General features: G+C 37.8%; 2 protein-coding genes and 1 pseudogene across 2 annotated transcripts; 1 reads left to right on the top strand and 2 right to left on the bottom strand.

The window, feature by feature from the left end:
* Window positions 1-141,481: 141,481 nt before the first annotated feature.
* CFAP47 (cilia and flagella associated protein 47) lies at window positions 141,482-692,350 on the bottom strand. Its single transcript, XM_030305764.1, has 66 exons — window positions 692,139-692,350; window positions 687,681-687,832; window positions 680,457-680,572; window positions 672,473-672,611; window positions 670,035-670,263; window positions 669,429-669,589; window positions 667,436-667,563; window positions 664,775-665,010; window positions 652,158-652,347; window positions 650,917-651,130; window positions 645,371-645,523; window positions 644,576-644,765; window positions 644,383-644,479; window positions 637,153-637,369; window positions 636,604-636,845; window positions 622,476-622,606; window positions 619,385-619,507; window positions 617,967-618,098; window positions 615,120-615,197; window positions 609,831-609,975; window positions 604,921-605,015; window positions 582,984-583,125; window positions 568,133-568,227; window positions 561,258-561,417; window positions 550,945-551,140; window positions 536,273-536,482; window positions 508,671-508,771; window positions 504,809-504,934; window positions 503,402-503,633; window positions 491,774-491,995; window positions 481,884-481,965; window positions 480,272-480,358; window positions 469,989-470,181; window positions 451,104-451,201; window positions 450,437-450,553; window positions 443,028-443,162; window positions 434,745-434,860; window positions 413,413-413,563; window positions 411,943-412,031; window positions 398,257-398,343; window positions 389,557-389,627; window positions 387,959-388,104; window positions 377,917-378,028; window positions 376,941-377,167; window positions 370,222-370,396; window positions 343,244-343,440; window positions 341,967-342,110; window positions 341,187-341,360; window positions 332,043-332,154; window positions 310,456-310,590; window positions 305,625-305,759; window positions 300,786-300,920; window positions 288,754-288,851; window positions 262,875-263,050; window positions 262,147-262,254; window positions 255,672-255,780; window positions 251,965-252,069; window positions 248,233-248,389; window positions 241,620-241,718; window positions 206,237-206,396; window positions 204,035-204,129; window positions 199,247-199,399; window positions 186,892-187,063; window positions 182,420-182,581; window positions 146,758-146,926; window positions 141,482-142,487 (listed from the first exon to the last, which is right to left on the bottom strand). The coding sequence occupies exons 1-66, from the start codon at window positions 692,331-692,333 to the stop codon at window positions 142,275-142,277; spliced, it is 9,741 nt and encodes a 3,246-aa protein (XP_030161624.1). The 5' UTR covers window positions 692,334-692,350; the 3' UTR covers window positions 141,482-142,274.
* A 137,953-nt stretch (window positions 692,351-830,303) lies between these two features.
* LOC115506743 (melanoma-associated antigen B16-like) lies at window positions 830,304-831,308 on the bottom strand. The gene has a single exon (XM_032592047.1). It carries the CDS (start codon window positions 831,306-831,308, stop codon window positions 830,304-830,306), a length of 1,005 nt encoding a protein of 334 aa, XP_032447938.1.
* A 231,575-nt stretch (window positions 831,309-1,062,883) lies between these two features.
* LOC115507936 lies at window positions 1,062,884-1,062,983 on the top strand (annotated as a pseudogene).
* Window positions 1,062,984-1,093,826: the final 30,843 nt, after the last annotated feature.

Genomic DNA, 1,093,826 nt, shown 5'->3' with positions numbered 1-1,093,826 from the left:
CGGGATGCTGGACCTTCTCAGTGTATCCTGTCACAAGGAGGGGTAGGATGAGAGTATGTCTCGTTACTGGCAATGCTAATCTTGATCCCTCCATTAAGGTGGTGTCTGTCGGGTCTCTTTACTGTGAAGTTACCATTTTCCCCTTTTTACTAATATGTATCTTGTGTGGAGATACTTTGAGACTAGGCAAATATCGTATTTACTGTCATACTTTGTCCTATTAATTTTAACATCCAATAAGGATTATCTGGGGTTGACCAAGAAGTGGATATTTTCTACTTTCATCATTCCTGAGCCAATTATTAATTTGAATTCTACTCTGAAAAAGAGCTGTCCCCTCCTCACTCTTCAGCTTATGGTTTGGTTTCAAAGAAGATGAAACCTCAGAATTCATCAAACATGTTAGGACAATTTATGAAAATACTGTATCAAATGCTCTCTCATAATTCACTCTGATTTCCATACATATGGCAGTGTGTGTGGCAGGGGGTGGTATATATGTGGACCTTGCACATATAGGTCCGTTTGAAGTCATGACTGACAAAGAATAAATTGTCACAGGTTTGGCAGATCCAAGGGGAAGTACAAGCCAACAATGCAGGCCTTCTGTTGGGTCACATCATATAACATAATGGGAAGCACAAGTCCAGCATAGTATATCCCAACACAGTCAGCAGGCAAAATTGAGAGAAAAAAAAACCAACAACAGCACTTTAGAAAAAAATAAATTGTGGGGCCTCAGAAAACTGTTAGTTGAATTCATTTTTTATTTCATCTCTAAAGTAATGAATGACAATTAATTTAAGTTTTTCTTCTCAAAGTACCCCTATTGTGAAAGTGTGAATTCTTTTCACAGAATCACACTCTAATTGTCTAGGACAGAGTCTTAAATGACCTCCATATTTCAGATGAACTATCTTTGCTTCATTGAAAAGAGTGGCATCATGGGACCTGGTCTACACCTTTGATAGTTAAGAAACAAAAATACACACTTATGGTACAAATTGCCTTAGTGTAAAGCCTGAGAGAATATGGGATCTGAGCCAGAGAACTTTCTCACATTTCTGCCGCAAAAGGGTAACAAAATCACATGAAAATCTTTCCCTGGCCAAGATCACACAGTACATTAAAAGATTTTGCTACCCTGCAATTTTCCCAAAGGCACTAGTCCTTCTCAAAATATTTATTCGAAGTGCTTTGAACTTTCTCTAACAGGTGAACACACAGCAGCAGAAATTGTGGATTGGCTACTCAGAAGCCATTTACAACCCCTTCTCCCTTGCTTTCCTTTACTAAAGAAACTGGAAAGCTAAATTAGCCACTGGTTTGCTTCTCTTTCAGCCAGTGTCCAGAGGAGAGGCAATTCTGGAGATCAGTGAGATGTATATAAAGTCTTCAAAAGAAGAGAGCAAGGGAAAAGGTTTGGGAGTAAAAAGATTTTGGTTCTTCTTCCTGCTTCATGGCTGAAATATGAGCAAAGGATCATGGAGTAGGAACACAGAATGAGACATGATTCCTTGAAGACACCCTATTACATAAGCTACCTCCTGACAGGTTAGCTGATAAAAATATGCCCCAGTGCATTTCAAGCACTGTTGCTGGGATTTCTTTTAAGATATCTCCTCACATAAGAAAGGTGTTTTGGGGGGGGGGGGGCACCTGGGTGGCTCAGTTAGTTGAGCATCCGACTTCGGCTCAGGTCATGATCTCACAGTTCGTGAGTTCAAGCCCCACATCAGGCTCTCTGCTGTCAGTGCAGAGTCCACTTCAGATCCTCTGTCCCTGTGCCCCTCTCTCTCTCTCTCTCTCTCTCTCTCTCTCTCTCTCACTCTCTCTCTCTCTCTGCACCTCCCCTGCTTGTGCTCTTTCAAAGAAAGGTGTTTTGGGGAGGCTAAATTAAAAAAAAAAAAAACTTGAACAACTTAATTACTGATACAACTAATGTTCAAATTTCATCAGCATAGAGGATTCAAACTCAGATTGCTTTGGGCAAATATTTTTGTATATATTACTTCACAAACAAATATCTATTCCATATACAAGGAATAAAAGCAGTCACAGAAAATAAAGGACTGACTGGGGCTAACCCAGTTGGTTAAGCCTCTGACTCTTGATTTCTGCTCAGGTCGTGACCTCACAGTTGTTGGGTTCAAGCCCTGCACTGGGCTCTGTGCTGACAGCATGGAGCCTGCTTGGGATTCTCTCTCTCTCCTCCCCTTGCTACCCACCCCCCCACCCCAAAGTAAATAAATAAAGTTAAAAAACAAGAAAAGAACTGATTTAATAAAAGTAAAAGGTAGCAGGAGAACTGGAAGATGGCGGCATAGGAGGACGCTGGGCTCACCGCGCGTCCTGCTGATCACTTAGATTCCACCTACACCTGCCTGAATAACCCAGAAAACCGCCAGAAGACTAGCAGAACTGACTCTCCGGAGCCAAGCGCAGACGAGAGGCCCACGGAAGAGGGTAGGAAGGACGGCGAGGCGGTGCGCACTCCACGGACTGGCGGGAGGGAGCCGGGGCGGAGGGGTGGCTCGCCAGCCAAGCAGAGCCCCCGAGTCTGGCTGGCAAAAGCGGAGGGGCCAGATGGAGTGTGTTCCGACAGCAAGTGGGACTTGACATCTGGAAGGTCATTAAGTTAACAGCTCTGCTCAGAAAGCGGGAAGGCTGGAGGACAAAGGGAGGGAGAGCTGCTGAGCCCCCGGACGACAGAGCTCAGTTTGGTGGGGAACAAAGGCGCTCGCCTGTGCCATCTCCCTTGCCCATCCCCCAGCCAAAATCCCAAAGGGAACCAGTTCCTGCCAGGGAACTTGCTCGCTCCGCGCAAACACCCAACTCTGTGCTTCTGCGGAGCCAAACCTCCGGCAGCGGATCTGACTCCCTCCTGCTGCCACAGGGCCCCTCCTGAAGTGGATCACCTAAGGAGAAGCGAGCTAAGCCTGCCCCTCCTGCCCCCGTGCACCTTGCCTACCCACCCCACCTAATATGCCAGATCCCCAGCACCACAAGCCTGGCAGTGTGCAAGTAGCCCAGACGGGCCACGCCACCCCACAGGGAATCCCGCCCCTAGGAGAGGGGAAGAGAAGGCACACACCAGTCTGACTGTGGCCCCAGCGGTGGGCTGGGGGCAGACATCAGGACTGACTGCGGCCCCGCCCACCAACTCCAGTTATACACCACAGCACAGGGGAAGTGCCCTGCAGGTCCTCACCACACCAGGGACTATCCAAAATGACCAAGCGGAAGAATTCCCCTCAGAAGAATCTCCAGGAAATAACAACAGCTAATGAGCTGATCAAAAAGGACTTAAATAATATAACAGAAAGTGAATTTAGAATAATAGTCATAAAATTAATCGCTGGGCTTGAAAACAGTATACAGGACAGCAGAGAATCTCTTGCTACAGAGATCAAGGGACTAAGGAACAGTCACGAGGAGCTCAAAAGCGCTTTAAACGAAATGCAAAACAAAATGGAAACGACGACAGCTCGGATTGAAGAGGCAGAGGAGAGAATAGGTGAACTAGAAGATAAAGTTATGGAAAAACAGGAAGCTGAGAGAAAGAGATAAAAAAATCCAGGAGTATGAGGGGAAAATTAGAGAACTAAGTGATACACTAAAAAGAAATAATATACGCATAATTGGTATCCCAGAGGAGGAAGAGAGAGGGAAAGGTGCTGAAGGGGTACTTGAAGAAATTATAGCTGAGAACTTCCTTGAACTGGGGAAGGAAAAAGGCATTGAAATCCAAGAGGCACAGAGAACTCCCTTCAGACGTAACTTGAATCGATCTTCTCCATGACATATCATAGTGAAACTGGCAAAATACAAGGATAAAGAGAAAATTCTGAAAGCAGCAAGGGATAAACGTGCCCTCACATATAAAGGGAGACCTATAAGACTCGTGACTGATCTCTCTTTTGAAACTTGGCAGGCCAGAAAAAATTGGCACGAGATCTTCAGTGTGCTAAACAGAAAAAATATGCAGCCAAGAATCCTTTATCCAGCAAGTCTGTCATTTAGAATAGAAGGAGAGATAAAGGTTTTCCCAAACAAACAAAAACTGAAGGAATCTGTCACCACTAAACCAGCCCTACAAGAGATCCTAAGGGGGACCCTGTGAGACAAAGTACCAGAGACATCGCTACAAGCATGAAAGCTGCAGGCATCAAAATGACTCTAAACCCGTATCTTTCTATAAGAACACTGAGCGTAAATGGACTAAATGCGCCAAACAAAAGACATAGGGTATCAGAATGGATAAAAAAACAAGACTCATCTATTTGCTGTCTACAAGAGACTCATTTTAGACCTGAGGACACCTTCAGATTGAGAGTGAGGGGATGGAGAACTATTTATCATGCTACTGGAAGTCAAAAGAAAGCTGGAGTAGCCATACTTATATCAGACAAACTAGACTTTAAATTAAAGGCTGTAACAAGAGATGAAGAAGGGCATTATATAATAATCACAGGGTCTATCCATCAGGAAGAGCTAACAGTTATAAATGTCTATGTGCCGAATACGGGAGCCCCCAAAATATATAAAACAATTACTCATAAACATAAAAGTAAAAGGTAGCAACATTTGATCAGGTAAATGTTTTGCATTCTACAAGAATATGTGAGTTACTTTTTAATAGGTAAACTAAAATGATCTCTGATTTAGCCAATCACTTTGGTGAGGCACAGTAGCTACCAGAATAGGTTCTCAGATGTCCTTCTTAATTTTTTAAAGAATTTTTTACTGAATTTTGTTTTCACTTTTCAATGAGCGGTGTTGGCATTACAAATGAACCATATATAAACGAACCACTGACAATACATATAATTACTCAAACATTAAAAAATGAAAGTTTCACATCATTGTCAATTAGCTATGCACACTTTTGAAACGGAGGTAAAATGGAATATATTGGTTAAGAATAAATTGATGAATGTTCCTGTGATTATGAGAGAGGGAAGGGAATACAAACCTGACAAAAACTATCAAAATCACAAAAGTGCATATCCTTGGAATCAACAATTTTACATTTAGGAATTTATTCTGAAGTTATACTTGTATGCATTCTTGGAAAATCATACATGTACAGGACTATTCTTTTTTTTAATGTTTATTTTTGAGAGAGAGAGGGAGAAAGAGAGCAAGCAGGGGAGGGGCAGAGAGAGAAGGCCTGACATGGAGCTTGAGTTCACGAACCATAAGATCTTGACCCGAGGTGAAGTTGGATGCTTAACCAAATGAGCCACCAAGACACCCCTCTTTTTTTTTTTTAAAGTAGGCTTCATGCCCATTGCAGAGCCCTTTGTGGGGTTTGAACTCACGACCCTGAGAGCAAGATCTGAGTTGAGATCAAGAGTTGGATGCTTAACCAACTGAGCCATGCAGGTGCCCCTCCACAAGATTATTGCTGTAGCATAGTATAATAGCAACCTGGAGACAAATGTTCATTAATAGGGGATTGGATCTGTAAATTACTGTGCATTCATAGAAGGAAATATCATTGAAAAGAATAAGTCATCATGTACTTATATGAAGCAATCTCCAACTTGTTTTAAGTAAAAAAAGGAAAAAAGCAGGAAAAAGAAAGGATGGGCACTATATGGATATACCATACATGGGTGTGTAAAATATGCATATATATATTTCCCCCTGATATAGATAGAACTGTGGAAGAAAGTGACATTTGCTGCTCTTGGTGACTTCGAGTGATGTGTGGGTAATGTGACTAGAGACAGGGTAGGAGAAAAAATGTGAACCTATTTTTTTGAATTATAAGTAAATGTGTAAGCTATTACTTATCTTACAAAATATGTTAGTGAAAATCTCAAATACTCTTTTCAAAATAAGTGAGCATGTATAAGCTCATTCTGCTCTCTCCTGTATGCAATGAATCACATCATACTGTCAAAGGAAAACTTTTAAATGCTTAAACAAATATATAAAGTCCTTCAGCTTTATTAATACAACAGGAAAGCCAGCTTAATTCCAAATTGCTTCCTGGTGGATCTATGCTAATTCAGTGTTACAAGCAGTGTGAAAATGTTTTTACTTAATGACACTTTTTACTTTTTGAATCTTTTACAAAATGGACAATTCTGTGTCAAGAAAGAGCTTATATAACAGGTCCACTTTTCAGTCATGAATACAGAATGTTGATCCAATTAATTGAGCCATCAAGTGACTTCTTCAATACATTTTGATGACCAGCAAAGTGCAAGTACCCAACAAAATTTATTTATTTTTTAAAGTTTATTTTTTTATTTTGAGAAGGAGAGAGAGAGTGCAAGCAGGGGAGGGGCAGAAAAAGAGAAGGAGACAGAGAATCCCAAGCAGGCTCCACACTGTCAGCGCAGAGCCTGACGCAGGGCTTGAACTCCTGAAAGTGAGTTCATGACATGAGCTGAAACCAAGAGTCAGATGCTTAACTGACCGAGGCACCCAGGGGCCCTACCACCAAAATTTATGTTTAACTTTGCCAGCAATTTAATAAAAGCTCTCATGGGCATGTAATCTATAAAAGATACAAATGGCAGGATTAAAATATAAAAATGTGCAAAATTTCCATAACAGAAAAGGTCCTACTATGTTTCCTTCCACATGAGAGTTTCTTCTTAAATGATTTGAGGTGTGTTCTCTCAGTTTCCTCACAGAACTTATAAAATGTACCTTTGTCCAAACTTATCATGTAAATCCTTTTCTCATGTAAAGAAAGAACAACCTAAGAGAAATGCACACTCCCACGTGAACCAGAGACACCATACTGTTCGAATATCCTCCAGAGTGAGCTTTCTGGTTTGAGACCTTCAAGGACTTTATTATTTTTTTAAAGCTTATTTATTGAGAAAGACAGAGAGAGAGAGGGAGGGAGGGAGGGAGAGGGAAAGAGAAGGCAAGTGGGGAGGGGCAGAAAGAGAGGGAGGGAGAGAAAGAATCCCAAGCAGGCTCCGCACCATCAGCGCAAAGCCTGATACTGGGCTTGAACCTATGAACCTTGAGATCATGACCTGAGCTGAAGTCAGTCACTTAACCAAGTGAGCCACCCAGGCGCCTCTCAAGGACTTCATTAACAAGCTTCACTCATTAAAAATACACGTTATCCTTAGCTCCATTTATAGAACCTAGTTATGCTCATCAAGGATGAAATCCTCAAGTATTCTTTAGTCAGCTGCCCTCAATTGCCCATCCCTTCTATTCACAAAACCCAGTGTGTCAACAACTCCAGAGGCACATGGTGAATGTTCAGTAAATAGTGAATGGGTGAGGAATGAGCGAACGGATAATAACACACTATATTTTTATAATAATTCACTGTTCCTAAAATGTGTTTGCATAATTACTCCATTTACTCTTCATGATACTTATGTAAAAAGGCAGGGATGTGGTGCCTGGCTAGCTCAGTCAGAAGAGCATGTGCCTCTTGATCTCGGGGTTGTGAGTTTGAACCCCAAGTTGGGTACAGAGATTACTTAAATACATACATACATACATACATACATACATAAACTTAAAAAAAAAAAGGCAAGACTTTTAGGTCATGTTTTACACATGATGAACTTGAGGCCCTAAGAGGTGTAAATGACTTATTCAATGTGACAGGAGTGACACAACTAAAATGCTACCAAGGCCCCATAACATGCCATTGCCACTTCAATGATCGTAGAGCATCAGTAATGGCATCCATCAGAAGCAGCAAAAGGCGGCAGCGGCCCCTTGACTCCTCCATCTCTGAATATTAGTGCTTCGGCTTCCACTTTAGCTCTTAGGTTAGATATATAAAACAGCAAATGCTTTGCTTGGAACGCTCTTTGCTGTTAACATTCCTGACATCACACTTAGCTACCTGAGAGGCCAAAACATTCTCTCCAGCTTTGAGAGAATCCTTGCAGCCACATCTGAGTTCTGAAATGTTGGTATGAAGCCAACAAGCTATTATCTTAAACCCAATTCCAATACTGATAGGAATGATAGGATCATTCCCTGATAGGATGAAACCCTGTCATAAACTGATTATTTCTTTTTAATGTTTCTTTATTTCTGAGAGAGACAGAGCACGAACGGGGGAGGTGCAGAGGGAGAGGGAGACACAGAATCTGAAGCAGGCTCCAGGCTCTGAGCTGTCAGCACAGAGCCTGACGTGGGGCCTGAACCCACGGACTGCGAGATCATGACCTGAGCCAAAGTCAGATGCTCAACCGACTGAGTCACCCAGGCGCCCCATAAACTGATTATTCTATTGGGAGGTATTAACATTAAGGTCTGCCCTCTGAGGAAGAACAGTCCCCTTTGCTCTTTAATAGGTACCACTTTCTTCCCACTGGATATTGGTATTGCCCCCCAGTGTCATGAAATCTTGCAGAAATCACCAAGGATCATCATGAGTGCCAGCATTAATGTCAGCCATGGTTGGCAACAAAGCCAACATCTGGGAGTTTGCAGAAAGGGAGCAGCCCACTCAGGAAAATCAGGCAGAGTACTGTGATGTGCCTGTCAAAATTCACATCAAGACTGATGGCATACAATAAGAAATGAAGGAAACCTAAGGGTGGGGGCATCATTAATCAGAAGAGTTAACAGATTGCCTCCCTAAACCCTCATTGTCAGTGTTGCCAGAAAATACACATATCATACAGGAAACACTGATAAAAATGATCCAATACCCTTGTCTCAATATGTCTATAATATATCATGAAGCCAGAAAATGTGAAAGTTAACCCAAAAGTTATTACAGGGGAAAAACTCTACTCAGACTACTAAGTGGAATGACAAAATGATCTATGTGACAACGAAACAGAAAGGACTAACCTCACAGGGGAAGACTGATGACAGGATTCCTTGGAAATATGTCTCTTTTATACAAATTAATACATAGAGCTTCATAAAGTGTTTTATTTGTCTTACATGCATATGTGACAAAATTATATTTTGTTTCTTGCTTTTCTGACCTGTTACCACCATACCATTTATCCCACACCAATTCCATGCTCTGCTGAATCTATGAAATATTCAACTTCTCTGCAAAGGAGCACTCATGAAAAAGAAATTTGAAATACGAAATTCTGAATTAAGTAATGCAAAATCAAGTCCTTTTTCTTCCTGTGAAAGAGTGACATGGTTTATTACCTTATCCAAAATTTGTAATATGTTTTTAAGGTGTTCAGTTCAAAAAAGCAAGGAAAAAAAAGTGAAGAATAGAAAGAAAATAGAGAACTGGAGATCAGAAAATCTATGGTAAATTTAGAATATATTTCCAAATAGAAAAGCAGGACAAAAGAGTTTTAAAGCACCTTGGATAAAGGTCTTATATCTGGGGCTCCTGAGTGGCTCAGTCATTTAAGCACCTTTTGATTTCAGTTCAGGTCATGATTTCACAGTTAGTGAGTTTGAGCCCTGCTTTGGGCTCTGCACTGTCAGTGTGGAACCTGCTTGGGATGGATTCATTCATTCATTCTCTCTCTCAACATAAATAAATACACTTTTAAAAAAAAGGATCTTGCAACTATATTCATGTAAGATAATTTTATCCTAAGTGAAAATAATATGTTTACTACGGAATCTAGCTTACTATATCAGGGTTAGTGAAATGACATGTAGCTATACCATGAATTCACATATAAATGGTACCCAATAGAATAATTAAGAACTGACCATGAGTTCCTGTCTTCCTTCCTTTTTCCCTTCCTCATCTCTTCCTTTATTTTTTCTTTCTTTCTTTTTTTTTTTTTTGAGAGAGAGAGAGAGAGAGAGAGTGCAAATGAGTCAGGGGCAGAGAGAGAGAGAGAAAGGGAGAGAGAGAGAGGGAGAGAGAGGGGGAGAGAGAGAGAGAGAGAGAGGGAGAGAGAGAGAGGGAGAGGGAGAGAGAGAGGGAGAGGGAGAGACAAGGAGAGGGAGAGAGAAGGGGAGAGAGAGAGGGGGGAGGGAGAGAGAGAGAGAAGCAGGGTCACCCCAAGTGAGGCTTGTGGTCACCTGAAGTGGGGCTCAAACTCACAAACCATGGGATCATAACCTGAGCCAAAGTCAGACGCTTAGTGACTGAGCCACTCAGGTGCTCTCCTCCTTTTTTTTTTTTTTAATATTTATTTTTGAGAGAGAGAGAGCAAGCGAGTGAGCATGAGCAGGGGAGGGACAGAGAAGAATCTGAAGCAGGCTCCAGGCTCTGAGCTGTCAGCACAGAGCCTGACTTAGGGCTTGAACCCACCAACTGTGTGATCATAACCTGAGCCGAAGTCAAATGCTCAACTGACTGAGCCACCCAGGTACCCCCCTTTCCTTTTTTAAAGTTTATTTATTAGAGAGAGAGAGAGAGCATGCATGCGTGCCTCGGGGGTGGGGGTGGTGAGGTGCAGAAAAAGGGAGAGAGAATCCCAAGCAGACTCCACACTGTTAGTACACAGCCTGATGTGGGGCTTGAAACCATGAACCATGAGATCATGACCTGAGCCAAAATCAAGAGTGGGACGCTTAACCTACTGAGCCACCCAGGTGCTCCTTTTCTTTTTAAATCTCTACTTAAAAGTACACTCTAGACTAGTGTGCATACCATGATTTGTGCAAGCAGTTTTTGGTACACCTGAATGAACTAGCAATCCAAATCCAATTTCTTTATTAAAAAAAAATTTTTTTTAATGTTTATTTTTGAGAGAAAGAGACACAGAGACAGAGTCCGAGCGGGGAAGGTGCAGAGAGAGAGGGAGGCACAGAGTCTGAAGCAGGCTCCAGGCTCTGAGCTGGCAGCACAGAGCCCCACACGGGGCTTGAACTCGTGGACTGTGAGATTCTGAGCTGAAGTCAGATGCTTAATCTACTGAGCAACCCAGGCATCCCTTTTTGTTTTAAATCTCTACGTAAAAGTACAGTCTAGACTACCGTGCATACCATAATTTGTACAAGTAGTTTTTGGCAAGCCTGAATGAACTACCAATCCAAATCCAAATTATTTTAGTAGTGTTTTGTCACTTCCTCATGCCATGACACCCTCCGGGAATGTGCTTTGACAGGACCAGTGCTTGATCAAATTCTGAGCAGAGAGAAGCACAAACATATGCAGCATGTGAATGCTCTAATGCAGCTAGATGCAAGATGCTATGGGATGAAAGAAAGGAGGTAACTGTTTGAACCTGGGGCAATGTGGGTAACTTCCTATAGGAGGTAATATATGCATGAAATGGTAAATAGGAATTTGCCATAGAGAAGATGGGTAGGCAAGATATTCTATATGAAGGGAAGTAGAGAAAAATGTGGTTAATCCAGTCAAGAACAACAAGAGATTAGTTGGTTTAGGAAATATTTTGTGAAACCTTACTTTAACATACGAAGACCCTATAGTCAGGGTCTAATCCTACTTACTTGGTCCTTGCTTGAATTAAGTGAGCTATATACAAGCTCATGTGAGATCACATTCAAATAATGCCATACTTAGCTCGAAATGACAACAATGCTGGTGACCATCTCATAATATTGTTCTCATGGTGGTCTCAATGTGAGGGTGGCCTAGATTCTCCTCAAGGTGATCAAGCAAGACCCTGGCAATGTTAGCAGATCATAATAACAAGATGTTGGGGAAATATCCTGAAAATTAGCATCTGTAAGGTGTATGTGCTCTAATTTGTGAGATTTCTCAGGAATCTGAAACTACGCTCTCAGTTAAAATACCGAATAATTTGTGTAGGATATTATTTGAAGCATTCAAATATTTCCTTGCACATCCAATGATATTGATGAAAACTGTTAGCCATTGGAGCACCTGGGTGACTCTGTCGGTTTAGCGTCCAACTCTTGATTTTGGCTCAGGTCATGATCTCACAGTTTGTGTGTTCGAGCCCCACATGGGGCTCTGAGCTGACAGTATGTGGCCTGCTTGGGATTCTCTCTCTCTCCCTTTCTGCCCCTCCCCTGCTCATGCTCTCTCACTCTCTCAAAATAAATAAATAAACTTAAGAAAAATTAAAAAAAGAAACTGTTAGCCATTTAGGCTGTTTTCTTTTAGGAGCAAGGAAGACATATTCTTCACATTCATATTTGATGTTTTCTTTTTCCCAGACTACTGGCATCTTCATATAAATACAGTTCCCAGGTTGCATGTACTATGAGTTTATTTGTTGTCTAAACGCATTTTTATATAGCATTGGTTGCCTGAATTATATTTTCCTATAAATACAGACCGCAATTCTATTCACAGAACAGGTGTGTAAGTATGCAAATTGTTTTAAAAAAGGACTTATTTCTATATTTTCTTTACATTATTGGTCCAAAACTTGAAAACTATACACGCAGAAGTAACCTGAAATTATCTTCATGGAATGGAATTCAAATGCATTAAGTTGTGGAATTTTATAGTCTCAAGTCACCTTAGAAATGATTTCAGTCACCTCACATTGAAAATAGGAGACTTAGGTCAAATGAGATCATGACTTGTGTCTGATTCCTCAATTTTTGTAAAAATCTTGGAATTAGAATATTAGTTTCTAGATTCCCAGCACTGTGCTCCTACCCCTGCTCTATTGTGGATGCCCCTATTTGACTGCCTTTTCTTTAAATATAAGAGTCTTTAGGGTGCCTGGGTGGCTCAGTCGGTTAAGCATCCAACTTCAGCTCAAGTCATGATCTTGCAGTTCGTGAGTTTGAACCCCGCATCAGGCTCTGTGCTGACAGCTCAGAGCCTAGAGCCTGCTTCAGATTCTGTGTCTCCCTCTCTCTCTGCCCCTCCTCCACTCACACTCTGTCTGTCTCTCTCTCAAAAATAAACAAACATTAAAAAAAATTTTAAATGTAAGAGGCTTTGAGGGACCCTCAAAGATCATTTAGTGTCCCTGTTCTTTGAGTGGAAAGGACTATTGTGTTCTGCACAGACTTGAAACTATTAATTTCTGGAAAAACTGACATATAGTAAATGAGAGTATTACTCAAATGTCATCCCCAAATTATCATCTTTCTCTTTAAATAGATGAAAGTGAGCTTCATTCTTAAATGGGATATTATTATATCTTGACACAACATTCTTTTATATTATAGAAAAATTCAATGGAAAATGGGATAAAATTTGTCAGCAAAAATGCATTTTAAAATCGAGAAAGTGGGGCACCTGGATGGCTTAGTCGGTAGAGCATCTGTGTGTTGATCCCGGGGTTGTGAGTTTGAGCCGCAGGTTGAGTGTAGACATTAGTTTAAAAAAATAAATTAAAAAAAAAAAAGAAATCTCATTTTATCTTTGAAAGAGCAGGATCACAAAAAGATGCTTACGGGGGCACCTGGGTCTGTCAAGGGTCAGTCTGTTCAGGTCATGATCTCAGTTTCTGAGTTCGAGCCCCATGTGGGATTCTCTGCTGTCAGTGCAGAGCCCACTTCAGATTCTCTGTGCCCTTCTCTCTCTGACCCTCTCCCGCTTACGCCCTCTCTCTCAAAAACAAATAAACATTAAAAAAAATAAAAAGATGCTTATGAATTGTCTCAACTGTCAAAGATTCATTTCGTCCAAATGAATGGATTTTTGCTGCGAAAGATCAGCCTGGATAGATTTCTGCAAAAAAAGAAGCAGACTACTCAGAGATCTGGTGGCATCAGTTCCCTCCCAGTTTGCAAGTCAACTCACAAAAGCACCAGGAAAAATTTCACCTACAAAATCAGTCATTCACTAGGTAATCCCAGAGTCCACTTGAACTAGATTTGCTCAATTGCCCATAGGTGGCACTGCCACATTATTCGACAAGTATCCCCTGAGACCATATTCTGAGCGGAGCCCTGTGCAACGGATGTACTTTACTTTCACACATTGGGCCTCAGTCTCTACCATCATGCTGTCGTGGGCCACCCTCCCCTACATCTCTGAGAGAGGACTTTGGAAGCAGAATGTCTAGATTCTGATCCCTGCTCTGGCACATGCTAGCTGGGCAACTCCGCTCTGATCCTCAGTTTCTTTATCTGGAAAATGCAAACAAGAATACCCCATTCAGAAAATTTTAAGGAAGGTCACATAAAATATTACCTGAAAAATACCTAAGCCAACTATCCAAAATATAATGTGCAACTGGAAATTTTCAGCCACCAAATAATGTGATTCACTTTGGTTAAAATAAAACCATAAACCAAATATTTCAGTAGTATTTAACAAGAAAACTTGATACAAGTGCTTTTGGGAATGCAGGATGCCAGCTTGTCTGTTAATCTTTGTTTAGAAGTTAATAGAGAAAGTTGGAATATATTTACAAATTAATTATCATTAAGGCTCAAGGCATAAAAGCCTGAGTTTTGTACTGACTTAACTTAATCTCTATATATTATTTATCCTGTTATCAGGTTGATTTGGGGGCGAATCTGTTGTAACTGAAAGAACCTCTCTTATAACATCCTATTTTCATTTGCAAGTTTTTATTTTTATCTCTAGAGCAATATAATCCTTAACCTCAAGACTATAATTACTATAAGGGGCTTGCTGTCTCTATTTTCTATAGAAAAATGCTGTCTGCTGGAGTATTTACTATAGGAAATTGGGTTTACTTACCAAAATTGTAAAGCACACACTAGCCTTGTGATGTTTGGCTCAATATCCATTTGTCCTTGCTAAATGTCATAACACATCTACTGTATATGTGATATAGATTTACTTGTCCACAAAAAAAGCTTTTGAATTTTAAATTTCTCCTTTTATGCCTGTCCGCAACAAATAAATTCATGACTCTAACAAGTTCGTTTTTTTTTTTTTTTAAATTTTTTTTTTCAACGTTTATTTATTTTTGGGACAGAGAGAGACAGAGCATGAATGGGGGAGGGGCAGAGAGAGGGAGACACAGAATCAGAAACAGGCTCCAGGCTCTGAGCCATCAGCCCAGAGCCTGACGCGGGGCTCGAACTCACGGACCGAGAGATCGTGACCTGGCTGAAGTCGGACGCTTAACCGACTGCGCCACCCAGGCGCCCCTAACAAGTTCGTTTTTAAACAAAACACAGAGATTCTTTCTTTACAATGGTAAGTATGAAAACAGTGTTGACTATGATTAGTTATACTTTCATTACTTATGCTCTCTCCCACCATTTGACAACTACTCTAAGGCCAACAGAATTATGGAAGTAGAGCCATATGTCTTCTCTTAGGGGAAAACAGAGTGGAACACACCAGGATTCAGGATCAAGTTAACTGTTCTGCGGCCACCTGGGCTTTTGTCTTCATCCTTGCCTCTACTTTCCTACAACAATTGCCTACAAGTACTGAGGCCCCTCTTGGAATTTAGGGCCATGTCGGCCCTTGCTATTTCCTTCACTAAATACTGGTGTCCTGGAAAGAAACCCAAGCTTATGGCCACCTGCTGCGAGTTCTCCCCCAAGTCCCATTGTCTGCTGGTCTGTCTACATGTCTGAACAAAGCCTTGCACAAGATTCCCTGGGCGCTCCTGCCAAAGAAATGACAACCAGACACTGGCTTTTGTTATATTGTGCCTTGATTACATCCCACGGTGAATAAAAGTAAATGTACGATCCTGCAGTTTAAATCAGGGACCTGGTGTTACCTTGCCCTTGAAGCGTAAGGATCATCCTAGCTCATCAAGACAGAAGGTGTGTCAGTCCAGTAACTGACCAGCCTCGGGAGCAGAAAGGTAAAGAGAAACTCAGTTGGTGAACTCGCTGTTTCCTTTTATCCTCACTCTTGGGAAGAACCAGGGTTCAACTGTGACATGAATAAACCTTAGTTAAAGAGCAAACACAGCCTAATAAATACAGAGATCCTGACTTCAGTGTCCTACTTCAGCAAATGAAGGCTAAACTACTGACACGCTAAGTGTTCATCACTAGTGTTAGAGGTGAATTTCTGTTTTCCCCTAAATCTTACTTTGCGAAGAAACTTTATAGTTCTAATATATTTATGGAAAATGAACATAACTTACTCATTTTTGAGCACGATATCATAATCAGGACACGGAAAAGAATCACCTTAGCTACTGAAGGACAAACTGGAAACGAATCTATGAATTGACTCTTGGCGTCACCGCTGTAGCCCCACTGGCTCCTGGCGGCCTGAGCGCTCTCGGCCTCAGTTCCCACAAGTCACATAACCTCTTCGGGCCTCAGTCAACCCATCTGTAAAATGGCACTTTAAAACTAGTTTTCTTAAGGGACTAAAGAGCGGAAACACGCGTGAAGGGCCCTTCAGGTGCCAAGTAAACCGTGCGTGAAGTCACAGACCACAGGGTTGTCACACACCTGCCCTCCGTGCATCACACCCATGTGTCACACTCTCCACGTCTTAAGTTCCGAGGCTCCAAACGCGCTCTTCCACCTTCTGCGGTCGGCGGCCCCAGATCTCATCACCCGTCTCGTCCCTGGTTCTTACTGGACACTCTGTCCGCGCACCTGGGTTTGCACACGGGTCTTACCCCCAGGGCAGAGGAAGCTGCGGACTCAGCAAGCAGAAGCGATGCCCCTTCGAGCTGCTGAGGCTCCCAGCTCCTCTGGGTCTCACTCCTAGGCCAGTCCACTTCCCTGACAGTCAGCCTTTGAGTAGCTCAGGGCGGGAGAAGAAGCAAAGCAATTCCTGCGCTCTTTCTGTTCGTTTTGCTTTTTTGTTTTGGCTTTAACAATGTTGAATTTTACCCCAATCCTATGCTATGGGAAAACCGCAATGATTAAAGGAACTTCTCTTACCCATTTGTGTTCAAGTTGTGAAAGGTGAAATGAAACGGGTTCACTTATATCCAGGGGTTTTAAAATGGAGCCGGGAGGCCATTAAGGGGAGGTGGGCCTTCTGCACGTCCTCACTGGCAGAAGCATGAACTTGTGATCTGGACCAGACCCAAATACTCCAAGCAAATTGGTACAGTAATGCCATTTGCTTAGTGATAGCCTTAGCAACCAGTTATGTTTAGCCAAGATTAGTTTTCTGCTGCCAGTTAACAATCAAAATTCTTTGTAAACAACTTACATCAGCGGTTTTTTGTTTTTTTTTTTTTGTCTTTAGAAACCTCTGACTTTTGCTCCCTAGTAGGACACAATTTGGGCTGCTGCTCAAACCTGTGCACCCTGAATTGCAATCCTTCCATCCCAAATAAACTCTTTTGCTCAATTATTCCCTCCTGACAATTTTAGGTTGACAAAGGAAATGGCTTACTAAAAAGAAACACTCTTCTCCATAGGACTTAGAAAAGACTCAAATGCTTGCCTTGTTTATCTAAGATGAGGCCAGACACACACCCTCCCAATTCTCATTCTTAGTCTCATAAAAGATTATCTGTTCTGCTTGTTTCTACAGATCAATGGGAACAAAATGCTTACAAAAAAATTTTTTTTTTGAGGTTTATTTATTTTTACAGAGAAAGAGAGAGAGCAGGGGAGGAGCAGAGAGAAAGAGGGAGAGAGAATCCCAAGCAGGCTCCACAGCATCAGCACAGAGCCCAATGTGGGGCTGGAACCCATGAACCATGAGACATGACCTGAGCTAAAACCACCAAGAGTTGGGTGTTTAACACACTGAGACACCCAGGCTCCTTGAACAAAATGCTTTTTAACCAAACTTCAGTTAAGTTTCTTTACCCTCCCCCCGACCCACACTGGTCCCTGAACTTTGAGCTGTCTCTGACTGAGTCAACATATCTGTGAATACAACGGGCTCAGGGTAGGGGTGCCTGGGTGGCTCAGGCCATGATCTCACAGTTCACGAGTTCTGGTTCTGCGTCAGGCTCTGTTCTGACAGCTTGGAGCCTGGAGCCTGCTTCAGATTCTGTGTCTCCCTCTCTCTCTGCCCCTCATGTTCTCTGTGTCAAAAATAAACATTAAAAAAAAAAAAAAAAAGAATGGCCTCAGGGTAAAAATTTCTCACATCTAATTTCCAATCGTTCCTTTCAACCCACTTCCCTGAACCTAATTATTGCTAGCATTGTTTATGCCTCCCCACAAAAGAAAACTGTTGGCCTAACACTTGAGAGGCTTGCAGATCTCATGATCATGTTTTCTGTTGTTGTTGCTTGTTTACTGGTTTGCCTTTTGGAAGAGGAGCTGGGCATTAAGGGTAGGCAGGGTATGGTTGAAAAACTAATGGAAAACAGAAGTGATGAAGGAAATTTGTGGGCTTTGTGTATTTGCTTTCAGGGACAATTTTTGCCTTGTAGAAATGAGAGGTGGGGTAGGAACAGAGTCAAAGAAAGGAATTCCCAGAAGGCTGGGGAGTAGAAGCAGGCTCTGGATCTCTTAGTCCCAAATTGGGTTCCACACTCAGATCGGTGACTGTGGGGCAATCTCTGCTGTGGAGGTAGGAGCTCTCTGCAAACACTGCCCCTCTGTGTCACTTCTCCCCCTGTGAGCTCAAGTATAAATCTCTAGGCTGAATCTATGGGTAGTAATGTTTCCTGTCAAGCCAGCAGGAGCCAGAGGAGAGAAAAGGCAATTAATCTTAAGACCAAGCTGATTAATCAAATTTCAGCAAAGGCCAGAGATGGGCTTAGGGAGAGATTTTTTTTTTTTTAAACTCCCAATAACTCTTGTAGTTTACAGTGGTATCATTTTGAAATTCAATCTTATCAGTTCCCTCTCACTTTTGGGGGAGAACCTCATCTGGTAGATCTCTTTCTATCAACACTATAATCACATTCTATTCTTATCATTCTTGGTACTGAATTTGTAGTGTAGAGACTAACATTGATGGTGCACTTACTGTGCTCCAGGTGCTACAGACATAGTGTTCTATTTGATCCTCGCAGTAAATGAGGCATCATTATTTCCAATTAACAGATGAGGAAACTGAGACTCAGGAAAGTTAACTTGCAGGGGATTCTAGAGCTAGCAGGTAGTGGAGCAGAAAGTTAAATCATTCCAATTAATTATATCTGACTCAAAATACCCCACTATTTCTGTTCTAGTGTAATGCTTCGCCACACACCTAAATACATCCTCACATTCATTTTACGTGAAACGTTTTAACTTTTATTCTTTCCTCTCCATAGCTACACAAATAATACTAAAGTCATAGGTCACTAACCATTTTATAAAGCCTATTCATGTATTTTGCTCCATTAGTATTTCTCAGTAGTCCCGTGAAAAGGGCCAAATGGTCTTATTTTCTCCATTTACAGATAAATTATTTGAAATTCAGAATGAATAAGGAACTTCGGGTAAAGTGAGACAGCTACTAACATGGTAGCATCGAAATCTGAACCTAAAACTTCAATTCCAAACCCATGATCCTCAAAAAGACATCAGATATTCATGATCAATTCTATGTGTGTGTCTTTGGATATTGTGGTGTCTAAGGAAAGCATCATAATTTGGTAACAAATACTTCTCGTTGTGAGACAAAATATATACTAGAGAGGAAGTCTACAGGAAAATGTGTACGGTATACTCAGCCAACCATGGAACCAGAGTAAAAACAGTATATCCAAAAATATTTGACATAAAAACTGGAATTATTCTTTTAAAAATATTTAATTTTGTTAATTTTTACATATAGAAAAGCACATAAATGTAACTTTTAACAAATAATTAAAATGTAAACATCTAGTCAAAACTGGAACATTGCCAGAACGTTTAGGTTATGGGTATATTCTACGAGAATGAAAAAGTGTTCAAGTGGAAAGTCCAGAATTCAAGATGAGAGCAAAAACAAAAAATAGTAAATATATGTAGATTTACATTTATGTCGACTGTGTGAAAGTACTAATAATGTCTAATAGGTTTATAAGTAGAATTAAATGCAGGGCAGCATCACATGTTAGGATGAGATTAATTAAAGCACATTAGTTATTATCTAGGAAAGTGGTAAAAGTGTTGTCCTTATTTTTAAATTAAGCATATTGTTAAATGCAACAAACATACAGAAAATCCATAAAACATCAAAGTGTAATTTAAAGAAATAATGGGAGTGAATACTTGTATAAACATTCCATTTACCTATTGATCACAACCTCTTCCCACAACCCAACCCAACTTCTCCTATCAGAATAAAGCCTTCTCTTTTATGGTAATCACTTCCTTTTTCTGTTATTATAATAATTATGTCTACTGTTTAGTCAATATTTGTAAGTAATCTATGTATGATCAAAAATCATGTACTGTGTAGACAGATGAAATAACTTACATGCACACATGCATTAACCATTAAGCCATGTCTGTTAATAGTATTCAAATCTTATATATTTAATTGATTTTTTTTGCATGGTGATTATGAGGCATATGTTAAAATCTCCCACAATGCTTGTTGTGTTTATCCTTATAATTTTTCATTTTGTGGATCTATTCCTCAATCTATCAATTGATCGACCAATCCATCTATCTAATCTCTTTTATCTCATTAATGAAATGAGCTTTTCACCTTTACAAACTGATTTTCTTTATCTCTAGTAATTTTATTTTTTGGTCCTAATTTATAGTAGAGCTGATTCATGGCCATGTTTGTTTGTTTGTTTTTAAAGTAATCTCTGTGCCCAATATGGGGCTCCAACTCATGGCCCCGAGATTAAGAGTCATAAACTCTACCAACTTAGGTAGCCAGACACTCCTGGTCATAATTTTTTTTTCCTTTCTTATTTCTCCCACTCTGCTCAACACCAAGATGACTTTCCTGCAACCCTAGGGATGAGATTAGTTCTGATTTACTTAAACATTCAGGTTGTAACCCTTTTGGATCCAGGACTTTTCTGCTTGAGGCAGGCCCTAGGCTCTTCTTTTTCTCTTCTTCTTAAGTTCATTTATTTATTTTGAGAGAGAGAGAGAGAGAGTGCAAGAGGGAAAGGAGCAGAGAGAGAGAGAATCCCAAGCAGGCTCCACACTGTCAGTGCAGAGCCTGACATGGGGCTTGAACTCACGAACTGTGAGATCATGACCTGAGCCTAGATCAAGAGTCGGACGCTTAACCAACTGAGCCACCTAGGTGCCCCGAGGCAGGGCCTAGGTCTTGACTTCTTTATTCCTCTTTCCTTCTTTTCCTTGAGGAGGAGAATATGCCATCCTCAAATGTGCCACTTTGGCATGTAGATTGTTTTGAGCTGAAGACAATTAAGACTGAGTAAGTAGACTCAGGAAAGCTTACCTCCCCCTTAACCATTTAAAAGAATTTAGATTGTGGTTCTGTACGACAAAGAGGTAACTTTTTCTATCAAAAAGATTTATCTACATGGTTTGGCAAACATCTGATTACCAAACAGCTGCTCCTCTCATTTTCCTGTCAATTGTCTTCCTTCCCTTTGAAGCCCAGACCCCTACCCCCTTCTCCTTACCTCAGGATGGTTATAGGCCTCTACTGCCTGCCTGCCTGCCTGGGAGTTTCATGTCTTTGTGGGGCTCCTGTACGTATGTAGTTAAATTTATTTTTCTCCTTGAGTCTATGCTACATCAGTTTCATTATTGGACCAAAGAACCTAGAAGGGACAATATTTCTGCCCAAACACCCCCCTCCCTACTCAAGCCAGAGAATCTAACCCTCCAAAATGAAAAAAGCTCAGTCTTTGAGTGTGAGGGAGGGGAAGGTGAGACTGATTGTTCTGTGTTCTGCTAAACTCCATTTTATTTGTTTATTTTAAAAATAATCTTTACACTCAACATGGGGCTTGAACTTACAACCCGGAGGTCCAGAGTCATATACTCTTCCGATAGAGCCAGCAAGGTGCCCCTGCTAAGCTCCATTTTAGTTCTCATTTAAGAGTACCACTTTGGCCTGGAATTTTTCCAGAGTCTTATCTGCTCTTTGAGGTTTTTAAAATGATGTTTGTAAATTGTTATCTAAAGGTTTGAGTTTTTAGTAGGAAGATTCATCTAAATAATTACCAGAAACTACAATTCAACAGATACATTTTTTGCAAGAAACAAAAAAAAAAATTTAGCTGCTTTTCCATGTAACGTAAAGAACTCAGACATATTCTCAATATCCAAGGCTTCTGACCATAAGAGATGGGCTCTTTGTACATTAAGGAAATGATTAGAAATAGTATTTTCTGCCAACACAGAAAACCTCTCCACAAAAGAAGAGGAAAAACAATAGTTTTATTATAAATAAGCAAGAAACCAAACTGCAATGTGTATTACAAGCATCAGCTAAGGTGACTATGACAAAAGCCTCACCGTTTTATACAGCCAAGCAGATATAATCCACTACGTACATATTAAGATAAATGATAACTAATCTTCACATAAAAGGAAACAGCAGTGGCATCTGTTACACATACTTTATTCTAAATTTACCTGGTAATTAAGGTGGCTATCTTTGTTAGCTAATCGCTTTTATCCAAAGGGATAATACAACTTATATCTATATAACAGGTAAATAGTTACAACTTGGTGTCAGATGCTTAAGTCAAACTTTCAGACAGACTAGTAGATGGCGGGGGCGGGGGGGTGGAGTGGAAGGGGCAGCTATCTTTTCTGATTATTTTATTTCAAAGAGATGTCTCTAGGCCTGGGTTGTAAAACTGGCAAGAAGCTTACTTAGCCTTTACAAAACCTTATGTACATCTCAAAGAACAGAAAACATAAACAATTGCAAGTTTTCTAAAGCAAATACTCTTAAGAAAAGCAATGGGAAACTTTCTTTCCTTTTTTATTCCATGGAGAATTAATTTTTTCCTTGGTTTTAATTTTTATTTGCCCTTAGATTTGAAGGAAGAAAGTTCTTCCTTATGTTCCAAAATCTCTTCTACTGAACAGTGAGAGGTAAACCTTGAAGTCCTGAACAGATATGAAGGAATCCATAATGATGAAAGAGCTGGTCTTTCCTACACCTAGGAATACAGCCTCTTGGAAGAGAAGAGAACTGGGAGAGAGAAAGAAAGTCATTGATGTAGGCCCAGAAAGGGATGCTGTTGGGTGGAGCCAAAGAATTCTTAATATATGATGAGCTAACATTACAGACATGACTTCTTCCCCACTTCCTATCTGGCATTTCAAGAGACCACCATGCCAATGTCTAGAGTCTCACACTAAGAATGATCCTAGGCCAAGTGTAATCGTGGAGAAATCCCGAGACTCCCAAGTTGCTTGCATTCTCAAGTTTCTTGAGGCCCAGGGTGGCTTTCTGAGAATGCTGCAGGTTTTGAACCACAGATTTCTGGTGAATCTGAAAGGTGTGTGGAGATAGTCTGAGGAAGACTCAATAGATTTGAAGGGACTCAGTGTTTTAGATGAGGAAGGTAATGGATGCCCTTTGTATATCTGGCATCAGGGGGCAGACATTATCGTGTCATCATGGGATTGATGACCAAATCAGAGGTTATCTCCTCAGGGCCATCGTGTGCAGGTGGCTGTGGACAAAATACAAAACCTAATATGGCAGTATAAAGTATTCCACTATATGGGAGGAAAATAATTTTCTCTCTACCCTTCTAGGTTCTTGGCTGAGACACCTAAACACAAACAGAAGTTTAACCACATGTATACCTCCTGGACACATGGGAGAGACCCAGGAAAACTGAGTAACTCCTCCAAATAACCCAAGCCATCATATTAAACACTATTTCCAGTTAAAGACAAAATGTTGGTTGGTGGGGGGGGGGGGGGTTGTGGGGCCAGTTATGGGAGGTGATTGGGAAAGCATATTAACCAAGGGTAAGGTTGTTATGCAGATTTAAGTCCATGCCTTCTCCACTGATAAGAGTTTGTAGGGACTTAGTCATTCTCCTCTTTCTGATACAGAGAAGGAGACACTATTAAAAATGGAGATTTCCCTTATATATGTACATTTATTTTACAAAAGGGTAACTTCTCAGGTTTTAGAGCTTTTCCTTTGTTTCTAAAAACTAATCAGCCTAAAATAATGCTTACGCCAAAGACATATATTTTAAGATGGCAAATCCTTCTCCCCTTCCCACCATTCACAGTAAAAGTAATTCAGATGGAAAAAGATGATAAAGGTGAAAATTCAGCATTTCCTTACTAAATACTACTGAGAGAAATCGAGAAGTGGCTGAGTTTACCACAAGTGTTTGTTTCCTTTCCTCAGCAAATTGCAAAATGGAGGGTAAATTTGCTAAAATGTAACACAAGTTGCATCTTTGTACATGAGATTATATACCTTCAGTAATCGTAGCATGCTAAGGGGGTCTAGCCTGAGTTTCCAAAGAATTTTTGTGCAGTGTAATCTGTCTCAAGGACTAACATGAACCCTGGATGGAAAGGGGGGCAAGTCAGCTTGCAGCCAAGCCTCTGACCTTGTGAGAGAAAGGAGATGGACTCTTAGAAGTCATTGCTGACTTGCAAACAATGGATTGTAATGAGATGGGGAGATTGAGTATAAGAGTATTGCATAATCCATCACATGCCCTGGTCTGACACAGGAATGTCAGCATAAGGGGAAACAGTTATGGATGGCTATGGAAAAACATGAATGCCTCTGTATGAACTCGGAGCAGCTCCTGCAAGTAATAAACTTCTTCTGAGAAAGGAAAAGCAATTCCAGCTCAGGGTATAAGTGTGCCTGACAATTTGGGCTTTCTAGGAAGTAGGAGTCCACACCTGAGCTAAAAAGCCAAATTAGTTCCTCAGTGGGGAATTAAAGGTTCTGGTCACCAATCCAATGTGTGGGTGTGTGTCTGGTGGGGGGGTTCCCCCCCCCCCACCAACAAGCAATATTCAGACACCAGCAACCTGTCCTACAATTCAACTCAACTCTGACACTATCTACCTGGAGACAGCGGCAGATCCCAAGGATTAAAAGGTTCAAGTTCTGTAAGATCTGGCCCCCTCTCCATCCTCTTCGGATGCCAGCTGCAAGTAAAAGTTGTCACCTAGAATTCTGACAGACCAGTTATAGACTGGAGGTTCCTACAACCTCCACCAGGTTCATTTAATTTGCCATTGAGGCTCACAGAACTCAGAGAAACATTGTACCTACTAGGTCGCCAGTTTATTATAAAAAGATAGAACCCAGGAACAGGTGGATGGAAGAGATGCACAGGGTGAGGTACGTGGGAAGGGTGCAGAGCTTCCATGCTCTTTCCAGGGGCACCACTCTCCCTGAATCTCCTTATGTTTACAAACCTGGAAGCCCTCAGAATCCTGTCCTTTTGGGTTTTTTAAAAAAATTTTTTTTAATGTTTATTTATTTTTGAGACAGAGAGAGACACAGCATGAGCAGGGAAGGGGCAGAGAGAGAGGGAGACACAGAATCCGAAGCAGGCTCCAGGCTCTGAGCTGTCAGCACAGAGCCCGGCGTGGGGCTCGAACTCACGAACTGTGAGATCGTGACCTGAGCCAAAGTCGGATGCTTAACCAACTGAGCCACCCAGGTGCCCCTTGTCCTTTTGGGTTTTTGTGGAGGCTTCATTGTATAGGCATTTGATTCAATCATTGGCCATTGGAGATGGATTCAACGTCCAGGCCCTCTTCCCTCTCTGGAGGTCAGTTAGGGGAGAAAGGTCAGTGGGAGCGGAGGTTCCAACCCTCTAATATGTGGTTGGCTCCCTTGGCCCATCCTTAGGTGCTTTCCAAAAGATGCCTTATTAACATAACAAAAGACACATTTTTGGCTCTCACCACTTAGGAAATTCCAAGGGTTTCAGGAGCTCTGTGCTAGAAATGGGAGAGGGGCACCTGGGTGGCTCAATTGGTTAAGGTCCAACTCCTGACTTGGGCTCAGGTTAAGATTTCACAGTTCCTGAGACTGAGCCCAGTATCAGGCTCTGTGCTGACACCGTGGATCCTGCTTGGGATTCTCTCTCTCTCTCTGTGCTCCTCCCCTGTGTGCATGCTCTTACTTTCAAAATAAGCTTAAAAAAAAAAAGATCCTTCAAAAAAATGGGAAGACCAAATACATATATTATAAATTACAATATCACAGAAATGGTAGAGCATTTCCATGACAGCTGAAGCCCTCATTATATCACAAGCAACCTGTTCCCTGTTTTCTTTAAAAAATAAAAGCGAAACAAAAAAAAAATGTAGTAAGACATAACCATTAAGAAAACATGGCCTGGGGCGCCTGAGTGGCTCAGTCGGTTGAGTGCCCAACTCTTGATTTTAGCTCAGGTCATAATCCTAGGGTTGTGGAATCAAGCCCCACTTCAGGCTCTGCACTGAACGTGAAGGCTGCATAAGATTCCCTTTCTCCCTCCCTCTGCCCCTCTCCTCCACTCACGAGCTCTCTCTCTAAAATAAAAACTCAAAAAATAAAAATAAAAATAAAATGTTACCTTTAAAAAAAAAAGAAAAGAAAACATGACCAGTAATATGGAAGGTGAGGCAGGATTAGGAGGTTTCTGAGGGCCAAGAGATTTCAGGAGTAGGGTGACCCTATTACTGAGAGAGCGGGAAGGTTGTCCTTCCTTATGTTTCTTTGGAGCCAATTAATGCCAAGAGATGAACAAGAAAGCGTGGTCAGAGATTTGCATTTTGGAATCAGATCATTTTATGTGCACTTTTCAAACAAAGACAACACTCTGTGCTGTTTTCTCAATGTTATTTAAGGCTGAGCACTACTATTACCAGGATTAAACTTTCTTTGTTGAGGGGCACCTGGGTGGCTCAGTAGGTTAAGTGTCTAACTCTTAATCTCAGCTCAGGTCTTGATCTCAGGGTCATGAGTTCAAGCCCTGCATTGGGCTCTGCGCTGGGCATGAAGCCTACTTAAAAAAAAAAAAATGGCCTTTGTTGAGGTAAGAGGAAGACAAAGCAGGCGCTGAGAGGATGCAGTCTCCTGGGAGCAATAAATATCAACTCCCAATGGAAGAAGTGGAGAACACAGACTCCAATACAAAGAGTTGAAAATGGCATCCAGGATCCAAATTACCTATATATGATGGCAGTGGGCAGGGGTGTTACACTGTCTATATTTAAAATTCTACACACACACAGCAAACACAGATGTATATGTACGTATGTAATATGTGTATTATTTAGTTACTTCAAACACTAACTTGGGTCCAGATATCACGCTAAAAGAACAATGCACAGCTTAAGTGTGGACAGCTGGCACTCAAATAGGAAGTCCAGAGGCAGCTACTGAAAGCACTTCTGTTCCTTGTGTTTCAATCAGCAAACTAGGCTTTGCAAATTAACATATTAAATGCCAGAAACAGTATTATTGGTGAAATAAGTGTGTTGACTACAATGATTTTTGTAAATGGACTCTTGTAGAGAAAGAAAAAGTAGTTAAGATTTATGGACTGGGTGAATCTAACGTAAGAGTTACTGCCCAACTCTGCACAAAGAGGTTTTAAGAATCTAATGAGGTTGGTAGGCTTTATCCTTTGCAATGGAGCCCAAGCCTTGAATCCTTACCAGTCACGCATCCTGAAACTGTTTTTAGGAATGTGGTTCTTAAACGTGGCTGCACATTAGACGTACTTGGAATGCCTTGGGAAGCTGCAAATGCTCAAGCCACACCGCAGGACAATAAAATGAGAATCCTTGGGGGAGCTGTCAAGGCATTAGTGGTTTTAAAAGCTTTTGGGGGGGCATCTGGGTGGCTAAGTCAGTTGAGCATCTGACTCTTGATTTTGGCTCAGGTCATATCTCATGGTTCATGAGTTAGAGCCCCAACTCCGTCTCTGGGCTGACAGTGTGGAGCCTGCTTGGGATTCTCTCTTCCTCTTTCTCTGCTTCCCTCCCCCCCCGCCCCCCACTTTTGTGCTCTCTCTCTCTCTCAAAATGAATAAGCTTAAAAAAAAAAAGATTTTAAAAGCTTTTTAGGTAATTCCAACATGTAGCCAAGGCTGAAAACCACTAGTTTGAGAGGATATATGGTGGCAATTACTATGTTTGCAGATTCCGGACTCTGGAATAGTTTTGGGTCTAGAGTGACCCTCTCATGCAAGGAGGTAGCTCCCCCTAAAGAGACAGAAATCTGGACTTCACAAAGCCCACAGAACAGGTTATATGAACTGTTTAATGTCTTTGTAATCAGTGTTTGATTAATCTATGTCTGTATATGTGCCAGCATTTGTTCTAAGATTTAGTTTATTCTCACAGAAAAGTTCAGAGAGAAGTGACTACTTGAACCAACTTCCAGTTTGGGGGCAGCATTATATACCAAAAATAAGAGTTACACAGGGCACCTGGGTGTCTCAGTCAGTTGAGCATCTGACTTTGGCTCAGGTCATGACCTCTTGGTTGGTGAGTTCAAGCCCCGCATTGGGCTCTGTGCTGTCAGTGCAGAGCCCGCTTCAGATCCTCTGTCCCCCTCTCTCTGCCCCTCCCCCACTTGCACCCTCAAAAGTAAATAAAACATTAAAAAAAAAAAAAAGGATTCTGCAAGACCACATTGGCCTAAGTCAGATTATAGTGGGTGCTATGGATGTAATTTGTTATCTACCAACCATGAGCAGTTTTGCATTAGATAGTCACTATTTTAGGGTACTAAATTCTGGAGGGAGACTTAATTACCACATCCATCAAAGGGTACAGATATTGGATAATAAGTAAATAGCTTGTCTCTAATCAGGAAAGCAAAATTGTTCTGGGTGGAGAAATATTTATTTGGTACAGGCACCGACCACAGGAGGGCAAACAAGTTCCTATGTTTTGCCTCTGTAACTAAATTTTGATCTTGAATTTTCATTTCAGCGCAGTGGTGGAAAATTTCATCTCCAAATTGAAGGTACATTCAGTAAATTCCGATTTGAAACCCAGTCTTTTAAAGTAGCACTCTCTTAATTCAGAAATTTCCTGTCATTCCTTTCCTTCTATAGGGGTCCAGGGCAGGCCACTCCAAAATGTAACACAATGGCAGGCTGTTTCTTTTGAATTGAACCTACCCAGGAAATAACTAGTGCAGGGACACTCAGCCGCTGCTCTGTCCCCCTGAAAGCAGGGAACAAATCTCCCATTTGAATGGCACTCTCTCTTTCCTAAGAAGTAGAAAAGACAACTTTATCACCAGAAATTGGGACTTTAAACTTGAGAGAGATACAAAAATAAACCTTGTTACCTTTCTACTAAGGTACTACTTCAGCCCAAATTCCACTTATAATTCCTTAACTAAATAAATTTCCCAAACAGTTGTTTTCTTTATCCTGTCAATTCCTCACAAATTTATGGTCTCTTTGTCTAGAATGTATAAAACCTGCCTGGGTCATTTCTTCGGGTCTCAATTTCATGTTGGGGCCTCCATGCACATGTAATAAAGTTTTGGCTTTTTCTATTAATCTGTCTCATATTAATTTAATTCCTAACCAGCTAGAGGAACCCTGGGAAGGGAGTGAGGGAATTTCTCCCTCTACAACACTTCTATTTGCCCTGTTCCAGGAGGATTTACAAATAACTGACATTTGGGAATGGCTGGCTGGCTGGCTAGATTAGATAGATTGATAATGTAGAATTTAACAGTGAAATTAAGAACCTATGCTGGCTTTGACTGACATGTATAATCTTCTTTTTAATAAAAAAAATTTTTTTAAGTAACCTCTATGCCCAACATGGGGCTCAAACACATGACCCTGAGATCAAGAGTTGCATTTTCCACTGAATGAGCCAGTCAGGTGCTCCTAACGTGTATAATCTTAATTGATTTTATTGATTGACATCTACACACTGCTTCTGTGGCTCAAATGCCCATGTCCTCTCTGTGTGATGCCTAGTTTATTGCAAACCAACATGTGTCTTCATTTGCCTGTCATTTTGAGGGTTCTTTGAGTCCCCAGCCCACTCTTGCCCTTTTCTAGATCCCTCTGAAGGGAATAGGCTACATTTAGATGCTCTGCCACCAATCACATTGAGGGACAGGTACTGACAACTTGCTACTCTAGATTTCAGATGTTGAAATGGCTTTGGGACTTCTCCAGGGGACTTTCAGTAATCCTTTATGTTTGGGTCCCACTAACCCTGTCTAGATTTCTGTCACACACCAAACCCTAGAACATGATCCTGGGATATTTCATCTACAACTTAACTCCCTTGATCACCTCTGCCAAATATTCTGTTTTCCCTAAAGCAAATACATGTTTTCTTTATACATCCAGAGGCAGGAAACTGTTCTCACATCCTCATGGCGTCTTTTGAGTTAAATGCATATGACATCAACTCTAGGTTTGCTTTCTTCAAGGTTGAGTTTACTGGAAGCCAGGTTTTTACAACTTTTGTGTGTCTACGAGTTTAAAAAAATCCACTCAGGAACTCATTTGATTTATTTACTCTCAGTGGAGTTAATCCTCTCTTGACTCTAGGAACCCTCTCTTGACTCTAGGATCACCAACTCAATGGATGGAGTACCCAAGATCATCCCAAAAAATGGGAAAAAGAAAAGCATTGGTTACTATCAAAATATTGCCTCCTGCAATACTTGTAACAAGGACTTATGGCAAACTGAATGGCTGGGCTTGGGTAACATTTTATTAGGTTATCTGTATTAGCTTAAATTGCCTTCTTGTGAGAAAAGCAAAGTTCTCGTATGTTAAGTGACATGTCTGAAATCACAGTGCTAATTAATAGCAACTCTGAACACAGAAAAGTGTAGTGTTTTCCTGTCGCTGGAAACTCTAAACTTGGGTTGGGGAAATAGAAAGTGGCTTCCAGCTAGCTCAGTATCAATGATTCACAAACATGGCAGTCCATTAGAATCAACCATAGAGCTTTTGCAAAATACATATGACTCTCCCATAGCAAGCATGCAGGTTCACTGGGCCTTTATTAGGTTCCACGCCTCTGTTTTTAATTGTACACGGATAATTTCTATGCTTTACAAAATAAACAAAGCAGAAGGGCATGTGCAATGCACATCCAATCAGCTTCAAGTGTTGTTTTCCCTGGGCATCCTTTGAGCAGCTTTTTCTACCCCCCCCCATCTCTTCTAGCCCCCAAACACCAAATGGGAGGCAGCTAATGCAGGCATCAGCTCTAATGTATGCACAGCTTGAGGCAATGATTTTAACATCTCTGTGTGCTTCAGGATCACGTAGGATTCTTGTCAAAAATGTAATTATTGGGGTGCCTGGGTGGCTTAGTCGGTTAAGCGGCTAACTCTTGATTTCTTGATCAGGTTATGATCTCACGGTTCATGAGATCGAGCCCCGTGATGGGTTTTGTGCTGACAGCACTGAGCCTGCTTAGAATTCTCTCCGCCTTTCCCCTGCTTTCTGTCACTCTCGAAATAAATAATAAATAAGCATTAAAAAATGCAATTGTCAGATGCCACTCCCAAGTTGCATGAATTGCTGCATGGATACTTAATAATGGATAATTAATAAGTGGATATATGTTAGAATTTGGCCTGAAGCTGGTGTTTTTTATAACCTGGAAGTGAGGCTTTGGGGCCCTAGTCATCTCAAATTCGTTGACTGCTCTTGTTGTTTACCTACCAAAACCAACTTAATAAATGTGCATGATCAAGTTGAATTAGGTCATAGGACTTATTTACCCAAGTGTTTGTCTTCTAGTAGTTGAACCCTCCTTCCCTTGGAGGCTGCAAACTGTGTCCTGGTCCTCCTTTGAAACAGCCTGGTGATGGGTAGGAAGTGAGCATATACATCTGCTGGGGGATTTGGCAGGAAGGCACGTAGAAACATTTCCGGAAGTATTTCCGAGCCTGTCCATAGAAATACCAACTTTCTTCCAAACCTACAAAATGAGCTGTGATGCTTACTAAGTGTTGAGTTTGAAAGCACCAGATTTGTTGATTGTTAAATACCTGTTTGGAGAACAGAGAGTGCCTCCCAAGCACAATATGCTGCTCAATAACTTTCAGGAAACACAGATGGCACGCATATTTGGACCTTAAAAGCTCTGATGACCTAGAAAGTTCGTTTCCAGTTTAGTTACTTTGCAGACAAAACAGGGGGATAGATGTATCACACTAGATCTAGCAGTAGGGTGAACCTAGGTATTGGCCCAAACCATTAGTTCTTGGCTCCTTGCATGAATCCCTGGCAGTAGGAAGACAAGAACGCACGAATCTCTGTAGGGAGCTCCATGTCCTGCTCTACCAGACAAAACAGATGAGAACCTTTAGGAGAAATGGACCTGTCAGGGTAATTATTAAGGCAGCCTCCTTACCAGTAGATTGGCATAAAATGGGAGGAGATCCTGATGGGGGGTGGGGGGCAGTGGATAAGAGAAATAAAGTCGAAGAAGAACTGGAAGATGAAACTACAAAATTAAACTTGATCCTGGCAAGACACTAAGGAAATCCTATTGCAGCAGAAAACGGCCTACCTCCTGGTTTGTTTTGCTGTCTGCTCCAGATCCAGGAAAGCCTAAAAATAGTGGGGTTGTCAGAAAACGCAAGAGAAGTGACACCTGAAGAGCACTGAAAGGAAACAAAACAGAACAGAAAACAGAACAAAAACCACTTTCTTATGGAAAAAATATCATCCTCATTGTGACTGATTTTATTCACTGAAGTGACACAGCGATGTAATTTTTTTTTTTTTTTTTTTTTTTTTTTTTTTTTTTTTTTTTTTTTTTTTTTTTACATATTACCCTAACAGCACTCTGAAAACTTTGAATGGAGGCATGATGGGCTATTTACTGTGGGATTCCCAGCACAAAGCGTAACGTTTACGAATAGTAGATATTTAATACATGCTCGTTAAAAGAATGAACACAATGAACATGTGTAGGTTTAAATGGAAGAGCAGAATGAGGCCAGGAGATGAGATATGAATTCTCCGGGGCAGATGTGATAACACTCATGTTTCTAAAATTGGATCCCTTTGTTCCTTGTTGTTTCCTTCCTCTTGCCTTTACTTCTTTATTTTCTTCCCTTCTCTGGGCTTGCCCCACTTCTTTCTTTTCTCCCCATTCTCTCCCACCCAATCTTGCCCCTCTTTGTCCCTCTCTCTCTCCTTCTGACATTGAGAGAGCAGAGGCTGAAAGGGGCTAGAGATGATGGTTCCAAGATCCTCCACTAAGGTTGTAGCAGGGCTGGGACAAAGACAACTTCTTTTGTCACCGAAGCCAGGGTCTCTTTTCAGTACATCACACATACTCTCCCTAGTTTAGATTTAGGTACAACTGAACAGAGCCAACCTGTCACCACGGCACCAAACAAAGAGCCTCATTATGCTCTATACATCACTCTGAAAATATTACATCTAAAGAAATTAGTGGCAGGTCCCACTCTGCTGTACCTCAGAGGAAATGCCTGACCGTGATGGCCATTAAAAGGACAGACATGATTGATACGAAAAAATTTTGTTAATAAGTAGGTGTCAAAAAATACAAAAGGTATGGATTATTTCTAAAATGGACTGCTCTGAATTTCACTTATGATCTTGGGCTTTGTCACACGTCAGCTATATCTTCACAACACCCAAATTAAAATGAAAATCTGCAAAATCTGTCAGTTCGTACTTGTTTGAGTATATGGTTCCAGAAATATGCATACAGTTTTTCTAGCTAAATCGATCTGTTATTTTGCTATCATGTAGACAAAGCCACAATTATAATTTTGCTTTTTGTACGGCCAAGTGATTATTTCAGAAGGCAAAGACTGGAATACTCTTAAAGCTTTGACAGCCTCTCAGTAACCCGGAAACAAGTTACTTAGCGATGGTCCTACCCAGTAATATTAAAACTAATAATAAATACCAGTATAGTATTTCACAGAGGATAATGGGAGCAAATTAAGTGACATCCAATGTATACAGGAAGTTGTTCAAGGACCAATAGAAATGGCAATATTTGCTGAAGAAATAGGAAGTGAAATGGCAATATTTGCTGAAGAAATAGGAAGCATTATGAGGAACTGACCAACTTTAGTTTCCCTCATGCATATTCTTACTTTTCTCTGGAACTAATGAGCCCTGACAGTGGCAACAGTGAATAATACATCTGAAGTTCTACTCAAATTTTGCTCTACTGCTGATTTTTTTTTCTCATACATTTGTACCTTTCATTTAAATTTGCTTTCTCATATATGCTGCATTTATTAGAAATTGTGCTTTAGGGAACCTGCTTTAATTTTTTATTATTTTATCTTTAGCAACAATTACTACTTGATGTAATTTAATTTAAAGGATTGGAAGGGAACAAGTTGTAGGCAGGGAGGGTTAATTTGGAGGCCACCAGCTTGTGAATCAGTTAAGTCCTTGATGAGTGATAATCAAGAAAGTCACAAATTATAAACAAGAAACATAATATTGTTTATTAACGTTCTGACCCAGAATTAGTTTTTATTTGCTTTTCTGAAACATTACTGAGGTTCGTATTTTCTTTCTCCTGGAATTTTTTTTATTTTTATTTTTTATTTTTTTAATGTTTATTTCTGAGACAGAGAGACACAGAGCATGAGTGGGGAGAGGCAGAGAGAGAGGGAGACACAGAATCCGAAGCAGACTCCAGGCTCTGAGCTGTCAGCACAGAGCCCGACGTGGGGCTCAGACACACAAACTGTGAGATCATGACCTGAGCTGAAGTCGGTCGCTCACTGACTGAGCCACGCAGGTTCCCCTCTCCTGGAATTTTTTTTTAATGTTTATTTATTTATTTGAGAGAGGGAGAGAGAGAGAGAGAGAAAGTGTGAGGGCAAGCACAAGTGGGGGAGAGGCACAGAAAGAGGGAGAGAGAGAATTCCAAGCAGGTTGTGCACTGTCAGCACTGTCTGTGCCACAACCGTGAGATCATGACAAAAGTCGAAATCAAGAGTCAGATGCTTCAATGACTGATCTACCCAGGCGCCCCTTTACTCCTGGAATTTTACAATACTAGTTATATCTAATGAAAATATTTGGACAATGCCCCTCAGTCTTCTGTGAGGAAGTGTTGACTGCAAAAACAACACAGAAAGAGAATGCAAAATGAGTAATATACAAAAAGCAGGTGGCTGAAAACAATTTGACATAATCTATCTTACAAATTGTTCACACTATTTGCAATAAAGAGAATATAGCAAAGTTGGATCTTGAATATCAGAAGAGATACTCCACACATTGGAAGGTGTTGGAAGATATTCCACAAATTGTGCACCATGGGAAAGTTGAATGAGGTATTAGTGAGGGGTGGATGGAACCAGTCTGTAAGGTTTTGCTGGTATTGTGGGACCCTAACATGACCTCCCTGGGGGGAGCTAATTTGTCATAAATCTCTACATCTGACTGGGTATGTAAAATGACACCTGAAGCACACATGGAGGTTTCCTTTGACTAAATAGATCTAGGGTTTGTCAATGCACTTTAATCCAGGCTTTCCTAATGTGCATCCAGGATTACTTCAGAGGCAGAAGTATAATTCCATGCAGAAGCTAGTGGGAATCCATTTCTCTTTGAATGGTACACTTATCAGGTTTTTTTTTTTAAGTTTATTTATTTTGAGAGAGGGAGAGTGAGTGAGCATGAGCAGGGAGGGGCAGAGAGAGAGGGAGAGAATCCCAAGCAGGCTCCATGCTATCAGCTCAGAGCCCGACGTGAGGCTGGAACTTATGAACCATGAGATCATAACATGAGCCGAAACCAAGAGTTGGACACTCAACTGACTGAACCACCTAGGTGCCCCAAGGTTTCAGTCAACTTGAAGCTACGCATTCTTCCTCCCATAAAGTAAGAACTTCTGCAAGTGTATGCAGGGTCATATTGTATTATTTAATGCTTTATTAGTTGTGGCTTTTTTGGTAGGCATGCAAAACGGGGGCAGCTCCAATAGAGAACAGTGTGGAGGCCCCTTTAACAATTAAAAACAGAATTATTATATGATCTAGAAATCCCACTTCTAGGTACATATTTAAAAGAACTGAAAATAGGATCTCCAAGAGACATTTGCATACTCATGTTCACTTTAGCATTATTCTCAATTGCCATGAGGTGCAAGCAGCTAAATATCCATCGCAAATGAATGGATAAAGAAAATGTGACATAGATACACACTGAAGTGTGTTCACCCTGCAAAAAAGGTGGAAATCTTGTTACGTGCTACAATGAGGATAAACCTGAAAAGACATTATGTTAAGTGAAGTAAGCTAGCCACAAAAGGACAATTAGCGCATGATTCCACTTACAGGTGGTATCTAAATTAGTCAATCTCTTAGAAATACAAAGTAGAACGGTAGGTGCCAGGAGCTACAGGGATAGAGAAAAGGGGGGCTGCCTTTCAAAGAGTATAGAGTTTCAGTTTTGCAAGATGAAAGTTTTCTAGAGATCTGTTACACAGCAATGTACTTACAGTTAACACTACTGTACTTAAAATGGTTGAGCTTTTACATTTTTTATGTGTTTTTATTTTTTATTTAAATGTTTATTTTGAGAGAGAATGCAAGCAGGGAAGGGGACGAGGGAGAGGGAGAGAAAGAATCCCAGGCAGGCTCCAAGCTCAGCATGGAGCCCCACATAGGGCTTGATCTCATGATTGCAAGATCGCGACCTGAGCTGATACCAAGAGTCCACTGCTTAAAAAGACTGAGCCACCCATGTACCCTTTTCATGTGCTTTTTAACACAATAAAAAAAAAGGATTTCATGCTAGGATAAGCTCTAAAAATTATTTATACTTCACGTATTCTCCTCTATTCCTACAGCAGCATTTCATCATAATTTCTCTTATTGTCTCTTCTACTTGAATGTACCTACTACATATATTTCCTTTGTCTTTTGGATGTCTCATTCAGTCCCAACTTTCTAAGAAGAATAGTTTTCAAATTCCTTTAATAAGTCCTTATAAGAAAAGTACAAACCTTTGGAGCTTCAATCAACTGTTGTTGGTCTAAACCACAATTATTTCTCCGTGCTGGACCAACATGTAGCTATGAATAGCTCTTGAGTAATCTGTTGTTGGGGAGGAAAATTAATTTCCCCTTTACACCTCTAGGTTCTTGGCTATAACACCCCTAAAATAAAAGATTAAGAGGAAAAAACACCCCAAATTTACCTCCTATGTACACAGGAGAGAGCCAGGAAAACCGAGTAACTCCCCCAAATGGCCAATGTCATCACCTTAAATACCATCTTCAGCTAAAGACAAAAGATGTTGGGGTGAGAAGCCAGTTAAGGGAAGTTATCAGGCAAATCACAGTAAACAAGGGTATGGTTGTTATCTACATAACAATCCAAGGCCCTGTCTTCTCCATTGGTAAGAGTTTCTAGAGTTATAGTCATTCTCTTCTTCCTGGTATAGCCAGGGAGATACTCTTACAAACAGAGATTTCTCTTTATAAATGCAAATTTGTCTTGTAAAAGGTAACTCCTAATCCATTTGTAGAGCTTCTGTGTCTGCTAATTTTTTGGATACATTATCTCATTTTATTCAAATACCAGCCTGAGCACACATGGTCTAAGAACACTCAAATAATAAACAAAATACAAGTAGATGTTAAAAATTGGTCTTCAAACATTATAGTCAATGATGCCATACTTGCCTATGATCTTACCAGCATAAACTATATCCAAACATTGGTGGCCACCAAACTATTCAGCAGAACTTGCTTAACTATGAGCTGTTTCAAGCTACCAGTTTGAGCACTCTTCAGTATTTTTTTTTTGTTTCAAATTCTAGATAGCTATAGGGATGTGACCAGGGGTTAGAGGAACCAGCTCAAGCTTGGTGTAGTGCCAAAATGTGGCCAATTGAGGCTTTGAATAAGTCATAGCAGCATTTACCAGTGCCAGGGCCTTCTCTCAGAGGTTGTCAACAAATTGGGCCAGCGTTCTAGGATGGAAAATCCATGAATAGCCACTGAGTGTCTGCTCTTTCTTGAATAACCATGTCAAAATAATCTCTATGACAAAGAGGTACAATTTAGGGTGGCATATTTGCTCCCATTCAGTATAAACAAAAAATTTTAATTTTATTTGAGTAATCTGTACACCCAACATGGGGCTTGGACCCAGAACCTTGAGATCAAGAGTCACATTCTCCACTGATTGAGTCAGCCAGGTGCTCCCCAATTTTTTTAAACAATTCTTTTAAGATTTTATTTTTTAGTAATCTCTATACCTAACGTGAGGCTCAAACCCATAACCCCAAGCTCAAGGGTTACATGCTGCACTAACTGAGCCAGCCAGGTGTGCCTCAGTATAAGGAAATTCTAAAACTAGGGCAGGTAGAGTAAAATGTATCTCCAAAGTTAGCAAGGGCAAAAATACATTACAGTAAACAAAAACTAAACCAGAGCAAACCACCTATTGAATATTCTCAACCTAATGTTAGTTTCTTATCTGGATGCTTCATCTTTCTATCAATTGCCTTCCCTGTCTTTTTGAAACCTACCTTGTAGATTTCCCTTACCTTGTGTGAAAACTTGCTATAAGAGTAGAGATTGTAAATCTGACCTTCCTTTGTAAGGTTGAATTTCCCATTTCCATTTAGAAATTATTGTTTTGCTCAGATTATTAGTGGTATTTTTTAAAAGAATTTTTAAAAATGTTTATTTTTGAGAGAGAGAGAGAGAGAGAACAGAGGAGGGGCAGAGAGAGAGAGGGAAACAGAGGATCCCAAGCAGGCTCTGAGCTGAGAGCAGAGAGCCTGATGTAGGGATTGAATTTACCATCTGTGAGATCATGACCCAAGCTGAAGTCCTACACTTAACCCACTGAGCCTCCCAAGCACCCCAGACTATTAGTGGTATTTAGCCTATCACTTTACCATGAATATGCATTCAAGGTAGAGGCAGCCAGGGACAGTATTCTAGTCTGCTTTTCTTTTTCTTTTTTCTTTTGAGTTTCTATTCCACACCAAACACTGTATTAGAAGAAGATTAAAACAAGACAAAACAAACAAAAATAAATAAAATCCATAGTTTTTCCCCTTAAAGATCCTGTTAGGGACTATGCTAGAAACACAACTTGACCAAATTTAGGCACAAAGACGACTTTACCAGTTCCAGTAACAAAAGGGAAGGTGGGCAGTGGTGCAGCCAGACTTTGGAGACACTGGGAACAGTGGCGCCCTCTTTGCCAGCCCCTGTTTCTCTGTGGTGGTCTCTTTTCCTCCTGCAAGCTGGCTTCTTCCATGAGTTCTTCAGTCTGGCTCCAATGGCTCTTGTCCTCATCGCTTCACCATCTGAGAGGGACTGAGCAGACCTGAGGTCCCAGAGAAGCACTCTGACTGTCTGGCACAGAGTCTACACCTGTCATTCTGTCCAGGGAGGTGCATGACTGTGACTCTCAGCCTCCACTAGAATCCTGTTGTTCCAGAGAAAGTGTAAATGACTGAACAGTGGGCATATACTTTAAGTATTTTGTTAGATCAAAATAAACTTGGAAGAACATCCTCACCCCCGATGCCTTGCTAGTTGAGTACAACAAAAAGGGGTAGATGGATTCTAATTTTATTCCATGTGGCATTTCTCTCCATCATTTTTCACCATATATTATTTCCTTTCAAAGAAAAAGTTTAAAACAGCCTTGTTCAGAGTAAATACCTAGTTTTCTATCTGGAAATGATCATTTTTCCTCGAAAGACTATTTATCTGTAAGTCCTTGGTTTAAAATTACTGCTTGTATCCTGCCATTTTCTCCTCCTCCTAATCCTCCTTCCAATACTTGGTTGAATTTTGCCTGTGATATTTTATGTCTAGGCATCTATTCAGGTAAATTTTCTTAACTTATTCCTCCACAGGAGGGAGAAAACCACATCCCCTCCTGGCACATGGGAGGATTTTATCTCATTTTATAGAATGTTTTATACAGCATTCATTTTAATCTTCCTTCATATGATGGATTGCTGTTATCTCTTTTCTTATATAACGTCACTTTGGTGCTAAAGCAAAATGTGAACATCTACAGGTACCTTTTTTAAAAAAGGTATCTTTTCAAGAGAAATATTTTCCAGGGGCACCTAAGCTGGCTCAGTCAGTAGAGCATGTGACTCTCGATCTCAGGGTTGTAAGTTCGAGCCCCACATTGGGTATAGAGATTACTTAAAAATAAAAACTTAAAAAAATTTTTCCACTCACTCTAAAGTAATTGAAAAAAATCACTGGAGGGGTGCCTGGGTGGCTCAGTCGGTTAATCATCCAACTTTTGATTTCAGCTCAGGTCATGATCTAACCATTCGTGAGTTCGAGCCCCCCATCGGGCTCTAGCTGACAGTGCAGTGCCTGCTTGGGATTCTCTCTCACGTACTCTTTGCCCCTCCCCTGCTCACACACTATCTCTCAAAAATAAAATAAACATTTTTGATAAAGTCACTGGAGAATGTAGCAGAGTGTGGGAGAAATCTTGATGGTGAGGAAAAATATCCCAGACATAGTATTTTGGCTTGTTTGACCAAAGGGGAACAATCTGAAAGGGTGAGCAGCAGTGTGCTGAGGGATTTGCATGACAATACCGTGCACTAAAAAGTAAATCTCCTCATTGCACGTGTTTGACCCAGGTCATAAAGTGGCATTTTAACATGAGAGATTGATTTTTGTGTTGTGGAAACAACCAAGGAGCTTGTGCTGAGAAAACAATGTCAAAAGGCCGAATCTGCATATCTCTTACGATTGTCCACTCTGCCCTCTTGAAGCATAATCTCCTGCAGCCAAGGGACCCCCTTTTTCTCCCTGGCAATCCAACTGGCTTTGCCATGAGGTTCTGTTACTTTACCCATGATTTGCTACAGGTGGTTGTGAAAGAGGAGCCATTTGTGAGCGCCACGAGGATAGAAATCTCAAGACTCTGGTGCCTGGTTTACTGATCACTACACTCCAGGTACGGCCACCCCCAGTGGTAGCAAATGTCCAGGCAGCCTTACGGGTAAACAGAGAAAGTCCAGTTTCTTCTCAGTCTTGTAGATGTGACCCCATCTTTACCTGCTAACCACCAGGCTGTTGATGCCTGCTTAAGGTGGGGATTGCTTGCTTATAAGAAGCAAGTGACAGGGGTGCCTGAGTGGCTCAGTCGGTTGAACATGTGACGGGCTCAGGTCATGATCTTGCAGTTCCTGAGTTCAAGCTCCACATAGGGCTCACTGCTGTCAGCAGTGAAGCTGTCAGTGTGGGGAGCCAGCTTAGGATTCTCTGTCCCCCCCCCCCCCCCGACTCCACTTGTACTCTCTCAAAAATAAACATTAAAAACTGTTAAGAAAAAGAAGCAACTGATAAATGATAAGTCATAAATCCCTGCAAAAACTTACCCATAAATATGACCAGCAGATGAGGCTCCCCATTGCTTTTCTTACAAAGAAATTTAACACTCTATTCCTGGGGGATAAAATGGGATCTGGGCCCATCAATTCTAGCAATTTATGCTTTTGTGTAATCAAGCCTTTTTTTTTTTTCTGAAAAGGGTGTAGAAATGTAGCAGACTATTCCAAGCCGATTTATTAGTTGGCTTTTTTCTTCTTGTACTTCCTGTGCCTTCATTCCAAGAACACTTTGAAGATTTTTCCTTCCCCTTCACCCACAGCCTCTCGCGCTTCTGTATCACCGGGTCACGTGCTCATTTCTTATGTAGGAAAGACCAGGCACTGAGCACCCTGACTTTGAAGATGCCCCGCAGTGGGAAGAGGACATGTGGAAGAAAACCAGTCATTGCAGCGCTGGACCGTGAGACGAAAGCATCTCTGGGTCAGCCTGAGGATGTTGAGGATGCCCATGAGGAAGGGTTAGCATCGACTGAGCTGGTTCTTGAGCAGCAGGTAAGGCTTAGCCAGAAAGATCAGCCTATAGGCAGAGGAGGAAAAGAAATCCTAACATGTGGAATAGCATGGCCGAATACTCAGAGGTCTGAGGGCTCTTAGCACACTGAAAGAACTGAATATAGACAACGGACATGAAGCAGTGTGCGCATGCACGCACGTGTGTGTTGTGCATGTTCACACGCATGCAGCGGTGATAGCCGTGAGGACACAGTGGAAGAGAAGTCTGTGACCTTCTAGGTCATCTGGATCAATACAGTGTTCACGTGTTTTCAGGCCACAGAGGATAATCCCACTGCTAACAAGGCACATAAAAACCCTTCTTTCTTTCATGATTATGAACATCAAACGGGAGAAGAAAAAAAACTGAACCAAGCATGTGATTGCCTTTATACAGGCATAAATCCAGAAACAGATGGAACAAAGTTGAGGACTGAAGGAGAGGGCCAGTTTTTAAGCCCCCGTCGTTCTGAATCTTTACAGTGTGGCTTCTTTATTATTATTACCGAGATTTCTTTGAAGGGCTGCACGTTTGTGCTGCTATGTTAACTCCAATACTCAATGAAAAATTCAAATAAAGACTGACTCCAACTTAAAAGCACGTTATGTCCCCAAATTCCATTTCTAAGTTAGCTGTTTTATTCACAGCGTGTTCGCCCATAGAAGCAGCCTTTCTTTGTACTGTAAAGTTCCATGGGTTCTGACAAATCAATAGTGTGATGTACCCACAATTACATTATCATACAAAATAGTTTCATTGATGCCTCAAATCCCCTTTGGTTCTCATGTTTAATCCTCGCCGCACCCTAAACTACCAGTAATCCTGATCTATTTACCACTTCTACAGCTCTCCTTTTTCCAGAAAGTCACATAGATAGAAACATTCAGTATGCAGCCTTTCAACGGGCTTCTTTCACCTAGCCATATGCATTTAAGAGTCTTTGAAGTCTTTGTATGACTTGATAGCTAATTCCTTTTATTTAAAAAAATTAATAGATTAAGAGTTTTAGTTTACAGAAAGATGGAGCAGAAAATACAGAAGTTCCCATATGTCTCCTCAACCCCCTCCCCCAACAGTTTCCCTATTAATGTCTTGCATTAGTATAGTCCATTTTTTCCAACATTTCTTTTTAATTTTTTTAATGCTTATTTTTTGAGAGACAGAGAGAGACAGAGTGTGAGTGGGGGAGGGGCAGAGAGAGAGGGAGACACAGAATCTGAAGCAGGCTCCAGGCTCTGAGCTGTCAGTACAGAGCCTGACGTGGGGCTCGAACTCACAGATCACAAGATCATGACCTGAGCCGAGTCAGACGCTGAACTGACTGAGCCACCCAGGTGCCCCATAGTACATTTTTTCTAAAAGATGAGCCGGTATTGAGATATATATGCACACACATATACATATATATGCACACATATACATATATATCTGTTTTGTTATCGATACGTTTTTAAAAACTAAAGTCCATAGTTTATGTCAGGGTTCATTTGTTCTGCTTTATATTGTATGGGTTTTGAAAAATGCATGATGATGGTATTACAGTACCATCAGGATAATAATTTCACTACTGTAAAAATCTCCTGTGCTCTACCTATCATTCCCCCCCCCCCCCATAAACCCTTGGTACCCAGTGATCTTTCTACCGTGTCCATAGTTTTGCTGTTTTCAGAATGTCATCAGTTGGGATCATGCAGTATGTAGCCTTTTCAGATTGGATACTTTCACTTAGCAATACACATTTAAACTTACTCCATTCTTGTGGTAGCTTGGTGGCTCATTTCTTTTTAGCACTGAGTAATGTTCCATCATGCGGATGTGCCAAAGTTTATGTACTTGTTGAAGGACATCTTGGTTGCTTCCAAGTTTTTGCAATTTTGGATAAAGTTGCTATAAATATCCACACACTGGTTTTGGTGTGGACATAAGATTTCAACTCCATTGGGAAAACACCACAAAGTATGATTACCAGATCTTATTTATCTATTTTGAGAGAGCGAGCGAGAGAGAAATATATATCCCGAGCAGGCCCTGCACTGTTCAGTGCAGAGCCTGATGTGGGGCTTGATCTCACAAACTGTAAGATCATGGTCTGAGAAGAAACCAAAAGTTGGACATTTAACATACTGAGCCACCCAGGCGTCCCTGATTGCTAGATCTTATGCTTAAACTATGTTTATTTTTGTAAAGAACTTCTAAGGTATCTGCACCATTTTGCACTCCTGTCAGCAGTGAATGGAAATTCCTATTGCTCTCTCTCTTCACCAGTACTTGGTGTTGACAGTGTTTTGGATTTTAGTCACTGGTAATAAGTGTCCAGTGTTTTAATTAACAATTTCCTAAGGACATGATGCTGAGTGTATTTAAAAAAAAACATTTATTGAAGTATAGTTGACACATAAGGTTAGAGCATATTTTTATAAGAATATTTGCAAGCCGTATATCTTCTTTTGGTGAGGTGTCTGTTCAGATCTTTTGCCTATTTTTTAACTTGGTTTTCTTATCGTTGAGTTTTAACAGTTCTTTGTATATTTTATTTTAAATATTTGAGAGAGGGAGAGAGCGCACGCGTGGGAGGGGCAGAAAAAGAGGGAGACAGAGAATCCTAAGCAGGCTCTGTGCCGTCAGCAGAGTCTGACATGGGGCTTGAACTCATGGACCATGAGATCATGACCTGAGCTGAAATCATGAGTCAGATGCTTAACCAACTGAGCCACCCAGGCACCCCTCTTTGTATATTTTATTTTATCATGCATATATTTTGCAAAGAATCTCTCTAAGCGTGTGGCTTTTCATTTAATAGTGCCTTGCACAGAGCAGTTTTAAATTTTTTTTTTTTAATTTAAACTTTTAACGTTTATTTATTTTTGGGACAGAGAGAGACAGAGCATGAACGGGGGGGGGGGGCAGAGAGAGAGGGAGACACAGAATCGGAAGCAGGCTCCAGGCTCTGAGCCATCAGCCCAGAGCCTGACGCGGGGCTCGAACTCACGGACCGGAGATCGTGAACTGAGCCAAAGTGGGACGCTTAACCGACTGAGCCACCCAGGCGCCCAGAGCAGTTTTAAATTTTAATGAGGTTCAATTTAGTTTTTCTTTCATGAGTCATGCTTTTGGCATTAGATCTAGAAAGTCATGGCCAAACCCAAGGTCACCTAGATTTTCTATGTTATTTTGTAGGAATTTTATAATTTTGCAGTTTATATTTAGGTGAGAGTTCATTTTGAATGAATTTTTGTGAAAGGTGTAAAATTCGTATCTAGACTGTTTCCTGCATGTGGGTGTCCAAATGTTCCAGAACCATTTGTTCAAGAGATTATCTTTCTCCATTTTATGGCTTTTACCCCTTTGTCAAAGACCAGTTGACTGTATTTGTGGGCTTCTATTTCTGGGCTCTCTACTCCATTCCATTGATCTGCATAGCTATTCTCTTTCAATACCATATAGTGTCATGATTATTATAACTTTAGGTCAGATCTCAAAATTAAGCAGTGTGAGTTCTCCAACTTTGTCCTTATTATGTTAGTGATCCTAGGTATTTCACCTCTCCACATGAGCTTCAGAATCAGTTTGCCAATATCTACAAAACTGCTTGCTGGGATTTTGGGTGGGATTTAACTGAATTTATGGATTAAGTTCAGAATAGATGTAACAATACTGAATCTTCTAAATCATGAACATGGGTTAGCTCTCATTTAGATCTTTTTTTTCCACCAATTCTAAGTGGTTTTCTGCATAGGATTCCTGTACATATTTTGTTAGACTTCTACCTAAGTACTTATTTGGTGCTATTATAAGTGACACTGTTTAAAAATTTTTCAGATTTCAATTGTTCATTGCTTGACTTTTTATATTGGCTTAGTACCCTGAAACCTTGCTTTACTTGCCCATCAGTTCCAGGATTTAAAAAAAAAAAAATTAATATTTTTGAGAGAGAGACAGAAAAAAACATGAGCAGGGGAGGGGCAGACAGAGAAGGAGACACAGAATCTGAAGCAGGCTCCAGGCTCCGAGCTGTCAGCACAGAGCCTGATGTAGGGCTCAAACTCACGAACCATGAGATCATGACCTGAGCCCAAGTTGGACACTTAACCAACTGAGCCACGCAGGTGCCCCATGTCTTTTGGTTTTAGTATTAGGGTAATTCTTCCCTCAAGAAATGAGTTATGAAGTGTTCTTGCTATTTATACTTTTCTGAAAGAGATTGTGGAGAATTGGTATTATGTTTTTCTTAAATGATAGAATTCGCCAGTGAAATCTTGTACACTTGGTGCTTTCTTGTTATTAATATTGTTTCAATGTGTTTCATATTTACTAGAGTTTTTCAGGTTATATATTTCTCCTTGCACAAGATTTGATAGTTTGTGTATTTCAAGGAAATGGTTTATTTCATTCAAGCTATCAAATGTATTAGCATTATGTTGTTTGTAGTATTTTTAAGTTTAAAAAAAAATGGTTTAACTTTTTAAAATTTTTTACAGAGAGAGAGAGAGGAGAGAGGAGGGAGGAGAGAGAGAGAATGAGAGCGACAGACTGAGAGACAAAGACTCCTAAGCGGGCTCCATGCTCACTATGGAGCCCAGTGCACTGCTTGATCCCACAACCCTGGGATCATGACTTGAGCCAGAAATCAAGAGTCAGATGGTCAGCCAACTGAGCCACCCAGGCACCTCTGTAGCATTCTTTTATTATACTTTTGATATTCTTGTTATCACCAGTTAAGGACTCTCTGTTATGATACCACTAACTTATCTTTTTTCTTAGTTAGAATAACCAGAGTCTTATCAATTTTACTAATATTTTCAAAGAAACAGCTTTTGCCTTTGTTGGCTTTCTCTATTGTTTTCCCAATTTCAATTTCATTGACTTCTGCTTGGATTTTTAAAAATGATTTTTGTTTATTTTAGACTTAAATTGGTCTTCTTGCTCTAGTTTTATTAAGATCAAAGATTTAGTTATAGGGTTTATATATTTCCTCTTTCAGTATATGAATTTAATGCTACAAATTTCCCTCTGAGCACTGATTTTTTCATATTCTACAATTTTTGTTGTGTTTTTTTCAGTTAGCTCACAATTTGTTCAAATTTCTCTTTAGTCTTTTTTGCTCCATTCCTTTAGAACAGTTACTTAATTTCCAAATATTTAGGTATTCTCCTATTATGTTACTGATTTCTAGCTTAATTCCATTTTGATCTGTAAACATATTTTGTGTTATTACCATTCTTTAAATTTGTTAAGGCAGGTTTATGGCTTAGAATGTGAACTAGGTGAATTTTTCATGTGAATTTGAGAACAATGCGCCATCTGCCTTTGTTGGATGGAATATTCTATAAATCTCAATTAGACCATGATGATTAATAGTGCTGTTTAGGTCATCTATACTTTTTTTTTTTTAAGTTTATTGAGAGAGAGAGAGAGAGAGAGAGAGAGAGAGAGAGAGAGAGAGAGAAGAGAATCCCAAGCAGTCTTCCTGCTGTCAGTGCAGAGCCTGATGTGGGACTCAATCTCAGATGCCATTAGATCATGACCTGAGCTGAAATCAAGAGTCAGAAGCTTAACTGACTGAGCCATCCAGGCACCCCCTAGGTTATCTATATTAATGTTTTTTACTTTTTAAATACTTAAGTAATCTCTACACCCAACATGGGGCTCAAACTCATAACCCCAAGATCAAGAGTCTCACACTCTACCAACTGAATGAGCCTGGCACTCCTATATTCTTTTTATATTCAATTTTATATCAATTACTGAAAGAGTTACTAAATCTCTAAAGATAATTGTCAATTTATTTCTCCTTTTAATTCTATCGTTTCTGGCCTCATGACTTTTGATAGTTATGTACATATGTGCTTTATTATGCATGTATATATCATATATATGACACAGGGCTTGAACCCATGAACCGTGAGATCATGACCTGAGCCAAAGTCAAGAGCCAGATGTTTGAGCCACGCAGGCACCCCTAGCATTTTTAGATCTTCTTGGAGAATTGTCAACTTTAATATTATGTAATGTTCCTCTATATCCTTAAGAATTTAACTTGTTCTGGAATATACTTTATTTTTAATCTATTTGAAACCTTAGTCTTTATATTTAACATGGGTTTCTTGTTTTTCTTTCTTTTTTAAAATCCACTCTGGTAATCTGTGACTTATTTGGTATATTTAGACTATTCACACTTAATGTGATTATCAATATAGTTAGATTAATATCTACCATGTGTGTGGTTTTTATTTCTTCCATTTTGCTTTTTTCCTCTTCATTTTCTACCTTCCTGTTTTTAAATGATTATTTAATATGATTCCTTTAGATCTCCTCTCTTAGCATATCAGTTATGCTTCTTGGGGCACCTGGGTGACTCAGTCAGTTAAGCGTCCAACTTCGGCTCAGGTCAAGATCTCATGGCTTGTGAGTTCGAGCCCAGCATCAGGCTCCATGAAGACAGCTCAGAGCCTGGAGCCTGCTTGGGATTCTGTGTCTCCCTCGCTCTCTGCCCCTCCCCTACTTCCACACATGTACACGCTCAAAAATGAACATTAAAAAAATTATGCTTAACAAAAATTAGTGGTTGTCCTTGAGTTTATAGTATACATTTTTAATGATCCTAAGTCCACTTTCAAATGACACTATATTGATTCATGTGTAATGCCAGTGGCCTTAGAATATTACCAGCTCTTCCTCTCATTCCTGTGACATTGCTATCATTCATTTTATTTATACATATGCTCTAAGCACCTAATTCACTATTACTATTTCTTTAAAAAGTTATTTTTTATAAGAAAAAATATTTTCACCTTCTTTATCATTTATCTAATCTACAGAATCTTCCTTTCTCTATGTAAATTTGAATCTTCCATGGAAGATTTGCAATCTTCCAAATCTTCCATGGAAGATTTGGAATCTTCCAAAATTCCATGAAAATTTGTAATTTTCCATGGTCTGAAAAAACATTCTCTTAACATTCCTTACAAAGCAGCTCCATTTGAGATAATTTCCCTCAGCTTTTATTTATCTAAAAAATTGTTTCTTCTCCACTTGTGAAAGAAAAGTTTTCTGGCTACAGAATTCTGGATGGTGGCTATTATTTTGACACTTTAAATATTTCATTTATATGTTTCTTCCTTACATGGTTTCTCACAAGAAGTCCACGGTCCTCCTATTCTTGTTGCTGTGAAAAGGTGTTAACACACCACCCTCTTCTTTCAAGATTTTTCTTCCCTTTGCCTTTGCTTTTGTGCAGTTTAGATAAGATGTGCTTAGGTATAGCTTTTGGGTTGTTGTTTTCTTTCTGATATTTATCCTGACCGCCGTTTTCTGAGCTCCCTGGATTTGTGGTTTGGTGTCTGTCAATAACTTTTGGCAAGTTCTAGGCCATTGATACTTCAGATTTTTCTTTTATTCTTTTTTCTGCTTTTGATATTCCAATTACATAATTTACACCTTTTGATATTCTCTGTTCTTGGATGTTCAGTTTGTTCTTTTTTCCCTTTGCATTTGAGAGGTGTCCATTAACTACAGATAAGCCACTGAAAGTTTATTTTAACATTTGAGAGAGACAGCACGAGTAGGGGAGGAACAGAGAGAGAAGAGAGAGGGAATCCCAAGGAGGATCCTCACTGCCCGTGGAGAGCCCAATGTGGGGCTTGAACCCATGAAGCTGTGATACCATGACCTGAGCTGAAACCAAGAGTTGGACATTAAGTGACTGGCCACCCAGACATACCTCTTCATTTTTTTTTTTAACGTTAAAAAATGTTTACTATTTTTGATGAGAGATAGAAAAAAACCATGTGCTCATGAAAGGGAGAGGGGCAGAGAGAGAGAGAGAGAGAGAGAGAGAGAGAGAGAGAGAGAAGGAGCCAGAGGATCCAAACTGGGCCCTGCATTTACAGCAGAGAGCCGGATGCAAGGCTTGAACTCATGACCTGTAAGATCATGACCTGAGCCCAAGTTGAATGCTTAGCTGAATGAGTCACCCAGGTGACCCTCTTCAGTTTTTTTTTTAAAGTTTTATTTAAGTAATCTCTATACCCAAATGGGGCTCAAACTTATGATTCTGAGATCGAGTAATATGCTCTTACAACAGCCTGCCATGTACCCCTGAAGGTTTTTTAAATTTCTGATACTTGTTTGTTCTTAGCATTTACTTTTGATTTTTTCTTAGTATTTTCATCACTTTGCTTACTCTACCCATCTACATCCTTTCCTTCATATTGTCATTCCCCCCACCCCCAACTGGAACTGTTAACACATTACTCATAACTATTTTAAACTTAAAAATGTTTTATTTTTGAGAGAGCACAAGTGGGGGAGGGGTGGAGAGAGGGGGATAGAGGATCCGAAGTAGGCTCTGCACTGTCAGCAGTGAGCCAGATGTGGGGCTTGAACTCATGAACCGTGAGATCATGACCTGAGCCGAAGTTGGATGCTCAACCGACTGAGCCATCCAGGTGCCCTAATCATAGTTATTTTAAATTTCCTTTCTGATAATTCCAACATCTGTGCCATATCTAAATCTGGTTCTGACACTTGTTTTGTTTCTTCAGACTGTTTCTCCTTGCCTTCCAGCATCCCTTTTCATCTTGTGTTGAAGTTGTACATGTTGTATCAGGTAATGGAAACTGAGGTAAACAAGCATTTAGTGTGTTTTTATGTTAATCTTGCTAGGAGTTTGCCTGTGCTTACTAGTTGGTGTAGCTGTACGTGCCAGAGGTCTCTAACTCTTCTAGCCTTTTTTTTTTTCCCTCCTCTTGACTTTGTTTCCCTAAGTATAGTTTCTCAGTGGGGAGTCTGTCTTGCAGCACTCTCACGGGTCATGCACTCTTATTATACTGGAGTCCTGTTGGGGAAGTGGGAGATACAGGAATGGGAGCATATTCTACAGTTTTTGACTAAAATCTAAGTCTTTGAGGGGCCCTGTGTACTGTGGCCTTTGCAAGACTTTCTTCAGTGATAGAGCCTTCCACTCACCCCCTCAGTAACATAATGCTTTCCCTGGCTGTACCAGCACAATCTACTTCCTTGAAGCCCTGAATCTTGTTGACTGTGCATTCCTCCCCTTCTTTGAGACAGGAAGACTGGGGGAGGCTGGGATGGGAGTAATTCCCCCCCCCTACTGTGATACGGCTTTGGAATGTTTCCTTTCCCTGTAGAATTTTGTTACAGAGAGGGCTCAGAACAGATTTCAAAGTGGTTGCTCTTGCCAGAGCCACGAGGGGATCTTTCTTGAATCTCATCTTGACAGTCTGATAACTTTCCTGGACACAAAGCCCACAAAAGTCTGGAGGGTCTCCCAAGACTGTGGCCCTCCAAGAATTTCTTACTCTCGTGCTAATACACATCCAGCCTCCAGCTTTCCATCAAAGTTACTTTTTACATGAGTCCAGCAGTTCATGGTTCCAGTAACTTTTCCTCCAGGTAAACAGATCTTGGCTGTGTCTCTCTGGATGCACTTGTCTCTTCAGATTTTGAGGTAGCAGTTTGCTCTGTGACCTCAGTCCTCCGATGGGTCCAAGAAAAGTCACTAATTTTCAGTTTGTCCAGTTTATTCGTTTAAGAATAGGGGCAATGAAGTGTAAACATGTTTATGTATAAATTAGGCTACTTCTATCTATGAAAGTCAAATATAAAAATGTTTTTTCCTAGTCTATTTACAAAATTAATATTCAAAGTTAAAATAGTTTTAGGAAGTAAGTTGTATGTCTGAGAATGTACAAGGCAAAACTGAAATATAACTATACTTGCACTAAGTTTATGCCACTATAATTGTGTCTCTGTGAATTTGGTTCTCAGTAAACATTTATATGCCTTTGACTATTGTGGGAAAACTGACACTGTGCTCCACTAATGTAGAGATGAAGAGTAAAACCACCAAACTTGGGGAGCTGACATTCAGATGCAGGGAGACGAGTGAATAAAGAACACAGGTTATAAAGAAATATCAACATGATGTTACAGGAAGAATCAGATGATGCTTAATATGAAAATGCAATTTGGGCGACCAGGATGGCTCAGTCGGCTAAGGGTCTGACTTCGGCTCAGGTCACGATCTCACAGTTCATGAGTGCAAGCCCCACAGCAGGCTCTGCACTGGCAGGGCCGAGACTGCTTGGGATTCTCTCTCTCTCCCTCTCCCTTTGCCCCTCCCTCACTCATGCTATCTCTGTCTCTCAAAATAAATAAGCAAACTTAAAAAAAGAAAATGCAATTTCCTATTTTTCCATATGTTCATTTAGGTTTCTGTGGTAAGCACTTTGAAATGCTCTCAGTAATGGCATTTTTCCTCTGGAGAGCACGTGACTTTGGAAGATGCCAGGGACATATGTTAGGAGGAGTTCTGTACATAAATTACATTAACATCAGGGTTAATCCCTAATGTTGATCCCTAATCAACTTACTGAAAAACATCTCTAATATTAACATTTCTGTTTCCTTTTCTTATGATCTAATTTTTGACAGCAATACACATATGTAGTTCTCAAGTACATAAAGATATCATAGCCTTAAAATGGTAAAAACAAAACTATTATTGCATCCTTGAAAAACGATATGCAGTCCTTTGTCTCAGAAAGCAGAGATAGGCACTCTATGAAGAATAACAGTCACCTGACTCGCACCAGGACACGCGTTGCCTAGCAACCTTCTGTGATTTGCATTGATTAAGTCAGCAGGCTCCATGGTACCAAGGCATAAGGAGATCTCTGTACTATTCTTCAAAACAATAATTTTTGACTTCTGAAGTTTGTACTTCTGAAGTTTGTATTCAGTTATTTCCCTTTGCTTTTATATTGTCCTCCTGACCTGGGCAGGGATGGATATGTGAACCTCCTTTGCAGTTTTGAAAACACACACAGACCACATGCTTACAAAAAAAATGCTACAACTCTGAGCTGTCTCTTGGGCCACTTACTAAAACTCATCCTTCTGAAGCCTCTTCATTTTCCTTTTCTCACACCCTCACCTCACAGACAATATGTACCTCACTTACTATGGAAGACCAGAGCCTAAAAGAAAATACTGAAGTACTACCATAATTTAAAGGAATATTTACGTATGTACATATGTACATATGTATTTAATTTCTACCTCCAATGTGGGGCTTGAACTCATGACCTAGAGATCAAGAATTGCAGGCTCTTCCAACTGAGCCAGCCAGGTACCTTGCACTACCATAAAACGGAGGAAAAACATCTTATTTTTATCCTTTAGGGGACTACCATTTATTCTTTTTTGCCAGACCAAAAAAAATAGGACAGAGATATGTGCCCAAACGGATGACTTTTCAGAGTCCCCCTGAGGGAATAAGCAGTGGTGTTTCAGACTCAGTATTCATGCCAAAGCCCGCTGCCAAATCAGCAGGGTTCCTTCCTGCCCTCTCTTACTGCTCTCTCATAAAAAAAAAAGTGCAAAATTTAGAAGGACCAAAGGTTCTTATAATTCTTGGCACACTGTAGTCCTCTCTCCATATGTGTGCTCTCTTAAATGGCCTTTAAAATGTCTCTGTCAACTTTGCCTTTCTAAATGCTACAACATGAAACTTGAACAGCTTCCAAGGCAAACCCTTAGCCTTGCCTTGCAATCACTGGCCAGCTAGGGAGCGTAGTTACAGCGGGGCCTTTGTGATATTCAAAGTTCAAGGCTGTCACACTTGAGCTCGGTCTCTCAGTCTCTCCATTGGTGAGCACAATGGACACGGTAAAGGATTAGAAAATAAATCTTTACTTGTCAAGTTACAAAGAGGCATAATTCGCTCTTCATTTAAAAGGACTTGCTTAGTAATTATGAAAATGAAACCCTGTAATTCTAGTTCTTTATGCCTTATCAAGTATCTCACGTAGAAGATGAGTGAATCATACGATGTGCTCTTCCACTGAGAAGTGAGGGCAGGTCTCCTGAAGTCAGAGCAGAATGGCAGGAGCCCAGGGCCCAACGTGCCCAGTGGAGTTAGGAATGGTCCAATCTCTGCTGCTGACTCACTCCTCTTCTGTGGGGATCAGCACTACCAACCAATAACTAGGTCTACCTATTCCCCCTAGATCCGACATGACTTATTTGAGGTCGATTTGCAGGATGCTTAGGAAACATTAGCCTAAAACCTTAGAATATACTGTCTCCATCTGAGTGACTTTGTTATTAAAAATGTTATTGGAAGAGAGAGTGCATGAAAAAGAGCAGAAGTTAAATATATCAAATGTTCACTGAGTTGTTCTAATATTTCCTTGTGAGAATAAATTAATTAACTTACAGATTGGTAAAAAAAAAAAAAAAACAAAAAACCCTCTAATCTTTTGGAGACCACAAAAAAGCAACAAATGATCTGCTTCTTTCATTCATTTAGCATTCATTGATCATCTAAAGCACAATGTCCAATGCTTGATCAGAAATACAAGTACTAAAAATAATTTCTATATGACATGTTTAAGAGACAGTTAACTGGAAACTAGCATGTTTATCATAGCCGATTATAGATGCTTGTTTAATGTGCAAGATAAGTCCCTGGCATTATTTGATTTTAAGTGCTTTCACTCATACAAAATTACATACTTGGCCATTCCCCACCTCATTGCCCGTCATTCAGCCTATGTTATTTAAATCTGAAGAAAAACATCAAGATAAGTAAAGACATTATGTACAGTAAGCATCCTGTAAGGAACATAGGCATCAGAAAAACTTGAGGCCTGATCTCTTCGCACAAGTGAGCTACAAATGGAACAGTTAGGCAGTTCCACACGTACCAAACTCAAATACAGTTTATCTGAAATATCCAACAAATGGAGGCTATGACATTTTCTTGTCTTGAATTATTCACATGATTTCTTCCACTTTCCATCTGGCTTTGCATAGACAAACCCAACCCCAAATCTGGAAGAAACCTCTTTGTCTCAAAGCATATCCTCCATGGTCACCACTTCCACTGTGACTATTAGAACTCCTAAGGGCTAGAATTGTTGATTGGGGCCATATTGTTGAAGGCAGGTTAGCAAAATGAGCTAGAAATTGTGTGAGAGTCCGTGAATAGAATGTGGTACTGCTGTGCATGGATTGGACTTAGACTTAATTGAGGGCTCCAGAAAGGTGGGGTGATCCTCAGAGAATGTTAAATATAACTTACCAGCCTGGCTTCTGATGAGATGAGAGGGGTAAAGGAGGATTTTTTTTTAAGTTTGTTTATTTAGGGGTGCCTCGGTGGCTCAGTCACTTAAGCATCTGACTTCCTTTCAGGTCATGATCTAGTGGTTAGTGAGTTTGAGTCCCACATTGGCCTCTATATGCTGATGGCTCAGAGCCTAGAGCCTGCTTCAGATTCTGTCTCTGTCTCTCTCTCTCAAAAATAAACATTAAAAAAATATTGTTTATTTTTGAAAGTGCATATGTGTGTGGGGGGAGGAGCAGAAAGAGAGGGAGAAAAAGAATCCCAAGCAGCACACAGCCCAATGTGGGACTCAATCCCATGAACTAGGAGATAATGATCTGAGCTAAAATCAAGACTCAGATGCTTAACCAACTGAGCCACCCAGGTGCCCCAGAATATTTTAAAAAATGGCATCATACTTATGCTACCAGTCAAGATACATTAATAAGGACCCTTGCATAAGAAACTAAAACAGCAACCAAAAAAACCAAACAACTCTCAAACATAACCCTCCCCCCCCACCCCGGGGCAAACTGGCCAAAATATATGAAAAACCAAGTTTTCAAGGCATCATGCAATGAGAATGGGCAAAGAGACAGGTCAACATAGCTACTGATGAGATGGATGGGGTACATATATTAAAAAGTGGCAACAGATTTCAAATGCTGGGAGATGAGACAGGTCATGTGCTATAAAAGTAAGAAAGCACTTAGACAAGCCAAGATTGTAACGACAGATGAAGGGTGATGCTTTAGTTTGGGTTTTACCTTTATTTTTGCTTTTTTTGTGTCTGTTTTCTCCTAGACACATGCTCCAAGTTAAGAGGAGAGATAGGCCCTAAACTCAGTGAGATTTATAGCCAAAAAGATCAGAAAATCAGGACCAGGAAAGAGGAATTTTTTAAAAAAACCACACACTGACTGGGGGCAGCTATACTTTAAAGGGGATAGAAGTTTTGCAAGGGAGTTCAAAACAGTTGAATGTTAAAACTGATGCATGTTCCCTAGAAAGTGTCAGAGATGTATTTCATTTTATCTTATCTTTTATCTTTATGACCCCAACTGTTGTGGAGGAGTAGAAATTGTCCCCTGACTTGAGGCAGTAAATAACTCAGCCTGAATCCCTGTAAGTCTTCAGTTTTTCACAGCAGAGTTGAAAAGCCGCTAAGAGGTAGTTCTCATTTGTCTGTGTTTGGAGGGTTTTCTTACTATTACCACTGACTTCAGCATAAAGTAACTTCACGAGCTAGTAACATTATTTAAATATTCACACACACACACACACACACACACACACACACACACACACACACAGTCTTTTAGTTTCAGCACAAACACATAGGCACTCCATCCCACTGAATGCTCTCCCATCTTTATGACATTTGTTTGCTCGTTTATAGCTGGGATTTCTGCCAAGCTTCTAGTGAAATAAGGCAAGTTTATGACTAAGACTTACTTTCATAGCTTTGAAAAACCTTTCAACTAGATACTTGAGGCACTTAACAAAATCTTCCTTCCCTAAAGTTGCTATAATTCATGCAGATATCAACGTCAGGCAATTTGAATTTCTTGTACTGGCCAAGAGTTACAATCAGTATTTTATAGTTAGTGGACCTATTAAGAACACCTTTAGTTCTCTCTGGAGTTTGCCTGAAGAGTAACTTGATTTCTTTGACCTCTTTTCATACCTTCCACCTTATGGTGTTATGCCATGGGGTTTTATATCATTTCTCCCAGTGGAGAACAGAAAAGACTTCCATACACAAGAGCCTGATATTTAAAATGTTGATTGCTCATCACATGCTTGGTTTGCACTTACTTTCTCCCATTCTTTAGGTTGTCTTTTCATTTTGTTCATTGTTTCCTTTGCTGTGCAGAAGCTTTTAGTTTGACATAGTCCCACTTCTTTCTTTCTGCTTTTGTTACCTGTGTTTTAGGGTCATATTCAAAACTTCATTGCTAAGATCAATGTCAACGAGATCTTCCCTTACGTTTTTTTTCCTAGGAGTTTCATGGTTTCAAGTCTTAAAATTTAATTCTTTAATGGATTTTTGTGGATGGTGTAAGATAAGGATCTAAGTTCATTCTTTTGCATGCGGAGATCCCATTTTCCCAGCACCATTTATTGAACAGACTATCCTTTCCCCATTGTGTCTTCGTGGCACACTTGGCAAAGCAAATACGATATAAACTCTCTCATATGTGAAATCAGTAAAAAGTCACACTCATAGAATCAGTAGAACAGTGGGTTGCTAGGGGCTGGGGGAGTGGTGAGGAACATGGAGAGATACTGGTCAAAGAATACAAACTTCCAATTATACGATAAGTTCTGGGGACCTAGTGTATAGCATGGTGCCTATAGTTAATGCTCTGTCACATATTCTAAATTTGCTAAGAATAGATCTTAAGCTTTCACACCACACATAAAAAAAATGGTAAGTACGTGAGGTGATGGATATGTTAATTAGCTTGACTGTGGTGATTATTTCACAATGTATCTGGATATCCAACCATCACACTGCACATCTTAAACATATAATTTTTATTGGTCAATTATATCTCACTAAAACTAGAATAACATATGGGGCGCCTGGGTGGCGCAGTCGGTTAAGCGTCCGACTTCAGCCAGGTCACCATCTCGCGGTCTGTGAGTTCGAGCCCCGCATCAGGCTCTGGGCTGATGGCTCAGAGCCTGGAGCCTGTTTCCGATTCTGTGTCTCCCTCTCTCTCTGCCCCTTCCCCGTTCATGCTCTGTCTCTCTCTGTCCCAAAAATAAATAAACGTTGAAAAAAAAAATTTTTTTTAAAAACTAGAATAACATAAAATAAATGTTCAGTGTTTCTTAGTGTTCCTATTTGGTAAGGAGATCCAGGATTGCAAGGTCACTAGCTATGTGGTGTGTCTGAATTTTAAAATTCCTTCCAACATGCACTGTCAAAACAATTTTGCCTTGATTTTGAACACATTACCAGCAGAATATTAATTCCTGGATGACTTAGCTCAAAGTTCAATTCCAGAAGAGCTTCTGGCAACACCCATGTACTCTTGTAACAGATTCTAATAATAAACACAACATATAACTCCTATAACCCCAAGCTTCAGGCACTACTTTGGACATATGGAAAAAATGGTAGTAAAACAAACACTATTGTATTTCCATATGGCTCCTCTACCAGGCCTACAAACTCTTATTCTGTAGGCCTAAGATCAGCCAGGACACTTTCCTGATACTTATTACATGTTTTAAAATAATTTTATTCTAAAATTGATGGTTTGTAGAAAAAATTTAGAACATCTGGAAAATTATGAGGAAAGTAAGATAACTTCTAATTTTATACTTAAGAGAACTTTATTTTCTGTGTATACTATATTCTATTTCTTTTTGCTTTGTTATCACAACTATCTTTTCTTATCCTTAAGCATTCTGTGAAATCAGTTTTAATGGTTATGTTTTATTATATTCTAGTAATACGTAATTTAGTTAACCACCTCAGTATAGTTGCGAGTCTGTTTTTAACATTTGTTAATACTGAAATATGGTGCATATGTTGCAAAAGAAATCTGATTTTCAGCAGATGTATGCTTTATTAACCTATTTTTTATTTTAGTCGTCAACTATCCCGGTTTTGGCTCACCAACACTCTCCATCACACTCTTAGGAACAGTGACTAATCAAGGAGTGTTTTCATGACCTAAGTAGGTTAATCTGAGACCTTTTTTGGTCTGAGAGAGAGATGCTAGGAGAATAGGTGAAGAAATCTTCTCCATCTGGAGGTGCGCAAGCAGGATGGGAATCCGTAGCTGTTGGGGCCATGTTTTTTTCTTGAGAGGAAAACTCTCTAAAGAATGAAGTTAAGTGCAATGATAGATGGAGTCCAAGACAGTCCTGGAATATTCTGGTTATTACTGTCAGACCTTGGACCCTGGGAGGTCCAACTCTTCCTTCAATTTTGTTAACTGCCTTAGTATTCTAATTTTAGGAGAAGCCACAATTCCACTTTCCGCATGAATTATTTTGAGTTGAGTAACCATCACTTAAAACTGAAACAAAACAAGACAAACCTTATCTGGGTATCTCTTTTTTTTTTTTTAAAGGTTGAGTTTTGAGAGAGAAAGCGAGCAAGCAAGCGAGAACGCACCAGCAGGAAAGGGGCAGAGAGACAGGGAGACACACAATCTGAAGCAGGCTCCAGGCTGTTGAGCTGTCAGCAGAGAGCCCGACACAGGGGTTGAACTTGTGAACCACAAGATCATGACCTGAGCCAAAGTCGGACACTTAGCTGAGCCACCCAAGCGCCCCTCATGATTTCCTTTTGAACACTGCTTTTCTGAAGCAGAATTTAGGGCTAAAAGAATAACAGTATTTCAAAGTCTTGATATGTGCTACATAACTGAAATCCAGAAAGTTAACATCGATTTGCACTCCATTAGTAATGACTGTATGCCACAGACAGGTTTCTGAAAAATCCCCTCTGATAGTGCATCTGTGGGTTTGAGGCTGTTTGTAACTCTGAATCTTCATTTTATTTATATTACCAATGATTATATACCAGCTGGTATAGTGTGCCAGGAATTGTTCAGAATTAAAGAAGATGAGGAATACAAAAGCCTAACTTAAAGAAGCTCATGTCCAGTGGGGGAACCAGATCTCCCACCCAAATTTATCAGTGATACAACAATCACATGCTTGAAAATGGAGCAAAGGGGAGGCTATCAGCCTCCAGGCTGCCTTTGCAGGAATGAAGAAAGGTATTTAATCTTAAGAGTTTTTCAAAAATAAGGTGGAGCAGGCATGTCCATAATAAGATCTGAGAAAGCCTTAGAATCCCTAACAGAGTTAAAGGAAAGTACCTCTCTCAAAAAGCAGTCAGTAAAAGCAGATCAAGTCTGTCGCATTTCTACACAGTAACAATGAAACATCTGAAAAATAAAACAATCCTAATTCTAATAGCATCAAAAACAATAAAATATGCAGGAATAAATCTAACCAATGATGTTTAAAAAATCCATTTGCTGAAAATAAAACACTGATGAAAGAGATTTAAAAAGACACAAATAGGGGCTTCTGGGTGGCTCACTTGGTTAAGTATCCAACTTCGGCTCCGGTCATGATCTCGCAGTTCCTAAGTTCAAGCCCTGCAAAAGGGCTCTCTGCTGTCAGTGCAGAGCTTCCTTCCCATCTTCTGTCCAACCCCCACCTGCTCTCTGCCCCTCCCCCACTTGTACTCTCTCTCAAAAATCAACATTAAAAAAAGACACAAGTAAATGGAAAGTATCCCATGTTCATTGTTTAGAAGACTAATATTGTTAAAACGTCCACATTACCCAGAGTCGTCTACAGATTCAACATAATCACTATCAAAATTCCAAAGAAATTTTTCACACCAACAGCAAAACAATCCTAATTCCTATGAAACTATGAAAGACCCTGAATAGAACATTCTTGAGAGAGAAAAACACAGCTAGAGACACAGCACTTCCTCATTTCTAAATATATTACAAAGCTACAGTAATCAAAACAGTGTGGTACTGGCATAAAAAACAGGGACCAATGAACAAAAGTGAGAGCCCAGAAATAAGCCCTTGTGTATGTGGTCAACCTATTATTTGACAAAGAAACCAACAACATTCAATGGGAAAAAGATGGTTTTTTCAATTGATGGTGCTGGGAAAACTGGATAGTCATATTTAACAAAATGAAATTAGACCCATATCTTATATCAATCACAAAAATTAACCTGAAATGGAATAAAGTCTTAAAAGTAAGACCTGAAACCATCAAGCCATAAAAAGAAGTCAACACAGACAAAAAAAAAAAAAAAAAAATACTTGACATGGGTCTTGACAATATTCTTTTTAAGAGATTTTTTAAAAAAATAATCTCTACATCCAGTGTGGGGCTTTAAACTCACACATCTGAGATCAAGAGTTGCAAGCACTGTTGACTGAGCAATCCTGGTGCCCTGACAATGACTTATTGCATCTGATACCAAAAGCACAAGCAACAAAAGCAAAAACAAACGTGGAATTATGTCAAACCAAAAAGCTTCTGCAAAGCAAACAATAAAATGAAAATGGAACCCATGGAATGGAAGAAAATACTTACAAACCATGTATCAGATAGAGGGTTACTATACAAGAAACTCCTACAACTCAAAAGCAAAAAAATAGGACTAAAAATGGGTGGGGAACGCGCATACATATTTTTCCAAAGAAGACATTCAAATGGTCAACAGGTACATAAAAAGATGCTCCACGTCTTTGTAGACAATTCCCCTGAAGAATCACGAGATGCAACACAGGATTAGGTGTGGTACGTTCCAGGTATTAGTGGTCCATGGTTCCAAACAGATGACATTTAAAAGCTCAAGCACTACCACAAAAGAACACGTGTGCTAGGTGAGAGAAAAACCACTGGCAGACCTGTAGATGTCAAAGCTAGTTTGAGGGTATGATGTGACAAAGAGTACATTTTGGCCTTGCTTTGGGATTCAACAGAGTTTGTGAATTTCTCCTGATGGCAAGGTGGGAGGAAACAAAGACAAGACTGCATAACTTACAGCACTTTATTTTCTTTGAGAAAAAGTGGGAGCAGGGGAGGAACAGAGAAAGAGAATCACAAGCAGGCTGCACACTGTCAGCACAGAGCCTGACACGGGACTCAAACTCACAAACCCTGAGATCATGACCTGAGCCAAAACCAAAAGCTGGATGCGTAACCTACCGGGCCACCCAGGTGCCCCAGTTACAGCACTTAAATGCCAGCAGAGGACCAACATGGAACAAGATGGAAATTAAATGCTGCCTCCCCACCAATGATATAGTAGCATGTGTGTAAGTCAGAAGAGTCTAACATCAATCCTGAAGAGTTACAGTTCAAATCCTGAATTAGAGTTAAACCTTCAATGACTGAGAGGGGCACCTAGCTGGCTCAGTCGGTTAAGCATCTGACTTTGGCTCAGGTCGTGATCTCGCAGTTCGTGAGTTTGAGCCCCATGTCAGGCTCTGTGCTCACAGCTCAGAGCCTGAAGCCTGCTTCGGATTCTGTATCTCCTTCTCTCTTGGCTCCTCCCTACTCACACATATGGTATCTCTCTCAATAATAAATAAATTTAAAAGATGGAAAAATCGCCAAAGTAGGCTGATCTGGAGGTGATAAAATCTTAATGTCATCATTACATAACAGAGAGCAAGGGTCTGGGGTAGACAACACTGATAGAAATTAGGTTAATTTGTGGAAAGAAACCAAAGTTAAAATCTGTCACCTAACACCTGTGTTGGTGGTTTGTGAAATTTACATCACTAAGTTTTCTTTAACCAAGTCTATTCTAAATAGAATACTAGATGTATGACTTTCTAAATTATCATGTACTATTATAAATACCTACACAGTACTACATAAGAATTCAAGATTTCATGTATTTTACTAGCTGGAAAAACATGTTTTGACTAAAATCTGTATTATGCTTTTTGAGAGTCAAATGATCAATATTCTTTACTAATGTTCAATATCAAAAAAATAAATGGACCACCTGAAATACAGAAATAGGACTCTCTTTTTGTAATGTAAACTCCTTCCAATGGTTACTTATGACTACTCATTCACCCTTTAAGGCAAATCAAGTTACTCCAGGACACAGGACCACAGCCACTCTTGGATCCCACCTTCTGGTCCTTGGCCTTTTCCTTACAGCAAGCTTACTCAGGACAGTGTCACTTCTGTCTTCCAGTCTATGCCCTTCCAGGTTATGCACAGCCACTACCCCTTTCCCTGCTTATTGGTGATTTTTGTCCCTTTCAGTGAAAAGTAGGTTTTCTTCTGGAAAATATCCTGGAGACTTTGGTCTTAGAAGTTTAATGGCTCTTACAATAACTTGTGATACAGAACAACAACAAAACAGTTTCCTAAACCAGCTACATGTTCTACATGATATATTTAGGAGTGTCATTTTTTTTAAAAGTTTTATTTAATCTCTACACCCAACATGGGGCTCCAACTCACAACCTCAAGACCAAGATTCACCCACTCCTCCAACTGAACCAGCCATTGGCCCCAAGAGTATCATTCTCTTTAATTTTGCTTTTTATCCCTTCTCTAATACCATGTTTTCCTTTGGAAACCTAGTACAAAGGAGGCACACAACGCTTCCAAGAGTATTTCTTGCACTGTTTATACTTCCTTGCATAGGTGCACCACACCTCAAGATTCTTCTTCACGAAGAAGTCTCCCCTTAACTGCCTATCAAGCTGGCTTCAGGATCTCAGAGCAGCCCAAGTAGTAAGAACACTCTTGAGGACCTGGTCCCTCACTGATAGCTCCTTCTAAGCCTGCCCCCCCCCCCCCCATCATTTTACTTCTTGGCTTTTCCTAGAATTTAACATCCACCGTGAGGAATGCTTTCTTTCCCCCCATTCTTGCTGCCTTCTTACAGTAGTCTATAGTAATCTACACAGGGTATTAATCCCACGAGGATAGAAGACCTTGTCTTTATGGTCCTTTGTATGTTCTGATGTTTAAAAATAAAGATTCAAAGTTGGCTTAGTTAGGACCACTATAGGGTCCATTTTACTAAAATGATGGGCTCACTAAAAGGTTTTACACCAATTTGCATGGGACACAAGAGGTCTTGATTTTTATTTGCTTTTTTGTTAAATAAAACCAGAAATAACTCACAAAGTATTCATGGTCCCTGCACTCCTTTAAGAAGAAGGTAGTTTGTTAGGAAGATTTCCATGGGCATATGAATAAGCAAAGGCCACTTATAAAAGTATGTATTATTGTACTAATAATTACTGTTATCATTCACACTGCCCTGTCACATAATTCTCAAGTATTTGAGTACATTGAGATATATTTTACACTCCTCTAAGAGGAAGCTTTTATCATGTTTTAATTTTTGTCTGTGATATATACCAAAGGTATACACACTCAGAGCCCTGGACTTAATTGTCAGTGCTTTTGAAGTGGGTTCTCCCCGTGCCTATCCCTTCCCTCCTTCCTTCTCATTTTGAGGCTTCATCGATGCAAATATGGCCCACCTAAGATCTAAAACTGCATTGCACAGTAAACATTCTGGCCCCTTCAACAGCAAAAGTGAATTATCTTTGCCTTAATTTCCCCCTTTTGGGTAAGAGGTAGGAGGATTAGTATATGGAAGTCAGGCCAGACAGTAAACCAAATTCCTCCACATTCCCCTTTTTTCTAAATGGATTACTAAATGCATATTGCTAATCACATCATTTTGTGTATGGAAAACAAACCACGAGAAAGAATCAAGATGTTGTTATCCACTGCTAATTACAGATTAGTGGATTAAGTTGGAAAGAATCTCACTGCAGGGAAATGGCAAAAGAAAAAAAAAAAAACAAGCCTAATATCATTATTATTCAACAGAGTCAACAAATAAAGAAAACAGTTTAAGCCTTTTTTCCAGAGAACTGTAGAAGCAATTTGATAGATTTTTACAGTCCAATTAGCTGGTCTTTTTTTTCTTTTTTAACAATCACAAGTTCAAAGTCCACTGTAAGTACATTTCTGAAGCAAAAGAAGCCACCGAATGGCAGCATCTCCCTGACACAGACAGAAAAGAAAAGGGGCTCCATAATCTCCTAACAATGGGTTCCTTACCATGAAATTCTGCATCCCTGTCCCCGCTGTGCTTCCATAGTATCTGCTACTCCCATGTAACATCATAGGCTTTACACCCGAGCCATCTAAACAGGAAAACTTTCCCAGGGGGACTTTGAAACCTTGTTGGTCATGCTAAATTAATCTTAGCCTACAAAGCAGAATACATGTTCTTGTGCCTCAGAAATGGATTTCTTCCTTTTTAGGTGTTTCAAGGAATAAATCATATCACTGCATAATGCAACAAAACAATTCCATGCCTCATTGTGCTCTTTATACTGGTTGAACTTGTCTGCTAAGAGAGGGGGTTTGAAAGTTAACAGCTTCAAATCTCCAAACCCAGGGAATTGATATTATCTATCAAACAAACATGGTGTGACCTGGAGAAGTGACAAGGAAAAACAGGTGGGCCTTTTGCTGAAAATAGATAGCATTTCAATTTCTGTAAGTCTCCATCGTTTAAGAAGAAAATGATTCTTTTAATTTAAACTAACAGTTGTTTTTTAAACTAACAGTTTAAAGTGGGATGGTAGAAAATAAATGTTTTTACCATTTTTCAATTTGTATTTGGCACACCTCATCATTTTCTTGATTCATGCCCTGTAATGTATAACGTAGCTAGCCTGTATAAAACTTCCATTATGCTTTAATCAATATAGAAATCTAGCTAATCATGAATATTTACAAAAATGGAAGTAATGTTTCTTCAGGTAAGTTATGATCTCAGTTTTGTGGAAAAACAAGCAGAAAAACCTAAAAGCTAATGTGATGTCATTATATCTGCTAACACAAATAGATCTGCCCCTAGTAAAAGCCAGAGGTTTATTGCAAAATGCAGTTGCAGAGAACACTTGATTATGATGTAAATGATATAATTTTAGCTCGTAGAGGAAGCACAAATAATTGAAATCTTTAGATCATTGCCTTAATTTATTTTAGATACTCATCTCTACCTTTTTCTAAATTAAATATTGTGCCATATCTATAGTGTTGTAACTCTGAAATCTAAAAATAGTGATAAGATAGTGACCTGGATGTGATTTTTAGAATTGACAAGCCATTCAATCATTTATTCTGAAGATCCTCAGGGGGCACCTACTATATGCCACACGTGCTGAGGGGACAGAACTGGAAGACATTCACAACCGGAGCCCTAACACAGGTTACAGCTCAGTGGTTTTGAGTAGGCACTATTTTTCCAAGTCTGACAGTCACCCCAATGTCCTTTGCCTAACAGCTGCCTCCATGCTAGAAGTGTGACCTGTGGCTGGGGCAGAGAATTTTCTCTTGGAGAGTCAGAGATCTCACTCACGGGGTAGGGGCATGAACCTGTCAATGCTGTCAGCATCTCTGCCCCACAGACACAGTGACACAGCAGATCAACGCAGGCAACTTGGAATCAAAATACCACACTTTGGGCTTCATTTTCTCTTTAGGTTAATTTGCATATCAGGAGGAGATGCTAATATTCTAAGAACAACCCAAATTCCTATTATCTTCCTTCATTCTATCTCCTTCCATTCCAGATAGGTAAGGACTTCTTCTCAGAGGACTCTGCTGCACGGCTTGCTGAGTAAGAACATGCTTCAGAGGGGAGAAGATAGTACTATTTTCTGTTTGTGCTTTGTCGGACAGGTTATGTAGTATTCTATTTGTTTTATCCAGTTTTAATGAATTGTAATTGACATAAAATAAACTCTATGTGTGGGGCGCCTGGGTGGTCATGATCTCATGGTCTGTGGGTTCGAGCCCTGCATCAGCCTCTGTGCTGACAGCTCAGAGCCTGGAGCCTGCTTTGGATTCTGTGCCCCCCCCCCCTCAAAAATAAATAAATATTGGGGTGCCTGCCTGGGTGGCTCAGTCGGTTGAGCATCCAACTTCAGCTCAGGTCATGATTTCACAGCTCACAAGGTCAAGCCCTCTATCGGGCTCTGTGCTGACAGCTCAGAGCCTGGAGCCTGCTTCGGATTCTTTGTCTCCCTCTCTCTCTGACCCTCCCTTGTTCATGCTGTGTCTCTGTCTCAAAAATAAATAAATGTTTTTTTAAAAAAACAAAAACAAACATGATAGAGATTAATCCAATTACACACCAATTAAGACAGATTGTCAGAGTGGGACAAGAATTAAGACCTAGTGTATGTTGCCTATACAAAACCCACTTTAAATGTAAAGATACATATAGTTTAAAAGTAAAGGGATGGAAAAAACAATCTGATTAAAAATGGGCAGAGGACCTTAACAGACTTTTCTCCAAAGACCACATATGGATGGCCAACACACGAAAATATACTCAGTATCACTAACCAAATAGTGAAATATGAATCAAAACCACAATGAGAGATCACCTCAAACCTGTCAGAGTGGTTAGCTAGTATAAGGAAGAAAACAAGTGTATCCGAGGATGTGGAGAAAAAGGAACCCTCTTGCCCTATCGGTGGAAATGCAAACTGGCATGGCCACTGTGGATAACAGTATGGAGATTTCTCAAAAAATTAAAAATAGAAATACCATAAGATCTAGTGTTCCACTAATGGGTATTTACCCAAAAACGTGGAATCACTAGGTCAAAAGCATACATGCACTCATATTTATTGCATTATTTACAATAGGCAAACTATGAAAGCTGCCCAAGTGTCCATCAATAGATGAATGGATAAAAAAGTTGTGTGTATATATATGATGGAATACTATTCATCCATGAAAGAGAATGAAATCTTGTCATTTGCAATGACATGGATGGAGTTAGAGAATATAATGCTAAGTAAAATAAGTCAGTCAGACAAATTCTGTACAAGGTCACAATCTGCCAAAACTCACATGATTGGAAAAACTCTGGATGCTGAATAACATTTTGGCTCTAAGCAAAGCATCCCACACAAGTTGCAAATTTATGAATGCCTCCGCCGCATTCAAGAAGTAGATAGTTCTTGATCATCAATTATAAGAGAGTACAATTGCTTTTGCTTATCTAGAGTGATTTCTTCCTGTCAACAATAGAACTTATGTGGTGAATACTCCATTTGTGTGTTGTTGCCTACTATAAAAGCTCCTGGATCATCAAGTCTTCTCTGAGGACAGAAGCTGGGATCAAATCTTTCCTGTATGGTGGATTTTAGAACCCCAAGTGCCAGTGCAAGCAGTTTAGCCTGCAGTGTTATATGCCACCATTTCAGGGCAGGGGAGACATTTTCAAGATGGATACTTGATTGGTAACAGTATGATTCCTCAAGTTAATATTCCAAGCAAGTGGGATTAATAACCCTACTGGCAACAACTGCCTTTTTTGTACATGAGGCAAACATTATAGTTTAAACAAACGCCATTTCAATGTTTTGAATCTGTTTGTTTTGGAGTGGCATGATCCTCTTCGACATTAGAAATGATCATTTCATTTGCCTCCTCTGTCACTGACCATAGACTTCATGGCTTCCAGCTCAAAAAGACAGAGCATCAGGGGCTGTGAAATCCATTGTGAAATAGAGTAATGCCAATTAGGGAGGTTTACAAAATAATTGTAAAAAGTTTACCCTCTTCTGTGTCCCTCTTCTGAGTATCTCTTTTACCAGCCTGCCTTAATTGTTGAAACCAATATCCTTTGGGTTAAAGTACTATCTTGTGGATGGCTCTGTGGAAAGAAATAGATGGTACGTATAGAGAATAATATAGATACTGGAATACAGCAGGGGACCAATAAATATTTGCTGAATTGTTTAAATGGCAATACTCTTACAAAGTTATAGTCTGGATGTAGCATTGAGTTCAAGATCATAAAAATCCTGTGAGGATGCAACCCAAGGCAGAGGAGTATGAGTAAAGTGGGGCAGGACACAGAGCAGGAAGTATGTGAGCGCTGAGAACTATAACCATCTATTAGAACTAAGCTTCAAAAATGGAAGGTTCAAAAGGAAGCTTCAAAAAAGTGACCTTTTCCTTATAGGTAACTAATGCCAAGGACAATGGATGGCAACCTATAAGGTGTTCAGGAGTTTTAGTAGAAGAGAATGAATTCAAAATTCACTATCAAAATTCTACTTGAAATTAGATGTTATCTTTCTGTTAATAAGCCTTTTCTTTCCAGATGTAAACTTATTGACCAGCAAGTGCTTCACACATACCCTACCCTGTCCTGTCAACAACTTATTTATAATCCCTAGAATGAAGGCAGCCAATCAATCCCCAGCATATTGATTCTCTGATGCTTCTAGAGAAGCCAGCAGGATATTCAGCAAAGAGTTCAGTATTCATGATCTTTAACATCCAGAAAAAAAAAAAGGGATAGAGAAAATATCCCAGTCAAAACATGGTATTAAAAATGTATAGACAACTTGTGACAGAATAAATGCAAATACTCAATCAGTATACGAAGGTATGTTCAATCTTAAGCACAGAATAGTATTACAATTTGATTACATTTGCCTATAAAAATAGCAAGTATTTCATTGCTCCCTTTCGGTGGGTGATGAACGAGAGAGATGTTACAATGTCTTATTTGTTGATCATTGCTACAAATTCTCCGCAAGGCAATTCAACGCATTGTCAAAAGACTTAAAAATATATTTGCCATTTGATTAAGAAATTTAGACTGACAATTTCATCTCAGTAGATAATAATGAATGTGCACAGATTTTAGCTACAAGGTTGTTCATCACAAAAACATTTACCAAAATAAGACAATCAGAAGCTAAATATTCAGTAAGTGACTGGCTAAATAAGAATGACAGGAATACATCTTCTCTTTTTAAAAAAGTTTAGAGAGAGTGCATGTGTGAGTAGGGAAGGGGCAGAGAGAAGAGAGAGAATGCTGAGCAGGGTCCCCACCATCAGCACGGAACCCAGTGCACGGCTCAAACCCATGAACTGTGAGATCATGACCTGAGCCCAAGTTGGACACTCAACTGACTGAGCCACCCAGGTATCCCAGGATTAGATTTTAATGTAAGACCAAGCTTACAGAAAAATATCAAATAGTATCAAGTAAGATGCCAAATAGGGTGTGAGTACAAGAAATAACTAGAGACTAAAAATTGGAGAATGGTTTAAGTACTTCACAAGAAATTATTCCCTTTCTATAAAAAAAATGGGCAAAATAGTCTGTAAGCAAAGGAAAACAAGGGTGAATAGTGAGAGAAGGCAATTAGGATCTTTCTTGCAGTCTCTCGAGGCCTCACGTGAGGTGTTCGTTCCTTCAACAGTCCGTTTGTCAGCTATGCTGTACAACAGTTTTGTGCATTATCTCATTCAACCCTAACAACTATGAACTTACATCTGTTATCATCTGTATTTTAAAGAGGAGTAAACAAAGACCTTGAATTTCATACAGCTAATAAGGGACAGAACTGAGATGCTAGTTTTCAGAGCTTTTGAAGAGATTGAACAGAGAGTAGAGAACATGAGGACCTGTATATGTAAATAAATTCTAGGGAATGGGGATTCTGAACTTAGAGTAGGTAGGTTGAGACTAGACCACGAACTTTAGGCAGTGCTTTGGCTTTGAGACAGAGATGGCCTGTGTCCTCAACACTAACAATGCAGAGAGGTTTTAGAAGACACCGGCATTCAGGTAAGCCAAAGTCATGGGGAGAGTTTCAGCTTTCATATACCAGTGCTGTCCTTCTATTCGTTATGTATTACTTTCTGAAAATTAAAGAAGTTAAATGTATCCAGAAGAGAGCTGGTATTTGTTGGGTGGCAGGGCACATAATGACAGTGAAGACCATCTATAGGGGGACACAACTATTACTAGAAATCTACAACCCACCCAACTGCTTGCATGATTTATTTCACTTAATCCTTAAAAAAAAATTTGAACAAGTTAAAAAGAAAAACTCCTGAAAAAGGATTTTAGTATCAAGAGTTGAAGAGATTTTGTCTCAATGCCAAAGTGCTAATAGATGGTGGAGTCAGAATTACTTTTCTAAAAAAATAAATAGGGGCACCTGGGTGGCTCAAGTCAGTTAAGCATCTGACTCTTGATATGGCTCAGGTCATGATCTCAGTTTTGAGAGTCTGAGCCCCGTATTGGGCTCTGTGCTGACAGTGCAGAGCCTTCTTGGGATTCTCTTTCAGCCCCCCCCCCCCCTGTGCACACTGTTTTTGTCTCTCAAAAACAAATTTTAAGAAATTAAAAAAATATAAAGATAAAAAATAAGCAACAGAATGAACAACAGAATGAACCCAAATGCCATCAACTGAGGAATAAATAAGTGTGGCCCACCTATATAAGGGAATATTATTTGATATTTAAAAGCAAGCAAGTACTGACACATGCTAAAACATAAATGAACCTTTACAACATTATGCTAAACGAAGGAAGCTGGTCACAAAATACCACATATTGTAGGATTCCATCTACGTGAAATATCCAGAATAGACAAGTGTATAGACACAGAAAGTAGATTCACGGCTGCCAGGGGCTGTGAGGAGTGGGGACTGGGAAGTTGGTGCTGATGAGCACAGTCTCTCTCATTGGGATAGGGAAAACATTCTGGAATTAGATATTGGTCATGCTTGCAGAACCTTGTAGAAGTTCTTTGAATGTAGAACAATTGCTCATTCGTGTACTTTAAAATGTAAATTTTAGGGCACATGAATTATAGGTCAATAATAAAAACAAGTATAGTATGAGGTGGTCTTGGGTTGAAGGATTACAAATTTTTCCCCCCCAAATGTCTGTAATGTGGTTAAGTTTCAAAGTAAAAAATTGAAGAAAAAAACCCAAACAGATATAGGTCTAAATAGAAACAGCAGCACTGGTGACAGACACATCATAACAAGTTACCAGATTTGTTCCCAGCTAAAACTAAGAGATCATCACTACACAGGAAATGAGTTTACAAGCACCTGTTCTCCATTACCATGGCAACCCAAAGGTCCTCACCTCCCGGAGATGCAGCATCAGGTAAGATCTACTTAATCTATACTGGGAAATGCCTTCAGTCTTTCCAAGTAAAAAGAATCACGGTCAACAGCCTCTTCTTCCTGGAAGATATGTGCCCCAATCCTCTGATTAAGCTGAGGACCATGAGAAGTGTAAGGTGGGACACACTTTTGACTGAATGAGCTGGACAATGGTAGGGCTATAGATCCTTAAACATTATCTTGGCCCAGCACTGACCAGTTCTGAGACCCTGAACAAGTTACCTGGCTTCTCTGAACCTTGGTTTCCTCACCTGTTACTTGCAACTCAGTTGTCGTGAGGACCCAGGGCCACGTTAGCATGCCAAGTGCTTAGCTCTGTGCCAGGCCCCAAGTGAATGATTAATAAACATGGCTGGTCCCATGATGGACTTTTATCATTTTATCAGTGTTTAGAACATTAACTCTGTGCCAGGCACTGTTCTAAACACTGGGAAGACAGCAGGAAACAATACAGATAAAAACCACTTACATGCTGGTGGGGGTGCACACAAACAAGAATTTAAAATAGTGTAAGCAGTAGATTAAGTAGTGTTAAGTGCTAAAGAGAAAACATTCAAGACAGGTATTAAGTGTCAGTATGGAGAGTTCGGGTGGCCAAGAAAGGCCTCACTGAGATGGGACTTTTGGTCAAAACATGAGGGAAGCGATCAAGAAGCCATGCAGTTATCTCACAGAACACTTCAGGTAAAGTAAACAGCAGAAGAAAGGGTCCTGAATCGGGGGCTTGCCCAGCATGTTTGAAAAATAGCACAGAAACCGCCTTATTGAGATCAGACTGAAGGGGACAGAGAAGAAGTGGAGAGCTCTGTTCAGGAACAGGCATTCAGACCAGAGAGGAACTGGGACCAGGCTGGTGAAGGCGGATATGTTGAGCTGTGCTCAGATGCTGGATGTCTTCGGAAGTGTATGCTGATGGAACAGCCTCATTGTGAGACGTTTAAAGGCCAAGGCTCTATGCTCCTTTGAATCCACTTCTAGGCTGGAAATAATGATTTACTCGTGGTAGGCACTTCAGAAATATTTAACATTCTCAGAATCGGAAGATACCTTCAAGCCTTCTAGTTAAGACATGTTGTTAGTTCTTGATTTTTCTTATAACCACTTTCTGGCTTTAACCAAATTATACCCCCAACAAATGCTAAAGAACTCACTATCATTAATCTACCATTCATTCTATCCTTAATCAGTTCTGACCTCAAGGGCAAACTATTTCCCTGTAGCACTATAAAAACAAAAATATGAGGCGTGCCTGCCTGCCTGCCTCAGTTGGTGAGGCATGAGACCCTTGATGTTGGGATCCTAAGTTCAAGCCCCACACTGGGCAGAGAGAGTACTTTAAAACAAAAGCAAAAATAGGAGCATATGTAGATCCATTTCACCTTTCCAACTACTAAGAATGTTTCTGAACTTCCATTCTGCCACTGAACATAGTCTACTTCATACCAGTTATTTTGACAGGTACAGGGAAGTAAGAAACCTTTCAAGATTTCACCCCAACTACTGACAGGAAGAGGGTAGTGTTGAAGACAGTGGCCTGTACAAATGCCCCCAGAGTGGATTTCTACTGCAGCTATGCCACATCATTAATAAGCAGCATTTAAGCCATGATAAACCAACCACATAAAAAAATCCCTGGAACATGGGATTATTTACCTTTAGTTTTACTTTTCTTTTTTCCCCTAGGAGAATAGTATATTCTAATACTTTCTTGAAATCCAGATCTATATTCTGTATTTCATGGGTCTAGTTGATCTTCCAAAAAAAATAAATTTGGCTTTTTGTAATTTATTCTTAGTGCATCTATTCAAGATCCATGTGATTAGGGCTCTCTTTAAAAAGTATAATATTGGAGCACCTGGGTGACTCAGCCAGTTGGGGATCTGAGTTTGGCTCAGGTCATGATCGCATGATTGGTGGGTTCAAGCCCCATTTGGGGCTCTGCATTGACAGTGCAGAGCCTACTTCGGATCCTCTGTCCCTGTCTGCCTGTCTCTCTCAAAAATAAACATTAAAAATTAAAAAAAAAGTAGAATATTAAAGGGGTACCTAGGTGGCTCTGTTGGTTAAGTGCCCAACTTTTGATTTCTGCTCAGGTCACGATCTCACGGTTCTGAAGTTCCAGCCCCACGTCAGGTCTGTGGGGACTGTGTGGAGCCTGCTTGAGATTCTCTCTCTGCCCCTCCCTCGTATGAGCTCTTTCAAAAACAAAGACTTTTTTAAAAAGTAGAATATTAGAAAAGCTAAAATAGAATATTAGAAAAGTTAAAATATAGTATTTAAAAATTCTTTTATTTATCTATAATAATGGCTGACTTTCTAATGATACTACTCTCCCAAGGCTATAGATCATGTCATTTTTTCTCCTTTCCAACCTGAAAACTGGAAATGTAGGTGTACATATCTAACCTGATGGCAAATTTCCATGTCTTCTGGATTCTTCGGAGAATATTCAAACTTTGATAACCTCATTATATATTACTCTATAGTGCAAAATCTTTTATAAATTTGATTTTTTGGACAGTTCTCATACTTTCAAGTCTTTAGGTGCAGTTTTAATCTGACAACTTGGCAGAACACTGGGAGAGGAACAGGCAGGCTGTACACCCAGATTTCACTTTGCATCAAAGAAACCATATATGGAAACATCCATCAAGTACTCCAAAAACATATTCCTTCTCAACCGGGAACTGTTCTCCCTGAAACACTTCACCAACTTGCAACCTGGAATTTCTTTTTAATTCATATGTTTGTTCTTTTTAATAATCACTCTACCTGATGGGGGGGGGGAACCCCGAAGTATCATGAATGAGGTCTTTCCTTTCTGTTATCTATTACCATGACATCAGCCCATCTTTTCCCTTATTCTACTTACTGCAAATATAACTTAGAAGTGATTTATTCTTGTCCTTCACATAGTATAGATTTTAATTGACCTGATGCTTTTCTTATGGTTACACTCTTCTTTTGGCTCTATTTTCCACATATGATCTTGAGAAGAGCAGTCTTCTTTAAATGTAGTTTTAAAAATTAACACATCTAACTTCCTAAAGGGATGAGAAATTTAGTGGATATTTGGGAAAAATCTCACTTTCCTTTCAAAATTCATTTATACTGGATGTTGGCAACCACAATTGCTTTCAAACAGATAAAGCTTTTCCTCTAATTTAAGATAGGCATGGCCATGCATATAATCTTTACAGAGCCAACATTTGAAGATTAACCCCCCCGCCCCAAATATTAATGACTGATCAAGTCCTTTAGGAAATCAGGTCTGCTATGAAGAAGGAAGAGGACAACACTACTTAGAATAGCAATCATGTCCTTTCCTTTATACTTGTAAACAACTTTTTTTCTGACACAACATTCCTGTCTGGAAGCCAGCCATATTACCAACCCCATGGCCCCATGGTTCCCTCTATGCAGCCTTACCAGACACCCCGGCCTCAGCCATGTGCCATCTTGGACCTCTCAACACCAGCCCTCCTTTCCCATCCTTCATTTTTTGGTTTTTATTTTTTGTAAATCTTAATTTTTGAGAGAGAGAGAATGCAAGAAAGAGGGGTGGCGGCGGGGGTGGGGGACAGAGGATCTGAAGCAGGCTCTGAGCTGACAATAGTGAGCCTGACACAGGGCTCAAAGCCACAAACCAGGAGATCGTGACCCTAGTTGACTCTGGATGCTCAATTGACTGACCCACCCAGGCACTGCTGGCTTTTATATTTAAATCCAACTTTTGGCTTGAGATGTTTGAATTTGTCCTTTTACTCAAGAACTTTCTCATATACCACCCAGCCAATAATTGACTTCAGATCGATTTTCTTTGGAAAGCAGAGGGGTTGCAAAGACAAAATGAGAATGGTTGTATTTTGATTTTGCCTGGCTTTAGAGAATTGTCACAGTACCTCCATACATCATAGGTTTATCATTACAAACTCTCGGTTAAATAAAAGATGCATTCTCTTGCTCTAGAAAATAGACATCCAAGAGGTTTCAACGGGACTTATCCATAGCAAGGAATTTGGATGTGGAGCACAAGAAGGTAAGAGCATCAACAGGCATCACTTGTAATGGAGATCTTTAGGCTACTGTGAAAAGGAGTCCCCCTCAAGTGCTTGTTCAGTGGCAAGGCCCAAGCAGTGGAAGGTGCCTTGAATTAGGGGTTTGGCAGTGGGTACTGAGGACTCCATTTCAAAGGGGTTGCTGTGCAACTTAACAGTGCCCCAATATTATGGTCATTTGCTGTACAACCATTCACTCCTAACTAGACAGTTTGTTCAAGGGCCTACCTGTTCCTCCAGAGCTCCACTGACCTCTTTGTCATGACTTTCCTTCTAGTATTTATTTTATTCCTCAATCCAGAGGAAGGCCTACAAGCCTCAACACAGAGCCTCAGCACTTCCCAGTCTCTATTTCTTAAACATCTTTCCACTCCCTATGAGACATTATGAGAATATATTCTCAGCGTTTTTCAAGTGTCTCAACAAATTTAGTGAAGCTGTTTTAAGAAAACACCAATTTTGTCTTCAAAAAGAGTCAAAGATTATCTTACTTTGTGGAAAATGCCACTCTGGTCCTGCCAGAAATAGACTAACATTTTCAGGGAGATGACTGACCTGTTTTCTTTTTAGGTAAGTGATTCTCAATCTGTCTGTTCATAGGAATCACCCAGGACCTTAAAAAAACCCTGATGTTGGAGTTTCATCCCCAGACTGATTTAACTGATTTGGAATGAGGTCAGGAGTTTGGAGGGTTCCCCCCCCCAAAAGTTTATTTATCTTGGGGTGGGGGTAGGAGGTAGAGGAAGAGAGAACAAGCTGGAGAGGGGTAGAGATAGGGAGAGGGAGAATCCCAAGCATGGAGCTTGACATGGGGCTTGATCTCAAGAACGGTAAGATCATGTCCTAAGCTGAAATCAAGAGTCAGACACTAAGCCAACTGAGCTACCCAGGCACCCTGAGTTTTTTAAGTCCACCTCATGCCCAATGTGGGGCTTGAACTTACAACCCTGAGATCAAGAGTCAGATGCTCTACCAACTGATCCATCCAGACACCCCCAAGCTTTTGGAGTTTTTAAGAGCTCTAATGTGCAGTCAAGGGACACACCAGCGGTCTAGTCCATTTTTACCTAACACCCTTGAAACACCGAACAACTATCTCAGAAACTATGTAATCTATATTTTAAGACAAATTCTATCCTACAATACAGCTGTTATTACTTTGATAAATTCCAAACAGCAATTTTTCAATGCCTCTTTGATTTCTCACAAAAGATATTCAGAGAAATGCTTGAGGGCATCAGATTTGTCTTATGGAAAAAAAAAAAAGAGGTACATACACACTTCAGCATCTCTTTCCTCTCCATGGAACTGAAGGAAGTCAATAGATAAATTTGTCTATTACTTTGTGGTATTAATTTCAAGGCATATTCACATCTCCAAACTTATCAACTTGTGTGTATTAGTTTTTTTTTTTTATATTTTTTTTAACGTTTATTTATTTTTGAGACAGAGAGAGACAGAGCATGAATGGGGGAGGGTCAGAGAGAGGGAGACACAGAATCTGAAACAGGCTACAGGCTCCGAGCTGTCAGCACAGAGCCTGATGCGGGGCTCGAACTCATGGACAGTGAGATCATGACCCGAGCCGAAGTCGGCTGCTTAACCGACTGAGCCACTCAGGCGCCCCATATGTATTAGTTTTATACACCAATTATACTCAATGAAGCTGCTTTAAAAAAAGTTATCTCAGCTCATCCACACAGATAGTTTTCCAAAAAAGATTTACTTTATGCCTAGGTAGCAGAAAAAATTGCTGTAGGATGGACCTTTTACAGACAATCTTAATGCAACTGCTAGCTATTTATGAAACATCCATTTAAAGATTTAATTTTCAAATGTTCAAAGAAACTAAGGGGGAAATGATTTTTAGCATGCCATTGTAGATCTCTCTAGAATGGTCTTGGTTCTAAACTTCACATTTGTTCTTCTGACAGTCTCCCATGGATATTCAGTAACACAATTCCTTACTTTTTTCCTTGTAACCTGAAATCTTAGAAGGTCTTAGATTCAGACTACATATTACTCCTATGTTTGGTCCCCAGTTGGGCAAAAGAAATATCTCCTAGAAACATTATAAAATTTCACATCTCAGCATCACTGAGAACTACTGAATTAGACACTCTGGATATGGGACCCAGCAACCTATGTTTAAATAAATGTATGATTCAGAGGGGCCTGGGTGGCTCAGTTGGTTAAGCATCTGACTCTTGATTTTAGCTCAGGTCATAATTTAAGGGTTGTGGGACCGAGCCCCCACCCAGCTGTGCGCCAAGTGTGAAGTCTGAGATTCTCTCTGCCTCTCTCCGCTCCTCGTGCTAATAGAATAGAATATATGTGATTTAGGTACATACTAACATTTAAGAATCACTGGCACAGGGGTGCCTGGGTGGCTCACTTGGTTGGGCATCTGACTTTGGCTCAGGTCAGGATATTGCAGTTCGAGGATTCAAGCCCCATGTGGGGCTCTGTGCTGACAGCTCAGAGCCTGGAGCCTGCTTCAGATTCTGGGCCTCCCTCTCCCTCTCTGCCCCTCCCCCACTCACACTCTGTCTCTCAGTCTCTCAAAAATAAAGACATAAAATATTAATAAAAAAATCACTGGCACAGAATATTTGTATTTATATTTATATTCTAGCACCAGAGAACTTTATTTGGCCCTAAAGAAAACTTTGGACATTAGTATATATGTTGTCCCTACACCTGGATCCAGACATGTAGAGAAAACCCCTAAAGGAGCCAAGGTCACAAGACCATTTGCACAATGCTTTTACTATTCTTTGACTTCCTTGATAGTTTTTGCTTCTTGGTGACTTTACAAGTCAATAGCCAAGCCATGCCCATATCTGCTTTATCTCAATATGTAACAGTGTTGATCCTAATATCTGCATGGAATTCTTTTACAAAAAATCTTCAAGGGCAAGAAGGAGGACAGATTCCTGACAGGCTGCGCTCTTCAGAGAATTCATGTTTGTTCTGGCAACAAGAGTCTTCATTTCCTATTTCAAATTCATTACCCTTCAGATGTCCCTAAGAAAAACCTCAAGGGAAACAATGCTTATATCTGGTAATTTCCCTCCTCCATGATGTTCATGTTTCTGTTCTTTTCTGTTTCATGCATCTCACTATTCCCTCATTTCTCTCTAGGATTTCCCTTATAATGGGCTTCCTCTTCCTGTTTATGACAAGAAGTCTCCCTCATCTTCCTAGGATTCCCTCTTATATACCACCCACTGCATGCATGCCCTGAGCCATTCAACATCCTCAGCTCAGGAGCAAGTGCGTGGCTCGGTTGGTTGAGCACCTGACTTCACTCAGGTCATGATACTGCAGTTTTGTGAAATGGAGCCCCACATTGGGCTTGCTACTGTCAGACTGTCAGTGCAGAGCCTGCTTTGGATCCTCGGTCCCCCTCTCTCTGCCCCTCCCCCACTTGCGCTTTACCAAAAATAAGTATTTTTAAAACCTCCTCATCTGAGTCTAAGTTCCTTAGAAAACAGTTTCTAACAAAGCTTAAACTCTAATGTTTCATTGAGGATGGAGTAGGAGGAGTGTGAAATCCCAGGGAAGCAAGTGATGTGACAGGGGAGGAACTGAGGCCAAAAAGAAAATACACACAGAAAAATAAAGGAAAATAAATCTAATGGACTGTACTATCAAGCAGGTCACAATTTCTTAAGAAAACGTAGCTGATTGCTTGATCTCATAAGCCAGCCCCTGAGAGGCTATAGAAGGTCATTTTACCACAGAAGAGTATGTGAGAAGAATGATTAGAAATTAATAAAGCCTTATTTACTGTTTTACACTACACAAGGTTGCCACACGCAACGTCAATTTCCAAAGCCTCTAGGTTGTGTTACTGAGCTCTTCCACGGAGCCACCAGGAAAAAAAAAAAAAAAAGATCAAACCCCATTTCATGGGGCAGGATATCCTATAAACCACAAAGCAGGTGAGAGGAACAATAGCTTCTCTGGGGTATAGCCCTGGGGGTTCTGAGCTGTGGTGCCTCCTGCTCTGGGACCATGGAGAAACCTAGGATCATCCTGAGAGTCTGAGACAGCTGGGAGTGTTAAGACATGTAGCCAGGAAAATGACGGATGAGGCCATCCACTAAGGAGGTAAGTCTTTAAGTGGTGGTTATGGAGTGATGTAGGTCCAAGAGAACCTGGGGAAATGAAAAAGTGAGGGTAATCAATTGCATCCATCCTATCTACTTGCACCATGAAGGTGAAAATCCAATCCTTGTCAGCTCTAATCTCAAGATATACTTTTACAATTACTCTTGTACCTGGTCTTGAGGCTGTAATAGACATACATCATCTTCCCATTGACTGGAACTAGATATTTCCATCATTATCTGCCAGTACTTAGTCTTCTCTGGGTTGCTTTCCTGGTAGTATAAACCAAACTTCATTTCCAAGGGGTCTATGCCCTTGTTAATCTTTCTCTTGTTCAGTTGGTATGTTGCTACTATTGCCCATTAACAGCAATTCTTGGGATGGAAGCAATGAGAAGTGCCTCAGTGAAAAACCTAGGTGCAAGCTACAGCCCCTTCTGCTCCTCTTGCACAGTAGCATCCTTGCTCTTCAACAAAGTATATTCCGTCACACAGGTCAGTCACTTGGACTGCTTTCCCATGGACAGAAGCAGTCCCAAATTGACAGGTGGTCGTTGTGCTTTCAGTTCAGTGGAATTCTTCAGGTGTCACTGTTCGTTTATTCCCCTTCTGGAAACTATGACTTCTAATCTGGCAGAGTTAGATTCCCCAATGAGACCAGTCAAAGTGATGGTGAAATGGGCCAATGCTACTTCTGGGTACTGTAGCTACTGAGGACAAAGCACTAGATGTTGGTTGCTTTACCATATATACTACACTTGGGGACACTGCTGTCATCCATATATGGGAGGACTCCTGTTTTGAGTAGGGCCCATTTTCAAAGAGGGATCTTCAGCAAGTCCAGTGTGAGGAACAAGTTGCATTAACCCTTGGGTCACAGGACTTACATCTGATTATGCTAGAGGTATCCAGGTTGGATAAAGCTACTGTGTGAAGTCACTGGCAAGTCCCAATAGGAAAGTTGCAGAGCAGAGTTGGAGAGTTCTGGAGATATACTATATCCCATATAACAAAGAATTATTCCTCTAAAATAAACTCCCCAAATGAGCTCCTGGTGTGCTACTGGACCCTTGTAAAGACAGAGCACCTAGATACTCGGTGGCCAAGTGACTTGAGCTGCTGATCATAAACTGGTCGTTATTGAATCCATTGAGTTTTAAATTGAAACTGATTTTAAAAATAAGCAGGGGGGGGTTCATAAACTGGGTCCAGAATAAATCCTATTATAAGACTGTTACTGACTGTAAATTTGTCACACTAAACTTCCTATGTTGAAGTCCTAATGCAAAATGTAATGGTACTTGGAGAGGGGCCTTTGGGAGGTAATGAAGGTTACATGATGGGCCCCTCATGACCTGATTAGTGCCCTTAGAGGAAGGGACACCAGAAAGCTTGCTATCTAGGTGTACAAAAAATAGGTCATGTGAGCTTGGGGAGAGATGGTGGCTGCCTGCAAGCCAGAGAAGAGGTCTCAAATCAACTCTACCTTGTCAGCATCCTGATCTTGGACTTCCCCATACTCCATAACTAGGAGAAATAAATTTCTCTTGATTAAGCAGTCTATGGTATTTTGTTAGCACAGCCTGAGTTGACAAATATGGAAACCAAGACAAATCACAAAAGTTTAGAGGTACAAAACATTAAATATTAGGAGATAGAAGCTTTGTGAATTTATCAGTTCACTTTACAGGTAACTTGCAGAGTTCCTCAGACTACACAAACAGAGAAAGATGGTATTCCTGATGTTCCAAGGTCAACTAATGATTGAATAGGACTAATGCAAGGTCATCATCTAGTATTGTTTCCATTAAAACACTTGGCAGCATTTAAATACAGACAATGTGAATGAGAATCTAGAAAACTCCATTTCACAGAACCAGCTGTTGAAATAGTACATTATTCAGATTCAATTTAACACATCGTCCAGTACGTTAAGACTGTTATCAAATAAGGCTCTAATAATGTCATGAAGTATACAACTGAGAATGAATGTCCTCTAGTATATACAACATCTTTGTAGAAAAATTTATAGCTCCTTTTTGCATCTAAGATCAATGGAAAGCAAAAATAAGAGGAAGTTTAGAGATTAAAAAAACTATGTAAAACTTTATCAATGCTTCATATATATTACACATTTAAGTTTATAATAAACTTATGAATCTCTATTATCATCCTCTTTTTACAAGTAAGAAAGCTTTGTGACCTAGAACAACTCCATTTTCTGGGTTTCGCTTTTCTTATCCGAGGTTGATAACTGTTTTACAGTCATGGAATCAAACGTCCTATTTTAAGTTCAGGTACAAAGTGAACAAGGAGAGATTTCAGTTTTATAATTTGTACTGAATGTCATAATTCAAAAGTTTCAAAATTATTCTAAGTCAGCAAGAAGTATCACCAGACTTTAGGTTTTCCTAAGATTCACAAATACTAAAGGAAGACCAGTCATAACATAATTAACTATTCTCCTCTCATAAAGCAATACTGTAATAGAACTCAGATTTGTAGCAACTGAAAGGTTAGTAAACCAGTTACAAAAACGTCTGCGGATTCCAAAAAGAACCTTCAAATTGCAGGGAAAAATGTTTACAGATATTGCAAATAGCCCATATTTGTAGTAATAATAATAGAGTATTTTTATTTGAGTTGAATGTGTTAATATCACCACGGAGATTCATTTCTGGGGAAAAAGCTAGAACCTTTTTTCCCTAAAGTTCGAACTCTGATAGAAAATCAACTTACAGAAACAATAACAATAATGTTGGGAAAGTTTCTCATCTGAGAGATTCAGAAAGGGAGAAAACCATCCTTCTGGCTTTTGGGACATTGCATTAAGCAGTGGACCATGATATAGAACAATGACCTACTGTGCAGTAAGCATGCCACTCAGGAATTGCCATGCATTGCAAATCTCCAGCAAGCCCATGAGAGGTCACTAGTATACTTACTGAACAACAAATTTCCTAAATGGGTGTGCGACTGTCATGGGGTGTAAAAATGACAACACATTCTGTACAACATTGTATCTGGCCTCTATCTTCAGCCTACAGATATATGCCTGATCATGTAGAAACAAGTGGCATCTGAATGACCTTGTAGAAGAGAAGAGACTTTCCAAGATTTCTGTCACGACAATCTAGACTGTTTTGGACAGGAAATGGAAGTTAGCGTTTTTTTCAACTGACCGGGGACCCTTATCTGAAGCTATTAGCACCCTATCTCTCTACTTTTGCCATTTACCTCAACATATTAAAGGCTACCTCCTGCAAACACTTGATACCCTCTGCCTCAGGGCTTTTTTGGGAACCAGATCAGTCTGTGTAGTGGGCAGACTAAAGTGCCCAGCAGAGTTAGTACACCAAAAAACAGCTCTCAACCAAAGACGGGCAGGCCAGAGGTTCCCAGTGGGTCTAAGCTCCAATTGTTTGCGGTAGTAGTTATCTTACTAACACACCATTTATACCTTCTTCTCTTTCTTGACTCATTTTGTATTCCCCAAAGAGTTTCTAAGGAATGAAAAACTTCTAAACACTTATCTCAGGTTCTGCCTTTTAGGGAACCCCACACAGGCCTCCAGCAAAGCATTTTTAAAGTCCTTTGAATGGCGAGAAACGTCCTTCTAGGCCATCAGGCCCAGAATAAATCATATAGACATTATGAATGAAGTTAGTTTATTTTTAGTAAACATGAGCTATGTCCTTTAAAAACCTCACCAAAAGGGTACACAGCTTAAAAGATTTTTGAAAGGCAGAAGTTTAGCCTGCCTTGGCGTGTTACCAGTAAGGAGCTCATCACTTGTTAGATACAAGATATATTTATATAGGTGAACCCAGGTATTTGAAGCACCACTTATAAGAGCAATTTTTTTTTCCATTTTCTTGACCTTTACTTTTGCACTCCTCAAATCGCTTCTTCATTGGATTCATTACAATGTATTCAGATAAAACCAGATCTTTACCTGTCAACGTTTCTTAAGCCTTGGGAAAACCGTTGAATGGCTTCCTACTGCAGACACCGAGTTGGGAGTTTTCTGTTGTCCAGCAAGAAAAGCAGACACAGGACTGAAGACGAAAGAAGCTAACTTTCGGGAGAAGACAAGAGACCCGACCAGGCCTTTCGTCTCCGTATTTATGGAGCTCACAAGATAGTATCCATGTGGTGAAGGTGAAGAAAACAAGATCTTACACACGTGGTGAAGGTGAAGAAAACAATCAGATAGTAATCGTTAACTTGTGTGTGTAAGAAGCAAAGGGTCTGGGGGGCAGGGGGAGTTTGTGACCAAAGTACAATAGTATATTGGCATCAGTTGGAAAGTAATTTACTGCAGGTGATATAACAAGTTACTTGTGATCCCATTACAGTATCTAGCTAGCTAACCTCGGGAGCTTTTGCCCTGTGGTGGTGGCTTTCCGCCCTAAGCTTTTTTCTAACCCATTTATGTAAGTAGAACTTACTTCCCCACAGCTTCCCTTGAGGAGTTGAGGGTAACATAGTCAGGGAAGACGGGTGGGCCAGGAGCAAAGGAATAGATACAGGTTTCCATCAGAGAATTAGGAAGGGCAATATTCCCAATGTTTACATTTCTCAGCTTTGTTGAGATACCTCTTCCTCTCCACCCAACATTATTGCCATTGATGAATTTCAAGCCTTTTAAATTCGTGTTGGTGCTTTGAGGAGAAAATTCCATGTGTGCTTTTTTAAAGTTATGCCTTTATCACTCTGATAAATATGTCTCTAGCACTTCTTGGTGGCCAGGAAGTTGCAGACAAAATTGTAAAACAGAAAGAGTATGACCTCTTTCTTTGACAATTCACAATCCTCTCATTCAAGTACCATCTTTCTTTCCTACTTTATCCTTATTTAGACCCAGTGTCAGGAGGTATCTTGACTTCAATTATTTATAAATTAGTTGCATTAGCTCTCCTAAGAGTGTTTGAATTCTCCTTAATTATGTAATGGAAAGTTTTGTATCTCATTAATGATGTTTAAACACAAGCAAGTAGGTAATGGCTGTAGAAGTGGGGAATCTTCTACTTAAGATTAATTCAAAATTGCCTGTTTATCAATCATCTCTAGAATTTCCCACAGCCATTTCTCCATAGAATTTATTTTTTATGGACCTTAAGTGAAAACATTCTATCTGTAATTTTGGTTCAAAGAATCGCTGTTATTTAGATATATGGCAAACTACATTGATGCAGACTGAACCATGGAAATAAAAAGTGTGGTGAGGATAATCATTTCTTTAACATTTGCAACATGATTCTTCACGGTCTTTTAAAACTAATTTTATTTGAGGGTTCAAATGTTGCTTTCCTGAACAATAAAAGGCTGAGTGTGAAGTGATCCTGGCCCTTTAAAGGAGAGAACAAAATGGAGTCAGCAGGTCCTCAGCGAAAGCATGCAGGAAGATCTAGGAACACATGCCCTTCCCACACCATTTTATTGAAAACAGAGAACTGTATTGGCCCCATTTCTACCCTATGAGGCCTGATGCTAACTTAATCTCTATTCATTGTAAGGTAAAAATTTGGAGACAGAGGTAAAAGGTATTAGTAAGAAAGATTTGTCATCTTTCTTGCAATTCTGTAGCATGGATGGTTACTACTTGATATTCTTTCTTACATATTCGAGTACGAGAGCACATTATTGTTTTCAAATAATGCTAGTTACAGTTGTATTACTGTAAAGTGCTTTCTTAGTAGTTAATGTAAAGATAAACATTTAAAAATGAATAATGGTATCAGAAGTTTGTCCAGGATCCATTCCTATTGAAAAAAAATCATATTTGGGGATTTTTAATATTTAATAATTTAGAATTTTTATATTTCTGTGAAAATGGCATTGGAATTTTAATAGGGATTGCATTGAATCTGTAGATCGCTTTAGTAGTATGGTCATTTTTTAACACTATTCTTCCAATCTAAGAACGCAGGATGTGTTTCCCATTGATTTGTGTCTCCTTCAATTTCTTTTATCAGGGTCTTAGCTTTCAGTGTACAGGTCTTTGATCAACTTGGTTAAATTCATCCCTAAGCATTTTATTGTATTTGATGCTATTGTAATTGAGATAGCTTTAAAAAAAAATGTTTATTTTGAGAAAGAGTGCAAGAAGGGGAGGGGGAGAGAGACAGAGAACTCTAAGCAGGCTCTGAACTGTCAGTGTGGAGCCTGATGTGGGGCTTGAACTCACAAACCATGAGATCATGACCTGAGCCAGAGTCACTCAACCAACTGAGCCACCCAGGCACCCTGGGATTGCTTTCTTAATTTCTCATGCAGATAGTTTGTTGTTAGTGTATTGAATTACAGGTGATTTTTACATGTTGATTTTGTATCCTGCAAAGTTACTAAATTTCCTCATCAGTTCTAACAATGTTTTGGTGGAGTCTTTAGAGTTCTTTAAAAATTTTTATTTATTTTGAGAAAGTGTGTGTGCTAGCAGGGGAGGGGTGGGGTGAGAGAGGGAAAGGGAGAGGGAGAGGGAGAGGGAGAGGGAGAGGGAGAGGGAGAGGGAGAGGGAGAGGAACAGAGAGAATCCAATCAGGCTCCACACTATCAGCACAGAGCCCCACACAAGGTTAGGTTTTACAAACTGGGAGATCATGACCTGAGCCAAAATCAAGAGTTAGACGTTTAACCAACTGAGACACCCAAGCACCCCTAGAGTTTTTATGTATAAGATGCCATTATCTGCAAACTGACAGTTTTACTTCTTCATTTCCAGTTTCTTCATTTCTTTTTCTTGTCTAACTTCTTTGGGTTAGAACTCCCAGTTACTATATTGAATGGAAGTAGAATGGGCATCCCTTTCTTGTTTATTTTAGAGAAAAAGTTGTTCAAAAATTAAAAATTTTTAACTTTATGTATAAATAAAATAAAATAAAATAGAGAGCAAGTGAGTGTGAGCGAGGGGCAGAAAGAGCGAGAGGGAGAGAGAGAATCCCAAGTAGGCTCCTCACTGTCAGCATTGAACGTGATGCAGAGCTCAAAACCACCAACCCTGAGATCATGACCTGAGCTGAAATCAAGAGTCAGACACTTAACCAACCGAGCCACCCAGATGCCCCAAGAAAGCTTTTATCTTTTCATCCTGGAGTATAATGTTATCTGTGGGCTTGTTATACCAGATTTGTTGAGAATATTTTTAACCATGAAAAGATGTTGTGTTTTGTCAAATCGTCATCCTCCATCTATTGTGATGATTTTTATTCTGCCTTCTGTTATTGTGGTGTTTTTCATTTAACTTGCATTTGTTGAACCATCCTTGTATCTTAAGGATAAATCCTACTTGACCTGGTATATGATCCTTTTAACATGCTGCTGCATCAGGTTGCCTAGTATTATATTGTTGAAGATTTTTGCATTCATCGGGTATAATCCTTTAATTTTCTTCTCTCAGATTGTCCTTACTTGGCTTTGGTATCAGGGTAATGCTCGTCTTGTAAAATGAGGTTGGAAGTGTTCCCTCTTCTTCACATTTTTGGAAGAGTTTGACAGTGACTATTAATTCTTCTTTAAATGTTTGGTAGAATTCACCAGTAAGGTCATCTACTCCTGGACTATTATGTTTTGGAAATTTTTTTGATTACTGATTCAATCTCTTTATTAGTTATAAAATTATTCATATTTTCTTTTTTTTAAAGTATTTTTCTTAATTTTTTTTAACGTTTATTTATTATTGAGACAGAGAGAGAGCATGAACAGGGGAGGGGCAGAGAGAGAGGGAGAAACAGAATCTGAGACAGGCTCCAGGCTCTGAGGGGTCAGCACAGAGCCCGACGTGGGGCTCGAACTCACGGACCGTGAGATCATGACCTGAGCCGAAGTTGGACAACTAACCGACCGAGCCACCCAGGCGCCCCATATTTTCTATTTTTTATGATTCAGTCTTATTAGGTTGTATGTTTCTAGGAATTTATCCATTTCTTCTAGGTCATAGAATTTGTTGGTGTATAATGATTTGTAGTAGACTCTCTTATTCTTGGTATTTCTGCAGTATCAGATATAATGACTACTCTCATTTCCGATTTTGAGTCTTGCCTTTTTAGTCTATCTCCCTAAAGTTTCATCAATTTTGTTTACCTTTTCAAAAAACCAGCTCTTGATTGTATTGACGCTTTCTATTGTGTTTTATGGTCTCTATTTCATTTTTTTCCCTGTTTTGATCTTTATTTCCTTCTCTCTGCTAACTTTGGGCTTAGTTTTTTTCTTTTTTTAGTTTTTTCAGGTATAGATTTAGATTGTCTGAGATCTTTATTATTGGGCATTTATTATAAACTTGCCTCTAGAATTGCTTTAAGTTCTGTTGTGATTTCATTTTTGTTTTTCTCAAAATATTTATTCCTCTTTTGATTTCTTCCTTGACCCATTGGTTGTTTAGGAGTTTATTTCCACATATTTGGGATTTTTTTCCTCTTGTTAAATTTAGTTTCACACCACTGTAGTCAGAAAAGGAAGTTGGTGAGATTTCAACCTGCTTACATTTGTTAAGACTTGTTTTGTGACCTAACACAGGATATACCCTGAAGAATATTCCATGTGTCTTTGAGAAGACTGGGTAGTCAGCTGGTGCTGGAAGAAGTGTGGTTTAATATTTTCACTTTAATATTTGGCTCCTGGAGACAGTTTATACTGCCCTGCACAGCATACACTTCATTTTATAGAGAACCTGGTTGGTGTTAATGACACTTTCTTCTTAATTTGTTCAAAATAGTGTGCAGAGGCCTGTGAGATAAAGTGGGCAGCACCTATGAATTTGTTTGCACCCCTCAATGGAAAAAAGAATCCTATTTATAATACTTTATGTAGCTTTTGGGCTAATATAACATTTGTTCTGAAAATAGTACACTGCTCACTAAAAATATTACCCAGCTACGGAAAAATCTGACATTCCCAGAGGACAAAAGTTTGAGAATTAAGTTGTTTTTAAAACAAATTATAGAAAGAAGGGTAAATAAGACAATAAGTTGATTTATTCTTTTTTTAATGTTTATTTATTTTTGAGAGAGAGAGCAAACACAAGCAGGGGAGGAACAGAGAGAGAGACACACAGAATCCAGACTCCAGGCTCTGAGCTGTCAGCACAGAGTCCGACGTGGGGCTCGAACTCACAAACCACTAGATCATGACCTGAGCCTAAGTCGGACACTTAACTGACTGAACCACCCAGGCTTAGATCTGCTCCCAGACCTGTAAAGAACTCCAACATCTGCATCCAGCATGGTAGCCACACATTCTTTTGAAAACTATAAGAGCACACACAAAAGAAGAAGCAAACTGCAAGATACATTTGAGGCCTGTTGTCTGCCTTCTTCTCATCCCTGTTTCATTTCTTTGAATGGTTGACCAGGGGAGCCAGGCTTTCCTGATCACTGTAGTCCAAAAGATATTCCACTGGAGAAATTGGCAACTGTCTCTACAAATGGTCCTTCACTCTGAACAGGGCCTTTCCATAGCTCATTGTGGTTTGCAATACTCTGCAGGTGAGTAGGACAGTATTTTGATTAGTTGTAGCAAAGATGAACAAAAAATGAAGCTGTTTCTACAGCAAGAAAGCTGCTAAGATTTTCTCTCCCCCCCCCAAGAAGAGAAGCCATTTTAATAAAACCGAGTTGATTGGCCTTATAAAGCTTTTTCATTAGAGGCTAAACTGGTAGCTAACAGATTTTGTTCCTCCAATATACTGTCTCCTTAAGGGACCAGCAGCACATGTGATTTGAAGAAGAAAGGAGGAGGAAGAGGGGGGTATTGTCTACAAAGGCTACTACTAGAAAGGCCCTAATTAATTAAGCAATCCTATCTGACAGGCCTCAGCTGTATACTTTGCAGGGAATGCCAGGAGGAATGGTGCTTTGAGGCAACATAATCTGCAGGATATACACTGCCCACAGCACCAGCTTGTTATTAGGTAAGGGCATTCTTAATAAAGTTAAAGAAAAAAATGCCAGTGCCTTTTCATTTCCAGGGCATTATTAGCATGAGCCTGACAATTACTGATAGCTAGTCAGAACCTTGTTTGTTTTCGTTGCTCTCTGGGCATTTCCTAATTATGAATAATAATTCCATTAATCATGCACTTGAAACAAGCAAATTATCCAGCAAGATCATCATAATCAGTTGCATCCAAGAGCCTTTAGGAAGCCCCCACGTGGCTTTGTTTCAGACTACCCGTTTGCAGCGCTCCCCAAGTATTTTCTGCAAGTCAGGAGTCAATGGCTTTCCCCTAGCACCGAAAAGTATCCATCGGTAGATGACTTTGCAAATGAAGCCACCACCTTGGTTCTTAGTTATTTAGGTTTAATGGCAGTCTTCTGACTTGCCATACCGACCCTGTGGATGGCCACCAGGGGATGCTACACATTGACAGTCATCACTTGCTCCCTTTTCCAAAGCTTACAAAGGACAGGTCCTTTGGCAGCTACTAAGGGTTCCTGACATTCACGTTTCATCCCAGCTTACCAGCTGGACTTAACTTTTCCCTAGGAAAAGAAGTTTCGTTTTTGGGAGGAGTCTCAAGTGGCCATTGTCTAACAAGAAGGAGGTTTGGTAGACACTGCCCTAAGTACAGAGAGTGCAATATCTCTAGAGAAATACTAGAGAATAAACTCTACTAAAAGTTTGTATGTACTTAGTATCAGCACATAATATTTTTAAATAACGGTAATAGATTTCTCTGTCAGGGTGAAAAGCTCCCACGCCTCCCACCTCGGTACACTGTGATCTGGCTCAATTATAAATGTGAAAGTCTTTACTTTTTACTATGAAATATCAAGTTTTCCCCTTTCCAGTCCATTATAAAATTTGGTAAATCTTTTATTTCGGGATATTAAGTTTTTGTGCTATTTATAATTTTTTTTAATGTTTATTTTTGAGAGAAAGAGAACAAGCAGGAGAGGGGTAGAGAGAGAGACACAGAATCTGAAGCAGGCTCCCAGCTGTCAGCCCAGAGCCGGATGAGGGGCTCGAACTCACCAACCGTGAGATCATGACCTGAGCTGAAGTCGGCCGCTTAACCGACCAAGCCACCCAGGCACCCCAGTTTTTGTCCTATTTCAGTTTCTAATACTACATTATTTTAAAGATCTTACAGTTAGCATCGGGTTTGTGTGTCCGGGGAAGTGGAGTGATACAGGTTGTGGTTTGTTGCCCTTCTCACTCCTACTTCCTACAACATAGTACTTTTTGTATGTATGCGTTGGAGTCTTGGATATTTCTTCCACATTGTTTTTACACATGTAGCTACTGTAGGTTTGGGAACAAGGAGGAAAATCAGGGGCATAGAAATACTCATACGTGACGTTGCCTGTTGGAGGCCGGTGTCTCAGTTTAATTTGTTCTATTTCTGCCTCCGGCTACTGCTATGTAAGTGTGTGGTGGGCATCAGCTTGACTCTGCAACACTCTAGCAGCAGTAATGGATTATCTCCCTCTGGTCTCCCGCCAATACTTCATAGTTCCAATACCTGCTCTGACTTGAGCATCCCGATGTTTAGCCCTTCAGTGGCTTGAGAAACACTGGAGCTCCTCCCGGAGCTACAGGAACCACCATTGCCCCCTTCTGCAAGAACTATGAAAAACTGGGATGGGAAGAAGAGGCTCCATATTTTTTCCAAGCCTTCCTACACGAGTTTCTGAAGTCTTTTATTTTTAGAAAGAGATGGAAAGAGAGAGAGAGGGAGTGCATGAGTGAGGGAGAGGTGCAGAGGGAAGGAGGGAGGAGGGGGAAAGAGAAGAGAGAGAATATGTTAAGCAGGTTCCATGCTTAGTGCAGAGCGTGACACAGGGCTTGGTCCCACACCTCTGGGATCATGAACTAAGCTGGAATCAAGAGTGGGATGCTCAACCACCTGAACCACCCAGGTGCCCCCATAATCACTGAAGTCTTACTGGTCTAAACCACTTCAGTGGGACTCGTATCTTCAGAAATGTCTAGATCAGAAAGTGGCATCAATCTTTTTATTCACGATGCTATGACCTTGCAGAGAATTCCTGTCAAACTATTCCCAAAACTCTGATCACTCCCCCTTACATCCAGTGTTATGCCCAGAATTCATGATCCCCAAAGACCACCAGGGAGCCGAGTCTGATGCAAAAGCAAAGAGCCTTTATTCGAGCTAGCTCGAGCTCAATCTCCTACCTACACCGACACAGCGGTGAGATACCGGAGAAGGAGAGCGAGTTTCCAAAGTACAAAGGTTTTATAGGGATCATGGCCTTAACCGATTGGCTGGGGAAGGGTCGTGGACTCAGCCGATTGGCTGCCAAAGTGTGGTCCCAGATCAGCAATTAGCAGCATCACCTGGAACTTGTTAAAAATGCAAATGTTGGGCCTGGTGGTCACAGACCTACTGAATCAGAAACTCTGGGGGTGGGGCTCAGCAATCTGTGTTAAGAGCCACTGTGTTTGAGGATCTCTAACATGTTTGGCCTCAGTGTATACAGAACGTTTCTCACTGGTCACCTATTAACCACTGGCTGTCAGCCTTGCTATGCTATATAAATACCTAGCACCAAACACCATCCCCAGAGACTCTGATTAATTGGTTTAGGGACGGGTAAAATGCTCCCAGGTCATTCTAAGCCTGTACAGGGTTGAGGGCTCCTGCCTCTGGCCCCTACCTGAGAGAAGCCCTCCCTCTTCTACTCACACTTTCCATGCCTCTCACACTCCCCTTCCTCCCACCTCAGACTTCGTAAGAATGCATCAATCCCTAGCCTGCTTTCTTAGAAAACATAAGTTACTCAAGGGGAGGAGGCGTGTTCTGAGGTTTGAGCAGGAACTTCTTTCTGCGGCCATGTCGGGGACATAGTCACTAGTCAGCCGGCCTAGGTCAGCTCTTTAACCAGTTGAGAAAGTAAGAAAAAAGAACCCAGTCTCCCCTTCTTGAAGACTCAGCCACAATTTAGAATAAATTCCCTTAGAAAAAACCCATCATTATAACCGCTTGGATTTAGGAGGAGTATTTTGGAGAGGAAAAGAAGGAGCCTTTCTTTAGGCACTCTGCATTCTCTCAAAACTATCAAGCATGAGGACTCTCCTTCCTCCCATGTCACAGACTATGAGCCTGGAGTTCTCTCTCGTCCAGCAGGAGAACGAACAAGAAAGAGTAATGTCCGAGAGGAGACAAGACCCCACACAGGCCTTTCGTCTCCGTATTTATTGAGCTCATGAGCTATATTATCCATGTGGTGAACATGAAGAAAACAAGATCTTACACACGTGAACGTGGAGAAAACAATCAGACAGTAATCATTAACTTGTGTGTGTAAGAAGCAAAGGGTCTGGAGAGCAAGTGGAGTTTGTGATATTGGTACCAGATGGAAAGTAATTTCCTGCAGGTGATATAACAAGTTACTTGTGATCCCATTACAATATCTGGCTAGCTAACCTTGGGCGCCTTTGCCCCAGGGTGATGGCTTTTGGCCCTAAGCTATTTTCTAATCCATTTATGTAAGTAGAACCTATTTTCCCAGACTCCCATCTCTAGGTCTTGGCTAATTCTGAGATGAGAGGGTGCATGATTAGTAGCAGATCTGATTCTGTTCCCTCTAAATGCCTTTGAGTAGATGGTCCTCATAGAAAGGCCATTTTAAGATTAATTGGATTCATAAGATCTTCTTTTTTGCTTTTTAAACCAACTGTTTTTCTTCACCATCAAGTTTGGACTAACAGGGAAAATCCCACTCAATATCCTAGTAGTCCAGGTTCTCGCCTATTCAATTAGGGATTAGACAAAATAATCCCCCAAAATTTCTTTCAGTTCTAATAGTGTATGAGTCCAATATTTCTTACCAAAATCAGGATTAGATTTCTCCACCCCCACTGAAGCTCACTTATCACACATTTATCGAATCCTAACATTTGCTCTATATCACATCACTACATAACTTGTTTACATATGTCTCTTCCTATTTTTACAGAAGTTCCTCAATGGCAGAACTATGTTTTATTCTTGTTGTGTCCCTATCAGAAAAGGGACTCTCAATAAATCCTGTTTGAATGAATGTTTGTTGAATGTCTTTGAAGAAATGCAAGTTACAGATAACTGTCAGTTGTGGTTTGTGGATAAAAAAAAACTATCAGTGAATAAACCAATGTTTGTTATTCTCTTCTTATGAGCCTAGCACCATGCCATGATTCTGGAAGACTGAGGGGAAATAAAAGACATGGTTCCTGAACTCATGAAAAACAAACTCCAACTGCAAAAGAAAAAACGCTACCAAAGCACACAGAGCTGTGTTCTGGTACATTAGCGGAGTTTTCCTAGAAAGCATATAAACAAAAAATCCAAAAGCAAATATACTTCCAGCTACATGCTCTTAAACTGCTGTGATAAGACGTGAAGTAAGTGGTTTTCCACAGTGGACGAAGATGCATTTTTAGCCGAGGATCACCACATCACAAATATCATACCCATCTGTTGTTGGTGCAGCTGGGCGATAGAATAGAATGTTGTAATTAAGCCCATACACACCTTATTAGTTTTGTTATGCTGAAAAAATTAATAACGTTGGGTCTTAGCTTCCTCATATGTAAAATGGGGACAATAGAGTTCATCTCTTCGGGTTGTTGTGATCATCACATAAGTGATTACAAGTAGAAACCATGGCTTGGCTCTTAATTACCACAGTATCAATGTCTGACCTTCCTTATTACTGAACATATTATACTGCTGAGATTGTGAAGATACTAATGCAAAATGTTAATCTTAACTAAAAATCAGAGTCCTTGATAAAAGCTGTGCACGCATACACACACATTGTTTATGCATTTCTCTGACTTCAGTGAGCATCTTTATGTTCTTTTGAATTTTATCAGGTAATTCACATATCTCTACTTCATTAGAGCTGATTTATCTTATTTGGAACATACTTTCCTGTTTCATTATTTTCCTTTACTCTGTGTTAGGGTTTGTGCATCCTAATAGCCACCTCTCCCAGTCTTCACAGACTGGCCATGGACAGGCGAAGACACTAACGCATCAGCCCAACCAGAAACTGTAGGTGCTTTTCAAACCTTTGTGTGATTCCAAGCCATGGTCTTGTTCATAGCAGCCCTCAGGCTTCTGGAGTACATCACGTCCTGTTGATGCTCTGAGATAGGCAAGACTGAAATCAGTTCCTTGAGTAGTAGCAAGAAATGTTGGGGTGCTCCGTGTGTGGTCCAACTTCTTTGCTCCTGATGGAAAAGCTTGGAGGTTGAGTTTATCACCCATTTGCTCCACACTGAGGGTGTGAGGGTGTGAGAGTGTGAGGAGAAACACTTGCCCCCATGCTCATTCAGGCTTCTGCTTTGTATTCTCCATAGCCTCCAGCACCTGACACAGGTCCCATCCTGTTCCTCTCAGAGACAGGCAAGTAAGAAGCCACATTCTTCAGCAGCAGAAAATCTGGGGTGCTAAATGTGCAGGTTAACTTCTTCCAAGGAGAACTTGGGAGCTGGGCTTTATTACCTGCTTGCTCTGTGCTGAGACAGGGGGAGGAGCTGTGGGAAGTGCCTACAAGTCTGTTTAAAATAGTCACTTTGTTCTCTGTAGCCCCTGAGGGAGTAGCAAATGCCAGCCCTTTCAGCTCCCAGAGAGGTGAATTGGAAGCCAGCTACTAGGGTACAAATAGCCAAGGGACAACATTTGAGGTATAAATAGGTAATCTGGTGTATTACTCATCAGAGGTGGACTCCCTAGGAAGCAAAATGATGCTTCAGCATCATCAGAACCTCTCAGTTGCATGGGCCTGTGGGAATGCTGGAACTTTCTGAGGAGTTGCAGAGTATTCTAGGTAGAGAGAAGGAGCTAGGTTGCAAACAGGAAACTAATTTATAAAGGCATTGCTGGAAAATTTCCTAAGGTTTCTCAGAGAAAGGAATCTGAATTCTGAAGACAACCAAAATTTGTAGTCCTTCCTTCTCTCATTGCAAATATGTACTCAGTTTTTTGCCTAATTTTGTATTTATAATCTGGCATCATTATCCTTACATAAGGATCTCAAAATTGTATAAACTTCTTATCCCACAACACCTGGACCCAAACTTGGAACTGACCTCTTAACTTTGCACTTACTTGTATTATTTGCTCTCAGATCCTTTCTCCATCCTGCCTATCCCATTTAATTTCTGTTGGTCTGCACAATTCTAATTAGTAGAAGAAAGGTAAATATTCCCAAATTACTTCTTTTCATGAATCAGCGAAATTGATAGAAAGTCGGACTATAGATTTAATTTGGAATGTCAATGAAAGTAAGAGCTGTTGTTCTACATTTACAGCTGCATTATACTCAAATTGGTACTGAAGTGAAAAACAAACACACACTGATTTCACAGGTAATCTAGTTCTCCAAGGCCATACAATGTATGAATCAATTACAGCCTTTTATACTGATTTCATCCTTTCTTTAGTGGGACCTAGCACACAAAAATACAGTATTTCTCTCTACTATTTTTGATCATATAGTAGCTGACCCTGGTTTATTCCTCAAGGGCCTGAGCCTAATGTGCCTCACATCCTATGCACTGAAGAAGGAGTATGGATAATCTAGCTGCTGAAAAAAGAAGAATGTTTTTAATCAAATGTTACACATATAAAATAGTATGTATAACACATATAACGCATTTAAAGAATAATGAAATGATCAGTCCCTTCACTAGCCAATACAATGCCTTTGTATGATTAAGAGAAAGCTGTACTTCAGGCTGTGCCTTCCCAGGATCGTGGGGGAAAACATGGCAACATAGGAGAACCCAGTTTTCAGAACCCACCACAAAAACTAATGACTGGACACTATCCACAGACAACTATGGCTCTGGAATATCTCTAGAGTCAACTTAGGCAGTTTTAACAACACAGTGGAACCAAAAGGCCAGAATAATTGCACACGAAAAGAAGGATGATGACTTCATTTTGCCTACATTATCCCACCCCCCAAGCTGGCATTTTCAACACCAAGAAAGAACTTCTCAGCTATAAAAAGTTTCTCTGGGCAGGAAAAGAGCAGGGTGACTGGCCAGCTTCTTGGGACACTGTGTGAAGGTCCTGCTTTGTTTTCACTGCAGCCAAGCCAGCAAAGCTAAGATACTATGAATCCAGCTAGGAACAGGGATGGCAAGCAGAGGCTGTCGTTAGCATATAATAGGAGCAATCATGATTTCCACAAACCTGCTCATCAAACTCTGCAGAATTCACCACTTATGAAGCCAAAGGTCCGTCTTCCATCGCAGATCCCTGAAAATCTCTCTAGCTCTCACCCAGTAGATTTTCACATTTGCCGATGCCAGGTTCCAGAGTCCCTCCCTGCTTGCCCCCACCCACCCACCAGACTCCAGGACCTGCACTGGCAGAAATCCATTGTCTCTCTACCTCTGCAAGTATAAGATGCCAACTGCCTGAGTCCCTCTGCCTCATCCCTACAAGCTTGGGAGCCACACTTACAGCCAGATCTGACTTCTGCAGCTATGAGGCTGCAAACACCAGCCTAGAACCCCCTGGCTGAACCCCAGCATTAGTCCCATGCTCAAGGCTAGCACATCCAGCTGTGTACCTGCACATCACCTGCCTGATGCCAGTCACTGGCATCTAGTGTGCATGCCTGGGGGAGAGTCTACATCTACAAGAGAGCACATGGACAACCAGGGCCCTGGCAGTCACTTGTAGGCCAAAATCAGGTGTTCCTTTATCATTGGCTGACATCAGTGTGCTCATGTAGAGCTAGGCCCTCCAGCTGTGCACTTGCACACCCCCAGCCAAACCTTTCTAACTGACTCCATGGCAGTATGTATACACAGGGGGACACTGTGCATCCACAGGACAGCACGCCAACAGCTAGGGCCTTCACAACTGTCAGTGAGCCCATAGTGGGCAATGGCCCTTGCTACCTGCCCTGGCCCCATCACTATGAACGTATCTACAACTGGCTTCTGCCACTACATAGGTACCTGCAGATGACCACCACAGCTGAATGTGTGCAAACCATTGGCTCTGGCCACCATCACCGCCTGCCCTGGTCCCTAGATACCAGACCTGAGACACATATTAGGACCCCAACATCCCTAGTAGCCATTGTAATCCTCTAACAGTGCTCACCAAGGACCACAGAGTTGTCAAAGGTATGAACTGCAGTGACCTGAGCTGAAGAGGCCTCACGCCCTCTGTGACCTGGTGTCACCAGGCGTCTCCACACTTGGCACCCTATACCACTAACCTCAAGGTCATACCACAAGCCATTATGTTCTTATGCACAGGTGAAAGGCTTCCCTTACTGAAATTAGTCCCTCAAGCCTGGAAGAGGTGACTGTTTCTTCAAGTGTGCAGGCATCACCCCAAGGCTACAGAGATTATGAAGAATCACAATGGGAAATAGGTCTCCAAAGGAATACAGCAAACCTCCAGCAATTAGCTCCAAAGAAATGGAGATTCAGGAATTATCCAATAAAAGAACTCAAAATAATTGCTCTATGGATGCTCAGAGAGCTACAAGAGAAAATGGACAGTTTATTGATATCAGAAAACAATACAAGAATAGAATGAGAAGTTACACAAAAAAATAGAAAACAAAAAACAACCAAACAAATTTTGGAGCTGAAGAATACAATGATTGAAGAATTCAATGTAGAGCTTCAACAGCAGAGTTAAACAAGCAGAAGAGAGAATCAGCAAGTTACAAAGACAGATCAATTGAATTACCCAATCAGAGATGAAAATAGGAAAAACAATGAAAAGAAATGATGAAAGCCTAAGGAACTTGTGGGACACCAGCAAAAGAAATAATGAATGCACTGGTTGCAGTCCCAGAAGAGAGAGATAAAGGGCTAGAAAGTTTCCTTTAAGAAATAATGGCTTAGAAACTCCCAAATCTGGGGAGAGATTTGGACATCCAAGTTCATGAAGCTAGTAAGTCATCTCAAAATTCTATCCAAAGTGATCTCCTCCAAGATACAATAATAAGACTGTCTAAAGCCAAAGAGAATTTTAAAAGTGGCAAGGAAAAAAAAAAAAACTCTCATATAAGGGAAGCCCAAAAAAGCAATCAGAAAATATTTCGGCAGAGAACTTACAGGCCAGAAAAGAATGGGATGCTATATTCTAAGTACTGAAAGACACTGCCAGCCAAGAGTACTTTACCCAGAGTTACCCTTCAGAACTCAAGATCAAATAAAGACATGCCCTAATAAACAAAGCTGAAGGAATTCATCACTACTAAATCTGCCTTACAAGAAATGCCAAAAATAGTTCTCCAAGCTGAAGCAAAAGATAAAAAAATAGTAAAATAAAAACGTAATAAAATGTACAATACACTGGTAAAGGTAAACATATAGTCAGATTCAGAAAACCGTAATAACTGCAACCTAGTGGTATGTTAACTAATTAGCTCTATCATAAACTTTAAACAACAAACATATTAAAAATAAGGACAATTTATTAATGGATACAAAACATAAAAAGATGTAAATGGTGACATCATAAACATAAAATAGGGGAGCAAAAGCAGAATTTTTGTATGTAGTTGAAATTAAATTGTAATTAGCATACAATAGACTGATAGACATCTATGTATCTCTGTCTCTATAGGTAGGTATAGAGATATAGATAGATGTTTTATGTAAGCCTCATGGGAACCACAAAGCAAAATTCTGCAATAGATACCCAAAAGAAAAGAGGATCAAAGCATACCACAACAGAAAATGATCAGTTTATAGGGTGCCTGGGTGGCTCAGTTGCTTAGGTGTCCGACTTTGGCTCAGGTCATGATCTCACGGTTCACGAGTTCAAGCCCCATGTCAGGCTCTGTGCTGATAGCTCAGAGCCTGGGGCCTGCTTCAGATTTTGTGTCTCCCTCTCTCTTTGCCCCTCCCCTGCTCATGCTCTGTCTCTGTCTCTCTCTCTCAAAAATAAATAAAAACATTAAAAAAAAAGAAAATGATCAGTTTATAAAGGAAGGCAACAAGAAAAGAAGAAAAAATATGGCACTATAAAACACCCAGAAAACAATAAGATGGCATTAATAAGCCCTAGTCTGTCAACAACTACTCTAAATATTAACGGATTAAATTCTCCAATCAAAAGGCATAGAGTGGGTAAGATGGACAAAAACAAACAAACAAACAAACAAAAACAAGCAAACAAAAAAAATCAAAACGAAAAAACTCAAACTCCCCAAAACAATAAAACAAGACCCAGCTACACACTACTGACAAGAGACTCACGTCAGCATTAAAGACACACATAGGCTCAAAGTATAGGGATATTAAAATACATTCTGTGCAAGTAGCAACTAAAAGAAAGCAAGGTAACCATAATTCTATCATACAAAATAGACTTTAAGCCAAAAATAGTTAGCAAACAAAAGTAGTCATTATATAAGGGGGTCAATTCCTCAAAAAGGTATAATCATAAGCATATATGCACCCAACTTTGGAGCACTTAAATATATTACACAAATACTAACAAATTTGAAGGGAGAAATAGACAATAATCCAATAATAGCAGGGGACTTTAATGCCCCACTTTTAGCAATGGGTAAATAATCCAGACAGAAAATCAACAAGGAAACTTGAATCATACTTTAGATCAAATGGAATTAACAGACATATACAGAACATTCCATCCAACATCAGCAGAATACACATTCTTCTCAAGCACACACAGATTATCTCTAGGATAGATCATATGATATGTCACAAAACAAGTCTTAGCAATTTTTTTTTCTTTTTTAAGATAGAGCACGCAAGGGGAGGGGGCAGGGGGAGAGAGAATCTTAAGCAGGCTTCACAGTCAGTGTGGAGCCTGAAGTGGGGCTCAATCCGATGGCTCTGGGATCATGATCTGAGCCAAAATCAACAATCAGACATTCAACTGACTGAGCCACCCAGGTGCCCCAAGTCTTAGCAAATTTAAGAAGATTTCAATTGTACAGAGTATCTTTCCTGACAACAGTGTTATAAAAATATAAATCACTAAGAGGAGGAAAGCTGGATAAAGCACAAACATGGGGAGATTAAACAACATGCCCTTGAACAACCAACAGGTCAAAGAAGAAATAAAAAAGGAAATTAAAAAATATGTTGAGACAAATGAAAATGAAACCACCACATATCAAAATTTATGGGATGTTACAAAAGCGGTTCTAGAGGGAAGTTTATAAGAGATAAATGTCTAGATTAAGAAATAAGAAATATATGGGGCATCTGGGTGGCTCAGTCAGTTGGGTGTCTGACTCTTGATCTTGGCTCAGGTCATGATCTCACAGTTCATAAGTTTGAGCCCCACATTGGGGTCTGCACTGACAGCGCAGAGCCTGCTAAGAATTCCCTCTCCCTCTCTCTCTGCCCCTATCCCACTCGAGCTCTTGCTCCCTCTAACTAAATAAGCTTAAAAAATGTTAAAAAAAAAAAGAAATAAGAAATACATGTCAATTACATCTCAAATTAAAAAAAAAAAAAACAATCAACAATAGCCAAACCATGGAAAGAATGTCTATTGAGATGAATAAATAAAGAAGATGTGGTATATATACACAATGTAATATTATCCAGCCATAAAAAGGAATGAACTCTTGCCATTTGCAATGACGTGGATGGAGCTAGACTGTATTATGATAAGTGAAATAAGTCAGAGAAAGATAAATACATGAGGTTTCACTCCTATGTGGAATTTAACAAAACAGATGAACTTATGCGAAGGAAAAAAAAAAAAGAGAGAGAGAGAGAAACAAACCATAAGAGACTCTTAAAGATAGAGAACAAACTGAGGGTTGATGGAGAAAGGTGGATGGGGGATGGGTTAGATGGGTGATGGGTATTAAAGAGGGCACTTGTAATGCACACTGGGTATTGTATGTAAGTGATGAATCACTGAATTCTACCCCTGAAACTAATAGTGCACTGTATGTTAACTAACTAGAATTTAAATAAAAATTTGAAACAAACAAGAAAGTTCTCATGATCTCACAGTCCATGAGTTCAAGCCTCGCACTGGGCTCTGTGCTGACAGTGAGGAACCTACTTGGGATTCTGTCTCTCTCCCTTCTCTCTCTGCCCCTACCCTGCTCATTCTCTCTTTCTCTAAAACAAAACAAAACAAAACAAAACAAAAAAACAAAAAAAAACAAACAAACCAAAAAAAAAACTTAAAAAAAAAAGAACTACCATATGATCTAGCAATCCCACTTCTAGGCAATTATCCAAAGGAATGGAAATCAGAACCTTATAAAGATATCTGCACTCTTATATCCATTGCAGTATTAGTCACAATAGCCACGATATGGAAACAACCCATCCATCAATGGATGAACGGATAAAGAAGATGTAGTATATATGCAATGGAATATTATTCAGTCACAAAAAAGAAGGAAATCCTGTCATTTCCAACAAGTTGGATGAAACTTGAAGGCATTATGCTACATGAAATGAGTCAGAGAAAGACAAATACTGTATGATCTCACCTGTATGTGGAAACTAAAAAATCCAAACTCAGAAAAACAGAGTAGATTGGTGTTTACCAGGGATTTGAGGGCTGAGGAGTAATGGGGAGATGTTGGTGAAAGGGTAAAAATTTTCAGTTAAAAGATTAAAAGTTCTGGGGATCTAATGCACAGCATGGTGGTTAGAGCTAATACTGTATTACATATTTGAAGGTTGCTAAGACAGTAGATCTTAAATGTTCTCACCACAAAAAAATGAACTGGTACTTATGTGATGAAAGAGTGCGCCAGCTAATGCTATGGTGGTAATCATTTTCCAATATATAAATATATCAAATCAACACATTGCACACATACAATGTTATACGTTGATTACAGCTTAAAGCTAGAAAAAAAAAAAGTTCAGGTATTCCCATGTGTCTCATTCTGAAACACAGGCTCAAAGGGCAGTGGCTGGCTACCTGGGGCATTATTCTTCCCATGGCAGAAATCTAAATTTTCCAGAAGGGTGGGAGGAGACACACAATGCCTAGGTTTGGAACTGGCAAACTGTCACTTCAAACCATTTTCTATTGGCCAAAGCAAGTCATGTGGGGAAGTTAAACATCAGTGGGCTGGGGAGAAGCCGGCATACTCCTCTCTAGGAGATATGGGAGGTAGATAATTATTTACTGAAAAATAGTATAATTTATTATAGTCATAATAAAAAAAAGAAACCCCTTTTCTTTCTTTAAAAATAATTCCAGGGATGCCTGGGTGGCTCAGTAGGTTAAACATTCAACTTTGGCTCTGGTCGTGATCTTCAGGTTTGTAGGTTTGAGCCCCACTGTTGGGCTCTGCACTGACAGAGCCTCTCTCCCTCTCTCTCTCTCTCTCTCTCTCTCTCTCTCTCTCTCTCTGTCCCTTCCTTACTGGCATTCTCTTTCTCAAAACAAAACTTAAAAAAAAATGCCAATATGTCTGATAATGTCACTATCTACCGACTCTGTGACTCTTTTTATCAACATTCTTTCATGGTACTTTATGTGTTTTATTGTGGCATTATTTATCACAGAACTTTCAATGAAGTAAGTTTTGGAGTTTAAAGTAAAATCTTCCAGAGATAATTTCCTTTACTTTTGCTAAATAATTGATGATCTATTCAGCCACAGAGGCTGTGAGAATTCCAGCTCCCATACACCTTTTTTTTTAGTAGGCTTCACACCCAGTGTGGAGCCCAATGCGGGGCTTGAACTCATGACCCTGAAATCAAGATCTCAGCAGAGATTAAGAATCGGATGTTTGACTGAGCCACCCAGGTGCCCCCCAGTTTCCATAATTTTTGAAGGAAGAGGCAGTCAGTCAGAAAAAAACAAATTAGCAAAGGGGCCAAATATTCTTCAGAAAAAAAGATCTATATGGGATATGACTACTGTCTATTTTGTGATCCCACATTCTTTGAAAACATTTCATAAATAAACCAGGTAAGAGAGCAGTAGGAAGGAATTTGGAATGATAACTAAGGTCTAAATGAGAACTTAAACTATTAGGAGGTATTAGACTAGGAAAGGTAACCACTGTAACTATCAACCCCCAAATCTTAGCGGCTTAACAGAACTCAAATGTAGTGCTGCCTCCTCCAACAGTTTAACGTGGGTGTTTGATGGATGGCCTTCAATGGAAGGATGCAGAAATCAGGCTCCTCCCTCCGTAGCACTAGTACTTCATAGGACCTCAAGATCTCCTGCTGGTATTCCTTTTTCTGTCTGTCAGAACAGAGTGGAGGATAGTTCAAGAGACATTTTATTGTGTTGGACCTGGAAATGGTGTCCATCATTTCCATCCACATGGCCCCATCTGTTGCAAGGGAGGTTGGAAAAGGTACACATGAATAAAAGGAAATGGGTTTGGTAAACAACCACCCACTGTCTCTGATGCGTGGGGTTATAAGCATCATTGGCTGGACCTGAAAACTTCCCATGACTAAATAACTCCAATACCATGGGATGGCTTGGAGATTAATGGCTGCATATTAATGGTAAAAGAACAGGTTATAATGTAGTCTGTACCATAGTTTACAATGACCCATGGTGCTCTGTGTCACAGAGCAGCTGACTGTGACAATGAGAGCAGAGAGGGCATTTTATCTCTACTCTCTCCTACCCTTCTCACCTCTCAGCCCCCAGATGACAACAGGAACAGAAACCAAGAGAAAACCTGTGCCTGCAAAGGTATTAATGTATCAGTAATCAGGAATGATGTGGGACTGTTGAAATCACATGGAAGGTGACACTGTGAGGTAGGGGCAGGGTGGAGTCAAATTTGGCTCTCTGGGTGATGCTACAGTGAGTCACCTTGGCGAGCAATAGAGGTTTGGGAACAGCCTTCCTGGATTTCTTTGCATGGCAGTTAATCTCTGGCTTCACAGTGAGCTACCGGTCACCTGCTTCCAGTGGTGGATATGGAAATGCTCAACTTCTAGTTGGGTTTCAACTCCAGACATGTTCCCACAGAATACAATATTCCAGAAAGTGATCTCTGACTCATCTACCAGGAGTGGGATGATGTTGGTGATGCGCCTATGGGAGGAGAGGTGAGTAGTCTTGCAATGCAGATATGGGACCTCAAAGAAATACTGACTTTATTAAAACCATTGTGAACTTACTTGCACCCTAAGCATGTGAAGAGGGCTTTGTCAGTTACAGTTAGAATTGGAAAAATTTTATGGCCGCCTGTTATGGGGAGAATGAAATTGATCATCCTACAATATACCCACATTTTATCACATTTTATCATAGCTGTGCACGTGCACAATTGTGTGTCTATTCGGCCTGGCTTTCATTCCTCCATAACTTCTGAGTCCTCTGAAGCAGGTGACTCACATATCTATAGGTGAGGACTTTTCTTTACTCAGAAAAAAACTGACCTTGAACACTGCCATAAGCTGGCAAGGTAATGATCCCATTTCCTGTCAAAATAAGCTATCCATTTGCTCCAAAAATATCCGTTGTAGAAGAGAAAAAAAAAAGGTTAAAAATGCCCTGAAACAAGAAAATTCGAGTTCACAAAGAGCATGGTTTATACCCTGAAGGCTGAAAGCATGGTTTCATGCCAATCCTTTTTCTTTTGATTATCTCGCAAGGCTGCCAGGGCCACGTGATAGAAGAGTGGTGAACCAATGGTCTCTTGGAATAAATCTGGCCAAGGTCAGTTTTCATTTCATTTCCTTCATATCCTGCTTTCCATTTTCCTCAAACTTCTTATGTTTTTCACAGTGATTACAAGGTGTTCTATTTGTGCTCAGTGTATCTGAAGAAAAGGCTGACTCACAGGGGCTCCTTCAACTCTGATGCTTATGCCCTAGGTTGCACGCTCTGCCTTCTAGACCAGGTTGTTAATCCTTGACTTTGAGCAGGAGATTCTTTGTCCCCATAACACCAAACCATCTTACTCACTAGCCCATAGATTCTCAAGAGACTGCAGTGATTTATTATAATAAACTATTCCTTGTTTCTGACCTCTGAGACATGGCATTAGTAGATGTTGTAAATCATGTAGAATCAAGATTTGGGACCTAGAATTTGAGTTTTGCATTGTATTTTGGAAATATTCCTAAGGCAGAGAGAGGAACTAGGCAAGTATTAACCAAGCAAGGGAGATCTAGATCTCAGATTTCAGGATGAGATCCCAATGGGTGCTACATTTAAATAATAGGCTCCCCACAGTCTGAGCTCCAAGCCCTCAAGGATAAAATAAGCTGATTTTTGGAATGAAAAAAGTTTTATCACAAATGCAAACAAATATCAGGAATACAAGAAAAAAAGAGGGGGCACTGGGGCTCCACCCTATGCAAAGAGCCACCAAGATATACCATCTAAATAATTCTCATGTATGGCAAAACAAGAAGGCACTGATTGCACTCCAGGTTCTGTCTTAACACGTATGCCATGGAGAGGAGAGTCAGCAACATATGTGCACTCCTTGAATCAGGCTCTAGAGAAGGCCAAGTGAAATAGTCCTACACAGGGTTCCTAAGAAGAAAGTTAGGATGGATTCTACATAGATGCTTTCAGGGAATAAGTCTCAAGTGAGGGCTAAGTGAGAGGGAGTCCTTTGCTGGTTTCCTAAGAGGAACATACAGGAAGTGGCCCACTTACGTGCATTCAAGGAACCATAGACCAGAGAAGGCATGGCGATGGGGCATCCACTGCAGGATCCCTAAGATGGAAGGAGGGAAAGGCACCTGCATGTTTGCATTCAGGAATCAGACTTGAAAGAAGGCCAAGTGAAAGTCTATGCTGGATTACATAGACCTTTCCTTCACAAAGGGGAAGGACAATTCCAGCATGTGTGCCCTCAGGAAAAAGGCCCAAGAAAAGGCCAAGTGCTTTCACTTGGTCCTAACTTAGGTGACTAAGAAGTAAGGATGAGGAGTGTCCTATTTGTGCACTGAGTGATTCAGTCCCAAGAGAAGGCCAAGTGAAACTGAGTCCTAAGGATTCCTAAGAAAAATTCCTAAGGGAAAACGGTGGGAAGAGGCTTCCATGTGTGCACTCAGGAATTAGCCCTGAGAGAAAGCCAACGGAAGGGAGTCTTACACAGAATTTCTAAGTGGAAAGGGCAGGAAGGGGCATGCATGTGTGCTCTATGAAGACAAAAATCCAAGAAAGACCAATTGAATGGAGTCTTAATCCTGATTCCTAAGAAGTAAGCATAGGAGGTATTCTGGATGTGTGCACTCAAGGAATCAGCCCCAAGAGAAGTCAAGTGAAAGGGGACCTAGACTGAATTCTTCAAAGGTAAGGGCAGGAAGAGAACAGAAGGGTAGGTTCTCTCAGGCACATCTGTTATAAATTGATGAAGAGTATCTAACCAGATGTCATACAAAAAGAAAGTGAATTTGATGGAGCTCTTTCTTCTCCTCCACGTTGGCTTTGCATCAGGGACATGAATGTCAGAGCTACTGCTCCCTTACTGTATTTATTTATGAGAGTTCACGTTATTGAAAACAATGAGGTACCTTCTCTTATAGGCCCTTGGTTAAACATAATTACACTATTCCAGGAGGCAATATATTGATAGCACATAGCCCAAGGGTAGAAAATAAGTCACAAAGAAGAGATCAACCTCAGACTGCATAGGCAATCTGTTAAGACTCAATTCTCCAAGGGTCTCATGTAGTTCTGCACATATTATTAACAGAGCCTCTAAGTACCTTTGCTCTAGACTCTTTTCAAGGATGTTTGTATAATGAACAATCTTGGAAGATAGAGTTAATGTCTCTGGAACAAAGGGCAGGTTCACTTCCTGTCCTATAATTAACACAGTATTTCCCTCCAGATCAAAGGGAAGGCATGCTGATTGCCCATTATAAAATGGCAGAGATTCTCTGATCTCAGGGATGTTCTTCTGAAATGCAACTCACTGTGCAGACATCTATAAAGTCCCATTTGTTGGCCCTACAGAACTTGGGGCAAAGGAAGCTAATGCAAATATTCTGATACATTATAACTCACAGCAAATAGCATGCAAATCTCTGACACAGGAGTCTTGTGTTTTCTCACAATATCTTTGAAGCAGACTAACTTACTAGTTTGCAAGGAGTGTAAATTGTGACACCTTTCATAGTTGTTGACATAGGCTAGGTAGAAACTCAACTCCCAAACTCAAACAGAAGCACATTAGTGATCTAGGGTTTTCACATTAGGGTATTTTGCTGTGGTTTACAAAAACTGATTACTCACCAAGAACTCAAGATCTATATATTAGATGTATTTCTACTAGAGACTTACTTGTGGCAGTGTTGAATTTTCTGTTACCTGAATTACATCATGAAGGTGAGGATAACAGACAAGTTTAGGTCACACACAAAAATTTCCCGAGAAAACTTGAATTATTTAAGATCTCTAATATGTTCATATTGATAACTAGAATTCAAGGAAACAAAAGGGCAATTAACAGATGGAAATTCAGGTATACAAATTATATACACATTTAATTTAGGGACATTCAATTTTATGTTTTTAGGAGGATAAAGTGACAAATTCTTATCCTAAAGGAAAAATAAGGTGAGAAGCATGAATATACTGTTACTTTGACTGGTCCCAGGGCAGGCATGCCTCTCAAAGTATGTAGCTGTTTGAGTGTGATTCTAGTGTTTAAATTTATGTGCTTTTCATACAACATGGCTTCTAAAAGCCAGCCAATCACTTCGTTTGGTGTTAGAGAACAGCAACCTACTCCCATGCTTAGAAAACAAATCATGTGTTGGACCCTTTAATTTTTTAAGCCCCTAATGTGTCACCTCCCCAAGGAATTTTCAAGCATGATTTTGACTTAATGACTTTCGTTCCTAACTCTCCAAATGTTTCTTGCTCGGCATGAGATCTGGATCCATGATTATCCATCAGAAATCAGTCTGCACGGCAGAGGCTACCCCGAACATCTCAAGCAGAAAGGGATTTAATATAAGAAATTAGAGTATTAATCATTGAATGCACTAGAAAAGTAAAAGAGAAATAACACTGCACTTTCAGGACATCTGGAAGTGTAGGAATCTGTGCAAGGCACTGATGATGGCCTCAGCTGTCCGTAGGACAAAAGCAAGTGATTCACAGGAGCTCACTCTAAGTCTTCTGCAAACTCACCTGCAATTTCCCAAGGGTTTCTTTTTAATGCTGCTGGGTAAGCACAGCTTCTATTCCTCTTCTGCCTTTCAAATCTGATATAGATGCTTCATATTGGCAAAACTTAACTCAGAACTCTGCTGGCAGTGGAGTCTTAAAAAATCTAATTTTGAGGCTTCCCCTCTGTGATACAGAAGCAAGTGTAAATCAGGGTCTGGAGCATGTTGATTTGACACAATGTGGCACATTCTGCCCCTTTGACAAGTCAACATCTATACATATCATAGTTAACTTTCAAACAGTGAAAATGGCAACAAAATCCTGCTTTCACCTAATGTGGCTATCTCTGATATAAATAAGACACCCTCACTTTCTACTCCCAATATGAAACCTTAAACTCCCAATATTCCTTTATTATTCCGTGTTATTCTTCTCTTTTAGTCAGAATTCTTTTTTTTTTTTTTGATGTTCTGTAATCTTAATATTAAATTTTAAGGTTAAGGACCATGAACACACACTATAGAAAATAGAACTTCAAGAGAAGATAGAGGCCATAAATTGGGCAATACAAATGAATATATGACAAAGCCAGAAAGAAAAAAAAAAAAGCTTAAATCTAACATCTTGATGTTTTATTGTTGGTCACAACATAGGTATTTTTAACTGCCTTCTTCCATTACCCAATTTTTCCTTTGCTTACAGCTGATCATGGTTTTTCATCTTTATGCCTAAAAGATGTGAGTCCTTAAAGATCCTGTCTGCCTTAGGTTGCTATATATTCCATCAATGTTTATTATTAGACACAGAAGTACAAAGAAGTCCCCAGGGAATCTCTTGAACTCCATACCCAACTCATATTCACTTTGACCCCACTGTGAGGCAACCACCCTACTTTCTCTTCATAATCAGGGTCAACAAGAATAGAAAATAGAGTAATATTTTGCCTGTTAATTAACTGGCATGCTGAATCTTAAATGGATTATTTGGCAATTTCAGTTTTCACTTTACTGGGAGAATCCTGGCTCTGGTTCAACTAATCCTTTAAAACAGCAGAGCTCTCAAGAAAGATATAAGGTATTAATTGTAATCAGCCTTCCATCTGGTAAAATTATTTCCCTCTCCCTCACAAAGGCACCATTTTGAATTCTCAGCATTTGTCTTCACTATTGGCAGATTCATCACTCAATAGTGGAAGGAATCAGTAGAAAACCTAAGAAACTGTGACTTGCCTAAGGTAAAGGGAAAAATTAGGGCAAGCTCTTTTGTCTCATACTTAGGTATTCTTAAATTTTTTTTTTTCAACGTTTATTTATTTTTGGGACAGAGAGAGACAGAGCATGAACGGGGGAGGGGCAGAGAGAGAGGGAGACACAGAATTGGAAACAGGCTCCAGGCTCCGAGCCATCAGCCCAGAGCCTGACGCGGGGCTCGAACTCACGGACCGCGAGATCGTGACCTGGCTGAAGTCGGACGCTTAACCGACTGCGCCACCCAGGCGCCCCTCATACTTAGGTATTCTTAAACCTAAATTATTTTTCACATCATTTATATAAGGTTTTGTACCAATTGGATTAAAAAAAAAACCCTGTGAATTAATGTATTTTCTTTTTTTATATAGTTTTTTATTTTTTTTATTTTTTATTTTTAAAAAATGTTTATTTATTTTTGAGACAGAGAGAGACAGAGCATGAACGGGGGAGGAGCAGAGAGAGAGAGAGGAAGACACAGAATCCGAAGCAGGCTCCAAGCTCTGAGCTGTCAGCACAGAGCCCAACGCAGGGCTTGAACTCACAGACCGTGAGATTGTGACCTGAGCCGAAGTTGGATGCTTAACTGACTGAGCCACCCAGGTGCCCCTTAAATAGTTTTTTAAAATAATTATTTATTTTAAAATTTACATCCAAGTTAGTGTATAGTGCGACAATGATTTCAGGAGTAGAATCCACTGATTTGTCCCCTATGTATAACACCCCATGCTCATCCCAACAAGTGTCTTCCTGAATGCCCCTTACCCATTTAGCCCATCCCCTCTCCCACAACCGCTCCAGCAACCCTCAGTTTGTTCTCTGTATTTAAGAATCTCTTATGTTTTGTCCTCCTCTCTGTTTTTATATTATTTTTGCTTTCCTTCCCATATGTTCATCTGTTTTGTATCCTAAATTCCTCACATGAGTGAAGTCATATGATGAATTAATGTATTTTCTTCCCCATTTGCATGCATTGGCGCCAAGGAATCTGGAGACAAAATTCTTTTTAAGATTGTGCAGCCAGATTATTCTACACCATCTCAAATGGCTAGATCACATGCTTTCTTCATATTGAAAGCTGGAAACTGGTCTTAAAATACTTAAGTTTTACTGAGTACAATATTGATAATGCCAAAATAATCTAATAAAGAGTAACGATTTCAAGGCACTTAAACCACTGTGAATTCTTTACATGTAATGACTCATTTAATCTTCGTAATACCCTGAAGGAGATAGGTACTAAGTCATACCCATTTAACAGATGTAAGAACTAAGAGATGATTAAGTTGCTTGTCAAAGTTTACACAGTTACAGTGTGGTGCAGTGGGCATTCAAATTCAAGCACTTTGGCTTCAAAGTGCATGCTACTGTCCTCTTAATACTATATGCCTCACAATCAGCCCACAATGGCACTTTTTGGTAATCATTTTGAATTTTCATCAGTAATCTGCCTCCTAGTTTGCTGATAAATTTCTCTAGGAGAAAAATCAGTACATAGTCTAAAAACCATCATGTTTAAAAGATGTTGAATTCAGGCTTCTTTTATAACTTTATTCTAAATTAAACATTAACAAAAATTTTTGAATTTAGATGTGGATAGCCTATTGTTTTGATCATTAGCATTTCCCCCCATCCCCCCCCCCCAAAAAAAAAAAACCCCTTAGGATCTCCTCTTGGCAACGTCCAAGTTCCTTATTAATCAATTAATCAGGTATAATCTTAAACAGTATATATCCTAAGGGTTTGATTTGTCTAGGTATTTTCCTGTGTCAATTTATTCCCTTCCTTAAAAAAATCATGCAATTTTATGGTATCTTAAAACTTTTACTATTTTTAAATTTATTTAAAAAAATTAAGCTTATTTATTTTGGAAGAGAGAGCACAAGCAGAGGAGGAGCAGAGAGGAGAGACACAATCCCAAGCAGGCTCCACACCCATCAGTTCAGAGCCCAATGAGGCGCTTGAACCCATGAACTGTGAGATCACAACGTGAGCCGAGATCAAGAGTTGGTCTCCTAAGGGAATGCAACACCCAGGAGCTCCTTACTCTTTTTTAAAACTAATCTCTGAGCCCAGATATCTAAACAGGTTTGAGAAAATTAAATTGGTGAATAAAAGCCCTGAAACATTACTGATCACAAAAGTAAGCCTGGCTAATAAGTGTGTTGGTACTGAGTGTTGGTTGAACTTGGTATGTTAAATTAGAGGGAGAATTGATAGAATAGAAACCAAATGAACATTTGCCAAATACATAGGATAGCTATTGGCTTCCTCACTGCTACTCTGGAGTCATTTAGCCTTTCAGTTGAATATATGGCGGGTTAAGACAGAGAGGAAAGACCTGAGAAATACATCCCCACTTTTATCAGTACATTCCATCTCTGCCTACAGATATTTACAACATAAAGACCATGCCAGGAATATTAATTGAGAACACTAGTCTAACATTATTTATCACATCTGCGGAGGGTCTGAAGGAAACAATATTGGGAATGTAGATAGATCCATAGTTTCAGAGCAAAATCTAAACAATACTTTAATAAAGGTATGGAATTGAATTATCCTGGGTTGTTTTTGTGCATCTATAATCACAGATCAAGTCCTCCTCTTCTCTGAAGCAGGCAAAGAGTCGTACTTCTTTGGTGAACATAACAGCTGCACTAGCTCTTTAATTATCTATGCAATTAGCATAAAGAACTGTAACAGAACAAAATGGTCACAGCCAAGAAGCCACCTACAAACACTTAATATTCAGAGGAAGAGTACTGGCATTTAATCGTGGAGACAGTCACACTGAACAATGACATTTTAAAAATTAAAAAAAAAAAGAAAAAAGAAAATGTGACTGATGTGTAAAAGGAAAAAAAATATCATCACCACAGAAAGAACCTTCCCAAGGTCAGATGGCATAAGCTGGAGAGTCAATATAAGCTTCCCTAAACACCTAATGTAAAACGTTTACCCTAGATATTTGACTTAGGTTTCTCCTTTGATTACATAAAATGAAACACAATTCTCTCTTCTCTCATTTACCTATTTCTTTCCTTTCTGCTCCATAAATCTAACTTAGATTTCCCACTTTTCTTGCATCTATTTCAGGTTGAATTGTGTCTCCCCCCCAAATATATTCAAATCCTAATCCTTACTACCTGAGAATGTGACCTTATTTGGAAATAGGATCTTTCCAATTGTAATCCCGGGAAGATGAGGTTACACTGGATTAGGATGGGCCTTAAATCCTTATCTTGGTGTCCTTATAAGAAGAGTCAGAGGCACAAGAAAAGACCACCCTGTGATGATGGAGACAGAGGTTACCATCATACATTTACAAGCCAAGGAGCACCAAGGACTGACTGCCGGCCACCACAAGAAGCTAGGAGGAGTCCAGAAAGGATTCTCCCTTGGAGTGTTCCGAGGGAGCTTGGCCCTGCCAGCATCTTAGTTTTGGACTTCTAGACCCCAAAACTTTCTGTTTTTTTTTTAAGCCATCCAATGTGTGATATTTTGTTATGGCAGCTCTAACCAACTAATATAGCATCTATCTATTCAATGGTTCTCTTTCCTCCCCTTGTTCTCCAAATCTTCTAGTGGATGACTATAAAAACAGACTCCAACATGGAGTTCATCCATTTCAATGTAGCCATAATCTACGAATTCCTCACTCAGTAGAACTTCTGCTGACAAGTCTCTAATTGTATCTTACTTTCATAATGTATTTTATCTGCTATTGCAGATATCACTATTTGTTGACAAAGAAAGTTACAAAAGTAAATTGGCTTCGAATCAAAGCAATGCCTCCAACCTCAGCCAGGTCCTCTTTATGACTTGTTGTTTGTTGTTTTTAAATATGCATTGTTCTGTAATTATCAACATTGTGTTCCTTTTATCACTTATACCAAATTCCTACCTTCAGTTCTCAAGCATTCAATTCTACCTCTATGAAATTCTGCTAATCACTTGAGGTTAAACCTCATGTTTTTAAAAAAAATTTTTTTTAAACCTCATGTCTTTAATATTGCATTTTCTCCCTTGGTCTCCCTCATTTATCACCAAACATTTTTTATTGTCATAAATTTTCTCTGGACCTGCATGTAGTCTTTTATTTTTTTCCCATTGCAGAGGGAAAATTATCCTTCCTCTTTCCCAAAGGTTTCTCCTTTCTTTTCAGTGAGAATGGTATTATTTTTTTGGTTATTCTAGCTTTTGTTTAACAACTAAACAGATAAAAGTCATAGAACATAAAATTCATCTATTTAAATTTATAAAATTCAGTGGTTTTTAGTACTTTCAAAGTTGCACACTTATCAGGATAATCAATTTTAGAATATTTTCTTCATTCCAGAAGAAAAACCTGTAGCAATCATTGACAATTACACACTCTGTCCATGCCATGGTATTCTTCTACTTCTATGGGTAGGCCTGTTTTGGACCTTGCATGTAAATAGAATTATGCAAAACGTGGTTCCTGTGACTGACTTCCTTCACTTAGTTTAAGGTTTTCCAAACTCACCCATATTGTAACGTGATCATTACCTCTTTTTTATTTTTGCCAAGTAATATGCCATTGTTTGGATATACCACATTTTGCTTATCCATTCATTTGTTGATGGACGTGGAGACGGCTTTCGCTTTGGGGCTATTAGGATCAATGTTATGAACAGTGGAGTATATAAGCATGTATGTAGGAATAGGTCTTCATTTCTCTTGGGTCTAAGTGTAGGAGCAGAATCCTGGGTCACATAGTAACTGCTTGGGATTCTCTCTCTCCTACTCTCTCTGCCCCTCCTTCACTTGTGTTCATGCTCTCTCTCAAAATAAGCTTAAAAAAAAAAGATGATCACAGACCAACATCCCTCATAAATACAGAGAAAATATTCTCAATAAAATACCAAGAATTGAATAGCTAGTATATTTTTAAAAAATCACAATCAGGAAGATTTTATATAAATAATGCAAAGTTTAAAACCAAAGTAATTCACTATGAAAGCAGAATAAAGAAATATCATAAAATCATTTCAGGAGACATAGAAAAAAAGTTGACAGAATTCAGTATCCATCAATGATTAAAATCATTAAGATGCTCTTGCAAACCAGGAATATAACAAATTTCTCAAAGTGATAAAAGACATCTATGAAACAGTCTATACCTACAATGTTCTTATTGGTGAAGGAATATATGCACTCTCACTAAGCACAGAAAGAAACAAATATTGACCATTCTTGCCATTTCTTTTCATTATTATACCGGAGGTGTTACCAGGTACAGTAAGGCAAGAAATAGTATAATCTATCTGCATATGACACAACTGCCTAGAGAAAAATAATTAGAATTGATGAATTCAGCAGTCACAAGATATGTAGTAAGGGTTTTTTTAAGTTTATTTATTTTGAGAGAGTGGTTGCACATGAGTGGGGGAGGGGCAGAGAGAGAAGCCCAAGCAGGCTCTGCACTGTCAGCATGGAGCCCAAGGTGGGGCTCCATCTCATGAACTGTGAGATCACAACCTTGCCAGAAATTTAACTGAATGAGCCAGACATTTAACTGAATGAGCCACCCAGGTGACCCAAGATTGTAGTAAATTAAAAAGCCAATGTATTACTATGAACTAGCAAACAATCGGAATATAAAGATCATTAAAAAATACAAAATAACTTTGACAAAATATGGCCAAGAAATAGGACACGAAGATTCAATACTGCTAAGATGTCCAGGCTCCCTAAATTCATCTACAGATTCAACACAACCGTAATAAAAATACCAGCAGTCTAATTGTAGAAATGCACAAGCTTGTTGTAAAATTATATGGAATCATAAAAGACTAGAATAGTCAAGACAATTATGCAAAACAAGGGGGAAAATATCAAATATCTCTCCTGATTCAAGAGCTAGTATAAATCTCGAGTAATATGACAGTGCAGTATTGGCATAAAATAGACACATAGATCAGTACAAGAGAATACACAGTCCAGAGACATACCCACACATATGTAATCAGTTCATTTTCAACAAATGTGCCCATCTATTTCAATTGGAAAAGGATAATCTCTTTAACAAGTGGGGTAAGGTGCTTGAAGAGTTAGATACCTAAAAGGGGTAAACTAAATCAACTCATTATACCATACCAAGAAAAAAATGCCTAATAGGTTGGATCTCAACATAAAAACTAAAATTAACATTTGTCCAAAAAAAAAAAAAAAGGGGAAAAAGTGATCCTGAGATATTTTTGTGACCTTTAGATAGAATACAAAAAGTACAAATCATAAAATAAAAAATTAACTGCTTTAGGGCACCTGACTGACTCATCCAGTAGAGCATGCAACTGGCTGTTGATCTTAGGTCGTGAGTTTGAGGCCCGTGGTGGGTATAGAGATTACTTTAAAAAAATTTAAAAATTAACTGCATCAAAATTGAAAACCTTGGCTCATTAATGAAAAGTATTAAGGAAACTAATTAAATAAAATCATAACCTAGGGAAAATTATTCCCAAAGCACTCATTTGACAAAGGACTAGTATAAATATTATAAATATAAATATTTAATATATTATCAAATATATACAGTGTGTGTTTTACAATTCAATAATGACAAGACAAATGACACAAGTGAAAATTGGGAAAAATTTGAAGAGATACTTCAAAAAAGAACATAAAGGAATGGCCAATAAGCACATGTGATGACCAACATCATTAGTCATCAGGGAAATGCAAATTAAAACCACTATGTGATACCACTATGCGATACACGTCTTCCAGAAGAGCAACCACTGGTGTGGATGTGGAGCAACTGGAATTCTCATACTTTACTAGAGCCAATCACTTTGGGTAACAATTTGGCAGTTTCTTTGAACATTTAAAATATACTATGACCTACCCATTCCACTCCTAGTTATTTAGAAAAGAAAAATGAAAGCACATGTCCACATAAAATCTTGAACATGAGTATTCTTACCACCCTATTATTAATGTCCAAAATCTGGAAACAATCTGTATCAACTGATAAATAGATAAACGTACTATATTATACACATATAATGAAAAATTACTCAGCCATAAAAAGCAACTACTGATATACACAACAACATGGATGGATTTTAAGAACAGGTTTATTAAAAGAAGCCACAGACACCCCCCCCCCAACAAACAAAAACACAGACTATCTAATTTCATGTGCATGTCTTTAGAAAGTGCAAATTTAATTTATAAAGAAACCAGAGCAGGGTGGGCAGATGGGTTCAATAGGTTATGAGAACCAGGTGATGCATGGAATTATTGAATTGCTATATTGTACACCTGTAACTAATATAACACTGTTAACTGGACTTAAAATTTAAAAATAAAAATGAAAAAAAAAAACAAGGAATCAGAGGTTATGTGCATCAGGAGGTGGGAAGGGATGACAGCACGGAACATGGGTAGACTTGGTTGGTTAGTGAAAAAGTTCTGTATTTTGATTAAAACACTGGCCAAAATGGTATATACATTTTTTTTTGAAACTCAAACTATATCCTTAAATGGGTGCATAAGTTATATGTGAACTTTAATACAGTTTATTAAAAAAAAATAATTGGAGAGAATAACCATTTAGGTATTCATCTCACCATCACTATCAAAATCAATAGAGTTGGAAAACAAATGTGTGTTCTATTAGTTTTCTAGAGCTGCTGTAACAAAGTACCACAAACTCCGTTGCTTAAACAAAAGAAACTTATTGTCTTATAGTTCTGGCTCTCTCCTACCTTTTGGTATTTCCTTGGCATGTGCCCACAGAACTCCCATCTTCCCATGGTGTTCTCCCTATGTACATGCCTATCTGTCTGAACATGGCTTTCTTTTTATACGGACACTGTCCTATTGGATTAGAAGCCCACCTTACTCCAATATGACATCATCTCAACTTATTACATCTGCAACAACCCTACTTCCAAAAAAGGTCACAGTCTGAGGTACTGGGGGTTAGGACTTCAAAATATGGACCCCCCCCCTTTTTTTTTAGTGGGTGAGGGGGTGGACACAATTCAACCCATGTGTTTAAAATGATGCTGCATCTATAAATCAAATTAGCATTCAGGTTTTACAAGTCCTATTCCCCATAATTAGCGATATTGTAAAATATTAATTTATGTTGTCAAATGAGTAAAATCAGATTAATATACACATACATTATAGAAATATAGGTACATATCTATTTATGTATCTATAGCATGTATGTCTGATTTTTCTAAGTACAATTTGGTGCATAAGGTAGGCACTACAATATTAATATTCTGTTATTTTTGTGGCAGTACCATTATAAGTTTCTTGAATGGGAAGCTATTTATCTTGTGAGTCCTCCTCATTCACCACAACTTCACGTGAAATAATAACAGCTAATTACTTTAGGTGAAAGTTGGAAGCTATTCTATCATGCAGATATAGTCTGTATTAATAGGCTCAGTGTATCATTGTTTGAAAGAAGTTTCTCCAAATGTCTCCAGATGTTAGGAACATAACAGAAACATTTGATTTCAGACAGTGTAGCAAGTGATGGACAACTGGTTCACTGATTCTAAAACTTTGGATTCTATAAACAAGTTGTCCAATCCCCTTAAAAAAGTCAATTTAAACTAGCTGTCTTATTCATAATATTACTTCCACACAGACCAAAGAGTAGCCAAGTTTGACAGGAAAGCAGCAACTGAGACAGAAAACATTAAAAGGACACTCTGAGCATAATAACAGCAATGACTTGATCCTATAAATGTATTCTATTTTTTATTTTTTTAAAGATTATTTATTTTGGGGTGGGGGATAGAGAGAGAGAACATGTGCACACAGGAGGGGCAGAGAGAGAAGGAGAGAGAGAGAATCCCGAGCAGGCTCTGCACTGTCAGTGCAGAGCCCATTGCAGGGCTCGATCTCAATGAACTGTGAGATCATGACCTGAGCTGAAATCAAGAGTCTGACACTTTAACTGACTGAGCCACCTAGGCGCCTCCTAAATGTACTTTAGATAGGTCACATTAATATGAATTAAGAAACTAAGAAGAAGAAAAAAAAAGAAACTAAGAAAAATAAAACTTTATGGTGTAATTATATGCAATGGAAAGAAAATCTCTTTAAACTTTCAGAGAGCTCTAGGTATATTTTTAATGGAGGATTGGCATGTCACCTGCCTCAGTTTTCTCAACAAAAGTGAGAGCAGGCCAGGTTAAGAGAGACAAGGATTCCTCAAAGTTCAAGATTTATTTAGGCACCTTCTGAGCTCATAGAAGGCAGACAGCATGGACACATGTTCACTGGTGAGCACACAGTCCCTGCATCCACACCATGAAGTTTACCGTGAATAGCACATACTTGGTAATTGCTGATATTATTTCAACTTACTTGAAAATTCACCTACACTTTCTCTGGAAGAATAGCACATATATATTTCTGGGTTTCACTGGACACAGACCAAGAGAATACCTGGGAACTTTTAACAGTTACTTTGTCAAAGACAAGACTATCTTGCATAACTCATGAGGTCACAAATTTAATTTCAATGTCAGCTATGGACCCATGACAAAGCCCTATTGATATACATGTTGTCCTAGGTGATGTCAGCCATCTAACTATTTTACTGAGATTATTTACTGACTCTTCACCAGGCCAAATCTCAGGTATGTAAAGCTGAGTAGTTCAGACTCATGTTAAAATACACGGACATTCCCCATCTATGAGTGGCATCTCTCTTGTGCATTTAATTTTAATTTTTACCTTTTCCCCATTTGTGCTCCCATTATATTCTCTCTTGTACTTGCTTCCTCTAATACATACAGCATATTACCCTACATGTGTTTAATCTCATAAAAAATTTAGTGTACCTTTTTTGGAGTATCTGTGTATGTGTGCATATGTGTACTCATGCATACTTTTGAGTTCAATTTTGGACATGAGGAAATTGAGTTTTCTGTGCAGACATCCAAATGGAGGTGAAACTACAGAACTAGGTATGCAAATTTCAAACTCAGAGGAGAGATCTTGGTTACAGAGAACATGGAGGGTTCACTTTCAGGTGACCATAGCTGACAAGGAGCTAGTGTAGAGAGAGGGAGAGAAGATACACATGCACCAAACAACACAGTGCATTTAAAATTACGCTATAAATGTTCTGTGCTCACGTACACATGTAGAGTGAAATATGAAATTAAAGAAATGATCTGCATACTTAAGACTAAATAATTTAAAATGATGGCTTGAATCAATAAAGTTTAAATCATTTTCTTAGATTTCAAACTGCATCATGTAAGGACCTAGCATCAGAAACTTTGATGTGTTACAACATATTTGAGAGGAATTGTTTCCAAGATGCATTAAAAATATTATCTTTGTGCCATTTCTTATAAGTAATAATAAATTGTCAGAATAGTATTTTTCTGATAGAGAAGCTATAAAGGGGCAACCAAGGAATTTCCCTAAGATGTGGGGTAAATATAATGAGTCAAGTAAGTTAGCCCTCTATCCTGATCGTGTTTTCCCAGAAGTTGTAGCATGATCTTGTTCTCTTAGTTGGTTATATTATTGCTTCAAGAATTTGCAAGACTCTACTTCATTCTCTTTAATGTTGGTTTAGAGAAAACATTAAGGAAAACCACTTAATATGTTCAAACAAAAGTGACCTGCCATTGTCGTCAAATGGCAAGGAAAGGGCTACAAAACATGGGATCGTGCTATTGGTATGCTCTGAATTGACTTCCTCCATTAATACCCAGCTTTATCTGTAAAGAAAGGCAGTATATTTCTAGGCTATGATTTTTTTTTTTTTTTTTTTTTTTTTTTTTTTTAAGAATGGAAGGAATGTTTCCTGGCCAGTGTGGGGTCTCTGGCTAAGAGCACAAAAGATCAGAGTGACATCAAAGCCATATGGTTAATGGGCATTTGGAGCTTGTTGGGAGTTCCCATGCAGTGAGTGGGATTTACTCAATGTTCTGCATCAATGCATTAGCTGCTGAGGTTAACAAGAACCCTGTGGAGAACTTTCCATAAATATGACACCTTGGAGAGTGGGACTTCAAGCAAATGAGAGTAGTGCTGGTATCTATATGTTGGTTATAATGTTTCCTGGTTTTAATTATAACATTAAACACATTAGGTGAGTGGCTTAAAGCTGTATAGGGACTACAGAAACAAAATTACTTCAGCAAGTTCCTGCCAACACAGTTAACTAGCAAATGGGATTTCAAGCCAATTTTAATTTTTAAGTGTGCAAGTTTAGACAATAGCTAGATTTATCACTATTGACAAGAATGAGATACCCTTTGTTCCTGGCCACTCACTGTTCCTGACTTCATTCACGCCATGACATAGTGTTTGTAGGGAGGAGAGGTGCACTGCCCAGAGAGAGGGCAGACCCCATGGAGTTCATGGTTCAATCCAGGTTCTAACACAGAAACTCATGCCTGGAAGTACATTTAGAACAAAACATTTTTCATGGACAGACCATTGCTTGTATTTGTTTCATCAGAATTTTCAATGATAGAAGTGAGGGAATTATGAGTGATTCATAACCTTTATCACTAGATTTGTATCCTTAAGAAAAATCGTATGTTTAGCTAAGTGAGCTGACCCAGCAGAAGAACTTTCAGCTTGTGAAAGATTGTTTTTGACTGAACTTAGCTTTCCTTACATTTCATGTAATGCTGTTTTAGTACTTTTTGAAATGGTTCATACTTTTTGAAATAGCATAGGCTGTGGACCGAATGTTTGTGTACTCCTCAAATCCACTATTTAAGTTCACAGCAAAAAGATGGCCATCTATGAACCACAAAGAGGCCCTTACTAGACACTAAATTTGCTGGTTATTTTATCTTGGACCCCTCATCTTTTGGATTTCCTCCAAAACTGTGAGAAATGACTTGGTTAAGCCACCCGGTCTATGGTATTTTTGTTGTAGAAATCCAAATGGGCTAAAACAGTGTGTTACTTTAACATATTCTGAAGTCAGAGAAATCTTGGTTAAAATCTTGGTTCTGTCCTTTTCTAGCTGTGTGACTTTGGGTCTCAGTTCCTTTATCTACAAGATGGAGATAAAAAGGGTACCTCCCTCATATGCTTCTGAGGATTAAAAGGTGGCTATAAACTAGTATTATTTTAACTCTAACTGATATATTCACCTTCTTGTCTTTCTTTGAACTGCAATGCATACAGAATTACTCAGATTATTTTACCTTTTTTTGGACTGTAGCCAGAGGAACTGGTGAAATCCTCGAATTCTTCATAAATTGTGTAATTTTTCTCTATCCTAAGTATCCATATCATGATTTTCCCCAATCACCCAATCACATATATTTGATTTTCAATGAAAGGGATTAATGTAGTCCAAGGAAATTCTTTAAGAAATATATATCTATTGAGCATGGAGAATGATCAGAGGCACAGGATATAAGAATGAATGAGATGTTAGGTCTCAGCTCAACAATCTTACAATGCATTGAGGGAGATGGGAATGTAAGATGTAAATAAGAACACAGAGGGAGAAAGCTAACTCTTCTGGGGAAGGACAATCAATAAACTTTTCATTGAGGATGTGAAGTTTGAGTGGAGTCTAGAAGTGCCAACTTGGGCTCATGAGCTCTCTCTTTGTCAAAAATAAACATTAAAAAAAAAAGAGGGGCGCCTGGGTGGCTCAGTTGGTTAAGCATCGAACTTCAGCTCAGGTCATGATCTCATGGTTCGTGGGTTCAAGCCCCGCACTGGGCTCTGTGCTGACAGCTCAGAGCCTGGAACCTGCTTCAGATTCTGTGTCTCCCTCTCTCTGCCCCTCCCCCACTCACACTCTGTCTCTCTCAAAAATAAACATTAAAAAAAATAAAAAATATATTAAAAAAAGAAATAAAACCATATATATATATATATATATATATATATATATATATAGTCAACTGATCTTTGACAAGTGTACCAAAAGTACACAATGGGGAAAGACTAAAGTCTTCAACAAATGGTGATGGGAAAATTGAATGCAAATGAATAACACTGGATCCTTATCTTACACCATACACAAAAAACAGCTCAAAATGATTTAAACATATGATGTGAAACTGTAAAATTCTTATAAGAAAACATAAGGGAAAATATTCAATGACATCGGTCTTCATAGTGATTTCATGGATATGACACTAAGCACAGGCAGCAAAAACAGACAAATTGGACTACATCAAACTAAAAAGCTTCTGCATAGCAAATGAAATGGTCAACAGAATAAAAAGGCAACTTAGGGAATTGGATAAAATATTTGCAAAACATTTCTGATTAAAGATTAATTTCCAACATATATAAGAAACTCCTACAACTTATTAGCAAAGCAAATAACCTTAATTTAAAAATGGGCTGAAGATCTAAACAGACATTTTTCCAAAGACAATATGCAAATGGCCAACATGTATATGAAAAGATGCTGACCTCACTAATCACCATGGAGATGCAAATCAAAGCCACATGGACCTATCCCTTCACACCTGTTAGGATAGCTATTATCAAACAAAAACAAAAGACAGCAGATGTTGGTGAGGTGGGGGGTAAGTTGAAACCCCTTTATACTGTTAGTGAGAATGAAAAATAGTGCAGTGACTACTGAAAAGAGAAGTGCCTCAAAAAATTAAAAATAGAATAATCATAGTATCTAGCCATCCCACTTCTGAGTATTTATCCATGAAAAATTGCAAACAGGGTCTCAAAGAGGTATTCACACTCCCACTGTAGCACTATTCACAGTAACCCAAATGTGGAAATCACCTAAGTGTGCATCCACAAATTACTGGATGAAGAAAATGTGGTATACACATACAAGAGAATTTCAACCGTAAAAAAGGAAATTCTATAATATAGGACAACATGGACGAGGCTATGCTAAGTGAAATAAGCTAGTTACAGCAGGACAAATATTGCATGATCCCACTTATAGGAGATATCAAAAATACCTGAACTCATGGAAGAAAACAGATATACAATTTCAGTTACACAAGATGAATAATTTATAGAAATCTGCTATACAATATTGTGCCTATAGATTATAATATTGTATCGCACATTAAAATTTCTTAAGTGTGAAGTTCTTATGTTACACATTAAGTGTTCTAACCGCAATAAAATTAATAAAAAGAAACCAAAGCTTGGTGGCACCTTGATCCTAGACTTCCAGCTTCCCCAACCGTGAGAAAATACATTTCTGTTGTTTAAGCCACCTAGTCTGTGGTATTTTGAAATGACAGCCTGAGTAGCCCAAGACACCAGTGAACTCACTGCCATGTTATGCCTCCAGTCCAAAAGTCACTAGTCATCTCATTGCCTTTCTGACTTTCTGGGTCTTCCTATGCTTGGTGTTTTAGGCTCAGCACTTTTTGTCTTAAGACTGAAGACCTAGGGGAAAAGGGGGGCTTTGCCATCTTGGCTCTAACTGGAAGTCTGCTGCTCTGTTCTTTGAATGCTATTAAGAGCCACCAGGCAGAAGTATGGGAAAACTGCAATACCTAAAACCTTTCCAATTTTTAAGGATCAAATGAAATAGGCTTATCTCAGATAGGTGTCAGGATTAGATACCTTTTCTGTGACCCTCCTCTTTATAGCACTATACTCTCAACACGAATGGGAATGAAATAAGCATCAGATTCAGTTCCCACTTGACTATTCTTTTCTCTTTTAATTTAGTCTCTAAATAACAATACCTGCCTAGAGACCCTGACCAGCTTAAACACCTAGACTTGTTTTTTCTTTGCTCGTTTGTGCATTCATGGGAATTTACCTTGCTTTAAGGCACACATAAACACCTATCTGTGCCTTTGTTCCAAATCTCCATAGGTGCAGTCTTACATTTGCTCCTTGTACTGCTTATTACTAGCCTACTGCTGTCGCTATCTACAGGTAGTAAATGATTTTTTTAAGTTAAGCGTCTCTGTAACAGGACCGAGGTTTGCACAGAGAGTCGTGACACCAAGGCTTTTCTTTCCAGGAAGCAACTTTCTTCATACCAGCGCGGGCTCAGTGGGTTCATACCCAAAAAACTGAGTCCTGAGCACAGAAGGATGTAGCCTTTTATACAATTTCTACTTCTTTGTCTCCCATACATGGTAACATAGAGACATACAACCTGATTGGGTGGTCTCATGGTACAGAGTCGTGAGGGATGTCATGTGTGTGCACATAGCCAGGTTGCCTTCCCTTGTCTTCAGGTTTTCACCACATTTCTTTGGGAGGGGCTCTACCACATCCACCCTTGGTTGCTTAGACCTTCCTATTTTTGGGTCAATGAGCATCATCTTGGTTTAGAGGTTTCTATTTCCATAACATCATCACTTACGGGGCTGTTTTCCTTTCAACCATTGCCTCAATGAGGCTGAAGACAGACCAGGGGAGCTAGGCAAGGTAGGATTAAGCAAACCCCCCAAATCAAGAGGATAATACCTATGAGGGTTTTGACTCCACTGGGAATTGAAAACCATCCTCCAAATAACTCCCCAGCGTTCCAACCTTTCCAGGTCTGGACCAGGACATGAACATCCTTTCTCATTCGATCTGTGATCTCCTCTATGACTTTTCCTTCATCATCTATCTGGAGGCAGCAGTTGCTCAGGTTAATCTTTCCACAAACTCCTCCCTCAGAAGCAAGCAAGTAATCTAAGGCCAAGCGATTTTGATAGATGGCATTGCGCGTTTTGGTCTGCTGCTTGGCTAGTAAGTTGAGAGCCCTGGAAATCTCATTGGTTATACTCTCTACAACTGTGTGCAGTTTTATTATGCAGTTTAGCGTGTAAGTGGGAGTGTGGTAGCTCCAGGACCCATCCTCTGCACAGCTGGCAGGGCCATAATATGGGCTCTGGAGTCCATTTGTTATCTTTCCAATTGCCAATTTGTAGGGCATGTTGTTTTCTTTGAGTCTCCCTGTCCCCATACACTTGGACTCCCAAATGTTCCCCTCTGGCAAGTGGGAGCAGGAAGAAGGATGGACAACTAGTTCCCAGCACACATGACCCTGACCAGCCTGAGAGAAGTATAGGCTGTCCTTCCAAATAGCCAGTATAGTCCACCTGAGGCCCGCCATTCAATGGTTGGGTCGACATTGTCCCAGGCCTCTCAGAGATGAGAAAAGTTAGACAAAGCATGGGTATCTGGCTCAAGGTGATCTGGGAATGCCCACCATTGGGTTTCCCATGAGGTTAAGTTATAAAATCTTTGGCCTAGGCACGTTATGCTTCCAACAGAGATAGTGAACTTTCTTCCACATCAGGCAAGGCAGTTTTTCCCCGTAATTGACGTTTTGAGGAGCCAAACCCCAGGAATACGATTGGGGTATTCTGTTCCATTATAAGGTTCACGGGGATCTAATTCTTTAGCATCCCATGGCCATTGATCCCCCATGTTGGTTCCCCCACACATACAGCAAGAAGAGATCTTTAGGGTCTAGGCTATAGTTTCTGCTAAGGCAAGAAACAGGTTTCTTGTTGTGGTAGAGATGGGGTGAGGGCTACTTTCTATTTCCTCATAAAAGGAATGAAGGACTTCATGAGTTGAGGCTTGGAGTGAGACAGCAACCCTCTTGAAGTACAACATGGTTCCTGGGTCAGTGCCTTGCCCATATACATATACACCAATCCTGAGGCCATTTTCCTATTTTGGATCTTCTGGATTAAAGATAGTAAAATTAATGAGCTTACAGGCTCCCAATTTATAGTTGGAGGTTGCAGCCTCCTTTTGGAGGAGCGCCGCTTTATCTTTACCTTTCCAATTGCCCATGAGACACAGCTCCAATAGTGGCAGTAAACCCGACAGTCACGGTAACACATGGATTGGGACAAGGCCTGTTCACACATATACTTGTCATTGAGCCTGTATCCTTGTTCCCATGGTAGAACTCTGCAATTTTGAGTGAACAGAGAGTTTTTGTTAATAGCTGCACACAGGTCAAAAAGTACTGATACTGGCATGTGGGAACTAGTAACCTGGGTTTGGCTGATTAATTTCCCCCCATCCTGGGAGTGTCAGACCTCCAAACATTCCACAGTTGGGAAGTACTGCAGGTCAAAACAAGGGAATTGACTCTGCCTTGGGCAGATAGAAGAGGTGATCTTACTGTGTCTGCAGGTCCCCAGGACTTTTTCTTGGCATGAGAAGTGGGTATGGTATAGTAAGGTCCAAGTGACTCCCTGGCCTGACCCGGTTGTGCGAATGAAAACATAGGTCACATGATGAGGAACGGAGGTCTACAGAAGGGGTCCAGATTAGAAGCAAACAATACCAACGAGGCATCCTATCCACCAAAGGAAGGCGAGTGCTAACAGAAACCTCTCACCACACTCCCAGATGGCTGGGGCAGCCTCTGCCAAACCTATGGCGAAAAGGAGAGCAAGAACCACAACAGCGAGGAACAAGGGGTGACAGTGCATTAAAGTAAGGAAACAGATATAGAAAATACCAACAGTCTATTTGTTCGGCCAGACCATCGATTCCTCAAGCTTCTGCTGTGGGTAGATTAGTCAGCTTCTGGAGTGACTGAAAAAAGGCTGCAGTTTCCCGGAGCCTCTGGAGTTGCAGATGGCTTCTTCGGTAAGGTCAGTTTGCACGGCATTGATGGATCAGGAATGCACTCCCAGCTTCGAGATGCCAGCTTCACTCTGCTGTAGTGAATCCAGGGACCCACCTCAGCCACCTTTACTGCAGTAGGGGTGGACAAAATGACAATGAACGGGCCCTTCCAGAGGGGTTTTAGAGGTTGGACATTTCACTCCTTCACCCATACAGCATTTCCCAGTTTAAAGGGGTGAGCATCTGTGGTGAGACTCACAGGTAATCAATCACTCCCTAACCCAGGGGTGTGAGGTGGTTAGGGTAGAACCAAGGGCCCACATCTGTTGCCTTAGAGTTAGACTATCTCATTTAGAACCCCACTTATGCCCCTGATCATGGGAGGAGGGCACCCATAAAGGATTTCATAAGGGGAGAACCCCGTCTGCTTAGTGGGGCTACACCTGATTCTTTTTTTTTTTTTTTTTTATTTTATTTTCAACATTTATTTATTTTTGGGATACAGAGAGACAGAGCATGAACGGGCGAGGGGCAGAGAGAGAGGGAGACACAGAATCGGAAACAGGCTCCAGGCTCTGAGCCATCAGCCCAGAGCCCGACGCGGGGCTCGAACTCACGGACCGCGAGATCGTGACCTGGCTGAAGTCGGACGCTTAACCGACTGCGCCACCCAGGCGCCCCAACACCTGATTCTTAACAAGACGATTGATTGGCAACACCCAATTCCAGTGTAGGTCGGTTTCCTGACATAGTTTACTTAATTGCAGCTTCAGGGTTTGGTTCCTTCATTCCACCTCCCCAGAGCTCTGGGGTCGGTATGCCGTGTATAACTTCCAGGTGATCTTTAACCCCTTTGCCACCAGCTTGTGAGGCTTAATGAACAATTAAGAGCTTTTTAGACGAATGCTCATTTATAGTAGCATGTGTGTCTAAGTAGTTGTGTTGTACACACATATTTACATGCGTATACATTATGAGCAATACATGTACATTTATGAATCGGTACTCAGAGAAAATGATAAAACACTTATGTTTGTCAAAATGCCACTAATCTTGACTTATGAAATCTTATCCTAAACTCCTAACCTTTGCAATATTCTATTAGTTATCACCTTTGAGACATAACTGATTTAGTCAGTGTTGTCTGTCATATGCCTCTCTGATTATTTATGATGGACACTGTGCTGTGGACATTTTACGATTAGCAGAGAACAAAAAGTGAAAGGTTGGAAAAGCTCTGGGATAAAGCTTGACACTGACAGTCCTTTCATACCACTGGCCTGTGGTCATGTGATTCCGAGTTCTTTAAGTATATTAAATTGAAATAATAATGAATGGTTTCAGGGAATTTGTTAAATGACAGCTGTTTTTATCTAGATCTATAAAGAAAAATGAAAAGATCTAATTTATGGTTTATTATTATTGAGATATAATTGACATATAACATTGTAAGTTTGAAGTGTGTTGGTTCAGTACATTTATATATTGCAATGTGATTACTACAGTAGCATCAGCTGACACCTTTATTACATCACATAATTATCATTTCTTTTTTGTGTTGAGAACAGTTATGATGTAGTCTCTGGGCAACTTTGAAGTTTATAATACAGTATCACTGATTATAATCACTATGTTGTGTATTACAACCTCAGAAGTTATTCATCTACTAGCTCAAGGTTGTTCCCTTAAACATGTCCCCAGTTCCCCCACCCTGAGTCCCTGGTAACCATCATTCCAACTCTCTGTTTTCACAAGTTCAGTGTTTATAGATTCCACAGATGAGTGATATACAGTATTTGTTTTTGTCTGATTTACCTCACTTAGCACAAAGCCTTCAAAAGAGGACATGGATGGACCTTCAGGGCATTACGATACTTTTTATATTAAAAGAGCTTGCTTCCAATTCAGATTGCTAATTGGTATATGAAAAGGTGCTCAACACCATTAGCCATCAGGAAATGCAAGTTCACACCTCAATGAGGTATCAGTAGATTACCACTAGAAAAGTTAAAATTTAAAAGACTGGCAATACCACATGTTGGCAAGGATATAAAGTAAGTGAAACTCTCACACATTGGTGGTTGGAGGGGAAATTGGTAAAACCACACTGGGAAACTCTTTGACAGCAACTAGTAAAGCTATAAAACAAACACTTTAGGATCCAGCAATTCCACTCTTGACTATATACTCAATAGAAATGTGTACCCATGTGCACCAAATAGCATCAACAAGAATGTTCTCAGCAGCTTTGTATATAATGACCAAGACCTGGGATCAACACAAATGTCCATCCATAGGTGAAATGATAAATACACATGATATCTTCATCTAATGTGACATGGTCATCCAATGAGATATAACTAACTCAGCAATAAAAAGAAAACACTACTCATAGAAGTAAACATGTGGATGAATCTCATAGACAAATATTATGTGAAAGAAAGCCAGACAGCAAAGAGGACACACTATAGGATTCCATTTATATGAAGTTCAAAACAGCCACAACTATTCCATATCGATAGCATTTGAAATGGGAGCAACCCAATGGAGAGAGGGTTAACTGGAAGACAGCACAGTGGAGCTTTCCTGGGAACTGGTTATGTTCTATATCTTGATCTGGGTACTGGTATCATAGGTGAAGTAAAAACTCATTGAGCTTTACACTTGAGATCTGTTTACTAAAATATTTTTAATAGAAAATAACATTATATATTCAGAACTATAGAAGGGTCCTGTTGCAGTGACACTTCTGGACTGGCTGATTTCCAAATACCCAATGCTTGGTCCCAGAGTGACCTTATTTCTGGAGATTCTCCTTGGGCAATGTCATTTAAATGTGATTAGGAGCCAGTGATGCTGAATTATAGACTTAGTATCATCTCTTTTTATTATAAATCCCACTCAGTCATAGGACTCATCATTTTCTATTCTTAAACACAGAAGTTAACAACATAAAACAATTTACAGCCTGCATACGTGTATGTAGCCACACAACTTACACAACTCCTTGTAAGCTACTATTTAAGTAATGACTAGGTATATCTATTCCTGGAGGACTGTGGTATAAGTCTAGGAGCTTTGCTTAATAAAATATTTATCTTTTTTTGAGGTTTATGAAAATAAATGTCTTTTTAAAAAGTGTGTTTATTTTGAGGGTGAGAACAAGAGCAGGGGAGGGGCAGAGAGAGAGGGAGAGAGAGCATCCCAAGCAGGCTCCATGCTGTCAGTGTAGAGCCCAATGTGGGGCTTGATCCCACGAAACATGAGAGCATGAATTGAGCTGGAATCAAGAGTCAGAGGCCTGGGGCGCCTGGGTGGCTCAGTTGGTTGGGTGTCTGACTTCGGCTCAGGGCATGATCTCATGGTTTGTGAGTTCGAGCCCCACATCGGGCTCTGTGCTGACAGCTCAGAGCCTGGAGCCTGCTTTGGATTGTGTGTCTCCCTCTCTCTCTGCCCCTCCCCACTTGTGCTCTGTCCCTGTCTCTCAAAAATGAATAAATTAAAAAAAAAAAAAGAGAAGGCTAACGGACTGAGCCACCCAGGCGCCCTAAAAATGCCTTATAAATAACCTATTTCTGAACTTTTTTCGTATACATCTTATTTTCAGATGTATCGCTATTTCAAAGAATGATAAATAATATGCAGACCTGGAAGAAAGGTACACGACCCACATTTCCAGTGTTAGTATTTGTGCTGCCACAGGAAGCACCAGCCCACATTTCCAAACCATAATATGGATGGGACCATTTTCTACCTGAGCTGGACTATCCTATAAAGGCACACAAGGCAGGAAGGTGCTCTAGACACTGAGGATTTTCAGGCCACTAAGACTTCTATGGAGGGGTTGACTTTTGCTTTTGTTCAAGTTTTACACGGTCCTCTGTGAGTGGTTGTCCCAGATACAAAACCACACAAGGATGAAGCTGAAGTCACAGGTTTTGTTTGTCTCTGGAAATTTCACAATGCTTTTTCAGCACTGCATTTCTGATCTCTGAAATGGAACAAACCTTCCTACTGTGGAGATGATTTTTTACACCAGAGAATAAGCTTGCATAATCATTTTTCTCTTGGGAAGTGTCTGTTTCTTAAATGGTAACCTTGGCATATTATTAAATGTGTCACCTCTCCCAATTAAAATATCCTTCTATAAGCCAGGTGCCACTCGCAGCATTGCAATGGCTGAAACAAGTTAGAATACGGAAGAAGATTTTTCACATCAGTGGATTCCTTTTAGATGAATCTTTTATGGATCAGCAGGTTTATTCAGAGTTACTTAAAAAGCAGTTAACATTCCATTAGCCACAAACTGTGATCTGTGTCAGCAATAAGACATTCCTCAGTCATTTATTTTAGTGTAAGAAGTCACTTCAGAAAAAATGCAAATATTGAATATCTAAGGGGCAAATAAGTATTGAGGCAAAATTAGGTCATTTTTCTCATAGAATTATGGACATTATGCTTGATTCCTTGCTTCATTTAATCAAAGCATCTAGATGTTTTATTTTTTTAAGTTTATGATCAGCAAAGAGGAAATGGTTTTAAAAGAACAGTAAAGCTAACATATTTTCACCAAGCTCACAGCAATGACCTTAGTAACAAGTGCTTGGAGCTATTGTCAAAGGGGGCAGGAGATGTTCTTTGGGGTTTCCCAAGCCTGTGTTGTGGGACAGGGCACTGCCAGACATGTAGAAAGGCCTGGACTCAAATGCTGAGTAAGCTTGCAGAGGCTAGTGTTCAGAGGCTCACTAATGCAGAGGGCCCTTTACCTTGACTGCATTGGGTGTAACCTGGAGCCCCTACACTTTAGAAGTTCTATTGGTATTGACAAAATGGAAGCAGATAGTAGAAAAATACCAAAGACATCTATGGGTCATGCTGAAAGTCAGCTTCCCATAGAGTAGAGAAGTTAATAGCACCAAGCTCCTTTTGACTTTTGAAATAAATGGATGACAATCATGCTGAAAGCATCCACTTTTTTTCCCTCTGAATTAAATGAATATGGAGCTAGACCTCCTCTTCTGGGAAAATGGAGTAAATGTATTTATCCCCTGTCCTCCCAATATGTACAACTTAAGTATGTATAATAAGTTACGCATATAATTCTGAAAGATGAAGAGAAGAAGGCAGACTGGCTAAGGACAACCTTGGAACTCAAGAAAGGACTAGGACAAGGTCAGCCTTGCAGACAGAAAAATCAGAAAATAACATCTTTACTCCAGCCCAAAACCGTAGGAAAAACTTCACACTCGCCCTCACCAATAAAGGCCACATGGAGGCACAGAATTTCACAATCATACTTGCCAGACTGTAATGAAGTGCCACAACTCCCACTAGAGTGGTGCCAGAGAAGGTTGGGTGCGGGGCAGGGCTTTCATATTTATCCCTGCCAGGAGGTAGTAAGACTCTGCTCCCAGTACTGTCAGGGGAGACCACATGGAAGGCCTGGGCAGCAACGAGATGCACCTGCCCCTCCCAAATGGGGTGATAGAGAGACAGGACTTTCACCACCTCTCACTCAGGATGAAAAAAACAAAAAACAAAAAACAAAACAACCCTCTTTGTAGTGTCGCCATGTGAAGAGCAGGTGTGAGGCATGCCTAGCCCTTCCTGCCATAGAGATATCAGGGGAAGCCAAGTGGAAAGGAGGAACTCCTACCCCACCCAGCAGTAATGAGAAGCCCCCCACATCCTTGAGCATCAATGGAGGTTGAGTGATTCACCTGTACTTTTACCCTCATCTGGCAGTGACAAGCTGGTGTCCTACCTTCTCCTGCTGGAATGCTGTCATATGAAACCAACTGAAACAGAAGGCTTAAATACGATTCAGGATCTCAGAACATAATACTCAAAATGTACAAGATTCACATTAAAATCCTTCTTCATATAAATAACTGGAAAGATCCTTATTTGAATGAAAAAAGACCATCAATAAATGCAAACAACAAAGTGGCAGGGATGTTAGAATGATTTGGCAAAGATTTTAAAGCAGCCATCTTCAACAACAAAAAATAAAAGTAATATGAACATGTTTGAAACAGAGGGTATCTCATTAAAGAAATAGTCTCAGCAAAGAAATGGATGATATAAGGAAGAATCAAATTTTAGAAGTGAAAAACACAATAAGTGAAAATTTAAAACGCCATTGGATGAGTCCAAAAGTACAAGGGAGGGGACAGAAAAAAGGACTACTGAACTGAAAGATAGAACAATTCTAACTCTAATGTGAATACCAGAGAAAAGGAGAATTAAAAAAAAAAAAGAACAGAGCCTCGGGGACAGAAATCTAATATTCATGTCATCAGAGTCTTAGAACGAAAGGAGAAAACGGATAGGGCTGAAAATGCATTTGAAGAAATAATGGAGGAAAACTCTCAGAATTTGGCCTACAACAGCAGATTGAAGAAGCTGACAAAATTCTAAACAGGATACATCCAAAGCAATCCATACCAGCCCACATCAGAGTCAAACTTCTGAAAAATGAAAACAAAGGAAAAACCTTGCAAGCATCTAAAGAAAAACGACACCCTACTTAGAGGGGAAAAACAATGATAATGGCAATGAATCTCTCATTAGAAACCATGGAGGCACAAAGGCAGGGGCACAACATTTTTTAAGCCCTGAAAGTAAAGAACTGTCAACCTAGAATCCTATATCCACTTGAAAATATTGTTCAGAAATGAAGAAGAAGCCCAGATAATCTTAGACAAGGGAATATTAGTGGAATTTGTCACCAAGAGACCTACCCTAAAATAAAGGTGAAAGCAATTTCTCTAAGCAGAAAGGATGTTATAAAAAAAGGAATACTGGAACATAAGAAGGGAAGAAAGAATACAGTGCAGAAACATATGGGTAAATACTATAGACTTGCCTTCTATTGAGTTTTCTAAATTATGGTGATGTTGGACGAAAACATTATAACACTATCCGATATGGCTCCAAACACATGTAGAGAAAAAATTCTTTTAAGTATATAATAAAGGAGGATAAAAAGAGGTAAGGGTGAGGGGTGCCTGGGTGACTCAGTTAAGCATCCAACTTTGGCTCAGGTCATGATCTTGCAGTTCGTGGGTTCGAGCCCTGTGTTGGGCTCTGTGCTGACAGCTCAGAGCCTGGAGCCTGCTTCAGATTCTGTTTCTCCCTCTCTCTCTGCCCCACCCCTGCTCGCATTCCATCTTTCTCTCTATGTCTCTCTCCCTCTCTCTCCCTGTCTCAAAAATAAACATGAAAAAAAGAGGTAAGGATGCTATACTTCACTCAAACCAATAAAATGATGATACCAGCAGACTGTGATGTTACAAATATATAATAAGAAAGCTACCATAACAAACTTATACAAAGAGGTACTCTTAAAAACCCTTTAGATCAATCAAAATGGGATTTAGAAAATGTACAAGTAACCCATAGTAGGCCAGGAAAGCAGAGAAACAATGGAGTAAACAGAGAAAAAATTAAAAATAACAAGAAGAAAAATAGGGAGAAACTAGTATTTTTCTAACAATTGGAAAGAAATAGGTTGTATCATTATAGACCCCACAGGCATCAGAAGGTTAACAAGGGAAAAAATAATGCAAAAGAAGGTCTACACATACACACATTTACCAACTCAGTTGACAAGGATGTGCATGAGTTGAAAACCCTTGTACATTGCTGTTGCAAGTGTAAAATGGTGCTGCACTATGGAGAAGAGCATGGTGGTTTCTCAGAGAACTAGAAACAGAATCACCGTATGATCCAACAATTCCACTTCTGGGTATATACCCAATAACTGAAAGCAAGGTCTCAGATATTTGTACACCCATGTTCATAGCAGCACTATTCACAACAGCCAAAATATGGAAGTGACCCAAGTGTCCATTGATGTATGAATGGATAAACAAAATGTGGTGTATGCATACAGTGGAGTATTATTCAGCTTTAAAAATAAGGAAATGCTGGGTCACCCAGGTGGCTCAGTAGGTCGAGTGCCTGAGTCTTGGTTTCTACTCAGGTCATGATCGCCCGGTTTGTAGGATCAAACCCCATGTTGGGCTCAGCACTGACAGTGCAAAGCCTGCTCAGGATTCTCTCTCTCTCTCTCTCTCTCTGCGCCTCCCCTGCTTATGCTCTCGTTCTCTCTCTCTCTCTCGTCTCTCTCAAAATAAATAAGCTTTAAAAAATAAATAAAAATAAGGAAATTCTGTCATATGCTACAACATGAATGAACCTGGAGGACAATATACTAAGTGAAATAAGCCAGTAATAAAAGGATAAATGCTATATGATTCTACTTATGTGAAGAACCTAGAGTAGTCAAATTCAGAGAGACTGCAATAGAACTGGTGGTTGCCAGGGCTCTAAGGAGTGGAGAACTGGAGTTACTGTTTAATGGGAACGCAGTTTCAGTTTGGAAAGAGGAGAAGGGTTCTGGGACAGATGTTGGTAATGGTTAAACAACAATGTGAATGTATGTAGTGGTTAAAAAGGGAAATTTTATGTGTATTTTATCACACATAAACACAAACGTGTGAGAATGAAAAAAACAAGTACTTGACTCAGATATACAAATAAGGTACCTCCTGGTATTTATTTCTGTGTCTGGTTATACCTTACCTCCCTCATCCCCAACTTGATCTGACTCCAGTGAAATGTGGAGGCCATCAACCTCCTATATCCCTTATGCCATATATTAGTATTCTTGTGCTTCCTGTTTAAACAGATTCAGAGTAAAGAATTAACACCTGAATTTGAAGCGTAAAGGAGCTATCTGTCAGGATTCAGGTGTAATTCAAGGAGAGGAATACAGACCGACCTCCCCAGTGATGTGAACAAGCCACCGGAATGGTAAGGAAGATATATCATAGCATCTCCAGTTTGTCTCTCCACGAACATGTAACTTCTTTCCCCCTCTGAAGTCGGGACTTACTGACGTTTTGCCTGCTGTGTACATTGCTACCTCTCAGCACCAAAGTTTACCTAATCAAATAACTGAGACCAAAAGAGTCTCTCCAGTTCCAATGCCAAATTTCTAGAGAGGGAATCTGATGGTTTTTCCCAGATCAGTCCCTTGCTCTTTAGCCAACTGACTGTGGGCTCATGTGAGGATTAACATGGATATTGCGGACTTGTATCTAGGACCCAGTGATATTTGCCTTTTGAAAGAGATGATGTGCAACATGGAACTACTGGTAACAGAATTATAGGCATGAATGAAGCAGGTAACTTTGGATGAACATTTTCTTGGTGTCACACAAATACTGCTCACCTGTGCATGTAATAAGGCTGACCTTCTCTCTCCGTTATACAGATGTCAAAAGTTCCTACATCAGTATTAGAGGACGGGGGTGATTTATTAGTTCCTGTTAGTACATCCACCATACTCTTAACACTCATTGTCCAGTACCAGACAATCCTGACTCATTGCAAGTTTCTGCCTCTCGGTTTTCTTTCACGCCTGTGAAATGTTTTGTAGTAAGCACGGCTGGGCTACTCAGATAAAAACTTAACATTCAAGAGTGAACAAGAAAATATTAAACAAGAAGTTACATTTATTAAAGAGGTAAATATAAAATATTAAGTATGAGAAATAATTATCAATATAGACAATAAAATCAATAGGATAAACTCTAAAAAGAACATTACTGCAGAAATTATTACTGATTTGGAAGATAGCACTGAATACTTCACCTACCACACAGCAAAGAGATAAAAGTGGTAAAATATACGCACAAGCCATTACGACTCCAAGATCTACTGAAATCCTTTACACTTAAACTTTAGGCCTGGATCTCTTGGGATGCCTTTCCCAGTATACAGAATACAGGCAATGGCAGACAAGGAATATGTGATAAGATATCAACTGAGAATTTTCTGACACGGAAGAAAGATAAAAGTATTCAACTTGATAGTGCACTTTGAGTACCAAGTAGAATAATAATAATAATAATAATAATATAACAACATGATAAATCCATTGCTAGATACATAATCGAGACTTTTTAGGAAATCAGCAATGAAAGAAAAAATTCTTAAAGCTAAAAAGAAATGTAAGTTCATTTAAAAGCTAAAAACTTCACATACAGGAGACTTCTCTGAAAGGTCATAGAAAATAGCTTCAGGGGTGGCTCAGCTGGAGCAAGCGACTCTTGACCTTGGGGTCGTGAGTTCAAGCCCTATGTTGGGTGTGGAGATTACTAAAAGAAACTTGAAAAAAAGAAAAAAAAAAGGAAAATAGCTTCAAAGTGCTTAGGAGAAAAATAATAATGAACTCAGAATTGTATACTAAGAAAAAGTGTAATTCAAAAGTAAGGACAAGGTACCTGGGTGGCTCAGTTAGTTAAGTATCCGACTCTTGATTTCAGTTTCAGGCCACGATCTCACTGTTCACGAGATCCAGCCCCACACCAGGCTCCATGCACTGACAGTGCAGAGCCTGCTTGGGATTCTTTCTCTCTCCCTCTCTCTTTCTGCCCCTCGCATGCTCACTCGCTCACTCACGCTCTCTCTCAAAATAAATAAATAAGCATTTAAAAAACAAGGAAAAAAACCGAAAGGACAAAATGAAGACATTTTTAGAAATAAAAAGACTGAAAGAAGTCGTGTGAAAGGTGAAATGAAATGGGTTCACTTATATCCAGGGGTTTTAAAATGGAGCTGGGAGGCCATTAAGGAGGTGGGCCTTCTGCACGTCCTCACTGGCAGAAGCATGAATTTTAGAAATGGGCCAGACCCAAATACTCTAAGGACTCAGCCTGAACACCTGCAACTTGTTATAGGAATGCTCCTTTGCCTAGTGATAACCTTAGCAACCAATTACAGTCAGCCCAAGATTAGTTTCATGCCACCAACACCAATCACAAACCTTTGTAAACAAAGATAAAAGCATTCCCCTTTGCCTTTAAAAATCTTTCACTTTTGTTCCCTGAGGGGACACAATTTCGGTTGCTGCCCAAATCTGTGCTCCCCAAATTGCAATTCTAAGACGCCAAATAAATGCTTTTAGTTTAGCTCTGCCTGTGTTCTCAGTCAACAATTGCTACAAACAAAACCTTACAATATTCGTTTTGGTTAGAAGAAAAACCCTAAATGAAAAACATTTTTTTTTCTTCCTGCAAGTATCTTTCAACAATGTGTCAACAGGGAGGTTGGATGGGGCTCAAAACTTTCCCCAGGTTTCTTACAATCCCCCTTTAACCCTTTCTTTCCCAGTGCCAATTACCCCACCTTGTCCTGTCTGTTCTCTAGGAACTACGCTCTGTCGTTGGTTGGCTCAGCGGGGACAAGAGCCCTGACTGGTGTACCCCAAAGTCAGGAGCAGGATCCAGGTGTTTCTCCTCTCTTTAGCCAATATCTTCTTGGTTTACACCATGGCCTCTTTGCTATGCTTGCTACTCTTTAAATGTTTTTCAGAGTTTTATCCATGCCCCTCTTCTCTTCCTCAATATTGTATCTTAATGTGCAAACGTTAGAAACACCTACGCACACATTAAAATGCAGAGTCTTGCTTCTAGCCCCAAATGTACTGAATCAGAATGAAGAAGAGTAACCCCTGTAAAAACTCCTGCCAAACAAGAAAGAACTGAGGCTGCAAAGCAAACCAAAAGTTTATTTGGGGTCCTTAGGAATTCGAATACCAGAGGCACGGATTCGGTAGGAGCCTGAAATGTGCTCCGAGGAAGGAAGAGAAAGACAAAGTTTATAGAGGCAAAAACTGCAGGCTTATGTAAATTGTATTGAAAGAATTATGATTGGCATAGGCAAAAATAATTAGCGTTGGTCTATATACGATAGGTTGATTACTGTGCTAGTTGCTAGGTTGTAGTAAAGAAAACTAAGCCTCATTCTGAGAATTCCAACAGCCTGTGGCAGTTTGTGACTGGCACAGTCTAAAAGTTCATGTTCCCCCCCAGGTGTGGATGTGCATAAGACCAGCCTCCCCAGTGGCCTCCCAGCTCCGTTTTAGGGCCCCCTGACATTCCTACTTCATTTCAAATGTTTCTGTTCACACTCTGCAGTTTTAGCAGGCAGCTTGGATCATTCTACTGCATACTAGAGTTTGAGAACCAGTGCTTTTTATAAGCTTTCCCTAAGCATTATCCTGTACAGCTTTGTTTTTGACTCCTAACGATTCACCAATAAGTCACAAAACTTGTAGCAGCATCAAACCCATGTTCTAAGTTCCATATGAATATATCCATCTGCTAACTGGCCATTTCAGTATACATATCCTATATTTACCTAAAGTAATGCATCCAAATTTGAATCCATTTTCTCAACGTTTATTTATTTTTGGGACAGACAGAGACAGAGCATGAACGGGGGAGGGGCAGAGAGAGAGGGAGACACAGAATCGGAAACAGGCTCCAGGCTCTGAGCCATCAGCCCAGAGCCTGACGCGGGGCTCGAACTCACGGACCGCGAGATCGTGACCTGGCTGAAGTCGGACGCTTAACCGACTGCGCCACCCAGGCGCCCCTGAATCCATTTTCTTACCCCTTCATTCCATATAGTCCCTGAGCTAAGAATGTGAGTTACTTCAAGCTCCTGTGTTCCCACCTACACTTGTTCCCACATTTTCTACCACTCTCCAAATCATTTATCCTCACCACCAACCACTGCTTGTCCCTGGGTATGCTATGTTCTGTCACATCTGTCTGCTTCAGCACATGTTCCTTCTCCCAGTCTGGGGTGATACTCCCCTTTCATACCTGGGAGACTCCAACTCCATATGGAACATCTTCCTTGAGGCCTTTTCTCACTCCATCGGCAGGGCCTTACCTCTGTGTTTTTACAAGATCTCAGTCACAGCACCTTCCATATGGTCTGGAAACTACCTGCTCACACCTGTCTTCTCCATTAGTGAGGGGGCACTTGCACTAAAGGTCTGATTAGGGCTCGTTTGTTTTTAAATCAAGGTTGAGCACAGACCCTAGCTTGGAGAAATACTTAGCACCTGTTTTATTAAGTAAAGGCATAAACACATGAGTAAATTAACAGATCTTTGACCAAGGTTCAAAGATTCTACAATGATAAATCAGCGTATGTATTTCTTATTTTTATTTTTTTAAATTTATTTTGAGAGAGAGAGAGCACGCACACACGTGGGGGAGGGGCAGGGACAGAGGGAGAGAGAGAGAATCCCAAGCAGGGTCCACACTGTGAGCACAGAGCCCTGAGTGGGGCTCAAACTCACAAACCACGAGATCACCCAGGTGCCCCAGCATTATGTACTTTTTAAAACATGGGGTGCCTGGGTGGCTTAGTCGGTTGAGCGCCCGACTTCGGCTCAGGTCATGATCTCACGGCTGGTGACTTCGGACCCCATGTCGGGCTCTGTGCTGACAGCTCAGAGCTTGGAGCCTGCTTCAAATTTTGTGTCTCCCTCTCTCTCTGCTCCTTCCCCTGCTCATGCCGTGTCTCTCTCTCTCTCTCTTTCAAAAATAAATTAAAAAACATTAAAAAAATTTTAAATGTGCAGTGTCAGCACACATGGAACCTTTAGATTCCAGAAAAATCTTATCTTTCATTCTATAGGAAATTCACTTGCTAAAGAGCAAATCAAAGTCCCCAAATAGGATACTCCAGGTAAAACCTCCTACTGCCTTTTTAGACTCCTTTTTCAATATAAAGCCACAAATGTCGGCACACTATAGTATGTTACTTGTCCTCTAGAGATAAGGAAGAAGTTTGTGGATATTGTTAGACTTCTTTCTGGTTATTCACTCTATTCCCCATGTAACTGCTCTAGTCTCTGAATTAATGTGATGCCTTTTGGTCTTAGGAACCATTGATAGTCACAAGTGCTGGACTAAGAAATAGTGGAAAGTGTGCAGTGTGACAGTTTCAAATTATTGGAGCACTTCAGATAGGAGAGCAGATGTGATTCTTGGAAGGATCAATATGAGAAGGTTTCAGATTATGTAAATATAATGCATTGCCATAAACACCAAAATATAACAGCACTTAGATCTCTACATACATTCATGGCAAATATGATTTTACTTTCCTAAGGATTTGGAGAAGTTTTATAAAGGCTTTGTGAGAAATACACTCAGAGACTGACCAAACCCCTCCTCCCACATACGGTATGGCAGAAGAAAGGACAGACAAATAATCTATGACTCTATACTCAAAGAAACATGTTTAGAGAGCCAGAGAACAATAGAGGCTTTTGAAGACTCACAGAGTTTTAGCTTTTGTCCTTTTTTGGGGAAGAAAAATCTGGGACACATGGGCCTCTACTCTCCTCTACTTGAGTATCTGCAGACAAGACTAATGGACTGCATAGACGTTTCCCTAGAATTCCACTTAACACCATGTGAAGAAATTATAATCAGTCCATTTACAGTGATTCCTAAAGGCCATTTCTGACCTAGTACAGGGTTGCCGAATTTTTCTATAAAGTACCAGAGAGTAAATATTTTAAACTTTGTAGCTTTATGGTTTCTGTCCATTGAACCTTGCTGTTAGAGCACAAAAGCAGGCACAGACAATACACAAAGAAATGACTGTGGCTATGTTTCCGTAAAACTTTATTTATAGACAATAAAATTTGAATTTTATGCAGTTTTCTTGTGTTACTTAATATTCTTCTATTAATTTTTTCAACCATTTAAAAATGCAGAAGTCTCTTATTTGTTAGTAGGGGTATAAAAAGAAGTGGCAGACTAGATCTATGGTTTGCAAATTCTTGTCCTAGTATAGTTCTTTTGTTTTGCACGTAAGAAAATAGGGCACAAAAAGGGGAAGCGATTTGCTTAAAATCATTTGAATGACTAATTCGTGGCAGAGCCAGTCATTTTGTGCCAAAGTGTCTTAAAGATGGTCCGTATTTGTTGTTTATTATTCTATTTTTCTGACTGACAACTACCGAGCAAAATGCTCTCTTTTACTTTGAGAAAATGAATTTTCTCCAGGATCATTTTGAAATATATCTATATTGTTTAAAGACTCACTGTAGAAGCATATGGACTACATATACTTATGTGCATGGATTTCTAAGCTGAAATCATTTTTCCTTTGCTACAAATGTACTCTGTAACTTAAAAGGGAACCAATCCCAATAATTTGCAACCAGTCTATGTTCAAAGATACACATAACAGAAATCAGGTATAACATATTCAGAGAATAGATTTAGTCAGTTTAAAAAGTAGAGAAGGCCTATTATAATTGAAACGTTACTCCTTAGAAATACTCCAGAAGACGAAAGAACAATCATGAAAATATGTTCAATTCTACTGAAGCTCAAGAAATATTTTGGGAAAAAGTATTTATTTATTCTTCAACATCAAAGGCGCACCCTTGATGGTAGAGGACACCCCTGTCCTTATGAGTTTAGCATTTTCACGGATAAAATTGTGCTGACCAACTGGCCGTCTATCAAACATCTTGTTAGTAGTGTCAACTTTGGCTTTGACATTCATCAGTGGCTTGGTAACTTGAGGTAACCCATTGATATCATACAACCAGTACATGTCCGGTGTCTGGAAACAAAGAGAGGAGAAATTTCACATGAAATATTCAAGGATTGAGAGAATACCTTCTCTCTTCTCCATGCAAGGTATGGGAAAGGTACAAAACTGAAAGTGTGCCGGTAATAGATAATTAACATGGAAAATAAATTCAGGAAAGCATTTGGTTTTATGAATTAAGAACCACGGGGCACCTGGGTGACCAGCTGGTTAAGCATCCAAATCTTGATTCCGGCTCAGGTCACAATGTCATGGTTTGTAGGATCGAGCCCTGCATCGGGCTCTGTGCTGTCAGTGCAAAGCCTGCTTCGGATTCTCTCTCCCCCCTCTATGCCCTTCTCCTCCTCCCTCTCAAAATAAATAAACATTAAAAAAAAAAAAAAAAAAAGAACCACTCACTAAAAGGTCCCTCAGAGATAGAGGTCTGCACCAAGGGTGAACTCAGCATCCATATGATCTAAGGGGAAGCAATCTATTTTCTTTGCATGAAACTGTTGCCCAGCATGAACTACATAACTAATGGAAACCATGCCTTCCAAGATGAACTTATCCATGAGAATTTAACTGTGGCTATAGAACGGACTGGTAAAATATGTCGAGCTTCTGTTTTTTTAGATTATGAAAGTCTATAAATAATACAACCATTTGAAATTACTGAGCATTGTATAAAATCATTAATGACAGTCATAATCTAAATCCGTTAGTACCACTTAGGGATTTCTTTAAAGATCCATCGTTTTTGTTTTTTTTTTTTCTGTATATATGCACAGGACGGCAGAAGTGAATTACAAAGCCTAGCATTTTCTGCATGTTTATGTTCATACTTAAATCCCACTGCTCTTGCAGAATTTCCTGATGCTGTGTTTATCTAGGCCTTCTTCCCCACCATAAGATTAGGATCACGTGTGTTCCGAAAACTCATTCAGGATAAATCCAGGCTAAGTGAATATTGCAATAACATGAGTCAGGGTGTAAGGGGTAATGTGATATCCATCGAAGAATGTTAAGTGCAGGATTTTCTTGCACACCTGGAATGCCCCTATTTTAGTCGTTAACTGGCTCTTCCATCCAGTGCTCATAGTAATTGTGTATTCAGAATCAAAGAGGTAAAAGCGGAACCAAAAACTATACTATAACTGGGTTAAATAACATTTTCCTTCACATAAGGATGTTCGATTGGTGTAAAAACACCCCCAACTCTCTAGCCCCATTGATGTAAATAGTCTACAGTGTGTCTTCCATACTATTTTCCATAGAAATACTGTAAGATGAAATTCCAGTTGCCCACTATGGTAATTGACTTGATAAAGCACTCTTTGTTTTTATTCCTTTTCTGTCTCACATCTTGGCTTCCCTGCATCTGTTTCTTTAGATCACATAGCAAATGTGCTACTTGGATTTGAATCCTTATTTTGGATTTTTGCTTAAGAGGAAATACAAACCAAGATATATATTATATACATATAATATATATATATTCCATTTCTTACAGTTTTATAACAATGATTTATTCCCATAAAAGCAATGTATTTATATACATATTACTTATGTCTGGTTATGTCTCTAGCTATAACAGGTCCATCTATGTTACTTTTGCACAAACATATGTTTTATCTTGGATAATTTTGGTAGCTTTCACATTTTTGTATAAACTACTTAAGATTTATTATGTCAACCATGGAAAGTTTAGTGGACTACCTATTCTCTTTGAGTGACATTGCTTTTTGTAAACAGTCTGACCAAGTTACTTAAGTCTCTCAAAACTAGTGCTATATGCCTTCTTTAATAGTGGGGAAAAGGCAGTTTTTAATCATTCTAAATATGGTATAATTGAAAGAGAACTTATGAAGCTTGCTAATTTAGTTGTTGAAGTTTGTGTGGGCTAATATTTAACTAAAGTGTTCTTAAAGATCTTAATTTTTGTTTCTAAGTAAAGCACAATGAAGATCATATGTTTCATATATAAGTATTAATTGATTTAATGCTTAACATCAATAGCTTAAAAGATGATAATACCATATGCAGGGTAATTTTTATTTAGATAATGAAACTTTAAAACTTCTTCACATTTATCATGTGAGACATCATGTGAGACGTCATGTGAGACATCGTGTGAGACATCATTAAGAGCAGGGTTTTGAGTCAGAAAGACAATGTTTGAATCATGATTTCAAAATCATTGATTTGATATCTGCAATAACTTTTATGAATCTCGAGGGCATTATGCTCAGCATAAAAAGCCAATCTCAGAAGGTCACACAGAGTATGATTCCATTCATGTAATGTTCTAGAAATTAGAAAATCAAAGAGATGGAGAAAGATTAGCAGTTGCTGCGGTAAAGGAGGAGTTATGGTATTGGACGTGACCATAAAGAGCATGACACAGTTTCTACAATGTTACCAATTCTGTCAGTTGTGTTGGAAGAGTTCTGTATGTCAGTTGTGATTGTAGTTATACAGATCTACACATGAGTTCAAATTGTCTAGAAATACACACACACACACACACACACCACATATACGTGGAGGAAGAAGACCTCTAGCTTAGTTAATAATGTTTTGTCAGTGTCAATTTCCTTCTTTTGATATATTACTGTAGGTCTATAAAATCTCACAATTGGGAAAAGCTGGGAGAAGTATTCATAGGACTTTATGTACTATTTTTGCAACTTCTTATAAGTTAATACTTTTTTTAAGTTAAAAAATATGAGACACGTGAGTCAATTGGAAATTTGAACATTGAATGGAGATTTGATATGTTGTGATACTAAGGGATTATTGTTAATTTTCAGATGTGATAAAGGTATCATGGTTATGATTTTGGTCTTTTAGAGATTAATAGGAAATAGTTGAAGATAATATGATGTCTGGGATTTTCTTCAAAATAATATGGAATATGGGTAAGGGGGTGGGAATACACTTGAAGTGACCCTGATTTGATAAGTGTTCACCCTGGATGATGAGTGTATGTGGAGTAATTATTCACTCTCTTCATATTCACATTTGGAATTTTCCAAAATAAAAATAGAGTCAACAAAAGTGATTTCTTCAACACATTTCAATATCAATTTTCCACATAAGCTTTATCAAACTGTACCACTTCAGACTAAATGAAAATTTCATATTTTCATTTGATCCCATATGTCAACTTACTCTCTCACAGAAACCCTTCAATTCTGCTGCCAGTGATTTTATTGTCAAATCAACATAGGGAAAACAGGCACAGCTTATGTTGGGAAGGCCTCCAAAGTAATTCATTTCAAAAATGTCAACTGTGCACTAGGTAAAATAAACATCATTTTCGTTTGTAAACCTGTTTTTAAATATATCATTTAATCCCTTAGAGTAAGAGTATGTCATTATTTCCTAAGAAATAGGTACAATATGATCATTTTAAACCAAGCATCAATACAGCAAAGGGCAATGTGCGGCAAGGCCCCAGAGGCTTTGTATTGTTATTACCTGGGTTGTAAAAACTCCCAGAAAGATGAAAAATATAAACAATTTTCTCAAGAAATATTCAACATTATTCTTTTCTCTATTCATTAAAAGAGCAACAACACATCTTTCTGCCCATTGCACTGCCTAATTAGTGTCTGATTTAGAAGTCTAGTAATCACTTTGGCACCAGTGGTTGTGTCTTGAAACATAACTACACGTCCTTTGTGTCTGTGCTACTGAAAATAGACACTGGCAATAGGCATCTTTTCATAAACAGTTTGAAAGCTGTCTTTAGCCTAGAAGCTATTAGCAAAATACATGTGTGAAATCTTATGGAGAAATTTTGCTTGCTGCATACATTTTCAAAATTGTGTTTACCTTAACTTTATTAAGATGATCACTTGAGCAGACTTTTATATTAATGGCCCACTTTACATTGTTTTTCTCAATTAAAAATAAATTTTATCTTCTATTTAATTTTCTTCATTTTATTTATTTAAGCTTATTTATTTATTTTGAGAGAGCACAAGAGAGCAGGGGAGGGGCAGAGAAAGAGAGGGAGACAGAGAGAATCCCAAGCTGGCTCCACACTGTCAGCATGGAGCCCGACACAGGGCTCGAACCCACGAACCACAAGATCATGACCTGAGTTGCAATCGAGAGGCAGATGCTTAACCAACTGAGCCATCCAGGCACCCCTAATTTTCTTCATTTTAGACTTTAACATTTTGGCAATACCTTATGGCTTCATCAAAGATTCCAAAATCTCTATCTCAAATCACCTGAAGTTCTTGAATAGGTTATTACAGAAAACAATATGTGAATATACAAATCACTTTACCTGTATTGCTAATGTTGCTTTGTACTTCCTACTGTACATTTGGGGTTTAAAACCCACAATGATGAGAGTTCCTTCAGTGTCAAAAGGAAGAAGTTTTCCAACCTTAGGTTTTACAAAAAACGCAGGATCACTGCCAGGTAGGAAGTATGCAGTGAATGGCTCAGGATTTCTAGAACAAAAATACAAATAGTAACCTTTAAGTTTTATCATTACTCTTTGTGAGAACTTGATGGATAGAGTTTATATCCTGTTGCACAGGACTACAGTTAAACATTAATGCTGCCATGCATCTGTGAGCCTGATGCTTGTTACTTTATCATGGTGAGGAGGCATTTTTAAAATTACTGAACAATGTCATTCTTCCCAGGGTGACAAGATGGAATTCTAAAGATTTTTTTAAATTATGTCTTATGTTTTTATTGTACAAAGAATAAAATGCTGTCTCTATAAAAATGTGGAGAAGTCAATGTCCCAAATTAAAATGCAATCATTTGTAAATAAATTCATATCTAAAATGCATGGCTAGAACAGCCATCAGGAAGCCTTTGTTTTTATGACTATTCCAATGTGATTGCTCACTTTCCTTTAGCTTTCCACTTGTGAAGTGAGATGAAAGTACTTTGCAGGTTTATTAAAAGATTCTTGAGCCTGAAGAGGAGTTGCTATGATCTGAAGTGAACGGAGAGGCATTTAGGATTCAAGTGACCATTTTCACATTAAGGTTGATTATATCTGAGATGAGGACTGAGAGAGAAGTTGAGAAACTCCTCTGGTAGAATAAAGCAGGGGAGGAGCACGCCGCATGGCAGGCTGTACATGAGGAATTTTGTAACCAAAGTGACAGGGGAGATGCAAGTAGAAGGCAAAGAACGGTTTCCTAGAACAGATCCAACAGTGAATCACAGAAAAGGAGGTGCGAGATTCTGGTCGGGACTCAGTGATCCATCCAGCAAATGTATTGACTATCGTCGCAGAGGGTTTGAGAAAGTGGACTATGGATATGGATGGCCTGGACTGGAATCCCAGCTCCATCTAAGTGCATAACTTGAAACAACTTACCTTTTTGGACCTCAGTTTTCATACCTGTTCAATGAAGGTAATAACCCCTATAAAGCAATTAGCTCAGTACCTGACATGTGGCAAATGCTCTATATGGATTAATCAATATTAATACAGTCAGTCATTATGATTGTTGTTTTTAAAAATTTGTTTTTACATTTTTCATTTATTTTTGATAGAGGGAGAGACAGAGCACAAGTGGGGGAGGAGCAGAGAGAGAGAAGGAGACACAGAATCTGAAGCAGGCTCCAGGCTCTGAGCTGTCAGCACAGAGCCCGACATGGGGCTCGAACTCACAAACCGCAAGGTCATGACCTGAGCCGAAGTCGGACACTCAACCGACTGAGCCACCCAGGCGCCCCTATTGTTGTTGTTTTAAAACATCTTACTACCAGTGCTAGGCAATGACGCATGATGCAATAAATAAGATGAATGTATACAACAGAATACTCAGGGGTTCTGGTGGAACAGAAGACCCAGAACCTCTTTTCTCCCAAGCAACAACAATACAAAGATCAATTCCAATTGTGAGACATTCAGAAACCAGTTGAGAGGCTTCTGTCTTCTAGGGGAGCACAAAATCAGCTGTTTGGAAGTCAGTAGAAAAATCCGTGGCATGCTCTCAGCACAGTCTGCCCTCCTCACCAGTGCAACACCACATGATTAGGAAGAAATTCTCAGTTTCCATTTCTCCCCGGGGAAGGAAACAGAAGGGTGGACCAGATATCCAACAATTGGACTTCTGGTTGGAATGTGAGGACAGCTGCCCAAGAGACTGGCTTCTGTCTTGCTTATCTTGAAGTCCTGATGGGACCTGACACACTGGAGACGCATGGGGGCTTCTAAGAACAAAGTGGGCAGGGTGGTAGTGCTCCAGAGGTGCCAGGGTAGAGCAGACAGAAATTGTACAGCTCAAAATCTTCTCCCTAAGTGTGGAAAAAGAAGAGTGGAACATGTGTCCAATTTTCTGGATTTTCAGTGTGCTGCTCAAGGTTCTGGTTTCTATCTTGTCTCAGAAAACTGACAGAACGTGGCAAAATCTAGATGCCTGGAGGCTGCTGAGGGGGAAAATAAAGATCTGGGTGGTGTGCTGCTGCTTCAGAGTGCCCGGAGTATAGAAGACAGAGAGCAAAAGAGCAAGAAGCTAGGAACTCCTAAAAAAAAAAAAAAAAAAAATGAAACCAGCAAACTCCTTTAATTAGTAATCTTCACACACAAGTTCAGAGAGATATACTCACAAAACAAAATCTGAGAGGTCCCCAGGATCCCCACTTGGTCTAAGTGGTGAAGATCTTTCCCTGAAAGAAGCTAGTCCATAAAGACCGAGAGAGATAGCTATTTTTCCAAATGTGTGGATACCAACATGAAGTTAGAAAGAACATGAAGAAACAGGAAAAAATTACCCAGTTAAAGGAACAAAAGAGACCTCTAGAAACACACCATAAAGAAATGAAAGTATGGGAATTAGTGACCAATTATTCAAAATAACTGTCATGAAGATGTTCGACACTTTCAGGAAAACCATACATGAACAAAACAAAGAGGCAGAAAATATAAAAAAGGGCAAACAATTTTAGAGCTGAAGACGGCAATAACTGACCTGAAAAATTCACTAGAGGGGTTCAACCATGGATATATATGATCAAGCAGAAGGAATTAGGGAGTTCAAAGACATGTCATTTGAAATTATTCAGTTAGAGGAACAAAAAGAAAAATAAATGAAACAGAGTAAATAAAATCTAAATGACTTATATAACAACATCAAGTGGACCACTATACATGTAATGAGTCTTAAAAGAAGAGGGAAATGAGGGCAAGAAAACTTACTAAAAGAAATAATGCCAAAAAACTCCCAAATCTGAGGAAGGAAAGAAACATAGACTCATGAAGTCCAACATATTCCAAATGGGATGAAACTAAAGAACTCCACAATGAAACACACAATCAAAATGTCAACAGTTAAAGACAAAAAGATAATTTTGAGAGGAGCAAAGGAAAAAAGGATTCCTCATATACAAGGCCACCCTTGTAAGACCATTAGCAGATTCCTCAGTAGAAACCTTGTAAGCCTGAAGTGAGTGGGATGATATATTCAAACTGCTGCAAACAAACTGTCAACCCAAAATACTATATCTAGCAAAACTGTCCTTCAAAAATGAAGACGATAAAGAATTTCTTGATAAACAAAAGCTGAGGGAGTTAATCACCATTAGACATGTCTTACAAAACATACTAAAGGGAGTCCTTCAAATTAAAATGGAAAGATGTTAAACAGCAACACAAAAGTATTTGAAAGTCAAAGCTCACTGGTAGGGGTAAATACAAAGAAAAATACACAACACTGAATACTGTAATGGGGGTATACGAACCATTTTTTTTTATTAAAAAATTTTTTTTTAATGTTTATGTATTTTTGAGACAGAGAGAGACAGAGCATGAACAGGGGAGGTTCAGAGAGAGGGGGAGACACAGAATCCGAAGAAGGCTCCAGGCTCTGAGCTGTCAGCACAGAGCCTGACACGGGGCTCGAACTCACGGACTGTGAGATTGTGATCTGAGCCGAAGTCGGACACTTAACTGACTGAGCCACCCAGGCGCCCCTACGAACCATTTTTTAATTGTGGCATAGAAGTTAAAAGACAAAAGTACAAAAAATAAAAATTATAAAACGTATTAATCGTACACAATATAAAATGTGTAATCTGTACATCACTAACAAAGTATAGAGATTTTGTATTCAGTTAAAGTGGTTATTAGCTTAAAAGAGATTTTTTTTAACCTGTAAGTTGTTTTATGTAATCTTCACTGTAATCACAAACACCTATGGAAGATACCAAAAAGAAAAATGAGAAGGGAATCAAAGTGTGTCACTAAAAAAAAACCATCAAAACTACACAAGGGAAGACAGCAACAAAGGAAAAGATGGACAAAAGAACATAGAGAAAACAACAAAATGACAACAGTAAGTCCTTCCCTACCAATAATTATTTTAAATATAAAACAGACACCCCAGTCACAAGACACAGAGCTAATTGAATAAAAAACAAGATCCAAGTATATGCTGTCTACAAAAGACTAACTTTAGATTTAAAGATACACATAAGCTGAAAGTTAAAGGAAGGAAAGAGATATTTCATGCAAATGGTAAACAAAAGAGAGTGTGGATAGCCTTACTTATATTAGGCAAAATAGACTTAATAAAACTTTGTAACCAGAGACAAGGACATTATATAATGACAAGATCAATTCATAAGAATGATATAATAATTATACATGTCTATATATATATGCCCAACAGCAGAGCACTTAAATGTATGTACAAAAGATTGACAGAATTAAGGGAGAAATAGACAAATAGAATAATAGAAATAACATCATATTCAACACTGAAAAGCCAAAGCTTTTCCTCTAAGACCACTATCTCTGTTAGCAGATGACATAATCATATATGTAGAATGATTACACAAAAAATCTCTTAGGACTAATAAATGAAGTCAGTAAAGTTGTAGGATATAAAATCAATATGTAAAAATCGGTTGCATTTTTATACAATAGCAATGAACTATTTGAAAAAAAATGGAGACTTCAATACCCCATTTACAATAACGGATGGGAAACTCAGAAGATCAATAAGAAAAAAGAAGACTGGAACAACACTACAGACCAAATGGTCTGACAGATATATACAGAACATTCCATCCAACAGCCACAGCATTTACATTCTACTCAGGTGCACATAGAACAATCTCCAGGGCAGATCACAGGTTAAGTCACAAATCAAGCCTGAATAAACTTAAGAAGACTGAAATTACACCAGCTATCTTTTCCCACCACAATGGAATAAAACTAGCTATCAAGAGCAGAAGGAAAACTGGGAAATAAACAAATGTGTGGAAATTAAACAACGAACTCTTGAACAACCAAGGAGTCAAAGAAGAAATCAAAGACATATTAGAAAATATCTTGAGACAAATGAAAATGAAAATACAACATACCAAAGCCTATATAATGCAGCAAAAGTAGTACTTAGAGGGAAGTTTGTGGTGAAAAAAAGCCTACATTAAAAAAGAACAAAGATCTCAAGTAAAGAACTTAATTCTACACCTCAAGGTGGTAGAAAAAAAAGAACTCAACCCAAAGTTAGCAGAAAGAAGGAAATAATAAAGATGAGAGCAGAAATAAAACAAAGAAAGAATTAAGAAAATCAACCAAGAGTCAAACTAAGAGTAGGTTTTTTGAAAAGATCAACAAAATTGACATTGAGCTAGACTGAGTGAAGACTCAAATAAGTAAAATCATAAATGAAAAAGGAGATGTTACAACTGATGCTCCAGAAATAAAAAGAATCATAAGAGACTGTATGAACAATTATATGCCCAAAAAATTGTATAACTGAGAAGAAGGGAATAAATTCCTAGAAAAATGCAATCTACCAAGACTGAATCATGAAGAAATAAAAAATCTGAACAGATCTATCAATACTAAGGAGACTGAATCAGTAATCAAAATCCTCCCAACAAAGAAAAGCACAGGACCAGATGGTGACTTCTACCAAATATTTGAAGAAGAATTAACACCAATCTATCTCAAACTCCTCCAAGCTAGTGCAGAGCAGTGAATACTTCCAAACTTATATTTATAGCAATATTATCCTGATATCAACGCCAGAAAAAGACACAAGAAAAGAAAACTACAGGCCAACATCCCTGATGAATATAGATGCAAAAATCCTCAACAAATACCACCAAATGGAATTCAACTGCACATTAATAGGATCATATACCATGTCCAAATAGGATTTATCCATAGGATATAAGGAAGGTACAAAATAAGAAAGTCAGTATGATAAACCACTTTCACAGAATGAAGGATAAAAAATACATAATAATCTCAATCTATGCAGAAAAAGCATTTGACAAAATTCAACACCTTTCTATGATAAAAACACTCAACAATCTAGGAATAGAAGGAAATTACTTCAACATAATAAAGGTCACATATGAAAAGCCCACAGCTAACATCATACTCAACACTGAAAAGCCAAAGCTGTTCCTCTAAGACCACTATCTCTGTTAGCAGATGACATAATCATATATGGAGAATGATTACACAAAACATCTGTTAGGACTCTGTTAGGATTCTGTTAGAATTCAGCAAAGTTTCAAGATATAAAATCAACATGTAAAAATCAGTTGCATTTTTATACAATAGCAAGAAACTACTTGAAAAAAAATTGAAAAACCATCCCATTTAAAAGAGCATGAAAAAGAATAAAATATTAGAAATAGATTTAACCAAGGAGGTTAGAGATCTGTACACTGGTATAAGATAATGTTGAAAGAACTTGAAGAAGAAACAAATAAATGGAAAGATGTCCCTATGTTCATTGACAGGCACAATTTAATGTTGCTAAAATGTCCATACTACCCAAAGCAATCTAAGTAATCTACAGAATCAATGCAATTCCCACCAAAATCCCAATGTCATCTTTTATTTATTTATTTATTTATTAAAAAAAAATTTTTTTTCAACGTTTTTTATTTGTTTTTGGGACAGAGAGAGACAGAGCATGAGTGGGGGAGGGGCAGAGAGAGAGGGAGACACAGAATCGGAAACAGGCTACAGGCTCTGAGCCATCAGCCCAGAGCCTGACACGGGGCTCGAACTCACGGACCGCAAGATCGTGACCTGGCTGAAGTCGGACGCTTAACCGACTGCGCCACCCAGGCGCCCCTCCAATGTCATCTTTTAAAGAAATAGGAAAAAAATTGTAAAATCCACATTTAGTGTCAAAGGATCCTGAATGGCAAAAAAAAAAAAAAAAAAAAAAAAAAAAAGTCTTTTCAATAAATGTGGCTGGAAAAACTGGATAACCACATGCAGAAGAATGAAATTGGATCCCTATCTTACACTGCACACAAAAATCAACTCAAAATGGATGAAAGACATAAATATAAGACCTAAATCCCATAAAAACAAACTGTGAGAAAAAAAGAAGAAAACACTGGGAAAAAGCGTCTTGTCTTGGAAATGATTGTTTAGATACAACATCAAAAGCACTGGCAACAAAAGCAAAAATAAAGAAGTGGGACTATATCAAAAGAAAAAAATTCTGCACAGCAAAGGGAAAAATCAACAAAATGAAAAGGCAACCTATGGAATTGGAGAAAATATTTGTAAATCATGTATCTGATTGGGGGCTAATATCCAAAATATATAAGAAACGGGGGCGCCTGGTTAGCTCAGTCGGTAAATGTCCGACTTCAGCTCAGGTCATGATCTCATGGTTCATGAGTTTGAGCCCCATGTTGGGCTCTGTGTTGACAGCCCACATGCTGGAGACTGCTTCAGATTCTGTGTCTCCCTCTCTCACTGTCCCTTTCCCACTTATGCTCTCTCTCTCTGCCTCTCAAAAATAAAAATAAACAGTAAAAAACCACAAAATATATAAGGAACTAATGCAAGTCAAGAGCAAAAAACAAACAAACAAACAAACAAACCCTCAAATAACCTTGTTAAAAATGGGCACAGGACCTAAATAGATATTTTTTGCAAAGAAGACATACATATGGCCAACAAATATATGAAAAGAATGCTCAGCATCACTAATCATCAGGGGAATGCAAATCAAAACCACAATGAGATATCACCTCACCCCTGTTGAAATGGATATTATCAAGAAGTAAAAAAATAAGTGGCATGCATATAAAGGGAACACTTGTATGCTGTTGGTGGGATTTAAAAATGGTACAGCCATTATGGAAAATAATATGAAGTTTCCTCAAAAAAGTGAAATTGAATTACCATATGATCCAGCAATCCCACTTCTGGTTATACATCTAAAGGAAATGAAATCAGTATCTTAAAGAGATTTCTGCATTCCCATGTTTATTGCAGCATTAGTCATAATAGCCAAGATATAGAAATAACCTAAGTGTCCAGCAACAGATGAGTGGATAAAGAAAATGTGGTTTATATATAAAGTGGAATATTATTAAACCATAAAGAAAACAGTTAAACACTGTCATTGCAACAACATAGATGAACTTGAAGGACGTTATGCTATGTAAAATACACCAGATGCAGAAAAACAAATTCTACATGATCTCACATATAAGTAGAAGCTAAAAAAAGTAGAACTCATATAAGCAGAGTACAACAGTGATTGCCCAGGGGCTGGGGATTGGAAGAAATGGGAGGATTTTGGTCAAAGGGTACAAACTTTCAGACTAGGATAAATAAATTCTGGAGATCTAATGTACAGCATGGAGACTATAGTTAATAATGTATTGTATACTCAAAATTTACTAAGACGGTGAATCATTAGTGTTCTTGCCACACACAAAAAAGGTACCTATGTGAGGTGGATAGGTTAATTACTGTGATTTGGAGAATCATTTCACAATACATATGTATATCAAATTGTTGAGTTGTACACCTTAAACATATACGATGTTTATTTGTGAATTATACCTAAGTAAAGTTGGAAAAAATTGAAAAAAAAATTAAAAATAACAACCTTAACAGTAAAGAATAAACTTCTGATAGAAGAATTGCAAATCCCAGTTATGACAGATACTTATAGAAACTAACCCTTCAAGTATGCGGCATTTCTTAAATTATACTGTTCAGGAGGGTGCTTATTTTGCTTACATCTGCCAAAGTTAATGCTGGCTATAAACCTCTAAAGGAACAGAAATATTGATCAGTGTCCCCAGGGCTACCGATACTGAAAATATAGCTCGGAGGTTTGACATGTTCTCTAGCCTACCACAACTCAGAACGGTCTGAATGTGAGGTTGGTAGGATACCAAGCTGAGATAGAATGTGAAGAAGGGTTTCTCTGTTGAGGTGTCAATTGGAGGAGAGGAGACAGGAGCTGAGGCATCTTATCTAAATGGACACTCTGCCTACTGCACATTACCAAAGCTGGTAATTCGCTTTGTTCTTTGCAGTGATTGTGTAAAGATGTGTGTTTGTGTGTGTGTGTGTGTGTTTAGGTAAAGTGCATACAGTGATACCTATTTAGTAGTATCTTAAAAATTAAATACTTCTATACATGCTAAACATTTAGTTGGAATGAAACACATATTTACTATTTTGTTTACTGTGTTGTTCTTATGTAGAGCAGCAGAGGAATAAGAAAAATGGGGTGATAACGAATATTAACTTAAGTGGACTCATATTGTCCTGTATTTAACACAGCTGTGATCTTTACTGAAAACCCATTATTTTCAGGGTTTTTTTTTTTAAATAACAATATCACTAAGAACAATAGATCAGCTGTTTTGAAGCTCTGAATTCTCCTATGTGTTTCTCTGAACTCTTCAGAACATTTTGCGTCTCTAAATCATCATACCCACAATTATCCCTCAACAAACTATGGTCTTTTTAATTTTTTTAATGTTTATTTATTTTTGAGACAGAGAAAGAGAGAGAGAGAGAGAGAGAGTACGGGGGAGGGGCAGAGAGAGGGGGAGATGCAGAATCCGAAGCAGGCTCCAGGCTCTGACCTGATAGCACAGAACTAGATGCAGGGCTCGAACCCAGGAACTGTGAGATCATGACCTGAGCTGAAGTCAGACACTCAACCGAATGAGCCACCCAGGTGCCCAAAACTATGGTCCTTTTAAATAATGAAAATATAAAATGAACTGTATTTCTTAAAATAGCCTTTCTTGGCTCCTTCTCTTTCCTCCTTGCCTGGAGATTCTATGTTGTAGGGATTAATTTAAGAGACAGAATAGCTACCACTTCATGGCTTGCCATACAGTATTTTCTGCTCTTTTCCCTTCCCTGTATGCTCAGCAAACAAGAAAAATGGGTAGTCATTAGGGCACAGAGTCATTTACCTTCAGAACTTACTTCACTCTTGATAACTGAAAAAAAAAAACAAAAAAACAAAAACAAAAAACAAAAAAAAAACACCCAAAAAGAACAAAAAACAGGAGATGCTGAGTTGGTTTGTGGGGAAGCTTGTCAAATGCTGAATATGGTTAGGTCAATCTGTCTTCCTGACCCATCTTGTTTCTTTTTCACACGTTCCCCCACTAATTTCATAGATCTTCTGAATGACTTGAGATTTCTAACACCTAACCAGGTATAGCCTCCTCAGAGATGGGAAGTAAACTGGATATAGTCAGTAGCTTGTCTACATCAATGAGTCACCTAATATAAATGTAAAGACAGACTTGGTACAGCATAGTTTTCAAATGCCCTAGAAAATTGATCCATGAAGAGAAAATAAATTCACCCCCTTCTGCTGCTTGGTATGTTGCCCACCATGATCTGAGCCTTGTCACTCAAGAAGAATTCCAGCTGGTGATGATATCTAGGAGGAACCTGGGGAGAGTTTATTGACTTAGAAGACGCTTAAAATACTCAAGGAAGTAGATTCCACCATAGCATACTGACACATTCTTTTAACACTTCTGCCATTGAAATGTGAGGCCTACGTTCTGTTCCCTTTCATAAATCCAAGCCAGCATAGTGACTCTCTTGTAACCAACAGGATGTAGCTGAAGTGATGTTGCATAACTTCTAGGTCAATGTCAGAAAATGCCATGTGGTTCTTTTGGAATGCATACTGTGAGGAAGAAGTCACCATGTACAAAATCCAACTACTTGAGACACACGTTATATAGACACTACATGTAGGCACTATTTGCCAACGAGAGCTGCACTGTTAGCCAACAACTAGCATTCACAGCCAACTGTCAGTGTTAACCATTTTGATCGGCTAGCTCAATCATGCCTTCAGATGACTGTAGACATGATCAATATGTGATTGCACCTTCATGAGAGAGCTTCAATCATTAAAATGTACCAAAAATGTATCCCAAATCTGCACACTAAATGTGTTTAATGAGGATAATTCTATTTTCTGTTGAATCTTTAAAAAAAATCCTCCTGTGTCAATAATATAAGGGTTGCATTATTACATCTTCAGAGTGGCAACTGAACAAAGTTAAAATCTATACTTTAGAAAATATTCTGTTGGCATTTTTGGATATTTCAGTAACTTTAATTCATTTACTCAATATAAGAGGGCTGTCAGAGTTCAGCACATAAGAATCAAATTTTATTTCATATTTTGAGTGCATTTGACATATATGATGATATGTCCTAAAATTTCTGAGAAATGCTATCATCCACTAGGAAAATGTTTATTGAAATCTATAAAAATACAGGTATATTTAAGATTTCTGTTGAGACTCTCTTGGCACTTAATGCTTCTGGAAATACATTATAATAAAAGATATTAGCTGCTTCTAATTTTATTTTTATTTTCAAAAATTTTTTAGCTGCTTCTAATCTTACATAAAACACTTGAAAGAATATCTGTAATATTAATTAAAACTGAACGCAGAAAAGAATTGTAAAGAAGAATGATTGTTTCCCTTTTGCTTCTTCTACACAAATACATTGCCGTAATTGCCTTAATTCTCTGACTTAAAAAATATACAAGGGCATAAAAAAACTGTATTGTTTTAGAAACTGAATCATATGCCACACAGTTTCTGTTGTAGCATTAAAAAAAAAACCTCAAGATATTAAAAAAATCAAGATGCCCAGTGAAAACACAAAAGTAAATTCAATGGCAGTTCGAAGAAATTGATTTTGTAACTGTCTTACTTTTTTCCAAACACCAACTGAAAGTATGAAAGTATGTTCCAAATCAGTTGGGATTGAATTGAGAAAAAAGTTAATGTAAAGAAATCAAGAAAGTGAGAACTGAGCTCCTAATTTATTACTTTGAGAAGGCTGAGTAAGACATAGATGCAATCTTGACCTTGTATCATAAAAAATATCAGGTTCAGCATATCTGTAAAATATTTTTACAGATATGGTCAGAGCCTATATACAAATTAGGATATTTTCCAAGACATTGGGGGAAATGAATCATATTGGTATCTGAATTAAAATGGATATTCAGTAGGATGTAACATGCATAGTCTTTCCTCCTTCTGACAGTAAACATGGGCCTTGGTTGATGTCTGTCTTCCACTAACTATGCAAATGCAAGGGGTTTCCAATTAGATCTGGAGAGAAAATAGACCAATGAGAGTAATTTTTCAATTTAGGCGAAATAATCATGATGCTATTCTTCCAGAAAACTCATACATTTCATTTTATATCTTTATTGAGTGTTTTCCTTTATAAGTATACCCCAAATTTTCAGACTTTTAAAACTGTAATCTCTTATAACTGATTATTGAATTACATAATTGTAGCTGTCAAAAGCAATTCCAAATAAGGCAATGAAGGATGGAATTTGTGTTATTTTGAATTCAAATGCTTTCGTTTCTATGTTTTCTTTAAGTTAAATACAGGATAATATTACACAGTGATTAATTAATATTAACAAAGATAGAATACAATGGCTCAGATAGTCTGAACTCTATGAATTATTTATTTCCCACAACTGGGAAAGAATAAAGATCATTTTACTCATTAAAGGCCCATACAGGTTATGAAATCAGTTCACTTTCTCATATTTTAGGGAGCAATTCTTGCTTCTCTTTAGTTAATTTTCACTTGTAAGGGAAACATGTTGTAGATCATCTAAAACAGACCTGTAATAATGAAGACTGTGGGCAAAGCCCAAGTGTTGTGCAGGCCAGATGTACATATAAAACAGGATGAAGGAAAATTGATTTCCTGCTCAAGAGGCAATTTTCTCAGAGTAAACAATTATGATATTAAAATTTCTTGCCTGCCAATAAACAGAAAGTCATTTTTGCACTCCTGATTGCAAAGGTGATAGTTTAAAACTGACCAAAATGAGAAAGTTATACAGGCCAATCAGTAAAGAATATTTATTAAGTTATTAGAAGAGCAGAGCTCTAATCATGCCCATAACTGTGTTTATTTGTAGCTGATTGAGCCATTAAAAATTTTCTTGATTACAGTAAACAATTTACTTTGCAAAGACACCAAATATATGGATGTCATGGTTTTATGCAGTAAATAGGGATACAAATAGACACTTCTTAACAAACTATGACTGAACTTTAAAAAATGTTTTTAAAAGTTTTACAAGATTTTTCAATAGAAACCACAAATAATTATGTATGCTAGTATTTACCAGAAACCTAAGAAATGCATCAAGCATTTGTTTTGTTCCTAAGTACATTTTGAGGCAAATTTATATTAAATAATCACTGTTACTTATTGTCATGGAAACCAAAATACTTGGGGATTTTCATTCTTTCAAAGCATACTTGTTAAGCATCTCTTATTAATCATCTAATAATTGTCTGGCACTGACCAAGACAGTCTTAGTCCCTCTCTTCATTGAACTCAAGCTAATGGAGACAGTAGACATTAAATGACAAGACTCATAAGCAAACTTCTGAAAACTAAAATCAAAGAAAACATCTTGAAAGAGACTAGAGAAAATGCAATGTTACCTACAGGGGAACAACAATTTAATGACAGCACATTTCTCCTCAGAAACCATGCAAGCCAGAAGGAAGTGGCACAATATTTTTCAACTAATGAGAGAAAAGAACTCTGAACCATGAATTCTATATCAAACAAAAATATTCTTCAATAATGAAGGGAGAGTAAAGACAGGATCAGATTGAGGAAAGCTAAGTGAATGTGTCACTAGCAGAGCTAACCTTATAGAATAGTTAAAGGAAGTTCTTTTAACAAAAATAAATGAAAATAGAAGGAGGCTGGTTCTTCAGGAGGAAAGAAAAACAATGGAGTGAGGAAAAATAGGGGTAAGTACAATGGACTATCCTTCTCATGAGTTTTTACAATTATATTTTACAAGTGAAGCAAAAATTATAGCATCATCAGGCATGATGCTCAATATATATAATGACAATATTTAAGACATTTACATTTAAAAAGTGAGGAGGGTGAAGGAAGCAAATGAAAATGAAGTTTACATACTTAGCTCAAGGTAGAAAAATGTCTATAGCAGTAGACTGAATTGTTGCATATGAATATGGTAATATTGACATCAACTACTAAAAACAAACTATGCAATGACACATGTATTTAAAAAACTATAGGTAAATAACAACGGATTCTAAAAACAGTTCAGATTACCAATAGAAAGGCAAGAAAAGGGAAGTAGAGGAAAGGAAGTGAACAAACAGAATGAATAATAAAGTGGCAGAAATAAATTTAAGATATTAATAATTACTTTAGATATTAGTAATGCAAATTCACACCAATGGAAGATAAGAGATTAGCAAAGCGAATCAAAAATAGATGATCAGGGGCACCTGGGTGGCTCAGTCGGTTAAGTATCCGACTCTTGGTTTCGGCTCAGGTCATGATCTCACAGTTTCGTGAGTTTGAGCCTCACGTGGAGCTCTGCACTCACAGTGTGGAGCCTGCTTGGGATTCTTTCTCTCCCTCTCTCTCTGCTCCTCCCTCCCTACCTCTCTCTCAAAATAAACAAACTTAAAAAAAAACTGATTTAAAAAAAACAGATGATCAAACTAGATGCTGCCTATAAGAAATTTACTTCAAATTAATGACATAGGTAGATTAAAAGTAAAAGGATGAGAAACATTATACCATGGAAACATTTATTTCTTAAAAAGCAGGAGTAAAGCAGTAGTAATATCTATATTAATATCAGGTAAAATAGTAATATCTGTATTAGTATCAGATAAAATAGACTTCAAAGCAATACATTTATCAAAGAAAGATATATGATAAAGAGTAAATACACCAAAAATGACGCAGAAATCCTATGTTTGCATAACTGCATGTACCAAATATCAGAACTTTAAAAAGACAGAGTAACACCAGAAAAAAAGAAATAGATTATGAATTAGAAATACAATTATGAAACAGAAATACGATTATGCCTAGAGATTTCAATACTTCCCCCTCATCAATTTTTAGAAGCATGGGGCAGAAAATCATCAAAAAAAAAAAAAAAAAACAAAGGAATTGAACAATATGATTGACCTCTAAGCTTTAATACATATTCACAGAACACTCCATCCAACAAAAGAAAAATATTCATTCTTTTCAATAAACATAAAAATGACTTAAATCATAGAGTATGTTCTCTGACCATAATAGAATCAAACTGGAAATCAATAACAGAAAGATAACAGAAGTCTTCTAAAATATGTGTAAAATAAACCATACTTTTCTTGATAAAAGGGAAGCCCAAAGGAAATCAAAATACATTTAGAAATGAATAAATATGAAAATATAGCATATCAAAATTTGTGAAATGCAACTAAATCAGTGCCTAGAGGGAAATCTATCACAATAAATACTTAAAATAGAACAAAGTAAAGATCTCAAATCAATACTCTAAGCTCTGACTTCAAAAAACTAAAAAATGATAAAAACAGGAACATCAGAAGATGACTGAATAAGATGTCCTTCGCTCATATCTTCCATAAGAACAATAATATGGTATCCATCCATAGACAAAAGTACCTTTGTGGGAGCTTTGGGATCCACGTAGGAGATTGTGCATGAAACTTTGGTGCAGTCTAAGACTGAGGGTAGCCATTTTGAGAATGCAGGTCCATATCCAGGCGACTGACTTGCTGACTGTGGTCATGGCTACAGGGAAGGAAAAAGGTCCCTACCTACCAGGACTCCCCCTGGCAGAGGAGCTGCTGGAAGAATAAGCATAGGACTCTTAGAAGATATTAAAGGGACATGGATACTACTATGTCACAGACTCTAAGAAACCCACACAGGGATGCCTGGGTGGCTCAGTCAGTTAAGCCTTTGACTCTGGATCTCAGTTCAGGTCATGACCTCGAGATTTGTGAGATTGAGCCCCATATGGGGCTCTGTGCTCATAGCAAGGGGCCTGCTTGGGATTCTCTCCCTCTGTCTCTCTGCCCCTCCCCAGCTTGTGCTCTCTCTCTGTCTCTCTCTCAAAAATAGACATCGAAAAAAAAAAAAAAAGAAAGAAAAGAAAAGAAAAGAAAAAGAACCAATGGGGATACTTCACCTGCAGATCCCCCAGCTAGCCCACAAGCATCCCTAGCACTCTGGGTGCCTTGCCCCCACACATTCTCACCCCATGGTGACTTCCCTGTGTTTGCCCCCTACAGTAGCAAGAGAGAACCTTTATAGGTGGCTAGTGAGTAATGTGCAGAAATCTGCCCAACTCTGAAGGTCTGTAAGAAACCACAAAATTGAACATTCAGCACCACCCAAGGGAAGGTGAAAGGGAGGCTGTCAGCTCTCAGAGTGGCTTGACATGGTGGACAGAATTTTGCCATAACAATAGAGTAAGAGGTATGGAGCAGACATACACATAGAAAAGCACTGACAAAGACTCAGAATCCCAAGTAGGACTGAAAGAGGCATTTCTTTATTGAAACCAGTCAGTAAAGATGGAAGAGGTGACTGCTACCTTAAACGCCAAGAGAGCAGTATGAGTCAGGAGATTGAATCAGTAACTAAAAACCTGCCAAAAAAGAAAATCCCAGGACCAGATGGTTTCACTGGTGAATTCTACCAAATATTTAAAAAAGAATTAATACCAATCTTTCTTAAATTCTTCCAAAATAATGAAGAAAAAGAAACATTCTCCAACTTATTTTACAAGATCAGCATTACCCTGACGGCAAAGCCAGGTAAGGAAACTACAAGGAAAGAAAACTAAAAGCCAATATTCCTGATAAATATACGTTCAAAAATTCTCAACAAAAGACTGGCAAACTGAATTCAACAGTACATTAAAAGTTTCATATGCCACAATCAAGTGGGATTTATCTCTAGGATGCAAAGGTGGTTTGAATAAACAAATTAATAAATATGACACACCACGTTAACAGTATAAAAGATAAAAATTACATGATCATTTAAATAGATAAAAAAAAGGCATATGACAAAATTCAACATCTTTTCATGAGAAAAACTCTCAACAAATTGGATTTAGAAGGAACAAACCTTAACATAATTAAGGCCATATATGACGAGCCCATAGTTAACATCACACTCAGTAGTGAAAGGTTGATAGCTTTTCCCCTAAGATCGGGAATAAGACAAAGGTGCCACTCTTACTGCTTCTACTCAACGCAGTACTGAAAGCCCATGTGAGAGCAATTAGGTAAGAAAAAGAAACAAAAGGCATCCAAGTCAGAAAAGAAGTAAAATCACCTTTTTTTCTTACAGATGATGTGATCTTACATATAGAAAATCCTGAAGACTATACCAAAAAATCTGTTAGAATCAATAAGCAAAATTTTTAGGTTACAGGATACAAAATCAACATACAAAAATCAGTTGCATTTCCTTACACTAACAACAAACTATCTGAAAAATAGAGAAAACACTCCCATTTTACAAGAACATCTAAAAGATACTTTGTAATAAATTTAACCAAGGAGGTTAAGGATCTTTACACTGAAAGCTCTAAGATTTTGATGAAAGAAATAGACAAATAGGAAGGTATACTGTGTTTAGGGATTGGAAGGATTAATACCGTCAAAATATCCATACAACCAAAGCCATCTATAAAGTCCATGCAATTTCCATCAAAATCCCAATGGCATTTTTCATAGAAATAGAAAAAAAAAAAGAATCCTAAAATTTATATGAAACCATAGGAGAACCTGAATAGACAAAGCAATCTTGAGTAGAACAAAGCTGAAGGAATAACATTTTTTTTATTTCAAACTATATTACAAAGCTATCGTAATTAAAACAGTATGGTTCTGGCATAAAAACAGACATGTACAACAGAACAGAATTGAGAGGCCAAAGCCAGAAATAAACTGTCACATATGCTGTCAACTTATACTTGATAAAAGAGCCAAGAATACCCAATGGGGAAAGGACAGTCTCTTAATTAAATAGCTCTGGGAAAACTGGATAATTATATGCAAAAGAATGAAATTGGATACTTAAGCCATTCATGAAAATTAAAAAAAATGGATTAGGGACTTAATTTAGGACTTGAAACTCGGGCGACTGGGTGGTTCACTCAGTTAAGTGTCCGACTTCGGCTCAGGTCATGATCTCGTGGTTTGTGGGCTCAAACCCTGTGTTGGGGCCTGTGCTGACAGCTCGGAGCTCGGAGCCTGGAGCCTGGAGCCTGCTTCAGATTTTGTGTCTCCCTCTCTCTCTGCCCCTCCCCCCACTTGTGCTCTGTCTCTCTCTACCAAAAATAAATAAATGTAAAAAAATAAAATATTAAAAAAAAAGACCTGAAACTATAAAACTCCAAGAAAACACAGGGAAAATGCTCCTTGGCATTGGTCTTGGCAATGATTTTCCAGTATGACATCAAAAGCATGAGCAACAAAAGCAGAAACAAACAAGTGGGATTACTTCAAACTACAAAGCTTCTGTTCAGTTTTGTAGAATTTTGAGGAACTGGAGGGAATATTTGCAAACCATCTATGTTTAAGAGGGTAATAACCAAAATATATCAGGAACTCATATAACTCAATAGCAAACAAACAAATAATTCAGTTAAAATTCGGGCAGAGAACCTGAATAGACATGTTTCCAAAGAAGACATATGGACGGCCAACATGTACATGATGATTACTAATATCAGGGAAATGCAAATCAAAACCACAATAAGATATTACCTCACACCTGTTAGTCTTATCAAAAAGACAAGAGACAACAAGTGTTGGTGAGGACGTGGAAAAAGGGACCCTTTGAACACTGTTGGTAGGAATGTAAATTTTTACAACCACTATGGAAAATGGTATAGAGGTGCCTCAAAAAAATAAAAAATGGACCTATTATATGATCCAGCAATTCCACTTCTGGGTATATGACCAAAATAAGTGAAATCACTACTAGAAGAGATATTTGCACTCCCATGTTCATTGCAGCATTATTCACAAAAAGCTAAGACATGGATATAATCTAAGTATCTACTGACAGCTGAATGGATAAAGATAATGTGATATATACTTACAATGGAATATTATTTAGCCAGAAGAAAGAGGAAATCTTGTCATTTTCAACAACATGGATGCACCTTGAGGACATTATGCTAAGTAAGTCAGAGAAAGACAAATACTCTATGAGCTCACTTGTATGTGAAATCTAAAAAAGCTGAACTCATAGAAACAGAGAGTAGAATGTTAGTTGAGAGGAATTGGGAGGTAGAGGAAATGGGGAGATGTTGGTCAAAGGGTACAAACTTCCATTTATAAGATGACCAAGTTCTGAGGATCCAATGTGATATGGTGACTATAGTTAAGAATACTGTATCATATACTCAAAAGTTACTAATAGAATAGATCTTAGGGGCGCCTAGGTGGCTCAGGTGGTTAAGCGTCTGACTCCTGATTTGGGTTGAGGTCATGATCTCGCAGTGTGTGGGATTGAGGCCTGCATGTATCAGTGCAGAGCCTGCTTGGGACTCTCTCTCTCCCTCTCTCTCTGCCCCTCACCAGCTTACTCTCTCTCTCTCGTCTCTCTCTCTCTCTCTCTCTCTCTCTCTCTCTCAAAATAAATAAACATTAGAAAAAGAATAGATCTTAAATATTCTAACCACAATAAAAATAATGGTAACTAGTTTTAAAAAACCAAAGTAAACCCACAGCAAGTAAAAGAAAACAAAAATAAGAGAAGTCAATTAAAATCAAAACAGAAAATCAACAGAGAAAAATCAATGAAACAAAAAGTTGATACTTTCAAAAGGGTGAATAAAAGTGACAACCTGCTAGCACAATTCATAGTGATAAAAGAAAAGCTGCAAATAACCAATTTGAGAAATGAAAGAGGGGATACCACATAAGCACTGCAGATATAGAAAGTAAGGGGATATTATAAATAACTACACACATATATTTGATAACTTAAAAAAATTTTAACATTTATTTATTTTTGAGAAAGACGGCGAGCATGAGTGGGGGAGAGGCAGAGAGAGGGATACAGAGGATCCAAAGCAGGCTCCATACTGTGAGCACAGAGCTGGATACAGGGCTCAAACTCACCATCTGTGAGATCATGACCTAAGCTGAAATCAAGAGTCAGCCTCTTAACCGACTGAGCCACTCAGGCACCCCCATATTTGATAACTTACAAGAAAAGGAACAATTACTGAGCAAGAGCCATTACAACTCACACAATGTGAAATAAATAAGCTGAATAAGTATACAACTATTAAAGTAATTAAATCAGTAATTTTAAAAAGCTAGTGAAGGGAAACTTCCAGGCCCACATGATTTCACTGGATAATTTTGCCAATCATTAAAAAAAATTTTTTTAACGTTTATTCATTTTTGAGAGACAGAGAGAGACAGAGCATGAGTCAGGGAGGAGCAGAGAGAGAAGGAAACACAGAATCCAAAGCAGGCTCCAGGCTCTGAACTGTCAGCACAGAGCCCGATGTGGGACTCGAACTCACTGTAAGATCACGACCTGAGCTGAAGCCAAAGCTTAACTGACTGAGCCACCCAGGCGCTCCAATTTTGCCAATCATTTAAAGGAGAATTATAGCCAACTGTAAAAAGTATCTTCCGAAAAATAGAAGAGAAAGGGGCATTCTGAAACTCATTTTTTTGTACCAAGCATTACCCATTTAGCAAAATGAGACAGAGACAGTACACTAATAATAGTAATGACAATAATAACAATTTCTAAGTAAGCTATAAGCCAATATTTCTCATAAACTTAGGTACAAAAATCCTGGCCAAATTTTAGCAAACTAATCTGGCAATGCATAAAACACAATATATATCCAGGCCAAGTTGACTTTATTCCAGAAATGCAAATTTAGTTCAATATTTGAAATCTGATCAGTGTAATCCACCATGTCCACAAGCCAAAGAAGAAAGACAGCATGATACTATCAATTGGTGCAGAAAAATCATCTGACAAAATTCAACACCCATTCTTGATAAGGGCTCTTAGAAAATCAGAGTAGGGAAATTAGGAACTGTCTTCCACAAGATGTATGCTGAAGTCTTAACCCCCAGTGCCTGTGAATATGACTGTATTTGAAAATGGGGTCATTGTGTATGTAATCAAGTCATTCTGATTGGAAATGAAGAAATATAACTGTCCCTATTTATAAAAGACATGACTGTCTATGTAGAAAATGCCAAGGAATCAAAAAAACAAAAAACAAAAAACAAAAAACCAAACAACAAAGCTTGTAGAACAAATAAATTTCAGCAAATTCGGAGGACACAAGATAAACACATATCTATACTTCTATATATTAGCAATAAACATTTGGAGACAAATTAAACATAATGTACCTTTTACAATGACTCTAAAATCACAGGTCATATAATCCAACATCCATGTGATACCATGATGTCTTCTACCAGATAGGTAATCCCAGGGCTCATTACTGAATAATCTCTAACAAGGTGTAACCTCTTGGTCTCTAAATCCATTATTAAATTCACAGATTTAATCTCTATGAAGCCTCTCTATTCTATAGATTTTCCCTCTCTACTTCTCCCATCAAGTATCCAACCAATCCCTTATTGTCTAGACAACAGCAACAACTAAATAGCACACCTCTTTTCATACTTATTCTTTATATACATTTCAGCTGAAGTGTTCTTTTTCCAGATAGATCGTTCCTGTGATTATAATACTTTAATGACTTTCCATTATTCTTTGGATAAAGAGCAAAGTTCTTACCATGGCCAGTAAGAACTCTAAGTTTGGTTTGCTCAGACCTGCCCCAGCTTACTTTGTTGCCAAGCCTAATTATTAATTGAGTCTTTCATTCTCCAGTAAGTTCCCCTTTGGACAGTGAATTTTCTGGTCATTCTACCTAAAAAGCCTTGCATAGTCTGACTCCAAATGACCTCTCCAGCATCTTCCTACCCTCCATACCCCTGAAGACACATTTTCGTATCCACTCTGGTGTTCCTTGGCCACCTGTTCATATCTAGCTCTCTCCCACTAAAGAATCTTCACCCATATGTTTTTTATGCCTGTGATGCTCTTCCCTTCCTCCTCACCTTATTCCTGTAAATCTTCAAACCTTTCCCCAGAGAAGTTTCCCTGGCCTCCATGCCTTAGCCAAATCTCCTCATTATATGCATTCACAACACCCTTAATTCTTGTCACAAGAGATAAACTTTCATATTTGTTTAAATGTTTGTGTGATAAACAAATCCACTGAATAAATGAATAAAAAATTAAAAGAATGAATGACTGAAAGCAATATGTCCTATTACTGGTTTGGGTAGTGAGACTATTTTTTGGATATGAACATCATTTATATTTTGCTCCCATAGGGTAAATTTATTTGTTATCTTTTGTTTTCCAGAACTGTGGTGAGAGATTTTAGGAGGTCACCTCATTCTGTTTTTCTCATACTTCTAGATACCCTTGAGACTTTTAGTGACCCTCCTAAAATCCAAAATTCAGAATGAATAAATTATTCATAAGCTGCACCATAGCATTATAAACCTCAAAATGTCCAGATTTCCCTTCCTTATTATTGTGATAATTTCTCACTCATGACTGCTACATAATTAAGAAGTTATATCATGAAGCTAAAACTAATAGCAGAGTATAGTATCCCTTCTGATAGTAAACTTATCAGTAAGACAGGTTATTTAAATATTCTTATCAAAGATATCAAAAGAAGATATATGGATAGTGGTTGACTCTGCTCTATCTTGCTTCTTTGCCATTTTTTAAAGCAGATTTTAATTTAATTTAATTTTTAATATGAAATTTATTGTCAAATTGGTTTCCATACAGCACCCAGTGCTTTTTTTTTTTTTTTTTTTTGCCATTTTTATCATTAGCATAAGAAGGTTATCCCCCATGGCCAGTATCCTTCTATATGACCTATAATCTTCTTTCCATTCTCTCTTCTTTAAACCTCAATCCAAAGTTCAACATGATGTTTCCACGTTTATATTCCTAGATTTTCACAGAAGTATATATTCCTTGATATAGCAGAAGCCTTTGTTTGTACTTTGTCTTAGATACTTGTTCTGAAAAAAACATGCTTCCCTTACTTGCAAATTCTGCCAAATATTTAAATAAGAAGTAATATCAATTTTCTACAATCTCTTCTAAGAAACAGAAGCAGAGGAAACATTTCCTAATTCATTTATGAGGCTAGCATTATCCTAATATGAAAGCAGGATATATACCTTACAAGAAAGTAAAATTAAAGACCAATATCTGTCATCAACAGAGATGCAAAATTCCTCAACAAAGTATTAGCAATTCATATCCAACAGTGTATAAAAAGAATTATACAACAGGACCAAGTGGGATTTATTCCTGGTATGCAACATTGCCTCAACACTTGAAAATCAATTAATTTATTTCATCACATCAACAATCTGAGAAATCAAATGACCATTTCAAAAGATACAGATAAAGTATTAGACAAAATCTAACACCTATTCATGATAAAAAAAAATCTCTTAGCAAACTCGGAATAAAAGTGAACTTTTTCAATTTGATAAAAAAAAAAAAAAGTCTATAAAAAACCTACAGGTAACATCAAACTTAATGATGAGAAACTCCCTAAGACTGAAAACAAGAGGAGGAAGTTCCTTGTCACCACTCCTATACAACTTCATACTGGAAGTCCTTGATAGTATAATAAAACATGAAAAGGACACAAATGGTATGCAGATCAGAAAGGAAGAAATAAAACTGACCTTGATCAGATGATGTAACAAATCCCAAAGAATTTACAAAAAAAAATTACCTAGAAATAATAAGCAATTACAGCAGAGTTGCAGAATACAAAATTAATTACAAAAATCAAGCACTTTCCGGGGCTCCTGGGAAGTTCAGTTGGTTAAACGTCTGACTTTGGCTCAGGATGTGATCTCACGGTTTGTGAGTTTAAGCCCCAGCATGGGGCTCTGGGCTGTCAGCGCTTTGGATACTCTGCCTCTCCCTCTTCCTGTCCCTCCCCTGCTCGCGCTCTCTCTCTTTCTCTCCCTCTCTCAAAATAAATAAACATTAAAAAAAAAACCAACCATTTTCCTATGTACCAGCAATGGAGAACGGGAATTTGAAATTCAACACACAACACTATTTACATTAGCACTGAAAAATGAGGTAAATAGGTATAAATCTAACATGTACAAAGTCTAGATGAGGAAAAGTATAAAACTCTGATAAAGAAACAAAAGAAGAACTAAATAAATGGAGAGAGTTTCCATGTTCGTGCCTAGGAAAACTCAATATTATTAAGATGTCAATTCTTCCAAATGTTATCTGTAGATTTAATTAAATGTCAATAAAAATATAAGAAAGTTATTTTGAGACACATAAAAACTGATTCTACAGTTTATATGAAAAAGGAAAAACCCTAAAATAGTTAATATAATAATGAAAAAGGAAGTTGCAGGACTCACATTACCCAATTTCAGATCTTACTATAAAAGTAGTACAGTATAGGGGCGCCTTGGTGGCTTAGTTGATTAAGCATCTGACTTCGGCTCAGATCACGATCTTGCAGTTTGTGGGTTTGAGCCACGCATTGGGCTCTGTGCTGACAGCTCGGAGCCTGGAGCCTGCTTCCGATTCTCTGTCTCCCTCTCTCTCTGCCCCTCCCCTGCTCATGCTTTGTCTCTTTCTCTCTCTCTTTCAAAAATAAATAAACATAAAATTAAAAAAAAAGTAGTACAGTATAGGTGAAAAACTTGGTATATACATCAATGGAACAGATAGCCCAGATACAGGCTTGCATAAACACAGGCAACTGTTCTCTGACAAAGGAGTAAAGGCAATTTAATGAAGAAAGGATAGTCTTTCAACAAATGGCACTGTACAAATCAGAAACCAATATGCAATCAATCAATCAATCAATCAATAAGGAACCTACACTCAAATCTCATACCTTTCAGAAAAACTAACTCAATGTGGATGTTAGGCCAACATATAAATGGCAAAACTGTAAGATATCTAGAAGAGAACATACAAAAAAAAAGCAACTTCGGGTTTGGTGATGAGGTTTTATATATAACACTGAAAACATAACCCATGAGGGGCACCTGGGTGGCTCAGTTGGTTAAGTGTCCAACTCTTGATCTCTGCTCAGGTCTTGATCATGAGTTTAAACCCTGCGTTGGGCTCTGCAGTGGGCATGAAGCCTACTTAAAAAAAAAAAAGTACAACCCATGAAAGAAAAAATTGATTAGGTGAACTTTATTAAAATTAAAATGTTTTTCTCTGTCAAAGGCACTGTTAAGTGCATGAAAAGAGAAGCTACAGACTGAGAGAATATCTTTTCAGAACAAGTACCTGTAAAGGATTTATATCCAAAATTTACAAATGATTCTTAAAACTCACCAAGAACAAAATCAAAAATCCAATTAAAATATAGGTAAAGAATCTTAAACTCCTCATCAATGAAGATATAGAAGTGGCAAATAAGCATATAACAACATGCTCAATGTCATTAACACTAGGCAACTGTAAATTAAAACAATGAGGTACCACTATTTTTAGAAGGGCTACAATGCAAAAAAACTGACACCACCAAATGCTGATAAAGATATAGAACAATAGGAAATCTCATTCATTGCTGCTGGGGATGCAAAATTATCCACTTTGGAGGATAATTTGGCCATTTCTTACCTACCTAATCATATGCTTACTCTACAATCCAACATTTGTAATACTAAGCATTTGTCAAAATGATTTGAAGATGTACATCCATGCAAAAACCTGCATAAATGTTTACAGCAACATTTTTTCATACTTGCCCCAAACTAGAATCTACCAAGATGTCCATTATTCAGCTCTAAAAAGAAATGAGCTATGAAGCTACAAAAAAACACGGACCAACCTTTAACGCATATTGCTAGTGAAAGAAGGCAGTCTGAAAAAGCTACATACTATATGACCTCAGCCACATGACATTCTGGAAAAGATGAAACTACAGAGTCAGTAAAAAGATCAGTGGTTGCCAGGGGCTCAGAAAGTGGGGAGGGATAAATAGGTGAAAGATGGGGAGATTTTAGGGCAGTGACAACTATTCTGTATGACACTGCAATGTCTGACACACATTTGTCAAAATCCATATAACTGTATAACACAACAAGTAAACCCTCATGTAAACTATGGTCTTTAGTTAATAATAATATATCAATATGGGTGTGTCCATTGTAACAAATGTAACACATTGATTCAAGGTGTTATTGATAGGGGAAACTGTGCTGGGGTTTAGGGATGGGGGTATACGGGAACTCTCTGTACTTCATGTGCAATTTTTGTGCATACCTAAAAAACTGGCTTTAAAAATAAAGTCTTATCAAAAATGTATGTTTTGGGGCGCCTGGGTGGCTCAGGTGGTTAAGTGACTGACTCTCAATTTCAGCTCAGGTTGTGATCTTGCAGTTTGTGAGATCGAGCCCTGCATCAGGCTCTGTGCTGACAGCACAAATCCTGCTTGGAATTCTCTCCTTCCCTCTCTGCCCATTTGGGCAATTCACACGTGTGTGTGCTCTCTCTCTTTCAAAATAAATAAGCATTTAAAAAAATGTCTATAAATCTCAAAATAAACATTTTAAAAAATCTCAATGGTATTATACATTTCTGCTTCCTCATGGCAAAGATAATACTTTGCTCCTTCTCCAGATGCTCTATATGGCTATACTGAGCAGCTGAAGACATGAATTTCTAATAATTTTCCTTCTTAATTTGTCTTATTCCTTCAATTAATATTTATGGGGTGCCTGTTCATAAGCCAGCTACTATACTACTGGCCATGAATTTCCTGGCATTCATCCTTTCTTGTATTACAGGGGCTGCTCTTAATAATTGGCCATTTGGGGGCACCTGGGTGGCTCAGTTGGTTAAGCATCCAACTCTTGGTTTTAGCTCAGGTCATGATCTCATGGTTTATGAGTTTGAGCCCTGCGTCCGCCTCTGCACTGACAGTGCAGAGCTTGCTTGGGAGTCTCTCCTCCCTCTCTCTCTGCCTCTCCCCTGCTCTTTGCTCTCTCTCTCAAAATAAATACATAAACTTAAAAAAAGAAAAATTGCAATCAGAGTGGCCAAAATGAACAAATCAGGAGACTATAGATGCTGGCGAGGATGTGGAGAAATGGGAACCCTCTTGCACTGTTGGTGGGAATGCAAACTGGTGCAGCCGCTCTGGAAAACAGTGTGGAGGTTCCTCCAAAAATTAAAAATAGACCTACCCTATGAGACTGGAGAACTTTCATTTTTTCCAGGCGGGTTGTGATTTGGGGTGGATTTTGGTTTTGGTCCCCCCCCTTTTTTTTAAACTGGTGTTTTGTCTTTGATTCTCCTTAGTCCTTATTCCTGATCCTCTTCTTTCTTGATTGACATCTTTGCCTTCTTCTGTCCCCTTCTCTCCCCAGATCCCTTAGTTCCCCTCCAACCTGAGGGGGCAGGGGAATGTAGAGGAGAAGCCCCAGGCCCGAGACTCCATCTGCTCTCCTTCCTGGATCCCAAAGGGGGGCAGGAGAAGAGGGTGGCATCCCCAGCCCCCCAGCACTGAGGAAGAACAGGGCTCCTAGGGCCTGAGCTCTGACCCCTACTCACCACCTCCCTTCCTCCCCTGCTCCCAGGACTGGGCCACTTCTGGGTGGGGCAGTGGGTTCCAGCTCAGGTCACACTGAGAATGTAAGAACTACAAACAAAATTTCTATTAAATTAAGTTTTGTGTCTTAAAAAAAAAAAAATTCCTAGCACTGCTAGTAGCACTGCTAGGAACTTACCCAAGGGATACAGGAGTGCTGATGCATAGGGGCACTTGTACCCCAATGTTTATAGCAGCACTTTCAATAATAGCCAAATTATGGAAAGAGCCTAAATGTCCATCAACTGATGAATGGATAAAGAAGTTGTGGTTTATATACACAATGGAATACTACTTGGCAATGAGAAAGAATGAACTATGGCCTTTTGTAGCAAGGTGGATGGAAGTGGAGGGTATTCTGCTAAGTGAAATAAGTCATAGAGAGAAAGACAGGTTTTTCACTCTTATGTGGATCCTGATAAACTTAACAGAGAACCATGGGGGAGTGGAAGGGGGGAAAAAGTTACAGAGAAGGGAGGGAGGCAAACCGTAAGAGACTCTTAAATACTGAGAACAAACTGAGGGTTGATGGGGGTTTGGGGACAGGGGAAAGTGGGTGATGGGCATTGAGAAGGGCACCTGTTGGGTTGGCACTAGGTGTTGTATGGAAACCAATCTGACAATAAATTATATTTAAAATAAAAAAAGAATAATTGGTCATTTTGCAGTACTGTACATATAAGACCCTCAGCAATCTCTCACTTTTTGGTGTGAAGAAATAGATCTTTACTCCCAAAGAATAAATTAGTGTGATAATTTTATAGAAGAATTGAAAAATATAATTGCTTTACCCATTTCCTGATCCAAATGAGTTTAGTCCTGTGACCACAAAAAATTATTAATAGTGTCATTTATTGATTAAATCTCCTCTAAATATTATCCATTTTTTTAAGGAACAATCTTGCGATTTAAGGTCTTGTTCACCACATGCACTATAAACCTACTCAAAGTACGCTTTAAACTATTTACAAGGCTGCTGCTTTAACATCAAGAAATATTTATATCTCCTTCTTTATGAAGAGAAAAAGTAATATCTTTGGATTGTTATGAAAAAGGTAAAGGATATTTTTTGACTCAAGATGTGAGGATTTTATATCATGGACCCTCCTCCTTCCTTTTTTTTTTTTTTTTTTTAGCTAATCCCAATGACTACATCTTAGGAGGGAACATTAGGGCCTTGTATACCTATCAAACTTACATCAGCAAATTACATTTCTTCCAGATAAATTGTCTCTTTTTCTTTGTTATTCACCCAAATGCATTTGTTTTGAAAGTTGATCACTTGTAAATTTTGCTATCAAAATTCTGTATCGTCTAGAGATATCACATGCACTGACAAAGTGTTTTAAATGGCCATGTTAAATTTCAATTAAGGAAAATAAGGTATTACATAGAGAGATATAATATATATATTTATTTATCAGTAAACACTAAAATAGACATCAAAATTCTATATGGAACAAAAAGTTAAAATACTGACACAATAAATATCTATTTAATATTTTATTTTCTAACTTTTGTGATTTCTAAATAACTATTATTATCCACCTATAAGTATTATAAATATTTATATTTATATATATTATAAGTATTATAAATATATTTATAAGTATTATAAACATTGTAAATATTTATATTTATAAGTATTATAAATATTATAAATAGGTAGATAACAATAATAAGGTGGATAATAAGGATAAGGTGGATCCTTGAGATGTTTCCCTTTATTCTGATTTCATGAATTTATTCATTTACTCACTAATCACTATTTACTGAAGTCCTAGAATGTATAAAATACTAAATGGTGATTTTGTGCTCTAGAATCTCATGTTCTTAAAGAATGAGAGATAAAAAAAAAGATCAAATATATACTCTAATTTTTGACCACACAACAGATTTATAAGCACAGAGGACTGGAACAAGGGAGATGTGCAATAACTATTGAATTAATAAATCAGAAATGGTCACTACATCATTCTGCTCTGTCCCTAATGCATGATGAATGAATAGAATCATAGAGCCCAGGAGCCCAATGGTTCTCTAGTTAAGTACTTCTGAATGGATGCCAATCTATGTCATCTGCTCCCAGTCTCCCCATGGTACTCCTAATTCCAGCGGTTCTAACTACTTTCAGTTCTTTCAATAGAACTCACTGTCTCATCCCTCTAGAACTTTATATATATAATACCCTCCTGCTGGGACTTCTCCACTCCCTCTTCCCTAATCTGTGTTGCAAATGACAACTTAACCTTCAAGACTCAGTTTAAAATACGTGTTGATTGAAATAGTTTATTGTGCACCTAGGTAGTGAGTTTACAAAGATGAATAAAACATGGTCCCATGGGGATCTCCCTTTCCTTAGAGTAAAATATAATTGGAATAAAACACCACCTTTCCATATGCTTATTCCCTAATGATATGCAATAATTGAATTTGCCTGCAGGAATCAGCTCAGTACCTTTAGTTGATTTCACAATTAAATGAATATTATTGAATACTAACTCTGATTCAAGCATTTAGAGGATAAAAACACATTAAGAATCTTATAACCCTCCAAAATGTGACCATACTATGAGCTTCATATTGGGTTTATATTTCCATATTAAGGTAGAATGTCATTTTGTTCTCTTGCACACAACAACAGTAAGTTTTCTAAGAGAATACTTGTTATTGGCCTAACTGAAATATTAATCTTTGGAAATTTTGGTGAATGAATAAAATGAATAATTCTAAGTTATTTTCTAAGTTTGATTCATTACTAGATACTTAATGGGAACTGATTCTGAACAAAGTCTAGGACGGCAAATACAAAAGACATAGAAGTTGCAAAAAAAATCCTATATACGATGCCTAAGGAATAGATATATATGTAATGTGTGTGTATATATATATATATATGTGTGTACATATATGTGTATATATGTATACATATATATGTACATACATAAATGGTCAAGTAAGATTATATTGTGATGACAAGAGGAATGAGAAGATTTTAGAAATGTGGAGAGGAGATACGATGGACATTTTAGAAGCAGACAGAAACTGAAGACAGGTGAGGAGTAATGGATAAGAATAGTGACTCTTTTTTCTTTAAGAATGAAGCAGGTAATCTGTTTTAGACAGTAGAAAGAAGAAACTGGAAAGGTCAGAGTGAGCTAGGACCATGAACAGCATGCATGATTTAGATGTCATCTTGGGAAAGCAATAGGAAACCATCAAATGCTTTTGACAAGCGAAGTCACATGTTAATAACATTGTTTTAAGGAGATTGGTTTTACAGCAATGTAGAAAGTACATTGGAATGAAAGGGACGAGAGGCAGAGAATCTAATGAGGTAATTTCAATTGTTCAAACGTAAAGTAAAAACCGTCTGAACTATTAGTGGAATAAAATATATATAAGTAGCAAAGGGTAACAACATTGGGTATAATCGAAAAGTATAATTTGGGGAGCCTATTTCCAACTGTTTCTTTCTTTCTTTTTTTTTTTTTTTTGCCAGTATTGCATTTGAGAACTTTTTAGTTATGATGAAATCATTGAAACTGTTTCACTAGTCCTGGAAAACTGTTTGAATGCATTAAATCAATTCACATGTAAACAAAAATATCTAATAATTTGAAATATCTTTGGAAGTTGTAGAATAAGACTACCCAACTTCAAGACTTAGTATAAAGCTACAGTAATCAAGACAGTGTGGTATTGGCAAATGAACAGATTAGTGAACAGAACAGAAAGCCCAGAAATAGAAATAGACAGAAAGATATAGCCAACTGATCTTTGACAAAGGAGCAAAGGTAATACAATGGAACAAAGATGGTCTCTTCAACAAATGGTTCTGGAACAAATGGACATCCATATACAAAATTAAAAAAAAATGATCTAGACAAGTACCTTATACCCATTACAAAAGTTAACTCAAAATGGATCACAAACCTAAATGTAAAACATAAAACTATAAAGCTCCTAGAAGATAAAATAAAAGAAAAAGTAGATGACCTTGGGTATGCTGATGCCTTGTTAGACAAAAGAGCAAAGACACAATCCATGAAAGAAAAATTGGTAAATTGGACCCCAGCAAAATTAAAAACTTCTACTCTATGAAGGGCCATATGAAGAATTAGAACACAAGCTGCAGACTGGGAGAAAGTACTTGTGAAAGACACATCTGATAATGGACTGCTATGTAATATAGGCAGAGAACTCTAAAACTCAAGAATAAAAAAACCCAAACAACCCAGTTTAAAAAATGGGCCAAAGACCTTATCACACACTCCACCAAAGAAGATCTATAGGTATCAAGTTAAGCCTTTGAAAAGATGTATTGCATCATATGTCATCAGGGAAATACAAACTAAAACTACGAGATACCACTACACTTCTTTTAAAATGGCCAAAATCCAGGGGCACCTGGGTAGCTCAGTCAGTTAAGCATTTGATTCTTGATTTCAGCTCAGATCATGATCTCACGGTTTGTGAGTTCAAGCCCCACACTGGGCTCTGTGCTGACAGTGTAGAGCCTGCTTGGGATTCTCTCTCTCTCTCTGCCTCTCCCCCTCTCAAAATAAATTAAAATAAACTTTTAAAATAATAAATAAATAAATAAATAAATAAATAAATAAGTCAAAATCCAGAACACTGATAGCTTCATTTGCTGATGAGGGTGTAGGGCAACAGGAACTGTCATTCATAACTGGTGACAGTACAAAATGATATAGCCACTTTGGATGATAGTTTGGCAATTTCTTACAAAACTAAGCATATTTTTACCATAAGATCCAGCAATCATATTCCTGGGTGTTTACTCCAAACAGATGAAAACACATCCACAATAAAACTTGTACCCAGATGCTTATATAAGCTTTGCCCATGATTGCTAAAACCTTGAAGCAACCAAGATGTCCTTCAGTAGGTGAATGGATAAATAAACAGTGGTACATCCAGTGAAATAGTACTCAATGCTAAAAAACAAATGCGCTATCAAGTCATGAAAAGACATGGATAAACCTCAAATTCATATTACTAAGTAAAAGAAGCCAGATTGAAAAGCCTACACACTATATGATTCCAATTTCATGACGTTCTGAAAACAGGCAAAACTAGGAGACAATAGAAAGGTTCCAGGGGTATGAGAGAAATGAATAGGGAGAGCATGGAGGAAATTTGAGTGCAAATACTCTGTATTGTAATGATGCATATATGCCATTGTTATTCTTTCCAAATTCATAGAATATACAACACCAAGAGTGAGCCCTAAGGTAAACTATGCACTTTGGGTGATTATAATATGTCAATGTAGGTCCATCCCTGGTTAAAAAAAAAAAAAAAAAAAAAAAAAAAAAAAACATTCCAGTGGGTAAAGTTTATAATCAGGAAGGCTACACATGAGTGGGGGCAGGAGGTATATGAGAAATCTCTATACCTTCCTCTCCAATCTGATGTAAACCTAGCACTGTTTAAAAATAATGTTTTGTTTTTGTTTTTGTTTCTTTTGTTAAAGAAAGACTACATAGTGGGTGATTTTGTTTATATGAAATATCCAGAAAAGGCAAGGTTATAGAGATAGAAAGCAAATCATTGGTTGCCTGAGACTGGGGGTGGGAACAGGGGCTTGAGGGAAATTTGGGGGGAAATGGGAGAGTTCTAAACCTTGAATGTGATTATGATTACAAATTCTATAATTTTTCAAAGAAATTATTGAAATGTATACTTACAATGACATTTTATGGCATGTACATTATATCTCAAAAACAGGTAAAAAAATATGTTTTACATGTGAGATAAGTAAAAGTATCATGGTCATGCTGCCTCTGTTATAACAAGGATAGCTATGGTGGAGCAGAATAATAATACATAAAAAAGAATCAATATAGGTTACCTGATTGTCTCTACTTAAACCATTTCATAACCCAAGCCATTAAATTGCATGGAAAAAAACATTTCATCTATCTTTAAAATTTTTCCTAGACATGTCTCCTGAGGCAAGGGAAGTAAAAGCAAAACTAAACTATTTAGGACTACATCAAAATAAAAAGCTTCTGCACAGCAAAGGAAACAATCAATGAAACTAAAAGGCAACTGACAGAATGGGAGAAGATATTTGCAAACGGCATATCAGATAAAGGGTTAGTATCCAATATATATAAAAAACTTATATAATTCAGGACCCCCAAAACAAATAATCCTATTTAAAGATGGGTGGAAGACATGAACAGACATTTTTCCAAAGAAGACATACAGATAGCCTACAGACACATGAAAGGATGCTCAAAATCACTTATCATCAGAGAAATGCAAATCAAAACTACAATGAGATATCATCTCATACCTGTCAGAATGGCTAAAATTAATGACATAGGAAACAACAGGTGTTGGGGAGGATGCAGAGAAAGGGGAACCCTCTTGCACTGTTGGTGGGAATGCAAACTGGTGCAGCCACTTTGGAAAACAGTACGGAGGTCCATCAAAAAGTTAAAAATAAAACTACCTTATGATTCAGCAATCACACTTCTAGGTATTTACCAAAGTATACAAAAACACTGATTTGAAGAGGCACATGCATCCCAGTGTATACGGCAGCATAATCAACAATAGCCAAATTATGGAAAGAGCCCAAATGTTCATGTTCATCCATTGATGAATGGATAAAGAAAATTTGGTGTATACACACACACACACACAAAATGATATATTACTCAGCCATCAAAAAGAATGAAATCTTGCCATTTGCAACATGGATGGAGCTAGAGTATATTATGCTAAGTGAAATAAGTTAGAGAAAGACAAGTACCATATGATTTCACTCATATGTGGAATTTAAGAAACAAAACAGAGGAACACAGGTGAAAAAAAAGAGAGGCACACCAGGAAACAGATCTTAACTATACAGAACAAACTGAGGGTTACTGAAGGGGAGGTGGGGGGGGGGATGGGCTAGATGGGTGATGGGTATCAAGGAGGGTACTTTTTATGATGAGCACTGGGTGTTGTATGTAAGCGATGACTCACTAAACTCTATACCTGACTAATATTACACTGTATGTTAACTGGAATTTAATAAAAAATTGAAAAAAACCCTACAATGAGATATCACCTCACACCTATCAAAATGGCTAAAATCAAAACACTAGAAACAAGTGTCGGTGAGAATGTGGAGGAAAAGGAACCCTTGTGCACTGTTGGTGGGAATGTAAACTGGTGCAGCCACTGTGGAAGATAGTATGGAAATTCCTCAAAAAATTAAAAAAAGAACTACACTATGATCCAGTAATAGCACTACTGGGTATTTACCCAAAGCATACAAAAACACTAATTCAAAAGGATAAACGTGGCCCTGTTTTTGTTTATTGCTGCATTAACCAATGCATAGCCAAATTATGGAAGCAGTCCAAGTGTCCATCAATAGATGAATGGATAAAAAAGAGGTTTTATATATATCATGTAATATTATTCAGCCATAAAAAAGAATAAAATTTTGCTATTTGCAACAGCAAGGATGGAGGGAGAGAGTATCATGCTAAGTGAAATAAGTTAGCGAGAGAAAGACAAATACCATATGATTTCACTCATATATGGCATTTAAGAAACAAATGAACAAAGGAAAAAAAAGAAAGAATGAGACAAATGAAGAGACTCTTAACTACAGAGAATAAACTGATGGTTATCAGAAGGGAGAGGGTGGGGGGATGGGTGAAATAGGTGAAGGGTGTTAAGATTATGATTAGCACTGAGTAATGTATAGAATTGTTGAATCACTATATTTTACACCTGAAACTAACATAAAACTGTATGTTAACTACACTGGAATTAAAATAAAGAAATAAGAGTGGGCTATAAATATACATTAAAAACATCCTTTGAAAAGCAAATAGAAATATGATCCTAAATTTCAATATCTATTGACTTTTGTCTCTTGTTTTTGGTTTTCATTTTGTAGGCTCTGTTTTCCACTGTTTAATTAAAAATTATGAAATACATACAGCTTTGGTTCCTAGTAGCATACTTCTCTGGCTTAAAAAGCAAAAGATGACATAATAGAATTTTCCATCTTAAATTTTGTTTCCCAGTTCAGCATAAATTACATTCACAAAACCAGTTACATACTTTTGCTTGATATATTACCTCGTCTGACTTGTCAGCCTGAAGTTGACAATAGATTCCTTAAATAAACCAACCCCTTCAATATCAATGACATCATCCACATCAGGCTCAGTACCAACCAATGTTATGGGAAACTTCCAGATCCCATCTGTTATGCACTCTATTTTCAGAGTAATTTGAGTCCTTGAATAGAAAAAAAAAAAAGATTATAAAGGATACTATAGGAAAACAAGCAAAAAGAGAATACGATATAGTAGATCAATATCTAGGTTGAAAATGTAAGCAAACCTGGTGGTTTTAGTAAAACACTGGGACTTGTAATTCTTTAAAAAATGTAGATGACTGTTAATTAAATTCTAGGAATAACTTTTAGGTCTTTGGTTATATTATCAATCTCCCTGTAAGATAATTATTTTCTAGCACAGCTTATCTACTCTGTGGGTATTTACTAAGAACCAGTAAAATATGTATAATTGACTGCAAATTTTTTGTAACGAGCACAGAGTATGATAATATTTAAGAATCCAAGACGAGGCTAGCAAAAGGCCACAGGTGTTATACAAACAGGTCTTCTAGGGGCACCTGGGTGGCTCAGTCAGGTAAGTGCACGACTTCGGCTCAGGTCATGATCTTGTGGTTTGTGAGTTCGAGCCCCGCATTGGGCTTGCTGCTCTCAGTGCAGAGCTTGCTTCGGATTCTCTGTCTCTTTCTCTCTCTGCCCCTCCTCTGCTCTCTCTCTCTCTCTCAAAAAGTGAATAAACACTAAAAAAAAAAACAAAACCAAAACCCAAATAGGTCTTTCACCATAAAGAAATTTTCTGTTCAAAATGAAACATTGTGAAAAAGTTTTTCCAATTCTTGTTTCACATAGAAAAATTATATTTTCTGTGGACACTCACAAAAGCTCATAAAATTGACTTAAAGGCTTTTAAAAATTAAATTGCAATTTTAATTTAAATTAAAATACCACAAACACTTTACATAATGAGATATAATTGAATGTCAGCTGAGTTAATGAAATGAATAGAGATAGCCTTTCTAATCATTTGGCTATGAAGGAGAGTGGACACATGGAGCAATGGGTGAAACCGAGGAATGGTTACTTGTTTGTTTGCTGGCTTAGGGTGGAAATAATGCAAACATGTAATGGTGTGGCTGCAATAGCCTATGTCAGGTTGGACAAAGAAATCACAATCCTTTTATATAAAACTCTCAGAAAGAACAGCAGGTAAAGAGTTTCAGGAGAAAGTTGAGCTAAGCTTATTATTTCTTAAGATATCCTAAGACAAATGATATCAATTATTTCTCTATTTATTAAAAATATGTTTAGCCTGTGTTAAGTGAGAATCATCTGACTCATGACCACAGTAACTAAAGATCTCTCACGTTTTTGTATTAGACCCTTGATTTTTATTGAAAGAAAAGGTCAAGACCTATAGAAATTATCTTTTATTTGTTTGTTTTTGTAAAACCACCTTTTAGGGCCCTGACAATTATTTCTTTTTTTTAACGTTTATTTATTATTGAGAGACAGAGACAGAGAGCAAGCACGAGAGGGGCAGAGAGAGAGGGAGACACAGAATCCGAAGCATGCTCCAGGCTCCAGCTGCCAGCACAGAGCCCGATGTGGGGCTCGAACCCACAAACTGTGAGATCATGACCTGAGCCGAAGTCGGACACTTAACCGACTGAGCCACCCAGGTGCCCCAATGACAATTATTTCTTTTTTAAAAATTTTTTTTAATGTTTTATTTATTTTTGAGACAGAGAGAGACAGAGCATGAACGGGGGAGGGTCAGAGAGAGGGAGACACAGAATTGGAAGCAGGCTCCAGGCTCCGAGCCATCAGCCCAGAGCCCGACGCGGGGCTCGAACTCACGGACCGCGAGATCGTGACCTGAGCCGAAGTCGGCCGCCCAACCGACTGAGCCACCCAGGCGCCCCGACAATTATTTCTATTATATATAACACTATCCTGTGAAAGGATGAATGTGAAACATTACATTGTATTAACTGCTGTGAAATAATGTTATATTTTCTCTTTACCAAAACATGAAAATTTTGTTTTCTTTTTTTTACCTTTCCAAACAGGAAGAATTGAAGTCAATACTTATTTTACTTATCTAGCATGGTTTAGGTGTAGTTATTTTCTTGTTCTTTTTCATAATTTAATCTTTTTCATAATTTTATTTTGGTTTTTCTCATTTAACTGTGTGTCTTCCAGTAAATCATCCCAAATAAATAATGAAGAAGGAATTATAAAAGTAAATGAATATACACATATATGCACAAAAGAGATTAAACTACATCAGAATGTTATACAATGCTCACAAAAATTTATGAATCATGCATACAAGTCGTCCCAAATCAGTTTTTCAAATATTCACCAAGAAGCTCTAAATCCACAAAATGTTGAATGAGTATAAATTCACACTGGTTGTGCTCTTAAAAATATTTTTTTTAATGTTTATTTTTGAGACAGAGAGAAAAACCGAGTGTGAGCAGGGGAGGGGCAGAGAGAGAAGGAGACACAGAATCCGAAGCAGGCTCCAGGCTCTCTGAGTTGTCAGCACAGAGCCTCACATGGGGCTCGAACCCACAAGCCGTGAGATCATGACCTGAGCCGAATGACACTCAACCGACTGAGCACCACCCAGGTGCTCCTATTTGGAAGCAGTCCAAGTGTCCATCGACAGATGAATGGATAAAAAAGAGGCTATATATATATACATATATATATATATATATACATATATACATATATACATACATGTATATATATATACATATATATATGTATATATATATATAATGCAAAAAGAATAAAATTTTGCCATTTGCAGCAGCAAGGATGGAGGGAGAGAGTATCATGCTAAGTGAAATAAGTTAGTGAGAGAAAGACAAATACCAGAGCCTGACAACTCAGAGCCTGATGTGGGGATCAAACTCATAAACCACAAGATCATGTCCTGAGCTGAAGTTGGACATTTAACTTGCTGAACCACCCAGGTGCCCCACTCTTTTTTTTTTTTTTTTTAAGTTTATTTGAGAGAGAGAGAGACAGACAGACAGACAGGGAGACAGGGGGAGGGTCAGACAAAAAGGGAGAGATAGAATCCCAAGCAGGGCTCGATCCCACAAACCGTGAGATCATGAGCTGAGCCAAGATCAAGAGTTGGCCACCTAACCAAGTGAGTCACCCAAGTGTCCCCACCGCACACTGGTTGTGCTCTTATTCATTAACGGCAACATTCTCCCCTTCTGGTTGTTGCTGGTAATTTCCATATCATTAAGTCAACATAATACAAAGCTAAGTATGAAAAAAAATAACAAATAATCATAGAAAACTATCAACATAAAAGAGAAAATAAATGATTACAGTATACTATCTTCTTGCAGATTGGTTTTATTACCATTTCCTGAAGATGACACTGGTATCTTTTTGTTATTGAACTACATATTCAAAGCCACTTTAAATACATGCCTGGCTACTTCAAATACATAGTCAAACTACAAAAATTAGTAAAAGCACAGGTAATACTTTGACTGTCTTTTCATTACCAGGCTGCACTTTGTGCTTTGTGTATACTGTGGTTCTGATCAGTATCTGTGTAGTAAGACACAAAGAAGGCTCTATTTCACATGTGACCTATCAAAGAGCATTTGCATGTGCTAAGTACCAGTTACCTAAGAAGGGAGTATAAAGACACTGGATGAGGCTTCCCAGAAGACAGACATTCAAAGGTCACTATTCTCACAGATTCCACTATGATCCTCTTAAACCTTACTAAGGGCAGGGCAATGTTACGGTTTGGTGGCAAAAGCATAATGGCAGCAACTGCCAAGTAGAACACAACTGAGGCACGTTTTATCATTCGAACTGGTTCTGAGAAGTAGTATCAAGAAACATCATGCTTCCAATGCACAGTACCAAGTCAGTAATTTTTAAAAATTTTTTACAGGGGCGCCTGGGTGGCTCAGTCGGTTAAGCGTCTAACTTCAGCTCAGGTCATGATCTCACGGTTTGTGATTTCGAGCCCTGCATCAGGTTCTGAGCTGACAGCTTGGAACCTGGAAACTGTTTCAGAGTCTGTGTCTCCCTCTCCCTCTGCCCCTCCCTCATTCATGCTCTGTCTCTCTCCATCTCTCAAAAACTGAATAAAAAGTTAAAAAAAAATTAAAAAAAATTTTTTTACAAAGTGCACTGTTCTCTTTTGTTAATATTACACCCTAATGATCTTAGGGAGGTCACAATTTGGGAAGGATTTCTTAGATTCCTAACCATTTTGGACTGCTTTTTCTCATCAGAATACTGTTCATAGTTTGATAGATGATAGGGATAATCTAGTCCAAAATATTTACCTCAACAGCATCAAAGAAGTAATACAATCCAAATATAAAGATGGAGAGAAAAATCAACACTATTTTGTTTAAAAGAGTAGTAATATATAGTTTCAAAGAATAAAAATATTATTTAAAGAAAAAATGCTTACCTCAATGGTTTCTTTGGTGCAAATATCAAATTGAAGACCAATGTTATCACTTTAGCCATAACATTAAAAGATTTTTTGATCAAATACAAAGCCATGCAGGATTCCAAGTTAGACTTCACAACGTCAGATTCAAATTGAATTTCATATTCAAATTCACGTTTTATAGACATATCTAAGAAAATCAAGATTAAAATGCATTTCAATTTAATTCAATATACATAGGTTGAAAATCAATTACCTGTCAACACTAAAACACACAGGTATTTAGAGGGAGGGAGAAGTGATTCACCTTTGTGTTCGTAATACCCAGTGCATTACCAGGTATATAATGGTGCTCAGTTATGATTTTGTTAAAAGATAAATAAATAAATGAATGAATGAATAAAAAAATAAATGCAGAAGACCATTCTCACCATCCTTAATTCTTTAAAATTCAGACTTATGAAACAAGAAATAGCCAGATAGAAACTAATTATCAATATTTACCATAAAATATAAATAATATAACAAATGTATTACAAGCCTATAGACTTATAATTTATCAAGAAAGCTTTGAGTTTAAACAATATTAAAGTTTAAACAATATTAAAAACAGCATCCCAAACTATTAGGATAGAATTTTCAAGTTCTGGTATATTTTAATAAAAGAGAGAGTTCTTCATGTTTTAGTCTTGGGGTATTACAGACAATCTGGTTAACCATATTTTCTTAACCAGGAAAGTTATAGCAGGTTTGTTGGGTACATGTGAAAAATACCTTAAATCCAATACTGGCTCATGTAAGAGAAGCACAAACATCTATTATATTAACTCTCCACATACATGTAAGGATCCCAAATGCCAACTTGAAAAGTTTGTTGCATACAGATCACGGAAGAGAGGTCAGGGAACCATAACTTGACCTGGTCCACAGCTGAGCTAATTTCTAAGGTTGGTCTCTAGTGTATACAGGTAAACGTGATCCTTGGATTCATAGAACTGATGGCCACCCTTCTTTAAGCAATCGTATAGAAACCAGACCATCTTTAAGAAGTAGTTGATTATAGGGGTGCCTGGGTGGCTCAGTGGGTTAAGCGTCCGACTTTGGCTCAGGTCATCATCTTGTGGTTCATGAGTTCGAGCCTCATGTTGGACTCTGTGCTGACAGCTCAGAGCCTGGAACCTGCTTTGAATTCTGTGTCTCCCTCTCTCTCTGCCCCTCCTCTGCTCACATTCTGTCTCTCTGTCTCTCTCAAAAATAAATGAACATGAACATAAAAAAGAAGTAGTTGATTATAATATCTGCTATAGAACTCTGAAAAATAGCATGGCAATAACAAGCCCCAGTCACATTTAATGATTATCTGGCAAACCTTATTAATGTAAAATAACTGGCTGACCCACAGCTTTACAAGACCTTTTTCTTCTTTTCACATGTAAAAGTATATTTCTGACATCCTGGATAGCTAGCTGGTTTTCATCCTGTTGACAAAATCAGCAAGTACGGTTCCTATCAATAACCTGTATTTGCTGTAGCAAAATCAATGTGTCTACATATAATGTGTCTATTTTGTTCTGGGAATGAGATACGGAAATGTTCCATAGGAAGCCATAATCCATACAGAAAAAGAGCATTTAAGAATTTTGAGTGTTTAATGGGAGATGAAATTTGCATTGCATTCAAATCACATAATATTTTTAAAGCAAATACTGTATGTAGTTGAGCTCTGCATCTGTTTCTACTTAATTACTGAAGCCTTTATGGGAATGCTTATGTCAGGTTGAAGACATGAAATGAGAAGCTAAATTTAGTTTCAGAAGCATTGAACCTCCCGTGGGGAATCTGTCACTATGGATGTTATAATTGTAATCATAAGAAGATCCATTGGTACAAAATAGAGACATGATTATCAGCTAGGGGATAGGAGGTGGGACAAGTAGAAACAATATGAATATATTTTTCAAACTACACAAATCCCCCTTGTCTGTAACTGCAACATACTCATACGAGCACCTAAGGGAGAGGGAAAGAATTAGGCTGGATAAAATCACAATAAACTAACATTCTGTATCGTACCATAGAAGTAATCTGTTAGAGTCTCTGCATTTTATTTGGAAAGTCTTATTACTAAGTGAGAAACATGCCTTTTGTTGTGCTCATAATTTGGAGAGAGTCTATATAGTATTCTTCTGTGGACTGGGTTGATAGGAGCCCCTGATGCCAGGATAAATTAATTATCCGATTGTTGGATAAAATTAATCTCTTATGACAAACCTAGCTCATAGCTTTAAGAGAATAACTGCACATTTCTAAACACACACACACACACACACACACACAAAGGCACTTAAATAAATGTAGTTTCCCATAATACACATTACAATTTCAAATTTACAAGTCAACAGTCCTTCAGACTACTTTAACACATTTTTCAATATGGAGGGAACATTCTGTTGTTTTTAGCAAATCCTTTAAAAGGCACTTGAGGGGCGCCTGGGTGGCTCAGTTGGTTAAGTATCTGACTCTTGATTTCAGCTCAGTCATGATCTCATGGTCCTGAGATTGAGCCCCATGTTGAGCTCTGTGTTGACAGCATGGAGTCTGCTTGGGATTCTCTTTCTCCCTCTCTCTGTCTCTGCCCCTCCCCTGTTCATACATGCATGCGTGTGCATGTGTGCTCTCTCTTTAAATAAATAAGTAAAACTTTAAAACAAAAAGGCACTTGCATTCATGATACGAATAGGATAAATATATATTTAACTTCAATTGTGCTCTAACAGCATGTAAAAAGCTTTCCTTGAAATGGCAAGCATGGTTTTTGTCATCATGGAGCTTATGTCTGAGAGGAAAGAAATGGCAATAAACTACCAGTGATACCACTAGTTTAGTGATACCACTAATGCTATGAGAGCATTAGTCCTGGGAACCTGGCTGCTAAGGTCCTGAGGAGGAAACAAATACACCAAAACTGAAAGGTGATAAAAGGTTACCTGGAAATAGAAATTAAGAAAGTGCCTCTTAGGCATCAGAGCAGCATGGGGGAATTTTCCATGGTAGAAGCCAGCTTAGCCCCTCTGAGAAAGAGCTTGTGTGGGTAAAGGAGAGGAAGTGGCAAGAATTTGTCAAAAGATGAAGTGGGCAAAGTAGGCAGGACTATGGAGAGTATGGTGAGGATTTGGGACTTCTAAGAATAACAGGAGGTCACTGAGTGTTTTAAGTATGTAAGTAATGTGCTCTTTTAATAGTAAACTGAGCAAAAAGGGGTTAGGAGAGAATGTAATGAATTTTCCGCAATAGTTCAGGCCAGGTGGTGGCTTGCACAAGGGTAAAAGGAAGATTAAGATCAAATAATGCCCTGCCATATACAAAGCAGGAGATACATAAGCAATTATGACTATCAATAGAATCACAAGCTTATCACTTCTGTCCTGTATTCATACCCTTTACATATATACAAATTATTTCATCAAATAGGTTTCAGAGAATTGTATCTATGTATAACAGATGCCTGTATCTATGTCCATATCCATATCCATGTCTATCTATTGTGTCACAAAATAATAATGGTGATAATCATTTGGGTATGGCAGCAGAGTCATTATGTAAAACAAAAGGGGTGTATCTCCCACCCAGATAGTGTCCCCGCATAATTATCATTCAGCCTAATGCCTGTATCATAGTGCCAATAAATCATGCAGCGGGAGCTATGTTGGCCAACAGTTCCTTTTACTACGGTCAATTTTCTCAGGACAAGGACTGAATTTTATTCAATGTGGAAGAACATCAGTCAATTTTTTTTTTTAAAGACTGCAACTAAATGTGATAAATAATCCAAAAGTATTTAATTATAACAAATTAATTTACAAAATACACTTTCAAATGATGTATTATTAATACCATATGCATTTTAATCTGTAAGAAATACACGTCAAAGCAAACCCAACAAAAATGTCTCAGTTATGGAGAAAAGACTATCGAGGAATAATGAACGTGGTTATTCATGTTCTTTCCCTAAATTTCTGCAGTTCTCTCTTCATTAATAACAGGCATACACATTTGTGAGAACATCCTAATCACAGAAGGAATGAATGGAGTGCTAAAGACAAATTTGAAACAGATGAAGACAGTATTCAAAGAAAATGGAGATTATTGGATAAACTACCTACAGCTATTCTCTTTGAACAGGTAATGAAGAATGAGCGACTCTTCTTATTTTTTTACAAAGTTGCAAATCTTTTGGCAGGGGTATTTCATTAACATGTTTTTACTTCACTTTCATAAGGTCATCTAATAGACCAGACATTTTGATTAATTTAAAATAACTGCATGTTCCTCCACTCTGACTACAAGTACAGTAAACCACAACATGCAAAATTAAAAATTTTTTAATGTTTATTTATTTTTGACAGAGAGAGAGAGACAGAGCATGAGTGGGGGAGGGGCAGAGAGAGAGGGAGACACAGAATCTGAAGCAGGTTTCAGGCTCTGAGCTGTCAGCACAGAGCCCGACGCGGGGCTCGAACTCACAGAGTGCGAGATCATGACCCGAGCCGAAGTCAGACGCTTAACCGACTGAGCCACCCGGGCGCCCCCACAACATGAAAAATTAAAGGAAGAAAGGGGTCACGCATCTGATGCTCTTCTTACACATTTCATTCCAAACAAGGCACCAAAAAGAAAAAGTAAAGGGACTTCTTGTAACATAAATATTGATCTGAACTCTTGGCAATCAGCATCCAGCATTAGTCTCTATCCAATACTTAGGGCCCATATTTTTCTACCTTTTTTTTCATAGAATACTCTTGTGTGTATTAATGAGAAAACCTACTGAATGACATTTAGAGGACCATGTTTCCATTTTAAAACATCATTTGTCAGCGACTGAAGATGGACACTCTAGTACATCACTGTCACAAAATACCCAACGAGAGCTTTCAGTGATAATAATTGTAAGATCTAACACTTACAGAATACACACTGAGAACAATATGCTTTCTAAGGATTCCACGCATTTACATATTTAATCCCCAGAAATATCTTATGAAGTAGATACCGTTATTATCTCCATGTTAGAGGTGAAGAAACTGAGTTTATATAGAGGTAAAGTAATTTTCTCAAAGCTCTAAAGAGATTAAATGGAAGAACCCAAGGTATCTGGCTCTATCCTTCACCTAGGATATCAGGCCTGTCATGTGGCACAATTGCTGAGAAGATACCATTAGCAGCTTCTGGAAATGTTCAGGACATAACCTATGTACTGGTGTGTGGCAGCCCTCAGGGCAGAGCCCTTGGTCACTCCAACGTTTAGATCCTGGTCAGAAGAAGATGAGCCAACAAGAGAAATGGAGAAGAGACAACCAATGTGATAAAAATATTAAGACTAGTTATGAAAACTAAAAGCAGGAAGTCCTTCAACTGGGTCAAATGGTAAATGTTGATGACAGGCTGAGTAAGCTCAGGACACAAATCTGACCACAGGCTTAGGCACACTGGATAAGGGTGATCATCTTGTCAAGGGTGGTCTCATTAGAACAGTTGGGACTGAGGCCTTAACAGAGTGAGTTCAGCAGAGAAAGTAAGATGAACAGAAACAGAGGAAAGTAGCAAATCTGGAGGCCAAGGGGAGGACCAATGACAGGTTTCTCAGGAGCTGTTTGTGGTTACAGACCAAACCACAGACCAAATTTACATATGACATACAAACAACATACAGCAAGACGGCTGGAAGGAGACCAGTGTGACACATAAACTAGCAAATCAGACACACACAAAAGATAAGAGAATAATCAAAGAAAAATGGCCTCAAGTTATAGAACATTTGGAAAATAAAAGAGGCATGAATCTGATGTGCAGTTCTAACCCTAAACAATAAAACCACTCCCACGGAATAAGTCTCATAGAGATAGTCATTGAATGAACTAATCCCCAGGGAGGCACAAAGACTGCATAGATCAAGAATTACTTAGGAAGAACAAATACAATTAGGGGGAAATTATGCCCACACAGAGTAACTTGTAATCTTACGGAAGTGACATTGCAAAATACAGTCTAAATATCCATGTATAATAATATTCCAGTAGGGCAATACCAGTTGATTTAAATACTACAGGTGCACAAATTGGACAGATGTTCTTTGAATTCTTTGACAACAGTCTGTGTGACTTGTTAATTTTGGCATCTCTGGGGCTCAGGAAAGTATCTGCCAGCCAAGATGCTCGCAAGACTGTTGCTGAATGAAAAAGATATGAAAGTGATCAATCCTGGTTAACTCAATGGTGTGTGTGAGAAGACAGGGTGGAAAGAGAGCAGGGAAGTCCTGGCATTTTCATTTAATGAGGCCTGGTAGGATTTTTTTTGAACTCTTAGGTAAGGATGATGAAGATAAAAGGAGACTGACGGGAAGGGAGCAGTGAGGATTCTTATCCCCTACTTATCATGTTTACCTGGAGGGGTCTATTCACTCACAAGAAGGGAAAAGTAGAGGAAGAAAAGAAAATCTCTGCATCAATCTGCCTCCTCCATTATGACCTGCCATAGGAGGAAAAGCAATGTATTTGATCAGTGAATATTGGTGAAGGAATGGAATATGAGCAGATGAGCAGAACTTTTTCTTTCTTTCCCAGTGCCTTGAATCCCGAATGTATACTTTCTCTGCTTTCTTCATGGGTAGGTTGTTTGCTCTTGCCAGGAGCCTACACAAGTGACTAGTTTGGGGGTGAATGCACTTCATTTTGGTGGCAGGTTTAATTAATAAGCCCCAATGAGGCCACAGTGCCAAGGTCACGTTTCAGTTCACCTTTATAATTCATGGAGGTAACCTTTTGATCTTCATCTGCCTTATTTTTTTTTAATGTTTATTTATTTTTGAGAGAGAGAGAGACAGAGCACGAGCAGGGGAGGGGCAGAGAGAGAGGGAGACACAGAATGCAAAGCAGGCTCCAGGCTCCGAGCTGTCAGCACAGAGCCAGATGTGGGGCTCAAACTCGTGGCTCGTGAGATCATGACCTGAGCCAAAGTCAGATGCCTAACCAACTGAGCCACCCAGGTGCCCCTCCATCTGCCTACTTCTAATCTACTTCTCAGTTGGTCATAAACTTGGATGAGGGAATATAAGGGTTGAATTAGTGATCACACCTAAACCCTCATCACAGTCCAAGCCAGAGAGTTTTTAAATTTCCACCATCATGGATTTAGGAGACCAGTGGAAGGGCAAACTGGCTGAACAACATGACTCTTGTGAACACTAATGTGCTGGGTAAACTCTAATGAAATTACACAGAGGAAAAGAGCTGGTTTGCCTGTATATACACTGAAGACTAAGATAGTATGCAGACAGTGTGGTCAGACTTGTTCTTAAAGAAATAGGTGAGAAGGGAAAGCCAAGCAGGCAGACTTACAGAGAGTGCAGGCAAGTTGGTCGCATCTTTCAAACATGGGCAGGGAAAAGAACCAAGATCTTACCAAAGGAAAGGTTAATGGATTTATCAAATATTCAGGTACCATAAAGATAGAGAAAAACATTAAGTTTGGGAGGGGACCGAACAAATCTACTTCTATAGAGGACATGGTTCAGAACAGAAACATTCACAAATTAAAATGTCTTCAGACAAAAAAATAGATGAGCTCTTTGAGTTTGGTGGTATTGAACACAGAAAAAAATTATTTTAGGGGGAATCACGGGAAGAGATAAGCCTGAAAACCTTTCAAATTGTTTTTTTTTAATATTAAGTATTATTTCTCATCATGAAAAGTAATGAAGCAGTGAAATATAAGCCATATCAAAAGGCGTATTTTCAAGAGCTATTTGTGAGAGGTTGTCTTTTTTTTAATGTTTATTTTTGAGAGAGAGAGAGTGCCAGCGAGCATGAGTGGGAGAGGGGCAGAGAGAGAGAAAAGGAGACACAGAATTCAAAGCAGGCTCCAGGCTCTGAGCTGTCAGGACAGAGCCTGATGTGGGGCTTGAAGCCATGAACTGCAAGATCATGACCTGAGCCGAAGTCAGATGCTTAACCAACTGAGCCAGGCACCCCGAGAAGTTGTTTTAATATGCCTTTCAAACCTCCCAACATGATATTGGCAGCTTCCTTAGAGACCTTGCTTATATAGAAGGAAGTGGATTTTTTTCAGTAATAACATTTAATCAATTTCTATGACCACAATTATAATTTTTTTTTAGCTTGCAACCTGACAAAGGTATAATGCAGGTAATTTAATGTAGCAAGCACATATTAAAATGGTTCTCATATATGAGTATTTCTGTACTTTGCTTCACAGTGTCACAGAAGCATCAACGTTTTGCCTTCAACAAGATAGACTGCAAATAGAAATCAAGGTTTGAACACACAATTATTAAAACGTATTTAAGCACAGCAGGATGACACACAAAACAATTACTTCACTTCAGAAAGGTACTGGACATTTACTATAAGTTGGCTGTTTATTAAAATTATGTTCCATTTCAATAAAAAGTGCTTAGATTTATCATTGGGAATTGACAGTTGTGTTACACATTTGAATTCTGAGGTTAGGGGCGCCTGAGTGGCTCAGTTGGTTGAGCATCCGATTCAGGCTCAGGTCATGATCTCACAGTTCATAGGTTCAAGCCCCACATCAGGCTCTGTGCTGACTGCTTGCTCAGAGCCTGGAGCCTGCTTCAGATTCTGTGCCTCCTTCTCTCTCTGCCCCTCCCTCGTTCATGCTTTGTCTGACTCTGTTTCTCAAAAATAAATAAATGTAAATGAATAGTGAGATTAAAAACACAGTATTTTTATCCCTGATCTACATAAACAATCAGAATTTTTCATTGAAGACAAGAAAGTCAGCAGGGTTTCATTCACTTATAATTCCAACATTTCTCTAATGCTGCTACATGATTCAGTAAGGCAAAATCTGTATTAAACTTATAATAACATTTTTGAGATAAATGGAAATGGATTGCATCAGTCTGGTTTCATTATGAACAGATATTCTTTAAAATTAAGAGTAATTAGGGCACCTGGGTGGCTCAGTCAGTTAAGCATCTGACTCTTGATCTCGGCTCAGGTCATGATCTCATGGTCATGATCTCATGGTCGTGAGATCAAGCCCTGCTTTAGGCTCAGCACAGAGCATGGAGCCTGCTTGGGATTCTCTTTCTCCCTCTCTCTCTGCTGTTCCTCTCGTGCTCTCTCTCTCTCTCTCTCTCTCTCTCAAATAAATAAATAAATTTTAAAAATAAAGAGCAATTGAACAGGCTTGCAATAGAAAATTCCCCTCTCCTCATATAAATTTATTTCATTTTTTATAAATTTAAACAGTCTATGAGTAAGTTGACATTCCTGCAATTACAAAAACTAAAATCCAATCAAACAGAAAAAAGAAATATCTAATAAATTAACATAATTAAAATTAAATGTTTCACTGTGCAATCATATAGTTCATATTATTAATAACTAGCTAGTAAATAAAAAGATAATAATTAGTGTGAACTATTTTTTTTTGTAATTCCAAAGATTTTATGAAATGCATTGGGTACATGTAACATAGGTCCTCATTTCATAATTCCATTTCCAGATTTTAAAACATTACCTTCCAAATCTTATAATGAGATTGTGTGTGGGGGGGCTGGGGGGACAGGTTATCCTGACATTCTTGTGATTCATTTAAGAAATATTTATGATTTCCAGATCTGCTTCTATATTTACTCTCAGAATGCTTGTCTGCAAAGAACAAAACCCTAGTTTGAATGATCTATTTTGGAAGACACCAAGGGTGTTTGGAAGAGAAAGAAGTTTGACTGATCATGACTGAGCCATGTGTATAAGTTGATGAGTAGGAAGAGAAAGTGGGCCAGAGAAGAGACGAGAAAGGTAGGCATGCAGAGAAAAGCAGACAAAAAAAAAACCAAAAAAAAAAAAAAAAAAAAAAAAAAAAAAACAAAAAAAAAAACAATCAAAAAACAAAACTCCTCAGCTTTACATTTTACAACTTCAACAAACGAAGCTAAACAGTAGGACACCTGACATGTTGCCAAGAAAGTGACTGAAACTCTATCCTAAAGAGTGGGGAGAGAAGTCTCATGGTAAGAGAGAGATGGGAGGTATGAATTTCCAGGCCCAGAAAAATATTTAACGTATTAAAAGTTTCCAGTAAGGACTTTGGGATGGATTGACAATAGATAGATCTTACCAGTCCATAGTAAATACTACGGCAGAGATTTCTCCTTGTCTTCCCAATAGTTATGTTTTTCCTTCTTCTTTTTTGGTAATTTCATCTGGGCCTAGACAAAGAGATTACCTCTCCCGGCCTCAGTTGCAGTGAGATGTAGCCTTATGACTGAGTTCTGACCAATGAGATGCAAGTAGAAATGACGTGGGCATCTTCAGGTCACCGCTTTAAAGGGAACCAGCTTGCTCTCCACTGCAGATGTCCCTGCACAACTGATATGCAGATGAGGACAACACAGTGGATGGTGCAGCAAAGGGAGAAAAGGAACCTGGGTCCCTGGATGATCTCAGGGGACATAGGCACCACACTCCCTGGACCTGCTACAAGTCTAGGCTCTCGTGTGAAAGAGAAATAAGCCTGTCTTGTTTCTTGTTGTTATTTGGTCTTGGTTAAAATAGCTGGTTAAATTCCTGGCATGTTTCCATCCCTCAGGTGTGGCTGGAAGCACAAGGGGTAAATATCAAATTTATTATGTTGTAACAACCACTGGAGTAGGACTGACTTGAGCTGCGGGCGGCTATCCATATCACCAGAAATTTCTTGAATTGTTTAAAATGAGCATTTATTATTTAATAGCAATAGCCACTAGGGGCTCCTTGGTTGCTCTGTCGGTCAAGCATCAGACTTTGGCTCAGGTCATGGTCTCACAGTTAGTGAGTTTGAGCCCCACACTGGGCTGTGTGCTGACAGCATGAAGCCTGCTTTGGATCTTCTGTCCTCCCCTCTCTGACCCTCCCTGGCTTGCGTGTGCATGCGCACACTCTCTCTCTCTCTCTCTCAAAAATAAACATTTAAAAAATAGCCACTATTACAAAAAATTAAAAACTATTTTACTCTCTTGTACACTCCTTCTATACTCATGTATTCTAGCACTCTCTTCAGTTATATCTCATTTATATTCTTTTATCACAGAAATAATTAAATCAGACACAAAGATAATAATATTGAGAGTAAAGTAAAAAACTATAGATATGAATGAGAAAACTATGGAGGATATTTTGTTTCTGCAGAAATTTCACACTTAATTACATGGTTGGTTTGGTTTTTCAAATTATACATAAACATTGATTTTCCCCTTGATTTTAATAAAATACTGTCATAGGAAATTTCCCTTTCAATGTGAAATAGGAGAATTCTACTTTAGGTCATCTGGAAGACAGTTGAAAAACAGATCTTGCATCACTGAGATTTGATTTTGCCAGATCTTCATGTTAACTTTGTGAAAGTTTTCTTTAAGACTTTAAATTTCAGAGGGATTATTATACAAAATTTATTTGAGGATTACATCTAACTTATGTCACATTTTCAATATATTTAAATAAGGAACTTGCAAAAAAATTTTTTTAATGTTTACTTATTTTTTAGAGAGGGAGAGAGAGTGTGAGCAGGGGAGGGGCAGAGAGAGAGGAGACACAGAATCAGAAGCAGGCTCCAGGCTCTGAGATGTCAGCACAGAGTCCCACACGGGGCTTGAACTCACCAACCGTGAGATCATGATCTGAGCCGAACTCAGATACTTAACTGACTGAGCCACCCAGGTGCCCCTAAATAAGGAACATTTTATTGCAGGTTGTATTTCTGAATTTAAAGCTGCAACACATGACTTGAATCATGTTCTTTAAATTAGAAAGAGAGAGTAAAGGAAGAGATTAAAACTGAAAGGGCACTGGGGCTCCTAGATGGCTCAGTCGGTTAAGTGTCCAACTCTTGATTCGGCTCAGGTCATGATCTCCAGTTCATGCCCGGAGTTGAGCTCAAGCCTCGAGTCGGGCTCCACGCTGACAGTGTGGAGCCTGCTTGGGTTTCTCTCTCTCCCTCTCTGCCCCTTGCCTGCTCTCTCTCTCTCTCTCAAAATAAATAAATAAACTTTAATAAAAAATTGAAGGGACATGGAAATTTCAGTTTCTACAGTTTTTTCTCTTTTCACTGATGACAGAATCATAACTGATTCTTATAAATCCATTAACAACTATAATTATTTTCCTTTTGGAAATAGCCACTATGTGAAGAAAACAAACATCACTGAACACTTGCTGGGAACTGTTTAATGATATATTGTAAGTGAAAAATACTGGGCATGGATTTTCATGTACCTGAATAATCCCGCAATTTAAGGAAACTGAATCTTACTTATTACCATTTTTGATATCCATGACTGTCGTTTTCTTACCATCCACATCTTCATCAAATTTACATGAATTTCTTTTTGGAATCACTACAAAATCTGTTGAATCTAAGATAGGATTTTCTCCAAAAAAATCACCAGTCAGCGTGACTTCCACTTCCTCTTCTACCCGCTTCCTGGACTGACATTTTATAACAACTACAGGAGAGAAATATTTCCAGTTGAGATGGAAGAAAATGAATTATGTCATGAAAAATATCCTTTAGCATACTTTGACTTACTGTGTCTGGCATTAATACACACATACACACACACACACACATACCACACACAGTCATGCAATATGTATATACATTGACATTTTAGAAGCAAATAAGAATATTAAATAATATATAAAAATAGTATGACAAGAGGTTAATCTGGAAGGTACACACTGCATTTCAGAAGAGTATATTAGGATGTAAAATTTGATTCAGGAACTGACCTAGTTATGTCAGTAATTCAACTGGTGGTCATGAACACATGAATTTTTCAGCTATCTGTATGTTCATTGTGGTAATTACCAAACTCTACTTATAAAATTATATTACAGCAAACACCTTCAAATCATTTTTAAAAATAAGTTCTGTAACATTTATTTTGTAATAACACTTTAAAAAGATTTCCTACTATTTATTCACTTGTACCTTAAAATTCATGTTTAAATCATTTCAGTAAAATATTTTGATTCTCATTTGTGAATTGCTTTACATTTACAAAATACACTAATAGGGGTGCTTGGCTGGCTCAGTAAGTAGAGCATGCAACTCTTGGTCTCAGGTTTGTGAGTTCAAGCCCCATGTTGGGTGTAGAGATTGCTTAAAAAATAAAATCTTTACAAAAAATATACTAACAGTTAAAAATAAAATTTTAATGAAGTACTTAAAATTAATGTTAAAATTTAATTACATATTAATTTAACATATAGCATTAAAACTTTATATATTTTTATATAAATTAAATTTCAATGTTTTCTTATATCAAGTATAGAAGAAGTTGTCAGTGATCTTGTGAGAAACCAAAATGTTGTTTCTATGTACAACTACTCATTACACATCGGAGTATTAATGTGTTCCTTTGGCATTAGCTCTATAATATCATGGGGCCAAGTATACTAGAGTCCACATGTGGGAAATCAAATAGCTATGTCCTGGGTTAGGAGATTATAGGGAATACATTGCAAAGCAGAACACTGCTTTCTGGCCTTGCTGAAAACAGCAGCCATGCCTTGCTTACCTGGTTAATGTGTATCTAGGGGGTAGGTCCTGCCTATGCTCATAAATTCCTTAGGCCATGTTATCGCATGGAATATTTTACCCTGTCTTAACTTGTTTTTCTGACGTTTTCTATATGTTCTTACTGGCACATAGCCCACCGACATATTGCTGATTGTTTCCCTAAATGTATGCTCAATAAATACGGGAGCTTGGCACACCTGGGTGGCTCAGTCAGTGAAGCATCTGACTTAGGCTCAGGTCCTGGTCTCACAGTTCATGAGTTTGAGCCCCGCGTCCACACGTTGGGCTTTGGGCTGTCAACTCAGAGTCTAGAGCCTGCTTTGGATTCTGTGTCTCCCTCTCTGTCCTTCCTCTGCTTGAGCACTCTCTCTCTCTCTCTCTCAAAAGTAAATAAACATTAAATAAATAAATAAATAAATAAATAAATAAATAAATAAGGAGGTTGAGAGCAGCTTGGGGAGACTTCCCTCTGCCTCCCTCTCACCTCTCTTGACTTGTACGGAGTCTTGAGTAATCCTTTCTGCCATCCTCGGCTTGGCTGGACAAAGCCAAAAGCTGAACCCACATCCACATAAATAAAAATATTGTTTCTTTTTTTTTTTTTTTAATTTTTTTTTTCCACGTTTATTTATTTTTGGGACAGAGAGAGACAGAGCATGAACGGGGGAGGGGCAGAGAGAGAGGGAGACACAGAATTGGAAACAGGCTCCAGGCTCTGAGCCATCAGCCCAGAGCCTGACGCGGGGCTCGAACTCACGGACCGCGAGATCGTGACCTGGCTGAAGTCGGACGCCTAACCGACTGCGCCACCCAGGCGCCCCAAAAAATATTGTTTCTTAAAAATATATTAACTGTTATATTTTTATCACTTCAGATGCACATAAAACATAAATTTAATATAAGGGATAAAAGGGAATGATAATATAAAAAAGCCTACTTATTAAAAAAAAGTTTATTTATTTATTTTGAGAGAGAGAGTGAGCAGGGGACAAGTAAAGAGGGAATCCCAAGCAGGCTCAGCGCTGACATTGCAGAGCCTGATGCGGGGCTCAAACTCACAAATTGTGAGATCATGACCAGACTGAAATCAAGAGTCAGATGCTTAACCAACTGAGCCACCCAGGCACCCCCAAAAAAGCTTTTAAAATGTATTGCACTATACTGTGTGGCACCAATAATACTATAATCATCTAAACTGTACAACTAGATAATGTCCTCCAATTTATGTGTTTTCACCATACATATCACATTTATAGTACAAAAATATATAACATCTATTTATTTTTAATTCTAAAATTTGCAGGTTGGTATTGAACATTTTAGACTTAGAATAAGTAGTGAAATACAAGATGTGGATTAAGAGGGTTGACATGACTGAGGGAAATGTACAAGCTTCTTTGGTTTTAATTAGCTTCAGTCTTAAAGCATTAAATTGGAAATTAGTGTGATCAAAGTTACAATTAGTATCATGTCACTGGTCTTGTCCCTCTAAGTCCTTTGGAAATTAGTGCCCTGGCAATGCACGGATTTCTCAATCACAGTGGATTCACATTCCATTGTCTTCACACTGTGACAGTAGTGGAGTCCTTTTCCAATTATCTGTCCCAATGGATAGGAGCAGATAGGAATACACACACAAAAAAGGTGGCTCACAGAATGACAAAAGTACCCTGGGTTTAAGAATAACCTGAATGACAGACACATAAAAACAGAGAGGAAACAATAAACATCGATGGTGATACAGCTGAGCAGAGAAAGCAATGTGTTATCTCTGATGTGTTCATAAGAATGAAGGATGGACTGTACAGAAAGGAAGCAATATGTATTTATATAATTGTACTCATTTTTTCTTCTCAAGGGCATTTGTAGATAAAAATAATTACTAGAATAGGCTTTAGAATTCTGCTAAAATGATTTAATAACTGGTATACAATCTGTTTCAGAACACTGATGTTACTACGGGGTTGTGCTAACGCGACACAGACTATTTATAGAACTCATACTTAATTTAAAAATCAAGTAATTACCAAGAGAAGTGATTTGATGGAAAATGCCTTTCTGTTTTTGCAGCATGCTTAACTTTCTTTGAAGAAAACTGTGCAAGAAATTTATGCCTTTATGTTTGCATAGGCTTTGTTTCAGACTGAAAAAAAAAGCCTGCTTTAAAGCTTTAATCTGGGAAAAACAAAACTGTGTCTGCCATCAACATCAGCAACGCTGCTCTCAGTATTTCAACAGAGTAATGTCTAGGCTTTATTACATCACTTTGATCAGATGACTGCATCATAAATTTTGAACCGTTCAGCTCTATGGAAAGTATACAAACAATTTTCTTCTAGAAGGAAATAAAAGAAATGTTTTGGCATGTTTGTGAAGCAGTCAGAAGATAATTTAGTATATTTGAAACATTTATGTGTTGATAATTTTTTAACTCAAGAGCAAAAATACTTCAAGTAAAACAAATGACATTTACTGTCAAAGGTACTGCTAGATATGTGGATTTTTACTCCCGTTGAATTAAACGACACAAGGAAATATGTAACCTTGGCCTTCAATGTATCCAGGGAAACGCTATTATCCACAAGCAAAAGTTAGTATTTTCTCTTCTTTCTCAGTGTGGTGACATAATATATGCCAGCAGAAGACTAACTCTATTTCACTACCAAAGGTTGGTATCAGAAGGAGCAGAAAAATTCAAAATTTCAAGACTGCTTTCAGCTCATCTGTGTTGGTTGAGTGGGGGGGCTCCAAAACAGATATCCCTTTGCGCTGCTGAGCAATTCAGCAATCGTTATGAAGAACTATGCCTAAGGCCTAGTAAGAGGTTGCTTTATGGGTATCCAAGAGGAATTGCATTTCTTAGGCTGACTGTGGGAAGAAAATGAGAAAACCTAGGAATGCAGAAGTGAGAAGAGTATTGAGGAAAGAGAACACAAGGAAGCTTGAGCGAAGTTTGGAGTATGTGGAGAAAAAGAGGGCTCACTGAGAAAGAGAAAGGCCTTTTAAGGGGAGGGATTTTATGTTGTGTATATGGTAGTGAAGTGAACCTCCTGGAAACCCTGAGTACATTCTGACCGGTTTTTGGAGGACATCGTACAAATTTAGTGTCTGGGACAACTGAGAATAGAGGGATCAGTGTCCCCATTGGATGGTTCTTGGATGAGACTTCAAGTTGCACAGAAGCTGGAATCTGGCAAAAAATGTGACCCAAGAGCCAAAGTACCTGAGGATCGGATAGATCTAGAGCAGGGCTCCGGGGGCCTCATGACTGTGGGCTACAGGGGCCTGAAGCTAATGTTATTGCAATCTTAGCTGATTTCTAGGTTTCACCAACTAGAAGAACAACAGGACATGGTATGGTTTGGTGGAAGGATCGTTGGACTTACTGTGAGGAGACCAGAATCGGTCCCAGCACTCCCATCAGTAGGGCTGTTCAGTTCACGACTTTCTTTGCACCTTCATTCTCTCACTTGTATAAGAAGGGGGTGGGAATAAGGGAACCTCTATGATCGATCCCTTTGAATCCTGGTATTCCCGGATTCTAAAATATACCTACCTGGAGGGCATTTAGGATATAGTGCCTGTGGGAGTCCAAGAATAGGGTATATCCAGTGTATTTCTGGGATTTCTCTACTTGCTGTTCCCATTGTTCTAATGAGAAATTAAATGAGGAAGAGTGAACAAAAACTATGAACACTTTGAATACTAGCATAAAAGAGAATATTCATTTTTAACCTAATGGTATTTTAGCAGAGCTCATGAATTTAAACTTCGGTAGAGAAAAACTATGAAATACAAATCATTTTCTGCAAATGTTATAAACATGTCAAAGCAAACCCTGGGAAATTATCACAAAGAAAAATGTAACACAACCATCATGAGATGGAAGTTAAAATTGAAGAATTTTCCCCCTACTTTTAAAAGTCAGTATTGGCATTTACTGATGTGACTAAAACATAACACAGGTCCTGTGGGTTGTATTCTAAATTGCACAGGTGAGGCATAAAACACAAAAATGCCATTGAGTACAGGACTTCAGAAGGTGACAAGGAATTTACTTTTGGGGGGATATCAGCTAAACAAAAGAGGGCATTTGCCAAAACCATCAAGATGACAACAGTACTAGGACATGGTTCTGGTCATTGCTGAAATGGGCTTTTCTTGTTAGAAATGAAACATAAGACACAGCAGGCAGGACCAGCTGCATGAGCATGTGACCTGTGCAACAAATAGCACGAGGACCCCATGTTTAGAATTGGTCCATGCATGTTTAACACATAGCGATAAGTGCTTTGAAATTCTTAACCATTTTGAACAAAGGCCCCCACATTTTCATTTTACATTGGGATCCACAAATAGACAGGCAGTCCTGACTGTAGGAATGGTAAAAATTGTGGCAGAATGGACTCTAATGGGTTCACAGGAAAGAATTTTCTTTTAATGTTTATTTTTGAGAGAGAGAGAGAGAGAGTACACACACATGCAAGCAGGGGAGGGGCAGAGAAAGAGGAGGATAGAGGATGGGAAGTGGGCTCTGTGCTGACAGGAGAGAACCCGACATGGGGTTCGAACTCATGAACTGTGAGATCATGACTTGAGCTGAATGAAGTCAGACACTTAACCAGCTGAGCCACCCAGATACCCCAAGAATTTTTTTAAATGTGGAAAAGAGGGGTGCCTGGGTGGCTCAGTCGGTTAAGCGTCCAATTCTTAAGTCTGACTCATGTCATGATCTCACAGTTTGTGAGTTAGAGCCCCGCACTAGGCTCTGTGCTGACAGCATGGAGCCAGCTTGGGATTCTCTCTCTGTTTCTCTCTCTCTCTTTCTCTCTCTCCCTCTCTCTCTCTCTCTCTCTCTCTGCACCTCCCCCATTCGTGCTCTCCCTCTCTCTAAAAATAAATAAATAAAACTTTAAAAAAATGTGGAAAAGAAATAGGCACCCATAGGAAGAATTTTGTTTTAATTAAGATTTCTAGATTGTTATTTAATTAAACTATAAAAGCAGAGAAAACATAGTTTGATCATTATTGGAGTTTGCTTAAAATTCAGTGAAGCAAAGAAGGGACAGGCGGCCCGCATCCTGCAAGGACACAGTATGGCAGTAGTCAGGCCAGTGTTTGCTCAGGGTGTCATACCTCCTGGCACAGTGCCATCACTTGGTAAATGCCAGTATCACAAGTCCTATAGTTGGCCAAGACAAGCTATTTCAGGTTGTTCTCTAGAGATTTATTATTTGGTGTCTCAGCAGTAACTGTTTTCCCAGTCAAAAAGGAGTCCTTTGCACGTCTCTGTGATTCACTGACATGATACTTAAGGTTGACTTTTTCATCACCCTGAACTTCAAATCACTCTGAACGTCAAGTGATATATACTATGCCCATATAACAAATGTATTTTCCTCTTCCGAACATACAAATTTCAACACTTCAGAGAATTTAAAATCATGGACTTTACGTTACATAACACAGAAAAGAAAGTGATCATGTCAATGCCAATCAAAATAAAATCATTTTCCTTAAATTTCCTTATTTAAAAGTTACCTTTTGGGGGCACCTGGATGGCTCAGTTGGTTAAGCATCCAACTTCAGCTCAGATCATGATCTCCCAGCTCGTGAGCTCAAGCCCCACATCAGGCTTGCTGCTGTAGTGCGGAGCCCACTGGGATCCTCTGTTTCCCTCTCTTTCTGCCCCTCTCCCACTTGTGCACTCTCTCTCAAAAATAAATAAAACAATTAAAAATAAATATATATAAGTTACCTTTTCATTTCTGTGTCTAATTCTTCAAAATTGTCAATAGGCCAACTTTCTCTATTTGCCCTCATCATTTGAACAATGACCATTGTTCTGTGTAATTTCATAGTGTTGGGCATAAATAACACTGGGATATCTATATTCTCTTTAGGAGGCAATGTGATTCCTGTAAAAAACACAATTAATTTTTAATGTGGTAAACATTTTCAGAGTATAATTTTAACAGCAGAAAATAATCTCCTAATTCTTTTACTGGTTATCAGTTTTTCATAATCACTTCGGAACAAGAAAATGCATTATGCTAAATTATAAGGGCACTTCACTGGCTTCACTAATTTTCCTCAAATGCCATCAATGCTCTTAAAAATACACATTTTAACCTGAGGCAAGAAGCCTCTCCTGAAGAGGCTGGAAGGGATGAGGAAATGTTGAGAATTCTGGCTTGTGTTTCCCAGAGTGATAAAAGAACCATAAAATCCATGAGTCTTTTCAAGTCTTACTACATTTTCCAAAAGCTAAAGTACTGCAATTTTCGACACTTTAATTTCTTGTCTTTTTTTTTTTTTTTTTTTTCCTAGACCATAACAGTGCCAGGTTTCTGCTTGGAGCACCAAAATTGTTACCAGCAACCTGTTCATTTATTTACTTGATCCATGAGGGAAGCTGAAGCTTATTTGTGAAAGAAAGGCCAGGTTGTAAAAACCAGAAGACAGAAACACCGACAGCATTTTCTTGTGTTCTAATGGATTCGACTTTTTCAACCTTTACTCTGCATAAGAACCACCTGCAAAACTTGTAAGATATGAGCTTACTGAGCCCCAACTATATATTCTGATTTATTCACACTGGGCTGGGGCCCAAAAGCTCCATGTGTAAGTAGCTCCTCACGGGATCCAGAAGCAGATGGTCATGTGACCACACTTGGAAAAAAACATGCACATCCTACCTATTGGACAAGTACTGGGATGTCCTTCTTTATTTTGAAGAATAACACTATTTTTTTATAAGAAAATAAAAGATTACTGACTACATCCTGTTTTTTAAAAATTCTTTGTTATAAAATCAATGATTTTCAGCCATTTTGTCTCAGATGAAAACACTGCACTAAACTACTAAAGACATCAAGAAAGGAAACAGAAAATGGCCCCTCCGCAAAACATCCCGCCTCCAAATTCTTACAAATTTTTCTCTTTTTTTTTCTTTTCTCTTCTCTTCTTTTATTTATTTTTAATGTTTATTTACTTTTGAGACAGAGACAGAGCGTGAGCAGGGGAGCGGCAGAGAGAGAGAGAGGGAGACACAGAATCCGAAACAGGCTCCAGGCTCTGAGCTGTCAGCACAGAGCCTGATGCTCGGCTTGAACCCACGACTGTGAGATCATGACCTGAGCCAAAGTTGGATGCTTAGCCGACTGAGCCACCCAGGCGCCCCCAAATTTTCAAATTTTAAATTTTAGTTCTTCAGGAAATGAAAATGTTCTTATGTCTCCTATCATAGTTAATAACAATAACTAATATGGTTTTATTGAGTACTCACTATATGCCAGGCTCTGTGCTAAGTATTTTTCACACAATACCTCACTGCATTCTCAGAAAATCACTGTAAATTCTGTGCTACTATGTTTCTTATTTTAGAGGTGGAGGAATTGAGACAATTTGCCAAAGTCCCAATGAAAGACTGTGTGGCTTACTAAGACATCTAAACAATGTCTGTCACTTCCAACGTCATCCTTATGAACTCTAGATGTTTAATGAATCACTGCAGTCAAATGGATAAAAGTAGCAAGAGCTGGAATAGGATAAAAAGAGTAAGAGCGGCATTAAATAAACCATCCCTGTATCCCTAAGGAAATCAAATTAAGAAGTGATCATTTACCCTTACAAAATCTTATGTTATCAGTAAAAATAGATTTTAGAATGACTGAAAATAAAACCTAGACATTTAGATGATATAAGGAGTCAAGACAAAGATACAAAAGAGTAATTCATTGCCAACACCATGCTTTCTTATAATGTTTGAATTGAAAGTGTGGAAAGACAGTGCTATGATAAATAAGCCCATTTAATTAAAAATCCAATAGCCTATTTGCAGCCATAATGTTTTAGCAGTCTACAAGTAGACACAGTTCTCTGCTGAAGTGATCATAAGTTTCTTTAATTGTTATTATATGCTTGAATAGTAAGAAGCACTGTGTTGTTATTACATGAAATCACTGAAATTTAACATCAACAAGAACTTTGAGAATTTATCAAGTTCATCTTGTGTCTCACAAATGAGTTTTATTTTCGTGGTTTTCCCACTATCCTGTGCAACACTTTGAGTAGAGACGGGAAAGCTGTTCTCACTTCTATCTGCTAAGAAATCTACCCATGGTTTCTTAATACCTATATGCTTTCATTTTTATGGTTCTTTGATCCGTCGGTAACTTATCCATACATATGAAATGAAGAAGAACGTTTCCAAGGTTACCGATTTCCTATGGGGGACTAGTTATACAAACTCACTTATTTAAAAGTTCACTGATTTGCAATGCTGCCTTCATGGCATGTGCATACATATTTGACTCTTTTCCTGGACTCCTTAGATTTCTTTGGTCTTTCTTTCTCTTCATTTGTAAGTGACACATTGTCGTAATTGTAGATGCTTTATTTTCTAGTGGGACTAACTGACTCCTCCTCCAACTCATTTTGTAACAGAATTTTTCTACATTCGAAATACACAGTTAGTTCCAGGAAATGGATGGGGTAGCAAATAGTACTTTTAATGGAATCATCCTACATTTATACTTTTGGGATCACTGACATTTTTGTCTATTCATGATCCATCCAAGGGCAAGAATGTGGCCTTTATTTTATATTTCTCATCTGGGCATTGCATGACGTGCTTCTAAATTCTTGGAAGAGCTTTTCAGATAGTTTTACTTTTCAGACTTGCTAGAGTCTTATTTTGGCATTTTCATATGTATTTAGCAGGAGGGTGAGAGAAACCACGTTAGTTTTTTCTATCTTCTGACTAGGAAATCCAGCCAGTATGATGATCACTATACTCATTAGGTTGATAAACATATTCTAAACTCAAAATATTTTCTGAACCTATCTCTGTCTGTTTTATTCCATTTCCATAGAGGAAGCACGCAAACTAACTGCACCCATATTTATTTTTTTCCATTAATCATTCTTGAGGTTTGAAACCCTAATAAGGGTTTTAAGAATGCACATTTTATTTTACATAATTAATTTTATGGACTTACATATTTTATGAGAGGTTTAGATTATTTATAGAATTTTTCAAAACCCTGATAATACTTCACGCTTAGTGTCTGGGAAACGTTACAAAGTGTGATATTACTGTTTTACCTTTGAAATCTCCTATGGCCTCATTGCACTTAGCATTCAAATTTTATTCAGTATATTTTAAAACTGCTATTTTGATTGCTCTTTTGATTAAAGGTGTTAGAAATATTTATGCACTGATCTCCCATTTGAAATATAGAAGTTGTACAATGCTTTAATGGCTATGAGATTTCCGGCCTTCTTAGAAGAAAATCTTCTCAAGAGAGTAAAATGAGCATAATCCTCATTTTAGTAATGAAAGTATTTCATCCTGGGAGAGTCATGTTTAATCACTTTAGTGGTATGACATTACTGCTTCCCACAGCATAATTTCTAATATTTAGCATGGCATTAGAAATGGCCCATGTCAGGTAATCAAAGAGATACTATGAAACATATTAGCACCCTGAGCCATGCTATTATTTTTGTTATAGTGGTTTATTTTAAATAAGAGTCCAAGTTTAAAATTTTAATTTTAAATAAGAGTACAAGATGAACATGACTTTTCATCAACCATTTTCTTTCTTTTTTTTTTTAAGTTTATTTTGAGAGAGACAGAGAGAGAGAGAGAGAAGGGGAGGGGAGAGAGAGAATCCCAAGCAAGCTCCAAGCTCAGCGCAGAGCCTGACAAGGGGCCCGAACTGTGAGATCATGACCTGAGCTGAGATGAAGAGTTGGATGTTTAACCAACTGAACCAACCAGTCGCCCCTCATCAACCATTTTCAAACATGAAATCCACCTACTTTCTACTTGGATACTTTATACTTTCAATAACTGATTTCAAATATCTTTAAGTTATGATTAATAATGGCACTGATATGGTGAAGTCCTGGTTTCCTGTATCTCAGAACTTAAGGCCTTGGACTTAAGGCCTTTAAAGAGGTGGTTAAGTTAAAATAAGACTGTTAGAGTGGGCCCTAATCCAATATGGCTGGTGTCCTTATAAAAAGGGGAAAGTCAGATACAAAGACACACACCAGGTATGTGCACACCCCAAAGGAAAGACCATGTGAGGACACAGTGGGAAGGCAATCATACCTCAGAAGAAACCAGCCCCCCCACCCCTGCCACCGATTGCTTGATCTTGGACCTTAATCTGTAGAACTGTGAGAAAATAAATTTATCTTGTTTAAGCCACCCAGTCTAGTATTTAGTTATTGCAGTCCTAGCAAACTAATGCATGAAATTGTCTTTTCTTTTGTTATGCTAGAGGCTGAGGCATGTGATGCCACTGAATTTGCTTACAGAAATTCGAATTCCAGGCTCTCAAAACATAGGGCAGATTAAGAAACTTGACTCTGTTATTTGGCTGCTATAATCACGGAAAAGCTATAGATGAAGCATTCTTCCCTTCCTACGTGTACCTCATCAAATGAATGGGGCATCTAATGAACGGCAAGAAAAGCATTTCAGAGATTGTGTTTCCTTTGTCAAGGATTAAAGCCTGTTGCTGCTTTACTCCATCTTTTGACGAGCTAGCTAATGCTTGAGCTTTAATGAAGTTGTCCAAAGAAGACACTATTAATGGGGCTAGTATAGAAAAAGCAAGCACTAAGTGGAAGGTTATATTTGATAAAATGGGTAACTGGGGAAAAGATACAAATCCATGCTTACTAGAAAAAAAAATGTTAAGCTTGAGACATAAAATGTTTTAAAAGATTTTGGAGTTATTCAACACAAATATGATTGCTAAGGTAAATTTTACACCATGAACTAAGCACCTGTAAGTTCACGTTTTGTGTTTGCTTTTTAAATCCAAGAATACATTAGCAAAAATAAAAACAAAGTAATACTTAAAGAAAATATTGATTTTCATGTAAACACTTCATTGTCGGCTCAAAATGAATGAAAAATTCACTATCAGAGTCTCCCGACCAGACACACAGTGAAGGAGAGAATTTTCTATGATTGAAGGCCATCAAATACATGCCACACAAACACTGATGGTGATGACAGCAGGGTTTTGAGCTTTACGGGAGTGTGTGGAACAGAATACCTTAATGTTCTTTCCAGCTATGTTCCCTATGATAACATGTTTCCTTATAAACATAGAAAATAGAAAACATATAAAACAGAAAAGATAAGATTAAAAAAATTAATTTTAGGGAATTGAATATTTTCTTGGAAACTACCTATTTTTAATTTCAATTAAAATTACCCACAGAAAATTTTAAAATAAAATAATGTCTACTACTACAGCAAATATACCTTATCAATCAATTACCATGTCCTCCTTGCCCCTGCACCATGCTAAGTAGTGTGTGTGTGTATGGGTGTGTGCAAATGTGCATATGTGTATGTATGTGTGTGTAAGATCTCTCTCCTTACCTGTAGGAATATTCTATGATACAGTGTAGAGCATGAGCTTTAGAAGTTTAAATCTTTGCTCTGTTACTCACTAGCACTGGGAAAGTTACTTCAATTTCTGAGATTTTCCTCTCATGAAAAAGGAAGCTAATATAATACACATATCAAGGTTTTGCTATGGTGAAGGTACTACTCCAGTTCCATCCACATAATCCCATTTTGTACAGTATACATTGATTCTACATTATTTTACACTTTCACTTGTTCATTCAAAAAATACTATGGGCCATGCACTATAATAAGCACTAGGGATAAAATAGTGAAAAAAAAATATATCCCCTGCTTTCCTGAGTCATGCATTCCAGAATGCATTAGGAGTCAAACAATAAATAAAATGTATTTATATGTATGGTGCAAATAAAACAATAAAGGGTGAGAGAGTCAGTAAAGCCTCTCTGATAAAGTGTCATTTGCACAGAGCACCTAAGGAAGTTTGAGAAGCCTTGTGGACATCGGTAGCGGGCACTGTGGAGATAGCGCATGGCTATATGAATTGGATTTAAGGAGAGGATGAAGCTGGGTCTATCAACTTAGAAGTTCTTAGAATCTCATGTGTGATTGAATGAGGAGATCTCATCAAGAATGAGCATGGATAGAAATGAAGAGAAGACTGAGCCTTGGGCCTCCAGGATGTCAGGGGGACAGGAACAGGAATCTCTTTTAGAATATTTACCTGTATTTCTGCAACTAACAAAATTGCATAAAACGGCCAAAAAAGGGGGCACCGTGCCTTGGGTTCCACTTTACAAGCCCAGTCCTTATAAACTATTTTAATAAGTTCAATTTCTGTTGTCTGCATGGAAATATTCTAGTGGCATAAGTGGGTCTAAATTTCCGGTTATAGAGACTTTTCTAAGGGGAAGGCATCCAGATATTTGTGCATAAGAAAAGCTGTAGCTTTGTGTTTTACAACAAAATTAGTAGCTTCACTGCCTAGCTAAGAAATCCACCTGCTTTATGCTATAAATCATAATTACAAATCTGTGTGATTGGAACCTGTGCTTATTTGTGTGAAAAATTGGTCATTTGACATAATAGGAAGAGAAATTTTATTAAAAATGTGAAATCATGCTCAGCTGCTGACATAATTTAATAAACATTCATGATAATTATCTGGAGAACTGGGCATGCTTTACGTTAGGCAGCAGCACATACAGTAAATGTCACTAAGCACTGAGCTCTTAAAGACAGTCTCCATAAGTAGCAATAGTTTCAAAAACATATTATTACTGCAAATAACATCTTTAGTTACTACAGATATCAAACACAGTATATGCCTTTATCCTTTAGACTATTCCCTTATAACATGATATCATCCATATACAGTACAAAAATATTTGAAATAATTATAAACATGCAGTTGTAGAAAACGAAAGAGAGATCCCATGTACCCTTTACCCAGTTATCTCCCATGGTAACATCTTGTAAAACTATAAAACAATATAAAAACCAGAATGCTTATATTGATATAGACAAGATATAGAAAAGTTTCATCACCACAAGGATCCCTCTGGTTGACCTTTTATAGACACCCTACATGAAACCCTACTCCATCCCTGAATCATTACAACCACTAATTTATTCTCCATTTCCATAAATTTTTCACATCAAGAATATGAAATAAATGGAATCTTACCACAAGTAAATTTTTGAGGTTGGCTTTTTCACTCAGCAAAATTCCCTGGGTATTCAATCAAGTTGTGCTTATCAATGCTTCATTCTTTTGTGTTGCCATACTTTCTATTGCTGTACTTCATGTTATGGACTGACCAGTTTGTTTAACCATTCACCCATTGAAGGGCATCTAAGTTGTTTGCGGATTTAGGCTATTATAATAAATCTGCCATGAATATTCTGCACACCCTTACCATTCCCACCAGCAGTGTATGAGCGATCCAGTTTCTTCACATCTTTCCCAACATTTTATGTTGTTAGTGTTTTTTATTTTAATCATTCTAATGTGTTTGTAGTAAAATCTCATTGTGGTTTTATTCTGCATTTCCCTAAAGACTAATTGTATTGAACACCTTTTCATGTGCTTATCAACCATCAGTATATTCTCTTTGGTTAAATACGTGTTCATGTTCTTTGATCATTTTTTAATTTAATTGTATTTTTATTAGTGAGTTTTCAGTACATTTTATATATTCTAGATACTAACCCTTTATCACAAGTTTTGCAAACACTGTCTCCCAGTTTGTAGTTTTCCATTTCATCACCTTCTCATGGGCTTTTACAGAGGAAAATATTTTAGTGCGATGATGTCCAATTTATTAATTTTTCCTCCTTTGGAATTTGCTATTAATGAAATATAAGAACTATTTGCTTAGCACTGTGTGCGTTAAATTTGCAGAAGGTGTGAGCATCTTGTCAGGAATTGCATTATAAACCTGTGGATGAGTTTGGATAGAACTGACATCTTTACTATATTGAGTTTTGCAACTCATGAATACAGCATATCTCTCAATTTCTTTATATTTTGTTTGATTTTGTCATTTTCAGTTTATAGGTCATATATATGTTTTGTTAGATTTATTTCCAAGTATTTTATTTACTTGGAGAGACTGTAAATGGTGTTATGTTTTTACTCTCAGCTTCCATGTTTTCACTACCAGTATATATAAATATGATCTGTGCATGTGTGCTATGTTGTTCTTGTTTACTGTAGCCCTGCGGAACTCACCTAATACTTCTACAAATCTTTCTTTTTCCTTTTTTTAAAGATCCCTTAGGATTTCCTGGCAGACAATCATGTGATATGAAAATAAGGACAGTTTATTTCTTCCTTTGCATTCCATTTGCCTTCTGCTCCCTTTGCTTGCCTTTTTGTACTGGCTAGGACATCCAGTAGTATGCTAAATAAGTGATGAGAATGGCATCCTTGTGTTGCTGCCTATTTTAGAGAGAAAGTACTCAATGTTTTATAATTGAATTCAACATTTGCTATCATTTTATCAAGTCAGCTCTTTATCAGGTTGAGAAAATTCCCTTTTATTCTTAGGTTGTAAAGAGTTTTCTAAGAAATTGATATTGGGTTTATTCAAATGCTTTTTATATTGATCGGCATGCAGTTTCTTCTCCCCTTAATCTTTTTTTTTAAATAAAAAAAATTTTTAACGTTTATTTATTATTGAGAGACAGAGAGAGACAGAGCATGAGCAGGGGAGGGGCAGAGGGAGAGGGAGACACAGAATTCGAAGCAGGCTCCAGGCTCTGAGCTGTCAGCAGCCCTACGCAGGGCTCAAACTAACCAATCGTGAGATCATGACCTGAGCTGAAGTCGGACATTCAACCGACTGAGCCACCCAGGCACCCCTCCCCTTAATCTTTTTAACAGGGTGGATTACATTAATGAAATTTCAAATACTGAACCAGCCTTTCTATGTGGAATAAACCCCATCTGGTTGTGGGCATATTTTTTGTTATATGGTGATGGATTCAATTTACTGATATTTTGTTAAAGATCTTTCTGCCTAATTTCATGAACAGTATTAGTCTGTAGTTTTCTTTGATTATGGTTTTCTGGGGTTTGTGTCAGGGTAATGCTGGCCACAGAATATGTTAAAGTGTTTCTTCTTCTCCTCCTCCTTTTTTTTTTATAACAGTTTGAGAACGATTAATGTTAATTCTTAAAATGTTTCAAAGAATTTGCCATTGAGGCCATCTAGGCCTGAAAATTTCTTTTTGGAAGTTTCTCGATTATGAATTCAATTTCTTTAATAGCTATATGACTATTCATATTATCTATTTCATCTTTGGTGAATTCTAGTAGTTTGGTATTCACTAGAAATGGATCATTTTTTTCCCCCTAAGTTGTTGGGTTTATGTGTTTACAGATGCTTATAACACTACTTTATTTCTTTCATGTCTTATGTTATGTGTGGTGACATTGTCATGAGTTACTTGAACATATTTTAGGATTCTAACTGATCTATGGTACTTTTGAGTATATTCATATTATATTCTTAGTTCTTTTCTTTATTTTTTTTAAGTTTATTTATTTATTTTGAGAGAGAAAGAGTAGGGGAGGGGCAGGGAGAGAGAGAGAGAGAGAGAGAGAGAGAGAGAGAGAGAATACCATGCAGGCTCCACGCTGTCAGTGCAGAGCCTCACATGGGGCTTGAACTCACAAGCTGTGAGATCATGACCTGAGCTGAACTCAAGAGTTGGACATTTAAATGACTGAGCCACCCAGGCACCCCATCTTAGTTCTTTTAAGTGATAATTTAATATACATATGCAACCCATTGCTCTCCACAGGTAACAATGTTTAGCTACTTTGAATGAAGTGTATGTAATGTACATTTTAAAACGAACCCAGGATTTGTTTTAATCACATGTGGTTAACACATGCAGACACAGAAATGACTGTCATGAAGAAATTTTTATACTCACCTACCCCTAGAAACAGGAGACGTGCCATGCCACGCAGTGCCATATGAAGAAGCACCACAGTCAATCACGAGGTGCAGGGAACAGGTGAGAATCTTTATTGTGGTTTTCATGGGAAGTAATGGGCAAGGTAGGGTAAGCAGGCCAAGTGGGTTTAGGGATGACTAGTTTGAGTAATTTCAGTAGGCTTTGGCGTGTAGGGGTTCCCAACCCTGGAGTGATAAGGATAGGAGAATATTGGCCTAGAACGTAAAAGCCTAATAGAAGAGATGTGGGAGGCACAGGCTCTAGATTTGCTGGTTTGCATACAAAAGGTGCTCTCCAAAAAGACTCATTTACTACCTTTAGGAATTAGCTAACCCTGGGAGAGGCAGGTCCCAACAAGGTCCCAGACACCAGAATATCAAAAATACAGAAAATAAGAAAATATAGTTAATATACCTTATTTCCATTTAGATCACTTTATCTGCTCCACATTTCAAATATAATTATCTTAAGACTTTTTTCTCTCTCTCTAGATAGATTATAGATATAGAGATAAATAGATAAATAGATTCCATATCTCAAAATTTTGTAATTTTTGCTTCAAAGAGCAAACATGATTTAAGGAACTCAAAAGAAGTAAGAGGGTCTATTAATATTTATTTTACCCATTCTTATATTCTTCACTTTCTGAAGTTCTAATTCTTTTTATGTTATCATTTCCTATCTGTTTAGAGGATATTCTTTAGCCATTCTTTAAGGGCTGATTTGCTTATAACAAATTGTCTTTCTTTCCCCTCATCTAAGAATGTCTATTTTCTCTTTATTCATGAAGGATATAGTCTCAGGATATAAAATGTACAGTTTACAGTTCTTCCTTTTCAGTACTTGGAAATTATGTATCACTTCCTTCTGGTCTCCACGGTTTCAGATGAGAAATCTCTTGTCATCTGAATTGCTGTTTCCCTGTAAGTAATGCACTATTTCTCTTTGGCTGCTTTCAAGGTTTGTTTCTTTGCCTTCTGTTTACTGAAGTTTAATTATGATGTGTCTTGCTATGGACTTCTTTTTGCTTTTTTTTTTTTTTAATTTTTTTTAATGTTTTATTTATTTTTGAGACAGAGAGAGACAGAGCATGAACGAGGGAGGGTCAGAGAGAGGGAGACACAGAATCGGAAACAGGCTCCAGGCTCTGAGCTGTCAGCACAGAGCCTGACGCGGGGCTCGAACTCATGGACCGCGAGATCATGACCTGAGCCGAAGTCGGCCGCTTAACCGACTGAGCCATCCAGGCTCCACTTCTTTTTGCTTTAAACAGTTTGGAGTTTACTAGCCTTCTGAATCTTTAGGTTTATGTATTCCATCACTAGTTTTCAGATATTATATCTCTGAATAGTGTTTCAGTCACAGGCTCTCCTCTCCCTCTGGGCTCTGATATGACAGTTATCTCTTTTATTATTTTCCTACATGTCTCTGAACCTCTGTGTATTTTTTTTTTCAGTTTATGTTCTGTCTGTTGTTCAGTCTGTGTAGATTCTATTGATCTGTCCTCACAGTCACTGATTCTATTCTCCATCATCTCCATTCTCCTCTTGATCACATCCAGCGAGATATTTATTTAACCTAATGTATTTCATCATTACCAGTACTTCAATTTGGTTCTTTAACTTAGTTTTTTTTCTCAGATTTTCTGTTCTTTCATTTGTGTGATGAGAATTCAAAATTATTTGTTGAAGCAGAATGTGAGGCACTGATTTACATCACCTCATTGCAGAAGGGTGGAGTGGAGGTTCTGTTCCCTGATGGGCTCGAGAGAAACGACCAAGAGAAGAAAAGAGAAGGGAAGAAGCAGAGTGCCAGCTAGCTCCACCTCTTACCACTTCATTCTGCCTCACTGATGCTAGGTGGGGCTGGAGGCTCAGTTCTCCACTGGTCCTGGCTCACATGTGGAAAGAAGAGAAGCAACATGCCAACTACCCTGCCTCACATCACTTCATTTTACCTTATTGATGCTTACAAGGGGAGTAGACTGTGGTCCCCACTGGATCTCACTGACTCCAGGGAATGGGATGGAATAGGAGTGGCTGCTGGCCCTGCTGTACACCTTACTGGATTTTGCTGACACCAATGGGAAGAAATCGGACTGCTTACTAGCCCAAAATGCACCAATTTGCTCAGTCTCACTGACAACAGGTGTAGGTAGAGGTGACTAGATCCTCCAGGCACCAGCTCTTTAAGTCTCACTGTTCTTGGGTGGGGACACACTCTCAGCTTACAACAATGCTGACACCTCCCTGGTGGGATAGTTTGAACTCCACCTGCTTCTGCCAGGGAAGAAAGAGAAGATAAGCTCCTCTCTTGGCTCCACCAACACCACTGTGGCAAGGGAACTGGAGCATCGCCCACTTTAGCTGGGGGGAATGATAGATTAGTTTTGCTGCTTAGCCTTATCAACACAACAGACAGGCAAGGGGGAGGGGAAGGCAATCAGAGTGTGATGTTTGTGAGGCAGGAAGGTGGGAGGGTGAAAATCATTTATCTACTAGGCCTTCCTGAGGTTATCAGGGTGGGGCACATGGGAGTTTTTCCATTGATGTTTGGCTAGAGTGGAGTGGGAAGAAAAGGACTATGCTGTCTTGGCAAAACCAGACTTCCAATAGATATGAGTATTTTATTATGTATGAATTGTTTCAATATTTATAGACAATTCAAGACAGATCTTTCATTTTTATATTACAATTCTCTTCATTCTATAATTTCTTTTGGAATGACAAAAATATTGCTAAACATTAACATGTAAAAATCAAAGGATATAAATAAACTAATTAGAATATTCAATGCGACTATCCGGTGCCTAGGTGTCTCACTCAGTTAAGTGTCTCTTTTTGGCTCAGGTCATGATCTCACAGTTCCTGAGATGGAGCCCCGTGTCCAGCTGCATGCTGTCAGTGTGCAGCCTACTTGAGATTTTCTCTTTCCCTCTCTCTACCCCTCCCCGACTTGTTCACGCATGCTCTCTCTCTCTAAATAAATAAATATTTAAAAAAAGTTTAAAAAGAATATTCAATGCGACTATCAATAACAACAACAGTGTATTTCACAGAGCTGATGAGGATTTTTCTAATTATAGGGAAACAGTATCTTGTCAGAGGAGGGTCAGGTTTCAAGATCCAGGAAACATTCAGATAAGTTGATTTGGGGATAGAGAGTATTTTCCCTAAGACAAATCATGAATTCTAGAGGATAGTGTGGTAAAGTCTTAGAGTCTGGAAAGGAGAGGATGCTGTGATAAAAAAAAGTGGATGTACTGTTGAGCACCGGATATTGTATGGAAGTGTTGAATCACTATATTGTACACCTGAAACTAATATTGCACCGTACGTGAACTAACTGGAATTTAAATAAAAACCAAAATAAAAAGTGGATGCACTGCTCTTGGGGATATGAAATGCTGAGAATGAGGGTGATTCAGAAGAACCGGTGTTCATATGGTAACAGAAATATAGAGGGCTAACTGGATAATTACATACTTCCACATGGGAGACAAATAAATGGTGGTGGTAAGATCTCACACTCCACCTATCTTTGGGGATGAGACTTTGGAAATGGGAAAGATCAGATAATTTAGCAAATATATATTACATATAAGGACTTGCTAATGGCTTGACAATAGTCCACCGATTATTCAACACTCTCTAACTACCTAAACTATATGCATATATTTAGCTATACATGAACTTAGCTTTCTTAAAACTCAGCCCTCACAAGTAACCAACTACAACTGAACCTTGTACAATGTAGGGGCTAGAGGTGTCAACTCCCTTGCAAAGTCAAAAATCTGCATATAAATTTTGACTCCTAAAGAGTTAACTACTAAGAGCCTACTGTTGCCTAGAAGCCTTACTGATAACATAAACAGTCTATTAACACATATTTTGTGTGTTATATGTATTATATACTGTATTCTTACAATAAAATAAGCTAGGGAAAAGAAAATGTTATTAAGAAAATCATAAAGAAGAGATGGGGCACCTGGGTGGCTCAGTCAGTTGAGCATCCCACTTCAGCTCAGGTTGTGATCTCATGGTTTGTGAGTTTGAGCCCCACATCAGGGTCTGCACTGATAGTGTGGAGCCTGCTTCCGATCCTCTGTCTCCATCTCTCTCTGCCCCTCCCCTGTTGGAGCTCTCCCTCTCAAAAATAAATAAACATTAAAGAAGAAAGAAAACCATAAGGAAGAGAAAATACATTTATAATATTGCGCTGTAAAAAACAAACAAACAAACAAACAAACAAAAAAAACCTGCATGTAAGTGGACCTGAGCAGTTCAAACCCATGTTGTTTGAGGATCAACCGTAATGTCAAATGTGGAGACTTTGCTAATGTACTCAGGAAGTGAGTACTTGTCTGCAAGGTGTCTTCCCACTTACCTTTTCCCTTCTATCAGTTTTCTTCCTGATAGAAGCTGTGATAAATATCACAGTCCCATTTACATATGATAATAAAATGAATAACATTTAATGATGGTTTCTTCTGTTCCTATCAAGGGGTCAGGGACTCCAATATATGCCAAGTTGCACAGGAAAGGAAACCCATTATAGCTACCAGAATTCAGGTAGAATACAAGTAGCAAAAGGTAACGAGTGGTTAAGCCTAGTCAAAATAGAGAAATCCTGGAATGAATGTTTTCATAAAATGCATTCATTGTGTCCCTTTTAGGATATAGCTGAAAAAAAAGTAAATCTAATCCCTCTGTAAGATTAAATTTTGACTTGCCCACAGAGCTGGTGACAGTAGAGAGTTTCAATTGTGTACTTATTTCTTACTCATGGAGATCATGACAACTTATATGCATTTGATCTTACTTTTAGACTTAAATATACATAGCATTGACAGCTAAAAGAAGAAGAAGAAAAAAACTAACAATTTCAGTTCAGGTGTAATTGGATTTTTGACATCTCAGATAAAGCTCTGATTACATTTGACAGATGCATATTGATTTTCATTTTAAACTCTTCTGAGCCAACATACTTTGTTATTTCTGGAATTTTTTTTTGCTTGAAATTAAAGTTCGAAGTGATAGAAAATTTTAATCAATCTCACTGAATGTAATACGTATTCTGGAATCGGAGTCTGATACTATATTTTTTCATACAAAAACAATGAAAAATATAATATTTGTATAGCATAAAGCAGAAATTTTGGTTTTTTTTTTTAGAATGTACCAAACATGTCATGAGATGTACCAAATATGTCATAGAACATATTTCACTTAACAGACTCTAAGAATTAAAACAAAAATTCAAAGTCTACACAATTGCATTAAGTGTTCCAAAAGTGACCCAATGTGCTAAAACTGTCACCACCTTTACTATCTCACAACACTTTCTTTACAGCTTCCATCTCTTGAGGCTCTTGCATAGAAGCTGGTGCATTCTATGTTTTTTCATACTGGATTCTACGCCAGTGACCTTCAGTGTTTTTGCCTTGATTTCTTCTCTGTGTTATGGAGGTAGATAAATACTCAATTTTAAGCATGTTTTATTATGTTTCTCCTAAGACAGGCACTTGATCCTTGATACCAACATAATAAAAACACTATTAGACCAATAAAACTTGAAAGAGTATATTCCACGTTACAAAACATAATTTTACTCTCTCACACCTTGTTTGATTCCAAAAGTAGTCAAAAAGTATATAATTTGTCTTTTACTTCACTATCTGAGCACTTTTATTCCAAATTTTTCTTTCTTATGGCTTTTTTAGCACCTAAGAAAAAATGCTTTCCATTTTTAAAAATGATTATTTTTGAGAGAGAGAGAGAGTGCATGAGCGGTGGAGGGGCAGAGAGAGAGAGAGAGAGGGACAGAGGATCTGAAGCTCTCTCTGAGCTGACCGCAGTGAGCACAATGTGGGAATTAAACTCATGAACTGTGAGATCATGGCCTGAACCCAAGTCGGATGTTCAACCAACTGAGGCACCCAAGCGCCCCAAAACCTGGCCAGTTTTTTAAGAAAGACAAAATATTGTAAACCTAGCATCAAAATGAGAATAGCTATTCCAAAAGCAAACAAACCTACATAGATCTGTTTTTATTAATGTCATTAACACAGAATGACAGAATCTTTGAGTTCTAATTTAATGGTCCTCACATATAACCTGCCAGTGAATATAGGAACATATTCTAAATAGTACTTGGAAGATGGCCCCACGGCAACCACTTAAACTCATCCTCTGATGAGGGATTCCTATTTCTTAAGGTACTCAGTTCGTTCATGAAACAAAATTGGAAGGTTTTTCATTGTTTTAGGCCCTAGTTCCACTGCTTAGAGATACCAGTCTCTGGTCGAAGTTCTGCCGTCAGCAGCAGCAATACAGAATATTAAACTCCATCTTCCACATTTGGAAAAGTCACTTTTCCATGCTATCATTTATTCCCTCAAACATTAGACCTGGTTCTATATATTTGTCATGTCTTGCTACTTATTTAAATCAAAGATTCAAGATTTTGACTGTCTTGACTGTTTTGGCAGCCCCAAACCAGTAAGGTCAACTGTATGTTATATTTCCACCTATAATGAATGATTTCCTGGATATCCAAATACTGTCCTTGAATTCCCATTTCCATGGACTACCTGCCCATTGGGACATCACCATTTCTACCTAAATTGTAACATGTGGACTGTTGTTGCCTTATCCATAATGGAAGATTTTCTAAATTTCTAATTTCAGTCTTTCTTCACAACTGTAACTATGTGTGGTTTCTGCAGCATCAATGTAAATCCAAACAATATGTCTTGTTGGAGGTTTTGGTTATAAGTAGAGTTGTCTAGCCATTTACCAGGTATTTATTAGCCATTTCCTAAGATATGACAAAAGACCCTTCATCACTCAATATCCATGCAAAGGAGCATTTTATTTTACAGTATCTTAATATTTGGCCTGTTTAGCTGACCCAAATTATCCAGGTATGATCTAATCTGTGCAAAGCGATTTGGAACAATTACCTATTTCTTTTTTTTTTTTTTTAATTTTTTTTTCAACGTTTTTATTTATTTTTGGGACAGAGAGAGACAGAGCATGAACGGGGGAGGGGCAGAGAGAGAGGGAGACACAGAATCGGAAACAGGCTCCAGGCTCCGGGCCATCCGCCCAGAGCCTGACAACAATTACCTATTTCTAACACCTGTGAAAAGCAATTTTGCTCAAACTTACTTTAAATTTGAGATACTCTTACTACAAAGTATGTTATCAAGAATTGAGTAAGACAAGGGGTGCCTGGCTGGCTCAGTTGGTTAAGTGTCTGACTTCGGCTCAGGTTGTGATCTCACCATTCGTGAGTTCAAGCCCTGCATCGGGCTCTGCAGTGGCAGCACAGAGCCTGCTTTGAATTCTCTGTCTCCCTCTCTCTCTGCCCCTCCCCCCATCAAAATAAATTAATAAACATTAAAAAAAAAGAATTAAGACAAAACCAAAAATGTGCTCCCAAGCTGCACACAACCCTATTCAATTTATGCTACTGATGCTTTGCACTCACATGGCAGACATTCTATTATTTCCTTAATACTTTGTCTTGAAAACTTCAGCCAAACATTATGGAATAGTGGGATTAAATATCCATTTAGCATTCTAGCATATTGGCTTTCTCTTCCTGCTTTTTGTGATACATAAATTTGCTAAGTATTCTATGGTTTTACACAAGACATAGACGGTATAGACTCAGATGAGACTCTATCAGCCATTTATTATAGCCATCTCTGCAGGCCAATTCATTCATGACCCTTTTCAAAACTGCACCTCCAGGGGCACCTGGGTGGCTCAGTTGGTTGAGTATCTGACTTCGGCTCAGGTCATGATCTCATGGTTTGTGAGTTCGAACCCCACACCAGGCTTGCTGCTGTCAGCACAGAGCACACTTTGTATCTTCTGTTCCCCTCTCAGTGCCCATCCCCGCCTTGTGTTCTCTCAATAATAAATAAAAAAAAATTTAAAAAGCCCTGCACCTCTAGCACCACGACCTGCCTTATCCCCCTCCCCTACCTATTTTCTCTCCTCATCCTATTTGATTATTGCTTGTCATTTCCTACTAGCATGTAAATCCCAGTAGGGCAGAGATTTTTGTCTTTTTAGCTCCCTGCTGTATCAACAGAATTTAGAACAGGATCTTAGGAGATAGTAGCTCTCAATAAATATTAGTATATGAATGAGTTGAACTCATTTTCCCAGCACTGTTTTAGTTGCTGGGAATACTGTAGGGAGTGAGAGAAAATATCATTTGTGGTGTGGAACTTAATATAAAGTGGGGGAAAGAAGAGGAATAAATAAGTAGATAACTACACAATAGGTTTTAAATTAATTGTTTAGGAAGAGAATTAGTGAAGGCTGTTTTCAGGGAAACTTCTCTAAAGAGAGACACTGAATGGAGGCATTTAAGGGATTTAGAGGTGGGTAATCAAGAAGGTGTGGTAAGAGTGTTCCAAGCAGAAGGGTGAGCAATTTAAACTCTTAAATAGAAATCAGTTCAGAATGTTGTAGCAGCTAAGTGAAGTGTGGGAGAGATTAGAGGAGGTATGGTCAGGGAAAAAAAAAAAGCATGGACCAGATAATGGGGGGCCTCTCTGACCTCGCCTCCCAAAGTTTGGGAGATTTAAAACCTAAAGGTTTTTATTTTCTTAAATCTTTTTAATAAAAATTTTTTTCAATGTTTAGTTTTGAGAGAGAGAGTGAGAGCATGAGTGGGGGAGGGGCAGAGAGAGAGGAAGACACAGAATTTGAAACAGGCTCCATGTTCTGAGCTGTCAGCACACAGCCCAATGTGGGGCTCGAACCCTAACTGCGAGATCATGACCTCAGCTGAATTCAGACACTTAACTGACTAAGCCACCCAGGTGCCCCCAAACCTAAACCTAAATGCCCTGGATGACACAGGGAGGTTTAAAACAACATAATGACAGGACACAATTTATATTTTACAACAGACCACTCTCTTCTGTGAGGAGATCAGAGTATAGGGTGCAAGACAAATAAAAGAGGCAATTGTAGTAGTTCGGGTGATATAGATGAAGGTTAAAGGGGTGGAGGTAGAAAAAAGGAGTCAGAAATGAGATACACATTTATGGCTTTGTAATCACCATTCACTGATAGTCTGGGATTTTGCAGCGAGGAAAAAAAAAGGAATCAAGTATGACTCTTAGGTGTTTGGCAAGATGAACTAGATAAATAATGGTGCCATTAACTCAGATGGAGAAATCTTTGAGTAAGAAATTAGCTTGTGAGGGGACAGGTATATCAAGAGTACTATTTAGTAAGAGATACCTACTAGATATCCATGTGAAGAAAAAAATAAGTAGTTGAAACTCAAGAGAAATTCTGGAGTTGGAGATATAAGTTAGGAGTTTACAATGAATAGATAGGATCCACAAGCCTATAAAAATGGCCAGGAAGATAGTATAACTGGGAAAGAGATAAGACTGAGCCTTAAATCAAGCTAACACCTAGAGTTCTCATAGCAGATAAAAGACAGAAAAGATGACTCACAAGGGCTAAACAATGATGGAGGAGGAAAACCAAACGTCAAGTTAATACAACATTTCAAGGAGAGAAGAGTCAACTATATCAAATGCTACTGACAGATAAAGTAAGATAAGAACATAACATTGACCTGTAGATTCTGGGACATGAAGGTCATGATTTCCTTGACAAAAGCAATTTTAGTTGAGTTGTTAAGATTAGGTTCTCACTGAAGTGAATAAGAGAATTGATAATAGAGATAAAGAAGCAGAGATGGGAGCCTAGGTAGCGCAGTCAGTTAAACATATGACTCTTGATTTCTGCCCAGGTCACGATCTCATGGTTTGTGAGCTCTAGCCCTGCACTGGGCTCTGCGCTGACAGTGCAGAGCCTGCTTGGGATTCTGTCTTTCTGCCTCTCTGCCCGTCCCCCATGTGCACATATGCTGTCTCTCCAAATAATAAATAAACTTAAAAAAAAAAAAAGAAGCAGAGACAGTAAGGACAGAAAACTTCTAGGAATTTTTCTTTAAAGAAAAAGAGAGAAGTGGGTTGGTGGCTGCAGGGGCCATCAGATCAAGGTGTCAATATTATGCTGGCTTGTGACAGGAACACAAATCATTCGGCCCTAATAATGAAAATAAACTCAGAGGTTTGTTTTGTTTTGTTTTGTTTTGTTTCTTTTTCTTTGTCTCCCACCCATATTCAGTTACCTGTGTGCGTGCGAGTAAAGACAGAGTTGGTCGGTGACTACTGTAGGAGACTGGACCACTTTTCCTGATACTTCACTCTTCCCCTTTATTATCATTATATGCTCATGGCCAGGGTTTGATTGTGATTAGACTTCAATATTTCCAATGTTAAGGCAGACAGAATATATTTCCTATCTCCAATGATACTAAGTGTGACTTGATTTGACCAATGGAATGTCAGGGTAGGTGACAGCATACAAGTTGGGACCCTAGAACTCCTCATGTGCTTCTTCCAGCCACAATGAGAGAATGTTCTAGGTACATCCCACAAGGAGTAAACATATAGAGCAGCCCTGAAACTGATAGAAAATCTAAAGAAGAGCTACTCAGCTAATCAGCAGATTCACGAGCAAGAAAAAGAGTGTTTATGGTTAGAAAACATTGAGATTATGAGGTTGTTTGTTATACAGTACTAATGCAGCAATCATTGACTAAATTCACCATGGTTGTGGGTTTGCCTAGTGAACAGAAGAAGGAAGACAAACACGGGAGCTGAAAGCATAAGGAAAGGGAGTGACTATCATGACAGAGTAAATGTCCATTTATCAGGAGTTTTGGATACAAATGTTCAATATACTGGAATGCATTTACTTGTATCACAAGGATCTCATAATGGAATCTAATGCCTTGTAGAAAATGAAGAACCTAAGTATTACATATTTCCTAAGATTTGAGAGTTTAGCAAAATAGAGACCGTCCCTTGTAAGTGCAAAAGCAGTACACATTCAGTAGAAATTGTACTTTGAATTTAGAATTTTTATATTTTCCTGGGCTAGTGTACGACACTCTCATGATGCTGGGTATTGAGTGGCAATGAGCCACAGCTCCCAGTCAACCACCTAATCACGAGGGTGAACAAGTGGTATGCTTTATGTTTGTCACTTTCACATTGGTATTCAACAAATTACTTGAGATATTCCATACCTTTTGTCTTACATGATTTTGCCCAACTGCAGGCTAAGGGAAATGTTCTGGTTTAAAGGTTTAAGGTCGACTAGGCTATGCTTTGATGTTTAGTAGGCTAGAGGTGTTAAGTGCAGTTTCAACTTAATGTTATTTTCAACTTACAATGGCTCTATTGGGATATAACCCCATCCTAAGTCAAGGAAGATCTGTAAAACTAGGTTAAAGTGTTAGAGTTTGCTCATAATCAATCCATGCTATTATTACTATTCGTGTTTGTTTTCATTATAAGCATTCTACCTGGTTTTGATGACATAGCAATAATTTTTTAGGAATTAACATAAACTAACCAGCTAGCATTGGAATCCTCCTTGTTCTACTTTTTTTTTTTAATGTTTATTTATTTTTGAGAGGCAGAGCATGAGCGGGGGAGGGACAGACAGAGAGGGAGACACAGAATCCAAAGCAGGTTCCAGGCTCTGAACTGTCAGCACAGAGCCCAACGTGGGGCTCAAAACCCATGAACCGTGAGGTCATAACCTGAGCCGAAGTTGGGTGCTTAACTGATTGAGCCAACCAGGCACCCCTTGTTCTATTTTTTGTAAATTAGCAACCAAAACTCAATTTATCATCACATTACCATCCCAAATTTACCTGACACAAAGAAAGACTCACATCGTTTTTTTATTTTATTTTATTTTAGACTCACATAGTCTTACAGAAATTATAAAACATGCTATAGATTTTGAGTAATAAAATAAAAAGATAGTTAGTGTTTGGAATAATTCCAGAGATAATATTTTCTAACTGACTTTAAAAATAATCTTTTATGTGAAAATATAGAATTATCAAAACTAAGAAAGTAACATTGGTACAACACGATTAACTAACTATATACTTTATCCAGATATCATTGGGTATTCCACTAATGTTATTTTATATCACAGGACCCAAGCCAAGATTCTGCATTGCATTTAGATGGCATGTCCCTTGAGTATCCTTCAATCTGTGACTCAGCCATTCCCTGTCTTTTATGATCTTAATACTTTTAAAGTGTACTGGTGGGGCACTTCGGTGGCTTGGTCAGTTAAGCGTACAACTCTTGATTTTGGATCAGGTCATGATCTCATGGTTCTGTTCATGGGATTGAGCTCCACGCTGTCAATGTGGGATTCTCTCTCTCCTCTCTCCCCTTCCCCCTGCTTATGCCCTCTCTCTTTCTTTCTCTTTCTCTTTTTCAGAATAAATAAACATTAAAAAAAAGTGCACTGTTAATTTATTTTATAGAATGCCCCTCAGTTTGAATTTCTGATGTTTTCTCATAAGATTGAGGGTATATTTTGGGGGGAATAATACCAAGGAGATTATTTCTTCTTCTCTGTGTCCGATTATCAAGGGATATATGATATTGATATATTTTATTATTGGTCATGTTAATCTTTATTTCGTTAAGATGGTATCTGCCAAGTTCTCCAATGTAAGTTAGTATTTTAGTATTTAATACACATCTAGTGGAAATACTTTGAGATGATGCAAATATTCCTTCTCTTTGAACTTTCACCATCTAATCTGATCACCTATCAGTGGACCATGCTTGTATCAATCAGGTGTTTAGTATTTCTTCAGACCCCAAACATTCAGTTAACTATATGTGTATGGGTCTAAACCTGGGTTTTCTTTCCTGTTCATTTGATCTTTATGTCCATCTTTAGTCAGTACAAATTGTCTAGATGTCTGTTTAGTCAATATAAAATAATGTAGATTTTTAGGTACAGGCATACCTCATTTTATTGTGCTTCACTTTATTGTGCTTCTCAGATAATGCCGTTTGTCTTTTTCTTTCTTTCTTTCTTTCTTTCTTTCTTTCTTTCTTTCTTTCTTTCTTTCTTTCTTTCTTCCTTTTTTTTTTTTAACAAGTTGAAGGTTTGGGCAACCCTGCATCAGGCAAGTCTATCAGTGCCATTTTCCCAACAACATTTGCTTATTTTGTGTCACATTTTGGTAATCACACATTTTAAACCTTTTCAGTATTTTTACATCTGTTAAAGTGATCTTTGATCAGTGATTATGACTCGCTGAAGGTTTCAATGATGGCTAACATTTTTTAGTAATAAATCTTTTTTTGTCTTTTCAAGATTTTATTTAAATTCCAGTTAGTTAACATATAGTGTAATATTAGTTTCAGGAGTAGAATCTAGTGATTCATCACTTACATACAACACCTAGTGCGTGCCTCTCCCTCAAAAGTAAACATTTATAAAGAGAGTCTAGAGTAATAAATTAATTTTTAATTAAGCTATGCACACTGCTTTTCAGACATAATGTTATTGTAACTTAGGAGACTACACTATAGTGTAACCGTAACTTCTATATGCACTAGGAAACCAAAAAATTCATTTGACTCATTTACTGCCATATTTGCTTTATTGCAGAGGATCTGGATCCAAATCTGCAATGTCTCCAAGGTATGCCTGTACATCTTAAAATCTTCAATGTAAATCTTCCAGTTTCATTCTTCCTCATCTTTTTGGGAATTCTAACTCTTTTGTCTTTTCATATATATTTTAGAATCAGCTTATCAATGTCTACAAAAATAGTCTCATGAAAAATAGATTTGAAAGGCACTGGATCTATATATCAAATTGGAGAGCACGGACATTTTAACAAAATTAGGTTTTTAGTCAATGAGCATGATGCAACTCTATTTACTAAGGTTTATTGGATTTATTTCATCAGTGCTTTCTACTATTTGGTATATAGGTACTGTACATATTTTGTTAGATTTTTGCCTAGGAATTGCAGGGACTTGTTGTTATCATAAATGTTTTTTTAATTTTATTTATTTTTGAGAGAGAAAGACAGAGCGCAAGTGGGGGAGGGGCAAAGAGAGAGGGAGACACAGAATCCAAATCAGGCTCCAGGCTCTGAGTTGTCAGCACAGGGCCTGACACAGGACTCGAACCCACGAACTGTGAGATCATGATCTGAGCTGAAGTCAGATGCTTAACCCACTGAGCCACCCAGGCACCCTGAGAATAAAATCTTTCTAACCAAGACAGGTGACCCAGAGGATATAAAGACAGGATAATTTAACCATAAAATAGCAGAAAAAAATATGGGAAAAACTATAATTAAACACAATAAACAAATAATAGATTAGAAAAAATATCTTTCAGGGAGGGGTGCCTGGCTGGCTCAGACTGAAGAGCACGTGACTCTTTACTTTTTTTATTTTTTATTTTTTTAACATTTATTCATCTTTGACAGACAGCACAAGTGGGGGAGGGGCAGAGAGAGAGGGAGACACAGACTCCAAAGCAGGCTCCAGGCTCCAAGCTATCAGCATAGAGCCCAACGCAGGGCTTGAACCCACAAACCGTGAGATCATGACCTGAGGTGAAAGCAGACGCTCAACTGACTGAGCCACTGAGGCACCTCAAGAGCACATGACTCTTGATCTCAGCGTTGTGAGTTTGAATCCCACTTGGGTATAGAGAGTATTAAATAAATAAATAGATAAACTTTAAAAGAAAAAAAAGAAGTATCTCTCATGGAGACACCAAAAATGAATTTTAATGGATAATATTAAAAAGTTTTACAAATTAATGACAGAGGTAAAAACAACCTAATATTGGGGCACCTTGGAGGCTCAGTCGGTTGAGCATCCCACTCTTAGTATCGGCTCAGGTCATGATCCCAGGGTCATGAGATCGAGCCCTGCCTCAGGCTTGGTTCTGAGGGGGGAGGCTGCTTTGAATTCTCTTTTTCTCTCTCTCTGCCCTTCTTCCCTGTTCACGCTCTCTCTCACTGTCTCTCTCTCTCTCTCTCTCTCAAATTAAAAAAAAATTAATAAGAAAAACTCACCTAGTATCATTTAAAATGAGCAAAAGTTATGCAAATATAACTTACAAAAAGCCTGAATGGCTTCATGTTGACAACAGAGGCATTAATTGTCAAAGAACAAAGGGATGTTAACTAATATTTACCTGTCTCCCCATATATCCATATTTAAATAAAGCTAAAATAGAATACTGAAAAAATTTTAAATTACATGAAAATGACACTAACTAAAATTATATCTGGTTTGTTTTATTTATATGTAGAAAATTATGTGATAAAAAAAGGCCTGCTGATGTTTTAAAGAAAAAAAAGAAATTTAAGTAGAATAGAGCAATATGGTGAAAGGGATCGTCCATATGCATTTATTGGCCAGGAATATTTGTGTAACCAGAAAGAGGCTTTCCTAATGTTGTGATTACTCTGATGACAACAAACTCAAGTGGGGCTCTAAATCTTTTCTTTAAAGTAAAGATAGGGGCGCCTGGGTGGCGCAGTCGGTTAAGCGTCCGACTTCAGCCAGGTCACGATCTCGCGGTCCGTGAGTTCGAGCCCCGCGTCAGGCTCTGGGCTGATGGCTCAGAGCCTGGAGCCTGTTTCCGATTCTGTGTCTCCCTCTCTCTCTGCCCCTCCCCCGTTCATGCTCTGTCTCTCTCTGTCCCAAAAATAAACGTTGAAAAAAAAAAAATTAAAAAAAAAAAAAAAAGTAAAGATAAAATTTAATTAGTCCTTACAGAGATTATTAACATTGTGTAGAATGTTTTGAAGAGTATGCTAATCTTTTTACTACTGCATCAGAGAATACCAAGAGTACTAAAGTGATATAATAGTCATTATATAATATCTTTAATTATATTAATCTTTCTCATGAAAATGATTAAAGATTTTCTATTCTTGAGCAAAGAATACTCTTATTGTTTTCAGTAAAGCCTTTATGTATTCTAGGAAGCAATAAGAGAAAATAGTTGCTGCATTTAAAATTGGTAATAAAATACTAAGTATAAATAATCACAAAAGTAGCTTACATTATTTGACAAAAAACTGTGTATTTACTGTTCCTCTAATATCACAAAAAATGAGATATATTATCTATCAGTAATATAATTATTACTATAATGGTTATATTATAATTAATATAATTTATATACTAATATAATATATAATATAATTAATATATAATTATTTTGAGCACGATTTGTCCATTAGAAACATGCAAAATATATAAAAAATATATTTGAAAATACATAAAAAAATACAGGTTAAACATTTCTGAAAACAAAAAGTTGACGAACTAGTGAAAATACATAAAATGGACATTGAACCAAAGATTCAGTATCACAGAAATGTCATTTTTCTTACAGGTATAAAGTTAAAATTTAAATGATAAATTTTAAATAATTCCAATAAATATTCTTTCAGGTTTTCTCTGGAGGTAATTGAGTTTATTATAAAGGTCATATGGATACATAAACAAGAAAGAATAGCCAGTAAAACTCTGAAAAGGAAAAGTAATGTCAGAGAGCTATCTTCAACACATCTTAAAAGACATTATAAGCCTCTCTAATTAAAATAGTGTAGTTTCAGCTCTCAAAGACAGATCAGTGGAACTGTAGTGATAACTCAGAAAGAAACCAAATACACATGGCAGTGTAGTCTATGATAATGCTGACATATCAAATCAGCACAGACAAAATGGCCCTAAATAAATCTTGAAGAGGTGGGAATGCAAACTGGGGCAGCCGCTCTGGAAAACAGTGTGGAGGTTCCTCCAAAAATTAAAAATAGACCTACCCTATGACCCAGCAATAGCACTGCTAGGAATTTACCCAAGGGATACAGGAGTACTGATGCATAGGGGCACTTGTACCTCAATGTTTATAGCAGCACTCTCAACAATAGCTAAATTATGGAAAGAGCCTAAATGTCCATCAACTGATGAATGGATCAAGAAATTGTGGTTTATATACACAATGGAGTACTACGTGGCAATGAGAAAGAATGAAATATGGCCTTTTGTAGCAACGTGGATGGAACTGAAGAGTGTTATGCTAAGTGAAATAAGTCATACAGAGTAAGACAGATACCATATGTTTTCACTCTTATGTGGATCCTGAGAAACTTAACAGAAACCCATGGGGGAGGGGAAGGAAAAAAAAAAGAGGTTAGAGTGGGAGAGAACCAAAGCATAAGAGACTCTTCAAAACTGAGAACAAACTGAGGGTTGATGGGGGGTGGGAGGGAGGGGAGGGTGGGTGATGGGTATTGAGGAGGGCACCTTTTGGGATGAGCACTGGGTGTTGTATGGAAACCAATTTGACAATAAGTTTCATATACTGAAAAAAAAAATTGTGGTTTATATACACAATGGAATACTACGTGGCAATGAGAAAGAATGAAATATGGCCTTTTGTAGCAACGTGGATGGAACCGGAGAGTGTGATGCTAAGTGAAATAAGTCATACAGAGAAAGACAGATACCATATGTTTTCACTCTTATGTGGATCCTGAGAAACTTAACAGAAGACCATGGGGGAGGAGAAGGAAAAAAAAAAGAGAGGGAGAGAGCCAAACCATAAGAGACTCCTAAAAACTGAGAACAAACTGAAGGTTTATGGGGGTGGGAGGGAGGGGAGGGTGGGTGATGGGTATTGAGGAAGGCACCTGTTGGGATGAGCACTGGGTGTTGTATGGAAACCAATTTGACAATAAATTTCATAAATAAATAAATAAATCTTGAAGAAATAGACAGCCTTTTGGATAAATAGATGGAGGAAAAAGCCAAATGACTAGATTTAAAAGACTCAATCACTCAATATTTCTATCAATATTTCTAAGATGTCAGTTACCCCCAAATCAGTGCACAATTTCAATACAATTCAAATACAAAATCTAGCAGGGGTATGTATGTGTGTATGTATCTGTGTATCTGTGTGTGTTTGGAAATTACCTAGCTGATTCTAAAAGTCTGATAAAAACACAAAGGATTTAGAGTAAAGACAAAACTCTTGAAAAACAGGAAAAATTGGAAGAGCTTATGTTACCACATATCAAGACTTGCCATTTAGTTACGGTAGTTAAGGTAGTACGGTACTGGCACAAGGATAGATGAGTAGACAACTGGAACCAAATAGAAAGTCTAACAATAGACTCACATACATACTGACCCAGGTGGAACTGCTTTCCTGGGGCCGATTGCATTTAATGATAGATTAATGGAGGCAGTGGGCTGGGGCAGGGGACAGGTGGGGTGGTCAAGGAGATGGAGGTATAAAATCTCAGCCTTATCATCTCCACCTGGGGCAACTCTGAAGAGCCAGCCTTTCGGTGCTTGCCATGTGTGAGCTGACACCTTTGTCTCTACCTTCTCCCTCTGTTCAGTCTTGCTTCATTCTCTTCTTCCCTAGTGGCATTGATCCTGAGAGCATTCCCTAATAAACTTCCTGAATCCTAACCTCCTTCTCAGATTCTCCTTCCCAGGAAAAGTGTTTTGCAACAATTATCCTTCAGATAATTCTGAGTGAAACTTGGGCAGATATTTAAAATTTTTATTACATTATTTACCAATAGACATTTTAAAGCTGTCTTCTATTTATAACAGTATTGTGCAGTTGGGTAGAGCCCCAGCCCTATATTCAAACCTGGGCTCCAGTATATATTGTGGGTGTGATCTTGGACATAACTCCTACATGTCTCAGTATACATATCTAACATAGGGGTATCAATACAATCTATCTCAAAGGGTTATTGTGAGGACTAAATCCATTAATATTTGCAAAGTGTTTTTTTTTAATGTTTATTTATTCTTGAGGTTAAGAGAGAAAGGGCATGAGTGCAAGCGGCGGAGGGGCAGAGAGAGAGGGGGCAGAGGATCTGAAGCGGGCTCCACACTGACGGAAGAGAGCCTGATGCAGGGCTCAAACTGTGAGAATCATTACCTAAGCTGAAGTCAGACGCTTAACTGGCTGAGTCACCCAGACTTCCCTGTAGAGTGTTTGAAATAGTTCCTTGCAAAGAGTACATTGCTATTGGTCATGGCAAGTGACTCTGTTTTCCATTAAAATACTATTAGGTAAATTATTATGTAGGTGATACAATGGTATGTCAGAATTTGTGAAAGTGGTATATAAATAACTGAAATTTGGTGATTTTTTTTTAATGTTTATTGATCTTTGGGGGGGGGGGGGGCAGAGCATGAGCCAGGGAGGGGCAGAGAGAGAGGGAGACACAGAATCCGAAGCAGGCTCCAGCCTCTGAGCTGTCAGCACAGAGCTCAACGTGAGGCTCGAACTTAAGAACCTGAGATCATGACCTGAGCTGAAGCTGGACACTTAACTGACTTAGACACCCAGGTGCCCTTGGTGATATTATTTAATGAAAATGTTGAATAAGAGTGGAATACATAAAGGATTAGGGGTATCAAAAGGAATAACAAAGTTCAATAATTTAAAAAATATAGATATAAATAGGGAAATAGATAACTACTGTTCCATAAGAAATTCTTTTCTAGAAAACTAGTATTCACCTAGGGTAACAAAACTCTTTCATTAATGAGTAATTGATGAAAATGAAAATCATTTGTTAACAACTATTTCACCTAGAAAACAAATGGATTTCAGAAGAAAAAAAACTATTTCTTTATTCATTTTCAGAAATATATTTCCTGGCATGTACCAGCATTATGCTAGTCTTATTTATTTATTTTTCTTATTTCTTATAAACCTGAAGAAAACCAGGAATCCATCTTTGTGTTTACCTATTTTCTCCTATACAAATAATACTAATAACCAATACTTGTACCTAATTTTAGTGGTTACAAATATCTTCATGTACACCATTGTATGTGTTCTTCAAAAAATATCCTATTTGGTAAAACTGATTTTCATTTTTTATGATGTCCAGAATAGGTTCTAGAGAATACAGAAACTAGCTTAAGCTAATACAACTTTTTCAGGTTACAGTCAAAACCAGAATACAACAGATTCTCGGACTACAAGTCTAATGCCAGTCCGTGTATCTTGGATCTCTTCCTAGAGTCCTAGGTCTAATTTTATATACACATATATTTGTAAAGTAGTACCTTATTCTCTAGAGCTATAGCATGATATAGAATAAGAGTAATCCCCCAACACACACAACCCAGCCCTGTTTTTTTAAATGTCACAGTCAGAGGGCCCAGGAAAATGTTACAGCTAAGATATTTCTTTCTCAAGGGCTTAATCTTGACTTTGCTTCAGTGACATTTGATTACTTCCTAAGTGAAAGAGAAAAAGAACACTTCAAGTCTTATAAATGTATCAGCTTTGCAGCAGCATATCTTCTGAAATCACAATTCACCTATACTCTTATCTCACTCTTGGTTATTCAACCTAATTAGATGTGTAGACAAGAATGAACTTCAAAGTGAAAACCTGGCAGGTTAACATTCTTCACTGACAGAAGACTCCTTCTCCCCTCCCCCAACCCCCCCATGGCCCCCTCCCCACTCTGGTCTAATTCCTGTCACTAATTTTTAGAGGATGATAACAGGAAGGACACTGAAATTATTAAAAACAAAATGAAGTACTGAGCTATCTATGCCATAGCATGGAACTCATTCTAAGGAAGAAAAATTCCAGAAAAAAAAAAAAGTTTCCTTAGAGGAATAAAATGGATGTGAATGTCTTTTTCCAATGTAAAAAAACAGTGCCACTGGCTACAATTATAGTCTTGGTCAATATCTTAATATACAGAGATTCAATTTTATTAAAAGATTTTATTTTTTTAATGTTTATTTATTTATTTTGAGAGAGAGAGTGTGTGTGCATGCATGCATGAGCAGGGGAGGGGCACAGAGAAAGGGAGAGAGAATCCCAAGCAGACTCCACACTCAGCATGGAGGCCTATGTGGGGCTCCATCTCATGAACCGTGCGATCAGGACCATATCTGAAATACAGAGTCAGATACTTAACAGACTGAGTTACCCAGGTGCCCGTATTAAAGGATTTTATGAATACAAGGGAACTAAAATTCTAGAAAGAAGTTAATATGAGAATGTTTGCAGAAATTATTTTTATCTATGTCCTTTTGCTGATTGTCAAACATTTGTCAAAATGTTCCTGAAGTCAGGTTGAGACTGGGATGATGCATAGAAGAACTAACCACAAAATGAAACAGCAGCACTCACAATGAGACACATACACTAGTCTTAGCAGCTGTCAGTGGTCTCCCTTTAATGTTGAACACTTCACTGAATTGAATTGAATGTACTGACACAGTATATGGCAAACTGGAGTGTTCACATTTAGAACCTCTCTGCGGAATCAGTTCATCTGAGAGCAATATTTACAAACATATGTTTCTCAGCCAGATATAGATTCCAAAAGCGTGTTGTTTCCTCTATATGGAAATATAAACAGCATTAGGAAAAAAAAAGCCCTAGGAAACACTGCCATAAAGGAAACTTTTTTAAGCTGGTATTTCCCAAATTTAAGCATAGAACTTAGTTTTTCTTTAGGCTTTTTTTTTTTTTTCATATCACACCTATTTTATCTCTTGAAATTACTATTTCACTCTATACATTTAGGTGAACATTGGTCAAGAATAAGATAATCTTTGGGGCACCTGGGTGGCTCAGTTCGTGAAGAATCCAACTCTTGGTTTCAGCTCAGGTCATGATCTCATGGTTTGGTGAGTTTGAGCCCCACACAGGGCTCTGTACTGACAGCACAGAGCCTGCTTGGGATTCTCTCTCTCCCTCTCTCTCTCTGCCCCTCCCCTGCTCATGTGGTCTCTGTCTCCCTCAAAAATAAATAAACTTAAAAAAAAAAGATCTTTATAGTTCTCAAATATTCACCAAGGAAATGTTCCATGTAGAGGTGGAAAGACTTAGTTTTAAGGTTATAAATGCTTTACATGGTATATGAGATTATCCCTACGGTAATTTTTACAGAATGGCCGATGAATCCCTAAATCTCTACAAATGCCAATAGCAGGGTAAGAAACAGAGCTCCTGTTTCTGTGGTACCCTTAATGTTTAAGTTCCCCAAATCATGAGAAACACTCCTAACACTAATGCCACATAAGAACACCAGAGCAAACAAAAAGTTTCTAGAGAAAGTTTCTAGAGAAAATAAACCCCTTTGGAGATCTTATTATATAGAGCAGCAGGGAGTGCACCTTGAACTGTCAACCCACTGCACTGGCAGGATGTGCATAGTTTACTGAAAAAAACAAAAAAACAAAAAAAAACAAGCCACAGAAGACACTAGGGAAATCAATAAGGAATCCAGGAGAAAACCGGATTAAATTCGAAAACCATGTGAAGACAATAAAAACAATATAAATTATAATTAACAAAGTACTTTCAGAATCTCTTTTTTGCAAAGTAGAAAATTTAAAATTGGAATACACAATGTTAGGCTCTGTGTTGACATAAATTACATTATATATAATTACTAACTGGATTACTTATTATTTAAATTTGAAAATATGCAACGTGGATGGAACTGGAGTGTTATGCTAGGTGAAATAAGTCATACAGAGAAAGACAGATACCATATGTTTTCACTCTTATGTGGATCCTGAGAAACTTAACAGAAGACCATGGGGGAGGGGAAGAAAAAAGAAGAGGTTAGAGAGGGAGGGAGCCAAAACATAAGAGACTCTTAAAAACTGAGAACTGAGGGTTGATGGGGGGTGGGAGGGAGGGGAGGGTGGGTGATGGGTATTGAGGAGGGCACCTGTTGGAATGAGCACTGGGTGTTGTATGGAAACCAATTTGACAATAAGTTTCATATACAAAAAAATAAAAAAATAAATTTGAAAATATGTTAAAAATCACTTGCTGAAGAATAAACAACAGGAACTCAAAAAAAAAACTAGCAAGGAAAGTCATTTACATATATGAGCAGTGCAAAATTAATACAGAGAGATATAAAGTTTGTAAACTAATGAAATAAGATTCTTGACTTTGGTAAAAGAAACAATAATTTCCATACCCAACTCCACATTTAGAGTAGGCAATTCCCTGGGACTTTATTTTTATTTATGCATTTATTTACTTTACCTTTTGGCCCCTTTTACCCATTATTTGGATTATTTAAACAAAAGTACTGCCACTGGAAGCTTTATGTTTTTTGTCATACACAAAAGTGAACTTTATTAACACTTATAAACATTATGCTAGAAAATGAGGAAATAAATGGTCTTGGATAAGGAGATTATTGTAAAGATGTAGTTCTCCCCAAATTTGTCTACAGGTTTAATGTAATGGCAATCAAATGTTTACTGAGATTTCTTTGAAACTTGACAAAAAAAATTATTCTAAGTTTTTTCCATAAGGATAAACAGGTGATAAAAGGAAATAAATCATTTAAAAGATCAGGAAAAGAAAGAAATAGAATAATAAAATGTAAAACTATAGGATTTAAAATGTATAGCACTGGAATAAGACCTAAAATACAGATCTATGTAACAGAATAGATTTTGTCTGAATACAGCCTGCAAAAGTAAATAGCTACAGAATGATTATTATTATTGAATGAGAAGATGGGAAACTTGCTAATTAGATGAGGGGAATCAAATTAGATTATAATTATATAGCAAAAAAGCAAAATCTGGATGAATTAAAGGAGTAAAAGAAAAAGATGTCTATTTACATGTAACTCTTTCCCCATTACAAAGAAGAATATGTAGTTGAATTTTTTGATTGATTTCATTATGTGGGAAGACTGAAAGTGTAGAACCAATGGGAGAAATTAAAAAAAAAGAAAATGTCTCATATAATTAATGGGTAAGTAAAATTAAAATATACGCAGACATATAAATAATACAAATATAATAAAGTTGTTATTTGGCATTCAGGTGATTTTCAACTTTTCAGTATTATAAACAATACAATATTTTGATTCTTTCTTTAAATGATCTCAGCAGAATTGGAACTACTGGGTCAAAAGGGGGCTAATTTCTAAGTTTCTTTATGTATTACACAAACTGCTTTTCAGAAATTATGTTGTGATTTGTATTCCTTGAAGCAGTATGTGTTCAAATTTCACCATGGTTTCAATGAAAAATAAAGACAAAAAGGAAAACAAAAACTTAGGCGGCTGTCATTTAAATCAACATCTATTTGAATATTAGTGACTATGAACATATTTGCAATCATTCTTTGGCCACCTGTACCTACTCTTTGTGAACTGTTCACATTTTTTTTTTAATTTTTTTTTTTTAACGTTTATTTATTTTTGAGACAGAGAGAGACAGAGCATGAACGGGGGAGGGGCAGAGAGAGAGGGAGACACAGAGCCGGAAGCAGGCTCCAGGCTCTGAGCCATCAGCCCAGAGCCCGACAGGGGCTCGAACTCACGGACCGCGAGATCGTGACCTGAGCTGAAGTCGGACGCTTAACTGACTGAGCCACCCAGGCGCCCCTGTTCACATTTTTTTTAATGTTACAAAGAAATTGAAAACAAAGACTTTGAAGTCAGATACAAGGAGGTTCAGCTTCACCCTTAAGCAACTGTCTTGATTTTGTGTAAGTTAATTTTTCTGAATTGTAATCACCTCAATTCAATTAGAATAACACCTACATGATGGAGCTGTATCAAATGAAATAAAATAATGAGACTTAGGATGCTGACATAAATACTAGTACACAGAAAAAAGTCAGGAACCTATTTGTATTGGGATGCTAGTAGTAGTTGCTGATTTCAGTTAGTTTTTTGGTATTAAGATAATTCATATTTTATCATCTTTATCATAACTGTTATGATTAATTTAATGGAATTTTAAAATATTATTTAAGCAAATTAATATTTTTTAAGCTGTAGATTTTTAGGCAACTTCATTATTTCTAATGCCTTAGATATTTTCCTATTCATCAAGGTGCAAGTGGGATGATTAATATAGTGTACAAAGAGATAAACATCCTATCATAAATTTTCAGGGAATTATTAGCTTTGTAAAGATGCAATTATTTTTCATGGTTATGAATAGCTTTAGCATACTATTTATTTTTAATTTTCCAAAACCTTCTTTGACTCACACACTTACGTATTAATTAAGTGGTATGACTTTTGACCATTCACAATCTCAAAGATAAAATATTTTACAAATTGTACTTCTATGTTATGGAATGAAAGCCGGTGAAGACGTAATGAATATATATAAAGGTTATACTATCCATGTGTTTCTATCAACTTGCTAAAATTTGTATCCAAGTTTTTAATTGTATAATTATTATTAAATATGTATTAAGACAACAGACATACAATTTCATCATCTCTGAAATACAAAACCATATAGAAGGACAGAATATAATGCAGAAATCCATACCTTTTGTGTGACTCAGGCCACTAAAACTGAAAGCAGAAGTCTGCCTGAAGAACTTATCCCAGTGATGGTCAAGGATGAGATGCCTGGGCTTTTCCCGACCTAATAAAAATATAAAGAGATATTCTTCAATGTCACATTCAAGAGGAAAAATAGCAGGAGAGACTGAAAGAGAATCAAAACTCCCCTCTAGTGGGAAATTTCTCAGATAATTATTTTTCCAAGTATATTTTAAGATGACATTTAAATGCCATTTTTGAAGAACATAGCCAACATTATAAATGGTTTTCTCTATAATATTATAAAATCAACTCATACATTCTTAGAATTTTAATTTAAACTACTCAAACAATAGATATGAATGAGAGCCTGTTTGAGCCCTCTATCTAAAAATGGCTGGCAGTAGTTAATATTTACATATGCATAAATGAATATGCATTGACAGTAATTTAAACCAATAAATACAAAACCAATTACCCAAAACATACTAGCTACATAACAAGTACTTGCTTTTAGTGCTACCATATATAAAAGATAAAAATTTCTGTCGGCACAAGCATTTATATATAATTTTAAATACACTGTCCTTGGAAAGAAATGTGAGTGCATGATATAACCCCCATGAAGAGGATTTTTGTAACACTTGGTAAAATTGTACATTTATTCACCATTTTGCCCATCAATACTACTTACAGAAATACACCTTAAATACACATCTCAAACATGAAACAATATATACGTAGGGGCATTATTTGTATAGCAATACGTACTGGGGCATTACTTATATATATATGAGTATATATATGTATATATATGTGTGTATATATGTATATATATGTATATCATGTATATTTTTATATAGCAAATTATTAGATACTCCTTTATCCCTACTGTCATTTTGTTTTGCTCTTCAATAAAACTATTGGTGTCTGGAAAAGAATCCACTTATATCTAAACATTTGAATAAAATCACTAACACTGCATTTAAATTTGAATTTAGCAAAAAGAGTAAATAATCTCAAGACTATAGCTATTTTAGTTGAAAAGAAATCAAAACAGCTATATTATATGCATCGACTACTGCGTCATTCATTTATGTAACTTTTAGGTATATAATCTGTAAGTGATATTTCACAAATAGAATACCACAATGTATATATGTTTTTGTGTATGTATATTACAGATCTAGTAGTTTTGAAATGTGCATATGACAGTTTTCAGCACAAAACAGATGATCAGTATATAATCAGTGACTGAATATTCAATTCCTGCTCTACCAACATATGCCAGCACTGAAATACTCATTTAGGTAGGAATAAAGCTATGAATGAATATAACCCCTGCCATTAACAAGCACAAATTCGCAGGTCTGGAATGTGGTTATATGAGCAAGGGCACACACATACAAATAATGGAGATGTGTCCTTAAATTCCTAATAGGTACATCAGGCCCTAATTTGTAATGTGTTGACTCAAACCCACCCATGGCTACCTTTCCTTTTTCCACCTTTATTCCTGGCTAAATAGGGTGGAACCTTGACAGCAGGGGCTGGAGTGGAGGGCATTATTATTGATCAGAGAGGATTGTGGGAACTGAGTCCACTGATACCAGTCACTGAGCAAGGGTACATGTCGAGGCTGATCAAGGAGGCCAACACAGGAAGTCCAAGCATGTGTTGATGAGGCAGAACCAGGGTCTGATGGCAGAGTTAAAAAGAGAAAGGAGAGATCTGAGGAGCTGAGAAAATGTGAAAGGAGTGGCAGTCAGAGGTATTTCCTGAGGTCCTTTGATTGGATGAAGGGAGGCCTCTTTACTGAGATCTTAAGGGGAAGAAGCAAAAAGAGAGGCAAGTGCAATTCTTTACAGCCTCATCAGTATGGGGCTTTATAAGCACCATCTGTAAGCAGACAACTTAGAATGCCAGTTAGGTGGCCCTGGAGAAGACAGCTAGACGTGATGAGTTCAAGACACTGTTCAATCACTTACTCACTGCATGGTTTTGGGAAATTTCTAAGCCTCAGGTTCCGTATCTGAGAAGTCTCCAAGAGTCTTTTTTTAAAGATTGGGTATAGTCACATTTACAGAGCTCAAGCCTGGTACAAAAGTGAGTGTATAACAAATGCGAGTGCCCTAGGTTATTTGAAGCTTTTGTGAAGTAGTATCCTGCTCCTCATGGGACTCATTAACGGTCTGTTTTGGAGATGTCTCTACTATTCTCTTAGCGTTTAGGCCATCTCCCCTCTAGCCTCCCTATCCCACCCACCATTTAAAGGTTGCATGAAGTAAGATATGAATAGACCCCTGGAATATAATCTTTTCAACACCTTGCCTTGTGTAATGTTCAACTGAAAAAAACTTAGAGACAGGGCGCCTGGGTGGCTCAGTCGGTTAAATGTCCAACTTTGGCTCCAGTCATGATCATGATCATGATCAAGTCATGATCACAGTTTGTGGGTTCAAGCCCTGCATCAGGCTCTGTGCTGGCAGCTCAGAGCCTGGAGCCTGCTTCAGACTCTGTGTCTCCCTCCCCGTCTGCTCCTTCCCCACTCGCACTCTCTCCCTCAAAAATAAATAAACATTAATTTTTTTAAAAAAAAAGCTTAGACACAACACACAATAGAATTAAAGAATTAAATAGAATTTAATGAAATAGAATAAAAGATTCTTAAATGTCAAAGGGCAGCATTTCTGAAATAAGTTATTAAAATGGAAATAGCTAAAATCTCAGCAGAAGAAAAGACATTAGACAATTGGCAATATAAAAGTTTGAGAATGAGTTTGCAATTCTAAAAACATTGCCTTCTTGGAAAAACAGTGCATTCTGAAAGATATCTTTTCCTATATATCTTGTATATCTATTATATCTATCTATCTATCTATCTATCTATCTATCTATCTATCTATCTTTCTATTGAAAGAGAAATCAGGAACGCTGGATCTGAAATACTGTGAGACTTCTCTCACTCAGCAACCACCAACTTGGTGTTATGACTCTTGCTACCAACTTCTGTAAGGGGATTCTGTGAATTCTGTAGCATCTGTAGAAACGATGATCTCTTCTTTTGAAAGATAGCAAGGGATTGCACAGTCCTTTCATGAAATAATTTTAAGATATTTTCAAATATTTAAATTAGAAGGTCTTAATTTAGTACCTTTTTAAATTAGTATATTTGGCATACATGTTAAATATTTTTATCCTTATTGTCAGTCATGTTTTCTTGTGGTCCCTTCAATAATTCAAGCCAAATTATGAGGCCCAGTCGCCAAGAATATGAATATAAGACACGAACATGGTGGCTAGAAAAAAAACAGAACCCACAACAGAAAGAAGGAAGAGGTTATGACAGAGAGAGAGAGACAGAGACAGAGACAGAGACAGGGAGAGACAGAGAGAGAGAGAGAGAGAGAGAGAGGGACTTCAGTACTGAGAAAAGGCAAGGAGAAATATTTTCATAAAGGAAAGGGTGAAAGTGAAAAAAGGAAAGATACCAGAGGTTGGTGTCATTCTTGGTCCCTGGTCTCCTCAGGTTGAAGGAAGGGGGAGTATCTGAGGGTCTAAACATTTACTCAAGAGAGAGCAAGTTTATTAAAAATACTGTTTTAAAATACAAACCGGGTGGCTCAGTTGGTTGACCGTCTGACCTTTGGTTTTGGCTCAGGCTGTGATCTCATGGTTTGTAGGTTCAAGCCCTGCATCGGGATTTGCACTGACAGTGCAGAGCCTGCTTGGAATTCTGTCCCTCTCTTTCTCTCCTTCTCCAGTTAGTGATCTTGCTCTCTCTCCCAGAATTAATAAATACATATTTAAAAAAATACAAAAGACTAATAAGTCTTTCATTGTCAAGCTTACTGTTTTTTCCTGTTATATATCAAAAGTGTTTCAGACCAATTAAAGAAAAAAAACAAGCCACAAATTACTTCATAATTTATTCAAAAAATTTTTATGTTTATTTATTTTTGAGAGAGAGAGAGACAGACAGACAGATAGACAGAACCTGAGCGGGGGAGGGGCAGAGAGAGTGAGGGAGACACAGAATCTTTAGCAGGCTCCAGGCTCTGAGCTGGCAGCAACAGATCCCAATGCCGGGCTCGAACTCACGGACCGTGAGATCATGACCGGAAGTCAGACACTTAACCTACTGAGCCACCCAGGCACCCTACATAATTTATTTTTTAATGTTAACGATCTTGATCCAATATGTTTTTATAACATTCACATCCTTCTGAAGTGATTTGCCTGCAATTGTCTTGAAAATTCCATTTCTTGGACAGATCCATTTATCAGCCTTGTATGTTGTTCCCACACCAGGAATTCCGAACCCCAGAAGTGGTACGAACTTCAGAACGGTATTTTCTTGGTGCCTAGCTAAATTTGTAGTTTCTAATTCCAGCCAAATGCCTTTTGTATTTTAATTTTGTCAGCTCCACCCTCCATTCCCTGCAGCAATTACTTTAAATCATTGTGCTACTATTCAAATCTACTCTGTCACTGGTCGTCAGATAAAAATATAAATGTAACCGCACTTAATTCCAAAGCCCTTCTAGCACCCTAACAATTTATCTACAGCCACGTTTGTTTTACCCTACCTCCACCTGTCCAAAGGTAGAAATGCCCCTCTTGTTCAAGGCTATTCCTTCTCCTTCAAGTCTGATCCCGGTCCTCCCAGAGCCATACCCATCAGTTAAGCCCTACCTCTTTTACAGCTTTAACTTCTGCTCAATCCTGTCTTCTTCTTTCTGCCTATACAAATGCTCATGTCTTCCATATTAAAATGCTGACTTCCTTGAGTCTATAATCAACTTTTTTTTTTTTAAAGAAAACTTTTTAAAAAAGTATTTATTTTTGAGAGAGAGAGAGAGCATGTGCAGGAGGGAAAGAGAGGGAGAGAGAGGATTCAAAGCGGGCTCCACACTGATAGCAGAGCACCCGATGCAGGGGTGAACTCAAACTGCAAGATCATGACCTAGGCAGAAGTCAGACGCTTAACTGACTGAGCCGCCCAGGCGCCCCTACAACCACCTTTTGCTAATTACTGACGTGTCTCTCCTTCTCATCACAGCCAAGGTCTTCACAAGACAATTGTACATTAGATGACAGTATGTTCTTAATTTTTACTTAATTATTTTATACCAAGAGCAGGAGGAGGTGATCAGGAAAGACAAAAACTTCAACAAGTAAACGATGCTGTTCAGCTTCAGCATTAATCAAAAAATAGTAATCTGCATTCATGATAAAATACAATCTGCCTCTATCAGACTGATGGAGATTAAGGAGAATGCTACTAGTCAGGGTTTACAAGGTTCAGGAAAAGAGGGAATGTCTGTAATTGACTCCTCATAGGAGCATGAATTGCAACAGTACAACCATCCTGGAGAGTAACTTGGTTATTTATATCAAAAACCTTAACATGTATGCATTCCTTTTGGCCTAACAATTGAGCTACATAAAATGAATTATGCCAGCAGTAGTAGTGTTAGTCGATGTAGTAATAATATTTGAAAAGAGAAAATTAGTAATGTCCAATATTAGATTTAAAATGTGCTTCAGAAAACTTATAAAGACTTGGTTTCGATTTTAGAACCTCATTATTTGGTCTTTTAATAAAAAGTGATCAGAAACTCTACAAGATCTAACTTAAAAACATGTATTTGTAACATGACATGGAAAAAAAACTCAAGTTTTGTTAGACCCAGAATTTAATCCAAATATGCTATTTATAAAGAAAAGAGGGTGCATCCATTGTGGAACACAGTGTGAAGTTTCCTCAAAAAGTTAAAAATAGAACTACCCTATGATCCGCTATAATCACACTACTGGGTATTTACCAAAAAAATACAAAACCACTAATTCAAAGGGATACTTGCACACCTATGTTTATATGATGATGATACTGAGTGATATATGAAATTACTGAATCACTATCTTGTGCATCTGAAACTAAGAGAACACTGTATGTTAACTATATGGGAATTAAAATTTTTAAAAAGGAAGAAAAGTGGGAAATGAAACAAAATCAGAATACTAGAATTTCTAAAAACTTTTAAGGAATAAGCATTGGCATAGTTGAGTCAGGTCATAAAAATCTTACAAATCTACTAATTTACATATTTGGTTTTACAGATAAAATTGGAAGAAATTGACTTGGTACAGAGATTTCTAATTTCTTTTTTTTTTAATTTTTTTAAATGTTTATCTATTTTTGAAGGATAAAGAGACAGAGCGTCAGTGGGGGAGGGGCAGAGAGAGAAAGGGAGACACAGAATCTGAAGCAGGCTCCAGGCTCTGAGCTGTTAGTACAGAGCCTAATGTGGGGCTTGAACTCATAAGCTGTGAGATCATGACCTGAGCTGAAATCTATGCTTAACTGACTGAGCCACCCAGGCGCCCCTAGACGTCTAATTTCTGATTCTGGCTCCACCATTTGTAAGCTGTGATTTCAGCCAAGATACTTCATCTCTCACATGTTGTTTTCTCTTTTACAAAATGATGGTGTTGAAATAGCTAATGGATTCCTAAAGTGTCCATTATCTCTAAAATGCTTGGATTCTGTGATAAAACAGGTTTCATTAATAATTACAAAATAACATACGTAATATATATTTAAAAAAACTTACTTGTTAGTATGATATCGATTAGAACATCTTCCTTGGTGGGATTTTGGAAAGTTATAACAACAGATGATTGAAGACTGAGGTATGCGGTTATTCTTTTTATGTCTATAGGCTGGGGGAATAGTCCTATTCCAGAGAGGAAGAATCTCCATTCTGTAAACTGTTTAAAGATAAACATTCATGATACATATATCCTAATCATGTACATCTTATTGGCAACACTTAGTAAATGTAATATGCATAAAAATCTTGGCAGGTAAGAGACATTTTGTTGTTAATATTAATATGCAGTTATATTTTTCCTTTCTTTTCCAAATTCTTTTTGATTTCACTGAAATTTCAGTGTATTTCTACACTTAAAAAAAGGGGCAAAAGACCCATACTCAAAATATTAAACATATTTCTATGCATAAAAGTTTGTTTATAGCAACATAAAAGAGAAATCTTAATGAAAACCTTGCATTTCTATTCAAGGTTTTTTAAGAAATCAATTTGTCTAGCAAACTGGATACTAAATATTGCATGAAGTTTCCAAAATCTTAGGGTGAATTTCAAGTGAAATTCAGATAGTTATCACATGAAGGCAAAGATGGTGAGGCACAGATTGAAGCCCCATTAAAAGGAAGTGTGCACAATTGCATGGCATATTATTTATCCCCACCGTCTAGTACAGTGTACGTTCTGGTAGGACAAGATGGGGAGAAGAGCTCAAAAATTATGTGAAGGAGATCACACGTAGCCATTGTTCTTATCTGGGTTTCGTAAGCCTGTAAAGCACTGTTTGAAAATGTTCCCTTTGTGTTCATTTAGAATGAAAGTCCCGAAAGTACAGCAGACTCTGACTCAGTTCTCTGCACTGAATACTTTGCTAATGTTACAGATGAATAAGGAGGTCACTAAATGAAAACCAACACAAAATAACCTAGTTTATAATGTATTAAACTACATAAATGTGTCCAAGCCTAAATTCCAACAAAAGAGGGAAACTTTTAAGACTGTTTCAAATGAGGATAGGTGATGAAGTAAATCCATAAAATGCTGTGTCTGCATAGGAAGGATTAAAGGGAAGTTTTACCTGCATTTATCTTCAGATGACTGCATTACTTTTAGTTAGACATTTTACTAACAACATACAAGTACACTATGTTTTCACTTATGATGTCCTACCTTGATTACACACAACTGAATGACTGGGATTAAGCATCAGGGTTCAATTACATTAACAACTGTTTTACATAAATTACTTACTTCTTTTGGCTACTTGATAAAATTCAATCCTGAAGGACAGAAATAAAGTTACTTTAAACCACTGGGAGTGAACCAAACTACAAAAACAAGGAGGCCAATGTCAGTGTGTTCATGTTTTGCCATATGGCCTGGAATACTGGAGCTTCTAAATTAAACCATATCCCATATTACTGAACGCTAGTATCCAACAACTGCTCTGGCATTGCTTAAATTATCCCCTTGGGTTCAGGGAGGGGAAACTAAAGAGTATCCAAATGAACATGTGCATTAAAAAATAGAGACATATTTAGCCCATCTTTATCTCTAACTTTTTTGAATGAAGACACAGCAAACCCTTTAAAGATCCAATTCCCATGTTTCTGAAAGATAATTAGTGGAGGTAAAAGATAGCAAATCTCGCTTACACACTAAGCAGAGCTCAAGGACAATACAGCCTCCTAAGAATTAACAAAGTTTTCATAGACACAGGCTGCAAGAATCACAGATTCATGCTGGGTAATCAAACCAGTCTGACTTTATGTCTTCTTTCATTTTTGCTATTCTGACCTCTAGATACAGCAAGTCACACGATCAAATATGAATGACATAATGGCAACTATGTGAAAATAAAATTAAAACAACTGAAAACCAAGAAAGAAAATCTAAGAACATCAGTCTGGTCTCTAAGAGAAGGCCTGATTGCCAGGTTTGCAGCCTACTATTGTTGCTCTTATTCGGTTACACTGTAACACAATCTCATTTAGAGACTCTGGTAGCATATTTACAGTAGTTCCTGATATTTACAGTAGTGAAGCCCTAGGCAAAGTAACCTCAGGATTCAAAATGCGCACAAACAACTTTAGAGCGAAGTTGGAGTTTTACAAAGCAGGGGCTCTTTACCTGGCTCCAAACCGGAAATGAATGAAATGAATGATAAACTATAGCCACTTCCTTTAGTTCAACAAGGACAAACGATCAGAAATAGTTCAAATTTATCATATAAGGACTGACATTTGTAGACTTTAGATTAAGCAGCTACTCATTTGTGTGTGCCAGGTCAACTACATAAGAGAGGGATAGAAACCTACATTAGTGTTTCCCTAATGGTTAAAAGTTACTGTGTACTTTTAGAAAAGTAAAACCTTTAACTTTATTTTTAAAAATATCTTCTTTAGATGGCTACATATAAATAATACCATATACCATATTTCCAGAAGTTCATTCAATTAATACTTTCCAAGAAACTGTTTTTGCTGGCTAAACAGCTAAACACAGTTTTTGCTGTGTGGATGAATTAGATAAAAGAGGAAGTCCCGAATGATTCAGGGATAAAATGAAAAAGAATGGCAAAGAAAATAAAAAGGAAAGGCAAGAAAAATCTTAACAAGGCAGCACATTGAAAAAGTTGAAGGGGTCTGCATCCGGGAGCTGAAAGGATAAATGAATTATTGATTTAAATCTAACCACAGGTAAATCTTTGGAGATGTGCTACAACTTCGAAGGAGATGCTCAGGGTGACTGAAATCAAGCACCAGTGTTAATCTGAGTTACAAAAGTTGTGTTGATTACATACTTGTTTAAGTTCTTTTGTGTTTGATACAGAATTTCACGGGGTGCCTGGTTGGCTCAGAGGGTTAAGAGTCCGAGTTGGGTTCAGGTCATGATCTCATGGTTCACGAGTTCGAGCCCCGCGTCAGGCTCTGTGCTGACGGCTCAAAGCCTGAACCCTCCTTCAGAGTCTGTGTCTCCCTCTCTCTCTGCCCCTCCCCCACTTGTTCTCTCTGTCTCTCAAAAATAAATAAACATTAAAAAAAATTAAAAACAAAAGAATTTGACATTCAATTTCTAGGCTAGGATTTTCTAAAGCTGAGATGTAGAACTGAAAGTAGAGTTGCACTGCTGATGTGTCAGACTCTTTGAATTGATACAATTTCCACCAGAAATGCAAGCAACTAAATTGTCCCTAATGATTAAGATGAAGGGGCCAGGCCCACTATGAAGCAATGATTTAAAAGATCTGCCTTGTGGGGTGCCTGGATGGCTCAGTTGGTTAAGTGTTCAGCTCTTGGTTTTGGCTCGAGTCATGATCTCATGGTTTGTGTGTTCAAGCCCTGCATTGGACTCTTTGCTGAGAGAGAGAGAGAAAAACACAGCATGAGCGGGGGAGGGACAGACAGAAAGGGAGACACAGAATCTGAAGCAGACTCCAGGATTCAAGCTGTCAGCACAGAGCCTGACGTGGGGCTCTAAGCCACGAACTGTGAGATCATGACCTGAGCCGAAGTTGGACGCTTAAATAACTGAGCCATCCAGGCGCCCCTGAAAGTAGCTTCTTTAGACACCTCCACATGCACAATGTATACTGCATTTCCAAAAGTTCATTTAATTAATAATTTACAATCCACTTGTTTCACTTGCAAAAAATGTGAAATGAATGAATTACATTTACTTATTTATTGATTTTGAAATTTAATTGACTTTACTTGGTCCAAGAATACTTTGTCATACCTGAGCACAGTGGAAGATGATAGAAGCTTGATGACCAGTTCTTCCAAGAGCAGAAGGACAGAAATGAACAGATACCTCTTTGGTGGAGTGAGGAGGTATGGTCAGCTGTGTAAATTTAGAGAGAAAAAGAAAGAGAAAGAAAAATCGATACTTTTATTTGAGTCAGCACCTTTGCATGCTAGGTATATGCCAGACTGATATTCACGTGATTAGTGTGTTACCTTGTACACATTATCCGTTCCCAGTATGCCTGCTTGGGGCATACTGGTATAACAGCCATGGTAAACAGTGTTTAGTGGTGTTTGCACCATGTTCTTCTCCCAGACAATGACCACATGGAGTCACTTGCTCTATACGAGGAAAGCAGGATTAGGTTTTAAAGCTGAGTAAGAACCCTGAATAGTAGAAATATTTAAGAACCCATAGCTTATTGATCATCCCGATACATGTTAAACCTCTGGAAACCTAACTTGTAGCTTTGGCGATGTCAAACGAAATGAACTCATTCTAAGCATAGATGTAAGGAAGGCTTCTTTAGTGTACAATGAAGTGTTCCTTTTTGTCCGATCACATTCACATTCCAGGTGTGACCTGTTAGAATAACCTGAGTCTGAACAGTATTAGAATGAGTCACCTCTTTAGAGATTGTGAAAGCCAGCAAGTCCATCACAATATAATAAGGATTTGAGTACCTGGGTAATCACAATGCTATACCGTGAATAATATAATATCTAACATCAACACTTACAGAATGATAAAATGAGAGGGCACATGTCTGAAAAGTAAGTTTATTTTTTTCACTACTGTATTTTGCCAGATAACTTTTGAAAATGTAAAACTGTAAAATAGCAGTGACATTCAAATCCTTGTAGAAGGTAGTACTTAGAGCTTAATAATAATGTTCTGATCATGACCATGAAATACAAATACAAACACAAACTTAATTTTATATTTAGAACAGAGGCAGCTCCTTACTAGATATATGTATGGTTTATCTACAGCAAATATTTATATCTTAGGTTGGCTCTCCCTCTGACAGTTAATCACTTAAGTTCATGCACACATAAGGAATATAAATTAATTTCAATATCAACCTTAGTAAAAAAAATAAGAAAAGTTGTATTTCATATTTTCTTTCAATTTAACAAATATGAAAAAAGTTCTCTCTCTCTCTCTCTATATATATACATATATATGTATAATATATATATATAAAATCATCTATTTCATTGGAAAAATTATATAGTACTACATTAACTTGGATTTTAATTCTAGTTCTACCACTTACTGACCACATGGGTTTTTTTTAGCCTCTCTGGCCTCAGATTCCTCTTCACTAAATATATGTCAGAAACATGCGGTGAAGATAGAGGTAGTGTATACAACCAAGCGGTAACTCAATAAAATTCCCTTATTTCCACCTGAAATTCACTGAAAAATCCCATGTTACAAGAAGGAAAGATAAACGCCACTGGTTGGAATTTATCTGCAGCAAATATACTGGCTTAGTATACTGGGATATAGACAATATATTAAATATAGGACCTTTGTGAAACTTAAAAACATTTAATTACAAACAAGTGTCATCACGATAACTGATGCCAATACGTGAGCTTAAACCGGATCTTAATTCAAGAGAGAAAGATAATTGAGGCAGGTGAATAAACTCAAATTTGGACAGAATACTAGATGATGTGGGAGATTAATTACACTATTAAGAAATATAATCTGAAGTATTTAGTGTTGAAATAGCACAATGCCTACAACTTACCTTCAGACTGAACATTAAGAAATGTAAGAGAAAGAGAGAGAGAAAAATATAGCAAGTCATTAATATAAGAACCAAGGTAGAAGGTGTAAGTTTGTGCATTGTATTAGTCTTTCAACTTCTCTATATGTTTGAAAATTTTTATAATATATAGTTGAAGGGAAACAAGTTTTTATATCATTATTTACCTTGATAATAAGTCTATGCTTACTTATTGAAGCATTTATGAGTAATCATCAATATTTTAAAATCTTTACTTATGTAAACATGAATTCTATGCAACCAAGCCAAGAATAAAGTTAGATATGTGTGTGGGTGTGTGTCTCCCTTTCTAGTATATAGTTATATGTACGATATGTATTATATAGTATATATATATTATAGTTACCACTAATATGTGCTCCTATTTGTTCTATGATATATAGTAGTATTTTTCTCATCTATAAATTTATTTTTGAGTTGTTTCCCAGTATTCAAGTTAAGTACATATTCAGGGCTCAAGAATATTTTATAAGTGTATAAAAGAATGAACATACTAGAAACCATGGTTAAAATGTTAAAGAAGGAGACGCCTGGATGGCTTACTCAGTTAAGCATCTGACTCTTGATTTTGGCTCAGGACAAGATCTCAAAATTCATGAGTTAGAGCCCCGTGTCAGGCTATGTGCTGACAGCATGGATCCTGCTTGGGATTCTCTCTCTCTCTCTCTCTCTCTCTCTCTCTCTCTTTCTCTCTCTCTCTCTCTCTCTCTTTCTCTCTCTCTCTCTCTCAAAATAAACAAATAAACATTTTAAAATGTTAAAGCAGAAGCTATATGCTTCATTATGCAATATACTGCATTTGTTTTCCCCCGGACTAAAGTTTATATTCTTCTGCAAAAATAATGATATAAAAGATATAAGAAGCACCACTTTCTAATGAGAAATTTCAGTTATTTGTAAACTATATCCTGACCACCATATTCTGGCTAATTTATGGAGAATATAGTGTTAAGTAATATAAGCATGTGTGTATAGTTATTCTAAGATTAAACTACATACAATTTTAGCAATACCATACTTAGTGATATCTCATTTGACACACTATGGCAGTTAAGAACTAATTTCATATCGTGGTATTATTAGCTGGTAACCAGTGATTTACAAGAGACAGGTATTAAGATATAAATGAAATAACATAGATTTCTTAAACAATCATTAAACAGCAAAGAGTAAAAGCCTTTACTAAAATACCATATCTACTTAGTAGGGCTTCATGATTTAGTGTGAGATCCTCTGAAGAAAATAATCTATCACAATTACCATTTTGAAGTTTACCTGAAAACACGGTTTTGGTATTCACTGTACATATTTGGTATCATATGTTTGTAAACAAAGATATTGCTGCTAAACCTTTAGATTTTGTTTTGTTACTTGTGGGAGGAGAAAAGTGACTGGGGCCCACTGACTGGTTCTAGTCGCTGCTAGGGATCAAGGAATGAGAAAATGGGATAGAGAAAGGAGAGAGGGTGAGAGCTGTCCACACTGTTTACAAGTGGGGGAGGGGAGGTGGGCAGGAACTCAAGAAGGGCTGGAAGGCTGCCTCCTGGGACCCTGGAAACACAGGACTGCTGAGTCAAAATCATACTACTAGGAAATTATTTCCAAATCTGATTCCTAAAATGGCCAAAAATAAAGCACAATCAGTTTATTTAGAGTTCAGTGATCATGAGTATGACTCTAGCATAGAGAATTTTAAAATTTTAGATGGACACGATATTGGTTTGTTTTGATAAATTAAAATTAGGGGGGATATATATGTATATAAATTCTATTTTTAAATTTTAAGCATTTAAAACCTTATGAATAAATCAAATGCTAATATTCCATGGTGTCCCAAACTCAGTATTGGAAAATGCTCTAGTAGTGGTAGGTAACTTGGCTTTCCAAATATACTTACCACCGATCTGTGAACATCCAAGACAAAATTTTCAGGATTACTGTTTGTTGCTTGCAATTCTAAGGTTTCGTGTGTGGGATTAACTAAAGAAATCATCTGAGCCATGCACCTGGGAGGAAACACAAAGCCAGTAAACTTGTTCAATGATAATTTTATAAACTTGATGACTATTAATGGGTTGAACTGCATACCCAAAAAAGATATATTTAAGTTCTCACTCCCAATAACTCAGAATGTGACCTGATCTGGAAATAGGGTCACTGCAGGTATAATTAGGTAAGATGTGATCATACTGGAGTAGGGTGGCCCTTAATCCACTATGACTGGTGTCCATATAAGAAGATAATGTGAAGACACATGAGAAAATGGCCATATAGCAATGGAGGTGGAGATTACAGTGATGCGCCCCTACATCAAGGAATACCAAAGATTTCTGGCAAGCGCCAGAAGCCACAGATGAAAGAAGGATTCTCTCTTATTGGTTTCAGGGGGAACATGGTCCTGCTGAAAACCCTGAATTCAAATTTCTAGCCTCCAGAACTGTGAGACAATACATTTATGTTGTTTTAATCTACCCAGCGGATGGTACTTGTTATGACAGGCCTAGAAAACTAACATAATAACTTGTGTGAGTTTCAAAATAAGAATAATCATATATGAACTAATGACATTTTGCTAAATTAGTCCCTGATTTTCTATTTTTGAGACCAAATGTTATTCCACCCTGGGTACTAGAATATATTCCAGTTTTAGGAGCAATATTTACTCATTATTTTATAACTGTTAAATTCAGCCAAAAAAGTTAACATAGTCTAGACATAATAACAAAGAGTAAAAAATTCACAAAGTTCTGTCCATTACATTGAAAAGATCCAGACTAATGATGAGTAAATGCCCTCCCCCCAGAAATGTAGCTGATATTTACACTAAAAGCAAAGAATAATCAAGAGCGTTCATAATTCTCACCCCGCTATCATTTTTAATACCTTTTGATGTATAGCATGAAAATTGTCATCTTGCAAAAATGCAAATCAAACCACACTGGGATACCACCTCAAACCTGTTAGGATGGCTGTTATTAAAAAAAAATAGTATGTGTAGGCAAGGATGTAGAGAAAATGGAATAGTGGTCCACTGATGATGGGAATGTAAACTGGTACAGCCACTATGGCAAACAATGGGGGGAGGGTTCTCAAAAAATTAAAAAATAAAACTACTATGTGATCCAAAAATACCACTTTGGACTATATTTCCAAAATAAATTAAATCAGTATCTTAAAAAGATATCTGCATTTCCATGTTAATTGCAGCATTATTCACAATAGCCAAGATATGGAAATAACCTAAATGTTCTTCCACAGAGGAACAGATAAATAAAATGTGATATATACAATGGAATATTATCCAAACGTAAAAAAAGAAGGAAATCCTGACATTTGTGACAACATGGATGATCCTAGAGGACATTATGCAAAGTGAAAATAGTCAGACAGAGAAAGACGAATGCAGTGTGATCTCATTTATACGTGGAATCTAAAACAGTGAAAAATAGTCTTGTGGGAATTAAAATCAATTTCACTGCAAAGATTAATATAACTTGATGACATCTGAAATGGGCAAAGGTGCAAAAAGTAAGAGAGGTGTATGTAGCCTGTGATTGCCAGTGGACCAAGGGGCAAATATGTAAACTAAAGAGGTACTTGATTCATTGTTCATCCAGAAAAATGTTTTCAAAGGAACTGAATCTAATAAACCTTTTTTTAATTGCTAGTTTCCCCAATAATGAGAAATGAAGTTTACAATTATAAATGTGTATACTGAGGATTGTTTTTTTTTTTTTTTTTTTAGTGCTTATTTATTTTTGAGAGAGAGAGAGACAGAGTGAGATCAGGAGAGGGGCAGAGAGGGGGAGACACAGAATCCCCGAAGCAGGTTCCAGGCTCTGAGCTGTCAGCACAGAGCCCAATGCGAGGCTCGAACTCAGGAACTGTGAGATCATGACTTGAACTGAAGTCGGACACTTAACCGACTGAGTCACCCAGGCACCCCAATATACTGAGGATTGTTGATGCACATATTATTTAGGGACAGAATTAAATTTCTTGAGTTAAAACGTTGTTATACTTTTTCCTTGGGTTCCATATTCCTCATAATAAAATATTTTGTTATCAAGATGGTCTCAAACTTGTTAATACAGAATAACAAGGGAAAACTAAAATAATATTACCTGTCAAATCAATGAAAAACAAGAAGGTAATTTTCTTAAATGTTGATTTATTTATTTTTGAGTGAGAGTGTGAGCGGGGAAGGGGCAGAGACAGAGGAAGACAGAGAATCTCAAACAGGCTCCATGCTGTCAGCAGAGAGCCTGATGCAGGACTCAAGCTCATGAACTTTGAGATCATGACATGAGCCAAAACCAAGTCAGATGCTTAAGTGACTGAGCCACCAGGTGCCCCAACGAGAAGGTAATTTTAATGTGAACCAAGTGGTAGCACCTTAAAAACCATTTCCAGAATGAAGTGTACATGTGAACTCTGCATTATTTTTTTGACTTCTTATGAGTCTTAACCTCTTTTAAAATAAAAAGACACTTAAAAAAAAAAAGACAGTGTCAAATGCTGGGGATGAGAAACTATTGTGAACCACGGAGAAGAATGAACTTTCTATAAAATAATAAAACAAAAAATTCCTCCAATATGTAAAGGTTCCTGAGGTGACTAAATTCAATTAATTTCATTAATTTAATTCTGCAAATTAATTAGTAAGTGATCACTACCTGTCATTCTGAAATTCATTAATAATCATCTGTAAGGCAAACAACAAATTAAAGCTTTCTCTGACTTATAAGTGCAGAGTCCTGGGGCGCCTGGGTGGACCAGTGGGTTAAGCCTCAGACTCTTGGTTTTGGACAGCCTTCAGCTCAGGTCCCAATTTCAGGTCATGATTTCATGGTTCACCCACGTTGGGCTCTGTGCTGACAGCGTGGAGCCTGTTTCAGATTTTCTGTCTCCCTCTCTCTCTGCTCCTCCACCCCCCTCAAAATAAATAAAGATTAAAAAAATTTTCAAAATAGAAGTGCAGAGTCATACTAACTCCACTCATCTTTGCTTACACTTGATATAAACCTAGGGACTACATAATGTACCTCCAATATGAATATTTCCACTGCACTGGAGGCTTTTTAGCAAACTTCATGCTCATCATTCAGATGTTTAACAGAAATCTCAAATTTACAGGTCCCAAACTGAGCTCTTGATACCTACCCTCACACCAGCTCTTCTTATAGTCTCCTCTATCTCAGTTGATGTCACATCCTTAGTTCCAGTTGGTCAGGTCAAAACCTTTAGTGTCATTCATGCCCTGCTGTTTTCCTTATGCCTCAAATAGTAGTAGTCATTAGCTCCAATTTAAAAAATAACCCATAACTGAACACTTCTCTCCACATTCACTGGTAATACTCTGGCCCAAGCCGCTATCACCTTGGTCCTGAATTAGTGTAATGACCTCCTAACTGATATTCCTCTCACATCACATGCAGGTATCAATTCCAGGTAGATTGTACATATAAATATAAGAGGTCGAGACAAGATATTTTTCTAGAAAGAACAGTGAAGTTCTTAATGACGTTGGAGTATGGAAGAACAGGAGAAAAGAAAAAGGTAGAGAAACGACATTAAAATTAAGAATTTAATTTTGTTAAAAGACTCTATTAAGGGACTGAAAGGGAAACTCACAAGATAAGAAGGAATGTTTGCAACATATATAACCCACAAAGGTTTGTATCTAATATATATAAAGACTTATAAAGATATAAAGGAAAATACAAACTAACAGAAAAATGGTGAAGGGACATGAACGGGCACTTCAAAAAAGCCTATATCAAAATGGTCAATAAATACATGGCAGATACTCAACCTCATTAGTCATGAAGGAAATGTAAATGAAAGGTATATTGATAAACCACTTTATACACATCAGAATGGTCAAAATTAGTCTTACCATACCCACGTACTTGAGAATGTGAAGCAATTACAATTCACGTATGGCCGGTGGGAGTGTAAATAAATACAACCAATTCTGAACTCTGTCATCATCCACTACATTAAAGTGATATTGCATTCCTATGTTTGTACCCAAGAAAAATAGGCATAAATATGCAACAAAAGCATAAACAATGTTACATACAACACGTTTCATAATATACCAAACGGGGGGAAAAAAACACAAAAGTCTATTAACAATAAGAAGGATTTTTTTTTTTTGCAGGAACGAAAATAAATGAAGAATCGTACATAGAACAATATGAATGGGTCAATAAGTCCCGAATATCATTCAAATATGAGTGAAACAAGCATCAGAGAAAGTTTTGAATAGGAAAAAAGGAGTACAAAATTTATAATTAAAGAAAAAGACCATGACCTCTTAAAATGACCATTCATATCTCAAGTATATCACAAAAAATATTACCAACACGAAATAGGAACAGAACATTATAATAAAAAAAAAACCACATAAATCAAACATCCAAACAACAACAAAAATGGTCTTGGATGTTGACAGCTGACCTGAAAATTCAACAGAAAGATTGGAAGATAAATTCAAATAAATCTAACTTAATCCAAAAGCACAAATGTTGGTAAAAAAGGCCAAACTATAAGAAAATTAAAATAGCCCCCAAGTTCTAAAACTAAAACATGGCTGTTTTAGGAAGAGACAAAATAGAGAGCATAATCTGAGACTTCCAGAAACTGAAAATCATGTGTTTCCATATTGAAAGGAACCCCAACCACCTAGATAAATGTATGAAAATAGAGCCACACCAATTTATAGCATTAAAACATTTTAAAGACACTGAGTACAATTAATGGCCAGACAAACTTCCAAAGAGGATAAGGATCCATAATAAGGCTGGCTCACAAAATAGTTATTATCAAACATGTTTTAATAATATGTAATTTTCAATTATACACAGTACAACTTGGATCAAAAGAAATATGCTTTAGAAAACCATGTACAAAAGTAACAAGAACTTAAAAAGAAAGAGAAAAGGTGAGCACCTTTTAGTGGAATGAAAAAAAAACACATGACTGTAAAACTGGTTGAGCTAAACATTTTCACATAAGTGTATTCGATTTGTTACATACACATATAGTTTTCATACATTAATATATTTTTAAAACGAGAAAAAATATACAACTAGAAAGACATTTGTTAATAACTTGAAGTAGACACTGCTGCTGCCCTACCCAGTTCCCCTAGAAGATCTTCACCAGTTCTCTAGCCCCAGACTCCAACCTCTACATGTCGCTGTTCGTCTTCCATCTGAGACCTTCAGATGATTCCCTTGGGCCCTGCTGTCTCCTCAAGTGTACAGATAGTAGAAGTGCCTGGGAGTTTATACCTCTTCCCAAGGAAGCCTATAGTGACTAGTTTGGGGAGTTCAAAAGCTCAGCATCTTGGCATGAGGACAAACTCTGAGATGTCATTTATGCTCCAGAGCTGTCTGCAGGATCAGATAAAGTCTGAGACTGTACCTGCAATCATGAGCTTGCGTACTTCCTCCCTTTTCTTATCCTGCTTCCCATATTCTCTTACTGATTTTTCTCACTGAGATCACTTCCTCAACAAATCACTTGCTACAGATTTATTTGGCTAACAGATCTGGCACTGGGAGAAATCAACATTCTTCTGGTGTACTAAGGGAGAGAAATTAACAAACAGGTACTGATTTGCCCACTAGTGTGCATACTCTTTAAAGGTAGGAATAGTGACTTGGTTACCCCTATGTACCAGCATCGAAACTGGTGCCAGACACGTAATAGGAACTCAACTATGTAAATATAAATGGTCATATCTCAAGGGCATGCACTATTAGCCAAGTGACCAAGTATTCTCCACTGCCCACTACTTACCCTCTGCTTTGCTTTGACCAAACTTCAGTCGGCCTTCTATCTTTCCCAAAGGCCCCTGAGCTCTGTTTGTTCCCAAGCCTGAGCAAGCACAAAAAAAGTGCAACATGCCTCCTTTCTCTGCTTCTCCTGGGAATTGGCTTACCACAGCATTGCTCCTTTTCCTATCTGTCCCCACCAGTCATTTTCCTTTCTATGTCCAGTTTTCCCTCCAAAGACTCTGCTTAACTCTTCTTGTCCCACCTTCACCTTTTACTGTTTGATTGTGAGATGCTTGCAGATTTCTGAGATCAGCATTCTCCAACTATTTCAATAGTTCCTTTCTTTCCCTTGCAATAATCATTTTGAATAAAGGCCTCTCTACACTAAGCCCTGATTTGTTTTTCTTTCACATAAGTTTTCCATGGGGTAGTTTCAATATCAAACCTTCCCTGGAAAAGAAAATCAATGACTGAAAATATATTTATGTCTTATCAAAAAAGATCAAGTGGATTATAACAATATTCTTTTAGAAAAACTTTTTTCTTTACATGAAATAATTTTATCTATTAAATGGAACTTACTTGCCAAGGTCACATTGTACTTCTGGTATTGTGGTTGGTTTTGGTAATTCAGTAGTTAATCTCAGTAAATACCAAAACTCCAGAGCCACATTAGGTTGAAAAACAATGCTGGTGGAGAAAAACACACAAAATCTTGTCAGTGACTTTAGTTTGTGTCATAAACCTGGCAGACAAAAATCCTAAATAGGTGGTTTCAAGTACAATATTTGACAACTGTTCTGTGACAAATTCTACTCTTGTTGTAGATATATTAAAAATTTTTCATTTTTGGTGAGAAAATCACTTTATTATTCAGAAAAACAGTGTCATCATTAATATCTGTTTAATAAATGCCTGTTGAATGAATGAAAAATGTTTAATGAATTCAAATGTCTTGCAAGAGCTATAACAAGCGAAGTCCTGCTTTCTGTGATTAAAGCCAACTTAGTTTGTTGAATAGAACGCATGTATATTTTCATGCGAAGGCTACCAAGTGACATGCAACTCTGGAGAGCTTCCCTTATAGTCTGCGTGTGCTCACCTTTGGGGGAAACAGAGACAGAACCTGTGACTGTCTACAAGTAGAACCAGAAAAAAAACTAACTAAATAAAAAATCAATAAAACCGGGCTGGCATCGCAGCTCTGTCATCTTTTATATGAGGAGACTTGAACAAGTCACTTAAAATAATTTTGAAGGCTTAATTTCAGAGGATCGACAATAAAATATAATGCTACACTCCCACCATACCTTTCATCTCTACAGCCCGGAGTTGCTGGAGAATACCGTGCCACATACTTAGTACATTCTAGTGGATACAGCTGAAGTTTCTTGAGTCCATTAAGAGCAGCATTTGATAACTGCACATCTAAGTGAATAATTCTCTTTTTTGGATTAGAGAGAGGTATTTCAATGCAAATGCTCTCCTAGAATTACAGAACAAATATATAATCAGCTCTTAGTGTCAGCACTGAATTAGTATTCTACAAAAGCAAATGTAAAGAAAACTTTCACACAACAAAAGGCCATTTGTTTCATTTTTCTGCTTGATCTACTATTGAATATATCTCACTCACCTTTAATTTCTTATATGTTTTCCTTGACTAGTTTTGGCAAATGGTAACATTATTATTTTTTTTTCAACAACAAATACTCCAAGACATCCATCTAGCTAAATGCTCAGGAAAGTGTAAAATTACTTCTGAAATATAGTTTTCTTCAATACCATTATTACCACGAGGTCCATTTGTTAATGTTTCCCCTAGCTGTGGTACTCAAACTTTAGCATGCATAAGAATCCTCTGCAGAGGTTGCTAAAACATAGATAACTGGTCCCCTACCCCAAAGATTCTGATTCAGTAGCTCTGGCATGGGGCCTGAAAATATATCTTTTCTTTTTTTCTTTTTCTTTTTCTTTTTTTTTTCTTTTTCTCTTTCTTTCTTTCTTTCTTTCTTTCTTTCTTTCTTTCTTTCTTTCTTTCAGAGAGAGACCGAATCATAAGCAGCCTCCAGGCTCAGCATGGAGCCCCACACAGAGCTGGATCTCACGACTGAGATCATGGCCTGAGCCGAAATCAAAAGTTGGACACTTAACTAACTGAGCCACCCAGGCGCTCCCCCACCTCTTTTTAGAAAGAGAGAAAAAATGTATTTGTTTTTTTGAAAAATTTTTAAAGTTTATTTTTGAGAGGGCGGGGGAGGGGCAGAGAGAGAGGGAGACACAGAATCCACAGCAGGCTCCAGGCTGTGAACTGTCAGCACAAAGCCCAACATGGGGCTCGAACTCATGAACTGAGGGATCGTGACTGGAGCCAAAGTCAAGACGCTCAAGCGACTTAGCCACCCAGGTGCCCAGAAAATATGTATTTCCAAAAAGTCCTATTGATTCAGAGGATACAATCTGTAACATCAGCATTGAGTACTAGGGAAAATCTGAACTAAGAAGACAAATTATGCTGATAATACAAACTATCTTCTTGTTTAGATTCCTTCCTTCTATTTTGGTTTTTCCTGTCCTACCCCCTAGCTACATCTACTCAGCCCTGGAAGGCACTCTTTACATTCCAAGTTCTTGATCCCCATGCTGGACTTTTCTGGCTAATGACTTATATTTCATCCCATTACAGCCGTGATCTCCATGACATTAAAGACCATTAATTGAAACAAAAGTGTTAAAGGTGATTAGCAGGCAGGACATATCTCAATCTTAAGCAAAGACCAGTTGTCTAAAATGCCTTACCCTAATGAAATAGAGAATGTTGGACATTTCATTCATAATTCAAAGCGTGGTAATGGATGTACTTTAGGACTTGGAGGTATTTTGAAACTTATCAAATTAAAGAGTGACAAAAACAACCTTGAGGTTAAGCTGGTAGGTACAGGTGGTGATGGGGAGAGAGTTATTCACAAAACATATCTTTAAGATAGACATTACAGCTTCATCCAAGGAACGAACATTTGCTTGATTACCAATATATAAATAAATGAGTGGATAAATGTAACATTTGGGGGGAATAGAAATAGCATTTAGTATGGTGAACATCTGGTAAGGAAAGATGAAAAACAAGAATATATACAAATTTACAACTGAATTGGGATATCATTTAAAAAAAATTTTTTTAACATTTATTCATTTTTGAGAGATAGAGAGAGACAGAGCATGAGCAGGGGACGAGCAGAGAGAGAGGGAGACACAGAATCCAAAGCAGGCTGCAGGCTCCAAGCTGTCAGCACAGAGCCCGATGTGGGGCTCGAACCCACGAACTGCTAGATCATGACCTGAGCCCAAGTCAGACGCTTAACTGACTGAGCCACACAGGCGCCCCATGGGATATCATTTATTACAAATCAGATTTAATTATACATGCAATGGAAAATGGCCACTGCCAATAGTTTCAGAAGATATTAGAATCATGGATTCTAAAATATATGGGCGTTTAAATTGCTATATTAAAATAATCAATGTTCATAATCATAAAGAAGGAAAAGTAAAAATATAAAATGCAAAAAACCCAATAATGACATTATGTCACAAAGTTTATAATTTCATGAGACTGTTATAGAATTTAGCCTTCTAGGAAGTTTCTAAGGGTCAAACAGATCAACAACTAAACCATATGACCAGGATAACAAATACCAACAACCATATATTGGCCTAGAAACTTTGCCCAGGTCTTTAGACAGAAAACTAAAATGAGACAACGTTGGACTAGACATTTGTCCTGGTCTACTACTCAGATATTTCTTAGAGATGATCGGTGTCAGTCTATAGTAATGCCATAGCTTCTTCTTCATAAAAGTAAAAAGTGATTTTCAAAATGTTTTCACCACAACCTCAAGGAATTAATTTTACATCACAACCCGGCCCACATACACGTACCACTGAAAAAAAAGATTCACAAAACATTCCTTACTCTTCCCACACATGACATTTTCTGATACTTTCTATTTTCTTTTATTCTATTTCTTTATTTTGTAATTTTTAAAATTTTTTAATTAAAAAAAATTTAATGTTTAATTTTGAGGGAAAAAGAGAGCATGAGCAAGGGAGGGGCAGAAAGAGAAGGAGACAAAGAATCTCAAACAGGCTTCAGGCTCTGAGCTGTCAGCACAGAGCCTAATGCTGGGCTCAAACCCACAGATCGCGAGATCATGACCTGAGCTGAAGTGAGGCACTTAATGACTGAGCTACCCAGGTGCCCCCTACTCTATTCTATTAAAAAAAGAAATAATAATAATAATAATAATAATAATAATAATAATGCTCATTTTGACCCACTCATGTTTTGAGATCTATACAATAAAACCTCTGGTCTAAAGAGGAAGGAAGTACTGGAATACCAAATTGTTTCATGTCTTATCACATATAAACTTTGAGCTCAAAGTAAAACAAAACCACTTTCAATCTAGTGTGATCTCTGTGAACTACAAGCCATGTAACAGAAGCATGCCCTAGTGTTACAAATGTGTTTGGACCTTCTGCACTTGGCCAAATCTCAAGAGATGAAAATGAGGATGCAGCTCTGGGGCATTTGTGTAACAGTTCCTCTTTGATACGTCCATGGCTGAGAAGAAAAGCTGGTAAAAGCAAGATAAGAGGTACCAGCCAGATGTCCAAGGCCGGATACTCCCCTTGCATGCTCTTGGCTTCTGTAACCTTGTTTGCCTCCTGCCTCCACCAACTACCCAAGTAGCACCATTGATAAATGCCCCCTCCCCTTTTTCTTTTTTCTCTTGGACCCCCTCCCATCCCAGCCATAAAAGGAGGCCAGCCAATGCCAAGGTTTGGGACTCAGTCTTTGGAGGTGACTCCACTGGGCTGGCACCGGTGCACAATGAACAGTCTTTCCTGATTCCCCGAGTGCGTGTGGCTTGTCTCTTCCTGGGCGTGGTGTACTTGCTGTAACATTTTGGAGCATTGGCTGGGAAGCCAACAGCTGCACTAGCCCCTTGAGCCACCGTTGTCGGTGGCCAGCAGACAGGCCACTCTTCGAGGGCCCCTGTGACAGAAAAGAAGGCGCACCGCTGGTGACTTCACTGGACTCTGACCCTTGCTGGGCTGGCCATAGTCCGCCCCCACTGCACTCGGATGGACTCCAGGGGGAATCAGAAAATTCTGCCTGGATGGGACATCGGACCTGGTAAGTGTCCCCAGGGACCCAGGACCGAGTTCAGGCCCACCCTAGAGGCAGAAGGGGAGCTTGATCACCTCCCAGGTGACACAGTCTCTGCATAGCACAGGGAAGTCCTGGGTGGAAGTCTGCAATCTGTGTGAATGTGTGCGTGAGTGCCCGTGCTCCACGGTCTCAGCTACGGAGCCTGAGTGGGTCCTACCCTGCAATTCCGCGATGACCTCATACAGTTCAAGGCAGAATCAGGTTCACAGAGGCCTCATCCGAGTCAGGGGTTTATACTGACCTGCCAATGCTAAGAGGCATCTAAATCCCCGTGAGGGGAGTGGCCAGGCAGACGAAGTGACATCTTCCCTTGTGTTTGTCCTGCAACACTGTACATTGGGAAGGATTTATCTAGAATACCAGGATGGGGGAAAATTCCTCAAAACCAACTGTTTTGGAATGTATGATTAAGAATTTTAAAAAGGGATTTTCAGGTGACTATGGGGTCAAATTGACCCCCAGGAAGTTACACACTCTCTGTGAATTAGAATGGCCCATGTCTGGTGTAGGTTGGTCCCCTGCAGGCACCTGAGATGTCCCCACAATCTGAGCTGTTTATAAAGTAGTTAGTGGAGACCTTGGCCACCCAGATCAATTCCTATATATGGATCAGTGGCTGGAAATAGCCCAAGTCAAGCCTACTTGGGTCTGGGTTGATGTTAATAGTAAGGGACAATGTAGGGTCTTAGTGGCACAGGCCAAGAAGAAGACCTCATAGCAGAAAATTCTGCCCTCCATCCTCCAGGAAAATTCAGAAGTCCCTCCATTTCCACCACCATATGCCCCCAGCGCCCCATCAATCAAGGAAGGGGAACCTCCCCTGCCTGATAATCCACCCCCATTGGTCTCGGCTCTGCCAGCAGTCAGACCACCCCAACCGGGGACACCTCAACTGGTAGGAAGATGCCTTAGGTCCGTGGCTCAGGGTCCAAAGCCCCCAATGGCAATGCAGATGGCATTGTGGGAGACTGGGGGCCACCAGAGAATAGGCCCCAATGGGACCTTACAATAGGGGGGATTGTTTTTCTACTACCAACCGTTCTCTACTACTGACTTCCTCAGTTGGAAACACCACACGCCGCCCTACTCTGAGAAGCCACAGGTGATGACAGATCTCCTAGAATCCATAATCCAGACTCACCGCCCTGCTTGGGTCAGCTGCAAACAGCTTCTTCTTACCCTTTTCAACACGGAAAAGCACTGACAAATTGTCCCCAAAGCCAGAAAATGGCTCCAGATTCAGGTATGAGATGGGAATCTAGATATTGAGGCTTGGGTATGGGAGGCTATGCCCGAAGAAGAGCCCCACTGGGACCCCAACACACAAATGGGAAGGGCCAGACTAGAAAAATACTGACTCACCTTCCTCCAGGGAATAAAACCAGGGGCCAAAAAGCCCACCAACATGGCAAAGGTATTTGAGGTCTTACAAAAGCCAGAAGAGAATCTGGCTGATTTCTATGAAAGATTATGTGAAGCCTTCAGAGTTTACACTGCATTTGACCCAGAAGCCCCTGAAAATCAGTGCATGGTCAATGCTGCCTTTGTGGGACAGGCCCAAAGTGACATTAGACAGAAGCTCCAAAAATTGGAAGGATTTGATGGAAAAAATGCCACAAAATTATTGGGAATCGCCAACAACGTTTTTGTAAACTAGGATCAAGCTGCCAGAAAGGAGGCAGACCGAAGAATGAAACAAAAGGCAGCTCTCCCGGCCGCCGCCTTGAGGTGACCACCCCCTCCGGAAGGGCCCCCACGGAAACCACGAGGGATGCAAGAACAAAGAAGAAGGGTGCCACTGGGATGGGATCAATGTGCCAACTGCAAAGAATTTGGACACTGGAAAAATGAACGCCCCAAATGCCAAAAAGGGAGACCAAACACTTCTGCTCCACCCAGCCACTACCAGCCAGGACCACCTGAGGCTGACCTGAATGGACTGGCAGGAGTGGACTCTGATAAGGAAAGACCAGGTTCTATCCAACTAGGCCCCTATGAGCCCATGGTCAAAATGAAGGTGAGGGCCAAACAATAGACTTCATGGTGGACACTGGGGCCGAACACTCTGTGGTGACATGCAAGGTGGCACCTCTGTTGGGTCGAGAAGTCACCATCGTAGGAGCACAGAGGTGTAAACCCAAAGGCCATGTTGTGGTCTCCGACAATGCCAGCTGGGGCGTCACCAAGTAGTGCATGAATTCCTGTACCTACCTGACTGCCTGGTCTCACTGTTAGGTAGAGACCTCTTAGCCAAGTTGGGTGCAGATAACCTTCTCCTCAAACAGACAGACACAATTGCGCCTAAAAGAAAAGGCTCAACCCATGATTTTGTCCCTGACGATTTAATGGGAAGAAAAATGGAAATTATATACTTACCCTCCCGGGGAGCCAACTGTGGCCCCCGAGCTAGAAGCTGAATTCCCTTCAGTTTGGGCAGAAGGAAACTCCCTGGTCTGGCAAAAAACCATCCCCCCCGATATTAATTGACCTAAAGCCTGGGGCTGAACCTGTCAAAATACACCAATATATGATCCCACAGGAGGCACGCCTGGGGATCCAGACACACTTGGACAGGCTACTCAAATGGGGATTTCTAAAACGATGCCAGTCCCATGGAATATTCCCCTGCTGCCCGTGAAAAAGCCTGGGACAAATGATTACTGCCGTGTACAAGACCTGAGAGCCATTAATGAAGCAGCCTTCATGTTGCATTCAGCATTGCCTAACCCATACACTCTACTAAAACTCATACCCTCTGAAGCAGAATGGTTCACATGCCTAGATTTAAAGGACACCTTCTTCTGTCTCCAACTAGAGCCTAACAGCCAACCCGTATTTGCTTTTGAGTGGGAAAACCCTACCACATGGGCAAAGGAACAATTCACTTGGACTAGACTGCCACAAGGATTCAAAAATTCACCAACCTTATTCAGTGGGGCACTAGCATCTGATTCAGCCAGGTTTCCAAGATGGAACCTAGCATGTTCCCTCTTCCAGTATATGGACAATCTCTTGCTAGCCAGTCCCAAGCAGACCCAGTGCTGGGAGGGAACCAGAGCCCTACTCAGGCTATTAGCAGAGGCGGGATACCAGGTGTCAAAGAAAAAGGCACAGATCTGCCAAGAGGAAGTTCAATATTTGGGCTTCAAAATTACCTAAGGCAAACAGATGCTGGGAGCCAAAGGGAAACAGGCAGTCTGTGCCATTCCGGTTCCCACTATCTGCTGGCAGATCCAAGAGTTACTGGGAGCAGGAAGATTCTGTCCAATATGGATCCCAGGGTTCTCAGAGTTGGCCAGACCTCTATACAAAGCACTAAAGGGGGAAGAGAGAGCACCCCTTTTCTGGGGCCCTAATCAAGAAAAGGCATTCAAAAGTATAAAAACAAAACTCACAGAGGCACTGCTCTTGGGACTCCCAGATATATCATGAGATTTCAACCTGTTCATACATGAGAAGAATGGGGTGGCTCTGGGGGTTCTCACCCAGGAATGTGGGCCTTGGCAAAGACCAGTGGCATACCTTTCAAAGCAGATTAACTCAGTTGTGGCAGGATGGTCACCTTGTCTGAGGACCCTGGCAGCCACCACACTTTTAACCAAGAAAGCAGACAAACACGTTGGGGCAAAACCTAAACCTTAAGGTTCCCCATTCTGTCATTGCCTTGATGGATGCCAGAGGGCAACACTGGGTAACGCATGCTCGGATGATACAATATGAGGGATTGCTACGTGAGAACCCATGAATAAGATTGGAAGCCATAAAAACTCTAAGCCCTGCCGCTTTCTTGCCTGCAGCAACAGGGCCCTCAGAGCATGATTGTCTAGAAGTACTTGATGAAGTCTCTTCCAGCTGACCAGACCTATCAGACAGGCCCTTACGAAATTCTGACTTCATCCTGTATACCAACAGTAACAGCTTCATGAATGAAGGCAAAAGATATAGTGGTTTTGCAATAGTCTCTGATTTTGAGGTCAAAGAAGCAAAGGCCCTTCCATAGGACAACAATGGTCAGCCCAAAGAGCAGAACTGTGGGCCCTAATAAGAGCACTGGAACTCAGTAAAGACAAACAGGCCAACATATACACTGACTTGAGCTATGCCTTTGCCACTCTACATGTACAAGGGGCTCTATACAAGGAGAGAGGACTTGTGAGCGCATGAGGAAGAGAAATAAAAAATCGGGAAGAAATCCTAAAACTATTAAGGGCAGTCTGGGATCCGAGGGAGGTAGCAGTCATCCACTGCAAGGGACACCAAAGAGGAAAGGACTCTGTCAGAAGATAACCGATGAGCTGACATCACAGCTAAACAAGCAGCGGGAAAACAGACAACACCCTCAAAAATCATGCTGGCCCTGGAACTGCCAACTTCCCCAAAGTACACAATCCAAGAAACAAAACAGGCACAGCACAGCAGAAAAAGGAGGCCAGACAGAAGACGGATGGTGGGTACTTCCAGACCAAAGAGTCTATGTACGGGAGCAGCTAGCCCACCAGGGGGTTCTCCAACAGCATGAGCTCACCCACCTAGGAAAAACTGCCCTTGAAACCTTATTAGCCGTTACTCTGTAATTGCTCAACTCCCATCCCTCTGTGCCTCTCTCAACACTGCCTCCTCTGTGCTCAAAATAATGCCAAACAAGGCCCCACTGGGCCCATGGGAATCCAACACTGTGGTCACGCATGCTTCGGCATGCTTCAAAGGTTTAGAGGTAGATTTTACCGAAATGAGACTCAGTAAGGATACAAATATCTTTTAGTAATCATCTGCACATTTTTGGGCTGAGTTGAAGCCTATCCCACACGCACTGAAAAGGCAAGAGAAGTAACCAAGGCCTTGCTAAGGGATCTCATTCCCAGACATGGAATGCAATTAACCATAGGCCCAGCTTTTGTGGCCAAGGTGGTATAACAAGTAGCCAAAACCCTAGGTATCCAGTGGAACGTACACACAGCCTACCGGACCCAGAGTTCAGGGAAAGTGGAATGTATGAACCGGACCCTTAAATCAGCCATGGCAAAACTATGTCAGGAAACTAACTTGCCCTGGACAGATATACTACCCCTAGCTCTTCTCTGAATATGCTGTACACCCCAGGCAAAAATAGGATTCTCCCCATTTGAGATCCTATATGGAAGACTCCCTCCACTAGTCAAATTCAAGGGGGACCTGACAGAGCTAGGGAATTTAGAAACACAAAAACAACTCCAAGGACTAGGGAAAACTGTACTTGAGATACATTAGATGGGTACATTAGACAGGATACTTATTTCCCTAGGAATAAGTGTATACCCCCACAAACCTGGGGATCAGGTTTGGATAAAAGACTAGAAAAAGGAACCACTTAAACCTACCTGGAAGGGACCTTATTTAGTTGTGCTAACTATGCCCACAGCTCTCCAGGTTGCAGGACTTATTGCCTGGATCCACCATTCTCAAGTAAAGGCTTCACCACCTGTCACCTGACAACCACTTGAAATGGAAAGTAACTGCTAACCAGAACAATGCTCTACAGATCACCCTTAAGAAGACAGCAACCGAAAAGCAGCCTGCAGCCAACACCTGAGAACTCTCTGTAACCAGAAGCTTGAGGAAATCACCAAGCAACTTAAATAAATTATAACAAATCATTTTCTCTCAGATTTCATCGCCATCCCCTACCTATTTCTCTTTGCATACTTGTTGCCATACTCTTTGCTGTAGGGCTGACCCAAGTTACTCCTGCAGACTGGCGCCTCAGTCACAAACTCTTGTTAGCCTTCCTCTACTTACTAGTGTCAGGATGCCTTATTCTCTTTAGATGTATATTATCTGAGTTATGATTGATGTCTTCCTCTGCATGTTGTTCTCTGCCTTTATAACCGTCTCCTACCCCAAGATGGGATCGCCCTATCTCCTGTCCCTGCTACACATACTCCTGTTCCTAACTTGTTCAAGAGGAGTCTTCGCACTCCCACCATGCAAATGCATGAGTTATCATTTGCCCTTGTGCCCTAAAGGCACAAAGAGTCACTCTATGCTTCTAACCGTTGAACCCCATCTACTGTCTTCATGAGGGACAAACTTCGGGGTTGCACTGCCTGCTACCCCACTCGGCCTCCTAAAGAGGCCATTTCTCCCCATGTGCCCTTCCCGACTCTTGCTCCAACCCCTCCCCTCTGTGTCAATTCCTGCTCCTCCGGTCTGCAGAGATAAAACGACACTAACACCATGCCCCTGTGCCACTGTGTACCCCCGCATGCCGAATAGATATTATGATACCAAGAGGGTCACCCCCCCCCATAAATGGAAAACTTATTGGATGGGAAAAATTTAAAAACACACACACACACTACTGGGGACTGCCTGATCCAACCTGCCCTGATGTTCCCCATGACTGCTGGGTCACTTCTGACCTGACCCTTCAACCTCCGACTGAACATAAATCAGACCAACTTGTCTTAGATCCCCATCTAGATCAAATGTTCAACACTACACATCGCCTCCTCAATGATACCAATCCCAGCCTGGCCAAGCCTGTTGGCTCTGCTTGTCCACAGGAACCCCCCATTACACAGCTACTCCGACAACACAGGCAACTGTAAATGTTACCCTGTTAACTAAAGACCCACACCCCCACATGGTGAGGCCTGTACTAACGGGAGTCGAACTGTCCCAAACAGCTCCCAGGTGCCTGACAAACAAAATTGGAAAAGAGCCAGTTGGCAATCTGACCATTGGCAAATGCAACCAGACTCTTGACTGTCAGAAATTCAGTCATCTTCCTATAACCCAACCCTGGTGTCGACCCCTCCCAGGGCTTCTCTTTGTATGTGGGTCGGATGCCTACCTGTGTCTACCAGCCAATTGGATGGGCATCTGCACCCCAGCCTTCATCACTCCTCAGATAAATATTGTACCCAACAACCAGTCTCTTACAGTACTCTTCGCAGCATATACTGAGTCCAGAAGAACCATTCAAGTCATACAGCTGCTAATTACCTTAGGAATAACGGCAGAGGTGGGCACTGGAATAGGAGGAATAATCTCCTCAACCACTTATTATCATGAATTATCCAAGGACCTAACAGATGACATAGAACAGGTTACCAAATCTCTGATGGTTTTACAAGACCAAGTAGACTCCCTAGCAGTAGTAGTCTTACAAAACAGAAGAAGGCTGGACCTGCTTACTGCTGAAAGAAGAGGACTATGTCTCTTCCTAAATGAAGAATGTTGTTTCTATGTCAACCAATCAGGGATAGTCTGAGATATGGCCCAGCAGTTAAGGGAGCAAGTCAACAAATGAAGACAGGAACTTGCAGATTCATGGAACTCTTGGAGCAACATATGGAATCGGGCATCCTGGCTCTTCCCCTTAGCTGGTCCTCTCCTAATGCTTTTCATAGCCCTCCTGTTTGGTCCTTGTATTCTTAATATGCTAACCAGGCTTGTTTCCTCTTGCCTAGAAGCTATAAAACTCCAAATGATGCTCCAGTTGGACCATTCTAGCTGTTGCTACTCTCCTTTGAATTACAAAGAACCCTAGCTGCCTCACCGCTCCCTTCAACATCCCTGTGCAGCAGGAAGAAGTCAGAAGCGTCTTCGCCCCTCTTCCCATGGCATCAAAGGGTTCCCTGACGCCCACAAACTGATTTTTCTCTAAGTCTGCCACAGTAGCTTGAGAATTAAGAGGGAAGAATGAGAAGAAAAGCTGGTAAAAGCAAGATAAGAGGTACCAGCCAGATGTCCAAGGCCGGATACTCCCCTTGCATGCTTTTGGCTTCTGTAATCTTGCTTGCCTCCTGCCTCCACCAACTACCTGAGTAGCACCACTGATAAGTTCCCCCCCCTTTTTCTTTTGTCTCTCAACCCCCTACCATCCTAGCCATAAAAGGAGGCCGGCTGATACCAAGGTTTGGGGTTCAGGCTTTGGAGGTGATTCTGCTGGGTGAGCACCAGTGCGCAATAAATAGTCTTTCCTGATTCCCCGAGTGCATGTGGCTTGTCTCTTCCTGGGCACCGAGTATTTGCTGTAACATGGCAAATATCACTACTCGATCACTTCCCTCTTACACAGGTCTGGACACCCCCTCACAATTGAGCAGCCTTACAGAAAGGAATCATTAATTGCTTTGAACTACTGGCACTAAGAAGCACTACAATCTCTAGAGAAAGCCTATAATTGAATTCTCTGGGGTCGTCTCAAAACCAGCAATAGACTCAATAGAAATAAATGTTTCATTATGGTAAAAAGCTTTAAGTTTCCAATTAACAGTGCTGTATCTCTAGGGCGCCTGGGTGGCTCAGTTGGTTAAACATCCAACTTTGGCTCAGGTCATGATGTCATGGTTTGTAGATTTGAGCCCTGCAACTGACAGTTGACAGTGCAGAGCCTGCTTGGGATTCTCTCTCTCTCCTCCTTCTCTCTGCCTTTCCTCTACTTGTGCTCTCTCTCTCAAAAAAATAACATTTTTTTTAACATTTTATTTTTTAAAAATCTTTTAATGTTTTTATTTTTGAGAGGGGAGGGAGGGGCAGAGAGAGAGGGAGACAGAAGATCTGAAGTGGGCTCTTGCTGAGAGTGAAAAGCTCCATGTGGGGCTCGAACTCACGAACCATGAGATCATGACCTGAGCTGAAGTCGGACGCTTAACGGACTGAGCCATCCAGGTACCCCAATAAATAAACCTCAAAAAAAAAAGAGTGCTGTATTTATAGTCTGGTAAAATATATGTCAAATTTACTACAACATTATAAAAAAATAATTTCTAGCTTTCATTATAGTTTGAATATTTTAAGTTTAAATAGATAAAAATCCCCAAATTACACCTTTAAAATCAGTATTGTATGAATAATCCCTTTTAAATATACACCTGCCAAGATACTGTCAAAATTAATTTGGAAAAGATTAATTTTCTAACCATATTTCTTAAGGCCATAAAAGTTAGATATTTTATTAAATATTTCATGCATTCAATAAGTTAAAGAGATTTTTGTCATTCATCATTTGATGAGATGATGAAAATTTGTAAGTTTATTCTCGAAATACCTTCTTTGTGTTATCTATATAATCCAAAAATGCATAACTATTTTCAGCATACAAAAGAGAAGGTATAAAGAATTCATCTGCAAAAATGGTTAATAGTGTTATTATCTAAGCCATCCTGCCACCCCCATTCCATTTTATGACAAATAACTCTCATCAATAGGAAGTATAAAGTCAGCTGAATTTCTGTGCATGCTTTCTCTATATAAAAAGTGTGAAATATTTGGCTGGTACATGTCTTCCCAATGTCATATTCTTCTACTTTGATTAGCTTTTTTTTTTTTAAAGTTTATTTATTTATTTTGAGGGAGAGAGAGAGAGCACACAAAAGTGGGAGAGAGGCAGAGACAAGGAGAGACAAAGTCCCAAGCAGGCTCCTTGCCATCAGGGCAGAGCCTGATGTGGGGCTCAAACTCACGAACCCAACTGTGAGATCATGACCTGAAATGAGATCAAGAGTCGGATGCTTAATCAACTGAGCCACTCAGGTGCCCTTTAATGAGTGGTTTTATAAGGCTTTTTATAATTAAATATATATCAGTTTGGATTTTTTTTTTTTTTTTTTTTACAAATTCAAGTGAAATAGTGACTATATGCAATGACTTCAAAACTGTCTTTTGTCTTCACGTGGCCTCTTTTAGGTGCAACAATAGACAGCATTCCTTTGTAAGGTGTCCAGTATTTTTCTCTGGATTGTACTTAAGGAATGCTTTAGCTAACATAATGACTGATTTAAGAAACTGCTTCCATTTCTCATAATTCTTTTGCAAAAGTAATAAATTATGAATATTTAATCCTGTGGAATATAAGTAAAGATTTTAAAGCATGAAGGCAGTCATAAGATGCTGAAATTTACAACACTGAAAAAATTCAAATACTCAGATAAGATTGGAATACAATTCAAAATATGTACAAACAGATATATTGAATTTTGCAAATTATAAACTTTAGCAGAGGAAGTTTGAATAGCTCTATTCATCTTAAAACGGATATAAAATCTTTTCAGCATCTAAATATAATTGATAAGTTTATTATTTTCTTAAAATAGCAGAAACATTTTGAGAGATTTAAAAACAGAAATTAGATCAGGTCATTCCCCTTCTTTCCACCCTCTAGTGGCTTCTAATTGCACATGGAATAAAATCTCTTATCTTGCCCTCTGAGGTCCTGCAAGATGTGGCCCTGCCGGCACCTCTGAATGAAAGTCATCCCTTTCATTTCTGTCCAAGCTCCAGCCTCACAACAATCTTTTCTGCTCCTGGGATGCCTGGGCTCCTTCTTACTACCTCCCTTCCCAACAAGCTCATTTTGTTCCAAGGGCTTGTACATTTGTTAATTGCTCTACCTGGGTACGTTTCCCCAGTCCTCATGCGTCCCTCAGTGAAACTCTGGACAATTTTTGTGGGTACAATTGTCACTAAATTTAGCTAAGGCATTTATTATCATGGTAACAGATAAACTGGATGGACTCTTCCACTACTGACCTCCAAACCTGGCAGGATCTCCCTCTTCCAACCTGTTGCTAACTCAGGATAGTTCCCAATGCTGGATCAGTCTTATTGTCAGATGTTTAAAAAGGTACAAAATCAATCAATACTTTCATTTCCTACTGAATGAATGCTTTTACCGATATTTCCTCCTGGCACCCCCTCCCTATCCTGGGGACATGTAGTAATTTTTCAGACTGCTTGTGAGGAGGAAGGTAGACATAACCTGCTGTTTTCAACTTCCTTGCTCTAACTTTTCCTGCAATCACCGCACTAATACGGCTCCTTCAGGTTACAGGATGCAGATGGGAGGTGAGGTAAAAGAACAAAGGCTATTTACCTAATTGATATGGATTGATCTTTTCCAGTTGACATTCTGGGTCCTTCTCTTTTCCCCTTTCTAGCATTACCCCATGTAGACTTTTTCTCCTGGGTTCTTCTCACCCTAGCAGAATGTATCTTGAGTAGATCCTTTTAAAACAGTCTGAGCCCAGTCTCCTGGCTCCTGTCACTGAGTAGAATAGACTTTGATTTACAAGGTCTTGTCATATGCCAGTGGAAGTGCAGCTGCTGTCCCTCTAGCCATTTTCCCTCCATCCATGGTCTAGTCTTTTAGCAGGAACTCACCAAAATCCAGTGGGCATTAAGCTGTCAGTTTCTACTTTTTAAAGAAACCCCTCGCCCTGTCTTGGTGTTCTAGCCAATGTCTTGGCTGGCTGGACATGGGTGATAGCCTAAATATATTTAATCTTTCATGATAGCAGAAATATCATCTTTCCAGCAAAACTGTGCTCCCCTTCATAACATGAAGATAACATGGGGCAGCAGCTGCCCAACCAGAGGTTACATTTCCCAAACTCTCTTGCACCCAGGCATAACCAGGTGGTTAGTTCTAATAGTACATGAGAGAGAGTGATGTATGTTGCCTCTGTGATGAGATGATTAAGAAACCAGTGGAAATTCTTTTCTGTTTCTTTTTCTTTCTCCATCTATATGCAGGAACTGCTGACTTCCTAAAGGTTGATGGAACCACAACTGGGAGGAGCCACCAACTGGGAACAAATGCACCACAGTGTTACAATTATTAAGAACTTTTATTGTGTTAGGCCACTGAAATTTCAGTTTGTTATGTCAGCTAAAAACACCAGAACTATTTTATTTTTTTTTAAGTTGTTTAATTTTTGAGAGAGAGAGAGAGAGAGAGAGAGAGAGAGAGAGAGAGAACACATAAGCAGGGGAGGGGGAGAGAGAAAGAGGGAGGCACAGAATCTGAAGCAGACTCTGGACTCTGAGCTGTCAGTGTAGAGTCAGGTATGGGCTTAAACCCATGAACCATGAGATCATGACCTGAGCTGAAGTTGGATACTTAACCAACCGAGTCACCCAGGCACCCCTAAAAATACCATAACTAAAACATTCAATGAGTCCTTAATAAACGGCATAGCAGCACCTTTCATAACATGGACACAGAATTATCTATGGTTTTCAGGTTTATGTCTTTAATTAAAAATGTAAAACAATAGGGGTGCCAGGGTGGCTCAGTTGCTTACGTGTCTGACTCTTGGTTTCAGCTCAGGTCATGATCTCACAAGTTGCTGAAATCAAGACCCACATGGGGCTCTACACTGACAATGCAGAGCCTGCTTGGGATTCTCCCTCTCTACACCACGTGCTCATGTGCACTCTCTCAAAATAAATAAACTCTAAAAAGAAAATGTAAGACAACAGAAAAATCTCCCATGAAATATCCTATTTCAATGTTACTTCTGTTTTCTGACTCTACTAGACTGTTAGCTCCATATAAATAGGGGCCTTGTTTGTACTATTCATCACTGTTCCTCAGTGTGTAGAATAGTGTGAGGGATACCAGAGATAATAAATACTCTTTAAAAAATAAATGTGCAATTGATTAGAGACTTTAGTGTTTGTATACAAATCTAATAGTCAATATGTCTGGTATTCTGGATAATCAGAACTTTGAACTAAATAATACAGCAACCTTTGACAAAATCCTAAAAATCTTGAGTTAACCTAGTCTACCTCCTTTCATGCAAGTTATTGGTAAGGACAGCTGTGAGAAAGACAGTGGGTTAACTTTATCATTTGGTTGGCAGTTCACAGCTTCTCCAAACAGAAAAATTTAATTCACTGAGTATTTGCACTGAAAACCTCATCACTTCCTATTCTAACTAGGTCAGAGTAAATCAATATTATATGTTTTGCCCATAAAAGCCTAATGGAGTCAATGACAATTCAATATGCACTAGCAGGAAGTATTTTCCACCATATTGATGAGGGAGCATAAGGCAAGCTGAGGGCAAAGGACAGGCTAACAGCAACCTCCCGCCACCCCCTGTGGGATATGTGTGATATTCCTTGGACACTCCTGGCTGCCCAAGAACAAAGGAAAGGAAAAACAAATGGTTAACTGATAGAGACCACAGTCATGCAGGACAGGAATCTCCTTCAGTTTACAGATAACTTAGTAATCTTCAAGAAAAAAAGTAATCTTATCCATAGACTAATCTCCAGAAACCTATAGACTCTGTTTCCTGGAGCCCTAATATCACCCTTACCAGGATGTAAGGGGGTTTAAATGCTTGCTATGGTGATGTGGGAAACTAAAGCAAATGCAAAACTAAATTCCCTTACTGCCTACAGACCATTGAGTAGTCCTTGAAACGGGCAGTGTGACCTTCCTGTAGGAGCTCAGCTGCCTCGATGATGACACTTAGCTAGGGGCAAAAGAGAATCTTAGCTTAACATTATCCCAACCTCCAAGATCCTGTAAGTCTACTTTAACATATAAAAATTCCTCTGGAAACTTCCTTTGTCTCAACTCCCCAAGATATAGGCTGGCAATCATACTCTGAGCTTACGGACTGCTGATACACATCTGAAAAGTCTCATGACTGAGGTTTTAGTAAATGGTAATAAATGATGTTTTCCTAACAGCAGCTAGCTCCTCAAGGTCCTGGAAACATCGCTTCCAAAATTCCTTAGAGACTTACGTCATCCCTAACTCCCTCCCACCTGAAGGTATATCAGCAATCACTCTTCACAACCCTAGTGCAGCTCTTTCTGTCCATGGGTCCTGTCCCCATGCTTTAATAAAATCACCTTTTTGCACCAAAGATGTCTTTAAGAATTCTTCTTGGCTGTCACTCCCAACTGTACCTCCCCCCACCCCACCATTCTAAAACCCCATCAATGTCATCTCCCAGAAGATAATCATGAGTCAATTTTAAAGGAATTACTTCTGGGGTGCCTGGCTGGCTCATTCGGTACAGCATGTGACTCTTGATCTCAGGGTCATGAGTTCAAGCCCCATTTTGTGTGTGGAGCCTACTTAATTAAAAAAAAATTAAAGGGATTATTTCTGATGTCCAAAACATGCAATATTAAGTTAACCATGTTATTGAGGAAATTTTCAATTTTAATTTTATTCAATTGAAAAACATCACCAAGCAATAAACAAACTGTACCAAAGGGTATTTATAAAGGTACCATGTAATTCAGAGGAAATGATAACTTATAGTATGTCTCAGTAATTTTCCTAAATTGAAAAGTAGGTGCCAACGGTTCAGAACTCAGAGGAAACAGGCAGCTAGCTGTAAACTAGAAACACCATTGTCATTCTTCTGCAACTGCCACCCGCATAACCCTATACCTAAGGAAGTACCCTATATCCAACCTGAGACATACAGAATGCAGAGGTACAATCAAGGCATGCTGCTAATGCCAGAGTGGGGCATGATGTGAAGGTGAGGATGTATTTGACAGACACTGAGGAGCTGTGAAAAAGTGAGAAACTCCATTCATGTGTATTCAGACATTTCCCATAACCTTGGAGGTGGGGGTGGGGGTGCAGTAGTTATTAAAAGCAGTGACAAATAAGGGCACCTGGGTGGCTCAGTCAGTTGAACATCTGACTCTTGATTTCAGCTCAGGTCATGATCCCAGGATCCTGGGAATGAGGCCCATGTCATGTTCCTCACTGAATGCAGAGCCTGCTTAAAATTCTCTATTTCTTTCTCTCTGCCCCTTTCCTGCTTGTGCTCTCTCTCTAAAAAAAAAAAAAAAAAAAACAACAACCAGCCAACCAACCAAAAAAAAAAACAAAAAAGCAGTGACAAATAGAAATATGTCTAATTGCAGGGAATGATCCCTAGGAAGTACCCTCTTGTTTAACTGTTTAAGATAGGATCTTTCTCCCTTTCCTTTTGCTCTCTATATACATACACATACATATGTGTATATGTAGAGAGTAAAATGGAGTCTCTCATGTCAAGCAGGAGCCTGTGTCAACCAATGACGCAGGCAGTTAAAAGTACCGCAGCTATGAGATGCTGATGCCAGGATCAACATCAGCTGACACACCAGAAATCATACCAAGCAGAATCAGAGCAAGTCTGCAGAGGCCTAAGACCAATTAAATCCCTTTCAAAAGGGGAGGATTTTTGTAACAAGCTGTCAGACTCTTCAGACATGACCTCTCTGTGTCTGACCACTTAAAAAAGGCAGCTGCCGTTGAAGGCTCTGCCCGATTGATCTCCAAACAGAACTGAGATCCTTCACTGCTTGAACATAATAAGCAGTAAGTACCGAGAGCAGACCTAGACAGACAGAGTGGCCTTAGCTCAACTGCACGCCCACAAACTGACTTCGTGTTTGGTTTGTTAACTTCTTATACCCTTCTGTTATCTTGTTTGTGTGGCTTGTCTTATGTTCCTCTCTGTGTGCTGTGTAAGAAGCCAAGTTTAATCACATGGGGAAATGTCACTGAATTTGGAATCTTGAACCTCCTTTATAATTATGATTGAATAAAACTGACATTGTGGAAAGACACAACTTGTGTGTGTGCCTTCACAGCATGTTCATGACTATATATATATATATATGCATATATATGTACATGTACACATAAATATACAGTCTATATTTTATTTTGTCCAGATAAATTCAAAGCAGAATGTTAACATTTTACACTAACATTTCATGAGGAAGAAAAATTTCAGTATCATGTACAACACCCATGACATATGATCTTTCACCCAGAAAAAATAAAGAATATAAAAACACAAAGAAAAGAAAAACATAACAAAATGAGATCATAAAATATATATTTTATTATGGAGGCTAAAATTTTAAATTAAAAACTTATTTAAAATGATTGGCAATTCACATGTTTTGTATTAATGTTTTTATGTTTGACACTAAGTGGATTAATAGTGTTTTTAACTATGCTCCTGTAGGGGAGAAAATTTCACCATCCCAAGATATGCCTCTTTAGAATATTGATTATTTTAAGCTGGTTAAGAAAAAAACAGACAAATGAGAAACCAAGTAGAGTTACTGACATTTATAAGGGAAATCTGAATTTGTAAGGGTGTCTCCTTTACTGTACCAGGAAGAGGGGGATGACTAAATCTCTAGAGATTCTTATCAATAGAAAAGGCAAAACTTAAATCTGCAAAAAAAGCATTATCCTTGTTTACTGTGCTTTTCCTGGTCACCTCCCAACATTTTGCTTTATCTTTAGATGAACAAGGTATTTAAGCCCAAGGCTTCAGCCATTTTGGGGAGTTATGCAGTTTCCTGGGTCTCTCCCATGTAAACCAGAAGGAGGTATACATGTTATTAAACTTCTGTTGGACTTTCTGCTGGTAATTTGTCTCATGTCAACATAATTCTTACATCAGCCAAAAAACCTTTAAAGATATAATAAACATTCCCCCCCCCCCCCAACACTCTTCTTTCTAATATGTGTACAGACTTCTGGGTTGCACCATTAACAATATAGTGAATTTAATTAAAGGTTGATTATAAAATGAAAAAAGGAGTCATTCAATTGTCACTGACAACAGAACAAATATTATGCAGTCTATGACTGATCTAAAGCTTAAAGCATAGATTTTGTTCACACACTTAAGTTTTGTTTTCAGAATGCATTTTTAACTCATGGCTGTATGTTGAAGGTATTATCAGTAGGAAGATGGTGGATTGCTCGTATCATTCTCTCACAGCCCAACTATATGACATACAAGACATTTTTAAGGTCAAACAAAATGGAATAGCAGATATCACATGTTAAAATTTCCAGAAGAATACTAAATAATTTATACCAATTAGAGAGTGGACGACTCACAACCAATTATTGTTCATTGTCAATATAATCTGATTTTTGGAACCTACTCTAAGAAGTAAACAAATTTATGTGCCTCGAGGATGTAAACATTTCTTACACGAAACCTATTTTAATGGAGATTCTAAACATTCATCTCTAAGGAAGATGTGAAAATTGGGTTGAATGTAACAAAAGCTGAGATACAGATGGAAAATCAGAGATGGGTTAGTATCTTGAAAGCTCCATTGCCACATCTGACGATTTAAGGTTTAAATAAAATATTTCTCAAAAGTTTGGCAAAACAGCAAATGCAGTAAAAAAAATATTAGGTAAGGACAACAATTTTAGCATACTTTTGATAGTATTCAGAAAACTTCAAGAAATGCACAAAGATTTATTTGATGGGATTATTTAAAAGAATCCATACCATCTCCAGCAGCTAGATCATCATGTCTGAGAGTTAATAAGTGCATACATTTTTACCTTAGGCAATTACCAGTAGAAAGGTGGGGAAACCTAATATCTGGGCAACAACATCACTGTCATTCATAGCCCAAATGGACTGAGTTAGTCAAAAAAGACTCCCCTTCCCCACCTATCTCAGCTGAAACTGATTACTTAATATAGCATACCTGCCTGTAGCGACAAACAGAGCAATCTGGCAATTCACGATGCTAAGTTCTATTCTTGCATTACAATGTAAAACTGGTAAATGGAATGGGGGCTCAGGAATTGCATTTTCATCTATGTAGACTTTGAAAGTAAATTACTGAATATCTTTATAAAATAACTATGTTAGCTATTCACAATGAAAAATAAAAGCAATAATAATCAGAAGTACATACACAAACGAGATGAGTTATAGGTATCACACTGTGGTACCAAAACCAGGAAAGGTTTAAATTAAGAACTGATAGGAAATCAACACAAACTGAATTCGAATTACATGTGTTAGAAAAACAAAACAAAATCAAAAATAACCACAGACCCAAAATGGCGTCACTTCAGCCAAGTCCTCAAAGTGGGGGAAGGGGGGAAGCTTAAGCGCTTAATACATAATCTAATTGCAGTATCAACTCCCCCAGAAAAGTAGTCTTAACTGGTCAGGAATTTGAAGAAGATTAAACGAAACAGATGGTGTCTTTTTGTTCAGTCTTCCTACTTATCTACATCAAGTATCCTGATGATGTGTGTTTCTCAGTTGGTGTGACAAACTTTACCATTCAAAGTTGAGGGTTAAAAAAAAAAATCTCAATTTCTATCAATTTTGCTCAAAGGGTTGACAACTCTTCCCAAAAGGGGGGCACATTATATACCATTTCATGAGAAGATGTGAATAGTTATTTATCTGTAAGTATTTTAGAATCACGTCCTTTTTTTGGTTAGTTTGGGTTGCAGATCTCTGATCATCTCTGTATCTATTTTAAACATACAGTTAATAAGGAAGCCAATGTCCATCTTTTTGAGGTGCCACCTCATGGTCTCAATTTCTCCTGGACCGATTTTAAATTTTTTTTTCCCTCCTGTGTCCTGGTAAAGAGATTGCTGTTAATACAGTAACCATTTTCTTTTTTTTTTTTTTCAACGTTTTTATTTATTTTTGGGACAGAGAGAGACAGAGCATGAACGGGGGAGGGGCAGAGAGAGAGGGAGACACACAGAATCGGAAACAGGCTCCAGGCTCCGAGCCATCCGCCCAGAGCCCGACGCGGGGCTCGAACTCACGGACCGCGAGATCGTGACCTGGCTGAAGTAGGACGCTTAACCGACTGCGCCACCCAGGCGCCCCACAGTAACCATTTTCCACAGCAAGTAGTTTCATAAAATTATGCCAAATTAAAAATAACCCTTAAGAAAGATTTTATTCTGCAGTGATAGTAGAGTCATGGAAATGGGGCGTTTTCATTGGGTGAAATGACTCTATCATCATCATATTAAATCATTTGCCACTTAGAAGAGAACACTTTTGCAAACTACATTTGAGTGCATCTCAATAGTCTGACCACCCGTTTTCTGACTCAGTGGAGATTTACCCAGAAATGAAGTGGGTAAGTAATTGATTTACAGACTATTTCAGTCTTTTAAAAACTTTTTATTTGTTGGAGCAAAAGTTCAAGATTCTTTTTTTTTTTTAATTTTTTTTTCAACGTTTTTATTTATTTTTGGGACAGAGAGAGACAGAGCATGAACGGGGGAGGGGCAGAGAGAGAGGGAGACACAGAATCGGAAACAGGCTCTAGGCTCTGAGCCATCAGCCCAGAGCCTGACGCGGGGCTCGAACTCACAGACCGCGAGATCGTGACCTGGCTGAAGTCGGACACTTAACCGACTGCGCCACCCAGGCGCCCCCAAGATTCTAAATAATGATTTTTATGAAAAATCCATCTGCATGTTTAAAAATGAAAATAACCGTTATCATCAATTTAAATATTTGAGTATTAACAATAAGAAAATTAAATCAAATTAAAACATGACTAATAGCCATGAATATTGTCTTCATGTTTCATTTGTTTTTTTTAATTTAGATTCAAGTTAGTTAACATATAGTATAGTATTGGTTTTAGGAGTAGAATTTAGTGATTCATCACTTACATATAACATCTAGTGCTCATCACACGAAGAGCCCTCCTTAATGCCTATCACCCCTCATGTTTCATTTAAAACAAGCCTCAACAGACTCCTAACAAACAGAGGCCAGTGGGACTCCTTTCAGGAGCCAAGGAGTACTTTGGAACAGTTAAAATATATTGCTTTAAATTGGAAGATGCTGGAGGCACTGGGATGTGATATGCCCTTCTCTCTCCCAATCAGAGCCTGTTGATGTTACAACAGGGAAAGATGTGTTAGTTGCTCACTAGAGTTTATGTCTTATATTAAATTGTATACAGTTTTTATTCTAACCACTAACTAGGTAGTATGCCCCTTCAGAACAGCAGAGTGTATCTTTTTTTTTTTTAATTTCTCCTTCCGTTTCTTAATCAAGTATTGTGCAGATTTGTTCAACTTTGTAAATATGGACATCACTTTTTTTTTTCTTTGAAAAAACACTTGTATCAGCTTTGTGGTGTTTTCAGGGAGACAGCTATCTGTACTCCCTGTAGAAACCCAGCAATGATTGTGCACGTTAAGACATGTGCTTTTTATTTCTTAGCAGGATGTTTTATCTCTGTACATAAAGTAGAAACCAAAAGTTAGGGAAACAGATACTCTTTACACCATCATGCCACACATGTTTTTAAAACATTGTGTTTAAAAAAAAAAAAGTTACTAAAACCAAGACGCTGTGATTTTTTTTAAGTTGCAATATGTTTTGGGTTTTGTTTTTTTTTTTTTCTATTTTAATCTTGCAGTTAAGAGAAGTGGAATTTAGTTGTATTAATCTTGCAGAATGTTTGCAGGACTGACTACCAAACTGGATGACTTCTGTTTATACCCCACTGTGTCAGTTCAAGCATCAAACACCTTACATCTGAGGCAGACTTCCTACATCAGGGACAGGTATCTGTGTGTCATTATACAAAACAGTTCGAGGAGGTTGAACTACGTAGTAAAAAATAAAATAGTACTTAGTGTAAAATAATTTTATAAATGATCTTTTGTACTTTAGGACATTAAATTGTACAACTTTTGTATACATAAAAGCTTAGGAACTTTCTGTTTAGCAGTAAGGCAACACATTCCTACACTTTTAATGTATATGTTTGTTATAATGTCCATGTAAACATGCCCTATGTTTGTGCCTTTTAATTAGTTTGTCTCAATAAACAAAATGTAGAGAAAAAAATAAAAAATAAAACAAGCCTCAATATTTAACTTTATTAATTAATAATAATAATAATAGATTTAGTAACACTTTTTTTAAAATTTATTTTGAGAGAGAGAGAGAGAGAGAGAAAGGGCAAGCACGAGCAGGGGAGGGGCAGAGAGAGAGAGAGGGAGAGAGAGAATCCCAAGCAGGCTCCGTGCTGTCAGTGCAGAACCTGAAGTAGGGCTTGAACTCATGAACTTTGAGATCATGATCTGAGCCCAAACCAAGACTCAGATGCTTATCCTACTGAGCCACCCAAGTGCCCCAGATTTAATAACACTTTAATAATTCACATAAGACAATCCTATTCTTAGTAACTATTATTTAAAGCCCCAAATCCATGCCAGTTACTCCAAATATGTTTCAGAGTGAAAAGCCTGCTATAGAAGCCAGGAAGAATCAGTACTGAAAGAGTGTTAGGAATAAGCCCATCGGTCCAATCAAAGGAAAATGTTGATTAAAGCCTCGCTCAACATTCTTGCAAGAGTAGATGTCTCATGGACATGCACACTCGGGGCAGTCACAGCAGACAATTTATCCTTGGAGTATGTACATATTTCCAATAGGTTGTAAACCTACTGTTAATTAAGACAGCACAGCTTTCATTTGGTATTCCTGAAAAGGAATCATCTCCCTTCTCACAAGAGCCAAGAGACTGTAGGGACCTCAAGATGGCCCACTTTGGCATGAAGATTATTTTGAGTTACAAAGCAATCAAAACCCAGTAGATTGAGGAAAGTCTTTTTTACCTTCCCCACAACTGCCTAAGAAGAATTTAGACAGAAGATCTGCTCTAGGAAAAGAGCTATCACCACAGACAACTACATTACACTATGAACTGGGGGTGGTAGACAGGGAGGAACCTAGCAAGTCCTGTTTGGTCACAGTTCTCTGTTGTTTCTGAGAGGCCCAGCAAACATCTGCTAACCAAATATTTACACTTTTTCATCTTTCTGTAAATTGCATTCCTTCCCTTTGAAGTCTCAGACCCCTACCCTCTTCTCCTTAACTCACAATGATATATATATCTCCTTTTGCCCATTTTGGAATTTCCATGAATGTGCATTCCCCATAGGTACACTATTAAATTTGATTTTCTCCTGTTAATCTGTCTCACGTCAATTTGATTCTTAGTTCAGCTAGTATGAGCCTGAGGGGACAGGATATTCTTGATCCCTTACAAGAGCATAATCCTGCTTTTATTATATGTGTGAGGGCAAGCATGTAGGCTAAGGTTAAGTTTGTTCTGGTAACTCTTAAAACATGCATGTAGAATACTCATCAGTAAAGCCACTGTAAGATACTATAGAGCTAAAAGATGTTTTCCATAAGCATTTAAGGTCCCAATTATTGGATTTAAAACACAGCTGCTATAATTTGAATAATTTATCCTAATATACTCATTTAATATGGATGCTTTTTAGGGATAGCAATTTAAGCATACAACAGAAGTTTGGTTTGCAAAAAGACAGAGCCTATGAAGATTTAATGGGTTCTTACCAGAGCAGAGCACTTCATTTCAATAATGTCTACTGGTGGTCCCGGAGAGCTATGGATCTCAAGACTGTACCAGACTCGGATATTGCTAGCACCATCATCTGAAGAAAAAAACAAAAAATGTAGGCTTCTTAATGTAGGCTTCAGAATACCATATTTAACCTAAAAATTTGAGAAACATCAATAGATATCATTTTCAAACTCTTTTTGATGAACTAATTTGTCAAGAGAGCCAAGGGGAGGGTGAAAAGCTGATTGTATTAGTTTGTGAGTGCTAAGAGAAATGCCATTTTGCATGGCCATGAGCAGGCCCTATAAAAGCTCCCTGTCCTGTGCCTGCCCAGAAACTCATCATGTCACCCCCCCACCCCACTAAAATAAGAATGCTTTACTTCTTTTCTTTTAATTAAAAAAAAAAATATTCATTTCTGAGAGACAGACTGTGAGTGGGGGAGGGGCAGAGAGAGGGAGACAGAATCCAAAGCAGGCTCCAGGCTCTGAGCTGTCAGCACACAGCCGGACACAAGGCTCAACCAGCTCATGACCTGAGCTGAAATCAGATGCTCAATTGACTGAGCCACTCAGGCACCCCAACAATGTTTTACTTCTAAGAATTAATATTTCAAAAGAAATAACCAATCATTTTCCCCCTAATTGTCCAAGCATTCACATATTATACATAGAAATATCTAAGTATTGTATTACAGTTCAGTGGAACACTTCCTATACCATAAGAATCTAGTGTAAGGTCAGAATCAGGAATAGTTTACAAGATTTTTCTTTTGTTGTTGGAAGTATGAAAAAGGATCCTAGCAATTCACCCTAAAGGAAGTTGAACTAGGGAATGGATTAAGTGATGAGAAAGTAATGTTTACATCTGGGTTCCCAATATTTTTTAAAAAGCAGGCATTTTTGTCACTGGTGATGTCTAAAGTCACACTCCCAAATCCTGACACTGGAACCCTGGTCCACTAAAACAGTCCTGTGTAACAGGGCTTGTACTGGCATCAAACTCGGGTTTTCTACTTGTTTAGCCTCATCTGTTCAGCTTCTACTTTGGTATTCTTTATTCTCCAGGGTTGAGCTAGTTTATGATTTAGATGTCCTCCAACTTCAGTTAATTGTATGCATATTCATATCAGTATTGCCATGTTTTAAAGATTCCAGAGACTACTATGTTTGCTGACCTTAGTCATACAAGTCACTAGCCTCTTTGGGGCTCAGTTTCCTCATCTGAAATAAGGAGCCCAGACTAGTGGAATTCACAGTCACTCTCTTCTGAAAGAGAGTGTTTTGTGTTTTGCAGAGCATAGCATGGCATTGCATTGTATTGTATTGTACGGCATCGAATGACACTGTAGTGAATTGCATTTCATGGTGGAGGGGAGTAGAATTTGCCACTCCAAACTATGTCTTTGGTATAAGGATTATTTTCAGCTGATTATTTAAAAAAAAACTGCAGACACAGGAGCACTCTGAAAACTGAGAAGTTACCCTTTTGTAAGAGATATTTACATTTATAAAGGAAATCTGCATTTGTAAGAGTGTCTCCCTTTCTGTATTAGGATGTTGGGAGGGCTAAATCTTAGGAATGCCTATCAGTGGAGAAGACAGTGACCTCTATCTGCATAACAACCTTATTCTTGTTAATCTTGCTTTTCCGAGTAACTTCTCCTTCTTGGCTCCTCATCCCCCAACATCTTTTTGTGTTTTTAGGTGGGGATGGTATTTTAAGGTAAGGGCTTGGCTATTTCAGGGAGTTACTCATTTTTCCTGGGTCTCTCCCATGTATAGGGGAGGAATACAAGTTACTAAACTTTTGTTTTTCTCCTGCTAATCTTTTTATTATTATTATTATTATTATTATTATTACTATTATCATCATCATTATTACAGGGGGGTGTTGGCCAAGAATTTAGAAGGGTAGAGGAAAAATTATTCCTCGCTACCAAGAGCATCGTATCTTATGGCATTGTTTCATACCATATTATACTGTATTGTATTCCATTCTATTCTAATACTTTAGCTCACAAAAAGTACTTATAGAATTAGTGGATCTTAGAACAATTCAGACTTTCAGAACAATCAGCTAATGAGAGGGAAACAAGAGAAAGTCCTTGTGAATTTTCATCCCAAATACTTGTGAGAAGTTCCTGAGGGCGAAACTTACCTTCCCATTTTCAATTGCCTTCAGAGCTTATTTATTTTACAAACACCAGCTAACTACCTTGAAACCATTAATGCACAGAGAATAAGTTACCAACTTTATACTGATGTTTGGTTACTGAGGAAATCTCTGCTCACATTTGTATTGGCTGCTCCTTCAGTTCTATGACAGTGATTTAAATGCCTTTTTGGTGTTTAAAAATCTCTTTAAAAGAGATTGATTTTAAGGAAATGGCTCACAAAATTGACCTGGTAGGTCCAAAATCTGCAGGTTAAGACAGTAGGCTGTAGACCTAGGAAAGAAGTACAGTCCGAATCCAAAGGCAGTCTACTGGTAGAGTTCCTTTTTTGCTCTGGGGCGATCAGTCTTGGCTCTATTAAGACCTTCAACTGATTAGCCGAGAACTCCACATTATGGAGGGCCATCTTCTTCATTCAAAGTTCAGCTCTAAATGTAAATTTCACCTAAAATCACCTTCACAGAAACATCCAGAATAACGTTTCACCTATTATCTAGACGCCAGAACCCAATTAGGTTAACACAAAAATTAGCTTTCACACAAGTAATAATACTTAGTATTTGTGACTACTGTGACTATCACATAAGGCAATGTTGCGATGTAGCTGATTTAATTCCTACAGTGCTAAAAATGTACACTGAATATGAATTTATTGGTTAGAGTAAGACTGGCAAAGATTTACTGAAGAGAACAAAAATAATAATTCTTAAATACTGTTTAGCTATAGGCTTTGAACATATTAAAAATTTTTTTTCTAATTATAAAATCAACAATATTCACCATAGTGATTTTAGAAATTCCTGTAAGGCTTAAAGATAAAAATTATTCATTATATCACAACTAAGAGTAAACTATTTTTTTTTTTTTGTATAAATCTCCAGGTTTAAAGTATCAATAAAGACATAGATATTTAGACACATACACATACAAATACACTGGGGTATACAAATTGTATATGATTGATATATCCATATATATATGTATGTGTGTGTAAACATATTTTTATCATTCAGAGAGTACTCCCTATTACAACTTTAGTTTTATTGCTAGTCATTAGGGAAAAGCAAATCAAAACCATGACGAGATATCACCTCACACCCATTAGGATGGCTACTATGAAAATAACAGAAAATAGCAAGTGTTGGGGAGGATATGGAGAAAAGGGCACCCTTGTGTTCTGTTGGTGGCAATATAAATTGGTGCAGTCACTGAAACTGCCACCAGAATGAAGTCTGCTGAAAGGCATGTAGCCACGGGTAAAGATTACTGGGAAAAATGCCAGGTAGCAACTTAGAATATGCTTTGGTTAAGCTAATAAAAATGTAGGGGTGTCTGGGTGGCTCAGTTGTTAACATCTGACTTTCGGCTCAGGTCATGATCTCGCGGTTCAAGAGTTCCATTCCCACATCGGGTGAGCACGAGCCCCACTTTGGGTGAGACCTGCTTCTTTCTCTCTCCAACACACTCTCTCTCTCTGTCCCTCCTTTCTCTCTCTGCCTCATGCTCCCTTATACCCATTCTCTCTCTCAAAAAAAAAAAAAAAAAAAGATAATGAAAATGTAGGGGCACCTGGCTGGCTCAGTCATAGGAGCACATGATTTTGGGGTTGTGTTTCGAGCCTCATGATGGGTGTAGCAATTACTTAAATATATAAATAAACTTTAAAAAAAAGATAATGAAAATGTAGCCCAAGGGAACAAGAAATGAAACAGCCTGCACAGTCATCATAACCATCATATATATACTCTACTTTTGGTAACAAAGATAGTATCACTCACACACAATGCTGAGATGTTTTGCAGACCTGGAACAATGAAGGAAATGACCACCCAACCAGGATCTTGAAGAAACAGGTGACCTGGCACCAGTTCATCAGTTTTGACATTTACCAAATCCCTGACCTATCAGAAGAACCCATGATTCCAAACCCCTTACCCTTGATTTCTGGCCTTAAAACCATTACTTGTAAGCCATCAGGGAATTCAGGATTTTGAGCATTAGTTCCCTGTTCGCCAGGGTAGTGCCATACCAAGAAATACACTATCTTTCTTCACTAAAAAACCTCAGTGTCAGGTTTTTTATTGGCTTGCTGTGCGTTGGATGGATAAACTCATTAGGTTCAGTTATACTACTAATGAAAACAGTATGGACAATCCTCGAAAAATTAAAAATAAAACTAACACTTTGGGGTATTTATTTGAAGAAAACCAAAACTTTTACTTGGAAAAGATGTACGTGATCTCATGTTTATTACAGCATTATTTACAATAGCCAAGATATGGAAACAACCTAAGTGTCCATCGAGGAATGAATGGATAAAGATGTTCTGAGATATCTATATATCTATATCTATATCTATATCTATATCTATATCTATATCTATAAAGAAATATTATTCAGCTATTATAAAAAACACAAGGAAATCCTACCATTTACAACATGGATAGACCTTGAAGGCATTATGCACACAGTTCATGGGATTGAATACTATGTTAGGCTCTGTGCTGACAGCATGGAGCCTGCTTGGGATTCTCTCTCTCCCTCTCTCTCTGCCTCTCCCCTGCTCTCACATGCACTCCCATGCGCGCACACACACACACATACACACACACACACACACACACACACACACACACACACACTTTCTCTCTCTCTCTCTCTCTCAAAATAAATACATAAATATTTAAGAAGAAAAAGAACAACAACAGCTCAGGGGGTGCCTGGGTGGATCAGTCGGTTGAACCAATGACTCTTGCTTTCAGCTCAGGTCATGATTCCAGGGTCATGGGATCAAGCCCCGTGTCTGGCTCTGTGCTGAGCATGGAACCTGCTTAAGATTTTCTCTCTCTTTCTTCCTGTGTATCCTCTCCCCTGCTCTCTCTCTCTCAAAGAAATTTTAAAAATTAAAAAAAAAAAAGCAAAAACAACTCAGAAAAATAGATTAGACTTGTGGTTACCAGAGGCAGAGCTTGGGGCAAGGAGGAAAGGGACAAAGGTGGTCAAAAGATAAAAACTTTCAGTTACAAGAGAAATAAGCACTACAATGTAATTATAACATAATGAGTATCGTTAACATTGCTGCATGACATATAGGACAATTGTTAACAGAGTAAATCCTAAGAGTTCTTACCACAAGATTTTTTTTACTTTTTTCTTTTCTTTTTATTGTAACTATATGAGAAGATAGACATAGGCTGGACCTATTGTTGTAAGCTTTTCACAATATATGTAAAGCAAACCATCATACTATATACCTTAAACTTACAGTGATGTATGTCAACTATTTTTCAGTAAAAGTGGAAAAAAAATTATGTGCAAGTAATACATATCCAAAATTGTTTTAAATAAAATTTTAAAATAAAAAAACTTAGTTTCAGTTATTCAACATAATAAATCATAAGGAATATTCTTACAGAAAAATATGTGTGCATATCTCTGATAATTTTTTTTATTCCAACTAATTTCTCAAAATGAAATCATTGGATCAAAGGAGATAAACAATATTAAAAGTGTTAGGGGTGCCTGGCTGGCTCAGTTGGTAGAGCATGTGACTCTTGATCTCAAGGTTCTAAGTTCGAGCCACACAATGGGCACAGAGAGGACTTAAAATCTTAAGAAAAAAAAAGTTTTAAACATATTGCAAATATTCTCAAATTGCCATTACAACGAGTAAGATTGTGTCATTGAAGCTGACCCTCATCAAAACTGGGTATTACCAATATTTTTCATATTTTCCTATTTGGAAGTTTAAAAAAAAATCTTACTTAGGTGTTTTCATTTCTTTTTTGTTCCAGCTTTATTGAGGTATAACTATTAAAAGTTATATATATTTAAGGTATCACTTGATTTGATATACTATGCATTATGAAATAATCACTACAACCAAGCTAATTAACATATTCATTATCTCACGTAATTACTGATTTTTGGTGGGGGTGGTGAAGACACTAAGATCTACCTTCTAAGTAAATCTCAAGTACACCCTACTGTACTGTTAACTATAATCATGCTATTGTACATTAATTAGTTCTCTAGAACTTATTTATTTTATGTAATGGAAACTTCCTTAATTGAAGAGAGATACACTGTTGAGCAATCAGTAAGAAGTCCCATGTTATTATAGGAAACGGAAAGGTTGATCCTGTCTGATATAGGAAGGCCTCTTTGAAAAACTAGGGATACTTGTAATATAATTCGATGCATTTTTCATAGCTCTTAATCTATCTTGCAGCTGGTCACCATGCAGATTTTTTTATTAGGTATCACTCCATTTTAGCCCATTAACATGATACCATAATATTCTCATTTTCTTTCAAACACTTTTACCTGGCTTTCCTTCATGGTTCTTCTGCCTTAGATTTTGATGAGGGTTTCGCGCCTGGCATAATGCATCTACAACAGTGATCTAGTCTTTAACCTCACCTGCATGATTTCAACTAAAGAAATCTTAAACCTTAACAACCATTTTTTTTCACCGTGACCCAGCTTCAAATATTTAATTGATGACTAGGTATAGCCACATAAATGTCTTGCTGTCACATCAAAATCAGAAAGCACAAAACTGTGCCAAGCATTATAATCTCCTAGACTTTTTATATCTTCTTGTTGACAGTCCAACTAAATTACTCCATAATATTGTTGTTTCCACCTCCATTTTGTGTTGCCAAGTGGCTGCAGGGGCCTTGAACTGACACTAGCCCTTCTGGAGAGTGCATGTACTAGATAACAGCCCACACAGTCACAAGTAAATGTAAATTCCTGATGTGACTCCCTAACCATTCTTGTGATAAGAACTCTACTCTGCTTCCCAGGGCCTTCCCCTTATGCACGATGAGATCCCCATGATGCGAGCCAAAACCTACCCTTTTTGGTTTGAATTGATGAATCTGGCCTCAGCCCAGGAACCTCAAAGCATTCTGCCTGAAAATCCTAATAAAGATATATGCCCCAGGTGCTTTCCTCTTGTCTGCACCCTATTTCACTTCCCCAAGTGGTCCCTCAAGGAGTGAAGTACATATCCTTCAGGACCTGTGAGTAATCAACTATTTCACTTTCCCTTGTGGCCATTTGTTGAATTAGGACACGCCATCAGACACCTCTGGGGTCTACTTAACAAATGTTATTTCAACAAAGCACCAACACTTCTAAATTAGTATCTTAATATTTTCTCTTCACTAAGATATGGACAAACCTTGTACGTTTTTGGAATCGATCCTATCTCCTCTCTTAAGAGAGTCATATTACTGCTAGCCTCTGAAATGTTTTCCATCTCTAATAGTATATCTCTTTCACTAACACCACCATAAAATAACATTGTTCTCTTTACTTCAAAGCCAGTTTGCTGTCCCAGTGGCCTAGCTGGCCCAAAGTGTTCTTCCCTTTCCAAACCATTTTTCTTTCTTTCTTTTTTTAAATGTTATTTTTTATTTTTTAAAATTTACATCCAAATTAGCATACAGTGAAACAATGATTTCAGGAGTAGATTCCTTAATGCCCCTTACCCATTTAGCCCACCTCCCTCCCACAAACCCTCCAGCAACCCTCAGTTTGTTCTCTATATTTATGAGTCTCTTCTGTTTTGTCCCCCTCCCTGTTTTTATATTATTTTTGTTTCCCTTCCCTTATGTTCATCTGTTTTGTCTCTTAAAGCCCTCAGATGAGTGAAGTCATATGATTTTTGTTTTTCTCTAATTTCACTTAGCATAATACACTCTGGTTCCATTCACGTCATTGAAAATGGCAAGATTTCATTCTTTTTGATTTCCAAGTAATACTCCACTGTGTGTGTGTATACACACACACACACACACACACACACACACACCACATCTTCTTTATCCATTCATCCATGGACATTTGGGCTCTTTTCATACTTTGGCTATTGTTGATAGTGCTGCTATAAACATGGGAGTGCATGTGTCCCTTCAAAACAGCACACCTGTATCCTGTGGATAAATGCCTAGTAGTGCAATTGCTGGGTCGTAGGGTAGTTCTCCTTTTAGTTTTTGGAAGAACCTCCATACTGTTTTCCAGAATGGCTGCACCAGCTTGCACTGACACCAACAATGCAAAAGAGATCCTCTTTCTCCGCATCCTTGCCAACATCTGTTGTTGCCTGAGTTGTTCACGTTAGCCATTCTGACAGGTGTAAGGTGGTATCTCATGGTGGTTCTGATTTGTATTTTCCTGATGATGAGTGATGGTGAGCATTTTTTCATGTGTCGGTTGGCCATCTGGATGTCTTCTCTGGAGAAGTGTCTATTCATATCTTTTACCCATTTCTTCACTGGATTAGTTGCTTTCTGGGTGTTGAGTTTGAGAAGTTCTTTATAGATTTTCGATACTAACCTTTTATCTGATATGTCATTTGCAAATATCTTCTCCCATTCTGTCGGTTGCCTTTTAGTTTTGCTGATTGTTTCCTTCGCTGTGCAGAAGCTTTTTATTTTGATGAGGTCCCAGTAGTTCATTTTTGCTTTTGTTTCCCTTGCCTCTGGAGACGTGTTGAGTAAGAAGTTGCTGCAGGCAAGATGAAAGAGGTTTTTGCCTGCTTTCTCCTCGAGGATTTTGATGGCTTCCTGTCTTCAATTGAGGTCTTTCATCCATTTTTAATTTATTTTTGTATATGGTATAAGAAAGTGATCCAGGTTCATTCTTCTGCATGTCGCTGTCCAGTTTTCCCAGCACCACTTGCTAAAGACACTGTCTTTATTCCATTGGCTGGTCTTTCCTACTATGTCAAAGATTAGTTGGCCATATGTTTGTGGGTCCATTTCTGGGTTCTCTATTCTGTTTCATTGATCTGAGTGTCTGTTCTTGTGCCAATACCATACTGTCTGGATGATTACAGCTTTGTAATATAGCTTGAAATCTGGGATTCTGATGCCTCCTGCTTTGGTTTTCTATTTCAAGATCCCTTTGGCTATCTGGGGTCTTTTCTGGATCTATACAAATTTTAGGATTATTTGTTCTAGCTCTGTGAAGAATGATGGTGTTACTTTGATAGGGATTGCATTGAAAATGTAGACTGCTTTGGGTAGTATCCACATTTTAACAATATTTGTTATTCCTATCCAGGAACATGGAATCTTTTTCCATTTTTTTGTGTCTTCTTAAATTTCTTCCCTAAGCTTTCTATAGTTTTCAGTGTATAGATTTTTTACCTCTTTGGTTAGATTTATTTCTAGGTATTTTATGGTTTTTTGTGCAACTGTAAATGGGATCGATTCCTTGATTTCTCTGTCGCTTCATTGTTGGTGTATAGGAATGCAACCGATTTCTGTGCATTGGTTTTATATCCTGCAACTTTGCTGAATTCATGATTCAATACTAGCAGTTTTTTGGTGGAATCTTTTGGGTTTTCCATATAGAGTATCATGTCATCTGTGAAGACTGAAAGTTTGACCTCCTCCTGGCCAATTGGATGCCTTTTATTTCTTTGTGTTGTCTGACTGCAGAGGATAAGACTTCAAATACTATGTTGAATAACAGTGGTGAGAGTGGACATCCCTGTCTTGTTCCTGAACTTAGGGGGAAAGCTCTGTTTCTCCCCGTTGAGGATGATATTAGCGTTGGGTCATTCATATATGGCTTTTATCATCTCGAGGTATGCTCCTTCTATCCCTACTTTCTTCAGGGTTTTTATCAAGAAAGGATGCTGTATTTTGACAAATGCTTTATCTCTGGCTATTGAGAGGATCATATGGTTCTTGTCCTTTCTTTTATTGATGTGATGAATCATGTTAATTGTTTTGCGGATATTGAACCAGCCCTGCATCCCAGGTATAAATCCTGCTTGGTCATGGTGAATAATTTTTTTAATGTATTGTTGGATCAGGTTGGCTAATATCTTGTGGAGGATTTTTGCATCCATGTTCATCAGGGAAATTGGTCTACAGTTCTCCTTTTTAGTGGGGTCTCTGCCTGGTTTTCAAATCAAGGTAATGCTGGCTTCATAGAAAGAGTTTGGAAGTTTTCCTTCCATTTCTATTTTTTGGAATAGTTTCAAGACAATAGGTGTTAACTCTTCCTTAAATGTTTGGTAGAATTCCCCTGGAAAGCCATCTGGCCCTGGACTCTTGTTTTTTGGCAGATTTTTGATTACTAATTTGATTTCCTTACTGGTTATGGGTCTGTTCAAATTTTCTATTTCTTCCTGTTTCAGTTTTGGTAGTGTATATGTTTCTAGGAATTTGTCCATTTCTTCCAGATTACCTATTTTATTGGCATAGAATTGCTTATAATATTCTCTTATTATTATTTTTATTTCTGTTGTGTTGGTTGTGATCTCTCCTCTTTCATCCTTGATTTTATTTATTTGGGGCCTTTCCTTTTTCTTTTTGATCAAACTGGCTAGTGGTTTATCAATTTTGTTAATTCTTTCAAAGAACCAGCTTCTGGTTTCATTGATCTGTTCTACTGTTTTGTTTGTTTGTTTGTTTGTTTTTGTTCTTTTTGTTTTTTTTGTTTCGATAGCATTAACTTCTGTTCTAATCTTTATTATTTCCTGTCTTCTGCTGGTTTTGGGTTTTAATTGCTGTTCTTTTTCCAGGTCCTTAAGGCATAAGGTTAGGTTATGTATCTGAGCTCTTTCTTCCTTCTTTAGGAAGGCCTGGATTGCTATGCAAACAATTTTTCAATACTGCGTAAATATCACTCTTAATCCATGTATTCTGTGATGGTTAATTTTATGCTTCACCTTGCTGGTCTGTGATGTCCAGTTATTTGATTAAACACCGGGCTTCGAACTTGCCGTATTTTTTCCCCCATTTTTTAATGTGATGAACACTTAATCAGTGAAGTTTGAGAAAAGGAAATTACCCTACATAATGTGGGTGTACCTCCTTCAATGAGTTGGAGGCCCTAAGAGCAAACTGAGGTCACCTGAAGAAGAAGCAATTCTTAGTCAAGCCTGAAACAGAAAACCTGCCTGACCTTGCAGCCTGCCTGGCACGGCTGGGGAAGATGGACCCAAGATTGCAATACCAACTCTTACCTGATTCTCTGCCCTGCTTGCTTGACCTGTACATTTTTTACTTGCCAATCCCCACAATCGTGTCAGCCGATTCTTTAAAATCTCAATCTCTCTATCTTTCTGTCTTTGTCTCTCCATATGTGTGTATATGTATATATGTATGTGCGTGCCTATTTACATTACATTACATTATATTATGGTAGTGTCTGTTTTACTGAAGAATCCCGACCAAACACAAAGTGATTCCATAAAGATTTCTTCCTTGATATACCTCATTGTCTCCACAGCTTTGCTGTTGTTGACTCATTCTCTAACGCCCTCTTAAGTCCCTGCTACTCACCCTTCAGAGAATTCAGTCACCCATTCTCCAGGAAATCTGCCCTACCCTTCTAATTCTCCATTATCTCAATTTCCTTTGAATTTCTACTAAAAAGATATGATGTTTAACAACGTTCCAATAAAGCTTTAGATCACTGGAAGGAAGAATAATAGGACTGATTTTCTTCCACATATGAGGAAGGTTGCTATCATCTGCTAGGCTGAAGAAAAGCATGTTACATTGTTAAAATAATGTACTCATTAACATTTTATCAGAAATGTACTGTAATTTTTTGTTTGATAAGAAATATACATAAGGTTGTTCACTTATGAAAGAGCAAGCAGCCTTCACGTGAAGTATTATAACCTTATGAATGGTAATAGCTATACAAATCTAGAAAGTAAATTATGTAAAGTTATCCGGAACTAATACAAGAAGATTCTTACAGGTATATGCAACACACCTTTGTATATATATTGTGAATGTAAAGTATTAATTAATTTAAAAGGGAATGACTGAAGAGTGATCATGAACCTCTCCTTAATCATAAACTTACCTGGGTCTTCCTCATCAATTTGGGGGGATAGTTCTGATACTGATTTCTGAAAGGAGGGTACTCGAATGTCATGTTGATCTGGTTCTTCCTGAGATTCATCCTCTTGTCTTCTTTTAACAGAAAATGAGATTGCACCTACAACACATCAGTACAAGATGCTATATTAACTAGGGATTTGTTTTCTAAAAGGAAAGGTCAATTTTAGGTTTTAAACATGCTTTAGTGTGAAACTAATAAGGAACCAAACACAAATTGTAGGTGTTACTACCAGATTTAAACCTGATGGTGGTACAGAACAATTTAATGGGAAATCCATTAATATTTATTTTAAGTATAAGTGATGGTCAGTTTTTATTTACAAAGTAGTGTCATACGTAGGTTCACAACTGGGGCTGTCTGTTACCAGCTGTGTCCCTCAGTTTGCCCAAATGTGAACTGGACGTGACACTGGTGGCAGCTGGTGACACTGGATAGTACAAAATGTCCCTGGTATTACACTGACTCCATCTGGGGCTCCGGCAGTGCTTCCAACAGTTTACGCATCTCTGAGTGGGCAGGATTGGCCCCAGACTGTGGCTGAGATGGGCTAGAGCCAGGTCACAGACTGCTTCAAATCTGCAGTGGGCTTGAGGTTGGCAGGCCTGACCACAGAATATGTATGGGCGTGTCACCCTCTGGGTCCCTGGGCAGGCAGGACTGCTTCCAGACAGCAGCTATGAGGGGCTGAACCTGGATTATAGGGCTGCTCCCAGATATGCAGACAGACCCTGGTCTATGAGCCTAATTCTGGGGCATGCACAAGCACATATCCCAAGACGAGGGTTCCCGGACCATGGCTGAGAGTGGCTGGCCAAGTTACAAGGCCATTTCAAGATCTGCAGTTGGACCAAGGCTGAAGGACCTGCCTCAGGGACACAGACAGGTGTGTCTTCTGGCAGGTCCCTAGGGGTGCAGACATCATGGCTGAGAGGGGCTGTGAGACAGATGTGAAGTGATATCTCCTTGTAGTTTTGGTTTGTATTTCCCTGATGCTGAATGATGTGGAACAACTTTTCATGTGTCTGTTTGCCAACTGCATGTCTTCTTTGGAGGAATGTTTGTTTACATCTCCTGCCCATTTTTAAATTGGATTATTTAGATTCTGGTTATTGAGGTGTAGAAGTTCCTTATATATCTTGGATACTAACCCTTTATTGGCTATATCATTATTGTTTTTGGTACAAGGGTAAATGGTATTGTTTTCTTAAATTCTCTTTCTGCTGCTTCATTTTTGGTGTATAGGAATAAAATAGATTCCGTCATTGATTTGGATCCTGCAAAATTAACATTTACTGAATTCATTCATCAGTTCTAGTAGTTTCTTGGTAGAACCTTTAGTGTTTTTTTACATAGAGTTACCATGGCTTCTGTAAATTACAAGAGTTCTATTTCTTCTTTACCAGCTTCGATGCCATTTGTTTCTTTTGTATTTTTAAAAATTATTTATTAATGTTTACTAATTTTTGAGAGCAAGAGGGACAGAATGTGAGCAGGGAAGGGGTAGAGAGAGAGAGGGAACACAGAATCCAGAGCAGGCTCTAGGCTCTAAGCTGCCAGCACAGAGCCCGATAGAGGGGTCAAATTCACCAACTGTGAGATCATGACCTGAGCCAAAGTTGGACATTAAACAACTGATCCACCCAGGTGCCCCGGTTGTCACATATTTCTTTATGTTGTCTACCTGCTGTGGGTAGGACTTCTAGTACAAAGTTGAAGAAAAGTGGTGAGAGTGGAACCCCCTGTCTTACTCCTGACCTTAGGGGAAAAGCGCTCAGTTTTTCACCATTGAGTATTATGTATTATTTCCGTTTTAAAGAAGGGAAATCATGTAAGAGAAAAGTCATAAACAGCGTTCCATTACAATTGAAATTTTTGTAACCACTTCACGATGTAAACATATATGAAATCATCACAGTGTACATCTTAAATGTATAGAACTTTTATTTGTCAATTATACCTCAATAGAGCTAGAAAAAAAAACCTCCGTTATTCGATGGACACCATTAAGAAAATTAGAACGAAAACCACAGACTGGGAGAAAAAATTTTTAAAGCACATATCTGGAAAACAAAAACAAAAACCATGTACGAGAAAAAATTTTAAAAAGCCTAAATATTCAGCAATAAGAAAACAAACAACCCAATGTAGGACAAGGGATGGGCAAAAGAGTTGAAAAAGCATTTCACAAGAATACGTATAGATGACAAAGAAGCACAAGAAAACATGCTCAACATTATTATTCATTACAGAAATGTAGAGTAAATCCACACTGCAACTGAACTACACACAGATGAAAATCGATCAAAGTGCAATGGCGAATCCTACAAACTATGGTCAAGGATATAGAGAAACTGGAACTTTTATGCATTGCAAATGAGAATGGAAAGAGAGACATTCTCGTTGAGATACTGTTGGCAGTTACTTCTTTAAACACTGTAAATTCAACTACCATATTATCCAGGCATTCCACATATAAGTGATTTACTCAAGATGAATGAAAGTATATGCCCACACACGGATTTATGTATAAATGTTCATATCAGCTTTATTGATAACTACCAAAAAAATGGAAAAACCCAAATGTCCATCAAAAAGTAAAAAGATCCAAATATTGTGGTGTATCTATTTCATGGACTACGACTCAGTAATAAACGGAATAAAGTATTGATACATGTACTGTGTGGATGGATCTTAAAATAATTATCTTGCAGAAAAGAAAACAATTCCCCAAAAGGGTTAAACCTTATGATTTCATTCATATACAATGCTATTAAATGCATATATAGTGACAGAAAACAGAAATGTTGCCGAGGGCAAAGGTATCTTATGCCATGAGGGAAGAGGAGGGTAAAAGGATTAAAAATGGACACAAGGAGACTTTTTGTGGTGACCTATATTCATTATCTGATTTGTAACCATGGATTCATGGCTGTATGCATGTGTTAAAACTCAAAATATATACTTTAAATATGCATAGCTTACTGTATGTCAGGTAAACCACAATAAAACTGTTTAAAAAGCACCCTTAGGGATTCCTGGGTGGCTCAGTTGGTGGAGCATCGCACTCTATTTCGGCTGAGGTCATGATCCCAGGGTCATGGAATTGCGCTCTGCATCCGGCTCTGTGATGAGTGTGGAGTCTGCCTAAGATTCTCTCCCCAACTCTCACTCTGACCCTCTCTCCTGGTCATGCTCTCCCTCTCTCTCTTAAAACAAACAAACAAACAAACAAACAAACAAACAAACAAACAGCATACTCTATATTAGAAATTATACTAACTACTGCTGAACAGGATAACAATAGGATAGGAGAAGTGTCACCCCAACTGAATGTACTGTACAAGCAGGATGTGTAAGGGAAGTTCACAGCCAACTATGGGTATCTTTCCTGCAGTAGGCAATATCATAAATGAGATAATAAATGCAGGAAACTTAATGAAGCCATCATATTTAGGTATTCAGAACACTTGAATCAATCTATCTATCTATCTATCTATCTACCTATCTTATCTGTCACTTCTATCCATCTAAATCTCTCTGTTCCATAAATTCATGTCTATTTCACTGATATCAAATGCAACCATCTCCTCATTTGTTTGGATTCATTTTACCGTGGAGGTGACTTATTAAGTCTCCATGTAAAGCCTTCATTTATTTTGTTAATTTTACCTTAAACTTATTTTTAGAAATAATTTCTACGTAAAATAATGAATTTTCATATAAAAAAGCATCCTTAGGCTTCATCCGAGAAATGAAATGGGGAAGATTGCTTTTCACAAAAATGCAGAGTGGTAAGAGGCAAATGTTCACAAGTATTTGTAAAATTTTTTGAAGTTCTAAGCTAAGGAAAAATACCTGAGGTTACCTGAAGAAGAAGCAATTCTTGGTCAAGACTGACACAAAAAACCTGCCTGACCTTGCAGCCTGCCTGGCACAGCTGGGGAATTTGGACCCAAGACTGCAATACCAACTCTTACCTAATTCTCTGCCCTGCTTGCTTGACCTACAGATTTTTCACTTGCCAATCCCCACAATCATGTCAGCCAATTCTTTAAAATCTCAATTTCTCTCTCTCTGTCTCTCCATATGTATACATACATATATATTTGTATGTGTGTATGCATGTGCCTATTTACATTACATTACATTATATTATGGTAGTGTCTGTTTTACTGAACACAAAGTCATTCCATAAAGATTTCTTTGATATACCTCACTGTCTCCACAGCTTTTCTAACGCCCTCTTAAGTCCTTGTTACTCATCCTTCAGAGAATTCAGTCACCCATTCTCCAGGAAATCTGCCCTGTCCTTTCCAATTCTCCATTATTCTCAATTTCCTTCGAATTTCTACTAAAAAGATATGATGTTTAACAACATTCCAATAAAGCTTTAGATTACTGGAAGTAAAAATAATGGCACTGATTTTCTTCCACATAAGAGGAAGGTTGCTATCATCTGGTAGGCTGAAGAAAAGCATGTTACACTGTTAAAATAATTTACTCATTAACATTTTATCAGAAATGTACTCTAAGTTTTCATTTAGTAAGAAATACATATAAAGTGGTTCACTTATGAAAGAATAAGCAACCTTCGATGAAATATTATACTCTTATGAATGTTAATTGCTGTACAAATCTAGAAAGTAAATTATGTAAAGTTAATTCAGAGCTAATACAATAAAATTCTTACAGGTATATGCAACACACCTTTGTATATATATTGTGAATGTAAAGTATCTATTCATTTAAGAGGGAATGACTGAAGAGTGATCATGAACCTCTCCTTAATCATAAATTTACCTGAGTCGTCATCAGTATTTTGGGGGGATGGTTGTGATAAGGATTTCTGAAAGGAGGGTACTTGATTATCATCTTGATCTGGTTCTTGCTGAGATTCATCCTCTTGTCTTCTTTTAACAGAAAATGAGATTGCACCTACAACACATCAGTACAAGATGCTATATTAACTAGGGATTTGTTTTCTAAAAGGAAAGGTCAATTTTAGGTTTTAAACATGCTTTAGTGTGAAACTAATAAGGAACCAAACACAAATTGTAGGTGTTACTACCAGATTTAAACCTGATGGTGGTACAGAACAATTTAATGGGAAATCCATTAATATTTATTTTAAGTATAAGTGATGGTCAGTTTTTATTTACAAAGTAGTGTCATACGTAGGTTCACAACTGGGGCTGTCTGTTACCAGCTGTGTCCCTCAGTTTGCCCAAATGTGAACTGGACGTGACACTGGTGGCAGCTGGTGACACTGGATAGTACAAAATGTCCCTGGTATTACACTGACTCCATCTGGGGCTCCGGCAGTGCTTCCAACAGTTTACGCATCTCTGAGTGGGCAGGATTGGCCCCAGACTGTGGCTGAGATGGGCTAGAGCCAGGTCACAGACTGCTTCAAATCTGCAGTGGGCTTGAGGTTGGCAGGCCTGACCACAGAATATGTATGGGCGTGTCACCCTCTGGGTCCCTGGGCAGGCAGGACTGCTTCCAGACAGCAGCTATGAGGGGCTGAACCTGGATTATAGGGCTGCTCCCAGATATGCAGACAGACCCTGGTCTATGAGCCTAATTCTGGGGCATGCACAAGCACATCTCCCCAGACGAGGGTTCCCGGACCATGGCTGAGAGTGGCTGGCCAAGTTACAAGGCCATTTCAAGATCTGCAGTTGGACCAAGGCTGAAGGACCTGCCTCAGGGACACAGACAGGTGTGTCTTCTGGCAGGTCCCTAGGGGTGCAGACATCATGGCTGAGAGGGGCTGTGAGACAGATGTGAAGTGATATCTCCTTGTAGTTTTGGTTTGTATTTCCCTGATGCTGAATGATGTGGAACAACTTTTCATGTGTCTGTTTGCCAACTGCATGTCTTCTTTGGAGGAATGTTTGTTTACATCTCCTGCCCATTTTTAAATTGGATTATTTAGATTCTGGTTATTGAGGTGTAGAAGTTCCTTATATATCTTGGATACTAACCCTTTATTGGCTATATCATTATTGTTTTTGGTACAAGGGTAAATGGTATTGTTTTCTTAAATTCTCTTTCTGCTGCTTCATTTTTGGTGTATAGGAATAAAATAGATTCCGTCATTGATTTGGATCCTGCAAAATTAACATTTACTGAATTCATTCATCAGTTCTAGTAGTTTCTTGGTAGAACCTTTAGTGTTTTTTTACATAGAGTTACCATGGCTTCTGTAAATTACAAGAGTTCTATTTCTTCTTTACCAGCTTCGATGCCATTTGTTTCTTTTGTATTTTTAAAAATTATTTATTAATGTTTACTAATTTTTGAGAGCAAGAGGGACAGAATGTGAGCAGGGAAGGGGTAGAGAGAGAGAGGGAACACAGAATCCAGAGCAGGCTCTAGGCTCTAAGCTGCCAGCACAGAGCCCGATAGAGGGGTCAAATTCACCAACTGTGAGATCATGACCTGAGCCAAAGTTGGACATTAAACAACTGATCCACCCAGGTGCCCCGGTTGTCACATATTTCTTTATGTTGTCTACCTGCTGTGGGTAGGACTTCTAGTACAAAGTTGAAGAAAAGTGGTGAGAGTGGAACCCCCTGTCTTACTCCTGACCTTAGGGGAAAAGCGCTCAGTTTTTCACCATTGAGTATTATGTATTATTTCCGTTTTAAAGAAGGGAAATCATGTAAGAGAAAAGTCATAAACAGCGTTCCATTACAATTGAAATTTTTGTAACCACTTCACGATGTAAACATATATGAAATCATCACAGTGTACATCTTAAATGTATAGAACTTTTATTTGTCAATTATACCTCAATAGAGCTAGAAAAAAAAACCTCCGTTATTCGATGGACACCATTAAGAAAATTAGAACGAAAACCACAGACTGGGAGAAAAAATTTTTAAAGCACATATCTGGAAAACAAAAACAAAAACCATGTACGAGAAAAAATTTTAAAAAGCCTAAATATTCAGCAATAAGAAAACAAACAACCCAATGTAGGACAAGGGATGGGCAAAAGAGTTGAAAAAGCATTTCACAAGAATACGTATAGATGACAAAGAAGCACAAGAAAACATGCTCAACATTATTATTCATTACAGAAATGTAGAGTAAATCCACACTGCAACTGAACTACACACAGATGAAAATCGATCAAAGTGCAATGGCGAATCCTACAAACTATGGTCAAGGATATAGAGAAACTGGAACTTTTATGCATTGCAAATGAGAATGGAAAGAGAGACATTCTCGTTGAGATACTGTTGGCAGTTACTTCTTTAAACACTGTAAATTCAACTACCATATTATCCAGGCATTCCACATATAAGTGATTTACTCAAGATGAATGAAAGTATATGCCCACACACGGATTTATGTATAAATGTTCATATCAGCTTTATTGATAACTACCAAAAAAATGGAAAAACCCAAATGTCCATCAAAAAGTAAAAAGATCCAAATATTGTGGTGTATCTATTTCATGGACTACGACTCAGTAATAAACGGAATAAAGTATTGATACATGTACTGTGTGGATGGATCTTAAAATAATTATCTTGCAGAAAAGAAAACAATTCCCCAAAAGGGTTAAACCTTATGATTTCATTCATATACAATGCTATTAAATGCATATATAGTGACAGAAAACAGAAATGTTGCCGAGGGCAAAGGTATCTTATGCCATGAGGGAAGAGGAGGGTAAAAGGATTAAAAATGGACACAAGGAGACTTTTTGTGGTGACCTATATTCATTATCTGATTTGTAACCATGGATTCATGGCTGTATGCATGTGTTAAAACTCAAAATATATACTTTAAATATGCATAGCTTACTGTATGTCAGGTAAACCACAATAAAACTGTTTAAAAAGCACCCTTAGGGATTCCTGGGTGGCTCAGTTGGTGGAGCATCGCACTCTATTTCGGCTGAGGTCATGATCCCAGGGTCATGGAATTGCGCTCTGCATCCGGCTCTGTGATGAGTGTGGAGTCTGCCTAAGATTCTCTCCCCAACTCTCACTCTGACCCTCTCTCCTGGTCATGCTCTCCCTCTCTCTCTTAAAACAAACAAACAAACAAACAAACAAACAAACAGCATACTCTATATTAGAAATTATACTAACTACTGCTGAACAGGATAACAATAGGATAGGAGAAGTGTCACCCCAACTGAATGTACTGTACAAGCAGGATGTGTAAGGGAAGTTCACAGCCAACTATGGGTATCTTTCCTGCAGTAGGCAATATCATAAATGAGATAATAAATGCAGGAAACTTAATGAAGCCATCATATTTAGGTATTCAGAACACTTGAATCAATCTATCTATCTATCTATCTATCTACCTATCTTATCTGTCACTTCTATCCATCTAAATCTCTCTGTTCCATAAATTCATGTCTATTTCACTGATATCAAATGCAACCATCTCCTCATTTGTTTGGATTCATTTTACCGTGGAGGTGACTTATTAAGTCTCCATGTAAAGCCTTCATTTATTTTGTTAATTTTACCTTAAACTTATTTTTAGAAATAATTTCTACGTAAAATAATGAATTTTCATATAAAAAAGCATCCTTAGGCTTCATCCGAGAAATGAAATGGGGAAGATTGCTTTTCACAAAAATGCAGAGTGGTAAGAGGCAAATGTTCACAAGTATTTGTAAAATTTTTTGAAGTTCTAAGCTAAGGAAAAATACCTGAGGTTACCTGAAGAAGAAGCAATTCTTGGTCAAGACTGACACAAAAAACCTGCCTGACCTTGCAGCCTGCCTGGCACAGCTGGGGAATTTGGACCCAAGACTGCAATACCAACTCTTACCTAATTCTCTGCCCTGCTTGCTTGACCTACAGATTTTTCACTTGCCAATCCCCACAATCATGTCAGCCAATTCTTTAAAATCTCAATTTCTCTCTCTCTGTCTCTCCATATGTATACATACATATATATTTGTATGTGTGTATGCATGTGCCTATTTACATTACATTACATTATATTATGGTAGTGTCTGTTTTACTGAACACAAAGTCATTCCATAAAGATTTCTTTGATATACCTCACTGTCTCCACAGCTTTTCTAACGCCCTCTTAAGTCCTTGTTACTCATCCTTCAGAGAATTCAGTCACCCATTCTCCAGGAAATCTGCCCTGTCCTTTCCAATTCTCCATTATTCTCAATTTCCTTCGAATTTCTACTAAAAAGATATGATGTTTAACAACATTCCAATAAAGCTTTAGATTACTGGAAGTAAAAATAATGGCACTGATTTTCTTCCACATAAGAGGAAGGTTGCTATCATCTGGTAGGCTGAAGAAAAGCATGTTACACTGTTAAAATAATTTACTCATTAACATTTTATCAGAAATGTACTCTAAGTTTTCATTTAGTAAGAAATACATATAAAGTGGTTCACTTATGAAAGAATAAGCAACCTTCGATGAAATATTATACTCTTATGAATGTTAATTGCTGTACAAATCTAGAAAGTAAATTATGTAAAGTTAATTCAGAGCTAATACAATAAAATTCTTACAGGTATATGCAACACACCTTTGTATATATATTGTGAATGTAAAGTATCTATTCATTTAAGAGGGAATGACTGAAGAGTGATCATGAACCTCTCCTTAATCATAAATTTACCTGAGTCGTCATCAGTATTTTGGGGGGATGGTTGTGATAAGGATTTCTGAAAGGAGGGTACTTGATTATCATCTTGATCTGGTTCTTGCTGAGATTCATCCTCTTGTCTTCTTTTAACAGAAAATGAGATTGCACCTACAACACATCAGTACAAGATGCTATATTAACTAGGGATTTGTTTTCTAAAAGGAAAGGTCAATTTTAGGTTTTAAACATGCTTTAGTGTGAAACTAATAAGGAACCAAACACAAATTGTAGGTGTTACTACCAGATTTAAACCTGATGGTGGTACAGAACAATTTAATGGGAAATCCATTAATATTTATTTTAAGTATAAGTGATGGTCAGTTTTTATTTACAAAGTAGTGTCATACGTAGGTTCACAACTGGGGCTGTCTGTTACCAGCTGTGTCCCTCAGTTTGCCCAAATGTGAACTGGACGTGACACTGGTGGCAGCTGGTGACACTGGATAGTACAAAATGTCCCTGGTATTACACTGACTCCATCTGGGGCTCCGGGAGTGCTTCCAACAGTTTACGCATCTCTGAGTGGGCAGGATTGGCCCCAGACTGTGGCTGAGATGGGCTAGAGCCAGGTCACAGACTGCTTCAGAATCTGCAGTGGGCTTGAGGTTGGCAGGCCTGGCCACAGAATACGTATGGGCGTGTCACCCTCTGGGTCCCTGGGCAGGCAGGACTGCTTCCAGACAGCAGCTATGAGGGGCTGAACCTGGATTATAGGGCTGCTCCCAGATGTGCAGACAGACCCTGGTCTATGAGCCTAATTCTGGGGCATGCACAAGCACATATCCCAAGACGAGGGTTCCCGGACCATGGCTGAGAGTTACAGGGCCATTTCAAGATCTGCAGTTAGACCAAGGTTGAAGGGCCTGCCTCACTGACACAGGTGTGTCTTCTGGCAGGTCCCTAGCAGGGGCAGACATCATGGCTGAGAGGGGCTGTGAGACAGATGTGAAGTGGTATCTCCTTGTAGTTTTGGTTTGTAATTCCCTGTTGCTGAATGATGTGGAACAACTTTTCATGTGTCTGTTTGCCATCTGGATGTCTTCTTTGGAGAAATGTCTGTTCACATCTACTGCCCATTTTTAAATTGGATTAGTTTCTGGCTACTGAGTTGTAGAAGTTCTTTATATATCTTGGATACTAACCCTTTATTGGATATGTCATTATTGGTTTTGGTACCATTGTAAATAGGACTGTTTTGTTAATTTCTCTTTCTGCTGCTTCATTATTAGCATATAGGAATGCAATAGATACCATACATAGATTTGAATCCTGCAAAATTAACATTTACAGAATTCATTCATCAGTTCTATTACTTTTCTAGTAGAGCGGTTCGTTAGGGTTTTCTACATAGAGCATCATGTCATCTGCAAATTGCCAGAGTTTTACTTCTTCTTTACCAAATTGGATGCCATTTCTTTCTTTTTTTACTTTTTGAAATTATTTATTAATGTTTATTTATTTTTGAGAGCGAGATGGAAAGAATATGAATGGAGAAGGGGTAGAGAGAAAGGGAAACACAGAATCCAAAGCAGGCTCTAGGGTCTAAGCTATCAGCACAGAGCCCGATGCAGGGCTCAAACTCACGAACTGTGAGATCATGAGCTGAGCTGAAGTTGGACCGTAACCCAATGAGCCACCAAGGTATCCCTGGATGCCATTTATATCTTTATGTTGTCTAACTGCTGTGGCTAGGAGTCTAGTACTATGTTGAAGAAAAGTGGTGAGAGTAGATATCCCTGTCTCACTTCTGATCTGAAGGGAAAAGCTGTTTTTCACCATTGAGTATGATATATTATTTCCATTTTAGAGAAGGTAAACTGATACAAGATAGTTCAGTAGCTTCCCCAAAGTCAGTCGGCTCAGTATAATATAGGCAGAATATGTAGATGTGCATTCTGGTTCTAAGTCCATACTTTTTTAAAACTCAATTAAAACATTTAATTTTTTGAACACTTTTATGTTTACAGTAAAATGAGTGGAAAGTACAGAGTTCCCATATATCCCCCCTTACATTGCCTACTATAAACATCTTGAATTATTGTGATATATTACTTAAATGTTGAGCCAGTAATGATATACTATTATTAAGTAAAGTCCATAGAGTGCATTCTGGCTAGTTTTTTGTGTTAATACATTCTATGGCTTTGGCAAATATATAATTTCACGTACCTACCATTACAGTATCATGTAGAATAGTTTCACTGCCCTAAATATCCCGTGTACAATACTCATTCATCCCTTCCACCCAACGTATAAAGAACTGTCAACCACTGATCTTTTACCTCTTCTAGAATGTCATATAGTTTGAATCATACAATATGTAGCCTTCTTAGATTTACCTCTTTTACTTAGCAATATACATTTACGTTTCCCCCATATTCTTTGTGGTCTGATAGGTTACTGTTTTTATCACTGATAAATAACCCAATGTATAGATATACCACTCTTTAACCATTTATCTATTATATGACATTGTAGTTTTCCCCATAATTTGGCAACTATGAATAAAGCTGTTATTAACATTTACCAGCAGATATTTGGATGGGCATAAACTTTCAATTCATTTGGGGAAATACAAAGATGTATGATTGCTATATCATGTTATGAGTATGTTTACTTTTCTCATTTTTTCTTTTTTTGTATTTGTGTGTTTATTGACTTACTTATATATTTTAGGAGAGTGACAAAGAGAATACCTGAGTAGGGGAGAGGGGAAGAGAGAGAGAGAAAGGATCCAAAGCAGGCTCCACACTCAGCATGGAATCTGATGTGGGGCTCAATCCCACAACCCTGGGATCACGACCTGAGCTGAAGTCAAGAGTTGGATACCAATCCAACTGAGCCACACAGGTGCCCCAATACCTCTTAATGGACAGAACAACTAGACAGAATACCAATAAAGACACATAGGATGTGACCATCACTTAGAACCACTAGACCTAACTGGCTCATATAGAACATCCACCCATCAACAATGGAGAATCCAACTTCTTAAATCAACTTTGGACACTGTCCAGAATGGATCACACGTGAGGCCACAAGGCATATCTTAATAACTGAAAAAGATTTAAATCATAGAAAGCATGTTGCCTCATCACAATGGCATGAAATTATAATCAGTAACATAAGGAAAAAAGGAATGTCACAAATTTGGACACTAAACAACATGCTTTTAACCAATATTTCAAAAAAAACTTAGAAAAAAATAGAAGTCTGAAACTATATAGATGATTGACAATGAGAACACAGCATACGAAACTGGTGTGATGCAGTGAAAGCAACACTAAGAGGGCAACTCATAGCAGCAAAAGCATATGTTAAAAAGAACAACCTAAAATCAACAACCTAGCTGCACACAATACAGAAGTAGAAAAAGAAAAGCAAATTCAACCCAAAACTAGCAGAAGAAAGGAAATGATAAAGATCAGAGGTAAATAAAACAGAGAAGAGAAAAGCAAAAACCAGAAAGTTTCTCTCTTTGAAAAGGTCAACATCACTGGCAGAATTTTCAAGTGATTAAGAAAAAAGAAATGAAGACTCCCATTAATAAATTCAGGAAAAAAGTGGGGACATTACATTGTTTTCTCCAAAATAAAAAGCTTTATAAGAGACTACAATGAACCATCATATGCCCCCCAAATTGGGTAACTTAGATGATATGGACAATATCCGAGAAACACACAATCTACTAAAAATGCTCATGAATAAAAGAAAAACAGAACAGACATAAATCTAACAAGGACATTGAATTCGTAACAAAAACTCTTCCCACAAAGACAAGCCCAGGACGAGATGGCTTCATTGTTGAATTCTACCAAATACTTAAAGAAGAATCACTATCTTCTTTTTCTCAAAAACTTAAAAATTGATAGAGGAGGGAAAACATAGCCTCGTTCTAGGAGGCTAGCACTGCCGTGATACAAAAGCAGACAAAGATAGGGCAAGAAAAGAAAATTAAAATCCAATATCCCTGATGAACACTGATACAAAACTTTTCAACTAAATAGTAGCAAATCGAATTCAGCAGCATACCAAAAAGATTCTATACCATAGTTAAATGGTTTTTATTTCAACAAAGAATGAAGGAATGAATGAATGGTGGTTCAACATACAAAAATCAGTGAGTGTACTGTAGCACATTGACAGAATGAAAAAAAAAAAAAACACATGATAATCTTGATTGATGGATAAAAGTGTTTGACAAAATTCCACATCAAAACGTTCATGGCAAAAATAAATTAGGAATAGAACTTTCTCAAAATGATAATAGCCATACATGAAAACAAACAGCTAATATTATACTCCCAGTGGTAAAAGACTGAAATTTTTTCCTTTAAGATTAGAAACAAGATAAGGATGTCTCTGGTTTAGGCTTCCACTCAACATAATACTGGAATTTCTAGTCAGAACAAGTGTGCAAGGAAACGTAGCAAAGGTATCCATATTGGAAAGGAAGAAGTAAAATTATCTGTTTGCAGATGACACAATCTCATATGGAGAAAACCTTAATGATCATGGACACAAAAAGGATAGACCTAATAATAAATGCGTTCACGAAATATGCAGGATACAAAGTCAACAAACAAAAGCAGTTAAATTTCTATACACTTGTATTGAAAAATTTTAAGTGGACCTAAGTAAAACAACTCAGTCAGATAAAACCATGATTTGGATAAACTTACATAATGTTAAACAACGTGCGCAAGGAATAATAAGGAAACCTAATCAATATTTCAAGTACGATGAACTAGTCTCAAGATTTAAAAGCACACATTCTCCATTCTTTCTCATTTCAGCCTACTTGTATACTCAGCACATTTCTTCTTTCTCCAATACACCCATCCAAACGTTATTACACTTTTATTGTCCCTTAACAAAGAGAAATGGAACAATCATTTGTAAAACAATTCAAAAGCCCTACAGGAGTGTAACAAGACCATATGTTAGATACCAACAAGAGAAATTAAGTATTTATCTTAAAACTTAGAAATAAGTGAAGAGAACTATGGAATTATAGGTCTATTTAGTAGCTTATCTTTTAATTGAAAGAACACTTTGAAACAATGTTTCTTAGAATTATGCCACTAATTTATGCACAGTTATTTTCCCAATAAAAAAATCTATGTTCTTGGGAATATAATTTTAATTTTTTTCCTAAACAGTTACATTTTTAAATTGCATTTTTACTTTTGGTTATGAATTAGCTAAGGTAGAAGAGACAAGCAGTCAAATTCTTATAAACTTATTACAAAGAGTAACATTAGACTCAGTAAGTATCAGCAATGAACCTTCAAACCAAATGCCATCAATAATGATTATGAAAATATGTGTTTCAAAAGATGATAATATTTTTCCACACTAGGCACGTGTGATTCCTTTGCTCCCTATATTCCTCCGTTTGGGCCAAGGCCAACCAACCCAAAGGGAAGAAAGGTAAATAAAAGGTTGATTGTTGGTGGTTCAGTTTAAAAGCATGACAGGAAAACTAAAGGACTGCTTTGGAAAAACTATAGGTATACAAGACATAATAGTGTACAAAGCAACTCTCTAAGATACAGCATTATTGACTTAATGGAGGTTTTCAGTTTATCTGAAATGAGTGTTACCAAAAAAAAAATCCAATAGGGATCATAATTATAGCTATTATATTTTCAATAGATCAAGCTTTTATTCTGACAAATGGATTTTTTCCCCTCTGCTAAACGCTCTACGGGTTTGATTTTTTCAAAATGTATTTTAAACAGTCAAACCAACATTTCCTAGTATATAGTTTGGTTTTCATTAGGAATTGTTTTTCCCTAATTTCATACTATCTTGTAAAACGTCAATATCAGACTCAAGTTTAAAGCCTGAGCAATGCAATTTAGTACCAGTGGTTAGCCTTTTGAAAACAATGTGAAATCATTTATTGAATGCTTACTCTGTGTTAGGTATATGCTAAATGCCTCCCATTCATTACCTATTGAACTCCTTTAATAAACGTATAAATTAATTCCTCACTGGACTCATTTTCAAGTTCAGCAAGCTGGGCTGTAGAGAAGGTTGGGTAACTCACTCCAGGTCACATAGTAAGTGACAAAGGCATAAATAATACATAAATGTATTTACCAAACGTAGAATACGGAAAATGGCATATTAAGTCATGCCTGAATATCACCAAATACACCACAGAATAAGTGGGCTTTTGCGTGGAAAAATAGCAAAGTAACTCACATACTTACAAAACATTTATTTTTGGTCTAGAGTAATAGGTTTCAGATACTGCCCACTGATTATCTAAACTATTTCACCCCTTAGAAAACTTCCAAAAATAAGTTTCCATGACAACAGTTAAACTTGGCAAGGTCTTTGGCCTCTTTGCACTTGGTCTCCCTACACCCACCCTCTTCCTTCCATTGGCTTCATGCTTCACCACTCCCTATTGCTAATGAGGAATACTGTGTTTAAGGAAATTTTCTGTATGGCTGGGCTTTTATCAACTTGTGAATTTCCTGGAGGGACATGAATTCTGTCAAGAAGTGTTTTCATACATATCTACTCTACGCACATTATACCACACATGATTGAATGAATTTTCATTGTTTTGTTTCTCTACTATACTATCCTATGAAATCTGAGTAGCAAGACTAAAGATGAAAGCCTGAGGAAATCTCTGCTAATCCTTCCTTCTTCTATCTTTTTCTTACTTCATTTTTACCACCTTCCTAACTCATTTTCTTTTGTTGTATTTTCTCTCTGGGGGACCAAAAGGCAAGGTGGAAAAACAAAATTTGGTGGCTAATGAAGAACAGAGATAAAGAGTCCAGTGTTGTGGCCATATCTGCTTTTATTCTATGTACAATACAGCTCTTGTTTTCTACTCCATTTAAGCGCCTTATTTTTATGATAAAATGCATAGTAGCCTAGTGCCCAACTGTAGCCCTCTAGGCTCCATTTTCTTTTTCTGTGGTTTTATGCTGTTTGCTGTTTATATAACAAATTTTTGAAATGTGTAACATATACGACAAAAAGGATTAATAAAATCTACAGGATTCAGATTTCTGTTGTAAAGGATGGCTGATTACGTTTTTGCTTAGGAAGAACCTATGCTTTCATTACTGGGGCAAAACTTTAAAGCAGCAACAATCCAGACTGCCATTAAGGACACATGTTTCTTCCTGATTCATGCAAGAAAAAGGTGATAAATTTCATTTCATTATAACTGAAAACTTCTGTTACCAGTTCAGGATGTATACATATATCATATCGTCACAGTGAACATCTTAAATGTATACAATTTTTATTTTCAATTATCCGTCAATATAGGTAGGAAAAAAACTTCTGTAATTCGATAGACACCATTAAGAAAATTAAAACAAAATCACAAATTGGAAGAAAAAATTTTAAACCACATATCTGAAAAAAAAAAAAAAAAAAACCATGCATCCAGAATAAATTTGAAAAAGCCTAAAAATTGAGCAATAAGAAAAGAAACCACCCAACATACAGGAAATGATGGGCAAAAGAGTTGAAAAAGCATATCGTTAGAAGACCTATAGATGTCAAAAAAGCACAAGAAAACATGCTCAACATTATTATTCATTACAGAAATGTAGAGTAAATCCACACTGCAACTGAACTACACACAGATGAAAATCGATCAAATTGTAATGGCCAATCCTACAAACTATGGTCAAGGGTATAGAGAAACTGGAACTTTTATGCAGTGCAAGTGAGAATGGAAAGAGAGACAATCTCATTGAAATATTGTTGGCAATTACTTCTTTAAACATTGTAAATTCAACTACCATATTATCCAGGCATTCCACATATAAGTGATTTACTCAAGATGAATGAAAGTATATGCCCACACACGGATTTATGTATAAATGTTCATATCAGCTTTACTGATAACTACCAAAAAAAGTGGAAAAACCCAAATGTCCATCAAAGGTAAGTACAGCAGCATATTGTGGCTTATCCATTCCATGGACTACTACTCAGTAATAAAAGGAATAAAGTATTGATACATGCACTCTGTGGATGGATCTTAAAATAAATATGTTGCATAAAAGAAAACAATCCCTTAAAAAGGTTAAACTGTGTGATGTAGTGTATATACAATGCTATGAAATGCATATATAGTGACAGAAAACAGAGAAATGATTGCCAAGGGTAAGGGTAGCTTGTCGTGCGAGGGGAGAGGAGAGTAAAAGGATTAAAAATAGACACAAGGAAACTTTGTGGGGTGACCTATATTCATTATCTGATTTGTAACAACGGATTCATGGCTCTATGCATGTGTTAAGAATCAAACTATATACTTTAAATATGGATAGCTTATTGTATATCAATTAAACCACAATAAAACTGTTTAAAAAGCACGTTTTGGGGGTGCCTGGGTAGGTCAGTTGGTTGAGTGTCCAAGTCTTTATTCCTTTCAGGCCATGACCCCAGACTGTGGGATTGAGTCCTGCATCGGGCTCTGTGCTGAGCATGGAGCCTGCTTAAGATTCTGTCTCTCTCTCTGCCTCTCTCACCTGCTCATGCTCTCTCTCTCTCTCTGTAATGTAAGTAAATAAATAGCACACTTTGTATTTCAGATATTATACTTAACACTGCTCAGCAAGATAACAATAGGATTTGAGAAGGGTCACCCCTAACTGAATGTACTGTGTAAGTGGGATGTGTAAGGGAAGTTCACAGCCAACTATGGGTATCTTTTCGCAGTAGGCAATATCATGAATGACATAATTAATGCAGGAAAATTAATGAGGCCATCATATTCAGGTATCCAGAACACTTGAATCAATCTATCTATCTATCTATCTATCTATCTATCTATCTATCTATCTTGTCACCTCTATCCATCTACATCTCTCGTTCCATATATTCATGTCTATTTCACTGATATCAAATGCAACTATTTCCTCATTTGTTCGAATTCACTGCTTCTGGGGGTGGCTTCTTAAACTTCCATGTAAAGCCTTTATTTATTTTGTTAATTTTACTTTAAATTTATTTCTAGAAGTAATTTCTACATAAAACAATGAATTTTCATATTAAAAAGCATCCTTAGGCCTCATCCGAGCAATAAAATGGGGGAGATTGCTTTTCACAAAAATGCAGAGGGTAAAAGGCAAATGTTCACAAGTATTTTTAAAATTTTTTGATGTTCCAAGTTAAGAAAAAAAGAATGAAATGCACCCCCCCCAAAAAGAGTTTTAGTTTCAGAATTTCTGAATGATCTTCAAACCCTACTAACCTCCACTGGTTTTCCTTGATTCTTCACATATTAGAAAAGCATCTTTGAAGGGTGATTAGAATTTAAAAATTTTCATGAAAATGTATGAATAAATTATTTATATAATGCCCTATAACTGAGATTCTTTTTTTCTAGTATTTAAAATGTTTTATAATTTATTTATTTTTATTTTTTATGTTTATTTTTGAGAGAGAGAGAGAATACAAATGGGGGAGGGGCAGAGAGAGGGAGACAAAGAATCCAAAACAGGCTCTAGGCCCTGAGCTGTCAGCACAGAGCCTGACGTGGGGCTCGAACTCACCAACTCTGAGATAGATCATGACCTGTGCCGCTGTCAGACGTTCAACTGACTGAGCAACCCAGGTGCCCCTACTATTTATTTTTGAGAGAGACAGAGTATGAGTAGGGAAGGGGCAGAAAGAGGGGGAGACTCAGAATCTGAAGCACGTTCCAGGCTCTGAGCTGTCACCACAGAGCCTGTCGCAGGGTTTGAACTCACAAGCTGTGAGATTATGACCTGAGCCGAAGTCGGAGGCTTAACCAACTGAGCCCCCAGGCACCCCATAAAACTGAGATTCTCATGCAAAAATCTTACATGAGAAACACCAATGACTTAGGAAATCATATTTTCCTTCTATTGTAAACAAGTCCTCATAAAATACACAAATTCTTTTGACTGGTAAAGTAGGACACAGACACACACAGACACACACACACACACACACACACACACACACACACTCACACATAGAATAAGAGAAAGATTTCTTTTTGGTAACAATGCTACATGTATCTTAGCAGTTCAAAATACAAATATAAAGAACAACCTGAATTTATATGCAATAGAGCATCGACAGCCTACTTTGAACTCCCAGGAAAAACTATTTCTAATAAATAATCAAGAATTACAAGTGAGTGTTGGGCCAAATAAATGGAGGCCTCGTGACAAACACTGGAGATGCAAGAGTGTCTTCCTTTTGCTTAATAGAGTAGATGCAGTTATCAAATTTATGTTTTTCTCCAAGTTTATAAATTTTTGTTCTCATATTTTAACTGCACTTCTGTTGCACTACCAAGTAATTTCTAAAGTATATTAGAAACAATTTTATGTTTGAAATGTATTGCTTCTTACATTCAATAGTGACCAGATACCTGCTACTGGATGCCAGATGTTGGTCTAGAGGTCAAAGGACATATTATCTAGCATAAAGACAGAAAACAGAGCATACATCACTCACTGATCTAGCACTATGAATGAATTTATCTGTAACCAATAACCCGAGTGGGGCTTGAGACTAGAATTTGATCTGGGGGACGGGAGCAGGAAGACACAGTTGAGTGCTCCCAAGCCCTGAAGGGTAATACCACACAGATGGCTAAAGCTGTCATGAAACATCAGACCACAGGCTGCATGGGGAAGTGGAGATGGTCAAAGCAAAGAGGAGAGGCCAAGAGAGCAGGAGAGGATCCAAACAAACCCAACTCATTCTCTCCACAAAGCCTCAAGGATCTGCTTTTGCAAAACATTTCCTTTACCTGAGAAAGCAAGAAAATGCTTTATACGACCAACATTTGTTTTGAAGAGCAGTGGAATCTGATTGTTCTTCAAGCCTATACGACTATGTGGCAGGCCATATTGCTGATGGCAACAAGCCAGTAAAATCCAAATTCAGTTTCAGTCAAGTTTCTGTCATTTTTGTTGAGACAGACTAAGAAGACTGGGGATAATAGGAGCTATAAATCCTCCTGTAAATCCCTATCATATTAGGAAATTTTAAAAATGGGAGTTAGTATATTAAATAAGTGTGGTAAACATTAACTGAACACCTACTCAATGAGCACTTTTCATATATTCTCACTTAATGCCCATAACCACCCTGAAAGATTAAACACCATCAATATTTTACATGTATGAGAAGTGACATTCAGTGAGGTCCAGGTCACACAACCAGAGAATGATATAATCGGAGGCTGAAGTCATGTTTGACTTCTGAATGTATTCCTTTGCAACACAGTAAAATAAGAAATAGAAAAATAGGAATACAGTAGTAAGTAGGAACGAAATAGGAAAGAGTAAAATAGCAAAAGATATGCAATTTTGCCACTGCAATGTGGTGGTTAGCATGAATATACTGCCTAAGCTTTAAATGAAAAATGACAATTTAAGTAACACTACTTTTGCTCAGCATCACACTCTGAAGACACATGTGACAAGCAGTGCTTCTTATCACATACAGTATTAGAAATCAGATTTTGAACTTAATTTGTATGTTAAAGATGGTAACTGGTAATATACATCTTTCTGGACAGAGTATAATTTCAGAGAGTAGCGGAATGCTAAATATAAAGATGACTTCTATCTTGTTCAAACATAGGCCTAACATAGGAACTTTATTGTGCACACATTAAACGTTTTGTTTTGACACTAAACAGAAGTTTATGGCAAAAATTTTGTAAAGTCTTTAGCAAAGCTGACTAAAAGCTTGTTTCCAATTGTTTGGACGAGGCTTTCTTGTGCCAGTGTCATAACAGATTTCATTCTAGTGTAAGAAATTCCGAACTGCAAATTTGCAGAAATGAATCTTAGCTGTAATTTGCAATTGTGTTGAACTGAATGAATACAATCACTTTTCAGCAAGTAAAAGAGCACTTGAAGCTCCTATTGAAAAAATAGAAGGGAATTGTCCACTACATCAAAATGGATCATTGCTACCTATTTTCTGGAGCTACCATATTATCAAGGGTCATGGATAATAAAAAAGAATTTCAGACTATACTATCATGCATGTTCAGGGTAGAGAGTAAATTTACTAATATGACTGGAAACCACTTTAAACGTGGATTCTCAATATTTAGTTTTGTAATGTGGAATAAACAACACACCTTGGTGAGTGCACTGAAATGTGCTCATAGAGTGTTCTATACCATCTAAACATTTGGTAGTGTGAGTAAATGCTATATGAAAATATTCTTTAATCTTCAAAATATTTTTACTGAAGATATAATAGATATATAACATTGCATTAGCTTTAGGTATAAAAATATTCTTGTTGGGGCACCTGGGTGGCTCGCTTGGTTAAGCATCTGACTTCAGCTCAGGCCATGATCTCACGGTTCATGGTTTCAAGCCTCACATCAGGCTCTGCACTGACAGGGTGGAGCCTACTTGGGACTCTCTCTCTCTCCCTCTCTCTGTGCTCCTCCCCTACTTGTGCTTTCTCTCTCTCTCAAAATAAATAAATTTTCAAAAATATTCTTGCTGTTTAGAGGTTATTTTAGGCCAAAATGCCATGATTAATACATTAAATTATTTCATCTTAATTTTTGCTCATACAATTAAATGACTTATAATTCATTAAATGATCCTTGTTATTGCCTTTCTCTTTTGTATGTCTGTCAATTCTGTGGACAAAGGTAAGATACTCAACTACTCAAGTTCATCCCACCCCTTCTTTTAGTCACAAGTAAATGTCATTAACGATTGTTAAGAATTTATAAAGACTTTTTCCTTGGAGATGAAAAAGTAAGAGTTCATAAGGGTTAATTATCAAGTCTTAGACCCAGATTAATAAAATAATTATACTAATTAACAATTAGATAAAAGTTGTTTTAAAAAATTTAGAGATTGTCTTTTACAGTACGTTGGAAGAGATGTTCAGAGAATCCTCTCTCAACTGAAAATTTTAAGTTAAATGCACACACAAGCTAGGAACAGGGATCCCCTGTTTTGGGTCATCAATGGAAATGACATTTGTTGTGGAATATGGGCTAGTCTGTGGTGGCCTGGAGTCTTGGATCTTGGGGTCATAATTGAGAATCAGGGAACAAAACCCTGAGCTAAAAAGGCCACACTTACATGGCTGGGGTCCAGATTTCACATTATATTTTTGGACTTCCAGGTCCCAAATTAATTATTTAGCTTCTTAGCCCTTCATCTCTCATCAGAGAAAGAGAATCAAGAGGTATCCCTACAAGTTGAAAACGTCTCTTGCTTGTTATTAAAATTTGCTTTTTAAAGTTATATTATAATGCTGATATTCACAAGCTGGAGGGCAGTGAGCTGATCCATGTGGCAGCCTCATAAGAATCTAAGAACAGTTATTCCAGAGACACATGTGCTCTATGTAGATTATTAAAGAACTGGAGAAAATTATTAGAAAAAGTGATATGTAGGTTATATAAACTTATACAAACTTAATTTTTACACGTTCAAGTTCATTTTCTTAGTGCAATGTTAGGACTTGCTCTATATTGCCAACATGTATGATTATAGCTATCTCTAAATCATATTCATGAAACACATTGTTATTGCAATCAAAATAAATTTAAGGATTATTGTTACTAAAGTATATGCTAACCACTAAAGCCCAGTCATTTGCTTTTAAGCTTAATCATTTTCACCTAAACATTAGTCTTGTCTAAAAGCTCAAACTTCTATCTGAGACAAATGGAAATTTAGTTGTGTATTTCCATACTATGAACATGCAACAGGTTATTACTACATCTCTATATTTTGTTACATACTAATCCTGTAATAATGGATGCTTTTTGCATTCTAGGTCACTATCTAGTTATGAAGAAGAGAATTAAGCCATCATGTTTTAATGCATTCAGTCATTAACACAGGATTTCTACCATGCCTTCATACACAGTATTTTTTGTTTGCTTGGTTTTGTCTGTCTCTATTTTCCTTTAAGATCACGTGTTTTCTTTTTTTTTCCTTTTTAAGTTTATTTCTTTATTTTGAGACAGAGAAAGAGAGTGCAAGAGAAGGAAAGGGGCAGACAGAGGGAGAGAGAGAGAATCCCAAGCAGGCTCCATCCTGTGAGCTCGGAGCCCAACATGGGACTCAAACCCATAAACTGTGAGATCATGACCTGAGCCAAAATCAAGAGTCAGACAGTTTACTGACTGAGCCACCCAGGCACTCCTAAGGTCATGTGTTTTCATATCTAGGTTGACTGACTGAATATTTTTCCATTTTTCTGAAATTTGTTGACATAAAAAGATAATTTTCAAATAAACAAAACTGGGGTTTCCTTCTCTAATAAATCGATCCTACTGATCACTTCTTTTTAAGTTTTAAATTTAATTTTTAATGATTTTTAAAAATTTTTTGTCAGTTTTTCATATTAAGTTTTAATTTCAATTCCAGTACAGTTAACATACACTGTTATATTAGTTTCAGGTGTACAATATAGTGATTCAACAATTCTATAGATTACTCAGTGCTCATCAAGATAAATGTACTCTTAATTCCCTTCACCTATTTCACCTATTTCCCCACCCACCTCCTTTCTGATAACTATCGGTTTATTCTCTGTAGTTAAGAGTCTGTTTCTTGGGGCACCCAGGTAGCTCAGTCAGTTAAGCATCTGACTTTGGTTTAGGTCATGATCTTGTGGTTTGTGAGTTCAAGCCCTGCTGACAGCACAGAGCCTGATTTGAATTCTCTGTACCCCTCTCTCTCTGTCCCTCCCCTGCTCATACTCTCTCTCTGAAAAATAAATAAGAAAACTTTTTAAAAAGAAACCATTTCTCGGTTTGCTTTCTTTCCCCCTTTGCGTGGTTCCTTTTTTAAAGTTTATTTATTTATTTTTGAGAGAGAGAGAGAAAGAGAGAGAAAAGAGAATGAACAGGGAAGAGGCAGAGAAGAGGGAAAGAGAGAGAATCTCCAGCAGGCTCTGCACTGTCAGCTTGGGGTCTGATGCAGGGCTCCAACTCATGAACCATGAGATCGTGACGTGAACTGAATCCAAGATTCAGACACTCAACCGACTGAGCCACCCAGGTACACTTCACTTGTTTTGTTTCTTAAATTCCACATACTTAAATCATATGGTATCTTTCTCTGACTTATTTCACTTAGCATTATACTCTCTACCTCCATCCATATCATTGTAAATGGTTAGATTTCATTCTTTCTTTATACCACTTCTTTATCCATTCAACTGTTGATGGACACTTAAGCTGCTTTCCATAACTGCCTATTGTCAACAATGCTGCTATAAACAGAAGAGCGCATGTGTCCCTTTGAATTAATGTTTTTCTATTTTGTGGGTAAAAACCCAGTAGTGCCAGTACTGGATCATAGGGTAGATCTATTTTTAACTTTTTGAGGAACTTCCTTTCTGTTTTCCACAGTGGCTGCACCAGTTTGCATTCCCACCGACAGCACACAAGTATTCCTTTTCTCCACATCCTCTCCAAACTTGTTGTTCCTTGTGTTTTTGATTTTAGCCATTCTGACAGGTGTGAGGTGATATCTCACTGTAGTTTTGCTTTGCATTTCCCTGATAATGAATGAGGGTGAGCATCTTTTCATGTGTCTGTTGGCCATCTGGGTGTCTTCTTTGGAGAAATGGCTGTTCATGTCTTCTGCCTAGTTTTAATTGGATTATTTACTTTTTGGGTGTTGGCTATTATAAGTTCTTTATATATTTTGGATATTCATCCTTTTTAAAAGTATTTTTAATGTTTATTTATTTTTGAGAGAGAGAGTATGCGCACATGAGTGAGGGAAGGGCAGAGACAGAGTGAGAGAGAGACAGTGACAGAGACAGAGAATCCCAAACTGGCACCACAATGTTAGCACAGAGCCCAATGCAGTGCTGGATGCAGGGAAAACCAGTTTTCCCCCAAAATTTACCAGAAGATTTCATTAGTTTTAATTATACTTCTGAATAGTAAGAATCAATGTTCTTAAGTGACCTGTTAAATTGTGGTTCTATATTCATAACTTCCAAAAAATAAAATCTTATAATTGAAAATAACTGAGATTTTATCAAACTAATTTAATATCTCAGTAATAACAATAAACATTCTATAACATTTCTGTTTTTTTTCTCTTAAGTTTATTCATTTATTTTGAGAGAGAGAGAGAGAGAGAGAGAGAGTGAGTGAGAGGGCCAGGGAGGGGCAGGGAGAGAGAGAGAATCCCAAGCAGGCTCTGCACTGTTAGCTCTCAGCCCAATGTGGGGCTAGAACTCAAGAAACCATGAGATCATGAGCTGAAACCAAGGGTCGGACGCTTAACTGATTGAGCCACCCAGGTGCCCCTAAGAAACTATTTTTAAAAGGAAGTATAGTTGACATATCTCACAGTTAATTATATCACCTTCCTTAGTGTTGCTTACTCTCAGAAGCACATTCGACTCTCCTTTCTCCCTCATCTCTCCATATCCAATGTTCATCACATGCAGGTGTGGTGGACACTGTATTGCATCAACCACATTCCTTGACAGGAATGAAGGACGAACTTCTGTAACTACAGGGAATGAAACTGGAGTATGAAAATCAGGCCAGTCCTCTTTGGGCATTGCCTTGACTTGAAAAAAAAAATGCCTCATCCAAGGTCAAATCTCCTTCCACATGTAGTCTACTTTTAATGACCAATCAACACAGCAGCATAAAGGCCCAGTCTCCTTCCCCTAACTTGGGACGACTCCAAAGGGCCATCCTAGCTTAAAAGGTCCCAAGTGAGTTGACTAAAAGCCTTCACTGGGCCTGTCAAGAAGCCCAACCTCTTTCTCCCCCTGGTCAATATACCTTCTTACCTTTCCTTTCCCAAGGGTTGATCATAATATATACCCTAAGAAATGTCCTGCCAATCTCTCATCTCAGAGTTTGAATCTCTGGAAGCCAAAGATGTTATAGCATCATTTCCCATTTTTATTTCTCTGAAAAGTGCCCCTGTTTTTTTAATCCACTATCATTGGTCTAGTCAGTCAGCCCTTAACTTTCACTTAAAATGATAAATCTGCACTTTTTGTTCCATTGCCAGAGAGGCATTCAAATTCAATTCTCCACATCACACACTTGAAAACATGACTGTAGCTCACTGTAGGCTACTGTGAAAATTCCAAATCCATCCGTTTTTCAAAATTTCTACCTATCAATCAATAAGACATGATCCCCACTTTAGTGGTATACTCTCAGTACCCAACAAAAATCTCCTCTGCAGACAGTTCTCATATACAGCACTGGTTTCCTATGACTTTTCCAGTGGGGATTGAGTCACTGCCATGGGAATTTGCCCTAAGAGCAAACTTTAGCCAATGATGGATTAGAGTAAAGGGATGATTACCACAATTTGCTTGCCCTTTGGTGTGACAATTCTCTCCCAAGGTTCCCAGGGAGCTTCCCCAGGTCTCAGCAGTAGTCTCTTATCTAGCTTACTTTTATTGACTTTGTCCCTTCAGCATCTTACCTTCCCATTCTTTCAGAGTGCTTCCTGTAATCAACTCTCATCTAAACTACTTGCCATTAAACTCTTTTCTCAAGAAGCACAAATACTGAGAACTAATCAACTAGAATATCACTAAAGGCTCCTAAAGGATCTCTCAGACCTAACTGCCCTCTCTTGCCCCTCCCATCTGTTTTACATTTTACCTCTAGATTTTTCTTTTTAACACTCTGTTGACTCATGCCCTTCAGAAATCCTCAACGGCTCCCACTGCAATAAGAAATAAAACAAAACTCTGCCCATCAAAGTCTGCCTGTATTTCTAACTGTAGTCAGCCTGCATTTCCTACCACAAACAGACACTGCAGACACACCCTACTACTCATTATTGACATGAAGTACCTTCTCTATGTTTTCAATAAGGTTGTTTCCTCTGCTGTAATGCCCTACCCACCTTATTGGCTAATAAGTCCCAGCTTATCCTTTGAGATCCAAATCAAACCCATTATCCCCTAAAAAGATCTCTCACACCCCCACTGTTAGGGTTGATATTTCCTGCTACCATGCTCCCCAATGCCATGTTTAAACTTTTGGTATATCAGAGTGTACCTTGTACTGAGATGATTTATAGATACATATTTCCACCACCAGATACGAATTCCTAGGAGGCAGGAGCCACGATACTAATCTATGTATCCATGTCTAATACTCGAAATAATTAACAAACCTATATTCTAATCTGACCAATCAGAAAGGACATGGGATCAAAGTCCTGGGGCACCCTGATGAGTCATGTGTTAACCCTTTAATTGCCATTGGCTTGTTGGGAAGTCCTGGGGAGCCTGAGGGAGGAGTTCTGGCGGCTCTAGTGGCAAGGGTTTTACTACAGTGGAGCTCAAACAATTGAGTATTTGTCAACATATGAGGAAAAGCATCTGTTATAATATTTTAACAAACAGTGCATAATTGGTTGAATGTCCTCTTTGTTCACAACTACTAGAGTTATCAAGGCTTCCCAAATTATAGGCCTTTTGTAAATAATTGTTATATAATTAAGACCAGAACTGAAAATGAGCACAGGGTTTTTTTTTTTTATTTTTTATTAACATTTATTTATTTTTGAGACAGAGAGAGACAGAGCATGAATGGGGGAGGGTCAGAGAGAGAGGGAGACACAGAATCTGAAACAGGCTCCAGGTTCTGAGCTGTCAGCACAGAGCCCGACACGGGGCTCGAACTCACAAACCGCGAGATCATGACCTGAGCCGAAGTCGGACGCCTAACCGACTGAGCCACCCAGGTGCCCCTGTTTTTTTTTTTTTTTTTAAAGACCACTGATACATACATGCACATGGATACATTTCTTTAATCAGCACAAATAGGAATATTTTCATACATGTATGAAAATTTTATAGTCTAGTTTTTTTTTTTTTTTTTTTTTTTTTTAATATTGCATCAGATTAACGGTTGTTCAGAAGCAATTTCCACTGTTTCAAATGCCGGAGAACTTTTCTAACAATAATATCAACAAAAATGGGCTAGCCCTTCTTTACAGGCTTTGCTTCTTCCAATCATAATGTCAACATTGATTCAACCCTAAGGGACTGCCCTGCAAAGAGCAATCATGATAGTGTCTTGCAAATATTTTTCAAAATTATGAAGCTGGCAAAATATCTTGTGTAGCCAGCAACATTTACTAATTCATCCTCACTGAACGATGTACCCTGAGTTGCCTTTAACTTCCCCAAATTCCTTCAAACCAGCATGTTAAATGAGTCCTGATCTGTTCAGTTAAAATATGTATGGAAATTTTATGGTCTCAGAAAGGCTGCCAAGATGAACAAAAAATGACTATCCAAAGAAAAGACATATTAAATATGATTACTTAGTGATTTGGAGCTCCATTTCCATAACTTAAGAGTCTGATTCATAGAAGAGGGGCTTTGTTCTGTTTAAGGGAGTGATAAACATTTCTAATACAACAATGCTGAGTGTGAGGTTCCTCATATGTACTTTCTCATACACTGCAGAACTCTCTGCCTTTTGTAGAACAGGAAATGAGATTTAATATGTTTATCAAAACTAATAATGGCAAATCTGAATGATTCGCTGCCCTTTACAAAGACTAGTTAACTTTCTAAAACTAAGTGAAATCCACCAGTAAGAGAGCTGTCATTTGATGATCAAAATAAGAACAGAAATTTAGATTTCTTAAAATCGATTCAAATCTTGTGAATTACATAAAAAAATGACAAAATATGATACTTTATTGTAAAGCTAGGAAGAGATTCACAATAGCCTAAAATCTATCATACAGAGAATTATTAATTGGCTTTGTAAAGCCAAATGTGTGAAAAGTGATGGGAAGATTTCAGAAGATGATAATAACTATGACTGTGGTGACATGGGAGGTGAAGGCAACTAGAAGCAGACAGGGGGTGGGGGGCAGGTGTGTGCATGCTGACTCTTGCTTTACAGCACATCCTATGACAGTGGTATTGACTGGATCAGTATGTTTGCCATTCTGAAGTTTCCCTTCTCCTTATTAATAGCATTAGCATACTAGGTGTAGACCCTTTCCTAAAACATTCTTTGCTGAGGGGAGCAGGGATGAGACACTAGTTCTTCCAAGGAGCACAGGTTTGCTACTAGGTGTATACTTACTATACTTCTAAAGTATATCCATTTACCTACGCTATAATGATTTCCTTGGCAGGATCCGACAGCTGTGGGACATTTAAATCCCTCCCAAATAGAACAACTTATTCCCTTAATGAATCACAGTCCTGGGGCACCTGGGTGGCTCAGTCAGTTAAGCATGTGACTTCGGCTGAGATCATGATTTTGCGGTTCATGAGTTTGAACCCTGCATCAGGACTCTGTGCTGACAGCGTGGAGCCTGGAGCCTGCTTCATATTCTGTGTTTCCCTCTTTCTCTCAGCCCCTTCCCTTCCCTCTCTTTCTCTCTCTCTCTGAAAAATAAATAAACATAAAAAAAATGAATTACAGTCTTTCAGGTCTTCCCTATTACTCTTCTACCCTTCTTTTTTTTTTTTTTTTATTCTATGCTTCTCACACACCCTCCTCCCTTCAAAAGCTTATAGGAATACCCTTCACCACCATTCCCATGCAACCAATTCTGTTCAGGGATCATTGGGATAATTTGCATAAATGAATGCTTTATTAGAGACAAAGGGAGAAAACTTCACACACCAAAGACTTTAACCTATTTTTTCATATATCAATTAAGTGCCTATGCTTGTTTTTATAAGACCTATTCCTATAAACAGACATTCTCGTAAGATGTTGACTGGTTCATAAAGTAGTAGACATATTTAAAAGTATTTATCACATTTTATTTAATTAATTAATTAATTAATTTTTAATGTTTATTTCTTTTTGACAGAGAGAGATACAGCTTGAGCGGGGGAGGGGCAGAGAGAGAGGGAGACACAGAATCCAAAGCAGGCTCCAGGCTCTGAGCTGTCAGCATAGAGCCAGATGCAGGGCTTGAACTCACAGACTGGGACATTGCAAAGTCCCAGACTGAACCCACAGACTGAGACCTGAGCCGAAGTCCGACGCTCAACCGACTGAACCACCCAGGCGCCCCATATTTATTTATTTATTTATTTTTAAATGTTTATTTATTTATTTTGAGGGAGACAGGGCGAGAGTACATGCGAGTGGGGAAGGGGAAGAAAGAGGGAGGGAGGGAGAGAATCCCAAGCAGGCTCCATGCTCAGCATGGAGTTGGATGTGGGGCTGGATCTCATGACTGTGAGATCATGACCTGAGCTGAAATCAAGAGTTGGATGCTCAACCGACTAAGCCACCCAGGTGCCCTTTATCACAATTTTAAAATTAAATACCCTTAACTAAATATATCTACTTCTAGAAATTTGTCCAATAAATAAATTCAAATAAATGGCCAAGAGACTATAGCACTAGATGTAAAATGCATGTCCCAAAGCTCTGATTATTCAGAAAGCTAATGACTGAAATGGAAAACTAAACTTCCATCTGGGTCACTTATTAGAAACGGGAAATGTAAAGTATATTTTTTCATTGTTCTCATCATATATCTGTCCTAATCTAGTGGTTAATAATGTTTTACTAATGGTTTTGTTACCTTTGAATATACCACGTTTCCAAGGCAAAACGTGTAGAATATATGGAATTGTGCTATCAGAGTCTATGGTGATGACTGGATTTCCCCACACCATTGGAAGATCTGAAGATACCTAGAAAAGAGAGTTCAAAGAATTACATAAAGTCGGGGCGCCTGGGTGGCGCAGTCGGTTAAGCGTCTGACTTCAGCCAGGTCACGATCTCGCGGTCCGTGAGTTCGAGCCCCGCGTCGGGCTCTGGGCTGATGGCTCGGAGCCTGGAGCCTGTTTCCGATTCTGTGTCTCCCTCTCTCTCTGCCCCTCCCCCGTTCATGCTCTGTCTCTCTCTGTCCCAAAAATAAAATAAACATTGAAAAAAAAAAAAGAATTACATAAAGTCAATATTTACATGAAATTCGTAGAACTAAAGCATAGAAAAAACTGAAAATGTAAATACTTCCATTAAAACTGTTCACCTTTATTAAGTATTTTATTTTTAAGTTTATTTATTTATTTTGAGAGAGAGAGAGAGAGAAGGAGTGAGCTAGGGCAGAGAGAGAGGGAGGTAGAGAATCTGAAGCAGGCTCCACACTGTTAGTGGGGAGCCCAATAAGGAGCTCTGAGCCAAAATCAAGAGTCAGACACTTAATCGACTGAGACACCCAGGTGCTCGAAAACTGTTCACCTTTAAATAAAAAGCAAACCAGAAAAATACTACATAAAGTAAAAGAAAAAATCTAAGGAGAGGCCTATGAAAAAGGAGAACAAAGAAAATGATTCTTAGAAAAAAAAAAGACAATGCTTATTTTCTGTTGCTACTGATGTTACCACTGATGTTTAGACAACCTGAATATCTTTTATAGGCCATGCATAATTTTCTTATGCATTTTGATGGACAAAAGATGAACCATTTCAATGAATTTTACATCAATATTAATACAGCAAACAAAGACTAAACAGCATTCTGACCATAACTCTGTTTAATCCAACTGTCAGATCACTGAGTGGTACATCTCACTACCCCCCATTGCCTAGGCAAACACTAATCTACTTTGTGTCTATAGATTTGCCTGTTCTGAACAATTCATAGAAAGGAAATAATATGTGGTCTTTTGTGATAAGCTTTTTTCACTTAGCATGTTTTCAAGGTTCATCTATATTGTGGTAGGTATCAGTATATCATTTCCTTTCACTGACAAATGATACTAAATTGTGTGATATGCCACATTTTGTGTACCCATGCATAAGTTGATGGAAATTTAGGCTGCCTCCACTTTTGTCTATTATGAACAATGCTGTGATGAAAACATGTACAAGCTGTTAACTGGACGCAGATGTTTTCATTTGTAATGGACATACATCTAACTAGGAGTGGAACTGCTGGAGCGTATGGCAACTCAGTGTTTAATCTTTGGAATTACGGCTTTCCAAAACTTTGCTTTTTTCTTTTTTTTTTATTTATTCTTTATTATTTATTTATTTTTATTTTTTTTCAATACATGAAATTTATTGTCAAATTGGTTTCCATACAACACCCAGTGCTCATCCCAAAAGGTGCCCTCCTCAATACCCATCACCCACCCCCCCTCCCTCCCACACCCCATCAACCCTCAGTTTGTTCTCAGTTTTGAAGAGTCTCTTATGCTTTGGCTCTCTCCCACTCTAACCTCTTTTTTTTTGTCTTCCCCTCCCCCATGGGTTTCTGTTAAGTTTCTCAGGATCCACATAAAAGTGAAAACATATGGTATCTATCTTTCTCTGTATGGCTTATTTCACTTAGCATCACACTCTCCAGTTCCATCCACGTTGCTACAAAGAGCCATATTTCGTTCTTTCTCATTGCCACGTAGTACTCCATTGTGTATATAAACCACAATTTCTTTATCCATTCATCAGTTGATAGACATTAAGGCTCTTTCTACAATTTGGCTATTGTTGAGAGTGTTGCTATAAACATTGGGGTACAAGTGCCCCTTTGCATCAGGACTCCTGTATCCCTTGGGTAAATTCCTAGCAGTGCTATTGCTAGGTCATAGGGTAGGTCTATTTTTAATTTTCTGAGGACCTCCACACTGTTTTCCAGAGTGGCTGCACCAGTTTGCATTCCCACCAACAGTGCAAGAGGGTTCCCATTTCTCCACATCCTCTCCAGCATCTATAGTCTCCTGATTTGTTCATTTTTTCCAAAACTTTTCTAAAATGACTGCACCCTTTTCTTTTTCACCAACAAGGCATCATGGCTCCTACTGTTCTACATCTCGCAAAGTTTTTACTATCTGCCATCCTGATTATAGCCGTCCTCGTAAGTGTGAAGTGGTATCTGATTGTGATTTTGATTTGCATGTCTCTAATGGCTACTATACTGAGCATCTTTTCACGTGCTTCATTGCTCACTGGGAACTCTCTATTTAAACTCCTTGCACATTTTAAAAGAAATGTTACTTCTCATTTTGTTGTAGAGTCCAATATACGGCATATGGACATTTTCTCTCATTCTGTGGGTTGTTTTTTCACTTCTTTCAAGGTATCCTTTGACGCACATTTTAACTTGGAAGTTCAATTTGTTTATTTATATTTATTGCTTTGTCACATCTGCTTTTAGTGTCATATCTAAAAAATAATTGCCTAACCCAAATTCCTGATAACTTACTCTTATGTTTTATTCTGTTTTTCTAGTTTTAGTTATTAAATTTGGGTCTACAATCCATTTGGAGTTTACTTCTGCATATGATATGAGTTACTTCTGCATATGATATGAGTTAGGGGTCCAATTTCATCCTTTTGTGTTTGACAATATAGTTGTCTCAGTACCATTTTTTAAAAAAGGCTATTCTGTCTCAATGATTCTCTTGGCATCTTTGTTAAAGACTGATTGACCATTATTATAAGGGTTTATTTCTGGACCTTCTATTGCATTCCATTCATCTATATGTCTACCTTATGCCAGTACCAAATTTTCTTTAATATCATAGTTTTGTAGTTAGGAGTTTGCAATAAGTCTTAAAATCAGGAAGTATGAATTGTCCACTTTTCTTTTTATTTCACAAGATTGCCTTGGCTGTTCTGTGTCCCTTGCATTTCTATATAAGCTTTACGATTATCTTGTCAAATTCTGCAAAAAAAAAGTCAGTTGCGATTCTGATAGATATTGTGTTGAATCTATGTATCAATTTGGATATCAAAGCCATCATAACAATATTAAGCCTCCTGATCCATGAGCATGGAATGTCTTTCTATGTATTTTGAATTTAATTTCCTTCAATGATATTTTGCAGTTTTCAATGGACAAGTCTTGCTCTTCTTTTGTTAAACTTGTTCCTAAGCATTTTATTTATTTATTTACTTTGATGCAAATAATCATTTGCAATTGCATCAAAAAAAACAAAATGCTTAGGAACAAGTTTGACAAAAATCAATCATTTGATTATTAATTTCATTTTGAATTGTTCATTGCTACAAATGATTGATTTTTGCATACTGACCTTGTATCCTACAAATATTCTGAATTCATTTATTAGTTTTGATAATATATTTCATGGATTCCTTAGAATTTTCTATTTATAAGATCATGAAATCTATAGAGATTGTCTGATTTCTTCCTTTACAATGTAAATGCCTTTTGTCTCTTGTTCCTAAACTAACTACACTGGCTAATATCTTCAGTATAATGTTAAACAGAAATGGCAAGAGTAGAAATTCTTGACTTGTTCTTGACCACAGGGGAAAATCATTCATTGTTTTACTATTAAGTATGATGCTAGTTGTGGGATTTTCATGGATGCCCTTTAGTATGTCTCAAGTACCCACGGAATATTCTCCAGGATAGAGCATGCCTTGGGATATAAAAGGAGCCTCAATAAATTTAAAAGGGCTGGAATTATATCTAGTACATTTTCTTTTGGGAACAATTGAATTAAATTTGAAATAAAAAATGGAAAGAAATTTGGGAAACCCTTAAATAGGGGTGCTTGGGTGGCTCAGTTGGGTAAGCAGCTGACTCTTGACTCATGACCATCCTGGTCATGATCCCAGGATCGTGGGGTCGAGCCCCTGTCAGGCTCTGTGCTGAGTGTGGAGCCTGCTTAGGATTCTCTCTCTCTCCCTCTGCTCATGCTCTCTTCTTCTCTCAAAAATAATAATAATAAAATAAAATAAAAATAATTTTTAAAAAAGAGTCCTAAATAACCAATGTGCCAAAAAAGAAATCCCAATGAAATTAGAAAATATGCTGAGTCCCTAGAGTGAATGATTCCTCTTTTCTATTGTACTATCAAGTCCAGAGTTTTAAAATAATCTCTATATTATTGCTATTATCTGTTTTTTGGAACTTTTCATTAACTCCTCAGAAAATATTTCTTTTAGCTCATTGAACATATTTACAAAGGCCTGTTTAAAGTCTTTGTCTAGTAGTCCTAAATGTGGGCCCCTACTGAGACAGCTTTTAGTGACTGCTTATTTTCCTGTGTAGGGGCCATACTTCCCTGTTTCTTTGTCTCATAACTTTTGCTGTGGAAAAATGTGCCTTTTAGATAAGCCAATAGAGCCATTTTTGGAATCAGATCATTAACTCCCAATGGTTTGTTTTTGTTGCTGTTTTTTCTTGTTTGTTCTTTGCTGGTTTAGTGACTTTTCGGACCAATCCTGTATATTCTGCATTCACTAGAGCGTGTGTTCACTTAAGCCCCTGCTGAGTTAGCTTAGTGGCCAGCAATAGTTTGTCCCAGGTTTCCTTACACGCCTGAGAATGTAAATTGTCTACCCTTTGTTGAGGAGCGTTGCATATGTGTTATGGCACATTTTCAGCACTCAGGGATCTGACAACTCTGCCTCAGCCTTCACTTCCAGCTCCCATAGTGCCTCTATGTCTGTGGAGACAAAAGACCTGGCACCCTCTCAGGACTTCTCTGGTCAACTGCACAATGCTACCCATGCATGTGACCTGCTTGTTCCCCAGCGATACTTCAGAGCTTTTAAAATCCCCTAAGGACCTCTCACTCTTCAGATCTTCCTTTCAAGTTTTTGGCCAAACTCTTGCTGGGCACAGCTGTTTTTGCAGCCTCAGGCAACTATAGTGTCAAGTAATAACTGCTGAATATTTTTTTGGCAAATATCCTGAAGATAGGGCCTTTCCAACAGAGCAAGATTTGAGACAAGTCAGGTAATGGCAACACTCCGCTAGTGGGGAATTGCTAAAGAGGGAGCTGCAAGGAATGGCAAATTGTGACAATGTCCTGAGGATGGGAATTAGAAGGAGATCCATACTCAGTCTGCCTCTTCCTTTGTTTGCAAGGCTGCAAGTTTTCATAGCTACTATGGTTGCAAGATTGAGGAGCTGAGGAGAGGGGGATAGAAAGAGGCCAAATAAAAATACCACAAATCACTCTGCTCTTACCAAGATTACAAGTTTTTCTTGAGCAAATATTCCTCAGATTATTTTAAGCTTTTGTTCAATTTCAAGGCCTGAAAATTTTCATTCTGACAACTTGTGCCAGTGTTTTATTGTTTTTAAGGAGAAACTGATTTATGAAACTCCTTGCTCTACCATTCTGGAAGTCCCACACCTGTTGTTTTCCTTACTGCAGAACTATTTTCCACAGCATTGTACCTGTATCTTAATTATGTTCTCTGATTTTTAATTTTCTCTTTCATATTAAGGAAGTCACAACCTCCTACCGAAAACTACTCTTAGGGCAGTAAGATGAAATATAAGTTAAAAGGATTTTTTAAAAAAGGCATAAAAGTGACTACTAGCAGTAATGAAAAACAGAACAAAGAAAATATATGAAAAGAATATATTGAGCTTGAGTTGTTAGCAGATTGTCAAAGTGCAGGTGTATAGCAGTCGAGAATGAGGGGCTGAGACAACACACGTCTTGAGGAAAAGTGTGAAGCTGGCATTTGTACCTAGATGGCAGTTTGAAGCCAAGAAACTGCCAAGTGAGACGTCGTAAAGCCATAACGATACTTTGGAAGATGTAAACCTGAAGAGACATCAGAAGATTAGAGGAATAAAAGAACCAGATAAGTAATAATCAAAATCAAGAAATGGCAGGGAAATGAGGAATACAGAATGGTATAAAATAAACAGTGAAAAGTGTTAAGAAGGCAGACTGACATTGCAAAACACTACAGGAATTGTGAGCAGATACCTCAGTAAAATAACTGATTTTCTTTGACCAGAAGTCAAGTGTGATCTCTGTGGCAGAGGTTTTAGCCCAAAAGAAGAGCTATAAATGGATTGCCATAAATTAAGAAGTTTAGCAATCATGGACAATAAAGGTGATAATAGTTGATACATAGAACACACTGAGGGTTGCTGGAGGGGAGGTGAGCAGGGGGATGGGCTGGATGGGTGATGGGCATTAAGGAGGGCAACTGTTGGGATGAGCACTGGGTGTTGCATGTAAGTGATGAATCACTGAATTCTACTCCTGAAACCAACATTACACTATATGTTAACTAACAGGAATTTAAGAGAAACTAAAAACTAAAAAAAAAACCTAAAAAACTAAAACTAAAACTAAAAAAAAACTAAAAACTAAAAAAAACCTAAAAACTAAAAACTAAAAAAAAAACCAAATTAATTTAAAAAAAGGTGATAATAATTAAAGAAGAAATAGTGTAGAGACAAGTTTTCTTTTATTTTTTTAAAAAATATTATGTTTATTATGTATTTTTGAGAGAGAGAGAGAGAGAGAGAGAGCGAGCGAGCAGGGGAGGGACAGAAAGAGAAGACACAGAATCCGAAGCAGGCTCCAGACTCTGAGCTGTCAGCACAGAGCCCGATGCGGGGCTTGAACTCACAAACCCCGAGATCATGATCTGAGCTGAAGTCAGATGCTTAACCAACTGAGCCACCCAGGCGCCCCTAGTTTTCTTTTATAATGGAAAAATATGAGACTATTTATAGATTAAGGAAAATAATCACACAAAGGGAAAGATATTGAAAGAGAGAAAGAGCAGGGGAAAGGATTGTGAATCAATCTTGAGTGCATAGAGGTCAAATTCATTTCATAGATGAAGGAATGAAGATGGAGAATCAGAAGCATTTCAGTGGTCCTAAAGCAAGTGTATGATTAAAGCTCAAAGTATAAAGCAAAGCTTCTCTCCCCAGCCTTTCTCCTTAGTACTACCTCAGTTGTTCCCCAACAGAATTTCTATTGAAAGGCAAGCAATAAACCAAACATTAAGAATGAAATGAAAGGGCAAATTCATAGTGCTCATTATCCTGTGTTGATTAAAGACAATGGTAAATTTCAAACAAAGAAAGGTGATATTGTATCTATTGATAATATCTCTAGGAACAAATCTTTCTTAAATCTTAAATACATTTCTGTTCTTTTATAATTTTTGGAGCTCTTTAATTATAAAAATATGGGGGGAGCCTGAGTGGCTCAGTCAGTTAAGCATCCAACTCTGGATTTTGGCTCAGGTCATGATTCCACAGTTCGTGAGTGTGAGCCTTGCATTGGGTTCTGCACTGACAGTGCAGAGCCTGTTTGGGATTCTCTCTCTCCTTCTCTCTCTGCCCCTCCCCCACTTGTGTTCTCTCTCTCTCTCTCTCTCTCTCTCTCTCAAAATAAATAAATAAATAAATAAAAACTTAAAAAAGACTTTAAATATAAAAATATGGAAAATCTTCCTTGAAAAGCTATTAGGTGCTCGATAGTATAATTTATGAAAGGTATAAATATGTAGATAAGAGAGACATGCCCCTTTTCTCAGTTTATACTCTGGTGGAAAATAATGAAAAGGTAATAGCAATATTATATAGTATGTATGATGGTGGAACAGATAAAAAAATGTTGTCAAAGCACATGAAAGGCATCTATTCCCCAGTTTTATAATCCATAAAATTTAAAAGCTGTTCAAAAAAGTTTTATTTTTATTTTATTTTTATTACAATTTTTTTATGTTTATTTATTGATTTTGAGAGAGAGAGAGAGGGAGGGAGGGAGGGAGAACAAATGGGGGATAGGTAGAGAGAAGGAGAGACAGAATCCCAAGCAGGCTCTGCACCCTCAGCACAGAGGCTGATGCGGGGCTTGAACTCACAAACCGCGAAATCATGACCTGAGCCGAGACCAAGAGTTAGACGCTTAACCAACTAAGCTACCTAGGCACTCCCCAATTTTTTTTGAAAATGCCTTTTATTATCATTCTTGGAAAAGTGGCATTTAACACTTGCCCTAAAGAATTAAGAGGAGAAAGACGGAGAAATGGAAGATAGGGAGTTGTATAGAGAGCTCCAGACAGGAGCAAAAGGAAATTCTGTTTACAAAGAGCTGAGTGCTTCTGGGGCCAAGAGTGGCAGCAGATGAAAATGAGCAGATGAGCTTTTAAAGGACAGCAAAAGCCACTTCAGGGAGTATGGATTCTATCCTGAAGGTAAGAGATGACAGGACAAGTCTCAGCAGGGGAGTGTCAAGATGACATTTTAGTTCTTAATATTCACTCCATTTGCCATCGAGTAAGGAAAGAAGAAAATCAAAGCACATATTATTTTCAGGATTACAAAAAAAAATCAGGAGGCAAACCCAGAGAATTTCCAGACTTCTCTAATACTCTCTGAAACTCAGGCACTCATGATGGATAGATATGTGAATCTTCTTTCAAAGATTCTCTTGGGCACACAATAATTTGTAGATAAATGTGGGAGCGGGGAGTGAAAAAATTTATTTTAGGATTGACTTAAATCAAGTGAGGACAGCCAGGTGAAAGGCTTCATATAAAATAATGTAAACAATTATGCATTTTTTCACATTCCCAATATTATTTATGCTGATAAATGATAGGATACACTTTTGAAAATTTGTGTTTACAGATTTCACATTAAAATGGGATGAGCTATCCAAAATATTTTGAAAATGCCTTTTGTTATCATATACAATTTCTTCAGATCAAAGTACACGATTCAAATAGGTAGATTTTAATAGGCTTTATGATTACATACTAATACCTAAATATAAAACTTGTTTGATGTTATTTCAACTTTACAATTGAAAAGAAATTTAATAGTTGTTGGCCTAATGAGAAATAGAATTCTAAGCATGTTCTTATGTGACACTGCTTCACCTAGTTAAGTAAAATTAAGTGGTTTTAAAATTTCATATAATTCAATATAGTCCTTTTGAAAACACTTTCAGGCTTAAAGAAAAAAATCTTACCTTAAATGTTTGGATGGTCTTTGTATGATTGGGCACCATTATGGGTTTATTTGTCATTTCTCCTACTTGACAGTTTATAATGATGTGTTCCAAGGCCAGGGGTCTTTTTCCAATCCCTTTTATGTCAAAGACATACTCCATACCATCTGCTTCATTTTGCACAATAAGTCTGCCCTGTGACAAATCAGCCAAATTTCAGCACTATAGAAGTCACAGTCGGATGCCCAACAATCTCTGCTATCTGATTAACTTTGAATCTGATTAATGAAATGAGCTGTCAAGGAGGTGTCAGTCATTGACTTTTCCGGTTTATGTCTAAATACTTCTACTGAATGAGTAAAGATGAATTTCCTGTGAAAGCTCTGTATTTCTCTGGACTTTCTCTAAATGACAGAGTTTATATAGGCCTTCTTGTACATAGCAATTCCATACGTTTTTATGTCCTTGTCAAAGGAATATGTCTTAAGAAAGTATTCTCTGAAGTACCCCCTACATTAATGAATAAAAACAAAGGAACAATGATTTTACTTTGTTAAACATTTTGTGTAAAAATAATCTAGACATTAAGTATTGGCAGCCAGGAGTGTTGTGAATTTCAGAAATTTTATCCCTCAAGTTAAAACATTTATTAAGGTTTCAAGCAGAGTGAATACTGATGATCAAAATCATAGAAGATATAACTTTTCTGCAAGAAGATTTATCATAAATTAGACATGTTAATATCATACATCAATTTATAGACATTATTAATACTAGGGAAAAAAATCAATGAGTTCATACCATAATCTCACATTCCAAAATAGGTCTGAATGTGAGAGGATACTGCACAGTTTCACCTGCTCCAACATATAAAACAGAAGGTCCATAAAACCATTCTCCTTCTATAGTAACTTGACATTTCCATTCATTCTTTGTTTTGTTATTCTAAAGCGTGAAAAAAAAAGTAGACAAATGTCAGAGGGATGATGATGATGAAGTTGAGTTACATATTAGTTCTTGGTACTTTTAATAAAATTATATATTATATTTTAAATTACATTTCAGAAAAATTACTGCTTGAAAGTCATAGTTGTTATGAACAACTATCAACAATGTGAACATAAGGCATGAGCATGACTATGCTTTCAATGTCAAATAGGCTGATCCGGGGCGCCTGGGTGGCGCAGTCGGTTAAGCGTCCGACTTCAGCCAGGTCACGATCTCACGCTCCGTGAGTTCGAGCCCCGCGTCGGGCTCTGGGCTGATGGCTCAGAGCCTGGAGCCTGTTTCCGATTCTGTGTCTCCCTCTCTCTCTGCCCCTCCCCTGTTCATGCTCTGTCTCTCTCTGTCCTGAAAATAAATAAACGTTGAAAAAAAAAAATTAAAAAAAAAATAGGCTGATCCATGGGTTATTTAATATTTAAGGAAATATTTGTTTAACTTACTAATTATTGTTAAAATTATAAAATGGTCTTAGAATCACACATTCTTCTCCTAATTATGGGCAATCTCTCTGGCAGACTGCTCAGATCGCCAAGCTTATATATCCCATCAGAACAAATTTCTGTGCTTTGAGTAGACTTTTGTTATATCTTTAATAATTAAACAAACGAAAACCAATTTCTAGTCTAGAAAATTCAACATTCCTTACAAATATATAACCTTCTTCTATGCTGTAGTATCACTTTGATAGCCAAGCTACAGTCATTGTTCTTAGTGCCCATGAACCCATCTCAATTGTGAGGATCACAACCAAATTTGAAGTAGAGAGATTGGAGGCAGATCATTACTCTGCCTGGTGGAACCAGGAATTCCTTTTGAGTAGGAATGTGATGATAAGTTAAGGAAGTTAGAGTTAATTTTTTAAGGAATGAGATCCAATCGAAGTGATTAGTGAGGGAAGTAACATGATAACATTTATATTCAGGAATATAAATTCTTGTCATCAACGTGGAAAAACAAATGGCAGCAGATAACGCTATTAGAAATTCTACTAGTTCAAGATGAAGGTTTGGAGGACTTTAATTGAGACAGTAGCAGTGGGGATGAAAAAAAGTACAAAAAATGTTTGCACTTACCACTGGAATATTCTGGGTAAGGGCTTCAAATGCTGGTGTTTCAAATTCAAACCTGGCCTCTGGTTCTTCTGCATTTACTATACCTTCAATGCAATAGACACGCACGTCATACCATGATGTCAACAAAATTTTACAAGGGTAGCGTCCAGCACTGAGAGGAACAAATCGTAAAGGAACTAGAACGGATCCATCTGCAACTATCAAAAACATTTAAAAAATAGCTTAATCATCTTTAATCACATAAATCCCAAAATTCATTTTGGGGTAAAGCAATATGTAATACTATTGTATTTAATGATATTGTATCATCTAGAAGAAACTAGCTTATCCTGAAGTAACACTCTACTCCTAAATCTCAAGGGCATAATAAGCAAGTTTATTTATCAGTGACAGAATATATCTTGCATAGGTCACAGGAAGATCTACTCAGGGACCCATGCTGTGAAAGATTCCATGAGCTTGCAACTGTACTTGCAAGTATAGGTCAGGGGAAGAAAAGTGGCTGGATGTTTGTTCACGGGCTTTTCAGTGCTCAACTCAAAAGTAATACACATAACATTGGGGTGCCTGGGTAGCTCAGTTAAGTGCCCAACCCTTGATTTCGGCTCAGATCATGATCTCACAGTTTGTGGGTTTAAGCCCTGTGTCGGGGCTGTGGACTGACAATGTGAAGCCTGCTTGGGATTCTCTCTGTCTCTCTCTTTTTCTCTCTCTCTCTCATAATAAATAAATAAATAAACAAACAAACATACATACATTAAAAAAATAATACACATTACAGATGACCCTTGAATAATACATGCTTGAACTGTGCAGGTCCACTTACACACAGAATTTTTTCAATAAATACAAGAAAGTACTGTAAGTGTATTTTCTCTTCTTTAGGATTTTCTTTCGTCTAGCTTACTTTATTGTAAGAATACAGTATACAATACACATAACATGCAAGATGTGTGTTAATCAACTGTTATGCTATTGGTAAGGCTTCTGGCCAACAGGGGGCTATTAGTAGTGAAGTTTTGGGGGACTCAAAAGTAGGGATTTTCAACTGTGCAAGGGGGAATTGTTCCTAGCAGCTGTATTGTTCCAAGGGCCAATTAATTGGTCAGAATCAGACCCATGGCTCTATCTAACTGAATGGAGACTGAGAAATAAGACAGATATGTGGAATATTTGGTGAGCATTATTGTCTGCCACATTTCTTATTTATTTATTTATTTATTAATTATTTTAAGTTTATTTTGAGAGAGAGTGTGTGCAAGCAGGAGAGAGGGGGACTGGGGGAGAGAGAGAGAGAGAGAGAGAGAGAGAGAGAGAGAGAGAGAGAGAGAAAGGAGGGAGGGAGAGAGAAAGAATCCTAAGCAGGATCCATGCTCAGCGTGGAGCCCAATGCGGCGCTTGATCCCAGGACCCTGGGATGATGACCTGAGCTGAAATAAAGAGTTGGATGCCCAACAAACTGAGCCTCCCAGGTGTCCCTGTCTGCCACATTTCTATGACTTAGGGATACTCTGTTCCATACTAATCAAAATAATTTGCAGCTTGACCAGCAGGTTGAGATAATTTTTCCATAGTTAAAAAACCAAGGGAAGCAGAAGGAGGCATGCCCAAATATACTTCTCACATCACCTTGTTATACCATTAACCTTAAGTCAACAGTTAACAGCAGTTTAATGGTGGGTAGGCTTCTATGCTTGTCTTTTCCTTCTAATCAACACTAGTTTTTTTCTCTGCAGCTCCCCATTCTCCATGAAATGAAGATGAATAAATAAAATATACAAAAATTTATTTATAAAATAAATAGAAATCTCATGACACTAAAATAGGATCTAGTATAAGAATATAACATAAATTTCTCCACTAATGGCAAAGTATTTAAGTAACAGATAAAAAAGAAATGATAAAAAAATGATTAAAGCCTAGTTCTGTATTAGAAAGTTTTCTGAAACCAAGAAAACAAATCAAGCTTATCAACCAATGACCAGATAAGTATTATGACATCAATTAGCTCTAATTTTAATTCATTCACGTTTAGCACCTCAAATGTTAAAAATGGCAAACCTATTTTCAAATACACTGAAATTTATGCAAAGAAAATCAGTCACTCCTGCAAGAACATTAATTGCTTTAAATCATTTTAAAATCGAATTGGGGATTTGTATATGTGTGGTATACATTAGGTGTTATATACTATAAAAACATATTAATTACATGCACTGTAGCATGCTGCATGCTGTATATTTCTATGTGTCATACATAATACATATAATGTTAGTGTTATACATTGTATACTAAAATACACTGACGATGGATCACATTTGAAATTTATATTACATCTAAGCAAAGTTCAAGATTATCAGCTGGTCTAAAGAGAAAACAAAGGCTGTCAGAATGTTGTTATTTTTATTCTATCAAATTTAATTTTAGAATAAAAATTTTCTTCTCAAAAAGGACTTCAGTCACATTTTATCATCAGTGATTCATGGACTGTTTTCATTCTGAGAGAATTATTTGAGTTGTGACAACATCATTAGAACAAACCAGGTGAGATAATCATGTGATCAAAACGTGTTGCTTTATTAACAGAAATAAATAAACCTCATCATTCTCTTTCACGAACAGACTGAAAGGAAAATATTTAGATTAGGTAATTTAAATAAAATTACACTGCTTAGAATAGGAAATTTAAGCAACTCAAGAGTAATTATTATTCTCATTGAAGACAGAGAATAACTGGCTATTTAATAGTAAACATGATTGAATGCACAAGTCCCAGTGTAAAGCTCCTACCAAAAGCTTTATGTTATATGCTACTCCCTTTTCCCTAACAATATCGACTTCTTAATGATACTGAGTGTGAAAGTGAAAGCCAAGGACGTTCTTAAGTGAGCATTTTTCAACTCATGAAATGTTCATGAGTAAAGACCTTAAGGAATGCACAGTGCCAGCCTCTCTCCTTTACCAGTTGGAAAAGGAATCCATCCTAACAGTGGAATTCATGGAAATGATCACTTTTTTTAAATGTTTATTTATTTTGGGGGGGGAGGGGTAGAGAGGTGGGGATGGAGGATCCTAAGCGGGCTCTGTGGTGACAGCAGCAAGCGCAATGTGGGGCTCGAATTCACGAACCCCAAGATCATGACCTGAGCCGAAGTCAGATGCTTAACTGACTGAGCCACCCAGGCACCCATGATCACTTTATTTCTGAAGGTACAGTGATAAAACAATTCTAATTTAATTGATTCATGCCACAAACGTAAGTAGAAATATCATAAACTGTCAACAGGAAGTCACTTCTGAATTAAGCCAGTATCCACATTCCCTTAAGATGTAAAATAGCAGAGGTGGAGAGGATTTGGATTTTTAAAAATTTGGAAATTTTATGGCTACATTATATCATCAAACTATCATTCTCTTTTTGGGATATGTTTTCTCAAAGTGTTTTCCAGTTCTGCACTGCAGCGGATACTGTCTATGCCCTGCCAGGTCCCCTGGGCATTTAAATCCTCCCTGTACGCAAATGGCTTTATGGAAAACTGTGACATTCTCTCCGAGGGCTTTCTCTGAACATACGAGGGTACTCAGCCTTCACATGGATCAGACCACAAATGTGTTTGTAGTCCTCAACGAATATGTAACAAATCGGTGGAAAAATAACCCAGCGTCTTTGACTTTTGGTAGGAATAACTCTAAAGTGAATTCTACACGAACTCCTAGAGATCTCCAGGGCAACTGAGCCCAAAATGTTAATAGTGGTGACTACTCATTAACAGTCCCTGAATTGGCTTCTCCTTGATGTCTCTCACTCTCTCATACTCTTACCTATGGTTTCTGAGATCACCTCTCGAACTACTTGCTCTCAAGACCTTGTTTCAGGGTCTGATGCTGGGGATCCCCAACGAAACTCACACCCTTAGACCCAGGAAAGAGAGCTTCCCATCCAGGGCCTCATGCTTTCTAGGGCCTCTGAGTCTCCTCTGGCACCATCTCTTTGGACATGCAAGGAATACGTGGGCCCAATGGTACAGGCCTACATGTAACCCAGCCCCATCCGTGTTCCTAGTTCATGGGATGCCATAATTCACAATCCAGAGTGTTTGGATCCTATTTCCAGGACCTTCACAGGACTCTTTTCTTTGACAGTTTTCTCAGTGGAACACTGCTAGAATTGAAACCTAATGTGTGGCTATCGAAGGGAGGATAGAGACCAAGATTAATTATGTGGGCTGATGCATCCACAAATTTGTACATGAGACCTCTTAAGGTACATGCCGTCGAAGTTGAAGGAAGGAAGAGAACAGAGTGAGCACCTGGCCAGGGCCCAGCTATTCTGTGCTATCATATTCTAGGGCAAAACTCTGAGGTGGCCAAGAATTCTAAATTCAAACTTGGTCTTACAGGTTGGCGTAAAGTTATATTTGTCAGGGTGGAATAATAGAATATAATCTATTTAAAAATTTGTTAGTTTGACTTACCACTTAAAAACTTTAGACATATGGTACATGGGCTTCCACCTGTACTTTTGAACTGGCATCACATATGTTAGGGACAATCTGGACCTGTCCTTTCCATCCCTACTCTACTCAGATGTAGCTCACCTGGGGCCTTTCCTACACATATTACAGATTACAGTTACTGAAAGAAATGAAGGAAATAAAGACAGAATCTCTCCAATGAAAGAATACATAATTTTATATAACATTAGCTACTAGAAGTCAGTATGATGCACAGTTTTTTAAATAATCCATAAAAATATGCTACGCTTGGATCCTAGGAAAGGTCATGGTTGGGACAATAAGTCAATACTGTTCTTTTCGTTAACTATCAGTGCAAAAACAAACTATCTTAAAACTTAGTGGTTTAAGGACACAACCATCTATTTGCTCATGCTTCAGTGGCCTGACCTCATTTGGGAAAGCTTATGTATTTTATGTGGTATTAGCTCGGCTCACTCATAATTTGGGACCTCAACTAGGAATTCTGTCCATGAGCTCTCTAACCCGTGAGATGAGCCCAATGTTTCAAATAGTACATGAAAATTACTAACAGCAAAAGAGAGCCCTCATGTATGAATGGTCATCGTACATCAGTTTCTTTCACACTCCTTAACAATCCATTGGCCAAAGCAAGTCACATGGCGAAGACCAGGGTCAACAAGAGAGGAGACTACACAAAACATATGTACAGCCAGATGTGATCCACGTGAGCTTTACTGAAACAATCTACCACGTCTTAACTGCAAAGGAAGATACATGTATAAAACTGGTAAGGCGAGAGTTAAAAATCCTGTTTTCTAGTTTTAGCTCCTTTCCTATATTGTGTGACCTTAGGCAAACAATTTAAAGAGGTTTTTTTTTTTTTTTTTTTTTTTTAGAATTTAAGTTCTTAATCTGTTTAAATTAAGGAGTAAGATTTGATGAGTGGCTTTTAAATGTCTTATTTTTTGGCTTGGGGGGCACTGTGTCTGAAAAATACCAAAGACGGAATTTCAATACATAAATATAAAGCAAAGTAAGCTAGAGTTGATCTAGTTGAAGTAGAATGAGCAGCTAGAAGCTTCCATTCTTTTGCACAGCTCCCCTATAGACAGACAAAAGCATTTTAAAAGAACGCTAGGGCTCTATGGAATCTAATTTGATTAACTGACTTCTATTAGGTTTCTTTCTGCCTTAATGTTTCATGATTAGATGAAAGCACATCAGAAATATGGAAGAGACTAAGTGATATAGCCAAATCGTCATTATCTTCCACAGTTAATTATTTAGTATAATATTAGCAAGCATATCTTAATTCAGAAAATGAGATATCAAGAGAATTACTATATTTATAATGTGAATTCATTTATATAAATGAATTTATAATAAATACTTATTTGTTGTGAATGAATGCACGAGTAATTATATTTTCAGAGAATTTTGTGGCCCATTTGCTAATCTCACTTCCATCTACTACTAGAAAGTTTCAGTGCAGATTCTTTCTTCTATTCTACAAACAAAAAGACCAAATCACACACTATTGGGGATTTTACCCATTTTAGTTACTTTATCATGTTCTTATTGGTGCCCGAGCATGGACCTCACAAATACTCCGGTAAATGACAGATTCATTGTATGCTAATGACTGCTCATTATTATTATTATTAATACCAGAAACATGAAGTATGCCATAGACTTCATATAAAAAAAAAGAAAAGGTCGGTCTGCGAGTTCGAGCCCCGCGTCGGGCTCTGGGCTGATGGCTCAGAGCCTGGAGCCTGTTTCCGATGCTGTGTCTCCCTCTCTCTCTGCCCCTCCCCCGTTCATGCTCTGTCTCTCTCTGTCCCAAAAATAAATAAACGTTGAAAAAAAAAAATTTAAAAAGGGGCGCCTGGGTGGCGCAGTCGGTTAAGTGTCCGACTTCAGCCAGGTCACGATCTCGCGGTCTGCGAGTTCGAGCCCCGCGTCGGGCTCTGGGCTGATGGCTCAGAGCCTGGAGCCTGTTTCCGATGCTGTGTCTCCCTCTCTCTCTGCCCCTCCCCCATTCATGCTCTGTCTCTCTCTGTCCCAAAAATAAATAAACGTTGAAAAAAAAAAAAAAGAAAAGGATTCAGCAATTACACATTTTAGAGTGTGCTTCATTTATTTTGTAAACTGTTTTCTTCAGTAGTAGTTTAGTATCATCCATTCAGGAAAAACTGTTTTCTGAAATGGCTTGCTGCTTAGATTGTCAAAGTTATTATACTATTCCATAAAGTAAAAGCAATTTTTAAAATGATAAAGACCCACACTATTTATGGACAAATTCAATTCTTGAAATACTGGTTAAAATGGATTTTGTCACTTCAAAAAAGGTTCAACCACTTTTGCTTTGCTATTACACACAAGATCTAAAATCATATAATGTTTAAGGGTGAAAAGAAAGAGAGGGATCAAAAGAGATAGAAAAAAGAAAAAAGGAAGAAAGGAAGAAGGAAGGAGGATTAAAAAAAAGGAGAGAGGGAAGTAGGAATCAAGGAAGGAAAAAGGTTTTCAGGGATGCTAAGAGAATGAACGGCATGTGGCCTTTTTCTCCTAACCAATTCTAAATGGCTGAGAGCACTGGACTTTTCTCCCCATGAAGTTTGTAAGTATCTGTGACCAAGAAAGACCGGTATGCAGTTCCCTGTCAGATTTCGCTGAAAGCCAATGCCTGTACATGCTCACAGATGCCCTAAAGCATAGAAAGAAGCCCAGAGAGAGATCAAAGTGCTGTAATAAGTAAATGGCAAAATTTGACAATTATTTCCAGCAGAGCCACGGTAGGCTCATCAGGTAAAGGAAAACCTAATCTCATTAATTGTGTTGGTCAAGTCTAGTAGAGCTTTACTAATGTCCTGTCAGCTTGATCTTTCACTTATTCAAAGAAGTATAATAAATTCTCCTACTCTGTGGATTTGTTCATTTCTCCTTCCATATTTGTCAAATTTTGCTTCACACAGTTTGAGATTATGTGGTTAGGTGGAAATAAGTTTGGAGATTTTCTGCACATTGCAGGATTCTTTCTAAAATTAATATATTCATTAGCCTTAAAGTCTATTTATCCTAATATATTTAAGCCAGCTAATTTTTGATTGGTATATACTTGGTATATATACCTAGATATCTTACCAGGTAATTTTGTCAACAGCATACAGCTGCATTTCACTTTCTATGCTGAAAATATCACCTTTCACCATTTGGTCTGTTTATATTTACCATGATTAATGACCTATTTGTGTTGAACATCTCATATGCTGCTTCTCTGTACTACATCCTTCTTTCAATTCTTCTCTGTTATTGTATTCTATTGGACTCATCAACGTTTTCTTTATTTCCTTTTATGCCTCTATTGGTTCAGAAATTATATATTCTATCTTTATATTTTCTTGGTTGTCCCAAGTTTTCAATATTTACACTTTATTAAAAACGTCTGAAAATAATTCAAACCTCTTCCCCTCAAATACAAGAACCTTACACATCTAATGGCAATACCCATCCCCCTGGTAAAGTTATTTCCTAGTAATTGAGTTCACTTTGCTTTTAAAACACCTGAATTATTCATTAATGTTTCCATAGCCAACGCTCATTGAGATTTACACACATTTATTGATGATTTTAATAACCATTCTTACTGGATCCTAATTCTTTTTTCTGTATTCAATTTCCTTCATTCCTAAATAGGTCCTCCATTTGTTCTTTTAGCAAATACCTGTGAGTTTTAAATTGTCTCCGTCTCATTGTGGGATTGAAAATATTTTTATTTCATCCTTACTCTTGAGTGATAGTTTACTGGGATTTAAAATTCTAGGCTGACAGTTAATTTGCTTCAGCACTGTAATTCCATTGTCTTCTGGCTTCTCTTGACACTGTTGGGAATTGTGCCTTCAGTATAATTTTTGTTCCCTTGAAAATAATGTGTCTTTTTCTCTCCTTGCTTTTCAGAATTTACCCTTCTATTGTTTCACTATAACCGGATTAAGTGAATTTAGGTGTCACTCTTTTATCTTCTACAATTAAAAAAAACCATTTCTGCCTTTTCTTTTCTCGCTTGCTCCTACAATAAGACGGGCATCTTTCCCAGGTGGCCACTTGTACAGGGTCTCATTCTCCTTTCACTTTGCAGGGACTTCTTAGATCTAAACATGGAGGTAGCTCAACGCATCCCCATGGGTCAATTTCCTGTATCCAACAAGCATCCATCTATGAGCTGTAGGCAGGATATTTTCTTACATCCCTTGTCAGTTTTCAAATAATCTAGGGAAAAGCTGACATTTTAGAAAATGGCGTTATCTTCCTACTGATGGATAAACTCTCATGTCACCAGTAATATGCACCACAAATCACTTGGCTTCTTATCACCTCTGCCACCACCACCAGATCTACCTGCTCGATTCTACAAATCCTTGATAGAATGATGTTCCTCCACATTTTCCCCTATGGCTCCAGTTATTTTAAGTCCAGAGGGTTTGGATTGTCAAGAGGGATGCAGAGAAAGAAATGTTAATAGAGGACCACTTTAGAAAGTACTTCACACAGATTCATTCATTAGAAAAAAAGTTTTATAACACCTACTATGTGCCAGGAGGGACGCAATGAAGAGGCAGCTTCCTAGTTTTCTGGGACGTGCAGATAATACGTTTCTAAGGAAAAGACACATCATGGGACTAGACTGTTTGCTCTGTATACTTAAATTTTCTTTTAATTAGGTATGAGCTGTGGAGGCTATTAAATGTGTTTTTCAATCAGGCCACATCAGCTCAGTAATTACTGGGAATTCCTCATAGGATTTATGTAAATGGGTGGCTGTTATCTTTCCTTTCCATTGCTATTGAATTTTTGAATTTCCGTATGTATTCATGGATCATTTAATGGAAAATTAGAAGAGAGCTTATTATGGAGTAGCAGCTTGCCAATATTTTAACTAGGAAGTTGTCTTTTCTATATAATTTTTTAAGAAGACAAAATTTCCAAGAGAACTGAAATAAAATTTCTAATTAACCCTTCCATGGGGAAGGAAGCAAGGGATTACTGACGACAAATTAACTGTTTTGCATTTCCAATTCTGAATACCATAAACTTTGTCTAATTGTTATGTGTTAAAAATAAAATCTGTTTTAAACAGAGTTGATTTTCAAGTTCTCTAGATTGATATACTAAGAGTGCAAATTAAGCTGTTAGCAAGCCAATAAACAACACGTTCTCTAGGACTTAAACTAGGGGGAGAGGCTTATGCAATTTTTGATTAAATGTCATCCTAAATGTATTATTGCATAACATATGTTCACTATTGAAGATCTAATAGAAAGATTAAGACGCTGTTTGAAGTTCACATTTGTTTTTGCTTGCAGGCTCTACGTCCATAGATATAAAACAATAAAAGGCAAAGTGAGACATTGATAGAACCGAAAGTATCTTACAATAGAACTATAAGGAGAAGTAATATATACACAGTCTTGGATATTACAATTATATTGACTTGGATATGGCAAATTATTTGACTCAAAATGTAATTTTTTTGATAATATAAGACACAATCTTGTTTTGTTATTGTATGGTGCAATGTAGAAAGAACGAACCTGGGGCTGGCAGAACCCCCAAATGTTATGACAAGACACAGATTAACAAATGAACAAGCTGGAAACTCTGGCTCTGGGAGGACACGTAGGAGGGCAGCCAGAGGAGAAAGGCGGATTAGTCAAACATTTGTGCTTGGGATTTTCAAAAACAGAAGCAAAATTATAATCAAGTATGTAGACCAGACATAAGAAAAACTAGGTCAGGTTGATGTCAGAGACCAGTTCTACAAGTCAAGAAAGACCTAGGATCCCAAGTTCAGAGGCAAGGTTCTTGTTTGAGGGAGCTTGGGCTGTCCAGAACAAGAGTGGATGGTAGGAAGAGTTTACCAGTACCTAGGGAGGAGTCTGAAAACAACTCACTAGTATTGTAAGAAATGAAGTTGAAGTCTATAGCTGAGTACTAGAACACGAGGGATAGAGGAAGATGCAATCACAAGGATGGGATCATACAAAGAAGGGGCCCAGGCTGCCAGATTAATATTACTGTACTACTCATGAGACTGCAGGCATGACAGGGGAGCCTGGGGGACAGCACCAATGGGTGCTTACATCCCAGGTCTCAGAAGAGAATTGGCTCAGGACCTAGGATGAAGTATTTGAGCAGAGACAGTAGGGAAAAGGGAAAGAAATTGGATATTGTCTATGGAAGCTGCTGACGGTGTAATGAGAAGAATTCTTTAAAATATTAACAGTTGATAAATAAACATTTAAAAAAATTTTAAAAGGGGGCGCCTGGGTGGCTCAGTCAGTTGAGTGTCAGACTTCAGCACAGGTCATGACCTCGTGGTCTGTGAGTTCGAGCCCCGCGTCGGGCTCTGTGCTGACAGCTCAGAGCCAGGAGCCTGCTTCCAATTCTGTGTCCCTGTCTCACTCTGCCCTTCCCTCGCTCATGCTCTGTCTCTCTCTCTCTGTCAAAAATAAACATTAAAAAAAATTTTTTTTTAAATATTAACAGTTGGGGTTGCCTGCGTGGCTCAGTAGGTTAAGCACCCGACTCTTGATTTTGGCTCAGGTCACGATCTCAAGGTTCATGAGATTGAGCCCCTCATCGGATTTGCTGTCTCCCTGTCTCTCTGCTCCTCCCCTGCGCACACACACACATTCTCTGTCTCTCTCTCTCTCAAAATAAATAAATAGGCTTAAAAAGACTAAAATATTAACAGTAAGACACCATTGCTGTGTGGGATACATTTCATGTGCTTCCTGAGATTCCCTTGGTTCCTCCACCTGCAACTTCCTCCAGAACTAATGGAGCCAACCCCTCAGCTTCTGTGTCATGGACAGGTAGATTAGTCCCATGCTCAGAATTTCTAGCTCCTCTTGCCATGGTAGCACATGGAACCTGGCATTCTGTGGGGCCAGGGAAGGCCATCTCAAAGCCTAGCACCATTAACTCCCATGGAGTAAAATCTGGCAGATAGGTGCAGGAGACAGGAGGTTAACATATACACAGAATTCCTTTCCTCCCTCTCCCACGAGGATGGCTCAGAGGCACTTTTCACACTGTTTTGCAAAAGTGACACTTGCTGAGCGACCTGTTGCATCTATTCATGGAGATACCTAGCAGACACTGAGATAGCAGCTCAAGCGTCATTCACTGTTTCACTTTCCATCCTTCCCTTTCTTGTTTCTCTTTTTTCTCACTCTCATTGCCCTGAGTTTGCAACTCCCAAGTAAAGCATCAGTATATGATTCTTGCTTTGGGCTTCGTTTTCTAGGGGACTCAAACTAAGACAATCACCAACCTAAGAATAAAGAGCAGTGTGACTTTTTAATGCAGCATTGCAAAAAGGAAAAATCAACAAAGACTTTAGATTTGAGTGCTTACTCAAAAGACTTGATGTGACCTCTTACATGGCCTCTGAAAGGGATTTTAATTTTCTGGGATCGACTTTCTCCATTTGCAAAATGGAGACGTAAAGTGGTGGCATTATTCTGTAGAGCAATGGTTCCCCAACTCTAATATGTGGATTAACTATGATGGTGATCCAGAAGGAGGCTTTTATTTTATTTTTAAACGTTTATTTATTATGAGAGAGAGCAAGAGCACAGAGGATGGGCAGAGAGACAGGGAGACAGAGAATCCGAGGCAGGTTTTGCATTGTCAGCGCAGAACCCAATGCGGGGCTTGACCTCACAAATCGTGAGATCATGACCTGAGCAGGGTCGAGAATCAGATGAGTCAGATGTTTAACCGACTCAGCCACCCAGGCGCCCCTTGAAAGAGACTTTTAAAATACAGGTTCCTAGACCTCTTCCGACCTGGGAGTGATTCAGTAGGTCTGGAGTTGGCCCTTGAAGGTGTATTTTGTAAAAGGTCCCCAGGTGCCACTGTACAGCCAGAGTTGGCAACTACCAGCAACGTGGAAAGAACGCAGGCTTTGGACACTGCACCTCTCAAATCACTTTCATTTGTCAGAAGCTCAGCTAAAACTAGCAGGAACCACACAGGTAATGTGTTGACCCAGTAAGTGGCATGCACAAAGGGAATGACCACCTTTACAGTGACAGCATCCAGAGATGCACCTGAAATCATAAGATGTCATCCATCTTTCTCTACGTGGACCTCATTCTTGGAGACTCTACCCACTTACACCAGACTTCTATCCTCCCAGCTTGGCAGACCTGGGGAAAAATATCCCTTTTCCAGGGCACCTGGGTGGCTCAGTCATTTGAATGTCCAACTTTGGCTCCAGTCATCATCTCACATTCGTGGGTTTGAGCCCCATATCGGGCTCTGTGCTGACACCTCAGAGCCTAGAGCCTGCTTTGGATTCTGTGTCTCCCTTTCTCTCTGCCCCTCCCCTACTTGTGCTTTGTCTCTCTCTCTCTCTCCCTCTCAAAAAATAAAAAAAAACGTTAAAGAAAATTTAAAAAATATATATTCCTTTTCTAAAATTCCAGCAAAGATCCCAAGTCTCTCTAAACCAACTCAAATCCTGAAATAATTTCTGTAACCAGGTGAATAAACACTCCAATGACTAGAAAACTAAGTAGACAAGCAGTGATCAGCTTGAACTGTGTATCAGGGTTATCATGTGCCCAATTACTGTCATTTCCACTAGTTTATAAGCTTCCTGAGGACAAGAATTTAGTATGATTTCTTCATCATTTGAACCCCTTTAAAACGAATCCAGATGAATGAATGAAAGTCTCCTAAATTTTTGATAAAATATAATGAAGTTTCTGACAAAAATAGATTTTAAAAAGTAACAAAACAAATGAAGAATGGAAGAGGCATAAATGTTACAATTAAACTATACATTTTTTAGGACAAATAATTAAATGAAATGCAGCATAGTTTAGATATGGATATGCATATATAATTAAATCATTTTTATTTATTTTATTAAATCATTTTTATATGTGAGAAAACATGTACTATGCCCAGAAAAAAAAAAAATCCAAGCTATCAATCCTCCACAGAAATTCTTTTTTTTTCCTCCACAGAAATTCTTTCCTAACATTTCCAGTAAGCATTTCTAGTTTTTTCTCTTCTTATTATCTTAAGACTTATTGGAATCACACAATTAGAGCTCAAATATTCTGATAAAGATTTACATATTACTACATAATTTCCATCTCAAAAATCACAATGTTAACTGCAACTCTAAAATCTCTCTTTCTTGGGGCACCTGGATGGCTCAAGTTGGTTAAGCATTCGACTCTTGATTTTGGCTCAGGTCACAATCTCATGGGTTTGTGGTATTGAGCCCGTGATGGGCTCTGTGCTGACAGTGTGGAGCCTGCTTGGGACTCTCTTTCTTCCTCTCTCCCACTCGCTTGCTCTCTCTCTCAAAATAAATAAATACAACTTTAAGAAATAAATAAATAAAATCTCTCTTTCTTCAGAGAAAGATAAATATGAGATGACCTCACTTATATGTGGAATATAAAAAACAAAACAAGTAATCGAACAAACAAAAAAACCAGAAAGAGACCCACAAATACCCAGAACCAACTGATGGTTGCCTGAGGGAAGAGAGTGGGGGGATGGGCAAAATGGGTGGAGAGGAGTGGGAAGATCTAGGCTTCCAGTCATGGAATGAATAAGTCATGGGTATGGAAGGTACAGCGCAGGGAACCATTAATGATATTGTAATTGTGTTGTATGGTGACGGAAGCTCCACTTGTGGTAAGCACAGACCTATAGCATAACACAGAGACTTGTCCAATCACTGTTATACACCTAAAAATAATGTTAACATCGTGCATCAGGTGTACTTCAATCAATCAGTGTAAAATCTCTTTTTCTGAGAAAAACCAAGGTTGTTGGCTAGAAATAAAATTTTAAAAAATGACATTTCTAAAGGGGAGTTTATACAAAAGGGAGACACTCAATGTTCCAATCAGGTTATAACCACCCACAAGTGGGACAAAGAAAATAAATGAAAACATACCCTGAAATGGAAAGAGATAGGAGTGAACAGTCTCAGCAGCTCGGTCATTTGTCCATTCCAGAGGCAGCTTGGGCCAAGGCCAGATTATAAGAGCACATGACCCAGTTTTCTGACTCAGCCAAGGAATCTGTCTGTGAGCAGGGTTATGAACTGAGGACAATACTTTGATCAACAGGACTGATCCCTGCACCCACTAGTGTGATTAGGGAAGAGGAGCAAAAGGTTCAGTTACTGTTCATGAACACATTCTCCAAAGGTGATGCCTTTCAATGACTCAGATTATGATAAAAAGTATTACAGAAAGCAGGATAATCAATAAAATATAAATATCAATGGTTAGACCTTGAAATGTGTACATAAGGTATTAATAGGTTTACCTTTTAAGTACCCGGTCACCTGCTGACCACTAAAACTTCCATCATTTCTTCTCTCACTCCATCATCGGATTCCCCCCAACCCCACTGCTTTTCCTAATGTTAGATCCCAGCTATGTTTCTATAGGAAGTCAGTTAGGTGCACTGGGCAGTCCTCCACATCCCAGAGTTGGTGAGGAGGCACCTCTTGGAGAAAAGACAAGATGATTATTTCCCTCCACAAGAAGGTGATCATACCATAATACTTATTAAAACACCAAAGAGAAAGATCAAAATGTTTTGAGTATAAAGGACAAAATGAAAATTCTCTCAGATTCTATGCTTAAAGGTAAAATAAAGAAACTTAGTAAATGTAGGAATGGTAAATAATCATAGACGTAATGCCAAAAAGAGACTGACTTCAAATACCTTCATTATGTTTTATTACATATATGTGTGATATTACAATGGAATGTGCCACTAGTTAGCATTTGTTGCGTTCAAATGAGTACTACAATTGCCCACAAACTTAAGAACAAAATTCTATTTCAGACACTATTTTTCCACTGACTTTTATTTTTAAAAAATGAAGTTTTATACTCTATTCACACACACACAAACACACACGCAGATATAGCAGCTGCAAGCAAAATCATAAGATTTTCTAAATTATGTACATACACTTAACTAACTACTTTCATGATTTCTGAATTTGACTATTCTAAAGTTCGGTGTATTAAATTTAATACACCTTCATTAAAATCCCTTCTGGACCCCCATGCATGAAAATAGAAAATAAATTCATAAAATAAAGCTGCACCTTCATTTTGTTTTTCTGAAAAATAAGAAAAAGTGACTATTATACCAGAACCTTCAAATATTAGAATAAAAATTGATCAACCAAGGAGATAAGGCCATGTAATTATTTTCAATCAGATAACATGTGTATAGAAACAACTGATTTAAAATAGAAATGGCTGAAAGTTATAAGCAGACAATTATAGCAGTTATAGAGCAGACAATAATACACATTTAATATGTCAATCTAGTCACTAACAATTTGTACACCATTTGAAACTGAAAACCAGAGGTTGGGCCTTTTTTATTCAAACAATAAAAGTCAAAGGTTGGGTTAAGTTCTCATACGGCTAGTCCTATTTCTTGATGCCGCGACCAGTGTCAGTACATCTAACTAGTTAGTTATCCAAAGAAGTAATACCCTGAGTCACAAGATAGACTGAAAGAATGAGCCATAGAAGAGTGACAACCTATAATGAAAATGTCACTCAAAGCATACCCCAATGATGGCAAACACTAGGAACGATTATCTACATCAAATTTCTAAAAGACTAGGATCTTTTCTATTGTGTTCACTGCTATATCTTGGGTACCTTAACACTGCTTATACACAGTAGGTTCTCAATAATAAGTATTTGTTGACTAAAGTATCCCATAATCTAGCTTCTTTGTTCAAAGAGTGAATTATGCCACTATCGACTTGATTCTAGCTGAAGTGCTTACCCTCTGTGTGTTTCAATTTTCTCACCTATAAAATGTGGAAGTTGGGCTAAATCAGGAGCTTTCAAATTGTATTCATCAGAACCCCAGCCTTCTGAGAATGTGCTTCATGAACCACTGCTGGGGATACAATAATAGGTGTGAAGAGGGCAAACAGACTTAGTTCTGAAGCATCTTCTCTGGTTTTGAACAGAGAAGCTTTCCATTTACCTAATTTATATATTGGGTGTTTCAGAGTCCAGAGTGCTGACCATTACACCATGGGACCTATATTGGATGTTTTATAATATTTCAACCTCCCTTCCAAAACAACTATTGTTACTGTGAATATACATTTAAACAATCAGTGCATCAAGAAAAACATCTGGGGAAATTAGGAAATACTTTCAGATTAATGAAAATGAAGATAAAAACACAAAAACTTATAGGATTCAACTAACCTAGTAATTTATAGCTGTAAATCCCTATAAGGAATTTTAAACTATAAATGCCTATAATAAAGAAGAAAAGAGATCTGAAATCAAAAACCTAAACTTTCACTTTAAGACAGAGAAAAAAGAAGAGGTGCCTAAACTGAAAGTAGAATGAAGAAAATAAAGATTGAAAGAGAAATTAATGAAATAGAGAAAACAACAGAAAGAAATCTCGGAAACCAAAAGCTAGTTCTTTGAAAAGATCCACAAAATTGACAAACATTTAGCTCAATGGACCAAGAGAAAAAGAAAATATTCAAATTACTGGAATAAACTAGGAGCATTACTTCTGCCTTACAGAAACAAAATGGAATGTAAGAGAATGGTATAAACAATTGTATGGCAAAATTTACATAATTTAAATGACACAAACCATGGAAACTGATTCAAAAAAGAAAGAGACATTCTAAATAGATCTATATAAGGCACCTGGGTGGCTCAGTTGGCTAAGTGGTTAAGTGTCTGACTTCAGCTCAGATCATGATCTCCTGGCTTGTGAGTTCCAGCCCTGTATCAGGCTGTATGCTGACAGCTCAGAGCCTGGAGCCTGCTTCAGATTCTGTGTCTCCCTTCTCTCTCTGCCCCTGCTCACACACTCTATCTCTCTCTTTCTCTCTCTCTCTCTCAAAAAATAAACATTAATTTAAAAAAAAATACATCTATATAACAAGTAAAGATATTGAATCAGTAACTAAAAATCCCCCAACAAAGAAAAGCCCATGACCAGATGACTTTACTGGAGAAATATACCAAACACTTAAAGAATCTACACCAATCCCTCTGAAATGCTTCCAAAAGAAATAAGAGGAAGGAACACTTCCTAACTCTTTCCATAAGGCCAGTATTATCGCACAGACATCATAATAAAAACTGTAGACCAAAATTTCTCATGAATATAAAAACAAAATTAAATAGAATTCAGCAACATATAGAAGAATTATCAGCATTACTGTCTTAATGTGTTTGGGATGGTATAACAAAATAGCATAGACTACGTGGCTCATAAACAACACATTTATCACAATTCTGCAGACTCAAAGTCCAAGAATGAGGTATCAGCAGTCGGGTGAGGATGTTCTTCTGGGTTTCAGATTTCTCTTTGTATCCTCCCATAAGAGATAGGGTGAACTAGCACCCTGGGGCATCTTTTATGAGGATATTAATCCCATTTATGAGGGCTGTGTCCTCATGACCTAATCACCTTCTAAAGGCCATACTTCCTAATAGTATCACCTTGGCCATTAGGTTTTCAACATATGAATTCTGAAGGACCAAAAACATTCAGATCATGGCAATTACCAAATGAGATTTATCACAGGGATGCAAGATTTGTTTAACATCCAAAAATCAATGACATGCTTTATCAATAGAACAAAAGAATATAAAACAATAAAAAAAAAACTACATGCTCATCCCAATTATGCAAAAAGTAATTTAGAAAAATACAATACACTTTCATGAGAAAAACACTCAACAAACTAGGAAGAGATGGGTAGTTCCTCAACCTCATAGAGGGTATCTATGAGCTACCTACAACTATCATGATACTTAATGATTAAACACTGGATTCTTTGTCCATAAATTCAGGAAGAAGACAAGAATGTGCCCTCTTATCACTTCTATTTAACATTGTAGTTGAAGTATTGACTAGATAAATTAGGTAAGAAAAAGATAAAAACAATCCATTTCAGAAGGGAAGATATAAGATGATCTCTATATGCATACAACATGATACTGTAGACAGAAAATCCTAAGGAAACCAGTAAAACATATTAGAATTAAAAAATCAATTCATCAAGGTCACATGATATAATTTTAATATACAACATCAATTATATTTCTATACATTTGCAATGAATAATCTAAAAATGAAATTAAGAAAACAATTCCATTTGTAATATCATGAAAAAGGATAAAATACTTAGGAATATATTTAACAAAAAAGTACAAAACTTATACTCTTAAAACTACAAAACACTGTTGTTGAAAGATATTAAGGGATATCTAAAGAAGTGGAAAAATACTGCATGGTCATGAATCACAAGACTTAATACTGTTAAAATGACAATCTTCTCCAAATTGATTTATATATTCAATGCAATACCTATCAGGTGGCCAGTTGGCTTGCTTGCAGAAACTGACAAACTGATTCTAAAATCCATATGAAATTGTGAGAATACCAGAACAGCCAAACAATTTGGTTAAAAAAGGACAATGTAGTAGGACACACACTTTCTGATTTCAAAACTTACTACAAAGCAAAAGTAATCAGAAAAGTGTGGTACTGGCATAAGGAAAGGCATATAGATCTATGGATATAATAGAGAATCCAGAAATAAACCATGTATTTATGGTCAACTGGTTTTCAACAAGGGTATCAAGATAATTCAATGCAGAAAGAATGGTTGTTTCAACAAAAGGTTCCAAGACCACTGGGACAGCCACATTCAAAAGAATGAAGTTAGACCCTTACCTCAAACAATATACAAATATTAACCCAAAATGGATGAAAGACCTAAATGTAAGGACTGAAGCTGTAAGATTCTTAGAAGAAAATAGAGCTAAATCTTCATGACTTCAAATTTGGCAATGGATTCTGAAATATGACATCAAAAACAAGAGCAACAAGATCAACAACAAAAATAAATTACACTCCATTACAATTAACAACTATGCTTCAGAGAATATTATCAAGAGTGGAAAGACAACCCACAGAATGGAAGAAACTATTTGCAAAACCTATATCTGATAAAGTATTGTATCTAGAATATAGATGGAACACTTGCAAATCAATAAGAAAAAGACAGCTTAAAAACGGGTAAAAGTTCTGAATAGACATTTATGCAAATGATATGTAAATAGCCAATAAGGACATGGAAAGAAGCTCAACATCCTGAGGCACCTGATTTGCAGGGAAATGCAAATCAAAACCACAACAGACACCATTTCTACCCACTAGGATCACTGAAATTAAAAAGTCAGATAACAAATGTTGTTGATAATGTGGAGACAATGGAAACCTCACACACTGCTAGGGAAATATAAAATGGTATGGCCACTTTGGAAAACAGTCTGGCAGTTCCTCAAATGTTTAAACATGGTTACCATGTGACCCAACAGTTCTACTTACAGATATATATATATAAACACACCCAGGAAAAACAGAAACATATGTTCAGCCCAAAAAATGTTTATAGCAGCATTATTCATACTAGGCAAAAGGTAGAAGCAACCCGAACATTCATCAACTGATGAATGGATAACCCAAATGTGTTATAGTCATACAATGGAGTACTATTTGGCCAATGAAAGGAATGAAGGATGGATACATGATACAACGTGGGTGAACTAGGAAAACATTATGCTAGGTAGAAGAAGCTAATCATAAAATGCCATATATTACATGATTTCCTTTATATGAAATCTCCAGAAGAGGCAAATCCATGTAGAGACAAAGATTAATGATTAATTAGGACTGAGGGGTAGGGTGGATGATAAGGAGTTGATAGCTAAAGGGTAATGAGTTTCTTTTTGAGGTGATATAAATGTTTTAAAATTGACTGGGGTAATGGTTACATGTATTTAGGCATATATTGGAAACCACTGATTTATACACTTTAAATTGGTGAACTGCATGATATATGAATATCTCAATAAAGTTATTACAAATGAAATACATTAATAGAAGAATAAAGTTTAAGATGAGTATAGGTAAATATCCTTTTATTTTTCACTTGATGTAAATTCAAATGTATATAAAGTATTTACATAACAGGTATTGCCTTTTATGATTCTGATTACAAGTCTTCTCAGTAGGTAGGCTATAACGTAAACTATTATATTTATAATTTTTTTAATGTTTATTTATTTTTGAGACAATGCGAGAGACAGAGTGCAAGCAGCAGAGGGGCAGACAGAGGGAGACACAGAATACGAAGCGGGCTCCAGGCTTTGAGCTGTCAGCCCTGAGCCCGACGTGGGGCTCGAACTCACAAACCGCGAGATCATGCCCTGAGTCGGCTCACGCCCAACCGACTGAGCCACTCAGGTGCCCCTACATTTGTAATTAGATATTAAACCTAAAGATTGTAGATAGAATATATGGTTTTTGTTCTTAGGAGATTTTGATCTTAGGAGATTTAAATGTAGTATGTGGATCACTGATTGCCTTTTGGAATTTAATAACATTCTTTTATAGACTGTAATTGGACTTGATGGCTTACAAATGTGGCAATCCTATATGAAATATGCATTTGAATTATATTTCTAAGTGAATTAAAGAAATTCTATTTCAAAAGTCCTGTGCAAATTTAAAAAGTTTTTACCAAAAACAATGTAATAAATATATCACCACAAATTTAACTATATAGCTATTTTGAGAAAAATGAACTAAAGTACACTTTTAAGATTGGATGATTTAGTGATGTGAACAGTAAAGTATAGTCAATTGCTTCAATTTAACTCAGCTTAAGCATTAAAACTAACATTTTAACTGGTACTCTGTTAAATGAAATTTACTTTTATTCTATTTGAAATGCATGTGTGGTTATTTGATATAACCCAGAGATATTAGGTTTATTTGTCCAAGAACATTTAATAAATTTTAAGCAGGAATTTGTGTTCATTTTTAGTGCAACAATTTTTCAGTCTTATTTTCATACTGAAGGATAATTTGGCTATTACAAAAATGTATTTAATCCTTATAAAATGGATAGAACTACATATAATGTAAGTTATTAATAATAAATTTCTAGTACAGTTTATAATCACATTACATATTAAACAGCTGTCACGGAAGGATTTAGTGAGTACCTGTCACCTATTAGATCACTAGTTATTAGTAAGTATTAAAGAATTAAGAAAATTGGAATCAAATGGGAGAAGGTATAGACAGAGAACAGTGTTCCTAAAATATGCACTAATATGCCTGCCATATATCCCTTGAGAGACAACAAGAAATTGAGTCAAAATAAAATACTAGAAGCTGAAGAGGTAACCGTGGAAATGAGAGTTTTGAGCTCTGTGTAAGTGATCAGCAAAACCAGCCTAGAGCCTATTTTTCATGGGTGGCACGATACACATAGGACCCTCTATACTGGGGAGGTAAGCGCTCCTGGATCCACTGGAGATTTCCTGTTTACCTCTACCCATTTAGGGTCCTCCTGCCCATATATTTCAATATACCCAGAATCACAGGTAGATGAGATTTTAAATCAAGATCTACAACCAGGCAAAAGTCTAGATTTTATGAGGCCTGAGGCTTTGAAAATTTAGGGACCTTCTTGAAGAGAAAGAATGCAAAATTGCAAATATAAAACTAGGTACAGGGACTAACAAGTGGGGTCAAAAAAGGAAGAATAGTAAAATTTATGTGTCTTTGGAATCATAGTAAATCTGCCTCTGAAATCACTAAATGTTTCAGTAATATTTTGTGGTCAGATTTAATAGTTCTGGTGCCTAGAGGTGAAGTACTTTAAGGGTGACAAGACTAGAATATAATGAATGGCTGCATTTATTAGGTATATCATATAGCACTTGAATTCTTCACATATGTCATCTCATTAAATCTGCATCTCATCGAGAAGAGATAGATATGATTACTTTTTCCATTTGTGAAGTACTGATGAATACCTGAGTCATGAACAGTGGGAGTAAAGAAGGAAAGAAGAGAAGGAAATAAATTGCAAAAACTGAGAACTAAAGGATAAATTGCAGTATGACCTCAAAAAAGAGAAGCGTCAAGCAGATAGCCAGATTTCTAATATAAGACACAGGGTGGATATATGTCCTATCATATGAAAAGATAAAGATTATATGATAAGGAACAAACTCAATGGAGAATGATAATACATTCATTTTGAATCTGAGGGACAAATCTATTTGTATATATATTTGCATACATATATCTAGGTAGGCATGTCATATGCTTCTGAATATCTGAGTTGAAAACAGAAGGAAAATGATAGGAATAGAGATAAATGTTAGTGATGTTAATGGTAGTTTTAACTATGGGAGTGTACAAAATCCCTTACAGGATACATTAAAAGTAATAATAGCCCCAATAGAACAAGTAGGACCTTGAAGACTCCCACATTGATGGAGTAAACAGAAGAACCCACAAAAAGACTAAGCAGAAATCTTGTCAAGGGGATGGAGAAGAAATGCTGGGAACAAGGTTAAAGACTTATGTCAAATGTCTAGACTTCTGAGTACATGCCTAATCATCCAGGTTAAATGTAATAGAGATCCAGTAAGATGTAGACTGAGAATGGTCCATTGGCTTTGGTAATTAGAAAGCAACTGCCCATTTTACTACAGTGGTAGAGCAAAAGCCAGATTTGAGAGGTTGAGAACTACTCATGCAAGAATACAAACTGCAAATACAGATCACTCTACTGAAAAGTATGTTTGTTATGGGAAAAGTATGAATTTCTTTAGTTTCTGAAGCCTGAGAAGGTTTGAGGGTCAAAAGTGAAGGAACTGCTCTCAAAGAAGGAGGAGCTGTGATAAAGGATGGAGAAGAGCCCAAGAGCAGGTTATCTGGGATAAGACAAAGGTCTTGCTACACACAGCAAGGTTGATAGAGTAGAATCCTACTATTTAGAGACTAAGGGGGATGGGCTAAGGGGGTTAAGGAAGAGTATGTGGTCATGTAGCCCTTTCTGCTCTATGACAGAGGTGACAAAGTCATTTGCCCAGTGAAGGTTGGAGATGGATAAGGACTGGAGAAAAGAGGATGTTTGAGAAGACTAAAAACTGTGTGGAAAGACTGTTGTGAGCCATGCTAGAGTCCTTGGGTATGCAAGTAGAAGGATCAATGCCTAGACAGAAATATCTATTGGGAGGATTAAATGAGAAAAACTATGAAACGAACTGTCACAGTGCTTTGCATATTGGTGGTGCTCAACAAATACTAGACCTAGACCTACTCCAGTCTACCAACACAAAAGTGTCACAGGATCTCTGAGACCTATGAAGTGGGACAACACATGATGTTCCTTCCATGGGAAAATGTTGTCATATATGTACATCTGTAGAGATGGATTCACCCACTTATATGCATATGCACTCTCTCTACAGCTTTCTTTCATTCTGTTGAAAGCATTATAATGTTAAATGGTAGGATGGGAAAAATAATACCTTTCTAAATGATGGAGCTAAAATAAATATGGATTTAAGTAGATTATTTTAAATAATTTCAGTAATAGCTATTATTAATCGGAAATATGGACTTTGCATTAGGAATTTCAAAAAGGTAAAAACTGATAGGAAACATTGATATGAATGGGTTGAAGACAGCCACTTTTAATACCTCAAAACTAGTTCCAGGGGGTGCCTGGGTGGGCTCAGTCGGTTAAGCGGCCAACTTCAGCTCATGTCGCAATCTCGCAGTTCATGAGTTCAAGCCCTGCATCGGGCTCTGTGCTGACAGCACGGAGCCTGCAGCCTGCTTTGGATTCTGTGTCTGCCTCTCTCTCTGACACTCCCCCCGCACATACTCTGTCTCTCTCTCTTTCTCAAAAAAAACATAAAACATTAAAAAAAAAAAACCTCGTTCCTTTTGATGACTTTAGAACTTTAAGAGATTATAAAAATGACCCTACTTGTACCTCTTTCCTGCAATTAGCAGGGAAACTGGGCTATTGCTACTTCTCCAGATAAATGCTTGTCATTTCCTTCTTTCTCCATGCCACCCATAAAAAACAAGATTTAGGGATACCTGGCTGGCTCAGTTCTGTAGAGCATGTGACTCTTGATCTCAGGGTTGTGAGTTCAAGCCCCATGTTGGGTGCAGAGATTACTTAAAAAAATAAAATATTTTTAAAAACAAGATTTGTTTCTATATTACTGTATTTATTACTAGGAATTTTATGGTTTGTTTTCTTCAAAGTGGCTTATATCCCAAAGATTAGATTTTCATATGCTTAACTCTACTATTCTTTGTCCCAAATTCTAATAGAATGTTATTTATTAAACTTAAAAAACATCTGTTTTTTCCTTTTCATTAATCAAGTCCACCGCTTAACAATACACTGTACACTGTTCAGGCTATGTATTTTATTCAATCTGCTACTATCCTGAGTTAGAATATTCTGTTTTTGTAAACTTAATTTATTTAAATGTATGCTGAAGGTTGCTGAAACAGAAACCTGGGCTACAAGCTCTACAAAGCAAACTGCCTAGAAAATCAAGTTAGACAGGAACCACAATATGCAAATTACATTTTAAAACTTTTCTGCATGATCTTTTAAAAAATTTACAGTTCTATTTTTCTTAATTCTCACAATATCTTCTTACTCAAATACACAGTTAACAATTATATGAGAGAAATATATTAGCCTTTGAAAATTATCTAAGTGAAAGATTTTTAAATATAGATAACTTCATACTTATTTACAATTAAACAGCATTTTAATATGCCAATTTTCATCATTTTTCCCAAAGGAATTGATGCTCAACAGTGTTGAGTGAATGGCTCAATAAGTGAATTGTTTGGGCTGGGAATCCTAGCTGGGCTTATAATACACAGTTTTATCCAGTTATCTCAAAGGGGTAAAAAAATTATCCTAATAAATTCTCCACTTAAAAATTTAATAGCACAGGGGCACCTGGGTGGCTCATTTGGTTAAGCATCTGATTCTTGATTTCAGTTCAGGTCATGATCTCAAGGTTAGTGAGTTCGAGATCCACATCAGGCTCTGCACTGACAACACAGAGCGTGCTTGGGATTCTTGCTCTCTACCTCTGTCTCTCTCTCTCTCTAAAAATAAATGAGCACTTAAAAATATTTAATAGTACATTGAAAAGATTAAAAAGACAAAAATTTCACTTAAGAGCTGTCACCAGCTTGACAGCTAATAAGTCAAACATGCCCTCACAGTTATTGCATAAACTCAAGCTTTTCTGTTTATTTTTTATTATTTTGAATGTTTAGATGGGGCACATACTCTCCAGTCTATGGTAGGCTCCATCATCCCTCTTGTCTGAGACAAGACCTAATTAATAAATCCTTGTTATCTGCTTGGCCACTTAGCATTTGAATTTGGGATCTTAGATCTCCTAGGAAGGCAAAATGAACAGATGATCTTGTGACGTTATGATGTGTAACCACCTTTTGGATTTAGAAACATTTTATAGTTAACACAAAGCCACAGGAGGGGTGCCTGGGTGGCTCAGTTGTTTAAGTGTCTGACTTTGGCTCAGGTCATGATCTCATGGTTCGTGGGTTCGAGCCCCGCATTGGGCTCTGCACTGACAGTGAGGAGCCTACTTGGGATTCTCTCTCTTTCTCTCTCTCTCTCTCTGCCCCTGCCCCATCTGCGTGCACTCTCTCTCTCTCTCTCTCTCTCTAAATAAATAAACTTTTTAAAAAAAGCCACAGGAAAAGAAAAAAGGAAAATTTAACAAAACCTAAGTTAGCAACAATATAAAGTAGAATCCATGACACTGGAGTTATGATACATTGTAGGAATAGCCCTAGTAAAGAAATTATAATCCTATTATTATCTACCAGCTTGGAAAGAAGTGAAAAGAAACCTAATTTTGGATAGTTTAAGTTGCTTAGTCACACAGTTTACATCTTATTGCTTGTATTTAATGATGTAAATTTATTAATAGTCTATTAAATCTGGGTTGGTCCTTCATAATTAGAATAACAGAATAAAAGGGGATCAGGAGACCAAGAGTAAGTATTCAACTACTAAACGTCCTAGTCCAGATCAAAGATAAATTACTCATAAATAACACCTGTTCTCCTCTGATATGCCTTTGCCACCAATATCTCTCCTACCCTTAAAAGCTAACCTGAGCCTTGACTCCAGCACAACTGCTACAACCTAGTACACTGTCAAAGCAAGAGCTCGCCTTTCTCAAAGTGTACTTACTATCTGTATCGGACAACCACTCCTTAACAAAGAGTAACAACAGGTCTACAAATTTCAGTATCAGTAATTTAGCGCTTAAATTCAGTACATAACTTAGATTACTGTATTAGAGTATGTTGGTTATTTATAATGCAAAATATTCAATACCATATATATATAATGAACCATCTCTTCAATTATATTATGAACATCCTATTAGTAGAGATAATCTCTAAATTTTAGTCTTTCACAGCTCCTGGGACAGAACAAAATATTGCAGTCCCCATGGTACTGATTACCTGTTTTATTTGCAGGTTGAATTCCTTGAGGCTGAGTCAATTTAGTTTGAGTTTCTGGAATCTGAGGAATGTAGATTTTCTTGGGGATATCAAAATGTTCTGGAAGGCTCAGTTCTGCTGTGTATGAAATGGACTTAGGCTTCTTCAACTTTGAGGTAGTAAAGAGAACACAAGTCTGCAAATAAACAATCATTGGAATGTAATTCTCTTAGCCTTTACCTCCAAAACACACACAAAAAAGCATTTTATACTTAGACCCCTTATTTGTGAAAAAAAAAAAATCCACCAACGGATTAATTAGTTCATTTCTTTAGACACAGTATTATTTAAATGGTGGAAGAGAACACTAACATGTTTTATACAATCAATGGAATCATCCTTTATTAAGACATGCTCAATGCCCCTTGCTGTAATCCTTTCCGTATTGAATTCGTTGCTACAGGGAAAAACCAATTCCACTGGTGAATGGCATTGAAAAAGTACTTTCTTCCTTGAGTTGATCCCTGTGCTGCTTAAAATCTAACCCATCAGTTCTAGTTCTTATGAGAACTACAGTTAGGGGTGCCTGGGTGACTCAGTTGGTTGAGGGTCTGACTCTTGATTCTGGCTCATGGTTGTGAGATCCTGACCCCTGTTGGGCTCCCTCCTGGGTGTGGGGCCTGCTTGGGGTTCTCCCTCTCCCACTCCTTCTGCCCCTCCCCTGCTCATTCTCTCTCTCTCTCTCTCTCTCTTTCTCAAGAAAAAAAAAAGAAAGAAAAAAAAACATGATCCCCTCTCTTTTGCTAATGACAATTTTGTAAGTATATGTGCATGTACATATACATATATGTATATTAGGTCCTGCCCCTCCATAGACACCCAAACCTACCTTTTTTTCTTTCTCCCTCTCCCATTCCAAACATACATTTTACACAGGTTTGATATTTTTAGTCCCTTCAGCCACTTCTTATATAATGGGGGTGACAACAACTTACCATCATGCATATGATCCTCAAAACACAATCTAGTTCAATACTGTCCTTCCTAAAATGGAACACTGAAGAGAAAGCTGGCTCTCTAGGTGTGAACCAAGCAATGCAAAGCACAGAGGTAGGTGATCATTTATTTTTATTTGGATGCTCTACTGCTAACATAGCACAACCCAATGGTTAGACCACACACGCTTAAAGGCAGAGTAACCTGCATTTATAACCCAACTCTAAATAAGTTTGGTCAGGCTATAACCAAAGCCACAAAGCCTTCATTTGTAAAATATGGGCAATAAAAGTACACACTGCCTATCCCTGGTGTGAATATTTAAAATGAAAACAAAATCCAGGTCCTTGGAACATATTTTGAGTACTCAGTAAACGTTCGCTATTAGTAGCATCACTGTCATCATCATTATCATGATCCTGGTCAGAGTATCATTACTCAACAAAAATAAATGTTAGTGCCATCAGCAATCTTCTTCATTCACTGGGTTTGTTATCTATAAACTCCACAGGAATTTTTTTTTCTACAAAGTGACATTTTTCAACTACTTTATTTTGGAAACTAAAATCACGTCAATTAAAAAACAAATTAATTCATTTACATTTATCATTGTTGGTGTTTGGTTCATTTTTCGAGTCACTGTGAACAAATTATTCACATCAGCAATTAGCTCTTTAATCTAAATGTATATCATCTGCCTTCTATATCTTTAAGTCATTGAGTCATGGTATATTGACATAGACTCTCTTCTTGGTCAAACTCTAGTCAGAGTCCTCCAAGCCCTTTACTCAGTAGGCCTCAACCTTGGCCTACAATAACTGCAGACTTTCAGTACAAATGATTTTTTTCTGCCTATCCCCTTCCCTCCCACACGCGCGTGCACACACGCACACATACATACACACACACACACACGTAGACTTGAACAAGCACTGACATAGTTTCTAACAATTCAAGGCCATAACCCTTGGATGATCCCACTTCCCCTTAAACTGCCTACCTCGGGCGCCTGGGTGGCTCAGTCGGTTAAGCGTCCGACTTTGGCTCAGGTCATGATCTCACGGTCCATGAGTTCGAGCCCCGCATCGGGCTCTGTGCTGACAGCTCAGAGCCTGGAGCCTGCTTCAGATTCTGTGTCTCCCTCTCTCTCTGCCCCTCCCCCGTTCATGCTCTGTCTCTCTCTGTCTCAAAAATAAATAAACGTTAAAAAAATAAAATTAAAAAAAAACCTGCCTACCTGAAGGAGCTCAATGCTGCCACCAGAATATACTGTTTGTTCCAGCCAAAACCTGGTGATAGGTAGATACACCCCGAACCCCCTTTAGAACAGTTACTTTAAAAAGCTTGCTATTATAAATCCTTTCTTCCTCCTCCACCCATTGCACTGTCTCCATTTTTCTCTCTTTTTGAGATAAGTTTTCTATCACCTAGAACTGTCTTTTCAAGGTCCTCAGAATGCAATCAAGGAAACAGTAATTGCAGCCAGGTAGGTACCTCATTCTAATTTGTACCACTGTCTCCAGTTATAAAGATCCTAGAAGTTCATTTCTCCTGCAGATAAGCATCAATGAACAAATCCAGATCACAGTGACCAACCCCCTCCCACTTATAAATGCCCACTTCCCTGACTCTGCTCATTATTATTAAGTTCCCAGCTTCCTTCATTAGTTTCTCACCCTCCCTTTAAAACTCTCAGTTTCTTCTGTACAAATTTAAGTTCAGTTCATGCTGGATCCTTCTCCCTGTTTCAACAGTTAATGAATAAAGTCTCTCCTTACTGCTGTAACTAGTATCTAGCTTTGTTTATCTTTGACAGTATCAATAGGATTACTTCATGATTATAGTGCACTTAAATTATACAAATACAAAAACCATTGCCTTTACCTTTCTGAATTCTCACCAAGCAGATCTTTTAGATTTCCTTTTTTTTTTAAATGCTTATTTATTTTGAGAGAGAGGGAGAGAAAGAGAGAGAGAGCACACAAGCGGGGAAGGGGCAGAGAGAGAGAGAGAGAGAGAGAGAGAGAGAGAGAAATTCCAAGCAGGCTCCACAGAGCCTGACATGGGGCTCAATCCCATGAAGCATGAGATCATGACCTGAACTGAAATCAAGAGTCAGACACTCAACTGACTGAGCCACCCAGGCACCCAGATTTCCTTTTTTAAACATATTATTAAATTCTAAATTTCAATGATTTTTTTCTACCATTTATCCCAGGGTATATGGCATGGCGTTTAAAACATGAACTTGAGAAAATACAAGGAAACTACCCTGTAAGTTTTCTTTCCAGTGTCTCTGAATATATCATTAGAGTTGATTTAGTAATGACCAATAGAATATGAATTCAATAAACGAATGCTAAGTGGTGAAGTGGCAGAAATTCATGGTCCTGACAAAAGATCCTGTCTCTCACAGTGTATAAAGTAGATATATCAATTTGCTATTACTCTATAAATATTTCAAAAATTCAAATTCCACATGGTTGTATACCAAAAAAAAAAAATTAGATATGCCACTTTTCTTTGGTAGAAAAGGAATTACATTTATTCAATTAGATTTAGTTCTAAACAGATTTATACCAAGATTGATTTTAGATTTTGTTATGCGATTATTTTATGCTATAACAGTGCATTCTAGACTTTTATTTCATTAGTCAATTTCTAATGAAGTGAATATATCATTTGGACACCACACAGGGGAAGGAAAAGAGTAATGGACTAGGGGGTAAACACCTGGGTTCATTTCTATTCTGTCACAAATCAGTGGTGTGACCTTAGGTTGCCATCTTACTACTTCAGATGCTTGGTTTGCAGGTCTGTAAGAGGTTGGACTATGTGTCTCTGAGTGTCTTGATTTCTTTTCTCAGCTTTAAAATACAACAATGTCTCTACCATGATCCGGGCTGTAATTGCTACCCTGTCAGTGAGGGCAACATAAGTCTTTTCTTTTTTTTTTCTTTTTTTTTGTTTATGCCTCAGTCATTTCTTTTTTTGTATTAAAGAGGAACTCTACCTCCTTTATGTTTCTCCATGGGGTCACTGAAATAATTTGCAAAGTGCACATAAAAGCATGTTGGAAAAAAGGTGTGAAACACTATATAAGGAGAGAGTCTTTTTAAAATTAATCTTGTTTACTGTTCCGCTGTAAAAATTATTAGCATTATTATGGTTCAAGAGTGCACTGATAATTGCACTTGAAAAGAACACTTTATGATTAGATGTGGATGAACAGAATAAGATGCATCTGTGAGTTCTGATTTGCTGCAGCTGGTTTTCTTAAACTGGCACATTCAACCCTTCTCTACTTATTTTGTGCATCTGGTAAGTTTTGGCTGAAATCAAAGATGTGTGATATTCACAGAATTCAAAGAAAATAGTAATCTTCAGGTAAAAAAAACTTTTAATTTTTAAATTTAGAGGCTATTTAAGACATTTCAATTTTAATTTTAAAAAAGGCAAGGGTTTTTCATAAATTATCATTATGTTGTTGTTATTTCCAGCAACCAATTGGGAGACGTACACACACACAGATGCCTATCCTGCAAATGTGGTAAGTAGACAAGGCTAAGTACACAAGACGGCTCGGACTGTGAAAAATCAGTCTATGAGGCAACCTGGATAGATATGAAAACCTCAGGTTTAAAACGTTATTTGTTTGTTCAAGCACATATTCAATTCAATTAAACAATGGCAGAGCACGTCTCATGCACACGACAATTAGGGGTAAATAAAAACACATCATAATGATTTTTAGATTTCTAGGAATCCACAATCCTAGAGTAACAGGTAAATATAAAAATATATACTATACAAAACATAATTTGACAAATACAATAATAAACACAAAATGTCTGCTGGATTACAGAGATGACTAAAAGAAGAGGGAGAAAAATAGAAACTATATACATGCATAAATAATAGAAAGGGGATCCACCGACAAAATCCATCTCCCTCCAGCATTTCTCATTTAAATAAAATGTTTTGTTAAGAGGTAAGAATGCTGAAAATAAATTTAAAAGGAAAGAGTGAGAGAACACACTGTGATAGGGTTAAAATTTGAAATGGCCACATATCAAGCATTTCTATTGTAATACTGTACTGCAAGTTGAACAAAACCTTCCCAAATTCACTGCTCTTTCACAGAAGTAAGCATGTTGGTATGAGCTAAATAGAGCCAACAGCTTCGTGAATGGAGTCCGTAAATGGGTCAGTCCAGAGGGTGTGAGAACCTCAGGCCTTGATATTTTTGAGCTAATCAGAACTTAAAAGTTCAGGTCAACCCTAAAATACCATCAGTAAATGTTGGAGATCTGTGCTTATGCCGTACTGATTCTAGCATTCTGACAAATAAAAAAAGAAATCCTACAATGCCAAGTATTTTGTTGTAATATATGCAAATGAAGGTAATTCTCAAGCAAGGATGAAAACATTTACCATTTATTCCTTCACTGATGGAAGATTTAGTGACTACCTTTGGCACAGCACACTTTTTGAGGCACTGGTGATATGAGAGTTAACTAAACAAATGTCTTTGCACAAATTCCCTTGCTGGAGATAGACAATGAGAAAACAAATAAATATATTACTGTCAGGTGATAAATGCTATCTATAGAGAAAACTGAAGGAAATGTGGTATTTGGAAAGTGCCTGGTCGATGTAAGCAATACTTTTAAAAAAATACAAAATAATTTTTTAAAAAATACAAGCATAATCTCATAATACAAGCATAATTCTAGCAGGCCTGAAGTAATTGAGGGAAGTAGCCTGTAATGTCTAGGGAAAATAAACCTCAGAAGTGCAGGGGGCATGGGGAGCATGCCTTGGGCATTTGAACATCAGCAAGGAGGCCTATGCTGAGGGAGTGACATGAATGAATGGGCTCCAGTAGAGGTGAGATCAGGGAAGAGGCGGGACGGTCTGGGAGGGTCTTGAGGACCATGCTAAGGATGTTGGGTATTATTCTGAATGAGTTGGAGAGCCAACAGAGGAATGGGTGCAGCAGAACAATGTGATCTGGTTTACATTTTTAAAGAATCGCTTTGTTGCCTCTGTGGAGGTTCGACTGTACCAAACTCCATTTATAAATAGAGTTCAAGATAGAATAACAGAGTCCACAGTAACAGTAATAATAACAAGAACAACAATGCCATACACAGAGCACTTTATATAATAGGTAATGTGGTAAGCATTTTACGTGATTGTCTCACTTAGCTTCCGTCAATTACCACTATCTTCAGATTAAAAGTACAAAAATTGAAGATTGATGATTTTTAAGGAATCAGCCCACAGTTACACAGGTAGACAGTGTCAGAGTCTGGATTCTCAGCCTGGTAGTCTGACCGCAGGGATGACCCTCTCTGGATGCACAGAATATCCTGGACAACTTGCAGAACATGTTCCTCCCCACCCTGCCTTCCCTTACTTTAAGTTCTTCAGGGCATTCTAATGTGTAGTCAGAACAGAGGACAACTGGGAATGAAGCGATTACACCCCAATGCCTAAAATTACTAGTATGCGAAGTCACCAGTAATCTAGTTATTACTACTAAAATTAGCACTCAGGCTAACATTAATAGAACACTTTGTTTCAGATTTATTTAATGTGGTTAAAAAAAAAAAAGCCACTGAGCCATCCTTCTGGGGAAAACCAGCATTCATCATTTCTCTATGTCAAAATGTTATGATTAACAACTCTGTATATTTTTAAAAGGAGAAAAAAGTGCATCATCTGTCCTCCATTCTCACCTCAATCTTCGTCAGCCCCAGGAGGGCGATGGCCACGCGAACACTACTGCTCTCCAGAGTGCCTGTGATCAACCGTCGCTCATACTCTATATCCGACATCTGCTGCTGTGCTGCAAAAGCCAAGGCCTTCTCCTTGGCTTCATTAGTCAGTGGCAACTTAAGGTCCACATCCAAGACCTGACGGAGCTCACATTTCAAATACAGAACAGGACTGTCCTTACTTAACACTAGGGGAAGCAAAAACATGTAAGGCTTCAACGATCACTTATGCTCTTGACCATGCTATTCAGGATGGACTTGGAAGGTTGGAAATATAAAACTGCAGGTGTGACCTTCATTAACTAGAGTAACACAGGTAACTCATTTTGAGTAGTCCTAATTCAGTAATTCAAGAGTAAGTCTTCAGGAATCAAAGATATTTTGCTGGTATCTCTAAAAAGAATGCTCAAAAGAACTCAAAGGGTTCTTTCATAGAAATACCAGCATGTTCAAACATGAAGCGATCATTGTGCTATCAGTGATTAGAAGCTAAGGGAAGTAGAAATAAATGTAAAGACATCTGTCAGAGATTGGCAAAAACTGTCTTTTTCTTCCACTAACAACCTTACACTTTAGAATGGAGGGTACAAATTCAGGGTGCAAGTTCAGGTAATATATTACAATATATACAATTTGGGAGTACAGTGATTTCCAAACTATTCAGGAAACTGAAAATTTGGTGAGTAAATACTTCGAATGCCAAATTTCAATATTTATCCAAAGAATGAAAAAATAAGGATTTAAAAAAATCACCACTGACATTCATTGTTAAACTGGTGCTCTATTCCATGGATGTTGACATAATAAAGTTAAAAGGAATCCTTTTAAAACCTAATTATTTCTGGAAAAACTTGCTAGGAGTATGCTTGGATGACTATATGAGGAACAGTCCCATCCCTTGACATTTTAAATGAAATAAAACACACGTATACTCTACCTTCCTCTGGAGAACTGCTGTAGTCAAGTGGAGTTGAGGAATCCGTTGGGTGGAAGCTGGAAGGCAATGGGATCGTACCTTTTCCTTCCACAACATAAATTAATTCTCCAATCTAAAATACAACCACACAGTGATATTAAATTCCAAAAGCTCAGAAAAATTTAGGAAAAATCTTTCTGCTGTGAGAAAAATCTGTATACTATAAAAACATCCATGCATTGTGCATTGCTAAGCAATGTAAGCCCTAAATGAGGGGCGAGAGGTAAGGCTTAAATATTAGTCCTCCCACAGTGTGGGGGAAACTTTGTATGCACCCAGAGCATTGAGGAGGATTAAGAAGGCACCAGGATAGCACTGACAGCAGTTGATCTTTGTAGCTGTGAATATCCTTGGCAGACTGCTAGCTTAAATCACATAAACAATCAAGGAAGAAAGAAATATTTTTTTCCTTCATTCTGTAATTTATTGTTGGAGGGGAGTGATATCACTTCTGAAGGATGTCTGAGTCCCCAAGTGTCTATATTTTAAAGTGCAAGCTTTCAAAAGGAGCGTATGAGGGTCTGCAGACCTTTTAGAGTAATTAGGCAAGAAATGCAGAAGACTAAACAGAGAGAGTGAAAATAAAAGTGGGGTCAGTGCAGGGGCAGCAACATAATATAAACAAAGATCTGTAAAGACGGACAGGCTTGGTTTCAACTCTGGTACTGTCACTTACTAGCTACTAAGCCTCAGGCAAGTTTGCCACATCTCTGACTTTCAGTCTCGGCCTCTGTGAAATGGGATGATTAAAAAGAAAAAAAAAACAGTACATTTTAGAAATCTAGAGATTAAAAGAAAAGGAAGAGGAGACAGGGAGTCTCAAGAGACATCATACAATCCCAGTGGATGACTATTATTTAGATCTTGATTCTGAAGGGAAGCAGAAAATGTCACGCCAGAATGTGTTGCTTTGGTATATTGATAATTTTGAGTTGTAGGCACTTGAAAGATATCAAATGCAAAGAGAGGCTTTCTTTGAACTCGCCTTATCTGCATAAAGACAGATCCTCCAAAAGAAATTCAAGTATCATAAATTCCCTTCCTAAGAGTTTCATCAACCAAGGATTAACTCTTATCAGAAGAAGAGACTAGACGTTGACACTGTACAGTGACAACCTGTCACAAAGTATCATGTCTCCCATCTATTCTTCTAAGGGCCCATTCATCTTTCCTAAAAATCATTTACTCCCCTCTAAGTGGCCAACATCCCTTCTCCCCTTTCCCTATTTAGATGGTATTTAAGCCTGAATTCTAAGCCACCTTGAGGGGTCATTCATTTTTCCTTGGGTATCTCTCATGAATACAGGAGGTATACATGTTAATGTCTATTTTTTTTCTTGTTAATCTATCTTTCATTATAAGAGTCTCAGGCAATAATTCAGAAGGGTGGAAGAAAAATTATTTTTCCTCCCCTACAGTTCAAACAAAGACAAAGAAAGTGACCGAAAAAATGTACAATCATGAGACAATCAGGGAAATATGAACAATGCCTTGTGGTTGGATGTTAAGAAAAAAATTTACAATATATTTAGTAATAATGGTATCATGGTTATGTCAAAAAACCGAAATCTTTTTGTTATAGAGACACTTTCTGAATTATTTGTGAATAAAATTATGTGATAATTGGGATTTGGGTCATTATAACAATGTAACGTGTTAGGTCCTGCACTGTTGAAGATGAGAGAAAGGTACAGGGGGATTTATTGCAGTTTTATTTCTACAATTGTATTTTATATTTTCCATAATAAAGGCTTTAAAAAATGCTTACATCTTAAGAAATAGAATGATAGTAAAGATGTGGTAAGGACTCAATGAGGTAACACATATCAGGAATCTAACCCTTTGAGATCACTCTAAATGGAAAGGGACCATTCTTTGAGGGCATAGCTTCCCAAACTTTCATGACATATAAATCACCTGTGAAAATGCAGGTCTGACTCTAGGGATCTGGAGTGGGGTCGAGACCTGACAGGATCAATGAAAATGAGCAGTGGCAAATTTAGGGCTAAGCCATACAATGCAGAAGAACCTTCTACCAGAATGGCCTTACAACAGGCATGCAACTAACTATGAGGAAAGCAAAAGAAAACAAACTTAGCTTCCAAGCTGGGACTTGTCACTGGTCCGAACTGCCCTACAATCTTAAAACAATATTAACTGTATGTCTGAGAGACTACTCCAGAGAGAGCGTACATAAATGATAAAAAAGAAAACTGATCACATAATAAAAATACATATTCCAAAATATTGTAAATATCCTAGATAACAAGAGAAATGGCAAACACTGAAAGTGAATCTGGAAACAATATAAGAATAAACCATTTCTGGTTGTGAGGTCAATTTATTTACAGCTTCATTATCCTTCCCCAATTGGGATTTGTTTATAATAAATTAACTATCATTTACTTTCATGTGATAATGTTCCATTGAATTTTATTAATTATGACCCATAATTATCTTCACTTCATGCTGAAAAAAGAAATATGGAAAACTTTGAATGTTTTAAATTGTTTAGCATTTAAATCCATGCACTCCTGGTAATAAACAGTACATTATATGAAATTTTCATAGAGTAATATTTCCTAAGCAACCTTGTACTTTGCAAATATAAATCTAACCTAGCCATCTGAAATGGGTTTTCTGTGTATGCATGTTTTATTCCAAACACAAGTGAGTGGTCAATACTACTGATGAAATTTTCAATGATAATTCAAGTACAAAGGTTCAATAGCGACCAGAAAAAACAATATATTCAGTTTTCACTTTTATTTTACTTTTTTCTCATTTTTATTTTTATCTAAAAAAATCAGTTGTTTTACCCAAAATATAGTATTCATAAGAAATTAGACTCGGTGAGTATAAAGTTATCAGAATTACATGTTTTCTTAAATGTGTGCCTGAATGAAACCTGGTCTCTAGCTGCAGAAAATAACTACCAACTCATGGGTGTTGATCCAAAAGGAGCAAAGTGCCATTTGCTAGAATATTTCCCTTAAATAGAAACGACAGGGGCACCTGGGTGGCTCAGTCGGTTGAGCATCCGACTTCGGCTCAGGTCATGATCTCATGGTTCAAGGGTTCAAGTCCGGCTTCAGGCTCTGTGCTGACAGCTCAGAGCCTGAAGCCTGCTTCAGATTCTGTGTCTCCTCTGTCTCTACCCTTCCCCAATTCGCGTTCTGTCTCTCTCTCTCTCTGTCAAAAATAAACATTAAAGAAAAAAATGATAAAAAGCCTCCTAGCCATGAAATATCAGTAACTAAATCTCCATTCAATTCCATTTAATGCCACATCTTATTCAGACGATACATTATCATTTCTCAAAAACTATTTTGTCTAACTTGTTCACTTTCAGTGTTCTTTTTTATTAAAAAGTAACTTAATATAATTGAAAATAATGCCTGTGTCAGAAAATTGTTCAGGAAAATCAACTGCGGTATCATCTAATTATTTCACTCTACTCTTCTGGCAATAAAATCAGACCAGGAAAGGAATACAAATGCAATAAACAACTCCTTTAAAGTGGAGAAGCCCTTTACATTCCAAGTCTGGAGGCTGCGACAAGGTAAATGAAATGATCTGACACATAACAGACACGTATCAATGTGAGCTATTCTAGGAGTCTATTAAATTTCCTTTCTGCCCTTAATTTCATATTTTACAGTCAGGATGTTTACTTAGATTTTTATTATATTTTCCAGAAGGATGCCAAAGCCCATTCATTGTCCACTGTGAGAAACCCTCACAAAAGACATTTTGTTCTTCTTGTGTATCTAGTTAAATGTAGTCCTCAAATAACACAGTTGCATGCAAATTTACAAGACCAGCTGTTAATGACCTAGAAATGAGGAACACAAACAATGAATTGGCAGAAAAGTTTTAATCCCAGCTCTGCTACTAATTAGCTGGGTAACCTTGGACATGTCATGGGTGCCCTCCAGACCCAAACAACCTTAATCTTTAGAGAAAAAATAAAAAGCATTTTATACAGAAAACCCCCATGTTGTTTCACAGGTCTTAAAATTCTACTTATTCTCTAATCTTGGGCCTAGATTTTGCTAGGTTTTATAATTTGTTTGAACTGGCTGAACAACGTTATATTATTTTGATGACTAAACAGGCACATGAGAGCTAAGTTAAAACTCTAAAATGTTAGATTCATACACTAGAGAACATTTATCATTGTAGGTGGCTCTTTGACATTACCATAATTATAATGTGAAACTGACCAATAAGAATAATCACTGTTCTTTTAAAATACTATTCTTCATAGAATGATTGTTCTAGGAGACTCAGTAAGGGTAAAAAGAAAATGTATAAAGAGATCTGTATGCTTGCACTAAAAAGCACAACTTTCTTAACACAATTTCAACACAGTCTTAATTGTATGCTTGATCGATTATTTCCGACATTTTGAGAAAGCAACATCTATTTACATGGCACAAAATATGAACTGTTTAATAAAAATATATGGTATATTGTACAAAAACATCTTGTCAAATAATAGGAAGCTGGGCCTAGACTCTAGAAATTATGGAAGCAATGGGATTGACAATCACTCTTTGTCTTTATCACTGTCTTTCTCAGAATAGTTTCTATTGCTGTTCATTTATTTGCTATCAATTGTTCTGTAAGTAAATGAAAATTTGCTTCCCTTCAACTGCGAACATCATGCAAACTATCATTAGGATTAATCTTTTTTAATATTAAAAATTTTTTTTAATTTTATTTTAGAGAGAGAGTGTGTGTGTGTGTGTGTGTGTGTGAGAGAGAGAGAGAGAGAGTGGGGTCTCAAGAGAGGCAGAGGGAGGGGCGAGAGAGAGAGAGAAAGAAAGTGAGAGAGAATCCTAAGCAGGCTCCAGGCCCAGCCCAGAGCCTGACGTGGGGCTCAATCTCATGACCCTGGGAACATGACCTGAGACAAAACCAAGATTTGGACACTCAACCCGGGGACCCCAATATTGATCTTGATATCATCACCTTTGCAGTTCTTTCTTGTCCCCTTGCTCCTTCCCCCAAATCCAACATCATCACCTCTTCTTTCACCATTGCTTTTTCACATCCTTCTGTCTTTATTGCTAGTATGCAAAAAGCAGAAGGCAAGAGAGAACAGAGATATGTGGAGTGGTGTCATAGATTACAAGAGTCTCTGAACCAGTCCCTTGATCTCCAGTCTCTTTCTCCAACTCTTAATCTACTCTTTGTTTTCGCTCCAGAGATGCTTTCTAAAACAAAGATGAAATCAGGTCATGCCTCTGCTCATTACCTTCCTGCTTTCAATAACAGTGATTGTAACAATATAATTAAGTTATTCAACTAAAATTTCACTATCTTCCTCATTTTCTTCTCATGTTTTTCTTCAAAAAGGCTGCAGGCTGCAGGGCTGGGGTGCCTGGGTGGCTCAGTCTGTTAAGTGTCTGAATTTGGCTTGGGTCATGATTTCATGGTTTGTGGGTTTGAGTCCCACGTGCTGACAGTGTAGAGCCTGGAGCCTGCTTCAGATTCTGAGTCTCCCTCTCTTCGCTCCTCTCCAGCTCATGCTTGTGCTCTCTCTCTCTCTCAAAAATAAATAAACATTAAAAAATTAAAAAAAAAAAAAAAAGACAAAGGCTGCAGGGTTAATTGCAGGATGATGGTCTCACAGAAAGGAGGATGGGTCAAGTGGGAGAAGGCTTTGCTGCATGGAGGGGGCTCAAACTAGTGTAGTTTTGTGAACATTTACCACAATGATCTAGAGTTTAAAGTTCACTTAACCTGCCTCCAAACTGTCAGCAGGCATCATAAGATAAGTAAATGTTTCATAGTGTTTATGGCCCAGATGGGATTTCAATTTCTCTCTGCTTCCCTGGTAAAAAAACTCAGGGGTATGGGGAGGAGTGTAGTTAGCAAAACAACAGCAACAACAAAAAATGCAGTTGTAGGGGCATCTGGGTGGCTCAGCTGGTTAAGTGGCCGACTCTTGATTTTGGCTCAGGTCATGAATTCCTGGTTTGTGGGTTCGAGCCCCGCATTGGGCTCTGTGCTGACAGCATAGAGCCTGCTTGGGATTTTCTCCGTCCCTCTCTCTCTGCCCCTCCCCACTTGCTCTCTCTCTCTCTCCCTCTCAAAATGAATAAATAAACTCCAAAAAAGGGGCACCTAGGTGGCTCAATCAGTTAAGCAGTAGACTCTTGATGTTAGTTCGGGTTATGATCTCATGGTTTGTGGGTTCAAGACCTGTGTCTGGCTCTGTGCAGACAGCTCAGAACCTGGAGCCTGCTTCAGATTATGTGTCTTTCTGCCCCTCTCTGCCTCTCCCCTCTGACTCTTTCTCTCAAAAATAAATCAACATTAAAAAAATTTATAAACTTAAAAAAAATGAAGTTGTAACAAACTGAATAAAAAATCAAAAGGTGAATGAAACGTGGCTTGCCTTTAAAAATCATAGAAAAGTGGGGTGCCTGGGTGTCTCGGTTGGTTAAGCATACAACTTTGGCTCAGGTCATGATCTCACAGTTCAGGAGTTTAAGCCCCACGTCGGGATCTGTGCTGACAGCTCAGAGCTGGAGCCTGCTTTAGATTTTGTGTCTCCCTCTCTCTCTGACCCTCCCCTTCTCATGCTCTCTCTCTCCCTCCCCCCCTCTCTCTCTCTCTCTCTCAAAAATAAACATTAAAAAATTTTTTTGAAAAGAAACCGCCCTCAAATGATACTCAGCCCCAGCAGTTATAAAAAAAACGTTCATAAAACTGACATTAGTTTGCCTAAATTTAAATTATGTAAAGAGTTTACCATAATATAATGTTTTTACTTTCACATTCAATAAAATTAAACAAAAATCAGTATTACAATCTATACAGTAATGACGATTGAAAATAGTTGTACTTTGATTATAGAATATTTAAAAATATATATGATAAAGACTTCCAGCTTAATCTCTGCAGCAGCAGAGACAGAAAGACACAGAAGACTGAGGGAGAATGAAATGAGGGACAGGGCAAAAAGATCAGTGGTCCCTTTTTGTATGCAAACATAAGGGAGATGGACAAACTGACATACGATATATTTAACAACTGGTAAGATTTAGCCTTAGACTATATTGCTGTAGACCATAAATCAGTAAGAAGTCTTTGCCCATTCGTCTACCTAGGCATAGGCACCCTTCTTCTGTCAACTTGTTATTTGGTTTGGCAAGGCTGAAACTCTCTTTGATGTGTGGGGCCCCAGTGTGGGAATGGGACAATCTCCATAAGTTGCTCAGATATGCTGATTCCCATCCTGGCTTCCTCAAGTCAACAATACCTGGACTTTGGTTTCTACTTGTTTTGACCAAGTTCTGTAGACAGAAAAGGACAATGAAGGACTACAAGATAAAGCTACCAGGGGGGAGAAGAAGTCTAGATTGGTTCCATATAAAAGCTCATGGGTTGGTGAAAGACGGCTGCTTAGGCCACAGCAAATGGTTGCAACTGGATAGAATCCAGTCTTAACACAGGCCCCAGATCAAGGATCCCTGCTTGATGTCTCTGCCTTTCTCACACAGATGATCCCAGCAAAAATGGGTGGTTTCCTATTTGGGAACCCAGGACTACATAGAAAAGATGATCACACAGGCATGACAGTAAAGACAGAACCCCAGGGTTGTGTCAATACACTGCTTTGTACTTTGCAGGGTTTGTGTGTGGGTCTGTCAAGCCCTCGTCCCAGCAGGTGTAATTCCTCAGGGACTAGGTCTTGTTTCTACTCCACCTTCGTCTATTCAATCTGCCCCCATCCACGCATGAGCAGAAATGCCTTTAGATTTCTGGCATTGGATAGCTTGAATTTGTAGGGATTTTGTAGCTTTTCCCCTAGGCTAAGAATTTCTATGAACATTGATGGAAATTTTGTAAACTGTTTGTAGTTTCAAACAGCTATTACATAAGTCATCTCATTTTTTTATTTGGAAGTTCAAATGGAACAGCCAAAATGAAACTAATGGCCTTTCCTTGATAGCCGTGGTAGTAGAAATGTTTCTGTTTTACACATGGAAAGCTATCAAATTGAGGCCTAATGACTTTACGGTTTTCAACAGGTGGTTCTTAATGGCAAAGCAGTTATCACACACTTAATAAGAACAGGAGCTAACTAGGTGGACTTGGATGTTTGATTATCTATTTAAGCGTGTAATTGCATTTTTCAATATAATTAGCAATAAATTGAATGTGTAAGTTAATAGATGTGTTTCCCCACATAAGTCATTGTAATTCAATGCAATACTTTAGTTTAAAGGCATTATTTCTCAGTTGATAGCAATATAATTTCATGATTACTGTTTTCCTTAACATTTTTTCTGACAACAAAATATATGTAATTAAAAGACATGTTTTAATAAGTTGAGATGCCAAGATAAGTGTAATTATATTTTGATTAATTTAGACAAAATTTATGGAAGTAAACATTCATATTCTAATAGTTTAATTTAAATAATAAAATCAGCCTTCTTACTCTGCTATTGACAATTAACCCTAGCATTTTCTGGGACTGTATTATAAATGAATATAAAAAAGGGATTAAGAGGCATTTGATTAAACTACTAGTCACACTATAGTCACTATTTTTCACAAATTATCATGTAGAGCAGCTATTCAGTTAAATCCTGGATTCTTTTAAGGAAAATATAAAACAAGATTTAACATTAATATAAAATAGCATTTTTCCTCCTAAATGGTAATTTTAAGTACAGTTAAACTATTCTTTACATATTTAGTATGCTATATTATTTTTCATGTGTAAATGATTCTGTAGACACCAGGTCAATATAATACCTCTTTCCAATTACCATTATTTCATTGTATCTGCAATCAATATAGCACATAATTGGTACATAACTGATATATGTGGGGCTATCTTCTAGGGGTTATAAATTCCCTCCTCAGGTCAACATATGGCAGTTTCTTTCTGGAAGGGTATAATACTATAAAACTTTTCCTCTAAAGGCTGTCTTGTCTCTCTCTCTCTCTCTCTCTCTCTCTCTCTCTCTTCCTTCCTCTGTTCTTCCATCCTTCTTTTCCTTCTCTCATCTTTCTCTCCTTTGCTGGCTTTAAAGAAGCAAGCTCCTTGGGGTGCCTAGGTGGTTCCGTTGGTTAAGCATCTGACTTTGGCTCAGGTCACGATCTTACTGTTTGTGATTTTGAGCCCCACATCGAACTCTGAGCTAACAGCTCAGAGACTGGAGCCAGTTTCAGATTCTGTGTCTCCCTCTCTCTCTGCCCTTTCTCTGCTTGTGCTCTGTCTCTTTCTCTCTCTCAAAAATAAGTAAACATTAAAAAAAAAGAAACAAGCTCCATGAATGCCAGAGCCACTAGAAAATTAATTCTGCCAATAACCTGAGAGAGCTTAGAAGCAGCTCCTTCCTCAATGGAGCCTCTGAAGAGAATCCAGTGCTGGTAGATCCCTTGAATGAAGACGTAATAGACCTTAAACAGAGGGCTCATCTAGGTCATGCCCAGACCTCTGATCTATGAAAAACATGACACAATGAATGTGTACTGTTTTAAGCCCCTCAGTGTTTGGCAATGTGTTATGCAAATACATAAAGCTAATACAGACAGAGCCACAGCGAGGTTAGGCATGCAGCCAGTCTGCTCCTATGGGACTTTCTAAGGCAGCCATTATATTTTTTCTTTATTTTTTTTTTTTAACATTTACTTATTTTTGAGAGAGAGAGAGAGAGAGAGAGATATCAAGTGGGAAAGGGGCATAGAGAGGGAGACATAGAATCCGAAGCAGGCTCCAGGCTCTGAGCTGTCAGCACAGAGCCCAAGGTGGCGCATGAACTCATGAACCGTGAGATCATGACCTGAGCTGAAGGTGGACGCTTAACCGACAGAGCCACCCAGGCACTCCCCACATTATAAATTTTACCCACAAATAGTGTAACTTTTTGCTTATTTGTGAGGATAAGCTCTGCCTTCATGTCACCTGCATTGATTACTCAATTAAAGTGCCAGCCCATGATGAAAGCCCTTGCCACAGTCGTGTTCTCACCGCTTTGTTTCTGAGGATGATGACACAGTAGCGCGTGTGCATGTCAAAGGGAAGAAACAGGAGCTCCAGGCTTGAAGTCCTCTTCACTCCCAGGTGAAGAGTATGAGTGGAGCAGAAGAATTCTCTGATGAAAGTGGACTTAATTGCTACCAAAACATGAAGGAGAATTTGTTTACATATCATTTCATAAGTGCTCTTCAAATAAAGCAGCTGTTTCAATTAGTGCTTAAAGTTTTCAAATGAATTAAAAAAATATTCAAAGCATTAGCACGCCAAATTAGATGACACACGCATTTGTAATGAAAGTGTGGGTGACACCGGCACAAGCTTGAGATCATAAATAATGTGTAATTATGACCCTCAATTAAAGATTCCTTAACAAATAATTTCTTTACAAAGGGAACTTCACTAGTATTTACAATTAGTCTGATATATGTATATAAATGGAAAACGTGTCATCCTACCATCTTCTGTGGACTATGTAATAGTTCACATAACAGGGTGTAATAGCTTGAACTGGTAATAGAAGAATGTTATATATATATATATATATATATATATATATATATATGTATATATACATATATATATACACACACAAATATGTATACATACAAATATACATACACACACACACACACATATATATATAGTTGGATATATATATATATATGTATATATTATTGGTTTTAAAACATGTCTACATGTTCTTCAACACTGCCTTGGATGTGGTGATATGGTGGGACAGTCTTAGTGATTTGATCTTAATGAACATTATGCTAGAATGCAGCAGTGTGATTTCTGACACTAGAGCAAAAATGTAATACAGTTTCTTCCTAATCATCTCTTTCTTGGCTAACTTGCGGTTGTCATCCTGTGAAGAACACTATGCCACATGAAAAGGCACATGTAAGTGTCTAGGCCAACAGTCCCACTTGAGGTCCTAGCCAAAAGGTATTAACCATCAGACATGTGAGTAAGGAAGCCTTTGGGATGACTCAAGGCCCAGCCTCCATCTGACTTAACTTTACCAGAGACCCTGAGAAAGAAGAGTCTAGCTGAGACCAGTCACTGTAGAAGTGTGAGAGATAATAATGCTAACACATTAATTGTTTAATGCTACTACACTTGGGATGGCTTGTTCTGTAGCTAGAGATAACCAGAACATTCCTATATCCACTGTCCTAACCATATTCCATTCATATGTTCTAAATCTATAGTTATTTTGCGAAACAAAGTAAATCTGTGTTCTCCTTATCATTTTAAATATGGTGATACTTGCCATCCAAATGGGTTTAAGCAGTTCAGAATTAGCCAAAAGAAACATCGAAGTCATTTATCTAAATACATTCATTGTACGGGTAAGGAAACTAGGATTGGCGGTGAAAAGAAAGATGTGGGCAGAGTCCTGCAAAGGGTCATGAACATGAGAGGCTGAGGACCAACACCTGGGCCTCTCCTTCCAACAGTGATACCTTGAACTTGCCATTCTGTCTATCGTCATAACCAGGCTTTGTTGAGTATTTCATTCACTAGTACACTTTGCACATAAAAGTCAGACGTGAAGACGAATAAAAGCTTTTCCTTGAGGTACTCACAGGTTTTTAAGGCGTTTGAGAAATGCCAACAACTCTCAACATCACCACTTTCAGGGCTACTCCCAGCATCCCTGTCATAAGTAAACAGGAGAACAACATGAACCACACAAAGGAAACTCAAAAACAATTCTCAATCTTCCTTAAATCTGATAGGTCCTTAAAAATTATGGCTACCTACATGACCTGCAAAGACCACAGACACATTTCATATGTCACCTTTATGTGTATATGGTTTCAGAAATTTTAAAAGAAAAGGCAAAAAGGAAACTAACAATCATTCATATGTGCACCAATGTTTTGTAAAATTTAGTAAAAAAACACTTTTGAATACTTTGGACAAAGAAACATTTGATAATAATAATAATAGTAATAACAATAAACAAATCCTGGGACCCCAAAGTAGTGGTCTCAACCTAGGACTACATAGGTATTCTCTCCAAAAGGGCTTCTAGAACTTGATTTCTTCAAAGATTCTCTTCTCTCAGCTGATGTTTCCAATTTGCTTCTTTCCCATAAGGACAGAAGGAGATATGGGCAGCTGTTTAATCTCCGGTTGCATTTCTGAAAATTAATTAGCAGATCATAGCCTGTGGCAACTGCCTCCCTTGAAAGGTTCCATATCTTCCAGAACCCATCAATTTTCCCCAAACTGCTCTCCTCTTAATATTCATGATTACTTTGCTCAACAAGCTGGCAATTAGCATCTAGGCTCTCAGATATGGTTTGCCTGATTTTTTTCTGAGAACATGAAAACCTTGTCATCTGCTTTCACCTGAATATGATGCTGTAAAATATATGGACTATCTCCAAGTTCTAACCATATTGATTCCTTTTCTCCACTCCTTTTCTTTCCACAACATTCTTAATAAGGTTTACCACATCTTGTAATTATTATCAGCTTTACTTCAACTCACAGACATTCTGATTGGCCGTTCAATATTTTATGTAATTTGAACATTCGATAAATACTTTAAGGCTATCAGAGACATATTAGATAGATAATTTGGCATTTATAAGGGAGACTACACAGAGATTGGAAAGAACAACAAAGAATGCTTTTTTCTCAGTGCATGGTTCCACCGCCATCTCGATAATGGAGCTCTGGGTAGAATGCCTGATTAAAATCCTCAGATAATTTCAGAACTTCATTTTGTTCAATACTTGTAATTGCTAGTCCTTCAGTCATTTTTTTCATAATGAATAGAAAAGCAGAGCAATTTGACTTCATCTCCTTTTTCTTTTCTTTACATATTTTCTTGAAGAATAGCCAATGAAAGTGCCTTTTGATTAAATAAGAGTTGCCTCATCCTCAAAGCAGACTCTCAAACCCAGAAAAATTGAGTTACCTGTACTTTTTATGGTAAAGACAGAAAAAAATTGCTGCAATTTTTGCATTAATTAGTTAATGCCTTAATTGCATTAATGATGATCATGATTAATTAAGAGAAATCAGAAAATAATTTAATAAAATAATTTGGTTCAGGAAAATTCTATTTTACCTGATCAATGTTCCCGAGTCTAGAAATTCAGTGATAAACCCAACTTGCTTACAAAACTAGTACCTTGCAGGTTCAGAGACACAACAGAAAATCAACTCTACCTTTGGTTACTCCTTGCACCTCAGTCTATGTTATCATTTTCCTAAATGGTCATCAATTATTGTTGAAGCCATGGCAGAAGGGGCATTTTTAAACCACGGGTCTTAAGGGAGAAATAGCATGAAAAGAGGCTAAAATTATATAAAATGCTATAGATCAAGCAATGGAATGCTTTCTAGTAATTTAGTAGGAGGTTAAGGTCAGGGAGTGAAACCTATCTATGAGGTATGAAGGGATGACATTCCTTTTTCCTCTGCAGTGATGGTACACAGCTCTTTTCAAGCTAAGATGATCAAAATGACGTTGAACTGGCTCTACTCAGAGCGTGAATAAACCCACCTGAAGAATGACTTCCTACTCAAGCCTTTTCTAATAGGGAAAGAAGATCGTTATTATAAGCCTTCATGAAGATACTCCTGGGCCAGCATTCAGGGTGGTCTCCAAATCAAAGAAAAAATTTTCTGGTCAAAGACTAGTTTTCACGAATTATGGGAACAAATGTAAGAGGGTCAATTTTGAGATTCATTCTGTCCTCCATGTGTCCCAAGGTTCTTCAAAAAAGGAGGGTGGTAAAAATGGGATGTTTGCTGCCGTTTGTACCACTTTGGCCCGTGAGCAATTGAGAAGTCTGTAAAGCAAGGTGCACGAACCTTGGGCGCAAGGACAGAGTGGATCTGTGAATTCAAATGGGGAAAAACTCCATCTTGACTTCCATTAGCTCTTAATAGCAATTTAAACCAAACCACAGCAGTATTTGCTGTAATATGACTTGGCCACCAAATAATCACAAATATGTTTATATCACATTTCAATTTATGTACATATCTTAAGCTATTATTTACATTCATAACTACTTTTATTTTATTTTATTTTATTTCATTTTATTTTTTTTTTAATTTTTTTTTCAACGTTTATTTATTTTTGGGACAGAGAGAGACAGAGCATGAACGGGGGAGGGGCAGAGAGAGAGGGAGACACAGAATCGGAAACAGGCTCCAGGCTCTGAGCCATCAGCCCAGAGCCTGATGCGGGGCTCGAACTCACGGACCGCGAGATCGTGACCTGGCTGAAGTCAGACGCCTAACCAACTGCGCCACCCAGGCGCCCCTCATAACTACTTTTAAAGTATGATAGTTATTATGTGTGCCAGTAGATCTTACTGCATATTGTGTTAATGAAGAACTATATATATTTTAATATATTACAATTTTTAATATTTTTCTATCTGCTGGTATATTAGTTTCCTCTGTGCCATAGATTGAACTGTATTGCCCTTAAATTCATATGTTGTAGTGCTAATGACCCAGACGACTGTATTTGGAGAAAGGGACTAAAAGAACATTATTAAAGTTAAATGAGGTCATAAGGGTGGGGCTCTGATACAACAGAATTAGTTTCCTTATAAGAAAAAATAGCAGTGAGCTCAGTCTCTATGTACACACAGAGGTCACGTAAACCCATAGCAAGAAGGCTGCCACCTACAAATCAAGAGAAGAGGCCTCCGAATGAAACCGACCTTGGCCACACCATGACCTTGGACTTCCAGCCTCCATAGCTGTGGGAAATAAATTTCTGTGGTTGAAGCTACCCTTCCTATGTTATTTTGTTATGGCAACCTGGGTAGATTAAGATAGTCTGTAACCCTTGCATCTTATTTTAAGTACTAACAAAATATTTTTCTGTAAAGTAGAATAGGCTTCATCAGGCTGCCAAAGAGTGTGATGACATTAAAAGCAGGTATGAAAAGCAGGTATATAGAGCAAGAGGACCAGGGCAGATGGTTACTCTTAGCACACACATTTGGCCTTTGATTCACTCAGCTTTCCTTGGAGATATGCCTAATTCTAATTGTCACCAATTATTCATTGTAGTACAATGAAATATTTTAAAATCATGGCCATGCACAATACAGCTTTCTGGGTTTTGAGCAAGAATCAGGACTCAGAAAAAATATCTCTCGGGCCTTCTTTCAGGTGGGAGGCTATTCTGGGCCAAGCTACCCTGGAGACCAGAATGAGTGAAGAAGCCCCTAAGCTCATGGAGTATACAGTCTGTCATACAAAGTAGGTCTGCAACAAATAATTACAAAGCAGAAGGATAAACACTTCAACACCTTTTTGACTTTCATTCACACTCTCCTAAAATCCATATGCAGAAGCATATGTCTTGTATTTCCCCTTGCCCGTCCCCTCCTCCACTGCCTCCGCAATTCCTTCCTCCCAAGCTCCTTTTATACTTGTAGGAAAACTCTCCCTTGCTCTAGATTCATGCCATCAAAATCCTACTCATGTTTCAGATCCCAATTTGTAGACGATAAAGAACAGCAGAGTATCGTATATGCATGAGAAAAAAGTGCTTACTACCTCATTATTCTTAAATGCCTTGTTCTCCAGAAAGATCTCTATAATACCTAGATAGTGCTATTCCTTGCCAAAGAGCTCACAGAACTTTTTTTTTTTTTTTTTTTTTTGGTCAACATATATTACTGAATGCATTCTGCCCTGTACAATCACCTCCATTTATGTAGATTTGTTTTTCCTTCTCTATTTGATGGTTGGCTCCTTGAGAACCAGATCTCTGACTTATTTATCCCAGTATTTCTCTGGTACTATGAACACTGCTTGAGGGGCCACTTAGTAAGAATTTATTAAATGATAAATGATTCAATGTCACTGGAAAAAAATATCAAGTCATATCACTGAGGAGATTATTTATAAAGTGCTCATTTCTGAGCACTGTTGACCCATCATTTAATTTTAAGTGTCGCTAAAATCAGTCTCTTGTTCTGATCCCTTTTCATAATCCTGTGGATTTAATTAGAATAAAAACTTCTTAACTGCTCTTGCTTATGCTTATGGATCATTTTCCCATAAAGTAAAATGTGTGATGAATATAAAGTTTTATCATCCATGTGGTTCCAAATGTGCTGTTTTATATGTATCCGTTGCCTTAAGAAGAGCAGTTTATAAAAAGAGTCATTTTTAAAAATTTTAATAAGAGACTTTACCTTTTTTTATGCCACCTCAAAGATAATTTCAGCACGTCACTGCTCATTTGAGAAGAGAATATTTATTATCTGGGGAAATAGTGACTGAAGTGATCTATGGAGGAGTATCCTCATGTGCTAGGTCACACTGCAGGGGCATCCCATATCTCAGTGGATTAGCACAAGGTTACTTCGTGCTCACATTACATGTCCATCCTAGATAGATAGGAAGCACTCAGAGATCCTTGGTGAAGGGGGACTCCGTTTCTTTTTTCTTTTTCTTTTTCTTCTATTCTTTCTTTCTTTTTTTTTTTTTTTTTTGACTGTTGCCAAATGTTTATTATCTGAGTAAATCAAGCAAATGTAAACTACCTCATCACACATGGAAACTAATGAAAAGAATAAGGTGCATTTCTGTCAAGGGGACTCCATTTCTATACTTGCTTCTTTAGTAATTGTATCAGGGAAAGGGAACACGAAAAATTGTTCACTGGCTCTTAAAGCTATCCTTTGGAGAAAAAGTTCAGCACTTATCCTCAGATGCCATTGGCCGATTAAGTTATATGTTCACACCTAACTCCAACTGGGGAAGTGCAATATTACCACATGCCTAAAAGGAATAAAACAGGGATATTTGTTAAACACTTTAAAAAAAAAAAGATTACTGACAGCTTATGGAATATTTTTTTTTAACCTTTTCTTGTTCTCTTGCTGATTAGACCTAGCGATCAGACTGGGTTTTATTGAGATAATGCTTAATGGATGGTGTATTACATACAAAAGTTATTAATGACTTCCATTCCGGTCATGATTCAAAATGTATGTCCTTAAATTTTATTTGCATATGGAAATCTATTCAAGAAAAACATTAAGGAGAGCTTTAAGAAAAACAGAGTGTGTAACATCACTTAGTATTATTTTATTAAGATGTATTTAAAGACCAAAAGGCCTCAGTATGCCAGTGAAGCCAGACTGATGAAATACTAGATACCTTTGTGGTGTTTGAAATAAAACTCTCTTTTGTGTCCCCTCATGGTGGAACTTGTTGGTTGCCTATCCCAATATCCACGGGCCCTTTCCTCCTCACTGACCAAACCTTATTTTATTTTATTTTATTTTATTTTTTATTTTAAAGTTTATTTATTTTGAGACAGGGACAGAGACAGCATGAGTAGGGGATGGGCAGAGAGAGAGGGAGAGAGAATCCCAAGCAGGCTCCGCACTGCCAACAGAACCTGATGTGGAGTGTGAACTCACGAACCCTGAGGTCATGACCTGAGGCAAAACCAAGAGCTGGATGCTTAATCAACTGAGCCACCCAGGTGCCCCCAAACCCTCATTTTATTTTTGATGTGTATGTGGAGCATGATGGTTTTTCAGTCTTCTTGCCAGCTAGATCTGGCCAACTGGCTACAATCAGAAATGCTGTGTGCTATTTCTGGGAAGCTTCCCTAACTCAGAAAGAAGAGGCACACTTTTATTGTGCTTCCTCCTTTCTGCTACCTATAAAGTGGATTTGATTGTTAGAGCTCTGGATACTTTAGCTGATTCTTGAGAAAGTGAATAAAGATTTGCCTGCTACATGAACTGGATCCTAGAGGTGTTATACAGTAAACAGGACCCCAAAAGAAGGAGCCATAAGTGCTTCTAATAAATCACTTCAGAAATGTCAGAAAAAAAGACTTTGGGATAAACCTGAGACTGTTCTATTTCAACCCAACATGTGGATTTGGGGCTCAGCATTTAGCTGAGGCCAGGGCTGAAATGACAAACCAAGGTCCATTTCTTCTTGAAAAACTATAGCCTTTGCCTTTTTAAATCTCACTCTTCCCTTTGACCTGAAGTGCACAGGAGTAAATGCTTAATACCTTAAACAAAAGGCTCTGAAACATTCTTTCAGAGTTAATCTACAGACATGTGACTACTCTACATTGGATTGTGTTCTCTCTGACCAATACTCAATGTCACCACATCTGTATGTTAATTTTATGACAAGAAACCTTGAGCAAGGAACTAAGAAAGTAAAGTTTTATAAATATGAATGGAAGAAACTATATGAGAAAGAATGATTAATAATTTTGAGACACGATAGACACACTTCTTAAGGTGTACTTCATGCTGAGTTGGCAATTACTTTGGAGGAGTATTTGTAAAGTGTCCTTTCCAGCTCAAGTTAAGTTATAAAAGTCTTAATACTTGTTCATTCCATTTTAGTTTAGATTTGAGAAGAATAACATAAAAATGATGTCTTTACCTATAGCTTCAGTAATTATGGAACTTTGGATCTAATCAAAACCATTCCAGAATATTATATGAAGAAAAATTATGTTAAAATTTGGAATACAGAATTTCTATACTGTGTTCCAAATTAAGAAAGGGGAACTCAGTGTTACTGTTCATTAAACTGATCCAAATTTGAGTTACTTATGCTCACAGATACCTATAGCATTGCCTTGCGATCTAACTCCGGTTTAATATGTGATACTATAAATTATTTGTGGTTGATGTGGGAAAATTATTTCAAGCCCATTCAGGTAGAATCTATGATGCCGAATAGCTGTTTAATCAAGAAGCAAAGGACTGAAAAGATAAAAACTTAGGAAAACTATTTACTGAAGAGTGTATGGGAAAACCAGCATTTCAGACTCCAAAGAAATTAACATAAAATACCTACAATACTATGAAATTGTACTACAATTCATATGGTATCTATAATGATGTTTTATCGCTCAAGGTATTAATTCATATTTTATTATTCATTAAAGCAAAATATAAAAGGAAGACTTCGAATGCCTTAGTTAAGCATGTAATTAGCATTCAATAAAACAAAAGCAGTGAGACAAAAATGGTTTTTCCTTTAACAATTTTTCTCACAGAATAGCAAATGAAGAAATCAAACGTAGTAAATGTAATCCTTATAATCTCATGGAACTATTGGCTTAAATACAACTCGTTTTTGGAAAATAAACTATATTCATTTTAATCTTAGCAAGATTTGCATACATCACTTTAACAGTGGTTATTCCTATGGTTTCAAAATTGCCAAATCCTTGACTCCTGACACGTTTTTGCATCTAAAAGGATGACAGTGTTGTCAAGCAATACACAGACAAAGGTATAAAATAAACTAACAACATAGTAGTCAACAGATGCATACATTTCACTAACACATACTTGCATTCTTCTCTTTTGGCTGAACTTTCTTTAACCTTGGCGACATTGTTTTTATTCTATTTCACATTAAATAGTTATTCTATAGTTAAAAATAGATAAGAAACAAAACAATCTAACTTTTAAAAGTTCTGCTTCTCTATTCCAAAGTCAAAGTTTCTTTCTAAACTAAATTCAGACTTCAGAATGTAGGTGGAATAAGCTTAAAAACAGTCAATTCTCATTATCCACAAATTAAGGTTATTTGCAAATCTGTCTCCTCGCTAAAAAGTGATTTGTAACCCCCAAATCCATACTCACGGAGCTTCTCCTGCTGTTTGTGGACATGTGGCAAACAGTTCCAGTCAATGGTCATGCAAATTTCTAGTTAAGGTCAAACAAGGTGACACTGGACCTTTCTGCTTTAGTTTTCATACACAGATGACCAGAGGATGGAGATAGTAGGAGGCATGACAGAAGTACAAATATTCAAGAAGCTTCAGCTCTGGGACCAGGTGGACAGGGTTTGAAACAATTTGCTGGCAGCTGTTAGTGGGTCAGCCTCATGCAAGTTATTTAAACACTTCTAAACCTCATTTTCTCTGTGTGAAGAAAATAGAATCTACCAGGATAGCTTATTTTTAGGATTTACAGTTACAATCTATGTGATTACATAGACTTCTTCTAGAATAATATTCCTTCAGTCAGTATCACAATTTTGCAGAACATAATGACCACAAATAATGAGAATCCACTGTATTTAATCAAGTACATATTTATTCAGTTTTCCTGCACATAGCCTAATAACACATAAGAGAATAGTATAACTGTGAATAACATAAGTTATATATAATATCAATATTTTAAAGAAATGAAAACTGTTGTACGTTATATAACAATTTTACTTGAAAACTCATTTCTCAGAATTCTCAGATAATTATGAGTATAAAATATATTCATACTTACCCACTGTTCTTGTGGTTAATGAGTTGTCCAGATTCAGTTAATTGAGATGGCAAAGAGATAAATGTTGAGGATTCCACCAATGTGACACTAAATGGGAAAAAAAAAGGCTTATTTTGAATTCTATTGTAACAAATCCAAATGACCACAAAACATTCTTTAAAAATTTTCCCTCATTCATAAAATATAATTCGAATCAGAATAAATTATAGTTCAAAAAATCCACATGTTCTCATTTTGCATCTCAAAGCATATATATTAAAAAATGGGAAAGATCAGGGCACATGACTGTCTCGGTTGGTAGAGCACAAACTCTTGATCTCAGGGCTGTGAGTTTGAGCCTCACACTGGGTGTAGAGATCACTTTTAAAAAAAGGGAAAGATCTGGAATTGAAATATGTAAAAAAGAATAGCCTTTTATATGGAAAGGCAATACTTAATTCTCAAAGCAAGGAAATTTGTAACACAAGTGACTGCCCAAATGATATTCCAGAAACAAAATGGAATCACATACTGGTCTCAGTGTATTGTCAGAGCTGTACACATTTCATAATTTCTAATCTTATTTCCAAAAAAGAGAAATGTTTCTTTCCGGACTGGACATGAGATGAGGATACCTAGTTAATCAGTGCATTAGTAATTATGCTATCTTTGGGAATTACATAGCAATTCAGTCCTCCTTATAAGATAATGCTCATTCATTCAAGAAACAATTATGGAGACTCTATTATATGTTAGATGTGGGACCAGATGCTGGTTATACAAGCATGAATTGGTTATCCTCTCTGCCTTAGGTTGCCCATATTATAGTGGAGGATAGGGTGGAAATGATTCTCTTGCTGTGGGTGAAAGATATCAACAGCAGAGTTCTATCTGCAGAGTTGAAGAGAATGTGCATAATATTAAGAGCAGATTTATTCAAACTGGATTCTGTAGGGGCCAACTATAGGCTACACGAAGATGAACCACTTTGGTGCGAAGATTATTATGAGTCAAAAGCAATCAAAACCCAGCAGATTTATGCTAAGCTGTTCACCTTCCTCTCAACTTACTAAATTTACATAGGAAAAGAGATCCTATGCCAGGAAAAGAGCTATTAACAGAGATTCCTCTTTACCTAAGAAATTTATCTGAATAGGACAATCTTTGTTTTCCAGACATTTCCTCTCACCTTCTGGCTAAAGGTCTTCTTCCCCTTTGTATCCTCACACCTCTATCCTTCTCCTTAGTTCATTGTAGCCTCTTGTTGCCTCACTGTCTTTGCAATTTCGTGTGTGTGTGAATTCCCTTATGTAAGAAACTAAGTATGATTTTTTCCTGTTACTCTGTCTCATACCAATTTGATTCTTAGTTCAGGGTCTTGAAAAGCAGAAAAAAATTCCTCCTTCCCAACAATTCATTAAAATAAATCTTTACTATGTCACAGTTATATCATAATATGAGCTTTACAATAAAAATAGATCAATAATAAAATTAATCAAATGTTTTAGTATTGAAACACAAACACACAAACAACTGCATACAAAAACAATTAAAACATTCATACATTCTAATGTTTCAATGTTGAAGGGGTTCAGGACAGCCCCCATTCCCAGAATGTGCCTCTTTGGCATGCAGATTATTTTAAGCTTAATACAATCAAAACCTTCTGGACGCAAAAGAAACTTTTGCCCCTCCCTTAACTATACAGAAGACTCTAAATTGGGGGTCCTTCCCTGGAATAAGCTTTATTAGCAGAAATAAATTCTACCCGAGTGACCCAAATGTATGGCAGGGCAAACATCTAATCACCAAACATCTGCTCTTTTTATTGTCCCATGAGGTGCATTCCTTTCCTTTAAAATCCCAGACCCCTGTCCACTTCTCCTTAGCTCGGGATGACATATATACCTCATTTTGACTGTCCTTGGAATTTCCAAGTCTGGGTGGATTCCCCAACCTTACACTATTAAATTTGATTTTCTCCTGTTAATCTGTTTCATGTCAATGTGATACTTAGGCCAGCTAGAAGGACTCTCACAGGGAACCAGAATTCTTGCTCAATGACAATGTTAGCATCACTTTCTGTCCTTTTATTTTAGGTTGGTAGTTCTGAGAGTTTCATTTAAGGGTTATAAGGAATTACATCCATATTAAATACTAAACATTTTTTAAAGATACAAAATTAACTGTAGTAAAATGTTAACTATGAACTGTATAAGACATGTATCAGACTACCAGACTAGCTTATATCATTTTAAAGTTATAGTTAAGCAAAAGTAGGAAGAATTCCTCTCAAGAGAGTAATTTTAATTTAAATTAAGGCACTAAATTCTCATTTAAACCTCATTAAATTATGAGACAGAAAAAATGTACAATGTTTCTTTATATTTCTATAAATCCAAGGTGAAATCATAAGGGCAATTTATTTTGGTCATAATTTGTTCTGGCTAAAAAACAGTCAAAAAGATAACACAATTTTACACACAAATAAAAAGACTAAACCAGTAAAATAAATATTAGATTTTTCATACAGTGTGCATGTGTCATTTTGGGATAAAATAGCATTTGAAAAGTCCCTCTTAATTACAGTGAAGATGCCCTCCTTAAAATAGAAATATTAACTGTAAAATGAAATACAAACTGTCATTAAAATGGAAAAAAACCCTATTTGATTAGTGCAGCTTCTGAATGGCAGTTCCCACACTTCAATGTGTATTACGATCATCTGTAGTGTTTGTTCAAAATACAGATTCCCAAGCTTCTACGTGCATGAATTATGACTTCATCAAGTCTGGCATGGGTTCGAGAAACTTCCATTTAAAACAAGCTCTCCAGATGCTTTTTATTTTTTATTTTTTTTTATTTATTTATTTATTTTAATTTTTTTTTTTTTAACGTTTATTTATTTTTGAGACAGAGAGAGATAGAGCATGAACCGGGGAGGGTCAGAGAGAGAGGGAGACACAGAATCTGAAACAGGTTCCAAGCTCTGAGCTGTCAGCACAGATCCCGACGTGGGGCTTGAATTCACGGACTGCGAGATCATGACCTGAGCCAAAGTCGGACGCTTAACCAACTGAGCCACCCAGGCTCCCCTCCAGATGCTTTTTTTTATTTTTTATTTTTTATTTTTTTTAAACATTTTTTTTTTTAAATTTTTTTCAACGTTTTTTATTTATTTTTGGGACAGAGAGAGACAGAGCATGAACGGGGGAGGGGCAGAGAGAGAGGGAGACACAGAGTCGGAAACAGGCTCCAGGCTCCGAGCCATCAGCCCAGAGCCTGACGCGGGGCTCGAACTCACGGACCTCGAGATCGTGACCTGGCTGAAGTCGGACGCTTAACCGACTGCGCCACCCAGGCGCCCCTCCAGATGCTTTTTAAACAGCTTATCTATGGATTAAACTTTGAGCAATCTTGATTTAGACCTGCAGTGCTCTAACATTAATGTAAAAACAAATCCTCTGGCAATGTGGTTAAATGCAGATTCTGACTCCCATGGGTTGGAGTGGGCCTGTGATTCTATTTGTCCAAACTCCCAGGTGATGTTGATATTGCTGATTCAAGGATCATAATTTGAGAAGCAAGAGTCTGATCTAAAACAAAAACCATTTCTCAACTAATAAAACCAGGCTACCAGAAAAACAAAGGCAAGGAATGGCAGAGTTAGAACCACCATATATTTACTCCTCTATAAAAGCAACAAAAACACTGGAAAAGATGGTAAAAATTAACTTTTTCAGAACTCTGGTAAATTAATGAAAGGCTTGCAACAATCTGAGTAGTGTTTATTCAAGAAAAACTGCCACACCATAGTAAGAACAGCACAGTTTGTGGCCTTATAACTTTCACGTTGTAACTCCCATGTTCCTCGCCACTGCTTAGCAGTAGGCTTGAAAACCATCAGCCTTGACACCGACGTAGTTGTAAAAACTGGCAGGCAGGAACATAAGGGGGCAGACTGAGATTTGAGCTCTTTGAAAAAAGTTCCACCCGTGAGCATTGCTACTTTTTTATTTGTCTCACATCTTGCTGGAAAAAATCAGTTGGCAAGGTGATGATGTCTTTACTGACCTGACTCAAAGGAAGACGGCAATACTCAGGATGTTTGTTGAAAACAATCAGTAGCAATTGTACCTGAGGTTCCTACAGCAGTTGGATCAAACAAGTGTTTGCCCAAACAACAGAGGAAGATCTGAGGAACAAGATCTGGTTGAAGCAGCTTGCTAGATCCCCAGAGTACGTGAAAGATCTTCTATGTCTATAGGAGATAATGATGTCCCACCAAATAAAGAGTACTAATAAAGAAAGACATTTTTTTAAAAGAGCCAATTATAAATTTTGTACTTTGAGAGTACGATACCTGAAATAAAAAATCATTAGAGGAACTCATGAGCAGGTTTGCAGTGGCACAAGAAAGAACCAGTATACCTGAAAATGGGCCAGATAAAATGATTATTTCTAAAGAATAAAAAGAGAAAACAATGAAGAAAAATTAAACGGTCACAGAAAACTGTAAACACCATCAAGGATAAACATAAGCCTAATCAGAATGCTGAAAAGATAGGAAAGAGGCAGAAAGAAAACGTGAAGAGATAAATGATGAAAAATTCCATTCCCAAATTTGATGAGAAACATTACTTTACACATCCAAGAAGCATAAAATTTTTTTTCAGGATAAATCCAAAGCAATCCAAAACTAGAAAATAATAGTCAAATGGTTCATGAGCCAAGACTTGGTAAGCAGCAAGACAAAACTAACTCAACACCTACGTTGTTCCTCAGTAAAATTAACAGTGAATTCCCATCTGAAACCCTTTAGGACAGAAGGTAATGGGGTGATGGAGTCAGTGAGTTGAAAGAAGACTGCCAATAAAGAATAGTATATACAGGGGTGCCTGGGGGGCTCTGTCAGTTAAGCGTCCAACTTTGGCTCAGGTCATGATCTCACAGTTCGTGAGTTCGAGCTCCGCATTGGGCTCTGTGCTGAGAGCTCGGGGCCTAGAGTCTGCTTCAGATTCTGTGTCTCTCTTCTCTCTCTCCCCTGCTTGTACTCTGTCTCTCTCTCTCTCTCTCTCTCTCTCTCTCAAAAATAAAATAAAACATTAAGAAAAAAAGAATAGAATATACAGGACAACTGTCCTAAAATGAAGGAATAAATAACAAATAAACAAAAACTGAAAAAATTAATTGCTAGCATATGTGCCCTATAAGAAATATTAATGGGAGTCCTTCAGGCTGAAATAAAAGGACACTAGAAATTAACTCAAAAACACATGAAATAAAAAACACCAGCATAGGTAACTACATAGCTATATGTATAAAACAAACTAACTAAAACTGTATTTTCTTTGCAAACTTTTACATTTTGCTTTCTGATTTAAATGAAAAGAGTGTGAAACAATAAATAAAACAGTTTTACAGGCTTGAAATGTGTAAAGATGTAATAGGTCTAAAACTAATAGCACTAAAAGGGGGTACGAAAAGGCGATATACTGCAGCAAAGTTTCTGAATTATATTGAAATTAAGTTGGTATTGATTTGAACTACATTATTTTTTTTAAGTTTATTTATTCATTTTGAGAGAGAGAGAGAACACAAGTAGACAAGGCACTGTCGAAGCAGGACTCAAATTCATGAACCATGAGATCACAACCTGAGCTGAAATCAAGAGTCAGACGCTTAACCAACTAAGCCACCCAGGTGCCCTGCAAAGATTTTTTTTTAAAGTTTATTAATTTATTTTGAGAAAGAGAGAGAGTGCATTCAGGTGCATGTGAGTAGGAGAAGGGACAGAGAGGGGGGAGGAGAGAATCCCAAGCAGGCTTCATGCTGTCAGCACAAACCAGATGCGGGGCTCAATCTCACAAACCACAAGATCATGACCTGAGCCAAGATCAAGAGTTCGATGCTCAACTGACTGAGCTACACCACGCTACATTATTTTGAATTAGGATGCTAATTATAATCTAAGAAAATAAGATACAGTAGAAGACAGAAGGAGGAATAAAAACTTTACACAAAAATAAATATACACTACAAAACCAAGAAGTAATGGAGAAATGAAGGAACAAAGACATAAGACATAGAAAATAGGTACCAAAATGGCAGATATAAATCCTACTGTATCAGAGATTACATTAACTTCGTTTATTTATTTATGTTTTAATGTTTATTTATTTTTGAGAGAGAGAGAGAGAAAGAGAAAACACAAGCGGAGGAGAGGTAAAGACAGAGGAGACACAGAATCCAAAGCAGGTTCCAGGCTCTCAGCTGTCAGCACAAAGTCTGATACAGGGCTTGAACTCACTGAGATTATGACCTGAGCCAAAGTCAGGATGCTTAACCAACTGAGCCACCCAGATGCCCCGAGATTACATTAACTTTAAATAGATTCAACACTCCAATCAAAATTCAGAGGTTGACAAAATGGATAAAAACAGATTAGAAAACTGATAAACATTAGTTCAAAGATACAAACAGATTGGGAGCAAAACATTTAAGAAGACATACCATGCAAACAGCAACAGAGACTGGGAGTGTCCATAGTAATAATGGGCCAAATAGAACTGAAAGCAAACATTGTTTGAGCATGACACCATGACAGCTCCCCAAACCGACTCCCCAGGAAAATGAGTAAAAGTTGTAAAAATCAACTGTAATAATTCTCTAGAAATTATCCTTAAGGGAATATAGTAAATGAAGAAAAATCTATTCAACAATATTTACTGCATTCAGTAAGAAAGGCTATAATTTGTGAACCAAAACCCCTCGCTCCCTCTTCCTCCCCTACTCAGTAACACGGAAACCGTACTCCTCACTGGCACAGCTAAGAATACAAGGCTCTCAACTTACCCAGCTCCCAGTTGGAGAACTATAGTTTTCTGGGAGGTGTAGGATATCAACATTTCTCATCCTGCCCCCAGTACACACTGCTAAGTTCTGGGCAAGTGCAGCTGAGAGGAGTAGGGGGTATCCCTCTTCTGCCCAGTCACAGGACAGAGACTCTACATAGGTGTGAAACTGTCCTCACCCTAGCTAACAAAGTGCTTGTCTGGTGCTGGCAGAAGCAAAATAAGAAGACCTAAAGCTGTTGTCCCTATCTCACCTAGCACTTAGCACCTCATGCACGGGCGGTATTCAGGGAAAGTGCAACACCATCCCCACCGCCAGCTACAGGGCCATGGTTTAGAGATTTTGCCTGGAAGGAGAAGATGGCCTTAAAACAGACAGTTCTTAATCTCTTCCAAAAGGAACTGATAACTAACTTCATTTTCAATAAAGTATGAAGAAGGTTAAGACCAGGGATGCTCTTAAAAATAGTACAGGTTGAGGTAAAGGGCAATTGGGAGTAGACTGGTAGATTCAATGGAGACACTGGCTAAACTGCATGCCTGCTACTTTGCTAGTAAACAACAGGGGAAAGGGACAGCTGGGAGGAGCCCTTGTGGGGACAGAATAAATCTTAATTAAACACTTACTTGAACTATTACTTCAAAGGAACCTAGATTTGATTGAATTTATCTGAGGAGCAATTTATGCCTCCTATAGAACTGGAATTAGCAAAATCTAATATATGGGTGTGGAGGCGAAAAGAGATAGTCAAAAGGAATCCTGCCAAAGCCACTGTCATCCCAGATTGACTGTGGGCATTCCCAAGGCTATGTCCCCTGCGAAATAACATCAGAGGCTTCATACTTTGTGTGTGGAGATTTTCTGGGGAGGAAGCAGATATTACTAAAATAAGATGGTCAGTCAGTTAAGAAGTCAACCAACACCATTAACAATCTCATGGGAGATGGGACCGGTATTCAGCTGCTAGAATATATCTTTTAAAATGTTTAGTTTTCAACATAAAAATGATGAGACGTGAAAAGAAGTGGGCAAGAGAAACCGCATGTTAACGTAACCAGCTGTCAGATTTAACAGAACATTAATTCAAGACTGCCATTATAAATGTCTTCAAAAACTTAAGTATGGCCAAAGAAGTAAAGGAACATATGATGACAACGCAACAGCAAATAGAGAATATTAAAAAAAGAGACTGAAATAAAAGAACAAAATAATTCTGGAGATGGAAACTGCAACAACAAACATAAAAAAAATCACTAGAGCAGCTCGATGGTAGATCTAAACTGGCAGAAAAATAAAAAAGAATTAACAAACTGAAGACCGATAGAGATTAGGCAATCTGAAGAACACACAGAAAATAGAATAAGGAAAAAATAAACAGAGTCTAATACATATCTGGCTCACCGTTAAAAAAGCACCAACACACATGTAATGCAATTACCAGAAGAAGAGGACAAAGAGAAAGGAAAAGAAAGACTGTTTGAGAAATGAGGTGGGTGAGAGTGAAGCTGGACTGGGGCAGGGGAGTTATTCCAAAAGGTAATGTGAACCCAAAGGAACAAATAGAAACAAAAATGGTAAAAAAAAAAAAAAAAAAAAAAAAAAGGCTAATATAATGAAAATTATAAATGTATCCATTCGGTTATTGGCTGAATTTTGTCCTCCCTCACATTTCATATGTTAAAGCCCTAACGCCTAGTACTCTCACAATGTGACTGTATTTGAAAACAGGACCTTTAAAATGTGATTAAGTTAAAATGGGGTCATTAGAGTGAGCCCTAATTCATTCTGGCTAGTGTTCTTCTAAGAGGAAATGTGGACACACAGAGACTCCAGGGATGTGCACACGCAGAGAAGAGATGACGTGAGGGCACAGCAAGAAGCTGGCTATCCTCAAACCAAGGGGAGAGGCCTCAGAGAAACCCAATCTGCCAATACCGTGATCTTGGACTTTTAGCCTCCAGAGCTGTGAGGAAATAAGTTTCTATTGTTTAAACCATCCAGTCTGTGGTATTTTGTTATGGGAGCACTAGCAAACTAATACACTACCCTTCTCTCAGCTTTCTTCAGATCATAAAAATTACGCCAAAATTAAAAAAAGAAATACCGAAAAATGTTATGTAACATTACTGATTATTGCAACACCACTGATATGTCTGACAAAAACACCACAAAATAGGGGGAAATGGAATAGAGCTATATAAGAGTAACAAAAATGAAAAGGTGGGGCCCCTGAGTGGCTTATTTGGTTTAGGGTTTGACTCTTGATTTTGGCTCAGGTCATGATCAGGTTGGTGGGTTTGAGGCCTGAATCAGGCTCCATGGCAACAGTGCAGAGCCTGCTTGAGATTCTCAATCTCTCAATCTTCTTCTCTGCCCCTCCTCCACTCACATGCATGTTCGCTCTCTCTCAAAAATGAATAAATTTGAAAAAAATAAATGAAAAGGCAGCCTACTAAATGGGAAAAAATGTTTACAAATTAATATCCAAAATCAACTAAAAAAAAACCCTCATACAACTCAAAAGCAAAAAACAAACAAAAAAACACACAATCCAATTAAGAATTGGGCAGAGGATAAGAACAGACACTTTTCATGCATATTAAAACATGTTGAACATCCTTACTCATCGGGGAAATGCAAATTCAAACCACAATTAGATATCCCCTCACACCTGCCATAATGGCTATTATCAAAAACAAACAAACAAACAAACAAACAAAAAGATAACAATGTTGGTAAGTATCTGCAGAAAGGGACCACTGGCATACTGTTGGTGGGAATATAAAATGGTGCAGCCACTAAGGAAAACAGTATACAGCTTTCTCAAAAAATTAAAAATAGCACTACCATGTCATCTAGCAATTCCACTTCTGGGTATTTATCCAAAGAAATTGAAATCAGGATTTCAAAAATATATCTTTACTTTCATGTTCATTGCAACATTGTTCACAACAGCCAAAATACAGAAACAATCCAAACAACCCAAATGTCCATCCACAGATGAATGAATGAATAAAGAAAATGTGTTGAGTGTATGTATATTACGGTGGAACACTATTCAACCTCAAAAAGGAAGAAAATCCTGCAACATGTGACAACATGGATGAAACTCGGAGACATTATGTTAAGTGAAATAAGCCAGTCTCAGAAGGACAAATCCTGTATGATTCCATTTATATGAGGTGTCTAAAGTGGTCAAACTCAAAAAGTAAAGAATAGAATGGCGGTTGCTAGGATTTGGGACTAGGATGAAAAGGAGAATTGTTATATAAAGTTTCAGTGATGCAAGATGAATAAGTACTAGAGATGTGATATACAATAGACTTAATAACACTGCACTGTGTGCTAAGAGGGTAAGTCTCATGTCATGTCAAGTATGCTTACCACCAAAAAAAAAAAAAAAAAAAAAGAGAGAAATTAACACAAGGAAACTTTTGAAAACGATGATGGATATGTTTATTACCTTAATTGTGGTGATAGTATTATGGCTGTATGCATGTGTCCAAACTCATCAAATTGCATACAGTAAACATATGCAGGGTTTTTTTTTCTGTTGTTTATCAACCCTACCTTAACAAAGATAAACAATAGAGAATATCAAGGAAGCCAGAAAAAAGGTTCTTTGAAAAGATCAATAACACTGATAAGACTGATCTAGACTGATCAAGAATAAAGGAAAGAAGATAAAATTATTAAAATAAGGAATGGAAGAAGGGCCATCACCACTGACTTTCTAGGAAAAAAGGATTATAAGAAAATATTATATAAACTTCTATGCCAACAAACTGATTACTTGGAGGAAATGCACAAATTCCTAGAATGGCACAAACTATCAAACCTGATTTAAGGAGAAATAGAATACCTAATTAGGCCCATAACAAATAAAGCAGTGGAACTAGCAATGAAATAAACTTCCCACAAAGCAAAGCTCGGACCCAGATGGCATTAGTTGTGAGTTCTACCGAAGACTAAAAAAATTAATACCAATCCTTCAAAAACTCTTCCAAAAAATAGAATAGAAAGGATCATTTTCCAAATCATTTTCAGAAGCTAGTACTAATGCCACAAAAAACAAAGTCATCACTAGAAAAGGGAATTACACCATTACATCCTACGATTATAAATGTAATATCTTCAACAAAATACTAGCAAATCAAATCTTACAACATATAAAATCATTATATAGCAAGAAATAGTTGCATTCTGCAAAGGAGGAATTTGAGAACTACTAATGTGGTAGACAGAGATGTGGGTAAATCCTGTCTCTGTTAAATCTAGGCCGGGTTGCCATTTTGGTTAAAAGTAATGTTAAATTTTGAGTAAAAATGATCAAATCTGGTCACTAGAGTGTATGTAATTTGGGGGGAAAACATGGACATTTTTATTTTATTGTAAAGTACGTTTCATATTTGACTGTTAATAATTAAATTCTGGTTTTTTAACTGTAACATATATTACTCAGCGATCAAAAAGAATGAAATCTTACCATCTGCAACAATGTGGATGGAAACTAGAGTGTTCTATGCTAAGCAAAATAAGTCAGAGAAAGACAAATATCATATGATTTCACTCATATGTGGAATTTAACAAACAAAACAGATGAACATAAGGGGAAGGGAAGACAAAATAAAACAAAAACAGAGAGAGAGAAACCATAAGAGATTCTTAAATACAGAGAACAAATTGGGGGTTGCTGGAGGGGTGTTGGGTGGGAGCATGGGCTAAATGGGTGATGGGCATTAAGGAGGGCACTTGTTGGGATGAGCACTGGGTGTTATAGGCAAGTGATGAATCACTAAATTCTACTCCTGAAATCATTAGTATACTATATGTTAACTAAACTAGATTTAACTAAAAATTTTTAAAAAGTGTGACATTAAAAACTAGGTCACTTACTGTGATGTTTATAATAATAATAAAGACTACATAAAAATTAATTGGCAGTTAAATTTCCTTTCTTTTCTATTGCATTATTTTTAAATTTTAAAATACATGCCTACTGTAAAATATTGATCTTAGAAATTTTGTAACTGGTTTTAAAAGTTTGAGTTAATGGGGTGCATGGGTGGCTCAACTGGTTAAGCATCTGACTTTGGCTCAGGTCATGATCTCATGGTTTGCGAGTTTCAGCCCTGCATGCGGCTCTCTGCTATAAGCACAGAGCCTGCTTTGGATCCTCTGTCCCTTTCTCTCTCTCTGCCCCTATCCCCACTCGTGGACACGGGCAGGCTTTCTCTAAAATAAACAAATATTTAAAAGAAAAAGTTTGAGTTTATATGTCCATTGCCTAAGTCTGAGGGCCACATTCACATAAAGGAGAAAGGAGTCAAAATTCCCCAATTAACAATCTTGTCTTTTACCAGACAAACCATGCACTTCTCATAAGAAGCAACTATTTTAACTCAATCTGAGATAAACCATAGAGTAATAATAAAATATTATGATTTTTTGAAAAACATACAACTATAATCATCTAGCAACTCCTAGAACTTTGAGATTTCCTTTCAGTGCTACCACTAGAATGTAAGACTAATTATGTTTAATCTTGATGTCTTATGCAGAACAGTCATTTGGTTCATTTAAGGGCATATTTTAATACTGGATTAATGCTATATATTCTGACATTTTTCTGTTTCTTGTATTCTGATATAACACTTTAATAAAAGTACAGTAAATAAAACTCTCCCTCACATGAACACAGGAACCATAAATTCACCAATAACTGTTTTTTTATTTAAGTTTAGTTATTTCTTTTGAGAGAGAGGACGTGAGCAGGGGAGAGGGAAAGAATCCCAAGCAGGCTCCACAATGCCATTGCAGAGTCTCACACAGGGTTCGATCTTACAACCCTGAGATCATAACCTGAGCCAAAATCAAGAGTGGGATGCTTACTCGACTGTGCCACCACCCAGGTGCCCCTCACCAATAACTGTTTTAACAACAACAAAAATTGTTTTGTAAACAACAAATGATTATTAATAAGAAATTACCAAAAGTCTTCATATATAGTGATTTTAAAAACTGGAAATTATCAAATACTAAAATAATAAGCATACATACAACTTCTAGTGTCAACACAAGTATTGTTGTTGACGATTTGATTTCTAAAGGTGATGGAAACAGTGCACAATTGAAGCAGTACAGAGGTATCATTGACCATCTTGTCCCTCAATATGTAAGTTCATAAAGATATTTGTCTATTGTGAACTTAAATAATACGTAAGCATTTTATTGTCTTTTCATCTCAAATTTGTGTTGTTGTAATTGTTGTTATTAAATCTCCAAATGCGTAAATGCATGGTTAACGTGCAATTTTAATTAATCATGATGCCTTAAGTAAAAATTCATTTTCTGTTTGAATCAATATTTCACTTTTTGAAAGCAACAGATGTAATAAGATTAGGAATAAAAAAGCCTATTAATTATAACTTTTTAAAGTAATCTCTATACCCAATGTGGGGTTCGAACTTACAACCCTGGGATCAAGGGTCACATGCTCTACTGACTGAGCAAGTCAGGCGTACCATAATTATAAATTAAAAAAAATTAAAATAGTACATCTCAGTACACAGAAAGCTCATAAACAAAATTCATAAATTTGATATGATCAATCTTTTAGCTTTATATAGATCAAACAGCATGTCAAGAAAAATTGATTTATCTTCATTATTTATTCTGTTTTATATGATGGTGCTCATAAATTTACTATGTAACATAATATTTATTGTGTAATAGGTGTAATATCAACACAAAGTTTCTCCTCAAATGGTTCATAGTGAAAAGAATTACTTATTTCCCCTTAAGCTTGAACATGACTAATGGCAAAGAAATTATATGAAAAGAATAACTTACCTGAAGTCCCCAGCAGAATGGAAGGGATTTTTAACCTTTACAGTGATTTCTTTCCATGTGTAACATGGGGATTTACAATTTATAATTTCCTAAAATAAAAAAAAAATTCTATATGAAAATAACAAAAGAGTACTATGAATTGCCATATATAAACTTAAAGTATTTAAAAAACAGCCTGTTTAAATATTACAGTGATATTAATTTATATAATTCCCCTTGTCCCACATATATTGTACTACTAAAATCTGGGTGGGAAAGAACAAAAATAGATTGATTTCACGACATTAATGATCCATAATACTTTGCTAACAAGTGAATTATTTGTCACAATAGTGTGTCCTGAATTGATTTCTTTAAAATTGATTTCCTTAATGACCGAGCATGGTTTCACATCTGCAAGTTAATCAATCACATACATGCCTACTATATGTGACATAAAGAAGAGGTAGAATGCACACATAGAGCTCTGTGAGTATAAACACATGCTTGTGTTTATAATGTGGTGGCTAAGATGACGTATTTGTACTATAATAAAAGTACAGGGGCACCTGGGTGGCTCAGTGAGTTGGGTATCCAACTTTGGCTCAGGTCATGATCTCACAGTTTGTGAGTTCGAGCCCCCATGTCAGGCTCTGTGCTGACAGCTCAGAGCCTGGAGCCTGCTTCAGATTCTGTGTCTCCCTCTCTCTCTTCCCCTCCCCCACTCATGTTCTGTCTTTCTCTCTCAAAAATAAGTAAACAGTAAAAAAAAAAAAAAAAAAAAGCACAAATATAAAACTAAAACCTCAAACTACCCGAAGGACTTCCACAGAAAATAAGATTCTAGGAATTCTACATTTTTAGATCGGTCATGTTATTATCTTATTTTATTTCTCCATTATTATCCAATCCACACCCTGGTTTACTAAAACCATGAGTAGCCAGATGGAGAAGGAAACAGAGAGCCTGCATGAGCTTCATAGTATAGATTTGATCCATGGGACATTCAAGATAAATTGATAAATGTTCCTATCAGAGAAGAGAAACATTTTCTTTACTGCATAAACCACCAACACTTAATTCAAACAAAAACATAGACAAAAGCCCAGGGATTTCTTACCTTAAAATCACAAGTCTTCAGGGCAGAAGGGGATGTAAAGTTGCTATGTGTACAGTGAATGACTCCATCATGAAAAGAACAAATATAATCCTAAAAATCTGACCTTAAAGTAACACTCAATACAAATCCATTCAAATTCCCTTATAAAATTGAAGAATTATTTCCAGAGAAAGAGTATCAAAGCAAGAATATCAGAGACACAGAAGCCAAGAATTGTGCATATGTAAGTATGTGCACATATGTGTCTATACACACACCATCTCAAAGAACAGGTGCTATATAGAGATAAAACTTGGAGCAATAGCTGTGCTTGGGACACTCCATGGCCTGCGAAGAGAAGCAGACATATAAAATAGGGAAAATTTACTTACAATGGCCTTAAAGTTGAGGACTTCACCCTTAAGAGCAAAAGTCATTGTAGTGCCTCCTATCCCATGCTTAGGTTTTGAAATCAATAACAGTGAAGCTTCAGCAGGATGAAGGAAGCGACTGGTGAATTTCACAGTGATACTGATTTCGTTTCTATTGAGAAAAGATAAAGGGGAAATATTTTACTGAAAAAAAACGCAGCAAGTATCTCTTCAGCATAGATGATGTGCCCAGTGTCTACATCCTGCAATATACTCACTTCTACAATAAAATTAAAGACTGCTGCAGATCTCAGCAAGCCTACAGTACAGTTATTGTCATCAGTTAAAACACCTTGATCCAATCTGTAAAATCTACAGTTACCTTCAAATGTATGTATAATCTACCAAATATTGGATTTCCAGTTAGCCACAGGAAATTGTGTATATACTTTTATGTGAAATTCTTAGGACATTTCTGTGCTACTGTTTAGGCAAACTCTTAGTCATATCACTGGTTTTTTTGTAACACGGAGGAAAAAAATGAGAAAGACTAAGAATTCAAAAAATACTTAAAGCCATGGTTGAAAATAAAATTTAAATCTGGAATCAAAATAATGGTATGTGAGTAGCAGGATTTTTATTTGAGAGAAACACATAAATAAAAGAAGGAATATAGGAAGCCATGTCTGTCTCCCTTAAACTTCAACTTTCTAGTCTAGAACACAGTAAAATGGTAAGGAGTCTGTGGACTCGGGGGAGATTCCACTTACTAGTGTGTCGGGGAATACACTATGGCATCCTGGCAACCTAGCATGCCAACACATGAGCCACATATACAAGGCTTAGCTTCAGTGAATAAAAGTCTTGGCAGAAAGCCTGTGATCCTCTGGTAGTAGAAGAACATGGAGGCAGGTGAAGAGCTGCTACAAGAACCTTTTTCACTTGCCTCCCTACTGCCCCGGAGAGGGTGTCATCAGTTTCTCACTGCCCCCTAGATTCTGATGCGATATAAAGGTTGCTACCTAGCTCCCTTCAGGGTAGAGTTACAGGCTATAAAACTGCTTAGGTGCAGCATGAAATTGGCTGTCAGCAACATGGTGTCCTACTACATATGATGCATTCATCAACAAAAGCCCTTTTGATATGGTATGACCCTGCACAAGGGACATGGGTATCTAGCCCTTTTAATTTGTTTTCACTGTTTATATAACTAACGAAATCCTCATATAAAACTAATGGGCTAAGTGTTTCATAACTGGCTAAATCTTGCAGCCTAGCCTAGCCTTGCCTTGCCACAAATGTGGGTGAAAAATTGTGGGGAAATTTTACCTTGGCTTTTGCTCTGGCTGTGAGCATAGTTATCACAATTATTCCTTTCACAAACTATCACCTAATGCCTTCTCTTAGAATACCCTTATTTGGAAGTGGAGATGGGAATAGATTCTCTCAGTGTTCACCTTTGACTTAACTTCCCCCAAATCCTTGTGGAATTACTGTTCAATGGGTAAGCCTAGGGAGCATCAAAAAGTAAAATGAATTAAAGATTTTCAAAATCAATAGAAATACTCTTAAAACTGCTTTTTGTGGAAAATTACAACTCACATGTAGCACGAGTGGGGATGGTTTTTACTCAGGTATGTCATCACTAATGACCTCAACTTATACAAAGGACATTTTGTTGGCCATTATGAAAAGCTCATGGACTTGAATTTAATTAAGTAGAAAGAATATTTGAACTTGAGATCTCTTTCAGGGTGTATAGGCTCAAACTCTGTGTTAGGATACCTGTGAGTGACTTACGATTTTTTTTAGATATTCTAAAATTCATCATTAGATCAAGCCATTCATTCATTCATTCATTCACTCATTCAGTTGATACTTAAAAAGAATTTATAATGTTCCAAGCACTGTTTTAGGTTTTGGGACACAGTAATTAGAAAAAAAAAAAAAAAAAACCATACTATTCCTGATATCCTGGATCTTACATTCTATAGGACAAGCAGAATATTAATTATGTTGTCACAAAATAAATGTGAAAATTACAAATGTATGTATGTGCTAGGAAGTGCTATGAGAACATATAATAGGGAGTGTGGTATAGTCTGAAGGGTGAGAGGGAGGGATATGTTAGGTGGGATATAAAGGATGGAACAAGTTAGGTAGAATGAGCATGGGAGGAAAGAAAGCCTCAAGGCCTCTGGTATGAGGAATTATGATGTGTTTGAAGAACTCACCAAAGGCCAGTGGTGCTAAAGTTTAGAGAGCAAGAGGGTTAGCGATACAAGATATATCCAGGAGCCAGCTCTGAAAGGCCACATGTTGACATATTCAATCTATATTTTAATGGTAATGGGAAGCTATGGGAATATTTTAAACCGAGGAGTGATATAAGCAAATTTGCATTTTAAAAAATTGTTGCCATTCTAAAAGGATGAATTGCAGATGAGCCTTTTCATCTGGACTCTGAGCTTTGGAGCAAACTTGGAGCAAAGAGCTTACCCTTGCAACGCCCATGTCAGATTCCCCACTGGTGTTGCAGATATTACAAACAACTGACAAGGATCACCACCCACAGAACTCCACCCATGCTACTACGAGGGCTGCCTGAATGGCGTGGTTTGAGATACCCATTTGGGGAGGAGAGATTGGGGTGTCGCCATTTTTCTCCCCATCACCAACACAGTGGTGCTTCAGGGAACAGGTCAGTGGCAACCACTGGAGGTGGAAGCCATTTACGCCAAACCCTGCACCTCCATGCCTGGTAACTGCTTTATCCACCAGAGTGAGATTAACACTGACTGAACCAGAAGACCTGTCCTCCAGACCAGCACAGGCCCCAGTCCCAAGGCACCAACAAACAACTGTCGTGTGGTTTTGTATGTTATTCTGTTTTTGTTTTAATTATATATTTTTCACTTTTCTTTCCTTCTCTTTTCCCTTTCTTTTCTTTCTATTCTCCTCTTTTTTTCTTTCCCAATTGGAATTAGCCTCATACTTCCCGATTCAATTTTTGGTCAATTCTTATTATATAAATATTTTTTCTTTCTTTCCTGTTTTTTTTGTTTGTTTAATCAGGCAATTTACTTTATTTTTTTAATACCTGTTCTGTACCTCTGTCTTCTTTATTTTCCTCTCTCTGTCTCAGTATTAAGTCTAATAGTTTCTTTCCTTCTCGACCTGGTCTTTTTTATTCCACCCTGTCATTTCTCTCTTGTATAGGATAAGGCTTCTTCCCTGGCCACTTTTTCCTTCTTTCCAGAGTTACTTCAAAGAACAAATCACAGCATACCTGGGGGAAGGTCCAATCCACCAATACGAGCAGTGGGATAAAGCAACCAAAGATGCAACAACAGAGTCACACAACACACACCAAGAACACTTCCAGAAGTACCAGGTCCTGGATACTGTGTAACCTCTTTTTAATATAGCATTATTCATAGGTACAGGACTCATAACAAGCTATTAAAACACATAAAAGACAGAAAACTAGCCAAAATAACAAAAGAGAAGAATTCCCCTCAAAACAAATTCCAGGAAGAAAAGACAGCCAGAGAATTGCTCAAAACAGATATAAACAATGTATCTGAACAAGAATTTAGAATAATGATCATAAGGCTAAGAGCTGGGCGTGAAAAGAAGATAGCAGAGAATCAACTGCTGCAGAGATCAAGGACCTAAGAAATGGTAATGATGAGTTAAGAAGTGCTGTAAATGAGATGCAAAATAAACTAGATGCACTGACAGCAAGGATAGGAGAAGCAGAGGAGAGAACAGGTGAAATAGAAGCTAAAATGAAGGAAAATGATAAAGCTGAGAAAAAGAGGGAAAGGAAATTACTAGACCATGAGGGAAGAATTAGAGACCTAAGTGATTCAATGAAACGAAATAATATCGGTGTCATAGAAATTACAGAAGAAGAAGGAGAGAGAAAGAAACAGAAGGTTTATTTGAACAAATTATAGCTGAGAACTTCCTTCTGGGAAGGACACACACATCCAAATCAAGAGAGCACAGAGAACTCCCGTCAAAATAAACAAAAAAACAAAAAAAAAAAAACAGGTCAAAACCAGAACATATAATAGTGAAATTGGCAAAATGCAAAGATAAAGAGAGAATTCTGAAAGCAGCTAGAGACAAAAGGGCCTTAACAAACAAGGGTAGACACATAATGGTAGTAGCAGACCTGTCCACTGAAACTTGGCAGGCTAGAAAAGAATGGCAGGAAATATTCAATGTGCTGAATAGGAAAAATATATAGCGAAGAATCCTGTATCCACCAAGGCTGTCATTCAGAAGAGTTACAGGCTTTCCCAGACCAAAAAAAAAAAAAAAAAAAAAGAAACTAAAGGAGTTCAAGACCACTAAACTAGACTTGCAGGAGATCCTAAGGTGGACTCTGTGAGTGGAAAGTGGCAAAGACTACAAAGAACCCGAGGTATCACCACACGCATGAAACCTACAGATAACACAATGACACTAAATCCGTAACTTTCAATAATCACTCTGAACGTAAATGAACTAAATGCCCCAATCAAAAGACATAGGGTATCAGAATGGATTAAAAAAAAAAAAAAGCAAGATCCATCAATACGCTGCCTATAACAATCTCAATTTAGATCTGAGGACAACTGCAGATTGGAAGAGAGGGGATAGGGACCATCTATCACGCTACTGGATGTCAAATGAAAGCCGAAGTAGCTGAAGTAGACTTAAAAACAAAGACAATAACAAAAGATGAAGAAGGGTATTATATCATGATTAAGGGGTCTATCCATCAAGAAGAGCTAAAAATTGTTAATGTTTATGCCCCCAATGTGGAAACCCACATATATACATCAATTCATTACACACATAACTAAATGTATAGAGAACAATATTGTGATTGTAGGGGACTTTAATACTCCACTTATAGCAATGGACAGATCATCTATACAGAAAATCAACAAAGAAACCACAACTCTGAATGACACACTGGACCAAAAGGACTTGACAGATATATTCAGAACTTTTCATCCAAAAGCAGAATACACATTCTTCTCAAGTGTACATGGAATATTCTCCAAAATAGATCACATAATGGGTCACAAAACAGCCCTCCACAAATATAAAAGGAATGAGATCATACCATGCATATTTTCAGATCATAATGCTTTGAAACTTAAAATCAACCACAAGAAAAAATTTGGAAAGCCTCCAAAAAAATGGAGGTTACATAATATCCTACTAAAGAACGAACGGATCAACCAGGAAATTAAAGAAGAAATTAAAAAGTATATGGAAACAAATGAAAATGAAAACTTAACAGTCAAAACGCTTTGGGATGCAGCAAAGGCAGTCCTAAGAGGAAAATACAATGCAATCCAGACCTATTTCAAGAAGCAAAAAAGGTTCCAAATACAGAACCTAACCTTACACCTAAAGGAACTAGAAACACAGCATCAAAATACTCCAAGTCAGCAGAAGAGAAATAATAAAGATTGGAGCAGAAATAAACACTGTAGAACCCATTCCCCAAAGAGTAAAACATATCAATGAATCTAAGACCTGGTTTGTTGGGAGAAAAATAAAATTGATAAACCCCTAGCCAGACTTGTCAAAAAGAAAAGAAAGAGGACCCAAGTAGATACAACCACAAATGAAAGAGGAGACAGATCAAAACAAATAGCATGGAAACACAAAGAATTCTTAGAGAATACTATGAAAAACTATATGCCAACAAACTGAACAATATGGAAGAAATGGACAAATTCTTATACACCCACCAACCTAGCAAAAGTCAAACAGGAAAAAATAGAAAACTTGAACAGACCCATAACCAGCAAAGAAATTGAATCAGTTATCAAAAATCTCCCAACAAAAAATAGTCCTGGGCCAGAGGGTTCACAGGGGAATTCTACCAGACATTTAGAGCAGAGTTAATAATTATTCTTCTCAAGCTGTTCCAAAAAATAGAAATGGGAGGAAAGCTTCCAGACTCATTCTATGAAGTCAGCATTACCTTCATTCCCAAAGCAGAAAAAGATCCCACTAAAAAGGAGAATTACAGGACAATATTTCTGATGAACATGGCTTAAAAAATTCTCAACAAGAAACTAGCAAATCAAATTGAATTGTATATTAGAATTATTCACCATGGCTCTTTCAGAAGATGGCAGTGTAGGAGGATACCGGGCCCATGGTGTCCTGCTGACCACTTAGATTCCACCCACATCTGCCTAAATAACCCAGAAAACTGCCAGAATGGACTCTCCGGAGCCAAGTGTAGATGAGAGGCTGACAGAAGAGGACAGGAAGGGTGGAGAGGAGGTGTGCACTACACGGACTGGCGGGAGGGAGCCGGGGTGGTGGAGAGGCAGTCCGCCCGGCAAGGTGGAATCCCCAAGTTTGGCGTGCAAAAGTGGAGGGGCCGGACTGCCTGAGTTCTGACAGCCAGTGGGACTTAACATTTGGAATGTTATAAGTCGACAGCTCTGCCCCGAGAGCGGGAGGGCTAGAGGACAACAGGAAGGAGGGTTGTTGAGCCCCAGAGGACAGAGCTCAGCTTGGCGGGGAACAAAGGCACTGGGAAGCACCAACTCCCTCGCCCATCCCCCAGCCAAAATCCCAAAGGGAAACGGTTCCCATCAGGGAACTTGCTTGCACCGTGCAAACACCCAACGCTGTGCTTCTGCGAATCCATCCCTCCCACAGGTCTACCTCCCGCCCAGTGCCACAGGGTCCCTCCCAAAGCGGACCACTGAAGGCAAAGCGAGCTGAGTCTGCCCCTCCCACCCCTGTGCGCCTTGCGGATCCACCCCAGCTAATACGCCAGATCCCATGGAAGCAGCACCACAAGCCTGGCAGTGTGCAAGTAGCCCAGACAGGGGCCACACCATTACACAGTGAGTCCTGCACCTGGGAGAGGGGAAGATAAGGTAACACCAGCCTGACTATGGCTTCAGTGGTGGGCTGGGGGCAGACAACAGGTCTCACTGCAGCACCGCCCACCAACTCAAGTTACTCCAGACAGCACAGAGGAAGAGCCCTGCAGTTCCGCGCCACTCCAGGTACTATCCAAAATGACGGAACAGAAGACTTCTCCGCAAAAGAAACTCCAGGAAGTAGTGACAGCTAACGAACTGATCAAAAACGATTTAAGCAATATAACAGAAAAGAAATTTAAAATAAGTCATAAAATTAATTGCTGGGATTGAAAAAAATATAGAGGACAGCAGAGAATCTATTACTACAGAGATCAAGGGACTAAGAAACAGTCAGGAGGAGCTAAAAAATACTATAAATACTATAAATGAGCTGCAAAATAAATTGGAGGCCATGACAGCTCGCATTGAAGAGTCAGAGGAAAGAATAGGTGAATTAGAAGATAAAATTATGGAAAAAGAGGAAGCTGAGAAAAAGAGATAAAAAAATCCAGAAGTATGAGGGGAGAATTAGAGAACGAAGTGACACAATTAAACGCAATAATCTACGCATAATTGGGATTCCAGAGGAGGAAGAGAGAGGGAAAGGTGCTGAAGGTGTACTAGAAGAAATCATAGCTGAGAACTTCCCTGATCTGGGGAAGGAAAAAGGCAATGAAATCCAAGAGGCACAGAGAACTCCATTCAGACGTAACTTCAATCAATCTTCTGCACCATACATCATAGTGAAACTGGCAAAATACAAAGATAAAGAGAGAATTCTGAAAGCAGCTAGGGATAAACATCTCTAACATAAAAAGGGAGACTGATAAGACTCATGACAGATCTATCTACTGAAACTTGGCAGGCCAGAAAGGAATGGCAGGAAATCCTCAAAGTGATGAACAGAAAAAAAATGCAGCCGAGAATCTTTCATCCAGCAAGTTTTTCATTTAGAATAGGAGAGATAAAGGTGTGCCCAAACAAACAAAAACTGAAGGAATTCATCACCACTAAACCAGCCCTACAAGAGATCCTAAGGGGGATCCTGTGAGACAAAGTACCAGAGATATCACTGCAAGCATGAAAACTACAGACATCACAATGACTCTAAACCCATATCTTCCTATAATAACACTGAACGTAAATGGACTAAATGCTCCAACCAAAAGACAAAGGGTATCAGAAAGGATAAAAAAACCAAGACCCATCTATTTGCTGTCTACAAGAGACACATTTTGGACCTGAGGACACCTTCAGATTGAAAGTGAAGGGATGGAGAACTATCTATCATGCTACTGGAAGTCAAAAGAAAGCTGGAGTAGCTATACTTCTATCAGACAAACTAGACTTTCAATTAAAGGCTGTAACAAGAGATGAAGAAGGGCATTATATAATAATTATAGGTCTATCCATTAGGAAGAGCAACAATTATAAATGCCTATGCGCCGAAAATGGGAGCCCCCAGATATATAAAACGATTCATCATAAACATAAACAACCTTGTTGATAAGAATGTGGTAATTGCAGGGACTTTAATACTCCACTTACAACAATGGATAGATCATAGAGACACAGGATCAATAAAGAAACAAGGGCCCTGAATGATACATTGGATCAGATGGACTTGACAGATATATCTAGAACTCTGCATCCCAAAGCAACACAATATACTTTCTTCTTGAGTGCACATGGAACCTTCTCCAAGATAGATCACATACTGGGTCACAAAACAGCCCTTCATAAGTATACACGAATTAATATCATACCATGCACACTTTCAGGCCACAATGCTATGAAACTTGAAATCAACCACAGGAAAAAGTCTGGAAAACCTCCAAAAGCATGGAGGTTAAAGAACACCCTACTAAAGAATGAATGGGTCAACCAGGCAATTAGAGAAGAAATTAAAAAATACATGGAAACAAGTGAAAATGAAAATACAAAAATCCAAACGCTTTGGGATGCAGCAAAGGCAGTCCTGAGAGGAAAATATATTGTGATCCAGGCCTATCTCAAAAAACAAGAAAAATCCCAAATGCAAAATCTCACAGCACACCTAAAGGAAATAGAAGCAGAAGAGCAAAGACACTGCATACCCAGCAGAAGAAGAGAAACAAGAAGGATCAGAGCAGAAATAAACAATATAGAATCAAAAAAAAAAAAAAAAAAAAAAAAACAACTGTAGAGCAGATCAATAGAAACCAAGAGTTGGTTTTTTTGAAAACATAAACAAAACTGATAAACCTCTAGCCAGGCTTCTCAAAAAGTAAAAGGAGATGACCCAAATAGATAAAATCATGAATGAAAATGGAATTATTCCAACCAATCCCTCAGAGATACAAGCAATTATCAGGGAATACTATGAAAAATTATATGCCAACAAACTGGACAACCTGGAAGAAATGGACAAATTCCTAAAAACCCACACGCTTCCAAAACTCAATCAGGAGGAAATAGAAAGCTTCAACAGACCCATAACCAGCGAAGAAATTGAATCAGTCATCAAAAATCTCCCAACAAACAAGAGTCCAGGACCAGATGGCTTCCCAGGGGAGTTCTACCAGACGTTTAAAGCAGAGATAATACCTATCCTTCTCAAGCTATTCCAAAACATAGAAAGGGAAGGAAAACTCCCAGATTCATTCTATGAAGCCACTATTACCTTGATTCCTAAACCAGACAGAGACCCAGCAAACAAAGAGAACTACAGACCAATATCCCTGATGAATATGGATACAAAAATTCTCAATAAGATACTAGCAAATCGAATTCAACAGCATATAAAAAGAATTATTCACCATGATCAAGCCGGATCCATTCCTGGGCTGCAGGGCTGGTTCAACATTTGCATATCAATCTATGTGATACATCACATTAATAAAAGAAAAGATAAGAACCACATGATCCTGTCAATCGATGCAGAAAAAGCATTTGACAAAATTCAGAATCCTTTCCTAGTAAAAACCCTCGAGAAAGTCGGGATAGAAGGAACATACTTAAAGATCATAAAAGCCATTTATGAAAAGCCCACAGCTAACATCATCCTCAATGGGGAAAAACTGAGAGCTTTCTCCCTGAGATCAGGAACACGACAGGGATGTCCACTCTCACCACTGTTGTTTAACATAGTGTTGGAAGTGCTAGCATCAGCAATCAGACAACAAAAGGAAATCAAAGGCATCAAAATTGGCAAAGATGAAGTTAAGCTTTCACTTTTTGCAGCTGACATGATATTATACATGGAAAATCCGATAGACTCCACCAGAAGTCTGCTAGAACTGATACATGAATTCAGGAAAGTTGCAGGATATAACATCAATGTACAGAAATCACTTGCATTCTTATAAACTAATAATGAAGCAACAGAAAGACAAATAAAGAAACTGATCCCAGTCACAATTGCACCAAGAAGCATAAAATACCTAGGAATAAACCTAACCAAAGATGTAAAAGATCTGTATGCTGAAAAGTATAGAAAGCTTATGAAGGAAATTGAAGAAGACATAAAGAAATGGAAAAACATTCCCTGCTCATGGATTGGAAGAATAAATGTTGTTATAATGTCAATACTACCCATAGCTATCTCACATTCAATGCAATCCCAATCAAACTTGCACCAGCATTCTTCTCGAAGCTAGAACAAGTAATCCTAAAATTTGTATGGAACCACAAGAGGCCCCGAATAGCCAAAGTAATTTTGAAGAAGAAGACCAAAGCAGGTAGCATCACAATCCCAGAATGAATGAATGAATGAATTTATATAGTTTCAACTCTACTACAAAGCTGGAATCATCAAGACAGCATGGTATTGGCACAAAAACAGACACATAGACCAATGGAATAGAATTGAAACCCCAGAACTAGACCCACAAACGTATGGCCAACTAATCTTTGACAAAGCAGGAAAAAATATCCAATGGAAAAAAGACAGTCTCTTTAACAAATGGTGCTGGGAGAACTGGACAGCAACATGCAGAAGATTGAAACTAGACCACTTTCTCACACCATTCACAAAAACAAAGTCAAAATGGATGAAAGACCTGAATGTGAGACAGAAAACCATCAAAACTCTAGAGGAGAAAGCAGGAAAAGACCTCTCTGACCTTAGCCACAGCAATTTCTTACTTGACACATCCCCAAAGGCAAGGGAATTAAAAGTAAACATGAACTACTGGGACCTCAAGAAATAAAAAGCTTCTGCACAGCAAAGGAAACAATCAACAAAACTAAAAGGCAACCAACGGAATGGGAAAAGATATTTGCAAATGACATATCGGACAAAGGGCTAGTATCCAAAATCTATAAAGAGCTCACCAAACTTCACACCCGAAAAACAAACAACCCTGTGAAAAAATGGGCAGAAAACATGAATAGACACTTCTTTAAAGAAGACATCCAGATGGCCAACAGGCACATGAAAAGATGCTCAACATTGCTCCTCATCAGGGAAATACAAATCAAAACCACACTCAGATATCACCTCACGCCAGTCAGAGTGGCCAAAATGAACAAATCAGGAGACTATAGATGCTGGAGAGGATGTGGAGAAACGGGAACCCTCTTGCACTGTTGGTGGGAATGCAAACTGGTGCAGCCGCTCTGGAAAACAGTGTGGAGGTTCCTGAAAAAATAAAAAATAGACCTCCCCTATGACCCAGCAATAGCACTGCTAGGAATTTACCCAAGGGATACAGGCATACTGATGCATACGGGCACTTGTACCCCACTGTTTATAGCAGCACTCTCAATAATAGCCAAATTATGGAAAGAGCCTAAATGTCCATCAACCAACGAATGGATAAAGAAATTGTGGTTTATATACACAATGGAGTACTACATGGCAATGAGAAAGAATGAAATATGGCCTTTTGTAGCAACGTGAATGGAACTGAAGAGTGTGATGCTAAGTGAAATAAGTCATACGGAGTAAGACAGATGCCATATGTTTTCACTCTTATGTGGATCCTGAGAAACTTAACAGAAACCCATGGGGGAGGGGAAGGAAAAAAAAAGAAGTTATAGTGGGAGAGAACCAAAGCATAAGAGAATCTTCAAAACTGAGAACAAACTGAGGGTTGATGGGGGGTGGGAGGGAGGAGAGGGTGGGTGATGGGTATTGAGGAGGGCACATTTTGTGATGAGCACTGGGTGTTGTATGGAAACCAATTTGACAAATTTCATATTAAAAAAATACAAGTAAAAAAATCAAAATAATATTCACATTTGAAAACAATTTAGGGAGAAAATCTCATGGTTTTTGGCAGATTTGTACATCTTAAGAATTATTTTAGATGAAATATTAAAACTGAGACTTGGAAAAACCATAGAATGCTCATATGCTTGCTTAAATAAAGAAAAATTAAAGGAGATTTTTCTTGTGCCTATCCCCAACAGCAAGAACCTGTAGATTTATATAGTTTCAACTCTTAGAAAATTGGACTGTCAGGTATGCAAAAAGATAAATAAAGAACATGGAAAATGTTGCAAAACTAAAAAAAAAATATTCACCATGATTAAGTGGGAGTCATTCCTGGATTGGAGGGCTGGTTCAATATTCGTAAATGGATCAATGTGATACATCACATTAATAGAAGAAAGGATAAGAACCACATGATCCTGTCAATAGACGCAGAAAAAGCATTTGACAAAATATAGCACCCTTTCTTGATAAAAATCCTCAAGAAAGTTGGGATAGAAGGAACACACCTTAACATCAAAAAAGCCATATATGAAAGTCCCACAGCTAGTATCATCCTCCATGGGGAAAAACTGAAAGCTTCTCCCCTGAGATCAGGAATACGAGAAGATTATCCATTGTTACCACTGATGTTTAACATAATATTGGAAGCCCTAGCCTCAGCAATCAGACAACAAAATGAAATAAAAAGCATCCATATAGACAAGGAAGAACCCAAACTTTCACTCTCTGCAGGTGACATGATACTCTACATGGAAATCCTGAAAGATCACCAAAAACTGCTAGAACTGATATATGAATTCAGCAAAGTCACAGGATATAAAATCAATGTACAGAAATTGGTTGTACCTCAATACATCAATAATGAGTCAAGAGAAAAAGATATCAAGGAATTAATCCCATCTATAATTGCACCAAGAACCATAAAATACCTAGGAATAAACCTAGCCAAAAAGGTAAAAGATCTGTACACTGAAAACTATAGAATGCTTATGAAAAACTTGAAGAAGACACAAAGAAATGGAAAAACATTCCACACTCACGGATTAGAAGAACAAATGTTAAAATGTCAATACTACTCAAAACAATCTACACATTCAATGCAATCCCAATCAAAATAGCACCTGTACTCTTCACAGAGCTAGAACCGTCCTAAAATGTATATGGAACTATAAAAACCATGAAGAGTCAAAGTAATGTTGAAAAAGAAAACCAAATCTGGAGGCATCACAATCCCTAATTTTAGCCTGTACTACAAAGTTGTAATCATCAAGGCAGTATGGTATTGGCACAAAAACTGACACAAATACCAATGGAATAGAACAGAGAACCCAGAATTATACCCACAAATGTATGGCCAACTAATCTTCAAGAAAGCAGGAAAGAGTATCCAGTGGAAAAAATACAGTCTCTTTAGAAAATGGTGCCAGGAGAACTGGACAGCCACATGGACAGGAGAACTGGACAGCCACTTTCTTACAACATACCCCAAAATAAATTCAAAATGGATGAAAGACCTAAATGTGAGGCAGGAAACGATCATAACTATAGAGTAGAAAACAGGCAACAACGTCTTTGACCTCAGTCCCAGCAACTTCTTGCTTGACATGTCTCCAAAGGCAAGGGAAATAAGAGCAAAAATGAACTATTGGGACCTCATTAAGATACAAAGCTTCTGTACAGCAAAGGAAACAATCAACAAAGCTAAAAGGCAACCAAGAGAATAGGAGAAGATATTTGCAAATAACATATTGGATAAAGGGTTAGTATCCAAAATCTATAAAGAACTTATCAAACTCAACACCCGAAAAACAAATAATCCAGTGAAGAAATGGGCAGAAGACATGAATAGATACTTTTCCAAAGAAGACATCCAACAGACACATGAAAAGATGCTGAACATCACTTATTATCCGGGAAGTACAAATCAAAACCACAATGAGACAGCACCTCACACCGGTCAGAGAAGCTAAAATTAACAACTCAGGAAAAACAGATGTTGGTGCGGATATGGAGAAAGGGGAACCCTCTTATACTGTTGGTGGGAATGCAAACTGGTGCAGCTACTCTGGAAAACAGTATGGAGGTTCCTCAAAAAATTACAAATAGAATTACCCTCGACCCAGCAATACCACTACTAGGAATTTATCCAAAGGATACAGGAGTGCTGATCCGTAGAGCCACAGGTACCCCAATGTTTATAACAGCGCTTTTGACAATAGATAAATTATGGAAACAGCTCAAATGTCCACTCACTGTTGAATGGAGAAAGAAGGTGTGGTATATATATATATATATAATGGAATACTATTCAGTGATGCAAAAGAATGAAATCTTGCCATTTGCAACAATGTGGACAGAACTGAAGGGTATTACACTAAGTGAAGTAAGTCAGAGAAAGTCAGATATCAGGTTTTCACTCATATGCGGAGTTTGAGAAACTTAACAAAAAACCTTAGGGGGAAGGGAAGAAAAAATAAATTACAAAGAGAGAAGGCAAATGACAAGAGACTCTTAAATACAGAGAACAAACTGAGGGTTGATGGGGGTGGGGTTTGGGGGGATGCAGTGAAAATGGGTGATGGGAGTTGGGGAGGGCATTTGTGATGAACACACTTTTCTTTGGAAAAGTGATGAGAACTAGGTGTTGTATGTAAGTGATGAATCATGGGAATCTACTCCAGAAGCCAAGACTATACTGTATACACGTTATGTTAGCTAACTTGACAATAAATGATTTTTTAAAAATTTAAAAAGATTAAAATTAAATTAAAAATTAAAAGATGATGGCACATTAAATTTAGTATGGAACAGGTGAATAAGAAGAAAAGATGTCACACTTAAGATAAATTTGGTAGGGGCACGTGGGCAGCTCAGTCTGTCAAGCATCTGACTTTGGCTCAGGTCATGTTCTCACAGTTCATGGGTTTAAGCCCCGCATCGGGCTTTGTGCTGACAGCTCAGAGCCTGAAGCCTGCTTCAGATTCTGTGTCTCCCTCTCTCTTTCTGCCCCTCCCCTGCTCACACTGTCTTTCTCTGTCTCTGTCTCTCTTTCTAAAATAAACATTAAAGAAAAAAAGATAAATTTGGTAAAATCAACAGGACTTGCTACCAGATTGGACTTCTGTTCAAAAAAGAAAAAAAGGTGTTTTAGAATGACCATACTCTAACATGCATTCAATAAATGAACTTATACTCAAATCTTATGAAACACATTTTAAAATATAGTATCCTTTTTACGAGGTCAATGGCTGGTTTTAGGACAGTGAAGATTTGAGCCTGTCTTGAGGAAAGACATTCCTTTTGAAATTTTGTAGTCATATTGAGGCATGTAAATGACAAGGATTTCTTCCTGAATGTGTTAGAAAGTTCAGAATCAAATGTCTGGTCCAGTTAGCTACATGTCTTAGGTCTTTAAAAATGTGTATAGCCTTCATCTTAATTTTTTTACTTCTTATTTTCTTTTTGTTCCAATTGCTTCCCTCTCATAAAAAAATACCCTTAATGGGGTGCTTGGGTGGCTCAGTCAGTTAAGTGTCCAACTTTGGCTCAGGTCATGATCTTGCGGTTGGTGGGTTTGAGCCCCGCACTGGACTCTGTGTTAACAGCTCAGAGCCTGGAGCCTGATTCGGATTGTGTGTCTTCCCCTCTCTCTCTTTTAAAAATAAACATAAAAAAAAAAGTTAAAAAATATATCCTTGATAATAAATATATTTTGTAAGCTACTTTAACTTGGCTTTCGGAATAGATGAAAAATATAACATATCAATCAATGTCAATGCTCATTTGGCTCAATGAGCACAATGAAGAAATAAAGAAACTGAATGGTTTTCCAAAAGTATATTTTCACTTTTATGCAGTTACTCTATGGTTATAGCTAAATTTAATCATCAAATTAGATGCAAAAGTAAACATGTTTGTTTATATGTTGGTGTAGCTGTTTAATTGTTTCTATATAAATGATTTCACTGGGAATTTAAATCCACAGCTGGCAGAAAGAGCCATTATTAATCGTGATTTAGACAGACTCTAAGGATGTGGTACATATAATTATATAATATCTGATAATGATAATGCTACATTTTTTTAAGAAAACAAGTTTTTTTTCTGAGCCCTATTTGTAAAAACAAAAGACTATAAACTTACATAGTCTAGATAAAAAGATGCTTAAAGAACCACCTAATAACAGTATTTATGCCTACAAAATAAAAAGCATCTAGAAAAGGGACTAATTATTTTCCATATATATTGACAATTAAGCACCATCTCTTCTGGAAACCCTTCCATGGTTAACCCAAAACCACTTAGGTACTTTTTTTCATCTTCCTCTAATTCTATACACACAACACGAATAAAACAATTATCAGGGTATCTGGGTGGCTCAGCCGGTTGAGTGTCGTACTCATGATTTCACCTCAGGTCATGATCTCACGGTTGTGAGATCGAGCCCCACATTGGGCTCTGAGCTGGGTGTGGAGCTTGCTTAAGATTCTCTCTCTGCCCCTCCCCTCTCATGCACTCTCTTCTCTCTCTCTCTTCCTCCCTTATCCTTATTGTGTATTTGCTGTAGGGTATTCTGCTAGATTTGAATCACTTGTGAGCAGTGTTAACACATTTTCATCTGTGAATCACTAGCACTTCAAATTTAGGCGGCGGGGCGGCAAATGCTCATTGCTTCCTATATGTTCCAGTTACAGTATTAGGTGTTTTGCCTATATATTTACATTAATTACTGACAAAACTGTGGCTAAATATTCTGATCCCCTTTTTACAAATAAGAATAATGAGGCTGGATCATACAACCTGTACATGCCAATATCAAAGTCCATCACTTGTTAAATGACATGACAGCAGGGTTCTAGACCACAATGGCATCTGAAGTCTAGATTTATCATCTAAGAGAAATATCATTAAAATTATAAGAAAGAGATCTTTTTAAAAGCTGCTAGTTAGAGGAAGCTATCAATGAGCATCTGAACAGAGGTTGATAAGGAAACAAAGCTGGCCTGTGGACTCCTGGAGAGGCCATTTCCAGAAATGCCCACTTACATGGAGGGTAAGATCGGATTCAGATAACCTCACTCTCCTCAAGGCCACTGCAGAATGCTGGGCAATCTGGCATAAAAGCAGAATGTTCTTCATACTACGGTAAAGATTTGGGTGTATATATAGAACCACAATATATTTTTATATCGCCATATTATTACATATAAATGGATGAACAAGTATCACAAGTCATTAGAGTAAATCCTTAAATAGGAAACAATGAAATCAAAATAAACATTAACAACTGACCTAAAAGAAGATAAATAATATAGGTCAGAGATGAGTATATAAAAGTCAGAGACATTTATGAAGATACTAGAACCCCCATTTAAGGACAGGATGCTATGAAATAGAGACACTTAATAAAAATGAAAGCACTCATGAATATACATATTTAGGAGATTCTCATTTTCTCTCACTCTCTCCCATTCTCTTCCCCAAAGGAAACAGTTGGAAAAGAAGGCTTGTTGATAAAGAGAGGAAAAAACAATGAGATAAAAAATACTAGTGATAAGATACACAAAGGATGCAATCAACAGGTTCAATATTCAACAGTTAACGGTTAGAAAATGAGAACTGTGAAAAAGGAGGGGAAATAATTATGAAAAAAAACAAAGAGAATTTTCCAGTGCTTATTAAAGATAACTCCATAGTTAAAGGACTCGTTGTATACCCAGACAGTGAATTAAAAAAGACCCTCCTTGATGCACCCCGGATCACTATCAGAACACAATCAGAAAAGAAGATCCTAGAAACTTCTAGAGGTGTTGAGAAAGAGAATTATAGTAGACTTTCTCATCACAAATATTGAATACTATGAGGCAGCAGAACAATTATCTTAACACTTATAAGGAAAAAAAAATCTTTTCAACTTAGAATAATAAGCCAAGCAAAATATAAATCAAGTGTGAGAGTAGTAAAAAAAAAAAAAAATGCCTAAAAATGGAAAATCTTGGAAAATTTACCTCGCCCATATTGTATTAGGTTTCATAAAGATGGTTTTAGTAAATAAGTTAGCACATAAGAAAGGTACTAGTTTCTATCCAAAGAAAAATAAAAATGTCCAATATTGACATCTCTTCAGTAGGTCTGGAAAGCAGTCCAAATAAAAGGAACACACAAAGTACTCTGAAAGATGTACTTGAAGGAAAGAGACTTCAAGGATTATATGCATATCTTTAGAATTTATTAATATTCTCAGCTTAAAAAAGGAGTCAAAAGATACTTTTTATTCTGATGGTATAAGAAACACTTATATAATAGATTTTTACTCCTTGGAAAAGTAATAAATAGAAGATAAAACTAGTGATGTTTGTAGGGAGAGCAATAAATCTGGAGAAGTAAGCAAACTAGATCATTAAATATTATAGTTATACATCAAGACATTATTTCTAAAGTTGATATAACAAATATATTGGCTAAAATAATATGGATTATTTCAATTTATGGAAGTAACCATGGGAAGAACTAAAATGAGACATAAATCAAGGAGTAAAAAGTAGGAGGCTCAAGAAGTGGAAACAGATTTGAGGTGGGGTGGGACTTGTTTTTTATTTTTAACTCCTCTGCATATTTGACTTGTCAAACATGTATAAGTTAGATTTTTATTTAAAAAAAGATACATAAGTCAAAAACAAAAGTACAGGTGTAACATGGTGGAAATATGATGTATTTGTAATTACATATGTGAGCAGGTATACATGAATATATGGCCAGTTAATGTGCACTTGGAGTGTATTAAAACTTTACAAAGCTATTATTTATAAATATGTCTATATTTATATAGACCATAAATGGTGCAATGGTGAATAAAGAGAAGAAAAGTCACAGTGATGAGAAGTTAATAGGAAGTAGACTGTTGGCTTCACCCAAGTGAAGTATTTGCACAAACGCGCTCCTGGAGAAACAAAAACATGATACAATTACCTGCCATGGATCTTCATGATTACTTACAAACAGTCAAAGCCACATTTTATTGAATGCTCTGTATGAATGTGATACACACACACACACGTACACACACACACACATACACAACATGTGCTGTTGTCAAGTGAGTAAATGCAAACTCTGCATTTAGACTGGCTGGTTTTGAATCTCCACTTGACCATCTAACAGCAGCGAAAATTGGGCAAATGATTTAATGTCTCTGCCCAATGTCTTCTTTTGGAAAATGGGGACACTTAGGCTATTAGGATGATTAAATATGAAAAGGTACACAAAGTACATGTTATAAAGATTTTGTACATACAAATGTTTAATAAGCATTAAGCATTTTAATATTTACATATGTAATGAGTTTATTGTGTAAATATTTAACCAGGCATATGTTATAATAAACACATATTTGTGCATATAAAAAGACCACAAAGAAATGAACTGATAAATTAACTCTGCTTAGCTGATGGGGTCCTCAGTAATGGTTGTTTCCTCTTTATACTTTTCTGTAACAAATTTTCAACATGTACAGGCTTTAAACTTATAATAAAGACTATAAGTGTTAATTTCATTAATTGAAATGTAATCTTAAGGTACAATATGAGAAGTTTAGTGTGGCTGTTAGGAAGAATTTCCTGAGAGCTTTGAAATACTGGAAGAGTCTACTGGGTTTATGAGTGAAAAAAAAAAGTGGGGGAACCTGAAACCTTGTCACTTGTGTAAACCTATTTGAAGGGCAGAGAATAGATCTCAATTATCAAAGTCCTAAGGGAAGAAAAATGGTACTGTGACAATGTTCAAATAAACTTGTATTACCACAGTTGTGTTTTATAACAGACGTGTAAGAAGTAGGACTTAGAAAATGGGTGGGCTGTTTTTACAAGTTTTATTCTAGTCATTTAGTTTATAATATAGAAAAAAGTAAGTGAAGAATTGTTTCCTCACATTCAGTTCAATCTGGATATAGTACCAATCATGAATATGCAGAATTTATAAATTGTATACTCCTTAGCATGCAGCAGTAACTGAAGAAAACAAACAGGGGCTAATGACACAAGCCAGGGGCACTTCTGCAACTGGGTTTCTGGGTATTTTAAAAGCAATTAAAATGGCCCTTATTTCTAATTATTTCTGTGTTTGATATATTAGAAATAATAATGATTAAAATGTGAAAAGCAACTCAGGGTTAATGTATAGTTAAAAACCAAAAAGATAACCAGGTGAACTAACTTTAGTAGTTACACTCTGTCACTTTGCATTGGGAAAAAATAATAAAGCAAAGGCAATGACTAAAATTCAAGGTGGTTAAAGTCAATTAGTGGTTGTTAAATTTGTGAACCCCTGTGATACTAACATGGCTGGTCTCTTATCATCCTTGCATTTTGTAATAAGAATATTTGCTATCATTAATACTGTTGACATATCTAATAGGATTTGTTGATCTGGGAAGAGTAATATATTATACTCATATTTAACTTTTCAAGACTATACTCTAGGGGCTTCATTTGTACTTTATTTCGGAAAGTAGGAGAGTAGTAGTAGAAACATTCAAAAAATGCATTATGAGAACAGAATCAGATAGAAATGAGACTTTAAAGAAAATCACTACAATTTGGAAGTGTGTGTGTGTGTGTGTGTGTATGCACACACACACACATACATATACACACATTCATACATATAAACACAATGACAGTGAAGGGAAAGAGAGTAATGGCAACACTGAAGGTGTTTTTTAGGTAAGATTATCAGTCTTTGACTTTTTTTGTTCTTCATACATTCATAGCTACTAAATTTTCTGCAATGAGCACATTACTCAGAAACAACTATAGATAACATAAAAAGAACCATATAAAATGTTATCCATAATACAATCTATATAAAATATACTTAAGTAAACAATATAAATATAAATGTATATATAAATTTAGCACACACTGGTTAGAGTTTCTTACAGATAACAGAACTGCAGTATATAAACAACTTATAGTCTAAACTCTATGGCCTATATGCATGCAAAATAAACTGAAACTAAAAGCATATATTAAAAGCAACTGTTTTATGTTGTTAGAATTATTTTAACAAAATTGGTGAGGAATCTCAGCAACATATACATAATTTATCTATGTTTGAGTGATGATCTTTCATTATATATAAACCAGTTAAAAACAAAACCAGGTCACTCTTTTAAAATTATAATACATATTAAATCTCTAGGGTTGATATTTTCAGTTAAGTAAAATTTAAAAAGCAAAAAAAAACCCACTTACTTTGAAGATATTGTCACAATATTCCCAGTTTGGGAAAGGGAGAAGTCAGCAGCATCTTTCCCAACAATTGTAGCATTATACACCAAGTTTTTCAAGCTTGAATTTTTCAGTAGAATCTATATTGAAGAAGAGAGTATAAATAATATCATGAACTTTAGAAATATATAATTTAACACTTATTTTCATCAAAGCAAGTTATACATTTTAATCATGAAAATTTTCCTAACGTGGAGTTAGGGGAAGATGGCGGTGTGGGAGGACGCTGCACTCAGCGAGCGTCCTGCTGATCACTTATTTTCCACCTACACCTGCCTGAATAACCCAGAAAACCGCCAGAAGACTAGCAGAACGGAATCTCCAGAGCCAAGCTCAGACAAGAGGCCCACAGAAGAGGGTAGGAAGGGCAGCGAGGCGGTGAGCGCTCCATGGGCTGGCTGGAGGGAGCCGGGGCGGAGGGGCGGCCCGCTGGCCAAGCAGAGCCCCCGAGTCTGGCTTGCAAAAGCGGAGGGGCCGGACGGAGTGTGTTCTGACAGCAAGAGGGACTTAACATCTGGAAGGTTATAAGCTAACAACTCTGCTCAGAGAGCAGGAGGGCTGGGGGACTATGGGAGGGAGAGTTGTTGAGCCCCGGATGACAGAGCTCAGCTTGGCGGGGAACGAAGGCGCTTGCCAGCGCCATCTCCCTCGCCAATCCTCCAGCCAAAATCTCAAAGGGAACTGGTTCCTGCCAGGGAACTTGCTTGCACGGCACAAACACCCAACACTGTGCTTCTGCGGGTCCATCCCTCTGGCGGGTTTGACTCCCTCCTGGTGCCGCAGGGCCCCTCCCGAAGCGGATCTCCCAAACAAAAGCAAGCTGAGCCTGCCCCTCCCGCCCCTGTACACCTTGCCTATCCACCCCAGCTAATACGCCAGATCCCCAGCACCACAAGCCTGGCAGTGTGCAAGTAGCCCAGACGGGCCATGCCACCCCACAGTGAATCACGCCCCTAGGAGACGGGAAGAGAAGGCACACACCAGTCTGACTGTGGCCCCAGCAGTGGGCTGGGGGCAGACATCAGGTCTGACTGCGGCCCCGCCCACCAATGCAAGTTACTTAAGACAGCACAAGGGAAGTGCCCTGCAGTTCTGCACCACTCCAGGGACTAACCAAAATGACGAAACGGAAGAATTCCCCTCAAAAAGACATCCAGGAAATAACAGCGAATGAACTGATCAAAAATGATTTAAACAATATAACAGAAAGTGAATTTAGAATAATAGTCATAAAATTAATCGCTGGGCTTGAAAACAGTATATAGGACAGCAGAGAATCTCTTGCTACAGACATCAAGGGACTAAGGAACAGCCAGGAGGAGCTAAAAAATGCTATCAACGAGCTGCAAAATAAAATGGAGACAACAACGGCTAGGATTGAAGTGGCAGAGGAGAGAATAGGTGAACTAGATGATAAAATTTGGAAAAAGAAGAAGCTGAGAAAAAGAGAGATAAAAAAATCCAGGAGTACGAGGGGAAAATTAGAGAAATGAGTGATGCACTAAAGAGAAATAATATACGCATAACTGGTATTCCAGAGGAGGAAGAGAGAGGGAAAGGTGCTGAAGGTGCACTTGAAGAAATAATAGCTGAGAACTTCCCTGAACTGGGGAAGGAAAAAGGCATTGAAATCCAAGAGGCACAGAGACCTCCCTTCAGACGTAACTTGAATCAAACTTCTGCACGACATATCATAGTGAAACTAGCAAAATACAAGGATAAAGAGAAAATTCTGAAAGCAGCTAGGGATAAATGTGCTCTAACATATAAAGGGAGACCTATAAGACTCGTGACCGATCTCTCTACTGAAACTTGGCAGGCCAGAAAGGAATGGCAGGAGATCTTCAATGTGATGAACAGAGAAAATATGCAGCTGAGAATCCTTTATCCAACAAGTCTGTCATTTAGAATAGAAGGAGAGATAAAGGTCTTCCCAAACAAACTCTGAAGGAATTCATCACCACTAAACCAGCCCTAAAAGAGACCCTAAGGGGGATCCTGTGAGACAAAGTACCAGAGACATCTCTACAAGCATGAAACCTACAGACATCACAATGACTCTAAACCCAAATCTTTCTATAATAACACTGAAGGTAAATGGAATAAATGCACCAACCAAAAACAATACGGTATCAGAATGGATAAAAAAACAAGACCCATCTATTTGCTGTCTACAAGAGACTCATTTTAGACCTGAGGACACCTTCAGATTGAGAGTGAGGGGATGGAGAACTATTTATCATGCCACTGGAAGTCAAAAGAAAGCTGGAGTAGCCATACTTCTATCAGACAAACTAGACTTTCAATTAAAGGCTGTAACAAGCGATGAAGAAGGGCATTATATAATAATTATAGGTCTATCCATCAGGAAGAGCTAACAATTATAAATGTCTATGTGCCGAATACAGGAGCCCCCAAATATATAAAACAATTCATAACAAACATTGATAAGAATGTGGTAATTGCAGGGGACTTTAACACTCCCCTTACAACAATGGATAGATCATCTAGACACACGGTCAATAAAGAAACAAGGGCCCTGAATGATACATTGGATCAGATGGACTTGACAGATATATTTAGAACTCTGCATCCCAAAGCAACAGAATATACTTTCTTCTCGAGTGCACATGGAACATTCTCCAAGACAGATCACATACTGGGTCACAAAACAGCACTTCATAAGTATACAAGAATTGAGATCATACCATGCATACTTTCAGACCACAATGCTATGAAGCTTGAAATCAACCACAGGAAAAAGTCTGGAAAACATCCAAAAGCATGGAGGTTAAAGAACACCCTACTAAAGAATGAAGGGGTCAACCAGGCAATTAGAAAAGAAATTTAAAAATATATGGAAACAAATGAAAATGAAAATATAACAATCCAAACCCTTTGGATGCAGCGAAGGCAGTCCTGAGAGGAAAATACATTGCAATCCAGGCCTATCTCAAGAAACAAGAAAATTCCCAAATGCAAAATCTAACAGCACACCTAAAGGAAACAGAAGCAGAACAGCAAAGACACGCTAAACCCAGCAGAAGAAGAGAAATAATAAAGATCAGAGCAGAAATAAACAATATAGAACCTAAAAAAAACTGTAGAGCAGATCAACGAAACCAAGAGTTGGTTTTTTGAAAACATAAACAAAATTGATAAACCTGTAGCCAGGCTTCTCAAAAAGAAAAGGAAGATGACCCAAATAGATAAAATCATGAATGAAAATGGAATTATTACAACCAATCCCTCAGAGATACAAACAATTATCAGGGAATACTATGAAAAATTATATGCCAACAAACTGGACAACCTGGAAGAAATGGACAAATTCCTAAACACCCACACGCTTCCAAAACTCAATCAGGAGGAAATAGAAAGCTTCAACAGACCCATAACCAGCGAAGAAATTGAATCAGTCATCAAAAATCTCCCAACAAACAAGAGTCCAGGACCAGATGGCTTCCCAGGGGAGTTCTACCAGACGTTTAAAGCAGAGATAATACCTATCCTTCTCAAGCTATTCCAAAACATAGAAAGGGAAGGAAAACTTCCAGACTCATTCTATGAAGCCAGTATTACTTTGATTCCTAAACCAGACAGAGATCCAGTAAAAAAAAACTACAGGCCAATATCCCTGATGAATATCGATGCAAAAATTCTCAATAAGATACAAGCAAATCGAATTCAACAGCATATAAAAAGAATTATTCACCATGATCAAGCCGGATCCATTCCTGGGCTGCAGGGCTGGTTCAACATTTGCATATCAATCTATGTGATACATCACATGAATAAAAGAAAAGATAAGAACCATATGATCCTGTCAATCGATGCAGAAAAGGCCTTTGACAAAATTCAGTAACTTTCTTAATAAAAACCCTCGAGAAAGTCGGGATAGAAGGAACATACTTAAAGATCATAAAAGCCATTTATGAAAAGCCCACAGTTAACATCATCCTCAATGCAGAAAAACTGAGAGCTTTTTCCCTGAGATCAGGAACATGACAGGGATGTCCACTCTCACCGCTGTTGTTTAACATAGTGTTGGAAGTGCTAGCATCAGCAATCAGACAACAAAAGGAAATCAAAGGCATCAAAATTGGCAAAGATGAAGTTAAGCTTTCACTTTTTGCAGCTGACATGATATTATACATGGAAAATCCGATAGACTCCACCAAAAGTCTGCTAGAACTGATACATGAATTCAGCAAAGTTGCAGGATACAAAATCAATGTACAGAAATCAGTTGCATTCTTATACACTAAGGAAGCAACAGAAAGACAAATAAAGAAACTGATCCCAGTCACAATTGCACCAAGAAGCATAAAATACCTAGGAATAAACCTAATCAAAGATGTAAAAGATCTGTATGCTGAAAAGTATAGAAACCTTATGAAGGAAATTGAAGAAGATATAAAGAAATGGAAAAACATTCCGTGCTCATGGATTAGAAGAATAAATATTGTCAAAATGTCAATACTACCCAAAGCTATCTACACATTCAATGCAATCCCAATCAAACTTGCACCAGCATTCTTCTCGAGACTAGAACAAGCAATCCTAAAATTCATATGGAACCACAAAAGGCCCCGAATAGCCAAAGGAATTTTGAAGAAGAAGACCAAAGCAGGAGGCATCACAGTCCCAGACTTTAGCCTCTACTACAAAGCTGGAATCATCAAGACAGCATGGTATTGGCAAAAAAATAGACACACAGACCAATGGAATAAAATAGAAACCCCAGAAGTAGACCCACAAACGTATGGCCAACTCATCTTTGACAAAGCAGGAAAAAATATCCAATGGAAAAAAGAGTCTCTTTCACAAATGGTGCTGGGAGAACTGGACAGCAACATGCAGAAGATTGAAACTAGACCACTTTCTCACACCATTCACAAAAACAAACTCAAAATGGATAAAGGACCTGAATGTGAGACAGGAAACCATCCAAACCCTAGAGGAGAAAGCAGGAAAAGACCTCTCTGACCTCAGCTGTAGCAATGTCTTACTTGACACATCCCCAAAGGCAAGGGAATTAAAAGAAAAAATGAACTACTTGGACCTTATGAAGATAAAAAGCTTCTGTACAGCAAAGGAAACAACCAACAAAACTAAAAGGCAACCGCAGGAATGGGAAAAGATATCTGCAAATCACATATCAGACAAAGGGCTAGTATCCAAAATCTATAAAGAGCTCACCAAACTCCACACCCGAAAAACAAATAACCCAGTGAAGAAATGGGCAGAAAACATGAATAGACACTTCTCTAAAGAAGACATCCAGATAGCCAACAGGCACATGAAAAGATGCTCAACATCGCTCCTCATCAGGGAAATACAAATCAAAACCACACTCAGATATCACCTCTTGTCAGTCAGGTGATATCACGCCACCTAGGATTCCATGCAGGGGTGGTTAAATGGTAAATGGGGATAAGGGAAAGTTGTTCAAGGGAAGGAAAGAAAGCTTGGGAGCCTCAATTCCTCCTTTTCACTTTTTGTAAGAAAAGCTTATGTTTCACTAATTAATACTTACCTTCAACTGCTGTGCTTCTGTGTAAATTTTGTTTCAAAAAGGTGGGAAAAAAGTTCAAATGCATTAAAAAATGTCTCAGAAAATCACTGCACTCTACATTTTCTTTTCACTGATCCCTGTATTTTTTACTGGTTCCAGGATTCTATGTTTTTATTAGTGACATAAAGTTAGAGAAATAGATTTTCAATTATATTAGTAATTTCTTGAGATTATTCTTTACTTTGGAGTTGATGCATAGGGGTAAACTATGTCAAACATTCTCAGCAATTTCCAAATCAGTGATTTTCTTCCTTTTTTATTTTTTTTAATGTTTATTCATTTTTGAGAGAGAGAGAGAGAGAGAGAGAGAGAATGAGCGGAGGAGGGGCATAGAGAGAAGGAGACACAGAATCTGAAATAGGCTCCAGCATCTGAGCTGTCAGCACAGAGCCCAACGCCAGGCTCAAACTTGTGAACTGTGAGATCATGACCTGAGCTGAAGTCAGATGTTTAACAGACTGAGCCACCCAGGCACCCCTCAAATCAGTGATTTTCTTAAATGAAATTTAAAATTAAAGCTTGCTGTAACTGACAGTTTTTTTGCATTTATATTTAATTTTTGTTATCTTCAAGACATACTCTACATATGTGAAAAATAAGTTATATTTGCATAATTTCATTTGTAGTCTTTTTTTAATATTTATTTTTGAGAGGGGGAGACACAGAGTATGAGCAGGGGAGGGGCAGAGAGACAAAGGGAGACACACAATCTGAAGCAGGCTCCAGGCTCTGAGCTGTCAGCACAGAGCCTGATGTGGTGCTCGAACACACAAATGGTGAGATCATGACTCAGCTGAGGTCCAATGCTTAAATGACTGAGCTACCCAGGGACCCCAGTTTAATCTATAATCTTAAGATATGAACATTATTTCTAGTAAAGAGCTAAAGGTGGAAAGAAATGTTTCTATCTTAATATGCATTAATTTGATTTTTAGCATAATTCAAATTTATGTTTAAACGTTACCTAGTTACGTAAACTAGTTTTTAAAAATAGTGGCACATAAAAGGCATAAAGAAATAAAAACACATGGACAGAAGTAGAGAACTGGTAATAATACCTAACAGTAATAAATCACTGCTTAATCTAATTCAGACTCCTCCTAGCTTCTTCAGGCTTAATCAAAACATTTCTAACTCTTTAGAAATTTTATTTTGAAGTCAAAAGACCTCTCCAATATAATTACAGCTCTAGGTTTTGAAAGTCATTGCAGTGAAGGAATTATCAGAGTAAATACTGTTGAAAAAATGCTCTAAAGAGTTGTATGTCTTCTTTTCCTGACCAAAAAAGAAAAAAAAAATTGTGAAAAGGAATTTTATCTCATTGTTTAGTAACAAAAAATCAGAAGGGGCTTTCCTTACCCCAAACTGAGCCCTTTACACTTTGAGACAAGAACCTGAGTGTTTCCAGATTTTTATCTGAGTCCTTGCCAACTATCACTCATACTGTCACAGAGGCTACCTAGTTTTTTCAGAGGTTGCACTTACAAACCCAAAATCACCAAGATATATCTTCTGACGACCAAATACAGACAAGTTTTTTTTATCAAAAATATAAAATTACACCCTCCCAGCTAAATATGAAGAGAAAGACATAAAACAGCCTGAAAAAAAGGAATAAACATGATCTGACCAAAGAGGTAAAGTAATTTTTGTACAGAATAAGACTTTATCAGTGCATAGTGTCCTCAGAAAGGAATAAGAAGAGACCTACAAATCTGGTTGAAGATTTTATGAACACCAGTAGAAGGGACAATCTTATATAAATATAAGCTATTTAAAATTGTATCCTAGGGGTGCCCACGTGGCTTGGTCATTTGAGTGTCCAAGTCTTGATTTCGGCTCAGGTCAAGATGTCATGGTTTGTGAGTTCGAGACCTGCGTCGGGTTCTGAGCTGACAGTGTGGAGCCCACTTGGGATTCTCTCTCTTTCTCTCTCTCTCTGCCCCTCCACCCTCAAAATAAATAAATAAAACTTAAAAAAAAATTGTATCCTAGAAGATATTTCACAAGTGTAAATATGAAACAAACCGCTTGAAAAACAAAGGTCAATGATACTTGACAAGGTATTTCTCAAAGAGAACACTTGATAAATATGTACATATTTACATAGGTTTGTTATTATCACAGGACTTCAGATTTCATTTTTGACTTTTTTATGCAAAGTAAAAAATTCACTGTTAAACATTTAGCAGCTCCCACACACATAACATCCTTCAGTGGGAATTAGGTGGCCCTTGTCAGGAGCACTTTAGTATTTTCCTCTCTATATCCTCATTTGAACAAAATCCATCTGGGTCTGTAAACTCCCTTAAGGAACGCTAAGTACATTCACAACACAAATTTTCACTTATGGTGTCAGTCCCCTTGTACATGAAATGTGTCCCACGTATCCTGAGAAAATTTGCCCTTCAAAGTACCTTTCATTTTCCATCTCCGCAAACCCCATTCACCAAATGAATTAGAGTCATCATTTCATTGCAGGTGGTGATTACTATTAAGCAAAAATTGTCCCTTTCACTCTGCTATACCTTTGGCTTAAGAGGAGCAACATTAGCTAAGGCTTATCACATCATATCGATACTTGTGTTAATTTTGGGTTGCAAAAGAAATTACTAAAACCCCTGGGAAGTGTTTAACTCCACATATTTTGGCCCCAAATATATCCTTACCTGTCTTAGCACAGTGTCATGTAGAGTACAATAAAAGGGCACCACCTTCTTGGGGAGATACGTAGGGAGCCTTTCATACATGTAGACACAAAGCATGAGCATCAGGATTGGGTTAGGATCACAGATGTCAGTGGCCTAGTTTCAAAGAAGTGAAATATAAATTAGAGGATATACAGATAAAATATAGAAAAAGAGCTAAAGCATTATATCATTATTGTATTACTTTAAAACATTTTAAAATGTTACTAGTTGACAATGACACTGAATTGTAAACACAGTAAACAGATTATTGCTGTGAATCAGAAGAGCTTGACCTAGGTGTTAAGAGATGAATTAGATGTGTTCTAAGTATAACAATGACCTCACAGCCTCAAAGCCTCCACAAAAGCTAGTCAGAGGTCATAAAAATATCATGCACTAGAACTACTAATGTGACTAAGACACCATCCCTGATTTAAAGTACCATATATAGCAGTAAAAGAAAACTGGGAAGTAGACCAACTACTGAGGTAAAAGAAGGCAAGAGTTTCAAGCAAAAAGTTTAAGGGAGTAGGTAGCCCATGAGATGGCCCTGAAAAATGCTTGGAGTTTATAAAGGTTATGTTTGGGGTGCAGAAAATGATATATTCCATCAGTAAGGCAAAGAACTACAGTGCAGGTGTCTAGGGAAGTAGGGGGTTTGTTTGTTAAAGAAGTGTAATTTAAATCATGTGTAAGGTCTAAGGAGGGACAAGTAGCATGTGAAAAGACTAAAGAGCACCAGGGCCACACTGTGCAGAGTGTGGAAGCCAGGGTGAGGGCCTGGATTTCTCAACAAGGAATAACACAGGAGCAACAATTCAGGCAGATGCGGCGCGGCAGGGGGTTGGAAAATACTTTTCCCAGAACATACAAATTGTAATAAGTCAGAAAATGTAATTATATTGATAACCAAGATAAATTAGTGATGGTTGTTGGAACAGATTTGAGATAAAACCCAGAATTGCAAAGGAATAATAGCAGGGGCAATCAACACAGCCTGAATGTACACTGAATACAAAAAGGAGAGTCAGAAGTAGGAGGAAGGATTCTTCGTATCAGATCATGTAGTACCTACAATGTCCTTGGACAATGTGAAGGTGGTAGGAAAGAATTATTCATAACAAAAAAGTATTGAGAATGGTCTAAGGCAAAAATTCAAACACATAAAATACCACAGATAAAGAAGCAATTGTCAATGTACAGGGAGCCCTCTACACTTTCATAAAATAAAGACACACTATGATTTAATCACATGCATTCAAGTTAGTAACTGAAAATGATCCAGTCCGGGCTTGGAAATGCAACTAGTGTGGGAGTCAAGGAGACCTAATGCTGTTATGGGGGACTAATGCACTTGACTCTGAAGTTCAGCAGCAGTTACCAGCGAATAAGACAGCTCCTATGATCACCTCCTAGTCCATATCCCCAAATACGTTCTTTTCCCTCTTTGGAAGAAGAGAAGAGTGTTCTTTCTTGCTTTGTCAATAATCAGTAAGACTAACCAATAAAAGTTCCTGGGGAGGGGATATTAGTAAAAACTAAGGGAGGTGACCTACTTCTGCAGGGTAGAAAGCTGTTGGTGACCCTGATTTGAGGAAAACTGAGAAATACACCAAGACTCCAAAGTTTCTCATCCGTATTCTATGGTCTCACATTTCTTCATGAAAGACAACATTGGTCAATAGATGAAGGAAAATTATTTGAGATAGAAACAAACTAAAAAACTAAATACAGAATTTAATTCCCACAAAGTGAAAAATATGGTGCTGCTGGGCCCTTTGGAATGGGCCAGCCTATGAGTGTGATTCAAAGAGGGCTGTCTAGAGTGATGGGAAATGTGTTTGTTGGGGAAAGGGGAAGATTAGTGGCAGAACACTCCAGGCTCAAGTCTCAGGTCAATAAAAGCCTTTTGAACACTTTTTTTTAGTGATTACAGAATCAAATATATAGGTAGCAATACAGAATTATTCCCCAAAATTATCTTTGAAAAATATATAATGGGCTGAAAATGTAATAATTTGGTAATTAAAAAAAATACATTTATCTTAATGGAAAAAATACGTTTCATCATTAAGATATTAGACTGAGGGGCGCCTGGGTGGCGCAGTCGGTTAAGCGTCCGACTTCAGCCAGGTCACGATCTCGCGGTCCGTGAGTTCGAGCCCCGCGTCGGGCTCTGGGCTGATGGCTCAGAGCCTGGAGCCTGTTTCCGATTCTGTGTCTCCCTCTCTCTCTGCCCCTCCCCCCTTCATGCTCTGTCTCTCTCTGTCCCAAAAATAAATAAACGTTGAAAAAAAAAATAAAAAAATAAATAAAAAAATAAAAAAAAAAGATATTAGACTGAAAAAAAACAGAGAAAAGAACATCCTTACTTTCCTTATAATAAATTCCAATGAACATAATCTAAAGCAATTACACCTTAGCCAATCACAGGCTTGAAAATCCAAATGTTAAATAAGTTAGGTTTGTTTAAAACAAGATTTTTAGGTGAAATATCTTTCAAAGATATAATCATCACTTTCTCTATACAGGGCTAACCTAGAATAACTTTAACTGTATTGGTTCATTTCCTCCCTCCCCCCAATGATAGTATTTTCCAACTAGCTTCATAAAAGATGAAGAATTAAACAAAAAAGGTTATAATAGAGAAAAATGCTGGAGGAGAAATCTGGTAAACCTAATTCAAGTCCCGCTACGATACAGTGCCATGATCTTGATTAACAGGAGAATTTCAGTAGAAATTTGTGGTTATTAGTGCACATGCCTAAAACAAAGCCAGCAGGCTGAGAAGGGCTGAGCAAAAAGGAATCTCTAATAGCTTTACTGAGAAACTATCCTTATAATCTCCTAATGCCTGACTTTATCTAATGTAAAATGTTCAGTTTTTTTATTTTTAAAGCACTTTCACTCATTAATTCTGTTATTTAATGCTATAAGCATCCAAGTTGATAAAATCAAACAAAATTTTTAAGAGAAAAGTTAGAATATCTATTCAACATTAGCTCCCATCACTACTCAGTGAATTAGGTATACTACAACTTCTGTTAACTATCATATTTATTTTTTAGATCCATTTCTCTACATAACAGACTAAAATTACATTCTGTACTGAGTCCAAACAATTCACACCATATTTTTGCTTTAAATATAAAGCATGTCATAAAAGGGAGAATATGTAAATAATTGTTACATTCTAGCTAGCAGGATTCCATAACAGGACACAACACAGCCACAGAAACATAGCCAGCTGATTCCACACTTGCAAAGAACACAATAAATAAGAAACTTAAACAGTAATAAATATGTCCAGTGTTGAATTTCATTTGTCTTAAATGTGAACCAGTGCTAAGCATCAGCATTCATTCACTATGGTTAAGTTAATTTCATATTTTTAAATATTGCTATTTAATGTGGTTGGCAAATTCAGGCTGATAAAAAGTTAAGGAATAGGAACTGGTTGGTAAAAACTTGGTAATTTATCAGTTAGCTGTCAATTTCGCCATTCATCAAATTTTAGACACCTTCTCTACGTTTTTATGTATTAGATACTCACATTTTAAAATATGTTTTGGCTATACAATAAAATAAAACTTTTGAGACAACATACCTGAGGCAATAAAAAAACAAAGGAGAGAATTACAGTGTATGATGAACTATATTTTCAAAAACAAAAATATTTTCAGTTTCTTGTGAACCCATACCAAATTTTCAAGGGCCACCTTAAACATCAAATGCCCCATGCAACTCTTCTTGGTTCCTGTACCAGAATGATTCCTGTCCCTTTTGATTCCCATATCACATCTCTTCCATGTGTATTGTGCATTCACTATCTGTTTTGCATCAGCTCTTTCTCATATACTTGTCACTATTAATACAGCTTTGAAGGCATAACTGTGGTTTAATCATATCTGTACCTTTTGCAGGGCCTATCCAGTGTCTTTTGTGGAGGATATTCAATTTGTTTAATTGACAGAAATTGTAGTATTTTTGTTCTCTGAAACCAAAGTCTTTCATTGCAATTTATCTTTAAAGCTCTCTTATAAAAGAAAGCTCTGGTCAAATCCTACAATACAGTTTCTCTTTACAGCTACACCAATATAAAAGAATGTAAATGTCAGACCTGAAACAAAGTGAGTTTAACATGCAAGTAACTTTAGTACAAGGAAAAGCAAGCCATTATGAAATGTTATTTCTCCAGCAGGTATAAGGAACAACTTTATACCAAGCCATATGTGGGCACTGGCATCATCAATCTCTCTTGCATCATGGAACGGAAAACTCCAGAGTTACTTGTAATGGTCTTTCTTCTGTGCCCATCTTTTGTGACTGTTAACAAGAACTAGCAAATCTCAAATGTCTCCTATATCAGCTTATTATTTTAAGTTTCCATTTAAATGTCATGAGTAGAGAAAACACTTTCCACCTTGACTAAATGAAATTATATTTTGATTGTTCTGTGTTCCCTATCTCCAGTCCCTCTCCCATCAAGTCCATTCCAACCATAGTTATGAAAGCAAATATCTTTATGCCCATAATACCCCATCGTAAACTTCTGACTTTTTATGCTGACATCCAATATCCCAATATATACCTATATTGATTTTTTCTAATCCCAAATTTCAACTAAGGAATCTATTCACAGAATTTCCTTAATGTATGTCAAATATTCCATTCGACATTCTGTTTATGTTGTTTCCTCTGAGTAAACTCCTTCCTCTCTTACCACTACCAATCCAGATCCAATCCACCCTTCAAGAACCCAAATAAGCACTGCCTTCTCCACATAGTCTTTGATGGATCAGTCTAGATCATACTGATCTCTTCCTTATCTGAATTCTACACTTTATTTTTTTCATTTTATGACAATTACATGAGTAGAATGTTATTTATCATTTAATATGTATATATCTAGATTATCCAATGACTTTGTACATTCTTCAAAGTAAAAAATCATTTATTATACTATCTTATCACTCTAACAAAGAGCTTAAAAATAGTAAGCATATAATGGTTTTGATTACTGATAATGAGAACTTGATGTAAAAAGCCAGATGGAATTAGAACTTGGAGATCCAAAAGTAGTAATATATATTGCCACTGCGATCTCTACATGAATATTTATTTTAAAAGCAAAGTGAAAGTTTTTTTAGCTAAATTAATAAATGATAATGCATCTATATTCAAACAACTTTGCTCCTTTAATTAATTCTTAGAGCTTAAGTAGTGTTACTAAATCACTCAAGTTCAGTCTTAGGGTTTAAGAAAACTGGAGCTATCTTTAGAGCTACCTTCTTATCACACACAGCTGGATATACATTAATTATATAGATTTCAAAATATCCAGTAGATTTTTGTGAAGTCATATTTCAAATTCCACATTTCAGCAAGATCTTACAAAATATGAGAACAGGGAGTCAACTAACACTTTCCCAAAGAAAACATATAAATGGCCAATAGGTACATGAAAAGGTGTTCAACATAACTAACCATGAGGGAAATATAAATCAAAACCACAAGGAGATATTACCTCACACCTGTTAAAATAACTATTATCAAAAAAGAGGAGAGGTGTCATCAGGGAAATACAAATCAAAACCACACTCAGATATCACCTCACGCCAGTCAGAGTGGCCAAAATGAACAAATCAGGAGACTATAGATGCTGGAGAGGATGTGGAGAAATGGGAACCCTCTTGCACTGTTGGTGGGAATGCAAATTGGTGCAGCCACTCTGGAAAAGTGTGGAGGTTCCTCCAAAAATTAAAAATAGACCTACCCTATGACCCAGCAGTAGCACTGCTAGGAATTTACCCAAGGGATACAGGAGTACTGATGCATGGGGCACTTGTACCCCAATGTTTATAGCAGCACTCTCAACGATAGCCAAATTGTGGAAAGAGCCTAAATGTCCATCAACTGATGAATGGATCAAGAAATTGTGGTTTATATACACAATGGAGTACTACGTGGCAATGAGAAAGAATGAAATATGGCCTTTTGTAGCAACGTGGATGGAACTGGAGAGTGTGATGCTAAGTGAAATAAGCCATACACAGAAAGACAGATACCATATGCTTTCACCCTTATGTGGATCCTGAGAAACTTAACAGAAACCCATGGGGGAGGCGAAGGGAAAAAAAAAAAAGAGGTTAGAGTGGGAGAGAGCCAAAGCATAAGAGACTCTTAAAAACTGAGAACAAACTGAGGGTTGATGGGGGGTGGGAGGGAGGGGAGGGTAGGTGACGGGCATTGAAGAGGGCATCTTTTGGGATGAGCACTGGGTGTTGTATGGAAACCAATTTGACAATAAATTTCATATATTAAATATATATATATATATATATATATATATATATATATATATATATATATAAAGAGAGGTGAAGCAGTGGCAAGGATATGGAAAAAGGGGAATCTTTGCACACTGTTGATGGAAATGTGCCTTGTTATATAGCCATTATGGAAAACCGTATGGGGGTCCTCTAAAAAATTAAAAACAGACCTACCATATGGTCCAGCAACCTTATTTCTGGGTATATATCTAAAGGAAATGAAATCAGCATCTCAGAGATATTTGCACACCCATGTTCAATTGCAGCATTATTCATAATATCAAAGATCTGGAACAACCTGTCTGTCGATGGATGAATAGATAAAGAAAATATGGTATATACACACAATGGAATAGTCATAAAAAAGAAATCCTGGGGCGCCTGGGTGGCGCAGTCGGTTAAGCGTCCAACTTCAGCCAGGTCACGATCTCACGGTCTGTGAGTTCGAGCCCCGCGTCAGGCTCTGGGCTGATGGCTCGGAGCCTGGAGCCTGTTTCCGATTCTGTGTCTCCCTCTTTCTCTGCCCCTCCCCCGTTCATGCTCTGTCTCTGTCTGTCCCAAAAATAAATAAAAACGTTGAAAAAAAATTAAAAAAAAAAAAAAAAAGAAATCCTGTCATTTGTGACAACATGGATGAAATGGGAGGACATTATGCTCAGTAAAATAAGCCAGACACTGTAAGGCAAGTATTTTTTTTTTTATTTCAATTGTATGTGGAATCCAAAAAAGTCAAATCCATGGAACCTGAGAGTAGAATGGTGGTTGCCACCAGAGGGAGATGGGGGAAATGGGGAGATGTTGGATCTTAAGTGTTCTCACCACACACACATACACACAAAATGGTAAGTATGTGAGGGGATAGATGTGTTAATTAACTCAATTGTGGTAATCATTTCACATTGTATATTAAATCATCACATTGTACACCTACAAAAATCACATTTTATAAACTAAAAATATACAATTTTTATTTTCTAATCATACGTAATAAGACTAGAAAATAATATGAAAAGAAGAAACTCAGACTTACGGAATGTGTGATATAAAGGCACCCACCTGTATGTCAATGTCAAAGCCAATTTCACGAAGTACATTCACAATGATCAGGCAGTTGTGCAGATACTGTTCAGAACTTTTTGGTTGTGTATACATATGTATAAGATGTGATTCAATCTTGAAAAGACAACAATCAAATCTTTAGTAATAGAATAAAAATTACTGCTTTTTAACTGTTCTCTTTACTGTAGCAAAGAATCATTTATTTTTTTTTATTTTTTAAAATATTTTTAAGATTTTTGAGAAAGAGAGACAGAGTGCAAGTGGGGAAGGAGGAGAGGGAAAGGGAGAGAGAGAGACAGAGACAGAGACAGAGACAGAATCTGAAACAGACTCCAGGCTCTGAGCTATCAGCCCAGAGCCCGATGTAGGGCTTTAACCCATGGACTGTGTTATCATGACTTGAGCTGAAGTCGGATGCTTAAATGACTGAGCCACCTAGGTGCCCCTACCAAAGAATCATTTAAATATTAACATCTGGAAGTAGATTATCACAATCAAAATAACAGAATAAACAAAAATAGAATGCTAGCCATTCATATTCAGGTGTGACTTTTTAAATGTTTAAAATACATTTAAAAGAATCAGCTTACAGACAATACTTTGAATTTTAATTACTAAGTTCTTTCAAATAATAAATACCATTCTGCATAAAAATGACTCTTACCAAAAATGGACAATAGGCTCCCAATTGTGTTGCAAAAACGAGGCCATCTAAAAGGTCCTGGTCAAAATTTACTATCCATCTCTCAGAGGGAATAACTCCTGTCACAATAAAGACAGAGAGTAAATATAACATTAGTTTTGCTTTTCTAGAAAGATAACTTATGGTACTGTCTAAATGTATTCTGATCTTATCACTGTATAATGCAGAATATATTTAAAATTGACAGACATTAGAGAAAAAAAATGCTTTCAAAATCATTCACACTATGGAGATATTTAGTGGACAGTTCAAACATAAAGGAAAAGAGAACATGTGCCTGGCTTTATTTCTCTGGTTTTCAAGGAATCACAGTCCTTGAGAGATTTTCTTCCAAAGTGACACACAAAAGAAGAGGGAAATAATCTGGAATTTTCTATTCCTTCAAAAGGAAAATGGACTGATGAAAAAAAGAAAAATGGGAAAAGTGGGGGAAAAAAGCATAAGTGCTATCTTATTAAAATTTGAGCAACAGTAAGAAAAATTGCCTTTGCTTGAAAAAGAAAAAAATACTATTTTGCAAATAAAGGCAAAATATAAAACTCAGAAGCTTAATACATGAAATATATCTGTAGGGTTTTATAAGCAACTGAAAACTGGTTTCTTCATTTTTATTTTGTTGTTTTTTATTTTTTAGATATGGAGAGAGAGCTAGCAGGGGAGAGGGGCAGAGGAAGAGAGACAGAGAGAGAGAATCTTAAGCAGGCTCCACACTCAGCATGGAGGCCAACGTGGGGCTCAATCCCATGACGCTGGGATCATAACTTGAGCTGAAATCAAGAGTTAGATGCTCAACTGACTGTGCCACTCAGGCACCCCTGGTCCCTTTATTTCTAATTGAAGAACTCTGAAGAATATATTACCATGCAGCAATGTAAGAACATTCCAGTATTTCAACATTAGTCATTCTCTTGAGTACCCTAGCATTCAAATGTTTGATCAATGATCATCAACATGGGGAAGGCGACTCAGAAGGCATGAGGTTTCCTGTAACTGTAAAGTGTAGGTGCCAGTTTCCCTAACTGTTGAAGAAATTAATCCAGATTTGGTAGTATGTGGAAAGGGTTGGAGATTTATGGCTTAAAGAAACCAGAATTTATCTATAAAAGTTAATAGAAGATGGAGGGGTAATAAAAGGAATGGGTCAGTTATAGAGATGACTGCTACACTGAGACTAAAACCAAAGTGAAAATATCTAGATATGTGGTAAATATCTTAAAGATTGTCCTATATTAGGGAGGAAAAAAGGGTGACATAAACATCAGAAAGTTTTGCTATGTTGAATGAGACATTGCCTTTTTTCTAAAAAGTTTCCAAAAGGTACTGGACAAACTAGACATTAAAACAAAGAATGTAACAAGAGACAAATAAGGATACTATATAAGAATAAGGGAAGCAATAAAAAAATAAAACAATTGTAAATATTTATGCACCCAACACAAAAGCACCCAAATACATAAAACAGTTTAATAATAAACATAAAGGAATGGATCAATAATACAATAATAGTAAGGGACTTTAGTACCCCACTTATATCAATGAACACATCATTGTGTTACATAGGTTACAAGAGTAGCTCAATATTTGCAAATCAATATGATACATCACATCAATAAGATAAAGGATAAGAACCGTATGATCATTTCAATAAATGCAGAAAAAGCATTTGACAAAGAACAATATCCATTCATGATAAAACCCTTAACAAAACAGGTTTAGAGGAAACATACCTCAACCTAATAGAGGCCATCTTTGAAAAACGCACTGCTAACATGATCCTTAAAAGGGAAACACTGAGAACTTTTCCTCTATGGATGAGAACAAGACAGCTATATCCACTCTCACTACTTCTCTTTTTAAAAAAAATGTTTATTTATTTATTTTTGAGGGGAGCACACATGTAGGGGAGGGGCAGAGAGAGAAGGAGAGAGAATCCCAAGCAGGCTCCACACTGTCAGCACAGAGCCTGACACAGGGCTAATTTCAAGAACCATGAGATCAGGACCTGAGATGAAATGAAGAGTTGGATGCTTAACCGAATGAGCCACCCAGAAGCCCCACTCTAACTACTTCTATCCCATAGTACTGTAAGTCCTAGCCACAGCAATCAGACAACAAAAACAAATAAAAAGCATCCAAATCAGTAAGGAAGATGTTAAACTTTCACTATTTGCAGATGACATGATACTATATATAGAAAACCCAAAAGACTCCATGAAAAAAAACAGCTAGAATTGATAAATGAATTCAGTTAAGTTGCAGGACATAAAATCAATCTACATAAATATGTTGCATTTCTATACACCAATAATGAAGCAGCAGAAAGAGAAATTAAGGAATCAGCCTTATTTACAAGTACACAAAAACCAGTAAGATACCCATGAAGAAGTCTATCCAAAGAGGTGAAAGGCCTATACTATAAAATAGTGATGAATGATATTGAAGATGACATTAGGAAATGGAAAGACATTCCATGCTCAAGGATTGGAAGTAAAAATATTATTAAGATGTCTATACTATCCAAAGTAATCTACACATTCAAATCAATCCTAATGAACATACCAACAGCATTGATCACAGCACTAGAAAAAACAATCCTAAAATTTATATGGAACCACAAAAGACCCCAAATAGCCAAAGCAACCTTGAAAAAGAATAGCACATCTAGAGGCATCACAATTCCGGACTTCAAGTTATATTACAAAGCAGTAGTGATCAAAACAGTATGGTACGAGCACACACACACAAAAAAGATACATATATCAAAAGAACAAAATAGGAAATCCAGAAATAAACCTACAACTGTTTGGTCAAGTAATCTTTGACCAAGCAGCAAAGAACATCTAATGAGAAAAGGATAGTTTCTTCAACAAATGGTGCTGGGAAAACTGGACAGCAACATGGAAAAGAAAGAAACTGGACTACTTTCTTATACCATACACAAAAATAAATTCAAAATGGATGAAAGACTTTAATGTGAGACCTGAAACCATAAAAACCTTCGAAGAGAACACAGGCAGTAACCTCTTTGACATTGGCCGTAGCAACTTTTTCCTAGATATGTCTCCTGAGGCAAGGGAAACAAAAGCAAAAACAAACTTGGGACTGCATCAAAATAAAAAACTTTCTGCACAGCAAAGGAAAGAATAAACAAAACTAAAAGGCAGCCTACAGAATGGGAGAAAATATGTGCAAATGATAATTGGAAAGGATTAGTATCTAAAATATATAAAGAACATATACAACTCAACACCCAAAAACTAATTCAATTAAAAATGGGCAGAAGACATAATAGATATTTCTCAAAAGAAGACATACAGATGGCCAAAAGACACATGAAAAGATGTTCATCATCACTTACCATGAGGGAAATACAATCAAAATTACAATGAGGTATTACCTTACACCTGTTAGAATGGCTAAAATCACACAACACAAGAAACAGTAGGTGTTGGCGATCGTGTGGAAAAAAAAGAACCCTCGTGCATTATTGGTGGGAACGCAAACTGGGGCGGCCACTGTGGAAAACAACATGGAGGTCCCTCAAAAAGTTAAAAACTGGACTACCCTATGATCCAGTAATGGCACTACTGGGTATTTACCCAAAGAATACAAAAACAATAATTCAAAGTGATGCATGCACCCCTACATTTATAGCAGCTTTATTTGCAATAGCCAAGATATGGAAGCAGTCCAAGTGTCCACCAACTGATGAATGTATAAAGAAGATGTGATATATAGAATATTACCCAGCCTAAAAAAAGAATGAAATCTTGCCATTTGCAACACTGTGGATGGAGTTAGTGAGTATTATGCTGAGCAAAATGGGTCAGAGAGGATTGGTTGCCATGTAATTTCATTCATGTGTAGAATGTGAAAAACAAAACAAATGAGCAAAGAGAAAAGAGAGAGAGAGAGAGAAACCAAGAGACAGACTCTTGATTACAGAGAACAAATTGGTGGTTGCTGGGGGAGTGAGGGTGGGGAGGTAGGTTGAGTAGTTGATGGGGATTAAGGAGTGCACTTGTCTTGATGAGCACCAGGTGATGTACTTAGTTGTTGAATCACTATGTTGTACATCTGAAGCTAGTATAGCACTGTATATTAACTAATTGGGATTAAAACTAAGAACTTGAAAAGAAAACAAAAGCAACAAACAAGTATTCCAAATGGCTTAAATTCTTAAAGGTCTGAGATGATGTCTTATCTGAAATCAAGGGGAAACACTGGCAGTCTTCACAAATACCCTCAAATTCCTTGACTCTCACTTTCTGTGAAGAAGAAACTATGGTAAGATATGTTCATGATATGTATATTAACTTCACAAAACAAGATTGCTTTACATCTGGAACTGGAAGACAGATTACCCGGGAGCAACAGATGTCCTAGATACTTCACAAAAACAGTGCCTGGTATGTTTTCATCTGAGATGCTACAACATTAAACAGTTGATCAATTGGAGTTCTATAGCATATTATTGCAAAATCAGTCTATCAAAGATCACTAGAAATTTTCAACTAGTACATAGCAAACAACATTTTCTGTTATATATTTCAAAGTATTTTTTCCTGATAAAAACCTATAAATAACTGTGTATCTGATATAAGATGTGAGACAAGGTAATGAGTTTAAAATGCCCATTTCTGGTTGACTGAATATTTATAACCTAAATGTGCTTCTCTTAATGTATATGGACCACCTATGGCTTTTAATAAAAGCAAAGGGTCTCATTTTTTAAAAATTGGAAGCAATTCTAACTTTAATCTGAAAAAGACAATTTACTAGGCTTTCAAGTTGATAGTGAATCAGTCATGAAGTATTTGATATGGACCACGTCCTCTAAATATCCCAATGTCATCTTGTATCAATATTAGAGAAGAGACAGAAATTACTCTAAAGGGATTTAACATCTTGAGGATAGATCACACCCATAACAGGAAAACAACTCATGAAAAATCTCCTAACTAGAAGCCAATAGATTACAATATAGCAAAAACTGTTACACTGTTACTTCCAACTCCACCAACTGCAATCAGCACCAAAGGACTCATTATGACCTTCCTCTTTTCCTTATTTCTTTTTTTTTTTTTTAATTTTTAAAGTTAATTTATTTATTTCCAGAGAGACAGAGACAGCATGAGTGGGGGAGGCACAGAGAGAGAGGGAGAGAGAGAATCCCAAGCAGGCTCCATGCTGCCAGCACAGAGCCCAACACAGGGTTCGAACCCATGAAGCAGCAAGATCATGACCTGAGCCAAAACCAGGAGTTGGACGCTTAACCCAATGAGCCACCCAGGCAGCCCCCCTTCCTTATTCCTAACTTCACTCTTCAAGAGTGAAAAACCTGGCTTTTGTTACTGACAACATATTTACTTATTTGTTCAACTCTAGTATAAATATAATTTTGGAATTGCAAACCCATACTCTTGCAAGAAAGCAGAGTATCATGTGCATGTACAGATCTTTTTGTCTTTAGTTCTAGAGTATGCAGTTGTGATATTGCTTTCAAAAGACAATTTAGTCAGCACCTTTCTTCTCCATTATATTCAACGAGGTTGTCAAACATTTGTAATGCAGCTAGATTCATTTGATACAGTCTGCATTCAATCCTGGATTACTTCTATGTCTTGGCTGATTAAAAAACAAAACAAAAAAACTACATGCACTAACATTCATTCTTAGTAGTGTACACTTCTAGGATTTTGAGGGATGTGTTGTCACGTATTTACCACATTTCCATACAGAAAAGTTTCATCCCCCAAATTCTCAAGTACATTTTAGGGTCAACTTATTGATACCTACTAAAAAAAGTGAGGTAGGATTTTCACTAGGGTTACATTGAATCTATAGATCAATTTGGCAAAGCCGACAAAAATTATCTTAATATTGTGTCTTCCAGTTCTATGTGCATGGTATATTTCTCTATTTATTTAGTCCTTTTACTTTCCTCACTATTTTTTAACGTTCAGTATATATATTCTGCATATATTTCACTGAATTCATATTTAAGTATTTTATTACACACACACACACACACACACACACACACACAGAGAGAGACAGAGAGAGAGAGAGAGAGAGAGAGAGAGAGAGAGTTTTTATTTAAATTCTAGCTAGTTAACATATAATGTAATACTGTTTTCAGGAGTTGAATTTAGCGATTCATCATTTACATATAACACCCAGTGCTTATATTTTTTTATTGCAAATTCCAACTGTTCGCTGCCACTATATAGAAACAATTTATTTTTATATACTGATTATATATGCATCCTACAACCATGGCAAACTGTACTGATCCTAGGAGTTTTCTTATAGATTCTTTGGGATTTTCTACTTGACTGTCATATTGAATTTCAGCCCCTTTCCCAGGGGTAGAGGTGGTTTGTTGTTGGTAGTGTTATTATTATTTTTCATTTCTTTTTTCAGCTCCAGTGAGATTTCACCATGTGTGCATGTGTGGTCCTTCTGCCCATAGATTACTGTTTTTGTTCTATAGGGAACAGAGGCATTGGGTGAATTGCATGCCCCTCCCCCAGGTCTATGCCAAGAGGGATACATTCTCTAGACTCACTCCATAGTCAATTCCCTGAGCAACCAGTGAGGTTTGTGGAGTAAAACCCTGCAAGAAGATGCAGACTCTCCCTAATGCTGGGGCCCCTAGGGACTTCATGCTCTCTCAGGACTGTACTCTTGGTCTCTACCAATTCACCAACCATCCTAACTCATCTCTTATCAGTGCCTAGCTGTCTCTACTACAAGTAGACAATTGTTATCATGCCATTTCTTCCTGTAAACACCTCCTCCTTGAACTTTAGGCTACTTTGTTGCCCTACAACCTTAGCTTCCTAAGGGAGCTTAAAACATTTGGGAATTTGCTATTTGTATGTTTTTGGCTGATGTTCTGTATATGTTTTTGCTGTTATTTTAAGGATGGAACGAAAGTCTTCCCAGTCTTCTACCTCCCTGAGTGGAAAAACAGTGGCACCTATTTTTCTTCAACCCATTACAACTTTGGAACTGCTTTGTTATTACTTCTTAAGCAGCACTTGGCATGCATTTTTGCTGTTCAAACATGGCTGTCTGTGTGAACAGGATGGCAATAATCCTCCGGAACAGTGTTGAAAAGAAGTAAGAACCACACTTTCTTAATCTGATCCCACACCTGTAGCCTGTCATTCATACACAAGGCTGCTACCATGCCCCTACCACAGCTTACCACAGGTTGAGGTATATCAAGGATTTATCGGCTTTTTTAGTTTGCTGTTAATTCTGTTGATCTAGGCTATTCTCTCTACTATAATCCAAGATTTTGCTACTCAAAGTGTGCTATGTGAATCAGCAGCAACTTCATGAAATGGAACCTTGTCACAAAAGCAGAATTTCAGGCCCCACACAAAAACTCCTAAAACATAAAAAGTTTAGCAAAAACTCCAAGTGAGTTATATTCATATTACCACCTGAGAAGTGTTGGTCTAGGGTTGTTTTTTAGAGAGAGAAGGAGCAAGTGCATCTAGTCCTCCTTTATCAGGAAAGAGAAAATTCAGAAATTTTCTTTTTTAACAGGCAAAGACGTTATTTAAGACTACTGTAAAGGGGGAGAGATATGGAACTCTAATAAGGACTGGAGGGTTTTTTTTTTAATGTTTATTTTATTTTTGAGAGAGAGACCAAAAGCAGGGGAGGGGCAGACAGTGAGGGAGACACAGGATCTGAAGCAGGCTCCACACTGACCTGCAAGCCCGACGTGGGACTCAAACTCACAAACTATGAGATCATGACTTGAGCCAAAGTCGGACATAACAACTGACTGAGCCACCCAGGCATCCTCGGAAATTTTTTTAAATTGTAATTTGGAAGTTATATTTCTCCCTGTTTTTATATCATATTACTTCAAATATTCAGAAATACTAAAATAGTCCTAAATAGTGTTATGAATTAGAGATATGACTGTTAAACATAAAACTGAATCATTTCATGCATTAAAGGTATAAATACACATACTATTTTTATAAACATGAGTATTTAAATTATATTTTAGATGATTAAAATAGTACAGTTTTATAACAGCTTTATTGATATATAACTCATATAACATAAATTTCACCCAATTCAAATGTCCTATTCATTAATGTTTAATATATTTACAGAGCTGTATTATCACTACCACTATTTAATTTTAGAACATTTTTATCAATACATAAGGAAATCCCATACCTATTAGCTGTCATTCCCCCTTTCCCTCTTCTCTCTTCCACTGGAAAAACAAAAAACAAAAAACAAAAAACTGACCTATTTTCAGTCACCATGGATTTGCCTGTTCTAAACATATAGATACGGAATCAAAATATGTGCCCTTTTGTGCTATGGCTTCTTTAACTTACCATAATGCTTTTGAGGTTCATCCATGCTATAGCATGTATCAATGTTTCATTTCTGTTTTTTAATATTTTTTAACATTTATTTATTTTTGAGACAGAGAGAGTGCCAGCGAGGGAGAGGCAGAGAGGAGGGAGACGTAGGCTCCAGACTCTGAGCTATTAGCACAGAGCCCGACACGGGGCTCAAACCCATGAACCATGAGATCATGACCTGAGCCGAAGTTGGATGCTCAACCGACTGAGCCACCCAGGTGCCCCTGTTTGATTTCTTTTTATAGCTGAGTAACATTCCATTATATATATACCACATTTTGTTTATCTATTCATCAGTTTATGGGCATTTGCTTTGCTTCCACTTTTTGGATATCATGAATAATGCTGCTATTAACATTTATGTAGGAATTTTTGTGTGAATATATATATTTTCAATAATTTTGAGTATAAACCAATGAGTGGAAATGCTGAATCAATCTATTTTTTAACACTTTAAGAAATGTTAAACTGTTGAACATTAAACTGTTTTCCATAGCAGTTTGTACCATTTATAATCTTTATAGCAGCATATAAGGTTCCAATTTCTATAAATCTTTCCCAATACTTGTTATAGTGTTTCTTTCCTTTAAAAAAAAAAATTAGTCATCTAATTTGGTGTCAAGTGCTATTTCATTGTGGTTTTGTTTTGCATTTCCCTAATGACTAATGATATTGAGTGTCTTTTCATTTGCTCGTTGGCCATCTGCGTATCTCCTTTTTTTTTTCTTTTTAATTGGGTTATTCTTTTATTGTTCAGTTGTATTTTTATATATTCTTGGTATAAGTCTCCTGCTGGATATATGATTCCATTGTTGCTGTATCCTTTGAAATGGTCTCTTTTATTTTTCTTTATATTCTATTAATGTGGAGTATCACATTGATTGGAATGTATATATTAAACCGATCTTGCACTCCTGGGATGAATCTCACCTAGTAATTTTGTTTAATCCTTTTAAAATGCTGTTGGATTCTATTTGCTAGTATTTTTGAGGAGTTTTGTGCTTACATTTATAACAGATAACAGTGCATTTTTAATTACTTTAAAACACTTTAGAAATACAATATAATACGTACTTTAATGCAAAAATCATTTTGCTTCTGAATTATGAAGATATGTGAATGCTAAATAATTATAAGATCAACCACATGAGATTAAGGTAATGTATATAATATTTGGTAGAACTTCCATATTAAGTGCATCACTAACTAGAAAGAAAATAAAGAATCTCATGTAATAAGTTGATAATTACCATGGACAAAGACTGATTTAAAAAAAACAAGAAGTATACTGGGGCATCTAGATGGCTCAGTCAGTTAAACTTCTGACTTCCGCTCAGGTCATGATCTCATGGTTAATGAGTTCAAGCCCCGCATCAGGCTCTCTGCTGTCAGCACAGATCCCTCTTCAGACCCTCTGTGTCTGTCTCTGTCTCTCCCCTGCACTGTCTCTCTTTCTCTCTCAAAAACAAACTTAAAAAAAAATAGAAGTATAATAAATCAATATTGAAAATAAAAAAGAATCACAGCAGTTCCATATGAGAGGACAAATACAATAAACTATGAATAATATTATGCTAATATTCTTGCAATTTAGATGAAATTCATTAATTTCATGTGTTACATAATCTTACTCAATGGAGAGTAGAAAATAAAAATTATCCTATAACAATTAAGGAATTGGTTTAATCATTTAAAATCATCTCACAAAAGAAATAACAGGTCCAGATAGTTTTACCAGTAAATTCTATAAAATTTAAGAAACAAGCAACTCCAATTTTCTATAAACTCTTTTGAAGTCTACAAGGAGGGATAGGTTACAACTGTTGATATTTGCATAAAATTACAACAAAAAACTAAAAAGTACTATAAAATAATTACAAATCTTCACTCATGTAAACTAAAGCAAAAATTTTAAACATAATAAAACCTTGGTTTGCAAGCATAATTCATTTGAGAAACATGCTTGTAATCTAAAGCACTTGTATATCAAAGTGAATTTCCAGAACCATTGGCTCACTTGTTACTGTGTGACGTTCAGCCTCACATACTACTTGCATTGCAAGACACTGCTCATTTATCAAGTTAAAATTTATGAGAAATGTTTGCTCGTCTTGCAAAACACTCGCAGAACAAGTTACACAATCCAAGGTTTTATTGTATTAGTAAACTAATCTAGCAAGGTATTAAAAACAGATTAGCTACTGTAACAAAATTGAATTTGTGCCAGGAATGCAGGTTAATTTGCATTTAAAAATCAATTTAACATTTACTATTTAACATTTAACTATTGTAAGATAGGTAGATAGATAGATAGATATACAGTTGACCAATGAACAATATGGGATTTGGGGCACTAAACCCTGTGCATTGAAAAATCTGTGTATAACTTTTGACTCCTTCAAAACATCACTACTAATAGCCTAGTATTGACCAGAAACTTTACTGAAAAAATAAGCAGTCGATTCACCCATATTTTGTATATGTATTATATATTGTATTCTTACGATAAAGTAAGCTAGTAAAAAGAAAATGTGATTAAGAAAATCATAAGGAAGAGAAAATACACTTACAGTACTGCATTTATCAAAAAAAGAATCCACATAGAAGTGGACTTGCACAGTTCAAAACCATTTGTTCAAGGGTCAACTGTATATAATATATACAATTAAATAGAATACAATTAAATAGTATTCTTTATAAAAATTCCTAGAAAACTGAAAGGATATAAATTCCAGAACATAATCTACAGAGTACTTGTAGAGTGAATACCATAATTAATGATGAAATGTTGAATGTATTCTGCCTAAGTATGAAAAAGATCAGGTACAATACAAAATCATCCAAGTTAATGAAAGGTTAGAAAAAGTCTCTTCATTCCACACTTTTCTTTAAAAACAAAACAAAACAACTCATGTCTCGCAGTATCTTGTAAATAAAGATTAATTTCTATGATTTTCTTTAAAAAAAAAAAGAAAAAAGCCTCTTCATGACTCAGTTTCAACCAATAACTTTAACTTCAAAAAGAATACAAGAAATACCTCACATGCCAAATTTACGAAAGAAATGTTTTTGAGCAGGTTTCATCCTCTTGTACACGCCACCCATTTTGTGAATATAAAAAAGCTTAGAGCCAAACAAAGCAAGTCACTTATAGGGGAGGAGTTATCAGCCTGATCTCCAATTTTCCAAGCTATTTTCTAGACATAACACAATGGAATACTGTCCCTACAGCACAGAGAAAAATAAAGAATAACACTCAAATTTTATTCCCAGTCAAGATGTCAGTCACATATTTAAAAAAAGAAGATATTTACCCTTAAAAAGAGTTTTGTTAGAAAAACAAAATAATTAAGAAATCCAGCCATCCAATATTTCATTTGAAAAATAAATAAAATTGGAGAATTCAGGTAAAATGACACATAACAGAACACTGACAGAATCGAATTTAAGTGTTATAAATAGTGACAATATAGGCATAATGAACATAACAAAATGATGACACTCAGGCAGAAAGGTGAGAGGAAATGAGAGTAAGAATGATCCTACCTGTCATAGCAATGACTTTCGATGCTATGTAAAATCACAATGCATAGCAACAAAACCAAAAAATCCTCAGAATTCAGAATGTTATTCATACGTTTCATCTTTTAAATTTGAGACATACTTTAGGAAATAGTATTTCTCGTGGTCAATGAATATTTATGTTACAGGGTACCTCTGCACTATTTCATCTTATTTCCTATTTCTAGATTTGCACACAGTGGAGTTTTTAACCTTCACTGTGCATCAGAACCCCTAAAAAGCTTTTAAAAGCTGCACATGTACAGACAATACCCCAAAGATTCAGTTTCAGTTGTCCTGGCATGGGGCACCCATTTATTTATTTATTTGTTTGTTTGTTTGTTTGCCCAGGTAATTATAAAATGGCATCCAGATTTGGAAAACCACTGTTGTGAATGAAAAAGGAAATGAGACATCTCTCTGGACATCAGGAAAGAATCTGCAAGCACTGCACAGATCTCAGCTAAAGAAGAGTTAACATTTTGAACCAGCGGCATCACACAGTGGTACTTAGCATGAGCCTTGGAGGTCCAACTGCTTGGATTCAAATCCCACATTTTCCTAGGGAAATAAATTAACCTCTCTGCTTCAGTTTTCCTGTTAATAGTAATAACAGCTATCTGATCATGTGGCTTGTTTTGACGATTAAATAAACCATTATATGTAAAAATTTCAGTCCTTTAATTGTCATACTACCAAATACTGTGAAAACGAGGAAAGGGAACTTCATTTAATATTGAGTTGGGGAAGCTTTGAAGAGGGAATCAATATATGTACCACACCACTTGCTGCAGCCTGCATAACCAGCAGAAAAAGGAAGCATTTTATCTCCTGCTTTTAAGAAAAAGAAGGAAGGTGCCTCTCTACTCCAGCAATAATGTGCTTTCGCCTGTAACCAAGGGAAGCCTCCACAACCTCAAACTCTTTTTCTTCTCCGATGAACTTCTGTTCAAAACAACCCTCCCCAATTTCCTCCTCAACCTAATAAAAGTTGACCTTCCCTTTGTCTCTTCATATTTGCCTACGGTTTGCCACAGTGGGCTTGTCCAGAATTGTCATTCTTCTCCTATTCCCAAACTCATCTGATCCATAGCATCACCGGCTATTTTATTTTTAAGGTTGACAATACCAAACATCCCCCTCTCCTGGTTAATATGAGTGATCACTGCTTCTCTACCAATTACAAGAATTAGCCTCACTATAGTCTTATTCCCTCTAGATAAAATTTATTAAGTTACTCATAGAATTACCACTGCCCCTTATAGCATACAGTCAAGGTGAATCCCTGTTTCCTTGAACCTGTCCCCAATTTACCTAGCCAGTGCACAAATCCCATAATGTCTTCCACGGTATCCTTTATTATGAGATTCCCCATGACTTTCCATAATGTGTGGTCTCTCTCATTGCAATGAGCATTGAAAGGAATTTGTTCAGTTGCGGATGACTTCCTAGTGGTGTCTGGCTAGAAAGCATTGACTGACTAGGTATGAAAATGAAAGACAGAGACAGAATGTTGTCTGGTTGTTGGTGAATTTTTACATCCTCCATTTTCCAGGACACGTGGCTATTGCCTGGGTTTGCCCTGATTTATTGAACCACACTGATAATCCATTGGAAATGGTTTAACTTTCTATTGTCACATTTGTTTGACTGGTTGGCATTTCTCTGAATGTATTGTTGAGCTTCACACTAATCATGACTTCTACACCCCGACTGATAGTCACATTCCCAAATAAAACATTCTAGATGTAACATTAAAATATCAGATTATACCATTTCTATTATCTATGTGCATTTCAAGCTTGCAACATTGATGATAAATATTTATTGCTAAACATTAAAGGTCTAATTTGGAACTTGTTAAAAAATATAAAGTTCTTTGTAAATAAAAACTATTTTCTGGTTTAATGAAGCTGAACATTAGACACATTTGAAACAACCAATGCCTAAAGATTTAAGACCTCAACACTACATTAGGTGTAAGAATAGATAGCATTAAAAGGCCAGTATAATTTTCCAAATGTGTATTGAATATTGTTTACTTTAACAAACTATTCCATGATAAATGAAATCAGGGGCACCTTTAGAGTACATAAAATAAAAGGTAAATGTTGCCAGCATATTTATAACTCTGTTCTACTAAAAATAATAATAAAAAGAAAACAGTATTTTCCATTCATAAGAACTACAATTGTTACTTCATGAAAAAAATGTTGAGATAAGCATCAGTTAAATAATAGATACTATTTTGTAGAACAAAGCTCCTTTGAACAGACAGTTCAAAATGTTCCAGTCTCAGGATTTGGTTAAAAGTACGGTCAAATGAAAGTACTTAGTCCTCTCAGAAATTAAACTTTATGTTACAAAACTGGTCTGTTGCTGTTCTCAAAATCACCAGGTGATTACAGGATGATAAAATTTCTATTAGCAATCAAATGTAGCAATTGAAGAAAAGGGTCCAAAAGAGTAACAAAGAGGATACTTTATCACAGGCATGATCTACTGAAGAAGATGCTGTCACTAAGGTGTGAAAAAAGGGTTCATCACTGAAAAACATTAACTATTGTGTTAAAGATAAAAGGCTTAAGCACATACAATACAAACAGCTAGTAGGAACAAGAGGTTAAGTCTATAAGGGCAAATGTAACATCTGGCAAGCCCTAAAAAGGTCCCCTATTGACATGAGACAGGTATTCACTTATTACACAGAAAATGCTTTTTGATGTTCACAACTCTTAGAACAAATTACACATATTAAGAATTTTCAAACAGAGGTGCCTGGGTGGCTCAGTTGGTTAAGCTTTCAACTTCGGATCAGGCCATGATCTCATAGTTAGTGGGTTGGAGCCCCATGTCAGGCTCTGTGCTGACAGCTCAGAGCCTAGAGCCTGCTTCTGATTCTGTGTCTCCCCCTCTCTCTAAGCTCCTCCCCTGCTCATGCTCTCTCTCTCTCTTTCTTTCTCTCTCTCTCTCTCTCTCTCAAAAATAAATAAACATTTTTTCAAAAAAGAATTTTCAAACATAAGATGGGTAACTTTATTCTTATTTTTGTTTTTGTTCACTTTTTAGCAATGTCTCCCAGCAACTATACATCGTTAGGAAAGGAGACTCCCAAACTTTGGCTGCCTGGCACCATGTACTCTTGAATAAATTCATAGAAAGTGCAGGGTTAAGAAATCTCAGTCTCCCCTCAGTGCTAAATTCGGGTGTGCTGATCAAAAGCATATGACTTCAGCACACTTCACTCCATGGACTTGCTGTGGCTACCAGATCAAACACCCATTTTATCATAGCAGTCATCACCTTGGCCAACTCCCATGACTCTCCAAGGCCAACAGAATGAAGTCCTAAAACATTGCACTGATACTCAAAGCCCTGGTTGGCCAGGCCTTTGAACAAACTGACTGCAACTTTACTACTCCATACTCTGCTTGACAGAGGAAGACTCCCTCACTTGTCACACCCTTCCTAGTTCCTACATCATTACAAAGAAATTCTCATAAGAAATGTATGTCAGACCTGACCTGACTGAGGTGGAGGTGTTGATAAAGACCTCAGCAGATATGTAATAAGGAAGCCACCTGTCATGTTGACAACACTGTTAAACTCTCAAGAGTTTGTGGGAAAGCCACAAACAACTAGAAAATTCATGTGTTCCCCCATCAGGCTGATCAAGGGCACAATGTCCATAAGGATGACTCTGCAGGCTGCCAACTAATCAGTTTACCCAAAAAATTTATAAGCAAGGTCCACTGTCTGTTCTCTGCAGTGTTTTCTCCCTCACTATTGAAAGATAATTTCACAGGGTAGAGAATTTTTGGTTAGTACCTTTTATTCCATTTCAACACTTTAAATACTCTACTCTCTTCCAGAGTGCATGATTTCTGAGAAGTTGGATGTAATTCTTATCTTAGCTCCTCTATAGGTAAGATGTTTTCTTATTTTCCTCTGGATTCTTTCAAGATTCTTTATGTTTTGTTTTCTGCAATTGGAATACAGTACTCCTAGGTATTAAGTTCTTTTGTTTGTTTTTGTTTTTTCATATTTATCCTGCTTGGTATTCCCCAAACTTCCTGGATCTGTAGTTTGAGGTCTGACATTAATTTGGAGGAAATTTTCAGCCATTACTTCTTCAGAGGAATTGTTGTTTAAAGGAGGGGTACTTCAGAAATATAACTGGTGAGGGTCACCTGGGTGGCTCAGTCGGTTGAGCGACCAACTTCAGCTCAGATCATGATCTCAAGGTTTGTGAGTTTGAGCCCCACGTCAGGCTCCTTGCTGACAGCTCGGAGCCTGGAGCCTGCTTCTGATTCTGTGTCTCCCTCTCTCTCTGCCCCCCCCCCCCAACTCATGCTCTGTCTCTCTCTGTCTCAGAAATAAACATTAAAAAGATTTTTTTAAAGAAATATAACTGGTGAAAAAAATACCATTCTGCGAACAATTTAAAAGCACTAATGAAACCGCTTTTTGTGATACTATAGCCTAATTGCTTCATAGGTTAGTATGCATCAGAATCACATGGAGATGGGGCACAAGGGTGGCTCAGTCAATTAAACATCCAACTATTGATTTGGGCTCAGGTCAGGATCTCACAGTTGGTAAGTTTGACCTCCGTATCCGGCTCTCTGCTGTCAGCACACAGTCCACTTTGGATTCTCTGCCCCCCTTCTCTCTATGTCCCTCCCCTGCTTGCTGTCTCTGTCTCTCTGTCTCTCTGTCTCTCTGTCTCTCTCTCTCTCTCCAAAAGAAATAAACATTAAAAAATAGAAGAATCACATGGAGGGCTTAATAAAACAAAGATTGCAGGGCCTCACCCTCAAGAGTTTCTCAATCAAAAGGTATGCGGTGCAGCCCTATCCTTTTACCCTCCACAACACCACCGCACCAAGTTGTGAGCATGGTCAGATTTTACCAGCAGAGCGAGGATCAGTAGAATAAATACCAATGTTGACGGATATAATTCTGGGGAATGGAGTAGGACTTTTTCTCAGTCTGAGTTAACCAAAGTGAAATCTTTCACAGAGCTTCTCCTCGTGCACTTCCACAGTTACTAAGCACACGGACCTGTACTGAGGTACATATTAACATGGAAAGTGCCTCCTCCTACCCCAACCATTCAACCTGACTCCTGCAATATGTACCAGAAGGTACAAACTGGTAAGCTAATATATATTCAATTATCTGGAATAGAGTAGAAAAATGTATGAAACCTGAATGTGTCTCTTTATTCATGCATTTCTGCATTCATTTATTTCCTCAGTGTTTGTTATCTGTTATCTTCCAGGCACTGTTCTAAGCTCTGAGACACCAGTGAACAAGAAAACAGAGAAGAGTGTTTCTGTTAAGAAGCTTACATTCTACTAGAGGAAACAGACTCTCGATTTTATATATATAATTTGGAAAAAAAGCTATTGAGAAAAACAGACGAAGAAAGAGAAGGATGGAAGGACATGCTATTTTAGGGAGGGTATTGCGATATCTTACACATAAAGTGATATGTGAGCAGGGACTTGAATGAAGTGAGAAACAGAATCATGAAGATATCTAGAAAAATAATGCTCCAAGCAGAAGGAAGTAGAAGGGAACACAAAAAAAAGGCTTTGTAAAGCCATAAAACTCAGAGTTTAAAAAACAAAACAAAAAAACCAGAAAGAGGCCAGTGCCTGTAATGTATTATTCTAAAAAAATGCAGCAAACTCTTTGCAATTAACTTGCATAGACAGTTTTGTTGGTAAAAACAGAATCATAAAAAATTTCCAACAAATGAATATACTCATTTCTAACATACGTACATATTTTATACTACTCTGGTTAAAGTGTTACTCCTTAGTAACCTAATTATTTGTACTTTGTTTTTTGAACAAAGGCCAGATACAGTTTTATAAGATATGAATCTTATTCAATTGTTTTGATATTATCAGCATGTCAATTAGAAGGTACTAAAATATTCTATGTTTACTGTTGCCTAATACTAATGTATCACTATATCTATTTTAATCTTGATGTCACTATGTTTGCTAAAGTAATGCCTTCAAGTTAAGAGCAACTGTAATGCAAAGCCTCATTTTAAATCACACTCTTAAATCTTCTTGCTTCTAAAGCTTAAACTCTGAGAGTTCAGCATAAAAAATAAATTTAATGATTAAAACACAACCCATCCTGAACACAATAGGTTTGTTTGTACTTGGAAGGGGGGAGCTGAATTTTAGCCATAGAAACAACCAACATGCACTCTGTCTTCCATGTCACTACAACTGACGCTTATGATAAAGGAAAAAAATACACTATACTAGCAAATTGGAACTTTGAAAGGAAAAAAAAAAAAACCTGAAGTCTCTTATGATGCAAGTTTATAGAGCCTCACTCCATAAGGACAGAACCAGGGAGTGGCCACCCAAACAGTGGAGCAGGTCTCTGTATGAACACCCATTAACTAGTCTTAGTACTTGGACCTAATATGACCAACCTCCCCCTAGATTCATGAAGCATTATTGCACTTAGTGATTTCCAACATGACTGTCACAGTGACATGGAAGACATTTTCTAATCAAATTCCACTTGATATTAATTAAGTACATAAAAGATTTGATCAGTGTCACCTAAATTTATAGAGCTGAAAATGCCAGCAATGATGTTAAGGCTATCTTTCAGTTGTAGAACATCTCTATGAAATTTTTATCATTTCTTCTTCAAAATAAATTAAAGAAGCATCTTTTATTATTTCCATTTCACATGTAAGGAAACTGAACTTGAAGGTATGAAGAAATCCTTTTTACAGAAAAGAGTCAGGTCTCGAATCCATGGATTCTGAGTCCAGTTCTATGTTGTTATACTACAATTAGTAATAATTTATTTAAAGAAAAAAATTGCTCACCATTGGGACAGTTCTTCCATATAATATGTCGGGCATTCTCATAATTTGTGTTCATCCAATTAAGCAGAATCCTTTCAGAACTCGAATATATGTTGCTGGATACAAAACAAGGATTGACCTTTGGTGAATTTTGCACATGAATGGGGGGCAGATTACTGCTGCAGTGTGGTACAACCCGGGATAGTACCAGAACCTGAAATTGGGAAAAAGACAGAACTTTTACTAGACCTGAATGGCAAAATTAAAAATTAATATTTGAAGAGTAAATAAAGGAAGGCATCAGTATTTTCTGGTTGATTACATCCATTCAAGAGTAAAAGAAGGCATCGGAAAAGCCCTACAATAAAGATGCAAGTCACAGCAATGCGGTAACAACTCGCCTGTTCAAATTTCACCTTTGTTTGAAATCCTCATGGAGGCGGGGCCAGCAAGCACAATGCATATTTAAATATCCTGAGCTACAATCTGTGAAGTCTCAAAGTCTGCAAGGTAACTGTCTCTCCCTTAATTTATAAAAACCTGTTTGTGCATTTTAAGTCCAAGCCTATTATTTTATAGAAAAATGTTGTAAGTGGGATATCTAATTTCCCAGGCCACAAGAAATAACAAGTAATAGGAAAAGAACTACTGTAAGCAGGCACATTGATAACAGTAATGAAAAGCAAGAGAGAATAGTCAGATGACAAGAGATTAAAGACAAACTATTAAAGGGCAAAAAATAATCTAAGTTTCTGAGCACCAGGTAGAGGAGAAATTGCCCGTATAGAATCCTGTGGTAACCTCTGTACTAGATACTGAGACAATACAAATGTTTCAAACACAAACTGCATTCTAGTTTAAAGGTAAGAAGGTGTATATCCATTCCTTCATTCAATTCTTATGTACTGAGCGCACGACACAAAGCCACTTACTGTGCTTGGAAATAGGGACATGACAACGAAGCAATGCAATCTCTAGTTAAAGTGCATTTAGAAAGATATTTAATCCAAAATGACTGAATTTCAAAATATTTAAGAAGGTAAAGTGTAAAAGGTAGAAAAACAATTTAAAACATGCTACATGAGGCATCTGGGTGGATCAGTCCGTTAGGTGTCCAACTCTAGATTTCAGATCAGTTCATGATCTCATGGTTTGTGAGTTTGAGCCCTGCATCAGGCTCTGCGCTAATAGCATGGAACCTGCATGGGACTCTCTCTTTCTCTCTCTCTGCCCCCCACCTGCTCAAGCTCTCTTCCTCTCTCTGAAAATAAATAAACTTAAAAAAAAAATGTTACCAAAGTTAATTCCTTTTCCAAAGTTTCCAAGAACAAGGTAATATTACACCTGCATTTGTCAGTGTTTCTGTGTGGCCTAAAATTCAAGCTGTTATTCTACCAGGAAATGCTCTTATATTATTCAACCATGTTTAAAGACAATAATATTTTAAAAGTAATGATTAAGGGCACCTGGGTGGCTCAGTTGGTTAAGCGACTGACTCTTGGTTTCTGCTCAGGTCATGATGTCACAACTCGTGAGATCGAGCCCTGTGTTGGGCTCTGCACTGACAGCACAGAGCTTGCTCTGGATTCTCTCTCTCCCTCTTTCTCTGCCCCTCTCCAATTCACTCTCCATCTCCAGACAATTAAGTAAAATAAATAAACATTTTTTTAAAGTAATGATTGGTTTCATAATGAATAAATGGAATAGCAATGAAAAAATGTGATGTACTTCCCCGTGAAAAAACTGAACAGCATGTACATGACATGAGGTGAAATTTTAATTTCATTAGTCTGCTACAATTTCACAGAATGTTCTAAACTGTGTATAAATTATTCTACTAAACCTTAACTAAAAATGTATCCCAAAAAGGCACAATTAATTTAGGAATTTGCAAAAGTCAGATCAAGTTTAATTTTTAGAAGTTTACCTTTCCCTTGGTCATACTGTTTAAATGGAAGAATAAACATTGCTCAAACATACCACAAATGTTTCTCACCCTAACAAAATTTCTTGAAGTCACTTAGGTCTAAATACTATCAAGATCACAAATTTGTTGTAAAGAGAATACAATTTAATTCCATAGACTAAGAACTAGAAAAACAATAATAAATTTTTAAAAAGGAATAGAGAAAGAAAAAAATTTTAATTGTTTTTTTTGAGAGAGAGAGAGCGCATGTGAGCACAAGAGGGGCAGAGAGAGAAGGGGGCAGAGCGTTCAAAGCAAGCTCTGTGCTGACAGCAGAGAACCAGCTGCAGGGCTTGAACTCATGAACCATGAGACCCTGACTTGAGGTGAGGTCGGATGCTTGACGAACCGAGCCACCCAGGTGCTCCAGAAAAGAAAATTTTAAAAGAAGCATTCAAGCTTGTTCATCCACAGCCCCTACTGAGGAGGCCCACCTGGAAGTGATCTGGGGGTGAAGACACAAGCTTCAGTTAAGACAGGAGGTAGAGAGAAAGCTCAAAGAGGAGACAAGCTACAAGGCAGTTTGCTGGTGGTGGAAGGCACAGCAGCAATCTGACCTCGGCTCCTAGGCACTGCATAAATCATCCACAGAGATCGATGCCAGGGATTCCAGGAAAACTGAGATGCACCTGTTTCTGATTTAAAGATGAGGCCCTGGGGCGGCTGGGTGGCTCAGTTGGTTAAGCACCCGACTTCGGCTCAGGTCATGATCTCACAGTCCGTGAGTTCGAGCCCTGCATCAGGCTCTGTGCTGACAGCTCAGAGCCTGGAGCCTGCTTCGGATTCTATGTCTCTTTCTCTCTCTGCCCCTCCTCCACTTATCCTCTGTCTCTCTCTGTCTCTCAAAAGTAAATAAATGTAAAAAAAAAAAAATTAAACATAAAGCCCTGCAGGCCCAGAGATCTGTTTCCCTTGTCTTCTCACCCCTATTACCCATAGTGGCTCCTGGCTCCTTAATCATCCCTCACCAGATCTCCTTCCCTATCAGCCTATATGCTAGTTTTTCTCAGAAGATCCCTCATCACTACTTCAAAGAGGAAAGGGATGGGGCGCCTGGGTGGCGCAGTCGGTTAAGCGTCCGACTTCAGCCAGGTCACGATCTCGCGGTCCATGAGTTCGAGCCCCGCGTCAGGCTCTGGGCTGATGGCTCAGAGCCTGGAGCCTGCTTCCGATTCTGTGTTTCCCTCTCTCTCTGCCCCTCCCCCGTTCATGCTCTGTCTCTCTCTGTCCCAAAAATAAATAAACGTTGAAAAAAAAAATTAAAAAAAAAAAAAAAAGAGGAAAGGGCTGACATATTAAATGAGAACAGGGCAGTATCCTACCACGTGTCCCAAAGTTCTTGCATCTGCACTCACTTTTCTTCCTTCTCTACAGCAACAATGGATGAGCTATCCCTTATCTTGCACTAGATACCAAACCTACTTATCTTCTTCTGGAGATTCCTGCATCAGTTGCCTTTTTTAGCTTTTGGATCTTTAATTTATCTCTCCTCAGCAGTTCCTTTTCAGCAATATCAAAACATGCTCACTTACACTTGGATTCCCCTGATTCTTCTGTCTGTTCCCTCTACCAGTTATAAATCATGAAGGCGTTTTCTACCCTTATGCTCTCCACTTTCATTCCTTTTGTTCATCAAACCAAAGTCCACCTAATAACCTTCCCCCAACACATTACTACTCCCACACCCTGAAAGTGCCTTTGGCATCTTTGTTGTCCAATACAACAGGGAATTTTTTTTTTAACGTTCATTCATTTTTGCGAGACAGAGAGACAGAGCATGAGTGAGGGAGGGGCAGAGAGGGAGACACAGAATCTGAAACAGGCTCCAGGCTCTGACCTGTCAGCACAGAGACCAATGCGGGGCTTCAACTCACAGGCCATGAGATCATGACCTGAGCTGAAGCCGGACGCTTAATCGACTGAGCCACCCAGGTGCCCCTACAACAGGGAATTTTTAATCATTCTCTTAAGCAACCTCTCAATTTCATCTGGTATCAATTTCATCTGATACCACGCCTTCCCTCAAAGGCTTTCTTCCCTCCTTGTTCATCATGTCATAAAGTATTAATGCTATCTTTTTGCAATATTTCAAGCTCATTTGCAGGATTCTCTTCCCTTACCTATTTAAATACTGGGTTTCTTTGATATCAGGTTTCTCATGCCATCTTTTCTTCATATTTTATAGGTGTGTTTCTCCCAATTTTATCTCCCAGAAACCACTAAATATGCATTAAGAAAGATCACTAATTGTTGTAATTAAAAAATAAAGATTCAACATAATATTTATTTATTTTTTTTTTTTAATTTTTTTTTTCAACGTTTATTTATTTTTGGGACAGAGAGAGACAGAGCACGAATGGGGGAGGGGCAGAGAGAGAGGGAGACACAGAATCAGAAACAGGCTCCAGGCTCTGAGCCATCAGCCCAGAGCCTGACACGGGGCTCGAACTCACGGACCGCGAGATCGTGACCTGGCTGAAGTCGGACGCTTAACCGACTGCGCCACCCAGGCGCCCCTCAACATAATATTTAGAACATTATGTTAGTAGTAGTAATGAGAATAAGTGTAGCTTAATATCAATGAGATGAATGATATTGTTACACTCTATCAAGGTATTTACATCTACCTAGATGATGGATGTATTGAGCTCTATATCACTTTATATATTCAGTAATTTCTTTTCTTACTCTCTATTTCCACTAAATGAGAAAATCCTACCTCATGATTACAGGTTCATAGAATAGGTGCTCATTTTGATTGTTTTGGACAGTCAGGCCCAACATGAAGCCTGAAATTATAGAGATTATTTTTTTATTGAAATCTACCTCATCTACTTTCAAATAACAAGCAAATGCCGAGCTGGTTGATGAACATACCACACTCAAAAGCCAAAGGTAAAGAAACTCAGGCAATAGCATTAAATAGTATTCTACTCTTCAATGGCATTCATCTTTGGGAAAAGTTTCTTCAGCTTCCACTACCAGGAGCTCCATAACCTATACAGTGTCTTTGTGCAAATTAGAAAATGACACATGCTCTAAGAAACTGTCGTCCTGATGGTACCCTTATTTAAAGTAAAAATACCCCCTTCGTTTGTTGAGACACAGAGTAGAATAGTGTCCATAGCCTTCATGAGCAGCACATAGGCTGGTTTTAGCTCCCAACCATCAACCCAAGCTGCGTAGAAACTACACAATCATATTCAGTCTATCTGTCTATTCAACAGTTCAATACATTTTTTTCTCCAATAAATCTTGGAAAAAAGCCAAACTTTAGATGCTTTAGTGATTTCTCCCATATTAAAAATCATGATATTCAAATCCTATAGGTATATGTCCAAAACATGGATAGGATTACCTGGTGGATCATTTGAACTAGCCACTTAAAATAATGAAAATGACAATATGGAAAAACATCAGTGCTATGAAGATATTATTTTTAATCTCATTCCTGTTGGAAAAATGCACGTGGGGGGCACCTGGGTGGCTCAGCTGGTTAAGCGTCCAACTTTGGCCTAGGTCATGATCTCACCATTCCTGAGTTTGAGCCCCACATCGGGCTCTGTGCTAACAGCTCAGAGCCTGAAGCCTGTTTCAGATTCTGTCTCTCCTTCTCTCTGCCCCTCCCCTACTCACGCTCTCTCTCTCAAAAATAAATAAACATTAAGAATTTTTTTAAAAATTAAAAAAAAAAAGAAAAATGCATGTGAGAGTGACCTCCCCTTCATAACTAGCACATCTCAAAATTGGAGAGAAACACCTTGAATTGACAGAGATCGCGAAGCAATTAGGTAACTCAGTAGCCTAACAGTATTTATATTTTTTTCTATTTCCTTTAACAAATGACTTTGTAACTGAAGCATATTTTTAATCACCTACATTTCCCTATGAATAAGGGTTCATTTGCAACACGCTTTCTTGTGACCAATGGCTAAATGTCTGTCAATATCTACCACCAACAGATTTCCTCCAGGTTACATTACAAATTAATCTTACATTAATGACAAAGAATCACTCTTCCAAGAGCATGGGCTTTCGTTGGTAAAGAGAACAAAACGTTATCATTTACTTCTTTCACATGTATTTATCACACACCTGCAAATGTGTTCGTATGCTCCCTTATATCCAAATAAAGCATGCAATATTTGCTACCACATATGAGAATAACAGTTTCCACACTATATGCCACTGACATTAAGGGACATCCTGTAAAGCCATTTAAGAAAAGAACTTCACCAATTTTACTCTTCCCAATCACATTTAACTGAAGCTCATTTTCAGTTTTCCTCACAAATATGATCCCTTGTGCTATCTTTGCTTGTCTTCTACAGAGGCATGCAATTCTAAATAATGCCTCAGTAGAACTGGGGTCTTGCCTACCTTTAGCAATACTAGCAATACTCCAACTTTATAACAGAAGTTTTGAATTGGGGAAAATGTGTTTAATTAATGGGAAAGATTACTGCTGTCTGTTTAAAAATATCAAAATATTTTACAGAATTGTGCCACTATTAAAAAAAAAAACCCTTATGATAGACAGGACACTGGGAACAAATGAATAAACTGTTTACCTAAACTTATTATTCAGATATTTATTATTAATCACCTTTTTGTTTTCCAGATTCTTCGGTAAAAATAGCACATGCACTTCTTTCAGCATATACAGATGTATCCTTTATATCTACATGAGAGCCCTATTTATATATTTACATTTAAAACAGCATTCTGAATTTGAGTGTTTGTATTATTGTTTTTCATCTCTCTTGTGCTTCAATGACCCATTTTTAGCCATCAATACATTTTTGTGAATTAGGAATATAATGGAAGAAAATAGCAATAATTAAACATGGAAATTTAACAAGCAAAAATAAGCAACTGCCACAAAATCAAAATGGTTGAGACAAGCTATATTCTGTTTTCCAAACTACTAGCCAAGGAGAACTGACAAAGGCAGCCATGGAATGCATACATGACCTTTAGGAAGGAGAAAATAAGAACCTAAAGGGATTGTGAAAATCACAATCTATTTCCAACCTGTGAAACTCCCATCAACAACACTGCTTGCTTTTACAAGAGAAATTGCCAATCCACTTCTGATTTACTGGAGCTTCTAGAGCTATCCATGCTTTAGACACAATACATGGAGAATCACAGCTCTGTGTGATTGGGCAATCTTATCTATTACTATGACTTTATCAGCAAAGAATCCCAAACATACGTTGCCACCCAGAACTCTTTCCTGCCTGAAGGATATACCCACTTCATAATGACACAGGGCACCATAATACAGCACAACCAAAATTAATTCATTATGTCTTCTTACCCTATCTCATCCTCCACACCCAACAAAATCCTGTTAGTACCCCCACTGCCTTGTTATTTCAGTGACTGGCATCAAATTCCATTCAGTCACCCCAGCAAGACCCAATGTCATCTTTTACCTCTCTCTTTCACCCCCCACCCCAAGATCTATTCACTAACCAAGTCCTACTGTTTTCTACTCCTAATATTTACAAAAGCTGCCCCTTACTTATCTTTCCCACTACTACCAGTATTCCCAGCACCAGGCTCTTAAATACAGCTCCAAAGAGTTTCCACACTGTACCAGAGTGTGATTTGTCTAGAATGCAAAGCTGATTATGTCAACCTCATGTTTAAACATGAGGATGCTAACCTCATCCTTTGCTAGGTCTGTATTGACCCTGGGCTAAAATCCAAAAAGTCCAGATTCCTTGGTTTGGCTTAGAAAGTCAACTACAATCTAACTTGTGACTGGGATCAAAGTCAGATTAAATTGATTTTCTTCCCAGAAACCTTCCCCAAGGCACAGGAAAGGTAGGTTCTTCTCTAGGTGCACTCACCCTTAGAGCTCTGGGCTTACCTTATCATAGCATTTGTCATGCTTCCATGTAATTATAGATTTTTAGTTACTTATATACTCCAGGACACAAAATCCTGGAACAGAAAGACTGTATCCGGTTTACACCCTCAGAGCCTAGTACAGTGCCTGCACCCTAATAGTTAAGTAGCAAGTATTTGTTGAGCATCTGCTATGTAGCTGACACTCTACCAAATTCTGAATTTACAAATAAGATTTAGTTTTTATTTTATTTTATTTATTTATTTCTCTTAATTTTTATTTATCCTGAGAGAGAGAGAGAGAGAGAGAGGGAGCAGGGAGAGTAAAGAGAGAGACAATCTCAAGACAGCTCTGCACTGTAAGCATGGAGCCCGATGCAGGGCTCAAAGCCACGAACCGTGAGATCATGACCCGAGTGGGAATCAACAGTCAAATGCTTAATCGACTGAGCAACCCAGGCACCTCAATACTTGTCTTCTAAATTCATAGACTTATAGGTTGGGAAAGACAGGTAAGATGAACTACACATATCCATCAATGCATGAGTGAATAAATGAATGAGTGAAGAAAGCCCACAACCCAATGTCAGGACTAGTTTGTCCATAAAGTAGGGCATTTTCTTCCCTTCTGTTTTAGAGGTCCTCCTCTTTATTAGTGAGCAAAATTATAGATGATACAGCCTGGAGTTAAGAAAAAAAAGAAGAAAATGTTCCAAATCTAAGTTTGGCTGAGAGTCATGAATGCCCTTGTACATTCTTCAGGGAATTACTCCAGGAAAAACAGGATTTCTGTCTTTGACATCTGGCAAAAAAAAAAAAAAAAAAAAAAAAAAAAAAAAAAAAAAAAGGCGGGGCTGGCTGACACAAGAACAAGAGGAGAGGAGTAAGTAGGAATCATGCAGCAGAAGGAACTCTCTAGAGGGTAGGCTGGGTAGCTGGGTGCCGTGGCAGATTTAGGCTACCAGAGAGGAGGAGCAAGGGGACCTGGGGCTTCAGTACCTGCAGAGAACAAGAAAGAAATAAGCTTCATCTACATCAGAGGGTTTTATATGGCTAAAATCAGGTGACCTTGGAAGATAGCATGTATACCTGTAGACTTTTGTTTCCTTGTCTCTCAACTGGAGATTACTGCTTGTGAAGATTAAACAATATCACATTTAAAAAGCATCTTGTGAGGCTCAGTTGTTTAAGCGTCTGACTTTGGCTCAGGTCATGATCTCACTGATGGTGAGTTCGAGCCCTGCAATGGGCTCACTACTGTCAGCACAGAGCCTACTTCAGATCCTCTGTTCCCCTCTCTCTGCCCCAACCCCACTTGCAGCCTGTCTCTTAAAAAAATATAAAATAAAATAAACTTTTCAAAAGCATCTCATGACAAGAGTCTTACATAAACTACACACTATCTAGTTATTAATTTTGTCCTTTCCTTTCAGTGACTGCTGCTTCTTTTTAACCTCTCCCTCATTTTAACTCCCTTGTTCCACAGCTCACCCTACTTATGGTTTCGATCTGTGAAGACAAAGCAAAAACCCCCACAAGTCTTAGTGGGCAAGATCTGTCATGCCGCATTTAGAAGCCTAGGGAATGATTCTCAGGACTTTTTTGTTTATCCAAAAAAGATGCAGGATGTGAAGGCACAATTTATGCTATGTTAATCTACCTACAAATGCAACTTGGCATGAGGTAAATTGGAGAGTCTCCTCAAAACCTGGCCTTACCTACTGACGTGGATTCCTAGTGGATATCTCCCCAGAATAACGTTTATAGCAAGAGTCTAGTATGTACTAGAAGTAGAAACCATAATTGTCACTATCAGCCATTCTTTAATGAATGCTTCCTTTTATTTTGTTTATTTTTAATGTTTATTTTTGAGAGAGAGAGAGAGAGAGAGAGAGAGAGAGAGAGAGAGAGATACAGAGCATGAGGAAGACACAGAATCCAAAGCAGGCTCCAGGCTCTGAGCTGTCAGCACACAGCCCGACGTGGGGCTCTTACCCATGAACCATGAGATCATGACCTGAGCCAAAGTCAGATGCTTAACTGACTGAGCCACCCAGATGCCCCTAATGCTTCCTTTTAGTACCAGAATATGACAGTAGCTACCTATTTTAGGGACTACATTTCTCAACATGCCCTGCAGCTAGGTACCATCATGTGAGTAAATCCTGCCCAACAGAAATGATACACTTTTTGGGTGACAGCCTTAAACAGTATTTACTTTTCCTCCACTACTCTTCCTTGTTCTGAGAAATTGTACCACAATGAAAGCCCAGTACTGAGCGTAGAAGAGACACCGTACTATCCCTAAAGCACTTACTTCTCAATTGTTCCATGAGAAAGAAAAAGAAAATGTCTACCTTATTTGAGCCACTGTGCTTTTGAATTCTTTAATCAGGATCATTACCTATACCTTAACTAATACATTATTCATATAAATCAACCAAAATACCCTAGCAGTGAACAAGCCTGGAAATGTTACCTTGTATATCTGAAGGAATACATCTGTCCATGCCCCTTTACTCCAGGCTTCAAACCGAGTCATCTCTATAACAATAGAAGGTTTTTCCTTAGGCACACAGGAACACACAGGCAAGGTATTTAGTGGAAGAGTTAAAAAAAAATAAAATATTACAATATTAGTAAAAATGTAAGGCAAATATAAGTCCAAAGTTTTAACCACGTAGCATATAAGGGTTTTTTTATTCTTTTTACAAACTTTTGCATGTTCTATTTATACATTCATCAAGATCTCTAATTCTCCATGTACCAATAAAAGAAACTATCAACAGAGGTAACTTTCTGGAACACACAGCCCCTTACTGAGGTCAGAGATTTATCCATTCACTGTATCTATTAGCTCATTCTGTGGCAGAAGTGGCAGAATGAAATGCGAAGTTACTCTGAGCTCTGAGCCCCAAAAAGGAACATGGTCTTTGGCTAAGCCACCGGAACTCACCAGTGTCAAAGGACAGGCCCCTGGTTCTCCTGATCACGTCATGTGGTGAGAGGAGAGTCGCCTCAAAGCCTGTAGGCTTCTCCAAGCAATTCCCCTTCTCAGCAGGTTTCCGTAAAATGAACTGTGTACTTTGAAAACAACTAGGCATATTTTGCTTAATTTCTGCCTATTCTCCCCTTTAAATGAAGAAGGGAAATGAAGGGAAATGGCAAGTGGTAGGGAAATTCAACCAGTATTTCCTTAGAAGATATATATTCTAAAAATTTCCTTTAAAAAATCATTTACAAAAGAATAAACTATTCTCCATTATTAGATCCACTAAAAGAAGCAATTATATATTTAAGAAAGCCATGTAATCATTTCTGCACAGTGTAGGGTCCGAGGGCAGGCTGCCCCAAGATGGGTCACTTTGGCACAAAGATCGAGTTTGAAGGGGTTTGGGACAGGTCCCCCCAAAACCCAGGTCCTGTGGGTTCAAGAGAAATTTTTCCCCTCCCTTAACTCACAGAAGAGTCTGTATGTGGTGGGGGGGGGGGGTATCTCTATCAAAATAAGGTTGTTAGCAGAGATAAATTTTTATATGAGTGGTCCATCTGTCTGGCAGGGCAAACACCTAATTACCAAACATCTACTCTTCTTATCACATTGTGAAGTACATTCCTTTTCTCTAAAGTCCCAGACCCCTACCCCCTTTCTCCTTAGTTCAGGATGACTTTTATACCTCATTTTGCCTCTCTTTGGAATTTCCATATCTATGTGGATTCCCCTTATGTCTGCTAGTAAATTTTATTCTCTCCTATTAATCTGTCTCATGACAATTTAATTCTCAGTCTAGCTAGAAGGACCTTGAAGGGGACAGGATATTCTTGTTCTCTGACAACAGGAACTCCATAAAAACTTTTAGACAGAAAAACATGTCTGTGTGTGTATATGTATACACATATATTTAAATGTTTGTTCTTAATATTTATATTAATATTTATACACACACACATAGGCTTTGCAGAGAAGCAGAGTCCATAAGACATTTCATAAATAAAAATACCAAGATTTTAAAATGAAATCTTCTAACAAAGACCAGAAATCAGTCAATTCAATAACTGTGTAGATTGTTCTAGAAATTGTATTCCCTTACTGTAATTTCAAGCCACTTTTTATAATCTTCTGGTTCAAGCAGAAATTCTGGCAGCACATGAGAAATACATGCTCCTTGAGCGCTAAAATAAAATAAAAGTCCAAATTATTATGATAGAATACTCAATGGTTTGTATTTCATTTGCATTTGAACATCAATTATTTCAATGTCATATAGTTTAATGTGTATTGAATTTTAATTTTCAAATTTAAAATTTGTATCGTCTTAACAGTTCCCTTAACAATGAAACGTGCATATGATGCTTTCTTTAGAGAATTAATAATGACAAAGAACTCACTAAACTCTATAATCTTAAGAATTTCACTTGCCTATAATCAGCCACATCTATCCTTAAAAAGTAACAGAACACAGAGTTATATGACTTGACTCCTATTGCCAAGACACTAACCATTTTATTGCTGTATGACATTATAAAATTGAGGGGTGCCTGGCTGGCTCAGTTGGTTAAGCGTCTGGCTCTTGGTTTCGGCTCAGGCCATGATATCACAGTTCATGAGTCTGAGCCCCCCATGCTAACAGCAAGGAGCCTCCTTGGGATTGTTTCTTTCTTCCTCTCTTTCTCTGCCCCTCCTCCACTTGTGTTTTCTCTCTCTCTTTCTCTCAAAATAAATAAACTTAAAAAAAAAACATTATAAAACTGAAAAATATCCAGGAAATGTTTGAATACAATAAAGCATCTAACAGATCATTAGTCACCCAATGCTTAGTGAATGCCTATCACAACATATACCTGAATATAGAAAACCCCAAATATAACACAATTTATCACCTATTTTTCCAGAGAATATCCAAAAATTCTGGCTTCTCTGATTATATAAACTTGTAGTAGTATATCTGTTGTAGCAAATATCTATTTAATATTATTTTATACATTTAAAGGCATATATATATATATATTCATATGTATAGAATTTATCACATTCAAGATTATATTTTTAACAGTCATATTTCTTGAAATATTTTAATTCAAGGTCTTCATATTCATGTCTACCACCAGCAGAACCACTTTAATGAAGTTTAATCTAATACGGTTTGGGCAGGAGTGCTTCCTAGTGGGGATTTAAATGTTCAAGTCTAACTCATTTAGTGACCATAGAATGCCATCCACGATAAGTATTTGTCAGAGAATGCCACCTCTAGTACTCAACTCTGTAGATGTTTTGCAGTCCTGTAACCACTGAAAAGTGGGAAAAAGAAAAGGTGGAAAGGAATCTCAAGATAATTCTATAAGCTCAAAGCTTGAAGGTAGCACAGATGAATGAGAAAAAAGAAGTGAGAAAGGGAACCCTAGTGGGGATGGAAGCAAAGAGCAGAGTTTTAGAGAGATTAAGTTGGCCTTGGCTTTGGGCCAGAGGAAGCTGGTGGAAGAAATTATACTGCATGCATAAAGCTCCTTTGTTCAGAAGTCAAACACCATGCATTCTGTTTGATTGTCACACATTTCCCATCTGCATCTACATTACTCCTATGATTCCTCACTAGGCTGCAATTATTATAGAGTTAAATAATATCTAATTTTAATGGAACACTACTCCTTAGCAGGAGTAGCCCACCTAAAGCATATGTAGGAACTCAAATGAGATGACGATCCATGAAGTTGAAATCCCAGTGGTGTCTGTCTCTGAGCTGCCTGTCTAAACAAAGACAGAGACATGCAGAAGATGGAATACTTTCTTGCATCCAAAACAAATACGGGATTCCAGAAGGAAATCATCACTTCTATTAAATGCTACCGAAAGTCTAAGAAAAATTATCAGGGAAACATTAAACTGAGAACTTCGTAAGGAAAGAGACCGTGTGGTATTCATTTGAGTATTCCATAGTGTCCAGCAGAGAATCGGCCCTCAGTAAAATGTTGAGGATGAAGAATGAAATGAATATTTTGCAATATTAAAGACAACAAGCCCCAAATGGAGTCAGTTATGCTAAACTCCATGTCCCCAAAAGTGAGATTTAACTTCATTATGATTTCAGCTCTCCCAGAAAGGGGATCTGAAAGCAGTCCTTCAGAAATGCCTGAGCAGCATTAGCTAGGTAATCTGCCTGAAAGATCCCTACCATCGCTCCTAGACAAAGTAACTTTGCAATAACCAATCTGCTTTTGTGCTGTAGGAACTGAAAACTTTTCCCTCCTAACCTTCTAGGTATTTTTGCTAATCCAATAATCAAATTGACAGACAGATGAAGAGGGGGAAAAAAACAGATTTAATTACATACCTATGGGAGCCCCACAAAGACAGGAAGACTGAGAGGCAGTCAGGCAGTTGAGGCTAAGGAGAGGGGTTAGGGGTCTGGGTCTTCCAAGGGGAGGGAGAAAATTCACAGGATTATGAAAAGAGCAAATATTTGGTAAAGAGTCATTTGTCATGCCATGTAGTTAAGTCTTTCTGATAGGAAAAGTTATCTCTGGTAATAGCTCCCTTCCTGGTACAAACTTTTATGTAAATTCGTGTAGACAGTTAAGGGTGAGGTAAAAAGCTTTTCCTGTCTGCTAGGTCTCACTTGCTTTCAGCTCAAAACAATCCCCATGCCAAAGTGGCACAGTTTGGGATGGAACATTCTGTCCCCCGCCCCCATTGCCTAAGCACAACTCCATTGTTCTTGCTTCCTTCTGCCTATAAAATCTCTTGACTTGTACAGCTCTTCAGAGCTTTTTTCTATCTGCTAGATTGGATGCTGCCCGATTCATGAATTGCTGAATAAAACTGATAAGAGCTTTAAAATTTACTCAGGTGAATTTTATTTTTTCACAGAATTTTACAGACACTGTTATGAAGTGAAGGTTAGCAGAATATGCCACTGGAAAATATACTTCTTTGGCACACCAATTATTTTGAGAAACTGCAGGAGAGGAGAAGCTCTAAAAACAGAGTAGAAGTCACCCTTTTGTAAAGGAAAACATACCTTTAGAAAGGAAATTTACATTAGAAAAGGGGCCTGTACCAGGAAGAGAGCTATTGCAGGGAAATAGATAACTTTTTCAATTGAAAGATTTATCTGCATGACAGGGCAACCTTTGTGTAACAAGTATTTCCTCCTCTCACCTTTGCAAAGAATTACCTCTTCCCCATCTTGGCCCCCTTCCCTTTTGAAAGCCCTAGACTCCTATTCTTTTCCTTAGCTCAGAATGGTATAGAAGTCTCATCTTTAGGCTTTCTTTTGAGTCTCAAATCTTTGGGGGGCTACTATACTTAACATACACAATCAATATTTTTTCCTCCGGTCTTTATATTACAGGGCAGGTTGGGGGGGGGGGGGATCTCAGCCAAGAATCTAGAAGGGTCAAGGGAAAATTATTTTTCCTCCCATGTAAGAGACTCGTTTTCTTCTTTTCATTTGGAATCTATCTTAAATCCTAACTTCATCAGTCCCTAAGACAGTATTAATGATTGTGCTTTGTCAATAGATTTTATGTCTGATCAGTATTATAGAGAGTTGACTTTCATAATTGATTTGATTACACTTTTACATGCTAGGTTTTCTATTTACATATTTCTTCCAAGTTTACACTAAGTAGAACAAAATAAATTAGATGTAATGAGTTATTAAATCCTCAACTTGATCTCCAAAGATTTTTGAATTTCTCATTTATTGCATAAAATCAATATAATTTCACTTGTATACTGTAATTGTTCACTATAACATTTATGATTTTTTGAATTTAATATATTTATTTCCATGATGAAACATATGCATGTATCTTGGATTAATGACCCAATTTTATTAACCATTGAAATGTTGAGGGATTTTATCATAGCCAACATATCCTGATAAGCATGTATTTGCTAATAAAAAAGCAATAAATTTGAATGGCTTGGCATTAACTCCAAAATCATTCTTCCATACTTGGGTCCTCACATCATAAAATGTCAAAACAGAAACCATCCATGTTAGTGTCAACACTACTGGGAGCTGTACCAACATCAGCGCTACAATAATAAGATGACGATTTTGAGTACCATATAATTTACTAAAGTTATCAGAAAACTGTTTAATTTCTATAATGCACAAACAATAAAGATTTATTTAAGCGTCTGACCCTTTTTCTTCTGTTCATAGGTAACACTTCAATAGATTTTAAAATACAACTTTTTTTTTGTAAATAATTATAATTAACCCCTTCTAAAAGAAAAGAGATAAACACAACTAACTTTCTAAAATAAAAATGTCATTAGAATGTTTGCCTTATTGAATTAAAACATTTACTTTATTTAAATCAATCATCAAAGACCAAGAGTGGGACAGAGCAAAATTAAAACAAAAGTCATGTGCTTTCTATTTTAAAATTATAAAAACTTTTTAAAAGTTTCTATTTTATCTAATAAAGACACACTTGATAAATATTGGTTTTCTGGCAGTTTTATGTCAATAAAACTTTTCTTTCTTATAGAGGTACAGACTTTTAAAATATTCTATTTGGGGGCGCCTGGGTGGCCCAGTCGGTTAAGTGTCTGACTCTTGATTTCAGCTGAGGTCATGATCTCAGGGTTCGTGGGATCGAGCCTTGTATCATGCTCCATGCTGACAGTGCGGAGCCTGCTTGGGATTCTCGCTTTCCCTCTCTCTCTCCCCCTCTTCTGCTCTCTCTCCCCCACTCTCCCTCTCTCTCAAAATAAATAAACTAAACTAAAATATTGTATTTCAGTGATAATGATATCACAAGAGTCAGTTTTCCACATGTCACTAATGGCTACCATATTGAAGAAACATAAGAAAACATTTTAGCATATGAAACCCACAGATCACAACTGATTTCATTTAAATTAATCATCATCACAATCTACTATGTGTCATGTAATACATATTTAATATTTTTAATTGTTTTATCAACCAGTTAAGTTTGGGAATTATCATCTTCAACTTTACAGATATGGAAATTGAAGCTTAAATGGGTTAACTTGTGTAAATTCACAGAAGTACGAAAGAGCTAGAATTTGAGCCTATCTCTACCTAATTCAAAAGCCATGCTCTTGTACCCAATATCAGTGCATTCTTCCAGAACCACTCTTAGACTGCTGCTTTGAAATATTTTTATTCTTAGATGCCATTCCATTAAATAAGATACCATAGTGGTCATGCATAAGTAAGAAGGGTATAAAGTTTTTCAAGATAAAAGAAATGAAATAACAAATGGAATTACATTTATGTATAAAGCAGAGTGAGTTGGTTTTCTCAGCGTATTTATTTTGGTGAATGAAAAATTTATATAAAAATCAATGGTATTGGAAAGTAACAGTTACAATAGTTTTAGATCATATGATAACCTACATTGCAGTTTCAATGCTAGGTACATAGTGTTTTTGTTCTGCTTGTTTTAGTTTTATATTATGGAAATAATAAAAAAAAAGTTTATTTTTTCAGTGAAAGTTAATGACATCATAAAAACGATTAATGGTTATAAATAAATGAAATCATATCAAAGAACACTAGGCACTGTGTTAGTCTGCTCAGTCTGTCATAACAGAATACCACAGGCTGGGTAGTTTAAACAGCAGAAATTTATTTTCTCACATTTCTGGAGACAAGAAGCCCAAGAACAAAATGTTAGAAAATTTGTTTGGTTGTGAGCCCTTTCTTCCTGGCTTACAGACAGCTTAGCATCCCATCTTTATGATACCATTAAACATAATTACATTGTTTTCTTTTTAATATTTATTTTATTTTTGAGAGAGAAAGACAGAGGGATCCCTCACACGTAGGGGAGGGACAGAGAGTGAGAATCCAAAGCAGACTCTGCACTGTCAGCCCAGAGTCCAATGTGGGGCTCAAACTCATGAACCATGAGATCATGACCTGGGCTGAACTCAAGAGCCGGACACTCAACCTACTGAACAATCCAGGTGCCCCAACCATAATTACATTCTTAAAGGTCCTGTTTCCAAATACAGTTGCACTGGGGGTTATGGCTTTAACAAATAAATTGGAGGGAGATTCAATTAACTCCATAACAGGCACAAATGACAAAAAAAAATTAAGCATATTGTTTCAAATAGAGTGATAAATTTATTACAAACTATAATACCTGTTTTCAAAATAGTTTTTACAAGACATATGGCATTGTTATGGGCTGAATTGTGTCCCCTCAAAAAGTCATATGTTGAAACCCTAACATGGTACTGCAAAATTGGACTATACTTGGAGTTAAGGCCTTTAAAGAGGTGATTAAGATAAAATGAGGCCATTAGGTGGGCCCGAATCCAATCTGACTGATGTCCTTATATGAAGATGAAATTTGGACACACAGACACCAGGGGTGTGTGTACACAAAGGGAAGACCATGTGAGAGGAGGTGGCTGTCTCCAAGCCAAGCAAAGAGGCCTCAGAAGAAACCCAATCTGCCAACACCTTGATCTTGCACTTCTAGTCTCTGGAACTGTAAGAAAATATATTTCTGTTGTATAAACCTTCTAGTCTGTTATGGTAGCCAGAGCAAACTAATACGGATATGAGGAAATAAGTGCTTTAATAATTAAAGAATTTATAGGTTAGTATTATAAATAAAGTTCAATGTATAACTTTCATAGTACAGACTCCACATTTTCCCAACTTGATCCTCTCTGACTGGCTACACCTCCTCTCCTGGAATGCAAATACTTTATGTTTTCTTCTCTTATCCCTAATTTTTCATATCTCACAAATTTTTTTCCATTCTTCTATGACTACCCTGAGACTCAATTTCAAAGTCTTCTTCCTGTTACCACACAAGCTCAAAAAGCAAATGTCTGTGAAAGACAATGTTAATAAATAAATATTTAATGAACATTGGTTCCATTCTGTGTTATGAAGGATGCTGGGTGTCAGAGACGCCAGAAGACTGAGAAGTGCTTCCTACCCTTAACATGCACGCAAATTAGTGGGGGTACACTGACTCATAAATAAGTCAGTGGTATGAAAATAATTTACAAAGTTATACATAGCCATGCTGTTTTCCTTAACTGGTATTTTATTTTTCTCATTCGTTCAACTAGATGGGGCACAGAGAAACAGGAAGAAAACATAGACTTGAATGTTCACATATCTTAGTTTTTCCTAAACTTAACAGTCTCTTTACAAGTAATCCTGTGCTTTGGGATAAGCAATCAATTTCAGACCTCTCGATTCCCGCACAAGATGGCACCTGGGAAGAGGCAGATATATTGTCTAATAAATAAAGCTTCAATTTCAGGTTTCCTCACTTTCATGAGTCTCTTCTAAAGCCATATATATATATCCGTATATCTAAATTTTATATTTTTAATTTGATATTTTGTTAAGGAAGGATCTCCAAATTGTGTAAGGCCTCTCAGAACATGGATCAGTCCTATATTTGGGTTCACATGAAGTAGGTGAGAGGGACTTTTGTATCTGTACAAGCAGGTTTGTGATTATTTTTCTGGATCCTCAGTCTCTTTGGCAATGTTCCCTATCTCTGTCTGGAGCTTAGCTGCCATGTGGGTGGGCATTTGCCACTGAGGCCTGAGATGAAAATCTCGTGTCTCTCCTCTTAGCCCCATTGAGGACCAAGAAGTCCCTCATAACTGACTTAGCCCCATCCCAGTCCTCATATATTTGTCATTCATACTGTGGCTTCAGAGCCAGCCATCTCCTCCCCTTCTGCGTCTTCAGTGGCGTCCCTGTCATTAGTCAGCCTCTAGAACAGGAGGCCGGGTCTTAGCTCAGTTTCCTTAGGTGACTTCTTTGCTCTTCTCAGAGTGTGTCCCTGTCAGGCCGCATTCACAGAGACAACCTCTCCAGGAAGAAAGGACCTGGCCATTGCCATTTCCCTCCCGCCCCTCGGCATAAACACAGAGCCAGCCACCTGGGGAAGCAGCACAGCAAGGACACTGGCTGCCTAACTTGCTTACACTAGCCCCACCCCACATTCTTCTAGTGGAACTGCCATTCTCAGTCAAGCTGGCCTCAGTCCCAGCCTGGGAGACCCCTCCCCCGGAAGACCATCACAAACCCCAGCCCATACCACATCTCCTGACCAGAGTTTTGCAGGGTTTCAATTCTTTTTTTTTTTTAATTTTTTTTTCAACGTTTTTTATTTTTATTTTTGGGACAGAGAGAGACAGAGCATGAACGGGGGAGGGGCAGAGAGAGAGGGAGACACAGAATCGGAAACAGGCTCCAGGCTCTGAGCCATCAGCCCAGAGCCGGACGCGGGGCTCGAAACCACGGACCGCGAGATCGTGACCTGGCTGAAGTCGGACGCTTAACCGAATGCGCCACCCAGGCGCCCCTGCAGGGTTTCAATTCTGATGGAGGTGGAGCAAATAATCGCCCCACTGTGTGCCCCAGCCACTCTTCAGCTGTTTCCACACTGTATGCCCTTGGATTGTTTGCCCAGCTTCTCTCCTAGAGCAGCACAGTGCCCTCCAAGCTCTATCACAGCCAAGACTCCTCATCTTTAAAATTCCAGGGTTTAAGCCCATTGGTGGCAAGAACTCACGAAATTCAGCTCCGAAATTCAGCTCCTCTGGTTCCTCTCGTTTTCCAAACCAATGGTTAGGGGGAAACATTCTCCTTGTGTGTTTCCCTGTGTGCTCCTCTGGCTCTCACCCTTCCCGGTGACTACGGCTGCCTCCCCTCTGTAGCAGCCAGGATCTATTTCTCCCCTAAACCACCTCTCCACCCTTCCCACCTTCTTCAATATGGCCTCTTTTCTCCCCTTAGCTGTGTAGTTCTGTCAGTCTTCAGGTCAGTTTCTGGGGGATTGGGGATCATTTGATAGTTATCTAGTGTTGGTGGGACGAGGAGAGCCTAGGGTCCTCCTACTCTGCCATCACCTTCCTGTCTCTCTGTACCATGTCTAACTTTTAAGACCATAATGTTGCCAGGGACTCAAAAATTCTAATTTGGAAATTTTAAAAAAAACCCTGAACACCAAATCTTTCCTTCGAGATGCCTCTTGTTACCCTCCATCCCCACCCCTGCTAAGGTAGCTGAACATCTCTGGCTAACTATGGAGTAGATTCCATACACAAAGAAGAACCAATTTAAAAACTAATATATTTCAAAATATATGAATCCTATTGCATAAATAATTACAAGTAACAAATGCTATTTTAGTGGTACAGGAACATGATTAGATGGAACAGTAACACTGCTTATGGATGTTCCAGTGGTTAAGGATACTGCAAATATAGGCAGACAAAATAATATAAATCACCAACACTCTCCTCAGACTTTTAATAAACATTGCTTTTCCATTTCTTGCTCACTCACCATTTAATCTCTGTAGAGGAATACAGACATTATAATGACAAGTATTTTTCCTATATTTTCTATCAACCATTTACGGAAATTTTCACTTGCTGATTATTTTAGTACTAAAAACCTTACCAATGCAGACTAAAAATTCACAGTGTAACTTGAGCTTATATGAACAGTATTCTGAGAAATAAACTTACTGGTTTCATTCCTCTTTAGTTCTATGGATTTATATATTTATCTATGTGAGAATTCTCAAAGTGAGGTCATGGACAAGAAGAATCAGTATTACTTAAAACTGTTATAAATGCAAATTCACATCATAAACTCTGTGGGTTAAGGGCCAGCAACTCACTTAACATGCTATCATAATGATTTGGATGGATGATAAAGCTTGAGAATAATTGCCTTAGACTATCAATCCCATAGCTCATGAAATATTTATTTTCTATTATTTTTCTATTATTTTATTTTTTATTACTTTTACAGATATATATATGTGTGTATATATATATATATATGTGTGTGTGTGTGTGTATATTATATATATAATATATATAGGAAACTTAGTAAATATTTTATAAAAAGATAAGTGATACCAAAATCTACCCATCTACTTATGTATCTATCCAAGCCAATATTACATGTTTAAATTAGCATATCCATGCTCTTACTTGAGAAAGTCAAGAAGTGAAGAATGTTGAAAATGAAGTTGAATCACCCTTTCAGTATAATCCACAGGTAAAGACTGACTTGAATGAATTCCAGGTGGCAGTTTTCCACTCAAGTGTAGTATCACATCATAAATGGTCTTATTATATTTGGAAAAGTCATTCAGTCTGGAAAATTTTTGGGATGGCGAGGCTGATGAGTAAAATTGCATTTTATACACCTCCCTATGAGAAAAAAATTTTGAAATTTAAAAAATCTCATAATGTTATATTATGAAAAAAATGTTCAATGACTAAATAAAATTCTATTTACAATCAAATAAGGCATTATAAAGCTCATCTTATTCAGCTACCATTTGCTAGTAAAAATTAGATGTTTTGATAACCCCAGAAGTTTCCATATCTTCTTTTATTTTTTGTTGTTAATTTTTTTTTTAATGTTTATTTATTTCTGAAACAGAGAGAGACAGAGCATGAGTAGGGGAGGGGTAGAAAGAGAGGGAGACACAAAATCAGAAGCAGGATCCAGGCTCTGAGCTGTCAGCAAAGAGCCCAACGCGGGGCTCGAACTCACAGACCTCGAGATCATGACCTGGGCTGAAGTTGGACACTTAACCAACTGAGCCACCCAGGCACCCCTCCATATCTTCTTTTAAACACACATTATTATCTAACATTACAATTGTCAAGTCTGTAAGATTGGATTGTGATTAGAAAATGTAAGTACTTTGGAGAAACAGTATAGGGATTAAGTCCTGGACCCAGCAACTAGTAGCTGGTTGCAAAGTTATGCAAACTCACTGAACTCAAATTTGATACCATTTAAATTAAAGATAATAGGGGCACCTGGGTAGCTCAGTCGGTTAAGCACCTGACTTTGGCTCAGGTCATGATCTCATGGCTCATGAGGTTGAGCCCCACATTGGGCTGTGTGCTGACAGCTCAGAACCTGGAGCCTGCTTCAGATTCTGTGTCTCCCCCTCTCTCTGCCCCTTCCCCGCTCACTTTCTCTCTCTCTCCTTCAAAAATAAACATTAAAAAAATTTTTTTAAGATAATAATGCCTATAATAGTTTTCAAAACAGATGTCAATCAGCACACATGTATACACAAAAACAAATTTACACATATATTTCAATTTAAATTTTAATCATTAAAAGGACACATCCTGCAAATTGGCCTCACAAGTGGAGATTCACATTTTAAAGATAATCCCAGAGAGCTATTGTTCCTATACATGTCTCTGTTCTTTATATAAGACAGTGCAATCTCTATTACCTGATACCTCCTTCAGTTAATTATAATGCATGGTAATTTTTAAATGGAGTAAAAAAAAAATCCAACCAACTCTTGCTGTCTATAGTTTATTAATTATCTAATACTACACTATCTGTTGGCTAGCCATCAAAATGTATTACTAACTTAGACTGAGAAATAAAAAGTGCTCAAGGGGCCATTTTGAATGGCAGTTGTCCAGTTTGGTAGCTAGTAGGTCTGTATTGTATATTACAGGAGAAAGTATATTGATTTACGTAAGGGTACAACTGCCATTACTCAAACTCTGGCTCTTACTCTGTGGCTTTATGGAAGTTACTTGACATCTCTGTCATAAGTAATATATATAATAGAGCTAGTATATCCTGAAGTTACCAACAAACAAATATGTCATGGAAAAAAATGAACACCCTAAAATATTGCTATAAAAATTATGAAAAAGATAAATGATCTAAAAAGAAATAAAACATAACCAGACTATAACTAAAGAAGGAGAAAAAGCAACAAGTTGAATAAAAAGAGAAAGAATACATAATATAAACAGACACACAGGGGCCCCACAGATTATAGCTTTGCTTTTTTTTAAAAATTTATTTATTTGAGACAGAGAGAGCATACACTCACGCGTGCACACACACAAGTGCAAGTGAGGGAAGGGTAGAGAGAGAGGGAGAGAGAGAATCCCAAGCAGGTTCTACACTGTCAGAGCAGAGCCAGACACGGAGCTCAAACCCATGAACCATGAGATCAGACCTGAGCTGAAACCAAGAGTCAGAAGCTTAACCAAATGAGTCACCTAGGTGCCTCCAGATTATAGTTTTAAGACACAGATATTACTTATTTTTATTTATTTAATTTTAGAAAGAGAGAGAGAGGGAGAGTGGGGGAGAGGGGCAGAGGGGTAAGAGAAAGAATCTTAAGCAGGCTCCACATGCGGTGTGGAGTCCAACATGAACTCTATCTTATGACCCTGGGATCATTTCTTGAGCCGTACATTCAACCGAGTCACCCAGGTGCCCAAGACACAGATTTTAAAGCAATTATATGTACTATGATTAAGATTAAGAATTTTGTCATCAGGGTATGTGGGTGGCTCCATTGGTTAAGCATCTGACTCTTGATTTTGGCTCAGGTCACGATCTTGTGATTTGTGAGTTCAAGCCCCACATCAGTCTCTGAGCAGCCTGCTTGGGATTCTCTCTCTCCCGCTATCTGTTCCTTCCCCACTTCTCTCTCTCTCTCTCAAAATAATTGAATAAACTTAAAAAAAAAAGAATTTTGTCATCAAAAGCTTCAGATTCTGTGTCTCCCCCTCTCTCTGCCCTTCCCCTGCTTGTGCTTTGTCTCTCTCTCTCGCTTTCAAAAATACACAAACATTAAAAAAATAAAAAATATATATAAATAAATGGAAAATTTATACACAAATCCAGTAAGTAAAATTATGAAAGCAATGACTGAAGTTAACAGCCGACTAAATCAAGTGAAGAGAAAATTGATGCAATGAAATATAGGCCATAGGAAAGCATCCATATTGCAACACAGAGGGACAAAAGGATGAAAAATACAGAAGAGTGAGCAAAGCAGAGGGGCTCAAAAGAATGAGGTAGTCCCATAATTGAAAGGATATTGACAACTTTCCAAAATTGACAAAAAATGAAACCACAGACGAAAGAATCACTATGAACCCCGATAACTACAAAGAATAGGCTCTTTACGATACAACATTTTCAAACAACCAAGAACATGTGAAAATTTTCTTAATATCAAGAGCAGTAAGATGTTAGTTCAAACCACATACATTAGAAGGAGGTGATACTGAAAAGACGCACAACATTAACTATTTCTTAGGATAAAGAGCAAGTGGAACTTGCATATTTGACCTGTGGGAGTTTAAATTGGTACACCCACCCTGGAAAATTGCTTAGAAGTATCTTCTAAAAGTGATATTTCTAAATTCCTTTTTTATTTATTTATTTTTTTGAGACACAGAGAGAGAGAGAGAGAGAGCATGAGCAGGGGGAGGGGCAGAGAGAGAGAGAGAGAGAGAGAGAGAGAGGGAGGGAGCGAGAGAGGGAGGGGGAGGGAGAGAGAGAGAGAGAGAGAGAGAATCATAAGTAGGCTCTGTGCCATCAGCACAAAGCCTGATGCGGAGCTTGAACTCACGAACCATGAGATCATGACCCTAGCCAAAACCAAGAGTCAGACGCTTAACAGACTGAGCCACCCAGACAACTGCCCCCCCCCCCCCGTTTTTCTAAAGACATTTTTTAAAGGTGATATTTCTATGTTGCAATCTGGCAATTTCACATATATATATATATATATATATATATATATATATATGCCTTTTAGAAATATGTAACAAAAGACATATATCAAAATTTCCATAGTGGCATTATTCATAATAGAAAACTCCAAAAGCCAGTGAAATATCTATGAACAGAATGGAGAAATTATAGAATATTCAGACAATGGCCTAGTGTACAACATTACTACTAATCTACTACTAAATGCCAAAATGAATCACATGAACATAATACTAAGAGAAAAAAAAAATCCAAATGCTACAAAAAAATGCAAACTGTATGATTCTTTCTATGTAAAATTCAACAACACACAAAACTAATATTTGGTCTTAGAATTCAGGATAATTGTTACTACTCTGGGAGGTGGAAGGGAAGTGGAGGTGGCAGGGACTCGGGGATATGAGCAATGGACTAGTTCCTTGTCTAAGTGGCAGCTATACACATGGTCACATAGTTGTAATTCTGTCCATATGTTACATAGTGACAAAAATTATGAAAATTCAAACAGAGAACTTAAACTCTGGAGTTTACCAATTTATGCTTGGATGATAAAACTGAAAAAATAAATAAATAAAAAGGCAAGGAAATGATTGACCGTAAAAGTCAAGCTAGTAATTTTCTTACAGTTATAGAGATTTGGTAGATTGTGAGGTTCATAAGAGGCTTCTGGGGTGCTGTCAAATTGATAGGTGCACAGGGGCTTGCTCTAGGAGTAAATTGAGGGCTTGTACTTGGTTTGTGAACCTTTCTCTATGTGTGTTTTATTTCATGATTTAAAGCATCATGAGGAAACAGCTTGGGTCTTCAAATTTCCTCTAGCACATGAAGATTGACCAAAATTAGCTTCAAAAATACTGCCCTCAGGTTTGTTAGAGGAAAAGGTGATGTTGCTCGTCAATAACTGAATTGCCCATCGGGAGCACAAATTATGGTGCATAAACGAGAGTATTTTCTTTAATATCTATATGTATGCATATCCCACATATGTAAACTTCGTATCAATTAAAACCTCGATAATTAATTGTTAACCATATTCCTTGTCTTCTCGTTTACATAATAAGATGGTAAATGATTTTAAGTTTCTGTTTCAATTCTGAGAGTGCCCCTACTTTGGAAATTGAAAATATGCACAAGCAGGGGCGCCTGGGTGGATCAGTCAGTTGAGCGTCCGACTTCAGCTCAGGTCATGATCTCGTTGTTTGTGGGTTCCAGCCCCATGTCAGGCTCTGTGTGGACAACTCAGAGCCTGGTGCCTGCTTTGGATTCTGTGTGTCCCTCTCTCTCTGCCCCTCCCCTGCTTATGCTCTTTCTCTCTGTCAAAAATAAATAATCATTAAATTTTTTTTTTTAAAGAAAATATGCACAAGCCAAAGGCTTGGTGTACCTGTGTTGTGATCTATCTTTTCATGTAAAGAAACCACCTGCCTATTACCACTATTGCCAACAAACAAGTAGTAAAATGGTTAAAGAAGGAAACTAACTGGAAAAAAATTGTAAAATGATCCCTCATTCTTAGAGTAATGTGAAGAAGTGAAAAGAACTCAGGGAAGCCAAGTCTAATCAGTTATTTAACTGGTTTCATCCTAAAACTCTCAGTCTAAAGACACGTTTTTGTGACTTTTTTGGACATGGTTGGCAGAAAGAATAGGCAGGCTGCCCAGAAATAGAGGTGAAACTTTATGTTTATATTACTAAATTTATCAGTGATCTTGCCAGCAGCTCAAAGTGGCAAAGACAAAAGCATACCATACACACACACACACACACACACACACACACACACAAACACACACACACACACTCACGCTTTTTAGTAAACATCAGAAGTTCCTGCATCAAGCTGTCAAAAAATCCTGTGCAAGGGAAGGAGAAATATTATTAATGAAATATCATTTGTATAAGTGCTTGGAAAAGATGGGATTTGAATTTACTTTCCACCACCAAATAGAAGAGTTGGTGAATACAATACACGAAGTCAGAAATATTTAACACTGCTATCATAATCCTAATTTAATTTAATATTAACAGCTAACATTTACTGAATACTTACTAGGTCCCAACCTCTGTTTTAATAAAGGTATTTCCTCTTTTAAATGTCACAACAACCCAATAAGGTAGGTATTATCATTACCTCCTTTTTACAAATAAGGACTCAGAGGCAATGAAAAATATTTTATTTGGCATGCTCTCATTATGAATGGTAGAACATTTCAATGATTCATTTGATTTCCTGTGAGATTCTATACATTTACACTAAATGAGAACTTCTGCAATGGAATGTAGCTTTGAAACAATTTCCCCTTTGAACCCATTCCCCCAGGCTTCCTGAGAGGCATTCCCAGATGTGCTCTTAGTGTGTGGCAACTGGAAGGTGATACATGTTGGAATGGAAGTGCAGACTAGCACTGAGATGTACTGCAATCACTTCTCCCAGATGCACTGGAATTTCCAATATGATTTAAATGTTTCTGTGGTCAGTTGCATAGAGACCTTCCCAAGCAGTGTCTGGAAAAAATGTGAATTCCCACAAGTCATCCAAGTTAAAGTTAGGGGACTATGATATTTAGTACATTTCCTCTGATGATTTCTGGAACATAAATTGTGCTCTCTTATAGCTTCCAATAGCTATATCCATCTTTTGGTGATTTGGGAAAGGGCTGAAAATAAATAATATCTAAGGGCCTTGAAGAACTGAAAACAGACTACTAATCAATAAAGGTAATCTCTTTAAATAATTGGTTTCTGCTATTCCACCTGAGTATCTCCCAAATCAACAAATGAAATGGTCCATATTGCCTGTCTGCTGCAAATTGGTGTTTGTAAAGAGTGAAATTACCTGAGATAATACATCAATAAAGCAGCATTTCTGACAACCCATATCTTCAGGTGCAAGAAAGGTGATGCATAAATATGTCAAAAAATGTTCAATAATGTTAAAAGGAAAACAAAAAGTTTTTGATACCCACACTATAATTCACAATGAATTCTAGTCTTCCAGGTTTTATATCCTGTAGTAGATGACCCTCCAGTCGGGGGTTAGTGCATATAAGGCCAGGCAATTCAGTTTCCCTGCTAACATGGCTGACTTCAGTAAAATTCATGGCTTGCCCAGGAATTTGAGCTTCATTTGGTCTGAAATCCTAGATGTGGCCTATACACATTAGGGTTACATAACTCTCCTCAGTTCTAGACTACTGTATTCTTAATCTTCTTGAACTAATATACCTAACCATAGGTACATATAGTGTTCAGCCTAAAGCTAAAGACAAAAGTGGAGCTCACGTCTTTCAAGTATTAAAGTTTCCTAAATCCTATTTATTTATTTATTTATTTATTTATTTAATTGATTGATTCGGGTTCACACCCAGTGTGGAGTCCAACACAGGGTTTGAACCTACAACCCTGAGATCAAGACCTGAGCTGAGATCAAGAGTCAGGCACTTAAACAACTGAGCCACCCAGGCACCCCATAAAGTCTTCTAAATCTTAATGTGATCCTGTAATAATTGAAAAGTGGAATGATGCTTAAAAGTACTGGCACTGGGGGGGGGGGTAGAATGGTGGGGTTCAAATCCTGGCTCTGCTATTTATCAGGTGAGTGACTTTGAGAAAGTTGCTTATTCTCTCTCTGCCTCCAGTTCCTCATCGGTAAAATGGGGATAACTATAGTACCTACCTCACAGGTCATTTATTGTAAAGAATACTCACAAAGCACATATAATTATACCTTTTTCATAGTTAAGAGTCTAATACATATGAACCATTATCATTAACAAAATACCATCACAAAATTATTAAAAAAATTTTTTTTAATCTTTATTTTTGAGAGAGAGAGAGAGAGAGAGAGAGAGTGAGTATGAGTCGGGGAGGGGGCAGAGAGAGAGGGAAACACAGAATCTGAAACAGGCCCCAGTCTCAGAGTTGTCAGCACAGAGCCTGACGTGGGGCTCGAACTCATGGACTGTGAAATCATGACCTGAGCTGAAGTGGGACGCTTAACCGACTGAGCCACCCAGGTGCCCCACAAAATCATTTTTACAGGAATAAGGTAGGAAACATATTTCAAAGCAAGTTCAGTAGATGGATTATTAGACCACAATAATGAAAGCAATAACAGAAATGATAGGTCATTAAGCTCGGATAAACAGAAGAGTAAAACTTCAACAAACTACGAGAAAGAGCAACTTTCTTTTTTTTTTTTTTTTTTTTTTTTAATTTTTTTTTTTTTTCAACGTTTATTTATTTTTGGGACAGAGAGAGACAGAGCATGAACGGGGGAGGGGCAGAGAGAGAGGGAGACACAGAATCGGAAACAGGCTCCAGGCTCCGAGCCATCAGCCCAGAGCCTGACGCGGGGCTCGAACTCACGGACCGCGAGATCGTGACCTGGCTGAAGTCGGACGCTTAACCGACTGCGCCACCCAGGCGCCCCGAAAGAGCAACTTTCTGTTCAGGATAATAAAATGAACATATGTGCTCATCTTCTCTCCCTCTCAAAATGTTTCTGAAATGTCAGAAAGACTGGAGACCTTTAAAAACACTCAAATTGGGGAAAGAACCATTAGTATACCAACCTGAAGAATATCTATAAAATAAAGAATTGTACTGAGGAATAAGTTAAAATGATGGACTGCACAGCAGTAGGCTACATGGGGAAAGGACGCCATTTTTCCTAAAGGAACTTAAGAGAGACACCAACATTACAGCTGGCAGATACAGAAGGAGGAAGTGACCTCTGGTACAGAAATCGTGATGATTAATTCAAATGCTATATGTGGAAAAGATATTTGAGAAGGCATGCATCCATAAAACACAAAAAAGGATGCTATTATTAAAGTTAAAGAGGAAAGAAGGGAGAAAGGGAGGGAGGAAGGAATAAAGAACAGAGTTCCTGGAAAACAAAACTGTAAAAACCAACTTAAAAATTTTATAGAAGACTGGAAGAGCAAGTGAAAGTGATCTACAAACTTAAGAAAGCAAAGACAGAGAAATACATCCAGTTATATCGCAGGACATAACTGAAAGTGGTATAAAGGATCAGTCACGCAGGTCCTCCATCATTCTAAAATGAGATTGAGAGAGACAACAGAGAAAAATAGACAAAACAGAGGACAGGAAATAGGAGGCATGGAAGAATAGTCGAAAGACGAGTATTCTAAGTGAAAGGGCCTAAAGAATACCAAGTAGATTGAATGATATAAAATATTCCCACACTCGGATTTTATTTCATAAACTGCAGAATACATTAGCAGAGAAATGGGAACCATAAAATAATTCTGAGAGAATGAACATGGTACTCACAAAATATGACATCGGACTTCTCATCAGAAAAACTGAGTGATTCCAGATGATGGGGTGATGTAGGAAACACTGAGGTGGGGGGTTCAAAGATGGGCAACATTTGGTTTGGGGCAGCTTTTTTTTCAGGGCTAGAAAGGTCCCCATATTCTCTAGAACTGTGTTCCCCCAAGCAGTACCCAATGACATGAGCTGTTTCCCACTTATCAAAATAGCAAGATACTCAAATCCATCAGGGAACAACCAGACCAGCAATGTAACTCATGACTAGGGATATAAAATAGAAAACTTACTAGAAAATCATCCAAAACTAAAATAGATTTTTAAAAGCTTTTATTATTTGATGCAGTGATCACAACTCTGAAATCCTTCCTATGTAACATCCAGAAATATCTGCTACCACTTAAAATATACATTGGATCTTTTTTTTTAATGTTTATTTATTTTTGAGAGAAAGAGAGCACGCGCCCACGCACACAAGTGGGGGAGGGTCAGAGAGACTGAGACACAGAATCTGAAGCAGGTACCAGGCTCTGAGCTGTCAGCACAGAGCCTGACACAGGGCTTGAACTCACAAGCGGTGAGATCATGACCTGAGCCAAAGTTGGAAGCTTAACTGAGCCACCTAGGCGCCCCAGATGTATTGAATTTCAGCACCATTTACATTACGAAAATATAGAACAAAATAACATAAGTAAATGCCCCAAAGTTAATGTGAGTGGGCAAGTATTCAAGACCACAGAAATCCAACAACACATTATACTATATAACAATTTAGCAATCATTACAATAAAAGTATATAGAAAATAGAAAATTAAAATTAAAATAATACACTCTATTAAAAAAAAAATGAAAATGAGTGCGCATGGGTAGCTCAGTCAGTTAAGCATCTGACTTCAGCTCAGGTCATGATCTTGTAGTTTGTGAGTTCAAGCTCAATGTCAGGCTCTGTGCTGACAGCTCAGAGCCTGGAGCCTGCTTCAGAATCTCTGACTTCCTCTCTCTCTGCCCCTCCCCTGCTCACGTTCTGTCTCTGTCTCTGAAAAAATAAATAAATGATAAAAAAAATTAAAAAAAAACAACAAAGATGAGAATGTTTAATAGCAAAAATTCTGGGATGCACCCAACAAGGAATAATGAGATAAATTTATAGATCTGAAAATAATTAAACATACAATTCAAGTTTAAAGGAGTAAATTGTAAAGAAAAAATCAGCATTAAATAATTTAGAAAACACAGAAATGGATAAATTATTTCAAGTATTTACCACGTGAGACATAAAAGTTAAATAAATAAAAATTAAATGATGGGGCTTAGCCAGTTAAACGTTTGACTTCAGCTCAGGTCATGAGGTCATGATCTCACAGCTCATGAGTTTGAGTCCTGTGTAGGGCTCTGTGCTGACAGCTCAGAGCCTGGAGCCTGCTTTGGATTCTGTGTCTCCCTCTCGCTCTCTGCCCCTCCCCCGCTCGTGCTCTCTTTGTCTCTCTCAAAAAAAATAAATAAATAAAGTTTTTTAAAATTAAATAAAAATTATAAATGAGCAAGAGACTATGAACATAAAAACAATAATACTAGCAGTCACTATTGTCAAATAATGAGTTGGAAATGTCTAATCAATGATTTCCCCTAAAATGAAAATACATCATTAAAATTTACTCAAAATAGGTACCATTTTCAGAACAAACACCAAAGGAGAAAACTGAAAAAGTTATTAACAGAATAACTTTTCTAAAAAATTCCCTGGAGTCAGATGATTGTATGATCAAGCCTGTACATTTTCAGTATATCTGCTGTATTAATTTTCCCCCAGCACAGGTAGAGATGAAATATTACTAACTCATTCTATGAAGCTGATATTGTCCCATTCATTTAAAAAACTGAAAAAGATAACTTATAGGAAAACTAGAGATTTAGCATAACCTACCTCGCTCCTAACTATAGAGGCAAAAATTCTACTATGGCCCTTCTAGTTACAGAGAACCACCACAGCAGCAAAGTTGCAACAAGGGTGGTACCTAAATTCCAGTTTAAATTAACAACAGAATTAAATGATTTGATATAAACCAAGGCAGTTTATCTACTTTAGACATGCTGAGTCCTAAAAAGCACATAAAAGACTAATGTAAATGTACCGTCTACCAGGCTATACTCTAGATCAAGAGCTGGTATTTCCTTAGCTATACATGGGGAATTTCCAAACATTTTAAAATTTACAAGGGCTTTTCCTACCCATAGTTTACCCCTTCTCATTTGACATTGGAGGAAACTGAGGTTAAGAGATTGTCAGTACTGACCTCAAATCATAAGATGTTTAGAAGAAATTAAAAATCACACGAATACGGGGCGCCTGGGTGGCGCAGTCGGTTAAGCGTCCGACTTCAGCCAGGTCACGATCTCGCGGTCCCTGAGTTCGAGCCCCGCGTCGGGCTCTGTGCTGACTGCTCAGAGCCTGGAGCCTGTTTCCAATTCTGTGTCTCCCTCTCTCTCTGCCCCTCCCCCGTTCATGCTCTGTCTCTCTCTGTCCCAAAAATAAATAAACTTTAAAAAAAAAAATTTAAAAAAAAAAATCACACGAATACTAAAGAATCTATATTTGCACTCTTTTGCTTTTCTGAATAGCGTCCTCATAATTTATGAGTGTAGAGCAAAATAATTAAAGATTGTGTTTCACTTAAAACAACCTCAAAGAATAAACTACATTTTATTATATGATACAAAGCAAAGGATTTAGAGAAACACATAACTGTTACCTTCTTATAGTTTCTGGAATAGAAAGAGAATGGGGTCCTTCAGGCCAGCCAAAGAGACTGAACCAGGTCTGAGCAGCCTGTACAACCTTTTCAAAGAAGTCATATGCCTTTGTTCCTTCTTCAAGAGAAAAGAAGTGCTCATTTTTCGCCTCGTTTTTCATAGATTTATCTTTGTTTTCCTTTGAGGTTTTACTTTTGCCCGAGTTCAATCTTTCAGGTATTATTTCGATACCTAAAATTCACATTTGTTTGTAAACAAACAAACAAACAAAAAAGAGTTACATCACCAGAGAGTAAAATATCTTGTCAGCTATTGCTATTTGCATGTAGACAAATAAAGCTCATCCTACAAATTATTCAATGCTCTCAAAGAAATTCTGAGTCAATTGATTGTATCTTAAAAATACAAAAATAGCTTTGTTTGCAAAGACCTAAAAGAAATACTTTAAAAATAGATGAGTTTCAACAAAGAAAATCATTAAACTTTCTTCTTGTCATAATGGTGAAAACATTCCCCAAAATGAAACATTTCATTTTCAATTACATATGTAAACTATTTCGACAATTCTTCAGTTCTACTTACTAGAATTAAACCTTAGCTGAAAAACTCATAGAAACAAAATATTGGTTTCATATTCAAAACGACTCTATATCCAAGAGAAGTACTTCAATAAAACAAAACATCTCAAGTTATAGAAATTTTCAATATAAAATGATTTTACTTTTTTTTTTTTTCAAAAATATCTATGTAATGGCACAAGCACACACTCATTTAAAAACCTCACAATATTTAATTGGGTTTGGTCCATTCAGTAAACAGGAACATTTTCAATATTACTCATTCTAGAGAAAATAATATTTGAATAGTTCATTACAAATGATAATACCAAATTTGCATATTTATCTATTTCTCTGTGCTCATCTGTTTCTAACACAGGTAATACTAGATCCAGCTCAACAAATAACAGACAAACCGCTAGTTTGGAAGTTCCCTAACTATACAGAGAGTACTGGGGATGTCACAGCAGATTCACAGGGGCTCTACAGGATATTTAACATTTTAGTTAAATATCACTACAACATATGCTGGTGATCACGTGAATTACTACTCTTTGGTTTTTCAACCGAACTATTTAATAAACGGAACTGCTTGGCACATCTTCTGACCTAGGGGGAAAGTACTGAGATAGGAAGTACACTGTGAACAAAAAACACCAGAGAATTTCTGCTCCAGATCATTGCAGACAGCCCCCAGAGCATATGACCCACTTGCAATTAATGAAAAATGCATGGTTTTCTTCAAGGATTTCTTCTTACCTCATAAAGCCTAAGTTTTCAACTCAATAATATTAAATACATCATGTTATGAACTTGGTTGGCTGAGTACATTATTTATTTGCCACATACCAACAAATAATTTTTTCTTTGCAGGCTCAACATCATTACGTTTAGTCAAAGTAGAAGAGAGTAAACCATCTTCTTGGTAGGGAAGCAACACATTTTCTCCACTCTTCACAGAAATGTCACTCTTATCTACAAATGACACATTGGAACATAGTAGGTCAACAAGCATTTGTGAAATGACTATCAAATTACTGAACCTGAATTTCATAATTATACATAAAATATATATTATATAATAAATATGAATATATACATATATAGAATAAATTTTTTTAATGTTTTTATTAATTTTTGACAGAGTGCACATGAGCAGGGGAGGGGCAGTGAGAGAGAGGGGGACAGAGGATCTGAAGCAGGCTCTGTGCTGACAGCACAGAGCCCGTTGGGGGGCTCAAACTCATGAACCTGATCATGACCTGAGCCAAAGTCGAACGCTTAACCCACTGAATCACCCAGGTGCCTCTAAAAAGTTTTTTTTTTTTTAAGTCTAAATGTCCATTATACTTAAAATAAGATGTCAAGAAAAAACACAATAAAGGCTGATATGGTTTTCTGAGTTGAATTAATTTTATTTAACAAGGCAATTATTATGGCATATCAAAGTTTTTAGGAAATGAACAATGCTCACCTTTAGGATAAACAAAGATATGTAAACCATTTAAAATGTTTCTACAGTGAAATTTTTGGAATTATTAAATATGGTGCTCAAAAGTGAATATTAAGAAGAACATCACTAACAAGTAATTTCTTCTCAATTTTCTGAAATGAAATCACTGCTTCGTTATGAGCTGACACTATTTTGCACAGCTTTCAATCTCTATTCCAGCTACAGTTGCTGTCTATACACTAGAATTTGCCAACATGGTAATATGAACCCAGCCAAAGGCAATGCTAAGAAAAGGCAATAGATGTGAAAAGACCAGATTCCCTATCTACTTACCTATCTATTCACATATGTATATACCTATGTATATTTGTATACATATATGCATAATGTAATCCTGTCAGAAAAACATGGCCTTTGCAGTTAGAAATTTCTAATTTGAAATCTTGGCACTACAACTCCTGAGCTATTAAACCATGGTATGTTCTACAAGATCTCTGAAACATGTTTTTATACATAAAATGAAACGTTCTGAGCTCATGAATTTGTTGTGAGGGTTACTTTACAGGCAATAACATAGATAAGTAAGCTGGTATATACGAAGTTTCTTCCATTCCTTCAATAAAAAGCCAATCAGATTTTGACAGAGAATCGTTATCGAGTAGGTGTGTATATCTCTGCAACATTACACTACTAAAGACTTCATTAAAATGAGCCTTAGAAAATCCAATGACAGAATGATTCATTGTGGATGCATTAGGCAATGTCTTTTCAACTTACTATCGAATGATAAAAAGTTCATAGTGGGGTACACACCCACATCTGTACCCTTCAACTAAAGTCAATGATTCATATAACAGTTTTTATTTAGCATATTAGCTATAAGAAACAAATCATACTGCTTTAATTTTTGATTTACTTAATATGTTTTAAGATTTCACCTTTATTGAACATATCATACTCTAGGGCACAGTAGCTAAGTGTGTAGGCTCCGAGGCCTTACAAATATGGTTAGAATTCCCTGGGGCAAACTGTTCAAACTCTTTATGACTCAGTTTCTTAATCTGTTAAGTGAAATTAATAAGAGTATCAACTCAGTCATTGGGGGAACTAAATGAAATAACAAATATAAGGTAGTTAGCAGAGTACCCTATGCCTAGGAAGCATTAAATATATAATACAAATTATGACTATACTTATTTCTAAAGATATTTTAGAACATTTAAAAATCACATTTTTCTATAGTAATATTTACTGAAATGGATGCATTATTTTTAATCCACAGATTTCATACTTAATCAAACACTAAGATTCTATTCCCTTTTTTCTTTTAAAGAAATAGCAATATTTTATACAGTAACTCCTCATTATTTTTTTGGAGGATATTATGAAAACTATGAGTGTTAAAGCAATTATAATAATATTTATAATCGTAAAATAATGAAATGATAATAGTAACAATAATTTATAGCTATTTACTCTATTGAGTCCTCACAAAAGCCTTTTGAAATAGATATTATTAGTATCCTATTACTCTCCTACCACGCATATTTTGCTAAATAACAGATGTTTGAGGATTTGAGAATTAACAATAAAGCATAAGGCAAATGGTGAGATCAGAACACAAAATAGAATTTCCACCCACGTTCTATGATACTTCATCCACTGCTCTTTCTGTTATATTATCTGAAATCTCCCCTACCCTTCAAGTATATTAGAAGAATATAAAAATATAACACCAGGATTGGTCAGAAATCTTTTAAATTTTGAGACTGTGTATAAAATTTGTAATATATATGTGCTTGGAAGGAACAGTCCGCAAGGTGAGAAGAATCTCGGGGAAGTATGGTATGTGGAAGTCCAGAAAGAGTTTGAAGAGGGGTTGGGGCCGGGGGTCAACAGTATAAACTATTGCTCAGTAGTGAAGTAACAGCAGTAAAGTGGAAGAATGCTCTGCCTCACCCCTGACATGTCCTTCCTGTTAAAGGAAGCTATGGTATTCTAATTATTCAGTTTCCTTTGCTATTGTTCTCCCTCTGTGTGAGAAATTGAGTGGTTTATCTGACTGGTAAATTTGCAAGGAATAAATCAGGAATGCATGGCCTAGATTCACCCTTTTTCCTCTTTGGGAACAAGCCTGTCCACTGAGAAGATATAGCTCCTGTTTCCTCCAGCTGTCATCCTGCACTGGCCCCCAAAGCAGCTAAGAGGGAGGCATAATTTGAAGGGTAAGAGTAAGCAAGATTAGCTGATTAAGTAAGGTCTGAGGATGAAGGGATTCAGATAAAGGAATGGCCTAAGGCAAGAGAGTCTGGCCTCTCTCAGGTTTGTGACAGGAAAGATGATGGGTCAGTTGCATGCTTTGGAAGTTCAGAGTGTTCCTGCCTGATGGTCTCCATTGTTTCTGAAAAGTTCCAGAAAAGGTCATGCCCTGAGACTGAGACAGAACAGAACTAAAGAGTTTCCAAAGGAGTGGGGCACATTTGGAGAAGTGGAGAACAGGAGAAAACCGGTTACAAACATAGAAAAGATATCCAATACAGCACTGAAACAAGGCCTTGACACTATACACAGATGACACGTTTTTCCCATACTTCATCCTTTCTCCTCGTCTGAGACTGACTCCATCATTCTCCTCCATGTCTTACATTGCACATATTGTTCTTAGTCTCTCACCATTTCCTCTGCCGCAACTCCCAGCTGGCCTACTGATCACTCTCCAATTTTAATTCAGCTCACATCCCCACTGTTCCCTTTCCAAATCACTGATACTCAGAAATCACAGAAGGTTCCCACTATTACAGAATAAAGGGTGCAGTGGCCCCTTTATTGCTGCCTCGTGTCGCCAGTAAGACCCCCATGCTTTTGTTATATTGCCCTTTGCCCAGATTACCCTGTTCAAGATCATTTGTCAAGCTCTACCCAGATGTCACCTTTTCTATAAAGTCATCCCAGACCCCATATGTCAGCATTACCCTCTGCACCACACCCACATCTCCAACACTCCAACTAGCTCATGTACAATACTCTTAATTCAATCTTTTTTGTATTTATTTATTTATGAGTCTTTGACTAGATTTTCAACTTTCGCAATTAAGAGACACTGCCATATTATACTTTCAGTGCTAAACACAGCTCTTGGAAATGGCAGGAGATTAATAAACATCAGTTAATTTTAAGGTCACTTTATCTTCAGGTGTTGGCTTGGATGACAAGAGCATATACAGTGAGAGTAGGAGACGACAGTCATATCTAACTTACCTTCCTTTAAAATAATTGTTTGTTTATCAAGATGAGTTGCCATATATGGGCAAATAGTAAGAAGACAGTTTTCTGCTGTTCCAGTAACTGGAAGCAAAAACCTAAAAGTGAAAACATTGCATTTCAATAAAATAAATTTTTGAGATGCAGTGAACACAATGAAATATTTTTTACGTATGCTGTATGCCTTAAATGATCAAGACATGAATTATTTATCGTTTTTCTTTTCACCTACTTTGTTTTTCTTAACCACCTACCATATGTATTTTAATTGTGTAAGAATATTTACTTTTAAAGCTTTTAAGAGAGATGGTAAATTTCACTGTCAAGTGTGCTCTAGAACACAGCTTGTAATTATGCAGGTTCATAAATGGATTCAGGAAATTTTAGGACTGAAGGAGCCTCAGACTTAATTTAATCACCTTCTTCTTGTAAAGAATCCCTGACAAATGGCATCTGCCTTCAGATGACACTACTAGGGAGACAGTACCATAGGAAGACCCATGACTCAGAGACAACCCATTTCGTATCTAGAGAGCGGTAACTTCAGACATTCCGTTTCAGGGCAACAGAGAACAAAATCTACAATCTGATCCCCATTATGTTCCTTCAAATACTTAAAAATGGTCACTGTATCTTCTCTAGGCTTTCTCTTCTTCACATTGAAAACATTTATAACATTCAAGGTTTCTTTCAACTACAAGGTCTCCAAAAATTGCACATACCATCTAACTTCTTCAAATGGTCTTTTGTGTTTGTCCTTTAAATATATCTGAGAACTGAAAGCAATACTACAGAAGTTATTCAACTAGTAGAGTACTACTCCCTTCCATAAACTGCATACTATTATCCTATTTTATAAAAGCATTGTGAAATTAATAAGAACTACAAAACTCCTAGGTTATATTGGGCCTGTCCAATTTATGTGACAACTCTGTCCTTGTACAACTGATCTTTTAATAGAAGTACTATGTTTTATCCATAGCACTATAAACATGGATTATTGGTTTCACTTGTGCATTATAACATTTATCAAGATGATTTTACTCTTGAGTCTGCCATGTATTGTATTAGCCCTTCTACACAGTTTACGGTCACTGGCCAAGGTGAAACAACAAAATCTGGTGTTATAATCCAAGTTGATACAAGTAAAATATAGGATAGGATGAGACTATAAAGAAGTTTGTAGCAATATAATGAGCTGTCAGAGACATTCAAATAAACATATGTTATATGTAAATGAATTGATTTTCACCTTAGTTCTGCATATTTTCCCATAAAGCATTATGTTTTTCTCTTTACACCTGATGTGCATTAAAATATTGTGCAAAATATACATATTGAGCACTGTCTTGTTTGACCAACCCTAATCATTCTCTTCCATCATCCTAAACACATGTATCAGATAGCCCTATTCCAGATTAAATTGTATTTCTCTATGCAATTGTTTTTTCTGTATGATGTCCTTTTTAAAATGAAATTGAGAATTCCTCGATAGCATGAATCATTACTTCTATATATGGTGTATTTGTGCTAAATGTAGTGATCGATCAAAATTCCATTAACTGTCCAACTCTGTTTAATTAACATTTCTCAGATTAGATAACACAGTTTACCCACAGATACCATCATCATTGTTATCTTAGAACCAAAAATGTTTTCTGCTTTAACAGTGATTACAGGAAAACAAGGAAAAAAACAAACAAAAAAAACACGATTCCAGCAAATGCTGTGGTGCTCTGCCCTTCTGTCCTTTTCCCCTAGGATGTAATTTCTTTGTGCGAGGCTCCCATCCTCTGGGTGGGCATGGTGGGGTAACTGTCATCTTTTTCAGAGAACCAATGTCAGATTACTAGAGCTGCTGAAAGCCTCAATTGCCTTGGAAATTTATGGTCCCCTGGGTGATGCTGTAGCCAACGCCCCGTGGTGCAGGAGTTTGAAAGCCCAGCTTCTTTGCTTCAAACGGGACAAAAACTCTGTGGTGTAACTTCGTCTCCAGAGGATCCCATGGGATCAAGGTGAGGTTGGAGCTTAAATTTCATTTTATTTGGGATGACTGATTCCATGTTCTGCTTCCCTTCTCCCCTTCCTTGTTTTTTCCTGGCAGCCATTCCTTAATAAACCACATATCCATGAATCTTCATCTAACAGTCAGCTTGGGGACAACCTTACCCAGGACAACAACCAAATGAACAAATACAACCAGTATCACTTAAAACTTTTATAAAACGATGTGGAACTAAAGAACATAAGATTGAAATAAAATTCATTCTGAGAATGAAACAGGAATAAATATATTTTTTTAATGTTTAGTTTTGAGAGATTGCAAGCAGGGGAGGGGCAGAGAGAGGGAGATGGCTATGTACTGACAGGCTGTCAGCAAGGAGCCAGATGTGGGGCTTGAACTTAGGAACCACGAGATCATGACCTCAGCTGAAGTTGGACGCTCAACAGATTGAGACACACAGGTGCCCCGGGAATAAATAGTCTTACTTCTTTCTTGTATAAAACCAGCTCGTTGAAGGTGATAACATTGATTTTACATACTCCTCAAAGTAAAGAATAACCAACATATACAAAATTCATTTGATGACATTCTTCTATAGAGTAGCACATGATATAGAAATTATACAACTTACACAGCATGGGAATATGGACACTTTAAACACTAACATCATTTTTATCAAACACACATGAAAATAGGGGCACCTGGGTGGCTCAGATGGTTGAATGTCTGACTCTTGATTTCAGCTCAGGTCATGAACTCACAGTTCGTGGGACAGAGCCCCATGTATGGCTCTGCACTGACAATGCAGAGCCTACTTGGAATTCTCTCTCTCTTTCTCTCTCTGCCCCTCCCCTGCTTGCACTCTCTCTCAAAATAAATGGATGAACTTAAAAAAAAAAAAAAAAAGACCTCCTTTAAAAAAATACATTAAAACAGAAAAGGGACTTGCAGTCAGCAATACTAATACTGTACAATTTAACAAAAATATTTCTGGGAAAATAGGGCACTTTATGGTACCTTATCAGAGAATAATGGTATTATTTATGGATGCTCTATGCCAATCCATATAGCCAGGAACCATTAGTGGTAGACGATTTAGTCTAAAAATATTCAATATTACAGTAACAGTAAAATTACTGTAACATTGTACAGTAACAGCGAAGTGACTGTGACATTATGGGTTTCAATTCTATTTGGTAATTTATATAGCAATCTTCAGGCGTATGTGATTTAGAAGAGTTCCAACGGGCAAAAATCAGGATTGAGATTCCTGGTAACAGAGGTGATACGATGCAGATGTTGGTGGTGATGGAAATGGGCTTGAACTATTGGGGGCAGCTACTGTGCTGAGCATCTAAAATACATTATTTCACTTACATAAATTTTCTCAACAGTCTTTGAGGATATAAAGTATTAACTTTCTCGACTTTGGTTACAATAGCAAGGTCCAGAAAAAGTCAACAGTTGTTTAAAGTCATACAATTAGGAAACAGAGGGCCCAACTTCAAGTTCAACCTGTCTGGAACAAAGCTATACTCTTGGCCCACTGCATGAGAATGGTTAGCTTCTAGGTCTGTCTCAGTGCACATATACTCAAAGTGACCAAGTCAGGAAAGAGTCTTAGATACGACCATGGATGTAAGCACTTACCAACATTGTTCACTACCTTCTTTTATCATTGATTATCTCATTAAACAATATCATTTTAATACTTCTAGCTGTTCTAATAATGTTAAGTTATATAAGTTCCTATGAGAAGCCAGTTTAAATAAAAGCCTTTTTTTTTTGGAAGAAATAAATATTCTCCTGTATTCTCAGGAAGAAACATTTTATTTCAGATGCTGTCCTAAGTAAATAATAACCAACATTTATAAAAGCAACATAAACACATTCTCCCATTGGACACATGAAAATTCCTACAGAGGTAGAAAGTTTGCAGGTGTGTATGGAAACAAAAGGGACTGCTGTACTCAAAGGGACAATGCAAAATAGGATGATAGGGAAAACTCTGGCTTCTCTCTATACCGCCACCATGTTAGATACGATTGTCATGTACAAACTATGAATATTTTAGTATGATAAATCAAACAGTAAATACCATAATGTACAGAAAGTCAAATATGGAATGCAATATTTATTTTTATACTTTGTCATTTCAGGCTCGCCTGAAATTTCTCATTAGTGATTGTTTTCCCTCTACCAACATTGTACTTTACATTTTTCTAAATTCACAGAATTGAAAGACTAGTAAAATAAACACATAGGTGCCCTTCACCCAGTTAAATTACTATTTCACCACATTTATTTCTCTCTCTTCTATTAAAAATTTATTTTCTTGGGACATATGGGTGGCTCAGTTAAGTGTCTGACTCTTGATTTTGGCTCAGGTCATAGTCTCACAGTTTGTGAGATCGAGCCCCACATCAGGCTGGATGTCAGCCCTGTCAGCAGCACAGAGCCTGCTTGGAGTTTTCTCTCTCCCTTTCCTCTGCCTCTCTCTCGCTCGCTCTCTCAAAATAAATAAACAAAAAAATTTATTTTCTTAAAATGTGTGTGTACACAAATCGACCCCCTAAATATTCAGCCTGTATCTCCTCAGAACAAGAACATTATTCTATATAATCATAATCCTATCATCACTACCATCAAATTTAACATTAGTACAAGAATATTATCTAGTTTGTAGTCCATATTCAAGAGTCCCAGTAATGTCAAAGTCCAAACTGAGAAATTGATTAAAATGGCTTTCCTTTAAACCAAGACAATCTGTGTCATTCTTGGGTGGTCCTTCATTAATTGACATTATTTTTAAGACTTAAAGCTACTTGTTTTTGTCTGAAATATTCTGATTGTCCTCTCATGACTGGATAATTTTTTATTTCGAACAAGAAAATCTCATATGTGCTGTGGCACAGTTCTAGTTCATCCTACCAGGGAGCCCAGCAGGTCAGTGTTCCTCCTTATTAGTGATATAGAGTCTGGTCATTTGGTTATGATAGCATCCATCAGATGTCCTCATTTTTTATACCAACATTTAAAATAATATATATATATATTTTATATATTTAAATTAAATTAAATTAAGATATATATATTTATTATATATATAATTTATATATCATGAAATCCATCTTTTTAAGATGTACACATCCGTGGTTCTTAATATTTTACAAAGTTGTATAACCATCACCATTAATTTTTGAGTATTTTCATTGCTTACAAATGAAGCCCTATATATATTAACAGTCGGTCACCATTTGCCTCTCCCCTCAGACCCTACAAATCACTCACCTACTTTCTGTCTCTATGGATTTGCCTATTCTGGATATTTAATAATTGATTAGTAATTAGCAATGGCAAGTAAGAGCAGGTAATAAGTAATGTATGGATAAAATGTTGAGACCATGTAAACATCCCCTCCTCATCAACCTTTCATCCAGGGCATATGAAGTATATACTATGTGTTTCAGTTGGGTAAAGCCTTCTGGAAGGGCTCCTCCAAGTAGCGAGGTCAGTGGCTCTCAAGGTTGACAAGTACAGAGCCAGGTTCCAAAACTGAAAAGCCTGGTGTGAGATTTTATGAAGGATTAGCCTTGATTGCTCAAATGTTTAGTGGAATTCACCAATGAAACCCTCCAGGACTGGACTTTTCTTTGTGGGAAGATTTTTAAAATAATCATTCAATCTTTTTACTTGTTATAAAAATGTTTATATTTTCTATTTCTGGTGTGCCTGGGTGGCTCAGTTGGTTAAGCGTCTGACTTTGGCTCAGGTCACGATCTCACCGTTCAAAATTTGAGCCCCACATCAGGCTCTGGGCTGACAGCTCAGAGCCTGGAGCCTGTTTCAAATTCTATGTCTCCCTCTCTCTCTCTGCCCCTCCCCTGTTCACGCTGTCTCTGTCTCTGTCTCTCTCCCTCTCTCTGTGTGTCTCTGTCTCAAAAATAAACAAACATTAAAATCAATTTATATTTTCTATTTCTTCTTCAGTTAGGTTTGGTACTCTGTGTCTTTCTAGGAAATTGTTAATTTCATCTAAATCACCTAATCTGTTGGCATACAGATTATTCCCTTCTTTCTGATTTATTTGCATTTAACATGTGTTCCTTTTTTTTAGGATTTTCTAGTTTCCTAAAGTGGAAGTTTACACCACTGATACGAAATCTTTCATCTTGTTTAATATAGGCATTTAAATCTATAAATTTCCTTCCAAACATTACTTTAGCTGCATCCCATAAATTTAGATATGGGGTGCTTTCATTTTCCTTTATCTCAAAATATTTTCTTTTTTTTTTTAATTTTTTTAATGTTTTTATTTATTTTTGAAGGAGAGAGAGACAGAGCATGAGCAGGGGAGGAACAGAGAAAGAGGGAGACAGAATTTGAAGCAGGCTCCAGGCTCTAAGCTGTCAGCACAGAGCCCAATGTGGGGCTCGAACTCACGAACTGTGAGATCATGACCTGAGCCGAAGTTGGACGCTTAACCGACTGAGCCACCCAGGCGCCCCCTCAAAATATTTTCTAATTTACCTTATGACTTCTTTGTTGATACATTAGTTATTTAGTAGCGTGTTGTTTAATTTGCACATATTTATGAAATTCCCAAATTTCCTTCTGTTAATTTTTAATTTAATTTCATTGTGTTGGAGATCATATTTTGCATGATTTCAATCATATTTAAAACACAGAAACTTGGGGCACCTGGGTGGCTCAGTTGGTTGAGCGACCAACTTTGGCTCAGGTCATGATCTCACGGTTTGTGAGTTCGAGCCCCGCGTCGGGCTCTGTGCTGACAGCTCAGAGCCTGGAGCCTGCTTCGGATTCTGTGTCTCCCTCTCTCTGTCCCTCCCCTGCTCATGCTCTGTCTCTGTCTCAGAAATAAATAAATATAAAAAAAAAATTTTTAAACATAGAAACTTGTCTCATAGACTAGTATGTAATTATCATAGAGAATGCTTCTTATGCACTTGAAATAAAATGTATTTTCTGTTCTTATTACGTGGTATGTTCTATACCTACCTATTAAGACTGCTTGGTTGACAGTTTTTCTAGTATTTTATATCCTTACAGATTTTGTTTAGATATTCTTTCCATTATGAACACTGAGGTGTTGAAGTCTTCAACTATTATTTTTGAAGTATCTGTTTCACCTTTCAAATCTGTCAGTTTTTCCTTCATAGGTTTTGGGATTATTTGTTAGGTGCAGTTCTGTTTTTAATTGTTATATAGTCCTGATGGATTAACAATTTCATCATTACAAAATGTCCATCTTTTCTTTAGCAACATTTTTTTGTTTTAAAGTCTATTTTTCCTAATATTATTATAACCATCCCACTTCTCTTATAGGTGCTAACTGCCTGGTATGACTTTTTCCATCCTTTCAATTTCAACTTATTCATATTTTTGAATCTAAAGTGTTTTGTAAACCATACACAGTTGTAGTTTGTTTTTGTTTGCTTGTTTGTTTTTTACCTGACAATTTCTGCCTTTGGACTGTTTAATCCATTTACATGTAAGGTTATTTTTTATTTTTTTGGATTTTTATCTTCTATTTTGTTTCCCGTATGTTTCATGTCTTTTTTTTTTTTGTCTGTTTTTTATTGCATTCTTCTGTATTAAAGTGGATTGTTTCTATTATACCATGTTAATTGCTCAATGATTTTTAGCTGTTTTTTTTTAGTTAAAACTTTTTGGTGGCTCAGGATTACAATATGCACTTCAATTTAGCATCTATTCCAGATTTATACTAACTCAATTCCAATATGCTATAAAACATTGCTCCAATATATCTCCGTTCCTTCCTTTTATTGTCACATAGAATTACATCTGTATGTGTTACAGATCCAGTAATCTGTGTTATAGTTGTTTTATACAATTTTATGCTTTGTAGGGGCAAGCGGGTGGCTCAGTCGGTTGAGTGTCTGACTCTTGATTTTGGCTCAGGTCATGATCCCAGGGTGTGGGATCGAGCCCTGGGTCAGGCTCTGCACGGAATGTGAAGCCTCTAAGATTCTCTCTCTCTGTCTTTCTCCCTCGCACACACTCTTTCCCTCTCTAAAATAAAAATTATTTTAAAAAATCTTATGCCTTTTTAACATGTTAAGATAGAAAAAATCTATTTAGTTTTTTATATTAGATTTCATTACCATTGCTAGTTCTCATGTTTTCTTCCTGTGGATTTAATTTATTACACAGTGTTATTTCCTTACTCTGTACAAGTTCACTTCTACTGCCCATGGCAAAATAATTCACATGTAACTTTACTTACATACAAAAAGGGTGGATATGTTTATTTAAATACTTAATGCTTACCATAACTAGTACTTTTATGTTAGTTAGGCCAATCAATGGGACTAAATCTGGTACCGTAATGTATATTGACAACCATCGAGGTCATCCATGGTGTTGACAGAGAGAAGAATCTCTCTATCACAAGTGAGGACATCAAATGTCATTTTGTTAGTCATTAATAAAGTTACAGAGTTTTTAGATATTCATTTTTATTAAATCAAAACAGAATGACAAGATTCTTGATGATAATGTGATGCTCACTTATTTGTTTTTTAATATCTTTCCTTGAGTGGAGAGAAAAGGAATAAAGTTATAGCTACTCATCTGAACACTGCAATAATCCACCATATATGTTATCTGGAGCCCATCAAGGTGCTGTTATTTATGAATATTCACAATCCTAGGAAATATATGCTATTAACCAATTTAGTGACCTTATCACTTATCTAAGTGTGCATAAATCCATGGAAGTATGTTTCACATGTGAATGTATTCCAATGATTTGTATCACAGCAAAGTAAGGGCAGAGAATTCTTCTTTAGTACATGAGAGATGCATCGATATTCATCAAGCCTAGAAATATATGTACATTTAGCAATATTTTAAACATATATCAATTTTTTTTTTTTTACTAGTATCACCTCATTTTTAGTCTGCCCAACAATCTGGAAATAATCCCGTAATTGATGTAAACCATTTTTGAAATCTTAAAATCTCTCTTTAGGTCTAGTCTCACATTTTGAAATCATTAACTTTGATTAATATAGTATATCAGTACGTTTTATTCTTAATTTAAGTGTTCTTAGGGGAAAATATAGTGGTTACCATTTTATGGGATTTCCAGGAAAGAAATGTGACATAAAGCAAAATTTACCACCAAAATTTACCATTTGTGTCTATGCAGAGATATGTATATCACTTTTTTTTAATATTTATTTTTGAGAGAGAGAGAGGCAGACTGCAAGAAGGGAAGGGGCGGAGAGAGGGAGAGATGGAATCGGAAGTAGGTTCCAGGTTCTGAACTCTCTGTCAGCACAGAGTCTGACACGGGCCCAATCCCACGAATCGTGAGATCATGACCTGAGCGGAAGTCAGACGCTTAACTGACTGAGCCACCCAAGCGCCTCAAGAGATGTATATCATTAATGTACAAATAATGTGCTTGTTTTCATGAAGGTAGGTATATAAATTTATTATATTTCAAAAATACCCAGAAAAATTTTAACTTTAATCAGAAATACAAATTACTTCAATACAGTAAAGGGCACTATCTTTAGCCTCCAAAAGTAGAACTGCTAAATATGGCGGCTTGCTCTACAATGTGATTAATGCCATAATGCCTATTAAAGCTGAGTTGAAGAATTATTTGTAAGCTGAGTGAATCATTACCTAGTCTGCTGCTTGCATCATTATATACTTAATGTTTAATTCCAAAAAAACTTACTGCCGAAGCTCTAGCTATTAGATACAATATATGGGTCAGCATTTGCAACCTGATGAAACCAAACACTCAAACTCTCTCCGTGAGAACATGAGCTCATATAAAACAAACAAACAAAAAAGGTTATTTTTGCTAAATTATTTCTAGAATACCATAGTGCACTTTACTTTAAAAGATAACCATGATCTAGCTAAAACACAGAGTAGGTAGTTTTTACATGTTAGTTTCATTTTCTCTCTTAGAAGATTTCTGGATATATATGTATTTTTAATGAATGTAGCAAAAAAATTAAGAATTTATGATTTGAAATATCTGGAATCAATCCATTCTCAGGAAGAGGTTTTGTTTGTTTTTTTGTTTTTCTTTTTATTAACAATAACACAGACTAAGATCAGAGTTGGTCAGAGTTGCAGGCCATCAACTCTGTGTCATGGTGGAATCTCCTCTAAGAGAATGCCTTGCAAAAAATCATTTCCCTAACTATTTGGCCAAAGACCTGAAATCCCACCTTGAATATACTCGAGTATAGGCTGCACTAGTATCCCATTAGTTTATGCAAGGCTGAGATCAAGATCACTTATACAGTATATGTAAGACAAGTATCATCAAAACCTAAAGTAGAATCCTGAACTACCTTTTTCATTTTAGCATGGAAAAAATGAATTCAACTTCCTGTCACTGACACTTCTTTATGGAGACTTATCTAGAAGGAATAGGAAAACACTACATCCAGCAAGACCCTGGAAGATCCCATTATCTGTAAACACCTATGTGCTGGCTACAAAATGCGGTTAGAGACTGATTCTCACAGTTACAGGGAGTATGTTGTTAAGATCAAAGGGCAAACATGTGCTGCTGGATTTGGAAATCAGAAAAGAAAACTCTTAAAATACAATAACCCTGAGGTAAACAGTTGTCAAGACAACAACAGAGTCTGAGAGGGGGAAAGACAGTCATCAAAGAAAGTATAAAACAAACAAAAAAAGTATGAAACCTAATAAATTTGCACTGGCCACTCAGTAAATTGATAAGGTTGGGAGTTTTACTAGGGACTACAAAGGCTCCATTTGGGAGATTAGTAAAACAAAGGATATTTTGTTAACATATCTGACATCTGCTCAGATCACGATTTCACCCTTCCTGAGTTCGAGCCCCGTGTCAGGCTCTGTGCTGGCAGCTTGGAGCCTGGAGTCTGCTTAAGATTCTGTGTCTCCCTCTCTCTCTGCCCCTCCCCTGCTCTCTCTCTGTCTCTGTCTCTCTGTCTCTCTCAAAAATAAATAAAATTTAAAAAATTGATTTGATTTGCATTTAATTCACATGTATACTGCTTTTCTAAAATGTTTATTTATTTATTTTAGAGAGGGGGAGGGGCAGAGAGCGATGGGGAGAGAGAATCCCAAGTAGGCTCTGTGCTATCAGCACAGAGTCTGACACAGGGCTCAAACTCACGAATCAGGAGATCATGACCTGAGCCAAAATCAAGACTCAGATGCTTGACCAATTGAGCCACCCAGGCACCCCCATATATACTGCTTTTTAATTTTCTTTCAGTTCAAAGGTTTGTTGATGTCCAACATTGCCATCAGTCACCATGTCCTTATATCGATTCAATCAAAATCACTCTCTTTCACCACTTTCTTTTTCATTGTAACTACTATCACTGTCGTTCTGTGCTTCTTCAAGCGTCAGTCTGGGATAGTTTATTTATTGGGCTCTCCACTTCTAGCCTTTGTATTTTCATAGTCCCCTGACACATAAATATCTTTTCTCTCTCATCTATCTCCTTAGAGGCAAAGGCCAGTGAACAAGCACATATAAGACACTTGGAAGTTGTGAGCACATACACGGATGGATGGATGGATGGATGGATGGATGGATGGATGGATGAAGTGACTGACATCCTCGTTCCGGATCCATTTGAGCTAATAGAAAAGACCACTTCATAGCCATCACCAGGGACACAACAAGTATACTATTTAACCTCAAATTAACATAGTTTGGGTTTACTGGAAGAAGCCAGTCCTGGGTTTAAAAGGTTTATTAGAATCAACACCTGTGTAAGAAAGAGGGTGGAGGTAGAGTGGAGAATAAGAGCAAGAAGGTGGGCTGCAGACTGTGGTGAACAGGATGATGTAGAACAGCCTTATCGGCCTAATAAGGCCAACTGGGCAGGGAGCTTGGGATTGCCTTTCAGAATTTCTGCCATTGGTCTAAAATGTCTAGCCCTCTAAACCTGCCTGAGTCAGTCAGGGAATGCAGGCTTGCCTGGTGGAGTGTAACCTTAGGCCAAGTGGAGTTGTGACAGATTCTGTAGGAGCTGACAAATGGAAGTAGGTGGCTGACTTCGTTCCACATGGTTGGGCAGCAAATCCTACCTTGAAGGCACAGTAGGAGGTTCAGTCCCATGGATTTCTTACTGGTCAACCCACTTTTATCTTGATTTCTAAATCAGAAAAATCTAACAGGTGAGATGATCATTTGCACAGCAAGATGTACAGACTGCTAACCCCAAATGCTTGGTGGTTTACAAATGAGGAGGGGCATATTGGTCAACTAAAGCAACTCTAAGTGAGGGGAGACTAAGTGACTAGTCAAGGGCCTCCCATCTCTCCTAAATCTGTGGAGCCCTTTGCAGAACAGAGAATCTTGAGGCACTTGTTAGAATTCTACTGACTATAAATGTGAAATGCCCCTTCTTAGTCAATTTTCCTCTGACATAGCTCTTATCCATCAGTATGAATTCATGGTGTATGTCACCTATCACTCTTCTTTTGCAATGACTATCATCTGAATACTTAATGGCCAAGGTGATGCTGTATAGTATTTAAAGTTATGGTTTCAAGTGGGAGCCAAGTGAATGCAAGTAGACAATACTTTTACTTTGAAAGTAAGGGCATGACTGAGTCCTCCAAGATTCACTATGACGATATTCATCTTTAAATAAAATTCAAGCAGTTCAATGATTAATTTAAGCAGTCTGCTAAAATTCTGAAAAACTATTATTAAAAGCATTTTTTCTATATCAGTTTCTATTTGGTTGGAATACTGAAAGTGTTCAGGCTAAAGGTAAAGGTCAAAGAAATTTAAGTAGTAAAATTACATAAAATGAAGAATATTAAAATAAGATAGTTGAATACATTTAATGAAAGTGTTAAAATAAGAAACGCTTACTAATATTGTTAGTTTTAAGTTGGATGCAAATTCAAAAACAAGAAATTCCAACTAGTTGTACCACATTCTGCCTTCTTTTTTAGAAGTTTTTTTTGTTTGTTTGTTTATTTTGAGAGAGAAAGAGAGAGCAGAGGAGGGGCAGAGAGAGATAGAGGGAGAGAGAGAATCCCAAGCAGGGTCTGGTGCTGTTAGCATGGAGCCCAAAGAGGGGCTTGAACTCAAGAACCCATGAGATCATGACCTGAGCTGAAACCAAGAGGTGGATGCTTAACCAATTGAGCTACCCCGGTGTTTCATATTCTGCCTTTCTTTTAACTTGAGGGAAGTAAATGAATTTTGATTTCTACCACCCTCTGTAAGCATACAGCATTAAGTATCAATATGACCTATCTAATGTGAAATGCTCAAAAATAGAGCAATAATTATAGAAAACTAATGGCCACATAAATTAAACCAGGTTGCAATGGGAAAGAAATACATAAGAGATCTCTAGGGCAGCAGGGATGCTGTATTTCTGGACCTGAGTGGTAGATACAAGAGTGTTTGTTAAGATATGTAAATTCATTTCACACAGTTTTATCTAAGTTGTTTCAAGAGCAAAAACCTTTCCAAACAATTAATCAAAAAAGCAACCTCAAATTGATACTGCTGTGGTAGTTGAAAATTATCACCATGGAAGTATCATGTGCACTAAGTACAAATTTAGAAGTGTTTGGGAGTTTCTTTGCAAATGTGGAAGTGATGCTGGCATTTACAAATTGGGAATGTTAACACAAACATCTCCCTACATTATCTCCAAATTAAGATTATAATCAGCAAAGACAGCAGGAAGTAACCTTTAGTAGTCACTAGAGAAAAACCCAATATGCCATTCCCCAAAGTATGTGAACAAAGCCCTTCTTACTAATAATAGATCAACAATACCAATATACTTGTTTGAAGGAATCTAAAATGCAGAATGGACAAACACAGAAGTCAGGATAGGTTTAAAAACAAATCTAAGGATTTAATACAATCACAAAAGGATAAACATAACTGAGCACCAAAAGGAATATTACAAAAGGCGGGGCTACCGTCCACAGTCCTGCCACCTCCCTCCACACACAGTTCCTACTGAAAGGACAAGTGCGCTGGCAGAAACTAGGCACCAGTGTCAGGGCCGTTCGGGCCTTGCAGAACTTCTGGTGAAGAAGACCAAATCTGCTTTTGCCTGAAAGCCTCAAATGTCTGAAATACAATTAGAACACCAAGAGGGATTTACAGAATGTCAAACTTAGTAAAATACTGGAAGTACTGAAAAGGGGAAACAGCTGTTCCTACTTCAGCTGGAATCTGCTGTGCCCAGAATCCATCCTCTTCTTGATAAAAACAGAATCCCCCTTCCAAGAGTCAACAGGCCACACAGCCATGCAGGTACACACACTTGCACCTAGGTCTGCCCACGGGACTAAGCTTGGGTCAGTGACACATTGGTAAAGGTGATGGGTGAATGTCCTAGATCATCTCCTTAAAAATTTTTGACCTACAGTCCCCGAATTCTATTCTATTAGCATAGAGATAACAGCAGCAGACTTTGGAAGCTGTACATTAAAGGTGACAGAGCTAGCCCACAAGTCCCAGACTACCTTCCCACTTCATTCCGTTGTGTGACATATGCGGGGAAAAACCCACAGACTAATTAGGCATATTATCTTAAAAACAACCTTTATTTATGTCTATATCTATGTACACATATATTTCTCCATACATACACACCTAGAATTGCATATATTTGCGTAACCAAAGGTAATATATGAAAAGATACTACATTTTTAATATAACATGTGACCATGTATGTGGAATTAAAAGGCAGAAAAGCTATTAATGGTATTTTCAACTTTTGCAATGTTTGAATTGTTATAATAAGCTCCGTTTTGTTATTTAAATGCCTGATTTTCTATGTATAAAGCAATCGAATATTATAACTGCAATCAAACATAATCCTGTTAAGGTATTTCCTTGATTAATCAATTCACATTTACAAATAGGTAAGGGACTGAGTAGCCAGACAGGGTCTGAGTATGGCAAGTTGAAGAGAACCCGACTAATAGGTCACTAGGCAGCAACTAACTGCATGGGGATCCGACTTCTCAGAGCTCTGCGAAGACCAGCAATCAGGCAGATGCTCATAAACAGTAAGGGAGAGACAAAGTACAAGACATTGGAATTTCCTCTAAAATGAAAAGTCTCTAAGCAGGGCAGAGAACTATCACTGGCTCCAAAGAGAATGGGGTTAAACAGAAGGAAAAAGGAGGAAAAGACAGAAACCAAATTATCTATGGTTAACTTTTCTTTCTGCAACCTGTGTTAAAAGCACTATGATCTGGGGCACCTGGGTGGCTCAGGTGGTTAAGCTTCTGACTTCGGATCAGGTCATGATCTCACAGTTTGTGAGTCCCAGCCCTGCATTGGGCTCTGTGCTGATGGCTCAAAGCCTGGAGCCTATTTCAGATTGTGTGTCTCCCTCTTGCTCTCTGCCCCTCCCCCAGTCTCTCTCTCTCTCTCAAATATTAAAAAAAAAACATTAAAAATAAAAAAGCACTATGATTTTCATAATCTGAGAAGACATGGTAAATATCATATTGGAAGTTCCTGGGCTTTTGAAGTTTCTGTGCAAATTTTAAGCACTAACATGTTGCTATATGTGAATGATGAACAAATCACAGTTACGAAATTTTTCTGTTGATAGTGTATTATAATACACCGGTACCCTATGTTTTGGTTAAATATAAATATGCTACTTTATAATTGAGATTGTGTTACAATCCTATGCGTTGTCTTAACAGATCTACCATGAAAATAACGTTCTTCATAGAATGAAGGTGCCATTACAAACAGCCTTCCACAGACCTAGGTCAAGGAATAAGGAACAGATGATTATGTCAGAACAAAGCACAGCCCCTTATGAATTCGACTCCCCCCGTACTGCCTATTCTATCTATACACACAACATCAAGAAAGGTGGACAAATACACAGTGTTATGTACAACCCAGCCCCCCAAAACATGACAGACAATGTTTCAGGGGAGTATTCCAACACTGTCTTCAGTTACAATCTGTTAGCTGGTTATTGACATATTCTTGACATTTCCTATTGTCTGCATTTCAGCAGCCACAATGCTAAAATTCTGGATGGCTCATTGTTAATGGACAGCAGGTTTGAGCTAAGAACGTCCTAAATAACTGCTCTTCTTAATACATAAGGGGAGTTTTGAATAACTCAGAAGCTGCTTCTAGCTTCTGTAGAGGTCCTTGGCTCACTTTATACACTTATTTTAAGTATTAATTTAAATGCCCGTTTAAGTACATATTTACAGGCTTTTTTTTTTAATGTTTTATTTTTGAGAGAAAGAACACAGGTGTGCACCAAACAGGGGAGGGGAAGAGAAAGAAGGGGACAGGATCTGAAGCAGGCTCTGTGATAACAGCAGAGAGTCCCAGGTGGGGTTGGAACTCACAAACCATGAGATCATGACCTAAGCCAAAGTTCGAAGCTTAACTAACTGAGCTTATTTACAATAAGCCTGTAGGGGCTTATTATGGGGCCCTACAGGCTTATTGTAAATATTGAAATATCCCAAAAAGTCACATACAAAGCAGATATCAATATATACTACAGTTACTAAGGTCACATTGCCAACCTGAATGCATTAATGCTCTACGTGTTTGACTCTGGGTCTGATTCATTCCCTGCTAATCTCCTTTATGTGATGCAAGTTCCTGCCCCTTCAAAAACAGTAAGGTGTCTGGAACAGGCAGACTAAGAGTACTTTTAAAAATACTAGCCAGAACCAAAGTTTCCAGGTGTGTACTACACAAATACCGAATTATGCACTGACTAAAACAATAATTAGAATCACCTTTCATTATTCCTCATTTTCTTTTTATTGTATTGAATGCTTTAAAAAACAACACAATTCCAATTTAAGTGATTGTCAATGTCAATGTGCTATTATTTTAATAAGAGTGAGCCTAACAAGGTTTATTATGTATCAAAAATGTTTTTGAATCCATAACAGGTTGATAAAATGCTACTGTATAGAGAAAAAGATATAATTAAGAGTTCTACATTCTCAGTTTTAACCAAAAGATCTGCACATTTTAAAATATATTTCTCCGCTAGTGAAATGTTCAGTATATTTGTAATTAAGACCATGGGTTTTACCTCTAAATTTAGAATGGAATAACTATCACATATCAATGAAGAAGGTAGAAAATTACAATTTGTCATTTAAACTTTATTAATGCATTAATTTATCTATATATGCAAAGTCCTTATTTTCCTTGTTTTAATGTCAGAAGACATAAAGAATCTAGTACCTTCAAACCAGCAACTTGCAAAAACACAAAAACAAAAACAAGACTGTGATTCATTCTTTTTCAGAAACGATCAAGACGTTTGCCACACAGTATCTTACTCCTGATTACAAAAAACCACAAACTCATATGGAGTTAAGTGACCAACTATATCAGGCAGGACCCAGGAGTCCGTGTGCCAGGAAATTCACAGAGCAGGCTTTACTGGGAACTTCACTGCTAAAGATACTGAAGCTTCTAAACACCAGCCAATCTCAAATGTGTGGGACCACTTCTCCCAAAGTCATTAGGACTGCATTAACTATGTTTTTTGGATACAAAATTGCATTTCGTACAGCAAAAGGGGTGACATGAAAATATCTATCTCTGAAGATCAGTGAATTCTACAATCTAAAAGGGAGGTGCCTGTAAATAGGTAATGTAAGCACCTGACAATTAGATTTTCTGATTGTAATGTTAAGTGCCTGACATTAGGCTTGATTGCAGAGGCATCCACTTCAAAGACATGCATCTGAAATAAACAAATTGCCAGCTATACAACTAGAAGAGCCAGGGTACCCAGGCCAGAGATCTCTGGTTAACCTAGGTAACTGACCCTCTGAATACTTGCTTTTCCCTTCCCTCACTTTAATTTCTGCTCTTATATTTTAAAATCACTAATAAAGAGTGAACCCCTGAAACCCTAGGTACCCCACTCTCAACCCCAATAAAGGCAGAACACCAGGCTTGCACACTCTTTCTACTGGCGGCCTCACTTTGTGGCCCCGAGTGTGCCTTATACCCTTAAAAACATGTGAGCAATAAACTGTGTTTTTTCATACTTCCCTGCTGTTTGTAACTGAGGTGCATCTTGCAGTCATGATAAGAATCACCAAGGTCTCAGTCCAGCCACAAGATGTACTCTGAAAGGGGAAGTGTGTGTGGGGATGCAGCACAAATAGCAGAGATGCAGGTGAATGCTCCCAGCATTTCTAGCCAATAGTCACTATTGATAATGTGAGATTGACCCAAAAGAAAATAGTACAGAATCTTTCCATCTCTGGCTATGACAGGCATTAACCCTTTAATTACTAAGTCTTGAGAGGGCCCAGGGTTCAAAAGGAGCATTGGAGGCAGGCCAGGCACCAGTGTGAGGACCTAGGACAGTGGCTGGTTACCAACCAACAGAGAAATATTTCAAAGATTTTAACCACTGGCAAAGATACGCACCACTGTGTGCCACGTAATCAGCAGCCCTGATTTTAGTTCAACCTCATGTACCAAACAATCCTGCACTATTCTTCCTGTATATTTCCAATCAACCTCTCATTCAGAACATAATATGTGGTTCAACTTGCCTCAAAATACCAAAATCTTCCTCTTCAAGTAATGGGTTATATGCCACATGACATACCAAAACTTGAAAAATAATTTTATTCAATTTTCTTAGTAAACCAACCATGTTGTAACAACAAAATTCTAGGATTTGAAAAGTTAAAGGTTGGGGGAGGGGCGCCTGGGTGACTCAGTGGGTTAAGTGTCTAACTCTTGATATGGACTCAGGTCATGATCTCAGGGTTCATGAGATCAAGCCCCTCATCAGGCTCTGCACTGACAGTGCAGAGCCTGTCTGGAATCATCTCTCTCCCTCTCTCTCTGCCCCTCTCCTGCTTGTTCTCCTTCTGTCTCAAAATAAAGAAACATTAAAAAATTTTTTTTTTTTTTAAAGAAAAGTTAAAGGAAAGCAAAGTTGTGTGATAATGGGATTTGATCTCAAATCTAGGTTATTTCCCTCCATAGCTGGGTAAGGGTTGAAAAGAGAAATAGTGCCTCAATTTCCTCTGCTATAAATTGGGAATTTATACTTTACAATGCAGATCACTTAAGCAGATTGGGTTAGATAATGTATTAGCAAATAAAGCAAACTTACTCTAAAAGAAAGATGGGTAACGATTCTCACAGCAATACCATTTTCTAGTGTTAATATCACTTCTTTCCAAATATTTAAGTGTTCCCCTCTTAAACCTAATCTCTCTTGATGGCATTTTCCCTCATTCAGTCCTTTTAGGTCTAGTGCTTCATGAACTTTACTGTGCACATTAATCACCTGAGGATATTTTTAAAACACAGATGTTGTTTCCTAGATCCAGAATGAGATCACAAATTCTGCCTTTTACAGGAGCTCAGTGTCTGTCCAGATCAGCAACCTCAGCATCAAATGGGAACCTGTTAGACATCCAAATGTGCATGCCCCACCCAAGACTTACTAAATCAGCCCCGGTCAGCAGATGGGCTCAGAATCTGTCCTAATAAGCCCCCTGGGTGAGTCATATCTAGGGTCAAGAATGCTCTAGAGCAAGGGTTCTCAACTTTGACTTCCCATTAGAATCAAATGGGGAGGTTTCTAAAATTTGCAATGTGCAGGCGGCCCTCCAGACAAACTATATCATAGTCTCTGGGTTGGACTGAGGCTACTATAGTTTTAAAAAACTTCCCAGTGTCCAGTTTCTACTGTCCAGTCATGAGAAGCACTGCTCTAGAAGGAAAAGAAAAAAAATCACCACAATATCTATTTGATAACTAAGGAATTTAGATTTCTTTCATTTGGCTTAAATTTTAATTTTTAATAGCTCACGTTAGCTCCCTTATAAAATAAGTGAAGTTTTTCCTTTGTTCTAAAGTTATTCAAATTAAATTTGGGTATTAAAAACCCAGGGAAGACTGTTAAAAACTGAGAACAAACTGAGGGTTGATGGGGGGTGGGAGGGAGGGGAGGGTGGGTGATGGGTATTGAAGAGGGCACCTTTTGGGATGAGCACTGGGTGTTGTATGGAAACCAATTTGACAATAAATTTCATATATTAAAAAAAAAAAAAAAAAAAACCAGGGAAGATACCATTTTGAGCATAAGAGGTATGTGTTAAATGGGATTTAAAAAAAATGCATGGAGTACCTCAGAGTTCTGACATACCACATTCCCAACCATGAAGCCTCAGTTTGTATTTTCTCTTTAAAAAAATTTTTTTTAAATATTTATTTATTTTTAGAGAGAGAGAAAGAGAGACAGCATGAGCAGGGGAAGGACAGAGAGAGAGAGAGAGAGAGAGAGAGAGAGAATCCCAAGCAGGCCCCACATTGTCAGCACAGAGTCTGGTGTGAGACTTGAACTCATGAAACGTGAGACCATTACCAGAGCCAAACCAAGAGTCAGACTCTTAAACGATCAAACCACCCAGGTGGCCCTGTGTTTGCTATTTTAACAAAGAGGACTACTAACTCAGGTTAACCTTCTGGTCACCTGAAACATACAGGTGAAATCAACTCTTGATTTTACAAAAGTAAACACCCTATGTTGGGGATTAATCACAGTAAAATAGTAAGATGTTTTTGGCATCCTTAGGATTTCCATGAAATTAATCTCCCAAAGCCATAACCTTCATTCTTTGCAAGGTCTGGGTAAAGTGCCAGTCAAACTTACAAAGCAACACAAAGCATCAAGACTTTATTTTCAATTATAAGCTCCTTCAGGATATAATGTTCCCTTCTCCTCAACTTGCTGTGCAGAAAAAAGGGATTACAACATTCTGGCATCTCTTAATCAATTTGTTCTCTGCATGAATTCCCAGATCAGATACATTTTCAAACGTAAAAATAAACATCAATGCTGAAACATAATATTAACGATGTGGAAATTCCCCAAAGCAATCCTTAACCCTATGATAAATGAACTGCCCTTGTCCATTCTTCCCCTCACTTCAGGGTGGATCCAATCATTCTCTTAATAGAAGAAAATTCCCATCTCTATAGTAGCCACTGGAATCATTCTGGAGATCTAAAATACTGATTTTAAAACTAATGCCAATTCTAGAACATTTACTCAGTTATTGCAACATGCCAGCACAGGGACTGTTCTAGGCAAGTACCTTACAACTATTTTCACATTAAATTCTCACAATCACCATCTGCTCCAATCATCATATCCTCAGAAATGCTTTATCTGTCTGATACATGGAGGTACCCCTTACTTTCCATCTCATTAAACTTATATAATTTCCTCATTAATCTATGATATAATAGTATTTATCAATTTTTGTTTCTTCCATTACAATAGAAGCTCCATGAGGCCAGGAACTTTGTTTTGACCTCAATTCTAGAAGAAAACCAGGTTTATTATTGCCACTTTGTAGATACTGAATGAATGAATGAATGAATGAGAAAACTAGTCGAGAAATAAGAAGCCTTTTCATGAACAAAAGGGATAATTTTGGAAGCACAAGTTTTTGGTGGTAGGGAATGACTGGCTAACCTCATTACTGTTCAAAAGTCATGGATGTTGCATTTTTTCACTGGCTCAGAACCAAGCAATGGCTCCTCACTTCATTCAATGTAAAAATTCAAATCCTTAAAATAACCCCAAAGGTCCCATTGGGTCTGGGGCTGCTGTTACCTCTCCAACCCTTTCTCCTAAATTCCTCCCTTGGCTCTTTCTACTTAGGTTGCACAGGCCTCTTTGTAAGCATCCACCTGGATGACCCTGCATCAGCTATCCCCTTGGTCCGAAAGGATATTACCAGAATCTTTTGAACTGCACTCTCTCCTTCCCATCTTTCAGATCCCATCCTCTTAAGGGAAACACTCCTTATCACACTATACTTTACTGAGACCTAGTCACTCCCTCTCTGGTACTCCCCAAGACCTTACCCTGTTCTTGTACTTTTTGCTATAACCTCCAACAATAACCACATACCGGACTTACCCTTTATTATGTGTACTGTTTCTTGTCTCTTTTCCCCTGCTAGACTCTAAGCTCCACAGGGCAGGTATCATGTTGTGATCTCTGAAGTAACCCCTAGTGCTTAGAATGGTGTCTGGTACATGGTGGACATTCGATAAATACTTGTTGAATGAAAGAATGAATGCCTCAGTCATTATTCACAATGTCAAACTGCCAACAGATAATAATGTTAAAGTTGGGGCGCCTGGGTAGCTCAGTCGGTTAAGCGTCTGACTCTTGATTTTGGCTCAGGTCAGGATCTCATGGTTCGTGAATTTGAGCCCCACATCGGATTCCATGCTGACGGCACGGCGCCTGCTTGGGATTTTCTCTCTCCCTCTCTCTCTGCCTCTTCTCTGCTCACATGTGTGCACACACATGCACTCTCTCTCTCAAAATAAATAAACTTTAGGGGTGCCTAGGTAGCTCAGTCTGTTAAGCATCTGACTTCGGCTAGGTCATGATCTCACGGTTTGTGAGTTTGAGCACCACATCTGATTTGAGCACCACATCTGATTCTCTGCTGTCAGCACAGAGCCCACTTCAGATCCTCTGTCCCGTTCTCTCTCTCTACCTCTCCCCTACTTGCTGTTTCTCTCAAGATAAATAAACTTAAAAAAAAAAAAATAAATGTTTATCATTTAGCCAAAGAAGATGTAATTATAGACCTATTACAATTTCCAAAACTGTATCTTCTCCTCCTTCATTATTTTATATTGATTTATTGGTTAGGGGCCACATGCAGACATTTTAGACATTCACTAATTTTACCAATAATAAGTTAAAACTTTCTCTTCAAGGTAGATTGTTTCTCAGGATGCATTTCATAAATCTTTACCTAGGTAAGGGAATTCCTGTTATTCCATATGGGGTATATTTCTTGATCCATTCCCAAAATCTAAAGAGTATAACTTATTTAAGATCTATAAATGCACTTAATATAATTATAAACTATACTCCTTGGTGCAAAAAAGGCAATAGAGAAACTAGTGTGTCTGTGTGTATCCCTCCTTCTCTCTCTCTCCCCTTCCCCCCCCCACCATACACCCCAACATTGGTATTTCATATGCAAAAAGTAAAAATAAGAAAAATCAAGGAGAATAAGGTTGAATTAATTAGAACATAAGGAAGATAAGTTAACCTAGAATAGAGTTTGATCTGTAAAGCAGCATCCCTGACTCTCTCAAAAACCATTCTTTTTAGGTTCATTTATTTATTTTGAAAAAGAGAGAAAGCACCAGCATGGGAGGGACAGAGAGGAGAGGGAGAGAGAGAAACCCAAGCAGGCCCTGAGCTGTCAGCACAGAGCCTGATGCAGGGCTCTATCCCACCAACCATGAGATCATGACCTGAGCTAAAGTTAAGAGTTGGATGCTTAACGAACTGAACCACCCAGGTGCCCCCCTCAAAAGCCATTCTTAATATCATTTAAGCAATTTTATAAACAGATACAAAAATTCCTCACAAAGCTATACACTTCTAAAACATAATGAATTTTGTTTCAATAAACACATTTCTTTTGTAGGAAAAGAAAATATTTTAATTTTTACAAAGAATATATGGTTTCCTTTTTGAAATTTTATTGATGTGAAATGTAAAATTTCAAAAAACCACTTTAGCAGTTGTTTTAATACTGGATTTCAATTTAATACATTGATTTGAAGACTTTTGCAAACACTATCAATTTAAAATATCTGAAAGGGTTACAGGATATCTCTTAACTACCCATATACGATAAGCTTATTTTTTAAAGACTTTACTTTTAAGCAATCTCTACACCCAACATGGGGCTTGAACTCACAACGCCAAGATCAAGGGTTGCATGCTCTACTGCCTGAACCAGCCAGGTGCCCCATAAGCTTATTTTTAAGTAAAAATCATGTTCTGTTGTTTACTGATAGTAATTATAACACAGGCTTTTTCAGCGAAACTGTAAACATTAACCATGGACACTATTTATGAGTTTTTGACTCATCAAGAAATTAATACATCAATAAAAATAACTAAATATCCAAGTTCTTATTGAGTACACTTTAATTACTATCATTACTACATGTCAGACATGAAATCTTCATTAATGGGTATGTGTCTTTGTGAGAGAGAGAGAGAGAGAGAGAGATGCAAAACAACAGGAAAGAAATTGCACCATTCCATTTCTTATTCCTTGTAAAGTCTACATATGACAGTGCATATAAAAAAGTATAACTATAATAAAGATTTCTGTATGATTCTATACAACCTAAGTAGTGTTAAAACAAGGTGACTACATAATCATTGGAAACAGAAATTTGGTTTATCCATTTTCAAGAGACAGAGAAAGAGCATGAGCACGGGAGGGGTAGAGAGAGGGGGAGACACAGAATCTGAAGCAGGCTCCAGGCTCTGAGCTGTCAGCACAGAGCCGATGCAGGGCTCAAACTCACAGACCACGAGATCATTAGCCTGAGCCAAAGTCGGATGCTTAACCCACTGAGCCACCCAGGCGCCACCAATTAACATTTGAGTGAGCTTGGACAAGTTATATCACACTATGGCCCTTAGATACCTCTTCTATAAAGCAGAGGTGAAAATCTTAAAAGCATCCACTTCCCAGGGCTGTTGTATGGATTTCATGATATCTAACCTATGATCTAGGACCTGACCTGTGTTAATAGCTGTTGACCTCATGCCTTCCTGTATGTGTCCAAGCTTTGATTTGCATAACATCACCTCTCCTAGCTCTCTTCTGTCTCAGTTATGGATATCAAAGCATGCAAGACTCACAATCTGCTCCTGCTACTCTTTCAGCTTCTCAGTTCTGCCTTGCCAGTATCGATCCAACCAAAAACACCAAAAATATCACCCCCAAAGACAAGGCTGTTTCAACTTCCATACCTAGTATTACACACTTGCAATACTCTTTGACCACATCACCATCCCTCCCATAGATATATACAACCTTCATCCCCAGATTTTTGGGGGAATTTGGGGAAAAGGCAACTAGGGTGTGCAGCCTCTGAACTGAAGGCTCATGAGTGTGGAAGGGAACATTATTAGTGGGAGCAGACACATTAGCATGAGTAATAGTGGATATAGCTCTATATCTATAGAGCTATAGAGCTCTATATCTATAGAGCTATAGAGCTCTATATCTATAGAGCTCTATAGCTCTATATCTATAGAGCTCTATAGCTCTATAGTGGATATAACATAGCTCTTAGGCCAGCTGAGCCAATCTGAATGTGACAAAGTCTAAAGAAACAAAATAAGAAGCCATGCAGGTTAGCCCACAAGGGGAACCACAGTATGAAATGGTCGTGCATGAGTAAAAGAAAGCAAAGCATGATGGGATGAGTGTTTTATTTTGTACTGAACCCATGCACTCCAATATGGACAAATTAGATGCCACAGAAAAAAAAAAAAAAAAAAAAAAAAAGGAATCAATTTAGGACGAACACTGGCAAGTCTAATTTGTCCTTTGAGATTTTACTCAGAAACCTGAGTAAATAGCCATCCCCAATTTCCCCAAGATATTATCAGTTGCTCCTATTGCAACGCCTTTTGTATTCACCTCTTGGCACCAAAGAGTATATAAAAAACACTGTTTAAAGTTCACCTTTACTACAATGACCTCCATCTCAAAGGACCCCTTTCTAATTTATCTTTTCCTACCCAAAAGATGTGGCAGATCACACATAGATTACCCACAATAAATATAATAGATGAAAACAAATCAAAGAGTAATATTTTTTCCCAAGAGAAATTCTGAGGTGAGAGGGAAGCTCTCACCTTTCCTGGTGGAAGACCTCTTTTATCTCAATGAGATTCAAGATGGAAAGTCTACAGAAAGGCAAAGCCAGCTTTGGAGAGTTGACAGAAGACCTGATGTTAAGCACTATGGGAAACTAGATGAGGAGTGAACAATGAATGCATCAGTAAAAGGTTTGCTAATATTAACGTTCCACAGAGTTCTCATGATTCTTGTTCATCTGGGTGCACAGGAAAGCCTTTTGGAGCCCAATTATGATTTTCAAAGTTTCTAAATTACTTCTAAAAGCTCTACTTTATCCCACACTTGCTGAGGGTTGGGATGGAGCTTAGGGGTAATGAAGGTAAGAAGGGTGGGGAAATCCAGGTAAGAGCAAACAAGTCTCAAGGCTGAAAGGAAGCACACAATAACGACAAGGAAAGAAAAAAAAAGATCATCAATTATAGCACTTCCTCCTTGTAGAGACTGTCTTCAGGTCTCCTTACCATCCTGTTAGTTGACCAGACGTCAACACACTGACAGTGAAGTCTGTTCCAGCCCCTGTTAGAACCAATTATTCCCCTGTTCCAGAAACAATCTTGTCCACCCAGTATTTAGTGAAACTATTTCTCTCCTCACCCTGGTAATGAGGTCTGAGTCTTCATTAGCTTTAAGACATTCGTGGATAAATTATTCATGATTTCTATTGGTGAGTTCAAAGCTAGACCTTCCATAGCGCTCTGGGCAAAGTGTAAATTTGTGGACTGAAGTAAAGTTAAACTTTTATGAACAAGGTCAGCAATGTATAAAAAGACAGAATGTCTCCCAGGACAGAGGCACAGAGTTCAGTGCTTGACAGGAGCCTAAAGCAAAACCATTAAAATTTTGTTTTTAAATGTCAACACAAGACAGGCTGTTAGCATCAAAAGAGAAAAATGGGAGTCTGCATAGTGTAACTTAGATGATTTTACCCATCAACATATGCAAGAGACACAGAAGCTGGAGGTCAGCAGAACTCCATGAACTGTGTCCTGGCTACGGCCACACTTTGCACTGGATGCAACATTTCCAGTACCATTTCTCTCCCTTCTAATTCCTAACACAGAAGTCAGTCTTTGACTATGAATACACCAAAGAGTAATAACCCCACTACTAGTTAATAAATTATCACACTGAGCACATACACCAACACTAATCTTCAGCGCATTCCCTCCAATGCTACTTCTCATTATAAACATTTTTAACAAACTTGATTGCTCTACCCATTGGTGTCTTACAATTTGGAGAATCAAATCTGCTCAGGGTGTAATTTAAAAGTAGAATTTCCAGTCCCACATGGTAAGAAATCTAGAATCATGTTTCCACCAAGGAGTATTTGAATTTCCCTGAGTCTGTTAAAGCTACATGTAACAAAATCATATTGTTTGGAAACTCATTATGCTGATGTTTCTCATTTTCATTTAATACTTATTTAACATTTCCTTTGTGCCAGTTCCTGTCCAATTAACTCAATAGTCCTTAACTCAGGGCATTTCTTACTATTACAGATGGCATTCTGTAGATAGGTTCTTCTATTGTCTCCATTTTACAGATGAGAAAACAGAGAGGCTCAAAAGATTAAATAAGTTCACCACAGTTAACAGAGCAAGGGTTCAAACCCACGTAACCTAGCTTCAGTATATGCTAGTTACCACCATCAAGCTGTTTCTCATGGGAACCATGCTGCATTTAGAACTTTTAAAAAGACCTTTAGGCCCAAAGTCATTATTTTAGATGTCTCTCCGTTTAACATTTTACAAGGGTGTAAAACATAATCTCATTATTCTTCACTGTCAGATACAAACGAATCTCTTACCAGTTATCTCTGTTATCACAGAAAAGAATATCGGTGAAAAATGACACAGGTTTAGATGATTTAAAGCTGAGGTGGCAGGTGAGCTGAGCATTTATTCCACTGGAAGACCCTGTGATGACACAGCCTTTTGGAAACGTTACAGAAAGAGGTTGAGCCTCATCACCATCAAGAAGGCTCACTGTGGGAATCTGGACATCTAAAGTGGAATCTCTGTTTAAAATTAAAAAAAAAAAAATAGCTCAAAATCCAAGCAAGTCACTGGATGTAAATGTGTCTCCCTCTGTTTATTGAACCATCCGAACAATTAAACAAGTATTTAAAATAATATGCCCAATTATTAAAGATGTTTTGCATCATCTCTTACATTCTGGTCCCAATATAAGTAAGATGGATAATATATTAAATTGACCACATAAGATGATCCAAAGTTCCTTTTGTCCTCTAAGAACTAAAATAGAGGATTAAGACACCTGATTAAATACAATGTGCTTTTATTGATAGCCATGATATAAACAGTATTGCCCTTAAAAATATCCTTATAGAAATTTACCAAAAATTGCCACTTTGACAGCTAATGCTTTAATGAATATGGACTAAATATAATATTAAAAGATGCATAAACACATAAAATTTTTAATGTGGATACTATTAAGCACTTGTATACATATACTATGAATATTTTCTCATCATTACTAAAAATTCCACTTAACGTTCTTCACACATTTCATTATATACCTATAATTCATTTAAACAATCTAAAATGTTTATGATTTCTAATAACACAGTATGTAGTATACACTTTTAAATATAATACTTGAGCAACGCCTGGGTGGCTCAGTTAGTTAAGCATCCGATTCTTGTTTTTGGCTAAGGTCATGATCTCGCAGTTCTAGAGAAAGAGCCTCGCATTGGGCTCTGCACTGACAGCACAGAACCTGCTTGGGATTCTCTCTCTCCCTTTCTTTCTGTCCCTCCCCTGCTCTCTATCTCTCTCAAAATAAATAAAATTTAACAATAAATAAATACTGGATAACTTTTAGTGCTCAATAAATATTTAACCATATTACTCAAAAGTTTATTGTATACGTAGACTCCTATAGCAAAGAAGAAGTATTACTAAATGGGAATCATATTTCCCTAATATGTTAATTAGAATGAAGATTATTCAGCTAATTAACTTTAAAAAGTAAAGAAAGATCCCAACTTAAATTACTCAAGCTGATCGGGTTCACTAGGTAAAAAATTAAAAATGTAATTTACAAATCAGGTTTAAATCCAATTCTGTTGTTAATTAGCTACATGTCACTGGATAAGTCATTAATGCTGTTGATTTGACCGTTCATACAATGAGGAGACTGGGTTATATCATCTCTACAGTCCCTGTTACATGTTCATTTCATTATATCATATTTTTCAAGATTCAACTTTTGACTTGAGATCATTTTTAAATTTGTTTTTAATATTCATTTATTTTTGAGAGAGAAAGAGAGAGACAGAGTGCAATTGAGGGAGGAATAGAGAAAGAGGGAGACACAGAATCTGAAGCTGGCTCAAGGCCCTGAGCTGTCAGCGCAAAGTCTGAGTTCGAGCCCCACATCATCAGTCTCTGTGCTGACAGCTCAGAGCCTTGAGCCAGCTTTGGATTCTGTGTCTCCCTCTCTGTCTTTGCCCCTTCCCTGCTCACACACACACTCTCTCTCTCAAAAATAAATAAACATTAAAAATAATTTTAATAAAAAGAGACTGAACTAGAGAAGCGCTGAGGTACATACAAGACCTAGACGTTTATGAAAATAATGCTTATAGGCAATTCACAATGGTGCACAATTCCTCACAATTTACATAATTTTAACATGTCAACTAGCTAATCTTTATTTCTTTATAGATAGGTGTATATTTCTAAGTAGAAGTTTGTTTGGCTTTCTTTTTTTGTTGTTTTATTTGAAGGATATCAACATACATAGTCTTGCTTGACTTAAAAAAAAATTATCTCAATATTTTGTTCCTAAGATTCCTAACATAGTTGTCTCATTAGCTGAAGTTCATCCACTTCACAGCTATAGCTATATTCATGTACACATATATAACAAATTATTATCCTTTTACCTGTCACAGGACATTAGTGCAGTTCCCAGATTTTGCTATTCTGAATAATATTACTATGAACAAAGTCAAACATATAGTACACAAGTGCAAGAGGTTTTCTTGCATACACTATCAAGTGCAATTGCTGGGCTGTGAAATATGCAGATTAAACACTTTGCAGATTATTATCCAGTGTGGTCCTAACTCATTGACATTGTAACTGGGACCTGACTTCTTAATGTTTACCTACCTTTAACAGGCAAAATGCTTATCTTATTGTAGTCTCTAATTTTCATTTCCAAATTTACAAAAAGGTCAATTATATGTTTTCAGATGTTCATTATCTACTTAGGAATCTTCTTCTGTGAAGTACTTATCAAAGTTTTTTGGCAACATTTCTATTGAGTTATTTGATTTTTTTTAATTTTTTTTTAATATTTATTTTCGTGAGAGAGAGACAGAGACAGAGCACAAGCAGGGGAGGTGCAGAGAGAGAGGGAGACACAGAATCGAAAGCAGGTTCCAGGCTCTGAGCTGTCAGCACAGAGCCCGATGTGGGCCTCGAACTCACAAACTGTGAGATCATGACCTGAGCCGAAGTCAGAAGCTTAACCAACTGAGCCACCCAGGCATCCCTGGTGATTTGATATTGTTCTAATTTTTATCATTTACTTTTTTATTAGCATGAATTTAAGCCTTGCAAGAAATCCTTCTCTACCTACAAATGTTAAAATTGTTTTCCAAAATATTTTCTTTAATTTTTCCTTAAATGTGAAATTTAAGACTTTACTCCATTTGTAATGGATCTTTTTGTATTATGTAAGACAGGAATCCAATTTGAAATATTCCACACAAATAATCAATTGTTCCAGTACCATTTACTGAATAGTAACTTATTTTCTTCCAAGATCTATAATACTATTTATGTCAAATATTCAGTATCTATTCATGTATGGGCTTTCTCCAAGTCTCTTTTTTCTATGCCTTTGGTCATTTTATCTATCACTACACAACTATCATATTGGTTTAGTCTTGATATTTTATAAGGCAAGTCCTTATTCTTCTTCTGGAGTGGTTTGGCTATTCTAGACCCCTGATTCTTCCATGTAAAATTTAGAATTTTCCTTGTTAATCTCCATGAAAAATTTTATTTAAATTTTTATTGCAGTCGCATGAAATATGTAAGTTGATTTGTGAAGAAATGTCTTTTTTACAATACTGAATACTCCAAGTCATGAATATGGTGTAAATCTTCATTTACTTATTTCTTTGACTTAAGTTTTATAATTTTCTCTATATAGTTCCATATAGTTCTTCCACATCTTTTGTTTGATTTATTCCTATTATTGTTAATTTTTAATGTTTTTATAAACAGTAATTTTAGAGTTCCACATCTTAAATGTTGTATGCTGAAATGCCATGTATTTTATTATTGGACTTACATTTGTCTATTTTGATAAATGACCTTCACAGCTTTATCTAATCTACAGATAGTGACAGTGCTTATGTACCTACTCTTACATATTTCATTTCACTTAACTCCCTGGATGAACTAGGTTTTTCACAAAAATGTGTTAGGGAGGCAGTGATTACAGCCATCCTTGCCTTTTCTTTTTTACTCAAAGGGAATTGACTTATGTTCCAGTATCCAAGATAATACCTCTTCTAGATTCATGATACAAAATTTCAACAATTTAAAGAATATCTCTTTTATTCCTGATTAAGAATTTTATCATGAATGGTACTGTAATTTTATCAAATGCTTTTTTCTTCTGCATCTATGGAAATAATCATATCATTATTCTCTTTAATTCGTAAATGTGGCAGATGAAATAAAAAGGTATTTTAGATTTTTTAACATTAGGCAAATCTTACAATACTGGGATATACCCACATTGGTCATGATTTATTAATATATTTATATAAGTAATAAATAATATATATAATTTAATTCATTAAGGATTATTGCATCTGTAGTCATAAGAGAGATTGGCCTATAATTTATCTTTCTCAAACTGTCATTCTTTGACTTTATAATAAAAATTTCTGACTTCATAAAACAAATTAGACCACACTATTTTTCTATTCTATAAAAGAATTTCTATAAGGTTTGAGATACCAGTTTCTTGCAAGTTGAGTAAAACTAGCCTGTAAAAAAATCAGAAGATGGCATTTTCCTTCTAAAATGTTAAGTATTAACTCAAAGACTTTCTGTTTATTCTCAGTATGGTTTTAGTAAATTATATTATTTCTACAAATTTCCCATTTAAGTTTTCAAATGTATTGGAATAAATTTCTTCATATTTTAATTTTCTCATTTTTCTCCAATGCCTATATGATTATATCCCATTATTTTTAAAGTTTATATATTTTGAGACAGAGAGAGAGAAAATACCTGTGCATGCAAGTGGGGAAGGGGCAGAGAGAAAGAGGGAGAGAGAGAATCCCAAGCAGGCTCCACATTATCAGTGCAGAGCCCAAGGCAGGGCTCGAACTAATGAACTGTGAGATCATGACCTGAGCTGAAATCAAGAGTCAGACGCTTAAACTACTGAGCCATCAGGCACCCCATATGCATCATTATTCTTAATATTATGTAGCTGTACCTTCTCTCTTTTTGTTCCTCATCAATGTCACTGCACCAGTATCCATTGTATTAGTTCTTCAAACCAACTTTTGGTTTCAGTAAACCAATCTTCTATATATTTGTTTCCTATTCCTTTAATTTCTACACTTTTTCATTTTATCTACATTCTACATTCCTTGGATTTAATCTATTATTCTTATTCTTAAGTTACTGAATAGTTGAAACTTCTAATCATTTTTTATATACTATCAGCATTTAAAACTACACATTTCGATTCTGGGAGGAAGATGGCAGTGTAGGAGGATGCTGGGCTCACCGCATCCTGCTGGTCACTTAGATTCCACCCACAACTGCCTAAATAACCCAGAAAACCACCAGAAGACTAGCAGAATGGAGTCTCCCGAGCCAAGCACAGACAAAAGGCCACGGAAGAGGGTAGGAAGGGCGGACAGGCGGTGCGCGCTCCACAGACTGGCGGGAGGGAGCCGGGGCAGAAGGGCGGCCGGCCAAGCAGAGCCCCAAGCAGAGTCTGGCTTGCAAAAGCGGAGGGGCCGGACAGATGTGTTCTGACAGCCAGCTGGACTTGATCTGGAAGGTTATACGCAAATAGCTCTGCTCTGAGGGTGGGAAGGCTGGAGGACAAGGGGAGGGAGAGTTGTTGAGCATGGGAGGACAGAACTCACCTTGGCGGGGAACAAAGGCGCTCGCCAGCGCCATCACCCTCGCCCATCCCCCAGCCAAAATCCCAAAGGGAACCAGTTCCTGCCAGGGAACTTGCTTCCACCGAGCAAACACCCAAAGCTGTGCTTCTGCGGATCCATCCCTCTGGCGGGTTTCACTCCCTCCCGGTGGCACAGGGCCCCTCCCAAAGCGGATCACCGAAGGATAAGTGAGCTGAGCCTGCCCCCCCACCCCCCCTGCCCCAGTGCACGTTGCCGATCCACCCCTGCTAATACGCTAGAACCCCAGCACCACAAGCCTGGCAGTGTGCAAGTAGCCCAGACAGGCCACGCCACCCCACAGTGAATCCCGCCCCTAGGAGAGGGGAAGAGAAGGCACACACCAGTCTGACTGTGGCCCCAGCGGTGGGCTGGGGGCAGACATCAGGTCTGACTGCGACCCCACCCACCAACGCAAGTTATTCAAGACAGCACAGGGAAGTGCCCCGCAGTCCCGCACCACTCCAGGGACTTTCCAAAATGACAAAACGGAAGAATTCCCCTCAGAAAAACTCCAGGAAATAACAACAGCTAAGGAACTGATCAAAAAGGATTTAAACAATATAACAAAGTGAATTTAGAGGAATAGTCATAAAATTAATCACTGGACTTGAAAACAGTATAGAGGACAGCAGAGAATCTATTGCTACAGAGATCAAGGGAATAAGGAACAGCCAGGAGGAGCTAAAAAATGCTATCAGTCAGCTGCAAAATAAAATGGAGACAACCACAGCTTGGAATGAAGAGGCAGAGAATAGGTGAACTGGAAGATAAAATTATGGAAAAAGAAGAAGCTGAGAAAAAGAGAGATAAAAGAATGCAGGAGTATGAGGGGAAAATTAGGGAACTAAGTGATGCACTAAAGAGAAATAATCTATGCATAACTGGTATTCCAGAGGAGGAAGAGAGAGGGAAAGGTGCTGAAGGTGTACTTGAAGAAATCATAGCTGAGAACTTCCCTGATCTGGGGAAGGAAAAAGGCATTGAAATGCAAGAGGCACAGAGAACTCCCTTCAGACGTAACTTGAATCGATCTTCTGCACAACATATCATAGCGAAACTGGCAAAATACACTGATAAAGAGAAAATTCTGAAAGCAGCTAGGGATAAATGTGCTCTAACATATAAAGGGAGACCTATAAGACTCGTGACTGATCTCCCTACTGAAACTTGGCAGGCCAGAAAGGAATGGCAAGAAATCTTCAACGTGATGGACAGAAAAAAAATGCAGCTGAGAATCCTTTATCCAGCAAATCTGTCATTTAGAACAGAAGGAGAGGTAAAGGTCTTCCCAAACAAACAAACTCTGAAGGAATTCATCACCACTAAACCAGCCCTACAAGAGACTATAAGGGGGATCCTGTGAGACAAAGTACCAGAGACATCGCTACAAGCATGAAACCTACAGACATCACAATGACTCTAAACACACATCTTTCTATAATAACACTGAATGTAAATGGACTAAATGCTCCAACCAAAAGACATAGGGTATCAGAGTGGATAAAACAAGACCCATCTATTTGCTGTCTACAAGAGACTCATTTTAGACCTGACGACACCTTCAGATTGAGAGTGAGGTGATGGAGAACTACTTATCATGCTACTGGAAGTCAAAAGAAAGCTGGAGTAGCCATACTTATATCAGACAAACTAGACTTTAAATTAAAGGGTGGAACAAGAGATTAAGAAGGGCAGTATATAATAATTACAGGGTCTATCCATCAGGAAGAGCTAACAATTATAAATATCTATGCGCCAAATACGGGAGCCCCCAAATATATAAAACAATTACAAACATAAGCAACCTTATTGATAAGAATGTGGTAATTGCTGGGGACTTTAACACCCCACTTGCAGAAATGGATAGATCATCTAGACACACGGTCAATAAAGAAACAAGGGCCCTGAATGATATATTGGATCAGATGGACTTGACAGATATATTTAGAACTCTGCATCCCAAAGCAACAGAATATACTTTCTTCTCGAGTGCACATGGAACATTCTCCAAGATAGATCATATACTGGGTCACAAAACAGCCCTTCATAAGTATACAAGAATTGAGATCATACCATGCATACTTTCAGACCACAATGCTATGAAGCTTGAAATCAACCACAAGAAAAAGTCTGGAAAACCTCCAAAAGCATGGAGGTTAAAGAACACCCTACTAAAGAATGAATGGGTCAACGAGGCAATTAGAGAAGAAATTTAAAAATATATGGAAACAAACAAAAATGAAAATACAACAATCCAAATGCTTTGGGATGCAGCAAAGGCAGTCCTGAGAGGAAAATACATTGCAATCCAGGCCTATCTCAAGAAACAAGAAAATTCCCAAATGCAAAATCTAACAGCAGACCTAAAGGAAATAGAAGAAGAACAGCAAAGACACCCTAAACCCAGCAGAAGAAGAGAAATAATAAAGATCAGAGCAGAAATAAACAATATAGAATCTAAAAAAACTGTAGAGCAGATCAATGAAACCAAGAGTTGGTTTTCTGAAAACATAAACAAAATTGATAAACCTGTAGCCAGGCTTCTCAAAAAGAAAAGGAAGATGACCCAAACATAAAATCATGAATGAAAATGGAATTATTCCAACCAATCCCTCAGAGATACAAGCAATTATCAGGGAATACTATGAAAAATTATATGCCCACAAACTGGACAACCTGGGAGAAATGGACAAATTCCTAAACACCCACACGCTTACAAAACTCAATCAGGAGGAAATAGAAAGCTTCAACAGACCCATAACCAGCGACGAAATTGTATCCGTTACCAAAAATCTCCCAACAAATAAGAGTCCAGGACCAGATGGCTTCCCAGGGGAGTTCTATCAGACGTTTAAAGCAGAGATAATACCTATCCTTCTCAAGCTATTCCAAAACATAGAAAGGGAAGGAAAACTCCCAGATTCATTCTATGAAGCCAGTATTACCTTGATTCCTAAACCAGACAGAGACCCAGTAAAAAAAGAGAACTACAGGCCAATATCCCTGATGAATATGGATGCAAAAATTCTCAATAAGATACAAGCAAATTGAATTCAACAGCATATAAAAAGAATTATTCACCATGATCAAGCCGGATACATTCCTGGGATGCAGGGCTGGTTCAACCTTCACAAATCAATCAATGTGATACATCACATGAATAAAAGAAAAGAACCATATGATCCTGTCAAACGATGCAGAAAAGCATTTGAGAAAATTCAGCATCCTTTCTTAACAAAAACCTCGAGAAAGTCAGGATACAAGGAACATACTTAAACATCATCAAAGCCATTTATGAAAAGCCCACAGCTAACATCATCCTCAATGGGGAAAAACTGAGAGCTTTTTCCCTGAGATCAGGAACACGACAGGGATGTCCACTCTCACCGCTGTTGTTTAACATACTGTTGGAAGTTATAGCATCAGCAATCAGACAACAAAAGGAAATCAAAGGCATCAAAATTGGCAAAGATGAAGTCAAGATTTCACTTGTTGCAGCTGACACGATATTATACATGGAAAATCCGATAGACTCCACCAGAAGTCTGCTAGAACTGATACATGAATTCAGCAAAGTTGCAGGATACAAAATCAATGTACAGAAATCAGTTGCATTCTTATACACTAACAATGAAGCCACAGAAAGACAAATAAAGAAACTGATCCCATTCACAATTGCACTAAGAAGCATAAAATACCAGGAATAAATCTAACCAAAGATGTAAAAGATCTGTATGCTGAAAAGTATAGAAAGCTTATGAAGGTAATTGAAGAAGATATAAAGAAATGGAAAAACATTCCGTGCTCATGGATTGGAAGAATAAATATCGTCAAAATGTCAATACTACCCAAAGCTATGTACACATTCAATGCAATCCCAATCAAAATTGCACCAGCATTCTTCTCGAAGCTAGAACAAGCAATCCTAAAATTTATATGGAACCACAAAAGGCCCCGAATAGCCAAAGTAATTTTGAAGAAGAAGACCAAAGCAGGAGGCATCACAATCCCAGACTTTAGCCTCTACTACAAAGCTGTAATCATCAAGACAGCATGGTATTGGCACAAAAAAACAGCCACATAGACCAATGGAATAGAATAGAAACCCCAACACTAGACCCACAAAACTATGGCCAACTCATCTTTGACAAAGCAGGAAAGAACATCCAATGGAAAAAAGACAGTCTCTTTAACAAATGGTGCTGGGAGAACTGGACAGCAACATGCAGAAGACTGAAACTAGACCACTTTCTCACACCATTCACAAAAATAAACTCAAAATGGATAAGGGACCTGAATGTGAGACTCGAAACCATCAAAACCCTAGAGGAGAAAGCAGGAAAAGACTCTCTGACCTCAGCCGTAGCAATGTCTTACTTGACACATCCCCAAAGGCAAAGGAATTAAAAGCAAACATGAACTATTGGGACCTCATGAAGATAAAAAGCTCCTGCACAGCAAAGGAAACAATCAGCAAAACTAAAAGGCAACCAACGGAATGGGAAAAGATATTTGCAAATGACATATCGGACAAAGGGTTAGTATCTAAAAGCTATAAAGAGGTCAGCAACCTCCACACCCAAAAAACAAATAATCCAGCGAAGAAATGGGCAGAAAACATGAATAGACACTTCTCTAAAGAAGACATCCGGATGGCCCACAGGCACATGAGAAGATGCTCAACGTCACTCCTCATCAGGGAAATACTAATCAAAACCACACTCAGATACCAACTCACACCAGTCAGAGTGGCCAAAATGAACAAATCAGGAGACTATAGATGCGGGCAAGGATGTGGAGAAACGGGAACCCTCTTGCACTGTTGGTGGGAATGCAAACTGGTGCAGCCACTCTGGAAAACAGTGTGGAGGTTCCTCAAAAAATTAAAAATAGATCTACCCTATGACCCAGCAGTAGCACTGCTAGGAATTTACCCAAGGGATACAGGAGTACTGATGCACAAGGGCACTTGTACCCCAATGTTTATAGCAGCACTCTCAACAATAGCCAAATTATGGAAAGAGCCTAAATGTCCATCAACTGATGAATAGATAAAGAAATTGTGGTTTACATACACAATGGAGTATTACGTGGCAATGAGAAAGAATGAAATATGACCCTTTGTAGCAATGTGGATGGAACTGGAGAGTGTGATGCTAAGTGAAATAAGGCATACAGAAAAAGTACCATATGTGTTCACTGTTATGTGGATCCTGAGAAACTTAACAGGAACCCTTGGGGAGGGGAAGGAAAAAAAAAAAAAAAAAGATGTTAGAGTGGGAGAGAGCCAAAGCATAAGAGACTCTTAAAAACTGAGAACAACCTGAGGGCTGATGAGGGGTGGGAGGGCGGGGAGGGTGGGGGATGGGTATTGAGGAGGGCACCTTTTGGGATGAGCACTGGGTGTTGTATGGAAACCAATTTGACAATAAATTTCATATATATAAAAAAAAGACTACACACTTCCATCTAAGTACCAATTTTGGTGCGTTTCACAAGTTTGTTTATTGCTTAACCTCTGGAATTTAACGTAAGAGATGCAGTTAACTCAACAAAGATGTAGGCCTAACTCTTTTTCTAAAGAAAGCAACAGAAGTGACAAGAGGTGTTTCAAGTTTAGTCTTTAATACTCAAATACTGTTTATATCAGTGAATGTTGTTTTCATGTTTTGATACATAGTATTTTAATTATTATTTGCAGAATTCAATAGGGCATCTTCTTGAGTCTCTATAGAAGTTTTTTTCAATAGTTCCAAATATGTGGCAGATCCTGTTCATATTTTTTTAATGGTTTTAAAATTATAATTATTACCAGAAAACAGTCTATATGATGCCAACTCTTCAAAATGTGTTAAATTTGAACTACAGAATACACTATCAGTTTTTGTAAATATCTCCTGTATGAATGAGAAAAATGTATATTCTACAATTGCAGGGTACAGGATTTTATAATGCTATTCTTAATACTACTTTTAGTATTTTTCATAATATTAGTATTAAATGAAGGAGGCTTTTAATAAAATATCCTTTTCAAATTTTCTTTATCTATACAAGGGTTTTTGTCTTCTGGACTCATCAATAATTGAGATATGTGTTGAAACATTCTACAATGATGAAGGACTGGTCAATTTCCCCCTATTATTTTAATTTGGGGTTTTCATATTTTAAGAGTACTTTGGTTGTGCATACAATTTTAGACTTCTGACAGTTTTCAGGTGAGCTGCATATTTTATAATTATTTAATGGCTTATTTTTAGAGAGAGACAGAGTGCTCATGCATGGGAGAGGGGCAGAAGGACAGAGAGAGACAGAATCCCAAATAGGCTCCATGCTCAGCCCAGAGCCTGATGCAGACAGAGCTCAGTCCCATGATCCTGGGTTCATGACCTGAGCCAAAATTAAGAGTCAGTGGCTAAACTGACTGAACCACCCACTCTTTTTTATGTTAAAAAGTTTTTTTTATATTACAAATGTTTCACCTCTTTTTTCTCTAAATGTTTGACAGAGAGGGGGAGAGAGAGAGAGAGAGAGAGAGGGAGGGAGAGAGAGAGAGAGTGATCATGCATAAGTGTACCAGGGGCAGAGAGAGAGAGGGAGAGAGAGAATTGCAAGCAGGCTCTGTGCTGTCAGTGCAGAGCCCAACATGGGGCTCAATGTCACAGACTGTGAGATCATGACCTGAGCCAGAAATCAAGAGTCAGAACTTAACCAACTGAGCCACCCAGGTGCCTCTGCTTTACCTCTTAAATAAGGTCATCATATGTAAAATCAATACTGCTATCCAGCTTTCTTTTGGTTATGCTACCATACATTTTCCCATGATCTTCGTTTGATAGTTCTCAACTAGGAGTAGTTTTGCATCCCTGGGGACATGTAGCAATGTTTGGAGACAATTCTTTTCTGTCATAACTAGGGAGAGGATGCTATTGGTTAGATACCAGGAAGGCTGTTAACATCCTACTACACATAGAATAGCCTCCAACAAAAAAAAAGAAACATCCTCCCCAAAATGTCACAGGTTCTGATGTTGAGAAACCCTGCTTTACTTCAGTCTTTCTTGTCCTTATGTTTTACATATACTTCTTTTAATAGGCAGTTGGACTTTTTTTTATTATTTACTCTAACATTCTCTGTATTTTAACTAGTCAGAATAACTTACTTTAATTGCATTAGTCAACTGCATAAAGTTTTTGACATCATTTTTGTTTTAGTTTTCTCTTGCTTTTGTTGGCTTCTATGCTGTCTGTGTAGTTATATACAATCGTAGGTTTAGTGAATGCCCTTAAGATTTTACCTGACATACTTTGTTTTATAATTTCTACAAGTTACATTTGGTTCATTTTCAAGGCTATATGGTATCATTCCATGTTACTTTCTAATTTTTGTAATGCCACCCTTTAAAAATAAATTATTTATATTCTGTGTCTGATAATTCCAATATCTGAATTACTTAAGAGTCTAAATTTCAAAATAGTTGTTTGTTCTGACTCTATGGTATCTTCCCTTCTTGAGAGTTCTGTAATACTTACTCCAGCACTGATGTCCGGTTGATAGCAACGGTGGCAACTGAAATATGAGCCCAAACTGAGGATGGCTTCATTTAGAGCAGAGGTTCACAAAGTGTGGTCCATGGATCAGCAGTATCAGTATCATTTGGAAATTTATTAGAAATAAAAATTATTACATGCCATTCCAGGCTTCCCTAATCATAAATTCTGGGGATGGAAGGCAATAATCTCTGTTTTAAAATTCTTTCAGGTGATGCTGATATACACCACAGTTTAAGAACCACTGATCTAGAGAAGATTTACTTGCTTCTGCTGACAGGTAGAAGGATTTACTCACATAAACTCTTTTAGCCTCTTTCAGTGTCCCTGGATTAATCAAGGAATTTGAGATTGTTTTCCCACTTTGAGGAAGTTGTCTCAAGTTTGGCTTTGTTTTTAATTTTTTTTAATGTTTATTTATTTTTGGGAGAGAGACAGAAACAGAGTGGGCATGGGGAAGAGGCAGAGAGAGAGGGAAACACAGAATCTGAAGCAGGGTCCAGGCTTCAAGCTGCCAGCACAGAGCCCAATGCGGGGCTCAAACTCAAACTGTGAGATCATGACCTGAGCCAAAGTCAGATGCTCAACAAAGTTGTATCAAGTTTTAAGAAAAAGCCTGCATTTGGCAGATTACTACAGCTCACCACTCTTACTCTGGTTTCAGCTTATATGTATTGGTTTGGTCTGTTTTGATTTGAGCCCTTTGGAGACCTCTTATAGTCCTCATAAGCCAGTAATGAATGAATGAATGAATGAATGAACACACACACACACAATCTACTTGCTCTGTAGTGTGAGGACATGTAATGTATCTAGAGCAATATAGTATTGGGGTTTGGGCTATTGATAATTTTTTTAAAAAATGAGAACAGACTACATTGTGCTATACTATGTACATGTGAGAGGCAGAATTCTGAGATGGCCCCGAAGAGTCCTCTTCCCTAGTGTACATACACAAACCCTGCATTATTCCCACCCCTTGGGTAACAGAATCTGTAAGTATATCACACTGGTGATTAATTTGTGTTATACAGCAATGGTAAAGGGACTTTCCATATGTAACTGACACCCCTAGCCAAATGAATGCAAATAAAGCTAAAAGATTATCATGTGTCGATCATATTTAATTAGGTGAGATCTTAAAAGGTTTGGAGGTCAGAGACTGAGAAGTCAGAGAGATGCTCTAAAGTACCATGATGGGAGGAGGAACCACATGGCTAGGATGTGAGGGTGGTCTCTAAGAGCTAAGAGAGGTCCCAACAGCCAGCAAGAAATTATCTTAGTCCTACAACTGAAAGGATTAATTCTGGAGAATGAGCCTCAGATGAGACTGCTGCCATAGCCCACACCTGGATTTCCACCTACTGAGACCTTCAGCAGTAAATACACCTTAACTAACCCAGAGGACTCTTGACCCAAAGAAACTTAAAAGATAACAAATTCATGTTTTAAGGCACTAAGTTTGTGGTATTTTGTTACATAGCCATAGAAAACGTGCTTCACATACCATGAAGAGAGACATATGAAAAATTTTTACAAGAAAATCAAATGACTAATTGTGAGGTAATGAAGTGGGCTTCTTAAAATTTTTAATTTAACTAAACTGTTAAATATTTTAACGGTTCGTTCCAACAACAGAAACAAGTCAGACATTGCTCATGACTCATACAACACAGACACAAACAAATAAGCATATAAACAAACTGTGGTAAATTCACATTAAGCATTTACCTGAAATAGTTTTGAGGTAAAATGTTGACATTCATCTTAGTTGTTACGTCCAGAGGAACAGGAGTGAAAAATATGAACGGAGGGTCAAACGATAACTTGGGTGATTTTACCTCTCCAACCAAACATAACATTCGATAGCAAATTGGATTATCATTTAGATGAATGGGAATATCGGCTGTGTATTTTGTAGGATGACCTAATGAAAAATAATTTTTTTAAAGGATATTAGAATTGTTTACATACACAAAAAACTTTTACACAGTTTAAACCTTACTAAATATATAAATGTACTATGAAGGTACAGCTCCATGGAGAATAGATTACTCAAAAATTGGAATTATCCTGCCAAGGAACTATAAACATGTAATGAGGGGCGCCTAGGTGGCTCAGTCGATTGAGCGTCCGACACTGGCTCAGGTCATGATCTCATGGTTTGTGAGTTTGAGCCCCGTGTCACACTCTGTACTGGCAGCTCGAAACCTGGAGCCTGCTTTGGATTCTGTGTCTCCCTCTCTTTTGCCCCTCCCCCACTCACAGTCTGTATCTCTCTCCGTCTCTCACTCTCTCCCTCTCAATAAAGAAATAAAACATTAAAAAATATTTTAAAGTGCACTATGTCTAGAAATAGAGCAGGCCTTGTTAAAGCAGATATTATTATTGGAAAATACATAAACCTAGAGCAAACAGTGCAGTAAGACTTATTTTTTTGGATTGGTTTCTATTCCTTAACAGGAGCTGCCTATCCCCTTAGTATATGCAGTACGAAGATGAGGTCAGACAGTTGCCATAAGGATCTCAGGGGACTCGTATTGAGAAATGGGTGTGCTGAGAAGAGACGAATGTTGTTCCTCCCAGATTTTTAAGTTTATGGAAAGGTACCAGGGTTGACTGGCCAATTTCACCTCATAGGAAAAGAAAGGCAATTCCCATGTACCAACTCATCATGAGGAAAGGCAGTTTGTGTTGGAGAAAAGGGCTCAGCATCTGGGGCTGCAGGCTAGTCCCACACAACGGTCCCATCCCAGCAAGCTGCCAGTGCCCTTTTAGACCCAGATGCCCCAACACAGTGTCTTGTAGAGAAAAAGATGTGATTTGGTGAGTATGAACTCAAGGTAATATCTTAGAATGAGAAAACAGGATCAGGGCCATCAAGAGTATCACAAAAGCAGACGATGAATGCTCTGGGCGATGCATGTTCAAAAGTGACATTGTGAACTATACACAAAAGCAATAGAATCACTGAACTGATCAGACTCACTAGATCTCTCTGTACCGGGTGCCTTTACTTGGTCAAATAAGTCTTTTCTTGTTCATATAGTCTGGGATCCTTGGAAAATGAGAGGTGACTGGAAACGGAAGTGAATTAGTGACTTCTTACTGACAGATGAGCACAGGAAAGACTATGTGAAAACAGGACAAACTATATACATACCTTCAGTTGAGAAAATAAATTATAATAGAATTTATATATCTAAAACACTGTAAATCTATAGAGAAATGATGGTTTCACTTCATGAATCTGATATTGTTAGAATTATTTTGGGGAGAAAGAAAATCAAGTCCATTACTTCCAAAATTAGGCAAGGTTTTAAGGCTTATGGAACTGTGAATGCCAAATGGGGTGTTTGGAGATTATTTCTGGGTTTCACACCTGTTAAATGTTTTGGGGTCATGGAGAATGGGGGTTCCCTGTATAACCTAAGACTACTAGGGATTCAATAACATTTTTCTAAGCTCAGCTGGGCCTTCTCGTTCATCTCAGATTTAAGTTATATAAATGTGTTATAGGCATGTTTAATTTTTTCTTAAGAGTGAGGTTGAAATCCTAAGAAGGCAATGCATAGATTTGACTGCTGAGGCTTAGCCCCATATTGAAGGAAAAGTGAAATGGAAATGTATCTTATTTCCTTCTAGATTGTCTATTCCATTTTATCTGGATAAAAATGTTAGACATAAAAGAGAAGCTCTATACAGAAATATAGATGGTGGCTTTAGCTGGACTGGCTCTCCTGCTACTTCCTTCAGAACCAGATATAGAAACTGAGAGGAAATATGCAGAAATACATAATGAAATACAATTACTTTTACAGAATAAACTTCAGAATGGGAAGAACATGTAATGTTTTCTATCATATTTTCAGAGTTCTAAACAGAGATAATAAAAGATGAAACATTTTTGAAACCTACTAATCACAGTACCCTATGTACTGTTTCTCGCACACAAAGCTAGAGTAATTATAAAATGCCATGCTGAAAAAATTAAAAAAAATAAAATGCCATGCTAATAGATGCATCAGGACACTGAATTAAGGCAACATAGTGCTAATAGAATATTACTGAGAGAACACACAGCTGAATGAATTCTAAAAAGCTTAAAAGTTAGAACACATCCTTATCCTGCCTTTTCTGTTGATAACAGAGGTAGTTGCTGGTATTTTATTTAGATTGCCACATTTGTTTAGATGTGTAAAGCAGTCATGTCCCAAGGGTTCTGCCGCAAGTGATTTACTGAGTGCATGCTCTCAGGAGGAGCTTGTAGGCAAAGGGGGAAGCGAAATAGAGGAGGGCCTGAAGCTATGAAAAGTTGTAGGTTTATAATGCAGATTCAAATCGATCCCATAGGCAGCTATGGGATGTGAATTCACCGGAAAGGTTGTCCCACCTGCGGGAAAGTTAGCTGGGCCACCTAAGGTAGTGGTAGTGGTGACAATTAACCTCATAGGCATCTCTGCACATAGTATCTTCCTTCAGCCAATGGCAGCCTTCTAGAGGAGGGGACACACACAACCTATTAGGAGCCAATATCCACAACTGAGAGATGGGTGGGAAAACCCAGTAATGGGAATCTGGAAGTGCTCAAACAGCATCTATCAGAGACTGCATCTTAATGTTGCTTCAGAAGAAAGAATAATTAAGAAGAATAACAAGTAAGTTACTATAACACCCTTTTAAACAGAAATGGCATTTGGTGTGCTTATTTCATTGTGGCATATAAACTATAAAGGTACTGAAGCAGATGCTTTAAATTAAAGACAAATACCAGTATAGACTTCCTCAAAAAATAGGGGGGAGGGGAGGGAAATCTTCGTAGTTGCCTTTTCAAGCATCTTCCGTCTGTTCTTTTGCTTCAGTTTGCATAAAGAAGCTAGTAGTCAATACTTTCACTTCCTAAAGCTCATTACCAGAAAAATTCTATATTTTTATGCAGCAGGGATTCTCATGTGGAGAATTTTCTAACTTATGTGCTCAATGGGTTGCGAAACATTGAGGCTATTTAAATGAGAACTGAGAACAATCTTATCTAAGGAAAGTGAGGGTCTAACCACACAAATTAGATTCAAGAACAATGGTTTGGATTCAGAAGGGACTGGAGATTTGCTTAGAGATCAGTATGGGTCACCTACTCTACCATAGCCCCAGCCTCCATCCCTGTGCCAGTCCAAGAAAGAGATGAGAGGGAGCGAAAAGTAAAAAACACCCACTTAAACTCTTGAAAGCCTTGAGAATATAAGGCAGCCCTGCTTGGTGGCCAGCATAACAAGTCTAGCCAAAGTGGAGATAAAGTATATCTACCCCACTTAAGGTGATATTGATGGCAAAGGATGCAACTATAAGGCAAAAAAACAAATGGGACATAAAGGCCCTGACCATGGCTTGAGATAACAGGCTTACACCACAGTCAGATTACAAGATAAGAAAATGACATAAGAAAAGCATAATCAATTACCAATGCCTGCTAGAAGAAAATGGCAGTTGCTAAGGATAGCTCAAAGAATAAGGCCAAGATCTCACCGGGTATAACTGAAAAAATCCTAAGTCAATAATGAATGATCCATATACACACACAAAAAGGCTGTCAACAGAAACTGTCCCTAAGAATATTCAAGCATTGGACAGACATACATATGTGTATATATATAAGCATATATGTAAATTGTGGAGTTGAAAAATATAATGACTGAAATGAAAAATTCACTATAGGGCACCTGGGTGGCTCAGTTGGTTGAGCATTTGACTTTGGCTCAGGTCACTATCTCACAGTTTGTGAGTTTGAGCCCCAGCATGGGCTCACTGCTGTCAGTGCAGAGCCTGGAGCCTACTTCGGATTCTGTGTCTCCCTCTTCCTCTCTGCCCCTCCCTCACTCATGCTGCCTCTCTCTGTCTCTCAAAAATACAGAAAACAAACAGCAAAGGCAAATGTAAATCTTTCTTTGTCTTACTTCATCACTAATTAATCAGTAAGTGTAAAATGACTCAACACACCCATGAGAAGGCTGAGATATGCAAAATAAATTTTTAAAAATTATCCAAATCCATGCCATCTATAAGAGACACTCTTTGGATTCAGAAACACAATTCAACTGAAAGTAACAGGATGGAGAAATTCTATATATGCAAATAGTAACTTAAAGACAGCTGCAGTGGCTATGCTAATATCAGACAAAATAACTATTAAGATAAAAATCAATACTGGAGACAAAGAAGGACATTATATAATGATAACAGGACAATCCACAAAGAAGATAAAACAATTATAAACATAAATACACCTAACAGAGCCACAAAGTACACAAGGAAAAAAAACAGTAAAACTGAAACAAGAAATAATAGATATTTCAGTAATAACCCTTTGAGAATTTAATATTCTACTCTCAATTGGGGATAAGACAAATAGGTAGAAGATCACTAAAGAAATAAAATATTTTGGTCTATAAACAAAATAGATCTAAAAGACATCTATGGAACATTCTACCCAACAAGAACAGAATATATACACTTCTCAAGTACACGTGAGGGAGCATGGCTGGCTTAGTTGGTAGAGCATGTGACTCTTGATGTCAGGGTTTTAAGTTTGAGCCCCATGTTGGGTATAGAGATTACTTAAAATTAAAAAAATCTTAAAAAAAAAAAAAAAGAAATCAAGTGCATGTTGAACATTCTTGAAGGTAAATCATATTTTAGGGTATAAGGTAAGCCTTTACATTGACTGAATCCAGGGGCACTTGTGTGGCTCAGACAGTTAAGTGTATGACTCTTGATTTTGGATGAGGTCATGATCTCACGGTTCATGAGTTTGAGCCCCGTGTTGGGCTCTGCACTAACAGTGCAGAGTCTGCTTCGGATTCTCTCTCTCCCTTTCTCTCTGCCCCTTCCCCACTAGTGTTCTCTGGGTCTTACCCTCTCCCAAAATAAATAAACTTAAAAAAATAAAAAAAAAATTATAGCATTAAAAAATAATCAAAAAAGGGGTGCCTGGGTGGCTCAGTCAGTTGAGCTTCCGACTTCAGCTCAGGTCATTATCTCACGGTCTGTGAGTCTGAGCCCCACGTTGGGCTCTGTGCTGACAGCTCAGAGCCTGGAGCCTGCTTCAGATTCTGTGTCTCCCTCTCTCTTTGACCCTCCCCCATTCATGTTCTGTCTCTCTCTGTCTCAAAAATAAATATTAAAAAAAATTAAAAAAATAATCAAAATAAAATGACTGCATCCATAAACAGTATGTTTTGTGACAACAATGGAATAAAATTAGAAATCAATAACAAAGTGAAATTTTGGAAATTCTCAAATATGTGAAAATTCTACAACACATTCCCAAATAACTAAGTGTCAAAGAAGAAATAGCAAAGGAAATTTTACAAAGTAATTTGGGATGAATTAAAATAAAAACAAAACATACCAAAACTTATGGGATGTACCAGAAGCAGGGCTCAGAGTAAAATTTAGAGCCATAAATTGCTTATCTTAAAAAAGAAGATATAAGTACTTAACTTTGCAACATAAGAAACAAGGTAAAAAAGAGCAAATTACAACCAAACCAAAAAGAGAGGAAATAATAAATATTAGAACAGAAATTAGTTGAATAGAGTATAGGAAAATATTAAGAAAATCAATAAAATCAAAAGTTGGTCTTTGAAAAGCATATCAAATTTGAAAAACCTTTGGCAAGAATGACCAAGAAAAAAAGAAGATTCAAATTACAAAAGTCCCAAATAAGACAGGGAAAATCACGATTCACTTTACAGAAACTCAATAAAAAAAAATATAAAGGAACGCAATGTAAAGTTGTATATAAACAAATTAGATAATGTAGATAAAAGGGACAAATTCCTAGAAACACAAAAAGTACTTAAACTGACACAATAAGAAATATAAAATGTGAATTGACTTATTGAAAGGGATTATAACAGGGAGAAACAGCATGTCTGACTCCACACTGATTCTATTTTCCTTGCTGCTGTGACCTATAGCTTAGAAACTTCTGCTGAGCCCTGCATGTAGCCATGTTACAGCTAAGATTTGCAAAAACTGCTTTTTACCCAAATCTATCTCGCCTAAGGAGATGAGGAAGTACATACAGAAATGACTATGCTATGCCTAAGATTTATAGGAATGACATGACCAGATAGATTCCTGTATGCAAAGATCAACTGTCCAAGGACATACATTATCTCCTCAGATGTCTACAGAAGTCAGTTACCTTTTGACTCCAACCCTTCCCACTTCCTCCTTTTGCTAACATAAAAGAAACTCCAATTTCATGCTGAGGGAGATGGTTCTTCGGGACAATAGTCTGCCGTCTCTTTGGTTTGCTGGCTTTCCAAACAAAGTGCTTTCCTTTCCCTAATGTCTTGCCTCTCTACTTACTGGCCTATTGTGCAGTGAGGAGAATGAACTTGGACTCAGTTACAGAACTAAAGTAGCAATCAAAAAACTTCTCACATAGAACAGGCAAAATCCAAATGGATTCACTGGTGAAATCTACTAAACATTTCATGAAGAATTAATACATATCTATATAAAATATCTTTACATAGATTTATATGTATGTGTGTGTGTATGTATGTATGTGTGTGCGTATGTGTGTGTATGTATGTGTATGTGTGTATAAATGTGTGTGTATGTGTGTATGTGTGTATGTGTGTGTGTGTGTGTGTGTATACACACACAATTCAATGGGGAAACAATATTCTTTTCAATAAATGGTGCTGGGACAAGCAGATAGGCCCATGCAAAAGAATGAGGATGGAGCCCTACCTTACAGCATATTAAAAAGTAACTCAAGATAAGCCACTGACCTAAATGTAAGAGATAAAATTATATGACTGTAAGAGAGAACATAAGAATAAATCACCATGACCTCGGGTTATGTGATGTTTTCATAGATAAGACACTGAAAAGCTAAACTAAAAAAAGAGAAATTGGATAAAATACGCTTCATCAAAACTAAAAGCTATTTTGCGTTAGCTGTCATCATCAGACAGTGAAAAGAGAAATCTCAGAATGAAATAAAATGCTTTATACTTATAAAATAATTTTATCCAGAATACATAAAGAACAATGTAAACTCAAAAAGACAACCAAATTTTAAAATCAACAAAGGATTTGAACAGACATTTCTCCAAAGATGATATACAAACTGACAATAAGTACATGTAAAGATACACAACATCAGTAGTCATCCGGAAAATGCAAATAATAACTACAATGACATATTATTTCACAGTCACTAGGATAACTATAATAAAAAAGATCATAAAAGAGTTAGCAAGGATGTGGAGAAAATAGAACCCCCATTCATTGCTGGTAAGATTTTAAACTGTTACAGTTGCTTTGTAAAACAGTTTGGCAGTTTCTTAAAATGTTAAACATCAAATTATCCTAAGACCCAACAATTCCACTCTAAGATATATAACCAAATAAATGAAAACATGTGTCCTCACAGAATGCTACAGGAATGTTCCTAGCTGTTTTATTCACAGGAGTCAAAAAAGTACAAATGATCCAAATATCCACCAGATGAATGTCTATGAACAAACATGTGATATATCCATACAATTATTGGTAACAGAAGGGAATTAAGTACTAATTGATGCTATAATCTGGACTAACCTTGAAATTATTATGCAATGTGAAAGAAGCCAATCACAAGAGGACACATTACAGGAGTCTACTTATATGAAATATCCACAGTAAACATATTCCTAGAGACAACCAATAAAGGTCAGCAGTGGCTGAGTGGAGGGAGAGATGGGGAGTGACCAATAATGGGTACAGGGTTTCCTTTGGAAGCAATGAATATGTTCTAAAACTAGGCTGTTTTGATGGCTGCCCATCTATGACGATCCTAAAAACCACTACACTGTACAATTTTTAAAAATATATTTTATGGTGTAAGAATCACACTTTAACAAAGTTGTAATTAAGAAAACCATACTTTCAAAAATAATCACATCTGAATGTGAATTTTACCTCTATGGTATCTGATTTAAAATATAAGAATGTAAGGCAAAATAAAAGGCATCTTTTTCTTCAAGATTCCAGTAGTTTCCCCATTTTAATGAATAGTAAAAACAACTGAGAAAACCAGAAAATAAATGCACACTTGATTTGGAAAGAACTACTAAGGAAAAGTCATGAAAAATGTATTCCGTGCCATGTGAGCCAGGCAAGATAAAAATTGTCTGTACTAGAAGAAAATAAATGAGGGTGACCAAAAAATCAAGCATAAGCTACCCTGGTTCCAACTCAAAAGGCCCCTATAACTCAATTCCAACTCCCCAAAGATCCCATTCTCCATCCAGCTGTTTGATCTTGAAGAACCCTGTACTCTCATCCAACCTGTTGGCTTTGATCTGCTACAGTCTTGCCTCCTGCTACCTCAATACCTTAGAGATGGAGAAGACTACAGCCCACTGATCCAAGCAGTGGGTGGAATGGAATGATGTTTACAAAAAAAAAAACTAACTGCAAATAAAATTCCAAAATATTTCAACAAAGTCTTGAGTAAGAGATAAATTCATATATAATTTTGTCTGTGGGAAAGTTCATTGATACTATTCCATCTTAGAACTGACAGGAAAATATATGTCCACATAGGTGTTCCCAAAGGTCTAAAGATGACATATAGAAGGGAAATAGATGTATAGCATATAAGACAAAAATTGGATTAATACATAAAATTTATGAAAAATGATAAGAAATATAACATAAAGGAAATATAAAATGAAACTGCTTGAAAATGAAAAATATATTATAACAGAAAATATGAATAAGTCAAATTCCCCTCCTAAAAATTACATTTCAGTCTTGCTCAAGAAAAGAAGCAAAATCCTTTGTTTTACAATACTGGTCTTAAATTTAAAAAGACACAGACTGAAAATAAAATGATATATCAACCAAAGAAAGACAAAATGGCACTGTAGCACATAAAACAACATTGAAGCAAACAGCATTTAGTAGAAAAAAAGAACATTACTTTAAATACATATGCTATTTATAAAAGATATATAAGACATAATCTTTTAATAACATCCAAATATACAAAGCAAAACTACTGGAATCAAAAAAGTTTTAACAAACTGCCACCATAGTAACAGATTCAGACAGACTATAGTAACAGTTCTAGTGCAGTTGTAATATAAATGTAATGTGATTGTAATGTAGTAACATTGTATTAACAGATTCAGGAGGAGATTAAGGTAGAGGAGAAGATATTGTAAATGAAGAGAAAAATTCATTAGTTACTATTTTATATTATAAAACTATTTACTTAGAAAACAATACAGAATAATCTCTGAAAAACTTCCAGATCTAACTAGAGAAGTTCAGCATAGGAGCAAGGTGACAGATAAACTATAAATATATACTTTTTATATAGTCATAGCTAATTAAAAAGATTAATTTAAAAATCTCATTCATAATAGTGATACCTATAAAATAAACTTTAATTACTAGAAAAACATGACATTATTTGAAGGGAAAAACTCAATTATATGTCTTTTTCTAGAAACAGGAAGAAAATAATCTATAGTTCATTTGGAAAAGTAAATGTGTAAGAACCACCAAGAATTTTTGTAATAGATTTGTGATAACAGAAAATTTGTCACACCAATTAGAAAAAGGTACAATAAAGCTGTTGTAAAAAAAAATCAGTAAAGAAGTGAACATAGAGATAAATAGACACAATGGCCAGCTTCCCCAAAGCAGGCAATCCAAGAATGCTAGCTAGACGTGGCCATGCCGTTTCTGACCTAATCTTAGAAATCATACGCCATCACATTCATAATATCTTCTGGGTGATACATCAGTCCTATGTGATGTGGGAGGGGACTATATAAGGCCATGAATACCAAGAGGTGAGAATTATTTGGGGCCATATTTGAGGCTGGTTATGAAAGAATTCTAGTATGAAACTTCTTAAAACTATTTAAAGAACACATAAAAAATAACCTAAACTTTTGTTACAAGATAAAATTAAATAATATGTGAGAGGTAAATTGAAACATCAATAACAAATATAAGAAAAAAGGACTTACTTGGACAGAAACTTATGGAAACATTAATTTCATTATGTGGTTGCAGAATCCCACTCAGCACACTAATCTTGAATGTGCCATCTTTGAAAAGTTTGCCAGTATTACTAATATCCAAAGTCCATTTCACATCTTGTTTTGAAGTATTATGTAAGACAAGATCCTGTTTATACACACAAAATACATAAATAAAAATACATTTATAAAAATTATAATATGCAATATAAAATTTAGCTTGTTTTACCATGCCAAGGTGAAGAGCCTGCATACAAAGTCAAGTGATTAAAAGTGGAATTCACATGGGGTGCCTGGGTGGCTCAGTCAGTTAAGTATCCGACTTCAGCTCAGATCATGATCTCATGGTTCATGGTTTCGAGCCCCGCATCGGGCTGTGTGCTGACAGCTCAGAGCCTGGAGCCTGTTTCAGATTCTGTCTCCCTCTCTCTCTGCCCCTTCCCCACTCGCACTCTGTCTCCATCTCAAAAATAAATAAACATTAAAAAAAAAAGTTTTTTAAAGTGGAATTCACAGTTTTAAAAGTGATGTTAGGCAAACAAAGGGGTATGCAAATATGTTCATAGCATATTAACAACTATGAAAAATACACAAAGGATAGAGACCAGGGTAAAATAAAAATGTCAAAAAGCTATGCTAGTTAGCAAGGATGCTGAGTAACAACTTTCATTCATGATTGTGAGACTATAAAATGGTATAGTCCTTTAGGAAGACAGTTTGGCAGTTTCTTATAATGTTAAGTATACAATACCATATGACCCAGTAATCCCCTTCCTAAGTATTTACTTAAGTGAAAATTCATGCTCACATAAAAATGTACATGTTAATGTTTATAATAGTTTTGTTCATCGCCAAGCAATGGAGGAAAAAAAACAACCAAGATTTCCTTCAAATAATGAATGGATAAACACTCCATACAATGGAATAAAATTTAGTGATAAAATAAATGAAGTATTAATTCACACAAAAATATAAATAAATGTAAAATATATTTTGCTAAGTGAAAGATGCCAGACCCAAATGGCTACATTTTATATAATTAAATTACCTGTCATTCTGGAAATGCAAAATCATTTGGATGGAAAAAAAGAACCAGTGGTTGCCAAGTGTTGGTGGAAAGAGGAGTAGTTGACAGCAAAGGGGTTACATCGAGGATTTTTAGTGTAGTAAAACCATTCTGTCATGTATTGAAGTGGTAGGACAATTCTACATATTTTTCAAAACCCATAGAACTATATACCACTAAGAGTTAACTTAAATGTAAGTAACTTAAAAACAATCAACCAAGATACTGGGAACCCCAGGATACATTGTAGATTACAACAAAGTATATTACAAATGTATGAGATAATCTCACTGAAGTTAGTGGAGACTGAGGAGGAATGGCCGAAGCAACTGCAAAACTGTGTTTGGACTGGGAACTATAGCGCTAAAGACAAAAAGTTACTCTTTATTAATACTGTACTCTAGTTGGCAAATATATTAGCAATTCTAGATACAGGTTAAAATTCTGAAACTTCTTTACTAGTACACTAGTAAAAGTATACACTTTTACCTGTACTTTATACAGGTAAAAAATACATAAATAAAGTATAAATAAGAGAGCCAGATTTTTCATAGTCAGAGAAAGGAGTTAAAAATAAGCAAGGAAGAAAGATTGGAATAAACCTTGTGGTGCTGGATTAAAGTCAGAGACATCAGTTTGAACCCGTGTTTAAATAGATAAATAGATACATGGATGGATTATAGAGATAGAATGATAGATAGACAGGGGCACCTGGGTGGTTAAGTAGGTTGAGCATGTCACTTTGGCTCAGGTCATGATCTCGCAGTCCATGGGTTCCAGCCCCATGTTGGGCTCTGTGTTGACAGCTCAGAGCCTGGAGCCTGCTTCGGATTCTGTGTGTGTGTCTCTCTCTGCCCCTCCCTCACTCGTGCTCTGTTTCTCTCTCTCAAAATAATAAACATTAAAACACAATTTAAAAAAAAGAATGATAGGGGTGCCTGGGTGGCTCAGTTGGTTAAGCGTCCGACTTCAGCTCAGGTCATGATCTCACGGTCCGTGAGTTCGAGCCCCACATCAAGCTCTGTGCTGACAGCTCGGAACCTGGAGCCTAGTTCGGATTCTATGTCTCCCGCTCTCTCTGCCCCTCTCCTGCTCATGCTCTGTCTCTCTCTGTCTCAAAAATAAATAAAAACATTTTAAAAAATTTTTTAAAAAGAACGATAGCCAAATTATGTATGTGTGTATTCACTAGTATACACACAAATATTTCCTGATTCTATTTGCCAAAGGGGCTTAGAACATGTGACATCCCAGTAGCAGCTAGCACATCTAGTGTACAGATCTTGATTTCTAAATACCACTCTTCCATAAATGGTACTGGGGTTTCTTGAAGAAAATGTTGATTCTAGAACTGGAACAAGCAAAATAAAAGACAAGCCTGGACCATTTTATAGTGCCAGAAAGTAAGAGAATGCTTAAAAATCATAATGATGGAAGTATGTCAAAGGACAAGTCTAAAAGAATTCCTAATGGCCAGAGCTGGAACAATTTTAATAACAAAATAAATAATGTGATAATGTGATATTGGATTATAACTGAAAGTATGAAGTAAATATTTGTGAAGTCACATTGATATATTAATAAAATAAATAAATAAAAGGAGGGAAGGAATAATAATGCTTACAAAAAAATTCTGAATAATATATGTAAATAACCCCCCCAAAAGGTGGAGCTTGACCACCAACCCATTGAGTGTGGGCTGACACTGATGACTCACTTCCGACATATAGGGTGTGAAAAAAGAAAAATAGTTTGTCCAACTTTTTTCTAAGTCTCCTGACATTTATCACTACCAGTAAGCCATACACAATATCATGTACACCCTTCACATGATGTGACAAAAGAAGACATTTCAGCTGTTACACTCTTCCCTGAAACCCATAAAAAATAAGAATGCAGTCGAGAAAGGTGTAAAGAATCAGACAAACCAAAATTAAAGAATATTCGGAAAAAATACCAAACCAGTATTCTTTAAAATTGACCAGGTCATAAAAAAATAAGCGAGACTGAGAGCCTGCCACAGATCAGAGGAAACTAAATACAATATGGTACCCTGGATTGGACCATGAGACATAAAAGGACATTAGTGAAAAACGGGTAAAACCCTGTGGGAGGCTGGACCCCGGTGCCAGGCTGAGACCGGGTCGAGCAACGGCTCCCTGTTGACTCAGCCAACCCGGTGGTTACCCCTCCTATTCCCCCACTTGCAAAGGCATACGAAAGCCTTGTCAAGGCTGAGAAATCTAATTCCTGAAGCCTGTGGTCTGTGGGTGTTGGCAGTAATGTTACCCCCCTTTTCTACCCCAGGTCAAATAGAAACAAACATGGGAACTGTGTTTTGCTAGCAATCTATCAACAAGGTCTTGTGACCCGTTTAGAAAGTTCACAAGGTACACAGAACTAAATGTTTTGCTTGGCGGCGATCATGTGAAACCTGTTTATTCTTAGAATAACCTGATCCATAAGAGTCTTATGTTATAAAAGATTGTGTACAGCAACAATAAAGCCGTCACTTGGGCCATCAGCCCAGGGGACCCTCCTGTTCCCAAACTGGCTTCCCTTCTCTTTTTTTTTCTTACATTCCTCTACCCTCAGGACCCTGATCTCGGTGTTTGTTGTGCCGGTCGCAACAAAACCCAAATAGAGTCTGTTGTCCAACTTATAATTTTGTACTAATGTTAACTTGTTAGTTTTGAAAAATGTTCTATGGTTGTATAAGGTGTTAGCATGACGGCAAGTTGTGTGAAGAGTATATATAAAATCTCTGCACTGTCTTTGTAATGTTCTGATAAATCTGGGAGCTATATGCATGACATATGTGCAGACTTGTGCAACATACTATTACAATAAAACCTTGAGCTAGGTATTTTCCTAACTTTACTCTTTAAAATTTGAAGAGTATACAATGATCCATGCAATTGGCACCACAACAAAATAACATACTTCCTTTCTTTCTAAAGTATGATTGATTTGGGGCGCCTGGGTGGCGCAGTCGGTTAAGCGTCCGACTTCAGCCAGGTCACGATCTCGCGGTCCGTGAGTTCGAGCCCCGCGTCGGGCTCTGGGCTGATGGCTCAGAGCCTGGAGCCTGTTTCCGATGCTGTGTCTCCCTCTCTCTCTGCCCCTCCCCCGTTCATGCTCTGTCTCTCTCTGTCCCAAAAATAAATAAACGTTAAAGTATGATTGATTTAAAATATTTAGGATTAAAAAAATAGGCGATTTTATTCCCAATGTCTCTCCGTACTTAAATATCTATTTAGTTCTAAAATTTGCATCTTATAAAGAAAGAAACATCTTTTAAAACAGAAGGTGAGCATGAAATTGTACTAGTCATTTGAATGCCTCCTTTTTCTCATTCTGAAATGAAGAAACGGCAGATCTCTAAAATATCCATTTTCCAATCCAGCCCAAGAATAGAACTGATACAGTCATCTATAAAGAAACATTTATTATGTGTACCACTGTCATTTTTTAAATAATCTTATCAAAATGATACATGTTAGTAGCTTACACAAATAATTTTAAAATACTTATAAAAACCAGTTGTCCCACTCAACTCCTTCTTATCAACAGCTCTGCTTCCCTGAAACAACCAATTTTAGCTAATTCTGATTTGGATTTTCTCTGATAGTTATAGCCTTATTCTCAATATAATGTTGATATGGCTTACTTGAGGCTTTTTCATTGCTGCCATAACAAATGACCACAGACTTAGTAGTCTAAAGCCATACAAATTTATTAAACTACAGTCTTGTAGGTTAGAAGTTCAACAGGTTTATCGCCAGACTAAGATCAAGGTGAAGGAACCATGATCTTCCTGGAAGGCTCTAGGGAAGGCTATTTGCTTGCCATTCCCAGTGTGTAGAGGGCAAACACAGTCTTTGCCTGGTGGCCTCCTTTTCACCATCTTCACATCTAGCAATATCAAATCTCTCTACCTTTCTTCTGTCATCACATTTTCTTCTGAGCACAGTCAGGAAAGCTTCTCTGGTTTTAACCACTCACATGAGTCAAATGGGACCATCTAGATCATCTAGGATAATCTCCCTTGCTTAGGGTCTTTAATGTCAATCACATTACACATCAGCAAAGTATCTTCTACAATAGAAGACAGTGCACTCAAAAATTCTAGGGATTGGAATTGGATAACTTTGGGGGCCATTACTCTATCACATGGCTATGTCATGTTTTATCAGACCCAGATATTGTCTCTTGAGTGCCCACTAGTGAAGATGAGGATTTAGCTCATAGATACTATCTCCACTCCCCTTTCCACCTCCCAATTGTGGATATTTAAATTATTTTAATTCTTCCATTAGTCACCTGGTAACTTGAAGTAATATATTTATATCTCTAGTTCTTCTGTCAACTTTACACAATTTCCTTTAATTACCCACTGAGTAAAATGAGTTTCACTCCTTTCTTCTACCATTCCCAACCCTTCTGTCAACTTAACCTTCACATACACATTGTACGTATCAAACACTTGTCATTTTACATGTAATACACTATATAGGACCAATTTGAATTCTACCCCACAAACATATTACGACTTCTATGCATAATATATTTTATTATGACTATGTAAATATCATTCATGGCAAATCCAAGCAGTATATTAGAATCACATTTCCTTCTCTGTGGGGCCAATATGACCACTTTGCCACTCAAGACAGAAGGCTCTTGTCTAGATCATCTTTTATTATGCCAATTGAAAAAAATTCAACGATATAAAATAAAATCATATTTATAGAGGGACTGCTTTTCTTTTGGAATTCAATCCAATTCAGTTCACTAACGCTTCCTTTCTAGTCCCAACACAAAGTCTTTTGCATCCTTGAAGTTATATTATAGATGGAAGTCTTACTGATATTATGCTTAAAACCGTCACATTTTAATGCCAGAAGAGATCCTTTATTGTTCTCTATAATTTCATGTAGCACTTGGCTATTATTTGACTCATAAAATGTTAAATATTTTCTCCATATAATTTGCCCTCAAAGCTACAGAGGCTCAAAATTAATTGCAGGAAAAGCAATATATAAGATAATAAAGGGGCACTACAAATACAATTTTCTATGCATGAGCTTCCTTCTTATTCATGTCACTCTTTTTTCTTTCTAGATGGATTAATTAGGAGAGAGAGATGCAGAGATATCTAGTAAGAAAAAAAGAGTAGACTGTCATAGAATTCACTTTATTATATACCTGGACTTTTCCCGTTTTTATTATTACCTTCCACCACATTTCCTTACCTGTATGGAACATATTTCACATTAATTTAATCAAAGCCCCATTTTATATAAGGAGAGACAGATGATTTAATTCTATTTAAAATATTTTGGGGAGTGCCTGGGTGGTTCAGTCGGCTAAGTGTCCTCCTCTCGGTTTCAGCTCAGCTCATGATCTCATGGTTTCGTGAGTTCAAGCCCCTCATTGGGCTCTGTGGCAAGCATGGAGCCTGCTTGGGATTCTTTTTCCATCTCTCTCTACCCCTACCCTACTCACACTATCTCTATGTCTCTCAAAATAAATAAATAAAACTTAAAAAAAGGAAAAGATTCTTTAAAAAATAAAATATTTTGAATAGTCCTATTAAATATATGCATATATAAAAATGGCTTTTTATGTGTCTATATATTTTCATAATTACTTCTGAGAAATACAATATACAGATATGCAAGTTCTCTAAAAATGAAAGTATTCTTACAACAAATGCTTCAGAATAATCAACTCAATAAACTAAAAACCACAGTAAAAAGAAAAGTTGTAAACTGCATCATTTCTCTATACATACCTGAGTTTTTGTGACTTTGTTATTAGGATCCATAGTATACAATGGGATTTCAAATGTAAAATCAGTGCTGGATAATCTCAATGGTGCTTGCAATACTATGAGAAGAAAATAAATGTACTGATAAAATATTAAGAGATATTAGCTCATAGTTAATTACTACACTTCTCAACCTGAAATAAAAAATATTTTTTGTATTTTTATGTACCCAGAGAGAAAACAAAATCACACTTTAAAACATTTATAGAATATCATGTTTAATCACATCTATAAAATTCCAATTTTGTATTTTAATGATAATTACAAGTATAACAGAAAAACTATTCTTGAGACAAGAAGAGTATAAAATATACTAAATATTAAGCTGAGAATAATGTAAACATAGTTAAAATAGTCACTATAATAGAGTTTGACCAATGCAAAAGTACAGAAGTGAAAAGAAACATGACTTGCAAATACACCTTTTTGGTCTTTTGACAGTGTCTTTTAAAGAGCAGAAATTTTTAATTTTAATGAAGTCCAGCTTATCAATTCTTCTTTCACAGATCTTGCCGCTGTTGTTGTATCTAAAATGTCACTGCCAAACTCAAGGTCATACAGATTTTTTCTTTTGCTTTCTACTAAAAGTTTTTACATTTTGTATTTTACATTTAGACCTGTGATCCACTTGAGTTAACTTTTGTGAAGGGTGTAAGGTCTGTATCTAGATTCATTTTTCTTTGTGATGTCCTGTTGTTCAGCACCATTTTTTGAAAAGAATATCTTTTCTGAGCTATATTGCCTCTACTATGTCAAACATCATTTGACTACATATGTGGGTCTATTTGTGGGCTCCCTTTCAAAAAAATTGTTTTAATGTTTATTTATTGGTGACACTATACGAGAGACAGAGTGCAAGTGGTGGAGGGGCAGAGAGACGGAGACATAGAAACTGAAACAGGCTCCAGGCTCCAAGATGTCAGTACAGAGCTCTATGAGGGACTTGAACTCACAAACCGTGAGATCATGACCTGAGCCAAAGTCAGCCACCCAACCGACTGAGTCACTCAGGCGCCCCATGGGCTCTCTTTTCTATTCCACTCATCTATTTGTCTGTATTGTTGCCAAAACCAAAGTCTCGTGATTACTGTACCTTTGTAGAAAACCTCTAAGTTGGATAGTGTCAGTCCTCCAATTTTGTTCATCACCTTTAGTAGTGTGTTGGCTATTATAGGTCTTTTCCTTCTCCATGTAAACTTTTAATCAATATGGCAATACCCACAAAGTAAGTTGCTGGGATTTTTATTAAGATTGCATTGAATCTCTGGATCAAATTGGGAAGAACTGCCATCTTAACAATATTGAGACTTCCTATGAATGAATGTGGAATATCACTCAATTTATTTAATTCTTCTTTGCTATCTTTCATCAGATAAATTTCTTAACTTTCCTTATATAGATCTTATACATATCTTGTTATATTCATACCTAAGTACTTCATTTTTGTTGGATGCTAATATAAATGGTATTTTGTATTTAATTTCAAATTCCATTTGCTCATTGCTTCTATAGAGGAAAGCAACTGACTTTTGTATATTAAACTTATATCCTGCAACTATGCTATATTAGGTTATTAGTTCCAGAAGTGTCTTTCTTAATCGATTCTTTTAGATTTTCTACATAAACAATGATATCTTCAATAAACAAAGAATTTAGTTCTTCCTTTTCAACCTGTGTATCCTTTGATTCCTGTTCATGCCCTACTGCATTAGCTAGGACTTCTAGTACAAAGTTTAAAGAGTGAAAAGGGTTATCCTCGCTTGGTTTCTAATCTTATTGAGAAAGCTTTGCATTTCTCATCATTAAAAATGATGATAGCTTTAGGGTGTTTGTAGATATTGTTTATCAAGTTGAGAAAGTTATGCTCCAGTCCTCATTTACTAAGTTGTTTGCATGAAAGTGTATTAGATTTTATGAAATGCTTTTTCTTCCCCTGCATCTATTGATATGATCATGTGATATTTTCTTCTTTAGTCTGTTGATATGATGGAATGCATTACTTGATTTTTGAATGTGAACCAACCTTGCATACATGAGATAAATCTCACTTGGTCATGGTGCATAATTCTTTTTATACACTGCTGGATTTGATTTGCAAATATTTTATTAAGGATTTTTATATCTATGCTAATGAGAGGTATTAGTCTGTTGTTTTCTACTGTTGCAATGTCTTTGCCTGGTTTGGTATTAGGGCAAAAATGACCTCCAAATGAGTTTTTTTTTTTTTTTTTTTTTTTGACAGGAAAAAGAATGGTTTATTCTATATATCAACAAATGCATTTTCCTCTAAACAATTTTCCATTTTCACTATTAATTTGATGCATTTGTTACTTATTGATACTTTCTTATGCTGAATGTCTACAAATATTTCCTCAGTTTCCATTTATTTCAGAAACATTTTATTTTTTTTTCTTTTTTTTTTTTGCAGTGGTTTTTTTTTTTTTATATATATGAAATTTATTGACAAATTGGTTTCCATACAACACCCAGTGCTCATCCCAAAAGGTGCCCTCCTCAATACCCATCACCCACCCTCCCCTCCCTCCCACCCCCCATCAACCCTCAGTTTGTTCTCAGTTTTTAACATTCTCTTATGCTTTGGCTCTCTCCCACTCTAACCTCTTTTTTTTTTTTTCTTCCTTCCCCTCCCCCATGGGTTCCTGTTAAGTTTCTCAGGATCCACATAAGAGTGAAACCATATGGTATCTGTCTTTCTCTGTATGGCTTATTTCACTTAGCATTACACTCTCCAGTTCCATCCACGTTGCTACAAAAGGCCATATTTCATTTTTTCTCATTGCCACGTAGTATTCCATTGTGTATATATACCACAATTTCTTTATCCATTCATCAGTTGATGGACATTTAGGCTCTTTCCATAATTTGGCTATTGTTGAGAGTGCTGCTATGAACATTGGGGTACAAGTGCCCCTATGCATCAGTACTCCTATATCCCTTGGGTAAATTCCTAGCAGTGCTACTGCTGGGTCATAGGGTAGGTCTATTTTTAATTTTCTGAGGAACCTCCACACTGCTTTCCAGAGCGGCTGCACCAATTTGCATTCCCACCAACAGTGCAAGAGGGTTCCCGTTTCTCCACATCCTCTCCAGCATCTATAGTCTCCTGATTTGTTCATTTTGGCCACTCTGACTGGCGTGAGGTGATACCTGAGTGTGGTTTTGATTTGTATTTCCCTGATAAGGAGTGACGCTGAACATCTTTTCATGTGCCTGTTGGCCATCTGGATGTCTTCTTTAGAGAAGTGTCTATTCATGTTTTCTGCCCATTTCTTCACTGGGTTATTTGTTTTTCGGGTGTGGAGTTTGGTGAGCTCTTTATAGATTTTAGATACTAGCCCTTTGTCCGATATGTCATTTGCAAATATCTTTTCCCATTCCGTTGGTTACCTTTTAGTTTTGTTGGTTGTTTCCTTTGCTGTGCAGAAGCTTTTTATCTTCATAAGGTCCCAGTAATTCACTTTTGCTTTTAATTCCCTTGCCTTTGGGGATGTGTCGAGTAAGAGATTGCTACGGCTGAGGTCAGAGAGGTCTTTTCCTGCTTTCTCCTCTAAGGTTCTGATGGTTTCCTGTCTCACATTTAGGTCCTTTATCCATTTTGAGTTTATTTTTGTAAATGGTGTGAGAAAGTGGTCTAGTTTCAACCTTCTGCATGTTGCTGTCCAGTTCTCCCAGCACCATTTGTTAAAGAGGCTGTCTTTTTTCCATTGGATGTTCTTTCCTGCTTTGTCAAAGATAAGTTGGCCATACGTTTGTGGGTCTAGTTCTGGGGTTTCTATTCTATTCCATTGGTCTATGTGTCTGTTTTTGTGCCAATACCATGCTGTCTTGATGATGACAGCTTTGTAGTAGAGGCTAAAGTCTGGGATTGTGATGCCTCCTGCTTTGGTCTTCTTCTTCAAAATTCCTTTGGCTATTCGGGGCCTTTTGTGGTTCCATACAAATTTTAGGATTGCTTATTCTACCTTTGAGAAGAATGCTGGTGCCATTTTGATTGGGATTGCATTGAATGTGTAGATAGCTTTGGGTAGTATTGACATTTTGACAATATTTATTCTTCCAATCCATGAGCAGGGAATGTCTTTCCATTTCTTTAAATCTTCTTCAATTACCTTCCTAAGCTTTCTATAGTTTTCAGCATACAGATCCTTTACATCTTTGGTTAGATTTATTCCTAGGTATTTTATGCTTCTTGGTGCAATTGTGAATGGGATCAGTTTCTTTATTTGTCTTTCTGTTGCTTCATTGTTAGTGTATAAGAATGCAACTGATTTCTGGACATTGATTTTGTATCCTGCAACTTTGCTGAATTCATGTATCAGTTCTATCAGACTTTTGGTGGAGTCTATCGGATTTTCCATGTATAATATCATGTCATCTGCAAAAAGCGAAAGCTTGACTTCATCCTTGCCAATTTTGATGCCTTTGATTTCCTTTTGTTGTCTGATTGCTGATGCTAGAACTTCCAGCACTATGTTAAACAACAGCGGTGAGAGTGGGCATCCCTGTCGTGTTCCTGATCTCAGGGAGAAAGCTCTCAGTTTTTCCCCGTTGAGGATGATGTTAGCTGTGGGCTTTTCATAAATGGCTTTTATGATCTTTAAGTATGTTCCTTCTATCCCGACTTTCTCAAGGGTTTTTATTAAGAAAGGGTGCTGGATTTTGTCAAAGGCCTTTTCTGCATCGATTGACAGGATCATATGGTTCTTCTCTTTTTTTTTGTTAATGTGATGTATCACGTTGATTGATTTGCGAATGTTGAACCAGCCCTGCATCCCAGGAATGAATCCCACTTGATCATGGTGAATAATTCTTTTTATATGCTGTTGAATTCGATTTGCTAGTATCTTATTGAGAATTTTTGCATCCATATTCATCAGGGATATTGGCCTGTAGTTCTCTTTTTTTACTGGGTCTCTGTCTGGTTTAGGAATCAAAGTAATACTGGCTTCATAGAATGAGTCTGGAAGTTTTCCTTCCCTTTCTATTTCTTGGAATAGCTTGAGAAGGATAGGTATTATCTCTGCTTTAAACGTCTGGTAGAACTCCCCTGGGAAGCCATCTGGTCCTGGACTCTTATTTGTTGGGAGATTTTTGATAACCGATTCAATTTCTTCGCTGATTATGGGTCTGTTCAAGCTTTCTATTTCCTCCTGATTGAGTTTTGGAAGAGTGTGGGTGTTCAGGAATTTGTCCATTTCTTCCAGGTTGTCCAATTTGTTGGCATATAATTTTTCATAGTATTCCCTGATAATTGTTTGTATCTCTGAGGGATTGGTTGGAATAATTCCATTTTCATTCATGATTTTATCTATTTGGGTCATCTCCCTTTTCTTTTTGAGAAGCCTGGCTACAGGTTTATCAATTTTGTTTATGTTTTCAAAAAACCAACTCTTGGTTTCGTTGATCTGCTCTACAGTTTTTTTAGATTCTATATTGTTTATTTCTGCTCTGATCTTTATTATTTCTCTTCTTCTGCTGGGTTTAGGCTGCCTTTGCTGTTCTGCTTCTAGTTCCTTTAGGTGTGCTGTTACATTTTGTATTTGGGATTTTTCTTGTTTCTTGAGATAGGCCTGGATTGCAATGTATTTTCCTCTCAGGACTGCCTTCGCTGCGTCCCAAAGCGTTTGGATTGTTGTATTTTCATTTTCGTTTGTTTCCATATATTTTTTGATTTCTTCTCTAATTGCCTGGTTGACCCACTCATTCATTAGTAGGGTGTTCTTTAACCTCCATGCTTTTGGAGGTTTTCCAGACTTTTTCCTGTGGTTGATTTCAAGCTTCATAGCATTGTGGTCTGAAAGTATGCATGGTATAATTTCAATTCTTGTAAACTTATGAAGGGCTGTTTTGTGACCCAGTATATGATCTATCTTGGAGAATGTTCCATGTGCACTCGAGAAGAAAGTATATTCTGTTGCTTTGGGATGCAGAGTTCTAAATATATCTGTCAAGTCCATCTGATCCAATGTCTCATTCAGGGCCCTTGTTTCTTTATTGACCGTGTGTCTAGATGGTCTATCCATTTCTGTAAGTGGGGTGTTAAAGTCCCCTGCAATTACCACATTCTTCTCAATAAGGTTGCTTATGTTTATGAGTAATTGTTTTATATATTTGGGGGCTCCAGTATTCGGCGCATAGACATTTATAATTGTTAGCTCTTCCTGATGGATAGACCCTGTAACTATTATATAATGTCCTTCTTCATGTCTTGTTACAGCCTTTAATTGAAAGTCTAGTTTGTCTGATATAAGTATGGCTACTCCAGCTTTCTTTTGGCTTCCAATAGCATGATAAATAGTTCTCCAACCCCTCACTCTCAATCTAAAGGTGTCCTCAGGTCTAAAATGAGTCTCTTGTAGACAGCAAATAGATGGGTCTGTTTTTTTATCCATTCTGATACCCTATGTCTTTTGGTTGGCGCATTTAATCCATTTACATTCAGTGTTATTATAGAAAGATGTGTGTTTAGAGTCATTGTGATGTCTGTATGTTTTATGCTTGTAGTGATGTCTCTGGTACTTTGTCTCACAGGGTCCCCCTTAGGATCTCTTGTAGGGCTGGTTTAGTGGTGACAAATTCCTTCAGTTTTTGTTTGTTTGGGAAGACCTTTATCTCTCCTTCTATTCTAAATGACAGACTTGCTGGATAAAGGATTCTCAGCTGCATATTTTTTCTGTCTAGCACACTGAAAATCTCGTGCCAATTCTTTCTGGCCTGCCAAGTTTCAAAAGAGAGATCAGTCACGAGTCTTATAGGTCTCCCTTTATATGTGAGGGCACGTTTACCCCTTGCTGCTTTCAGAATTTTCTCTTTATCCTTGTATTTTGCCAGTTTCACTATGATATGGCGTGCAGAAGATCGATTCAAGTTACGTCTGAAGGGAGTTCTCTGTGCCTCTTGGATTTCAATGCCTTTTTCCTTCCCCAGTTCAGGGAAGTTCTCAGCTATGATTTCTTCAAGTACCCCTTCAGCACCTTTCCCTCTCTCTTCCTCCTCTGGGATACCAATTATGCGTATATTATTTCTTTTTAGTGTATCACTTAGTTCTCTAATTTTCCCCTCATACTCCTGGATTTTTTTCTCTTTTTCTCAGCTTCCTCTTTTTCCATAACTTTATCTTCTAGTTCACCTATTCTCTCCTCTGCCTCTTCAATCCGAGCCGTGGTGGTTTGCATTTTGTTTTGCATTTCATTTAAAGCGTTTTTCAGCTCCTCGTGACTGTTCCTTAGTCCCTTGATCTCTGTAGCAAGAGATTCTCTGCTGTCCTGTATACTGTTTTCCAGCCCAGCGATTAATTTTATGACTATTATTCTAAATTCACTTTCTGTTATATTATTTAAATCCTTTTTGATCAGCTCATTAGCTGTTGTTATTTCCTGGAGATTCTTCTGAGGGGAATTCTTCCGCTTGGTCATTTTGGATAGTCCCTGGTGTGGTGAGGACCTGCAGGGCACTTCCCCTGTGCTGTGGTGTATAACTGGAGTTGGTGGGCGGGGCCGCAGTCAGTCCTGATGTCTGCCCCCAGCCCACCGCTGGGGCCACAGTCAGACTGGTGTGTGCCTTCTCTTCCCCTCTCCTAGGGGCGGGATTCCCTGTGGGGTGGCGTGGCCCGTTTGGGCTACTTGCACACTGCCAGGCTTGTGATGCTGGGGATCTGGCGTATTAGCTGGGGTGGGAAGGCAAGGTGCACGGCGGCAGGGGGGGCAGGCTTAGCTCGCTTCTCCTTAGGTGATCCACTTCAGGAGGGGCCCTGTGGCAGCCGGAGGGAGTCAGATCCGCTGCCGGAGGTTTGGCTCCGCAGAAGCACAGAGTTGGGTGTTTGCGTGGAGCGAGCAATTTCCCTGGCAGGAACCGGTTCCCTTTGGGATTTTGGCTGGGGGATGGGCGGGGGAGATGGCGCTGGCGAGCACCTTTGTTCCCCGCCAAACTGAGCTCTGTCGTCCGGGGGCTCCGCAGCTCACCCTCCCTTTGTCCTCCAGCCTTCCCGCTTTCCGAGCAGAGCTGTTAACTTATGACCTCCCAGACGCTAAGTTGCGCTTGCTGTGGGAACACAGTCCGTCAGGCCCCTCCGCTTTTGCAAGCCAGACTCGGGGGCTCTGCTTGGCCGGCGAGCCGCCCCTCCGCCCCGGCTCCCTCCCGCCAGTCCGTGGAGCGCGCACCGCCTCGCCGCCCTTCCTACCCTCTTCCGTGGGCCTCTCGTCTGCACTAGGGTCCGGTGACTCCGTTCTGCTAATCCTCTGGCGGTTTTCTGGGTTATTTAGGCAGGTGTAGGTGGAATCTAAGTGATCAGCAGGACGCGCGGTGAGCCCAGCGTCCTCCTACGCCGCCATCTTCCTGTCGCTCTCTATTTCAGAAACCTCCAAATGAGTTTAAAAAAGTATCCTTTCTGTTTCTATCCTCTGAAGGAGATTGTACAGAATGAATTATAGAGAATCGGTATGATTTCTTCTCTAAATGTTTGATAGAGTCCACCAATGAACCCATCTGGGGCTGGTGCTTTCTGTTTTTGAAGCTTATTAATTATTGATTCAATTTCTTTAATAGATTGAGACCTATCCAGATTGTCTATTTCTTCTTGTATGAGTTTGGGCAGATTGTGTCTCTTAAGGAATTACTCCATTTCATCTGGTTATCAAATTTACATGCATACTGTTGTTGATATATGATCCTTATTATCTTTTTACTTTGAAGAAGCATTTTCTAGAAAAAATGAACTGCTCAAGATTAAAGTCTTACAGACTAACATTTTGATCACCTTAAATATTCACCGGGATCCAGACTGTCAGGCAATGATGTAACAGTTGGTAATGAGGCCAGCACTGCAAGACTCACCAATGATCATGAGAGAATAGGCAAAAATCAATAGACATTTGAGAAACTCCTCAATATGAAGGAGAAATAATTCAGCAAAAATTGAGACAATGTATAGTCAACAGAAGAAAATTTCAAAGAAATAATACAAGTAGAGATAAAAGGTGTTTTTATTTTTTCAAAAGTCCGTATGTAAAGAAATAATCAGGAAAAAAGTTAACCCTTGTTAGTTTAAAACTGCCAAAATGATTTCTTAAGACATAATAAAGTCAGAAAAATATCCTGGGAAGTACAACAAAAAGATAAGGAAAAGGGTAATAGGAGAGAATATATAATTTAATTAAAATATATATAACATAATCCAAGAAGTACAAAATACAACAATAGAAGTCTGAATGAAAGAAATACAGAAAACAGTGGGAAGGAACTTTTCAAGGAAATAATTTATGAAAACTTTATAGAACTGGAAGACATGAATTTCCATATTGAAAAGGTCCACAAGAACTTAAGACAAAAGGTTCACACTAAAGTCACCAGTGTGAGATAATGGAGTACCAGGGATAAAAAGCAGCTTCTAATAGCTTCTAACAGGGAAACGCTAGGTCCTATGTAATGGATGGGGAAGAAGAATGTCATCAGACTTCTAAACACAACAGTGGAAATTAGAAGGTAATGATAATATCTTCAAAATTTTGAGGGAAAATTATTTTCAATCTAGAATTTCATACTAAACCAAATTATCATTTAAATATGAGAGGCAAATAAAAGACATTTTCAGAGAAGGAAATTCTCAATTATCTCCCTTACACTCTTTAGAAGCTCCTGGAAGATGTAATCTACCTAAACAGTGAAGTAACCCAAGAAATAGGTAGGCAAGGGACTGAAAAAACAGGAGAGTCAAGACAGAAAAGAGAAAAGAAAATGCCCACATTATAGTGAAAGGAAGTCTTAGACAAGAGTTCTGTCACAGGAAAAGAAAGCACTCAGTGCATGTTGGAGCAGGAGGTTGTTGTGCTCCAGAAGGGCTGCTTTCAGGGAATGAGAAGTTATGACACATTATCTGACAGGGTAGACTACCATGTGGAACAGTGTCCATATAAGCATAATACAGAGCTTTGTGGCATGGAAGGATTTTGTCAAATATTTAAGGACAAATGAGGAATTAATAACTCCAGGGATAAATAAAAAGTTGAAAGAATGTAAATAAAATACGCAGATACACTACTTGGCTTAACAATGAACAATATATTGTCAAAACAATTAAATCTCTGATAAAAATTTTAATTGAAATTTAAACTATATATTACAAAATTTTTAAGAGGAATTAGAGTTTCAAGTGAGTGAAAATGCTTGTCATTAAATAAGTGTTTTCATTAGATAATTAATGAAAAAAGTCACTGCGTCTTGGGTGCAGGATAAGCCTTGAGAAGGAGATGATGGATTACAATTCTGGGTTAGCACTATTTTAATTTTAAAAGGAATGCATGTAATTTGGGAATAAAGAGATAACAGCAAGCTTATGAGTCCCCTACTAAGGCATCATCCTTCTATTGAGGGGATATCTCAGAGAGTAATGGACTTGACCAAGTTTCCTTGCAAACATAAAAATGGAATTGACTAGGGGTGTTTTGGGTGGCTCAGTGGGTTAAGCACCTGACTCTTGATTTCGGCTCAGGTAGTAATCTCACAGTTCATGAGATCGAGACCCAAGTCAGACACTATGCTGAGAATGTGGAGCCTGCTTGGAATTCTCCCTCTCCCTTTGTCCCTTTCCTGGTCTCACATATGTATGCATGCGCTCTATCAAAATAAATAAACATTTTTAAAAATTGGAATTGACTAGTGGACTATTTCAAAGAAAACTTTTGACACGCATTACCTGTCCAAATGGCCAACCAAAAATATCTGGAATTTATGGATTTATGAGGCAAATGACAATTCCTCATATAGACATTTCCTATATGTATAACTATTAAGAGTATAAAAATGGGAAGCTCCAAACAAAAAACAGCTTCCTTTGAGACAAAGGTTTCTACAAATGACATTCAAAAGTCAATTGAAAAGCAAAAGGCATCTTAAGGAGGGAGAAAAGGACAATTTGGAAACTGTGTCTAATAGATGCCAACTTCTACAAAAGAAATGTTACATCTCTGCCTGATTATATTTGTATCGTTTGAATCGTTAGTAAACTTTGGTGTTGATAAGTTATATGATACAACCAAGTTTGCTTTGACATTCCAATCCTCTCTGGAAATACAGCAACATTTTTTTTTATTTTTATTTTTTAACGTTTATTTATTTTTGAGACAGAGAGAGACAGACCATGAATGGGGGAGGGGCAGAGAGAGAGGGAGACACAGAATCGGAAGCAGGCTCCAGGCTCTGAGCCATCAGCCCAGAGCCTGACGCGGGGCTCGAACTCACAGACTGTGAGATCGTGACCTGAGCTGAAGTCGGATGCTTAACCGACTGAGCCACCCAGGCGCCCCAGCAACATTTTTTTTAAACAAATTAAATAAGTGCTGGGGAGCCAGGGTGGCTCAGTCAGTTAAGCACTTGACTCTTGATTTCAGCTGAGGTCATGATCTCATGGTTTGTGACTTCAAGGCCCGCAATGGGCTCCACAATAACAGTGCAGAGCTTGCTTGGGATTCTCTCTCTCCCTCTTTCTCTTCCCCTCCCTGTTTCATGCTCTCTCTCTCAAAATAAATAAATAAAGTTAAAAATAAACAAATTAAGTATAGAAATTGTTTTTGTTTTTGTTTTTTTAGAAAATGTTGAACAAATTTTAAACCATTAAAAATAGGAAAAAAACCAGTATTACACATATACCAATTCTGTAGCTAGGGAAAATGGTCTAATCTTTAAAAAAATGTTAGAAATCACAGAGGAAACAATAGCTAAATTTCACTATAAAATTATTTTAAGAGATTTATTGAAAAACAAACAAAACTAAAGGCAAACAATGAATCTTAGAAAAAATTCGCCGTAAAAATGAAAAAAAAGTAATATAAATAAGAAAATCAGTGACATCTATCAGACAGATACATAACCATACTGATAAAGGCAAAGTTCATGAACAGATAACTTAAATATGAAATATAGAATTAATAGCAAAGACAGAAAATTTTAATCCTCATGAGTAATCAAAGAAATTCACATGAAAATTGAAATGATATACTTTTAATAACATAGAAAAATATCCAATTTCTTTAATTCAATGCTGGTTAGAGTTTACACTGAAGGAGGGTTGAAACAGCAAAACTCTTTACAAAAGCCCTTTTGCAAAATGATCTAGAGCTTTAACATGTATATACTTTAGAAGGAATGCAGCCAATGAAGAGAATATCACTGAGAAAAAATCTAAACAGGGAAAAAGTATTATACATAAAAATGTTCACTACTACAATATTTATATGAATAAGAAAATTTTAAAAAAAACAACCTAAATGCTTAGAATTATGCTTATATAACCTATAAGAGATACTTACAGGATGAAATATTCTATAATAGCTATCAGTGTTAATTTATACAATTAATAAGAGTGTATAACATCTAAGTAAAAGTTTCTTTTTTTATTTTTTTTAACGTTTATTTTGAGAGTGAGAGAGATAGAGCACAAGCAGGGGAAGGGCAGAGACAGAGGGAGACACAGAATCTGAAGCAGGCTCCAGGCTCTGAGTGGTCAGCAGAGAGCCCGACACAGGGCTCAAAGTCACAGAATGCGAGATTATGACCTGAGCTGAAGTCGGACACTCAACTAACTGAGCCACTCAGGCGCCTCTTTAAATTGTTTTTTTTTTTTTTTTTAACATTTATTCATTTTTGAGAGAGAGAAAGAAACACAGCCTGAGCAGGGAAGAGGCAGAGAGAGAGGGAGACAGAATCTGAAGCAGGCTCCAGGCTCCAAGCTGTCAGCACAGAGCTCGAGGCGGGGCTCGAACTCACAGACCATGAGATCATGACCTGAGCTGAAGTAGGACACTCAACCGAATGAGACACCCAGGCTCCCCTAAATAAAAATCTCTATTAAGAATGAAGAGATTTCAACTGAACACAGGCAGGAAGATCACAACTATGTCAAAAAATAAAATAATAAAGGCATGTAACAAAAGAAGAGTAAAATACCAACATATTAATAATACTATGCTCTAAATATTCACATACTAGATGACATTTCTGTGTTTCTAACACTTTCCAATTTTCCATAATGATGGTACATTAATTTTTATTTGTCAAGTAGGTAAATTTTATCTTTCATGAAAATAATTTACCTAATTAGGAGAACAAAATTAGACAATGATTTTTTCCCAAAAAAGATATCTTAAAACAAGGGAGAAAACTCCACAGAGGCTCCCTACCAGCTGCAGACTTTCTAATTCTGTATTTTATTTTATTTTTTTAATTTTTTTTTAACATTTATTTATTTTTGAGACAGAGAGACAGAGCATGAACGGGGGGGGGGGGGCGGTGTTCAGAGAGAGAGAGGGAGACACAGAATCTGAAACAGGCTCCAGGCTCTGAGCTGTCAGCACAGAGCCCGATGCGGGGCCTGAACTCACGAAACCGTGAGATCATGACCTAAGCCGAAATCGGATGCTTAACCAACTGAGCCACCCAGGCGCCCCCTAATTCTGTATTTCAAAAAGGAATGAAATAAATCTCTGCATTGTATATGCTACTTTAATGAGGCTTCTCTCACTAGATGCCAAGTGTAATTATCAACTGAGCACTATTTTATTATTATTGACAACTTAATGTCAGAATTAAAAAACAAAATATTGCATAATATAGCATAGACTAAACTTTTCATGAAAAATACTTAAACACATGTAATAAAATGCAAAACCACCAAAGCTTGCCAAAAGTTGGGTTTACAGAGCGCAATGGTTTTATATTTGAATATTTGGAGAAAATAAGTAAATAATACAAAAAAAATTTAATATACTTACATTTATTTATTTACTTACTTACTTACTTACTTTTTTACTTCTCCTTTTATACATATGCTTAGTCCTTTAGTAACCTATTCCTTTGGGGGGTGGGGATTTCTTAAATAAAATTTCTATCAGTGCATTATATATCTAGTATATTTTAATAATTTATATTTTAATTTAATCATTTAAAAAGTACCCACACAAGTAACTAAACTCATTTTTGTTTTTAATTATAACCTATATTTTTAAGCAACAGTCACTAATCTGAGATTATTATGCTTCTGTCACCAGCTAGACCTGACATTTACTACCCACCTGCTTGAACTCACTAATTTTTGCCTTACATTTTTTCCTTAAGATCTTCTTTCTGCCTTACCTCTTAACTCAGGCAAATGAATTTGGAAACCACCCTGCAGGTTGCCCTGACCAGACCTCCTACCAGCCCAAGACCACACAGACCTTTTGAGCAAAACCTACAATTCATGCCTAGGCAAAACATCAAGTGACCTCTGGAATGACCTACCATTACCTTTATCTCATCATCATACTAAAATCTCCACCCAAGAAAGAACCTCGGGCTCATTTGCATAACATACAATGTATACATAGGCATGTTTCCTTAAAGCACATGGAAGGCCTTATGCCCGCCTCTACATAAAATGAGAAGACTTACCTATCTAAATATTCATCCTAACCCTAAACCAAAGGTATCCCTTCACCTTCTCTCAGGGAGTCACAGCTTTGGAAACCATGCCCCTGGATCTCCTTATTTGATGCAAATCAAGTTTTCTTTGCACGAAACTCACGTGATACAGTTTCTGTGACTCAGCTAGAAGCGAACTCACATAGGTTTTGTTATACTGTTTCTCAAAATTCAATCTCACAGACTCACAATTTAAGTCACACACACAGGAATCATATGATAATTGTACTTTCTAATATTTCTTTTTTTAAAAAGTAAATATCATAATCTGATTTTTAAAAACTTTTAGCTGCTCAAGTGTCAATATTTGATATGTGCACACCAACTGTTTCACAGTACATACCAGTAGCTTGAACATAGCATGGTCGAATAAGTGGTGTTGTCTTCGGAATCATAGGAGATTTTGACAAACAACATTTAGTGTAAAGTTCTGAAGCCTCAAAGAAATTAATTTGAACTTGAATGCAAAAGTCATACGTTGCCACCTGACAGACAAAAAAAAAAATACATTACACCTGTGATTATTTGTGCTATAAGAAATCTGTGGTACTATTTTTATTGTATATATTTAAAGTGTACAACTCGATGATTTGATAGACATATAATGAAATAACACCACAATCAAGCTAATTAAAACATAGCCATCACCTCATATACTTTACCTTTCTCACCTCCCCTCCTCATTGTGAGAACATTTAGGATCTACCCTCTTAGTAAATTTAATTATGAAGTACAATATTGTTACCAGAGCTACCATATTACTCAGCAATCCCACTTCTGGGTATTTATCCAAAAGAACTGAAATCAGGATCTCAAAGAGACACCTGCACTCCTAGGTTCATTGCAGCATTATTCACAGAAGTCAAGACATGGAAATAACCTAAATGACCATCAAAGGATGAATGAATAAAGAAAATGTGGTGTATACATACAATGGAATGTTTTTCAGCTTTGAAAATAGAAGGAAATCCTGCCATTCGCAACAATATGGATGAACCTGAAGGACATTATGCTAAGTGATATAAACTAGACACAGAAAGACAAACAATATATGATTTCACTTATATGTGGAATCAAAAACAGTCAAAGTCATAGAAACAGAAAATAGAATGCTGTACATAGGGGCTATTGAGAGGGAGAGAGATATGGGGACATGTTGGTCAAGAGGAACCAAGTTTCAGTTCTGCAAGATGAGTAAGTTCTGGAGCTATAATGAGATACTACGGATTTAGCAAAACAGCAGTTAAAAAAAAGACTCCTTTTTTTTAGGTTTCAAACATTTTTATTTTTTGTTGTTTCAAGTTTTTATTTAAATTCTAGTTAGATAACATATAGTGTAACATTGGTTTCAGGAGTAGAACTTAGTGATTCATCACTTAAATATAACACCCAGTGTTCATCATAACAAGGTCCCTCCTTAATACCCATCACCCATTTAGCTCATCCCCCCACCTACCTCCCCTCCAGCAACCCTCAGTTTGTTCTCTACAGTTAAGAGTCTCTTATGGTTTGCTTCCCTCTCTTGTTTTTATTTCCTTCCCCTATGTTCATCTGTTTTGTTCCTTAAATTCCACATGTAAGTGAAATCATATGGCATTTGTCTTTCCTGGCTGATTTATTTCACTTAGCATAATACGTTTTAGCTCCAACCATGTCATTGCAAATGAAAGGTTTCATTCTTTGATGACTGAGTAATATTCCATTGTGTATACACACACAATCCATTCATCAGTTCTTCTTTATCCATTCATCAGTTAATGAACATGGGCTCTCTCTCTAGTTTGATTATTGTTGATAATGCTGCTATAAACAATGGAGTGCAAGCATCCTTCTGAATCTGTATTTTTGTATGCTTTGGGTAAACAACTAAGAGTGCAATTGCTGAATTGTAGAGTAGTTCTACTTTTAGTTTTTGCAGAACCTCCATACTGTTCTCCAGAGTGGCTGTACCAGTTTGCATTTCTACTAACAGTGCACGAGTGTTTCTCTTTCTCCACATCCTCGCAAATACCTGCTGTTTCTTGTGTTATTAATTTCAGCCTTTCTGACAGATGTAAGGTAGTGTTTCATCATGATTTTGATTTGTATTTCCCTGATGATGAGTGATGTTGAACATAAAAAAAAAAAACAGTTTCATAGAGAAATTTATCTTGTGATGTTGAAACTGCATTTTTTTCAAAGACTTGGTTTATTTTTCATAAGCCCAAAAATAATTCTTGAAAATAAGAAATAAATTTTAAAAATAATTCCTATTAATTCAAAATAGACCAAAGACTTAAATATAAAACCTAAAACTATAAACCACATAGAAGAAAAACCTTTGTAATCCTTGGTTACGCAAAGATATCTTAAATGTAATACCAAAAAGATAATCTACAAAAAAATACAATTAAATGTCCTAAAATAAAACTAAAACAAGTGTTCTGTTAAAGATAATGCTTAAAAAAATAAAATTAGAAGCCAAAAACACATTTTGGATGAAAAAAAAAATCCAATTTGTATTCAAAATATATAAAAGAACACATAAAAACCAATAAAAATCAAACTTCCTAATAAAACTAAGTAAATGATGTGAAAAGACAACTGAGAAAATAAAATACACATAGGACATATTGTCACAAGAAAAGACATTTAACATCATCACACATTAGGGAAATGCAAGTTGATTCAGAGGACAGAACACCCATCACACCTATCACAATGGCTTAAACAAAATGACATTACCAAGTGGTGATGAAGATGTGACCACCTAAAATATTACACATTGTTGATAGGTATGCACAATTTCATAGTCATTTTGTAAAACAGTTTTCCATTTTCTCAGAAAATTAATATGCGCTTAATATAAGGCCCACAATTCCTCATCCTAGGTGTTTACCAAAGAGAAATGAACACCTGAATGTAAATTTTATAGTGGCTTTACTATTACTAAAACCTGAAAACAAACCAAATTCCCTCCAGATCACGAATAGACAATAAAACTTTGGTAAATCCAAACAAAAGTATACTTTTCAACAATGAAATGTAACGTATTAGTGTTACACGTAATAATATGGATGAATATGATATGTATTATTCTAAGTAAGAGAAGCCAGACTGAAAAGGCAATATATCCCTATGACTTCATTTAATATGATATATGAGTGAAAAAGGCAAAATTATACAAACAAAATGAGACCATTTTTTGTCATGAAGTGGAGTTGGGGGAAAGGTTGGCTGCAAATAAGTAAAAGAAAAATTTACAGGAGGTTATACAAGTGTTCTCTATGTTGATTTTTCTATTTGCTATTCTACTGTACAATTTGTCAATGTTCATATAACAGAAAGAGACTTTTAGTGCATCATAATTTTTAAAACAAATGAAATGAAAAGAAGCTAAGGCTAATTCCTTAGCTCTGGTTTTAATACATCTGGCTTCAAAATCTAAAATGGACTAATAATATAGACAGCTAATGAGTCATAGAAGAAGAATGAACACTTAGAGATTCAGAACATCTTGGCAATTATAAAGAGCGAGTCTCCCATTTTAAAATGAAGACTCTGTGGCCCAGCCATGATAGAAATATAACTTTGCATCAAAGAGAAAAAAAAAAAAAAAAGAGTTCATCTTGATGTTTAGGGTTCACACCAGGAAAGGAGAGGATCATATCTGCCAAAAAATGGAAAGCAAACTCCAAATGCCCATCCCTCCACAGAAACATTGAAAAACAAGCAAAGGTTTACAGGACAAACTTGGTTAGAACTCTGGAAAATAGTCAAAGGGTATAACATGGTGATAGGTTTAGTTTGCTAGTATTCTCTTAAGGATTGTATTCAGCATGTTACAACCATTACATACCATGACAAAGTGGGGTTTACCCCAAGAGTGCAAAGGTAGTTCAACATACAAAACTCCACCAGTATATGTGTTGTGTGCTGAATTCACAAGCTGACAGTCATTCCCTGCCTTCTGTAACTGCCAATTGCATGTACGTGGGAAGATATGCTGGACTTGCCCTCTCATACCTCACATCTTCACGGACAATTTACATAAAATGAGTTTATATCCAAGATAGCACTGTAATTATTCTGAATACAAAATTCAGAGGTTCGATGATTTCTCCATCCACATTAAGTCTTAATCTCTCAACAAAACTGTTAAGAATTCAAGATTTATCTACCTTACACAGAAACTCAGTGACACAGAGAGAGAGAAAAGAAACTGAGGGCTATCATTATGAAACCACTGAGGTATCTAATGAAGAGGGATTGTGACGTGTGCCACTGAAGCACTTTCATGGATGTTGTTGTTCAAACAGAGAAGTAACTCAAATTAAAAAATGATATTCTGAAGAAGATTTCAGTCCCCCAACCAGTGTTGGTAGAAAACAATGCTTATGAATAGAAAATGGGCAGGTGTCAGTCAAATGTCCCCTTTTATTTTTAATATGAAATTTATTGTCACATTGGTTGCCATACAACACACAGTGCTCATCCCAACATGTGCCCTCCTCAATGCCCATCACCTACCTTCACCTCCCTCCCACCCCCCAACAACACTCAGATTGTTCTCAGTTATTAAGAGTCTTTTTGGTTTACCTCCCTCCCTAACTTTTTTTCCTTCCCCTCCCCCACAATCTTCTGATAAGATTCTCAGGATACACATAAGAGTGAAACATATGGTATCTGTCTTTCTCTGTATGACTTATTTCACTTAGCATAACATGTTCCAGTTCCAACCACGTTGCTACCAAAAGCCATATTTCATTCTTTTTAATTGCCACGTGGTATTCCATTGTATATATAAACCACATCTTCTTTATCCGTTCGTCAGTTGATGGACATTTAGGCTCTTTCCATAATTAGACTATTGTTGAAAGTGCTGCTATAAACTTTGGGGAATATGTGCCCCTATGCATCAGCACTCCTGTACCCCTTGGGTAAATTCCCAGCAGTACTACTGCTGGGTCATAGGGTAGATCTGTTTTTAATTTTTTGAGGAAACTCCACACTATTTTCCAGAGTGGACCCACCAGTTTGCATTCCCACCAACAGTGCAAAAGGGTTCCCGTTTCTCCACATCCACTCCAGTATCAATAGTCTCCTGATGTTCATTTTAGCCACTCTGACTGGCGGGAGGTGGTACCTGAGTGTGGTTTTGATTTGTATTTCCCTGATGAGGAGCGACGTTGAGCATCTTTTCATGTGCCTGTTGGCCATATGAATGTCTTCTTTAGAGAAGTGTCTATTCATGTTTTCTGCCCATTTCTTCACTGGATTATTTGTTTTTCGGGTGTGGAGTTTCGTGAGTTCTTTATAGATTTTGGATACTAGCCCTTTGTCTGATATGTCATTTGCAAATATCTTTTCCCATTCCGTTGGTTGCCTTTTAGTTTTGCTGATTGTTTCTGTTGCAGTGCAGAAGCTTTTTATCTTCATGAGGTCCCAATAGTTCATTTTTGCTTTTAATTCCCTTGCCTTTGGAGATGTGTCAAATAAATCGCTGCGGCTGAGGTCAGAGGTTTTTTCCTGCTTTCTCCTCTAGGGTTTTGATGGTTTCCTGTCTCACATTCAGGTCCTTTATCCACTTTGACTTTATTGTTGTGAATGGTATAAGAAAGTGGTCTAGTTTCCTCCTTCTGCATGTTGCTGTCCAGTTCTCCCAGCACCATTTGTTAAAGAGACTGTCTTTTCCATTGGATATTCTTTCCTGCTTTGTCAAAGATGAGTTGGCCATACTTCTGTGGGTCCAATTCTGGAGTCTCTATTCTATTCCATCGGTCTATGTGACTGTTTTTGTGCCAATACCATGCTGTCTTGATGATGACAGCTTTGTAGTAGAGGCTAAAGTCTGGGATTGTGATGCCTTCTGCTTTGGTCTTCTTCTTCAAAATTACTTTGGCTTTTGGAGTCTTTGGTGGTTCCATACAAATTTTAGGATTGCTTATTCTACCTTTGAGAAGAATGCTGGTGCAATTTTGATTGGGATTGCATTGAATGTGTAGATAGCTTTGGGTAGTATTGACATTTTAACAATATTTATTCTTCAAATCCATGAGCACGGAATGTTTTTCCATTTCTTTATATCTTCTTCAATTTCCTTCATAAGCTTTCTATAGTTTTCAGCACACAGACCTTTTACATCTTTGGTTAGGTTTATTCCTAGGCATGTTATGCTTCTTGGTGCAATTGTGAAGGTGATCAGTTTCTTAATTTGTGTTTCTGTTGCTTCATTATAGTGTATAAAAATGCAACTGATTTCTGTACATTGATTTTGTATCCTGCGACTTTGCTGAATTCATGTATCAGTTCTAGTAGACTTTTGATGGAGTCTATCGGGTTTTCCATGTATAATATCCTGTCAGCTGCAAAAAGTAAAAGCTTGACTCCATCTTGGCCAATTTTGATGCCTTTGATTTCCTTTTGTTGTCTGATTGCTGATGCTAGAACTTCCAGCACTATGTTAAACAACAGCGGTGAGAGTGGACATCCCTGTCGTGTTCCTGATCTCAGGGGGAAAGCTCAGTTTTTCCCCATCGAGGATGATGTTAGCTGTGGGCTTTTCATAAATGGCTTTGATGACGTTTAAGTATGTTCCTTGTATCCTGACTGTCTTGAGGGTTTTTATTAAGAAAGGATGCTGAATTTTGTCAGATGCTTTTTCTGCATCGATTGACAGGATCATATGGTTCTTATCTTTTCTTTTATTCTTGTGATGTATCACGTTGATTGATTTGCGAATGTTGAACTAGCCCTGCATCCCAGGAATGAATCCCACTTGATCATGGTGAATAATTCTTTTTATATGCTGTTGAATTCGATTTGCTAGTATCTTATTGAGAATTTTTGCATCCATATTCATCAGGGATATTGGCCTGTAGTGTTTTTTTACTGGGTCTCTGTCTGGTTTAGGAATCAAGGTAATAGTGGCTTCATAGAATGAGTCTGGAAGTTTTCCTTCCCTTTCTATGTTTTGGAATAGCTTGAGAAGGATAGGTATTATCTCTGCTTTAAACGTCTGGTAGAACTCCCCTGGGAAGCCATCTGGTCCTGGACTCTTATTTGTTGGGAGATTTTTGATGACTGATTCCATTTCTTCGCTGGTTATGGGTCTGTTCAAGCTTTCTATTTCCTACTGATTGAGTTTTGGAAGCATGTGGGTGTTTAGAAATTTGTCCATTTCTTCCAGGTTGTCCAGTTTGTTGGCATATAATTTTTCATAGTATTCCCTGATAATTGCTTGTATCTCTGAGGGGTTGGTTGTAATAATTCCATTTTCATTCATGATTTTATCTGTTTGGGTTATCCCCCTTTTCTTTTTGAGAAGCCTGGCTACAGGTTTATTAATTTTGATTATTTTTTCAAAAAAACAACTCTTGGTTTCATTGATCTGCTCTACAGTTTTTTCTAGATTCTATATTGCTTATTTCTGCTCTGATCTTTATTATTTCTCTTCTTTTGCTGGGTTTGGGGTTTCTTTGCTGTTCTGCTTCTATTTCCTTTAGGTGTGCTGTTAGATTTTGCATTTGGGATTTTTCTTGTTTCTTGAGATAGGCCTGGATTGCAATGTATTTTCCTCTCAGGACTGCCTTCGCTGTATCCCAAAGCGTTTGGATTGTTGTATTTTCATTTTCGTTTGTTTCCATATATTTTTTAATTTCTTCTCTAATTGCCTGGTTGACCCATTCATTCTTTAGTAGGGTGTTCTTTAACCTCCATGCTTTTGGAGGTTTTCCAGACTTTTTCCTGTGGTTGATTTCAAGTTTCATAGCATTGTGGTCTGAAAGGCTGCAGGGTATGATATCAATACTTTTATACTTATGAAGGGCTATTTTGTGACCCAGTATGTGATCTATCTTGGAGAATGCTCCATGTGCACTCGAGAAGAAAGTATATTCTGTTGCTTTGGGATGCAGAGTTCTAAATATATCTGTCAAGTCCATCTGATCCAATATATCATTCAGGGCCCTTGTTTCTTTATTGATCCTATGTCTAGATGATCTATCCGCTGCTGTAAGTGGAGTATTAAAGTCCCCTGCAATTACCACATTCTTATCAATAAGGTTGCTTATGTTTGTGGTTGTTTTATATATTTGGGGACTCCCATATTTGGCGCATAGACATTTATGATTGTTAGCTCTTCCTGATGGATAGACCCTGTAACAGTTATACAATGCCCTTCTTCATCTCTTGTTACAGCCTTTAATTGAAGTCTAGTTTGTCTGATAGAAGTATGGCTACTCCAGCTTTCTTTTAATTTCCATTAGCATGAGAGAGAGTTCTCCATCCCCTCACTTTCAATCTGAAGGTGTCCTCAGGTCTAAAATGAGTCTCTTGTAGACAGCAGATAGATGGGTATTGTTTTTTTATCCATTCTGATACCCTATGTCTTTTGGTTGGAGCATTTAGTCCATTTAAATTCAGTGTTATTATTGAAAGATATGGGTTTAGAGTCATTATGATATCTGTAGGTTTCATGCTTGTAGTGATGTCTCTGGTACTTTGTGGTCCTTGCAACATTTCACTCACAGAATCCCCCTTAGGATCTCTTGTAGGGCCGGTTTAGTGGTGATGAATTCCTTCAGTTTTTGTTTGGGAAGACCTTTATCTCTCCTTCTATTCTGAATGACAGACTTGCTGGATAAAGGAATCTCGGCTGCATTTTTTTCTGTTCATCACATTGAAGATTTCCTGCCATTCCTTTCTGGCCTGCCAAGTTTCAGTAGAGAGGTCTGCCACTAGTCTTATTGGTCTCCCTTTGTAAGTTAGAGCCTGTTAATCCCTAGCTACTTTCAGAATTTTCTCTTCATCCTTGTATTTTGCCAGTTTCACTATGATATGTCGTGCAGAAGATTGATTCAAGTTACGTCTGAAGGGAGTTCTCTGTGCCTCTTAGATTCCAATAGCTTTTTCCTTCCCCAGATCAGGGAAGTTCTCAGCTATGACTTGTTCAAGTACACCTTCAGCCTCTTTCTCTCTCTCTTCTTCTTCTGAAATTCCTATGATACAGATATTGTTCCGTTTGATTGCATTATTTAGTTCTCTAATTCTCCCCTCATCTCCTGGATTTTTTTATCTTTTTCTCAAATTCCTCTTTTTCCATAATTTTTCTTCTAATTCACCTATTCTCTCCTCTGCCTCTTCAATCCGTGCTATGGCTGCCTCCATTTGATTTTGCACCTCATTTATAGCGTTTTTCCCTCCTAATGACTATTTTTTAATCCCTTGATCTCTGTAGCAATAGATTCTCTGCTGTCCTCTATGCTTTTTTCAAGCCCATCGATTAATTTTATGACTATTATTCTAAATTCTTGTTCCGTTATATTGCTTAAATGTTTTTTGATCAATTCATTAGCTGTCGCTACTTCCTGGAGTTTCTTTCGAGAAGAATTCCTCCATTTCATCATTTTGGGTAGTCCCCTGGGTGGCTCCCAACTGCAGGGCACTTCCCCTGTGCTGTATGGGGTAACTTGTGTTGGTGGGTGGGGCTGCAGTCAGACCTGATGTCTGTCTCTAGCCCACTGATAGGGCCACAGTCAGACTGGTATTTACCTTATCTTCCCTCTCTCAGGAGCAGGACTCACTGTGGAGTGGTGTGGCCCTTGTCTGGGCTCCTTGCACACTGCCAGACTTGTGGTGCTGCTTCAATTGGAACTGTCGTATTAGCCGGGGTGGATCCACAAAGTGCACAGGGGCAGGAAGGGCAGGCATAGCTTGCTTTCCATAGGTGGTCCCCTGTGGGAGGGGCCCTGCAGCACCAGGAAGGAGGTAGACCCATCAGAGGGATGGATCCACAGAAACAGTGTTGGGTGTTTGCATGGTGCAAGCAAGTTCGGTGATGGGAACTGGTTCCCTTAGGGATTATGGCTGGAAGATGGGAGAGGGAGATGGTGCTTTACAGCACCTTTTTTCCCCTGCCAAGCTGAGCTCTGTCTTCCCAGGCTCAACAACTCTCCCTCACAGTGTTCTGTCACCCTCCCCGCTCCCCGAGAGCAGAGTTGTTGACTTTCAACACTCCAGATGTTAAGTCCCGCTGGGTGCCATAACTCATGCAGTCCAGCCCCTCCGCTTTTGCAAGCCAGACTTGGGGGCTCTGCCTTGCTGGGCAGGCTGTCCCTCCACCACCCTGGCTCCCTCCCGTCAGTCTGTGTAGCACACACCGCCTCTCTGCCCTTCCTACCCTCTTCTGTGGGCCTCTTGTCTATCCTTGGCTCTGGAGAGTCTGTTCTGCTAGTCTTCTGGCAGTTTTCTGGGTTATTGAGGCAGATGTGGGTGGAATCTAAGCAATCAGCTAGACGTGGTGAGCCCAGCGTTCTCCTACACCATCATCTTCCTCAAATGTCCTCTCTTTTAATCCTGAAAAGATCATCCTAGCTTCCTGTAACAATGATTGTAAATCCAGAATAACCACTATGAAAGTTTACCCAAAGGTGGCATATCCTCAAAAGACAAAGGTTGGTGGAAAGAAGAAAACAGTGAAAAAACTGAACAATTCTCCCTCATTTTCAAGAGTTTTAGGGCAAATATAGAGCAGGACAAATGAGAGCTTCAGAGCAACCAAGCCACTATAGATTAGCCTGTTCCAGAGACGAGAACCTGGGCTGTCACGTCAGGAAACGTAAGAGTAAAAACCAGGAAAGATCTACAACAGTGCTATCACATACAACCTTCTGAGAAGACGGAAAAGTTCTACACTGTCCAATAGCCATGTGCGGATCCCGAGAACTTGAAATGTGGTTATTTTGGCTGAGTTAATAAATTTTTAATTTGATCTAACTTTAATTAAAATTTAATTTAAATATCCATGTAATTAAATGGCTAGTGACTACCACATAAGGGAACACAACTCTACACATTGGCCCAGAAGACACATGACTGGACCGCAACGAAAGAAGGGTCTCGAATGACAGTCTAAATAAGCCATTCCAGTCAAAGATGCCAAATGCACCTATAATTGCCCCCCAGCACTGTTAACTGTACCAAAATCTGGTGCGGTATAGGCACAGAACAGATACAACTAGAATGAAATCAAGCCCCTGATTGCTGGTTTTACATTTGCCTGCTACACAGGTCAACCAACAGAGCATCCATTGACTATTTACATCTGCACACGCACACACACACGCGCACACACACACACACACACACACACACGCACACACATGCAGACACAAAGATAACTTACAGCTAGCTATAGTGGAGAATATCTGAAATGATTAGGAACCAGATAATCAATGTGCCTCACTGGCACAAATTTATGGAACAAAATCTCATAGGGTATACCGACTCTGCAGGGTTTTTTTATGTTCTTCTCAGTGGTACACTGAATTTCATTACAATACACTAAGTAAATCCCCCTTTAAAATACCCAGTAAAGGCAGAACAATTCAAAATCTTAAGGAATGTGTGGCACACTAAAGAACTAAGTACATATAATTTATTTTAGTTTTACAATAAATTTTTGGAATCCTAGAAGAGTCACAATCTAAACATTAGAAACAGATTAATAAGGGGGTGCCTGGGTGGCTCAGTGGGTTAAGCATCTGACTTTGGCTCAGGTCATGATCTCACAGTCCATGGGTTCAAGCCCCATGTTGGGCTCTGTGCTAATAGCTCAGAGCCTGGAGCCTGCTTCAGATTCTGTGTCTCCCTCTTTCTCTGCCCCTCCCCTGCTCACACTGTCTCACTCTCTCTCTCTTACTCTCTCTCTCTCTCTCAAAAACAAATGTTATTTTTTAAAAAAAATAGATTAATAAGTTTTTAATTGTTGGCAGTGTTAAATAGCAAACCGAACTCAATAAACGAAAATACCAAATTGCATATGCATCATCCCAAAACGTCATGTAACAAACTTAAATTGGATTATATCTTTCTCTAATTTTTAGTGACCCTTAACTTAAAATGCTTTTGTGGATGAATGATGATATTAAAAACACTGTATGTATTTCCACTAATAAAAATATAAAATCATGATATAGACTTACTCAGAAAATATATAAATTTATCTTAACATACTTAAAAGTGTACAGATTACTGCACAAAGTAGTTTCTTTCTCTTCTTTTCCTTAGTTTCTTATTGAAGAATATCTGTGTGTAGATGTGTGTGTGTGTGTGTGTGTGTGTGTCTGTGTGCCTGTGTGTTTGCATATTTCTGTGTACATACAAGATGCAGGCATTGGGTAGGACAAAGACATGATGCTTTAAAATATTAACTTGTCACAAAAAGGATTTTATTAGTTTTTATTGTGAGTCACTATCTTTATCAGAATTACAAGAGTATAGATTTGAAAAAAAATAAAACAAAAATAATCCCACAAAGCTTATATTGAAAATTACCATTCCAGGGGCACCTGGGTGGCTCAGTCGGTTGAGCGGCCGACTTCGGCTCAGGTCATGATCTCACACTCCGTGAGTTCGAGCCCTGCGTCGGGCTCTGTGCTGACAGCTCAGAGCCTGGAGCCTGCTTCAGATTCTGTGTCTCCCTCTCTCTCTGACCCTCCCTCGTTCATGCTCTGTCTCTCTCTGTCTCAAGAATGAATAAACATTAAAAAAATTAAAAAAAAAAAAGAAAATTACCATTCCATTCTCTCCACCATCATATACTTGCACACATACACACATTAAACACATATACAAATCCAGACGCAATCATTTTCAACTCTCTTAGTGGTTTTAGGTTTACCTCAACATAGGGAAATAATCTATATAGATTGTAATAAAACAAGCCTCAATGAATTTAAATTTATTTAAATAATATATAGTCCCAAGTCACAATGGGATTATATTAGAAATAAATAACACAAGGAAATCTGGTAAATTCACAAATACGTGAAAATTAAACAACACATCCTAAATAACCAATGGGTCAAGGAGAAAACTTACAAAAGAAACTGCAAAACACTCTGATGAGCAGAAATGAAAATGCAACAAATCAAAACTTTAATACAGGTAAAACAATGCTTAGAGGGAAATGTAGAGCTATAAAACCTTCATAAAAAAATAAGATCTCAAATCAATACCCTAACCTTCCATCATAAAAAAAAAAAAAAAGGAAAAAGCAAAAACAAAGCAAATTGAAACCAAAGTAAACAGAAGGAAGTAAATAATAAAGGATGAAGTGGAAATATATGAAAGAATCAAACACAGTACAGAAAATCAACTACACCAAATATTGAATCTTGAAAATATTAACCAAACTGACAAAACCTTTAGATAGGCTGACCAAGATGAAAAGAGAGATGACTCAATTCTAAAATAAAGTCAGAAATAAAAGAAGAAACATTATTACTTATCCCACAAAAATAAAAATAGTAAGAGAACATCACAAATAACTGTATAACCAACAAATTAGATAACTTAGATAAAACTTCTCTAGAAGAAACAGAAAATTTGACCACTTTCACCCATTAAGTGGCTGAAGGTGGTCAAAAAATACAAACTTCCAGTTACATACAATATAAGCCCTGGGGATATAATGTATAGCATGCGGACTATTATTAACAATACTGTATTGTTATACTTCAAAGTTGCTAAGATAGATCTTAAAAGTTCTCATCACAAGGAAAAAACCTGTAACTATATGAGGTGATAGGTGTTAACCAAACTTACTGTGGTGATCACTTCTCAACATATACACATATCAAATCATTATGTTGTACACCTAAAATTAATACATGTTATATGCCAATTATATCTCAATTAAAAAAAAAAAACAGGGAAACTTGCCTGGAAGAAGTATAAGAGAAAACTACTAAGATATAGATAACAGGGGGCAGGGGAAGTAGGGGAAACTTACTGGTCTTAGTTTTCTGAAGGGAAGTCAGAGAACTGATTAGAGCAAATCACAAAGTTCCCAAGTGAGATAACACAAATACTAAAGGAATAACAGGTCATTTCAGAATGAACAACAGGAAATTAGATGAGCATGCAAGAGGCTCTATCCAAAGTGGGACCTAAGTCAGAGGAAACTCATATGAAGTCTGGAAACGAAATCTAAAAGTCAACACTAATGAAGAATTGAAGAATTAGAAACAAGAGAAACTCTCCTTTTGTTCTGGATGCTATAAATTTTCATTAAGAGGAATATATGCAAAATTACTTTTTTAAAGTCTGCCCATGATTTGATCTCATACAGAAATGCTATTCATGCTTAAGAACTGGGATGATGGATATATTAAATCAAATGATAAAATCAAGCCACCTCCAGTGACAAGACTTTAATTTTTTGAGGTGTCTTATACAGATGCATATTTATTTCACGATAATGTTTCCCCAAACTTTACAAAATCCTGACAAATATCAATTTCTTTTCTTTTTTTCCATTGTATTGTGGGTTTTTATTTTATTTGCTTCTATAGATACCCTTGTAGACATAATTAGTTAAGTATCTAGAAATTATCCCCCAAATAAATTTAATCCCAGAAGAAACTAATTGTGACTGCAAATTTCTTCCTACAAATATAGAAAATGGAACAGAAAAGAGATCACATAAAAATAGTAATTGACATTTTGATGAGTGTAACTTTATAAAATTGAAGATTTTGAGTGCTAATGACTAGGAAAAAAGTTAATAAAACCTAAAGATTAAATACAAAAATTTTGTGTCCATTGGCTAAAGGAAGATGTATTATTCTTCACCATGTTTGGATTCCTAACATGGTATCATGAAGGTACAGTGGTCAGGAGGCTGAGGATATAACACTGTATTATTCAAGCTCTATAGCTCAACAGCAGGGAGCTTTAACAAGTCACTTAGCCTGGCTGTGCATCAGCTTGTACGACTGGAGAAGGGGGGGGAGGAAAATCTAAGGTCTCAATGCTTGTATTATTGGATTCATATGGAAATAAAGTGATATTAGATATGAGAGAACTTTATAAACTCTAAGTACTACATAATTATCAATTAAAGGATTGTTACCGTAATTTCAAAAAGAAATGAAAAATTTAAATGGGTATATAACAAGCAAATACATGAATTAGTAATTTAAAATAGATATGACAAAGGAAAGCCCAGGACCAGAAGACTTCAATGGAGAAATGTACCACTATATTATGAAGATTTACAATCCAATCCTTCACAAATTCTTTCAAAATAGAAGAGAACACTTCTCAACTCATTCTACGAAGCCAATATTACTGATACTAAAACCAAAGACAGCTGAAGGAAGGAAACTACAGACCAATATTCCTTGTGAACACAGATGCAAAACCCCTCAAGAAAATATTTAGGAAACTGAATGCAGCAATATATAAAAAGGATTATACTCCAAGTAAAATGATCAAGTGGGATTTATCCCTGGAATGTAAGGTTGGTTTAACATACAGAAATCAATCAATATAATGCACCATATTAATAGAGGGTAAAATCGAGATCATCAAAACAGATGCCAAATTTTTTTTACAAAATCCAACTTTCTTTCATGATCAAAATTCTCAACTAGGAATAGAAGGTACCTTCCTCAACCTGATAAAAAAAAAATCTACCCCCAAAAAATGCTAACATCATATTTAAAGGTGAAAGATGGATGTTTTCCTCCTAATACCAAGGAACAAGTTCAGATGTTTGTTCTCACCACTTCTAAATCACATTATACTGGAGGTTGTAGAAATCAGGGAGGAAAACAGTAAAAGGAATCCAGAATGGAAAGGAAGAAGTAAAATTTTCTTTATTTACAGAAATCATATTCTGGTGGACACAAAATTCTAAGATTCTAAGGAATCTACTAACAAACCATTTACAAAATACTAGGTCAACATTTAAAATCAATTGTTTATACACTTAACATGAACAATTTGCAAATAAAATTTTTAAAAATCTCATTTACAATAGCATTAAAATATTAAAAATGAAATTAATAAAGAAGTGGGAAATGTGTATACTGAAAACCACAAAACAATGTTGAAAGAAATTAAAGACCTAAATAAATGCAAAGAGATCCCATGTTCATCAATTAGATGACTTAATATTGTTAAAATGGCAAACTCCCCAAAGTGATTTATAGATTTTTCACAATCCTTATCAAAATCCAAGCTGGACTTTTTTGTAGTAATTGGAAAGGTAATTCTAAAATTCGTATGGAACTTCATAGGACACAAATTTGCCAAAAATGTTGAAGGGCTCACATTTTCCAATTTCAAAAATTACTACAAAATTACTAAGCTAATCAAGACATTGTGTTGTTGGAATAAGACATCTAGATCAGTGGAACAGAATTGAAACTCTACAGATAAACACTTATATTCATGTTTAAATGATTTTATTTTTTTGAAATCCGATGTCTCACTTTAAAAAGATTTTTTTAATGTTTATTTATTTTTGAGACAGAGAGAGACAGCATGAGCAGAGGAGGGACAGAGAGAGAGTTAACACAAAATCCAAAGCAGACTCCAGGCTCTGAGCCTTCAGCACAGAACCAGACACAGGGCTCGAACCCACGAACTGTGAGATCATGACCTGAGCTGAATTTGGACGCTTACCTGACTGAGCCACCCAGGCGCCCCATTTTTTATTTTAGACAAGGGTTCCAACGCAATTTAATGGGGTAAAATAATATTTTAAATAAATTCTCCTGGAACAAATGGACATTGCATGCAAAAGAATGAAACTAGACTTTTATCTTACATCATACACAAAAATAATTTAAAATGGATCATACAGATGCCTGGGTGACTCAGTCGGTTAATCACCCAATTCCTGATTTCAGATCAGGTAATGATCTCACGGTAAGTTGGGAGATCAAGCCCATGTCAGGCTCTGCACTGGGTGTAGAGTCTGCTTAAGATTCCCTCTCTCCCTCTCCTTCTGCCCGTGCCTCCCTCTCACTCTCCCTAAAAAAAAAAAAAAAAAAAAAAAAAAAAAAAAAAATGAATCATAGACCTAAACATAAGAGCTAACATAATAAAACTCCCAGAAGCAAACATAAAAACCTTTATGACTTAGGTTAGGTAATAGCTTCTTAGATATGACATCAAAAAGCACAAATGACAAAAAAAAAAAAAATAGATACACTGGATTTCTGTCACATGTGTGTTTTACATTAGCAAATGATAATACCCAGTATAAAGAAGAAGATGTGAAGAAAAGACAGCATGGTGCTACATTAGGATGAAAGTTTTCTACTATAACTCCAAGGTCAAGAATAAGGCCAGGTAGCTAGTAGGTGTGCAATAAATATTTGTTGAATGATGATTATTGATGGAAATATAAATTGATACACATTTACTGTGGCAATGTGGATATATGTGCCAGTAATTAAAATGCACATCCCCTTTCCTCATTAATGTCAATTCTAACTATCCACAAGAAAAAAGAGAATAAGCTCTCAGAAATGAATGTGCAGGTTTATGCACTGCATTTTAATTTACTTATTGAATAGGTACTTACTGATTGTCTGATGGGTGCAAAAAAATATACTAATGCTACAAATGTAATTGTTGAATTACATATCAAACCATTTTCCTCCTTTGAATAATAATATGGTTGATGGCATAAAGATATTTGACTAGATTAAAAAAAAAATCTACATCTATGTTGGATTAAAATTTATTTTAAATTAGTACTAGAAAGATATTTCCCAACACAGGCTTAAAACATTATGTTGCTTCACAGAAAGCTAGGAATAAGATAAGCCAAGAAAATAATGTCACCTTGTTCTGGAAATTCTAAACAATGTAATGGAAGAAAAATAGGTAAAAATTATAATTATTTAATTGGAAAAGACAATAATTTTGCAGTCTATTACAGTATTCCTAAGAAGTGTAAAATAAATTGAAAAAATAATTAAAAATACTTGAAGTTTAAAAATAGTTTTATAACTCACCATTATTTTCAAATTTAAGAACACAAAATACATAAAACCATTTACAGTGCACGAAACAGCATTGAAAAATTACTTCAAAATATTTCAAAATTTTGCTGAGTAGCATAAAACACTTTCATAAAAAGGCTTATCTTATTTCTGAATAGGAAGCTCAATTTTATACAGACATCACTTCCTTGTAAATTTTTTTAAGTTTATTTGAGAGTGCACACATGCCTGTGTGCACACACAAGCGGGGAAGGGACAGAGAGAGAGGGGGAGAGAGAATCCCCAGCAAACTCCACTCTGTCAGCACAGAGCCCAGTGCAGGGCTCCATCTCAGGAACCATGAGCTCATGACCTGAACCGAAATCAAGAGTTGGATGCTTAACTGACTGAGCCACCCAGACGTCCCTGTAATTTTTTTATTAATTTAATGCAACACATATCAAAATTCCTATACAACTTGTAGCTATAAACTTGAGAAAATGATTCCAAAGTTTATCAGGAAAAATAAAAGTGAAAAATAGCCAATAATATTTTAAAAAGAAAAGAATAGAGGCCACTTATCCCACCAGAGAGCTAAAACAATTTTAACAGTATCAACCAGGCCAAACTGTTAGCAAATAAATCACTACTGTGTTAGGGGGGTTTGTTATATGCGAAGAATCCAAGAAATGCCATTTAAAATGATCTTTCACCTATCAGATTGGTAAAATACTATATGTACATGCATATATAATTGATGCAACCTAGTTGTGCAAATAAAGACAAAGACCAACATTTACACTGTTACTATGGTTTAATATAACTTGGTATAACCTTTTTTGGAGATCAACTTGGCAATACATATCAACAGCCTAAAATATGTACATGGGGTTTGACCCACCTATTCTCCTTCTGGAAAGATATAATCAAAATAAATAATGTGAAAGCAAACATTTCTCTACAAGGATGTTTTCTACAGTATCATTCATAAAGCCAAACAATGGAAAAAATCTTAAGGGTAGAGTAAGAAGGATTAGTTAAGTGACTATACCATGACATAGCCGTTAAATATTAGGATAGATCATCCCTAAAAACCGAAATTGTATTTAGAACACTTAATGACACAAAAAGCTATCCATAACATTTTAATTGATACACTGAGTAAAAAATACAGATTATAAATAGTTCATAAAGAGGGGTGGCTGTGTGGTGAAGTCAGTTAAGCACCCAACTCCTGATCTCAGCTCAGGTCATGATCTCACAGTTGGTGAGTTCAAGCCCACATCAGCCTCTGCACTGATGGCACAGAGCCTGCTTGGGATTCTCTCTCCTTCTCTCTGCCCCTCCCCTACTTGTACATGCTCGCCCTCTCTTAAAAAATAAACTTTAAAAATATAACAAACAGCTCAAAAAGTATTGAGCTGTATTATTTCATTCTAATTATAGATGTAGAAATACAAAAATATAGACACAGGAAAAGGAAGAAAAACAGAACTCTAAATATAATCAGAGGTCATTGTTAAGTAATAGGATTTATTTATTGTTTATTTTTTTCTCTCCACTCTTCTAAACTTCCCATTTAACTTTGACAGTAAACTTTAATAAACAGGAAGAGAATATCATTGGCACACCAGATTAAAATATAAGTTGATGCTGGCAAAACTTGCAAATGGTTAGTGTATATGAGAGTTGAGTAGATATTAGAATACTCTAAAAATGAGAAAGATAAACATCTTCTGAATCTCTTCAAATCACTTGTTAATTGTGCTTTTTGTCTGAATTAGAAAGACAAATTAGAAATACCTTGACAATATTTCATGAACTTCAAAGTCCTCTGCTGAAAAGATAAAAATCTAAATAATATTTATACTTTGTTATTTTCTAATAGCCTAAAGTAGGCCAAAGAAAAGTATTTGCAAGATAATTTTCAAATGAAGAAAAGATGGTCTCTCTCCTCTTGATAACCTTGCTAAAAAGTACCTATCTAGAGAGGCACCTTGATGGCTCAGTTAAGCATCCAACTTTGGCTCAGGTCATGATCTCATGGTTCATGGGTTCAAGCCCTGTGTCAAGCTCTGTGCTGACAGCTCGGAAGCTACAGCCTGCTTCGGATTCTGTGTCTCCATCTCTTTCTGCCCCTCCTCTGCTTGCACTCTATCTCTCTCAAAAATAAACAACAACAAAAACCTTTTTTTAAAGTAGCTATCTAGAGAACAAACTGGCAGTTGCCAGAGTGTAGGTGGGTGGGGGGATAGGTGATGGGGATTAAGAGTACACTTATTGTGATGAGCACTGAGTAATATATAGAATTATCAAATCATTATACCGTACACCTGAAATTAATATAAAACTGTATGTTAATTATACTTCAATATTAAAAAATAAAAAAAATTTTCTTCCAAAAAAGTAAAACTATCTAAATATCACTGTTCATTAATGTAGATGAATAATTACTTTACCAAACCTATGGAAATCAAATATAGTATAGTATGCATCTGAGTATACTTAATGTTGTGTTTAAGATGAAAAATTTCATTTTCTCTAATGTCAGAAAAGTAGCTTTTGCTACCTCATTCACTACGCTTGCCTAAAACTAGAAAAGACACAAGAGTGAACTCTGTAGATAATATCATTCCATGTGAATCACATGTGCACAAAACCTACAAAAAATATCCCAACTAATGTACTCTACTTAAAAAAGCAAAATTAGGGGCTCCTGGGTGGCTCAGTCAGTTAAGGGTCTGACTTCGGCTCAGATCATGAACTCAGGATTCATGAGTTCCAGCCCCGCTTCAGGCTCTGTGCTGACAACTGGGAGGCTGGAGCCTGCTTCAGATTCTCTGTCTCCCTCTCTCTCTGCCCCTCCCCCGCTTGTGCTCTGTTTTCCTCTCAAAAATAAATAAACATTAAAAAAAAAAGCAAAATTAATCTCTAGCATTTTCTTGAATCTAACCATGTCTTCACATTTTCTTTTCTTTTTCCTCCTGAAAGCTACATGACAGCCATCATTGTTCTTAAAATATGACTTCAATCTCAGGAAACCGTACTTCAGTGACATTACTAAGAATGGATCATTAGGCGCACCTAACCTGGGTGGCTCAGTCAGCTGAGTGTCTGACTTAGGCTCAGGTCATGACCTCACAGTCTGCGAGTTCGAGCCCTGCATAGGGCTCTCTGCTGTCAGCACAGAGCCTGCTTCAGATCCTCATCCCCCCTCTCTGCACCTCCCCCACTTGCTCTCTTTCTCTCAGAAATAAACATTTTTTAAAAAATGGACCATTAAAGATAGTACTTTGCATTCAACACACTTTCTAACTGTGTTATTATTTTTGCTTAGTTCTTTCTATTTTATACCTGTTGGGTACAAGGCATCATGCTAGTCATGCTGGAATAAAAAGTGTTTTGACATAAGAGTCTTATACTCTAACTGCCATAGAGAAGTCTGATTCTTGTTTAGGAGGATACAGCAACGTTGGTGAGGGAAACAAAGGCAAGAGAAACTTAGCTTAAATTAAATCTCCTTATAGCATGCAGCTCACTGACAGACACCTGAAACATGTAGAGCATGACCTTCCTCAAGCAACTCATGGCTGCCTGACTTCCTTAATGTTTTTGTTTTATTAAAGATTAAAAGTAACCTTATCGTAACAGTAGCTAGCCCCTCAAGGTCCTGAAAGCCTTGCTTTCAAATTCCCTAGAAACTTATACTATCCCTAACCCATACTAACTTAAAAGTCTATCATCGGTCACTCCTCACAACCCCAGTGCAGCTCTTTCTGCCCACGGTTCCTGTCCCCGTGCTTTAATAAAATCACCTTTTTGTACCAAAGATGTCTTAACAATTCTTAGCCATGTGCTCAAGAACCCCATCAACATGACTTCTCACATTGAGAGTAGCAAGAAGCTCTCTCCTGGCACTTTTGTTGCAAAACTTCTGAAGTAAAAATATATGAGAAATGGCTCCTGAAATTTTGCCAGTGGTACCCCTTGTTCCTGGGCATATTCCAGGAAAGGTGTTTTCTTTGATTTTGTTTGTTGTTTTGAAATTACTAAACATCAAGGGATACTATAAAAAGAACCAGAATCATAGGAACCCCTCTTAAATCCTCACAGCACATCTTTGGTAATTTCAAGTAGTGATTCTAAAAGCATTAAACATTTAAATATAAGTACATTTAATTGTAAGTACAAAGCACATGCTAGCTCAAATATAAGTGATTTTGGGGTTAGCCTCAACTTTCCTTCATAACATGCCATATACTGAACTTTGTAAAGAAAGTAACTGAGACCCTAGGTTCCTTGTATGTGTTTTCTGTACCTCATGAGACTCTGGAAGCATGAGCCAGACAGCTCTAGTAATTATTTTACCGAATTAAAAGGTATACCAAGGCATGTTTACAAGTAAGAAAAAGACCCACCACAAAAAGAGCTTAGATGACCTTTGAGAGCTTCTGAGTTAGGATTATCTAATTCCACTACTCCCCAGTAAAATGAGTAATAGAAAGCTGAACATACTTCTTTGGGAGAAAATGCTATGCCACATTCCAGAGATGTCCCTTCCTCTACCTCCAGAGAATATATGTCAGGAAATGCAGGGTCTGTGAAATGCCCTAAAAGACATAAAAAAGAACATTTTTTTTTAAGTCAGATACATATCTATAATACCACTGTTAAATGTGGAAAATCAAACTTTGAGAAACCTCATAGGCATGTCTATAACAATCAAAAAGCGGTTGCTAAAGTATCTGTGCAGGGCTTCATAAACTTGCTGTTGGTTAAAAAATTGCTCCTAATACCATGGTTCTAATCAGCCAAACTGACATTCAAAAATGGAACAAACATATTTAATCAGCAAATGGACGGTAAACCCAGTTTTAAAAACCTCCAAAGTTGAAGCAGCATATCACAGTGATATTCAGATGAATGTAGAAAGGAATGAAGGTCAAAGTCAGGTAATGGACCGAATCGTAGATCCAAGAAAGTGAGGGTCTCATTCTCCAGCAAAGACAGAGCAGCGAAGACCCAGACCTCCTCCTGATGGCTCCAAGGGTCCACAAAGAAGAAAAGCAGAATTTTATACAAGGTCACTCTTTGACAAAATGGAATCACTCTAGATACGAAAGCATTAGGTGAAGATAAAGAAACAACTGTCAAATAATAATGCAAACTTCAGGGTCAATAATTAAAACCACTTAAATAAATTTCTAAAAGAAGTTCCTGAAAGATCAAATGTTTGTTACAGTAGAACCTCTGTCCTCACTAAACAATTCTAAAAATCCTTTTTTCTCCCTAGAGTTTTCTGATTAACCCAAGGAATGGTAATTATTTCAATCACCTGTCAGGAAAAGAACTTCGATAACTCACTGACTGCACTCTCCTTCAACTTATTCAATTTCACTCACTTTGATGTATAACGTAAAAACCATTAGATGACTCAAAAGCCCATGAAGTGTGTATTAACACCAGCACTGTTTGTAATGTGGGAAAAGATATACATATTATACAGGAGAGAGTACCCACCTAGAATGAGTATATATCTAGAAGACAGAAAATATAATAAAAACAGAGGAATAAATATTCATAAATACATTAGGAATATATACAATAAAAATAAATTTTCATATCATTGTAATATTTATTAACATATAGTTTATGAAATGCAATAATGCAAGACAGCTTCAAAAAGTACCTCTTAAGTGCCTATAATGTACACAGCACCATATTGGGTAAGTCTAGTAGAAAAGAAAACTTACAAACATAGTCCTTGACCTCAAAGAACCCACAGTGTGGTAGGGGAGTCAAACAGGTACACAGCTCTTTTTGATACAAAACAGAAATTGTTAGTACTATAATGAGACTTACACAGTGTCCTAAATGAGTAAAGATTAAAAAAATTATTTCAACCAACTGGACAGGGATGGGGATGGGGTTAATGACTCCTAGGGACTTGTAAGGCTGAAGCTAATTTATAAAAGTGGTGGGATCACAGGCACCAGGAACAGAAGAAGAAGCATCCTAGGAGAAGGGAACCCAGGGCCACTGGAAGGAAATGTGGAACACAGTCTGGCTACAGCAGAGAGAGAGAGAGAGAGAGAGAGAGAGAGGCTGAAACCTACAAGGGGAAAGATGACTGGAAAGACAAGGTGCAGTCCTACCTAAATGGCTCTCAACACTTCCTCTCCCTTAAGTCCTCTATCCAATAATTGTGAAATGACCATGAGAAAAACCAAGTCTAATTTGTTGCAGAAGGGTAGTTATGTGGTCAAATAATAATAACAGCATACATTTTTCAGAACACTTTAAGTATAAACTTTATTGTAAATTGTTAATAATTATTAAGATCAAGGGAAGTACTCCTAGACTGTGTCAGCAGCCTGCTGCTAAGAATCACTGCCATTGGTAACAGGAAGCCAGCAAAACTTTTTTTTTAATGTCCATTTACTTATTTTGAGAGAGAAAACATGCACGCCAGCAGAGGAGGGGCAGAGAGAGAGAGAGAGAGAGAGAGAGAGAGAGAGAGAATGAATCTCAAGAAGTTTCCATGCTGTGATACCCTGACGCGGGGCTCAATCTCACAAACTGTGAGACTATGACCTGAGCACAAATCAAGAGTCAGATGCTTAGCCAACTGAGCCACCCAGGTGCCCCCCAGCAAAACTCTGTGAGCAGAGGACAGATGTGATAAGATCCTTGCTTTAAGGAGACCACTCTCTGAAAAAGGTATGAGGAGAAAAGCTTGGAGGCAAGGGAAAATTGGAAAAGATAAAGCAGTGGCCTAGAAGGGAGGCTTGACCCAGGGCTAAGGCCAAAGTGTAGAAACAAATGCCCTCTGCAGGCTAGCTTTACAGAAGAGCGAAGGGTCTGTGATCCATTGAACAAGGTGCATGAGAGTATATGAGGCAGAGGGCAAGGGTAAAGTGTTAAGCAACTGAAGTCACAATATTGAGACTGAAAAAAAAAATATAGACTTCATATGTATTTCCAACTGCCTACTGTAATCATTCCTGAGCTAGGGCACAGTGTCCTCACACAGCATACTCACCTAAACCTGATCCTCCTTCTATATTACATCAGATATGAAGTGTACTTCCAGTCACCTACCTCTTACAACCAAAAGCCGGGAAACACTGGAGCCTTGCTCCTCTTCCCTAATACCTGTGTCCACATGGTAACCAAGTCAGAGTACTTGTAATATCTCAGGACCGTGGCACTCCCTTCCTTCCCATCTCCAGCACCACTGCCTGTGTTCAGGCTTTCATCAGTTCTCACATGTAGGGCCACAATCCCTCGCTAATCTCCCTCTGGTCTTGCCCTTCTCATTCCCACATGTTCCCCCAGCCCATTCTCAACTTGGCTTCAAAAGAAAAATTAGCAAAATGTGAGCCTAAATCACACCACTGCCTGGATAATATATCCTTTAATGGTGCTGCCTAACCTCGAGGATAAAAGTCCAGAAAAGATCCTTAGTAACCTGGGTCTCACTTGCCTGTGCAGTCCAGTTCCTCCATGCTGTACACATCCTGAACTACTTGCCATATTAACTCATTTCTAGGCCTTTGCTTACACTCGTTCACATATCTCCTTTTCTTGTGTATCTCCTCCTCATTCTTCAAGACTCAGATTAGGCATCAGCTTCTCCAAGAAATCTTTCCTTACAACTGATTCTCAACGAGTTTTCCTGACATATGCTCCCTTAGCATCATGTACTGCGTTGTCTTACAGCATCTGCCATGCTATATGGTAATAACCTGATATTCTGTCCAGCTGTCCTGTTACAGGTGGTCTTCATTTATCACTTAGATTCAATAGCCATCTTGCTCTGTACTGCTCTGTCCTGAATTCTACAGGTCGATTCAGCTAGACCCCGTTGTTCTTCTGCCTCTGATTCGGTTCAACCACAGGGAGACATAGCAGTGGGATGTCAGAAGGTAGGGGGTATTTATGCTCTCATGCCTTTACTGCGTTGGCCACTGTTCTGGCAATCACTGCACTCCATTACAGCTAAAGCTCTTATCAGTTGGTCCCTCTTTCATAGTTTCACTGATCATGAGGCTCCAGTAATATCTTGCCTCCTCTTACTCCTTCAGGTGTGGAGGTAGTAGTAGCTTCCATCCCTTGTTGATTTTTTAAGTTTATTTATTTTTGGGAGAGTGAGAGATTGCACAAGCAGGGGAGGAGCAGAGAGAGAGAGAGGGAAAGAACCCAAAGCAGGGTGCAGAATCCGAGATGTCAGCAAAGAGCCTGATGCAGGCTCAAACCCATGTACCGTGAGATCATGACCTGAGCCACACGGGTGTCCCCCCTTACTGATTTCTTTTAACCCAACTCCCACCTCCATAGATAAATTCCTTCCTTAAATTCTCTTCAGTTAAACCCTTTGAATGAGTGATCTGTTGACTACTGAGACCCTGACTGATAAACTTACTGTTCACTTCTTAAGAACATAGAAAATTTCTTTTCTTTAAAGACTCAAAGCCTAGTATCTAGCCTCTAATTGGTATTCAACAAATATTTATGGAAGAAGAAATGACCAAACCAATGGTTGGCAAGATTTTTCTGTAAGGGTCCAGACACTAAATACTGTAGGCTTTTCAAGCCATATGGTTTCCATCACAACTGTTCAACTCTGCCATTATAATATGCAAGGAGCCATAAATAATATGCAAGCAAATGAGTGGGTCTGTACTCCAATAAAACTTTATGTATAAAAACACATTTCAGGCCAGATTTAGCCACAGGCCTTACTGTACCAACCGCTGGAGTAAACAAATGAAATGTCTTTATAGAAGCACCTATCTTTTGGAGCACATGGGTGGCTCAGTCAGTTAGTGTCCAACTCTTGACTGCAGTTCAGGTCATGATCTCACAGTTTGTGAGATCAAGCCCCGCATTGGGCTCTGCGCTGACAGCTTGGAGCCTGCTTAGGATTTTCTCTCTCCCTCTCTCTCTGCCGCTCCCCTGCTTGTGCTCTCTCTTCCCAAATAAATACATTAAAAACTTAAAAAAAAAAGAAGTGCCTATCTTTTAAACTTAATGTGACATAAAGATACTTAATACATGAGTAAACAGATAGCTCTCCACAGACATTTACCTGAAATTCTTGGGCAATTAAAATTAGCAATTAATAATTTCATTTTCATTTATAATATATACTTAGACATAAGAGTCTTAACTAACTATATTAAATCAACTCATAAGCATAGTTATATGTCATGCATTAGCAAAATATTCTTATATTAATATTGGTATGTTTCCAGAAATAAAACCAAGATGAGTTATAGAGTATAACCCATAAGAAAAGCATGCACTGAGTAATTAAAAACATTTAAGAACAATTGCCCTTGACTTACAGTATTTTTCAAAATCGTACCTTAAAGCAACTTAAAACTGTTTAAAAGAGTATTAATATAGTATAAAAAATATACCTAATTTACGTTGGAAGTCCAGAGAAAAACATTCAAAGTCTTGTAGATTAAATTCCACTCTGGCACGTGTTATACCTTTGTTTTTTATTATAAATGGAATAATCTGAGTAGCGCCAACATAGGTACCACTGAAGTTAAATACGCCCTAAAATTTAAAAAAGAGAAAGAATTAGAAAGCAGAGGAATATTCTATGAAAATAATGTAAGCCAAAAATTATACTTTAAGAATCTTAAAGTTCTCATCACAAGAAAAAGAATTTAACTATGCTTGGTGAAATACATTAACTGGATTTATTATGGTGATCATTTTGCAACACATACAAATATCAGATCATTATGTGGTACTCCTAAAACTAAGATAATGTTATATGTTAGTTACACCTTGATAAAAACTTTACACTGTTATTTCTTATCAAGGACATTAACTACAGTATGCTATAAAAATTGGTCACATTTTCCTTCCTTCCCCCTACCTCCTATATGTAATCAGTTACCAAATCCTGTTCATTCTGCCTCCTTCACCTCTTATCCCTAACATAATTGTATGAAGTTAGTAACTCATCACTTTTCATTTCATTTCTGACCTGAACTTTCTCCAATTCTCCCCTCCACAACTAAGTCACAAATTAAACTAACCGTAAATCTGATCATATCACTTCCTATCTTAAAATGTGATGATTCTCCTTCAATTTCCACACAAAGTCCAAATTTGTTAGCAGGGCTCATAAAGCTCATCTTGACCTTCCCCTGCCTCACCTAGCTCCACTCTTACCCCATGACTTCATACTTCAGCAAGCTATATGACCTGTCATTTCCAACCAATACCTGATGCTTCACCCTCTGTGTCTTTATCAATGTGTCCCTTCTGTTAGGAAGGCTTTTCTCTAACTTGAAATTGCCTGATAAAATATTATGTATCCTTCAAATCCCAGTTAGATAAACCAAAATTTATTATGCTGTTCTCAGAACTACTTCTCTTCCTTATATTTACTTACCATTACATCATAAAGACTGGTTATTTGTTTACAGATCTGTCTCTCCTAGTGGACCTTAGGCCTGATTCATTTTTATATTTCTAGTACCTGAAACCTAGCTTAAATATATGTAAGTCATGTTTATTGAATGTATTGTTTTTTTCATGTGCACAACTTGGTGAGTTTAAGATGCAGCTATTTTTTGTTTTTTGTTTTTTAATTTTTTTAATGTTTTTATTTATTTTAGAGAGAGAGAGACAGAATGCGAGCAGGGGAAGGGCAGAGAGAGAGAGACAGAATGCGAAACAGGTTCCAGGCTCCAAGCTGTCAGCACAGAGCCCGATGCGGGGCTCGAACTCACGAACTGTGAATCATGACCTGAGGCAAAGTTGATGCCCAACCGACTGAGCCATCCAGGCGCCCCTGCTTCCCTTATGTTAATCTGTTTTGTATCTTAAAGTCTTCATATGAGTGAAGTCATATAATTGTCTTTCTCTAATTTTGCTTAGCATAATACCCTCTAGTTCCATCCATGTAGTTGTAAATGGCAAGATTTCATTCTTTTTGATTGATGAGTAATACTCCATTGTATATATATACCACTTCTTCTTTATCCATTCATCCATCGATGGACATTTGGGCTCTTTCCATACTTTGCCTATTGTTGATAGTGCTGCTATAAACATGGGAGTTCATGTGTCCCTTCAAAACAGCATACCTGTATCCCTTGGATAAATACCTAGTAGTGCAATTGCTGGGTCGTAGGGTAGTTCTACTTTTAATTTTTGGAGGAACCTCCATACTGTTTTCCAGAGTTGCTGCACGAGTTTGCATTCCCACCAGCAGTGCAAAAGAGATCCTCTTTCTCCGCATCCTCGACCACATCGACTGTTGCCTGAGTTGTTCATGTTAGCCATTCTCACAGGTGGGAGGTGGTATCTCATTGTGGTTTTGATTTGTATTTCCCTGATGATGAGTGATGTTGAGCATTTTTTCATGTGTCGGTTGGCCATCTAGATGTCTTTTGTGGAGGAGTGTCTACTCATGTCTTTTGCCCATTTCTTCACTGGCTTATTTGTTTTTTAGGTGTTGAGTTTGATAAGTTCTTTATAGATTTTAGATACTAACCCTTTATCTGTTATGTCATTTGCAAATATCTTCTCCCATTCCGTTGGTTGCCTTTTAGTTTTGCTGATTGTTTCCTTCGCTGTGCAGAAGATTTTCATTTTGATGAGGTGCCAATAGTTCATTTTTGCTTTTGTTTCCTTTGCCTCCAGAGACGTGTTGAGTAAGAAGTTGCTGAAACCAAGGTCAAAGAGGTTTTTGCCTGCTTCCTCCTCGAAGATTTTGATGGCTTCCTGTCTTACATTGAGGTCTTTCATCCATTTTGAGTTTATTTTTGTGTATGGTGTAAGAAAGTGGTCCAGCTTCATTCTTCTGCATGTTGCTGTCCAGTTTTCCCAGCACCACCTGCTGAAGAGACTGTCTTTATTCCATTGTATATTCTTTCCTGTTTTGTCAAAGATTAGTTGGCCATACGTTTGTAGGTCCATTTCTGGGTTCTCTATTCTGTTCCATTGATCTGAGTGTCTGTTTTTGTGCCATTGAATGTATCTTAACTTCAGCAGATGTGCCAAGCATGTGCTGACATCACAAAATTCTGTAGGATTCCTCTTTTGGCAGAATTACTACATTTTAGCCTTACAGTTTCTAAGTAAAAGAATTATACATAACATTAAAGAGAAATGTTGAGGAAAATATTGCATTACGGTCAAATGGCCACTATCTGTCTCACTTATAATGTCAACCTAGTTCTACAGGTGAAATCTGTAAAATCCAATATGGGTCATAAAAGTCTGATGCTTTGTATATGCACAAAAATCACTCCTCTTTTGCCATGCTGGTCTTGTCCATATGTTCATTTGGATAAAATTTCATAATTGTTTTTAAGATACATATTCCATGCCATACAGTTATTAAATGTATTACTGACAAAGGTGCCTGGATGGCTTAGTCAGTTAAATGTCCATCTCTGGATTTCAGCTCAGGACATGATCTCATGGTTTGTGAGTCTAAGCCCCACGTTGGGCTTTGTGCTGAGAGCGTGTACCCTGCTTGGGACTCTCTCTTTCCCTCTCTCTCTGCCCCTCCCCTGCTCACTCACTCTCAAAAATAAATAAACTTTAAAAATATTTTAAAAAATAAAAATAAATATATGTATTACTGATAATATCTGGTGATGCCAGAATATTATTTTTAAAAGGCAGCTAGGCAGCTATGCTTAAAATTCAACATATTAAAGAATATTGATATATATTAATATCAAGTCTTAAAAAATTACTCGATTGTACCATAACATGCAAAACATGCCACAAATTCCTTTAGGGTGTGGAAATTAAATAGTAAAAGTCTCCATACACTTCTAATATTGTTCAAGGAGAAACACTATAGCAATGGAAAAAAGCACTCTAGATACTAAGGGTTTAGTCTCGAAGAATCACCACAGTCTTGGACAAGCCAGCCTAGTATTTGCCAATTGATGTGGACTTATCATGTCTTCAACACCAAATAAAATAAAGGTTAGAAAATTATAACTCAACGGGGCACCTGGGTGGCTCAGTCAGTTAAGTGTCTGACTTCGGCTCAGGTCATCATCTCGCGGTCCTTGAGTTCAAGCCCCCACCTAAGGCTCTGCACTAACAGCTCAGAGCGTGGAGCCTGCTTCAGATTCTGTGTGTCCCTCTCTCCCTCCCTCCCTCCCTCTCTCTCTCTCTCTCTCAAAAATACACAAACATTAAAAAAAATTAGTTAAATAAAAGAAAATTATAACTTAAAGCAAGACACTAGAATTGTGGTGATGCCATTAAAGTACAGAATAGAAATGAGGCCCTACTAGAGGCACTGGCAGCCTCATCAAGATCTGCTCAATTTAATTCAGCACCAGAATGGTGTCAGGTGCTGCAGTACTAGTGGGAGACAAAAACAGATGTGCAGATGACCTCAAAATAATATGACAAATGCTATGATGAAGATGTTCCCAGAGTTTAAGATGTTTGTAACATGTTATAAATTCCACAATGGAGGGGCATATGAGCCTGCTTTGAAGGATCAGAGTTAAATTTTTTGGGTAGATGAGACCAGACTTAATTCCTGAGAGACTTGCCAGGAAAAAAAAAAAAAAGTATGTGTGTGTATATACTCTGTCAATTGTAGGACAAAGTTTTAGCAGGGTACAGAGCAATGATTTAAAAAATAAATACAACTAGGGGTGCCTGGATGGCTCAGTCAGTTAAGCATCCGACTTCAGCTCAGGTCATGATCTCACAGTTCGTGAGTTCGAGCCCCACACGAGGCTCTGTACTGACGGTGTGGAGCCTGTCGCTCGCATCGAGTTCTGTGTCTCCCTCTTTCTGCCCTTCCTCCATCCCTGCACACTCTCTCTCTCAAAAATAAATAAACATTAAAAATACATACATACATATATACAACTATAGTTCAGAAAATGCAAATCAAGACCACAGTGAGATATCATTTTATACTTAATAGATAGATAAACATGAAGTCTTACAATACAACTTATGGAAAAAAAGGATGTGGGGTATTGGAAACTTGAGAAGAAAATATGGAAACTATCTTGTGAAGCCAAAAATGCACATATTCTGCGACTCAGCAACTCCACTCCCAGAGAAACACTGGCATTTGTACCTTGTAAGATATGTACACAAATGTTCCCAGCTGTCATGTTTGTAGTAACCAGAAAACAGAAACACTTCATTGAATGGACAGCAGAAGGGATCTACAAATTACAACAGGTCTACTACAACATAACGGACTACTAAGCAGAAGTGAGAAGGAAAAAAATACAGCTACACACAATTTAGATAAACTTTGCAAATATAATAGTCAGTTAAAAGTAACTCACCAAAGACTACACACAGCACATGTTTGTTACAAAGCTCAAAAATGAATGAGCCAGGGGCGCCTGGGTGGCTCAGCTGGTTGAGCATCCAACTTTAGCTCAGGTCACGATCTCTCGGTCTGAGAGTTCGAGCCCCGAGTCGGGCTCTGTGCTGGCAGCTCAGAGCCTGGAGTCTGCTTCAGATTCTGTGTCTAGCCACCCAGCCACCTCGTTCAGTGGTAAATAATTAAACCTTCATTTCATATTCTGCTTCATCACTTATATTACATATATAAATTTCGATGTGCCAAAGTATTATATAATAAAATATTTTTAAACATAAATGGGTTGACTAGGGACACAAAATACAAGTCACCACACTTATAAACCAGTTCCACAAATAGGTAACATACTCACCGGGTTAATTTCCACATCAGCAATCTCAACAGATCCACCAATCCTAAGGTCTATGACATTTGCATGGCGAATAGCAACCTTATTTAAGAGAAATATAAAACTTTGTAGAAACCGCATTAAAATCTCCTCGCATCTTGCTAAAGTGTTACCTGGCATTTCGTAATATTTTAAAATTCAAATACTCATACCATATTATAAATGTCACAAGATTTATTCTGACAGTTGTCATCGCATTTCTTGTTATGCAGAATTTATTCCTAAGAGGAATGAATGTTCAACTCTCAAAAACCTACACCACAAGCAGGACCAGTTCACAGCTTATGAATTTGATGACAGAGTTCTACCCATGTGACTAGATGTTATTGCCACTCCCTGTATCCCTTTTGTATTTACCTAATTTCAAGAGATTATTCAAAATTAAAACAGACAGGGCACTGAGTACAAACACTTCTTCCCATGGCGAGACACTAACATCCACAATGACCATAATAATGAAAGTAGCTAAAAAACATTGCTGAGTAAATGGGCCAGGAATCGTGCTAAATACATTGTCTCCTTTTTATTCCTCAGTATCCTGTGAGGTCGTTAATATGAATATCCTAATTTCCAACTCAGGAAAATTGAGGCTCAGAGAGGCAGAGGATTTTGCTTTTTTCTTGATGTCTCAGAACAGCAGTGGCTAAATTTGAACAAAGGACTACCTGAACACTCAACTGCCTCCGGGAAAATTAAGACAGTGAAGTAAGAATTTCGTTTCATGAATTCCTACAAAATTAGAAATGTAGATTAACTGAATATTAAAGTGTCTAAGCAAAATCTCAGAAGCACAATAACAGCATTCGCTGAAAGCCTTACCTGTATAAGAATAGAGTATAACAAGTCTGGATTTAAATCTAAATATATATCTAAGAAAGAGATATGAATGTATTTTACCCTTTCCACAGAAACTCAGTGACACTATACTTTCTGTATATTGTATGATATGAATATATTGTACCCTTTCCACAGAAAGTCAGTGACTGTACATAGGCAAATAAACTCCAAATTATCATTTGTTCAAAATTATTGGGGAAAGTTATGTGCCATTTAATCTTATTAACTAAATCAGTATATTCATAATATTATACAACTGCCAAATTTTATTTAAAGAATATATACTGTAAAAACAAAATACTTGACTAAAATCATAAAAAGCATCATTTAATGATTCAGAGGAAATTACAAATCAACATGTTCTTCATTGATGAACCCCATACATAATCTCAACTTTTCAGGGCTGTTTTTTACCCACCTCCGCATCATTTGTCATCCACTGAATCCACAACAGAAACTAACATAAAATTTGTGCCCAGGAAATAAGTGTTGAGCGGATGAATAAATGAATCTTATTATATTTTGTTAAAAAGGTAAGCATTGTAAAAACAGCATAACCTTCTAAAATACAGTAGAAATTAATCTTTTAGTAAAATCTGTATTTTAGTGGCATTATTTTTTATGTTTTCCAGAATATTATATAAAAAAATTCTGCTCAAATCTCAGACCATATACCACAATATATAATTTATAAACACCCTTCAATACATATTTCTTTTTAAAAGTAAGATACAATCATTTGATGGTTTATTTGGGACAATTTTTGGTGTTTATCACATTAATAATATTGTCAAATTATTTAAAAATTAACTGTTAGGGGAAATTAAGGATAAAATAGAGGATATATCCAAAACTATTCATTTTGATTTGATAAGTGTACCTATCATTTCTAATGTAAGTAAATGTACACAGTTGATCATTAGACTGAATATCAAGAGTATTCCATTCCTTGGGGCACCTGGGTGGCTCAGTCAGTTTAGCGTATGACTTCAGCTTAGGTCATGACCTCACGGTTTGTGAGTTTGAGCCCCGCATCTGGCTCTGTGCTGACAGCTCAGAGCCTGGAGCCTGCTTTGGATTCTGTGTCTCCCTCTCTCTCTGCCCCTCCCCCACTCATGTTCTCCCTCTCTCTCTCTCTCTCTCAAAAATAAATAAACATTAAAAAAATTTTTAAAAAAAGAGTATTCCACTCCTTGAGTTTATAATAACATTTATCAGAGACTGGTCTTATGTTTTATTTGTTCTGTTTAGTGATCACTTAGAGAAGCCTCTAAAATCAAGGTAATATCTTTTCCTATTTAAATAGCTCTAAGAATATAAACTAGTACACATTTTATGCATGCTATAAAATATAGATGTTAACACCATATAGAATTTGCCTACAATTCATAGTCATTGAAGCTACTTAGAATTAACATTCCAAAATTGATTAATTTTTCTTAAGGTATCTAGTTAAATCAAATATCTAATTAATGTCATGTAAAAAAGTCATCCTTTCCTCTATGACTAATGAAGACTTAGCACAACTTAGAGACACCAAACATCATTCTAATTTCATGTGAAAAATGCCTCATACTGATGAAAGGTATCCATTTCAACTTAGTAGAAATTTCCATTACTAACTTTCACCAAAATATTTTCTACAAATCCTCTTGCCAGGTTCTGCTAACCATTTCTATAAGATTATACAGGTAAAGTTGCTTATTTCACAGACCTCTAAAAACTGCATTTTTTAGAGGTAACTCAGCTGCTAAAAAAAATAACACAAATTTTAAAACCAATTGATTAGTATCATAAACCATTAAACCATTAAAACCCATTCCCATTAGAAGAAATCATTAAAACAAGTTTTCTAAGAATAAAACAAACACAACATTTTACAGTATTATACCTACTATTATAAATATCTAAAAACAACCAAACAAATCCACATAGACATATATAAGGTATGAATACATATATGCATAAACATACCTTTGCTCTTGTATCAAATTTTTCTGCTACAGTTGGTGTACAGGAGATATTGAGAACAGTTAGCCCCCCAAATGGAATTATTCCTTGTGATGGAACAATATTAATGGTAGACAAAAGACTCTGGTCACAAACCTGTAAGTGAAAATTTGCAGAAATGCTACATTATCCCTTTAAAGTTACTGTTCTGAAGCTTTCATAAGAAAGCTTCCAAACTACTACCTAGAGAGAGGACCCTGGGCACAGAGCATGAGATGATTTTGTAATAAGTTTTCAAACACTAGACACACAAATACACTTCAAGAAGGGTTTGTAGCCCTAACCCAGGAAACAGAAATTTCGGTAGTGGTGGCATCCAATTGAAAAAAAGATGATGAAGTTTATTGTCTGGAACGTTTTCAAGACACTGCAAAACTTACAAGGATGAGACATATCTGTTAGAGAAGATGACAAAATTCTAGATACTACTTTGATAGTTTGTCTTTTTCCTGACAGTAAATACTGAAAGCAACATTACAGGGTGGGGGGGGGGGGAGGAGAGCAAGATGATAACCCTCCCCTTCTCTGTTATCTCCTTGATAACATAATGCCTAAGATATCATTTTGATCTTCGAAAAAGTTCTAAGCACCTTACCAAAGGATTTATGGTGTGGTTTCTCAGAGGCTAATTTACAAGTATCTACCATGCTTGAAGCCAGAATAATTTAAAGGAAAATTGGTTAAGGTATTTTTGGAATGAAGGAGCAAATAGACCTCAGAAGTAGTTTTCAAGCAACAGAATAGATAAAGGTATCTGGATTTTTCTGTTTTTTTTTTTTTTTTTTTTCTTTTCGTTTGGGCAGAAGAAGACATGTAGATACAAAGCCTGAATGAAAAGTTTCAAACACTAACCTCTACTGGGAGATCTTAATATATTTTTAAGCAAAAAAAATTCTATCACCACTTTAAACACCCCTCACCCTGTAATTCAAATCAGGAACAACAAGTATAAAAAGAGTATCTTTAGAAGGATCTTGCTCTAGGTCCCAGTTTCTACCATAATAGTCCTGATGATAGAGTGAAAATGAAGAAAGAAGGAAAAACATGTAATTAAATATAGAGTTGTAATAGCAACAATGGATACTTTCTGAAGTGTTATTTTTTCAAGTTATCTTTTCAATAAGACAAAATGACAGGAAGAAAAAGAAGGGTAAGAAGAAAAAGAGAGACTAAGGGAGGGAAAAAAAGGAGAAAAAACTTCGTGTGGGAAATTACAAGGACAAAGTAGATGAAATGTACTCAGATAAGTCTCATACGAAATATTATGAGACTAATATTAGCATCAGCCAATTTATAAAGCAACACTACAGTGTTCATGGCAAAAGATTAATTCAAATTATAATGTGATCTGCTCCAAACAAGATTCCAAGATTCTACATTACCTTGAAATAAGCATGGTTTTGTCCTACATTGTGTAGAATCGCTTTCCTCCAAGTTGTTAAACCTTGAGGGCTATTACTGAAGAGGATCCTTGGCTCCAAAAATACGACCTTGGTGTGGCCAACCTAATAATAAAGGAGAAGTTATGATAGAAATAATAATAAATATTTTTATCCCCTACCAAATGACTTAAATTTTTTCAGTTTCATGGAAATTTCTAGAATATGAAGTGTTATCAGATGTTATGATGTACTTAAGAGAAAGGAAAAATAGAATGGAAGATCTAAAACGTAATGCTAAACGGAGGAAGGCAGGGGGATTAAGACAACTCAATGGAGGAAGTAAATATGAGACTTAGAATCATGTAGATTAATCACTGAAGGAGATCTTAGAAATCATCTATCCAACCATGTACAGGGTGTTACCATGTGCTCTGCAAAAGTAAAGAGTTCAAGAGTCCCCTAGCATAGGAAATAATGTGCCAAATGAAATTATACTGACACGTTTTTACTAGAAGTCTTCTCTTAGCACTTGCTATGTTGATAATGCACACTTTGCTTATCTGAGAATGAGGAGGTAGTTCACTGTGATTCAGAGTTACTTAGGCACAGAACTCCTCCTTAACCCTGCACAAATAACTTCCCCAACTACAGTATCATAGGACACTCTGTGAAAATGCTGATATTATCTATCTCTCCTATTTCACAGGAAAGGATACAATAACAAAGGGGAACTGGAACTCAAGTAGTCCAATTCCTTATTCAGTGCTCTTTATACCACATCCTATTATCTCTATCTATGATGAATTATTTATTGTCTTAGGAGGTTTTAATACTTTCTTATAATTATTTGAAGAATATGACTTGGGAAATTGGAATAATAGATTTGTAAACAAAGCTAATAGGGGCGCCTGGGGAGCTCAGTCAGTTAAGCGTCTGACTTCAGGTTAGGGATGTGATCTCACGGTTCGTGGGTTCTAGCCCGATGTCAGGCTCTGTGCTGATAGCTCAGAGCCTGGAACCTGCTCCATATTTTGTGTCTCCCTCTCTGCCTCTCTCCTGCTCACTTCTCTTTCTCTCTTTCTCTCTCTCTCTCTCTCAAAAATAAATAAAATGTTAAAAAAACATTTTAAAAATTAAAAAAATAAACAAAGCTAACATAACAAAGTGGTCAACTAAATACTTCATAAATTAATGACAATGAACATTTTGTTTAATCACTTCATGTTCCTCCATCTTTACTTTCTTAAGAAAAACACTTCACAATTCATTTAACTTTAAGGATGTCAAGAATTTATCATAAAATAACCTAACCCATTATTCTGAGATCTCAGACTTTATTTTTAAGCAATCCTAGGGTAGGAAAGTGGACACATTTTAACAAAGGGTAACAGCAAAGACTGTGGAGGCAAAGAGATCTGGATAAAAATTCCATCTAGAGCATTTACTGCATGTGTGAACTCACCGTCGTTAATTACCCACCCTAATCCCGCATTTCCTCATCCCTCAACTGAGTCATAAATACAGCCTTACAGAGTTGTTGTAAAGATTAAATTAGAAAATACATGAATAGCATTTAGCATCCTGCCTGACACAAAGTAACTAATAAATGACATTACTAATGCAAAGCCTAAACTACTAAATTGTTCATCTTTTATCTGTTAGAAAAAATACACATGGGGTATGTGAGCAAATTTATATTAGTAACTTTGTCACAGTTATGAAAGCAACAGTTAAAGAACTATGTGCATATATTCACCAAAATACATCTATAAAAATGTCAACAGAAGCACTATTATAGTAGTGATAAATCTGAAACAATCCAAATCCCCATCAGCTGTGTGATAGAAAAATGATGGTATAGTCACACAATGGAATACTATTCAGGAATGAGAATGAATACACTGTCACCACACGTTTCAGAATAGACAAAGCCCACAAACCTAATGATGAACAAAAGAAGCCAGACATAAAAGAGAACACATGTTTTGATTCCATTTAAATAAAGCTCACAACAAAGATTAATCTATGTCCTTAGAAGTAAGGATAGTGATGACTCTGAGAGGGATGGAGTGACTGGAACTGTAAATTGGGGAGGGAAGGATGGTTCTTGTGGAATATTAGTCATATGCTATTTCTTGATCTGGTTGATCTGGGTGTGAGTTACAAAGGTGCCATCAGTCTGTAAAGACTGAACAATATGGAAATCATAATATACTTTTCTGTATGTATAATATATACTGTATGTATACTATATACTTCAATAGAAAGTTTTTTAAAGAACAGTAAGTAATTTAAACATAGGGAAAAAAGTAAGGTCCTGCTGATTTCAAGCCTAGAGCAGAGGAAAGACCGTACTGATTGATGCCATCATTAAAGTGGATGAATCTCTTATCTCTTAAGGCTATGAGCTCCTTCATAGCTGAAATATTTAAGAGCATGATCATGGCCTGGAGATAGAGATGAGATGTAATAAAACAGCATTGGCTTGTTAAATTACTACCAATATTGGAAAGAAAATTTAGTACACAAGTAAAGTGGATTCTTGGTGATGACAAGGCATGAACTTAAGGCCTTCTGGGCTCTACCACAGAATGTTAAAATCAACATACTGCAGTTTTAACTTTACTCATTTTTATTATAAGCAGTATGTTCTATAAAAATAAGAATTTCCATATCTCCTTACTATGTAAATTACATGATCCATTTCACACTGAGTTATTAATTACTACTAGAATTCTAACAAGGCATTATAGGACATAAACACAATTTTTTCTATTTTTCTTTTAATGAAGTAATTGTTAAGTGGCTCTCATGCTATTTTATGTTTATAAAGGCTCTAATAACAATCTAGTACCATTGGCACCAAAGTCTTGGATTTCTGAGTTAATTCTAGGTAACACAATACCATTTTTTAGCAAAGTCTTCATTTATGGTAGAGAAGTGGTACCAAGAGGATGGGTAATTCAGTTAAAAAAATACTGCAAGGAAAATCAGTTTTACTAATACATATATACCTAACTATACACACATATATACGCCCAACCAATTTAGAGTCTTCAAAATAAAAATCATATCCAATGGAAATCATTACTTGTGCAACACATTTTAGGGTCATCGTGTTTCCTTCATTGACGTGAAGAACAAATTCTCCCCTTTCCGGAGAACTGAAACCTGGCTGCCATGTTACTTCACACTGCAAGGAGGAATATGGTTCAACAGTGCCTACAGAAGATTTAGAAAGAACAGACATGGACCATATTTTAATTGTATTTATTTTAATATCCAAAATAAGAGCTGGCATAAAAATGTAATATTATATAACAAATTATTTAAATTAAATTCAAAATATAGGGAAATACTATATGAGAGATTATCAAATGAGTACAAACCTAGAGAGTTTGATTAAAAGCTAACATGCATACCTTATTTTCCAATTTTATTAAGCAGATCAAAATATTTGACAAAAAGTATGCCAATATTTAGCAAACTTTCTCCTTCACGTTTCCCAACACTCTGAAATACTTATTAACATCACTCATTCAGTTTTCAGAGTAAAAAATTACAATTACCAGAGGCTTTTTATGTGTTCACAGTCCTAGAGATAGAACTTCTGATATTGCTACCAGTAATTAACACATTTCTATAATTCAAATGTATTGAGAACCCAGGAGATATTAGGCACATTTGGTGTGGGCTGCTTTATCTGTTTAAATTCATCATTTCCTTTGGAGTAAGAAAATAATATTTGATGGAAAGAATGACTTACAAGTTCTTCCTCCAAAGGAAAATTCAAATGCATGGAACATTAAACAGAATGATGAGTGAGTGTCACAAATATACTTTGCCTTAGGGTTAGGTACATTTTCATGCGATGGCAGTTTCCATAAATTTAAAAACATAGTGCGTACCCTCTTAGTTTTGCAGTGGTCAAGTAGAGAGATAATAAGACATGTAAAGCAATTACCATAGTGTGTGATGCCACGAAAACACCCAGTGCCAGATGTTATTGTTAATACTTCTGAGTGCCAATACTATGGTAGGCACCATAATTTATAAAAAGAAAAGAAACTGCTCAGGGAAAAACTAACAGTCTAGTGGCGTCCATCAGGATTATATTTGTCTGGGAGGAATCAAGCTGGTGGAAAAGTAGGGGGATCATTATTTCCCCCTCATCCCTCCAACACAGTTGAATTGAAGTCAGATCATCTGGAATACCCAGGAAATCAATCTGCTGAGGGGCAGAAGGATCCCCACAGGTGGAAAGAGACAGCTTAGTGGTACAGAAGCGCGTGTTTGCAAAGTGGAAGAGATAAAACAGAGAACGGATGGCATAGGTACGGAGGGGAGGGGACCCCTTCTGTGGAGAGACAAAAGGAAGTGAGGAGAGGCTGTAGACATGTGGGATTGTATTTGGACAAGAGAAAAACATCTCCAGACCATAGTCTGGGGAACCAAAAATATAGAGAGCGACAGTTTCTACTTTGCAAACAACCTTACAAGTGAAGATAGGGGTTTTCAGGGGTACGCAACTTTCTCTGGACCAGAGCCAGCTGTTTGCATGTGCCTGGGAGGGGAGGGGAGCCAGCCCCTGGGAGCTGTAGTGATCTCAGGGACACACTGGGCAAGAGCAGTCCCCTCCCTCGAGTACTGTAGGAAGAGGGTTTATTGCCCCTCCAAGGACAAAACACCCTGCAGGCGCCAACCAGAGGCTCTTTGTTGACTGGGCAGACTGGCGCTATTCCAGAATTGGGTTTTGTGGTGCAGGATCCTTTAAGACATCAGGTTTGAATCCGAGCAGAGCACCTAGGAGGCACAGGAGACTGTGGAGCAGGACAAGCTGCCCGCCAGCACTATTATGTGAGGGCTGCCTGAACAGCATGGTTTGAGACACCCTATCTGGGGAAGAGAGTTGGGGTGTTACCATTTTCCGCCCCGTCACCAACATGGCTGGGATTCAGAGAACATCACAGTGGCCCCCAGTGGGGACAGAACCCACTTATACCAAACCCTGCCACTCTGTGCTGGGTAACTACTTATCTACCAGAGCAGGACTGACCCCAACCAAACCAGATGGCCTCTGCTCCAGACCAGAACAGCCCCCAGGCACCAAGAGACAACTATCCTGATGTTTTGCATATTAGTCCGTTTCTTTTTTAATTCTTTTATTATTTTTTTCTCTTCTTTTACTTCTCTTTTTTCTTCTTTTTCCCTCTACCACCCCCCATTTCTTAAACCTCTTTCCATTGGAATCAGGCCCAGAGATCCTGATTTGATTTTTGATCAATTCTTATTTTGTGTGTGTGTGTGTGTGTGTGTGTGTGTGTATACATATATATTTTTTTCATTCTCTTTTCTGGTTGCTTGTTTGCTTCATCAGGCATTTTTACTCAATTTTTTTATACCTTTTCTGTATCTTTTTCTTCTTTATTTTCCTCTCTCTCTGGATTAAGGCTTATACTTTCTTTGATTCTCTGCCTGGTATTTTTTTCGACCCCTGTCATTTCTCTCTTTGTATGGGATAAGACTTCTTCCCCTGCCCACTTATTCCTTTTTTCCAGGGTTACTTCAATGAAAAAATCAAAGAACACCTGGTGGAAAGTCAAATCCACCACAACAAGCAGTGAGAAAAAGCAACCAAAGATGCAACAATGGATAGCATGCAACACACATCAAAAACACTTTTGGACATGCCAGGCTCTAGACAGTATGACTGCATTTTAATATAGTAGTATTCACAGGTACAGGAGTCAGAACAAGCTACTAAAACATATAAAACTAGCCAAAATGATGAAATGGAGTAATTCTCCTCAAAAGAAATTCAAGGAAGAAATGACAGCTGGAGAATGGCTCAAAAGAGATATAAACAATATATGTGAACATTAAAATAGAATAACAGTCCTAAGACTAATAGCTGGGCTTGAAAAAAGCATAGAAGATAGCAGAGAATCTATTGCTGCAGAGATCAAGGACCTAAGAAATAGTCATGATGAATTTAAAAATGCTGTAAATGAGATGCAAGATAAACTAGATGCAGTGACAGCAAGGATGAGAGAAGCAGAACATAGAATAGGTGAAATAGACGATAAAATAATGGAAAATGATGAAGCCGAGAAAAGGAGAGAAAGGAAATTACTAGACTATGAGGGAAGAATTAGAGACCTAATTGGTTCAATGAAATGAAATGAAATAATATCCTTATCACAGGCGTTCCAAAAGAAGAAAGGGGAAGAAGGTTTATTTGAACAAATTATAGCAGAGAACTTCCTTAATATAAGGAAGGACACAGATATCCAAGTCCAGGAGGCACTGAGGACTCCTTTCAAAATCAACAAAAACACGCCAACACCATGACATATCTGAGTGAAACTTACAAAATACAAAGATAAAGAGAATTCTGAAAGCAGCTATGGAAAAACAGGCCTTAATCTATAAGGGTAGACACATAAGGGTCATAAGATACCTGTCCACTGAAACTTAGGAAGTCAGAAGGGAGTGGCAGGAGATACTCAATGTGCTGAATAGAAATATATGCAGCCAAGAATCGTGTATCCAGCAAAGCTGTCATTTGGAATAGAAGGAGAGATAAAGACTTTCCTAGACAAAAACTAAAGGAGTTCATGACCACTAAGCCAGCCCTGCAGGAGGTCCTAAGGGGGACTCTGTGAGTGGAAAGCAGCAAAGACTACAAAAGACCAGAGACATCACCACAAACATGAAACCTACAGATAACACCAGGACACCAAATCCATAACTTACAATAATCACTCTGAAGGTAAATGGACTACTAAATCCCCCAATCAAAAGACATAAGGTATCAGAACAGATTTAAAAAAAAAAAAAAAAAAAAAAGATCCACCTGTATGCTGCCTGCAAGAGACTAATTTTAGACGCAAGGACACCTGCAGATTGAAAGTGAGGGGATGGAAAACCATCTATCATGCTAGTGCATGTCAAAAGAAAGCCGAGAAGCCATACTTATATCACACAAACTAGATTTAAAAATAGAGACAATAATAAAAGATGAAGAAGGACATTATATCATAATTAGGGGGCCTAACCATCAAGAAGAGCTAACAACTGTAAAAGTTTACACCCCCAACATGGAAACACACCCAAATATATAAATAAATTAATCACAAACATAAATGAACATACAGATAACAATACTGTGATTGTAGCGGACTTTAATGCTCCACTTACAACAATGGACAGAGCATCTAGGCAGATAATCAGTAAGGAAACAATAGCTATGAATGACACATTGGACCAGATGGACTTAACAGATATATTTAGAGATTTTCATTCAAAAGCAACAGAAAATCAGTAAGGAAACAATGGCTGTGAATGACACATTGGGCCAGATGAACTTAACAGATATATTTAGAACTTTTCATCCAAAACCGGCAGAATACACATTCTTCTCAAATGTACACATTCCTCAAAAAAGATCACATACTGGGGTCACAAAACAGCCCTCAACAAATATAAAAGGACTGAGATCATACTGTGCATATTTTCAAATCACAACACTATGAAACTTGAAATCAACCACAAGAAAAAATTTTAAAAGCCTCCAAATACATGGAGGTTAACTAACATCCTACTAAACAATGAATGGGCCAACCAGGAAATTAAAAAAGAAATTTAAAAATACATGAAAGCAAATGAAAATGAAAACATGACCATCCAAAACCCTTTGGGATGCAGCAAAGGCAGTAGTAAGAGGAAAATACATTGCGATCCAGGCCTATCTCAAGAAGCAAGAAAGGTCCCAAACACAGAATCTATCCTAACAGCAAAAGAAATGAGAAACACTGCAGCAAAGAAAGCCCAAAGCCAGCTGAAGAAGAAAAATAATAAATATTAGGGAAATAATAAAGATTAGAGCAGAAATAAACAATATACAGTCCAAGGAAATAGAACAGATCAATAAATCTAAGAGTCGGTTTTTGGAAAGAACAAACAACATTGATAAACCCCTAACCAGACATCTCAAAAAGAAAAGAAAGAGGACCCAAATATATAAAATCACAAATGAAAGAGGAGATCTCACAACCAACACCACAGAAATACAAACTATTAGAGAATACTATGAGAAATTATATGCCAACAAAATGGAGAAAATTTGAACAGACCCATAACCAGTGAAGAAATTAAACTGGTTATCAAAAATCTCCCAACAAATAAGAGTCCTGGGCTACATGGCTTCACAGGGCAATTTTACCAGATATTGAAAGCATAGTTAATAGCTATTCTTCTCAAGCTGATACAAAAAATAGAAACAGAAGGAAAGCTTCCGGACTCATTCTATGAAGCCAACATTACATTGATTCCCAAACCAGATAAAGACCCCATGAAAAACAAGAATTACACGCCAATAACCCCGATGAACATGGATGCAAAAATTCTCAACAAGATACTAGCAAATCAAATTCAACAGTATATTAAAAGAATTATTCACATGAACAAGGGGACTTCATTCCTGGGCTGCAGGACTGATTTATAATTCACAAATCAATCAATGTGATACATCACGTAAATGGAAGAACAGATAAAAACCAAATGATCCTGTCAATAGATGCAGAATAAGCATTTGACAAAGTACAACATCCTTGATAAAAACCCTCAAGAAAGTAGGTATAGAAGGTACATACTTTAATATCATAAAAGCCATATATCAAAGTCCCACAGCTAGTATCATCCTCCATGGGGAAAAACTAAGAGCTTTCCCCCTGAGATCAGGAACATGCGAGGGATGTCCACTCTCACCACTGTTGTTTAACACAGTGTTAGAAGTCCCAGTCTCAGCAATGAGACAACAGAATGAAATAAAAGCATCCAAATTGGCAAAAAAGAAGTCAAACTCTCACTTTTTGTAGATGATGTAATACTGTACATGGAAAACCTGAAAGATTCCAGCAAAAAAGTGCAAGAACTGATACATGAATTCAGCGAAGTTGCAGCATATAAAATCAATGTACAGAAATTGGTTGCATTTCTATACACCAATAATAAAGCAACAGAAAAAGATATCAAGAAATCAATTCTATTTACAATTGTATCAGGAACCATAAAATATCTAGGAATAAACCTAACCATAGAAGTAAAAGATCTATATGCTGAAAACTACACAAAGCTTATGAAAGAAATTGAAGAAGACACAAAGAAATGGATAAACATCCCATGGATTGGAAGAAGAAATATTGTTAAAATATCGATACTACCCAAAGCAATCTACTCATACAATGCAATCCCAATCAAATTAGCCCCAGCATTCTTCACAGAGCTAAAACAAACAGTCCTAAAATGTGAATGGAACCACAAAAGACCCCAAATAGCCATAGTAATATTGAAAAAGAAAACCAAAGCAGGAGGCATCACAGTTCCAGGCTTTAGCCTCTACTACCAAGCTGTAAGCATCAAGAAAGTATTTATTGTATTGGCATAAAAAAAGACACACAGACCAATGGAGTAGAATAGAGAACCCAGAATTGGACCCACAAATGTATGGCCAACTAATCTTTGACAAAGCAGGAAAGAGCATCCGATGGAAAAAAGACAGTCTCTCTAACAAATGGTGCTGGGAGAATTGGACAGCAACATGCAGAAGAATGAAATTACACCACTTTCTTACAACAAAGACAAAAATAAACTCAAAATGTATGAAAGACCTGAATGTGAGACAGGAAACCATCAAAACCCTAGAGGAGAAAGCAGGAAAAAACCTCTTTGACCTCAGCCACAGCAATTTCTTACTCAACACATCTCCAAAGGCAAGGGAATTAAAAGCAAAAATGAACTATTGGGACCTCATCAAGATAAGAAGCTTCTGCGCTACAAAGGAAACAATCAACAAAACTAAAAGGCAACCAACGTTGGAAACCAATTTGACAATAAATTTCTTATATTGAAAAAAAAAAAAAGGCAACCAATGGAATGGGACAAGATATTTGCAAATGACATATCAGAAAAATGGCTAGTATCCAAAATCTATAAAGAACTCACCAAACTCCACACCCGAAAAACAAATAACCCAGTGAAAAAATGGGCAGAAGACATGAATACACTTTTCCAAAGAAGACATCCAGATGACCAACAGACACATGAGACGATGCTCAACGTCACTCCTCATCAGGGAAATACAAATCAAAGCCACACTGAGATACCACCTCATGTAGATCTGAGAGGCTAAAATGAACAAATAAGGAGACTATAGATGCTAGAAAGGATGTAGAGAAATGGGAACCCTCTTGCACTATTGGTGGGAATGCAAACTGGTGCAGCCACTCTGGAAAATAGTGTGGGGGTTCCTCAAAAAATTAAAAATAGAATTACTCTACAACCCAGGAATAGCACTGCTAGGAATTTACCCAAGGGATACAGGAGTGTTGATGCATAAGGGTACATGTACCCCAATGTTTATAGCAGCACTTTCAATAAGAGCCAAATTATGGAAAGAGCCTAAATATCCATCAATTAACGAATGGATAAAGAAGATGTGGTTTATATATACAATGGGATACTACTTGGCAATGAGAAAGAATGAAATCTGGCCATTTGCAGCAATGTGGATAGAACTGGAGGGTATTATGCTAAGTGAAAGAAGTCAGTCAGAGAAAAACAGATATACGTTTTCACTCATATATGGATCTTGAGAAACTCAAAAGAAGACCATGGGGGAGGGAAAGGGGGAAAAAAGTTACAGAGGGGTGCCTGGGTGGCTCAGTTGGTTGAGCATCTGGCTTTGGCTCAGGTCATGATCTCATGGTCCATAAATTCGAGCCCCGCGTCGGGCTCTGTGCTGACAGTTCAGAGCCTGGAGCTAGCTTTGGATTCTGTGTCTCCCTCTCTCTCTGCCCCTCCTCAACTTGAGCTCTGTCTCTATCAAAAAGTGAATAAACATTAAAAAAATTAAAAAAAAAAGTTACGGAGAGGGAGGGAGGCAAACCATAAGAGACTCTTAAATACAGAGAACAAACTGAGGGTTGATGGGGGGTGGGAGGGAGGGGAAAGTGGGTGATGGGCATGGAGGAGGGCATTTGTTAGGATGAGCACTGTGTGTTGTATGGAAGCCAATTTGACAATAAATTATATTTTAAAAAACGTGAGACAGGAAACCATCAAAATCCTAGAGGAGATAACAGGCAACAGCCTCTTTGACCTCGGCCATAGTAACTTCCTACTTGACACATCTCCGATGGCAAGGGAAATAAAAGCAAAGATGAAGTATTGGGTCCTCATCAAGATAAAACCTTCTGTACAGCAAAGGAAACAATAAAACTAAAAGGCAACTGATGGAATGGGAGAAGATACTTGCAAATAGCATACTGGATAAAGGGCTAGTATCCAAAATCTATAAGGAACTTACCAAACTCAACACCCAAAAAACAAATAATCCAGTGAAGAAATGGGCAGAAGACATGAATGGAGTCTTCTCCAAGGAAGACATCCAGATGGCCAACAGACATATGAAACAATGCTTTACGTCATTCATCATAAGGGAAATACAAATCAATACCACAATGAGATACCACCTCACACCTGTCAGTGGCTAAAATTAACAACTCAGGAAACAACAGAAGTTGGCAAGGATGCGGAGAAAGGGGAACCCTCTTCACTATTGGTGGGAATAGTGCAGCCACTGGTGCAGCCACTCTAGAAAACAGTGTACAGGTTCCTCAAAAAATTAAAAATAGAATTACCCTATGACCCAGCAATAGCACTACTAGGATTCTATCCAAAGGATACAGGGATGCTTTTTCGAAGGGGTACAAGTACCCCAATGTTTATAGCAGCACTATCAACAATAGCCAAATTATGAAAAGAACCCAAATGTTTATCAACTGATGAATGGATTAAGAAAATGTGGTGTATATATACACAATGGAATACTACTTGGCAATGAAAAAGAATGAAATCTTGCCATTTGCAATTACGTAGATAGAACTGGAATGTATTATGCTAAGGGAAGTCAGTCAGAGAAAGACAGATACCATGTTTTCACTCATATGTGGAATTTGAGAAACTTAACAGAAGACCCTAGGGGAAGGGAAGGAAAAATTAGTTATGAACACAGAGGCAAACCATAAGACACTCTTAAATACAGAAAATAAACTGAAGGTTGATGGGGGTGGGGGGGTTGGGGGAGTAGGAAAAATGGGTAATGGGCTTTGAGGAGGCATCTTTTGGGATAAGCACTGGATGTTGTATATCAGTAATGAATCACAGGAATCTACTCCTGAAGCCAAGACTACACTGTATGTGACCTAACTTGACAACAAATTATTAACAACAAGAAAAAAGGATTATATTTGTCTGTAAGTAACAAAAGACCTGCTATAGAGGGTTAGGTAAATAGGGGCTTATTTATCTTACGCAGTCAGAAGTCCATAGATAGGTATTCCAGGGCTGCCTTTGCAGGGTGACAATGCCTTCAAGGAGCAATAATCCTTCTAGTTTCCTATACTACCATTCCTTACTATGTGGCCTTCCTCAGCCTAGAAACTGCCATCTCCCTAATAAACAAACATTTAAAAAAAATGAAATCTCATTTTTAAAAAAGTACTTAAAGGTTAATGGTTTTACTCAAAAACATATTTAGAATACATGTCTTTGTGTTTTGTACTTTGAAAAATTTAACAGGTATTATGAGGAACCCAAAGAAAATGAAAAATTAAAATCTTCCCTATAAAAATAAGAATTCCAACAAGTGTCAGCATAACCAGCCTTCCAGTTCATAATATTATAAACCCACTTCTCTTTTGACAAATTAAGCATCATCACTACATTTCCATGGCAGCCTCAAAGGAGAAGCCCAACCCATTCGGCCCTGCTTCAGATGGAGAAATACAAGGAAAAGGGCCATGGACTGTGCTTTCCAGACACACTCAGTGCCTTACCATGTGCTTAATCAAACCTATAACTGGAATACAGATAATATAACTACCATTGTATGATGCCTGTTCAAAAAAACTAGAGAAGGTTTATTTAGAATCCTGAAATGTGCAGAAGTATTTCCTCTCTCTTCTCTAATTATTTACTCAGCTTCTCTCTAGTACTGAGGCAGGACCCAGTCTTACCAGTGTTAATAAAAAAATTAAAAAAAAAAAAAAAGCTTGGTAGGGTGGCTGGGTGGCTTAGTCAGTTGAGTATTTGACTTTGGATTTCGGCTCAGGTCCTAATCTCACGGTCTTGAGATGAAGCCCTGCATTGGGCTCTGCACTGAGCATACAGCCTGCTTGGGAGTCTGTCTCTCCTTCTCTCTCTGCCCTTTCCCCACTCATACTTTCTCTCAAAATAAATAAATACACTTAAAAAAAAAGAGCTTGGTCAAATGAATCCGCTAAATATTCATGGAAGTGTAACTTGAATGCTTAATAAATTATAATCTGAGATTTTTAAATCAATACAGGCTAATAACAAGATTAAATATGGTGATACCAATGATCTCTAACCCTAATGAAAGTACAGTACTATTTTCCACTGTAGATATACACATATATATTCATACCAAAATTAAGTGAATTTAAATTAATACTGAACTTGTTTATAACACTCCCTGTTAGAACCAGTGGTAGAGTTATATAAAAATCATTATTTGGAAATGACCGATACTCACAAGAATATACACCTATGGCAAGATTTCTACAAACCAGTACTTCTCTTTAATCTGAAATATACTCTATGCAGATCCCAAATGATGACTATTCATAAATGAGAAATAAGGAAGGAAGGAAGGAGTGGAAGGGAGAAGGGAAGAGTGCAGGGAAGAAAGGAGAGAAGGAAAAAGACAGGGAAGTAAGCAGGGAGCAAGTGATTGAAAATGGGGCTGGCTGGCTGGATGCATGATAGGCTGTAATGCACGATAGGCTGTTATTACTCTGAGGACATTTTCAGGGAAAAAAGAAGTCCAAACAGAATTAGCAATTTTCATAATCAAATTGTTACCTACTTCTTTTGGCATCTACTCTTTGCCAGTCTTTACAGGAGTTTTCCATACATTTAATCTTTATGAGATATATTAGTCTCTTCATTCTACAAATAAGGAAACCTAGTGCTTATAGAGTATTTTTCTCAAGATCACAAAGCTAGCTAGAAGCTAAGATCCGTTTTGAAGAAATCAGGTATATCTAACCCCAAAGTTTCTTTTACTTCACATTCAAGCAGAAATGGACTTCAGCTGGTTATAAAGTACCATGTGAGTCACTGCAGATACAAAAATCCAGAACCTTCCATTTAACTGAAAAGGCATAACATGTACATTAAAGTGATCATTCAACTTTTAACTTGCCATGCTATTTCTTTAAATGATACCTTGTGTACTCACGAGATCCTCACAGCACCTAACAATGATGTTTGCTGAATTTGAAAGGCTACTAGATAACACTTCAGCAGTAACAAGGCTCAGTTTTGTAACAGGCACATTATGGGGAATTGTAGAGTCCAGAGAATGGCAGAAACAAGCGTAACAATTAACAAATACATGGAACCATCAAGAACAGTAATTCTGAGAATACTTTCTATTAATGAATTCCTTATTTAAATGACAGTCTTAAGTTCTTAATTTCATTAACTGGATATTATTACCTGTATTAAATATTGATTATAAGGAATTTGTGGATCCTTCTAAAATATTTCATGATCTAAAAAAAATGTCATTCTGAATATCTTATCACCATCATCAAACAGAAACTAATAAAACAATACTATGTTCATCCGTATCTATGATGATTAATTTTGTCAACTTGTCCAAACTTGACCGGGCTATGGTACCCAGTTGTTTGGTCAGTCTAGATGTTCCCATAAGATATTCTTTAGATGTGATGAACATTTAAATCAATAAACTTTGAGTAAAGATTACCTTCCACAATGTGGAAGGGTCTCATCCAGTAAATTGAAGGCCTGAAGAGAATAAATTGAAGTCCCTTTGGACTCAAGACTGCAACATCAATTCGTTCCTGGGTCTCCAGCCTGCCAGCCTGCTAGAGTGTCCACACAATTATATGAGCCAGTTCTTTAAAATCAACCTCTCACCTCCCTCTCTCCTTCTCTCCCTCTCCCTCCCTTTTTTTCTATACATATTTCCTATTGCTTCTTTTCTCTGGAGAACCCTAACACTGGATCCATATTTTCAAATCAAATTTACATATCATATATGGAAAAGTAAATGCCAAGGAGGAGCCAAGATGGCAGAGCAGCATGGAAGTTCTCAGCTTCTCTCGTCCCTGAAATGCAGCTAGATTAGCACCAAACCATTTTACACACCTAGAAAATTGATGTGAGGGTTAGCACAACAATCTGCATAACTTGAGCCACAAAGCTAGAGAGGTACACAGCGCATACCAATGGAATAAAGATTGTCTCTTCAGAAAATGGTGCTGGGAAAACTAGACAGTGACATGCAGAAAAATGAACCTGGACCACTTTCTTACACCATACACAAAAATAAATTCAAAATGGATGAAAGACCTAAACGTAAGACAGGAAGCCATCAAAATCCTAGCAGAGAAAGCAGGCAAAAACCTCTTTGACCTTGGCCACAGGAACTTCTTACTCAACATGTCTACAGAGGCAAGGGAAATAAAAGCAAAAATGAACTACTGGGACGTCATCAAGATAAAAACCTTCTGCACAGTTAAGGAAACAATCAGCAAAACCAAAAGGCAACTGACAGAATGGGAGAAGATATTTGCAACTCACATATCAGATAAAGGGTTAATATCCAAAATCTATAAGGAACTTATCAAACTCAACACCCAAAAAACAAATAATCCAGTGAAGAAATGGGCAAAAGACATGAATAGACACTTCTCCAAAGAAGACATCCAGATGGCCAACAGACACATGAAAAAATGCTCAACATCATTCATCATCAGGGAAATAAAAATCAAAAGCACAATGAGATACCACTTCACACCTGTCAGAATGGCTAACAGGAACAACTCAGGCAACAACAGATGTTGGCAAGGATGCAGAGAAAGAGGATCTCTTTTGCACTGCTGGGGGGAATGCAAACTGGTGCGCCACTCTAGAAAACAGTATGGAGGTTCCTCAAAAAATTAAAAACAGAACTACTCTACGACCCAGCAATTGCACTATTAGGTATTTATCCAAAGGATAGAGGTGTGATGTTTTGAAGGGGCACATGTACCCCAATGTTTATAGCAGCGCTGACAATAGCCAAAGTACGGAAAGAGCCCAAATGTCCACCGCTGGATGAATGGATAAATAAGACATGGTGTGTATGTATATGTGTGTGTGTGTGTGTGTGTGTGTGTGTGTGTGTATTTATATATACACACACATAGACACAATGGAGTATTATTCGGAAATCAAGAAGAATGAAATCCTGCCATTTCCAACAATGTGGATGGAATTAGAGTGTATTATACTAAGTGAAATTAGAGAAAGACAAATATCATATGACCAGTCATATGTGGAATTTAGAACACAAAACAGATGAACATAAGGGAAGAGAAACAAAAATAATATAAAACCAGGGAGGGGGACAAAACATAAGAGATTCTTTTTTTAAATTTTTTTAATGTTTATTTTTTGAGAGAGAGGACACAAGCAGAGGAGGTGCAGAGAGAGAGGGGAAGACACAGAATTTGAAGCAGGCTCTAGGCTCTGAGCTGTTAGTACAGAGCCCAACACGGGGCATGAACCACAGACTGAAAGATCACGGCCTGAGCCAAAGTCAGGTGCTTAACCAACCGAGCCACCCAGGTGCCCCTAAGAGACTCTTAAATACAGAGAACAAACTGAGGCTTGCTGGAGGGGTTGTGGGTGAGGGCAAGGGCTAAAAGGGCAAGGGGCATTAAGGAGAATACTTGTTGGGATAAGTACTGGGTGTTACATGTATGGGATGAATCAATGGATTCTACTCCTGAAATCATTATTGCACTATACGCTAACTAACTTGGATGTAAATTTAAAACCAAATATATTTTTTTAAATGGTTACAATAGGGGGTGCCTGGCTGGCTCATTTGGAAGAGCATGTGACTCTTGATCTCAGGGCTGTGAGTTCATACCCCATGTTGGGTGTGGAGATTACTAAAAAATAAACAAACTTAAAAAAAAAAAAGTACATGCCCCAGTGACCCTATCTGATTTGCTTTTATTTTTAGGACCATTATACAGTTCTCACTCAATAAATGATTACTGCCTGAGCCCATGATTTAGTGTCTAAATCAAACAAATAGAATAAACTATTACCTTTAGCTGGACGAATGGAAAATGACATTCCTCTTTCTGTGTTTACTGGTTGCCATTCAAATTTGGCAAAATAATTCTGATGGTTATACAAACCAACTGTCCCCATAAAACATGTTTTCACCGAGAAGCCGTGTGGTCTCAAAACTAGCTCTTTAGAAGATAGCTCCAGTTCTACTGGCATGACAACGGCCATCACTAGGATATGCCCACCAGGTATATTGTTCACTGTAAAGGTGAATGACCTGTAACACAGCAAAAGCATCCAAACTGAACTGATAATAGCTATTTGCAATTACAGAATTCAGTTACATGCAAAAATGCATATATTATTAACATCTGCAATTAATCCTTAGTAAGCAATACATCAAAATATTTACGGTAGGCTGTCACTGAAATATCAATCTACAAATCCTATAAACTGGTGCATGTATAGTTTCTATGTTTGAGGACCAAATGTAACATATGCTACAATTACTGAAGCAAGTAAATACATATTCTACACAAGGACACTTTAATTCTAGCATATAGAAATTAAAAAATAAATCCTACTTCCAAAATTTTCCAATGGTGGGAGATTCAAATACCACTGAAATGTAAGTACTAGCTGTAGGTGGAATCACATATGAAAACTGGTTGGTTTTCTGAAGTTCTTTCAAATTAATATCTAGCTGGATCAAAATATGCATAGGTAGCATATTAACAACATGCAGTAGACGAGTATTTGTGGAGTTCACGCAAATATCACCAAAATTAAGGACAGAGGGCCCTGAAAAAATGAAAAGTTACTAGGTTTAGTGCTGGCAAATGTATTCAGTTATTTTTTTTAAAGTCTTCATACTGTATTTTCATCAATTAATTTATAAAAAATGATACTTAGAAAATTATTTATTGCAATATCAGAAGTTACTAACCAAGATTTTTATCTAAATATCCATAATTTGGTGTTTGGAGATTAGTGGTTAAAATTAAATATATCCTAATTATGTGACAAATTATATAGAAAAATTATTAACATTCATTATAACTCATCTTGGTACATGAATTTACACTGTAACACCTTCTCCAATTCCATCAATACATTTATGTTCATTTATCCAGAATTTAGAGAAAGGGGTAATTTTCCCACTAATTAGTACTTTTAAATGACAAAAGTTTGTATATCATAACAATTTTAATAATTATAAGTCTGAGTCTACTTTTAACACCTCGATTTAATCATAACTGATATACAATAACCTGTATGCATTTAAAGTGTGGAATTTCCTAGGTGTTGACACATGTATATACCTGTGAAACCATCACCACAATGAAGAGAATGAACATCCATCACTCCAAAGTTTGCTTGTGCCCTTTTATATTCTCTCCCTCCCATCATCCTCAGTACTTCCCCCTTCCCAGACACCCACTCATCTGCTTTATGCCACTGTGTAGCAGTTTGCATGTTCTAGAGTTTATGAGAGGAATAATATAACATTGGCAGCTTTTCTCTGATTTCTTTCACTCTGCAAATTCCCTGGAGATTCATTCAAGTTGTTTTAAGTGTCAATAGTCCATTCCTTTATATTACTAAATGGTAGTCCATTACAGGTGAACGTTTGTCTCTTCACCTGTTAAATAACACCTGGATTGTTTGCAGGTACTGGCTATTATAATTAAAGCTGCTAAAACATTTGGGCACCTGGGTGGCTTAGTCGATTAAGTGTCCAACTCTTGATTTAGGCACAGGTCGTCATCTCATGGCTCATGAGATTGAGCCTCATGTAGGGCTCCACACTGACAGCGCAGAGCCTACTTGGGATTCTCTGTCTCTGCCCCTTCCCAGCTCACACTCTCACTCTCTCTCTCTCTCTCTCTCTCTCTCTCTCTCTCTCTCTCTCAAAATAAACTTTTTTTTTAAAAGCTGCTAAAACATTTGTCCACAAGTATTTGTTTGGACACATGATTTCATTTCTTTTGGACAAATATCTAGGAGTGGAATGCATGGATCATATGGTAAATGTATGTATAAATGTATAACAAACTGCCCGTTTTCAAGTGGTTAATTTTCCATTCCACTAGCAATGTATAAGAGTCCCAGCTCACTCATATCACTGGCAACAACTGAAATGGTGAGCTTTGGGTTTGCTTTTTTTTTTTTTTTTAATGTAGCCATTCTAATAGATTTACAGTCATATCTCACTGTGGTTTTATACTGTTTCCCTAACAACTAACAATGCTGTGCATCTTTCCATGTGCTTATTTCTCATTTGTATATCTTCAGTGATGAATTATTTGTTCAAATCCCTTTGCCCATTTTTTAATCCGGTCATTTGTTTTCTTAATATTGAATCTCCAAAGTTTTATACACATTCTTGTTGCAATTCCTTCATGAAATACATAATTTACAAATAATTTTCTCTCAGCCTATGTCTTGTTTTTATCCTCTCATTAGTTGCTTTTGAGGAGCACAAACACTGAAGTTTGATTAACTCCAATTTATTTATTTGTTCTTTTGTTCTTTTGTTCTTTTTTTATCCATTTGTTCTTTTATGGATTGAGGAGTTTGGTTTATGTCATATCTAAGACACTTTGCTTTCCTCATCATCACAGATATTGTTTTTTCCCTATGCTTCCTTTTTTAAGGAAGGAAGCAAATGGCCTGCAATCTATTATTTAAGAAAATAATATATAACACACATAACATACAAACTATGTGTTAATAAACTGTTTATATTATCAGTAAGGCTTCTGGTCAACAGTAGGCTATTAGTAGTTAACTTGTGGGGGAGTCAAAAGTTACAGGCCAATTTTTCGACCATGTGGTAGGGGGGTTATCAGCACCACTAACCTCCATGTTGTTCAAAGGTCAACTGTGTATTGAACTGAAAGAAAGTGAAAACATACAAGAATATGTGAGATATAGCAAAAGTATTATTTAGTGAGAAATGTGTAACACTGGGGCATCTGGGTGTCTTGGTGGCTCAGTCAATTAAGCATCTGACCTTGGCTCAGGTCCTGATCGCACGGTTCAGGAGTCCAAGCCCAGTGTCTGGCTCTATGCTGACAGCTCAGAGCCTGGAGCCTGCCTCGGATTCTCTGTCTCCCTCTCTCTCTGCCCCTTCCCTGCTCATGGTCTGTCTCCATCTCTCTCAAAAAAATAAATAAAGCATCAAAAAAAATTTAAATTAAAAAAAAAGAAATATACATCACTAAATTATATTAGGAAAAAAGGGTATAAATCAACAATTTAAGTTTCTACCTCAAGAAGTTAGAAAAAAAAAAAGGGCAATCCAAATAAAAGATACAAAGCAAATAGAAGGAAATGCCAAATATAAGAAGTCATTAAAATTAAAAACAGAAAACTACAGAGAAAAATCAATGAAACCAAACGCAGGTTCTTAATGACCAATAAAATTGATAAACCTCTACTGAGACTTAAAAGGAAAATAACAAGAAAAACATCAATTCTCAATATTAAGAAGAGAGGCTATATCACTACTGATGTTTCCAATGCAGACATTAAAAAGATAATTTGGGAATGCTTTAAACAATTCTATGCACATAAAGGGGATCGATTCCTGGAAAGCCACAAACTACCAAAAGTCTCCTAAAATGGTGTAGATGATGTGAATCGTCCTACAACTATTAAAGAAAATGAATTTGTAATTAAACATCCTCTGTAAATGAACTCTCCATTCCCAGATGGTTTCTCTGAAGAACTCTTTTAAAGAACAATATAATTCTACACAATCTCATTCAGAATATAGGAGAGGAATGAACACTTTCTGAGAAAACAAAGATAGTAAAAAAAAAAAAAACTTTTTTTGCAACGTTTATTTATTTTTGGGACAGAGAGAGACAGAGCATGAACGGGGGAGGGGCAGAGAGAGAGGGAGACACAGAATCGGAAACAGGCTCCAGGCTCTGAGCCATCAGCCCAGAGCCTGACGCGGGGCTCGAACTCACGGACCGCGAGATCGTGACCTGGCTAAAGTCGGACGTTTAACCGACTGCGCCACCCAGGCGCCCCAAAAAAAACTTTTAAAAAAAGGAAAATTGCAGACCAATAATACGTTTTATGAAAACAGATACAAAATTCTAGATTCTGATTTAACAATACCGTGAGGTAGACATAAAAGAAGTTGGGGAAGAATCTAAGACAGAAATACTGTACAGAAAAATACAGGTTGTGAAAGAGGAATGTAAAGAGAAACTGACACAGAAAGTGTGGCTAGAGAAACCTAATTTCAAATCCACTCCTTTCCACTAAATATTGAGCAATCTGATCAAGGTTTACCAGCTCTCTGGGCTTCACTTTACTCATCTCTAAAATGGAAATAAAAGCAATTACCTTATAAGTTGCTTACATCATTTAAAGGATTAAATAAGACCATGTTTGTACACTGTTCAACATAATGCCTGGCCTATAATATGTATTAATAAATCATTAACTAAAAACCAAAGTGACTGGTCATTTGCTGATGAAGCAAACAATACTTTGCATAATGTCCGACTTAACCCGGACTTTATAACAGTGTTCACTAACTGTCTCAATTACAAATCCTCTATTGTGCCTCTTGACAGTCACTTTAATTTTTAAAAATATAAATATTGAGCAAAACTTTCTGACACTGTAATCTCCTTTGATAGTTCCAGTCCCTGTTCTGTGCACAGGCTCAAAAAACCCCTTTAAGGTATAAAAATGAGAGTGATACAAAATTCCCACCATCACAGTTGCTGACCTTGTAAACTCACACAGGGACCCTGTCCCCAGAGAGAGGGTCATTGTTAAAACACTTAGGGGCACCTGGGTGGCTCAGTTGATTAAGCGTCTAACTCTTGATTTCAGCTCAGGTCATGATCTCATGGTTCTCGAATTCGAGCCCCACATCAGGTTCTGCACTGATGGGGTAGAGCCTGATTGGGATTCTGTTTCCCTCTGTCTTTGTCCCTCCCCTGCTTGTGCGCTCGCTCGCTCTCTCTCTCTCTCTCTCTCTCTTTCTCAAGACAAATGAAAATAAACATAAAAATAAAATAAAATAAAATAAAATAAAATAAAATAAAATAATAAAATAACTTAGGACACCAGGTAAAGAAGGGAGAGAAGCTGGTGGAGGAGTTGTAGAGGAGACACTAGACACTGCCCTCTAACTTTGCTCCTTTTGAATTTTTATAGATTTGCTTATCTGATTAGTCAGTCACCAATTTGGAAGACACAGAGTATTTACCACACAATAAAGAAAGGCAAGTTCCTGGGACTATAGAGCCTAGTACCTATCACATGCCCGGCACAAAAGAGAGGCCCGGTAAATGCTGTATGACCTGAAGTGAACTCCACATGCAACCCCAGACAGGCAATGAACTAAAGAGTTCCTAGTCTGTCATGCCAAAGTGCCTCACTGCCACTGTGTGGCAGGGAGGTTTAGCTCCAGTTACAGCACTGATCCTATTTCCCATTCAGAATCTCAGTGAATGGTGACAGATGCCAACTCTTTTTACCAGTCCATGTCACCTGCTTTCCCCAGAGCCAGATCCCGCTTTGGGCATTTCCCATAGTCCTCACTGATCTGAGGACTTGGCCATTGACCAGCCATACATAATAAGCTATCACCACCCAGATATTTACTCACTTCCCATTGTGTTGCCTCTGGCCTTGTACCTCTTTGGACATCACCTTTAGTCTGGATAATTTAAGAATTGGTATTTGGTGTTTTGTGTAGTGGGTTCTCCTTAAAGGGAGAATCAGCAAATCCATGTCAATTAAATCATTCTCTGCCAACATCTCCCTCAGAGCCACCCTAACCCTGCCTAGAATGAAATGAAAACTTCCTCTTCAGACTAGTACATATATTTTTATGTACATACTCTAAAGGTACAGTATCAAAGTGTAGAACTGTCATAAGGACAGACATGCAGATCAATGGAACAGAACTGAGAGTCCAGAAATAAACCCTGACATATATGGTTAATTGATTTTAGACAAAGGTGCCAAGGTAATTCAATGATGAATGATAGTATTTTCAACAAATGGTGCTGGGGCAATTACATATCCACATACAGCAATATGAATTTAGACTCTTAACTTACTACCTAAAAACTCAAAAGGAATTGTAGACCATAAATACAAGATCTAAAAGTACAAACATTTTAGAAGAAAACAAGAAAAAATATTTGTGACATTGAGTTAGGTACAGATTTCTTGGGCATGAAATCAAAAGCATGATCTAGAAAAGAAAAAACTGTAATAAATTTTTTTTTAAAAAATCGATAAATTCAATATCATCTAAGTAAAAACTTCTGTGTGTTAAGGACCACTATTTAAAAAATTAAAAAAGGGGGCACCTGGGTGGCTCAGTTGGTTAAGCATCCGACTTCAGCTCAGGTCATGATCTTGTGGTTTGTGAGTTCGAGTCCCACATCGGGCTCTGAGCTGACAGCTCAGAGCCTGGAGCCTGCTTCAGATTCTGTGTCCCCCTCTCTCTCTCTCCCCCTCCCTCACTCACAGTCTGTGTCTCTCTCTCTCTCTCTCTCTCTCTCAAAAATAAACATTAAAAAAAATTTTTAATAAACAAATAAGTAAATAAATAAAAATAAACAACAAAACCAAGCCACAGACTTTGGAAATCATGTATCTGATAAAGGACTTATGTCCAGAATATATAAACAATTGTTACAAATCTATAATAAGAAGGCAAATATTCAAATTAAAAACTGGGCTAAGAATTTGAAAGACATTTCTCCAAAGGAAATATACATTTATGTCTATTTAAATGCATGAAAATGTACTCATCATCTTAGTCATGAGGAAAATGCAAATCAAAACCACAGTGAGAACATTTCACATCACAAGGATAACTATAACCAAAAAGAAAATAACAACTGCTGGTGAGAATGTGGAGTAAATATAACCCTCATACATTGTTGGTGGGATTGTAACTTGGTGCACTTTGGAAAGTTTTTGGTAGTTTCTTGAAATGATTGACATAAATTTACCATACAACTCAGCAATTCCACTCCTAGGAATCTAACCACAAGAAATGAAAACATACATTCACTCAAAGAATTATATGTGAACGTTTATAGCAACATTATTCACAACAGCCTCAGACAGGAAACAACGTGTGTCCATCAACTGGTAAATGGATAAACAAAATGTGGTACTCCGGTAAAATGAAATGCTATTTACATATAAAAAGGAGGCGCCCCTGGGTGGCTCAGTTAAGCATCAGACTTCAGCTCAGGTCATGATTCCACGGTTGGTGGGTTTGAGGCCTGCATCGGGCTCTGTGCTGACAGCTCAGAGCCTGAAGCCTGCTTCGAATTCTGTGTCTCCCTCTGTCTCTGCCCCTCCCCGGCTCACACTCTGTGTCTCTTGCAAATAAATAAATAAATAAATGTTAAAAATTTTTTAAAGATATAAAAAGGAACATTTATACCTATTTATACCTATTGGATGAATCTGAAACGTAGTATGCTAAGTAAAAGCAGCCACATAAGAGAGAATACATATTGTTATGACTCCTTTTATATGAAATGTTCAGAATGGGCAAATCTATAGTGAGAGAAAATTGATTAATGGTTGCCTGGAGCTATGGCTGCAAATTGGGAGTAAGTACATATGGTCCTGAGGGTGATGGCAGCATTCTAAAATTGAATTATGGTGATGGTTGCATAATCCCATAAATTTACTAAGATTCATTGACTTGCATACTTAAAACAGGTCAATTTTATGGAATATAAATTATACGTCATTAAGCCTGTTAAAAAACAAAGGATTAGTAGGTTTTTACAGATTCTTACCAACAATTACTTGATGAATTTGCTTTGGTGTCAAAATTAAGCTGCAGTCATGTTTTTCATGGGGTGTGGATGGGTCTGATTTAAGTCCTTTGAGAACCTGTGGAAAACCATTACTCCAAAATTAATTTTCAATATTAACAAAAGATATTTTAGGAATTCTCATGGCTTCATGAAATTAAAATATCACACATGCCTTTGTTTTCAGAGCCTTTGTCTCCTTGGATGCTATATTCCTAGTATTTAGCAACTGGTTACGTCTGATCCGACGCCGTGCTGCAGATAATTCCTCTTCTATTTCCGTTTCTGAGAGCGAAGGTGACTTTAGACCTGATGCTGGCTGTAATCCTATGTCTGTATTGTTATATGAATCCATACATTCCCTACTGAAATCATAATAACTAATTGAGGCCAAGTGTTTTAGAAAATACAATAGCAAATCCAAACATTCCCCATATTGCATGCTTCTGCTGCCCCACTCAGAACCACTTAAGCAGAATGATGCGCTAATCTGCATAAAATTGCCCTTTGCTGACAAGACCCCATTCTTAAACACCTCACCAAGGAAATCGCGCCCACCCCACCGCACCCTAAGACAGCTCACAAGAAATGGCTGAAATGGAGCACAAAAGACGAGGCCCTTTGGTTCAATGTAGGAACAACTATATGGTATAATTTCTGCTTCAAGAGACCTTAGGCATCAGGCTGAGTGTAAGCCTTATTTGAAACACATCATCTCTCAGTTCTCTTACCTGTCCTATTTTGCTTTCTTTATCTTGTTTCTCCTTGTTTCTGGGGAAACCCAACCTAAAACATTCCCAAACCAAAAGTAAGGAAGGAAATAACTGCAGAAAAAGTAGTTCAATGTTTTGCTATTTTCATATATGTAAAGGTCACTTAAATCACTGAAAAGAAACTAAGGAGTAAAGAAAAAAAATTCTGTCTCTTCAGGCACCCCAATCTGTTCCATACTGTTTGAAGTAAACTTTACCTCTCTGCCTGTTTCTGCATGCGCACATTTCTTAAATGTTTAATATATCTTTCATAATAGTTTTCATGTTCTTGCTTTCCAATTCTTTCCAATTTAGTGTACGCAAAATCAGGATCCACATAGTTATATCTTGGAATCTTTGTGAAAATCGTCCTACAAGATGAACGAGTTATGTTAATATTTATATATTTGCACTTAATCTATCAGCATTTATTGAGTGTCTCTTATGCCAGGGGCTAAGCACAAAATGGTGAATAGGGCAGATTCTACTCTTTTCCCTCATATCCTCTTATATAGCAAGATATTATTACACAAAGAAATAGAATAATATCTAACTTTCTTCCCAACCCAATTAGAAAAACACTCCAAAAGGTCACTAGGATACAATGGTGTCTACCTTAAAACCACTCTTGAGGACTTAGTCAAACAGGCAATTTGAAGACTTTTAGATTTACACATGGGACTAGATCTGAATTTGACTAGTGTTTCCTAAGAGTTAATTACTTTTACATGATTATGATCAAAATTAGAAAAAAATATATGTAATAATAAATCCTTTTATTAGACACATTTTTTAAAAAATCTCAGAGCTTGGGGACGCCTGGGTGGCTCAGTCAGTTAAGCATCTGACTTCGGCTCAGGTCATGATCTCACAGTTCATGAGTTTGAGCCCCACATTCAGCTCTGTGCTGATGGCTCAGAGCCCGGAGCCTGCTTCAGATTCTGTGTCTCCCTCTCCCTCTGTCCCTCCCTTGCTCACGCTCTCTCTCTCTCTCTCTCTCTCAAGAATAAATAAACATAAAACATTTTTTTAAAACATAAAAAAAAACTCAGAGCTTATGTAATAACCATCAATGAACCATAGAGAGAAACCAATTCATAAATTAATCACAACCACTTTATGTCTCATGTTCACTCATCTAAATTCACGTTCTTCCTTTCACCCACCATATATTTTCCACAAATACAAAAATTACAATTATTCACATCTTCTGGCCTTGGGCTGCCTCAATTCTCATCAAATTGTATTAATTATTAAGATTCTCACCCTCAATGATTAACTCAAGTATGAACTTATTAGTCATAGAGCCCAATGAAATTTAACATTTCTCCATGTTTTCAACAAGTCCTCTATGGTTACAGTAAGATAACTTTAACTGAATGAGAGTCTTTAAGAGAGTTAGACAATGAGAGGGAAATAAACGCTTTGCTATTCAAAGATAGTTGTTGAAAATACTCCCGAGAACCAAAGCAATCTTGAGAAGAACAAAGCTGGAGTCATCACAATTCCAGATATAAAGATACACTACAAAACTGTAGCCACCAAGACAGTATGGTCCTGGCACAAAAAAAGACACATAGATCAATGGGAAAAACAGAGAGGCCAAAGATAAATCCATACTTAATATAGTCACTTAATCTTCTACAAAGGAGGCAAGAACATACAATGAGGAAAAGACAGCCTCTTCAATAAATGGTGCTGGGAAAACTGGACAGCTACAAGCAAAAGAATGAAAACGGACCACTTTCTTACACCATACACAAAAATAAACTCAAAATGGATTAAAGACATAAATGTGAGACTTGAAGCCTAAAACTCCTAAAAGAAAACATAGGCGGTAATCTCCTTGATATTAGCCTTAGTAATATTTTTCAGGATATATCTCCTCAAGCAAGGGAAACAAAAGCAAAATTAACTATTTGACTATACCAAACTAAAAAGCTTTTGCACAATGAAGGAAACCATCAACAAAATGTAAAAGCAACATACTGAAAGAGAGAAGATATTTGCAAACAATATATGCAATGAATGGTTAATATCCAAAATATATAAAGAACTCATACAAGTCAACACCAAAACAAAAACAAAAAAAGGAAACAAACAAACAAGTAATCCAATAATCCAATTTAAAAATGAACAGAGGGCAGGAATACACATTTTTCCAAAGAAGACATATAGATGGCCAACAGACTCATGAAAATGTGCTCAACTCCACTAATCATCATGGAAATAAAAAACAAAACCACAATGAGATATCACCTTACACAAGTCAGGATGGCTAGTATTAAAAAGACAAGGGATAACACGTGTTGATGAGGTCGTAGAAAAAAGGTAACCCTCCTACATTGTTGGTTTGAATGTAAATTAGTACAGCCACTGTGGAAAACAGCATGGAAGTTTCTCAAAAAATTAAAAATAGAAATACCATAAAACCCAGTAATTCCACTTCTGGGTATTTACCCAAAGAAAACAAAAGCACTAATTCAGAAAGGTACATGGACCCCTATGTTTATTGCAACATTATTTACTATATAGTAAAGATATGGAAGCAGCCCAAGGGCCCATCAAATGATGAATGGATAAAGTAGATATGGTATACATATACTGCAGAATATTATTCAGTGATAAAAAAAGAATGAAATCTTACCATTTGCAACAACATGGATGGAGCTAGAGAGTATAATGCTAAGCAACATAAATCAGAGAAAGACAAATACAGTATGATTTCACTCATATATAGAATTTAAGAAATGAAACAAGCAAAGGGGAAAAAACAGACTGAGACAAATCAAGAAAGAAACACTTGCAGCACCTGCGTGGCTCAGTTGGTTAAGCATCTGACTCTCGATTTCATCTCAGGTCATGATCTTGTGGTCATGAGACTGAGCCCTGTATCAAGTTCCATGTTGGGTGCTTAAGATTCTCTCTCCCTCTCCCTCTGCCCCCTCCCCACTCACACTCACACACTCTCTCTCAAGAACAAACAAAATAAAAAACCAAACAGACTCTTAGACAACAATCTGATGGTTATCAGAGGGGAGATGGGTAGAGGGAGGAGTTAAACATGTGATGGGGATTAAGGAGTGCACAGGTTGTGAATAGCACCTGGTGAGGTATGGAATTGCTAATCACTATCCTGTACACCTAAAACTAACATAACACTACATGTTAACTAACTGAAATTAAAAACTTTAAAAAAAAGAATAAACGTCATGAAATACCTCTTTAGCTTTTAGTAGGTGATATTTTTTAAGTGCAAAATAGAGGGGACAAAAATTATTATGCAAATAAAACACTGTTCCTCATTTATTTATTAAAAAATATTTACTAGTGCCTACTATAATGCCTGACACTCTTCTAAACACAGGACATACTATAGTAAACAAGTTAGACAAAAGTTCCTGACTTTTTTTTTTATTTTCTTGTCAAAAATCATTAAAGAAATGCAGTAAGAAATAAAATAGCAATTACAGTTACCAATAATTTATTTTTTTTAATGTGTATGTATTTTGAGAGACAGCATGAGCACAAGCAGGGGAGGAACAAAGAGAGAGAGAGAGAGAGAGAGAGAGAGAATCCCAAGCAGTTTCCACACTGCCAGCAGAGAGCTCGAGGAGGGGCTTGATCCCACAAACTGAGAGAACCAGAGCCAAAATCAAAAGTCAGGCACTTAACAAAATGAGCCACCAGGTGCCCCTGTTACCAATAATTTAATACATCATTAAATTTCATTACTTAAAATTACTAATTGCTAACCAGAAAATAACTAAATTTTGCATTTCTATTAGTATGGAAAAGAGTAAACTGAGGAAAATAATTTTGGCCATGATATAAATAGGAAATGCTTAGTCTTCTTCAAAAAAATATCTGGCATTTTTAGAACAAATGATTAAGACTGATTTAGAAACAAAATATTAATATTACATTAACATGTCTATACAAATATATTTGTGTAAGCATAGGAAAGGACTGAAAAGAATACATTAAAAAAAAGTGTTTCCAACAAATACTTCTGTATGGGATGGAGTGCAATGAGTCAGAGGGAGGGATCAGTTTTCCTTTATTATACTACATAATTACTTAAAATGGAGTCTGAGCAATTTTTACACTCCTATGTTTCAGGGTATCTGTCAAACAAAAAAGAGCGAGAGAAAGGCTGGTATGGATAAAATCTGTAAAATGAAATAATAAGACAGGCTATATAAAAACCCAGAATCTTCCAATTGTGGATAATAAAACAATTATGGCCTAAAATCAAATGATATTGCAAGAAAATGGCTGTAAAATTAAGTGAGCTTAATGACTTACCAAAGGTAAAGAGACAAGCAGAGAAAACCCAGGGATATTATCAAGTTTAGATAGTCTATAGTAGCATACAAGCAGGCAGAAAAGAAACTCATTTCAATCTTACAGGTGTAAAAACCAGGATGCCTGGGTTTCTTCTAAGCACTTGGAAGGCAGTAATTTCTTTGAGGTTTGGTGTGGGGAGTAAGCTTAGAAATTCCCTGGGCTTGCACCAATGGGTTAACAAGGCATAAACAATTACAAAGCCATAGGATGCTCACACCCAAGTTTGGGTAAACAAGATTAGGCGAATAACAATAGAGAAGGGGGGCTAAGGCCCCCAGAATAAAGCAGGGGGGGGCAAAGGCCCCCCAAATGGGGGGGGGGCAAGGGCCCCAATACAAACGTATATGAGATAAGCAAGATTAGGTATTCAGGGTGAAAGTGCCCCCCAATTTAGTACTATAGCAGAAAGCTGCTTTCACAGGAAGGAAGGACCAAATTAGGTAAACAGGTAAATAGGGCTATAGACTGCTGCCATTGGAGTGACACAAAGAGGAGCTGATTAGCAGAAGAAAAGGTGCCTTGTTAACCCTGAGGTTATATGCTCTGTCTTATCCCCTAGGCTAGCTAAGATAAACAGACAGAGTCTCCTGTCTGCTGTTAACAACCATCTGCCCATCTGCCCAGCACCAGGATTTTGGTTTATATTGACCCAAGCCCCTAACACCGTATATCTTCAAAATCCCCTTTCCCTCATGCCCATGAGTTAATGTTCACAAATTTATTGTCTCTTTGTGCACACCCATGATGTCTGTAAGCCTTCTAATCTTAATAAATACAGAGCAAGAACCCTTATTCAGGGCTCTTGTCTTTTCCCGGATATTAGCCATCTCTTGCTTTTAATCCTGTGTCTGCTCTCTTGCTGGTCAAGAAAGTACTTTAGACTTAGAGTCTACAACAGTTTGAATGGATTTAAATTAAGGTTTAACATCACTTTTGATCCTCATTATTGAGGTTTTAGTTCAATTTGGGGAAGGTTATGGGAAATGTGACTTTGAGGGGAACAAAGAGGATGATGATGACGATTATGATGTTTACTTTCATCTTAGAGAAATTAAAGCTGTCAACCATACTTAATGAATAGAACTACTATAAGAACTTGATACATTTTTTAAAGTGATTATTTCTATTATTCTATACTTGTCCACAGCATATTTTAATAATCATCTGGCAAACCATTCACTTCCTGTCAAGCACACAGTAGAGGTGACAAGAGGTTAGACGAAGCAAATACAGTAGTAGCATTCAATAACCATCTCCTCCAATGTAAAACAAAAAAAGGACAAAGAAAATAAAATTTTATTACTATTATTATTATTGTCATCATTAGTTTGTTACAGCAGGATCTGCTAAGACCTACATATCACGTTGGTAATTGTGCCTTTCAAAATTTCAGGTTTTCAATATAGCATGTTACCTGAAATGTTTATGCTGGTCTCCAGACCTGATACTTGCAGCTCGATCATTGGGAAAAGCTATCAGTGCATCCTTTGGTGACTCTTTACTTAGGTGATGATTGTGAAGGTGTGTCATGGTTGATTGAAGCATTGCAACAGGCGCACAGTCCTTGTATTTTGGCAAGTCTCTGACCACAAACTGTCCCGTTGGATTACTGACCAAAGGGGATATACCTTTTATAGAATTGGATATTAAGTTAAATATTTTTTTTTTAATTTCAGCTGTCCGAATAATTTCCATGTATTAATAGACTATACCATTGATTCTACCTTAAAATGAAGTCCCTAAACAAAGAAACACATTCAAAGAAATTCAAATAATTCATTAAAAAGTTTTTTAATGTTTTTTTTTTTTGAGAGAGAGAGAGAGAGAGAGAGAGAGAGAGAGAGTGCGTGAGCAGGGTCAGAGAGAGGGAGACAGAGAATCCAAAGCAGGCTGCAGACTCTGTGTCGTCAGCACAGAGCTCGATGCAGGGCTTCAACTCACGAACTGGGAGATCATGACCTGAGCTGAAGCCAGACACTTAACCTAGTGGGCCACCCAAGCGCCCCTACAAATAACCGTTTAACAAATGAACCTACACAAAACAATTCTGAAATATAATGCATGCATAAAAAATAAAACATAGTAACTTGAAGGAGTGCGTTAGCCCATATGACACAAGTTTTCATAGATTACAGAGAGCTGAATATCAGTAATTTCATATGGCTCAAAGTATAAAGGATAATTGAGGATTACATGAAACAGCAGCAACGCAAAATCCAAGGAGTGGTCAAAATTAGTTTATATTATATTACAGACTCAAAAGAAAACATAGAACATGAAAAACATTAAAATATGTAAATTTTATAGATCACTAAACCAGTACTATCAATTGTAATCCTCAAAATGGCAACATGAGCAAATGTTGGGGACATGTTAGAAATGCAAATTTTGGGGTTCTAACAAAGACCTATTTAACAATCATTTCTGGGATGTAGGACAGTGGTACCTATTTTAAGAAGGTTTATTTTAAGAAGGTTTATTTTAAGAAGGTTTAACCACATTTAAGAAGACTGCTTCCAGGTGATTTTGATGCATTCGAAGGTAAGAACCACACGATTAGATTACATGTGATATACATAGCTAAGCAGTAAGTGTATTAAGATAATCCATATAACCTTCATTTAACAAAAAAGGTAAGGGTCAATAATAGCTTACCAGGATTAACTTTCATCACAACTTTCTTGGTGGAAGGTTTGCAGACACTCTTGAAATATAAATATATTTGATGAAAAGGTTTCAGAGATGTAGACTGAAAATTTTCATCTGCCACTGAGCCAATAATCTCCATCAATTGCTTCACTTTAAAGACTCCTACTTGATGTGGAATGAATGAACATATCACATTCTAAAAAAAGAAAAAGTAGTCAATTGCTATAGACTAAATGTCTGTGAACCCCCAAAACTCCTACGTTTAAGCCTAATACTCAGTGTGATGGAATTAGGAGATTAGGGCCTTTGAGAAGGGATTAGGTCATAGTGCTCTTACAAAAGAGGCCCCACAAAGCTCCCTAGACCCTTCTACCATGTAAGAATACAACAAGAAGTCTACAACCAGGAAGAGGATCCTCACCCAACTGTGCTGGTGCCCTGATCTAGGACTTCTAGCCTCCAGAAGGGTGAGAAATAAATTTCTGTTGTTTATAAACCATACAATCTATGGCATTTTGTTATATCAGTACAAATGGATTCTAAAAAATAATATTATACTGTTGGAAAAAATAAAAAGCAAATAAAAAAAACTTTATAAAATTTTACGGAGAGCTAGTTCATCACCGTGACATGAAAGTGGCTTAGAAATCCGATATACAGCATTGGGGCGCCTGGGTGGCGCAGTCGGTTAAGCGTCCGACTTCAGCCAGGTCACGATCTCGCGGTCCGTGAGTTCGAGCCCCGCGTCAGGCTCTGGGCTGATGGCTCGGAGCCTGGAGCCTGTTTCCGATTCTGTGTCTCCCTCTCTCTCTGACCCTCCCCCCGTTCATGCTCTGTCTCTCTCTGTCCCAAAAATAAATAAAAAACATTGAAAAAAAAATAAAAAAAAAAAGAGAAATCCGATATACAGCATTGACAAATATTTAAGATATATATTATTGGAAAATTCTTTGAGAAATTATTAAGAATGATAGTATTGAAGCACTTGAAGGATAGCAAATTAAGGATCTCCAAATACCCCCTCCTCCACAAACAGGAAGAGACCACTGGAATAATTGTCAAAATCAACTTTACCCAAATTTAAAAATTACCTAAAAGCTTATAAAAAATCCCAGAAGTATTTATTTAAGAAAAAAATAGCTGAATTTCTGAAAGCATAACAGGCTTCATGGCATTTTTAGACACTGTGATCCGACGCTCCTATTCCCAGTTTTGTGCTGTCTTTGAAAATAGCCTTGCAACTATGGCAGCTGTGAAAACCATTAGCCGAGCAGACAGGAGGGAAAAGAACAGATTTGGAGCTCTCCAAAAGCCCCACCACCAGAGAATTGTCCCTCTGTGTCCAGTCTAGAAGCTAGCCAAAAAGCCTATTATAAGGGTATAATTTTCATTGACCTGGTTCAGAGCTCATTCTTTGTGAACAATTCTCTCCACTGAACCCCCTTCTCCTCCCGGCCCATCAAAAAATCAGCAGCAGGGCACTTGGGTGGCTCAGTTGGTTAAGCAATTAAGCATCTGACTTTGGCGCAGGTCCTGATCTCATGGTTCATGAGTTTGAGCCCCACATGGGCTCTGTGCTGACAGCTCAGAGCCTGAAGCCTGCTTCGGATTCTGTGTCTCCCTCTCTCTCTCTGACCCTCTCCCACTCATGCACGCACTCTCTCTCTCTCTCTCTCTCAAAAATAAGCAAACATTAAAATTTTTTTTTTACAAAATCAGCAGCAATTGTTAATCACAGCTAATAAGAGGAAAATAAGAGGCAAAACAAAACAAAAAAGGAAAAAGAAAGGAAAAGAGAAACAAAAAACAAAAACAGAAAACATTCAGAAGGCATTTGAAAAGTTCTGACACATTCCTGGGAATCTAGATGACGGTTTACATGCCCAGGAAAGATTTGAGAAAGCTCCAATTTCTCACTTTTGCCTCACTTTGAGATGCTGTACAAGAAGGAATTAAAGGCCAAAAAGAGTTGTAAACTACCTGACAGAACAGGGAAGATTTGCCCCACCCAATACACTTACACAAAAGCTCTTAGCAAAGGCTGTGAGACTTACTGATTCAGGGAATTTAAGAGAAGCTCTGCCCAATCATTCACTGACCCCAAAATTAACTGAGAAGATCCTTGATTGGCTGCACATAACAAAGAAAACAACCTTTACAGACTCAGTCTAAAAAAAAAGCACTAAAGACAAAGAACAACAGAAACAAATAGCAATGACAATAAATCTTGGGGGTATCTGATTTCCAGAGTTGCCAAATACTATCATTTAAAATGCCCAGTTTTCAACAAAAAATTACAGGGCATGAAAAGAAATAGGAAAGTATACCCAATACACAGAAAAACTCCAATCAATAGAAACTGCCTTGACGAAACTCAAATGTTAAACTTACCAAAGAGGATAAGTTGACTATTATAAATATGCTCAACTAATGAAAAATATGTCTAAAGATATAAGGAACAAGTGGGACTACATCAAACAAAGCCTTCTGCACAGCAAAGGAAACCATCCACAAAATGAAAAGGCAACCTAGGGGACGGGAGAAAATATCACTCATTAATCACCATCACTCAACATCACTAATCATCAGGGAATTGCAAATCAAAACCACAATGAAGTACCATGTCACACCCGAGAATGGGTATTATCAAAAAGACAAGAAATAGAAATAACAAGTGTTGACAAGGATGTAGAGAAAAGGGAACCCTCCTGTACTGTTGGTAGGAATGTAAAATGATGCAACTACTATGGAAAACAGCATGGAGTTCTTCAATCGATAAAAAATAGAACTACCATACAACCCAGCATTTCCACTTCTGGGTATTCATCCAAAGAAAATAAAAACATTAATTCAAAACACTCAAAACACTAACTCATTGCAGCATTAGTTACAAGAGCCAAGACACTGAAACAACCTGACCGTCCACCAAAGGATGAAGAGATAAAGAAACTACAGTATACGTATACAACAGAATATTATTTGCCAATAAAATAAGAAGCAAATCTTGCTATTTTTGACAACATGGATGTACTTTGAGGGCATTATGCTAAGTGAAATAAGTCAGACACAGAAAAACAAATACCATATGAACTCACTCACATGTGGAATCCAAACACAAAAAACAAACAAAAAAACAAACTCACACATACACAGTACAGACTGGTGGTTGCAAGGGCAATGGGAGGAGGATGGGCAAAATGGATGAAGGGGGTTAAAGGGTACAAATTTCCAGTTATACAATTAATAAATCGGGGGATCCTGGGAAGATGGCAGTGTAGGAGGACGCTGGGCTCACCGCGCATCCTGCTGATCACTTAGATTCTACCTACACCTGCCTGAATAACCCAGAAAACCGCCAGAAGACTAGCAGAACGGAGTCTCCACAGCCAAGCACAGATGAGAGCCCCACGGAAGAGGGTAGGAAGGGCAGAGAGGCGGTGCGCGCTCCAAGGACTGGCGGGAGGGAGCAGGGGCAGAGGGGCGGCCCGCCGGCCAAGCAGAGCCCCCGAATGTGGCTTGCAAAAGCAGAGGGGCCGGACAGAGTGTGTTCCGACAGCAAGCGGGACTTGACATCTGGGAGGTCATAAGTTAACAGCTCTGCTCGGAAAGCGGGAAGGCTGGAGGACAAAGGGAGGAAGAATTGTTGAGCCCCGGACGACAGACCTCAGATTGGCCGGGAACAAAGGCGCTCGCCACCGCCATCTCCCTCGCCCATCCCCCAGCCAAAATCCCAAAGTAAACCAGTTCCTGCCAGGGAACTTGCTTGTACCTCACAAACACCCAACGCTGTGCTTTTGCTGATCCATCCCTCCCTCGGGTCTGACACCCTCCCGGTGCTGCAGGGCCCCTCCCGAAGCGGATCTCCCAAACAAAAGCGAGCTGAGCCTGGCCCTCCCACTCCTGTGCACCTTGCGGATCCACCCCAGCTCATACACCAGATCCCCAGCACCACAAGCCTGGCAGTGTGCAAGTAGCCCAGACGGGCCACGCCACCCCACAGTGAATCACGCCCCTAGGAGAGGGGAAGAGAAGGCACACACCAGTCTGACTGTGGCCCCAGCAGTGGGCTGGGGAGAGACATCAGGTCTGATCGCGGCCCCGCCCACGAACGCAAGTTATTCAAGACAGCACAGGGGAAGTGCCCCACAGTCCTGCACCACTCCAGGGACTATCCAAAATGATGAAATGGAAGAATTCCCCTCAGAAAAACGTCCAGGAAATAACAACAGCTAACAAACTGATCAAAAAGGATTTAAACAATATAAGAGAAAGGAATTTAGAATAATAGTCATAAAATTAATCGCTGGGCTTGAAAACAGTATAAAAGACAGCAGAGAATCTCTTGCTACAGAGATCAAGGGATTAAGGAACAGTCAGGAGGAGCTAAAAAATGCTATCAATGAGCTGCAAAATATAATGGAGACAACTACGGCTAGGATTGAAGTGGCAGAGGAGAGAATAGGTGAACTAGAAGATAAAATTATGGAAAAAGAAGAAGCTGAGAAAAAGAGAGATAAAAAAATCCAGGAGTACGAGGGGAAAATTAGAGAACTAAGTGATGCACTAAAGAGAAATAATCTACGCATAATTGGTATTCCAGAGGAGGAAGAGGGAAAGGTGCTGAAGGTGTACTTGAAGAAATAATAGCTGAGAACTTCCCTGAACTGGGGAAGGAAAAAGGCATTGAAATCCAAGAGGCACAGAGAACTCCCTTCAGACATAATTTGAATCGATCTTCTGCACGACATATCATAGTGAAACTGGCAAAATACAAGGATAAAGAGAAAATTCTGAAAGCAGCTAGAGATAAACGTGCTCTAACATATAAAGGGAGACCTATAAGACTCATGACTGATCTCTCTTCTGAAACTTGGCAGTCCAGAAAGGAATGACAGGAGATCTTCAATGTGCTGAACAGAAAAAATATGCAGCCGAGAATCCTTTATCCAGCAAGTCTGTCATTTAGAATAGAAGGAGAGACAAAGGTCTTCCCAAACAAACAAAAACTGAAGGAATTCGTCACCACTAAACCAGCCCTACAAGAGATCCTAAGGGGGATCCTGTGAGACAAAGTACCAGAGACATCACTACAAGCATGAAACCTACGGACATCACAATGACTCTAAACCCATATCGTTCTATAATAACACTGAATGTAAATGGACTAAATGCGCCAACCAAAAGACATAGGGTATCAGAATGGATAAAACAACAAGACCCATCTATTTGCTGTCTACAAGAGACTCATTTTAGACCTGAGGACACCTTCAGATTGAGAGTGAGGGGATGGAGAACTATTTATCATGCCACTGGAAGTCAAAAGAAAGCTGGAGTAGCCATACTTATATCAGACAAACTAGACTTTAAATTAAAGGCTGTGGGGGCGCCTGCGTGGCGCAGTCGGTTAAGCGTCCGACTTCAGCCAGGTCACGATCTCGCGGTCCGTGAGTTCGAGCCCCTCGTCGGGCTCTGGGCTGATGACTCAGAGCCTGGAGCCTGTTTCCGATTCTGTGTCTCCCTCTCTCTCTGCCCCTCCCCTGTTCATGCTCTGTCTCTCTCTGTCCCAAAAATAAATAAACGTTGAAAAAAAAATTAAAAAAAAAATAAATTAAAGGCTGTGACAAGAGATGAAGAAGGTCATCATATAATAATCACAGGGTCTATCCATCAGGAAGAGCTAACGATTACAAATGTCTATGCGCCGAATAAAGGAGCCCCCAAATATATAAAACAATAACTCACAAACATAAGCAACCTTATTGATAAGAATGTGGTAATTGCAGGGGACTTTAACACTCCACTTACAGCAATGGATAGATCATCTAGACACATGGTCAATAAAGAAACAAGGGCCCCGAATGATACATTGGATCAGATGGACTTCACAGATATATTTAGAACTCTGCATCCCAAAGCAATAGAACATACTTTGTTCTCGAGTGCACATGGAACCTTCTCCAAGATAGATCACATTCTGGGTCACAAAACAGCCCTTCATAAGTATACAAGAATTGAAATCATACCATGCATACTTTCAGACCACAATGCTATGAAGGTTGAAATCAACCACAAGAAAAAGTCTGGAAAACCTCCAAAAGCATGGAGGTTAAAGAACACCCTACTAAAAAGAATGAATGGGTCAACCAGGCAATTAGAAATTAAAAAATATATGGAAACAAATGAAAATGAAAATACAACAATCCAAACGCTTTGGGACGCAGCGAAGGCAGTCCTGAGAGGAAAATACATTGCAATCCAGGCCTATCTCAAGAAACAAGAAAAATCCCAAATGCAAAATCTAACAGCTCACCTAAAGAGAATAGAAGCAGAACTTCAGGCTCTGAGCTGTCAGCACAGAGCCCATGTGGGGCTCAAACTCATGAACCATGAGATCAGGACCTGCGCCAAAGGATTTTTTTTCTATTTCTTTAAAGAATGCAGTTGGGATTTTGACAAGGTTTATAATAAACTTGTAGATCACTTTGGGTAGTATAGATGTTTAAAATATTAATTCTCCTAAACCATGGAGATGGTTCTTCTCCACCTGTGATGTTCTTTTCTGTATCTGTGTCTTAATTCCCTTTAACAAATTTTCCTAATTTTCAGTGTGTAACTCTTTCAGCTCTCTGGTTAAATTTACTCCTAGCATTTTATTCTTTTTGCTTCTAACGTAAACATGAAAGGTTCTGAATAGCTAATGCAATTTTGAACAAAACAAAGCTGGACATATCACACTTCCTGATTTCAAACTACATTACAAAGGTACAGTTATCAAAACAGTATGGTATTGGCATGAAAAAAGACATATAAACATATGAACAGAATAGAGAGCCCACAAATAAATCCATGCATTTAGAGTCAACCAGACTACAACAAAACTGCCAAGAACACACAGCAGAAAAAAGACAGTCTCCTTAATACACAGTGCTGGAAAAACTGGATATCCACATGCAGAAGAATAATGGAATATTATTCAACCTTTAAAAAGACGGAAACCCTGGGGCACTAGGTGGCTTAGTCAGTTAAGCATCCGACTTCAGCTCAGGTCATGATCTCATGGTTCATGGGTTCAAGCCCCTCATCAGGCTCCATGCTGACAGCTCAGAGCCTGGAGCCTGCTACAAGTTCTGTGTCTCCCTGGCTCCCTCTGTCTCTCCCCCGCTTGCACTCTCTCTCTGTCTCTCTCTCAAAAATAAATAAACGTTAAAAATTTTTAATTAATTAATAAATAAATAAAAAGAAGGAAATCCTGACATTTGTGAAAACATGGATGAACTTAGAGAACATTACATTAAGTGAAATAACCCAGACACAGAAAGACAAATACTGCCTGATCTCACTTATATGCGGAATCTAAAATAGTTAAACTGATAGAAGCAGAGTACAAGGTGGTTACCAGGGGTGGGAGGGAACAGGAAATAAGAAGATGTTGGCCAAAGGGTACAAAGTCTTAGTTCTGCAAAATAAGCAAGTTCTGGAGATGGTGACTATAGTTAACAATACTATATTGTATACTTGAAATTCACTAAAAGGGTAGATCTTAAGTGTCCTCACCATAGAAAAGAATTCATAACAATATGAGATGACTAATATGTTAATTAGCTTGATTGTGGTGACTGTTTCTCATTGTATACATATATCAAACATCCAGTTGTATACTTTAAACACATACAATTCCTATTTGTCACTTATAACTCAATAAAACTACCGACAAAAATGGTGAGCATAAAATTGGGGAAGGGCAGGCAAATATAAAATTCATATTTACTGCCACATCCCTTCAGAACACTTCAATCTACACTAAAACTTTTAAATGTTTCCTTTTGTTTAATTACATACTTTGTTTCTATAGTAAAAAAAACAATATACACATACACAGGAAAATCTGTCCATACAAAAACTTGTACACATGCACAAAAAAACAAACGTGTACATGAATGTATATAGCAGCATTATTTCTATAGCCATAAGGTGAAAACAATTCATATGCCCATAAACTGATGAATAGGTAAAGAAAAGGTAGTATATCCATACAATGGAATATAATTTGGCCAATAAAAGGAATGAGGTACTGATACATACTTCAACAGTGATGCAACTTGAAAATATAATGCTGAATCAAAGAAACCAAGCACAAAGTCCTTATATTGTATGATTATATTTACACACAGTGTCAAAAACAGGGAAATTGATAGACCTAGAAAACAGATTCACGGTTGCCACGGGCTGAGGAATGAGAAGAAGTTAGTGCTATTGGATACAGGGTTTCTTCTTGGGGTGACGAGAATGTAGTACAATTAGTGCTAATGGTTGCACAACTCTGGGATTATACTAAATACCACAGAACTGTACATTTTAAATGTGTGGATTTTATGGTATGTGAATATTTTAATAAGCTACTATTTTAAAAAGAATAATCTTGGGGCGCCCGGGTGACTCAGTGTGTTAAGTGTCCAACTCGGTTTCAGCTCAGGTCATGATCTCATGATTCATAAAACCAAGCCCCACGTCAGACTGAACTGACAGTGTGGAGCCTGTTTGGGATTCTCTCTCCCTCTCTGTCTGCCCCTTCCACACTCACGCATTGTCTCTCTGTCTCTCTCTCTCAAAATAAATAAACTTTTAAAAATAAAATATGGGGCGCCTGGGTGGTTCAGTCGGCTAAGCACCCAACTTCAACTCAGGTCATGATCTCGCAGTTCATCAGTTCGAGCCCCATGTCAGGCTCTGTGCTGACAGCTCAGAGCCTGAAGCCTGATTCAGATTCTGTGTCTCCCTCTTTCTCTGCCCCTCGCCTGCTCACACTCTGTCTCTCTCAGTCTCTCAAAACTGAATAAATGTTAAAAATTTTTTTTTAATAAATAAAATAAAATAAGGGCACCTGGGTGGCTCACTTGATTAACCATCTGACTTTGACTCAGGTCATGATCTCAAGGTTCATGAGTTCAAGCCCCACATTGGGCTCTCTGCTGTCACCGTGGAGTCCACTTGAGATCCTCTTGGGGCGCCTGGGTGGCGCAGTCGGTTAAGCACCCGACTTCAGCCAGGTCACGATCTTGCGGTCCGTGAGTTCGAGCCCCGCGTCAGGCTCTGGGCTGATGGCTCGGAGCCTGGAGCCTGTTTCCGATTCTGTGTCTCCCTCTCTCTCTGCCCCTCCCCCGTTCATGCTCTGTCTCTCTCTGTCCCAAAAATAAATAAAAAACGTTGAGATCCTCTGTTCCTCCCCTGCCGCCCCTCCTCAGCTCATTTTCTCTCTCTCTCAAAATAAATAAGTAAACTTTAAAATAAATACATAAAATAAGAATAATCTTATCACACATCTAAATAATTAAAGGCTATTTGACCGGTCTATGGAAGTCACAATTGTCCAGCAGCCCCCCCACCCTCCACATTTCTTACATTCACTTTTTATTAATTTGAAACTCAAGAGTGCTTGAGAAAGCCAAAAACATATAAGGTTAAAAATTATATTAGGAACTTAGCTATCAGACACATTTTAACGTTTATTTATTTTTGGGACAGAGAGAGACAGAGCATGAACGGGGGAGGGGCAGAGAGAGAAGGAGACACAGAATCGGAAACAGGCTCCAGGCTCTGAGCCATCAGCCCAGAGCCTGACGCGGGGCTCAAACTCACGGACCGCGAGATCGTGACCTGGCTGAAGTCGGACGCTTAACCGACTGCGCCACCCAGGCGCCCCAGACACATTTTAAAAGATGTACATGTCGCTGGAGAAAATAAGCTGAGTTGGTAGATTTAAGAGACTTGAACTAAAGAAAGTCTACGAAGCAGTTAAAAAGCAAACGTTCTGCATAATGTGGTTAACATCGGTTGTTATTCTATAAAGACTGATTAAATCTATCCAAATTTGGGGGGATGGAAGTGAGTCATTCTAATGAAGCAGGAAGAGTTATAAATATGAGCTGCATGCATTTAAACATGTATACAATAGTTCCTGATTGCAACTGAGAGAAAGCTTCCATCAATAACTTTATGAGCCATATCACAATGCAGTGGAGAAAAGATGGTGACAGAAAAACCCGAACTGAAACTGAAAGCATTCATGCTTGCTACTGTTTAGAGCAAGGCTCCACTTTTTCTGTAAATGGCCAGACAGTAAATATTTTAGGTTTTATGGGCCATACAACTGTAAAAATTAATAAAGGGAAACCTCACTAAAATGGAGTTGGGAGGCCAGAAGGAGGAGCTCTCACGCCCTGACACCAGACTTCAATTACAGGAAGAATCATGGACAGGAAAGAATCATCAGTTACAGGTCCCAACAGGAAAAGATGTACATTGCGTTTCCTATGAGAAATCAACTACCCCAGCAACTCAGCCAAGAGCAAACCGTCATCACTCTGAACTCCTACTTTTCTCCAATGGACTCTCCTTCAAAATAACCACTCCCAACTTCCTCCTTCTCCATAAAATCCTCTCTTTGGTTGTCGGGCTAGCCTACGGGTTTGACCGTAGCTTGTTTGTCTAGAATTACAATTCTCTGCTATTCCCAAATAAACCCAGTTTTGCTGGTAAAATAACTATCTCATTTTTAAAGTCAACACAGTTCTCTCATACCTATTCAAACTTGCCTTTGAAGTGTGAAAGCAGACAGAGACAACAGACAATAAGAGCAGCTATGTTCTCATAATAGTTTACTTAAAAATACAGGCAGCAGGCCAGATTTGGCCTGTGGACCATAGTCAGTCAACTGTGGTTTAGAGGATAAGGGCAAGAGTTATCTGAGTAGTGAGAAAGACAGAACCTGACCTGGTACTCACTGGTATTCCTCAGAGTTCAACTTGTGGGCTCCACACCAGCAGGAAAAGCCCTAGGTCAATTAAGTATCATCAGTTTCCAGTTTGAAAATTCTACTCAACCTTCAAGGTCAGGCTCATGTTACTATCATAGGAAGACCTTGCTACCTGGCTGGAAGTAAAAACACTGTCCTCTGAGTTTCTAGATCACCTTATTACAGACTTCTTGCAACACATTTGCATCCTTTTTTTTTCTTAATGTTTACTTATTTATTTTGAGAGGGAGAATACAAGCAGGGAGGGGTGGAGAGAGAGGAAGAGGGAGGGAGAATCCCAAACAGGCTCCGCAGTGTCCGCGCATAGCCCAACATGGGGCTGGATCCCACAAACTGTGAGATCATGACCTGAGCCAAATCAAGAGTTGGACACTTAACCGACGGAGCTACCCAGGTGCCACACATTTTGCATTCTTCTTAAACCATAACTGTTTTTATGTCTTATACTTCCTTAGAACATTAAAAAAAATCCTCAGTAGGAGGAGCGTTGGAGGAAAGGAGACAGCATCCTTTAATGCGGGACCATGAACCAGCTGCCCTCCACCAAGGCAGGGGGCACCACCACCTGTGTCAGAGCGGGGCTGCCACCACTACCACATGGCCTCTGCAGTTGGCACGCGGCCAGCAGGGATCCAGGAGGAGAGGAAGCAAGTCTACAGCAGATGTAGCCACAGCCACAAGGAGCTGAGCTGTGCATCCTGCATCCTAGTCTGGCCCCACTACACTAAGAGCAGTGCCCATGCAAAACCCACCTCGTGACACCGCGCAAGGGGATGGTGGGGCTGTGGGCCTGCATGAGTCACTCCAGGAGTATATGCACCTGTGCAGAGACCCAAGCCCTGCGCTGGGACCTGCGCTCAGACACCTCCTACCCACCTGATGCTGGCGATGACAAACCTGAGGCGAGCCTGCCCTGACACCGGCCACCCTTCACCGTGCCTCAGGCACATAATGCCCACGACTGGGGGCTACAGGGCGCCTTTTGCATCAGCCTCGGAAAAGTTGGGAGGACGAGGGGCATGCACTCATGCAAAAGGCTCAGAAACCCACCCCTCAGCAAGCAGTCAGACTACAGTGGCTGGTTTCCCCCATACCACCTCACCTCACAGGAGAGCAAGGCTTGGATCCCACATAGCCAAATCTGCCAGCCCCCTCTCTTCTGCCTTGGGTTAACTGTAGCGTGGGCTCTTGTGGCAATGGACTTCCACTTGTCCCCCACGTGTGCATCCCAGCTTGGCTAACCTTCAGTGTAGGGGTGAGGCCCAAAGCATCTTGCAGTCTTCTCAGCATCTCTGGGATTGGGACAAGTGGCTGGGTCCTACCTCCTTTTCGCTTTTTTCTGCTCTCAGCAGTTACTGGCCCAGGAGCATCCCACCTCTGGTGTCTGGTGTCCACTGTCCTAGACAAAGGCTTCAGGACCTGTGCCCACACCCACCCAAGGCAGGAGGCCAAGGCTTCATGCTGGATATTTCAGTTTTGGGGCCTGTCTCCTGGGGTATAGATAAATAAATATGCCCTCAATGCCAAAAAATAAAATAAAATAAAAAAAGTCCTTAGAGGCAATAACCATGTTTTGTACTGCTTTACATTCCCTACAGTGTCAAATACTTTTCCTGGCACGTGAAAGACATTTAACAAATAATTATGGATACTGCATAAGTGCCAACACAGAAGTATTCATAACTAGGCCATAGAAGAGATACAATTTATAATCTTGATGGAACAAAATGAAGTTTTTAATCCTCTACATGTCTTTTTAGCAAATATTAAAATATTCAAAGCATGTGAAAGCAGAGAATAATTATCTTACCTGGATACATCCTTCATCAATCTTGCCCCTTTCAGGATCAATTTTAAAATGTGCAGTTTTTTTAAAGCGGTACGTCACGGAAAGTGACTTGGATCGATTTTGCATAATACACACCGTCTCTGAACGTTCACCCATAAAACAAGGTGCAAAATTAAGGAAATTTCCAGGATCAAAGTGTAGAATGACAGGAAGTCCTGAGCCCGTCAGTGCTAATTCCACTTTCCGAAATCGATCACCTATAAAAACAATAGCTTTTTAACATAAAAAGTGTTGGGAATCCAGAATATATTTGCTCAGTCCAAATAGTGTCATCTGAAAGACCTGATGAGACATGGGTAGCTCATTCAATCTTCCATTCAACAAAATTACTGAGTGCCTTCTGTATGCCAGGTACTGCTCTAAGCCGTGGGGCTACAGCAGTGAATACAATAGACAGCAGTGAATACAATAGACACCGTTCTTGGCTCTCATGGACTTTATATTCTAGTGAGGCAACACTTACAATAACATTTCAGAAAGGATAAGTGATATGGAGAAAGGTAATGTAGGGTGAAGGGGAGCACAACTTGGCACCCAAAAATATGCTTCTTTGGTATAAGGATTATTTTAAGCTGACTATTTTTAATAGCAGACACACGAAAAGCTCTGAAAACTACGGGGAAGAAACTCTTATCAAAGAAGGCAGACACTTAAATCTGCCTAACAACCATACACAGCCTTACTGTGATTTATCTGAAAACTTTTATAACTGGCTCCCACACCCCAACATCCTATGTCTTTAGCTGTAGATGATATTTAAAGTGATGGCTTGGGCATTTGGGGGGAGTTACTCAGTTTTCCTGGGTCTCTCCCATGTATACCAGATATATACATGTTATTAAATTTCTGTTATTGCTTTTTTGGTTTTTTTCCCCTCTTACTCTGTCTTTTATTAAGGAAGGTCTCAACCAAGAACCCAGAGGTAGAGGGAAAATTATTTATCCTCTCCTACAAGGGTAAAACAGAGCACAATGTCTTGTGCTGCTCTTTTACATGGTAAAGTCCAAAAGGGCCTCTCTGATAGGGAGACATGTGAGCAAAAATATAAAGGAACTCAGGACAAAATTCATATTGCAAAATCATATTGCAAAAATCAGGAAAAGCATATTGCAGACAACAGAAGAGCACGTACAAAGACTCTAAGGTAGGAATTTGCTTGGCACGTTGCAAAAACCCTAAGAAACCATGTGTGGATGGGTAAGAGTAGTAGAAGAAGGGTGAGAAATGGACAGATTTAACATAGGGTTTTGAGGGAAGAGTTAACAAAATTTGCTGATGAACTGGATATAGAATAGGAAAGTGAACACGCGATAAATGGTTTTGGGCCTGAGCGACTGAAGTGATAAAATGGTCATCTCTTGAGACAAGGAAAGACTGTAGGAGGGACAGGTTATGGGGAAACCAGGAGGGTTTTTCTGGACATGTTAGGTTTGAGATGCCTAGTAGATACCCAAGTGGAAATGTCTGCTAGGTCACTTAATGTATTTACAAGTTTAGAGTAAAGATGAAGGAGGAAGTCTTGGAGGTGTGAGGGGAGAAGGGAAGGTGTGTGATACTGATCTCATATTGTGGGACCCACTAGAGGCTAGTGATTACAGATTAAAAAGTGAAACCTCATGGCATGGTTTTGTGTTTTGCGCCAGCACAATTAGCTTCCCCGGTACTGACCCAGGGTAGGCTAAGAGTTGAATTTAATCAGGTTAGAGGTTTGCCACTCAGTCACTATGGGATATGGGCCAAGAAACTTAAGTGTACAGGGAAAAAGACGATTAAATTAATGGACAAGGGAATATAATCTGGGCAATAACATAAACACGGAGTTTTGAAGACACTAGAGAGAAGGTAGGAACTATACATTGTGGGCTCTAATTGGATGAAAGAACAGGTTTGTAGGAGAGCACTGTAGCTAGAATCCAAAAGAAGAATGTGTATTTCTTCAATGATGCTCTTACTAGGCAATCCCAGACTCTAAATTACCGTTAATGCAAGCCTAGCATCTCCATCTCCAGCCATTCAAAACCAGATTAACTTGCAAGACTCAAACAAGTCTTCTGTCTATGACAGGCAGACAGAGTTCAAGTCACAAACCATGACACAAGTAGGAACAGACACGCAACTTCTGTGCTAGGAAACCAGTTGAACCTTGCTCAATGATATCACTCATCCTGACACACAAATCTTCTGGACTCATCTTTCTAGATTCAATCCCTCACCTGTCTCTATCTTTATTTTCTCTTTGATCTGTCTGGCTAAGCTGAACTCCCAAGTCTTATTCCATTTTTCCTCACTAGAGCCCATCTAATATTGCCTAAGAATATAAAAAGGGCAACGCATCTTGACACATAGCCTGCAAGGCATATGCATGCTAGATATCATGTTTATCTAATGTCATTTAAAAATAATAAAGTCATCTAAATTCTAACTTGGAAAATTTTTATGGAAATGATTCTGAGGTTGACTTCTTTCTTAACATGTCACAAAAGACATTAAGATCCCTTGAATGTTTGCATTTTTGTTCTATTCAGTAATATTTTTATTAAATTGCCTCTACAAATATTATGTAAAAACTTTTAAACAATTTAAACTGTACATATTTGATGCTTATGTTCATTTTGTACTTACTTTTGATGGTTTTATTGTTATCATCTCTCAGAAATCCATCTTTACTTCCCACAGACTCAAATCTCAAAAAAAGAGCATAGTCTTGCCTATGTGAAGGATCGTAATTCTTTTTACCATCAATAATTAGCCTGTAAAAAATTACAATCAATTTTTTTTTAATTTTTCTAATGTTTATTTATTTTTGAGAGAGACAGAGAGAGGCAGAGTGCAAGTGGCCAAGGGGCAGAGAGAGAGGGATATGCAGAATCTGAAGCAGGCTCCAGGCTCTGAGCTGTCAGCACAGAGCCTGATGCGGGGCTTGAACTCACAAACTGTGAGATCATGACCTGAGCTGAAGTTGGACACTTAACTGACTGAGCCACCCAGGCGCCCCTACCATCAATTATTTTTAAAGCAAAGATGATACACTCTATTACCTCTCATAAAGGATCAATACAATCCTTAAATCTATGCAAACATATGAAAAATCAGTAAAGAAAATCTAATTGTGATCCATTTTCCAAAATTACTGCCCAGGATATAGAGACCCGCCAAAAGAAGGCCACAAAAATGGAAAGATTCCGAAAATCAGTTCATGACAACATTTGCAAGTCAAAAGTAACTTAAATACACTAAGTTGTCAGGGTCCAGCTGCAATGCCACTTTCTATGTAAAGGATTTTCTTTCCAGGCCGAGTTCATTGCTAATTAAGAACTCTGTTCAATTCTCTACAATAGTCCTTCTTACCCCTGGGTGTAACCGCAAACCTCTGTTCCTTATCTGTCTCCTCCTGTGGCCTAAGCACATATTGCTAGCCACACTGTCCACATTCTTAGAGGAGAACAAGATTTGTAACAGTCAAATCGGGAAGGGAAGGGGAGGGGAGGGGAGGGGAGGGGAGGGGAGGGGAGGGGAGGGAAGGGAAGGGAAGGGAAGGGAAGGGAAGGGACCAAAGTGAGAGATGGGTTACTTCATAGACGTAAGTAAACTGTCTTTACTTGCCTTACCTAGAGGTTAGCTTTTTTAGCAGTGGGTACTCAAATATACACACAAAAATAGACTGACGTGAAATATTACACAGAGATGCAAATAGCACAGTAAAAACTTATTTAACTAAGACTTCCAATCATACTCATACCTATGAGTTTATGCTAGACTCTCAAATAAAGTTAACATGCTGCCATGAAAAAAAAACAGAATTTCAAAGATTGTGTATTCAAGAGAATCTTACACATTGACCAAAGAAATCTCCCGCAGGCAGATACGACTCAGAAGGCAATTACAGATCGTACAAATAGAACCAACAATTACTTGATTACCCTCCTTAAATTAAAACACAATTCAGTCCTCTACAATTGATATCAACATCAAGTGACTCTGTGGCCAGAGAGAGAAGTACATTGAACATTGCCTTCTCACAAAGGGAAGCATACAATTGGATCAGTTATTACCACACACGGCAACCACTCAAGTAGAACTGAAGTTGCTAGTCTATGTTTAAAACAGCATTTCCAAATATATTTTCAAACTAAATAACCAAACCAAGTACACAGAATTATAAAAAAATAGATACACTGGCAAAAGTACTAAAAGTCTGTATGAATTTCAGCAAACAAGTATGGTTGATTCCAGCGGCTGCTATAGGCTTAATATTCACGCTACTTGGCAAATGTTCTGCTGTGGCAAGAGCATCCTCTTTGGAGGCCCCTGCACATGGGCCTACAGGGACAACCAGGTCTTGGTTGCACAGACTCATTTGGAACCATAGTCAAAAACAACACAAAGCTTCCACTCCTACAAGGTCTGGAACAATTCACAATCTAACATGAAATATTTAGAACAAAATTTTTAAATATTGGAAATTATATTAACCATGTTTGAAATGTTTAGAGCCGTAATAAGAAAACACTGATTTGCACATTCTGACAAGTTGGACTCTTACAATCAATGTGATGAATGTCTGATTGATACACTTTCAATTAATAACAAACACCAGAATTGAATTTTTGCTTACTTTGGGCTGAAACAAAATGTAATTATGGTCTTTTGATAAGGTAGCAACCTCCCTTCATTAGGAATACAGGAGATAAAAGTGGTAACATCTATGTTCTTTATTCGGCTTAAGTAAGGGAGATTATTTAAAGCAACATCTGTTCTTTGTTGAATATTAGTACCCTGTAATATAAAATCAGAAATACAAAGAATATTAAGGCAGAACACAAATAAAATATTTCAAGAGGAGATCATCAAATAATTATTGAAATTTTAGTATGGAAGATCAAGAATATGTAGGTCTTTAACATATATAAATTTGACCAAGGTACATTATAAAATTTTAAAAACTGTTAAAAAATTCATGAGAACAGAAATCCCCACAACCAGCTACTAATCTATAAGAAGCACTTGTCTGGTGTACTTCAGATATATATTACTATCAATGTTAGTTTAATTTACAGAATTGTTTGAGGTTATCCTTGAAGACACATGAAAGGGAATCCTATCTATCTGCACATTAAAACATACTTAGAATAATTTAACAGCTTTTTGGTTATTAATAAGTTCAAAACAATCTGTTTCAAAACATAATGCCCGATCTTCCCCTGTTACACTGTTTACTTACCAGTTCTTCTCCAACTGAATCATCCTGTATTATGGCCACCCAATTTATGGGTTCTGGGTTATTATTGTACAGAAGTGCATGTTCAATTTTTGAAGTTCCGAAGAAAACAGAACCAAAGTGTATGCATTCCAACTTCTTGTCACCACTCATGTTTAGCAATTCAATAATCTGCTCAACCACATGAGCTTTGACCCTCAGGAGCATATCTGGACGACCTTGCAAACTTACTCTACAAGATAATAAATTATACATGTATATCTTAAGTAGAATTTTATATACTTAATTTTTCTCCTAAGTATTTGGATCAACAGAAATTTTATAAAATCACATTATAATTAAAATTCAAAGGCTTAAGAGCAGTTCCTTTCACGTACATGCCAGAGAATGTCATGTCCTTCTGTCTGAATCTGCACAGTAGAACGGCATACATACAACCTAATTCATTGCCCCAAGAAACAAGAGAGTTGGAAAATAATCATATGAATTGACTCCAAAAAAGGACTTACTGCAAGGTCCATATCACCAATTATTTCATAAACACTAGAATTAGATGGGATGATTTAGATGTCCACCTATAGCTCTAGAATTCTGAGATTCTTTTCTAACTCATCCCACTCTCCCAAGTCCAACAGCCAACCTCATCCCCATCCTAATAACCCAATTCTCTATGAAGCAAAGTATGTCAGCAAAATCCCACTTGTTTGCTGAAATGAAGATCCCGCCATAAAGCTTCACTTCCCAGACTGATTTCAATTCCCTTTTGAAACAGCCCACACATGCACATTTATCCCCCTCTGGCATAAATGCAATCTTCTTAACTCTCATCCCATCAAATACCTCAAATAACTGACCACTCCACAACCATCACTCAAGTCCTTATCTTACACTACATCTCCATCACGTTGGCAGTGGCTGATACCATCTATGCACATCTCTCCTCCCTTAGCTTCCTTGACGCCATACTTTGCCAGTTTCCTTCTAACTTATTCAGTCTTTATCTTTTCATTCTCCTAAGACTTGGATATTTTATATATTCCATGAATAATGGTGTCTCTCTCCCACTCTTTTATACTCTATCCTCCTTGTCAAAGTTGTTTTCGACTTCATGCTTCATCTACAATTTATCCACTGACAATCCTTAAGCCAATATACCTAGACCAAATTGCTTCTGGGACTCAAGGTAGGTAAATCTAATAGGCGACACAGGATTCTGCAAAGCAAATTAATTCCTACATTTTAAACCTGAACTCAAGATCCCCTCCCACAGACCTGTCCTTCCCCTTACCTTCCCTTTCTATAACCAGTCACTACATCTAGTTAAATCTGCCTCCATAATATTTCTCCAATCTGCACACTTCTCTCCATATGCCTGATTTGTACCTTAGCTGAGGTCTTCATCACTTCCCTTCTGCTGTACTATTACAGTTTATAGTCAGGCTACCCCTCCACATATGTACTCCCTGATTTGTTGTGTCCACTGTTATCAGCACAACCTTTCTAAATTGCAAACTAATCACCACACTCCCATCTTAAAATCTTCCTGAGATTCCACAGCCTTCACAATAAAACCTAAGCTTCTATCAGGGCTCACAGATGTTTCTCGAACTTTTTTTTGGCTGTGACCTCCAGCAAGACATGTACTTACACTACAAGCACACACACATGTACACACATGCATACACAGGCACACACACATACACATACCCAAAACAAGTTTTGCAAAACATCTGTCCTTACTATATGACATGCATTCTGCTATTTTCTATTTCACTGTTTTGATACTAGTGGTGACCCATTATAGTCATTGTACATGCCACTAATGGACTGAGACATACAGCATTAAAACATGCTGTCCTATGAGGTCCTTTACCAGACCCTGCACCATTCTGATCTCATCTCACATCACTCCTCACCTCCATCTCTGCCTTTACATCGCCTCAGCTCTCTCAGTGTCTAACACCATCTATTCACCTCCAAGATTTCAAGTCTTCTACTTGCTCTGTCTGAAATTACTCTTCTAACCCAACCCCATCACCAATACCCACCGCCCCTATACGTGCATGCACGCACGCACACGCACGCGCGCACACACACACACTCAGCTCAGATCACACCACTTGTCTCTGCCTGGCTACTTCCTACTCACCAATACTTCTTTGGGTATGCTATCACATCCTTACTGGAGCCCTTTCCTGATCTACTCCTTCACCCCCATAAAATCCAAACCAGGAGCCCCTGTTATGTGTACCCATAGGCCATCCTCTGGCTCTTCCCATTTTTGAGCCTCCCGTGCTTGGCAAACAGTCGAGACTCAATGAACAAATGTTGACTGAAAGAACAAAGAAGCTAACATACATTCAAGACAGTAGGCATATCCGAAGAGTAAAAAAGGAAAGTATTAAGTACTACATTAGAATTAAGAACCATGGTATACTTACTTTGCCACTTCATTTACAATTCTGGGCTGGTCTGCACACAAATCCACTTTAACAATCACTGATGACTTGGACTCCACAACACCATTACTTGGAAAAATGACAATGGGCAATTGGCCCTGGTATTCTGTTTTAAATGTACCTAAGGAGAACAAGAGCAGATGGTTTACATCTGGATCCATACAGTGTTACATTCACATTCTTAATAAGGGTCAGATATACATTACAGAGTATACAGTCTATCGTGGACCAAGAATCACAGCTTTAATTGTAAGTTTAGTCTCTGGGGTCACCCAACAGATGTGAACTGATTGTTAGGACTTTGTATATGTTAGTCTGTATAATCCTCAGAGTGCTTCTATGATATAGGTTTAATCATTAACTCCATTTTATAAATAAGGAAACAGAAGCTTAGACTGGTTGAATGATTTATCCAAAGACACAAGTATTATGGTAGATTAAACTGCTGACCCCAATTCTTGACCTTTCTCTGCATCTTACCATTACACTACCATGGACAAAATATGTTTTCCTACCCCTTGATGTTCGGCCTGATGATGCGATTCGCTTTGGCCAATAGCATGTGGGTAGAAGGGACAACATGCCATCTCCAATCCCATATGTTCTCTTGCACTTCTACCGTGTAAAGTACTTAAGTAGCTACTGTCCGTATGGCCTGTGCTTCACAATGAGCACATGTGGAGCAGAGCCCCCAGCTGACTCACAGACTTGCAGTAACAGAACATTCCTGACTGCCTAGGTTTGAAGCAGAGCTACCCAGCAGAGCACAGCTTAGATAAGTTGAATTCTAGCCATTCTGCATATAAATAAACAATTAAAAACTAATTGCCTTTTTAAGATACAGAATTATGGGGTGGTTTGTTACATAGCGATAGCTGACTACTACAGTTAGAAACTAATAGAGCTTGGATTTTCACTTGGATGCTTCTGACCTAAGGGCTCACACTCATAGCCATTGTCAGTTGTTGTTGTTGTTGTTTTTAAGATTTATTTATTTAAGTAATCTCTGCACCCAATGTGGGGCTCGAACTCACAATCCCCAGATCAAGAGTCACATGCTCCACTGACTCAGCCACCCAGGCACCCCATCACTTTTTGATAAATGAATTCATGCAGTTCACACAGGGAAAGAGTAAAAGGAATGTGTTTCTAAGAATCAAATAGCATATGAGAAGGAAGTTACAAATACGTCTTATTCTCTTATTCTGAAAACAGAAACAGTGAATAATTTGTAGTAATGTTTAGTGCGTGTATTAGAGCATGCAGTCCTTGAGATCACACATTATGTCTTCCTCATCTCTGTGGTCCTAGCACTGCACACAGTGCCTAGCACCAAGTGGAGAGCTCAAAATATGCCCAACAAATGAAGTAGCCAGTCATGTTTCCTTAATGTGCAATATAAATATTATACAATATAAACACAAATGAGCATGCTGCTAACATGAACAACTTGGCAAATTCCCAATTTACCAATTTTAAATCACATTTGATGAAATTTTCAAAAATGATTCATTTAGCTTAGGAAAATAAAATATTAGCATCATAAAAGTACTGAAAATATAAGAAAGGTAATAAAACTTTTTTAAGTACAGAGATGATCTGATAGAAAAGGCAAACAAACTCACAGTAACAAAATTTGTTAATCCAATCACTTCAGACAAGTGCTAAGAACAATCTTTAAGGGTGTTTTTTTTCTGTCGTAAAACAAAAATTTATAAAATTATATCTGTTTCAAATAAATAAGTATTATTGACTCAATTCTCCAGAAAAGGCAAATTATGTGAGTCCAGGTAAGGCTGAGTCAGTGAGATAGTTCCTATATTGTAACCACTTTGATATAATTTGACAAAAGAAGTTTAAGTATTTCAAAAGTTTATTTTAGGAACAACCCGAAACTGAAAGAACATTGTTCAGTCTTCTAAATATATTAAAAGAGTGGCTACACAAACACTAATGCATCTTATATAACTTTAACACCACTAGTAATAATGAAATATTTGACTTTTATTTTTAAAAAACTAACAATAAAAGGACATCAGCTTAAAGGAAGGGTGTCATTGAAGAAAGGATGTTACAAAAGGAATTTCTGTCATCAAATTCTCATTTCTTTTTAGATAGGACCCTGGCTGATGTTCGGAGAATGAACTAGAAGGAGATAAGGGATTTCAGAGAAATCATTTCAGTTGGTTTGATTACTAAGCAAAAGATGATGATGGCCTGTTGTAGACAAGTGAGGATGCACCAGAAAAAAGAGGATTACTGAGGTAATTAGGAAGTGAAGAAACAGGATTGAGTAACTGACTAAGGGGGTAGGAGGTGAAAAAAAGGAAGAAGTCAAGGATTTTGTTAACTTTCTGACAGGCCCAAGTACATGGTGGTGACATTTAATTAAGAAAAAGAGATAGAGAGAGAGAGAGAGAGAGAGAGAGAGAGAGAGAGAAGTTTTGGGGGAAAGGCGAGGAGTTTGGTTTTAGATGTGTTAAGTGTGAGAAACCTGAAGGAAATGTAAAGTGTGGGATAGAGATAGAGCCCAGTGAGGTAACAGGAATGAGAGTGATTGCCTAAGGGAGAGCGTATAGACTGAAGTAACATGTGGGTGGGCCTAAGGCAAACCCTAAGAAACACTCACATTTAAGGAACCCAAAACAAAGGGACAGCAATCCACAAAAGAGAACTGAAGGGAGGCAGTAGGAAAAAAAATAATTCTAACATCAAAATCGAACATTTATTGAACACTTAATATATATCAGAGAGTGTGCTAAGTATTTTATCAATTACCATCCCAATTGTAGGAGGCAGGCACTATGTTTATCTCTACAATGGATGTCCAGGAAGTGTAAATACTTGCCTAGGGCCTCCTAGCCAGTAAATGTTATAAGCAAGATTTGGGCCCTGGAAGACCTCACTCCAGAACCTGAACCTCCATTTTATATAAGCCAGTGAGGAGCCATAGAAGCCAAAGTTTTGGCTTTTGTGTTTTGTTTTGTTTTGTTTTGTTTTTTCAAGACACCAGGGGCCAACTGTCTGAAATGTTGCTATTTAAGTCATGTAAAATAAACACTTAGCCTTGTCCACTGATGTGATTTAGGGAAGCACATGGCCTGCAAGGCTACCTACAGCTGGGACTGAGATGACGGTCCTTTGAACAGATCTGTGTTTTTTGAATGAGACTTGCTTTACCTTCTCTAGAGAAGGTGATTAAGTATACATGGTTACCTTGCCTTTATCCTTCCCAAATACTTTTAGAAACTATGAAGTAGATTTTCATGTAAAAGTATTTTTAAGATCAAGCCAGGGCACACAGTCTAGTTTTATAGGATGCTAACCAAAAATCAAGAGTCACATACCCAAGGTCATTGTTATTTCTTATGTATGCTTTTTTTTTTTTTTTTTTTTTTTTTTTAAAGGCTTCCTTGGGTCTAAGCGTACCAAGGATAAACCAGTCTCCATGTCTCCAGATGACTGTTTTGGAGACTCTTCAGAATGCTCATAGGAGATTAAGCAGGTTACTTCTTTTTTTTTTTTTTTTTTTAATTTTTTTTTTCAACGTTTTTTATTTATTTTTGGGACAGAGAGAGACAGAGCATGAACGGGGGAGGGGCAGAGAGAGAGGGAGACACAGAATTGGAAACAGGCTCCAGGCTCCGAGCCATCAGCCCAGAGCCCGACGCGGGGCTCGAACTCACGGAGCCCGAGATCGTGACCTGGCTGAAGTCGGACGCTCAACCGACTGCGCCACCCAGGCGCCCCTAAGCAGGTTACTTCTAAGTTGAATAACCTTTCATTGAAAGCTTAACAATTTATTTTTATTTTTATTTTATTTTATTTATTTATTCATTTATTTTTGAGAGCGAGATAGAGAGCACAAGTGAGCGAGGGGCAGAGAGAAAGGAATAGAGAATCCCACGAGGTGCAGAGATGGAGAGAGACAGTGTGGAGCCCAGAGTGGGACTTGAGCTCACCTGAAGTGGGGCTCGAACTCACGAACCTGAGCCGAGATCTGAGCCTGAGATCGAGACCTGAGCCGAAGTCAGATGCTTAAACGACTGAGCCACCCAGACGCCCCTGTTTTTTTATGTACTAAAATGGCAAATCATTTTTTTCTTTTATAATATCCTGGTTAAATTATTTTTAAAGAATTTTTTTATTCAAGTACAGTTGACATACAAGTAACGATTCTTTACTCATACTGAGAGATCACTGAACCAAATCAATTACACAAAGGTTTATTGAATGTCTGTGATATACCCAGCATTGTATTATGTAAGAAACTTATACTGCGATTCCATGACATCAGTTTCCAAGAAAACAAACAATATGTGTTGAGAATAAGTAGTGTGTGTTTCTCTGAGTAGTTAAGGAGGATCTCAAGGACCAGTACTGGACTTTGTCCAATTTAGCAAATTTCCTGGTTTACAGATGATGGTAGGCTTTTCTAGACAATAGAGAGTAGAGAGATGATGCTAATGATCAGGGAAAGGGGAAGAGTGGGCATTAAGAGGAACAGAAAGGTCATATAGCTAGGGCAAAATAACCCAAGTAAACCTAAAGTTTGAGGAGTTCTAAGGTAGCTGTTACAAACACGGAAATGGTATGTGAAGATCACACTAGGGACTTTAAAGACTGTTCCACATGATACCACGGGAGTAGAAAATGTCTTTGCAAATATTCAAGCTTACTGAGGGGAAAAGGGAAATGATTGCAATTCCACACATGCTAAAATAATAATGCTTTTTCCATGATGTTCTTTAAAAGGTAAAAACTGAGAAACAACAAAACCAAAGAACAGAACATGGAGTTCACCAGCTCACAAAGTACTAATAATAGAGACTTATCTTAAAGACAGAGCCACGTCTTCAAAATGAAAAGACAAGCACTAATTTGCACAGTTGGGGTAAACTTAGCAAATATTCTTATAGAGGGCCAGAAAACAAAATGTATTCAACAATATTTGGCTAAATCCATGGATAATTATTCCATAATGGGCTATAAAAATAAAAAATCATGAAGTTGTTACATGGGTCAACTAATAACCCCAGTGTCACTACCAGAGAGAGAAAACAAAGCTGTACCTACCATGAATCTGCTGAGTGTGGCTTTTTAATGTCCTCTTAAGTATGCATATAAATGTATAAACATTTGATCTTTGACTCTAAAACTATAAAATATTTGTCACAAAAAATCCTTTTTTAAAAACTGTATTAAAATCATCCTTGGTTGCTAAATCTATTTTCTGCCTAAGTGTTTTTCCTCATAAAAATACACTGTTATTCTCATGAATATTTATATACTGTGCCAGTAGGTAATAAGGACTTTATGACACCTTACAGTAACCTGCTACTGTGAATATAAAACATAAAATCAATTTTGCTAATGGTGGAAAAATAATATTCGAGTCAGAGAATGAGAAAGTCAACACTAAGAAAATGTGTTTTTGATAACAATTTGTAAGGTAATAGTAATTAACATTTCATAGTACTGAATTATAATTTATAGAATGGGGGCGCCTAGGTGGCTCAATCGGTTGAGCATCCGACTTTGGCTCAGGTTATAATCTCGAAGTTCACAAGTTCGAGCCCCTCGTCAGGCTCTGTGCTAACAGCTCAGAGCCTGGAGCCTGCTTTGGATTCTGTATCTCCCTCTCTCTCTGCCCCTCCCCCACTCACACTCTGTTTCTGTCTCAAAGATAAATAAACATTAAAAAAATTTTTTTTAGGGGCGCCTGGGTGGCTCAGTTGGTTGAGCGTCTGACTTCACCTCAGGTCGTGATCTCGTGCTCTGTGAGTTCGAGCCCCGCGTCGGGCTCTGTGCTGACAGCGCAGAGCCTGGAGCCTGTTTCAGATTCTGTGTCTCCCTCTCTCTCTCTGACCCTCCCCCATTCATGCTCTGTCTCTCTCTGTCTCAAAAATAAATAAACGTTAAAAAAATTTTTTTTAAATAAAAAATAAAAAAATAAAATTTTTTTAAATATAACTTACAGAATGTAGTATTCACTACAAATAATATGCACACACAAAATATTAATACAATACTAAAAGCCAATGTGGATTACTTTTCTTAAAATGTCTGGGTCTAGATCTGAGACTTATTTTTATTTATTTTATTAAGTAAAATAATACTAAATATTCTTTTAAGATTTTTTTGTAATTTTTTTTTTGAGAGAGAGAGAGAGAGAATGAGTGAGGGAGTGGCAGAGAGAGAGGGAGACAGTGAATCCAAAGGAGGCTCCAGGCTCTGGGCTGTCAGCACAAAGCCTGACACAGGGCTCTAACTCACAAACCACAAGATCGTGATGTGAGCTGAAGTCGGACGTTCAAACAAATGAGCCACTCAGGCACCCTAAATATTAAGATTAAAACCATATATATTCGTTACTTACAGTTTTTATACATAATAAAAATGTACAGTTTGGTGATATTTTATAATAAAGAAAGGATATGATCAAAACTTTGCAGGATTTGGAATGGACAAGTTAAGAAAGATTTTTGGAAAATAAATAATAAAAACAAAATTCTCTCAATTACATACCACTACTCTAAAATATAACCAGAGAGTCTAAAGGACCATACAGCCCACAATCACTAGCCATGAGAGGTTCTATCTGTAACACTAGAGTCAGACCACAAACGAATCTAATATTCTACAATCCCACAGGCACCAAAAACTTAAACATTTAAAAAATTAAAGCATGGAAAATTGAAACAAGTAACATCCGGTGAGGAACAATGATCAGTTTTATTTGTTTAACCCCAGGAAGAAATCAGTAAAGTGACAAACTGACTTTGTTATTGTTTTTTTTAGTTTATTTAGTTATTTTAAGAGAGAGAAACAGTGCAAGTGGGGGGGGGGGGTGTTGACAGAGAGAGACAGAGAATCCCAAGCAGGCCCCAAGCTGTCTGCACAGAGCCCAAAGCAGGGCTTGAGCTAATAAACTGTGAGATCATGACCTGAGACGTAGAGTCAGTTGCTTAACAAACTGAGCCACCCAGGCATCCCCTACCTTTGTTTTAATAATTCTCATTGCTAAAACAGCCACAGAAAATATCCTCACTTAATGTAAAAGAGGTTTGGATTTAAGACCAGTTTTATGTATTCAAGATGCAATCTCATAAAAAAATGCCCTTTCTATGTGGACCTGGTCCTCATGTCAGCAATGGAAGCCTTGCCACCCCAGATCCTTAGTATCTAATGAGGACAATGAAGGGTAAGTGATTTTATACCTACTCTATACCATCAATGAATAGTGTGCATGAACACACACACATACAGACACACAAGCCTTTATGGAAACTCTTAGGTCACAGTAAAAATCTCGAGAAATAATCCCATCTAGAGAAGAGAAAAGCATCTACTCTCTGAACAAAAAGTTAATAAGTCCCTTCTAGGGACCATCATGTGAATTCAAAATTGAATACGAAAGAGAAAAAAAAACAAATAGGTACTGAGTGCATATGATAAGTCAAGTGCCACACTAAAACCTTAAGTACATACATAATTAACCATAGTTCATTTTATTAACCACAGTTTATAAATGAGAAATATCAAGTTCAATGTCCTAAAAGACACTTGCCCCAGATGACACAGCTAGTAATGCATTGTGCCCTGATTCTATCCCTGGATGGCTCACTCTAAGGACTATGTCACGCCCTTAACACCATCCTGCCTTCTATCCACAGGGAGATCACCAGTCACCTGGGAGTCAGGCTGTTAATCAGAATCATAGGGAGATGGATTCATCTTTCCTGAATTATTATCTATCATTTATAGTAATCCTGTTTAAGGGCCTTCAGTTTTGAGCTATTTCAAATGATAGACACCTTACGGGGAGAAGGAATGAATAAGAGAATCCATTAATTATACAAAGTATACATTTCAAATAATACCAACTTATAAATTAATTTATATAACATTAAATTATATATATATACATATATATAAATTAATTTATATGACAGAAAGTATTTACCTGGAGCTCTGCCATGATTAATGATATTAATCTCTTTACAATATACTTTGCTATTGGCAACCAATGTGCCAAAATTAACTTCTGACTCAATTTCCAATTGACAGGCTGGAATCAACCTAGGAGAGGAGAAAAGAGGACAACATAATTAACAATTATAACTTCATACTTAAATCTACAGGGGGACATATATAGACACTTTTATAGTAATTCCTTGTAAGACATTTACATTTCCTTAAAAGTCTGTTGATGGCATATTTGTCAGTAAAAGGAACTGAAATAAAGACATGAAAACAAGATAATGAGATACATTTTTAACGAAGAGATCAGACTTTATGCATCTAAGGACATAGTACACCCTCTTAAGTACTCACCTTGAAAGGCTACCCACATATCTCAATATTTTTTGCCACTCAAAACATTTTTGGAATCTCCACCTAAGCCTATAATACATTCTTTGGCCCCTCCTCAGAGAGGGGGGGGAATTGATCTTTACAAAGTAAAATAGTTCAGATGATGCCAAATCTGATGAAATAAAAGAAGGTGTTATGCTATAAAATATCATTTGGGGACTAAAACAAGATCTAAGCACAAAAAGATACAATAGATTTTTCACCTGTGTCTCTAACTAAAAGGGCTCACTGTAGCATATCTATAACACATGTTTCCTACACATTTTAAAAATCCACTGTAATTCTATATGCACATCTCACAAGGATACATATATTTTATATATGGAAAATTTATAATTTATTAACAAGTATATTATCTTGTTTGATACTAAAAACTTCATTAAAAGGAAACAAATATTATTATGGCTCCTATGTTATAGATGAAAAGCCAAACACTTCCAAAGCCTCAATGATTTATCTGAGAAATTATTTGTATATAACATTGGTGAACTTAGCCTTGATTTTGTTAGATTTTAAGTGCATTACCCTTACGAACCTAACAATGATAACAGTGCCAATAATAAATATAGTAATAACTGATCTCTACTGAGTCCTTAGGTTATGTACCAGACACATGAATTAAGTAATTTACTCCATATAGGATATAACTTCCAAAATATAAATACATACAGACACATGCACAAAGACATAAGTAAGAATACCTGAATAAAACATTCACAAATACTGCTTTATGCACTGGTGGTCTGGGCCTTCTTTCTGAGATGTATGTTTATATGGGAGTGTTTGTGTATTATTGGATATATAGAGACATTCCAGAGATCAGCCAGGACTATCCTGTATATGCTGCTTCTTTAAGGAGTACCCACGTTCTTCTCATGAAGACGTTGTAATTTTGTAACAGGAAAAGGGAAGATCAATGACCTCAGTGTACGTAATTGCATTAACAGAGTTTAAAGGATCTAAAAGAGGCACTCATTACACAAACAATATAAGATATGAAGGCGAACATTCGTTCAAACTATTTCTCTAGCTGGGTTCAGAAACGTATCTTAAAAATAATTTCTTGGATACGTTTTTCAATTTGAGCCTTGTCACCTTTTCCTTTTAAAAGCATGGCATCATCTTTAGTCACAATGACCACTCCAACTTTTCCTAAGTCCTGAAGCTGAACATCTTCAAGATTCAGAGTCAACCATTCTTCTCTGAACACTGCGCCACCAGTAGCAATAGCCCTATCTTTAAGCTGGTTCTTTCTATTGTCACCAAAACCTGGAGCTTTGACAGCTACAACCTGAAGACCAACTTTTAGCCTATTCAAAACAAGTGTACTCAGAGCTTCTCCACCAACATCTTCAGCAATTATGACCAAGGGTTTAGGGTGAGCATTGGCAATTTCAAGAACATGTACAATGGACCAGACACTAGAAATTTTCGTTTCACTCAACAGAACATAGGCATCTTGGAATTCACATTTCTGCCCTTTTGATGTATTAATAAAGTATGGAGAAATATAACCTCGATCAAACTTCATGCCTTCAATAATTTTTAATTCATCATTTAGTGTTTTTCCATCCTTTACTGTGATAACACCTTTTCTTCCAACCTTTTTCACTGTATCAGAAATGATGTTGCCAATTTCTTTGTCTCCATTTGTAGAAATGGTAGCAAGCTGAGCAATTTCTCCAGGGGTCGTCACAGGTTTAGACTGCTTCTTAAGTTCAGCAATTACAGCATCAACAGCTAACATCACACCTCTCCTGATTTCCACTGAAAAAGTATCCAAGAAATTACTGAACAGTTAGATATCAAAACTAGTGAATATGAAAAGGAAAAACTGAATGAACATCTGGCAAAACTCTCAGATGGAGTAGCTGTGCTGAAGGTTGGTGGCACAAGTGATGTTGAAGTGAATGAAAAGAAAGAGTTACAGATGTCCTCAATGCTACCCGAGCTGCTGTTGAAGAAGACATTGTTCTGGGAGGGGGTTGTGCTCTGCTTCGGTGCATTCCAGCCTTGGATTCGATAACTCCAACTAATGAAGATGAAAAAATTGGTATATAAATCATTAAGAGAACACTCAAAATTCCTGCAATGACCATTGCTAAGAATGCAGGTGTTGAAGGATCACTGATAGTTGAGAAAATTATGTTGAGTTCCTCAGAAGTTGGTTATGATGCTATGCTTGGAGATTTTGTGAATATGGTAGAAAAGGGAATCATTGATCCAACTAAGGTCATAAGAACTGCTTTATTGGATGCTGCTGGCGTGGCCTCTCTATTAACTACAGCAGAAGTTGTAGTCACCGAAATTCCTAAGGAAGAGAAGGACCCTGGAATGGGTGGAATGGGAGGTGGTATGGGAGGTGGCAATGTTCTAATTCCTAGAATAGCGCTTTACCATTGTTAATGAACTGTGACAGGAAGTTCAAGGCAGTGCTCCTCAAGAATAACTTCAGAGAAGTCAGTTGAAGGAAATGAATGAAGAAAAGCCTGGCTGATGTTCAAGAAAATCACTATAACCATCAGTTACTGGGTTCAGTTGACAACATATAATGGTTTACTGCTGTCATTGTCCATGCCTACAGATAATTTATTTTGTATTTGTGAATAAAAAGACATTTGTACATTCCTGATAACTGAATGCAAGAGCCATGTACCAATGTACTGCTTTCAATTTAAATACTGAGGTATTTTTACTACTATTCTGTTAAAATAAGGATTTTAGTGCTTGCCATCACCAGATGAAAAGTTAAGAAGCAGCCTTTCTGTGGAGAGTAATTGTGTACAAAGTAGAGAAATAACCAATTATGTGACAACCTTTGTGTAATAAAAATTTCTTTAAAGTTAAAAAAAAGTAATAATAATAATTTCTTAGAAGGGGGTGGCTGGGTGGCTCAGTCTGGGTGGTGTCAGGTGTGCTGACAGCTCAGAGCCTGGAGCCTGCTTTGGATTCTGTGACTCCCTCTCTCTGCCCCTCCCCTGCTTGTGCGCTGTCTCTGTCTTTCAAATTTTTTTTTTTTTCCAACGTTTGTTTATTTTTGGGACAGAGAGAGACAGAGCATGAACGGGGGAGGGGCAGAGAGAGAGGGAGACACAGAATCGGAAACAGGCTCCAGGCTCTGAGCCATCAGCCCAGAGCCCGACGCGGGGCTCGAACTCACGGACCGCGAGATCGTGACCTGGCTGAAGTCGGACGCTTAACCGACTGCGCCACCCAGGCGCCCCTCTGTCTTTCAAAAATAAATACACGTTTAAAAATTTTTTTTAAATAATAATTTCTTGGGGCACCTGGGTGGCTTAGTCGGTTAAGTGTCCAACTTCGGCTTAGGTAGATCTCAGGGCTCATTGAGTTTGAGCCCTGCATTGGGCTCTCTGCTGTCAGCACAGAGTCTGCCTCAGATCCTCTGTCCTGCTCTCTCTCTGCCCCTCCCCTGCTCTCGTGCACACTTGCTCTCTCTCAACAATAAACAAACATTTAAAAAAATAAAATTTCTTAAGAGTCTACTCACACACGCACACACATATGTACACATACACATATATACATTATATATATATATATATATATATATATATATATAAATTATACACACGTATGTATGCACACATATATATGGGTTACCTTAGTAGTAAGGGCTTGGTAATAGAGTAATATAATACATAACAGTTTTTCTGGCTTTCCTATTGGTTTCTCTTCCACCTGACTAAGAAAAGTATTTGCAATAACATTTTTCTTTTTATGTTATAGACAGTTTATGTTAACAAACAGGAGAATGGTAGTTACCAGGAGCTGGGGTGGGAAAATTGGTAAGTGGTTGGTCAAAATATGCACTTAGAAGATGAATTGGTTCTGAAGATCTCATGCCCAGCCTTGTGATTAGAGTTAACAACACTGCATTATGTATTTGAAAGCTGCTAAGAGACGATATCTTAAATGTTCTCACAACAAAATGAAATGATAATTATGTGATCTGATGGAGGTGTTAGCTAACACCACACTAGTAATCACATTGCAATATATAAATGCACCAAATCAACACCGTGTACAGCTTAAACTTACACAAAGTTCTTTATCAATTATATCTCAATTTTAAAAAAGGAAAAAAATTAAGTACCAAACTTGGTAATTTATATATGGAGTTAAATTTATAGTAATATAATTCATAAGAAATTCTAAAAACATGTATGGATTTATGATTGGAGTAAATCTACTTATATACATATTTGTAAACATACTGAACAAATAATACATTAGGATATGATGCTATAGTTAGAAATGTAACGAAAATACAAATCTGAGGGGAAAAAAAGATGAGGTAAATCTTTCAACTGTTAAATTACTATGGTATTTCCACTCTACTGGATACATTTGAAAGAAGCATGTAATTATCTTATAGTAATATTTGTTATGTGTAAGTGATTACATCTTTGCAACTATTCAAGCTCATGACTAAAACTCTCAGCCATTTTTAAATGTGCAAGAGGGATGAAAAAACAAGTGCTCACAATCACTGATTATATAATTTCTGCTAAAGTACTTCTGAAAGGGCAGAGAATCCAAACTTCGGGTTTCCAGACAAGATTTCATAAATCTATTTTTCCATATTCGTCCCCACTAAATGCAACTATAAACTCTAGAAATGGTGCAAGAGACAAGCAAAGAATGTTCATAGCAGCTGTATTTGTAATGTATCATGGCATCTGCCTGATATCCTTCATCAGGCCAAAGGTTAAACAGACTGTGGTATATGCATACCATGGAAGACATGACATGACAAAATTTTAGAAATGGAAGACAGATTACTGGTTTGAACAGTTCAGGGATTGTAGGTGTGAAGCAGAAGGAAGGTGGGTATGGGTATAAAAAAGTAACAGGAGATGGGCGCCTCAGTGGCCCAGTAGGTTAAGCAACCGACTCTTGATTTTGGCTCAGGTCATGATCTCACAGTTAGTGGGATGGAGCCCCACATCAGGCTCTGTGCTGACAGTGCAGAGCCTGCTTGGGATTCTCTCTTCCTCTCTCTCTGCCTCTTCCCACCCTATCACTCTCAAAAAATAAATAAATAACCTTTTTTTTAAAAAAAAAAGTAACAGGAGAAATCCTTGTCGTATTACCAGTGCTGAATATCTGGACTATGGTGGTGGATATAAAAACCTATACAGGTAATAGAATTGTATAGAACTTAAAAACTTAAAAACTTAACACATACATACACACACACAGATACACACGCCCATCCTCCTTCAGCCCTTTCCATCATAGTTTAAGGGGACAGTGTTTTCCTTATGCTGTAGCTGTGATGAGCAGCCAAACTCAGATGAGAGAGAGCATACATTACGAGGACAAGACAAAATTCCTGTTTTCAAAGGCAGAAGCATCTTCAACTCTTTTCTCCCTATATAGTACAAGCAAGCAAATCTCACTGAAACTCATAGTTACATCAATGTGCAGAATGGGCCAAAAATGGCCTTACCTAAAATAAATTATAAAATGTAAAGTAAGTATTTTTTTTTTTAATTTTTTTTTTCAACGTTTATTTATTTTTGGGACAGAGAGAGACAGAGCATGAACGGGGGAGGGGCAGAGAGAGAGGGAGACACAGAATGGGAAACAGGCTCCAGGCTCCGAGCCATCAGCCCAGAGCCTGACGCGGGGCTCGAACTCACGGACCGCGAGATCGTGACCTGGCTGAAGTCGGACGCTTAACCGACTGCGCCACCCAGGCGCCCCTAAAGTAAGTATTTTTAATAGGCTAATAACATTCCTTTCCTGACAATGTGTTAACTGATTTCTATACAGAATGCGATGCTTGGCTAAATCAGAACTTCTCAACAACATGGAGAACTAAAATAACTGCAGATCTAAATTTGGTTTATGAAAATAAAAAAACACACAAGGGAACTTATAAAAAGACATATCTAATGCCAGTATTAACATTCCAATATTAATTCTACAGATGGTAGACAAATAGAGACAAAAGAATGACATCTATGGAAGCACATTTTGCTAAGGAAAAGGAGGATCCACACATGCATGTCTATCAATTAAAAAAACACTTTAAGGGGCGCCTGGGTGGCTCAGTAGATTAAGCATCCGACTTGGGCTCAGGTCATGATCTCACAGTTTGTGCGTTCAAGCCCAGCATCAGGCTCTGTGCCGACAGCCCAGAGCCTGGAGCCTGCTTTGGATTCTGTGTCTCCCTCTCTCTCTGCCCTCCCCTGCTTGTGCTCTGTCTCTCTCTCAATCTCTCTCTCAAAAATAAATAAACATTAAAAAAATTATAAGTTAACTCTTAAATACAGAGGACAAACTGAGGGCTGCTGGAGGGGTTTTGGGTGGGGGGATGGGCTAAATGGGCACGGGGCGTTAAGGAGACTTGTTGGGAGGAGCACTGGAAATTATACACAAGTGATGAATCACTAAATTCTATTCCTGAAATCATTAGTATACCACATGTTAATCTACTTAGATGTAAATTTTTAAAAATTATAATAATAAATAAAATATAAAAAAAAAATTTACTCTCAAAAGGTATAAAAAAAAAAAACACGGTCAAAATAAAACAGGATGTAAGTCAAGGGGAAAAGAGGGAATACATGCAATTGTTGAACGTTTTTATTTTAATTAAAAATACCAGAAAACCAGCCTTCCATTTTTTGAACACCCGTTTGCTAAAAATAGTTCAGCTATAAGGACACTATAGATACAAAAAGAAATCTTAGCCAGAGAAAATACAGAATATTATATTACTTTGACCCTTATTTTTATGTGAAGAGTGCTGAAAATGTCAGCATGAAATATGAAGAATACGTACCCAAGTAGAGGGATCTCTATTATTTTATTTCCTATTGAAATAAGTAGTTGGTCATAAGTGTCTTCATCCTTATCAGGATGGTATTCCACCATAGCTGTCATCTGAAGTCCAGAAGCAAGTGCTTTATCCAGATTGGTCAAAATCAGTTTGAACTTCATGGGGAAAAAAAAAAAAAAAAATCAAATTATACATCTTAACTCCTAATAAGGAAATAATGTGAGCTACGATAGCTAGACGTGTCCATTAGTTCAAGAGCTGTATCAGGATATAGGCAATATTCCTTCCCTGAAAGCAAACACTTAATGACTGTGTGTGTGTGTGTATATATATATATATTTTTTTATATATATATATATTTTTTTAATGACTGTGTGTGTGTGTGTATATATATATATATTTTTTAATGTTTATTTTTGAGAGAAACAGATGCTAACAGGGGAAGGGCAGAGAGAGAGGAAGACAAAGAATCCAAAGCAGGCTCCAGGCTCTGAGCTATCAGCACAGAACCTGACGCGGGTCTTGGACCCACGAACAGTGAGATCATGACCTGAGACAAAGTCAGATGCCTATTAAGCAATCCAGGCACCCCTCCAGGTATGCTTTTAACAGTACATGGACTAAAACTGACAATGTAGTCAGTTGAGAAACATGTAAATGCTCACAAGCTCATTTAGAAGTATGAGGTACTTCAATACAGAACAAAGGGAGAGCAATCTAATAATTTAATAATTATCTATTATTAAATAATAGATAATCTAATAATCTTAAACACATACATTTATCATTTTATATACTTTTTGTATGGGGACTTAGAATTCAGAACTTGGAGCAAACATAAAAAAGGAATAGGATACGAGGGGAAGAAAACCCACTTTCATTCTTGTAAAACATTTGCTAGACTCCAGGACAAATATGAAGGGAGAAAGTGAAGGAGAGAATTACTATGTGTTGGAGACCCACAATAAGTCAAGCATTCTACATCTCTTATCTCACATAAGACAGTTCTACAGTCCTATAAGGCTGATGTTAAGGCTCCCAGAATATAGATGAGTAAACTGGGACTTGGAGAGCATAATTAACGTCTAAGGTCACTCTAACAGGATTCAAATCACACATCTATGTGACTCTGAAATATAAGCTCCTTCCCCATAAGTGGAAAAAGTCCCTCTCCTGAGTACATAATCTCTTCAAGGAAGCAGACTATACACCCCTAGAAAGTTAAATAATACAAGTCAAGAACTAATTAAGTGTCTTATGAGTACTGGAGACATAGGTATCACAAAAGCCCATGAGAAAGCATGATTACCATTGGGCTAGAAAGGAGTGTACTTGGCCTAAGCTTAAAGAATAGATGTAAAAGGTGGAGAACAAGCAAGTAAGGTGCTCCCTATGGGGAAGGAATATCTCGGACATAAGCCAAGAAAAGAATAAGCAGAACAGTCCTTCAGCAGGCAACTAATAAGCTAGCCTTGCTGGGCAAAGAGCTCAATCCGTAACGATGGAGGTCACGTTGAAATTAATTATTCAGGGCTTTTCATGCCAGGCTAAATCTAAGCAATACTTTCCAGCAATGAAGGGCACAGAGCAGTGGAGTGATTTGTTGATACCAGTGGTCTGAAAGCTTCATACTTCCAGCAAACTTCTGATACCTCAAAACTATCACAGTTCAACTCTGAATCCCCCTGCAATTACAGAACAGTAAGAAAACAAGGGATAGATTTTTCCCTGCATAAGCTTTTGGGTGTTACAAGTGCATGTATCAGATGTGACTATCTTCCTTTAAAGAAGCTGTATCTTGGAGAAAGGAAACCATGGCTTCAGCAGCATGTGCTTTTGGTCAAACTACAAGTTGCTGAGCCCTGTGAATGGTATACAAAGGTGTATAAGGCACCACCCTTACTCAGGAGCTGACGGACGGGAAAACTAACATTTACTAGGAGTCATCAGGACACAAGTCCAAACTATAATCAATGCCTGATAACTGGTATCCAGCAGGGAAGAAATAATTTGGAGATAATATGATAAGACTTACAGAGAAAAAGAGAACTCAATTTGACCCTTAAAGATGGGTGGGATTTGGAAACAGGTGATTCTTGCAGGAGGTGGGAATGAAAAACACGGGTCAAAAGAAAAGGGAGTCTGAGCCATGGAGGTAAAAGGGGACAATTCCAAGTAAGACTGGCCTGACTGATGCAGAAGCCACACAAGTTAACAAAACACTAAAGATAAGGACTGTGTCTTCTTCATTTTCTACCAGCAACCCACAGTAGATGGCATATAGTACTACATATGGTTCATAACAGGTCATCAACACAAAGATAATGCAGCCTCTTGAGCCAGGGTTGCAAACCAGTACTACTGTATGTTAGAAGCATCATTTTGTAAGTAATTATAAATGGTGATGATGACAATCTTCTTTATACAGCACTTTTTCTTTTCTCCAAGATAGTTAATACATTTTTTTCTAATCTATCTTCTTCCTAATTCGCTTTATATCTATGAAGGATCAGGAGAGCACACTATGGTCTTGCAACAAAGAGAAGTTCACACTAATACTGGGCTCACGGCTTTGGCCTCTAACTGGTAAGCTTACCTGGCCATTCTCTTGTGTCCAGATTTGTGGTCTAAATAGTTTTCCTTCTTAACTCTTGATACAAACTAAAATGAATTATATCATTTATCTCCTGACTGCACAAAAACCACCCATATAAGTGTCTCCTGGACATCCATAAAATAGTGTTTGCCCACATCTGGGATTTACTGCCAGCCTGAATTTTAGAAGAAAAGTATTTTCAGGTATACATTCAATTGCTCAATAAATATGTAGTGACGTAGCGAAATTATAAAATTTTTCCCTTATTTTACAGTATTTGGAGTAATCAGGTCATTTTTGATTTAAAAAAGAGTTAATAGCCTCTCACGATATTCCATTTTATTACAAAATACATGTTACTATTGTTAAAACATTCAAATATAAAAATGAACAAAGCAGGATTCCATTTATATGAAACTCAAAAACAAGCAAAACTAATCTGTGGTGTTAGAAATCACTACAGTGGTCACCTCCATGAGGTGATTACTCCAGGTACTGCAAGGAACCTTCTAGAATGCTGGAAATGGAAATTCTACGATTTGACCCAAATGGTGGCTACATGGGTGTATAAACACATAAAAATTCATCAAGCTTTACTTTCGCGATTTGTGCACTTTAGTGTAGGTAAAAAGTACAATTTTTTTTAAGTGTAAAAAGTAGAACATGAAAGTCCTTTTTCTCATTATCCTTCTACTCGCTACCGTACATTTTTCTATGTATATACAAATAGATGTAATTTTAACAACAAAAAAAATCGTAGATACCTTTCCATTTCTGTACCTAGAAATCCAGGTGCATTCAATACTACTTATCGTTAAGAATGTCCCACAAAAAAACAAAAATACTAATAAGGTTATTTATCACTTACATATCAAAAATTCTTATCACCTTTCCTATATCAAAAGTCTCCCTGACAGCAAACTAATATTCATCCTCTCACACACATGATCTAAAATGACAGCGAGATTGAAATAGAATTCTGTCAACTTTGGGGGCCTGGAAGGTTCAGCTGGTTAAGCATCCGACTTCGGCTCAGGTCATGATTTCGCAGTTAGCAAGTTCGAGCCCCCAGCTAGGGCTCTGTGCTGACAGCTCGGAGCCTGGAGGCTGCTTCAGATTCTGCGTCTCCCTCTCTCTCTGCCCCTTCCCCGCTCACACTCTGTTTCTCTCTCCCTGTCTCAAAAATAATAAACATTAAAACATGTTTTAATTAAAAAAAAGAATTCTGTCAACTTCTAAGTCAGAAGATGGAGACGGCCTCTCGGAACATTAATTTTACTCATGATCTTTACTGACTCCCCCAGTTTCTAAGTCCTGTAAGGGTAGGGTTGTGTTCATTTTAGATTCCTCACACCTACAGCCTATTATAAAGTAGGTGCTCAACAAATGTTTGTTGGAACATGAAATAATAAACCTTTCCACTATCCTACTGCATCTAGAGTAATCAGGCACTTTATGACTAAAGGGTACTTTAGAGAATTTTGTTGATGTAATTCTACAGTATACAAGCACAAATTCTGGGGTTAGGAGACAGACATGGAACCCCCTTTCCCTTCTTTCCAAACCCAAGATGAAGAAGTTGGGAGGTTCTAGATCAACTTTTCCCCCACTGTGTCTCCGTAACTAAACAAAAAAAAAAAAAAAAAAAAAAAAAAAAAAACAAAACAAAACGGCTAGCACGCGTATGCACTGAGACCTAAATGGCCGCTCCCTGGGAAGCTCAATCCTGCCCCCGCCCCCCCCCCCCCACACTCCCGCAGAAGCCGGCGTCTACTCTCCGGGACAAAGCAGGCGCCCAGGTGGGGAGGCGGTCTCAGAGCCCTGACGCTCGGGAGGTCCTGCTCCTGCACCCCCGAGGGTGTTACCTGTGGCTTGAGTGGTTCCTGAAACCGGATTTTCTGGTTGCAACGGCCGAGGTTGTGTACGGTAACCGGCAGGCGGTACACCCTCCCGGCCAGCGTGTCCAGGAACTTCACCTCCGAAGGGGTCACCCGCAGATGCACCTCCTTCTTTGGGGTCTCCACGTCCCGGGAGATGAAGGAGCCCCTCTCAGTCTCCATGGCGGCCTTGTAGGTAGCCTGCGAACAGTAGCTGACTTGATTTACAGAGGGCTAGCGTGGACGCCGTCGCTAGGCAACCGACAGACGCCGCACGCTCGCCTCAAGCTCCACCCTCATTGGCTCAGCCCAAACTTTGTGCGTTGGCTTATAGAATGCAGGCACGTGGGGAAGGAAAGAACCCAGGGATCGCAAGTGTCACCAGAGAAGCTGGAAAACGTTCTGTGACAGCCCAAATCTCACTTCGTTCTGGCCTGTCAGGATTTTAAGATGGCATTGGCGGGGTGCGGTAATTTTCCCGGACCTCTCTTAAGACTAAACTTAAAGAGCAAAGGAAGTGATGTGCCCGCCAAGTCAATTAAAGCATCAAAACTAACAGTTAACAGAGGAATTCAATGGAAGCAGAGTCAGGACCCCCTAGGTGCCCTGCTCACTGGCCTTTAGGCTATTGTTTCTCAAAAGGTAATAGCAAGCCTCTAGATCTTTTGTTAAAATGCAGATTCTGTTTCAGTAGATCTGGGGCGGGGCCTAAGATTCTGTATTTGTAGCAAGGTCCCAGGTGATTCCAATGCTGCTGCAGGTCCTGGGACCACACACTGAGTATAGAAGCTTTAGGAAGTTTTGTTAATTACTCCAGGTGTTAAGTTTTCTTCATTTGTGAAACCAAGGGGCTGCTCAAAAGGTTGAGATCAAACCTCTTATCTAGCTAGATGAGCACCCTCCCAACAGTCCTAGATTCACACTGCCCAATCATTAACTTCATCCTTGATCTGCTGTGATGGTCTTAGGGTTTCAAAACATAGTAGGTTAGTGGCATTTCCCTGCCTTAAATCTGCTTCTTATCACTTTACAACAAGCTGCTTTCTACGGACTTTTATTAATTTGGAGTCAAGCTCTACAGATATATCCATATACTGTGTAATTATATATATAATACTTATGTTGAGGGGCTCCTGGGTGGCTCAGTCAGTTAAGCGTCCAACTTTGGCTCAGGTAGTGATCTCCTGATTCATGGGTTCCAGCCCTGCCTCAGGCTCTGTGCTGACAGCTCAGAGCCTGGAGCCTGCTTCGGATTCTGTGTCTCCCTCACAATCTGCCCCTCCCCTGCTTGCACTCTCTCTCTCTCTCTCAAAAATAAGTAAACATTAAAAAAAATTTTTTTTTGAAAAGTAAAGAAAAAAGAGTCTGAATGCAGACCAGGAAAACCTATTATAGTGCTTAGAGTAACGACTTGGAAACAAGATCTATTGAGGTGGCTCAGTTGGTTAAGCCTCTGACTCTTGATCTCGGCTCACTCATTGATCTCACCGTGCATGAGATCAAGCCCAGAGTTGGGCTCTGTGCTGACAACATGGAGCCTGCTTGGGATTCTCTCTCCCTCTCGCTCTCTGCCCCTCCCCCACTCACTGTCTTTCTCTCTCTCTCTCAATAAATAAGTACACATTCTTAAAACAAACAAAAAAAAGAAACAAAGAAATAAGCTATTGAAAGAAAATAAACAGAACTTCTCTGAACACAGGAGTGTTAAAAGTGTAGCAACTGATGTGTTTCAAGAATAATTTGAAAGTGGGTAGTATATAATGAAATTCACGAAAGTTACATATGATGAAAATTTCATCCAGATGATGAAAAGCCACACCAATGAGAATAAAGTGATGGCACTAAGGCCCAATAAAGTAGAACTGCATGACTTGGATGGCCATGACTAGGACCAAGAATTCTTGTCCCCTTCAAGGTGCACCCAGCTAGACTAAAAATCAAATTGACAAGAGACAACACGAGAAAATCAAATTTAAAGCATACATATGGGGAACCCACCCAGACATGAAAATTCCAAAGACAATCCGGCAAAATGAGGTGTAATATCATCCTGAACTGAGGAATGGGGGTAGGGGTCTGGGACTTCAAAGGGAAGGAATGCACCTCACCAGGTGGTAAGTAGAGCAGATGTTTAGAAATACATGTTTCTCCTGCCATATATATAGATGGATCACTCAGATAAAATTTATCTCTGCTCATAACCATTATTCTGAGAAAAACCTTCCATTTAGATTTCTCTATGTCACTAAGAGAGGGGCAAAAGTTTCCCTTGAGCTCCTAAGGTCTCAATTACCTTCAGCTCAAAATAATGTTCAGGCCAAAGTGGCGTCATGGGCAGCCTGCCCTCAGACCCTACAGTTTCTTACTCTGAAACTTACCTGAAGTTTCACACATTAGAAGTTAAGCTGGTAGGTTGTTTCATCTCGCTGAACCATCTCTTACATCTGAAAATAAGTCAATTTGGTCACACTTATTTCAGGAGGCAGTGATGCAGGTATATTCTGAAAGGTAGGCCCATGGTTCAAGTAATCAGGTATTAAATAAGATTTGTTTCTGTGGAAACAAAAGAAAAATACTGGTTACTGATTGGATCAAATGCTAAGCCACTTTCTGGGTTCTGAGGGTAGCCAGTTGAGAAGATGCCTAGACGTCAGATTCAAAGCATCTTCAGTAGAGTGAGGACAGGTAGTAGAAATCTCACAGATCTTCCTAGTTTGCAGTTGAAATGTCTCTGGTGATTTCTGAATGGCCCTCTGAGCAATAAACACGAAGATTGTCTATATATGAGCTATTGTGGCAATTTCTCTGAAGTTTATATCAAGTCATTTATGTTTAGTTCGCAGGGCTTCAGGAAAAAAAGGCAGTTTTAGTTGTCAAATGATTCTAAGTCAGAAAAATGGGAGCAAAGCCAAAATGTTAGTTTGGAGAGTTCTGGCCAGGCATTGGAGGACACTAGAAGAAATCAGGATCTAGCCCACTTTATAATAAATAGTTTTAAATCTACAAAGGTATATTATTGAAACATACTTTCTCTCTACAAATCACCCTCATTTTTACCAAAGCCAGCCAAATTAACATTGTTTGCAAAATAAGTCTAATTGCAAAAAATTGGCCTGATTATTTACATAAGTCCAGTAAGAATAGTGGTTCACCGTACAGGCTTTTTAAAACCTTTGTTGCTGGAACTTTTCATAAGGAATCTCTAGAGTGAACTTTTAATGGATTCTCGAGACTGAAAGCCAAGCTAAATATTTGCCATCAGACTTCACCGCAATACCTATGGATTTGGGTAGATTCCTCTCTTTTGGAAGTCCCCAAAGTATCCTGAGGTTCCCACACCTGCCAGGAAGTGTCTTTCTTTACTCACTGGGTAAGGCTGCTGGGAATTTTGTAAACAAGGTATCAGGCTAAGATTTCCAAGGGGTTTCATTGACATCATAAAGTAAAGAAGCTGTCTGGTCATATCTGAGTCTATACATGTCTTTCTTAGATAAGACATTCCAGTCAAAGCCTTGGTGAAATAACCTGTGTTTCCAATTGTTCCCTGTTACAAGGAGAACAGATTCTTGCAATGCCTGGGTGGCTCAGTGGGTTGAACATCTGACTCTTGGTTTTGGCTCAGGTCATGATCTCACAGTTGTTGGGTTTCAGCCCTGCATCGGGCTCTACAGCTAACAGTGCACAGCCTGCTTGGGATTCTCTTTCTCTCTCTCTCTCTCTCTCCCCCTCCTTTCCTCTCCCTCTCCCCCTCTGTCTCTGTCCCTCCCCCATTTACCCTGTCTCTGTGTCTCTCAAAATAAATAAACTTTAAAAATACATATTTTAATAAAATAAAATAAAAATATATATCAAGATATATTTTAACCAAATAAAATAAATAAGTTCCATGTTGAATTTATGCAAATAAGCTTATTGCCATAAAAATATAAGAATACTCACGGAGAGTTTCTGAATTCTGGAGGGTTCAGGTAGGGAAAAATATAAATGTTTCAATTTGTTCAAAAAGGTATATTTTGTCAAATTGCTCTAAGTCAGCTTAAGAGAAAACATTTTCTTAAATCTGGAAAAAATAAAACATTTTTAAAGAGTCAGCAACGTTTCAAACAAAAAGTCATGAAAAGTATAATTATCTTCCTCAGTTTATTCAGTCCCATGTTATTATTTCTGGTTCTGCTTGAATCTAATTTTTCTACTACCTCCAAAAGTTTTTACCTAGTTCGGTTTTATGATCTTAAGGTTATCAGAAGCCTTTACTCAATTTTTTCCTTAGGTCTCACAAAAGATGAAGCACATGTGCAAGAAACTTTTATAGAGGCATGTAAGTACAAGTACAACTGTCTATAAATGATAAAAGACTTAAAAATGGCCATGGTTAAAGATCTGATTAGAGTTCTTTGCAATGCAATTGAAAAGGAAATTTGGTTATTTTTGTGACACATATTACTTCAAGATAATAATATACCAAGACATCAGATTGCTAGAAGTTTCATATAATTCTTAGAAGATTTGTGGGGTTTTTTAATGTTTTATTTACTTTTGAGAGAGAAAGCACGAGAAGGGGAAGGGCAGAGAGAGACAGGGACAGAGGATCTGAAGTGGGTTCCTCCCTGACAGCAACAAGCCCGACGCGAGGCTCAAACTCACAAAATGAACCATGAGATCATGACCTGAGCTGAAGTCGGACGCTCAACCAACTGAGCCACCCAGGAGCCCCAAAAAACCGGCTTTAATAACATATCTACATAAATATAATCACTTATTAGACAATGTTTCCTGTATAATCTAACATACCCAATAAGCCTACTTGGTTTAATTTCTCACATTTTTAATTTTTTTAAAAGGTTTATTTATTTTTGAGAGAGAGACAGACAGACCTCGAGCAGGGGAGTGGCAAAGAGACAGGGAGACACAGAATCAGAAGCAGGCTCCAGGCTCTGAGCTGTCAGCACAGAACCCAGTGCGGGGCTTGAACTCAGGGGCTTTTGAGCCGTGAGATCATGACCTGAGCCAAAGTCGTCCACTTAACCAACTGAGCCACCCAAGTGCTCCACATTTTTTTTTTTTTTTAATCTTCCAGTGGCCCACTGGAAACTTTCAGTTAGATTGTGGTCAAAAGACTTTATTTTATAATTTAATTTTGGGTAGTATGTGAAAAAATATCAAAAATTTTGAACATTTGATTGAACAGGATCACAAATCATTATGAACCAATATTTCATTATCCATTTAACCAAAGAGACAATAAAAGATATCAAAGGCAAATACAGGTTACATAGTTGTGAGCAAAATTTTGCTCTTTTAACATTCAGATTCAGTTTTCTTAAGTACCAAAGACCTGAAAAATATAGAAAATTATTTTGGCAAACATAGAATCATTGTTTTTTAGACAAATAACTTAAAAGGTAAAGAAAAACTTTTATTTATAATTTCTTATGAAGATATTGGGTAGGAAGAATTTACTTTGCCTTTCAACATCCCTCTAGTTGGACTAAGAATCAAATTGACATAAGACAGATTAACAGGAGAAAATCCAATTCCATCACGTACATATGTACGAGGAATCCACACACACATGGAAATTCCAAAGACAGGCAATGCGATGCCTATATGAGCTAAGAAGACGGGTAGGGGTCTAGGAATACCAAGGGGAGAAGACCATTAGCAAGAAGGTGAAAGATGATGCATGGAAAACAAAGGTTTCCCCATTCTGCAGGTAAGTTTCTTAGGCAAAAAGGAATCTGTGTTAATACTTTTCTTCCTGATACAAGCAACTAGTTGAGAGAGAGCTAAAGAGCTTTTCCTGAATCTGCTGGGTTTTCATTACTTTTAATTTAAAATAATGTTCATGCCAAAACGGCTAATCTTGACACTATCTACTCTTGGCCCCTAGAAAGCAAATCGATAGTTCAAAAAAACTTTGTACTTTTAACAAAAAGAAAACAAAAACTCTGCACTATTGTACTTTTGACATTAAAACACATTTATGTATTTAAACTTATCTTAGAGCCAGTCCTAACCACACATAAAAATTCATTTTCTAAGATTCTTTCTCCATAAACCTCCTACAACTTTCGTTTTTACATTCAGGTTCTGTCCTGAGTTTTTCCTCTTTATTTTCTAATGTTTATTTTTATATTCTGAGAGACAGAGAGCACACGCACGCACATGGGAGAGGGGCAGAAAGAGAATCCTAAGCAGGCTCCACATAGTCAGCACACAGCCCAACGCGGTGCTCAAACTCACTAACTAATCATGACCTGAACTGAAATCAAGAACTGGATGCTTAACCCATTGAACCACCCGGATACCCCCAATCGTTCCGCTTTAAGTCACCAGTGTCACTTTAGCACAAAATTATTTTCTTTTCACTCCACTAACATATATTTCTATTCCTCATATTTTTTCTTACCAAAACACGTATTTTATTTTCCTCACATACAGAGTTGTTTCCCCTATTATTTCCGGTAGTCTTGATTACACATATTGAATTCTTAATGCTTACAAACCTTAATTTCTAGTAAAAACTAAGTAGTAGGCAAGTGTAAACTCCGTTACACAGAAATTCTTTAGATTGGCAAATTTATGAATATATTTTAAAATTTTTAGAAATGTTTTTCAGGGGCGCCTGGGTGGCGCAGTCGGTTAAGCGTCCGACTTCAGCCAGGTCACGATCTCGCAGTGCGTGAGTTCGAGCCCCGCGTCAGGCTCTGGGCTGATGGCTCAGAGCCTGGAGCCTGTTTCGGATTCTGTGTCTCCCTCTCTCTCTCTGCCCCTCCCCGTTCATGCTCTGTCTCTCTCTGTCCCAAAAATAAATAAACGTTGAAAAACAAAAAATTTAAAAAAGAAATGTTTTTCATAGTACAATCCCTCAGCAAAGCATAAATCGTGTTTACTAACAGTCTCAAATTTATCTTTAGTTTCTCCATAATAAGACAAAAGTTGGGGTGCCTGCGTGGCTCAGTCAGTTAAGCATCCAAATTCAGCTCAGATCATGATATCACAGTTCATTGGTTCAAGCCCAAGTCAGCTGTGCTGACAGCTTGGAGCCTGCTTCAGATTCTGTTTCCCTCTGTCTCTGCCCCTCCCGCGCTATCTCTCTCTCTCTTTCTCTCTCTCTCAAGAATAAATAAATAAACACTTAAAAGCAAAATAAAAAGACAAAAGTTTATAAAATACGTTCAGTACTTAATGTTTCATTATTTTATCTTACTGGAAAGGATCTAAATTATCAATGAATTTACTCATCATTTAACTTAGCAAAACCTTATAGTTTAAGTTACCAAAGATTCTGGAAGCTATTTAAAAGTTGACCTACAAATCTTTTAACCTATTTAATTAATTTGTTCTTAACAATTATGCTTAAATTACCCACAAAACTTCATGAGGCATTAAAGTCAAATATTTTTCAGGGGTGCCTGGGTGGCTCAGTTGGTTGAGCTTCTGACTCTTGGTTTTGGCTCAGGTCATTATCTCATGGTTTGTGAGTTCAAGCCCTTTGTTAGGCTCTGCACTGACATCGTGGAGCCTACTTGGGATTCTCTCTCTCCCTCTCTCTGTACCCCTACTTCAAGTGCACCTGAGCCCTCACTCTCTCTCTCTCTCTCAAAAATAAATAAACTTAAAAAAATAAAGAAATAAATAAAATATATGACAAAATTTATTATTTCAAGGGACAGCAAAAGATCGTAAAAATGTGCTTTAAGTTTCAGGGTGGGGCGCCTGGGTGGCTCAGTCGGTTGAGTGTCGCACTTCAGCTCAGGTCATGATCTCGCAATCTGTGGGTTCGAGCCCCGCATTGGGTTCTGTGCTGACAGCTCAGAGCCTGGAGCCTGCTTCAGATTCTGTGTCTCCCTTTCTCTGTGCCCCTCCCCTGCTCATGCGCTCTCTCTGTCTCAAAAATAAATTAAAACATTTTTAAAAAATTAAAAAATTAAAGTTTCAGGGTAATTGCTATTTAAAATTTACCTTTTTGTGTTCATTTTTATTTTTTTAAGTGTATTTATTTTGAGAGAGAGAGAGAGAGAGAGAGTGGGGTAGAAGCAAAGAGAGAGGTGGGGAGAGAGAGAATCCCAAGCAGGCTCCACACTGTTAGCACAGAGCCCAATGTGGGGCGCAAACCCACAAACCATGAGATCATGACCTGAGCCAAAATCAAGAGTTGGATGCTTAACCAACTGACCCACCCAGGTGCCCTTGTATTAATTTTTAACAGACAATACAGATACATGCTACAAAATTCAAAAAGAATATAGAGTAAAAAGCAAATTTCCAGGCCAACTAGTTCCCCTTCTTAGAAGTAGCTGTCATTTCCAGTGTTTTTATTATCATGCCAGACTGTTCTATGCCCATATAAGCATATGTCTCTATGTTTTAGGAAAGTTTATTTTTTTAAGTTTTTATTTAAATTCAAGTTAGTTAACATACAGTGTAATCTTAGTTTCAGGTATACGAGATAGTGATTCAACACTTCCGTACATCACCCAGTGCTCATCACGACAAGTGCTCGCCTTAATCCCCTTCACCTATTTCACCCATCCCCCATTAACTCCCCTCTGATTAACCATCAGTTTGTTCTCTATAATTAAGAGTCTGTTTCTTGCCTTGCCTCTCTTTCTTTTTCCTTCTGCTCTTTTGTTTTGTTTCTTAAATTCCACATGAGTGAAATCATATGGTATTCGTCTTTGGCTGACTTATTTCACTTAGCATGATACTAACTCCATCCACGTAGTTCCAAATGGCAAGATTTCATTCTCTTTTATGACTGAGTAATATTCCATTGTGTGTGTATATATATATATATATATACCACTTCTTCTTTACCCACTCATCAGTCGGTGGACACTTGGGCTGTTTCCATAATTTGCCCGTGCCCCCCAGGCTCCATCCTAACCAAGCTTGCTGACCTATAAACTATAGGCTTTAGGCCCACTGCTTGCAAGAACTCACAAAATTCAGCCCCTCCCATTTTCCTAGTCAGTGGCTATAGGGAAACATTCTCCTTGTGTGTTCCCCTGTGTGCTCCTCTCCTTCTCTCTCTCTCTCTCATATCTTTCTCCATGAGCACCAGTCCCTCCTTCTGCAGTAGCTAGGATCTGTTTCTCCATTAAACCACATCTCTGCACTTCCTACCTTCTTCAATGTGGCCTCTTCTCTCCTTTTAGTTGTGGAGTTTGTTCTGTCATTCTTCAGGTCGATTTCTGGGGTATTTAGGATGATTTGATAGTTGTCTAGTTGTGTTCATAGGATGAAGGGAGCCTAGGGTCCTCTTAGTCCACTACCATCTTCCTGTCTCTCCCCTCTGTTTTTTAAAGTACAGAACACTTTTGTTCCAATACAATGATCTTTTATAATGTCTACAAATATTTGGAAAGAAATAGGCGAAGTTTGGAGATTGGTAAAGATAGGTGGACTTTAACTTGTTTCTGGAGTTGTAGTTCTGGTTTCGTAGAAATTGTGAAATAGGCTGTTTCTCCTAATTCCCTAAAGACCTAGATTACAGCTTGAAAATCAAGGGACTGGCCCATCTTCTTAACTAAATTTGCTTCTTCATATCAGGGAGAATTTTTAGCTAAAATGGAAACTGAAAGACTTATGCCTTTGTAAAATCTGCATAAAACATTTTAACAAACGCCTTGTTTCTGGGTACACAATTTAACCTTAGCTTCTCTTAGCGTCTGAATATTGGCCTTTTGCAAATCATGTGTAGAAAGGCCTAGGGCAAGTTTTGGTCATTAATATCCTCTGTGAAGGGAAAATTGTAAATATGGTCAAAAAATATAACTGCTCTCTAAATTCAGTAGGATCTTTTGAAAGAGAGGTAAAAGGGCTTAATAACTGAAAAGCTCTGTAGCTATCCAGGGAACATGAATTTTTTGGCAGTGGGGGGGCCTACGATATTCCTCGAAAGGACACTGTTTAAGAGGAATACCTGCATGGGGCCGAGCCTGATTACAGAGCCCTGGAAAGTAGGAGCAAAGCAAGCTTTATGGCCAGTCTTGGGTCCTTTGTTAAATTCATTTTCTGGCTCTCAGCATTTACAGGAGCGACCTGTATTCTTTGAACCTAGAGATTTGGCCAGAGTGATCTCTGTCAATCTTGAGGAAAAGGGAAATTAAAAGGAGCACACGTGGCCAGATTTTAAGAAGGGGAATTAACATTGGATGGGGATATTTCTTTGTGTCTTGTGTCTTATGTCTACATTCTATTCTTTCATCTTTTCAAGGGAATCCCTAAGGCTAGCCATTATATTAACAAAACAATTGAGAGTTCTTTATTTACATATGTATATTATATAATATATATAGGAGGGGCAGAGAGAGAGGGAGAAAGAATCCCAAGCAGGCCCTGTGCTGTCAACATAGATGCTAACATGGGGATTGAACCCATGAATTGTGAGATCATGACATGAGCCAAAACCAAGAGTCAGAAGCTTAACCGACTGAGCCACTCGTGTACACATAAGTCTTGGGTTTCTTGAAACTGCACTAATACCTAGGAGGGATGTGCTGCATGGTTGGGGACTCTCTTGTTTTACACTGTACCTTATTACACAGATGTTTTCTTGAGGTTGATGAGTGTGGACGCTTCATTCCTGGACCTGTTTTGAAAGCATAAGCAGCAGAGCACCTTGGGGGCTCAGTCGGTTAAGTGTCCGACTCTTGATTTTGGCTCAGGTTTCACTCAGGTCATGATCTCATGGTTCGTGGGTTTGAGCCCCACATTAGGCTCTGAACTGACAGTGCAGAGCCTGCTTGGGATTTTCTCCCACCCTCTCTCTCTGCCCCTCCCCCCCCACCTCTCTCTCTTTCAAAATAAAAACATAAACTTAAAAAAAAAAAGCATAAGCAGAACTATAGTTGTATTAGTTGGATTATTAATTTAGCTCCATGTTCTGTCTTTTTCCCTACTTAACTATATTTTATATTCCTCTTAACCTCATGCACGATTAATCATTAACTTTGCCATTTTCTGCCCCTACTCCGTATTTACTCGCCAATTGTAGAAGCCCAGTGGGGACTACACAGTAACATTTGTTTTAAAATTATCTGGGAGGAAGATGGTGGTGTAAGAGGACACTGGGCTCACTGCCCACACCTGCCTAGATTCCACCTACACCTGCCTAAATAACCCAGAAAACCGCCAGAAGACTAGCAGAACGGATTCTCTGGAGCCAAGCACAGAGAGGCCCATGGAAGAGGGTAGGAAGGGAGGAAAGGTGGTGAGCACTACTGGGACTGGCAGGAGGGAGCCGGGTCAGAGGGGCAGCCTGCCAGCCAAGCAGAGCCCCTGAGTCTGGTTTGCAAAAGCGGAGGGGCCGCACAGAGTGTGTTCGGAGAGCAAGCGGGACTTAACATCTGGAGGTTATAAGTTAACAGCTCTGCTCGGAGAGTGGGAAGGCTGGAGGACAATGGGAGGGACAGTTGTTGAGCCCCGGACGACAGAGCTCAGCTTGGCGAGGAACAAAGGTGCTTGCCATCGCCATCTCCCTCGCCCATCCCCCAGCCAAAATCCCAAAGGGAACCGGTTCCTGCCAGGGAACGTGCTTGCACCGCACAAACACCCAACGCTGTGCTTCTGCGGATCCATCCCTCTGGTGGTGGGTCTGACCCCCTCCCGGTGCCACAGGGCCCCTCCCCAAGAGGATCACCGAAGGATAAGCGAGCTGAGCCTGCCCCTCCCGCCCCTGTTCACCTTGCCAATCCACCCCAGCTAATACGCCAGATCCCCAGCACTACAGGCCTGGCAGTGTGCAAGTAGCCCAGACGGACCACGCCACCCCACAGTGAATCCCACCCCTAGGAGAGGGGAAGAGAAGGTACACACCAGTGTGACTGTGGCCCCAGCAGTGGGCTGGGGGCAGACATCAGGTCTGACTGCGGCCCCGCCCACAAACGCAAGTTATTCAAGACAGCACAGGGGAAGTGCCCAGCAGTTCCACACCACTCCAGGGACTATCGAAAATGACAAAATGGAAGAATTCCCCTCAAAAGAATCCCCAGGAAATAACAACAGCTAACGAACTGATCAAGCATTTAAACAATAAAACAGAAAGTGAATTTAGAATAATAGTCATAAAATTAATCACTGGGCTTGAAAACAGTATAAAGGACAGCAGAGAATCCCTTGCTACAGAGATCAAGGGACTAAGGAACAGTCAGGAGGAGCTAAAAAATGCTATCAATGAGCTGCAAAATAAAATGGAGATAACTACGGCTCAGATTGAAGAGGCAGAGGAGAGAATAGGTGAACTAGAAGATAAAATTATGGAAAAAGAAGAAGCTGAGAAAAAGAGAGATAAAAAAATCCAGGAGTATGAGGGGAAAATTAGAGAACTAAGTGATGCACTAAAGAGAAATAATCTACACATACTTGGTATTCCAGAGGAGGAAGAGAGAGGGAAAGGTGCTGAAGGTGTACTTGAAGAAATCATAGCTGAGAACTTCCCTGAACTGGGGAAGGAAAAAGGCATTGAAATCCAAGAGGCACAGAGAACTCCCTTCAGACGTCAGTTGAATCGATCTTCTGCATGACATATCATAGTGAAACTGGCAAAATACAAGGATAAAGAGAAAATTCTGAAAGCAGCTAGGGATAAATGTGCTCTAACATATAAAGGGAGACTGATAAGACTCGTGACCGATCTCTCTACTGAAACTTGGCAGGCCAGAAAGGAATGGCAGTAATCTTCAATGTGAAGAACAGAAAAAATATGCAGCCGAGAATCCTTTATCCAGCAAGTCTGTCATTTAGAATAGAAGGAGAGATAAAGGTCTTCCCAAACAAACAAAAACTGAAGGAATTCATCACCACTAAGCCAGCCCTACAAGAGATCCTAAGGGGGATCCTGTGAGACAAAGTACCAGAGACATAGCTACAAGCATGAAACCTACAGGAATCACAATGAATCTAAACCCATATCATTATAATAATAACACTGAACGTAAATGGACTAAATGCTCCAATCAAAAGACATAGGGTATCAGAATGGATAAAACAACAAGACCCATCTATTTTGCTGTCTACAAGAGACTCATTTTAGACCAGAGGACACCTTCAGATTGAAAGTGAGGGGATGGAGAACTATTTATCATGCTACTGGAAGTCAAAAGAGAGCTAGAGTAGCCATACTTGTATCAGACAAACCAGACTTTCAATTAAAGGCTGTAACAAGAGATGAAGAAGGGCATTATATAATAATCACAGGGTCTATCCATCAGGAAGAGCTAACAATTATAAATGTCTACGCGCTGAATACAGGAGCCCCCAAACAAATAAAACAATTATTCACAAACATAAGCAACCTTATTGATAAGAATGTGATAATTGCAGGGGACTTAACACCCCACTTACAGAAATGGATAGATCATCTAGACACACAGTCGATAAAGAAACAAGGGCCCTGAATGATACATTGGATCAGATGGACTTGACAGATATATTTAGAACTCTGCATCCCAAAGCAACAGAATATACTTTCTTCTTGAGTGCACATGGAACATTCTCCAAGAGAGATCACATTCTGGGCCACAAAAGAGCCCTTCATAAGTATACAACAATTGAGATCATACCATGCATACTTTCACACCACAAGGCGATGAAGCTTGAAATGAACCACAGGAAAAAGTCTGGAAAACCTCCAAAAGCATGGAGGTTAAAGAAAACCCTACTAAAGAATGAAGGGGTCAACCAGGCAATTAGAGAAGAAATTAAAAAATATATGGAAACAAATGAAAATGAAAATACAACAATCCAAATGCTTGGGATGCAGCGAAGGCAGTCCTGAGAGGAAAATACATTGCAATCCAGGCCTATCTCAAGAAACAAGAAAAATCCCAAATGCAAAATCTCACAGCACACCTAAAGGAAATAGAAGCAGAACAGCAAAGATAGCCTAAACCCAGCAGAAGAGAAATAATAAAGATCAGAGCAGAAATAAACAATACAGAATCAAAAAAAACTGTAGAACAGATCAATGAAACCAAGAGTTAGTTTTTTGAAAATATAAACAAAATTGATAAACCTCTAGCCAGGCTTCTCAAAAAGAAAGGGAGATAACCCAAACAGATAAAATCATGAATGAAAATGGAATTATTACAACCAATCCCTCAGCAATACAAGCAATTATCAGGGAATACTATGAAAAATTATATGCCAACAAACTGGACAACCTGGAAGAAATGGACAAATTCCTAAACACCCACACACTTCCAAAACTCAAACAGGAGGAAATAGAAAGCTTCAACAGACCCATAACCAGCAAAGAAATTGAATCAGTCATCAAAAATCTCCCAACAAATAACAGTCCAGGACCAGTTGGCTTCCTAGGGGAGTTCTACCAGACGTTTAAAGCAGAGATAATACCTATCCTTCTCAAGCTATTCCAAAACATAGAAAGGGAAGGAAAACTTCCAGACTCATTCTATGAAGCCAGTATTACTTTGATTCCTAAACCAGACAGAGACCCAGTAAAAAAAGGAACTACAGGCCAATATCCCTGATGAATATGGATGCAAAAATTCTCAATAAGATACTAGCAAATCGAATTCAACAGCATATAAAAGGAATTATTCACCATGATCAAGTGGGATTCATTCCTGGGATGCAGGGCTGGTTTAACATTCGCAAATCAATCAACGTGATACATCACATGAATAAAAGAAAAGACAAGAACCATATGATCCTGTCAATCGATGCAGAAAAGGCCTTTGACAAAATCCAGCACCCTTTCTTAATAAAAACCCTCGAGAAAGTCGGGATAGAAGGAACATACTTAAACACCATCAAAGCCATTTATGAAAAGCCCACAGCTAACATCATCCTCAATGGGGAGAACTGAGAGCTGTCGCCCTGAGATCAGGAAGACGACAAGGATGCCCACCTTCACCGGTGTTGTTTAACATAGTGTTGGAAGTGCTAGCATCAGCAATCAGACAACAAAAGGAAATCAAAGGCATCAAAATTGGCAAAGGTGAAGTTAAGCTTTCACTTTTTGCAGATGACATGATATTATACATGGAAAATCCGATAGACTCCACCAAAAGTCTGCTAGAACTGATACATGAATTCAGCAAAGTTGCAAGATACAAAATCAATGTACAGAAATCAGTTGCATTCTTATACACTAATAATGAAGCAACAGAAAGACATATAAAGAAACTGATCCCATTCACAATTGCACCAAGAAGCATAAAATACCTAGGGATAAATCTAACCAAAGATGTAAAAGATCTGTATGCTGAAAACTATAGAAAGCTTATGAAGGAAATTGAAGAAGATATAAAGAAATGGAAAAACATTCCGTGCTCATGGATTGGAAGAACAAATATTGTCAAAATGTCAATACTACCCAAAGCTATCTACACATTCAATGCAATCCCAATCAATATTGCACCAGCATTCTTCTCAAAACTAGAAGAACCAATCCTAAAATTCATATGGACCCACAAAAGGCCCCGAATAGCCAAAGTAATTTTGAAGAAGAAGACCAAAGCAGGAGGCATCACAATCCCAGACTTTAGCCTCTACTGCAAACCTGTAATCATCAGGACAGCATGGTATTGGCACAAAAACAGACACATAGACCAATGGAATAGAATAGAAACCCCAGAACTAGACCCACAAACGTATGGCCAACTCATCTTTGACAAAGCAGGAAAGAATATCCAGTGGAAAAAAGACAGTCTCTTTAACAAATGGTGCTGGGAGAACTGGGCAGCAACATGCAGAAGGTTGAAACTAGACCACTTTCTCACACCATTCACAAAAATAAACTCAAAATGGATAAAGGACCTGAATGTGAGACAGGAAACCATCAAAACCCTAGAGGAGAAAGCAGGAAAAGACCTCTCTGACCTCAGCCGCAGCAATGTCTTACTTGACACATCCCCAAAGGAAAGGGAATTCAAAGCAAAAATGAACTACTGGGACCTCATGAAGATAAAAAGCTTCTGCACAGCAAAGGAAACAACCAAGAAAACTAAAAGGCAACCAACGGAATGGGAAAAGATATTTGCAAATGACATATCAGACAAAGGGCTAGTATCCAAAATCTATAAAGACCTCACCAAACTCCACACCTGAAAAACAAATAACCCAGTGAAGAAATGGGCAGAAAACATGAATAGACACTTCTCTAAAGAAGACATCCAGATGGCCAACAGGCACATGAAAAGATGCTCAACGTCGCTCCTCATCAGGGAAATACAAATCAAAACCACACTCAGATATCACCTCACGCCAGTCAGAGTGGCCAAAATGAACAAATCAGGAGACTATAGATGCTGGCGAGGATGTGGAGAAACGGGAACCCTCTTGCACTGTTGGTGGGAATGCAAATTGGTGTAGCCACTCTGGAAAACAGTGTGGAGGTTCCTCAGAAAATTAAAAATAGACCTACCCTATGACCCAGCAGTAGCACTGCTAGGAATTTACCCAAGGGATATAGGAGTACTGATGCATAGGGGCACTTGTACTCCAATGTTTATAGCAGCACTCTCAACAATAGCCAAATTATGGAAGGAGCCTGAATGTCCATCAACTGGTGAATGGATAAAGAAATTGTGGTTTATATACACAATGGAGTACTACAGGGCAATGAGAAAGAATGAAATCTGGCCCTTTGTAGCAACGTGGATGGATACTGATGCATAGGGGCACTTGTACCCCAATGTTTATAGCAGCACTCTCAACAATAGCCAAATTATGGAAAGAGCCTGAATGTCCATCAACTGGTGAATGGATAAAGAAATTGTGGTTTATATACACAATGGAGTACTACAGGGCAATGAGAAAGAATGAAATCTGGCCCTTTGTAGCAACGTGGATGGAACTGGAGAGTGTGATGCTAAGTGAAATAAGCCATACAGAGAAAGACAGATACCATATGTTTTCACTCTTATGTGGATCCTGAGAAACTTAACAGAAACCCATGGGGGAGGGGAAGGAAAAAAAACAAAAAAGAGGTTAGAGTGGGAGAGAGCCAAAGCCTAGGAGACTCTTAAAAACTGAGAACAAACTGAGGGTTGATGGGGGGTCGGAGGGAGGGGAAGGTGGGTGATGGGTATTGACGAGGGCACCTTTTGGGATGAGCACTGGGTGTTGTATGGAAACTAATTTGACAATAAATTTCATATATTGGAAAACAATAAATAAAATTTTCTGACATATTTATTGTACCAAGTCCCAAAAGGCACCGCATTATTCATAAGAATGCATAGCTCCAGACTATTTCAAGGGGCCCCTCTCTCAAGGTTTCAAGATGTGCCACACATTCCTCTCATGTATTCACCTTCTTCCCCAAACATGTGGAAGCTGTCTCTAGGCTCAACAGGGCAAGGCAGCTTTGGGAATGACCCCCTGCCTTTTTCTTGGGGTGTCTTCCTGACAATAAAATTCTCTTTGCTTCAAAATGGGTATTTTAGACATTGGCTTACTGTACATCAGGTGCATGGACAAGGTGAAGTTCAGTAACAGTTGGCAGGTGACCTAGTGTCAATGTAATCTGTTCTGTGACCAATTTCTGTTCTGTTCTGTGACCAATTTATCTTATCACAGCATCTTCTTGAGGTGGCCAGTGCTCTAATGGCTCTTAAGTGTTCAACTCATGCCCACCAATTTTGTGGCTTTGGCTTCCAAGATGTCCCTCAGCAACAGATGACAAACAACATAAAAGACACAAACAAAGGAAAACAAATTCTATCTCTGGTAGGAAACGGATCAATAAACAAAGAGTACTCTAACAAATTTTAGCCAGTCACTTAGCTCAAGGAACCAGTTCCACAAATATTTTCTCTGGTAATCTAAATTTAGAAAGAGAGAAAAGGTACTTTTACCAACTCTTGCTATATTGACTCTGCAGATAGAGATTCTGGGAAGCTCTATCCTCCCGGTAAGAAATCTTACTTTCTGGCTGCCGTGTGTCTGATATCCCAAGTAATTCTCAACTACAACAATGTCCAGGGTGAGCAGTGTCCAGTGAGTTAAAGTATCCTCTCTCCTGCATTGACCATTGGGAAGCAAGAATTCTTATCCCCATTAAGGAACCTTCTAGCTGGACTAAGAATTAAATTAACATGAGAGAGATTAAAAGGAGAAATTCATATTTAATAGTGTTTGTTCAGGAAATTCGTATGTTTGTGTGGATTCCCCATATGTATGCTATGAAATTTGTTTTTCCCCTGTGAATCTGTCTCATGTCCATTTGATTCTTAGTCCAGCAAGAAGGACTCTGGAAGGGGACAGGAATTCTTGTTCCCCAACAGCAGTAACATAAAGTAAGAGAAAAGTGATCCATTATTTTCACACGGTAGATTGAGAATGACAGAAAGCCACAAACTGACCCTGGCCAAAGGATACAAGGCTTCTCAATTGTTAGTAGCAAGTGTGTCTTACTACCTACAGACATCTATTCAGAGACTGCTAATCGTGCTCCAGAATCCATTTTCCCCTTCTTTCACGGCAGCAATTTTCAATATGAATATGGCTATACAGATTAAGACTACATTTGTTACATTTTATGGCCTCCTTTGCTGCTGGACATGACCATGCAATTACATTCTGAGTATGAATGGAACTGATGTGTGTCACTTCTGAATCGTACCCTTAAAGTGGTGTCTCAAAATGATGATAAATGCCTTCTTCTTCTTATCCTGCTTTTCTGGCTCACTGTAAATATTGCAGTGGGCCATCCCATTACTTTAAGATTAAATAAGAATATAGAAGGAGACTGAGCCGTGATAAAACTGCGTAGCAAAGCCACCAGCCCCGCTGGGATTTTTGAGAGATAATTAAAACTAAATCTTTAATCCATTATTGGTTTGAGTCCCTTTAGAAAAATTGAACCTGCTCAATATAGACAACAACCCAGGGCAGGAACCGAGAAGAGCATATTCCCATGAAGGGGGCCACTTGGAATAACACCACTTTATTAGATTAAGCATCGTAACTTTTGCAAAACCTTGTGGGTTTTTTTTTGTTTTTCATTTTTAATCTTTTTAATGTTTATTTATTTTTGAGAAAGAGAAAGACAGAGTGTGAGTGGGGAAGGGGCAGAGAGAGAGGGGAGACAGAGAATCCAAAGCAGGCTCCAGGCTCTGAGCTGGCAGCACAGAGCCCGTCGCAGGGCTCAAACACATGAACCATGAGATCATGACCTGAGTCGAAGAAATTGGATGTTTTGCCCCTGCAAAACCTTGTTTTAGCCCTCTGAATCTTGCCAGCCCATCCCACCTCTAAACTCCTGTGGTGATTCTGCCTTTGCCCCTCATGCCCACTGGGCATTAATACCCGGTGGCAAGTAATATTTTTGGTTCCTGAGGAATTACAGGTTCCTGAGCGAAACAATGAATTTGAAGCACAAAGAAGGATTTAATGCACCATGGCTGTTTTGAAGATGGAGGGATCCACCCGAGGAGGAATGGATGGCCATAACGGGCTAAGAGGGAGGTCCTGTGTGAACAGCCAGGTATTAGTGTTGCTTTGCTACCTGAAATTTCGAAATTGGCCCTAGTACAGAGAAGGCAAGGGGAGAGGGAAGAAAGAGGCAGACCACCCCGGATCGGTAGGGGGCAGGTTTAAGAAGCAAGGGAAATTCCGAGGCTTGTCTTGGACTGCCACAAGACCAGTAGATCTCTGTACCTGCCCACCAGAATCTTAAAGTCTATATAGCTAAAAGCATTCAGTCTTCCACTTGTACCCATAATTGCATTTCTCTGTTATGATTTTATATATAGGAAATTGCTCCAGATTTTTAATATTATTATTTTAATTATTTTTCACTGATTTTTTTCCGTTTCAACATGCCCTGCATTTTTGCCCTTTCCCTTTGTCCTACCTTTTCAATTCTACGTTCCTCATTTCTCTCTCTAAGTTTATGCTTTTGCTGAAGTAAAAAATGTCATTTCTTTCTAGCCTTTATTTAAGAGTTCAGTATTTGATTGGTGAACCACGTAACACCAGTGTTTTAGACAGGGCTAGTTTCATAGTAAAGGCTCTGTATCAAATTTTATTGAACTGTAAGATATTGATGTCTATTGAGTTATAAAATACAACCACCATGGAATCAGGACCTGATAAATGTGACTAGTTGATGGCTGAAATCAGTGTGAAAAAGGTCCCAAAGCGGTGATTATGAAAGCTATTGTTCATCAAATGATTCAAGACTCTTTCAATCCTCAATTCATTTATCTTGCTATATGTACTTTATTTCCTGTTTGACCCCAGTGAATCCCAGAACCTCTTTTGTATTACTTATTTGAAATAGAATAAAAAATCTGTTTCCAAAGGACTTCTGAGACCGGCAAAATAAATGAGACAATTAAAAAGCCCATTCTGTAACCAAAAGGGAGGAAAAACCTGTAAAACAGGTAATGAAAAAATCTTTCCAATTACAGATTCTAAAAGAAATATATATCTATGTATATATAATTTGATATATTCCTTCTCAGCATGCTTTCCTTATCTATGAGTTCCTAAAGAGCTGATTTTTCATCATAAAGAGCAAGTCTTTAAAAAGACACTGACTTTTTGAAACTAAAGTATGCCAGGAATTCCAGCAATTCCTGTTTTCTGGCAGGGCCTGGGAGGTCGGGGGTGGGAAGAGCAAAAGTTTGTTCCTGTTCAATAGTTGGAGAAAATACTACTTGTTGGTATTATATTCCAATTATATAAGTATTTGGTATTATATTCCAATTCCATTATATAAGTCAATATTGCATAAACTGCCTTTTTCAACCCTGTAGGTATATATCAGAAACTCTCCCCTATGCCTGCCTCCTTGAAGGAGCTTTTGAAAGATTTCTAATTTTGTCTGTGCCTCCTCATCTCTAACACTCCCCACTCGCCCTTCTCCTCCTTATTCCTCTTATTTTTTTCAGCTTATCCCTCAATAAACTCTCCTTGCAATCAGATTTACATACAGTTTCCACAAATAACAGGTATTTCTTTTATATTAGTGAAATAATAAAAAGAGATCTGATACCAAGATGTTCTTGTGTGAATGGAGGCTAAGAGACATGTTCAGAACAATTTAAATTTCTGATAAAAAAAATAAATAAAAGGCATTGGCTTTTGATGTCATGTGGAAAACGTTGGGCTTCAGAGCCGAGAGTCAAGAAAGTATTGTTGAGACGTCTTCGGTGCAAAAAAAGTGGTTTTATGAAAGCACGGGGATGGGACCTGTGGGCAGAAAGAGCTGCATTGGGGTTGTGACAGGTGACTGATTATATACCTTTAGGTTGGGAGGGGGTTAGGGATAGTGTAAGTCTCTAAGGAATTTGGAAACAAGGTTTCCAGGATCTTCAGAGGCTAGCTTTTGTTAGGATAAGGTCACTTACTGCTGTCTAGTAAAACCTTCTTCATGAGACCCTTCAGATGTATATCAGCGGGCCATGTGTTTGGGGAATGATTGCTAAAATACATTTTGGGGAAGTAGAGCTAAATGAAGTTTCCAAGGGGATTTTCATATGCTAAAGAAGACTCACAGGATCCTGGGGGGTTGGGCTAAGACTGCCTTTTGCCCTTAGCAAAATGTCAACAGCAAGGCAGCTGAGCTCCCACAGGAAGGTCATTCTGCTTGTTTCAAGGACTTGTCAATGGGCTGTAGGCAGTGAGGAAATTTAATTGTATCTACATTTCTTTCTGCCTTTGTTCCCCACATCAGAAGATTCAAAATTTAGTTCACTCACTTGCCAATATGTACAACAGAAATATGTGTTTGTATGTGTTGCATGTACATTGTTGGGGAAGAAGAATTTCCTATACCCTTCAAGATCCTTCCAGCTAGACTAAGAATCAAATTGACATGAGACAGATTAACAGGAGAAAAGCAAGTTCAGTAGCATACACACTGAAGGGGAATCTACACAGACATGGAAATTCCAAAGACAGGCAACATGATGCTTATATGAGCTAAGGAGAGGGGTAGGAGTCTGAGGATATAAAGGGGAAAAGGACTATTAGCAAGAAGGTGAAAGGAGATGTTAAGAAAACAAAAGTTGCTTTATTATGTAGATAAGTTTCTTAGGTAAAGTGGAATCTCTGTTAATACCTTTCTTCCTGGTCCAAGCAGTTGAGGAGGAGATGAAGAGCTTTTTCTAATCTCCTGGGTTTTGATCACTTTTAACTCAAAATAAAGTTCAGGTCAAAGTCGCCCATCTTGGGGCTTCCTGCCCTTGATACCTACCGTTCCCTCCTCTGAAAGTTTCACACATTAAATCTTGAGCTGGTCGATTGGTTTTATGTTTCATTTTATTGAACCAGTCTGTTAGTCTTGTCACTAGGTCAGTTCGGTTTAACTCATTTCAGGAGGCAGTGATGCAGACATGTTCTCAAAGTGAGGCCTGGGGTTCAAGAAATCAGGTATTGAAAAGACATTTCTATGGCAACAAAAGAAAAACAGTGGATGATGATTGAGTCAAAGTATAAATCAATTTCTGAATTCTGAGTATAGCCAGTGGAGATTTCTAGATGTCAAGCTGGAAGCATATTTAGATAGAGTGAGAGCAGGCAATGGCAATCTGATGGATCTTCCTGGTTTGCAGTTCAAAGGTGTCTGGTGATGTTTGAGTGGCCCACAGAACAACAGGCATGAAGATTGTCTCATACATGAGTTGTTGTAGTGATTTCTCTGCAGTTGACATCAAATTGTTCATATTTAATTTCCAAGGCTTTGGGAGAAAGGGCAGTTTTGTTATGCCCAGAATTCGTGATCCCCAAAGACCACTAGGGAGCCGAGTCTGATGCAAAAGCAAAAGAGCCTTTATTCGAGCTAGCTCGAGCTCAATCCCCTACCTGCACCGACGCAGCGGTGAGATACCAGGGAGAGAGAGCGAGTTTCAAAAGGACAAAGGTTTTATTGGGGCCTAGGGGCAGTTGGTGAGGTAATGGCTGTGGCCTCAGCCAATTGGCTGGGGAAGGGTCGTGGCCTCAGCCGATTGGCTGTGGAAGGGTCGGAGTCCTGTTACGCAGGTCGCTGGGCGTGTTTTGATCAGGAAGTTTGAACTGGTGAGCGGGAGGTTACTCAAGGGGAGGAGGCGCGGTCTGAGGTTTCTGCGATTTTCCCGGAAAAGGGGTCATGTCGGGGACATAGTCACTCAAGGTGGAGGACACAGAACAAGATGGAGTCGGCTGGCGTAGGCCCGCCCTTTCAAAGTGACCTTCTTTACTCATCTGGTAAGGCTGCTGAGGATCAAGCTGAGATTTCCAATGGGCTTTATTGGCTCCATAGAGTCAACCTTAGTTTCTTAAAGCTGTCTGGTCATATCTGATTCCATGCATGTCTTTCCCAGATATGACATGCCAGTCAAAGCCTTGTTGATATAACCAATGTTTCCAATTGTATCCTGTTACAAGAACTGATTCTTATTGAATTTGTGCAAATAAATATATTGCCATAAAAATATAAGTATACTCACTGAGAGTTTTTGAATTCTGGAGGGTTTAGGTAGGGTAGAAAAGATAAATTCTGCTTACAACAATATAATTTATCAGCTTGCTATATGTCAGTTTGTCAGCAAGTCTTCTTGCTCAACTATAGACCCCAACAGTTAAAACCAGAAATAGACAAGACCACTTAGCCCATGCTCTAACTAAAATACATTGTTCTTATTTCTTATTGCACTTTCTTGAGGCATTGAAGAAGAGATTTTGCAATGACCAGAATATTCCAACTACTATCAGAAAAGCCCTGATAGCAATGGAATGCCTAGAAGATCACATTCCACAGGTCCCCTTCCCTGCCCATGACCACCAGTGAAGATATACAAGCCCACATATCATGTGTTCTCTGCCTGCTCTCTTGCATGTGCCCCCCTCCCATTCTCTCCTTAAAAAGTCTAGGTGTCCATCTTGCTGACAGAGAATTTGGTTGTTAAGGCCTGAGCCTGTTACCATCTCTGGTTGCCACACCCAAAATAAATTTCTCCCTTTCTCTTTTCCAAACCCTCATCTCTTGAGTTATTGGCTTCTCTTACAATGAGTTTGTTTGTTTGTTTGTTTGTTTTGTTTTATTTTTAAGTAGACTCCATGCCCAGTGTGGAGCCCAACAGGGAGCTTAAATTCATGACCCTGAGATCAAGACCTGAGCTGAGATCAAGAGTCAAACACTTAACCAGCTGAGCCACCCAGGCGCCCCTCTTGCAATGACTTTTATCAGAGTTTGTTAGGCAACAGAATTGTCAAACTCAGCCAGGAACTATGCTTTTGATTTGTCCAGCCCCCTCAGGATTTCCCAGGATGGAGCAGTTGGCCATGGCAGCATTCCAGGGCTCACATACCCCAAGTTAGTGACTATGATAGATTGATCGATAATAGTTTTGGGCAAGCCAGCCAGGAAGGGTATGGTGCTTTGTTTAGGGACCATATTCACAGACTCTTGATCAAGTAAATGCCTTGACCCCTCCCAACGGTTGGATTGCCTCAGAGGGGTGGCCAAAAGGTAGAAGCTGAAGAGACCATTTGCCTCAGGGAAGCTCCCCATCCTCCCCTTGCTGATGCAGCTGCCACTTCACATATAGTTTGAAAAGAGAAACAGATTTGGGAAGCACCCAGCTTCATTCTCCTGGGTAAGTAGTATTGCTGTGCTTGCCAGAACCCTCTGATTTCCACTTTTGGACTAACCTGTCTAATACTTGGTACCAAGTAATGTGAAATCATGGTATAAGACTAGTATTCTCCACTTCCTCTCACCGAGGAATTTGGCTTTTCTTTTCTGGAATTTGGAAGAGTAGTCTCTTTAGTTTGGTTTCTTTCATTTCCTACTCATTCTTTTCTTCTCTTTCCAGGATGGGAAATGCTACTTCCCTCCCCTCTGACAGTCCATTGGGGTGCATTTTGGCAGCATGGTCTACATATTACTATAAGCCTATCCCTAAGAAGAAGATGACTTTTTACTGCAACACCACATGGCCCATGGATGCACTAGAATCAGGAGAAAAATGGCCTTTGGGTCTTCAAATTGCCATACTACCCTCCAATTAGAATTATTCTGTCAAACATCTGGTAAATGGGATAAAATTCTATATATTTGAGCTTTTATGGTGTTATATAATAAAGATTCAGCACATAAAGGCTCTTAGCTCATGATGCAAAGAACGCCAGAGGTTAAAGTATGTGAAGATAGTAGGCCTCGTGAGGAAAAATAAAATGAGGAACTCATCTTGCTACAATCTTTGAGCTCCCCTGCCCCCTGAATTCTACTGGCCCCGATCATAGATAATCACAGAGCCCCATCTGCCCCAGTTTCTCCCCCACCTAGTTAGGCTCTAGGGTCAAAAATGGTCTCCCCTATTAAGCCCCACCAGAGCACCCAATCTGATCAGGAGGCACCCTGATTTGGAACAGAGCAATTTCATTTACAGCAATATCCTGTAGGGAAGAATCCCCAGGGACTGCTTGCCAGATATTATTGGACACACAGTCCTTTCTCTACCTCAGACCTTTTTTTTTTTTTTAATTTTTTTAATGTTTATTTATTTTTGAGAAAGAGACAGACAGAGCATGAGCAGGGGAGGAGCAGAGAGTGGGAGACACAGAATCTGAAGCAGGCTCCAGGCTCTGAGCTGTCAGCACAGAGCCTGATGTGGGGCTCGAACTCACAAACTGCGAGATCATGACCTGAGCCAAAGCCAGAGGCCTAACCGACTGAGCCACCCAGGCGCCCCTACCTCAGACCTTTTAAATTGGAAAAATTCAAACCCTACTTATAGAGACGATCCTCAGAAAATGTCTGAATTGTTCACTATTATTTTTGCCACTCATAATCCTATCTGGACAGAGGTGCAGACTGTTTTCTCCTTATAGGCAATGAGTGGCACTAGTGATTGATAAATCACATGAGGAGGTTGGCATCTGTATGGTAAAAATCCAGGTAATACTCTGTTACTGGCAGGGCAAGCCCAGTGGTCAAACCTGGTTGGGACACAAATGTTGATGAAGAGCTGGTTTATCCAAACCATTATCAAAGGTGTATGTTAGCAGGATTGAGGGAAGGAATCCCAAAGCAAAATAGTCTTAAAATCTAGGAAATTCAACAAAAATTAAATGAAGATCCCTCCAAATTTCTGGAGAGGATTTGTCAAGCCTATTGAAAATATACTGATGAGGATCCTGAAGCTCCCAAAAATCTCAGAATGGTTAATATGACCTTTCTTGGACAAAGTGTCCCTGGTGTAGGAAAGAAGGTGCAGAAGGTCGAGGGAGAAGTAGGTATGAACTCTTCTTAGTTGCTTTTCAAGCATTCAATTATAGGGATAAAAAGCATATGAAACAGGCTACTCTGTTTCTCAGAGCTCCACCACCTCCCAAAAGGGCCAAACCCAAAAGAATTGAAGATCCACCCAGCCCCCGCCACCCTGCTGTTGATCAGTGTGCCTATTGCAGGGAGGAACAAGGGCACTGGAAAAGAGAGTGTCCCAAACTTAAAGAGGTAAAAACAGGTAAAAGGTGACCTCAAAAGCAGATTATCTCATGAGTCCCGGACTAGGATGAGGATTGAGGTCTCCCAAGGGCTCTAATGGCTCGAATAGCACTGATTTCCATCTCTCCACAGTATTGCTGGGTACAACTGACAGAGGAGAACCAATTGGTTGACTTCCTAGTCAATACAGGTGCTACGAATTCAGTTTTAAATTCAAAGTTGACAAGGGAAAGTGGCAGTTCTATAGCTGTTGTAGGCATAACCAGACAGCCCCAATGACATCTGTTGTTGCAATCCTTAGAACATCTAATGGGGGGAAAGATATCAAAACATAGTTTCTTGTCTGTACCTGATTGCCGCATCCCACTGTTGGGGAGAGACATGCCATGCAAATTAAATGCCCAGACAACATTCTTGCCAAAACAACAGCAGTTCCACTGACAGGTGCCTCCCGAGCAAGCTCTTTACTTTGAGTTGCTCCTCACTCAACAGGACATAAACGAAGACCTGTTTCCACCTAAAATCTATGAAGTGTAAGTAATGCCTTGTGGATCGAGGGAATCCCAGGATAAGCAAAGAATGCTACCCCTGTCCCTGTACAATTAAAATAACATGAAAAACAGTCCATAAGAGACAGTACCTCTAATTTTTTTTAATTTTTATTTATTTTTGAGAGATGGAGAGACAGAGCGCAAACTGGAGAGAGGCAGAGAGAGAGGGAGACACAGAATCTGAAGCAGGTTCCAGGCTCTGAGCTGTCGGCACAAAGCCCGATGCAGGGCTCAAACATGTGAACTGTGAGATCATGACCTGAGCCGAAGTCAGATGTTTAACCAACGCCATCCAGGTGCCCTGAGACAGTTCCCTTTAAAACAGGAAGTGCTGAAGGGTATCCAGTCTGTTTTACCTAACTTTTTTCTTTAGGTTTATTTATTTTGAGATAGAGAGAGAGAGAGAAAGTGGACATATGAGCACGAGTGGGAGAAGGGGCAGGGAGAGAGGAGAGAAAGAATTCCAAGCAGGCTCGGCATGCTGTCAGCACAAAGCCTGATGTGGGGCTCGAATTCACAAACCATGGGATCATGACCTGAGCCAAAATCAAGAGTCAAGCACTTAACCAACTGAGCAAGCCAGTCACCCCTTACTTAAGTTTTTAAAACATGGACTCATCCAACCCTGCCGGCCGTACAATACACCCATACTTCTGGATTAAAAGCCTCATATTACCAAGCATCAGTTTGTGCAGGACCTTAGGACAATTAATGACATTGTGCAGGATATTCACCCTTCTGTACTTAATCTGTATGCCCTCTTGACCATCACACTGGAAAATTATGGCTAGTGTTCTGTTATAGACCTAAAAGATGCCTTTTGGGGGGGGGGGCTCCCATTGGATTCTGAGTCTCAGCTATTGTTAGCCTTTGAATGACAAGATCCAAAAACTAAAACAATTTCCCAATACTATTGGACCATACTGCCTCAAGGGTTTAAGAATTTGCCCACTTTACTTGGTGAGGTACTGTCCAAAGATCTAAGAACACTACAGTTAGATCAAGGGATACTCCTCCAGTACATGGATGATTTGATAATACCAGCCCTCATTTTGAACACTGTCTCTCAAATCTAATCCTGATGTTACACCACCTGGCAAACTGTGGGTATAAAGTATCTCTTCAAAAGACCCAGATATACAAACAACAGGTGTCCTGCTTGGGCTTCCAATTAAGTCAAAGGATTCATAGCTTAATGATGGATCAGAAACAAGCCATTGTGAACATCAAAATACCCACAAATTGGAGGCAATTTTGTAGATTTTCAGGAATGGAAAGTTTTTGTCATATTTGGATACCTAATTTTGCCTTCATATTTAGGCCCTTTAATAAATGTTTTAAAGAAACAGACTCAGACCTTATGATTTGGATATCTGGGTGCCAAAAAGCTTTCAATGCATTAAAAGAAAAGCTGATGACAATTCTTGCCCTGGGCCTGCTGAATTCAAATAAATCTTTTATGCCATATGTTCATGAAAGAGTCTAGGACTAGGCATGTTGCTTCAGATATTGGGGACTACTTCCCAACTCACTGCCTATTTTAGTAAGCCACTGGATGCAACTATAAAAGGTTGGCCCCCATATCTTTGAGCAGGAGCAGCTACCTGTGACATACTCAAAGAAGCTGAAAAGTTTACTTTGGGACAGCCCATAACTGTATTTGTATTACATCAAGTTTTAACATTACTGGAGCAAAAGGGAAGTTATTGGATTATTGCAGGGCACAAAGGCAAATATCTGGAAGTTCTCTTGGATAAACCTAATGTAACATAACCCTAAGATTTTCAGGAATATTAAATCCTACCACTTCGCTTCCAATAGAGGACTCAAAGACAGATCATGACTGTTTGGAGATTCTCAAGACTGTTTTCTCAAGCAGGATGGATTTAACAGATCAGCCTCTACATGATATGGATTGGGACCTGTTCAGTGACAGTACAGTTTCATGGAAAATGACCAATGAAAAGCCAGATATACTATGGAACAGATAATAGAGGCTAAGGCTATTTTCCCAGGGACTTCTGCCCCAAAGGTCAAGCTGATTGCATTGAGCTCAGCCTTGCAGCTAACTTCAAGAAAAAAGGTGAACATTTATACAATTTGTCGATATGCCTTTATGATAGTTCATGCCCATGGCACTAACTGGAAAGAAAGGGGGTTCCTCACTTCAGGGAACAAGGACATTAAGTTTTCTCTGGAAATCTTGGCTTGGTGAGAAGCAGAGGCATTACCATCTGAGGTGGCTATTGTGCATTGCCCAGGCTGTCAGCAGACCAATTCTTATGAAGCAAAAGGGGACCAAGCTGCAAATAAAGCAGCCAGACAACAGCAATTAGAACTTGACCATTCCTTGGAGCACTGATCCCTAGTTTTGACTTAAATGGATTTTTTAAAATGTTTATTTTTGAGAGAGACAGAGACAGAATGTGACAAGGGTAGGGGCAGAGAGAGAGGGAGACACAGAATCTGAAACAGGCTCCATGTTCTGAGCTGTCAGTACAGAGCCTGATGTGGGGCTTGAACTCACAAACCGTGAGATCATGACCTGAGCCCAATTCAGATGCCCAACCAACTGAGCCACCCAGGTGCCCTGACTTAAGTGGATTTAAACCCTGCTACACTGAGGTCAATGAAAAGCATACCCACAACTGGGGTTTTACTAAATGAGATGACATCTCTACTTGGAGAGTCAATATACATGGTCTGATTCTCTTACCAGAAGGGCTTGTTCACTCGGTCCTTAAACATCTGCATGAGAGCACCCACGGTGGACAAGATGCCCTACTGGATATAGTACACCCTCATTCATGTGGACCAAGTCTCCAAAAGACTGAACAGCGAATAACTTTCTATTGCCTCTCGTGTGTCTGGAACAATGCTAAGACTCAGAGCACGCTAGTCCAGTATTCAGGCACGTCCCTTTTGAAGAATGGCAAGTGGATTTTACCCAAATGCCTAAGGCTCCAAGAAATTTTAGGTACTTACTTGTGTTTGTGGGTACTTTTCCTGGGTGGGTCAAGGCTCTCTGCAGACAAATGGAAAGAGCTTCTGAAATAGCCCCAGTTCTCCTGAAGGATTTGATATCCAGGTATGGCCTACCAAACTCCATTCAGAATGATAATGGGCCTTCATGCATTTCTGAAGTCACTCCACAAGTGAGTAAAATGCTACAAATAAAATGGAAACTCCATGCTTCATAGAGACCACAGTCAATGGGAAAAACAGAGAAAATGAACCATACTTTGAAAAAGACCATTGCAAAGTTGTATCAAGAAACTCATTTAACATAGAATAGAGTGCTACTGCTTACCCTTCTGCATCTAAGGGTGGCACCTAGACATAAGCTCAGATTGAGCCTCTATGAAATTGCACAAGGGAGACCATCCCTGACCTCTTGTATTCTGCCTCTTCCCACCCAGATAGGGGAGAAATAAAAATTAAACAATATGTACAACATTTGAACCAAATATTAACCCTTATTCATACGTTTGCTTCCTCTAGGACAGCCCCCTTGCTGGGAGAAACATTGCACCTGTTTCAACCTGGGGTTAAGGTCTTGTTAAACACTTGGTAGAGCATGGACCTGACCAACAATTAACTGAAAAATGGACTGGACATTATGCCGTCCTACTAACAACCCATTCCTTCTCAAAATTAAACAGAGTGAAACCATGGATATGCCATACAAGAGTTAAATGGTGCCCATATGCAGAAAAGGAGCAGACAGAAGAAGAGACCACTGAACATCCTCACACTGGGAAAGCCACCCTATGCAGGACTTAAAATATTTCTTTAGGAAAAAAGAACCCATAACATCTACATTCATTCTGTGCTATGCATTAATCATGTCTTATTTCTCCCTAGGTAGGAAAGACAATGCCCTAGTTTGGCTAACTCAGATTTTGGCCACAGCTACCCGTGCTGTCAAATATTGGACATGTTGTCCAGAAGGCCATTAGGTGTTGGACCATGGAGATCCCTTGGTCCACCCCATTTACAACACCTCAGGAGTTTCTGAAGATTATTGGTTTCCAATCATTAAGACTCAGACAATAATGTATAGGATTAGAATAAATTTAAACTTACAGCTTTTGTTCTTACTGATATTTGTTGAAAGGATGTTACAGCAAATACTCGGTGCCCAGGAAGAGACAAGCCACACACACTCGGGGAATCAGGAAAGACTGTTTATTGCACACTGGTGCCGGCCCAGCGGAATCACCTGCAAAGCCTGAGCCCTGAACCTTGGCATCGGCAGGCCCCCTTTTATGGCTGGGATTGTAGGGGGTTGAGAGACAAAAGAAAAAGGGGAGGGGGCACTTATCAGTGGTGCCAGGCAGGCAGTTGGTGGACAAAGGAGGCAAGCAAGATTACAGAAGCTAAAAGTATGCAAGGGGAGTATCCAGCCTTGGACATCAGGCTGGTACCTTTTATCTTGTTTTTACTAGCTTTTCTTCTCAAGGACATTAAAGGCCCGATTTCCAACACCTCCCCTCTTTTTTTTCCTTTCAGAAAAAGGTTGGTCCCAGAGAAGATAGGGGTAGGAACTTTACATCACAAATGCACAAGTATCCACATTTTCTCCAAGGTGGAGATTTGGTACATATTTTTTATGAGAGATGTTAATGTCTGGACATAAGAGCTCTTCTAGCAGTTTTTTTGTTTTCAGTCTTAGACAATGGTGGGCTGCGTTTATATTTCAGAGACATTAGATTTATAATTTTAAGGAATGGAGAAAGAATGTAATTTTTTTCTTAGAGTTTCAGGGTAATTGCAATTTAAAATTTACCTTTTTCCCTACTTAAGTATGAACAATTTTGTTCCAATATTTTGATTTTTCATAATATCCACAAACATTATGTAAGATAAATAAGCATGGTTGGGGAATTGGTAAAGATAGGTGGCCTCAACTTGTTTCTGGTTTTGTAGAGATTTGTAAGACAAAGAGTTATTTCTGATCCCCCAAAGAACTAGATTATAGCCTAAATATCAAGGGACTGGCCTGCCCTTTTAACTAAATTTGCTTTTTTATATTAGGGATATTTTTAACTAAAATGGGAATCAAAAGATTTTTATCTTTGTGAAGTCTGTATGAAGCATTTTAACAAAAGCCTCCTTTCTGGATACACAATTCAACCTTGGCTTGTATTACTCTCCGAATATTGGCCTTTTGCAGGTCTTCTATAGGAGTGCCTAGAAAAAATTTTGGTCCTGTTTCCTCTGTAAAGTGGGTAGTGAATAGTCATTAACCTTCCAAATTACTAAGTTTGTTAGGATGTTTTCAGAGTGAAGGTAATTTAAAAGATTTTGCTAATGTCCAGGAGACTCAAATTCTTTTTCAGGTGAGAGGGGGGTGTCTAGGATACCTCTGCAAAGGGAATTGCATAAGAATTCCTAAAGCTGGCAGAGCCTGATTATTCATCCCTGCAAGATATGAGCAAAGCAAGCCTTATTGACAGTCTCAAGTGCTTTTTATTTTCTGGCTATCAACATTTACATGAATAATCAGTATACTGAGAACCTAGAGAATAAGTCTGAGTGTTCCCTGTAAATCTTGTAGGAAAAGGTAAGTTAAAACAGTCAGATGAGGCCAGATTTTAAGGGGAATTTATGTTGGATCTGGATATTTATTTTTAAGTCTTAAGTCTAATTTCTGTGATTTTATCTTGTCAAAGGGTCCCTAAGGCTAGCCATTATACTAATAACACAATTAAGAGTTCTCTTTAAAGAATATTTTCTTTTACATACAGGCAATTTAAAGGATCCATCTACTGGTCATTGACAAGTAGGATCTATAAATCATGACTCAAACCCATAAACCTTAATGGCATAACCAGGCAGAAGAGGCATCCAAAGGGGGCACAGATGATGCAACCCGAGGATCTGAAAGTTTAGTTTCAGAATTAGTCTAAGAAAGCAAAAGCGTTTGTTGCAAAGGTGGTAAGGATGTTGTAGTGAAAAAGGTGTTTCTGGTCTCCCATAAAAATGTGAGACACCTCCAGTCATAGACGTGCTAATCTGTGACACTGGGTAGGTGATACTGGAATGGGACTTTCCAGCACTAATCAAGCAATGAAGGTTGAGATGACAAAGTTCCCATGGACTGGAACGTCATGGTAAACACCCCAGAAAGCTGGCACAGCCATGGTGGGAAAACGGGGGAAAGACAGAGAGAATCAGAGTTAGATCCCCAGTCTGTTGGACTGGCCACCAAGGTGCATCTCAGTAAGTGCACCATGTAGATGGTGGAGAACAAAGAGAATGTTCTCATTGGTTTCAAAGCTAAGCTCTTAGAACACAGAACAAGGCAAAAGGAAAAATATATGCACATTAACAGCCTTGGTTAAACTTTGGCTCTCTTGGATCCAAACTAATACTGAAGAGGAATGTACCATGGGTTGGGGATTGTGTGCTGTTTTATAGTATACCTTGTTACACAGAAGTATTCTGGTGGGTAACCTAGTGCCAATCCAATCCGTTTGATGACCAACTTATCCTATCACAGGCATCTTCTTGAGGTGGTGAGTGCTGTAACAGCTTTTAAGTGCTCAACTCATGCCCACCAATTTTGCAGCATTGGCTTCCAAGATGTCCCTTAGCAACCGATGACAAACAACATAAAAGACACAAACAAAGGAAAACAAAGTCTATCTGTGGGAGTAAATAGATCAGTAATCAAAGAGTACTCTACCAAATTTAACCAGAGTTGCTTAGCTCAAGGAACTACTTCCACAAATATTTTCTTCTGCTAATCTAAATTAAGAAAGAGAAAAAAGGACTCTTACCATTCTTGCTCTATCAGATTCTGGAGACAGAGATTCCAGGAGGCTGACATGTTAAGAAATCTTACTTTCTGCTGCTGGTATTTCAGATTTAAGGATCTCTCAGATGTAGCAGTGTCCAGGGAGTTAAAAATATCACCAATGACACCAACTGTTGGGGAGGAAGAATTTGCTCTGCCCTTCAAAATCTGTCCTTGCAGGCAGACTGAGAATCAAATTGACATGAGACAGATTAATAGGAGAAAATCAAATTTAATAGGATACATATATACAGGGAATCCACACAGACATGGAAATTCTAAAGACAGGCAACATGATGCTTATATGCGCTAAGGATAGGGGTAGGGGCCTGATGACACAAATAGGAGGAAGATGATCAGCAAGAAGATGAAAGATGTTTGGAAAACAAAGGTTGCCCTATTATGTGGATAAGTTTCTTAAGTAAAAAGGAACCTCTGTCAATAGCTATCTTCCTAATACATGCAGGTAGTTGAGGGGGAGGTAAAGAGCTTTTCCTAAATCTGGTGAGTTTCAATTGCTTTTAACTCAAAATAATGCTCATGCCAAAGTGGCCCATCTTGGGGCAATCTCTTCTTGGCCCCTACAGTATACATACAAACATACAACAAGGGAGATTGGGGAAGGAGAATGAGTTGAATTATCAAATGATAAGAATATGTTTATTCATAGTATCACACTTCAAAATGATCTGCAGATATCATTTTCTATGTGTGCCATGATATGAAAACAATTTGGAGAACACTGTTCGTAGGGAATTTCTGAACCAGTGAGACAGTCCTTTTTCAAACTGAGATGTTAATTCCTTGATTTAGTAATGGGAATTATGTGAATCTGTCCCTCCTAAACTGGAATTTTTCCCCTATAATCTGCCCTTGACCTAAAAAATGTTGTTCATTCTTGGGAAATATGTGAGTGTGTGTGTGTGTGTGTGTGTGTGTGTGTGTGTGTGTTTGTGCATGCTCCTGCCCGTGTATTTTATTAGAGGAGATAAGGATATTTCAGTAGTACATTTCAAAGTGTGGTCTATGGAAGGGTGTCAGTCTATGAATACTTTGTTCCTGATAAATGTAGAATTTAAAAGGCAGAGTTTGGACACATTAACACCAATTTGGTATTGTCGGGCCTTATGTTCTCTTTCCGCATGATGAAGGAAAGCTTCTGACAAGATATTTGACTGGATTTGCTACAGGACATTATTTTTTGGACTGTTGATGTTCCATGCATTGTTTAACTTAAATCCAAATAAAGCCACATTTTTGGAAATGCATTGTTGATTTTTGTAATTGTCCTAATCAACCCATGAATGGGCCTAGCCGCATCCCATGGAAAAGTGGGATGTCCTTAAACCTTTATAATGCTAGTACAAAGGAGAAGGTGAGTTCTGACAGCAGAGAGGGAAAATTTTACATGTTTCAGTTTGGCAAAATTGCAGATAGACCTGGACTTCCAAGAGAGTGGGGCTGACTAGAGAATTTTAAGGGTGAGAACTGAGGCTGTACCCTTTGTGGAGGGTGAAGCTTAAGAATAGGTCAGAGTTGGGGCACCTGGTTGTCTCAGTCAGAAGAGCATGCAACTCTTGATCTCATGGTCTTAAGTTTGAGCCCCATGTTAGGTGTAGAGATTACTGAAAACATAAACTTAAAAAAAAAAAGAATAGGTCAGGGTTGTAGGGGCCAAAGGTAGGCCACCCCAAGATTGCCACTTTGGCATGAAAAATATTCTGAGTTGAAGGCAATCAAGACAATACAGGCTCACAAGAAACTTTTGTTCCTCCCTTAAGTACGTAGAAGAATCTAAGTTGGGGATCTTTCCCACAATAAGGGTTATCAGCAGAGGTAAATTTTATCTGAGTGGCCTGTCTGTCTAGCAGGGCAAACATCTAATTACCAAACATTGGCTCTTCTTATTGCCCTATGAGGTGTATTTCTTTCCTCTGAAGTCCCAGACCCCTACCTGCTTCTCCTTAGTTTAGAATGGCATATATATCTCATTTGGCCTGACTGTATTTAGAATTTCCATGTTTGTGGGGATTCTCTGTATGTATGAAATTACAATTTATTTTCTCCTGTTAATTCATCTCTTGTCAATTTGATTCTTAGTCTGGCTAGAAGAACCCTTGAAGGTGACAAGCATCCTTGCCCCCTGACAGTTAGCTTATGCAGTGGGATACTTTAATTCACTGGATACCACTTGCCCCAGCCACTGCTGCAGCTGAGAGATCCTTGGGACATCTGACATATAGCAGGCAGAAGATGAGATTTCTTACCTTGTCAGCCTCCCAGAATTTCTCGCTGCAGACTCTGTTGGAGTGAAAGTGGCGAGAATCTTTTTTCTCTCTTTCTACATTTCGATTAGCTGGAAAAAATATTTGGAATGAGTTCCTTGGGCCTAGCAACTCTTTCCTTAAATTTGGTAGAGTACTCTTTGTTTACTGTTCCATTTCCTTCCAGAGATGGTGTATGTTTTCTTTTGTCTGTGTCTTTTATGTTGTGTGTCATCAGTTGCTAATGGACATAGCCAAAGCTGCAAAGTTGGTGGGCATGGGTTGAGCACTTAAAAACTGTTAGATTACTCACCACCTCAAGAAGATTTCCGTGATAGGATAAGTTGATCATCAAATGAGTTAGATTGACACTAGGTCACCCACCAACCTTAAGAAAACTTCTGCACAATGAGGTGTGCTACAAAAAAACACACAGTCCCCAACCCCATGACATATCCCTCCTGGGTATTAGTTTGGCTCCAAGAGAACCAAGGTTTAGATAAAGCTATTAGATTTTTCCTTTTGCCTTGTTTTATGTTTTAAGAATTTGGCTTTGTGACCAATGAGAACATTCTCTTTGGTCTTCACCATCTGAACGGTGCATTTACTGGGGTGCAACTTGGTGGCCAAATAGACTGGGGATCTACATCTCCTTCTCTCTGTCCAGCTGAGCCAATTCTCACAGGTGTTTATCATGAGAACTTCCAACCCATAGTACCCTATTTCATCTCAACCTTTGTTGCTTGATTAGTGCTGGAAAACTAAGTATCTGCTCAATGTCACAGATTAGTGGGTCAATGGTAGGAGGCATGTCATGTTTTCATGAGAGACAAGACACTATTTTCTCTACACCATCCTTACTGCTTGTGTAATGAAGGCCTTTGCTTTCTTCGATTAATTTCTGAAGTAAACTTTTAGATCTATGCCTTCTCTGGACACCTCTTGTGTCTTTGGTTAAGCCAATAAAAAGCTTACTATTTAAAGTTGTTCTGTATAGATCTTAGTAATCAATGGCCAGATGACGGATTCTTTAAATTAGCTATATTTTAAATATATATATATATTTTATAAAAAGCTCTCAATTGTCTTACTAGTATAACGGTTAACCTTAGGGACTCTCTTGACAAGATAAAAGAACTGAAAGTAAACATAAGACAGAAAGAAATGTCCACATCCAATGCAAATTTTCCTTCCTAAAATCTGGCTTCATCTCCCTGTTTTAACTTCCCTTTCCCTACAAGATTGACAGAGATCACTCTGGCCAAATCTCTAGGTTCAAAGTATACAAATTGCTCCTGTAAATGTTGAAAGCCAGAAAATGAATTTAACGAAAGCACCCAAGACTGGCCATAAGGCTCTCTTGACTCCTATTTTCCAGGCTTCTATAATCAGGTTCTGCCAGCCTAATGCATTCTTACACAATGTCCCTTGCAAGTGTTTCCTAGCCCTTCACACACCACAAAAGCAATCATGTCCCCTGGATAGCAGCAGATCTTTTAAATTATCTCTCCTTTCAAAAGATCCTACTGAATTTTTCAGAGCAATTAGAAATATTATTTGACTATATTCACAGCCTTCCCTTCACTGAAGAAATAAATGACTAAAATTTCTCCTAAGCCCTCTTACACATGATTTGTAAAAGACCAATATTCAAGGGCAAATAGAAGCTAAAGTTGTGTATGCAGAAAAAGGATTTTGTTAAAATGCTTTATACAGACTTTACAAAGACATAAATCTTTTGGTTCTAATTTTAGTTAAAATTCTCCCAGATACAGGGGCACCTGGGTGGCTCAGTGAGTTAAGCATCCAACTCTTGATTTCGGCTCAGATTATGATCTCACAGTTTGTGAGTTCAAGCCCCACGGGGGCTCTGAGCTCATAGCATGGAGCCTTCTTGGGATTCTCTCTCTCTTTCTCTCTTTGCCCCTTCTCTGCTTGCTTACACACATACTCTCTATCTCTCTCAAAATAAATAAATAAACATTAAAAAAAAATTCTCCCTGATATAAAGAAGCAGAGTTAAACAGATGGGCCAGTCCCTTGATATCCAGGCTGAAATCCAGGTCTTTGGACAACTAGGAAAAACTGTCTTTATTCCACTAATTTCTATAAAACCAGAACTACAACTCTAGAAACAAGTTAAAGCCCGCCTATCTTTACCAATATCCAAACCTCACCTATTCCTCTCAAAATGTTTGTAGATATTATAAAAGATGAGGATATTAGGACAAAGTTGTTCTGTAACTTTAAAAAAAACGGTAAAGGTTAAATAGAAATAATCCTGAAATGCTAAAAAAAATTTTTTTTTGCATTCATTCTCTGTCCCTTGCAATTATAAATCTTATGTCTTTGAGATGTCAACACAGCTATGATGTCCTGAGACTGACAATAAATAAATAAATAAATAAATAAATAAAGGGAAGTATTTAAAAATTGGGCCTATAATGTCCTCTTCACAAATATTAGTAGAAACAAAATTAAGATTATGTTTGCATCTTGTCTGTGTAATTGTGTGGGCTTGTGTGTATCCATGTATGTTGTAAATATGAGGTATTTTCTCTGTCTCTGGATGATATTGCTAAAATTAATTTGCAAAAGAACTTTATTTAGTTGGTTTGAAGTTAAGTGCTTGTAAGGGTATTTAAAACTCAGAAAGATAGAACCTAACACATATGTTTTTTCAAGCTTATGTGATCTGGGACAACATATGATACTAAAGCTAATTTAAGATTGTTGGATTAATTAAAATAAAACTGTCCCTAGAGTTATGCATTAAATGTAACACTTTTCTGTTTTATTTTAGTTGACACACAATATAAATGTAAGACTTATACTACTCATGTCTAACAAGAGCCATATAAGTTCATGGTATCTCTGTTGCAAAATTTGTCAAAAATGAAACAACTTAGAATAATGATTGACGTTGGGGGGCCTGGGTGGCTCAGTGGGTTGGGTGTCTGACTCTTGATTTTGGTTCAGGTCCTGAGAATATACCTGCATTACTGCCTTCTGAAATGAGTTTGACTAAATTGACCCATTGTTAGGACTAAGAGACTAGCTCTGTGAGTCTCTTAGTCCTAACAATGGGTCAATTTAGTCAAACTTTTAACATGTGAAAAGCTCAACTTTTCATATGTGAAACTTCAGGTAAGTGTCATAGGAGAGAAATAGGGGCAAAGGGAAAGCCACTCCAAGATGGCCACTATGGTATGAAGATTATTCTGAGCTGAAAGCATTTGAGACTCTAGGGGCTGAAGAGAAACCTCTGCCTTTCCCTTAACTACATAGAAGAATCTAAATTGGGATCTTTCCCAGAATAAATGTTATTAGCAGCGATAAATTTTATGCGTGACCCATCTGTATGGCAGGTTAAACATCTAATTACCAAACATTTGCTTTTCTTATCGTCCCTGAGAAATGCATTTTTTTTCTTCAGAAATCCCAGAATCCTACCCTCTTCTCCTTAGTTCAGGATGACTTATATTCCTCACTTTGCCTGACTGTCTTTGGACTTTACATGTCTGTATGGAATTCCCCATACGTATGCTATTAAATTGGTTTGTCTCCTGTTTATCTGTCTCATGTCAATTTGATTCTTAGTCCAGCTAGAATGGCCCTTAAAGGGAATAAGAATTCTTGCTCCCTGACAGGGTCTTTGGGCCCTTAAAGGGGTTTTTTTTTGTTTGTTTGTTTGTTTGATTTTTTTTCCAGAAAACAGGAAAGCAATCTCCCCTAACAATAGTCTTTAGTAGAATCTAGTTAAAAATTACAGCCTAGATCTCCTTCGTGGTGCTGGGAATTAATTCATCTGAAGTTGAACTTCAGCCTAAGGGGGTTTCATTCTGTCATATATTCTGATTCTTGCTGTACCAAAAATTATATATTCCAAATATCACCTATGGCAGTTTTCCTTCCGACTTCCTGAGGGGCTTCAGAGCAGGACAGCAGAGACCAGCTGTTCTCTCTTAAAGACTATCCTCAACTTTGACAAGAAGAATGCAAACAAGACCTGAGGAGAAGAAACTAAGATTGTTTTGGAGCATAGGAAGCAATATACTTGACAGTTTTGCCAAACAGCTGGAGAGGTGGTATTTTTATGGGAGATTGTTTTAGGTTAGATTCTCACACTATGTCCAACAAGTGACTATGTTCTGAGCTTTGGGTTCTTTTTGGGAGGGGTGTGTGTGTGTGTGTGTGTGTGTGTGCATGTGTATGTACACATGCAAGCATGTGTGGTATAATAATTTTAATATAAAATTTCATTGGTTTCATCATTCTTTAAGAAGAATATACATGTCATGCCATATGTCTTTGCCTGATGATTTTGCTGAGATACCCAGGTCTTCTCTCTTCCTTCACCCACTCTGTCCCCTTATGGAATTTTTCAGCCCTCAAAATAAACTTAAAAGGGTCTTCTCAGACCCTAAGTTCATATCTTGGTAATAAGTAAGGTGATTATCCACAAAAGTTCACTAAATTTGATTCCAGTGGACTAAGTAAGATAGTTATTATTCCACTTAAATGCACTGTATTAGAAGAGTTCACTATATTCTTTTAATTCTTCTTCAATGAGATGTTACAGATGGAAACAATCTGTTGATGAAATCAGTGCTTTTGGCAATTCAATTACAAATATATTCCAAAAGTAATCTACATAAATGGGAAATATATAATATATCTTATTAAGGCTGGGATCCTATAAAGGCAGCTTTTTCATTTGGAATTTGACTCCAAACCCCAGGTGAGTGATGGAAAAAGCACTCAACTGAGAGGTCCCAATTACTGACTATAAACCTTAACAAGAGTTACCAGTGAATGATCTTTTAAATTTCATTTTCTTTTAACAGATATTTATATGGTGCTTACTATGCAGGAAGGCATTTATTTAAGTACTTTATGAAAAATAATCCTTTTAATCTTCTATAAACCCCTAGAGAGGTACTATTATTATATTACAGAAGAGGAAACTGAAGCACAAAAAGGTTAAATACATTGCTTCAGGTTATACTGCTAGTAGGTAGCAAAGCCAGGATTTGTACCTGGATGGTATGGCTCCACAGTTTGTTCTCCATAATCACTGCATCATGCTGCCTACCATAGTGTAACCACTATGCTAGAGCAGAGTAAGAGCGTTCTATTAGAATCTCATAAATCATGCTATATGGGTGGCTAGATACTTAGCATGTGAAGAAAACCAGTTGGAAAGGTCAGTATAGTCTGATACATTATAAGTATATGTATAAAGTAAAATCTTGGATTGCAAGTAACTTGTTCTGCAAGTGATGTGCAAGACTAGCAAATATTTCTAATAAATTTTAACTTGATAAATGAGTGATGTCTTGTAATATGAGTAGTAAGTGATGCCAAATGTCACATAATCACAACTGTGCTAATGGTTCTTGAAATTCAGTTTGATATACACATGCTTTGGATTGTAAGCATGTTTCTGGAAAGAATTATGCTTGCAAACCAAGTTTTACTGTATGTATGTATTTGTGTGTACACATATATTATAATATGCATTCACATATGTGCTCTTATATATACATAGCATGTAGTGCAATATTCCTATTAATAATATATCAGTATATATTATTAATATATATTTTTATGCATTAACATATATACTACTTTTGATCACTTAACATGGTTATAATAGCCTTTGCTTCTATTTGGGTATTTTTAAGGTTGTAACATATTAAATCTCAAGACTGCCAAAGCATTCTCAGTGGTAGTGTTCAAATATTACTGACCTTTTTTTTTTTTTTTTTACATTTCTCTGTCTTGCATTACACATCTTGTATGTTATGTCTTCTTGTGTTGGACAGAGGTCATTAAATGTAACACATGCAATTTTTGACCACTAATTATGATATACAATAAGCTTACTTGACACTTAAGATCATATGGTAATAAAAACAGGCATATACCATATAATTAAAAAATGATTTAATAACATGAATAACCCAAGCCATTTTTTTATATTATACACACAAATCCAGACTAAGAAAATATCTTCCCTTCTTTAACCACTTGCGAGTGAAATATTTATCTGTCAGGTACCATGACCCAACCAAGGTGAAAGTTATGCAAGCCCTTGGAATTTAGCCCCACTCAATACCTAAGCAAAAGTAGCCAACATTATTATTTGCTTACTCAGTAGTTATTAATTGATAACAAACTTCTTCATTGCTAATTTATTTGCTTCATTATTTTTAAAGTTTATTTTATTTATTTTTGAGGGGGCAGGGAGGAACAGAGAGAGATAATTCCAAGCAGGCTCCACACCATCAGCAGGGAGCCTGCCATCAGCGGGGAGCCTGATGCTTGAACAATTATATGTTTGTTTGAATTCACCAGGGAAAGCACATTACCTTGGGGTTTACTTTGGGGGAGGTTTTTAAACTACAAATTCCATTTTTAAATAGGTATAGAGTTATTCAGATTACATTTTTCTTTCATGAGCTTTTGTAGTTTCTGTCTTTCAGAAATATACACTATCATATGTTATTGAGTTTATTAGCATAAAGCTGATTATAACCCCTTATTTTAATATCTGTAGAGTTGGTAGTGATGCCACCTCTCCCATTCTTGACATCGGAAATTTGTGTCTTTATTTTTCTGATCAGCCTGGACACAAATTTATCTATTTTACTGAGCAGCTCAAATAATCCAATTTTAGTTTCACTGATTTTCTTTACTTTTTTCTTTTAAATTTCATTTATTTCTGTTCTGATATTCATTATTTCTTTTCTTCTGCTTATTTTGTGATTCATTGGCTTTTATTTTTCTAGTTTTTTAAAGTGAAATTGAAGACATTGATTGGAGACATTTTATCTTTTCTAATACAGGAATTTAATACAATGAATTTTTCACTAAATACTACTGCTGCATTGCATAAGAATAATATTTTATTCCCATATAAGTCAATATGCTTTCTAATTTCTCTTTTGAGTCCTTCTTTGATACATGGATTATGTAGGAGTATATTACTTAGTTTTCAAATATTTGGAGATTTTTCAAGACTTTTTTTCTTACTGATTTCTGGTTGAATTTTATTGTGGTCAGAGGACATATTTTATATAACTGGCATCCATTGAATTAGACATGTTTTATGATCCATAATATGGTCAAGCTTGGTAAATATTCCATCTGTGAGTGAAAAAAACTGAGCAGTCTGCTGTTGTTGGGTGCAGTGCTCTATAAATGTAAATTAGTACAAGTTGGTTGATTGCATCCTCCAGATCTTCTATATCCTTACTAATTTTCTGTTTACTTGTTCTTTCAATTGTTGGTAAAGAAGTATTAAAAAGTCCACCTATAATTATTGATTTGGAGAAAGATGAGAGGTGAATATTGTCACTATTCCCACATATACATTTCTTTCTACCCCATTACGCCATTGTGTAAAAATTACTTGATTTAGGAGGTAGTGATCTCATCCCAAACACTAGGCATAGATAGCAAGTGGCCTAAGCCAATCAGTATTATCCTACTTCCTTGTCAAAGTGACTGATTCAGGTACTCCAGGGAAAGTCAATTAATGTGTGATACTCTTCTGCTTAACAAGATTGTTTTAAGACTCTTAGTATTTCCCTAATAAAATACTCCTACTAGATCCTCATTCGGGAAAGCCCACAATTTACAACATTCACCTATGTATATAGAATTTTGAGCATTTTTGTAACACTTAAATATGAGCAGGTGGTCAAGTCTCTCCTATCATCTTATAAAAAATGCTGACATTACAAAGACCAAAGAAATAAGGCAAAAACAACTTAAAAGAGAAATCATACTGGATGATAAAATCTTAAGAACAGAGAAAAGATTATTTATATCTTTAGAAAGATAATAGTAATATTATGGCCACAAATTAAGAACACAATACTCTAAATGGAACTAATGGAAGTTGAAACTAGGAGCACCGATATAAGAAATTCAATAGAAAATTTAGAAAACAAAATTGAAAAAAATCTCTTAGAAGAGATGTCCACAAATTTGTTATTAAATGATCAGGCATTAAGTATTTTAAACCCACAGGACATATGGTCTTTGTTGCAACTATTCAATTCTTCAGTTTTAAGAGAAGGTATGTAGCTGGGTTCCCACAAAATTTTATTTTGAATAAGGGGTGGCTATTCCACAGGCTGTGGTTTGTTAATCCCCAACCTAGAAGATACCTTAAAAAGTTTAGGGGATGGAAAAACAGGCAGAAAAACATAAAAAGATTGGAAGACATCCAGGTGTGTCCAATTGCCAAATAATAAGTGTTCCAGAAAGAGAAAAACAAAGTTAATATGGAAATATTTAAGACAATTTTATATAATGTAAGGATATGATTTTACTGATTTATTTATTTTTACTATTTATTTATTTATTTATTTATATTTTTTAGAGAGAAAGTGCATAGGAGCTGGGGAGAGGGGCAGAGGAAGAAGGAGGGGCGGGGAGAGAGAGGGAGAGAGAGAGGGAGAGAAAGAGAATGTTAAGCATTCTCCATGCTAAGCAGGGAGCCCAACACAGTGCTCAGACTCCACAACCTCCGAATCCTGAGTTGAGCCAAAATGAAAAGTTGGATGCTCAACTGACTGAGCCACCCAGGTGCCCAAGATTTTCCTGAGTTAAAGGTCCTGTTTCCTCTTAACACCATGGATCCGAATACATTTATAGTAAGGTAAAAATATGGAAGTTTCAAAGAAAAGGGGTAAAGAGAATATGCCAAGAGCTTCCAAAGAGGTAAAAAAAAAAAAAAAAAAAAAGTACACATGCAGAACACAAGAAGTCATAATGGCTTTGGTGTCCTTCAGCAGAATATTGCATTGTAGAAAATGTTACAGCAATGGCTGTAAGATTTAAGAGAAAATTGTTTAACTTATGTCAAGTTAAACTATTGTTGTTTTTTTCTTTTTGTATGGGTTAATTAATGACATTTTCTGATAATCAAGGCCTCAAAACTTTAACTCACAGGCCTTTCCCCAGGAAACTCCCTGAGATAATGTGTTCGAGTTAAACGAGGCCAAGAAAAAGGAAAATAGTATTCAGGAAACAGGGCATCCAAGTCAAGAGAGTGGTGATAATAAAACCCCAGGATGATGGTGAAGAGATGACAAGAATGTAACAGACTTGGCAAGTAACCAGTGAAGACTGGAGCGGGTCATAGGGCTACAGTTGAGACATCTCCAAGAAGACTGAATGGAAGGAGTACTTGATGAGTTTGAATGTGTTGAGAAATGATTTAGACAATCAGGGGAGTTTGGGGAAGAATCTACTAGTGAAAAACACAGAGAAGCAAACTAAAAACAAAACAAAAATATTAACTTGAAAAAATGACAAGCTCTGCATGAAATATAAATTATTACTTGGCTTAAAAGTGAGTATCATTTATTAATACACAATAACGTAAAAGCAGAATATTGATCCAAACAAAATTATGATATAAGTATATCAGGAAGATGGTGTGTGTATGTGGCAGTGAGCTGTTGGTGAGAGATCATTAAAGCATCAACTTCTAAAATAAAAAATGACAACACAAAATGCTGGTGAGGATGTAGAGCAACTGGAAATTCATAAATTTCTAATGGGAATGTAAAATAGTACAGCCACTCTGGAAAACAGTTTGGCATTTTCTTATTAAACTAAATCCATAATTACCATATGACTGAACAATTGCACTCATGGGCATTCATCCTAGAGAAATACAAACTTATGTTTACACAGAAAATCAATATTCATAGCAGCTTTTTTCATAATAGCTAAAAACTGGAAACAATCCAGATGCCCTTCAACAGGTAGTTAAACTGTGATATATCCACACCATGGAATACCACTCAGCAATGAAAGGAACAAACTCTTGATACACAAAACAATTTGAGCAAATACCCAGAGGATATTTGCTTATCCCAAAAGGTTACATAATGTATGATTCCTTCATATAACAGGTTTAAAGTGATAACATTTTAGAAATGGGGGACATATCTAGTAGTTTATAGGGTGAGGCAGAAGAGAGCTGAGTGTGGTTCTAAAAGAGCAGGAGAGACACTGTAGTGTTAGAATTGTTCAAGATCTTTACTGTAGTGATAGATACATGAACCTACACAGGTGATACAATATTATAGAATTGAATACACACACACACACACACACACACACACACGTATCAGTAAAACTGGCAATCTGGATACTATTAGTGCATTATTTCATTGTCAATATGCTGATTATGATACTCACCACAGTTTTGTGAAATGTTACCATTGAGAAAAACTGGAAAAAAATTACATGAGATAGTGCTGTATTATTTCTTACTATTGCATATAAATCTACAATTCTCTTAATACAAAATTTAAATTTTAAATAAAATGAAATTATTAAAAATTCATGTAAATAAAATTTTTATGGAATTCCTTACTTCCCAAAATGTTACCATTGGGATACCTGGACAAAGTATACATGAGATCCAAGAATAAAAAAAAAATATATATATATATGTATAAAACCCATACAGTGTTTGTTCACAATACCCTATATGGCGAGTGTCACACTTTTACTCAAAATTCTAAATCATTTCATTTTTGTTGTGCACTTAAAGTGAGATTTACTTCGTGTATAGGAGTGTAATTCAGCCAGACACTGAGAAGAACATATAAAATCCTGCAGAGACAGTGCACCCTGTGAGAATTTGCTCACTAAATTTGTGCCAGTGAGGCAGATTGATTATCTGGCTTCTAGTCATTTCAAATGTCCTCCACTATATTTATAGCTAGCTGTAAGTTGTCTGTTGTTTTCTTGTGGAAATGTAAATAGCCAGTGGGTGCTCTCTCGGTTGACCTGTGCAGCAGGAAAATGTGAAATCAGCAATAAAACGCTTGATTTATTTCTAGTTGTAACCCTTCCTTTCCTATGCAGTATCAGGTTTGGGTACAATCAAAAGTGCTTGTGGGCAACTGCGGTTATATTTGGTATCATGGCTGGACCAGTTTGTTTACACTAAGTCCCTCAAGCCCCTCCTTTCCTTGTGGGCCACTCGCATGTCTTCTTGGTCAGTGTACACAGTTGTGCTTTTCTATGTGGTAGCCACTAGCTTACATACGACTATTTAAATTAAAGCTTAAATTGATTACAATCAAGTGAAATGAAAAATGTAGTTCTGCCATCACAATAGCCATATCTACACAGCTAGTAATAAATGCTCTGATACTTTATGTTTCTATAATTGTTATGAGAACAAATTATTTTCAAAAGATTGTATGACAAGAGAAGGAAGGAACTGACAGTGGTATGACCAGTTTATGCTAAATAAAAACAAAATGAGGGGCACCTAGGTGGTTCAGTCCGTGAAGTGTCTGACTTCAGCTCAGGTCATGATCTCACGGCTTGTGGGTTTGAACCCTGCGTTGGGCTCTGTGCTGACAGTTCAGCAGAATTCGAGGCAGGATTCTGTGTCTCCTTCTCTTTCTCCCCCTCCCTGCTCATGTTCTGTCTCTCTCTCTCAAAAATAAACATTAAAAAAATTAAAAAAAATTTTTTTTAACATTTATTCATTTTTTGAGATACAGAAAGAGAGCACAAGCACGGGAGGAGCAGAGAGGGGGAGACACAGAATCCAAAGCAGGCTCCAGGCTCTGAGCCATTAGCAAAGACCCCGATGCGGGGCTTGAACTCATGAAACACGAGATCATGACCTGAGCCAAAGTCGGACACCCAACTGACTGAGCCACCCAGGCACCCCCCCAAAAAAATTTTTTTTAAACAAAATGAAAATTCAAATGCCTTGCCCAGTATGGTAATATACATGACTGGAGCTGAAAGTAATCTCTTTATATTATTTAACTCTTCTTTTTATTTTAAAAACTTTCAGACTGTTACCATGAAATGTATGAGTATACGCTAGGTATATGTATCTCTGAAACCATCAGTGCTTGTCATAATCTTTTTTTTTAATGTTTCTTTATTTATTTTGAGAGAGAGAGAGAGATAGAGAGCAAGCAGTAGTAGGGGCAGAGAGAGAGGGAGACAGAATCCCAAGCAGGCTTCCCACCATTAACGTGGAGCTCGATGCAGGGCTTGAACCCATGAACCGTGAGATCATGACCTGATCCAAAATCAAGAGTCAGACGCTTAACTGAGTGAAGCACCCAGGCACCCCAGTACTTGTCATAATCTTGGAGGCTTAGGAGTGTCAATGGTACCATTATTCTTCCTTTTCCCACTCTTGAAATATTTGTCATCCTTTCTTATTTTCCTCCTGTTACTTTTAGACTCTGACCAAGGAACCATAGTGGGGAAAGGTACAGAGTTGATTTTTTTAAAACTTATTATTATTTTTTTATTGCAAAGGCAAGGATAAAAGAATCTTTATTTATACATAACACGATCTTCTATATAGAAAATCTAGTGTATTAAAAAAAAACTACTAGAACTAATCAGTAAGCTTGGGAAGGTTGAGTACACTAGATCAATATATAATTAACAGCTGTATTTCCATAAATTATCAACAAATGAAATGATTAAAATTTAAAACATCTATATAATTTCTTTTTTAAATTATTTTTTAATTCCAGTGTAGTTAATATATAGTGTTATATTAGTTTCAGGTATACAATATGGTGATTCAACAATTCCATACATTACTCAGTGCTCATCAAGGTTAAGTGTACTCTTAATTACCTTCACCTATTTCATCCATCCCCCACCAACTCCCCTCTGATAACCATCAGCTTGTTCTCTAAAGTTAAGAGTCTGTTTTTTGGTTTGTCTCTTTTTTTCCCCTTGTTCATTTGCTTTGCTTCTTAAATTCCACATATGAGTGAAATCACATGGTATTTGTCTTTCTCTAAATGACTTGTTTCGCTCAGCATTATGCTCTAGATCCGTTCATATTGTTGCAAATGGCAAGATTCCGTTATTTTTTATGGCTGAGTAGCATTCCATTGTATATATATACCACATCTTCTTTATCCATTCATCTATCGATGGAAACTTGGGCTGCTTCCATAATTTGGCCATTGAAAATAATGCTGCAATAAACATAGCAGTGCAGATATCCTTTCAAACTAGTGTTTTCATATTCTTCAGGAAAATATCCAGTAGTAGGATTACTGGATCATATGGTAGTTCTATTTTCAATTTTTTGAGGAACCTCTGTAGTGTTTTCCATGGTGGCTGCACCAGTTTTGATTCCCACCAACAGTGCACAAGGGTTTCTTTTTCTCCACTTCCTTACCAATACTTGTTGCTTCTTGTGTTTTTCATTTTAGTCATTCTGACAGATGTGAGGTGATATTTCATTGTGGTTCTGATTTGCATTTCCCTTATGATGAGTCATATTGAGCATCTTTTCATGTGTCTGTTGGCCATCTGCGTGTCTTCTTTGGAGAAATGTCTGTTCATGTCTTCTACCCATTTTTAAATGGATTGTTTTGGTTTTTCTGGTGTTGAATTGTGTAAATTCTTTATATATTTTGGATACCAATCCTTTATCATATATGTCATTTGCAAATACCCTCTTCCATTCAGTAGGTTGCCTTTTAATTTTGTTGACAGTTTCCTTTGTCAGAAGGTTGTGCAGAAGGTTTCCATTTTGATGTAGTACCAATAGTTTAGTTTTGCTTTTGTTTCCCATGACTCAGGGGACATATCTAGAAAGATGTCATTGTGGCTGATGTCAGAGAAATTACTGCCTGTGCTCTCTTGCAGGATTTTTAAGGTTTAAGTTCTCCCGTTTATTTTTTTTTATTTAAATTTTAGTTAGTTAATATACAGTGCAATATTGGTTTTAGGAGAATTCAGTGATTCATCACTTAAATACAACACCCAGTGCTCACCACAAATGCCCTCCTCAATACCCATCTCCCATCTAGTACATCTGCTACCCACCTCCCCATATCAACCCTCAGTTTTTTCTCCATCGTTAAGAGTCTCTTGTGATTTGTTTCCTTCTCTTTTCTTCCTCCTACCTTTCTCATGTGTTCATCTGTTTTGTTTCTTAAATTCCACATATGAGTGAAATCATATGATATTTGTCTTTCTTTGACTTATTTCGCTTAGCACAATACATTCTAGTTCCATTCACGTTGTTGCAAATGGCAAGATTTCATTGTTTTTGATGGCTGACTAATATTCCATTATGGACTCTCTCCATACTTTGGCTATTGGGCTCTCTCCATACTTTGCCTATTGTTGATAATGCTGTTATAAACATCAGGGTGCATTTACCCCTTTGAATCTGTATTTTTATATCCTTTGGGTAAATACCTAATGGTGCAATTGCTGGATTGCAGGGTAGTTCTATTTTTAGTTTTTTGAGGAAACTCCATACTGTTCTCCAGAGTGGCTGCACCAGTTTGCATTCCCACCAGCAGTTAAAGAGGTAAACTTATTTTTTTTAACTTTATTTATTTATTTTGAGAGAGACAGAGAGAGAAAGAGAGAGCAGGGGAGAAGCAGAGAGAGGGGGAGAATCCCAAGCAGGCTCTACATGGTCAGCACAGAGCCTGAGGCAGAGGACAAACTCATGAAACTGTCAGATCATGACCTGAGCTGAAATCAAGAGTCTGACACTTAGCTGACTGAGCTACCCAGGTGCCCTGATGTAAACTTATTTTTAAAATAATCTAATACCGCGGTGCCTGGGTGACTCAGTCAGTTGAGTGGCTGACTTCGGCTCAGGTCATAATCTCACGGTTTGAGTCCCACATTGGGATCACTTGCTGCTTGCTGTCAGCAGAGCCCACTTCAGATCCTCTGTCCCCCTCTCTGAGCCTCTCCCCTACTCACTCTCTCTCTCTCAAAAATAAACATTTAAAAACTTAGTTAATTAATCTAACACTGTTATATTTAAATAAAATTAGAACGTGCATAATTAAATCAGTCATTAGAATACTGGGTCTAGTAAATATTTACTTTCCAAAGTTGAGATTTAGGGCTAGCACCCCTCTGTACTCCTGTGGTGTCATCACATAGGGGTCAGAGAAGGGGAAACGATACTCACCTTTGGCTTTGTCCCCAGTGTCAAGGCAGCATAATAGGCTTTTTCTTTTTCAAACTCTGCCCAATTCCTCAATTATTTATTAATTCTTCTAAGGATCCCAGCGTGAGAGAGGAAATTTTCAGTCAGAATCTGTGGACTGAGAGCACCTCATATTATAAATATGCTATTTGTCATTTAGGAATGAATCCTTTAATTTCACAGAACCATATTCATTATTTTTTTTTCATATGAATCATTCGGTTATGATTGCTCTTAGATATTAATGAATATTAATATCATTGATATTAATATCATTGATTTTTAGGATTTTATATTTTAAATTTTTAATATTTTTAAATATAATGTATTTTTAAATCTTTTTTGTATGTTTATATTTTTATATTATTCACTTTATTTATACATTATACATTTTATATTATTTATTTTATTTATATATTACATATTTTATATTATGCATTTTAAATATTTAATGTATTTTTATATTTTTAAAATTAATAATCAATTTTTTCAGTTATAAAATAAAATAATAGTGACAAAGTCTAGTATAATGTGTATTAATTTTCTTTGTTTTAAATATGTCTTGCTGAAAAAAATAAGTAGCCCATTAAAGGAAATAAAAAAAGAAAAAATTTTAATCTACCTTTAATTCTATCTTCTATTATAATCATTTGAATTTCTTTAATTTACCTCGATCTTTATCCACTGATGATTTTAAATAGTAGTTAATCCCCATACACATATTTATACATATCTTTGTTTACCTAGTATTAGTTTAAGAATATTTTCTGTCACTTTATGCATAAGGCCCATCAGTTTGCTATGCTAATACAACATAAATATTCTCTATCTTATGATTTTTATACATTTTCCTTTTACTTTTTCTTAATATAATTATGCTAGTCAACTTCTAAGATGGTCCCCAATGATCCTTACCTCCCGGTATTCATATCCTTATATAGTATAGCCCCCTCCAAGTGACTAGGGCCAACCTGTGACCCATGGGATACTGTAGATACGACAGCATGTGATTTCCAAGGTTACGTCATAAAATGCACGGCAGCATCTTTCCTGTGCTCTTGAATTGCACACTGCGGAAGACACTAGCAGGCACATACCGAAAACACACACGTGGCCCAGTGAGAAACTCCATGAGGAGAGGAACTAAACTCTTTTTCCAGGAACCAGCACGATCTTCCCAGTCTGTGGGTGAATCACTTTAGAATCTGATCTTTCCATCCAGGTCAAGCCTTCATATGACTGCAACTCTGCAGTCTTGACTCCTGACAGAGACTTGGAGACCCAAAGCCAGAATCAACCATTTACACCACTCCTGAGTATCTGACCTGCAGCAACTGTGATAGATGGTAATTGGTTGTTTTTTAAGCTATTAAGTTTTGGGATAATTTATTATGCAGCAATACCTACTAATGTTATTATTTTTAATTATAGATCATCTGAAGTGCAGCTTTTGTTAATGGGCAAAAATGGTTTCTAAACACTGTCACTTGTTAAATAGATGTAACTTCATCTGAGCACAAAGTTATGTCAAAAAAAAATATAAGGGAGAAAGCAAACAAATGTCACAGACGTTATACATCAGACCTGAATATAATCACTGTCAGCATTCTGCATTTCTTTGTAAAAGTACATTACTATGCACACTTTTACAAAAATGTGAACATATTCTTATACCATTTTAAAATTTTTTTTCCTTAACAATACATAGTGGTCATCTTTGTATTATACATATATGTCTAAATCATCATTCTTAATGGTTCTGTATTATCCAGTTTTATAGAGATACCCTCATATATTTTATCAATTCTCTCTCTGGACATTTAGGTTGTCTTCATCTTTTTAGTGTCATATCAGTACCACAGTCAGGTTTTAATGACATTTATTTTCATACTTGTCTATATGTTTTTTCTCATAATTAATTTATTAGGGCTTAGAGGAAATCATATTCATACACATTTATACTGGTGAGAAATACTGAATTCTATTCTTATGGAGGCTGTGGGGTGGGGATCTAGCAATATTTGCTCCTTCAATTTTCCTTGATACTCCAGCACTATTTATTGAATAACATTCAATGTCTGCGGTGGTTTAAAATGACTCCTTTATCTGAATTAATTATGAGCTTTTGATCTATCACTTTATTTAAATCTTGGTGTTTCAATTTTTTTTTCCATTTTGAATCACAGAAGCTTTATAATACTCTTTGCTATTTGTTACAAAAAGTCTTACTTCAAAGGCATCCGTTACACAGATCTCTTTGCTCTTCTCACCTATCTACTTATCTAGGTGAAACAAAAACTATAGAATAATTTTCCTGGCTTCAAGATTTTGAACTTTATGATTTTGAACTGGGATGACTTTATATATATAATTTTGAGAAAACTGATATATTTATGATATTGAGTTTTTCCATTCAAGAAATATAATGCTTTTCTACTTATTTAAGTTTACCTTATGCATAAGTAGTACTGTGAGAATAATTTTCCATTATTCTTCTAAATTTGTTATCACTAGTGTAAAAGATAGCCTAATATTAATTTCCATTTCATCTTGCATCTGGTTCCCTTACTCCACTTCTCTGATTGGTTCTAGCATATTTTCAGTTGCTCTTCAAGATTTTCTAAGTAAACAGTTTATCAATCTCCTACAATGGTAACTAATAAATGTTTATCTTCATGTCAAGCATTTATACATCTATATCATCATCATCATCATCATCATCATCACCATCGTCATCATCACCATCTCCTTTTTTATGGTTAGAACACCAGAATTATGTTGCATCCATGTGTTGCTGTAAGGCATTCTGACCTCGTTCTGGCCCATAAGTGCTTATAGTGTTTACTGTGCCAGTTGAGGAAATACTTTGCAAACACACGGGGAGTAATTTATTACAGCTGAGTTTCTTTACTACAGTCTGTATCCTTACCTCATCACCCATTCCATCCTCTACTCCACTCGACTCAAACCACTCCTGCAAGGTACCAAGGACAAATCCAGTGGACATTTTTCAGTCTTTTCTGCTAATGGAATTTACTGCATTATTTGACATCATTGAACCTTTCTGTGGTTTATAAATACTCTCCTACCTGGGCTTTCCCAATACTCCTTTCTCCCATTTCTCCATTCTCCTAAAGGTTCTTCCTCTATTCATCCCACAGAGGACAGGCCTCCTTTCTCCTCACAAGAGATGTTCTCTCTGAGTTTTCTTATCCACTGACAGTCTTCTAGAACTGATCCTATGAAGTGATCGTTTACAACTCTGAATGTGTTCAAGAGCATTCCAGGTAAATAAAGTATGCAGCTCATGGTCCCTTTCATCACAGGCATCTCTAGGCCAGGCTTGTTGGTTCTTGTCCACAGCTTTTGTGTTGAGTGTTTTAGAAAGCCCAAGACTGGAGCTTGAAATGGTCTGTTTCATATGGATCCAACCAATTGGTTTCAGTCCAAGTTTCCAGATCTCATGCTTTTCTAATCAGTGCCCAAACTTTAACATGAGGAACTGGGCAAGGCTATAACTTTAACTGTCATTGTAATTCAGGAACCCACACATTTAAATTTTGCGTTTAATTTCCAGCAGCATCAGCCCTGTAACTACAAGAAGTAGGAATTTCTTTTAGGACTGACAGGGAAACTCTTTGATTCTTGGAATATAACTTGAGCTGGAATTTAACAATCTTCAGCTTGTCATTTTCTCTTTGTGAGCACTCAACTGAACTCAAAAGAATCTGTTCCATATCACAGTTCTTTCAGTTGTCATCATTGCCATAATAATCAAGTGCAACAGCCACCTGGGCTCCCAAAGAACAATCAAATTGATTAATTATGATGTTATCACATGCTGTTTTACTAGGATCCCATGTCCCATTGGCAAGGAACTCAGCACTGTTCTCAAGCCCAAAGGCATGCCCTGACCAACATTTTCTCTTTGAGAGTCTATCTCCTGGGACCACTACTAGTACCAATTGTTTATTGGTCTGGATCCAACCAACAGAGAGAAGCAACATGGTAATTTGAACAGGGAAAGATTAATATACGGAGTCACCAACAACAATGGGATCAGCATGGTGATGGATTGGCTAGCAAGAGGGAACGATAAAGAATATAGAAATGACAGATACGAGGAGTAGCTAAGGTGGAGCATGCCAGTTAGCTGCCTCTATCAACAGAGCTGTGATCCAGACTTCTTGGAGAGGGCAAAGGCATGGTTCACCAAGTGGCAGAGAATCTGTTGTGGTACCACACTAGAAGAACTTGCCGGAAATAGTTCCCTCTGGAGTGAAGAGAAAAACAGTTCATGGGGAAGGGTCTCATCAGAGACACTCTGCTACAAAACTGCTTGAGGAAGGGTGCCAACAGAAGCTACTTACTGCTGGCTGCTGTTGGCCACCACATACTGCAAGAGCTGGGCCTTGGAGAAAACTGCCTGCACCATTGGAGCCTGATGTTGGAGAAAGTCATGCGAGTTGTAGGAGTCAGTCCAGCAAGCGGACTAGAACCAGGAAGCAAAATGCTTTCCCCCTGCAATATATGTCTGCACACTCTATTGACAAAGACTCTGTGTGTCACTGGGCAAAGAAATTCTCTTTGAAGAACCTAGATTCATTTTCACAGAGCAGTTAAAATGGTGCATTTGGAGCTGAGAGGCAATAAATTAAAATTGCTAACCGGTACCAGAATATATAACACAGAAAGGATTAACAACACAAAGATTTTCCTTCAGTGTGTTTCATGTTTTAAAACTTTGTTTAGAGGATTTTTTCACCTTGAAAAAGTTAAGTTTATAGACTGTCAGAATTATGTGTTTTTTTTTTCTTTATGATTTATGGAAAGCTTTAATGTTTGAAAAGGGTTTATCATACCTAAAGATTACAAAATTATTCTCCAAACTCCTTTCTCTGCATTTTAAGCTTAATTATAGTGATATTTGTTACATTACGCATATTAGATTTAATCCCAGCAAGCTACTTAAGCTTTAGGAGTTTCATTTTCCTCATCTGCAATAGTGGAATGATAATACTTCCCTAATAGGGTTGTTATGAGGATTAGATATATTTTATCTAAAACACTTTTTAGAGTACCTGGCACATATTAGAGGCCTAGTATATACTAATGATCATTGTTTTATAGCAATAGTTAACATCATTATTGTTATCACTGACTTTATAATGTATGTATATAATTTTGCATGTACTATTTTTCACTCAAAATTACATGTTATTTTAAAAATGCTTCCTAGGGGCACCTGGGTGGCTCAGTCAGTTAAGCGTTTGACTTTGGCTCAGGTCATGATCTCGCAGTTCCTAACTTCTAGCCCCGCATCAGGCTCTGTGCTGACAGCTCAGAGCCTGGAGCCTGCTTTGGATTCTGTGTCTCCCTCTCTCTCTGCCTGTCCCCTGCTCGCACTCTGTCTCTTTCAAAAATAAACATTAAAAAAATTTTTTTAAATAAATAAAAAATAAAAATGCTTCCTAAATGTAATTATGTTTCATTTAGTTTTTAAAATTAATTTTTTAAAAATATTTTGAACTTCCTAGATTATCTGATATATCTACACTAATTTTGATAAAAAGATGGCTAAGGCAATATTATTTATTACAAAGATAATTCTTTTTTTTTTTTTTTCGTTTATTTATTTTTGGGACAGAGAGAGACAGAGCATGAACGGGGGAGGGGCAGAGAGAGAGGGAGACACAGAATCGGAAACAGGCTCCAGGCTCCGAGCCATCAGCCCAGAGCCTGACGCGGGGCTCGCACTCATGGACCGCGAGATCGTGACCTGGCTGAAGTCGGACGCTTAACTGACTGCGCCACCCAGGCGCCCGTTTTTTTTTTTTTTTCCAATATATGAAATTTATTGTCAAAATGGTTTCCATACAACACCCAGTGCTCATCCCAAAAGGTGCCCTCCTCAATACCCATCACCCACCCTCCCCTCCCTCCGACCCCCCATCAACCCTCAGTTTGTTCTCAGTTTTTAAGAGTCTCTTATGCTTTGGCTCTCTCCCACTCTAACCTCTTTTTTGTTTTTTTTCCTTCCCCTCCCCCATGGGTTTCTGTTAAGTTTCTCAAGATCCACATAAGAGTGAAAACATATGGTATCTGTCTTTCTCTGTATGGCTTATTTCACTTAGCATTACACTCTCCAGTTCCATCCATGTTGCTACAAAGGGCCAGATTTCGTTCTTTCTCATTGCCCTGTAGTACTCCATTGTGTATATAAACCACAATTTCTTTATCCATTCATCTGTTGATGGACATTTAGGCTCTTTCCATAATTTGGCTATTGTTGAGAGTGCTGCTATAAACATTGGGGTACAAGTGCCCCTATGCGTCAGTACTCCTATATCCCTTGGGTAAATTCCTAGCAGTGCTACTGCTGGGTCATAGGGTAGGTCTATTTTTAATTTTCTGAGGAACCTCCACACTGTTTTCCAAAGTGGCTGCACCAATTTGCATTCCCACCAACAGTGCAAGAGGGTTCCCGTTTCTCCACATCCTCGCCAGCATCTATAGTCTCCTGATTTGTTCATTTTGGCCACTCTGACTGGCGTGAGGTGATATCTGAGTGTGGTTTTGATTTGTATTTCCCTGATGAGGAGCGACGTTGAGCATCTTTTCATGTGCCTGTTGGCCATCTGGATGTCTTCTTTAGAGAAGTGTCTATTCATGTTTTCTGCCCATTTCTTCACTGGGTTATTTGTTTTTCAGGTGTGGAGTTTGGTGAGGTCTTTATAGATTTTGGATACTAGCCCTTTGTCCGATTACAAAGATAATTTTGTAGTGATTTTTCATATCATCTTCCCATTTTTAAGAGGAATCTCAAAACTAGAAGATAATATGTTACCCTAGAATCCAATTTGATTCCTGTTCTACCCTGTACACTCATAATGATTAAATAACATAATTATATAGTAACAATTTGAACATAAGCAATTCTCTGACACAATTTTGATATTTTGCTTTGAAATACATCATTAGCCACAGCATAAAATTGTGTATTAGATTACTTAGTGTGTTGTCTTTTGGATATGTCAGCTTGGCTAGGGTAATGTCCACAGTTATTTAAACACTAATCTGGGTATCTTTATAAAGGTATTTTGTAGATGTGATTTAAGATGTGATTTTGTAGATGTGACTTTAAATAAAATAGATTATCAAAGACAATTGGGATGGGCCTGACACAGTCAGCTCAAGACCTTAAAAGCATAGCTGAGGCTTCCTTAAAAAAGAACAGATCCTGCCTGTGCACAGCAGCTTCAGCTCATGGTCCAGAGTTCTGGTCTGCCCTTCTTGATGGCCAGCCCTATTGATTTTGAACTTGTCTAGGTAGCCCCTACAATTGTGTAAGCCAATTCCTTGCAATAACTCTCTTAACATTAACTCCTAATGGTTCCCTCTCTCTAATCAGACCTTGACTGACACACCCAGAAAAAGACAGAGTGTTTTAATTCTTTAAAAATATCTACCTTCTCAAAAGAAAAGTCAACTGTGATCTGCTAAATAAAGAACTGGCACTTACAGTGGTAGGAAAGTAAACAATCTGTGCCTAGTGAAAGAGTATTTAGGGGCACCTGGGTGGTTCAGTTGGTTAAGTGTCCGACTTCAGCTCAGGTCATGATCTCACAGTCCGTGAGTTCGAGCCCCATGTTGGGCTCTGTGCTGACAGTTCAGAGCCTGGTGCCTGCTTCAGATTCTGTGTCTCCTTCTCTCTCTGCCCCTTCACTGCTCATGCTCTGTCTCTCCCTGTCTCAAAAATAAATAAAAACATTTTAAAAAATTAAAAAAATAAAAAAGATTATTTAGATAAGTAAAAACAATAAAACACTTTTAAAACACGTTATGCACATATCCAAATTCATCAAACTGTATACACTAAAATATGTGCAGTTTGTTGTGCATCAGTTATACTTCAATAAAGTGGTTAAAAAAACAACTTAATTTTTGTCTTCAAAGAGTAATATAAATGTCACAGCTCTGTTAACAGCTCTCCCTGTGTGCATCCGTGGGTATGTGTGAGTTGTCACCAAAGGGCAAATATAATTTTGTAGTTTTTTTTAATGTTTATTTATTTATTTTGAGAGAGAGAGAGAGAACACACAGGGGAGGAGCAGAGAGACAGAGAGAGAAAGAGAGAGAATCCCAAGCACAGTCCATGCTGTCAGCACAGACACGAATGCAGGGCTTGATCCCATGAATCGCAAGATCAAGAGTCAGATACTTAACTGAGTGAGCCACCCAGACACTTTTTTTTTCAATATATGAAATTTATTGTCAAATTGGTTTCCATACAACACCCAGTGCTCATCCCAAAAGGTGCCCTCCTCTATACCCATCACCCACCCTCCCCTCCCTCCCACCCCCCATCAAAGACACTCTTAATTTTGTTTTTTAAAAGCATATTTGGGGGCTCCTGGGTGGCTCAGTCAGTTAAGCGTCCATCTTTGGCTCAGGTCATGATCTTCTGGTTCATGATTTCAAGCCCCACATCAGGCTCTGTGCTGACAGTTCAGAGCCTGGAGCCTGCTTCAGATTCTGTGTCTCCCTCTCTCTCTCTGTCCCTCCCACACTCGTAATCTCTCTCCATGTCTCTCAAAACTGACTGAACGTTAAAAAAAAAAAGCATATTTGGACTTCCAATTCTGGAAAAGTTAAAATGGATGGATTTCACTCTGTTATTCCTATTAAATATAGCTAAAACCCCTATATATAAAACAAATATACAAAGACCTTCCAAAATTTTGGGGAGAATGAGGTAAATTTTCTAGGGTCCCGAGGACTTGAATAAAAATATGGCAGTGAGTTCCTTGGGTTTTAGGTTTTCTTTTTGCCTTCTATGTATCCCAAATTAGATGCTAGGGAAGTTCACAGCCCAGAAATGCCAACAAGCACACAGAAAATGTTCAACAGTGTGTGATTACAGTTACATAACATTCTTGAAATGACAAAGTTATACAGATGAAGAATTGATTAATGGTTGTCAGGGGTTAGGGGCAATATATGGGAATGGGACTATGAAGGGGTAGCACAAAGGAATTTCTTTGGGATGATGGAGCTGTTTATCTTGATTTTTAAGGTGATTACATGAATCTATATATTTGGAAAAATGCATAGGACCATACATACACAAACACACACACACCACAAAGCAATGCATATAAAAACTGGTGAAACATAAATAAATCTGTAGTGTCATTAATTGCATTGCACCAATGTTAACTTCTTGGTTTTGATACTGTATTTTAATTATGTAATATATTACCACTGTGAACAGCTGGATGAAGGGTACACAGACCTTTGTATTATTTTTGCAACTTCCGGTGTGTCAATAACTATTTCAAAATAAAGATTTTTAAAAATAAAAACATATTGCTTGTGGAGTGCCTGGGTGGCTCAATCAGTTGAACATCTGACTCTTGATTTCTGCTCAGGTCATGATCCCAGGGTTGTGGGATTGAGCCCCACACTGGGTTCTGTGCTGAGCATGGAGCCAGCTTAAGATTCTCTCTCTCCTCTTCCCTCTGCCTCTCTCCCTTGCTTGTGCTCTGTATCTCTCTCTCTCTCTCTCTCTCTCTCTCTCTCTCTCCCAAAATGAAATTAAAAATTAAAAAAAAACATACTGTTTGTTCACATATTCAGGTCATAGCAATTCCCACTTGAACATCATTATATGTTCAAAAGAAAAGTGAAATATGATACATGTTTATAGTGTTAGGAAACAAGGTATCATAATATCTTGACACCTAAATAATTTTGGATGCAATTAGCAAACCAGTTTGTTAGATTCTAATACAATAATTTCTTTAGGTGTAAATATAGAATAAAAATAACTTGTAATTATTGTGAATGATAAATCATTCAAGATCTCAGTCACTTTGACCATATAGTGTGCCAGTAACTTGTTTAATTTGTGTGTACATTTCTATGAGTATTGGCGGGGTAGGGAGGGTGGTCTGTAGAGAAAGAAGGAAGAAAGAATTTTATTTTGGCTTTAATAATGTTCATAATTCATTGCTGTTACAAGGAAGAGAAAATACCATTCAACCTAAGTGACTATGGATGAATGAATAAAGAAAACATTGGTATATATTATATATAAACAGTGGGATATTATATAGCCATAAAAAGAAGGAAATCCTGCCACTTGTAACAACATGGCTAAACCTGGAGGATATCACACTAAGTGAAATAAGCCAGTCACAGAAAGATAAAAGTTGTTTGATTTCATTTATATGTAGAATCTAAAAAAATCAAACACAGAGAAGTAAAGAGTAGAATGTGGTTGCCAGGGACTACAGGAAAGGGGAAATGGTGGGGGGGGGGGAAGGGGGTATGATGACTATAGTTAATAATACTGTGTGATATACTTGAAATTTTCTAAGAGGGTAAATCTTAAGTGTTCTTACCACACACACACACGCACAAGAAAATGATAATTATGTGAGTTGCAGGATATATTAACTAACTTAATTGTGGTGGCTGCTTTACAATACATATGTATTTTATTTATTTATTTATTTATCTATCTATCTGTTTATTTATTTATTTAGTAAAAAGCATGAATCACATATACATTTTTTTAAATCTATAGAGTATTTTATTTAGAAAGAGGTGGTTTTTATTTTTTTATTTTTTTAAGGAAACTCTACCCCCAAGATGGTGCTCAAACTCACAACCCTGAGATCAAGAGTTGCATGCTGTACTGACTGAGCCAGCCAGTCAGGTTACATATGTATTTTAAATCATGACATTGTACACCTTAAATATATACAGTTTTAAACTGCCAATTATACCTCAATAAATCTAGAACAAAAGAAAGTACAATTTGTTGTTGGGGAGGAAGAATTCCTATACCTTTCAGGATCCTTCTAGCTACACTAAGAATCAAATTGGCATGATACAGATTAACAGGAGAAAATCAAATGTAATAGCATATGTACAGGAAACCCACACAGACATGGAAATTTCAAAAACAGTCAGGCAACATAATGCTGATATGAGCTAAAGAGAAGGGTAGGGGTCTGAGGATACAAAGGGTAGATAGACCATTAGCAAGAAGTTGAGGGGAGATGTTTGAAAAACAAAAGTTGCCCCTTTATGTGGATAAGTTTCTTAGGTAAAGAGGAATCTCTATTACTAGCTCTCTTCTTAATATAAGCAGGCAGTTGAAAGGTTGATAAAGAGTTTTTTCTGAATCTCAGTGGTTTGGATTGCTTTTAACTCAAAATAATGTTCATGCCAAAGTAGCCCATCTTGGGACAGCCTGCTGTTTGCCTCTACAAACCTCAGATCCTGGAAACCTGGTCAGGCTACCAAATACAATGGATTGATAAAAGAATCAAGATTAAAATCTTCTGACAGATTGGAATAATGGACTGAAACTAACAAGGCAAAAAACAGAAAAACGAAAACAAAATAAAATAACAACAACAACAAAAAACCCTACAGAAAACCAGACAAAATCCTGGGAAGATAATCTTTGCCTTCTGTGTTCCAGTCTTGGTGACTAGCCTGCCAGGGTTTGAATCCTAGTGCCACCAATAACTGACAATGACACTTAACCTCTCTGTGCATCAGTTTCCTCATTTATTAAGTGTGAATGATGATGATGAGGGTGATGTTTGATGACGATGTCTGCATTGGAGGATGATTGTGAAGATTAAGCCAAATAACAATGGAAAAACACTTATAACTAACTCTGGCACACAGTAACTCTCAATAAACATTCTGTGTTTTTGTTTTCACTGCATGAAACATTTTTGCTTAAAAGTATAGCCTTTAAAGTCACATACAGATAAAATTGAAAGAAATGAAGAAACTGTTACCAAACTCAGACTTGTCTGTGCATCATCCAATACACAGTAAGTGTATGTCTGAGACACTTGATTTGAAGCAAAGAAAGGTTATTATCAGAAGGGCAGCCCAATGAGAACACAGGGGATCATTTCCAAAGCTGTCTTACCCTGTTGACCCTAGGGACAGCTTCTATATATTTGGGGAAGGAGATGAATATATGAGAGGAGGCTGAAGGGTTTCTTGAAACCTTGAGGTGGGGAGTTTGAAACAATCTGAAGGTATGCATTCTTGTGGACAACAAGACACTTGTTGGGAACCTGGTACAATCAGGTATATCAGATAAATTCAAGATAAGTGTTACCATCTGGCCCCCATTAGGTTTCTACTGTGGGTAAAGAGGGTGTAGGAGTGAAAAAGGCAAAGTTAATGATTGATCATGTATGAGGTTAAGAGGTTCATAAAACATAATTGAGTAGAGAACAAAACAGAACATGGAACTAAGTTGATAATACAACTTATACAACTATTGTGCTGCTTATGCTTTCAAAACAGATGCAGCATCCAAGCATCTGGACTGAAAACCATGAGGGTCACTACCATTTCCATTTGAGCCAATCACCTGGTGCAACATGGGAAGTATAAAAATTACAAGGGCTTTGGAGTAGGAGTGACCCAGAATCAAGTCCTGGATCTGATATTTATCAGATATGTGACTTTAAAAAAAAGTCATAAACCTCTCTAAGTCAAGCCTTGTTTCTTCATTTGTAATAGGGGGCAATAGCCATGACTGCATCTTAGAGCTGTTACATGGATTCAGAGACATTGTACAGACCTGGAGCAGAGCAATGGCTCAACAATACCAAGTTTTATTACCATTATGTGACTGCTGTAAACTCTGTTCTTTATTTCCAGAATACAGCCTAAGACTTGAAAGTCACAATATTCTGGGAAACTTTTCAAATTTTCTAATCTAGAGAAGAAATATTTCCATTAGTTTAGTACTAGTCTGTGAGCTATGCTAACCAATATTTCTGGAATAGAAAATCCTTTCTTCCTTCATTAACTTTCTTGGTTCCATTCCTGGGTCTATTCCTAATGTTACCTCCTGTATTCAGTTTCAGTTCTTGACAGCTTTGGCCTGAACAATGGCAAATTCCTTCTAAATCTTTTTCCCAACTACTATTAGTGAATCTAACTTTGGAGGGCAAGCTGGGGGTTGAGTGTGAGAATCAAAATTTTCAAAGGAGCAGGTTGACTGTCAGCAGATTATATCCCTAAAACCACCTCCATTCCTCCTATATCTGTCAAATTCTGTCCCTATAGCATCTTTCAGCAACTCAGTTTGTATATTGCATGTTGTTGGCAGGATGTGATAAAAGTCTCTTCTTACTGTTGAACCAAAGATTTTCTTCAAATGCTTTTGGGTATGTCTTTGTAGGCTAATAGCACATTTATTGACCACTCACTATTTGTCAGGCTTACAGTGTCACATTATAGCCTGATGAGAATAATTCTTCTGCACATTTTAGTCATGAGGAAACTGTAACTTGGAGACATAACACTACTAAAAGGGAAGAAACTAAGATTTAGTGCCAGGTCTTTCAGCCCAGATCAGTAACTATTTCCTGTGTGTAAGGGAGGAAAAAATAATTTCCCCTCTATCCTTCTAGGTTTTTGGATGAGACTCCCCTGTAATAAAATACAGATTGACCGGAGAAAACAAACAGAAGTTTAATAACATGTACACCTCCTATATACATGGGAGAGACCCAGAAAAACAGAGTAACTCCTCAAATTACCAAAGTTAGCACCTTAAAAACTATTTCCAGCTAAAGACAAAGTAAGATGTTGGGGGAAAGTGGGGTTCAGGGCTGGGGGGAAGACCAGTTATATAGGAAGTTACCAGGAAAGCACAATAAACCAAGGTGTGGCTGATTTGCAGATATGAGTCAAGGCTTTCTCTATTGATAAAGAGTTTCTAAAGATTTAGTCATATTTTTCTTCCTCTTACACAAGGGAGACACCCTTACAAATGGAGATTTCTCATATAAATGTCAATGTATCCTTCAAAAGGGCAACTTTTCAGTTTTCAGACCTACTCCTGTGTCAGTTGTTTCTTAAAAATAATCAGATCATGATCATCCTTATGTCAAAGAGGCATATTTTGGAGTGACATATTCTGTTCCTCTTCAATCTAGTGGAGCTTGCACTGTATTAGGTTTCATAGAGATTGCAACACATGTATAAGATACAGCCATTGTCCTTTTCTTCCTGATGTTTTTAAATAAATTGGTGCATGACTAAATAACTTGAAATACCCAGCATACTTAGTTGCTATTGTGTGTGGCATTTTCTCATAACAACGGAGGGAGTACAGGGAAGAAAGAGTTCAGTTTATCAGGGATGACCTACCAAAAAGTTTGGAGTTTGGACAGGATGTGGAAGGTGGCAAAAATAACTTGGGCACATTTTTAAGCAGTCTTAAAGTGGAATAGGTAGAAGCAACTTGGCAACGGGCTTGGTGATAATAAATATTAGAGTCTGAGAAATGGGAAATAAATGTAATTAGGAATTATTGAGCCATTTCATTGCCATACTTGATTGGTAAGCACTAGGAGTCATTTCAAATTCTTGAGCAAAAGACTAAAAGGTTTATGGTATGTTTTCAGGATTAAAATGCTGGAGAAATAGGACAGAGGGGAACAGGATAGCACGGGCACTGGTGGAAGCTGTTATAATAAACTATGTTGGTGCTGAGGAGGAAGAAATCTTCTCTGCTCTTCAAGATCTCTCTAACTGGGCTAATAATCAAGTTGACATGAGACAGATTGACAGGAGAAAATAAAATTTAGTTTCATATGTATGGGGAATCCACAGACATAAAAATTCCAGAGATAGTGAGGCAATCTGAGGCTTGTACGATATCCTGAGCTAAAGAAAGGGGTAGAGGTCTGGGGAACAAAGGGGAAGAAGATCATTAGCAGGAAGGTGAGAGGAGGTACTTGGAAAACAAAGGTTTCCCTGTTATACAGATAAGTTTCTTAGGTAAAGAGGAATCTCTGTTAATAGCTCTTCTTGGGACAGGCTACACTTTCCAATGTAAATTTAGGCAGTTGAAGGGAAGAGGTAAAATTTTTTTCCTGAATCTGCTGGGTTTTGATTGCTTTTAAGTCAAAATTATCTTCATGGCAAAGTGGCCCATCTTGGGGTAGCCTGACCTTGACTCCCATACTGTTTACCATAGTGAAGGCAAGGCAATAATACAACCTAGAGTCAGGATGGGGTGACCTGTGTGACTTCCTTTCTCACTAATCTCAGTAGTATTGCCATAGCTTAACAAACTGGACATTCATTTTATTTTTAGCATATACTTATACTCACTAGGATTTTGAAGAATGGATCCATCATCTTTCTCATTAAAAACTGCAGCAATAAATTTCCTTCCAAGCAACGATTTCCTTCAAAGTTACTTTTTAAAGTACAGAAACAAACAAACAAATAAAAGTACAGACACTGGAAATATTTCTGTGCCTCTGTAACTTCAGATGAATCAAAATTGCTATAATTATTTATTTTGGGAAACGGAATCAAAGTTCTTAGACTAGACTAGTTCTCTACTTAACAACCTTCAACAGTACCATTCTGCTTTTTAAAATTAAAATCTGGTTTTCTAGTTCCCTTAAATCCTATCTATCCCCAGCCCCTTTATATGATAACCCACTTATATTCAAATCATGATTCCACTAACATTATAACTTTGCTTTTTCACCTCTAAGTCACAAGATGTAAGGTTGGTAAATATAGCATCATACATAACACAGTAAAGAGCTTGTTTACTTTCTTCCTTTCTCTTATAATCCAAGACTGTGGGTTTCTACTTTGACTTAAAATTCCTTCCATTTATACTTGGCGGGGTCTTACTCTTGTTCTCTGAGGTTTCCTGTAACATCTGTCATTTTCTTCTGGCATGTACTGATGACTAATTACATTTCTGTTCTGCCATTTTTTCTTCCTGTAATCTGGCTGTGATGTGATCCTCCTGTCCCACCCATGATGAAGCCACCATCCATCTGGTCAGCTCATATCACCCCCAGGCATGGCTGGACAAGCCAGGAACACATAGGCCTATGCTTAAGACACAGGAATCCTTGCTTATCATTCAAAGGAACATGTAAGAATGCAACCCCACTAGCTTACAAGTAGTTAATCAGTAGTGCCCTAAAGATATAATCACCAAATGTACCTAATGAAATATCTAACATAAAGAGTAAAGATAGGGCCATCTGGGTGGCTCAGTCATTTAAGCACTCAACTCTTGATTTCAGCTTTGGTCATGATCTCACAGTTCATGAGTCTGAGCCCCAAGTTGGGCTCTGCACTGACAGAGTGAAGCCTGCTTGGTATTCTGTCTCTTTCTCTCTCTTCCTCCTTATCTTTCTGCACCTCACCCACTCATGCACACACACACACACACATACACACACACACTCTTTCTCTCTCTCAAAAATAAATAAATAAGCTAAAATAAAAAAGAATAAAGGTATTTTTCAGATTCCAAGTCTCTTGAGATGGAATAGACCTCTGGGAGACAAGAAAAGTGACACCAGAAATTAAGTAACATCTGCTAACATGACCTCATGGGCCTCCAATCAATGGTGCCCAACTTCTTAGGAGATCCATGCTCCAAATTTTGCCCTTAAAATCCCTCACTTGCAAGCAATTGGGGAGTTTGAGACTTTTGAACATTAGCTCCCTGTTCTCCAGGGTGGCACCACAAGTATAAATCAGAAAGATCTGATATCTTTCTTCACTGCAAACGTTCAGTGTCTGTTTTTTATTGATTACTGCACATCAGGAAGACAAACTTGTTTGGTTTGGTTACAAAGATCAGGGCTTTGATATTCCCTTCCATTTTGTTTGCCATGTAGATTCAACCCTTGCCATTAATATTACCCTAAGGGAGGGCAGATATAATTTATCTCCAGTTTGGCTTGACCTTTATACTAGCCACGGAGCAGAGCTGCTTATACTGTTGGGGCTTTCAGGAGTTTAAGTGAAGTGAGCTTTACTTTTCACTCCCCCTTTCTTGTTCCTTCATTGGATTCCTACAAGGATTAGAATGTTGGGACTGGGATAGTATATGTGATGCACATTGAGTTCTATTCAAATCTCCACTCCTTCTGACTCTGAACTATTGCTTAGTGCTTTAAAAGTTTATAGACCATACCAGAATACGCATGTTAACTGCTATTTTCAGATTATTTTTTCTACTTGCAGAATTGGTATAATAACTTATTTGTTATTCTTCATAGTTACTCTTACTTATGAAGAGATACATGGATTGCCATCTCTTACACATGCACCTTCAGTCCATCAGATTTCCATTATTGGTGTTTTACATTGGAAAGGTAATAGAATATGCCACCCCCAAATATCTTTCTTTGGCATAAGGATTATTTTGAGCTGACTATTTTGAGAAACAGCAGACATAGGAGAAGTTCTGAAAACCAAGGAAAAGTTACCTTTGGTAAGGGATATTTACATTTACAAAGGAAATCTCAGATTATAAGGGTGTTTTCTTCTCTGTACTAGGAAGAGAAGACTCTAAATCACAAGAGAATTTTATCAATGGAGAAGGCACCAACTTGGATCTGATAACAAATCTTACCCTGGTTGTCCTGCTTTTCTTGCTAATCCTCCATAACTGGACCCCAAACCCCACTTCACTCAGCATCTTCTTTTGTTTTTGGCTGGAAATATTTAAGGTGGTGCTTTGAGCCCTTTGGGGGAGTTATTCAATTTTCCTTGGTCTTCCCTATGTATACAGGAGGTATACATATTATTAAACTTCTGCTTGTTTTTCTCCTGTTTAGCTCTTATTTTTTTATTTTTTTCAATGTTTATTTTTGAGAGACAGAGAGAGATAGCATGAGCGGGAGAGGGCATTGAGAGAGAGAGAGAGGGAGACCCAGAATATGACGCAGGCTCCAGGCTCTGAGCTGTCAGCACAGAGCCCAATGCGGGCCTCGAACTCATGAGCCATGAGATCATGACCTGAGCCAAAGTAGGACGCTCAACCGACTGAGTCACCCAGGCGCCCCATAAGCTATCTTTTATTACAAGGGGGTATCAGCCAAGAACAAAAGGGTAGAAGGAAAATTATTTTTCCTCCTGTCCCTACAGTTTTATGCTTATTAAGGGTGTAAACAGCAATAAAATTTCGTTTATATCCCTCAAGTTAAAAATAAAGGTAGAATATGATACAACTAAAGGAAATACTTTGTTCTATTTATAAATTTTTATTCAATATAAAACCAAATGCATTTTTCCATTCTTCTTTCAATTAATTTTATTAAAAATATTGAACTATCTTAATATCTTTAATTTTACTTAAAAACAGTATTTAATTTTGTTTCACCTTTACCTATAACCTGAACATTTTGAGTATTTCAATCGAATAGAAACTAGGGGACTAAGGCAGGCTGCCCAAAGATGGGCCACTTTGGCCTAAAGATTATTCTGATCTGAAGGCAATGAAGACTCTACCAGCACAGGACAAACTTTTGATCCTCCATTAACCACATAGAAGAATCTAAACTGGGGGTCTTATGTCATAAGAGCAAAAATGAACCATTGGGACTTCATCAAGATAAAAAGCTTCTGCACAGCAAAGGAAACAATCAATAAAACTAAAAGGCAGCCTACGGAATGAGAGAAGGCATTTGCAAATGACATATCAGATAAAGGGTTAGTACCCAAAATCTCCAAAGGACTTATCAAATTCAACACCCAAAAGACCAAATAACCCAGGTAAGAAATGGGCAGATGACATGAATAGACACTTTTGCAAAGATGACATCCAGATGGCTAACAGATACATGAAAAAAATGCTCAACATCACTCATAATCAGGGAAATACAAATCAAAACCATGATGAGATACCACCTCACACATCTCAGAATGGCTAAAATTAACAATAAATGAAACAGCAGGTGTTGGTGAAGATGCAGAGAAAGGGGAATCCTCTTGCACTGTTGATGGGAATGCAAACTGGTACAGCCACTCTGGAGAACAGTATGGAGGTTCCTCAAAAAGTTAAGAATAGAACTACCCTATGATCCAGCAACGGTCCTACCAGGTATTTACCCAAAGAGTACAAAAGTACAGATTCAAAGGGTACATGCACCCTAATGTGTATAGCAGCATTATCAACAATAGCCAAACTATGGAGAGAGCCCAAATGTCCATCGACCGATGAAAGGATAAAGAAAATGTAGTATACATATACAATGGAATATTACTCAGCCATAAAAAAACAATGTGTATGGAGCTAGAGTGCATTATGCTAAGAGAAATAAAAGAAAGACAAATTCCATGTTGTTTCACTCATATGTGGAATTTAGGAAACAAAACAGATGAACATATGGGTGGAGGAAAAAAGAGAGAGAGGGAAACAAACCATTAAGAGACTCTTAAAGATAGAGAACAAACTGAGGGTTGATGGAAGGAGGTGAGTCGGGGGTTGGCTGGATGGGTGATGGATATTAAGGAGGGCACTTGTTATGATGAGCACTGCGTGTTGTATGTAAGTAATGAATCACTGAATTCTACTTCTGAAACTAATATTGCACTGTATGTTAACTAACTAGAATGTAAATGAAAATTTGAAAAGAAAAGACATTGGGGGTCTTTCCCAGAATAACTTTTATTGGCAGAGATAAATTTTATCTGAATGATCCATCTGTATGGCAGGGCAAACATCTAATTACCAAACATCTGCTCTTTTTATTGCCCCATGAGTGCATTCCTTTCCTCTGAAGTCCCAGACCCCTACCCCTCCTCCTTATTTCTGGACAACATATACCCCATTTTCCCTGACTATCTGCGGGGATTCCCTGTACATATGTATGCTATTAAATTTGATTTTCTCCTGTTAATCTCCCTTATGTCAATTTGATTCTTAGTCCAGCTAGAAGGACCTTTAGAAGATAGGAATTCTTGCTCCCCAACAAAACCACTACATAAAATACTTTAATAAAAGTGTTTCAGAATCTCAGCAGACTACTTAAAATCCATTGTTTAAATGCTTGGATTCTACTTAAAGATGGATGTCATTTTAATGAAACTTGGAGGACTTATTCATGCCCTGAATATGTATTATCTATTTGCATTGTTGTTTTCCCATGTAATAAAACCGTAATTTTAAACACTGGATCATGTCAATCATCAGGTATCCAAATAATATTTATTGTAATACTTGAGTAATATGTGACATATACAGTGGGGTTGACTTACAAATAAGAGCTGAACATGAGAATATTTGACTAAGTCCCAGACCCCTACCCCTACCCCTCTCCTTAGCTCATATAAGCATCATGGTTCCTCACTGTCTTTGGAATTTCCATGTCTATGGAGATTCCCCATATAAATGCTATTAAATCTTATTTTCTCCTGTTAATCTGTCTCATGCCAATTTGATTCTTAGTCCAGCTAGAAGGATCTTAAAGGTCAGAAGAAATTCTTCCTCTCCAACACTGCAGTAGACAGTCATCTCACCTGCTAGATTGTTCTGATTTGCAAATCAAGATAAAAATGGATTAATTAGCATGGAAGACATGGAGCTGTACCTCCTAGTGCCCCTTCAGGTTAGGACACACTGCCCGACCATGTGAAGTGTAGTCAAGTGACTGCTTCCATTTGTCAACTCCTATAGTGTCTGTCTCAGCAACCTGACTGTAGATGGCACCCCACCAGGGAAACCTGCATCCTCTGACTAATTAAGTCAGGGTTAGAGGCTCAGAAATTCTAGGTTGATGCCAAAAATTCTGAAGGGCAATTCAGAACTCCTTGTCATGCTCGCCAAGGCCTCATGGGGCCTGTATAGCTCTTTTATTTTGTTCTTACTCTGTCCAACTCTGCTTCTTCTCCATCCCTTACACAGAAATTGATCCCTAGTAAATCTCTTATACTTCAGACTATCTGCTTGTAACAAACTCAATTTGTGACAATTAGGGATTGAATATTATACTTTTGGGGTCCCTACTGATAGTTACAAAGTTATATTTCCTAATTGTTCAAATTTATCTTGAATGATGATATCAGACTCTTTCTGTCTATCTATCTTTGATCCATGTATGTAGTCAAAAGTTTTAAGTATCTTTTATGTGTAGGTCTTTTGTGTAGGTCTTTTACTTTAAGGAGCTTCCAGCCAGATGAACAGATAAAATATTGATGTACAAGGCGCCTCGGTAGCTCAGTCAGTTAAGCATCCAACTCTTGGTTTCTGCTCTGGTCATGATCTCACTGTTCATGGGGAACCGAGCCCCACATTGGGTCCACTCCGGACCCTGCTTGGGATTCTTTCTCCCTGGCCCTCCCCCACTCATTCACGTGCACTCTCTCTTTCTCTCTTTCTCAAAATAAATAAATAAACTTAAAAAAAATAGAAACTTATGTGCAAGTTGACTATAAAAGGGAAAATGGCAGTAGTAGGACAATCTGTATATAAATAAACCAGAATGATGGAAAAACCAAATTGATACTGTAAAGAGATTTAGAACTACAGTGGTTGTGGTTAACCTCAGGGTTTATCATATTTTAAGGGATTTATCTTCTAATATTTAAGTTTTGCAGCAAATGTTAGCTCCATGATCTTAAAAACATGTCCCCTGTAACCGTGAGAATCAGTCTCCAACTGCATCTTGGAGCCAGCACATGGTTGTTTGTAGATACTGAATCTGACCTTTTCAGGTGCTTTGCTGGACATCTTGCTTTCTCACTACTGGATATGTCTATAGAAATAAGTATCAATGAAAGGAAGTTGAATTCATTTCTCCCCTACTAAAATGCAAAAGATAGTTCAGAATTCTACTTTAATGCTTGCAATGATATTTGTCATTATTCTATTCTAAATGGTCTTTATCTGTCTTCCACAAACTCGTGGAAGCCCACTGTGCTCTATTTTAGATTTTTTTTAAGCTAAGGAGAGATGGTTCCATCTGCAAGAGTTTTTAACCTCAAACGATTTCCTAGACCTTTTACATTAGAGTCACTTCGTTTTATTCTCTGTTGTTTAAGAAAACATGACCAAATGTTACTCTTAATTCATCAACACCTGAAAATAAACTTTCATTTTATTAATTATTGGAGCAGGCACTGACATATAAGATCATATTTAAAAACATGTATTTGGAAAATTATTGTTTTGCTGGTTGTGCATAAGGATAGACAGTGCCTCAACTGCTTCTTTTGTTTTTTTAATTTTTTAAAATGTTTGTTTATTTTTGAGAGACAGAGCACAGGCGGAGGAGGAACAGACAGAGAGGGAGACACAGAATCTGAACCAGGCTCCAGGCTCTGAGGTGTCAGCACAGAGCCCTACACGGGGCCTGAAGCCAGGAACCGTGAGATCATGACCTGAGCGGATGTCAGATGCTTAACCGACTGAGCCACCCAGGTGCCCCTCAACTGCTTCTTATGTTTCTTCAGTCCCTCCTCTGTCCTTCCTCAGCCTAGAGTTAGAGATCCATATTTATAAATTATGGAAACCTGTCAGTAATTTTACCATTACAAGTTTGTTATTGATATTGACCAGAGATGTTTTACAGACATTTTAATTGATATCTTATGTAAAATGTTCAAAACAATGTAATACAAATAAAGTCTGTCTATTTTGCTATAATTGGACTTAAAACAATGGGAATATTCTGAAAGAGATCATGTAACTTTGAAGTATTAAATAGGCTAACACTGCCTTATGCTGTACTTGGCACATCATAGTTCCTGGCTAATTTACTTTTTCCCTTGCCTTCATAGCCATTCCTTTATTCTTAGGGGCCTCCAGCTGACCCCACCCAGGGCAACCATATTCTGTATGAAAGTGATGCCAGACCATGTTGTTTACCAAACCTCTGTGGTCATTTTATCATGGCTTAGTTGTTCCCTTGTCTAGGTATCAATATTTAACCTTCAAGTTAATAATTTATACTCAACCAAAATTTTTTCTTTAGCATTGCTCTAACCAGTGAGAACACACATTTCATGGTGATTTAACCAGATGATTAAGGAAATACATTTTAACAAGGAATTCCATCAGAAGTAATTCCACCTTTACATGGTATTGATGGCTTCCTTTAATAACTTGTATGACCAGCTATGACCTTAGTCCCTGTTACTGTTTATAAAAATCCCTGAATTACAATAGATTGATTCCACATATTTCAAAACACAGCTATCCCTTCTTTCTTTATGCCCATGAAAAACATCCAGAAATCTTCTAAGAGATAAAATGGAAATGACCTATAAAAATCACCTAGGCTATGTTTTAGCTAGTTCATAGCTACCTTCTGAAATAAGTACATTACATATTTCTAAAGAATGGTTTAATGAAAATGAACTTTCTGTGTTTATATGGGTTCATGCCATCACTGTGGGAGTTTTAGTTTTTGGTTATCAGCAGGCTGCGGATGTTGATTCACATAATATATTTAATGACTATTGCCTCTGCTCAGAATTCTTTGGAATTAACCATTAAAGATGTAAATAGCAGAACAGCTAATGGTCCCTATGGTTTACAAATAAATTTTCGACTCAGCCTTATTAGGCATTATAAGGCTAATTGCATTACCAGAGTAATTTGCCATATATAAAAGTTCTACTTTTTGGTTGTTAATGGTGCTATTTACTATTTTGTACTTTACTATTTTGTAATCTCTATACTTTTCTGAATGTTTTGTACTTGTATATTTTTATAATCGTATTTATTTATATATATATTCATTAAATCAAAAAGTTTATAAATTTGACTTCTGCCCAAACTTAAGTAGGTCTAGGGAATGGTTGTTTTTTAATTTTGCCACAATTCATTCCTAGAAACAGTACTTTAAACTGTGTTTAACAATAGATTACAGATTTTTTTCTATAGGTCTATTCTCCTGAAAAGAAAATATGCATTGATAGATATTAATCAAAGGTACTAATTTAAAACAGTGAAAGTAGGCCCTAATAGACATTTTCCAGTTTCTCAAATGCTCTATAGAAATTGAATTCTCTGCTTCTCTTACCAGATTATTGGGTATCCAACAAGTGAAAGTATTTATGTGAAAATAATTTATACAAATTTATAGTTTTGATAGTGGACATATATTTCTATACATTTGAATATTTATGGAACTTTTACATGGTCTAAAGACATGTCCTAAGATCTTATCCTGCTATCATAAAATCATTGGAAGATATTCACTTGCAAGGACTTAATAAGCATACTTAGATCAAACTTTAAAACCATTTTAGGGCACTAGATTAATTCAATAACATTTAGTCTAGAAATATTCATGTTCATAAATACAGTGGCATTTTGGGTTTGAGACAACACATATTCTGGGTTATTGCAATGCCCAGAAGAGTAGCTATAACTCTACTCCTGTTCCCCTCTTTGAAGGATATTGAAACACAATGAATAACAGTTACGTTATGATAGGAAACCTTGGGTCTTTGATTCATTAGAAATAAATAAAGAAATTCAAGCTCTAGAAGCTTATCACCGACTAAAAAAACCAAACTTTTGATGTCCTCACATGTGATACAGACATTCTTGTGTGTCGCAACATCATGGATGAGCTTGTAGGGGCCCAGAGTAAGCAGACCCAAGATGGGCCACAATGGCCCAAAGATTATTCTGAGCTGAAGGAAGTCAAGACCCTACCAGTACAAGACAAACTTTTGTCCCTCCCTTAACTACATAGAAGAATCTAAGTTGGGGATCTTTCCCAGAATAAGCTTTATTGGCTGAGATAAATTTTACCTGAGATAAATTTTATCTGAGTGACACATTTGTATGGCGGGGCAAACATCTAATTACCAAACATTTGCTCTTCTTATTGTCTTGTGAATTGTATTCCTTTCCTCTGAAGTCCCAGACCCCTACCCCTTCTCCTTAGTTCAGGATGACATATATATTTCATTTTGCATTACTGTCTTTGGAACTCCCGTGTTTATGAGGATTCTCCATACATATGCTATTAAATTTGATTTTCTCCTGTTACTCTGTCTCATGTCAATTTGAGTCTCAGTCCAGAGAGTCTCCCTTGAATGGGATAGGAATTCTTGCTCCCTGACAAGCTGCTCTTTCATAAATATATAAAGTAGAGTACTGGCATTAAAATTCACTTGTCCCATAGATTGACCTAATCAACAAAATATGCTAGCTATAGTAAACAGTAGATATATATATATATATTTATTAATTTTATTTATTTATTTTTTAGAGAGAGAAAGAATGGGACCAGGGGGAGGGGCAAAAGGAGAGGAGAGAGAGAATCTTAAGCAGGGTCCATGTCCAGTGCAGAGCTTGACACGGGGCTCTATCTCACAATCCTGACATCATGACCTGAGCTGAAATCAAGAGTTGGTCGCTTAATCGACTGAGCCACCAAGACACCACTACATAAGATATTTAAATAAACAAAATAATTAAATGTTTTTATGTCAATAAGGTTAGATACAAATAATCTTATTACCAGTTATTAAATGAAGAAATATGGCTAGGTATAAATAGTATAAGCTGCTTTAGAAAGTTTGCTAAAGGAAGTCCGTTTTCTGGAATAGCTTTCTCTGAAGCAAGTACAGTCTTTCAAAATTATTCCATTGACTGTAAGTCTTTACTTAATACTAGATGGAGAGTAAAAAGCACTTGTTTTAGATGGTTATGTTGGCAGTAGTAGGTTTCACAATGAGTAGCAATTTCTAAGGGCTGATCCAGCATCTTTTCTTCTTTTTCTCCTATTTTTCACTTTATTCAGCTCTATAAATAGAGCTGTAGGTCATTAATCCCAAGGAGTGTTAGCAGTAAATTCTTTCTTTAACCCTTCATAGCCACAACCAGCTCTGCCAACACGTAACTTTTGGTCTAGCAGACTTGAAGAGAAAGGTTTAGGCAGGCAACCACATCAAAATTAGAGGAACTTGATTCTAGAAACCACACTATGACTCCTTGCCCCTCTCCTTCACTATGTCAGTTTCTATGAATTAGATCCATTTTCAGTAGAACTACTTTTTGAACATAGGTCCATTTACCAATAATATATGTAGGCACATAAACTTAGTTACAATCATAAAGACATATATAACAAAATAATTTTATGGCACTAGGCATATCATTACAACGACGTCACAGTATTTCATCCGGCAATGGAAATGCCATTTATCAAAGAAATTTAATATAACTCTTCAAAATTCCATCCCTAAAATAATTTGTGAAGACAAGGATAAAAGTCTTTTATTTTCACTAACGACGGAGACAGGCCCAGACATTTGAGATTTGAGTGTTCACATTCGTCTGCTAAAGAATGAGGTGATGAATAAGGAGACTCTAATTGTTTTAGATATGGTATATAGGAGGAAAACTTATTTTCCTTCTACCTTTCAGTTTTCTTGGGTGAGACCCCTGGAATAAAAGACAGATGAACGGAAATAGAAGTTTAATAACATGTATACCACCAGTATACTATAGGAGTATCCAGGTCAAATTACTAACTCCCCAAATGGCCCACCTTAAATACCATCTCCAGCTAAAGGCAAAAGACAGATGTTGGGGAGAGCAGTTTCAGGAGGTTTTTAGGCAAAGCACAATAAATAAGGGTAAGATTTAAAATGGAGATTTAAGGCTGTGCCTTTTCAAATGATAAGAGTTGCTGGAGATTTAGAGTCATTCTTGTCTTTCTGGTACAGAGAGAGAGACACCTTTACAAATGGAGATTTCCTTTACAAGTATAAATGTCTCTTACAAAAGAGTAAATTTTATTCTGTTTTTAGAGGTTCTACAGTGTCTGCTTTTCTTCAAAATTAATCAGCTAAAAGTAACCCTTAAGCCAAAGAGGCATATTTGGGGAGTAGCATACTCTGCTACCCTTCAATGATCATCATGTTACACAGTTTCAAAATTATGGTTCTTAAAACTATCACTTGTATTTTATTGGTTATAGTCTATGGTGTACTTAAAGTTCTTGATTGAATTACCTTATTTTTTTCACTTAAATATTTTTGTCTGCTTTCCCTTTTATGGTAGACAGTGACTTCTCCACTATCCAGCAGTAGGGAGAACTGGAATATAGAATTGAGACAGTAACAGATGTAAAGGGCAAAAATGTTTATCCATTTGGTGAAAGATTGATAAAGAAAGGGATGTTCACACAGTGTCAATGTTTTATCCACAGAGTATGCACTGATTACCTACTAATCATTGAAAGACAATATTAGTATCCCTACACTGTTAAAAAACAAAATTCAACTGAGTAAATTTTAAAGATCTTATTGTTTTGTTCAATGATTGATACATCAGGCAGCTTCTAATCTAGCAAAAGGAAAGGAGCTCTGAGGAGCTGTACAAAATGAAAGGTTTTTGTAGGCCGAGGGGATTGGGAACAAGAGATTTATACCAGGCAAAAAAGTATGTAAGTTGTTGCAAGGTTACATTACTTTAGGGGATGGCAGGAGTCTAACAGTCAGATTACCTACCAGTGTGGATCTAGTTGTTTTTTTCTTTTTTTTTTAATTTTTTAAAGTTCATTTATTTATTCGGAGAGAGAGAGAGAGAGAGAGAGAGAATGAGAGAGAGAGAGAGAAAGGGAGAGAGGCAGATAGAGAATCTCAAGCAGGCTCTGCTTTGTTGGTGCAGAGCCCGATGAAGAGCTCAAACTCAAAAACTGTGAGATCATGACCTGAGCTGAAATCAAGAGTTGATGCTTAACCGACTGAGCCACCCAGGCACCCCCAAACGGATTCTGATTGACAGGTTCAAAATTCCATTTTTGGGAAAGCCAAAATTGTAATTGAATCTCTGATGATGTAGTGGTTAGCCTAAGCAATTCCATTTTGGGCTTGTTGTCTTGTTTTTTTTTGTTGTTGCTGTTTGTACCTTCTAATCCGCTTCCCCTATTTTGCCCATCCTCTCACACTTCTCCCCTCTGGCAACCACCAAACTGTTCTCTGTATCCATGAGTTTGTTTCTTTTTTGTTTGTTTGATGGTCTTGTTTTTTAGATTCTGCATATAAGTGAAATTATACAGTATGTCATTCTCTAATTTATTTCACTTAGCATAATACCCTCTAGGTTCATCCATGTTATTATGAATGGCAAGATTTCATTCTTTTTTTAAATTTTTAAAAAATGTTTATCTTTATTTTTGAGACAGAGAGAGACAGAGCATGAGCGGGGGAGGAGCAGAGAGAGAGGGAGACACAGAATCTGAAGCAGGCTCCAGGCTGTGAGCTGTCACGGCACAGCCTGACACAGGGCTTGAACTCATCAACTGCGAGATCATGACCTGAGCTGAAGTTGGACACTCAACCGACTGAGCCACCCAGGCACCCCAAGATTTCATTCTTTTTTATGAATGAGTAATGTTCCTTTATATATGTGTGTGTGCTGTGTGTGTACACATACCACTTCTTCCTTATCCATTCATCTATAAATGCACACTTAGGTTACTTCCATACCTTGGCTATTGCAGATAATGCTACAATGAACATAGGGGTGCTTATGTCTTTCAAATTAGTGTTTTTATTTTCTTAGGATAAATACTCAGATGAGGAATTGCTGGACCATGTGATAGTTGTATTTTTAATTTTTCAAGTAATCTCCATACTATTTTCCACAGTGCCCGCACAATTTTGCATTCTTACCACCAGGGAATGTACAAGGGTTCCCTTTTCTCTACATCTTCACCAACACTTACTATCTCTTGCCTTTTTGATAATAGCCATTCTGAGAGGTGCGAGGTGATACCTCATTGTGATTTTGATTTTCATTTCCTTGATGATTAGTGCTATTGAGTATCTTTTCATATGTCTGTTGGCCATTTGTATATCTTCCTTGGAGCAATGTGTATTCTGGTCTTCTGCCCATTCCTAATTGCATTATGTGTGGGTTTTGATGTTGAGTTGTATAAGTTCTTTGTATATATTAGATTTTAACCCTTTACGGGATATATCATTTGCAAATATCTTCTCCCATTCAGTAGGCTGCCTTTTTGTTTTGTTGACACTTTCCTTCACTGTGCAGAAGCTTTCTATTTTGATATCTTTTCAAAAGTTTCTTTTTGCTTTTGTTGTCCTTTCCTGAGAAGACAGATCCAAAAAGAATACTGTTCAGAGCAATGTCCAAGAGCTTAATACCTAGGTTTTCTTTTAGGAATTTTATGGCTTCCTGTCTTACATCCAAATCTTTAGTCCATTTCAGAGTTTATTTTTGCATATGGTGTAAGAAAGTGGTGGAGTTTTCCCAATACCATTTATTGAAGAGATGTTTTTTTTTCACCATTGTATGTTCTTGCCTCCTTCGCTGAAGATTAATTCACTGTATAAGAGTGTGTTTATTTCTGGACTCTCTATTCTGTTCTATTAAACTATATGTCTATTTTTGGGCCAGTACCATACTGTTTTATTTACTACAACTTTGTATTATAGTTTACAATCAGGAATTGATAGGCACTTAGCCAGGTATGAGCAGGGAACAGATGTTTTTCCAACTGTTAGGGCAGAAACCAAGTTTCAAACAGCTGGGAAAACCCCCAGGGAACACACATGGACTTTTCCCTGTAACTTCTGCCCTACAGTAACCTATAGGTTCCTAATAATACATTTACATTGCAGTTTTGATCCCCTTGTGGGGGATGGCTGCCATGACAGTTCTGGTAAGGACTAGTAGGGCCAAAAACTTCCCTGTCTGACCTGTAGGAGGAGACCCTTAGATGATTGGAGGAACCCCAGTGAGAGACGGCCCTAGCTATGACCCATAACCCTTGCAGGCATAAAAAGGAGAGACCACCCTGACCCTCCCCATGTAGTTGCCATCTCTGCATTTGCCCACTTGTCCTCCTTGAGGGTGTACTTTCGCTTTACCTATTAAACTCTTGCTTACTTGAGAGTTTGGCTCTGAATTCTTTCTTGGCTGAACTCAAGAACTGAGGTGAGGGGCAGGGGAGGAATGGGACAGGCCATTGACGGGATCAGGATGCATTCAGCTTTGTTCTTCTTTCTCAAGATTCCTTTGGCTATTTGGAGCTATTTGTGATTCCATACTAATTTTAAGATTATTTATTCCAGTTATGTGAAAAATGCCACTGATATGGTGAAAGGGATTGCATTGAATGTGTAGATTGTTTTGAATAGTATGGACATTTTAACAATATTAAGTCTTCTAATCCATGAGCACAGTATATCTTTCCATTTATTTGTGTCATCTTCAGTTTCTTTCATCAATGTCTTATAGTTTTCAGAGTATAGGTCTTTCATCTCCTTAATTAAATTTATTCCTAGATATTTTATTCTTCTTGATGTAATTGTAAGTAGAATTGTTTTCTTAAGTTCTCTTTCTGATAGTTCATCAGTGCATAGAAATGCACTATATTTCTGTATATTAATTTTGTATCCTGCAACTTCACTGAATTCATTTATTAGTTTCAGTAGTTTTTTTGATGGAGTCTTCAGGGGCTTGTATATATTGTTGTCTCGTTTTCACCAATACACAATTTTTGGTTAAGATTTACATAGACATTAGAATAATATGTTAAAAATGATAAATTCTCTAGATAAAAATAAAACAAACTAATCAGAATTTCATAACAGCAGTGTAAAATGACTTGCTGATTTATATAGCTTTCGAATTTCATTCAGAAACCATGTGTTACTTATGTGAGTTGAAATATATTTCAATTTTTATACTTTAATCTCTTCTTACATTATTTATGTTAAAAAAAAATCTCAGGCATGGGAGATCTAAAGGCAGCGTCCATTAACTATAGCTTTCCAAGTTTCATAGGAGATTGAGAACATCCATGCTGTGAAAACATAGGCATTATAGAAGTAAATTTTTGGAATTATGATATTAGAACTGTCATCCCAGCTGTGCATCAATGGCATTTATTGTATACTGACTTATACCAGAAACCAAAAGATTCTTATCATTAGAATTTTAGCAGACATTAGCTAAGTGATTTGGTTGGATGAACTAACTTGAATCCTATGAAGTACAAACCAACAAAAGGTTAGTCTGTACAAAGTGAAGTTATACAAAAAATGATGCATCATAGTAAAAGTATTAACATAAGAATAATTGATTTGCATAGAAATAGATCAATTATCACTATGATTCTTACTTTTATATGGTTCTAAAATAGTGCTGTCCTTAGGCAATTCCTTGGAGGAATGTAGAGAAGTTGCAGAGGTCTGCATGCATGGCCTGAAGTTTGTAAAAAAGAGCAATAATAATTTCTGACTGTTTTACAAGTTAACACATTCACTTCTTCATAATGCTGCAGAAAACATCTGGATTCTTTTTCATCTTGTGATACAGCTGTTCTGCGCTGTGCTTGTCAGTTTGGGAACTTGACCCATTTCTTGAGCCTACAAACCAGCCACCCTAAGAACCAGCACAGTATCTGGCATGAATCACACAAGCTCATTTCCATCAATTTCATTAACATCTGTGTCAAATTATTAACCCTCTTGTCACCAGGAGTGTCCACCTTGATTTATGCTCTGTGAAACTGTTCTAAATCATTAATGCCTGAGATTGATATTTAAATTCCAGAATGGTATTGAAATCCTTAATGTCAGAATGTGTCCTTATTTCACTGTCACTCTACATTAAATATTTGTATAGTAAAGATCCTACTGCTAATGTTCCATTCTGTTTGGATTAGCATAGGGAAATAGGGAATCCATTACCACTGTTTTCTGAATGAGGATCATATTTTCTAGGAAATCTTTTTATTAAAATAGAGTATTAGTATTATCAACTACAGGGTACCTTTCTGTTTATATGTATCTAAATATATATATATATATATATATGTATAGATATAGCTATAGATGATATAGATGATATAGATACAGATATAGATATAGATAGAGATATATATTAGTAGAGTTGACACATGGTGTTACATTCATTTCAGGTTTATCACATAGTGGTTCAATAACTGTATAGTCATGCTATGCTCACCACAAGTGTAACTACCATCTCTCACCATGCAACACTATTACAAAACTGTTGACTATATTCCCTATGCTGCACTTTTTATTTCTGTGACTTATTCATTCCATAACTGGAAGCCTGTATCTCCCACTCCCCTTTAGCCATTTTGCCCATCCCCCTCTCCTCTCCCCTCTGACAATTATCAGTATGTTCTCTGTATTTATAGGCTTGGTTCTATTTTTTGTTTGTTTATTCATTGTGGGTTTTTTTTCCACATATAAGTGAAATCATATGGCATTTGTCTTTCTCTTGTTTTAATATATTTTTAGTATTCATGACACCAATGTTTGAAGTGCCCGTATAGCTATGCTATGTAACTTATATGATTCCTGTATCATGTGCTTCATAGAAGAATATGACCAATTTTTCCTATGTTCGTTATTCTTTACTCTGAGAAGAATCTGAAATCAAATGTGATCATCGTCAAGAATTGATTTTTGTAAAAAAAATACATATATCAAAACAAAACAAAACAACCTATCAGTATATTTATTCCCATTTGATCCTCTGAGATAAAATTCTATTTTCATCTTTATTATCATCAATCCCTTACCTTTTATAAATAATTGAATGGATAATGCTTGTTTTGTTTGCTCATTTTGTATTTTCCTTCACTGGGAGAGTCTACAAACTGACTTTTAGGTGAGGATTCAATGATATGTGATTAATTAAGGAAATGCTTCCAGGAAATACAAGTAAGGGGTAGTGAAAGCAGAACAGGGAATCAATCATCCTAAATAAGTGCGGGATTTTTAGTCAATGTTATTAGCCTCAGCCTGATTCCACGCTGTTCTCTGGAACTGGAATGACACCAGTGCTTTTCTTTGTTTTTTCTGTTTTAGGCAAGGGCGCTGAGCTTTCAAACTCCCACCCAACACAGCCATTGGCTCTGGGCCTGCCGCAGGGGACATCAGTTCCCAGCACTTCTGCTTTATCCAGTAGCGCAACAGTTCTCTAAAGAAAGTTACAGGTGCCCCACATGCCTACCCAGAAAATGGGAGCACAACACAAATAAACTGGATACCAGGGATGAGGGCCTAAGAGCAGAGGATCAAACAATTTGTTAAAATGGTCTTTTTTTTTTTTTTTTTCCTTTTCTTCTCCCTCCTTCTGGGAGCATTGTTAAAAGCAAATGCTTTTTTTTTTTTTTCAAGCAGGCTTCATGTCCAGCTCAGAGCCCAATGCAGGGCTTGAACTCAAAACCCTGAGATTAAGACCTGACCTGAGATCAACAGTCGGACTCTTAACTGACTGAGCCACCCCGGCGTCCCCAAAATGACACTTTCGATTCTATGATAGCAACAATGATGGTGTCTGTGAATAAAATGTTGTATATAATCAAGATAATTATTGTTTAAACACAGTTGGTCAGTTACTAGAATTTTTGATCACTTTGTTTCATATGTACACAAATTTAGTTAAGTAATAATTCCTGCAGTTAAGATATTTTAAGTTTCATTCATAAATAAGAGAGAACATTAAATAATTGTACGCATGTGTTATTTTTCTTTTGCTGCCACAACAATTAGCTCAGACTCTATGGCTTAAAACAATACCACCTGTTGTCTGACAGTTCTGTACACCCGAAGTCCACTGTAGCATGGCAGTGTTCTCTGCTCTGTTCCAACACATTGAAATCAAGGGACCAGTCTGTACAGTGCCCATCTGAGGCTTGGGTCTTTTTCCAAACACAATGGTTACTGCCAGAATTTGTTTCCTTCTGGGTATAGGACTGAGGCCTCATTGTCTTGCTAGCTGTCAGGCAGGGGTGGCTGTCACCTCTTACAGGCCTCATACTCACAAGCCACCCCACAACATGGTACTTTATTCCTTCTTCCTTTGGGCCAGCAGATGCAGATGCCTTTGACTTCTGCACATCCAGAGAAACTCAACTCACTCAGCTTCTCACCTGAATGAGTCAGGCCCACCCAGATAATCTTATTTTAAATTAAGCTGACTTGGGACTTTGTACATCTGTAAAATCTCTTTCTAATGTTTGATTGAAGAACCAGGGGGCTGGAATCTTGGGGGACCATCTTTAGAATTCTGCCTAAGAGCATACAAATGCAAATGAACACTCAACAAGGAAATCTGATGCACATGCTTAGGCTACAGTGAATAGAATGATTGGTTTGGAAGGATGACTTAAAAAAAAAAGCTAAGTACGTGGATTTTGCAAAAAGTCTACAGAATTTGAAAGAGTGAAAATAAATGGATAATGACTTCTCTAAGGAAGAAAAAAAATGCAAGACCATGGGAAAAATACAATTCAATTATATGGCATATATGCATTTTTAATATCCTAGAGAACTATTTATATTTGAGCTAAAATATTTTTCTTTGTTCTGTGATAGGTGAATTAATGTAATGGCAGGAAGTGAGATTAATTTAGTTTTAAAATGAATTGAGAAAACATGTTTAAATAACTTTCCTTCTGTATTATGTGTACTGATCTCCCTCTTCCCCGTGTTCTCACATACACCAGTTGTGTGCCTATGTACACATATACACGGGCACATGCATACATCTGCACACATATGCATACACTAACCGGAACACAAAAAAATTTCCTAGCCCATCAATTATACAGCTACAGCATTCATCTAGCTGCAAAATCACGCAGTGAACCATTCTAATAAATTCATCATTTCTCTGTTCAGTTACAAAATCCATCAACCAGTGCTTAATATATTCCCAAACTGGTAAAATAGATTATGCTTATATGAGGAGAAAGAAGAAATAGAGCTCTTAAAAGTATGTTCTAGATGTTAACAGAATTAAAAATTTTTCACGATGACAGCATCAGTGCCTCCTAAAATATTTGAAACTTTAATGATGCTTTATTCAACAAGAAAAACACTTTTATTAGCTGTCATCCAACGAAATGTGAGGAACGGAATAGAACGTGCCTCCAAATAAAGGACAAGCAAATGGTAGGGAAAGTAATCTTCAATTAATAAGAGGAGGACAATGAAATCACTCAAGTCTCAGTAAATTGCATCCTTCAAATGATTATGTGAGAAATCTGGCTAATGTATAGGTCTATGTTTTAATGTCAGTTAGTTAATAGAATAATTCTTATAAAATTCAATGGACTGGTAGTAATTGGAGGGGATTTGAGGAAAATACTGAATCAGGAATATAAGAGGAATGGTAAGAATTCAGAATTTGGTTGATAAAGGAAGAGGAAGCCCTAGAAAATAATTAACTATTTTGATCTGCTGTGGTTAAGTCCCTGTTTCTGTGAATCATTAATTTAATTATATTTTTCTAATGAATGTATATTATAAAATATAAATTAAAATTTTTATGCTTTACAGCTTCTTTAAAGAAAAAACCTCTATAATGGAAAGGTAAACCCAGAGTGATATAATTCTGTTCATCCAAAAAGAAAAAGAAAATAGATGTCATACATGAAAAAGAGAGGGGGGAATTTGTGATACAATAGCAAAATGCTGGGATCCAGATGCCATGATAGCAAAGGTCAGGAACAACAAGTTTTCAATTTCTGGGTTAATTCTGTAATAAGCTATGTTCATTAGCATTCAATACTCAGCAGACACTTAATCTAGATTGAGTTTAAATGAATGGTTTTCATTAATTAGGGAGCATCCCCATCTCCATCCTGATGACCATAAAAAATGAAGAATGTTTTGACAAAGCACCTGAAATGGACTTGTCAAGTTTATTATCTGAAGGATGGCTTAGCATATTCAAATAATTAAGGGATTTGGAAACTAGAAGTATACAAAGAAAAAGAATAGGTTAACCAAAAAATGCAAATAATTTTAGTTATTTTATGATTATAACTACTAAATGTAATACATTCCCTGAGTGATTTACAAACACATATAAATATGTTCTATTTGGATAGCATTTATCATATACCCTTATGTGGTTTACATGCATATCAAGGGCTTTTGACTTAGTTAAAACAAAGTTAAAGTCACCGGTCTTATTCATGGTATTGTTATGGACACTCATAAATATAAACTTAAAAAAAACCTTGGCATTACTTTTCTGGTTTTACAAGTAGTATATACTCATTGTAAAGAATTAGGAAGTTTACAGAAAACTATAGAGAACAAGTTCGTCATAATACTACCTTTCTAAGATATCTACTGTTAATATTTTAGTATTTATCTTTGCCTATCTGGACATGCTTATCTATTTATACAATGTTTATGGGCATACGCAGATATTGAATTTAAAAATACACATGTGTATGTAAGCCAACTGTTCTTCAAATTTTTATGGAAAGTTCCTTCCACTCATCCCACTCCCCTCCAGGCTCCTCTACAAGGATACATGCCACCTTCTCATAAGGTGAGTATTTTGTCTCCTACACCCCAGGTATCTTATGTCAAGAGGTAAGGTCAGTTTTTTCTTTAAACTTCATTGACAGTTCTAGATAACCCCTCCTCCACCTTTATCTAAATTCTCCTTTTGGGGCACTTGGGTGACTCAGTCTGTTAAGCATCTGACTTCGGCTCACGTCATGATCTCACGGTTCTTGGGTTCGATCCCAGTGTCAGGCTCTGTGCTGACAGCTCAGAGCCTGGAGGTTGCTTCGGATTCTGTGTCTCCCCCTCTCCCTCTGCCCCTCCCCTGCTTGTGTTCTGTCTCTCTCAAAAACAAATAAATAAACATTAAAAAAAATTCTCCTATTGCATTTGCTCTCAAGCCATCCGGCTCTATTGCCATCTACATATCACATTCCTGGATTCAACCAACTCGTCTCTTCACTCCATTCATTGACTGACTAGTTCCATATTCACTTTTGTTATCTTCATGCAGATTCCTATCATACCCTAGATGGCTGCAACTTTCAGGACTCTAAAGTCAGTTTCTCAAATTCTTAACTGTAAATATCTCTTATCTATGTTCTACTTCACCACCAATTCCATGGCTGTATCATAGAGCCTGTCTTTCTCAAGCTTCTCTACTTCTAACATAAGATATTCATACTTCTCTTCTATGACCCCAACACTTGTCTTCTCACTCACACTGGGGAATTCCCATTTTATCTGCCCTCTGACCTATGGGCCTCTTGCTTCTAAGTCCATTTCCTGCCAAGTTAGACTCAATTATCTATCACTTTACCGTCTCCCTGACAGTCCTGAGACCACTTGTTTCACAGTCTTTATTCACCTATTGTCTGGAAAAGCCCCACCCAAGGTTCTTTGCAAATCTAGACCTTCTCCCAACTGCTGAGAATGAGAGAAAATTCCATTTGCATAGATTGTGAAGGCCTGAATGTTCTGTGTTGATGGAAGGTCTCTGTATTCTTATCCAGGTTTCTTTGACTGTGTTATGCTTGCTTCTTCAAATCTTTACCACTCTTATTAAACCTATCCCATCCTTCTGCCTCAATCTCAGGGGGATGTCCTATTCTCTAAATTTTAGAACAAATAGAAACCACTAGGCAGGAAGATTCTTGCTTTCCAAGTACCAAATATGAATTGGAACCCATCATCTGTCCTCTGGCTCCTGTCACAAAGCAGGAGCTTGTTACTTTAGGCCACTCCTTCCTCTAATGGAATGAAAACCTTTATCCAGGGGTCTCATTTCAAATATTCTTTCTTACTCTTGATCTCCAGCTTCTGCCTCCCTCTAGGCTTCTTTGGGAGAGTGTCCAGATGTGTCCGTAGAAAGGAGGTCACTTTATTCTCTCAGTGGACAGGCTCATTCCCACGCAGGAAAATGGGCTGATCCAGACTATACATGCCCAATTTACTCTTTCTAAATTTATCAATCAGATAAATCACCCCACTTCTCAGGAAGAGAAGGAAAAGTAGCAGAGGATACTAGGCAGTTAGAATACTTTAGCTCCCTCTAACTGGAAGGAAATGTCAGAAGTGAGAAAGCAACATTCCTTCCTTCTACTTTTGTAACTTGACTTCTGAGCAGAATTTGATACTGTGACTATTCTCTCTTCAAACTCCCTCCAGGCTTCCACATACTATACTGCCCTGGGTCTCATCGCTGACTGTTGCTTTTGAGCATCCCTCATGGAATCCACTTCTTCTGTATGTCCTCCAAAATTCTTTGTGTCAAAGTGAATTCTCTTCTAGCTCCTTTTCTCCTCTCCCTTCGCTAGTTTCAACTCTAATCTGCGGGCTATATCTCCAACCTAAATTCTATGCAGAGATTCAGGAACTATATTCAGCTACCTCCTGTGTATCTTTCATTGGACTCCAACAGGTACTTCAGGAACAACATGGCACAAACTGAACTTTCCTTTCTGAAATCATCTTCTCCTTCCAAATGCCCTGTCTCTGTGTTTGTACCTACCATCTATCCCAGTATCCAACAAGAAATCGGAGTGCCATCCTGAACAAAGTTATCTCTCCTACACTCCACTTCTAGTCTGCCAATTCCCATCCCTTTTGTCTCCTAAACATCTGTCAAGTCAATTCACTTCTCTCCCTCTCTACTACAACTAGTCACATTCAGGTAGCCATAACAACTTCCCAGGATTATCACAAAAATCTCTAAACTGTTAAAAATAACAGTCATCTATGATGTTCCCCCCTTTCCCAAACCATCCTTCACACTGTGGCCACATTGGTCTTTCTAAATTGAAAATCTAATCTTGTCCTTCCCAAGCCTAAAATCTGTCCACAGAACCCCACTGCTATTAGGATGAAGTCTATAAGGCCCCACTGTCCAATGTCACAGTCCAGCCAATGGCTTCATTCTCATTTTTAGATATCTTTTACTTTATATCAAAGCCACATTATACTTTCTTGGATTCTTCCAGCATTTATATTTTTGCTGATGGTCTTTCTTATAACGGGGGCATTTTCCCCGACCACAACTTACACGCGTAGAGGAGATCTATGCCTTTGCATGTAGGGGTTTTATGTTTCTCTGGTGTATTCTCATAGTTCTGCAATTCTCCTGTCATGGCCCTTAACCACATTGAGACTTAGCCTTCCTATTATCCATATCAATTTTAAATATTGATATTTATAAGGTTAGTGAGAATAGGAATCATTCTTTACGACCTTGAATCTGCAGTGCTTAGCACGGTGTCTGGCATACAAAAGGTATTCAATCAATACTATAGAATGGATAGTCTGAATTATGAACCACCAGGAAGGTATATTGGAGCAATACGGTTTTATAAGAGAGTAGATTTTATGTGGCATAGTATATTTTGAATGTTGAGAAATTGTTTTTAATTTATTGAATAATCCTGTTGATGAGATGGGAAATTTATTGTTTAAGGTAAGGGGTTAATTTCTGTTTTTCTTTTTTTTTAATTCCAGTATAATTAATGCATAGTGATATATTAGTTTCAGATGTACAATATAGTGATTCAACAATTCCATACATTAGTCAGGGCTCATCACAGTAAGTATACGCTTTTTTCCCCATAAATTCAAACAATGTGTATTTGAGATATCATACTTTAAAATTAAATTATGCTTTATGAAAATGTTAATTACATTGTTTTCAATATAATTTCTATAATTTCTATACTTATTTCTACTATTCCTGTTTTTTTTAAATTCCAGTATAATTAACATACAGTGTTATATTAATTTCAGGTGTACAATATAGTGATTGAATGATTCTATGCATTACTCAGTGCTCATAATAAGTGTGCTCTTAATCTCCTTCATCTATTTCACCCATCCTTCTACCCACTTCTCTGGCAACCAATAGTTTGTTCTTTATAGTTAAGAGCCTGATTTTTTTATTTTCTCTTTTTTTCTTTGTTTGATTTCTTAAATTCCAAATATGAGTGAAATCATATGGTATTTGTCTTTCTCTGACTGACTTATTTCACTTAGCATTATACCCTTCATTTCTCTTAGCATTATATTCTCTAGGCCCATCTATATTGTTGCAAATGGCAAGACCTCATTCTTTTTTATGGCTAAGTAATATTCTATTGTTTGTGTATATATATATATATCCTTCCAATCTACAAACAATGGAATATATATATATATATATATATATACCACTTTTTCTTTATCCATTTGTCTATTGATAGACACTTGGGCTACTTCCATAATTTGGCTATTGTAAATAAAGTTGCAATAAACATAGGGGTTTTTAAATTAGTGTTTTTGCTTCTTTGGGTAAACTCCCAGTAGTGGAATTACTGGATCCTATGGTAATTCTATTTTTAATTTTTTGTGGAATCTCCCTACTGTTTTCCCCAGTGGCTCCACCAGTTTGCATTCCCACCAACAGTGCACAAAGGTTCCTTTTTCTCCACATCCTCACCAACAATTGTTTCTTATGTTTTTGAGTTTAGTCATTCTGACAGGTGTGAAGTGATATCTCATTATAGTTTTGATTTGCATTTCCCTGATGAGGAGTGATGTTGAGCATTTTTTCACGTGTCTATTGGCCATCTGTAGGTCTTCCTCAAAGACATTTTCTGTACATGTCTTCTGCCCATTTTAAATTGGATTATTTGGGGTTTTTTGGTGTTGAGTCGTATAAATTCTTTGTATATTTTGGATACTAACCCCTTATCAGATTTATCATTGGTAAATATTTTCTCACATTCAATATGTAGTCTTTTTGTTTTGTTGATGGGTTTCCTTTGCTGTGTAGAAGCTTTTTATTCTGATGTAGTCCCAATAGTTTATTTTTGCTTTTGTTTCCCTGGCCTTAGGAGACAAATCTAGAAAAATGGTGCTACAGTCAATGTCAGAGAAATTACTGCCTGTGCTCTCTTCTAGGATTTTTATGGTTTCAAGTCTCATGTTTAGGTCCTTTAATCCATTTTGAGTTTATTTTTGTGTATGGTATAAGAATGTGGTCCAGTTTCATTCCTTTTCATGTTGCTGTCCAGTTTTTCCAGCACCATTTGTTGAAGAGACTGTCTTTTTCCCATTGCATATTCTTGCCTCCTTTGTTGAAGATAAATTGATCATATAATTGTGGGTTCGTTTCTGGGCTTTACTTGCTCCTTGATCTATATGTCTATTTTTGTGCCAGTATCATAATGTTTTTATTATTACAGCTTTGTAGTCTATCTTGAAATCTTGGATTGTGATACCTCCATTTTTGTTCTTCATTTTCAAAACTGCTTTGGCTATTCGAGGTCTTTTGTGGTTCCATACAAGTTTTAGGATTATTTGTTCTAGTTCTGTGAAAAACACTATTGGTATCTTGATAGGGATTGCATTAAATCTGTAGATTGCTTTGGATGGGATGGACATTTTAACAATATTTGTTCTCCCAATCAATGAGGATGAAATGTATTTCCACTTCTTTATGTCAGCTTTAATTCCTTTCATCAATGTTTTATAGTTTTCAGAGTAAAAGACCTCTTTTACCTTTTTGGATAGGTTTATTCATGGGTATCTTATTTTTGGTGCAATTGTAAATGGGACTGTTCCCTTAATTTCTCTTTCTGCTTCTTCATTTTTAGTGTATAGAAATGTGCATTTTTAGTGTATAGAAACTGCACACTGATTTTGTATCTTGCAATCTTAATGATTTTATTAATCAGTTCTAGTAGTTATTTGTTGGAGTCTTTTGGGTTTTCTACATATAGTATCATGTATCTGCAAATAGTGAAAGTTTTACTTTGTCCTTGACAATTTGGATGCCTTTTATTCCATTTTGTTGTCTGATTGTTGTGGCTAGAACTTTCAGTACTATGTCAAATAAAAGTGTTAAGAATGGACATCCTTGTCTTTTTCTAATCTGAGAGGAAAAGCTCTCAGTGTTCCACCATGACTATGATGTGAGATGTGTGTTTTTCATAAATGGCCTTTATTATGTTGAGGTATGTTCCCTCCAAACCTACTTTGTTGAGAGTTTTTATCATGAATGGATGTTGCACTTTATCAAATGTTTTTTCTGCATGTATTGAAATGATCATATTGTTCTATTCTTTTTCTTGTTGATGTCATGTATCACATTGACTGATTTGTGAATACCGAACCACCCTTACATCCCAGGAGTAAATCCCGCTTGATTGCGGTGAATGACTTTTTTAAAGTATCGTTGGATTTGGTTTGCTAATATTTTGTTGAGGACTTTTGCATTTATGTTCATCAGAGATATTGGCCGGTAGTTCTTTTTTTAGTGTCTTTAACTGGTTTTGTTATTAGAATAATGCTGACCTCATAGAATTAATTTGGAAGTTTTCCTTCCTCCTATTTTTTGGAATAGTTTGAGAAGAATAGGTATTAACTGTTCTTAAATGTTTGGTAGAATTCACTGGTGAGGCCATCTAGTCCTGGAATTTTGTTTTTTGGGAATTTTTGATTACTGATTCAATTTTATTGCTGGTAATCAGTACGCTCAAATTTTCTACTTCTTCAGGAAGGGAATTTATATATCTATATCTATATATCTATATATCTATTTCTATATATATCTATATATTTATAACTTTATACATATATATACCTATATCTATATATATCGCAATTTTACAAACATTGTCAAAATTAAAAGGATTTTCTAAATAACCCTAATGTATTCTAATATACTAAGAAGGAAGATTTCAAATAGCATAACATAGTGGTAAGAGTGGTAGATGAAAAATTACAGAATCTGGATGAAAATTCTATTTCGTGTGTTAACCTCAATAATTTGCTATATAATTTTATCTTTATCTCTTAGAGCCTCAAATTTCTTACCTGTTATTAAAAGAATATGTGTGCATTGGTAGGGAGGACAGCAGGATATTAACAATGTTTGTTTTATTTGTTTGAAGACTTTTGTGAGGACACATAGACTGCTAATATCTGGAAGGTATTATTACTCTCATTTATTATTATTGTAGTTATAATTTTTTTACTGTTTTTTATATAGATCTTTCCACACAAAAAAAAGGAATTGCAGTGCAATAAATATTATTATAATATGAATAAAATCTGTGTTTTTCTTAGATTATTGGGCAAAAAGTCTATGGGTTAAAAATAATGCATCCATTTGGGAAATATTTCTAAACATGTGCATCATGATTCTTAAATGTGTTCAGATATCTTTAGAAATATGTGTGATAGTAATCACTAATATATACTTAGTGTTTTCCTGGTATATGATGCTGTGCTATGTGAATTACATTCATTGTTTCACTTCATCCTCCCAACAACTCTGAATTAGATAACCTTAATGAGCCCACTTTACAGATGAAGAAACTGTATCCTGGAGTGGTGAAGAAGGTTATACTTACAGCTGCCATGACCTAGCTGGATAGAAGACTGCATGTCTTGTGAAAGGATGGTTGTGCGTCTGTATGTGTATACTTTGTGGGGAAATCATGTTTTGGTCTTGAAAATATTATTAACTGAGAAATGTTCTGCTTCAACTAAAGTGTTTCATCTGGATATAAAATTATTTTGAATCTGAAGCCATTTTTGCCATCAGGTCTGCAGCCAAAGTTGTATTTATGCTAGTTAGGGATGCAAAGCATTTTCACGATGTTGTAAATGTAGTTGAAAATTTAAAAAGTGTATTTCAAAGGGGATGTTTCTACATACTATTCAGAAGATAAGAAAAATTAAGCTGTTTTGTTTGTGGGAATTCATCTGTTTTCTGGGCATTGCTATTATATCCTTGAAAAGAAATAGAGTCCTTTTAAGATATAGTTAATGGACTCAGAATGTCTTCTTTGAGAGCACAGAATAAGTAGGATGGGATCTATTTGTCTGCACACAAGTAGTAATAACAGAATATTTTCCAATATTCAAGAAATCTTACTTGACCAATATTTATGAGTGTTCAGTGTGGATATATTAAATGAAAATTTGAATTTGAAGGAAAACATATCATCAAAGCAAGAAGGTCTTGGATCAATGGAAGAGGTAAAGAAAAAAACCCAAAAAGGCATATAATTTCTTTCAGAAGCCTTTAAAAACACAGCTCAGTTCTGCTTTAGTCACTTTGGCCTTGATTCCCTTTGTAATCTAGAGACAATAAGAAGGTGACTTACATCTTTCCCAAATTCCTTGCCTTATGTCATAATAAAATATAATGCATTCTTTAGAATTAAAATAAATATGTTCATTTTATTCTAAAATGCATTCTAAAGTCATGAGGGGGTTGTTAATAAGAGCAAAAATCTGCAAATATAAATTGTTCAGTTTATGTACTTTTCATTTTTTCTAAACATCTGATGATTTAGGCAAGCACCGGAAAAACTCTGAGCTTCAGTTTCCTTACCTGTGAAATGAAGAAGTTGAACTATAGCAAATTTTTATATAGGCAAAATTTAGAAGCTACACATTTCTATATAAATAAAATATCAACTTGAGATCTAGCATATAGTCAAATAGACACATATTAGTATTAATGAACAGGGAAGGCTTGCTTTTCTTTGACACTATCTCCTCTTTGACTATATATTTGCCTCACTCCATTCGTGTTTTGTTTTATTACTCAGCATGTCAAAAATAATTAAATTATATTGGTCAAATCAAGTGGTGTGTGTTTGTTAATTCAAATATGAATTTAAGTCTGTTGGGAGTTACAACACAGCAGGTGTGGCATTTTGTCAGAAATTCTCTAGCATCATCCTCACCCACAAGGTAATTTCCTGGCACAATAGAGGTGGGTCTTGATCACTGTAAATAGAAAAGCTGTATTCAGAAGGTCTGCATTTGTATTGAGGAGCAAGCTAGACTGAACGAAGTTTATGTTTTCCATTATTCTTTTCAGTTTTTTGAACAAGATAAACCTCATTCCATAGAATTCATTAGTTAATATTCGAGATTTCTATACAGTGAAAAATTTAATACAGCAGGTATCTTGAAAATTTTACAGATTTCATTAGAAAATCACCTTAATCTGATCATTTTTTTCAGAAATTAATTCTAACTTCAATTTTCTGCTTGATTTATTGAAAATGTCACCTATTCTAAGTAAATTTTAATAAATTAGCTTTATTTGGGGGGGAATCATTCGTTGGGCCTTCAAAATTCATTATTTAACCGTTGTGACTTACCATCTGTTCTATATAGAACTTGTTTGTGTGACTTGTCATGCATTTCTGCCCAGAGCCACACATACACAGTCATGGGGGTTTACTTGGCTTGTGCTCCTTATGGGGCCTCAGGATCAGAATTGGCCCTTCAGTTCTTGACACCAAGAGGGATTAACTTGCCTCACCTCCTTGAGCCAGACAAGGCTGGCTCCCTGGAATGGATCAGGGAGGGAAGAGAAATATGCAGATGCCCAGACTCCTAAGACTGTGAGATATGGTAAGAGAAATAGAGGGGGAAAAAAACCCAGCTTGTTCAGGACTGCACTTATGCAAACTTCATGACTTAACAGAGATCACTCTGTTATATATAACAGAGTGTATATATCACCTTGGCGGGAATAGTTAGTTGGAAGTCTCACCTGGGAGGCGGAACGCTCCGCCCAGGACCCTCATTCGGGACTCCAACCAGGCTGTTCACTGGAGGGCATCCTCAGCCAGAAGGTTGGATGTTGTGAGTACCTGATTTGATTTATTTATCCTTCTTTGTTCTTCTCTATACCTCTCTCCCTCTTTATGTTTATTATAATTGTTTGATTCCATATATTCCCTTTCCTTTATAATTCATAAAGCTTCCCTCCAGAAGCAGAAAGTATGGCTATCGTGAATTATTATTATTCAGAGCGTTGTCTCATTTTAAAAATTATTGCTTGTGTATTTATGTGTTTTTTCCCTAATACAAGGGATGAGAGGGAGGAATTAGAAATATTTTATTATCATAATGTACTTACATTACCTATGAAGTGGTTGAGTGTTATTTGAAAATTAAGCTGGGTTGGCTATACATGTGTATTGCAAATTCTAGGGAAACCACTAAAAGAAGTTTAAAAAAAATAGGTATAACTGATGTGCTAAGAAAGGAGAGAAAAAGCAATAATACACAATGCTTGAATAAAACCATAAGAGGCTACCTCACACCTGTTAGAATGGCTATTATCAAAAAGACAAGAGATAACAAGCATTGGTGAGGATGTGGAGAAAAGAAAACCCTTGTACACTGTTAGTAGGAATGTAAATTGATGCCGCCACTATGGAAAATGATGTAACATTTCTTCAAAAAATTAAAAATAGAACTAATGTACAGTCCATGAATTCTACTTCTGGGTATCCGAAGGAAACAAAATCACTACCTCAAAAAGATATCTGCATCCCCATGTTTACTGCAGCATAATTTACAATAGCTAACCAACATGGTAACAACCTAAGTGTCCATTGATAGATGAATGGAGAAAGAAATGTGGTTTATATATACACAGTGGAATATTACTCATCCATTAAAAAGGAAATCCTGCCATTCGTGACAACATGGATGAATCTTGGGGACATTATGCTGAATGAAATAAGCCAGATATATCGCAGAACAGATACTAAATGAGGAACTTATAGGAGGAATCTAAAATAGCAGAGAGTAGAATGGTGGTTGACAGGGCCTGTGGGGTGGGGAAAATGAGGAAGAGCAAAGTGTACAAAGTTTGTAGATGAAAAAGTCCTAGAGAACTTATTCTGTGTACAACACAGTGCCTGTAGTTAATAATATTGTATTGTACGGTTATAAATTTGCTAGAGGGTAGAAGTTAAGTGTTTTTATCATGTAACAATAATAATGAGGGCTGGAGGAAACTTTTGGAGGTGATGGATATGTTTATGGCATATATTGCAGTGATGATTTAGTGGATGTATACTTACCTTCAAAAAATCATCAAGTTCTATACATTAAATATGTCCAATTTTTACATATCAATCATACTTCAATAAAGTGTTGTCTTAATGTTTATTTTTGAGAAAGAGAGAGAGAGAGAGTGTGTGTGTGTGTAGGGGAGGGGAAGAGAGAGAGGGAGACAGAGGATCCCAAGCCAGCTCTGTGCTGACAGCAGAGTGCCTGATGTAGGGCTCAAAATCACCTACTGTGAGATCATGACCTGATTTGAAGTTTGATGCTTAACTGACTGAGTCATCCAATGCCCCTAAAGTGGTTTTAAGAAAAAGAAATAAAATGTTGTTTCATACAAATCCTTTTAGGTTCTAATTGCCTTATTCCCAGAGATTATGCATGCACACCAGGATGGCTATTGTCTGTTCTTCTTGGCTAATAGTTTAAATAACAGGATATAGCTTATCTCCCCCAATTTGATTTTGTGTGATTTGGTTATTTTTGCTTGTTAAATTTGTTTGTTCAGTTGTAGCTATTGTCTTGAATTATATTCCAAAATGTACCAAAAAAAATACATTGATGACTGAAAAATTATATTTTGAAACACGAGAGATGAAAAAAGGATAATAGAAACACTCCAACTCAGAATGTAAATGTAAACAGCACTACCAAATACATAGAAAGGATAAGTCTATGTGATAAAGAAGAGGGTCTGTGTATATAATGATTTTACAGAAGAAGCTAGATAGGGAATATAGCTATAAATGTCTTAAAAGCAGGTTTAATTGGATTGGTAATAAATTTCTTTCAAGTATTGTCTGCCATAAAGTTTTGTCAAATAGTGTCACAATTCCATCACAAAATTTGACATTTTCAAACAAAGAACAGGGATCCCTCTGGTGAACCAATAAAGTTTCCTCAGAGCAGTATAAAATTATGCTTTATAAAATTAAATCGATGCTTTTTGTTGTTAAACATCGGGGAATAAGATGGAAACTGCAGAGGCATATTGAGAGGTGTATGAAAATGCAGCAAAAAATAAAATGAAACAAAATAAAATAATATTAATACATGGGTTTCATATTGGAGAAGAGCTTACAATATCAATTCCAAAATACAATTATAGAAATAAGACAAAATTGGTGGGGCACCTGGGTGGCTCAGTAGGTTAAGCATCTGACTTTGGTTCAGGTCATGATCTCATGGTTCCTGAGTTCAAGCCCGGCCTGGGGTGAGCTTGAGCCCTGCTTTGGGATCCATGCTGACAGTGCAGAGCCTGTGTGGGATTTTCTCTCTCTCCCTCTCTTTCTCTCTCTCTGCCCCTCATGGGATTCTCTCTTTCTCTCTCTCCCTCTGCCCCTCACTCACTTGTACCCTTTCTCCCTCAAAAATAAAAACAAATAAATAAATAATTTTTTTAATGTTAAAAAAAAGACAAAATTGGTGAAAGCATTTTCTTAAATGTCTCTGTAGGATGACCCACATGTGGAAGAACAAGTAGTCATTTCACAGGATAAAACATCAAAAAGTGAATATATCAATAACTTTACATGTGTGTGGTGTATATAGGTGAGAGAATTGTCTGTTGACATTTTGTTCTGTTTATTACTAAAAGCCCATGATACAAAAGGAATAATTTTGGTCATTAAGTTAGAAATTAACTCAAGATACAAACAAGAGACTTTGGGATAAGTGTGATAGAGCACAGGCATGGGGAGACTAAGGAAGAGAATGTTTGTGAATAAGTGAGGTTGCAAGTGAAACCTTATTCACAAGGAAATGTAGGCAGTTAGTTTCATCCTCTCCATTCAATGTTAATGAAATAAGAAAATTACAAATGTTGTTAAATGATGGCCACTAAGTTACATGTTTTTATTTTTGCTGTAAAGATAGAAGCTATAAGCTCCAAATTAAATGGATATAACTGTTATTTATCAGTATGCCATTTAGTCACAAGTGACGTTATAAATGTTGGTATGTAACCTGTATGTTACTTGCTAAGCCAATAAACATATTCAAAGCTGTACCTGCCTAGAAGAACAGATGACTTTTTCTTGCACGAGGATACCATCAACTAAAACCATATACAGCCAGAACTATGTCCTTTTTCATGGGAGGAAGGGGGGCATATTTTTTAAATGTATACAAAGGCTCAGTACAGGCTAGTGACGTTCTCATAACAGAATCTGAAGAAACCTTGAATAACACTGCAAATTATTCTCATCTTTGCCACTCTCTCTCAAGTTAAGTCATTGTGTTGGGAAAATGAATAGTTTTACACCATAAGATGGCCGACAGGACTAAAACAAGTTCTGGTCTCTGGCTTAGAAACCCCTCTTCCGTGTTCTTCTTGCCCTGTTTGCTACGCGCATGAAATCCCCCCCCCCCCAACACACACAAATATGGAGGTTGACAACTATAAATTACCCTTCCCGCTTGCATTTGGTGCTCAGATCTTTGGAAAAATGGTCTCCTCTGAGCTCTCCGGTGTTAAATAAATCTCCAATCCACCAAGATCTCCGAGTGCCACTTGGTTTTTCCACCAGCGTTCTAGCCTGGTTCCATAACAATTGTACCTTCTGCTATTAAGTGTAATAAACTTGTCAGGACAGCTTAGCTTCTGAGAGTTTGGACAGTAGATTTCCATGATAAACCTTGATAGAATGTCTCACTTCATATTTCATTTAAATATCCAGAACTATCTTACAGAATCACCATTCTTGTTGACCCATAATTGTGAAATTGTATTTTCTCATGATAAATAGAAATAGAGTATGTGAAAATCAACAATTGAAAATGTAGCGTGCTCTATAAGCTCAATGTATTCACCATATAGGTAAATAAAATTATTCTTTTGTAAGACTGTAACAGTATCATCCCTCCCATTGATATGAAGCTATTATTATTGTCACCGCTATTTATAGAACAATTCTTTTTCCTACATTTTAAAATTATATTGACTCTTATTTTAATTACCAAAATTGACAGTCTTTGTGGCTATTGAATGCATATTAAGTGACCTATGTTGCTAAACTTTGGAATAGGAAATCACACAGAATGTACAAATGGAGTGTGTATGACTCAGGGTATAGTTTCTTGTTGTCTCACTTATTCCACACTCAAGTCAGAAATGATCATAAGAGATGGGACTGAGTGGGCAGAGATCATTTCAATTCAGGTAAGCCTTCAGGTCTGAGATCCTTTAAGTTTTTATTCTTATAGTCAAGCATCACCCTGACAGTAATCAGAAATTATCCATTACTCAGTAAACAATCTTGACAATGAGATGTGGGTACTTTGTTCCAGCACACAATCCTCTACTGGATTCTCAATTAACTTGGATTTGGCATACTACCATATACTCCTTGAGTTAATGGTGTAAAGAGACTCCAACCAAATGTCAAGCCCTCAGGCATCCCTAAGTCTGAAAGAAAGGTCACAAACTGAGTATTAATCATTTTCTTCTGGTCAAAGTAAGACTATTCAAGACAGTATCACTGATTCAAGCCAGCTATTTGTTGGAAAAGAAACAATGGGCCCAAAATGGAGTCATTTGCCCCCATGACTGGAAGCAAAGACTCAGTTTTAGTTTCAATAACTCTCAGAAATGTGACCTTCAAGCAGTCAATTTGAAATTTGCTGATCAGTACAAGTGAGGCAATCTGCATAATAAGACCCCTGCTGTTTGCTCCCCCACAAAAGATGATGATCTGATCTGTTTCACAATCCTTTCTTTTCTTTTGTTAATTACTTCTTTGTTTCACTCTCCCTTTGCCTATAAAGACCTTCCATTTTGGGGCACCTGGGTAGCTCAGTCAGTTAAGCCTCCTACTTCAGCTCAGATCATGATCTCAAGGTTCATGAATTCAAGCCCCACATTGGGCTGTCTACTGTCAACAGAGAGCCCACTTTGATCATCTGTCCCCCCTCTCACTGCCCCTTCCCTGCTCATGCGTGTGTGTTCATTCTCAAAAATAAATAAACATTAAAAAAAAAATTTCATTTTGCACAACTCTTCAGAATGTCTATTTACTAGAAGGGACGCTGCCTGATTCCTGAATCATTAAGTAAAGCTAATTAGATCTTCAAATTTACTTCACTGAATTGTTCCTTAACATATCTAAATAGTCTAAATAAAGGTAGAGAGTTTTATTGACAATACAAAGATAAAAATCATCTTTTTTCTTTGCTTATTTACAAAACAGATTTTTAAAGTAACTTTAAAAACTTGTCATTGCATAATGTCACAAAATATGGAGGTGTAGGGAGATCCAAGGATCCATCTCTCTACTCAAGAAACCCATAATCTGAATTGACTGAATATAAATAAACCTATAACAAGCAAAGGGATCAAATCAGCATTCAAATAAAATTTCCAATAAAGAAAAGCCCAGTACCAGATAGACAGCTTTACTAGTCAATTCTATCAAATATTTAAAGAAGAATTCACAGAAATCCTTTTCAAAGTCTTCCAAAAAATTGTGGAATATTTTCTTCATTAATCTAAGAGGCTAGTAATACAAAATCCAAACAAAGACATCATTAAAAAAACTTACAAGCCAAAAATCCCTAAGACTATACATGCAAACATCTTCCACATAATACTAGTGGACTGAATACAGCAGCATATGAAAAGGATTATATACCATGACCATTTATAGAGGATTTATTTCTATAATACAAGGGTACATCAACATATGAAAATCAACCAATTTAATACTCCCTATTAATAAAATAAAGGAAAAACATAATTTCAATTGAGGTAGAGGACACATGTGTTAAAATTCAACCTACTTTATTGATAAGAAAACAAAAAATAGGAATAGAAGACATTAAAAAGAAAAACCACAGGTCCAAAATGGAGTCACTCATAATAAAAGCCCCAACTCAGCAAACCAAGATTTAACATCTAACCTGACTGCAGTTTCAAACCCCCACCCTTAAATGTAACCTTTAACCAGTCAAATTGGAATTTCCTGGTCCGCACTAGGAAATTTACTGATAGACTGCTTCCATTCCCCTTAGGAATGACCTTCCCAAAAACAATAGATTCTATACTAGCAATTTCCTTTTCTTCTATCTCCTCTGTACTTTTAAAAACCTTTCATTTTCTGCAGCTGAATGGAGCTCCTTTCTATTTGCTAGGTGGGATGCTGCCCAATTCATGAATCATTTAATAAAGCCAATTAGATCTTCAAATTTACTTGGTTGAATTTTGTTGTTTAACAAAGGGAACATTCTCAACTGGATAAAAGGTATCTATAAAAAACCCACAGCTAACAACATATTAAATGGTGAAACATGAAAATTTTTCCCTGTAGTATCAGAATCAAGACAATGACACCTACTTTTGGCATTTCTATTCAGCATTGTACTAGAAGTTCACAGCAGGGAAATGAGGAAAGAAAAAGAAATAAAAGGCATCCAAAATGGAAAGTAAAAAGTGAAACTATTTCTATTTGAAAATGACATGATCTTATATAAAGAAAATCCTGGGGGTGCCTGCGTGGCTCAGTCAGTTAAGCATCTGCCTCTTGATTTTGGTCGGGGTTATGATCTCACAGTTCAGTTCATGAGATTGAGCTCTGCATTAGGCTCTGCACTGAAAGCACAGAGCCTGCTTGGAATTCTCTCTTTCTCTCTCTCTCTCTCTCCCCCTCCCTCACTCGTACTCTCTCTCTCTCAAAATAAATAAACATTTATCTTAAAAAAAGAAAGTCCTAAAGGGTCCACTAAAAATAAATTAGAAATAATAAAAAGTTTTTAGAGGTAATAGATAAACACACATAGTGGGAGTATATAAGACCAACATACAAAAATCAGGTTTATTTCTATATATTAATAATTAATGATCTAAAGGTGAAATTTTAAAAATGCCACTTAAAATAAAAAACTACAATACTTAAGAATAAATTGAAGATGAAGATGCAAAATTAGTATACCGAGAAGTACAAAACATTGTTGAAAGAAATGAAAGAATAAATGGAAAGACATCTCATATTCATGGATTAGAAGACTTAATATTGTTAAAATGGTAATACACTCCAAAACTTACCTGCAGATTCAATGCAATCTGTACCAAAAAACATTCCAACTGTTTTTTTTTTTATCAAAAATGGACAAGCTGACCCTAATATTTGAATGGTATTACCAGGGATTCTGAATAGCCAAAATAATCTTTAAAGAGAAGAACAATGCTGGAGGACAGATGCTCCTAAATTTTAAAACTTACCACAAAGCTACAATAATCAAAACATGGTCAAAACGTGGTCATGGCATAAGGTAAACATATAGATCAGTAGAGTAAAATTGGGAGTCCACAAATAAAGCCATACATCTATGGTCAGTTGACTATCAACAAGAGTGACAAGAAAATTCAATGGGGAAAGAATAGTCTTTTTAAATAAATGTTGCTCAGACAACTGATATTCACATGGAAAAGAATGAAGTTGGACCCTTACCTCATACCATATACAAAAATAAATTAAAGATCTAAATATAATAGTTAACACTCTTAAACTCTTAAAGAATAGAAGTTAACATTCATGACAATGGATATGACAATGGAATCTTACATATGACACTAAAAGCACAGTCAACTAAAGAAAAATAGATAAAATGAATGTCATCAAAATCAAACATTTTTGTGTATTAAAGGATGTTATCAAGAGAATGAAAAAACAATTCACAAAATTGGAGAAAATATTTGCAAATGTTACATTTGATAGTGATCTAGTATTCAGAATATATAAAGAACACTTCCAATTCAACAATAAAGGCCAGTCACAGAAGGACAAACACTGCATGAATCCACTTATATGAAGTTCCTAAAGTAGTCAAATCCATACAAGCAGAAATTAAAATGGTGATTACCAGGGGCTGGGGTGGAGAGGAATTGAGGGAGAAATGGATAACTGTTGTTCAGTTTGTACAGGAATACCATATTTTATTGCACTTTGTAGATATTGTGCTTTTATAAACAGTAGGTTTGTGACAACCTTGCATAGAGCAAGTCTATCATTTCCATTTTTCCAAAAGGATTTGCTTACTTTGTGTCTCTGTATCACACTTGGTAATTCTCATAATATTTCAAACTTTTTCATTATATTATATTTGATGTGGTGATCTGTGATCAGTGATTACAACTCACTGAAAGCTCAGATGATAGCATTTTTTAGCAATAAAGTAGTTTTTAATTAATATATATACAATGTCCTTCTAGACATAATGCTATTGCACACTTAATAGACTATAGCAGAGTACAAATGCAACTTTTATATGCACTGAGAAACCAAAAAAATTCATTTGACTTACTTTTTTTGATATTCACTTTACTGCAGTGGCCTGGAACCAAATCTGCAATATCTCCAAGGTATACCTGTAAAAGGTTTCAGTTATGCAAGATAAATTAGTTCCAGAGATCTGTACAGCACAGTCCTACAGTTAACAATAGTGTATTGTGCACTTAAAAATTTATTAAGGGGGTGGATATCATGTTAAATATTCTTATGACAAAAAAACAGCAACCAAAAAACCCAAAGGGACACAAGGAAAGTTTTTGAGGTGATGGATGTGTCTATTACCTTGATTGTGGTGATAGTTTCATGGGCATGTGCATATGCCAAAACTCATCATATTGTATACATTAAATATGTGTGCTTTTGTATATCAATAAAGCTGTTTTTAGAGAGTTTCCGGAAGATGGCGGCGTAGGAGGACGCTGGGCTCACCGCGCGTCCTGCTGATCACTTAGATTCCACCCACACCTGCCTAAATAACACAGAAAACCGCCAGAGGATTAGCAGAACGGAGTCGCCAGAGCCAAGCACAGACGAGAGGCCCACGGAAGAGGGTAGGAAGGGCGGCGAGGCGGTGCACGCTCCACGGATTGGCAGGAGGGAGCCAGGGCGGAGGGGCGGCTCACCGGCCAAGCAGAGTCCCCGAGTCTGGCTTGCAAAAGCGGAGGGGCCTGACGGACTGTGTTCGAACAGCAAGCGTGACTTAGCGTCTGGGAGGTCATAAGTTAACAGCTCTGCTCGGAAGCGGGAAGGCTGGAGGACAAAGGGAGGGAGAGCTGCTGAGCCCCCGGATGACAGAGCTCAGGTTGGTGGGGAACAAAGGCGCTCGCCAGCGCCATCTCCCCCGCCCATCCCCAGCCAAAATCCCAAAGAGAACCAGTTCCTGCCACGGAACTTGCTCGCTCCGCGCAAACACCCAACTCTGCGCTTCTGCGGAGCCAAACCTCCGGCAGCGGATCTGACTCCCTCCTGCTGCCACAGGGCCCCTCCTGAAGTGGATCACCTAAGGAGAAGCAAGCTAAGCCTGCCCCTCCTGCCCCTGTGCACCTTGCCGACCCACCCCAGCTAATACGCCAGATCCCCAGCATCACAAGCCTGGCAGTGTGCAAGTAGCCCAGACAGGCCACGCCACACCACAGTGAATCCCGCCCCTAGGAGAGGGGAAGAGAAGGCACACACCAGTCTGACTGTGGCCCCAGCGGTAGGCTGGGAGCAGACATCAGGTCTGACTGCGGCTCCGCCCACCAACTCCAGTTATACACCACAGCACAGGGGAAGTGCCCTGCAGGTCCTCACCACGCCAGGGACTATCCAAAATGACCAAGCGGAAGAATTCCCCTCAGAAGAATCTCCAGGAAATAACAACAGCTAACAAACTGATCAAAAAGGATTTAAATAATATAACAGAAAGTGAATTTAGAATAATAGTCATAAAATTAATCGCTGGGCTTGAAAACAGTATACAGGACAGCAGAGAATCTCTTGCTACAGAGATCAAGGGACTAAGGAGCAGTCACGAGGAGCTGAAAAACGCTTTAAACGAAATGCATAACAAAATGGAAACCACCACGGCTCGGATTGAAGAGGCAGAGGAGAGAATAGGTGAACTAGAAGATAAAGTTATGGAAAAAGAGGAAGCTGAGAAAAAGAGAGATAAAAAAAAATCCAGGAGTATGAGGGGAAAATTAGAGAACTAAGTGATACACTAAAAAGAAATAATATACGCATAATTGGTATCCCAGAGGAGGAAGAGAGAGGGAAAGGTGCTGAAGGGGTACTTGAAGAAATCATAGCTGAGAACTTCCCTGAACTGGGGAAGGAAAAAGGCATTGAAATCCAAGAGGCACAGAGAACTCCCTTCAGACGTAACTTGAATCGATCTTCTGCACGCCATATCATAGTGAAACTGGCAAAATACAAGGATAAAGAGAAAATTCTGAAAGCAGCAAGGGGTAAACGTGCCCTCACATATAAAGGGAGACCTATAAGACTCGTGACTGATCTCTCTTTTGAAACTTGGCAGGCCAGAAAGAATTGGCACGAGATTTTCAGTGTGCTAGACAGCAAAAATATGCAGCCGAGAATCCTTTATCCAGCAAGTCTGTCATTTAGAATAGAAGGAGAGATAAAGGTTTTCCCAAACAAACAAAAACTGAAGGAATTAGTCACCACTAAACCAGCCCTACAAGAGATCCTAAGGGGGACCCTGTGAGACAAAGTACCAGAGACATCACTACAAGCATAAAACATACAGACATCACAATGACTCTAAACCCGTATCTTTCTATAATAACACTGAATGTAAATGGATTAAATGTGCCAACCAAAAGACACAGGGTATCAGAATGGATAAAAAAACAAGACCCATCTATTTGCTGTCTACGAGAGACTCATTTTAGACCTGAGGACACCTTTAGATTGAGAGTGAGGGGTTGGAGAACTATTTATCATGCTACTGGAAGCCAAAAGAAAGCTGGAGTAGCCATACTTATATCAGACAAACTAGACTTTAAATTAAAGGCTGTAACAAGACATGAAGAAGGACATTATATAATAGTTACAGGGTCTATCCATCAGGAAGAGCTAACAATTATAAATGTCTATGCGCCAAATACCGGAGCCCCCAAATATATAAAACAATTACTCATAAACATAAGCAACCTTATTGAGAAGAATGTGGTAATTGCAGGGGACTTTAACACCCCACTTACAGAAATGGATAGACCATCTAGACACACGGTCAATAAAGAAACAAGGGCCCTGAATGAGACATTGGATCAGATGGACTTGACAGATATATTTAGAACTCTGCATCCCAAAGCAACAGAATATACTTTCTTCTCGAGTGCACATGGAACATTCTCCAAGATAGATCATATACTGGGTCACAAAACATAAGTTTACAAGAATTGAAATTATACCATGCATACTTTCAGACCACAATGCTATGAAGCTTGAAATCAACCACAGGAAAAAGTCTGGAAAACCTCCAAAAGCGTGGAGGTTAAAGAACACCCTACTAACGAATGAGTGGGTCAACCAGGCAATTAGAGAAGAAATTAAACAATATATGGAAACAAATGAAAATGAAAATACAACAATCCGAACGCTTTGGGACGCAGCGAAGGCAGTCCTGAGAGGAAAATACATTGCAATCCAGGCCTATCTCAAGAAACAAGAAAAATCCCAAATACAAAATCTAACAGCATACCTAAAGGAACTAGAAGCAGAACAGCAAAGGCAGCCTAAACCCAGCAGAAGAAGAGAAATAATAAAGATCAGAGCAGAAATAAACAATATAGAATCTAAAAAAACTGTAGAGCAGATCAACGAAACCAAGAGTTGGTTTTTTGAAAAAATAAACAAAATTGACAAACCTCTAGCCAGGCTTCTCAAAAAGAAAAGGGAGATGACCCAAATAGATAAAATCATGAATGAAAATGGAATTATTACAACCAATCCCTCAGAGATACAAACAATTATCAGGGAATACTATGAAAAATTATATGCCAACAAATTGGACAACCTGGAAGAAATGGACACATTCCTGAACACCCACACTCTTCCAAAACTCAATCAGGAGGAAATAGAAAGCTTGAACAGACCCATAACCAGCGAAGAAATTGAATCGGTTATCAAAAATCTCCCAACAAATAAGAGTCCAGGACCAGATGGCTTCCCAGGGGAGTTCTACCAGACGTTTAAAGCAGAGATAATACCTATCCTTCTCAAGCTATTCCAAAACATAGAAAGGGAAGGAAAACTTCCAGACTCATTCTATGAAGCCAGTATTACTTTGATTCCTAAACCAGACAGAGACCCAGTAAAAAAAGAGAACTACAGGCCAATATCCCTGATGAATATGGATGCAAAAATTCTCAATAAGATACTAGCAAATCGAATTCAACAGCATATAAAAAGAATTATTCACCATGATCAAGTGGGATTCATTCCTGGGATGCAGGGCCGGTTCAACATTCGCAAATCAATCAACGTGATACATCACATTAACAAAAAAAAAGAGAAGAACCATATGATCCTGTCAATCGATGCAGAAAAGGCCTTTGACAAAATCCAGCACCCTTTCTTAATAAAAACCCTTGAGAAAGTCGGGATAGAAGGAACATACTTAAAGATCATAAAAGCCATTTATGAAAAGCCCACAGCTAACATCATCCTCAACGGGGAAAAACTGAGAGCTTTCTCCCTGAGATCAGGAACACGACAGGGATGCCCACTCTCACCGCTGTTGTTTAACATAGTGCTGGAAGTTCTAGCATCAGCAATCAGACAACAAAAGGAAATCAAAGGCATCAAAATTGGCAAAGATGAAGTCAAGCTTTCGCTTTTTGCAGATGACATGATATTATACATGGAAAATCCGATAGACTCCACCAAAAGTCTGCTAGAACTGATACATGAATTCAGCAAAGTTGCAGGATACAAAATCAATGTACAGAAATCAGTTGCATTCTTATACACTAACAACGAAGCAACAGAAAGACAAATAAAGAAACTGATCCCATTCACAATTGCACCAAGAAGCATAAAATACCTAGGAATAAATCTAACCAAAGATGTAAAGGATCTGTATGCTGAAAACTATAGAAAGCTTAGGAAGGTAATTGAAGAAGATTTAAAGAAATGGAAAGACATTCCCTGCTCATGGATTGGAAGAATAAATATTATCAAAATGTCAATACTACCCAAAGCTATCTACACATTGAATGCAATCCCAATCAAAATTGCACCAGCATTCTTCTCGAAACTAGAACAAGCAATCCTAAAATTCATTTGGAACCACAAAAGGCCCCGAATAGCCAAAGTAATTTTGAAGAAGAAGACCAAAGCAGGAGGCATCACAATCCCAGACTTTAGCCTCTACTACAAAGCTGTCATCATCAAGACAGCATGGTATTGGCACAAAAACAGACACATAGACCAATGGAATAGAATAGAAACCCCAGAACTAGACCCACACACGTATGGCCAACTCATCTTTGACAAAGCAGGGAAGAATATCCAATGGAAAAAAGACAGTCTCTTTAACAAATGGTGCTGGGAGAACTGGACAGCAACATGCAGAAGGTTGAAACTAGATCACTTTCTCACACCATTCACAAAAATAAACTCAAAATGGATAAAGGACCTGTATGTGAGACAGGAAACCATCAAAACCTTAGAGGAGAAAGCAGGAAAAGACCTCTCTGACCTCAGCCGTAGCAATCTCTTACTCGACACATCCCCAAAGGCAAGGGAATTAAAAGCAAAAGTGAACTACTCGGACCTCATGAAGATAAAAAGCTTCTGCACAGCAAAGGAAACAACCAACAAAACTAAAAGGCAACCAACGGAATGGGAAAAGATATTTGCAAATGACATATCGGACAAAGGGCTAGTATCCAAAATCTATAAAGAGCTCACCAAACTCCACACCCAAAAAACAAATAACCCAGTGAAGAAATGGGCAGAAGACATGAATAGACACTTCTCTAAAGAAGACATCCGGATGGCCAACAGGCACATGAAAAGATGTTAAGCGTCGCTCCTTATCAGGGAAATACAAATCAAAACCACACTCAGGTATCACCTCACGCCAGTCAGAGTGGCCAAAATGAACAAATCAGGAGACTATAGATGCTGGAGAGGATGTGGAGAAACGGGAACCCTCTTGCACTGTTGGTGGGAATGCAAATTGGTGCAGCCGCTCTGGAAAGCAGTGTGGAGGTTCCTCAGAAAATTAAAAATAGACCTACCCTATGACCCAGCAATAGCACTGCTAGGAATTTATCCAAGGGATACAGGAGTACTGATGCATAGGGGCACTTGTACCCCAATGTTCATAGCAGCACTCTCAACAATAGCCAAATTATGGAAAGAGCCTAAATGTCCATCAACTGATGAATGGATAAAGAAATTGTGGTTTATATACACAATGGAATACTACGTGGCAATGAGAAAAAATGAAATATGGCCTTTTGTAGCAACGTGGATGGAACTGGAGAGTGTGATGCTAAGTGAAATAAGCCATACAGAGAAAGACAGATACCATATGGTTTCACTCTTATGTGGATCCTGAGAAACTTAACAGGAACCCATGGGGGAGGGGAAGGAACAAAAAAAAAAAGAGGTTAGAGTGGGAGAGAGCCAAAGCATAAGAGATTGTTAAAAACTGAGAACAAACTGAGGGTTGATGGGGGGTGGGAGGGAGGGGAGGGTGGGTGATGGGTATTGAAGAGGGCACCTTTTGGGATGAGCACTGGGTGTTGTATGGAAACCAATTTGACAATAAATTTCATATATAAAATAAAAAAAAATAAAATAAAATAAAAGGATACATATTCCTGGATTCAACAGCTACAACACAAATCCATAGGTATTTACTCCACATTGTAGGGAAGACCCAAGCTCTTAAATTACTTTTATTTCTTAAACGAAAATAAAATAAAATAAAAAAATATTTATCTATTTCTAGAATGCCACCAAAACTTATCCCTTTTCATTTTTACTATGCTAAGAAAACACATTTAAGGAAAATATACACTAAAATGTATATTAAAATATTTGTAGCTATAGTTATTCTCTTCTGTGTGAACATTCTGGAGATGTCTCTGAGAATGTACTTTATATTTGAAATGTATTAATTACTTAATATGAATTACTGTTTATACCAATGAAATAATTAACACCTGTAGAATTTGGTTCTTTATTTTTCAATATAATAAACAAATACATTGCCAAAAAAAAAAGCTGTTTTTGAACACAAAAATACCAATTAAACATGAGCAAAGGCTTGAATAGACATTTCTCCAAAGAAAATATACAAATGGCCAAAAAACACATAAAAAGATGCTCAGCAATATTTGTCATTGGGGAAAAGCAAATAATCAAAACCACAATAATCTCCCACTTTACACCCATTAAAATGGCTACAACAATTCAAAACAAAAAGCAACAATTGTGGGTAAGGATGTAGAGAGTTGGAACCCTCATACATTGCCTGTGTGAATGTAATATGGTGAAGTACTCTGTAAATTTTAGAATTTTCTCAAAAAGTTAACCATAGAATTACCTTATGACTGAGAACTTCCACTCTTAGTATACACCCAACAGAATTGAAAACAGGAGTTCAAACAAAAAATTATACACAAATGGTCATAGCTGCATTATTCATAATAGCCAAAAGTAGAAACAACCAACTGATAAATGGATAAACAAAACATGGTATATTCATAGAGTGGAATATTATTTAACTGTAAAAAGGAATGAAGTAGTGATACATGCTACAGCATAGGTCAACTTTGGAAATACTATGCTAAGTGAAAGAATCTAGCACATCAAAGGACACATCACTTATGATTTCATTTATATGAAATGCCCATTAGAGGCAAATTCATAGATAGTGAATACAGATTAGTAGTTATAAGGAGCTGAGGAGAGGGGAGGAATGGGGGGTGACTGTCTAATGAGTATAGGTTATCTTTTCTGAGTAATGAAAATATTCTTGAATTGGATGGCAATGATGGTTGCACAACTAAAACACTAAATCTTGCACTTTAAAATTATTAAAATAGTGAATTCTAAGTCAGGTGCATTTTACCCCAGTAAAAAATGGATGATAGATAGATAGATAGATAGATAGATAGATAATGTTAAAGAACATGTTCACATATCTTGGTGTCTCTCATTTTAAAAACTATAGTGAAGGTAACAAGCACCAAACAAGTCAAGATAATTCGGTAAGGTACTGCACCAGCACAGTGTCTTTAATGAGGAGAAATTGGGGTAGAATTTGATCTGTCATGTGCTGCACTAAGCCATACAACCTGTCAGGGATTCTGACAGGTAAATTTGGAAAGTGGCACCACCAGGATGAAATTATGGTTCCTTATTGTTAAGAATATCTACAAATGGCAGGAAATACAGAATAATATTGCAAGCAAGTTTAGCGCTAAGAAAGGCTGATACTTAAAATGTGGATTTATATACAAAAAGAGCTAACATATAAAAATTAGGAAGACTGTTATCTTTACTGGAGCCATTGATAGCATCTCTGTATATTTACAATATGAATGTCCTCACAAAAACGGATTCATTACAGATTTTGCAGAAAGGTAAGTACATGTAATAAGAGATAAATCTATACTTTGCCATCTAGAGATAGAAATAAAATAACTCTCTGACCTTTTCTTTAGAGGTTGAACAAGTCTTAGTCAATCTCTCCCTTTCTGTCTCTCTTACTTCTCTCTTGTCAAATGCTTTGACAAAGGCCATGTAGTATATATTAAGTAAAACTTGTTCCAGCCAAAACTGTTGCAGTTACATTTTATAATTATCAATTTCAATATATGTGTCATTAAAATACATTTAACTATGAACTAATTAAAGAGCTCAGGTGTGTTGGCAAGATGCCAGCTGGAGACACTATGGGTCACATTACAAAATACAATGATTAGACAGTTCAAAATTTTTGTCCAGGGGACATTTAAAAATGTTATAGAATGACATTCAAATTGGTTCTTTATGAACATTTCTCCATAACCCAAAACCAAATACAGTTCCAACAACAAAGTAAAAGATGCCAAATCAGGTCTGTGGCCAACACCAGCTGTATCTATTGCCCATTTTAGAGTATAGCTACATAGAACCTTTAGAAAAATCACTGATAGTCCTTAGTATACACACATGAAGTTTTTTTTTTTTTAAATTAGATCACGAGTTTATCATAAGACGATATAACTCAGGAACAGGTGGATGGAAGAGATGCATAGGGCAAGGTATATTTGGAAAGGGCACAGTTTCCACACTGTTCTTGAGGTTTCCACTGTACCCAGTTCTGTGTATATTTACCAACCGGGAAGGTGGTGAATTTTTGATATATGGCATCAGTATATTAGTGGAAATCAGCTTAAAAACTTAAACCTAAGATGTATCTCCACGTAAATAGAATCGTTTCTGTTACTTACATATGCCTGGTGTTGGCCTTAGAAGGTGCTGATGTGAGAATTAGTGCAAAGCCAGAAACTGTAAGTAATTGAACTCAAAATATGAGCCCAAACCTGAGGCCCAGAATCACCTGAGAATGCCTGTTAAAAATGCAATTCTGAGGCTTTACCCAGGATGGCCTAAATTAGAATTTCTGGGCTTACTACCGGGTAATCTCCTCTTTAACAAACTTACCTTTGCATTACTGTGCACATTCAACTTTGAGCACCACTTTTGCCCCAGATGTAACAGCATTCATTCTCTCGCTCATTCTCTCTCTTCCTCTCCCCTCCATCTCCCAGCAAACCCTCCTGGTTCTCAGTCAGCCACTAAAGTGTTACCGGTGGTTTTGCTGCTGATTACTTTAACCTGTGGTCATATTTTGAAATTCATGGCAGTATGGGGGGTGGGGGGGAATCATGGTAGGAAGGTAAATTGTAATTATTTTTCCCTATTAGAATAATTGTAGGAGAAAGAGTTTAAATATTCCTTTGAAATAAGGTGTTCATTGATACTCTTATTAAATGAACTTAGGCCACAGAGTACTTGAGAAGAATGGATGCTCCAAGCCACTACTCTAATTCCCTAAAGGCCATAGGGAACAAAAGACTACAGAGGCATCCTGTTCAGCAGAAATTCATTGGGTTGGAATCATTCTTGCTTCGAAACAACCAGGATTAGAGCTGAGTGCCAAGACAGGACTGCTTAGAAGGACCAATTGTAATGATTGAGAACTCAGGAACTCTCGGTCACAAGTAGATTCTCAGGAACGTCAGGAACTATCTACATCTATCAAACCTAGTGTTGCTACAACATTCACCCACTTGCCTTAAATACACAATAGTGTGATTGTTTTAGTTGCATTTCCAGTTTGGCAGGCCAAGTGACACTCTCCAACCTTATGTCCCTATGCCTTCTGATTTTCTCTCCAACTCTTCCTTCTGAGAAAAAGACTTTCATTTTCCTCTTGAAGTACAGGACATTTATCATCCATTTTTCTAGTATATTTTTAGTATCCTCTATTTCAACATAATAAAATCTTCCAATATGAGGAACTATGCAAGGTCCTGTAGGGTCTAGAAAAATGAGTGAGTTCCCAGGCATCTCTATCAGAAAAAGAAAAACCCAACACAAAATATTTACCTGAAAAATATAATATATAGAAAATACAATGAATGTTGAAAGGGTAGAGAAAAAGAACTAGAGAATCAAAGGAGACCTGCCTGGAAGGAGCCTTGGTGGGATTTTGACATGTGGAGATTACACAGAAATCATTTGAGGGTGAAAAATCAATATAAGCAAAGAGCAAGAGGTGAGTAAATTGGCAGTGTATTGAAATGGCAGCTCAGAATACAGATTAAGATATTTCATAAATATGGGAAGTAGTGAAATATAAGATTTCAAATATTATGGAGATTATGGAAATCACTGAAGAGTATTTTTTTTTCAACTACTTATTAGGAAGGCACAGGATCAGTCACATTTTAGAGTAACTAGTCCACTGGCTATAAGAAGGAGAAATTAGATGGGGGTTGTATTATGCAGTTCAACAACTATTGAATAAGTGAACATGTACTGATGTGGGGCTCATGGTGGCATTGGAGATAGAGAAGAGAGGACAATTGTGGATGTGGTTTTAAGTCTAGATCTATGGATCATTACCACTGATTGGATACAGAATATGAAGGAGAGTAAATATATGTTTAAGATATCTGAACTGAGTCCCTGTAAAGAGTGAAAGAAAGGAATTGACTTGGGAGTGAAGATCATGAGCTCCATTTTGGCCATGTTAAATTAGAGAGAGAACCATGCAGTGACATTTTGAGAAGTGGGAATGAGGTTGAAGTTATTGAGATGGATTTGGGAGTCATTTGACAAAGGCCAAGTAAAGACTCTTGGATGAATAGACAGAGTGAGAAGGTGGAAAGGATAATTCCATAAAGGAGCGCAAAAGAAAAGGTGAAGTGGTAAAAGTAGGGAGGAAATAGTAGAGCAGTCTCATAGAAGATAAGAGATAATATGCCAAAAAAAAAAAAAAAAAAGAATACAGGCTGAGGAAGGTGATAATAAAAAACAACTGCATCAGAAATCCTGATCTCAGATTTATTTCGAAGACTCAATTTTTTTTAAGTTTATTTACTTATTTTGAGAGAGAGAGAGGGAGAGGGAGAGAGAATCCCAAGCACTAGTAGCACTAATAGTGCAGAGCCCCATATGGAACTTGAACTCATGAACTGTGAGATCATGACCTGAGCCTAAATCAAGAGTTGGCCACTTAACTGACTGAGCCACCCAGGTGCCCCTCAGATTTGTGTTGAATATCACTTCAAATTGTAGAGATAGATACAAAATGTCTTAATATATAGTCTCTACTATCTGCAATTCAGTCAGGGACTTAACTATACACAGTAAACAGCTGAATGATCATTTAAGGTTGTATATTTGTTAAGTCTCTAAAGCAAGGGGCAGAAAAGGAAAACCGTAAAGAAATCCAGAGAATGGAGGTGGTCCACGTGGATGGGAAAGCTTGGAGGATGTCTCTAAAGGATAGTTTGGAATGTTAAGCAATAACTCATAGACCTGCAGTTATTTTAAGCACACTGTTTACTTGCATAGAAGGAAAACCAATTGTTAAAATGTCAGCCTCGAAAAGTCATGGGTGATGAATGAGGCAGGGACTGTATAACACTAGCATTTGATCTGGCAGCAGAACTGAGACTCACTGAAATGTCCTTGGCCTGAGCCTTCTGTGAACTTGCCCAAGAGCACAAGGTACAGGCAATCAATCACAGTTTGGAGAAATTTCTTTTCCTAACCACAGATGGTTGCAGGGAGCCATGTTAAAAAAAAACAAAAACAAAACAAAAACCCTAGTCTGTGTTTGAAAATTCATAACGTGGTGATTTGTTTTAAATGTGGTGAAAGTAAAAAATATACATATATATTTTCCGTTTAATAAATAGACACCTGCTTGTGTGGAAAAGGGGCCTTTGTGATACTTTGCCAGTGCATGCTCTGACCTACTCATCCTTCTGTTCCCAGTAGCTCATTGCATTGTGTATGCATAAACCCTTGTAGCATTAACTCTATGGTTAACATTCTTCACTGATTAACATTTTCTCACACGTGAGCGACAGTATCTTTTTCAATAGATTATGGCTGTGATAGTATTTTCCATGTGATTCCTTTGGACTCTTTGCTTCAATTGCTACATTGGATTGCTAATGGAAATTTTGTCATCATATAATCGCCTAGTGGTTCTGAGAGCAACAACAGATCATTTGGTAACATCAAGTGGAATTTCTAACAGAACTAAATATTTCCACTTGGCTACACTCTTCACAAAATCTGGCAATTGGGGCATTTTGAACTGTCTGTTCCAAGAGCTACTGTTCTACAGAATAAAACATTACCATTTTCCTTATGCCTATTTAGACATCTTTGATGAAATCAGAAATGCAGTTCTTACGAATGAAAGATGCCTTTAGAGGAGCAGAGCTTTCAGTATATTTGGTAACATTTATGTTTAATTTTATGTACCATCTAAAGATTCCCTTCACTTTCTGAATGAAATGTAAGTGCTCATTTTATAATAGTTTGAGACGGTAAAGAATATTTGGGGGCACCTGGGTGGCTCAGTCAGTTAAACATCCGACTTCGGCTGGGGTCATGGTCTCACAGTTCATGAGTTTGAGTCCCATGTCGGGCTCTGTGCTGGCAGCTCAGAGCCTGGAGCGTGCTTCGGATTCTGTGTTTCCTCTCTCTCTACCCCTCCCCTGCTCGTGCTCTCTCTCTCTCTCTCAAAAATTAATAAACATTTTTAAAAAAGAATATTCGATAAATGTTTGGGACATTGTGGTGGCCTTTTAGTCATTTTATGTATTCTTAAAATTAACATGGTGCTGAAGTCTTAAATCTGTATGCACAGAGTTCTTTCAGTGTGTCTAATTTTCAACTTCATGGAATCAGAAAGGAATCATTATTTACAAAGAAGTGTGTGTTTCTTTCAGAGGCTACAAATTATTTCCTTAAATTTCGGCATTAAGTATTTATCATTGATGTTGCAAGATTGAAATGCACGTGGACAATAGGGTAATCTGACATTGTTGCATTAGGTTTACACTTGCATTTCAGTAGTGTGACCATCAGTCAATAGGTAGATGGTGTGATTAGTGTGAAGCTCAGCAATAAATTCAGGGAAGTGCCAAGGAAACAAAATGAATGTCAGAAAAGAAAGGCAAACCATCTCCAGTGGACTAGGGGCATGGTTCAATAAGCACTGATCAACAAGGCAATAATCATGCTCCTAGAAAATGGAGGCTGTAAAATAGACCAATCACCAGATGCTATTCTCACTCTTACATGCATACCTACCTGTTATAACCAAGTAGAATGAGTCAAGGATTCTATGTATGACTCCATCTGCCTGAATCATTAGGATGTGTAAGCAATAACAAATGACTACATTAATAAATACTAAAAAATTTTAAATAAATTACAGGGCAGGAGATACATGGGAAATTTCTGTGCTTTCCCCTTAATTTTTCCAGTAACCTAAAAGTGCTCTAAAAAAGTTTTTAAAATAAAATAGATGAGGGGTTCTATTATTACTAAAAAACCATTATCAGCATTATTCATTAAGATGAAATGACCAACATTAAATTTTGCCAGTAATTATAGCTTCAATCTTAACTCTTCCCCTATGGACAGAATAGGGGATGTAGCCAAATACTGAATGGGATGCTTTCCAAGTTTTGTTTGAGGACGTAAAGGTCAAGAACCAAGCAATTGTGCCACATATCCTAAAGGTAACAAAGGTTGTAGCTGATGAGTGGGGGTGACTTTGCTTTGAGAGTTGTCCATGTGTTGTTGTTTGTGTACATCTCCCACGGGGGGAGGGAGAGGATGCATCCATTTCACCCTAACCCAAATAGGAGAAGGGACTCTAAGAGACCACATAGGGAAGTTTACCTGAGACAGTCCTCAGGACCTGGGGATCATAAATACTGGTATTAGAAAAAATAACTACAAGGTCTGAAAGGATTTAGTAAAGGGAGAGTAGGAAGGTTGCTTTGAAAGGCAACAGCATTCCAGTGATGGTAGCGCCGGGATGCCTGAGTGGGTTTTCATATGTGGAAAATGTCAGAGAAAACAGGTGTAATGCTGTTTGGATCCCTTCCAAGAGAACTGCCTGAAGAAGCAAGGGGTCCCCATTGGAAAGTCGGTATAACATAGACCACAAAATGTGCAGGAGTTATGGGTTGAAGGACTAAGAGAGCAGGAGGAGAAAACGCATTGCCCATACTTTGAAAAATATAACTGGAAGTTTCTAATGGGTGTATGTGAGGAATCCACAGAACTCCCATAGGCAAGCAAACTTAACACTACAAAACAGCCATTGTGGATAACCCTGGGATTCTCTCTAGACTACTCAAGAAATGATTTTTGGTTTTTTTTTTTTTTTTTTAATTTTTTTTTTTTTCAACGTTTATTTATTTTGAGACAGAGAGAGACAGAGCATGAACAGGGGAGGGGCAGAGAGAGAGGGAAACACAGAATCGGAAACAGGCTCCAGGCTCTGAGCCATCAGCCCAGAGCCCGACGCGGGGCTCGAACTCACGGACCGCGAGATCGTGACCTGGCTGAAGTCAGACGCTTAACCGACTGCGCCACCCAGGCGCCCCATGATTTTTGGTTTTTGTTGTTGTTGTTGTTGTTTTTTGTCTCTTCTTTCTCTTTATTCTTCTGACTCTGGAGAGCTAGAGTCAGTGTCTCTAGTAGGGAGTGGGGTTGAGGTGGAGTGGGATGAAGGGGGAAATAAAAGGGAGTGAAAGATAAAGGGGACCTCCCGCTAGATTGCAGGCCTTAGGGATTGAGACAGATCTGAGCCAGAGGAGGAGAAATATTTCCATTGGATAAGATCAGGTTTATGTGTTTATTACACTAAAGTGGATATTTAATTACTGAAGTTAGATTTTCCAGGAACCGAAAGTGCTTGAAGGACATTCTATTATTTAGGAGCTACCAAAAACTTTTATAGGACTTTCCGAAGTTTTACCAAAAGACACAGAAAGAACCAGCACACAGAATGGGTTTGAAAGGGCAGTGGAAAGAAAAAATTGTTTTCTGATTTTACTCTGATGAGTATAACCCATTCAAGTATGTGACCATGGCAACAAAGAAAGATTAGAGGAGACATCATTGGCTAGTGTTGCCTAGCTTTTGGTAGAGCCCCTCCCTAAGGAATGTGGTGAAAACCTCAAGACAAGGGAAGGCAACCTGGCTATGTGCCCTTGCACAACATCCCTCATGACTCTGTAACATAGACCACCCATTCAGACTGTATCTTGCCACATATGGGAGACAAAGGAGCAAAAATTGTACAAAAGGCAATCCCCTGCTGCGCTCGGGGCTCAGTCTTTTGGATCTTTTGGGGTTGAGCCCGTGCTGGCACGAATAAAGCTGCTTCTAGAAAGAAAAGCCTTGGTGTCCCAACTCTCTATGTGTGACTCACTGCTACCAACTCATTTTTGTCTGAGGTGAATTCCGACCCTTTCGACATTTTCTGGTTTTTAAATTCTAAAAACTTATTTACAAATGATTCAACACACCACTGTAAGTAGCAGCACTGGTCATTGTCCTGCAAGCAAGTCTTTTAGTCATTACTAGGGGAAAAGAGAGCCCTCTTTTTACCTCAGAAATAACAGCAATATAATTCGATCTCATTAATTTTTATTTAGGACCTGCAGTATACCTACTATATTATTGGAAGTTGATATTGTATTATATAAACCATATATGGAAAAGTATCAATTTTATGTTTTTCTTCCACCCATAATTTGAAGTACAGTGACCTCTATATCAAATTTACAAGTGTGGTTATATAAAGAAGGCTTTAAAAGGCTATATATTTTTTCATATATTAAATATATTTTAATGTCAAATTGGTTTCCATACAATATCCAGTGGTCATCCAGAGGCTATATTTTAATATTTTAAAATAGTAAAATATTAAAAACACTTCTAATAATGTTAAGATATTAAGATATCTTAAAATTTAAGAACTAATGTGCATAAATAAGGGAAAATGTAAATCAAAATGATAATGGCTTGTGAATTATTTGCTTGTCCACCTAGGAAACCCAGAATTAGTCACTGAAAACCCATTAGAACTCAGAAGACAGCTTAGCAATATTGCCATTTGTTAAATAAACTGGTAAAAATCAATAGCTCTCCTATATGCCAGCAATAAACAGGCAATTTAGTAAAAATTTCTACTTCAATAGCAAAAACATATAAACATAACTAGAATAAGCTTAATAAGATATGGACCAATACTACATGACGAAAGCAAAGAAAATAACTTTCATATTGATATAAACGAAAGCCTAAATAAGTGGAAATGCATAAAATATTTCATTGTGGGTAAACTCAAATGTGTAAATGTCAATTGGCTCCAAGTTAATTTGTAAAATTCATGAAATTTGATACCAATAGGAGTTTTATGGAAGCTGGTAAAATAATTTTAAATTTGACTTGGAAAAGCAGGTTGTGAAAACAAGACAACATTGAGAATAAATAGTGGAATGGGTAGCGACTTATTACTAAAAATATTTTAAAATATATTATGAAGTGAAAACGGCTTAAAACTTTTGCACAAATAGGTATAAAAATAGAACATAATATCCAACTCAGAACAATGCAAGTACATATAATAGAATTTAAATGTCATAGTGCTTCTCTCCGAAATAATTAAGCTTCTAAGAACAGTGACACTTTTTAAATCATGATAGAGGTTTCATTGCTTGTAGTATCTATTGCAAACAGAAAACAGGGAATGAGGCAGACAACCAACCACCACATTCCAGGATAATCAGTTTTTGTGTAGAAAATGTATCTTTTGGTGAGTTCTTATATATTTGTTTTGGTTTTATTATATATAGTATTCTAGCCTGCAAAATTGTGGGTTTCTTCCATCAATCTCAGGCATTAGGCACCCTATAGGTATTCTCACAATATTTAGCTTTTACTCAAAATGCTTTAACAAATCCCAAATGTCCTTGAGTTCTTTCATGGGGAGTAGACTCAGGGCTATTTACAAAAGAACAAGAGCTATTCTACAGTATTATGTAAGGAAAACATGTCTGGATAAGACAAAATGACACAGAGATTTCACTTATATTCTGTTCTTTGATATTGTTAAAAAGAAAAACCACAGGCTCAAAATGAAGTCACTTATGTTATGAGCCCCGTAAGTAAACCATGACTTAATACCTGAACTTGACTGTTTCAACCACCCCTCCCAGGAATGTATTCCTTACCAGTCAACATGGAATTTCCTGATCATATCAGCACTAGGAAATTTATTGATAGACCTTTTCCGTTCCCCTTAGGAGACCGACCTTGCCTAAAACAATGCATTCTTTGCTAATAATTTCCTCCCTCCCCTCACCCCCATCTCCCTGGATACCTTTAAAAACCTTTCCTTTTCTACAGCTTGATGGAGCTCATTTCTATCTGCTACTTGAGATGCTGCCTGATTCACAGATTGGTCAATAATGCCAATTTAATCTTTTAAATTACTCAGTTAAACTTTCGTTGTTTAACAATATAATTTGCCCTAACTTTGATTGAATATTTGACAAACCCATGATTAATAATATAATAATAACCCGCATTTGTTGAATGCCAGGAAAGGACTAAGCATGTGACATATATTTGTTTCATTTAGTCCGTACAACAAACAACATGATTAAATATTATCACTACTATTATTAAACATATGAAGAAAATGAAGCACAAAGAGTTTAAGCGACTTTCCTGGAAACGTACAATTGATAAAAAGTATACCTGGGTTTACATTCAGGCAGTTTGACTACAGAGCCCATGATTTTTATGTGGGTTACTGCTTCTTTGTAATATTAACGTTAGGCTTCCTTAACTTAGACCTCTGGAGTTCTCACAAAGTCTCTTCCCGTTGTGGCCACAGAAGTGTTTTTTCAAACCTGGGTGCATATAAAAATCATCTGGAGAGATTAAATAATTATAGATGCCTTGGGACCTATTCCCAACCAACTGAGATTGGTAAGGTGCATCTTCAGCATTTATAGTTTTTTAAAGCTGCCCAGATGATTATGATGCACAGAGAGGGTTGCAAAACACTGACTCAAACAAATATATGATTAGAGATAAAATTAAATAGTAATTTCCTGGTTGCTTTATAAGTTAATTTATGTATACAATAAATTACATAGCTTATATCTTTAATACTTGTAATGTGATATACTTATTATTTATTTTTCATTAATCCCCCATATGTACCTAGGCCTAAATATTTGTTTTAATATTGGTAAAATTATATGCCCATCAAGACAGCCCAAAATGATCTCTTCCTCCCTTGATCTCCTCTAGCAATTATTGTCTTCACTATATAGCAGCTAATTATGTAAGGTCTTGCAACTACTCTTCTGTTTCATTTGGAACAAAATTTGGGGGGCAATTTTAAAAATTGGAAGAATAACTCTGAAAATATAATGCATACTCAATATTTACAATTCAAAGATGGCAGAAAAAAAAAAAAAAAAAAAAAAAAAAAAAAAAAAAGGATGTGAAAAATCTCACCATGCATGATTCATCAACTTTTAATACTGAGTGAACAGCATTATAGGCTGTTCCTCTGTTTATATACAAATGGATGAGTGGATGGATGGAAACCTAGATTTCTTTTTCTTTTATTTTCTTTTTTCCAGCTTTACTGAGATATAATTGACATATAACATGGTGTAAGTTTAAAGTGTACAGCATAATGATTTGATACATGTATATATTGTGAAATGATACCATAATGGGGCTAGTTAACCCATATATCACCATGTAAGTACAATTGTGTGTATGGTGAGATCATTGAAGATCCAATCTCTTAGCAATTTTTAAGTGTGTAACAGTATTGTGAACTGTAGTCACCATGCTATATATTAGATCTGCAGAACTTCATCTTACAACTGCAAGTTTGTTCCCTTTGACTAACATCTTCCTATTTCCCCCACCTCCCAGGCCCTGGCCACCACCATTTCTGCTCTCTAAGAGTTAATTTTTAGATTTCACCTATAAGTGAGATCATACATACAGTATTTATCTTTGTCTGTACTCAGGAGAGGTGTGGGGGAAAAGGTATCTTTGGCAAAAAGCTACATTTCAGTTAAGTATCATTGCTAAAAAAAAAAAAAAAAGGTGTTTCCTGGGTTTCAATATATCTCCATGAAACCTGAATTTTAGTAATTCAAAATCTTACCTTTGAGGTTTTTATTTACTTGTTTGTGTGTTTGTGTTTCTCACTCCCTCTCCAGAGAGGACAGTAACATTGTTGGTGGAGGTAAGGCTGTACTGGCCATTGTGAGAATAATATTTTATATATACACCAGGATCAGACCATTAGAACCCACCTCACTTTGCTCCCTGACTGCTGCTTTGTGTAGAGGATTCTTCATGTCCCAGTTTGACCCCCAGATGTGTTGGCCATAGTTTATTTCAATATTTATATGTCTCCTTTGAGGACACATCGTTTTCATCCACATTTTTTACACTATATTGTTAAGTTTGCATATCCCATGAGTACTAATGGCTTTTAATGTGATATACTGTAAGTATAAGGGGTAGAGAAAATGTATTCCTGCCAGAGCTGGAGATTCATGAAAAAAATGTTGCTTACATTTGGGATCCTAGCATAAGAACAAGCCCTGGGAAGTTATAAGTCCAGAGAGATTTAGCTAAATCAAGAGGTGTATATTTGCATGTCAACAGAAAACGAGACTTTGGAGACATCTCTAGGTTCTAGAGTCCTGGAACATCAGGGCTTGTCTGGCACTGGGAAAGGTGTATTTGTATCTAAAGGTAAGAGTGAGAACTCGGGTTTTTTTTTTTTTTTTCCCATTCCATCTCCATAAAGCAAAGGTTTTTCTCTATCATTGCAAGAAGGGGAGAAAAGGTAGCTGCCTCTTGCTCCTGTAAATAAGCAGAAAAAAATCCATTTTTTTCTCCATTCATCACTGATTATAATAACTTCAAAGTTTGTAAGTACAGGACATTTGACCTGGCTTTCAGCAGGTGACCCCAGGAGTAAGAATAAGGGTGTGACAGAGAACATGGTTATTATTTGCATTTAAATGAATTTGTGTTTTATTTTTTTCAAAATGTTTATTTATTTTTGATAGAGAGCATGAATGGGGGAGGGACAGAGAGAGAAAGGAACAGAGGATCTGAAGTGGGCTCTGCACTGACAACAGTGAGCCCCATGTGGGGCTTGAACTCACGAACTGTGAGATTGTGACCTGAGCCAAAGTTGGACGCTCAATTGACTGAGCCACCCAAGTGCCCCAGGTAAATTTGTGTTTTAAATGAATAAGTCTGTGTCTGATCCAGAACATGTTATGTGAGCATTCAGGATGAAATTAATAAAAGTGATTATTAAAAAGCACAGTGGTGAGTTTTATTCCCATTTTCTCTGTGTGTGTACATGACTGAACAATCCTGAACAACGCTGCATAATTGCCAAGTTATTAATGAAGTTCTTCATGAAACTGTATTTCATATGGCCATATACAATTGAGTGCCTTTATAGCGTGCATTCTAGAACCATTTTATGAATAATCTTTGTTACTTTACTCCTTTGTATTATTGCTTTGTTCATACATTTTTAATGTATGAATTGAAAAAAAATTTTCATGGGATATTATTACAGAGTGGAAACTAAAATATGGATTCATATAAATCTACTGCATTTCTAAAAATATGTAGAAGTGTATATACACCCACGTGTGCTTAATTAGAAAGTAGTCCTAATAGGGGTCAGGGTTTCATAAGCCAAGAGAAGAAGGTTGAGTACTTTATTAGCATTACTCATACTCTAAGAATAAATTTTAAAAGCACAATGGCATTCGTATAGATGTATTATCATTTTCTTTTTTTTTAATTTTTTAATCTTTATTTTTGAGAGAGAGAGAGAGACAGAGTGCGAGTAGGTGAGTGGCAGAGAAAGGGGGGCACAGAATCCGAAGCAGCCTCTAGGCTCTGAGTTGTCAGCACATCTGTCAGCCCATCGCAGGGCTCAAACCTACTAACCGCTAGATCATGCCGTAAACGGAAGTCGGGTGCTTAACCGACTCAGCCACCCAGGCGCCCCTATCATTTTCTATTTTAGTAGTAAAATGAAAGTTTTCCATTTTTGTTTAATTAAGTATATGTGTGTCAATCTCTATAGTAGTAGCCTATATTCTTGTCTTTGGGCCTCTTTGTTAGAATTCTACTTGGCCTTTCACATCAAGTCGCCAAGAGTAATTATCAAAAATTTTCCATATTTATGCTTACTATTTTTGAACCTTTTGTTCTTTTGGGGGAATTTGGTGACATAAAAATAATTTGCCTTTGAAGTATATACAAACTGACTGGGAGACTTGCAGGAGAGTAGAATTAAGATAAGGGAAGAGATCAATATAATGTAAATTTATCAACCAAAGACTTTTTTTTTTTTTTTAGTTTTTTTTTTTTTTCAACGTTTATTTATTTTTGGGACAGAGAGAGACAGAGCATGAACGGGGAAGGGGCAGAGAGAGAGGGAGACACAGAATCGGAAGCAGGCTCCAGGCTCTGAGCCATCAGCCCAGAGCCCGACGCGGGGCTCGAACTCATGGACCGGGAGATCGTGACCTGGCTGAAGTCGGACGCTTAACCGACTGCGCCACCCAGGCGCCCCTACCAAAGACTTTTTGATGAGGCAGGAATTATTTGGGTTCTTAAGGGATGTATTAGACTTGGATCAGAAGTGGAGAGACAAGATGTTTGCTAGGAGGAAATGGCATGGCTAGAATATAGAACATGCACAAGTGATATACATTTAGAAAATTGTGTAGGTTGTTGTAGTTGAAGTTTGGATTAGAAAATTATATATGACATGACATTTTAGATCTCCTCAGCTCTTGCACCATTTGTGTTTCCAAGGCCAGGCCTAGATTATTTTCAACTGGTAACTTGACTATATGTCATTAAGATGTAACAGATCTTCATTTCATGGAAGTGCAGAGTTCCCTGTACATTGACAATTACAGAGTTGATGAAGTGTTATGTCTTTGAATCCCTGTTTCACACCAATTGCAAAGCTTCTTTGCTATACATAATCATCCTCCACTAGCTTCACCCTTTCCTAGGAGATCCTAGGCTCCTTATAAACTGATAGAAAGAGCACCTCCTTTTTCTGAAGCTGGCACTCTTTTTGACTGCAACTTACATTCTGGTTATTTATTGTTTCTGATGTTGTTCCTCTGCATTTTTTGAATTTTATCTCAAATACAATCCCCTTTATAATTTATCTTATCAGTTTAATTATCTCTCCTGCATTATTATAATATCTTTGATGACAAAATTACTTCCCTCAGACTCTCCTGTCTAATCTACCTGAATTGTTGTCCTTCTCCTGTCATCTCTTGTCCACAAAGTCCCCTGTGCGGGCATCCAAACCACCCACTTGTCTCATTGTTTCTTTCTCATGAGCTAAATGGTACTTCTTCCATGAACAAACACTATCTCTTTGCCTTATCCTGCGTTCCCCTTTTGATAGAAGAGACCTTTTCCTTTGCTCCAAACACAACCATTTCAAAATGCTAGCATTATTATTCTGGGTCCCTGTCTCAGTTGGTGGAGCATGTGACTTTTGACCTCGAGGTTGTGAGTTCGAGCCCCACATTGGGCATAGAGATTACTCAAAATGCTAGCTTTCTTCAGTGACCCTCTGAAAGGCCACTTCCTCCCTTCGGCTTTTGCTTCAATACCCTTGTCATCTTTTACCTAATGATACAGTAGTTTGTCTACTTGTCATTGTCTTTTATTTAATTACATATTTCTTTAAAGCAGAGATGATGTCTTAGTCACTTTAATCATTATTTATAGTGTACAATATTCTTTCTGACATCTGACGAGCTTTTATGGGGTCTTTGAGACTTTGAGGTCAGTGTTATTTTTAGAATACTCCTCATTTATATTTTAACCACTCTGATTTATCGTTTAACACTGAGGCTAAGGTCTTGTGATTCACCTAAATATACTGTTTGCTGTGTCTATATTTCATGACATTGCCAATTAGTGACTTGTTAAAGTAATGCAATGTTTCAGCTCTTTTAATATATTTTAACTAATCTGTATATGCTATTGGTTTATTTATTTATTCATTTTTTTGAAATTAGGCCACTCATACCTGTGACCCAAATCTCATCCTGATGCTCATGCTTTTTGTCTCCATTTATGGAAGTTTCCCTATATACTTCCCAAGAAGGGGAAAACTTTTCATTTCACTTTCCTACCTCCATGCTGATACAGGTGTAGCTACTTCTAGGCCCCAAGACACATTTTTTTTTCAGATTTTAGATTTAGATTTTTTTTTTTATAAGCCCAAATTCACTGTAAGTACCTATATGTTGTTCCCTCTAGGTGAAAGGTTTGGAAGTATGAAAAAAAAATTTTTTTATTATTTTAAAAAAGCTTTACTAAGATATAATTGATATACAAAGAGTTGTACATCGTTAGTGTTTATAATTTGATGAGTTTTGACAAATGCAAACACCTGTGATACCACCACTACATTCAAGGAAATGCACATATCCAACATCCAACCGGTATAAAGTTTCATTTATGTTAGATGAATAAGTTCTAAAGATCTGCTGTACAACATGTTGCCTATAAATAACAATATGGTACTGTGCTTGCAATGTCTGTTAAGAGGGTAGAATCTCATGTTAAATGTTCTTCCCACAATAAAAGAAAAGACATAATAAAAGAAAATGTTTCACTTAATAAGAATCACCACCTGCAATGAAATAACCATTCTTTCATTTTCATGCATGAAATGGATGGTTTTGCAGAAACGGAGGATCAAAGTTCAGCAGTTTTAAAAGTTCCATCCTTCAAGACCACTCAAGATCCATTTTATGCACTAGAGGACTGGCACCCTAAGTGGAAACACGTGATCTGAATTCTCCTTTGGGGAGCAGTTTATATATCCAATTAGATAGATTCAGCTGAGGATATAAAAGGGAAATAATAATGGAAGTGCTCTTAAACTGGGTTAATTAACCACTGAAGATTTTTAAAAATATTTTATTTTATTTTATTTTTGAGCGCGCGAGAGAGAACATGCGTGCAAGCAGAGGAAGGGCAGAGAGAGAGGGAGACAGAGGATCCAAAGTGGACTTTGCACTGACAGCAGAGAACCCTATGCGGGGCTCAAACTCACCTACCACGAGATCATGACCTGAGCAGAAGTCAGAGGCTTTACCACCTGAGCCACCCAGGTGCCCTACCACTAAAGTTTTTTGTATGTGCTAGAGCTGCTGTGTAGAAATATACTTTTCAATTCACAGGAGAAATTGAAAGTACAATTTGTGACTCACAATTATAGGTGTCTTCTTTGGTGGGAAAATCTCTTATCAAGGAACATTGATCTCAATTTTCTTCCAACCATGTGTACCTAACACTTATGAAATATTTTCTAGCGTAATTTTAAAATTGCTTATCTAAGACTGTCCCTTCACTAGTTTTCATAAAATCATCAACCAGATTTATAGGTCTCTTCATACTGCTTTCTCAGGACAGAAAGGGCTGATATAGCCTTATTCTGTGTAGTAATTAATTTACCATACTAGTCCAATTCATGTTTATTCCTTTCCTTAAGACTATATTGTATATTTACTCATATTTTATAGGGAGGAAAATAATTTTACACCTTTGTTTCAAAACCTGTCAATATTTTTTCTGATGATCTTTTATTTGTAATTGTCACTGTCTTCAAAAATAATTGTGTAGCCTCTGTGAGGTGGTGTTGATGGTTTACAAGTTTTAAGTTATAAACTGGAAAAAAAAAACACAATCCTATCTAAAAAGGGCTTAGTTTAGGAAAAGAGCAACCACCTTCTGATTTTTTGCTAGCAAACATTAAGATGTATTTTCTTATATGGAATTTTTTCCCATTTTAGTTGGAGGAAAAGATATAATATTTATTAGAAATTTTTTTTCAGCAGCATTTCCTAGGATAATTTGTTAAATGCTATACTAGTGAAGGACTTTGGGTCCACAGGCTAACTGGCCTAGAGCTGCAGTTACATTGCAGAGGGCTTCTGACTTGAAGCAATTCTTCAGAAGAATTAGAAGTATTCTTAAACTTGTGAGGGACTGGAGAAGACTGATCATATTAGGAAATTAAGGAGGCAAATGGAGGCTCAGCTGGTTAAGCAATGGACTCTTGATTTAGGCTCAGTTCATGAGCTCACAATTTGTGAGATCGAGCCCCATGCTGGGCTCAGCACTGACAGCACAGAGCCTGCTCAGGATTCTCTCTCTCCCTTTCTCTCTGCACCTCCCTCACAACAAATAAATAAACATTAACAAAAAGATTAAGAAATTAAGTATTATTACAGTTAATTTATTACAAGTTCTCTATTGCTATCTACATATTTGCATTTCTTTTTATCATTAAAACATTTAATACTAATGTTAGCTAATATTTAAACTTAAATTTTAGCTGTGATGTTAAAAATCAAATTAAAGCATATTTAGGTGGAAACATGCTTTCTTTCCCCATTTATCTTTTTACTAGAAATAATGTTTGGGCTTTAAGACTACAGATGAAAGCTCCGGGTGGTTTATGGACATGTTGAATCACTATATAGTACACCTGAAACTGATATAACACTGTATGTTCACTAACTGGAACGAATATAAATACTTTTTAAAAGTTAAAGAGAGAAAAAGAAAAAAAAAGATAATATACGAGAGTATACAGACATGGCTTTTATTTTTCACAAATACAGATGAAGTTTCTTTGAAAGAAAATTTAAAAATTGAAAATAAATGTCATATAGAGCATCAATTACAACACCTTTTGACTTTAAATTCCATTTAAAAAATAACCTTTTTGGAAATTGCTAACTGAAGTGTTGGGTACAGTTTGCCCTGTGAACCAACATCATAAAATGACAGTACCTAAGTCATAGAATGTCATTATTTACCAACACTTTCAACCAAATCTCTAGGATACAGAAAAATGTCAAAAAGTAGCTATTATAATTGAAAAAGTATTTCTGTACATATGTATTACTAGTGGAAATATAAAATGTTGGCCCCAGAAAAAAAAATCGTTATATTGTTCAGTGGTTTTCATAGTGGTTTTCTAAAAACTGAACTGTTACATATTTTTTCCTTTTTAAAACAAAATTTACATGGAAGCCCAGTAGTTAAAATAAAAATGTCTTTCATTGCAAAAGAGGAATGGAGACCACATTTTTTTTTCCTCCTTATTTTGAACAGTTTCCTTTCTCCCTATCTACCTCTCACCACTACTCCATGAAATACTAAAGTTTTGTGGAACAGATGTGTTCATTGTCTTTGTGTTAGTAGACATAATTAGACCAAATGACTTCCTTAAGGTCTCAGGGCTCGTTATCGGAGTTCCAGGGCTATCAACTAATAATAATTCATGTTGAGCCTACTATGGTTTTTTTAAGTTTATTTATTTATTTCGAGAGAGAGAGAGAGACTGAGAGAGAGAGAGAGAGAGAGAGAGAGAGAATCCCAAGCAGGGTCCACACTGTCAGCACAGAGCCTGATGCAGAGCTCCAACTCACAAATCCCAAGATAATGACCTGAGACAAAATGAAGAGTTGGATGCTTAAACAACTGAGTTTTTTTCTTTTTTTAATTTCCTTCCTAAGAATGGAAAACAGCAACTTAAATCATGTTACAGATAAATATGAGAATTAAAATTAAAATCTGGTATCATAATGAACATTAGAAATTAATTAACTAAAAGAAAAAATCCTGCCCCCATTATAAATGGTATATATAGTTATTTGAGCAAGCTGTGGTGGGTGCAGGCTCAAACACTGTCTTGGAGTTGGGAATGCTCACAACAGGATGGTATGTGATGCTTCCTGCATTGGACTCTTTTTTTTTTTTTAATTTTTTAAAATTTATTTAATGTTTTTATTTATTTTGAGAGAGAGAGAGAGAGAGACAGAGCGTAAGCAGGGTAGGGGCAGAGAGAGAGGGAGACACAGAATCTGAAGCAGGCTCCAGGCTCTGAGCTGTCAGCACAGAGCCCGACGCGGGGCTTGACCCCACAAGCAGTGAGATCATGACCTGAGCCGAAGTTAGGCACTCAACCGACTGAGCCACTCAGGCGCCCCCTGCATTGGACTCTTTACATCCCCATCACCAAGTCGATTCGGAAGGCAAGAGTACAATCACCACAGGTTCTGAATCCAACCTGCAAATCTCTGCACCTCAGGTTAACCCTCTCCCTGAGCCAGTATCTGTTGGTAACGTAGGCCAGTGATCAAAGTCTGAAGATACCCACTCTCTGGTGGATGCCACAAACTCAGGAAACATGAGAATCAGTCTGTGATGGGGACACCATCTGGATTATTTTAGGACACATGTCCACAGCTAGGCTTTTACCTGAAGAGCAACTGAGGAAATTAGTACTAGAGTACCCCCTTTAAATTTCCTTCTCATTGTACTTGCATGCTGCCTTCCACTACTCATTGGTACTTCTTTCCTGTCTCAGCTGTCTATCACTACACACTAACATTCATGTAGCCTAGACCTCAGTGGAGAGGACCCACCATACACAGATCCCAGGCCCGATACATGGGCAAAGGTTCAGTGGACCACCAGAAGAGTTAAGACATGTAGCTTTCCCAAAATCCACTAGTAACATCCTCTAGTTACATTACTGGATGATGCAGTAGAGACAGCTATATTTGGTCTAACAGTATCTTCAGGAATTCAACAGAATGGCAGTTATCTCTTGTCCTTCCATCCAGTAATCTCCCCACTCAGATAACCATATAATTTCCATCTGTTAGTGGTGATTCAGGGATGTCCCAAGCCTATTCATGAGAGTTGTCCTGGACTCCACACAGATTCCCCACTATCTCTCCTTCTGGTCTTTTCTCCATCGTACACTGAACTCTGGTTTCAGAATTTTGACTACCAGCCTGCTCTAGGCTGTCTGGACTTGGATTTACATGCAGTCTCTCTCATGGACCCTGGGCATTGCTCTTTCTCTGGATCTTCATCCCTCATTAAACGTGTCTTGTCTGGTCCCATTCCCTGTCAACTGGTCGTTTTGATTAAATCCTTCCTTCTCAAATTGAGTACCTTTAACTTATAAAATAATAAATGTGTGTTTATGCCATTAACATGCATTAATTTGTGAGAATATGAATTGGTACAGTATTTGGGGATGAAATTTTGGCAATATTTATAAAAATCTACAATCTCCATACACTCTCCCCTTTAACCTAATTTTCATCTTCTCTCAGAACAATATACTTTAGTCCAATAAGCCATGTTCAAAATATTTCAGTTTTATAAGTCATAGCAAGAAATGAGAAAAAATTATGTGCCTGTCAGAAGATGATTAATTATGGCACATGCATACTATGGGAGCAGTTATAAAAGTGAAATACATTCATATGTATTGTCATGGAAAGATCATGCATTCATATTAAGTGTGAAAGACTTATGGCAGTATAATATGTATATCATGACCCATTATATTTTAAAATCACAAATAATTTTATAACACAGCTATGTATGAGAAAGCCTACAATTAGCTGTAAAATAATATACTAGATTCATCGTGGCTATCTCTGAGAATGTGGCTGAATTATGAAAGACTATTGTAAGGGTAAAGATTGTGATTTGTCTGTATTTTTAACATTTTTGCACCAAGAATATGTGCACTATCAGCTTTGTCATTAAAATATTTAAATAGGCCTAACAACAGAAATAGTAGCTGTGTATGAGTTAGATAAAGCTTATGCTAGCTGATGGAAGTGACAATACCTGAAAACTAAATGGCTTAGCATAACAAAAGTGTCTACCTTATGCACATAAAATCTAATTTTGATTTGGCAGGGAATCTTGGTTACCAGGTAACAGAGATCTAGGCTGCTACCATCTTGTACTTCCACATCTCAGCATATAGTCCCCATGTTTGCTGCTGAATGGATGGAAGACATTATGGTGGCATACTGGCTCTCAAATACGTTGGCCTGTGACAAACATCATTTATGTTCATATTTCATTGGCAAGGGCTCGTCACAAGATGCTTTGTGAACTTTGTGCAAGTGAACTTGGCACGGTAGTCTTCCCATGTACCCAGGAAAGAGTGGAAGACACGTTGTTGATGAGCACTTGTAGTCTCTCCCATAAACTCTTACACAGTAGGGGCCTAGTAGAGAGTGGCCACTAGAATTTGTTACATCCATAACCTTCTTCATTTTCTGGTGGAGTTCCTGAGGAGGCAAAATGTTTTTGGGATTCTCCAACTTTTGAGATCTTACTTTGTAACAGGTGTTTTCCAATACAGAGTCAGATATATTTTTCAAAAGGACCTTGTATATCTTTGCAGGAAGTGTTGGTCATACTTGACTCAAAAGCACCATTATGCACAGTCCTTTTCAATAACCACTATGATCACAGTACACTGAGAATTTTCTCCTTACTCTTGGTGCATTGACAAAACTTTACCTTTCCATTCTCTGCTATCTATCACCTGACTGAAAATGCCTGGATAGCTGCACAAATGCAATTACGTGCATTGAAAACCAAGATTCTAACTATCTATCTATCATCTATTATCCAAAGATAATTCCAAAGAACCATATTGTACTTCTTAGAAGGACTCCAGAATTTACAGAAACTGAGACACTGCAGATGTTTGCATGCTTAGTTATTTCAATGTTCTTTCCTCATCTAACACTTACAGGAAAGGTTTTGGTTTTTAACCAAGTGAAGCTCACTCATTGGTTTGTGTCCAGTAGCTCCCTCAGTCCCCTCAGCCTCATCTTGCTCTATATTCAAATTTAACTTAAAATGTACTCTCATTGAAGAAATGGGAGGATTTTTTTCTTGTTTTTAAATTAAAAATCCCATTAAAATTCTACCACAAACATCAAAATCCTATCTCTTAGAGATATAGTACCCAAACTAGTAGCTTCTTTGTCAAATCAGAGTATACTCACTGGATCACCTGGAAATCATTTTGAGAATGTGATAAAGACACCAGGTCTAAATATTATTGTCAAAATGATCTTTTACTGGAACGGGATATTGCTAAGTCAGGGAAAGGGCAAATGATTCTGGGCTATTCAACTGGGACCAGGATGTCAATGTCAGAGGAGGATGCAATGAAGATCTGGCCAACAGATTTAGGTTCAAATTTGGATAAAAGAATACACCGGAGAACACTGAGGAGAAGGGCATTGTCATGCACATGCAGGAGAGGAAAAATAATTTATCTTTTACCCTCCAGGTACTTGACTAAGAAGCCTCCTGTAATAAAAAGAGATTAAAAGAAGAAAAACCAAATTTAATTACATACATAGGTATGTATGGGAGCCCTACAAAGATGTGAGACTAAAAGAAGAAACCAAAGCAGGAAGCTTTTAGACAAACACTAATTCTGTGAAGAATTGATAGGGCAGAGGGGTTCGGGCTAGGGGAAGTAAATGGTGAAGAATTAACAAGATTTATTTATATAGCCTTCTTGGCTCCCAATTCCCTATCTCTGGTGATAAAGATGCCTTCTATCCTCCTGGTACAGGGAGGGCATCTTTCACATGGGAGATTTCTCTCCTTCTTTTAGGGGGATAAAGGGGAGTTGTAATGTCCCTCCTGCACCGGCTGTTTCTCAGGTACCTTTAATTGAAAATAACCAATATGGGGCGCCTGGGTGGCGCAGTCGGTTAAGCGTCCGACTTCAGCCAGGTCACGATCTCGCGGTCCGGGAGTTCGAGCCCCGCGTCGGGCTCTGGGCCGATGGCTCAGAGCCTGGAGCCTGTTTCCGATTCTGTGTCTCCCTCTCTCTCTGCCCCTCCCCCATTCATGCTCTGTCTCTCTCTGTCCCAAAAATAAATAAACGTTGAAAAAAAAAATTAAAAAAAAAAAAAAAGATCAGTATACTCTTAATCCCTTTAAAAAAAAAAAAAAAAAAGAAAATAACCAATATGCCCCAGTGGCATATTCTGGGGTGACATATTCTGAACCCCTACACACAAACAAGGTGGAACTGGACAAAAATTCTAGCCCCTGGGCAGCCAGATCTGAAGAAACCCTGGGGTTAAGGGCAGCAGGACCCTAGGTAAGTGAAGCCTACAGACAATTCCCAAATTGCATTTGATTATCATTTTTCACCTTTGTTCTTGACATGTGTGTTTAGTACTTGAGATTCAAAGTCCTTTTTATCCTAACAGGCAATATGGAATAGTGAGAAGAGAAATAAATCTAGAGATAGAGTATGAGCCTCAGGCAGGAGGAGTGGAAGCAAGTGGGCTCCAGAAGAACTCAGACCACAACTCTAGCCTCAGTTCTGTCACATACCAGACCTGTGCACTTGGGCACATTCCCAAGCATTGTAAATCTTAGGTTCTTCATCTGAAGAGTCTGATAAGCCTTGTCATATGGAACTGTCTGAAAGAATTCAATATATATGTAAGGCACCTGTTATAGTGTCTGACATAACTTAGGTCTTTAATCAATGACAGTTATTACTGCAATTATTTTAACCACAGATCCCATCAACCTCACCTAAGTGATTTTTTAAAAATCTAGTTTGTTTCAAAAAACATGAAGTACTACAGGGCATGGAATATCAGATCAACCAAAATGCTACTTAGCAAGTAAACCTCAGTAAATATATCCCCTCGGATGTTGTGTTCTTTAATAATAGAATTTCTTCTCCATCTGGATGCAACTCAAAATTCCTAGAATTTGTGACAAGGACCAAGTACTTGCCTCCCTAGCTTCTGTTCCATTCAAATCACTCCTATTCTCATTAATTTCACAGTCATAAAAATATAAGCATTTCTTAGACTGTGCAAAATTACACTGAAAATAACTTAAAGTATGCCTTAAATGGAGTAGTCTCAGGCTCTCCCAGGCCAGGGCAACAAAAGCCAACCCAATGGTTTCCCGGTATCTTATCTCAATGAAGTATCAGTTATCTCTCAAAACTCTTCGAAGACTATGTGTATAAAAATTAGTTTGTGGGGGTGTTTGGGTGGCTCACTCATTTGAGAGTCCAGCTCTTGGTTTAGCTCAGGTCATGATCTTGAGGTTTATGAGATCATAAAGGCTCTGTGTCAGGCTCTGCACTGACAGCATGGAGCTTACCTGGGTTTCATTCTCTCCCTTTCTCTCTGCCACTCCCCATCCCACACCCCCCCCCAAATAAATAAATAAACATTTAAAAAAGTGTTTAAAAACTTCATTTGTGAATTATGTTCAATGGCACAGGGACAATATCACAGAACAACTTGTATTCCTGCCCCAATGGAGATTTACGTCTTTTTTAACCATTACCCAAAGTAAATAAAAGAACAGTTTTGCAATCAGGATTTTTGAGTCTCAATTCAGTGACAAACTCTCTGAAGCTCTAATATCTGATCACCAACCCCTGCAGGCTCAGCTTGCCTACATCCAAATTTAAGTTAAAAATTAACACTCACTATAGGAATTCCAGGTTCCCAAATCCCCAAATTTACTTTCTCCAGGGCACTAACATTTTACAGTCTCAAATGGAACACCTTCACTCACATACTAACTCCTTCTTTTACTTGCCCCTTAGATATGAGAAGATATCCCACCATAATTATAGGATTGCTGATCCTATAGATAAAAATTAAAAGGGCAGGTCGTAGGTCTTGTTAATGCTAGAATCTCCAAGACCACCATAGTGATTTCCAAAAGCAAATGTTCAGTTAAGGTTTGGGGAATAAAAGAAACAAACAGGGGGTCTAATATATTGACATTTATTTTTATATATCCATAAACAAGTTCAGCATATTAAAGAATATATAATCTAATTTTATTAAAAAAATATAAAATGCAAAAGGGGGCCACAGATTGACAATTTTTTTTTCCATTTATTGAACTCAACCACCTTAAAACTGATCACTCTCAGATTTGCAGTAAATACCTACTGCAGTTCCAAGTTATCTTTTCCAAGTAATTATTTAAGATGGTTTCACAGTTTAATAAAATAACAAAACTCACACTATATTAAACCTCATCATAGCATTAAATTTGTGACCTATACTTTCATAAACTTGGAGATTTTGACTAATTGAATCTATATCAAAAGAAACACTAAACAAATGCATAAGTTTAAAAAATAATTTTCAAGTTACACAATATAGGAACACATAGACATATCAACTATTGCTTTCACCTCATCACAGACCTAAATTCTATGAACACTAACTGACCTTCTCAAAGACAAAGTGAAGAACCTGCCTCAGGCTTCACTAGGGGCAAGAGAAGTGACTGGACTTGGCACTAGAAACTTGCAGTGGCCACAGAAGTAGAGATAGCCATGGCTGACATTCTGGCTCGGGTTCTCTCTTCTTCTTCTTCCAAAGCCTCCTCATACTGAGATGGGAAAGAACTCGGGTCAGTCCCATGAACCTTGGCCAGAAACTCCAGGACTTTCATCTTGGTGGTTTCAGCGTGGGCTCTTGAGCCCCAGAGGAATTCAAATTGTGCGGGATCACTGTTGGCCACCTGGCGGTATTCCAGGTACTTTCCCTTCACGAAATCTTGGGTGATGAGCTTCCTGGGGTCCCCAAAGAGGGAGTGCTTCCTTCCGGGATATATCCCCGTCAACTTCAGAACTTCCCAGACTTCCTTTTCACTGGCACTGTTGCCCTTCATGAAGATCACACCCAGGATAAGTATCAGGACACCCGTCTTGGGTATGCCCTCTTTACCATGCAGCACCCCATCATAGGTGAGGCCCAATTTGATGAAGAAGGCATAGCAGTGGTTGATGGGATCCACTTCTTTCACATCAAGGCCGAAGACGATCTCCATGCGCTCAGAGGCTTTCAGGAAGACCTCAGCGAAGTGCTCTTCATACCCTTTGATGACGATCTTCATATCTGCCTTTGTCATGAGCTCTTTCTTTAGATACTTGAACAGCATGAAATCCACCAACAAAGCCACCATCTTATCTAGAGCATCTACGGGCACATTCTTGGCATCTGGCCCAGCCCCTGAGGTGCTATCCTCCTCTTCTTGGCTATCGGAGCCCTCATTCAGCTCACTTGTTGAGGTGGTTGCAATGGCAATGGAAGAGGAGCAGAAACTCTGAGGATTCTCAGGGTTGCTGGGTATACCAACACCAGGAGCCTCCTTCGAAGTGCCAGGAATTAGAGGATGGGAGGAGAGACAGGTCTCCTCCAGAGCCTTGGAGTCGTCTGCATCCTCCAGGCCCTGGGTCACACTGTGGGCCGGAAGGCATTGATCACATGAGTATTGTGGACTCTTCTGGGGCAGAGGCATGATATCTCTTGTGGATGGCAGTAGGCAGGAGTGTGGACAAAAAGGTGGGCAATGCGGAATCGCCACCTAAGAGGAAGAAGGCAGATGTGAGTAGCCTCAGCTGCTAAACTCAACTGGGGTGGCACTGATTAAGAGCTGTCTCCAATGGACTTCTCATGACAACACTGCTATAGGGCCTCACAGGTTTCCTGACTCCTGGTTGCTGTGTCCCAGAAGGGCATGAAGGAGGAAGTCTTAATGCTCCGGAGGATGCAGCTAGCAAACCCAAGCTGAGAATTCTCAGGGATCACACTAGGCAGGTGTGGTTGGCTCTACAGAGCCATTTCTGTTCTGAGGGTGCTCCCATCAATCCTCACTCAAGTTCATTACCTTGGCATTCAACAGGGCCTGACTCATCTCCCCATGCTACTATGAGGCGGTGCCCCTAAGACCAAAGTCACATCTCCTAAGACCAGGAACCCTGGAGGTACCTCCTCCAGAAAGCCTACCTGGGGTTTCCCAGGGCTGACAACAGGAGCTAGATTCTGTGGATGCTATTTGTACTGGTGTCAGTGTCCACCTCCCCACCCCCCCCCCCCCCCCCCCCCAGTTTTCACTCCGTTGCCCTGCTTTGAATCCAGGCAAATCCTGGAATCTCTTCATTTCCTGAACTAGCACTGCCCCCTGAGACCAAAGGCTTCGCCTCAAGATGGGGAAGAGGTAATTAGTGGTCACGACTACCATAGAGCCTTGCCCATAGCCTCTCAGCACTGAACAGGGCCAGGCTAGGCTTGTCTTCCCCATTCTCTTGTGGTCAGCAGTTCCTCAGTATGCACTTAAAGTACTTGCCTTGGCTACCGGTAGGGCCTCAGGCAGGACCAGTCTGCCAAGTGATGTTAATCACTCATGATACAAGAGTGCTTTATTTTCCTGAGTCACCCCAAGAAGTTCAGGGAGGATGCCATGTATCCACCTTTATTGGGTTTTTCCTGGAGTAATAGGAGAAGCTAGGCATTCTAGGGGTCCTTCTGTTCTCAGGTGAGTAAGCCCTTTGGACCTCATTCAGGACGCTTGCTGTGACTGTTGGCAAGCCCTGGGATCCTTCCTTTGCGGACCTCGTGTAACGTGGGCACGTAGGCCAAGGACCTCAACCGCCTGAAATGCCCAGGAAGGAAGAGAATACACAATTTAGCATGGGATACTTGCCCAGTTATCCTGATCCAATAAAGGTACGGGGGCTCCTCGGTGATCCTATGTTCTGGGCTGGATTGTTTTCGCTCTTTACTGTGAGTTTCTATACAAATTCCTGCATTGTCTGGTCACTCTATCCACTGCTAATCTGAACCCACCCCCTGCAGACCAAGACTGCCACCTCCCTAGGACCACAGTGTATAACCTGTAGTGCTAAGGATTCTGACAGGGGCGCCTGGGTGGCTCAGTCAGTTAAGCATCTGACTCTCGATTTCGGCTCAGGTCATGATCTCACGGTTTGTGGGTTCAAGCCCCACATCAGGCTCCATGCTGGCAGTGAGGAGCCTGCTTGGGATTCATTCTCTCTCTCTCTCTCTCTCTCTCTCTCCCCCTCTCTCTCTGCCCCTCTTGTGCTCTCTCAAAATAAATAAAATAAACTTAAAAAAAAAGAGATTTCTGACCATTTTTGTCTGGGGCTTTTCAGGAAACAAGTATAGGCATAGGGCAGATATCATGGGGTCCCCTCTGCATTCAAGTGGATGGTCAAGTGTTTGCTCAATCACGATCTATATCTTGAATCTTGACAGTGTATAAGACTCTTGCCCTGGGAGGAATTAGGGGCCCATCACATCCAATTTTGCAGGTGTGACAAAGGGACAGTTCTGTAGCTATCAGTCTGTTCTGACGTGGGTGTCTCCACCAGTCTCACTTAGGGTGCTTTCTTCGACTACTGGTAGGGCCCGGGATCTGATATCACTTCCCCGGATGAACTTTCATCACCCTCAGTTCACTACCCAGGAAATGAGGGAATGTCTCAGCATGAGCGTTCTGCCCAGAACTTCCCACGGCTGTCACGGGAACTAAGTAGGGTTATGATAGGTTCCAGTCTTCTGGGATGGGTAGTTCTCTCAGCCCTCACTCAGGTCTTTACTGTGGCTAATGGTTGGGCCTCAGACAGAACGTGTCTGATTCCTAATGCCACTCTTGCTCCCCGAAGGCCTGTTCTCCCTTAGACAAGTGAGGAGGCATGAAAAGTCTCATCTAGTCACCATAGCCAGGCTTACCAGTATTCACAGTAGGGGCTAGACACTCTGGGACCAGTATGTTCTGTGGTGGGCAGGCCCCTCAAACCTCTTTCAGGAAACTCACTTTAACCCATTGACAATAAAAGCCCTCACATTCCAGTGAACGCCATGGAGGAGTGATTGGGTGTCTCCTCTGGCTATCACTGCTCAGAATCTCCCAAGGGTTCCCTGTGATCTGTGCAACTACACTCGTATGTGGCGAGTTTGCCCTTCAAATATGGCTCAATGACCTCTGCCAGGCCTGGAACTCCTGCTGACTTAACAAATCCTTTAACCTCCTGAGCCCCAGAGGAGGAAAGGAAAAGTCGCCTCCGCCCACCATCCCTTCCCTGCGCCTCTCAGGGCTGACAACAGGGGAAGGGCTCCGTGGAGCTCCTCCCCCATCAGTTGGTCGAGCCCGCAATCCTCACATGCGCTAGGCAACCTGAATACTGCTTGGTGTTATTACCACTGCCATCTATCACCTGACGCTCCACCTTCCAATCGAGGCCCCACAAGTCTGAGACACCCAGAAAGGAAGTGAGGAGCCACCCCATCCACCGGCATCAAGAGCTGACAACACAGGCTTGACGCCGTGCCACAACGGCTACCCGGGATCAGTGGAAGCATGAGAACTCATGCAGGGTCCTCGCCGGGACTCCTGCCTTTGCCGACGTGACACCAACTACCTCAGACTAAGCTCTCACCTCCCTCAGACTCTGGAGGCAGAAGTCAGCCACACTTCCCATCGCCCCTGCCTGAAGTCTGTCAGGGCTGACAGACGGGCTGAGGCTTGGTGAGCCCGCCGCTGTCTGGGGTGAGTGGTCCCCTCAGCACTCACTCGGGAGCCTCTTCTGGACTAGCAGTAAGTCAAGGGACTCTTAGCCCCCCCACAGAAAGCTTTCACCTCAGATTCAAAATGGAAGTGCATGGTAGATCAGCCTGACAGACTGGTCTGGCGCCTCCCTGGGTTGGACTGGGGCTCTCATCTAATGGGTCCCCTCATTTCTGTGGCAGGAGGTCCCCTCAGTCCTCATTTGGAATCTTACTTGCTGCCGAGGCGCAACCGGGACTCTTTCGGCGGCTGACTCGGTTCCACCGGCCTAAGATGGAATCCCGCACAGCCGAAAGATCTGTGGGAGGAAGTCAGGGGGTGGGGCATCCGGTTACGCCTGCGGGGCTGGGCGTAGGGCGGGAGGGCGTAGGGCGGGAGGGCGTAGGGAGGGCGTGGAGGGGCATGGGAGGCGTGGCCAACAGCAGGGGCAGGGCTCTGTGCACAGAGCTGTTTCACAGTGGAGATTGTTGTACGTCCTTACGGGTCACGTTGTCTTCCTGCTGACTTGTGTCAGCCCTGGAATCAGTCCTCTCTTGTTCCCCGCTGATTCCTCTCATGACGATGTCCTTACTTTCTTAGAGCCTTTGAGAGGAACTGAGGAAATGCCACAGATGGTGGATATTTAGAGCTCAAATATGGCACTGGCCCATGTGTGTGACCTCCCTTTATTCTTTGCTGTTTGTCTCCTCTGACGTCACTCAAAAATTTTTTAAAAGGGGCGCCTGGGTGGCTCAGTCGGTTGAGCGTCCGACTTCGGCTCAGGTCACGAACTCACGGTCCGTGAGTTCGAGCCCTGCGTCAGGCTCTGGGCTGATGGCTCAGAGCCTGGAGCCTGCTTCCGATTCTGTGTCTCCTTCTCTCTCTGCCCCTCCCCCATTCATGTTCTGCCTCTCTCTGTCTCAAAAATAAATAAAAATGTTAAAAAAAATTAAAAAAAATTTTTTTTTAAATATTTTTTATTGAATAAATTTGAAATACATAACATTGTGGAAACTAAATGTGTACTGTGCATTAATTTGGTATATTTACATGTCGGAAAATGCTGTTCTCCTGTTACTGGTTACATTGCATAAGAAGGGTATTTTGGTGTCTGCATTATATTGTGCATTAGATTTCTATGTCTTATTTATTCCCGGTTGCAACTTTATACCCTTATTCAATATCAGTGTTACCTCTCCTTCCCCCATCCCTTGGTAACCACCATTTTACTCTGTTTTTTACTGGTTTGACCCTTTTAGATTCTACATATAAGTGGTGTCATATAGTTTTTGTCTTTCTCACTTATCTCACTTAGGATAATGTGCTCAAGTTCCATCCATGTTTTTACAAATGACAAGATATCTTCCTTTCTCACGGCTGAATAATATTCCATCATATATATTTTTATCCATTCATCCCTTAATGTACATTTGCATGTTTCCACATTCTTCTGTCTTCATTCATGGAGTTCTCCTCATGGCTTCTTTCTCTTTTATTAATGCTTCTTAGAAAATGTCATATCCCAGCAAACTCTTTATAAGGTTTCTTACTGAAACCCTTGCAGAGCTTGGATTGAGTCATGTCCTACCCTTAATGGGAAATGGGATAATTGGAGTGTAATACAGGCAGGGACCAGGGCAGGTGGTGGGCTGTCTCAGAAACATCACATGATCTATTCCTTTTCTTCACCAGTCAGATTTATTTTTTTACATAAATTGTATTCTGAATATTTAATTTATGCATGGAAAGGACTGTGATGAATGATTTCGAAAGCTGCTGATTTTTTGAGGTCATATGAAGTTACATATGCAAGTGATCATATTTTCACTGAATATTATCTCTCTGTGCATTTTTCCTACTTCTTGTCATTTTTCTATGCTTTTTGTTTTCAGGATGTCTTTAGACTAGTTTCAGTTTGTATTTGTTGATAAAATACCCAGTTTCTAATGAACTCCTTTGTAATTTACACTTTACTAAAAGATAGCATTTTCACTTGAGTATTTGATTTTTAAGGTACATTTTAAATACATTTACAATAAGTCATTTTTCACAGAAATTCTCAAGCATACAGTATAGTGCACAAAACAGTACAATGTACCCTGTTTATATGACACGCAGCATAACAATCACCAATAATTTTAAGCAGAAGCTTGATCAGATTAGTGTTTTGTTGGTTTTTGTTGTTGTTGTTTTCTGTTTTTTTTAATCAAAATGTTTGTTCTTAGGGAGGACCACACCACAGGTGATGGTTTAGACTTCCATTAGTGTACTGTCTGTGTATCTTACTTTTTGGTAATCCTGGGACTCTGCTAATTATGACTGTTACCCATTTCCTGTTATGGACTGTAGAATTATAATTCTCTCATTCTCCCATTTTTAAAAAAGTAATTACTTGAAATTCTCCTTTAGGTAGAAATATTTCCTTGTCTGCCCTTTGTTTATCCTGATATATTTTTATAGCATATTTCTAGTGTTCACTTATAATATTTAAATCACCTCTGCACCTATATTTTACAGAATATTATTTAACAAATACCACTTTCTCTTTCTTTATTTTGAAATTGATAATATTTATAAAATCATCTGTCATAAATATCTTTTTTAAGAACTAGCATTTTTCAGGGCACCTGGATGGCTCAGTCAATTAAGCATCTAACTATTGATTTCAGCGCAGGTCATAGTCTCACAGTTTGTGAGTTTGAGCACCACGCTGGGCTCTGTGCTGTCTCCCTCTCTCCCCCTCCCCTGCTCACTCTATCTTTCTGTCTGGGATTCTCTGTCTCCCTCTCTCTCTCCCCCTCCCCTGCTCACTGTCTGTCTCTCTCTCTCAAAAGAAATAAACAAGCATTAAAAAAAAATAATTGGCATTTTTCAGTTACCTGTACTGTGTCTTCTGACTCATTGGTTTTATATTTATCTCCATTATTTCTTACCTTTTCTTTGAACGTGAAGTTCAATTCTTTCTCTAGCATTTTGAAATATTTTGATATTTAATATGTGTCCTTTAAAAAAAAAATCTGTTTAAGGCTATAATATCCCTGAATATCACCTGATCTGCTTCAGGCAATTGGTTCTGTGGAACATATAAATTATAATTTAAACATTTTTACATTGTGAGGTGCCTGAGTGGCTCATTCAGTGAAGCGTCTGATCTTGATTTTGGCCCAGGTCATGATCTCACTGTTGAGCCCCAAGGCAGGCTCTGTGCTGGGCATGGAGCCTGCTTGAGATTCTCTCTTTTTCCCCTTGGAGAACCTGCCCCAGGTACTCTACCTACATCAAATCTCTGGTGATGAGCTTCATGGGCTCCCTCCAAGTTAACTACTTCCTCCCAGCATATACCCTTACTATGTTCAAGAACTCTAAGTGAGGCACCTGGGTGGTTCAGTCAGTTAAGCCTTCGACTTTGGCTCAGGTCATGATCTTGCAGTTCCCGAGTTCAAGTTCAAGACCCATGTTGGGCTCTCTGTTGTCAGGATGGAGCCTGCTTCAGATCTTCTGTCCCTTTTTTTCTCTGACCCTCCCCTGCTTGCACATGTGCTTTCTCTGTCAAAAATAAGTAAAACATTAAAAAAAAAAAAAAAAGATTTCCGAGATCTCTTCCTCAGTGGCACAATTTCCAGTCATGAAGATTACACCCAGGAATGGGATCAGGAGTGCAATCTCATGCAACCCCCTCCAACATTCACTCTCCCTTTGCTGGTAATACCCAACTTGGTGTCAAGGGCACAAGAGTGGCTTCTAGGGCCTACTTCTGTCACATTAATGCGAAAGATCAGCTGCATGTTCTTAGACATCCTCGTGAAGTCTTCAGGGTACTGGTGCTTGTACTTTGTGTTGACAATTTTTAGCATGTCTGCTTTTGTAAAGAGCCTTTCATCTTATACTTGTACAGCAGGAAGTGGACCATCAACTACACTCTTCTTTCTTGTTAGAAGCCTTCAGTGTGAGCTCTTAATTGAGTGTGACCTCAGAGGTGCTTAGTCTTTCCTCATCTTGGCTCTTGGCACCTTCATCTCATTTTATACATGAAACACTTGCAAGAGCAGTGGTAATACACGTGGCTTTCTGAGGTTCCTGGGGGAATACCAGCAGCAGGGAAGCTCTGGGGAATATCCCCCAAATTGAAAGGTGGGGGGGGTTTCACTTTGAGTCTTGTGTTTCTCATAAGCACATTGCTTATTCCTGTGACTTCAAGGCATGGTGACACTGGTCAAGGGCATCAGGCAGAAGTGCAGGCAGGTGAACAGGTAATGCCAGCCCATAGGAGGTGTGAGGATGAGAGGGTGTGTTCATCTTCAGAAGGGAAATACTTCCCTGGCTGTAATAAGGACCTCTTCTGAAGGTTTCTTTGAACTTGCTTTTCTAGGAACCCACAGGGATGTCTTCTGTATTCTTGATCAGCCTGTCCCCTGAGAACTCTGAAGTAGTGGATTGAAATATTTGTGTGCCCCCAAAAGATGTTTAAGCCCTATCCTCCAGTACCTACAAATGTGACTATATCTGGAAATAGGATCTTTGCAAATGTAACGAGGTCATACTGCAATAGGGTGGGCCATAAGTATATGGATTGGTATCTTTATAAGAAAAAGGAGAGTGAAATTTGGATACACGTAAGAGACACAGAAAAGACACACAAATGGAAGAAAGCCATGTGAGGGCAGAGGTGGACATTGGAGAGATGCATTCACAAGCCAGGAATGCCAAGAAATGCTAACAAACCACCAGCAGTGAGAAGAGAAGCATGGAACAGTTTCTCTCTCAGAGCCTGCAAAAGGAACCAACACTGCCAACAACTTGATTTCAGATCTCGAGCCCAAATAACTGATGGAATAAATTGCTGGTTATTTTAGCCACCAAACTGTAGTAATTTGTTATGGTAGTTCTGGAAGCTAATACACCGATGAGGGAAGTGAGCCTTAGGGGTGAGGTTTTCCATCACTGTCTGAGGTGTACTGGGGTGGCAGCAGGGGCTGGAAGTGGGACACCCTCTGCTCTGGAGTGGGTTGTCCTCTTAATTCACATTCAGGATTATCATATCAACTACTAACTAGGCTCAGGTCCCCTCCCTCTACTGCTCAAAATTTGACTATTTATTTATGTATTTTTAAAGTTTATTTATTTATTTATTTATTTATTTATTTTTATTTTTTTTTCAACGTTTATTTATTTTTCGGACAGAGAGAGACAGAGCATGAACGGGGGAGGGGCAGAGAGAGAGGGAGACACAGAATCGGAAACAGGCTCCAGGCTCTGAGCCATCAGCCCAGAGCCTGACGCGGGGCTCGAACTCCCGGACCGCGAGATCGTGACCTGGCTGAAGTCGGACGCTTAACCGACTGCGCCACCCAGGCGCCCCTAAAGTTTATTTATTTTTGAGAGAGAGAGAGAGAGAGAGAGAGAGAGAGAGACAGAGTGTGAGCAGGGGAGGGGCAGAGAAAGAGGGAGACACAGAATCCATAGCAGGCTCCAGGCTCTGAGTTGTCAGCAAAGAGCCCGACCTGGGGCTCAAACTCACCAACCAAGAGATCATGACCTGAGCTGAAGTCGGATGCTCAACTTACTGAGGCACCCAGGTGTTCCTAAAATTTGATGCTTTAAACCAAGCTACTTAATTCCCTGGGGCCTCAGCTACCATCCTTACCATGGGGTACCTGGTGTTGACTGTTCTGTGAGGCCCTCTTCATTCTGGAACACTTTGAGTCAGAACTCAGAAACGGTCCTCACCTTTTCTCCAGATAGGATCTGGGACTACTTGCTCCCTTTGGTGACCAATGGCTACACCTTCAGACCAAGGATCTCATGCCCTTAGACCTGATATAAGGAAGTGAATAGGACCTCAGACTGACAGTCTGGCTCAGGGTCTCCAAGAGCTGACCAAATAAATGGTAATATAATAATTTTGTGTTATTTTAAGCCACTAAATTTGTGGTAACTTGTTACTGCAGCAATAAAAAAAAACCTATTATGCTAATCAAAAGACAACTGGATTAAGTATATTAATATCAGACAAACAAAGTCTTCAGAACAAAGAAAATGATTAGTGACAAAGGAGACTATTACATAATAAAAGGATTGATCCACCAAGAAAATATAACAATCTTGATATGTATACCCACACAGAAGAGCTTCAAAAACATGATAAAATCTGAGAGAACTGAATGGGCTTTTAGATAAATCCACATTTATAGCTGGGGATTTAAATACCTCTATGGGATCAACAGTAGTAATAGAATGGAACTCATTAAAGATTTAGAGGATAAAAATATAAGATAAAGGTATAGAACTAAACAGTACCATAATCCAACAGGATATAATTAATGTTTATAGAACACAACTCAACACATCAGAACACATGTTGTTTTCAAGCACACATAGAATATTCAACAAGTTATACCACATGTTGAGTAAATAAAAAAACTCAATAAAGGTAAAAGAATGTATTTATTGTTAACATAAGTAACAAACAGTTGATATTCACAACAAAGAAGGACCTAAAAATCATTTCAGAAAAAGACAATCGCATAGCAAAAAAAAAAAGTCTAACAACATGAATAATCATTTACCAGAGAAGTAAATGAGTGAATGGTTAGAAAGCCTGATAAGAGGTGTTCATAAGGAATATTGTTGGTGGTGAATAAATTGATAGAAACATTTCTTAGATCCATTTGCCAGTAACACGTTCATTTGAATATGCAATTTCCTCTGACATATTGAATCCACTTTTGGGTATGTATCCTAATTACATGTTTGCAAAAAGAGAAATGTAATAGAATGCTCTTAGCAACACTCTTTGTGATACCAGAAAACTTGAAAGCAAAGTCCGTGTCTTTCAGATTAAGAATGTGCTAAATTATATAATGGAGTATTAAATATAAGTAAATGAATTAATTGAAAATCCTAGTGTCAATATGGATGATGGCTGTAACTTAATATTGACATAGAAGTCAAACTCCAGAAAAATAGAGTTCAGAAATATTCAAATACTGTGTATTATTTATGGACACCTCCATATATAAAAGCATAAAAATATAATGGGAATATTTAACACATAATTCAGGAAAATACTTTTCTCTGAAAAGGTGACCAGGGGAGAGGGTATAATTGTGGAGAGGTACAGAGGGTACGTACACAATATTGATGGGGTGCCTGGGTGGCTCAGTTATTTAAGTATATGACTCTTGATTTCAGCTCAGGTCATGATCTCACGGCTGTGAGATGGAGCCCCGTTTTGGGCTCCGTGGTGAGTGTGGAGCCTGCTTGGGATTCTCTCTCTCCCTCTCTCTCTGCCCCTCCCCCACTCACATGCACTCACACACTCTCTCTCTCAAAATAAATAAATAAACTTAAAAAAACAATATTGGCAATGTTTTATTTCTTCATTTTAGTGTTGGTTATATAGGTGCTTAATATTCTGTGTATGTATTTGTGTCAAATATTTAATAATAAATTAAAATAAAAGAGCAAATTCACCAAAATGCAAAATTTATGCTATTAAACTAATGAAAATTAAATACATTTAAAAATAAAGTATGCATAAGAATCCCAGGAAATAGACATATTTACTTACATATGAGCATTACATATGGCCCTTCCATGGTCAGTAAACCTCAAATGATTTACCAAATAAGGACTAAAGATGACAAATACCCTTATTAAATAATATAAGGGTGATAGAAGAACAGCAGTGTCAGTACCAGAAGGGTTGACGAATTTCATAACCATTTAATGGTCTTTAACCAGCGATGAATTTTAGAACACATATGAATTCAATTCTTTTTACCTGCTCAGAAAAACAGATTGGTAAAAAGTACTTTATCTAACTATCTCTTTGGTCTTTATATATTAGGCTGTATTTTTTTAAGTTTATTTATTTAAGTAATCTATATACCCAATGTGGGACTCAAACTCACAGCCCTGAGATTAAGGGTGGCATGTTCTACTGAATGAGCCAGCCAGGCACCCCAAGCTATATTTGTTTTTTAACTATAATCTTTATTACTTATACCAGATCAAATGTGGGAATTATAAGATTGGGGTCAGGCTTAAATTATATTTAAAATACCCAAGTATCCATTTGTAATAATTTTCTTCATTTGTCTTTAGGCTGTGGTTGTTTTCTTCAGTGGATGCTCCTTGCTAAAGGGCATATGTCTGGTCAAATCTGAATATCTATGGTCAGAAGTATATCCAATCTGAGTTAAATCTGAGGGGAAAAAATGCTCACCTATCTCCTTATCATCAATCAAATCCCAGAAGAAAACACCTTTTAAAAAAAAGCCCACATCAATTTTCTAGGTACATTAGTAGTTATGTTTCCTATTTATTGATTATAAAACATAACTTTTATAATAGGAGTTAACTTGTATGTCATCACAGAACCACCAGGCTTGTTGTCAGGACTTTGAAAACCTGAGGTCTACTCTCTCCACTTCAATTAGGATTAAAAAGTGAAAAGTGTTAAGGAACAACAAAAAGCAGAATTCCATAAACCTAGTAGTCTATTCCAGTATTTAAAAATTCTCATTATGAAGAAATTATTCTTTATAACCACACTCTCTGATGGTTCAATTCAAGATCACCTTTTTCAAAGTGAACAAATATTTATCTTTATCTTTTTTTCCATTATAAATGTAATAACTGCAAATTTGAAACTGTAAATTTGAAATGTGCAGCCAAGTATAAAGAAAAATACAAACTCCCATCAGATAAACACAGCTACATTAACACATTGGTTAATTTCTCTCTGATCTTTTTATATGTACATGTCGGTGTTTATTATACATTTGTGTATATATATATATATATATACACACATATATACATGTGTAATATATGTAAATACACATTTAAAACACATGTATATATGTATATATACACATGACATGCTATATACACACCTTAATATCTATTACTTAACATTTACTACAGACCAGGTATTAAAAATAAGCACTTTATGTACATTTTCATATTTAATCCTCATTAGAAACTTATGCCTCCTCATGTTTAAAACAAATTGAAGCAGAGAAGCTTTAAGAAAATCTCCTAGTAACAGCTGTTAAGTTACTAAGTGTTGGAGAAGAGGTTCAGAACGGTACTCTGATTAGCCTGCCTGTTATACAATAGACATGTGACCGTCACATAAATGCACACGTATAGAGGCACACACCTGAATATATCCCAGAAAACTTGGCATTACTTTAAAAAAACTGTTGACTTAACTACCTGTAGAAAGTCCTGAAAGGTCCATGGTCCTGGACATGTAATTTATGGAAACAAAACTTAATCTTAAGTTTTTTGCAGAGGTGGTTTACAAAAATAGATCACTTATGTGAACCTAGCAGACTAATTGCCACCAAGTGTATCATGGATGTAGAGGGAAAGGTATCCAGAGCTGAGAATGAAGCCATGAACTGGGGACATGCAATGGGGACTCATAACAATGGGAATCCATAAACATAACAAATGTTAACTACATGGAGGTATATGATAAATGCCATACAAATGGAAAATGTCTGAGCTTTTAAATTACAGAGAATGAATTAGATTTTGTATTTCTAATTACAAAATAAATAATAAATTATTTGCATCATTTGGTTAACCTAATAGATTCTTCTTTGCATATTTCTAGTTTCCAAAGATCCTGATGATTTAAATAGTCTAAGTCATCCATCACATAATAAACATGACCAGTCAACCTCATGTACTTCATAAAAACATTTTTCTTTCTTAATGATCATTGGGAGGGATATGGAGACACTCTAATCATTAAAGCCCATTCATTTAAACTCAATCTCAGTGTTCTAATTGTCTGCAGGATATTGAGTCCTTATCAACATTACTTCAGAATTAATGCAGAAATTGAAAACTTGTTATTCCTGACCTTTGCTATCATTAACATCTGGATACTATTGCATCACAAAGTGTCCATTTATGTAGGACATCTAATTTTTTATTTTAGTGTCAACTAAATTTACCCACTGTTGCTTTACCTTTACTTTAGATTTTTTAAGGAAGCTCTAGGGTATGAGACTTTAATTATATTTTAGGAGAGAATATAATTTGGTTAGAAAAATGTAATTAATATGATGGATCATGGAAACAGAGACGCATCACAGCAGATCAAATTAGTCATTTCTTTTCTAGGGCCTCCTCTTTCTTTAACAACCCATCTCCAAGTCTCTTTTATAGCTCTACTGCACTCTTAAAGTTTTTCTTAGATCCTTGATTCACCAATTGTCCTCTAATCTCCTCCAACTACTATCAGCCCATCAAATTTTATAGCAATTAGTCTATTAACTAATTTACATTATGACACAGGATACATTAGCCAGATTTCTTACCACTGCAATTATTTGATCACAACATTTCACTGAGATTTTAGTGATTGTCATTGCCCTCCTCCAATTAACTGATGGTTGCTTCCCCTGCCATTATTTGTCCTTGATTTGGAGTGAGATTCTATCCCAGTCCTCATAACTCTTTGGATTATAGTTGATAGGGTTTAGGGCAGGTCACCGAAGAATATGCCACTTTGGCATATTGATTATTTTGAATTCAAGTTACCTGACAAACACCAGTGCAAAAAGAACATTCTGACCTTCCTTTGTCCCCCTGAGAGCAGGAAATGAATCCCCAATGTGAAAGGCACCTTCTCTGCACCAGGAGGTAGAGAGACATCCTTATCACCTAAGATAGGGAATTCGGAGCTGAGAAGACTGTATAAACCATCTCTGCTTGGATTCTTCACTAGTGAATACCCAAACCTACATTTCTTTGTTTTGTTAATTCCTCGAAAATTTATTTATTTGTCTAAAAAGTATAAAAAGCTGCCTGCTTTCATCTCTTCTTAGGTCTCCTATCAATGAGATCATATCATATCATATCAATTACTAATTAATTTTTTCTCCTGTTAATCTGTCATTTGTCCATTTAATTATTAGAAGAGCCAAAAGAACTCAAGAGGGGTAGGAGGGATAATTTACCTCTCCCTTACAAAGCTAATAAGTTCTTTGGTGATTGAAATATTTGCTAAATAATTTTCTCTCTACCTTTCCAGTTTCCTGGGTGAGACCTACCACCTCCCACCCCCGTAATAAAAAACAAAGTAACAGGAATAAAATAAACAAAAGTTTACTAACATGTATACCTCCTATATACGAGGGAAAGACCCAGGAAAACTGAGTAACTCCCCAAGTGACCCATCACCACCTTAAATACCATCTTCAGCTTAAGACAAAAGAAAGATGCTGAGTTTGAGGGCAATTCATGGAAAGGTGCAAAGAGGACAGATTTGATGCACAAAGGTTGCCTTGCCATGCATATAAATCTCTCACATGGAAAAGGTATTTGTGGTAATAGTGGTTCTCCTTTTTTTTTTAATGTTTATTTATTTATTTCAAGAGAAAGAGAAAGAGAGCACGGGTGTAGGAGGGACAGAAAGGGAGATACACAGTATCCGAAGCAGGCTCCAGGCTCTGAACTGTCAGCACAGAGCCCGACGCAGGATTTGAACTCACAAACCACAAGATCATGACCTGAGCTTAATGGTCTTAGGCACCCAGGTGCCCCAATAGCGGTCTTTTTGGTAAGGACCCATTTCTGATATAAATATCCTTTATAAATGTAGGTTTTCCTTACAAAGAAGTAACTTCTCTGTTCAGAGCTTCTCCTATGTCTACAGTTTCTCAAAGCTATCAGCTCAGATTAATCCTTACGTCAAAGAGGCATATTTTGGAGCAGTATATTCTGCTCCCCTTCAAAAGCATCATTGGACTTTCAAGTGTTTTCAATGTTGTTGTTGCCATGATGAAAACTTTCAAATTCTGTTCACATTGCTCCTCTAGAACATTTCTTTCTTTGATTTCAATCATTTCTCTTTTTCCTTACATGAACATAATCTATTTTTCCAGTTATGGACTATGCCAAGCACTGGTTGATGGACTTTGTAACTGAGCAGAGAAGCAACTGTATTTATTGGAATATGTCACTGAATGATTTTACAACTGGATGCCATGCTATAGCTGTGTAATTGATGGATTAAGAAACTTCTTTAGTGTTCCAGTTCATACATGTGTATGCACGCAAATGTATGCATGAGTCCACATCTGCGTGCACATGTACGTATGACTGGTGTACATACATAGCAGAGAAGAGGAAGGGGGCCAGTACACATCATGCACAAGGAAAAGCATGTAAGCTTATTTTATCAATTAATTTTAGGACTAAATTATCCTCACTAATTTCTGACCACTATACTAACTCACTTATCACAGAGCCAAGAAAAATATTACAGCTCCAATATAAGAAGTTCTCAATGATACTAAGCCTACACACTTGCTCCATGTAACTAAACTGTTATTTCTATCATGGCCCTACATATGCTATTTCTTGCAGAGTGCCTTATTCATTTATTTAACATTTAAAAATCTTTAAAAATTTTATGCAAAAAAATAAAAATAAAAAATAAAATAAAAAATAAAATTTTATGCAAAATACACATACTAGGTTTTCTTTTTAAACCGTTTATCTGAACCAATCATTCCATTAACTGTAGCCTAAGCACATACATTGGATTTCCTTGTTGACTGTTCATTTGCATTTGTATGCTGTCATAGGCAGAATTGTAAGAATGGCCCCCCAAGATTCCAGCCCCCTAGTTGTTAAATCAAACCCTGATCTATGTCCTGCTAGGAAGAGATTTCACAGAGGTAATTAAAAGTTCCAAATCAGTTTACCTTAAATTACGGAGATTACCTGGGTGGGCCTGACTCAATCAGGTGAGAAGCTAAACAGCTGAGTTTCTCTGGATGTGCAGAAGTCAGAGGGATCTGCTCCTGCTGGCCTAAAGGAAGAAGGAATAAGGTACCATTGAAACCATGCCCTATATACTTAATGAAGTTAAAAATGTCACCAGCAAAACCCTCATTGACCCCTTTACTCTTCACAGGAATGTTCACCTTATCTTTTAGAGGCAAACAACAAGAAGACCTCTGGCCAGCCTAGACCAGTTTGAGCTTGGCAACCTGCTCACACCTGCACAGATGGACCATGGAATGCCAGACACCTACCTCTACCTCATTATAAAGTTAAAATCCCTGCCCAAGGAGGAGCATAAACCTCACTAACTTAATATATAATGCATGTATAGGGATGTTTCGTAAGTATACATCTGCAACCTTTATACCCACCTCTACATGCAATGATAAAACTCCCCTTTCTGGGGGTGTCTGGGTGGCTCAGTCACTTAAGCTTCTGACTCTTGATTTTGGCTCAGGTCATGATCTCATAGTCATGAGATTGAGCCCCACATCCAGCTCCGTGCTGGGCATGGAGCCTGCTTGGGATTTGCTCCCTCTCTCCTCTCTGTCCCCCCACTTGCGCATGCATGTCTGCATGCTCTCCTCTCTCTTTCTCTCTCAAAAAATAAAAAACATAAAATTTCTTTATTTCTTTCTAAACATTCATCCTAATCCTAAAACAAAACAAAACAAAACACCCACCCCTGCTTTGGGAGTCACAGCTTTGAAAATTAATCCCCATGATCTCCTTTTTTGTGAAAATAAGATTTCCTTTGTGTGACAACTCCACCTGATGTAGTGTCTATCTGTAACTCACCAAGGAATGAGCTCATTTTAGCTTGGTTACACCATGTTGTGGGGTGGCTTGTGAGTGTGAAGCCTATAAGAGCTGGCAGCTGCCCGTGCCTCACAACCAGCAAGAAAATAGGGCCTTAGTCTTACAACCACAAGGAAACAAATTCTTGTAACAACCATTGTGTTTGCAAAAGGAGCTAATGGAGACTTAGATGAGCACTGCCATCTGGATGATACCTTCATTTCAGCCTGTGGGATCTGAGCAGAGATCCCTGCCATGCCATGTTGGAATTGGATGGACAGAACTGAGATAATAAGTGGTATTATTTTAAGCCACTGAGTTTATGTTAAGTTGGTGTTGGGGAAGAACTTCCTCTGCCCTTCAAGGTTCTTCAAGCTAAACTAACAATCAAATTGATGTGAGACAGATTAATAGGAGAAAGTCAAATTTAATAGCATATGTACTTAAGGGGAATTCATCAGACATGAAATTCCAAAGACAAGGAGGCAACATGACGCTCATATGAGCTAAGGAGAGGGGTAGGGGTGTGAGGATCTAAAGGGCAGAAAAACCATCAGCAGGAAGCTGAAAGATGTTTGGAAAACAAAAGTTTCCCTATTATGTGGATAAGTTTCTTAGGTAAAGAAGAATATGCTAATAGCTCTCTTCCTGGTACAAGAAGGCAGTTGAGGGGAAGGCAAAGAACTTCTGAATCTGCTGGGTTTGAATTGCTTTTAATTCAAAATAATATTTATGCCAAAGTGGCTGATTGTGGGGCAGCCTGCCCTAAGCCTCTACAAAAGCATTGTCAAATAAGTGATATTAAACCCACTTAGATTATATTTTTGTAAGTATGTTATTAAACTAAGTGTTCTAAAAATTATATGAAACTCCTAGAAATCTGATGTCCTGGTATGTTATTATCTTGCAGTTTTGTGTGTCACAGAAATAATGTAATTTCCTTGTCAATTGCATTCTAATCAGATATTTAACCATGCCCATTTTTAAGTCTTTTATCATTTACAGACAGTTGTACTTTTACTCAGTTGCCTTTATAAAAATTCTCTCCAAGTGTGCTTCATCTTCAGTGAGACTCATGGAAAAAAAACCTCTGAGTACAGGTTTCTGATAACCTTAAGATCATAAAACCGAACTAGATAAAAATTTCCAGAACTAATGGAAAAATTGGATTCAAGCAGAACAAGAATTAATAACATGGGACTGAATGAATTGAAGAAGATAATTATACTTTTTATGACCTTTTGCTTGAAACATTGCTGACTTTTGAAAAAATGTTTTATTTTTTCCAGATTCAATAAAACTATTTCTCTTAAGCTAACTGACTTACAGCAATTTGATATGAACAAATTGAAGCATTTACCTGCTCTCCCTACCTGAACCCTCCAGAATTCAGAAACTCTCCAAGTATTCTTATATTTTTATGGCAACATATTTATTTGCATAAGTTCAGTAAGAATCTGTTCTCCTTATGATAGGGCACAATTGGAAACATTGGTTATATTACCAAGGCTTTAACTAGAATGTCATATCTGGAAAAGACATGTATAAACTCAGAAATGACCAGAGAGCTTTAAGGAACTAAAGTTGACTTTATGGAGCTAATGAAGCCCCTTGGACAACTCAGCAATCCCAGCAGCCTTACCAGGTGAATAAAGAAGGTCACTTCCTGGCAGGTGCAGGAAACTCATCATATTTTGGGGACCTCCAAAAGAGAGGAATTCACCCAAATCTCTAGGTATATTGCAGGCAAAGTCTAATAGCAAATATTTGGCTTGGCTTTTGGCCTTGGGAGGCTGTTATAAATTCAATCTAGAGATTATTTATAAAAAGTTCCAACAATGCAGGTTTTAAAGAGTCTTTATGGTGAAACACTATTCTTACTGCACTCATGTAAATAATCGGGCCAACTTTTTTGAAACTAGTCTTACTTTGCAAACAAATTAATATTAATTTGGCTAGCTTTGGCAAAAATGAGGGTGATTTGTACAAAGAAAATATGTTTCAGTAACACACCTTTGCAGATATTAGATTTTAATACCATTCATTATAAAGTAGACTGGATCCTGATTTCTTCTAGTGTCCTCCAATGTCTGGCTATAACTCTCCAAACTAACATTGGGATTTTTCTCTCATCTTTCTAACTTGGAATCATTTGGGAACTAAAACTGCCTTTTCCCCTGAAGTCCTGCAAACTAAATTTAAATGACTTAATGTAAACATCAGATAAATTGCTACAATATCTCATATATAGACAATCTTCATGCCTATTTTTTAGTGAGCCACTCATAGATCACCAGAGACATTTGAACTGCAAACCAAGAAGATCTGTCAGATTGCCAGTACCTGCCCTCACTCCATCTGAAGATACTTTGAGTCTGTCATCTGGATGATACCTTGATTTCAGCTGGCTACCTTCAGAACCCAGAAACTGGCTTAACATCTGACCCAATCCATTTGGATTGGATTTGATCCATTGATCAAACATTTGATCCCTTGTTTTTCTCACATTTTCATAGAAATGACTCTTATTGAATATCTGAGTACTTAAACCACAGTCCTGAGTCTGCTTTGATCTTTATGACTAGCATTGTGATGTTTACTAGGTGTTCTTAAGTTTGTATGATTGATTTATTAACACTCTTTGTGGATGTATAAATCTTACATTCCTTTTAGAAGGAGAACAGAAAGACCATGCAAGTTACAGAACAGAAATTAGACCTCTTGTGCAACCCTCAAGCACTGACATAACATCTAACAGCTGTAAATAAGCACCATTAAATCTACACGGAGTCAGGAAATGTTACAGGCCACTGCACACAGCTCACTGAATAACGACTCACTGTCTCTTTAAAACCCTCTTGGCCAGCAAAAAACTTTGGAGAGACTTTTGGAAAAGATTCTACCTTCTTCCCAGGTGGCTGGCCTTCTGAATAAAGCTCATATTCCCTCCCAATCAATGCTTGTCTCTTGACTATCAGCCTTTCGAGCAACAGGTAGCCAAATTTGGGATTTGGTAACAGGCCTAACTTTGAGAATACACCTACATCATTGCCTCCTGAAATGATTTTGACTAAACTGACCTATTGTCAAGACTAAGAGACTGGTTCACCAAGGTAAAACAACCCACCAGTTCAACTTTTAATGTGTAAAACTTTAGGAAAGTTTCAGAGAAGGGAACTGTAGGAGCTGAGGGCAGGCCTCCCTAACACGGCCATTTTGGCATGAAGATTACTTTGAGCTGAACGCATTCGAGACTCTGGGGACTCAAGAGAAACCTTCTGCCCCTCCCTTAACTACACAGAAGAATCTATGGGTGGTGGGGGGGGGGGGTCTACTTGGAGGGCTCTTTTCCAGAATAATGGCTATAAGCAGAGATAAATTTTATCTGAGTGACCCAACTGTATGGCACGGCAAACATCTACTTACCAAATATCTGCCCTTCTTCTTATTGCCCTGTAAGGTGCATTTCTTTCCTCTGAAGTTACAGCCTTTACCCTCTTCCTTCTCCTTAGTTCACGATGACATATATATCTCATTTTGCCTGACTGTCTTTGGAATTTCTATGTCTGTGTGGATTTTCCATACATATGAAATTAAATGTGATTTTCTCCTGTTAATCTGTGTCATGTCAATTTGACTCTTAGACCAGTTAGAAGGACTTTTGCAGAGTACGGCAAATTCTTGCTCCCTGACAGTATTTTTTTTAAAAAAAATGTTTATTTATTTATTTTGAGAGAGAGGGAGTGAGCGTGAGCAGGGGAGGGGTACAGAGGGGAGAGGAAGAGTCCCAAGTAGGCTCCAGGCTGTCAGTGCAGGGCACGACGTAGGGCTTGATCTCATAAACCATGAGATCATGACCTGAGACAAAATCAAGAGTCAGACACTTAACTGATTTAGCCATCCAGGCACCCCTCCCTGACAGCATTTTAATTTAATTTTAAATAAATTATTTTATATTATTGTATTTGTAGTTATTTTACATATAATGCCATAATATATTATTATAAATAATAATAAATACTAAAGTTTTTAAAAAGTTAAATTTAAGTAAAATAGTTTATTTTAATAAAAACGTTTCCTGAAATAAAGGACAATTTGTGATACCTTATCAGGAAGCAGCGGTAATATTTATGGATTCCCTATGGCAATCTATACAGACAGGAACAGTTAGTGGTAAGGAATTTATTCTAAAAATGCTCCATGTTAGAGTGACAGTAAAATGAAAAGGCACAGGAAACCATGAATTTCAACTCCATTTTGGGACTTAAATAACACTCTTGTGACATTAATGATTTAGAATGTTTCTGCTGGGCATAAATGAGGATGGACATTACTAGGGACAACAGGGAGGATGATCTGGCATGGATTTTGATGAAAGTGATGGTAATAGGCTTGTACTATTTGTGTCAGGTACTGTGTTGAATACCTAATGTGCATTATCTCATTCCTGTAAGTCCTCTCAACACTCTCATAGGGTAGATGTTACTGTCTTTCTCAGACTTTGTTTAAAACAAGGCCCTGAAATAGTCATTAATTGTTTAAAGTCACACAATTAGAAGATAGTGGGGCCAAGTTCAACTTTAATCTGACTGAAACGAAGCTTTGTTCTTAGTCACTGAATGAAAATTGTTAGTTTCCAGAACTATCTTGCTGCACAAATGCTTAAATTTAGGAAGTCTGTGTAAAGCCATACAGACAATAATAAATGTAGGCACTTACGACCTTTTTTCACTAACTTATTTTCTCATTTATATTATTAACACATACTTCAGTAATTTCTAGCTGTTCTGAAAATGCACAATTGTATATAGTCATAGTAGAAAGTAGTTTAAATAGTAGCTTTTTTAGAAGCTATAAAAATATTCCCCTGGTTGTCAGGAAGAAACACATTTGATTTAAATGTTCCCCAGAGGAAAGAATAACCCATACTTACAAAATTGACCTGACCAAATACTTCTATGGAGCACATAAGTTCTTACAACAGCAGAAAGTTTGAAGTTTTGCACAGAAAAAAAAAGGTACTCTTGAATCTTAAGGAACACTATAAAGTGTGACAACAGAGAAGAAATTCTGGACAATTTCTGTCTAATGTTGATTCAGATGTGATTCTCATGTACAAATTCTTGATATATCAGTGCAATAAATCAAATAATAAATACCATAATTCAGGGAGACATATCTGGAACGTACTATTTAGTTTTTATCCTCTTTATGTTCAGACACACTCAATACTACTAATGATTTCTTCTCCCTACCCCTACTCTCTACTTTAAAATATTCTAAGCTTACATAAGAATTGAATACTAGAACAATAAACACATACACGTCTTTCATTAGTTCACCAATTACCATTTTGCCATAGCTGCTTTCTGCTGTTGGGGAGCAAGAATGTCTTATCCCTTCAAGGCCCTTCAAGATCAAGATTAACAGGAAAAGATCAAATAGTGTACATATGGGGAATCCACACTGACATGGAAATTCCAAATACAGGCAAAATGAAGTATATATGTCATCTTAAACTAAGGAGAAGGAAATGGGTAGGGGTAAGGGACTTCGGAGGAAAGGAATGCACCTTACAGGTCAATAAGATGAAGAGCAGATGTTTGGTAATTAGATGTTTGCCCTGACATACAGATGGGTCACTTGGATAAAATTTACCTCTACTAATAGCCCTTATTCTGGGAAAGGCCTATTAATTACCATCCCCCCCCATAGATTCTTTTATGTATTTAAGGGAGGGACAAAAGTTTCTCTTGAGCCCCCAGTATCTTGATTGCCTTCAGCTCAAAATATTCTTCATGTCAAAGTGGCCCATCAAAGTGGCAGTCTTTCCTTGGCCCCTATAATACCTTCCTCTCATTTTTGTCCTTTTATTTGCAATGTACTTTCTTAAGGTATATGCTTAACACACACACATGCACACCTGTAAATAGTTAGCATGCCTCTCCTAACAAAATAAATTCTCCTATATAACAGCAATTCCATCACTATGGCCAAGAAATTTAACAATTATATAATTTGTAGAACATACTCAAGAGTCCCAGTGATGTCTTAGTCCAGACTAGGATCTCCCACTGAATTTAGTCTCCTTTAATCTAGGGCAGCCTTCTTTGGTCCTTCATGGCATTGGCATATTTTGAGGGTCAAGGCCAACTGTCTGAAATCTCTCACTGCCCTTTCATGTCTGGGACTTTAAAATTTTCCTGCAAGAAAAATTTTTATGTACTACAGTATAGTTCTCAAGAAGAGAACCATCCAGAAGCACAACAGGTCACAGTGCCAAGTCATTAGTAATGCTGAGTCTGGTCATTTGGTTATGATGGTATCCACCAAATGTCCTCATGTTAAGTCTCCTTCTCTCTTGGTAATTAATAAGTCATCTGTAGGTGAGACTTAAAGACCAGGTGAACATCCATTTCCTTATCAACCTTCCCCTTAATGGTCCTGCATTTGGTTTGTGTAAAGCCTTCTGGAAGAGCTCCTCCAAGCAGCTACGCCAGTACTTCTCAGAACTAAAAACTACTGAGCTAGATCCTCAAACTGAAAAGTGGAGTGCAGTACAGCAGCAACAGAAGATGAAAAAGAAACCAGATGCCTTTTGCAGCAGTAAGAGGAAATAAACATGTAAATTTGTTTTATATCCTGTAGGTACAAATTTACAGAATCAGTACATCTCCTTTCAAGTAACACAGTCAGAAATTATTGTCCCTCTGTACAAACTTCAGGCCATGCATGTAATACTCTGGTTGAGAACTATAGGAAATAAACTCTTTCACATTCCTCCAAGGAATTAATAATAGCAGTCTTTCAGAGCCACAAGGAACTAAGAATTAGGGAGATAATTGATCTTATTCAGTACAGACTAATTATTTTTATGTTAATACTTTTAGTATGATGCAAACTTTTTGTATAACTTAATTTCTAAATACAGCACATTAATCTTTTATTGGTCCACATTTTGTAGGGTTTAAGTTAGTTTATTCAATGAAATCATTTGGCTAACTTTTACTAAAGATTCTATGACAAAAATCTGTTGATCTCTGGTATAAATCAGTATACAAAAAATATCACTGATTCACAGTTGGGATGATAGTTCTAATATCATGATTCTAAAAAATGAACATTTATAATGACTATGTTTTCACAGCATGGATGCTTTCAATCTCCTATTAAACACAAAAAAACTAGGATTATGGACACTGTCTTTATAATTTCCATGTATCTCAGAGAGTTCTATTGTTTCTTTTATATAAATAATCAAGGAAGTAATTAAAGAATGATAATTCAGATCTGTTTCAGATTCTTTAAACTTGATTAACAGCTTCTGAATCAAATTTAAGAGCTATTATTATTATTATTATTATTATTTTAATTTACATCCAAGTTAGCATATAGTGCAATAATGATTTCAGGAGTAGAATCCGGTGATTTATCACCTACATATAACACCCTATGCTCATCCCAACAAGTGTCCTCCTTCATGTCCCTTGCCCATTTAGCCCTTCCTCCCACCCACAACCCCTCCAGCAACCCTCAGTTTGTTCTCTATATTTAAGAGTCTCTTATGTTTTGCCCATCCCTGTTTTTGTATTATTTTTGCTTCCCTTCCCTATGTGCATCTGTTTTGTATCTTAAATTCCACATGAGTGAAGTCATATGATATTTGTCTTTCTCTGACTGACTAATGTCACTTACCATAAAACACTCTAGTTCCATCCATGTTGTTGCAAATGGAAGGATTTCATTCTTTTTGATTGCTGAGTAATACTCCATTGTGTGTGTGTGTGTGTGTGTGTGTGTGTGTATATCACATCTTCTTTATCCATTCATCTGTCCATAGACATTTGGACTCTTTCCATATTTGGCTATTGTTGATAGTGCTGCTATAAATACTGGGGTGCATGTGTCCCTTTGAAACAGCACACCTGTATCCTTTGGATAAATACCTAGTAGTGCAATTGCTAGGTCATATGGTAGCTCTATTTTTAATTTTTAAGAATTTTCTTAAATATTTATTTTTGAGGGAGAGAGACAGAGCACGAGTGGGGGAGGGGCAGAAAGCAAGGGAGACACAGAATCTGAAGCAGGCTCCAGGCTCTGAGCTGTCAGTGCAGAGACCGATGAGGGGCTCAAACTCACGAGCCGTGAGGTCATGACCTGAGCCAAAGTCGGACGCTAAACCAACTGAGCCGCCCAGGCACCCCTATTTTTAATTTTTTGAGGGACGTCCATACTGTTTTCCAGAGTGGGTGCACCAGTTTGCATTCCCACCAGCAGTGCAAAAGGATTCCTTTTTGTCTGTATCCTCGCCGACATCTGTCATTGTCTGAGTTATTAATTTTAGCCACTCTGACCAGTGTGAGGTGGTATCTCAATGTGGTTTTGATTTGTATTTCCCTGATGATGAGTGATGTTGAGCATCTTTTCATGTGTCTATTAGCCATCTGTATGTCTTCATTGGAAAAGTGTCTATTCATGTCTTCTGTCCATTTCTTCACTGGATTATTTGTATTTCAGGTGTTGAGTTTGGTAAGTTCTTTATAGATTTTGGATACTAACCCTTCATCTGATATATCATTTGCAAATATCTTCTCCCATTCCACTGGTTGCCTTTTAGTTTTGTTGATTGTTTCCTTTTCAGTGCAGAAGCTTTTATATTGATGAGGTGCCAATAGTTCATAGTTAAGTAAGAAGTCGCTGCGACTGAGGTCAAAGAGGTTGTTGCCCGTTTTCTCCTCTAGGATTTTGATGGTTTCTAGTCTCACATTTAGGTATTTCATCCATTTTGAATTTATTTTTGTATATGGTGTAAGAAAGTGGTCCAGTTTCATTCTTCTGCATGCTGCTGTCCAGTTCTCCCAGCACCATTTGCTAAAGAGATTTTTTTTCCATTGGATACCTTTCCTGCTTTGTTGAAGATTAGTTGGCCATACGTTTGTGGGTCCAATTCCAGGTTCTCTATTCTATTCCATTGATCTATGTGTCTGTTTTTATGCCAATACCATACCATCTTGATGATTACAGCTTAGTAATACATGTTAAACTCTAGGATTGTGATGCCTCCCACTTTGGTTTTCTTTCAACACTACTCTGGCTATTTAGGGTCTTTTGGGTTCCATACAAATCTTAGGATTGTTTGTTCTAGCTCAGGGAAAAATGTTGGTGCTATTTTGATTGGGATTTCATTGAATGTGTGGATTGCTTTGGGTAGTGTCGACAGTTTAACAATATTTGTTTTTCCAATCCATGATCATGGAATAGAAACTGCAATTTCTATAAAACATTTGAGAAATCTGAATATCTCTCTTAGGGGTTATCTTCACTATTTTAAAACATTACCTCTGATTAGTATCTACCAATAAAAATTTTTAAGAGTGTTCCTAAGGCAAAACACTATAGTTTATTGTTAACAAAGTACAAAATGTGCTCTTTAGGAATGAATTGTGAGAAAAAAAGAGAAATTATCAATCCTTAAATATATTTATGTTGTGGTAAAATCAGATAAAAATATACCCTAAAACTTACAAATTTTTGTCTTTACAAAGATATCTATATATCTATATATCTATATCTATATAGATATATATATATTATATATGTATATATATAATATATATGTATCTATATATATTATATATATAAATAAGTATCAATGCAAAGAGATACAAAGGTAAAATTTAAGTTTTAAGTATTCTGAAAGATATACACAGTACTTTAACATGGTAGTAAGTAAAACTGTCTTGAAGCCCAAAGAGGAGGAATATGATATATGGTAGATTGCTCTGTTAATGTGATCAGCCTTAAAATCCCTAATAAATCTGAACGTAAAAATTATTTGTAAACTATCTGATAGAATAGCTTTTCTTCTGTTTACATCCTTACATCTTTAATAGTTAATCCCAATGATTTGGAGAAGAGGCAAAGCCATTAAATATATTATGTGAATCAACATCTGTATCCTGCTGGTAACCAAAAGCTAAAACTCCCACTGTGATGACATATACTCATATGATCACAGTAAGATCATTTTCATTAAATTGTTCCTTCAAACTTGTTAATGCATTTTATTTTAAGGCAGCCATGATCTAGCTAAAACATAGAGTAGGTAATATTTATAGGTTATTCTCATTTTATCTCTCAGAATATTTTAGGACTTTTTAAAAATGAGCGTAACAAAAAGAAGGCATAGTTATGCTTGAAATACCTAGACTTAAACTATTCCATTGGAGAGGCTTTTATAAACAGATAGTGATACAGGCTAAAGTCAGAGCTGGCCTTATAAGTTATTAAGTGAGGTTATCAATTCTGTATCATGGTAGAAATTTCTCTGATAGAGACTCTTATCGGGGTGCCTGGGTGGCTCCGTCGATTAAGCTATGATGCTTGATTTCAGTTCAGGTCATGATCTCACAGTTCGTGGGTTCCAGCCCCCATGTTGGGCTCCCCTGCTTGGGATTCTCTGTCTCCTGTCTCCTTCTCTCTTTGCCCCTCCTCTACTCTCTCTCACTCTCTCAAAACTAAATAAACATTAAAAAAAAGAAACTCTTATTAAAATGTATTTCCCCGACCATCCAGTCCAATGTCTGAAATCTCACCATGAAATGTGTGCTGTCACTGATTAGAGAAATACTGAAGAAGAATAATTGTTGATTATAAATTTGTAGCTCCAAGGTTAAATACTGATATCTAAGTAAGAGCACAGATATTAGAGATCAACTAGGCTATAATGAAATGACTACAGCAACTTGGGAAGCCAGCAGATAGTCTGAAGTCACTTTCAGGAGAAATATGGTTGCAGAGGGTGGTATCACCTGGCGACTCCTGCCCATCTAGGAGTGGCTCAGCAGGGAAACAAAAAATAAAATTAACCAGAAACTACAATGTACAGGGTATAGCATAAGGCAGGCATATCTCATTTAGTTTTTCAAAGATAGATGATCTTTTTCAGAATATTCCCATTGGATGCATGTCCAAGACAGGAAAACAGACAAACTATGTATTGCATTGTTTTGTTCCTTTCCAATAAAAGGACAGTGAAATGCATCCAAAACATCTGTGCTGAATATCAGTTATAGATTTGAGATGATAACATTACCAGCAGATTTCCATCATCTTTGAAAATAGTTCCTAGGGGCGCCTGGGTGGCGCAGTCGGTTAAGCGTCCGACTTCAGCCAGGTCACGATCTCGCGGTCCGGGAGTTCGAGCCCCGCGTCGGGCTCTGGGCTGATGGCTCGGAGCCTGGAGCCTGTTTCCGATTCTATGTCTCCCTCTCTCTCTGCCCCTCCCCCGTTCATGCTCTGTCTCTCTCTGTCCCAAAAATAAATAAACGTTGAAAAAAAAAAAATTTAAAAAAAAGAAAATAGTTCCTAATCCCTGGGCTGCAGATAGCTAAGGGGCAGCAGAAACCTAGGGAACAGCTTAGGTTCTGGATTGCCTTATGTACATTAAACAGCCTGACAAATAATTTGCCTAACATATGTCTTTAAACATGATCTTATGGGTGTCAATGAATGCTCTCATAGCTGTATGGAATAAACTTAAGAATCCCTTGGGCTAACACCAATGGGTTAACAAGGCATGAAGAAGTACAAAACCATAGGATGCTCACACCTGAGTTTGGGTACACAAGATTAGGAACCCCAGGATAGAGCAGGGGGGTGCAAAGGCACCCAGGAGAGAGCGGGGTAAGGCCCCCCAATACAAAGGTATATGAGGTAAGCAAGATTAGTCACTCAAGGCGAAATATGCCCCCCAATTTAGTACTATAGCAGAAAGCTGCTTTCACGGGAGGGAAGAACCAAGTTAGGTAAGCAGGTAAATAGGGCTATAGACCACTGCACTGCGCTGTGCTGTGGGTGATGCTGCCCAGAGGGGGAGATGCTGCCCAGAGCAGAGCTGATTAACAAAAGAAAAGGTGCCTTGTTAACCCTCAGGTTATCTGCTCTGTCTCATCCCCTAGGCTAGCTAAGATAAACAAACACGGTGCCTCCTGTCTGCCATTAACAACCATCTGCCCATCTGCCCAGCGCCAGGATTTTGTTTTATATTGACCCAAACCTCAAACACTGTATATCTTCAAAACCCCCTTTCCCTCACACCCCTAAGTTAATGTTCACAGATTCATTGTCTCTTTGTGCACACCCATCATGTCTGTAAGTCTTCTGATCTTAATAAATATGGGGCAAGGACCCTTATTCAGGGCTCTTGTCTTTTCCTGGGCATTAGCCATCTTTTGCTTTTCATCTTGCGTCCTGTTCCCTTGCTGGCCAAGAGAAAACTTTAGGCTTAGAGTCTATGACAAATAGCTAATAAAATGAAGTTTTTGCTTTAAGGAGTTTCTGAATTTAGAGTAACCTTGGTTACATTTTCTCAAAAAAAAAGTAAAATAGAAGTACACTCAGGTAAAGGGTCTGGTAATTGGCTTGAGGTTAAAACAATTTGCAGTACTTGAAAAGTATGAATCCACTGCCCTTCAGCTTGAATGTCGTCTACAATGGAGCACACCAGGATCACATTAGTTTAAGCAAGACTGAGATGAAGCTCAGTTCAAGTGCATGGAAGACAGGGATAGCTTTAAGCCCAAAACTAGTATTCTGAACTACCTTTTGCATTTCAGCAGCAAAGAAATGAATTTAACTTCTTGATGTCAATGCTTCTTTTTGTAGACTTTTCCCATAGTAATCAGAAAGCAGTATATCTAACAAGTTATATCTATCAGTATATCCATATCTATATCTATATCTATATACACTGATATATAGATATACTGATATATAGATATACTGATATCTATCAGTATATCTAACAAGTTAGTGGAAAAGGTCAGATTTGAATGTTGACAAACATCCATGTGATGGCTACAAAGTCCAGTTGGAGACTGACTTTCATTGTTACAGGGACTAGCTTATTAAAGTTGTGGAGCTAAAATTTACTGCTGGACAGGGAAACTGGAAAATAATCCCTTAAAATATAATAAACATTGAATTTAACAGGTATCAAGAAAATAACAGAGTGCAGGAGTAAGGGAGGCATCAAAAACAATATCAAAATCCATTTGTATTTCCATTTCAATAAATTGAATAATTAATTAGGTTTGAGTTTTTACCAGCTACTGCAAGGGGTTTATTTGGGAGTTTAGTAACATAGAGATTATGTTAATAACATAAAATAAAATAAAATAAAATAAAATAAAATAAAATAAAAGCAATACTTTATTAATTGCAACAAACAAACCAACAGGAAAAAAAAAATTCAGCCATTTTGAAACCATGTACTAATTACAACCAGATCATGACTTCTGTTATCAAGGCTTAAACTTTGTTTTAATGACTAAGTTTTCTAGGTGTTTAAAGCAAGCTACAAAGATTGGTCTATGATTGCACAGGGCCCTATTCACATGTATATATGGTGCTGTTTAGTTCTATTTCCTTTCAAAAGATTTTAGATGCCATACACATTGCCATCAGTCCACACATCCTGTTGTTTATTCCATCATAAATTACTCCTTTTCCATCCATCCTTTTTTTATTCTTTCGAACTCCCACCACTGTAGATCTCACCTCCTAACAGCATGTATCTGGTAGTTTATTTACTGCTCTGGACTTCTGCCCTTTCTCATTCCACTTTCACAGAAACATCTTACAGCTTTCATCTCGTTGGAAGTGCCTTAAAGGGAAAAACCAGCACACAGCACATAAAAGATACTTGGAAGTTTTGACTGCATATATGGAATTAGGTGGATAAGATGGATGGATGGATGCATGGATGGATGCATGGAGAAGGAGTGACATTCCCATTTAAGATACATTTGAACTACCAGAAAAGACTGCTTTGTAGTCATCAGCATAGACCCAAAAAGTGCCACATTCAATCCTTAATTGTGATGGAAATTTGCATAAGTAGGATTAACCTCAGGCCAGGTGGCTGGGATGTTGTAAGACGGACAAATAGAGGCAGTCAGCTAACCATGCTCCACATGGCTGGACAGCATGTCCCACACCTTGAAGAGGCACTAAGAGATGCACTAATCAGCCCACTTTTAAATATTGTGATAAAAACACATAATTTCAATTTACCCAAAACAATTTTTATGTATACACTACAGTGTTTTTAACTTGATGCACAATATTGCATAATAGATCTTGAATTTTCTAATCTTGCATTACTTAAACTATACTCCCAATGAACAACTCCCTGTTTCCTCCTCCCCCATTCTCTGGAAACCACTATTCTACTTCCTGTTTCTAGGAGCTTAATTATTTTTGATATCTCATAGAAGTGGAATTATGCAGTATTTACTTTTTGTAATAGGTTTATTTCATTTAGCATAATGTCCTCAAGGTTCATCAATGATATATAGAATTTCTTCTTCTTTAAGGCCAAATAATGTTCTATTATATTTATATACCACATTTTCTTTATATATTCATCTATCAATGGACTTTTTCTAAAATGTTCATTTTAATTCCAGTTAGTTAACATACAGTGTTATATTAGTTTTAGGTTTATAATATAGTACTATTCAACGCTTACATACATCACCCAATGCCCATCACGACAAATGCATCCGTAATACCCCTTCACCTATTTAACCCATTCCCCACCTACCTTCCCTTGGGAAATCATCCATTTGTTCTCTATAATTAAGAGTCTTTTTCTTGATTTGTCGCTCTCTCTCTTCTTTTTTTCCCTTTGCTTGTTTGTTTTATTTCTTAAATTCCACATATGAGTGAAACCACATGGTATTTATCTTTCTCTGACTTATTTTGCTTAGCATTATACTCTCTAGCTCCAACCATTTCCTTGCAAATGGCAAGATTTCATTCTTTAAATGACTGAATAATATTCCATCATGTATATATACCACATCTTCTGTATCCATTCATCAGTCGATGGACATTTGGGTTGCTTCCATATCTTGGCTATTGTAAATAATGCTGCTATAAACATAGGGGTGCATGTACCTGTTTGAATTACCATTTTTGTATTTGGGGATAAATACTCAGGAGTGGAATTGCTGGATCATATGGCAGTTCTATTTTTAAATTTTGAGGAACCTCCATACTGTTTTCCACAGTGGCTGCATCAGTTGCATTCCCACCAACAGTTGCATGAGTGTTCCTTTTTTTCCATATCCTTGCTAACACCTGTTGCTTCTTCTGTTGTTGATTTTAGCCATTCTGACAGGTGTGGGGTGATATCTCATTGTAGTTTTGATTAGCATTTTCCTGATGGTAAGTGATGATGAGCATCTTTTCATGTGTCTGTTGGCCATCTGGATGTCTTCTTTGGAGAAATGTCTCTTTATGTCTTCTGTCCATTTTTAATTGGATTATTCATTTTTTACGTATTGAGTTTTACAAATTCTTTGTATATTTTGCATACTAATCCTTTATCAGATATGTCCTTTGCAAATACCTTTCTCATTCTGTAGGTTGCCTTTTACTTTTGTTGATTGTTTCCTTTGCTGTGCAGAAGCTTTTTATTATAATGTAGTCCCAATTGTTTATTTTTGCTTTTGTTTCCCTTGTCTCAGGAGACATATCTAGAAAGAAGTTGCTATGGCCAATGTCAAAGAAATTACTGTCTGTGTTCTCTTCTAGGATTTTTATGGTTTCAGGTCTCACATTTCATTCTGGTCCTTAATCCATTTTGAGTTTATTTTGGGGTATGGTATAAGAGAGTGGTCCAGTTTCTTTCTTTTGCATGTAGCTTTCCACTTCTCCCAACACCATTTGTTGAAGAGACTGTCTTTTTCCCATTGGATTGTCTTTCTTGTTTTGTCAAAGATTAATTGACGATATAATTGTGGGTTCATTTCTGGGTTTTCTATTCTGTTCTATTGATCTATGTGTCAATTTTTGTGCCAATACCATACTGTTTTGATTACTACAGGTTTGTAATAGAACTTGAAATCTGGAATTGTGATGCCTCCAGCTTTTCTTTTTCAAGATTGCTTTGGTTATTTGGGTTCTTTGTGGTTCCATACAAATTTTAGGACTGTTTGTTCTAGCTCTGTGAACAATGCTGTTGGTATTTTGATTGCATTAAATGTGTAGATTTTTTGGGTAGTATAGATATTTTAACAATATTTGTTCTTGGGGTGCCTTGGTGGCTCAGTTGGTTAAGCATCTGACTTCGGCTCAGGTCATGATCTCACGGTTGGTGGGATCAAATGCTGCATCAGGCCTTGCGCTGACAGTGTGGAGTCTGCTTGGTATTCTCTCTCTCCCTGTCTCTCTCCCCTCCCCAACTCATGCTTTCTCTCTATCTAAATAAATAAACTTAAAAAAAAAAAACACACAATGTTTGTTCTTCTAATTCATGAGCACGGAATGCCTTTCAATTTCTTTATGTCATCTTCAATTTCTTCCATCAGTGTTTTATAGTTTTCAGTGTACAGGTCTTTTACCTCTTTGGTTAGGTTTATTCCTAGGTATCTTATTATTTTGGGTGCAATTGTAAATGGGATTATTTTCTTAATTTCTCTTTCTGCTGCTTCATTATTGGTGCATAAATGTGCAACAAATTTCTGTACATTGATTTTGTATCCTGTGACTTTACTGAATTAATTTATTCATCCAGCAGTTTTGTGGTGAAAACTTACAGGTTTTCTATATACAGTATCATGTAATCTGCAAATAGTGAAAGTTTTACTTTTTCTTAGCCAATTTGGATGCTTTTTATTTGTTTCTGTTGTCTGATATGGTTAGGACTTCCAGTACTATGTTGAAAAGAAGTGGTGACAGTGGATATCCTTGTCTTTTTCCTGATCTTAGGGGGAAAGCTCTCAGTTTTTCCCCCTTAAGGATGTTATTAGCTATGGGTTTTTCATAGATGGTCTTTATTATGTTGAGGTATGTTCCCTCTAAACCTACTTTGCTGAATGTTTTTATCATGAATGGATGTTCTTTGTCAAATGCTTTTTCTGCATTGATTGAAATGTTCATATGGTTCTTCTCCTTTCTATTATTAATGTGATGTATCACATTGATTGATTTGAGAATATTAATACACCCTTGCAACCCAGGAATAAATCCCACATGATCATGGTGAATGATTTTTTTAATGTATTGTTGAATTCAATTTGCTAGTATTTTGTTGAAAATTTTTGCATGTATATTCATCAGGGATATTGGCCTGTACTCTTTTTGAGTGGTTGCATATCTCTTTATCTAGTTTTGGTATCAGGGTAATTCTGACCTCATAGAATGAATTTGGAAGTTTTCCTTCATTTTCTGTTTTTTTGAAATAGCTTAAGAAGAATAGGTATTAGTTTTTCTTTAAATGTTTGGTAGAATTCATCTCTGAAGTCATCTGGTCCTGGACTTTTATTTGTTGGGAATTTTTTTATTACTGACTCAATTTCTTTGCTGGTTATTCGTTTGTTCAAATTTTCTATGTTTTGGTAGTTTCTAGGAATTTATCCATTTCTTCTAAGTTGTCTAATTTGTTGGCATATAGTTTTTCGTAATTGATGTGGAAATGTTGGGGTTTGGAGTGAATGGTTGAGAAAGAATTTTTGAGACATCTTTGGTGCAAGTAGGTGTTTTTTTTTAAAGCATGGGAACAGGACCTGTGAGCAGGAAGAGCTGCACTGGGGTTGTGACAGGTGACTCACTATACACTTTCAAGTTGGGAGGTACTTAGGGATAGCATAAGCCTGTAAGGAATTTGGAAGCAAGGTTTCCAGGACCTTGAAGAGCTAGATGTTTTTAGGAAAAGGTCATTTACTACTGTCTAATAAAACCTTAGTCATGAGGGGTGCTTGTGTGGCTCAGTCGGTTAAACGTCCAACTCTTGATTTTGGCTCAGGTCACGATCTCACAGTTCATGGGATCAAGTCCCATGTTGGGCTTGTGCTCACAGTGTGGAGGCTGCTTGGGATTCTCTCTCCCTCTCTCTTTGCCTCTCCCCTGCTCATGTGCATGCTCTCTCTGTCTCTCTCAAAGTAAATAAATAAACTTAAAAAAAATTTTAGTCATAAGACCCTACAGATTTATATCAAGGGCTATATGCTTGGAGGATGATTGCTAACATATCTTGGGGGTGGGGGAATAGAGAAAAAGGAAGTTTCCATAGGAATTTTTATATGTTATAGAAGAGTTACAGGATCCTGGAGGTCAGGCTAATGCTAAGCTAAAATTGCCTTTTGCCCTTAGCAAAGTATTAACATCAAGGCAGTTGAGTTCTTAGAGGAAGGTCACTCTGCTGTCTCAAAGACGTGTCAATGGGCTACAAGTTATAAATAAATTTAACTTTTTTTCTTTTGTCTTTGTTCTCCATGTCAATGATACTCTATTATATTGTTTGTAATTCTGTAGTGTTGGTTGTTATTTCTTTTCTCTCTTTTGTGATTTTATTTACTTGAGTCTTTTTTTTTTCTTCATAAGTCTGGCTAGAAGTTTATCAATTTTGTTGATTTTTTCAAAGAACCAGTTCTGGTATTATTGATCTGTTCTATTGTTTTCTTAGTTTCTATATTACTTATTTGTGGTTTGAACTTTATTACTTCCTTCCTTCTGCTGCTTTTAGGTGTTGTTTATTGTTCTTTTTCTAGCTTCTTTAGGGGCAAGATTAGGTTGTTTATTCTAGATTTTTCTTGCTTCCTGAGGTAGACATGTACTGCTATATACTTCTCTCTTAGGACCACTTTTGCTGCATCGCAGAGGTTTTGGACCCTTTTGTTTTCATTTTCATGTGTTTCCATTTACTTTTTTATTTCTTATTTTATGTCCTGGTTGACCCATTCATTGTTTAGTAGCACGTTATTTAACCTCCATGTATTTGTGGTCTTTGCAGATTTTTTTTTGTGGTTGACTTCTAGTTTCATATCATTGTAGTCAGAAAATATGCATAGTATGATTTTGATCTTCTTGAATTTTTGAGGTTTGTTTTGTGGGATAATATGTAATCTATTCTGGAGAATGCTCCACGTGCACTTGAAGAATGTGTATTCTGCTGTTTAAGGATGGAATGTTCTGAATATCTCTGTCAAATCCATCTGTTCCAGTGTGTCATTTAAAACCACTGTTTCCGGGGCGCCTGGGTGGCGCAGTCAGTTAAGCGTCCGACTTCAGCTCAGGTCACGATCTCACGGTCCGGGAGTTCGAGCCCCGCGTCGGGCTCTGGGCTGATGGCTCAGAGCCTGGAGCCTGCTTCCGATTCTGTGTCTCCCTCTCTCTCTGCCCCTCCCCCGTTCATGCTCTGTCTCTCTCTGTCTCAAAAATAAATAAACGTTAAAAAAAATTAAAAAAAAATAAAATAAAACCATTGTTTCCTTGTTGATGTTCCATTTATATGATCTATCCATTGATGAAGTGGTGTGTTAAAGTCCCCTACTACTGTTGTATTATTATTAATTCCTTTATGTTTGTTATTAATTGTTTTATATATTTGGGTTCCTCCATGTTGGGTCTATAACCATTTACAATTGTTATATCTTCTTGTTGAATTGTCCCCTTTATGATCATATAGTATCCTTCTTTATCTTTTGTTACAGTCTGTGTTTTAAAGTCTAGTTTGTTTGATATAGGTATTTCTTTCTTTTGATATTCATTTGCATGATAGATGTTTCTCCATCCTCTCACTTTCAATCTGCAAGTGTCTTTAGGTCTCAAATGGGTCTCTGGTAGGCAGCATATAGATAGGTCTTGTTTTTTATCCATTCTGTCACCCTATGTCTTTTGATTGGAGCATTTAATCCATTTACATTCAATGTAATTCTTAATAGATATGTATTTATTGCCATCTTATTATTTGTTTTGTGGTTGCTTCTGAAGATTTTCTCTGATCCTTGTCTTTCTTTCATGTTTTGCTGATTTCTTTAGCAATATATTTGGATTTATTTGTCTTTATTTTTTGCATGTTTATTAGTGGTTTTTATATATGGTTACCATCAGTTTTGTATATAAACTCTTCCACATATAGCAATCTATAGTAAGTTGATGGTCATTTAAGTTTGAATCCATTCTTTTCTCCTCTCCTCCCCATATTTTAGGTATATGTTATTATATTTTATATCCTTTTTTTGTGATTTCCGTGTCTAATTTTTTACAGACATATTAATTTTTACTGCTTTTGTGTTTTCTACTGTCATTTTTGTTGTCTTCTTTCCACTCAAAGTATCCCTTTTCATATTTATTATAGAGCTGGTTTAGTGGTCATGAACTCCTTTAGTTTGTGTTTGTCTGGGAAACTCTGTATCTCTCCTTCTATCCTGAATGATAGCCTTGCTGGGTACGGTATTCTTGGAAGCAGATTTTTGCCATTCAGCACTTTGAATACATAATGCCACTCCTGGGTTGCCAAGTGTCTGTTGAAAAATCTGGTAGCCTTATAAGTTTTCACTTTTAAGTCGCTGAGATCTTTTGTCTTGCTGCTTTTAAGATTTTTTTGTTTATCACTATATTTTGCAAATTTCATTACAATGTGTTTTGGTGTTGGTCTGCTTTTGTTGATTTTGCTGGGACTTCTCTGTGCCTCCTGGATCAGGATGTCTGTTTTCTTCCCCAAATTAGGGACATCTTCAGCTATTATTTCTTCAAATAAATTTTCTGTCTCCTTTTCTCTGTCTTCTTCTTCTGGAACTCCTAAAATACAAATGTCATTATGTTTGATGAAGTCACTGAATTCCCTAAGTCTATTCTCATTTTGCATAATCTTTTCTCTCTCTTTTGGTCAGCTTGATTACCTTCCATTACTCTTGTCTTCCAGGTCACTAATTTGTTCCTCTTCTTCCTCCATCTTGCTGTTTATTTCATAAAGCATGTTTCCATTTCATTTATTGAGCCCTTTATCTCCATTATGTTAGTCCCTATCTCTGTGTTAAGGGTCTCAGTCATGTCTTCCTGTCTTTTCTCAGGTCCAGTGAGTATCCTTATGATCATTGCTTTAAATTATCTATCAGGCATGTTACTTATATCTGCTTTTCTTAGATCTCTGGCTGTGGCTTTGTCCTGTTCTCTCATGTGGGATAAATTTCTCTGACTCTTCATTTTGTCCACCTCTCTGTGTCTGTTTCTGTGTGTTAAGAAAGTCTGCTGTGTCTTCTGTTCTTGAAAGTAGTGACTTTACAAAGAAGAGGTCTTGGGGTGCCCTGCAGTGCAGTATCCCCTGTTGACCAGGACCTGGCACTTCAGAAGATTATCCTGTATGTTGCTTATGCCCTGGTGTTGTGTTTGAGTCAGTTTTCCTTTCAGTGTAGTCGTCTACACTGACTCTTAGCCTGTTGTGGGCTGTGCTTGCTCTCTGTGGTGTTAGTAGGACCCAGGCAGGCCAGTTCTGAGGGTGTGTGCTCACTAGGGAACTTGGGCATGGGGCAGAGGTGTTAGAAAAATTTACACTGGGCCTTTAGTCCTATCTCAGATCTCCTGAAGTGCTGCAGCAGCTGGAGGGTATGTGCTCAGCTGCTGGGGGCAGAAGGCTGGGTGTGGTGTGGGACAATGGCTGAGAGCAGTTGTATCCAGCACACCTATCAACCGGCTTTTAAGTTGCTTCCACATCTTGTCTGTTATTAATGCTGCATGAATGTTAGTGTGCAAATATCTCTTCAGCATCCTGCTTTTGAATCTTTTGTGTATATAGCCAGAAGTGGGATTGCTGAATCATATGGTAGTTCTATTTTTGGGGGAAACTCCATATTGTTTTCCATAGTGGCTACACCATTTTAAAATCCCAACAAGAGTGCACCAGGATTCCAGTTTCTCTACATCCACATCAAAACTACTACTACTACTACTTCTACTACTTTCTTCTTCTTCTTCTTCTTCTTCTTCTTCTTCTTCTTCTTCTTCTTTTCAAAACAAGTAGCTATACTAATGACTATAAGATGATATTTTAGTTTTGATTTGTATTTTCCTGCTGATGAGTGATGTTCAGCACTTCTTCATATGCATGTGGCATTTGTATATCCTTTTTAGAGAAATCTCAATGCAACTTTTTTGCCTACTGTTAATTGGGTTAGTTGTTTTTCATTGTTGTTGGGTTATAGGAGTTCTTTATATATTTCTAGATATTAATCACTTATTTGATATATGGTTTGTATTTTCTCCCATTTTAAAGTAATTTGTGATTTGTAGTAATCACTTTGTTGATTACTACCTTTGCTGTGCAGAAGTTTTTTGTAGTCACATTTGTCTACTTTTGCATCTACTGCATGTACTTTTACCATCATATCTCAAAAACCATTGCCCACACCAATGTCATGAAGCTTTTCTCCTGTTTTCTTGTAGGAGTTTTATAGTTTCCATTCTTAGTCTTTAATCCATTTAGAGTTAGCTTTTGTATATGATGTAAAATAAGGGTCTCTCTTGATTCTTTTACATATATACCCAGTGTTCTCAACATTGTTTAAGAGACTATTTTCTCCTAATTGGATAGTCATGGCACTATATTCAAAGATCAGTTGATCAAATGCACAAGGTCTCTACTCTATTCCATTGGTTTATTTATCTATCTTATACCAATACCATACTAATAGCTTTCTAATATGTTTTGAAATCCGGAAGTGTGAGGCCTCCAGCTTAGTTCTTCTTTCTCAAGACTGTTTTAGATATTCAGGTTACTTTCAGATTCCACACACACTTAAGGATTTTTTTCTATATCTGCTGAAAACACCAATGAAATTTTTTGATTGATAATTTTTAGAGCATTTTTAGCTTTACAGCAAAAATTAAAAATATTTTCAGCCATAAAAAAGAATGAAATTCTGCCATTTGCAATGACATGTAAGGAGCTGGAGAGTATAATGCTAAGCAAAGTAAGTCAGAGAAGGACAAATATTATATGATTTTACTCATATGTAGAATTTAAGAAACAAATCAAACAAGCAATGAAAACCAAGAATGAGAGAGAGAGAGAGAGAGAGAGAAAAGCCAAGAAACAAACTGTAAACTACTGAGAACAAACTGATGGTTACCAGAGGGGAGGTGGGTAGGGAGATGGGTGAAACAGGTGAAAAGGAATTAAGAAGGGCACTTGTTGGGGGCACCAGGTTGGCTCAGTCAGTTAAGCATCCAACTCTTGATTTCGGCTCAGGTTTCTCAAAGTTTTGTGAGTTTGAGCCCTGTGTCGGGCTTAGGACTGACAGTGTGAAGCCTGCTTGGGATTCTCTGTCTCCCTCTTTCTCTCAAACTAAATACACATTAAAAAAAAAAAAAAGAGGTGCACTTATCACGGTGCGTGCTTTGGTTGATGTATGGGATTGTTGAATCATTATATTGTACACCTGAAACTAATATAACACTGTATGTTAACTATACTGGAATTAAAATAAAGAGAATAAAATAATTTAATTTAATTTAATTTAAAAATAGAAATTAAAAAAATTAAAAGGCAGGTACAGAGATTTCCTATATACCCCCTACCTCCACACATGTATAATCTCCCCCATTATCAATATCCCACATCAGAAGATATATTTGTTGCATGTGATAAATCTATATTGACCACAATCACCCAAAGTCCATAGTTTATCTTAGGGTTCACTCTTGGTATTACACATTTTATGAGTTTGGACAAATACATGACATATATCCATCATTATTATACCCTGGGACTCCAGCAATTGTGTAAGCCAATTTTTTAATGTATGTTTGTATGCACAGATACACATATAGATATATAACCATACCTATTTTATATATGCACATCCTACAGGTTCTGTATCTCTGGAAAATTCTGAATAATACATCACCTCTCTTACATGAAATGCCCAAAATTATAGAAAACAATAGTTGAAAATAACCAATAACTACAGAATTTATAACATACTTTGGTTGAAAAAGGATATACAGTAGACCTCTGGAGTGCCAGTGGTGTTCCACTGTCTGACAACAGTTGTAGATACAGGAGTATTTACTTAAATATTTGTTAAAATATACAAATAAGTTTTACATTTTCTCTATATTGTTTCAAGGAAAAAAACTTTTTATTTTTAATTTTAATTAAAAAATTTTTTCAAGTTTATTTATTTTGAGACAGAGAGAGCGAGCATGAGTGGGGTAGGGGCAGAGAGAGAGGGAGAGAGAATTCCAAGCAGATTCCATGTTCCCAGCACAGAGCCCAATGTGGTGCTCAAACTCACGAACCATAAAATCATGAACTGAGCTGAGATCAAGAGTTGGTTGCTTAACCAACTGAGCCACCCAGGTACCTCAAAAACTTTTTAAAATAAGCAAAAAAAGTATTCAATAAACTAACAATAAATCAAGATGCCCTTAACTCATACTCCTCTGTTGTAGAAAATTAAAATTGGTATGGCTTCCACTGAGTGTAAATTTAGAAGTGTTTGGAAATTTCTTTGCAGATGTGAAATTATTGTTGGGGGTCCAGAATTTGGAAATTTTAGCATAACTATATCCCTACATTATCCCCAAACCAATATTATAATCAAAAACCAAAGACAACATAAAGCTAATTTCACTAGTCAATGAATCCAATATGTCTTACCTAAAGTATCTGAACAAAACTTTTTTCTTAATAATGGATCAACTATACAAAGTAATGTGTCTGGAGGAATTTGAAATTCAGAGCAGACAAACCTAGAAACCAGGATGTTCAAAAGCAAATCTATGGCACAAAAACAGACATATAGACCAATGGAATAGAATAGAAACCCCAGAAATAGACCCACAAACGTATGGCCAACTTATCTTTGACAAAGCAGGAACGAACATCCAATGGAAAAAAGACAGTCTCTTTAACAAATGGTGCTGGGAGAACTGGACAGCAACATGCAGAAGATTGAAACTAGACGACTTTCTCACACCATTCACAAAAATAAACTCAAAATGGATAAAGGACCTGAATGTGAGACAGGAAACCATCCAAACCCTAGAGGAGAAAGCAGGAAAAGACCTCTCTGATCTCAGCTGTAGCAATTTCTTACTTGACACATCCCCAAAGGCAAGGGAATTAAAAGCAAAAATGAACTACTGGGACCTTATGAAGATCAAAAGCTTCTGCACAGCAAAGGAAACAACCAACAAAACTAAAAGGCAACCAACGGAATGGGAAAAGATATTTGCAAATGACATATCGGACAAAGGGTTAGTATCCAAAATCTATAAAGAGCTCACCAAACTCCACACCCGAAAAACAAATAATCCAGTGAAGAAATGGGCAGAAGACATGAATAGACACTTCTCTAAAGAAGACATCCGGATGGCCAACAGGCACACAAGAAGATGCTCAACGTTGCTCCTCATCAGGGAAATACAAATCAAAACCACACTCAGATATCACCTCACGCCAGTCAGAGTGGCCAAAATGAACAAATCAGGAGACTATACATGCTGGAGAGGATGTGGAGAAACGGGAACCCTCTTGCACTGTTGGTGGGAATGCAAATTGGTGCAGCCGCTCTGGAAAACAGTGTGGAGGTTCCTCAAAAAATTAAAAATAGACTTATCCTATACCCAGCAGTAGCACTGCTAGGAATTTACCCAAGGGATACAGGAGTCCTGATGCATAGGGGCACTTGTACCCCAACGTTTATAGCAGCACTCTCAACAATAGCCAAATTATGTAAAGAGCCTAAATGTCCATCAACAGATGAATGGATAAAGAAATTGTGGTTTATATACACAATGGAGTACTACGTGGCAATGAGAAAGAATGAAATATGGCCCTTTGTAGCAACATGGATGGAACTGGAGAGTGTGATGCTAAGTGAAATAAGCCATACAGAGAAAGACAGATACCATATGGTTTCACTCTTAATGTGGATCCTGAGAAACTTAACAGAAACCCATGGGGGAGGGGAAGGAAAAAAAAAAGAGGTTAGAGTGGGAGAGAGCCAAAGCATAAGAGACCGTTAAAAACTGAGAACAAACTGAGGGTTGATGGGGGGTGGGAGGGAGGGGAGGGTGGGTGATGGGTATTGAGGAGGGCACCTTTTGGGATGAGCACTGGGTGTTGTATGGAAACCAATTTGACAATAAACTTCAGATATTGAAAAAAAAAAAAAAAGAAAAAAAGCTCCTAGCATAACACCACATACATAATAAATTTTAGTTGGTAGGGTTGACTAACAATTAAAAATCATCTTCATTTGAAAAAAATAAATAAAATAAAAGCAAATCTAAACATTCGACACATTCTTAGTTCTAAGAATGAAGTTTCCAAAAGATGAAAATGTCATTGAGTGATGCTCTTCTTAACCCTTAAGAAATTACCTCAATCCTTTTTATTTTTAACATTTTATTTATTTTTGAGAGAGAGAGAGAGAGAGAGAGAGAGAGAGAGAGAGAGCGCATGAGGGGGGGAGGGGCAGACAGAGAGGGAGACACAGAATCTGAAGCAGGCCCTCACAAACCATGAGATCGTGACCTGAGTCAAAGTCGGACACTTAACCTACTGAACCACCCAGGTGCCCCTACATGCTCAGTTTAAACATTGGATTTACACATTTTAAAATATATTTCTCATCAGCATAATATTCTGTACTTTTAAGATAAAGGATCAGCATTGCTTTAGCTTTAAAGTTAGACTAGAATGCTTCATTACTGTATTAACAAATGAGGTATAAATTATAATTTAATTATCATTTAAACCCCCTATTAACACATTAAAATACACGTGCAAGGTCCCACTTATATGTGTTTTAAAGTCTGAAGAAATTTCTATAATCCAGCAGTTTAAACCTACCAAACACCAAAATAAACAGGATTGTGCCAAATTATTTTAAAAAAAAGCCCAAGAATTCTGTAAAACATATCTTGGCCATAACTAGAAAACCACTAATTGTTATTAGTTTAGAGTGGGTTACTAAATCAGGCATAGCACAGGAATTTGTGTGCCAAGAAACTCATAGAAGAGACATTTTAGTGACAGCTTTGCTGTTAATGTCACTGAAGCTTTTGAACACCAGCCAATCCCAAATGTGCAGGACCACTGCTCCTGATGTTGTTAAAGATATAATAACAATGCTTTTTGGAAATATTATCATGTTTCATATGGGAAAAGGGTGATATTCAGAAGAGTTAGCTTCCATTGCTAGTGAATCTTACAAGTAAAAGGGAACCACAGGTACACAGCACAGGATTCTAAAGAATCCTGACTGTGCCAGGCATTAACCTATTGATTACTAGGCCTTGAATAGGTTATGGGGTCCAGAAGGCATATCTAGACACCCCAGGCATCAGGTGTGGGCAGTGGGCAGTTACCAACTAGCAAAGAAGTACCTCAAGACTTTATCCACTGGCAAATATATACCAACTGTGTGCCAATGGAACACCAGCCCTGAATTTATTCAACCTCATCTACCAAACATCCCCTGTACTATTCTTATTGTGCATCTCTAATTGGCCTCTCATTGAGAACATAATATTTAGACTAACCTTCACTAAAACATCAAAGTTTTACTATATAAGTAATGGACCTGTACAACTTAAATATAATTTTATACAAGTTTCTTAGTAAACTGATCATGTATTTAGCAATAAAAACTTGGTTGATAGAGTTGGTTCCCATGGTGTTGCAGGTTGCCAATACCAGAAGCACTACACATGTAAACCAAATTTAACAATTAAATATATGGAGGATAATGGATACAGGTCCCTCACTGTTGGATTGGGAGGTTACAGAAAAGCAATGGGGAGAGGTTAGAATGATCAGCTGGGAATGTTTCAAAAATACAGACGCTGCTAATTCCTTACATCTGGAGTAGGACCTGAAATTCTGCCTTTAAAACAAGCTCAAAGTCTGTCCTCAAACTAGCAACCTCAGCTTGCAAGTGTATAGGTCCCACCACAGGCTTACTCAACCAGGAACTCCAAGGGAGGCTCAGAATACATTTTAACAAGTTCCCCAGCTGAGTCATATGCAGGGTAAAGTTTGAGAACCAGCAATGAAGAACAAGGGTTCTCAACTTTGGCATCTTATCAGAATCACCTGGGGAGCATTTAAAACTTTCAATGCCCCATCACTCTCAAAATAAAGAATATCAGTTTTGGGGTGGCAAGAACACATTTGTAGTTTCTGAAAACTCCAACTGAACCACCCAAGGTGAGGCGCTTGGGTGGTTCAGTTGGTTAGCATCTGACTCTTGATTTCAGCTGAGGTCATGATTTCACAGTTGTGAGACTGAGGCCCGCATTGGGCTCAGTGCTGGGTGTGGAGCTTGCTTAAGATTCTCTCTGCTCCTCTCCCTCTGCCCTTCCCACACTCACACTTTTGCTATCTCTCTCTCAAAATAAATTAAACAAACAAACAAACAAACAAACTCTCCAGGTGATTCTAATGCACCAAAGTCGAAAACAACAGCTCTAGAAAGGATGTGGAACTTCCATGTCCTCTCCAGGTGCACCACTCTTCTCAAATATCTATATATTCACCAATCCAAACTGAACCCTGTCGTTTTAGGTTTTTTATGAATGCTTCATAGCATAGGCATAATTGATTAAATCATTGGCCATTGGCCTGAATTAAACCTCCAGCCACTCTCCCCTTCTTTGAGGTCAAGGTATAGAAATGAAAATTCCAGCCCTCTGTTCATGATTGGTTCTACTGGCAGCCAGCTATAGGCACAGTCCAAAATTCATCTATTAACATAAAAAAAAGACACCATTGTCATTCTTATCACTTAGGAAATTCCAAGGGTTTTAGGGCTCTGGGCCAGAAACTGAATGAAGATCAAATATATATATATGGATCTCTGAAGGATCTCTGAAAAGCATGAAGCAGTCCAATAAATACATTAACCACACACGAGGATGTGCAGCAGAATTTAGAAAAACCGCTTGCAAAGTGAAGCTTATGAAAGAATATGAAGACTGGAACAAGAGAAACTGGAACTGAGTAGGAAGTTACCAGAATGCACAGACTCTACATTCCTTTTGTTGTTCAATTAATGTCATAGAAACTCAAACCCAGAAAGAGAAACAAAAAAAAATTAAATGAAGAAAGTGTATATTTGAAGAATAAATAACTGATTCAAATAGTCTCAAGAAACTTGAGGATACAGTGACATTTGCCAAGAACGTGAAGATCCACACCTAGATTGAAAGGACTAGAAAACTAGGATTGTGGGGCACCTGGCTGACTCAGTTGATACAGCATCCAGCTCTTTTTTTTTTTTTTAATGTTTGTTTATTTTTGAGAGAGAGAGAGAGAGAGACAGAGTGCAAGCAGGAGGAAGGGCAAAGAGAGGGAGACACAGAATCCGAAGCAGGGTCCAGGCTCTGAGCTGTCAGCACAGAGCCCGATGTGGGGCTCGAACTCACGAACCAGGAGATCATGACCTGAAATGAAGTCGGATGCTTAACCGACTGAGCCACCCAGGTGATCTGAGCATCCAGCTCTTGATCTCTGGCCATGAGTTCAAGCCCCGCATTGGGTGTGGAGATTATTTAAAATAATGATAATAATAATAATAATAATAATAATAATAACAACAACAACAACAAAATAATGATAAACTCTTAAGAAAAAAAAACAGGACTGCATCATGAGGCAGGAACAGTAAGATTTTCAGAAACAACTGGTTGAACCTTCAGACAGCCCAAAATCCCAGGCAAAAAACCCCCCACAAAGATACCTATCAGTAGTAAAAGATGGCCCTGCAGGAATTCTCAGACATGAGACCTTGTTTGGCTTACAGAGGCTGATTTCCAGAAAGCTTAACGACAAAGATGAGGAAATGGCCTTGCAGAAAAGTGACTCCATGAAACAGGAAATCTTTGAATCCAAGAAAGAACTGTTCGGGAAAGAACTGGCTCAGTCAGAGAATAATTTTGCCAAGGCTTCAAAGGAACACAGGCCTCATGAGTGCGGACAGAACTTCAAAACAAATAAGAGGTGAGTTTGAGGTCCCCATGATGAAGCAAGGAGGTTAAATTCCAGGTGCCACTTTAGAACATTAGCAAGAGACTTCTTTTTTTTTTTTTTTTTTTTTTTTTTTTTTTAGCAAGAGACTTCTAAAATAATATTTGAACTTGAGAAGAAAGTCTTGTTTTATGAAATGTGTTGGATGTGAAGCCACCAGTGTCTTAGAAGCAAAAAAGTAAAATGCAAAAAGTGAGATGTGTGATTCAAATCCATCAGCTTATCCTGAAGAAAGAAATATTAAAGTTAAAAGAGAAATTATAAAAGTCAAAACAAGACTGTCATGATAAAATGGACGAGGCAAAAAACGAGGTAAAAGGTATATATTTGAAAGAGAAAGCACAATGAGGTGTGAAGAAAACAAGAAATTAACTGGGGAAACTGAAAAACTTTGATCTGTTGTGGATAACCTAACAGCTCAAATTTAAAAATATGAACGTGAGTCTAAGAATTTGGCAGCTAAGATGGGGCACCTGGGTGGCTCAGTCGGTAAAGCCCCCAACTTTGGCTCAGGTCATGATCTCGCGGTTCGTGAGTTAGAGCCCTGAGTCCGGCTCTGTACTGACATTTCAGAGCCTGGAGCCTACTTGGGATTTTGTCTCCCTCTCTCTCTGCCCCTCCCCCACTCATGCTCGGGCTCTCTCTGTCTCTGTCTCTGTCTCTGTCTCTCTCTCTCTCTCAAAAATAAACAAACATTATGGGGCACCTGGGTGGCTCAGTTGAGTGTCCAACTTCGGCTCAGGTCATGATCTCACGGTTCACGAGTTTGAGCCTGTGTTGCACTCTGTTCTGACAGCTCAGAGCCTGGAGCCTGTTTCAGATTCTGTGCCTCCCTCTCCCTCTCTCTCTCTCTGCCCCTCCCCTGCTCATGCTCTGTCTCTCTCTCTCTCTCTCAAATATAAATAAAACATTTAGAAATAAATAAACAAACAAACATTAAAAAAAAAAAAAAAGAAAAGATCTGTTAAGAGAAGGTTGCCTGGAGGAAGGTTAGATCAAACAACCATGCATTGGATCAGCAATGAGAAGATGTCCAGGAGTATTTTCAAGCTCTTGTTTCTGAGATGACCAAAGGGCGCAAGCCTGAAAAGTTGTAGTGTGAGATTAAGAATGGGGGATCCATTGTGGGAAAGTCAGGCTAGTTAGAAGCTGGACATGTATGTAGGGTTTGCCATCTGCTCTTGTAGCAGGCAACCAGGCCCGGCAACTGGTTCAAAATTAACTGAGAAAAGTCAAAGATACAAATTTCTCTCATGGAAACAAGCTAAAGGATTCTGAAGAAACAAGTAGAGATTAGACGACATGGACATTTTCAAGAAGGTAACAGAAGAATTTAGAATATGCACAGAGTTCAAATTCTAGATTTTCAAGATTTTCTAAGTATTTAAACATTGCACCTCATGCAGATGACCTGAAATTCAGAACTAGCTCAGCCAGGGAGAAACATAAACTGCAAACCCAGGAGAGTTCCCATGAATTTTCATGCCTGTAAGTCTAGAAGAGCAACACATGTAGCTGTAGCAAAGACCAGCTGCTGTGCCATTGACACCACATAGGGTCTCTTGCCAGCTGGACCAAAGCCAAAAGCTCACTGATTCAGCATCCTGTTATTTTCCAGTCCTATTCACTGCAGTCATTGCACCTCACTTACAGTTGGACTAATTCGACAAGGCTATGGCTTGGAAGTTTGCTTATTCACATGCCAGCCATCCTGCAAAGACAGGGCTCCCAACCTCTGTCCAACTTGTAGGTGGTCCCAGAGGCCTCTTGAAAGTGGGCATGCAGAAAGGCATAAGAACACCCTACAAAGTTTACATCAAGCTCCAAAATATACCAGTGTGGAGAAAGAATGGCAAAGGTTCATGTGTTGGTATAACTGTACACAGTTTACATATGATTTGCTTGAAGGCAAATCCACCAAGCCTGACTTTATTGTGAATTAATCTTTTACTTTAGAGATAAAGATTTTCTGGGAGGCCTGGGTAGCTATGTCAGTGAAGCGTCCGGCTCTTTTTTTAATTTTAGAATATTTTTTTAATGTTTATTTATTTTTGAGAGAGAGACAGACAGAGCATGAGTGGGGGAGGGGGAGAGAGAGAGGGAGAGGGAAACACAGAATCTGAAGCAGGCTCCAGGCTCTGAGCTGTCAGCACAGAGCCTGATGTGGGGCTTGAACCCACAAACTGCAAGATTATGACCTGGGTGGAAGTCAGACTCCTAACCAACTGAGTCACCCAGGCACCCCCAAGTATCTGACTCTTGATTTCAGCTCACGTCAGGATCTCTCACAGTTCTTGAGTTCGAGCCCTGCATAGGGCTCCCAGTGACAGTGCAGAGCCTACTTGGGATTCTCTCTCTCTCCCTCTCTCTGCCCTCCCACGCTCTCTCTCACTCTCTCTAAAAATATACAAATAGAATTAAAAAAATAAAAATAAAAAGATTTTCCAATGAGCTCTGTCCTAGCTTTAGTTGTTTTACATGATCTGAGCTGAGATATTCATTGTATATTCAGGGTGACAGTTTCTCTCTTAGGTACAACTTGAAGACCAGTTCCCTAACCATTCTAACAGAAAATAAGAAAGCAAAGAGGAAATTGGCTAGGATTCTAGAAAAACTTCAATCTATCCTACCTAAAAACAAAATAAAGTTGTGCATAGTCTGCAAAAAGCCTATGACAATATATTACCTTTTATTAAACTAATTCTGATAGCCAATATCAAAAATCATCTTAATACCTGTTGGGATGAGCACCGGGTGTTGTATGGAAACCAATTTGACCATAAATTTCATATTAAAAAAATCATCTTAAGATTGCAGTTGGTTTAAAAGACCGTATTTAATAGAGATTACTTGTGATGTGATCATTCAAGCTACTGTTTGTAAGAAAGTGTACCATATTGAAGCTTGTTCCCAGACAGAAAATTACAGCCCTTCAGTTACTGGAATAGCTGTGTTGCTAGAACCATGCTGCATTTTTTCCATACTCTTCCTTTGAGAGAGTGGAAGGAGGCTTTGACATCAAGTTCCCAGAAATAAAAGGCTGCCTACTTGTTGCAACTTCAACACTTAAGAAGAGTTCTTCAACCTGTCCATACCAGTGAAATGTCTGATCTTCTGCTATGAAATCCACAGAACTAAAATTTCTGACAGAAAGTTCAATGAAACTGCATCTCCAGGAACTGTACAGTGGATGGCAATGTTCAAAGAAAAAAAAAAAAAGCTCCGTGTTGCTTGCCCTTCTGGGTTCTCTTTGTTGAGTGTCCATGAAGATCTCTAAGCCTAGTAAATTCCAATTGCCCCTCTGTTATATTCTTGTCACCTTAATCTTTTGATGCCCTTCATTTTGTGGAGCTCAGTAATGAGGAATACCTACTTTACTTCAGCTATATGGGATTTTACATGGACTTACATCAAAAGTCATACATGAAGGAGCTAGCATGTCCTGCAACCTATAGTTACTCATAGTTACAGCTCTCCCCATATCACAGTATACAGTGAATGTGGTGTCAATACACCATAATGATGATAAGACTATGGAATGAGTTCAAATCACTGGGCTGAGAAGAATAAGACCACTAAACTCTGAATGCAGCCTAAATCTCCTCAACTGTGAGCTTCCATGCTTAATCTACTTTAAGAACAAGTTCCCTGGAACAGTTCTAAAGGTGCCAGACACTTGCAAATGTGATTTGTCTTTAAGGTTCCAGAACATGAGAGATTACAACATAGGTGAACAAGGTCTAAACAAGAATGAGCTTCCAAATTATATTAACCCAAGCAATTCCAATGTATGTGACTCACACAGGGCCTGGTGATGGAATGCAAGTCCACATGGCTCTCAGTCTGAATGTTTTGCTTCCCTCACTGGAGGATCGGCTGTGTTAGCCAATCTTTCTTTGTAGGCTCAGTCTAGAAAAAAGATGTACATTTCAAGGCTCTCAATGGATGGATGAGAGATGGGAGAGGCCATGCAGCTGAGAAGTATGTCTGGTTCTGACCAGGAATTGGACAAAAAGTCTCATTCATATTCCATCAAACACTCAACTCCAGAAAACAGCTCCAACCCCAGCAGCCCACTGAACTCCACTTTTTTCTGAGAAAAGCCAGCTTCTACTAGAAGGCATGGAGCAGTTATCCTGTGACACCTGAAGTTCCTTTTTGTGTCCTCTCATGATCACTTTCCATGTCAGTGCCAAGACCAATGTTGAACTTTTATTGTTGTCTAAGGAAAAGTAGAAATGAATTTTAAATATAAATAGGAAGAAACTATTTATTATTGTGATGATGAGTTTTAGATCACACTCTTCCATAATGGTAGGCAAAATCCATTCTGTACAGCTATGAGACAACAAAGTTATGTTTGCTCTTAAAAGGCTGCCGTATACATCTTCTATTCAGAACACACTAAGATAGCTAGTAGGGCATATGCTCAACTGTGCCTATAGATGATCCCATGTCTCATTTGGAGGAAACTCTTTTATATTACATGTGGCCTCTCTGAATAATGCCTCAGATAGTATACTCTTGCCTATTTTCTGATTGTTCTCATAAACACTAGTATTTTGAAGACAAAGTGGTTGGTTTGTGGTCTTTTTACACACTTAGTTATATGCATATTAAGCTGCAGAAATCTTTTAACAACTTTTTAGTCATGGGTAGATGACCCCTACCAGTGAGTTTTATACTTATCCCTGCCTCCTTATCCACCATTCTGGTTCCCTTGCATATGTTTGTCCATCCTTCATCACAAATCAAGAAGTTTCACCACTACTTGCTACTGGGAAGTAAGTCTGGCTGAATGCTCTGTTTTTCACTTACACCCAGCTTCTGATTTCTGTCATAAAAATACCTATTCTCAGTCAATGAGTATCCCAGGGGTCTTAGAAGACAGTGGGGTATCGCTTTCTTAAATTTGTATTTTCCTAGCCCTACTCTCCAACTGGTTGACATATTCTTGGCAATACCAATGTGCACAAACCTTGACTGTGCCTGGGAGTGTTCCACATCTGACAACTTCCTGCTCCATCCTGTTCTACTTCTGTGGAACTGGCATGTGCTTAGGGTTCTAGTTTTTGTTTTCTAAATGTAAATTGTATCTTTGTAATTATTGGATCATGAGATAATTTTCAAACAATTTACCTCTCAATAAAGCAGAAGACAGCAGTTGAAGTTAAAGCAGTTAATTTTTTTAAAGTAATCACTTACATATATTAACTAGTGGTCACCCTATTTCTTCATGATCTCAGAACCGTGCAATAGCTCCTTATTTCATTCAGGGGAAAAGCATAAGTCCTTACAACAACCTCAATGTCCCTACAAGGTCCAAGTGTTTTGTTATCCTTCTAACCCTTTATCCTACCTTCCTCCCCTTTTGCTCATTCCACTTAAGCCACATAGGCCTCCTTGGAAAATCTACCCTGATGATCTCACAGCATCTGTTTCCGCTTCCTGGAAGAATATTCCACCAGATTATCTAACTCCCTCCATTTCTTCAAATCTTTGCTCAGTTGTCATCCTAAGGTAATCTCTCCTTACCACTCTATATTATACTGTAAACTATGCTCACTCCCTGGTGCTATGACCCTTACCCTGCTCCTTTTCTTTTCCCTGTGGCCTCTATCACTTATCACACACAAGAAAACTTACTTTTTATTATGTGTACTGTTTATTGCCTGTATCCCCTCGCCAGATTCTAAGATCTGTAGAGCAGGGATCTTTGTTTTGATCTCTGATGTAAACTGAGTGCTTAGAGTACAATCTGGCACACAGTAGCCAATAATTATTTGTTAAGTGAATGAATGAATGAATGAATGCCTCAGATCTTACCTACAGTGTCAGATAATAACTGAGAATTAGAGCAGAGAGATTTGGGTGACCCAACTGGAAATTTGCTTTGAATGTTCAAGGCTACCATTGTCTTTGGGCTGTGCTAAATTGAACACCTGGGCATTCTTATTATCCAGTTCCAATTTAAATGTTTATCATATATCTAAAGCACTAATCATTAAAGACATAATTTCCAAAACTGTACCTCTCCCTAGTTATTTTATATTGATGACTTCATTAAAAAAAATTTTTTTAATGTTTATTTATTTTTGAGAGAGAGACAGAGCGTGAGTAGGGGAGGGGCAGAAGGAGAGGGAGACACAGAATCTGAAGCAGGCTCCAGGCTCTGAGCTGTCAGCACAGACCCCGACATGGGGCTCAAACCCATGAACCATGAGACCATGACCTGAGCTGAAGTCAGACGCTCAATTGAGCCACCCAGGCACCCCTGATGATACTAAAGGTCATCTGGAAACATTCAACATGTTCACCAATTTTTATCCACAATTAGAGTAAATTATTTACTAGGATATTTTCCACAACTTTTACTTCTACATATAGGAATCCCCATTATCCTAGTCAAGTAGATATTTCTGGGCTCATTCCTCAATTTTTGAGTATATTCTATTTGAGACATGTACCACAGGTCACACTTGGAGTCTAGAAGACCAATTGCATTTTCAAGTTTTTCAAGTTTTAAAATTTAAAATTTTTTTAAAGATTAAAATATTTTTTGCTCTATTTTTCTAAATTTTCACAATAGTTGTTTTAGTTAAATGCATAATTGACAATAGATACAAAGGAACTTGGACTTAAAAATATCCAACTAACAGATTTTTAAATAGAAATCATTTCACCTTGATTTAAAATTTAAAACTATCTTAATACACCACAGGTTTCATTAGTGCTTAGCAAGCTTATATTTTAAGTTTCATGTTAAGTCAGTTCTATCTATCTGTAGTTACATTTTAAATTCTCAACATGAAACTCTTTAAAATTTGAGTTGTTCTATATAACCAGCTGTATTAATTATTAGTTTTATTTATAAACACATTCCTTATAACTGACTCTCTCAATAGGACTTAGCCCATTGAATTATAAGAACTACTTATCTGTGAGACCTCCAAAGCAAAAACTATTGCAATTTCATCAGTTTGCCCAAGAGAATTGATGTTCAATAATGTTCAATGAATGGCTGCATAAGTGAATGGTTTGTTATGACAATTCTCTAGTTTTAAAATACACAAATCTTGGGGCATCTCGGGGGCTAGGTTGGTCAAGTGTCCGACTTCGGCTCAGGTCATGATCTCGCGGTTTGTGAGTTCGAGCCCCACATTGGGCTCTGTGTTGACAGCTCAGAGCCTGGAGCCTGTTTCAGAGTCTGTGTCTCCCTCTCTCGCCGCCCCTCCCCCGCTCATGCTCTGTCTCTGTCTCTCAAAAAATGAATAAATGTTAAAAAAAAATTAAAAAAATAATAAAATATACAAATCTTTCTCCATTTACTTCAAATGGGATTACAAAGTTGTCCCAAAAAATTCACTTAAAATTCTAATAGCACATGTATGGTTTCCTGTCACATTTAGGTCTTTAATCCATTTTGTGTTTATGTTTTTGTATGGTAAAGGAGAGTGGTCCAGTTTCATTCTTTTGCATGTTACTGTCCTGTTTTTCCCAGCATCATTTATTGAAGAGACTGTCTTTTTACCATTGCATAATCTTGCCTCTTTTGTCAAAGATTAATTGACCATATAATTGCGTGTTCATTTCTGGGTTTTCTGTTCTGTTCCACTGATCTATGTGTCTATTTTTGTGCCAGTACCATACTGTTTTGATTACTACAGCTTTGTAATATAACTTCAAGTTCAGAATTGTGATGCCTCCAGCTTTTATTTTCTTTTTCAAGATTGCTTTGGCTATTTGGGGTCTTTTGTGGTTTTATAAATTTTAGGATTGTTTGTTCTACCTCTGTGAACAATGCTGTTGGTATTTTGCTAGGGATTGCATTAAATGTGTATATTACTTTGGGAAGTATAGACATTTTAACAGTATTTGTTCTTCCAATCCATGAGCATGGAATGTTTTTCCATATGTTTGTGTCATCTTCAATTTTTTTATCAGTGTTTTTTAGTTTTCAGAGTTCAGGTCTTTTACCTTTTTGGTTAGATTTATTCCTAGGTGTCTTATTATTTCAGGTGCAATTGTAAATGGGATTGATTTCTTAATTTCTCTTTCTGTTGCTTCATTATTGGTGTATAGAAATGCAACAGATTTTTGTACATTGATTTTATATCCTGGGACTTTTGAATTTGTTTATCAATTCTAGCAGTTTTTTGGTGGTCTTTTAGGTTTTCTATATAAAGTAGCATGTCATCTGCAAATAGTGAAAGTTTTACTTCTTCCTTACTGATTTGGATGCCTTTTATTTCTTTTTGTTGTCTGATTGCTGTGGCTAGGACTTCAAGTACTATGTTGAATAAAAGTGGTAAGAGTGGACATCCTTGTCTTGTTCCTGACCATAAAGGAAAAGCTCTCAGTTTTTCCCCATTTAGGATGATATTAGCTGTGTTTTTTTTCATATATGGCCTCTATTGTCATAGAGTCTAAGTCTAAAGTTCTCATTTGTCTAGCAAAAGAGTGGATGCAGGATTAAAACGAGAGATGGTTAATGTCTGGGAAAAAAAGATAAGAGCCCCGAATAAGGGTCCTTGCCTGGCATTTATTCAGATCAGAAGGCTTACAAATGTGATGGGCGTGCACAAAGAGACAAAGAAACTGTGAACATTAACCTGAGAACGTGAGGGGGAAAAGGGGGTTTTGAAGATATACAGTGTTTGGGGTTTGGGTCAATATAAAACAAAATTCTGGCACTGGGCAGATGGGTAAATGGTTGTTAACAGAGACAGGAGACGCCATGCCTGTTTATCTTTGCTAGCCTAGGGGATGAGACAGATAGGGGGAATAACCTCAGGGTTAACAAGACTCCTTTTCTTTTGTTAACCATCTTTGCTCTGGGCTGCTTTGCCTGCAGCACAGTTGGCCAAAGTCCAATTCACCAAACACTAATTTACCTAACCTAGCCCTATTCTCCTATGAAAGCAGCTTTCTCTTATAGTACTAAACTTAGGGTGCTTTCACCCTGAATATCTAATCTTGTTATTCCTATGTATTGGGCACCTTTGCGCTGATTCTATTTCAGGCGTTTGCCTCTCTCTCTCTCTATTTTTGGGGTCTCAGCACCCCCTCCCTATTTTAGGGTGCCTTTGCACCTCCCTTTTCTTGGCACCTTTGTGCCTCCCAATTCTTGGAGTGCCAATCTGGTTACCCAAACTCGGGTGTGAGCATTTTATGACTTTGTGTTTTTTTATGCCTTGTTAACCCATTGGTGTAAGCCTGAGGGATTCCTAATCTTATCCCCCACACTCTATTACGTTGAGGTATGTTCCTTTTAAACCTACTTTGTTGAGGGATTTTATCATGAATGGATATTGTACTTTGTCAAATGTTTTTTCTGCATCTACTGAAATAATCATATGGTTGTTTTCTTTTATTAAAAAATGTTTTAATGTTTTATTTACTTTTGAGAGACAGAGAAAGACACAGTGTGAGTGAGGGGGGTGGGCAGAGAGAGAGGGAGATAGAATCTGAGGCAGGCTCCAGACTCTGAGCTGTCAGCACAGAGCCTGATGTGGGGCTCAAACCCTAGGACTGTGAGATCATGACCTGAGCCAAAGTTGGATACATAACCAACTGAGCCACCTAGGCGCCCCAAGGTTCTTTTCTTTTATTAATGTGATGTATCACGTTGATTGAAAAGATAAAGAAGATGCGGTATATATACAATGGAATATTACTCAGCCATAAAAAGAGGGAAGTCTTGCCGTTTGCAACAACATGGATGGACCTAGAGAGTATTATGCTAAGCAAAATAAGTCAGTCAGAGAAAGACAAATACCATATGACTTCATTCATATGTGGAATTTAATAAACAAAACAAATGAGCAAAAGGGAAAAAAAGAGAGAGAGAGAGAGAGAGAGAGAGAGAGAGAGAGGCAAACCAAGAAACAGACTCTTAACTATAGAGAAGAAACTGATGGTTACCAGAGGGAAGGTGGGGGGGGGGGTGGGGAATGGCTGAAACAGGTGATGGGGATTAAGGATACGCTTGTTGTGATCAGCACTTGTTGAATAACTATATTGTACACCTGAAACTAATATAACACTGTATGTTAACTAACTAGAATTTAAATATAAACTTAAAAAAAAAGAAAAAGGAGAAGAAAAAAAAAGAAAACAAATTTAACGGCATATTTAAAAACTGAAGGTAATAAGGATCAAAACAAAAACAAAACAAACAAAAACCAGCTGAAGATGGGGGATCCCAAATTTGGCTCATAGTTGTTTGGCTGGCTCAAGTTTTGAATTTTTCTTTAAATTAGAATATTCAGCCTAGGCATATAGATTCTAATTTGCCATTTGCCCATGAATCACCCCTACTGTTTATACTAGACTTGATTCTAACATTTTTAAAAAATCTACTTGGCCACTAAGCATTTCAATCTGTGATCCTACTTGTCACATGATGAGTACCCTATAACTTACAATTTGTAGCCTTCATACTTTCAGACTTTAAGATTATATTATGGTTAACATAACTCATCAATGAAGATTTAACAAAAACAAATTAGCAAAAAAAAAAATTAATTTAGAATCCATATATACTGGCTATACTATACATTCTAGGACTAGCCCTAGAGAAGAAATTACATTCCTGTTATGATGCAGCAGTTTGGAAGAAACTGTAAAAAAAAAAGAAAGGTAATTTTGAATAGTTCAAAACATTTAGCTACCTTGTTTATGTCTTATCACTTGTATTTAAAAATATAAGTGCATCCACATTCATATAAAATCTGGCTTATTTCTTCTTGATCACAAAAACGGAACAAGGAATACCAGGGGTCTCTTGAGTAAGTACTCAGAAAATAGAGGCTCTAGTCCAGATCACAGATAAATTACTCATAAATTACACATTGTTGTCTTCTGATATGCTTTTGCTATCAATATCCCTCCTTTCCTTTAGAGCTAGCCTGAGCCTCAACTCCAACACAACTTCTGTAACCAAGTTCACTGTCAAAGCAAGAATTCGCCTTTCTCAAAGTGTACTTACTTTCTTTGTCAGGTAACTACGCTAACAAAGGCAAGTCTGCAAATTTCAGTACCAGTATTTAGCACCCAAATTCAGTACATAATTTAGATTACTGTGATATATGTTGCTTATTTATAATGTAAAATATCATTTAGTATGTGGTATACATGTAGCTGAACCTCTCCTCAATTATATTATGAAAATCTTGTTAGTAAGGATAATCTATTTTTTAGTACTGTGCAGTATTTGAGACAGTGCTAAATAATGCAGTTCACATGTAATGATAATCTGTTTTATTTGAAGTTTACCTTCTTGAGATTGAGTCAATGTAGGTTGGATTTCCAGAATCTGAGGAATGTCGACTTTCTTGGGGATATCAAAATATCCTGGAAGGCTCAGTTCTGTTATGTAGAAAATAAACTTAGGCTTCTTCAACTTTGAGGTATTAAAGAGCGTAAAATACTGCAAATAAACAGAGTAAAGTAAAAATGTAATTATCTTAACTTTTACTTCCAAAACACAAAAGAGAACATTATGTATTTTAGACATTATATTTGGGGAAAGATCCACCAAGAGATTGAGTTTGATCATTTCTTTAGCCAAATTTTTATTTAGTCAAGGATAACACAAACACATCTGTTTATATAACCAGTGGAATCACCCTTTATTGAGATGAGAGATGGTTAATGTCCCCTGCCCTAATGTTTTCAGTATTGAAAAATTCATTGCCTTGGGAGGAAACCATTATACTGATGAATAGCATTGAGAAAATGTCCTTCCTTGAGTTGAAACTTACACTCCTTAATATCTACCTATCAGATATAGTCTTAGTAGCAGTACAGAGTGAGTCCTCTCTCTTTTACTAATGACAGTTTTGTGAACATATAAAAACAATCAGTTCCCACCTCTCCACAGTTGTCCAAAATCTTTCTTATCTAGGTTAGACACTTTTACTTCTTTCAGTCATTACTCATTATACCACCATGCACATGCTTCTCTAGACATAATCTGGTACAAAGCAGTTCTATCAAAAATGGCACACTGGAGATGAATCCAGCCTTCCAAGTATGAGTCAAGCAGGTTAAAAATGCTATTTTTTGTTCAGTTGTTTGTTCAATTAAACAACGACAGAGCCTATATCATGTGCAAGACATTGAGAGACTGACAAAAAATACCTAAGAAATGTTCTTTAGATTTCTAGGAATTCACAATCTGGTGGGAAATACAGGTAAATATAAATCAATACAAAACATAATTTTGTAAATGCGATAAATATTAACTAACACAATACATGTACCAGGTTTCAAGGAAAGAGCCAAAGAGAAAGGAAGATAAATTTGCACTAAGTGCATTCATAATAGAAAGTTGGTCCCTTGTACAAAATCTACCTACTGCAACCACTATTGATGTCAATAAAAATCTCTTGAAAGGCATAAGAATGAAGAAAATGAATTTAAAATGAAAGGGGGCACCCTAAGATAGGCTTGAAGTTTGAAATGGCCCATCAATGAATATTTTTATTATAATAGGGTACCAAAAGTTGAACATAAACCTTCCTAGATTCACTGTTGTGTAGTAGAAGTAGGCTTTTTGAGATGAGCTGCAAAGAGCCACCAGCTTCTTAGAAGTACAGTATGGATGGGTCAAGAGGGCATCAGAACCTCAGGCCTTGATGTTTTGGTGCCAAAACAAACTTAAAAATTCAGAACATCCTTTTTTTTTTTTTTCATGTTTATTTATTTATTTTGAGATAGAAAGAGAGCATGAGAGTGGGGTAGGGACAGACAGAGAGGGAGAGAGAGAATCCCAAGCAGGCTCCATGCTGTTAGTGCAGAGCCAGACTAGGACACCCTTAAAAGGCCATCACTAATTGTTGGGAAGACTTTTTTTTTCTTTTGTGTCGATTCTAGCATTCTCACAAATGCAAAAGAAATTATCCCTATAATGCCAAGGCTTTTGTTGTAATGTGTGTAAATTAAAGTTAACACTGAACAAGCAGGATGAAACCAGTTGTTATTTATTCCCCTACAGAACACAAATTTAGTGACTACCATGGGCACGGCACACTTTTCTGGGCACTGGAGGAATAACAGCTAACTAAACAAATATCTTCTCATAAATTTCCTTGCTGGAGACAGAGTAAATATATTACTTTCAGGAGAAAAATGCTGTCTATAAAGCAAGTTGAAGAAAATTTAGTGTTTAGAGAGTGGCTGATAGAAGTATGAGATATGAAAAAAAAATTCACTTGGTAAAGAAGAACCTCTTTGGTGGCATTCTAGCAGACCTGAAGTAATTAAGGCAAGCAGCCTCTAATGTCTAGAGAAAAGCAGGAGAGAAAGTGCATGGGCCATGGGTGTGTATGCCTGGCATATCTGCAAAAGAGCAAAGAGGTCCATGCTCAGGGAGAGACATGAGTGAATGGGCTTCAGTGATGTTGGAAACCAGGGAAGGGGATGGGACTGACCAGGAGAGTCATGAAGACCATCGTAAGAATGTTGCTTTTTATTCTGTCATGTGCTGGAAAGCCAGTAGAGATGTAATATGAGCAGGTTTACATTTTACAAGAATCACTTTGGCAGCTTTGTGGATACTAGACTGAGCCTTATTTAAATTATAAAAGAGTTCAAGCTATAAGAGAGTCTACAGTAATAGTAACAACGGAAACAATAATGTCATACACATAGAGAGCACTTACTATATACCAGCTGATATGTTTGCATTTTACATGATTATTTCATTTGGTTTTCATTAATACCCCATGTCTCTTAATACAGATGTAAAAATTGAGGCTTCAGGCATTTTAAGTAACCAGCTCACAGTCAGACAGCTGAAGTGTTAGAGTCTGGCTTTTCAGCCTGGTAATCTTAACCCAGGGACAATCCTCTCTGGTTGCACAGTAGAATATCTTGGGTGGCTTTTAAAATATGTTCCCACCCATCCCCTTGCAGAGATTCACATTTAATTGTTTGGGGGTAGGGTCTGGACGTGTTTTTGTTTTAAGTTCTCTAGGGCACTCAAATGTGCTGCCAGAATTGAGAAGCCTGTGAAATAATGGCTACACTGTAGCAGGTAATATTACACAGCAGAACACTTAGTTTCAAACATATTATTTAGTGAGGCTAAAACACCAAACCAAACCAAACCAAACCAAACCAAACCAAACCAAACTAAACCAAACCAAACCAAAACACCAACCTGATCTTTCCAGGGCAGAAAAAGCCTTCAGTGCAAACCCCAACTTTTTCTATGGAAAATACTGGTACTGGTTAAGTAGTGACAGCTGTGTACACATTTCAAGAGAAAGTAATTTAAACGCATCATCTGTCCTCTGTTCCCACCAGGACCTTGGTCACCCTCAGAAGGGCAATGACCACTCTGACACTACTGCTCTCCATAGGCCTGTCGCCAACCTTTGCTCATACTTCATATCTGACATCTGTTGCTGTGCTGCAAAAGCCAAAGCTTTTTCTTTGGCTCCATTAGTCAGTGGCAATTTGAGCTCCACATTCAGGATTTAAAGGAACTTGCATTCCAAATACAGAATTAGGTCTTCCTTACTAAACACTAGGGGAAGCAAAAATATTCATGACTTCAATGATCATTTATGTCTTTGCCCTTGTTATCCAGCACAGACTTGGGAGATATGAAACATAAAACTGCAGTTATAAATTTCATTAAACAGGGTAAAATAAATGGGTAACACATTTGTTTGCTCTAATTCAGTGACTAAAGATTTAGAGAAGAGGCATTTCACTGATAATATCAAATATGTTTTCTAGTCGAATGCTTCTCTCAAAGAAACACCAAAACACTTGTTAGTGACCACTAATGCTTATGCCTTAGAAGGCAAAGGAAATATAAACAAATGTGAAGAAACACACCAAGTCAGAGAAACTAACAAGTGTCAAATAAAAACAAATCTGGACCTAGATAAGGAGAGACTTTATTCAAAAACAGTACTGAAATAGGGAGAATGTTAGTATCTGAGTGTATCTCAAAATCAAATTTAAAAACACTTCTTTTAAAGGATGAGATAAACAGAGCTAGCAGCAACTTTTCTTTTCTTTTCTTTTCTTTCTTTCTTTCTTTCTTTCTTTCTTTCTTTCTTTCTTTTCTTGCTAGCAGGAACTTTTGAAGGGAAATTGGGCAAATGAAAGGGAGTGAGCAGATTGCATGATTAGAGCTATTTCTCACTGTGGTCAGCTAACCATCAGGATGAGATGCTAAGGTGTGGGATGTTCTGTATTTTAACGTTTAATCAAACTTGAGGATAAGCCAAAATTAAGGGGCCTGTAGGGCAGAGAAAATCCTGACTAAAGGTTGGTTAAGCTAAGGGAAGTGAGGGGCAATAGCAAACACTTGGTCATAACTTTACCACTTAATACTTAATTTTTTAGTGGTTACTAATCAAGAAAAAACAGAATTCGAGGTCATATTGTAATACATAGATTATGAAAGTATAGTGGCTTCCGAATCATTTGAGAAGTGGAAAGTTTTGCTGAGTAAATATTTTGCACATCAAGTTTCAACAGTAATCTCAAGATTGAAAATTAAAGTTTTAAGGGCACCATAATCAACATTTTTAGTTGATAATATGTTGCTCTATTACATACATCCTGGTATCATAAAGTTAAAAGTGTGCTTTCCAAAATCCAATTGTATACTGGAAAAGCTTACTATGAGGATGGTTAGGTGACTCCATGCAGAATAGCCCCATCCCTTAGCATTATAAGTGAAATATAATGTATATATACTCTAACTTATTCTGGAATACTGATTAGGTAAGCAGACTTAAAGAATTTATTGGAAGGAAGGTGGAAGGCAAGGGCATCATACTTGTTCTTTGCACAATGTATATTAATTCCACAATATATAATGTAATGACAAAAATTTTTTAAAGTTCATAAAAATTGTATTAAGTCATAAAACAAAACTGTTTCCATATTGAAGGCAGGACTAAATGGTTGCTAAGGATGACTAAGGATACTACAATAACATCCATATTTTGTGCAACATAGACCCTGAATGGGAAGACATAACTATAGCCCTACCATAGTGTGGAGGAAACTTTGCAGCTACATATAATCTTTGAAAGAATTCAATATTAAAATTAATGTACAATCAAGAAAGCAAAAAGACTAATTTTATTTCCTCATTCAGTAACTTATTGTTTGGGGGTGTATCTGACTCTTCAAGAGTCTGGGGTATACATTTTGGGCTTTCCAAGTGGACGCGTGTGAATATGAAAAATCTTTTAGAATGAGTAGGAATGCAAGAAGTCAGTGAGCTAAATGAGAATGAAAAATAAAACAGGACAATGTAAGGACAGTAACATGACACAGGGAATCAGTGGAGGTGGACAGACCTGGTTTCAATTCTGGTACTGCCATTTACTAGCTACTTAGCCTCAGAAAAATTTACTTAATTACTGAGCTACAGTTCCCTCCTTTGTAAAGTGCAATAACAATATGTTCATTTATAAGAGCCTAGAGATTAAATGAGACGGAGAGTATTTAGAGTCTTTGCACCCAATTTCAATGTGTGTGTGTGTGTGTGTGTGTGTGTGGTGGTGGGGGCTCCCACACTACCAGGCAATGCTTGGGACACCAGCTGGGTGTCCTACAATTTAACTCAGTTCTGACACTATCTACCTGGACATAACATCAGATCCCACAGGTTAAAGGCTTAGTTGTACAAGATCCTGCCTCCCCCTCCCACGCCCCCCCCCCCCCCCCCCCCCCCCACACACACACACACACACTACAGATGCTGGTCAAAAGCCCAGGTCATCACCTGTACTTCTGACTGACCAGCTATAGATCTGAGGTTCCAATAACCCGCCCCCTCTTAGGTTTGATTAATTTTCTAGAGTGTAACAGGACTGACGTTTGCACAGAGAGTCATGACACCAAGGCTTTTCTTTCCAGGAAGCAATTTTATTCATGCCCGCACGGGCTCAGTGGGTTTTTACCTGAAAAAGTGAGCCCTGAGCACAGCAGGGTGGAGCCTTTTATACAATTTCTACTTCTTTGTCTCCCACACATGGTAACAAACAAACATACAGTCTGAATGGGTGGTCTACATTACAGAGTCATGAGGGATGTTGTGCACATGCACATAGCCAGGTTGCCTAGAGGCTGTCTTGAGGTTTTCACCACATTCTGTAGAGAGGGACTCTACCACAAGAGCACCTCAGAGAACTCAGAGAAACAGTTTACTTACTATATCACGGGTTTATTATAAAAGGATAGAACTCAAGAACAGCCAGATGGAAGAGATGCACAGGGCAAGGTATAGGGAAAGGGCAGGGAGCTTCCATGCCCTCTCCAGGCACATCACTCTCCCCACATCTCCACGTGCTCACTAGCCCAGAATTTCGCCAAACCCCATTCTTTTGGGGTTTTTTTATGGAGGCTACATTACATAGGTGAGATTTTTCAACCTTCAGCCCCTCTCCCCGCTCTTGGGGTGGGGGTGGGGGGTAGGACTGAAGTTTCCAAACCTCTAATATGTGGTTGGTTGTCCTTGAACCAGCCCCCATCCTTAGGCACTTTCTTAAAGTCACTTCATTAACATAAACCCAGCTGTGGTGGAAAAGGGCTTGTTATGAATAATGACACCATTCTGAAGTGATTTTAGGAACTGAAGACAAGAGACCAAATATTAGGGCAAAAGATACTCCCACTGATGGAACTCCGAAAGTTCCAAAGGTTTTGGGAGCTATGATCTGGGAACAGTGTGCAAAGACCAACTATATATGAGAAATACATTTTTATCATCCCAATGACTCAATATATATTTCTTACGTTGAAAAGAAAAAAAAAAAAAAGAAGTAACAGGCCCCGGGTGGAGTCACTTGCCATCCAGAACAACAAAACAAAACTTAATTGCAGTTTCAATCTCTCCCAGAGGTGGAATTTTAAACCAATCAGCCCTGATCAGCACTACTGAAGTAATCTGCTGGATGAAACCCCCTCCCTTTCCCTTTGGGAAGGTAACCTTAACTGAAATGATCGTTTCTTGGGGCACCTGGATAGCTCAGTCGGTTGAGCATCTGACTTTGACTCAGGTTATGATCTCAGGGTTAGTGAGCTCGAGCCCCAAGTTGGGCTCTGTACTGACAGCTCAGAGCTTGGACCCTGCTTCTGTGCCTCCCTCTCTTTCTGCCCCTCCCCTGATCATGCTCTGTCTCTCTCTCTCTCTCCAAAATAAATAAACATTAAAGACTTTTTTAAAAAAGAAGAAATAATCCTTTCTTTTCTTTGTTCCATTGTATATCTGCCTATAAAATCCTTCTATTTTGTATAGCTCCTCTGGGTGCCTGTCTATTTATTAATGGGATGCTGCCTGATTCCTGAATCATTGAATAAAGCCAATTACATCTTTAAATTTACTCAGCAGAATTTTGGCTTTTAACATTTATAAATCATAATATTACATAGAGAGACAGTCAAAAGATATATCATATAATCATAATGGACGAACCTTATTTAGATGCTAATTGAAACAAAAGTGCTTGGAAATAGCAACAAACACACAAACACAATTAGGAGACAACTAGGGAAATATGAACACTGCCTGGATGTTTGACGATAGTAAAGAATAATTTAAAAAATATTTTTAGTAATAATGGCATCATGGCTGTGTCAAAAAAAAGAGAGTCTGTTTATTTTAGAAACACTGAACTGTTTAAGGATAAAATGATGTGATGATTGGGATTTGATGCGAAATAATCATGAAAAATGTTTGGGCCTGCACTATTGAACCTGGGGGGAGGATACAGGGGAGATCTACTGTTAGATTTTATCTCTAAAATTGTATATATTTTATATTTTCCATAATGAAAAAAAAATTTTTAATCCCTATATCTTAAAAAATGGAATGAGAGTAAGGATGTGGTGTAGACTATATGAGGCAACACATATCAGAAAACTAACCCTCTGCCTGACACTCACCAGTGAAGGGGTTCAGGATAGGCCTTCCCAGAATGTGCCACTTTGGCATGCAATTATTTTGAGGCAGAGGCAGTGAAGACCCTGTGGGCTCAAGAGAAACTTCTGCCCTTCCCTTAACTACACAGCAGAATCTAAACTGGGGGTCTTTCCCAGAATAAGTGTTATTAGCAGAGTTAAAGTTTATCTGAGTAACAGGGCAAACATCTAATTAGTAAACATCTGCTCTTCCTACTGCCCCTGTGAAGTACATTTTTTTCCTCTGGAAGTTCCAGACCCCTACACTTTTCTCCTTAGTTCAGGACAACGTATATTATCTCATTTTGCCTGTCTTTGGAATTTCCATGTCTATGTGGATTTGAGACCAGACGCTTGGTTCCTGGACTTGTTTTGAAAGCACAAGCAGAATTATAGTTGTATTAGTTGCATTATTAACTTAACTCCATGTTCTGTTTTCTTCCCTCCTTAATTATGTTTATTCTCTTCTTAACCTCACGCAAAATCAATCATTAACTTTGCCTTTTTACCTCTACTCCCTGTTTACCCACTGATTACAGAAACCTAACAGGGACTGAATGGTAACATTTGTCTTGAGGTATCTGATCATACCAGGTCCCAAACAGTGCCTCATTGTCTGGAAGAATGCTTACCTCCAAATTGTTTTAAGGCCCCCTGTCTCAAGGTTTCAACAAACTCTCTACCCTCCTCTCATGTATAGAAGCTGTCCTGAGGCTCAACAGAGCAAGGCAGCTTTGGGAATGATCCCCTGACTTCTTGTTGGGCTGCCTTTCTGATAATAAAGCTTTCTTTGCTTCAGAGGTAGTGTCTGAGACATTGGCTTACTGGACATCAGGTGCACAGACAAGTTTAAGTTTGGTAACAGATTCTCCGTAGGTATGATATTAAATCTGATTTTCTCCTATTCTGTCTCATGTCAGTTTAATTCTTAGTCTGGCTAGAAGGATCTTTGAGAAGGGAGGAATTCTTGGTCCTCGACACCAGGCACTTATAAGATCCATCTAAATGCAGTGGGACCATTCTTTGAGAGCAGGGCTTCTCAAACTATCATGAGCATACACATCAGCTGGGGATCTTGTGAGACTCAACTTCTGACACAAAATGTCTAGAAAGATCAATGAAAACAAAGGGCGGAAATCTGGGGTTTGGCTCCACAGTGCAGAATCTTGCAGCTGAATGGGCTTGTGACAGGGATACAAATAACTAGGAAACCAAAGGGTATCAAATTCAGCTTTGAAGAAGAAATGGAACATGTTTAAGTGCCCCACAACCTTAAAATACTATTAACTGCATGCCTGAGAGATTATTAAAACAGATATCTTTAAGTAGGCAACCAATTTTTAAATGCATCATGTATAAAATATTCCTAAGAATATAAATATTTTAGATAGGTGAAATGGTGGAAACTGAAAATTAAATAGGAAAACAATGTAGAAATAAATAATTTGTTTGTAAGATCATGTTGTTCCTAGCTTCATTACCTTCTTCTCAAATTGATATTTGTTTATAATATAATTCATTTGGTGGTCTGCTTCCACAGGATAAAGTTTCTTAGAATTTTATTAATTAAGATACACAATTATCTTCAGTTCAGTTACTCCAGGAAATAAATAATATTTTTATATAATTTGCATATAGTATATTTCCTAAGCAGCCATGCATGAATTTTGAGGGAACAAAAACCATTTTTTTAGTACAAATACAGCTGAGTGATCAACGCCAATGATGGAAAATTTTCAATAGTAATTAGAGGACAAAATGCATCAGCTCAACAAAGCAAAGGCTTGAGAAAACAAGAAATCATTATTTTACTTTTATTTGAATTATCTTGCCATCCTTGTTTTAATTTAAAATTCAGTTATTTTCAGTCCCAAAAATAGTATTCATAAGCAATTAGACTCAGCGATTATAACATTATCACAATTTTCAGTGTTTTTGTGTGTGGCTGAAAGAAGCCTGAACTGAAGGCTGTCTCCCCCAGGCAAATGACTATCAAGCCATGAGAGTCTATTTAAAAGGAGAGAACTGCGCTGCCTGGGTGGCTCAGTCAGTTGAGGGTCCGACTTCAGCTCAGGTCATGACATCACAGTGTGTGGGTTGGTTCATGGGTTTGAGCCCCACATCGGGCTCTCAGCTATCGGTACAGATCCTCTGTCTTCTCTCTGCACCCCCCCACCCCTCTTCTCATGCTTGCTCTCTCTCTCTCAAAAACAAACTTTTCTTTAAAAAGAGGAGAAAACTATTTGCCAAAATGTCTTTCTCTAATATAAATTACAAACAGCATCCCAATTTTTATTAAGGTATCAATAAATTCGTCTCTGTTCAATTCCATTTGTTTCTATATCTTACACAGATGGCATTGTAGAGGCCAAGGGCAGGTCAGCCCAAGATGGGCCACTTTGGAATGAACATTATTTTGAGTTGAAAGCAATCCAAACCCAGCAGATTCTGAAAAAGGTCCTTACCTCCCCCTCAATTGCCTTCATTTACCAGGAAGAGAGCTATTAACAAAGATTCCTCTTTATCTAAGAAATTTACCTGCACAATAGGGCAAACTTTGTTTTCCAAACATCTCCTCTCACCCTCCTGCTAATTGTCTTCCTCCCCTTGTATCCTAAGACCTCTACCCCTCTCTTTAGCTCATAGGAGCTTCCATTGCCTCATTGTCTTTGATATTACCATGTCTGTGTGGATTCCCTATAAGTATGCATGCTATTAAATTTGATTTTCTCCTGTTAATCTGTCTCAATTCAGTTTGACTCTTAATCCAGCTAGAAGGCCTTCGAAGGACAGAGGAAATTATTCCTCCACAACTGTGTATTACCATTTCCCTAAAAATTATTTTATCTAACTTGTTTGTTTTGAATATGTTCTCTTATTTATTACATAACAACACTAAAAATAATCCTTGTTTTGTTTATATCATAGAATTTATCCAGGAGACTGTAATCTGTAGTCTAATGTTATTATTTTTCTCTACTTTTCTTGAAACAAAATCAGACCTGTAAAAGAGTGCAAATGCAATAAGTAATGTTGTAGGTTATAAGATGAACAAGTCCTGAGGAAGTAACATACAGCACAGTGACTATAATTAATACTGTGTTGTACATTTAAAAGTTGCCAAGAAGTTAGGGGCGCCTGGGTGGCTCAGTTGGTTACGCGTCCGACTTCGGCTCAGGTCTGGATCTCACAGTTCCTGGGTTCGAGCCCTGCATTGGGCTCTGTGCTGACAGCTCAGAGCCTGGAGCCTGCTTCAGATTCTATCTCCCTCTCTGCCCCTCCCTGGCTTGTACTCTGTCTCTGTCTCTCTCTTGAAAATAAATAAACATTAAAAAAATTGTTTTAAATTGCTAAGAGGTTAGATAATAAAAGTTCTCTATACACACACACATACACACAATTGTGGTAATTATTTTGCAATATATACGTATATCAAAACATCATATTGTATACCTTAAATTTACACAATGTTATCCCAATTATATCTCAGTAAAGCTGGAAAAAAGGAGAAACTCCATAATTTTCAAGTTGAGACGTTGTAACCAGAGAAATGAAATTCTCTGAGAGATAGCAGACACTTACCATTGTGAGATATTCTTATAGTCACCTGAACCAGTTCTTTCCTGTTCTTAATTTCCTATTTGTAGTACACGTGGTTAATTATATTTTCCTGGGAGAAACTAAGAAAGACTCACAGAAAATATTTTCTTCATTCTGTAATTTTATTCCTCAAATAGCACGATTGCATGCAACTTTGCAAAAAGACCAACTACTAATGACCCAGAAAGAAAGGACACAACACTGATTTGGCAGGAAAGGTCTAATCCCAGCTCTGTAACTAATTAGCTGAGTAACCTTGGACATGTCATGGATGCCCTCTAGATACAAATAACCTCAATCTTATAAAAAGATGTTGACCTAGATAGATAATATCAATATTGTCTTTTAGATCCTAAATTCTACTTATTCTCTTATCTTGAGCCTAGATCCTGTTGGGTTTTGTAAATTATTTGTTTGAACTGTATAGGCAAATTATATGAGTTTGAAGGCTAGATAGGCAAATGAGAGGTAAACTGAAATTATAAAATTGTTAAACTGTATAACCTAGAAAGAAGTCATTAATCATTCTAGATGATTATTTGACTTTTAAAAATTATTCAATAACCTGACCAGGGAAGAATAATTGATGTTATTTTGAAAAAAAATTTAGTTGAAGAACTAATAATAATTAAGTCAGAGAGATATGCTAGAAGACTCAGTGAAGGTTAAAGACTCAAAGATTTATATGCCTGCACTGAAAATTTCAGTCATTTTAACATAATCTTATCTATATGCCTGAGAGATTATTCCACAGATATTTTGAAAAGGTAATATATATTTAAATGTGATAACATACAAATGGATTGCTTAATAAATATAGTGTACTATATGACATTATGTCAGCAAATACCAGGAAGCTGTGCCTCGAATCTAGAACTGCAGCAATGAAATTAATAGTTTTCCTCCCCACCATTTCTATATCTGTTGGAAAGGAGTTTCTGTTCCAAAATTTGCCACCAACTTTCTCTGCAAGTAAATTGAAATTTGCTTTCCTTTAAGTGTGAATATCACCAAAACCATCAAGATTGGTCTTTACATCCAGATTCTTAACAGTTCTCCCCATCCTCTTTCCTTCTACCTATTCCCTCCCTCAAGTGCAATATTGTCACCTCTTTTCTCACTATTGCTTCTCACATCCTTCTTTCTGTTACTAGGCTAGTAATCAAATATTGGCCCTTGGGTAGCCCTTGCCAGAATCACATAAGGAAAACCAGAAAACAGTAGAGATAAGTGGCCAGATCTAATTAGCCAGTATGCCTGACTCTGGTTTCTATCTCTACCTCTTAATGTACTCTCCAGAGACTCTTTAAAAACAAAGATGAAATCAGATTTTACCTGTGAGTTCCTGCCTTCAATAAAATAAAACTTAAGTTATTAAACTTAAAATTTACTGGCCTCCTCAGTATCACTTGCCTCATCCATGCAACTAATTTATTGTCATTTCTTACAAACCATTCTCAAAATTGGCCACTGAAGTATCCACGAAATGTCATGCTTAGCTGCTCTTTTTGCAGGCTTTTCTCAAGCACATCTGTCCCTTGCCATTTCATTATTTTACTGGCAAATTTCTACACATCTTCCTTGATCAAGCTCTTTTATTAACCAATTATCCCTGTAGCTATCATCATATAGAAATGCACTCTTTAAAAAAAATTTTTTTTAATATTTATTCATTTTTGAGAGACAGAGAGACAGAGCACAAGTTGGGGAGGGGCAGAGGGAGAGGGAGACACAGAATCCGAAGCAGGATCCAGGCCCCAAGCTGTCAGTACAGAGCCCAACGTGAGGCTCAAACTCATGAACTGTGAGATCGTGACCTGAGCCGAAGTTGGACTCTCAACCGACTGAGCCACCCAGGCATCCCTAGAATTGCATTCTTTACTCTAGAAATTGTTAGTGTGTGTCTAACACTACTATAGAAAGAAGTGAGTTCTATGTTCTATGTTCTGGAACACCATGTATACTAGTAAAAATTCTGCTTTACAAGGGGCATCTTGTTGAGGGCAAGGTTGTTCTAGCACACGGCTGCACTGATGCAAGAGCTGCATTTCTCTAATTCTTACAAATGTGACATATGCTCAGCAAGCTTTTCTCATCCACCTGGAGGGGGAACTTACTCCATGGGGCAGCCCTATATAAGTTTGCTTCCTTCACTTGATTGTGACTCTCTTGAGTGCAAGAATTATGCCCTTCCTCATGCATTTACTCTCCCCATGACTAGAAAATTTGCTCTCTATTGTTGGTGAATTAGTGTTAGGAGGAGTGAACACAATAAGAAATTTAACTTACTGAGACCTCAGCCTGAAAGTGGCAAACCTTAAAATTTGCAATTGTCTTTCTCCATATCCTACAGTTTTCTTCAAACGTAAGTGGGTTGAAAAAATGATACTAAGTGGGTCCACATAATTAACATTGTTAAAGAACAAAAATACAGCTGAGTTAATTTTAAAGATCTAATTGGCTATATCAATTAACTCATGAATTGGGCATCATCGCATCTGGAAAGTAGAGAGATGCTCCAAAGGGTTACAGAAAGGAAGAAGTTTCTAAAGGCAGGACAAGGAAGTCATAAAGAGAAAAAAAAGATTATTTAGGGTGAGGTCACCTTCCTTTGGGAACAAAAGGATCTTATTAGATGGATTATCTCATCTTCCTTTAGAGGATGGAGAGGGTCCATGTGACAGATGACCTAACTGGCGGTGATCAGAAAATTCAGGACATTGGATAAGGCTACATTTCTGGGAGAGGTCAAAACTGCAATTAGGCTAGGTACTAAGCCCAGGTTTGGTGACGTAGCCTAGCATAAGTGACTCCATTTTGAGCCTGTGGTTTCACTTTGTTTTGTTTTTAGCAACATCAGCATTGGAAAACAGCACTTACTCTTTCTTTATCTGGTATAAGGCATTTGAGATGTCCATTTGTGCTATAATATTAGTACCCTCAAGGCATGTGGCATCTTACAGACTAAATACTAGTGCCATTGATAAGAACTCAGATGCAGTCTCCAATAATAAGTAAATACCAATTGGGTGCAAGTTTCTCATTTCCAGATTTTCTCCTCACATTGTTCTTCAAAAAGCATGCAGTTGCTTACTATGGGATGATAAATTATGATAAAGGGAAAGGAGGGTAGCTGAAGTGGGAGAGGCTACTTCATGGGGATAGGATTTGTATTATATCTAATTTTATGAATATTTACTGCTTTAAGACTTTAGCTTTCATGAAATCTCCTCCTAAATTCCAGCAGTCACCATGAAATCAATAACTGTTTTCAGGTGTTTGATAGCCAGATGAGAATTCATCTTCATTTTACCCAGATAATTCACTGGTTTGGACATGTGGAGAGGAGTGTGGCTACAAAATAAAGGAACAGTAATCATAAATTGAATCAATATTAAAGAGCATATAGATGGGGGCTTTCATTAAAATTATGGAGAAAGGAGAAGCCATCCTCAAATAATACTTAGTTCCTTTAGATATAAAGATAGCTTTTGTATATAATCAAAAAGAGGAGTTGGAAACTTCAAAATTTTGTCCCCTCACAAAAGTAATGAATGGGCTGATTTAAATTCTCAAAATCAAATCTTTTAAAACTCTGCAATCTAAGTTAAAAACTTAAAAAAATACAGGGAAACTCAATGGAAAAAGAAGCTGCTGAGGTTTCCAAGGAAAATGCTCTGATGTTTTAACTGTTTACCATAACCTACTCCCTAGCTTGACAGCAGCCATGAACACAAAAGCCCACATTTCTGGTAAAAGTTCCTGGTGCCAGAGAGAACAATATAAACCTCACTGTCAAAGAGAAGTGGCTGTGTGTCTTGAATGGTGGTGGATACCTGAAAGTTCAACTTAAGCACGTGCATTTGTTTCACCTGTGTACAGTATGCCCAAGGCTGATTTTGCTTTCTGAGCATTTGTTGAAAGGCAATGTTAAATGCAAATGTAGTAACAGAAGCCACTTGGGGTAAAGGACAAAAATCTGTATAAACAATAGACAGAATGAAATCCTGGTAAAGAAGAAACTACTGAAGAAGATATTTGGATCAATTAAAACTTTTAAAAGTTCCCACAAGTGCTGGGAAATCTAGGAGGCTATGTACACGTGCAGGGTCAGGGGAATACTCTGAACACTCCTAAGAAGATCATGATCTTCCACTAGTGGCTAATATGTTGGCTCCATGCAAGCAGGAATTGAACACTATGGTAGAGTTGTAAAAAACATGGCTAAGCTCTGAAGGAGTATCCCAACAGAGACCCAACCTGCAAAGAATGGAAGGTATAAATGGTAGATAGAGGGTGGAGAGAGACAGAGAGAGAGAAAGAGAGCGAGAAAGAGAAAGAAAGAAAGAAAGAAAGAAAGAAAGAAAGAAAGAAAGGTAGGTAGATCTATTTTGGGTATTGTTGTTTCAAAAAAATAGCTGACCTCCAAGCTAGAGGAACAAATAATCAGTAGCCACACACGACAAAGAATGTAGGTTTTAAAAAATTTACATCAATGATTCTCAACTCTTATGAAAACAGAAAAGGAGGGAACACTTCCTAACTCTTTCCATAATACCAGCATTAGTCTGAAACCAAAGCCAGACAAAGACATCATAGGAAAATAAAACTACAAATGGATGTATAACTCCTAAACAAAATATGAGCAAACCAAATGCAGTAGCAAATGAAAAGAATTATGTATCATGACTAACTGGAATTTATCCCAGGAACTCAAGCGTTGTTCAACATAAGAAAATCAACCAATGGAATATACCACATTAATAGGATAAAGGAAAAACTATATGATCATCTCAATGAATAAAAAAAAAAACGCACAAGAGAAAATCCAACAGCCTTTCATGAAAATACTCAAACTACTAGAAATGGAGTGAAATTTCCTGAACTTGGTATAGAGCATTTAAGAAAAAGCTGTATCTAACATTATAGTTAATAATGAAAGATTGAAAGCTTTTCCTGTAAGATCAGGGACTTCTGCCACTCCTACTTAACACTGGATTTAAAGCATTAGAGAAAGTAGGCAAGAAAAATAAATAAAAGACATCCAAATTTGAAAGGAAGAAGTAAAACTAATACTAAGTTTAGATGACATTATCTAATATATAGTAAATCCTGAAAAATTTATAAGGAAATATTAGAGCTAATGATTAATTCACCAAAGTTGCAGGATATATGATCAACTCAAATATCAGTTGTATTCTATCTACTAAAAACGAACAATTGAGAAGGAAATTAAGAAAACAATGCCATTTATAATAACATCAAAAAGAATAAAATATCTAGGAATAAATTTAACCAAATGGTACACTGAAAACTGCAAACATTGCTTAAAGAAATTACATAAGGTCTAAATAAAAGAAAGACATTCTGTGTTCATTAATTGGAAAACTTAATATGCTTAAGATAACAATATTACTCGAAATAATCCATGCATTCAATATAATATCTATCAAAATCCCAATAGCCTCTTACACAGAAAGGAAAAGCTGATCCTAAAATTCATATAAAATTTCAAGGAGGTTGGGTAGCCAAAATGATCCAGAAAAAGAACAAAGTTGTTGGACTCACACTTCTCAACTTCAAACTCACTATAAAGCCATAATAATCAAAACAGTGTGGTACTGGCATAAGGGTAGCCATATAGTCCAATGAGATAGAATCAGAAATAAGAGTCAAGAAATAAATGTATATATCTATGGTAAACTGATTTTTGGCAATGGTGCCAGAATGGTTCAATGTGGAAAGAATATTCTCTTCAACAAATGGTGCTAGGATAACTGGGTGTCAAAATACAGAAGTATGAAATTAAACCCTTACTTCACATCATATACAAAAATTAACTCAAAGTGTTAACTCTCTGGGGAGTTAAGCATCCGACTTCAGCTCAGGTCATGACCTCGTAGTTTGTGAGTTTGAGCCCCACTTTGGGCTTCACGGTGACAGTGAGGAGCCTACTTGGGATTCTCTCTCTCTCTCTCTCTCTCTCTCTCTCTCTCTGTCTCTCTCTCTGCCCTTCCCCCACATGTGCTCACTTGCTCTCTCTCTCTCTCTCTGTCTCAAAAAAATAAATGAATAAACTTTAAAAAAAAAGGCATAACATTTGGTGGAAAAGGGACAATTAAGACACAGCAACTGGCTGAAATTGGAACCTTCTCTTAACCTAGCTCCAAGCTAAACGATTCCCTGCCTTCTTCAGATAATAACGGAGGCCCACACTTGATCCTCCTTTGTCTCCCATACAGATAAGCCTATCAGTGTGGGGTGGTTTCCTACTTGGGAACCCAGGACTGTGTGGAGTAGATATTCACATGCTGGGCACCACAATGAAGATAGATTCCCCAGGGTATGTCAAGACATTGCTTTGTACTTTGAATTGTTTATGTGCTTTGTGTGTAGGGGTCTGTCAACTCCTCTTCCCAGAAGATACATTTCCTCATGTACTGGGTTATGATTTAATCTGCCCTTATGTAGGCAAAAGCAGAAATATCTTTGGATTTCTAGTATCTGACAGCATGAATTTTCAGGGCTTTTGTAGGATTTATCCTAATCTTAGAAGTTTTACAAATCTCAGGGGGAGGTTTGTAGAACTGTTGTACTTTCATAGAGCTTTTACATAAACCATTTCATTTTTATTTGAAAGTTCAAATTGAATAACTAAAATGAAACAAATGGCCGGCCTTTCCTTGACAGCAGTGCTAGTAGACATGTTTTTGTTGTACACATGTAAACCCATCAAATAGAGGCCTAATTACTTCACAGGTTTCAACATGTGGTTCTTAATAGTAAAGAAGTTAATGCACATTTAATTAGAACAAGAGCCAACTAGTTGGGCATAGAGATTGATTTGATTACACATTTAAGTGCGTACTTGCATTTTTCAATATACTTACCAATATAATTGAATGCATGAGTTAATAGATCCATTTGCACATAAGTATTGGTAATTCAATATAATCTATTAGATTGAGAGCAGTATTTATTTGACAGCAATATAATTTCAAGATTGTTGTTTTTCCTAATATTTTCTCTAGCAAGACAAAGTACATACAATTGAAAGTGACGTTTTAGTAAGCTGAGATGCTAAATTGAGTGCAACTGTATTTTGGTTGACTAATATAAAATTATGGAGTAAAATATTAATATTCCCATTGTCAAAGACTAAAATGGACTTTGTTACTATGCTATTATAAATTAACATTAGCATTTTTCTAAGGTTATATTATGAATTAATACTAGGCCACTCAGAACATTTGATTAAACCACTGATCACAATACTTATATTGCTTAAAGCAGTTCAAGTAAAAACAAAGGTTATTGTTCAGAGCTGCTTATAAAATCATACAGATATCTTTCATGGTATTAAGCTTCTGTAATTTTACAGTTGCAGAAATTACACTGCATTTGTTCTATTCATAATTTACTATTTTCATATATGTACCTGTATTGCTATATGTAATTTCTTAATAAGATGCAAATTTTCTCTGTAATTATTCTTTAAATTTCTGAAAGATTGATGGTTAGAAAAGAAAACTGATTCTTGTTTATCTCACTTCTTTTTGGAATGTGTATTCTCCATGAGACATGAAGAACAAATTTTGGCCAAGTCCTTTTCAATGATCTGGATTTTGTAGCACAGTTCATATATCTGATAAGAGCCATTTTTATACAGAATAATTATTGCAAATCACTTAATTATGGAAATTTGAAATAATATTTCTATAAACTGATTCTTTTCAATTTATTAATTGTAATCAAATTCAGAACTTGAATTGCCAGTAATGCTTTCTTATTTATGTTGTATTTTGCACTCAATACACTTAAATGGCCTAACTATTAACATTTAAATACTTTTTTGTTAAACTGCAAATAAAGCTAATGGAACAACAATTTCCATCTATTACAGAAAGGATTCAATATTGTGTTTCCCAGACTTTCATTTTATAGATATATATACAAGCTTGAATTGTCCTAAACAGTATCTGTGGAATTGCCTGATCACTGTGCATGTCCACTGTGAAATTTACTTTGATATAGATGTACAGGTATATGTCTTTATATCATGCAGTCTATAAACTTTTTATGAGTATCCTCTGCTGCATTATTTCTTTGCAATAATACACTGCTCATAAATTGTAAGCCTGAAAGAAAATCTCTCCAATTGCCATTGCTTGCCTTCACTCTATCTAAGATGCTTTGACTTTGACTTTCGAAAGCTTCTTGTCTGGCTACCCTCAGATCTCAGAAAATGGTTTATAATTTGCTCCACTCATTAACCATTGCTTTTCTTTTATTTCCATAGAAATGTCTATTGTTTAATACCTGATAACTTGAACCACAGGCCTACCTTTGGAAATACACCTGCATCACCACCATCAGGACTAAGATTGGTTCCATGAGATAGAACAAATTACCACCTCAGCTCTTGGAATGTGAAGCTTCCAGGGAAGTTTCAGAGGAAAAAACGCTAGGGACTTAGGGCTGTCCACCACAAAATGTTCACAGTGGCATCCTGATTATTTTGAAATTTTTTTAATGTTTATTCATTTTTCAGAGACACAGAGAGATAAAGCGCTAGCGGGGGGGGGGAGGGGCAGAGAGAGAGGGAGACACAGAATCCAAAGTAGGCTCCAGGCTCTGAGCTGTCAGCACAGAGCCTGACACGAGGCTCGAATTCACGAACTACGAGATCATGACCTGAGCAGAAGTCAGACGCTTAGCCTACTGAACCACCCAGGCTCCCCTACATCCTGATTATTTTGAATTAAAGTTCCTTAAGAAATGGCCAGTGCAAATGAGAAAGAATGAAATATGGCCCTTTGTAGCAACATGGATGGAACTGGAGAGTGTTATGCTAAGTGAAATAAGCCATACAGAGAAAGACAGATACCATATGGTTTCACTCTTAGGTGGATCCTGAGAAACTTAACAGAAACCCATGGGGGAGGGGAAGGAGAAAAAAAAAGAAAGAGGTTAGAGTGGGAGAGAGCCAAAGCATAAGAGACCCTTAAAAACTGAGAACTGAGGGTTGATGGGGGGTGGGAGGGAGGGGAAGGTGGGTGATGGGTATTGAGGAGGGCATCTTTCAGTATGAGCACTAGGTGTTGTATGGAAACCAATTTGACAATAAATTTCATATATTGAAAAAAAAAAAAAGAAATGGCCAGTGCAAGAAGAATGCTAAGCCTTTCCTTTGTCTCCAGAAAGGAGGAAATAAATTCTGCATGAGAACGCTACCCCCTGACACACCAGGAGGTAGAGAGACAACCTCAGTGTTGGTGATAGGGAATTCAGGGCCAAGAATTCTGTACAAACACATTTTGTTACTTTTACTATTTACTACCCAGTCCAAATCCTGTTTAGAATCCCTCACTAATTAGTGCCCCTGAATACAAGAACATAATTGGTTTGCACATTCTTCACAGATTTATGTTTCTTTGTCTGAAACATACAAAAGCTTCCTGCCTTGGTCATTCTTTGTATCTCAATTTCATCATTAGTCCTCCAAGTGCACATAATAAAACTTTGTTTTTGTTTTGTTTTGTTTTGTTTTGTTTTGTTAAAAAAAAAAGTTACCAGACCTCTATGAATGAATTTAAGGAGCAGAATTGTATGCATTCATTTTTTTTTAAATCATTTTCTAATTCAGTAGCAAAAACTAAAATATCATTTTTCTCACTTTTATTTTTAAGTAAGTTAAATGTGTGAAGATCTCTAAAATAATACTATATATATATTTCATTTTATTTGGACCTCTGAGTTATAATTCTATTTGGACCATCTATCCAGTCCATGATTGCAATCTTCTAAAATATTTTGTATATTTACTATATTTTAAACCTTTTTTTTTAAGTTTGGCTTAATGCAGTGATATAATAAGCTGTTCCTTGGAGGAATATAAAACTCATTCCAAATATCATATATTGTGATTCACTCTTTTGCTTTTTTATAAAATTTCCACAGATATGTTGACTCAAGATATGTTTATTTTATTGCAGAGGTAAAAATTTAAACTTAAAATTTTGAGCATATTTTTCATAAAAACACACAGATGTCTAAGATTTCCTGAATGGAAAAACAGTCAGTTAACTTAGTGGATGATAACCAAGCTTCCACCAGTTAGTCCCCATACTCTAACATTTTATCAGCCAAATTTATTAACCACATTACATGGTAGAGAGAGTTAAATTTTAAAATGTCAGTATTAAATTGGTGTCTCCACTGGTTATTATTATTTAGCATGGTACCACAGTAATATACTGTGCAATTTAGTATTATGCTTGTTTATTAATATTTAATTTTTTCTTATGTCCTCTTTGGCAAATGGAAGGACAGGTGGATGAGTTGCCCTGCCAATGGTATGTCCTGTTGTAGAATACTGCCAGCAGAAATATATAGTTATTATATATTCTCCTTTTCATGTCATTTTCCCCCTGCAAAATAGACTTTATTTCTTAGAACAGTTTTAGATTCATAGCAAAACTGAGCACAAAGTACAGAGAGTTCTCATGTACCCTCTGCCCCAATGCATACACAGCCTCCCCCACTATCAGTACCCCATGCCACACTGGTACATTTATTACAACTGATGAACTTATATTGACATATCATTATCACCCAAAGTAGATATTTTATATTGGGGTTCACTCTTAGTGTCATGTATTCTCTGGGTTTGGACAAATGTAGAATGACATATATCCACCATGATAATATCATACAGGATAGTTTCACTGACCTAAAAATCGTCTGTGCTCTGCCTATTCCTTCCTTCTCCCATCTAACCCCTAGCAATCACTGATCTTTTTACTGTCTCCATGATTTTTCATTTTCCAGAATGTCATATAGTTGGAATTATATGGTATGTGGCCTTTACATTGATTTCTTTCACTTAGTAAAGTACATTTAAGGTTCCTCCATGTCTTTTCATGACTTGATAGTTAAGTTCTTTTTAGCACTGAATAATATTCCACTGTCTGGATGTACCACAGTTTATTTACCTATTCATTTACTGAAGGACATCTTGGTTGTTTTCAAGTTTTGGAAATTATAAATAAAGTTGCTCTAAACATCTGTGTGCAGGTTTTTATGTCAAGGTAAGTTTTGGGGGTGCCTGGCTGGCTCAGTCAGTAGAGCATGTGACTCTTGATTTCAGGGTCATGTGTTCAATCCCATGGTGGGTGTAGAGCTTACTTAAAAAAAAAAACACCTTAAGAAAAGATAAGCTTTCAACTCACTTGAGTAAATAACAAAAAGCATGACTGCTATATCATATAATATAATAAGAGTATGATTAATTTTGTAAGAAACTGACAAACTGTCTTGCAAAGTAGTTATAACATTTTGCGTTCCCATCAGCAATGTATGAAAGTTGCTGTCATTCCACATCCTCGCCAGCAGTTGATGTTGTCAGTGTTTGGGATTTAGGCCATTCTGATAGGTATGTAGTGGAATCCCACTGTTGTTTTAATTTGTATTTCTCTAATGACATAGGATATGGAGCATCTTTTCATATCCTTATTTTCTGACTGCCTATCATTTTTGGTGAGGTGTCTGTTCAGGCTTTTGGCCCATTTTTTAGTGGAGTTTTTTGTTAACTTGTTGAGCTTTAAGAGATCTTTGTATATTTTGGATAACAGTCCTTTATCACATATGTCTTTTGCAAATATTTTTTAATATTTTAATAAAGTCCAGCTAATCATTTATTTCTTTCATGGATCATGCCTTTGCTGCTTTATTTATATTTTATTGCCATATCCAAGATCATCTAAATTTTCTCTTATATTATCTTCTCAGAGTTTTATAGTTTTGTGTTTTACATTTATCCATTATGAGTTAATTTTTGTGAAGGGTGTAAGGTCTGTGTCTGACTTTTTTTTTTTTTTTTTTTGCATGTGGATGGCCAGTTTTCTTCAGAACCATTTATTGAAAAGACTATCTTTGGGGCGCCTGGGTGGCGCAGTCGGTTAAGCGTCCGACTTCAGCCAGGTCACGATCTCGCGGTCCGTGAGTTCGAGCCCCGCGTCAGGCTCTGGGCTGATGGCTCAGAGCCTGGAGCCTGTTTCCGATTCTGTGTCTCCCTCTCTCTCTGCCCCTCCCCCGTTCATGCTCTGTCTCTCTCTGTCCCAAAAATAAATAAACGTTGAAAAAAAAATTTTTTTTAAAAAAGAAAAGACTATCTTTGCTCCATTGTAATACTTTTGCTCCTTTGTTAAAGATCAGTTGGTTATATTTATGTGTATTTATTTCAGATTTCTACTTTCTTCCATTGGCCTGTCTATTCTTTCATCAGCACCACACTGTCTTGATTACTGTAGCCTCATAGCAAGTCCTGAGGTCGGGTAGTATCAGTCCTCTCTGACTTTGTCTATCTCCTTCAATATTGTGTTAGCTATTCTGGATCTTCTGCCTCTCCATATAAACTTTAGAATGAGTTTGTTGATATCCACAAAATAACTTGCTGGGATTTTGACTGGGATTGCAGTGAATCTACAGATTAACTTGGGAAGAAGTGACATCTTGACAATATTGAGACTTCCTATCCATGAACATGGAATGTCCCTCCATTTCTTTCTTTCATCACAGTTTTATAATTTTTCTTGTTTAGATCTTGTATTTATTTTGTTAGATTTATACCTAAGTATTTCATTTATTGCATGCTATTGTAAATGGTATTATGTTTTAAATTTCAAATTCCACTTTCCCATGGTTGATTCATGCTTTCTTTAAAAGCAAAAGATTCATGGAAATATTGTGACTCTCCATAAAAGGTATGGAGGTACAAAAAGAATGCAGAAAGAAGAACATAAAAATAAAACTAATAGACATTTATGTAGCTTTTACTATGCAGTATATACTGAGCACTGAGAGGACTTAAAGGTGAATAGATATTTTAACTTTGCTCTTAAATATTTTTTTCTTTTTCTTTTTGTCACATAGGACTTTTCAGCCACTAAAAAACAGAACACAAAAGTACGAGTGGTTTAAAGATAAGAAAATTCAATATTTTATATTACATGAAATCAGGTGATAGAAGATTATATGGGTCATTGTTAATTTCCTCATCAAAATGATAAGAGGTTCATTTTGCTCAGCTATTCTCAGCCTGCTGACTTCATTTTAGGTATGTACACCAATAAGCCCCCCAAAGCTACTGAAGTTCTTACATAACACCTTCATTCAGCTATTCCTGGTAAAAGATAAATGTCACCTCTCCTTGTGCTTCTATTTCTCCAGGGGGCAAAACTTTCCAAGTCCCACACAGCAGAGATCCCCTTGCATCTCATTTTGAGATTTATATACCATGCTTGAGGATAAACCAGTCTTTGGTAAAGGGAATGGCACACTCACAAAAAGTGGGATAATTAGTGAAGAAGAAAGTCAAAATGACTGTTAGGAAGGCAATCAACAAAGTGCTCTCTAGGCTTACAGTGTATCAATGGTACTGCTAGTTATAGTTGGGGTCTAGTGTGAAAGCTGGGGAAATCATCAAATCATAGCATATTAAATCCACCATTAAGCTCACGATTATCTCCCATCTTCTAGTTACTGATGAGGAAAATGAGACCTAGGGAATCCAATTCAATACCATCTAATCTGAGGTCATAGTACTATGTACGAGCAGGACTTGCATCTAGTTTACCTGATTTCTACTCCAGGATCCTTTCTTTTATGAGATTTTCCCCTCATTTGTTGGTTTAATTCTCTGTCTTTTGCTAGCCCACTAGTGAAACACTATCCTCAGAAGAAAGACATCAAAGATCTAAATAACTGAGGTTCTTTTTTTTTTTTTTTTTTAAGTTTATTCATTTATTTAGAGAGAGCACAAGTGAGGGTAGGGCAGACAGAATGGAGTATCTCAAGCAGGCTTGAGATTGTGTCCACATGGACACAGGGCTTGATCCCACAAACTGTGAGATCATGACCTGAGCTGAAATCAAGAGTTGGAGGTGTAACCAAATGAACCCCCCAAGTATTACTTGTTCTTTTTTTTTTTTTTTTTTAACAATTGAAGTTCTTTGTGGTTAGAGGAATTTATGTAGAGGAATATGTAGAGGAACATTTTTCATTAAAATTTTTTTTTCATAAAGTTTATTTATTTTGCAAGAGACAGAGATAGCATGAGCCACGGAGGGACACAGAGAGAGGGAGAGAGAGAGAATCCCAAGCAGGCTCCACAGCGTCAGCAAAGAGCCAAACACGAGGCTTGAAATCCCCAAACCATGAGATCATGACCAGAGCTAAAAAGAGTCTGATGGGTAAATGACTGGGCCACAAAGGTGCCCCTGAACATTTTTTTGTTTTTTTTTTATTTTTTTATTTATTTTTTTAATTTTTTTTAATGTTTTATCTATTCTTGAGACAGAGAGAGACATAGCATGAACGGGGGAGGGGCAGAGAGAGAGGGAGACACAGAATCGGAAGCAGGCTCCAGGCTCCGAGCCACCAGCCCAGAGCCCGACGCGGGGCTCTAACTCACGGACCGCGAGATCGTGACCTGAGCTGAAGCCGAAGCCGGAGGCCCAATCGACTGCGCCACCCAGGCGCCCCCTTGAACATTTTTTAAATGTAAGAGTGGCAAAGTGTAATTTCTTTCGCTTTTTTCATTGAAATTTATTATAAGGTAAGTTATGAGAGTTCTTTCATTTAGAGTTTTATCTGGTTTCCCACTGTACTATCCTTATTATCAACTTTATTTTTCCTTTGAGAAAAATATACCAAATAAATTATTATATGCTTATTTTCATTAACCAAATAAATTATTACATGCTCATACTATTATATATTTTTTCAAAGATTAGTTTTTGAAATAAGTTTTACATCATTACCTATTGTAAGTCATGTATACTAAGAAAGGGTTCAAAAAATTTTATTAACCCCAGACTTGAGCCTAGAGTGTTCTGTTACTAGTTTTTCACCACTTCCCACAAAACACATTTCCCATGACCCTAGACAACACTTTTTGAATCACACCCATAAGCTGGTCCATCACACACAGGGCCAAGTAGGGACATATTTTTCATTTTGAAAATTACCTTCTTGGGCTACAAAACTGAACCTGAGAATCAATTTCTCTAATTTTGTTTTTATTTTATTTATCTCTGAAATAACTTCTCTACATCTATTTTCTAATGTTTTCTCTATTGAAGAAATGTGAGATCACAGAACACTGATGAGAGAATTTAGGGTCCTGATACATTTTTTAGTTTTCCTCAAATAATAATCACAGCCAGCTTTCCTGCTGAGGCAAGCCAGCTATCTTACTTTTTACTAACAATTCTGTTCTAAGGCACTTTATTTATTTATTTATTTTTTTGTAAACCTTACTGCTTATTGACAAAATGAAACAAAACAACCACCACAACAAAAAACCCCTTCCTTCTTCCCAAGAAGGAGAGGAGTTTAAAAGGAAGTATGGACTTTGGATTATCAGAGAGGATAGTGTTTTTCTCCAATAACTGCTACCAATTATCATCACCTATTTCCACATGACACTTAAGTCTCTTCTAACATTTTACACTTGTGTTTCCAGGCCAGGCCCAGATCATTTTCATTTGCTAACTTGAGTATGTGCCATTATGACATAACAAATTTCCATTTTATGGAATTGCAGAAAGATGATGGCTCACTTGGTGCCAGTGTGTCTTTTAAACTCTGCCTCAGACTAACCTCAATACTCCTTTGCCAGGAATAATTCTCCCCCACTACCTTTTCTAGGAGATTTTGGGCACTACATAAACTGATAGAAAGAGTCCTTCCTTTTTCTGATCCTGGTCCTCCAATAGGTTGGAGCCTATTTTTCCCTCCAACTTACATTTTGGCCATATTTATTGGCCCTGCTGTTTGTTATTCCTCTGTAGTTTTAGATTTTATATCAAATTTATTCCTACCCCTATCTTAAAGTTATCTTGTTTATCAGTATAATTATCATTTTTTGCTTTATTGTAATATGTGTTTCCTGGGAAGAGTACTTTTCCCAATCACCTCTGTTTGATCTACCTGACTGCTGCTTCTGTTACGTCACTTATTGTTCACACACTAAGTCCTTTACTGTGATATCCAGTATCTCCACAATGTGGCCCTGACACTACTTGTCCCCCCTTATCTTATTTGTGATTCAAGTTGCACTTCTTCTTTCTTGAACAACATTATGTCACTTATCTCCTTCCATAAAGTGCTTTATGTAGCTTGTACAGTTTCATACATCTCTATATAATGTCTTATACAGCTTTTCCTTTCTGATACAATATGCCTTTTTTCTTGCCCCAAACACAAACTATTCAATATCATAGCATTCTTCAAGGCCCATCTCAAATGCAAGTTCCCCCAATGTGGTTTTCATTCAAAAGCTCTTGCCATCCTTTTTTCATTGTACAGTAGTTTGTCTACTTGCTATTTGTATTTTCCTGCATTATATGATTCTGTAAGAGAGGAATAATGTCTTAGTCACTTTAGTCATTTCTAGAGTCTAGTATTCTGGGTTCTGGCTGGTTATTACAGAGTCTTTGAGGCTGTGAGGTCAATGTTCTACTTAAAACACAACTCATTATCTTTTAGTAATTCTAATAAAGCTTCTAACACATACAGCAAGTGCTTCTGATTTCCTTTAATTTTCCTGTTTGCTGTTTCTATATATCAGTCCTATTAATTGGTAACTTCTTAAAAAATAATGTAACAATTGCTATACTGTTTTAACTCTTTTTATATATTTTAATAATCTGTGTATCTTCCCATTTATATTTTTCTTCCTTGAAAGGGGATCACTGACATTTGTGACCCGAATCCAATCACAATGCTCATGTTTTCTGACTACATATATGAATTATTCCTAATGCACCTCTCAAGAAGGTGATGTCTTTTTATTGTACTCTATATGACACTGTGCTGAGAGAGGCATGGATACCTCTGGGACCAAAATACATGTGAGTTAAGCACCTAACTTGAGTTTTAGATATTTCTTGTAAAGGCCCCAAATAACAGTAATTATCGATATAATTTTATTAAAATCGAATGACTTAGCAAATATGCCCCTTTCAGAACCAGGATTTATGAGTAAAAGAAACATTTTATACTTAATAATAATAACCACTTACAATGAATCATAGTCCTTTCTTATTTATGAAATTAATTGAGTTTGAGGAAGTGGAAAATGAGAATTAAGTACTTTTGAAAGTCCTACCCATTCAGGCTACTTCAGACTCATTTCATGCATGAAAGGACTGACACTTTAGGGGGAATCTAATGATCTGAATGTGTTCTGGTTTCTTTAGACATTTACGCAATTAGATTATTTTTCAAATGAGGATACAGTAAGAGAAGTAAAAATGAAAATTCTCCTGACCAGGATCACCTAATTCCCAGTAAGGTTTTTATATACACCGGAATTGCTGAAAGTGTAACTGTATATTTATCAAATTGCAGAAGAAACTGAAAATGAAATTTGAGTCTGGTGCTGATAACATTTATATATAGTTACATCAATGTCTGCAACTATCATCTTTGGTGGGGAAATACTTTGTCTCTATTCTTGTCTATATCTTGTCAGGCTATGTTGAACTCATTTTTCCTCAAATTATTTTTCTTTATTAGCACTTAGGAAATATTTTCCAGCATACAATTTTTAATTATTTACATTTATCTAAGATTATCCCTTCTACTAGTTTACATAAAAACATTAACCAGATTTATCTGTCTCCCCATGCTTTTTTTCTCAGCACACTATGGGCTGATATAACCTTATTTTTCACAAGTATTTTATAACTTTGATCTGATTCATGTTCATTCCTTTTCTTCAAACTGTTCTCTGTATTTTTATTCATACTTTCATGAGGATAAAAAATGTTATTCTTATATTGAAAACTTGTCCATATTGATCTTCAAGAGTATGCCTGGTGATATTTAATTTATAACTGTAATCTCCTTGAGAAAACAATTGTGTAGCCTGCACAAGAGTGTGAGTGATGCTTGATAAGGATTCAATTATAAATTGGAAAAAAACAAATTCTTGTCTCATCTAAATGTGAGACCTGAAACCATAAAAACCCTAGAAAAGAGCACACATGGGCGCCTGGGTGGCTCAGTCAGTTAAGCGTCCGACTCTTGGTTTGGCTCAGGTCATGATCTCACAATTTGTGAGTTCGAGCCCCACATTGGTCTCCAAGCTGATAGCACAGGGGGTGCTTGGGATTCTCTCTCTCCCTCTCTCTCTGCCTCTCCCCTGCTAGTGCACATGCTTGCTCTCACTCTCTCTCTCTTGCTTTCTCTTTCTCAGAATAAATAAATAAACTTGAAAAGAGAGAGAAAGCACAGGCAGTATCATCTCTGACATTGGCCCTTGCAACTTTTTTCTAGATAGGTCCCCTGAAGCAAGGGAAACAAAAGCAAAAATAAACTATAGAGACTACATCAAAATAAAGTTTCCGCACAGCAAAGGGCACCATCAATAAAACTAAAAGGCAGCCTATGGAATGGGAGAAGATATTTGCAAATGACATATCCAATAAAGGGTTAGTATCCAAAATATATGAAGAACTTATATAACTCAACACTCAAAAAATAAATAACCCAATTAAAAAATGAGCAGAAGACATGAAGAGACATTTCTCCAAAGAAGACATCCAGATGGCCAATAGACACATGAAAAGATGCTCAACATCACTCATCATCAGGGAAATGCAAATCAAAACTACAATGAGATACCACCTCATACCTCAACATGTAAAATTGTAGAAATTCTGGAAAAATCATTAAGAACAAAGAAGATTTTTTCCCTCAGAAGGTGGGAAACTATTATAATTATATATTTGTCCAAAATTTTTTTATTGTATCTTGAGAGTTTAGCAGACTGAGTTTAAGCGATTACTTCTTGTGAGGGATGCAAGATTTGGTAGAAGACAAGATTAATTAGAAGACTTTGACTCTGTTCTCACTTGTATGGATGTGATTCACAAACTTTGGCAGTGGAAATATAAATTCAAAAATTTGAAATGTTAAAATTTGTAAAATCAATATTTTATGATATACATGTATTACTTTTGCAATTAAAAATAAAATGTATTAAATAAGAAAGGAATTTTAATGTCAGTTAATAGATTATACTTAATTATAAGCAATATTACAATAAGTGACCTAGTTTTTTAATGTTGCATTTTAAAAATGACAGAAATTTAATTATTATTAATAATCTCATATTAAAAGTACATTAAAATAACATAAAAATGTCCACATATATTCCCTATAATTCTATGCAACAGTGACTATCTGTGATCACTTTATCAAATTTTAAACATTACAGTTAACAAATAAGGCAACCCAGACCAGATTTAGCAGAGCCAGAATAATTAGCTGGCCAGTTTGTGGGCTCCCAAGGCTCTGTCCAGAGTTGTCCATATCGGTGGTCTTCAAATTCTTCTTTTGAAGAACATTGGTGTTCTCTGAGATATTGGGATTCTCTCTTGCTGATAGGGGCCAATGGCTATCTTTCAGAGCTTAGGAGAGAAAGTCTTAATGTTTGGAATTTTTTCTCATTTTATGGTTTTCTCTCATAAGTGTTTTTCTAAAAACATGACTCGATTTGGGAATCCTATAGTCAAGAGGTTAGCATCTTCCTTCTGCCTTCCACATTTTTGTAGTATTCTTTCAGGTTTACTATCTCTTCCTCCTTGCATGTTGTTTTTTGGGAGAGTTCTCTAATGTGGTTGCACCTCTCAGAGGGCTAGTTAGTTTGGCCTGTGAACTTGTGTAAGGATAAGTAAGGGACATTAGCCATCTTGTCTGGTTGGCTGTACTCGAGAAGGGCCTGAGCCTAGGCCTGGTCTGTGTCAGTCCGAGGGAGTTTAAGTGAAAAGCCCCACGCATGACAAGAACTGCTGTTGGTCATTCCAGTTTGCTGCCCACTTACCAGGCAACTCTTTTATTCAGAACTTTTCCTCAACTCCTTAGAGATTAGCAGTAGCAGTGCTAATTATATCTAAAGATATAATCCACCAATTCACCAGCCCTGGGGACCTGGAAGGAGTGGGTGAAGAGGGATTATCTAAGGAGTCCATCTGCCCTGCTTTTGCATTACCTCCTCACCCCAACTTGTGGACTCAAACATCTGGAGGTCTAGCCTGGGGTCTACACATTTTTCTGTAATGTAGGGAGGGTGGTGGTTGTGCCTAGACAGGTCATGGGAGAGGCAAAGAACAGAACTTCATAAGATTGTCCAGCCTCTCCTCTCATGGCCTACTTCTTGCCACCTGCAGCCACTCGCCTGACCCTCAGTCCCCAAACAATCCTAAACCACCATCCTTCTCTCCAGGTTCATTGTGGTTGTTGTGTAAATTCCTGAAATGAATGTTTCCTCTCACTTTATAGCTTTTCCAGGGTTGATCTTGCCTAAGGGAGTTAGCAGGAACACTTATAAATGATTACAGCTCACAAAACTTAGTGTACTAACATTTGCTAACGTCTTTAGTATTGCATAAAATTATGTAATTAGCTAAACCAAGCATCTATATTTCATCCATTTCCAAAGGAAACCACGGATTTTATATACTCAGCTAACTGAACATATTTGAGAGCCCTTAGTCTGCCTGATGCAACTCAAGGAAATAGTAAACTGGGAGTTCCTTCTCCACTCTACACATAATACAGGAAACATTAAGTCTGTTTGTTGTTTAAATCAGAGGACTAACATGGAGTTCTACCAATTGTTGAATCCATTTCTTAACATAAAATGAAAACAGAAATAATAACATTGGAAAGAAGGTACTTGAGAAAACTTAGAAAAGAAATCTGCTAACCAAGCTTTTGTTACTTCATAATCATCTGTTCTGTTTTGCTGAGCAAATTCTCCACTGTTCAACGGAAAAATTCCCATCCATAGCAGCATTTGTCTAGATGGCATAAAACTCAATGCTGTGCTTCATCACAACTGTTATAAGCAACACTTAAAGCTGAAAAAGTACTATTATCTTTGAAAGATTCTCACTGGATCTGACTGAAGGCTCTTTTCTGCCCAGTGAATAGTAGGACATATTTTTTACCCAATAGGTACAGACGAGTGGACTATTTAAGTCCTCTCTAAGGTGATAATTTTTAATCCCTAATTAACATAACCACTAAATAATCCCCTTTCTAGCTAAAAATGATCCCTCAGTCACACCCTTCATTTCCCATGACTACTCAGTTAACTTCCTTTTTGGTACGCCTCATTTCCCAGGACTACTCATTTAACTTCCTTATTGGTAAGTATTATGTCTTTGACATAAGTTATTTTATCTCTGAGGGTCTTGGTGTATGTTTGACAAATGTTTAGGCTTTAGAGCCTTGCTTCTCAAAAAGTGTGGTGTATGAGGTATAAGCATTCATTTCACCAAGGGAACATGCTAGAATCTTCAGACCCCTCCCCTACAAACTACCGAATCAGAACTTCCATTTTAACACCACCCCCAGGGGATTCCTATGCAGAATAAAGTCAGAGAAGGGCAAGTCTAGGACAGGATTTATCAGAGGTGAATCCATGGACAACCTACATCAAAAGCACCCGAAGAGCTTGTTTTAAATGCAGGGTCCTGGGATCCAAGTCAGATTCACGTAATCACAATCTCGGCAGGTAAAACCTTGGGAATCTGAATTTTAAACAAGCACCTCAAGTGATTATAATGAACACTGAAATGTGAGAACTACTGCTTTAGAAACTGCAATCATCAAGTAGTTTTTTTTTTTTTAATTTTTAATGTTTATTCTTGAGAGAGAGAGAGAGAGAGAGTGTGGGGAGGGGCAGAAGGAGAAAGACACACAGAATCTGAAGCAGGGTCCAGGTTCTGAGATATCAGCAAAGAGCCCAACATGGGGCTCGAACTCATGAACCGTGAGATCATGACCTGAGCCAAAGTCAGATGCTTAACCAAATGGGCCACCCAGGCACCCCTAGGTTATTTTTTTCTCAAGCAATTTGTATCTTACTTTTACAATTAATGTTTCCATTTATTTTAAGGAAAATGTGTTTACTGTAATTAAGCAGGAGCTCATCAAACAGAAACAACAGGAATGCTATTTTATCTCCAAGTAGTGCATGTACAGTGTATACAAGATCAAATATTTATTATATTGGCTTAATCTTTTGATCTGTGTATCAAAATGTCTTATCCTTATGCCTGTGTAATAGCAATAGATTACTACCAAAATAAATTGCCCCAATGATTCACCCTAGATTCATAGAAACCTACAGAAGCATCGGAGTGGTTTTCTTTTTTGCTTCATAATTTTATGAAATTTAAATGAGAATTCAGTGCCTGATTTTAAATTTAAATTACTCTCTGGAGAAGAACACTTCCTTACATATTTGCTTAACTATACCTTTACGGTGATATAGGTACATCTGAAAGTCCATCATATGTCTTGCATAATTCATACATTGCCTTTTACTATAATTAATTTTATAGAGTGAAAATTTTTTAGTAAATAATAATGGTATCTTACAATTCAAAGAAAAGAGCATTAGAAATATCAGGTTAAAACAGGAGATCTCTTCAACAAATGCTGTTGGGAAAACTAGACAGGAACACACAAAAGAATGAAACTGGACCACTGTCTTATACCAGACACAAAAATAAATTCAAAATAGTTTAAAGACCAAAATATGAGACCTGAAACCATAAAAATCCCAGAAGAGAGCACAAGCAATAATTTCTCTAGTATCGGCCATAGCAACTTTTTTCTAGATATGTCCTCTGAGACAAGGGACAAAAATAAAAATAAACTATTGGAACTATATCAAAATAAAAAGCTCTGCACAGCAAAGTAAACAATCAACAAAACTAAAAGGCAACCTATGGAATGGGAGAAGATATTTGCAAATTACATATCTGATAAAGAATTAATGTCCAAAATATATAAAGAGCTTATACAACTCAACACCCAAAAAATAAATCGTCCAATTAAAAAATGAGCAGAAGAAAAAAAATAAAAATACAAAATGGGCAAAAGACATGAAGAGACATTTCTCCAAAGAAGACGTCCAGATGGCCAACAGACACATGAAAAGATGCTCAACATCATTCATATCAAGGAAATGCAAATCAAAATTACAGTGAGATATCACCTCACACCTGTCAGAATGGCTAAAATCAACATAAGAAACAACACGTGTTGGTTAGGATGTGGAGAAAGGGGAACACTCTTACATTGTTGGTGGGAATGCACATTGGTACAGACACTACAGAAAACAGTATGTACAAAAATACTAATTCAAAGGGATACATGCACCCCTATGTTTATAGCAGCATTTTTTTTTTCAACGTTTATTTATTTTTGGGACAGAGAGAGACAGAGCATGAACGGGGGAGGGGCAGAGAGAGAGGGAGACACAGAATCGGAAACAGGCTCCAGGCTCTGAGCCATCAGCCCAGAGCCTGACGCGGGCTCGAACTCCCGGACCGCGAGATCGTGACCTGGCTGAAGTCGGACGCTTAACCGACTGTGCCACCCAGGCGCCCCTATAGCAGCATTTTTTATAATAGCCAAGATATGGAAACAGCCCAAGTGTCCAGCAACTGATGAATGGATAAAGAAGTGGTATGTGTGTGTATGTGTGTTTATGGAATATTATTCAGTCATAAAAAAGAATGAAATCTTGCCATAGGCAACAACATAGATAGAGCTAGAGAGTATAATGCTAAGCAAAATAAGTCAGTCAGAGAAAAACAAATACCATTTCACTCACATGTGGAATTTAAGAAACAAAACAAAAGAGCAAAGGGAAAAAAGGGAGAGAAAGTGAGAGACAAGCCAAGAAAGAGACTCTTTTTTTTTTTTTTTTTAATTTTTTTTTTTTTTTCAACGTTTATTTATTTTTGGGACAGAGAGAGAGACAGAGCATGAACGGGCGAGGGGCAGAGAGAGAGGGAGACACAGAATCGGAAACAGGCTCCAGGCTCTGAGCCATCAGCCCAGAGCCTGACGCGGGGCTCGAACTCACGGAACGCGAGATCGTGACCTGGCTGAAGTCGGACGCTTAACCGACTGCGCCACCCAGGCGCCCCAAAAAGAGACTCTTAAGTATATAGAACAAACTGATGTGTACCAGAGGGGAGATGGTGGATGGATGGGTGAAATCAGTGATAGGGATTAAGGAATACACTTGTCCTGATGAGCACCAGGTGAGAAAAATAAAAACTTAAAAAAGGGAGGGGGAGAATCTGATGCTATTTTTCAAGTGTCAAAAATATTACAGTTGTGTATATGTGGGTATGTGTGTGTGGATATGTGTGCACCTATGTGTGCAACAAATAGAATCTTTCATTAATCTTATTACTGGCTTGGTTTTTATTGATTTAATTTTTTTACATTCAGAAGTTGTCCTGTATTACTTATTCTAAATCTTTGCTAGTACAGCTATTAAATAAGAATACCCAGTCAAAATGTTGATATGAGGAATACAGTAGTTGAATGCTTTGGCCTAGAGATGATAAAATAGAAGATATATATATAGCACAGCATCACATGTATACATGTTATTGCCTCTCCCTCCTCTTCCTTTTTTTTTTTTTCTTTCTCTTTGATACTGGTTTGAGGAACACCAAAACAATTATGAAAAAGTTGGCTGGAGGAAGCAACCTTATGGACTTAACCTAGGATCTTTCTGCTGGTAGGAGTGGGCAAGACAATATGAAGAGTGATTGTCAGAGGCACAGAGGTGACCTTTGGTAGATTATGGGCTTTGCCCACATCTTCTTAGGCTACCTCATTTCTTCTCAACTTCTCAGATAAGGCTATTTGGGGATATTTATTTTAAATAATAAATTTCTGGGCCACATTCCACATCAACTGAATCAGTCTCCAGAAGGGAGGCCTGGGAATCTGTGCTTTCTCTTCTAACATACATGTTTTGAATGGAAGTATGATAAAACTTAGACTTTTTAAACTGTAGAATTCGGATTGTAATTATTTTTCATGAATGGTGGAAAAAGGGGAAGAATTTTTTGTAGTCATGTGGATTTTGGTGCAGTAGAATTCTAAATAATTCTTGCCTCGTTTATTTCAGTGTCATTTTGATGGAATCCTCAACATTTGTTATCTTTACCTCAACAGTGAACTGAATCTGGCCAATTAGTTAACCACATGAACCACTGGTAAACATTTTTATTTTATAAACTGTTAATTATCAGAAGGAATTCAGTATAATTTGCACCAAATAAATTTAGTCTAAATTTACATATTGATTTTAACTTATTCAAATAATTAATTTATATGATTCACACTTTTATTTAAATATATCTGTTTACGTGTTACTAGGTCCATGTACATGTAACTGAATAAATATACACCTGGTAGCATTAATATTTAAACTTCGTCCATCGATTTGTGAAGTCAGTGCTTATCGTTCAGAAAGAGTCTTTGGGGGCACCTAGATGGCTCACTTGGTTGAAATTCCGACTCTTGATTTTGGCTCAGGTCAAAATCCCAGGGTTATGGGATCAAGCCCCATGTTGGGCTTCATGCTGAGCATGGAGACTGCTTTAAGATTCTCCCCCTGCCCCTCTCCCCGCGTGGGCGCTTTCTCTCTCTCTCTCTCAAAACTAACTAAATAAATAAAATTTTAAAAAGAAAGAAAGAGTCTTTGAATTCTGAATATGGAAGTAGGGTTTTTACAACTTAGATTGCTTTATAATTCTAATATCTTTTAAACTACAGAAAACTATCAAGGCTGAAACAGATTAAGAAGTATTGATATGACAATTACGGAATGTAAAGGCAAAAGAAAGTAATGTAAATTTCTATTAATGAAATGGATTTATATATTGGCCTTTACTGGTGTGCAATTAGTATACTTCACACCTTTGTTTCTGTCTGTGTGATCCTTTTAGATGTAAAAATGGCGCAACTTTTGTTGGGGTAATTTTGATTACATGGAACTTCCCAATGTTAAAGTCATCTGAAATCATTACAATGCTTGGGCCAATCTTGCTAAGATTAAAATTAGTGTATTTTAATTTCCAAAAGTGAATTGTACTGAAGCCAGTATTTTAAAGAAATTCTAAAGATTATATAAGATGTTTGATGTCTCTATTGGATATTCTGGGAGAAAAGTTGCTAAAGAAGATACCATTTCCTCTCAGTGCATTTGTTTTATTGAATGTTCATGTTATGCTTTACTAGGGCATTCAAAGCCTTTCTTTCTCATTTGGCTTTAATTAACAATACAACATGAATTAATGAGTTGAGCTTTATTACCATACCATACCATACAATACCATATCATACCATATAAAACCACACAATTTTAGATATTGTATGCTAACTTATTTGTAGATATCAAATATTATTATTACCAAACATGTTAGTAAACAAACAGCTCATCTAGAAACCTAACTTTTCAGTCCCTTGCATTTTCTTGATTAGGTGGTTACTTTGTGATGTAGATCTCATCTGAATCGTCTCAAAAGATTTTTTTTACTTGTAATTTTGAATAATTTACAGTATCATGTAATAAACGAGTCAAACTTAAAAACAGTGCTATAGGTATCACTGAGCACAAGTAACAAAAAACAGACTCAGTTTAATGAACAGCAAAAGTGAATCTACTTTCACAATTTGGGATGCAATAGAAGAATTTTGTCTCACAGATTTTAACATGCTTATTTCTTTACATAATGTTCTGGAATGTGTTTGACTAGATCCAAAGTTCCAAAGTTACTGAAGCCATAGACACTAAAGTTACAAGTAAAGGTATTTTTCTTGTTATGGTATATTTGCCAAGCCAAAAATAAAACAGAATTCACAAGTATAAAAATATTTATAATTTAATTTTGGCAGGAAAGAAAACCTTAGAAGTACTCATCTAAAATAACTACCAAGTCAGCATGAAGTAAAGCTTAAGAAGTGTGTCTATCATGGTCTCAAGATTTATTGATTATTCTTTCTCATATAGTCTCTTCCATTTACATCTATATTACTGAACTTTCTCAGCTCTCTCAACGCTCCCAATGATAAAAGAAACATAAAGCTAAGGAAACATTGAGTGAAGGAGTCATGATCCAACATAAGTCAGGGAGAACATGATCCAACATAGAGAAGTCAGCCTCCTGCAGGCTGACCCTCTAAAAATCACTCTGAGCCATTAGTTTAAAGGATTAAGGATTTACTCCATATACCTCTGTGAAGACTGTCTGCCAATCAAAGGCAAGAGTGGGACTTACAAAGGCAAAGCCACAAAATTTGTCAAGGAAAAGGGACTGACCTTTTTATAGAAGTCCTTGGTTTGTTATTTTATCACTGGCATAGACAGATGAGTCCCAAAGCCTATGATGAATTAAAACAGTCACAAGTTCACTAAAAAGGTTGATTTTTCTGAAATGCTAAAGAGTTTCTTCTGTTTCTGGGATCCTATTTGCTTTATGACAATTCCAGGCTCTCGGTCATGTAGCAGGAAAATCTCTATGCACTTAATGAAAATTTTCAGAACTCCAACCATCACATCCACGTTGTAGACAGCAGAAGAAAAAAGAGGGAGGACAGTAGTAAGAGTGTGCCCTTTCCATTTTGAAAAGCTTCCCAGGAATTCAACACAGCACCTCTGCTCATAGCCCACTGGCCAAATCTTAATCAGATGACCGAACCCAGCTAGAAAGTAGACTGAGAACCCTCTCTCCTCACATAACTAAGTAAAATTAAAGTTCTGTCAGTGAGGAGGAAAGGACAAATGGTTATTGGGTAAACAATCAATGGTCTCCTCCACAAGGGCATACAATATGGATTTTTATCCCAAATGGCACAGTTATCCATTATTTCACCAATCTGCTTTCATTTGCATAACGAGGCCTTTTGATCTTTAAATATTGCTTTTTTAAATTCTTTTTTTAAATGTTTACTTATTTTTGAGAGAGAGAGAGTGGGGGAGGGCCAGAGAGAGAGAGAGAGAGAGAGAGAGAGAGGGGATCCCAAGTGGTTCTGTACTGACAGCAGAGAGCCCAGTGTGGGGCTTGAACTCACAAATCGTGAGATCATGACCTGAGCCAAAGTCAGACACTTAACTGACTGAGTCACCCAGGCACCCTGGTCTTTAAATATTTCTTAATAAAATAATACTTAGTAATGTTATAAGATTACACTTTTCTTAAAGCTCTTATTATTTGTGGGAAATGCAGGAGAGAAGCATCAAAGGAAAAGACTTCAAAAGGGAAGGGCTGGAGAAGGTGCGAGGCCTTAGGACATGTTTACACAGCTGAACGCGGCTGCAGCTCATAAGGAACACCTAGAGCTATTTACATGGCTCTTCAGGGCCGGATCCTCCTTCACACCTGACCCTTCCTAGTGTTATAGAAACCAATTAACTTGAAATTCAACCTTGAAAAGCTAAACCATTAGATTGATTAACACACTTGCTTAGCTGACTTTATGCACGTAGTCTTTAGCAATTATCCTAATAAAAAGAAACTTCATTCTGGAGTCAGGGCCTCATTCCCACTCAAGTATGAGGACCTTCACTTAAATGCACTGTTTGTGGACTCATCTTTTGCGACTCCGGCCATACTCCCTGCAACAATTATTTGTCTTTGAAGAAAATTCCAGGCACAAATAAAATTTAAGAATGCACATTTAAAATCATGGCCAGAATGGAAGTCCTGTATAGTACCTCTTCGGTTAACTTTCTTATGTAATCTGAAATGTAATAACATTACAGTGTCTCAACAAAAACCTCTGGTCTGGTCTCTAGGTTTAATTAGCAAGGTAACACTGGGAAGTAAGAAAAGGTTAAAAAAAATTCTCATAAACTGGATTGCTTTTAGAACTCTTAAAAAATATTCATATTCTTCTCTTTGGAGGCATATGGTAATATTATTGCACTTCCTCACCAATGTTGAAGTATGAACATATTACTTCTTCAGCCAAAAACATGTGAGAAAAAGTGCTGTATGTCATTTCCAAAGTCAAGGGCCACTGGGCGATTTTTCAGATTCCCCTTCCGTGCCAGATGTAAAAACTGATCCTTCCTCAGCATGGGTCTCTGAGTGTACCTTCTCCAGCTATGATGAACATGTACTACAAGCAAGAATTAAACTATTATATGAAGCCACTGATTTTGGATGTTGTTTCTTACTGAAACACGATGTGTCCCAAAGGATATATTTTCTCAAATGAGCTTTATGGCACTGAGTATCTTCCAGGTGTTGTTAAAAATATAATACAAACTGTTATTAAAAATAAAAACATCTCTATAAACTGTTATTTATAACCAATAGATAAATATTTTTAAAATTTAGAGGTGCCTGGCTGGCTCAGTCACAAGAACATGCAACTCTTGGTCTTGAGGTGGTGAGTGTGAGCCCTAAATCAGATGTAGAAATTACTAAAAAAATAAATAAACTTTAAAAAATTTTAAAGTAAATAAACTTTTAAAATTTAGATTATAAAAAATAAAATCAAAAATAAAAATCAAAATTAAAAATAAATAAACTTAAAAAAATTTAGATTACTAAAAAATAAACTTTAAAAATTTTAAAATAAATAAACTTAAAAAATTTAGATTACTAGGGGCGCCTGGGTGGCACAGTCGGTTAAGCGTCCGACTTCAGCCAGGTCACGATCTCGCGGTCCATGAGTTCGAGCCCCGCGTCAGGCTCTGGGCTGATGGCTCGGAGTCTGGAGCCTGTTTCCGATTCTGTGTCTCCCTCTCTCTCTGCCCCTCCCCCGTTCATGCTCTGTCTCTCTCTGTCCCAAAAATAAATAAAAAAACGTTGAAAAAAAAATTAAAAAAAAAATTTAGATTACTAAAAAATAAATAAACTGAGCCTGGGTGGCTCAGTCAGTTAAGCATCTGACGCTTGGTTTCAGCTCAGGTCATGATCTCATGGTTTGTGGGATAGAGCCCCACACTGGGCTCTACACTGGCAGTGGGGAGCCTGCTTGGGATTCTCTCTCTCCCTTTCTCTGCCTCTCCCTCACTTGCTCTGTCTCTCAAAATAAATAAACTGGAAAAAAAATTAAATGGCATGGGAGGTAGGCTTTATACTCATGACACATTTAACTTTATGAGAATATGAAACATTAGCATAAGCAAAAACAGTTAACAAATTCTTATTCTAATTAATCCCAAAAGAATTGGTTGGCAAGGACCAGTATAAAAGCATGGTTTTAGACACAATTTAAAATTGATCAATGAATCAGCTGTGCTCAGAAATGACCCCTTTGAAAATAATTTCCTATACTAATATGACTTTCTCTTCTTTCCAGCAATATTGACTTATGTACTCATTCAACAAATCCATACTAGGTAGTATCCCAAGCACTCATTTTGGTACTGAAGAATACAGTGATAGATAAGTTATGTCTGGCCCTCAAGAAGCCCAGCATCAAGTAGAAAAAAAATACACAAATGTTTGCAGTTGTACAAGACAGGATGCATTCAGTATTATATGGAAAAAAAAGCATCTATGAGTTGATAAAAGAAGAACATCACTAGATATTACAGAGAACTTTATGGAAGAGGAAAAGACATTTAAGGATAATGATGAGATTCTAAACCCTTTTTTCATGTATTTTCTATACTCTGTTGCTTTATTTATCATATACAAATTAGGCTTAGAAAAATGAATAAGCTCTTGATGGCCAGAGTCTAGAGAAGGAGAAGATGTTCACTCTAAGGAAAGAGCACAGAAAGAATAACAGAAGCAATGGGGGCACAGCAAAGGGGTAGCACAAGTCATTTGTGTGTGTGTATGAACCACAGGGTTGGCATAGGAGAGCGTGAATGAAGGCTGAAGAGGTGTTGAAGTGTTTATTGTTCTGCATTATAATTATTGCTTAGGGGCTTCATCATTCACCCTGTATCCCAAAGTAGCTTGACCCTGAACAGCCAGCCAAGTGAAAGAATGCTGTAGTGGAGATTTTATGTGTGTCCTGATTCTTACTAAAAGCTCACCAAAAGCTGGATTCTGGAGAGCCATGATTTTAAAACATTTCATTTTACTGCACTGTATTAGCAATTAGAATTAGGCAAGTCTCTATCGAAACTAGAGCAGATCACAGGCCAAGTGTACATACTAAGTATAGAAATCTTCCCTTATCCCCTGGGGATATGTTTCAAGACCACCAGTGGATGCCTTAAGCCACCGATAGTACTGACCCTATGTATACTCTTGTTTATTTTTTTTAATTGAAGGATAGTTTATATACAATATTATATTAGTTAATGCTGTCCAACATAGTGGTTTGACAATTATATAGAGCACAAAATTCTCACCACAGTAAGTGTAGTAAACATCAGTCACCATACAAGGTTATTATAATATTATTGAGTATATTCCCTACACTGTACTTTTTCATTCCTGTGACTTAATTATTTTATAACTGGAAGTTTGTACCTTTTAATCCCCTTCACCTATTTCACCTATCCCTCCACCACCCTTACTACGTTTTTTCCTATACATACATATGCATGATAAAGTTTAATTTAAAAATTAGGCACAGAAAGAGATTAACAACAAAATACTAAAATCAAACAATTTTAACAATATGCTGTGATAAAAGTAATGTGAATGTGGTGTCTTTCTCTCTCAAAATATCTTACTGTATGTACTCACCATTCTTATGAGGATGGGCGATGATAAACTGCCAACATGATGAACTGACGTGGGGTGAATGACGGAGGCGTTGTGACATAGTAGGCTACTATTGACCTGATGATGATTCCTCAGAAGGAGGGTCATCTGCTTCTCTGTTGACTGCGGTAATTGAAATCGCGGAACCGAAACTGTGAAAAGTGAAACCGCAGAAAGGAAAGGATTGTAGGAATTTGCCTTGATCCTCTCGCTCTAGATCAGATTTTCTTTTTTGTTTTTAATTTTTTTAATGTGTATTTATTTTTGAGCGAGAGAGACAGAGACAGCACGCAAGCACGCGTGTGCGTGCACGCATGTGCGCGAGTACGCGCTCAAGCAAGTGGGGGAGGGGCGGAGAGCGAGAGGGAGAGGCAGAATCCCAGGCAGGCTCCAGACTTAGAGCTGTCAGCACAGAGCCCGAAGTGGGGCTGAAACCCACGAACCGTGAGATCATGACCTGAGCCCAAGTCGGACGCATAACCGACTCAGACACCCAGGCACCCCTCTAGATCAGATTTTTCTTAACTTTTTTTATACTATCAGCCTCTTTGGCAATTTGGTGAAAGCTATGCCTCTTCACCAAATAGGGTGTTCAGACATAAATACATAAAATAAGATGCAAGGATTATAGAAAAATTACTAATATTCCATTAGGTTATCAAAAAGTAAAAAATACTATAATATATTAAAACGTGTACTTCTTCATTGACACAATGCATAATAAGATCTAATGTTGGGGCTAATATAACTGTCATACTTTCAAAGTAGTGATAAATATGAACAATATTTCAAGATATCTTTAACAACTGAAATGTGATGTATACATATTTCTTTGGTGACCAAGTTATAGGTACAACAAATATTACTGTGGTTTGAGAATGCTATACTGCAGTTAAAAGTCAGTGGAAATAAAGACAGAATTTCGTATATCCACTCTGTTCTTGGAACCCAGGTTAGAGCCCCTTGCTTAAGACAACTCAATTTCCCAGAGGCAAAATGGTACAAAGTGCAGCATACATTCCATTTTTATTGCCCTCTAGTTGGCCATTTGGAGATGTATATGAAAATATCTCTATTCTTTTCTGCTTTGTCCATTTTGTATGACCTTTCTTACAAATGCTAAAATATCCTACCATTATATCTATGATATCTTTAAATTAAGATGTATATCAGACCAGGAGTGCTTGGGTGGCTCAGTCGGTTAAGCATCCAACTTTAGCTCAGGTCATGATCTCACCGTTCGTGGATTTGAGCCCCGCTTCGTGCTCTGTGCCGACAGCTCAGAGCCCAGAGCCTGCTTTGAATTCTGTGTCCCTGTCTCTCATCTCCCTCTGCCGTTCCCCTGTTCGTGCTCTCTCTGTCTCAAAACCAAATAAACACTAAAAATTTTTTTCAAAAAACATGTATATCAAACCCTAAAAATACATATAGATATCGAAGGGAGGAAAAATACATATATATATCACGTGTTCTTTACTGTTCTTTACAAAAAAAAAGGTATTCTTTAAACTGCTAACCAAAATATCTGCAAGTATTCACAGATATAAAGTGCAGAATAAAAATTGAGTTGGGATATATAATCTCACTAAAAAGTTTGTATAAAAAGACAGTATTATTCATAAAAATCAAACAGAAAATTAGAAGATGTTGTGGAAAGAAGAACTTTTCTTGGAAACAGTCAATATGTTTATACAACACCAAATTCAGGCAAAAGTAGACATCTGGGTAAGCAAATCTTTTTCTTTATTTTTCTTTTTTCTGAAAATAGATCAGGTAAACAGTGTCTGAGTAGCCAAATATTAATTGACAGCTTGTTGAGCAAAGCGATCAGAAATACTAAGAGTAATTTGACTAGAGTTGATGGGTTCTGAAAACCAAGGAATCTTTTAAGGGAGATAGCTGTTTCTATTAAGACTGTCACCTGCTAATTAATCTTTAGGAATGCAACCAGAGTTGACAGCTGCAGAATACTCCTTCTAACTTTATGAGAGAAAAAAAATGTGGAAAACGTAAGCTGATAAAAGAGAACTTTTCAAGAAAGCATCATTTTGGGGGGCTCCTGGCTGACTCAGTCGGTAGCGCATGTGACTCTTAATCTTTAGGTTGTAAGTTCAAGCCCCATGTTGGGCATAGAGCTTACTTAAAAAAAAAAAAAAAAAGCATCATTTTTGGAGAGAGTACCTATTTAGTCCTAACTTTTGACCACCTATTTTTGAGTTTTTGGATTAGGTTTAGCATTATTATCAGCATCATTATTATATTAGCAAATTTATTCTTCTCTTCATTGTTTGAAAATGAACATGTATCATTTTACTGAAAAAGTGAGTGGTGGAAATATGAATTATTATTAATTTCCTTTTTGAATTTTTCTCATGTTTTAAATCTTTCAAACAACATAAAAGATCAAATGATATATGCAATACATCTGTGGTCTTTGCAGATCATGTAGGTAGCAAAAATTTTTAAGGATCCATCAGATTTAAGGAAGATAGAGAATTGTTTTTTAATTTGTTTGTGTGGTTCATATTATTCTTCTCTTTACTTATGACAGGGATTCTGGGAGTAGCCCTGAAAGTGACAATGCTGAAGGTTGTTGTCGTTCCCCCAAAACCTTAAGAACCTGTGAGTACCTCAAATGAGAGCTTTTATTTGTCTTCACATCTTTTATGTGCAAAGCGTACTAGTGAATGAAATACTCAACAAAGCCTGGTTATGACAATAGACAGAATGGCAAGTTCTGGGGATCACTGGTGGAAGGGGAATGGTCCTCAGCCTCTCCTGTTCATGACCCTTTGCAGGACCTGCCCACATCTTTCTTTTCACTGCCTTCCTAGTTTCCTTACCTGTACAACGAATGTATTTAGATAAATAACTTCTTTGTTTCTTTTGGCTTATTCTGAACTGTTTAAACCTATTTAGGTGACAAGTATCACCATGTTTAAAATGATAAGGAGAACACAGGTTTATTTTGTTTTATGAAATAACTTAAAGATTTAGAAAAGATGGGTAGAATGATGGATAGGACAATAGATATAGGAATGTTCTGGTCATCTCTAGCTACAGAACAAACCACCCCAAATGTAGTGGCTTCAACAAACAAAATCAATTATGATTATTATCTCTCACATTTCTGGGGTGATTAGGTTGAGCTAGGTGCCGCTTGCTCAGTCTCTCCTGTAGTTCCAGTTAAATGGAGACTGGGGCTTGATTCATCCCAAAGGTTTTCTCACTCCCATGTCTGGTAGTCAACGCTGCCTTTTGGCTGAGATTTTAGCAGGAATTGTTGGCCTGGACACTTACCGGTGGGTTCTGCATGGGGACCAGGCTATTTCCACGATGGCAGTTTGGTTCTAAAGAAGAGTCAAAAAGACAGAGAATTGGGGTGCTGGGGTGGCTCAGTCAGTTAAGCAGCGGACTTTGGCTCAGGTCATGATCTTACAGTTTGTGAGTTCGAGCTCCGTGTCGCACTCTGTGCTGACAGCTCAGAGCCTGGGGCCTGCTTCACATTCTGTGTCTCCCTCTCTCTGACCTTCCCCCACTCACACTCTGTGTCTCTCTCTCTCAAAAATAAATAAACATTGAAAAAAAATTTTTAAAGATGGAGAATTAGGCAAGAAGTTTTGTAAAATTTCCTGATCAGATGTCAGAAATTACATCACTTTCTTTCTGCTGCATTCTAGCCTACTATTTGTTAGGATGAAGTCACTACGGCCCACAATCCCACCATATCACCACATTCAAGGCAGTGTCAAACAATTTGTGGCCATATTTTCAAACCACCAGAAAGAAGAGTTTATTATTTCCCAGTTCAATTTTCCATTATACCTTGTACTGTGAACTGTTACATAGTCCATAAAAAAAAAAAATTGAAGATTCATGGGTGACTCCTTTGCTATGTATATACAAGTTAATTTTTAATAGTAGTGAAGTTTCCTTTGTAGTGAGACTCTTTAATAGAGGGTAGCAATTATGCATTTTTTTTAATATCTAGGATGAACTGGGGTCACCCACACTTTCATTAACAAATGTATCATCTTCTAATCTTGTGTGCTAATGCTTGAAACATTTTTATTGATCCCAAATGTTCATCACTAATTGAAACAGCTGCTTTATTTAAACAGCATTTAGGACATGATATGCAAACAAGCTTCATGTTTTGGCAGAAGTTAAGTCCAATTTGCTCAGAGGGCTCATCTGCTCCACACATACCCTTCACCTGGGAGTGAGACGGACTTCAAGCCCGGAGCTCTACTTTCTTCCCTTTCCTCACACGTGGTGAGAGGAACAAAGAGGTGAGAACAGAATTGGGGTCTGGATTTCCAGCATGGCCTGTAACCCAAATGGAGTAACCAGTACAGGTGACTTAAAGGCAACAGAAGGTCCTGGGAAGTGTGGGATTATACCCTAGGACCAAGAGTAGCCTTTCCTAGAAGCCACTCTAGAAGCCCACAGATGAAAGCAGTCATGATCTCACAGTTTGTGAGTTCAAGAGCCTGATTGGGATTCTTTCTCTCTCCCAGTTTCTCTTCCTCTCCTCAACTTGTGCTATCTCTCTCAAAATAATAGATAAATAAACTTAAAAATTTTTAATTAAAAAAATTTAAAACTGGTATGGAAGTAAATAAATTATACAAAGAGACAAACTTTGGTTATGAACTTCTAAAGAGTCTATGATGAATGACAGTAGAAGAATAGTGACCTGAAAGTATCTACGATGTTCTATCTGTGTCCTGTTTGCCTTCTTTTGCCTCTGGAGGAATAGACAACAGATAGTTTTTTTGGAGATGACTGAGGAAATGTTTAAGGAAATAGCAGTTCAAGCATAGGTAGGAAGATATGGGAGAATTTGAACCCCGTTAACATGGTATGGTGGATAGGATGGGCAGGAAGACATCAGAGAATTAAGGAAGCAAACTGGGTAAGAATGGTAGAAACAAAGATTGTTTGATGGAAGGATCCATACCTAACAAGGAAGGTATGGAGAACCAGAGCAAAGAAGGAAGTGCAAAGATAAACTGAATCCAAATAACTATTAGCAAGCAGGAAGAAATTTTACAAAGGCATAAACATGGCATAAATTCGGAGTTCTGCTTGAGTGCATCATCCTTTGCCACTGTAACTGAACATGCTGTAATAGACGTGTCTACTGGTTCACTCCTCAGCTTCTAGTGTGCTTCACATCAAATGTCACCACAGTAGCCATTAACAATCTTCCCATAACTTTTATGAATTTTGTCTTAGAGGGGCACCTGGGTGGTTCAGTCAGTTAAGCATCTGACTCTTGGTTTTGGCTCAGGTCACGATCTCATGGTTCGTGAGTTTGAGCCCCGCATTGGGCTCTGTGCTGACAGTGTGGAACCTGCTTAGGATTCTCTTTCTCCCCCTCTCTCTCTGCCTTCTGCCCCTCCTCCACTTGCTCTCTCACTCTCTCTCAAAATTAATAAACTGTAAAAAAAAAAAAAAAAGAATTGTTTTCACAAAGCTCATTAAGAGTTCATGAAAAAAAAAAGCTTCCCACAACCCCCACCTCCCCCCAAATCCTGTTATAATAGAATATTTGTCTTGGATAACCTGAGTCAAGGTTTCATTCTCCATCTGGGGACAAAATGCTTAAAATTTTTGTCTCCAATTTCCATATTCTAAAAGAGAATAAAAATATTCATCTCAAAAATTAGTATATGGCTTCTGTGAGATAAAGTAAACAACAGTGTCTGGCAGGAGTGTTTTATGAACACTACCTGAATTGCACTTCAATGTGTCCTCATCTGGAATTCTGGCTTACTTGTTCTACTTCCAATCTATTGCTTTCTTTTCTTTTATTTTCTAACATTATGGGAAAAGCATTCACAAGAGAGTATAGTAAATCTATTCTAAAACTTCCAGTGGAGTAGTATCTTTCACCATTTTTGCATGTAATCTGGGGATGTAAAATGATTAAATGAAATTCGATTTCAATGTCAATTTTCATCATCAGATGACAGCTCTACAACTGAACTATTCTTTTTCTGCAGAGCAACAAGTCCCTCAGAACTGGCATGATTATTTTTAGATGAAACATGATGAGCCCCAGTGTCCTGCTGTATACAAGGTAGTGAAATGTGCTACTTATGAGAAGGAATATAAGAGGCACTGTGAACGGCGCAGCATTGTTGAATTTGGGAAATTTATGAAAAGCTTGGAAGAAGCTCCTGGGCCACTTATTATTGAAATGAACAGAAAAATTAAATAATAACACTTGATATATTTTTCCTTTGTATAACCTTTTTTCTGTGTTGATCTAATCAGCATTTGTAAGGCTGTACATTTCAAGACATACTTATAATAAGTAAATATATGCTGTCTTATCATATTTGTATAGAAAATTTCACAAGGAATTTAGGGAAGTAAAGGCAAGTGAGGGTGTATGCAAAGTGAGGGTGGATTATGGTAAATGCTGCTGGTTACATAGGAGGTTTTACAGGTCTCGTTATTTTGAAAAATATTTGCAAAACATAATCATGATAGTTCTGTTCAGTTTTCCCTTACAGTTGAATTAATGTTGCCATTATGCTCTCTGGAAAAAAAATGACTTGGTCAAGGAAAGGCTAATTCCATTTTTAATGATATTACTATTGGAAGACTTGTACATGTTTTTAAACACTAAGTATAATTTTTTCTTGAATAGCTGTTAACTAATATGAAATAATGTAAGAAAATTAGTTATAAATTTTTGACACATATGTGAAAATCTCCTTGTTTGTCCTGTTTGTTTTGGTCAAAAATGTGTGTATCAATGTGTGTGTGTGTGTATGTGTGTGTGTGTACCAGCAGTCATTAAAAAAAAAATGCTGTGCTCATTTTCGATTCTGCTCTTAAGTATAAAACAATTTTTGGGGTGCCTGGGTGTTTCAGTCGGTTAAGCGTCCAACTTGCTCAGGTCATGATCTCACAATTCCTGAGTTCAAGCCCCGCATTGGGCTCTGTGCTAACAGCTCAAAGCCTGGACCCTGCTTCGGATTCTGTGTCTCCCTCTTTCTCTGTGCCTCCCTCGCTCGTACTCTCTCTCTCAAAAACAAATAAACATTAAAACATAAAATTATTTACTGAGAGTGTCTATAATTAGGAAAACCTTGATAAGCATAGTAGTTCTGAAAAAAGCTGACCTTCAAGGAGTTGTGCTCTGCTTCTTAAAATATTGTAATAGTTGCTTTTACTATAGTGCAACTTGCCACCCTAACAACCACAGGCCCTCCTTCAGAACCCTCTGGATCTCCCAGCAATCCAGTAACAACTAAGAAGCTAATACATAGTGTATGTAGTAGGGGGCATCAGAACCTTGCTCAGGCAGCTGTTTAGGTTGGTAAGAACTCTAATCTGCGCTTCTTAATTATATTTAATATTATTACTGGATAGAAAAATGGATATGATATGGCTCCTGCCTCCCAGGAATTCATATCTGGCGGTAGTTGGGGAGCATGGTGGAAAGAGATTAATCACAACAGTGTGGGGTCTGAGAGGTCTTCTTAGGAGATACAGGGTTTTATCTGAACCTTGAAGGATGAGATGGGATGTATCAACCAACATGGGTGGAGGAGGACACTCCAGCAGATAAAACAACCTTAATTTAAACACAGATGAAACAATTTCTGTAAATAATGAATAGAGCAGTATGTTTGGAGTGTAAGTGTGGTAGGAATGCAGAGTGACGTACAGACAGAATTTGTGGGGCAGAATTTTTGTTTTACTTCTTATTGTAGTGGGAGCCATTCAAGATTTAGGAGGACTCAGGAGGTATGAGTCAATAAATTTAGAAAGAAAAATCTGGAGGAAATACGTAAAATGGTCAGGGAGACATAGGGCAGCTAAATCTGGGAGATCATTTAGAGGCTTTTGGTAATAATTTAGATCATGTAACAATAATAATCTTTCCTGTAAAGGTTCAGAGAGTAAGTATTTTATGCTTTCAGGTCATTTGGTCTCTGTTGTAGTTACTGAACTCCACTGTAATGGCATGAGAGCAGCCATTGACAATACCTAAAAAAATGTGAGTGTGTTCCAATAAAACTTTATTTACAAAAACAGATGGCAAGCCAGTTTTGGCACCCAGGCCTGTTAACTCCTGTTCTAGAGCATCAGTAATTAACATAAGTATCTTATTTTGAGTTTCCCAAACAGCAAACTCTGAAACAGGGATAACAGGAATTTGAATGCACATAGTTTACTTGGAAGCTGATCTTAGGAAACACTATGGAGAGGGAAAGTAGGACCCTGAAGGGTGAAAGCCAACAGAAGGTAGAATTATAAACAGATTACTACAGAAATCTGGAGTACCTCACTGGGGACGTTATTATAGACTATGTAGAATACCCCTCAGAATTGTCACACTTTGGAGTGAGGAAGCTGGATATGTATTCACTGTAACTCATACCTCATCATTTGAGGGACACTCTTAAGATATTATAGCCCAGATATTTCTGACATAAACAAGCTACATATGCTCTCATGACAACGAATGCCTTCAGGCAGAGAGAGGCAGGAAAACATTGATTTTCCATCTCCACCATTGTGGAGGGCAGGTAGGCTAGGAAAACTGTGTGTTTCAACAGGTATCATGGCATATTGGTGAGTAGAGAAAATTTTTAAGAGAAGGTGAGGCTGAAATATGTGCCTTCACTGACTTCCAATCAAGATCCATGTGTCTGTGGCAGGAACATTTATTTTAAAGCATATTTGGTGTGGAACAAAAGTAGAATGGCCATTCGAAATGGAAGTTAATGGTAGGTGGAACTAGGTGAGTGAGGAAAAGGAAGACAGTTTCAAGTGAAATAAAAGATAAAATGGTCTGTCACAGGTTGGGTTCCAGAGGAAGCAGTTTTGAAGATGGAGTTTAGTATGCAAGATATTTATTAGGAACTGTTGGTATCATCAAGTGTGTGTGTGTTGAGGAAAAGGGTATGAAATAGAATTGGGGAAAGGTAGAGGTTCAGCTGTGGTACAGTCCCAACAAAGGCCACAGTCAGCCTCATGGGGAACATTACAACTGAGCTCATCCTCCAGAATTACCCCCAGTCAGGGCAAGAGGGACAGGTCTTTACACCCCTGTCAGTGGGAGTGACGATTTCAGTCACTGGGAGTGACTTTGACTTCAGTCACTGGGAGTGACATCAGGACTGACTTCAGTCACTGGGAGTGACTTTAAGAGTGACTGCAGTCACGGGGAGTGACTTTGACTTCAGTCACTGGGAGTGACTATGACATCAGTCACTGGGAGTGCCTGTGACTTCAGTCACTGGACATGCCTTCAGGCACGGGGAGTGCCTTCAGGGAGTTCGTTCAGGACCTGGGAGTGCCTTTAGGCCCAGGGAGTGCCTTTAGGAGTGCCTGTGCCCTTCAGGCACTGGGAGTGTCTTGGGTCACTGGGAGTTCCCATGCCCTTCGTGGCCTGGGAGTTCTTTCAGGCCCTGGAATGGCCTTCAGGAGTGCTTTCAGGAGTGTCTCTGCCCTTCGGGCACTGGGAGTGCCTTCAGGATTGCCTGTGCCCTTCAGGCCTTGGGAGGGCCTTCTGGCCCTGGGAGAGACTGTGCCCTTCATTCCTTGGGAGCGCTTACATGCCCTGGGAGGGCTTTCAGGAGTGCCTTCAGGAGTGCCTGTGCCCTTCAGGCCCTGGGAGTGCCTTCTTGCCCTGAGAGTGCCTTCAGGAGTGCCTTCAGGAGTGTCTGTGCCCTTCAGATCCTGGGACTGCCTTCAGGCACTGGGAGTGCCTTCAGTAGTGCCTGTGCCCTTCAGGCACTGGGAGTGCTCTGGAGTGCCTGTGCCCTTCAGGCACTGGTAGTGCTTTCAGGAGTGCCTGTTCCCTTCTTGCCCTGGGGGTGCCTTCATGCCCTGGGAGTGCCTTCAGGAGTGCCTGTGCCTTTCAGGCCCTGGGAGGGACTGTGCCCTTCATACCCTGGGAGTGCTTACATGCCCTGGAGGGCCTTCAGGAGTGCCTTCAGGAGTGCCTGTGCCCTTCAGGCACTGGGGGTGCCTTTAGGAGTACCTGTGCCCTTCAGGCACTGGGAGTGCCTTTGGACACTGGGAGTTCCTGTGCCCTTCATGCCCTGGGAGTGCTTTCAGGCCCTGGGATGGCCTTCAGGAGTGCCTTCAGGAGTATCTCTGCCCTTCAGGCACTGGGAGTGCCTTTAGGAATGCCTATGCCCTTCAGGCCCTGGGAGTGCCTTCAGGCCCTGGGAGTGCCTGTGCCCTTCAGGCACTGGGAATGCTTTCAGACCCTGGGATGGCCTTCAGTAGTGCGTTCAGGAGTATCTGTGTCCTTCTGTCCCTGGGAGATCCTTCAGGAGTGCCTGTGCCCTTCAGGCACCTGGAGTGCCTTCAGGCACTGGGGCTGTGCCCTTCAGGCCCTGGGACTGCCTTCAGGCACTGGGAGTGTCTTCAGGAGTGCCTGTGCCCCTCAGGCCCCAGGAGGGCCTTCACGAGCTGGACCTGTGCCCTTCAGGCCCTGGGAGTGCCTTCAGGCTTGGGAGTGCCATCAGGACTGCCATCGGAGTGCCTGTGCCCTTCAGGCCCTGGGAGTGCTTTCATGCCTTGAGAGCAGCTTCAGGAGTGCCTTCAGGAGTGTCTGTGCCTTCAGGCACTGGGAGTGCCTTGTGTCACTGGGAGTTCCCATGCCCTTCAGGGCCTGGGAGTGCCTTCAGACCCTGGGAGTGCCTGTGCCCTTCAGGCCCTGGGAGTGCTTTCAGGCCCTGGGATGGCCTTCAGGAGTACCTTCAGGAGTCTGTGCCCTTCTGTCACTGGGAGTGCCTTCAGGAGTGCCTGTGCCCTTCTGTCACTGGGAGTGCCTTCAGGAGTGCCTGTGCCCTTCATGCCCTGGGAGTGTTTTCAGGCCCTGGGATGGCCTTCAGGAGTGCCTTCAGGAGTGCCTGTGCCCTTCAGGCACTGGGAGTGCCTTCAGGCCCTGGGAGTGCCTTCATTCCCTGAGAGTACTGTCAGGCCCTGTGAGTGCCTTCAGAGTGACTTTGACTTCAGTCATGGGAGGGAGGGAGTGACTGAGTGTAGTCTCTGGTAGGGAGGGAGTGAGTGACTGCAGTCACTGGGAGGCAGGAGGTGACTGACTGAAGTCAGTGGGAGGGAGGGAGGGACTGTAGTCAGTGGGAGTGAGGGAGGGACTGCAGTCAGTGGGATGGAGGGAGGGACTTTAGTCAGTGGGAGGCAGGGAGGTACTTCAGTCACTGGCAGGGAGAGACTTCAGTCACTGGGAGGAGCGACCTCAGTCACTGGGAACAACCTCAGCCACTGTGACTTTTGCTTTGGATGGAGGCATGATCTTGGACGAAGCCATTTTCTTCAGCTGAGAAAACCAGGAGAGAAGGCTGAGAGCCAAAAGGACCCCACAGGACCTCAACAGCTGGGGGAATAATTCCTGGTTGGTGCTTGACAGTATCCACCACAGGTACATTTGATGATGATTGGATAGGGAGAGATGAGTGAGAAAAAAAGAGGGAAATATATATGATAAGGGCACTTAGAAACCCTAAGGAAGGTGATACCATTAACTTAAAGAGGGAAAAAAAGCCGAGTATAAAATCCCAGTTAAATTTTGAGATCACAATTACCTTTCCTTTGCCAACATGTTTCAGGAAATGAAAATATGTTAAATAACTTGTCCCAGACATGAAAATACAGAGGCTAATTTCACAAATATCACATTTATCTCAATGAGAAAAAAAAAGCAAAACAAAGCAAGCAAACAAATGCACTATGTGTGAAGTTCATTTTTCTTAAGGCCATGGCAGAAATAATGTTAATGATATCACACTTTAAGACGTGATGAAAGTTAAGATTCTTTTTTAAATAACCATAAAGTGACCTGTCTGGTGTGAATAGAAATTATAATTTGAGAAGCTAATTTTGCTGTCCATTATTACAGAATTGATACAGAATAAATTACAGAAATGCCATCCTATGGCCTGTTATTTACTTGAAGTAGTGAAATATGCAAGAATATTTGCGTTCTTGTCAGGAAGAAGTTTGTTTTGCACAAGACAGAAATTGAAGCAAAGATGATTGGGCCTAAGTGGCTAACTTGTACTTTAGTAACAGCAACTCTTAAATTTATTTTGATTGCAATGACATAATATGATTCATAAATGTAATTTAAAGATGGTTATAAAAGATGCATGTTCCTAAGACAGAGACAACTCACTCCTAATGCGGTATTATGAAAATGAACTTGTACCAATTAGAGGCTGTATAATGTGGTACAACCTGCACATCATTTTTCTGATAATTTTCTCTAACTGCTCTTTAATAATCTACATTGAATTCATATGTCTGAGGTGTGTGTCTCTGGCATGACAGTTCTGAATTTTTTTTATGTTTATTTTTTTGAGAGAGAGATAGAGCGTGAGCAGGGGAGGGGCAGAGAGAGAGGAAGACACAGAATGCAAAGCAGGCTCTAGGCTCTGAGCTGTCAGCACAGAGCCTGACATGGGGCTTAAGCTGGTGAACTGTGAGATCATGACCTGAGCTGAGATTGGATGCTCATCTGAGTCACCCACCCAGGCGCCCCAACAGTTCTGAATCTCTTATCAGGATGTTACTCTAATCAGCTTGATGCCCTCCAGCTTGTGAATATCAGGGCAATAATATACGTTTACAAAGAAAACTTTAATAACAAACAGGTATGTGCCTAAACTTACAGGGCCACCTTCAGGATCACTTTTGTGTGTTATCAGTTCCTTACTTCCAGGATCTGCTGTACAGAGTAGCTGTTCTGAGTCTATTTTTGGACACAGACACCTTTGGCAGTCTAAAAAATATACACCCAGATATTAAAATAAATTTGTATATAAATTAAAATATATAAATAGCAAAGGAAAGCAATACTTTGGAAATAGTGCCGTCAAAATAAAAATGAAATGCATTTGTGATGTAGTGTATGTGCTCCTTAACACAGTGGACAACACAATATAGTAAGTGATCACATAATTTTTGTAGTTTCAAGATGTGTGATGCAACTGTTACATGATTTCAGAATACCCAGGATGTTTACTGGTGACCTAGTCATAGGTACTTCCTCCTCATTAGGTTGTCCACATTTATACTTGAAGGAAATGATACATTTTAGTGAGATGTTAGTGAAAACATACATGTTATTTTTTCCTCTGATTCTTCAGCCCTTTCCAATCCCCTGAATCCTATACATGGGTATCTCCGAGGGATGGACCATGAATGCTAGGTTAGAAACCCATGGCAGGCCCTGATGTACTGCCCTCTGCCAGGGCCATGTCTATAGTGAATTTGGTGTTGGCAAGTCGGGCCAGTGGTCCCTCGGCACAGTCTACTTCAATGAAATCCTCCCTCTGATGGCATTCCTTTGATGTACGTGAGGCCAGATGGTGAGGGAATGTAAGTTCCAGAACAAAAAGTTTAAACTTTAATCCACAGATATTTTTCAGCCTTTGCTACTCTTCTGATAGCATGCCAGTGTGATCCAAGCGGGAATTTAGCCTTATAACTCTGTTAGTGGTGAATTAGATGGCTTGCAAGAGAGGCCAGGGTTGAGTAAAGCACAAGGAGGAAATACGAGTTGAGTTGAGATATCACGGTCTCTGTCCTGGTCTTAAGAATGAAGAATGAATTAAAAGTCAGTGTGATGAATTACCAGGACTTGATGAATATGGAATTTGGATAAAGTGTCAGAGCTCTCACTGATAATATTTCCTGACCAGGAATATTTCGTAAATACGAAAGTTGTTGCACTACAAACAAAAATAGAGAAATGAGATGTTAAAATATGTCTGGGGAGGACGTGTTATATCTTTGATTTAATTGTCGAGGAAATGTCCAATGGGCACTTGTTAATCCTGAACAACTGGGAGACTGAGCTGGAGATCCAGGTTGGGATTTATATGGAACAAGACGTTATTTGGGTTTGTGAGTATGGTAAGACATCTGAGAGAAAATGAAAGAAGAGCAGAGAGGTAAAACAAAACTTTGGGGAATGCTACATGGAGGAGGAACAGAGAATTTGTGAAAGAAGACCTTCAAACACAGAAGACAAAGTAACAGTATAGTGTCACATAAGGTAAGCAGTTACAAGATGTACAAGTTCTGGGCCTAATGCACAGCATGGTGACTATAGTTAACAACACTGTATTATATATGTGAAAGTTACTAGAGAGTAAATCTTAAAGATTCTTACCACAAAAATAAATAAGGATAACTATAGGAGGTGACTGATGTGTTAAATAACCTTGCTGTGGTGATCACTGTGCAATATACACATATATCAAATTATCACGTTGTACACCTCAAGCTTATGCAGTGTTATATGTCAGTAAAGCTGGGGAAAAAAGAGAAAGAATTTACCAAAATGTCTTCCAAAGTGGCTATAACATTTTGCTGTCCCACCAGCTATGAATGAGAGCTCCCGTTGCTCCCCACATCTTTGCCAGTATTCTGGTGTTGTCAGTGTTCTGAATTGGGGCCATTCTAATACGTGTGCAGTGATAGCTCACTGTCGTTTTAATATGCATCTCCCTGATGACATCTGATGTGGGCCATCTTTTCATATTCTTATTTACCACCTGTATATCTTCTTTAGTCGGGTGTCTATTATGGTCTTTGGTCCATTTTTTAAAGTAGTTGTTTGTTATTGTTGAGTTCTAAGAGTTATTTTTATGCAATAGTTCTTTACTTAATGTGACTTTTGCAAATATTTTTTGCCAGTCTTTGGCTTGTCTTCTCATTCACTTGATGTTACCTTTCACAGACCAGAAGGTTTTGATTTTAATGAACTCCAACCTATCAATTATTTCTTTCATGGATCATACCTTTGGTGTTATGTCTAAAAAGTCACTGCTGTACCCAAGATCATCTAGGTTTTCTTCTGTGTTATTTTTTTTTAGGAGATTTATTGTTTGGAGTTTTAAATTTTGGTCTGTGATCCATGCGAGTTCATTTTTTGTGAAGAGTGTAAGGTCTGTGTCTAGATTCATTTTTTTCCCATATGGATATCCAGTTATTCCCACACAATTTTTTGAAAAGACTATCTTTTCTGCATTGTATTGTCTTTGCTCCTTTGTCAGAGATCAGTTGATACTTATGTGAGCCTACTACATTCTGCATTCTGTCCCATCCACCTATTTCTCTTTTCTTTCCCCAATACCACACTGTCTTAATTACTGTAGCTTGATAGTAAGTCTTGAAGTTGGGTGGTGTCAATCTTTCAAGTTTGTTCTTCTTCAATAGTGCGTTGACTATTCTATATCTTTTCCTTTTCCTTTATTTTTTTTAAAGTAAGTTCCAGGCCCAACGTGAAGCTTGAACTCATGACCCCAAGATCAAGAGTCACATGCTCTACTGACTGAGCCAGCCATCCATCCCTCTTTTGCTTTTCCGTATAAACTTTAGAATCAGTTCGTCAATATTCACAAAATAACTTGATTGGGTTTGATTGGGATTGTATTGAATCAGTAGATTTTTTTGGAAAGATTATGCTGTTAAAAATTTAATGTGTTGATCTTGGCTGATGAGCCCAAATTATTTCCAAACATTAAACAACATTAATTTTTTAGAGGCGCCTAGGTGGCTCAGTCGGTTAAGTGTCTAACTCTTGATTTTAGCTCAGGTCCTGATCTCACGGTTTGTGAGTTCAAGCCCTGCGTTGGGCTCTGCTCTGTCAGGGATTCTCTCTCTCCCCCTCGCTCTGCCCCTCCCATGCACTCTCTCTCAAAAATAAATTAACAAGCCTAAAATAAAAACAAAAAAGAATTTTTTCATATAGTATTTATTTACAGTGGCAAGTCTTTAAAAGTTCTAGAACACTACATGGGCACTGTTCAATGCTGTCAGCAAGCTGCTTTAACTCTGTTTACTCCACGTTAGAAAACTAAATTCTGAGAACTCACAATTATGATGGTCTCCAGTTACATTAACAAATTTAATATCTATCCTGAACATTCTTTTTTTTTTACAAATTAGATTTTTTTAAGCTTATTTATTTATTTTGAGAGAGAGAGAGAGCACAAACAGGAGGAGGGACATGGAGAGAGGGATAGAGAGAATCCCAAGCAGGCTCCATGGTGTCAGCACAGAGCCTGATGTGGGGTTTAATCTCACAAACCATGAGATCATGACCTGAGCCAATATCAAGAGTCAGATGCTTAACCTACTGAGCCACCCAGACACCACTGAACATTCTTAATATAGTAGCCTGAATTTTAATCCTATTAATTCATGACCTTTGATAGTAACAAATAGTCAGTTAAGCTTGTAACTCCAGAAGATAAGTAACAATGATCAATTTTAACATAATCAACAAATACCATATATTTTTATTCAATAGAAGCTGTAAGTGGTTTTTTACTTGCTGAAAAGTGATTGTATTCACTTAGTTGCCACAAGTATGAATTATAGCTAAAACGCGTTTCTAAAAATTTGCAATTCAGAAGTTAGCACACTGGAAAGAGTTCTATTATGACATTGGCACAAGAAAGCCTCATCCAAACAATTGCAAACAAGCTTTTATTCAGCTTTGGTAAAGACTTGACATCAGAAAACTTCTGTTTAATGTCTAAATAAAATGTTTAATGTGAGCACAATAAAGTTGTTCTTATGTTAGGCCTACATTAAAGCAAGATCGAAATAGTTTTTATAGTCAACATTCTGCCACTCTCTGAAATGATACACTTTCCAAAAAGATATTTATTACCCGTTGCCATCTTTAAAATGACAAATTCAATTCAAAATTTGATTTCTAATATTATGTGTAGTGAGAAACACTACTTGCAGTGTACACTTTTAAAAAGTGATGCCAAACAAAAGTATTACCATTTAATTTTGTATTTTCATTTAACTTTGGGAAGGATATTTATGCTATCCACCACATCGTAATGGCAAATGGCATGTCTCATACTTTGCAATTTCCTATTTAACTATTATTGCAAAAAGAACATATTCATAAGCCAAACAATTTGGTTTTCATTGCTTTCTTAAAATATCCCTTTGAAAACATTTCAAGGTAAAGTGAAGGTTATATATTTCAGTTGATTTTTAGTATTATCCTTTTTTAAGACAATATCCTATAATCATAATGGTTGACCTGAGAATAACTATTTTTTAAACACAAAGCATTTAAATATCCCTGATGAATATGGATGCAAAAATTCTCAATAAGATACTAGCAAATCGAATTCAACAGCATATAAAAAGAATTATTCACGATGATCAAGTGGGATTCATTCCTGGGATGCAGGGCTGGTTCAACATTCGCAAATCAAACAACGTGATACATCGCATTAACAAAAAAAAAAGAGAAGAACCATATGATCCTGTCAATCGATGCAGAAAAGGCCTTTGACAAAATCCAGCACCCTTTCTTAATAAAAACCCTTGAGAAAGTCGGGATAGAAGGAACATACTTAAAGATCATAAAAGCCATGTATGAAAAGCCCACAGCTAATATCATCCTCAACGGGGAAAAACTGAGAGCTTTTTCCCTGAGATCAGGAACACGACAGGGATGCCCACTCTCACCGCTGTTGTTTAACATAGTGCTGGAAGTTCTAGCATCAGCAATCAGACAACAAAAGGAAATCAAAGGCATCAAAATTGGCAAAGATGAAGTCAAGCTTTCGCTTTTTGCAGATGACATGATATTATACATGGAAGATCCGATAGACTCCACCAAAAGTCTGCTAGAACTGATACATGAATTCAGCAAAGTTGCAGGATACAAAATCAATGTACAGAAATCAGTTGCATTCTTATACATTAACAATGAAGCAACAGAAAGACAAATAAAGAAACTGATCCCATTCACAATTGCACCAAGAAGCATAAAATACCTAGGAATAAATCTAACCAAAGATGTAAAGGATCTGTATGCTGAAAACTATAGAAAGCTTATGAAGGTAATTGAAGAAGACTTAAAGAAATGGAAAGACATTCCCTGCTCATGGATTGGAAAAATAAATATTGTCAAAATGTCAATACTACCCAAAGCTATCTACACATTCAATGCAATCCCAATCAAAATTGCACCAGCATTCTTCTCGAAACTAGAACAAGCAATCCTAAAATTCATATGGAACCACAAAAGGCCCCAAATAGCCAAAGGAATTTTGAAGAAGAAGACCAAAGCAGGAGGCATCACAATCCCAGACTTTAGCCTCTACTACAAAGCTGTCATCATCAACACAGCATGGTATTGGCACAAAAACAGACACACAGACCAATGGAATAGAATAGAAACCCCAGAACTAGACCCACAAACGTATGGCCAACTCATCTTTGACAAAGCAGGAAAGAACATCCAATGGAAAAAAGACAGCCTCTTTAACAAATGGTGCTGGGAGAACTGGACAGCAACATGCAGAAGGTTGAAACTAGACCACTTTCTCACACCATTTACAAAAATAAACTCAAAATGGATAAAGAACCTAAATGTGAGACAGGAAACCATCAAAACCTTAGAGGAGAAAGCAGGAAAAGACCTCTCTGACCTCAGCCGTAGCAATCTCTTACTCGACACATCCCCAAAGGCAAGGGAATTAAAAGCAAAAGTGAATTACTGGGACCTTATGAAGATCAAAAGCTTCTGCACAGCAAAAGAAACAACCAACAAAACTAAAAGGCAACCAACGGAATGGGAAAAGATATTTGCAAATGACATATCGGACAAAGGGCTAGTATCTAAAATCTATAAAGAGCTCACCAAACTCCACACCCGAAAAACAAATAACCCAGTGAAGAAATGGGCAGAAAACATGAATAGACACTTCTCTAAAGAAGACATCCAGATGGCCAACAGGCACATGAAAAGATGTTCAGCATCACTCCTTATCAGGGAAATACAAATCAAAACCACACTCAGGTATCACCTCACGCCAGTCAGAGTGGCCAAAATGAACAAATCAGGAGACTATAGATGCTGGAGAGGATGTGGAGAAACGGGAACCCTCCTGCACTGTTGGTGGGAATGCAAATTGGTGCAGCCGCTCTGGAAAGCAGTGTGGAGGTTCCTCAGAAAATTAAAAATTGACCTACCCTATGACCCAGCAATAGCACTGCTAGGAATTTATCCAAGGGATACAGGAGTACTGATGCATAGGGGCACTTGTACCCCAATGTTCATAGCAGCACTCTCAACAATAGCCAAATTATGGAAAGAGCCTAAATGTCCATCAACTGATGAATGGATAAAGAAATTGTGGTATATATACACAATGGAATACTACGTGGCAATGAGAAAAAATGAAATATGGCCTTTTGTAGCAACGTGGATGGAACTGGAGAGTGTAATGCTAAGTGAAATAAGCCATACAGAGAAAGACAGATACCATATGGTTTCACTCTTATGTGGATCCTGAGAAACTTAACAGGAACCCACGGGGGAGGGGAAGGAAAAAAAAAAAAAAAAAGAAAAGAGGTTAGAGTGGGAGAGAGCCAAAACATAAGAGACTGTTAAAAACTGAGAACAAACTGAGGGTTGATGGGGGGTGGGAGGGAGGGGAGGGTGGGTGATGGGTATTGAGGAGGGCACCTTTTGGGATGAGCACTGGGTGTTGTATGGAAACCAATTTGTCAATAAATTTCATATATATATATATATATATATAAAAAAATAAAAATAAAAAAAAAGAAAGCTTCCCCCCCCAAAAATAAATAAATAAATAAACACAAAGCATTTATAACAAGTTTATTCTATTTTTACTTTTATAAAATACATTTCAAATATTATTTTCTAAAATATGAATGCATAAAGAAATCCTTTTATTTTAATGAAAGATTTGAGATTTCTCTTCCTTTTTGAATATAAGCCAAACTACATCTTATATCCTGAGCAAGCCATCCTTTAATTTCTGTCATTTAAATGGTGCCTAGCTATTTCAGGGCTTCCAACAATATTGAAATGACTAAGAATCACGTCACATAAAATCTAGTTTTAGTTTAGTTTATTTTTCATAAGAATATGTAACATTTTCTCAAAATGGTTTTTTAAAAACCAAAGGTCATCGTCAAAATATGTCACATGAAAAACAGACTTTGAATCTCTTACTTGCCACCTCTTGTCTCTGAGACCTGGTCCAGGTTATTCAACCCCTCCAATCCTCAATTTCCTCATCCATGGAATGATAATATAAATACTCCCTAGATAATTGGATGTTAGGGCATCAATGGGTGATAGTGTATGAAGCCCCTAACACAGAACATACAGAAGGCACAATGACCTAAATGTTAGGTCTCCTCATTATTTTATGCAATTGGATAAACATTACTTCAACTCCCAATTATGCTATTCTCTGGTTGTGTGACCTTGAGTTATTTACTTAACCTCACGGAATGTCAGGTTTCTTATTTGTAAAAGATAGATAATATTTAACCTTTTGGGATTGGTATGGGCAGTAAATGAGAATAAATGAAACATGCGAACCTAGCAGGGGCTCAATTAATGTTTATCACTCTTATTTAATATGCTAACTCCCATCTCCACACAATGTGACCCTCACATTTTGGAAAACAGTCTTTTCAACATTGAAAAAATCATGTAGGGGACATCCTTTGCATGTTAGCACTGTGTTCATTGAAATTTACTTTATATCTTTAAATAAAACATACTCTAGAGAAAATCCATTTGAGAGCTGGCCTAGAAAATGCACAGGACAAATGTAAAATCTACCGCTTACTTGTATCTCTGAAAAAACTTTGTGTAGTATTTGAAGCTTGTGGGAATTCTGCTTATGGTTCCTTTTTCAAGTGTAACTACTACCACCATATATATGTATATATGTATGTATATGTATATATGCATGTATATTTATGCATATGTATATATATATATATATATATACATATATATTCTTTCCTAATTCTCAAGAACATTTGATATAGGTACCATTATTTCTATTGTTTTACAGAAGAAGAAACTGAGGCACAAAATAGCTTAAGTGAGTTGTTGATATTCACATAGCTTGTCAGTGGCAGAGCTGAAATTTGAATTACAGCAGCTCGTTTCTAGAGTTTTTGCTTTGTATCTCTATGCCATACTGTCTATCTTTAATGTGAAAAGAAACCTAGTGACACTCTTTTCTGGTTATTGCATCGAGGCAACCTGAGCAGCAAAGTCTCCCCCAACATCTTGTATAAGGCTGTATGGGACGTCCTGCACAGGAACCAGTGCAAATTCTGGAAGTTTGTGGAGACAGTGGAGCTGCAGGTCAGCTTGAAGAACTATGACCCTCAGGACAAACGCTTCTTGGGCACCATCAGGCTTAAGTCCATTTCCCACCCCATGTTCTCTGTATGTTTTGGGGGACCAGCAGCACTGTGGTGAGGCCAGGGCCATGGATATTCCCCACATGGACATTGAGACACTGAAGAAACTCAAGAATAAAAACTTAGTCAAGAAGCTGGGCAAGAAGTATGATCCCTTTTTGGCTTCAGAGTCTCTGGTCAAGCAGATCCCACGAATCCTGGGTCCAGGTCTGAATAAGGCTGGCAGTCTTCCTTCCTTGCTGACCCACAATAAGAACATGGTGGCCAAAGTGGATGAAATGAAGTCCATGATCAAACTCCAGATGAAGAAGGTGGTGTGTCTGGCACTGGCTGTTGGCTACATAAAGATGACAGATGATGAGCTTGTGTACAACATCCACTTAGCTGTCAATTTCCTGGTGTCATTGCTCAAGAAGAACTGGCAGAATGGCCTGGCTTTATACATCAGGAGGACCACAGACAAGCCCCAGTGTCTGTATTAAGACACAGCTTAATAAACCTTAGTGATACTGTTAAAAAAGAAAGAAAGAAAGAAAGAAAGAAAGAAAGAAAGAAAGAAAGAAAGAAAGAAAACCTAGTGACCATAGAACCACAGAAAATGATAAGGTATTATCTAATGTAAGTTTTTGCTTTTTCTGTGTTCTTTTTCTTCTCGCTCTTCTCTTCTTAGTTTGGCAGGCAAATGCCTAAAAGCTATGGCCAGATGGTTATACATCCCTTTTTTGAAAACTATCTAACATGGTATGTGTATATTGTGGATTTTGGACTCCATTTGTCTTCCACCCTCTCCTAGTTTGTCTCAATGAGAAGGCCAGGAAGCATAATGTCAACGTTTGCCTGAGATCGCATTTGTATTTTGCTTTCTTGTTCCCATCAGCAGTGTGGTCTGTCCCATGGATGTAGAAGCATAAAAACCAATCAGAGTGTCCCTGGTCTTTCAGGTATTGGTTGCTAAAATGATTTCATGCTCTTTTAGAGGACAGAAATGATTTGCAAAAGCAGGGATTTGAGATACTTCACAGAGAGGAGAATAGATTCGCTTGGATCCTGTCATGGTCCTTAGGACTCTCATCTTTGCTTTTGTTTTTTCCATCTCTGCTTTCCCAGGTGGCTCTGATGTTTCCTGGTAGCTCTGGCCACCTTCATGGTATTACCCTACAGGGCTTGTGAGCACTTGACCTTTTCTTCCTGCTCCCATCCTTCAAATCAAGATATGTTCTAATTGTAGCCCCAGATTATTGGTTAGAGATAAATTCATTCATGTTAATAAATCAATGGGTGATGACGTATTTGCATTTTTTGTTTTTACATAAGATGATCTGCCCTTTACCTGCCAGGTCAGCATTAGCCCCCAGACCAATACCTGGCATATAACAGCAGGAATATCATCAACAGTGAGTGGAGGAAGAAATACATTTCAAAACTAAATTTGTTTCTAAATATTAAAAGATGTATTCAGTAGTGCAATAATAGGAGTGCAATTAAATACAAGAACACTATCAAGGAAGATTTATAAACTGAAGAAAAGCATAAATTTAACAACTGTATCTACTCTGTCAGGCTGAAGGAAAGACACTCTTGCAACTACACTGTTGATCATGAAGCCCATATTTAATTGGCACAACATTAATTTGTATTCTTGATTGTGTTAGAGACATAGCTCTTCCTGGGAGTGCAAGGCAGGCTGTAAATGCTCTATTGAATATAAATTTAGGTTGCTTTAGGAAGAAGGCTCTAGTGGCTGATGAATTCACTCTCAATATTTTGTTTAAAGTGTTTACATCAGGGTACACCTGGGTGGCTCAGTCAGTTAAGTGTCCAAGTCTTGATTTTGGCTCAGGTTATGATCTTGAGGTTCATGAGATCAGCCCTGAGTTGGGTTCCACGTTGATAGTGGGGACCCTGATTGGGATTCTTTCCCTCTCTTCTTTTTCTCTCTGCCCGCACCCTGCTCGCAAGCATGCTCTCTCTCTCTCAAAAATAAATAAATAAATAAACTTAAAAAAAAGCCTTTACATCTGAATTTTTAATAACCAGGATATAGTTTGCATTTCTATTGAGAAGATAAAACTCTCTGTGTATGTGCATGCATGTGTGAGTGTGTGCATCCTGTTTGGCCAATAAAAGAGAATTTGTGTATGTTGTGAGTGGTTATTTTTTAAAGTTTATTTATTTATTTTGAGAGAAAGAGAAAGTGCCAGTGGGGGAGGGGCAGAGAGAAAGGGAGAGAGAGAGAATCCCAACGAGGCTCCGCACTATCAGCACAGAGCCCAAAGCAGGGCTCAAACTCACCAAGCATGAGATCATGACCTGAGACAAAATCGGACACTTAACCAACTAAGCCACCCAGGGGACCCAAAACTGTGATTTGACAAGCTTTTCTCACGTAATCTCAGATATAGGAGTTTATTATAAGCTATTTTATTCATACCTCATGCATCTTTTAGAAACGCTTTCAAATTCAAAGTACCCTTCAAAAATACTTTCCTAATATGTGAGTAATTAAACATAGCCTGTTGGAATTAGTAGGGTGAAAATATTCTTGAGCAATTCTGAAACTTTAAAACTGAAGGCTTTGCATGGAAGCTTAAAAATCCACTACCACAGGAGGCTCCTGGGTGGCTCACTCGGTTGAGTCTGACTCCCGATTTCAGCTCTGGCCATGATCTCAGATCTAGCCCTACCTCGGGCTCTCTGCTGATGACTTAGAGCCTGAATGGGATTCTCTCTCTCCCTCTCTCTCTCTGCCTCTCCCCAGTGTGCGCTCTGTCTCCCTCTCAAAATAAATAAACAACAACGAAAAAAAGAACCCCACTACCACAGTGCAGTGAATCCAAAAAGACGAGCACAATTGTATTTGACACTTGTGAAATATACTTGACTAAAACATGTTTGACAAATTAGCCATGCTAGTCAAATGATTGGCGTATTAGTCAAGGTTCTCTAGAGAAACAGAATCAATAGGATATATGAAGATTTATGGAAAGAAATTTATTATGAGGGATTGACTCATGCAATTATGGAGAAGTCCCATGGTCAGCCATTTGCAAGATGGTGACTGAAGAAAGCTGGTGTTGTAGTTCCAGTCCAAACCCAAATGCCTGAGAACCAGAAGAGCCAAAGGTATAAGTCCCAGTTAGAGAAAGGCCAGAGAACCAGGCACACTGATATCAGATACCGGGAAAGATAACCATCGTAGCTCGAACACAGAGCAAATTCATTCTTCCTTCACATTTTAGTTCTCTTAGGCCCTTCGTGGATTGGATCAAACCCACACAGACTTGTGAAACCGATCTCCTTTATTCAGTCCAGCAATGCAAATGCTAATCTCTTCTGGAAACACCTTTACAGACATATCCAGAAATAATGTTTTACTAGCTATCTGAGCATCCCTTAGTCCAGTCAAGTTGACACATAAAATTAACCATCACAAGTGGATTATATATAGAAAATGATACTATGAAATTCTTGCAACATGTAGAGGGAATCAAATAGTACATAGACAAGAAATATCAGAGATAAAAGTGTTTCACAGATGTCTCAAGCAGTTCATTAAGTTACATATTTTTTTCCTGGATTTTTGTGGTGCTTGCAGTATATATCAGCTTTCAAGATTTATAATTTGTTATTTCTTTTCCCATTTTCAATAACTAGTCCTTTTCTTTTTTTTTTTTTTTTTAAATTTTTTCAACGTTTATTTATTTTTGGGACAGAGAGAGACAGAGCATGAACGGGGGAGGGGCAGAGAGAGAGGGAGACACAGAATCGGAAACAGGCTCCAGGCTCCGAGCCATCAGCCCGGAGCCTGACGCGGGGCTCGAACTCACGGACCGCGAGATCGTGACCTGGCTGAAGTCGGACGCTTAACCGACTGCGCCACCCAGGCGCCCCTCCTTTTCTTTTTTTAAAATCTTTTTTTAAAGTAGCCTCTATGCCCAACATGGGACTTGAACCCATGCCCTGAGATCTAGAGCCCACTGAGCCAGCCATGCATCCCCAATAAATAGTCCTTTTCAAACCTAATTTGAATTTCAAACCTAATTTGAAACCTTAATTTCAATTTTATATGCTGTCCTCTTAAAGAAGCTGTGCAAATCAGACAAGCATCAAGCCCCACAAAACCCAGATGCCCCCCCCCCCCCCCCGCACTGGACAAATGCCCCTGATGACAAGTGTAAGAACAGTCTTGCCTTTGTTATAACATCCGATGCATACTCAAGCCTCTTAAATAGAACTGACAATTTTCCAGATACATACTGTGCTTTTTCATCGGGTAGCTATTTCATCAACACTGCTGGGTGAGGATGGGCCTAGGCAACGAGAAATGATGAGAGAAAGTGACAGGAGATGGTGTAGTTTAGTCTCAAATAAAAGTAAGTGACTTGTGAAAAATGTAAATATACCAGAGTAAAGCTGGTAAAAATATTGACCTTGCTCTTACTTTTTCTTTTCATCCATTTTGTAATATGTTTATAGCAGCTTTGAATGACAATTTATACATTTTAAGCTGCATATATTGTTTATAGCTGACAAGGAGAATCTATTATGCTGTCATCACTACAGGGACAAACACAGTGTACTTTAATATTGCATTGGATCAGGCAAATCTAGTTCAAACTCTGGTTCTTCCTCTTCCTTATTGGACTCTGAGCAAATTGTTTTCCCCCAGTCTTAGTTTCCTTCTCCATAAAATGAAGACTATAAATAGCTATCTTGAAGAATGGTTGAGAATTTTAAAAGAGATTTTATAGATGATTCCAATATTTGGCTCTGAGCCATGACAGGCACCGAAGTGGTGCATTCTGGATGTTATTATTACCAAAGATCCTTTCCATTGAGGAGGAGAATTGTTGAGTCATTTTATGATTACTCTATATCTGCAGAGCAGGGGTGTCTCTATTTCCAGGTAGGAAGCAAAGGTTTGCTTTCTGTAAGCTATCAAATAATTCTTTTAACTCTGTCCTAGAAAATAGTTTTACGTCATGCTACCCTGGAAGAAGACATTTTGACAAGGTCATCTAATTAGAATGGCTTGTACGCTGATAAGCAATTAAAATTGCTCCATTGTTTCCATGTTTAGCTTCCATGGTAAAAGATGTATAGTACTACTGTCTTATTTTTGGCAGGCCAGTGCATGGTGCTCTTAACAACAACTTGGCATCAATTCACATAATTATGATTCAGGGAATTACCTGTAGCTGAGTAACACAGTACACACTGACATATAAAAATATAGTCCTCATGTAAATATGTTTCTAAAATGCCCATAGGGCAAATTTCTGTCATTGGCTCAACTATCATTCTTTTTTATAAGAGATTCTGCTTTGGGCCTAGGTGGCCATATTTGGGGCAGGTGATCTTATTCCCTGTGGCTAAGGCTGACTGAACCAAGAGTGGACACTTGACGACCAGAATACCTCTCTCAGGAATTTGGAATAAGGACACTTTAGGCTGTATTTGCTGATAGCTGACCTGAATAAAACATAGGTGGGGCCACCTGATGAATGAGAGAGGGAACATGAGAAGGGTGTGAGAGTAAGAACAAGAGCCAGTGAATGGCCCTGTCCAATTCTCCTCCTATTAGAGAGTAAAATAAATTCTCTACTTCCTTGAACCAGTTTGAGTGAGTCTCTGTTTCTTATAACCATGTGATTGTTAATTAGAATTATAAAAATTATATATTTCATATCTGCTCAGGTTATGAATTAAGCTAAGCAAGACATCTACAGAAATATGCAAAAGTGTTACTATAATACGAGAGGCCTAATTTATCCATCTGTATTCGTTTCCTGTTGCTGCTGTAACAAACAATCACATATTTTGTTACTTAAAACAACAGAAATTTATTATTTTACAGTTGAGGAAGTCAGAAGTCAAAATGGGTCTCATGGGGTTAGGATTAGGGGGGCAGTAGGGTTACATTGGTTGTGAGGACCCTTGGGGAGAATCCCTCCCTTGCCTCTCCCAGCTTTGGGTAGACTACCTGTATTCCTGGGCCTTGGCAACAACCTTTCAATCTCTACTTCCGTCATCACATCCTCTTTTCCAACTCTGACTCTTCTGCTTCCTTCTTCTTCTTCTTTTTTGTTTTTTTAAGTAGGCTCCACGTACAACATGGGGCTTGAACTCACAGCCCTAAGATCAAAAGAGTGGCATGCTCTACTCTGACTGAGCCAGCCAGACACCCTCTGTTTCCCTCTTTCAAGGACACTTATGATTATGTTGGATCCAGTTAGATAATCCAGGATGATTTTCCCATCTCAAGATCCTTTGCTTAATCATATCTGAAAAGTCTGTTTGCCACATAAAGGAGCATCTTCACAAGTTTTGGGGATTAAGCCACAGACATCTTTGGGGAGACATTTTTCTACTTGCCACACCATCTGTGATAATAGTATTTTAATGGTTTTATAATTGATCTTTTCACTCATGTTTATATGTTTAAAACTATTAAAATTATCAGAGTTTATGGTAAGATAACAGTAATGAATCTAAACTTTATTGTGTTTATAAACATTACTTAAATGTTGGAGGGTAATATAGCTTTAAAAAAAGATAGATGCTCTACCTTTAGCTATATTTTGATGATAAACTTTTTTATATTTTTATGATGAATCTTTATAAAATATTTGATAATTTTTCAAAGGAAAAATTATTGACTGGGTGCAGCTAACATTGTGATCTTCATCATTAACACATGGCTTGAAGATATTTTTAAAATATGACATTTGTTGTTTAAGAGAAATTAGTATTTCATTTCCAGGAAAGTACTTACAATTTTGGTCCTAGAGTATTTCACTTCCCTGCAATACTTTGAAATGTATACTACAAATATTGAAATTAGATGAAGATATTGGTCTTCCATAATTTGCCTTCAGTTCACTTTAGTCACAATCCAGGCATCTCTGGTTTTTATGAATACATGAAATAGTACCCCCACTTTTACCTAGATGCCCATTCATTGTTTCAACTAATAACTGTATTTTATTTAATAATTTTCCAAATTTTAATTCTATCCATACTTACATTATGAGTTTTAAAACTTAAGAATATTTGTTTATAGTGCCTTTTAAATAAATTGGTGTGCTATGAAAATATTAAAAGAAGGAACACATTCTACATTTTCCTGCTAAAGATCCCACAGGTATTTATTTATTTAAGGAAACAAAGTTGTGAGCTGGGAGTTTAAGGCAATGTATAAGAGCAATCCTAACACTCTTATTTATTTTGAATGGGCTATTTTGAGGGGGAGAAAAGAATAAAAAATCAAAGAGCAGTTTATTTTTTTCTTTTGATATAAGCAAACTTACTTAGAATTCTCTAGGTTTATTTCCCCACCAAATGAAATAATAGCAGATTATAGGTCAATGAGGAATCTATTAAATCTCATTGGAAAGTAGAATGTATTTGTCAGGGTTCTTCAGAGAAACAGAACCAATTGTGTGTGTGTGTGTGTGTGTGTGTGTGTGTGTATGTTTCTTTTTTTAAGGAATTGGCAGACTTGATTATGGAGGCTGAGAAGTCCGGACCCTGGAGAGCTGATGGCATAAATTCCAATCTGAGTCCTAGTCTGTGTCCCAAGGCAGGAGAAGATCCATGTCTCACCTCAAAAACAGGCAGAGAGAGAATTCTGTCTTATTCAGCTTTTTTTTTTTTATTTTTTAATTTTTTTTTTCAACGTTTATTTATTTTTGGGACAGAGAGAGACAGAGCATGAACAGGGGAGGGGCAGAGAGAGAGGGAGACACAGAATCTGAAACAGGCTCCAGGCTCTGAGCCATCAGCCCAGAGCCCGACGCGGGGCTCGAACTCACGGACCGCGAGATCGTGACCTGGCTGAAGTCGGACGCTTAACCGACTGCGCCACCCAGGCGCCCCTTATTCAGCTTTTTATTCTATTCAGGCCTTCAGTGGATTGGACAAGGCTCATCCACATTGCTCAGTCTACTGATTTAAATGTTAATCCCATCCAGAACCCACTCCCCCCTCCCCAACACACACACACAAATAATATTTAACTCAATATCTGGGCACTTGACACTTAGTTGACAGTTAAAATTAACCACCACATAGACTTCTAAAATATTCTGAAGGTTGTAGAAAATTGAATCATTTGCATTTAAAATTAATTGATATTACTTTCTTGTAGTTCACAGTGTGATATAAATCATGGTAGGGAGAAAAAAGGTAGAAATTCAAATATCTCTACAGCAGCATATGATAAATATGAAAACAGAGGAAAGCTAGATACATATATAATACAGAATGCTAGTTTTAATCATGGTGGCCAGGGCAAGGCAGGTGGTAGCAGACGCGAACTTGTTAAATTCAGCCTTGCACAAGTGAAGGTGGAAGAATCTGTAGTTGGGAAAACAGTGGGAATAAAGGATTACAGAGAGCTGATGAGAGAAGCCTGGCCTTGCTCTGAAGGCTAGAGTAGCACTTTGTTGTGGCACAACCCAGCAAACAAAAAGGCATTGACGGCCCAGAGTGAATTATTACTCCCTATCCAATACCTCAGATTTAATTCTACTCACAAGGACATAGTAAAACACACTGCAGCAGCTACTGTTACTGTCTATGCCTCATTTCCTGTGTTCACCTCTGACCTCACCTATGGCTATAGTGGACACTCCAAGGGTGCCAATTTAAGGGCACTATACCTCTCTGCTTTTCTGTCTCAAGGCTTTCTCCTGCCTGCTGAATAGGTCCAACCAGAGTTTTAACATACCCAAAGAGAAACATTAACAAGGGAGGATGGCAGTCTGTAGTGAATTGCTCCAGCCTCCTGTCCTTTGGGGGAAGCCAATGCCCCCCAGGGCAATTGTATACAATTCCTCACATGGTTCATGGAGACTGAGCCTATTTGTCCAGAGGGAAAACCAGCTTCTTATTGATTTTCCAGTCAGACACTCTTGCTCTCTCCTTTATCATTCCATGGATAACCTGTCAAATAAATATCCTATTCCCAAACCCTTGCCACAAGCTTTGCTGTCAGGGAAACCTAAAGTAGGATACACACTCATTTTTATCCATATAGCTCTACTATATACAAAACCACTTTTTTTTATTATTACTTTTACTCTTTATAGGTGTTTTTAAATGTTTATTTATTTTTGAGAGATAGAGCACAAGCAGGGGAGGGGCAGAGAGAGGGAGACAGAACCCCAAGCAGGCTCCACAGTGTCAGCTCAGAGCCTAACACGGGGATTGATCTCATCAACTGTGAGATCACGACGTGAGCCGAAATCAAGAGTCAGACCCTTAACCGACTGAGCCACCCAGGCGTCCCTACAAAACTGTTTTATATTCCCACGGGGTGGGGGACAGATTGTGGAGTGTTGTCAACTCCATTTTACTAATGAGGAAAAGAGTTTAGATAATCTGAGTGATTCTCCCAAAGTCACACAGCTAATAAATGGCAAAGTCTTCTCTGATGTGTTAAATAGAACGTTGGCAACACACACAAAAAGAATGAATCATTTCCCAAATGAGTTCTGTGTGCTTTAATTCCATGTATAATTTCAATTTAATGTGTCAGATCTTGCTAGCTTAAACTGCTCAGCTAAACCTCATTAATTTGGGCTGCATTTATGCTTTGTGATAACTTGTAAATGTAGGAATGAAATTTGTTTTCTCTGTAAAAATATTATCTAATCTAAAATATACATTTTTTTATTTTTATTTTTTTTAACGTTTATTTATTTTTGAGACAGAGAGAGACAGAGCATGAATGGGGGAGGGTCAGAGAGAGGGAGACACAGAACCTGAAACAGGCTCCAGGCTCTGAGCTGTCAGCACTCAGAGCCCGACGCGGGGCTCAAACTCACGGACCACGAGATCATGACCTGAGCGGAAGTCGGCCGCTTAACCGACTGAGCCACCCAGGCGCCCCTAAAATATACATTTTTAATAAGACCAAATCATTTCGTCAATCCCCACCTTGGGTTTTCTGCAGCCACCAGCCTTTAATGTTCTATGGTACCCAATAAAAGACAAAGAACATTAGGCACACTCAATTTTAGGATACTTTATTGTACTCATAGTGCCAAGTTATATTCAGAGCAGGAAGTAGTCATATATTTGTTTCCATTATTAAATTTTTATTTAATAGGCACATATATGGCACTAACTGTATGCCAAACTCTATTTTAAATGTTTTACAAATAGTCATTCATTTGATTCTCACAATAATCCTCTGAGGTAATACTGTTATCTTCATTTTGTAGATGAGAAAACTGAGGCACAGGGAGATGCATGATTTGATCAGTGTCATACAGCAGGGAAATGGCTACACCGAGATTCAAACTTCGGAAACTTGGCTCTGAAGTCAGGAGTCAGTGGTCTCGTCAGTGCCTTGAAAACCTTCCAGTCCAATGTCATTCAGTCACCATAACAACCCACATACCAGAAAATTCATCAGTAATAAAGGCTGAAGATGAGGGTTTTAAAATATGCCTTTCAGAGTTATCTTTCCTTCCAAATTGCACACGATATTTAAGTGTTTAGGTCTCAGTTACCTCTAGATGCCTTCATGCACCTTTTAAGTCTTTGTAAGTCCACGTCACACTCCTTTACTGAGGAAGTTTTGTGACCAAGAAGGGCTTTTGTAAACAACAAAGAGAACGGTTGAGAACTAAGAGGTTTTGGAGTAAGTGCTCTTCATCGGAAAGTTGTATCACAAAAAAAAAAGGAAAGTCAGCAGATAATAATTGTAGAGGCCACTTTTAAGCAGAAGGCTTGAGTAATGGAATGTAGACAGGGCCCACAGGGACCCCCTGACTGAATACACACAGGCATATCAGGTGACCCACACCCCTCAAAATAACCAGAGGCCTTAACTAACCAATGGGCTACTTGCAATCAGCCACAGTTCCCGAAAAAAGGGAAAATTCCGTAAGTCACCATACCTCCTCAACTTCCATCTTTAAATACAGCCCCCAGCCACTGCATCATGGCAGACAGTCTCTTCTGTGCTGTCCTGCCTGCTCCCTTGCATAAACTTCCATCTCCTTTGTTCTGCCTCAGGGGAATTCTTTCACTTCCTGCACCACCGGCTTCTGCTAGAGGCTTCTACCCAATCAATTGTCGTCCCATGTTTGTGGGCCCCATCTGATTGGAGAGACACCACAATAATGACTATTAATAGTCATTTGCCCATCCAAATAATGTGTTGACATTAGGCCAATTCATAGTTTAGTCAAATTCTCCACCAGAGTTAGGATTTGGGACAGCCAGTCAGACAGACATTTTTGCAATTGTTTCTAGCGCTGATCCAGCCTAATTGTCAAAGTGTGAAAGGGAATTATTTTCCACACTAACTCCTGTTGCCCCAAAATAATTTTGAGGATTTTATAACATGTGTTGAGGAGAAAAAAATGTCCCCTTCTATGCTTCTAAGTTCTTTGGCTGGCTTAATAATTAAATTGACAGAAGACAGATTAACAGAAGAAAAAAACAAACATAGTTCCAAACATAAGGTGTCTTGCAAAGGCTCAAGACTCCCAGACAGTCAGGCAGTGGAGGCCTATATACCATCCTGAGGTAAGGAGAAGGGGGTAGGGGTCTGGGCTTCACAGGGAAAGAAGACAATTTACAGGAAGATGAGAAGAGCAGCTGTTTGGTAGACCAATGTTTGCCAAGCCATGCTAAGTCTTTCTGATAGAAAAAGCTTTCTCTGATAATAGCTCTCTTCCTCGTCAGTCTCCCCACTTAAATTCTTTAGGCAGTTAGGGAGAGGTAAAAAGCCTTTTCTGAGCCTGCTGGGTCTTAATTGCCTTCCACTCAAAACAATCCACATGTCAAAGTGGCACATTGTGGGGTAGCATAGTCTGCTCCCCTCATATGTCAGTGTCCTTATTTGCACAAAATTCTTATGGAAGCATTAGATTTTCTACTATTTTCTATTATGCTAAGCTAAGTTAGTCAGAGAAAGACAAATATCATATGACTTCACTCATATGAGGACTTTAAGAGACAAAACAGATGAACATAAGGGAAGGGAAACAAAAATAATACCCAAACAGGGAGGGGGACAAAACAGAAGAGACTCATAAATATGGAAAACAAACAGAGGGTTACTGGAGGGGGTGAGGGAGGGGTGATGGGCTAAATGGGTAAGGGGTATTAAGGAATCTACTCCTAAAATCATTGTTGCACTATATGCTAACTAATTTGGATGTAAATTAAGAAAAAATAAAATTAAAAAATAAAGAAAAAGAAAAAAGAAATAAATAAATAAGGAAATGCTATGTTTTAAAAATATATGCTTAAATAAAATATTCACAAATGTTAATTAATCATGATGGTGATAAACATCAGTACTATCATTTTATATTTGACTTATTAAGAAAACACTTGTTGTTCATTTTAGTTTAAATACCGGATCTCAAGGAAATTTTTTAGGGGTGCCTCTGTGGCTCAATGGGTTAAGCAACCGACTCTTGGTTTGGGTCAGGTCATGATCTCAGGGTTTGTGTGTTGGAGCCCCACATCAGGCTCCACACCGTCAGCACAGAGCCTGCTTGGGATTCTCTCTCTCTCCCTCTCTCTCTATCCCTCCCCTGCTTGTGCTCCAGGTATTTCTGGTGAAAACCAAAGTAACAGAAAATGCTCACATGAATAGAGAAAAAAACTATGTCATTCAAAAGGCAGAGAACTCTGACAAGAGTCATATGGCCCTAATTTAAGTGTTTATTAAAGCACAGGGAGAATGGTGCCCTCACCAGGGAGTAGATACAGAATCTCAACTGGTCTGGCTAAAGATGTGTATATTAATCTATGAGTCTAATGTCATTAAATGTCTGTGTCAAGCTGACATGGATGCCTCCTGTCCTTTCCCCCTACCTCGCTCTGTACATCTTTTCCATCTGGCTGTTCCTGACTTACACCCTTTTATAATAATCTGGTGATCTAGTAAGTAAAATGTTTCTCTGACTTCTGTAAGCCACTCTAGCAAATTAATCAAATCCAAGGAGGTGGTTTTGGGTACCTCTGACTTCTAGCCAGTTTGTCAGAAGTACAAGCAACAATCTGAACTTGTGAGATGCATCTGAAGTGAGGCGGGGGAGCTGGGTGTTGTAGAACTGAACCCTTAAGCTATAGAAACTGATGCTATCTCCTGGTACCTTGTGTTAGAATTCAATTTAAATAGACCTATGTGACTGGGGGCTACTGTATTAGCACAGGGCTATAGTAAGTACAGAGAGATTAGAATTTTATCCGGGCGCCTGGGTGGCGCAGTCGGTTAAGCGTCCGACTTCAGCTAGGTCACGATCTCGCGGTCTGGGAGTTCGAGCCCCGCGTCAGGCTCTGGGCTGATGGCTCGGAGCCTGGAGCCTGTTTCCGATTCTGTGTCTCCCTCTCTCTCTGCCCCTCCCCCGTTCATGCTCTGTCTCTCTCTGTCCCAAAAATAAATAAACGTTGAAAAAAAAAATTAAAAAAAAAATATTAAAAAAAAAAAAAAAAAACGAATTTTATCTTGAGGCGCCTGGGTGGCTCAGTCAGTTGGGCTTCTGACTTCAGCTCAGGTCATGATCTCACAGTTTGTGAGTTCAAACCCCACATCAGGCTCTGTGCTGACAGCTCAGAGCCTGGAGCCTGCTTCAGATTCTGTCTCTCCCTCTCTCTCTCTGCTCCTCCCCAACTCACACTCTGTCTCTCTCTCAAAAATAAATAAACATTAAAAAAAAAAGAATTTTATCTTGTAAATGCACTGATTAGTTTTAAGATAAAAATATGAGCAAATGAGAATTAACGTGTATTTTGTAAATGACTGAGTGAAATCCTTACATATGCCAAACCATATATTTTATTAATTTAATTGAAACTATCTTAGAGTTGAATACGTAAATGTTTTAGTTTTTGTATTCTTTTATTTTGAGAAGATAGTATTGAAAGGAAGGAAAAATTCTTTTTCTACCTTTTAGGGTCTTCCATCTGGACCAAGAATTAAATTTACAGGAGACAGATTAACAAGAGAAAAAAAATAGTTTTATTACATGTGCACAGAGGCCCAATTATGAAATCGACACCCAAAGAAATGAGCAAAGAAGGAAGTTTTTATACTTTTTAAACAAAGAGGCAATCTGTTTAGGAATCATCAGGACAAAGATACTTAACTTTGGGAGCCACAGTTAGTAAATAATTCTAAACAGAATATCTGATAATAATAATAATAATAATAATAATAATAAATAAGTATTTTTACTTCTTGGTCCCCCTTTCACATAGGAGATTTATTTCCTGCTTTCGGAGACAGAGGAGGGTCTAAGTGTCCTTGTACAGGCTGTCTTTTAAGTAACTTTTATGTTTTCTTTTTTTTTTTTATGTTTGTTTATTTTTGAGAGAGAGAGCATGAGCCAGGGAGGGGTAGAGAGAGAGAGGAAGACACAGAATCTGAAGCAGGCTCCAGAGGCTTGAACTCATGAACCGAGTGAGATCAAGACACTCAACTGACTGAGCCACCCACGTGTCCCAAACGTTTATTTAAAATAATCAGTATGCCAAAGTGGCCCTTCTTGGGGCAGCCTGCCCTTGGCCCCTACAATTATTACCAGCTATATTAAATGAAAGGGATTCCAGTTGTCCTACATCACTTAATAGGAACAATCTTTCCTCTATTATACTATATTTTTGGTACAATTCTGATGATTTTACTTATTTTTTTTTTTAAGTAAGCTCTATGCCCAACATGGGGCTTGAACTCATGACCCCAAGATTAAATAATACGCCCTACCAACTGAGCCAACCAGGTGCTGTAATTCTGAGGACTTTATTTTTTATTTGAGAGACAGAGAGGGTGCAAGTGAGTGAGGGGCAGAGAGAGAGAGAGAGAGAGAGAGAGAGAAGAGGGGATCACCCAGGGCTCATGTTTTTATCTGAAGCAGAGCTCATGTCGTTCATTGTGGGACTTGAACTCATGAACTGTGAGATCTTGACCTGAGCCGAAGTCAGATGCTTAACATCTGAGCCACCCAGGTGCCCAATTCTGATGATTTTAAAGAACTGTCTTTAGGGGGCGCCTGGGTGACTCAGTCCCTTAAGCCTCTCACTCTTGATTTCAGCTCTGGTCATGATCTCATGATTCGTGAGTTAGAGCCACTCGTCAGGCCAAGTCTGGCAGTGCAGTGCCTGCTTAGGATTCTCTCTCTCTCTCTCTCTCTCTGTCACTCTGCTCCTCCCCCACCCAAAATAAATAAACTTAAAAAAATAAAGAACTGTCTTCTACAGGTTACACGTCAATGTGTGTATTTATATATGGTAAATCTTAGCCATTTTCTGCAAATGTTTTGTTTCCACAGGCTTCTAAATAAAAAGGCTATAAAATAAATAGGAAAAATAAAGAGACAAGAAAGGAAACTACAAAATATATGTATTTATGTCTCATGCTTGCTTTGTCTTCCACTAGGAAGGTGAGATATCAGAGGAGGGAATAAAAAAAAATAACAGAGGCTGAATGTGAAAGGTTGGACTGTACTGATATATACTGGATTGAGAGAACAGAGTTGTGTGATGTTGAAGTTTTCCGGGATATCCTTGATTACTTAACTCTGGAATTGACACATCAGCTGCTCTGTGGGCCACTGGCAAAAGTGCAAACCACTAGATATAATGTCTAAATGGTACTGCAGGGGTTTTATTCAACCTTGATATTCATCTTTACTATTTTTGCAGGGGTACTTAAGGAGAAGGGTGGAAAATAGTCAGAATATTGCACTACTTGGTCCCAGAGGAAAAGTTTTTTTTGATAAACCTAAACTCCTAAATGTTTATATAAATAATCCATAGTTAAAAGCGCAATCCTATAATCCAGTTTATGATGGGCTTCAACAGAATGAGAAGGGAAAGTAAAACAGGCAGCCCATCTAATGGGTACCAGTCACTGGAGAGTGTCGTAGGTCCAAATAATCCTCTGGGAGTCAGAAACATGCATTCAAATTACACATTTTTGTCTATCAAAATGAATCCGTGTTCTGGTAATATCAAATAACATGATGAGGCATTACCACTTTTTAATCTTTTGTTTATTTTATTGATCACATACTAAGTGTTGGGTTCTGTGCCAGGTGCTGGATATAAAAAAATTAAAAAGGAGGGCTGTCTGGGGGGTTTAGTTGGTTAAGTGTCCGACTTCAGCTCAGGTCATGATCTCATGGTTCATGAGTTCAAGCCCCGTGTCAGGCTCTGTGCTGACAGCTCAGAGCCTGGAGCCTGCTTCAGAGTCTGTGTCTCCCTCTCTCTCTGCCTCTCCACTGCTCGTGCTCCGTCTCTCTCTCTCTTGCAAAAATAAATGACCATTAAAAAAAATTAAAAGAGACAGATGTTTTACTTTCATACATATTAAAGGTTGAGTTGGTCGGAGAAGGGGAATTCATTAAGGAACTAAACACAAGATAAATCTATAAAATAAAACAGAGTTACATTATGAAAAGTTTTTTGAAAGAAAATACAAAGATTCCAAGGGTGAGAATATCAGGGAAAAAATAGTCATATTTGGGGGCTAACAAAAATGCCATTTTGAGAGAGGGACAATTAGGCTCAGATCTGATAGATGAGAAGGGGTTAATCAGGGGAAGAATGAAAGGTGTGGAACATTACAAAAAGAAAAAAACCCAGCAATTTGATAATAAGAGCAATTCATTGGTACCATCCCGACATATTTTGCATTAAATTTCGTTAGAATTGTTTTAATAATGCAAATCAAGAGCTTTTTCAAGAAATGTCAAACTTTATTTTGATTACTAAACCATCACACTAATTTGCTAAAGTATTCTTCATAAACTCTTTCAAGACTCAAAGGCTTTCTTATTCAAATGTATTCATTGTATCATTTATTCGATTTTAAGTTATGAGCATTTAATATTGAAATCTCCTAAAAATATCCTTGTCATTAGATTAGAATGTTTTCCTAGCTAGTACTTCAAAAATTTTACATACTTTTATAGTGTTAAATGACCATTTATTTAAATTGATTTACAGTAGAGAGTCCATCTTGTAGAACCTAATTCCATCAGGTTAACTAGAAAAGTTAGGCTGTACCAGGCTGTTCCTTGTAGAGAGTCTTTTCATTTTTTCAGCTTTTCTTTAGCCAAAGTTACCTTAAAATTATTTTTTCTAGTATCAGGAGATTAAAGCAAAGTGCACCATTTGATGTCAGGTGGAATAGGTGGTGCCTTGGCCTTGCACTTTGTTAACCTGTTTTCTTCAAGTGGCAATTTCTTTTGTTCCTAGGTAGCAGATTTGTAGCAGAGTGACATCCAGAAATCATTGTAATTGTGGCAGTATTTCATGCAATTGTTGAAGAGTATTCTCTGTTCAAGGATTTCAAAACACTTCTTTAATGGTAAATTACCTTCCTAATATCCTTTTCTGTAAGCTGCAAAAAATTGAAGCACAGGAAGCAATAGTTTACCAAGGTCTAGTGCTGATTTTCTTAGTCAACATATTTGTTGGCTATCTACTAAGTGCTGACCCCTTGGCAGGATGCGGTGAAGAGTTTCCAGGGAATTAAAAGACAACTTTCCTGAAGTCAGTTGTTTGATTTAATGAGAGAAAAAAAAGAGCTAAAGAAAATTATGCATATGTGGAAAACATTTACAAAGCCAATTACAGACGTTCCCATTAAGTGCCTAAGTGTTTAGACTGGTAAGAAGGCTAGATAAAGAGGTTTCATTGTGTAATTAGGATCATTGGCCTTGGGAAGGTTTTTAATGAGTGAGGCCGAAGATTTGACACTGCAAAGTGGGGATGACATTTTGGGCAGATTAAATGGAATATTTAATGATACATAGGCCAGAGAGAGCACAATTTTTGTGAGGGTTGCACTGGCTTTCCGCATACAGCCAAGATCTGGATGGTCCAAAATCAAGCAGAATAAAAGGCCCTTTGGTTAAAGGAAGGGTTTCTGGCAACAGGAACACCTGGAGTCATTTTAAGGGAAATGATTAAAATGATACCAAGGTAAAGTCCTTACTACACCATGTGGCAAAATTGGATGATAGGAGGGGACAGAGAAATTCAGTGGAAGAGACCTCAGTGAGAATTCTTTGGTGACACTTTATGCATTGGGCCACAGTGGGAATGGAGAATCCAATCTTTAGAGGAGAATCTTAGAATCATAGTCATAAAAGAAACCTTGGAGATTATTCAGTTCACTCTCACTCTTCATCGAATTGTAACTATGGAACGGAAATACAGACATGGGCACTGTTGTATAAAATAGGAGTTATTTCTTTTTTTTTATTAAAATTTTTTTAACGTTTATTTATTTTTGAGAGACCGAGTGTGAGCAGGGGAGGGACAGAGAGAGAAGGAGACACAGAATCCGAAGCAGGCTCCAGGCTCTGAGCTGTCAGCACAGAGCCTGACATGGAGCTCAAACTCATGAACTGCAAGAACATGACCTGAGCCAAAGTCCCAATTGAGACACCCAGGTGTCCCAGGAGTTATTTCTAAGAAACAAATATACGGGTTTAGCTTATTGTATTCTTTGAAAGTTGATCTATTTATTTTTGAGAGACAGAGAGTGCAGGAGGGGCAGAGAGAGAGGGAAAGAGAGGATGCCAAGCAGTTGGCACTCGATATCATGGTTCCACAAAACATAAGATCATGACGTTGAGCTGAGATCAAGAGTCGAACACTTAAATCGGCTGAGCCACCCAGGAACCCCAAGCTGATTTTATGTTATTTTATTTTATTTTTAAATGTTTATTTATTTATTTTTGAGAAAGAGAGTGCAAGTGGGGGAGGGGCAGAGAGAGAAGGAGACATAGAATCTGAAGCACGCTCCAGGCTCTAAGCTTTCCGCACATAGCCTGACACGGGGCTCGAACTCACAAACTGTGAGATCATGACGTGAGCTGAAGTTAGATGCTTAACCAACTGAGCCACCCAGGCGCCCCTGATTGTGTTTTAATAGAACTATGTAGAGTGTTTCCAGAAATTTTACTGTGACATAAATCCCTTTGCCTGTGTTCAGTTCAAGTCTCTCTATTATCTTATCATAGTCATGGAGCATTTGGAGTATTGGTTGGAAGCAAAAATCTTTAGAATTCCAACAAAAACAGAAATTCCATGACAAATTATTTTCATAGTTACTAGTAAGTTAGTATGGTTATATACTATACAGTTACTATAATCTTAGTTATATATTATATAGTTAGTATAATCTACTAACAAATTGTTCACATATTTATTAACTCAAGCAATTCTCATAACATACCCTGTATTATATAGTATTATTTCATTTGTACAAACATTAATTTATCTATTGTTATTTGGCTTCTCTATGAAACTAAAAAGCACCTTCTAATAAAAATACATAGAAAAAGTAATAAAGCAGAAAACCTACTATAAGAAAAAGGAAAATCTAAGTGTACTGTGATAAATAATCTCTAAAGGTGGTCCACAATAAATCCTGCCTCCTGGTATTCGTGTTCTTTTGTCTTCCCCTTTCCTGGAATAGGGGCTGAATCAGCTAATTGCTTTGGACCAATAAAGTGTAGGGGAAGTGATGTTGCCTGAGTTGTGAGGCTAAGTTGGAAAAAACCTTGGGGCTACCCCCAGTTTCCTTGGGCTCTTTGCTCCAGGTGAAGCCAGCAGTTCTGTCAGAAGTTCCGCCATATTGTGAGGAAGCCATGGGGAGAGGCTGCAAGGAGCAGCTGCTTGGTGGCTAGATGTAGGAAGGGAAAGGGAGAGAGGTGCACTTGCCTTGCCCAAAGTTAGGTAGCTATCCCAGCTAAGTTGCCAGATATGTCAGTGAAGAAGCCATCTTCTTTTTTAATTAAAAAAAAAATTTTAATGTTTATTTATTGTTGAGAGGCAAAGCATGAGTGGGGGAGGGACAGAGAGGGAGGGAGACACAGAATCTGAAGCAGGCTCCAGGCTCTGAGCTGTCAGTTGTCATAGCCTGATGTGGGGCTCAAACCCACAAACCGTGAGATCATGACCTGAGCTGAAAAAGTCAGATGCTTAACTAACTGAGCCACCCAGGTGCCCCAAAGCCATCTTTGATATCTAGCTAAATTGAGCCTTCTGAAAGTTCCAGCCCAGCCTTCTAAGAGCATGAGCAATTCTAAATTAATCCATAAAATATTGAAAAATAATGTTTAAGCCACTAAGTTTTTGGGTGCTTTGTTTTACAGCAATACATTCTTGGAATATACACCAAACCTAAGGGTAAAACTTAGTTGTTATAAATTTCAAATTTGTGTTGATATTTCTAACAGTCAAAGAAGAAAACCGAATCAATTATATAGTTATTAGAAATAATGGGTCATCAAATTCTTCATTAGTAGAAGAAAGTTTTTGATTGTTAGAAAAAATATTCTGGTTCCTACTAATCTTTCTTACATATTAGCATATTATCAATAACCTTGGGTAGTAGGTAGGAGTAAAACAGAGCTATAGGGTGTGGATTTTGTTAAAAACTTCCCTGGGAACAACATTATTTTATGTTTAATAATTCTAGCAATACATATTATCAACAGTATTAAAGCATGCTATTATCAATGAATAATACTTTCTATTTTTTTCATAAAATATACGCAGTTGAAAAGTAATACATATTTAGATAAAGTTCTCAAAGTTTTACTTTCCTGTATCAAGCTCTTGATGGGAGCTGAATAGCAGACAATTTGAGATTATACTTCCTGATAGGAACTTCTGTCTTATAAGAATTTTATGCCAGGTGTAGAGTTGACATTCCATTATGAAAACTGAGATCCCTGGATAATATTATTAGCTCCATGAAAAACTCCCTGATTTTTGCATGGGAGTGGGCCACATACACTCAAAGGTAAAGAAGATAACTCAGCTCAATAATAGAAACATGTGTCAGATGGGTCAAATAATTTACCAAGATTACATTATTAATATGTGGTAGAAACATAGCTCTGTTAAAGTTGTGACTCCAGGATCAGACTCTCTTCTCTACCGCCACAGCAACATTGATACAGATATAAGATACACTTATGTAAAAAAAAATCTATAACTGGGATATGTTCACATGCATATAATCATGCATATGATTTACATGTATACATGTATATAGTATTAATAACAATTTATTTGCCATTTCTCTTTTGTTTAAAATTTTAGTTATTGTCTTCCAATGGGTTTCAAGATCTTAAAATTCCTAAATCCCTTTGAACGAGTGATTTTACTCTATGGAATTTGTTGGGAGAAAATAGTCAGAAAGGTGCTCAGAGATTATTATATAAAGTGTTCCTCACTATGTGATCTAGAACGTAAATTTTTGTTGAAAAATTCAAACTACTCTGTGTTTCTATGAGTTTGACTCTCTTTTTTGAGATTCACTTTTTTGTTGTTGAGATTTTGCCTATAAGTGAGATTATGTATTTGCTGCTCTCTGTGTCTGGCTTGTTTCACTTAGCAAAATGCCCTCTAGGTTCATCTATGTTGTAATGAATGGTAATATCCTCTACGTGTGTGTGTGTGTGTGTGTGTGTGTGTCACATTTTTAAATTCACTCATCTGTTGACAGGCCCTAAGGTTGTTTCCACATCTTATCTACTGTGAATAATGCTACAATGAACATGGGGTGCAGATAGCACTTCAACATAGTGATTTCATTTCCTTTGAATATATCTTCAGAACTGAGATTCCTGTATGATACAGTACTTCCATTTTTAATTTTTTGAGGAAACTACACACTGTTTTCCATGATTATACCAATTTATTGTACCACCAAAAGTTCACAAGGGCTCCCTTTTCTACACTGCTTGGTCAATGCTTATTTTGACTTTTTGATAATTGCCATCCTACCAGGTATGAGGTGATACTTTGTGCTTTTGATTTGCATTTTCATGATGATTAGTGATGTCTGTCTGTTAAAGTCCTTTGCCCATTTTTAATCAGATTGTTTTGTTGCTATTGATTTGCATGAATTCCTTCTATATTTTGGATACTAACTCCTTATACATGGTTTGCAAATATTTTCTCCCATTCTGTAGACTGCCTATTCATTTTGTTGAAGGGTTTCTTTGCTGTGCAGAAGCTTTATTTTGATGTAGTACCACTTGTTTCTTTTTGCTTTTGTTGCTTTTGTTTTTGGTGTCAGATTTAAAAAAATCATTGTTAAGACCTATGTCAAGGAGTTTACCACCTATGTTTTTTTTTTTTTAAGAAAGCTTATGGTTTCAGATCTAATGTTCCAAGTCTTTAATCCATTTTGAGTTAATTTTTGTCTATAGTGTAAGACAGTCCAACTTCATTTTTTGCATGTGACTGTTCAGATTTTCCAACACTATTTACTGAAGAGACTCTCCTTTCCCATTTCTTTTCAGTGGGTCTGATAATTTGAGTATAGTTGCAACTCTGAATTAATGGAGCAGACTGGCCTTGAAAAAAAACAAAAAACAAAAACAAACTACAAACATTCCAATCAGAGTTCTTGGTTAAGAATAATGTAAACAAACTCTATCAAATTAAATTAAGGCAACAAGGATTTATTGGAAGAATATCCAGAAATTCACTGAGTTGATCTAAAGGCCGGTAATCCCAGTGGGGGAAACATTCTTTAAATGATCCACAGCTAATATCATTCAATTGACAAATGTACTTGGAGAAAACAAGATATGTTTACTGATGAGCAGTTTCTCAGTCTATGGTCACCATTGTCTGAAGATTGTCCATAGGATCCCTATCCCCACAGCTTTCCTTGGTTTTCTATTGCTTTCCATAGTGGAACTACTTACTAATAAGGTTACTACAAAAACTATTTGGTTCTCAAGTTGGAAAAACTTTTTCAGGCTACTGTTGGGAACATGCAAATACTCTGGTGATCAATCTCCTAATCCCCATTATTCTACCCTAACACTCCCACCTATCTCCCCACTCCACAGCCAATCTCATTCATCATTTCTTGCTAACAGAAACTTGATTTGCTTCTGGTATCATATATTCAAGCACTCTGGGGTGAATTTAGATTATTGTCACTCCAAATGTTAATTTTATTCCCCTTGTAGCTGATTATTTTCATAATGGGCATGGGGTATAACACTGAAAGATCACCCTGTCTTCTGGCCTGTGGATGACAAGTGAGATCCTGGTGTCTGGCGCTGCTATAGCCCTTCTGAGACCACAGGAAGTAGTCAACATGCTGAGGACAGAAGGACAGAAAATTGGAAAGAACTCAAGTCTTTGATGCTGTCGATTCATAACAGTATTTGGGTAGTAGGTTATCTGCCATTCTGCTTCCCATCATTATACAGTCCTTAAATGTATAAAATATGTGTTATTCTCTGTATTGCAGATAATTTTGTTTTGTCAGTACAATGTGTCTTCCTTATTTTGTTATCATATTTTTTCCTTTACATTTCCTCATCCTTCCCTATTGATTTATTTTTAGTGGTGGACATGGGACCAAAGCTAAGTCAATAAGCATCCTTTCCTGGAATTTGCAACACTGGATATTGAGAAAAAAAGTGGTTCCTCTTTGCCCATGGATGTAAAATGTTGGATCTGTTGACCACCATGGTCTCTACCCTAGGATGGAAGCTGAGCTCATTTTAGAAAGAATAAAGTTGAAGGAGGATTAGAGAGGGAGAAGGAATAGAGAAGGAAGAGAACAGATATAAAGGAATAAAAGTGTGAGACAGTGTCCTATTGGCCTTTGGTTCTCTCATCCCAAGTGTTTCCGGATTCGAAATGGCACACTGTACTTCCCTTAGCATAGCTATCCAACTCTTTCTTCTTCTTATTTTTTATTTTTAAATTTATCTTTTTTCTTTAAAAAAATTTAAAAATGTTTTTATTTATTTTTGAGAGAGAGAGAGAGTGGGAGTGGAAGAGGGGCAGAGAGAGAGGGAGACACAGCATCTGAAGCTGGCTCCAGGCTCTGAGCTGTCAGCACAGAGCCCAATGCAGGGCTCGAACTCATGAGCCATGAGATCATGACCTGAGCTGAATTCAGATGCTTAACTGACTGAGCCACACAGGGGCCCCAGACCTTTCATCTTAGAGAACGGCTTGGGGTCTCCCCATTGATTTCAAATGGTTCTACAGAGGCTCCAGAGAGCATCCCCAAAGCTTCCCATACGCCTCTGAAAAAGGTCATGAAGGTCTTTTCTTCACGAGACAGTTTAAGTCTCAGAAAAAGCACATTTTCTCTTTTTCACTCTCCCCAGCTGAGGAAAACTTAATTTCTTCTGTACTGAGTATAAAAACTGGATAGGATCTTCTAAAACCAAAGTTTATCTCAGAACATTAGAATCAATGCAAAATAAAACAACATCTATGACCAAAAGTTATGTTGGAAGAGTTTTCTTCAATTCAGGCTGTAACAAAGCTGCCCAGGACAACGGGCTTAGAAAACTTTGACTGCAATTTGAAATTAGTGTGTGTGTGTGTGTGTGACAGTGAGAAAGAGGGAGAGTTTGGGATGCAGCAGAGGGCACTGGGCTATAAGAGAAAGGAGGTCTGGGTTAATATGACAAATTATTATCCTACCACACTTGATGAGGGAAACTAGACATTACTATTTATGCAGTGATAAGAGGCTTTTTAAAAAAGTTTATTTAATACGAGCGAGAGAGAGACAGCGAGCAGTGGAGGGGCAGAGACAGAGAGGGAGAGAGAGAATCCTAAGCAGGCTCTGCATTGTCAGCACAGAGCCTGATGTGGGGCTCAAACTTACAAACCTTGAGATCACGACCTGAGCCGAAATCAAGTGTTGGCCACTTAACCGACTGTGCCACTCAGGTGTCCTGTGATAAAGTAGGCTTTTTATTTATTTATTTATTTATTTATTTATTTATTTTTTTTTTTTTTTTTAATTTATTTTTGGGACAGAGAGAGACAGAGCATGAACGGGGGAGGGGCAGAGAGAGAGGGAGACACAGAATCGGAAACAGGCTCCAGGCTCCGAGCCATCAGCCCAGATAGGCTTTTTAAAACCCACATTCCACTTTGGGAATTTTGTAAAGGGGGAGTTAATGACCATTTTAAGATATTTCTGTCTCAGCAGTTCTCTGTGTGAAACAGCTAAGCCGGAAGGTACTTCCTAGTGATCAGTCCCTGTAATTAGGTATGTTTCTATTTGTCACTGCTTTTTATTACCTTCCCTCCCTGCTTCCTCCCCTCCCCTCCTCCCTGTCCCCAAGGTTACAGGGAAATGCCTGAATAAACACGAACAAACCTATAGACTCTACAGGAGTTTCTGGCTCTTTCACAACTCCTCAGTGCCTGTCAATGCATCGTCCCCCCCCCCCCCACATCACCCCAATCTGGTGTTAGCAACCCACCTTGATTGTACCTCTGCTTGTCTTAGGTTGGATGGCAGAGGACTGGAGATGTGGGTGTGAGACATGACTTCTGTAGGTGCAGATGGCAGTGACATGCAGATGGCAGTGGCAGGGAAATGACAATGATGTTTCTAATTTACAATTATAAACCTGATTCCTCTGAGTTCTGAACTGCTGGCACTGACATTGAGACAGATTATAGTTATTTCTTCCAAATTACATGATACTTTACAAAATACCCTTTGGTACAGTTTGTTTATTGACTTGGTAAGGTTTTCAAATTGAATAAGATCAAAATAGAAGATTTCCACAATTATGTGTCTTACTTAAATTAATATTATTGTGTGTTTTGGATCTCAGAAATAATCCTTTTGGAGTGAACTCGTGATTATCTTCTGAGAAATGATACAGTGAAAAATATTTTCCGCTAGTGTATATTGAATTGCCATTGACTAAGTTAAGCTCTGTATAGACAAAAACATAATCTTTATTTACTCTGATCCTGTGAGAGGAGGAAGTGATGAGGTTTTCGGCTCAAATAATATTTAATGGATTAAACTGTTCTTGCTTGGAGAAGGTGTGAACCTGCAACCGAGTAATAAAGTTAATCCACTGTCTTGCTTCACCTGAGGCAGCTGACCTTATCCCAAAACTTTCAAGCAGGAGGCAACCTGGGTTAACCTGAGATTTTTAAACTCCTCCTGAGTCAGCTTACTAGCTACACGGTTGTTTTATTATTTAGTTAAAAGTTGTAATTATCCAGAATATCAGGCCTACCCATAGTTAGATTTATATACAAAAACTAAAGCCTCTTATAAATTGCACATTTTATCCTAAGAATTATTTGTTTGTTTGTTTATTTATTTATTTATTTATTTAAAGTGTTTATTTATTTCGAGAGTGAGCGAGAGAGAGAGTACATGTGTGACCAGGGGAGGAACAGAGAGAGAAGGAGAGAATCCCAAGCAGGCTCCACTCTCAGCTCAGAATCCAACGTGGGGTTCGATCTCACAAACTGGGAGATCATGACATGAGCTGAAATTAAGAGTCGGACACTCAACTGCCTGAGCCACCTAGGTATTGTCTAACAAATATTTATGGAGGATCTCTGATATCTCTGGCAGTGTTCTAGATGCTGAGGAACAGAATAAACAATATAAATTAGGCCTGTATTTGCATGGAGCTAACATTCTAGCAAAGTTGGAAAACAAACGACTGAAATGAGCTACTTCATAGAACTTGTTCTGTTGTCCTGGTTTTGCCAATAAAGTCACAAAACTAAGCCCTAAAAATAATTCTGTCTGTTATGAAAGGCATTGCTATGCCATTTATTTAGGACTCACTTAATATATTATTTAGGGTATTTATAGCCGCTATAACAAACCAGATTTTCAATAGCTTAACAGAATAAAAATTTGTGATAATTTTAGCAGTCTAGTGCATTTGTTTCTGATTGATGGATAGTGTCCTCCATGTTTTGATCCATGGAACCAGGCTCTTTCCATTTTGTTCCATCACTAGAACCACATCACTGGGAACTGTCCTGCCTGGTTTGGAGAGCAGTAGTGGGCAAAAGAAACTGTTTTCAGATTGCTGCCCACCAAGTCTAGCCCATGCACTGTACCCATCACTATGAGAATAAATGACTGAGATAAATTGGTAATTCTACAAACAAAGCTAGTCCAGAGTTTCATTGAGGGAGGCATGAGGACTGGGGAAATGTACCCAGGTAGAGCAATGAACAAATGTACAAGCCCTCAGAACAAAATGAGCTTGCTGGAAAGGGAGGTAGTAGGAAGGAGCCCAGACTTCCCAGGAACAGAAAAGATGCTTGTGAGCCTAGAGGTTGGACAGAAATGGCAGGGGTGACTTTCATTCAGGGGTGCCGGCAGGGCCACATTTTGCAGGACCTCAGAGGGCAAGAGATTTTATTCCACATGCAACTAGAAGTCACTAGAGGGTGGAAAAAGGGGAGTGACCTCATTTAATTTATGTTTTTAAAACATGCTTCTAGCTGTTGTGTGAAGAATAAATTGTAGGGGGCATGAGTAGAAAACTGGGGACCTGGTAGAGACTTACAGTCACCAGGATGAGAGTTGATAGTGGTTTGGACTGGGCTGTTAGGGTGGTAACAGAGAGAAGAGGGCATTCTCATGACCAAATGGCTAAAATGACCAGCAGGAACTTCTGACAGACATTAAGTCACGGGAAATTGGAGCAATGATTTTTATGGAGGGGATGCTGGTCAGAAGACTCTACCCCTCAATAATATCCTTCAGTGACACACCCCACTCCTTTAGTGGGCAGCTTGCTGTAAGAAAATGCATGTAATTAGTCAGGAAGCACTGTGCTAGTCCCTGTGTGGATATTTCAGTTAACAAAACCAGTATGGATTTTTGTATTTTTCAAAATATGAATGTCTGCTATAAAATAAATACAAATAAGATATCAGAGAGGTTTCTACTATCATATATTTTGCTCAAGTATTTATTTACCCAACAGTCAGAAATAAAAGCCAATGAAATCTTCAGCATTGGAAAAGTTATAACAAAGACTCCTAATTAGAATATATATGCAGACAACTTATTAACTAAAATATGCATTTTCTCCTGTTTTCTTCATATTCCAGAATTTCTTGGTCCTCTGCTTTCCAGTTACCTTGAATTGTTAATAGGTAAAACTTTCTTTGACATTTAAATAGCAAGTAGGCTTAACATTCCTTCCCATCTCCAATCATGGAAATATTTAAAAATAAAATGGTGAACTGTTGGGATTGTTATCAGAATTAAAACATATAAATTTTAAGAGGCCATTTTTATAGAAAAAATACTCTAGGTATTAATGTAATTCAGCACAGAGCCTGCTTGGGATTCTCTTTCCCTCTTGCTGCCCCTCCACTGCCTGCATGTGCGCTCTCTCTCTCTCAAAATAAATAAATAAACTGTATATGCTTTAAAAAAATTTTTTTTTAAAAAAATTTTTTTTTTCAACGTTTATTCATCTCTGGGACAGAGAGAGACAGAGCATGAACGGGGGAGGGGCAGAGAGAGAGGGAGACACAGAATGGGAAACAGGCTCCAGGCTCCGAGCCATCAGCCCAGAGCCCGACGCGGGGCTCGAACTCACGGACCGCGAGATCGTGACCTGGCTGAAGTCGGACGTTTAACCGACTGCACCACCCAGGCGCCCCTAAAAAATTTTTTTAATGTTCATTTATTTTTGAGAGAGAGAGAGAGAGAGAGAGAGAGAGAGCATACAAGCAGGATAAGGGCAGAGAGAGAGAGGATGACACAGAAGCCAAAGCAGGCTCTGAACTGTCAACACAGAGCCCAACTTGGGGCTTGAACTCATGAACCGTGAGATCATGACCTAAGCTGAAGTCAGACACTTAACCTACTGAGCCACCCAGGTGCCCCTTAATTTTTTTTAAATGTTTATTTATTTTTGAGAGGGAGAGAAAGAGAGAGAGAGAGAGAGAGAACGTGGAGGAGGAACAGAGAGAGAGGGAGACAGAGGATCAGAGGGGGCTCTGCACTGACAACAGAGAGCCCAATGTGGAGCTCAAACTCATCAACCGATAGATGCTAGATCATGACCTGAGCCAAAGTCGGACTCTTTAACTGACTGGGCTACCCAGGTGCCCCTAAATAAATAAGCTTTAAAAAAGTAAATAATAAAAAAGACAAAATTTCTGAAGGCATGTTTTCTGTTGATTTTTTAGAATCACAGCTTATTGACTCTACTTTCTCTACCAATGCCCACATGGAAAAATCAGAGGGATTTTCATGCTGTTGCTCCAACTTGAACCTATAACAACTTTTTTTAAATGTTTATTTACTTATTTTGAGGGAGAGAGAGAGGGTGAGCAGGGGGAGGAGCACAGAGAAAGGAGAGAGAGAATCCTAAGTAGTCTCTGAATAGTCAGCACAAAGCCCAGTATGGGGCTCAATCCCAGGACCCCTGAGATTCTAAGCTGAAATCAAGAGTCGGATGCTCAACCAACTGATCCACCCAGGTGCCTAGACAAGTTTTCTTGATGGCTACGAAAGTTGCTGAGAATAATTTAGAGTGCGAATAATGCTTCTTTGATAGTTTAGTACTAATGCCAGTAAAGTGAGTATAATTCCTTTCAATCACCTGGATGGCTAATAACATTTAGTATTTTGTATGAATCTGTACATTGTAATATCCTTAGAAGATAGGTATTCTCTTCAAATCAGGAATCTGGTTCACGCAGACTGTGCAACTATCATTACTCAGGCTGTCTATGTTGGTGTTATTTTATTAGGAGAAAAAAAAAACAAGTATAAAAACACATTTGATTTATTTATCCAATATTTATAGGCTAGCTTCTTGGCTATTTTAGGGATAACCTATATTTATCTGAACATACACTAGAATTTTTAAGAAAAATAAATGTTTATAAAGGGAAGAAACTCTTTATGGAATTCTAAGTGATATAATACTGGGATGTCCATTTTTTAAATCAAAATATTTGAAAGTTACTGTGACTTTTTGTGTCCTATGTTATAATTTTTAAATGTGTAATTTTTAATTTGAAATGACTTTTCTAGTGACCTCTAAAGTCATTGTTAAATTATCAATGATTAACAGCATTTCATATAGCTTTATTTAATTTCATAAGAATAATAGACATAATATTTTTAGTGCAAAAATGATTAGGTCTTTTTAAAAAAAAATTCCTCTTAGTTTAATTAGTTGAAGTGAATATTAAACAAGTAGAAATTTTCAAAGAAAGATTCTCCTTTAAAAAATAAGACTATTATGGAATATAGTTTATTCAGCCTTAAAATATGCTCCTTGATTGGAATTTTCAGAGCAAAATGAGTAAAGGGAAATCAGTTATATGTTTAATTTATCTCTTTAGCTTGTTTTTAACATAGTCATTATTCTGTAAGCTTTTACTTGTTTTCCCAAAATTGTTCTCACTATTCTAGGTCTCAGTGAGAGGTGTGACTATCTCTGACGTTCGCCAGCCAGGTCTTTTATTCAGGTGGTCCACACTGATAAGTGCCATTATCTATTGTTTATTGGTGGCATCTGCTTTCTGTGGTGGTGTCCATGGACCAGTCATTATTTTCAATACAACTCTTGTCCTCACCCTCTCTATCCCATTAAATCACCATCTCTGGAATTCATCTACTTCTCTCTATCCATGTTGCCATTTCCCAATTTCAAGTCATCATCGTTAGGATCTTGTACTCTGTAGTAACCTTATTAATTCCCCCAAATCAGTCTGGCATCCCTTACACTCCTCTTCCATTCAGCGTTCATTATATTCTTTCAAAATAATCCATCTGATGATGAGGGTCTCCATAAAATATTGCAGTGGTTTTACATCACTCTTAGGGTAAACATCAAACTCTTTAATATGTCCTAGAAGGTCCTGAACATAAAATCTTGTGATTGTTTTCTTTTGTTTCTACACTCCAGCCACAAGGGTGATTTTTGAGTTCCTCTTAGGAATGAATGTTCTTTCTGTCTTTGTTCTACCTTTCCCTGCACCCTGTTACTTTTCTACTATTTTTTAGAAGTCAGTCCCCCAAGTAGGCCGTTTCTAACTAACTCTCCAGTTTCTTATGTCAAGTGTTCCCTGTTGTATGCTCGCATTCCAGCCACGCTTTATAATTTAGCACTGCTATAGTTAAATAATTACATTTATAAATAAGTTAATCATTATGTTTCTCTTGGTAGTATGGAAGCTTCAATAATGTGGGGTCATGTCTGTCCAGTTGATTTGCCATATTCTGAATGTTTATCACCACACCTTGCAAGTTACACATTCACTAAATATTTACTGAAGAAACGAATGGAATATATGAAAAATAACACTTACTTAAAATTTATTACATGTCCATAGCATGATTATGTAACATTTATCATCATGTATCAGAGAGCAAGTTACATGTAATTAGCAAAGTGGTGAAATAGCAGAAAATAAATGTGAAACACCAAAAACAGTTTTGCCACAGGTGCACCTTCCAATCTGCACTTCTAACAATTTAGAATTCTTTGTTAAAAGTTTTTAAAAGGCGGAGGAGTGGCGTCTGGCTGGCTTTATCAGTTAAGCACCCAACTCTCGACTTCAACTCAGGTCATGATCTCACAGTTCATGGGATTGAACCCCACATTAACCTCTGTGATGATGGCACAGACTTCGGATTCTCTCTCACCCTCTCTCTTTGCCCCTCCCCAGCTCTCACACGCTCTCTCTCTGTCCCTCTCAAAATAAACAAACATTAAAAAAATTAAAAAAATAAAAATAAACAAGGTGAAGCAGCATAAAGATCCCTGGCCTGGGAATAAAGAGACTTGGGTTTTAATCTGGCTGTGGCACAAACAACCTATGGCATCGTTAAATCACATTAATTGTCTGGGATTTAGCTCATTTAACAAGGAAAGGGATTAAAGGAAGTTGTGAATGCTAAGCCTGTGGGAAGTGTAAATGTGCCTTACAGATAGAGTAAACCAAGCAGTGGTGGTGACTTTGGTGTCCAGAGTCATTCAAAATGCACCCCCTTTCACTTCAATACATAAGTATTGACAACAAATACATAAGTATTCACAACAAATACATAAGTAAATAAAAAGGCAGCATAATTAAAAACCATCTGAAGGCAAATTTGGACCTTCTAGCTGCCAGTTTATCACTTAAATGATTCCTTCAGTCACTATGAGCATGAGACTTTTTTGTACATTACAGTTTTAAAAGTAAGACTCATCAGAGCTTGCCCTAGTGGATATTGCCCCATTTCCAGTTGGTACGAAGTAGTGGAATGGGGGAAACATATCCGAAATGCCTGGCATCCAGTCCTGAGGTAAACGTGCTATTACTTGACTATAACTTTGACCCAGTACTTAATGACTCCTGGACTTACATCTTCCGATCTGCAAAATGACAAGTACAGCTTCATCCATTCTGTCTCTTTACAAGACATTTGCTTTTATTGATTTGGCTCACTTCAGGAAATATTTCTTGCATTTAACTCTTGACATCCAGGCCCCTTTCACTAGTGCTTAAAATACTTGGAGAAAAACAGAAATGTAAAGTAATCCAAATCATAGCTAAAACTACACGTATTACTTGTATGACTGGAGTATAATGGGAGTGTTAAAGAGGAAGAGTCAAATTCCTCTGGCTAGGAAAATCCTAGACTCTTTTTCCAAATAGTTACAGATAAGCTTATACACAAAAAAATACATAAAACATAAATGTATAATTTAACCATGACCCTAAGAAATAGAACATTACCGAGGGGTCATTTCCCATGCATAAACCCTCATAACCTTGATTCCACCTTTAATGCTAACCATAGACAGTAAAACCTTGGTTGGTGAGCATAATTCATTCTGGAAACATGCTTATAATCCAAAGCACTCATATACCAAAGCAAATTTCAAGAACCATCAGCTCAGTTTTGATCATGTGACATTCGGCCTCACGTACTACTTGTATTGCAAGACATCGCTTGTTTATCAAGTTAATCTTTATTAGAATGTTTGCTCGTCTTGCCAAACACTCACAGAACAAATTACTCACAATCCAAGGTTTTATTGTACTTGCTTTTCAAATAATTTTAGTACCAAATGATATATGTCTAAACAATATAGTTTACTTTTATATATTGTCTTAATTCATATAATTGGAATCTTTGTATCAAAACTATGTTGGCAAAGCTCATCTATGTTATTATATGCAGCTGCATTTGTTTGATTTTCAGTACAGTATAATAAACACTTTTAAGAATATGATGTTTGTTTATCCACTGTACTGTTGGTGGACATTTGGATTGTTTCCAGTTTCTGGCTATTATTATTCAGGAGTTTTTCTAAGTATGCATATTGCAGTGGGAATGTTGGGCCCAGATACATTCTTATCTTAAGCCTAACAAAGACAAAACCTCCCCTTGTGAATTTCAAGTGAGAAATGACAGCTGTACATCCTATGTCCTTAACACAGCTACCCATCCTTTCTTTTCGTTATCTGCATGTATATTGATTATTGCAAACTGCATAAATTGTGAATACTTTCTCACATTTTGTGCATGTCCTTTTGTTTTAACTATGCTTCTCAAAGAGTAAATGTTTTTTAAAGTTAATAAAGTCCATTTTATCAATTTTGATGAAAGCTAATTGTTAATATTTATATTTTTTATTTCATTGTTAATGCTTTTGGTGTCCTATCAAAGAAATCTTTGCCAGCTGAAAGGCCATGGAGAAATTCTCCTGATTTCATTTAGATATTTTATAGTTTTAGCTTTTACATCTACATCTATGATTCATGTTGGCTTTGTGTGTGTGTGGTTTAAGGTATTGAGGTTTTTTTCTTGTTGGTTTTGCATGTTTTTCATTGACACATCATGCTATTCTACTATCATGTGTTAAAAAAACGACCTTTTCTCTATTAAATTATGTTTGATCTTTGTTAAAAATCAATTGGCTCCAAATATGTTTAATTGTGTAGCCTCTAGTATTCCATTGATTAGTACATGTAACTGTACTAATAGACTTTCTCGATTAATACAGCATTATATTCAGATAATGTAACTTCGCCAACTGCTTAGTTTTTTTAAAGTTGTTCATCTCTTTTACATTTTTATATAAATTTTAGTTTCAGCTTAGCAATTTCCACAAAATAATGCTTGTTGGTATCGTGACTGGGTTACATTGACTGTATAGATCAAATAGGGAAGAATAAGCATCTTAAGAATATTGTCTCCTGCTCTCTGAACATGATGTATTTCTCAATCTCCATACATTTTAGGTTTCTCTCAGCAATGTGTTGTACTTTCCAGTTCAGTGACATTGCGTATTTTTTGTAGTTTTTTATAAGTGTTTTGGAGGCTATTATAAAGATAATTTTTAATTTAATTTTAAGCTCGTTGTTGCTAATATAGAGAAATGCAACTGGTTTTTATAAATTTTATAAATTCCATGATATTGCTAAATTCACTTATATTTTCTACCTTTTCTCTCTTGTAGATTTCTTAGGATCTTCTTTAAGGTAATCATGCCATCAATGTGTAAGAAAAGTTTTTGCTCTTGTTTTCAATCTTTAAGCCCTTCCTTCCCTCTTCCCTCCCTCCCTCCCTGCCTTCTTTCTCTCTACCTTTCTCCCTTTCTTCCTCCCTTCCTCCCTCCCTCCCTTTTTCTTCCTTTCATCCTTCCTTCCTTCCTTCCTTCCTTCCTTCCTTCCTTCCTTCCTTCTTGTCTTTTTGTACTGACCAGTGCCTCAGCTACAAAACTGAATAGAAATGCTGAGCATGGATATTCTTGTCTTATTTCTAATCTTAGGGGAAACCATTCAATTTTTCCCCGTTAATTAGGCATTATGGTATCTCCTCCCAATACCCACTTCACAATTGTCATTTGACAATTTATTTCATAAATTTAATAACCTTATATAACTGTAATTTCCTTTACCTGTCCCAATCTTTATAAATTTTCAGTCATATTAATTCATTGAGTATATTTACAAAAATACTTCTTCTCCTATTTCTAATATCTGTACCATTTTGGTTTGGATTCTACTTACTGTTTTTATCTCTTAATTGTAGACAACAGTTTTCTTGATAACATTTATATACTTTTGTGCATCTGGTCCATTTTGACTGAATAACATCTAATAGAGAATTCAAATTCCATTATCTTCATCTGAAATATATTGGCTCCTGTTCCAGTAGGCAGTCCAGTAGGCTGCTCACTATGAACCTGTGCACAAATGTTTTTAATGTGCATCTCTGGAAAGCCAAATGTGTTTAGAAAGATGCTCTAACATCTGGGGACTTAAACTTCCAAGTTCAGTTTACTCTGAAGATCTTGTACAGCTTGGATTATAGGACAAAGATAGACATTAATAAATGATTATACGCATGTGCTCAAGTGATGCAAAAGATGACAAAGATGCAAAACCAATTTAATGGAGGAAAGATATCCTTTTTCAAAAAATGATGCTTGCTGCAACTGGAAATTCATGAATGAAAACAAAAGAAGAGAGAATCTCTACTTACGTGTTACAACTTATACAAAAATTAGATCTTAGATCAGTAGATCACTGACATTAATTTTAGTAAACCCCAAATTATAAAACCTTTTAATTAAAACACACACACACATGCACTCACACACACACACACACGCACACACACACACAGGAGAAAATCTTCAGGATCAGTGTGTAGGCCGAATTCTAGACCTGACACGAAAAGTATAATTTGATAAATTGGACCTCATCAATATTTTAAATTTTTGTTCTGAGAAAGACCTTGCTGAGAGGATAAAAAGACTGGGAGAAAATTATTACAAACTTGGGGTGTCTGGGTGGCTCAGTCAGTTAAGTATCCGACTTCAGCTCAGGTCATGATCTCACGGTTTGTGGGTTTGAGCCCCACATTGGGCTCTGTGCTGACAGCTCAGAGCCTGGAGCCTTCTTCGGATTCTGTATCTCCCTCTCTCTCTGCCCCTCCCCCACTCATGCTTGCTCTCTCTCTCAAAAGCAAATAAACTATAAAAAAAAATTTAAAAAAAAGAAAATTATTATAAACCACATATCTGGAATATATAAAGAACTCTTGAAACTTAACAGTGAAAAATCAGACAATCCAATTAGAAAACAGTAAAAAATCTGAACATATTTCACTGAATGAGGCCTATAAATGGCACACATGCAAATGGGAATATATTTAACACATTGACTATTAGGGAAATGCAAATTAAAGCCATAATGAGATTTCACTATACACCTACAAGAACAAGTAAAATCACTAAAGTAAAAAATAAATTGTGACAGTACCTAATGCTGGTGATGATGTGAAGAAGTCAGACCACTCATACATTGCTGGTAGGAATGCAAAATAGTACAACCTCTGTGAAAAACAGTACAGTAGTTTCTTAAAACTAAAAATGCAATTACCATAGAGTCCAGTAATTGTACTCTCAGGCACTTAACCTAGATAAGTGAAATGTAAGAACACACAGCTTTATCTGTAATAGCCAAAAGCAATCCAATGTCCTTGACAGGTGAATGGTTAAATAAATTATGTTAAATCCACACCATGTTCTACTACTCAGAAGTAAAAAGAATGAGCCATTAAGTATGCTGGATGTAAAAAGCCAATTCCAACAGGTTATATACTGTATAATTTCACTTATCTAACTTTATTTATTTATTTATTTATTTATTTATTTATTTATTTTCTGAGAGAGCACAAGCAGGAGAGGGGGAGAGGGAGAGAAAGAATCCCAAGCAGGGTCCACACCCAGTGTGAAGCCTGATGCGGGGCTCCAACTTAGGAACCATGAGATCATGACCTGACAGAAACCAAGAGTCAGACACTTAACTGACTGAGTCACCCTGGTGCCCCACTCTTGGCCAACTTTCAAAAGGAAGACTTAATTATCTGAGCAGAGGCAATGTGAAACTCAGTTAAACTATGTCCTAATTCTACTGTTCCAAAGGGAGGTAAAATTTTACTTCTAATTGGTAAAAGTTGTTCTAGAAAAAGTAGGAATAAAACTCCATGTAGTAGCTACATTTAGCCCTGTAAGCCCAGAAACCAGTGTTAGTGTATTTGGAAAACATAAAATCATTAACTAGTTGGAGTTGTGTATGAATTCCAATGTGGATGAACAAAAGTTACTTCATTTTCTTAAAAGTTCTCTCCATAAAAATGAACTCAACTTTAAAAAAAAAAAAAGTATATTAGCACACTATTTCCTAAACTGTTCCCTGGAATTTCAGCTGAGTAATTTAATTCAATATGTACCTGGAGTCTGCTACCTCACAAATGTTTCTCCTATTGTAAGAAAATAATGAACATAAAAATTATATATTTAATTGCCACAAATACCTTACATTTATTTGAAAATTTACAGGTATTCAAATTTCTTCTGAAAAGGTTTATAGCATGTAAAATTCAATACATCTGTTTGTTCATATTTTAAAATAGTATCTCCATCTTTTCTGATTTCTTCAATTTTTTTCAATTTTCTAAATTTCAGCAACTTTTCAATATCTTTATTTTAAAAATATCCTTATTTAAAAACCTGTACTCATATACCACAAGATTAAATATACATGGTACAGTCGTTTTACTAAATATGAGAAGTGGAAGCAATTTCTTTAAACAGGCAGAAATTCTTTCACATAGAATACTGAAATATTTTGCTGGTTAAGCTGTTCTTGAAAACCTTGGATACCTTATAAAGGAATGCTCTCTATCACTAAACCGAAAAGACTCCATGTGACTCCTTATTTTACTTGTGTTTCAAAAAAATTTGACATTAGTAACAATAAACATGAATTAACAATAAAAGTCCATCCATCAAAGTGGAGGAATAAGCCATAGGTAACCAGATACTAGCCAAATATTCAAACATATTATATGTAAACTATTCACAGAAATTCAAAAGGCTTTGGACTTGTAATGCCTGTGTTAGAGCCATTTATCCTAAAATGGAACTGGGGCAGGATACCTTAGACAACAAGGTAAACTGTTGGTTTTTTTTTTTGTTTTTTTTTTTTTTTTACTCAAGATACTTAGGCATTTCTGGAATGATATAGTTAACATAAGGGAGATATCCTGAGAATGAACTTATCTATTTTTGGCCATGAATATCAATGTTCATTTAATTACTGAGTCTAATAGATATTTTAAAAAGGATCTATTTTTTAGTCTTAAAAATATTGTTTGGAAACTGATATTGTCTAAATTAGTTTTGAAGTGACAATAATTTGGAAGATGGGTATTTCTTGTAAAAGTTATTCACATAAAACCAATTTAAAGATATGATTTAGATACTCATATTTAAACTTAGAAGAAGATAATTTTTAAACTCTCCCTATATAATTAAATTTAGAAATTATTACTTGCTTAATTAATTTATTGGGAGAGCACAAGCAGGGGAGGGGCACAAAGAGGGAACCATGAGATCATGACCTGAGGTGAAGTCATGAACGCATGCCCTCATTAGCTGCTGGCTGAGTCACAAGGAAATGGAAGTTCCTGATATGACTCCCCCCAACAGTCCTTGTCCTTAGTAGTCTCCCATGCTTCCCGGCGGCTTCCTCTTATGTGTCCCAAGTATAAGATTCCCTTGCGGCTTACCAAAACCCCACTCCTTTGGTGTGAATTGACCAGTCCTGCCTTATCTGGGAAACCTCAAAGCTCTCTACCCATGAACCAGTATTTAAGGCATGTGCTCCATTTGCCTGCAGTCTCTCCCTGTCTTCAGTCTGCCTTGACTACCTTGTATGGCCCCCTCGAGGTGTGCCAGGTACTTCCTCCAGGACCTGTGAGTAATAAAGGTCTCTTTCAATTCTTGTAGTCTATTGTTGAACCATAGCTCAACAGGTACCATTTGATACCCTGTGCTCCCCGTATTAATTGTTAATTTGACAAATTCATAACAACCATCTTAGTAACCATTTTCAAGTATGCAGTTCAGTAGTGTTAAGTATATTCACATTGTTGTGCAACAGATCTCTAGAATTTTTCATCTTATAAAACTGAAACTCTATATCCAGTAAATATTAATTCTCTTCCTCTCAGCCCTTGGCAACCACCTTTCTACTTTCTGTTTCTATGATTTTGACTACTTTAGATACTTCATATGAGAGGAGTCATATAGTATATGTCCTTTTGTGACTGGCTTATTTCACTTAGCATAATGTCCTTGTGGGTTCACTCATGTTGTAGCATACGACAGGACTATATCTTTTTTAAAGGCTGCATAATATTCTGTTGTATGCATATACCACATTTTCTTTAATCATTCATCCCTTGATGGACATTTGGATTGCTTCCACTTTTTGACCACTGTGAATTATGGTGCAATGAACATGGGTGTGCAAATATCCCTCTGAGATCCTGCTTCACATTCTTTTGGATATATACCCTGAAGTAGAATTGCTTGTTTTCTTTTTTAAAGTTTATATTTATTTTTGAGAGAGAGAAAGAGAGAGACAGAGAGAGAGCAGGCAGCGGGAGGGGCAGAGAGAGAGGGAGAGAAGGAATCCCAAGCAGGGATTCTCCTTGCTGACAGTGTAGAGCTCAATCTCACAACCATGAGATCATGACCTGAGCCGAAATCAAAAGTCAGACGCTTAACCGACTGAGCCACCCAGGCACCCCAGCATTGCTGGTTTATATGGCAATTCTAGTTTTAATTTTCTGCAGAACTTCCTTAATTTTTTTCATACTGGCCTCACCATTTTATATTCTCAGGATTAGTGCACAAGGGTCCACCATCTCTGTATCTTTGCAAACATTTGTTATTGCCTCTTTTGAAACTGGCCATCCTAATGGTTGTGAGGTGATGACTCACTGTAGTTTTGATTTGCATTGCGCATATGATTAGTGATTTTGAGCATCTTTTCATATGCTCTTTGGCCATTTGTATATTGTCTTTAAAGAAATGCCTATTAACATCATTTGTCCATTGTTTAATCAGGTTATTTAATTTTTGGTTCTTGAGTGTCAGGAGTTCCTTATATACTGTGGTTCTTAACCCCTTATCAGATAAATGATTTGGAAATGTATTCTCCCATTCTGTAAAGTGACTTTTCATTTTGATTGTTTTCTTTGATGTACAGAAGTTTTTAAGGTTGATATAGTCTCATTTTTCTATTTTTACTTTTGTTTTCTCTGCATTTGGCGTCACAGACAAGAAATCTTTGCTATCTATGTGACGTTTTTCCGTTTTTTTTCCCCCTATAAGCTTAACAGTTTTGGGTCTTATGGTTAGGCCTTAAATCCACTGGAGTTATTTTTTGTGCACAATAAGGGTCTGTCTCCATTCTTTTGCATGTGGGGATCCAGTTTTCCTTGCACCATTTGCTTTTCCCCATTGTGTAGTCTTGGCACCCTTGTTGAAGATCATTTGACCATATACACAAGGCCTCTCTATTCTGAACTCAGTCTTGTTCCAGTGGTCTATGTGTCTGTCTTTATGCCAGTAGCACATCATCTTGGTTCCTGTTATTTTGTAGTATGTTTTGAAAACAGGAAATGTGAGGCCTCTATCCTCCTCTTCCTCCTCCTCCCCTTCTTCTTCTTCTTCTTCTTCAAGATTTCTTTGGCTGGTGTCTCTGCAGTAGTGCAGATTCTGGTGCTAGTCTAAGCTGCATTGATCTCCTTTCTCAGAGGTCCCTGACCTATTTCACATTCCTGTCAGCATTTAGATTCAGGCAAGACTGAAACTAGTCCTTTAGGCAGCCCTGGGGGAAGTCAGAAGATTGAATGTTGGATACATGTTCCACTCTTTTCTTTCCATCTCCACTGAGAAGCTGGGGACTGTGAATTTTTTCCCGTACAGTGCTGTCATGTGGAGAGGGCCTATGGAGAGTAAATGCCACAAATTTTCATACTGGATTCAATATGGTTCTTCATGGTTCCTCTTGTCTATGAGTCACCTTAGGTATAGGAACCTCCTAACCAGTTTCTGGGTTTCTCATAAAGGCAATTGGAATTGTGAAGTTGTTTCTGTGGGGGGGGGGGGAGGTAAATAGTCTGGGGCTTCCTATTTCACCCCCTTGCTGACATCACTCTGATTGGAAGCTTAAACTTTTAACTGTAATGAAAAATTCCTTCTTAGTGATTCTAATGTGTGTCTTGCTTATTTTAGAGACCCCAAAGAATTAGATTTCAGGGATTTCCAAGTGACTGCAGTGCAGGCAGCTCTCATCCATCAACAAAGGCTGTCTGAAGGATTTTGAAGGGGTGTCCAATACAACTGATAAGGAGTGAAGTGATCAGTTAGTGATATTTCCCATGCATGTGGCAAGAACACTAAGGCTGTGGGGCACTTGGCTGGCTCAGTTGGGAGAGGTTGTGGGTCAAGCCCTACTTAGAGGAAAAAAAGAAAAAGAAAAAGCTAAGGAGGAGCTGCGACCTAAGTGCCCCATAGCTGCTGTCCCCACTTCCTACTCTTCCTAATTCAGCCAACCATACAATGTTATGACATCACTGTAACAGGAGGGCATACCTCTTTTGGACAGGTTACAGTTCACAGGGAAAAGTGTAGGTTTAAAGAGGTTTTATTTGGTGTTCAAGGCTTATAACTAATAAGATCTAAATCAATTATATATTCCAATATTCCTCTTTAGACCAGAATTTTTCAACATGCAGGTGTCAAACCATGAGTCTATCAAAACTAGCATTATTTTCAAAGAAATAGACTAGAATAGAGGCTCCTGGATGGCTCAGTCGGTTGAGTGTTCAACTCTTGATTTCAGCTCAGGTCACGATCTCACATATAGTTCATGACTTCAAGCCCCACATTGGGCTCTGCACTGACAGTGCAGAAGCTCCTTAAGATTCTCTCTCTATCCCTCTCTCTCTGTTCCTCCCCCAGTTGTGCTCTCTCTCTCAAAATAAATAAACTTAAACAATAATAAAAAAGAAATAGACTAGAATAAGAGAGAATAAAAAGTATCAGAGATTATCACATGTAGTAAGGTTAGGAATTGCTTAGTGATACTGTTTTTCAAAGGTGTGTGTGTATGGACTGGATCCTGATGTAGAATGAGTTACTCTGATTTATGGTGACAGCATTTTGAAAATCATTGGCATTTTTACTTTTGTGAAGAAGCTATAGCATTCTCTTGAACTGACATTTATCATCTAATAAACAACTGAGTAGTATGCTAGAACTAAACAACTGAGTAGTAGGCTAGAACTAATGTCTAGGCCCAAACATACCATGTTCATGTTTTGTCTTAAACCCTAGGCAAAGTTTCTAGGGGAAAAAAAATGGTTGAAGGTGTTTGTCATCCTGACATATTCCTTTGTTTTAGTTGCTGACTTGTTTGGCCACTGGCAACTTACTTGAAGGTTGAGTCCTATACTAGTTTTTAGACAGTATGCTCAGTTGACTAGAGAATTAATTAGTCATTGTCCAGTGTTTCACAACTTACATTTTTATTTTTCTTTATAATCATGACCATTGACTATTTTACTATGGCTCTTAAAATGTCAATTTATCTTTTGAATCCATGCTTCTAACATCTCCTGTAACTACTGTAGATACTAATTTTTTATTGTTTTTTTTTCAGTTAAAACTTAATTGTAATAAATGACACTTGCTCAAGTTGAACTGTAAACTTGTGTATGTTATCCTTCATTTCCATCTTTTCTTTCCAGATGCTATTCATTGCCCTAAATGTTGTCTCTATCTGAAAATGGATGATTTCCTCACTTCTTTATGTGCAAAAGTGTTCATATTTTCTGGACATGGGTCCTCTGAGACAATCATGGACCAAGTTGTAATGGTTATTTAGAATATATGTTTTGTGAATATCTCTGTCACCACCTTATTATTAAAGTTGTCTTGTTACCTCTGTAATGTGATTTGATAAATGTCAAAATATCTCCTTGTTATCAATTGCATCTATTAGCACTTCTGATTTATGCCTGAAATGGCCATTCTTCATTTCTTATGTTAAGATGTTATGTACAACTGGTCCTTGTTAAAAATTAAAATGATTTCTGCCTATTAATAGCTTTATCGAATATTGAATTAAATAACTCTATTTTTTTTTTGTTCTCACCTTAAAAAAAAACTTTTTTTTAACATTTATTTTTGAGGGAGAGAGAGACAGACCACCAGCGAGAGTGTGGGCAGAGAAAGAGGGAGACACAGAATCTGAAGGGGGCTCCAGGCTCTGAGCCGTCAGCACAGACCCCGACGTGGGGCTGGAACTCACAAACTGCGGGATCATGAGCTGTGCTGAAGTTGGATGCTCACCCGACTGAGCCCCCCCAGGCGTCCCAACCCTCACTTTTTTTAGTTTTTAATTTCAGTTTCTAAGAACAAAAAATAGAACCAAATAGAAAGATTATACCAAGAAGATTGAATTTTTCATTTCCCATAATGAAAATTAATTTTCACTTAAATTCTCCAAAAATCACATAGAACCCATTTGTAGAACAAGGAGTAATTTAAGGGGCACCTGGGGGGCTCAACCTGGTAAGCTCAGTAGGTTAAGCGTCCGACTCTTGGTTTCAGCTCAGGTCATGATTTCACGGCTCATGAGATCGAGCTCCAAGTGGAGCTCTGCACGGAGAGCCTGCTTGGAATTCTCTCTCTCTCTCTTTCTCTGTTTCTGCCCTTCCCCCTGCTCATGCTCTCTCTCTTTCTCAAAATAAATAAACTTTAAAAAAAGGAATTTAAGTTGAAAATCCTGAGAGGTGCTGTTTTAGCATTTAATTTTGAAAAATTTATTTGTGAAAAGATACAAGTATATGTATGTCTCTGTGTGTACATACACATGAGTAATTAAATTACTTTAGTAGAATAATCAACTTTATGAGTTTCAAAATTAATTTCCAAATTATTTATTGCTACTTCAAAGTCTACAAGTGGCTTAGGTATGGTTTGTACATTACATTTAGTTTTATTCCATTATAATGCCCTTTGCTGGTTTATAAACTCTTTCAGGATAATAATAATTCATATCTGTTCTCCTGGGACTGATCTGTCATACAATCAAAACCATGTAATTACCATCTAAATGCATGAATAAATGACTTAATTTGTGAAATTTTAAAGGGTAAGACTATTTTGCAATTTGAAGCAAGAAAATAATGATATAACTTATTATAATGGGCATTCTTTGATCGATTGCCACTAGAAATGTAGCCTTCTCTCATCTCCCATGTTAGTTTCCTAGAGCTGCAATAACAAATTACCACAAACTAGGGGGTCCAAAGTAACTGAAATGTATTGTTGCACAGTTCTAGAGCTCAGCAGGCTGAATTCAAGAGTCTGCAGGGTCATAGTCCCTCAGGAGGCTCTGTGGGAGAATTTCTTGCCACTTCAGTTTCTGCTAGCTGCAGACATTTCTTGGCTTGTCTCCATTGTTCCCATCTCTGCCTCATGGTCACCCCTCATGGTCACCCTGCCTCTATCACTTCTGTGTGTTTTCTCCCCTGTCTCAAATAGCCCTCTTCCTTTTTTTCTTTTATAAGTGATTTTTTAAGATTATTTATTTATTTTGAGAGGGAGAGAACACACGTGGGCAAGGGGCAGAGAAAGAGGGAGAGAGAGAATCTCAAGCAGGCTCAGCACCATCAGTGTCAGCGCATAGCCCAATGCCGGGCTCAAACTCACAAACCATGAGATCATGACCTGAGCTGAAAGTTGGATGCTTAACCTACTGAGCCACCCAGGTGCCCTTCCCTCTGCCTTTTTAATAAGGATTTTCATAGCATTAAAGGCCCACAGGGATAATTCAGGATGATCTCCTTATCTTAAGACCTTAAATTAATTGCATCTTCAGGGGCGCCTGGGTGGGCAGTCGGTTAAGCGTCCGACTTCAGCCAGGTCACGATCTCGCGATCCGTGAGTTCGAGCCCCGCGTCAGGCTCTGGGCTGATGGCTCAGAGCCTGGAGCCTGTTTCTGATTCTGTGTCTCCCTCTCTCTCTGCCCCTCCCCCGTTCATGCTCTGTCTCTCTCTGTCCCAAAAATAAATAAACGTTGAAAAAAAAAAATTAAAAAAAAAAAAACTAGTATAGGATTCAACCTTTAAGGTAAAATTCACAGGTTCCAGGAATTCGACATGGAGAGATCATTTGGGGGGCCACCTTTCAATGCCCTGTATCTTCCCAGTGTGATCGTATGAACTTTGTGAGCAGAGACCAAATCTTGTACCCTCTTCATCAGCATACATTAATCTTGGCTAATTATTTTTTTTAATTTTTTTTAATGTTTATTCGTTTTTGAGAGACAGACAGTGCGAATGGGGAGAGGCAGAGAGAGAGGGAGACAGAATCTGAAGCAGGCTCCAAGCTCTGACTTGTCAGCACAGAACCGGATGTGGGGCTTGACCCCACAAACCGTGAGATCATGACCTGAGCTGAAGTTGGGTGCTTAACCAACTGAGCCACCCAGGCGCCCCTAATCTTGGCTAATTCTTATTGACTGTCTACTCTGTTACCTTCATTGTGGCAGGTATTTTACACATACACACACACAAACTTCCCACATTAAGCACCCATAAGAAATAGGGATGCATCTTCCCATTTTGTACATGATGGAAATGAGGCTTGTAGATCTTAATTTACTTGTTCAAATTGGCACAAATAAACGGTAACAGAGCTGGGAAACTAGTACAGTTATGCTTTTAGAATGCCACAAGCTCTCTCCACTGGAGCTGAACACATGTTGATTATAAATGGAGCCCTCCAGAAATGCATGTCACTTGATAACATTCATGTAAAAAATATACCTGCATTCAACAAACCAAATTTGATTTCATTACATTTCCTGCATCAGTTCAGGCGATAGATTTAAAATCATTAAGTTGAACAAGTACTAATGCTAAATTTTCCTTAAATAAGAAATGATGAAATGATCACAACACAAAATAAAACATGTTTAAAAAAACCACATCACAATGATCATTCAATGTGCCCCAGTGTAGTTACCAACAGTGCACTTGAAATGATGAAATTCTAATAATCTTACACATTTTTATATTACGTTTACTACAAAAACTAAATGAAAGGACAAGATTGTACACATACATCTCCTTTAGTTTTTCTTTTCAGTCTGATGATAGGTTAAGAGTTGAGATATTTGCTGAGCTTGGCTATTGGGATACCACAACCAACCACAATACCAGAAGTAACTTGTGACCTTGGAAATGCTTTGTTTTCATGCCAGAAAAAAATGCTTTAAAGCAGTCAGCTAAGAGAGGTGAGCCAGCAGTTCAAGTCACATTAATCCAATCAGGAATTGAGAAGCTCTGAGGTTTATACTCTTAATCTCAGAGTGGATTACTTCAGGCTTCCAGTGGAAAGTCTAAGGTCTTTTCCAGGACTCACCCTCTGTGGTTGACCCTGAAATCCATTCCCATGGCCCTCCCTCCTCCAGACTTATGAGTCCAACTGAACTTTAGCCTTTCACTTGGTACTTTCAGGATCAATAAAAACCTAAAAAGAAAAAATGGCTTAAACAGTGGCTGTCATTTCTTCAGTCACATTTCTTAAAGAAATGTAAATCAAGGAATTTTCATTAGTTAGACAACCATCAATGTTCTCAGAGTAGGCGACATTTTAATTTTTTATTGTGATGAGAACACTTAAAATAAGATCTACCCTCTTAGCAAATTATTTGTTTTTATCGGAGAGGTCTTCGCAACCTCCTTGCTCTTTTTTTTTTTTTTTTTTTTTTTGTTGTTGTTGTTTAGGTAAGCTCTACGCCCAACTTGGGGCTTGAACTCATGACCCCAAGATGAAGAGGTGCATGCTGTACGAACTGAGCCAGCCAGGCATGCCTACCCTCTCAGCAAAGTTTTAAGTACATATACATTATTGCTAAGTATATGCACACTGTTGTACACAAGATTTCTAGAATTTATACGTCTTATATAACTGAAACTTTGTATACTTTCAATAGCAGCTTCCTCTTTCCCCTTCCTTTCAGGCCTGAGCAACCACCATTCTACTCTCTGCTTCTATAAATTTTACTATTTTAGACACCCTCATATAAATGGAATCATGCAATATCTGTCTTTCTGTCACTGGCTTATTTCACTGAGCATAATGATTCAGCAACCCCACTTTTGGGTGTATATCCACCAAAGCTAGGTCACCAGATATGACTGAGGAGATACTGGTGACTTGGAATGGGCTAGAGGGAGAGGGCAGGGGAGTGTCCACAGGCTTCCCTGGTCTCTGGGGAGTATCACACTCAGCGTCAAGGTGTGTGTTAAACTGACAAGCCTGACCCTCAGGTAGCACTTTCTAAGGGATGCAAATAAGCCTCTTTCAGGGAAAGACTAGGGACTGGGTGTTTTTTGCCTGCTCTGTTCTGAGCCTAGGGGTGACAGCCACAGTAAGTGCTGAAGACCCCTTTAAGAACAGTTTCTTTGCCATATTCTTGTGGGTCTCCTGGAGGCGAGACCAGCTGGCTTTCAGAGCCAGGTGTCTTGGGGTCCTGTCCCTCAGATGGGATTTTCTTAAAGTTGGGGCACTAGATGTGGGGTCCAAAAACTCAGGGAGAAGCTTGGAGTTGGGGTTTCACTCTTCAATCGTATGGCATGTGCTGGGAATGAGGTTTAATGGTGAGTGTCTCAGCTTTTCCCACCCATTTTGATGCAGGTGATGGGGGTGATGGGGCTATTTTTTCATTCACTAGATGTGTAGGAGTTGCTTCAGGTAGTTTGTGGATTTCTTTCGAGGGAACTGCTCCATGACTAGACTAGATTCTGTATGCTCCTGGCAGGAAGTGATTTTAGGAGACTCCTATGTTGCCATCTTGAACTAGAATTGGTGTGAGGTGATATCTCACTGCGGTTTTGATTTACATTTTCCTGATGATGAGTGATGTTGACCACCTTTTCATGTGTCTCTCGGCCGTCTGTATATCTTTGGGAAAATGCCAAGATCTCTGTCAGGTAAATCATGTAACTGTTTCATTAGGGTTGGTTTCTGGAGATTTACCTTGCTCCTTTGTTTGTAACATCTTTACCTGATTCTTCAGTTTCCTTGACTTTCTCTGTTGGTGTCTGCACATTAGACAAAGCAGGCACCTGTACCAGCAATCATGGACTGGTTTGTACAAAAGATCTCCATCAATCAGCCCTGACAGAGATTCTGAGGGCCTCTCTTGAGCTCTTTCCCTCCCAAGGAAGAAGCAGATAGCTGTGGTTTTGTCTGTTTACTCTTGTGCTGATCCAGGTGTTGGGAGCCTATGACACCTCCCTGCCCAAAACACCATCTATGTTTTCCCCAAGTGGCTAGACTGTGCCATACCTAACAGAGCTCGTAGATGACAGTTCAGATGTCTTATCTAAGATGCAAGTCTGATGCCAGTTGTTTGAATGGCCTTGGAGATACTGGGGCACAGGACACATGGATCATCCCTTCCCCCTTTGAAGGGAAGGTGAAAGCTGGGATTTAAAAAAAAATTTTTTTTAAGTTTATTCATTTTGAGAGAGACAGAGAGAGTGAGCAGGGGAGCAGAGAGAGAGGGAGAGAGAGAATCCCAAGCAGGCTCCACACTGTCAGCGTGGAGCTGGATGCGGGGCTTGAACTCACAAAATGTGACATCATGACCTGAGCTGAAAGCAAAAGTTGGACACTTTACCGACTGAGACACCTAGGCGCCCCGGAAAGCTGGGATTTTTTCATCTGTTCACTCTCTGCTGAGCAGAAGGGATAATCTATGCCATCTAACAGCCCCAGCCACCTCAGATGGCTAAACTGCTAGATCCATCAGAGCCAGGCCTCTGTGGAGTCTTCTGGGAAAAATTGGACATGTGAGTGCTGGACATGTGAGCTAACCCTTTTCTTCCCTTGAGTGAAGCTGGGAAATAGAGAGTCTCTCCCTGATTGGTGCTGCATCTGGGGAAGGGATACTAGTGAGTGGGTGTCCTGAATCTTCCTACCTGTTTTGAGAGTCTGATTTAACATTCACCTGGGATGCAGGAGCCTTTAAAATAGCTTCTGGATTTCTTGCAAAGGAAATTTGCCCATGAATTGTTGTTGAATTGGTATGTTTGTGGGAGGAAGGGGAGTCTAGGGCTTCCTATGATCTTGTTGACATCACTTTTTGACCCTTGTTTTTAATGAAATGTTTTCAAAAGTTCAGACATTTCCTAAATTCAACATCTTAAAAATATATCCCATTTTGCTAATCTAGTAGTTTGTTGCATTTAAATTCTTGCCAATGGTGTTTGTCTTTCTTTGAAACCATGGAAGATATATTTTCAGTGAATTTCAATGAAATTTTGGCAAAAATAAAGGATTTTTGACTGAACTACTGATAGGTTATATACACTTATTCAGTTAATCTTTACCATAGACCTCTCACATATGGCTTTAGAAGAGGAATTTGAAGCCAGGAGGCTAAAATACTTAAACTACATGGTTAATAAGTGGTAGAACTTGAATAAAATACAAGTTTATGTGACAATTTATCTTCTTTCCAATGGAGTAGATGGGTCTCTATGTTGTAAAGATACAGAGACTGAGAGAGACAGAGATAAAAGACAGAGAAATACACACACACACACACACACACACACACACACACATCAAGAATTTTTTTTCATATTTGCTAAGTTGCAAGAATATATAGGATACAATTTTTCTTATTTATATTTTAAACATTTTTGCTAAAGCTGATAGTGAAATTAATTTACACTCAAGAAGAGTAGACTTATTGATAACCCTGTAACATTTGAGGTGTCAGAGGGAGAATCTGTGTGAGATAAAAATATTTGCTGTAGATAAATCACTCATATATATAATAAGGAAGTGACCCCGTTATTAATTCAAAATTATGGTTTTCTTTGCATTTCATGATAATTATCCAAGTTTCTTGGGTATCAAGTGCTATATTTTACAAAGATTGAATTACAGTGCTAAACTGTAATTTTGTTTTTTTAAGGTTATCTGGAAAAATACATTCGTGAAAAATAACTGACTTACTTTTCAAATATGTATCACTCATTCTGTAAATGTTGATATTAAATACTGGATTATGCCCACTGCAGCGTTTTGATTACAAAAGATACTCTAGCTCTCATTATGTTGTGATGGAGTTGCTGGCTTCTTTCACAATTTCTGAAGTGGAAACTTAATCTAATACCATACATTGTCCAATTATCCTGGCTGAGCATCTCAGCCCCCTGAATGGTATGTGATAGGAAGATAAGGAAAACTTCACTGCATAGTGAAGAAGCAGGTCATACACCTATGTTTAGAATCAGTCCATTTCTTTTGACTTTATCAAGCCTACAATTAAAGTTCCTTGTACTTTGAGAGTACCGTGGGATGGACTTCAACATAAAAGGCACATTAGTAGTATGGGAGGTTGTAAATCAGCTTAAAACATTAAAACTGGTTTCCTTTTAGACATCCAAGTAATTCCGTGTAGTCCGTGCACTGTGAGCACCACTAAGCACTGTTTACCAGGTGCTGCTTTACCAGTATTCATCAGATAGTCACGCTGAGAATGAAGGATATGCACAAGCCAGACCTTCATCACATGAACATCAACCTTGCCTACACCCAGTACACAAAGATGCTGATGCAAACAAAAGTATCGATTGTTGTTTCTCTTTTGCTTCTTTCCCTATGTGCACAGCTGATCACATCTCTACACTTCACCATAGAGGCATCTATTCACTTTCACCCTTGGGAACGTATGAAGGTTGTTCATCAAGCTTCAGTCAACTTCTGCTATGTTAAGATATGATAGAGTATTCTTAGAACAAGTCAACTTAATTAAATTTCAAACCCAATAAATATTTGAATCACTAGATTGCTTGAATCAGGCAGAGTCCATACCCAGTTGTAAAAGACAAGTATTATAATGTAAATGTCAAATTATTGTCATTTATGTTAATTTTCTGGTTTGGGTTTTACTCTTCACCTTTCTCATAAATGTAATTATGAAAACGTAGAGAGTGTGGTTTTGCACATACCGTGTCATTTTCCACTCCATTTCATCATGCCTGAATAATAACTCTGAAAAACAACAATGGTTAATCATTTCCTGAGCATCTCTAAATGTGCTCCACACCAGCCTGAGAACTGTCTCAGTGCATTCTCACCGCAATCCTATAGTGGACACGTTTTCAACCCCATTTTGTGGATCGGGAAATTGAGACACAAGAGAAATCAAGATCAGGCAGCTGGTAAGAGGTTGAGCTGACAGCTGAACCCCGGATATGTGACTTCAGCTTGTCTTCATGTCTATTTTTACGGCTACCTATAGTTTGCCAAGCAATTTTAACACTGAAAGTGCCAATGAAAATTTTAGATAATATTTTAATGTTGTTGTTACTCAATTTCACTTTTAAGTCTTGGCTGGGAAGACAGTCAATGGAGGAATATACTTCGTATCTTGGAGAGCACCAAAGAGCTCTAAAAATTGCCATCCTAGAGGCAGTGGAATCAAATGTAATACAGGAGTTCTAAAATCAGTGCAGAGCCAGTGGGTGACTGACATGTCTCCTTTTCCAAAAATGAATAATTTACTCTTAGAAGAATTGTTTTGAGAGTAATAGGTACCTGACTTATCCATGGCCCAAACCAAATATTTTGGAAATACTCTTGACTGTCCAAAAAGTAAAAGGCAAAAACCAAACCAAAGCACCAGTAATCCTCATACAGAAGGGAAAATAGAGAAGAGATTAGTTTCTTTTACACAAATAGATCAGCATGGTGATAATGAGTTTCGAATTTTAATCACTTTCTAAAATCTTGGTCTAGAAGTTGAAAGTGAAATTCTTGACCCAACACAAAAGAAATGAAACAAGTAAATAATTAACTCAAACCTTTTGTCGACCAGTTCAGTGCTGGTGCTCAATTTCATTCTGAGCGTCTTCTTCCACCTTGTAACAAATCTCCAAGGATTCATCTGAAGCTGGACTTGAATCAATAACTCATCCTTTCAGCTGCTAGTTCCAGACTCTTTCAACCTTTTCAATATATTGCTCTAACCTTTGCAATTTTTCCTGCCCTTTTCATCCTTGAATCATTTGGGTCTTCTTCTTTTATTAAATTCATCCAGTTGGCCTTCTTTTCAAACACACACGCACAAAATAGCTCGTTGCAGTGTTAATTGAATGAACTTGTGAAAATATCACGTAAGTACAGGCATCTCAGGGAGGTTTTTAAAATAAAACCAGGGTTTATTTTTCCAGGTCTAAGAGTTTAAAATAATTTTTAACCATTAAGAAAAAAAAAAGTCATAGGTTTTATTTCTTCTCTTCATTTCACTGATGAAATGTATCTGAACTGACACACAACTGAGTCAGTGACAAACAGAAAATCACCTAATGGCAGTGCTTACAGTATAAGCTTTAACTATTTCTGATATGCCTCTTTCCCAAACGGAGGGAAACGCTGTGGATTATTCGCTTCATTTGTTTCTAGTCTACCTTCATTTAAAGAGCCCTGTGTTGCAAAAATCTTCAGGCTAGAGTTGCTTTGCGGAGACTTTGAATCTTGATATTAATTTGGTTAAGACCTCACACGTGCAAGTATCATGAACCCATATTATGCTACCAGAGTCCCTAAATGAGATGGCATTGGTGCATAAGAGAATAAAACGAACAGTAAGTAAACAGCAAATGTGGGAATTGCTGGCTCTCTTTGGTCTCAAATATACTCTGATATTTTCTCTTTTGGTTTTCAGGTTTTCCAGTTTTAATTTTGAAAGAGTTGGCATTATTTATTTTATTCTTGATGGTTTGACTCTCTTCAGCTAACGGTCAGAATAGCAAAATTGAAGAAAGATATAACATCAGTGTTTTAATAACCCAGCAAAAGTCTAAGATCTTTGCAGCCTGTGTCTATGGAAAACTCTGTTGATATCCAGCCAGTTTTGACATCTGGAGCTCTGCTCAGTGCACAAGCCAGATTCGCTCTTTCTCCCTCCACTTTTTTTTTTTTTTTTTAATCTTTTAGAAACATTGGAATTGGAGCTTTAAAGATTTTACTGCCTCCCCTTTAGAAGAACTCTGCAATTAAGATGGGCTAAAAATGTTACTTGTTTTTTTTAAAAATGCACAAGCTCACTGGGTTACTTTTTAATTTTCCTCTCTGTACCCAAGTGGAAAATTTAAGCAATGTCTAGGGTATTAGTAGATATTAGAGTTCTACTGTTTATTGTGTTCAATAATAGCAGAATGTATCTTAGCAGAGAAGTGTAGAAAAACTCCATTATTTTAGGACACTTGGGGAAACAAGGAAACATGATTTTCTTCTTTGTACCTTGTTGTACTGCAGTGGTTTCAAGTTACCTGATTTCTGTCATCCAGGATTTATTTTATAAAATAGCCAAAAAGTAAACAACCATTTGTTAATTAATTAAACCTAAGCCTTTACATAATTATGGACACACTCAGTATGTTTCTAAAAATATCTTAACATATTTATAATTTAAGTCCCTTAACAAATAGAGGCTTTAGAGACAGACTGTTGTTATTGTATAAAAGTAAAAATATGTCAAATATCTATAATGACAGATTCCTCATACCAGGGCTCAACAAACTTGATCTGTAAAGGGGCAGACAGTAAATATTTTGGGCTTTGCAGCCCATGTGGTCTCTGTTGCAACTACTCAACTTGGCTGTTGTAGTGCAAATGGACTCATAGACAGTATTTAGAAAAATGATCATGACTACATTCCAATAAGACTCTATTCATAAAAACAAGCAGTGGACCAGATTTGACCCATGGGCACTAGAATGCCAAGTCCTTCCTTATCTTCTTGATGGTAGACATTTCATTTTTATATATTATTCTATAAATGCATGCTTAGCCCATTGATATATAAACTATCTGATAGTAAACAAAAAAAGATTTACTATGTTTTTTTAAATGTTTATTTTTGACAGAGAGCACTAGTGGGGGAGGGGCAGAGAGAGAGGGGGACAGAGGATCTGAAGTGGGCTCTGTGCTGACAGCAGAGAGCCCAATGTGGGGCTCAAACTCATGAACCCTGAGATCATGACCTGAGCCAAAGTTGGATGCTCAACCAAATGAGCCACCCAGGTGCCCCAAAAATGATTTACTATGTTAAATGTTTTATATGTTCTAGTGAAACTTAACAGAGATCAAATAACTAATAAAGCATTAGACAAATATGAAAGTGTTATAAAATACAGTTGGATCAATATTTTAACATTAAGAAATGGTGAAATAATTTGTCTTCTTAATTTGCCACAATGGTTTAAACTTTCTGCTACATAGTTAGAAAAAACAATAAGCTTGCTAATCAAAGGTATACCAATCTTTTTCTAGTTCAAATGGTCTCTTTTAAGTAAACTCTCGCTTGGGTAAATGTTTAGACTCAGAATTTTCCCCCTTTTCCTTCATTTAGTGATGTGGGTGGGTGGGAACAGCTGGAGTGTTTTCCAGTGATGGGAGAGGTGTCTCTAGATCAGCAGCTGAATTTTGTTACTATCCTTTTGGTCCTTGGTGGTCTTCTCTATTTATTTATTTTTTATTTTCTTTTCAATTTTTTTTAAGTTCATTTATTTATTTTGAGAGAGAGAACACACAGGAGGGGCAGAGAGAGACAGAGAGAGAGAGAGAGAGAGAGAGAGAGAGAGAGAGAATCTCCACATTGTGACAGTACAGAGGCTGATGCGGGGCTCAAACTCATAAGCCCCAAGGTCATGACTTGAACCAAAATCTAGAATTGGTCACTTAATCGACTGAGCTACCCAGGTGCTCCTGGTCTTCGCTATATAAATCCAAGGCTAATGAAAGTCTTGGGCTGTTCTCTTGTCATAGACAAGTGTAAGGGTTGGTCTGGCTTTCTCTTGGCAAGAAGGTTCCCATGAGGTTGACTCTAACTCCATTACAGTCACAGAACAGGAATGACCTGGCCCAGTACCTTTCAATCAGATGGGATCTTTGACCCACCTTGTTGATCCCCAGGCAAAATTTCCAGTCTAGGGGAGACTGGGTGACTCAGTTGGCTGAGCATCCAGCTTCAGCTCAGGTCATGATCTCAACGGTTCCTGAGTTCAAGCCCTGTATTGGGGTCTCTGCTGTCAGCACAGAGCCTGCTTGGGATCCTCTGTCTCTCTGTATCTGCCCCTACCCCACTAGTGCTCTCTCTGAAAAATAAACATTGAAAAAATCTCCAGCTTACCCCATCATCTATTTTATATGACCTCAATATGCAGCAATTAGGAAATCATGGATCTGTTTCTAATTTCCTTCTGCCTGAAATTCTACTCTTCACGCTTCTAATTTTATTCTGATTTGGGTGCCATGTGTTCACAGGGTGCTCACTGTGAGGTGCTTCTCACCCAGATTCCCAAATTCAGAGACAAGATTTTCTCTGAGGTTTGTTTGTTTTGTTTTGTTTTGCAACAATTATCTTGTTTTGCTAATCTACTCATTCCCCTCCCCTCTGAAATTCGATATAAGGATCTGGTCAAGGAAAGATCCCAACCTCTGATATCTTCTCTCTCTTTTTCTTTCTCCCTCTGCTATATGAAAAGGATCCTCCTGGGGCACCCAGGTGGCTCAGTTGGTTAAGCATCTGACTTCAGCTCAGGTCATGATCTCACATGAGTTTGAGCCCTGCGTCAGGCCTGTGCTGACAGCTCTGTCTCTCAAAAATAAATAAACATCAAAAAAACTTTTTTTTAAAGAAAGGGATCCTCCTTCCCTTTTCTTTGTGAGGAAATCTCCCTGTTTGTAATAGCTTTCTCTTTCTCTCTTGTTTTTTCTACACCATCTATGTATATACTTGTATTCATTTTCCTTGGTAACAAAACCTCCTAATTTGGTCTGCATTTGTTGAAGGGATATAGGGAAACACGACTGACAAGAAGAGTAAAAATGTTTCACATATATGCCACAGGTATTCATTATAAAAGGTACTGAATTAAAAACTTCTCCTTTATTTACAAATGTCTTGCCATCATTTCATGATAAGACTGTGTTCTATCTTTCTGTATTTCAACCAACAATGTGAATGTGCCTTTAGATGCTATAGAATTCAGAATCTCTGTTAAGTGACAGGTTCAAGATTCATAATATATTACCAAGAGGGAAATGGGTGGGTATGAGTGATCTCAGAGCATTTCAAATCTTTCATCTTGCCCCTCTGCTCCTCTCTATACACACAGATAGACAGACATGTAAACAAATACTACTGTTTTTCTAAGAAAACAGATTTTTTGGATTTGCAAACTCATTATCAAATTTGCAGATTGCTTACTTCCTAACATCTTTTTTCCTCATGACATCCTGGTTATTTCCACTTTCTTCACATGTCCCCAAAATACTGCCATTTAAAATTCAAGGACTCTTGGGGTGCGTGGGTGGTTCAGTCAGTTAAGCGTCCGACTCTTGGTTTCTGCTCAGGTCATGATCTCACAGTTCCTGAGTTTGAGCCCCGTGTCAAGGATTCTCTCTCTCCCTCCCTCTCTGTCCCTCTGTGTGCCTCACTTTCTCTCTCTCTCCAAATAAAAAACTTAAGAAAATAAAAGAAAATAAAATTCAAGGACTCTTTTAAAAAAATGTTTATGTATTTTGAGAAAGTGTGTGTGTGTGTGTGTGTGTGTGTGTGTGTGTGCACATGAGCTGAGTAGAGGCAGAGAGGGAGAGAGAGAATCCCAAGAAGGTTCCACACTGTCAGTACAGAGCCCAACACAGGGCTCGATCCCATGAACTGTGAGATCATGACCCAAGCTGAAATCAAGAGTTAGATGCTTAACAGACTAAGCCACCCAGGTGCCCCCAAATTCAAGAACTCTTTTTCACTTTATTTGTATTTTGTTGATTCCAAATTCTAGATATTTACAATATTTTATTCATCATCTAGTCATACAACAGACAAGCATTGAAGGACTGCTCCATTTGCTATACAAGTGCCTAATACACCAACCCTGCCTTCAAAGATCTCGCAATACAGTGGGCAAGACAACATGAACTACAATGAGTGTGAGAAATACTGCAATAAATGTGTGAACAAGCAGCCACACAATCCCAGTAAGGCAAGTAATTGTTCCAGGCTTAGTGGATGCAGAGAAGATCTGGAGAGAGATGGCATTTGAGCTCGTACCTGAAGAAAGATTGACTAAAGTTTGGCAGATGGAAAATGTGAGGAAAAGTACTGAAGGAAGAAGGAGAGGAGGAGTAGATATATGAGAATGATGCGCATGTCATGTGGTGAAAAGAGAAAGAGTGAGAAAGAGAATTCACCATTCACTGGGGAAAGGGATTGTTTTTGCAATAAATGGTGCCGGGATAAAAGGTTATCCACATGCATTAGAATGAATTTGGAACCTTACCTCACAGCATATACAAAAAATAACTCAAACTGGACCAATAACCTACATATTTGAGCTAAAAGTGTAACTCTTAAATGAAAACCTGACTACCGATTTGATAGCAGATTCTTAGATAAGACATTGAAAGCATGAGCAATAAAAGAAAATAATAGGTAAATTGGACTTTAACAAAATTTAAAATTGTGTATTAGAATATTATCCAGAGCGTGAAAAGGCAACACACAGAACAGGAGAAACTACTTGCAAATCCTATATCTGATAAGCTATACAAATGGCTGATAAGCGCATGAAAAGATGATTGATGTCAATTGTCATTGGGGCAGTGTAGATCAAAACCACAATGAGATGCCACTTCACATAATTGGAAAAAAAAAAAAGGAAAATAACAAGTATTGGTGGGGATGTAGAAAACTGAAACTCTTATAAATAGATGGTGGAAATGTAAATAGTGGAGCAGACACTCTGGAAAACAGCTCAGCTATTTTTCATAAAGCTAAACATAGACTACCCTATGACCCAGCAATCCCGCTTCTAGGTTTAAATAGATAAGAATTGAAAAAGGATACTCAAACAAATACTTGGCACAAATGTTCATTTTAACACCAGTCACAAAAGTCAAAAAGTGGAAATAGCCCAATGCCCATCAATGGATACATAGATAAACAAACGGTGCTATTACCATGCAGCCATAAAAGGAATGATGTACTGAGACAGTCAACAGTGTAAAAGAACCTTGAAAACAATAAGTGAAAGGGGCACCTGGGTGGTTTAGTCGGTTAAGCATCCTACTTTGGCTCAGGTCATGATCTCCCAGTTTGTGAGTTTGAGCCTTGCTTCGGGCTCTGTGCTGACAGCTCAGAGCCTGGAGCCTGCTTTGGATTCTGTGTCTCCCTCTCTCTCTGCCCCTCCCCCACTTGTACTCTGTGTCTCTCTCAAAAACATTTAAAACATGTTTTTAATTTAAAAAAACATTTAAATTAAAAAAACATGTTAATTTAAAACATAAACATTTAAAAAAATTAAAAATAAAGAAAAAAAGTGAAAGAAGCCACACATAAAAGGTCAGGTATATTGTATGATTTCATTTATATGAAGTATCAGTACAGGTAAATCCATAGTACAGAAAGCACATCTGTGCTTGCCAAAGGCCGGAGGAAAGGGCCTTGGGGAGTGACTGCTTAATGGGCACAAGGCTTCCTTGTGTAGAGTGACAGTTTTGGAGCTAGATGGATGTTGACTGCGCAACATGGTGAATGTGCTAAATACCAATCAAATACACTTTTAAAATCATTCATTTTATATTATGTTGCTTTCTGCACAACTAAAAAACAAAAACTCCCAAGCTAAAAATCTTCATGGCTGTGCTAGTTGGAGCAGAAATCAGGGGCCTTGATCACACACTGGTCTGTTTGCTAAAGCAGACTCACAATTATTTCCTAAGTGTTTTGGCCCCCTTCACAACAACCTTCCCAAGTGAGGTGGGTTGTCTTCCCCTCAGGCATAAATCCTTATTTTCCTCCTCAATTTCAACATAAAGATCTGAACCCAACCTTTAACTCAACTATTAGTTATGGCATATTGTTTAACTTGTAACTAAACTGATTTACATGGGCTATAATTGTTAGTATTTAAGATTGAATTATGACAGGCACTCTACAGAGCACTTCATTTTTATCCTAGGAAATTTTAGGTTTCCCATGTGGAATTTATCTGTGCCATCTTCCAATCGCCAATAACACCAACTTTTTTTCCTAGGTTCCTTCTTTGGATGACATAGCCTGCACAGCCCACTTGAGTCAGATTAACCTCAAGCAAGGCATGGCAGGAATTGGCGGATAAATACCATACTTCCCATGCCCTTGAACGGGACACCTCTTAGGTGTGGGTTCTGTACTGCTTCCACCATTCTCCAGCAGGGTTGAGCCTCATCATCCATGGTATTACTTACCTGATAATGCACCCTTTATTGGATCCCTTCCATCATTTGTCTCACTTCTCCACCCTCCTACCCATTTTCTTTTAAAATTTTTTTAACATTTATTTATTTTTGAGAGACAGAGACAGAGTGTGAGTGGGGGAGGGGCAGAGATAGAAGGAGACACAGAATCCGAAGCAGGCTCCAGGCTCTGAGCTGTTAGCACAGAGCCCATCGCAGGACTCAAACCCACGAACCGTGATGTCATGACCTGAGCTGAAGTCTGATGCTTACCAGACTGAGCCACCCAGGCGCCCCTCCCCTACCAGTGTTCTTGAGATCACTTCCCAACAATGGCTTCTGAGGGAACTCTGACAAAGACAGGAATCCTCTGAAATAGGCATTATCTCCATTTTTAAAGATGAGAAAACTGAGGTATACAGAGGCTTAACAATTTGCTCAAGTTCACAGAACTGTTAAGTGATGTTGCTAGGATAAACATCCACAACTGCAAAGCTGGGTCTCTGAACGACTTTGCACATGGCCTCTCAGTAAAGACACAGAACACTATCTTACTACCTGCTCACTTAGGTATACACAAAATCTAAAATCTCTACTGAGTAAATAATACTAGTCAATGATTAGAGGAAAGTCTTGCCATCTTTCTAAATTCCTTTAGGTGCTCTGAAATCTACTCAGGGATTGAATCAAATGGTTCCAAAGTCCTGTACCTGAAATCTACATTCCCCTGCAACCATGCTAATACTGCATTCAATGAATTTCTGTGTTGTGATGTCACCTACCCACAACATCGGATGACCTAGAAATATTCTGAGGGATTCATCATAATGTGTAGGTAGTAATGTTATCAAAGGCTTCCTTGTTCCATCACAGTCCTTTTTGAAATATTTGGGAGCAATGGCTTTCAGATGTTAGCAGCAGGAATGACTCCAACAATTGGCTGGTTTCGGTCCTATAGAGCACAATTGTGTCACTCTTCATTTTTCTTCCTTACATTTGCAGCTAGAAAGTTTTTGGTTTATTCAGAGAAATGACATGACTGTACTATGTCTCCTCCCTGATTGCAAGTGATGTCCCCAATGTTGTTTCAACTTCCTAAAATAATTTATTTGCATTTCACCTTTTCCTGTGTTTAACATCTTTGTGAATAAGGGCATAAATAAATGCACGTATGAGCTAGATAGCACCATAGTTCATTTCAAAGCTTTTGACTGCTGCAGAAATAATCTACTCATGACATGATAAACCAATAGGAGAAGACTGCAGCTCTCAACTTCTTTTAGATTTCTCCTGTCTTACCCAGCTTAGGAATCCAGTATAGGAACAGAAGACTAGACAAGGATATGTATAAACTATAACGGCAGGAATATAGCAAGACCTTGAAAGAACTTTCAGTTGAGTATTATGCAAGGCAATGTATAGTAAAGATTATGTTTCAGGGGCCCACACTTTTTACTGCCTATGAACTTCAAAAGGTGAATGGGATTGGATGGCTGGATAAAGACTCAAGGATCCATCAACAAAGCCATAACCAAATACATACTTCCCTGATTATTCATTTGGGGAATTTCACTTGCATGCTGGGTTTAGCAGTGAAGCATGACAGAATGCACTCGAAATTTCTTATTCTTAGAATATTGGTAGCTATAATCATTTAAGTGCATAAACTCCATTTTACCTTAAGTTTTCAAGTATGTCCTTAGTGGGGTAGGTGGATACATCAGATTATAAGTGTATGCTTGTTTGCAGGCCCAGAATAGACTGAGTAGACAGCACAGACTTTTGTTCTAATAACTACAGTAATTTTCAACCATCTAGCAATAAGTGCTCAAAATGCATTACTTGTAGTTATTTATGGTAATCACTGACGTGCTTTATTAACCTCAGCAATTAGCAAAATGCCAGGAAGTTATGCATTGAGTCATCTGTGTAATAGGTGAGCATTTGGCTATGCTGTCAAACCCATTTTCTTAAATTCCAACTGCCAGTCTGGTTTTAACAGATGTAATCACAGGACGCCAATCAAAGTATATTACTTTTAAACTAGCTAATACTTCCAACATAACTTTATCACTTTATGTTTCTCTGTAACTGCCTTACTGGTTTTTTTTTTTTTTTTTTTTTTTTTTTATTGTATCCCTAGTTATGAGGTCAGCAGTATTCAGGAAAATAATTTCTTGTAAAGATGAATGATGGTTATTTGTCATATTTTGTGCTTAATTATGGCATGCCAATCATGCTGATTTACAGTGACATAGGCCCTTAGGGCCCATAGAAATAATCTGGCACTGAAAAAGTCATGATTTGAGCATCAATTAAAAGCATAAGATAGCATTATTAGTTTAGTGCAACTCCAGAATTCCAATAGCATTCATTGGTAACTAAAATTCTGTCATTGCATCTGCTGAATTATTTTTGAAATTTGCATGAGGCACAAGAGAAAAAGTGTAATTGGACTTCATTAAAATTAAAAGCTTTTGTCCCTCAAAAGACATTATCAAGGAAGTGAAAATATAACCCACAAAATTAGAGAAAATTTTTATTAATCATATATTGGATAAAGTTTTCATTTCTACAATATATGTGTATGTACAGTGTTTGTATGTATGTATAGCACTTGTGTGTATATATACATATAAAATGGTACAACTCAATAACAAAATGACAAACAACCCAATTAAATGTGCAAGGGACTTGAATACTTAAAAGCTAAACAGAGTATTACTATCATGATCCATGCATTACACTTTTAGGTACAAACACAAAATAACTTAAAAAACTCAGATATTGTGCACCATTGTTCACTGCATCAATACTCAAAATAGCCAAAGATGGAAAAACCCCAAGTGTCCATCCACAGATTTGCAGAATAAACAAATGGATGTACATACAATAGAATATTATTCAGCCCTAAAAGAAATGATGTGCTGATACATGCTATAACACGGATAAATATAAAAAATATAATGCTAGGTCAAATAAGTCAGACACAAAAGGATACATATTATGACCCCATTTGTCTGAAATATCTGTAAAAGAAAAAAAAAATCATACAATTGGAATGTAGATAGAGGTTACCAGGGGCTGGGTGGGGGGGGGTCAGAATTATTGATTAATGACTACATAATTTATGCTTGAGGTGAAGAAGAAGTTTTGGAAATAGTGATGAGCAATGATAGATCTGCATTGTGAATGCTATTAATTCCACTGAATTGTGCCTTAAAAATGGGTAAAATTTCAAATTTTGTGTTACATATACTTCATGACATAAAAAATACACACTTTTGTGTAACAGTGAAGACTACATTAATTTTAAAGTTTATTTATTTTGAGAGAGAGTGAGAGAGAGAGAGAGAGAGAGAGAGAGAGAGAGAAAATGGGGGAGGGGTAGAAAGAGAATCCCAAGCAGGTTCCACACTGTCAGCGTGGAGCCAGATGCAGAGCTCGAACTCATGAACTACGAAATCATGACCTAAGCTTAAACCAAGAGCCCAACACCCAACTGACTGAGGCACTCAGGCACCCCACACATTTTCTTATTAAGATTTAAAATTGCTCAATAGAGTTTCTGTAGAGGGAAGCAAGTGGTTATCTTCCTCACTGAATTCCTACAATTTCAGCTAATAACACTTCACCTTTTCATTTACCTGTGCAGCCTTTTTATGGGGAAATGGGGGATTGATTTCTATCTGAGCTTTAAATATAATGCCCTTCTTCCTTCAAGTATCCCTAGGGGTCTAGACTTCTTAGTATCCAGGGATGGAAGCTTCTGGTATAGTACAAGGAGGACTTGACTAGGAGTCCAAAACAATATTTCAAAATCAAGCTTTGTCACAAACAAAATGGGCTTAACACATCTATTAAATATAATATCCAATTTGACTTAAAATTCAAGATATACACATATTCTGTATTAAATGGTTTGGTTCATAAAGGCTAAAACAAATGGATGTGTTAAGGTGTATCAGGCAAAAGGAAACATAAGAAATCAATTTAATATCTGCCATCAAATATAACCTGAGCCTAAATACATTATACATGGGAAAGAATGATACTTTTTAATGCTGAAGTCAGAATTAAAATGCACATATAATAGTTAAAAAACATGGCAAAGACAGGATATGCAAGAGACAATAATAGATAAAAATACAGTAATATTAGAGTACTGTAATACTTCACTAAGGCTATAGTAGATGAAACAGAATGAAAAAGGTAGATAATATGGATGCATAGCAAACTTTACATGTCATTCATAAAGAATATAACTTAAGTCACATAGAATATTTACTTGTTTTTAATTTGGCAGCATTTGAAGGTTTTAAAAAATATGCTGATGATGTCACTACATTGGTCATATTTTCATATTAAATTAAAAAATACGGGAGTTGTATGCCATTAAAATGAACACTGTAAATATGCTGGTTTGGGTATATAGGCTTTCGTACCTGGACAAGGGCTGTAGCAGGTGATATATCAATGAGCCAAATATGGCCCATCAACCTTGGCTGTATATTTTTTACTTCTTCACATAGGCCAAAGATCAGTAGTGCAAAAGCCCATAGGCACCAAACCTAAATGTTTATACATCTGGTTGTTTAAATATAGCTCAAATAAGCAGATTTTTAGCCATTTAGAGCTTGCCTGTTTTGCATACCTCCATAAAACCACACCCAACATTTGCTATATATGTTGAGATAAACTGTAGCTATAAAAGACTCCAAGCCATTACTTCCCTTCAGAGTTCTCTGAGAGACCCCCACCCACACTGTGCTGCTGAGCAATTATCACCCATACACATAAACCTCCTGTCTGATTCCTCTCTTTCCCCAGGAGTTCCTCTGCCTTTTACTCCTGAGGGTAGCTCTGCCCCGTGGCTTCAGGAAGTTTTCATGCTGTTAGGGACTTCCCACTTGAATGCAACCTATCATATTGCTGCCCAAAGAAATCTCATTGGGCGCTACTGCCCCCTAGTGATCGGATCTTTTTCCTTGATGAGCCTTGAAATCCCTCAAACTCACCACAAGGTGTATGTAAAAAAGGGTAATTACAAAATATGGACTGCTCTTGACCTGCTGTGATATCAAGTGTTCTAAAAGATCATGGCTTAGGCTAACGCTACCCAAGGTGTCTTTCCTATACCTCTGGAAGCTGTAGCGGAGGCCATTAGGTACGGCCCAGCTAACCCTTCAAAACTGAAGCCCCAACTAGTGGAAGTACTGCCTGTCGAGAGCCCGCAGCCATCATCCTTTTTGGCAAATTGCACTTGATTGAAGGGAAGAAAGCAGGCTTGCTCAAGGTCAGGACTTTTTTTTCCATAGGCAGACTGTATCCAATGACTGGTTGATGCAGGGACAGAAAGTCTTGATTACAAACACTTCAATTTAGGACGACTCTGAAGAGCCTTTCTAGCTTTAGACCATCACGTGAGATCAGCAAAGACTTTTTGTGATTGAATCACAGCCCACCCTCTGTTTAATCCTGCTTCTTTCTCTTTCCACACAGGTGTTGCTCCTGAAAGCACTCCTTAATAAACTTCCTGGGAATTAATCTCCTTTTCAATATATGCTCCCTGACATTGAGCAGCGTTAGTTAAGATGGTTCTGAGTGGCAGGAAGACAAGTATTTTTAAATTCTTTTTCTTTTTCAGGGTGGGGGAGGGGTTTGTTGACAACGTTACATTAGTTCAGGTGTACAACATATTTATTCAACAACTCTGTATGTTATGCTATGCTCACCACAAGCGTAGCTACCATCTGTCACCATACAACACTATTACAATATCACTGGCTATATTCCCTATGCTGTGGCTTTTATTCCCATGACTTAATTCATTTCCATAACTGGAAGCAAGTACCTCCAACTCCCCTTCACCCAACGTGCCCATCCTCCCCACCCCCTCTGTTCTGGCAAACCTGAGTTCTCTGTATTTATATGTCTGTTTCTGCTTTTTGCTTGTTTATTCATATGTTTTGTTTTTTAGAATACACATATAAGTTAAATCATAATGGTTGTTTAAAATTTATTTTATTAGTTATTTACCAACTTTTTACAGTTATATTTTGTTTATAACGGTATTGTTTATTGGGTAAGAGCCCGGATCCTGAGGCTAGACTGAATGCATTCAAGTCCAGCATCACTACTTAATATCTGATTACTTTAGACAAACTACTTAACCTTATGAACCTCAGTTTCATTATCTTTACAATAAAAATGATTATGATACCTACTACAGATAGTTCTATGAGAATGAAATCAATATTTTTATGGTGCTTAGAAGAGTAACACATAAACTCAATATACATGTTTTTTAAGTAAAACAAGCAAGAAAAAATAAAGTTAGCAGCAATGTATGTATAAAATTATCAGATACAAAGGGGTAACATTTTATAATTTGTATGTTTATGTAATGGACCTGGATTGTATTTAATCAAGGAACACTAGAGCTGGGGTGCAATTCAAGGGTATTGTTTATGTTAGAAATGTGATTCATGGAATCATAATTAGTGTTAATTAAATGTGAAAGCAAAGTATTACTTTTTAATTGTTCTTTTAATTAGTCATTAGACCTCTACAGAAGAGTACGGTGTGTGGTATATCATAGGTATCTCAATAGTAAGGTCATGTTCAGTGTTTCCATCAGCTATCACTAGAAATACGCTGCAAAATGAACTGTGATTTAGAACAAGACTGCGCTAACCTACATGTGTGGGCTAGGTGGGGTTTAGATAACTGAGGTTAGGCTTTTTTTTTTTTTTTTAAGTTTATTTTTTATTTATTTTGAGAGACAGAGAGACAGACTGGAGGGGCAGAGAGAGAGAGGGAGAGAGAGAGAATCCCAAGCAGGCTCTGTGCTGTCAGCGCAGAGCCTGATGCAGGGCTTGAACTCAGGAACCCTGAGATCATAACCTGAGCTGAAACCAAGAGTCAGACGCTTAACTGACTGAGTGCCCCAAGAGGTTGCACTTTCTGTGTCATATCTAAGAATCCATAGAAATAAAAAACTCAAGTCAACATTTAATCTTACACAATGGATGTTTCATACTTTTCGAGTTATCTCATATAAGGAAAATAATGAATGCATTTTATAAAAATTAAAAAAAAAATCATTCTAAGATTTCCCTCTTTGGGAAACCATTCATGACGTATTGTTGTTCATTCTTTCTGAATTGTGGATGTCCTTTCCTATAGCAACTGGGTGGGTACTGGGACCCCCTCCTCCTTGATAGAAGTAGACAGAGTCATTATTGAGCTATATTTATCTTTTTATCATGTGTAAATGCTGCTCCAATATTTACCGCAAATTCTACCACGAGGAAAACCGATAGGAGGAAAAGAGCAAATGGTGAGACATTCATCTTGCATCTAAGCATACAATTCCAGGGTGCAGTAGCAAACTCTCCACATAAGACATTGGTTTATTTGTGAGAATGGGATTTTGAGGATAATAAGCTCATATATAAGAAATTGTATATATTTAATAATAATTATATAATTATTTTTATAATATAATATAATATAAAAAAATAATATAATAATTATATATATATATATATATATATATATATATATATATATATACTTTACCTTCTTGCTCTACCTGAAACCGGGCTCTCCCCTGTGAGGACAATGCTTCCCCAGCCCAGCCATTTCATATGGTGACTCATTTGTCTTCTATACCTTCCCTCTCTCTTAAAATTCCCCAGCTTTAAATCTTAGATCACCAAACAAAATCACCTATCAAAATTAACTATTTTTTCTTCAATATATGAAGGTTATGGTCAAATTGGTTTCCATACAACACCCAGTGCTCATTCCAAAAGTGCCCTCCTCAATACCCATCACCCACCTTCCCCTCCCTCCCACCCCCCATCAACCCTCAGTTTGTTCTCAGTTTTTAAGAGTCTCTTATGCTTTGGCTCTCTCCCACTCTAACCTCTTTTTTTTTTTCCTTCCCCTCCCCCATGGGTTTCTGTTAAGTTTCTCAGGATCCACATAAGAGTGAAACCATATGGCATCTGTCTTTCTCTGCATGGCTTATTTCACTTAGCATAAACACTCCCAGTTCCATCCACGTTGCTACAAAGGGCCATATTTCATTCTTTCTCATTGCCACGTAGTACTCCATTGTGAATATAAACCACAGCTTCTTGATCCATTCATCAGTTGATGGCCATTTAGGCTCTTTCCATAATTTGGCTATTGTTTAGAGTGCGGCCATAAACATTGGGGTACAAGTGCCCCTATGCATCAGTACTCCTGTATCCCTTGGGTAAATTCCTAGCAGTGCTATTGCTGGGTCATAGGGTAGGTCTATTTTTAATTTTTGGAGGAACCTCCACACTGTTTTCCAGAGTGGCTGCACCAATTTGCATTCCCACCAACAGTGCAAGAGGGTTCCCATTTCTCCACATCCTTGCCCGCATCTATAGTCTCCTGATTTGTTCATTTTGGCCACTCTGACTGGCGTGAGGTGATATCTGAGTGTGGTTTTGATTGGTATTTCCCTGATGAGGAGCGACGTTGAGCATCTTTTCATGTGCCTGTTGGCCATCCGGATGTCTTCTTTAGAGAAGTGTCTATTCATGTTTTCTGCCCATTTCTTCACTGGGTTATTTGATTTTTGGGTGTGGAGTTTGGTGAGCTCTTTATAGATTTTGGATACTAACCCTTTGTCCGAAATGTCATTTGCAAATATCTTTTCCAATTCTATTGGCTGCCTTTTAGTTTTGTTGGTTGTTTCCTTTGCTGTGCAGAAGCTTTTTATCTTCATAAAGTCCCAGTAGTTCATTTTTGCTTTTAATTCCCTTGCCTTTGGGGATGTGTCGAGTAAGAGATTGCTACGGCTGAGGTCAGAGAGATCTTTTCCTGCTTTCTCCTCTAGGGTTTTGATGGTTTCCTGTCTCACATTCAGGTCCTTTATTCATTTTGAGTTTATTTTTGTGAATGGTGTGAGAAAGTGGTCTAGTTTCAATCTTCTGCATGTTGCTGTCCAGTTCTCCCAGCACCATTTGTTAAAGAGACTGTCTTTTTTCCATTGGATATTCTTTCCTGCTTTGTCAAAGATTAGCTGGCAATACGTGTGTGGGTCTAGTTCTGGGGTTTCTATTCTATTCCATTGGTCTATGTGTCTGTTTTTGTGCCAATACCATGCTGTCTTGATGATGACAGCTTTGTAGTAGAGGCTAAAGTCTGGGATTGTGATGCCTTCTGCTTTGGTCTTCTTCTTCAAAATTACTTTGGCTATTCGGGGCCTTTTGTGGGTCCATATGAATTTTAGGATTGGTTGTTCTAGTTTCAAGAAGAATGCTGGTGCAATTTTGATTGGGATTGCATTGAATGTGTACATAGCTTTGGGTAGTATTGACATTTTGACAATATTTATTCTTCCAATCCATGAGCACGGAATGTTTTTCCATTTCTTTATATCTTCTTCAATTTCCTTCATAAGCTTTCTATAGTTTTCAGCATACAGATCTTTTACATCTTTGGTTAGATTTATCCCTAGGTATTTTATGCTTCTTGGTGCAATTGTGAATGGGATCAGCTTCTTTATTTGTCTTTCTGTTGCTTCATTATTAGTGTATAAGAATGCAACTGATTTCTGTACATTGATTTTGTATCCTGCAACTTTGCTGAATTCATGTATCAGTTCTAGCAGACTTCTGGTGGAGTCTATCGGATTTTCCATGTATAATATCATGTCATCTGCAAAAAGTGAAAGCTTGACTTCATTTTTGCCAATTTTGATGCCTTTGATTTCCTTTTGTTGTCTGATTGCTGATGCTAGCACTCCAACACTATGTTAAACAACAGTGGTGAGAGTGGGCATCCCTGTCGTGTTCCTGATCTCAGGGAAAAAGCTCTCAATTTTTCCCCATTGAGGATGATGTTAGCTGTGGGCTTTTCATAAATGGCTTTTATGATCTTTAAGTATGTTCCTTCTATCCCAACTTTCTCAAGGTTTTTATTAAGAAAGGATGCTGAATTTTGTCAAAGGCCTTTTCTGCATCGACTGACAGGATCATATGGTTCTTATCTTTTATTCATGTGATGTATCACGTTGATTGATTTGCGAATGTTGAACCAGTCCTGCATCCCAGGAATGAATCCCACTTGATCATGGTGAATAATTCTTTTTATATGCTGTTGAATTCGATTTGCTAGTATCTTATTGAGAATTTTTGCATCCATATTCATCAGGGATATTGGCCTGTAGTTCTCTTTTTTTACTGGGTCTCTGTCTGGTTTAGGAATCAAAGTAATACTGGCTTCATAGAATGAGTCTGGAAGTTTTCCTTCCCTTTCTATTTCTTGGAATAGCTTGAGAAGGATAGGTATTATCTCTGTTTTAAACGTCTGGTAGAACTCCCCTGGGAAGCCATCTGGTCCTGGACTCTTATTTGTTGGGAGATTTTTGATAACCGATTCAATTTCTTCGCTGGTTATGGGTCTGTTCAAGCTTTCTATTTCCTCCTGATTGAGTTTTGGAAGCGTGTGGGTGTTTAGGAATTTGTCCATTTCTTCCAGGTTGTCCAGTTTGTTGGCATATAATTTTTCATAGTATTCCCTGATAATTGTTTGTATCTCTGAGGGATTGGTTGGAATAATTACATTTTCATTCATGATTTTATCTATTTGGGTCATCTTCCTTTTCTTTTTGAGAAGCCTGGCTACAGGTTTATCAATTTTGTTTATTTTTTCAAAAAACCAACTCTTGGTTTCGTTGATCTGCTCTACATTTTTTTTTAGGTTCTATATTGTTTATTTCTGCTCTGATCTTTATTATTTCTCTTCTTCTGCTGGGTTTAGGGTGTCTTTGCTGTTCTGCTTCTGTTTCCTTTAGGTGTGCTGTGAGATTTTGCATTTGGGATTTTTCTTGTTTCTTGAGATAGGCCTGGATTGCAATGTATTTTCCTCTCAGGACTGCCTTCGCTGCATCCAAAGGGTTTGGATTGTTATATTTTCATCTTCATTTGTTTCCATATATTTTTTTAATTTCTTCTCTAATTGCCTGGTTGACCCATTCATTCTTAAGTAGGGTGTTCTTTAACCTCCATGCTTTTGGAGGTTTTCCAGACTTTTTCCTGTGGTTCATTTCAAGCTTCATAGCATTGTGGTCTGAAAGTATGCATGGTATGATTTCAATTCTTGTATACTTATGAAGGGCTGTCTTGTGACCCAGTATGTGATCTATCTTGGAGAAGGTTCCATGTGCACTCGAGAAGAAAGTATATTCTGTTGCTTTGGGATGCAGAGTTCTAAATATATCTGTCAAGTCCATCTGATCCAATGTATCATTCAGGGCCCTTTTTTCTTTATTTATCCTATGTCTTGATGATTTATCCGCTGCTGTAAGTGGAGTATTAAAGTCCCCTGCAATTACCACATTCTTATCAATAAGGTTGCTTATGTTTGTGAGTAATTGTTTTATATATTTGAGGGCTCCTGTATTCGGCGCATAGACATTTATAATTGCTAGCTCTTCCTCATGGATAGACCCTGTGATTATTATATAATGCCCTTCTTCATCTCTTGTTACAGCCTTTAATTTAAAGTCTAGTTTGTCTGATATAAGTATGGCTACTCCAGCTTTCTTTTGACTTCCAGTGGCATGATAAATAGTTCTCCATCCCCTCACTCTCAATCTGAAGGTGTCCTCAGGTCTAAAATGAGTCTCTTGTAGACAGCAAATAGATGGGTCTTGTTGTTTTATCCATTCTGATACCCTATGTCTTTTGGTTGGCGCATTTAGTCCATTTATGTTCAGTGTTATTATAGAACGATATGGGTTTAGAGTCATTGTGATGTCTGTAGGTTTCATGCTTGTAGCGATGTCTCTGGTACTTTGTCTCACAGGATCCCCCTTAGGATCTCTTGTAGGGCTGGTTTAGTGGTGACGAATTCCTTCAGTTTTTGTTTGTTTGGGAAGACCTTTGTCTCTCCTTCTATTCTAAATGACAGACTTGCTGGATAAAGGATTCTCGGCTGCATATTTTTTCTGTTCAGCACATTGAAGATCTCCTGTCATTCCTTTCTGGACTGCCAAGTTTCAGAAGAGAGATCAGTCATGAGTCTTATAGGTCTCCCTTTATATGGTAGGGCACGTTTATCTCTTGCTGCTTTCAGAATTTTCTCTTTATCCTTGTATTTTGCCAGTTTCACTATGATATGTCGTGCAGAAGATCGATTCAAATTATGTCTGAAGGGAGTTCTCTGTGCCTCTTGGATTTCAATGCCTTTTTCCTTCCCCAGTTCAGGGAAGTTCTCAGCTATTATTTCTTCAAGTACACCTTCAGCACCTTTCCCTCTTCCTCCTCTGGAATACCAATTATGCGTAGATTATTTCTCTTTAGTGCATCACCCAGTTCTCTAATTTTCCCCTCATACTTCTGGATTTTTTTATCTCTCTTTTTCTCAGCTTCTTCTTTTTCCTTAATTTTATCTTCTAGTTCACCTATTCTCTCCTCTGCCTCTTCAATCCGAGCCGTAGTTGTCTCCATTTTATTTTGCAACTCATTGATAGCATTTTTTAGCTCCTCCTGGCTGTTCCTTAGTCCCCTTGATCTCTGTAGCAAGAGATTCTCTGCTGTCCTTTATACTGTTTTCAAGCCCAGCGATTAATTTTATGACTGTTATTCTAAATTCACTTTCTGTTATATTGTTTAAATTATTTTTGATCAGTTCGTTAGTTGTTGTTATTTCCTGGACGTTTTTCTGAGGGGAATTCTTCTGTTTAGTCATTTTGGATAGTCCCTGGAGTGGTGCCGGACTGTGGGGCACTTCCCCTGTGCTGTCTTGAATAACTTGCGTTGGTGGGTGGGGCCGCTGTCAGACCTGATGTCTGCCCCCAGCCCACCGCTGGGGCCACAGTCAGACTGGTGTGTGCCTTCTCTTCCCCTCTCCTAGGGGCGGGATTCACTGTGGGGTGGTGTGGCCCATCTGGGTTACTTGCATACTGCCAGGCTTGTGGTGCTGGGGATATGGTGTATTAGCTGGGGTGGATTGGCAAGGTGCAGGGGGGCAGGAGGGGCAGGCTCAGCTCGCTTTTCCTTCAGAGATCCACTTCGGGAGGGGCCCTGTGGTACCGGGAGGGGGTCAGACCCACGGCCAGAGGGATGGATCCGCAGAAGCACAGCATTGGGTGTTTGCGAGGTGCAAGCAAGTTCCCTGGCAGGAACTGGTTCCCTTTGGGATTTTGGCTGGGGGATGGGCGAGGGAGATGGCGGTGGCAAGCGCCTTTGTTCCCCGCCAAGCTGAGCTCTGGCGTCCGGGGCTCAACAACTCTCCCTCCTGTTGTCGTTCAGCCCTCCTGTTCTCCGAGCAGAGCTGTTAGCTTATAACCTTCCAGTTGTCAAATCCCTGTTGCTGTCGGAACACACTCCATCCGGCCCCTCTGCTTTTGCAAGCCAGACTCAGGGGCTCTGGTTGACCAGTGGGCCACCCCTCTGCCCCGGCTCCCTCCCGCCAGTCCGTGTAGCGAGCACCGCCTCACCACCCTTCCTACCCTCTTCTGTGGGCCTCTCGTCTGTGCTTGGCTCTGGAGACTCCGTTCCGCTAGTCTTCTGGCAGTTTTCTGGGTTATTTAGGCAGGTGTATGAGGAATCTAAGTGATCAGCAGGACGCGCGGTGGGCCCAGCATCCTCCTACGCTGCCATCTTCCCAGGATCCTCCTTAAAATTAACTATTAACTCTACATCAGTCTCTCATTTCTTGATGGTTTTAAAATTCAAGCTCAGGGGCGCCTGGGTGGCGCAGTCGGTTAAGCGTCCGACTTCAGCCAGGTCACAATCTCGCGGTCCGTGAGTTCGAGCCCCGCGTCAGGCTCTGGGCTGATGGCTCAGAGCCTGGAGCCTGTTTCCGATTCTGTGTCTCCCTCTCTCTCTGCCCCTCACCCGTTCATGCTCTGTCTCTCTCTGTCCCAAAAATAAATAAACGTTGAAAAAAAATTAAAAAAAAATAAAAAATAAAATTCAAGCTCAAACATTACTCTTATAATTCTTGGGGACTCAATATCCTGTCTATAACTGTCCCCAATCATCTCTCTCTCCATCCAACCACAGCCACACACTCCTGGGTACATACCCTAGATCGAGTCATTCTCAAGAATAGCAGCCCCTCCATGATGTCAATTTCAAGTCTTTCATTCTCTTACTACCACCATTACCCCAGTTCCAGAAATTCCTTAAATCTCTTCCCTCCTGATGTTCTTACATCATATAATGAATTTCATGGCCCATAATTACAATAACTCTCTTGCATATATTCTCATCTTCTTTGCTTGCCTCTCTGCCCCCGAATCGTTTAATGTACTTATAAATGGTGAGATCATCCAAGTATGCCTCTGTTCAGATGAATGTGGCTGGAGGATATCATACAATCATGCTGGAAGGTCTCACTTAAATCTATGACCATTAATCTCAAATGGATCCCAAATGACACCTTGCAATCATAGCACATTTCCTGAGCTTTCTCACTCTAACCATTTCACACCTTTTCCTCCTCTCCTACAGCCAAAACTTTCTCCCAGATTTTCAATGTCAACTAATAATTGATAGTTCTGATTTTCCAAGAACACAGAGACAATCAATTGAGAACTTCCAAAAGCTCTTACTATCTCCAGCAAGCCAGGGACATGTACGTTTAATCATATAGTCTGACTTCCCTCCTTTTATTTTGGAGAAATTTTCAGAATTCTTGTTCCGGTCATTCTCTCTGCCTGCCCACTTGATATCATTCTTAGTGGCTCTACCAATTCTTTATCACTAGCTTCATCACTTTTCCCCCTTCTAAATCATTCTCATTTGCATATAAAATGCTATACTTTCTCCTATCTTTAAGAGAAACTGTCATCTTTAAGATAGCTCCCCATTTCCAAGCCCCTTCATTTATAACAAAGCTCCCCAAAAGAGTTGAGGACACCTCGAGTTGAGAGCTCCCATTTCTCACTCCTCATTTCCTGTTAGCCCATTCAGTCAGATTTATTATTACATTTCATCAAGGCAACCGTCATCAAGGTCACTATGATTCCCATGTTGCCACATTCAATTATTAAATTCTATTTCTCATCTTACCTCACTTAACAGATGATTACCTCTTCCACGTTGAAACAGTTTCTCACTTGCTTTCCAAGACCATATTGTCCTGGTTTTATCACTGCCTCATGCCCCACAAACTGTTAGTAGTTTTTGCTTATTGCTTCTCTTCTTACATCCTCTAAATGTTGGAGTATGCTAAGTGGAAAATAATAAGAAAAACATATATTGGTCTCTGCCCCAATTCCTGCAACAGAGCTCCTAAATATCTGTAAATTCCTAAGTTATAACACTAGGAACATCTCTTGTAATACTTGTGTTTGACCCCATCCCTGACACAGGACTCCTAAAACCTTGTGGTTTTCCTAAGTGATGACAGCATCACAGGCATCATTTTTTCTAATGTGGTGATGCTGGGTGGGTTGCTAGATGGCTCCTGTATGGGAGCTGGTCACCGGAAAGACCAAGCTATGATTAGAAGCTTAGAATTTTCAGCCTCATACCCCCCAATCCTCCAGAGAGGGGAGAAGGGCTACAAATGGGGTTAATAATTGATCATGGCTACATGAGGAAGCCTCCTTAAAATCCCAATAGTAGGAGGCTCCAGGAGCTTCCAGGTGGGTGAACACATCCACACAGGGAAGGTGATGTACCTTTCAGAAGTGTCAGAGTGAAGTGTCTTGTGTGAGAGTAAAGAAAGACTCACAGGAAAGAAACACAGGAAAAACCTGAGGTTTTTTTATGTTACATCAGGACTCAATCTTTGGATATCTTATCTTTGGATATCCTATCTAAGGTGATCTGATCAATTCTTGTGGCTTGTGTCATCCATATCCTAGTGATTCTCAAATTATTATTCTCAGCATGTACTCATTTTCTAAATTTGGAATTAATAATTCAGTGGCCTAGGGGCACCTCAGTGGCTCAGTCAGTTAAGCGCCCAACTCTTGGCTTTGGTTCAGGTCATGATCATACAGTTCGTGGGTTCAAGCCCCACATCAGGCTCCATGCTGGTAGTGCGGAGCCTACTTGGGATTCTCTCTCTTTCCATCTCTCTCTACCCCTCTTCTGTTCATGCTCTCTCTCTCTCTCTCTCAAAATAAGTAAATTTAAAAAAAATTAAAAAAAAATTCAGTGGCCTACAGATTATCTTTGTATATCTAATAAGAACCTCAAAAGGTAGCTGGCCTCAAACCAAACTCCTGCTCTCTGTCTCTAAACTACCTCCTCCTATAGTCTTCCTTATGTCATTAGTGGCAATTCTTTTCTTTTACCTTAAATAATCTGTGAACAGCTCCTGATGACTCATATTTTCTTTCTTTCTTTTAAAATACTTATTTATTTATTTATTTGTTTGCTTGTTTATTGAGAAAGTAAGAGAGGACGCAAGTGAGTGAGGGGTAGAGGGAGAGAAAGAATCCCAGGAGGGGGAGAGCGAGCAAGTGAGTGAGCGAGAGAGAGAGAGAGAGAGAAGCAGGGCTCACCTGAAACGGGCCTCATGCTAACCCAAAAAAATTACCCTTTTCATAAAACCACATCTACTTCTACCACCCTCATCTGAGTTACCATCTCATTACTCCCCAAGAGCTTCCTATCTGCTCTTTCTGCTTTCTCTGTTTTCGCCCAAACTGTATTGTACCAACTGCAATCAGAGGGAAATCTGAAAACTTGAGGTCAAATCAGATCTCTCCTCTGCTCCATGCCCTCTTATGACTTCCCATCTCACTTTGAGTACACCCCAAAATGACCTCCAAATTCCTATGCCATTAACCCAGTGGTTAGTAACATTGAATAATGTGTGTTGCTGCCTGATATAAAGCACAGGAAGGTCTTTCCGATAACTGCCATGAAAGTGTATTAAATACTGTTGGCATCTGAGCACGGCTTTCGGATGTTTTATAAAATTTTCCTTCCCATTATATCTAATGACCAATTTTCCACCCAACTGAGCTCAGGATCCAATCATACAGATTTCTAATTATGATTTACAGCATAAAGCAGGTGGGTTTCCTAACTAATAAGGGAAGCTGCTGATTTTATTGTAAAGACAAAGGTATACCTTTTGTTATGCAAAGATGTATGGATGCCCGCCTTCTGGAAAAACCTGCAATCTGAAATTTAGACCTACTTATACCAGTAGAATATTTTTTTATGAAGAGAATAGAAATTGAACCTATTAAAATAGTGTATAAATAAAGTCTGGGTTTATGAAATGCATCCTAAGCCACAGTGCAGTTTATCTTTTATATTATTTTATGCCATTTGCTTAGCTTCAGAAATGCAGGTAAATATACTGTAACAGAGTAATATCTGCGGAGGAGGTTATAGGATATCTGGAGTTAACAAGAGGTAGATTGGTAGATGTTTGTGTAGATGAACAGAGAGAAACGGAAATCTATAAGTAAGCACACTGTGAGTGCTTAATGACCTTTTCATGGCAGATAGTTTTCTGTTAGTGAAATTTGCTATAGTGAAATTTCTTACAGTGAATTGAAATCTACATCACTACTAGTAACACCCATCACTCCCTTTCCTTCTGGATCTCAGCTGATATTTTTCTTTATTTCACTAAGAATATAGAGGCAAATCAGAGTCAAAGTGTCTGGTCCTTCCATTACATCCACCATCCTAGTTGCATTTGTATTCATGTGCTTTGCCTTTCTTCCCATTATATCAAAACAAAACAAACAAACAAGTAACTCTCTGTGCTTGTATAGCTAGGCCTTCACTAATTCACAGTATCCCACACCATCTCAATGACATATCTCCTCTTTGTCTTCACTATAACAAATTAGTTCCTCCTTGTTGGATTATCTCTATCAACATACACATGCTAAAATAGCTCTCAGTATCAAAGGGCATGCATTCCTTTACCCTTTATCCCTGCCAGCTACTATCCCACTTCTCTTGGTCACTCTTTTTTAGCAGAGCAAGTTAAAAGGTTGTATATACTTACTGGCTCACTTATACCATTATTTTTTAACCCTGGACAATTCAGTTCTATTCCTTTTCAGTCTACTGAGACTGTCCTTAAGTTCAACAATAACCTAACACTGTCAAATCTAATCATCTCAGTTCTGCTCTTGTTCAACCCACGAGCTCCATTTGACACAGTTAAATCTGCCACTGCTTCTGAAACCCTTGGCAGGTAGAACTCCATTTTCCTTTGATTGTTCTCTTACCTTTCTAGTAAGCCCTCCTCATTCATGTTTCTCTTGAAAAACTCATGTTTCTCTCTCTGTTCCTGTCCTTCTGACTTCTAAGGTCCAGGGCTCAGTTTTCTGTCTTCAGCTTGTTTTTTTTTTTTTTTTCATATCAAATATTTTATTTTTTTCAAAATTTTATTTTATTCTTTTTTATTTAAATTTTTGTTAACATACAGTGCAATATTGTTTCTAGAGTACAATTCAGTGACTTGTCACTTACATACACCACCCAGTGCTCATCATAAGTGCCCTCCTTAGTACCAATCACCCATCTAGCCCATCTCCCACCCAACTCCCTCCATCAGTCCTCAGTTTGTTCTCTATCATTAAGAGTCTCTTATGGCTTGTTTCCCTCTCTCCTTTCCCCCCATTTCCCATGTTTATCTGTTTTCTTTCTTAAATTCCACATATAATTTAGATCATATGGTATTTGTCTTTCCCTGGCCTATTTCACTTAGCATACTACACTCTAGCTCCATCCATGTCATTGCAAATGGCAAGATTTCATTATTTTTGATGGCTAAGTAATATTCCAGTGTGTGTGTGTGTGTGTGTGTGTGTGTGTGTGTATACACCACCTTTTCTTTATCCATTCATCAGTCAATGGACATTTGGGCTCTCTCCATAGTTTGGCTATTGTTGATATGCTGCTATAAATATCGGGGTGTATGTACTCCTATGAACCTGTATTTTTGTATCCTTTGTGTAAATACCTATTAGTGCAATTGCTGGATTGTAGGGTTGTTCTATTTTCAGCTTTTTGAGGGACCTCCAAACTGTTTTCCAGGGTGGCTGCTCCAGTTTGCATTCCCACCAGCAGTACAAGAGGGTTCCCCTTTCTCTGTATCCTCACCAACACCTGTTTTCTTGTGTTGTGAGTTTTAGCCATTCTCACAGGTATGTGTCCTCACACCTTTTCTATCCACCCTCATTCCTGATGAAGTCCTGTACAGTCACACACAGATACCAGTGAATTCTAAATTGATAGCCTCAGCCTTGACCTTTCGGTAAATCATGACTCATTCCACATTCATATAGCCACTTGCTATCTCAGTATTCCTCCCATGGATATCTAACAATGCTTTTCAAAGTTCCACAGATGCTCTGCTCAAGTGACACTTTATCAGATAGGTTTCCCTAGGCTACCTTGTATTAAATAAAACCCACATTATCTAACTCTTATTGTTTTATTTAACAGTGCCATAAGCATTGAAAATTTTTTTTTGTTTGACTTGAACCTCCACTGCCTTTACCAACACACTCTGGAGTACGTGCTCCAGTAAAGCAGGGGATTTGTTTTCATCATTATTTTATCCCCAGGGCTTGTTATAGTGAATAGCACATAGTAGGTACTTAATAAATATTTGCTGAGTGGATAAATAAGATAACAATATAGTGTAGAATAAAATCAGTATACAGACTTTCAGTAGTGACATGAGCAGAAATGTCCAAAAAGGGAGGCCCATTCTCCAAAGAAACATGGAAAAAACAAGCCAAAATTATAAAAATCAACTTTGGAAGAACTCTGGAAAAACTGTCAAAGATTTAAAGCAACCAAGGAAATGCTGAAGAAAAAGACAACTCACACATGATGGAAGAGCTCTGTGGTGTTTTAATGTAACCCTGCCACATCCCCCCTTCCTGGCATGTTGGTGGTCTGAAAGATGGCAATTCATGCTCCTGGTGCGATTATCTGGTTCCGGGGGAAACAGAGTGGTCTTTATTACCAGGGAATTTTGTCTGTATGTTTTGGCCTGTCTGGAGGCTCCCTGAAGGATGGATGTGCTGTGCTTGCCTTTCCTTCACCTAACTGGAATACCCTCAGAGCAGGAAAGGTGCTAAGCAGTGGGTGTTCCTTGGAAACACTGAGAAGTCAGTGGACATTCTGTTGCCTCCTAGGACAAAAAATTAAAGTTTAGGAAAACAACAGACATGCTGAAAGCCTGTAAAGAAAAGCTGGAGAGAAAATTACTTTGCATAATAAGGACTTTAAGAAAGCTCCCATGGGGAAGAGCCAAGATGGCGGAAAATCATGGAAGTTTTTTGTGTGTCTCGCATCAATGAAATACAGCCAGATGAACACTAAACCATCCTGCACACCTAGAAAACTGATCTGAGGATTAACACAACAATCTGCAAAACCTGAACCACAGAACTCAGCAGGTGCACAGCGTGGCGAGGTGAACTGGGGGAGAGAGAAGCTGTGGAGGTCAGGGAGCTGCTTTTGCCTGCAGGGAGAGGACAGAGAAGTGGGGGAAGCACCCCTCCCCAAAAGCAGCTGGAAAAAAGGTGGAAAAGTGGAAATAGCTGCAGGGACTGAACAAAAAAGGGAGAAAAGAGAGGGTTTACATTCCATTAAGACTATAAACAGGGGGAGCGCAGAGTCTGAAACTCCACAGCTTGATACCTGAGAGTGCTCTGGTGGGAAGGGCGAATCCCTAGGAGCAGAGTGGAGTCCAGGGTTCTTCAGGCCACATGGAAGAAGCGGTTCCCCTGCTTGGAGGACATCTGGTAGAAGCTGTGTGGGTCCCCCAAAGGCAAGGCCCCAGTGGACCCAGGAGAACAACCACATTTGCCGGTGCTGGAACAAGGCCATTGAAGGTGAGGCCTGGTGCCAGATGTGTGTTGTGATTTTCCATAATCCCTGAAACGCTGCTGCTACACTATCTCGTGAAATGTTTCTAGGGTGGGCTGGCACCCGGCCAGACTCTGGGCATCAGCAACAGCACAGTCCCACGAACATTCCTGGGTGCGGCCAGCACCTGGCCATTGCTTGGTGAGACCCTCCTGCAGAGGGGCAAAATGGGTCAAAGCCGCAGTCCTTCAGAAGTAAGGGGTTGGGAAAAATAGCCACATCTGAGACAAAATTCAGGAGGGAGGTGCTGCCTGGGGCTTGGTCACGGACTGTGTAAAAGTGAGGGGTGGATGCAAGCCTGAGACAAAGGACGGGTGCATGATTGCTGATCAGGGAGAAGAGGGTTCCGATACGAGCTGGGTGACGCCATTTTCACCGCTCCTGCACATGCGCATACACACCTACAAGCACCACAACAATCCACTCCAGTAAGCTAAGCAGCACCATCTAGTGAAGAACGGAGCCGTTACACTAAGCCCTGCCCAACTGGGCCAACCTCGCCCTTCAGGAATACAAATCTCTCTGCCTGCTTAGTGTATGGACTATAAAGCGCCTCATAGTTTGACTTCTAGGGGAAAACAAAGTAATTTCAGTCGTATTTCACTCTGTTCCCTGGCCCATCTATTCAATTTTCTTTTTTTCTTTTTTTTTCTTTTTTCTCTTTTTTGTTTCTTTTCTTTTTCTTGAATACATAAAGAGAAAAAATTCATTTGTATTTTCAATTTTTATTAAAAATATTTTTCTTTAATTTTTTGTACTATATTTTTTACTTTTGTGTAAATGTTTTCAAATTCTATTTTACTCCCATCATTTCATTTTAGTATACTTCAGTGTATTCATTTTTTCAAATTTTCAAACAATTTTTTTTCTTTTTCCCCCCTTTTTCTCTAATCTATCAAGGCCCTTTCAACACCCAGACCAAAACAAACCTAGGATCTAGCATCATTTATTTGATTTTTGTGCTGTATTTGTTTTTAATTTTTTAACATTAATATTTTTACATTTTAATTTGTATGAATTTTAATTTTTTTACCTCATTAATTCCTTTTCTCTCTTCAAAATGATGAAAGGAAGGAATTCACCCCAAAAGAAAGAGCATGAAGAAACAACAGCCAGGGACTTAACCAACAAAGATACAAGCAAGATGTCTGAACCAGAATTTAGAATCAGGATAATAAGAATACTAGCTGGAATTGAAAATAGGTTAGAATCCCTATTCTAAATAGGGATTAGATAAAAGGAGTAAGAGCTACTCAGGATGAAATAAAAAAATGCTATAACTGAGATGCAATCATGGATGGATGCCACGGCGGCAAGGATGGATGCGGCAGACCAGAGAATCAGCGACATAGAGGACAAACTTACAGAGAATAATAAAGCAGAAAAAAAGAGGGAGATTAAGGCAAAAGAGCATGATTTAAGAATTAGAGAAATCAGGGGCGCCTGGGTGGCGCAGTCGGTTAAGCGTCCGACTTCAGCCAGGTCACGATCTCGCGGTCCGTGGGTTCGAGCCCCGTGTCGGGCTCTGGGCTGATGGCTCAGAGCCTGGAGCCTGTTTCCGATTCTGTGTCTCCCTCTCTCTCTGCCCCTCCCCCGTTCATGCTCTGTCTCTCTCTGTCCCAAAAATAAATAAACGTTGAAAAAAAAAAAAAAAGAATTAGAGAAATCAGTCACTCAGTAAAAAGGAACAACATCAGAATCATAGGGGTCCCAGAAGAGGAAGAGACAGTAATAGGAGTAGAAAGGTTATGTGAGCAAATCATAGCAGAAAACATTCCTAACGTGGGGAAAGACACAGACATCAAAATCCAGGATGAACAGACGACTCCCATTAGATTAAACAAAAACCTACCATCAACAAGGCGTATCATAGTCAAATTCACAAAATACTGAGGCAAGGAGAGAATCTTGAAAGCAGCAAGGGAAAAAAAGTCCTTAACCTACAAGGGAAGACAGATCAGGTTTGCAACAGATGTATCCACAAAAACTGGGCAGGCTAGAAAGGAGTGGCAGGATATATTCAGTGTGCTGAATCAGAAAAATATGCAGCCAAGAATTCTTTTTTTTTTAATTTTATTTTTTATTTTTTAAAATTTACATCCAAATTAGTTAGCATATAGTGCAACAGCGATTTCAGGAGTAGATTCCTTAATGCCCCTTACCCATTTAACCCACACTCCCCTCCCACAACTCCTCCAGTAACCTTCTGTTTGTTCTCCATATTTAAGAGTCTCTTCTGTTTTGTCCCCTTCCCTGTTTTTATTTTGTTTCCCTTCTCTTATGTTCATCTGTTTTGTCTCTTAAATTCCTCATATGAGTGAAGTCATATGATTTTTGTCTTTCTCTAATTTCACTTAGCATTATACCTTCCAGTTCCATCCATGTAGTTGCAAATGGCAAGATTTCATTCTTTTTGATTGCCAAGTAATATCCATCTATGGACATTTGGGCTCTTTCCATACTTTGGCTATTGTTGATAGTGCTGCTATATACATGGGGGTACATGTGTCCCTTCGAAACAGCACCCCTGTATCCTGTGGATAAATGCCTAGTAGTGCAGTTGCTGGGTTATAGGGTAGTTCTATTTTTAGTTTTTTGAGGAACCTCCATACTGTTTTCCAGAGTGGCTGCACCAGCTTGCATTCCCATGCAGCCAAGAATTCTTTATCCAGCAAGGCTCTCATTCAAAATAAAAGGAGAGATAAAAAGTTCGAGACAAACAAAAATTAAAGGAGTTTGTGTCCACTAAAGCAGCCCTGCCAGAAATTTTAAGGGGGAGTCTCTGAGGGGAGAAAAGATGAACAAACAAACAAACAACAAATAAATATGACCAAAAGCAACAAAGACTAGAAAGGGCCAGAGAACACCACCAGAAACTCCAACTCTAAAAGCAACATAACAGCAATAAATTTATATCTTTCAGTACTCACTCTAAACGTCAATGGACTAAATGCTCCAATCAAAAGACACAGGGTAACAGAATGGATAAGAAAACAAGATCCATCTATATGCTGTTTACAAGAGACCCACTTTCGACCTAAAGACACCTTCAGATTGAAAGTAAGGGGAAGGAGAACCATCTATCATGCTAATGGTCAACAAAAGAAAGCCAGAGTAGCCATACTTATATCAGACAATCTAGACTTTAAAATAAAGACTGTATCAAGAGATGAAGAAGGGCATTATATCATAATTAAGCAGTCTATCCACCAAGAAAACCTAACAATTGTAAACATTTATGCACCAAATGTGGAGCTCCCAAATATATAAATTAATCACAAACATAAAGAAACTCACTGATAGTAATACCATAATAGTAGGGGACTTCAACACCCGACTCACAACAATGGACAGATCATCCAATCAAAAAATCAGTAAGGAAACAATGGCTTTGAATGACACATTGGACCAAATGGACTTAACAGATATATTCAAAACATTTCATCCTAAAGCAGTGGAATATACATTCTTCTCCGGTGCACATGAAACGTTCTCCAGAATAGACCGCATACTGGGACACAAATCAGCCCTCAACACGTACAAAAAAGATCGAGATCATACTGTGCGTATTTTCAGACCACAATGCTATGAAACTCGAAATCAACCACAAGAAAAAGTTTGGAAAGGTAACAAATACTGGGAGACTAAAAACATCCTACTAAAGAATGAATGGGCTAACCAAGAAGTTAAAGAGGAAATTAAAAAGTTAATGCAAGCCAATGAAAATGACAACACCACAACCCAAAACCTCTGGGACACAGGAAAGGCGGTCATAAGAGGAAAGTCTATAGCAATCCAGGCCTTCCTAAAGAAGGAAGAAAGATCTCAGATACACAGCCTAACGTTACACTTTATAGAACCGGAAAAAGAACAGCAAATAAAACCCCAAAACAGCAGAAGACAGGAAATAATAAAGATTAGAGCAGAAACCAATGCTATGGAAACCAAAAAAACAGTAGAACAGATCAATGAAACCAGAAGCTGGTTCTTCGAAAGAGTTAACAAAATTGATAAACCACTAGCCAGTTTGATCAAAAAGAAAACTGAAAAGACCCAAATAAATAAAATCATGAATGAAGGAGGAGAGATCACAACCAACTGCAGAAATAAAAACAATAATAAGAGAATATTATGAGCAATTATATGCCAATAAAATGGGCAATCTGGAAGAAATGGACAAATTCCCAGAAACATATACACTATCAAAACTGAAACAGGAAGATATAGAAAATTTGAACAGACCCATAACCAGTAAAAAAATCGAATTAGTAATCAAAAATCTCCCAAAATACAAGAGTCCAGTGCCAGATGGCTTTCCAGGGGAATTCTACCAAACATTTAAGGAAGAGTTAACACCTATTCTCTTGAAGCTGTCCCAAAAAATAGAAATGGAAGGAAAACTTCCAAACTCTTTCTATGAGGCCAGCATTACCTTGATTCCAAAACCAGACAGAGACTCCACTAAAAAGGAGACCTATAGACCAATTTCCCTGATGAACATGGATGCAAAAATCTTCAACAGGATATTAGCCAACCGGATCCAACAATATATCAAGCAAATTATTCACCACAACCAAGTGGGATTTATACCTGGAATGTAGGGCTGGTTCAATATCCACAAAACAATCAATGTGATTCATCACATCAATAAAAGAAAGGACAAGAACCATATGATCCTCTCAATAGATGCAGAGAAAGCCTTTGACAAAATACAGCATCCTTTCTTGATAAATACCCTCAAGAAAGTAGGGATAGAAGGCTCATACCTTGAGATCATAAAAACCATATATGAAAGACCCAATGCTAATATCATCCTCAATGGGGAAAAACTGAGAGCTTTCCCCCTAAGGTCAGTAACAAGACAGGGATGTCCACTCTGGCCACGGTTATTCAACACAGTACTGAAAGTCTTAGCTTCTGCAATCAGACAACACAAAGGAATAAAAGGCATCCAAATCAGCCAGGAGGAGGTCAAACTTTCTCTCTTCACAGATGACATGATATTCTATATGGAAAAGCCAAAAGATTCCACCAAAAAACTGCTAGAACTAATTCATGAATTCAGCAAAGTTTCAGGATATATAAAATCAATGCACAGAAATTGGTTGCATTCCCATTGACCAACAATGAAGCAACAGAAAGAGAAATCAAGGAATCTATCCCATGTACAATTGCACCAAAATCCATAAAATACCTAGGAATAAGTCTAACCAAAGAGGTGAAAAACCTATACACTGAAAACTATAGAAAGCTTATGAAAGAAACTGAAGAAGACACAAAAAAATGGGAAAAGATTCCATGCTCCTGGATAGGAAGAACAAATATTGTTAAAATGTTGATACCACCCAGAGCAATCTACACATTCAATGCAATTCCTATCAAAATAACACCAACGTTCTTCACAGAACTAGAACAAATAATCCTAAAATTTGGAACCAGAGACCGAATAGCCAAAGCAATCTTTAAGAAGAAAACCAAAGCAGGAGGCATCACAATTCCAGACTTCAAGCTGTATTACAAAGCTGTAATCATGAATATAGTATACCACTGGCACAAAAAGAGACGCTCAGATCAATGGAACAGAATAGAAAACCCAAAAATGGACCCACAAACGTATGGCCAACTAATCTTTGACAAAGCAGGAAAGAATATCCAGTGGAATAAAGATAGCCTCTTCAGCAAGTGGTGCTGGGAAAACTGGACAGCGACATGCAGAATGAACCTGGACCAGTTTCTTACACCATACACAAAAATAAACTCAAAATGGGTGAAAGACCTAAATGTAGGACAGGAAGCCATAAAAATCCTTGAGGAGAAAGCAGGAAAAACCTCTTTGATTTTGGCCGCAGCAAATTCTTACTCAACACGTCTCCGGAGGCAAGGGAAACAAAAGCAAAAATGAACTATTGGGACCTCATCAAAATAAAAAAGCTTCTGCACAGCAGAGGAAATGATCAGCAAAACTAAAAGGCAACTGATGGAATGGGAGAAGATATTTAAACGACATATCAGACAAAGGGTTTGTATCCAAAATCTATAAAGAACGTATCAAACTCAACACCCAAAAAACAACTAATCCAGTGAAGAAATGGGCAAAAGACATGAATAGACACTTCTCAAAGAAGACATCCAGATGGTCAAGTGACACATGAAAAGATGCTCAACATCACTATCATTAGGGAAATACAAATCAAAACCACAATGAGATACCACCTGACACCTGTCAGAAAGGCTAACATGAACAACTCAGTCAACACAAGATGTTGACAAGGATGCAGAGAGAGAGGATCTCTTTTGCATTGCCGGTGGGAATGCAAACTGGTGCAGCCACTCTGGATAACAGTATGGAGGTTCCTCAAAAAACTAAAAATAGAACTACCTTATGACCCAGCAATTGCACTACTAGGTATTTATCCAAGGGATACAGGTATGCTGTTTCAAAGGGACACATGCACCCCAGTGTTTATAGCAGCACTATCAACAAGAGCCAAAGTATGGAAAAAGCCCATATGTCCATCGACAAATGAATGGATACAGAAGATGTGGTGTATGTTTATATATATATATATATATATATATATATATATATATATAATGGAGTATTACTTGGCAATCAAAAAGAATGAAACCTTGCCATTTGCATCTATGTGGATCGAACTAGAGGGTATTATGCTAAGCGAAGTTAGTCAGAGAAAGACAAATATCATATGACTTCACTCATATGAGGACTTTATGACACAGAACAGATGAACATAAGGGAAGGGAAGCAAGAATAATACAAAAACAGGGAGGTAGACAAAAACAGAAGAGACTCTTAAATATGGAGAACAAACAGAGGGTTACTGGAGGGGTTGTGGGAGGGGAGTGTGGGCTAAATGGGTAAGGGGCACTAAGAAATCTGTTCCTGAAATCGCTGTTGCACTATATGCTAACTAATTTGGATGTAAATTAAAAAAAAAAAAAAAATTAAAAAAAAAAAGAAAGCAAGCTCCCATGGATAATGGGGAATCTAGAAAGACAGGCTGATGCCCAGGTCAGGTTTCATGCTCAGAAAAATTAAGAAGATAATAAGCTTTCACCTAAGGCTGATCTTCCTGCTGAGGACAAGAAGGAAGTGAAGGCTAAGAATTGTAAATGGCCTGGCTGAGTACTGAAGAACTGCCCCAATGTGGTCAATCTGCAAAGACAGTGAGAATTTTGGTGGGGTGGTAGTGGTGGTGGTGGTGGTAATCTAGGCATTTAAGAAATTCTGTATGACACCACAGGCTGACCAAACACTCAAAGAACAGAGAGTCACACATGAAAAGAATAAAAAATCCTTAACACATACTTTTGAAGAGTTACTGAACAAGCAACTATGACCCATATTAAGCAACAACAAATTCCAAGGAAGGGGAAGAATCTGATAATATTAAAAACAGTTCTGTCAGGGCACCTAGGTTGCTCAGTTAGTGAAGCATCCAACTTCATCTCAGGTCATGATCTCTTGGTTCATGAGTTTGAGCCCCGCACCAGGCTCTCTGCTGTCAGCACAGAGCCCACTTAGATCCTCTGTCTTCCTCCCCCTCTGCCCTTCCCTCAATCTCTCTCTTTCTCAAAAATAAAATACAAACATTATAAATAGATAGGTAGATAGATAGATAGATAGATAGATAGATACAGTTTTGTTAAAGGCCAAAGAAACAAGGCATTTTGGTCCTTTATAGGAAAAAGTAAATAAACAGAAATGGTCCCTGAAAAGGACAGACAATGTACTTACTAGACAAAGACTTTTAATCAGATCTCTTAAACATAGTTGAGGTAAAAGAAACCATGGAAAAGAAATAAAGTAGGAAAATGATGTTATGAAAAAGTGGATCTTCATTCACTTCTGTGATGCTTATTGTGACTCTTGTTTGCTGGAGATAATAAACATATTGGACAGTGAGTTTCTTTACTTATTTTAGTGTGAATTTCAAGCCAGATAGAATGTAAACATTGCTTATTATGAGTATTTTTGTATTATTGTGTGGTTATCTACACCCTCCATTCCCAGCCATATTACAATATTAAACTCATAGACATACATATATACATAAGCTTAAAAATTTTATTTGCTCTTTCTCAGCTCTTAATTTTTATGGCATATGTATGCTTAAGAGTACAATACTGAATTATGATCATAATGATGAAAATGACATACTGAAAGATCTCAAAAGCATTCTGAAATTTCCAAATTGTATCCCAAATTTTCCCCCTGAACTCTGCCAATATTTGTTTGACCTCACATAGGCAGAGCTCATGAATTCGTTCCTCCATTTATTCATTCAGAGCATACTATATAACAAACCAAGAGAAGAATTTTAAATTGCTAAGTTGAGGAGTGCCTGGGTGGCTTAGTTGGTTAGCCCACTAACCAAGAGTTGGCATCCCACTCTTGACTCCTTCTCAGATCATGATCTCATGGTTCGTGAGTTGGAGCCAGGACAGGCTGTGAGCTAACAGTGCAGAGCCTGCTTGGGATTCCCTCTCTCCCCCACTCTGTCTGCCCCTCTGCTGTTCATATGCTCGCTTGCTCTCTCTCTTTCTCTTAAAATAAGTGAATAAACTAAAAAAAAAACCCACCAGAAATGTTATGGAATGTTTATTGTTATCAGTGAGATATTAAATAAATTATAAAATCCCAAAGTTATTTTCAATTTTAAGATTGTATTTCTTGGAAGTTATGACTATTGAACCACAACTTCACAGGTCAGCAAGAATAGTGGTTCTTACTATTCAAAGGCATGATTAAAACTAATGAAATCTTATGGTAAATTTTGGGGAAAATTGGTTTTCCCTTATATGTGACAAATAGCTATAGGAGCAAACATGCCCTAGATTTTTACTTTAGTGAGCTTAGTTGTTTGAAAGATCATATCCTTTTAAATTCAAATATTACAAGCAAGTACAGTATATATATAACCTTATCTATATCTTGTTTCCTTAGGTCGCATAAATATCAAAGTATGTTTTTAGTAATAAAATAGCTTTTATAAGTTTAAATGATATCTTCTAAACTTGATTATTTTGAGATGCATGGCCTACTTGAATCAGTTCTTACTGTTTTGTGTTCCAAAACTGTTTTGCAATGCACCACTCTATTACTGTAGTATAACGAAAAAAGAAGAGTTGAATTTTCATAAACTATATACTTAGTCAGATTTGTACTTGTGGCCTTTGAAATAAAATCAGCTACATTACTCTTTCATAACTTTGCAAGGGAATTCATAGATGTTAAATTAGTAACACAAGGTTTTTTTTTGTTTGTTTTTCATGTTTATTCATTTCTGAGAGAGAAAGAGAGCATGAGCAGAGGAGGGACAGAGAGAGAGGGAGACATGGAATCTGAACCAGGTTCCAGGCTCTAAGCTGTCAGCACAGAGCCCAATGCGGGGTTTGAACCCACGAACCTGGAGATCATGACCTGAGCTGAAGTCAGACACTCAACCGACTAAGCCAACCAGGCACCCTGGTAACATAAGGTCTTTTTATTTTGCTATGAATGATCATGAATCATAAGTAAATGTTGATAAAACTGGAAAGTGGGGGCCTGGCTGGCTCAGTTGATAGAGCATGTGACTCTTGATCTCAGGGTCATTGAGTTCAAGTCCTATGTTGGGCCTAGATCTTACTTAAAGAAAAAAAAGGAAAGAAGTTTAGAGTCGAATGGTTCTTTTAAGTATATACCAAGATTTTAGTGCATGTATAATTTAATCATAGACATAATATTTTATATTGAATTTATTTTTTAATTTTTTTAGGGGGGCACAGAGAGAGAGGGGGAGAGAGAATCTTAAGCAGGCTCCATGTTCAGTGCAGAGCCCAATGCGGGGCTCTATGTCAAGACCCCGAGATCATGACTTTGGCTGAAATCAAGAGTTGGACACTTAACCGACTGAACCACCCAGGTACCCCTATTGTATTTATTTTTTAGAAATAAATTTCTTTTAACTAACTGGTATATCACAAAGCAGTGATTCATGAAAAATGTACAACTTACAAAGACAGATTTGAAGATAAAAAGCCTTATATAGATATCTTAGTTAACCTCATATTCTTTTATTGATATTTCTGAAAAATTATGTTGTTACTATCACTTACAAGATTTTTGACCTTATGCAATTTTTTTAATCCTGTTAACTCAATTTCCCTAGTTATAAAATTGGAAAATTATAGCACCTAACTCATAGGGGTTTTTCTGATTATTAAATGAGATGGTACAAGCCAAATACCCAGAACAGAGACCAGCATATATTAAGCACTCAATAGTTAGTTATGATTAATTACTAGGTGTGTTACCTGTAGTGACAGTGAGCTAGAAAATTTGCACTTAATAAGGAATAAAGTTAACATTTTGTGGAATTATAAGAATCTTGAGTTGGGACATATTGGAGAAGGGGGGATTTTCTTTTTCTTACTTTATTAATAGTTTAGTAACAAATCTCACTTTTGGTAAATTTGTCTTTGAATACTTTGTGCCTTATTGCAAAGAATAAGAAAAGAATACAGACAACATTTCAGTATCATGAAGGAAGATGTCATTCTTTCTGAATTTGCCACTGTTACAGACAGTAAAAAAAACTCATAACTTCTGCAACCTCTAAATACCTGTCATAGATACGTTGTTTCTCAAAGTGTGGCCCCATGATCATTTGATTCTGAATCCGTTAGCTGCTAAGGAAAGCTTCTGTTAAAATGGCAGCTTCCTGAACACCAACCAGATTGAATGAATCAGACTCTCAGGAGGTGTGTCTCATCTGACTCTCTTTTTAGCAAGCTCCACAGGTGATTTACACATGGTAAAGTTTGAAAAATTGTAATCTAGTATGACATAAGGAAACTGCTATCAATCATTTTGCCTTATGGCTTTCACAAGAGTGAGAATTTTATTCTTTATTTTACAAATAGTTTTTGATTTCCATCTTGGATCAGTCAAGAAAATGAACAGTGATTTCTGGCAGCAATTTTGAGGCTTCAAATAGACATCCATACCTGTTATAGAGTGGAAATAAATACCAGAAATCAAAGGTTTTCTTTATTTTTAAAATGAAACTAATGGGTTTTGACTTAATTTCTCTTTGTAAAGTGTGACAGACTCATGAGTTTTATGGTTCCTTAGTTAAGAAATCCCAGCTCTTCCTTATGACATTTCCCAGAGAAATAAGGATAAACTGATTTTTTAAAAATAGGCTCTATGCCCACGTGAGGCTTGAACTTACAACCCCAAGATCAAGAGTTGCATGCTCTACCGACTGAGCCAGCCAGGCCCCACCTAGACTGATTTTTAATAGGGCTGGTTGACGGGCGCCTGGGTGGCACAGTCGGTTAAGCGTCCGACTTCAGCCAGGTCAGGATCTCGCGGTCCGGGAGTTCGAGCCCCGCATCAGGCTCTGGGCTGATGGGCTCAGAGCCTGGAGCCTGTTTCCGATTCTGTGTCTCCCTCTCTCTCTGCCCCTCCCCCGTTCGTGCTCTGTCTCTCTCTGTCCCAAAAATAAATAAACGTTGAAAAAAAATTAAAAAAAAAAATAATAGGGCTGGTTGATACCTTTTGAGATAAAATGGTAATCGTGCACTCATAAACCATCATACTGTAATTTTTGCTTAAAAGTGGTTTCTTTAAATATGTTATTTTATTGCGGTGCCTGGGTGGCTTAGTTGAGTAAGCAGCTGACAGGCTCAGGTCATGATCTCGCGGTTCATGAGTTCCAGCCCCAAGTCGGGCTCTTGGCTCACAGCAGCCTGGAGCCCGCTACAGATTCTGTGTCTCCCTCTCTCTTTTCCCCTCCTTTGCTCATGCTCTGTCTCTCCCTCTCTCAAAAATAAATAAACATTTAAAAATTTTTTTTAAAAATGTTATTTTATTGTCCTAATTATATTTAACGTGAGATCGACCTTTTAATAAATGTTTCCCATTATTTTTTAATTTTAATTTTTATTTATTTTTAATTCAAATTAGTTAACATAGAGTATTATCATGGTTTCAGGAGTAGAACCCAATGATTCAGCTCTTACATATGACACCCAGGGCTCATCCCCGCAAGTGCCTTCCTTAATGCTTGTCAACCATTTAGTCCAATCCCCCACCCACCTCTCCTCCAGCAACCCTGAGTTTGTTCTCTGTATTTAAGAGTCTTTTATGGTTTGCCTTCCTCCCTGTTTTTATCTCATTTTGCCTTCCCTTTTCCTATGGTCATCTGTTGTGTTTCTCAAATTCCACATCTGAGTGAAATTATATGATATCTGTCTTCCTCTGACTTATTTTGCTAACAAATTTTAATCGTACATTATTATTGTTGACTACAGTTACAATGTTGTACAGCAGTTCTCTAGAGCTTATTCATCTTGCTTAATTAAAATTTTATGTCCATTTATTAGTAACTCCCCATTTCCCTCTTTCTCCAGTCCCTGGGAACCATCATTCCACTCTGATTCTACGAATCTATTTTAGAGACCTCATATAAGTAGAATTGTGCAGTATTTGTCTTCCTGTGAGTGGCTTACTTCACTTAGCATGCGTCCTCCAGGTTCATCACGTCACATATTACAGAATTTCCTTCTTTTTAAAGGCTTTATTGTACTCCATTGTTGTATGTACCACATCTTCTTTACCCATTCATCTGTCAAGGGACAGTTAAGTTGTTTCCACATCTCAGGTATTATGAATAGTGCTGCAATGAACATAAGAGTGTAGACATCTCTTTAATATCCTGATTTCTATTCTTTTGGAAAAATATCCAGAACTGAAATTACTCAATTTAGAGGGGATTTTGATAAATTGATAATCACTAAAGGATTTGGATTATTTATTGATGCCGCTAAATTGGTATTTCACAAATATTTATCATATTAGTTTTTATCTTATGGATATATTATCTCCAAAATAAAATTTAGATATTCTGGTGTTACCTGCAAGTGATGGAAATCTTAATGAAACACTGCCATGACTTAGGTGATACTGTGCCACTTTGTAATGTGACTCAGACAAAGTTTCTTTGCACACTTTTATTAACCTCCTGTTCTATTCCTGCTATAGTCTACTGTTACTTATTTAAAATTTCTTGCTTTCGCAGTGGGCATGGTGGTGTTGTGTCCAAGGGTCAGTCATTGGCATGTACCATTTACCTGAGTAGCACGGATGTGCCTTCTTGGTTATCTTGCTTCTCTCCAAATTGTACTCATAGATTCCATGCATACTCATTCCTCTTCTCCAGGAGTATGGTTCTTATACTTATTTGATGGTTCCAAATGCAATGACTGTTCACCATTTGCTAAGATTGACAATGGTTGTTGTTCTTCTTCCCACAGATGGAAGCTATTGTTCTGTACTGGATCTAGAGAAGTATGTTGGTAGAGTTTCTTGCTCCTCTGTTATGACTGTTGCTTCCCTCCCACAGACCTGCACCAGTGGGTATTTTCCAGGAGTCCTTCTGACTTTTTCTGTCAGTGCCTGTTGGGTTTTGTTGAAAAAGGACATGAAAGAGTATATGGACTTCTCCAATTTCCGATGCCAATTTCAGGGATTACACATTGTCTCACCAGGCCATGTTTGGTCTTCACCAAGTGCCACTGATGCTAGCTGAACTCTTCTTACCAGTGTCTGATTGTGTCTACCCCAGGCGAGTGCTTGTTCTTCATTTCTCCTTGCAGCATCATGATCTTTCCTTAGATATGGGACCACTGACTTTAACTCTCTGGTAGTTCAAGAAAAGCCATATAATTTGAAGTTGGTCTAGCTCTTTTTTATTGTAAAGGGGTAAGCAGCACTCCTTCAACACTAAAACCCAGGCCAGATGGAAGCCAAAACCATTATTCATGTAGTTTTAATTTTAGCAAGTGGAGTGAAAATCCACATTCTAGCAGTGCCTTTGACAATAATGTCACTTTTCTTTATACTTGCAGTATTCTTACTCTTGGGTTAAAAAATACACGGCATATATAAATATTTCATAACTACGAAATTATTTTCAGGATGTTTCAGAAACATTTCAAAATGTTTCTTTTTTATTTCTAGAAGATAAGTGATTGTATAGCTTCCATAGAGATGAAATTTAAAATTTGTAAAAATTAAATTTGTAATAGAGTCATCTGATCAAAGTGATGTAATAAAGCCTAGATATTGCTCTGTTGGAGTTTGAACAGTAATGTTGCTTGTATTTTCTGTAAACACTCTTCTTCCCAAATTAAAAATGTAAAGCAGGATATTTCAGTCTAAAACAAGGCCAATGAGAACATAAAAATATAAATTTCTTGTATGTATTTTTTCACAAAAGTGTTGGCACAAGGTCCAGGAAGTTATAGGTGATGGTAGACATGTTCTACACCCTTTATTCATATGGCTTGGTAATTACGTATTTAATTAAATATGAAGTCTTCATCTAGACTGTGTTGGATTATAGTAGAAAAACCAAATAGTAATGACAATGTTCTGAAAAAGATTGTGTACTAGGTGTTGAATCATTTTATCAAAGAGCTCAAAGATCTTATGTACAGAGGTCCTTAAAGAGAACATTGATATAATTGTACAGCTATGTATTATATAAATTCTATATAGCACAGTCCCCATTATTTACTTACTAGATCATTGAAGATTAACTGTGCTTTTCCCTTTCAACTGGATCATCTGTTGACATTTTACTTTTACTTACATAATTTTATTTTGCTGTATCTCATCCAGGTTCTATTCAAACCAAGGGTCCCTTTATTGTTGTTCCATGGGCCACTTTCTCTCTTTGTGCATTCTGTTTTCTCCTATCCACTGTGACAGATAATTGGAAAAGGACTCCACTATCTGTTACAGCGGAAATACAATGGAATGTGAATCCATTGTATGCAATGAGTGATGCATGCATTGTCAGGGTACTCAGTTCTTAAAGACTTATAGGACAAGATCAGTGACACGATGTTAATTATTACCTTCATGTCACTAATTTCCAATTTAATGCTTTAAGACTCTGAAGCTAAGTATAACCAGAAAAGCCTATATATTTTCCATAGCCATCCTAACCCTCTCAAATTACATATAACTGTATCTTTATTATTTCACATACTTTCATAGGTCCAGAGTGTTCAATATCCACCTATAAATTTGAGAATAAAAAATAAATGTATTTTGATATTTTATTATGTTACAAATGTGCTACATATTGCAAATACACATAGATTTGAGCATGCTTACCAATTTGCAATTTAGGTAAATATGTGATTATTCACGTCACAAAAGCATAGCATACTAAATTTTAAAAGCTCTTATCTATATTAAAATTCCCCCTTTCCCACAGATTCAATTCATATTTTCTGCACATCTGACTTAATAAAAGTATAATATTTAGCATATTTATGAGGAACATAAATATTCCCATTTACTTGGACTCTAGTGCACATGGCTCCAGAATACTCTAGAGCTAAGGCACAAAGAAAATATTGATACCATGTCTTTGTGTAAATATTGTCTATATAGATAAATTATATTTTTATTTTCACAAGATCACTGATAGTTTCCCCTCATCTATATAGAAAAAATATATATATATCCTGTGAATATTTAATCTCATATTTAAGCTTGTTTTTGAGGTTATTAATTACAATGATATTTATTTTCCATGATTAAAGACATACTAATCTGTTCAGTTTGTAAATGGAAAAGCAATTCAAAAAATGAAAATTCAAAATATTTTATTAAATGAGTTTAAATATACATTAGTAAGGGGTATTGGAATTAAGTAGTTTGACTAAGGAATTGTTTGAATAAGAAAAATACTTAAAGCATAAAAGCATACCGCACATTTTTTACAGTGTCATACTAATCTTTGCAAATTTATGAAAAAAGAGATTGTTATTGCCACAATGAGCAAATTCATTTGTCCACAGTGACCAGTTGAATTAGTCATATAATTATACTCTTGGAGCAGATTCCTGTGTACTAATCTAGTCTTCTTTAATATAGCCCATATCTGTTAGATATGTTTTATGTAGTAGTATCTTTTTGTATATTATTTAGTAGTCATTTCTGTCATCTTATATATTTTTTGCCAGTTACCAGTCATCTCTCTGTGGGTAAAGCTGTGTGTATGCATGCACATTCATGTATTTATAGATACTCATATTTTACATTAGTTATTTATTTATGTATAAATACCAGATGAAATGACAAGACAATGCATACCAAAAAAGGTATATATTTCATAGTTGACATAGCTTGACATAGTTTATTTTCTGCTATCTCAAGTATGATCATATAAATTAAGAGTCAAATACCTGGAGATATTTCTCTCTAGGAATCAGGTAGAGAATAACACAGAAACCATACTGACTGGTGAATTTTGTTGGAACAAAATACCTCAGAACTGATAAATTGTGCAGTGTTTTTAAAAAGGAGTTCAGATAATTGTAATAAAGATATCAAGGTAAGAGAACCCACCATGATTTTTTTTTAAATATTACAAACACAGTGTGCTTGAGTTATATAGTGCTGACAGTCCACTTTTTGTTTTTTTCCTTAACTCTATTGAGATACAATCAATATATAACATTGTGTAAATTTAAGGTGTACAACACGATGCTTTGATGTATGTTTAAACTGTGAAATTATCACCATAATAAGGTTAATTAATAGGCTAGAGTGGGTTTTTTTAAGTTCATTTTATTTAGAGACAGAGAGAGAGTGTGTGCACAGCTGCATGCAGGGGAGGGGAAGAGAGAGAGGGAGAAAAAATCCCAAGCAGGCCCCGCACTGGCAGCACAGAGCCCGACTTGGGCCTCGATCCCACAAACCCTGAGATCATGACCTGAGCTGAAATCCAGAGTTGGACGTTTAGCCAACTGATAAGCTAGAGTGTTTTAAAGCAGGGCTTCTTAACCTTTAGTAGTCTGGTGAGGTCTCTGGACCCTTTCTCAAAAAAAAAAAAAAAAAGTTTCCACTTATATTGCAAAACAGTTATCAAAATATTAAACTTTCAATATGGTAATATACATACTTCTTGAATGCGTTAAATATCAAGATTTAGTGGTGGGTCAAATAGCTACTATGATTTTGAAGTATAAATGGGAAAAAAATTTTAAAGATATTTACAACATTCATTTACTTTTCTTATACACCATTTGAGTAGTGCTCAAAGAGTGCTCAGTTCTTATATTTGCTGTCTTCATTTAGTTATCATACCCCCAAATGGCAGTAATTAAAATTATTAATAGATCTAGAAGACAGAGATTATGATTCTGTCAACAGTGAAAAAAGGAAAATCTGTAATAACTGAAATTTCCACTTCCAGCCTACTTTAAATTACCTCATTTCTCTTCATGATTTCCTTTTGAGTTTAAGGAATATGACTGAGCCCATGTGTTGTAGCCTTAATTTTAGAAATACAAGCTTGGGAAAAATGCCTCCTTTTTAAAGAAATAGAATTGACATAAATTAGATATAATGCCCAAACATTTATTTTATAATCAAGCATAAGGTATTCATTACATGTAAATTACAGTGTTTCACTGGATATTTGCCATCTAATTTTGACTCCAAATAATTTAAAATATTTTATCTAATTTTCCAAATATGCAACTTTTCACTTGGAATAAATAATATGCCACTAGCAAAAATGAAAAGCACATTTTGGGCAAGCCATGGATTGCTCTTATATTGATTTGGGGCAGTTAATCTTTTCAGGTAAGCATTTTGGTAATGAAATGTTTTGACCCTGGTAGTAGTACAGTGATTTATGTTTGTGTCAGACATTATTTTTAGATATATCTGATGCCTGCTAGGAAGTCAGGTTTACTACTATAATGTTTGGGTTTTGTACAATACCAGTAAAAAGGGAAATAAACATGAAAGTGCTAACATAATGGCAAGGCAATGTCTCTCTCCCTCTTACCTAAAGTGATGATTCTTCTGAGATCTGCAGTGTTTGTCAAGCAGTATTTGTTTTTTAGCTGCCAATAGATTACAATAATAATTAGAGGAAGACCTGTTTTAAACAAGTTCAGCTTTAGGATTCAAGTATTTTGGTCAAACTTGTCTGAAAGTGAGTTTAGTAAGGACTAAAACTGCCTACAAGTATAGAAGGACAAAACCATCTTCATTTGAATTTCAGACGAATGTGGGCCCTGATAATCCTTCTGAGATTTAGTCTTAAGATTTCTCAAAAAGTGAATATGATGATCTGGCAAAATCGAATCCCAATGATGCCAACTCGATTTTTCAATTGAATTCCAGATGAACTAACTGGGAATGAGCCTAATCCACATCAAAAGGGAAATTCCTATAGCACACTATTATCATTAAATTCAAGGGTAAAATAAATCTATGATTATGTATTATTTAAAAAGCAAGTTGACCACAAAATTGAACACACAATTCCTTGCAGGAACAAAGATATATTCCCAAGTATGATGAGAAAACAGCTACTATGAGTTGCTGCCTAGGCATTTGACAGTATGACAGCCCTCCTCACACCCAGAGTCTGGACTTTGAGATAAGGACCAGAGCTTAAGATTCCCGCCACAGGATTCTGCTTGGCTTTTCTCAGGGCATCTTTTAAAGTAACCACTTGGAAAAAAATATATAAATAAAAAAATAAAGTAACCACTTGGACGCGCGCCTGGGTGACTCAGTCGGTTAAGCGTCCGACTTTGGCTCAGGTCATGATCTCACTGTTCCTGAGTTAGAACCTCGTGTTGGGCTCTGTGCTGACAGCTCAGAGTCTGGAGCCCACTTCGAATTCTGTGTCTCCCTTTTTCTCTGCCCCTTCCCCTCCCATGCTCTGTGTGTGTGTGTGTGTGTGTGTGTGTCTCTCAAGAATAAACATTAAAAATAAATAAGTAAATAAAGTAACCATTTGGAGTGAAGCCCACAAAAAGTTAGTGACCTCTGCCCCAAACACTGTAGAAGTAATGGGTGCTTGCTACCCTGCCCTCTATCTCCTGATGGCTCATGACCTGGGAGGGGAGGACTGCCTGCCCTTCCCCAGGCTCACTGTGCCCCCACCCACCCTTGTTTCCAGGGCTTGTAAGTAATGAATCTTGTGCCTTTACTTCTTTTGTGTAGGTATATTGAAACTGCACCTTCAAGCAAAACGATTCTGGGGTTTCCACCTCACCAATGTGGGAACCTGGATGCTGAGGGAGCTACCTGCTAAACTCTTGTGGGTGGCTTGTGCTTCCTCATTAAGCAGATCATAATCTCCATAATTATGGCAGGCTTCAGGTCCCCCAACACACCTAGTTTTCTCCATGCATATCTATTTTGTTTTACTTTGATTCCAGTTTTATCAGCTCTGTCTCTGATCTAATTATTGCAGTGATAAAAGAGTATAAATGAAATATAACTAAAGGAGTTACGGAGAGGGTAAAGAACAGTTGATCTTTGAACAATGCAGGGGGTAGGGGCACTGACCCCTTGCACAACTGAAAATCTGCATGTAACTTTTGATTGCCCCAGATCTTAACTACTGATAGCTTACTGAGGACCGGAAGCCTTTTTGACAACATAAACAGGCGATTAACATGTTGTATGTTATATGTATTATACACTGTGTTCTTAAAATAAAGTAAGATAGAAAAGAAAATTAAGAAAATTATAAGAGAAAATATGTCTACAATACTGACCTGTATTTGTTGAAAAAAAAATCTGTGTATAGTGGACTCACACAGTTCAAACCCATGTTGTTAAAGGGGCAACTGTAGTTTTAATATTATATAATAATGGCTATTTCTGTTACTTCATTTAAAAATATTAATTTTTAACAATTCAAGTAATTCCTGACATAATATTAATAGCCCCTCCCCCAACTTAATCCAATCTCACTTACATGATGTTACACCCTAATCAATTAGGCATATGATCTTCCATGCTTCCATGCATACTTGGGGGGCAGAAACAATTTTAAACAGAAAACCAATGAGTCATCTTACATATTAATGAAGAATGTACTTCAGTTGTTTTAACAGTGAGCAAATAACAATGACAAATAAGGCTTATTTCTCTTTCACATGAAGGCCTAGACTTGTAGGAGGTCCAGGGAGTGTGGTGCCTATGTCCCCTGAGATCATCTAGGGACCCAGGTTCCTTTTCTCTTGTTGCTGCACCATACACTGTGTTGTCCTCATCTGCATGTCAATTGTGCAGGGACATCTGCAGTGGAGAGTAAGCTGGTTCCCTTTAAAGCTGTGACCTGAAGATGCCCACGTCATTTCTACTTGCATCTCATTGGTCAGAACTCAGTCATATGGCTACATCTTGCTGCAACTGAGGCTGGGAAATGTTGTCTCTTGACAGGTCAAGATAAAATTGGGGGACCTTCTATTACTAACAAAAGAGAAAGAAGGAAATAAATATTGAGGAGACAATTAGCAGTCTCTGCCACAATTTATTTACTATGGATTTATAAAATCTATCCATCAATTCATATATCCATCCACAAGTATTTACTGAGCACCCCATCACACATGAAATACTTTTCTGTGCTGGTGACACCATGTTGTGGGGAGCTCTTGTCCTCATGCACACCATCACACCATCTCTCTCCTACCATCAGACTGCTATCTCTACTTTTTTTCTTAATTTTAAAAAATGTTTATCTTTTATTTTGAGAGAGAGAGTGTGTGTGGAGGGGCAGAGAGAAAGAGGGAGAGAGAGAATCCCAAGTAGGCTCCACACTCAGCACATAGCTCAACGGTGGGCAGTTGATCTCATGAACCAACAGATCATGACCTGAGCTGAAATCAAGAGTCAGATGCTTAACCCACTGAGCCACCCAGGTGCCCCTCCACTCTTTACGATAGAGCTCCAGGCAATTTCTTGGCAATACATCAAATCCCCTACTGAGACTAGAAATGTCTGAGTTCTACTGTACTGGACTAGGACTAGGGTGACTAATAATCCCAGTTTCCTCATGATTAAAATGCTTCATAGGACACAGAACGTTCAGTGGGTTTTTTGTAAACAATAGTGTTAACAACACACATGGTAGGGTTCAGGAACTATTAAATATTTCTTAATAAACAAACAAAAAAAATCAGAATAATTTTCCTTCCCATTGGTACTGGATGAAATGAAATTATTTTTTCTTTAAGGAGGAGAATGAGGGGCACTTGGGTGGCTCAGTCAGTTAAGGGTTTGACTCTTGATTTCAGCTCAGGTCATGATCTCACAGTTCATGGGTTCAAGCCCCACATAGGGCTCTGCGCTGACAGCATAGAGCCTGCTTGGTATTCTCTTTCTCCCTCTCTAGCTGCCCTTTCCTGGCTTGCATGTGTGTGCTCTGTCTCTCTCTCTCAGAATAAATAAAATAAAGTGGAGAATGAATTATGAAATCAATATCTGCTATTGTATATACCCAACTATATCCCATATGTTCTTTGGAATTACAGAAAAAGTTTGATACCTCACACAAACTGCATTCTTTTTATTTACTAGTTAGATATTAGTAATACACATTTTGCAAGAAAAAAGGAGACAGTATTAAGTCATACAATTAAATTTTAATAATGCTCTTTTTAATAGTTATTTCCTTTAATCTGAGTAAATTTTAATTTTATAATTGCAGATAGGGCCAAATTAATCACATAAGGCCTAAATTTATAAATAAAATTGGCATATATCCACATGGAAAGTATAGACTATTATTCAATTGCCAACTTTCACAATTACTCTTTATGGAATTGTTATTTCTTCAAATTAAAATTAGACAGATGTAAACCAGTCTCACTTATCTTGGAAATATTATTATAACCTGGATCCAGAATTTCCCTTAGTAAAATAATTAAAGGAATTTTGGAAATTCAATTTTTACCAAATTAAACCCTCTAAGCCTTCCTTTCTTCAACTAATAGCAAAAACTAATAGGCAAATAAGGGAAGCAGATACTAGAGTGGATTAGACACAGAGTTCAAATATGTAACACTTAACTGCTAATTTTCAGGGTCAAGTAAATTTCTTAAGTATTTCATGATTAAAATGGAACAAAATTTTAATGAGCAGGCAAATGATATTTATAGTACTTCAGGAACGGCCAGTCATTCAGATGTGAAAAGACTGTTTTGTGTCATTTTGCTATACTTAAGTGACGTTTAATAGCTGATTAAGTTTCATTGTAGAAACTTAATTGGGATTAAGTGTTCAAAGCTTGATTTCTATTGGAAACCTAGTCTAATGAAGGAAAATGACTCTATGTATACAGGAAGGTAGAATGAAAGGTTCGTATATAGGAATCATCGTAATATATTCTTACTACTTCACTGCCTTGTATATCCGTCAGTTTGTAACCTAAAGAAATTATAAATCTGATAATAGGAATTGGTTAAAAGTTACCACCTACAATATTTGGAAGTTGCTAACATTGTAGACCCTAAAAGTTTTCATCACGAGGAAAAAACATGTATTTTTTGGAACTACATGAGGTGATGGATGTTAACAAAACTTACTGCGGTAATCATTTCCCAATATGTGTAAATCAAGCTATTATGCTAAACATCTTAAATTTATACAGAGCTTTATGTCAATTATATATCAATAAAACTGAAAAAAAATTAAAAGTTACTACCTAAAAAGTGTCCACTTTCTCCTAGATGAGCAAGATCTCTATGGAAGCTGCCAAACTATTTTGGGAAATTTGAAAGGCATATTAGGAAAATAACCTCTCTCAAAAATTCTTAAAAATATAATTTTTGATATGATCCTAATTGTATTGCTTCATTACTTTTCATAATGGAAAATAATATTTAATGTTGAAAATAACCATATGGAAAGATTGCAGGCTTATCTTCATCCATCATTCCCTTTGAAAGATTTTTTTCTCTGCTTAGTGCTACCAAATTCAACAAGCTAATTTTTTGGCTAAAGACACTTTAATTTGTGAATGTTCTTTTTGTTCTCTTGCAGCATGTATTTCTATATAGAAGTAGGTTTGATCAGTTCCCTCTCAACTTTAATATTTTCTCTGTCTTCATGCTGACCCCTCCCTTGTCTTGTCTTTTTAAAGATGTCTGATAATAATTTGATTCCTTTCCCTGCCTTTATTCCAAGAGTGTAACCAACTTGCCTGCCCTCTCTCAAAGTGCCCCTGCTTGCCCTTGCCTTCTTCCCTATTTCTTTATGAAAGGACAACTCTGGCCACAACTCTGAATATGATTTGACTCTTTGGTATATGCAGAGGCAAACCAGTTATTTTCCTCCAGAAGTGTAATTTAAATACAATTTACTCAGCACATTAAATAGTGTCCAAAGAGTCATGTTGTTCATGCCATTTTGTATTTCCTGTCCTCTGTTAAATCCCTTATGGTGGTAATTAAAACACTTCACTCTGTGGCTTGGACTGTGATGGGGTTTCAGGAGTGATCATTAATTACACGCTCATCTGAGTTTCTAACCAATTGAGAAGTACTTGTAGAAAAAAGGCAGATGGAGATTAAAATGTCAGCTGCTTCTTTGTAAAGATAAACTGGAAAGTGGTTTGGAATTTTGGACACAGTGGGCTTATTACTACCTTCCTGAAATTGAATGTATGCACATCACATTGGCTAGTACTTGACTTTGTGCAGAGAAAAAGGAACCTGCACATGAAGGGGGAGAAGAAAGGATGGGTTCCTAAATTGAACTTATTGGGAAAGAAAGAGAAAGGTCTGCTGCTCTGCTTATGTTCTGTTCACCCAAATTCACTGATCTACTATGTTGCTTTTCCTCTGAAGGCAAGTCATGATGGAGGAGGCAGACTGAAGGTGGAAGTTTTTTGCTTCCACACTTTCCCTTGTGAGTGAATAGGCCCCTTACATAAACATAGTAAGTAGGATATAAGAATCTCCACCACTTTCTTCCTATCATTCTCCATTCATTTTCATGTTCTTTCCACCTGTCCCATAAAACTATCAAGCCTCATTACATGCAAACTCCAGAAGCCCTATGCTCTCTCTCCACCCCTACTCTTCACGTGCACTATTTGCCTGCATTAACCGGGATTGATCATTTTAATACTTTTATCATTGAATTAGAGTCAAGCGAGTCTTTTTGCTCCTGGATACTATGGTTAGTCTCAGATGCTGAAATGAACAAAACACAGACTCAGTTGTCAAGAGGTTCAATGAACATCTATCCAACATGTTTTATGTATGAATCGTTCTTTTTAAATCAGGTGGTATTGTCCTACCAGGATATTTTAGACTTTGTTTCACCATGTCACTTCTGTAAGACTACAAATCATTCTCTGAAGGCAGAAGTTCCCCTATACTTGTATCTCTTTTTCCTAAGTAACTCTTGGTCCAGGTGTTCTTTGTGACTTTCTGGGGATTAGTTCAGTGACGTTTCTCTGTGGGATGTTCTCCTGAGGAGATTCATGGCTCTTCTATTTCCCAGGTATTTTGCAGCTCAAGGGCATTGTTTTTTGACTAACTTGTCTTTTCTGTCTTTGCCTTGCTGATTTATGAGTCAGGCTGGTCTCATTTCACCCCAGGCCAGTCAGCTTGGTGTATTTTGTTTGTATGTTGTATGTAAACTTTCTTGTGAGATTTGGTTTGTAATTACAAAGACCTCCTGAAAAACCTGTCATTGGTTCCCCCATGACCTCACATTACCCTTTGACCCTTTGTTTTGCTTCTCCTCATTTTGTCTTCTCTGGTCAGTTCACTTCATTAAGGCTTCCGTCCTCCCCACTTTAGTTGGACTGTCCTTGACTAGACCTCCAACTTTGTCTTTTACGCCTTCCATCTAATTGTCAGATTTGTGCTCAAAACTTAATCAACCCGTCAGCAGAATTTACCATTTGACCAGTTGAAGTTCTTTCTGCTCTTGGGTTTCATGACTATCTTTATTAATTTATTATCTCAGTGGCTGTCCATTTTCCATCTCTTTTACTGCCTTCTCTTCCTCTGATCTCTGACCCTGAGGGCCAGTGCACTCTATCATGCGGGCTATAGGTTATGCCCTGCACACTTCCAGCTCTAGTTGGATATTCTGTGACAGTGAAGTACTGGTGTGCCCATCTTTCATCCTCAAGTCAGTTTTTTCAGAGTTACACAAAAGAACATTCTATGAAAACAAAGTATAAAAATATGATATCTAAATCATGGATAGAGTCTGAAATTGGATGTGATTGCTAAGAGCTCAGATAAAATATTTGTGTTTCAGGAAGTCCCTTTATCTTTCATTTCTGGTATCTTTTTTCAAAAGAAAACATGTAAGAAGAGCATCAGATGTGGGGCCAATCTTCATTTTGTTGTTTACTGTTCTTACAATCATAGCAGATGAAAATGCCGTTATTTTAAATTAATAAAAATGTCTGGTCTTTTAAATGACCTTATGAAAGTGAAGTAAAAACATGTAAATGAAATGCCCCTTCAAAAAGATGCAATTTCATAAAAATAATAGTAGGCAGATGGCATTTCTTAATTATATGTTCAAAGAAAGTAGCTTCTGGTAGTTTATCCATCATCTTCTATTTTCCTTGAATACCTTGTAATCTATCCTATTTCAAATTTGTCGTCAGTAAAAGCCTTCATTTCTTATATGCTTGTTATGTTCTTTGTTAAACAAATGTAGATGCTTATTATTAAAGCACAGGAAACTACAGAGATTTAGAGAAGTGACATGGATAACAATTTCCATTACACTTTGATACTCATTTCTCCATCACTGAGATATTTTTGTTGAGTTTGCCATAAAATGTATTTAATGTAAGATTAAAGTGTTATTGGTTTTGTAAATAAATATGTTACAATTCAATAGTTTTAAATTATTTATCAAAGTCAATCAAGTATTCTGCCTAAAAAATTTTCTGATTCTACCATATTGATTAAAACTCAATCATTGCCCTGAGAAAACTCACCCAAGGAACAGGCACCTTGGGCAACATAGCTCCTGCTACATGATCTTTTCACACTGTGATACAGGCATTAGATTGAATAGTAATTATGCAGGGACATTATGGGGATAGGAGACATACCTCTTTTGTTCAATATAATGGCTGCTGGCACCTGCAAATGATTATTACCATTATTGTATTATGACACTATATATATATAATGTGTGTGTGTATGTATATATGTATATTATATATTTATATATTTATATATCCATATACCATACTGTGTAATTCTCTGAAACTTGTTTGATTAAATACTTTGTATATATGTAAAGGGTACGAATACAGAAATGATAATCTTGTGATTATATTGCCAGTCATGACTGCTCATGTATCTCCCACTTTATACATAGCAAAGCATTTCTTGATCTTAATCTTTATCTTCCTCTCACCCCTGTGCAAGCTACTACCTGGCCTGAACTACTGTGGAAATATCATTAAATTCTCTCCTAATCCCCTTTTGCTCACTTTCCCATCAGAAGAGCACATTACCTCCATAAGCACATAAAATATTCCATGGCCTACTATTATTCTTAGAAGTTTCAAATCGTCACCATACCCAGCATGGCCTTAAGGTCTAATGTGCCTGCTTCATCTCTTCACAAATTCTTCCCATTCCCTCTGTCCCACCCACATAAGTTCTTAAATGGGCCAAGCTGGTTTCCATCATGGAAAATTCCCACATGCTGCTCTGATAGCTAGGAGGTGATTTGTGCTCTATGCTCAGCTAACTCTTACTCACTCACCTTCAGGTCTGGAATATTGGTCTCCCCTTGGGGAATCCTTAGCAGTCAGGGTCCCAGCACCCTATGCTCTCATAGCCTCCTTTACTTATTCATGGTAGCAGTTATCACAGCAATAATTCTAAAACTAGTTGTGTCATTGACAGTTTATTGTCAGTTCTATTCTATTGATCTTAATCTCCATGAGAACGAAAAAAAATCATAGTTTTCATTTCAACAAAAGTCCTCAATTAGTATTTGCTGAATGAATAAAGGAATGAAAATGTAAATATAAATCATAAGAAAATTGTTCTTCTTTTAATGTTTATTTTTGAGGCACAGAGAGAGATTGAGAGCAGGGGAGGCATAAAGAGAGAGGGAGAGATAGAATCCCAAGCAGGCCCCGCACTGGAGTGCAGAGCCCGATGTGGGGCTCCATTCCACGAACCGTGAGATGATGACCTGAGCTGAAATCAAGAGTCAGCCATTCAACTGACTCAGCCACCCAGGCATCCCAGAAAAATGTACTTTTTAAAAATTTATTTATTTTTTATTTTTTTAAATGCTTATTCAGTTTTGAGAGGGAGAGAGAGCGTGAGTGGGGGAAAGAAAGAGAGAGAGGGAGACACAGAATCGAAAGCAGGCTCCAGGCTTTGAGGTGTCAGCACAGAGCCCGATGTGGGGCTTGAACCCATGAACTGCAAGATCATGGCCTGAGCTGAAGTTGGATGCTCAACCAACTGAGCCAGCCAGGCACCCCAAAATGTTCTTTTAAAAGTATGTTTAGATACTGGCTGTAGAAACAAAATTATCTACCCCATATTCATGAATTTAGCCATGGCTAGAAAGTTTCATTGGGGTGGAATCTAAAGGTCTTAGTGGTTCATAAATATCTTCACAGCACGGAGGACAGTTGACAATGGGAGGAGTTCTGAGAAGACTAGCCTGTGCTAACTATTATATATTGTAATATAGAAAAAACAACAATAGGAGTGCCTGGGCAGCTCAGTCAGTTAAGTGCCTGACTCTTGATTTCATTTTAGGTCATGATCTCACAGTTCATGAGTTTGAGCCTCACATTGGGCTTTGTGCTGACAGCTCGGAGCCTGCTTGGGATTCTCTGTCTCCCTCTCTCTGCTCCTACCTCACTCTCTCAAAAATAAATAAATAAACATTTAAATTAAAAAAAAATAAAGAAAAAACAACAGAAGTTAGTTACATACCTATTCAAACACAATTATAAATACATACTTATTCTGAATACTGATTTTATGAAGTCTTTCTAAACATTTGTTTTAAATTTTTTTTTTTTTCAACGTTTATTTATTTTTGGGACAGAGAGAGACAGAGCATGAACGGGGGAGGGGCAGAGAGAGAGGGAGACACAGAATCAGAAACAGGCTCCAGGCTCTGAGCCATCAGCCCAGAGCCTGACGCGGGGCTCGAACTCACGGACCGCGAGATCGTGACCTGGCTGAAGTCGGATGCTTAACCGACTGCGCCACCCAGGCGCCCCTAAACATTTGTTTTAAAAGGGCAGAAAATTTCTCTAATATTAAAAGGTTTATTACCTTAGTACTAAGTACTGTTGAGTTGCAACTTTGAGTTTTAAAATACTTATTTTAGAAACCTGCATTTATTCTCTTAAAGTTGGCAGCTATGTTTATCATGAGACTGATTTTATCCAACAACCAGATTATTCACTGACTTAGCTGTTAACAACTCAATCCACATAAAATGACTGTACAGATTCTGTCCAAATTGGGAACATAGCATAAGGCTTATTTATTAATTTATAACATGATTTTTCATATAAAATATTGAGACTCTAACAGATCAGTTTTAAGACATAATGTAGAAGCATGATTTTTTTAATCATGATTTTTGTCATTGGTGGGTCTGTCCCTCTCCCATAGGGGCTTATATCAGACATATTTGAGTTACAGACAGGGAGATATATGTAGCATGAAAAATATGCTCACATGATTATTACTTGCCTCACCTTCTGTCCTCAGCTGATAATTACATCTCTATTTTTACCAATGGATATTCTTATAATCAGAATTATTAAAGCTATACAGACAGATCTGCAAAGGAGTTCCAATGCTTCAGAAGCTAAAATTAGTTTCTCATTTCTTAGTTTCATTTTGACACCACCATTCCCATAAAGGCTTCAATAATTAAGTGGAAATACTTGTGGATATCAACCACACACAATATTTGCATCTGTAAATTAGTATATGCAATGAAAATGAGAGGGAGGAAGAAAATGAGAGAATGGTTGATTGTGTGTGTGTATGGTGTGTGTGTGAGTGAGTGTGTAGGTTTTCCTCAATTTCAAAATATTTTTATATGAAGAAGGAGCAGGAAAATTATCTCCTAAAAACAGGCATTTCAGGGCACCTGGGTGGCCCAGTAGGTCAAGCATTCAACTCTCAGTTTCAGCTCAGGTCATGATCTCACATTTCATGAGTTCAAGCCCTGTGTTGGGCTCTGTGCTGACAGTGCAGAGCCTGCTTGGGATTCTCTCTCTCCCTCTGTCTCTGCCCCTCCCCCACTCATGCTATCTCTGCCTCTTCAAAATAAATAAATATATTAATTTTTTTAAAAAAATAGTCGTCTTTTCTACAGTCATGTTTTAGAGAATCAGAAAGATAAAAGATCTTATAATTTTTTCAAGTACAAAATGTATACACATTCTTTGATAAGTAGATATAAACTTTGTGTTATTACAGCACAGTACTTTTCATAAGGCAGCCATACTTGTCTGATGTTTTATGTGTTAGCTGTTTTTAAAAAACATTTGAAATGATTTGGGACTCCACGTGCAGTGACCACATGTGTGAGTCATGTAGCTCACAATCTACAGTGAAGGTACACAACCTTCCTGCCTCAAGGAGTTGTCACTTTGTTTAGGCGGTATTTATGCTAAAGAACCTTCTAGAAATATAGAATTTCACAGAAGGAAATGCTAAGAACATAGTACCCTTTAGAGTTTGTGTATCTGCTGAAAGTCTAACTGTATTTTGCTGGTTTCAAAGCTCTAAATTAGATTTTCAGTGCAGGGATACAAAAAAAATCTAGGTAAGGGACAGCAAATAAATGCCTACAATTGCTTTTGTTCTGCCACTTAGACTTCCCCCCCTTAAGTTTCTGTAATTACAAAGACATTTTAAATGAGTCGATATTTCTAAGTTCATATATCACGTAGGAATCAAAACAGAACAGACCCATACAAATATAGCCGTATTTAGTACCAATACTAAAATTGGAATGATGCAGAGAATATTGGCATGGCCCCTGCACAAGGATGACACACAAAACAAACCATAAATGCCAACTAGAATCACAAAAGGTGTCCCTAAAATCTGAGAGCAAAACAGAAGATAGGAATTATAAAAAGTAGCATAGTTTCTCACACAAACAAAAGAAGTAATCTATGTCAGAGTTTCTCAACTTCGGCACCATTTGGGACAATTCATTCTTTGTTGGGTGACTATCTTGTGCATCGTGGGATATTTAGCAGCATCCCCGGCCTCTAACCACCAGATATCAATAGCACACATTCTCCCTGCTTTGTGACAATCCAAAATGTCTCCACTCCTTGCCAAATATCCCCTAGGGGAAGAAGGCCAAATCATTCCCTCCCACTCTTGGAGAATCATCGATCTAGCTTAACGCTTGTCCATCTGTGGACACGTAGGTGTGTTGGGGAGATTCTGAGATGTAGGATTGCTGGATCAAATGGATGTAGGACAATGCCTGGTGTTCCTTTGTGTCACAGAAAGATGAATGGTCAAAGTTTAATTTTTTTGTCAAACCAACAGGTGAGGGAAAATGTCTCTGTGTTGCTTTGTTTTGTATTTTCAAGCTCATTTTGACAGGACAATTTTTACTTATTCTGTGGTCAAGAAGATCACCTTAACAGGATTTGTTGTTCTTTAAAGTCACACTTCTCAAACTTGGTCATTGTTCAGACAATTTAAGTTAAGGAGAAAAGGTGTTTTTGTCTCCCTCTGTGGGCTTTAATCATTTTTACTAGCCAATTAGTTAAATTCAAACAAATATATAAAAGAGCTATCTTTAGCATACAGCTTCCATAAAGCTGTAAAAATGAAGTAATAAGTGTACAAATTAAATAATAACAGAAAAATCAAACCCAAATGTTCAAATTACAAATGCTAATTTAATGTGGCCAATGATATACCATGAACACTTAATCAGAGCAGACAATATGAATACGGAACTGCTGGTTAAGGAGGATACTTAGGTGTTTTCCTTTGCCTTTCCTACAGACTGCCACAATCTGCCCTCCATTGCTAAGCCACTCCATCACCTTAGATCTCATGAAAAGATCTAGGGAAGCATGTGAGCCTTCTTTTTTAGTACAAAATTATCATTTATGTATAAGTCCTTTCCTTCTAGAACCCTCTTTCTCTGATTGTAGAAGCATTTCTAAAAGCTTTGGTTCCCAGGCCCAGGGATTTGTGACCCCTCTGGGCCTGGTTTTTAGAGGGGAACTCATTTTCACCTATGCAATCATAGTTTATCTTTCTTGAGAAGTGACATTATTGGTTGCCAAGAATTTTCTGTGAAAGAATCAAAATTATCAATTGTATGGGTTTTTTTTTTTTTTGAGAGAAAGAGAACATACAAGAAGGGAATAGAGTCAGAGGGAGGGAGGGAAGGAAGGGGGAGGGAGAGAGAGAGAGAGAGAGAGAGAGAGAGAGAGAGAGAGAATCTTAAGCAGGCTCCACACTCAGCACAGAGCCCAAATCAGGGCTCAATTCCACAACCCTGGGATCATGACCTGAGCCAAAATCAAGAATCAGATGCTCAACTGACTGAGTCACTGAGGCTCTCCAAGTCATGACCATGTTAATAGATACTTTATAGTAACAGTCAAAATATAGTCATAATTGAAAAACACAATTGAGGGGTATTTTCTGTCATTCTTTGTTTCAAATGTATTTGATTTGCCTCACTAGAAGAGACACTTATAAATAACACCAGTAAATATAAAAGCAATTTTTCAAAATTATGAAAAAATAAAAATAATTATAACAAAACCTTAGCATAGATATTAAATGTAACTCTTCCTGGATAACATGGTAGAAAGGGAAATACTATGCATTACATATTTTCATGGTTTGGTAAAGGAAAATGCACCATTCCTTCATAATACCATACCTGTTTGAGAAATTTTAGGTATTTTTTCATTTTAAATATTTTGAGATATACTGTACTACATAATAATGGTCAGTGACCTAAAATTATGCTTTTTTAAAAAATAAAAGATAGCCATTTTATATTGCTTGAAATAAAAATCAAAGTCCTAATATTATAACTTAAGTCAATGAAGACATTTTGGTTGGGTGCAGAGCTCATACAGCATTAATCAGTCTGATAATCATTTTAGAACAGGAATCAGTAAACTTTTTCTACAAAGAGTTATATAAAAATATTTTAGACTTTGTGGGTCATATGTTCTTTGGCACAACTACTCAACTCTGTCATGGTAGCATGAAAGCAGGTTTAAACAAATTTTAAGTGAATGGGCACAGCTGTGTTCCAATACAATTTTATTTTCTAAAACATTTGACCCTTATATATCTTATCTTGGAGTATATTCTCAAGTACTAATTATCTTAATAATCCCTATAACTTTTTATCTGCTCATCATGATCGCTAGTACATTTCAAACTGAAACACTAACAGAAAAATGCAAAAAATGGATAGGAATGGTAAACAAACTTAGATATATTTATACAATTGAGTACCACTGTCCAATTAAAAGCAACAACCTAGTGATATGTGGATCAACATGAAGAATCTCAAACATTTCCTGCTGTGTGAAAAAAAAAAAAACAGACACAGCAGAATACATACTGTATGATTCCATTTATGTAAAGTTGTAGAACAGGCAATGCTAAGCCACAGCAACAGAAATCAAAAGAGAGGTTGCCTTGTGGATGCCATCATTGACTGGGAAGGAGTATAAAGAGACTTATTTCAGTGGATGTAAAATCTACCTCATTTTTTAAAAGGGTAAAAAAGAAAAAAAAGATTGCTTAAGACATCATTTATTTGCCAAAAGCATCCTAATCACAACAGGAATGTCAGTAACCTGGGTCTGAGGTCAAACTCATAATTTGATTCATAATCTGATATGCAGATGGGACTTATTTACACATTTCAGAAGTTAGATTTCACATTTACTTGGAGTTTGACTTATTTTGCTTTATGGCACTAGAACAGATACAAGAAAGGGAAAAAAAGCAAACATACCTAGAGAATTCATGATGTGCCAAACATTGTGTTACCTGTGTTGCATGATATTTAATATCATAAATCTGTGAAACAAACATGAGTAAACTGACACTTTACAAAATCAGGTAATTTGTCCAAGGGCACAGACAGTACATCACAAAACTATACAATCCATATGTGTCTAATCTCAAATTTTAGCTCTTCCCAACCTTAGTATGACTGACTAGCAGTTTACCTACAGAAGATTCAGAAAAACTACAGTGATGATCACACATGTCATTATAAAGAGGATTCCCCTTTAAATGTAGCTTAAAAGATATGATCAAAGATGTTGGTAAACCTTAAATACCTGGTGAGGCTGAGCCAGCAGCACTTAAAACACTTAGGTTTTGTTTTTAAGATTTTATTATTAAGCAATCACTATACCCAACATGGGGCTTGAACTCACAACCCCAATATCAAGAGACTGAGCCAGCTAGGGGCCCCTTGAGGCACTCCCTTGAAACAAAACCCAATCTGTTGCACTGGTGAGACTTCTTTTGGGGTAATTTTCCATGGCAGATCAACAGGGAATGTTTCTGTTGTTTGCATCTGAATCCACACAGGTTTTTGCAGCTTCCCCTCATACCCACAGGCTTTGGCATCACTGATTACTGTCCATGTTTTGGGATTTGTGTTTCAGTAGTATGTGTGTGAAAGACCACAAAGGCATGTGAACTTACAGGGAAAGAATGTTGTCCCTGAAAAGGTGTTGCAGAAAGCCATCAGTTCAACAGCTGGTATCAATAAGGCACATTCTTCTTCCTTTTCTATAACCACCACATTCACCATTTAACCTAACAAATGCTTTGCCCATTGTACAGTGGACTATATTCAGCACCCTTAACACAGTAAAGTGCTAATAATGGGGTTATGCTGTAATGTGCCTGTGGTCATTAGCAATACAATTTAAAAAACACCAATCTTTCTCAGGCAATATCGTGAGGCCTTTCCAAGTATTTTTACAGAAAACATGCATTTTGTTTAAGAAATTTTTTTTTAACGTTTATTTATTTTTTTGAGACAGAGAAAGAGCATGAACGGGGGAGGGTCAGAGAGAGAGGGAGACACAGAATCTGAAACAGACTCCAGGCTCTGAGCTGTCGGCACAGAGCCCAACACGAGATTCTAACTCAGGAACAGTGAGATCATGACCTGAGCCAAAGTCGGACGCTTAACCGACTGAATGAGTCACCCAGGCGCCCCTAACCATTTGCATTTTTAAAAGAAAACTGACAATGACTTTGCCAAAACCTTAAGATTTATATTTTCACCTCAGAAATTGTTTAAGCATTCCATGGTTCTCTTTGTTTTCCTGATGAGCATTTAAAAAAAACCTCTTATTTCATTCAGTGTCTCAAGTCACACTGATAACAGAGTGTATGATAGGATCTGGAAGTTTCCCATAATGTTGGTCATCAATGAGCTTGAAGTGGACGGTGTCACTGACATTGAAAGAGACCCAGTATTTTTTTTTTTTTTTAGGTCATCTATTACTTGGCTTTAGGCTGACAAGTCAGAGAAGGTAATATATCAAGCAAAAGTATGTGGTTCAGTTTTGCTAATGCAATTTATGCTCAACTGTGACACAGAATTTAAGATGGAAAATCCTATTAGGTCTTCATTTTAAGCCAGAGCAGCAGTGCTGTTATGCTCAAACTTTATGTGTTTAATATTCACTAAAATATAGTGCCTGCAAAGTGAAGACCACAAAAAGCTGGATGCTGATAGAAATAAACCAATATTGTTTAGGAAAATGTTTCTACTGGTTTTCAATGGGCATCCCAAAGCTTTTTATTTTATTTTTAAAGTTTATTTATCTATTTTGAGAGAGAGAGAGAGAGAGAGAGAGGCAGAGAGAGGGAAAGACAGAGAATCCCAAGTCTCCACACTGCCAGCAAGGAGCCCAACGTGCGGCTCGAACCCACAAAACATGAGATCATGACCTGAGCTGAAATCAAGAGTCAGACACTTAACTGACTGAGCCACCCAGGAGCCCCTGCATTTTATTTTTTAACATGTGGATTTTTTTCCTCATTAATATTTAAAGGCTCTTTCTTATGAAAACTTTAAGCAGAGATGACTGGGTGATACATCGATTCCACTGTCTATCTTATTTTCGTGCTCTACCATAACTGTCTTTTTTGCACTTGTGATATCATATGCTACATGATGACATTTCAGCCTCTCATTTGCACATGTTCAATATACTTTAAGTAAGTACACTTTACTTGAATACAAATGCTCCCTGTTGTTTTATATTTTATTTTTTTTTCTTTTTATTTTTTTTTTTTAATTTTTTTTTTCAACGTTTTTATTTATTTTTGGGACAGAGAGAGACAGAGCATGAACGGGGGAGGGGCAGAGAGAGAGGGAGACACAGAATCGGAAACAGGCTCCAGGCTCCGAGCCATCAGCCCAGAGCCTGACGCGGGGCTCGAACTCACGGACCGCGAGATCGTGACCTGGCTGAAGTCGGACGCTTAACCGACTGCGCCACCCAGGCGCCCCTGTTGTTTTATATTTTAAATGCTGACTAGAAACTGGTATATTTTTCTTCATCATATGCTAGAAAAATGGTATGTTTTTGTTTGACTACAACTGAGGTTTAATTGTGTCCACTCAACAAGACTGCTAAACTTTGCTGAGTGGAGAAATAAGAGGTTCATGTCCCCAGGTCATATTAAATACTTCTCCCCCTGGTGTTGGACAAGATGTGAGAAGCACGAATTTGGAAAGGCAGGACCTAACTTACATATTTTTCTCATTTTACAACTGCCAGAAGCATGTTTTGACATGACTCGCCTGTCTGTACTTTGTGGTGGCTCAGGATGGTCCATGGACCTACCATATAAATGAACTGTACAAAGGTACTATGTATGTACGAATGCATTCTATGGACTTAAGTAAAAATTCATGAACACTAAAATGTTTGATCGCCTACTGCAATTGGACTTCTCATCTTTGCCAGCACAGGCTCTCAAATGACCATTGTGACTATGTTGTAATGTTGTCATTAAACTATTTTACGCCAATTAACTGCAAATATTCCAAGCTATTAGATTCTTTTTTTTTTTTTTTTTTTTTTTTTTTTTTTTTTTATTTTTGAGACAGAGAGAGACAGAGCATGAACGGGGGAGGGGCAGAGAGAGAGGGAGACACAGAATCGGAAACAGGCTCCAGGCTCTGAGCCGTCAGCCCAGAGCCCGATGCGGGGCTCGAACTCGCAGACCGCGAGATCGTGACCTGAGCCGAAGTCGGCCGCTTAACCGGCTGAGCCACCCAGGCGCCCCTATTAGATTCTTTTTTAAGAAGTCTAAATACACTTGATGCCTTCAAAATAGTTTTTCAGGTTTAGGGAAATATTTTTAACTGGTTTCATGAATAATCAACAGGATCCTCAGAACAAATGTTAGAAACACTTTGTTCGCTTTGAAATACTAACAAAGAACAGTTGAAAATAGGTCATAAGAAATTATATATATTCTTTCTTTATCCAATGTTGAAACCATTTTCTTCTTCCTTTTTTTTTAAAAAATATTTCAATCACATTCTTATCATTTTACCTTGGATGGTTTTCTCTTCATGTTTGAGCTAACACAATTAGCTCTTCATTAGTCTCACTTCCAATCCACCTTACAAAGTGCCATAAAACTAATCTCCCTTATACTTTGTCATAACATGTCACTTCTCTTATCAAAAGCATTCAAAGATTTCTTGTTGCTTATACAGGGTAGCATTTCAATTATAAATGCTGTCCATAGTACTAGCCTATTCAGATTTTCTAGGATTCCTCTTATGTTTAAAACACATTCTCTGCTTCAGTCTATGCAAAGCGTCACTATTTCTGAAGCCCATCTTATGCATCCCTCCCCCTCAGCTGTCTTCATTTTCTTTAGGCTCCTAAAAAACCCTCCTCTCCATCTACTTAAATTCTATTTTCAATGTTCACATCCTATTTTATGATGCCAACATAGTGTTGGTGCATGCATGTGTGTGTCTTTACTTACTAACTTACTTTCTTACTATTTGGTGTATAGTTCTGAATTTTAACACAGGCATAGATTCCTGTAACCACCACCACAATAAAGATACAGAAAAATCTCATCACTGCTAAAAACTCCTTTTGTTTGAATATTTATTTATTTTTGAGGGGGAGAAGGACAGAAAGAGAGGGACAGAGAGAGAATCCCAAGCGGGCTCCACACTGTTAGCACAGAGCCTGATGTGGGGCTGGATTGCATGAACCCTGATATCATGACCTGAGCCAAAATCAAAAAGTTGGATGCCCGACTGACTGAGTCACCAAGGTGCCCCTAAAAAGTCCCTTTCATAGCAATTTTGTAGTAAACACTCCTCTTGCCCTTAATCCCTGGTAATCACTGATCTATTCTCATTGCTTTTAGTTTTGCTTTGTTTAGGATGTCCTATGATGGAATTATACAGCATGTAATCTTTTGAAACTATCTTCTTTCACTCACATAATGCCTTAAAGATTCATCTAAGTTATTGTATGCATCAACAATTTTTTCCTTTGTATTTATAAGTACTGTCCCATTACATGGATTTACTATGCTTTATTTATCTGTTCACTCCTTAAAAATTTTTTGTGCTGCCTCCAGGTTTTAGCAATTACAAATAGAGCTGCTGTAAACATTCATATACAGGTTTATGTGTAAACATGTTCCCATTTTTCTGGGATATATACCTGGGTGTGAAACTGCTGGGCAGGGCTAGGCTGAGATATACTGGAGCTAGAGGCACAAGGTAAAATCAGTAACATATCCAACTTTTGATATTTTGTCCTTCATGGATTTTTGCATTAATTTTAGTGTTTTAATATATTACAATGAAATAACATTTATTTTGATTGCCATTTTTTTGACATGCCCTTAATTTTCTTCTTAAGGTGAACGTCTCCATTGATTCACTTTAGTTTTTTCTTTTTGTTTTTTAATGTTTATTTATTTTAAGAGAAAGAGAGAGACAGAGAGAGAGAGAGCCTGCCCATGAGTGGGGTTGAGGGGTGTAGAGGGAGAGAGAGAATCCTAAGCAGACTCCACACTGTCAGCACGGAGATCAACACGGGGCTTGATCTCATGTAACACGAGATCACGACCTGAGCTGAGATCAAGAGTTGGACACTTAACCAACTGAACCACCCAAGCACCCTGATTCATTCTAGTTTTGACCCTATTTCTGGGTAAGTTTATGTTTAACTTTGTGAGAAATTGTTGTTATCCAGAGTGGCTTTAACCATGGTGCATTCTCAGCATTAATGTGTGAGAATTCTAGTGGCTCCACAGCATTCCTAGTACTTGGTATTGACAATTATTTAGATGTTGAGGATGTTGTAATGTGGATGACGATGAAGATGATGGTGATTATACGCAACCTAATAGTTATGGAGGGGTCTCTCTTTGTGGTTTTAATTTGTATTTTCCCTAATCACTAATGATATGGAACTTTAGTTGATGTGATTACTTGCCATCTATATACCTTCACTGGTAACACATTCCTGATGATTTTTTGCGTATTCATTCATGATATTGGAATTTTCCTTTTCTTATAATGTCTTGGTCCAACTTTAGTATCAGGATAATTATGGACTCATAAAATGAATTGGGAAGTGTTCCTTCCTCTTCTGTTTTCTGGAATAGAATGTATAAAATTAGTTTATTTCCTTTTTTGAGTCTGACAAATTCACTAGTGAAACTATCTGGCTCAGAATATTCTTTTTTTTTGGAAGGACTCTTTTTAATTACAAACTAAATGGCTACAGTAGATAAAGGATCTAATTTCATTCTTTTGCATGTGGATATCTAGTTTTCTCAGTACCATTTACTGAAGAGAGTATTCTTTCCCAACTGTGTGTTCTTGGCACCCTTGCTGAAGATCAGTTGACTGCAAATGAGTGTATTTATTTTACAGCTCTCTATTCTGTTCCACTGGATCATGCTTTTAAAAATAAGTTCTGCCAAGAATGAACCTGGACAACTTTCTTATACCATACACAAAAATAAACTCAAAATGGATGAAAGACCTAAACCTAAGACAGGAATCCATCAAAATCCTCAAGGAGAAAGCAGGCAAGAACCTCTCTGACCTTGGCCACAGCAACTTGTTACTCAACATGTCTCTAGAGGCAAGAGAAGCAAAACCAAAAATGAACTATTGGGACCTCAGCAAGACAAAAAGCTTCTGCATGGCAAAGGAAACAATCAGAAAAAACTAAAAGGCAACTGATGGAATGGGAGAAGATACTTGCAAACGACATATCAGACAAAGAGTTAGTATCCAAAATCTACAAAGAACGTATCAAATCCAACACCCAAAAGTCAAATAATCCAGTGAAGAAATAGTCAAAAGACATGAATAGATGCTTTTCCAAAGAAGACAGCCAGATGGCTCACAGACACATGAAAAAATTCTCAACATCACTCATCATTAGGGAAATACAAATCAAAACCACAATGAGATACCACCTGACACCTGTCAGAATGGCTAACATTAATAACTCAAGCAATGACAGATGCTGGCAAGGATGCAGAGAAAGAGGACCCCTTTTGCACTGCTGGTGGAAATGCCAACTGGTGCAGCGACTCTGGAAAACAGTGTGGAGGTTCCTCAAAAAATTAAAAACAGAACTACCCTACAACCCAACAATTGCACTACTAGGTATTTATCCAAAGGATACAGGTGTGCTGTTTCAAAGGGGCACATGTACCCCGATGTTTATAGCAGCTCTATCAATAATAGCCAAAGTATGGAAAGACCCCGAATGTCCAACAACAGAGGAATGGATAGAAAAGACGTTGTGTGCATGTATGTATGTACTTCATATATGGAGTAACACACACTATGGAGTATTACTCGGCAATCAAAAAGAATGAAATCTTGCCATTTGCAACAACGTGGATGGAACTAGAGTGTATTAAGCTAAGTGAAATTAGAGAAAGACAAATAACATGACTTAACTCACGTGGAATTTAAGATACAAAACAGATGAACATAAGGGAAGGGAAACAAAAATAATATAAAAATAGGGAGGGGGACAAAACACAAGAGACTCTCAAATATAGAGAACAAACTGGGTTTGTTTGAGGGTTGCTGGAGGGGTTGTGCATGGGGAAAATGGCTAAATGGGCATGAAGGAGGACACTTGTTAGGATGAGCACGGGTGTTAGGTGTTATATGTAGGGGATAAATCACTGGATTCTACTCGGAAATCACTATTGCACTATATGTTAAGTTGGATGTAAATTTAAAACATAAATTAATTAAAAAAAGAATAAAACATGAGGATAAAATACTTAGTCTGAATAAAAAAAAGAAGTTCTGCCAGTCTTTGCCTTTTAATTGGTTTGTTTAATCCTTTCACATTTATTTTAATTACTTATAAGTTGGACTTTATGTGTCATTTTGCTATTTGTTTTTTTCTCCTTAGATATGCAGATACTTTATTTTTTATTTTTTTATTTTTTTTCAATATATGAAATTTATTGTCAAATTGGTTTCCATACAACACCCAGTGCTCATCCCAAAAGGTTCCCTCCTCAGCTATTTGTTTTTTGTATGATTATTATCTTTAAATTTTTTTTACATTTATTTAATTATTTATTATGAGAGAGAGAGAGAGAGTAGGGGAGGGGTAGAGAGAGAGCGAGAGAGTGAATCCCAAGGAGGCTCTGTGTTGACAGTGTAGATCTTGATGCAGGGCTCAAACACATGAATGGCAAGATCATGACCTGAGCTGAAATCAAGAATCAGATGCTTAACCGACTGAGTCACTCAGGTGCCCCTCATTATTATCTTTTTATCCTTCATTCTTCAATACTGCTTTCTTTTCTGTTAAACACATATTTTCTAGTGTACCATTTAAATATCCTTTTGTGTCAGGGTGCCTGGGTGGCTCAGTTGGTTAAGTGTCTGACTCTTGATTTTGGTTCAGGTCATGATCTCATGTTTCGTGAGTGCGAGCCCCGTGTGGGGGTTTATGCTCATAGCATGAAGCCTGCTTGGGATTCTGTCTCTCTCTGCCCCTCCCCTGCTTGCACTACCTCTGTCTCTCTCAAAATAAATAAATGAACTTAAAAAAATTATATCCTTGTGTTTCTCTTACTACGTATTTTTGAGCTATTTTCTTATGGGTTGTACTAGGAATTATTATCAACATATTATTAACATATTAACAACCCTTATAATCTATTCTGAATTAATACAAATTTAATTTCAATATCATACCAAAACATTGTTTCTGTATAGCTACATTCACCCTCCTTTGTGCTGTTATTGTCATAGACATTACATGTTTATATACTGTGTGCCCATTAACAAAGATTTATAATTATTGCCTTATGCAGTATCTTTTAAATGAGATAGGGGAAAACATTATAAACACAAAATACATTTAACCACATTTTGTATTTGCCAATGTAGTTACATTTACTTAGTTTCTTTATGTGGATTCAAGGTACTAGTGTGTGTGTTTTCAGCTTGCATGGACTCCCCTGAATATTTCCTATAGGACACGACTGCTAGTGACAATTCTTTTGTTTATCTGGGTATGTCTTAAGTTGGTCATTTTACAGGGTCTTTTTTATTTTTTTAAATTCTGTAAGTTATTGACTTATAGTGATAATCAACAGATATTTACTGAGTTGAGGCACTATGCTAGTTACTAAAGGCAAGTACAAAGAAAATTGAACTTTGTGAAAATTAGACAAGAGGAGAGAATAATAATTAAGTTTTACTCTTTTTGTTGTTACCGCTGCACACGACAAGCCACTCCGAAACTTTGTGCCTTAAAATGATTGCTTTATTATGTTGATTTATTCTGTCTATCAAGAATTTGAACTGAGTGCAGATGGTTTGTCTCTTATCCACCATGTGTGGGGCTTCACTTGGGAAGACTGAAAGGCAGGCAGTAACTTGATGAATGAGGCTGAAGTCCATCTGAATCAATGTTTGTTTACTCGTGTATTTGGTGGTCAAATTAAACTTCTTACATAGTGCATCAGAGTTCTTGGTGTCTCAGAACTCAATTTCCTTTTATCACTTAGCCTCAAAAGTCACGGAGAATCATTTTACCATACCTATTTGTTAAAACAGTCACAAGCTTACTCAGATCCAAGGGGTATACACTTAACTTTTCCTCTCAAAGGATGAGGTTCCCAGATCATACTGTGCAAGAACACGTGGGTTTTGAGAGATTGTTACAAGCATCCTTGGGAAAAACAATGTGCCACAACTTCATAGAAAGTAAGCTCCACAGGGTTTATGTATCATTTTTATTTGCAAACGCACCACCTACATTTTCATTATTGCAATTTTGACAGAATATTTCAATAACAAACATTTTAAGCTGAGTTTTGAAGATTAAGTAGTTGCTTGCAAGGGATATAAAGGAGGAGAATAAAGGGATTCCAGGCTGAGAAAACAGTGAGTGCAATGGCATAGAATACATGAAACCACAGGTTCTATTTGAAAAAACACAAAGAGTTATAATTTGAAATTTATTGTGCCACAATGAAACTGGGAGCATGTGAGGCTGGATAGGTTTTCACTGACAAGTCCTTAACAAGAAGACTATAAGGGCCCCTAGTGTCTATGATTCACTTCACTTTTTAGACGTGGTAAGAAGATTTTGGCAATATTCATCATTCATGTATTCAATAAAGAATTATTATGCCAATTCCCTGTTCTGTCCTCTGTACGCATAAGAGCTCTGTTAGAGTAATAGCAAATGTTTGCCTATCACCATATTTATTTCACTCAGTGACAAGAATATGAGCTCCTAGAGCACAAGACCCAAGACCTAACAGAGTAAATGACATATACAAATTTAGGAAATATTGATCAGTGAATATATAAATGAAATTACAAAATTAGAAGGAAGGTATCATTCTTGAGGACCAACCTAATCAGGTATTTAAAAATCACAATAGAAAGAAAACATACATATATCTTGTATTTAAGTATGATTTACAACTTTTCCCCATATATTTTAATTCTTTCTGCCTTAGAGATTCAGTGTCTATCCCTGTACTTGTGATGTGTGTGTGTATACACACACACACACACACACACACACACGTTTATATATATATATATATATATATATATATATATATTTTAATGTCCATTCATTTTAGAGAGAGAGAGAGTGCACGAGCACGAGCAGGAGAGGGGCAGACAGAGAGGGGGACAGATAATACAAAGTGGGCTCTGTGTTGATAGCAGAGAGCCAAATGTGCAGCTCAAACTCATGAACCATGAGATCATGACCTAAACTGAAGTCGGACACCTAACCAACTGAGCCACCCAGGCAACCCTGATTTTTATATTTTTAAGGAAACTATAAAGATGTAAATTAAAAGTGGCCTTTTGGAAATGTGAGAAGCCTTAAGTGGACAAGATTTCTCTGCACCTCGAGTACCTTCATAGTAAAATGTACATGTGATGAAATTCCTAAGTGTAATTTTTTAGGAGAACAACAGAAATGAAGCAATTTCACTGGTTGGATGTACTTTGTTGGTAGGTATTTGATAGCTGTGTGGAACCCTCATACAGGTATAGCTTGTATTGCATTTCACTTTATTGGGTTTGGCAGATATTGCATTTCTTTCCTTTTTTTATTTTAGAAAGAGGGGTGGGGAGAGGGGAAGAGGGAGGGAGGAAGGGGGAGAGAGAGAGAGAGAGTGAGAGCGAGAGAGAGAGAGAGAGAGAGAGAGAATCTTAAGCTAGCTCTATACTCAGCACAGAGCCTGATGTGGGGCTCGATCCCAAGACCCTGGGATCATGACCTGATCCAAAATCAGAAGTCACCCAGGCACCCTGATAATGCATTTCTTACAAACTGAAAGTGTGTGGCAACCCTGTGTTGAGCAAGCTCTATTGGTGCCATTTTTCCAATAGCATTTGCTTACCTCATGTCTCTGTGTCACATTTTGGTAATTGTTACAATATTTCAAACTATTTCATGATTATTATGTTTGTTATGGTGATCGGTAGTTTTTTGAGATAGAATTTATTCCTGGTAGAGATGTTGTGAAGATTGTGAAATGACCACAAAGGATTTAGAATATTATATAAACTTGGTTGATAAAACAGGAGCATGGTTTGAGAAGACTGATCTAATTTTGAAAGAGTTTATACTGTGGGTAAAATGTTATCAAACAGCATCACTTGCTATAGAGAAACTGTTCATGAAAGGAGGAGTCAACAGAATGTGGCAAATTTCATTTTTGTCTCATTTTAAGAAATTGCCACAGCTACCCCACCTTCAGCAACCACCACCCTGATCAGCCAGCAACCATCAACATTTATGCAAGACTCCCCTACCTGCAAAAAGTGTGACATGCTAAAGGCTAAGATGATGGTCAGCATATTTTAGCAATAAAAATAAGGTATTTAAAAATTTTTTTAAGTTTATTATTTTTAGTAATCTCTATACCCAACGCAGGACTTGAGCTCATGACCCCAAGGTCAAGAGTTAAATGCTCTTCTAAGCCAGCTAGATGACCCCAAAACAAAGTTTATTTTTTAATGTTTATTTATTTTTGAGACAATGTGAGAGACAGAGTGCAAGCAGCAGAGGGGCAGACAGAGGGAGACACAGAATCTGAAGCGGGCTCCAGGCTCCAAGCTGTCAATACAGAGCCCGATGAGGGGCTCGAACTCATGAACCGTGAGATCATGACCTGAGCCGAAGTCGGACGCTTAACTGACTGAGCCACTCAGGTGCCCCCCAAATAAAGTATTTTTAAATTAAGGTATGTGCATTACTTAAAAAAATTAAGTTTATTCATTTTTGAGAGAGAGAGAGAGAGAGAGAGAGAGAGAGCGAGCAGGGGAGGGGCAGAGAGAGAGAGGGAGACACAGAATCCAAAGGAGGCTCCAGGCTCTGAGCTGTCAGCACAAAGCCCGACACAGGGCTTGAACTCATGAACGGTGAGATCATGACCTGAGCAGAAGTCGGACACTCAACTGACTGAGCCACCCAAGCAACCCAGTATGTGCGTTACTTTTTAGACATAATGCTATTATAAGCTTAATAGACTACAGTATAATGTAGACATAACTTTTATAGGTGCTGGGAAGCCAAAAATTCATCTGACTCATGTTATTGTGATATTTGCTTTATTGCCGTGTACTGGAACTGAACCTGCAATATCTCCAGGGTATGCCTGCATCTCCCTCAAAAAGTAGAAACAAGTCTGAATCCTTGTCATTACCTAAGGAAAAAGGGAGACTATGATGGAAGACTATCATATCTCTTATGTTAAAACAAAACAAAAGAAAACATTCATCTATTTCAGAAGTATAGCTTTTGCCTATATTAAAGAACAGGATATAATATTGTTTTAGGTTACAGTAGCAATTAATTTTTTTTCAAAAAATATCTTGGGTTAATTTATGTCATGTGTAGCAAGCAGAACCTCAAACTAAGATTTTTTCCTAAAAAAACAGGATAATATTTAGAAGATGAAAAATATGAATAGATATGAGGCATAACTTTTGTGTGTGTGTAGTATCAGGACTCAATTTGTTTGGTTTGAGAAATAAGAAGAGGACCCACATTATAGATCACTTGGCAGGACACAAGCCATGGGAGATAATTCCCTTATGCTGTTGATAAAAAGTGACAGAAAAGCAAGACAGAGCAAGTGGCAACTATTATCCATATTGGTCTCCGGGCTTAAATTAACTGTCTCACTGATGAGTTTATGCTCAGAATGGTTCCTACCCTCTGTAGTTAGTTCTAATCCATAAGGAAGAACTTAATGATGTAGAAATCACAAGTTTGGAAAAAAAACGGCCATAAAAATAAGGAAAAACCCAGATATTCTAAAGCATGTAGCGACAACACTGCTGCTCAGAGTCCTATCAATAACTGATCCATTCTGAATTTTGTACTGTAAGAGGATGATTCTAAATTTCTGGGGCATCTAGAGACATGTGAAAAGCAGAGTAAGGAGAGCTAAAATCACCTCACCCGAGTTCTACAAAAGCAAAAAAAAAAAAAAGAAAATTTGTGTGAGCTGAATGTTCAAATCTATGAAATTATGTTATCAGTGCCTCCAATAATGGGTCAGGTTGCTTTTATTCATCAGTTATTTCATCATTAATTACCATTTAATTCATTCAATGTATTGACTACACATATGAAAAATGTGAAATTTTAACATGTGATACCTATGACGAGAAGTAAATGGTATGCTTTTATTTTCTAAATATAATTTATTGTCAAGTTGCTAACATACAGTGTATATACAGTATGCTCTTGGTTTTGGGGGTAGATTCCCGTGGTTCATCGCTTACATACAACACCCAGTGCTCATCCCAGCAAGTGCCCTCTTCAGTGCCCATTACCCATTTTCCCTTCCCCCTGGCCCCCTCATCAACCCTCAGTTTGTTCTCTGTATTGAAGAGTCTCTTATGGTTTCCCTCCCTCTCTGTTTGAAACTATTTTTCCCCTTCCCTTTCCCCATGGTCTTCTGTTAAGTTTCTCAAATTCCACATATAAGTGAAAACATATGATACCTGTCTTTCTATGACTGTCTGCTCATCATCAGGGAAATATAAATCAAAACCACAATGAGATACCACCTAACCCAAAGTGGCTAAAATTAACAACTCAGGAAACAACAGATGTTGGCGAGGATGTGGAGAAATGGGAACTCTCTTGCACTGTTGGTAGGAATGCAAACGGGTACAGCTGCTCTGGAAAACAGGATGGAGGTTCCTCAAAAAAACTAAAAATTTTTGCTGGTTGCTCTACAACCCAGCAATAGCACTACTAGGAATTTATCCAAAGGATACAGGAGTGCTGATTCATAGGGGCACATGTACCTCAATGTTTATAGCAGTGCTATCAACAATAAGCAAATTATGGAAAGAACCCAAATGTTAATCAACTGATGAATGGGTACTCAATGCATATAATAAGGAAATTTGGCTCAGTCATGGAAGCCAGGGAAACTCCACCAGGAAGAGCGATTTGAAGACTACAGAGAGGCAAAGCAAAGGGGAGGGGAAGTGGATTGAGGCAGAAGAAATCACATGGGCAAAGGTCCTTTGCTGGGAAGAAAGCAGGTCATAGACCTGGGACCAATGGAAGCCAGAGTGGCTGAGAAAATGAAGCTAAGGAAAGTAGAGGGCAAGTTGCTAGAGAGGTCGGCCAGAGCCAGATGGTTCAAGGAGTGCTCTCAAGATCAATACACATTGAAGGCAGGGCGGGAATATACATACACACACAAACACACATACACACATAGTTTAGCTGAGAGAGAAATTGAGCTGTGATGCAGACCCAGCAAAGATTCATCCAAGCTCTTACTTATTCTGATTTATCCCAATTCGGAGTAAGAAAACCTACTACTACTCCTCTCTCTGCATTGGCAAGTCACTGGATACAGGTACCCCTCAAGGAAGGAAGGGCTTCTTTGGATAAAGCAGTGCTTTTTAGGTGAGGGCAATTCCTGCAGAGCCATGACAGCTGGTGCTGTCAGCCAACTGCATTCTCACCAGCTGGGGGAGTAAGTCCTTCATTCATGAAAGGTGACGTGGGCAGAACATCACAGTGCCTCTGTACCTACTGATTTCTACTCATTCTTCAGGTCTCAACATAATGTCATTTTTTTCGGGAAGCATACTAGATAGCTAGAAACATGATCCTATAACACCACCATGTCATCATTCACTTTGGTAATGATCCATGTTGTCCTTACTTGTGCAGTGTTGGCTATCACCTAGAGCCTGAGTTCAGTGAGGTAGGAACTATGGTCATCTTCCTCAAATACTGTATCCCCAACAACCAGCATGGTGCCAAGCATGTAAGAGATGCTTAATAAGCATACATAGAAAGAATGAAAATCCTTAAGCACTTTGGTTTCCACAATAAGTAACAAACAAGTTGCTGATGGCCTCACTTATTGCGAAATACAAATTTGCCTTGAAGTACACTTGGGAAAAAGAGAACCTTGGTATATTTCTTGGGTTTCTGGGGGATACTGGTATATATAATGAATTACAATTTCTAATCATATATTTTTTTTTTCAACATTTATTTATTTTTGGGACAGAGAGAGACAGAGCATGAACGGGGGAGGGGCAGAGAGAGAGGGAGACACAGAATCGGAAACAGGCTCCAGGCTCCGAGCCATCAGCCCAGAGCCTGACGCGGGGCTCGAACTCCTGGACCGCGAGATCGTGACCTGGCTGAAGTCGGACGCTCAACCGACTGCGCCACCCAGGCGCCCCTCTAATCATATATTTTAAAAACTTTTAAAAAATCTGAAAAGAGCAGTCATAGCTTAATGTTGTGGCAATTCCTTATCCTTCTTTAATCGATAAAGCCATTACCTCTCTCTATATGGAGTCTTTTCAAAGTAAACTATTCATTGTAAAGAATAGTATTTTTTTTATGGATTGACCAGCTCAAAAAAAAAAAAAAAAAAAAAAACAGAGTTAGGGTCATGAATGAGAGCTCTCTGTTCCTCCACTAATTGATGAAATGTTTTGCATAACTTACCCACTTTGCTCAGCTTGAAAATATTCCCTTTGAAATCAGGAGTGCAAAAATGAATTTCTACCTATTTAGTAAGTATTAGATTGTACTATCCTAGTTGTTTACTCTGAGAAATTTGCCTCTTGGGTAGAATATTGATTTCCCTTCATTCAGTTCTGTATGTTCATCTGGCCTACATAACACTTGGGGATTGCCCAAAGCCTTTGCTACTAGGAGTTTATTTTAGACTTTCTACATTGCAAGTTTCTAGCGTAGGTGAAAATGAGTTAAACATGCCAGATATATTCCACCTAAAACTGATTTCATAACTTTTCTAGGCCTTTAACAAAACTTTCTTTGTTATTTCTTGATTATAGAAAATAACTTAGAGAGTTCAGGGTAATCAAGCTATTATATGGTGTCCTTATTAATCATCCTGTTATATTATCCTGCATGTATTTTGATGAAAACAGAGCAACCAAATAATTTATATTAAAATAACACAAGTTCTATCCTCTACTGCCTCACTTGTGATTGCTTTTGACAGATACAATTAAGTAATTCAATCATCAGTTATAAGAGATTACAGTCAACACATAAGTCTCAAAATTCTGGATGATACTTACAAAGGAAAATATCCAATAAAGATCTAAAATTAAATGTATGAGTTTTCTGCAAGATGCCATCATGATTATTTCTAAGTTGAAAAAATTCATAAGCCTAATTTATCTTTAAAACTGATTGGAAACTCTGCCTGCAGTTACTTAATTGGAGACATAGAACTCAGGCTATATTTAGGGTCAGAAAGAAGACAAGGAAGAACAGGGGCATGTCACATCCTGCTGTACATACAATTTAATTCAGATATGAGACTCCTTCACTTTGGGGGGAAGGGTATCATCCTAATTTCAGTAGAATCTACTGCAGAAGATCTATGCTCAATAGATCTCCCACAATAAAACTTACATTTTTGAATCTAAGTCTTGCTCAGACTTCTCAGTACTAAATTAGGAGCTCAACTCTTGCTTTCTTTATTCCCCCATATTTATTCATTTCTTCTCAATCCAATTCCAAGCTGACTTCCAGACTACCTTTCTACATTCTCTAGGCTGTTAGAGAACACTAAGACAAATTTCTTCACACTGGCATTTCATTTAAATTTGTATTTTTATGGAGTATTTTGATGTTTTTAGTGTCTTTGTGGTAATTTGGCTATGGGTGCTACTGGAAAATATTATACAAGATTGTTTCTAATGTAATAGGGTCTGCTTCCTTATGCCCCATTAAGAAAAGGAATAAATGAGACAAGTATGGCAAAATATTTTTATGGGAAAAACAAAAAGGAAGCAGTAATTTTGTTTTCATACTTAATGGTAAGTATATTTTTTAAAAATGTTTATTTATTTTTGAGAGAGAGAGACAGAGTGTGAGCAGGGAAGGGGCAGAGAGAGAAGGAGACACAGAATCCGAAGCAGGCTCCAGGCTCTGAGCTGCCAGCACAGAGCCCGACGTGGGGCTTGAACTCACAAACCGCGAGATCATAACCTGAGCTGAAGTCAGATGCTTAAATGACTGAGCCGCCCAGGCACCCCAATTCACTTTTAATAAATATCCCTAATAGGCTATTAGGTGTTTATTTGAAATTAGAAGCAGCATTTATCATTTATTCTGGTGTTTCTGCAAATGTTAATTTTAAAAATAGTCTCAAGGGGCGCCTGGGTGGCACAGTCGGTTAAGCGTCCGACTTCAGCCAGGTCACGATCTCGCGGTCTGTGAGTTCGAGCCCCGCGTCGGGCTCTGGGCTGATGGCCCAGAGCCTGGAGCCTGTTTCCGATTCTGTGTCTCCCTCTCTCTCTGCCCCTCCCCTGTTCATGCTCTGTCTCTCTCTGTCCCAAAAATAAATAAACGTTGGAAAAAAAAATAGTCTCAAAAGAAATATGAAATAGACCTACTTTGTTATTTTTCAATAAAAATTTCCCTAGGGAATGAATGTATTTATTAAGAATTCTATTATATGAAATCATATGTCAAATGAATTCAAAATACAAAATAAAATTTGGTTCTTCTGCCTTGAATTCTGATGATCCTTGTATACTAAGCGAGTTACTTAGAATTACCAAGTAACCCAAAAATGCAACAGATTATTTCATAAAGACTTTGATTTTGTATAACTTTGACTCTGCGAATGTGATAATGTAAGCCTTATACTGATACTGGTAGATTTTAGTGCATTTTTTGGTGTATTTTAATGATTCAGGTTCTCTCATACAGTTGCAATCACATATTCGTCATGTCCACAATTTGTTTCACTGAGCTGGATGATCAAAATAGTTAACTCTCACAACTAGCAGTTTATGCTGGTTGTAGACAGGCACCTTAACTGGGCTGTCATCAGAAGTGCCTATATGTAGTCTATTTGTATCTCCCAGGTAGTTGGATTTTCTACATGACCACTGGTTTCATGTAGAACAGGTATCCTACAAGAACCAGGTGAAAGATGCAGGACATTTTCTGACCTAGACACAAAGTTAGGCAGCATCACTTCAGCCACATTCTATTGGTTACAGTTAAGATAGGGAACACAGGACTCAACTTTCAGTGAGTTAAGTGTTATTAAGTAAGGTGTAGGCATGCTACAATGCAGTAAGCTTACTTGAGTAAAGTTTGGCCCCTGGATTGCCAAAGGTTCTGTGGATGAAAAAGTCTTGCTGAGAGTTAAGAAAATGGGAAGGAGGTAGGGGGAGGAGCAGGAAATCTTAAATTTGGAGGCATAAAACTTGAGTTGGACACTAACGTCAGGTGAGGAAAGTCATGTCGAAAGTAGGGAGTTGTGAATAGAAACACATCTTGATAAAAGAGTTGGAAAGAGCAAGAGAGTCTAGGCAAATGGCAAAGATAAAGAAGCAGGGTAGGGGCGCCGGTTAAGCATCTGACTTCGGCACAAGTCATGAACTCATGGTTCGTGATTTCGAGCCCCATGTCAGGCTCTGTGCTGACAGCTCAGGGCCTGGACTCTGCTTCAGATTCTGTGTCTCTCTTTCTCTCTGCCCCTCTCTTGCTTGCATGCTCTCTCTCAAAAATAAATAAACATCAAGAAGCAGGGGATAAGGAGAATCCAGGTGAGTCTTGTTCTCTGACCTTGGGCAGAAGCTGACTACCTTGTGATGTCCTCTATGTTTCTGGAGGTTTTTGGGATGGCTGTCTGCTTCTGGCTGTTGTTTGGTTCTGGAAATCTTGACACAGCCTCAGTTTGAGGTGTCTGGTTAGAATACTCCAGTATGAATAGCTCTTGTATTTCTTTAGTTGTGAAACATGAACCGAACAATCTAGGTTTAGCAGAGCAACCTGGTAAAAAGTCCCCTCCATCTGGGCTCAAAGTTGGTTTTCCAATGGTGGCATTTCCACAATACTAGATTACATATTTGTAAATCACATAAAGGATGACCAGGAAGTTCTAAAGGGAAAGCAGGTTTGATTTGTTGATTATAGGACTGAGTATGTTTTACTGACCCTTGAGAGTATCTAAGGATGTCAGATTGTGTCAAGTTAGAATCTTCTGCAAGCCAAGATGAATAAGGCATCCTCATGGGCCCACTCATGATAATTTCAAAATGTGGAGACAACAGTGAAAATTCTGAGTCATAAGAGCAATGGGATGCTCTCATGGCCATGGTAAGTTCAATTCTTCAAATAGTTAAGCTAGTTTGGTCTTAAAGGTAATATTGGCTCTTTCTATGGTGCCTGGTGACAGAGAACAGTAAAAGCAGTGAAGACTTTGACTAACGTGTTGCCTTTTCAATTTTCTCCCAGTGAAATGTGATCTTCTGTCACTAGATACAATAGAGGGGATACCTTGAATGGGGAAAGAGTCATTATAGGAAAACTTTGGCAACTGATGTTGCTGAGGCATTTTGGCAAGGGAAAACCTCTAATCGTTCAGAAAACATGCAGATTAGGGTGAGTATATTTGGGGAGTCTTGTGCTTTTGGTAGTTTGATAAAATATATTTGTGTGTGAGGGAATGTTCAGTATTGGGGGTGGGGATCCACTTCTCTTCCTCGCTCCAAAAAGGGCGCACAGTATTCCTAGGATTATGTTTTTAGCATATGAAGCAAGCAGCAACTATTGGTCCAAATAAAAACTAAAAGGTCAAAATGTATTGCTTGTCTAATATACTTGGCATTTTATCCATTCCATGGTGAGTCTAATCATGTAAACTATATACAATAACTTGGGTAATAGATGTAAGATCCATCGAGTGGTCATCTTGGTGTAATTGAAGTCTGAGTGGATTGAACACCCAGTTTTTCCCTATCCAGTGCCTTCTGAGTCTGAAGCTGTTACATGGGTCATGTAGACATCTTTTATTATTTCCCTGGGAGTCATTCTAAAGAAGCTATTTCCCTCAAGGGAGGGTGAATAATGCCATCAGGAATTAGGGCTTGAAGCAGGATCCTGGGGCACAGTCCTAAGGCTTATAGACCATTTGGATTTCTTGGGTGTTTTGGGAAGAGGCTGATAACATAGTTATCAACCAATTTATTTTCATGGGCACTGTCTGAGTTTTTAATGCTATGCTCCTCCATTTTAACTATAGCAATCTGCCAGGGATAACAACAATGCCTCTAGAAGTTGTTATTTTGGGTCCGTCTTTAACAGGAATACCAGCTGCTGTCATGAATCTTCTGTTTCCATAACATACCAAAATCATGTGCTACCTTAAAGGCACAGTGGCTGTCAGTATAAATGTTAACCTTTATTCCCTCCGCTCTTATACAAGCCTGAGTGAGAGCAATTAATTCAGCCATCTGAACTCATTTAACATTTAGCTTGGCTTGATATTCAAGAGGTTTGTGTTGATCAGTGATGGCATATCCAACCTGGCAGGTCCCATGCTCCCTCTGGAGGTAGGAGCCATCAACATAAATAATGAGATCAACTTGGGGGAGGGAGTTTTCTGATAAATCTAACTTAGGACAAAATAATGATCTAGTGTTAGTGAAGCAATCATGGGGGATTCTGTCAGTGGGTAAAGGAAGCAGGGTAGCAGGATTAAGTTTCTGACAGCAACGTAGGGTGATGCAAGAGAACAGTGGTAAAATTGCATAAAAAGTCAAGATGTGGAAAAGTTCTGTGTATATTCATTAAGAAATTGGGTCTGGAGTCACCTGGGTGGCTCAGATGGTGAAGCATCCAACTCTTGGTTGTGGCTCAGGTCATGATTTCGTGGTTTTTGAGATGTAGTCCCACATCAGGCTCTGTGCTGACAACAGGGAGTCTGCTTGGGATTCTCTCCCTCTCTCTGTCCCTTCCCCACTCACATGTGTGCACGCACACTCTCTCTCAAAATAAATTAATAAACTTAAAAAAAAAAAGAAATTGGCTTTGTACATCATAAGGTGCATTTATGTCACACAAATGACCTAATACTAATCAGAGGCAGTGTAGACAAATTTGGCAGTGGGAGCCACAGCTCACAGGCAAGGAGGATATGCCTTAGTTACTGGGTTCGAGGCCAAGCTATAATACCCTACAGGTTTCTGGTGTCCACCATACTGTTGGAATAACATTCCAAGGGCATGGTGCCCTCATTCATGCACAAATAAGGAAAAGGAAGAGTAATTGGGAAGTCCAAGTGTGGGAGGTGAAAGCAGAGAGGCCTTAAGGTTCTTCAAAGCATCCTTTGATAGGGATTCTAGAGTACTAGGTCTGGGGATGACTTCCTAGTCATAGCATAGAGGAGTAAAGCAATCATAAAAAAATAGATATCCACATCTTACAATACCCACAAGACCCCCAAAACTTTTCTGTTGTAATTCTGTTTCAGGGAGAGAAAAATGTTGAATAGTAGATTCTTGGTTCACAAAGACAGATATTTGTATGGCTGAGATGCATTACCAAGATCATGGACACACATAGAGCATAACTGAATTTTGTCTCTAGCCACCTTGTGTGCCCTTCTTGCTAATGTCCTAAGAAGGTTTTCAAGTATCCAGAAGGGAGCTGTCATAACTGTCAGATCATCTCCATATCGGATTATAGTGGAGCCTCCTGGGATTTTTAAAGTTCTTCAAATTGGCATTTAGGATACACAAGAATAGGTAGGGGCATCGATAAATTCTTGGGGCATAACAGTCCAGGTATATTGTTGGTTTTCCCAGGTGAAGGCAAGCAAATGTTAGGATTCTTCATGAAGGGGAATACTAATAAAAAAGCTGAACACAAATTCATGACTGTGAAATAGTGGGTGCTGGAAGGAATAGACAGGATAGTGTTAGGATTTGGCACAAAGGAAAGTCTAGAGTTGACAATTTTATTGAGAAATCTAATTTTGAACTAACCAATATCCTTTCCCATTTGTTTTCTTAATAGGCAAAATGGTAGTATTGCACAGACCATAAGAAGTTTTTTTGTATAATAAATTTTGAAATATTGGGCAGAGCCTCTCAAGTCTTTCTGGTTTTAGAAGATATTGAAGAATCCTGGGGAGGGGCATGAAGGGATCTGTTTCTACTTTGAAGGGTTCTGCATCCTGTATGTACCTAATACTGATGGATTTTTTTTTTTGCCCCAAATAAGGAATTTTATGTTTTTAAAATTTTTTTAATGTTTATTTATTTTTTGAAAGAAAGAGAGAGAGACAGAGTGTGAGCAGGGGCAGGGCAGAGCGAGAAGGAGACACAGAATCCAAAGCAGGCTGTCAGCACAGAGCCCGATGTAGGGCTCAAACTCACAAGCCGTGATCGTGACCTGAGCTGAAGTCGGATGCCTAACGGACTGAGCTAATAAGGAATTTTAACCAGGCACCCCAACAAGGAATTTTATCTTAACAGTTGATTTGCATCTTCAGTTAAATTAATGCTAAGTTGAAGGGAGAAAAGGAACTCAGGCAAGTTGGACAAAGCCCTAGGGAATATACACATGAAGGGGAGGTTTTGGGGACCCATAGAAAGGGCCCTTCAAGGACTCACTTGAATATCACAGTGAATTGTGATACCTTAACTCATGGAAATATCCCTCCCTAACAGATTTACTTGGGTGGTAGAATTGAGAAGGAACTTCTTTTGAGCTTTCAGAGGTCCCACAGAAGTGTTAAGAGGTTGATAGAGAAAATCATGAGGCAAATTATCAAAACCCACTAATGTTAGGGGTGCCTGGGTGGCTCAGTCAGTTAAGTGTCTGACCCTTGATTTCGGCTCAGGCCATGATCTCATGGTTTGTGAGCAAGCCCCACGTTGGGCTCCAAGCTGACAGTGTGGAGCCTGCTTAGGATCCTTCTCTCCCTCTCTCCTTGCCCCTCCCCTGTTCGTGCTCTCTTTCTCTCCCTCTCTCAAGATAAATAAATAAAACTTAAAAAAAACACACCAATGTTAAACTTTCTTGACTCCATGGAAGGATGACAGGAAATGAAGAGGCTAAAAGTGGAATACATTGCCCTTTCATCAGTGAGAAATCTGATAAGTGACCCTTTAACTCTGAGAGTTATTTTCTCTTGTGAGTTTAGGGGCAGTTGAGAGCAATAGGCATTTACTTCTAGGGACGGGAGTCAATAATGTTCTGATGTGGAAGGCACTTGGGCTTTTCCGTTCCTCTTGAGATCCAGACAATCCTAGACCCAATGTCCTTTTTCCTTACAATTTTGGCAAGTATCTTGATAAAGGAGAACCAGTAATTCTGGAGCTTGCCATAGACTAAGATTTTCAGGGGTTTTGTTTGTTTGTTTTAATTGCATTGCCTTAAGAGTGTATTGTGTATTTTTCAAGTTTTCAGAAATGCTATCTTTATAATGTTGGGCTAATATCTGGGCCACAGACATGTTTGTATTTTGCCAGTTAATATTATTGTCCTGTAATGTGTCATGCACCCTGGCCTGAGACCATTTACAAAGCTATGGTCAGAGGAGAGGCTGTTTGGGAAGTCCGTTCTGGCTCTGAATGTTCTTTCTATGTGGTCTCCAATTAGTGGTGATAACTAGTGTTTCAACTCTTTGTTGATTTATAATTTTGAATACATGACCAATCAATTTTTGTGGGATAGACCTAAGGCATGTCCCCTAGTTAATTTTCTCTAAGTTCTTTCATTTTCTGGTAGGAATAAAAGTAGTATGAGGTCTTAAAAAAAAAAAAAAAGCTATCCATCTGACTTTTTAAACCAAAGGGAAGCATCTCTGAGCTCAAGAATAGGTGGATAAAATGATATAAATTGAGGAATCCTGGAGCATATGCTCCTAGAATGATTTTAAATTGTTCAGTAAGCCTTCACCTTTCCTTTTGGAAGTTAGAAAAATCCTTGGTGAGAGTATGTAATTTGGAACAATACCAAGGTTTAAATATCTCCTCTGTCAGCTTCACTTGGAATGGGTAGGGTCTGTACCCTAGGCTTCACCTGCAAAAGATGGGGGCCTGAAGAACTTTATGGTGACAGGGAGTTCAGGGGTTGAGGGTACAACCAATGAAGGATATTGTGTGTGTGGGGGGGGAAGAATAGAGAGAACTAGGGAGGGGAATATGTGAGTGCCATGGGTGACAGGCTCTAGACAGCTTACTGGGTCAGAACGTTTTTTCCTGAAAGCATTATTTAAGAGCCTCAGTAGTTTAAGGGAGGCTTGAATTATTTAGTCATTTTTCACTTTTGAACCAAGCAAAATAAGCAGGCCATTTTGTGTTCAAGATTTTTGTTCCCATTATTCTAGGGCTCCTTTTAGGTAGACTAATTTGAGATATCCCAGGAATCCCAGAAGGGTCATTGCAGCTCAGGGAAGTATAGTATACTTTTGCTAGGGAGAAAGAAAGTATATAGTATTAAGGTTGTAGTGGTTAAGCATATAGTCAGCAGGAGTTTGAGGAAGGGGGTGGTTTCCAATTAACTTAGAAGATATCTTCTTCTTGACTAATGATATCTTTACATATATAAACAGATAGGCCTGTGACCCTAATCTAGCTTCTGTTTGCCTGAGACTCTAACTCAACTTCTAGAGTATATTTGATTGTTTTTAAGAATTGAAGTCTGTTCTCATCATGCTTCAATGGATACTTATCCAGAACACTGGAATCTCAAATCAGACTCACCACTGGATACCCAAATAAACAAGTAGCCTGAAGACAAAAGTCTTGGTGCATGCTGAGAGGTCTAGTTGTGATGTCTGAGGATGTGATGGTGGTTTTGACTCAGATATAGGAGTCCTGATACCTGAGTCTTGAAATTTCTTAAAGAGAACCAGAGCTAGACACTAGTTAAAGTGGTAAAGAAAGATTTTATTCAGAAACTACTGCAATAAAGGAAAAGAGACTTCGGTATAGAATTGAGCTCAATTCCATTCCAAATATGAGAACAAGTGAGAATTTATAGACAAAGAGCAAGAGGAGGAGGTCAATGGATGTAAAATTACTAAGAGGAGACATCAAGGGTAGGGAGATTCTTGCTAAACTGACTTCATACGATTCTTACTGAAGACAGGCTAAGGTGATCAGATATCAAGGGTGGGGGATTCTCTCTAAATGAAAGTAGCAGGATTCTTGCTAGGAAAAGACTTCACAAAGACGCATGTGGAAGCCCAAGGTCAAGTCTTAGCTGAGAAGAAGACGCAGAGGAGTCTGTCTAAAGTTTCATCAAGGAGAGAGTCTTCCTCTAGCTCCATTTCAACAGATATACCCCTGTTCACATTACTACTTTGGCTGAGTGTCCTATGAATTTTAGATACAGGTCAATCTTATCTTTGGTAGACTAAAAGAACACAGGGCATCTGCTGTCTATATTCTCAACAGTAAAAGCACTGAGAAAGCTATTAAATATCCCTGTTCCATTAGGGTTATCTCCAACATTAGATTAGGCAGATGTTGGCAGAATGGGTATCCCACTGGGCAGTATAATTTAAGAAATACCACACAGAGGAAGGCTTAATTTCTATATATAACTGTCATCACACACTGGGGTCTAGAATTCTTCTATCACAGTGACATCCTTTTATATTAAGGTTATTTTTAAAACCTGCTACTCTATTCTCTCCTTCAAGCATCCCCTGATACAAAACACATACAATGCTTAGTATTTAAAAAGAAATACTATTTCATCTGTTTTATTCATATGTGTTTCTATACAACTTGTTTGAGCAAAGGAGTTCATGGCCAAAAAAGGAAATCAATATAATAGAAGTCTTGCAAATCATGAAATGGAGAAGGAAAATCTCCTGGAAGTCATGCCAACTCCAATTAAAATGGACTGCTGGGGTTATATAAAAACAATCCTAATATAGATGTGTATAGAGCTTTATAAGTTTGAAAAGGTCACATTGTTGAGACACTACCAACAAAAAGCAAGAAAATGAACTTTGGAGTTAGGTCCAGTGGTTTTCAACTATGAGCCATAATACCTCTGTTAGGAGGTATATAAAAATCTACGGAGAAGTGTTTGGTTGGGTATTACAGACATTTAAAGCCTTGGAGATGGGGGTCCTAAACCTCCTGCCATCCCCAGGACTCCACAGATCACTGGGTCTGGTATTGGGCAGTTACTTCTTCACTATTGCCACTCTACACTGTTCATTGCCAGATGCCAGCTTTGAGGTCCATGTCATCAGAATCTCCTGCCTCTACTCTTTCTTAATACAGTCATTGTATAGACACTGTAATAACCTCCCTCTTAGCTACTAGTTCAAAATCATTCTTTCCTATACCATCCCTGACATGGTTCTCCATGACGTCAACATCCCCTGAAATGAAGCATCCATAAGCGTTGCCTTTTAGGTTGTGCTCTCTCTACACTTCTAATAAGAAGTCAATTCTTACTCGTCATCTATCTCACTGAATGTGAGTCCATCATCTGGTACAGTTCACCACTACTTCTTTCTTAAACCAGTGCTCTTACATCACCCTGAAAGCATCACCTTTTATTGGACTGCCTTTCCTGTTACTGACCACTCTTTCTCTAATTCCTTCATTTATTCTTTCTCGTTGCCCTAATCTTTACTCATCCTAGCGCCCAGAGCTTAATCTGAGATATTTCTTCTATGTACACTCCCTCTCTATGTGCTTAGACCAGTCTACTGACTTTACCATCTGTGCTATGAAGAAACCAAAAATTATATTTCCAGTCTAGGCCTCTTCCCTGAAATGTCAGACTCATGTAACCAATTATCTACTCAACATCGCTATTTGCATGCTAATATTCATCTTTATCATAGCATGCCCCAAAACAGATTCTTGAATTTCTCTGGAAGCTGGTTCTTTTTAAAGTCCTCCTATTTTAATAAATGGCAATTTTATTCTTGCATTCTTTCAGGCCAGGAAGCTTCAAGCAAACTCTGATTTGCTTCCGTTGCACTCCTCATCTGATCCACTAGCAAATTTGTCAATGAAATCTACAAAATATAAACAAAAATCCAAATACATTTCACCATTACTACTACTTCCATCTTGATCTAAGCCGCCAACATCTTTAGGCTGGATTGCTGCAAAAATTCTTTACTGGTCTCTATCTTTTCTACCTAGTCTATTCTCAGAATAACCACAGCAATTCTTATAAAGTGTAAATTTCCACCACATATTTGACCAGTCCACTTTGGATTCCTTTCCCCTTTTTTTCTATAGCATTCATTTAGTGGTTGAAATATGCTGTCTTTCAAATTTTAATTGGTTTGGTTGTTACAGGTATTTGTCTAGGTGGTTCATTTTCCTGAGTAGATTACATGCTACCTGAATGCAGGCACCATTTGTTACACTTGTGTCTTCCATTAAAGATATGTAACAAAATGTAGGGACCCAGTATGTTTGCCAAATAAGTGAAATAACTGAAGTTTAAATATGCTCTTGATATTATAGATGGACAGGTCTTAAATTCCTGGATTTCCAATATTGTAAATATAACTCTAGCATATAATTTCCCCCATAAAGGATGGTAACATATAAGAAAAATTAAGATCTTTAAAAACTCTCAATGATACTATAAATGCAGGATAAATTTTCTGTAAGTCTATTGAAATAAATTTTGCCACGACCATACCCAATCTTACAGCGTATAACTCTAGCAAGGCTAAAGATGAGCTTAGCTGATTCAAGCAAAGTAATGATGATGAAGGAATACCTGTTGAGTGTCCCTTTAATCGTGCTTCTCTTGGAAGTGACACATTTCTTGAATCTCAAGTAAAATGACTCCAATTTTCTCCATTTTTTTAAGTTGGATAAGCATATATAGTGGATCAGAGCATCCTCTGAAGTCATTTCTGAAAACCCTTTTTCTTGTTTCCTCATATAACCTATAGGAGGCCCATTCACATCATAAATCATGACTTGAAACTATTACTTCAACATTGCATTCTCTAATGTAACCAGAAATTTTGTTTTTCTTCTAAAAGTCATAAATCTTACTGATTGC

This window comes from Lynx canadensis, chromosome X (genome assembly GCF_007474595.2).
Source record: "Lynx canadensis isolate LIC74 chromosome X, mLynCan4.pri.v2, whole genome shotgun sequence".
Classification (NCBI taxonomy): Eukaryota; Metazoa; Chordata; class Mammalia; order Carnivora; family Felidae; genus Lynx; species Lynx canadensis.
Note: the sequence above shows the minus strand (reverse complement) of the source record. Positions and strands in the feature narration are given on the sequence as shown.

Excerpts from the sequence above, each read along its gene's own strand:
- CFAP47 (XM_030305764.1), bottom strand. The coding sequence starts at position 692,333 with ATGGAGACTGAGAGGGGCTCCTTCATCTCCCGGGACGTGGAGACCCCA. Across the intron at positions 583,126-604,920 it reads TAGCATTTTCTCCCAAAGAA|GTGGCAACGTATGACTTTTG; the intron begins GTATGTTCAGCT and ends TTTGTCTGTCAG. Across the intron at positions 443,163-450,436 it reads GCTTTGACATTGACATACAG|GCCACTGACATCTGTGATCC; the intron begins GTGGGTGCCTTT and ends CTTTGAAACTAG.
- LOC115506743 (XM_032592047.1), bottom strand. The coding sequence starts at position 831,308 with ATGCCTCTGCCCCAGAAGAGTCCACAATACTCATGTGATCAATGCCTT.